We start from the raw sequence: 1121592 nt of genomic DNA, 5'->3' as shown, positions 1-1121592 counted from the left end.
GGGAATAATGCGGAGAGCGAGCTCCATCTACAGAAAAGCCCTTATCCTTCCTTTAGTTTTAGCCTGGTGGGGAAGGAGGACCCACCCCTCTCTAAGTAACCCCCTCACCTATGCTCTGAATGGAAGCCCCAATAAACTCATTAGTTCCCCAGAGTGAACTCTGGTGGAATTTTGCCTCAGTTTGTCATTGGGACCTTAAGAGGAGGATAATCATTGCTTGATGTCTCCCCGAGGAAGGAATTTTACAACAGTGACACAGGTCTGTGGTCCCAGCGTTGGGAGGTAGAGACCCACGATCAGAAGTTCAAGGTCACCTTTGACTACTTAACAAGTTTGAGGCCATTCAGGTTACATGAGATCCTATTTCAAAAACAGAACAAAGCACAAAACCCCAAGAATAAAAATATAGAAAATTTGTGTCATAAGTTGAGCTTTGAAAGCCTGTTCAGGTTTTGTTTTTGAGACAGGGTCTTACTCTGTACCCCAGGCTGGCTTTGAACGATCCATCTCCCTCCCTCAGAAGAGTTTGGGGATCACATGACAGGGAGACAGCATTTTGCAGTGGTTTCAGAATGCCTGTCTGTGTGTGCCCACATTTCCATACAGACTTCTGCCAGGTGTGGTGGTTTATGCCTGTTCAAAGTCTTTTTCAACTGTGTAGTGAGTTGGAGGCCTTCCTAAGACTGTCTTAAACCAAACAAAACACAAACAAATGAAAACAAAAGCAGGTTTCTGGGTATTGGATCTGGGGTGAGTGACATTCCCTCACCTCCCCAGTGACAACAGAGCTGTTCACCTGCCTCATGAGGAGCAGGGATGTGTTTAACTATAGGGCTAGGATGTGCAGGATGAGCAGTTAAGTTTGGGGGTAAAGCTCACAACCATACAACTTGCCCAGATAAGTGGTTTTAAGTTTCTCCACAGAGCCGCACTTCCATTTACATAATTTTAGAACATTTTCATAAACCCCAAAGGACCTAGCCAGGACCTCTTAGCTGTAACCAATCCATCACCTGGTCTTTGGCAACTACAAAACTACTTCCTGTCTCAGCAGGTTTGTCTGTCTCAAGCATTTCCTAGACATGGAAACATACGTTTGCAAGCTAGGAGAAGGCCTGACAGGCAGCAGGCAACCCAGGCACGCGTGCGTGCGCACACACACATGCACGTCCCCAAGCACACAAGAAGACCTGACAGGCAACCCCCACCACCACACATGCATGCACGTACACACGCACACAAGCATGTACGCACACATACAAGCATGGACATCTACTCACCCCAAATAGGGAGCCCACAACAGACCAAAGTCCAAATGCATTTTATTGTGGTCACAGGAATATGGGGAGAGTTTCTTAAGGGAGCAGAAATAACTCCATGACAGCTGTATCACTAAAGCCCACCCCAGCATGGGTGATAGGTGTTCAAAGCTGGGAACCTGGAGCACACTGCACAGGCTGCAGGCAGCTTAACAGGCCTCCAAAGAGCAGCTTCTTCTGGTGGCTCCGTCGGAACAAGCCTTTTCTAGGCAGCTCAGCTTGTCTGAGAGTGCCTCAGCCTTCTTCACTGTTTAATCTTGAGGCGGGGGGTGCTGCTAATGAATCTGGTCAATCTGGGGGACTTCCTGAGGCTAATTTGAGTTATGCACTTTCCTTCTTAAGGAGCTTCCCTGAAGGATAGGGTGCTTCAGTCTTGGAGGAAACAGCTACATAAACCAGGAAACACAAAGGCTATCCTGAAGGAAGCCAGAGTCAGTTTTCCAGGCTTTCATTGGTCCAGGTCTGGATTACACCAAACTCTGAAATTTCTTCAAACCCTGAGTCTCCAACAGCAAACCCCAACCTGTTTCCTCCAGGTGTGGCTGGGGTCTGTATGTCCGTATGCACCCCAGCAACTATATTTCAAGTAAGTGGTGTGAGTGACCCCAAGGTGTGGAGAGCAGTGGGCCAAGCATCCATGAAAGGCTCTGGGACCCACGTCACACACTCCCTTAGCTCATACAGGACCCAGTCAGCCCATCTGCGGGGAAGCGGCCCCAACACGATTTCCACCTTTTGGCCAGGTCATCTCAGTTATAATATAGACCTCCCATTCTCACAGAGACCAAAGGAAACCTTTCAATACAAACATAGCAGAACCCCCTGAAGGAGGGCTTTAGACCATCACTGGGCCTTGAGTCCCTGAGTAGCATAGATGATGTAAAAACAACCCTCACCTTCTCTGCTCCCCTGCGTGGGCCTGAAAGTGGTCTAACCCCAGGGATCAGAAACGCTTCCTTTAGCGGGATCTCATTGTATGCCTTTGATTTATAGACATTTCTAGACAAGCGAGATGCTAGGGTCCGCCTTCCGGAAGAGCCTTCTGAAAGTCTCCCCCATCCTCAGGGGAGGGCTGGTAACGGGAGCAGGGAGCAGCGTTTTAAACTCAGCCCCAGCTGGTCACTGCTCCGCCAGGGACCAGGTCAAAGACCTCCTCACCATCCTGTAGACAGCACTGCCTGCCCCCGGCTGCTCTTTGCAGATAAAGTCCTGAGTCCTTAAGAAATTTGCCAGAGATGATCCATCTGGCCCCTTCGCAACCTCTTTCCTTAGCTTTCATCCCAGCTTGCCAAGCCCTCGCTCGCCACGGCGCTGCCATAAATATTTCAGAGCGACCTGCTGGGCTCAAGGAGTTGGAGGATGCTTTGTGCCGCCCGTTTAGTCACAGAGGCTGGGTTTATGGAGCCGCCGGTTCACTTTGACGGCGCCTTGCCGCCTGCAGAGCCTCGGCAGGAAGAGGAGGAAGATCTCCCCATTTCAAGGTTGACTAGTTCAGCCATCCTCCCCAAATGCCCATTCTAGGACATCACAAGGCTTGCTCTGCTCCCCTTCCCTTTATCCATCCAGCTCTCCTTAGGAAAACCCAAACACGGTCTGCAGTATTTGTTTATTTGCAAACCAAGCTCATCAAGCCCAGTCAAGAAATTGCTCTTATGACTGTGTGTGCGCTTTGACTGGGGTGGCTTTGGCTTGCTGAGGAACTGATTTTGTGTCTTCCTGTTCAAAGGGCCTGTACATGGAGCTGCAAGCTAGGGCTCACTGACCCAAATCAGCCCTGCCTGCTGAGCTGGGGCGGGTAGGGGTGGGGGTGGAGTGCCTGCAGACCACAGCGAGGCTCCTGGCTCTGCTGGGCAGCAGCAGACAAATGGGGAAGCAGCCGCCTCGAGCAGATGCTGCCAAGTCAAGCGTGAACAGGCTTGGCAGCATCTGTTTGTGTGCTCCTCAGAGCGAGAGAGCCTAGTGGGCACTTACGGCTTACCTTGTGACAAATACCCCCCAACCACTCTCTGAGGATGAGGGAACAGCTGAGAGAGGGAACCTACACGGTAGGTATACTGTACACTGAGGATGGCACTGATAGGCAGGAGGCGTGGGAGGGCTCAGAAGGAAGACGTGGTCTGGGCGTCAGAAGACAATAAGGACCACTGAGAGGTATGGGGGGTGAGGTAGGGATGTGGTAGTGTTGCTTGAGGACTCCCCCCACTCGCGTTGGTTCCTGATCTTGTAGACTTTAAATGGACATGGGGGTTGGTAGAGAGGTTGTTCAGAGGTTAAGTGTATTTACTGCTTTTCCAGAAGACCCAAGCTTGATTCCTAGCATTCATGTGGAGTGTAGGGCTCACAATGTCTGTAACCCCAGCTCCAGGGAATCTGACACCCTTCTCCAGCCTGGTACAGCACCTTCACAATATGGCACACACACATAAACACACTCACAGAGAGAGACAGACTCAGAGTAACCTCCACATACAAACCACACACATGCACACACATACACACACTAACATAATACTCCACACACACACTCAGACACAGAGACAGACAGTTACAGAGACACCTTTGTACACAAAGCACACGCATGCACACACACACTCATACACACACAGAGACACATACTGCAGACACAGACAAAATCACCTTCATACACATGGCACACATGTGCACATACACGTACACTCATACACACATACACATGCTCACATATGCATGAACACACACAGAGAGAAACAGAGAGAGGAAGAGAGACAGAGAGGGAGGGAAATAACAATATTTTTAATAGCTACAGAGAGAACTTGGGGTCAGTTTACTGGGACTAGGGAGAGAGAGGATGTCCCAGATAACAGGGTAGGCAAGTTTGCAGTCTCAGCCTAGAGGGTGACATGAAGATGAGGAAGCAGGAACATTGGGTTTCCTGAGAGGAGGAAAGCCAAGCAGGCAGGCCCCGCAGTGAAAACCTCAGAACTTCCTCCTGGAGCCACGTGCCACTGTAAAGGGACACTTATTCCTTCCTTCCCTTGTCTTGTCCTCAGGTCAGCTGAGTTCTCATCTCTGGCCTAGCCAGTTTTCCTGGGACTATCAGGAGGATTTCCTCTTTGACACTGTCATTCACATTGAAGAGTTTTGTTAGCCACTGATTGTGCAATTTGTGCCGGAGGATGCTGACCAGATATCCATGAGTCCCAAATGGTGTCTGGGAGGCAGAAGTCCGCAGAGGGCTTTTCTTGCATGCCTTCCTTTCCGCCTGGTGTCTGCTGTCGTAGGACTAAGCAGGGGAGATTGCAATAGACACAAACAACAGAATGCCTCTTCTAGACACAGAGAGAAAGGGAGGCTCCAGAAGACAGAAAACCTACAGCGACACCCCGAGGAGAGTCAGGGATTTCATTTGTCCCTTTTCTATTACTGTGATAAAGCACCATGTCCGAGACAGCTTCTAGGAGATAGAGCTGATCTGGGCTTGCGTTTGCAGGGGGCTGAGACTCTGTCATGGCTTGGACGACAGCGTCAAGTTTCAGACACGAAAGTCAAACAACGAGGACAGAGCAGAGAGAGCAAACTCGAAACGGCACAGGTCTTTAAGCCTCAGAGTCGTCTGGAGACAAGCCTCCTCCAACAAGGCCGTACCATCTAAGCCTCCCCATACACCACCACAAAGGAGAGACACAAGCATTCAAATGTCCAAGACTAAGGGGGCATCTCATTCAAACCACCATGACAGTTATGTTTGGGGGTGTGGAGACAGAAGGGATGTTCTGGGAAGAGCCAATTAGAATTTGTGCTATAGACATGAAGCATAGAAGACACTAGATGGACCAAGATAATCATGAAACTGAAGCAGATATTCAGGGGCACAACTGCTCTATCCAGTGTTACACATAGAATATAATAGCTTAGAAAATTTGAAGTTTTTCATGATAGATTTTTAAAGCTCTAAAAATCATATTTTGATCAAATAATAAAAACTTCAATACCACAAATACCTTCAAGATGTTTTATATAAAGTATTTTAACAAACATATATGACAATGTAAGCCCATCTACAGAAAAAGAATATAGTTCATAAGGACAAAATTGATAGATCAAATGATGGAGGAAGGTCATTGGTTAATTAATAAAGAAACTGCTTGGCCCTCATAGGTTAGAACATAGGTGGGTAGAGTAAACAGAACAGAATGCTGGGAGGAAGAGGAAGTGAGCTCAGATGCAGGGCAGCTCCTCTCAGAGCCAGATGCGATGCAGCCAGCCGCCAGGTCAGACATGCTGAATCTTTCCCAGTAAGCGCACCTAGTGGTGCTATGCAGATTATTAGAAATGGGCTAAATTAATAAGTGAGAATTAGCCTAGAAGAGGCTAGATATAATGGGCCAGGCAGTGTTTAAAAGAATACAGTTTGTGTGTTGTTATTTTGGGGCATAAGCTAGCCAGGTGGCCAGGAGCTGGGTGGCAGGAACGCAACCAGCAGCTCCTACAACAATCAAAAATATTAATGAAATCAGAAAATGCTTCTTTGGTGAGGAAAGTCCTTCTATATATGTGTTGCATTTATTGGTTAATGAATAAAGCTGTTTCAGCCAGTGTCTTAGTAGAATAGAGCTATGTGGGAAAACTAAACTGAATGCTGGAGAAAGAAGTTGGAGTCAAGGAGAAGCCATGGAGCCTCCACCAGAGACGACGTAAGCCACCAGCCAGAACCTTGCCAGTAAGCCACAGCCATGTGGCGATACACAGATTAATAGAAATGGGTTGACTAAAGATATAAGAGCTAGCTAGCAATGTGTTTAAGTTATTGGCCAAATAGTGCAAATAATATAGTTTCTGAGTGATTATTTCAGGAGTTTGGGCAGTGGGGAAATGAAAAAGCAACCTCCCCCAGCAATTGGCATGCCAACATGGGGCTGACTACATCCACATAACATCCTGAGAAACCTTGGAAAGGAATTCTAGACACAAAAGAACAGAGTTAAGCATGGCTTTTTGGTAGCAGCATTTTCTCAGTTGGGCTCTGTTTGATAGAAGTAAGCAGAGACATGATTGTGTTAAGAGATGGCTTCCTGCCTCAGCCGGGGCAGCAGAAACTGCACGATTCCTTTAAGAAGGCTTCCTGGTTCAAGCACAAACTCTGGCTCTTTCATGAGGCCAAGTATTTAAATGGGGTTTGTGAGCAGAGTGCTACAACTTGTTTAATGGCAACATAGACCTGCTGTGTGCCTAAAAATGGGGCAATGTACATGGCTCTCAGAGGCAGCGAATATGCCTCTGCCATGTTGGGTGGAGCATGCAGACAGGGCCATGTTGGCCCTAGCCACACCCTCTTAGCATTAAAAAAAGCGTGCTTCTGGTCAGAAAATAATTACAGGTACACAATAAAGACAGATTCAGATCTAAAAAACCCTCCAAATGGGTCACAGTGTTGGAAAAATGTACATGGGCTTGGGAGAGAGAAGAAAAAGAGTATAGAGAGTTATAAAAAGAAGTAACTCATTTAAAAAAAAAACAAAGTCTTTAAAGAGACAGACTACAGATAGTCATAGACAAAGGAATAAAGAAAAATAAGCCACATAAAGATAGTCTAGATTGTATATATTATTGTTTTTTTTTAATTTTTTGACTGTAAATGATCTAAGTACAAAGAGACATTTCATTGTATAGGCTGCTAAGCTAAACCAACATATATATTTTAAAGGAATCTTGATTTCAAAATTTGGGTCTAAGGATATGTTACTTTGGAAAAGGGGTACTTCTTTTATTTCCACAGAGGATGAGAACCTGAGGAATCCTTCCAGACTAATGTGGTTTGATGGTGATACACAGATGAATGGAGATGGGTTAGTTTAGGATATAAGAGATATCAAGAAATATCCTTAGGCTATTGGCCAAATAGTACTGCAAATTATATGGTTTTTGTGTGGCTATTTTGGGGCTGAGTGGCTGGGAACGAATGAACAACCTTTCCCAATACTTGTTCAACTCTCTACCCAGTAAAATATAAGCTACGATTATACTACATTATCAAAGTCTATCTGGGGATGCAAAAAATGGGTAGTACAAATACCATAATTTAAAAAAAAAATTTTCTGGAGATTGGTTTGCCACTTAGTTGTCAAAGCTTGGTCCTGCTACTTGATAAGAAATCCAATGTCAATGAATTTATCCTAAGAAAGTATACATAATTAAGAACAGATATATGAAATATTCATGCAATTTCTTATAAAAGTGTTAAAGACCGTATAATAATAATAAATATAATAAAATAAGAAGAAAGACAGGAAAACATACACATTGAACAAAGAGAGGAAGACCTAACTCCAAGGACAGTGAAAAGTCCAGTAAATACTTATGTTCTACACAAGCAGAGCACACAAGTTATCCATCCATTCCACAAGACTGTGTGATGTCAAGGAAAGAGACTTGGATGTTAGTTAAGTGAAGAAACATCTATAGAGACTTAGTGTGTGTTCCTTTGTAAGGATTACAGAAGCACAAACATTGAGCAGGGACTGTATGCTGTGGAGGGAAGTGGATGATGAATTGCTTTCATTTTCTCCATCTTATTTATATACATTTCCCAAATGTTCTATAACAAACTTGTATGGCTTTTTTGATTTTTTTTAAAAAACCATCTGTTGAATCACCCACCCACTTCTAGAATCTTACCTGAGGGAATAGTTAAAGTCATGCATGAAGGTTCATTGGGATGCTCAGTAAAACTGCATAAGTAAAACTGGAAAATTTGTAAATAATCTGTTTTTCCCAAAAGGAGAGAATAGTTAAATTATTATATTGAAAATAAAGAAATTTTCATATTTCTAGAAAAAAGGCTATTGTTCTGTAACTATAGTAACAAGTATCATTACAGATGGACTTTTAACTTTTTCTATTTGTAAGTGTAAGTTGTTTGAATGAACATATTTTGTCAAGCCAACAAATCATCAGTCTGCTTGAAAGTCAACTAATCACCAACAGTCTGCATGAAAGACAACCAATCATCAACAGTCTGCATGAAAGACAACCAATCATCAACAGTCTGCATGAAAGACAACCAATCAACAGTCTGCATGAAAGACAACCAATCATCAACAGTCTGCATGAAAGACAACCAATCATCAATAGTTTGCATGAAAGACAACCAATCAACAGTCTGCATGAAAGACAACCAATCAACAGTCTGCATGAAAGACAACCAATCAACAGTCTGCATGAAAGACAACCAATCATCAACAGTCTGCATGAAAGACAACCAATCATCAACAGTCTGCATGAAAGACAACCAATCAACAGTCTGCATGAAAGACAACCAATCATCAACAGTCTGCATGAAAGACAACCAATCATCCATAATCTGCATAAAAGAAAACTAATCATTAATAGTCTTCATGAAAGAGAACCAGAAATAAAACCAATTCAATATCTATGCATCTAAATACTAATTAATTTTTATTGTTTTTATTGAACTATACAATTTTCTCTGCTCCCATTCCTTCCTTCCTTCTTCCTTTTTACCCTCTCCCATGGCCTGCACCCTCTCAGTTTACTCAGGAGATCTTGTCTTTTTCTCCTCCCTATGTAGTTCCATGCATGTCTCTCTTAGGGTCCTCTTTGTTGTCTAGGTTCTCTGTGATTGTGGATTGTAGGCTGGTTTTCTCCTTGCTTTATGTCTAAAAGCCACTTGTGAGTAAGTACATATTATACTTTTCTTTCTGAGTCTGGGTTACCTCACTCAATATGATGTTTTCTAGATCCATCCATTTGCCTGAAAATTTCAAGATGCCATTATTTTTTTCCGCTGTATAGTACTCAATTGTATAAATGTACCTCATCTTTTTTATCCACTCTTCAGCTGAGGGGCATTTAGGTTGTTTCCATGTTCTGGCTACTATGAACATTGCTGCTGTGAACATAGTTGAGTGCATGTTCTTGTGGTATGATTGAGTATCCTTTGGGTAAATATCCAAAAGTGGTATTGCTGGGTCTTGAAGTAGATTGTATCCTAATTTTCTGAGAAATCACCTTACTGATTTCCAAAGAGGCTGTACAAGTTTGCACTCCCACCAGCAATGGAGGCGTATTCCCCTTATGGCAATCCTCTCCAGCATAAGCTGTCATCAGTGTGTTTGATCATGGCTATTTTGACAGGTCTAAGATGGAATCTCAGATTTGTTTTGATTTGCATTTCTCTGATGGCTAAGGATGCTGATCATTTTCTTAAGTATCTTTCAGCCATTTGAGATTCATCTGTTAAATGTTCTCTGTTTAGGTCTGTACCCCATTTTTTTAAATTTTCAATCTGCATGAAATCAATCCAATAGCTATGCATGTAAATACCAATTAATATCAGCTCCACTGAAGTAATCACATGTCTTGAGTTGGTGTCAAACTATAGCCCTGAAATTCTGCCAGTCCTGGACCCCAGCTCATATTTAGCATCCTCAGTCTGTTCTGCTCGATGAGGTTTGTGTTGTTCTCCTTACTGTAGTAAGCAACACAATGTTTGTGTTATTTGCTATAGTAAGTGATAAATTCAGGCACAAGAGTGTCTACTTGTCTATGTGTGCATACACTGAAGGGGCAACACATATACATGTATAAACATGCTACTAGATGACATACATTCATTAAAAATTCTATTTTGGAGTTGTCAATATGTCTCAGTCCAAGCCTGACATCCCGAGTTTGATCCCCAAGACCCACAAGGTGGAAGGAGAGAACTAACTCCTGCAATTGTCCTCTGGTCTCCATATTCATACTGTGGCACACACTTGTACATACATGTACACAATGCTTGTACACAAACACATGCATATGTGCACATGCAAATAAATGTAATAACATTTAAAATTACAATATATTCTTTCGGGGCCTCCTGGGAAAATAGTTCAATTAGTAAAATTATTTATAGTTTAGTCAATAAAGTGCTTGTCTTATAAGTATGAAGAAGACCTGAGCTTGATCCCCAAACATGCACACACACACACACACACACACAAAATACTGGTGTTCTGGGGAAGGGGAGACAAGTGCATTATTGGTCTATGGAGTTTCATTCCCTTGTACAAACCTAAAATGACCATTTCTCATTTTGGTTTTGACATTTTAGCACTTTTATTTGTATGTTTGTGTGGTTTACATGCTTGTGTGCTCGTGTGTGTGTGTGTGGTGCAGGGGTATGTGCATGCAGGCGTTGGTGCCCGTGCATGTGCCTGTGAAGGCCAGAGGTTGGCATTGGGCATCTTTATTGCTCTCTGCTTTAGTATTTTGAGACAGGGTCTCTCACTGAACCTCAGGCTCACAGTGTTCAAACCAGCTGGCCAGCAAGACACCAGATCTTCTTGTGTCCTCCCAGGGCAGGGAATACAGGTGTGTGCTGCCATGGGTGGGTTTTTACATGGGTGCTGGGGATTTGAACTCGGGTCCTTGTGGTTGCCCAGGAAATGCATTACTTGCTGTATGAAGGAACGGATTCTCCAAAGTGAAAGCTTCTCAGTTCAGCATTATATCACTAAATCAGTTCAACCTCACTCCCCAGGAAGTTGAGGCCACCTTGTGGGTCCTTCCTGGAAAAGTCTCTCAGTGCTCACAGAGCCCGACATGAATGAACCCAAGGACTTCATCCGGCAGATACTTCCTGTGCTCTTCTTGTGTGCCAGACACCATACTGTCAGGCAGGTGCAAAGAGGTTACTTCCACTTTAATGATGTACGATTTCTCAAAAACTGTGTGGAAAAGGTTATTTTTGTAATTTTATGTGGCTGATCATATGAAATTGTACTGTTCCCTTCAAACATGCTCACAGCTAATTTTTGGTGGAGACTATCAATGTAACAGGCAAAGGCAAGACATGAAGCACTGGCATTTGTGAGGGGGTTGGGGACAACGTGAATGACCTGTGAAATGCAGAAAACCAGAGCGCAGCCTGGAAGGGCATTGAGGGTGGGAAGGACGCTTGAGTTTGTCCTGCTGTCTCTTTCTTTAATTGGGAGGGGAGAGAGCTTTAGCAGTTTCCTTTCTTAATAAAAAATAGTGTCGGTGTCTTAATTGTGTTGAATTATGCCATACTTGTAGAACTGTGGATGCAGACCGAAGTCCTGGAGCCTGCTGTTTTCTTCTTCCTAATTCATGCAAGCAGCTCTGGAATGGAAAGGAAGGCTGATTGAATATTGTGAACGTGCACAATAGTTAGTCTTGTGTGAATGAGCAATGGGAAGGGACTGTGTTCATCTTGATTTTGTTAGGAAGGTTTTCATGATAAACACTGAAGCTTCCCAGTTTCTTCCTGCCCACAATGCCCTGCTAATGGTTTGACTTAATGAGGTTTTTCGATTTAATAAAATAGAGAAACATGCTTAGCCATTTCCCAAAAGAACTTTAAAGAACCATTTGGTAAATAAATAACAAACAGATAGATAGATGATAGATAGATAGATAGATAGATAGATAGATAGATAGATAGATAGATAGATAGATAGATAGATAGATAGATAGATAGATAGATAGGATAGTGCCGAAATCTCGGTGGAGACCTCCAATTGCCACGCACTGTGCCCCGTGTCTGTGCTCTGTGCGCTGGCACCCAGTACGCGAGCTTCAGGCAAGGGGCTGGAGGTTAAAATACACAGACACACACAGACAGAGAGACAGCGACACGGGTCATCCTTGAATTCCCCAAGAATGCCCCCTTTATTGTGTTCAGGGGCAGATTATATAGAGATAGCCACGCCCCAGCCAAACCCACCAGAAACCACTCTCCTGCCATCAAGAGCTCCTGAAGGTCTCGTGCTCCAAGCAGCTGTAGGCACTCAGATCAGGGGATTACAAGAAATTCAGGATCTGGGGTCTCACTGCTCCCAACAGGATAGCAGAGGTTTGGTGGTTTCTAGTTCAAGGACTTCTCAGTGGCCACCATCCAGACCATGCTCGTCCACTCTATATTTCCTGCTGGACTTAGAATTCACCCTGGCTGTGGCCTATGGCAGCTCCTTCTCCTATTAGAGGGTAGTTTTCAGAAACTCAGAGATGCAAGGAATTAATCAGACTTTGGGGTGGGTAAGCAGTCAAAAGAGTTTATAAAATTCTTAAAAATCACACCGCGGCTCAAAAGATCTGCTAGCATGTGTTGTGTTCTTTAGACCTTTAACCAGTGTATCACTTAATCCTGCCGGCTGTGGACAGATATCCGCGTTCTACAGCTAAGAACTGAGGTTCAGAATCCTTATGGGAGTTACCTAAGGTCTCACAATGAACCAAGCACACTTATTTATTACGTTAAAAGCTCCTCCTTTCAGGTATAGAGGGTTATGTCTGTAATTCCCAATACTGGGGGAGGCTAAGGCAGGATGAATTTGAGGCCAGCCTGGGTTACCTAATTACAGAAAACGAGAGGCTCTGTCTCAAAATCCAAACATGCACAACCCATCTGTATTGCCTTTACGATGTTGTAATAACAATATAGGAAAAAATTGAAGTCATTCATTTAAAGGAAATAATGTGTGTCTCTTAATAAAGGAGGTCTAATTCAAGTAAGTTGCAATCTACTTCATTTTGAGTAAGGGTTAAAACTTCAGGTGTACTTACTGCCTTTACAGTGTGTTCTTTTTCTATTTATGATATATTTAAATATATATGTATATAAGCTTACACATATATATGTATATATGCTTGTGTATACAAATATACACATGTTTGTGCAGAAACATAAAATACAGACAAGGATGAGAAAAGATAGAAATGCCTGATCAAGAAGATAAGATGAGAAATTCAGAATCCACGTCTAACATTGCTTAGAACAGGCATGATAGTGGATAGCAAAGACAAACCAAAGGCGTGTGCTGGGTTCTGGAAGACCCAGCTTGAGAGGAGCGTGAGCCCTGGCTGCAGGAGAGTGGGGGCCAAGGGAAGTGACTTCCACTTGACCACATTTTAATCAGTACCGAGCAAACGTCCTTAGAGTGATCGGTGAAGGGAATTGATTTTTAAATTACTTTTAAGTCATAAAATGTGTCCTGTGATTGTAACAACATTTTGGAGAGTCATCTGCCTGTCTAGCAGGTCCTTTGGTAGAGGCAAAATAATTCTGGAGGAGATTAAATGGAAATCTCTAATAAAAGCCAGTGTCTGTTGCAATGAAACAAGCCACCTGCCTTAGTTATTGCGTTTCATCCTAGAAGAAGGTTGTCATGGCCAAGTGCCCAAAAGGAAAACCTTCTCTGGGAGCGAAAAATAGAGTATTTTATATGTTTGCTAAATGGCAGGCTGAGGAGACTGAGATCTCTGCAACCCCAATTACTGGATACGGCTTGCTGCCCGGGGAATCAGCCTCTCGGCAGCACAGGGCTCAAGGGAAACCCACAGTGTCAGCACGTGCTAGACTTTTCTCTCTGAGGGGGCTAGGGGAAAAGACACTCACACACTCTCATGATGGCTTCCTTCTATACTCTCTTCTTCTTCATTGTTTGTGTTCTTTCTGTGTTCTATCTACTGTATACTTTTTTCCCTACTGCTTATATACCCCAACAAAGTTTTCCAGGCAACACAGGAGTTACAATGTGGTTACAGTCTGTTTCTTCAAGTGAATGATTATAATGAATACAAAGTTAGCAGTAAAAACAGTATGTTTTCCATACCCCTTACATGATTAAACATTTTACATATTACAGGTAGAAAACAAGTTATCCTAAGAATCCACATATTTATACTCTAGTAACTTGTTATAGATTAATTGTGTGGGCAAGCAAGGTATTCTTGTCATTTACTGGCAGGCTGCATTTTGCCGTTACAAAGAAAGGACCAATCACTTTATTACTTATCTTGAAAGGTAATCTTACAAGGAATCTTAGAGGAATCACAAACCTAAACTTTTATACATAAAAAAGAATCACTCAGCTCTACTTTAAATCTTTAGGGCACATACCCACTCTCAAAAGATTTTTCTATATCAGGAGACTGAATAAATAGGTGTAAGGAATTAGTCGCCACCTTTGGTCATTAACCAACCCTAGCAAGGAAAGTCCGTCAGCTGATAACAACTGGGCTGCTTTGCATTTTTGACCTCAGCTATGCGTCCTTGTGAACTCCAGGGCTTTTCATCTCGAAGCTATTATCAAAACATCTGATCCAACCTGGAGTTATCTTAAGGTTTTGTTTCAGCTATTGGTGCACACCGAAGCCTGTGACTGCATCTCTCAGCATTAAGAGAATTAGAGCCAGTCTGGATCTGGGGACTCATTTTCCTTAATCATTAAGTTGAGCTACGGTCTACGCAGTGCCTTAGGTGAAACTCATAGGCTCCAGCTGTGTGACATTTCCTTGCATTTAGCTTTATTCATCAAAACTCTGTATAAACTAACATTATTATTATCAATTAAACAGTACAGCTTAGGGAAGAATCATCTTCTTGAGAATCCACAGATAAAAATACCCAGTAGAACAGGATGTTTCCATGAGATAAACACAGTGCATTACAGGCAGTGGGGGTCTCGCCACACCCATTCAGACCATGACAGATACCAGAGAAAGATGGCAGCAGCAAACAGGTAAAGGCACAGCAGAAGCAAAAGACATTCCAGGGTCTGTGTCTCGGGGCCTTGTCTATCTGAGATTGACCCATCAGAGAGTTTCCTCCTGGTGGGCTGACACCTTGAACTTCAGTTGCCATCAGCTGTTCCTCTGGCATGGCCACCGGCAACTAGAATCTCCAAAAAGTGCCGGCTTAAGTCTGCACACAGATTTGTGTTTTTCTTCAAAGCTGGAGGTTTGAATTCAATGCACATTTTCCATCTTGTATCAGTCTGCTTTTCTCAATAATGGAATTCAGTCATCTCTTGGCAAATGACCTAACAATAAACTCATCAAGTGCCAAGCTACTTCTTGAGATTATTTTACCCAGTGACAATTTGCCAAGTTATTAATTTGTCATATTCATCAAACTTGCTCCAGTCATCAAAATCTGTCTTAAAGTGATGGAGGAAGGTCATTGGTTAAAAAATAAAGAAACTGCTTGGCCCTCATAGGTTAGAACATAGGTGGGTGGAGTAAACAGAACAGAATGCTGGGAAGAAGAGGAAGTGAGCTGACTCGATAGCTCTCCTCTCTGGGGCAGATGCAGGGCAGCTCCTCTCAGAGCCAGACGCGATGAAGCAAGCCGCCAGGTCAGACATGCTGAATCTTTCCTGGTAAGACTGGTGCTACACAGATTATTAGAGATGGGTTGATCGGGATATGAGAATTAGCCAGTAAGGGCTAAAGCTAATGGGCCAAGCAGTGTTTATATGAATACAGTTTGTGTGTTGTTATTTTGGGGCATAAGCTAGCCAGGCGACCAGGAGCTGGGGCGGCAGGAACACAGCCCACAGCTCCTACTACATTAAAGTTATTTCAATAATATTCCTTAATTTTCAAATAAGTCAACATACACAATGATCCAAATAAGTAAGAAGTAACTTCCTTGACCGTATTAGGTATCAAATCCTTAAACTTCCGAATCTGACATAAAAAGTTATAAAACAAATGTGGACTCGGTACCAATTTACAGACCAAAAGTGAAGAAGGAAGTTACCTGACTTAGTGACAGCATATCTCTAAAGGGCTGCAGCACCCGCAGCTCAAACTTACCTCAGCCTCAGCCAGAAGCCTGAAAATACTGTTAAGGAGGAATTTAGAAGGATTTTTAAAACTACTAAAAAGGCCCATAGCGCTGCGTCTGCCTGGTCCTCCAGCCTGTGGGGACTGCAGAGCTAAAGGGGCGAGGCTGCTGGGCTTATGCAGCTGTCTGCGTCTCTGCGCAGCCTCGCCTCGGGAACCCAGAGCATGGCACAGATTCATACCAGTGTGCAGTGCCAGCCTTAGTATGGACCTGTGCCCTTCATTCTTGGTGATAAGACAAGCAGAAAACTGAATGAGTACAGCCGAGAGATAACGGTAGATGGGAACATAAGCTCTGGGAAGAACAAGCTCGCGAAGGAGATCGCAGAGAGACGAGGCAGGAAAAACTTTGCAGAAGCAGGCTCGTAATATTGGAGCAGCACCATAGGTGCTGGGGGCCCCTTGACACGGAATTTTCTGGTAGCTGTAGCTTAGAGGAATTTTATGACGATCCCAAAAGTAACAATGGCAACAGCTACCATGTCTGGTCCTGGCTGTATGCCAGCTGCCTCCTACAGGACTCAGATGCCCTGGAACACCTGTTGAGTATCGGACTGGTGTGGGACATCCTTCTGTCTATGTGTTGCTTTTATTGGTTAATGAGTAAAAAACCTGCATTGTCCTGTGATAGAGCAGAGTAGAGTTAGGTGGGAAAACTCAACTGAATGCTGGGAGAAAGAAGGTGGAGTCAAGAGATGGGGAACCCTGCTGGTAGGCCACAAGCTTCGTGGTAAAATATAAAATAAAAGAAATGGGTTAATTTAATATGTAAGAGAGTTTGCTATGAATATGCTATAGTGATTGGCCAAGCAGTGATTTAATTAATAATACAGTTTCTGTGTAGTTATTTCCAGAGTCTGGGCTGCCGGGAAGGAACAAGCAGCCTCCCACAACAAATTAACACCCAACACAGGACCAGGTGTAATCTTGGAGGACTCCATCTAAAGTGACTTTGTCTTCCTGAGGCAATGTGCAACCAGCGCTTCATCAGAAAGGACGGTGTGGACCACTACAATGAGGTGAAACGGCTCACTCTTCCAGAGTACCTGCCAGTCCACATAGACTTCTGTATGCGTGTGTCTGTGGCAGAGATACAGGGATGGATCTGGAAGAACGGAGATGCACATGAAATGGAGGTCACCTCTGCCTGTCTCCAGGACCCCAGGACATCGAAAATGTCTACAAGAACACCTTCTTCCCAGACATGAGTGAGCAGTGTGAGGTTCTGGTGTACAGTACCCAGGAATCTGAAGAGTCAACCAAAGTGGTAGAGAAATTGAATCCTTAACTATATCCAAGGGCTGTGGCTTGAGCAGGATGGCTGTACCCTTTACAGCCTGCGGATGCTGGTGCAGGATAAAATGGATGTGCTGAATTACATGACCATTCCTGTCTACCTCCCAGACATGACTATTGGCACTCACCAGGGTACCCAGATCTACAACAGCTTCAGAGCGCTGCCAGGCCGCAGGTACAACCCTGGATACAATGCTGAGGTGGGTGACAGGTGAATCTGGCTGAAGCAAACGGCCCCTCTATCTAGCGGTGTCGCCGCCATGAAGATGTCTGCTCTGCCCAAGTCGGTGAACTCCAGATCTTTACAAGACAATAGGAGAAAAAGCAACAATCGAGAAATTGCCCGAAGAAACAGGCTAACAAAAACGTCTTTCCTGTGCCTCGTTAGTTGATTGAAAGATTCAACTTCCACTGAAAAGGTTCTGGAACATTCCAGTTTTATTTTTAAATCATCTGGGAAAAAACAAAACAAAAAAGCATATGTGCCCTGAAAGAGCAGCTCCCACCAGAAGCCTCGTGTCCCTGGGGGCTGTGTCCTTCAGTCCTCTCAACCAGAGGAAATGAGCTGGCTCTGTAGCTCCTCCTCCTCCTCATCTCTCTCTCTCTCTCTCTCTCTCTCTCTCTCTCTCTCTCTCTCTCTCTCTCTCTCTCTCTCTCTCTCTCTCTCTCTCACACACACACACACACACACACACCCCGGGTGGTGATGCTCAGCCCTTCCATGACTTCTCTGCAGTTGGCACTCACACACAATGCTGAAGCAGTTTTCTGAAGCATTTCTTATTTTAACAGTGCACATTAGAGCAAAAAGGGAAGAAGAATCCTTCAGGCTAGCAGAACCGTGTCTTCTAAAGGAGGCTCACTTGATGAGCATGGAGTTTGGATGCAGACACACTGTGACACTGTTCCCAAAAGTCAGGGTGCCAGTCCCAAGTGAAGAAAGCAATTGCGTTTTGCTGTTTACCTGTATTAGAACCTAGGGGGAAGGCGTCCTTATGAGCCGGTGTTGTTACTCGGGAGTTTCTCTGTAAGTTGTCCCAAGTTGTAAGTTTGCACTGATGCTCCTGCTGTGGCTGCTCCCAGCACATGTGATTTACACTTAATTAATTACTTGATGAAATTTAAAAAAAAAAAAAAACCTGCTAAAAAGCAAGTGCCAAGGGGTAAGAAGAACCACCTAAGAAACTAGGGGCATGACTCCTAAAAATAGCAAGAAACATTGATTTGTATTTGAAATAATAGGTGGAAATATCTTGAATACACTAGCACTGGCCTGCAGAGACGGCTCAGTGATTGAGAGCATTTGCTGCTCTTGTGAGTGCCCCGAATTCAATACCCAGTGCCCACGTCAGTCAGTCCACGGCTGCCACTAACTCTAGGGGAACCAACACCCTGTTCTGGCCTCCATGGGCACCTTCACACATATGGGGCACACACACACACATCTCTTAAATGTTAAAAGAATAGATAAATATAAAATTACATTTTAACACAAAAATAAAAAAAAGATCAGAAAGAAATCTGACACAAAAATTTCTCAGTGAAATATTAAGGTGCAGGTTTCATTTGAATTTTGAAATTAAATGTATTAATCAGAACACAGAACCAGTGAAAGCACTGCCATTAATTTTATGGTTGTTTCATAATGTGTTGCTATGAAGACAAACACCAGAGTCAGTCAACAGCTCTTGAGAGGCATCTCCAGATTCAAATTTCTAAGGCGACCATCATGTCCACTCTGAGCTGTGACAGCACGGCCTTTTGAGCCGCATCAGTTTGACGTAATCTGGAGCCTCCCTAGAGAAGAGGCTGGAAAGATGCCTGGTTCAGACTGGCCTGTGGCATGTCTGTGGAGGAATTGTCCTGGATGTTAGTTGATGTGGGAGGGACTAGTTACTGTGGGTACCATCCCTAAGCGGGTCATCTTAGGTGGTTTCAGAACTTGAGATGAACCAAAGCCTGCCTGAGCAGGCCAGCAAGCAGCGTCCCTCTGGAGCCTCTGCCTCTGAGCCCCTGCTTGACTCTCCTCCATGACATCCTTCAGCGATGCCTGTGACCTGGAAGTATAAATTGACTAAATCTCTTCCTCCTCTAAGTTGCTTTTGACCAGTGTTTTATCACAGCCACAGGAAAGAAACCAGAACGAAACCAAGGTGATGAACACTGATGACGAACCCCACTGTGAATCGTTCTAAACTTTCTAATTAAAGAAAGGGAAAGACTGAGGTTGATATTTAAACACCTCGGACAGCATCGTCGCCTGACTCGTGTGACTGGTCCCTCAGGGCTCCTCACAGCCTTCCAGGTGGGTTCCCACCAGATACAATACATGCCCCCTTCTCTAGTCTCACCTTCCCTTGGACAGGCTCGCTGGCTGTTTATGTTCTAAACATCCGACGTTGGTTTTTCCTCCTTGACTTTGAGATAGCTGCTTTCAGTGGCCTTTCTGAGATGGGGACCCTCCTTCGCTTTTCCTTCATTTCTCATGACTATGTTCACTACTTTTTAAAAAATTTTAGTTCAATTTTATGTTAGGGTGGCCTAACATAAAATTTCCTCTACAGCCACGTGTCACTTGAAGTCCCAACCACTCAAGGAGCAGATGCAGAAGACCAATCCAGTTCAGAAGTTTGAGGCCAGCTTGGGTAACACGCTAAGGTCCCTATGCCAAAACCTAACCAACCAACCAGTCAAGCAAACAGGCATATGAAACTTTCTCACTGCTGGGAAACATCAGACTTGTTCCTCTCCTCATTTTATTCCTCTTTCTCACAGAATGTCAGCTCCACAAAAGACAAAAATCACACGCTACACCAGCTCCCTCTTCCTGGCCCAGACTTTACGGTAGGGCTTGTAGGCTGAATCAAAGGATAAATTCATGCTTGGAAATAAACCGATGGTTCATTTAAAGAACCCATGGAGTGGATATTTCAGTAATGAGAAATTGCTGCAAGAAGTGACTTTGGAATGGGCTCTCTGAGACTCGAGTCTTCTGCCAGCCCCCTTCTAGCACTGCCCAGTGAGCAGGAGATTACTTTTCTACCTCAGAAGCTATCCCCACCTGATGGAAAAATTCTCGGCTCCGAAAGGTAGCGTCTGCAGAGACCGAGAGGGTGTGTAGCAGGCTATCCAGGAAGAGTCCAGAATAGAACCACTCACCCTGTGAAATGTGGCGTTGAAGACAAATCTTCAAGAGGAGATGCCTGGGCCCGCATAAATCGACCCACTGCCTTCGGATTGTGTCTGCTTGTAAACACCGCCATCTTCTTCGGGAGGCCTGGATCTAAGGGTTGCTTTCAAGACGACCGCATTAATCCCCAGAATCACCTCAGAGGATGAGATGAAAGGGACCCCATTATTTTTGTAACCTGTGCCCCAGGCAGCCTGCCAGTCTCGCTTCCTCTGAACTTTCTCCTTCGAAGAAAAGCTAATTAGGAGTCAGAAAGAGGTTAAAGTTCCCCCAAAGACATACTTTCAAACAAAGAATTCAGGGGGAAAGTTTTCTAGGCTTGGCAATCAGACGTCGTTTTGATAGTCATTAAGGTGACCTCAGGTTCACCTTCAACCAGGATCCTGAAAAAATTGGTGTAAGCCTCAATCTATTTTTTACTCGATGAATTTAAAGAGTGGGGGAGGGGCTCTAGACACTGTGTTGCCTGGCCTGGGTAAATCAATAAGGCAGTGACTATTCCTTTTGAGGGCTTGTAGGGACTTAATGATCCTTAAATCTGAGTTATGAATCTATACATATACATATGTAGTTATGCACGATTATTGCAGATTTTGAAATACTGGTTAAAACAAGAGTCTATGAAACTGCAAGTGATGTGCTGACCAGTGCTCACTTATGGTCATTATCTATTGGAATATTGTCTCTTAGGGAGATTATATTCTCCTGGGGGTTGATATGAGATAGTGAGCCCTTCGCTACTAATCTGCCTCAGACTGAACCCAGCTTCAGGAAGGGAGGTTGGGGAGGACTTAGTGGATGAAGCACTGAGTTAGACACCAACATCCACATTGCTGCTGGGCTGATGTGCAGCTCACCTGTAGTCTCAGGGCTTGTGAGGCACAGACAGGGACAGCAAGAGTAAGCTGGGCAGCTAGACTCGCTAAATAGGCAAGCAGGTTCAAGTGAGAGGCCCTACTTCAGCACATAAAGTAGACAGCAATTGGCATTATTCTCTGACTGCCATAGGTGTGTGCCTCACACAGACATGCATCCTCTGACCTCCATAGGTATGTGTGACACACATACTTGCATCCTCTGACCTTCATAGGTGTGTGCTACACACACACACGCATCCTCTGACCTCCATAGGTATGTTGACACACATACTTGCATCCTCTGACCTGCATAGGTGTGTGACACACATACATGCATCCTCTGACTTCCATAGGTGTGTGCTACACACATACATGCACACTCTAACCTGCATAGGTGTGTGACACATATACATGCACCCTCTGACTGCCATAGGTGTGTGCCTCACATATACATGCATCCTCTGACCTGCATAGGTGTGTGCCTCACACATACACGCACCCTCTGACCTGTATAGGTGTGTGCCTCACACATACATGCAAAAGAAACTGTTGTCATCACGTCAGTTTTTGCTGCTGTTCTTTGTGAAGAGGAAGGAGGGGACTGTCTGGATCAGAACTGGGGAAAATGGGTGCTTCCCCATTGACCATCAGTCCTGTTTTCTGCTTGTCACTCCTGAATCCCTCACTCACTCAGGCCTTTCTGCCGCCATCTGGAACTCCTGAGGGACTGCAGAGCATTGTCACAAGATGACACCCTCTTGTGGCATCTCCCCCTCCCTTTTCTCTCTTTGGGAGATGGAGACACTTTTAATCCTTTAATGTAACTGTGTCACTGGCCTTTGAGCCTCAGGAATGAAGCTGACCTCGGAGTTGAACTCTAAGTGAATTCCTAATGAATCAGAGGGGACATTGGCTAGTACTCAAAGTGTTCAAATGGCTCCTTGGGCAGTAAGAATGGATGTGACCAGATGGAAGATACAAATATGAATCTACAGAGAGGGGGCTGGGGATTTTTTGTCAGATAAACCAGCAGAACCATAGTGCTGAGTAAGGGCAGAGACCACCCAACTGCCTTCTTGTGGCTCCTCAAGGAGATCTTCTGGCTGGCCAAGCTCTCAGATGCTACCCATCCCCACAGCTCCAGATTCTCCCATTTTGTCCAATGTTTGTCCACCACATTCTGCTTTCCAGGTTGCCTGCCTCCATGGGGAATATACCCTGCTCATGTGGACACATAGCTCCTGTGTGTTTTGTGATTGCTTCTCATATGAAAATGTATGAGCAAATGCCATGGCTACAGGACAGTATGAGGCAAACTGCACAAATCCATCACCTCTGGGAACTCATAAAGAGTCTGAGGCTGGTGTAGAGCAGATACCCCAATGGGACTGGTCCACAGTGGTGCATTGTGGGTGAGAGGTAGGGATATTGTGATGATAGCTGTCATGTGATCAGTAATTACAAGACGCAAAAGTTTCTCACTACTATGGGTTGAATGGCATCCTCCTAAAATATGTACTGAAGTCCTGTGTGCCCCACTGACAGTACTTCGGGTTGTAATCTCTCTCTTTTTCTAAATAAAGTCACCCGAGAACGATTAGCTAAGATAAAATTAAGTCATGTTTGGATGGATGGGGTTGCAATCCTATATGACTGTGTCCCTATGAAAGGAGAGAGATTTGAGCATAGACGCAGGGGGATATGACCATGTGAACATGGAGACAAGATTGGAGTGATATCACAACCCAGGAAATGCCTAGGGTTGCCAGAGCTAGAACAGGTGATGGAGAACTCTCCCCTGGAGATCCCAGAGAGGATGTGGCCTTCTACCACCTTGGTTTTAGACTTCTGACCTCCAGGAGGAGTTTCTGTTATGGAAGGCCACCTGGTTCATGGCAATTCCCTGCAGCAGCTGGAGCTCACTGACTCCGGACCAACAGCCAGGAACCTGACATTTGTTAATATTGCCCCCAGGAAAACAGCAGCCAGGAACATGACATTTGTTAATATTGCCCCCAGGAAAACAACACCATATTTGGCACACAAACAGGAAAGCAACAACGCCACAGATAGATTTGGGAGAAGTTGCATCACCTCATCCAGGGGGGATAAGACTCCAAGCCCTCTGAGTGTGGAGTGTTCCTGGCCGGGGAGTCTCCAGGTAGCATCTTCTTCTCTGTGGTGTGGAGTGGCACACCTCCTTGTTGACGAGAGCCAGGATACAAGCACAGAGATGGCCCAACATAGTCAATGGAGCATAGCCTATATGGAAACCTCAGAAAGCAGCAGGAATTGGACAGGATGGTAAGCCGGCTGTGATTGGCAATCGTGAGTGTGGCCTTTGCTGTAGACATGACTCACAGCGCAGGCCCAGCTATCTGCCCTAGAAGAACTAGTCAGTCAAGGAAGACTTACAAGAAAAATACATGTGAATGCTGACTCCTGGGCTGGCAGAAAAGGGGGAGGGAATGAGTGTGAGGGGAAGAGGAAGTGAGCGTGAGGGGGAAGAGGAAAGGAGCATGAGGGGGCAGTGCTGTCTTGCTGCTCCTTATGCAGGGTAGGAGGGAGAGAATCCAAATTAGATCTGTGTGAAATTGCCCCTCCCTCCACACCCCAAGGCTAGAACCTGAATTCAAACCCCAGAACTCATGTGAAGAACCAGGCACAGCAATGCTCTCCTGTATTCCTAACACTGAAGAGGTGGAGATGGGTGGATCCCCAGAGCTCTAGGGTCAATTGCCCCTGCCTGTTTCATGAGCTCCAGGCCAGTGAGAGACACTGTCCCCCCCCACAAAAAAAAAAAAAACTGTACAAGTGTGGTGGTTTGAAAGAAAATGGCGCCCAAAGGGAGTGGCACTGTTAGGAGGTGTGGCCTTGTTGGAGTAGGTGTGACCTTGTTAGAGGAAGTATGTCACTGTGGAAGCAGGCTCTGAGGGCTCATATATGCTCAACTCACACTCAGTGAGACGGACCACTCCCTGTTGCTGGTGGGATGTAGCAGCTCCTTCTCCAGCACCACATCTACCTGCATGTCACCATGCTCCCTACCGTAATGACAATGGACTAGACCTCTGAACATTAAGCCACCACCTCAAATATTTTCCTCTGTAAGAGCTTCCATGGTCACAGTGTCTCTTCACAGCAATAGAAACAAAAAGTCAAGCTGCCAAGTAGTGACACAAAGCACATGCCATGACTTTATCACTTCAAGTTTCAAACTGTTGAGTCTGGGCTGAGCGCAATGGTGGCTGACTGAGCAGGGCATGACAGGTGTTGCCCCTCCAGCTTCTACTCCCAAGTAGACGAGCTGAGTCAGTTTCTTCAGGAGGCTGCTTCCTTTGCCATGTTTAGAATGACGGACAGCTAAAGACATGGCTTGGTCTAGAGCTCCTAGGAATTGTCAGGATCGACTTTGCTACACGGTAAGGGCTAGTTTGCTTGGGCACAGTTAAGAACTGGGTAGGATTCATAACAACACTTTACGTCTAACTTTCTCTGTTGTCTCACTCCCGTGGACAGAGTTTCTGGGAGGAAAGGGCCCAAATTCTGGAGTCTTTGTTGAGCACAAAGAGAGACTCGACTTTCCTTTGTACCGAGGTGTATCCAACCGGGAAAGGAGCTGTCTAGTTGAGTGATTCTATAATTATTGCCACCATGGGGCTTAGATTACTCAAGAGCTGCAAAACTAGTGAAATATTTAAGCAATTTTGTGCTCAAAATCCGTATGATGAGAATTTTAAAATAATATTATATATTTTGATGACTTAGGTACACACATATTGAATTAAAGGTATTACCTCTGTTCTGAGAGCAATAAGTTAATATTCCATATGGCAACTTGCCTTTCCACTTCAGAAACTGGATGTGAATGTATTTTTTCCTGTCAGAGGTCTCAAGTTGGAATTTTACAATGAAGTTCAATGGCTCAAGCTTTAAAATCCAAGGACCTGCACTCTAAAGAAAACTGGATGTTTTCAGGTACAAAATTGATTGAAGAGAGATTTCTAAGAAGGGAACCTACTGATAAAACTGATGTAATCAACAATTTAAACAGGTGGGCAAAAGACTTGCTAATGTTCTTGGTCTACATGATTAATATTTGGGAGCCAAATGTAGGGGCATTCCACCCAGAACGAATTATGTTACCCGATTTCTGCTCTGTTGTCTTGAAGCGTAAGTAGCAAGCTGATTAAAAATGAATGAAGTAATTAGACTATCTCCGTGACTGTGCATGAGCCTCTGGTTAATGTTTCACTAGACAGCAGCCGGAGAAACTAACGCTGCAGCGCTTAGGAAAAAGCCAAGACTGCAGTAATTCCCCAAGGACAAAAATGGGCTTCAAAACCAAAGCTGCTCAATGACCTCCCAGGGGATGTGGCCAGAAAGGAAAAGGTGAAGGAGCCCACAGACTCTCAGCGGCGTGTTTAGACTCTGTCCACACATTTCTGTGAAGTGGAGTAGGGTCAATTCCATGCTCATTTTGATGAATCAATGAGACGACTTGAACAGGACTTTGGGGCCTCCAGTAAGTGATTGGACCATCACGAACAAGTCGAAGTGGCCGGGTCTTCCTTCCTTAAGTTCTGTTGATGAGAGTAATATCTCTCAATAACAGACCTTCAATCCGGATCGTTCTCTGTTGGGACTGGGGTCTTCTGGGCACCGTAGGTGCTTAACAGCCACTGTCTACTAGATGCCAGTCACACTGCCTAGTTGTGGCAACCAACAGTGTTTCCTTGTACTGCCCAGTGCCTCCTGATCTTTCCAGCCCACGCTGCTGAAATCACTGAGCACGGTGAGTGTACAAACGGCCCGTTTCCTGTCAGACTGAGGCCCTTTCTACAACATAAAACACAAGGATTAACTTGCAATTATTTGGTCAATTTAGACTTCGCAGACAATTAAACTAGTTAATTCAGATCAAAATTTCTTCTTTGGGATTTGACTTATCAGGACTGGCATCTAAATTAACTCAATTAGTAACTAACTGCGGGGCGACTTTCTAATTCTAACTTGAGGTTTCAAGTTCGGAAGCACCTCAAGTGCAATAGTCAGGTACGAAAAATCAGGAGAGGCAGCTTCATCTTCTTAATGGTGCTTTCTGAGAGCATGCCTGCATGCACTCCTGCACATGCACACATATACACACATCACTCACACACACATACATACCCACATATACTACATACATATATACACAAAAATACATACACACAACACTCACACACATGCACACACACATACCATACACCACACACACACACACACACACACACACACACACTCCAAAGGCTTCTTCCCACTGGCTCTAATGTGGACATGTCTCCTCTCACGTTCCCTCCATGTGGGTCTCAGTGTGAGGTGCCCACCACTTGATAATGAAAAGCACCATGTTTCAGGGTCAGATAAAGCTGTGCTTAAATTCAGACTCTGCACTGATCATCTTCTCCTGGAGTAAGACTTGTCGTGAGAGCAATGGGTAAGCGGGATGCTCTGTTCTTCAGCACATGAGCCTTTGCAAATCACTTAAGAGCCAAACCAGGACTAGGTTGTAGCTCAGTGTGGAGTGTTTGCACGCATGAGTCCTTGAATTTAATACCTAGCATCACACAAACCAGGCAAGATGCCACAAGCCTTCATCTCAAGCACTCTGGAGGGGGAGGAATTGGGACCAGGAGTTCAAGACCATCCTCAACTGCAAAATAAGTTCAGGGCCAGCTTAGGCTGTATGAGAGCCTGTCTGGAAGGAATTGTTACAAGCCATAAAAGTACTGAACCTTGATAACATTCATACAAGACCCTGTCTCAAACAAACTGAAGGAAACAAACCATAAAAATACCTGATCCTTGATACATCCTTGAGCCTCTTACTAAACTTGAACCATTAGACTTTGTAGATAAATGCGCTGCATGAACCATTTATGATTGAGTATTCTGCTCTTTGCTGCCAAATGCATCTTAATTTTCAAATGAAGTAAGAAAATTTTTAGTGGAAGAAGAGATGGATCGCTGCCTCCACAATATCTATTGTCCTCTCTTTAAAATTCTTGGTTATATCTTTGGCCGCAATTGACCTCATTTTGCAGCTTCCTTTGAAGCTACAGCTCATTTGAGATGCAAATAAAAATTGATGAGTAACTGTGTTGGAGTTCTCTCTAAAAAACCAGTCACTCACCTAGGGTAATCTCTGGTTCTTTCCTCTTCAGCCTCCTGCCTGGAATAGGAATGTCAACGGGTGGAACTCTGGCCATCATACTTGAGTCTAAGTGACCTTAGGAATAGGAACTGGATGGGAAAGAAAGTAGAAAGAACATCTGGGCACAGTGGCAGTGCCTGTAATACCAGTGCTTGTGGGATGAAGGCAGGAGGGTCAGCACCAAAACCAGCTTTGATGATGTAGTGTATCCAAGGAACACCTGAACTGGTGAGACCTTATCTCAGGCAAGCAAAGGCAGGAGGTAGGGAGGGAAGTAAGGAGGAAGGGAAGGAAGGAGAGGGGGAGGAAGGGAGGGAAGGAGGAAGGGAGAGAGAGAAGGAGAGGCAGAGAAAGAGGTGGGAAGGAGGAAGGGATGGAGGGAAAAAAAAGAAAAGAAAACAGCAAAAAGGAAGGAAGGCAGTGGAGTCTCTAAACTGCCTATCTACCTATTTCTGTACCTTTTCTGCTAATTCAATATTCTTCGGAATTACTAATACATGCAATCAAACCCCATTGTGATTGCTGTGGCTCCCAAATAGGATTTATAGCAGATCTTCCTGAAAGAAATTAAGGTGGGAATAGATATTTTATTTCTTAGGAAATAGCCATTTTTAAATTAAAAATTGCCATTCAGCTACTTTTAAGGGTTTATTTATTTTTACTTTATGTGGATGAGAGTCATATGGGCGTATGTGCACCACATGCATGCCTTCTGCCTGCAGAGGTCAGAAGAGGGCATTTGGTCCCCTGAAACTGGAGTTACAGGCAGTTGTGAGTGGTCCTTGTAGTATGGAGGCTGCTTGTTTGTTTCCTGGCTGCCCAGAAATGGAAATAATCACCCAGAAACCATAGTAATTAAATCACTGCTTGGCCCATTAGCTCTAGCTTCTTATTGGCTAACTCTTACATATTAATTTAACCCATTTCTAGTAATCTGTGTATTGCCATGTGGCTGTGGCTTACCGGGTAAAGTTCCACTTGACTCCAGCAGGGCTACATAGCTTCTCTCTGACTCTGCCTCCTTTCTCCCAGCATTCTATTTAATTTCCCACACCTAGCTCTGTTCCCCTATAGCTGTGCTATAGGCCCAAAGCAGTTCCTTTATTAACCAGTGGTATTCACAACATACAGAGGGAATCCCACATCACCTCCCCTTTTCTGTTTAAATGAAAAGGAAGGTTTTAACTTTAACATAGTAAAGTTACATATAACAAAATAGGTATCTAGCAAGAATTACAGTTACAATATTTATATCTACTTTATCTTTTATCATAACTAAGGAAAACTATAACTATAAATTCTTCAACTCCATTAAAGACTCCAGAAGGAAATAATATTTATTACCTAAGTAAACAATAAGTTCATTGTAAGCAACTTCCAAAACTCTAGAATTGACAGAGACTTCTCGCTGCCTGGACAGTCACCCAAGGTTCTTCTGTACCATTGGGGCATCCATCTTCAGCCTACAGGCTCATAGTATCCAGCAGACTCTTCCATGAAGCAGGAAATTTCAAAGACAGTTCTGCCTATATTGGCAGTTTGTCAGTCACTTTCTTCTGTGTCCTGCAGAATGTCTAGCAGACTCTTTCTATTCTTTCATGAAGCAGGAACCCCAAAGGATTGTCTCACTTTTAGGCAAGTTCAACAGTCGTTTCTCTGCAGGTTCTGCATGTCCAGTTCACCAAGCAGTCCAGGAAAGAGCAGTTTCTTGCCCAAATGGTTAACAAACTCCATAAGGAGCCTCTTTGATGCCCCTCATTCTTTTGAAGTAGATTGGTGCTGCCAGGAGATGAGTCTCATTGTCATGAAAAGTCCTAAGTTATTAAAACATTTTAAATTCCATATTCTGTAGTCTTTGAAAGGTTTGAAGAATGTCCATCTGTCTGAAATACATATGTGTATGTCTAGAAAATCTAACTAACATGACTACAAGCTTGACTATTAAAGATGACTCTCTATTAACCTTTATTTCTTAATCATACATTACATTTTTAAATGAGCTGCACAGGCATAATACCTTAATCAAGAGCAGACATATATGTATAACAAAATTGACCTTAAATTTGTATCAATAAAGCAATATCCATACCAATGCAAAGTATCCATCTCTATAACATTTCCCTTTTTAAATGTAAATAAACATTTATAGACAATATTTGGGAATATGGGTGTAGTTCTGTCCAAACTTCTTCCTGCTGTTTATTGGGCAAAGTAATTTTTTGAGATGTGTTCAAGGCAACCTTTCAGGTGCTCTTGGTGCATCAAACCATATTAGTCTGGAAGCAATCCACAGGTTCTCATCCCTTGTGGAAACAAAGAAGTACCTCTTTTCCAAAGCAACAAATTCTTAGACCCAAATTTTGGAATCAAGATACTTTAAAAATATGTGTATGTAGGTTTAGCTTAGCACCCCATATAATCAAATGTCTCTCTGTACTTAGCTCCCTCACAGTCAAAAATTTCAAAGAAAACACAATAATATACATAATCCAGACTCTCTATGTATATTCCATTTTTATGTGGCTTATTCTTTCTTTACTCCTTTTAAACTGTGACTGTCTGTACGCTGTCTCTTTAAAGACTTTACCTCTTTTTTAAAGCATTTACTTCTTTTCATAACTCTCTATACTCATTTTCTTCTCTCTTCTGAGCCTACATACATTTATCCAACACTGTGACTTATTTAGAGGTCTTTTATGTCTGAATCTGTCCTATTGTGAATCTGTATTTCTTTACTGTCTTGAAGAGCTTTTAAAATGGTAAGCAGCTCAGTTGCAGCTGTTCTAGATGCTGGCTCCACTTTCAAAATGGTGGAGGTACCATTACTGCCAGCTCTGGGACCACCAGGTAGGAGCCACACTCAGCACTTTAACTCTGAGAATGAACATGCAGCATATAAATCCTTTTTATCTGAGTAATAGCCAGATATGTCCTGCAGTGCACTGTGCAGCCTGAAAATATCTCTGTGTATGGTGGCAGGAATCTGCTATGCTCTCCTGCCTGTGCATGCCTAGTAGACCTGATCCTACCACCTGTCTGGCAGTGAGCGCTAAGCTGTGGTCTCAGCCACTTTCCTCTTGACCCCAAGTGGGCACACAAACATCCAGGCCCACAAATGCCATTCAAATGCTCCATAGCCAGAGTTTCACTCTAGCAGCATGGCCCAGGAAGCCATCTTTTTAAAACAGTGTGGCTTTTTTTCTGCTACCACTGAATCAGGAAAACCTCTCTTAAAGGGGCCATGCCTCTGCTTGCTTCTAGCAAACAAAGCCCACCCAAGAAAATGCTGCTACCAAACCATGCTTAACTCTGTTCTTTTGTGTCTAGGATTCCTTTTTAAGCTTTGTCAGGTTTTATATGGATTTAGTCCACCACATTGGCCTGCCAATTTGTTGGGGGGAGACTTCTTGTTGGTTCCTGGCTGCTCAGCCCCAAAATAAACACACAGAAACTATATTATTTAAATTACTGCTTGTCCTATTAGCTCTAGCTTCTTATTGATTAATGCTTACATATTAATTTAACCCATTTTTATTAGTCTGTATATCGCCACGTAGCTGAGGCTTACCGGATAAAGTTCCTTCTGGCTCCAGTGGGGCTCCATGACTTCTCTCTGACTCTGCCTCCTTTCTCCCAGAATTCTGTTTAGTTTTCCCTGCCTAGCTCTGTTCCCCCATAGGTCTGCTATAGGCCCTTTTTCCTTCACACACCACTTTTTCTAAATTACAACACTTACTCCTCATGTGGCTCTGATGTACACCACGAGGTAGGACCATTGACTTGGGTTGTTATCAGTTACAGGAACCTTAGCGGAAATGAAGATTCAGGGTTAGTGAAATGGCTGAAGCAGTAGATCTCACCTTTCCTAATGCTGCGTCCCTTTAATACAGGGTCTCATGCTGTGTGACCCCAACCATAAAATTATTTCTATTTCTAATTCACACCTGTGATTTTGTTACTGTTATAAATTGCAATGTAAATATCTGACATTCAGGATGGTCTTAGGTGACCCCTGTGACACCCAGGTTGAGAACCATTGGCTTAGTGTGTAAGGCGCTAGCAAGCCTGTCATCCTGAGTTCAGTCTGCTGAGCTCACATAAAAGTAGAGAGGAGAACTGATCTCCACACGTGCATTATTGCACACACACACACACACACAATCCTATAATAATGAAAACATTTTCTAGAAATTCAAAAACTAGATGCTCAAATAAAGAATTTTTTTTTCGAGACAGGGTTTCTCTGTGGTTTTGGAGCCTGTCCTGGAACTAGCTCTTGTAGACCAGGCTGGTCTCGAACTCACAGAGATCCACCTGCCTCTGCCTCCCAAGTGCTGGGATTAAAGGCGTGCGCCACCACCGCCCGGCTCAAATAAAGAATTTTGTTGGTGGGATGAGAAAAGGACAAAACCCCTGAAATTGAAGGCTGTGAGTGCTAACTTTGGTGAGAACCTCACCATGTGCTAGGGCCTGGCCTGTATTAAGTCACCTGCCTCTGAGGCAGACAGATATACGGGAATATTTAGGACCCCGAGACTCCCATGTGCGTTGGTCTATGCACATCCCTCTTGTGTGCTTGGTAGCCTAGTTCGTCCATCTGCACCTACTATGCACAGACATCCCTCTCCAAACAAGGTCCCTAGCAACCTGGAGCTCCCTCTATTCTGAATCTGCATCAGGCTACAGGTACCATCTCCTATCCATAATATGAATATCCCCTCCCTGGTAGCAATCAAATTTAGTTTCTGTTCGTGTATTACCGGTGTATTAAGGCGTGAGACCAGGAAGGCTGAACTGGCTGCGTACGCAGTAAGGTTCAAGTGCATCCTCTAGGACCATTTGGATAACTACTTGCCGCCTTACGCCAATGCGAAACTGGGTGTGCACGTGATTAAAATCAGATACATCATGGGAAGGGATATGTTCAGCGGAATAATGATTATGTAACCTAATCTATCAGTTAAGACAGAGAGCCACCCAAACTAAGCTTCTTAGTGGCCAGCTCCTCGTCCTTGTACCCATGAGAGGCAGCTCCCGGCAGCAATCCACTCTCTGAAACACCTCACATATGTGGCCTGCTGCCGATCTTGACGGCATCTCTCTTTAGTCTGCTCTACCGCTTCGACTATCTTGTTTCTTTTGAAAATCTGTGTGATCCCTTATTTTCAATTCTTTAGGTGAGAGGTCAAGAACCTGGAGACGTGCAGCCCGGTTGCAGACTGCCGGAAGCGGGTGTGGCGCTGTATCAGTTTGCTAGGGCAGGGAGCTAGCAGCTGGGGCCTCGTGTAGGACACAATGTAGAGAGGAAGGATACGGAGTTCATGTATCTGATGAACACCGCGAAACCACGCTGGACACACTCCTGTTTTGAAGTCTTCCGTCAGAACCAAAGGTTAGAAGAGGGTCACCCGGGACACACTCAGAATGACCCACTCTGGGTAGCCACAGTTATCTTTTAATAATGAAAAGTTGCCTTGGCCATAGCGGTTGCTTACTTCAGCAGTTTAAGGAACATCACTGGGGCTCATCGCTGTTTCAGCCAAATTCTGTCTACGGCTTTCATAACTAACTTGAACGAATCGTGAGTCTGTACGACAGACAGGGCAGGCCCTCGTCTCTGTCTTTGTCGCTGACCAAGGAAGATAACTGTAGAGGACATTTTCTCTCTTAAGTCTCGCCAGAACGGGCAAGCCTTCATTGCCCGCCCAGAAAGCCAGTTGTTTACACTGATAATTCCTTGAAAGCTCTTAAAGTGCTGCATCTCATTGTATCCCAAGACTTTCTTCCTCCGCTCTCAATTAGGGGGATTGCTACTTGAAAAATGAGCATGTTTTTATTGCAAGAGGAATTATAATAAATCTTATAAATTTAAACTAGGAATCAAAGCCCCACAGAGTTGGGAGGAAATCAAAGGATTGTAAAATCTCTCTCATTCATTTTCCCCCGGGTAGCCTGACTCTTGTCAGGCTCTGCCTACACTCTCGCCGTAATGGGCTGAACTCCGCAGACGTGCAAGATGAAACATTGCATTGCGCATTGCTAATGATGCGTGCAGAATGCCAATGCTTACAAATATTTAATGTGTTGTAGGGAGAAGATCTTTATTAGATAGCTTGGAGTTTATCAACTTCCAGGACTGAACATCTTAGAAAGTTGTATCCAATTGAAGAAATAATTTTTCAAAACTCCCAATTAAAGCGAGATAAGGAACTTCCAGAATTCAACATGAAGGAGATTAGAATGTCTCATAGAAACGAGGACCCATTCCTTGTCGCAGTGGGAAGCCTGCATATTTTCTTTTACTCATTCCTAGAAATAAATGAGAATTCCTTCAGAGAACAACGGTCATTATCAATTCTATCCCGAGAAGTAATTACCATACTAAATATTCTTATGGCATAGAGCATGGCATCGTGGTTTTGCGAATGTTTTACTTCAACCTCAGTAAAAAAAAAGATGAAATTGTTCTCTTACTGGAAATATCAAGTTAAGTAGTTCCTTAAAAACCACAGAAAAGCTTTTTGTGTAAGTGCACAGAGAAGGGTGGGGCGGCGCTGTGAACTTCTAGGGAATACTGACAATGGCCAAGCCTGTTTCTTTCTTTAGACTCTAGAATACAGCTTCCCACGAAAGGAGAGCAGAGAGAAGGCTGTCGTCTTAAAATGAGCCACTGCACACGAGTGCCCGGCAATAGGTTTTATTTCTGTAATCGCAGAGCCCAGTTTCATTTCCTACCATGTCTGTAGGCAGCTAACAGTTTTTGAGAAGAGAGCACGTTCTAAGAATGCATACCAAACAACTGCAGACACTGGAGGAAGGAAATTGACTCTGCCTCCATCAGCAGCCCTGAGCACGTGATAAATGGCCTTGCTCGGCTTACGTGACCACTTCTGTCTTCAGTGTAACTTTGTGCCTGTAGTCTGACTTGTTGGAGGTCATTGACACTCTTTTTTAGGAAATATTTATTTGTATTTATAATGATACATGCACATGTGTTGTGTAAGGGTGTGTCCACGCATGCAGTTGCCTGTGGAGGCCAGAAGAGGGCATCGGATCCACTGGAGCTGGAATTCCAAGCAGTTGTAGCTGCCTAAGGCAGATGCTGGGAACTGAACTCTGGTCCTTTATGAGGGCTGTGTGTTTCTTCTTTTTTTGAATTGTGTTAGTTTATTCTGAGTACTAAACACTTTCTCATAACACTCTCTCAGAACCATGAACGAATGCCAGAGAATCATCTCAGTAGGTCAAGTTGGTTGCTACTAATCCTGACGACCTGTGTTCAGTCTCTGGGAGGCACACACTATTCCTACAGTTTTCTCTTAGTTTTACACTCGGACTGTGTGTGGCATGTGCACAACCAAACACCAGCACACAGAAAAGCAATTTTAAAGCCCCCCAAAAGCCAGTGAGGTCACTTGCAACAGAACTCAAATGCCTACATTTGATGGCTAGAACTCACAGAGACCGAGTAGTAATTGGAAGCTGTGGGCTGTCCTGTGAGTCCATGCACACCACAGTCACGGGTATACGCATAGTTATAGCAGTTTAAAAAGCTGAAACTAACAAAACGAAGAAAGTAACCAAAATATTGAGGACACATGGAATGATTTACCAATTGAAATTAACACATAATGCAATTTAAGAAGAGTTACTGTTCAACCAAACAATGACGGTTCCTGCTTAGAATTTACATTATTATTTCATTCTCTGATTCAAAGATATGTCACTTAAACCACATATTCTAACTGTGCTTAGTCATGTATGCTTATAACCACAGCATTTGGGAGACAGTGTCAAGAGGACCTCTCAAGCTTTGAGGACAGCATGGTCCATGTAGTGAGTTCCAGGACAGCCATGACAATGTAGGAAGATTCTCTCTCAAAAATCTGCCCCCTAAAAGCATAAAATTAAGAGAATCATAACTCAAATTATGGAAATTTCCTTATATAGTCTGTCTGCACTCATCTCTAGTCAACAAGACCTTTTGCTGTCTTTACTCACATCAAGAGAAGTTTGTTAACCACGACAGTAAGAAGCAGTGTGGAGATTCCACTCACAGAGGTCCAGAAATCGTTTAATCCTTCAATGGCCATGTAGCAGGGCCTTTCATTGCCTTCAAGTGACAGACGACAGAAGGAGTAATGGGGCATCTTCATGTTCTGCGTTATCATGACATTGCGTAGCTGGAGAGTTGGCTCAGTAGCAGCAGTCCTGTTTGCTACCCAAGTCTGGTTCCTAACATCCGTGCCAGATGGCTTAGAAGTACCTGTAATTCCAGGTCCAGAATATGTGGTGCATGGCTTTGTCCTCCTTTGTTACCATATATAAAAATGATGTAATGATTTTGTGTGTGTGTGTGTATGTGTGTGTGTGTGTGTGTGTGTGAGAGAGAGAGAGAGAGAGAGAGAGAGAGAGAGAGAGAGAGAGAGAGAGAGAGAGAGAGGAGAGACTCCAAGTTGGAAAGGAAGGCTTACTTAATATATATGCTAGGTTTTGAATTAAAATTCTTTTAATTAAGGTGTGTAAGTGTTGCAAGTGTGTATACCAATTGAACGCCAGGTACCAGTGAAGGCAGAAAAGGGTGTCGGATCCCTCATGACTAGAATGACATCTGTGAACTGTCATGCGGTTGCTGGAAATCAAAGCCAAGCCCTGTGGACAAAAATCTTAGCTGCTGAGATATCTACTCGGCCCCATACCATGTCATCAATAGCAGTAAGATGTAAATGGTTGTTTTTCAGTTCGTTTTCACCTCAGCCCTGATGGCCCAGAAGAAATTCCAGACTGATAACAGCAGACATTAACTTAGACTTTGATATAGATATGAATAATTTGCATTGGTGTGGATTTGAAGGTCAATTTTGTTATATGTATATGCATATTTCTAATCTTGATTAAGGTACTGTGATTGTATAGTTCATTTAAAAATGTAATGTATATAGGTTGTTAATGGATAATCATCGATAATTGTCAAGCTTTTAGTCATGTTAGTTAGATTTTCTAGATGTGCATAGATATATTTCAGCTAGATAGGCATTCTTCATATCTTTCAAAGACTGCAGAATATGGCATTTAATGTTTTAATAACTTAGGGCTTTTCATGATAATGAGACATGTCTGCTCCTGGCAGCACCAATCTACTTCAAGAGTAAGATGGGCACCGAAGAGGCTCCTTAAGGAGTTTGATAGCCATTTGGGCAAGAAATTGCTCTTGCATGGACTGATGCATAAACTGGATACAAAAAACCCACAGAGAGAGGACTGCTGAACTTGCCTAAAGGTGAGATGGTCTTTCGGGGTTCCTGACTCATGAAAGAGTCTGTGAGACATTCTGCAGGACACAGCAGAAAGTGACTGAACTGTCTTTGGAATTTCCTGCTTCATGAAAATGTGTCTGCTGGATACTATGGGCCTGTAGGCCGAAGATGGATGCCCCAACGGTACAAAAGAACTTTGGGTGACTGTCCAGGCAGCGAGATGTCTCTGTCATTTCTAAAGTTTGAAGTTTCTTATTTCTTGTTTACTTAGGTAATATTATATCCTTCTGGAGTCTTTGATGGAGTTGAAGAATGGTTAGTTATAGTTATAGTTTTCCTTAGTTATGATAAAAGATAAAATAGATATAAATATTGTAACTGTAATTCTTGGTTGATAACCGTTTTGTTACATGTAATTTTACTATGTTAAAGTTAAAGCCTTTCTTTTTTGTTTAAACCAAAAAAGGGGAAATGATGGAGGAATTACTTTCATTTAATAAAGAAACTGCCTTGGCCCATTTATAGGCCAGCCCTTAGGTGGGTGGAGTAAACAGAACAGAATCCTGGGAGAAAGAAGCCGAGTCAAGGAGTCGCCATGATTCTCCCACTCCAGACAGACGCAGGTTAAGATCTGCCCTGGTAAGTCAACTCGTTGTGCTACACAGAATATTAGAAATGGGTTAGATCAATATGTAAGAGCTAGCCAATAAGAGACTGGAACTAATGGGCCAGGCAGTGATTAAAAGAATACAGTTTCCGTGTAATTATTTCGGGGCATAAGCTAGCCATGTGGGCGGCTGGGTGCCGGGGACGCAGCCCCGCCGCTTTTATTACAAGACTTGCTGCTTGAAGAAATTCCTGAGCACAAATCTCCACAAAATGAGGGAAGAGTACAAGAGATGATCTGGAGAGTATATCACAACGGTAGTCTTAAAGTGCCTGACCACATGACCAAAGTCACGAGACTGACTTTATTTCAACCACAGTAAATAGGCAGCAATGGGACCCCACAATGACACAAGTCAATGTGCCCTGCTGGAGTCTGTCTCCTGTAAGGAGAGAGAAGGGATCTGCAGGCGTGAAGAGGGGCTGTATGTCTCTTCACCTCTTCAGCCCCAAGATCCTTGATGCCCTTTGTCTGTTCACAAAGACCGGCTAAGTAGGCCTCTTTTAGAAGCCATAGGTGGCTTCTAGTTTTTAAGGTGATATCAAGCTATGGAATTGCTTTTTGCCCCCCACTAAATGGAGGCACCCCCAAGTTATGCTGCCTCGGACTTTCTCCACCTGGTATAATGCTGGCTTCACTTCTAAATGCCCACTGACTGGCAGTTAGTCCAATAGCTGCACTGTGTTGCTCAAGGCCAAATGAGAGCAAATGACCCCACTTTAATTCCTCACAGGATGCTGGCCAAAGGATGAGCATCTCATCCATTCCAATTTCAGTGACTTACATAACGAAGCACTTTCTGAGACTCATTAAGGAGAAAGAACCTTGTGCGCGCTGGAGCACGTGCAGAGAAAAGACTGTGCTCTTTACCCTCCACCACAGTTTGCTGTAAAGGAGCTCCTGAGTGAGTAAATTGTTACTTATTTAATTGTATATTTTTAAAAGTTCAAGTCATCCATTTGTGTATGGTTTTTATTTTTGCACATAGTGGAGGTGTGGATGCAGATGTGTGTGGGCTGTCTGTGCAATGTGTGCAGAGGCCCGAGGAAGGCACCCAGGGAACTGTGTGCAGAGGCCGGAGGGAGGCACCCAGGGCACTGTGTGCAGAGGCCGGAGGGAGGCACCCAGGGAATTGTGTGCAGAGGCCGGAGGGAGGCCTCCAGGGCACCCTTTCACTACTCTCCACCTTATTTCTTTTTCTTTCTTTTTTTTTTTTTTTTTTTTTTGGTTTTTCGAGACAGGGTTTCTCTGTGGCTTTGGAGCCTGTCCTAGAACTAGCTCTTGTAGACCAGGCTGGTCTCGAACTCACAGAGATCCGCCTGCCTCTGCCTCCCAAGTGCTAGGATTAAAGGCGTGCGCCACCACCGCCCGGCTCCACCTTATTTCTTTGAGGCCGACTCTCCCCTTGCACTGGGAGCTCGGGTTTTATCAGCTAGGCTAGAGGCCAGCAGGTTCCAGTTCAAAACCCCAGCTAGGGTTACAGGCACGTGTGCAACCACACCCAGCTTGCTGCACGGGACCTGGGATTTGGATTCCTACCCTCGAACTTGTACAGCACGCTCCCGAAACCACCGAGCCATAACTTCAGTTCCTCAATTCTTTGAGACAGAGTCTCATATAGCCTGGGCTGGTCTCAGAACTGCTATATGACTGAGGGTGACTTTGAACTCATGGTCCTCCGACTCTGCCTCCCAAGTGCTGGATTACAGGTGTGTGCCACCACACCCAGCTAAACTGCCTCTCTAGTAACGATAATTCCATTCATGCATATTTCCTTCATTCTGTCTGTATCTTATACACAGTTACATTTAACCGTTTTATGGGGATATAGCCTGGAACCATTCTGTTTTCTAGATTAGGAAAAAGGCTCAGAGTGGTTAAGCACCTTGCCAAAGGTGGCACAGCTAGTGGACATCAGAACTGGATTCAAACTCGGGTCTAAGGTCTAAACCCAAACCTGTGTCTTTCAGCCGATAATATTCCAAGTCCGTAAAGGGAAAGTTGAACTCTGAGTGGGTAATGTTTACCATGGCACTAACAGAGACGGTTGCTCTCCTGCTGGGCAACCCATAGGTCTCCATAGGAGGGTGGGTATCTCAGTCAGACTGCAGGATATTAAGGTTTGTACTTGAAATACATGAGCGCATCAAACAACAAGACCACGGTTTGGTTTCATCGATGCTGCTCAGAGCCGTTCTGTAGGATGGCACAGGAGTATCCGTCTGTGGAGTGATGAAGGTAGAGTCTGAGAATAAGCATTGGAAAAATTTTTAAGCAGTATGATAAAGAATAAGGAATAAAGGCAGCACTGAGTTTGGACTTTTAAATTTTTCTGGTAGAGTATTGATAAAATTCTCATTTGGGAGTTCCAAAAATGGAACAGCAGTTAAGAGCACGCACTGCTCTTTCAGAGGACTGGAGTTCAGTTCCCAGCACCCACCTCAGGAGGCTCACATGTACCTGTTGCTCCAGCTTCAGAGCATCTATGCTTTCTGAAAGTCTCTGCGTGACCTGTGCCATGCAAATGTAATCACATACATATTCACACATGTACATGATTAGAAGTGTCAGTAGGTATCTTATCATTTCAGGCATTCAGAGCAAATCTTCTAATACCAGATCATACGTCTGCATCCTGCCCTGAGACGAGCCCTTGCATTATTCTCTGGGAAACCCTTCACCGCATACAGTTGGAGAAGGATTGGTTTTGGTCACCTGGTTGTATATATGTAAGATATTTCAGTCATGTTAATGAGTGGCCAACGTGTTTTTCCAGCCCCATTGCTCTGCATCCCAGACCATGTGGCATCTTTCTCCCAGGCCTTTGACCACACCCGTGACCATAGGGTACACTGGAAGAAACCGAGAACCACACCTGCACAGCTACCTGTCTTCAGGGACGTCCGATGAATGTCAAGAGAACCTATTAGTCAGCAGTGACCATGAAGTTAGGAAAAAATGCTTCCTGAGTTTTAATTTACGTTTCTCTTTCAGGCAACAAAAGAAGTATGGAGTACGAAGATGCTGTTGAGCCCGGCAGCAGCTGTGACCACAGGACTCAGTGGCAAACGTTGAAGACACCTGCAAGTGATGTAATTTATCCATTGCACATTGATTGAGTGTCCCGTCCTTCAGCTTAGCATGGTAGAGGATTTCAGAGAACAATGCAAGGTGATGTCTTTTCCAGGACTCCTCTCAGGGCAGAATACAGACATATAATCTGGTACTTGGAAGAGACACCCTGGACAATTTATGTGCCCAGGATTCAGAACTGACTTATTCATGACTTCCCAGGGAAGCCATGCATTTAAAGAGTCAATTACTGCAACCGGTGATAAAAAGCTGCTGCCATCAGAAAACGTCATTTGATAAAAGCTTTGAAAAGAAGTCTTTGCCCACACCCTGGGTGATACGTTTACCACAGCACATGCACAAGCGATTTCTTTGTTTTCAGAGTTGTGTCTTGGCTACAGAAACATCTGGGAACATCTGCACTTTGGTTGGCATTGACAGAGCTGGGGGCAAGCATGAGTCCGTCGTGGTGACAGCTGAGAGAAGGCAGCCCTGTCTACAGAGACCAGCGTGAGCACACAAGATGGTTCTTTTATGTGAGTCTTCAGGAATGAACATGGTGACTCAGAGGCCAGCACGCTCTAGGGGTGTCTTCCTTCAAAGTCTGGATGAGAGGAAGATGAACGGCTGGTGAAAACACACTATAGATGATAATTCTCTCTGGGCAGGTTAGAAAAGTTCACCAGCAAACTCTGCGGATGTGAGAGACGAGGAGCTGGATGGCGTGTGCTTGCTTCCAAAGCCGTTAGTGGAGGAGGAAGGTGCTTCTTGTTGGAATAACACTATGTCCGTGGCATGTCGGAGTGTGCATGAAATGTGCCTTCCTGGTAATGAGTGAGCCGTTTGTGCACCTGAAATATGTAAATATTAAGTACATATGTTTAATAAAGCAAGCTGGCTATAAACTCAAGTGGATCAAGGCCAGAGTTCATGTCTGAGCTCATCTTTTTATTGATGAATTACATAGATGGGTAATTTTATAAATATCATAGCTATGCCAGCTTTCTAATAAAGTGTGTAATGCATATATTAAGTCCTCAGTGCACACACACAGACACAGAAATTCATTTGATAAATATGCAAGTAGTAAGGTATGCAATACATATAATATAGACAGCAAGTCCTCAGTGTGCACACACACAGATTCATATGATAAATATGCAAGTAATAAAGTATGTAATATATATTATAATATAGACAGCAAGTCTTCAGTGCGTGCACACACACACACAGAGCAATCGCTCTAGATTATTTATTATCAGAGATAGATATGTTGAGTGGGATGTAACCTATAGCATAACGGCTAAAATAAATCAGTTCAGTCATTGCCTGAGGAGTCTCAGCCAATCCACAGACCAGATCAGAAGCCTAAGTCTCCGTGTTACAGGGTAATAAGCAGATGGATGTCTGTAGCGCAGGTTGGCGTGTGTTCCTATAGGAACCAGGAGAGGGCTGCATCTTTTCCCTTTGGAGACTGTGGCATAGAAGCAATTTGATTTCTGGAAAGAAATCATGACCGAGTGTTTATGACTGGTTAGTGCATGTTCAATGTAGACAAGGGGGAGGCAACATTTATCGTGGACATAGGTTGTGGGTAGAGATCAGATCTTATTTTTATGAATCCTATTGTTTAGTCCATAAAGTGATGTACACGGTACTACACACAAGTCAGTGTTAAATTGTAAAACTAAATTTAGTATTCATCTGCAAGCTTTGTACTTTTTTTAAATGAAACATGTCCATATTTAACAGCTAACTACAAGAATCTATAAACTTAGAAATGCCTTGGCTCCAAACACAAGGACACATTTTTATTTTCCAAATCGGCTAAAACACTCTGATGGAATAAACATCCAATTGCAGGCCAGGAGAAACACCCAAGCTCTCTCCATCCCTCCCCTAAATCAATCTCACATTTAAAAATATGTAGAATATTAAAAAGGCAGATTATGCCTTTTCTAAATTCAATTAAGTAGTAATCGGGAAGGTCGAAGCCTTCAGGAGTTGAGATAATGAACGACACAGGCCAAAGTCTCTCGCTCAGCCTCCAGGCTGCCCCTGCTAAATAAGAGGCTTTCATTCAACTTGGTAATGGGAAACATCCATCACCCGCGTCTCCGAGGCCAGCCCTAACTCTTCCTCAAGTGGAGACATTATTAAACGCTTAAAGAAAACTGAAGTCACAGAAAGACATTTCCCAGGCTCATGATAATGTAGATTAATCAATAGAGACAATTTGTACATTATCTTCAGAATGTGAATACAGAGCGGCCTTAAACATTCCAAGTCCTCGGAGCCCACTTAAAAATAGTGCTCATAGCACTGCGTCCGAGCTCTTTATTAAATGGCCCTGTAGACACATGAGATTGGCCCATATGTAGGTTATTATATGTGCCCATAGACAGCAGGTGCATGGTAAATACATGTGAATGAGAAGACAAGGGAATATTCAAACAAAAGCTATCAAAGGGGCATCACATGTCGCCCGTCCCCTTAGTCTGATCTGTGGTATTTGTAACCTAATGCATATATGTGGTTTATATGTTAAACTGTGTAGGGACTGGAGAGGCAGCTCAGTGTTAAAACACTTGCTGCTCTTGCAGAGGACCCAAGCTGTTCCCAGGCCCCGTGCCAGGTGGCTCACAACCACCTGGGGCTTCTGCTCCAGCAGTTCCCGTGCCCTCTTCTGACTTCATGAAGCACTCTTACACACATGGCACACACAGGGACACACACACATGTAAATAAAAATGAAATTTCAAAAAATAACCAAGGATGCTATGAATGCAGATTAATGAAAACTCTACGGTTGCTGTTAGCTCTCTCAGGCTGTCCAAGTACCCAGAAGTGAGCTAATACTGGGCTATACCAGGTGTCTGGTGGATAGATAAAAGCCAGCAGCCAGGGTCTTGTGAAACTGGTACCATCTGCCAAAAGGAGTCATTTCCCTTACCTGGAGGAAGGATCATGTGTGGATCCTATCAGCATATCAAAGCCATGCTGGCCTCCAGGCCCCTCTGCATCCCAAGTCCCCTTTGTCCACCTCCAAGTCTCCACTCTGGCGTCCTGGCGTCTCCCCTCTGCAGGCAGGCGTCCCTTCACCCAGATACACGCTTGTTGTTCCCTTTATAAAGGCACGGTTTTCACCCTGCCCTGGATACTGTCACTATGCCCCCACCTCTCCCCTCTCTTGCTCCCTCCCACTTACTCTCTTGTATTCTCACTCCCTCTCGGTGACTCTCGGACTATGCTCTAGTCTCTGTCTGTCTCCACCATTTTTCCTCTCTGCCCCAGCCCTGGTCACATCTAGTCTGCAGACCACGTCCAGTCTTTTCTTTCTATACCCTGGATCCTTCCAGATGCCTCTGGCTGTTCCCTCTCTGGTATCTACAATAAAAACCTTAACCATGTTTCTTGGCTGTCCTGGATCTCACTCCGTAAATCAGGCTGGCCACAAACTCACAGAGATCTGCCTGCCTCTGCTTTCTAAGTGCTGGGATTAAAGGTGTGTGCTACCATACCCAACTATTCTATTTCTTTTTTAAAAGGACTTTCTTTATCCTTTTTCTTTCCTCTCCCAAGACTACTCATATTTTTTAACACACTATAAACCATTTACAGGTTTTCCCCCCATCTGAATCTGTCTTTATTGTATATCTGTAATTATTTACTGATCAGGGGAGGTTTTAATCTACTAAACGATATGGCTAAGATTAAAGCTGGGCTATGGTGGCTGCTCCACTCTGTTCTTTAGGTTTCTGGACACTTGTTTCCCAGGTGGCAGCACTATTTTGATATGTTCTGGAAACTTTAGGATGTAAGACAGAACCAGAGAAAGTAGGTCATTGTTCACTGAGGGAGCCTTGTCCCTGCTGTCTGTCCTTCTGGTCTGCCATGAGGTGAACTTGGTGGTATTTTAAACTCTCACCATTATTTCTGTCCATTGAACGGAGTCAGGAAAGGAGAAATCGAGTTATCTGAAACTGAATCCACAAAAGTCTTTCCTTCCTACAGCTGTTTATGTCTTGTGTTTTCCTCACAGCTGTAAGATAGGAATCAGTGCAGGGTAGGGGAAGCAGCTCTGTGGGTAAAGCACTTGCTGCATACACAGGCAGACTGAGTTCAGATCCCCAGAACCATGCAAAGCTAAACACAGCAGCCCACACCTGCGATTCCAGCTGTTGCTCTGAGGTGAGACGAGTAACAGAGAGAGATCTCAGAGCCTCACACTCTACTGGTCTGCAGCAAGAGACCCCTGCCTCTCCAGAGGCTCACAGTGCTCTAGTCTGCAGCGAGAGCCCCCTGTCTCACCCAGAGGCCCACACTGCTCTAGTCTGCAGTGAGAGACTGTCTCAAATGAGGTGGAGCAAGACCAACAACTGAAGTTGTCCTCTGACGTCCACACATCTCTGTGCACACAAGAGCACACGTGTGTGCACACATGTGAAGGCTGGTAAATCAGAGGGCATATTGTTTCTTTTTGTTCGCCAATATGAAAACATGCTTTCTGACAGGTGGCTGTGTGAGCCTTTAGCTGCACTGCTAAAGGAACTAGTTTTCAGTGCCAATAAATCAGCTGAGGCAGCAACATGAAGTCATTTCATGGACATGGACCAGCATGTATTGTTATAACTTAATGGAACAAAGTGTCAAGAAAATGTAGGTCAGCCTGGTGAGCCTTGTCAGGTGATAGGATGTTTCTGTGCTCGCAAGGATGTGCCTGGCTCTCTAGACCCTCACCTCTTGAGTTCCTCAGCTCAAACGCAGAACCTCAGCAAAGAGATACATCAAACTATTTATAGGTTGACATTCAAATGTTTTAACGTGCTTCACTTGGCTCCCAGAATTCTTTCCTGGAGATCACATGGCATTATCAGGCTGAGGTGAAGGGCAGGAAAGCTTTGAGATGCGAAAAGAATATAAGGATCTCCGAGAGGCAGCCATAGTTTTATATAACACCTCCTGGATGGACATACTTCTATCATTGCTTCCAAGATTACAGCCAGACATAGCGGCTCCCGAATATAACCTCAGCATTCAGGGGCTGAGGCAAAAGGATTGCTTTGATTTCAAGATCAGCTAGGGATATGCAGCACAGTTTTGTTTTAAAAGTCAAGGAAGTAAAGGGAGGGAAGGAAGGGGGGAGGGAAGGAGTGAGGGAGGGACGAAAAGAGAAGGGAGAGTGAGAGAAGGAAATAAGTGAGGGAGGAAGGAGCAAGAAGAAAGGAAAGGAGGGAGGAAATGGGATGAGAAAGAAGGTATAGGAAGAAGAAATGGAGAAAGAAAGAGAAAATAATGGCAATCACTAACCTCATGGTCCTTTCATAGTCATATAAATCACTCATTCTAGATTGAAATTTGCAAGCAGAGACTGCACTTTTGTTTCCTGGCTGCCCAAACCCAAAATAATCACACAGAAATTACATTAATTATAACACTGTTTGGCCTATTGGTTCAGGCTTATTATTAACTAGCTCTTAGAATTTAAATTAAACCGTAATTCTTGTCTATGTTTAGCCACGTGGCTTGATACCTTTTACCAGTGAGGCATTCTTATCTTGCTTCTTCTGTGTCTGGGTGGCGACTGCAGACTGAGTCTTTCCTCTTCCCAGAATTCTCCTAGTCTGGTTGCCCCGCCTATACTTCCTGCCTGGCTACTGGCCAATCAACATTTTATTAAACCAACACAAGTGACAAATACTTACAGGGTACAAGAGCACTATCCCACAGCATCCCCCTTTTTTTTTCTTTTCAAAACAAGACACTGAATATTTCTCCTTTGTTTAGCTTTTTCCCTGACCACTGTCCATAACAGCTTATAACCAACACACTAAACAAAGATGAACATCATAATTCATTTTTTGGGAATGTGGGCATAGTTTTCTAGGCACTTCTTGCTGATTGGGAGCACTAATAAATTTATGGGGATGCAAAGAAAATTTAGAATTATGGTCAAGTCCTGGCTGGAGTATTCTGTAAGGTAGATCATCTCAGCCAGCAGTCTTGAAGCTGTTCTAGATGTAGAACTCAGAGGAAACTGCAACAGAGGTGTTCTGAAACACTGGATCATCTGCGCCATCTGTTCCCACTGGAGATTTTTCAGGGGGTCTTCCTCAATCAAACCTTATTTTTCTTAACTCATAATGAATCCACAGCCTCTCATTTCCTATGGAAACAAAAGCAAAATCTCTTCTCCAAAGTAGCATACCTTTTGACTTAAATTTTGAAGTGAAGGCATTTTCGAAATATATAGGGTAGATTAATCCTGCAGCATTAAACCAGTATTTATAATCAAATGACTTTTAGCAGCTGTTGCTCCTTTCTCAGTACTCAAACAATTCAAAGTCAATACAATAACATACAGTATCCAGAATCTCTTTGTATTTTCCATCTTTACATGTCTTGGATTTCACTGTAGACCAGGCTTGCCTTGAACTCACAGAGATCTGCCTGCCTCTGACTCCCAAGATTAAAGGTGTGTGCCACCACACCTGACTTACTCTATTTCCATTTTTTTATTTCTCTATCCTTTCTTTTCATTCCCACACAAACGTATATTTTTAAACACACTGTAAACCACTTGGAGGGTTTTCTTTTGTCTGAAACTGCGAATACTGTATATCTCTATCTTTTTCTGAGTACATAGAGCCTAGCTTCATTGCAGAGGTACTGATGAGAGCCATGTTTATTGTCACAACTCTGTGGAGTTTCAAGGTCCCTGGCACCACCAAGAACCCTGCTGCCAACTATTCACAAACACCATTTAAGTGTTTGGTGGCAGAGCCTCTTAAAAGAGCTGCAAGGTTTTTGCTGCTAACACTGAGTTGTTAAGTCTCTCTTAAAGGAGTCGCACGTCTCTAGCAAACAGAGGCCAACAAAGACAATGTTGCTACCAAGAAGACATGCTTGACTGTGTTCTTTTCTACCTAGAATCCCCTGCCCCTTAAAAAAAAAAACAAAAACTTTTAGGCTTTATGTGGAATTTTTGCCGAATGTTAGGGCACCATTATGTAAACAGAGGCTGCTCTTTCATTTTCCAGGCAACAAGACTTGAATAATCACTCAGAAACTTCATTAATTGCAACACTGTTTTGCCAATAGCTTAGGCGTGTTCCTAGCTAGCTCTTACATCTTAAGTTAACCCATTTCTACTAATCTGTGTATTGACACTAGGCTGGGGCTTACTGGTGCTGGAAAATTCTTTTGGCAGCTACATGGCATTTCTCTGACTCCACCTTCTTTCCCCCACTATCTCTGCTTGGATTTCCCACCTTGCTATATTTTGCGGCTTCTTTATTAACCAATGGTAATAAAAACATTCATAGAATACAGAGGGGAATCCCGCATCAGAAATTCCATGATTTTATGGGCTAGATGATTTTCACCAATGCTTTTTGTGGCTTGCCCATGGAAATTATTTTTAACTTTAATATTCGGGGACCCTGTGGTCATCTCTATACTCCATCTAAACTGAGCCGGTCTGTCCTGTCTGTCCGTCCTGTCTCTATGGGTACTGGAACATTCTAGACTTTGGACGCAGCAAACCTAGGCCCTATCAACTTTAATTTTTTTGATTCTGGACCTTTGTAACTGCTTGTTGTTTTTAGACATCACTTTGCTCATCTTTACACAGAAACGCTATTTCTCAGGCAGTTACCAAGTCCTCATGCTAATCCCTGTGTATGGACCACATGGTTAGTACACTGAAATTGTCATCTGCTCTCCGCTGTATTTCTTCTCCTTCCTCACCTTTCTGTTGGGGTCAAACAAAGTACACATATCTTCTACATTCTTGTCCAAGTCAACAGTACTCAAAATTTGGATCATGGCAGCCCCCACAACTCTGCCTTTTATACAACACTAAAAATTTCTTTTAGATGATGTTAGTCTGTTAAGCATGTAATTTTCCATGAAACTAGAGCATCTATCTTTTCTTACCATGCCCTCACCCACCATTACATTCTTGAGAATGTCACAGCAAACCTCCAAACAGCTTTCTTAAGCATAAATCAACCATAGCTCCTGCTTTCTCCCCCACTCCGGCCTCTCAGGAGGAAGTGTGCTAGTGTACCATGACTTATTCAAAGGGAGATCTGCACGCAGCACGTTGCCTGCTGTTTACATCTGGCAGTGGAAACTAACTCACTGTGTGTCTGCTGAATTCCAGAGCAGAGTTGGATTCTGTTTGCTTACTGTGATCACTGTCTTGCTAACAGAGTCTTTATATAAATGTTTATTGAATTATTAACCACATTCTTGATTATTATAATCACCACTTCTTTTTTATATATACAATTATTTTACTGGGGACTTCCAGAATCTTGCTAATGTTTATTTATCCTTTACTGAATCTCTCTTCAATTCTTTTGGACATAAAAATATTATCTAAATTATGTTATGTAGGGTTTGTTTTTTTGTTTTGTTTTTTTTTTTTGAGACAGAGTCTCACATGGTAGTTCAAACTGGCTTTGAGTCTGTTATCCTCCTACCTCTGCCTCTGGAGAGCTGGGATTACAGGCATGGACCTCCCAGATCTTTGGCAATGATCCACAGGGAGGCTCCAGGTCTAGTGTCAGCCTTTCTCCTGTACACTAAAGGGTTAACCCAGAAAGCTTGGTTTGCTGAAAACTTGACCATTCCAAGAAAAGACTGGCCCTTGGGAGAATCAACTTCAGATCCCATCTGACAAGAATATAATGGTGTCTCAGGCCTCAGGGTACAACAGCATCATTTTAAACTCTGGTATCCAGAGACTGACTACGTAAGAACAGTCATGCAGAAACTTTTTTAGGAGTTCCCATGACAAAGCTTCCACTTCAGTGTTAGGAGAGTTAAAGGCTGTGCTTGCACCTCTGCTGAAAGAAGAAACCTGAGATAGTTTCAACCATCAACTTCGTCTCCCACACCTTTCAGTCTGTACCCTGTAAAACAGCAAACTTCAACTGTGAGTTTTAGACGTTTTCTGAACCCCGAGTCTTTCTCATAAATCTGTCCTGAATTGTGTTGGGGGACTCCCAAAGTACTACTGACTTTATTGTAGTCATGTGCCCTTGGTCAAATTAACCTCATTTAGGTTCACATTCCTCATTTATAGAATGGGTATAAAATCATCATCATCACCATCACTGTTATGTGGTTATATACAAATGGAAACACTCCCTACTAGATGGAAGAGAATATTCATAAGACTCAGGAAGTAAATAAACCTCACAAGACCCAGGAAACTTCTAAAATTTAGAGCCACAAGGCTTCTCCCCAAGGTTAACCAAGCAGTAGCAACTGATGGGGAAAGGAGTCTCTCTCCTCTCTCTCTCTCTCTCTCTCTCTCTCTCTCTCTCTCTCTCCTTCCCTCCCTCTCCCTCTCCTCAAGCACAGCTACCTGCCAGTTGTGCAGGGAGCTCCAAGATGCACTTTTCATGAGTCTTCACCCACAGTGCAGCGGGCTTTCTGGTGAGGCAGCTGTCTTAGAGTCACCCACGCTCATGTAAGTCACTCTAATAAATTCGCTAGCTCCACTAGGCTCAACTTAGGATAGGTTTTGGGGTCTGGTACTGGTGTCCTATCGAAGGGGGACTGGAAGTTAGTTGCTCATACCTTCTCAGGAAAAGTCACACAGCATCTGCTTGGTAGTGAAGTTGTGCTACCAAGTTATTTTCCTGAGAATTATTACAGAAATGGCTGGGAAAAGCTAAGTGTCAGCATGGAGCATACACCCACCCAAGCCTGTCTCCTTTATCAGTCTCTGTCATGAGTTTCCACAGGCCTCCATCTCAGGACAGAATTCTCTAGAGCAGAGTGCTCACCTCAGGTAGAGCAGGGAGAGCTCCCGTTCAGTCTTTACTAGGACACTTTCTCTCTCTTGCCCTTCCCATTTCTACCCCAAAGCATTCTTAATGGAGAAGATTCATCATCCTCCATCTTTATCTTTTGGCCTTATGCAGTACAGCTATCTCTTTCTTGATCTTTTGCTTTGGTTTTCTCTGAACATCTCTGGGATTTCTTCCCATTTCTGGATCATTGGAAGTCAGCTTGTTTGGGCCTAACTTCTACATATCTGTGATGCCCCTGATAGGAGCCTTTGTTCTTTCTCTTCAAATAAAAACACTTTTCACTTAATTTTAAGTTTTATTTATTGCAATTATTTTTCCTAATTACAGGAATGTAAAGCCAAAATCAAAACCGTACACATGTTTATACCTCAGTAAGTTCACCTAAACGTCTTTAATCCCCTCAGCCCACAGCAGAGCTTCCCTGTGCAGTTAGCAGATTTCTTTACTGCTCTTCCCCTTTTCTTCCCTATTAGGAGAGTTTTCAGTGGCATAGGCAGGGACAAAATTTTAAAGAGTTTTCCAGCCCTTTTTTCCACGATGGAAATCATAAACAGATGGGGAAGATACATCTGGCTCTTCTCTGAACTTTTTAAACACGAGCCCTTTCCCGAGCCTGTCATGCAGATCTGAGCATCCTCAGCTTTTCCTTCCGAGCTGTCAGGAACACCTTTCTGCGTCTCGGTTTGGCCTCAGAGTGCCCTCTGTGCCCCGCTGCCTGTGGCTCCAGAGAAGAGTGTGTACCGACAGCTCTGGGAAGAAAAAGCTTCCCCAGGCCTGTGTGTTTATGTTGGGGGTCAGAGCAGAGGCCCCAGGAACCATGGGGAACCCAGCACTATACTTGGATTTGGTTGATTTTAAAAATCTTACTCATAAACAACCTTTGGTGAACCATGGGTGGTTGACGGCAACAAGACATTTTATCTAGAATGTTAGAGACTTCAATTTGTTGGAGACTATTTTGAGATATGGTGTATTAGTTTTCTATTGTTATGGCGAAACACATGACCAAGGCAACTTATAGAAGAAAGAGTTTATTTAGGCTTATGGTTCTAGATTGACAAGGGTCTGTCAGGACGAGGAAGCAAGGTAGCAAGCGGCAGGCTGAATTAGGGTGCCAGGGCTCATATCTTGAACCACAAGCAGAAAGCAGAGAAAACTGGGAGAAACACAAGGCTTTTAATCTCAAAGCCTGTCTGCAGTGACACACTTCCTCCAGCAAGGTCACACTTCCTAAACGTCTCTGCACAGCCACCAACTGGGACCAAGTTGTTAAACATCTGAGTCTGTGGGTGGTATATCTCAGACAGAGGTGTGCGCGTGCACACACACAGAGGAATGTAGGGTTTCGGGGCGGTTTAGTTGTAGAAGGGTGCTCATGGGACAGGAAGTGAATCCTTCATCTGAGTTTCACAAGTTCGGTGTTTGTGTTGGGTAGTTTACAACGGCAACTCCAATAGCCCCCTGCCTCGAGGAACTAAGAAAAGTTCAGAAACAGATAATAAAGGAGAGATTCCAGGGGAACTCTGAGCAGCCCCAGCAAGCCCTTGGTCAGCAAAGAGAGGCTCCGGACTACAATTCCCAGAGGGCCTTGCAGCCCAGCCCGAGAAAGGCGGGGCTGATCAGGCTGCAGCTCACGGGTCATCGGTGTGCGCCTCCCGGTAGTGGGTGCAGCCTGTGAAAGCATGGCAGCTGCTGAGGCAGAGGTGGCGTCCCCCTCCGATTGCCGACGCAGCCTCTGATGCTGCAGAAACAGCCGCAGTGGTAGCGGCCCGGACCAGATTGCCAGCCCAGGTCTCCAAGGCCGCCCTGGCTGCTAAGCTGCTGTCGCTCAGCGGCGTGTTCGCCGTGCACAAGCCCAAAGGGCCCACTTCAGCCGAGCTGCTGAATCGGCTGAAGGAGAAGCTGCTGGCAGGTACTGCAGCCCGGGTAGGGACCAGGCTGCGGCGTTCTCCGCTGCTGGGCAAGCGCCCTGGGGTTTTAAATTTTATCTTAGTGTTTGTTTATATTATTTACCGACTGACTTAATTTTCGCGCTCACGGCTCAAGAGAGAAAAAGAGCGACTGCTGAATTAACTTTCTCTGGACAGAAACCCAGGTCATCCTGGATTGAATTTATCAAGCTCAGACTCTTACAACAGCGGCCACGTGAGCTCACGGGAAGTATGTGTGTGTAGATTGGGGCCCACCTTGCACACACAAGTTTCCACCCACGTGCAGACCAACTCTGTGGTTCAATCCCTCCCAGGGTTTTTGTTTGGCTCTTGTGGATGAGTCCCACCAAAGGAAGCTCTGCCTTTCAACCCCCAAGCCACTAACTTAAAACTGTACTTTAAAAGCGCATAGACGGAGTTTGCGAGGACTTAGGACATCACCTTTTAGCAGGCGCGAGAATTCATCTTTTAATCAAATACAAGTTCCCAATCCCTACATTTGCAGAGGTTGTGATTCTGAACACCTGGGATATTTTTGGGAAATGGCACTCTTAAACCATTGTTCCAGATTCTGGTTGAGTACTTTATGGAACATTAAAATAGAAGCTGGCCGCTTTTCTAAGCACACTTCCTGATGATTCGTGTGCACCGCGAAAATGTTAGAAAACATAGTTAAAAAGCCCAGTAGAGCACTTACAACTGTGGCGTGAACAACAACAAAAAAAACAAAACCTTAGTTTTGTTTTGTATGTGTACATACATGTGGCATGCACGGATGTGTGTGTGTAGGTCTGAGGTGATGACGTCCATCTTCAGAGATGGCTTTCCATCTTCCATGTTGAAGCAGAGTACCTCTCTTGAACTCAGGGCTCGCCAGTTAGGCAAGTCTACCTGCCCCGCCTGCTCCAAGGAACAACCAGCGTGGCTCCCTCGCGTGGGCATCAGGCTTCAGTACCGTTCATGTGGGTGCTGGAGGTCCTGACTCCGGTCCTCATGATTCCGTGTCGAGCCCTTTACCCTGGGTTTTACTTGATCCTCACATTAAGCTGTATCTTTGAGTCCTATAGAGACATGGAGATGAACGGTGACAGCCTCTTCCCTTAACTGGGCTGGCAGTCTTGTGATTTCTGCAGGCTTTAGTCATGGGGACCTCACCGTAAAATTATTTTTGTTACTACTTCATAAGTGTAATTTTCCTACTGTTTTGAATCACAGTTTAAACATTTGATATGCAGGATATCTGCCCTGCGACCCCTGGGAAAGGGTCGTTCGGTGGCTGAGAACGCTCTCTTAGAGGTTCCGATTGCTCCCCGTGTTCCTCCAAGTATGGTGATGTCATGTCTGGTGACTCTGGGACTGCTCGCCTGGGCTCGGGACTGGGTGACCTGCACCCCCCTCAGAAGGTGGATGTGGCCTCTGCACTTCCACGGTGGCTGCCTTTCTCCTTGTCTCTGCCCTGCCCTCTTTTCATTTCCATCAGGTGTTCTGTCCCCTGGTATCAGTTGTTATAAAGTAGGTTGATGGGCTGAGAGACAGGTATGGTGTGACAATTGTAACAGTGAGAGACAGGGATTGATGGTTGTCATAACGACGGGAGTGTGAAATGAACTGGGCTGGGACCCTTATTTCCTTCTTTTTATTAAATGCACGGGTCTGCACCAGGTCCCCAGTGTGTCATGGCGGCTCCTTGGTGTCTTTGTGGCTCTCCTAACAGTGGGAGAAGATGTGTCTCTGACTCTTTAGCCCGCCCTTGCAGATTCTCTCATATTCTGTTGCTTGTCCTGCCTCCATGGGTTTTTACCTTGTCGAACTATATCTTGTTTTGTCGTGTTTGGTTGCTGCGTCTTGGAGGCCTGCCCTTTTCCGAAGGGAAGTGGAGGGAAGGTGGGTCTGGGGGAGAGGGGAGAATGGGAGGAGGGGAGAGGGGAGAATAGGAGGAGGGGAGAATGGGAGGAGGGGAGAGAGGAGGAGGGGAGAGGGGAGAATGGGAGGAGGGGAGAGGGGAGAATGGGAGGAGGGGAGAGGGGAGAATGGGAGGAGGGGAGAATGGGAGGAGGGGAGAGGGGAGAATGGGAGGAGGGGAGAGGGGAGAATGGGAGGAGGGGAGAGGGGAGAATGGGAGGAGGGGAGAATGGGAGGAGGGGAGAGGGGAGAATGGGAGGAGGGGAGAATGGGAGGAGGGGAGAGGGGAGAATGGGAGGAGGGGAGAGGGGAGAATGGGAGGAGGGGAGAGGGGAGAATGGGAGGAGGGGAGAATGGGAGGAGGGGAGAGGGGAGAATGGGAGGAGTGAAGGAGGGAAACTGAAATTTGTTTCTTTAATGAATGGAAAGTTTGATCGTGAGGACAACAAGTAAAACCAGGCCAAGAGCTCAGCACAGGTAGACGTAGCCCGGTACGAGATGTGATTCCAAAGTGAGGAAGGACAGAGGAAATTGGGAATACTTAGAGGGGTTAACCGAGGACTTTTAACTAACAGCATACGCCAGCCCCAAGCTGTTGTCATTCTCTAACTATAGGGATAGTCCTAGAATTCACTGAGTTAGCATAAATATTGACTCACTTGAAATTGTCTTCCTTGGGGCCAGAAAGATGGCTCCTTCAGGTAAGAACATTGGCTGCTCTTCCGGAGGACTCAGGTTCGATTCCCAGCAGCCACTGGGGTCTCATTTCCATTGGTAGCTCTAGTTCCTGGGGCTCTGATGCCCTCTTCTGGCCTTTTTGGGTACTGCGTGTACATGGTGCACAGATACATACAAGCAAAACATTCACACACAGTAAAAGATAGATAGATAGATAGATAGATAGATAGATAGATAGATAGATAGATAGATAGATTGATAGATTGATAGATAGGTAAGTGGGTAGATTTGGGCACTGCGTGTACATGGCACACAAGTATACATGCAACCAAAACATTCATTCACAGTAGATAGATAGATGGATAAATAAATAATAAATAAAATAATTGTTTTTTTTTTTTGTTTTTTTTTTTTAGAAATGAGTTTTAGTTTCTAGTTGACTAATTTTGGAATACTCTTTTGTAAGTGAGCAAGCGTCTGGTCATCCGTGTGTGTGTGTGTGTGTGTGTGTGTGTGTGTGTATGCGTGACTGTGGAGGCAGAGGTCACCTCAGGTGTCGTTCCTGAGGCACTGCCCACATTATTTGAGGCATGGCCTGTCACTGGCCTGGAACTCACCACGTAGAGGTCAGCAAGCTCCAGAGACCCTCTTGTCTCTCCTTGCTCAGCTCTGTGATTATATATTCATGTCGCCACATCCAGGTGTCTTTCACTTGTGTCCTGAGGATGAAGTCAGGCCCTCAGGCTTGAGTGGCAAGTACTCTACCAACTGGGCTAGTCCCAGGCCTGGCTGTACGTGTTTTGTTGTTTTGGTTTTTGAGACAGGGTCTCACCGTGTACCCTTGGCTAGCCTGGGGCTGCTTTTAGACCGTCCTTGCCGCAAACTCATTTCTAAAAGCGTGCACCACCACACCGAGCCTGCTGCACCTTCTAAGTGGTCCCAGCCTTCCACTTGGACTGTGTTTATTTGAAGAGGCCGTGTGGTCTTCCTTGTTCCTCCTGACTTGTCTTGGTAATTGCTCTTTTCATCACTCTTGCAGAAGCTGGAATGCCTTCCCCGGAATGGCACAAGAGGCAAAAGCAGACATTGAAAATTGGGCACGGAGGGACGCTGGACAGTGCTGCACAGGGAGTCCTGGGTAAGGGACACGAAGGAAGGTTGATAGCACTCTCCTTTAACACCAGGAGTGCTGGGGAAGGGACACGAAGGAAGGTTGATAGCACTCTCCTTTAACACCAGGAGTGCTGGGGAAGCCCTGGCTCTGCAGACACCTGGAAGGTTCCAGTTATATTGTGTTTACAGTGCTTCTTCTAGGAAGCCCTGGAGAGGTGCAAAGCACACAGCTCACACACCACACAGCACCACACAGCGCACACAGCACACACACCACACAGCACCATATACCACATAGCACCACACACCACACAGCACACACAGCACACACAACACCACACAGCACACACAGTACACACAGCACACACAGTACACAGTACACACACCACATAGCACACACAGCACACACAGTACACACACCACACAGTACACACAGCACAGCACACACAGTACACACAACACCACACAGCACACACAGCACACAGTACACACAACACCACACAGCACACACAGCACACACAGTACACACAACACCACATAGCACACACAGCACAGAGAACCATCACCTCTTCCTCGTGTGCTGGGCTTTGAGCAAAGGTTTGAATTCAAGACGAGTAGTTAATGCACCATGTGCGAAACTGTTATGCTTAGGAAGGCGTGGGCATGGCTGCCGTCTGGGGACTTGGATTATAGGAACAATTGCTCCCTTTCCTCTGTCATAAACAGGGTTTGCTGTTTGACCTTGTGGGCTTCTGCTTTCCTTTAAGAATCTGGAATTCTGTGCTATCACCCAGGCAGGGGTGCCTGGGTGACCATTTCTAAACACCAAATAAAGTGTTGGTTTACTGTGTTTCCGATGCTTCCCAGAGAGAATCATTGTGTGTGTGACATTACATTTCAGTATTGTTGAAATAGCGAGCCAAGCATGTCCCCTAAGCAGGGGGGAGAGAGGTCAAGGAAGCAGGACTGGGGATTTCATCTCATTAAGTCATAAATACACTATAAATAGTAAGTCCTAGCTATTTACCAGTCTTTGGGCATGGGAGAGTTGTGGGGCTACTGAGAATTTTAGTACAGCTTTGGGGGAATTGCTGTATCTAATGCAATCTCAGATAGTTCTCTCTAGAACATAAACCCGACAGCTTTTGAGGGGAAGCCTTTTGTTTCTCACAGAGAGTTATAGGTTCAGTTGCTTGTGGAAGGAACTTGGTCAAGAAAAAAGTCATTTGTCCTTTTAAATGTCCTGTTTTAAAACTCCGGTAGAGGTTCTGATGTCTTCCCTTTATGGACTGTTAAGGTGTATATGTCCACGGGTTAGAGTGGATTTTTTCCTGAGATTGTACCCATAGGCGCAGGAATACATATATCAGGCCTCCCATCACCTCCATCCCCGCGTACTAGAAACAAACCTTTATGCTCTGCACGGCACTGTGCTTGATTTAACCCTGAGCGCTGGGATTAAGGGCTGGCACCCCCATACCCAGCCCCATAAAAGCTCTTCTGAGAGGATAAAATAAAATACAGGCACTGGTGGAAAGGGGAGGAAGTGCCAGGAATTCAAGGGGCTTCATTTTGGGCCCAAGTCAGTCTGTCCTGGGCTGGGGTTCAGGAGGACTTGCGGGTTTGTTTTTCCTTGGCTGACACTGTGTGTTTGTTTTTCCTGTGACTGACGCCGGGGTTGTGTTTTCCTGTGGTTTATGTACTATTGTTTCTTTAGGCCAGGCTTCTGCTTCCCCTACCAGAGAGCGTACAGCTGGAGGGGATGATGGTTGGCACTCCCCCCACCACCGAGTCCTGCCATTCCCTTCGTCCCTCTGTGACGTCCCTGTGTTCTTTCTCCCTTTCTCTCTCACCCTTCCCTTCTTCCCTGTCTTGACTCTGTTCTTGCTACATGTCACATGGGACAACTTTGAGTCTGCCGTCTTACTGGGAAGTACTTTATGTGTTTCAGAAACTGCATTCTTTCTGTATTCGTGGTACAGATTCAAGACATAAGGTGAAAAGTCAGTTCGCAGAAAAAATTAGGGATGAATATACATATCCGGAGAGCCTGCAGACTGTGTTGATAGAGCTGCTGCCTGGCGTTACCTCATCTTCACCTCTAGGACCCCTGAGTGTGTTACGTTACATCACAGGGAGCAGCCAGAGTTGACGGTCGCTGCTCAGATGACTAATAACATTATCCTGGAATTTCCAGGTAAGCCCAGTGATCATCTTTAAAAGCATAAGAGGCCAAGGAAGTCAGGACATGGCAGTGGAGGCTGCCGTGATGTGATTGCTGGCTTTTAAGAGGGAAGGGACCACGAGCCAAGAGTGTAAGCAGCCTCTAGGAGCTGGAAAAGGCAAGACATTCCCTTGGGGAAGCTGAGCTGTGGCTTCTCTCCCCGAGAACCACAGACACAGCACAGCCACGCAGTCCCCAGACCTCATTTCAAATGGATGTACAGTCACTCTCGCAGCCTGTTGTGACCTGCTTTAGATTTCTGGCCCGAGACCCGGAAGCCAGTGCTGGGTTGCACGGCAGCAAGAGGAAACTCTGTATACTTCTGTCCCCAGTTCCTCAGGATGGAACTCGGTTTCTCCTGATCACTTTACGTAGGTAGGTTTAGCTTTACAGGTATAAAAGTGCAGGGAAATTTCCAGAAGTATCACAGACCGCATTTCTTCTTAGCTCTCCTTTCGTGAGTGTTTTTATTTACTTTTATTTTGTGTCTCTGGCTGATGCTAGAAGAGGGTGCAGGGTCCTCTGGATTTAGAGTTATGGTTGGCTGTGAGCTGTCGTGTGGGTGCTGGGAACTGAACCCAGGTCCTCTGGAATTAGAGTTACAGTTGCTTGTGAGCTGTCATGTGGGTTCTGGGAATTGAACCCAGGTCCTCTGGAAGTGCAGCCAGAGCCCCTAACCACAGAGCTATTTCTCCAGTCCCTGCCCAGGCCTGCTCTAAAACTGGTCTTTGCTCTGTGGTTTTCTTTTCTTTTTTTAAAAGATATTTAGTTAACAGAAATATTTCTCACGAAAGTTTAAGAAACTGTGAAGACACTTTGTAAAAACTGGTTTTCGTGTCTCCATAGCAGCAAATATATAGTTGTGTAATCAGTTCTCTGTGAGGAGACTGAGGTCCTTAGCAGAGCTGTTTTATAGGGCTGGCTTGGTCAGGGCTAGCTCCTTGCCTTTGCTTGGATCCTGAGTGACTCCCAGGACTGTAATGGTTCCGTTCCAGGCGGTGTTATAGAATTGGATGAACCGCTGTGAGCTTCCAAGTGTAGAAAGCTTTGGAAATGCAGCAAGTGCCCTGGCCTGTCCTCAGATGGTGCCGTCTCCATAACCAGAGACTGGCGTGCTGGGTGTGACATAGTGTCCTTGCCTGTCCTCGGATGGTGCCCTCTCCATAACCAGAGACTAGCGTGCTGGGTGTGACATAGGCTTTGAGATAGAGAATTATTTCTTTTAATAAAACAAATTTGGAAACTAGGGTAGTAATTGTGAGAAAAGCCTGTATTTTATCCAGCCTGTATTCCACTGCTGTGGAATAATCCTTCTGTGCACTGTGAAAATGTGTTGCTCTCATTGTTAATAAAAAGCTGATTGGCCGATAGCTAGGCAAGATTTTCAGGGCAGAGAGAATGCTGGGAAGAAGGGGGTGGAGTCTGGAGCCAGATGTGAGAGAGGCCACATGGGAAGTTCACAGATGAGGCAAATGAGTCTCGGTAAAGACACGAGGAGAAGCAAGGTGTATGTGCCGTGTTGAAAGAAGGTACTGCCGCATGGCAGAGGGTAGATAAGAAGTGTGTGTTAATTTAACATGTAAGAGTCAGGTAGTAACAAGCCTGAGCTGCTGGCTGAGCATTTGTAATTAATACTAAGTCTCTGAGTGGTTATTTGGGAGTGGCTACTGGGACACAGAGAAATGCTGCCTACAATCCACGTTTCCCAGGCCCTGCATCTGCCTTCTGTAACTGCACTTCCTGTCTCCTGTGCTGACTTTTCCGGGCCCGACTGAGACTTCTGCATGTGAGTCTCCCTGATGGCCAGATCAGTCTTACTCAATTCTGCACATTTACGGTCAGTCCACAGTAGGATTTTGCATGATCTAATGTGAGTGCAGGCCTTGGGAGTGGGATGGGAGAGTCACCACCAAGTAAAACTGCAAAATGCATCCCTTGACTCTTCCTCCAGCCCTTCATGCAATGGAGCTGCTGTTCCACAGGGTCCCAGCTGCAGATACTCTTCCTAGATACTGGTGCTGGACCAGTTTCTCCCGATTCTGCTTCCACTAACCACCTCACTTTTCCACCTTGGTTCCTCTTGAGTATTAAACGAGAGGGTTAATCTGGGTGACTCTCAAGTATCTCCTTGAAATCTCCTCATCCCGGACCACCTAATTAGACTGGAAGCCGTCGTCACAGGGCAGGATGTAAGGCTGGTAAACCCCCGCCCCACTCTCGTGTCTGAATATTTGCACAGTCAGTTCTTTTCGAACATGCTTCGTCTTCTGCACATGTGTTCCCTGCCAGCTGATGGAAGCCTCCTCTGGCCTCGGCTTTCTGGGCGTTCTGTCCCTGTCCATGCTGAAACTCACACACTATGGCTCCTCATTTAGCGCTGCTCGCCCGTTAGCGGGGCAGCAGCTTTAAGCACTGTGATTGCCCCTTGACTGTATTTTGCTTCCCCTGAGAAGACAAGCTTCAAATCAAGAAATAGTTCTCTGGCTTCCTTCTTGTCCTCTCAGGACTGTGTACGTAGTAGTTGCTCAAAAACTATTGATCAGGGATTTATCTGCATGTGATCAAATGATATTGAGTCTTGGTTGCTATCGTACAATGATTTTGCCTCATCGGCAGCATTAGTAAGAGCTGCCATTTCAAGAATATTGAGCTCTCAGAGCTACTGAAGGCAGGCGGCTCTGATCTTTATTCTTGAACTATTATGACTCTACTTAGAGATGCAGGACCAATCCCAGGGGTGGTGTGGATGTTCAGTGTGGAGGCCCAAAATTGCGAGCCTGTTTCCATCCTGACAGAAGGTCCTGCTTTTGTAATTGGAAGTTACCTGCGGAAGGGCTGCCTTGGGATACTTGATCTAGGGTAGCTTTACTGCCTAAACAACAGAATGCCAATGACTTGATGTCTCAAAGTGTTGAAGCAATTAACTGTTCGGTTGTCCTTTATGTCATGTTAAAGATGTCTTTTGTTGCCTCCTTCTCCCTTCTGTATTGGGTATAAAAGTGTATGGAAAATTAAAAGTGAACGATTTCAATATTCACTGGAATGCCCTCCCGGTACTATTTTATAGTTTCTGTATTATTATTTTTTATGCATCTTCGTATTCTTTACTTATATTCCTAAATTCCCACGCCCCTACCCTGGCAAGAAGTGTTTTTGACAGGCAGGGGACCTGGGATAGACTTTAGGAGTGAGTTGAAACCTGAGCTTATTTTGCAGGTTGAGCTTTGAATACTAAGGAGCGGGGCCGCATGAAGGTTTATTGTCAGCTGTGTACAGTGAGGGTTTCAGAAATGCTTATGATCTGGTCTGGGTTGGAAAGGACGCCTGGGATGTGGATGAGCAGTGATTGGGCTGAGGGGTGGGGGTGGCAGGTTTGAGGAGGCAACACAGTTTGGTGTCACCTTCAACTCCCCTGTATTTCTTGAGCTGTGAGAAACTGGCCGGCATTCATGATCTCTACAGGCCTCAGTTTCTTCACTTTTTAATTTTTTTAAATTTTCATTTTTTTTTATTGTTTTTATTGTTTTCCAGTCCCCTTCCTCCCCTCTCCCCATGCTCCCAATTGACTCAGGAAATCTTGTCTTTTTCTACTTCCCATGTACATTAGGCGTCTCTTCACTTCTGAGGTAGAGATAATAACTTACAGGGACTAAACGAGGTGATGAATGGGAAGTGGGAGTGGAAATTAATGGCAAACTGCTGTAAATACTGAAGATGATCTTTTTCAGCTCACCAGCCATTTCTCCTGTTTCCTCTGAATTCTGAATTGTGCAATTACATTATATTCTTACAGTAAATACTTGGATCCTTACAAAATATTGCTTGCTTATATAAAAAGAAAGTATTAAATCCTCTCTAATATCCCTGGTGAGCTGTGGTGTGTAAGGATAAGTTATGGACTATTTGTTAAGCAGGCAATGATGTGTTACATTTCTTAATGCTGTGTTTATTAACTATGTAAAGATGTGTTTCATTTCTTTATGCTGTGTTTGTTTACTATGTAAAGATGTGTTGCATTTCTTTATGTTACGTTTGTTAACTATGTAAAGATGTGTTACATTTGCGTTAATTAAATAAAATTAACCTGGGCTCAGAAAGGTGGGGTTAGCAACTGATTGACAGGAAGAAGCAGGGAGGAGCTTAGTGTAGGATTTTTGTTGTTGTTTTTTAAATTTTTTTATTTTCTATTTAGTTGGGGCAGTGTAGAGAAAGTTAGCCAGTAGCTCTTCTAACTCTCTGAGCTCACAGGTTTTCTCCCTAACTTTGAATCTTGGCTTGTATTAGAACGATAGAGATTTAGTAGTTAGAGCTACCTTTAGTGGCAGCAGTGAGCCTTTGTCTGGGGAACAGAATACCTCTTAGTGGCCGGCTGCTGGCAGTTTAAAGCAAACCCACCGTAATGAAGGCCCAACAACAGCGAGTCAAGTTTGAGAGCAGAGGAGGACAGCCGCCGCGCTGGGCTGGCTGGGCTGGACGACAGCCGCCGCGCTGGGCTGGCTGGGCTGGACGACAGCTGCGGCGCTGAGCTGGGCTGGGCTGGCTGGACGACAGGAGTGGTTCTCGTGGCCCTCGTTCCAGCTGTGGCTTCTTTTCGTCTCTTTGGCTGCTTAGCTGTGTTTCTCTTTCTTGATTGTGTGCAGCCCACTACTAATCATCTTTAATGGTTCGTTAGCTACGATGATGGCTTTGGCTTTGTTTAGTAATGAATCCTGTCAGGATTTCATCAGCCCACTTGAACAAGGCTAATTGTACCCTGTCTCTTTTATGGTACCATATAAAATTCCAGCGCATCCTTTGGGACTGCTCTGGATCTCCGTCCTGTAGTTGGCCTGTTAGGCAGCTGCTGTGTTTAATGTTTGGGACTGGGAAGGTACTCTTTTCTCTCTTTCCCTAGTCAGAATTTCTTAGTTGCCCGACATCTTCTAGCTGGATTAGTAGGGAGCTCGAATTCTGTTAACTTTACAGCCTTGACCGCATGGGCAGCAAATATGAACGAGATGTGCAGGCATGTGACGAACTTTGCCCTCAGAAGAGATTGTCATACTGTTTCTTTCTTTCATAGTGGTTGGGATTGGAAGAGGAACAAAAATGTTGACCAGCCTGCTGTCGGGGTCCAAGGTGAGTCTGTCAGGATGTTTCTCTTCTCAGAGACTGTCTTCCTCCCTGCTGTGCGACAAACCGTCATGACCAAAGCAACTTATAAAAGAGGCCGATTGGACTTACAGTTCCGAAAGGTTAGCTTCCATGATGGATGATGCCGGAGTAAAACATGGCCACAGGCAGTTGGAGCAGCAGCCCAGAGCTCCAGTCTCAAACCGCTCACACTGGGAATGGCAGGAGTCTTTGGAAACCTCAAAGCCCACCCCCAGTGACTCACCTTCTCCAACAAGACCACCCCTCTGACCTCCTATTTTCCTGTTCCACCAAGGGAGGAGCAAGGACTCAGATGGGGCCATTGTCACTCAAACCACCACAGTGACCTGCGTGCTGAATTTCATTAATAAAAACAAACAAACAAAAAACCCAGAGAACTGAGAGGTGGTTCAGAGGTTTCAAGTATTTGTTGCTTTATAGAGAACCTAGGTTCCAATCCCAGTGCCCATATGATGGTCACAACCAGCCATGACTCTAGTTCCTGGGGATCTGACACCCTCTTTTAAGTTTTGAGGGCAACAGGTACTCATACATACATGCAGATGAACCATTCATATACATTTAAAAAAAAATCTAAAGTCCCTCAACCTTAGTAAAAAAACAATTGCAAGACATAGGATTGTAATTCCAGGACTTGGGATGCTGACATAGGAATATTGTCAGAAGTTCAGAGCCAGTCTGGGCTACATAGAGAGCCCTGGATGCTCACCTTAATAGACCTGGATGGAGGTGGGTGGTCCTTGGACCTCCCACAGGGCAGAGAAACCTGCTTGCTCTTTGGGCTGAGGAGGAAGGAAGACTTGATTGGGGGAGGGGGAGGGAATGGGAGGTGGTGGCGGGGAAGAGGCAGAAATCTTTAATAATTAAATAAATTAATTTAATAAAAAAAAATCAAAAAAAAAGAAAAAAAAGAAATAAACATTAAAATAAAGAAAGAAAAATAGAGTAGAATTTGCACGGACAAGTGTCAATGCTTATAAACACAAGGCTATGACTTGAACAATTAGACTAAAAATTTTTAATTATTCTATATTTGGATTTCTTAATGATGAAAGGAATTTATAGATTATAAATCCCACTAGAAGATTTTGTGTTTGTGTTTGTGTGTATACACACACTCATGCTGGTGCTCCTGTGCCTGGCTCTTTGTGGGTTTGGGGGATTTGAACATTGTGTTTGCACAGTGAGGGCTTTACCCGCTGAGCTGCCATCTCCGGGCCTGGTTATTTGTTTGTTTGTCTTGTTTTGTTGTTTGTTTTGGGTTTTTTTTTTTAGCCTTGGTATTTTTAGAACAACAGAACCATTTTGTTAACTGTGTACTTTTTAATGAAAATATGCTTTATTCGGTGGTTGTGAAAGGAAGACACTGAGGGTCGCTCAGAGAGCGGCTCAGTGGTGCTTACTGTGCAAGTGTGGAAACCTGATTCAGATCTTCAGCTCCCAACGCAAGATGCCGGCCTGGTGGCACGTGCCTGTAACCCTGTTGTTGGACAAGGGGATCCAGGAGCTTGCTCTTTACCCAGTGTAAGCAGGGCAGTAAGTTCCAGGTTCAGGGAGAGACCCTGCTAAAGAAGATAGGGTGGAAAGACACTTAGGGACGATATTCCAGAGTCAGTCTCTGCCTCCACACACACGCACCCTGCACACACCTACACACACACACACACACACACACACACACACGTGCACGCTCCCACAGAGACACAAAGCAGAAGAAGACAGCAGTATCCGTTGCAGATGATTTAAAGATATTTGTCTGTGGGAGTGGCCTTGACTAAATCCAAGTGTACTTCTGTGGGCACTTGGAAGAAGAAAGAGGAGACTGAAAACCCGTGAAGCCACTTGGGGCGTTCCGCATGGTAGAAGAACACTGAAGAGAAAGTTAGGGTGACAGTGTTGTCAGCCTACAGGCTAACACGCCCCACACAGGTACATACAACCCACACATCTGTAGAGTGTGGTCCGTGTAAGCCATTGCTCACCAGTGGACTCACACATTGCTCCTGAGCCCCGTCACGCCGTTCACAATCTGTTTCAGACACAAGTTTTTGCCAGTTGCTTTGTTGTTTTTTAAAAAAATGATGCAGTCTTTATTTCATATTTTTATTAAAAAATTTACTTTTCATTTTACATACCAACCCCAGATCCCCCTCTCCTTCTCTCATCCGCACTACCCCTCTTCCTATCCCCCATTCACTCCTCAGGGTGGGTAAGACCTTCCTTGGGGAGCCCATTCCCTATGGAGGGATACCTTGCTCAGCTTTGATCTCAGGGTGTGTGTGTGGGGGGGGTGGGCTTGGTCCAGCCTCATGTTGGAGTGCCTTAGCTGTGTCTAAACTACAAACTGTAAACAATGGCTGTTTAGAAGGGGGATAAGGATTATATTTATTTTTTGTACTATTTGATATTCTTTAAAAGTTTTACAATAAAAAAAATCACTTTCCTGTGAGTAGCATAAAGGCTACTTACATTAGTAATTGCTGAGGCTCCCCCCAGGCTAGTGGCTGAGGTCACCGCCCATTTGCTGCTCAGCTCCACAGAGTCTCCAGCAGTGAGGCGCTCTGTGTCGCTGGAAGAGCTCATTTGTAAACTCCGGCCTATTTTCCGGGAAATGAGGACTGGGGGTGCAAATACATCCGGTTCAGGTTTTATTGGGTAGAAACGGTTTTTGGTGTTCAGCTAGAAACGCCAAATGTCACGGAGAGGAACCAGGGATCCTCAGATGACTGTAGAAACGGAAATAGAACACCAGGTGCATCTCGTCACAGAAACCTAATTTTGGGCTTCACAGAATTTTGGATCAGGCATTGATGTTCGCTTCTCTCCCACTTTTGATTTCGTGTTATTTGTTAAAAAGATTAAGTCATCTTATTTTGACTCGCGTGTTGAAGATTGCGTTTTTTGTCAGAGATAGTAACTATTAATAGATGTTGTTCCAGTGGACTGTGTTCCTTACTCTGTATGCTGCTGTGAGAAAATACACAGCAAAAGCAACCAGGGTTTCTTAGGGCTCACGGCTCCTGGCTTCAGTGCGGTAGTCGGAGCGGTGGCTCCTGCCACAGAGAGTGGAATTCTGGTGCTCAGCTGGTCTCCCTCTTTTACTCGGGCTAGGACCTCAGCGGTGGGAAGATACAGCTGCATTTGACTACACCTAATCTACACAGTTCTTTCCTGACAGGTCCAGACATCGTGCTTCTAATTCCCATCAAGTTGGCAGTAGAGATTAGCTATCATATAGACCACAGTAAATTTACTTTATTGTGAGCCTGTATTCAAACATTTCCATTAAATAACGCCAGTCCTCTGTATGATGGGCCTTTGTTTGAAACGTGTACACGTCTGGCCCCATGTGGCCAGGACTGACTGGCCTTGAGCTCCCGGTCCCCCACCAGTCCCCCTGAAGTGCTGGGATTCGGTGTTGCACCACCATGTGACCGCTGCACTCCCCAGTTCCTGGGGTACTAAAAGATGTGAGCACAGCCTCCGCTCGGCCCGGACCTACGGACCTAACTAATGTTCTCTGCTCATCCGCTTCCTAAATGGGCAGGTAATTGTCACTTGTATCACACACTGCTTGAGACATTACACTTGTGTGTAAGGTGGACGTGCTTCATTTCATCCTAGGGTGGTGGGTGCTGTGAACCTTCACACGCTGGGCTTAACCGGAGGCCTTGCTCTTCTGACATGGCTGACCATCTTCCTGCAGTCAAGAACCATCATGAGAAGTCGTTTCTTCTCGGTACTTTCACCACATAGTCACTCCCGATTAACAGGCAGAGTGCTGGATTTTGTTTTTTATTTTATTGTTTTGTTTGCTGGAGGGAGAGTCTCACTATGTAGCCTGGCTGTCCTGGAACTCACTGTACAGACCAGGCTGTCCTGGACTCACTATACAGACCAGGCTGTCCTGGAACTCACTATATAGACCAGGCTGTCCTGGAACTCACTATACAGACCAGGCTGGCCTGGAACTCACTGTACAGACCAGGCTGTCCTGGACTCACTGTACAGACCAGGCTGGCCTGGAACTCACTGTATAGACCAGGCTGGCCTGGAACTCACTGTACAGACCAGGCTGGCCTGGAACTCATTGTACAGACCAGGCTGGCCTGGAACTCACTGTACAGACCAGGCTGGCCTGGAACTCACTGTACAGACCAGGCTGTCCTGGAACTCACTGTACAGACCAGGCTGGCCTGGAACTCACTATATAGAGTAGGCTGGCCTGGAACTCACTGTTCAGACCAGGCTGGCCTGGAACTCACTGTACAGACCAGGCTGGCCTGGAACTCACTATATAGAGTAGATTGGCCTGGAACTCACTGTTCAGACCAGGCTGGCCTGGAACTCACTATATAGAGTAGGCTGGCCTGGAACTCACTATATAGAGTAGACTGGCCTGGAACTCACTGTACAGACCAGGCTGTTCTGGAACTCACTGTTCAGACCAGGCTGGCCTGGAACTCACTATATAGAGTAGACTGGCCTGGAACTCACTGTACAGACCAGGCTGGCCTGGAACTCACTGTACAGACCAGGCTGGCCTGGAACTCACTGTACAGACCAGGCTGGCCTGGAACTCACTATATAGAGTAGGCTGGCCTGGAACTCACTATATAGAGTAGGCTGGCCTGGAACTCACTGTATAGACCAGGCTGGCCTGGAACTCACCGCGTTCTGAGTGCTGAGATTAAAGGTTTTTTAATCCCACACTTGGGCTTCTAAATAAAATCTTCAGGCCAGCCGGGCGGTGGTGGCGCACGCACTCGGGAGGCAGAGACAGGCGGATCTCTGTGAGTTCGAGGCCAGCCTGGTCTACAAGAGCTAGTTCCAGGACAGGAACCAAAAAGCTACGGAGAAACCCTGTCTCAGAAAAAAAAAAATCTTCAGGCCATCTACTGTTACTAATGTCTGTGAAGAGGGAGGCTATTTGGACATCCAGATCTTTTCCTGCAGTTTCTTATTCAGGTCAGGGTGTTAGAGCCGGGCGTAGCTCGGGTCCTTACTGTGAGCTGCTCTTGGGTCTTGTGTTTGTGTTTGTTTTGTTTTTTTCCCACTGTTCTTTTGAGGCTATGTGTGTGATGTGTGTGAGAAGCATCTGGTCTTCCTGACAGTTGGTCAGCACACAGAGAGCCCCGTGAGTAGTGTTCTTACGTTCCCAGGAGCTTCATGTATCATCAAGTCCTTTCGCTCGGAATTGCAAGCCTGCTAGATTGCTCTAACTTCTGGTTCCATATACACCTGAAGTCAATTTTATCCAAACAACTTCTTTACTACAGTTACTTTTTTCTTTTTAAAATCCCTGTAATTTCTCAAACTATAGAAAAAACACCACTCATCAGAAAGAAAAAGCTATTTTTTTTTTTTTTAAAAAAAGAAGAGGCCAATTTCTCCAGACAGAAATTTCAGACATTAAAGGATTTGGGGTGTAGACAGATGTGGTTCTCAATATAGTTTACATGCCAGGCATGGTGGCATACACCTAGTTCCAGTATTCACTTTAGGAGGCAGAAACACTGGATATCAAGGCCAGCCTGGCCTACATAGAAAGTACCAGGCCAGTCAGAGCTACACAGGGACCCTGACTCAGTTAGAAAAAAAAATGGGTTTTCATAAATATAATTTAGACAAAATTCTGGGAGGCTGGACTAATGTCAGGTGTATAAAGGAAGGCAATACCTCCCCCCCTCCCCAAATTAACTGCTTGAACAGTTAACTCGGCAAATGCAGGGGAGCCCATGCCCTCTGAAGTCCCAGGCTTTGATGCCTTCCTCAGGTCCCTGTTGCTGAGTACAGTCTGCTACTGTAAAATGCCGCAGAGGCCGGAGCACTGAAAGAGCCGACTATTATGGAAACTTGGATCTAATTAGCACTGTACAGACAGGAGGCCCCCCACGTCTGCACAGAGGCCAACCACACTGGTGTCGGTGGAGCTGGCAAGCTCAGAGCAGAGCGAGGGCCCTTGGCGCCAGGGCTTCCCACCCTGGATGTGCTGGGGGCAGACGTTTCTCTAAGAAACCCCAGCGTCTTAGGTTCGCCAGCCACAACACACCTGTGAGATTCAGCCAGTTCTTTAGAATAGACGGTATTCTATCCGTCATGGGATATTTGTAGACGGTGCAAAGATGTATTGGGGGGATTGGGGTAATAGAGAGCTAGACAGGAAGAGGTTAGGCATGACTTCCGGAGACAGAGAGGACTCTGGGAAGAAGGTCAGAGATGCCAGGAGACTGGGAGAGGAAACGGTGCAAGATGAAGGGGTAAAAGCCACGTGGTAGAATGTAGGTTAATAAAAATATGGGTTAAGAACTAGTGGGGCAAGCCTAAGCTAAGGCCAAACTTCCATAATTAATAAGTTTCCGTGTCATTTGGGAGCTGGCTGGCGGGACAGAGAAAGACTCATTACAGCCAATTTTCTTCACAGGCAGTTCAATTTGTTCCTTTTCTGTATCTGAATTTTCAAATGTTTCATAAGAACTTTATTGAAAATTGAAGGCTGACACTTAGGAGCTGGGAAGAGCTGTTCCTTTAGTAACGAAGGTTTCAAAGCCACGTGGTTTGGGTTTCCAAGTTTTAATAAAACATTCTTCATCCTTAATAACACGTCCCCTGTTTTTTGTGCAAGCTTGAATTGTGAGCTTTCAGATCAAGCTGCTGATGAGTGGAGGGGAGTTGTTTGAGCTGGAAACCACAAGCCCCGAAGAGCAGAAAGTGCGATGGGATTTTCTACAAGGTTTCTGCATGTTTGTTGTATAAAATTATACTGTAATAAATTCACCAGTCTAACAGAGTTCACAACTGCCAGGAATCCATCCTGGAGAAGGAATAACCCGAAACAGAACAAGTGAGAAGGCTTGCCTTAGACTCTACAGGAGGACGAGCTCAGTTCTCAGTTGCTGTTTTAGCTTCAGCACAAGGGCTGCTCCTTACCCTGCTGATGTTTCAGCCAGCAACTGCAGTTCTCTGTCACTGCTGCTAAAGGTACTTTAAGTCTCTGTCGTTCTATTTATAAATAAGACTCAAGATTCAAAGGCTAGGGTAAAAACCTAGCTCAGGGAGGCTGGATCATATTAGATAACCTTCCCTTCTTGCCAGCGTCTCCAAAAGACCTGGGCTTCCCTTTCACCAAACCAGAAAAGGCTACACCACTCAAAATCCTCCCTGCTACTTCCTGTGCCTCTGAGTACTTCCTCCCTGCTACTTCCTATGTCTCTGTGTCTCCTGGATACCCTCTGATACTCTTTGATTACTTTCTATCAACTAACGCAGCCTCCTGACCTAAGGTCAATTTTATTTAATTAACACCGATGCAGACTTGGGGTTCACAGTGTGATCAAATGTCTCCCAATACTGTACTCTGTCTTGCTTTTTCCCCGTATCTTTTGGTGGTGAGCTGGAGGTCAGGTTTGCCTGGATGGACTTTTCCGAGTGGCTTGTAGAAGACTCACTAGAACAGCAGGTTAATTCTCATGAGATGCCAATTGAAGGTACAGTGAGAACAGCCGCGGTTGGGATAATCGGTTTTCAGTGTGTGGCCAAGAGACTCCTGAGACTTTCCCGTGGCTCTGTTGAAATCACAACCATGTTAAGAATTTTGCCTTTTTTCACTTTGCAGCCTCAAAACAAACAAACAAGAAACAAACAACAACAACAATAAAACCCAGAATTTCTACTGGCTGTGCAGTGTGATGGCTGTGCGGGTGTGTTCACTGTAGATTTCTGATACAGGAAATATTGAAAGATGTACAATGTAGTTTTGAAATCTTGCCAACAGGACTGGTAAATGGCTCAGTGGTTAAGAACACTTATTCCTTCTGTAGAGGACTCAGGTTCAGTTCCAAGCACCCACGCAGTGGCTCACAGCCATCTGTAACTCCAGCGCTAGGGACCCAGCATCCCCCTCTGACTCCGGCCAGCATCAGGCACTCAAGTAGTGCACATACGCATGTCCGTGTAAAACACATGCACATAAAATGAAAACAAATCTTAATTGTTTAAAAATGATGCCCAGGCATTTCAGCAAGTCTTAAGTACTATGTCAGGATTCTTAAATCAGTAAGTTTGAGAACCGTCGGTGTAGATATCATATCCTCTAAAAAGAACTGAGCATGGTGCTGGACACAAGGGAGACCCAGGAGTGCTTTGAGAGTTGCCAACCGGAGCCCAAATGTCTAATGTGACGGAAATGTGAAACTCCTTGAGCCTGCGTGTCAGTCTGTCTGCCAACTTTGCATGAGACCAGTATCATGTCCGTCTGTAGGGAAACAGAACAGCGGTGCAGAGTCCCCGTGGCCATTTCTGATGTGGGAAAGTGTAGATCAGTTTGTGAGACACGAGAAGCAGATGTGTGCTGGCGATCACATGACCAGAAGACATGGTGGGAGCCCAGGGAGATGAGCCGCTGAGTGGCCTTTGTCAGGCCCCTTTCCCTCAGCACGGTCACAGTAACATCCTGGAGGGTGGTGTCACTGTGACATGTTGGTGTCTGGGAATTTTCACACGTGGTGAGGATAAGGTCTGTCCTCTCGCATCTCTTAGGAAGTATGGTGGGGTCTGGATCTGAGCCAACCTTCTGTTCTTGCTGCGTACACAGTTTTATGGATTACCTGCTGTTATCCCGCTCGTGAAGGTTTGGAAGCTCCGGGGCAGGGGGCATTAACAGGGTGGCTTTAAAAATGAAAGGATTTGCTGGGTGCACGCAAATCCCAGCACTCTGGAGGCAGAGGCAGGAGGATTCTGTGAGTTCAAGGCCAGCCTGGTCTACAGAGCAAGTTCCAGGACAGCCAGGGCTACACAGGGAAACCCTGTCTCGAAAAACCAAAAGAAGAAGAAAAAACGAAAGGGTTTGATACTTAGTAAAGGAGGAAAATCCAGGCTGGGGACTCGGCTCGTTCGAAGGGGAAGGACATCTAGAGTTCAGAAACCAAAATGCGAGCACAAGGCACCCAGTTCAGACACGTTACATAACAGACCACTGCAGATGCATTCAAAGCACAGAATATAACATCATATGTAACAGTTTCTGTAAGTGTAGACAGTTGTGTTATTCCCGCACGCCACCCCGTGTGCATGCTGCTCTGTGTGCATGTGGAAGCCAGCGGTCAGCCTTGGGTGCCTTTTCTCAGGAGCCATCCGCCTGGTGTTTGAGACAAGATCTCTCATCAGGGCCCAGCGCTCACTGACTAGGTTAGCCTGGCTGCCAACGAGCCCTAGGGGTCCACTTCTCTCTGCCTTCCAAGCACTGGTCTTCTACACACACGCCACTGTGCCTGGCTTTTTATGTGTGTTCAGATCCTCCCGGTGTAGCCAGCGCAGAGCCGTCTCCCTAGCCAGCGTTCATGCTACCTGTGAGAACACAGTGTAACTGCGTGAATCACTGACCATTGCAGACACTGAGTCATTCCGTGTTTTCATGGGATGGTGATTGTTCTCCATTGCTTACCGGGGACAGAAACTGTTGTTTTAAATTCTTTGCCCCTTCTCACAAGGCACTTATTACTTTCCCCTACTTTAAGATGAACTGATTCAGAAGCAATTAAGATGTATTTAAGCACTTTACCATCTGTGATGGAGCTGTAATCGCCACCCTGCCAGTTCGTGTTTGAGCTTCTGCTCTTGCCACTTATCCTTCTGTGCCCTCCCTGTGGGACACTGACTCAGGGCTGACTGCTGCGAGCTGGGGAGAGAAGCTGTGTCTCAGGGGATGGGGCTGGAGAGAAGCTGTGTCTCGGGATGGGGCTGGAGAGAAGCTGTGTCTCAGGGGATGGGGCTGGAGAGAAGCTGTGTTTCAGGGGATGGGGCTGGAGAGAAGCTGTGTTTCAGGGGATGGGGCTGGAGAGAAGCTGTGTTTCAGGGGATGGGGCTGGAGAGAAGCTGTGTCTCGGGATGGGGCTGGAGAGAAGCTGTGTCTCAGGGGATGGGGCTGGAAAGAAGCTGTGTCTCGGGATGGGGCTGGAGAGAAGCTGTGTCTGCCTCAGGGGATGGGGCTGGAGAGAAACTGTGTCTGTCTCGGGATGGGGCTGGAGAGAAGCTGTGTCTCGGGATGAGACCGAGTGTAGGATTCAAAGGAACTAATTTTTGCCAGTTCTGATGAAACTTTTAAGATTCAACTGCGTTGAAGCATTCCCTCCTGCACTGCACTTGTGCTGGAAAGATGAGCCATGCGATGACAGTGACTTCATCAAAGGCCGTTTGCCGTCATGTCTGCATATTTGTGGAAGTTACAATTTTTAATATTCTTTTCATTTTTTAGTCCTTTTTACTAGCACAAGCTTATCATTAATAAATTTGCTTTTCTACAAAATTCTTTGAGGTTCTGTCCCAGACAGAGTCTCACTAATGTAGCCCTGGCTGGCCTCAAACTCACAGACATCTGACTGCCACTGCCTCCCAGGCGCTGAGATTAAAGGGTACAGCACCACAGCTGGCCTGAGTGTCTCTGTAAAAGTCACAGGTGCAGATTATTTTCTCCAGGAGATTCTAGTTCTTTCCTCTTTCTCACTACTCCACGTGAAACACCCAACAAAAGCAGCATTTATCCCAAAGAGTGGCAGATAGACTGCACTGCGCGGGTGTGCGTCAGCTGGTGGATAGAATGCATGGTGCAGGTGTGCGTCAGCTGGTGGATAGAATGCACGGTGCAGGTATGCATCAGCTGGTGGATACACTGCACGGTGCAGGTGTGCGTCAGCTGGTGGATAGACTGCACGGTGCAGGTGTGCATCAGCTGGTGGATAGACTGCATGGTGCAGGTGTGTGTCAGTTGGAGGATAGACTGCACGGTGCAGGTAAACTGCACGGTGCAGACTGCACGGTGCAGGTGTGCATCAGTTGGCGGATAGACTGCACGGTGCAGGTATACGTAAGCTGGTGGATAGACTGCACGGTGCAGGTGTGTGTCAGCTGGTGGATAGAATGCACGGTGCAGGTGTGCGTCAGCTGGTGGGTAGACTGCACGGTGCAGGTGTGCATCAGCTGGCTTATAGACTGCACTGTGCAGGTGTGCATCAGCTGGTGGGTAGACTGCACGGTGCAGGTGTGCATCAGCTGGTGGATAGACTGCACGGCGCAGGTGTGCATCAGCTGGTGGGTAGACTGCACGGTGCAGGTGTGCAGAGAGACGTGGCACAGGCCCGAGAACTAATGTCCTTTATGGATAGTGGTCAATTCTAAAACCATTTTCCTTTCAGACAGCTTTGGTGTCAGCGTCTTTTTTTTTGAGAAAGCGCGCTGCTGGCCAAGAGTGCCCCTGTGGTACTTGGTGTTCTAACCTCGTGTGACCTAAAGGTTTCCAATATCTAGCTTTGATTTAAATGTGTGGTATATTTACTAAGATGGGTGTTAGTATTTCATGGAATAGTACCAGATCATTTGAGTTGAAATCATTTTAATTGTGTGTCTGGTACAATTATTGATTCTTGTGAGCCACGCTATGGTTTATTGTACCGTTCTTTCCACTTGCGGGCATGTAATGTCCCCACTGTCTGGAGAGTATTGGTTCCAGGACCTCTGTGGCGACCCAAGTCCATGGGTCCTTGGCTCCTGCTAAAACATGGTGTGATGTACGCGGGCACCTTAGTCCTGCTCAGACTTCTGAGTGTCTCTAGGCCGTCCCTGCTACAGAAGAAACGCTATGTAAGCAGGTGTCATCCTGGGTTACTTAGGGAATAGCCAGAAGTCTGCACATAATCATACAGATCTTCTTATTTTTAGAATATTTTTTATCTATGGTTGATTGACTGTGTGAATGTGGAACTCACAATGCAGAGAACCGGCTGTGCCTGCAATTTTCTTTAGAAGCCAGTATGCCCAGTATAAAAATAGTTTTGGAAATTTGTGATAACAGTATGCACATGTAAGCCATGTAGCCATTTTGGTGGGTTTTTTTCTTTGTTGGATGGTGTGGGGAGTTTGAATGTTTCTGGGCTTGCAAATGCTTCCCACACAACAGAAGCAAACAACAAGGCAATTCCAGTGTGTTGTTTTTACCTTTACTTTGTTTTAGGTTGGTAGTATTAATAAAGTTCTCTGTTAGGAGGCATGCCTGACCGTCCTGAGTTACTCATGGCTGCCCTTCTCATTTCCTTTCCTAGAGGTATATTGCCACTGGAGAACTGGGGAAAGCTACCGACACGCTGGATTCTACTGGGAAGGTAACGGACGAGAAGCCATATGGTACGGAATCTCTAATGCCATTTTCCTTAACAAATAATGAAAGTTTGTGTGATTGCAAAATGCAGAACTTAAGTAGCATGTGGTAGCGTCTGTTGGTAATCCCAGCCCTGGGAGGCTGAGGCAGGAGGATTGCAGTTCCAGACCAGCCTGGCTACACAGTGAGACCCTGTCCCTAAGAGAAACGTCACAGCAGAGTTACAAACAGCTATGGTGTGTGATGTTTCCAGCCCTCAGGGTGATCTCTCTAGCTGAGCTCAACACATCAGACTGTGCTCTGAGTTCCACTGAGTTTCTAAGTGATTTCCTCGAGTTTTTGTAATGTTCAGAATTATTGTATTTGTAGCTAGGATTTAGGATGTTTTTCCTCATGAATGAGTTATTATCCTGTTGAGTTTGACCTGTGTCATGCCTCTTCTGGTTTTTTAAACCGACTTCCCGGCTGTTGAAATACATGTGCCTGAGTTAGTCCTGCAGAAGTCAGCGTGTGCAAAGATCCAGCAGGGAGAGCTAATTCTCTGAAGGAGAAGGCAACTCCCCAGGGCCCACCTTAATTTGTCTGCTATTCTTTCACTACTTCAGAAAGAGAAGATAAATGAACTGGTCTCCTAGCAACTCCCACAGCGCAGGAGCTGTTTCTAGTGCAGCACTCGGCGCTGTCAGGGAGTTCACCTGCACTGTGGTGTCAGCGACTCTGAGTTATTTGTAGGCATTCTGGTTTTTCCCCGTGTTTGACATTAACTCTTGTTGATTTGACTGCAGACAGTGTAATGTCTGCTTCCCTGTGCTTTTGTGTTGATTGCCCTTACTACGTATTCCGTATTACGCCAGTAGCAAGGACGACCTTCTCTTGTTCATAATGGCTTCACTTGCCCTGCCAATATCTCTGTGCCAGGTAGTAGCTCACTCAGTTAATCAAGCAATATAATGAAAATTAAAACCACTGATTGATTTCCACATCCTAGATGTTGAAGTAGCTGTGAAATTATTGTTGGAATTGGTGAATGCCGGCATTCCACTAAATCCCCTCATTAGGTGAAGCCCAGCTATGACTTTCAGTTAGTGGAGCTTTTAAGGCGTAAGAGGTGTAGGACAAGAAGCAGGGCGGACTTTCAGAGTACACAGGGATGCTGGTGGTAGTGACACCCAGATGAGTAAACCTCCTGTGTCCTCATCCCCATTGGCCAAGCATAAACCGGGAAAGGAAGCTTCAGGACTGTGGTGGAGGAGGGCCATGTGAAGGGAGCACCGTGATGGAGGAAGGCCGTGTGAAGGGAGCACCGTGGTGGAGGAGGGCCGTGTGAAAGGAGCACCGTGGTGGAGGAGGGCCGTGTGAAGGGAGCGCGGCTGGAGGAGGAAGGCCGTGTGAAGGGAGCACCGTGGTGGAGGAGGGCCGTGTGAAGGGAGCACCGTGGTGGAGGAAGGCCGTGTGAAGGGAGCACTGTGGTGGAGGAGGGCCGTGTGAAGGGAGCACCGTGGTGGAGGAGGGCCGTGTGAAGGGAGCACCGTGGTGGAGGAGGGCCGTGTGAAGGGAGCACGGCTGGAGGAGGATTTAATTCTGTCTGTCCTTCCTAACCTGTGCTCAGAGCGTGTCTTACATCTTTATTTGTCATCCCCCAATTAATAATGATTCAGCTTCCTATCGTGGCTGAAGGATGATGGATGGTACACAGACACGCCACGATCACAGGCTCTGGTAGTAGCTGAGGCAGAGCGGATGGTCGCGTGGACCAGGGAACTAGTGGCAGAGCTGGGGCAGTTTTGGCTGGAGAGAGAGGTCAGTTAAAGTGGTGCAGCCTGACTACTGATGCACTGGATAGGGGTGGGAAGGAGGCGTCAGTTGTGACCTAGGGTTCGCGGTTACAAACCTGGTTGGAGAATGCCGCCATTCGTTGAGTGGGGATAACTGGCGGGCAGCTGAGAGGATGCTTTCTTCCTAGCCTTAAGCATTTTGGAATCTTAAAAATGTCTGCATTGTGTTTGTTAATCTGTAACTTCGTGTTAAAGAAAGATCAAGGTTAGAGAGATGACCCCCTGGTCAACTGTGAGCACTTGAGTTCCCATCCCCAGGAGCTCCCTAAACTTAGAACTTCTAAGAGAGCTGGAGGGAGAGACAGGAGACTCCAGATGTCACGGGCCAGCTACTTTGGCATATGCAGCAGCAAGCATGGTGGCAGGCGTGGTGAATGAAGTTGTCTTCTGACCTCCACATGTGTGCCCCCATCTCATGTGCATGGGATGGGCACACACAGGCGCATGCACACATTGGCACATGCATGCACACACACACTGTCACAAATTTTTAAAAAGTGAAAGAAAGCACAGTGTGTCGATGTGCTGACTCCTGAAGACCATGAGGAGGGGCTTCCCTCCAGCCCCAGACAGAAGCATCCACCACACAGTGCAGTGAGCAGTGCTCGAGACCCTGGAGGATGATGGTTCTAGACACTGTTTGTGGATTGGCAGGATTTTTCCATTTCCTTTAGTAAATCATGAAGTATTTGCTATCTGAAGCCACAGTTGGCATCAAGGACAAGAAGAAGGGGTTTAAACTCTAGCTTCTGCCCTGAGGAACTGACTACCTGGTGGGGAATTCTGTTTTCAGCCATTCAAGGCCAGGATTCTATTTCCCTTAGGATTATCCTGAAATAAAATCCGTGGACAATGGAACTTTCTATAAAGTTGATTGCCTCAGCCCGGGAGAAAAAAAAAATCCGAAACACAGTGACCTGTCCGCATAAAAATATATTTAAAGTCAACATAATGCAGCACACAGACTATAAAGACGAAGTCAAAGTAATTTACAGTAAGCGCACCAATATACAAACGCAAACTCTAGGACACCGAGGGCTCCAGGAAGTAGCAGACATGAACCACTGACCGCACAGGCACAAATCTAAAGTGAGCTCAGGTGTTGTGCCAGTAATCAGTACGTATAAAACTGGAGAAAAATGATTTGTATTGAAACATAAGGTGGAGTGAGTTCTAGCTGTCTCCTTATATTGATATTTATTTGTATTTAAGCTTTGTTATGAAGTTTTATACAGCGAACAATAGATAAATCCACAGCTCAGTTCATTATCACAAAGCAAACACCAGGTAGCTATTGCCCTAGTGAAGAAGTGGATTTCTTAAACCTCTCCCTCCCTGCCCATGGGAGCAGGCTCCTCTTCCTTCTTTTCTCAAGGTAGACACTAACTTCCCCATTATGGTGATAGCCCATACACAGTATGTATCCTTCTGTGCTGGGATTCTCCCGTGTGTGTATGTGAGATTTACCCCTGTGCGTGCGCACGCGTGTGTGTGCGTGCGTATGCGTGCATGCGTGTGTGTGTGTGTGTGTGTGCGCGTGTGCGTGTGTGTGTATGCACTCTGCTACCCATGAAGTCCAGAAGAGGGCATTGGATCCCCTAAGACTGAAGTTACAGGCAGCTGTGAGCTACTGTGTGGGTGCTGGGAACCAAACCTGAGTCTGCAACAACAGCAAGTGCTCCTCACTGCTGAGCCCTCTCTCCTGCCTGCACTCGTGTGTCCATTTCTGCTGGGTTTGGGGTCCAGGACTCCATGCTTGGGGACAGCACTGTTTATCACAGCATTGTGCCTAGGCCTCTTCTGTTAACAGATGTGTGGGCTGTTCCCAGTTTGGAACTTCACAAAGTAAAGCTGTATTTTGTGTTCACTTCTCTGATGTTTAGACTTAGGATTGTAAGTCACAGGGTGGTCATGTGTTTCACTGCCCTGGAAATGGTAAAATGGTTTTCCAAAGTTGCTGTGTTTCCTCCACAGTGTGTAAGTTCCGCATGGTGCATATCCTCAGCAGCATGTCAAGTCACGTCACGTCATGTCAGCGTGCATTCCTGTGAGCGGGCCACGGTCCTCTGACACTGCTGTGGTTTCTGACAGGAGTGGTGTGGGACAGTGCCTTGGCCGTCTTCCTCTGTGCACCTTCTGCTTGGGTGTCTCGCCTTCTTCTTTCTCTAGTGAGATACCTCTGTCGTGCTGATTTGTTTGAGTGAAGAACTCACCTCCACCTGTATGTACCCACACATTTTATGATTCAGCTATTTATTTTACACCACAGCCTCCCCTTCCCATCCTCCCCTCCCAGTCCCTCTCCCCAATTCCTCCCTTCCATCCCCCCAATCCCTTACTCTCCTGTCTCCATCCAGGAAAGAGCAGGTCTCCCATGAGTATCAGTAAAATGCAGCATACATATCAAGTTGCAGTAGACTGAGCACGTGCCATGTTTTAAGGCTGGGAAAATTGACCCAGTGTGAGGAGTAGGGTCCTGAAACCAGGAGACAGCTCCTGTTCATGCTGTTAGGGGAGCTGACAGCTGTCACATGTATGCAGAGTGCCTAGGTCAGTACCATGCAGGCTCCCTGGTGTCCATCCCACCCTGCGAACTCCTGTGAGCCCAGCTTAGCTGATTGTGTGAGCCTTACCATGGTGGCCTCGACCCCTCTGGTTTCTACACTCCTTCCTCCTCCCTCCCTTCTCCTGTAGGATTTCCGAGCGCCACCTCACGTTTGCCTGTGGGTCTCTGCATCTGCCTCCATCAGTTGCTGAATGACACCTCTCTATTGACATCTGGGCTAGGCACCAGTCTGGTCACGGGAGATGGCCACTTCAGGCCTGTTACCCACTATTGCTAGGAATCCAAGCTGGGGTGCTCTCCGTGGGCTTCTGGGAGATTCCCCTGAACCAGGCTTGCACCCGACCCCAAAATGTCCCCCAGCAGTCTCCCTCAGCATTGTCCCTACACACACCCCCACCTGATGCTCATGTTCCCCACACCTGCTCTCTTCTATTTCCCCTTCCCAGGGAGATGGGGCGTCCCCCATGAACTCTCCTTACCTAGGCTCTCTGGGTCGGATTGTAGCATAGTTACCCTTTCTTAACAGCTAATGTCCACTTGAGTGAGTACATCTCATATTTGTCTTTCTGGTTTATCTCACTCAGAATGATTTCTTTTCTAGTTCCATCCATTTGTCTTCAAATTTCCTGGTGTCCTTGTTTGTTTGTTTTGGTCTGGTTTGGTTTTTCGTGACAGGGTTTCTCTTAACATGTCCTTGTTTTTAACAGCTGAGTAATACTCCATTGTATAAGTGTACCACATTTTCTTTTTCCATTCTTCAGTTGAGGGTCTTCTAGGTTGTTTCCAGGTTGTGGCTATCACAAATACAGCTGCCGTGAACATAGTTGATTGAGCAACTGTCCTTGTGGTGTGATTGAGCATCCTTTGGGTACCTGCCCAAGAGTGGTATAGCGGGGGCTTGCGGTAGGTTAGTTCCCAATTTTCTGAGGAACCACCACATTGACTTCCAAAGCGGCTTACAAGTTTGCACTCCCACCAGCAACGGAGAAGTGCTCCCTTGCTCCACATCCTCTCCAGCGTGAGTTCTGATCTTGGCCATTCTGACATGTGTAAGATGGTGTCTCAGAGACATTTCCATGATGGCTAAGGATGTTGAACATCTCCTCAAATGTTTTTCTACCATTTGAGATTCTTGTTGAGAATTATGTTTATATCTGTACCCCATTTTTAAATTGGATTATATGGTTTGTTGATATCTAGTTTCAGCCCCCTGTCAGATGTGGGGTTGGTGAAGAACTTTTCCCATTCTGTAGGCTGCCATTTTGTCCTCCTGATGGGTCCTTTGCCTTACAAAAACTTTTCAATTTCATGAGGTCCTGTGTATTAATTGTCAGTCTTGGTGCCTGTGCTATTGTTGTTCTGTGTGTGAAGTTGTCTCCTGTGCCAACGCATTTGAGAGTATTTTTCACTTTCTCTTCTCTAGGTTCAGTGTTTCTGTATTTATGTTGAGGTCTTTGATCCACTTGTACTTGAGTTTTGTGCAGGGTGATGAATATGGATCAATTTGCATTCTTCTACATGCCGACATCCAGTTAGACCAGCACCATTTGTTGAAGATGCTTTCTTTTTTTCATTGTATAATTTTGGCTTCTTTGTTGAAAATCAGTATCCATAGGTGATGCACAGTTTTTTTAAGCAAGAAATATTTTTCTATATTCTAGAATTTTTTATTGCTTTGCCTCTGACAGTACATATACAATACATCATTTTTCGCTTTGTGGATGCCCAGTTGGCCTTTCACTTTCTCCATTATCCTGCATGTCACAATCAACACCTTAGCAGCTGTGGGTTTGTCTGGAATATGCGTTTTCTGCTCAGTAAAGTTGGTCCATCCTGGTCTCAACACCAAAGGGTCTGTGATCTTGGAGGAAAGATAGATCTCCCCACCTTGCTTATTATAGACCCCCCCCTAAAAATAGCTATTTTATCAGAGAACTTCCTCCCTCCCTCCTCCCTCCCTCTCTCTCTCCCCCTTTCCTTCTTTTTCTTCCTCCCTCCCTCCCTCTCTCTCTCCCCCTCTCCTTCTTTTTCTCCCTCCCTCCCTCCTTTCTTTCTTCTTTCTTTCTTTCTTTCTTTGATGAAATTTAGTTTGCTTTTAAATCATGAACAGAGAGTAAATTTGGGAGGGTTGTGAGTTGTCCTGGTCTCATGCAGGTAACTGCAGCTGCCCTGGACTCATGAGTGGGATAGCCATATTATGTCTAGAGGACAGTATTAATGTAGTTTTTCTCTGATTTTTTTTTATTCTGTTTTCTCCACATTTAAATGTTAAACTAACTTCACATTTCTGGAGCTGGTTTAATTTGGTCAGCATATATTATATATACATGGTGGATTTGATAAGTGAATATTTAGTTAGGGTTTTTGCATCTGTGTTTGAGTGGGATTACCTTGTATTTGTTTTTCTTCCTTGCCCCCAACTTTACCCTCTCATGGTTCTGACTGGGCCTAAGAATTAGGTCAATGTTGCCTTGCAGTGGTAGCCCAAACCTTTAATCCCAGCACTCAGATGCAGAGGCAGGCAGATCTCTGTGAGTTCGAGGCCAGCCTGATATATAAGAGCTAGTTCCAGGATAGGCTCTAAAACTACAGAAAAACCCTGTCTCAAAAAAAAAAAAAAAAAAGAATTAGGTCGATGTAAGAAAGATGTTACTGTTTTTAAATGCAGTTTTATCTTCATGGTGCTGGGTGCTGGAGAGAACCCTGGGCTTCAGAGTGGCCCTGCCCCTGCCTCTGATCTGTGCCCTCGGCCCTGCTCTTCTTGTCTCTTAATGGCCATTCCATTTCCTGAGCATTTGTGCCCAGCTGAAATTACTTCTTTTTCTAATATTTGGTAGTACTTACTGGTAACATCTCTGAGATGTTCTTTTATAAAGAAGTTAGAAAATTATGAATTTTTTAAACTCCGTCATTCTGCTGTGAGCTCTGTAGTTCAGGTAAGTAGCTGCGCTAGGTGCATGGGGGGATCCATGCGTTGTAAGTGAGTGGTTTCTGCACGGCCTGTTCATGTGTGTGACAGTTCATGTGTGTGATAGTTCATGTGTGTGACAGTTCATGTGTGTGACAGTTTATGTGTGTGACAGTTCATGTGTGTGACAGTTCATGTGTGACAGTTCATGTGTGTGACAGTTCATGTGTGTGACAGTTCGTGTGTGTGATAGTTCGTGTGTGACAGTTCATGTGTGTGACAGTTCGTGTGTGTGACAGTTCATGTGTGTGACAGTTCATGTGTGTGACAGTTCATGTGTGTGACAGTTCGTGTGTGTGATAGGTCATGTGTGACAGTTCGTGTGTGTGACAGTTCATGTGTGTGACAGTTCATGTGTGTGACAGTTTGTGTGTGTGATAGTTCGTGTGTGACAGTTCATGTGTGTGACAGTTCATGTGTGTGACAGTTCATGTGTGTGACAGTTCGTGTGTGTGATAGTTCGTGTGTGACAGTTCATGTGTGTGACAGTTCATGTGTGTGACAGTTCATGTGTGTGACAGTTCGTGTGTGTGATAGTTCGTGTGTGACAGTTCATGTGTGTGACAGTTCGTGTGTGTGACAGTTCATGTGTGTGACAGTTCATGTGTGTGACAGTTCATGTGTGTGACAGTTCGTGTGTGTGATAGTTCGTGTGTGACAGTTCATGTGTGTGACAGTTCATGTGTGTGACAGTTCATGTGTGTGACAGTTCATGTGTGTGACAGTTCATGTGTGTGACAGTTCGTGTGTGTGATAGTTCGTGTGTGACAGTTCATGTGTGTGATAGTTCGTGTGTGACAGTTCATGTGTGTGACAGTTCGTGTGTGTGATAGTTCGTGTGTGACAGTTCATGTGTGTGACAGTTCATGTGTGTGACAGTTCATGTGTGTGACAGTTCGTGTGTGTGATAGTTCGTGTGTGACAGTTCATGTGTGTGACAGTTCGTGTGTGTGATAGTTCGTGTGTGACAGTTCATGTGTGTTATATAGTTCGTGTGTGACAGTTCGTGTGTGTGACAGTTCGTGTGTGTGACAGTTCATGTGTGTGACAGTTCATGTGTGTGACAGTTCGTGTGTGTGACAGTTCGTGTGTGTGACAGTTCGTGTGTGTGACAGTTCGTGTGTGTGACAGTTCGTGTGTGTGACAGTTCATGTGTGTGACAGTTCGTGTGTGTGACAGTTCGTGTGTGACAGTTCGTGTGTGTGACAGTTCGTGTGTGTGATAGTTCGTGTGTGACAGTTCATGTGTGTTATATAGTTCGTGTGTGACAGTTCGTGTGTGTGACAGTTCATGTGTGTGACAGTTCGTGTGTGTGACAGTTCGTGTGTGACAGTTCATGTGTGTGACAGTTCATGTGTGTGACAGTTCATGTGTGTGACAGTTCATGTGTGTGACAGTTCATGTGTGTGACAGTTCATGTGTGTGACAGTTCGTGTGTGTGATAGTTCGTGTGTGACAGTTCATGTGTGTGACAGTTCATGTGTGTGACAGTTCGTGTGTGTGACAGTTCGTGTGTGTGACAGTTCATGTGTGTGACAGTTCGTGTGTGTGATAGTTCGTGTGTGACAGTTCATGTGTGTGACAGTTCATGTGTGTGACAGTTCATGTGTGTGACAGTTCATGTGTGTGACAGTTCGTGTGTGTGACAGTTCGTGTGTGACAGTTCGTGTGTGTGACAGTTCATGTGTGTGACAGTTCGTGTGTGTGACAGTTCGTGTGTGTGACAGTTCGTGTGTGACAGTTCGTGTGTGTGACAGTTCGTGTGTGACAGTTCGTGTGTGTTATATAGTTCATGTGTGTGACAGTTCATGTGTGTGACAGTTCATGTGTGTGACAGTTCATGTGTGTGACAGTTCATGTGTGTGACAGTTCGTGTGTGTGACAGTTCATGTGTGTGACAGTTCATGTGTGTGACAGTTCGTGTGTGTGACAGTTCATGTGTGTGACAGTTCACGTGTGTGACAGTTCGTGTGTGTGATAGTTCGTGTGTGACAGTTCATGTGTGTGACAGTTCACGTGTGTGACAGTTCGTGTGTGTTATATAGTTCGTGTGTGATAGTTCATGTGTGTGACAGTTTGTGTGTGTGATAGTGCATCCTTGGTGCAGAGAACTCACCTCTTCAAGATCTTATGGTAGCGTAGTTAAATCATGGGACAGCTGTTTTGCTGCACTAAGACCAGCCTTAGATGCAGCCAGTGTTTCACTGCTTCCCCTGTGCCACCAGCCTGGCTTTTGTTACAGAATAGCCTGCTCTGTGGCCTTTCTGTCTGGCCGTTCTAACAGTGGATAAATGAGTGGCCCAGTGACTTTTAAATGCCCTTCAACCTGGAGATTATATTACCCAGAACCAATTAAATCTCAACAAGAACAAGAATGTCTTGAGTGCCATCTTAATAGTGTATGTTATTTCAGAAGGAAAACTGTCTTTGTCCTCAAAGCTCAGGATTTGTTGGTGAGATAATAGCTCAGCATGCCGTTGAAGATGGCCGGAATGAACAGCACATGCGCCCCAGGTGCCTGAGCTGTGTAGTCAAAGGGAGACGGTACACAGAGGTGGAATGAAAAGAAACATGCCGCGGTATTGTGTGTGTGTGCGCATGTGTGTGAGTGTGGGCACATCCATGTGTGCATATTTGTGTGTGTGTTGTACATCCGTGCGTGTGAGTGTGTATGTACATTTGTGTGTTGTACGTATGTATACGTCCACATGTGTGTGTATATCTGTGTGTGTTGTACATCCGTGTGTGTACATTCGTGTGTGTGTATCTGTGTGTGTGTGTGCGCATCTATGAAAGGAAGCCACTGAAGCAGGGCAAAGGTGAGCATGTTCACAGGAAAGGAATGTCAGGAGTGGACAGCCATCTTGCCTGAGCTGCCTGGCTAAGTTAATGCACTGGGCCAGGTCTACCAGCCATGGCGTTTCCTTCAGCAAGTCCAGCCTGGTGGTAGCATGGGCCACCTAGATTTGGCAAGCTCAGAATAGCACAACTAAGGTGTCAGTTGTGATTCTTTCCTAATGTCACAGTAGAGTAAAACCTTTCCATGGGAGAGTCCTCAGCCAGACTTCTAGCCACATCTCTGTGCAGTGGCCCGGACAGGGCTGCTTGTCTGCGCTCTGCGGTGTTGAAGGCTGCGGTAGAGGTTGTAGCTCTTCACTGGTCACGTCTCACAGGTTCCAGTTTTGTTCGTGGTTAGCTCACAGGTTGCGGTGAGGCTGGGACTGTCTACACAGTGGTTAGCTCACAGGTTGCGGTGAGGCTGGGACTGTCTACACAGTGGTTAGCTCACAGGTTGCGGTGAGGCTGGGACTGTCTACACAGTGGTTAGCTCACAGGCTGCGGTGAGGCTGGGACTGTCTACACAGTGGTTAGCTCACAGGTTGCGGTGAGGCTGGGACTGTCTACACAGTGGTTAGCTCACAGGTTGCGGTGAGGCTGGGACTGTCTACACAGTGGTTAGCTCACAGGTTGCGGTGAGGCTGGGACTGTCTACACAGTGGTTAGCTCACAGGTTGCGGTGAGGCTGGGACTGTCTACACAGTGGTTAGCTCACAGGCTGCGGTGAGGCTGGGACTGTCTACACAGTGGTTAGCTCACAGGTTGCGGTGAGGCTGGGACTGTCTACACAGTGCTCCCCAGTGTCCTTAAAGTGTTGTCGTGGCATTGGAACAACTCAGAGCACAATAATTTCTGTCTAATATTTGTCAAATAAAATCCAATGTACATTTTACCAAAAAAGTTTAAATTGTCTACAGAATAATAAAAACACTGACAGTAACCTAAATGAGCTACAGAATATTTCCAAGCTGCGGTTTATTCTTGATCATCTGCAGATTGACAGCCCAAGCACTGAACCTGAACGGCTGTCTCACCGCGTCCTTCTGTTGGATGCACCAAAGGAGCCTGGAAATACGACTGGTGTGTGAAAGGCTTTGGATCCAAGTCTGTATCTGTACAAATCTTCTAAAATCGGCCTTTAAATGCTCAGTGAGCTTACCAAAGCGCTTGCTGTGTGCATCCCTTTTCTGTTCTGGTTCTTTTGAGCTGACTGACAGTAATCATTTAAAAGTGGAGAGAAGTCCCAGACAGAGAAGGACTGGGAAGACAGATCAATAGCTCTGCTCGGAAACCAAGTTGAATGTGTGCATATGAAATTTATCTCGTGGCATAGAGCAGTTACATTCTATGAAGTGAGACTTAAGGTGCAGTGGTGCCCACTGTCCCCTGTGTGTGGCAGACGCTCAGACGTTGAGCCCTTTGATCACCTGGTATTGATTACTGTAGGCCATGTCTGCAGCTAATTTCATATCCTTCTTGGATTCTCTACAGGCGCCATCAGAGTCTCCAGTGCTCATGACGCATTGTTTTTAAGTGGGGAACAATTAGGTTAGGGTGAGACTTGAACTAAGGGAACTTAAGTTTCTATAAAGAATAACATAAAATTTGCTTTGCATCTCATGAATATGCATTTTATTCTTTTCAACAAGGTGGCATTTGACCTATAAGACATACACTGTAATTTATGATGTTTTATTTTTTTAGTTATTTATATAGGTGTTTCGCCTACTTATGTCTGTCTGTACAACACTGTACCTGGTGCCCTCTGAGGCCAGAAGAGGGCATCAGATCTACTGGGATTTGAATCATAGACTTGCAAACCGCCATGTGGGTGCTAGGAGTTAACTGGCCGCTGAACCGCAGAACCGTGTCTCCAACACCTGTAATCTGTGTTTTATTGAAAAATAATAGTAATGATTTTTCGGAGCTGTTGTGGCTGTTGCCTCCATGGCTATCCCATCTTTTCTTGATTGATTTTTGGCAGATAAAATAACACGAGAAGATATTGAAGGCGTTCTGCAGAAGTTCACTGGGAATATAATGCAAGTCCCTCCGCTGTAAGTTCAGTTGCTGGGTTTGTGTTTAATTTATCATCTATAGGTTACGATCAATAATTAGAATAAAGTGGGATTTTATTTTGCTCTGTTTTAATCTGGACATTGTAAATAATCAGAAAGAGATGAGCAGATTAAGCCTGGATGCAGAGCTTTGGTCCCGAGACAGAAGTGCATTTGATCTGTGCTGGGCGTTAGCACAGCCTGGTCCCTCTGCGTCCCATCTCACCGACTCTGTGTGCAGATATCAGGCAGTGGCAGACCCAGAGATGTCACTTTCCCTAAATTTACAGCCAAAGGACTGTGTTAAAGCAACAGGCCTGTGTCAGAGTACTAATGTGTGCTCCCTGTCCCCCCAAGTCCTGACAGCATATCCAGCAGACAAAAGTCGTAACTTAGTAAAATGTGAGCCTCAACTGCCTTACCGCATGTCTTGGTGCACTAGGGTGTCTGTGACAGAGCCCCACACACCAGGATATGTCACTGACAGTTTGTTAGGATTTAGATTTTATCTGTATTAGAAATTTTGATTTTGTTTTCGCCATGAACATTGAACTGTATCTGTGGAGATATGTTTCTTCAAGATTTTTCTCAAACATAAAACTTTGAAACTTTTAGCAAATCTGCATAAAATGTTTTAATCATTTGTTAGACTAAGTTAAATCTATATGTTTATTGTATGTGGACGGCCTTAGCATTTTCTGTGGTTATTTATGAGTCTGTGGTGTCACGAGACTTCACGACTCAAAGCTCTGTTTACTGTGAGACATTTTTCAGGGAGAAGCTGCTGCTTCTGGGTTGGGGGCTAGTGAAGGGGGCTGCCAGGGTCATCTCCAGGAAAGCTGAGGAGGAAGACGGGTGCTGCCCACTGTTTATATCCGTCGCAGAGACAGGAGTAGACCAGGAGAAAGGACTAGCTTTGGAAGGGTCTTCAGTGTAAGGAACTGCTCATCGTCCTCCACCCCTCTCCTCTGGGAGTCACCCGCTCAGCCCCCACCACCTCTCTCACTCACTCTCTCACAAAGCTATTCTGCGCTGAAGAAGGATGGCCAAAGGCTTTCGACGTTAATGAAGAAGGGCGAAGTGGTTGAGGCCAGACCGGCCAGACTAGTGACTGTCTACAGCATCTCCCTCCTGAGGTTCCAGCCACCACTTTTCACATTAGGTAGGACGGAGAGTTCGGAATCATCTGCTTTGCCCGTATCTTTACTTTGTGTTTGGCTAATGCTGGAGAAGAGCTGTTTGTTGGTTCCTGGCCACCTGGCTAGCTTAGGCCCAAATTAATCACACAGAAACTGTATTAATTAAAACACTGCTTGGCCAATTAGCTCTAACTTCTTATTAGCTAACCCTTACATCTTAATTTAACCCATTTCTAGTAATCTGTGCATCACCATGAGGTTGTGACCTACCAGCAAAGTTTCAGCATGTCTATCTCCTGCGGCTCCATGGCATCTCCCTCTGACTCTGCCTTCTTCCTCCAAGCATTCAGTTTAGTTTTCCCCGCCTACCTAAGTTCTGCTCTATCAACAGGCCAAGGCAGTTTCTTTATTCATTAACCAATAGAAGCAACACATAGACAGAAGGATCTCCTGCATCAGGCTAATTTTACATAGAGTGGATCCTTTTGGTCTTGGAATTTTTTTAACTATAAGAAAATTTTATGGTCTGATTTCATGAGGTAAATAAAACTGACTCTATAGAGGTTCTGAAACATGTAACCGGGCTAATTTCCAGATGTTTTGTGGTCATTTTACTATAAACTTGGGAGTAAAATACTTTAGATCTCTTCAGAGAAGTAGGTAGGAAATGTGTGTTTTCAAGATCTTAAAGTTGGAGACTGGAGAGACGGTTCAGCGGTTAAGCGCACTCACTGGCTGCTTTTCCAGAGGACCTGGGTTTGGTTCCCAGCACCCACACGGTGACTCTCAACCTTCCGTAACTCTTAGTCTCAGAGGTTCCCATATCTCTTCTGACCTCCTTGGGTACCACATGCATACACATGGTACTCAGACACATGCAAATAAATTTCCCATGCATGTAACAATAGAAATAAATATAAATTTGTTTTTATCTTACATATACTTTCCTTCCATTTTGATTCATACTTTATGCATTTCATTTTAGAGTAAATGTTGATCTGCCCCTTTAAAGCACAGCATGTTTAGTTTTGGGATAAAAGGTTGTGTTTATCCCTTCTCTGTGATGTACATGTTAGCACCAACCATGTGAGATATGGGGAAACGGGAGACAGAAATGTTGTTGGACACCTGCTCACAGTTTGAGTTCAGGTCGTCAATTTGAGCATGTGATCTGTATTTGAAGTAGATTTAAAAATAAAAAAAAAACCCTTGTTTATATAGTTTTAAAAATGTTTACATAGTTTTTAAAAATGTGGTTGTTAGTCCCTGGGCTCCTTGAAATCCATCCAGCCCTTAATTTCAGTCATTGTGGCTAGAATCCCCTCAGACGGCGTTTCTCCAGCCCTCCCTTCCCTCACCGTCCCTGCTTCTCCTTGGCGTCCTTATTCCAGGTGTAGTAAGTGCCTGCAGAGGTGGCATGGTAAGAAAACGAGGCTTACTTACGCTCACGCTTCCCGATTCTAACCGGCTTGACAAATAATGAAGAAAAACCTACCGCTCACTCTGTGAAAGCGCAGCCCCCTCTTTGGCAGGGCAGACAGACACCATGAGCCATCATGGTTTCCTGGCTGCGTGTCAGTCAGAAGTGCCTCATGGTACTAACTGGAGAGTGTGGAAGGGCAGCTGCCTTCCGAATCGTGTCTCTCAGAAATGCTGGCCCTCCAGCTTGGTCCCAGGCTTTGCCCCATCTTGCCTCAGTAGCCCCCAGCTGGGAGCTGTAGGGAAGAATTAAAGTCCCCAGGGGCTGAGTTTCAGTTATTCTTCCAGATCTCTTTATTTGATTGATACAACTAGAAATAATGTGTACCCTGAGCGTGTAGCCCCTCCACTGGGGCGTGGTCAGTCGCTTCCCATGGGCCTTGCTTTCTGCCCAGCGTGTGCAGCCACGCTGATGGGACGCTGTCAGCTTTACAGCACAGTGTGGTTTTAGGTTATTTTATGGTTTTTAGCACCCCAATGTGGTTCTTTTCAATGCCAAAGGGAATTTTTTGGTGGGTATTTAGTTAAATTTTTCAAATGTTTTAAAATCTGAAAATACTTAAGAAACCTACAGTTCATGATAGAAAAGCTGGGATTTCTATTTAAAACCTATTAAGTGAACAAGGCTGAGGTATTGACATGGTATGGCTTGCCAGTTAATTTAAAATGTGTTCATGACTTTCTGCCTGCGCCACACTGACTTTTCAATCTCACACACACATATGCTGCTGGATGAATAATTTATGGTTTAGCACATAAATATTTTATGGCTCGATTGTTTGCATAGTGTGTTTCTACATGTGTTGAAGAGCATCATTTTTATGTAAAGTGGATCTCTCAGAGGTCAGCCTTTTACCGTGTCCCTGCTAACATTCCAGATGTTGAGTGTGGAGGAGGCTTTTACATCAGAAGCTTGGTCAATGACATTGGCAAAGGTAAGCAGAAAAATGAATTATGAATTATCATTTAGAGAGTAATGCTCCTTTTTGATGGGAGAGGGAATTTTCTGTTTTTCGCTTTTCTGAGGAACTGAACTGTTGCTGCTTTTAGCTCAGATGCACTGTGGGTTTATAGCGTGCACTCAGAAGCCCCGGCAGCTGCAGCAAGGCGCTGGTAATGGGGGTGGGCGTGAAACACATCGAGGGGCAGAAAATGAACACAGTGATAATGGATGAAAAAGCCAACATTTTTTTTTTCAAGTAAAAAACATTTTAACTCAAAGTGGGGCTCAGGAACAAAAAGATTATTTACACTGATACAAATCAAATTTTTCTTTAACCTGGAAGCCACAGTCTTAGAAGCACCCAGAAAGTTCTGGTTCTGCCTGTTCTGTTCCCTGGTCACATGACAGTGGACAGGTCACATTGTCCTGTGTGCAGAATAACGGGGGATATTTACCTCATGGGGTTGCTTCAAGTGCTAAGTGGTTTTGAAAAGCGGGTGTAAGTTTAAACCATGAGCAGTCTTCCCTGCTTCAGCCCTGGTTTACCTCAGCTGCTGGACTCTGGCGTTGGTCCGTCGCCCTGGCGTCCGGGTAGCGTTCTGCCGTCTGGAAGTTTGCAGGCTGTGAATACTGCGTAGCTCACCTCACGTTTTCACCTTGGGTATTGTAGAGCTCTCTTCCTGTGCCAACGTGCTGGAGCTGACCCGCACCAAACAGGGGCCATTTACCCTTGAGGAGCACGCCCTCCCTGAAGACAGATGGACCATCGATGACATCACACAGGCCCTTCAGCACTGCCCATCCCTTCTGCCAGAGGAGTCGGCGTCTAAAAAGCCAAAATCTGAGAAATCCAGTGACCAGGTTTTAAGCTATGAATATATAACTCTAAGCGAGACAAAGAGAGAAGAGGATGCAATTAAGACCCTCTGAGACCGGCCTGGGAAGATCATTTCCGGGTTGGTGTGTGGATGTCTTAATGCCCCTCAGTGGTGAATGTGATTGGATTCAGATAAATGAGCTTTCTGGATTTGATCTTTTCTTAGTCTTTTTCGTATGAAAAAGTAAACAATTTTCTAATTACAGAAAACAAGTAGTTCTGTTAGACTCGCAGAAGCAAGTGTACAGAATGTCACGTTTGCTTTGTTTGAACTGCCAGGGGCTTCCACTGCTCTCTGATTCCTTGAGTATATTTGAAGTGCTCAGTATTGAACTGTTCTGTTTGCAGAGCTCACGGCTGTTGTGAAGCCCTGTACTGATTGACTGTAGTCCTCTGTGGCTGTGTTTCTCAGATCTTGACAATGAATATATTTTCCTAATAAATATTCACAAATGCACAAACCTCTATTCTACCTCTAACAGAATGTAATAGTTTAATATGTGTGTAGTCTCCCATGTAGAGCAGAACTCAGCTCCTGTACCTCTGTATTGTAGAGGCTATTTCTGTGGTCACCCACATCGTATCAAATTTCTAAAAATGTGGATTTTTAGAATATAAGCTAAAGAATGTATCTTGGATTAAAATTCTCTCCTGCCTGCTCGTCAGTGTGTGTCTGTGCCTCTCAGTGGAGCTCTGAACCCCTGGCATGGTTTCTGTCTGGTTTACTCCTTCAGGTGATACTGTGTTATGGGGAGAGTGGTCCAGCATCCTCAGCTCCTTCAGGTGATTCTCTGTCATGGGGAGAGTGGTCCAGCATCCTCAACTCCCACAGTTCCTTCAGGTGATTCTGTGTCATGGGGAGAGTGGTCCAGCATCCTCAGCTCCCACAGCTCCTCCAGGTGATTCTGTGTCATGGGGAGAGTGGTCCAGCATCCTCAGCTCCCACAGCATTCTGTGTCATGGGGAGAGTGGTCCAGTATCCTCAGCTCCCACAGCTCCTCCAGGTGATACTATGTCATGGGGAGAGTGGTCCAGCATCCTCAGCTCCCACAGCTCTCAAATGCTTGTTTCACAAAACTCAGGCGTTCTCACCCCTTCAATATGACCTTGAGGATGTGTCACTTTTTAAAATAGCAAATTTCATGAGTACCTAATTTTTTTATTATGGGAGTATGTATTGTTCATTTATTTGTGTGTTTTGGGTTCTTGGAGACAAGGTTACCGTAACCCCAGATAGTGGAGTTGGAAGTGTAGCTCAGTGGTTAAGAGGACTCATTGCCTTTCCACCGTGCCTCACCCACGTCAGATGGCTCCTGCTACACAGACCTGAAGGAACTCAATACCCATGTCTGTCCTTGTAGGCACCCGTGAATGTGCATGTCTCCATGCATACACAGATAAAGTAGTTACTTTAAAAGGTGTCTAATTAAAGCCAGGATGACTTCACTCGCTATGTAGCCGGGCTCCTCCTGTTTCCTCTCCCAACTGCAGCCATTACAAGCATGCACCCCTATGTCATGTAGGAATGTAATGTATCGTGCATATATGTTCAACTGCAGCCATTACAGCATGCACCCCTGTGTCATGTATGTATCATGCAGATATGTTCAGCTGCAGCCATTACAGCATGCACCCCTGTGTCATGTAGGGATGGAATGTATCGTGCAGCTGTGACAACATTCAGAGCTTCATTTTCTAAAGTATATTTTCAAAAAGAAGATTTATTAAATATTTCATAAAATACAAGTTTGTATGCCTTTCAGATTGCCATTCTTTTTAAAAGTTGTTTCCTGTAACTAACTAAATAGATAAATTGATGGTCTTAGTATGGTTACTGTAACGTAAACCTAATATAAAAAGTTAGATGCTTCAACAGAGTACTCTCAGCATATTGGCAACATTTTTAATAAAAATGTTAAAACTACTTCTGAGCAGGCAAGATGGCTCGTCAGGTAAAGGAAAGTACTTGCCCCACGCCCGGGTGTTCCTGGGCAGCCTGCGTGGTAGGAACAGAACCAACACCAGCAGGCTGTCCGCATCTGCTGCGTAGTGCGAGCACACCCACCCCACCCTCCACATAAGAAATGAACCTTTTTAAATATAAAAACTAATTCTTAGTATAAGACAGAGAAAGAAGAGTATTGATATCCTGGTAAATTTGTAAATTAGAAGGCTTGTAAGTTTGATCCAACTGTCATGGTGCACTGAGGAGACCGCGGCAGGAGGATCTCTGTGAGTTCCGGGCCAGCCAGGGCTGTGGAGTGAGACGCTGAATGTCCGTCACGTTTCTCGCACCTGCCTGGGCCCTGTGTTTGGTGTGACAAAGGTGGCAGTGGATCCCGCTGCCCTTTGGAATGGCGTAGGCTGTGTATGGTGTGTCTTTGTGAACAGCTGGAGTCCGAATAGACCACGTGGCTGAGCGATTTCTTTTGTCTTCTGTCTTCTGATGGGAAAGAGTGGACTGGGAAAGGCGAGTAGGTTCAGAAATGGTAGCCAGTCCTTTCCTTTGGTTTGGAAATGCTGAGGAAAATTGCACAAGTCAAAGACCTACCCATAATACTCCTCATCCTAATACAACCATTTCAGACTTTATTTTTGTATTGTATTCCCCCTTTATTCATGTAATCGGGCACTTAATGCTTTGACTGACTTTTCGTGTGATCTTTGAGTGTGTTTAGTCTTCGCGATCCTCTCGGCCACAGCACTCTGACTCTGCTCCTCTAAACTGCTCTCCTGTTGGTGCGCACTTACGTGTGTCTCAGTTCGTGGTAGCTGTAGGCGATGCAATACACACAGTTTTGTGGTCTCACCATTTGTTTGGGATTTCACATGCTGTTGCTAAAGTCTCTCTGCTCTGGGCCGTTTGTCTTTATACTTTGTTCGTTTGTATAAACAAATGTCTCGATGGTTTCTTTCTCTGTTACATGACTTATGTGCAGTAAGCGCTTAGCAGAAATGTTTTTCATGGCCTGTCTTGGTTTCCTTTCCAGGTCCTGTGATTAAATGTCCTGACAAAGGCGACCGATAGGGGAAGTGCTTATTTTGGCTTCAGTTCAGGGGTACAGCCGGTCAGAGCAGGGAAGCCAAGCTGCTCAGCACACTCCGCAGACAGCACTAGCAAGCCACACATGTTAGCACTCATGGGCTCTCTCCAATTCACACAGTCCAGGACCCCCGCCTCGGGAATGGCCCTGTTAACATAGGTCTCCTGCTTCAGTTAACCTGGCCGGATCATCCTCCCAGGCATGCCAAAGGCCCGTCTCGCAGACGCCGGAGCCCGCCAAGCTGGCAGCACCGAGACCACATGTCTTGCCTTCTCATCTCCAGTTCTGCTGCCCACACTTGCTGACTCGTTTCTTCCTCCAAAGCAGTTGAAATATATTAAAGTATTTTCAATTTCGTGGGTAGCTGGAACCAAGACAGAAAGCTCTGAGAAAGTTAAAGATTCATCCTTTTTAAAATTTTCATCAAAACGTGGGAGAAATATATGTGAGTTATGTATCTTAGGCCTGAAGATACTTGGCATGATAAAGTCATTTTACTTACAGGCAAAGGCAAGTTAGAATTTTCTGAAGATACCCCAGGATGGAGCATACCAAATCACCTCATTTTCATTTCTCTCTCTCTCTCTCTCTCTCTCTCTCTCTCTCTCTCTCTCTCTCTGTCTCTCCTGAAACAAGGTTTCTCTGTAGAACAGTCCTGGCCATCCTGGAACTCACTTTGTAGACCTTGAACCCACAGAGATCCGCCTGCCTCTGCCTCCCAAGTGCTGGGTTTAAAGGCGTGCACCACCACCATCTGCATGCCCTTTTGATTTTGATTCTTTAAGCCTTACGTTTTTGAGAAATATTGTGTTCACTTGAAAGTTGTTTAAAATAGTCAAAGAATTATTTCCTGACCTTAATATCCATGAACATCAAAATAATGGGAATTTGTTCTTTACAAACTCAACCTTGCGATTGGTGAGCAAGAGATAAACTCCCATTTCCCCATGCTCACTGGATCCTCCTTTCTTCCATATGAATTAATTGTTGGTTTCTGACTCACTGGGAGTCACCCATCTGAACGGTTCAGTTTCTGCCCCTCTGATTGAAATCCATATCAAACAGTAAACATCTACAGGTTCAGTTAGCTGGTGAAGTTGTTCTGTTTCAAAGGAAGAAAGTAATTTTCATTGCATCATGATGTGGATAATGGAACCGTGATTCAAAGGTGCTCTAAAGTGCCGTGCAGTTATCAAACAGATGAAGATAACGGTGTGACGTTTGGGCATTGAAATTATTGTATTAACCTTACATTGTAAATAGACGGCTTAAACTGATATTGGGCCAGCGGTTCTAGCTGCCCTGGTCCTCTGTTAATGCAGATGTGGTGAACGCATTACATGGCACTCAGATCGGCAGTACCTTCATTAGCAGTATGTAAGTTAAGTTTTCGAATGGTGTGTTTTCAGATTGATGTGAAAAATGCTGAAGCCAGTCATAAAGTTGTGAGGGATTTTTTTCTACTCATTTCTCTTGGAAAACTGTGTAATAAGATTATTTCTGTGTTACCATTAATCAGCTCTTTGGTGGGGGGCAAATCATCTCTGGGGACTCAGCTAGCTCGCCTTTGACGAAGGAGACAGCCTGGCCTGTCTCTAAGAACTCTGCCAGAGTCAAGTCCTGGGCTTTGTGTTCTCAGAAACTCATTCCTCAGGAACTTGGGTTTTACTGCATTTATTGATTCTGGAGGGTTTTCGCCCTTCATTTCTTGTATTGTACACGTCTTCTAGTTACTAGTCTTTCGTACGCTCACGTTTCATTGTGGGCATCCAACCCCTTTCATGGTCCCCATCCCTTTACCCGTCTGCTCTCAGTCCTGAGTTTCCTCAGATCTCTTTTCCAGATACTTCCTTCTGCAGTGTCTGTTGTGTTCTGTTTTATTTCTAAAACATCACAGTATATTATATATAATGCATTATTTAAAATCTGCCTCTCCCTCCCCATGGCACAAAGGATTGAACCCAGGACCTCATTCATGTTTAGACATTGTCCTACCACTGAGCTGTGTCCCAAAGCTCCATGTTGTCTTATTTCTTCATCAGGCTTTCTGTGAACATGTATCTTTAAACTTCTATTAACAACTCAATATGTATGCAGAGAATTGTTCATCAGCATATAGCTTCACGTGGTTTCAGAGACAAGACACATTTGTGGCCAGTGTGTAAATCAAGCAGCAGAACACTCCTAGCCCTGCCTGTTCCTAGGCTCTGCAGCTTTTGGGGTCACTCGCACCCTGCTCCCACCCACTACACACTGTGCATTTTATTATCGCGTCTGTTTTGTGCTTTATATAAGTGTAAGCACACGTCTGTACACATCCATGTCTGCTCAAGATTGTGTGTGTGGTGTGTGTGTGTTCTTTATTTTGTTGCTGTCCTAGCCCAGGCTGTTGGAGCAAATACCACAGATGGGATTGGCCTAGCCAGCAACTGTTTTCTCTGGGGCAGGGTGCCAACATGGTCTTGTTCCTGGTCAAGTCTCTTCTGGCTCACCAAGCCCTCTTGGGATAGAGAAGAAAGTCCTTTGTCCCCTTCTCTTCACACAGGGCACTAATCTCATCGTGGGCTCTAATGCATGGCTTTATCTAAGCTTAACTGGTTCCCACAGGCTCTACTTTCTAACTAATTGTGCTGGGGTTGGGCTGTTGTGACTGAATGGGCATGTCCCCTATAGGCTCTGATATCTGAATGAAGACTTGGCTCCAGAGGGGAACAGCCCTGCTGGAGGAAGAAGGTCACCCTTTGAGATGAAAAGCCCCACATCACTTCCGGTTCACTCTGCTTTCTGCTCACAGTTGATGATCTGAACTCTCAGCTTCCTGCCTCACCCTCCATACCTGTCTGACGGAACTAAGCCCTCTGAAACCATAAACACAGACAGACCCTCCCTTCTGAAAGTTAGTCATGGTGGATTGTCGCAGCAACAGGAAGGGAGCTAATCCGGACATCACACAAACATCGGGCGGGAGTCAGGAAGCTTCTGACACGGGCTTTGTGTTCCATTACTGTTGGTGTCACTGTGCTTAGCATGCCCCTCTGTGTTTTACTCAATGACAATGCACTGCTTCGGTTTCAGATGGGCTCTGTGAACTATCTAGTATTTACTTCCTGGTGAGAAATGCGACCTCGCTTGCACGGGCTGTGTCTAACAGTGGAGTCTAGTTCGTAAGGTGCACGACCTAAGGGTACGTAAGGTCGTATGGTGTACGTGTGTGAAGCTTTGGTAGCTGCCAGGAGCAGGTTCTCAAAGCTTCCCAGCAGTGCCTCGGGATTCCGGCGTGCCACACCAGCACTGGCACTAAATGTTCTCTGAGCTATTTACAGAGGTGTTTGTGTCACCACAGGGCCCCTCTTATAGTCCCCCACCCCCAGCCTCCCCCCATGCCCCTTGTCTCTCCCCCCATGCCTCCGGTCTCCCCTCCCATGCTCCGCGCCTCCCCCCATGCCCATCTCCCCTCCCTTGTCCCCCAGTCTCCCCCCCCATGCCCCCGGTCTCCCTAGTTATGTTTGGTCTGACTCTTTAGTCTATTTCTTAGCTAACCTTGTCTGTTTAGTGGTTTCGAGTAATTCATTTACCTAAAATTCTTTTTTAAAGACTTGTTTTTATTATTTTTAAAGCTAAGTATAGGTGCGTGTATCTGTGTCTGTCTACACGTGGGTATGTGCACATGAGTACAGGTGCCCACAGAGGCCAGAGGCATGGAAGCCCCTGGAGCTGGACTTACAGGTGGTTCTAAACCATCTGACATGGATGCCGGAAACCAAACTCCCGATCCTCTGGGAGAGAAATGCTGGTGAACCGAGAACCACCCACATTCCAGAACCTGGTGTCCCCATCCTGCCTTCAGGGACTTGGTGCCAGCAGCCAATCACCAGCTGCCAAATGCGACATGCCCACTGTTGCCACAAGTCAGGTACTCTCCTCTCCCCCTCTCTTTGCCACAGAACCCTAAAGCAGCAAGGGCTCTTAGCCACGGAGCCATCTCCAGCCCTCGCCTCATTCATCTGAAATCCTTACAGCGTATGTGCTGGTATCGTTTGTCGAATCTCCTCATTCTCAGCCAAGGCAAACTCCTCCGTGTTGCAAAGTGGGGTCCTGGGTTCATTCCATGAATCTTTATCTATGTGGACCGTGGCTTGCCCCGGAGCATCCCTGTAGAGACCACTATTCCAAATGTGAAATGTGTATGTGCCTTGTAATAAAACTGCAGGTACGCAGCAGAAGACAGAACTGAAGAGAAACTGGAAGCCAGTGAGAACTGGCGGCATCTGCCCTCCTCCGCCACCGCCACCACCACCCCACACTCCTCCACACTGCCCCCCACCCCCGTGACTCAGACAAAGTAGGGAAAGCCCAGGAGAAACAAAACCAAAACTGGTAATGCTATGGAAAATCGGAACACTGGCAGTCATGTGACCTAAGTGACGTTAGGACGCGCTGCCTAGTGGACACACCACTGTGAGGGGACAGACGTCGGCACGAGGTCGGCCGTTTCAGTCTCATGATGCAACTGCGATACACTTCAAGATTAAAACCATGTATTTTATAGTCACATATTTGGTGATTTCCAACATGAGACCAATCAGAGAAGTCACCTAGTATTTAAAAATTAAATAACAAACTTCAAAGCAACTTAATGGGTGAAAGAAACAAAGTTATTTTAAGTGAAATCATAACCATGTAAAGACCAGAAAACACCAATGTGCAGTTTTTATAACCCGATAACCAACCTTCGAAATCCTGTAGCTGGTAACATACCTATTAAACAAAAAAGCAAACAAATGCTTTCGCTCAATGACTGGAAACAAGGAAATGAGTACTTGTCTATATTTCTATCTGTCTTCTACGTGTCTGTCCATCAGTCATCTGTCCACCCATCAGCCCTATCTACCCATCAGCCCTACCTATGGAGAATCATGACAGTCCACCCACTTCAACTGCGTCTGCCCGTTCTGTCTTCTTCCCAAAGTGCGTTTGTTCCCCATCTTCCCTTTGTTTTCTCTCAATTTACCCTGCATCCTTCACTCACTGATGTCTCTAAGCATTATCCAGTGTCTTGTTACCATTAGGGTAGAATTTGGTACTCCCTTGAGGTTTTCTGTATACTTAAATTATTCACCACCCCCCCCCTGGCATTTATAGTTGAAAGAATTTTGAGATTATTTGGTCTATTTTTGGTAAAAATGGAACCCACCGTATCCTAAAGAGTGTTTGGGAAACTGACTTGTGGAACTAATGTTACAGTTATCTCGGTTCCTTAGGAAACAGTCGTCAAAGGAGCGCGCTCAGTCACTAGGATGCCTGTTGTGCCAGCAGAGGACCTGAGTTTGGCCCCAGATCCATGGAAAAAAGCCGAGTGGGATGGCACATGCTGCTGATCCCAGCCCTAGGGAGGCAGAGACAAAAGGCCCCTGGTTTTCCTGGACTGGAGAACCAAGATCAGTCTGCAAATCCCAGGCCAGTGAAAGACCTGTCTCAGAAAACAAAGTGGAAGGCATCCTGAGGAAAGGGAACCAAGGCTGAGCTGTGGCCTCTACTCACACACACACACACACACACGCACGCACGCACATATACACACACATACAAACATAAATACACACAGTCACATACACTCACACACACATACACACTCACATACACACACATACATACATACATACAGTCTCACATACACTCACACACATACACACACAGCCTCACACATTAGGACACATATATACTTACATACACACATAGTCACAAAACATTCAAATACACAGTCTCACATACACTCACACACATATACACACATATATACTCACACACACTAAAAATCATAATCTGCCAAGAAGTAGTCAAGAACACAATTTTTCGTGTTTTGGGGTGCTTTGAAATATTTCACCTTCTCATCTTTCTGTTCTAAGAGAAGAGAGCACCGAAAAGTGGCTTCTAACTCCAAATTCCTGCGTTAGCCAGGACAGCACTCAGAGGCCAGGTATCAAGTCACTAATGGTCCCTGGGTTCACAGAGCTGACAGGATGATTGAAAGGTGGTGACTGGGCTCATCTTACTCTGTAATTCAAATACAGCAGTTGTCAAAATATTCACAAGTGACTTTCCTCTGAGGGGATAAGGCATGGTGTACAAGAGACATGGTTCAGGCCTTTAAGAGCCTTCACTTAACTTGAGAAGGGATTTCAAGGAGAGAGGGGGAGAGAGAGTGAGAGAGCAGTGCAGGGCTGTGTACCACATCATCAGTGAGTGTGTTTGTCAGGAAGGACTTAGTGGAATAAGATGTTCCTGAAAACATCTGTTACATTCCTGCTGAAAGGAGAGGAGAGAGCACAGGATGTCGTTGGAAGACAGGCTTGGAGTCACTAGAGAACCAAGGGGACAGAGCAGCCGAGGGAGAGATTAGTCCTGCAAAGATGGCAGAGGACATGGTCAGTCAGTAGGAGTCCAGTCTGAATGGAGAAAAGGGTCTGAGTCATCAGGGATGACGTCATTGAGCATTGAAGCTTCGTAAGGACTCAGCGATGCTTCAGAGCAGAGACTGGCTCATTTGGCAGCGTTGCTTATGGAGCCTGCACTAGCACAGCTACGTAGGTGGAAGCAGGAGGCAGACACCCAGTTAGAAATGAGTACAGAGCAATAATGACTGATTGAGGTCATAAACTACAAACGGGAGACTCATTAGGTGACGGACATTTGAATGAACAGCAAAAATGAAATTGACGGTCTTTAGTGATTTGCTAGATAATTGAGGGTTATGGAATTGAAGGACAAAGTGATTAGCCATCGTTTTTCTTGAAGGAAATAAAGCTCAAATTCTGTTTGAGAAGCATTTTCTTAGGCACCGGGTAGCTGATAACAGTTGCCTGTGATGGGGACATCCACATGCATAGCCCTCTTTTACCAGATGATGAGCGTCTTGGAAAGACTGCAGAGTGTATTGTGTGTAGAGTCTGTTGACGCTGGTCTGTCTTTAGGGCATCCTAACTGTGATTTGAAACAACCAAGTGGTTGATTGCATGGGCTCTGGATGACACATTCTCCCAGGCTACTGCTACCATCAGCTGTTAACCTTAGACAAGTTAATTCACTTCCCTTGCTTGTAAAGTGGAGGTATTAAGACTCCCCTTCACAAAGTCCTGAACCCCAAATTAGATGATTCAGATAAGGTAGTATGGTTCTTGGAGCCCAGGAGACAGGGAGCAGTGAATAGCTGCGTATAGCTCACACCTGACCACACAGAGGGGGTGCATGCGAGTCTCCCACCTCATGGGTCGTCCTTATCATGGGCATTTCAGAGATGCCTTCTCTTTTTTGGGTAATAAGTTGTGAGCCACAATTTCCTGACATCAGAGATTTCGGTGGGATAAGCTACCAATGCAAGTAGACATGGCTTTAGAGGATGGTGGCCACATCTGTGCAGCAGGTACATTAAGAGCCCTAGCTATTTGCACACATTTAACCCATTTACTCTGCTTGGAAGCCCACCCCATCTCCTCCGTCATCTGAGAGCGTGTCTTTGAACCACGCCTAGCTGTTTCCTGTAAAACGTGCCGAGCAGTCCCAAGCCAGATGTGTCCACACATTTATAGACACAGCATTAACCTTAGTACAGCAGCCCCTCTCTGTGGCATCACGTCCCAGTCTCAATATCTGTAGTTAGCCGCTATCTGGACATATAAAACAGGAATTTCTGGCTGTGGACGGTTCACAAGTTCTACTTAGCATTTATTAGAGTGCTTTCATCACTGTTTATTATCAGTAATTGGTTGCTACCCTTTACTGCCTCATTTATATCATAGAAATGTCTAGAGAAGATGACAGACGTCAGTGTGGTACTATCTGCAGATTGCGGCATTCAATGAGGACCTCGGAATGTGCCCAGTAATAAGAAGGGGCTAATTGTCTGTCGGTTGTAGCCTGCACCTTTAATTGCAGCACGCGGGAAGCAGAAGCAGGTGAATCTATGTGAGTTCGAGGCCTACGAAGTGAGTCCCAGGAAATTCAGCACTGTACTCTGTCTGGGGTGGGAATGGGGGGCTAATTACCTTAAAACTCTTTCACTTAGGTTATTCCATTGGTCCCTTCCAGCTGATCTCGTGACATCATAGGATCTGTCTTTAGACAAAGACCTTGAAGTGGGACTGAGGGGAGGTGACCCACCAAGAGATGCACCCGTAGTGTGCAGGGCACACTCATGCCTGCCTGCATCACATCCGGGGAAAAGTGCTCTGTGACACACATGTTTAGTGGAAGGGATGGAGCATGTGCTGTAATGCAGAGGAGGAGGGGAGGGGGAGAAGAGGGGAGGACGAGGAGAAAGAAAGAAAGAAAGAAAGAAAGAAAGAAAGAAAGAAAGAAAGAAAGAAAGCCATTTTAGATAAAAAGGATTTGGAATAAATGCATAGAAGACATTTGTTTCCATTTTCATGTGGCAGACAAGAAACTTCTGGTTTGAGCCTGAGCGTAGGGTGGAACGGCCGGGGGTTCATCTTGGGTGAGACCCCCTCTTGGACTACATCTGGTCTGGGGCTGCTTGGTATGGGCTTTATAAAAAGCAGCTGGGCACAGTTCAAAGATGAGCAGCAACATGATGGAGGAGCTGACGGGTGGATTTATGAGTACAGACTAGCAGATTTAAATATGTGCAGCTCAGCTAAGCAGACGGGAGGGGAGGCTAAATTTGTACAAGTATCTGAAGTGTGTAAACACTAAAAAGGGAGATTATTCATTTAATACAATACACGGGGGCATGATATGCAGTAATAGGATAAAAACTTAAGCTAAGCATATAGGTTTTTTCCTGATAATGAATCTATTAAGGCTGGCTATTCTAGAGAAGCAATAGAGATTTCAAGCCTTACGGTTTTTAAAACTTTCTTGGGAACTGGGTATTAGCTGCTAGAGCATTGTTATTCATTGGTCAGGTGTGATAATGGCCTGATGGTTGGGTAAGGAAATGGCAGGGCTGGGAATACAGCTCAATAGGCCAAGTGCTTGCCTGGCATACACAAAGCCCTAAATTCAGTCCCCAGCCCCTCACATAACAAGACATGGTGGTATACACCTGTAAGCCCCGCATTAAGGAGGTGAAAGAAGGAGGATTAGAAAGTCTAGATCATCCTTGGTTATGCAGCAAGTTTGAGACCAGCATGGAAAAATGAGACCCTACCCCCAAACCAAAAGTGGGAGGGGGCATCAGGATGGCTCAATGGGTAAGAGCACTGCCACTAAGCCTGGTAACCTGAGTTTGTTCCCCAGAACTCAACGTGTTGGAAAGGGAGAACTGGCTCCCGCAGGTTGCCCTGTGACCTTTGCATGTTGATGCTGTTACATGCACACGCCTACATGGGTGTGTGGGAGCCTTATGATAAAAGTAGCTTACATTCTAAGAGATTTGAACTTGTACTGGCCCTCATACCTTGAGGTCACTTAGGACTCCTGTTCTACTGTGTACTCGGTCTGTTTAACCTGCCTTTAATAATGTGACAACCAACCTACCTGTCTTGAATTTCTCATTTAAGCAATTTCTACAGCTTAAGCTAATGCTTAGCTGCAATCTGAAGTTGTATTCTTTCGTGCCCCTGCCCCAGGGTAATGCAGGCGCGTTTGTGTTAGGATAATGTTTTCCTGCAAATATCAAATGGGATGAAAGTGGCCCTTTTAAAATGAGCATCCAGCACACATTCTGAAAGCAGCCTTCAGGTGTTGCTTGACAGTGTTTGTTTGCTTGCTATCTGGGTCAGGTGGAGTCAGTAGAAGTCAGTGACTTTATGCCATGTAAAATCTATTAAGGATTTGCAAAAAGAATTTCTTATTCCTTCCCCATCTGATGCTTTCTTTGTTGTTCAATAAAAGAGAGAGAGAGCAAAACATTCTGTTAGGACACAGACAGACAGGCCAAACACAGAAACACAGAGACAGACAGACAGGAACACACAGATTCATAGGACAGCCTTCAGACTCATAGACAGACAGACTCACAGACAGACAGAGGACAACAGAAGACACAGGAACAGTAAAATAAGAATTCAAATCTGGGCTGGCACTTGGTTTAGTGACATCAAAGAGAGATGCTTTGATTTCTTTCCTTGATGTGATACTGACACATTATTGGTGACTTTATTAAACCAAACTCACACAGACACACACACACATACACACACACACAAAGTAAATGAATTCAAAATGTTTAAATATTTTTCCAGTGTTACACTGGATTATTGACATACAACAAACTGTTATAAAGAGATTTGCTTAACAATACTGCAACAAAGAAAGAAATAAAGGAAAAGAAATAGAAAGGGGAAGAGGAAGAAGATGAGAGGAAAGGATGGATGAAACTGGCATGGCAAATACTTGATCATCTGACTCTTGGGCAAGCTCGAAGAGTCCATTTTACTTCTTTTTCTGCTCCCTTATGTGCTTGCAAGCCTTCACCATAAAAAGTGTTGATGTTTTCCTGAACACAGTTCACCAGTATACCTGTCCCTGGGCTCCGGGACTTTAAATGCCTTCTGTCAGGTAAACAGACTTCTGGTCAACCAGGACCCAGGGCCTTTTTCATCTTGTTCTTGAGATGAAAGGCTCTCTCTGCAGCTATAGATGGAAGTCAAGAAAATGCTTAGCAGTGCACATCTCTGTGTCGTTCCAAGAGATGGCCTTTTAAGGTGAAAGGCAGGTTATTAAACCACTTCTCATAGGCCACCCCGTTCTTCTGTCACTGAGGGAAGATCCTGTGTCTTTGGAATGACAGGGCCTTGGTCTCTCAAACAGAGAAACATTCCCCTCTTGTTGAGTTTGGGAAGAAAAATGATCATTCATAAAGGTGTATGTGTGTGTGTGTGTGTGCAGGTCTGTGTGTGCATGTCTCTGTGGGCGTGTGCGTGTCTGTGTGTGCATGTCTGTGTGTGTGTGTGTTTAGATGAGAGTGGAGGTGAGTCTGATGTTTGCTCAGCTGATTTACAATGCTCCTGTCTTACCTTTCAGATTATTGGACGTAGAGTTGTGTGCCTCTGTGTCCACAGAAAGGGAAAGATTTGAAAACCCCAGTTAACTTCCATAAATATAGATATTGAAACAAAAACAGAAAACAATATTGCCAGGTAAGTAGAAGCAGCATTTGAGGCCTCTGTAACCACATAAATGCTAGTAACCGGCCTGTAGGTCCAACATGTCAAAGGCAAAGATGACTAGCTAGCCTGGTCAAAGCTGTGAATTCTGGGTTCAAGTGAGAGATACGTAAGATGCAGAGTGATAGAGAAAGACATCAGATGCCAACTTCCCGTCTCCACATGCACACACTTGGAGATACGCACCTGAAGGCACACGCACTCACACATGCAAAAACAAATAAAACCAAATCAAAACAATAGAGAACCGAGTTGAAGGTCTAGCTCATTAACAGAGTACCTGCCTGGCATATGTGAGTCTCGCAGCTCTGTGGGGATTTTGGTTTTATTTTTAGGGAAGAATTTATAAGGCAAACTCTTCCCATCATTTCCCCTCTCTAAGAAGACCTCACCTCACCTTCTTGCTTTGAATGTTTATGGCAGGAAGTCTAAAGAGCGTTTGTAGTGCAGGCCCTGTCTGTTTCTTAGTTTGCTGGAGGAATATATAAAAATATTTGATCTGGATGCTGCTGGCGGCAATCAAGCAGGAACAAAGCCTGATATCCCAGGAGCTGTCGTGTCTGAAATTTTCTAGAATGCACAACTAGGCCAGCATGGCAGTAAGAAAGAGGTGGAGACCGGCTTAGTGTGAGGGTATTCTGGGCATACAGGAACTTCCTGGAGGGAAAGTGGGATGGGTGGGCTGTGTGTCACAGGCATTTATCCCCAATAACTGTCTTGGGCTAGGCCAGTACCTCCCGCCAGGGCTCTTAAAGAAGAGGTCGGTAAGCTTCCTGGATCCTCCTCTGCCTGTTGAGGTGCTGCTCCTCTTCTTAAACTCCTCAAACCTACCAAATAAAGCTGGGTAAGCCATGGCTAGTCTTCCCCTCACATCCATGGTGTTTGGCACCATCCACACATAAAGATGTGTCAAAGAGGCTGGTGTGCTGCACGCCTTTAAACCCAGCATTTGAGAGGCAGAGGCAGGTAGATCTCTGAATTGGCCAGACTGGTCTACGTGGAGAGTTCCCGGACAATCAGGGCCGCATAGCGAGAACCTGTTTCAAACAACCAACCCAAAGAAGTGTTTGCCAGCAGCTGGGGAGATGGTTCACCTGCTAAGGTGCTGGCCATGCCAGCAGGAAGATCTGAGTTTGTTCCCCAGATCCACAAAAACAAACAAACGGGCATGAACTCATAATCTCAGCACTGGGAACATCGAGGATTCCCGGGACTTGCTGGTCAGCCAGTCTAACCGAATCAGCAAGCCCCAGATTCAGTGAAAGAACCTTGCCTAAATAGTCAAGCCATAGAGGGGTGCACAGGAATGTGTACACACAAGCTTTGACAGCATAATACTACAGTCTCTCTCCTCTCTCTGAGCCGTCCTACGTTTATGGAGTCTAACCTCTACGCAGAAGCAGAAGATGGTTTTCCACCTTCGCTTCTCTCTTCGGCCATCATGGTTTGCTGTAACAAATACCTGGTGCTTGGCAGTATATCTAGAGGAGAAATCACAGCTGTGTGTGTCAGAGCATGGTGCTAGTATCCATCATCTCTGGCTTCATCCCTACAGACCGCATTATGGTGGGAGCGATCGCATTGTAAGTCAAGGAAGCAGGAGGCACAAGGCCAGTTTCGTGCTTTGGTGGGAACTGACTGGAAACCCATTAGGACATCCCTTCTGAAGTAGCTCTCTGGGTGGCATGACCATCTTCCTCTGGGCCCCTGACTCTTAGAGGTTTCCTTACCTTAGCCGTGCCACACTAAAGACGGCACTTCCGCCCTCAGACCCTTGGGAGTGGGCTCAGGCCAGCTCCTAACCAAAGCATCCTTCCAGTGTCTCTTCATGGACCAACTTAAAGCGTATGATCATGAAGTCTTTTTTGATGGCCTAGTCAGAATTAATCCATATTCATTTCAATTACCTTGCCACCCCATACATAAGCTTATTATTATATTAAACAGCTTGTCCTGATATGTTTAGATGCCTGTCTTCTCTGTGGGCTTTGGGTGAACAAACGCTCTTCATCTGCATCTCCCGGTGCCTGCTGTAGTCATGGCACTCAGCATCATTGAATGCATCTCAGAAGCTGTGACGTTCCAAATGGAAGCTCGCGAGTTTAAGAGGCTAGATCGAGTGAGCCAGCCTTCTTCACCGGCACATGCGCAGTGGTGTTTGGGCCTCGGGTTTGCCAGTCTGCCTCAAGGACAGCATCCTCCACTGCCTAGGAAAAGCAGCTGCTCTTAATTTAGACTTTGACCCAGTGTCCCCGAGTGGGCAACTGTTTTCCCCAATCCTGTGTCTTGAGAACAGGATGATAAATATAATGTAGAGATCACACAGGAGATATTAATTCTGCTACCCCAAGCAACCGTTCAACTTTAGAACCCGGGGAGACATTAACAGCGGGCAGCAATTTGCAGCAGCTTTGTTTGTTTGTTTCCGAGAGCGTTGTTTGTTTGGCTTCTTCCTCAATAAGAAGCATCTCGACGTAACTAGTCCGGACATCTGTCCCACTTTCAAAAATTACAAGTTTCGATCACTGCTAAATTGTACAGATTCCAATCTGTCTGCTCTGCATACATTTGCATCCATAAAAGCGGAATCAGACTAAAAGCCTTTCTAATGTAATCCCCTAAATGCATGAAGTATTAGGTGACTCTCCCCTACTGGTTCATGTGTTGCTAGGGACTTAGAAAGATCATTGATTTGAATTATTTAATGTGCATGGCAAGTTGAGTTTCAAGAAGAAGAGGGGAAGGAGGAGGAGGAGGAGGAGGAGGAGGAGGAGGAGGAGGAGGAGGAGGAGAGAAAAGAAGAAGAAGAAGAAGAAGAAGAAGAAGAAGGAGGAGGAGGAGGAGGAGGAGGAGGAGGAGGAGGAAGAGGGAGGAGGAGGAGGAGAAGAAGACCACCACCTTTGGTTATTGCTTTAGTGTTTATTTCTATTACATTTACTTATTTATTTATTTTTGTTTTCTGGTTTTTCGAGACAGGGTTCTCTGTGTGATGTAGCCCTGGCTGTCCTGGAACTCCCTCTGTAGACCAGGCTGGCCTTGAACTCAGGGATTCACCTGCCTCTGCCTCCCAAGTGTTTGGGTTAAAGATGTGCGCTAACACCACCGCCTGGCTTGCTTGCTTATTTATTTATTTATTTATTTATTTATTTATTTATTTATTCATTGGGGGCTTGTTTGTGTGCGTGCTCAGAGGTTGGCTTTTGAGCTTTTCTCTCTCAGCATGTAAATTCCAGGGTGGCCAGTCTTGATGGCCAGTGTCATTACTCACTCAACCATCTTTCTGGCCCTGCTTTTTTTTTTTTTTATGTGAAATCTCATTATTCTTGGGAAATAAGTTAAGCTGTATTCAGAGGCGCTCCAAAAAAGGGCCAGATTTGCTTCATGTTTTTAAACCGTCCAGGAAATGTTTGATTGTAATGAAACACTAGTGCGAAAATTGGGTTGAAATTGCTGAGCTAAAAATATAGCTAGAACTGCACATTATTCTAATGCCATGACTTTTTCATTGAGGATTGGCACAGACTTAGAGACACGGAACTTTCTAATTTATAATAAAAAAATATCACCCTGGATGTTTGTTGTTGCCTTTGAGATTTTAAGCTGGTTTTCACTCAAACTCAGTCAACAATTCTAGACTTGAAATGTCGAGCATTTTGTTGTATGATCTAAGTCTTAATTCTGATTTATTTCTTTTGGTATTTTACTCTCATAGAAAAACAGCTGTGTGTCTCATCAGCACAATTTGACTGCTAACATCTGGATGCAGAGGTTTATTTTAGCTTGTGCTCTGTTCAGTACGCAGGCCAGAAATGGAAGTCTTGTGTGTGCTGTTTAGCATGGCTTTCTGTGGCAATCCGAGGCTCCTGTTTAATCCCTTGGATAACACAGCACAAATGAAGACACCAAGGTCCCATCTATATGTGGCTGCCCATCTTGTGATGGGAGTCTGGGGGAGGATTAAAAAGATAACTCTGTAATTTAGCATCTAAACCAGGCACTTTCGAGAGCTCATGTGGAATGTAGAACTATTAAGAGGCATTAGTTCCTTACAACAGGTATAATGAGGACCACCCAGGACAAACCAGATGCAAGGTCACCCCAGCTAGAGAGCACACCACTAACACAGACAGCTTCTTGACCTTGATACATAGCAAACTCCTCTGGGAATTCTAGGGTGCTATTGATGGAGAGCTGGGCCAAGGAACAATAAATATAGATTCTAATATTTGGTCAGCACCACACTTACTTGTCACAGCAGATTAAAGTCACGTGACAACCCAAGACAGAGCAGGTAAAACTGGACAGAGCGTGTAAACATGTTCTAATAATAAATAGGAAGTCACTGATGGTAGATTTTTGTTATTAGTTAAATAAATACCTTAACAAACCAAAAGAAGCTCGCTGTTGCAGGACAGCTGGAAGCTAGCATCCTGCCGACATGAGCTGAGATGTGAGCTGCACGTGGCTCTGCTTCTGGACCTGGAATAGGTTTCAATGTTACACACCCTAGGTACAGCTACCAGCCCATTTTCACAGAACACCACTTCTTCCTGAACTAATACACCTTAAAACTATGTGCAGCAATGATGGCTCACGCCTTTAATCCCAGCACTCGGGAGACAGAGGCAGGCGGATCTCTGTGAGTTCGAGGCCAGCCTGGTCTACAAGAATGAGTTCCAGGACAGGCTCCAAAGCTACAGAGAAGCCCTGTCTCGAAAAACCAAGAAAAGCTGCAGCTTCTCAAATCTGGGAGACCTGCTTGTGTTTCTTGCTGTACGTGTCTTTTTTCTTAAAGTCTCTTTGAGGCCTTTAAGAGTCTGGCAGAGGCTTGATGTATGGATGGTAACGCTGCCGGGCATGTATACAAGGGGCCTGCCAGGCGAGAGGAGGGCAGGGATCTGCCCTCGAGGTACTGCTCAGTAACTCAGGAGAGAGAATGAATTGTTTTGCTGCATATGGGTCGGCACCATCCAAAGAGGACACATGTTAGGCAGAGGGGTAGAGGAAACATTGTTCTCTCCCTCCCTCTCTCTCTCTCTCTCTCTCTCTCTCTCTCTCTCTCTCTCTCTCTCTCTCCATACATACATACATATATATATACATATATATAAATATACATATATATATATTTGCGTACTTGAACTGTGTTCTAATGTTTTAAAACTAGAAACAGACATAAGGACTTGGAGGACTTGGGAAGCCATCTGCCCCTCATCTGCAGATTCCACTGTGCTTTGGTTTCCCTGAAAGCTGGCCTGGCTTCTGGACTCCTCCTTCCACGGGGTGCAGTGGTCGTTGGTAACATGCTCATCCTGTTGGGCCTCAGCACCTTCCTGGCTGCTGGCTTTTGGCCTTCACTGTGGGATTTCCTTGCTCAAGTAGCTGACACCAGGTCTTGGCATTTGGCTCCCATTGTGCCTTCTCACTGGACACCTTGCCCAAAAGACCTGGGTTTGGATGCTATCATATTTCCATGTCCACAGCTCCAGCCTCAGTCACAAAGGGCTCCTTTCACTCCCCACGGGACTCGTCCATCTGTGCTGTCGGCAGAGGTCCGTGAGGTCTGGGCAGAGGCAGGCGTGGAAATCCAGAAGCAATGAATGTCATTGCATATGCCCAGTTTGAGGAGTGTTTGGTGTCTAAGAATTAGTTGAGAGGCAAATGTAGTGAGTTTTTCTCCGCCCCACCATCCAGCTCCCAAATAACGACACAGAGACTTGTTACTAATTATGTAGGCCCAGCCTTAGCTTAGGTTTGTCCCACTAGCTCTTGTTACTTAAATTACCCCCCCCCTTTTAATATAAATCTATGTTTTATCACATGGCCTTTACCTCTCTCCTATTCTGTGTGTCCAATTCACTTCACATCTCCAGAGCAGCCCTCTTAGCCCCCCAAATCTGTTATTGCCTTCCCCAGAGAACAGCCCATTAGAACTGAAGGTGACCTTGCAGAAGGGACGAGAAAGGTCTTGCTGGGGCCTGGCTCATTTCCAGCTGTCTGAGGAAAAGCACAAGACTACATCGGTCAGCCCTGGAAGTCCTCAGCTCGGCCAGTGGCTGTGTTCCAGCTTCATTCTGTTACCTTGGAAATCCAAATATTTTTCAGTCCCTCCTCTTCTCTGTGCAAGCGTGGATGAAGCCAAGTGACAAGAGCCTGCACCCTCACAGGGCCGCAATTACTCAGCCTCCCGCTGGCTGCACGTGCAGGCGGGGATGGGAATCGAGGGCTCCTGAAGCAGGACTGAGGGGGAGACCCGAGTCTGTATTGAAGAGATGTGATAAGAGCCATGTTTCATTTATCTTGCCTAAACCTGTGGGCCAAAGGAGGCAGCTTGACCTTCCATTGAAAAGGAATAACAATATGACGAACCTCTACTTTTTCTTTGTGTGCGTCCTACTTTGCCCTAATTTCATAGATGAAATCACACACTCAGAACTGACTTTATAATTCAGCTCTGAAGTCTAGAAAGGCTACACAGGGGGAGCACGGTGCCTTTTACTATATACACAGGGCGCTTGATGCCTTTTAATATATACACAGGGAGCACAGTGCTTTATAATACACACAGGGGGACACTGTGCTTTTTAATATATACATGGGGAGCATGGTGCTTTTTAATATACACAGGGGGAGCACAGTGCCTTTTAATATATACATGGGGAGCACGGTGCTTTTTAATACACACAGGGGGAACACAGTACCTTTTAATATGCACAGGGGGAGTACGGTACTTTTTAATACTTACATGCGGAGCACGGAGTCTTTTAATACACACGGGAGGAATATGGAGCCTTTTAATACACACGGGGAGCATGGTGATTTATAATATACACAGGGAGCACGGTGCCTTTAACACAAACAGGGGAGCATGGTGCCTTTTAATATACCTACACCCTGGTGTGTTAAGTCTCCTAGAAAGCTAGGGAACGAGCCCCCAACCTGAGCAAGCACAAGGAGGGTGCCATGTGAAGGACATCGCAGCACCCCAACCTGAGAGCTGGCGGAAGTTCTAGGGAAAATTATAACTATTATTATCCTTTTATTTTCAACCGTGATGCAGGGAGTTTAATTAATTGCACCCTCACTTCAGAGCACACCGCCACTGGCACCCCTGCCAGCCCTTGCTCTCGCTTAGTGCATTGCTCCTGATTCCTGTGTCAAGATCTCACTGCACCCGACCCCACCCATGCTGATTGTCTGGTGTATTTACTGTGCCCTCTTTATCTGTGTGTGCCCCTACAGGCCGAGCCAGCTGGTGCCATCAGTTTGTCTGGTTGTGCTTTTCCACACGTCGTCCCATCTTTTGTCTCTCTCACTGGATTTTTAAGGCCCAGCCTTACTGCTGTATGCACATCTAATTTATTGACTATGTTGCCAGGGAATAATTCAGAGTCCTGACTTCCTTGTTTGGTCTCTATATAGACTGCATTCTGTACCAAGGAAGTTAGGTGCCTTATTTCATTTGATATGCAAATTAACTCAGGAGTGGTGTGTTGCTATTTTGATAGCAACTCCAACATTGAGTGAAAACACATGAGATTATAGTGAGGGTTCAATAGCCTTAGAAAGTGGCATGACTTGAATCTGGAATGTGCCCATAGGCACCTGTTTTGAACACCTGCTTGTACTGGTGTTTTGAAGGCTCTGGAGCTTTTAGGAGATGTGGCCTGAGTAGTGGAAATAAGTTACTATGGGTCAGGCTTTGAAGGGTAGAGCCTGTGATCTGGCCATGGCCCCTGCTTTCTGTTCCTTCACCTTTGTGAAGAACGTCTGTGCAAACTCCAGCATGCCACCCCCACCATGATGGGCTGAGAACTTCTGAGCCCAGGAACCAGATGAAACCCTTGATTACTTAGGTAGTATCTGTGAGGCGTGCTGGTTGCTGTGATGCAGAAATAGCTAAGGCAGATGGTGATGGACCCGTGACCACGGAGAGGGAGTGCTGCTCAGAATCCGCACTGTGTCTGATCCTCTGGCTGCTTCTGCTTCTGCTCCTTCCTTGTTTTTAATAATGTTGGCTCCAGCTCATCTGCCTTTCTTCCCTCTGCAGGGCATGGCTTTAGGGTTCAAGTAAAGGAATAATTCTTAAGAATCATTTCATGTCTGAGACAAAGGAACACGACAGCACACTGACCTTCATGTCCGCTCTCTCAGAAGAGCGATGCTCTGGAAGCGGAGGGTGGCCTGAGATGCTCACGATGTGTGCTCAACTAAACCAAAACTTCATCCTTCAGACAGGAAACTGCAGCCTCTGAGCTTTAAGTGAGGCCTCGAATGCACCCCCCAGTTGGATGAAGGAATACTTGCTGGTGATTTCAGTTGTCCTGTAGGTGAGGGGTCGATACGTCTGTGAGAATTACTTAACCCAACTTTGTCCAGGAGTCTGGAAAGTTTTCCTGTACCCCTCAAAGTACCTAACAGCTAATAGACTGCAGAATATGAGCCCGTGTGTGGATGCGGTTCTATGCCCTTGCGATTCTGGTCAAGTAAATATGTTTTCTCTTTTTATTATAAGGTGTTTGTCACCAACCGCACTTGCATTACCATACAGAGTGACTCCCAAATCGCACTGTATGAAATGTTGCAAACCTTAATACATGTGCTCCCTAGCCGTGTGTGACAAGGGGACCTTGGTGCGGTACTGAAATTCTACGGAAAGCTATTTCATCTTGTATCCTCAGATCTTGCATTTTTTCAAGTCTTCATTTCTATCATGTTCATTTTCAAAGCAGCAGATGTAAGTAATATTTTTCAATAATCAATTATCTTTTGGTATTTCTCTGGCTCCTTCCTTACTCCTTCAGAAAAATACTCAGGAGCTGGTGTTATATGTCACCCAAATTATTTGTTTCTCTAGTGCAGGATTTAAAGCATGTGCCCGGTTTCATTGACTGGTCTTATTTCAAATATCTGTTCTCTTACCAAGTCAGAGGCCTGGCAGACTCTTCTAATAAAGTCTCCAACATTCTTTTTATCAATATGTACTAGCAAACTATTAACTATTTTGAGTCGTGTGTTTCACAGAGCACACTGACTCCATATGTCTGAAAACCCCCAAGCACAATATAATAAGATAATGTGTACCTAACCTGAACCCGTGAGGGGACGAGGCTTTAGCGTTGGGCAGTGGGAACACTGGAACTGGGTTCCAGAGGGTCAGAAGGTGAAATAGCCCACAGTCTATGTCTGAAGAAGAGACATGAGGAAAGTTAGTTCATCGTGGAATGAAGGGTCTCCCTCCGCCAACCCCACACCCACGCAGCTGCCGGGGAGGGCTTCCTGGAGGCAGCTGGAAACTTCAGGCTCCTTACATCCATTCACTGGAACCGGAGCGTGGCCATTTCTGGTCTGTGAGATCCTCTGCCGAGCAGCCGTGCTCACTAGAACCCACGGGCTGCTCGGTCCATCCTGGGGAGGAAGGCGCCAGACTCGGGGCTGTTCTCAGCCCTGCTGGCTTCTCTTTCTCACGCTCTTAGAATCCAAGCTCCTAAAACGCGGATGTGCTGCAAAGTCATAGCGGGGATTACAGAAGACCTGGGAAGACAGAATGAGAGAAAGGGCAGGCGCTCACAGCCGGAACACTGGGGCTCTTACTGGTCACATTAAAAGGAGAGCCTGGGGCTGTGAGAGATTCAAGATCGATTCTTAACCCATTCCTCCCCGTTCTGAATCTTTCCTAGAATTGCAGAGTGAAGCATTCTAATCACAGGAAAGATTATTTCAATTTTTTTTGTAGAGAAATACAAATTATTAAGATGTATTATGGAGCTAAAGTATTAAATCGGGACTAGACTTGCAATTCAATGAGACAGATACCATGTGGATTTGCAAATACATAAAGTGGTGTAAAGGGGTGCACTAACTAGTGGGAGATTGATCATGCAATAATCGACTCATCCTTGGGGAAGAAATAAGACTATTTACATATCTTATTTCTTTTCTTTTTTGGTTTTTTTTTTCTTTTTTGGTTTTTTTTCGAGACAGGGTTTCTCTGTGGTTTTTGGAGCCTGTCCTGGAACTAGCTCTTGTAGACCAGGCTGGTCTCGAACTCACAGAGATCCTCCTGCCGCTGCCTCTCGAGTGCTGGGATTAAAGGCGTGCGCCACCACCGCCCGGCTACATATCTTATTTCTTATACCAAATAAATTTGAAGTGGATAAAAGTTGTCTCTACTGGAGGGCTGGGCATGGTGGCACATGCCTTTAATCGCAGCATTCGGGAGACAGAGGCAGGCCTGATCTATACAGTGAGTTCCAGTACAGCCAGGGCTACATAGAGAAATCCCCTGACTCAAGCAAACAAACAAACAAACAAAAACCTATATACTAAGAACCAACCATGTCACCAGTCAAATAAAACCACAAAACTATAAGTGAAAAACTACAGGTTTTCAAAGAATTCTTATCTTTAAAATAATTTAAAGCTAGGCATGGGGAGCTGGGCGGTGGTGGCGCACGCCTTTAATCCCAGCACTCGGGAGGCAGAGGCAGGCGGATCTCTGTGAGTTCGAGACCAGCCTGGTCTACAAGAGCTAGTTCCAGGACAGGCTCCAAAGCCACAGAGAAACCCTGTCTCGAAAAACCAAAAATAAATAAATAAATAAATAAATAAATAAATAAATGAAAGCTAGGCATGGGGTTTCTCATACATAAGAAGCATGTGGCCCAATCCCCCTGGCCTTGATCGTGGTAACCTGACAACTGAAACCCCAGGGGGGCTTTGCGAGAGGAGCACAGCTACAGTCTAGCTAGCTCTGTCCTCCAGGAACTTTACAAAGCAGCAGCAGAGCGTGCATACAGTGACACCAAGCTTCCTCTCCATTTTATTATACATGCACGAGTGTTTGCCTGCATATATGTCTATATATGTGTGTGCCCAGTGCCCAGGAAGACCAAAAAGGGGTGTCAGATCCCCCAGGGCTGGAGTTACAAGAGGTTGTGAGTCACCATGTGCGCGATGGGCACCAGAATCAGGTCCACTGCCAAAGCAATCAGTGCTCTTAACTGTGGAGCCATCAGCCTCCATATTAGACAATTTTCACATATCCTGAGGCCTGCAAGGTGTCTCATCAGGTAAAGGTGCTTTCTGCTGCAGCTGATGACCTGAGTTCTGTTCCGGAACTCACATGGTGAGGGGGACTTCCACAGCTGTCCTCTCATCTCCACACGCACACCGCAGCACACCAACCCAAGCATTTGGGTCATGAATATAGAAAAACATACAAATTATGACTAAAGCTATGAATCTAGATTATTCTGCTTTTATTGCTATGATAAATACACAGCCAAAAGCAGCTTAGGTAGGAGAGGGTTTCATTTTTCTTAGAGGTGATCGTCCATCATGAAAGGAAGTCAGGGAGGAACTCAAGGGATGAACCTGGAGACAGGAACGGAAGAAGAAGCCATGGAGGAATGATATGGGATCCCCTCATAAAAAAAATATATGTTTCATTGCTGCTGGTTAATAAAGAAGCTGCTTTCGCCCAATGGCTTAACAGAGCAAAGCTCAGCAGGAAATCCAAACAGAGATATATAGAGAGAGTAGGAGGAGTCAGGGAGACGCCATGTAGCTGTTGAAAGTTAAAGATGCCAGCCACCAGCCAGAACCTTACCGGTATGGCACAGCCTCATGGTGATTCACAGATTAATAGAAATGGGTTAATTTAAGAGTTAAGAGTTAGCTAGAAATATGCATAAGCTATTGGCCAAACAGTGTTGTGATTAATAGTTTCTGTGTGATTATTCAGGTCTGAGTGGCCGGGAAACGAACGAGCAGTCTCCCGCCTATCGAGGAGCATGGCCTACTGGCTTGCTCTCTAGGCTCTTGTCCTGTTTCCTTTTTAATACCTACCACAACCACCTGCCCAGGAGTGGTTTCCCTCATAGGATGGGTTTAGTTATCCTTGTACATCAATAATTAATGAAGAAAATACTTCCATCAGATGGGCCTGTAGGCAAATCTGCATGGCATTCAAGTTCCATCTTCCCAGATGACCCTATTCTGTATCAAGCTGACAAAACTAACCAGTATACCACTCTACACGAATAAGTACACTACCCACATTGGCGGAGGTGGGCCCAGAATCCAATCCTGGGTTTTTCAGTAGCAAAACAGAGAGTGGATAGATTCTTCAATAAGAAAATCTTAAGGTAGAGACTGTCATGGTGAACACAGCCCACATAAGTGTCTGAGTTCACTCCAGGGAGTCTGAACAAATCTGCTTTTCATTATCGTAGTAAAACAGGGAATTTATCTAGTGATGGTTAAACTGTTCAGAGGCCCAGGATCAGCTTGGCCCATGTTAAAATGACTACCATATGCTCTTGTGTTTGATCATGTGGTCTCCAGCTGGTGGTGATATTTGGAAAGGTTGTGGACCATTTAGGAGGTGGAGCCTAGCTAGAGGAACTGAGTCACGAAGGGAGTGGCCCTTGATGTGTTTGTTACAGCCCAGTCCTACTTCCTAGCTTCTCTCTGCTACCTGGCTACAGATGCAATGTGACCGTCTGCTCCTCAACCCTGTTGCCATGCCTACCCTGCCAGTTGCCATGTGTACCTTGCCTGTTCCTATGTCTCCCCTGCCTGTTCCCATGTCTACCTTGCCTGTTGCCATGTATTCCCTGCCTTCTGTCATGTCTTCCCCGCCTGCTGTCCTGTCTTCCTGCGTGGCACCATGTCTTCCTCTCAGGATGACTGTATCACTTCACATTGTGAGCCACAACAAGCCCTTCATCCTTTAAGGTGCTTCTTGTCAAACAATTTGTCATAGCAATAGGAAAAGGAATGTGCCAGGCGGTGGTGGCACACACCTTTAATCCCTGCACTCAGGAGACAGAGGCAGGCAGATTTCTGTGAGTTTGAGGCCAGCTTGGTCTACAGAGTTCCAGGACAGACTCCAAAGCTACACAGAGAAATCCTGTCTTTAAAAACCAAAAAGAATAAGAGGAAGAGGAAGAGGAAGAGGAAGAGGAAGAAGAAGAAGAAGAAGAAGAAGAAGAAGAAGAAGAAGAAGAAGAAGAAGAAGAAGAAGAAGAAGAAGAAGAAGAAGAAGAAGAAGAGTTGGTCTGTAACACAGAAGAACTGCAACACAGCCCCCAAAAGGACATCATGGATGAATGTCCCAGTGGCAGGAGTCCTTGTGAGGAAAAGAGATCACTTCTTCAAACAGGAACTTGGAGAGCCTGGAGGGGGCAGACACAGGTTTAATAAAATTCCCTATACAAGAACCAGAGTCCTGGAAGCATTGACCAGTATCTCCTTTTTATTGCTGTGGGTTTAGTTAGTGTTTTGTTTGCTTGTGCATTGAGACAGGGTCTTACTCTGTAATTCTGGTTGTTCTAGAACTATAATGCAGTCCAGGCTGGCCTCACACTTATGTGACCCTTCTTTCTCTGTCTCTAGAGTTTGAGGATTATAGGCACAGATAAAGCAATACTCTGAGTGAAGCCCAAACTGACATAAGGACCTTCCAGAATCTCCCCCCCCTCAACAGGACCAATTTTCTGGTATGTACACCCATGTTAGCATGTGGGTACAGCGGGGCTCAAAAGTCTGAAGCATAGCTTGGTCCACAGAGTTACGTTGTGAGTACCAGTGGGAGTGCTTGATGTCCAGGTGAGGTTTCATGTAGTCGGGATTTCTTTGGACCATCAGCTCCCGAATGACACAGAGACTTTTCATTAATTATGAAAGTTCAGCTTTAGCTTAGGCTTGTTCACAACTAGCTGTTATAACTTAAATTAACCTGTTTCCTACTAATCCACGTTCATCCTGTCACAGGACTCATTACCTCTCTTCCGTACTGTCTGACTTCCTCTGCATCTCACTGGTGAATTTCTACCTCTCTGCCTGGAAGTCCCACCCACTCTCTCCTGCCTAGCTATTGTCTTCAGCTCTTTATTAAACCAATCAGATTTGTGCCATGGCATAGACACACCTTCACGGTGTACAAAAAGATTATTCCACAACAGTTTCAGGACTGGACTTTTTCAAGCTATTTTTTTTTATTTTTAATAGATTTTATTTTTGACACTTTGGTTGTAAACCCAGCCTTTAACAACTGAAACATCTCTCTGGCCCAAGATTTTATTTTCAAAGCCACTTGCATTTATTTATTTGTTTGTTTGTTTATATTAAGATAGGGTCTCTCTATGTAGCCCTGGCTGCTCTGGAATTTACTGTGTAGATCAAGCTGACGGCAAAGATCTGCCTGCTTCTGCCTCCCAAGTGCTGGGATTGGATGTGTGTGCCACAATGCCCAGCACAAGGCCACTTTTAGACTTACAGAAAAATTGAGAAGACAATATGTTTTCCTCCACCATCTCTGGTTATTACAATTATCAGCATCCAGTATAGTTACTGTTCATTTATCACAATTAACCAATATTGATACTAATAGCCATCCTTGATTGAGTACCCTTACTTTCCTCCACCCCCAGACTACATCTGGGGTGACACTGAGTTTTAGTTTTAATGTCTCCTCTGGCTCCTCTTGACTTGGACCAAGTTTCAATCCACTTTGTGCAGAAAAGCCCAAGGACTGAAGCATGGGTTCTTAGAAACCACAGCCCCGTATATTCCAGGTCTTACACAAACAGCCTGATGCTCTGATAGCTCACAACGTCGTTTCAAGGTGGTGAGCAGCTCCGGTCCACGTGACTGGGAGAGCTGCTGCTTCTCCTGCCAGATGACTAATTGAGCACACATGCGCATTTTCCAGGTGGCGCGTATTTCATGGGATTGCTTCAATTACAGCAGTACATGCAATAATTGTCCAATTACCAGGCTTACGTTCGCATTCCCGGCACTCTGTTTCCCCAGCTATGTCCCCGGCTTTGAAAAATGTGGCTTTAATCACTCTGGAAATGTAAACGTGACTGATCTTCCCTACCGTCGGTTCCCCTTCTGTTGACTGTGTCTGTTTCCTAGGTGCTCACGAACCTGCTGGCCGTGGGAGGAAAGCTTTCCTGTTGCACTGTGCTTATCTCTCAAGTTGCTACTGGCGGCTTCTCTTGCCTCTGTGAGGAAATCCCTGAAGAATTGGTTTTGGCGCTCACTGTCAGAGGGTCTCAGTCGATGAGTGGAGTGGGGTACAGCTCTGGACGAAGGTCATTCCATGTCAACACTTGCTCAAGTGGGACAGACTGGGAAGCAGGCACCGCCAGCCCAGAGTTCGCAAATGCAAAAATGCCTAGTGAACCCTTCTGCTAGCCAGGTCCCGCCTCCAAAAGTTTCCACCAGCTTCTAGCAAGCTGGGAACCACGCAGTCAAAATGTGATCCTGGGAGGGACACTTTGGATTCAAGGAACCTTAACACCATCAGCTTCCTTGTTTCTTTGTTTGGAGGCTTCAAGACACACGATCTATTAGTACTATTCCCCTTTCTTGTCCGCCCTTTTATTCTTCTCTAGTAGACTCAGACCTCTTCCTCAGGACGTGAAATTGATCTGGTAAATAGTAAGTCTCAAATGTCACAATCTCTGGCTCCTCTCCTGTGACCTTGGAAGAACCGCCTGTGTGGGTTACTTTCCCCTTTAAAGGTCTCTTGGTTTTTATGACTTAAAGCAACCGTGGTTTTCATCTCTAAGCATTTCTTTATCTCTTCAGCACCCTCCCCTCCTTCCCATAAATGCTCTGGTTTCCCAGAATCTGCCTCACCTCCTGGATGTTTTCTGTGTCATCTTATCCACATAAGAGTCCTTATTGCATTATTTCTTCTCTATCAATAACTCTGGTCTTTCTCCCAAGCTCCTGCCTTCAATTTTCAAATGTCCCTTGACGTTTTTAATTGAATCGCTCTCCAAAGTGTGTTCTGTTCTTCCCTACCCCGTCAGCTCCCCTCCAGCTTTAAGGCCTGTGTTTGCTCCTGCACTTTTCCTAGGAGCCCGGGCTTACAACTTTTCTTTCTGTAATCCTGTCTTTGGTCTCCTACAATCAATCAGCCATTAGAAAGTGGACCTGTTCTTCCTTGGCAATACCTCTGTCTTTCCCTCTGCTATTGCCATTCATTTATTCAGTGTTTATATGTCAAATGATATCTATTGCTTCTTTCTGTTTTCTTCTTCTCCTTTTTGTGGTTGTCTTATTTGGGCTGCATCCCTTGCACATTATCAAAGTGTTTCCTGAACAGTCTGTCCACATGCTGCCTTCTGTGCTTGCTTAGGGACATTTAATGACTGTGTACAGCCCATTGCAAGATGCACTTCTCGGCAGAGGACTCTAGAGTCTGGAGCTCCAGGGGACACTTTAAAGGCACAAAGCACATGACTGAGACGGGAAGAAGTGATTTCTGTTTATGAGAGAGTACAGCTTTCAAGCCATGGGTTTTTGTTTTTTTTAAGATTTCTTTATTTTATGTGCATGATTTTTTTGCCTGCCTGTATGTATTTGTGCCACGTGCTTGTCTGGTGTCTGTGGAGATCAGAAGAAATTATAGCTGGGTGTGAGTCACTTTGTGGGTGTTGGGAATTGAAACCAGGTTCTCTACAAAAACATTCCATGACCTTAACACTGAATCATCTCTCCAGGTCTCCACCTCATTTTTTTTTTAAAAGTCAGGGTGTCACTATGTATCCCTGCATGGCCTCAAATTCACAACCCGACTCATAATTCTTAAAAGACAAAGCTAAACAGCAAACAGTTTGAAGACCTACTATGTTAGTCTTAGCCTGACAGTTAACGTCTGCTTCAACTAAATCCTAACTGAAGTTTCTAAATGAGAACTAATAAGCCGCAAGCTAACTATAGACAACCTTCTGCTGAACCAAATTAGACCCGTTACCAGTCAAAATCCAGAATTGCCCAGTTAGGGCTTGGCTAGATGCTAAGGGATGCAACTCACCTTCCCACGTTGAGCTGAACTCCCTCTCTCTCAACTCCAAGGGGCTCTCAACACCTCCTTCAGGCTTCCAGGAATGCTTTCCTCTCCTGGAGCTGTCTGTGAACTCCATTTCACGACCCTCTGAGCACTCTTCGCAGACCTGCCAGGTTTATTACTGATATCCATGCGTTTGTATTTGCTGACTGCTTACAGCACAGATGGCGTCCTAAACATCTTCCCATCACTCACAGCCGCTAACATGGGGCTTCCTTTGGAGGAAGCCCTCGTAGACAACTCCATGAGTGACTATCTTCTCTTTTCTGTGCCCTTGTTCTGAAGGAGTCAGTATGAGTTCCGCTGGAAGAGGAGGAAACATATGGTGTATGTTTATGTAAAGCAGATAGGGAAAAAAAGCATGAGAAGAGTCATAGGAGACAAAACAATAACCTGCTTATTCAGCACTGCCCAAGAAGGCAGAAGAAGAAATGACCCTTCCATTAGCCTTCAGCCCTCTTTACTGCACCTTTCTTCATGAACTGACACAGAAGATATCAGCCCATTAAGGTTTCAGGTATCCTTGGAGACAAGGGCTGCTGTGCTGGATAAGGGTCCTAAACAGAACAGTGTAGTCCTGAACAACACAGTGTTGCGTGGGAGGAGCAGGGGTGAGAAATAAAGAACCTGAAAGCAGTAACTGGGACCAGGAGGTCTTTAACCTGATGGCTTACGCCAAGCAAATCTGCTAACAAGTACAACATCATTTATACCATTTACAGGGCAGAAATGGCTGATGTCAGCAGAGAGCTAAATCAGACAACGTTGGCAAAGAGAATGCAGAACGGTTGGGACACAGCTGCCGTAGGACGGATAACCACGGCCCAGGGAGAAGAGTTGGGTCCCTCCCCAGACGGCACAACATTGACTCCTTGGAGGCACAAGCTCCAGACCTCGTCACACCTAGACAAGGACAGAGAACTAAAGTTCCCTTTTATCAACTCCTCTAAGGAGGTCTTTAGTTGGTCTGGCTTCCCACACTGTGCTCATCATGAAGGAAAGTTGTAGTTGAGGTGGCGAACACAGGGGCATGTGGCAAGCAACACATGCTGCCAGTACTGACGAGAGGGTTCTGATTCCTGGCTTATTCTCATCTCTGCTTTTATGACTCTCTCTAGAGTTAGGATCTTTTCTAGGTGTAGGGAAAACATGTTGATTTCTGTCTATCATTGGGGCTGTATTATCTCCCTTTAAAGTTCCCCTAGCTATGCAATAACACACCCTGTAGACATTCTTTGAGCCCTTATGAGTACCATTGTGCAACACCCATTTTAACACAGAAAATCCCAGACTGCACCATGAAGCCCCTTGAAGCCCCCTCAGTGTAAGGAAGCATGGTCGTTCCCATCCATGGTACACAGGGCATGCAAGTGTCTCCTTCATCAGACGTTTTGCTAGCTTGTCTGTTTTGCTCATGAAAGACTCACTGATGCATCCGTTATAGCTGTGTAAGGTTGGATACATCCCTTGCTTTTTCCATGCAGAATGTATAACCGATGACAAACTATGGCTAAGAAAATGGATATTTTTCTGGCGTCGGTTCTGCATGGAAGCAGGTGATCAGGCTTCCATTGCTTTTATGTGGCTCCTTTGCTCTTGGCTGATTTTGAGTAATAGCTTCACTTCTGCGGAGAGGGGATTTTATTTGAAGCCTATTCAGAGATTTGCTTCAACAAACTGGACTATAGGTTTCAGAAAATCTCTTTTGAACCTTCCTATAATAGATTTTCTCATCGGTTATTCCTGGAACACTTCACACTCCACAGCCACGCTCAGCAGCTCTGCTGGGCTCTGCCCGTCTGCCCATTAACCTGCCTTGTCAACTTGGGATATAAACAGAGGAAAATTGTTTTAAATTTTTCCGATTAATTGCTTGACATCCCAATTTCCCTATTACCAGCAAGTCCTGATATTTCTTTAAAGCTTCCTTTTCTTGTTCCCATCTTGTTCCCTGAAGTATTGCTCTTATATATCTCAGCAACACAAAGAGAAAGAACAGGGGGGTCAGTGTCAACCACATGACATTACTCTGGGGACCTGCTCCCCATCATATCTGGGGCCCCTCAACAACATGTAGAGAAAGAACAGGGGGTCACTGTCAACCGCAGACACCACTCCGGGGAACTGCTCCCCATGGCGTCTGGGGCCCCTTTGTTTCAGTCCACTGTGCTGCTGTAACAAAGTCACATAGACCGGGCAGCGCATGAGGTTTCTACAGCTCTAGACTCCAGAGCTTTAGAGACAGAGGCGCTAGTAGACCTGGCATCTGGTAAGGGTGGAGTTCTCATGGGCTGATGGCGGTTAGCATGTCCTCATCTATCAATGTGGAAGGAAAAAGAAGTGTTCTCTGGGTCTCTTATCTATCAGGCTAGAAATCCCATCTACAGGGGTCAAACAAATCTGTGCTCCTTTCCCATGCTGTACCGTCTAGAAAAGTTCCTGGCTTGGCCCGGCCCTGGGCCATACACTTTGTGAAGTCACCACTTCTCCACGGCAGCGTAAGAACTGGGATACTATTCTAAACGCTGCGGTTCTATTTCCTTTAGAGATTTTTATCTCAGGACTTGTATTTGTTACTTTTGGCTGCTGTGGTCAAAGATTATGACCAGAAATAACTTAGAGAAGGAAGAGTTCATTTTCACGTGTGGCTCCAGAGGGAGAATCCATAGTGGTGAGGGAAGCAGCGAGTTGGAGGAGGAATCTAAGGGATCACATCTCCATCCAAATGCAGGGAGCAAAGCGAGCAAACTAGATGTGGGACAGGCTGAAAAAACCCTCAAAAGCTGCCCCAAGTGGTGCATACGTCTAGCAGGGCTGTACCTCCTGAAGGTTCCATGGTCTCCCAAACAGCACCACCTACAGGAGACCACATGTTAATTACCTGTGCCTGTGGGGGACATGGCTCATTAAAGCCACCGAAGGGTTCTTTTCATTTTTAACAAACTACAGGTTTATTTCAAGTCTGAGCATGTAGGAATGGATTTTCTTTACTTCTGGAAGGTTCCTAGGCTGCTATTACAAGCCCTACAAACTCAGTAGCTTAAGACAGTGGATATTCTGTCTACGATCAAGAGCCCAGAAGTTCCAATGCATGGTGTTGCAGGGCCATGCTCCCTGAGAACTCTGTAGGGAAGTCCTCACTGCCTCTGGGTGATTCTCTAGAAAACCTCGATATCCCCTGCCTTGTAGCACCTCCACCATCTCAAGATAGCCTATCACTTTTGACTGTGTTTCCACATCTTATCCTATCTTTTATTTCTTCTTTAGCTTTTATTCATAACCATCATAACTCTACAAGGCAGCTAGACTTGGAGCAGAATGAGGAAACTATGGAACTCAAAGAGCTGCAGCAAGAGCATGAAGATCATAGGTTCTTGTGACCAGGTAAGTGGAGGGCACTCCTAGGTTACTGAAGGAATGGCTAGTCTGGAAGTTGAAATAGATGCACACAAGTTAAAGGCAACAGAGCTGTCAATAGTTGGCAATGGGGGTCTTCCTGCTTGTCTTGCTGTTCCTGTGCCCAGAGCACCCCATAGCTTCTACCATTAACAACAACCTTTGGGGTCCCAAGACACTCTTCAGGGTTCAGAATTGTACGCTACAGCAAGTGAAGAGGACTTTTTACTCTGCTAACTGAGGGAGAACAAAAAGCTCTCACACATGCTTTTCCGAATCAGTTTTTTTTTTTTTTTAACTCTTTTGCTTCTGTTCTGATTCTCCTGTCCTACTTCTAATTCCTCCTAGCTTCCTCTCCTGGCTTCTTCTCTCTTAGCCTAAAAACTCTCTTTCTCCCAGGAGCCTTGAAGCAATAAAGAAGTTACAAGAGTTACCTCTTATTGGTCGAAAGCACATTCCTAGGGTAAGTGAAAAGGAGTTGAGCCGTTGCCATAGCAACACAAGTCCTACCTCATCTTAATGTATTTACACCTCCAATGACTATAGTTCCACAGAAGGTTACGTATTGAGGTACTGAGAGTTAGGACTTCAAATTATCTTTTAGGGGAAGGACAGCTTAACACGTTTTGTTGCTATGTGTACCTCCTCTTTCCAAAGTTCTTAAATGGAAACAAGCTTTACGCTCTAAGGGAAAACACCTGCTCAGGTCACCTAACAGGATTATAGGTTCCTGATTTGCCTGTGTTTTCATTACTCACAGAACCAATCAGGACACTCAATATCCAGACAGAGATTTCCCCCATGGAGACCTGCTGTTCCCAGTTCGGACAACTTCCCTGGGAGACAAGACATAGGCGAACTGTAGCCTTATGCATGTCATACTTGGTTATACACGGCAGGGACTTCGATTTCTTTGCAGATGATCTGTCCTCCTACCCCAGTAGAGCCTGAGGACATTGAGAGGTCTGTGTGTTTAATTAGGGACACTAAAGCCAGAGAGGCAAAGTAACCATTCGGGTGGTATTGACTGAGGTCTCTGTCCCACCCGGTCCCGCAGCCGTTCAGTCCCAAAGAAACACACAGAGGTGGGCTGCAGGACTTGAGCCATAAAGCCAAACATAGACTTACTGGGCCCATTTGAAGGCATGCATGCACTTTCAGTGGGGCTAGCCTACTAGAACACCTCACTCAAACACCACGCCGTCTAGATCCAACATCAAATCCCCACCCCACACCAGCCCCTGGCATAGTCCCCATTTCAAAACTAACAAACTAGTCTTTCCTTACCTACTTTGCCCTATTCTGTACTGCAACAGGCCCAAAGCAGCTTCTTTATTAACCCATGGTGTTCACAGCATACACAGCGGAATCCCACATCACCCACCTAAAGACACTTTCTGAAGTCGGGCAGCAGAGCTGGAGTCATGGCACAGACTGCCCTTGTAAAGGACTCTGCTGCCCGGACCCGTACCAGGCGGCTCAGCCCAGGGGTCAGATGTCCTCTTACTATGAATAGACCCCAACACATAACACATACGCACATAATTTAAAATGTAAATCTTAAAAATAAATAAAGAAGGAAAAGACCAAAAAGAGACAGTGTGGATATCTGCTTCCCGCCACTGCTGTTCGGCACTTAATTTTTGGGCACATTGTTGAATCTCACTTTTATTTTTAAAAGTGCTGGGAGGAAACTCAGAATCAAAGTCCCAGTTGAAATAAACAAGCCATCCCAGAGTCATCTGCCTCTTTGTTCACAGCCACCCCATGTTCACAGCCACCCAATGCTTACAACAACCCAGTGTTTACAACCACCCAATGCTCAAAACACTCAGTGCTCACAACCACCCAGTGCTCACAATCACCCAGCGCTCACAACCACCTCATGCTCACAACCACCCCCGTGTTCACAACCATCCCATGTTTGCAACCACCCAGTCCTCACAACACTCAGTGCTCACAACCACCCAGGGCTCACCAACTACCAAGTGCTCACAACCACCCCATGATCACAACCACCCCATGCTCACACCACCCCGTGTCCCCCTGACACAGAGTAAAAAGGGGTAATCATGGTGGCCCACCAGCCCCACAGTGTCTGCTCTTTCCTCATCTGCTGCCTTTGTCTTCCTCCCGGCTCTGCTCCAGCCACACCCTGATATCCTTAAACACACAGCCACCCTCTCTTCATCTAGAACACTTTTCTCCAAAAGTAGCTCCAATCATTGATCCGATGTCCGAGGGGACATCAATTCCTACATCTCCATTCTTCTCATCTCCTGTTCTAGTTATCGGTTCCTGCTCAAATCACTCGACGACACATCAGATGCTCGTAGGAACCCCCAAACCAGTTCTCTTTTAGCCACCTGAATTTCTAGAGACAGAAACCCTTACTTATTCTGGATTGTGGCAGTCGGAGGGTGGGCAGGATTAGAAAGGCAGGCTGGGTCAGAGTCCATTATGCGGCCGCTCCTCTAGAGCCAGTCTGGATTTCCTCATTGAGTGCTGGCCTCAGGGCAGCAGGATCTTTACCCCGGAGCCACGGTTGGAGGTGAGCACTCCAGCAGGCAAAGTGGCAGCCTTGTCTTCTCGCGTGACCTCACCTTGGACTTTGTACAATGTAACTTGCACATATGCTGTCTGGACACTAGTCACGAAACTCACAGTTCCAGAGGGAGCAAGCACAGAGCCCACTTCTAGTTAAAGAGGTGTAGTGACAGGTTTGTCAACTTGACGGAACACAGAATGACCCAGGAGAAGAGTTTCAGTGAGGAGTTATCTGGGTTAGTTTGGATGTGTGTCATTGTCGTAGGAGATTGTTCTAGTTAAATTAACTGCTGTGGGAAGGCCCAGCCTGCTATGGTCTCCAGGCAGGAGATCCTGGACTAGTGATACCGAAGAGGTCTGAGAACAAATAACACGCATGCATTCCATCCTCTCTCGGCCCCTGACTGTGGATATGATTAACTGATTCAAGTTCTGTCTCCACCTCTCTTCAATGATGGATTTTAACAGGGAATTGTAAGCTGAATGTGGAGGTCTGATTGAGACTGGCCCCCATAGGCTAATATATTTGAATATTTGGTTCCTAGGAGGTGGAACTGTTTGGGAAGGATTAGGAGGTGTGGCTTGTTGGAGGAGATGTGTTGCTGGGGGTGGACTTTGAGGTTTCAAAAGCCCATGCCATTCTGTTAGTTCTGACTGAGCTTATGTATCAGATATAACCTCTCAGCTCTTGTTTCAATGCTATGCCTGACTGCCTGATGCTATGCCCCCACCCTGATGGCCACCAGCTCACCCTCTGAAACTGTAAGCTCAGTAAATTCCTTCTTTATAAGTTGCCTTGGTCATGGAGTCTTAGCATGGCAATAGAACAGTAACTAAGACACAATAATAGAAACAAAACTAGAACAAGCTGGCAACATTGTACAGGACCCTGAAGGATGGGAGCTGCTACATCCTTGGAACTGGCTGTATCTTCTCCACCCCTTGCATCAGCACTGAGCTACGCCTCTTCTGTCTATATCCTGTGCATACAAATGTCTTGTTCCTTGGCACCTCCCCAGCACTGGACCTGGCACATAGTGACAGTGATACACACTTCTTGAATGAACTTCGACCTTCCACCCTAACCTCACCATGTTAGATCTGAATATAGTCAGTTTACAGTTGAGGGAAATGAAACTCAAAAATATTTGTAAGTTATACAGGATTCTTAGCAACAAAGTGGAAAATCCAAGGCCAACAGGCATTTCTAGCTCCTCCTGGTCTCTCAGGTCACATGCCAAGGACTCTAGTCCACCAACACCCTCCGCCTCTGCTGCTGCCCCCGTCCACTGCCAAGTCAAATTCAATTTTCCCCTTTGGTTGCACTCAAGCTCAGAGCAAAACAACTACACCTTAAATCCTGGAATGCCTGGTATTTCAGGGTCTGTCAGGGTAAGAAAGCTCTCTAGGTGTTTAGATCTTCCTTTGCTTTGTCACAAAAAGGTGATAACTGAAAGGCTAGGTGGTTTTTAAAATGGCAGGCTCAAATTTTTAGCTTTTTTTCTTTGCCTTGCTATCTTTATAGGTGTTTCACTAATAGCCATCACTGTTTTGCCTAGGAAGCCCTAGAGCTGTGATATTTGAAGTAATAAGTCCCCTCCACTGTCCCTTTAAAGATCTTGGGTAACACTGCTGAGATACAATTCACAGGCCTCATTTCAGAAGCCCCAGTTCACTTATTTCCACCTCCCTGTCTTTTCTCCACAGAGGATCTCATACAAGGCTGCTTGAAGGCTAAGGAGTTCAGAGCAGATTCCCCTACCATTTCTTATCTTGAAAAATATTCAATATTTGTATAATTAAAGTGAAGTCTTCCTAGAGAAAATGACAACTCAAATAATCTTAAATGTACCTCCAAGAAAGAGGCTGTCACAATGACATTTCATTGTAGAGCCACATTCTCCAAGGCCTTTGCTTTGCTCTGATTTCTCGTAGTCTTTGAAGGTTATGTCATGGCTGACTTCAAATCGCGTTTTAAATTATCATGGCCTCTTTCAGAACAGGTTCTGTGAGCAAGGAATCTTTCTTTTACTCTAGATTTTCTTCTATTGCATTGTTACCAAGGACTTGAAACAGCAAAAGTTGAAAGCAAACAAAATCTTCCTTGACCTTGGTTTTCCTGCTAGCTAACATCTCATTTTTTTTCTTGTGTACTAACAGTTTTAAAATAGCTCTTCCATACCTTCTGTCTCGATGTCTTCTTTGCTAAATTGTGCAGCAGAAGTGACCCATGCCCTCCAACCTAATTGGCAAATCTAAGGGAATTTATCAAGCTCTCTGCAGTCTTGGCATCATGCTTCTCACCCTCCCTCCTCACCCCACACTTCTCTGTGCCCCAGCATACAGTACCTAGGTTTTATTCCAAATAGCTGCAGGGTTAATCTCCTAATGTGTGCATCTGTGCATATAACTGAGGGTTTCCACATCAGATGACAGCACTGACTGCTCCAAGGTGTGGTTGAGGGGAAGGTTTTCATTGTACATGTATGTGTGTGTGTGTGTGTGTGTGTGTGAGAGAGAGAGAGAGAGAGAGAGAGAGAGAGAGAGAGAGAGAGAGAGAGAGAGAGACTGAACATGGTCAGCAGACTGGACTTGGCTATGAGAGTAGGGGACATGAAGAATGAAGACAAAGAGACAGCCAAGAAAGAGGAGCAAAGGAAACCAAGAGAGGGCAAGAAAAAGGACGAAGAGAGGAAGGCAAAGAACGAGAGCAGAGCCTAGAGAGCAGGGTGATGAGGAGAAACCGGAAGGTCAGGGGAAGGAAGGCCAAGAGCTGGAGACGACGGTTAGGGCGAGAAGAGGCAGGCATCAGCACGGACTCTGAAGTGGGTGCTTGTGATACTGAGGGAGATGGGGGTCAGTGTGAGCCTGTAACTCCACTTCCAGGGGTCTGATACCCTCTTCTGGCCCCTGTGGGCACACTCATGGTCCACACATATATATGTAGGCAAAATACTCACACAGACAGAAATAAATGAACAAACAAATAAATACAAGAACAAATAAATAAATACAAATGAAAATACTCTGAACTTTGAGTTTTAAAATCTATGGGCTACAGGCAAAGTCATACTTGTCAAAGATGTGGTCCTGAACACCTGAGATTTGTTGGGTCTCTCTCAAATCTACTTACTGGACGACCTTAAGTATTTAGCCTCCCGCAGCCTCTGTCTGCTTATACAACAGAGTAATGATTGCTTATGTAGGAACAAACTTAGAAGATGTGTTCAACAAAGTATCAGGTGTAAAACTGCGACTCAATACATGCTAGAGGGCATAAAAGGCTCATTCCAAGGGCTCTGGTTTCTATTTCGACTTGTTAGCCAAAAAATCAAAACTTATACTTAAATATTCAAAAGCATTTGGCATAATCTGAATGTATATTAGCTGTCTTCACCTTAAATGTTTATCTTGTTCCCAGCGTGGTGGCAGATGCCTTTTAATTCCAGCCCTTGGGAGGCAGGAGCAAGCCGATCTTTGTGTTAGCGGCTAGCCTGGTCTGTACAGCAAGCTCTAGGCCAGTCAGGGCAATATAAAAGACCATGTCTCATGAAAGAAAGTGTCTAGTGTAACAGTAAATGAATGCAGTTTTGACTGAAGCCCTTAGGTTTATTTCACCCCCATATGTGATAAATAAGATATTCACTGAAATAACACTGTTGCTTCTATTTCGGAACAGCCTCCTTAGGAGCAGCTCATACACTGCACTGTTAACCTCAACTACAGCTAGCAACAGTTTAGGTATTTTAGTTTTTTTAATTTGAGAAGGGGCCCATTTGGGTCATTTAAATCCTGAGAACTGAAGCTGCTTCAGCATTTCGTATTTTTATTTACTTTTCTTTTTTCACCTTGGCATCGAGAGAGGAGAAGGTAGGAATTCAGTTAGCACCTTGATATTTTCATTATCCCTCCTTTCAGCTCAGGGGCCACTTCACAGGTGCTGCTTCCCGGCAGTCGGGTCGCATCAAAAGTGGGGGCAGCAGTTTCTCGGTTTTTAATTTTCTATAAAAAAAGGCGAGGCATCCATTTTGTTCCGCTCTAATTAGTACGAGAGTCACTCTCGCCTGTGTCAGTGAGCAACCAGATGCCTGGGAGCGGGTGTCTCACAGGGCTTCCAATTCAGGCCCCAACTTGGCTTCCCGGTGTTAGGCTCGCAGGGGCCCCCTTCAGTCAACGCCGGGCGCTCTCTGTAAGGTCAGTGTGGTGAGAAAAATAACATTCTCCAACTCCGCTTTCTTCTATATCCAAGTACAAAGGAAATTATTCTAATAGGAATTAAGAAATTAAAAATAAAACTCCAAACCAGTGATGAGCCTCCTCAAAAGGAGCGGTGGGAAGGGCTTAGTTTATTACCATCTCTTTAGGGGGAGACCAGGGTGGGAATCTGCAGAAATTCCCTCTGCTTTTCCGGTGAGGAAACTGAGACCAGCCGTGGATGATATGACTTTGTTAGCGCGCTGGGCCTTTTATGAAGCACTGAAGTCGCAATTCAGTATAAATCTCCCTGATCAGAGGGTCTTGGCAGATGTATTGGTTCAGAGATCTCCTGATCTGGTAAGGTCTGCGGGGCATTTCTCCACAATCAAGAGGGCAGAGCCTAAAATGTTGTGGGTGACTCTCTGCACCCTATGCATTAGGAGAGTGCCCTGAGCTTCGGCGAGCCTGCTTGGACTGACTCTTCTCTCCTCCCTTTCAGCACTTCATCCTGTTAGAGAAGCATCTTCTTTCTATAATGCACCATGACGGTTCACGATGAACAACGAGATTCCACAGATGTCGGACACCCTCGTTTTAAGGGGAAATTTAATCTGAGTGAGCTTGTTGGCATCCGTTAGGCTAGAAGTCACAAACTCAGATGACCTGCAGACCACAGGAGTGAGTGGTTCTGGCTCTGAGGAGAACCATGACGGGTGGGGAGAGAGTAGGTGGGAGCTGTTCCAGCCGGAGGATGCCTGGGGCCTTTCAAAGGAGCAGCTGGTGCTCACTTGCAGCCAAGTGTGTTCCTCGGAAGAATGCAATTCAGCGTGACCAACCCTGAAGATTTCCCAGGAAAAGTCAGAAATCTCAACTTGTTTTTAAAATCGCTTACACTTCCTAACCGACGACTCAAGCCAGAGCTCCCGGCCCAGAGTGCCCTGTGCAGAGGTCACGGGGAAGTGAGCCACGCCCTTGGTGAACATTCTTTTTCACGCATTTAATATCTTCCTGCCTCACCTCCTGCTTCCTGCTTATACCCAGGGGTAAAACAAGTGGGCAAACAAGGGGGGCCGCTCGTGGCATGGGAGAGACACCCTCCACTCTTCTGCAACGGTAAGCACATTACTGTGGTGCGTAATTTCAGCGAGGTGATCTTTACGATTTGATTCCTTGAGGGAAGAGCCCTATCAGCTTCAGCTAATACTTCAAGATGAGGCGCATTAAGAGACTTGTGCTGAGCTATGCAGTGAAGAATTCCATTTTGAAGTGAGGGCAAAAAGCATCAAATGACACAGGAAAGTCACCACCTGAAGGGTTACACAGTAATAAAGCTGGGCTAGGAAAGGGGCAGATAAACTGGGCGATGGTGGCACATGCCTTTAATCCCAACACTCAGGGGGCAGAGGCAGGTGGATCTCTGAGTTTGAAGCCAGCCTGGTCTACAGAGTGAGTTCCAGGACAGCCAGGGTCACACAGAAAAACCCTGCCCTGCCGGGTGGTGGTGGCACACACCTTTAATCCCAGCACTCGGGAGGCAGAGGCAGGCGGATCTCTGGGAGTTTGAGGCCAGCCTGGTCTATAAGAGCTAGTTCCAGGACAGGAACCAAAAGCTACAGAGAAACCCTGTCTCAAAAAAACCAAAAAAAAAAAAAAAGAAAAAAAAGAAAAAAAAAAGAAAAACCCTGCCCCTGAAAAACCAGAGGTGGGGGGAGGAGAGAGAGAGAGAGAGAAACAGAAACAGAGAGAGAGGGAGAGGGAGAGAGAGAGAGACAGAGAGAGAGGGGGGGGGGAGAGGGAGAGAGAGGGGACAATAGGATTAGCTATTAAAAGACCCTCATGTGGCTCTTCTCTCATTTTAAAAGATAATATGAATATCTCTATTGTCAGTGTCAAGAGGAGTCCAGTACTTAAAGCATTGCTGTCCCCACAATACCAAGTGTGAAGGTTAGGCATGGACTATGAGCAATGCGCTGGGGTTAGAGACTGGGCCACAGGTGAGGCTGGGACCTTCTCATAGGAAAGGGTTTGAAAAGCAGACTAGTGCACCGTCAAAGGGGTTTGAGACAAATGTAAACATGTATACACAGCGGTGCTGGAAAACGTCTGACCCGACTCTTCTGGAGGAGGTCCCTGGTTTGTCCCCTTTACTTGCTTCTGTGCTGTACATGTCTTAACTGGAACCAGTTTCAAGCTATCAACACAAGGTGTCTGAAAGCAGAGTGAGCATGAAATAGGCACAGGTCGGTGGCAAGGCGAGGTGAGGGGACAAGGTCAGTGAAACTTCAGGAGGAGACACTCAGATTTAGTAATGTCGTGCTGGGAGGGTGAAGCCGGTCACCCACAGAGGTCAGCAAGCTACAGAAACGGAAACAGAGGTTAGAAACCCCCAACAGAATTTTTGAGGACGACCACAGGGGGAGAGGAGAGTTTAAAAGACAGAGTTCAATCCAGAAGCCATAAAAGCAAGGAGGACCTTGGCCTTGATCTCAGCACACGTTAACAAGTTGCCACATGGCACTGTGGAATGGCTGTTGTTCATCCGAACCTGTGAAAGATCCCCTATAACAGTGGTTCTCAACCTGAGGGTCGCAACCCTTTTGTGGTCAATCAGCTCTTTCAAAAGTGCTGCCTAAGGCCATTGGAAGACACAGAAATACATTACAGTTCATAACGATGGCAAAATTACAGTTATGGAGTAGTAACGAAAATAATATTATGGTTTGAGCTCATCACAACATGAGGAACTGTATTAAAAGATCGCAGCATTAGGAAGATTGATACTCACTGCTTTATGGGCATGAGGCTCTGTGTACTGCACATACGTGTAAGCCCATATTCCTGTCCATAGGGTGGGTGAAGCCTGTACACTCTACACACATGACATGGAACATCGTGTGTCTGAAAGAAACAGCCTATGCTAGAGACGAAGAAAGGAAGCTTTTAACACTTTTAATGTAGCTCACTTACCTGAGCTTATAAGGTGCCTGAACATTGGGTCCCATGCTTTGTTTGCATTCTATTTAAGTGAAAAAAAAATTGGCTAAATGTTTAAGTAATTTATCTACCGTTACCCAGCATGGCACATAGCCCTTTCTAACTTTAGAGACTCATCCCCCACCACATCGCTATGACGTCCTCTCCAGAAGATAGTAGTCTGGTGGAGGTGAAGGACAGAGCAATCAGAGAGTTATAGTTCCTCTTTTAAAAATTTATTCAGCCTGCATATTCCTAAAGAGTCAATTCATGCTTTTTTTTTTATGTAAAGCCTCCCTTGCGCTTGCATGTGACATGTATTTTTAGGCTCTGCTGTTAGCGAGTGTATTTTCGTGTGGTTGAGTGGGAGAGTGGGGAAAGTTTTGCAGAGCTGTTTCCACCAGAATGCAGGGGGCTCAGCAGAGACTGTAAAATCTCTGCCATCCAAGGTCTTGGAAAAACCACAGAGAGATGCGCGTGTTCTCACTCTGTTATTCTACGTACATCCCGGATGAATGACTGGTTACAGGTATTGTTAAGGCATTTTAAATGACCCACTTCCAACAGGGAACAAAATCACTCACCGGGTCAAACCAACTGGCGCTTCTCAGATTATAAAACCACAAAGTGAGAAAAATGTTAAAACAGCTAAAGCAAAAAAAAATGATGCCCGAACTGGGCAGGAGCAAAATGGAGCCTTGCTGTCTGCCAAGGCAGATGGCTGACCTCTAGGGGGGCTTCACCGCCACGTCCATGGTAATTGGATGCTGGGGCTTTTCTGGCAAGGACCGTGCAGATTCCTCTACAAGATCCAAGCCTGTTCCTGCTCAGTTCTTCTCCGTGCATCCTTTCTGTGGCTGGAGCGGACGGTTCATCCAAAACACAAACGTTACCTTTACTCTATGATGCTTCTCTGGTAACAAGGACATGAAAAGTAATTAAGGACCGAATTTCCTAGCCGACTCTATTGCACGTACAATTATCTGCAGATATAAAATTGCCCACTTTGATAATTATACCCTCCGAACGAGGGGCAAGTGGCTAATTATGCCCACATGTGGCCGATTGCACTTCCCATTAGCCAATTACATGCACAACTATTTGTGCATGTCAATAATTGCACTCTTGGAAAATAGCGGCCCTCCTTTCAAATCCTCCTGCTCGGGGAGGCTGATGGAGTAATTGTCTCACTGGAAATGTGCTTGGTGGCCACTGGGAGAATCAGATGCCAGGAGGTGCGTAAGTGGCCAGAGCCTGCAAACAGCACCAAGTGCCAATGAACGCGGGAAGAACCGTGGGACGGCTCAAGGCCAGCGCATGCTTTAGGAGGCATGGTTCTCGGGGTGGCTGGGCCCGTCGTGCAGGACATCAACATTCGTTCATGTCTGCACACACGAGCAGGATGATCATGCTCCAGCGTTGTTCTGGAACAGGTCAGGCAATTCATGCAGCCTCCTTTGGGTCAAAGCCTTACATGTAGGTAGACACCGTCATGTCTGCCGGCACATCTAATTGTCTCTGCAGCAAAGCAGGACCGCCAAACAGGAAGCCTATTGCGTTGCCTCTACTGTTTCTTCGGGTGACAGTTCAGAAAACAACATGCTGTCATTCAAAATTTGTTCATTTATTCAACAAAATCTGTCGAGTCTTGGGCTATGATGAACAACTGTCAGAAAGCCACGAGCGCCCTGACTGGGGCCTCCATTTTGTGAGCCGCCTTTTACTCTGATCTGCTGTAATGAGCAACTCAGGGGAAAGAAATTTCACCTCACGTCCAGGAAAAAACCTGGCATGGAATTTTGTGGCTTGGTTGCCAGCCACACTGGGTGACAGTGAACTTTGTCGGGTCCGGCTATTTTCATCAGCCGCAGGACCGAGAGTGACAACGGCCGCAGGTGATCACTGAACCCCCAAATCCTTGCCAAGCACTTTCAGCTTTCTCCCCTGGCTCCTGTTCCAGATCCTCTCTTCCCCACATGGAAAGGGGGTCTCTATTCAGGGGGCGAAGGAAGGCACCACGGAGTCAGGCATGAAGTTTAGTCTCCAGGGAAGAGATGTTGGTTAGGTGAGCAGGGCATAGCGGTCAGGGCTACACTATAAGAAGCTGGCATATAAAACAGTTTGGTGGAGGCCTGGAAGTCTAGCCTCTAAAGCCAGACTTTCCTGCATTTGAGTCCTGTCGTATGATGTTGAGCCAGTTAGCATCTCTGCTTTGCTCAGTGTTCTCTAAAAAGGAAACGATGCCCACTTCATGAAGTTATTATAAGAATCAGGTCAGGAGGAAGCATGAATGGGAGTCTTTGGAATACCCATGATGTATGCCAATTGTTTCCCCCCTATTTTTATTCGTGGACTGAAAATATACAAAAATCTTCTAAGAAAAGTGATGCAAATGATTCGAAACTTAAACACGCATTTCAAAACCAACACGAATATCAGAACAAGGGAAGCAAAGAGCAGACTCCATTCTCAGAGGCTCTGGTGTGGTGGGCTGTGCCGGAGCCCAGGAATCCTTCACTTGGGGAAGCCCCCACCTCCCACCTATGGGACTCTGGCACATGTGACCTAAGGGCCAGCCTTTGTGGAACCGAGCTACATACAGCTGGTTCTGGCTGTACCAGTGTTTGCTTGGCGTATTGAACACTAGAGAAGGAACCTCCAAGGTTTGTGCCAAGGAACTTACAAGATCTGTGATCTTCTGGGACCACAGATCAGTCAGCTGTGCAGCAGCAGCGAAGGCCTCGGGTTGCTGCTGCAGCGAAGGCCTCGGGTTGCTGCAGCAGGTTGGTGTTTGCACTGTCATGCTCAGATGCAGGGCCAATGGACACATGCAGCGGCTCCCATCTCTGGCTTTTACTTCTCAGAAAATGATGTATTTTTAAATAGTATTTTGTTATACAATGAAGAAAAATCATAAACATTTGCACTTAGGGAACAAGGTGTCAGAACTAAACGCCCGGCCTTCTGGATGGCTCACAGCAATAAGAAACAGAGCAGGAAGTTGGCTGCTGTGCAAACGTATTGATCGGTGTTGGTTGCTTTGCAGCTCTGCCTGGTGTGTTTCAATGCTTGAGGGAGGGCAGAAGCTTCCAAACCTCAGCTCTGCTCGCCCAGCTCTCTTTAACAGAAAATTCTAACACCAGCAAAATTAAAATGGCTCCCAGGCTGCAAAGGGTTTTGTGCACAGAGTAATCACACCCCTCTGTGGACGAGTAGCCTCGTGCATTTCATAGCAACCACCACGGTCCAGACGCGTACGATGGCCGAAAGGAGAATGTACGCCCTGGATGCTCTCAGCAGGCTTTATCAGCCTAAATGTAAATAGTTATTGTTTATAATTAAAAATTGTTCTACTTTAATACCACAGAGGAAAATTTGCCTTGCCCACATCTAAATTCTGATATTCACGAAGACAAATTCTCCTGCCACCCTACAAACATTATAGTTTAGATGCACAGTGTCTCCCATAGGTCTGTGATCCTCCAGGAGGTGATGCTTCGTAGGAAGCTGGGGAGCCTGTGTAAGCCGGAAGGAACAAATGTGTGAGTGTATCAGTCAGTGTCCTCTAGAGGAATGGACCAATAGAAGGAATATGTAGCAAAGGGGATTTATTAGAATGGTTTACATGAAATGGTGAGGAAGCCCAGAGACAGCTGCACACTAGAGAAGTCCTATAATTGTTCAGTCTGTGAGGCTGGGCCCCTCAGCAGTTCCCACCTGGTACTAAAGGCCTGGGGGATTCTGGGGAGCCATTGGTCTTCAGCCCTTGGTTGAAAGCCAAAGAAACTGGATCCTGGAATAGCAAAAATATGGTGGTGGTGGTGGTGGTGGCCAAAGCAAGAGCAAGAGAGATCATTCCCCAGCAAGGGTGTTAGCAGGAAAGCAAACCTCACAGGATTTCCCTCTTTCCATCCGGGCTGCCGCTAGAAGGGACTACTTCCCACTCCGGTCGGTTGGTCACTCCTTCCTGGGAACAGTCTCACAAACCCGCAATTCCAGCAATCAGATTGACAAGTGAGGGGTGGGCCTTACGAGTTGGAGCCTAGCTAGCCCTGCCAATGGCCAAGCCTCTTCTGCTTCCTGGTTCTCTAACACATAAGACATCCTACTTACCTGCTCCTGTACCCAGGGTAGGTTTTTCTCCCCTGCCTTTATGGACCGCACTGTGAGACAAAGTCAGTCCTCCCTCCCTGGGCTGTTTCTGTGACGTTTGTAACAGTAACAAGATGGCTAATTACATGGCCCCTAACACAATCCTTTTACGATGACCCTAGCTGGTTGCGGGAGCTTGATCCATTTAGCCAATGACATTTGGAGGTCATCTGCCATGGGCATGGTTTTCCCTGATGCATGAGCGTCTGATGCACCATTTGGTGACCTGGTCTGGAGCTTTCTCCATCTTTCCATGGTGGAGACATCACTTCCTACTGTATCCGTGGATGTGTGTGTTCCCCATTTCATCCCTTAATAAAGAAGTTTTCTCCCCAAGCATCCGTGGATTTCTCGCAGTACTAGTCCCAGCCCTAGGATGGCCTCTCTTTGCCTCTGGAGAGCAGGTTTGCTACCAGTGCGTGCCCATCAGCATTTGCACCTTTGACGCTCAGATGAGACATGCTCTAAACCTGAATACAGGCTCACAGCCTCCAGCGTCATGTTTCCAAGAAGAGGAACGCTATAGTTAAATACCCCTCAAGGGCCTGTGTGGTAGATGTGGCCATGAGCTTGCGGTGCCATCGACAGTTAGTAGAATCTTGAGGTTGGGCCTCCTAGGAAGAAGTTACTTCCCGGGCGTGGTTCCTACCATGCTGTCTTATCTCCCACAGGCCCCAAAGCAGCAGGGGCTGCTGTGATCATAGCCACTTCACTGTTACTCAATGTCTACTAGGTATGTTATAGCTCTAAATGATTGTGTAAAATTTTGGCTCATCTTGAACTTTTAATTGTATTTTGGTGTGAGGAAAATGGGAACATTCACACATACTCTTGCTGGTGTATCTGAGTGACTTGAAATAGAGATTTGCAAGGCTCACGTGACTATGAGTACACATTCAGCTCCTCTGACCTACTTTCCTAGCTTGGGTGTGTTCAGTCCGCAGGTCATGCTCAGATTTGTAAGGACTCGGAAGGTGTGAGGGATGAAAGGCAGGGGTCACCTGAGGCAGACGCCACTTCAGGTCCCCTGGCACCAATGAAACAACTCCAACCGACTTGGTCAGTTGACAGGAGCCGTTGAGGGTGCGGTGGGATACAGGAAGCTACCGCAGTGAACACACACAAATCGCCAAGCAGCCGTCAGACAGTAGTAATGGCTTTTGATTTAAGGTTGAAGGAAGCAGTCCCTGGGGCCACTTACTGTGCTACATCATCCTGCTTGGGAAACGCTCTCAAGTAAGTGCTGGGCGAACTGAGAGATGAAATTCACTGAGGAAAATGGGCATGAAGTCAGACCTCTCCGGTGTGCTCGCTAGCTGTGGGCTGTTCCTATATCCATTACAGAGAATCTTCATTTATTCAACCCTCTTATGCCCACCTGCCTGTTTCTGTCTTTATCTCCTCTGCCTCTTCATGTCTACATGCATGTGCATGCACACAAACACACATACACATACATATAGGTGCATGCACATAAGCATGACACACGCGCACACACACAGACACGCGTGCACTCCCACATGCACACACACACACACCCCAGTTCATTGTCAGCAAGCTTCTTTACCTCTTAGAAAGAACTGTGGGTTCTGATGGAAGCAGTGTTGACCTCTAACCTAGATCAAATAGGAGGGTTCCTTCCGGAGTAGGCCACTCTGCAGTCTCTGATCGCCTTCCCTCCCCAGGGAGGAAGCCTTTGCTGTCCTGCGAGGGTTAGGTGCTGGCAGCCTCCCCAGGGAGGGAAGGTGGTGGGGTCGTGTCTTCAGGCGGATGCTCGGATTGTGAAACCAAATGTAGCCTGCTCTTGGCTGCTCACTGCCCTGCAATGGCAGCCTGGCAGAGCTTCAGAATGACTTCTTGTGGGCTAGGGTTGAGGCATTTATCTCTCCCTAGACAAAGAAGAGCACCCTCTTGCCAAACTGATTCATTCTTGCTGCCATTAAGGGCCCTGTCGTGGTCCTGCTCCTGAAGCAGCTGCGGGTAACACAGGAGCATCTCTTGAGAGCACTCCTTGTGCCGATCAGAAAGCAGCAGGCACCAGGGAAAAAAATCAATAAGCAAATACTGGATCTGTGCCCTTGTTGAGCCCCTCCAAATCTTACGTGTTGTTATAAAACCTAACTATTCCTGGGGCGCTCATTACAGTATGAAGTCATAGAAAGCTAGATTAACGTGGCAGGGTGCCTGTCAAAACAGTCGTCAAGTCAGTCATGGTAGTCCATACCCAGCTGGGGCTGGAAAATGATCACAAGTTTGAGGCTATCCTGGCCTACAGAGAGAGAGGGAGGGAGGGAGGGAGGGAGGGAAGGAGGGAGAGAGAGAGGAAAAAGATTCAGTGAAACAGCTCAGGGTGGAAGCCCCAGCCTTAAGACTGATGCCCTGAATTTCATACCACATGTGAACTGAGAGAACGGACTCCATATGCATGCCATGTGAGCCCCCCGCATGTGCACACAATAGATAAATAAATAAAATGTACTAAAATTTTAAATATATGTTTAGAAAACCAAGGAAAACAATCTGAACAATCAACCAACCCAAGTCTGTGGTCAAACATTCCCTCCAGCCTCCCCACCCCACTCCATAGCTACACACACAGGAACGAGAAACGCTAAGTGGTGAGGAGGGCGATGCAGATGTGCAGTCCCTTGTTCTGGTGTCCTTTGGGAGACTCTGGTGGGACCCACATGGACGGATGAAGCCTTTCAGTGGGGAGCAACCTGAGGGCTGCTGTGTAGGAGCAGAAGAGCCACGACTGCCCGTGGGAGAAGGTGGCGGTCTTGAGAGACACTGAGCACAGCAGGTGACGTCTGGGCCACATAGCACACATTAGGAGTGACAAGAGCCTAAATCCATCAGTGTCAGTAGAGAGAAGGGATTTTCACCAAAACCTGAGAATTTAGCCTCTTTTCCCCAAATTAGGACTCTGTTTCTCCTAAGGATGCGCCCCCACTCTTCCTGGAGATTCAGAGACAATCACAGGCTCCTAGTGAGTAGGGACAGGCTTCCTGGAGATCCAGACTTTGGAAAATCCTAAATGCTACCCCAGCGTTCTAGTCACAGTAGAGATGACAATCTCCTCACCTGAGAAAGCCACTCATCAGTTGGAGAGGGCAGAGCACCAGAAATGCAGGGAGCCTTGCTGTCTTCAGTTGGCCGTGAAATGAGTGCTTGAGAGATGGTAAGCTGATGTACACACACTCACTGCGACTGCTTGACTTTGAAGGGAAGGCCGGGGAGAAAGAGTGTCCTCCAATCATAGGCTGCGATTGGACATAATTAAATTATAGTTTTTAATTGGGCAAGCACTCATGGGGCCCTTATTATTTTTAAAATGAATTGCCTTCTAATTGTTAGTGTGCAGATATGATACACTGAACCGAAACTATTTCAATAAAACATCATTTTTTTTCCCAGGAACTATAGAAGAATCTCTAGGTCAGACAAGGTAAACCATAAGAAATAAATGCTAACTCATAATTTTCCATTGTAACTAGGAATGAGAAGGAATGAGTAAGGGAAAACTTTCAACTGTGCTCTCCTGTGTTCCCACGTTTACCTAAACTGTCCTGACCCTTGGGCACAGAGTGCTTGGATCTGATGAACAGTGGTCGTGTCTGTGTGGTTCTATCCCGAGCTAGGATTCCTTGCTGCTGTTAAGATCACCAATGACCTTCTCCAGGATGCCTAAGGTCTGTGCAGGACCACAGGCTTGTGTTCTCTCAGATGGAGCTGGCAGTTCTACCTCCATCTTGAGCCCACCCTGAGGAAAAAAAGATCACATGACTGTAGTTATCCGAGAGCCCCATGGCAAGAGGCCTTCTGAATACTATAATTAGCGTTATGGTAAGTATTGCTTGGGTTCTCTGCTTCTAAATACATGTGTCAGATGAGCAAGAAGTCAATTTTCTCTGAAACGAGACTGAAATTTGAAAATCATGTAGTTCATGATTTGTGAATCTAGGTTAACAACCCATTCATGTATTTTTTATCGCCACATGGACTATTGACAACAAAATTTGACTTAAAATGTTTATTTCCAGGACTGACTAGAATTTCAGTAATAATGCCAATGAGAAGTATCTAAAAGACTCCATCTAACGGTTTTCTCACGACAACTAAATTTCTTTATAATGCCAGTCCACACTTAGGCTGAGAACCACCACCCATACTCCTGAGAAATAACATACAAGGTTGACCTGTGACCTCTGCATCTATGCACATACACACACGCAAAGTAGGCCAATAAGGTCTACTTCGTATGATGGCTTTCAAGACTAGACCAGACATTAATGTGTCTGGCCTCCAGGTTGACATTCAACAAATGTAGTTACCATATGTCTCTGCTCTGCCGTGCGCCAGCTCTTTAACCGTAGGCAAGCAGCTGAGCGTTTCTTCATATATAAAAGAGAACAATATCTGTTACACTTAGCTCACGATGTGGCTGTAAAAGTCGGCTGGAATTGCGTGCTGAAGGCTATTGCTGCTCTGCACAGGGCTACACACACATAAAGCGTCGATGAGATCACACTAACGGCTTGAAGCTTTGAGTGAGCGATGTGATTAACCCTGATCTAAGCCCCAGCAGCACCTCGCCTGCGGTCCTGCCACTTGCAATGGGCATGTGAACACAGGTGTCTGACTCATGAAGACTGGTCAAGGACACAAATGTAGGTACTACCCCCACTTCCCGGCTCTTTGCTAAAATTTTACCAACAAACCCCTAGTTTTATAGTTATTATCTTTTCACCATTATGATTCTAGACTGGGTAACCTAGCTTTGACAGCATGCTGAATAAATAGACCTAGATTCTGGGAAGGACTCATGTCGTCCAAGCCCACAGTCATATATATATATCATTGGAATAGCTATTAATTTATGGTGAGGAGAGTTGCCCCAGGACATCCCCCCCCAAGGAAATGGAGAAAGAGCTGGTTAAATATTTTGAGTGTCTAGTGACTTTAAGCTAAGGTGACACTAAGTACTCCTTCCCACAGAGGAGATATGCTGTCTTAAGGCAGACGTGGTGAATCGTCGAGCAAGGTTGTGCTCACTCTTCACTCTTCAATGGATACCGTTCTCTCAGAGACTCTCCCTTCTGGCATGACTAAGGCTGTCAGTGCCCTCGTAACTTCTTAAGAGTCTTACCCTTTCATGACTCTGCAATGCCTCCAACTGTGTTAATGTCAAGGCCCAGTAGCCATTCTTTATCTTCAAGAGAGGTTTTGTTTTTTTTTTTTTTACCCCAGTACTGGAGATACATCTTAGAGCCTCATTCTACCACAAAACAACATCCTCAAACCTGGGTAGATATTTTCAAAGTGTTAGCCTACTTGCGGAGGATCATTTGGATACATCTTAAAAAATGAAAACTTGTGCCTCCCCAGATCTCCTAATGAAAACTCTCTACCGGTAGGATCTAGAGACCTGCACTTTAATCAGATTACAGATATCTTATACAGAGCAGTGTGAGGACTGGGGGTTCCTTTTCACAGTTCTGCTAATGGAGAAACATGTGGACTTCTGGAGTTCCGTGTACTGGTGCTCCTCAGTTCCTGGTTCACGTGGTGGCTCCTTTGCATCACTTTGCATTAGTCATGAAAGAGACAATGAACTCGATATCTCTATCCTATCTCCCTATTCAAATATCATAATATTTATTCTCAGAGAGATCGTGTTAGGAGGTGTAGCAGGTCGTGAGGATGCAGAGCTTCCGAATGCATCCTTGGTACCTTATAAACAGAACAATGAGTGTTTTCTGCTCTTTCTGCAGTGAGAAGCTGGCAGCCTGGAAACTCGGGGACAGACAAACCTGATGCGATGTCGCAGTGTCTAGGACCGAGCACCAGTATCTCTGCCACCATGCCGCTAAAACAGGCCGAGAAGGCAAGGGACCCCGCACTAGCACAAAGGCTACTCCTCCAGACTTACACCTGCTTAGGAAAACTCAATGCTAACTCTAAGTCTTGGTCAAAGCCAGTTCTCTACTCTTTATTTTGGGAAGAGATCACCTGACACTATTATTTCTGGTGGTGGAAACAGAAATGGAATTTGTTTCATGTGGAGTCTCACTACACAGAGTACATGGGTTTATTATCATCTACAGGAAGCAAAAGGAATGCATTTTTAAAAATATTTCAGACTTTTATTTGTTGTTGGTTGTGGTCTGTACATGTGTGTGGGTGTGCATGTGTGTATGTGCATGTATGTGTACATGTGTGTGCACACACGCACATGTGTGTGTGTTGTTTAGTACTCACCACACCGTGCAGGTGGAGGTCTGAACAGTTGGTTTTTGCTGTCCACATGTGATCCCAGAAACTGAGCGCAGGCTGTCAGATTTGACAGCAAGAATCTTTACCCACTGAGCTTGCTCACTGGCCCAGGAATACACTTTGAGTGGAAATTGGTACGTTGAGAATCACTGTAGCTCGGTGGGGCTTCAGCAAGGGTGTGTTTGACTCCCCGTTAGCTATGTCACACTTGGGGAAGGGCAGGATGAAGTGCTGCCGGCGCCCAGTCGGTAGGACTGGGAATGCCGTTAAACTCTCCTCAAAGCACAGGACAGTCCCTACAACCAAGCATAATCTGGCTGCGAATGTCAGTAGTGCCAAGCATAGTCCAGCTTCCTCGTGCTGTCTCCACCCTAGTGGGTGGCTGCCCTCTCAGGCCCAGGGCTCGTCTGCACCCAGCAGTCTGCAGAGAAATTTTAAAGGCCTGGACCATATTAATGTCGAAGGAAAAGAATAAATTCACATGAATGCTTGCCTTTCGCGTACCAGGAGCTCCATAAAAAATATTTTAATTAAACAGTGAATAGATTAAAACATTAATTTCACATGTGTTTAATAAATAACAAGAAGATGGCTTCTCATATATATAACTCGCCCTCGTCCTGAGTGGATTGCCAGATGATCGCATGCGTTTTCCCTCTGAATGGATCCAGTGATGGTGCCTTTCACAGAGAAAGGAGAGTGGGTTTCAAGTGCTGAAAATGTGAGGCTGAAAAAGCCAGCCCCTTCCAACCCCCAGGTTTATTTAAAGAATTCGAAGAGTTTCAGGGAAAAAAAAATCACATGGCTTCAAGGTTAATGTGTAAGATTTACAGAAACTGAAAAAAAAATTACAGCCCAAAAAAGAAAAGTATGAACTTCCTGCATGCCTCTAAATTAGAACGAGAGCTCAAGCAGGTTAATTATAAAAACCCTAATTTAATAGGCTTCTCTATCTGCTTCCCGCTACAACTAGCATTTAAACCAGTAACATTTGAGGAGAAATTGTAAGTAAGGGACGTTCTGAGCCAAATTTGCTTTATTATGCACACCCAGGTCAAATGCTAAATGTCCTGTCTGCAAATTGGGTACTTAGATAGTTTAATAGTCGTGAAGAGAGTGGAATAGAAGGAGAAGCGTAAGACAGGGTTCAATTGTAAGAGCATCAATAGTCGTCAATGATCAGGGAGACCACACAAAGAAGATAAAAGAGCCAGTAGCTAGGGATGAGAGATGGCTCAGTAGGCAAAGTGTCTACTGTGTAAGTCTGTAGACCTGGGTGTGAATCCCCAGCACTACATAAAGGCCAGATGCAGCAGTGTGTGCCTGTAGCCCCAACACTTGGAGTGGGGAGCTAGGTGGAATTCCAGGGAGCTTGTTTGCCAGCCAGACTTCTTACAGAATCAATAAGCTGTAGGAAATCCTGTTTCAAAAATTAAGTGGAGAGCCATGGAAGAAGATCCCGGACTAGACAAGGGTATGTATATGCCTACCTGCCAGTTTGCATGCTCACTTGAACATGTACATATCACACACACACACACACACACACACACACACATCAGTAACTAGTGGGTCCTCATTGTCCCAGCAAAACAAAAGTTTCACTTTTCTGATATATCTTACTGATCACAGCAAACGCTTCAGTGATGGAGGTGGGTCTTGTATTAATCTGTTGCTTTTATTGGTTAATTAATAAAGAAACTGTCTAGGCCCATTTGATAGGCCAACCCTTAGGTGGGTGGAGTAAACAGAACAGCTGGGAGAAAGAAGCTGAGTCAGTCAGTCGCCATGATTCTCCCAGTCCAGACAGATGCAGGTTAAGATCTTCCCTGGTAAGCCAACTCATGGTACTACACAGAATATTAGAAATGGGTTAGATCAATATGTAAGAGCTAGCCAATAAGAGGCTAAAACTAATGGGCCAGGCAGTGTTTAAAAGAATACAGTTTCCATGTAATTATTTTGGGGCATAAGCCATGCAGGTGGCCGGGTGCTGGGGACGAAGCCCTGCCGCTCTTATTACAACACTTCAGCTCCAGCTAAGAAGAACCACAGATATGTAATGGCCCCGATTGAGTCATTATGTGACTCTCAAAACTCCCCTCTGGGACGTCACATGCCAAGCCTCCATCAACTGTATTTCTCTCAGCACTTACCTTTCAAACTCCCACAGAACTCTCAACAAGCTCTGAATGCTCAATGCCTTTTCTAGCCCAAAGTTTTAAAATCTGTCTATCATGCCCTTGCCTCCATTCAGGTCTGTCACAGCAATACCCCACTCCTGGTACCAATTTCTGTCTTAATTAGCATTGCTGTTGCTGTGATGAAATACCATGACCAGAAGCAACTTGGAGAGAAAAGGGCTTACTTCATTCACAGTTCCATATCATACTTCATCACGGAAAGCAGTCACAGTAGGAACTCAAACAGAGCAGGAAGCTGGAGACGGCAGCTGATACAAAGGCCATGGGAGGGGTGCTGCTTACCGGCTGGCTCTTCACAGTTTGCTCAATCTGCTTACAGGCTTGCCTACAGACCAATATTATGGAGATACTGTCTCAATTGAGGGCCCCTCCTCTCAGATGACAGTAGCTTGTGTCAAGTCGGCATAAAAATAGCCAGCACCTCAGGGCATTTTAACACAGCGACAGGAAGAAAACGTAGGGCAAAAACCTCCAAAATACAAATATAAAATTGAAATTCCAAATTCTACACTTTTCAGCTCAGGAAACAGGCACATATGCTCAGTAAGTTGCTCCAAAACTCAGGCTGTCCTGGTACCGAAGCTCCTTAGCACAAATGCAGGACTCCGATCTCCCTTCCGAACGCTCCTCCTGACATTTGAGCGCATTTGTCCGCTGGCCAGTCTTTACACATCCATGCCTCCCACTGTGCCCTAAGCTCGGCCATCTTCAACCTCTAATGGCTTCAGCCCAATAGATATTGGGTGAATGAAACTGAGATTTTCTGGTAACTGTCTGCTACACTTTGAGACTGTTGACTTACATCTGTGGTCCTCAACCTTTGGGGCCAAATGACTTTCTCACAGAAGTCGCCTAGGACCACTGGGAAGCACAGACATTTATATTATGATTCATAACTGTAGCAAAGTTATAGTCATGAGTAGCAACAAAAATAATTTTACGGTTGGGGCCATCACACCATGAGGAACTATAATAAAGGTTGCAGCTTTATGGAAGGTTGAGAACCACTGACTTACAGGAACCAGCATAGTATATGATTTGTCTTTAAAATTATTTTTTAAACATATGTTCCTCCCACATATAAATGTTCCATAAATGTTATTAAAACCCAATTACACTCTGCCTCCTGATCAGGTTTCATCAATGTACCATGATGAGCTCTACATACCAATTTTTTAAACAGATACATGTGTGAAAATTTGGAACATGTAAGAGCCCAAATGTAATTTAGTTAATATTAGTTTTTCTTTTTTGTTGTTCTTTTTTAAAATAACATTTTCTCTTATTCTAATAGTGATTCTCATTAATCATCTAGGGTATTAATTTAATACCCTAGAAACTAGTAAAAAAATAAAATGAAAATGGCCCAAAATTGTACCATAAATTCTAATTATTTTCTTTTTTGAGCAGATTCTAGTGTACTCCAGGCCTCTATCTGGCAATATAGCTGAGGGTAGCCTTGAAATTCCACTCCTCTCCTTGCCGTGTGTAGTCCTGTGTTCTGCTTGCATAATGGGGACTGAACTCAAGGCCTCTTTGCTAGCCAGGCTAGACCTCTACCAACCATGGCCCCTGGTTTCTCCCTAGCTCTTCAGGAATAAATGCAAGGAGCACAGTGTAGTAGCAAAGGGTAAGGTTTTGAGAAACATGGCTGACTTAAATTATCTCGCTGGACAGTTGCTTGATGAGGTAATTTTGCAGATGGCACAAGTCAGAGGTAAATTATTTGCCAGTCACGCACAGGGAGTAGGGGCTTGGCGAGATGTTGGAACCAGATTTCTCATCTCCGAGCACCGGCTAAGGGGGAAGAGCTGAGATCCAGCGCTCTCTGCCTAGAAGGTCGTTTCCTTCATTACTACAATAAGCCACATGGTAAGTCTCAAGGGGGTTTTCGTTCTCCTAATATGTCTCTACTGTATTTAGAATCTGATAAAGCCCTTATTAGCATTCATCTCTTTCAGAAGAAAAGGAGCCGTGGAACTAAAGAGAGGGCTGGAATAATCCATTAATTATATCCGTTAGGCTTCAGTTACAGCTAACAAGGAATATCACGTGATTGCGGTATGGGCTTGTTCTGAACAATACAGAACACGAAGACAGATAAGATTCAGGGCAAGCATGTCCTTCAGCAGCACCCTGTCGGCAGCGGGGATGAAAGTCATTAAAAGAAAAATTGATTGAGGTATTTTAGTAAACAAAAGAACTCCGCGCTTCCCCGCCAGGAAGTGTATTGTTAGCGCCTTGCTGCGGCTCAGTCTGCTGGAGAACGCGTGTCTCGGCTCCTCTCTTTAGCCTTATTCTTTCCCTGTCACTTTTCAAAGAAAATTTAAAAAAAAAAAAAAAAATGAAGACGATGGTCCTGTTTTATCTGCTTCAAAAGAAACAGGCTGTCGGATTGTGCTTGGACAGTTTACTCTGGCCTTGACGCGTGAAAGCGAGCCCCTGAAGTGACGAGGAGGTCTCTAGGAAGGAGCCAGGAGGGACTCGAGCTAAGAAGAGGAGCAGGCAGGAAAACAAAGGCCATGCGGTAAAAAGTGAATAACTTCTGCAGTTAATGCAGCCTCCACATCATTCCTTTGGTATTGCCTGACCCCGCTAGCAGCAGCGGCACCAGGGTACCGGCATGGCAGTTCTGTTATCTTTATTTTACATTATTGGATTTTTACTTTTGCACTTATATTACCTTAGGGTTATATTGACTATGATGTTTATTAAGATAAGGAGTATTATACACTTGGAATACTTTTGTATTTGGGGCTGAACTACAACACGTTTTAAATTTAAATTAAATTTGTTTTTGAGACCAGGTCTCACCGTGTAGCCTTGGCTGACTTGGAACTCACTCTGTGGACCAGGATGACTTCAAACTCATAGAGTTCCACTTGCCTCTGCCTCTCAAGTGCTGGAAGTAAAGGTGTGTGCCACCATGATTAGCTGGAATATTCTCTGAACATAAGTGTTAGGATGGAGTAAAAATTAAAACAGTGAAAATTAAAAATTCTCACTCCAAATTGCATGTCAGATTACCATACAGGACTGAAAAGAAGCATCTGTGTGGGGTTGGAGGGGGTCAAGGGAGATCAGTTAGCAGGGATTTTATCCATGAGTGGGGGGAGCGGGAGCTGAAAACCAGATGGAAGATGTTTTGTAGAGTGGTTTTCCTGTGCTGGTAGATGAATCCCATACTATCCCCACGGACACATAGGAAAGGCCTACCATGGCCCCCAGGCGAGTTGGACAGGGACTTCACCAAATCTAATAGTCTAATGTGTGAAAACTGTCACTTGGCGGTCCAGTTTCTCCTTCCCTGCTCTGAGAGCGGTGTCTATGATGGCCTATATGAAGAACCTTCAGGGGTGTAAACTTTGGTATGGTCTAAGGGGTCCCCGAAGATGGCGCAGTTTCCTGTTTGTTTTATTAGTTTTGTTTCATATATATATATATGTTTTGCCTGCATGTATGCATGTACACATGAGCATGTCTGGTACCTAAGAAGGCCAGAAAACAGCGTTAGATCCACTGGGACCTGGGTCCTCAGCTGAGCCATCTCTCCAGTCCAGGATGCAGTCAGTTCTACACAGCAGCAGATAAAAGGAGGCTGAAGTCAGTGCAGAAGGTGGAGGAAGCAGGCAATGGGAGCCTGGATTCCTAATCAGAGTTACAATTTGTTCATTGAGTTCAGTTGTCACCATGGCCAGCGATGGTGTTAGAAACAAACAACCCACCCACCCCGGTGTTCCATGAAGGGACCAGAAGCATAGTGAAGGCGGCTCACAGAGGAAAGTTCTTTTTTTCCAAAAGGGTGTTCTGGAACCCAAAGAGGCCTGGCGGCACTCTGGGTTAAAATAACTTATATCTTTTGCTCCTGACACAGGTGGTGACTGTCTCATCCTGTTGATGGGAGCATGATTCCCAGGTTGATGATACAAGCAGATCATACAAAGGGGAAGGAAAATCCATGAAACATGAGCTCTTACTGAGCAGCCCGTCTAGGACAGAAAAACCCAAATCAAGAACCTTGTTTTTCATGAGGGTATGTCTAACAATTACTATGTGCTCTCCCGCTCCCTCCCTCCCTCCCTCGCTCCCTCCCTCCCTCCCTCCCTCCCTCCCTCCCTCCCTCCCTCTCTGTCTCTGCCTCTGTCACTCATGTGTGTGTGTGTGTGTGTGCGCACACACACACACACAGTTGTAAGCATACTGCAAGTCAAGAAAACTCAGACATCACACCTCCACCCCCTGCCACACCAGACAGGTGGGCAAATCCAGTTCCCTTCTTCTCAACTTCCTCTTGTCCTCTAGCCAGAGGCTGGAGGAAGAGAATGCCTGGGGCAAAGGGGGGAGTCTATTTCCTGGACTCCAGGATCTTCCCTGCCACAGACCAGAGAAGGTTGGAGCGTGGAGAGATGTATTTCTTCAATGTAGCATTATTTCATTTAAACATACTTAAACTTTTGACTATTTTGGCGAGGCTTTTATTAAACCTAGACCACATTTTATAGCTTGAAGTGATAAGGGAATTTATTTCCTAAGAGGATCCTGAAAAGTGTGTGTGTGTGCATGTGTGTGTGTGTATGGTATGTGTGTGTGGTGTGTGTGTGTATATGGTATGTGTGTGTGGTGTGTGTGTGTATGGTATGTGTGTGTATGATGTGTGGTGTGTGTGTGTATATGGTATGTCTGCATGTGTTGTGTGTGTGTGTGATGTGTGTCTGTGGTGTGTGAGGGGTATGTGTGGTGTATGCGTGTGTGTGTAGTGTGTGTATGTTTGTTTCAGCAGAGGTGGTTGGTAGGATCTCCATGCCCTGCTTACAGGACCATAACTTACCAGCCCTGAAGAGAGAAGGGGAGGGGGAAATGGAAAGAAGAAAAGAGAAAAGAGATGTAGCTCAATTACTGGTTGCTTCCTAACATGCCCAAAGTGCTGAGGTCAGTCCACACCAGATAAGGCAGTTTTGGTGGTCCGCACCTATAATTCTAGCATTAGGGAGGTTGAGGAAAGAGGATCAAGAGTTCATGGCCGTCCTCAACTACAGTGAATTCAAGGTTGGCCTATGATGCCGCAAACCAAACAAGCTGGTGTAAGTTAGTGTTTAGATATGAAGACCTGCGGCTTCTTGCTTGTGTGGAGGGGAAGTTGAAAAAAGGGAAAAATAAGAGCACTCAGCTAGCATCGAAGCTGAACTGAAAAAGCCTATGGGAGTCTTTGCATATTCAAGTCTGAGACATACCATGTAACTACTAAATTATGGTGTTTGTCATTCCTAGTGACAAGCTGGCTTTTCCCCCTTCTCATTTAACAAACTAGCTTTCCTGAGAACCTTTTGGTTTACATTTCAGGGCTAAGCTTGCATCATGAGCAGCGAACAGCAGTGAAGGTCGTGGCGTGGTTCTTCTTGAGATGTTCTGGGTCTTGCAGAGGATTCCATGCGCAATTGGACCGTCGTCTAGCTTAGTGCCTGTGACAGGAACTTCTGCGGTTGGAGAACAGGGTACACTCATATTCATGGAAGACTCCTGACGTTAGAGGCTCGCTTGCCTTCCAGCTCACCCTTTCCTCTGGAAGCGTCCAAGAGCTCTCTACAATAGGGCTGACGATTTTTCTGTAAAATAACTTTTTCCTTCTCTTGCTCTAGAAAAAGCTGCATAGATGGGGCTGTGGGGAGATGGCTGGGGATAAGGCTGAATGTTGCTCTTGCAGAATTAGGTTCTAAGGGGCACAGTAAGTGGCTCACAGCCTATAGCTCCAGTTCCAGGGGATCGAGAAGGGCACTCACCCTCAAGCTCATACCCACCCACAGACGTACATGTAATTAAAAATAAAACAAATCCTTAAAGAAAAGAAGGTAAACCTTAAAGTACGATGATCAGCAGTCATGCAACCGTTTTATTTCCTTTCCAAAATGCTCAAAACCCTGCATATAATTATGCATATATTTTATGTATACAATTATGCACATATTTTCTGCATGGATCAGGGTTTTTTAGGGGGTTGGTTTTGGGGGATTTTTATTTGTTTTTTGCCTCTCTCCTGGAACAGCTGAAGCTAAGACTAATGTCTATTTTAGCTACTTAGAGATTCAGAAGGGTGCTATGTTCTCAACCGCACACACAATCATATAGTCCACAGTTTACTTTGTTTTGCAGAGAGTTGGTTTTCTTGGTGTAAAGTGAATTGTTATTCACAGTTTCTTTGTCTTCATATTGTCAAGGGAAACATTGGAGATATTTTAAAGAAGGCTTTAGGCAATGCTTTCATCCTTGAATCTTTGGAGAGTTATAAAAGCAAAAGATTACTGAACCTGGAAGGAACCAATCGTGAAGATATTACTTCTGCGCATAAGCAAGATTTCCTCTTGGATCGTTAAGTTATGGAATAGAAGGACGACATTCTGGGCCTTGGAGAAAGGTGGGTAATGTCTAAACCAAGCGAGTAACGTTTTTACAGTTCCCATATATCGACAGCAGTTGAATTTAATGGGCTTTTCTCACATTCTAAATATAAAGATTTTTCTGACTATGCACCAAGCATTTAAGGAGAAAGCACATAGAATGAATCAAAACTTTAAAATTGTGATTTGTCTTTATTTGTTCTCTTTAGTGATGTACTTTTGGGTCGGGGTGCCAGGGATTCACTATGCCACATGGTTCTATGCTCCCAGAATCATATAAACACACAAATGATCACAAAGGAGGAATTGATCTTTCCCTCTCCCTGGCTCCTTCCTTCAAGCCTTTTCCTGTAACCAAGGTCCCCAAGAAGAGGGGCATTTGGGCAATCGGCCAAGCTCAGACCAAAGGCAGTGACTTCCTCCTGCACAACTTGTTCTCAGCCCTTGACACTGGGCATCATTTTTGTTCAGGTCTTAGGGTCTGACAAGTGCCTGTCTAATCCTAGATCTTCTCATCGTCTGGCTCCACCTCTTGTGGTAACTGGGCCATCTTCAGAACCAACTCCTGAGCCACTCTCTGGTTTTATACCAGAAGAAAAGCCCTCTTATTATCGAGCAAGCTTAGATCAGACAGAAACACAGCTATTCATACAGACTTGAGTGACTTCTATCTTTTCCAATAATCACTTTTTTAAATTTCCTAAGCGCATAGTGTATATTCAGAATTTGTTTTTACTATCCTGCCTTCTATTCAAAATGACAAAACAATCCTTCTAGTATAGTCTCTGTAATTGTCATGCTTATGACCATAAACTATTGTCTAATAGATACATAAAAATATATGTGGCCACCTGCCCTGGTGGTAGACATCTGTTCTACAGCTCCTCCCTTTGGGGCTGTATCTTCTCCTTTGCAGGTATCTGTATAGATCTGCTGACAACAGCATTTTCTCTCCCATGATGAGCAAGAGGGGATTCACACCAAGCAGTTACTCACGGCCACTTGATAAAAACGTCTTGAGTACCATATCACAGTTCTCAGGTGTTGGTAGAAGGTGGGTGTGCTTGTTAGTTTTCTTGTTGCTATGATGCTACATATGATGCTATATTTCTTTTTCTAGTGTTGCTATATGAGAAGCAGCAACTTAAGGATTTAGCTCACGATGGTGTGGGATAGGCGAGCAGTGGTAGCAGGAACCAGAGATGGCTTGTCACATAGCAAATGCAGTCCGGAAGCTGAGAGCAGAGAGGACAAAGGACGTGGGCCAGGCTATGAAGCTTCAAAGCCTGCCTCCAGAGAACTACTCTCTTCAGAGAATCTCACTTCTTGAATCTTCTATGACCTTCAAAACCATGCCACCTGCTGGGGCCAAACTTGAGACTAACAAGGGACATTTCACATCCACTCTATGAGCCATTTAAGACCTGAATTAAAAGGAAAGATGCTCCTAAGTCCTCAATACCAAGCGACTTGGAGCTAGACAGAGCTTAGTTCTGATCCATCTTTGTGCCGTTTGCACAGAAACTGTTTTCTGCCATTTTCCTTTACTGAATATAGTTAGGTTTGTTTGTGTTCTCTGCCACCAAGAAAATCTATAAATGATAGACAAGTTGCAGGCATTATGCTGATCTATATTATTTTTAATACTCCTGTGACAAATATGTGTGAATGTGTGTGGAACTATGGTTTCTTAGATATTTTACATAATTTCCCACCAGTGGAATTACTTAGTCAAATAGTATTAGCATTTTTCTGATTCTTAATATAAATTTCCCAAATGCTTCCTAAGAGGATTATACTAATTTACATTTTTTATTATATGTTGCTGAAAATATTACCAAAAATTAGATTCTGTTCAAGAGGACCTTATAAGAGATGATATATCTCAAGTACCTAGAACACAGAGTATTTTCAGCTCAGCATGAAGATGATTTCATTGAGTAATTTAATGACCGAGTTATGGGCAACCCTCTATTGATGAGTTAATTCTGTACAAGTCTAGGTAAGTAAATAGATTGCTTGCTCGCTCAAGTAACTTCTGTGCTTAAAAAAAACACTGGCCCTTACCAAGTGTTTAATATGCCTTTTTATTAACAAAGTCATAAAACTGTCCTACTGTTATTTTATAGCTGAGGAAAGGAAGATTTATACATCTGTACATCTTCCTGGTGAGAGAAAGGTGTTCAGGGGCTCAAACCAAAGCCTGCACGATTCTTGAGCCTGCCATGTAGAATTGAATCACCACTGTCTGTTCCTGTAGAACATGGAAAGTCAGGTTGGAGCCTTGACTTCACATATAAAGTTGAGGAATCCACTCAATCTTTCTGAATCTTTATTTTCTAATCTATTGATAATTCCTGCTCTGCCACCCCTAGGACCTTACAAAGACCATGGGAAGCATTACACATGTGTGAAGCATGTTTTTAAGGTGGTAGGCACCATGCACAAGTATCCCTCACTGTGCTAAAGGACCTAAGACCCTGGGACTGGAATATCACTCTTGGTTTCCCCCTCTAGTTCTGAAGCCATCAGGATTCTGACAGGAGTTCTGTGAGGGGGATGGAAGATCCAGAAGCCCTGAAGAATGTGGCTTCATTGTGTGGTCCAATGAGTTTCCTGCACTTCATGACCAAACAAGAAGATAAAGTCACCACTGTCGCAAGCAGAGTAGGCCACACAGGACCTTTTATAGTCCGGTGGTGGAGAAGGTCAGATAAAGACAGACTTCTCCAAAACAACAGGGCCGTGAGCCACAGTGGGCCAGGTCCCCCCTGCTAACAAACGACCCCATAATAATTCCGGATGAAGCCGTGACTAACCACAGGAGCAGAGACTGGGGCAGCCTCCTAGGCTTGTCTTCCCGTGATTCCTCACGGCCATCCGAGATTTGGGAGAATAAGGCTGCTCTCCTAACAGCAGAGCCACCGTGTCTATTAGTAACAAGAACTCTCGTAGAAAGAGTGCAGGGAAGTCCTTGTCTCTTTCTGCCTCCTACTTGGCTGAGCTGTAGACAGCCATCTGTGGGAGCTGTGGATGATGCTGTCATTTCTGCACCCACTCCCTAGCTCCCCATCCTGTAGCCATGAGACTTTAAAAAATATTATCTAAAAGTTTTGAAATATGCTTCTCTTCCATAAAATACAGCTCCATGTCCAAACTCATCCTGGCTTGTTTCCTGATCACCTTCCGGCAATGTTGGGGATGTTACTGTCTCTCTGGGGTCTCCCCTTCAGCGAGAGCATAGATGGGGCCTCGCTTGAGCAGCGTATCCCAGCGGAAGGGCATTAGGAGGCATGAGCTAATTGGAACTTTGCGATTAGCTGTCATGGATGCTGGGCCTGTCAATAGTGCTCGATAAAGCCAGGAGGCCAAGCATTTCCTCCTGCATACTGATTGCTGAATCCGATGTCTCCCCACGGAAAAGCTTTCTAGACGGTCGGTTTCAGAGTGATGCTTCTTGGCCCATAAGCGGTTAAAACCCCTAGGTGCTCTTTGATGATTCTGGAGAATTCTTCATTTTGGCTGAGGTGGTCCCACAATAACAGTTTTGTCATCCAGTATACACGAACCTCTCTCTGGTCTCTGGTCCCTGCATCATTACATTTGATCCTCCCTCGCAGGCGTCTCTTCCTGGCTCCTAGGACAGTAAGTGCATACTCTCTCCACTTCAAGGCTGGGGCATTTTCCGTCTTTCTCCTTGCCCCATTTCACTTTCCACTGCCCCCCAAACGAGTTCCAGGCCTTATTCTCCATGCCCTACCATCCCGATGAGCACGAAAGAGGTTGTCTGGGGGCTACGCTGCTTTCTTCCTTCTGAAATTCTGCTGTTCGACTTCTTTTTTTTAAAAGAACATTTTATTTTATTATGCCGTGCATGTATGCGCATGTGCAGGTGCAGGAGAGGAGGGCGTTGGGTGTCCTGAAGCTGAAATGATAAGAGTTTATGGGTCCTCTGTAAGCATCTGAACACTGAACTCTCTTTCTAGCTCCCACTGTCTCTATTCAGTTCAGGATGTCGTCGTCTCTTTTTTCCGTAAGTGCTTATTTTGGCTAAAGTTAGCCAAAGTCTCCTCGCAACCAAGGACTAATAAAACACCAGCTTGCACCGATGAATGTTGCTTTCAAACCTGTGCAGTTTCTCCTGTCTGGTAGAGAACTACGATCATTAGCATTGGCTTCCTCTGTTTGGGTAACTTCTGTTTGTGTGCATGTCTCGTCTCCCCAAATAGAGTGTGCTCATATTCAGGATGTTGGACCACGTTCTATCCATCTGTGGACGCCATGAAGCACCTGGCATTGCCTTTCACAAAGGAAGTACATGACAGACATTTCTTGATGGATTATTCCATTTTTCTTCTATTTATGTTCCCAGTTGTGTCCCATCATTTCAAACATCTCCACAGAGGTACTAGAGAAAGCCCAGACCTTCGCCTACTGTTATGCCCGTGTCCTTGTTGCAGTGAAAAGGGAACCCAGAAAGGCAAATCTAAATCCTGCTTTGATATCAAGGTTTTAGCCTCTAACACCCCATTTGTGGGGACTATGGCTCTATCATTTCTTGGTCTGTGTGGCCCTGGGCTTCCTCTGAGGAAACAAATTCCTCTATAGTAAAGGGGTCAGAGCAGAGGGGAAAACAGCTTTTTAATTTGATCATAGCAGAATGCGTACTGATTATGTTAGTGTGTTTACGACAAGCATATCATTATATGTATGAGGAGAAGAGAATGAAAACCAGATTGCTGTGTGTATTATTCAGGACTCTTGGGTTGCGTGTGACAGAAACTCGATTCAAATTAACCTGCCAAAAGGAAAATATATTGGTTTGTGTAACCTTCCAGATAGGTCAGGTGGAGAGGACTTCACTCGGATTAATCCATCATGGCTCACTGTCTGTATCTGAGGGATTCATGGTGCTAGTGGGGTCTTAGAAGGGATATAGGTTGAGTTGGGGGTAGGGCTGAGCAGACAAGGACAAGGCTTCCGTGAAACGTTAGAAGCAATTTCCCTCGAGACTGTCCTATATTCTGTAAGAGCGTCTGCAAAGCAGCTCACAGTGGGAAAGAACTGTATTAGCGGTGCTTGTGTCTTGAGCTCTATACCTTTTCTAGTTCATGGACTGCTGGTTCCCAAGGCTGCAAATACCTCATGAAAAGCTGCTCTAAGCCCGCTCCCATCTAGACTCCGTATGTGGTTCTGTCCCTTCCTTTGCTTTGTCCTTCTGACGGTTGCCTTTTTCCAGACCTCTGGACCTAAGGCTCCCAGCCTTGTTTGTGTTTCCATCCTGAAGAACAATATCTTCAGATTACCCTGGACCAAATCAACTGCAGCCACTGAGCCATGCTCCTAGAGTCCTCTGCCTTAGCCCACCCAGGTCACACACTCAGAAAGCAAGTGACGTCATTCAGAGAAGGCACTCTAGTGAACTTTTTTTGGGGGGGGGTTATGTTGCTAATTATTCATACTTTGGAACTAAATTTACTGAAACACTACCAACCAAGCTGCTGGCATGCCATGGTGGGGCCTCCTGCAGGCGGGTATCTAGAGATCTGTACTTTGGACAGTTCACATAGTCTCCTAAAGGTCTGAGAAGATTTATATATGATGCTTTCCTATCCAGGGAGTTCTGTGTGTGGTTGAATAGGATTAGTCTTGCCCCCAAGATCTTGTTGGCTTCTGATGGCCAGTTTCACAGTTAAGGAGAGGTCATAGGATCTCTTAGGAGATGTTTGGCTCATGGGGACCAAGACCTCCTGAATGGATTAATGTTCGCCAATGGGAGTGCGCCCTTGAAGGCGAAACTATGTGTAGGATTTTTGTGCTCACAGACATTGCCTTGTCTGTCCACTCTTCTGACACGCACTAAGGCAACGCGACGTCTTCAAAGACCTCAGCACAATGCTCTTGGGTCTAACTAACTTGGATTACTGTGCTGGTTACTGCTGAGTCACCTGGGAAACCACCCTGTGGGCATGCCTGTGAGGAATTGGGTTCACTGATGTGGGACAGTAGGGAGCCCCATTCTCTGAGCTAGGGTCCAGCTGTACACAAAGCAGAAAACTAGGTAAACACTAGCATTCTTTGCTCTCTGCTTCCTTGACTGTGGTCCCAGGATGGCCAGCTGCCCCAAATACCTACTACCATGACTTCTCTCCTTGGATGGACTCAGGGCCAAAGCAACCCTCTCTTCCCAAGTAGTTTTGTCAGGACTTTGTCTCAGCAGCAAGCAAAGTTAGCCAGCCTTTAAAACCGGGAGCAGAGCAGACTCTTTTCCTTCATAAATGACCCAGTTTCTGACACTCAGTTACAGCATTGCCAATGGCCTGAGATGTATACATTTGTGTTATACAGCCGCAGAAGAGGAAACCATCTATTCTCTGTGGCTAGCCTTCTGTCCTTCTGAAATCATCCAAGTTTGCTGCTGATGACTTCAGAAATATCCATACCTGGATTCCCAAACCATCTCCTGCAGTAGTGAGCATTCTGTCAGCTCAGCTACCTCTTGCCCGGGGAGCCACAATGCCTGGGGTAAATTACAAGAGAGAAATAAGAAGAATGAGCTTCTCAGATAAAATTTATTTCTTCTTCTTCTACTTCTTCTTCTTGTTCTTCTTCTTCTTGTTCTTCTTCTTGTTCTTCTTGTTCTCGTTCTTGTTCTTCTCCTTCTCCTCCTCCTCCTCCTCCTCCTTCTAACAAGCCCCTACTTTTTTTGGCACAATTTGAATCCACTGGTAATTTGGGCACTTTTCCTGTAAGTCATTCACATAGGTTCCCTCTCATGAAGCATTCAGCTGCAGCACCACGCATCTGTCTATTAATGAGAGCTGTGCTTCTTGAGTGAAGATGTTTTATGGGCATCAAGGCTCTTGGCTTACATATCAAGGGGCGTTGAACACTATGATGCAGAAACGGGTTCCTAACGACTTCTGAGTATAACGAATTCACCGGGTTAGGTGAAATAGGCCGAACTGTCAATTTTCGTGCTCACTTCTAACAAGGAAGTCATTATTAGCCAAGGAACAAAAGAGTACTGTCTATGCAATTAAAAGAACAGATTGGCTTCGCTCAATGTGGAAACAAAAGAAACCACTCAAGAAACATGGCAATTGAGATTCTATTTAAGATACCTTGTGATTTTTTTCTTTATGATGGGAGCTATCTTTGATTCAAGTGGGCAAGGTTGACCTCTGGTTTTTGGACCTATATGGAGAATTGGTTTTATCCTAACCACTCAAACGGTGCAGGCGCTGAACTGAGTGTCCCTCTTTCTCATACCGCTCTAGATGGTGCTTTATCTAGGAACTACCTGTTCCGATTCATTAAATATGCCATGGCCCACTCTGGTAATTGTCCTCTCATTTGAGACGCATTTATCTTCAAGGAATTAAATAGTCAACTTCATGCCCTCCAGAATAAAAGCAGTCTGACTCCAAAGCTCTTCCAGAGAAAGAGTTTGGATTCTTTGAAGAATGTCCCTGCCCTTTATCCAAACCTACTCAATTGTTAATTCTATCCATAGCTCCAGGAGACCTGCAAGGCCAGAGGGGCTGTATCCTGACCCATTTCTAGCAGAGAAGAGCAAAGCATTTGTGGTGAGCCTGACCTCACGAAGGCTCGTTAATGCCCTATAGCTGTAACTGTGAAGACCTTTCAAGAAAAATACACACACGCATGCACAAACACAGACAGACACGCTACCATCACCATGGTGCTCAGCCATTAATATCTAGTCCAAGCTGTTTCCCTGGAATGTTGAATCCAGCATCCCCTCTAAAGCGTGAATGCAGAGGACTTAGATTGTGAAAGTACATTAGCTTTTGATTAACCATTGGATGAGGGCCAGTTAAATTTTTAAATCTGAATGAGCTTGCTGACTCAGGCCCCAGCAGCATAATGGACGGCCTCGGAGCTCTCAAGGAAAGGGTTTCTGGTAACCGATGTCTAGAGAAACGAGTTGACACACCATTTGCTCAGCCTTTCGGCTTTCATCTGAAACAGAATATGTAATTTTGGAATCCAACCAGTCTCTTGAAATTTTCAGGTAAAATTAAATTTAGAGAAGCTGACACTTAAGTGCTCCGAAGAAAGGGAAGCTCTGCGGCTCTGTGACTGTCGCCTTATCCCTCTGAAGCTTGTATTTAATTATGTTTATTGCATTTAAGGGCTGCTGGAGCCACAAATCTGCTGATAACAGAATCTGGAATGGCTTGTGGGAGGTTCTCAGGATGTAGCAGAGACTGGTGTGGTCTGAGCGTTATTTTTAACCATGGGTCCTCTCTGAGCACCTCCTTCTCGTTTTCATCTTTTCCCCCCATTACTAATAGGAACAAACTGTGACTTTGCAGAAAGCCTGACTCGAGAAAATCTGAGAAAACTCCTTGACCTAGGAGGCAGATCCACAAATTAGGACCAAGGAATCTAGACTTTATGCTGTCGCCTGGATGTGCCCAATGTCCTTCGGGGGTGACCCTAGAGCTGACTGACCGTGGGTTCTCTTTGGTATCTTATGAAAGAGTGTAAACAAAGTCCTTGCTCTCTTTCCCAGCCCAGTGGGCTTTTTTTCCCCTAAGATGGCAGCAGTTGCAAAGGAGAAGGGAGCTATAGCTGTTAGGAATATAGGCGAGTCCCTTGCAGTCAGCTCCTGAATATTCCTTGGGTAGCCTGTCTTTCCAATTAGGTTGCGGGTGCCTCAAAGGCAATTGTTTGTTTTGTTTTATATATATATATGTGTGTGTGTGTGTGTGTGTGTGTGTACACACATGAGATAGGGTTTCCTTATATGGACCATGCTGGCCTTGAACTCGCAGTTCTCCTGCCTCTTCATTTTGAGCACTGGGATTACAAATGTGTGCCATTCCCACTGCCCAGCAACTAAATCATTTGTTCTTCCATATTTTTTGCCACTCCTCTGCCTGGCAATTCAGAAAATCCGTTTTCAGGTGATTTTAGTTCTTTTCCCTGAAACGCAGAGGGCAGCTTTCAGTTTCTTCCTCCTCATCCATAGATGTGAGTCCTCTCCTTGAAGTCTGCACCGGCCACCACGAGCATGCTGCATGTTTGACTGCTCCCTGGAACACTGCTGGGCGAGCGCCATAGGCTGGGTCATAGTTACACCGATTCTCATTCCCTGCACCTCTCCCTCCTCCCTTCCCTGTCCCCATTTCCGGCACAGTTTTTAGGCCTTGTGTGAGGATGGGACTGTAACCTATGAATTCAGGAAACTATAGGGGTTCAGCATCCTACCAATAGGAGCAAAGCAGAGGAAGCTTGTCCACACAGAATGAAAATTCACAGTTGAGAAGACAGATGACAGCAAGCCTGGCAGCCTTCTGATGGATTCCCATGGGTCCAGCAGCCCAGATGTCTTCCTTTATGGGCACTGCGGTCCTGACCTGTAAACCAACACTATCTTCTTGACAGCTAACTGAAGTTTTGTTGTTGTTTGTTTTCTGTTTTTGTTTTTTTGCTCTTGAAGCCTAAACAATTTTAAATGATACAAAATCTCTGCTGTACGGACAGTAGAATGATGTCTGCCTGGGGCTCTGGGGGAGAAGGAGCGGGTAATCATCGCTGCACAGTTACACTGTTAGAGTTCGTGCTTTCTTTTTGTTTGCTTTGTGTTTTGAGATGGAAACAGGTCTTATACAGCTCATGCTGGCTTTGAACTTTTAGTCAAGGCTGGCTGTGAATTCCTAATCCTCCTGCCTTCACTTCCTGAGTCTTGGGACTGTGGACTTGTGGGCCACCATGCCTGGCTGGGCCGCAGATCAGTGTGGACGTGCTTAGCTGAATGTGCGTACGCGGCCAAGACACTAAATCTTGTGGGGTGTCGTCAGCTTCCTTTTCTTCTGTACAGCCGGAACTCTGCTCAGGTCTGTACTGCTGCAGGTGTAGGTAACTGTTGTCACCAAACTGGTCCCTGCTGGAATGGACACATCCTCCCAGAGCAGCCCAAGCTGTGATGTCCTCCAGCACGCAAGGACTCTGCCAAATCCAGGACTGGTTTGTACTCCAGCCTATCACACGGGCCAAGACGCTCTGCCCGCCTCCTGGTAAGCGAAGGTGAGCCCCTTGCTAGACTTTGGCCTGTCTCTCCTCCTCTCCCCTTCCCTCCCTCTCCTCCCCTCCCCTCCCTTTCTCTCCTCTCCTCTCCTCTTCTCTCCTCTCCTTTTTCCTCCCTTCCCCCCCTCTGTATTTTTCCCAGATAGTTCCTCCATGTAGCCTTGGCTGTTCTGGCACTTGGCCTGGAACTCAGAGCTCCGCCTGGCTCTGCCTCCCCAGTGTTGGGATTAAGGGCCTGTAGCACCACTACCCGACTTCATCTCTCCCCATCCCCTCTCTCTGTCTCTTTCTTTCTTCCTTTAGTGCCATTTTACTTTGTGTGTATGGGTGCTTTAATGCATGTGTTTCTGTGCACCGTGGGAAGGCCCGTTACCTGTATAGGTCAGATGTGTGTCTGTGCACCGTGGGAAGGCCCGGTACCTGTATAGATTAGAAGAGGGCCTAGATTCCCCAGAACTGGAATTCCAGGAGATTGTGAGCTGCTGCATGGGTGCTGAGAATCAAACCCAGGTCCTCTGTAAGAGCAGCCAGTGCTCTTAACCGCATCCTAGCAGATAAATACACACATAGCTTTCTGTGTATCTATTGTGTTCCTTTGCAAGTCTATAAACTGTTTTATGATGGAGACTGGGCCTCATTACCCCTGCATGCTGTGTTCCTGGTAGACTTTTAATAATGCTTCATGGATTAAATCAGAGGTGAAGATTTGCCAGATTTCCCCTTAAGACTTGAAGAACTGTTATAGGCTCCAATATTTATTGAACACTTAGCATTTGCCAAATCCTATGCCAAGGTATTTATTTATTTATGCTTATGTTACAGTTTTAATTATGTATTCTGTGAGCCACTGTGTGGTGTCTGCACAGACATGGAAGTCAGTTCTCTCTTCACACCATGTGGGGTGTGGGGGTTGAACTCAGGCCATCAAGGTTGACAGCAGGAGCTTTCCCTCTCTGAACCATCTTCCCGTCTCAATGACAAGGTGTTTTGTTCTGAACATGGATTATATACTACATTTAAACACCCTAACTTTCATGTTAAACAGGCATGATTATTATCCTCACTCTCACAGACGAGGAACGAGGACACACATAGATAACTCACTGAAGATCATGTCTCTTGGTAGCAGGCAGAATCAAGGGGACTAAATCTGGTTCCTAAGCCTGTGCTAACTCTACTTCACCGTTGCACATCTGTTACTATTATTACTGAGTTTCTTGCCTGGTTTTGTGAGTGAGTGTGTGTGTGTGTGTGTGTGTGTGTGTGTGCGTGAGCCTGTGTGTGTGTGAGCATGTGTGTGCATGAGCATGTGTGTGTATGTAGTGAGCATATGTGTGTATGCATGCACGTACGCACATGAGTGTGTACGTGTGCATATTATAATCTCCCCAAAGGCAGGAACTCGTGCGCTGTGACGGCTCATCGAATGCCTATTGAAATGTGGAAGAGAAGGAGAGTTGAAGGGATATAATGGGAGGAGGGCGACACTAGAGGAAAGAACCGTGGGCGGAGCTTGACTAACTTCTGAGCTTAGCAGGAATCAAGCTCGCAAGAGAATGGACTAGAAAAACACCAGCTCATCATTCTGAAACATATTCCCAACAGCATCGATCGCTTTCCTCGAGGGAGTGATTCAACTCCATGTCCACTCTTGGATGATAGTTGATGATAAATATTCTCCAGCTCAGCTCTCTTCTGTGCAGGGTACCTTGGCTTCCAGCCTGACTCTCACAAGACTTTTCTTTCTGTCTAGCAAATGCTGAACTATTGCTCTTCTTAACCATCGAGTCTCCAAGTAAAAAGCTAACATGGTGATGACCAGTCCTGCCCTTTGGTAGTTTGTGCACAGAGAACTGGCCGCGCATACAGCATTTATATATTGTGGATGGACATAACTCGTGGCTATATTCCCCATAAGTTATGTTGTTGGAACACTATTTCTTTGGTTGTATTTTTCTCCCTGATGTGTCTCGATTTCTTTACTATAAATTGGAATATTAAGATGGCTGTAAGAATTAAATAAGTTTATGTATATGTGCTTCACACAGTACCCACCACTCAAAAGACAGTAGCCACTGTGATTGCTGGTGGTGGCAGTTAACAACCTCCTGGCTCCTCATGAGCCATCCTGGAAGAAAGTAGCACATTAAACCCGATTCATTATGAATCACCTGGAACCTTTTCATGGTATTTCCCAAAATGATGGTTTCCCATGAAGAGGAACATATAGAAATGGCGTGCTATAGATTTGGGCTCTGGAAGAGGATCACCATGAACCCAGGAGCCATATGAGGAAAAACAGGCCTCTGATCCACATGGGACAAAAGACAAATTTAATGTTGATTGGGCCATAGGGACTTTCTTAGAAGGGTGCTGAGCAGCAGCAAGGCCCAGGGGGAAGAGTACCTCCTCTCAGTCGAGTTCGCCCAGAGTCTTCTGGATTTTACCCCTTCTTTCTGCAAACGAACTCTGTGCACCAACGTGATGATGGCCATTGTGTGCCTCCTGCATCATGAGTGAGCGTGTGTGTGTGCGTGTGCGCACGTGCAAGCGCATGCACACATGCAAAGCTGCTTTTCCAGCTTCAAACTTAAGAGTCCCAGGGATGATGAACAAGTATTGGCTAAGCCTGAGTCGACGCTCATCCCTGGAGAAATCACTTTGAGGAGGGGACTTCAGGATCAGGATGAACAACTTCACAGCACACACACACACACACACACCCTAGTGCAAAGCGGGAACCAGTCAAGCAGAAAACAACATACCCTGCTGACCTTGCAAGTATGTGGGTCTTGCATTTAGAGCCAAGATGGACTTGAAGACCGTCCCTTGGGCACATGAAAAACCACATTCTTACAGCTAAAAACATTTCCATTCTCTTCTGAGGAGTTTCCATGGAGAAGCTAGCGTTGTGAGAAGGAGTAGGAAGGAAACAGCTCATGTCATTTCTCGCCAGAGCCTCTCTACTGCTGTTCTCCTCACGGCTGCCCACAACTCACACGCTGCTCCTTCCCTGACCTCCACGTGCTGCTCACATTCTCTCTGAATCCTTCTTTGTCGAGAGGTGAGCTGAGGAGACGGACTTGATCATGAACTAATTTAGTTTGTAATCATATACCTGGAAAAGATGCCAGACGTCCACTGTTACTCCAGATGAGAAACACGAAGAACACAGAGTCCTCCAGCCAACCACAGCTCTCCAGTTATCCACAGAGAAGCGGAACTCCTGCTGCGTAAGCAAAGGGAGAACACGCTGAGGAACAGCATCTGATATCAGCTGTGACCATTGAAATTTGCTCTGGGAACACCACTGTGGTACCTCTGCACATGTGGAGTGGGATATGAGGGCTGGCATCCAACCTCTAAAACCAACCTGTATGTGTAGGGCTAACGGTTAGGGGTTGAGACGATGCATCGCTGGCTGAGTTTCCCTTACCTGGAATGCTTGGCATCAGAAGTGCCTGGATTTTTGACCCCCCCCCCCAACTTTGGAATACTTGCAAACCCATGAAATACTTGTGGGATGGGACCCCAGCCTAAGTGCACAAAGATCGCTTGAACTTCACAAACATTTTCTCCAGATAGAACGGAGGTAATTTTCTACAGTATTTATATTGCCTCTGGGTTTTAACTGTGACCTCTCCCATGATGGCAGTGACAGGGCTTTCCCGGTCTAGGTCGTGCTAACACTGTAAATATGTCAACCTTTGGAACAGCCCAGATTTCACGTTTTGAGGTTAGGGGGTGCTCTGGTTGGAGTGTCATCTCCCTGGTTTCTAAGTTCGGCCCCTATGATGATACCATTTTGGGGACTCTGGCTGTTGCTATTTCTTATTTGGCAAGGATTTGACTTAGCAAGAAACACTGACTCTTTTATTTACAATTTGCAAAAACAGTTTTCCGGGTGGTTTCTACACTGTTCTAAGCCTCCACGCCAGCTTGAAGAGTTCTCCCCATTTCTCAGGAGGAAAAAACACGGACCAAGAGTTGGATGGTAGATTTAGGGTCCAGCATCAGAGCTTCCAGAGTGCCAGCTTGAGCCAGTTTGGGGAACTGAATCTATCTCCTGCACCTGAGGGGATTTGGAAGCATGTGGCCCAGAAGTACAGTTTGGAGATGAAACACTGTTCTAGGCAGCAGTTCGGCTGAGCAATGGGAAGCTGAAGCAGACATTGTACGGTAGTGAATTAACCCATCTGAAAAATAAATATATAATAATAAAAATAAGTTCATGCCAGGGGGTTCACATGTTTTACCTCAGTTACCCTTCCTTTAACTCTAGAAAATTGGTGCTGTTGTCCTTATGCTGTGGACTCAAACCAAGACCATTCCTTCCTTCTCCTTCTTCCTATGCTGTGATTGAACCCAGGACCTTACACATTTTAGGGAAGAAGGATGCCACCAAGCCACACCCCAGCCACTCCCCAGTCATTCTCTTCGCTCTTTTGCATAATTGCAAAGAAAGAGTAGAGGTACATAGGAGGGATTCAGGGCACATTCCTGACTTTGAGTGAATGGTGGCAGCTTTTATTAGCTACTCACACAGCGGCATTGGCTCAACAACTACCACTAACAACTACAAGCACTGAGCTGAAAAGTCCCCGAGGCCCCTCAGGTCTACCACATCCCAGTTAGAGCATATCCGGTCATGTTTTGCTTAAGGGTATTTCTAGAAATTGTGTGGCAGGAGCTGAACTCAACTACAAATGTCTCCCCCCCCCCCCATAGGGTTTCTCTGTGGCTTTTGGAGCCTGTCCTAGAACTAGCTCTTGTAGACCAGGCTGGTCTCGAACTCAAAGAGATCTACCTGCCTCTGCATCCCAAGTGCTGGGATTAAAGGAGTGCTCCACCACTGCCCTGCTCAAGTCTTTCTTTAATTAGATTTACAGACTTTTTAAAAGTAAGTGAGTCTATAGACAAAGACTGGAAAAATACAGGGGAAAGTCCACAAAACTGTCCTGCCATAATAGTATGGTATGAACTGTGGTAAAGTTTTCTTTGAGCCTGCGCAGTGGGAAAAAGCACTAGCTGCAAAAGTATGAAGGTCAGAGTTCAGAGCACCAAAAGCCACTGGGCGTGGCTACGTAAGCACTGGGCGTGGTTACAGACCTGCAGCCCCAGCACCTATGTGGAATACTGGACGTGGCTATGTGAGCACTGGACGTGGTTACAGACCTGCAGCCTGGTGCAGCCAGCACAGGGAAGATGAGAGAATCACAGTGGGGCTGGAGGGGCTGGAGAGATGGCTCAGCTCTTAAAGGCTAGGCTCACAACCAAAAATATAAGAATCACTATGGTTCTCTGTTCAGCTAACAAAATCAAAAACGAACAAACAAGAAACAAACCAGCGAGCTCGAACTCCGCTGAGTGATCCTGTCTCAAGCGAGAAAGGTGGAACGTGAGAGACTAAGAAGCTTGCTGTTCTCCACCCTGCTTGGGTGCACAGGTCCTCACACACACAGACGCACACATACACCTTGGCACCGTGTGTTGGTTTGGTTTTGTCAACTTGGCACACGCTAGAGTCGTTTAGGAAGGGGGAATCGCAACTGAGAAAATGCTTCCATCAGATTGGCCAGTAGGCAGGTCTGTAGGGCAGTTTCTTGATTGGTGACTGATGTGGGAGGATCCCGCCCACTGTGGGCGATGCCACTCCCAGGCAAGCAGTTGTGGGTTATATAAGAAAGCAGGCCAGGCAAGCTAATAAGCTACTTTTTTTCTTCTTCTGCTTCCAGTCTTTCCTCCAGGTTCCTGCCAGGAGTCCCTGCTCAAACTTCTCTTCGTGATGTGATGTGGAAATGTAAGCCGAAACACACCCTTTCCTCTTCACGTTGCTTTTAGTCAATGGTATTTTTACAGCAATAGAACCCTAACTAGGACACATCCCAGACAAACAAACGAAAGGCCAAGTCACTAGGAAGAGCCTACGGTACCTGGTGTAGCAGTACACACCTTTAATTCCAACACTTGGGAGGCAGAGGCAGGTGGGTTTCTATGAGTTTGAGGCCAGTTTGATCTACAGAGAAAGTTCCAGGACAGCCAGGGCTACACAGTCAGGCCCCGTCTTTCAAACAAAAACAGAGAAACTTCCTTTTATATAATTTTATATAATTTATGTGTATATAAATTCCTTAATATATATCATCCCTTTTATATAAATTGTAATTTATATAATCTGCCTTGTGCACTGCCAACTTAAAAAGAATTAAAGAATCCTTAAAATAAAAAAGAAAATCACGACTAGCAACTGAAAATCCACCATAGAAATGAAAGACAATCAGCCGAAGAAAGGCTCGGGAGCAGAGAGCTTCAGAGTGGGTGGACCCGAGTCAGGTGTATACACTGTACGCCTTGGCGTCTCCTAAACCGTCGCCTTGGCATCTCCTAAACCGTCGTCTTGGCGTCTCCTAAACCGTTACCGACAGCGTAGGAGCCGATCTGCACCCTACAGTGTCGTGCTGCTTCCTTAGGGGCATTTTCGGGCCATCTGTCCTGTCATGAAATGCTCCACTTGACTCTCAGGCACAGAACGGAAGGTTCGTAGGGACACGGAACTCTCACCTTCGCTGCAGAGGACTCTTGGGGCCAAGCGCTGCCTGCTTAATGCAGGGCAGGAGCTGAAGCATCTATAGTTTCAAGGACGTTTTCTTCGTTTCAGAAACAAGAAGGATTAATGAAAGAGGAAATCCTTAGATTATGTAAACCTTACTTCTAGTAGAGATAAATAATCTACGTTTTATGTATTGTGCTCTTCGTTGACATCAAGTCGAGGTTATTAACTTCATCTCCACCACTTTCTAGCTCTGGAAGGGGCGCTCACCCTAAGCAAGTGACCCCCTGAACAACAAGCACCCCGGATCTGCTCTGGAGAGTGTGCTCACCCTATGGGTGACCCTCCCCTGAACAGCATCCCTGCCCTGCTTCCTAATTATTCTTTAGTTAACAGAACAAACTTGTCTATTCATTTTGGATCCTGAGAATATGGTCACTGTAGAGACGGCAGACGGTCCATGTTTCCAGTTCCTGATTACATCACTGTCTGACCCATGCAAGGTTAGAACCCTGAGCCCAGGTTCACATCTGTGCTGTGCAGTTTAACGTCAGCTTGTCACAAGCTAGAGCCATCTGAAAGGAGGGAACCACAGTTGGGAAAATGCCTCCATAAGACCCAGCTGTAAAGGCATTTACTTAATTAGTGACGGATGTGGAAGGGCCCAGCCCGTTGTGGGTCTTGTTATCCTGCCCTGGTGGTCCTGGGTCCTATAAGATCTCAGGTCTGTGGGCAGGCTGAGCAGGCCATGGGGAACAAGGCAGTAAGCAGCACTCCTCTGTGGCCTCTTTGTCACCTCCCGTCTCCAGGTTCCTGCCCCATTTGGGATCCTGCTCTGACTTCCTTAAGTGGTGAACAGCGCCGTTTAAGTATGAGCCAAACAAACCCTTCCCTCCCCGACTTGCTTTGGTCATGGTGTTTTGTTGCAGCGATAGAAACCCTAACTAGGACAGTGTTTTAACCTCATGGGCCTCGGATTCATATCTTCAAAACCAGGCTGAGAGTAGTGTCTGTCCACATAGATATTATGAGCCTCAAACATGAAGTGACTTGGTGTTCGCGGAAGGGTATTGACGAGCTGGTTTTCTGAGAAAGGGGCGTCTGACACATGAAATGCTAAGTTACTCGTTAAATGTCACAAGAGCCAATAGTCGCTTAGTGAAGGGATGTAACTGAAGTAGAAAAGAACGCCGGCCACCGAAGCTTACATTCTAAAGACGGAAAACAAGTGAAACAAGTTTAGTGTCTCTATCAAATAAAAGGGGAACATGGTGTTATAATGTCAGGGTTCTCTAGCGGAACTGATAGAATGGACAGACCTTACCAAGGGGATTCAGATTGGCACGCACAATCTGGGATGAGTACTCCAGCAACGGCTAGCTGCACCCTGCTCAGCCTGCCCGGACAGATGCCTCAGAAGTCCGCATCCTCTGAAGGCAGAGGGTTCCTAGAGATCCTCTGATCTCCATCTCCATCACAAGGCCAAGGAAGCTTAGTCCTGACGTCAGTGGCAGCAGCAACAATGGCAGAGTAGATGCAAACGCCAGCAAAAAGTGAAGGCAGGAGGCAAAGGCAGCAGCTGTCTCCCTGTATTTCTTTCTATCTGACGCGCACTAGAGGTGCTGCCCCCTCTAGGTCTTCTTCAGCAGCTAATTCCTCCAGCAAACACCCCATTGGTTCCCCCAGGGGCATGTCTCCTAAATGGTCCCACCTCACTGGCCCACCCAAGAGCATGTCTCCTAGATGGTCCCACCTCACTGGCCCATCGAGGGGCATGTCTTCTAGATGGTCCCACCCCATTGGCCCACCCAGAGACATGTCTCCTAGATGGTCCCACCCCATTGGCCCACCCAGGGACATGTCACCTAGATGGTCCCACCCCATTGGCCCACCCAGGGACATGTCTCCTAGATGGTCCCACCCCATTGGCCCACCCAGGGACATGTCACCTAGTTGGTCCAATTAAGTTGATAAATATCATACACAGGGTGGGACAGGTACTGCAGTTATAGATAGGAAGGTGAATTCAGGCTTCAGTGGAAAGCGCCAACCGAGCAAAGACTTTAAGGATACAGAGTGAGGCGTGTGGATGCATAGGTGTAGCGCAGGAAAAGAGGCTTCCTTCTACCGCTTAGGCAGGGACAGGCCTAAGGTTTGAGCTAACCAAGCATGATGGTAGAAGAGCATACACATCCACTGGGTATTTTCACACGTACATGAGACTCTTTAGAAGAAAAGAGAAGATCCAAAGAAGCCATGGGACTTAGCAGCATATATATATTATATTTTTCAAAAAGACTGATGTTTCCTGGGGATGCAACAACACTGGATTGGGTGTGTGTGTGTGGGGGGGGTGTAAATTAAAGTGCCATGACCAGGAAATAAATGTAGGTGTGTCTTCATAGTCAGTTCTGGTTTGGTTCCAGTATGATGACAAGAATCTTCTCTTCCTGGCACGGGGTAGGCCCCTTTCCCATGGAAAAATGTCCGAGTTGTTTTGTAAACAGAGACTGCATTTCATTTCCTGGTCACACAGACCTGAATATTCACACAAAACTAATTACAACACTGTTTGGTCTATTAGCTCAGGCTTCTTATAAACTAATTCTTACATCTTATATTAACCCATTTCTATTAATCTGTGTATAGCCACAAGGCTGTGGCCTACCAGTAAGGTTCTGGCATTTTTCTCCTTCAGCAGCTACATGGTGTCTCCCTGACTCTGCCTTCTTTCTCCCTGCATTCAGTTTAGTTCTCCCTGCCTAGTTTTATTCTGCCCTGCCATAGGCCAAAGCAGCTTCTTTATTAACCAATGGTAATAATACATATCCATAGCATACAGAGGGAAAGCTCACATCATCTCCCCCTTTTTGTCTAAATAAAAAGGAAAGTTTTAACTTTAACATAGAAAAATTACATTTAACAAAACAAGTATCAAGCAAGAATTATTTTATCTTCATGAGTCTAAAGTTTCAAATCTAATTTTTCTTTTATCATAACTAAGGAAGACTATAACTATCTGTCTTCAATTCCATCAAAGACCTCACAAGGATATAATATTACCTAAGTAAACAGGAAGTACATTGTAAACAGCTACCAAAGTTCTAGAACTGACAGAGACATCTCACTACCTGGACAGTTGCCCAAAGTTCTTCTGAACTGTTGGGGCATCCATCTTCAGGCCACAGGTTCATAGTGCCCAGCAGACTTTTCCACGAAGCAGGAAATTTGAAGATCTGCTCTGCCTTGTACTGGCAAAGTTCATCAGTTGCTTTCTTCTGTGTTCTGCAGAATATCTGGCAGTTTCTTCTATGAAGCAGGAATCCTTTTTTTTTTTAATTTTTTTTAAATATTTATTTATTTATTATGAGTACAATATTCTGTCTGTGTATATGCCTGCAGGCCAGAAGAGGGCACCAGACCTCATTACAGATGGTTGTGAGCCACCATGTGGTTGCTGGGAATTGAACTCAGGACCTTTGGAAGAGCAGGCAATGCTCTTAACCACTGAGCCATCTCTCCAGCCCGTGAAGCAGGAATCCTAAAGGACCATCCTGTCTTTTGGAAAGTTCAGCAGTCACTTTTCTGTGGGCCCTGCATGTCCAGTTCATATAGCATACCATCAAGCAGTCCAGGAAAAAGCAGTTTCTTGCCCAAATGTCCAGCAAACTCCATAAGGAGCCTCTTTGATGCCTATCATCCTCTTGAACTAATTGGTGCTGCCAGAAGCAAATATGTCTCACTGTTGAGAAAAGTCTGCATTCTTAAAACATTTTAAATGCCATATTCTGTAGTTCTTTGAAAGATTTGAAGAATACTTAACCATCTAAAATTTATCTCTGTATATCTAGAAAACTGACAAGACTACAAGTTTGATGATTATAGATGACTATCTATAAATCCAGATTTTTAAATTATACATTACATTTTAAAATGAACATACTACCTTAGACAAAAGCAGATATATACGTATAACAAAATTGACCTTAAATTTGTATCAATAAACCAAAGTCCATACCAATATAAAATATTCATTTCTATGCCTTCTTTCTCCTTGCATTAAATTTAGTTTTCCCTGCCTAGCCCTAGTCTGCCCTGCTGTAAGCCAAAGCAGCTTCTTTATTAAGCAGTGGTAATAAAACATATCCATAGCATACAGAGGGGAATCCCTCATCAAGTTGTTGTTTTGTAGAAAGGAGACATGAGAACCCCTCCTGTACATGCTGAACCTCAAATGCCTTCATTCTAACCAGTTCCAAGGTGCTACAATCTGGTGTTGAAATAGGAGTGGTAGGCTAAGTTCCTGGCACCCGCCCGCCTGCGAGTGGCAGTGGGCTGCATCCGCCACCCGGCCGCCCGCACGGCTAGCATTATACCCGAAATAATTACACGGAAACTGTATTCTTCTAATCACTGCCTGGCCCATTAGTTCTAGCCTCTTATTGGCTAGCTCTTACATATTGATCTAACCCATTTCTAATATTCTGTGTAGCACTACGAGTTGGCTTACCAGGAAAGATCTTAACCTGCGTCTGTCTGGAGTGGGAGAATCATGGCGACTCCTGACTCAGCTTCTTTCTCCCAGCATTCTGTCTGTCTACTCCACCCACCTAAGGGCTGGCCTATAAATGGGCCAAGGCAGTTTCTTTATTAAATGAAAGTAACTCCTCCATCAATCTGGCATGAAGTCTCTTTGTGGAGTGTGGTCATTCCAGACTGAAGGAACTGGGAGTGTAAGGTTCTGAGATGGAGCAACTGGAGCTAAGGTTTAAATATTCCCCTTGAAGGTCACGTGTTAAAACTTTAGTCCCCAAAGCAGCAGTGCTCTGATATAGGACCTCCAAAGGGGCTTGAGAAATTGTCTTCATTGTTGGGTTGATGCTGTCGTTGCAGGAGAGCAGGAGAGGGTTGATACTGTGGGCATGGATTCCTGATGCATGAATGCGTTTGTACCCCACATCCATTCCTCCATCTCTCTTACCTTCTTTTATGGATCGATACATGAGGAAGACCCACAGCAGGTACCAGCACCTTGAGCTTGCTATTCTCAGCCTCAAGATCTACAAGAAGCACTTCTTTATAAATTAATCAGTGTATGATATTCCGTTACAACAGCAAGAAAGACTAAGTCTCTTGGCTTGTTCAGAGGGCAGGCAGGAAGCCAGTGTGGTGGACACAGGGCATGAAGAGCATGTTGGCGGTTGGGGGCTGTGGGAGACACAGGACTATGGCATTTCTTAACCCATAGAAGAACTTTAGACTTATCTGAGGACATAGAGGATGCAAAGGTGTCTGAATGGAGAGGTGGCATAATAGCTATGTTTGGAATAAGCCAGAGGGAAGGGGAGAAATGGGGAGACTCTTCAGAAACTACTACAGCCGCACAGGAAGTGCTGAGAGTGCTTACAGGTGGCGGAGCCGTAAAGACCTTCAGAAGGGCACAATGGGTGTGTCTAGCTGATTCAGTTCCATGTCCCTCTTGCCTAGGCCTTGAGACTGGCACATAATAGGAACGCAAGTGTTTGTTGAATGAATACAGACATGGAGACCTTCTGTGATGCTTCCTTTCTTTGACTCTGAAATGGGAGCAGGGTTTTACCTCCAAAGCTGACTTAGCCAGCATTCTATCACGATGAAAAATACCTAATGTAATTGAAACATGAACAGCAAAGGTCACAGTCTTTGCATTGCCAGTCTTCAGTCGATTGGTGTGATTGCTTCTGAGCCTATGAGGCAGCGCTGTGTGGTAGCAGCATGTGGCTGTAGGAACTTTCTCATCCCTGGGGTGAGAGAGCAAAGAGATAGAAGAGGACAAGATAGTGCCTTCATCCCCTCTGAAGCACATGACATGGAGGGGTCGCATCCACCCTCACCACCTCTGCCACCCTTCAGTAGTGCTAAGCTGGGGATCAGCACCCCGGTCTTCAGTAAACACTGTAACAGAGGGTTGTCTAAGGAATCGAGTGATAGAATTTGCATAAAGCACTTAGCACAGTAGCTAAAAAGTCGGGCTAAGATGTGAGTATATTAATAAGTATGAGGTGATTTTGGAAGACTTGCCTTTGGAGAGAAGGGAGAGAGGGCAAAACTTTGTTCTTCAGTTTAGACACTAAAAATAAACAAAAAGGTACTGGATTTATGAGTCACTTTTAACTTCCTTTCTGTGCTTTCTACCAGTGTTTGAAATTTTTCAATAATGAATCTGTGGGATGAAGGCAGAAATGAAAGGTTAAGGTCACTGGATCTCAGTTTCCAGGCAGCATCAGCACTGGAAGACGACTTTCTTCTGCTCTTTTGAATGTCCCATTTCTCTGTCTCTTTGAATGTGGGTGTCATCCTTGTCTCCTCTCCTCCTTCTCTCTTTTTAGTTAAGTGTAAAGTGAGCTTTTGAAGTGGATATAAAGCAAGAACAACAACTTCCCTCTCTTAGTTAGGAGGCTCTTGTTCCTTCAAAAGAACAAGCGGGGCTGTTTAAGGGTGAGTCCCTTGAGCTGGAGCCATTCATCATGATAACTATATTCGATCTCTCTGAAGTCAAAAGATTTCACTGAGGACATGGGGCTCTTTGTTGGAATTTGCTGAATATCCAAAGAGGGGTTCTAAGGCTCCTTAGCCGAGGTTACCAAAAGGTGAGGTGATACAGGGCAAAGGGCAGAGGTCACCAAGGATGTTGCCCATCAAACCTTATCTTAAGACATCTCAAGAGCAAGCACTGGTGCTGGAAGGAGCCCTAAGATGCAACTGCTCCCTGGGCAATGGAAACCGTAGCAAATAAGATTTGATTTGTGGTCCTCATCCAAGATGAATTAAAATAAAATCTCATCCTGGTAAATGCTAGATATTGCATCTCCTACACGCTCTTAAATTTTCTGGAAGTTTCTCTGTGTGGTCAGAATCGAGAGCTGCACTGATGACGAACACACAGGAGTAACCCTGACAGAGAGACTGTGCTTTCCTGGAGACCTGGGAAGGCAGAAAACTCGAAGATGTTTAGTGTTCGTATCAACAGTAATTGTCACCATGCTAGAAGCATTAACATCATTCATTGAGCTCTAAATGTGTTACATATTTGTTTTAAATATACAGTTTCTAATACTGTAAAGAGACACCATGACCACAACAACAGAAAAACATTTAACTGGGGCCTGGCTTACAGTTTAAAGGCTTAGTCCATTATCATCATGGCAGCAAGCGTGCCTGCTGCCTGCTGTCCAGATGCAGAACTCTCAGCTACTCTCCAGCACCATGTCTGCCTGCTCCTGAGTATAGTGGAGAAGAAGGTTTGTTGTAGATGTGTGGGATTGCCAGAGGCCGGGACATCTGGGAGAATCCAGAGTGGATATGAGCAGACTGAGCTGTGCCTTAGGGGGGAGGGGGAGAACGGAGAGGGAAGAGAGGGGACCAGGCGCAGCAGCCAGGAGGCCCAAAGGTACAAAGAGGTTGGGTAACCAAAAGCGTTAGATTATATAGAATGTCAGCCCAGCCCCCTGAGCTGGAGAGTTCAGGGTAGTGGGTGGGGTGTGCCACCCAGCAGGGCCCTGTAACAGGTAGGGATTGAGGGAGAACCTGGTAGCCAGGTCTACTTTGTTATGTTAAATAGACACCTTAGCCATTTGTCCTAGTTTTGAAACCTAACAGTCGCCATTTCTATGAATACACCCGTTTTGTATTCATAGGCACAGAATTTGACATTATTTTTCAAACATGCCGATGCTGAAGCTGAGAATCAGTGTTCTTCCCTGGTGCACTTGCAGCTGCTGTCCGCCATGGAGTCCCAGTGGGCTGGGACAGTGCTGTGGAGGGCCAGCATTTCGTCTCTTTCTTATCAGCTGAGATATTCACAATCCAGTAACCGCTCTCTAAAAAGCAGAATGAAGCTAATCAGAGTGATACACAATGTCCCTTTTCACGTTTATTTATTGATTTAAAATGTGTGTACCACAGCACGCATGAGGCAGCCAGAGGACAGCTCGTGGGGGTTCGTTCTCTTCCCACACGTGGGTCCTGCCATCAACATTGAGGTCAGCAGGCTTGGGGGTGAGCAAATTGACCCACGAAGTCGTCATGCCGGGCCCTCCACCTCTCGCTTAGAGGAGTCATAAATGAGTAACCAAGAAACTGTGATTCCTTTGGGAGTCAGATCTGTGGAATAAATCCACAGCATGAGTTAGTTTCCTAAGTTTCCTGTAATTGCTCACTAATCAGTTGGTGATGTAAGATAAAGTAATAAGACCCCCCCCCCACCACCATGGTCTTTCCTTTTGTGACAAATACTTCTTGGCTATGTAATCTGTCAGTTGGGTTACTGAAACAGATGGGACATGTTTCTTCCAAAATTTCAGAACTGAAATGATTCTTATTCAGTCTGGTGATAAATGTCAATTAAAATAGTTCTCCCTTCACTGAAAAAAAATAGTTTAAAAAAATATCAACCCTGATTTCCAATAGCAACTTGTTTCTGCAATAAAACAAACAAAATAAACCAAACACTAGGAACAGGCTGTGTTTGGAGGGAAAGTCACATCCGGGGGTTCTCACAAAGTCTTTGTAAACGTTCCAGTCATCTATGCTTTTAGCCTAACAAACGGTTCTTGTCAGTTTGGACAATTTAGACACGACTGCGTTGACAAAGACAAAGTGTTCTTTGATATTGAAGTCACCATTCAGCTGGACATAAATACTGTCTTTAAAATATGTCTCATGTTCATTACCACAGGAGAGACCCACAGGTAAAAGATTGGACAGCGAAATAAAGAATTCTCTGATAACACAGTGTGCTAAGTCCTCTTTGTGAGGTAGGCTGAGCATGGTGTAGGCACCTGAGGCCAACACTCAGAGCTGAGGAAAGCTGAAGGAAGACGATTAGGGATTTAGGGCTAGCAGAACAGTGAACTTAACTTGAATTTAAAGGCTTATTTATATATTAGGCATTCTTTTTAAAGCTTAAAAATCTCTCTCTCTCTCTCTCTCTCTCTCTCTCTCTGTGTGTGTGTGTGTGTGTGCGCGCGCGCGCGCACGCATGTGTGTCCAGAGAGAGACTGGAAGAGGATATCATACCCCTTGGGGCTACAGTTACAGGTACTTGTATCTGTACACACAGCTTGGGTGCTCGGACTCAAACCCAGGTCCTCTGGAAGAGCAGCGAGGGCTCCTGACCACCTGGCCATTGCTCTAGCCCCTTTCCTCGGCATCTTTTCACTGGTGCCCTTCCCTGTGGTATCAGAAGGCAGAACTATAAATAGGATGCCCTTGAAAAGACCTTGGAGTGACTGAATAAATGCCCACGCGCATAGAAGCCAGTTGACTGAAATACTCCTCATCCCAGCCCACTCTCTAGTTCTTATTTGGAGTTATACATAGCAGATTTCCCTGTCTCTGTGAATATGCATATATATGCATGTGTTCGTGTGGGGGCATGCGTGTGTGTGTATACGGGCAAAGCCCAGAGGTCAACCTCAGGCCTGGTTCCTCAGGTCATATCTACCTTGTATTTTGAAACAGGGTCTCTCCTTGACCTTGAACTCACCAAAGAGGCTACATTGAGTCTTTAGGTGGCTAGGTCATATTTACTTTGTATTTCAAAACAAGGCCTCTCCTTGACCTTGAACTCACTAAAGAGGCTACGTTGAGTCTTTAGGTGGTTAGATGAGTGAGAGGACAGATGTGTGAGTGCTAGTGCAGATTAGACACGCTAATAATAAATCACATTAAAATGTTTGTGGCTCTTTTTTTTTTTTTTTTTTTTTGGTTTTTCAAGACAGGGTTTCTCTGTGGTTTTGGAGCCTGTCCTGGAACTAGCTCTTGTAGATCAGGGTGGTCTCGAACTCACAGAGATCCGCCTGCCTCTGCCTCCCAAGTGCTGGGATTAAAGGCGTACGCCGCCACCGCCTGGCTGTTTGTGGCTCTTTTAAGGATAAAAACAGAGTGACATTGAACAACATAAAATCAAGTATCATCTAAAGATGTTCTAGACATTTCCCAAGTGAAGCTAGACATAATGGTCAAGACGTTGATGTGTACTGATTGGGTTGAATGACATCTTTGAGCTTTGGTGAGACGACATCAGTCAGAAGCAAGATTCCCCATCCTGGAGAGTGCAGGACAAACACCTTGAGAGTGGCTGGCAGGAACACCCGGACCCTGCCCGCCTTCCGTCTGCTGGTGCCGATGCCCAGTGGCACTCAGTGGATGGGATCCCAAAGTGGTGCTTCAGAGACTTGCTGACGCATGTCCTTCACGACACCTGCAGCCCCCTTTCTAGATCTGATGCTCACATACGTAGGCAACTAGGATTAGGTCGACAACGGAGCACACGAGCACATACCCACCGCCCCGCGACTAACTCACCTGTGCCCCTGTCCCTGTTCTCTCCTCTGTTGACTCTTACGCAGGTCCATTGGGAATACAGCCCACGTCACAACAAAGGACAAAGGACTTGTCAGCCTTCTGTTGGTAACAAGCCTTCCCTCTTTATGTCTGTCCCTTTGTCTCTCTAGCAGGGATTATTGACATCTTAAGAAGAAAAAAACGAATGCTTATTGAGAGCCTCCTGATTGAGGTTAATATAGGCTGATGGCATTAAAGCCAGAGCCCAGGAAGGCCATAGCTGACCTGCAGGAACACTTCCCCTTGAGGTAGCCTAGGTGAGAGAGATCTATGAATAGAGACTAGTGGAGAATAGGAAATTATCTGAGATTTGTCCTAAACTTCATGGTGGAGCACACTGGCAAACTGGACCAGCATCCAGGGCTTATAGACAAAGCCCAGAGGAGTCGGGGGGAGGGGGATCTCTCTCTCCTAACCACAAACTCCTCTAGTAGTCACTGCATGGAAAGTGAGATTTAAAATAACGTTGGGGAAACGCTAAGCACACTTGATGGAAAGAAGAGAGCCCTCGCTGTCTCTCTTCTTATGAGACGTTGCCGCTGCAAGTTGCCGTGAGAAAATACTCTGACCAAGAGCAACACAGGAGAAAGGCTTAGTTAGGCTCACAGCTCAAGGATATAGTCCACCAACCAGGTAGAAGTCACACCACATCCACAGGCAAAAGCAAGGAGAAACCAGCCCACCAATGCTGCCTGCTTTCTCTTGCTTAATCCCAGTTCCCTTTCTTCCCTCTCCTCTAGACTACAGCCCCACCTCACACTAGGGTGCTGTGAACAGCTCTGCCTCACACTAGGGTGCCATGGACAGCCCCGCCTCACACTAGGGTTCCGCGGACAGCCCCACCTCACACTAGGGTGCCGTGGACAGCCCCACCTCACACTAGGGTGCTGTGAACAGCTCTGCCTCACACTAGGGTGCCATGGACAGCCCCACCTCACACTAAGGTGCCGTGGACAGCCCCGCCTCACACTAGGGTGCCGTGGACAGCCCTGCCTCACACTAGGGTGCCGTGAACAGCCCTGCCTCACACTAGGGTGCCGTGGACAGCCCGTCTCACACCAGGGTGCCGTGGACAGCCCTGCCTCACACTAAGGTGCCGTGGACAGCCCCGCCTCACACTAGGGTGCCATGGACAGCCCTGCCTCACACTAGGGTGCTGTGGACAGCCCTGCCTCACACTAGGGTGCCATGGACAGCCCTGCCTCACACTAGGGTGCCATGGACAGCCCATTTCATACTAGGGTTCCGCGGACAGCCCTGCCTCATACTAGGGTGCCGTGGACAGCCCTGCCTCACACTAGGGTGCTGTGGACAGCCCCACCTCACACTAGGTGCCATGGACAGCCCTGCCTCACACTAGGGTGCTGTGGACAGCCTGTCTCACACTAGGCCCTCACTTCTAAGCTGTTGCCTTCACAGAGGACCACCTTATGCTGTCTGCCACTGTGCACTGAGACACTTCCCAAGGCCCACAGCCACCCAGACAGAAAAGGGTAGCACTGCCCTTTGCCCCTCTAAATAGTTCAATGTGATCATCTTATTTCAGTGTCTTCACACTCTGCGTGTTTGAATCTAAATGTTACATGTATGTAACTTGTTTTGGTCATAAATCCTGTTGCCACTGTTAGAGATTATAGGGTTCTTTATACCTGATTTTAAGATGTGTAGGTGTCTAAGGACACGCATATAAATATAGAGACATTTTGATGTGATTTTTTTTTTTAAAAACTGTATTTAACTTCTCTTTTTCAGTATATACAAAGTGATCATTATTCAACTGTTAAAAAGCCTGGAATGGATGTGGATGTTTTGTGTGCTTCAGGTACGGCTGAGTCTGAAAAAGCCCAGCATTGTGCTCTTCCTTCCCTTTCCCCTGCTCGCTGTGAGTCCTCCTCCCTGTTTGTTGTTCACTGCGCTGCTGCCCACATCACAGGACTCCTCCCCTCCCTTCTCTGCTCTTGTGGCAAATGTAACCATTTGCTCTACTAGGTTATACAGGCGGTGACAGGCTCTTTGCATCTACAGGGTGTATCCACTGTCATGTGCGTGCTGTTTCAGCTAACCCAGAAGCTGCTTCAGGAAGAAGAATTTGATCCTTTTCCTGCAGACCTAAGTGTATTTTTATCTCAAAGTATCCTCAAATCCCCTTTTCCTGGGTCAGGCTAGCCCCTCACTCTGTTATGTTACAGAAGAAAAGAAAACAACCAACCAGCCAGAAGTGAAAGCACTGTGCTTTTGAACAAATAAGAGGTAAAGTCGCTCCCTAATATGAAATGAAGGTCTAAGAAGTTTATCCACGGGAGGACTCTCTGCCTAAAATCCTCAGCTGATAACTCCAGCATCGCAGTGTTATCGGGGCTCCCTCAACCGATTTCTATCAGCTTCTGAAACATCGTTTGGATGATGTTCTGCTATGCGCCTGCCATTTATCTCTATCTGCTTCTCGCACTCGTTCAAAACCAAAAGCAGGACTGCTCACGCTTCCAATCGCGCGAAACCTGAAAAGATCTTTGATTGCTTTGTGTTTTCTGTGATGTTTGCCTGAGAACTTGCAAAGCCTCCCAGTCTAACACTGTGTATCCAGGCAACACTAATTGACTACGTTATGTTATACATGTACTTTATATTCAACTCTTTTTTTAATAAAATGGCAAAATTGTTTGTGCTACTGTTGAGAAAGGAAGTATAAAAGGGAACCAGTAAGTAGAAAAAAAGAAGACCGGATGTAGTGGCACACGTCTTTAGTCCCAGCACTCAGGAGGCAGACAGAGAGATCTCTGTGAGTTCAAGGTCAGCTACATGGTGAGACCACATACATATCTCAGGGGAAAAAAGAAAGAGAAAGAGAAAGAGAGAGGAGGAGGAGAAGCTGTGACAGTAGAGTTATTTTAGTAAGGACTGATTGGTGGGTGAAGGACAAAGATGGTTGGATGATTTTCCAGAATGGAAAAGAAAAGGGAAAGTCTAAGCAAAGAGCAAAAATCCTGAGTACGTTATATAAGGCATGCAGAAAATGCTAAGCAACACTATTTGGTGCGGGACAATGGTCTTTATTCTGTCAGTTATATTTTAAATAAACGCTGATTGGCCAGTAGCTAGGCAGGAAGTATAGGCGGGACAACCAGACAGGTAGTAGAGGTGGGTAAAGGAGAGCAGGAAAATTCTGGGAAGAAGGAATTCCTAGTTTGCAGTTGTGACCCAGCCACAGAACAAGTAAGATGTGACTGCCTCACCAAAAACCTACCAAGCCACGTGGCTAAGATAGACAAGAATAATGGGCTAATATAAGTTGTAAGAGTTAATAAGAAGTCTGAGCTACTAGGCCAATCATTTTATAACTAATGTAGACCTCTGTGTGATTTCTTTGGGACTTAACAATTACGGGAACTGGGAAGGACAGGAAACCTCAGACAACAGTATTTAGAACTGTTTGGGTTTTGCCCACACTTTGTCTAGGCATCGCACAGTAGCTAAGAGGACCAGGCTAGGGCAACTGATCATTTAGGAGTTCTTAACCATACTTGGACGTATAAACAATATGGACAGAAGGATTAAAAGAGAAAATATTTTGCCTCTTGCCCTCCAAGGTCAATTTGGTGCCAGGGTACGGTGGGACACCTCTCAGAATGTTCTATAGCCCTAGTGAGTTATCTGTCCTTTTGTTATAGAGGACAAGGAGATCCCAGCAGGTGGACTCCAAACAGTGACCATTCTATAAAGAGAAAAGTCAACAGGAAGGAAAAGCTTCTTCCATGCTTCCATGTGAAGCCATGGTCAAGGGAAGCCTTTGACTTTTCCTCACATAGATGAGCAGCTGGTAAAAGAGATTGTAGAGGAGTCAAGGAGTGCTGTGGAGCAGAAGGGACCCTGTAGCCATGGTTCATAAAAAACCAGAGGAAGAAACTGGGGTTCAACTTGAAGGTCAGAAAAGCAAAGCAGCCAGCCACTGGCTCTTACAACTACCTCAGTCCGATATGGCGATCCTGCCTCCAGGAATCTCAGAATGAGACTGTGTGAGAGCTGTCTCCTCCTGTCTTATATTCCTCTTTAGGGCTGGGATTAAAGGTGTGCACCACTACTGCCTGGTTTTTATGGCAACTAGTGTGACTACTGGGATTAAAGGTATGTGCTACCACTGCCTGGTCTGGAAGGCTGATCAGTGTGACTGTTTTACTCTCTGATCTTCAGGCAAACTTTATTAAAATACAAATGAAATATCACTACACAGCCCCCATGGCCTAGTCACTCAACTGTCCTCAATGGGAAAGTATAGTCAGAATTAGGAAATACATTGGGCCAGTCTTTAAAGGCCTCTGTGTGGGTGACTGACATACTGTGTGGAGTAATCGCAGTTACCCATTTACAATCAAATTAAGGACTCTCATTTTGTTCCTAACCATGAACATAATACTGTTCCAATACTCTGTTTGTTTTCCAGGTCTACAGAATCAGACCAAGACCATAGAAAGTGCCACCACATTATAGATAAAGAGCACTGAAAATGAATCTCTGAATTCTCAGAGAGAATGGATTAAATCTGTTATAACCTCAATGGTTTTAATATCAATCCCTGGATTCTGTGTGCTCAACTGGGATCTTAAATTTATCTGTTTTTGTTTACAAGATAGGCCTGGGACAATCTATCTGCCTGGGTGTGTCCCACTGATCACTCTTCTGAAAGTCAGCTAGAACACAGACCCTAAGCCCCTCCAGGCCCCAATGTCAGCCGGAAGTTGTCAGGTTGATTTTACGTCCATTTCCTAAATGATTTAGGGTCTCAGATGATCAGGAAAGAATGTTAGGCAGCTAGCTACGCATTGTCGGACTTGGAGGACATTGAGGAACGCATCTCTCCTCACAGAAGCCTCTTCCTCCAAAACTGACATCAGGTAACTAGATAGACTAGTAGCATCTTGGCTGCAGTTGAAGAAGGCAGCGACCGCTTCCACAACTTCTGATACCATAGACTGCCCAAGAAACCCCCTAGTGAGGATGCCAACCTCGTCCAGCTGGAAAGATGGACACGGAAGACCACTGTGTCCCCTTCTCCATCTGTCTACAGAAACAAAAGCCAGGATGTTAACTATGGCCATCCCATTTTGAAAAGTTCTTCCATTTTTTTGTTAAATGGTGACAATTTCCCAAGATCACAGTAATCCCAGAACTGAAGACTAGCTTCCTGCCACACATCACCCTGGTAGACCCCTGACAGTGTCTGGCCTTAACAGATAAAGCCTAAATTTCTGCCACACTGCAGGGTCCCAGTAATGGCTGGCCATGAGAGATGTTTATCAGTCGCCTGGTTCTTTACTTGCTACTCATCAATCTTTGTTTACTTCTAGCGAAGGCCAATCTTGGGTAACAGAACAAAGCTTTCCCTCTGCCCATCTTTTCCCTGAAGCCACAATGGGCTGTAAGCAGACCTTAGGCTCCTTAGTACTGAGATTCCCCTTACTGCTCCTTCTGTGCTGTCTCAAAACAAACAATCAAACAAACATAGCTAGAAAAGAAATAATTCAAAGAAGATGAGGTAGAATAATAACTAGTCAGTCTAGCAAGAATTCCAGAGGTAACCTGCTAGGACTTTTTTTTTGAGAGGAAAAATATAGAAAACTGATAAACACAAAATAATAAATTTTAAAGAGAGGAATAGCTGTATGTTTTATTTATGTTTTTAATAAAAAATACAAAGGCAGAAAATTTTAAAGCAAATAAAATTATGAGTTTTTTTAAACTTAGCAATTAATTTTAGAAACATCATGAAATAATTGCTACAGAATGCTTAGGAGGTTTGAGACTGGGCATTCGTGTGAATGAATATACCTTTTGTAGAAAAATAATTAGAATAAAAATAATAGGCTCTAGGATGTCTTGAGGCTTTGGGGAAGCAATATCATGTAAACCAAAAGAAATATGCCCACCTGCTATAATATCGTCAACACGCTGGGGCTGCTTGGCATCTATAAGCCTTCTGGGAAATATGGGAAGTTGGCCCCAGCTTCCTTGGTGATCTCGTTTGAGTCATTCCGCCCTCAAAGCCCTCGCACCAGCACAGGATCATGGCTTTGCTGTTTATTCATACATATTTTTGATGTCTGGCTGGCCCAGAATGTCCATATTTTTCTCCTTTAATGAGGCTGATTTTTTTTCTTATTTTGAGTGATCATTTCCAGTTTCACCCTTTCCAATCTTTCTCTAATAAATATTTCTTTTTGACTAGTCTGCATGTTTAAAAGAAGATTGGTTGAGCCAAGAATCTGTCGTTTGGATGTTGTTATTTATGCAGAGGAGACATGCGGTAATCTTAGTGACTGACATTTCCTTAAGCTTCCTCCTAGCCATTAAAAATGGGGCTGCTGCTGGTGATATCTGCAAGGCCTGGAGTTTGGGGAGGATGTTTCCTGATAAGGACTAAACCTTTCATTTTAATTCTCCTCTTAGATACATTCATTATATAATTAGAAATGCCAGAATTACTGCTGGTCCGATAGCCACTTAGGGGAAGTAAGTAGCTTCCTAGGATAATTGCCTTGAGGTACACATAAAATCCGTTCAGTTGCCTCTCTGCCTAAAATACAAGCATTTAGTTAACTCCTTGTTTCATTCTGTGTTTTCGCTTTCGTCTTAGTGTTTCTGTTGCTGTGAAGAGTCGCCATGGCCATGGCAGCTCCTTCAGAGGTTCCATCCATTATCATGACGTGGAGCAGAAGAGGTGCTGGAGGAGTAGCCGAGGTGCTGGAGGAGTAGCCGAGGTGCTGGAGGAGTAGCCGAGTTGCAGGAGGAGTAGCCGACGTGCGGGAGGAGTAGCCGAGGTGCGGGAGGAGTAGCCGAGGTGCGGGAGGAGTAGCCGAGAGTCCTACATCTCTCAGGCAACAGGACACTGAGGAGGCAGTGGGCTGTATCCTGAGCATAGGAAACCTCAAAGCCCGCCCCCATAGTGACTCACTTTCTCCAACAAGGCCATATCCGCTCCAACAAAGCCACACCTCCTAAAAGTTCCACTCCCTATGAGATGATAGGGGACAGTGACATTCAATCTTCTGCACCCTCCTTTCTGCTAACTTTCCTTCTGTGGACATGTGTATAAATACAAAGCTCAGGAAAGATTGTGGGTGGTTGTGCCCAGTCATACCTCTTCACTGTTTGGAAACAAGTGTGATTGAGTTACATGTGTGCTGCGTGTTTGCTGGAAGGGGCGGAGGTTGTGGAGGGGGGGAGTCATAGAAGTGAAGTATTTCTGTATTTTCTTGCTTTCCTTATCAAACCTACTCTCAGGAATAGGTAGTTTGTGCTGTGATGTTCATGACTGCTGCAAAGTCAATGTTACCCCTTCAAATCATTTGAAACAGAGCAAATGCCCCAAAGTCTTAAATGACAAAACCTAGTCCTTAGCTGGAGTCCAAAGGTGTAATGGTAGCACAAGGGCAGGGTTACTCTCTCCAGCCATCACTACAGCCCTCACATGTGCACAAGGGCAGGGACACTCGTTCCAGCAATCACTGCAGCCCTCACGTGTGCACAAGGGCAGGGACACTCTCTCCAGCCCCCATGAGTGCACAAGCCCTCACCTATCTCACCTGAACACAAGGCAGCAGGCTGTGAACTTTTGCCCAACTGAGTCTAGAGGAAATTATCTAGCGTACTCTCTGGCTCTCAACTGTCAAGTGGCCCAACTGGATTCTTGGGCCTCACTCTAAGGAAAGGACAGAGGTCCAACCCAGTTAAACAGGGCTTTCCTGTTATTTAGATCATTCTGATGCGTTAGCTCATGTGGAATTTTGAGCCGGCCGACAATGTTCAATGTTGTGTTTGGTAAAGGAAGGCATGGAGAAAGAAGGAGACTGTTTGGTCATGGACTCTGGGGCTGCTGGCTCTAGGTTCAGTTCTCCAGTATTATATCCTGCATTTCCATAACAGAAGGGGCTGTGTCCGGTGAGAAGAACAAAGTCCAGAAGGTACGTCTACCATTGAGTCAGATAAATTACATAAAATGTTCACATAAGCTTTTTAGTTGCAGATTTAATGTTTACCCTCTTTATTCTGGAACTAATTTTTCTAGAAAAACACATTCTCTTCATGCTCCAAAAGGTTTTCAGATTTCATTCCAATTAAAAGCAGAAAACTTGGGAGTCTGGCTTAAAATCAGCAATGTTCACATTGACGCTTTCTTCTTCTCTTTTAATTTAAAAATTTACATAGTTTTGCAGAGCTATCTGAGCGAGCGACTTACAATAAGAAGAATCATAAGCCTGGCTTTAATTTACTTGTGTACATTTTCAAAATTACTGTGACTGGAGTCTTCCAAGACTGATGTTTTTAATAAGTAGGATGTCATGTTATCAGGATTTGTGGGGCCTGGCTATCATTCGTTCAGTATTTTCTTGTGCATATGGTGTGCGATGCGGTGTTGTGTGCATATGTGTATGTGTGTGTGTGGTGTGGTGTGTGTGTATGTGTGTGGTGTGTGTGTATGTGTGTGTGTAGTGTGCGTGTGTGTGTGGTGTGTGTGTATGTGTGTGTGTAGTGTGCGTGTGTGTGTGGTGTGGTGTGCGTGTATGTGCAGTGTGGTGTGGTGTGCGTGTATGTGCAGTGTGGTGTGGTGTGCGTGTATGTGCAGTGTGGTGTGGTGTGCGTGTATGTGTGTGTGTTTGTGCGTTTGTGGCCCTTCTTTGTCTCTGAGCGCTGTTCAGGGTCCCTCCCTCCATTGTCGCGGCTAGGTCTCTCCATAATTCTCGTTCATAGTTTTTCAATGTGTCAGGACTCCAAGTCCCTGTTTGAAAGCCAACATGTTATTTTTCTTATGAATTGTTTATTTTGCTTGAGAGCTTTTCTTTTTTAAGTTCTTCCTGTTTTGACTGACTTTCTTATACGGAGGACTACGAAACAAACCTTCCAAGGCGCAAGGGCATTTTAATTTGGTTTACCCCTAAGTTTGTAACACTTTAGGAATGAGACCGCAGTCACATTGACCCAAAGACCACAGTCAGTGGGATTTGCTCACAGCCAAACAGACTAATTACCTGCTTCTCAAAACGGCAAGCCTGGCTCTGTGCTCATTTGCACTCTTTTTCAGTGTTGGCCCCTTCTTAAATTTGATTTATTTGGATTTGAGATGATGTAGTTTTTAATAAGAGCTATCCTCAGAAATAAGAATTATCTATTAAGAAAATTGAAAATAAAATGGTGTGTCAATTTTGTTTTGGTTATCTGATTCAAGTAGAACTTTTGCTCATTTTTATTGACAGACCTGTGGTGAAGTTGCTTTGTCTCTGTAGTGATGAGGAACTTAGAACCTTGCCTCTGACGAGTACACACTCTGGCCCTGGGCCATACTCCCCTCCGGCCCCAGGCTATAAACGCTGATTTAAAAGAAAAAGAGTGGTTATTCTTTTTCTTGAAGGAAAGTTGTAGTGACTGACTTCCTGTACAGAATGAAGGAAGAGCCCCTGGTCTTTTCTATTTCTCACACTTTCCTTTATTTTAATTAATGTTGAAGGCACATTTTGGTAGAAGACAGGGAATCCTGTTGCATGTCTTGCAGCAGCTTGGACAGACAGCTCCCAGTTCACCTTTCCTGACACCAGGCTGTGACATGCCCTTCCCCTTGGCTTTCTTTTGACTTTCCAAAACTCTCCCAATTCAGTAGATTGAATGCCTTCCTCCCTCTTTCTTTCCTTCCTTCCTTCCTTCCTTCCTTCCTTCCTTCCTTCCTTCCTTCCTTCCTTCCTTCCTTCCTTCCTTCCTTCCTTCCTCTTGTGTGTGTGTGTGTCTCTCTCTCTGTGTATATGTGTGTCTGTCTGTCTGTCTATCTGTGGAGTGTGCACTACACACACAGGGCAGAGGGGGGTTAGTGGGTGTCTTCTTCTCTACCTTATATCTAGAGATAGGGTCTTTCACTGAGCTCGAGCCTGGAAGTTTCTGCTAGACTAGCTGCCAGCAAATTCCTAGAATCATTTGTCTGCTCTAAAGGGCTGGGAGACCAGGCAGGTGGGCACCACCTTAGCCCAGCTTTTCCATGGATGCAGAGGATCCGAACTCAGGTCTTCATGCCTGGTCAGCAGATACTCTGTTCATCGAGCCCTCACCTCCCTCAATGCTAAACCCATGTAGAGGAGGACTCTGCTGCTGACGCTGCTTGTTTCAATTACCTTCCAAATTCCCTTAAAAAGACAGCCCATATTCTTTCTTTCCGTCCCATATATTTACAGAAGCTTTAGCTGCTGGTCAATGGATTGATCATCTATATTGCAGACCTAGAACTGAACTTTAAATGAATTAGCTCTAGTCAATTTGTCATTGAGTTCTGGAATTCTGACTCAAGGGTTACTCCTTTGCATGTCTGTATTCTTATTTGGCTTACTCTGGCTTCTGCAATCTCTTGTTTGCTGTGTGACCTTAGGCAAGTCACCTAACTTTACTTTGTTTGCTTTTGTTTTGAGGCTAGGCATACATGGCTAAATTCAAATTTTCTCCTACTAGTCTTAATTAGATGTTAGAAGGCAGAGATACTTGCTTTCATTTCAGGAGAACCAGGGGTTTGGACCTAGCTCTGCCACTGATTAGCTGGGTAAGAAGACATTTTCTAGTCTTCTACAACAGAAAGTGTTTAGACTCCATTCATTTTTAAGATGAAAGTGTATGTTCCCAAACCTGATGATCCAAATTCTAGCCCTGGGACCCACATGATACGAGGAGAACCAACTCCTGCAAGTTGTCCTATGACCTCCAAACATGTACCATGGCGGCATGTGTGTTCATAGACAAGAGAGACAGAGACAAGGAGAAACAGAGAGAGAGAGAGAGAGACAGACAGTGAGGAGAGAGAGTGGAGAAGAAAGGAAGGAAATAAAGATCAAAGGCACCTGTATTTTGTAAAGTTCTGCCTGTCCTTCTGTTGTCTGTCATTTCGTACTCACTCAAATATCTTTCAATATTTTTTCTCCTTACGTTAAAGTAGTGTAAGTTTTGGTGAACATTCACCATTGGAGTTTGTCTAGAGCTTTGTCATTAGTTAGGCACTTTTATGTATTTTACCCTGTTTGGACCCTCATCATTCTGAAATGGATGTTGGCAGGCACTTAGACTACACCCATCTTACATGTGGGGAAACTAAGGCACAAGTTCATAATTTTTTTAAGGGCAACCAGCACATAGAACAGAATTAGAACTAAAACCCGCGTTTTGGTACTGGAGAGATGGCTCAGAGTTTAAGAGCACTTGCTGCTCTATGGGAACCTGGATTTAGTTCCTAGACGCTCAGGAAAGCTCACAACTGTAACTTCATTTCCAAGTTATCTGCTGCTCTTTTCTGGCTGCTGAGGGCCTCAGATATACACATGAGTATGCAAAGTGCACATACATACATACACACAGGCAAAACATTCGTGTATATAAATACATCTTTATAATTAGTATTCTGTGCATCTTAAGCTCCATGTTATTGACTTTGTTTTTTATGAACACCATTTTTCTTATTTTTATCTCTTTTATATTTAATTTCTAATTCTTAATCAATCTGGCAGTGCCAAAAAGTTTCTAAAGTTATGTTTCCTGCCTCTCTTTCTTGGCTCCTGGAGAGGACGGCTTTCACCTATTTTATTCAACGTAATATAATATTACCACATCTAGATCTATCAGTTTTGGTCAGGCAATCATTCCTCAAATGGATTTACAGATCTCTGTGAGTTCAAGGCCATCCTGGTCTTGTGAGTTCCAGGACAGCCAGAGATACACAGAGAAACCCTGTCTCGAAAAACCAAAAAATCCAAAACCAGAACAGAAACAAAGAACCCCAAACCAAGCCAACAAACAAACAAAAACAAATCAACAAAACAAAAACATAATTTGGGAGTTAAACCAACGGTCCGTGTTTATGCCATTGCGACCACACGTGTGTTGGTCATTGCTTGAGCTGCTTTGTTCAGGTTTACATTTCCCCCATTTTGTTCATTTGCTCAGCTCCCCCTGGCCTCTCTTTATTTTTGTTTGTTTTGAGACAGCATCTCATGTAACCCAGGCTGGTCTTGAACTATGAGTACAGTTGAGGATGGCCTTGAACTCCTGATCCTCCTGCATCCCCACCAAGTGTTTTGACTTCAGGCACCACCACCTCCAGCTTATTTGCTTGTGTTTCTAAGTTTGTTACATTGTCCTCCAATGCCTCTAAGATCTGCAACACAGCATGGGGTTAATATTCTTCCTCAAACGCTGACATCCATTATCTTCTTGGACACTTCCTTCCTGGTCTCTGATGTTGGGTAGAGTTGTTTACGTGTCAGTTTGAGCATAATTGTCTGTCCTGATGGGTATTTATTTATAATTTTCTTATGTTCAATCTCATCTTCCTTTGTTGTAGTTCCTAGTGGTTTCCTAAAGAAATTGCTTTCCTAATGAAACACTGGGAAATACATTTTTATGAATACTTGAACACGAAAAGGTTTTTATTCTCCATGGATAGATTGGTTGGGCATAGAATTTTCGATTGAAAAGTTTTTTCCTTATGTCTCTACTTTTTGCTGTTGATAACTTTAACAGTATTCTTATTTCCAGTTGATTGAGTTTGCCTTCCTCCTGCAATTTATGAGACTTTGATACTTAGTGTTTTAGGTCGAGTCTTGAATCTAGAGGCTCAGAAAAATTCTGGACAATTTCCTTATGTTAATATTTTGATGAGCTAATAAAATGTTTTTTTTCTGCTCTTATGTATGTTGTGGGTGAATGTGCTAATACAGCAATAATGTACTCACGTTAAAGCTCTTAGTATCTAGTATGCATAACCATTATGGTCTCCTTTAATCTTTTTTCCCTCTTCATGATAAAGTGGGAACTGCGCGTGGTAACATACATCTGTGATCCTGGCCTTCAGGAGGCTGAAGCAGGAGAATTGCTATAAATTGGAAGCCAGCCTGGACCACATAGTGAGAGCAGGCTAGTTAAGGCTATAGAGCGGGATCCTGTCTCTAAGAAAACTCAAAACTGGGCTAGAGGGAGCTCAGTAGTTAAGAGGCCTTGATGCTCTTGCAGAGGACCTGAGCTCAGTCTGCAGTACCCACATGATGGCTCATAGCAATCTATGACTTCAGTTCTAGGGGTTCTGACATCCTTTTCTGGCTTCCTTGGGCAACAGGCATACACATGGTGTACACACAAGCAGGTAAATCACACATACACATAAAATAAAAGTGAATCTTCTTTTAAAAAAAACACTGAAAATTTAAACAAAACAATCAACAACAAAAGTGAAGGGAAACTAAGTGGAGCTCTGCCCTGCCCAGTCTGCAGATGTCTCACGCTGCATTTCCACTCACGTTATTGCATTTCCACGCACGCTGCATTTCCACGCGTGTTACCGCATTTTACCTTCTAGTTACTCCCTTTTATTTGTTGTTGCTTTTGTGTTGTGTTCCCGTTTTCCCCTTTAAAAGTTTCCAGTTCTTGGTTGCAAAATTTTTCCATTTCTACTTCATTTCATTCCTCCTAATATCCTTCTTCTTCTCCCTGCCCCCGATCTCTATTTTTTATGCCTTGTGAAACTTTGCTGTCTCTATTAATAAAGAATTATGAACAGTACATCAGGGTAGGGCTTATTGCCTAGCAGACTTCCGGAGGATCAGCCAGAGACTTGTCATCTGGTTAGGTGACTCCAGATGACAGTATCTTTCTGTCTTGGAATTCTTCCAGTTCTGCATAATCATCTTTTAGCTTTTTTGGAGATGTTCTGGGAACTAGTAAGAAAATGTGCAGTTCAAATGTAGATTTCCACTAGGTTTTAACATTTTCAGTTGTGTGCCTAATTTATGCCTAGTAGTCTGCTGGTGTTCCAAGTCTGGTTTCTGGTTTATTCCCTTAGAGACTGGACTTCCTATTTGGTCTGGGTTTGGGGTAGTCTGCCCCTACTAAGGGTGAGGAAGGGGCTAAGACTCCATACTTTGCCCTCACCAATTCCTTTGTTTTCCTCCTAGAATCTCAACTCTGCCTTCTGTGATAATCCTTCTGCCATATGGAGGCGGCCCTATGCCCTTAGGACTCACTTTTGCAGACTTGTATATTGTCCCTTTCCCATTTGCTTGCTTCCCTCATTGGTATTTCCTCCGATCTGTAAATGGAATCTCTCCTCATTTTCCTTGTCATTGTGAGCTGCTACTTCTAAAAACTAAAACAAAGCACAGATGCTTCCAGTTACAGGAACAAAACCTTCTCTTCTCATCTCGGCGAGGTTTGTAGAGGGAGGAGGTATTACACAGGCTGTTCTTGAACTGGAAATGTGTTATTTTGTCCTTCTCATACTGAGATTACAGACATGCACTGCCGTGCCCAGGTAGGTGGATATACTTGCTTGGTTCTCTTTTCTTAATAGGAGTCACAGCCTATGTTTTCCTTAAAAGTTAAATTTAACAAAAGACCAATTTCTACAATGGTGTCTTGGCAATTAATATATGGGGAGAGTGTGGGGTAGCACGTGTGAATAATTTGGAAGAAAAGTTTAAGAATGCTCATTTTATTTTTTTCAATTAAAAAATTATATTAGCTCAGCATAGTGAATTTAAAATCTTTGGATTTATTTCTCTGGATTTACTTACAACAATATGTTTGAAATGTGTTAAGTAGGAAAATTGGCAGTAGGAGAAGTGGTATGTGTGCTTCCAAGTGTGTCAGCAAGAGAAATGGATGGGAGAAAATAACGGGTCCAAGAGGAAGCAGAATGTTAGGTTTGGGTGATGGGGAGGGCGGTGTCTCAGAATATAGATACACAGATATTTCTAATAGTACTGATAATTTTTAATGAGTATCTGACCATGACTCTTTCTTTATTGCCCAATATCAGAGACCATCTAACCTCTCTTACATCTTCAGGATGCTGCCCGCCAGCTTAGTCTTGAGACTGTGTTTCCAGAGCTGTCTGCAGCTTTTTCATCGGAGTCAGCGGCGAACAAGAACCAGAGAAGAGATCACTCTTCAGTTGAGCAATGGAGAACGTTCTGCTTTCATCTGAATAGGATCTTTTGTTGTTTTTTTTTTTTTTTTTTTTTTTTTTTTTTTTTTTTTTTGAGTAACAACAACAAAAATCATTTCAATGTCCTTTGAACACTTTGTCAGTGAGAAGTCTTAGGGTTTTGTCTATCGTGTTATAAATTTTTAAACACCATAAATGGAAGTGAAGCATAGAGACCCGAGTATCCAAGGGTCATGATATTAGGTTAACTGTGGAGAGAACAAATACACTTACGTTTTCTCTTGGAGATATTTTAATCACTATTTTTGTTTTGTTTTGCATTTATTTATTTATCTATCTATCTATCTATCTATTTATTTATTTATTTTTGCTTTTTCGAGACAGGGTTTCTCTGTGGTTTTGGAGCCTGTCCTGGAACTAGCTCTTGTAGACCAGGCTGGTCTCGAACTCACAGAGATCCGTCTGCCTCTGACTCCCAAGTGCTGGGATAAAGGCGTGCGCCACCACCGCCTGGTCTTGTTTTGCTTTTCAAGACAAATTTTCTCTGTGTAACAGCCCTCTCTGTCATGGCACTCGCTCTGTAGACCATACTGGCCTCAAACTCTCAGAGTTTTGCCTGCCTCTGCCTCCTGAGTGCTGGGATTAAAGGCGTGTGTTTAACCACTAATTTTTAATGATTTCATTTTTCTTCAGTGAAGCTGACTTTTGCCCTATCGCCCCTTTGCAGGTTAGTTCTTACCTTCCTGCTAGATTCATGACTGCTGTCACCAATACTGTGAATTACTTTGGGGGCGTTTGGCCTGCTAGGATGCTGACTCTACTTTTTAGCGGGGAGAAAGAAGCTGGAAGTCTTAACATTTCTTGATCATAGAAGGCACTGAGACATGAGCCAAGATGCTAGACAGATGCTGTCCCTGTCCTGTGTGACGATTTTAAGTCAGTTTTCTAGGTTTGCATTCGCAGGCTATGACCCTCACGTGTACTCCGAGCCTACACGACATGAGCCTGCTAGAAGACAAGCCTTTACGAAGGTGGGCATCATTCCTGTTCACTTTTGTTTCCTGAACCTTAAACTCATCATAGTTGCTCATAAAATGCCGACGGGAACAATCTGAAGAAGAAATATGACACAGGGAAAGCGGAGATTCCACGTGATCCTTATGAGAATAATTTTATATGAATTTGATATATTCAACTCCATCCTAGAGGTAACCGTGAAAGGAGGCCTGTGGGGCTGCATGCTCAGGGTCAGGGGACCACAGTGGCTAAATGGTGAAGATGAGTCTTTTTAATGCGCAATCTGGTACTCAGATACAGTCTACAGTCCGTGTGTGTGTGTGTGTGTGTGTGTGTGTGTGGCTGACCTGTGATCTCTCAGAGAGGCAGGATTCAGGGTTGCCTTTGAATCACCTTCACTCTCACTGGAGACTTTAAGAGGCTGGCCCCTCTCCACAAGCCTACAAGTGACTACATTAGATTCGAGAAAGACAGGACAGACTTTAAACTTGGGACGACAGGAGGAGGATGGAAAAGCAGCAGAGACTGTCTACCAGTGGTGGTTCCCAGAGAAAAATTGGATTTTTTCTGTCACTGAAATTAAAAGGTGTGGCCTATGATAATGTTCTTTTGACGCCTTCTGAAGAACACCTTACGGTGGAAGAGCTGGGAGAGGAAGTAGGCTGATGCTGGCATGGCTAGGTGGGAATACGAGGTGTGAACTGGCTTTGTTTGCTTGTTTTGTACCAGTGATTATCATTGCCTTTCTTGGGTTGTGAAGGAACCTTTTTTCTGGACCGATGCTTTCCTCATAAGTCACTGCCGAGCTATTTGCAAACCAAGCCAGCACGCATGCTTTATTCACCCAAAGAACAAAACATCAGCAACTAGAAGCGGGCTGATAAACACTGTAAACTAGCAGAAGTCCGAGAACTCCATCTTTATCCTAACCGGCCACCAGCCTGCACCTCAGCCTTTCTCCCTCTCTGCCCTCTTCTGCAAAATGGGGTTAATAGAGGATTTTCTCTGCGAAGTGGGGATGATTGAGATTAAAAGAGATGACGTGGGTACATTATTCCCAGAATAAACTTGAATTGAACTTAACAATATTATGATTGTGCGGTTACAACAAAACTTTTCTCCTGCAGCTGTCAGAAACGTCTGGTGAGTTTCATTCTGGCCATACCGCCTGCTCCTTGGTGGAGCTCCAACCACACTCGAGGGTACACGCTGCAGCTCGTGCGCGGCTTCCTCTCTTTAGAGACAGCACAAAAGTATGAGACCCAGAATCTCAGCTTGTGCCATCAAATCTTGGAAAGTCATCTCAAGGAAGAAATAGAATGCCGCTGAAAAGGAGAAGGGCCCCTTTCTGGGAATCACTTCTGCTTTTCTGAAGCGGGGAAAAACAAGCCCCGATGTTGCAATATTTTTCAAGACGGAAGAGTGTCCCAGATGGAGGAGGGAAGACTGACAAGCAGAAGGGAGATTCTTAGGGTTCCGAGGCAGCGTCGGGAGGGGTGGCGCTCGGACTCAGAAGCTCGCAGTTCTTTGTTGGGGGCGGGGGAACCCCAATTCCACCCATAAAGGGCGCTCCGGCTGAGGTCGCTCCACGGGAACTGCTTCGCGTCCCTCTCAGCCCCTCACGCCACCCTGCCCAGCCCCGCCCCGCCCCTGCAGACCCCACAACGTGGTCCGACCGCGGTGCCTTTAAGACTTTGCTGACTGCACATGCTCAGCTCTTTGTGTAGAGTTGGGAGTTTTTAAGAAAAAAAGAAGAAACACGGAGGAAGCTGGGAAAGCGTTAGGGCAAGCGCAGCACTTTCGCTGCTGCATCCCGAGGAGTGCAAGGGCTGCTTTCCTACCGAAGCGAGGAAGCCCGAGTGGGTTTCTCCTCCGTGGGGCTCCAGACGCAGGCCACACCTGGGGGACGCACTCCACTCCGCGCTGGCCCGGTGGGCGCGCGCGGGGGAGTCCCGGGTCCCCCTCAGGGGCTGGGCGAGACCACAGCGCTGCAATCGAGGGGGGAGACAGCCACGAGCCCGCGTGGCTGAGGGGACGTTGCTCCCCAGCCCCGGCTGTGGCCTCGGCCACGGCGAATGTCCTTAGCAAGTGGAGGGAAGACAGCCTCTGCGGGGCCTCAGGACGGCTGGAGGGCGGCGGGAGGTTGTTGTTCTCTCTCCCATACCCCCCGCTCGCCTTGGACGCGCCCGGCTCAGGGCTCCCGCTCGGCCCCGCCCTTCTGGGCGAGCCGCGCTCGGAGCCCAGGCAGTTGGCGCGGGCCGCGGGTGAGGCGGGGCCGCGCGGGTCCCCTCCCCCTCTCCGCCCGGTCCCCTCCCCCTCGGGTCCCCTCCGGAGCGCCGGGCTCCGCTGGCTCTGTGCTCCGCTTCTCGGAGCTGCCGCGGCTGCGGGGTTGGGCTCGCCGAGGACAAGGTCAGCAGAGCGGGCGGCGATGCCCGAGCGTGACCGGAGGCAGCCGATCGGAGGCCGCCGCGGCCGGGAACCATCGCTCCGGACGGGACAGCGGGACGGGGGTCGGCGCCGCTGAGCAGCCGAGGAGCGGCGGCGGCGGCGAGGTCGTCTGCAGCTGGAATCCCCGCCTCAGCGGCATCCCCGTGCGCGCGCCCACCCGCCCGCCCGCGAGCGTAGCCCAGGCACCGGGAAGATGGAGCCGGGGGGCCGGGCCCGTTCGGGTGCCCCGCAGCTGGCCGCCCCGGAGCTGTGCAGGGCTCGGCGGGCGAGCGGCGGGGGCGCCTCCTCCTGGCTGCAGCTGGACGGGCACAGCTGGCTGCTGTACTATGGCTTCCTCTACCTGGCGCTCTATGCTCAGGTGTCCCAGTCCAAGCCCTGCGAGAGGACTGGCTCCTGCTTCTCGGGTCGCTGTGTCAACTCCACCTGCCTGTGCGACCCGGGCTGGGTGGGGGACCAGTGCCAGCACTGCCAGGGCAGGTTCAAGTAAGTGCCTTCGCGGGACCCAGAACCTCAGCCCTTCCCCGCCACCGTCACCCCCTACCCTGCTGTGACCTCGGGGTCCCCGGCTCTTAGTGCTAGGAAGAGGCCGGGAGAGGTCCTGCGCTGCACCCCTCCAGTCTCAGGCTGCCCGGGGAACCCAGCCCTGGCTGACTCGTGCCTTTCCGCATGTCCTCAGTGGCTTGTCATCTTCTGGGCAGAAAGAACATTCTCACTCACAGTCACGGTGCCAAACTCCACCAATTTAACAGAAACGGTGCAAATACCGCACGAGAACCCAGGAACATTGTGAGAAGTGTAAAGGTTTAAAGTTGTGGCCCAGCTCCTTCCCGTCTAGTCGGGTTTAAGAAGGGCGTGCTCTGTTCCATACCTGGTTATGAGCTCTGGTTCGGTCCTCTCATTCATTCCCCACAAGTCTCTAACTTACTGGAATAGTATGCTTCCTATGCAGCGTCTACCCAGAGAGAGATCCAGGCAGCATTTAAGTGAACTCGACCAAGGTTGCACAGAAAGTGCCGAGTCGCGATTCCAGGACGTGCACTTTGTAGAGGTGCTGAATTTGTTGGGGCGGTCTTGCGCTGAGTGGCTTGTGGCAGTTGTCAAAGTCAGTTTGGTTTTTCTGAAGCTGAAGCTGCTAAGGAGCGTGAATCTCTGGGGTCAAGATCTCTCTCCCTATTGGTTGATGCTTACTAGATTTCTGTACGCTGGATAGAGAAGGGTGGCTGTCGGCAGAGAAGTTTCTTGAGGCCTCTTGTGCAGCCCTCTTGACACCCTGCAGGTTTTAGACAGCGATTCCTGGATGCGTCACTTGAAGACTGCTGGCTGATTTGTGGCTGTGAAATTATATTATGTAGGTGACTAGTGTTTGCTGTGAAGATGATAGTAAAATCTAGGTGCAATGTCCCAGGCTTTGAGGCAAAGGTAAGGATGTGGCTCACTTTGATAATATATTCCAGGGTAGTTTCTTTGGAGTTTTAACACAGCATATATGTAGACATATATAATATAACATATGTATATATTATACATATAAAATATATATATATATATACATATAAAATATATATATAATTCTATTTTCCACATTTTTACTGTTGCTGGTTAGGACAGTGCCCCCTAGTCAATGTAAAGATGTTTGTTTTAAAATAATACTTTCAAAACTTAAGTAGACTTTACAGTTTAGTTGGTTGTTTTCAAGGGGACTCTTAGGTGAAATTTCATAAAATTTGTTTGGAGTCTTAGGGCTATGTGTTTTCAGGGTTAAAAGTTTGAGAAACTGATACGTAAGTTTTACAATGCATTTAAAATATTTTGAGAGCGGTAGCAATGAAAAGTTTAGACATGGTTTACGTTGAGACAAGAGACCTGATCGAATTATGCCTCATGAATAGCCTGATTTCCTTTGGCTGCCGTTCACCTCTTAAGAGTATCTTGGCCGTATATATTTTGGGAGCAACCAAAATGAAAAGGTTATATTAATTTTCACATTTTCTACGAAAGAGGAAGATTGTTTGATGGGTATATAACTAATTTGCTCTGTTTGTCGAAAGAGGATATCCAGTAGTTCTGGGATGTTCAGCCCAGTATCTGCATTTTGAGTAGGATACTTGTGAAAGCTAAGTCAGCAGCCTGTGACTTCCCGTAGCTGCGGTCCCACTTAGTAAGAGAAATCATACAGATCAAGTTGTAAGTAGACCACATAGCACTGGAAGATGTTCCTGAACCACATACATTATTGAGTAGAAGGAGAGTAGACCTCAGTGTACACAGACGGTCAGTCCTGAACTTAGTGGATAGTCATCTGTGGGGAGCTGTTATTCTTATGATTCATTGTACTCTTGTAAATGCGACTTGATTTTTCTATGAAATACAAATTTTTAGGGTAAATATGACACTATAAATCTGTGTTTTTTCATGCAAACTTAGGAGCAAAAGAGGTATATTTAATGTTAAAGAATTCAATCATTTAAAAGTAAAGTACGTTGTTAGCTATGCAAGGTTTGTTTGAGGACCTGTTTTCTAGCATTTACGTAATACTCTGGGAGAGACCTGAACTTGGTATTCTCACCAGATATCGGGGAAGTCTACTAAGCTGGGTGATAGCAGCCTTACACATAGTCATGAACAGTGATTGAGCTTGGTAAGCAGGTGTCATAATTAATTGGTGTGTTACCTTGGTCTCTCTACTGCAGATGTCTCAGCTAGGGAGTGAATGCCTTTTCAGATCTGAAGACCTGATGACTGGGGGAGGAAATGTGGACACAAACACAGTACCAGAAGTGACACTTCAGACCCCTCAGCATCATTCTAGTGTTTGGTTTGTTTCCGTTTGAGAAGAATAAAATATTCAAAGTCAGAAGACTTTCCTGACAAGTAAAGCGGATTTAACACCCATTTTTCTCTAATGCTAGACCGAAGTCTTTAGGGGTGAGACTCAGGAAACACAGTGCTGGCTTGACAGATAATCAAGACTACGGTAGACTTTAATTGGAATTATATGTGAGTGGCATCGTCTAACATTAGGCTGGAAAACATTCTGCTATAGTTCACCTGTATACACAACAAATGATATTTCTATTAGAAGCTGGTTAACTTATCTTTGTAGAGCGGTTGGAATTTTTATTTATAAAAATCAAAATTTTGTATTGAAACAGACATTTTCTCCTTATTGTAGCTTTGGTACTTACCACTCTAATCTCTGGTAATAGATTGGAAAATACCTCACTATATGTGGATTATTTGTAAATATAGCATTATAAGCACTTATGTACTGGGCTATTTTAAAAATAATGAACTTTATTCTATATATAACTTTTAAACCTTCAGGCTAGTTAAATTTGGATTTTGAGTTCACATATTTATAATGGAATCTTTTTTGTTTTTGTTTTTGTTTTTTTGAGGCAGTGTTTCACACTGTAATAACTGGCTGTCTTGGAACTCATCTGTAGACCAGTTTGGCCTCCAAATTACGGAGATTTACCTGCCTCTGCTTGGGATTAAAGGCTTGTGCCACCATGACGTGGCTGGAGTTCTATTTTTAGTAACAGTAAAATAAGTATGTACTGTGAGGGCATAGGGTGTTTTCTATCAACAGAAGATACACGATTAAAACTCAATTTTCTTTTCCTAAACTTCTTTTTTTTTTTCTTCCTTTTTGAGACAGGGCCTCTCTATACACCTCTAGCTGTCCTGGACTCACTCTGTAGACCAAGCTAGCCTCAGAATCATAGAGATCCTCTGCCTCTACCTCCCAAGTGCTGGGATTAAAGGTGTGCACCACTATGCCAAGCCTAAGCTATTAGAACGCACTCCATGCTGAGTGAGTGCAGAAGGAGCCAGACAGGGAGCTCTTGGGGGTTGGGCCAAAAAACCACCTGGGATAAATCAACTTCCTGATGCTGAGAGTCCTCAAGCAATTGAATATTTATTGTTAATTATAGAGAACCTTTGAGTAACTTCAATGTGAAAAATTAAATGTTGTTCTCAGAGCTCTTCCTCTCCAATCCTTCTATGCTTGACTCAGGCTTCTTCTAACAGGGGCTTTTCTGGACTCCCCAGCCATCCCTGCTTCTAACAAGGGCTTTTCTGGACTCCCCAGCCATCCCTGCTTCTAACAGGGGCTTTTCTGGACTCCCCAGCCATCCCTTGCTGTTTACTGCTACAGCACAGCTTTTCCTCCTCCGTGCTTTCAGAGTGAAGTCTTAATTAGCTATTTTTTCTTTACGATTTCATTTTTGTTTGTTTTGTGGTCCCACACATTAAACCCCAGGCATCACACATGCTTTTCAAGTGCTAGGCTCAGTTGTAATTTAAAAATTATGTGGTGTGTGTCTCTGTGCATATCTGTGTGTATGTGCATTCATGTATAGTGTGTGTATGTGTGTGTATGAATGTGTGTGTGTAGTGTGCCTGTGAATTTGTGTGTGTGCATGCATGTATAGTGTGTGTATGCATGTGTGTAGTGTGTGCCTGTGCATTTGTATGTGTGTATGCATGTGTGTAGTGTGTGCCTGTGCATTTGTGTGTGTGCATGCATAGGTCAAAGAGTCCTGAAGAGAGCCCTAGAGCCCCTGGAGCTGGAGTTACAGACAGCTGTGAGCTTGCTAACATGCGGGTTACTGGGGCTGAACTTGGTTCCCCTGCAAGAGCACCATGTGTTTGTAACCCCTGACCCGTTTCTCCAGCTCTTTAAGTATAGTTTGTGATGTACAATCATTTGAAGTTTAGCCTTTGGGAAGTTTTGTCTTATGTCTATACCTCTGATACCATCGCAGTCACAACGGTCATAAAGTAGCAGTCACACCGGTCATAAAGTAGCAGTCATACCCAAATGTTTTCAATACTTCCCTTTCCTCCCCTTGCTTCCAATACTGCAATGGGGGGGGGGGGGGGCATCTGGCACATAAGTGATTGGTTGGTTTTAAACTAAAGACATTTTATTTTGTTTTCCGTGGACGAGTGTTCTGCCTGGAGGCCAGACGAGGGTAGCATGTCCCTGGGAACAGCTATGAGATGTTAAGGACAGCTATGAGCGACCATGTGAGTGCTGGAAATTGAATCTGGATCCTGGAAGAGCAGCCAGTGTTCCTAACTGCATAGTTGTCTCTTCAGCCCCACCCACGTGTTTAATGTTTTAAATATAAAAACTATTTTGCAGAATGATTGCAATCATTTACTGTTGTGTGGAGCAGTGGGCTGTGTCCCGCCACCCGGCTAGCTTTACCCGGAATAATTACACGGAAACTGTATTCTTTTAAACTGCCTGGCCCATTAGTTCCAGCCTCTTATTGGCTAGCTCTCATATCTAGATTAACCCATTTCTAATAATCTGTGTACCACCACGATGTGGTAGCTTACCGGTAAGATCCTAACCTGCGTCTGTGTCGGGTGGCAGAATCATGGCGACTCCTGACTCGGCTTCTTTCTCCCAGCATTCTGTTCTGTTTACTCTGCCTATCTAAATTCTACCCTATCAGAGGCCAAGCAGTTTCTTTATTAATTAACCAATGAAAGCAACAGATAGAAAGATGATTACTTTCCCAAGTAGTGTTTGAATGTTCTAGTTAATCCATATCCTAGCCAATATCTGTCAATTTAAATTGATGTATGATTGGCGTTTTAGCAGCATTCATTTAGATGTGTGTGCACGCTTGTGATGTGCTGTAAGGTGTGTGGAGGTCATGTGACAACTGCATGGGTCGGTTCCATCGTGGAGTTCTGGGATGGAACTCGGGTTGTCAGCCACCAAGTAGCCTTGCCTGCTCAGCCTTCTCACTGGGCTTCAGCTTGCACCCCCTAATTCCCTCATGACTAACGATGTTGAGTATCTTGTCGTGTTCTTACTTGCCATCTGTTTATCTTCTTTAGTGAGGAAATTTCAAATCTTGGCCACATTAAATTTTCCCCTAATTTTTTGTTTTTATGAATTCTTTCATTTACTGGATACGACTTTATCATTTGGAAGTCTTTCCTACCAGGTTGGGCTCGCTCTTTCTTTCTTTCTTTCTTTCTTTCTTTCTTTCTTTCTTTCTTTCTTTCTTTCTTTCTTTCTTTCCTTCCTTCCTTCCTTCCTTCCTTCCTTCCTTCCTTCCTTCCTTCCTTCCCTCCCTCCTCCTCCTCTTCTTCCTCTCTCTCTCTCTCTCTCTCTCTCTCTCTCTCTCTCTCTCTCTCTCTCTCTCTCTCTCTCTCCAGGGTTTCTCAGTAGCTTTGGAGCCTGTCCTGGCACTACCTCTTTATTTTCCATTTATGTGTGTATGTGGGTATGTAATGCGGACCTCATGAAATGACCCTCATTATTTGCTGGCAGGGTTTTTGTGGAACTTGCATTATTTCTTCATTATGTGTTTGGTAGAATTGACCACTTGTCTTAGTTAGGGTCTCTGCTGCTGTGATAAACCCATGACCAACAGTGGATTTTACTAACTCTCCAAAGATGACAGAGGAAAAACTCCTTGATACCGATCTCAGAAATGACTTCTTACATATGACCCCAAGAGCACCTACCTTAAAATTAACACACATGGGAGATGAATACATTTAAAAAGTTTCTGCGCAGCAGGGGTTGGGAGCAGAGGGAGCCCTGAGTGAGTTAGGTTCTGGGTGAATGTGTAGCATGGACATGGGTGTGGTCAAGGACCCCACAGCCTCATGGGAGAAGCTAAGTCTTCTGTGGGTGGAGCTCAGAGGGGTGGTAAAGCTTTCCTTGGGGCTCTAAGTGAGAACGGTTGATCAGTGTGCACAAAACTAGCACCGGGAGCCCCCTCCTCCCTGTTGCTTACAGCCACAGACATCTGTGGAGACCAGCCAACCGCTTTCACCTGCATGATGAACCCGGAAGCTCTGGGTTATGGCGGTAGTAGGCACTACTCCGTCATAGTGTGCAAAGCCCGTCTGAGCCCAGCTTTTCTGGGTATGTGTCCTGTGGGTATGGGTCTGCCATGTCTTCTGTACCTGTGGCTGTGTGTCCGCCATGTCTTCTGTACCTGTAGCTGTGTGTCCGCCATGTCTTCTGTACCTGTGGCTGTGTGTCCGCCATGTCTTCTGTACCTGTGGCTGTGTGTCCGCCATGTCTTCTGTACCTGTGGCTGTGTGTCCGCCATTTCTTCATCCCTCATCACCTCTAATCAGGTCAGGCCTGAACTGTTCAGGCTGTGGCAAGAAGTAATAACTCATAGACTGAAGAGTTTGAAAAAATATTTGTAAATCATATATCAGCTAAAGGACTCTTACTCAAATTAAGGAACTCAAATAATTAATAAGAAAAGTACCTATTTGAAGGAAGGCAAAGAACTGGAATAGAATACTCTTAAGACATACGAAATGCCAAAAATATATAAAATTTATGCTTAACATCACTGAGCATTAGGGAAATGCAAATTAAACTATAATCTCCTCATACCTTTTATAAAAGCTATTACTGAAAGATGAAAGATAGCAGGTGTTGACTAGAATGTGAAGTAATGGAAATTTCTTTTACTGGAAATGTAAATTATGTCACCCATTTTTGAGATAGTGGGAAGGTTCTTAAAAACTGAAACTAGATTTGCGTGTGATTCAGCAGTTTCACTTCTGGCAGCATTTTTTCACTCCTACATTTGGGGAGAATGGACGTGCTCATCAGTAGATGAATGGGCCAAACGGTAATGTGTGCACCATGGTGTCATCTGCCATGTAAGGAACACTGCAGTACATGAATAGCCAGAGCAGAAAGAGGCGTCACCCCCGATTGAGCTCGCTGGTGTGGAGGGTGATGGGGTGGCATATTTGCAGAGGGCAATGTTTGTCCATGGGTATGTGATAGAGGAGAGGCCGCTTGTTCTTCACGGCCTCCCGGCTACTTACATCCAATGTAATCACACAGAAACTCTATTAATTAAATCACTGCTTGGCCCATTAGCTCTAGCTTCTTATTGGCTAACTCTTAATTTAACCCATCTCCATTAATCAGTGCATCACCATGAGGTGGTGGCCTACCAGCAAAGTTTCAGCATGTCTATCTCCAGCGGCGGATCCATGGCATCTCTCTGACTCTGCCTTCTTCCTCCCAGCATTCAGTTCTGTCTTCTCTGCCTACCTAGGTTCTGCCCTATCAACAGGCCAAGGCAGTTTCTTTATTCATTAACCAATAAAAGCAACACATATACAGAAGGACCTCCCACACCATTTCCCCTTTTCTGTTTAAACAAAAACGAAGGCTTTATATAGTAAAATTTCATATAAAATAGGTATTTAGCAAGAATTACAGTTGCAATATTTATATCTACTTTATCTTTTATCATAACTAAGCAAAACTATAACTATAAATTCTTCAACTCCATCAAAAACTCCAGAAGGATATAATATTATCTAAGTAAACAGGAAGTACATTGTAAACAACTCCCAAAACTCGAGAATTGACAGACATTTCGCTACCTGGACAGTCACCCAAAGTTCTTTTGTACCGTTGGGGCATCCATCTTCAGCCTACAGACCCATAGTATCCAGCAGACTTTTCCATGAAGCAGGAAATTTCAAAGACAGTTCCACCTGTATTAGCAGTTTGTCAGTCACTATCTTCTGTGTCCTGCAGAATGTCTGCCAGACTCTTTCATGAAGCAGGAACCCCAAAGTATCATATCACCTTTAGAAAAGTCATCTCTCTGTGGGTCCTGCATGTCTAGTTCACACAGCATACCATCAAGCAATCCAGGCAAGAGTAGTTTCTTGCCCAAATGGCTAACCAACTCCATAAGGAGCCTCGTCAATGCCCATCTTCCTCTTGAAGTAGCTTGGTGCTGCCAGGAGCAGATGTGTATCATTGTCATGAAAAGTCTTAAGTTCTTAAACATTTTAAATGTGATATTCTGCAGGTCTCCAAAAGATTTGAAGAACACCTATCTAACTGAAATATACCTCTATATATCTAGAAAACCTAACTAACATGACTACAAGCTTGTTGATTATATTTTTAATTATATATATATATATGAGAAACACAATCACAATACCTTAATCAAGAGCAGAAATATATGTGTGTGTGTGTGTGTGTGTGTGTGTGTGTGTGTGTGTGTATATATATATATATATATATAATAAAATTGACCTTAAATTTGTATCAGTAAACCAAGATCCATGCCAATGCAAATCTCTGTAGCATATCCCCCTTTAAATGTAAAGAAACATTTAAAAACAATATTTGGGTGTAGTGTCTCCGGTGACAGCTCTATGGCATCTCTCTGACTCTGCCTTCTTCCTCCCAGCATTCAGTTCTGTCTATTCCGCCTACCTAAGTTTGGCCCTATCAATAGGCCAAGGCAGTTTCTTTCTTCATTAACCAATATAAGCAACAAACAGACAGAAGGAACTCCCACACCAGGTATGGTGTGGACAGTTTCAGTTAGGTGGGGAAGTCCTGGTGAGGGCTTATTCAGCAAGGTGATTTATAGTTAAAATGGATATTTCAAAACCACTAAATTAATTGTTCTTATCATAGAGGAAGATAAACATGTGAGGTAAAAGGTGTGTTATTTAGTGCTTTGCTTGTGTGTGGACACATGTGTGTGCAGACATATGTGCATGTATGTACATTCGCATGGAAGCCGGAGGATAACCCTGGTATTATGATATTTTTCCTCAAGGGTTGTCCCCTTTTTCTTCCCTCCCTCCCTGCCTCGATCCCTCCCTCCCTTCTTCCTTCCTTCCTTCTGATGGTCTCACCAAGAAGACTGGGCTGAATGGTCAAAGAACCCCAGGGATCTGCCTGTCTCCTCTTCCCAGTGCTGGATTATAAGATGATGTGGGATTCACTATATGAACTATGAATATGTTTTATTACCATTGGTTAATAAAGAAGCTTCTTTGGCCTATGGCAGGGCAGAATATAGCCAGGCTGGAAGAGATGTAAAGAGAGAGTAGGCGGAGTCAGAGAGACACCATGTAGCTGCCAAAGGAGACAGATGCTGGAACCTTACTGGTAGGCCACAGTCTTGTGGTGATACATAGATTAATAGAAATGGGTTAATTTAAGCTGTAAGAGCTAGCTAGGAATACACCTAAGCCAAACAGTGTTGTAATTAAAACAATTTCTTTGTGATTATTTGGGTCATTGGGTCAGGGCAGCCGGAAAGGAAAGTGCAGTCTCTGTCTATGATAAGCTTGTCAGCATCCTCAGCTAACCATCTTCCCCTCTTCCATAGTGTGCGTTTGTGTTGAAACACCATATTGCACCCCAGAAATATAGACAACTAGTATTTGTCAATAAATGCAAGTGGGAGGGTCCGAGTTCTATGAGCAGAACCCACATACAAGCTGAGCACGGTAGTGTGTGCTTGTGGGCCAGCAAACCCCAGCAGTCCTCTTGCCTTTGCCCACAGAAGAGCCCACACAGCCATGCCAGCTTTTTAAACATGGGTGCTGGCTCTCAATTTAGGCATCCATATATCTCTGGTTCTTAGTTGGAGAACAGAAGTGTTATAGTTTAATGATAGTTGGGCGTAGATGTTCACAGTTACAATCACAGCATTCCATAGTCTTCTGCAGGAGGATTTCATGATTTACCAAGTCAGCCTAGGCTATACAGCAATTTCTAGGCTAGCCAGAATTAGAGAGCAAGGACCTGTCTTAAAAAAAATTAATGGTTTGAAACTTAGAAGGCATATTATAAATTATACGTTGCTTAATTTCTGGAGATGTCTGCCAAGTAAATGAATACGTTGAAAACTTGTTGTTTGTGGTCACTTCTGGTTTTAGAGTTTTAAGACTTGGGTTTTAGAACAGGTAACAGATTGTGACTAAGTTGACAGTGTAACAGCAATGCTTTAAGGTGATGATTGGAAGAATAAAGAAATCGAGAGACTTGAAAGAAAATTGTTCTTACTGTAGGTGTGAGTGTGTTCTTACTGTAGGTGTGAGTGTGTTCTTACTGTAGGTGTGAGTGTGTTCTTACTGTAGGTGTGAGTGGGTTCTCACTGTAGGTGTGAGTGGGTTCTCACTGTGGGTGTGAGTGGGTTCTTACTGTAGGTGTGAGTGTGTTCTCACTGTAGGTGTGAGTGTGTTCTCGCTGTAGGTGTGAGTGTGTTCTTACTGTAGGTGTGAGTGGGTTCTTACTGTAGGTGTGAGTGTGTTCTTACTGTTGGGTGTGAGTGTGTTCTTACTGTAGGTGTGAATGGGTTCTTACTGTAGGTGTGAGTGTGTTCTTACTGTTGGGTGTGAGTGGGTTCTTACTGTAGGTGTGAATGGGTTCTTACTGTAGGTGTGAGTGTGTTCTTACTGTAGGTGTGAGTGGGTTCTTACTGTAGGTGTGAGTGGGTTCTTACTGTAGGTGTGAGTGGGTTCTCATTGTAGGTGTGAGTGGGTTCTCACTGTAGGTGTGAGTGGGTTCTCATTGTAGGTGTGAGTGGGTTCTCACTGTAGGTGTGAGTGGGTTCTCACTGTAGGTGTGAGTGGGTTCTTATTGTAGGTGTGAGTGTGTTCTTACTGTGGGTGTGAGTGTGTTCTTACTGTAGGTGTGAGTGGGTTCTTACTGTAGGTGTGAGTGGGTTCTTACTGTAGGGTGTGAGTGGGTTCTTACTGTTGGGTGTGAGTGGGTTCTTACTGTGGGCGTGAGTGGATCTTACTGTGGGTGTGAGTGGGTTCTCACTGTAGGTGAAAATGTATTCTCACTGTGGGTAGGAGTGGGTTCTCACTGTGGGTAGGAGTGGGTTCTCACTGTGGGTGTGATATTGCCGTAACAGTCCTCATAGTCCCACTGATGCGAACAGAGGCTCGGCACCTGTAACTTCATGTGTTTTGTGTAGCCTGGTGAGGAGCAGACGTTCCCTGTGTTCCTCCTCTAAGGAGTACTGTGGCTTCTCAAGTGTACATCCCTAGAGGACAGGAGATGTTTAAATTAGAGCCCAGGAACTGGAGAACGCTTGTACCACCATGTCCCTACCTTGTGTCAACTGCTACTGTTCTGGTGGCGATTTCCATGATGCCTGAGTCTTTGCTGTTTTTGTGGTGCTAGGTTGTTTAAGACTCTCCTATGGCCCCGTTTCTTCTGTTCTGAGCCTGGGGGTAAGCAGGGCTCGCTTCTGTCCCTTCAGGTCTTTTCTGGGCATGTGGTCTGACGTAGGCATTCATGTAGCTCCTGGATTCTCTGGCGCACACCTACACAGTTCTTAGAGAAGGCCCCGCTGTCCGTTTTCTCCTCGTTTTCAGGGAGTGTCCTTTTGAAGTTTCCAAATCTGTCCACTGATACGTCTCTACCGGGAATATTGTCCTGTTGTTCTTTTATGATTAATTAAATTTGATATTTTGTTGAGGTTTTTTTTTTTTGAGTGTTATTTATCTGTAATGTTTATTTCTTGGAACATTCTCATCAGGTTTTGTCATCCTGACATTATTAAATAAATTGATGTGAATTCCTTTTTTCTCTAATCTCTGAAAGAAATTACAAAACATTCTTATTATTTCCCAATTAAGTGATGGAAAAGTTTTACCATCTGTGCTTGCAGAGGTTCTCTGGTGCCGTGTGTGAGCTATGAGCTTCTTTAGTGGCTGGCTGGCTCTTTGGGAACTGTTCTTGGTCTGCTCTGCACTGTCCCTGTCCGTCTCAGGCAGCTGCTGAGGTCTCTGTTGTTGACTTTGCCGAGTTTGACCTCCCCCCCCCATTTTAAACCATCAAATGAATTGACAGGAAAATTTTAATATCCTATTTTTTCTATTAAGTTAGTAATAATAATATCTCCCTTTTCTTCTTGATAATTAGTATTTTTATTTTCTTTCTTGACAAGTTTGTTAGGAGTTTAACAACTATTATTCTATGTAAAATGCTTTTTAGTTGTATGGGTTTTTCTTTTTGCTATGATTTTACTATTTTGAAAATTTCCATTTTTTTTTACAATTTCATTCATTACAATTCTTTTTGGATGTGTTCTAGTTTCTTGAGTTATAATTTAGATAATTGGCTTTCAGTTTTCTAAGACTCATGTTTAAAGCTGTAAATTCTGCTAAGCACTAGTTTAATCTTCATCTCACAGACTTTAGGAGACTGCGATTTTAGAATGAGTCAATTAAAATGTTTTCTAGAGGACTTTGTGGTGTGGAAAACTGTTTCTTAATTCCCAGACATTTAGGAATTTTTATCTTAACATTTTCTATTATTGTATATGAATGGCATGGATTTTATAAGCATAGTTATTGTAGCGAACTTTCTTTAATTGATTAAACTGATTTAATTTAGTTCTGGTGCTTTGTGTGCTATGGCCAAAGGACAAGTAGCCACTTCCTTTAAGTCAGAAGTCAGGTTTTTTTTTTCATTCCCGGATTTGAGATACCATTGCTACAGGCTTGGTTCCAAAACTACATGGGCTCCAGGTTCTAAAGTCTGTGTAATTAGAATCCTCTTAGCTCTCAGGCTTCTACTGGCTTTTATTTATTTATTTTGCTTTGTTTTGAATGTTAGTTTTAGTTAGTTAGTTAGTTTTGAGGGCTGTGACAAAAACCGTGAGCGGCCATGAGCAGGCATCGTCTCGTTTCTAACGTTCGCACTGTGCAGCATCAACATGGACCTTGCTTCCTACAGCACATGGTTGTGTTTGTACAGCAGGAGACTGCTCCGCTGTCTTTGAAAGGTTTAGTGTGAGTGTGTGTGTGCGCACGTGTGTGTGTGTGTGTGTGTGTGTGAGAGAGAGAGAGAGACAGAGACAGAGAGGGTTGTGTAGACGTCCAAGTATAACTTGTTGGAGTTGACTCTGTCCTTCCACTGTGTGGTCCTGGAGAGCAAACCCAGGCTGCCTGACTTTTCCCAGGTCCCTTCGCCCACTGAGCCTTCTCGCCAAGCTTCCTATCGTTCTTTACTGTTAGACTAAATCTTTGAAGTACTAGTATGAATATTCCAAAACTTCCTGCACTAGTGAGTGCAGCCTTTTCTGCTTGTCCAGTCTGTGCCTTGGGAAGGTTTGGAGACTGACACAGAGAACAGGCGGTTAGGAGAGGGCTCCTAGTCACCCACCACTGGGACTGTGGGAGGCCAGTTCCCCAGGGAGGCCCTAGGTACAGGTGTACTTAGGGATTACCAGTGCCGAGGCAGGAAAGCCAGAGGCAGTTATGTTCCTTAGATTAAACTGTTTGTTCTCTAAAAGCTGTTCCTGGGATGGGGTAGATTCATAATTTGCACAGGCAAAATGAGTTTTAGCTGCCAGAGGAGAGCCCTTCCACAAAGATTCAGATGCTTTAGAAATCAGACCAAACATATGGAAATGTAAGGAGGTATGAGAGAAAGTGATCACTGTCGGCCGTTGCACTACAGTGTGAACACAGCACGGCCACTGTCAGCCACTGCACTACAGTGTGAACACAGCACGGCCACTGTCAGCCACTGCACTACAGTGTGAACACAGCGCCGTCAGCTACTGCACTACAGTGTGAACACAGCGCTGTCAGCCATTGCACTACAGTGTGAACACAGCCACTGTCAGCCATTGCACTACAGTGTGAACATAGCACTATCAACCGTTGCACTACAGTGTGAACACAGCCACTGTCAGCCATTGCACTACAGTGTGAACACAGCACAGCACTGCCATCCACTGCACTACAGTGTGAACACAGCACTGTCAGCCATTGCACTACAGTGTGAACACAGCACTGTCAGCCATTGCAGTACTGTGTGAACACAGCCACTGCACTACAGTGTGAACACAGCACTGTCAGCCATTGCAATACAATGTGAACACAGCGCTGTCAGCCATTGCACTACAGTGTGAACGCAGCCACTGCACTACAGTGTGAACATAGCACTGTCAGCCATTGCAATACAGTGTAAACACAGCGCAGTCAGCCATTGCACTACAGTGTGAACACAGCACTGCCACTGTCAGCCATTGCACTACCACATGCCTATAACTATTAAGATAACAGCAAATTATTCTATAAACCTGTGCTGAATTATTTCTATGAGAATTCTTCTCTTCCTCTTTGCCAGTGTTTGACATTGTTGCATTTTGTCTTTCGTTGGGTGAAAAGTGGTACGTTATTGGCAATTTATTTTTTATGAATTTTGTACTAGTGTACTTGGCTTTAATATAGTTAGGAAAGAGAGGCATAATTTTAACAAAAGTTTGTGTAAATAGTATGGCTTGTAAGGGCGATTGGAGTAATAGGAGAGAAAGAACTTTGAAAGAATAGAAATGGTTAAAAGCAGCCCTTGTGCTTATGGCTGTGGGCACACAGGGCTAAGAATCCTTCCTGCTGTTTTAAGTTGACACCTTGCTTGGTGGGCATGGCTGTGGCTTAATGAATAGAAACAGTTCCTTTGGTCTTCGTGAAACTTGCTCAACACCTGCCCCCTGAAACTTGCCTTGACGTATTCTGTAGACACTGAGGAGGCTGCTCATGAAAGTGTCTCACAGTAGGAACTTTGCTGGAAGAACTGGCTGAGATGAAGCCCTGGGGGGGCTGTTGGTCCCTGGATGTTGCAGGCCGTGATGCTTTGTAGGAACTTGGTGTTGACAAAGCCACACAAGCCGCGTGAACAGTGGAACCTGAAGTCTCTTCCAGGGCACTTTGTGAGCAAACCATGCCAGCTTACTGACAAACTCCTTGCCATCTGACAAGGAAAGACTATTTGAGGGGCCCAGATCTATTTTCACCCAGTAGGCAAGTGGGTGATGGGAAGTGGGAAGGCACCAGATGGGTGATTGGCACAGTGCATCCCTTAGAGACTCAGCTTCCAAGAAGTCACTTGGACATATTCAGACTCCCCAACGTCGCAAATTGCCGTGTTTACCAGAGAAGGTAAACTTCCTACAACTAAAGAGCTTTTTACCCGTGCCACAAATGAGGGAACATGACCCCCAAGTCATCGTGTTGATCATTGCTTGTATTAATTATTCCTTTTTTCCAATTTCTTGATTTTCAAGACAGGGTTTCTCTGTAGCCCCAGTTGTCCTGGAACTCACTCTGCAGACCAGGCTGGCCTCGAACTCACAGAGACCCACTGTCTCTGCCTCCGAGTGCTGGGGTTAAAGATGTGTGCCAGCACTGCTCAGCTCTAATTGTTCATGTTCTCTCTCAGCCACAGTGAGTGGTCGATCTAGCTAGATTACATTATAAAGTTAGCTCTGACAACTTGTGTGCAAAATTAAATTGCAGAGAGAGTGATAGTATGTATACACATGCAGACACACACATACCACACAGACACATACATACCACACAGATACACACACACACACACCACATAGACACACACAATACACACAGACACATACACACCACGGGGTATATATGTGCCTGTTTATGTAACTACAAAAACCTAGTGATTTGAGTTTTAATATGCTACTGCCTGCCTTAATGCTACCTTAAAGTAATTGTTGTCATGATTTTTCTTTTCTAGATTAACAGAACCTTCTGGATATTTAACAGATGGTCCCATTAACTATAAATATAAAACTAAGTGTACATGGCTAATTGAAGGCTAGTAAGTATTCAATTTTAGCTAAATAAGTTAATTTTATTCTGAGGTGTTAAAGTAAATGACTAATGTTAAATTAGGTAAAATGACTAGCTATATATTTCCTTGTTTATTATGGAACATATACATAGTTTTTATGAAGTTTAAAAATTTAATCATAGTACATCTGTAGTGTAATAGATAAATACATATTATGTCTTTGAGTTATATTATTGAAGGACTAAACACATTAGACCTCTTGGCTTTTGAGAAGCCTCTTGTTAGGAGCTTAACAAATGCTGCAGAGAGTATAAACACATTCTGTGCCGGGCTGTGCTATTGGTTAATACTTTTCAGAGTGTAAACACATTCTGTGCCGGGCTGTGCTATTGGTTAATACTTTTCAGAGTGTAAACACATTCTGTGCTGGGCTGTGCTATTGGTTAATACTTTTCAGCATTTTAGTTCTCATAGCCCTTTAAATTTTAATTGTGCTAAGGATCTTTGAAATATTTTCATAATGTCTTGAAGAAGAGTTAGTTGTTTATCTCTGGGCACTTTTCACGATGAGGCTTTATCCGTTTAAAGTTCATCCTGAGCAGGCCATAAGTGAACCAGAGGATACTTTGGTGCTGCTTTGCCATTTTCAGAGCGCATTTGGAAACCAGGCTTTCTGAATACTTTACAAGTCTTGAAAGCCACAGCAGGTATTTTCTACTATTTACCCGCAGTCTGCCTTTGCTTCTCCTTAGTGGATCACTCCTTTGAGCACACCTGAAGGTTCTCTATCACTGCTTCCGGGTGGTGAATGCTGTCTCCAGCTCTATTCAAGTACAGCTCGCTGTGATAGAATGCATCCTGTTAGGTTGTAATTTAATAAAGTTTAGGTAAAAAATACATAAAGTATGTAACTTCTGCCTCAGTCCAATCTATGTCTGCCTTTTATTGTTGACTGAAGTTTTAAGAAAAAGATATGTGTAGTTTGAAACCAGTGTCTTGAAAGCATATCAGTTTTTCTTCTGGTGATTTAAGGATTTGTAGAAAAAGTATCTGTAATAGATTTTTGATAAAATTACTATGCCTGATTCTAAAAATATTATATTTTATATGAAATTAAAGAGCTTCTTTGTCTTTTCTTTCTTTTTTTCTTTTTTCTTCTTCTTTTTTTTCTTTCAGTCCAAATGCAGTGTTACGGTTAAGATTCAATCATTTTGCTACCGAATGCAGCTGGGATCACATGTATGTTTATGATGGAGATTCAATATATGCGCCTTTAGTAGCTGTGCTTAGGTGAGTGATTATGTTTGCCCGATGAACTATTGACAGCCTTAGGAAAGTAAAGAACTGTATAATTTGCTTATTTGAAGCCTACCGTATTGATCTGTACTCAGATTTATGGTGGTTGGCGATGGCCGGATTTCACGGATTATTATAATACTCTGTTTACTATGACTGTCTACTTAAGTGTATACACAGTAATGTAAATATGTTATAAATATGAATAAATTCTATACCATACTATAGGAACTATACTATAGGAACTATTGGCGTCTTTATAAACCCTCTTTATTTTCACTACATTTATTTTATTCCTTTAAGTTGGTTTGAATATGTTTTCTTAAATGTCTGCTCAGAGGGCTTTGGATGAGTTCAGGCTGACAGATAGATGAGTGTATGCATCTTTTATAATTGTCTTTTTGTTACACGAACTGAAGAAAACAAGGTTTAAGTTATACTTGGTTAAAGGTTTTAATAAAGGAGGTATTTCTACTAGCTCTCAAAAGTTTGGAAATTTAGGTCACTTCATAATATTTTATAAGCAGTCAGATTATCAAGACATTAATTTTGAAATCATAGCAATGTAATATTAATTTAAACTTTGCAGTAATACTGCATTATTGAACAGTTGTGAGTAGGAGGAAAATATATGGGATACAGAGAAAGTATGGATGTATAATATAGATTTTGTATTCAGCTTAACCAGCGTGATTGTTGACACATTGCTTATTACATTATTCTTTACCTTTGTTATGCATTATCTCTCATTTCTATCAATGTTGAAAAGTTAAGTGTAGCTAAAAGCCTTTTCCCCACAGTTATTTTAATTTAAAGCATTCTTCTCACTATCTTGCAAATATTTTTTTTTCCTCAATAACTTGGAATTCTGTTGGACAAGCATTTGAGGGCTGGTATTTCCCTTGTATTTTGTGATTCTATAATGTGTGACTGCTTTAGAGTATACCTGTAGAAAGTAGTTTAGGTTTCCTGTGGTATTGCTGAAAATACTTTAGAACTGCTTTAGAAAAGACTGTGTGTGTGTGTGTGTGTGTGTGTGTGTGTGTGCGCGCGCGCGCCCACGTGTGTCTGTGTACGTGGAGGACAGAACTGAGTTCTGGTCGTCTGCAAGAGGAACAAGCACTCTCAGTCACCGAAAACCCCTCTAGTCCTTTAGAACTTCCATTCTGGGTTTTTGAACATCATGAAAAGTTGTTAGAAATAGTAGTTTAAAGACACTAGATAAAAATGTTAATAGACCCTTGAACCAATTATGTTAGAAAATTTATTATGGCAATTAGATACAATAGTTGCACATTTAATTTTGACAATTAATACTGTATTTTGTGATCATTTCATTACTTTTGTGTCATTGTTGACTAATTATCATTTCGACTCATCTTTTTTGTTGCTCAGTCATCTAATGAATTTGCACTCATTAACACCTACTTAACAGATTTCTACCCATGTTTTCCTGCTACTAAGGAAGCTTTCCTGAGATAATTATCATGGGTTTAACTTGTGAGGATGGAACTGGAGAATTTCATCATCAGGCACTCCTGTTACCTGTCCCGAGTGAGCTAGACAGTTTTATGCCAACTTGGCACAATCTGTAGTCACGTGAGAAGAGGGAGCCTCAACTGAGAAAATGCCTCCTTAAGATCAGGCTGCAGGCAAGCCTGTAGGGCATGTTCTTAATTAGCAATTGACATGGGAGGGCCAGTCCTATTGTGGGTGCATCACTCCGGGCTTGTCTTGGCTTCTATAAAAGAGCAGGATGAGCCATGAGGAGCCACAGGAGGAAGCCAGTGAGCAGCACCCTCCATGCGCAGGAGCAAGCCAGTGAGCAGCACCCTCCATGGCCTCTGCATCAGCTCTGCCTCCAGGAGCCTGTCCAGTTTGAGTTTCTGCCTTGGCTTCCCTCAGTAGACTGATTCAGAATATGTAAGCCAAATAAACTCTTTCCTCCAAGTTGCTTTTGGTCTAAGACACCGAGGAGATGGAACCTTGTGGTTTATTGAACATCCGCTTGATGCTGAGTGCTGTGGCTACAGTTTAAATGTTTTCTAGACCCTTTCTAAAATCTTGTGGCTGAAGTACTGTTATCTTCCATTTTATTATTGGAAAATTGAGACTGAGAGAAATCATTTACCTCTAGGAGGTGCTAAGCCAGGATTAGGATTTCAGTCTCAATTCAGAAGCATATAGTGTTAAACTCTGCTTTGCTAAGAATACGCATTTAATTATTTTAGGATTAGAATACTATAAATATTTATCACTCAGCCAACTACATGGATAATTGTTACATTTAATAACTTCCTCAGTTACCAGAGTCTGTCAGAAGCCTGGAAGGTGTAGTAAGGAATAGCAGAGGTCGTGTGGACGTCACGGCGAAACTTGCTAGAAGAAGGGCTCACAGACTGCCCTCTCCGGAGACGCCAGCTGGAAGTCGGAGGGTGTCCCCATCTTTCTCCTGTGTCTGACCACAAACCGAGGGAGCCCATGCTTCCTAATTTTTGATAATTTTCAAGAATTATTCACAGAACTCAGCGAAGTGCTGTATTTGTGGCTGAAGTTTTATTCTCAAGAATAGAAATTGGCAACCAGCCTAAAAGGGAGGCATAGAATGAGATCGGGAATGACGACAAACAGGAAACATTGTGTCCTTGGGTGTTTCCCACCTAGCACAGCAATGCACACCATCACCTGAGCTGCACGTGTCTGGAGTTGGGTTTTGGTTGTTTGTTTCATCATGTAGGCTGGGTTGTGGAATCATTGTCCATGAGGAAGCTGAGTACAGATCTCTACTCTTCCCTCCTCTGTTACTAAGGCAGGCTGATCCTAGATGACTTCAACTCTTCAATCCCATTGCTGGTTTGCTGGGGTGACCATTCCCCCAGCCTAAAGTGTAACTTTAGATTCCGTTTTGAAGAGAAACATTGACAGAAACTGTCAAGGCCTACTGTGCATAGCAGACAGTTTGTCACGACACATTTTAGGGATTTGAAGCTCCTATTCCAAGAACTGGTAGCAAAGTTGTTTGTCTGGTGAGTGACAGAGTCAGCATGAGCCCACGTGATGTAATTCTTGAGTTACTCAAATAGTGATTCCCTGTGCACTGTACTTAGGAATTAGATCTTACTCTGTGGGCAGGATATTATTAACAATATGAAGGTTGTTTATAGCTGGGAAGTTTTCTAACACTCTTATCCTCTCCGGTGGATAGATGTCAGTATGTGTCTCCTCAAGACAAGTCACACAGCAGATGTAGTCACACAGCTTTGGGATGTATTATGTGTATGTCAAACCAAGACTGGTGGTGTGGAAATCAAATTCTGTTGACCATCTCTTTTTAAAATGGTCTATTCTCCACCACACGTATAGATGCAATAAGCCAGGGGTTGTTACTTTTTACTTTGTTTGTATTTGCAAATAAAGCATCCCTAGGATCTCATTTTTGTATCACATATAATTTGTTTGAGACAATTCAGTTACCAGTGATGCCTAAATGTTACTTTAATTTTGGCAAATTTTTTTTTACTACTTTGAGAAATGAAAAATTGAATATCTGAAAAACATTGTGAATCTCACAAGCCATATATAGAAGATATATATCAATATTCTATTTTACAATGTTCTAAAGAGACAAGTAAGAGCAGAATGGGGCTGCAGGTGGAGGAGCTTTGGTAGCGGAAGTGCTCACTTGTAACCTCAGCACTTGAGAGGCTAAGACAGGCCGGACATCGTGAGCTCAAGATCAGCCTGGGCTGCAGTGTCTCAAAAAACCGAAAAAACAAAAGCCACCAACCAATCACCAAGCAAACAGAGGAATTATCCGATACTTAGAGCTTGTTGTACATTTGTTACCCTGCCCTTTGCCATGTGTTTTCTTTTGTGTACTTATTGACCTAGATGGAGAATATTTAGGAATATTTATGTTCTAATCTAATAATAAGCAGAATTTTAAAGAAACAAAAGCACACATTTAAAACGTATCTGCTATCTAGATCATCGTATTGGGAACACATAGTTTTGAGTAGATTTCTCTGTCAGCATGTATGCTGCTATAAAGTGTTTCTCATCACTCCTTGTAGTCAGTGGGGAGGAGAAAGCTATTCAGCCACAGTTAGAGTGAAGCCTGTCTTTGAGCCAAGGAAGGGACCACTGTGGGGTGCTGTCGCAGGACGGATAGCAGTTCAGCACAGGTAGAGCTGGAAGAGGAGGAGAGAAGGAAGACCAGTGTTAGTGGCAGAGGAGCGGGAGTGGGGAGGAGGGTGCTGTGGTGGTGAGTGCTAGTTTATTATCAGCAGTGTTATCTACCTAATGGGGTAGAAACTGATGAACTGGTGTGTGTTTCCTTGTGGTTCTCCTCTCCAGTCTGCCTGCTTTCTGACATGGATACTGTTTTTGAGTCTATTTTCTGTGCAGTCACAGTGGGTACCCACAGCTCTCCATTCTGATCTTCTTCAGTGGCTTGATCGTCCCTGAGGTTAGGGGCAACGAGACGGTGCCTGAGGTCGTTACCACGTCTGGCTATGCGCTGCTGCACTTTTTCAGCGACGCTGCGTATAACCTCACTGGCTTCAACATCTTTTACTCGTAAGTGTTTGTTCACTTTTATCTAGTAAAACAGCCCTAATTTATATGTGAATGTCCTACATACCAGGAAAGGGTTGGTGTTAAATTTCCACGTATACAGGATCTTTTTATAAGTGATGTAAGTTATTAGCATTATACCACAGACTGCCCTCTAAGCCCGATTTATAATGATTATCAAGTCTTGAGGATCTTATAGTAGCAAACTGTGTGGTTGGAAAGTTAATTACAAAATTAAAAATTGATTAAGTAATTAATTAAGGAAAAGCAGTACCAGCATCGTTTTACACATATAGCATCACACACGTGGCCAGGATATGATATTGGATCCCCTAGACCTGGGGTCACAGATGGTTGTGAACCACCAGGTGGATGTTGCGTACTGAACCTGGTTCCCAGGAAGAATAGCCATTGCTCTTAACCATGAGCCGTCTCTCGTCTCTGAACACACTTGTTTTCATCCAGACCCTTTTGTATCTAGACATTAAGGGTGCGCTAATGAGAGCTGCCGTCAGGTGCTTTTAGAGGAACGGCCATAGAACAGCTTGTCAGTTGTTTTCTTTGTTTCATGAAGGTAAAAATTGCTCATCAGAAAAAATTTCACCAAGAATAAAGTACTCAAAATACTTTTGAATCAGCAATCATTATGGGTTTCCTTTATGCAATAATTTATCCAAATATGTACACAAGGGAAAGTAAATATATATTAGAATACAATCCATTAAAGGGCATTAACATGAAATGTGATGAGCATGCCTCTTTTGAATGTATGGGAGGTAGCATGTTTCTTAAGGTTAGAGCCAAGTCATCTCTTGATTCTCTTAAGTTTCAGGAGTTCATAAATTTCTCTTTTTCTTAAAATATATATTAAAATATTTATTTAAGGCTTTATAAACATCATGCTTGAAACTGCGCAGATGTTTTAGAAGCTGATCGTGTAGTCCTTGGACACTGGAGTTTGGGGACAACATACCTGGTTGGATGAACTAAGACTAACTGCAGATGGGAACAACTCGAGTGAAGAGGAGTGAAGCGGGCTTGGGAGTGACAGCTCGTACCTGCCGGTCCCTGGAGGCTGGGGCAGGAGACCCTGTCTCTCCAGATGGGCTCAAGAACAAAGCTATGATGTGAAACTATTAAATTAATAAACAGAAATGAAAATTAAGTCTGTATAAGCCACTCATTTTTATTTTTCTTGAACTTGAATATTTGAATGTGAATTATGTTTTACAGAATCAATTCTTGTCCCAACAACTGCTCTGGCCATGGAAAGTGTACAACCAGTGTGTCTATTGCGAGTCAAGTGTACTGTGAGTGTGATAAGTACTGGAAAGGGGAAGCGTGTGACATCCCGTACTGTAAAGCCAACTGTGGCAGTCCGGACCATGGCTACTGCGACCTGACGGGAGAGAAACTGTGTGTCTGCAATGACAGCTGGCAGGGTAAGTGCGGGGTGTGGAGTGATGGCCTCTGAGAATTCTGCCTTCGTTTGTCAGTGTTTGTGTGCCTGAGTCTCACTTTTGCTGTTGTTGTTTTTCCTTTGGTATTCTTAGTTAACTGTTAACTTCTTAGTAGTCTGCATTTTCACAAACAGATGTAATGACTCTTTCTCTGTCCTGCCAGCTCCCAAATAATCCCTCTACAGTAATCCCTCTACGTTCTACCACAGGGGCTTTACCTCCTGTTCTGTGTCAGACTTGGCCTTTCTGTCTCTCCTCTTCCCAGAGTGCTCTCTGTGCCCAGAGGTCCCGCCCATATTTCCTGCCTAGCGTTTGACCTTTTAACTCTTTATTAAGCCAATCAGAAGGCTTCTTGACAAAGACGCATCCTCACAGCATACAAAAAGATTATTCCACAGTAAACAGAATTGGTAGGCTTGTCTACATGCTGTTTTAGGGATTAAATGACGTTACACGTTAAACTTAAAATTGTAGGTATAGGATCATTATGATCTTCTGTAATTTTCTTGTTGACTTTCCAGAGATTAGATGACTTCACCAGATTTAGTATGTGGTGTATTCAAATTTACTTCGTAATGGGTAACATACTGTATTGTGAAAATAAATGGTGTATCACAGGTATGGCATCATTTTAAATGTATTTCTTAGGGAAGACTGACCTCTTGTGGATATTTAAAAAAGAGCATAGACTATTTCAGTAAGTGAAAGCTTATTTAGCTGTTTATTGTAAAAGTTAGATTCCAGTACAGAATTTAAAATTTAAATTTAAACCACACTGAAGAGTTTTGGGTTTCTTAAGCACCTGGGTATATAGTCATATGTTTCTCATTGTGGAGTTAAGCTAAGAGATGAGTATTGTTATTCGTCATCATCTGATCAAGTCTACTTTGCTGATTGCATTTGCAGAGAAGCTTCCTTTGTGCTACTATATGCCTTTTTGACAGGGAACTTGGCCTCACGAATTACATAATTCAGGGTACGCTGAACGTGTGTTCTTACAATTCAGGGTGGTTCTCCCTGATCCAGCTACACACTGTACCAGTGACTTCTAGTAACAAGGATTTTATTAGTGGTTATCTGTTGTTTATGGTTGTGGCAGGTGCACATTCTCACGTGTTCATTAATGTTAGGACTGTATGTTTAAGTGCTTAATCATTTCCAAATTTTGTATCCTTATCCTCATAAATTGCTTTGAGACTTTTTTCTACTTAAATTTTGAAGTAAAATATTTTCATATTCTATAGTAATTGTATATTTATAGTAGTTTAAGTAAAGCCGAAGAAATCAAAGTAGGGCTTACATAGTGCTTTCCAAACCGAGTTTATCTGTCATGTCAGTTTAATAGTCTTGAAAACAAAAGAAGACTATATCTGTGTAACTTACCTGAAAGCACCCACCCCTCTTTCGCTCTTTACATGATTATTTCCTCTTTGGACTGCTTTCTCTTCTGAGGGTATTATAGACATTCAAGCATCGTACTTCCTCTTGTTTTATTTTATATATATATATTTGTTCTTGTTGTCGCTACTGCTTTTATGTTCTGTTCTCACTAGTATGTCATGAAGGCGAGGCATAAACTTCCAGAATTGCATATGCCTTAACATATGGAAAAAGGAGAAGTCAATGCTGTCCGTGTCCACTCTGCTGAAACACAGTGGTGTCGTGAGCGTCTATGCGTACACACGTTAGCAGTAAGCATGTCTCCCTAGAACAGTGGTTCTCAACCTTTCTAATGCTGCAGCCCTCACATTGTGACTCCCAATGATAAAATTATTTTGTTATTATTACAAAATTACAGCAGAGTAACTGTAATTTGGCCACAGTTATGAATCGTACTGTAAATAGCTGTGTTTTCCAGTGGTCTTTTGGGGGTTGTGACCCACAGCTTGAGAACCAGTGCTCTAGATGAGGACATTTTATTAAGAGCGCACAAAGGAAGAGCCTGGCTTAAGTTAAGTCTTGTGTTCCATTCCCAGCACTTCTGCTGTCTCAGCTGGGCTCTGTACTTCAGTTTTCTGTATCGCATGGTGACAGCATTTTCTCCTTTGTTCTCGCTCATCTTATTCTTTCATTTGTCATCACTTTGATCTTTCTGTTGTTAGAGACATTTTCCAAACCACAGAGGAGTGTGTTTTAAGTGTGGAAGGCTCCATTAGAGCGCTCGTCTCCCTTTCCCTGTAGAAAACACTTAAAGGAACCATTGCCTGAAATGGGCAAGAGTTTATGCTTAGTGTGACATTCTGGAAAGTAAGTAATTTTACTTTATAATTTTGTCATAATAAATAGAACTATGATCACCAGTCATACACTTCATTGTTTGGAAAGTTAAATATTACCAGAATAGGTCAAGGATATTTAGATACACCGAAACAGACAGCAACGCTTTAGAGATTGCTTTTACGAGCCTAGTCCATATGCTACTGTAACAAAAGATTTTCAGTGGTCTTAGAAGGCAGTGCTCTTCAAAGTTGTTTTCTTATTTTTCTTTTCTCTTTTTGGAGAATTTCCAGAATTCAGTATACATTTTAAATCATAAGTGGAAGAAAAAAAATGTTGGGTATAGCAAAAAATAATTTAGGTATGCTAAGATTATATAAGAAAGGCACTGTAAGAATTAATTTTACTCTCGACATTTGACCAATTTAATTTGACCAAAACAATATATCCAACATATTAAATATAAGTGTAATCTTGGAGGTATTATAAGTTTAGTTTTAGACGGTTACAGTGAAATAAATATTGCAGTATAGTAAGTTATGTGTGCTTTTCTAGTTTCCCAGAACACATGGTTATATTTATACAAAACTATAAATATACAATATACTATTAAATATACAATAAGATTATTATAAAATGTACCTATCTTAATTAAAACCTTTTTATTGCTACAAAATGATAGCAGTCACTGAGCTGTTACTGAGTCTGTTTTCGCTGGTGGAGGGTCTTGCCTGTGTGATGGCTCCCATCGTTGGTAGAGGCTGCAGTAGTTGTCTAAAGGTGGAGGTCAGTGAAGTTTGCAGGATGAGTTTGATTGATAAGGTACTGGTTGATAATGTGCCCGCCCCCCTGAACAGAGCCTCTTTCAAAACTGGAGTCTGTCCTCTCGTGGCTCTTGACTAACCAAACAATAGTCTAGTTTGTCATTCTGAAGTGTCTGCTGCATCTTTACCAGTGGAGTTCATCCTGGGAATCCACTTTTTGGCAGTGTTTCAGTTATCTCCATGCTGTACTTCTGGTCCTTTTGTGGTGCCCACCAGACTAGCAGTTACTGCTTTTACCGTAGTGGAAACCTGTGAAAGCATCCACGGAACTGAAAATGTCTCCTTGAAGTTCCTGTGAATGTTGGCATTCTGACCTTCGTCTGTAATCTCCAATACTCTTAGTGGCATCAGAATGATGAGGGAGCCCTCTAGAGTGTCTCCAGTGTCTAGCTTCCTGCAGTCAACATTAGTGCTTGCTGCTCACTTCCTGGAGCCGGCTTCTTCCCTGACTCCTTGTAAGCCAGTAACCTCTGCTCACTCCAGACTTTGTGACTTTCCTTCCTTCTTTCTCTCAGCTTTCAGAGAATTAAGCAGAGCAAACACTTTCCTGTTGTCTGCATTCTGCTTCTGGTTTAGGTTTGGTTTAAGGGATGTTGTGAATGATCCAGTCTTACATTCAAACCCCAAACTGCACTGTTAGCAGAAGGGTATTGCACCTCTTCTCCGCTTTCTCTGGAGTGGCTCTTTCCATGTCCGTGGAGAAATTCCGTCCTGCACTCACGACTTGGCTATTGATACAAAGTGGAAGGTACTGGACTCCCCCCTTCATCTCAGTATTTAGACACCGCTCAGAAGACTGCAGGTGCAGACCTGGTTCAGCTAGTGTGGCCATAGGCCTTTGCTTGAGACACATGCATCTGCCAAGTGCAGTGCCACCAGGTGTGCCCGCGATAGAGTCGTTGCTTCTTGATAAGTGCATCCAGATGTCAGCTGTCACATGAGAGAAGGACCGGAGCGGAAGGAGTTCCTCAGGTTCCAGAGATATTTATCAGCCTCTCTGCATCTCACAGTGAGGACACCCAGACCAGGCAGCCATGCGTGAGAAACGCTAACTAATAATGGTTTTCATTCGATGAAACCCTTTATAGTTTTAAAATGGTTTTTATTTTATTGTACTTTATTTTCTTTGTTGATATATGACCCTATCTACCGAAGCCAGTTTGGGTCTTAATAATGTGATTCTTATTTTCACATTTGTCTAATAGTTTATAAATGCTTTATATACTATTTTGTGAAATATTAAAAAAATTCAATAGCATTTGTGAGTAGATTGTTATTTCTACTTTATATATGAAAGCTTGATGATCGGCAAGGTAAACAGATTTGTTCAAGGTGACCTCATTATTGACAGAACTAGATTAATATTCTAGTAGCATGCTAAAGTAAATATGAAATTTCATATTTTTAAACTATGATATTCATTAGAATATGTTAAGATCTTATCATATTTCCCCTTGCTAAGAGTTTATTTGCAAGTTATATTTTAGCTGTTTTCACGAGGGAAGATTTTGGGATAAGGTCTTACTGTGTAGCTCAGGCTGAACCTGCTCAGTAGCCCCTGAGATTTCAGTTTCCGTCCCTCAGTCTGACTGAGGGCTTTGGAGGTGTGCACCACCAAGTAGGGTCAGACATTTCTAAGATGGTGGGTATTAGGTTTTTAAGTTCTCTTACTCCACGTAATCTATCTGTTTCTTTAATCTACAATCTTTGTTTAATTCAGTGTGTTGTGTATGTGGTTATCTTTTTTTTTTTTTAAATAGGTCCGGATTGTTCTCTGAATGTCCCTTCTACTGAGTCTTACTGGATTTTGCCAAATGTTAAACCCTTCAGCCCTTCCGTAGGTCGGGCTTCACATAAAGCAGTTTTACATGGGAAATTCATGTGGGTCATTGGAGGATACACCTTTAACTACAGTTCTTTCCAAATGGTTCTGAAGTAAGTATTTATTTTTAGACTTTTATAAATAACTAAGTTTTATTGGCCAAATATATAAAAAGCTATTTTTCTGATAGTACATACTTGCTATAGTTGTACAGATTTGAGAATATATACAATCATTTTGTACAAAGTCAACATTTTTCAGTGCACATTGGAGTTTGTTTCATATAAAATTTTTATTACCAGTCTAGAGTGTTTAAATAAATTTCATATAAAGGTAGGCTGTACCTGTGTAGGCAAAATGAATCCTGCTACCTTTTAGTTTTTAGAATGGAGTGTAATTGCATATATAAAAGTAATTTGCTTTTCTCCTTTAATTTTAATGTAACCAAATACTTTTTTAGTATTTTTTTTTTTTTTTTTGCCAGCATTATAACCTCGGTCATTTCACTGTGGCCAGTGGTTATGCCACAGTGTGGTTGGGTGGGTGATAACAGGAACCACACGGGGAGCAGCTTTACCTGGTTTCTTTTTCTGCTGATGATTGTATTTTACAAATTAATAGCAGAATAAGACAGTTGAAATAGGGAGAATCATTTGATTATCAATGTTGTTTTCAGGAGCGATAGTCATAACTTTTAAGTGTGAGTGTGATATGGGTATCTAGTCAGAACTGGTCCTGGACAGTATACCAGTGTAGAGTCAATAAATTGTCAGTTTTAGCCACTGACAGGACACGGCTGGACACTGAGTTGCATTTGAATTTCAGAGAAACAATTTTTGATGTAAGAATTCCCATTGTCACTCAGGGTTGGGTTGCTGGCGAGTGGCTGTACTACCATGGAAAATGATTCTGCTGTCCTCAGGTCATTGCTGATGTCCCCTCAGGAAGGGGTGGGGCCTCCCGTGCCCCTCCCCATCCACCGTGAAATGTTGGCAGACCCAGTGCCATGCAGCACCTTTCACTGTTGAAAGTGTGCAGAGTCGCACTCACACTTACGATGCTTATTCAGATTACTGGGCATTCTCTACTTATCTGATGATCCTATCCCTTCAGTGTGTTGGACTTGGTAATTGTGTTGACTTAAAAATTTGTGGGTATAAGAAAGGCTTGCATTAGAACTATAATTTTTTCTAGAATTAAAATATAAAATAAAATAAGTTCCGGGGGGGGGGTGGCTCAGTGGCGAAGCGCACTTGTGCTCTTACAGAAGACTCAGGTTTGACTGCCAGCACCCACATGGTTGCCCACAGGTGTTTGTAACTGCGTTCAGTTCTAGGTCTTCCAACGCTGTTTTGCTTGAGATTATCAGTCTGTGTGGCTAATGTTTGTCTTTGTGAAGGTAATGATGGAAGGCAGGCAATGGAGAATAAACATACATATCAGCAAAAGTGGAACTGTACATGTAGACAGACAGAAGGTGGAGGGAGTTTCAGTGTTGAAGCCAAGCTGAGTTGCACAAGAAAGTTAAAAACTGAGGAAAGACTTGAAAAAGGAAGTCAATAATGGCACTGAAGTCACGTGTCGGCACAGACAGGAGAGGAAGCAGAGCAGCTGTGTGATTTGGTGAGAACCCACGCGAGGAAAGAATGAAGGTCAGGGGGAGTCTGAGGGGGAGCCGGAGGGAGACGAGAGTGGAGGTGCGGAGGAGGGAGCTGAGCGGCGCATCTCTGACCCTTTGACTCAGAATGTAGGGCGTTTGGGGAGAAGAGTGGAAACAGGGATCCGGTTAGAAGGAGGTTATCCGGGGAATGAGTTTTCTGTGGAGGGGAGCTGGAACACATCTCACTAGGAGGGGAAGAGAAGTCAGCAGACAATCTGGAAAGGACTGACCTGGCGTGTAGGGAAGTCACCCCGTGCGGTGTCTTCAGAGGGAAGCGAATCGAGAATTGAAGTCACCTACATCAAATGATGACCCTTAGCCAAGACAGAAAGTGGCCACGAGTTGTTGTGAAGATGCTCACTGTACCAGCCTGTTTGCGGAGTGGTCGGGTGGAGTTTGTTAGGAGGGAATGGGGATACAGGTGGTGGGGGCCTCGGAGCAGCACAGGGCCAGCCTGGAGGGGAAGTGCAGCTGCATTTTTATCTTTTTTATAAGATGTGTGCTGGTCCAGTAAGAGGAAAGGAAGAAGTAAACACCACACACAAAGCAAAGGGAAGATAGGGAGTTGTCTAGTGTTGTGGGATCTAGAGCACAAGGAACCTGGAGTGCATCTGGAGCAGATGGAGGTGCCTGGACTCCCCGGGGGAGGGGGGCGCTGCTGCTTGTATGCTCGGCTAAGTTCATGTCCAGTGTGGGGTGTGATGCTGTTCTGCCCAGGGTCTGAGTGCTAAGCACTGCAGGGGCGTGGTTTAGAGTTCAGTGTTCACACACAACAGAAGTCTAGAGATGATGCTTTCGTGTCACGTGATGCAAGGCCAGCCTGCTTCTACAAAGCCTTCCTACTACCGGATGCATCTTGTACAATTTAAAAGAATCTTCGGCAAACAGGTTCTGTTTATACATAGGAAATACATAATAACTCTTGTTGAATTGTTTTTTTCAAGATACATATGTATAGAGGATAAGCATAAATACTCAAAGCAAATGGCTACTGTAAAAAGTCATTTTGTGAAAAGTCAAAAAGGAGGGATTTTTCTTCTGTTTCCAAGAAAAACTGGATTTTTTTAAAATTTGAAAGCAAAGAACTCATTATTTTTAAGTTCAATGCAATTATTAAATGCAGTTAGACTAATTCTAGCAATAAATTCTCTACTCAAGTTTATGTATCTGTTTGGACTTTTTAAAATTTAGAGTTTTAAGTTTTATGTGTATGAGTGCTTTGCTCATTGTGTGTGTGTGCGCCTGTGGAGGTCAGGAGAGGGCGCTGCATCCTGCAGAACTGGAGTCACAGATGTCTCTGCTGGAACTAGTGCTCTTAGCCACTGAGAATGTCTGTCTCTCAAGTCCTGTATGTTGTACGTTTAAATAACTGAATCTTAAGAGCTGGTATTTTTTTTTTTTGACTGGAGCTTTTTTTTTTTTTTTTTTTTTAACAATTTCTAGCATGGTTCTACTTCTTTTTGACTTTAAAGAGAATTTGGATTCAGCAGAAGAAACACATACAGAAATTAAAGATCTGGAAGGAATTTTAGCTTTCTAATATGGTTTATTGTCTTGTTTTAGTTACAATTTGGAGAGCAGTATATGGAATGTCGGAGCTGTGTCAAGGGGACCTCTCCAGAGATATGGACACTCTCTTGCTTTATATCAGGTATGTCTCCTGCTAAAAAAGAAACCTGGTTATTGTCCTAAGAATTTGTGTTAGGAAGATACTAGACCTCAGATTTATTTCAAGCATTCAATGAGAATAGTGGATTATAAGGCCTACAATATGGAGAGCCGGTAGACTGACATTTTATAACACTGTTTTATGTTGGTCATATACAACAATAAAGATTGAGGGCTTTTGGTGGGGCTTCCAGTCTCCCCTTCCTTGGCTGTCTTTGAGACGGGGCTTTGCTAAATATCCCAAGGTGACCTTGGGGTGGCTGTTAGCCTCACGTTTGTGATCCTACTTTAGTCTTTTGGATTCTGCCTAGTTGTTATATCAGTCACAAAAATATAATCAGTTTATTGTTTGAGTGATATTTAAGTGCAGAGCTCAGCGGCACTAAGTTTATTTATATTATTATATAATTACCATCTCCATTATCTTCTTAATTTCTTTTTAAATCTTGTAGAATGTAAGCAGTCACTATTCTCTCCTTCCTTCCGCTCTGGGTAGCCTGCAGTTTGCTTCCTGTCTTGGACTCTGACTGGTGTGGGTACGGGTGTGAGTGGAAGCGGGTGGCGTTTGTTCCTCTCTGGCTTGTTTGCCTCAGCACAGTGTTTCCAAGTCTCATCCACGTTGTAGCACAGACACTATTTCTTTGTATGCGTACATTAAAAAGACTCCGTGTGTTAATGGACGCTTAGATTGCTTCCACCTTTTGGCAATGAGTGTTTGACCATCTTAGGTGCATTCTTGGGATCAGAATTGGAGAATCATGTGGCAATTCCGTGTTAAGTTTTTTGGGAACTACTCTACAGTTTTATATACTGACTGTACCATTTTACAGCCTGTTAGTGTTTATGGCTTCCGCTACCGTCTACAGCTTTGCTCACAGTGTTTTCTACTTTTAGATAATAGGGCCTTGGTGATAATAGAGTGTTATTATTTTATAAATTGTAGTTACCTAAAAACTTGTCTTGTTGCATAGTTTTTTGTGTTTTCTCTTAGAAACATTGTTACACTGTATTGCTCTGGCTGATTTGGACCCTTGGAGAACAGGTTGACCTTGAACTCACAGAGATCCACCTGCCTCTGCCTTTAGGATTAAAGGCCTGGGCTTCCGTCACTGCTGTGACATAGTTTTATTGGCCACTTGTGTATCTACTTTGGAGTCCTGTTTATTACAGTCTTCTGCCATTTTTACATTAGTTTGTTTCACCATTAAATTTTAGGAGTTCTTTCTGTGCTAAATTCACACTTCACCGGATATATGATTTGTAAATATTTCTCTTTTCCTGTGGTCTGCTCAGTCTGTCAATAGTGCTGCTCTCTTGTGTGTGGAGATTGACCCTAAGACCTCATGTGCACCAGACAGTTGCTCTATGTTTTACCTACAGCCTTGGGTGGTGCAGGGCATTGAACTTAAGTACTTACATAGACTAAGCCCATGCTCTAACACCTATTTACATCCCGTCAGTCTAAAAGTTCCAGTTTTTTTTTTTTTTTTTTTTTTTTTTTTTTTTTTTTTAATTTTCGAGACAGGGTTTCTCCGTAGCTTTTGGTTCCAGTCCTGGAACTAGCTCTTGTAGACCAGGCTGGCCTCAAACTCACAGAGATCCGCTTGCCTCTGCCTCCCGAGTGCTGGGATTAAAGGCATGTGCCACCACCGCCCGGTTTAAAAGTTCCAGGTTTTATGTAGTACCAGTTTATTTATTATTTTTGGTTTTGATTACATATATAAGACATTGTTGCCAAATCAACAACATGAAGGTTTTCCTTTATGATGATTTTTTCTTCCCTCTAAGTTTAAGCAGCTTAGATCTGATGTCTGAATCTTTCTTCCAATTTGGGTTTGTATGTGGTGTAAGTAAAGGGTCCAATTTCATCATTCTGCGTGTGGGTAAATACTTTCCTGAACCATTTGCTGGAAAGACTGTCCTTTCTCATTAAACTGTCTGGCCTTCCCAGTTAGAAATCGTTTGACCACATGTAAGAGTGTCTCCCAGATCTCTGTTCTGTAGTATTGGTCTGTGTTTGACCACGTGTAAGAGTATCTCCGGCATCTCTGTTCTGTAGTATTGGTCTGTGTTTGACCACGTGTAAGAGTATCTCCGGCATCTCTGTTCTGTAGTATTGGTCTGTGTTTGACCACGTGTAAGAGTATCTCCGGCATCTCTGTTCTGTAGTATTGGTCTGTGTTTGACCACATGTAAGAGTGTCTCCCAGATCTCTGTTCTGTAGTATTGGTCTGTGTTTGACCACGTGTAAGAGTGTCTCCCAGATCTCTGTTCTGTAGTATTGGTCTGTGTTTGACCACGTGTAAGAGTATCTCCGGCATCTCTGTTCTGTAGTATTGGTCTGTGTTTGACCACATGTAAGAGTGTCTCCCAGATCTCTGTTCTGTAGTATTGGTCTGTGTTTGACCACGTGTAAGGGTATCTTTGGGCTCTCTGCTCTGTAGCATTGTCCTGTATGTTCGCCTGTATGCTGTTACTGCACTGGTTTGGATTGTAGTTTTTAAGTATTAGACTTCAATTTTTTTTTGTTTTTCTAAGGTTGTTTTGGCTATTAAAGATCACTTAGAAGCTCTATGAATCATAGTGTAGTTTCATGTTTTGTAAAAGAACATATATGTATTTGCAGTTTCGATACTTTAAAATTTTTTTTAGATAATGGGTTTCATTGATTTTTTTTCTTTTGTATATGTGTGCAGGATAAAGGGCCTATAGAATGGGAGAGAATCACTGTCAACTATGTTCAGAGAGGGTATTAATGGCTAGAATCTATAAAGAACTCTAAAAATTAGACATACATACACAGATCATCTACTTAGTAAAGAGTCAAGTTAACTGGACAGACAAATCTCAAAAGAGCCTCAAGCTGGCACTCTGTGTGCCTGTAATCCTGGTGCTCAGAAGAGTGGCAGGAGGAGCCTGAGGCCCAAGTCATCCTTAGCCACATAGCAGCTTCAGGCTAGTGGGCTGCATGAAACCCAGTCTCTAAGACACTGAAAGTAAAAAGAGAGAAGAAAAAAGCAAAGCTGGCTAATAAAGACATGAAAAAATATTCATAATTCTTACTCATCAGGGAATTGAAAATTAAAACCACCCTGAGATTGTATCATCACCAAGAAGAAAATGAAGGGCCTCAGAGATGACCCCGTGGGTAAGAACACTTGTTGCTCTTGCAGAGGACCCAGATTGACCTCCCAGTATCCATGTGCTAGCTCAAAATGATCTCTAAATCCGGTCCTATGGGGTCTGACACTCTCTTTGCACCTCCATGGGAAACAAGCACACATGCTATATACATAAATACATGCATGTAGGCAAACACCCACGCACATAAAGTCAGCATAGAAGGAAACAAAGCCAAGGCCAACAAGTGCTGTCGAGAAGGCAGTGGAGGGGAACTTGTGCCCACTGCGGGTTGGAATGTAGACTGCCACAGCCACCTGGAAATTGACACGGAGGCTCCTGTAGAGCTCAGAGTAGAACTGTGAAATTATCCAGGTACCATTCTTGTTTCTGTCTCTGAAGGGATCTCAGTCAACATGCATCAGGGATATGTGCACATCCATGGTTATTGCAGCCCTACCCATAAGAGCCAAAATATGGAGCCCACCCTGCTGCCCACCAACCAACAAAGTGATAGTACAGATGGGGTATACGCATGGATATTGTTCAGCCATAAAGATTGGAATTAAATTATTTGTAAGAACATGGTTAGAATTGCATATCATATTAAGCAAAGTTAGCCAAAGAGAGACAAAAACTGCTTGTTTTTCTCATAGGCGGGATCTATATTTAAATATTAATATATGTATATATTGCATTAAATAGAGTGGGCACTATAGACAAAGAGGAAAGATGTAAAGGGAGGAGCGGTTATGGGAGAGAGAACATCGCATCTCTCACATGAAAATCGAGATCTGATTATACACATAACTCTATGTAGGCAAATGTACATGTATAGGGGCATGGTGCGGAAGAGACTGGGTAAGGGGGGGCTGAGCGAGAGAAAGGCAGGAGAGAGGAGGGAGACTAAGCGGCAAATAAGAACAGATACAGTAATATATATTTGTATATTGAACACTTGTTAGCTCCCTGGCTGTTCAGACTTGAACTAATCACACGGAAACTATATTATTTGCAATACTGTTTGGCCAATAGCATAAGTGTCTTTCTAGCTAGCTCTTATATCCTAAACTAACCCATCTCCATTAATCTGTGCTAAATTAAAAGGAAGGATTTAACTCTAACATAGCAAGTTATATACAACAAAACAGGTATTTTTTTACATTTGGCAAATTATGGAAAATACTCTATCATCTATCCTATCTTTGGGAGTCTAAAGTTTTATATCTAACCCATTTTTTATCATAACTAAGGAAAACTATAATTATAACTACCTATTCTTCAATTCTATGAAAGACCCCAGAAGAATATAATATTACCTAAGTAAACAGGAAATGCAAACAGGAAATGCATTGTAATCAACTTCCAAAACTCTAGAATTGACAGAGACATCTTGCTGCCTGGACAGTCACCCAAAGTTCTTCTGTAATGTTTCAGCATCCATCTTCAGCCTACAGGCCTGTAGTTTCTGGCAGACATTTCCACGAAGTAGGAAATTTGAAGATCTCTTATGCCTTTTACTGGAAAGTTTATTAGTTGCTTTCTTATGTGTTCTCCAAAATGTCTGGCAGTTCTTTCATGAAGCAGGAACCCTGAAGGACCATTTCACCTTTAGGCAAGTTCAGCAGTCATTTTTCTGTGAATCCTGCATGTCCAGTTCATACAGCATAACATCAAGCAGTCCAGGCAAGAGCAGTTTCTTGCCCAAATGGCTAACAAACTCCATGAGGAGCCTCTTCTTGAGGATGCCCATCTTCCTCTTGAAGTAATCAGCACTGCCAGGAGCAGATGTGCCTCATTGTCATGAAAAGTACTAAGTTTTTAAAACATTTAAAATGCCTTATTCCATAGGTCTTTGAAAATGTCATAAAACAAGATGGAGATAATAGCCTTCCAGGAGTCTGTTTGTAAGACGGAACTAGCCTTCCAGGAGTCTGTTTGTAAGACAGAACTAGCCTTCCAGGAGTCCGTTTGTAAGATGGAACTAGCCTTCCAGGAGTCTGTTTCAGTGTTAACAGCTCAGCTCTATTCCAGAGTAAAGGGAATATATAGGATGGGGAGAGTGGCTGGGTCATCACCTAATTTGCATTTGTCAGTCCTATCCTCCCATATAACTGGAGCACAGTACCTAATTATCATATGGACAGCAGGGGGCATTTCTATGGAACTGTATCAAAGGTAAGTCAGGCAGCTAGGCTCAGGGAAAACTTCCAGATAAGTCAAGCATCCAGGCCTAGAGACAGTATCCAAATAGGTCAGGGATGGAGTCCTGCTGCAAAGGGTGTCGTCCGTATTACGCTAAGCTCAGAGAGCCATCTGGACGTGATGAACTGCAGCCTTAAATGCAGGGGACTCTAACAAGTGGGTGAAGCATTTGCTGTGCAAGCGTAAGGACCAGAGCTCGAATCCCCTCAACCACATAAACACCAGGCAGGCATGGCAGCCTGCTTGGAATCCCAGTGCTCAGGGTGGAGATACGGGATTCCTGGAGCAAGCTGGCTAGCTAGCCCAGCCATACTGGTGATTCAAATGATGGATCTGCCTTGATACATAATATGTGCAAGCCTTGAAGAAAACAGCTGTGTCAACTGATGTCCTCCACATGCATTAACACGTGTATGCACACACGTACAAACATGCATATGTATACACACGGGGATCTTTTTAGTGAATAATATACTCTTGAGGTCTCAATCTTCGTACCACTCAGAGAGGAGAAAAATGGCTCTATCAGCAACAACACCAAATCAAACAAGATACAGAAATACACTTAGAATTGATTAAATTTACCATTGCTGACAAGAGAACAGAACATGGCAGAAATTATGTATTTAATAATAGGAGTTATTTAAGAAGAAGGAGTAGAGAAGGGAAACGCAACATTAAATGAAAGACAGGAAGGGGGCTGGGATCTGGCTTAGCTGGAAGAGTGCATGGCTTATCGTATCTGCTCTCGAGCCCTGCCTGACCTGTGTGATCATGCCTGTAATCTAGTGCTTGGGAGGGAGGGGCCGGAAGACCTCACCTAAGGAGATGAGAATGTGAGACACCCTCTTGTCCTCCAACACAGACACGAAGGATAGGAGCTTCCAGCCTGAAACACTCAAACTGACAGTTAACCTCATGTGAGTTCCTAGCCAACAAGGAGGACAGAGGGCAGGGACCCTTCACTGTGGGTACCCGGAGTTTCCCAGTTCTGGCTCTCAGCCTCACCTCAACTGACTATTGGCTGTCTCTACCCTGGAGCAATGGCAGGTTGAACCCACACTTCCTGATATATGGTTCTTTCTTGTTTTCAGGTACCTGGGGTAGATCGATTTTTCAGTAATAGGTTCTCTCTCTCTGACCACAGATTTCTGAGACACGGAGAGTTTTTCCCTGGGTGGGGGGTGTTTCTCACCAATGGGAGTCACTGTATGACTATAGCCCCAAGCTGGACTCGAGGCTTTCGCAGACTATGGGCTAGTCCTGTAGGGGTTGGGCTGTGTTTTTGCCAGGGCTTCCTGACTGGGATGAAGCATTGCAGGGACTGGAGCCTGTGTCGCCAACTCCTGTCAGCTAACGCATTGCTCTCTCACTGTCCGTCTGCCCAGTCTGTGGTTTCCAGGGCTCTGTCAATTACTTTCTTTTTGTTACCTGGATCTTCTCATCTACCGCATCCCAGAGAAGTGACTTCTCATTTGCCATCCGTGCCATGAGGTCTCTTTGGCAGATTTTACAGCTTTCCCTCTTATGTTTATTTAGTGTTGCATCCACTTTTAATAATTCCGTGTATGGTACACAGTAAGGGCTCAATGTCATTGTTTGGCGTGTGCCTGTTTTCCTGCATCACCTGTTACAAAAGCATCCTTTCCCTTTGCATAGTTTTGTTAGTTTTCTCAAAAAAACGTTTGACCACAAACATGTCTGTTTGTCATCAGTGTGTCTGTTTGTCGTCAGCGCGTCTCTTCGTCATCAGCGTGTCTCTTACAATTTTACAATATTTTTTATTTTTATTTTTTTTATTTTTATTTTTTGGTTTTTCGAGACAGGGTTTCTCTGTAGCTTTGGTGCCTGTCCCGGAACTAGCTCTTGTAGACCAGGCTGGTCTCGAACTCACAGAGATCCGCCTGCCTCTGCCTCCCGAGTGCTGGGATTAAAGGCGTGCGCCACCACCGCCCGGCTCAGCGTGTCTCTTTGTCGTCAGCGCGTCTCTGGACTCTCCGTTCTGCTGTGTCGACTTACGCTGAACCCACTGTCTTGAGACTTGTTTTGTATTAAGTTTTTAACAAGTTTATTTACTTTTACAGACTGTTGGAATTCTGATAGAGATCATGCTGAATTTGTCCTTGGACTGTGAGATCTTTGTCATTGCAGTGTTACCTCTTCTGATTCCTAAAATGTAGTGTCTTCCCATTCATATCTCTGTGAATTTCAACTGTTCTGTAACTCAGTTTTGAACTCTTCTGTAAATTTATTCCTGAATATTTTTTACTTTTGGTGTCGGGGTAGCTGCTTTATTGACTTTGCTTTTGTGTGGTTCATTGGAAGCGTGTGGACATGCATGTCTTTTGTGCACTGACCTCATGATTCATGTAACTGAATTCACTTGCCAACTCTTCATCTCTTAGGATCTTCTGTATAGAAGGTGATATCATCTGCTCATGGAAATTGTCTTCCATTCCCTTTTCTGGGCCCTTACTAGTGTTTGCCTCTGTGCCCCAGGCAGACCTTCCGGTGCTATTTTCAATAGGAATGACCGAGTAGGCGTCCTTATCCTGTTCTTGGTCTGAGGGGAGAGCATCCCACACTTCACTATTCACTATAATTTCAGCTTAGTGTTTCCCTTCGATAACCTTTATCAAAATTGAAGAAATCATCTTTTTAGTTTGTTGAAATATAGTGGTCTATACCATTTTGTATCATTTATATGACTCATTTGTACGTGAAATTAGCTGGGTAACTTGTGAGTGTTGTAAGATTTCCTGAGGTGACTGGAGGTGTGTGTTTTCCCACAGCCATAAGTGTTAATACATGTACTTGGAGTGATATACAAATGCCATATACACCATGGTTTTGGTGACTAGTCAGGGAAAACACTGAGTAATTGAGAATAGCAAGAAGAATTTACATAGGTGGTAAAATTAAAATGTAACTATCGGGGACTCAGATCATTCAGGCATTGGGAAGACTCCATCGGTGAAGTCAATCAACGCTAACGAGCCATCCGCTGTAGCCCACTGCACTCTGGTGCACTGTGTTTCTGTATAACGTAAAAATTTAAGTGAAAATGCATCACTCAGCCTTTCGTAAGCGTAGATAAGTTTCCCTCTGCAACCAGTGGTGTGTTCTGATTTTAGGGATGCTCTGAGCAGTCACTGAAGTGCAGTGTTAGATAGAGTCTTTTAAGAAATGCATGCATGCTGCTAAGAAATAACTATCTTGTCTACTGATGTGCATGTTTTAACTTACAGGAAAACATCTTTATGTATGGAGGCAGAATTGAAACAAGCGACGGCAATGTCACAGATGAATTATGGGTTTTTCACATACACAGTCAGTCTTGGAGCACAAAAACGCCCACTGTTCTTGGTCACGGTCAGCAATACGCCGTGGAGGGACATTCGGCACACATCATGGAGCTGGATAGTAGGGACGTTGTCATGATTGTCATATTTGGATATTCTGCAATATATGGCTATACAAGCAACATACAGGAATATCATATCTGTGAGTTTCTTTCAAGATGTCGTTTATTTATTGGTTGGGAGCACTTTTGTTTTGAATTTTCTAATTATTTGGTCAAAATAGTAAGTTATTTTAGATTAGAATTATAATGTTTTTCAGTATAATCTTTTTGATTATGCTAGACTTTTGTCTAATACTGGTATATCTTGCAGCCAGATGAGGGTGATATTACACATTCACTTTCAAATTTTTTTAAATATGAGATGTTCCAATAGGTGGTGCTGTTTCCTTGGATTTTACCTATGAATCAAAAGCTGAAATTAGCTCTTGTCTTTGGTTTCATGATTTTTAGGATTTCCAGTTTTCTGTGTTATGTTTTAGTCTTAGTGCGAGGCCTCTTTACAGTAGATTCTCCAGGGTGAGCTTCTGGTCTCTAGAGAGACTGTTGTTTAGTGTATGAAGGGAACCTGGCCAATCTGTGCATGGTTTTCTGGATTATTGTGTGTGTTTTTTTAGTAAGTAACTTTTTCTAGTACTCCCCCACCCTGATCCTTTAGGCCATTTTTAAGCATTGGTAATTTTTTTTTTTTAGTTTGTCTGCAAGCATGCATCTTATAGTTGCTATTGAAATTTACAATTATACTCATTTCTGGGTCTTGTTCATTTACTGTGTTCCAGTTCTTGGCTTTTGTGTGAACAGCACATGTGGTCTTTAAGTCCTTACACAGTCTCAGCGAGACCACCCCTTCACAGGCCACACGAGTAGTGAGAGTTCACGTGTGCGTAGCAGAAGGGTTCTCAACCCATGGCTGGCGACCCCATCCACAGACATCTGTCTCTAACAATTCATAACAGCAGCAAAATTGCAGTTATGAAGTAGCAAGAAAACAAATTTTATAGTTGGGGTCACAACATGAGGAACTGTACTACAAGGGTCACAGCATGAGGAAGGTTGAGACACTGGCTTAGAGGAAGATGGACGTCACAGTCTGCTCTGCAGCCCTTCAGGTGGTGGCAGGATTGTTTCTGTGTCCTCCATGTGCTGGTATGTGAGCAGGACGTGCACACGTGTCCTCTGTAAGCTGGTATGACAGCAGGACGTGCACATGTGTCTTCCGTGTGCTGGTATGTGAGCACAGGACGTGCACACGTGTCCTCTGTAAGCTGGTATGAGAGCAGGACGTGCACACGTGTCCTCTGTAAGCTGGTATGAGCACAGGACGTGCACACGTGTCCTCTGTAAGCTGGTATGAGAGCAGGACGTGCACACGTGTCTTCCGTGTGCTGGTATGAGCGCAGGACGTGCACACGTGTCCTCTGTAAGCTGGTATGAGAGCAGGACGTGCACACGTGTCTTCTGTGTGCTGGTATGAGAGCAGGACGTGCACATGTGTCTTCCGTGTGCTGGTATGAGCGCAGGACGTGCACATGTGTCCTCTGTAAACTGGTATGAGCGCAGGACGTGCACACGTGTCCTCTGTAAGCTGGTATGAGAGCAGGACATGCACACGTGTCTTCTGTGTGCTGGAATGACAGCAGGACGTGCCACACGTGTGCTTCTGCTGTCACCCATCCTCGTCCCCACCCCTCCGCATACTAACCTGGCATGGTCCTTGCACAGCCACATAGTCCCATCACCATGCACCCCTTGTTTGCTCTTCCGTCCGTCATTGTTTGATTTCCTGGACCTAGATTCTGGCTTCCTGCCATGTTGTCTGGTACAGATTGGCAGTTTTTTGATTTAAATATCCACATAATAATATCCGGCCTTTCAGTTCCCTGTTTGTTTGTCAAGTCTTGTTTCTGCCCGGCTTACTCTCTCCTGTTGCCCGCCCCCCTTGGCTTCTGCCCGGCTAACTCTCTCCTGTTGCCCCCCCCCCCCCCCCCCCCGTGTCCCTCTGCCGTTCCAGTGCCTGCAGTGAGTTATGTAGTTTTTGTTGCAAATACCTCCCTTCTCCAGTGAGACCAGCCCTTCCAGCTGACTGCACACAGAATCCACACCTCTCATAGCTTGTGGATCTTCCTGGAGCCTCCAGTCCTTTGCTGCTGATCTCTGTGACCGCTGTCTCCCATGCTGCTGTCCACCCTCCAGTGCTTCCAATTTTCAGTTCATAACCACAATACATACCACCATGGTGCTTTCTGGAGCACCCGTCAGTCAGCTTCTCCTTGCCCAGTTTTCCTTGCTGACTGTTTTGTAGACGCATCTCTCTCCTCTAACCTGTGCTCTATTTCACATGACATGTATTAGACACGTCACGTTTTCATAGCCTCCTTCAGCATGAAGCACGGTGGCGTTTTCACTTTGCGTGGATGGCCGGGAAACTACAGCAGGTGCACTGTCATGTGACGTAATGGAATGTCCATGCACACTGTTAACACATAAATAAATAAATGTATTGTCTCATATGCTTCTGTTTTCAGTTAGGAATAACCTGATTGTAGAATGACAACTGAAATTTTGGTGAATTAAAGATAAATCTCTATGTTCAGTTCCTTTTGGCTAATTCTATAACCAAAATGCTATTTCTAAGTAAATTTATAATAGTGTTTTTGCTTGAGTTTTGTTTTGTTGGCTGTACAGAAGTGGGAAGAATCATGGGTTTTGAGTTTCACAGGGATAACAGATGAGTCATGAGCGTTTAACATTCCATGTATTGTGTAAGCGCAAACGGTAAGATTTCCTACCATATCCAAGTGCATTTGTGTGGCGGCTCTGGGTTCGGTGTCTGTGCCTTCACCCTGGAGACTGCACAGCAAGGAGCACAGAGCAGCGGGTAGATGTGACTCAGCGACGGCAGGATGGTTACGTTACTGCGCCATAGAGCCCAGTGCCTCAGTGCCGTATCGGAAAGGAGGTGCTGGCCTGGAGAGGGGTTCGGTGGTTAAGATCACATGTTCCCACTGCAGACGAGGGAGACTATACCCCTTTCACTTATGAACTCTTCTCCAGTGTGCCTGCTGGTGGAACCCAACAATATTGTGATTGTCAAGTGAATACTGGAATTTCAGGTTTTAGGACCAACACAGTGCTAGAAGAATGTTCAGTTAGCTTAGGTTTAAGAGAGCGGTCATGTTATATCACTAACTTATTCCAGTCCTGTCACACAGAAGACTTTAATAAACATTTGTTACATGCATTTTTATTAAGGATTATTTGATTTCCAGTGTTTCAGAATTAATTATGGAAGACCTAGGACACTTAGTCTTTCCTCAGTCCCCACCGTAGGTCTTCAGAGTGTACCGAGTACATGCCCCCACAGTGAACCTGTAAATACATGCCCCCACAGTGAACCTGTTGTTTTGGTGACATTTTGATTGTATTTTTAATGAGTTAATTTGGTGGTTTTGTGTCAGTTTGGTTGTATTTTTAGCTACTACTTGAGTTTCATGATTTGCTTTCTTCTTGCTATAGCTTCAAACACCTGGCTGGTTCCGGAAACTAAAGGAGCCATTGTACAAGGTGGATACGGCCACACAAGTGTGTATGATGAAGTCACCAAGTCCATTTACGTTCACGGCGGTTATAAAGCATTACCAGGCAATAAGTATGGACTGGTGGATGACCTGTATAGGTATGAAGTTAACACCAAGACTTGGTGAGTAGGCTGAGTAACAGGAAGTATGAGAAGGAGAAAATTGCTAATGATTGTATTTGTATTGGCTTTTTTCATACAGTATGTTCTGATACTATTCTTTCCTCTTCCTCTTCTGCTCCCAGATACTCCTCACCTCCCTCCCTATCTTCTTCATGTTCTTTTTCTTTCAGTAAAAAACAGAAACAAATCAAAACAAACAAACAAAACAACTACCACCCCCCATACCCAAACCCAAATGAACACACACACACGCACACACACACACACATGCACACACACACACGCACAAACACACGCACAAACACACACGCACACACACACGGTGGAATTCATTCAGTGTTGGCCACCTACTCCTGGGCAGGGGGTGTGTCTTGAGGTGTGGTTGATATAGCCCATGTCACTCCACTGGAGACAAGTGTCCTTTACAGAGAGCTTCTCGGTTAGGGTGGGACTTTGTGTCCACTTCTCCTTTCCCTTGCTGTGGCTTGAACTTGAGCAGGTCTTGAGGGTGCTGTCACAGTCTTGTGAGTTTCTATGAGTGTGAGCCCTGTTGGGATAATATCTTATAGTTGTGTAATAGTGGTGTTTATAGGATTATGTCACAGAAAAGTTTTGAATTGATTAAATCTTTATGGTAATGTGATACACTGTCATGCAGCAGTAGTACAAAATAACAAATACCCTATGCATAAACAATGTGATTTAAAGTGGTTTCTGGTCTCATAGACATACCTACAAGTACCTCTAAGCATCCATTTTAGGTGAATAATTTTGTTTACCATCATCATCTCTAGCTTTGATGTTATATGTCCAGGATTTGTTCTTATTTACACTTGCATTGTAATATTTATTAAATTTACAAAAAGCATTTTTCAGGTTTTTTTTTTATTAAAAATTTCTACCTCCTCTTCTCTTCTCATTTCCCTCCCCCTCCCCCTCTCCCTCCCTCTCCAGTCCAAAGAGCAGTCAGGGTTACCTGCCCTGTGGGAAGTTCAAGGTCCTCCCCCCTCCATCCAGGTCTAGGAAGGTGAGCATCCAAACAGACTAGGCTCCCACACAGCCAGTACGTGCAGTAGAATCAAAACCCAGTACCATTGTCCTTGGCTGGCTTCTCAGTCAGCCCTCCTTGTCTGACACGTTCAGAGAGTCCGGTTTGATCATATGCTCCATCAGGCCTAGTCCAGCTGTCCTTGGTGAGCTCCCATTAGATCAGCCCCACCGTCTCAGTGGGTGGGCGCACCCCTCGCAGTCCTGACTTCCTTGCTCATGTTCTCCCTCCTTCTGCTCTTCATTTGGACCTTGGGAGCTCAGTTCAGTGCTCCAATGTGGGTCTCTGTCTCTATCTCCATCCATCGCCAGATGAAGGTTCTATGGTGATATGCAAGATATTCATCAGTGTGGCTATAGGATAGGTTCATTTCAGGTTCCCTCTCCTCAGCTGCCCAAGGAACTAACTGGGGACATCACCCTGGACACCTGGGAACCCCTCTAGAGTCAAGTCTCTTGCCAACCCTAAAATGGCTCCCTTAATTAAGATATCTACTTCCCTGGTCTTATATTCACTCTTCCTCCATTCCAACCATCCCATTCCCCCAAGCTCTCCCCATCCTCCCCTTCTCCCTTCTCTCTCCCCCTCTCCCCTTACCCCCACCCTACCCCCACCCCCGTGCTCCCAATTTTTGCCTGTCAATCTTGTCTACTTCCAATATTCAGGAGGATAACTATATGTTTTTCTTTGGGTTCACCTTTTTATTTAGCATTTTTCAGTTTTTTCATCTAATGTGAATGAAATACAAAGCTTGTGGTGTTGTGAAATATCTTTCACTTTTTATAAGTAGCAGTGCTACACTCTGCATGCTATACAGTCTTCTCATGCTCGTTTACAGCGATTCTTCTGAGGTGCATGCATGAACGTGACCCTGATATGTGACCGACCCGCCCCAGTTCTCTGTAGCTCTGTGTGCTTCCAGCAGCAGGGCGTGCCCTGTTCTCCTCATTCTCCGCGGAGGCAGGTCACGAACATCCGAATCCTGCCCGTGTAGTTGGTAGAGACAGCAGCTCAGCGACATTTCGGCGTGTTCCCCCAGCTAATATGGTCACTTCTAATTTATTTGTATTCATTTTTTCCTTTTGATAATGTATGACTTATTTATATCCCTAACATTCTTTTTTTTTTTTTTTCTGGAAATACTGTTTTCTTTTGTCTTTTATGTTTACAGTTTTAAAATATAATTTTTATTGTACTTGTTTCTGTTTTAGAATCTTTTTAGAAATTATGCTTTTTGTTTTGTGACAGTCGACATGTCTTCTAAAGCTGTTTGAGCTCAAGAATTTAAGGAGAACTTGTTTATTAGATAGTGATTTGTTCCAGCCTTCACCCCGCACTGTTGGAGGACAGGACCGTGAGGCTTCCTTTGGCAAGTGGATAATACTGTTTGACCATGACAAAAGCTAGGAGGTCACAGAATGAAGCATCTTCATGAGCACCCAGGACAAGGGAAATTCATACAATTATTGTAAAAATTCCTCCAAAATGAAGACAAAAGTGAAAACAGAAAGAGAAAAGGCATTTCTCTGTCTTGGAGGCAACTAAGTCTGACAACTGACAATTTCTTCTTGTTCTGTAATATATGTGTGTGGTGTGTAGCGGATTTGCATGTGTGTATGTCTGTTATTGTGGGGTGCACATAACATTTGTGCAGTTGCATGGGCACTGTGTGTGCATGCCTGCGGAGGTGGAGGAGTCTTGTCTATCACCATCCATCCACCTTGTTCACTGAGGAAGGGTCCCTCATGTCATCTCAGAGCTCGCGGATGCTTCTCATTTGTCTAGTTTGCATTCTCCAAGGACCCTCTGCCTGTTTGTTAGCTCCAGGCTCTGGGGTTCAGGTGGGTCACGCCTGGCCTTTATGTGGATTTTGGGGACTGACCTTCACTCCCTACCCTTGTTTGGTGTGCAGGAAACAGTCCACCATTCGAGCAGACAACTTCTTAACTGAAAACATGTAACCCAGGAGACACATTACTTTCAGATGTCTGAAAGAAAACAATCAACCTAAAATTCTGTATCTAATGGAAATACTCTTTAAAAAAGCCAACAACATAATGACATTTTCAGGAAAGCAATAACAGAATAAGACAACAACATACCTTAGCAATAGGAGAGAAAAAAGTGTGTCCTGTTTTATAACTTACTTAAGAAATAGGAATATGTTTGCTATCACTCCTTTAATTTAATATTTTATGCTTCTAGTTTATGACAATTCAACATGTTGAAAGATGCTCATATTTTAATGTTTAGTTAGCAAACAACGTTATTCTCACTGCTGGGAAAGTGTTAAGGCGTCAGAGTCAGGATACACTCAGTATTTCTACTGCTTTCCTGCTTCCCACGTGGTTAGATCTGGTGTGTTGATGTTTAAAGAGCGGAGGAATGTCCCCATTCCTGACTATAACGCTTCTCACTTCTCCAAGTTTTTTCTTTTCATCTTGTTAATGTGTTGTGCTGATTGACACTGCCCTACCCAAGGGCTCCAACTCTGGTTTAAAGTTCTGCTGCCATTATAGTTTTGTTAAATCGGACCGCTCTTGGTGCTTTTATATATCCATCTATAGATCTTACTGTAGGAGCCTGTCAACATTTTCAGTGTTCCTTGCAAGGCGGTGGGTGTGCATGCGTGTGTGTGCATTTGCATGTGTATATGTGATAACAGATTTTGAAAACCTACTTTTCAGGTGAGAGGAAAAGAAGATGCCAGGAATATTTCTGTGCATATAAGTAATATCTACGGTAATAACTGTGAGCAGTGTCCTAATGATCACGGGGTGGCACTGTATGCTTCTGTACTTACAGCCTGTGAAGCCACAGACACTTTGAGAACTTTACAAGGCTGGTACCTAGTTCCATGAACTGATCTCTTCAGGCTTCAGTTTCTTATTATGGCGTTTTTTTTACATCATTGCATTCAAAGCTAATTAATTACTCAGTTATTTTATTTTATGCTTTTGGTTTTCTCTAAGAAATTTGCCTGTCAGAGATTTTGGAGACATAACAATTTTATATGCCTGTTATTAGGTAAATCACATTTCAGCTAATACTGATGATCATACTTCTCTGTCTGCATAGTGAAAGTCTGGAGGCTTTAAATAAATAAATGTCTTATTGAATGCTTATCAAGCTGTTATAAGGTTGGCAAGAAAGCCAGAAAAAGTGCCAACAATTTTCTGAGGAGTTGAATTGTAAGGAAGATTTATTAACTGTGATAATGTAGGGGAAGTGGGCCAAGAGAGTATCTTTTTAAGGTTATGTTTGCAGGCTGACCTAGGAGCCATCAAACAGGTGTTGAAAGCGGAAGAAAGGGAACAGTTTGCTAGAGGAATGTTTGCAAAGCCAGTGGCATGGGGTGCAGTACTGAGAGCCAGCAGGCCCCTCCCGTCCTTGGGGTGTGAGAGAGGGCAGGCCACATGAAAACAAAGCCAGACAGCGGGTACACATGGTAAGAACGTGTACAAAGTGCAGTTATTTTTCCTTTCTCAGTGAAATTAGAGTCATTAGTTGAAAATGAGGACGTGAAGTAGAGGAGGTTTGGGTTTTGGAAAGAAGTGATGTATGCAGTGACTGCTTCGGAGAGAGGAGGAGTGGACGGGCTCGGGAAATGAGTATTGTGAGACTCTGATGTGAGAAGCTGTGATGTATGGCAGAGGTGATTTCAGTATTTTCAATCCTGTGGTTGAGTATTTGGCTTGAATGAGCAATTATGGTCTAGATGTTTTTATTTAGTCTATTGGTCAATATACCAGTTTTCCTAATCAGATTATTTAAGATTATAAATTCTTGGTCAAAGGGAGTAGTATCATGTTTGATTTTACCCAAACCATATTCCAGTTCAGATGTCTGCTCAATTGCCTTCTGACCATTGAAGAATGAGAATTTCTGACTCCATGGTATTTCCACGATTTGGTATTGTTTTCATAGAAATGTTTTTGTTATTGTTGTAGGAAATTATGCCTGTTTTTTGTTATGCTTCATTTATATTATCTATCCATCTATCTATCTGTCTGTCTGTCTGTCTGTCTGTCTATCTATCTGTCTCTCTACCTATCTATCATCTGTCTATCTCATCTATCATCCTATCTATCTATCTATCTATCTATCTATCTATCTATCTATCTATCTATCTATCTATCTATCTATCATCTACCTATCTATCAATCTTATCTATCATCTGTCTGTCTATATATCTATGTATATATATGTCTGTCTATATATATATATGTATGTTTGTATGTATCTATCTATCTGTCTATCATATCTATCTATGTATCTATGCATCTATCTATCTATCTTGGTGTGGATAGTGTAGGTACGCTTCAGCATACATATATGCCTGTGCACATGTGTGTGTATATATGTGGTGGCCAGAAATTTGTATTGCTCTTCTACCTTATTCTCTGTCGTATTTTCAAGCCAGAGCCTTTCCCTGCATCAGGTGCTTATTGGTTTGGCTAGTCCGAGTAGCCAGTGAGCTGCTCTTCTCCACCCTCATCCCTGAGGTTAAGGCACATTCTTCTATGCTTGGCTCGGGTGCTAGCGATCCAAACACAGGGCCTCTTGCTTTCTGTGAGACAGATGCTTTCTTTACTGGTGAGCCATCTCTTTGGCCCTGCAACTTTGGTTTTCATTTGTGTTTTCTCTTGTACTAATAATGTGGAGTATCTTTTCATATATATTGTCCATGTAGTGCTTTTTTGAAATTTTGTGCAAATATTCTACCCATTTTATTGTATTTGATAGACTGTGTATATTATTTTTTTGCAGTATTAGTTTATCTTGTATTTTGCAAATGTTTTGTCAGATTGTGGATTATTGTTCTATTCATTTGTCATTATTTGATAACTAGAACTTACATATATAGTCAAGGAAATGAATTTTGTTTCTTTTGTAGGTTGTGCTTTGTATTTTGCTTCTATAACACTAGTTTACTGTTGCAAGGAGGCAACGCTTGTTCATCCTAGCTGCCCGGCTAGCTTAGCTCCAAAATAACCACACAGAAACTGTATTAATTAAATCACGGCTTGGCCCATTAGCTCTAGCTTCTTATTGGCTAACTCTTATTAATTTAACCCATTTCTATCAATCTGTGTATGGCCACATGGCAGTGGCTTACCAGGTAAAATTCCCAGCATCTGTCTCCAGCAGATACATGGCGTCTCTCTCACTCTCCCTTCTTCCTCCCAGCATTCCGTTTAATTTTTCCTGCCTACCTAAGTTCTGCCCTATCAACAGGCCCAAAGAAGTTTCTTTATTGACCAATGAAAGCAACACAAAGACAGAAGGACCTCCTACACCAGTCTACAATATTTCATATTTTATAAATGATTTTTAGGTTTTTTTCTAATTAGCTTCACAGTTAATTTCCAGCTAAGTTAAGACTTGTGTGTAGGGGCGTGTGCAGTAGGTACTCTCTCGGTGTTGTTCAGTAACAGTTCATTCCTTTGAGTGTCTACAGTATGAAAGACATCAATAAGAAAATTATCTCCAGGTAATTAATATTTTCATGCTTTTCTCAATGAAACCTGTATGTTTTAAAATCAAAACTCACATTTATTTTAGTGTATGTGTGCGTGTATATAGGCTGCAGTATGTTTATGGGTGTCAGAGGACATTGTGGGTGGGGTTGGCTCTCTCCTCCCACCATGTGAGTTCTTGGATTGACTCAGCTTGTCATGTGTGGCAGCAAACATCCTTATCCACTGGCCTGTCTCACCTGGTACTGTTTTTTGTTTTTCTTTTTTAAAGGATGCCATTACATATCACCATGTGCCTCATGTCTCCTAGAAACAGAAATGCATTTTTTCATGCTGGCACTGAGAAGAACAGAATTGTATTCTGTCACAGCCAGCGTTGAGAATGCGCAGGCTCCTAGTTCTGGAGTATGCGCAGCAGATCTCTGGCCCTGGCGAAGCTCCCAGGAAACATCCTCTGCTCTGCTAGTGTTTGGGGCCTCCTGGGTGTCCTCAGCTGTAACTACACCCTCCTATTCTGAATTGTTGTCTGTACATGACCTGCGTTATAGAGATGCCAGTCACTGAATTTAGGGTCTATCTAAATTTAATATTAGCTTGTTTTTGTTTATCTACCTTCACCTGTGACTCTCTTTACTCCAGTACACACGATTGCAGATACTCCATTTCCAAATGAAGTCACATTCTGAGTTTGTAGGTATATGCTAACTTTGGGGAGAATACTGTACATTCAGTGACTGTTGTATTTTTTCTTACTGTTTTTATCTTGATGGAAGTAAGACTGATAATTATATTTTGTGTCAGACTTGCTGATTTTAGTAATTTCTGTTTTGTTTTATAGTATTTGGTCAGATTCTGTATGAGTAATCTGAATAAAACTCTTCCTGGGTTTTATTTCAGTCTTGTCTCTTCCTGTCCACTGCATCCTCACCCCAGTGTAGAACAGAGGGAGTGATGGCTGATTAATGCATGTCCTTGTTCCTCAGATGTGGAGAAATGCTTTTGGGCTTCCTCCAGTAAGAGCGGTGTCACTGTGGGTTTCGTGGAAACCGTTACTAGGAAGGTTTAGCAAGCTACCTTAACAGTTTCTACTTTCATTCGTATCTGTCACCTTGTACACAAATCAACTCAGAAGGGACCAAAGACAGCACTGTAAAACCCGAGACTCTGAAGCTGCTGGGAGAAAACACAGTGTCCTGCGGGACAGAGGTGTAGGGAAGGCTTTCTGGATGGGCTCCGTTTCTCATGAATATTGTCAGCAGTTGATAAATAGGACCTAATACACCAAAGAGCTTCTCTGTGGTATAGGAAGAATCATCCAAATGAAGAAGAAGCCTGCAGAGTGGGATAATCTTTGTCAACTACACATCTCAGAGGATTAATATCAGTGTATACAAAGAGCTAAAAAACAAAAAAAAAAAAATAAAGAAAATAAATAACCCAACTAAAAGTTGGCTCTGGATATGAATAGAATTCTCAAAAGAAGAATTTAAAACGGCTAAATTTAAAAGCATTCAACATTCTGATTGTAATTCATTTGAGATTTCATCTTACCTTGGACAATATGGCTGTGGTCTAGAAAGCAGCCAGCTGCAAATATGTGAGCATGCAGGGAAATGGGAGCCCCCTTTCACTGTTGGCGGGGTTACCTACTCTGTGGAGAACTCCCAGAGTGCTAAGATCAGGTCTGCTGTAAGACCCAGCCCTGCTGCTCCTTGGCATATACCCAAAGGCCTTGGCGTCTTACTCCACAGGTTTTTGCTCAACCATGTTCTTTGCTGCCGTAGTCACAGGAGCTGGTAAATGGAGACAGCCTAAGTGTTCTTCAGCTGCAGAATGGAGCGTGAACATGTGATACACAACGGAATTCTATTTAGCTGAAAAGGGAAGTTTAATCATGGTGTTTGCAGGTAAATAGGTGGAATTAGACAGTGACTATACAGAGTGAAGTAACAGAGCCACAAAGACAATGCCACACTTTCTTATTTGTGGATCCTAGCTCCAAGTCTTTTGATGTCAGTGTATAACCTGGAGTCACTAAAGAAAAGGGACCATGAGGGTGGAGGAGAGCTCTAGGAAAGAGGCTACAGGATACAAGTGCGTGAAGGGGACGTGTGTGGGAGAGACTGACAGAAACTCCAGGGCCAGCCATGGGGTACCTTCCTTTGGTTTGTGGGACGGCAAGTCCAAGAGACTCTCAGAACAACATAGGATGTTGTCATTGTCCCTGCTTTTCTCTCTGGACTAAGGTAAGCCCTTATAGCTAAGATTAAGACAACTTCAGACCCAAGACTCTGAGGTCTGGAACTGACCGGGAAGCCTGCTCTGTGAAGACTAACTCTCATTGTATCTGAAGTTTCTCTGTAAGTTGCTAAGGGGCAAAAAGCCATCAGTGGTCCTATCCAGTGTCAATCCTACTGACCCCAGCAATGACTAGCTGCTCAGTATAGCCCCGATAATGCATTAGTGGTACATATATCTTGGGAGTAACCAATGGATGTCTGATTGGAAAGGGATTGATCCCTGGTGTTGTAATCCTCGCCAATCACCTGTAGCTGGTGAGGTCATGAAGCCCAGAGGATAACCTGTTGCTAACTTTTTCCTAAACTTATAGTTCCAAACTTTATTCTGAAAACCTACCTTACACCTACAGACAAGCGCAACTCTCAGTCCTCATCAGAGAAGCTTCTCTTTCCGCAGACGGAGACTGTCTTAGTCAGTCCTTCCTGCTGTGAAGAGAGTGTACATCTGGTTCCACAGGTAGTGTGAAGAGATAGTGACATTGGGCTTGTAACACACTTTGCCCAACAAGGCCACACCTCCTAATCCTTTCAAATAGTGATGAAAGCAAGCATCCAAATATATAAGCCTGGTGGCCAAGTATTCAAATATATGAGCCTATGTGGGCCATTCTTATTCAAACCACTGTAGAGGTCATTACAGAAATCTACAACTAATCAAAATTGGTAGAGCAGCAGTGTAGTGCCCATCCCTGATTGATACATCTACCTCGCAACCCTTACACCTAAAGCTCAGAAAAGGGCACAAGGAGATTAATAGTGGGGGCCAGGATGTCTGCTGCGAGACAGTGACATCTCTCTCTCTCTCTCTCTCTTTTTGTTTTTTGTTTTTTGTTTTTTTTTTTTGTTTTTTGAGACAGGGTTTCTCTGTGGTTTTGGAGCCTATCCTGGAACTAGCTCTTGTAGATCAGGCTGGTCTCGAACTCACAGAGATCCGCCTGCCTCTGCCTCCCAAGTGCTGGGATTAAAGGCGTACACCACCACCTCCCAGTGACAGTGACATCTCTTGATGGAAAGGCTATCTTACCCACGGAATCTAAAACTTCCAATCTGATGGCAGCATCAGTTGGCATGCCAGTGTGGATGGGAAATTAAATGAAGAATTACAGCAGCTAATGGCTGCTGAGAAAGGGGTTGTCTTCTCCAAAGATGAGCCCCTGATAGCTTATATAATCCCAGTGTCCAGCCATAAAACACACCACACGTACACAATGTAATGCTAAGTGACCTTAGAAGGTTGTGTGTGTGGGCACATGTACACACTTGCAATAATAGTTAATAAGAAAGGCCATGAACTGTAGAGGGGTGCACACACGAGAATATTTGGAGTAGGGTGAGGAATGAGGGAAAGGATGCAAATTCATTCTCTGTGGAGAAACGTTGTAAGGAGGCTGCTTGTTTGTCCCTGGCTGCTTAGCCCTAAAATAATCAGAAACTCTATTAATTAAATCACTGCTTGGCCCATTAGCCCCAGCTTCTTATTGGCTAACTCTTACATATTAATTTAACCCATTTCTATTCATCTGTGTATCACCACGTAGCTGTGGTTTACTGGCAAGATTCCAATTGGCATCTGTCTCTGGAGGCTTCATGGCTTCTCTCTGATTCCACCTTCTTCTTCCCAGCATTCGGTTTAGTTTTCCCCACCTAGCTCTGTTTTACTCTATCGGGGCAAGCCAGTTTCTTTATTCATTAACTAATAAAAGCAACACATAGACAAAAGGACCTCCCACACCAGAGAAAATCTTTTTTAAAAAGTTATGTTTAAAACACACTTTTCCCTCCTCTCTTGGTTTGCTAACAGCTTGTATCAAAATTCCTTTGAGAGTTGGTTATCTGATGTTTTCCCCAAAGTAATATGGCTAATTATCATGATTTATTTTAGCAACTCAACTTAAATCAACTGTGGTCTAACATTGCTGTTGGTTTTTGGTTTGCCAATATTTTGATGAGGAACTTTAAAAAAATCTTTGTTAATATCTGAAATATGATTATGTTTCCCTTGAATTATTCATATTAATAGTTTGTTGTTAGTGTATTATCAGATACATAAACTTATTTGGGGGAGCATTCTTTTTAATGCTATGGATCACATTTGTAAAATCAGAATTTTTTCCTTAGTATTTTTAAATTATAGCCCTTAAGACAACTAAGGTGATTTTTTTTATGTATAGAATTTTACCAGTGGAATTTATTACATTTATTAGAAGAATATTCAGATCATCTCTGCCTGATTCGAAGTTGATATTATTCATTAAATTATTATAACGGTACTATTAGGACAGTAAAATCCTTAAGATCTATTATGTGATGGGTTTCCTTGTGATTTTCATACACACATGTTGTGTATTTGATCCTGTTTACTGTCTGTCCTCCACGTCACTAGTGACTTTACTGTTGCCTTCATGTAACTTTTAGGTTTCACATGAGAGAGAGCCCGTGACATTTGACTGTTTGAATAGGGCTCATTTTTCTTCATGTGATGTTGATTCAGTAAACAAGTTTAGCTCATCTGCTTCCCTGAGAACGATGTTTCTGTAAGGCTGCATAGCACTGCACTGTGTAAGCAGGTCTTCTCTGTTCGGTTGTCTCTTGTACTTGGGCAAGGTGGGCTTGCAATGCAGTAGGTGTGCCTGAACCTATGGTAAACCAGTGCAGATCCCTTTGGGTGTGCCCCAGACATGGGAAAACTGGACCATAAGGTCGTTCTCTTGCTTTCGTAGTGTTCATACGTATGATAAACAGATTGTATAGTGTGTAGTTTGACTTTTTTCACGTAGCAATGTGTATTTAAAGTTCCACCATGTCTTTTCTTTCTGAATTGCATTCCATTGCATTTTTGAAGAGATTGCTTATCCATTTACATGTTGAAGAGTATCCCAAAGGCTTCCAGATTGTGTCAGTTGTAGATAAAACTGTCAAGAATATCTGCATGCAGGTACTTTAGTGAATGAAAGTTTTTAACCCAATAGTAAATACTAAGACTCACAATTCCTTGGTTGTGCATTAATTAGAATTATGTTTAATAAGGTGCTAAATTATCTTTCAAAGAGACTACTATTTTTTATGCCTTGCATCAGTGGATAGGAATTTTTGTTAGGTTTCAGTAATGTCAATAATTTCAGTTTTATCATTTTAGTAGGTGCCATTTCAGTCTGCATTCCCTTGATCACACAGAGTGAAATGTATTTTTATTCATATATTCATACCCATGTGCTTTCTTTGGAAGGCATATTTGGCACTGCAAGCACTGTTTTTGTTTCACTTTAAGGGTTCTTTGTATAATTTTTTATACAAAGAAAAACAGTCTTTTGCCAGGTATTGTGTTGCAAATGCTTTTATGACAGTTTGTGCTTGTGCTTTTATTCTCTGAGCAATATTTTTTTCTGCTACAGAAAAAAATTGATTTTAAACAAAACTTCCTCAATTAATTTTCAATTTGTGCTTTTTGGTACTTCTAAAAATTTATCATCAAACCTAGTTCCTAGATTTTCTTCCTATGTTATCTTCTAGGAATTTATCATTCTTCACGTATGCTTACTATTTATGCTAGGTTAGTTTTATTCAACAGTGTAATGCATGTGTCTGGTATGCATATGTGCCGGCATGTATGTTCGCGTGTGTGCGGGTGCACATGTGTGTGTTGCACAAGCTTGTGTGTGTGCTTGCAATGTGGATGTCTGAGGTTGACTTCGTGTAGTGTTCTCCGTTGTACGCCACATTGTATATTGACCAGATCCTCCGGAGCTCGCCATTTTGGCTACTTTAATTAGGTAGTTTATCCCAAAATTTCATCTCTGGAATGATGGGCAGCCCACCACACCTGGGCTTTTATATGGGTCCTGGAGGTCCTCACACTTGTAGGGCAAGCACTCTGTGTGTGTGTGTGTGTGTGTGTGTGTGTGTGTTTGTGTGTGTGAAGCTTTAGAGATGTCTGTTTTGTCTGCCTGTCTTCCTGTTGGAGAACCTCTGTTTTACTGTCCAGGAATTGTAGGTGCATGGGCTCAGTGACCTGATTCTCCTTGGGGTGGTACCATTGTCTCATATGCAGAGCCTTGGGGGCTGCAGCTGGGATCTGCTAAGCTTGGCTCTCTGGCGTAGACTCTCTGCTTTATTGAGTGAGGTAGGATAAGCATTATTTGACTCCACTTCAGTCACATAAACCTGGTTGATAACTCCCATCTCTGCTGAGAGCAAGTGTGGAAATTCACCCAGGCATCTCAGACTTGTTCCTGGCATAGACCTTCTGTAAGTACGGGGGCATGAGAATTGTGGTAGCCTAATACCCTTAGTGAGATATCATTGACCCACTAGGAGCCGCTAGGAGACAAGGAATGAAAGAACGTTGTTCCCTGGCTTTCCCCTCCTCGTTAGGGGTCTGTCATTCCTATTGGTGTATGTTGGAGATGAGAAGATGATGGGAAGACAGAGAGGGCTGGCCTGATTCCGTGTAACATAGACTGTGCCCTTTCCCCTTTCTTTGGAGGAGTGGACATTACACTCAGGGCCTGTGCATGCAGGCGGGAACTCTGCAGCCGAGCTGTGTATTCCCAGCCACATCCTGACTTCGTTGCTTTGTATTTGAAGCGGGATTCACCACACCGCCCAGGCAGGCCTTGAGTGTGATCCTTCTGTCTTAGCCTCTAAGTAGCTGGCATCACAGGCTTGTGCCACCTGGCCAGATGAGCTCCTAACCAAAACTTGGTAGATATTCTTGAGTAGGTAGTTAATGTTGCTCTAAATAAAGGTTTATGAGATCTTTTAAAATTTTCTTTAAAACTATTTTTTTATTTTAATTAAATTTCTTTCCCTGGAGAGGCTGTGGAACTCTGGATATTGTCACTTTAGGAGCCCCTTTCATATTCTCTAAACATTAAATGACTAAAAAAATCCATGGTTTTGGAGACTGTATGCAAATTAGCTATTTTATAAATGTTTGCTATGCTTATATTTTTATCAGAATTGTTAGAAGGTATTGGTTTATATTGCTAATCATCTTTATATATTGGTTTATTCACAGCAGTTTATAGTTCCAAGCATATGTTTATAATACTTTTTGTAAACTTTACTGTTTCTGAAAGATACATTTTAGAGGATTCATTTTTAGCTGTGTGCGTCCGCGTGTGCATGTGTGTGCGAGCACAGGGCCTGTGGAGGCCAGCGTTTTCAGATCCTCCTGGAGCTGCCTGATGTTGAAGTGTTCCTACTGCTTGCCACGTCTCCAGCCTGTGTGTTCAGTTCTTAATTCCTCACGCCTTATGGGTGTATCCAAAGAACCCACATACAAATAAGTGCAACCTATGCGAGAGTATATTAAAACTGATCATTGAAGTAGAAATTAGCAATGTTTCTATCTGGGTTCTGGGTATTTGGTAATGTTTATCTCATGGAAATTCATTGAGTTTTTTAACTTAAGGTATCTTCACTTTTGTGTATAAATTTTAATTAAACATAAAGGCTCACTAAGGGGACCTTATCAATTTTATAATTTTAACCCCATGAATTTTGGACAGATTTTACTATATTTAACTTTGTACTTGTTGTAGCAAAAAAAAAAAAACCAAAAAACAAAAAACAAAAAACAAAAAAACAAAACAACAAAAAAAAAACAACCAAAAAACAAAGAACAAAAAACTTTGGTGTCTTGTTCCTGGACTTTTGAGGTAGACTGGTTTCCTACCTTCATAAGTAAATAAATCACTCAAAATCTAAAGTATTAAAGATTCTATCTATATTGTGCTTCCCTCAAAGCATTCTGAGATTCCAGAAATAGTCTTAGAATATCAGAGCCTAGAAGTTATTTACAAGTGTTTAAAATACATGTATTTCCCTCCTCATAATTCCCAGAAAGAATTTGTGTATACAAAGTCCGTACTTTATTTATAAGGTGAGGGAAGTCTCTATCCTTTGTAATGCGTTTTTGAATTTCATTCTGTAGGACTATTTTGAGAGAGAGTGGGTTTGCCAGATGCCTTCACTCAGCTGTCCTAATCAATGGAGCTATGCTTGTTTTTGGAGGAAACACTCATAATGACACTTCCCTGAGTAACGGTGCAAAGTGTTTTTCTGCCGATTTCCTGGCATATGACATAGGTATGTATCTGTTAGGACCGTACAAAGAGGAAAATACCAGAGCATTTTCTCAAGTCGATTGACCCACAGAATGTGTATGCCGTGCTAGAGATCAGTGTAGTGCTGGGTATGGATTGGGTTGTGTGTTTCAGCACAGTGGGCAGATAGATCAGGCCACGAGAGCAGATGTGTGGGGACAAGGAGGAGAAGCAGAGGTTCGGATGGCTGTTAGATGCTTGAGTGTTGTGTCCTTACTGGAATATTGTATAAGCCTCTTGTGTCTTCTACTAATTAGTTTTGGTACGGATGTGTGATACTATCGAACTATCAAATTAAGACCGTAGGAATCCAAACACTTCAGATTCAGTAGGAATTAACAAAGCTTAGTTTTGCTATACAAATATATACAAAATATGTTTACAGAGTGTGGGAGGGAAGTTCATTGAGAGGAATGTTTCAGAGGAGATAATGAAATCACGAGACAACATAGAAGTCCAGGATGTGTCTGGGAATGTGAAGACACTAAATGCGGCCTTTCCAGACAACCAGAGCTGGCTGTATCTCTACTTGTTATTTGTGCTGATGGTATTGTTGGTTGTATATGAACGTGGATGCATTCATTGAAATACTTCATTTACCACTCCAGTACAGCATTGTAGTAAAATATTGCTTCTCTAATTGTGATTACTAAAACATAAGAGTGCCTTTTATCGATGGTGAGAATAAAGTACTATATCAAATTCAAAGCTATTCACTTGATATATAAAATAAAGGAGACTAATTATATAAGACAGATTTAGTCTTTTACATCTTAAAGAGCATAATCTGGTTTGTTAGATTATTTCCTGTGGCCACACAGTGAAGAACAATTGACAATTAATAAGTGCGCTTTGATCTCGACGCTCTCATAAGTTAGGAATGATAAGCTGTGGTGGGTTGTGCTTATTCAGTCTTAGGTGAGGAACATGTTGCTTCTGAAATAATGGTGCACAGGGCTTGTTTATCTGTGTATGTTTTGTTCTTCCATATTCTCCTATGAAATGAAAGTGAGCTAGGATGTCACTGTCACTGTAAACCCACAGAACCCAGTGGGGTTTTGAACTTTTACATTCATTTTTTTTTCAGTGAGCTTCTGTCTACAGAGTGCTCATATTTTAATGAACTGTTTAAGATTGAGATTTTTCTGGTAAGTGATGTATTGAGAACCTGTATTTATTCTTCCACATTATTTAAGATTATATTTCAGTTTTATGTGTCAAAAACCTCATAGAAGCTAAAAGTCCCAAGTTTTGTTTCAGGGAGAAATGGAGAGAGAGGTTGGATTATCAGTGTTCTAATTCATGTAAGCTCCAGTGACTGCAAAGGCTTTGTGTATAAAGTGTGTGACTAACTCAGCTGTCAGGACTTCAAAAAGGCGGAAGTAACAGGTGTATAGTGGTCATGATTATAAGAGTTGTAGTCTGTCTGCTTGACTACATTGTTCTGATTGGTTGGGTCCACTCCATGCTCTCAATGTCCCATACATTCTCAGATAAGAGACTTAATAATGTTTATTTCTTAATGCTGCGTGTTTGTAGAAGCAAATATCTATTTTATGTTGAAATAAATTTATTCAGACCGGAAGAAGAAAAGCATAGTTTAGGCAGTTTTATGTTTTAACACAGCACATTTTTGACCCTTGTTAACACTGCCAACAAATCATAAAGCCAACCATCAAACTCAGCATTGGGTAAATAGTTTTTTTTTTTTAAAACTCAATTTGATTATTTGTATGTACTTCGCAGTTAAGTCCTTCCATGATTTTTGTATTTATACTTCTCCTTGAAAACATCAAATGTTACAGGATTTTCATGAATAAAATATTTTAGTATTTTTTTACATAAAAGATTTTTTTCAAGTAATTATTGTTCCTTGGAAGCAAAGATAGACATTATAATGAACCAAAGAGAAGATGGATTTTAGGATCGTGTTTGCTTTCTCACACAAGGACTGTTTGTTAAAACACAATGCGTCTGAGGTGTTCCATGGATTTTCACTTTGCCCATGCCAGTTTCTCATTGTTCCGAAACTCACAGTTTCAGCCGTGGTGCCACTGTACATTTCATACAGTAAAACCACTCTCTGTGGAAATATCACTGTCTTCACAGTGCTCATGATATTGTGTGTGGTAGAGGTTTAGCCAGCGTGTGTTGCTGCTTTTCAAGCTGCTGCTGTCTGCAGTGGAATTCCTTGGGAAGGTTGTTGGGAAAATCCAAACAAAAGAAAACCAGGTTTGACTAGCCCAGTTGTTAGACCTTGGTCACTAGACATCTATATTTTCAGAAAGGGGCTGACCGAAGGGACTGGAGAGGACTCAGTGGCTAAGAGGACAGACACTGCAGAGGACTCCAGTTCAGGTCCCAGCACCTACACCTGCCTGTGATGCCAGCTCTGGAGAATCTGACGGCCTCTTATGTCCTCTGTGGGCAACTACAAAGCGCACATTCCCATCCCAGATGCACACATTCACATATAATCAAAGTAAAACAAAGTCTCCAGAGAGTAGGTGAAGGGGCGTGGGAGATGGATTGGTTAAGAGTGGCAGAGGCCCAGGTTTGTGTTCCATGACCCATGCTGGGGTGGCCCACACCTATCTATAACTCCTGCTCCAGAGGACCCATCTTCCGTAGCTTCCAGGGGCACTGGCATTCATGTGCATTATTCACATATAATAATAATTAGATTAAAAAGTGATGGAAAACAGCTAATAATATAACCAGAGCTAGTGAATGAGCCTACTGCTTAGGGCTTATTACTTAAAGATTCGTTGCAAACTTAGCTTTAACTCAGATTTCAGAATCTGAGGTTTTTATTTATTTATTTTTGTTATTGTTAGTGATAGTGTTGTCTTTAAAGAGCTGTCAGGTACCTTTTTTCAAGAATAAAATTTATATTTTTTTCTGTTAAAGTCAGACTTTTGTTTAGAATTCATATAAAAGTCTGAAACAAAATGAAAAACAATTTTTTTTTTTTTGGTTTTAAAAAGATACTAGAAAGATGAAGGTGTAAACTCTGAGTTAGTTGATTTTGGAACCAGGCAGCAGGGCAGGATTTCTCTGACAGTGTCTTCCACATGACCAGAAATGGAAACTGTGTGACCCATTTAGTTAGTGATGGTTCCAAGAGCAGACTCTTGTGACATGATGCTTTCACTTAGGCATCAATTCCCTGGTAGTGATTACATAAAAATGTTAAAATTGGAAAAACAACTCCAGATTTTTAGCAGTAATATTTTAATTGGTATTGGCAAAATATTGATGTGTATGTTTAACTGCGTTATTATACAGCAGAGCCTACCTAGTTTATGACGCAGAGCATCCATGGAGAGTTATGTATGAATCATGTTGAATGGATGCAGCCCTGTAATCCATAATTTCATGACAAAATCATATTAATTAATCTACTCATTTATTTTTGGGGACATTCCAACAAAGCTCTGAAAATTCTAACTGGCTCGCCCTTCGTGCTTGCTTGTATTTTCATTTTCTGGAGGTATTTTCGTCAGTGTTTCCCAGTTTTAGTGTATTTTCATGACTTCTCTTTGGTGGAACCGGCCCCTCTTGCTGAGCCTCACCAGAAAGAGCCAGTTTATTACTGTGTAGGACAAGAAACCTTCCCCTCCTCTTTCTGTGGTGAGTGCTTGTCTGAGGTGTTACCTTCTCCTTGGTATCTGGTAAGAAAAGCAGTGCTTGCTGCTGCAGCTGCCTGCTGCTCCCTCCCTCCCGCTTTAAAGAAGGAAAATAAATAAGGGAAAAATGTTACTTTTGGCTTGTGGAAGTGGAGAGCCAGGTTTGCCTGGCACTTCCTGCAGTGCACGGTTTTACCCAGACTTCATAGTGTAGTCTTAGAGTGTCTGTATCGTGTGTGTCACAGTGTGCAGTTATGGAGGAAGATGAGCTGCGGCTAACTGTCTTTAAACCCAGTCACACAAGTTGAGGTGGTGGATTCAAAATCCGGAGTAAATCTTAATTCAGAGATTTTTGTTCTATCACTCTCGTATTTACCCGCCCCCCACACATATAACAGGCACAATTTGAACGGCCTTTTAGTTGGGCAGAGGGCATACACATTTATCCGTGTAACAAAGGCATCAGCTGTGGTACAGTTGGGATTTGATTGTAATGTCTATGGCATGTTTGTATTTTACTGTGTCTGACCCACAAGCTGACCAGGAAATAGTGACCTCAACATGGAGAGTCACAGCCAAGGAGAGCAGCGAAGGATGCACAAGCAGCGAATGCCGGCTTCTTGCACTTCTCCAAGCATTTGAGAGATTTGTGTTTTGTCTGTGGGTCTTAGTGTTTGTTTTTCCTTTAATAAAGGTCTCCTTTATAGCTCAGGCTGTCCTGAGTGCTGTCTGAAGCACAGGCTGGTCTCAAACTCACAGTGATCTTGTCACGGACTCAGTCCTGCTGTCACACGTGTGAGGCCACTGTGCCTGACCAGAGATTGCTTTAAATAGGAAACTCACAAAGTAGTCTAGGAAGAAAGTAGGAACCAAGAGAGTGTTTGTACAGACTGCTGGTGGATGGGGTGGAGAAAGCAGCCATGAATATGGAGGCAGACAGTCCACATCGAGCATTAACAAGTAGAATCCAGCGCCGTTTCAAATAGCGAGATATAACTAAGTGGGACTTATTTTGGAGACGAAGTTGTGATTAATTATCAACGAATGTTAAATATAGCTTCTTATATGAAGACCATGGGAGCCAACAGGGAATGCTGATTTATGTTAAACACAGTGAAATCGTCTCAAGTTTTGGAGACAGGCAGCAATGCGCACTGTGACTAGCAGAGAAGCTGTAGAGTTAAGATAACAGAGGCGACACTATGGTATATTTAGAATATTAAGGAAGTTTTGACTCCTAAAAGTATAAACAAACCTTATTCAGTCACCAACAATTATAAGGTGGAAAACATTTGGCAGCAGTAAGACATCTATTTTTCCCATCACCAAAATATTGAAGAGGTTGAATATTTTATTTATATCTGCCTTGTTTCAACCCTTGTATATATACAACCTCTTCTTTCCTTTTTAACCATGCTCTTAAAATTGACTCATAAAGCTCAGTGCTTAAAACAGTTGTTACCTCCTCATGTTGTTTGTACGAGTGTTTTGCTTGCATGTATGTCTGTGTACCACTTGTGTACCTGGTGTCTGCAGAGGCCAGAGAGGGCATTGGATACCCTGGAGTGGGAGTTACAGACAGCTGGGAGTTGTCAGGTGGAAGCTGGGAATCAAACCAGGACCCTTTAGAAGAGAGCCAGTGCTCTTAACTGCTGAGTCTCTCCAGTCCCGAGAATTGTATAAACGGAATTCTTATAGAATTATAGATGTGTATTTTCATGGAATTTGTAGAAAAGTTAGCCAACAAATGCGTTGTTTCCTGCATTATTTTCTGCATGGTCAGTAAGTGAAATTAATATCAGGACTTAAGCTCAAATTCGTCAAATAGTTTTATATATATATATATATCTATATATATCTCTCTCTATATATATATCTGCATTGATAACTCGTTCTGATAGTGCAGTGTGCTAATATTTGAGTTTCAGCCCAGTAGCTTTAACTTCTTGATCTTCCTTGTGTTTAGTGTTTGGTTTGTAAACTAAATCCCTTGCAGCAGTGTGTTTCACAGATGTATTCCAAAGAGTGTACTTTACTCTGGTCTTTATTCTGTTGCTGTGGAGTGTATTTCTTTCCATTTAAAATAAAGTCTATAATTCTGTGTAGAATTTGTTTTGAATCATCTAAGTGTGATCTGATTATGGAGAGAACCATGACTGGGCTGTTCTAAAAGTGTATTTTCTTCTGGCAGAAAGTGTGATTGCAGCTAAAGAGAATAACAACCATCGAGACTACAGTCAGAGTAGACCACATGTGAGCAAATCTTATTGACCTGGTGTTGATGCTGATATATTCAGTTTGTTCTTAAACATCAAGCTGGCGTGTTTGCATTGCTCTTTTTATCTGTTCTCACCATGCAGTTACAGATGTAGGATGGGCAGGCCCACTGGTGTGGCAGGCTGCATACTGGTGTGACAGTATTGCACGCTGGTTTGGCAGTGCCGCATGTTGGTGTAGGATGGGCACGCGGGTGTGGCAGGCCGCACGCGTGACACGAGATCGGAGCTACCTGCTTACGCAGGGCACATGGTCCCCATGATCTTGATCATTCTCATTTTATCTGCCATCTCCTCTTTTTATTGATGGTGCTATCCACTCATGATAGAAGATTCTGAGTATATAGTCACTTGCTAGTCTGTGGCCTGTGCTGTCTACACAGAGTACGGGACTAAAGGTCTGTCATTTGTCACTGCTGACGGTGTGACTGCGGACATGTGGACCGAGGGCATTGTGCGTCTCACACGAGCTTGTCACAGACTCCATATGCTACTCTTGCAAGGGTGATGTCACCAGTGGCTGGAGGCTGCATGTTGCTGTCAGTGTTTTTGGAACTTAGCAGATGAATATTCTCGCCCAGGAGTTTAGTCACAGTTCACATCTGTGGCTGTCTTCTGCTTCATGGCTGGCAACGTTGTCCTGAATGTTGAGTCTACTGCCTTCAGAGTTCAGAGCAGTCTGGTGTGGTAGCAGTGTGATAATTGTTTTATTTATTTTAAATTTTAATAAGAGGGCATATTGCTCTTTGCCATTGGACCCTCATATATTTTAGCAATATGGAAAGTCTGTAGTTTTGTATAATTTACCTTATGGTGTTTGGAGAGCACCTGTCTTAATAAGGTTTCCATTGAATTGATTATTCTCTTTTTTTTTTTTTTTTTTGGTTTTTCGAGACAGGGTTTCTCTGTGGCTTTGGAGCCTGTCCTGGAACTAGCTCTTGTAGACCAGGCTGGTCTCGAACTCACAGAGATCCGCCTGCCTCTGCCTCCCGAGTGCTGGGATTAAAGGCGTGCGCCACCACCGCCCGGCGAATTGATTATTCTCAATATTCTGATCCTATTAGCACATATCAAAACAGTGTTATGTGTTTTCAACATATTGTAATACTATACTTCATAGAGCAAATTTTAATTGGTCTTAATAATAAAATCCAGAGCCAGATATTAGGGGGTGAAAGCTGAGAGATCAGAGAAGCTGAGCAGCTGGCCCCTAGAGTTCTTAGGTCTCCCAGTGCTAGACTGAGTAAGCAAGATCCTCTCTCTGTGAATCCTCAAATGGAATCCTGAGCTCCTGTCTCCTCCTGGCCTTTATTCCTGTCTCCACCCAGCCACATCCCCTCCTGTATCTACCTCCCTACTGCTCGGATTAAAGGCTTGTGACTCCCAAGTACTGGGATTAAAGGTGTGTGCCACCACTGCCTGGTCTCTCTGGCTAACTAGTGGCTAAACTCTGCACTCTGATCTTCAGGCCAGCTTTATTTGTTAAAGCACAAACACAGTATCACCACAATTCTCAATGCACAGTTTACAAATAATTAACAATGTAAATTATGTTTACTGAATTGGATGAGTGATTGACATTTACCTAAATTCATTAGTTGATTCTAACATTCCCATCAGTTTTCTTCCTCAGAGCTTGTACCAAATTCCTTTAAACATGTTATTTAAAATACTTATATGCCTAATTATGGAAAGGCAAAAGTTGTGACTTAAATCTTATGGATGTTGCTTGACTTGCATAGATGTAATTCTTCATTTATAGCAAGGCAATTCCTTAGTAGACTTGGTGAGTTCTCATGAAGACTGTTTTTCAGTTATGTAGACAGGCATCTCTTTGAAAGTGATTTTATGCAAATTTCATTTTAGTAAATATATGTTATACATATTTCTTAAATTAAACCACAACACAAAGGTTTGGCACTCTGTTTTTATGCACAAGCCTTTGTTATAGATTAAAAAAAATGTGATCTAGAGGGTTGGGATGATATCTTAGTGGAATGCTTCCTGTGGAAGCCTCAGGACCTGAGTTCAAATCCCCAGAACCCGTGCAACATCTCACATTGTAGAACATCTACATTCACAGTGCTGCTAAGGAGAGCTAGGAGGTGGAGACCCAAATCCCTGGGAGCTCTAGGCCAGCTGAACAACACAGAACAAACCTGCCAGCATGTCCATGTGCACACACGCATATGCCATACACACATGCACACCCCCATGTCCATTGTGCACTTACACATACATCATACATGCATGCACAGCCACATTTCATGTGCACACACACATACATCATACACACATACACACATACACATGTACACACATGCTATTTTCTCCCTCTCTTTGACACACACAAAATTATAATCTGAAGGGCATTGACATTTAGGAATGTTAATAGACCTCATGTGAACACTGTTTCTGTGGATAAAACAGTGTAAAAATACTTAAATAAAATTGCTAGATTTTTATTCTCTCTCATTTTAGAGTAATAGACAGCTGTTGTGTTCAACTTGAGAGCTCCACAAACTAAAATCGCCCTTTATTGCTGTCTGTGTGCCGTGGAACACACTATGGCAGATACAAGCCAGGATGTGTTTTATTGGCTTTAGGATCCCAGCTTCAGTTTATGAACTATGATTTTGCTTTTAAAAATTCATTTGTTCTTTGTTAGTAAGAATATTAATTAAAACTCATTTACAATTTGTGTTATGGGCACAATTATATAGGTAAGAAAATATGTAATTTATTATAATTTTAACTTTTGTACTTAACTTTATAAATATTTACTGTTCTTTATAGATATCTAAGGTTATGAAAATTGCACTTTTTAAAGTTTATTACACTTAAACTAAACATCTACTCCTGTGTTTAGATACAGCATGTTTAATAACTGTCCTAAGACTGTCCCCAGGTCCTGGACACTGAATAAAGTCCGTGTTTATTTTAATGTGGTGCTAAGATGGTATATTTCTTTTTTTAACTTTTTAAAAAACAATCTTGTCTCATTTTGCATAACAATCTCAGTTCCCTCTCCTTCCCCTCCTTCCATTCTTTTCACCTTCCCCCTCTCCCATTCACTCCTCAGAGCAGGTAAGGCTTCTTATGGGGGAGTCAACAAAATCTGACACATCACTTTTAGCAGGACAAAGCCACCCCTATAACTAGCCAGTTCAAACAGCAGGAATAAATCCTGGTCTCACTGCTAGTGATCCCACAACTGCTGCCCACATTCACAGGGCCTAGTTTGATCCCATGCAGGTTCCCCAGCTGTCAGTCTGGAGTCAGTGAGCTCCCGCTAGCTCAGGTCAGCTGTTTCTGTGGAACCCCATCATGGTCTTGACCCCTTTGCTCGTATTATCACTCTTCCCTCTCTACGTCTGGACTTCGGGAGCTCATCACAGTGCTCCGCTGTGCTTCTTTGCCTCTGTTTCTGTCAGTTGCTGGATGTAGGTTCTATGATGACATTTAAGTTACTCATCAATCTGACTACAGGGCAAGGCCAGTTTGGGCCCACTCTCCTCTATTACTTAGGGTCTTAACTGGGGTCATCCTGTGGATTCCTGGGAATTTCCCTAGAGCCAGGTTTCATGCTAGCCCCATAATGGCTTTCTCTATCAAGATATCTTTTCCTTGCTCTCCCTCTCTGTCCTTCCCCCATTGTGACTATTCAGTTCCCTCATCTTTTCTTCCCCCTCCCCTTCTTCCCTTCTACCCTCCCATCTCCTCTCACCCCCAAGTTCTCAATTTTCTCAGAAGATCTTATCTGTTTCCTCTTCTCAGGAGGATCTATGTATGTCTCTCTTAGCGTTCTTTGTGTTCCCCAGCTTCTCTGGGATCATGATTGTATGCATGAAAACTGTATTTTATCATTCCCTTTCTTCCTCCCTCCAACTCCTTCTGTGTCCCTCTGCCTCTTTAATATGCTATAATTTTTCTTTAACCTTTTTTCTTTCCATACTCCTATGTAATTGAATTATTATTTTAAAAACATTTTTAAATCTATGTTTTTGTGAAATTGAAATATTCATTCGAACATCATAAAAAGGTATTTTTCTTGAAACGTATCATTAAATTAAATATTATATTATAATGATTCTATTTTGGACATTCTGTCAGTGAATATTATGTGTCCCGTCTACTTCTCTATGCATTCTGGGAATACGTGATAGAGTTTCCAAGTCTGAGTCACAGTGGCCTTCCCAGGCTCTACTCTGCGAGTGTGGATTTAGTAAAGCCAAGTCAGACGTGAATGATGCTTAAATTTCATCTTTCTTTATTTTAGCTTGTGATGAATGGAAGACGTTACCTAAACCAAATCTTCACAGAGACGTCAACAGATTTGGACACTCTGCTGTCGTCATCAACGGGTAAACTATCATCTCAGAGGGTTGATGTCGGTGGTAAACTATCATCTCAGAGGGTTGAAGCATCCGTGGTAAACTATCATCTCAGAGGGTTGAAGCATCCGTGGTAAACTATCATCTCAGAGGGTTGATGTCAGTGGTAAACTATCATCTCAGAGGGTTGATGTCAGTGGTAAACTATCATCTCAGAGGGTTGAAGCATCCGTGGTAAACTATCATCTCAGAGGGTTGATGTCAGTGGTAAACTATCATCTCAGAGGGTTGATGTCAGTGGTAAACTATCATCTCAGAGGGTTGATGTCAGTGGTAAACTATCATCTCAGAGGGTTGAAGCATCCGTGGTAAACTATCATCTCAGAGGGCTGAAACAGTTTCCTTGCGTCCTCAGACGTTCTCCCGACACTTTATGTGCATTGCGAATGACAGATAATTTCACAGCCTTTCCTTTTCCTGAGTACACTTCAGTGTGCCAGCCGCATCCCTGAATGCTCTGTTTTCTCTTCGCCTTAAGACTCTGGGCATGTGGGCGTGGTTAAGGGAGGTGCTGCAACACAAGACTCTTAGTGAGGGCACTGGGTCCTCTTGGTTTTTCTTAATGATTCTTTGAAAAGACCTAAGGAAGAGGTGAGGGCTAGCCTCCTGTTCTACACACAGACACCTAAGGAAGAGGTGAGAGCTAGCCTCCTGTTTTACGTACAGAGACCTAAGGAAGAGGTAAGGGCTAGCCTCCTGTTCCACACACAGAGAAAGTGAGAATCAAGTTCTCAGTGTAACTCTGCCAATAACCATGTTATGTGAATTTTGATGTCTGTAATATTGACCCCCCTGAACTTTATATCTGTTCATCTTTTGGAAATAGGAGTATGGGATTAAATTATGGTCTCTTCTTAAGTTTATCTAAATATTTTATCTCATTTGTTTTTGAGATGGGTTCTCATTCTGTAGTCTAGCCATACTGGAACTGTGATGTCCATGCTAGCATTGAACTAATGACAATCCTCCTGTCTCAGCCACCAGAGTGCTGGGATTATAAGCATGAGGCACTATACCCAGAAAATTTGTATGATTTTTGTTTCATTAACAAGAATTAGTTAATTTGGATCTGCGTGATAGTAAATAATCTACAGCTCCTTTAGTAGCTTGAAATGTTTAACTCAGTAATGTTTTTATAATTTTATTATTACCTTACCCAGTGACATATGGTTTCCTGCCATTGCCATACAATGATTATTATCCACAATGAAACTTTATAAATGACATGAATTGACCGTAAAAATAATAATAAGTGAAATTTGTGTGAACCCTAAAATGCCTAGGCTTTATTATGGAAAATAGGGTTTGATTTTGATTTTCTTTGTTTAATATTAAAAAGAATTCTTGAAGCATTTGGAAAAAGTTTTCTTTTTCATAGCCATAGTAGTTCATAGATGACAGGTTGTTTGGGGCCTGTGAGTGTCGTCGTTACTGTAAGCTCTGGAGTGTGGTGGCGCTCGCTCCATTACAGGACGGGAGCGTGGAAGTCTCGTCTCCACTCTGTCTGACTACGTTCTGTTCTGTCTCTGGCCTGAGCGGCAGTGCCTGGCTCGCATCAGGATGCATGCCCCACCCTGAAACAGGGTCATGGGTTCAAGGCCGGAAGACACAAGTTCCAGAATAACTAAGGATACACCGTCAAACACAACACACCAGAACAAAACCAACATCATCACCAAACAAAATCCGCAAGTCAATATAGAAAAAAATGGTAAACCGAGGTAGCAACTCCAAAGTGTACCTTAACATTTATAAGCGACCATAATACGATTATATAATATCATAAAAGATTGTTTCCTACTTTAGTAAGCTGTTAATTTTTTTCTGATAAAAGGAATGTTACATCCTTGATCCTTTTCTTACATTAATAATAAACATGTCTGGAAATTGAATGTTTCTATAAAGCATTAAGCTCTGTACTATACTGAAAAATCATTAAGAAAATGTTATAGAAGTTAATCTGCCTTTACATCATACTGTACATTGGAAACATTATCTTTGAGGAAATGTTGGCTACAAGTGCGGTCGTTTAGAATGTCGCGATGGAATTAGATCTGCTCTTCAGACGACACCTAGCTGTGTTCTGCTAAGACGTCCTTTCTTCCCTGCTTCCTAGGTCAATGTACATATTTGGAGGATTCTCTAGCGTGCTCCTTAGTGACATCCTTGTGTACAAGCCTCCAAACTGCAGAGCCTTCCGAGACGAAGAGCGCTGTAGAAACGCCGGCCCAGGGATAAAATGTGTGTGGAACAAGAACCACTGTGAATCTTGGGAGACTGGGAATGTGAACAATATTCTCAGAGCAAAGTGCCCCCCTAAGACAGGTGAGGCGCTTCCCTGCCTTTCTGGTTTAAAAGCTTTTCCATGTATTTAAAAGTAGAATTGATTTTGCTTTTGCTTATATGAGGTTCCCCATTTTAGAAATTAAAAATATAATCTTATAATCATGGAGTCTGATACTTCAGTAATCACTTATTTTCTTTGTTAGTTTTAGTTTTTTAATTTGGATGGAAATATTTTATGTGTAACATGAATTATTTTCTAGTCCATGTTTTTTTTTTCTTTCTTCGAGACAGGGTTTCCCTGTAGCTTTAGAGCCTGTCCTGGAATTAGCTCTTGTATACCAGGCTGGCCTTGAACTCACAGAGATTCCCCTGTCACTGCCTCCTGAGTGCTGGAATTAAAGGCGTGCACCACCACAGCCCGGCTCTGTAGTACATGTTAAATTAGTCTTAAATATGTAAATTCTCAGAAATGTTTATTTTAAAGAAATTAAAAGTGATATGTTTTTGTTTTCCTTTTGAATTTCTGCAAAGCCATATTATACAATTAATTTTTTTCTTTTTTAAGATATTGTAATGAATTCATAAATAAAAATATCACAAGATTAACTCTATATGTGCCATGAGGTTGTGATGCTGTGAATCTTTTCTTAGACTTTTAATTTTGTATTATGATGTGTTGAATAAATAACTAGAGTTATGAAAAATGAGCAGGCAGTATTTTTATTTATGATTTGCGTGACATATTTCAGCTGATAGGGCTTTAATATATTTTGGTGTGGCAAGTACTAAACATTTTCAGATTTTGCTACTCTGTCACATTGGGTCTCTAGGTTTCTTTACAGTCATAAAGTCCAAGTGTTTCATTTGGATGAATACTATTGGTAAGTTCCTTTTCTCTTTCTAAGCGAATAAAGTTAAAACGTGTCCTGTAAATATAAACTGCAGTTGGTTTAATTCTGGAGACATTGTTCTGCTACTGTTTTTTTATTTTTTATTTTTAAGTGTTCCTTGAGTGGATGCTGTGAATGTCTGCGTTAAGAACCTGGCATTTTCTTTTTAGGGTAACATGTTCTACCTCCCCTTTATGTTGCAGCTGCTCCTGACGACAGATGTCACCGATATGCAGACTGTGCCAGCTGCACCGCCAACACTAACGGGTGCCAGTGGTGTGATGATAAGAAGTGCATTTCAGCAAGCAGTAACTGCAGCATGGTCAGTGTTTGCGGGCGGGCGATGGCGCCAGCTCGCTGCTCGTGCACAAAGGGGCGGCTTCTATAGTAAAATAGAAAATGTGTGGTGTAGTCAGATTATCCTTAGGGCTGCCAGCTTACAGATAATGATGTGGAAACATATTAATTATGAAAGCTTGGTCTCAGCTTAGGCTTGTCCCACTGGTTCTTATAACTTACATTAATCCATATTTTTATTAATTTATGTTCTACCACACGGCTTTTACCTCTCTTCATTCTGTGTGTCCAACTTGTTAAGCATCTCCATGGTGTCTCCACTGTAGCTCCTTCTTCCTAGCGTTCTCTCTGTTCACTGAAATCCCACCTACATCTCCTGTCTAGCCATTGGTTGTTTAGTTTTTATTAAACCAATCACAGTGATACATTTTCATACACTGGACAAATAACCCACACAGTGGGAATCTGGCTGTGCATGGTGGCATTTGCTATTAACTCCAGTACCCAGGCAGAAGCAGGTAAATATCTGTGAGTTCAGATACAGCTGGTCTACATAGTGAGTTCCAGGACATCCAGGGCTACATAGTGAGCCTCTGTCTTAACACCCCCCTCAATAAACAAAAAAGGAAGTATGTAAGTAATCACTCATATCTTGGCACAGAGTAGTTAGCCTTTATATAGCTTTTTGGTCAAAAGTACTGGCCTATGTTCTGTTTTATAGCTTGTATTTTTTAATGTGTGTATTTCATGAATGAGACTGAAAGTTTTCCAGTACTTATAGCGTATACTTTCTATCTTTAATGCTGTCTTTATGTTCTTTACCGTGCTGATGGAGCCACAGTTGTGTAGATAGATAGTCATGACGTAGATTACCTTCATGGTATTCCTGTCAGACACATCAGCTGTGTGGTGTTGGTCTGTTGCTTGCACATGTTATCTTTAAATTATACCACAATATTGATAGCCCTAGTTCTTTTCTAAAAAAATAGGATTCCTTGTTCTCAACTGAAGGCAGTTTTGTTTCATAGCTAATCTTTAGCACCAATTTTGATTATCACAACTGTGGGACTGCTGTTCACATTTACAATGCAGAAGCTCAACACTCCAAAGATATAGAACAGCCTTCCCACACCAGCAGTGCCCAGAACAACAGCCTTCCCACACCAGCAGTGCCCAGAACAACAGCCTTCCCATACCACCAGTGCCCAGAACAACAGCCTTCCCACACCACCAGTGCCCAGAACAACAGCCTTCCCACACCACCAGTGCCCAGAGCAACAGCCTTCCCACACCACCAGTGTCCAGAACAATAGCCTTCCTACAGCAATAATTTTCTGACTTAAAGTATAAATATTATTGGACTCCTATTTTAAGTGAAACAATACTGTTGAAAAATTCTAAAATTAGTACTTACGATTTGAAATGTAATGAAAATTTATTCTATATCCTGTTGTTTTAAACAAACTCTCAGCTGTTCGAGATGCTGGGGTGAAAGCCTGCTGGCTCATAGAGGCAGAGAGCACCAGCTGCCCTTCCTCCTCTGCTGATACCCCCGAGACCACCTGCGCCTTCTCCAAACTGAGTGTTCTTCTCTCCCACTTCCCATGTCTTTCCATCTCTCCTCCTGACTCCCTCTAACTCTCTGTGGTTTTTTTTCTTAATCCTACCTTCACTTCACTTACTGTCAACTGGTTGCTTGCTCTACTCCTTGACCTTTATTTAATCCTCTTGGATTAAGGTGCGTGAGCCGCACCACAACTAGAAACAGGATTTTCCATTAAATAATGCAATTTTGAGGTTTAGAATGTGATCAAATATCTTGCAACAATATCATATTAAAAATGTCTCTAATAACCAATGATACTTCAGCATATTAAAGTTCTAAGAGTCAATTATAAAATCGTAAAACAGGAAAATTTAGTTTTTAGCTTAATATATTGTACCCTTTTGCTTTTGTAAATATTGTATTAGTTATATAATTTTCAGTCATGCAAATTGATTTAATAGCAAGATGTACTAAAGGTTTGAGTTTTAAAATTTTGCATGACATGTTTATTTTTGAAGTTTTAGTTATATTTTTTAGACACATACTCACATAAGTGGATTATATTAGTCGAAATAAAGATTAAGTAAAATATGACACAGGCTTAAAGGCCTAGTGTTCTGGTCAGGAATCTTCAGAGGGACAACTGCTGGGTCACACTCAGGACTGTAGGCAATTGTTTTTGTGATTATGAAAAGTCCCTATGTCGTGTCTGTCACCTGTAAACTGAACACACAGGAATGAGGCCTGTGAGTCGCTAGACCTGGCCTAGTATGGGGTAGCTGATGTCTCAGTTCCGCAGTCAGGCTGCAGTTCCACAGTCAGTAAGGCTGCAGTTCCATAGTCAGTCAGGCTGCAGTTCTGCAGTCAGGCCACAGTTCCGCAGTCAGGCTGCAGTTCCATAGTCAGGCCGAAGTACCACAGTCAGGCCACAGTTCCATAGTCAGTCAGGCTGCAGTTCTGCAGTCAGGTCGCAGTTTCACAGTCAGTCAGGCTGCAGTTCCACAGTCAGGCTGCAGTTCTGCAGTCAGGCTGCAGTTCCACAGTCAGGCTGCAGTTCCGCAGTCAGGACGCAGTTCCACAGTCAGTCAGGCTGTAGTTCTGCAGTCAGGTCGCAGTTTCACAGTCAGTGAGGCTGCAGTTCCACAGTCAGGCTGCAGTTCCGCAGTCAGGCCACAGTTCCATAGTCAGTCAGGCTGTAGTTCTGCAGTCAGGTCGCAGTTTCACAGACAGTGAGGCTGCAGTTCCACAGTCAGGCTGCAGTTCCGCAGTCAGGCTACAGTTCCGCAGTCAGGACACAGTTCCGCAGTCAGGACACAGTTCCGCAGTCAGACCGCAGTTCCGCAGTCAGGCCGCAGTTCCGCAGTCAGGCCGCAGTTCCGCAGTCAGGCTGCAGTTCCGCAGTCAGGTCGCAGTTCCGCAGTCAGGCTGCAGTTCCGCAGTCAGGCCGCAGTTCTGCAGTCAGTCAGGCTGCAGTTCCACAGTCAGTCAGGCTGCAGTTCTGCAGTCAGGTCGTAGTTTCACAGTCAGTCAGGCCGCAGTTCCACAGTCAGGCCGCAGTTCCGCAGTCAGGCCGCAGTTCCGCAGTCAGGCCGCAGTTCCGCAGTCAGGCCGCAGTTCCGCAGTCAGGCTGCAGTTCTGCAGTCAAGCCGCAGTTCCTGCTGTCCTCGCAATTTGTGTCTGAGACATGATAGGTGGTGTCTGCCCACGTTGGGGAATGTGTGTCAGTCAGCTCATGCAAGTGCCATTCTCTGTAGCCCAAGTAATAAAAACCCAGAGGCAGATACTGAGGCTTCCACCTGAGGATCAGAAAAGCAAAGCAGCCAACTGCTAGAGAGCTCTTACCTGTATGAAATCTTCAGATTGAGAGGAGAGCGAGTTCTTGTCTCCTCAGGCCTTATATTCCTCTCGAGTGCTGGGATTAGTGGCCTGTGACTCCCTATTACTGGGATTAAAGGTGTGAGCCACCACTGCCTGGTCTCTAGTGGCTTAGTTTTACCTTCTGGACTTCATGCAGGCTTTATAGTACATAAATAAAGTATCACTATAACTATCATTTGGACACCCTCACAGACATGCCAGCTTGTCTGCAACCCCTGCCCTAGTCAGATGACACACTATTAGCTATTACTTAATTAAAACGGAGAAAACTATTTATTAGAGATTTCAAGAAAATTTTAACATTTTTGATAGCTTTAAATTAGTTTTTGTTTAGAGATTATATTTATCTGTTCAATTGCAACATCAAAACATCATAAGCTGCATGATTTATAAGAAATAAGTATTTATTTCCCAAAGTTCTGAAGACGTGGATTTTGAAGTTCTGATCCAGACTCACGGCGTTCGTGCTTGGTGAAGATCTGAGCTCTGGGTCATATTCCATTCTTCTTACGTTTCTTACTCTAAGGTGCCCTCCTGTGTGTGAAGGCTCCATCACGGGGACTCAGTCACATCCCCAGTGCCCGTCTTCTATTGTCACACTGGGGACTTGGATGCCAATTTGTGAATTTGGGGGTACAAACATTCAGTCCGTACTGTCTTCGACCATTGTTTCCAGCAAGGCCACACCTCCTAATTGTTGCCACCCTCAGTGGGTTTCTAGGGGCCATTTTCTTTCAAACCACCACAAAGCCTTTTAAATTTTTTGTGTGTATGTATATATATAGATAACTATACTGGGGCTAGAGAGATGGATTGGTGGTTAAGAACACTGGCTGTTTTTTCAGAAGACCTGGGTTTAATTCCCAGCACCCACATGGCAGCTCACAACTGTCTATAATCCCATTTCCAGGGGATCTGACATCCTCAAACAGAAAATTGTGCACGTAAAATAAAAATAAATAAATAAAAATATAAAAAGAATAATAATAAAAAAGGAATAGATAACTATACTTGCATCTGAGAAATTAAATTATGTAAATTGCTCACGAGCATTTGTCCTATATTGCATCCCTTTGCTTGATTTCATTTCTGATGATGTGTTCGCCAGGGATGACTTGGATGACATAGTATGAGCGAGCAGATGGTGCTCTCCCATAATTTAGAGTTCTGTTGTAATGCATCTTTCAGGCTTTCATCAGAGTGTCTGGTGATCAAGCCAAACTGAATGCTAATGGCCACCTAGAGTTCTAGGGGAATTTAGTCAAATTATGAGCAGTGGTGTCCTATTTCATTATTTAGCCATATATTGCAAGTTGCATATTTGGGCACTAATGGATCAGAAATCTGTTTGCTTTTCATGGATTTACGTTTTGCATTTATGACTAAATAGATCAAGGATTGGAACAGAAACGGTTCCTCTCCATTGCCTGATTACTGATTTGCCTTTGGGTCATTAGGTAAGCAGTGTGAGTTGTGATCGAGACAGCGCTCAGCTTTATTCTCTCACTGATTTCCTTGGTGCTGTATGTGACTCAAACAGAGCCTCATCTTCCCTTGTTATTCTCGTCAGCAAATGGTCTGTTAGCGAGGAGCACGGAGTCACCAAGTGTGGGCTCTAACACGTGTGTTAGTGAGGAGCACGGAGTCACCAAGTGTGGGCTCTAACACGTGTGTTAGTGAGGAGCACGGAGTCACCAAGTGTGGGCTCTAACATGTGTTAGTGAGGAGCACGGAGTCACCAAGTGTGGGCTCTAACATAGCTGGGGTCTGAGAGTTCTAAGTTGCTGCTGTTGTCTGTGTTTTCTTATTCCCAACTCCTTCATTGCCATTTTCATAGATTTATATTTAATAATTCAAGTAAATTTTTTTGTTTAGCAAGTGCGTTAAATTCTTTTAATGATCATATAAAGTAATGCTAGAATTTATGTGATATATGAAAACAAAATACTCTGAATAAATAATAAAAGTTGACATTAAGTGAGAGTTTACTTGTTCCTAAAGGAGATGTGGGGGTTGAGTAACTCACAGATGAAATGAGAAAAATGTGTCTGAATTTCTTTCTTAAGCACAAGCAAGTTAAACATTATATGTATATTATATCTCTTATCATGTAGTAAATATATTCTTTAGAGAAATTAATATTTGGCTCAGGAGATGGCCCAGTGGGTAAAGCACTTGCTGTGTGAGTACTGGGACCTGCATTGAGTCCCAAGAACTCGTAAAGTCAAGCAAAGCCAGGCAAGATAGCGTGCAACGCTAACCCCAGTGCTGCACAGACGGGAGGCGACAGGCGGGATAGCGTGCAATGCTAACCCAGTGCAGCACAGATGGGAGGCGAGACCGGAGACTCCAGCTTGTCTGTGTGCACAGAGGAACAACAGCAAGACTGCCCTGCACACGATGGACAGCAAGGGCCGGCACGTGGGTTGTTCTCTGACCACAACACACACCACCGCTTGTACATCAGAACTCACACACACACACATGCACAACAAAGACATTAATACTTCAGTCTAGGAGGTGACTGTAGTGCATTTCAAATATTTATTGTGTGCTGACTGGTTTTGTGTTAACTTAACACAAGCTGGTATCATTTTGGAGTGGGAACTTCAAATGAGGAAATGTCCCCACCACAAAGCTTGTGAGAAAGCTGCGGTGTGTTTCTATGATTGATGGTTGATGTGGGAAAGTCCCGCTCACTGTGAGTGTTCCCACTCTTGGGATGGTCATTCTGGGTACTATGCGGGCTGAGCAAGCTGTGAGGAAAAAGCCAGTAAGCACTCTTCCTTAGTTCCCTGACTGACTTCCTTTGATGATGGACCATGGTGGGAACATGCAAGCCCAAATAATCCCTTTCCTTCCCAGGTTGCTCTTGTCCACGGTGTTTGATCCAAGGAGTAAAAACCTTAACTAAAACGCTCACGTGCCTGTGTGTGTGCATGTGCATATGTGTGCAGAATCTGTTCTTTCCTTCCTCTCTGTGTCCTGAGGATTGAACTAAGACCGTCCGGCTTTGCAGCAAGCCCCTGTGCTCACTGAACCATCTCACATGCTGTAGTGATTTTATAAAGGAAGTACAATATTTTACCAATAAATATTGGTGCATGGTATTAAACTACCTAAAATATTTGTACAGTTGTTAATATGAGATAGTTGTCTCTTAATTTTAACTTTTAGCATTAGTGACTGAAAACTAACATTTACCTGTCATAGAAGAAAGTTTGATGTAAGCAATTATCTTTCTAGACACTAAGAAGATTGGGTGTGTTGCTCAAAATATGTAATTAAGTCCATTCCAGTATTTTCCTGATATATGCATTTGGTCACTGAATGTCTCATGCTCCCAGTTTTAAAGTTTGTATTCATGAGTAGTTTTTAATCAGACAGTTGTGATTTTCTGTTATGAAGTAGCCAGTCATAGATGTTATTTTTCAATATTGATCCACAGCCTTTAACTTCTCATTGCTAAAATTAGTAGAAATATGGTTTTATGATGTAGTAAGATTGAAAAAAAGTAACATTGTAGTTTTCTTTGTAGTCCCTATGAAGAAAGTATAGCACTCACAGGGAGACATTAAGTAGTTACACCCATTATTAGTTTAAATCCTTATAATAATTTCTCTTTTCATATTGTAAAATATTTGAAACTGCTTTGCTAGTTATTAAACTTCATTCTCGTGATGGTTTCATTAGGAATAGAATCATTTCATGCTGTTAGTAGACTGTGAATCCATGCACTCGCTTAAAGAATTGTTTTCACGTGCACTAAAAGTTTTCCTTTTCAAATTTCAAATTACTTAATTTTCACAGTATTCTCTAATTTTCAGAACTCATTAAAATTCTAGGAACAGCAGTTTTCTGTCTTAAATGAAAAAAATACAGGCAAACAAAATTCAGTAGAGTTCATTTAAGCAAAGAACAATTCATGAATTGTATGGTATGCCTTCTGAACCGTTAGAGACTCGGGAACCCCTTCCAGTTTTCCCTGAGACCAGACAAAAGACATAGAGGCAAAGCAAACAGTAAGAACCACAGGAAAATCCAAGTGATCTAGGCAGAAACTGCTCAGTTTGTTACCGTGTCATTTGCCGTAGATGGACACAGTCTTATCATTGGCATGCTGTGATTGGTAAAGCTTGCTTGCTGTGGTCACCTCAGACTTAGTGTCTGTTAAGGGATGTTCTGATCAGTATATATTGCTCACATACTAAGTTATATTGCGGCTTACCATGTGAAACAGTAGATTTAAGCCAAATTTAATTGAACAGTAATGAAATAATTAAGAGAAATTACAATTCAATAGAATTGGGTTTGGAGATATAAACATTTTAAAGTTCAGTAGGGGCTTAAATTTTTGTAATGTTTAAGAATCCTTTTTTGGAAGGTGAGCATCCAAACAGGCTACGCTCCCACAAAGCCAGTTCATGTATTAGGATCGAAACCTAGTGCCATTGTCCTTGGCTTCTCATCAGCCTTCATTGTCCGCCTTGTTCAGAGAGTCCAGTTTCAACCCATGCTTATTCAGTCCCAGTCCAGCTGGCCTTGGAGAGCTCCCAATAGATCAGTTCCACTGTCACAGTGGGTGGATGCTCACCTTCCTGGACCTAGATAGAAGTGGGAGGACCTTGGTCTTCCTGTAGAGCAGGGAATTTGGACTGCTCTTCAGTATCGAGAGGGAGGGGGAGTGGACTAGGGGGAGGAGAAGTGGAGTGGGGATAGGGGGAGGGGGAGGGAAATGGGAAACGGGGAACAGTTGGAAATTTTAATTAAAAAAAATAAAAAAAAAACATGCAGAATATATTTCAGAACCCCCCCCCCCAAAAAAAAAGAATCCTGTTTTGTTCAGTTGTGAAAATAATGTGTTTTGTCTTTCACTTCTCTAGTCTGTCAGAAACTACACCAAATGCCATGTAAGGAATGAACAGATTTGCAACAAACTCACAAGCTGTAAAAGCTGTTCACTGAACTTGAACTGCCATTGGGATCAGCGGCAGCAAGAATGTCAGGCTTGGCCAGGTAAATATTTCATGATTTGATAAATGAGGTTTTTACTCTGTAGACGATATTAATATCATCATCTATGGGTATAGCAAAAAGTCATCAGGAGTTAGTTTAATAATTGTCCATTGAGAAAAATAATAGTAGTGGATTCTCCCCAGAGCCTCTGACTTGTCTGGGTATAGGTGCTCGAACCAGTTATGGTGTCAAGTATGGCTTTTATCTTGAGGAGTGGGACATAGGTCCAACCAGGATGTGATTGGTCAACCCTGTCTAGTCATGCTCACTATTGTACCAGGGTTCTCTTGTGCTGGGACACTCATTTTTTTTAACTAGAAGAGAGCACAGTTTTGTAGTGATATCTCATTTGTATTTTAATAAATAAAGCTTGCCTGGGGATCAGGAAAATAAAACAACACTACTGTTCAGCCTTACAGGCCAGGCAGTGGTGGCACACACCTTTAATCCCAGTAGCCACACTAGTTCGCCATAGAAACCAGGCAGTAGTGGTGCACACCTTTAATCCAGAACTATAGAGGATTATAAAATGGGAGGAGACAGCTCTCAGGCTCAGCTCATTCTGAGATTCCTGGAGTCAGGAGCGCCATTTTGGACTGAGGTAGAGCTAAGAGCCAGTGACTGACTATTTTGCTTTTCTGACCTTCAGGTTGAATTCCAATTTCTGTCTCTGAGTTTTTATTAATTATGCATCAAATTGGTGCCCAACATGGGTCCCGAACTCATGACTTTGGGATTAAGAGTCCCATGCTCTCCCAATAAATAATAACTAAAAATAAATTGATTTAAATTCATATATTCATTTGAGTATGTTTTAAATGTTTTACATTGGATTTGTCTTTTGCATATTGAAATTTGGGATTAATTTTGTTAAAACATATTGTACAAACATTTCTAGTCTTGTTTAAGGTATTGTACTTATACAGTTCATTTTAACAATGTAATGCAAATTTCTAGTCCTTGAAAATTATTATTACTGTTTAGTATAATAAGGAAATATTGGTTAGTAGTTAATCACCTAGTATAACCGAACTTATAGTCATATTAGGTATGTTTTCAAGGTCAAACAAAGCATATTTTAGATAGATAGGTCATCTTCAAACACTTCAGAGATCTACAGAATATGGCATTTAAGATGTTTTAATAACCTAGGTTCTTCTTCTTTTCTATGACAATGAGACATGTCTGCTCCTGGCAGCACCAATCTACTTCAGAGAAGATAATGGGCATTGAAGAAACTCCATATGGAGTTTACTTTCTTTGTGGCAAAAATAAGCCACTGGGCAAGAAAATGCCCTTGCCTCGACTGCTGACAGTATGTTGTCCTGATTAGACAAGCAGGACACAAAAGAAAGTGACTGTCAAACATTGTCAAGACAAGGAGGAACAGCCCTTCAGAATATCCTGCTCCACAGAAAACTCTGTCGGATATGTTAGGCCTGTAGGCTGAAGATGGATGCCCCAACGTTGCAGAGGAACTTTGGGTGACTGTCCAGGCAGCCAGCTGTTTCTGTCATTACATTTTTTGGAAGTCGCTTGCTTGTACTTCCTGCTTACTTAGTTACTATTATTTCCTTCTTGGGTCTCTGAGGGAGTTGAAGACTAGATAGATATAATTTTCCTTGTTTGCCTGATGCAAAAAGCAAGTTATGATAGGAAGTAAATTAGGTACAAAACTTTGGACTCACCAAGATAGTATAAATATAGAGTGTTTTCTCTGAATTTGTCAAATGAAAATGGACTAGACATTGTTGATGTATTTATTGCCTGTATATATTGTATATAGTTATTGTACTTATTGTATATAGTTTTCTTATATTAATTATAGCCTTCTCTTTTATTTTAAACATAAAGTGGAAATGTAGTGGCTTTTCATTTGTATTTTAATAAATAAAACTTGCCTGAGGATCAGAAAAGTAAAACAGCCACACTGGCCAACCTTACAGACCAGGCAGCAATGTCACACACCTTTAATCCCAGTAGCCACACTAGCTTGCCATAGAAACCAGGAGGTAGTGGTGCACACCCTTAAATTTCACAACTAGAGAGGATTATAAAATGGGAGGAGACAGCTCTCAGGCTCAGTCTCATTCTGAGATTCCTGGAGACAGGATCACCAATTTGGACTGAGGTTGAGGTAAGAGCCAGTGGCTGGCTGTTTGCTTTTCTGACCTTTAGGTCGAAACCCAATTTCTGTCTCTGAGTTTTTATTAATCATGCATCGTAGTTGGGTATGGTTGATGGTTACATTTTTCCTCTGGTAGTGCACATAGCACATTCTGGAGCTAGATTAACGAAAGCTAGCCAGTAGAGATGAGTTAGTTTTTCATGGCTTACATGGCTCAAGTATGTGGTGTCTTCAACAGTAGGGTCTTCCTGTCAGGTTCTGGAGCATAATGAAGAACAATGACAAGACCTATACTGTTTGGGGGTCAGTGGGACCACAATGGCCAACAACTCCAAAAGAAGTAACGTTGCAAGGAGACTGCTTGTTCATCCTGGTCGCCCGGCTAGTTTAGCCCTGAAATAATCACACAGAAACTATATTAATTAAAACACTGCTGGCCCATTAGCTCTAACTTCTTATTGGCTAACTCTTACATATTAATTTCAACACATTTCTACTAATCTGTATGTCGCCATGTGGCTTACTGGGTAAAATTTCCAGCGTCAGTCTCCTGAGGATCCATGGCATCTCTCCTTTTCTGCCTTCTTCCTCCCAGCATTCTGTTTAATTTTTCCCGCCTACCCAATTCTGTCCTTTCAACAGGCCCAAAGCAGTTTCTTTATTAATCAATGAAAGCAACACAAAGACAAAAGGGCCTCCTACACCAAAGTAACCATTTCTTACACTGGGCTTTCTAATTGTTAGCTTCTGGTCTGTAGTAAGGACATTGCTACCCTGCCATGGGATAATACTTTTGTACCCTGTAAAGATTTGTCACTTGTATTATTTTAATAGAATGCTGATTGGCCAGTAGCCAGGCAGGAAGTATAGGTGGGGTGACCAGACTAGGAGAATTCTGGGAAGAGGAAAGACTCAATTAGTAGTTGCCAGGCAGACACAGAGGAAACAAGATGAGACCACCTCACTGAGAAAAGGTACAAAGCCATGTGGCTAAACAGAGACAAGAATTATGGGTTAATTTAAGATGTAAGAGCTAATTAATAATAAGCCTGAGCTAATAGGCCAAACAGTTTATAATTAATATAAGCCTCTCTGTGTTTACTTGTGATTGAATGGCTGCAGGACCAGGTAGGACAGAAACTCTGTGCTATATTACCCCACTTAAGGGTAACTTTGTTTAGCTCTGTGTGTGTGTGTGTTTCTGTGTGTGTATGTGTCTCTGTGTAAAAACACCTGTGGTAGTAGATTTCTATAGGACTTTTAAGAAAAGGGTTTTTAGTGTTATTTATCCATCTCCACACTCCTCCTCTAATCTTCACCTCTTACCTCAATAAACCCTCCTCCATTTCTATCTTGTATTTCAGTGAGCACTGTCTCCCTCCACTGAAAGCCTCTCCTCAAGACTCCTTAGTAACTACTGACCTCTATGGGACTTCCAAAAGAAACACACATATCTAAAGACTTAAAGCTAAGATCCACAAATAAGATTTGTCTTTCTGGAACTGGTTATGTCGTTGAAAATGATTGTTTCCGGCTCCATCCCTTTACTTGTGACTTTCATTTTTCCTAATACCCAAATAATATGCCATAGTGTAAATGTACCACATTTTCATTACCCGTTCATCAGCTGGTGAACTTCTACACTCTTTATGTTTACTGGATATTGTGAGTAGAGCGGCAATGAGCATGGAAGAGTAGGCATTTCTCAGGCAGGATGTGGGGATCTTTGAGTGCTTTCCTGAGACTGGTGTAGCTGGGTCATTTGGTAGTTCCCTTTAGCGTTTTGAAGAGCTGCTGCACTGAATTCCTCAGTGACTACATCAGTGTCCCTTTCCCTCATATACCAACATATGTCGTCTTTTCATTTTTAAAAAAATACTTTTCCGGGGCTGGTGAGGTGGTTTAGCGGTTAAGAGCACTGACTGTTCTTCCAGAGGACCTGGGTTCAGTTCCCAGCACCCATGTGGCAGCTCACAGCTGTCTGCAGTTCCAGTTTCAGGGGAGTTGATGCCTTCATGCACATAAAATAAAGTTAAATAAATTATTTAAAAAAATACATTTCCCTTTTTAACTATAGCCATTCTGACTGCGATAAGAGGAAATATCAAAGTAGTTTGAATTTTTATTTTCTCTGATGGCTAAGGATGTTGAACATTTAAAAAACTGTTTCTCAATTGTTTACTTCTTATCTTTTCAGAATTTTGTTTAGTTGAATGCCTTGGTTTGTAATTGGGTTGTTTGTTCTTTTTGTGTTTAATTTGTTGTTTATGTATTCCAGATACTAATCTTTGTTAGAAGTATGGCTAGAAGGTTAATTTCTCCTTGGTGGTCTGTCTTGTCACTTGAGTGATGGTGTCCTTTGCTGTACAGAACATTTTTAGTTTTATGAAGTCCATTTGTTAACTGTTGGTTTTAATGTCTACACTATTATGTTTCCCTGGTTTTTCAGCCTGTCATTGGCATATAGGAAGGCTGCTGATAATTGTACATTGGTTTTTATACCTTGTTGCTTTGCTTGACCTGTTTCTCAACTTGTAAGGGGTTTTGAAGAGTGTTTTTTGGGTTTTATGAATAAAGTTGCATCGTTAGGGATACTTCAACTTCTTCCTGAATCTGCACTCTTGGTTTTCTTCACGGTATTAAACACATGAGGAGAACTGTCTTGACCCTGATTTTAAGTGGAAATGCGTTGAGCTTTCCTGTTTGGTTGTTGTTGGCTGTATATTTGCTGCATGTAGTCTTTAGTATGTTGTTGGCCGTATGTTTGCTGCATGTAGCCTTTAATATGTTGTTGGCTGTATGTTTCCTGCATGTAGCCTTTAGTATGTTATTGGCCGTAGGTTTCCTGCATATAGCCTTTAATATGTTATTGGCCATAGGTTTCCTGCATGTAGCCTTTAGTATGTTGTTGGTTGTATATTTGCTGCATGTAGCCTTTAGTATGTTGTTGGCTGTATGTTTGCTGCATGTAACCTTTAGTATGTTGTTGGCTGTATGTTTGCTTCATGTAGCCTTTAGTATGTTGTTGGCCGTAGGTTTGCTGCATGTAGCCTTTAGTATGTTGTTGGCCGTAGGTTTGCTGCATGTAGGCTTTAGTATGTTGTTGGCTGTATGCTTGCTGCATGTAACCTTTAGTATGTTGTTGGCTGTATGTTTGCTGCATGTAGCCTTTAGTATGTTGTTGGCTGTATGTTTGCTGCATGTAACCTTTAGTATGTTGTTGGCTGTATGTTTGCTGCATGTAGCCTTTAGTATGTTGTGGAAAGCTCTCCATCTCTAGCTTCTCCATGACTTTTATTATGAAAGCAATGTAGGATTTTTTTCAAAGGCTTTTTCTGTATCTTTTGAGATGATTGTGTGATTTCTGTCTTTTAATTCATATATTAGTTGCTTTCCCATTGATGTAGTAAAATTCTATGGTCACAGAAACTTGTATTAGCAGGAGTTTATCTGACTCGTGGTTGCAAGGGATGTGGGTGAATTGTGGCAGGGAGTCATTGCAGCAAGATGTACACATGACAGCAGGGACAGGAAGCTGTGGCCCCATAAAGAATCAAGCAAAAGCTCATGAAAGTCAACAATAAACTGAGAGGAAAAAGCTGGATTTATCAGGAGTCTTTTACTCTCAAAGACCACCGTGTGCTGCACTACCTAAATCTCCCCAGAGAGCTCCACCAATTGAGCGCCAGGCGTTCCCGTACCTGAGCCTTTGGGGTCTTCGTCATTCAAACAGCCACATCCCTTGACTCCCATGGGCTCATGGCAGTATCCTTACACAACATGCATTTAATTCAACTTTCAAAGTCTCTGTGGTCTTTTACATGCTCAACCCTGTTTAAAAGTCCTGTCTGTCTTCCGAGATTCAAGGCCGTCTCTTAACTTTAACCCCTGCAAAAATCAAAGAGAAAATCACATTCTCCCTTTATATAATTGCACAGAATGTATGTGCAAGAGGAACAAGGGCAAAGTGAGGAAATACAGGACCAGAGTGAGTGCTCGGATGCTGGAGACTGGAAGTCATTTCCCGTCTAGACCATCCCAGTCTGAAACCATGAGTAATTCATAGAGTTTCGCCACGTGAAGAAAAGTGACTTGGTGTTTTGGAATATGTAAGACCAGGAAGACTGCTGCACTTGTGACCTCAGCATGACAAGAAAGCCATTCCGTGATAACAGTCCCTAAGTGGCAACGGAGCATCCTGAGGGACTTCTAGATCTAAGCATCTTATTCACAGTCCGCCTCAGAATATTAGCTATCGGTGAGCTGGAATCCCTAAGACCTTTAAGTGTGCATGTGAGTTCAAAGCAAATGGTGTAAAGATACACTTCATTCTGAATTTTCATTCTGTTGATTTTGCTCTGTGTTGTATGAATTTTACTCTTGTTTTTTTGGGGGAGTCCACCAGCCAGCTCTCAAATAAATCACACACGGAGGCTTATTCTTAGTTATGAATGCCCAGCATTAGCTTGGCTTGTTTCTTGCCAGCTTTTCTTAATGTAAATCACCCCTACTACTTTTTGCCTCTGGACTTTTATCTTTCTCTATTTCTGTATACACCTTTCCTTCCTTCTTACTCTGTTGCTGTCTGGGTGGCTGCCCCTGGAGTCCTCCGCTCCTTGTTCTCTTGCTCCTCATTCTCCTTCTATTTATACTCTCGTTGCCTGATAACCCCACCTATCCTTGCTCCTGCCTCGCTATTGACCATTCAGCTCTTTATTAGGACCATCAGGTGTTTCAGATAGGCAAAGAATCATTGTTTTACAGTTAGTAAAATGCAGCATAAACAAAAGTAACACTTTAAAATAATAGTTCCCAACATTTCCCCTTTTGTTATTTCTAAACAAAATGAAAAGTTTCAACTTTAACATCATAAGACTTAAACAATAAGAACAATTAGGAAGTAAAGATTACATTGACAATGTACTGAATTGCAATTCATTTGTGTTTAGTAAATTTAAAGAAAATACTCCATAATATATCCTATCTTAGTAAACCAAAATTTTATACGTAAATTACTTGCTATCATATCTAAGGAAAACTGCAACTATGGCCATCTAGTCTTCAACTCCACCAAAGGCACCAGAAGGATATACTATTGAAATAAACAAAACGTGCATTGCAAATGACTTCCAAAAACTCTAGAAATGACAGAGACATCTGACTTCCTGGATAGTCACCCAAAGTTCTTCTGCAATATTAGGGCACCCATCTTCAGCCTACAGGCTCATAGTATCTGGAAACTTTTCAATGAAGCAGAAAATTTGAAAGATTATCCCACCTCTATTGGCAAGTCACTTTCCTCTGTGTCCTGCAGAATGTCTGGCAGTTTCTTCTGTGAAACAGGAACCCTGAATGACCATCCCACCTTGTTTTGGCAATGTTTGAGGCAGTCTCTTTCCTGGGGGTCCTGCATGTCCAGTCTGCACAGCACATAGTCAGCGTCAGAGGCGAGAGGAGTTTCTTTGCTCCGTGGCTAAACTTACCACAGTGACAGCAAACTCCAGTAGTTATTTTAATGCCCCATTGTCTCTGAACTAAATATATCTTTATATGATCTGGAAAACATACCTAGCATATCTACAAATTTGATTGTTATAAATGACTAACTATTGATCTTTGCTTCTTGATTGTCCCATATGGTTTTTAATAATAGCTTTTAAAATTAGAACTTTATATTTCAATTTTTAATGAACGGCATAGGTATAATATCTTAAATAAGAATAGAAACATATATACAACATGTGGTAACAAATATTACCTTAAATTTGTATCCAGCTTCTTAAACTCTAGTTTTGTTGGGTCACATTGGTTATAATGGGGTTTAGAAAATTTTACAAGTAGAAGTTTTTTTGAGTACCAGGCAACCAAAATTAGTTAGAAAACAAATGCTTGATGAATCTGAAATGTTTTTGGCAACATCTTTTTTGAATCCTGTGACTTCCTAGCAGCCTGGGTTATAAACACAACCGTGTTCTCTTTGCCTGTATGTGATGCCAGAGATCCTCTGTGAGATGCTGTGCTCAGAATCAGGATCCTTGTGTGTTATAAACTGTATTGTTTCTATTGTACATACAACGTTCTCTAACAGAAACATAATGATTTAATTACAGTCTTTTAAATATTTGTCCATTGTAATTTCTCAACATGTCAGTTGTAAATTAGTATTTCTTTTCATTGTATTATGTTTGAATGCATCGTTTAAAAATTGCTGTTTGAATTGCTGGCTTTTCATAAAAAGTTTTCAATAAACTTTGATATTAGAACAGAATTTGTAACAATTTCTGAATTGTCCTTAAACATCCTTCTGCCATTTTGTTCTCCATAATTATGAGAAGTGGTGTTCTCAACAATGACGATTGCAAAATTAAAATAGCTGTTAATGCTGAAAAATATGGAAAATGTTGTGTCCCAATAGATCAGATATTCAGTTAAGATTTAATTCTTTATGTAAAAACAACCTAATGTCTGTCTCATTAATATGAAAATTTGTTTTTGCCTTTTACTAATGGATAAATTATATTTCAATTTTTAAAAAAATTGTTTGATTTATTATCAGCAACTATTTAATTTATAGACTTGTTTTCTTTACCTATACTAAGGCCACCCTAGTTTTTTCTAAGAAAAAGGAACTTGGATTGCTAAGACAGAATACCGCAGCCAAGGGCAGCTTGAGGAGGAGGATGATTTGTTTTAGCTCATGGTTCCAGAGGGTGTTAGTCCATAACAGCAGGGAAGGCAAGGCCACAGGCAGCATGAGACAGTAGCCTGTCTGTAGAAGCAGACATGAGAGTTCTTGTAAGACGTCTTCTTCAGTTGGTACACAGTCTCAGTTGACGGAATGCAGTGAAAGATGTGAAAAAACAGTGTCATTATGTCTCACATCAGAGATTTGTAAAAAGCTAAAACAAAGCTACAAAACTAGTTTGTTTTAAATTTGATTTGTGAAATAAAAATAAATCCCTTATATTAAGTTTTATCCCCACCCTGATTTAATTATGAAAAAGTAAGTATGTAGAGCATAGAAAAACGTGGTAAAGACACCCGCATCCCACACTGAAGAAGCTAAAATTAATGTTTCTTCCTTATCATCTTTAAAACTGATGGCTGGGTCCCCTATTTCCCTCCATTCTCCGTGTCCCGTTTCCCTCCATTCTCCGTGTCCACTGTTCCCCTCCATTCTCCGTGTCCCGTTTCCCTCCATTCTCCGTGTCCACTGTTCCCCTCCATTCTCTGTGTCCCGTTTCCCTCCATTCTCCGTGTCCCGTTTCCCTCCATTCTCCGTGTCCCGTTTCCCTCCATTCTCCGTGTCCACTGTTTCCCTCCATTCACCGTGTCCACTGTTCCCCTCCATTCTCCGTGTCCCCTGTTCCCCTCCATTCACCTGTCCATTGTTCCTCTCCATTCTCTGTGTCCACTGTTCCCCTCCATTCTCTGTGTCCACTGTTTCCCTCCATTCTCCGTGTCCACTGTTTCCCTCCATTCTCCGTGTCCACTGTTTCCCTCCATTCTTTGTCCACTGTGAAAAACCATGAGGGTCACCCAGATCTTCCTACACCATTACATAAATTTATTTAAATGTTTTAAAAATAAATGTATTAATTTAGAATAATAGATTGAAGTCTCATCACAGATAGGGTTCTCTGGAAGTAGGACATCTTCACTTTGAGGACATTATTGGGACATCTATGTAAACAGTCTACAGGGCATGTGTCTCCAAATCCCTGAAATCCCTGATGTTTTAAGTGAGGTCCCCTGACATCCCTAAGGTAAGATGCACTAATGGATGGAGAGAAATTGTACTTTTGTATGAGAAATTAAGATGCAGTTCTTTTTCCTTTACCTAGCTCACCTTTGTGGGGAAGGCTGGAATCATGTTGGGGATGCCTGTCTTCGAATCAACTCCAGTAGAGAAAGTTACGACAATGCGAAGCTTTATTGCTATAATCTTAGTGGAAACCTCGCTTCTCTGACAACTTCTAAGGAGGTAGAGTTTGTGTTGGATGAAATACAGAAGTACACACAACAGGTGAGCCCTTTACGTGACGATGTATGCAGTGGTTCGTGATCTGTGGAAATGATTTCTTCTTTGTCTTTTAAAGTAAATGTCTATCTGAAGGATGGACAGATACTTTCTAATTAAACATGTGAAAACCGGCTGTTGTACTGGGTAGTCCACTGCTGTATGAAACCCAGAGATGCAGTAAGGTCCTCTTCTCAGACGGCACAGTACAGAGAGACACAAGAGCAATTCTTGAGTGTGGTGATGCAGTGGTAGGTGCACTCGGGGTGCTTCGTGAAGATCAGGAGGGACAGCTGTTCCTAGCCTGAGCTATGGAGTGGTCCAGAGAGAGGCTGTAGGCAGCCTTCGCCGCCTCGGAGACATTGATAAGGAAGCCAGAGAGACCCTACACGTTGTGCTCTTCTCTTGAAGAGCTTCCAGCAGGACGGATGGTGTGCACCCTGAGTGTGCTAGCAGGACGGATGGTGTGCACACTGCGTGTGCTAGCAGGCTGGGGAGACGTTTCGATATTTATGCCTTAGAAAACAGTAACAGTCTTTTAACGTAAAGTTTCATGGTAAATATATGGGACGTTCAGACGAGATCTGTGTTTTTCTTTTTCTTGTGATGTTAGGGGCTTCTCTTTTGCAATCCATGTACTCTACGATTTACCACTCCGCACACGAAGATTAGTGCTCCTGGAGCATCTGATTTGCACACTCACGTGTTTGAATTTCGGGAGCATAGGAATTTGTCCTTAGAGCTCTGCTGGTTTTCCTGTGTTTGCATCAGTTATTTTTGGCGGTTACAAAATCGCCACAAATCTGGTCATTTGATTTCTATATTTTAGGACTTCTTGTAGCTTCTGATTTCTGCTGTCTGTTATGATAATCCATAAGGAGTGGACATTAAACTTAGATTTTCTGGGTTGCTGAGTCACATCATAAAAATATTTTGTTTTCTCAGAAACAACTTTTCATAGGATTTCAAAGTGGAAACTTGAAGGTGACATTTCATTTGGCACATATTTATATAAAATGAATTATATCCTGAGTCATTGCCGGCGCACAGGCTTAAGATAACCCTTCCTTGGCCAATAAAGATCGGCAAATTCATTCACTTTAAAGAGATATCTTGGGTCAAATGATCATTTACTTATTGGAAATGGCTAATGAAATGTTACAATGATTTATGGTGTTGCACAGGAAATTTTCATAATATAGTAATTTATCTTTCACTTTCAGCTGCCTGTCTGGCTCATTTACTGGGCAATAGTTACATTAAATGTTTTATCATTGGCTTCATTTTTGCTCCTCTTCCTTTTCTTTCAGATTCTTATCATGATGAGTTAGGGAGTAATATTTCATTTTAAATGGCTTTTCTTTGCTGTAGATAGGAAGTCGAGGACGCGTTCCTGTGACACGGAGCACATTTTAATGTGAAATCTCTGTGTTGGATTGATTATCTGACTGGTGCTATTATAAAGCACGATTTAAAAGGCAAATTTTTGTTATCTAAATATCTCTTAGAACAAATTTGTCAAACATAAAATTCTAGTGTGGAGTATCATGCATAATTTTATAATCAGAAGCACTGTTAACCGTACCTCTGTCTCAGCATTACGCTAGATAGTATAAAATAATTTCTGTTCTAAGAACTTTATCAAATTGCTGTCTGTACTATACACTTTTGGCAATATGACATATTGTCAAAAGGAAAATTCATAAGGTATTTTAATTTTATCCAAGAAATATCTATTGAGTATTTGCAATTTGTAATTCATTTATATACTTAAAATTTTAAAGGTTTTCCAGGACTGCTTTACAGAGAAACCCTGTCTTGAAAGAACAAAACAAATCAAAAAAAAAAAAAAAAAAAAACCAACCAAAACCAAACAAACAAACAAACAAAAAATGTCTGTGGCTAACTTAACCTCCCTGGGAAATTTTTTTTTTGTACAACATGAATGCCATGTATAAATATTTTATTTATTTGGTTAGAAATAAGATGTAGTGATATTTTTCTCTATTATTATGCTGCATTTGTAAAAGAATTAAGAATGATTCTTTGAAGCAATTTCCCATCATAGTGATTATTAAGTAGCCTGGTGATTTAGAAGATATATTACATAGAGGTTTCTGTAATCTAATAGAACAGTGGGACTTGGTTTTAGAATATATTTTTGCTTTTAAATAATGATTAAAGTAGGTTATATAAATATAGAATCAATTTTGAGTTCATGCTAATTTGATGATCAGTGAGGCTATTAAAATAGTTAATTAAGAGTAGTGGCTTTTGTCAACTTGGATTTATCAGTTTTTTAATGTAATCGTCAGACTTTGGCTATGACATAGATGACGTCAGTTTTCCCAAAACTTTATTAAAGTTTGAATAGTGAGGAAATCCCAGCTGGGGATTCCTTTGAGCTCTTTATTCAGAATCCATACATATTTTGTTTTTTGGTTTTTTTTTTGTTTCTGAAAAGTGTGAATTTTGGATTTATCTGTAGGTTCTTAAATCTGTAACTGATAAAACCTGATCAAATGTGATAGTATTAGTTATAGCAGCAGTGGTATGTTAAACAGTGATATTTCTTCCCTGTAGTTTGGTGGTTTTTTTTTATTTTTTTATTTTTTATTTTATTTTATTTTTTTATTTTTCGAGACAGGGTTTCTCCTTAGCTTTTTGGCTCCTGTCCTGGAACTAGCTCTTGTAGACCAGGCTGGCCTCAAACTAACAGAGATCCGCCTGTCTCTGCCTCCCGAGTGCTGGGATTAAAGGCGTGCGCCACCACTGCCTGGCTAGTTCGGTGGGTTTTTATCTCTCTATATATATCATCTATTTATCTGTCTGTCTGTCTGTCTGTCTGTCTGTCTGTCTGTCTATCTATCTATCTATCTATCTATCTATCTATCTATCCATCCTATCTATCTCTCTATCATATATCTATCTATGTATATATCCATCCATCCATCCATCCATCCATCCATCCATCCATCCATTCATCCATCATCTATCTTTTCTATCATCTGCCTATCTATCTATCTATCTATCTATCTATCTATCTATCTATCATCTATCTATATTAGCTGTCTATCCATTTGTCCATCCATCCATCATCTATCTATGTCTTTATCTAATCCATCCATCCATCCATCCATCCATCCATCCATCCATCCATCCAATCTATCTATCTAATCTGTCTTTCTATCACCTATCTCTCTATCATCTCTCTGTCTGTCTGTCTATCTATATCTATCTATCGATCGATCTATCTATCTGTCTGTCTGTCTGTCTGTCTGTCTGTTTGAGGTAGGATTTTGCTGTGCACCCCTGGCTGGCCTGGACCTCTCTATGAGGACCAGCCTGCCTTTGCCTCCTGGATGCAGGGGTTAAGGACAGTCCACATCCCCATTTTATAGGAGTGGAAAAATAAGAGAGGGCTGAAAACAATCATCCAAGCTATAGCTAAGCTGAAAGTCCAGTGCTCTCAAAACAGTCCTGTGATCCTGAAATCTCTATAGGAAGTAAAAGGGATTAGGAAGGTAGCTTTAGGGTCCTCACATGTGTATTTAATGACAGTGACCTGCTTGTTGGGCAGTGCCGTGTAGTAGTCTTACTTCTGACACTTTCCATGCCCGCGTCCTGTTGTTCACAGAAAGTGTCACCGTGGGTAGGCTTACGCAAGATCAACATTTCGTACTGGGGATGGGAGGACATGTCTCCCTTTACAAACACGACGCTGCAGTGGCTTCCTGGAGAACCAAATGACTCCGGATTCTGTGCTTATCTAGAGAGGGCTGCAGTGGCAGGACTGAAAGCAAACCCTTGTACGTCTATGGCAGATGGCCTTGTCTGTGAAAAGCCCGTTGGTAAGTAACTGCACCAGCCTTCTGTGTTCCCTTCAGACTGCTGCCCAGGCTTCCACTCCAGAGTGCGGGGACTTGTTGAGCCTTTTGTAATATTTATCCCTCATACCAATGTTTATTTCTATACCCAAGTTGTTTAGCTTAGCATTAACTTGTAATGAGAAACGTTTAATTTTGCATATTTTCTTAAATTTTCTTTATTCTTTTACAAACATTTTATTAATTTATTTACTCTGCTTTGTGGATGAGTGTTTTGCTTGCCTCACAGTGTATATGTCTGTGTACCATATGCATACCTGTGGAGGTCAGTAGAGAGGGTCCGATCCCCTGGATCTGGAGTATCAGATGACTGTGAGCCTCTGTGTGGGTTCCTGTGGATGTCAGTAGAACGTGTCCAATCCTCTGGATCTGGAGTTTCAGATGGCTGTGAGCCTCTGTGTGGAGGTCAGTAGAGAGGGTCCGATCCCTTGGATCTGGAGTTTAAGATGGCTCTGATCCTGTGTGGGTTCTGGGAAGCATCTTCATCTGCATGGACATCAAGTGCTCTCAGCTGTGAGCCTCTCTCCTCTCCAGCCCGCTGCACTGTCTGTGACCCTTTCTGTCTTGATTGTTATGGTGTTCTTATGAACACGTGGTTGTGCTCACAGTTTGGCAATGACCTGAAACCGTTAGTCTTTTACTTTTATCATAATAATGTTTGAAGAAAAGACTTGTCTTTAAGATTAATTACTGAGTATTTTTTAATCTTAGAACTGTATTGTTTCAGTTATCTAAAAAGAAATACTTTTGTTACTTTTTTGAAATTGATTTTCTTAAGTGAATAAGAAGTGTTTGAATGCTTTTCTTTTTAAAGAGTCGTGTTTTTATTGTGGCTATGTACATTTTATGACAGTTTGCTGTTTTAATCAACTGGAAGTGTATAGTTACGTGGTATTAAGCATGTCCCGTTGTTTGGCAACCATCACTACTATTTCTGTAAAACTTAGTTTATTTGCAAAATTAAAACTATTTGGTTTTTTGTGACGGGTTTGTCAGTGCGACCCTGGCGGTTCTGGATCTCACTCATGCTGAGATTAAATGTGGGCACCACCACCAGCAACATAACTCTTTATTATTTCAAACAAAACATTTCTTACTCTTTGAAACCCCTGAAAATCAGCATCGCACTATGTCGGTGAACTTGATACTTTGGGTATTTCATGTTTGGAGTGTCACTGCTCCATCCTTCTGTGAGTTCCCTGTCCCCTTAGGGAAATGTCTTCAGAGTTTGTTCATGCGTGATGGACGCTGGTCCAGTGTATTTACAACTCACATTTTATTTTCCTGTTCATCCTCGGGTGGACGCTGGGATTCCTTCTAGCTGTGTAGCATGAAGTTGCTCTGACTGTGAGCATACAAATGTCTTTACTTTTTGGCCATTAGAGTGACATTTCTATGAATGGCCCATGATTTCATTTCTTTGGGTACTCAGTGAAGGTAGATTTGATTATCATCTAAAAGTTCTAGGTTTAATATTTTGAAGATTTGCTTCGCTTTCCCGCAGCAATTGTGCCATGCTGCGTCCCTGCTGGCAGTGCACTTTCCAGGTTTTCAACAGCACGCCAATAGTTGCTATTTTATTTGTGAAAATGACCGTCATCCTTATGTGTATGATAAATTCTGTATTTTTGTGTTATGATTTTATTGTAAGTTGTATATTTTCACTTGCTCATACCGAAGACACAGTCAGAGGACATTTGCTTAAATAAGATATGGAATGTTTATGGAGAAACTGTGGCTGCGTAAGTAAGTCTGGTTATGCATTGTTGAGACGATAGAAAGACTCACATTAGAGGATTGCTTGCAATTTTAAAAACTGTACACTTTATAAGAATTAAAAATAAAGGGATTAAATCCAGTACTAAATTAGTTCACATGTCAACTTTTTAATCATTTTCTTATATAATGCTTCAGTCTGCTCAACTGCCTCTTTTAAAAAATAGCAAAGCAGACAAAACCCAAGCATTTGTGTTAAAATAAAATTCCCAGAGGCCTGAAGAGGTGGCCGAGTGGATCAGAACACTGGCTGCTCTTCCAGAGGACCGGATTTGATCCTCAGAACCCACCCAGCAGCTTGTCACCCTCTGTCACAGCAGGTCCAGGGGACTCTGATGCCCTCTTCCTTTGGCTTCTGCAGGTACCAGGCATACCTGTGGTGGCATCTGTGCATGAAGCACAACACCCGTACACATGAAAAGTAGAGATTAGCTTTAAAAATGAAGTTACCAAAAGGAATAATTTCAGTTCTTGATTTATTCCAGTCAGTCCAAATCAAAACGCAAGGCCATGCAAGAAGCCATGCTCCCTGCGCACCTCTTGCTCCAACTGCACCAGCAACGGCATGGAGTGCATGTGGTGCAGCAGCACAGAGCGGTGCGTGGACTCCAACGCCTACATCATCTCCTTCCCGTACGGGCAGTGTCTGGAGTGGCAGACGGCCACCTGCTCCCGTGAGTATAGGTGGAAAGAAATTTGACCTTTGAGGGCACTTAAAATAATGGGATACACACTATCAAGAAGAGGCCTAAAATCTGTTTGTGCTACCAGCCTCTGATTTTCACCGCGTCTTCGTTTTGAATTTGCTGTGATATTACCATTTTGCCACTAGATGTGCCGCGTCTCCTGAATCCTGAGCGTAATGTACAATGACCAGTTCCCGATGGTTCTTTCCTCCAGGGCTTTGGTGTCTTTAGGTTTCCTTGGCACACTTTTCATCCCCTTCCCGTTTTTCTTCTGTGACTGATACTCCCGCAGAATCGACAGCAGTTGTTTTATACGGTTCTCACTGTTATTTGTCTAATTACTTTTCAACATCAGCTTCTAATAGTCATTCTCCAAGGCTGTCGCTTACTGTCGCTCTGCCACCTGCGCCGCTTCGTTAAGGATGCCGGTGTAGGGGTGGAGCTGTGTGGTGAGCTCTCTTGTGGATGTTAAGGATGCCGGTGTAGGGGTGGAGGTGTGTGGTGAGCTCTCTTGTGGATGGGAGGGATGGGAGCTGGGGGAAGGTTAGAGATTGCACAGGCGGGCTTCCCTGGAGGAATGGGACCAAGGAACCAAGCATTCACAAATATGAACCCATGGGGGCCATTCTTATTTTTTTTCCCTTTCAAAATAGGGTTTGAGGCGTAGCCCTGACTGTCCCGAAACTCACTCTGTAGACCAATCTGGCCTCGAACTCTGCCTTCAAAATGTTGGAATTTAGGTCTGCACCACCACTGCCTGACATCTTTTTCATTTTATTGAAAATAGTTTTTTCCTCACATTTTTATACGTCCTTCCATCTACTCCTCCGGCGTGCTCTCCACCCCCCATCTAGATCCACCCCTTTCCTGTCTCTCCACCCCCTCCCATCTAGATCCACCCCTTTCCTGTCTCTCCACCCCCTCCCATCTAGATCCACCCCTTTCCTGTCTCTCCACCCCCTCCATCTAGATCCACCCCTTTTCTGTCTCTCATTAGCAAATAAACAGGCATCTAAGGGATAATAATATGATATGACATAATACAGACTAATGTCTCATAATTGAATTAAATAAACAGAAGGAAAAGAGCACAAGAGAAGGGACAAGAACCAGAGACCCATTTGCTCATACACTCAGGAATCCCATAAAAAAAAAAAAAAAAAAACTGGAAATAGTGCTGTATACACAGAGAACGTAGTTCAGACCTGTGCAAACCCTGTGCATGCATAAATATAATCTACCACATAAATAAACTGCAAGCCAAAGAACATTTTATATATATATATATATATATATTTGAGATGATCCTTTGATCGATCTATCTATCTATCTATCTATCTATCTATCTATCTATCCTCAAAATAGTGCTTGAGGTCTTAGCTAAAACAATAAGATTACTGGAAGGGATAATGAGGAAATAATTGGAAGGGAAGAAGTTGAAGTATCTTTATTTACAGATGATATAGTAGTTTATTTAAGTGATCCTAAAAACTTCACTGGGAAACTCCTACAGCTAATAAACACTTTTAGCAAAATATTTAGATACAAAATTAACTCACATCAATCAGTAGTGCAGTCTCTCTCTCCATACAAATGACTGACAGATGGATAAAGAAATCAAAGAAACAACACCTTTCACAATAGCCCAAGAAATATAAAATAACTTTGGGGTAACTAACCAAGTAAATGAAAGATTTGTATGATAAAAACTTTAAGACAGTGAAACACACTGAAGAAGATATCAGAAGATGGGAAGACCTTCCATCCTCAAGATTGGTAGGATTAGTATAGTAGAAATGATCATACTGCCAAAACCAATGTATTGATTCAATGCAATTCCCATCGAAATTTCAAGACAATTTTCTACAGATATTGAAAGGCAGTTTTCAGCTTCATTTGTAAATACAAAAAACCCAAGATATCTAAAAAAAACCTGAGTGATAAAAGAATTGATGGAAGTATCATCATCCCCGATTTCAAGATGTATTTCAGAGCTATAGTAATAAAAACAGCATAGATTGGCACAAAAGCAGCCATATTGATCCATGGAATCAAACTGATGTAATTTCCCACATCTATGGGCACTTGTTTTTTTATAGAGAAGATACAAATACGCCCTGTACAAAAGACAGCATCTTTAACATTGTGCTGGTCAGAACTGGGTGTAGAAGAGTACAGATAGACCTATACTTAGCACTCTACACAAACCCAGCTCTAAATGTAGCAAATACCTCAACATAAAACCAGATGCACTGAACCTGACAGAAGAAAGAGTGGGGAGCAGCCTTGAGTTTAATGGCATAGGAAAAAAGTTTCTGAACAGAACGCCGACAGCACAGGCACTAAGATCAACGATCAATAAAAGGAACTTCCCCTGAAACTGAACTGCTTCTGCATGGCAAAGGACACTCATTCAGAAAAAGCAGCAGCCTCCAGAATAGGAAAAGACTGTTAGCAACTACACATCTGACCGAGGACTAATATCTAAAATATATAATGAAGTAAAAAAGCTAGATATCAAGAAAACAATCCAATTAAAAACTGGGGTACAGATTTAAATAGAATTCTAAAAAGGAAATTCAAATGGCAGAGAAACACTTAAATGTTCAGCATCCTTAGCCATCAGGGAAATGCAAGTCAGAATTACTCTGAGATTTCATCTTACACCTGAAATTAAGATCAGAATGGCTCTGTTCAATAGAACAAGTGACAGCTCACGCTGATGAGACCGTCGAGCAAAGGGAACACACATATTCCTTGTGGGAGTGCGGATTTGTGCAGACACTATGGGAATTTGTGTGGCGCTACCTCAGGAAGATGGGGATTGATCTCTCTCAAATCTAGCTATAAGACAGAAACTTAACAGAGAACTAAGGGAACTAACAGATGTTCTGACTCAAATGGACATAACAGAAATCTGTAGAACATTTTATATGAACATAAAAGAATATACCTTCTTCTCAGCACTCACTGAACCTTCTCAAAAATTGACCACATACTAGGTAACAAAGCGAACTTCAATAGATACCAAGAAATTGGAATAACCCCATGTATCTTATCAGATCACCATGGCTTAAAAATAGAATTCAAGAGCAACACTAATTTCAGAAAGCTCACAAATACATGGAAAGTAAACAGTGTTCACCTGAATCACCAATATGCTGGCATAACTGGATATCAACGTATAGAAGAAGGAAAATAGACCCATATCTATCACCAAGCACAAAACTCAAATCCAAATGTATCAAAGACCTCAACATAAAGCCAACCACAGTGAACCTCATAGAAGAGAAAGTGGGAAGTACAATTGAACGCATTGGCACAGGAGACCACTTCCTAAATATAACCCCAGCAGCACAGACACTGAGAGAAACAATAAGTGGATCCTCCTGAAACTGGAAAGCTTCTGTAAAGCAAAGGACATGGTCAACAAGGCCAAGCTTTTGTATTTCGTATAATAAAGCAGCACAGTGTATATGAGTTTTCATGCAGTATCATCTTCTGTAAGAAAAAAAAGAAAACATAGATTCTTAGTTCTGAGTCACCGTTACACACTGAACGATGGATTCCCAGTAAATTTAACACTCTGTGTTGCTTTGTATTTTTAGACAGAACCAAAGCTGTGCCACCTTGCTTTAGAATTTTGGTTTTAAAGAAATCTAAGGACTAGAATACGTCTCTGAACATGGCATTTTATCAACTGTTCTTAAAGCTGAAAAATCTAACTTGAAAAATAAAAGTAGACTATGAGTTTGTTCCTCAGTACAGAAATGTGGGGTTGTTTAATCCAGGAGTCCCCACTCGTCAGTACAGAAGTGCGGGGTTGTTTAGTTCAAGAGTCCCCACTTGTCTAGGAAGTCTTAGCAGGAATATTGGACTGAGAGTAGTTTAATTGATCCAAGGTATATCTTTAAAAACTCTTATTTATATTTCCTTTAAGAGATAATTCTAAGGAAAATTTCTTTTCCTAGGGACTACATTTAGATTGTAAGCAGTGTGAGCTATCTTGGGTGTGATGCAGTCAGTTTTATTTCATCACAGGTCAGTTTCGATTGGAATATCACAGTACATAATTGCTCCTATGTAAGGTTTGATAGTTTTTATTATTTCTCATTGGCTTCATAGTCAACCAGTACAGTTTTGAAGACAATCATCATAACTGTCAATAAATATGTGAACTCTCATAATCACAGAAGTAAGGAAACTACTTCAGACCACGGGAACCATGGAGAATGTGGCAGTGCATGACATGTTGAGTCTCCACGTGTCTGCTAAAGGGACTGTCACTGATCACTGTGTATCAGCAGGATGCAGCTTCCCCCCTTTATTGAATAGTTTCTTTTCCATACAGTTATCCTGACTACTGTTTCCACATCCTCTACTCCTCCCAGCTCCTCCGTCCCTCCTGTCCCCCCGGATCCACTCCCTTTCTGCTTCTCATTAGAAACGAACAGACTTCTACAAGATCACAACCAAACACAACAAAACAGAATATAAGAGAAAACAAAATCCATCACATCGAGGCTGGATAAGTCAGCCCAGCAGAAGGGAAAGAGCCTTAAGAGCAGGCACAAGGCGCAGATACCCCTTGTTCACACACTCTGTAGTCCTGTGTACATACTAAGTGGAAAGCTGTACTGTATGTGCAGAGGACCCGTGCAGACCCGTCTGGGCCCTGTGCTGGCTGCTTCAGTTTCTGTGAGTTCATGTGGACCCTGCTTAGTTGATTCAGAGGGACTTGATCTGGTGTCCTCTGTCCTCTCTGGCTCTGACACTCTTTCCCCCTCCTCTCCTGTGGGGTTCCCCGAGTTCTAAGGGGAGGGATTTGATAGAGACCTTCTATTTGGTGCTGTGTGTTCCAAGGGGCCAAGAAGATTTAACTTTGGAAAGGAAAACAATCATGCCTTTGAATTTCCTGTCTAGAAAGTTAAATAAGTGGATGTTGTATTTTATTTCTTAATACGATTTGAGATGGCTCTTACTATTTTCTAAAATTCAGCCTTCAAGGTTCTTGGCCTCAAACAACTCACAATAAATAAAATCCTCAGTGAGTTCTTGGATCTGACATTTTGCTGTTGAGTTTCTGATGTTTACCAGGTCTCTGGGTCAGTTCCTCTATGTCCCATTATGGGAAGACACTCAGGAATCTTTAAGTACCACCTAATTTTTCTTTGTTCTGGATTATGGTTACCGTCTTTTCCCTTTTAACATCCAATTCAATTTATCTTCTCTTTGTTCATGACATGTATTATGTATACACGTGTACATATTTATGTGTGCATATATACATGTGTATGATAAATTGTTCGTGCCTGCTAGATATTTATGCAAAATATTTCTATTAACCACAGATGACATTTTAATGTCTTTCTTCTTATAACGTTTTCCTGAAGCATACAATTCTGCTTGATAATAAAAGTCTTTTTTGTTTTTTTAATACTTCTGTCATGCAGCTCAAAATTGTTCTGGATTAAGAACCTGTGGACAGTGCTTGGAGCAGCCTGGCTGTGGCTGGTGCAACGACCCCAGTAACACAGGGAGAGGGTACTGCACTGAAGGGTCCTCTCGGGGACCAGTGAGAGTTGGCGGAGCACACAACAGTGAGGCGGTCCTCGACACCAGTCTGTGCCCTAAAGAGAAGAACTACGAGTGGTCTTTCATCCAGTGCCCAGGTAACGGCCTTTTGTTTTCTTCGTGGATGTGCCGGTGTGCTGTATTGTTTCTGTCATTGTGCTCTCCTAGAATCTTATGCTCTTTCGTGTTTCCAGGAACCCTCGTGGTGAGTGTGGATATCATCACCACCCACGGGATTCACGGGCCATCCTGGGTACTCACTACTATGTAAATTTGATGGTCACTTAGTTTTTCAGGGGCTCTTTTCATAGTTGTGTATTCCTCATTCAGTGCTTGTATGGAAGGCAGTTGAAAATTTAACTTATTCAGGACGTGTTTTCTGAATACCTGTTGTGTACTAGCTCGTGTATATAGTGAGTTAGGTGCTAGAGACATAGTTGATAAATTGGTTTTAAAATCGCTACACTCATGGAGAATGCATGTTTATTGAGATAAGTGAGTTTATGAGGTCATGCGGTGAATGAGTGCTAGTAAGTGAATCTGGAAGCTCGGGTTGAGAAGACAGAGCTTTGCTGAGATGTCCACACGGATAAAAGCCTGCAGGAGAAGAAGTGTGTCACGGCTGGATTCCTGTGGGATGAGCTACAGAAGAGGTGCCAGGTACATGAAAGAGTGAGGAGACCTTAAAGATGGAGCTAGAAAATCAACAATATGTGCTTCATTAGGTTGGCTACCACACAGGAGTGTGACACGCAGATCCTCTGGGAACCTGGGAAGAGCCATGAAGAATGCTCGGAAGAGCTGGTCCTCTGAGGTGGGGTGTTTGTCTGCTTCCTTGCGCCTTGCTGCTGCCCTGAGACTAAAACCCCACATTTCTGAGCTTCCCCAGCGACCCTGACAGTTTCTTTGGGACCAGTGACAGCAGAGGCAGAAGGGGTGAGAGCTACCCCGAGTATGCTATAGATGAGGGGCTTGCACCGCAGGACGAGGCCACAGAGCCAAGTGAAGGGGGAAGAGACAAACCGAAGCGATCACAGATGGAACTACAGAGTGCTGAGGTCGCACGTTAGTGCAGGCTGCTCATGAGAGATGGGTGAAGACAGTCTGGAACGGACCAAGATGTGTGGATGGGAACATTGGTCACTAGCCAGAGGGTTCCTAGATATCACGTTAAGCTGAGGAGGTTCGGAAGTGCTCTGTGTGGCTCTGCAGCAGTGCAGAGCTATGCATTTGTCACAGTCCATCTTGTGCTGTTGGGATGTGGTTCAGTAGTACATCAGTGCCTGGCATTCACAGGTTGTTGATCCAATGCCTAGTATTGTAAAGTAAACAAAATCCATACCTGTATGCCACAAAATGTGCAATTTGCTGTATGCAGTAAAGCCATTCACTTGAGGATTCCAGAATAGAATGCAGATTGTCAAATGAATCTGACTGCGGTGGCTCTCTCTGTCGCTCTCAGTTTCTGTGTCTGTCTCTGTGTCTCGGTCTCTCTGTGCCACTGTTTCTGTTTTTGCCCCTCTGTGTTCGTCTGTCTGTCGGTCTGTATCTCTCTCTCTCTTTCTCTCTCTCACACACACACACGTGCACACAGGAGCGCATGTGTGTGCATACATACAGACTTTGACTATTTTCTTAGTCAAACTGTTTTTACTGTATAGTGCAAGGCTACAGAGAAACCTGTGCATACATCTGTAGAATTCTGATGTGTTAGGTTTGTTTCTGACAAGAATTATTTTGTAATTCTAACAATACTTTATGTGTGCACTGTGTTTCAGCAAAAACATGAATGGTTGTGTTAATAGGAGCAGAGATCTCACTTTCAGAGAAAGAGGTGACGGCTCCATTCAATATTTGGTGCTGGACTCAAGCTTCTGACCATGCAGTCATACTTACTTTATACATAAAAACAAATATAAATATTTATGTATACTTGGGTTAATTTATAGCTCTACATATGTCAGAATCCACATATTTGTCAACATCCACATGTTTCCTTCCTCACCCCGTCATTTGGGCCCTTGACACTCCAGAGCAGTGGACCTCCCTAGTCTGTGGATTTCACTTCTGAACATCATTCTCCGTTGGAAGACACAAGGCTTTCTACATAAATTGCTGCTTTTATAGTTGGGGCAGGGAGGTTAAAAGTATGTTTCAAGCATTTTGCCGTGCAGTGCTGAAAGAGAGAGAGAGACAGACGGGAAAGTGGCGGACGAGGGAAGATGGAGTCATACTAAAGCCAGTCCGAAAGTTGGCAATGGGTCAGACCCAGGCAACAATATAAGCATTTGAAATTAATTGACACACACTTGCACACATGCATGTACACATGCACACATGTGAAGTAGAAGGGGACAACATGGGAAGAGTGGGGGAGCAATGTGAGGGAGGGGTTAAGAGGGCAATATGGATGATATGATCAAGTTTCCTAATTGCGCTAATGTCGGGGTAAGACACTAACATTTGGTATGGAATTACTTTGTTATGTTTTTGCATATTTATAAATTTATAAATCTACAATTCTGTAATTATAAATTTCAAAGTACAATTTGAAAAACACAGGGCAGTTCTAAAATAATAGTCAAAGAAAACTTACAGGAAAGAAAATGTAGTTATTGGAACTGAAGGCCGGTGTGTGCAGTAGGTAGGTAGCACATGTAAGACAGGAACAGCAACATGAAAGAGAAGCACTAAGAAGCAGTTCAGCACTCGGGAGAAGTAAAGTAGAGGTAAAAATGCAAGGTGCAACAGAGGTCAAAGATAGGGTAGAATTTAAAGTTCTGAATACACTTAATAGGGTTTTCAAAAATTGGAAAAGGAGAAAGAAAATCTTTAAAAATATTGTGCTGCAATGAGATATAGGCACTAAGCACAACTAGTGCCATTCGATTCAAATATAAAATCGTGTCCTTGAACACGTATAACCGTGCTCACACCTTAGTGCAGTGATGAGCTGGGCTCAGGCCACACTGATGCTCTGAATGTCCAGACTTCTCAGGTGTGTATTTCTTCAGGCAGGAAATTATATTAGAGGGACCTTCTCAAGCAGTTTGATGTCTGTTCTCATTTACAGCTTGATTGTACAGAGAGGTGTCTCACAGGACAGTGGAACCCTTCCCTGTCATGTCTGCGTGTAGGTCTGGAGAGGATGAGCTACAGGAAAGAAGCCTGGCTTACATGTGGGTGGCATCATCTTATAGGCCAGGGCCTAGAAGGAATGGAAGGGGAAATGGAGAAAGTGAGCTGGTGTCCACACCTTCTTAGATGTGCTTTGCCGAACTCTTCCCCACTTTGATTACGATGAAACCATAAGCCAAAATAGCAATTCACCTGTGACTTGGTTCCTCAGGATTTGACACTTTGTTTGAAAAATTAAAAATCTGGCAGCAGAAACTAGGTTCCCAAATCAGACCACGTGGCTGAGAATCCTATGCATCTACTCTAGAAAAGCTCCAAGCTGCATCTTAGCAAGGCCTTAGGGTGTGTGATCAGGGCTCAGGGGCTGCTTCTGGGGAGACCTGAGACCTGAGACCAGAGACCAGAAAGCCGCAAAGACCATGCTCATGAGGTTTCAGATGAGAACAAAGGCTCTTGGGAGTTGGTTCTTTGCTTTGCTCTCTGCTAAGAATTAGTGAAAACTTGGTCTTTGTTCCAAGACTTGGGAGTCCAAGTTCAAGGGTGATTCAGAGTTAAACTGGCAGAGATTTTAAGGCAGTCCAGTGTCCATGTTGTGGCTTGGGATTGTTGCTCTCAGTTAGGTTTGGAGTAAGATTTTGGAACAAAAATTAAAGCAGAAAAATTTGAAATGTTTGTGGTTTGAACAAAAAGCTTCATTAGTTAGGGTCTATTGCATCTACTTTCCTGCATTTCACGAGTAATATCTCTATGGACCTATTTTATTTTAGTGGCATTGGAATGTGTATAAGATTTGTAGTTCTGTGGTGTGCCTCTCTGTAGGGAGAGCAAAGTTTTGATACTAGAGGTAAGGTACTTCTATATAATCACTTATACTTTTAACTTGTTTGAAAAACTCAAAATGTCAGTCCAAGTATGAAAAATATTCCACTTTTTAAAATGGATGTGCTTAGGCTGAAGCTGCTGATTCGTTCCTGGCTGCTCAGACCCCAAATAATCACACAGAAACTGTATTATTTGCAATACTGTTTGGTCAATAGCTTTAGTGTATTTCTAGCTAGTTTTTATATCCTAAACTAACCCATTTCCATTAATCTGTGTATCATCACGTGGCTGTGGCTTACCAGTCAGGTTCCAGTTTAGTTTTCCCGCCTAGTTCTATTCTGCTAAGCCATTGGCCGAAAGCAGTTTCTTTATTATCCAGTGGCAATAAAACATATTCACAGCATGTAGAGGGGAATCCCACATCAAAAGCGAAAGTAACATGTAATAAATGACACATTGGTGGAGGTGCTGGGCTGAGGTGTAGTAGTTAGCGCAGAGTAACGTGTAATAAATGACACATTGGTGGAGGTGCTGGGCTGAGGTGTAGTAGTTAGCGCAGAGTAACGTGTAATAAATGACACATTGGTGGAGGTGCTGGGCTGAGGTGTAGAAATGGGTGGACTCTGCATCAATTATTTTTCAACTTTATGTATATAATTGTTTATGACATGAATTCCATGTGCCATCAATTCATCATTTTAACTCGTATAAGTCATGGCTTTTTAGCACAATGTCCTAAATCCACAACCACCACTCTCGTGTAGTTCCAGAGTGTATTAATCACTATGAAACCAAACCTGGGACCCCTTAAGAGTTATTTCAAATTTCCCCCTTTTCCAGCACCTAGAAACATTAATTTACTCTCACTGTTTAGTTGGGCTCTTCTGATATGTGGTCTTTGTCCTTGGCTTTTAATCCCAGCATCTATATAATGTTTTCAGGATTTATTTTTGTGGCCTACATAAGTTCTCTTTATGTCAATATAATATTCAGTTACATAGATGGACCACAGCTGTGTTTTCTTTTGTTCGCTAATGTACTTTTGGTTATTTCTATTATGGTATTGTGATTAATACCATAATTACAATGCCCTTGTAACCATTGTGTGTGAACTTCTGCATGGAGATGTTTCTCTTTATCTTTCAGTTTATCTAGCAGTGGATATCTGAGTCGTATGAGAACTGCAGGACTTAAAGAATTGCAGAACTTCTGTAGAGTGTTGAGTTTATTTTGTGTTGGCGTGGGGCCTGTTCTTAAGAGCAGTTTGTTTCCTCTATGAGACTCTCTAGAGGGAACTATTTTTTTTTTTTTGTTTATAAGTGACTGCTGAGTTAGGAATGGGTGTGTGTGTTCATTTCTTATTTCAGTTTTATGACTGCATCTAGTGTAAACCTGTGCAGACTGTGTGCAGGCTGTGTGTGCAGACTGTGTGTGCAGACTGTGTGCAGGCTGTGTGTGCAGACTGTGTGCAGGCTGTGTGTGTAGGCTGTGTGTGCAGACTGTGTGCAGGCTGTGTGCAGACTGTGTGCAGGCTGTGTGCAGGCTGTGTGTGCAGGCTGTGTGTGCAGGTTGTGTGTGCAGGCTGTGTGCAGGCTGTGTGTGCAGGCTGTGTGTGCAGGCTTTGTGCAGGCTGTGTGTGCAGACTGTGTGCAGACTGTGTGTGCAGGCTGTGTGTGCAGACTGTGTGCAGGCTGTGTGTGCAGACTGTGTGCGGGCTGTGTGTGCAGGCTGCATCAGTCTTAGGTGCATCTGTTGTATCTAGAAGGCCATGATTCCTTGGTACATAATTAATTCCCTCTGGCTCTTACACTCTTTCTACCTTCTGCAGAGTTCCTTAAGCCCCGAGGAGAGGGATTAGATGGAGACATCCCATTTCCAAGGGAAAGTGTATTGTCTGGCCGCAGGTCTCTGTGTTTGTTCCCCTCAGTACAGGAAGAAGCCTTTTTGCTGTTGGCTGAGCATGGCACAGACCTGCTAACCTGGCCCGCATGGCCGGCAGTGTCCAGCTAAGGGACAAGGACTGTTAATTGTGAAGAATCATCTAAATTGTATACAAAAGAAAAGTGAACTAGCCCCGGGCAGGCTCCCTTAGTCTTCTCATCTTTGAGGACCCACGCAGTGACCGCTGCATGTCCGCTCTCACACATACCAACAATATATGTTAATAATGTTTCTCTCTCCATCTCTTCCTCTTCAGCAAGTCTTTCTGGACCCTTGGATCACACACCTCTTCCAATTTCATGTTCTCTCTCTGTCTCTGCTTGCCTCCCTCTGCCTCTCCCTCTCTCTGACTAAATAGCCCACTAAGAGGACTGAAGAACTCTGCTTCCTGAAGGTCTGATTTGATACCCAGCCCCACATGATAGCTCACAACCACAGTAACTGCAGTTCCAGGGCATCCAGCTCCAGGGCATCCAGTGCCCTCTTCTGGCCTCCAAGGGAACAGCACACCTATACTGTATAGACCTACAAGCAGGCAAAATATCCATCACAATAAAATTTTGAAAAAAAAGAAAAAAGTATGGGATTTACAAAGTCTAGCACATTGGCTGTCTAGTCCCTTCCAGTGAAGAAAACATTATTTTATCTCTGTTCTTTGCTATATTTACATGATTTGAGTTGTAGATATAATTCAAGGGGTCATTCTGAGCTGCCCTTGTTAGGTCTGCGAGACCTGTGGCGGAGGGCATGTGTTTTACATGCGTGTTTAATTTCAGAGTTCCTTCACCTTGTGGCAACATGCATTTCAGACCCACACATGGAGATAGTTTGGATTTCCGTGTGTCCTTTCCCTTTCATGCATCGATGCTAGTGGCACATCCGGTTCTTTTCCCTTTCTTTGATCTTCCATGTGCTTTGGTAATGTGTTCATCTGCACAATGCAGGTGATGACTTCAGTTTATAAACATGACTCAGCTTCTCTCTCTTCCTGGGAGGTGGCAGCGGTTGCACTTCCTGGCCTTGCTAGATTTGGAACCCGTATCTGCTGATACTTGCTGTGTATCCTATGTAGAGTTCAGGTTTTCTTCTAGCTCAGTCTTTAATGTTCTTGTTTGGAAACCATGCACTGTTTCAGTCCCTGACAGTTTCTTTTTCTTTGAAGGAAGGCTATATATTGAAAAATGTTTTGCTTAAGTTTTTTCTTTCTTCCCCTGAATTTACGTGAAAGCATGTTGGGAATTTAATAATAATGTCATAAAGATATTTTTAAATGCAGCACATCTGTTTCTAGAGAGCCCATATTTTCAGAGCTGTGTGCTTTATTTGCATATCAAATGATAAATTTGTCATTATGTTTTATTTTGATTTTTTCTGTTTGTGTTTCCATAAATAAGGAACCATCTGGGGTAGAATTAAAATGTAGGCAAAATAAAATAGATGGATTGTCTTTAGTTTTGTTTGTGTTCTATAGTTATGTTAATATTAGACCATTTAAAATGACAATTCATCCAGGGAGAATTATTCAGAGTCAGGTGATGTAGGGTCTAAATTCTACCATGTCTGTGTCAGGCCTCGCTGTAACACACCTATCAGAAGCTTTGTGGGGTTGGACCCAGGAAACGCTTCTTGACTGCCCTTGTCTTTTCCCCTTCAGGCAGGAAAGGTTGGCTGGCATTGGGCCAGTGTGTTCTTCAGTGTCAGGAGGTGGCAGGGATCATTCCTGGCCTTGCTTGTGTAGCTGCTGCCACACCAATTGCTGCTCTTGTGGGGACTGCTCTGGTACTGACATCATAATCTATATACTATGTTAGATTTGAGAGTTAAATTCATCTTTCTTTTTCAGAAGCAAGTGCTAATAGATAATTTTGTTTTCATGTGGTTTGGAATTTCACAAAGTCTGCTAGTCTATTTCTTATTTTGGTTCTTCAGGCAATTCTTTATGTGGAGTGGGTACTCATTTTTTTTTAGACAGAGTGATTTAATTATGTATCTGCCATAGATCTACAAAATTCCTTCTTAACCATTTAAGCACAACAGTAGAAGTTTTAATATCAGTGTTTTTATTAAAAAAGAACTCCATGTATGTTTTTGGTGGCTGATGATACAGAAAGATCTTGCCGAGCTAACTTGGCCATCGCTAACTTTTTGAAAGGCATATTTGTGAGTTTTAAAACATTTGAAAACAAAATTGTCATATTTTAAATATCATTTTACATATTTGATTTTCTTTTATCTTGACCTTTTGTGTTAGATTTTCTTATTTATAGATGATTTGAAAACCAGCTTCTTGCTTTAAGACAGTACACCTTGCTGGGTGGTGGCGGCGCACGGCACGCCTTTAATCCCAGCACTCAGGGGACAGAGCAGGCGGATAGAGATAGGATAGGTGAGTGTGAGTCAGCCTGGTCTACAAAGTGAGTTCCAGAACAACCAGGACAGTTTCACAGAGAAACCCTGTCTCGAAAAGAAAAAAAGAAAGAAGATACACTGTTATTCAAATTAAGAGTCCCTTTGTTTGTCTGAATAGCAATTTGTTTTCTTGAAATTAACATCTGTTGCCTGATAATTTTTGTATTTATAGTTTGTTATTAAGTATAAATATGTTTATGATGTATTGAGAACTTAACATTCCTTATCAAAGCTCTATTATATAATCTTGTCTTATTTAATGGATAAAACATTCACATGATTCTTTAATGAGCATATTAAACTATTCCCCACCTACCTGAAATATTTCACATTATCTCTAGCCCCTTCGTCTATAAGCAAAGAGGTCAGTTGTGACTCTACGATAAAACACATTCTGACTTATTGATGCTCTCAGCAGACTGTGTGCTGTATTTAAGAATTGGGTAACGCGCTTTGGACTTTGCTAGAATCGGGTTTAAAAGTGATGTCTGTCTTGAGAGCTGTGTGCTTCTGTTGTTATTGAGCTGTTTGTGCTCCTTTCTCGTGTTTCCTGCAGCTTGCCAGTGTAACGGACACAGCACCTGCGTCAGTAACAACGTCTGTGAGCAGTGCAGGAATCTCACCACTGGGAGGCAGTGTCAGGAGTGCATGCCCGGCTATTATGGAGACCCCACCAACGGAGGGCAGTGCACAGGTAAATACTTAGACTTCAGCGTGTGTTACTAACCAGAAGAAAGTGAGAATTGAGGGGTCTCTTCTGGAGACCACACCTAAAAAATTTTGCTATCCATCTTCAGCATTTTTGATTGAAGACTCTGAAAACTATAAAAATTCTATGATATGCTTATTTTAAAATACTACACTTTTACTCTAAATTGAATGCATACATATTATAAGAAATTTAGTAAAAGTGCATATACTTTCATTATTTAAGTGATCACTACAAACAGTTATGTTCTGATAGGAGACTGGAGTAATTGACAATTATAGACGGTGCTGAGAAGGCGAGACTTCTCTCACAGGGTGGCAGTTAACGGTGTGAATTTGGTCTGAAATGTTAATTCTACCACTGTTTAAAAGTAAGCCGTTTTGACTGTGTTCTTCGCGCCAGCACGGTTTCTCTTTTCATCTTATTGTAGCTGTAACCCCTGCTTTCCTTTGCCAACTTCATACACTCCCTTTAAACCCACGGAGTCTACCCGTGCTACAGCGTGTTTGCAGCTGTGGAACCGTCCAGTGGGTGCACAGTTGAAGTAAACTGATTCTCCCTCCCTCGGCCGCCATCAGTCGCAGGTGTCTCCCCTGCGAGGGGCGGGGCTCCAGCGAGGGGCGGGGCTCCAGCGAGGGGCGGGGCGGGGCTCCATGGCCCTTTTTTTCATCCCTTCCAACGTTCAGCTGTCTTGATCTCAGACAGGTCATCTGCATGCAGTTGAGCTGCGGTGGGTTTGTGAGTACAACCTTCCTGCCACAAGTGGAAAATATTGTTTGACAGCCTACCACAGCTGCTTTTACAGTCTTCCCAACACCTCTCCTGTGTAGATCCGGAACCTCGTGGGGAGGGTGACAGTGTTGGAGTCCATCTAGGGCTGAGCACTGTAGATCCGGAACCTCGTGGGGAGAGTGACAATGTCCGTGTCCCAGGGCTGAGCACTACAGTCTCGTATGCTCTGCACTTTGACCAGCTGTGAGGCCAGTCGTGAGTCTCTGTTAATTGCCGTCTACTGCAATAGGAAGTTCTTCTGACGACAGCTGAGATCTTATTAGCCCGTTGCTCTAATAGACCAGATATGTATATGGAGTGCAGTTTAATACTGTGTGCATTTAGCAGAATGCTGGCAGTAAATTCTTTCCTAGAGTTTATGACTCAGTCAGCTAATGGTTCTTGCTACAGTAACCATGTATGAATTTTGTCTTGTAGAGTAGGCCTTCAGCCCAATGGAAAGGGTTAATGACTGCCGGAACACGTCAGTGTTGTCAATGGACATACCTTGCTGTGCTGGTGTTCACGGCTGGGTAACTGTTTGTTACACTTTCCTCTTAATTCCTATATAGCCTCCTGCTACTGTGAAATTAGCCAGCAGCGATGATGCACCAGGTCGGTGCCAGTCTGACCTCTCGGGTCCCTGTGGCTCACGGATGTGGTGTCCTCGGCAGTGTCTCGCCATCTAGTTCTGGAGCTTAATGAAGAAGTTTTTCACAGTGTTTGAGAGAAGAATGTTCCAGACAAAACTACCAGCTCTGAATAATCTCCTTAGAAATAGTGAGAGGAAGGGAACTACTCATGGTGAGCTGATGACGAATAGTGTGTCTGGACACACAGGAGGGCACGAGAGGGAACGTGGTGTGGTGCGGGGATGTGTGAACTCTGACATCCACTCTGAGTAGAAGACCTCCTGACACTTTGGTGTGAAGTTGCGACAGAGAAAACTTACTGAAAAACAGGGTCATTTTAGATACTGTTTTCTAGGTTTCACGTCCAGTGGGAAGGTTACTGTAATATGGAGATGATGGAGGCTTAGGCCAGGCGGTGTTGTGAGAGGCTGTGTAAAAGCATTAGATTTGGTGTGGGACACAGAAGAGAGGCCTTCCACCTGGCCATGGCTAGAAAAGATGGAGATGGAAACACTAGTTTTGGCTATGTTGTTTCAAATACCGCTAGACTTCAGAGTGGAGATGTTGATGGGGTCCTGAGAGGCGGAGGTGTGACCTTCTGGAACAGCCCTGAGGTGGAAGCTTCTAGTGTGTATATTGTGTGCAAAGTCATGATGCTGGTTGGGGTCATCAGGAGAGTTGGGAGAAAGAGATGACCAAAGATGGGGTCTCCAGACAGAGAGGAGGAGAGGAGAGCTTGGTACAGCACGAGGGAAGGGGCGGTGGAACTGGAGGAGGGTGTGAGGTTTTTAAGTTCGTGTGTGAGAGCTTGACCCAAGCTCATGCAGCGAATGGGATTCTTGGGTTTAGCAAGAGTTAAGGGTCCATTTGCAAAGATAGTTTTCCTAGGGAAAATGAGTGGAAATATTTCTATCCAAAATTAAAAAAAGAATCTGTATCATATGAAGGTTTTGGGTGCATGCAGTAGAGGAGCACATGAGATACAGTTAGCTGTACCAGGCTGTGGAATTCAGATACAAGAGGGTTTGGATCCCCCAGGAATACACTGTGTGAGGAGGGGGAGGAACTGGCTCCTGTTCTGTGTTATCCGTCTGTTAATGGTGGATGTTTTCAGGCTCCAGCCCTGTGGGTGGTGCTGTCTCCATTGTGGACTTTTGTTTGATGGTTCTCACGAGTTCACCACAGAATGCTGAGTTGACCAGGTCCCTTGTATGAGTAGAATCACAGTTTTGGTTCTTTGCTTTTTAGGCTAAACAACATTCTGCTATCTGTTTAAACTACATTTTTATCTCTCCTGGCCATCCTTTGAGAGATACTTGAATACATCTACATTGGATATTTTGAGTAACATGTGCTGTGTATGTGGGTGTGTAAATACCTGTTTGAGTCTCTGTGCTGTTATTTGTTTGTGCCATTGCTATTGTGTTTCTGGAGAAACTATTTTCAGAGCTGTGGTCCATTTTTAATAATGGGTTTGTTTTGTCGTTGTTCCTTCCCCCAAATTATAAGACATCTTTATAATAACCTTATAAGACTGCGATTATTAGATATTTTCTTCTACATTGTAGAGTCTCTTTTTTAAAAAATCGTAATGTCTGTTATTTAAAATATCAAAGTTTTGAGGTCCAGCATCTACCCCATCTGTGACCTGCTGGAGTGTGAGGGGCCTGGTTTTGTGGATCTCCATGACTCAGGCGATAGCAGGATGTTGTGTGGGACATTGGTGGGGTCCAGTACTGATGCTGTGCCAAAGCCAGAGGCTGTGGTCCTGACCAACAACACATTACACCATTAACATTTACAAGTAAAGCCGTGTGGACAGGAGGGTAGAGTGCATGACACACTCCTATGACACGGCTCCCCGTACCGAGATGGTGGAGAGGTGATGGAGAGTTGGAGGACCAAGGTTCATTTTTATCTTATTTTCATTCTTTTTCTAGCTTTCTTGCGGGGGTGAACTACAAGTCAGGAACTGAGAAGTTTTGCCATGTTTCCCCCCCCCCTTTTTTTGGTAAAACCAAATAGATAAATATGTTATTTCCAAAGATTTGAAAAGAAAGTTTCAGGGGTTAAAAAGATGCTCTGTGGTTAGGGACACTCTCTGTTCCTCCATGCTTTGGTTCTTAGTACCCGTGTCAGGTGGCTCATAGCCTCCTGGAACTCTGGCTCCCAGGTATTTGATGTCATCTTTTGGCCTCCAAGTGCACATGCACACAGACACACATATACATACATAGACACAGATATAGGCATGCACAGTCTCTCACACACACAGATATACACAATTACAGACACACACACTAACAGATACATAAATTAAAATACTGAATCTTTTTTTCTTCTGGTTTATTGTTTTATTTATTTATTTATTTTTATTGAAAAAATTTCCGCCTCCTCCCCGCCTCCCATTTCCCTCCTCCACTTCTCTCCTCCTCTCCCTACTCCTCCCCCCCTCCCCCCCACTCTTTTCCCCCTTCCTCTCCAGTCCAAAGAGCAGTCAGGGTTCCCTGCCCTGTGGGAAGTCCAAGGTCCTCCCCCCTCCATCCAGGTCTAGGAAGGTGAACATCCAAACAGGCTAGGCTCCCACAAAGCCAGTACGTGCAGTAGGATCAAAACCCAGTGCCAGCCGGACAGTGGTGGTGCACGCCTTTAATCCCAGCACTCAGGAGGCAGAGGCAGGCGGATCTCTGTGAGTTCCAGGCCAGCCTGGTCTACAAGAGCTAGTTCCAGGACAGGAACCAAAAAACTAAGGAGAAACCCTGTCTCGAAAAATCCAAAAAAAAAAAAAAAAAAAAAAACCAACAAAAAAAGCCAGTGCCATTGTCCTTGGCTTCTCATTAGCCCTCATTGTCTGCCATGTTCAGAGAGTCCGGTTTTAAAAATAAAATACAAAAATTTCCGATTTCTTAAATTATGTTTTAAGTTTTAAAAAATTTTGTCATATAATATATTTTGATCATATTGATGAAGTCTACTTTATGTAGGTTTTCTGCCTTGTAATTAAAAACGAATACTTGTTTTTATCTTATTTGCATGGATGTTCTGCCTGAGTGTACAGTGTCACATGTTTGTGGTACCCCTAGAGACCAGAAGGGGGTGTTAGATCCCTTGGGACTGGAGTTACAGATGTGTAAGCTATCATGTGGGTGCTGGGAATCAAACCAGGGTGCTTTGGAAGGGCAGCCAGTGATCTTACCCACTGAACCATCTTTCTAGCCTTTGTTGGTTACACTTTTGTCATATATCAGAATGTATGTGATTGATTCTACAAACTTTTGCCAAGATGGGCAAAAAGAACACTTCACTCTATAATAGCTATGAAATAATTTAAATTGTTATAAAGGATTTTAAATTTTCAGCAGGCAGGGGGCTTTGAGAAATATGTTCCCCTTTGGGGATAGTATTCCTCTACTAGATTTAAAACTAGTTCAATTATTCCTAATTAAATTCTGTTCCTGACATGGCACATCTGGCAAGCTAAGGCACAGTAAATAGGAAATTAAATGGGATGAAGGATTGATGTCTATCTTATTCATTGTTATAGATTTTATGAACTTTAAATAATCCTTAACATTTTTTTTATGTCTTAAAAGGTGGCACAATGACATCTTGATGTTTGTGATCTATAAAAATAACTATTAGTTACCTAACTAGTCAGCACCACATCACATTGGGAAATTATGTTGTGATGACTAAAATTAAAATTTAAAAAGCCAGAAAGCATGCATTTATTGCCATGTTCTGGGCACGGAGCGAGGGTCCTCTAGCAGTGTGGAATGTGCTCTGAGCCCCTGAGCCATCTCTCCAGGTCCTTACGGCTTCTTTTAGAAGCTTAACCTCTGAAAACTGGTCGGTCAGGCATTGCGAATGCTATATATTTGGGTAATTTTATTATTATTTTTAGATCATAGCATTTATAGTTAATTGCTATAATTAATGATTAAACATGCTTTTTTAGGATCTTGTATGTGTATTTGTAGATTTGTATTAGATTACGTGTCTATAACCATTGATAGTTTTGTAGAATACAGTGTTGTTAAGAGTTTGAATTTTGAGTTGGGCAGCACTTGGGAGGTAGAGGCAGGTGAATCTCGAGGCCAGCATAGTCTACAGAGCTGGTTCCAGGGCAGCCAAGGCCATACAAAGAAACCCTGTATTGAAAACAACAACAACAACAACAACAACATAATAGTTTGAATTTTGGTACCATATTGCTTGGTATTGCTTGGCCACTATCACATTGGGTAAATTTAGTTCCCAGTTTCCTTTTTAGCAAAATGAAGCCATCTTATATTGATAAATAAATCTTCAGTGATATTCCTGTGTGTGTGTGTGTGTGTTTGCATGTGTATGTGTGTACATGTGCATGTGTGCACATGTGTATTTATTTGCAGGCACACATGTGTTTGAGACTGGTATGGATGTTGTACGCATGTTAGAGTGGTTACCTCACTTGTTCCTCAGTCTGCTGTTTTTTGAGGCCTTATCTCTGACCTGAACTCGCCAGCTGCTGTGTTGGCTTGTCAGGGAGCATCAGGATCTGTGTTCTCTACCTGCCCTGCTCTAGGATTGCAAGCTATTGCTAGAATGCCCAGATTTAAAAACATTTATTTATTATTATTGAGTGTGTGTGTGCGTGCACATGCATGTGTGTGTGCACGTTTTACAGGGGTGGGAACATGCATGCCATGGTACATGTGTGCAAGTCAGTGAACAATTTTTAAACAGTAATACATTTATTATTGCCTTAGAATTTCATATGTTTGTATATTTTGATTCACCCTTTTCATGTTCCCTTGGGTCCCCCTGTCACCATGACAACTTGGTGTCATTTTTGCTTTTCTTCTGTCTGTCTCCCACGGAGTGCATGAGTCGCTCATGTGTTCTTTCCCGCTCTCTAGCCTGTGCAGCACAGGCTGTTCACCACAGACTTGTCTGGACAGCTCAGGCCCAGCTTACTCTTTTTTGGGGGGCATGGGTTTGGGGGCTTGGACATTGATTTTTGTGTTGCAAGCACTTGGCCAACTGAGCGTCTGTCCAACCTCTTGGGTGAGAGTCTTCTGAATACTAACCCCTAATCTAGCTCCTGTGGTGAAATTGTGCTGATCACCATTCATAACGTTGGTGGGTTTTAGTATGTTAATAAAATTGAATAACACACGTGGGCATGGTGGCACACGCCTGCTATCCCAACACTGGGTGCTGCTAACACAGGAGAATCGTGTATTCACGGCTACAAACTCTGACGTTCAAGGCTGCTGTGAGTTAAGTCGTGAGACACCACCTCAGAAGGCAAAACAAAAACCAAACAATGAACAAAACAGAACAAAACAATTGAAACAAGGATGGGGCTTTGGTTGAAAGGTGCAGCTTCTGCTCAGCATGACCAACCCAGAGCTGACCACCCAAAAATTATTTGACAGAAGGATAATTTTTAATCCAAATTTGGTGGTTTATTATTACGAAAATATCTTTTACATTCAAAGAAACTGAAGATTTCACTGGAGTGTGAATAATGTATACAGCTTGAGGTCATTTAGGATTGCTGTCTTACTTTGAAAAAAGTTTGTTTACTCTCTCCTTAAGAGAACTATGTACAACCAACCTGTTTACCTTGGATTGCCCGAGCAGTTAACTTACAACCAACGTGAATGCACCACTGTAAATTTGTTGTTTATCAGGGTTTCACTATGTTGTTCTGGCTGTCCCACAACTCTCCATGTAGCTCAGGCTGTCCTTAAACTCACAGGTGTATCCCTTTGTGACCTTCCTGCGAGATTTGGTTACAGTCATGGCTACGTAACTATAAGATTTACTTCTCTTCCATGCCACTGCCTTCACATACAGCAAGCATGTGTGCAGCTATGAGAGCAAATCATAGAAACAGCAAATGGATTGTAAGCATCCTTATAAAATGAATATCTGACATAAGCGTTGACAACACATGGACATTTCTTGATGTTGTTTTTCTTGATGTTGATGTTTCTTTGTTGTCTAGGGCGATTGGGGGCAGCTAGAGCTAGGGATTTTGTCCTTTGAAAACTCTATTAAAGATGTGTGTGAAGTGTCCCTCATTCCTTCCCCCATGTGATGCTTTCTACCCTGTTCAATAAGCACCACGCAAAACCCTTTGTAGGACTCAGACATAAAGGCAGGGACAGACAAGACAAGGCAGCATCCAGCAGGCACAGATTCAGACCCATACAACAGACAGAAAATGACAGAAGGCACAGGGAGGCACAGAGTTCGAGTGTGGGCTTGCTCTTGGTTGGATTCCTGAAAAGGGAGGTGCTTTTAAATTTTATTTCCTTAATGAGACACTGACATATTTTGGGACTCTGAAGTTATAATTAATATATTCAAAGTGATGCATTTTGGGTATACCTTTAAAAATACTCTCTCGAAACTGACTTATAAATTGCCGTAGAAGAAAATAGTGACTTTTTCTGGAGTTGGCAGCAAGTGCACCTTTCTTTCTTTACAAGGAAGAATTACCCTTGACATCGTCACATTGTGATTGAATGCTTACTGACTGCCATCAAGTACGTTCTAACTTAAATTTACAAACATTATGGAATACTGTCATTGTATTATGATAAAGCAGATGATCGAATAAGGGAGAAGGAGATTGATTCTGATTGAATGCGCTGGGAAAATCCCATTCCAGAGATAATTTAGTGGTCCCTTGGTAGCTGAGGACAGTGTGTTAATCTATGCTTGAGTTTCCTCTAGTCGTTACTGGTGGCATGCTTTTCATTATAACTCATTCCTCACCTAAAGCAGCTAAGTATGTTATTAGCCATAAAATAGCTGACTGCATTTCTTATGCTTGTTTATTTGTAAAATATAAGTGCAAAAAGAAAATACTTTTCCTGTCTTGTATGACTAATTGTTTTTCTTCTTCTGTTCTTCTTATTCTTTTGGCTAAATTTATTATAAAATACTTAATGGGTTTGACTTGTATTACAAATAAGTTTTTTCTTAGCAGTGCACTCAATGTTTGGGTTCAATAAAGTTTCATCTGCAAAACTTACTTTATTTTTTTGGTGTCCTGTTAGTTTCTATCAGTAATTGACTTATGGAAATAGTTAATATATGATAAACCCTCTAGAGTATGACAATAGCACTTTTAAGCCTTTGGTAGGATACAGGAGAGTAAGTTCCATTTTGTTACTAGGATGAGGAGTCTTTTTGTTATCAGAAACCAGCGCAGCCGTATCTGATGGGAACGGCCAAAGTCATCAGGCCAGCACGGCTGCATGGCAAAGATCCAGCAAGGCTGAGGCACACGATGGCCACGGTGCTGCCTGTGGATTTCATCTACTTGACGGTCTTCCTTACGCTTTGGGGGTTGTGACACACATAAAGAAGCCAGAAGTCTTTATGAGGCTGTGAGATATTCTTGAAACATCTGTCCCTCTACTTACTCAGGAACAAGATAATCAAAACAAAGTCAACTTAACCAGGTGGAGGAGATGCAGTGGCCCGGAGGAGTTGACCACAGATAAGGGTGCAAGCCTCTTCCCACTGCACACCCCGGCAGTGACGTGGCACAGAGAGCAACAAAGGGAGATTAGCCGAAGGTACCCCCGCCCTACACAGAGACTTCCATGGATGAGCAAAGAGCAGAGTGGGAAGAAGATGGAAGGATGAGACGTCAGGACCTCCCTTTCTGAGAACAGTCAGCTCAGGCAGAGCCACTGTGGTGTCCTAGGACCAAGGACAACAGAATGCCAGGATTAGACATCCAGACAGAGTCTATAAATATATAAAACACAGACATTGTATTACATCAGAATTATAATAATAGCTGCAGCAGCTTTGGCCTGGAGATTTTCCCTGGGCACTCTGGCCATTAAGAGTCAATAATACACTGCTTGGGACTTGTCGCTCTTCCCAGCTTGAAGAGTTTGTTTTGGTCCTAGAATTCTTGAAGCAACCAGAGCTACCAGCCTGAGAAACCAGCTACCAGGCTGTCATATGTCTCTAGATTCTTAAAAATTGGGTTATGGGGTTAATGAGTAACAATGACAACTCTTTATCAATGATGTCAAAATGAGAGGAAATGATTGGAAATGATAACTTCTGTCATAGTTCATTAATGATGACGGAAAGAGGAGCGAGAGGAAGTGAAATACATGCCCCAGAACAAAAATGATCTGTTCTGTGTTTTGGAACAACATAAATGTATCCTTGCTTACTGAATTCTGTATATATAAAGAAGCTCTCTGACTGTTAGTCAGTCAGGCTGCAAGATTCTCCTGACCATCATGGCCTGGTGTGCTTCCTTCCCTCACCAACTTCTTTCATCACTAGCAGGGACCGCTGTCTCCAAGGGGATGTGCTTCTTCTCTGTCCATCTCTCCTAACAGGAAACTGAGAAGTGTCCATGTTTGTTTCCTTTGTCAGGTCTCTCTTCCTAGTGAATTTCCTTCCTCAGGGTCTCTCTTCCTAGTGATATTTCCTTCCTCAGGGTCTCTCTTCCTAGTGAATTTCCTTCCTCAGGGTCTCTCTTCCTAGTGATATTTCCTTCCTCAGGGTCTCTCTTCCTAGTGAATTTCCTTCCTCAGGGTCTCTCTTCCTAGTGATATTTCCTTCCTCAGGGTCTCTCTTCCTAGTGATATTTCCTTCCTCAGGGTCTCTCTTCCTAGTGATATTTCCTTCCTCAGGGTCTCTCTTCCTAGTGATATTTCCTTCCTCAGGGTCAATCTTCCTGATGATATTTCTTTCCTCAGGGTCTCTCTTCCTAGTTTTATCTGTAGAAAGGTCTATTTTCCTTCTTTCTTAACTTTAACTAGACATTCTATTCAATTTGGACAAATCTAATGATTTTCCCCTTTAGGTATGATTCTCGGAAATGTATTTGTTTCTATGATGTGACCCTCGGGTTCACCAGGTTTGGTAATGACATGGTCACTTTTTGTGCTCTCTATTCATGAGTGTTTTTTTTTTTTTTACTGTCTCAAGTTTGGAAAAAATGGCTTTAGGGACAGAAGAAGTTAAATGCTTGTCCATCTGGGACTAGGTAGAAACCATTCATCTAGTGGATGAACATTTTTCTTTTATTTCTTTCGATGTGATATTTAACCATATAATATATTGCTTGAAATTTTATGTCATAAGAATTTGGTGCTGTTTTTTAAAAAAGTTACTTCCTATAGTATATCTTAATAATAAATATGATTTTGGGGGTACTGAGGAAGTTCAATAAGTGAAGTGCATGAGGGCCTAGTTGGCTCCTTAGAACTTGTGTAAAGACAGATGGGTGCTGAGGTTTGTTGTCTTCACTACCAGTGCTGTGGAAGGGAGGTGGGCAGGTCCCTTGGTCTCACTGCCCAGCCAGACTCACCCACCTGGAGAGGTGCAGGTCATTGAAGAATATGAAAATCTCAAAGGTATTTGGTGCCTGAAGAACAACACCTGAGATTATCGTGTCCTCTCATCTACACACACACACACACTCCTGTCCTCTCATCTATACACACACACGCACACACATGCACACACACACACTCCACACTCCTGTCCTCTCATCTACACACACACGCACACACATGCACACACACACTCCTGTCCTCTCATCTACACACACACGCACACACATGCACACCTGTCCTCTCATCTAAACACACACACGCACACACACACACGCACATACATGCACACACGCACACACACACACTCCTGTCCTCTCATCTACACACACACACATGCACACACACACACACTCCTGTCCTCTCATCTACACACACACGCGCACACACACACACACTCCTGTCCTCTCATCTACACACACACGCACACACATGCACATACGCACACACGCACACACACACTCCTGTCCTCTCATCTACACACACACGCACACACATGCACACACGCACACACATGCACACACGCACACACACACACTCCTGTCCTCTCATCTACACACACAAGCACACACACACACACACTCCTGTCCTCTCATCTACACACACACACACATGCACACGCACACACACACACTCCTGTCCTCTCATCTATACACACACACGCACACACATGCACACACGCACACACACACACTCCTGTCCTCTCATCTACACACACACGCACACACATGCACACACGCACACACACACACTCCTGTCCTCTCATCTACACACACGCACACACATGCACACTCCTGTCCTCTCATCTACACACACACACACACTCCTGTCCTCTCATCTATACACACACACACACACTCCTGTCCTCTCATCTATACACACACACATGCACACACACACACACACTCCTGTCCTCTCATCTAAACACACACACACATGCACACACACACACACTCCTGTCCTCTCATCTACATACACACGCACACACACGCACACACACGCACACATGCACACCTGTCCTCTCATCTACACACAGATACCTCTGTCTTCCCATCTACATAGACATAGACACACAGATACACACACATGCATGTGTGTTCACATACGTACTTACATTTCTATTAGGTTAAAATATCAATCCTTTGGTGAAACTTAAAAGATATATTTTAAGTCTTATATGGAAATACTATTCCCAAGCTGAAAACATTTATTTAAATATTCCAGGAGACGGAAGTTAGCATAAGAAACTGGGCATGCACTGGTTCCATTCTGATATATGTTCTTTAAAGTGCTAAACCAAGTGCTGTGATTCCAGCCAGACTCTTTAGGAATACGCTCCCGGCATCTGTGCTGTGATTCCAGCCAGACTCTTTTACTTTCAAATCCACGTTTTCCATGCGTCAGACACATTTTATATCCTCTGTAGTCCACATGTTTATCATAGGTCAAGCCTCCTGCATCATCCTCAAGTTTATTTCATATTGTTGGTCATTTTTTATAATATTGCTAATAGCTTTTACTAAATGTTTATTAAATTGTATTTATAATGCACACAATTATTACAATTGTAACTATTTTGCAGATAAAGGCTATGTATAAAGACTTTATTTTATTTTGGTTTTTTGGTAAAAATCGATGACCTGAAAGAGGATATGAATAAGTAAATAATTTCACTCAGTGCATTACAGGGAAAATCAGCAACACAGGGAATGCTGAGCAAGTCAGACAAGAAAATTACCAGTTTGAAGAATTTGGCAACATGAAAGAAAAAAAAATCAGCCAGTAATGTTTGTGTGCTTGGATGGGTAGATTGTACTGTCTAGTTCCTGTTTGAGCATGCCCAGGTTTCCAATCACAGGGTTATTCAAGTGTCCACAGCCAGTTCTCTGCAGAATTGTGTCTGGAGGAATGGGTGTGCTTGTCTTTTAGTGGGTTCATAAGCAACCAGATGTGCACTCCTACCCACAGACCGGCAGCCAGATGTGCACTCTTACCCACACACCAGCAGCCAGATGTGCACTCCTACCCGCACACCAGCAGCCAGATGTGCACTCCTGCCAACACACCAGCAGCCAGATGTGCACTCCTGCCCACACACCAGCAGCCAGATATGCACTCCTACCCACACACCATAAGCCAGATGTGCATTCTTACCCACACATCATCAGCCAGATGTGTGCCCTTACCCACTTACTCTTACTCTTACTCAGATTAAACTGAGGTTTGGGCATTTTCTTCATCTGGCTTCTCAAGGCTAGCAAGACTGACAAACTGGAAGAGCCAATTGCAAGTGTGAATGACAGAACTTTGAATTATGTGGTCGTTTATACTTTTACCTTATGTAAAATTTTACCTTATTGGATGTTTAATCGGATGTGTGTGTGTGTGTGTGTGTGTGTGTGTGTGTGTATATATATATATATATATGAATGACATTTCACTAAGATAATTAGCACAGAAGAATGCAAAAGAGATTCAATGGCATGATCTCCAAACCTCCAGAAACTGCTGTTGTGTGGGAAATGACCGCTTGGTTCTGTGTCTCTACGCGCGCTCTCCGTCTGTAGCCCGGCCGAGTAGCCCTTCTCCCCCTTTCTTATCCTCATGTGTAGTTTGGCTCTGAGTCGCTGCTGCAGCTTTACATTCCTGGGGACAGAGATACATGCGACTATGTCATGTCCCTCTGCTGTGTATCTAGGCTATAAAATCATTGCCAAATAAAATTTCCCCAACCAAAGGCCACAGCATGATGGTTTCATAGGTGCTTATTCAGCAGAAAACAGTGGTCTCGAATGCTGACAACACAGAATAGTCTAGAAACTGCCGTGAAGTATAAATTTAAACAATTGCATTAGGTGCGTTTGTGCTGCTTTACTCTGAAGCCTAATACACAGGGGAATTCTTGCAAAATGAGCTCACATAAAAGGTATTTTAATATGTTTTTCCAGAAATTATTAAAGTAACTATTCAAAGATAGTTTTTTAAAAACAGAAAATCTGCAAGAGTTCTGTTATAAGAAAAACTATAATGCTTTTCCAGGAAGGATAAATAAAATCCAAGCTTTAAAATATTAATATACATTAATTTTAGTATTCATTCAAATATGCCTCAATATTTATCTTAAATTGTTCAGATTATGTTAAGAATGTTTATTCATTTTTCCAACACTTACATATCAACCATATGTCTTGGTGTTTCTTTATTCTTTAATGATATTCCTTATTCTTTGTTTCACAGCTTATCTTTCATTTGCAGATTTCTGAAATACTATATTTACGTACTAAATTATACAAAATTAAGGGAAATATGCAAATTTTGTATGACTTTATATATAAAATGTATTAGTGAATCTCTTTTAGTAAATACCAGATGTTTGGGACTATTCTAATACAAAACTTACTGCATACCTATACCTAGCAAGTATATATTGACTAGTATATTAATAATCTGTTTTCCAAAGTCATAAAATGTTTTATATTTTATAATGTGGTCAAAACCAAAACTTTTAAGACAGCCTTAGTAAGATATAACAAAGATACAGCAGAAGTTGCCGTCTTCCCAAATACAACCCAGTGAATTTTAGTATTGACAGAAATGGGCCCTCATGATTGCAGTCTTATTTGACAGAATTTTCATCACCCGCTCTACAGAAACAAACGAACAAAATCATAACTAGAAAACAGGGAAAGCATCCTATCCGATTAGCAGCCCCCCCTTACTGTCCTGCTCCCCCTTCTCCCCGGCTTCCATGGCAATTACAAATCCATCATCAGTATAGGTTGAATTATTCTTGAAATTTTCTCGTAATAAGATGTGTTAAAGACTTATTAGGTTTAAGTTTAATCATGTATGAGAAGTGTTAACTTTTATTGTCAAATAATATTACTTTGATATATCATGTCAAAATAATTATTAGTTAATGGACATTTGAGCTTTCTTCCAGTTTCTTAGTTGTGAAGTATGTTATAAGCACATACTTATACTTTATTTTCTATTTTATTTATCATTTTCTACGTTGCTAGCACTGGGTTGGCTCTGCCATCTGCTCGTTCTCCATTGACTGTTTTGATTCGCTGCAGACATGCAGCGGACACAGTTGTGTTTCCAGCAGTCATCCATCAAAGTTCTCCACGTTCTCGTGCGTTCTGGCCATTGTTTGCCTCTTAACTAAAGACACTGGGTGATGACATTTTTATCTACGCATGAGAAGTGGGGAGACAGAGAGAGCAAGAGAGAGACAGACACAGACATGCATGTGCGCACACACACGAGAGAGAGAGAGAGAGAGAGAGAGAGAGAGAGAGAGAGAGAACAGCAGTTGCATCAAGGATTGTAATCTCTGAAATCCTGCCTCCTGTCTACCTCCTAAAAGTTCCAAAACCTTCTAAACTGTCTTCTCAGCGGGAGAGAAGTGTTCAAATTCATGAGCCCATGGGGGACATTTCCTATGTAAATCACAGCAGTGTCAAAATAATTGCCCAAACAATGTCAGAAATACAGAAATACTTACTTTTTGGTTTTGGGATCTGAAACCCTAAATCTAGGCCTTGTACTCATTTGAGTGATCTCCGTGACTGGTGTGCATGCTCCAGCCGTTCCTTCCTTGCGTCTGTCTGGCTGTCTCAGCTCCTGAGCATGCTGGGTTGGACTTGTATGGCCCAAATTTATTTTGCAGCTTCAGTAATGATTTTAGGGCCGACCACTTTGCTATGGATAAATAACTACGGGGGTGTTTTCCTGGGGAAGCCTTTTTCTCCCACCGCCAATATTTCCTAGTTGCCTGTTTAGGTCCCATGAATGTTTCTTGTTTTATGTTAGCTCATCTGTTGGTGTCTTCATTGTTGCTTAGGTCTTGTTTAGGCAGCTGTTTTAGAAAATACTGAAGAGAAAATTGGGATTTTTGTTCCTACAACTAAACTAATCATGTCATTGTGCAGTGCAATGTTTGATTTAGTATTCTGAAGTAATAATTCTGAGAATAATCTCGAGGGGATTAGAGGTGTGCACTGTGTGTTCACCTCACATTAGGGGTTGGAGATGTGCACTGTGTGTTCACCTCGCACATTAGGGGTTGGAGGTGTGCACTGTGTGTGTTCGCCTCACATTAGGGGTTGGAGGTGTGCACTGTGTGTGTTCACCTCACACATGACGGGTTGGAGGTGTGCACTGTGTGTGTTCACCTCACATTAGGGGTTGGAGGTGTGCACCACGGTGAGTTCACCTCACATTAGGGGTTGGAGGTGTGCACCACGGTGTGTTCACCTCACATTAGGGGTTGGAGGTGTGCACCACGGTGTGTTCACCTTACATGAGGGGTTGGAGGTGTGCACTGTGTGTTCACCTCACATTAGGGGTTGGAGGTGTGCACCACAGTGTGTTCACCTTACATGAGGGGTTGGAGGTGTGTACTGTGTGTTCACCTCACATTAGGGGTTGGAGGTGTGCACTACAGTGTGTTCACCTCACATGAGGGTTGGAGGTGTGCACCACGGTGTGTTCACCTGCCACATGAGGGGTTGGAGGTGTGCACCATGGTGTGTTCACCTCCCACACGAGGAATTGGAGGTGTGCACCACTACACCTGCTATCTTTTTGAACACTTACGTCATGAATCTGATGTATCAGATCGCAAACAGAAGCACAAAGGAGAATAAGAGAACTACTTAGGTGCAAGATAGATGCAGGACATTCCTGGGGATTGTAAAGAGTTTTGCAAAGTTCTCACATTAAGTGAAAAAATAGCTTTTATGACATGAGGAAATAGCGTCACAAAATACGATACGAATACCACTTAATAACACGTTGGTTTCTGACTTACAGCTTGCACATGCAGTGGCCATGCGAATATCTGTCATCTGCACACAGGGAAATGTTTCTGTACAACTAAAGGAATAAAAGGTGACCAGTGCCAACTGTAAGTACAAAGGATTATATCTTGGAGCTTCTATAGATTTTGTGCTATCCGACTAATTTTTATGGTTTTTTTGATGTTAGCTTTGCATTAGTTAAGCTTACGTTATTGTAAGCTGTTTTCATACACACATTATCAAATCTTTTGAGAAAATAAATGTTTCAAGATGACAGTTTCCTGGAGGCTTAGAGCGAAGGCTGTAGAGCGGGTGCAGAGAGAACACGGCACCACGCTTGTCATGTATGTGGGTGGGGTGCACACTCAGGTCACTGCTGAGAGACTTAACCCATCAGCCTTCCTTTCTCTAGAGTTCAGTTCACAGGAACCAGTGTCTTTCTCTCAGTACTTCATGAGTGACTTTCTTCTATCGTTTGTCTAGTTATTGTTAATATTTATTACCTCCCAAATGTGATTCTAAAAGGCAATACATTTAAATTATTATTTTTTCTTTAATTTTGTTCGTGTACATTACATTAAAATCAGATTTGTAAGGTTCCATATTAATTCGTTACAAATGCATGCTTATTTTTCATGAATATTTATTATTTGAGAAAAATCATGTTTACATTACATAATTATGTAATTGTCAGAAAATTTAGTAAAGAGTTCTCTAAAATATATTTAAAATTTATATCTAAAGAATCTCTTAAACACAGAAAACAATATTTGCTTATTTTTATTTGATGTAATTTACTATCATAGACTTTCAAGTTTAGAGAAGCCTAGGATAGACAGCTGGTCTCTTATCTGGAAGCCTGATAGGTCTTGTCAGCTCCTATTAGGTAGGGCACTTAGGCTTGTGAGCAATGAACTAAGCCCTGTGCGAGACAGATGTCTCTGATAGTGTGCACCAGTAATGTTTGCTTTGTAAATAGACCCAGCTTTACTGTCTCAAGGGTAGTGAATCTGCTCAGGCCCATGCCTAGAAGAGGTTCAGGCTGTTATCTTTAGATTTTATAAAGAGAAACCCCAATTTATTTACATTTTGTGGTATTCTCATCCATTCCTTAAAATTATATACCAGGTCATAAGCTTCATTATCTCATTACAGCCGTGAAGACAGCATCTGTAGATCCAGGTTATAGTATTATAGACAAAAGCAAAATGTTAGTTGCAACTATGATTATGAACTAAATTCACATTGGTTTCCATAGTGACTGAACAAGTTTGCATTTCCACCAGCAATGGAGGAAGATTTTCCTTGCTTTACATCCTCGCCAGTATGAACTGTTACTTGTGTTATTGATCTTAGCCATTCTGACAAGTGTAAGATGGAATCTCAAAGTCATTTTGATTTTCATTTCCCAACTCAAAAAAAAATCAGTAGTCCTCCTATATACAAATTACAAATGATCTTATAAGTCAGGGAAACAACACATTCACAATAGCCTCACATATTATAAAATCTTGTAAACAAGCTGCTAGAAGGCTTGTGTGATTAAAAACTTAAAGTCTTTGGAGAAAGAAATTGAAGAAGATATCAGAAAATGAAAGGTCTTCCGTGTTCGTGGATTCATAAGATTGACATAGTAAAATTGGCCATTCTATCAAAAGCAATCTACAGAGTCAATACAAGTCCCATCAAAATTCCAACACAATTCTTTACAGGCATTGAAAGGACAATTCTCAATGCCATTAAAAAAAAAAACTCAGGATAACTAAAACAATCCTGTACAGTACAGGAACTTCTGGAGTCATCACCATCCCTGACTTCAAGCTCTACTACAGAGCTATAGTAACAAAACCAACATAGTATTGCCATAAAAACACTCACTGATCAGTGGAATCAAATTGAAGATCCCAACATAAATCCACAATTCATTTTTGATAAAGAATCCAGAAAAACACACTGGAGAAATAAAATTATCTTCAACAAATATTGCTGGCATAACGATGTTGATGTGTAGAAGAATGCAAATAGATACACATCTGTCATCTTGCACAACTGAAGTTCAGGTGTGCCAAAGACCTCAACATACAAGCAGACACACTGAACCCAATAGAAGAGGAAGAGGGGAATAGCCTTGAACTCATCGGCACAGGAGGCATCTTCCTGAACTGAACACTGATAGTGCAGATACTAAGATTAAGAATTAATAAGTAGGGTCTCATGAAGCTGAAAAGCTTCCACGTGGCAAAGGACACTGTCAGTCAGGCAAAGTGGTGTCTATAGGTTGATAAAAGATTTTTAACTCCACATTCGATAGAAGACTAACATCCAAAATATATAACGAACTCAAGAAACTAGATTTCAAAAAAATAAATAATCCAGTTAAAAATGGGGTAAGTATCAAAACAGAATTCTCAATAGAGGAATTTCAAATGGCTGTTTAGTACACCTTTAACTGTTGGATGGGGTAATAAAAATAAGGTTATCATTTTGAGGACAATTACTTGTTATATACTGGTTATATTGGAAAATGTTTTTATTAGGAAGCAGAGAATTATCTAAATAGGCAAACACTGGTTAAACTAGTGTTTGATATTGATAAGCAAAACTGATAAAGTTTTTGCTAAAGTACTTTTCATGCTGTTAGTGTCAAACTCATCACAGTGAAAGACACAGATTTCTTATGTTTGATGGTCTAGAATAACCGTGAATCATTTCTTGCAAGCATAAATTCCATTTTTCTTTAAATATGTCATCCAATGTCACATTTTTGTAAGTCTCCCCAGTGGATCTTGGTTCTTATTGTCTCCCAGTCTTTGGTTGTGTTGGCCATGGGGCCATCTGTTCGTCTATGCTCTTTGAATGAACAGCTTCCAGGACCCACTGCATTAACAACAAAATGCTCAGTAGGTGTACTAATTGTTCTGAGACGGGGTTCATGAGGATGAGGAAGGTCTGAACCCATTGTTCTAGAGTTGGAATTGGAAGGAGGAATAACATTTTTCTGGATAAAGATGACAGCGGACAGAAACGGAAGTGCCACCAAGAACAACAGAGATATAAAAATGAACGTGGTCTTAGCATTTCCAGTGTCTGCTCATGGATGGAGAGAGATGGAGAAGATATTGTCCAACCCCTTGTAATTGACTAAAGAAGGAAAAGCCTTGTTAAAACAGAAATCCTTGACCCTCACCTTGTTTGTTGATAAAAAAACAAAACAAAACCAGACTTTGTAAAATACAAATCCTTTAGATAACTGAAACTCAAGACATAGGTAAAATAATGACCAAGGGAAAACCAAGAAAGAAAGAAAGAAAGAAAGAAAGAAAGAAAGAAAGAAAGAAAGAAAGAAAGAAAGAAAGAAAGAAAGAAAGAAAGAAAGAAAATGCAAGTACTGAGCCGGGCGGTGGTGGCGCACGCCTTTAATCCCAGCACTCGGGAGGCAGAGGCAGGCGGATCTCTGTGAGTTCGAGGCCAGCCTGGTCTACAAGAGCTAGTTCCGGGACGGACACCAAAGCTACAGAGAAACCCTGTCTCGAAAAAACTAAAAAAAAAAAAAAAAACTAGAAAAAAAAAAAATGCAAGTACTGCAGACAGACATGCAGCAGAACTTTGTTCTGCAGACAAACATGCAGCAGCAATTTTGGTTTCTGTTGCGTGATTTTTTTACTCTTGGTTTTTTGGGGGCCCACCACCCACCTCCCAAGTAAATCACACAAAGAGGGTTATTCTTAGTTATGAATGCCCGGCCTTAGCTTGGCTTGTTTCTTGCCAGTTTTTCTTAAATTAACAAGACAGAAAGCAATCTGTTTAAATGGATGCAAAGTAGTCATATTGTCATGGTAATGGCAATTCTCAATCTAACCTTTTCCCAGGATAATAGGTACTGAAAAATGGTAACTTTACAACAAAAGCCACTACTGAACCCAACAGACTTTTTCCATGCAAGAGACACAGATGGCCAATAAACACTTCACAAAGCATTGGTCTCCTTAGCCATCAGGAAAATGTAAGAGTCCAGCTCACTCCAGTCAAGGTAGCTGTCATCGAGAAACTTATGAAGGCAGATGCTGGCTGGTAAGGATATGGAGAAAAAGGAGCCCTATTTGCTGCTGACGGGAGTGTAAACTTGTGTAGCCATGAAGGAAATTGGTGAGGAAGTTCCTCATAAAACTACCATTAGAGCCGTCATAACCCAGCTGTTCTGTTTGGGGTGGGTACCTGGAGGACTACGTTACTCATCCTGCCACACCGATGTTCACTGTTCACTGTATCTAGGAAATGGGACAGCCCAGATGGATGGATAAATCAAATACGACACACAATCACAATGGAGTTTTATGCAGCCATAAAGAAAAATTGAATCCTGACATTTTAAGGAAAATAGATGCAACTAGAAATCACTATGCTCAGTGAAATAAGCCAGAATCTTTTATACATAAAGCAAAGAAAACCAATTTACAATCCCAGAGAGCCTAGACAACATTGAGGACCCTAAGAGAGGCATACATAGATCTAATGTACATGGGAAGTAGAGGAAGACAAGATCTCCTGAGTAGATTGGGAACATGGGGACTATGGGAGAGGCTAGAAGGGAGGAAGAAGGGAGGGGAGCAGAGAAAAATGTAGAGCTCAATAAAATCAATAAAAAAAAATTAAAAAAAGAAAATAAGTAAGCCAGGCTCAAACGGACAAAATCTCCTTGGACTCTCTTATGTGTGGTGCCTAAGTTTTAAATTATATGTCTATGTGTATATTGATAGACACATATGTTTTTTTTTTTATCAAGTATAAGGTGGTTTTCTTGATGATTGTAAAGCTAGCCGTTTCTTCCTAGTGCAGCCAGGTGATGTAGGATTGTTAATGTCAAAACGGGTAGTTAGCCCTCAGCCAGGGTGAGGAGATTCTGGGAATCGTTACTTTTCTCCCACTGTGGGCTCTGAGGATTGAACTGAGGTCAGCAGGCTTGCCAAGCAAGTGCATTTACCCACAGTGCCATGTTACAGTCCCCAAAGAGGGGATTTGTCTTTTATTTTCTGCTTTTAAGGCCGCCTGCTGACACTCCTATGAACAACCCTCTCTTGAGGGGATCCCCTCTTCAATACCTCCTGTTCACAGTGGGTCTGGATGAAGACTTTCATGAGGAGGGTTGAGGATTGGATGTCTGTAAGCTGTCACTGAATGCCAGGATGCTGGTGGGAAGTGGGGTGGTGACTGTCCTGATGTGCTGCAGTGAGCCCTGAGCATCATAGCCGTGGTCCTCTAGCTTGGGGAGAAGCAGCCATGTTTCTATGTAATGCTAACATGTTAAAGTGAGAAGCCTAGCAATTGTAAGACTTGTAAACATGGCTGGCTGTGCATACTGCCCCAGTTCCAAGTATTCAGCAGGTCTGTCGAGACATTAAGCAGTTTGTAACATGCTGTGTACAAACCCCTTTTAAATGCTCGGTCTCCTAAAAGAGCCAGAGTTTGCGCTGGTAGCATGACTGAGAAAGCCGGCATTTCAAAGTGCCTTGGCTTTTTTCTGCTGCTACTGAGTCAGGAAAACCTCTCCTAAAGGAGCTGTAGCACACAGCCAGCAAACAGCAAGAAGCTGTGTTAAAGTCTGTATTTTTGTGTCTAGAATTCCTTATCAATCTTTCAGGTTTTTAAGTAGATTTTAGTTGACCACGTGGGCGCCAGTTTGTTATAAAGATGCTGTTTGTTGGTTCCCAGCTACTCAGCCCTGAAATAATCACACAGAAACTGTATTATTTAAAACACTGCTTGACCCATTAGCTCTAGCTTCTTATTCGCTAACTCTTACATCTTAATTTAACCAATTTATATTAATATCTGTATTGCTATTTGGCTGTGGCTTACTGGGTAAAGTTCTGTCCAGCTTCAGTGGGGCTACATGGCTTCTCTCTGACTTCGCCTCCTTTCTCCCAGCATTCACTTTAGTTTTCCCCACCTAACTAGGTTCTGTCCTGCTATAGGTCCAAAGCAGTTTCTTTATTCATTAATGCTAATCACAGCATACAGAGGGGAATCCCACATCATTTTTCTACTTTTCATGTAGATTAGATCTATGTATGTCTCTCTCAGAGTCCTCATTGTTATCTAGGTTCTCTAGGATTATGAATTGTGGGGTGGGTTTTTTTTTTTTGCTTTTTGTTTAAAAACTAATTATGAGTGAGAGTACATGTGATAATTGTCTTTCTGGGTCTGGGTTACCTCATTCAATATGTTTTCAAGCTCTATCCATTTGCCTGCAAATTTCAAGATGTCATTTTTTTCTGCTGTGTAGTACTCCATTGTATAAATGTACCACATTTTCCTTATCCCTTCTTTGGCCGAGGAGCATTTAGGTTGTTTCAGGTTCTGGCTATGACAAACAAAACTGTTATGAACATAGCTGAGCACATGTCCTTGTGGCATGGTTGAGCATCCTTTGGATATATACCCAAAAGTGATATTGCTGGGTCTTGAAAAAGGTTGTTTCCTAATTTTCTGAGAAATCGCCCCACTGACATCCAAAGGGGTTATACCAGCTTGCATTTCCATCAGCAATGCAGGAATGTTCCCTTTACCCCACAACCACTCCAGCATAAGTTGTCATCAGTGTTTTTGATCTTGGCCATTCTTACAGTTATAATATGGAATCTCAGAGTTGTTTTGATTTTCATTTCTCTGATGGTTAAGGATGTTGAGCATTTCCTTTAGTGTCTTTCAGCCACTTCAGATTCCTCTGTTGAGAGGTCTCTGTTTAGGTCCGTACTCCATTTTTTTATTGGACTATGTGGATATTTTGGTGTCCAATTTCTTGAGATCTTTGTATATTTTGGAGATCAGACCTCTGTCTGATGTGGGGTTAGTTAAGATCTTTTCCCATTCTGTAGGCTGTCGTTTTGTCTTGTTGACCATGTCCTTTGCTTTACAGAAGCTTTTCAGTTTTAGGAGGTTCCATTTATTAATTGTTTCTCTCAGTGTCTGTGCTGCTGGGGTTATATTTATCGTCTGTGCCAAAGCGTTAAAGTGTACTTCCCACTTTATCTTCTATAAGGTTCAGTGTGGCTGGCTGTATGTTGGTCTTGAGTTTTGTGCATGGTGATAGATATAGGTCTATTTACATTCGTCTGCATGCTGATATCCAGTTATGCCAGCACCATTTGTTGAATATGCTTTTTTTTCTGTTTGATTTTTTTTTTGCTTCTTTGTCACAAATTAGGTGTTCAGAGGTGTGTGGATTAATGTCTTTGTCTTCTATTCGGTTCCATGTCTGTTTTTATGCCAATACCAGACTGTTTTCAGTACTGTAGCTCTGTAGTAGAGTTTGAAGTCAAGGATTGTGATTCCTCCAGAAGTTCCTTTATTGTACAGGATTTTTTTTGTCTATCCTGGGTTCTTTGCTTTTCTGTATGAAGTTGAGTGCCAATCTTTGGAGGTCTGTGAAGAATTCTGCTGGGATTTTGGTGGGCATTGCATTGAATCGTCACAGACATTTCTATTTGCTTCTGCTTATTTATTTTTAAGATTGCTGCCTTCTGCTATTTTGGAAGTTGGTTTTTTTTTTATTAATTTATTTAATTATTAAAGATTTCTGCCTCTTCCCCGCCACCACCTCCCATTACCCCCCCTCCCCCAATCAAGTGTTCCTCCCTCCTCAGCCCAAAGAGCAAGCAGGTTTCCCTGCCCTGTGGGAGGTCCAAGGACCACCCACCTCCATCCAGGTCTATTAAGGTGAGCATCCAAACTACCTGGGCTCCCACAAAGCCATTACATGCAATAGGAACAAGAACCCATTGCCATTGTTCTTCAGTTCTCAGTAGTCCTCATTGTCCGTTATGTTCAGCGAGACCGGTTTTGTCCCATGCTTTTTCAGTTTTTAAAAATTCAACTTATGATGTAGTTTAAACATTTTTACTTTATTTAGTTGTAAATGACTTTTTCGTGTTCTTACAGATGCGACTCTGAAAATCGCTATGTTGGTAATCCACTCAGAGGAACATGCTATTGTAAGTATTCGTATGTTTTCCTTTATAGTAATTGACTTATATTGTTAGCTTGAAGTTAATGAATAGCTATGGTTTCATTACTATTTTAGTTACTCTGGTCTACATATTTTATTATGTTGTTAGCTTTAGGTAAATGAATATGTGTGATTTTATTACAGTTTTCTGGTCCATATATTTTATCTTATTTTTTTTACTTTAAATTTTTTTGAGATAATTATAATAGTCTTATCCTTTGTATCTTTAAACTTTATAATTCCATAATCTGTTGATAAGAAAGGTAATGTGTATTTGCAATATTGTCTTAATTGTTTTTGGTGTATTTTTCTTACCCTAATAGTAAAATAAATATAAATAAATTAAAATTGCTTGTGTCCTGAACATGAACAAAAGGTAGGGTTCAAATAAGCTTTTATAATTTTAACATATTTTTAAAATTCGAGGAAATAAATCTTATGATAGACTGTTTACAAGGAGCAGTTTTGATCTTTCTCCAAATCTACACTGATTTTCTTTTAGGTGGTACTTTCATTTGATTGTTTAACTTTACAGAATCAGCTGGATTATTTTCAAAATAGTTGTACCATCAGGTTCTCACTATCAATGTATAAGATTTACAGTTCCTCTGTGTTTCTCAACATGATTTTATAGTCTGCCTTTTTATTTCTAGCTGTTTTAATAGTTATGTAATAAATCTAATTGTTATTTTTTTATCTATTACTAATATCAACAATCTTTTAGCATCTAAATATGATATTTAAGCTTTTTTCTTAGTGATTCATTTTTATGATTGTCTTACTTAGCTTTCTATGGCTGTGTTAAACACCATGATCAAAAGCAACCTGGGGAAGAAAAAGTTTATTTCAGCCTCCAGCTTTCAGGTCCCATCAGTCCCCGAGGGGAGTCAGGGCAAGGAGCTCAGGGCCCTGGAGGCAGGAACTGCATGAAGGATGCTGCTTACTGCTTGCTCTGTACAGCGCTGGCTCAGCCTGCCCTCCACACAAGCCAGGTCAGTGCTGCAGGGTGGCACTGCCCGCAGTGGACGGGGCACTCTCACATCAGTCATCTGCCCCACAGACGCCACAGAGCTAATCTAATGGAGGCATTTCCTCAGTCAAGGTTTCCTCCTCCCAGGTGACTTTAGCTTGTGTAGAGTTTACCAAAGCCAAACAAGCCAGCCGGCAAACAAATCAAGTACCCAGGACAAATCAAGTACCCGGCCGCCAGCTAGCTAATGCCCTGAAATAATTACACGGAAACCGTATTCTTTTAAACACGGCTTGGCCCATTAGTTCCAGCCTCTTAATGGCTCATTCCACATCTTGCCTAACCCATATTTAGTAATCTGTGTCGCACCAGTCTTACCGGGAAAGATTCAGCATGTCTGAATGTCTGACCTGGCGTCTTGCTTCATCGCGTCTGCCTCAGAGAGGAGAGCTATGGCATCTGAGCTCACTTCCTCTTCCTCCCAGCATTCTGTTCTGTTTACTCCACTCACCTATGTTCTAACCTATCAGGTCAAGCAGTTTTCTTTATTAATTAACCAACGACCTTCCTCCATCACATCACCAGTTAGAATGGCTGAGATTAATAAAATTAATGGCAACACTTGCTCTTTTGAGTGGGTAGGGGCTCTTATTTGTTGCCTTTAGGAGCCTGCAAACTATGAAAATCAGCCACTATGGAAATCAGTGTGGCAGTTCCTCAGGGAGCAACATCAAGATCCAGTGTACCACTTTTGGGCTCATACCCCAAAGACTCTCGACCTTACTGCAGGGGCATTTGCTACCAGTGTTCATTGCGCACTGTTCATAACAGCCACTGGAAGCAGCCTACATATCCATCACCTGATGAGTGGATAATGAACATGTGGTACCTTTACCCGACGGGATGCCATTCGGCTGTTAAGAATAATAAAAGTTTCAGGTAAATGCATAGATCTTGAAACAATCATCCCAAGTGAGGCAATCCAGACCATAAAAGACAAATTCAGCATGTTCAAGCCAGATGAAGGTGGTTTTGAATTTAGATGGACTTCTACTTACACATTCGGTATTCTGAGAATTATATATAAGAACAGCTCTTTGGGGTTTTGCTGAGTTTATAGGTGGATTGGGGAGAATTTGCATTTTAACTATAGTATGTCTTTTTACTTCTGAAAATGCCTATCTTTTCCTTGCTTAAATTTTCTTTCATTTATCTTAGACATATTGTGTGGTTTGAATTAAATATGCTTTTCTTGTCCTTCCTTCCTTCCTTCCTTCCTTCCTTCCTTCCTTCCTTCCTTCCTTCCTTCCTTCCTTCCTTCCTTCCTCCCTCTTTCCCTTCCTTTCTTTCTTCCCTCCCTCTTTTCCTCCCTCCCTCTCTCCCTCTCTCCCTTTCTTTCTTCCTCCCTCCCTTTCTTTCTTTTTTTCCCTCAGATTTATCCCTGTGCTGACTAGTGTTAAGTCAATATGACACAGGCTAGAGCCAGCTGACAGGGAGGAGCCTCAGTAGAGAAAATGCCTCCTTTAGATTGGGCTGCAGTCGAGCCTGGGGCCTTTCCTTAATTAGTGCTCTCTAGGGCAGGATTCGGTCCTTTGGAGGAACCAGTCCTCGGTTCCCTAAGAAAGCAGGCTGAGCAAGGTAGTCAGCTGTGCCCTCCTTGACCTCCCGTAGCTCCCTTCTCCAGCTCCCGCTGTGCTGCAATCCTGCCCTGACTTCTTCCAGAGTGGGCTGCAGTGTGACAGTGTAGGCAGAACAAACCCTGTCCTCCCGGGCTGCTTCTGGTCCTGGTGTTTATCACAGCCCTAGACACCCCGATTAAGACAATCCCTATTGTGAATCCTTTCTTTTACTGTTGTATATAAATATAGTCGCGTTTGTATCTGCATCCTTTCGTAATTCCTGTCTCTTTAGCATATTCAGTCAGAATGTCTTTAAACAGAAGTAATAGGTTGTGGTTCTTCCTTTGGAGTTTGGGTTCCTTTTCCTTATTGTTGTAAGAGGAACAGCGGGCTGTGTTCCTGGTGCCCGGCCGCCCACACGGCTAGCTTTACCCAAAATAATTACACGGAAATTCTTTTAAACACTGCCTGGCCCATTAGCTCCAGCCTCTTATTGGCCAGCTCTTACATATTGATCTAACCCATTTCTAATATTCTGTGTAGCACCACAAGTTGGCTTACCAGGAAAGTTCTTAACCTGCGTCTGTGTGGAGTGGGAGAATCATGGTGACTCACTGACTCGGCTTCTTTCTCCCAGCATTCTGTTCTGTTTACTCCGCCTATCTTAATTCTACCCTATCAGAGGCCAAGCAGTTTCTTTATTAATTAACCAATGAAAGCAACAGATAGAAAGATGACCCTCCTCCATCACCTTATTTTTCTTGTTTCCAGTGTGGTAGTTTTAGTCTGTCAAACTGTGCTGGAAAGATGTAGCAAGTGTCAAGATGTGTATTCTTGTCTTGCTCTAGATTTCAGCAGGAAAGCAGTCTTTTCCCATGACAGATCATTTTGAGGAAATTCCTCTTATTCTTATTTAGGAAAGTATTTGTTTTAGGAAGACATTTTTTTTTTGTCTCAAATGCTCCCCCTCGTATTAGATAACTCTATGGATTTCTATTTTGCTTTGGTGATATGGTGAGTTTAGTTTATGAGTCAATGAAATCGATGGGTCTTAGATTATTCCCAAGCCCCCTATGTGGAGGCTGCTGTTGTGAAAGCCCATGGAGGTAGTGTGTGGACAGATATCTTCTTTCCCTGGGCAAATGCCTACCAGTACAGTTGTGTGTTAGGCCAGATGTGATGGCGCATGCCTGTAACCTCAGCATTGGGAGGCTGAGGCAGGAGGATAACCAGTTTGAGACCAGCCTGGGCTCTGCCTTGTTTTTCACAGAATAGGCAAGCAAGCACAGAAACAAGCAAACCAACCCGAACCAACAGTGAGTCACGAGTCTGTAGTCAAGTTTATATCACGCATGAAGCAGCAGCCTGTTTTCCAGTGCCGTGCCCTGCTCTTTACTCTCCAGACACCATCTTCCCAAATCAGTTTCAGGATGTTTGCCCTCGGTCTTTGCCTGTTCCATCATAGTAATGATCACAGACATCATTATTAAGGGCAGTGCCTACATTATTTTAAAATATTCTTTCCATCAAATTATACCATTTTCTATCTTAGGGAGTTATAAAATTTGTTTCTAAATTCATTTATTGAAGTTCATTATTGGATTTTTTAATATTAAACTTTTTGTTCTGGAGTAAATTATACTTTCAAGGAATATTACTTCAATATTGCAGACTGTTACCTTTATTGTTTATTTAGGATTACTTAAATATTAGTGACTCTAGACTGTCTTTCTTGTGGATTGTTTTCTACCAAAATAGTCCTTGATTATGTTTTATTTATTTCTATGTGCATATTTTAGTTTTGTGGGGTTAGATTTACTAGATAAATGTTAATGATTGCTTTTATTTTTAAAGCAACAATAGTGAAAATACTTGTGAACTTTTTGTCCTTTTGGTGTGACCCTAGCTTGTAATGGCCGAGTTACGTCTTCAGCACTGTGAGCTTTCGAAGAATGGTCGTCAGTCTCTGTCTGGGGTGGTGGTGCTTTTGAATCCGTCGTTTACAAACATTCTCGTGCTTACCTGTTGTGTTTCACATGACCAGTCTGTAGTTTCCTGACTTTGTTTCCCAGCTCGGCAACTTTCCGTTTTCAAGTATCTTATTTGTTACTTGGACTGGTGACCCGTGTCCTGTCACTGACCTCTGTCCCAATGTTGATGCTTTGCCACATTTGGTACAAAGTTTTCTTTGTAACATTATTTTTCCATAACTTATGATTTAAGTTTGTTTTGTTTTTGTTTTGTTTCTTTTTGATTTTCGAGACAAGGTTTCTCCGTGTATCGGCCCTATATCTCCTGGAACTCACTCTGTATACCAGATTGTTCTTCCTCTGCCTCCCGAGTGCTGGTTTAATTTTTTATTTTTATATGATTTTCTAAGTTTCTAAATAAGTACCCTTTTATAGTTTTCTAGTTTTATTGACAACGCAGCAAACATTCCAAGTCTTATTATTCGGTGTGTATTCACTGTGTGAGACACTTGGCAATATTTGGAACATTTTGTTTTCGCAGCTGGAGGAGGGCCTAGGTACCCAGGGAGGCAGTGACTGAAGGCAGGCTGAGGCTCGGATGCCTCGTTCAGAACCAGGAATCATCAGGCGCTGATAGCAACCTGAGATTGAGAATCCCTGGTTTAGAGGCTTAATCAGGTTCAAATTTGGGAGGAGAAAACATTTCCGTGTGATCCTTCATCCACAGAACACGCAGCATGTGTGGTCGTAACCGCTCTTAAGTTCTTAGCAGACACGGATGGTCTGTGTGCGGTTCTAGTTGTCAAGATTACGTGGTTTGCTGTTCCAAACCCTCCATTTCTTGGTTACAGTACTTAAGTAATAACAGATTGGCTGTCACGGCTGACCAGGTTACCCATGGCTACAGTTCACACGGAAGGGAAGGCAGCCGTATCCCTTGGCCTCATCCGTAGTCTCCCCTCGTTGTTCACTAGTGTCTGCATTATTTTTGTTTGTTTCAGATTTATCCTGATTATCTTCCAAGGCGATGGCTTTTAGTGTAGGTTTTCAAATTATAGATTCATATGTGTGCGGCCCGTTTCATTTTCAGTCAGTGGCTTTCCTCAATCTTTCTGTATTTCTTAGTTTTTATTTTAAATAGACATATTTGTTGCCTATTCATCTCAAATAGAAATTATTCTCTTACTATTTTTGTATAAATTTATAGATACCAAATAACGAGTAGTTCCAATTATTAACATATTATGTAGTTTATTTATTTACTTATTATGTATACAATATTCTGTCTGTGTGTATGCCTGCAGGCCAGAAGAGGGCACCAGACCCCATTACAGATGGCTATGAGCCACCATGTGGTTGCTGGGAATCGAACTCAGGACCTTTGGAAGAGCAGACAATGCTCTTAACCTCTGAGCCATCTCTCCAGCCCCCATATCATGTAGTTTATATTTCATTCATTATAAATTTTAAGTACATTGACTGCTTGAGCCGTTTAATGATGGAAGCTAATTTAACTTTTAAATCGGTGCTGTGTCATAAATACACCGAGTCATGCAGAAGTAAATGGGAATAGGTAAAGTCAGTTTAAATAAAACATTTAACTCACCATATCTAAATATTTTCAATATCAAATGTAATCAATATTTAAAGTGCGTCAGTGGGATATCTATATTCTTTCTTTTTGTGCCATGTATTTGAAATACAATTATAAACTTACATTCTAGTTTTCCACTATGTAATGTAAGCTGGCCCCAAACTCATTATCTCTGTCTTCCTGGAGACTGGGGTTGCAGGTGTCCACTGCCACCCTGGTTAAAGTGTATCTCACTCCCATTTGGTCGCCGTCTAATTACTCATTATCAACAGCCACTGTTTTATTGGAATGGTCTCGGAGGAACCGTCCTTACCACTAGGTGGCGGTGTTGCCATTGTTAGCACAGTTTAGAGCTAGAAACTTTGGAAAGGAAATGGTTGCAAACAGAAACTTTCTGATTTTTGAGATTAGATCAGAATTTGACTTGCCAGTTCTCAGTTTAGAGGCCGCGAGCGCAGTAAGCCGCAGCACAGCTGAAAGTAACTCCGCGCTGCCGCCCGGTTCCCAGCCTTCTCCGTTAAACTCTCAGCCAGAGTGCCTGAGAAAGCCCGCAGGCCCTGTCCTTTGAATGACTGAATTTGTCCTCGGTTCTTTGGAAAACACTGCCCTAAAGATAGGTGCTTTTGGGGTTACACAAATTTCTAAAATCATTAACACTTTAACGAGAAACTTTTAAGCTTGAAAGAAAAGACTGAATCTATGAAAGTTTTAGATACTAAATATGAAAGGCTAGCATTAATTAGCTTTCAATAAGTCACTTTGTGATCGTCTGTGCGTCCACCCGTTCTTTATGTTACTACCTGAACTGCAGTTACGTGTTTCTCTCTCTTTTTCAAGTAGTTGACATTTTGGTACAGTTTAGTTTTTAACAAATGACTTATTTTTAGTTACTTTTATTGTTATTTAGAATTCAGGTGACTTTAGAGGTACTAACTTGATACCTATTTTGAAAATTGTAACTTTTCTATTTTGTGCTCCACTGTAACTGAGTAAATTTTTGCTTTAGTTTGTATTATTAAAAACAAACTGCCTTCCCATTCAACTCATTGTAGGCTTTTGGTTGGTATTGATTTATCTAATTAATGTATTGTAGGTCTTAGACTCAGAAACATTATTTATGAGCATACATTTATTAGGTTTAATGTTTTTGTTTAGATGCACAAGAGAAAATATTTTTATCACGTTATTGTAGCAATAAATTTATAAAGGCAGATGCCAGTGCGCAGTAGGCTCTTCACCAGATGCAGGGTAGGGCAGGTGTTTAGAGCTCCCTGCTCTAGGCGTGTGCATGTTCATTGGTTAAGGCTGTTGAACAGAATGGAGGTCATGTGATTCTTGTCAAGTAAAACTCGCTGGCAATGGACCGCGGACATCAGATAATCAAAGCTGCATAGGTTGTTTCACTCATCCTTTTCTTTGGAGTGTAAATCTGCAGTCTGTAAAAGCTAGCACTGTTTTGTCTCACGGAGTCTCATCCGGTGCTGGCTGAAGGGGGTGCAAACACTGGCAGCGTTACTCTGTTACTCTGTGTGTCAATCACATCACACTAGGGTGACAGTCTGTATCTGTGTGTAAGAAGCATGCACATTAGAAGCGAGATGCCATTTTTTGAAGTGATTGTGACTATGCTAATTTATGTTAATCATATAAGTATATTGTAGGAAAACTTGTTAAAATTTCAGTGCTTATGAAAATGATATTATCTGTACGTTCCTTTAAAAATATCCCTTTTTAAATTTTAATAATAAAAGAAAGCATATTTATTCTAGAAAGAGAAAGATTAAAGGGCAAAGTAAAATCCCTAATGATTCTACCCAACGGAAATTGCTGTTAATCATCATTATATTGATCTAAACCGCGAATCCAGAGGGAGCGTCCTGTTTTATGATCCGAGACTTCCTAGGCTTTCTTCTTCCCTGTGCTGAAGGCCGCTGGGACCTGAGGCAGGCGGGCACTTGCGGCATCTCCTCAGCTGCAGTTTCTCCATTAGGTCAGATTTTAGTGAGGAGTCTGTGTGCCGGCCTGTGAGTGGGAATAGCCACGCCTCATGACGCAGTGTCATCCCGCGGTCTATTCCCCCTCCACACTGCCTGGAACTGTAGGAAAGTGTGCCCTCAGGAGAGGGGTGTGAATGGGTATGCTTTTCCATCTGACAGATCTGTGATTAATGACGAGTTAGGTGAATGTACGCATGAATTAGTAGTTATTAGTGGTGTTTGTGAGATTCTGTCCACTATCTTATTTCAGTTCATTCATTTTTATGTATTTCTTTCCAAGCTTTTTATAGTTTTTGAGGCACAAGGACTTTGGCATGCTATTGGTTTGTTTGGATTATTCTACAAACACACGCTTATGACGGTCTTTAAAATTTTGGAGCATTATCGATAGGCATTTTTTTCTGCGAACATGAACATGCCAATTAAAAAGACAGTAAATTTAAAGTGTTTTTCCTATTTATAATGTATACTTTTAAAATACAATTTGATAGACCTTCCAAATGTATGTCTCCTCCATTTTAAAGTCTTTAGTTTAAAAGTGTTTTCGCATTTCGTGGCAGCCTTTTAGCATTGATACACCGTACACTGTATTTCAGTACTTCCTGCATATCTGAATTACACAGGCAGTGAAGTAATCCTAATATGGGGATCAAAAATTGATGAAACTACAATATAAATTACTATAGAAGAAATAGAAATTTAACATACATAGATATTTATATTTATTAATAGTCTAACAAGATAAAACAAAAAATCCAAGGTCTCTAGAACATAATTTTTAAAATATAAATTATAGTTACATACATTATAACCATAAAATGTTTTTATTTGTGTTATGAATGACACATTGTTGTCGGAAAACATAAACATCTCAAGATGGATTGTATGAAATGATAACAATGGCTATCAGGTTTCTGGATATAGTTTAATATTCAAAAATCAAGTACTTTTCTATATACAGATTTTGGTCTGCCTAGCTGTATGTGACACAGTATTTGTGAACTCTCTGGATTGGGTCAGACATGATCTCAGTATAATAAACTACTCTCTGAGATGGAAGCTGTGGCTGTTTATATCTGTATGGTTTGTTATTTTAGTTTTTACTGTAGATGCTTTATGTTACCTTCAGCAGGCAAGCTTGCTATAGGCGTAACAAGATAATCTTTTTCTTTTTAATAATCCTTATATTTTCTAAGTTTAAGTCTATAATTCATTCCCTGCTGTGACTTTTATTTATGTGCCATTTCCTCTTAAGATATTTATTTTTATGTATATACAAGGCTTTGCATTTAAGTTTGTCTGTGCACCATCTGCGTGCAGTGCCTTAGGAGGCCAGTAGAGGGCAAGTGATCTCCTGGAGCAGTGCTCTTAGCCTCTGAGCCATCTCTCCAGTCTTCTGTGTCAGTTACATATTTCTGTTTACTTCAGTTGTTGCATAGATGTAAGCAATTTAAATTTGGTTTTATATTTTTAAAGTGAAACATGAGTATATCGTGTATTATTATCCCCTTAAATTATTATCATCGTGTTTGAATCTGGAAAGCATTACTGAGTATACATTTCCATAAGTAATATGGCTTTGCAGCGTGTCTTTTTATCTCTGTTGTCATGGAAGAGCGATTGGTGTCTGTGCTAGCGAGTGCTTCTGTTGCTGTGAGAGACAAGACCACAAGTGAGGAAAGGGTGTAGCTTACAGTTGTAGAGTCTGTCACCAGGGGAGTGAGGGCAGGCGCCTGGAGGCTGGGGCTGAAGCAGAGGCCGTGGAGGAGTGCTGATGATTGGCTGGTGCATCCATGACTGAAGCAGAGGCCGGAGAAGAGTGCTGCTGATTGGCTGGTGCATCCATGCCTGAAGCAGAGGCCGTGGAAGAGTGCCGCTGATTGGCTCGGGGCGTCCATGACTGACGCAGAGGCTGTGGAAGAGTGTGCTGATTGGCTCGGGGCGTCCATGGCCTCTCCAGCTGCTGTACTGTGCGACTCAGGACCACATTGAGGGTGATGGTACCGCCTACGATGGGCTGGATCCTCTCCCACCAGGCTTTAGTCAAGACTGCCCCTCACACACTTGCCCTACTTTCCGGTATGATGGAGGCATTTTCAAAATTGAGGTTCCCGTTTCCCAGCTGACCCTACTTTGGGTCAAGTTGAAAAACTATTATTTCTTTACAAATGACTTGTTTGTGTGAGTGTGGCTATGCACACACATGTGCACACACCTGTAGAACAGTCTGGCTGGCTGTCGTTGTTAGTAACTGTTTGAGCTGTCCTTGGTGTAGAAGTTGATGTGCATGACCTGGTGGCCTCTCTGTGTATCCAGCCATTTAGCACCACCACTTCTGATTCTATGTTGTTTTCATTCTCTCCAGTTAAGGCTTCAACATCTTAATGGTTGCACCTGATTCCCCTTTATTTAGATCTGGATACCATTTTATGAATTTGTATAACATGAGAGCCTACTTGTTGGGGTTTCTGTCCTGCCCAGTTCACACAGCCAGTAAATCACAAAGAAAATCACACAGAGAGTCTACATTAGATATAAACTTATTGGCCCATTAGCTCAGGCTTCTTGTTAACTCTTATAACTTATATAGCCCATTATTCTTATCTGTGTTAGCCACATGGCTTGGTACCTTTTTTGGCAGGGCAGGTTACATCCTGCTTCTTGGGTGTCTGGACAGGACTGTGGGAGAGCTTCCTTCTTCCCAGAATACTCCTGTTCTTATTGCCCTGCCTCTACTTCCTGTCTGGTTGTCGACCTATACTTCCTGCCTAGCTACTGGCCAATCAGCACTTATTTAAAACATAATTGACAGAATACAGAATTGTCCCACACCAAATTTGTCTTTACAGATATAATCTGTGTGCGAAATCATACGATATATGGTCATTTGTGAAAACCTTGGAAAATTTAGTGTAATATTTTAAAATTTTACTCTTTTCATAGAATAGATATCAGTACTTTATTTCTTTTTATGCCTGGGTAATATACTCTTAAATAAACCGTATTTTACCATTCATCAGTTGATTGACATTAGATTATTTTATTTCTTAGTTATGTATGAATTTATCTTTCATACATAATTCTTTATATGAATATCTAGGTTTACTTACCAGGATTTTTTTTGTCAATTTGTTATAATTTATTATTTTACCACACTAGTCATTTGTATGTTGAAATTTCTTTTTTTTTTTTAATTTCTTTACACCTTGTTTTCTTGATGCATAACAATGGTTCAATAATTCAATATATGAAGACACTTTCAACTTATATCTATTGGTGTAAATTCAAAACATATTGAATTATAATATTTTTGTTTTGTTGTCCACTCAATTATTAAGTTATTGGCATCCAGATCTGTTTCAGATGCCAGTGTCTTAGTTCTTCATAGTCCCCGTAAATACACAGTAATGTGCTTTCTCAGATTCTGAGGAGATGGAGTGTCTCCTGGTTTACCTGAGGAATTGTGCAGCTGACTGCTTTCTGTACCGCTTGATAGGGAAAATCGCTTGTGCAATCTAATTGTTACTTAATTTATAGTAAATCGAGCCGTCTAGATCATGTGTTATTGCTGCTTAATGACAAAGTTTGTATTTTCCTATCCTTGAGTGGGCTGCTAGTATTAATGGTGAATTTAATACTATGTGCAGTGCATTTTCACCCAGCTCTTGTTTTCTGTAAAGACCTTTCTCGAGTGTCTGTCAGGACTCTCCTTTTCCCACAGATAGCCTTCTGATTGACTACCAGTTCACCTTCAGTCTGTTGCAGGAAGATGACCGCCACCACACCGCCATCAACTTCATCGCCAATCCGGAGCAGGTAAGGAGGCACCGCCTCCTCTGGTGGCTGCTGTCCCTGCTGAGGTGTCCTGGTTTAACTCCTCAGAAGTATTGCACAGGAGGAATCCTGTAGAAATTGCTGAATCTCTGAGATTTATTTTCATGAAACTTAGATGTGCATTTGATTCTGAGAGTCGACAAGTTAGTATTTTTGTTTTCTAGTCTCCTTGCTCGAATTTTATATCCATAGACTTATTTATTCATCAAATTCTTATTTACCTTGAGTTCTTACATTTTGCTAACAAATAACAATTTTCTCCAGTTTTAAGTTTAGTTATCAGCATAAATTCTGTTACAAACATGCCAATTCTCTGAATCACAAGGGCATCTAAGTTTCGTGAAAATAGCGTTTAAGAAGCAAGGATTCCAGACATACCATGTCAAGCCATTGTTCATTTGCAGTAAAGCGTATCTGTGGTTCGCATTGATTTTTGTCCCAGTCTAATGTTTTACTGAGTCACACACACGCCTCTTTCACAGCCGTGTAATCCTACAAGCTTATGAAGATTACACATATTCACTACCTACAATAAATTTAAAAAAATACATAAGTTTAAGGAAATCTTATCCATTTTTTTTTTTTTAACCTAACAGCCTAGACATACTTCCTGGTGCTAAGCTTGCATGAGAAGCATCTCCCGGGATACTGCAAGATTTTCTTGTGTAATCCCTTTTAATTAAGAACAGCTCACCCAGGACGATCTGTAAAGTTAAGACAGCTTATCCATGAGTGCTTCTTAATTTGACCTGTGAAATAAAACAGGTAGATGTCCCATCACTTGTAGACTTCCGGCGCTTTTACTTTCTAGGACAGATTCCAGTCTCACCCACTGTGGGCTGCCTCTGGTTAGCACTCTCATAGAAACCATTGCTAGAGGGGCTTCTGTGCCACGGCATCGTGAGCCCCCCCCCCCGCCCCCGCCCCCAGCAGTCTACAGGGCTGATGTCATTGTTTTCTAGATTAGCTGTGGAATCACAGCTTTTTACAGAGCTCTCCAGGAACGTCAGCCCCGAGCGAGCGTGCAGCTTTAGTTATGGTTCTTGTGTTTCCCCAGTAACTAAACTTTGAATTGTAGAGGTTGAACTAAGACCGTTTTGTTATGAGCTTTGAATAGCTCCCATTTTCCCCCCACGACAGGAAGAGCTGAGTAAAAATGGAGTGAGGCTTGCACTTGCACTTGCAGCCATTGCTGCACAGGAATAAAGTTGCAGCACTCATGCACACTGCGGACACAGAGACCTCACCTTCTTCCAGGGCAGGCAGACAGACCTCTTTGTACACCCTCTCTTCTCTGCCTAATGACAAAGATCAAACAAACGGAAACATCTTGAACTAATGGGGATAATATCAAACTACCCTTATAAGTACAATGTCCTTACAATTTCTTCTTAGAAAATATATAAAAGCAAAAGACCAAATTAATTAGAGATGATAAATGAGGAACTTTGAGTTTATCATAGTTTAATTTTCATTAAAAAGCCATAAACATTGTGTATTTATTTGGTTGACTATATTATACACAATTTTGTAAATTTAATGTACAAAATCAAATTAGTGGGCTAATACGCATTTAACACATTTCCACCTTTTTAATGTTAATTTTTTCTTGATAGTCAAACAAAAATTTGGACATTTCGATTAATGCTTCCAACAACTTTAATCTCAACATTACATGGTCGATTGGCTCAACAGGTAAAGAGAATTTGCTGTCATGTCTCTTCTGCATGTGTTTATGCATGGAAATTGTTCTGATTTCACTTACTGTTCTTTTAAATAAATAAAAATGTAATTATTTTCCATCATTCTGCCCTTTTACTGATAAAAAATAGCAAGTAGTGACTTGAAAGCTTAATACTATAACTTCCTTAGACAATTAAAATTAGGAGGCTAACAAATACTGCACACCACTTAAGCATTTAAATGGTGTTATGAAATGCTACGATTTTAATTACGATAGACTGGTTCTTTAGTGTCTAAAGATTTTGAGATTTCAATTATTCAATTCATTATTGCAGTTATAAATTTAATTATCACCCCAATATTTACATGAAACAAAAGTGTTCTTCTGTAATTACTGATAAAAGAAACAAACTATCATTTTCTGTCTTCGAAGTATATTCTTTCTGGGTGGCATCAGGGCTAAGAGGAAGAAAAAAGTATTATGAACATGTCTTCCATAAGTTCCAAAGTTCACAAATTGAAGTGAATAATTTTTAAGAAATAACTATGAGGAAGATAAATTGTTATGCTGACTCATCAATATGTAAGGGCATTTTTTTTAACAAATCTGTTAAGTAATAAGCTCGGAGGAGCTGCATGTTAGGAAGGTACCCAAGCTACCGCTGGAATAGATCATGGGAAATGCATTCTGTTACGCAGTATACTGATTCTGATGGTTTTCACTGTTCACTAAGGTGGAGGTCCAGCAAAGGCAATTGGAAATGCCCTGCTCCATTTGGTTAATCTCAGTAAACATTTACTGAGTGCCCAATATTGTGTTTAGTAATTGAACATGTGCATAGTATTTTAAATTCATGGTCTCTTTCTGTTTTTTTAAAAGTACGGATGGTTCAGTTTGTAGAAAGGCAAATGAATTGGTTTTTTTTTTTTTAGTTTTTAGTTGGATTAATTGGTTGTAATTTAAGTGGTAAAGCAGAGTGTGTCCCTCTGGAGCCATGTGTCCCGGAGGCATTCAGCTCTGGGGCACTCTAGTTGGGGAAAGGCTTCCTTCTTCCTGGGATGTAGAGCTCCTTTGGAACCAGAAAAGATTCCACAGCTGTGGTCAAGAGCATTACAGAAGAATATCAAGTCTCAGGGCCAGTGACACAGCTTGGTAGTGTTTGAAGTGTGGTCTTTACACTAAATCTGTCACACTGTATCTCTGGCAAGCCTGTGTGTAGGTGCTGAGCCTCCATGGAGGGAAGCTGCCCACGTGGCACAGTTTCGGTACCGGCATTGCTGGCGTTCTTGTGATTTCAATTTGTCAGACTTTGCTGCACTGTATTCTTTGACTTAATAAGGATCCCTATTTTCTAGTATTAAGTATAATTTCTTCATATTCATATTTTAGGAGGAACAATATCTGGGGAAGAGACTCCTATAGTTTCTAAGACAAATATAAAGGAATACAGAGATAGCTTTTCCTATGAAAAATTTAACTTCAGAAGCAATCCTAATATCACATTCTATGTGTATGTCAGCAACTTCTCCTGGCCTATTAAAATACAGGTAAGCACAAGGACATGAATTTCTAATGATGTTGAACATTTTCATGGTGAAAGAATATTGATTTTTCCAAAGAGATGGCACATGCCATCCACTGCCTTGAACAGTAAGACATTCATGGACCCTTCATAAGGTATCATGTGTGATTATCTGTGATGGATGAATGACCCCTCCAAAGACACTCCAGGAACCGTAAACCAGTTAGAGTATGCGAAACGTTTTTCAGTACAGACTGTATTGTGGAAGATGCCATGGAGCTTGCAAAGGCTGTGATGTTTGGGTTTTTCTGGTTATTAAATTAATGGGGAATGTCTTCATATAAATTTATTTATTTGTTTAGTTTTGTTTTTTGAGACAGGTTTTTCTCTGTGTAACGGCCCTGGCTGTCCTGGAACTAGCTCTTGTAGACAAGACTGGCCTCGAACTCAGAGATCCGCCTGCCTCTGCCTCCCGAGTGCTGGGATAAAAAGAGTGCGCCGGGCTCATATAAATCAATTTAAAATAATTTGAATGTGTTTCAGTAATCTTTACTTTTATTTATTCTAATTTTTGTGCCTACTGGGTATAATTTATCTTTCCTTTAAGATTTAGGATTACCGATCCATGGCAGGTACATTTTTAGGACCCCTTTCTGTCTTATTAAAAAACGGACTTCTAAGGGATAATAATAAATATAGTGAGATAGAACAAAAACAAACACATTGAGATTGGGTTGAACAAACAAACAGAAGGAAAAGAGCCCAAGAGAAGGCACAGGAAATAGGAGGCCCACTGGCCTGTACACTCAGGAATCCCATGAAGACACAGAGCTGTGAGCTAAGGCTGTATTCAGAGCACCCTGCGCTCCCTGTGCTGCCCCAGGATCTGCATTGCTTTGTTACATGACATTGAGGGCCTTGTTTTCCTGGTGTCCTTCTCCTCTGGCTATAGAACTGTTTCCACCTGCAAGGCTCACTGAGCCTGAGGGAAGGGATTGATGGAGCCCTCTCATTTAGGTCTGGGTATTGTAGGGTCTCCACACTCTGCCTAATGTCTAGCCGTGGCCTCTGTGTGTGTTCCCGTCTGCAGCAGAGGAGGCTTCTCTGACGATGGCTGAGAAGACACCAGACATACTTCTCTTGCACTTCATTTTCAGTGTGGTTTGTAGGCTACTGAAGTCTTCAGATTCATTTCTAGGAATCGTTTTAAAATGTTTCTGTGCTATTGTTAATTTGTACTTTGATGAAATAATTTTTGACATTTGGGATTTATTTATTCCTTTATTCTTGACTAAATTGAATTCACATTAGTTTATTGAACAAGTCATTTATGCTAACCCCATTTAGAGTGTTATGCTTTAAAACCTTTTAGAGATTTAAACAGGAGTTAAAATTGTCAATTTATGCATCACAATTAGAAAAGTTTGAATGTTTTGTTTATGTTAATTCCTGTGTTGATGTTTTATGAACACAATGAGTCCTTTTGAAAATCATGTGTTGACTGATGAAGTTTTCATTTGTAATTATTTTAACACTTAGGTAAAAGTAAATACTTACTGTTAAAAATATTGGAGATGATTGCTCAGTAAACTTATTCATTTAAACTAAAGTAGGAGATTTGTATTCTATATTATACAGAGGAGATTTCTACAATCATTCAAAAAAATTCCAGAAATATCTCCATGTAATTCATACATTTTGATAGTGACAAAATGTAAATTTAAGATTGACTAACATATGTATTGATCAGATTTCACTTGGTTTATTTAAATTTAGATAAAAATAAGGGCTTATTTGTGTAGCTTACTACATAGTAATTAAAATTGATGCTGTTGTATTTTTAATCATTTCCTGCTTTTCAGTTTTTGGTTATCTAATTATGGTTTATTTTTAAGCCAATTACATAGTAACTTTAGAATGTTCATGAATATTTAACGATTTGAAATTAACTTTCTAAATTAGATTTTCTTTTGAGAATATACTAGTAGTCTATTCTGGTTGTTAAATCAGAATTTGTATAGTGAGTAAAAATACTTCACTCTTTCAAAGGAGTGTAATTTGGATCACAGTTGCAATGAATCATGATACATAGTCTAATTTTCATTCCTTATTAAACTTGTTATATTAGAAATATGTTAAAGCATATATATATATACACACACACATATACACACATGCATATATTTACACATGTTTATTTAATGGACTATAGCACACTTTCAGTTATTATACATAAAATAATAATATTGAGATTTTTCAAATGGTGCACTTATTAGTCTTCATTTTCTATTTTTTTTGAAGAGTGAACAAGTTATACAGATTTTTTATTTAGGTCTTTATAAGGAATTTCTAAAGTATAAGGAATTATGTCTTTATTTTTCACATTTCAAATATGGAAGGAGTTGGACGGGATTTGGAGGGGTCCGGGAGGAGAGCGGGGGAGAGAACAAAATCATAGGCTTTTAGTTGTTTTGTGCTATTTTGTAAATATGTGAAATACTTTCTGAGTTTAAAGAAGTATAACTAAATTAATCTAAAACAAGCACACAAACAAAGAAGCGAAGCCTCATATACCTCAAACACCGAACAGGAATTCCGTAAACCAGCTGCAGTGGCTCTGGCTTTAGAGTTTAGATAACAAAGCTTATTCTTCATGTTGAGAGACTAGATATAATTTTATAAGTTTGGTAAATTCTAAAATTAATCCTAGCTAATTTTGCCATATTTACTATGGCATAAATCACTTTAAAGTTCTAAGAGTCAGTATTTTCAGCATTTCCACTTTGTGTATAGTCGTTGATGTGCAGGGTAGTTCTGGTGTGCCGTGGAAACGTACGCAGGGCGTTCTTTCTGTTTCTGCTGTGAGAAATGCGGGCAGTGCTTTAAGTTTATTGTGCCCACACATCCGTTTCTGTATCTTCAGTCGTAGTGTAGCCGAATCTGAACTGTAATCGTGCTATTGTGTGCACTTGTAGGACTGTTTCACTTTTCGCTATACTTACATTTTAATATTTTTGGTAAAGTGCACAATCTTTAACTCTGAGGCTTAATTGAAATTTACTCATCCCTGAATACCATGACAGCCAAGACAGATGGCTCAAGCCCCTGGAAGACTCATTCCTGGTCACCCTTCTCAGAGCTGTCTCTCAGGGCTCTTGATACTTCTTAATATCAACTAGGACTTATATCTGCTGTCATATTTAATGTCAATGTATTGTATGGATCACACATATTAAAACCTGTTTGGTTCATTGTTAAGTAAGGGGAATAATTTTGTTTTATACATAGTATATACATTACAAATATATTTATATATAAACACATTTACACACATAATATTTATATAAAAATAAAAATATATATTTATTTATTATATATTAGAGATTTATATTTTTTCTTAACCCCTACAATCTATACTTTTAATTTTATAACCAATTGTTGAACATATGTACAGTTTTAATGTTTTTCCAGTTTGATGAAGTGGTTATGTAACATATTACATTTTATATTCCATAACGGTCCCAGTCTGCATCCCATCAGGAGTCTTGAGTCTTTATTGTCCACTTCTTCTCCAGCAATTAATTCTTCTTGTTTTAATGCTTGTTGGCAATTTGTGGATCATTAGGAAAATGTTCATTTGTCCCCTTTTAAAATTTGGTTATCTGGTGTGGTGTGCGTGTCTATACTCAGACATGGGAGGTGGAGACAGGAGGACATCAGAGTCTGCAGTCAGCCTGTGCTGCGTAGTGAGTCACAGGCCAGCATCCCAAACCAAGTGATGCCTTGTCTCTGGGGTGAGAAACCAAAATACATTTAACTGCGTGGCTTCCTTTGTGTGTAGGACAGCACCCGTTCCAAGGTTAGGCAGGTCTCACATTCTGTTGTCTTTTCAATTCTTTATTGTCCCGTGGATGTGGTGAGCTGTTCAGTGAATATTATAGTGTAAGGAAATGTAGCAGCACTGAAACATCCCGTCTGAACTTGGTTCTCTGAGCTCACACCACAGCAGAGGCCGGTGCCTGTCCTTCCCGCTACGGTAGAGGAACAGTTCACAGTGACACTCTGTGCTGAGATCTGTTCTCCCGTGTACACAGCAACTTCGGGTCTCCTTTGCTTTTCTTTGAACAATAACGTATCAGTGCCATCTATTTTTAAGTTATTTGTACCTTTATATTTAAAATAGGTTTCTCTTAGATGGAATATAGTTGAAGTCCCCCTGTCCTAATTTCTTGGGTCAGAGTCTCATGTATGCATATGTTAACCTTGGGTTCCTTTATGATAAGAGGATGACCTTGGATAACTTATTATCTGTCTCCACCTCCCAAGTGCTGGGATTACAGGAGTCTTCTTCCCACTGAGGAGACCACGCTTTTGTTTTCTGGTCACCCAGACCTGAATAATTACAGAAACTATCTTCACTGCAATACTGTTTGCCCTATTAGCTCAGGCTTCTTATTAACTAACTCTTACATCTTAAGTTGACCATTTCTATTAATCTATGTATTGCCATGAGGCTGTGGCCTACCAGTAAGGTTCCAGTGTCTCTCCTTCTTCAGTACATGGTGTCTTTCTGACTCCGCCTACTCTCTCTCCACATCTCTTCCAGCCTGTCTATATTCTGCCCTGCCATAGGCCAAAGCAGTTTCTTTACTAACCAATGGTAATAAAACTTATTCACAGCACACGGAGGGGAATCCCACATCACTTGTATGCCATTCTGTGCTGCTGCCAGATCAACAGCTGCTGTCACCACAGCCACCTCTTGAGTCCTCCTCCCTTGTCTTCCTCCTCCATCTCTTCCTCCTTCCTCTTCCTTCTTCCCTTCTCCTCCTCTTTGCTTTGAAATAATTATTTTTTCTTTTGTCAAAGGTAGGACTTGGAGTTAATTTACTTGAGAACTATATTAGTGAGGGTATTCTAGAGGAACAGAACTTATAGAATCTATCTATCTATCTATCTATCTATCTATCTATCTATCTATCTATCTACCTATCTACCTATCTACCTATCTACCTACCTATCTACCTATCTACCTATCTACCTGCTTACCTATCTATCTCTTAGGGGTTTATCACAGTGACTTAGAGGATATGGTCCAGCTCGTCTGACAATGACTGCCTCCCAGGGAAGGTTCAAGAATCCCATGGTTGTTTAGTCCACATTTATCATGTCTTCTGTATTTGTTGCTAGCAGAAGCACAGATTAAATGTGGATCTTCCACCTCAAAACAATAGGATTAAAGGTGGGTCTTCCCACTTCTAATGATTAACTAAGGAAAAAGAGCTCACAAGTTACCCAGCCTTCAGTTTTTATATAATTCCAGATGTAGTCAAATGGACAAACAAGAATAGCCACCTCAAGTCTGCCTCATTTCAACTTGACGCACAATAATGCCTTATCCTATTTACTTTCCAAATAAAAAGAATAACTAGGTAATAATTATATCTAACATGATAAAACTATCTCTTGTATAACTGTAAATGCATTGTATGTATAATTAGGTCATAATTATGGCTAACATGATGTAACTATCCCCTGTACAATGGCAAATGCTTTATAAACTTTTAAATAGGTAGCAATGCCCCCGAGGCTCATTCTTTTAGTATGTCAACCTTAAATATGATAGCCATTTAATTCTCTTAAATGATGTTACATTAGATGATAAAGAAATTGAGGAAGGAAAACACAAATATCTGTACAAAGATATTCTTAATGAAATACGGCGGACACTCCTATCTGACCTGAAGCTTTAGGCTATGCCTTTTCTCTTGCTATTCTTCTTTGCATGTTATTTTTACTTCCTTTTTCTTTCTTACCACCTTTGTGTACCTGCAGGTCTGCTGTAAGTTCATTTGATCAAGGCTAAACATAAGATCAGCTTCTTTTCAGACTGCAGTCCAGCTCTGCTTGGGGAAACACCAGGGCTTGCATCTGAGTCTGGTCCATGTACTTGGTGTCTGGGACACAGACCAAGGTCCTGTTCAATTTCAGAAATGATGTGTTGACAGCAGATAGAAGAACCTTAAAAATTCCATTTGAGCTAAGTTGGTCAAAGCAAGTCACATTGCCCAGCATAATATAGTGTGAGCATTCTACTTACTGGGGTACAGGAGGACTTGCTGAAAATTAGTACTGTTTATCACACTTGCTATCACAAAATTTTATTAAAAATTTAACAAAGAATTGCTTTACTATCTTTCGAGCCAGAATTACAAAGTCTCTAGTCTACTTTTATTGCTTTTGTTCTCATTGTAGAAATAAAATTATAAAAGACTTATCAAAATCATATGAATAATTTTCCTTCTCTATTTTAATAGCCATGTTTGATTATAATAGTAGCTTCTGTCAAAATAGACGTGTTCTAGTGTTTTCGAATGCATTGTTTATTATGGAAAATAATTCATAGAATATTTTCCAAATATAGATTCCCTTTGTCCTTAGGATGTTATATAATAGGGTTCTTTGCCGCAATGTGTCTTTGTTTTATTGGTACATCCACCTCGCGTCTTATGCTTGCTGTTTGCAATAAAAGTCACAGGATTTGGGTCCTTGGAGTGTCAAAATTATAGGAAAAAGAATTTTTAGTTGAAAATGTGAAGAAATAATTCATCAAATATGTGAGCCCTGTGTGTTCAATATATATAATGAATCACAAATATTGTAAAGCCACTGATTGGCATTCTCAGATTCACAATTAAGTTTTTTTGTGTGTGTTGTTTTTAGTTTGTTTTTCAAGATAGGGTTTCTCTGTGTAACCCTGGCTGTCCTGGAACTCACTCTGAGGACCAGGCTGTCTTCAAACTCATAGACCTATGCCTGCCCGTGCCTCCCCAGTGCTGAGATTAAAGGTGTACACCTCCACCACCGAGTCCCATAATTAAATTGTCAAAAATAAAATAAAAAAATAAAATCATGAAAGCAATGGAAATAAAAAGAACCAATTCATAAAGAAATACCTATGTGAATTACTGTGCATTTTGTATCGGGAATCTTGGAGACCAGAAGGAAATGGTCCATTTGTGGTAGCTAACAGTCACTCCAAATTTTGTGTCAACACAGTTGTGCTTCAGGGAGTGGGAATTGAAGTTATCCTCAGAGGAGGGCGAGAACATTGCTTACATAGAGTGAGTTTAGATAAGTGGCCAAATAGTAGGAAGTGAAGAAACATCTTCGCAGTTCATCATTGTAGTTGACAAAGCAGACCCTAACAAAATCTAGATCAGTTGTACATACAGGTAATCTAAAGATTTATATGAGAATACAACATTACAATATGACTATTTCTAATTTTAATGTAAGGAAAATTGGAAACTTTTTTAGCAAACTTTCTGTCCCAGAAGACCACACTGAAAAGTAATACATTCAAGAAATGAAATGAGATACGTTCAAGTGTTATGTGTTGAAATTCCTTCTACCTAGATTTTTTAGATTTGGAGAAATATTTTTTCAAACTTCTGAGTCAACTCTGGCCTATATAATACATACTACCCAGCTGTTTTCTTAACCCACCCCTTTTATGTTGCCAGCTGTCCCAGTTTCACTTCCATTCCTGTGATAAAATACCCAGACATAAAGCAACTTCGGGTTACTCTTCCAGGTTTAGTTTATGTTGGAATCCATCATGTCCATGGTCAAGAGTAGAGCGAACCAGGCATGTGCACAGCGCTCTGTTCTCGTTTCCTTGTTTGTGCTCGGTGTCCCCTTCTTACCTCTTGCAGGACCCCCTTCCTAGATAATGGTGCTCCTAGTGGCTGCATCTTCCCAAATGAATCAGTTTTATTCGATCAGTCTGCCTCAGGCAGGCACACACGGGTCTGCCCAATCTAGACAATCCTTCATTGAGATACCGTGAGCATGTGATTATACATTGTGTCAGTTAAAGCTAATCATCACGCCGGTCATTTGCATAACTAACGCATCATAGACACCAGTCTGTGACCCTGTAGCTCTTGCATTTTGAACATTTAAGACAGTGAAGCTGAATGCCACAGATTCACAGGTGCGGTAACACCGGATCACACCTAGAAGATTTTATCCTAAGAAAAGGTTGAAGAAATTGAAACTGGTATGTAAAATTCCAGTTAATTCCTTAAGTCCTCAGAACGGAATGAATTTAATCAGTCAATGTGTTGGGAGTGCACTGTAGTTGAAAATAGACCTTTTATGGGCCGACTTCTGTGGAATGGCCTCCCTGGTTCAGTGGTTCACCCTGCGCTGTCATAGCTTATGGGACCGTCATCCTTGAACTAGTGTTGCCAAGGTTTTTGCTCAGTGTTGGAGCGTTGTTTTTTCTGTTGGTGCTTGACTTTTCAGTTGCCATTGAAATTACTCTATTTAGATATCTGTCATTTTTTAGAATTCATTGGTTATGAGAGCTTAAATGCTGCTTTCGTGAATAAATCATTCAGTTGACTTTGTGAGTGGAGCAAATGAAAAGGCAGACATACAAACACAAGTACAGTAAAGCAGGAATCAGGTAGGGCCTGCTACCCCTCCTAGAGGGGCCTACAACAAACACGGGTCAGGTAGGGGCTGTCCTACTCAGCAACCCAGGACCCAATATCTGTATTATGGAGAGAAATTGGGAGGGATTGGCTATTCTATTGTGGGATTATCTTTTTGTCCACTGTGAAGATGTGTCCTTCGGATTGCTTTAATAAAAATCTGAATAGCCGTTAGCTAGGCAGGATTTTTGGGCAGAGAGGACAATGGAATAAAGGGAAGAAATTCATGAGGCACACAGTGAGCAGGAAGCACACTATGGAGATAAAGTAATAAAACCATGAAGCAGAAACTAAATTAATTGAAATGGGTTAAGTTAGAAACAAGCCTAAGCTATCAGTTGAGCTTTCATTATTAATAATAAGTCTCCGTGTTGTGATTTGGGAGCTGGTTGACGGGACAGGGAAAGACTAGACACATATTGTACCCCACATGGGCTTTGAACCCACGACCCTGAGATTAAAAGTCTCATACTCTACCAACAGCCCTTCAATTTCTCATCTGTTGCAAGGAAGGCTGCTTGTTTGTCCGGGCCACCCAACTAGCTTAGATCTGAAATAATCACATAGAAACTGTATTAATTAATTAAATCACTGTAGTCCATTAGCTCTAACTTCTTATCAGCTAACTCTTACATCTTAGTTTAACCCATTTCTAGTAATCTGTATTTCACCACGATGTTGTGGCTTACCAGCAAAGTTCCAGTATGTCTGTCTCCAGTGACAGATCCATGGTGTCCCTCCGACTCCGCCCTTTCTTCGTAATTGTTCTTATTGTGAATAATTTTACTGTATTAGGGTTAAAACCTTTCCTTTTCATTTAGACAACAGAGGGGAAATCTGGAGTAATGTTTTAGTACACTGTGAAGATGTGTCTTTTCCAAAGTGCTATCTGATTGGTTTGATAAAAATCTGAACGACCAATAGCTAAGCAGGATTTGGGGAATGTTGAGAAGAACGTGGCAGATATTTTGAGAGACAAAAGGAGAGGTGACTGCTGCAAGTATTGTGGCAGCACATAGATGAACAGAAATAGAAATGGGCTCATTGAAGTTATAAGAGCTAGTTAGAAATAAGCCCATGCCATCAGCCCAGCTTTCATAACTAGTAAGTCTTCATGTCATTATTATTATTTATATTATATTATATTATATCATATCATATCATATCATATCATATTATATTATATTATATTACTATTCGTGAGCTGGTGGTCCAAAGAAATATCTGCCAACATTAGTCTCTGGAGGAGGTTTTGGTAGGGGGCAGTCTCAGGTTGTAAACATCCAGGAGGAGAAAACAACAGTTTCTGGTCTTTGTACACTCATCAATCGCTCATAAACAGACCCAGACCCTCACGCTCAGGGAAAACCCCGAAACGCTCCTACTCTGATACATATCGGAAAGAACTTGGCCAGTTCCCCATGAGTGCTGGGAGTCCCTGGCATGGTGGTGCCCATTTACAATACACGTTCACTCAATGCTCACCCAGGGGATCCTCTGCGACCTTTAACATGTGAGTGTATTTCAGGGCAGAAGCGGAAGTGTGCGGAAGCGCTAGGAGTAGGTAGTGGGAGATTTTTTCACCTCCTTTGGCTATATAGGAAAGCGCCACTGAAATTACACTAAGTTTTAGTATTGAAATCTCATTAAAATAGTTTCTTCTTGCCGGGCGGTGGTGGCACACGCCTTTAATCCCAGCACTCGGGAGGCAGAGGCAGGTGGATCTCTGTGAGTTCGAGGCCAGCCTGGTCTACAAGAGCTAGTTCCAGGACAGGAACCAAAAGTTATGGAGAAACCCTGTCTTGAAAATCCAAAAAAAAAAAAAAAAAAATAGTTTCTTCTTCAGTAAAGCAGATTTTACCACAGCTGTATTATGAAACGTTCTTTGATTTCTCATGGGTCTTGTTCTTTTTCTCTGTGATATCTTTACATTTTTTCTTTTAATAATTTATAATCCACAAACCATACTCATTTTAATGATGCATTTAACCACTCTGTTAATTGTGGCCTAGACTCTCAGTGTGTGTAAAGGTTGTGATAGTTACTATTAAATTAAAAGACAACTTTTGCATTTTGCTGTGAGCATTGGTGTTGTTAAAATTTGTAGGCTGTTTTTGTTTATGAAGATTGAAAAATGGTCATTTTATGCTTTAGCCATTTTGTGAGCACTGTACCAAAAATTGTATGACTAACTAGAATATTTTTCTTTGCCTCCCTATTTGTACTTTACATGTTAGGAATCGTATTATTTGTACACAAATATAAATTATTCTATAAATCAGTAAGCTATTTTATTCTCATTAAGTGTTTAATATCTACAAGTGGAGGCAATTTAACTACATATTTGTCTCTACATACTAAATTAAATTTTAATTTCGTCACAGAGATTCACTGCAATTGAATTATATGAATTTATTTAGCTATTGTTTAATACAAAGCATTATAATTTTAAATAAATATTCTTAATTGTATGTATAAAATGCTTTATGCTGTCAAAATCATACTGGAATTCCTCAAAATAATCCAAGTGTGAGTATTCTATGACAGTATTCCATGACAGTATTCTATGATGATTTTACTGATAATCTGGTAACCAAACTGAGATGTTTCCTCCAGGATGCTTGAGGTCATGCTATTGATTTGATTATCATGAGTTCCTTCAGTGAGATGCTTGCTTTAGCACCTCTGGTTTTTATGAGTTATAGTATACTATTTGAGCCTGTCTTGATGCTGACACAGATTTTGCTATAGCTGCAGTTGTAATGACTTAGTTCTGGCACAGACAGAGCACACTGGGCTCCAGCAGTTGTAATGACTTAGTTCAGGCACAGACAGAGCACACTGGGCTTCAGTAGTTTGCACTCCCTGGCAACAATGCTGCTGATCAACGTTTACATACTGCAGTTTAAATTAAATTAAATCTGATTGGTTCTAAATTGCCTGGTCCTGAGTAAATGAGATTTGCTAATTCACTATTAAGTTAATCTGCAAACTGAGGTCATAATTTAGATTTTATTATTTTTATGGGAATGATGTTAGGAACCTTTCAGCTCATGGCTCTAGTTTCCACCCCAGCCTAGTGGTTCCCTTCACTGATGACGGTTAAGATACACACAAGGTTGGAAAGACCAGACTCCCAAGCCTGAGGACTGTACTGTTCCATCCCAAGCGTACTAGCGTTTCGGATGTAGAGCGTGAACTGTGTGGGAATGAATGAGTGGGAGGACGTGTTTCTGGGTAAGTCAGGTTTGAAGTCACACTTTTCATGATAGGTGTGTGGCTTGAAACAGAGTTGTGATCAAGTGTGCTAATAAATTCCCGTGTATATTATTGCAACTTAAAATAAAATACCCCCACGGTAGCTCAGAATGGAGTATAATAAATAAGGTTTCTTTATTTAGGGTAGACTCACAGATCAGTAGTCCCCAGTGTGAGCGGGGAACTGGAACCGAATCCATCAGCCAAGTGGGCTAGTATCTTAAAGGCTATTGGCTGAAGGAGTTCCCACAGCAAAATATTAATTCCGATTTGCTCCAGAAAGAACAGCAATAAAATTATTGTTAGTGGCTATGTTATCAATTATTATGAGCTACAGAAGTTTTTGTTTCTTTTTTAAAATGTTTTTTTTCTATTAAGCTTCAGGTCTTTCATTCTTAAATCTGAGCTGCTATAAACCAAGAAGTAACAGTGACTGTGTTAACTAGAAAATATAAATACAAGTAGCCAGGAGAAATAGTTAGCAGAGACAAACTCCTCGTGGTGCCTGTAGCCAGGAGAAATAGCAAACTCCTCATAGCGGCTGTGTCTGGTCTTGTTAGCATCTGGTGCTCCAGAGGGTGAGAGGGTTGGGACTTTAGGTTGCAGTGACAGAGCTGAAATGTGAAAGTAAACAAGCAAACCCAGGTGTGTCACCCCGAAAGCTGAAACACTTACTATCTAGCTCTTAGAAAGGACGCCCCGCTCCTTATCTAAGGCTGCTGCTGCTGCTTACTGTCCTTGGCTGCCTTTGTTAGATAAGACAGGGGAAGCTTAGAATCTCTTTCCCACCGGGAGTGCCTTGCAAAGAACATTTTCAACTTTTACATATATGGAACAAGTCTACATAGAAATTATCCACTTCTCTAGAATAGTGGCTAAAAGAATTGCTAATTTAAATGCATTAAAATTTCAATGTATTTTCCTCAACTATCTGTATAATCCTATACACCGTTTTTAGCTCCTTTTATAGTTTCACTTAAAGAGCTCCTATAGTTTTTAGATATCATAGTATCACTACTATTTTCTATATAAGTTTTGTAATATATTAATACTAAAATAACTTCATCAGATTAAATGCTTCATTGTTTATTGTTGAAAAATTATTTTTTGTTTTAAATAATACAGAGCAAATATCTGTGTGCATTTTTGGTAAATTATTTTTCGCATGCATATCTCAAAACAATTGATTCAGTTGAAGTATATATTCAAATTTATAACCAAGCACTGTGCACCAGGAAATATTCAAGGCATTTTATATGATTTATTTCAGTTATTCCTAAGCCATGAAGTAAATTTATTATTGTATGAACTTGAAGAATGAATAGAAAGTTTCCTTCAGTAAGAAGGGCATGAGGATATGAAAATAATCCAACATGAAATACCACTTTGCTGATAATGTGATTATTTATAGATTTTTATTAATGGTGAGGTTGAACACTAAGATGTATAAAATATTTCTATTGTTTTTACTATTAAATTACCGATAAGAATTTACACGCATGTGTATATTTTTATATGTGGTACTACGATTGTGAAAACTTTCGGAGAACATTTTCTGAGTCTTGTGAGTGAGGGCAAGGTGAAACCATGGAACTAGACCCCTGTGTGTGGAGTGAAAGGTTTGCTGGGGGTCAGACTGCAAAGACTGTTTCTGCAGAGCGGGTCGGAGTGGGTGGCAGTGTACAGCCAGTGGACTGGTTGGTTAGATGGCCGTCAACACGGTGGGGTCCTTGAGCAGATGCTGGCTGTGAAGACTGACCCATACCTACAGCCATGCCATAAGTGGTGCCCTTTGGGGAGATTAGGGGAGGTCCTGGTGAGCAGCTTCCTGCTGTAGTAGAGATGCTTTTCTGGTAAACACGCTGGATAAGGGATTCCTGAGAAATACTGTGTTTAGGCTCTGAGGACCCAGTAGCAATCTGTCTATGTCCCTGATCAGAGTCTCCCTCTTTAGGAAATTGTCACCAGTACTGCCATTTTGGGGTCCAGTTTGGACACCACATTTTTGCTAACAAAGCTGACATAAATCCAAATCAGAATGTGCAAAATTTAAAAAATTGTAAAATTCAACTTGTTTCCATTATTCTTAGGTATTATTTTTTGGGAGGTGGTATTAGAGTCTTCCATGTCAGAGCTGAATTAGCTTTAGTAATGTTATTAGTACCTCCAGCTTCAGGGGATCTGGTGTCCTCTTCTGGCCTCTGAAGTCATCAGGCCTGCATGCTACGGATAAACACGTGCAGGCAAGCATGCATACTCATGAAATACGAAGAAATACCTTTTAAAGCGTGGACACAGCTGGGGTGGATGCTGTTGATTGGCAGCCCTGGTCAGGGTGTCCCCAGCAGGGTGGATCCTGACGTCTGGTGTTCTGTCGTGTCTGCTAAGAGTCAGCTTACACACTTGTGACTTTGTGGCAGTCAGATTTCTGAAAGACTGGACGCCAAGGGATTAGAATTTCCTTGGGAATCTACAACTGGGAGAGGGATTGGTGAAGACCTTGGGAGATCAGAGGAGGAGAACGATTTGTTGACTTTGCCTGGGAGGCTTTGAGCCAGGACTGTGGTTGTCAGGAACCATAGTGTCTGGATGGCTTAGTCTTGCAAATCTCTTGCCTCTGTATTTCAAGACCCTGAAGATGGGTCAGGACGAGTGTCACAGGATCTCCTTGTCATTCTTACCATTGTGGCCATATTGAATAAATCTCTATGTTATGTTTTTCACTAAAGAAAACCCAGGATGATTAAGTGTAATAATGTAATTTGTATTTTGGGTGATAATCTAGGATAGAAAATGTAAAATAGATTAATAATGAAAAACAAAAACCAAAAATACCAAAAAGCATAACACAATGCAAGACAACTAACACAAAACGTGCTCCTGTGGTATCTGTGCATGTGTGTATGCATGTTCCTGTGTGTGTGTGTGTGTGCATACTCCTATGTGTGTATGCATGCTCTTCTGTGTGAGCGTGCTCCTGTGTGTGTGTGTGTGCATGCGTGTGTGTGCGTCTGTGTGCTCCTGTGTGTGTGAGCGTGCTCCTGTGTGTGTGTGTGCGCGTGCGCGCATGTGTGTGTCTGTGTGTGCGTGTTATCTCTTGTCTTACTGATCTTTCATTATTTTTGTTGTTTTGGTTTTTTTGAGAGAGATGGGTGATAAAGAACAGGAATGTGAGGTTGGAGGAAAGGGAGGTGAGAAGATCTGGGAGGTAGAGGAAATAATATGATCAAAGATATAAAAATAATTTTAAATAAAATGATGATGATTCAGAATACTAATGGAACCCAAATAGTATATGATCTTAGGTATTACTAATTAATGTTATTAATTATCTAACTATTCAATTGAAATATTGTATCAGTGGAAACGCTATAACTTCTGAACTTGAGATTTAAAAGTTCATCGTTGATTATAATGAGATCTAAACACTAATATGCCATTACTTTTATGAAACTTAGGAAATGTATCCATATATGGGCAAAACCAGCATTTGGGGGTACTTTCTACATAGTAAGTTCTTTTGTGGAGAGCACCTCACACAAAAATGGCATTCTGTTTCATCAATCTAGGCTTAACATGGTGCTGAGCACTGTGAACTGATTTTAAAATTAAACACTATAGATTTGTGTTTTTCATATATTTAAATATATAGTGTTAATATTACAAGTATATAGTTACCATAACTGTATGTAAATAAATGATATATATTTATATACAGAATGTTTATATGTACAAGTTTGGATACTCTTTAACTATAAAATATTTTACTCCTCACAAATTAATTTAAAATAGACATGATCTTGAAATATATATATATATATACACATACATATATGTATATATATATATTATTTCAACATTCATAATCTTTTTTTTCCTTTTCTTTTTTTTTTATTCTTTTTTAATTAAAATTTCCAACTGCTCCCCGTTTCCCATTTCCCTCCCCCTCCTCCCACACATTGCCCCCTCCCCCCACTCCCCTCCCCCATCCCCACTCCTCTTCTCCTCCCCCCAGTCCATTCCCCCTCCCTCTCAATACTGAAGAGCAGTCCAAATTCCCTGCCCTACAGGAAGACCAAGGTCCTCCCACTTCCATCCAGGCCCAGGAAGGTGAGCATCCAAACAGGCTAAGCTCCCACAAAGCCAGTTCATGTATTAGGATCGAAACCTAGTGCCATTGTCCTTGGCTTCTCATCAGCCTTCATTGTCCGCCATGTTCAGAGAGTCCAGTTTCAACCCATGCTTATTCAGTCCCAGTCCAGCTGGCCTTGGAGAGCTCCCAATAGATCAGTTCCACTGTCACAGTGGGTGGGTGCACGCCTCGTGGTCCTGATTTCCTTGCTCATGTTCTCCCTCCTTCTGCTCCTCATTTGGACCTTAAGAGCTCAGACCGTTGCTCCAAATTGGGTCTCTGTCTCTCTCTCGATCTATCGCCAGATGAAAGTTCCTGTGCCATTCTCCTTGGCCTCTCGTCAGCTCTCATTGTCTGCCACATTCAGAGAGTCCGGTTTTATCCAACTCATACCATAGATAAGGGAGCCACCTAAGGGTTGGCAAGAGACTTGAACTTGGAATGGCTACCAGATGCCCAGGGCAATGTCCCCAGTTAGTTCATTGGGGCACCTGAGGATAGGGAACCTGAAATAAACCTATCCTATAATCATACTGATGAATATCTTGCATATCGCCATAGAACCTTCATCTAGCGATGGATGGAGATAGAGCCAGAGACCCACACTGGAGCACCGGACTGAGCTCCCAAGGTTATAATGAGGAGCAGAAGGAGAGAGAACATGAACAAGGAAGTCAGGATCATGAGGGGTGCACCCAACCACTGAGACAGTGGGGCCGATCTATTGGGAGCTCACCAAGGCCAGCTGGACTGCTACTGAAAAAAACATGGGATAAAACCGGACTCTCTGAATGTGGCGGACAACATTCATAATCTTGATGAAAAGTTAATTCTTAATTTTGGTTCAGCTTGACCTTTACCTTGAAGCTCTTTTTCGAATTTCCCCATAGACATTCTTGAGGTGCTTCTGTGGGAATAACTTGAGTCCGTACCTTACTGTATGGGAGCTCAGAGGTTAGATTATGACTTGAGTCTGTACCTTGGCTGCATGGGGCACAAACCTTAGATTAGGAGTTTCCAGGAAGGGTAGCTGAGCACTGTGATGCCTGACTCGTGGCAACACAGGTAAACTGAGGTCTTAGAGTGATGTGACTAACCCTGGAGAGGGAAGCACCAAGCAGGACCGCCTGTTAGAACTAATGGTTCTCCTTTTGCTAAATTGCTCTTTGCCTGGAGGCTAAGGCTGGCCTCTGCATCCGTAAGTGAGGTCACGGCACCTACCTCCACAGGGTGTTCAGGGATCCATAACTCAGCAGTGAAGCCTTTAGTGCGATGCGTGGGCGATAGTGAGGGCTTCCTAAGTGTGGCTCTTTTTGGTCTGGGAAGGAAGCAGAGAGAGAAAACAGGAAGGTAGAGAGCGAATCCAGAATAGGGACATGCGAAGGGTCTCAGAATAATGCCTCCAAGGGAAAACAGTCAAAGGGACCAGAGGGGACAGTTTGTGGCTGATAGATGCTTAATGACATATGCTTGTTTTCAGAGCTGACAAAATGTCTTAGAGAGAGGTGAGGGGGGTGCAGGCAAGACAGACACAGAGAGACAGAGACAGGCAGGGACCAGGTCTGGTTTATGTGCACTTGAAGAAGTTGGAATTGCAGTGAAAAGTGAAGGAGAAACTCGCATGAAGGAGGTGGAGAGAGACTCCTTCAGGGCAAACCCGAGAGCCTTCTCAGCTTGATAAGAATGACCAGGGTGGAGGCTAACACAGCAACCAAGTGTATTATACCTGGGGAAATCGAGGACACGTCAGTGAGGCATTTTCTAGCTCTAAATATGATCAAAATGATTCAGTTTTATAAATAAGATTCATATATTTATAATCAGAGTAATCACTAATATTTATCCAGAAATTTTGTAATTTCATGGGATGATCTTTTTTATGCTTTATTCCAGAAAAATGACCTTGTTAGATGATACATTTTTCTATTTTAACATTTAAAAAATATGATTTTTCAGTTTTCCACACCATTTTATCAGTAATCACTTTGTTAATTATCGGCAAGAAGTCTACTCCTAATAGATTATCATAGTTGATCTTAGCAAGTAATAATTAGTTAGAAAACCCTTATTCTTACTTGTTAAAATAAGTAGTAATACAATGAGTCAAGTTCTCAGAATTTCCTGCATGAACCATAGCCTGGTGCTTCTTAAGGTCGGCAAGTTCTGTAGCTTCCGTTCGATACTACTGTTTCTATGGCAGCGTTTGAAGTGGCATCATCCAGAGAGCAGCATGAGTCAGCCTCTCTTAGGCTAAGTCAGGCGGATGAGCTTGATAATCTACACGCATCTCATTCTCTGCGTTCTCATTTCGCCTATCGCCAGCATCACGTCAGATGATGCACACTGAGCTGACATTTTTGCGTAAACACATCAATATGTCCTTTGTAAATCAGAGCTGTTTCTTTAAAGATTTCTGACATTTTAGGGTAAATACCATGCCATGGAAAATTCTCTTCTTTCCAAGTCCTCTTCCTACAGCTTCTTTAAGTCACATCTTACAGTTGGAACCCATCGATTGTAATGCGTTCATAAAGTGTAGTCTGTGTTCCAGATCTGAGCACGTTCAGTGTGAACCTGTAGCCGTGAGGGCAGAGTGTTCTTTCTGCTGAGGTTTTCACAAGTGGCCGTTTCAGTTATTTGGGACTTTTAAACAGTTGGCAAGATGAGGGTGTAGTGGAACGAGTCTCCTGATTTGGATAACCATGGGTGATCTGAGTTAGGTTGTTACAGGGTTGAGAAATTTAAATGTGAAGTTAGACCAGCTGATGTTTTGAAACATTGAAACGCAACACGCATATACATGTGGTATTTTTCTTTGGAATAACCACAGAAAGAAAATGAAAAACATCGGATATTTGTAGAAGGTCATGCTCTAGCTATGACACTTGCCAATAGGGATGTTCATAATACGATAGTTGTAGATTTTAGTGTTACAAATATTTTGTATCCTGGGGAGATACTTTAGTGAACTACAAACTTAGATATTATTGCCACTGATTGTCTGACTATCCTCTAAACGCTGTCAGCTGGGCAGTTATTCTCTTAAAGCAACCTCATTTGCTTTGTGTGTATACAAATGATGTTTCAAATCTCAGCAAGGCATACATGTGGATCATCTTAGCATTTAGTAAGTAGAGGCAGAATGATTAGAAGTGCAGGGTCCCCTCAGCTTCTTAACTCCACAGAGTGTTGGAGGCCAGCCTGGGCTACAAGACGAAGGAAGGAAGGAAGGGAGGCGCTGACTAGGGTAAATATATTTACTTAAAATATATTTTGAAAATCTTGTTTCAGAATATTTTATGTATTTTGCATCTTAGTAAATAGAAATATATACTTTGCACTCAAATAGATGTTCCCCATAGCATCAAATCTATAATACATATCAATACTATAAAGCATGCATAAACTATTTAAAATGTTTTCTTCACAGTATCTGTGAATTTTTTTCTTTCATGGATATCTGAAACCTCACGAAAATTTATATTGCTAAAATTTGCTATGTAATTCTTTCTGAAAAATTTAATTAAATGCTTTCAGATACAGCAAAACTGCTTGAAATGTTGATTGGGACTGTAACAATAAGAATAAAATCATTATTACTATGGAGCCTATATTTTAGTGGGGAGGCTAATCATTAACCCATAAAATAGATAATTTCAGATTACAGTGTAAACATGGTTTGCATGCCCTCACAGTAGGAAGGAAGGCACCTACTTTAAATGAGTGTGGTAATTATGGAGGCCCAGATGATCAGCAATCAGCCGGCTGAAAACCACTTTCCAGCATGGCTTTGCACGATCCTCTGTCTCTTCCTGACCCTGCAGGCCTTCCTATTTCAGTGGAAGGGCTTGAAGCTGAGACATACTGCCTTTGAGTTGAGCTGTCTCATGGCAGAACATGTCACGTAATAAGAGGGAGAGAGTGGGCCCACGACACTGCCTCTTCTGCTAGAGCCACTAATGCCACCTTACAGCTCCCCCCAGTCAGCCTGAATCCCCCGTGCCCAATACTGCCGTTGACTGAGATTGAGGATCGACATTTCTAGCACATCATCTTGGGGACGCCTTCAGATCACAGCAAAAGGCAATTCCGATTCACTTGTGTCTACTTGGCCTTGCATGTTTTAATGCAAGAGACCTGATCTTTACCAGTTTGCCCTCCCATATTATTCCTTATTAGGAAAGGAAGACTCTTTAAAAACTCAATCTAGGTCCTCAATTAGAATTTCAGTATTCAAGTATATGATTGCAGCTTGAATTGGTGAGAAGTTCCAGCTGTCATTTTCTGCAGTGTAGAAGACTGTTAATCTGGAGGAACTACAAGTAATTTGTTACCTTGGTATCTTAGGTTGTCCTCTAAGTACAAGCTGGAATCAAAATAACATGTTTATCTCTCAGAACAACTTGAAAAATTTTCTAATTAATAGAAACAGATAGAGACTGTAGTTAATCCAAGTTTTAGAGTGCTTGAATGCCTCACATAATGTCTCTCATGTGTAGAATCCTACCTAAACATTTTATTTATTCAAATGTGTTCAGGAAAGTGTTGAAAACATAGATATTTTTAAATGTCTTACCTTAAACCATGATTTCTTCTGGGGTTTGTATTGCTATTACCCACACAGGGCAGGCCAGCTGCACACATGCAGGCCTGAAGTCATGTGCTGTGCCCACCTAAATTTATGGTGACGTTATTGGTTGTTCATTCTACTTAGACACCTGTTAATTCGTGGAGTGTCAGACCTTCTGTGTGTGAGATGCTTACAAAGGTGGGGCTACAGGGACTTCCCCAGATGTAGTGGTTGGTGCTGCTGGTGGGCACATGGAGGCTGCGATGTGCCTCGTCAGTTGGCACCACGGGCTCATCGAGAAGCTTAAACAGAAGGGCTTGCAATGCGCGGTGGTGATGTCAATCTAGGGTATACCAATGCAATACAAGGCTAGTGTGGACCCAGGAACTTTAGACGTACCGCAGCCTGAACTTTCAGAATGCCATGAACCAAACAGTAACCAACAACTAGAAGAATTTAAGAAATCTGTAATCTGTTGCTGTTTGGAAAACTAGAGAATGTAAACACGTAGAGAAAATTAATTTTCCATAATTGAAATATAGTTTGGGGGCAACATTAGATTCAAGTAAAATTTAACTAAAACTCTATTTTCAAAAGTAGCAGAAGGAATTAATGGAACGCTTGGAAATATTTAATCTGTGGGGCGCTACTAGCAGTTTTTATATCTCTGACTTACTACATTTCTGAGTTAGAATAACTGAATTTCCAAATACAGCCTCAGCGTCGACCAGTTACAGCAATTCAGTTTCCCCGAGTGTCAAGTACAGAATCACAGGAATCCACCACAGACGTGAGTTGTGAGCCCACTGTGCCTGCAGGAGGAGGAACTAAGTCCCAGGGAGACCCCAAAGCTCGAGCTGCTCTTTGGAACCACGCAGGTGAATTTACCCAAGTGACAGCCGAGTGCCTTTACCCAGCCCAGTGCAGATAAACAGTTGACCACCCATCGAGCTTGAAAAGCAACTTCACAAACTCCACATGGGCCCTGCGTTCTGGATTAGCTGCTAGGCATGAAAATACAACATAGCAGAGCAGGGTGAAGAGAGACCAAGGCAGGGGTGCCCTGTTACCATGGGGAGGACACAGCTGGGAGAGCTCTGCACAGCATAACACACTGCTGGGGCAAAGCACACCTGTGCCACCACTCAAGAGCCACTCTTGCCAGTTCCCTTGTGCGGTGCCAGTGTTACTCTGATGACCTGGAATGTCTGTCAGTTATTAGCAGAAGACTTGGGTTTTCCTAATTGATGCATAACTAGTAGGAATAGCCAACAATATCACAGTAAATTTAGATGGACACAGACTTAATTCGGGCCGGTATAAATATTTTTTCATATGGTTTTCCTGCTGTGTGTGAGTCCATGTAGCAAAAAACTGAGCAGAAAATAACTGAGGTAAATAAAACAAAGACAAATGTGATAATAGCTGTAATTTTAATGCCATTTTGCTAAATTATTTGCATAAGATTGTACAAGGTATAGATAAGATGAAATTTGTTAAAATTTTTAAAATTTGAGTTAAGTATATGTTTCATCATTGACAGAATAAGAAAGAGTTAGATGTTTTCACAAAAGTCAGCAATGTTTTTGATTTCAGCTTGCACATCAAAGTAAATCAGAGAGAGGTACAGACGCTAGTCCCTCCCAGTTCCTGTGTAGTCCTGGTGGGAGGGAGGCAGCCAGCAAAGGAGGTGCTGCAGGGTGGTTCTAGTTCCTCTAATTTCACACCTCCGTCTTGTTTCTGATAACAGAGCAGCTCCACACTCCTCTGGTATCTATGAAACAGCAAACATGTTCGTGATTTCCAAAGATTCTGACATTCTTTTCTATGTTTGCAAATTCCACTGTGCACTGAGGTCCTAAGCAGCATTTAATGTTCATTCTGGAATCTTAACGAGGTGTCTCCTATTTTACTCGGGGTTTCTTCCTTTTTCTCTGGGTCTGCAGAGATCTTTGCTCTGTCAGGAGAGACAGCACCGCTCAGTCTCCTTCCTACACCCTCGCTGCTGACTCCATGTGCTCTTTAAGCTTCATGCTCTTTCATGGGTTCCCTGTGCTCTGAGTTCTCTTATAGCTCACATAAATCAAGCTCATTTTCTTTAGTGTGGTTTCAGAATGTCAGCCTTTAAAATATCGTCCAGATAGTTCTTAACTGCAATGTCTAGAGTTTTCTTTTTTTTTTAATTTTTTTTATTAATTAATTTATTTAATTATTAAAGATTTCTGCCTCTTCCCCGCCACCACCTCCCATTCCCTCCCCCTCCCCCAATCAAGTCTTCCTTCCTCCTCAGCCCAAAGAGCAAGCAGGTTTCTCTGCCCTGTGGGAGGTCCAAGGACCACCCACCTCCATCCAGGTCTATTAAGGTGAGCATCCAAACTACCTGGGCTCCCACAAAGCCATTACGTGCAATAGGATCAAGAACCCATTGCCATTGTTCTTCAGTTCTCAGTAGTCCTCATTGTCCATTATGTTCAGCGAGACCGGTTTTGTCCCATGCTTTTTCAGTCCCCGGCCAGCTGGCCTTGGTGAGTTCCCGATAGAACATCCCCATTGCCTCAGTGTGTGGGTGCACCCCTCGCAGTCCTGAGTTCCTTGCTCGTGCTCACTCTCCTTCTGCTCCTCCTTTGGATCGTGAGACTTCAGTCCAGTGCTCCAATGTTGGTCTCTGTCTCTGTCTTCTTTCATCGTCTGATGAAGGTTAATATTCAAAAACACCAATGATAGCCTCTGCTGGAGAGGTTGTGGAGAAAGGGGCACTCTCATCCATTGCTGGTGGGAATGCAAACTTGTGCAACCACTTTGGAAAGCAGTGTGGCGGTTTCTCAGGAAAGTCGGGTTCAACCTACCTCTCGACCCAGCAATACCACTATTGGGAATATACCCAAGAGATGCCCAAACATACAACAAAAGCATATGCTCAACTATGTTCATAGCAGCATTGTTTGTAATAGCCAGAACCTGGAAACAACCTAGATGTCCTTCAATGGAAGAATGGATGAAGAAAGTATGGAATATATACATATTAGAGTACTACTCAGCAGTAAAAAACAATGACTTCTTGAATTTTGCATACAAATGGATGGAAATTGAAAACACTATCCTGAGTGAGGTAAGCCAGACCCAAAAAGAGGAACATGGGATGTACTCACTCATATTTGGTTTCTAGCCATAAATAAAGGACATTGAGACTATAATTCGTGATTCTAGAGTTTTCTTAACAAATATTTAAGGCATTGAATATAGTCTTTGATAAACTACATATCCACCAGATTCTAATCTGGGATAAAAAAAATTTTAAAATATTTCTATTTTAAAAAGTCTTTTTAGTATTATCTTTTAAAAATGCCTTCTCCTCTAACTACTCTAATCTAACTCTTTCTTATTCTGTCAATGATAAAACATATACTTAACTCCAATTTTAGAAATTTTAACACATTTCATCTTATCTATACCTTGTACAATCTTATGCAAATAATTTAGTTTTCTTGGTTTATGTACAAACTCTTTATAATTCCATTGCTTAGAAACTTGTTGGACTTGAATGTAATATATTGAAGTTTGCATGTGTAAGTCAGAAACCTAATTGCTTAATTTACTCAAGATTTTAATTAATTAGCCAATTAATTAATTTTAAAATCTCCCATAGGTGCTGGGGATGCAGCTACAGCTCGTGATAAGCATTCACCTAGAATGCTCCCGGGTGCTCACAGACTTTGGTTCCCTCCCAGCAGACATGCACACCCCTCACACACACACATACACCTACACACATACATGCACACACATACACCCACACGCATACATGCACACACATACACCCACACGAATACATGCACACACATACACCCACACGAATACATGCACACACATACACCCACCCACATACATACAGACACATACACCCACACACATATGCACACACACATATGCATACACATATACACAACCACGTGCCTCCCTCACCATGGACACACACACAGAAAAATCAAACAGGCAGACAAACTCACTTGCTATTTCTTGTCCCGTGAGGCCACACTGACATCAGGTTTAGAGCACATCTGTGTATTTCTTAGCTCAGAGTCACGGTCCTTCTCCATCACTCATCCAGTGTCTGAATTGTTACCGATTTCCTCCAGTCAGCACTATCAATCTATTTTGATATGTCCTCTTAAAGACATTGTTGAAAGGTCACTAAGAAGAAACAAGCTAGGCATAGCCATAGTTAATACTTGAACTCAGCTATGTGTGGATATCATTGCTGTTGACTGTTTCATCTCTGTATGATATCAAAGGTCAATAGTTGCAGCATCAAATCTAATAATCTATACCTAGTGTTATAGACATAGTTTTTGTTATATTTTTATTTCTATTTCTTTGTTTTCTTCTAATGCTATGAAGCAGATGCTTTCTTTATTAGCACCCAGTAGAGGAAAACTAAAATCCATGGCTGTACTGTTTTCTAAACCATCCGAGGTTACTGTGAGAGGCACTGTTTCTGGTCCACGACGTTGCTCTCAGACACCACGCTATTGCCGCGTGGTATTTCACAGTTCCTAAAGGAAGATGCTAGCACAGCACCTGTGATGTTCACTGAAGCAGAGACACGCTTAGGCACTTTTCTAGGTTCACTGTCAGGTTTATGTCTTATTAATGTGGAATTTTTAAATGAATTAGCATATTTCAACGTACAGAGAATAAAACCTATGTATGTATGTATGTATTCCACTTTTGTGGACAAAGCTCTATTGGGGAAGAAAGTTTTCCTGGTTTCTTATAATGCAGTTGAGTTTCTTTCAAACAAGTAATTATCAGCTGTGTTAATTGAAAACATGATCATTACTATATAAAGAACCTGAATGCAAGTTTCTGTTGGGCACGTTTAGTATGTCACAGTGTTTCACATGGAACACACAGCTCACATTTCTGATTTAATTTAATAATAGATCTTAACTGCTTAGTAACATAATCTATAGAATGGTCATCATTAGTAATTTATAATTAGTAGTTAATAATTTGGTATTCTAGGTAAAGTTTTCATGTATGTATTTTATTTATGGTATGGTAATTCCAGCTGCTTTGTTGAGTTATAAATATTATATATGTGCTGTGAACATCATCATCACCATGTTTTGAAGAGTTTCGGCTCAGCAAGTTCAAGCTTTCTTGTGATTTGGTTTTCAGATTGCGTTTTCCCAGCACAACACCATCATGGACCTCGTGCAGTTCTTCGTCACCTTCTTCAGGTAACTGGCTTTGCTGTGTGTGCACGCGTGCATGTGTGTGAACATGTGTGTGTGTGCGTGCCTGTGCTTGTGTGCATGTGTGCGTGCGTGTGTGTGTGTGCCAGTGCCTATGCGTATGCCTGTGTGCATGTGTGTGTTTCTTCAGGAAACTGACTTCGTTGACTGTGTGTGCGCATGTACATGTGTGTGTGTGCATGTGGTGTGCATGTGTGTGTGTGTTTTTTCTGTCAGATTATTTGTCAGTTGCTTACCTTACTCTTCTTTTTCTTGAACGTATGTCACGTATGTCCCATAGGGCAGCTGGGCCGTACTGGTGATGTAGTCTGTGAGATATTTTATGCCACTTTGTGCCCACTGGACTCAGTAGGAAGACATCAGTTTGCCCTCTCCTTTCACATAAATAACTCAGACTACTTTAATTAATGAAATTAATAGCACACATTCCTCATGGATCAGTTAGATCTTCTAGAGTTGAATCAATTCAATTCTTAATTGACTAATTATGTGTGCTTGCTGACGTGTTGAATGTGTGGTAAGAAAACATGGTTCTGCCTTGAAGGGTCTCTAAGCTAGAAGCACTGTAACTGCCTTTGGATGGAGCCATGTCCCCAGATCTTGAGTTCTGTTATATATTAAAGTACGTTCTATTTTGATATAAGAATTTTTAATGCAAATTTTCTCATTTTATATATCTATCCCCATTTCCACTTCTTCCTTTCATCCCTTCCCAACCTCCTCCTCCCCCATCAACTCCTCAGAGAGGGTAAGACGTCCCATGGGGAGTCAACAAAGTCTGACACATCACTTCGAGGCAGGACTAAGGCTTTCCCCACTGTATCTAGACTGAGCAAGGTTTCCCTCCAAAGAGAATGGGCTCCAAGAAGCCAGTTCAAGCACTAGGGATAAATCCTGGTCTCACTGCCAGTGGCCCCACAGACTGCCCAAGCCTTACAACTGTTTTCCACATTCATAGGGTCTAGTTTGGTTCTGTGCAGGTTCCCCAGCTGTCAGTCCAGAGTCAGTGAGCTCCCACTAGCTCAGGTCAGGTGGTTCTGTGGGTGTCCCTATCATGGTCTTGACCCCTTTGCTCATATTATCATTCCTCCCTCTCTTGGGCTGGTCTCCAGATGCTTGACCCAGTGCTTCTCTGTGGATCTCTGCATCTGCTTCCTTCAGTTGCTGGTTAAAGACTTTATGATGACCATTAAGATGGTCCTTAAGATAAAAGGAATTCCAAACTTAAACAACTTTAGAAAATGCTCTGTATTATAATGTTACATGGACAACTGTGGGTTGATTTTTTTTTTTTTTAACTGACATTACTTTTTCCCAAAGAGAGCAGGTTCTTAGTCCAAGAAGCATGCAGACTAGGGTATTTCATTTTCATTCACATGGTTATAAATGAAGGAACCCTGGGCTTGGGGAAGATACTGTTCTAGGTGGGGCAGCCGTCCAGATGGGGCAGCCATGCTGAGACCTCACATCAGCCATTTTGTGAGCATTTCCTGGATGTGCAGCTCGGGGCTGTCCTCCAGGATCTGTGCAGATTAGACAAATATGGCTCCTCTCATGAGGTGCAGCCCTCACCCTGCTACAGCTTCAGCCGACTGCAGCAGGAGCTACACTCAGCCTCCAGCTTGTCTGGGTAACTCTCCCCTGTTCCCAATGCCAGACAATCATTCGGTTGGGAATCTTGTCGGGGTCCACACTGGTTCCTGTATCTTCTTCACTGGAGTCAACAAATACTTCCAGTTAAGAGACAGAGAGTAAACTCTTCAAATATTTACGTGCGTGCCATATCCTTGCATCTATGTAACGTGTTTGCAATGGAGCCAAGAGCCGTGTGGCAGTCCACGGGAGTGGTACTGAGCCAGGAAACATCTGTGAACCATTTGATTTTTCCAGCTTTTGAGCTAGCTCATGCCTGAGTATGTTTAATAACCAGAAGCATCTCTGGAGATGGTCCTCTCTGTCATCCACTAATGGACTGTTCTTTATAATTGAGCTGCAATCTGTTTACCGCAGTCTCTTCTGATTCATCAATAGGGCCTTACATCCCTTGTCTCATCGCTCATCTCCATGGCCAGGCAGGGGCTGAAATGCTTTTCTCCCTTTTCACCTTCTCTGCTCATTTCCTCTGTGTTCAGAATCGTAGTCACGCTAGGCCCTCTGCTCTGAAAGCCACGGTGTTTGTCTGTGTGCGCAGTAGCACTGATGGTTAACCCTTCATACCGTGAGCACCTTTACCCAGCACTGGTGCGGGAGGGTCAGGCCTGCTTTCCACATTTCCCTTAAAGGTGAACCTCGGAGAGGCATTCATGGTTCATGAGTTTGTTCCCGAGAATAAAACGAACGTTAAGGTTAGTAACAGAGATTCAGTGTATGTTCAGAAAACACTAGGAGTTATGATTGAATGAACAATATTTAAGACATTAAAATTAAAACCCTTGATATAAATTAGTGTGGACCAACATATACTAGAAAATTCAGTTATGTGTGAAAATTCATAGGTGAATGAATTTGCGTCAAAAGTATTTAGATATTTAAGGTTTGGAGCTTCTGAATTTGTGTACATACATTTAAATTCAGTTACTCTTTTATTAAGGAGAAGAAAGCTAGTTCAGTGTATATCATATATTAGAGATGACTTCCTTTATCAGGTTGCCACTATAGACAAAGTGAATTATAATATTCTAATCACTGTGTGTGATCAAATATGTTTGATGAGCCCTTTGTCATTTAAATTTCTTCTAGTAGTGAAATGTAAATTAGATAATTTGAAATCATCTCATTGTTAGGAAAATGCATAGACAGAATATTTTGAAGTTCATTAACTTAACTTTTTTAGAAGACCACCACTAAATTTGAAACTAGTTAAAGTTTATGGACTTCCCTGTCAAGCCAGCCTGCCTCTGCCTCTGTTGCTATTTGGGGCCAGGCACTGGGTCAGCCTGAGTGGATGAGCCAGCTCCTGCTTAGTAAGCTTGCTAGGGCCGCTTCTGACACACGGTATCGTGGGGTTTTGTTTTGTTTTACCTCCTTATTCTGGAGACTTCTGGTGGCAAACGCAATTGGGCCAGGACCAGGAAAATCATTTATGGACACGGCTTGGCTCTGATCTTGGCTCTTGTGCCGTCTTAAGTAGGTCACCCATCTCCTCCGAATCTCAGTCATTTCATATTTATAGGTTCTCTCTTTTTTTTTATTTATTTTTTTACCCTAACCCTAATATTTATAAGTTATAAGGAATTTTTTATTGCTGTTTGGGAATGTGATAAAATATTTTAGTAAGTTATTACAGAAATGAAAGTTATTTTTATGATATTTTTCCCTTATGTGAAATGGAATAACAAATATTTCTTAATCTCAAAAATCTGTATTATTTAAATAGAAATATAGTAAGCATGTTTTTAATGGTGCCACAAATTCCCATTGTGCACCGGGGGTAGCTAATATCTGAACCAGGTTGTAGCCATCTTGGAAGTTGTCAGTGTTTTTCCTACTTGATTTATAAGCTGGGGATGGAATTAGTTACTGAACCACACTCACACATTGTAACCTCACCCTGAAAGGCCAGGGAAGTTACTGCTCGGTGGGTTCACAGACATGTGTGGCCCTACTGTGAGCCACAGTTTAGCTAGAATTTTACCTCCTCCACCCTCTCAACACTGAACTCCAATAAGAAGCCACAGTGATGCTGTAGGTCATTAGGTATCTGAAATTTCTCATCTCAGATACATTTCTTCCGTGTGATGGCTGGTTTTGAATTGTCTGAAAGGAGCTTGGAGCCATGGTAGAGGAAATGCCTTCCTGAGCTTCGGATGTAGACACTTTTTAAATTCTTGATTGATGGGGAGGGCCCGCCCCTTGTGTACGGTGTCATCCCTGGGCTGGTGGTCCTGGGATCTATCAGACAGCAGGCTGAGCGAGGCAGAAGGCAGCTCCTCTCCTTGACCTCTGCATCACCAGCTCCTGCCTCTAGGTTCCTGCCCTCTCTGCCCTGATGATGAACTCTTACATGAAACTTTGAGTGAAATAAACCCAGGTGTACACCTATGTGTACACATGTGTGTGTGATGGTTACCCTGTGTACACCTATGTGTATACGTGTGTGTGATGATTACCCAGTGTACACACCTATGTGTATATGTGTGTGATGATTACCCTGTGTACTCCTATGTGTACACATGTGTGATGATTACCCAGTGTACACACCTATGTGTACATGTGTGTGTGATGATTACCTGGTGTACACCTATGTGTACACATGTGTGTGAAGATTACTCAGTGTACATCTATGTGTACATGTGTGTGATGATTACCCTATGTACTCCTATGTGTACACATGTGTGATGATTACCAGGTGTACACCTAGGTGTATACGTATGTGTGTGATGATTAGTTTTGATTGTCAAATCGACACAATATGAAATGCCCTAGAGGGGCAGAGGAAGCACAGGAACAAACAGAAAACGCTGGCTGGCTAGAAACTGTCCTCAAAATGAACCCCGTGAGCAGGAGTAGACCCTTGTGCCCTACGGTGTCAAGGCATTCCTGTGAGGGGTTATGTCGATTTCTGTTCTTTGCTCTAGGGAGACTCACCCTCATGTGGGCACCAACATTTCCTGGGTTCTGTACCGAGTTACAGAAAACAGTGGCTCACACGCGTGAATCTCTTGTAGTGAACAGTGGCTCACATGTGTGAATCTCTTGTAGTGAACAGTGGCTCACATGTGTGAATCTCTTGCTGTAGAGAACTGTGGCTCACAGGCGTGAGTCTGTTGCTGTAGTGAACAGTGGCTCACACGCGTGAATCTGTTGCTTTAGGTCTTGACTGTAGATGTTGGTTGCCTGCTACTTCACGTTCCTGCCACTCTGACCTTTCCCAGAAGAAAAACTGATTTGCGCCCAAATTGGCGCTTTCTCCCTTAGTTGCTGCTGTCAGGATATTTTATCAAACAATAGGAAGCAAAACCAAGATGCTGGATATACTTAAGTTATCACGGGGATCAGTTTATAACCTTTCAAATTGTTTCATGGTTCCTCCTAAGGGCCAGCCTGCTGGTTTAGTCAGTGTATTCTGGATTTGAATGAGCTGGGCTGGGACCGAGCAGAGGGTCCTGACTTCACAGAGACTCCTGGGACCCAGCAGAGGGTCCTGACTTCACAGAGACTCCTGGGACCAGCAGAGGGTCGTGACTTCACAGAGACTCCTGGGACTGAGCAGAGGGTCCTTCCTGACTTCACAGAGACTCCTGGGATTGAGCAGAGGGTCCTGACTTTGTACCGGCGTAAATGAAGGGCAGACGGAAATTATAATATGATGGAGGAAGGTCATTGGTTAAATAATAAAGAAACTGCCTAGGCCCATTTATAGGCCAACCCTTAGGTGGGTGGAGTAGACAGAAGAGAATGCTGGGAGAAAGAAGCCGAGTCAGGAGTCGCCATGATTCTCCCACTCCAGACAGACGCAGGTTAAGATCTTTCCTGGTAAGCCAGCTCGTGGTACTACACAGAATATTAGAAATGGGTTAGATCAATATGTAAGAGCTAGCCAATAAGAGGCTGGAACTAATGGGCCAGGCAGTGATTAAAAGAATACAGTTTCCGTGTAATTATTTCGGGGCATAAGCTAGCCATGCGGGCGGCTCGGTGCCGGGGATGCAGCCCACACCGTTCATATTACAACAATAATAAAATATTCAGCTTTAATTAGGGAAAGACTCACAGAACCGAAGTTCCAGCGGGAGCACACCCGCAATCTTTATAAATAAAAAATATCCTCGGGGGACCCCGCCCCCTGCTAGCAAGGTGATTGCCTGGGTCTCCCCTACATGACTTCACAGAGACTCCCCGGACCGAGCAGAGGATCCTGACTTCACAGACTCCTTGGTGCTCTGTCCTGTCCCTTTAAACAAACGATGTTACAAAGAGCTGTTGCTGCCTGACCTCTTACTGTGCCTCAAAGGAAACAGTGCTTTGTTTCCTGTGGGTCGGTGTTTAGCTTTCATGTATGTGTGTGCATCCCATGCCTGCCTGGTGCCCACTGAGGCTAGGGAGAGGAGGGGATCCCTTGGAACTGGAGTCATAGTCAATTGTGAGCCACCATGTGGGAGCAGGGGATCAAGTCTGGGTTCTCTAAAAGGTCAGTCATCTCTTCAGGCCCAGGACACAAGTCTTCATGAACCATGACAGCTAATCTTTGTGGACCACTTCCATAATTTTGATAATTCTGGCTCTTGTATTTGGCCGTGAATGAATCTATTATTTTGGAGACCCATTTCATCATGGCAGTAACCACCGTAGTCCTACGGTTGTCTGCTCTTCTCGGCTCTGGTCTGCAGAAGAAAGCCAACAAACTTCTTCACACATTAATGGCTCACTCACCAATGTATACCACTGGCCAGGTAGACTGTGCAGACTCAGGCCTGCCCATGGCACGTAACTGCTGGCTGGTTCTTCTGGTGTTCCGGAACTGTCTCTCCCAGCATACTCCTGTCTCATATGCAGGTTTCCTCTCTTCCACCCGCAGGGTAACTCGTGAGGTTCAGTTTTGCCCATATATGTCACTCCTTTCCCTAGGCCTCTGAGACTCAGTCCGTGTCACGCTGAGGTATCCCCTGAAGTTCCAGGTTAGACTTTATATTGCCCGTGTTTCTGAAATTTCGCAGTGAAGCCCTTGGATTTCTGTTGATCGAATTCCTATATTGTTGCCACCATCAGATAACCTCCCAAATCCCATATTTCTGTTGCTTTCGGTAAAACATTTGAGCAAATTCCTGTACCTAGTTTAGCTCTTACTCTGTCTCAAATGGGCAATGCTATTGCGTTAACTTTATTGATCAAGTGGTCACGGGACCAAATGGTGACAGCTTGTGAGGCCAGCTGCTTCAGCGAGAGGGGAGCCCGCTCGTCTTCAGTGCTGCTTACTCGGAAGGAGGGCAGCGAGCCACCATCGCAGGCACTGCAGGAGCGACTGAGCTGTCTGTCCCTGTCTGTCTTCCCACCCCTGAGCTGGAAGTGTTGACCAAGTGTCCCACTATCCTTTGGGCGCCAGCACGGCAGCCATTAGGCCATCAGCCTGTTGCTCACCCGTGTTCTGACTCTTGTGTTTGGTCCGTGGTGTCTGCGTTCTCTCTTGGTACCCATTGAAGGCACCTGTACCATTATGACTGCAATCACGCATCCCACTCTTTGGAGCGTGTTTCCCCGCCCCCTTTTCAAATGCGTAAACCACTTAGCGCTCCAACAGCTGTCATGAGAACTCTTCTCAAGCCGTCAGTGGTGAACTCTTCAGTAATGTAAGCCTTCTGCCAGAAAACACCCTTGCTGTGTGAGCCAGCGCGAATGGTGCCTTCTCAACACAGCAGGAGTGAGTTTTCTCCAAGGCCCCTCTTACCTCTCACTTTCTCAAGTCACAAATCCTCTGGGTTGACAAGCAGATTTCTAGGTGAAAGCCCCTTAAAGGAGTCGGGAGGGAGTAGTGGGTGGTCATTCCGCTACACTGATTGGTCTGTATTAGAGGCCCTTTCTGCATCTGTTGAGATGGTCATTTGCTGTTTTCCATTGCATGAGCTGTCCTTGAATGCCCGAGGTGATGTCTGAGGTCCCCATTTCTGCATTGCAGCAGAAGCAGGCACATCTCTGGGGGTCCTTTCCTGGTAGAGGCGTACCCGCCCAGACGTCTGCCTCCTGGAGCACTGCGCTCTTCTGACTTGGATTTCCCCATCTTGAGGTGCTCTGTAGGCCATGCCATTTCTGTAGGCCATGACAGTTTAGTCCATGATATTCCCTCTGGATTCAGGTATGAGGGTATAGCAGGAACTTTTGTCTGCAGGGTTACCAAGCTGCCAGCCCAGAATATATAATAGTATATTATTTCTTCATTGATCATTTGATAGGTATTCTAGTTTCCCCCTATAGCTATCTTGAGTAATGTCACTATGAGCATTTTATTAATAATTGTACAAACCCAGTTTATTCTAAATGGTGTTTTCTCTGTCCTGCCTGTCCTGTGGCCGCTTCTAAGTAATCACTCAGAGACTTAATATTAATTACAAAATGCTTGGCTGAACAGCTCAGGCTTATTACTAACTAGCTCTTTTCTTTTAATTGAACCCATTTCTATTAATCTATGTTTTGCCATGTGTCTTGTGGTTTTACCTGTGCTCTAATATGTCTTGCTTCTCCTGTGGCTGGCTGGCATCTCTCTCGACTCTGTCTCTGTCTTACTCCCTTAATTCAGTTTGACTTTCTCGTCTAGCTTGATTCTGCCTCGCTGTAGGCCAAAGCAGTTTTATAACCCAGCGATGAGAGCAACATGTATTCACAGCACACAGAAGGGCTATCCCACAGCATGCAGGAGGGCCATCCCACAGCACACAGGAGGACTATTCCACAGCACACAGGAGGGCTATCCCACAGCACACAGGAGGACTATCCCACAGCACACAGGAGGGCTATCCCACAGCATAGAGGAGGGCTATCCCACAGCACACAGGAGGGCTATCCCACAGCACACAGGAGGGCTATCCCACAGCATAGAGGAGGGCTATCCCACAGCACACAGGAGGGCTATCCCACAGCACGCAGGAGGGCTATCCCACAGCACACAGGAGGGCTATCCCATAGCACACAGGAGGGCTATCCCACAGCAGTTTATGATCAGAGTTACTTGTCACACATTGTTTCAGATGGTTTCTGGAGATGCACTCCCTTGCTATACTATCAGCAAGGATGAGAAATCTCTGAGAATGGCCTCACTGCTATGAGTTACTGTGTTTTTCTATTTCTTATATCTGTGTTACTGCATACAGAGTGGAGAGAGGTGTAGATTAAAATTTTAAGTAGAAGAATCTTAAAGGTTTCAAAAGCAAAATATAAAGCCACTCAAGCATTAGAAAAACAAACACAGCAAAGCTTCCCGTTGAGGTGACCACACAGAGTTAATGTAGTCACTGAGACCTGAGGATAAAGGCACGCAATCATGCTGTTTGTATGATCTGTAAAAAGAAAAAAAAGCAGTAATGTGCATCTTCAAAGGACAAGAAATAAAGCTAAATCATTAATACGCACAGTCCTCGGCATGACCGAGAAGTATTCGATAGGATTACAAACAACAGAGCAAGTATAAAGAGCATTGAGAAGAACGAACGCAGTATCTGGTGTGTCTGTCTCGGCAGTGAGATCAGATGGTGGTTACGTTAATGTCAAGGAGACCCAGGCTCTGGATCTCCTTACGTAGAATCCATAAACAAACACGTACTGTATTGGAAATTGACCCTGGAATTCTCTCTCTGGCTTCCTGACGGAAGAAAATGGATGTTTATGCCTTGCTGAGTCTTATAAATCAGCATGTTTGATATGATGTGTATAGGCTGGTGACCGTGCAGTTCATAGTGGTTTAAACCAGCGTTCCATACGTTATCCACAGGGTTGAGGTTTCACACCAGTGGCGAAAGCAGACAGAGTTCTGTCAGTAACTTCACACTGACCCTAAATGCCACGTAAAAGTCAAAACCATCCTGCCCCTCAGTGAGCTTGCTGTCCTGTCAGCCGCCTCTTGTCCACGAGTCCCTAGGTCTTTATAGTGGTCAAGATCTGCCTCATGCTGTGCCTCACTGCATGCCCTACCATGTACCTCACTGTGTGCCCTACTGTGTTCCTCACTGCATGCCATACTATGTGCCTCACTGTGTGCCTCACCCCGTGTCCCATTCCACGCCTTACTTCATGCCTCACTGCAGTAACTTAGGAAGCGGCTGACTGTCCCTTTCTACTTAATCTCCCGCCAACCCGAATTGTACCACAGTCATTGTGCTGTATTCAGTTTCTAGGCATGGTTTAAAGTATGGAAGCTGACTATTTAAAACTCCCTTTCACGTTTGTGACCAGATGGTGGCTTCAGGTTCCTCTGGCCTGATCCAGTACCGGTTTCACCTCATCAGCCCCATTCCAGTTAGTTCTGTGTGCGTCCTAGTGGGTGTGAGGACTTGATTGCTGGTCTCTGTGTTTGCTGTCATTTGAGCGTGTTATGTGCAGTAAGTTCCAGCGTTGTTCTCAAACCCAGAGAACTCCATCACTGGCCTCTGCTTTGCAGCCGCTTGCCTCTTACCCAGACTGACCTGTTCTTTGCCCCTCCTTCATTCAGCACGCTATCTCACTGGCTTCTTCCCCAAAGCACGTCTCAGTTGAGATTTGCCCAAGTTGTTGGTGTTCCAGCCAGTGGCCTGATTGCTCGTTCATTGCTGGATTAGTGTTTTGTTTATGGATTTATCACTGTATTCGCCCACTGAGAGATAGATACTTTCTGGCGATTATGAGTAAAGTGTTAGGAAACAAAATATTTTCTTTATGGTTTATATGGCCACAAGTGTTTATTCCTCTAGGATGGCTTCTTAGAAGTAGAGTTGTGGGTCAGCGCTTACAGCACATTCATCTTCTCAGTATTTGCTGGGATTTTAGAGCGGCAGCATCTGTTCATATAAACTGTGAAGCAGGAGGGCTCCAGTGTTCACGTCTTTACCAGGACTTGGCCTGACACCGCAGACACACACACACACACAGAGCATGCCTGTGATAGATACGTAATGGCACACACACACAAAACATGTCTATGATACATATGTGATGTCTCTCACACACACAAACATATCTATTATACATAGGTGATGACACACACAGAGGATGTCTATGATACATATCTGATGTTATACACACAGTACACGTCTATGATACATACGTGATGACATATACAGAGCATGTCTATGATACATACATGTGGTACAAACACAGAGCATGTCCATGATAGATACGTGATGACACACACAGTACACGTCTATGATACATATGTGATGTCACACACAGTACATGTCTATGATACATACGTGATGGTGTACACACAGTGCATGTCTATGATACATATGTCATGGCACACACAGTACATGTCTATGATACATACGTGATGGTGCACACACACAGTGCATGTCTATGATACATATGTCATGGCACACACAGTACATGTCTATGATATATATGTGATGGTGCACACACACAGTGCATGTCTATGATACATATGTCATGGCACACACAGTACATGTCTATGATACATATGTCATGGCACACATACGCGATAACATCATGTGATCTCATTCACCTTTCTCAAATAAGCGATACCATATAAGCCACTGGTAATTTTTCTTGTTCTTTTTAGCTGTCCCTTTGTCTTCTTTGAGGAAGTTCTTTTCAAGTCTTTTGCCCATATTTTGTTCATTTACTTTTTTATTGCTGAATATTTAATATACATTATATATTTGAAGTCTAACTCTTTGCCATGTATATTATCTGCAAAGATTTCTGTCTTTGGATTGCCTTTTATACTATTTTCTTTCCTGGTTTTCGAGACAGGGTTTCTCTGTAGCTTTAGAGCCTGTCCTGGAACTAGCTCTTGTAGACAGGCTGGCCTCGAACTCATGGATCTACCATCCTCTGCTTGCCTACTGCTAGGATTAAAGGTGTGTTTTTAAAATTTTTTTTAGTGTTAGAACAAAAGATTCGATTGGTATTATTTATGAAGTAATAAAAAATAAAATACAAATGAAATATCACTACAAAAAAAGAACAAAAGTTCCTTCCAGCTCAAGGTTTCTAAGGGTTTTATATTTTTATTTTGTATATTTAGGGTTATGTTCTTTGACAGCCATTTTTGTTGTTGTTGTTTTTTATTACAATTTAGCTAAAGATCATTATTTTTTATGTAGCTTTTAATTTCTTATAGCCCGACTTTTTGAAAGACTGGCCTTTCAACACGTATGAGCCTCTGTCTCAGGAAACCTTTCTGAGCACCCCGCCACCACCACTGAACTTCAGTGTCAGGATTTGTTAGCCTCCTCCATGGCTGTAAACTATACTATTGGAGGTCAGTAGGCAGAGCAGAGAGGACGACCAGACTTTGAAATATGAGTGAACTGATTGGAGGGTCACCAGTTTCCCCAGGAGTCTCCTCTGGCCTAAAATATTACAGCTTCAACATGAACATGAGTACCATCACCCACACATGACAGCGGTTACCACCGCCCATACATGACTGTGGTTGTCATCACACACACATGACAGCGGTTACCACCGCCCATACATGACTGTGGTTGTCATCACACACACATGACAGCGGTTACCATTGCCCACACATGACAGTGGTTACCATCACCCACACATGACTGTGGTCATGAGAGTGGTTGTCATCACACACATGACAGCGGTAACCACAACCCACACATGACAGTGGTTCCCATCGCCCACACATGACAGTGGTCATGAGAGTGGTTGTCATCGCCCACACATAACAGTGGTTACCATCACCCACTGACTGTAGTCATGACAGTGGTTGTCATCACACACACGACAGCGGTAACCACAACCCACACATGACAGTGGTTACCATCACCCACACATGACTATGGTTCTATCACCTAGAAGCACCATGGAAATACTGAGATGTTGCATTGTGATGCTGTAGTCAAGTGTGCTGTCTGAATGACCTCAAACAAATGACACATTTAAGGAAGGATGTCTTCTGTAGCCTCAGGTGGAAATATCCCAAAATGCTCAGAAAGGGTAGAAAGGAAAAATAAGACTGTGCTATGTAATAGTGTAGGAACATGAAAAGGAACAAAGTAATGTCACAGGAGCAGTGTGGACAACAGAATGTTGTGTGATGGAAACTGAATAAAAAAGAATAAAGACTTTCGGATTCCATTGGATAAAGTCCAGAAATGGGAAACTAAGCTTTGCAATTAAATCAGGCTGATTTGAGTAGTTGAGAATGGGTTCACCTGTTCATCCATGTGGGTGGTTGTTACATGGGCGTATTGTCTGGTAATTTGATAGCTGTATACTTTTTATTTCTCTTTTTATGTTACAGAACATTGGATTATAGACGATTTGAAAAAGAACATGTATTTGCTTTAAAATGCCAAAGGAATTCTTTGACCAAAGCTTTTATCTGACTTTTATCAAGCGATGTAATTCTAAACCAACCCAGTACAGCAGAAACACCATGTCCATTGATCTGTGTCACAAGTTTGAGTTTATTAGATATCACCCGGATTAGTTGCAGTCCAGACGCATCAAGGAATACTGTTCTCCACGTTAGCCTTCCTAATCCTCGGCCAGGCGGGTCTTCAAAGTGCGCACGTGTCCACATGCTCTGTGGATGTGAAAATCTCTCATGTTCTGGGAGAGTTAGCTGTATTTCTTCGTGAATTTTAAAGGAGTTTACTGTGTTGTATGGGTTCTTGCCCATTCTTAATTTATTCTGTCAACGTGACTATATGGCAACCATTTGATTTGAGTGAGATCGGCCCCTCATGAGCTTCATGGAGGACTAAAGCTCCTTAGTACATCTTTAATGGTTAATAGGAGTGGGTATACCTGCCAAAGTGTGAGAGAAGGTGCTGTGGCATTGGAATTGGTTCTTAAAATGACAAAAAAGTCTGAGATTAAAGTTGACTTACAGCAAAATGTATATTCCAGGCATTCCTCTGATCTGTCTACCTATCATCTGTCTGTCTGTCTATCTGCATCCGAAATTAGACATTCCTATCATCTGTCTACCTATCATCTGTCTGTCTGTCTGTGTTTATCTGAAATCAGACATTCCTATCATCTGTCTACCTATCATCTGTCTGTCTGTCTGCATCGGAAATTAGACATTCCTATCATCTGTCTACCTATCATCTGTCTGTTTGTGTATATCTGAAATCAGACATTCCTATCATTCTTCTACCTATCATCTATCTGTCTGTCTATCTGCATCCGAAATTAGACATTCCTATCATCTATCTACCTATCATCTGTCTGTCTGTCTGTGTTTATCTGAAATCAGACATTCCTATCATCTGTCTACCTATCATCTGTCTGTCTGTGTATAACCGAAATCAGACATTCCTATCATCTGTCTGCCTATCATCTGTCTGTCTGTATCCGAAATCAGACATTCCTATCATCTATCTACCTATCATCTATCTTTCTGCCTGCCTGTCTGTCTGTCTGTATATATCCGAGATCAGAACATTTGGACTTCATCTGCCTTAACCCACAGCAGTCTGGGTGTCCTGAAGGACGGAGATGCATTGCCTCACAGATCTGAAGGCTGAATGGTCCTGGTGCCAGCACTCTTGGTCTCTGATAAGGACCTTCAATGAGAGGGCAAATGGCCGGTTCCTTGTTCTTAACTTCTTGGCTTTTCTTTCACACTGTGCAAGGCAGAGGGTATGTGAGTTCTCTGGTTTCTTTTCTTATGAGATCATAAGTTTCTGTGAACTTTGTGTGAACCTAGACATACCTGGGAAGAAGGAACTCAGTTGAGGAATTACCTTCTTCAGATTGGCTTGTGGCCACCTCTTTGAAACAGTGTTTTAATTGCTAATTGATACAGCAGGAGCCATCTCACCTTGAGTGTTTCATCCCAGGCAGGCAGGCCTGAGTTATATAACAAAGGCAGCTAAGCAGGCCAGTAGGTTGTGTTCCCTCATGGTCTTTGCTTTATTTCCTGCCTCCAGGTTTCTGCTTGGACTTCGCTCGATGTTGGGCTGTAACCTATAAACCTGGTAAACCCTTTCTTCCCCAAGTTACTTTTGGTCATGACGTTCATCAACAGAAAACGAACTGGGACAGACACTGACCTTCTGCTGGAGTTCCTACTTTATGGAATATAGTTGGGCTTTGATACTAACATTTCAGGAGTATCAACAAATGTTCCTTCAACTGCGATAGGGCAGCAGTAACGGCCCCAGTCATGATGCCCCCAGTTTTGCCCTGGCAAATCAGTGAGTTTATTTGGGGTTGCTTACAGGAGCATGGGAACTTCTGAGGAAAACTCGTTCAGTCACCGTGAACCACTCACATAAGCTGGGGTAGGTGCCTGGCTCCAAGAGCCCCTCTCCCTAGCATCTTTTAACTGCCTATGTAATCTTGGTGATAGACACAGCTGTGAGCTCCTCTCTACCTCAGGAGTGTGGGACTTAATGGGACCAATCTCATGGTCTCCTGTTGTCTATATAGATGCATTCATACTGGCAAGTGTGTTTCAGACTCGTGTATGCTAGTTTCGGTTAGATTTTCTATTACTTGTATTTGAAATGATCTGACTGGTAGAGCATCCTAAGTGTACAGGGTAATTAATTATCCCTATTGAAAATGCTCGAGACCCCCCCCCTTCCACTCCATTATGAAATACTTTCATATGTAATGAGATAGCTTGGTTATGCAACCCACTTCTAAACAAAAGGTTCATATGTTTTGTATATCTTACCTACACGGGCTGAAGGTAATTTTCTGCAATGTTGTTAGTGCACCCGTGTCTTCTCGGCACTGTGTGAGGCTGTAAAGGGGAGCAGGCCAACACTTAGAAGCTGGGGTTCTGGAGCCTTCACTTCCAGGCCAGACTTTCTCTGCCTGCAGTCACCCTCCTTACATGCTAGTGTGCTGTGCAGGTTTACAGTCAATGTATTGTTTCCCCAGGGACCCATGTGGCTCATTTAATCTTCAGCTTTGAGCAGATGGGCAAATTGGCAAACCCAGATCCTTTCTCGTCCATCTCACATTTCCCAATTTTGAGTTGGTTTGCTTTGTTAACATTTCAGTTGGTGAGAGTAAAATCCTTGGGTGCGAGGGAATTGACAAGTCATTAGAAGCTATGTTTTGGGATGTTGGTTATTAAAGGAATTTATTTTAAAAATACAACAAAGAGCCAGGCGGTGGTGGTGCACGCCCTTAATCCCAGTACTTGGGAGGCAGAGGCAGGCAGATCTCTGTGAGTTCAAAGCCAGCCTTGTCTACAAGAGCTAGTTCCAGGACAGGCTCCAAAACCACAGAGGAACCCTGTCTCGAAAAATCAAGACCAAAACAAAAGAAAACAAAACAAATACCGAACCAAAACAAAACAGCAAAGTCCAGTATTTTAACACTGTACTACTTTCCAAGGTTTTCCAGTAAAATACAAGAATAATATATGCAAACTAATTTTTAAATATGTAATATCTATTGCTTATATTCAGTTAAGCTGTCTCTATAAATCATTGATAATATTATTTCTCTTTTGTTGCACCAGAGTTCCCTTTTCGTCCCTGACCCTGATTTCAGTACAGACCCATGTCATACTGTGATGTGTGCTTCTAGCTAGATCAGCAGTTCTCAACCTGTGGATCATGACCCCCACAGGGTTTGCATATCAGAATTCCTGACTGTCAGATATTGCATTGCTGTTGGCAGTAGTTTCTGCCCCATCCGGTCCCGCAGATATTCATTCCCAAAGAAACACACAGAGGCCTACATTAATTATAAACTGTTTGGCCTAGTAGCTCAGGCTTCTTATTAACTAATTCTTACATCTTAAATTAGTCCATAATTCTTGTTTGTGTTAGTCACATGGCTTAGTACCTTTTATCAGTAAGGCATTCTCTTCGTTCTTCCTCTTGGTCTGGATGACAGCTGCAGACTGAGCCTTTTCTCTTCCCAGAATTCTCCTGTTCTGGTTACCCCGCCTATACGTCCTGCCTGGCTACTGGTCAGTCAGCATTTTATTAAATTAATAGAAGTGACAATTCTTTACAGGGTACAAGAGCATTGTCTAATAGTACTATGGTGCACACACCAGCCCACTTGGGCGTGGCCTCTTAATGGCTACTGACTGAAGGAATTTCATCAGCACATTGCAATTCATAGCAAATGAGTTAATGAGGTAGGAATGAAAATAATTTCATAGTTGAGGGTCACCACAACATGGCGAACTGTATTAAAGGGTCGACACATTAGGAAGGTTGAGAGCGAGTTCCCTAGATGATATTACTGAATATTCCATGCTTTGTATTAGGAATGTTGTAAAAATAGTCACTGTGTACAGGTTATGTTTGAATTATTGCAGTATCTGTCCCTAAGTTTTCTTCTCACATCTAGTTGACTTCTTTTTTGTTATTTCTGTTACTACTGCGTTCATTACATAGTCGTGTTGAACCCCTGAGAATTCTGGTGCTATAGAACCACATATTTTTCTCTCTTCTCTTACTCTGCCCTGCTCACCCTTCCCTGTCTTCCCTTTCCTTCACTTCCCTCCCTTTCTGTGTTCTTCCTCTCCACTCCATTCTCTGTCCCTCTTCTCCTCCTTTCTTCTCTCTTTTCTTGAAAGTCCCTGTCTCTGGTCTCCTCGGCACCTATACCAGAATTTACAGAAGCCATTTTATGAGGAAGAAATCTCAGAGAAAGTTGCCAAAGCTGATTTTCCTCCTGTGTAGAAATAGTGGTGAGAATAAATCCAAGGGCACAGATGTTTGATGCTGCCCAGTGAACCCTTCGGTTTATCCATAGGAGAAGCTAATGTAAAGAGCAATAGATTTCGCTGAATTAACACAATCAGCGTTTACTTCTCTTCTTGCAAAGTGGAATGGACAGAATTACCATGCACAGCCCTGCCCTTGGTGCTTCCCAGAGAATTTAGGAACTGTAAATTCTGATTATGGCTCCAGGATGTGTCACCAAAGGCCAGTGCCATGCCTTCCCTCTGACTGCTGCCCGGCAGGAGTTCTAGGGCGACTGTTGGGCATAAGCCTCTCATTCCACACACTTCCTCCACAGAAAGTGGTTATAAAGGCTTCATGTTTCATGTTGTTCTGTTTATGTGAGTCAAGGAATTTGAGTGAGAAGGTGTTTTAGATCTAGGAGGAGTCCGCCATCTCCATCTCCAGTCATCTTGTCCTGCACTCTTGTGGTACAAACACTGTGACTGCGCAGAATGACAAGTGAGACACACCGTAGTATTCAGGTTATGTCTAACATAAATGACTGTAGTATTCAGGTTACGTCTAACATAAATGACTGTAGTATTCAGGTTACGTCTAACGTAAATGACTGTAGTATTCAGGTTACGTCTAACGTAAATGACTGTAGTATTCAGGTTACGTCTAACGTAAATGACTGTAGTATTCAGGTTACGTCTAACGTAAATGACTTCTTGTACGGAAGCCGTCATCTACTGCAATTGTTCTTAAGGACACAAATAACAAGCTAGGGTCAGATTAATTATAAAGGATGATAAGATTGCCTTTTACATTTAACTGCAGCTGGGCGATGGTGGCGCACGCCTTTAATCCCAGCACTCAGGAGGCAGAGGCAGGCGGATCTCTGTGAGTTCGAGGCCAGCCTGGTCTGCAAGAGCTAGTTCCAGGACAGGCTCCATAGCTAAAGCAAAACCCGTCTCGAAAAACCACAAAAACAAAACAAAATCCCATTTAACTGGAGTAAAAATGTCAGAGGGAAAATAGCTTTTCCGTTAACACAGGTGAGCATAAAACTCAGCTGCGCTCATCATACTTCCGAGCGCCATCTCTAGCAAGCGTAGGGATTGCACAGAGGCCCTCAGAGTCTTGGGGTCATAGAGTGACCCCTCACAGCGCTTGGTACTATTGCCTCTCCATGGCAGTCATTTTAGTCTGAGTTTGGAATGGCAATTTTGTGTCTTTTGTGTTAAAAATTTAAGGACATAATGATATTTTGAAATTAAAATGGACCCTCAGACTCTAAAGTACCAATTTTCAGCACTATTAATAACATTTACGCTACTAACCTGAGATTAGCATGAGAAATATGGTTTCTATGGAAATAACTGAGATGCAGACAGAACTTCTCAATTTAGACAACTTTGGCAGTCTGAATATAAAATTGTGTGTGTGTGGTGTGTGTATGTATGTATGTGTGTGTATGCATGTGTGTGTATGTGTGTATGTGTGTGTATGTATGTATGTGTATGTATGTATGTGTGTGTATGTATGTGTGTATGTGCGTGTATGTATGTATGTGTGTTGTATATTTTAAGTTGTTAAGCAGCATCCCACAGTGCCAGCCAAATCATGACAATAAAATGCCCCTGGACATTAAACATGCCTGTTTAAGGTAAACCACACCTGGTGGGGAGCTGCTCAGCCCGAGGGCGCCGCGGAGGCTTTTTCAGATACCTAAGATGTTTCAGAATGTAGCACTGATTCAGACTTACTCAGAACGGAATTGGTGTGAAGTGGCCGAAATGATTCTATTTTCATCCTAGGAGTTAAGGAAATGTGGAAAGCACTGACTTGTGAGTTAGCAATTCCCAGATGATTGTTTAATTAGGTAAATTGCATACTTAGTCACTCTCAGAGTTTACCAGGGATTTCTTTTCTAGACAGGATTTTGAACTAAATAATCTCTTAAATCCGTTTTAATGATAAGATGCTGTAATTTTGACAGTACTAAGGATACAGATTTGCAAACTCAATCCCCTGTTTGTCTCCATCAACCCCCCCCCCCCCCGTCGTCTCTGCCAGTACTGTGGCTAAGCACAGGGTCGTACACTAATGAGGAAAAATGTCTTCCCACCAAGCTCTGTGCCCAGACCAGAAGTCTGGTTTTGAGAAGCAGAGAAGTTCATTATTCACACCGATGTATTAGTTTTAAAAAATGACCACTTGTTCGTTTTTACTTTGTGGGAGGGGATGCTTGCATGCCGCAGTTACATGTGGCCCCAGGCGACAGCCCCCAAGAGTGGGTTTTTGTCTTCCATCAGGAGGGTTTCAGAAATCAAACTTGGGTCATCAGGGTGACAGCAAGCACTTTGCTCAGGCCATCCTGGAAGCCTCGTAAACTGAACTTGAAGGGTTATCCCTAATTTAAAGAAGGAATCTAGAATGTAATCAACATTTGTTGATTTAAAATGGCTCAAAAAGGATGAAAGAAAACAAAATTACCTAAGAGATTTCAGAGAATGAATAGTTCCTGTTGTCGAATGAGGAATGAGTCTGTTTATAGGGTAAAGAACATTTAGCTAAAGTACAGGAAAGTTTAGTTGAAACAGTTTACAGAATGTGTCCTCTAAAATGTGGTATGGTAGATACATACTAATCATTATTATCCTGAATGATCTTATTGGTATACAAACCAGGAAAAAAAAAATTCAGTTAAAAAAGAAACAAGTAAGTTGATGATGAAGAAATTCTTTTAGGAAATATTTATCATGACATGTTTTCCTCTATATTTTTAATCTACCTTATGTTATTTTTCTTTACTGCATATTTCAAGTGTATTTTGAACACATTTATCTGTGCTTTATTTTCTAGTTGCTTTTTATCCTTGCTGCTGGTGGCTGCTGTGGTTTGGAAGATCAAACAGACTTGCTGGGCTTCCCGACGGAGAGAGGTAGAGGTCCCATTACCTAATCTCTGTGAGGGTTTGAGCAGCCGTGGATCCCGGCTAATTCATGCATATGCTCTTTCAAGTACAGAGTTACCAAGGCATTTATACGTTAACATTGGACGCTTCTGTTTATAAAATTCCACAGTTGAGCTGGGCAGTGGTGGCGCACGCCTTTAATCTCAGCACTTGGGAGGCAGAGGCAGGCGGATCTCTGTGAGTTCGAGGCCAGCCTGGTCTACAGAGCTAGTTCCAGGACAGCCAGTGCTGTTACACAGAGAAACTCTGCCAGTGCTGTTACACAGAGAAACTCTGTTTTGAAAAACAAAATAAAACAGAAAACAAACGAACCAAAAAAGAAATTCAGAGTTGACAACTATAATTGTTTAGGTCATTCCATGTGCTCATGATAATTGTACTTCAGACAGGATGTGAGCAGAGGCAGTCTTGTGTTGCTTTGCCTGTCCTAACAGCGCTGACCGAGACTGCTATGTGCCAGAAGAGCAAGGCCTCATTCCTCTTGTCTACATGATGATGCTCTCATACACTGAGCTGCTAATTCTCCTTACGATTCGGGGTCAGCTCTGATGGACAGAATGCTAGTTTTTCTGCAGTGATTTTTTTTTAAACTTAAAATTCTTGTGCTTGTCTTATAAAGTTGTGCTTTTCTAAGTAGAAGGGGCATTTAAAATGGGAATGACTTGAAAAGGCATGCATTGGGTCTACCACAGAGCACTTGCTTCTTATTATTTGAAACTTTGGGTCTCTTAAACCTGACTATACTTTTTAATAATATAATTTTAATATCAGACACCTATGATTATTACTCCTATTGAATAAGACACCTAAGAGTTCAAGGGCTCTAAAAACCTACCAAGACTTCAGTTTTGTTATTACCTCTTCTACTTGGCTTCCCTGGTAACTTACCCTCCACATAATATAAAACCTTTCTTTTGGACTATGCTAATGAAATGGAATAAGAAGGGGATACTGGTTCATGGGTGCGTGGAAGTCAACACACTGGAAAGTGAAGCATTAACACTGGTTATGCTCTTTATACAAGTGTTGAAAACACTTAGCTTCAAGGATGCATGCTAGGTTACTAGTCATTCCATTAGAACAAACATCTGTTTACACCGGATGTGTGCTGAAACATGGCTCCATGGGTTGCTGTTCTGAGCGGCTTCCTTGTAATATTGGGGTGTGAGTGTTTAGCCTGCCTGTGTGTCTCTGCACCACGTGGATGCCTGGTGTCCAGGCCAGAGCAGGGTGTGTCAGCCATACTGAACTTCCAGATGGCTGTGAACTGCCCTGTGGGTCCTGGGGATTGAACCTATGTCCAAGAAGAATAGCAAGTGCTCCCAACCACTGAGCCGTCCAACCCTGAGTTTAAAATTTTCTTACTTTTCATAAGACAGAGACAAATCAAGATGTTTTAATTTTTTCTTATAATCATATACTTGACAAGTAAAAGTACTGTGACTATATTAATAGTTAAAAGAAGTGAAGTATTTTCTACTTGGAAACTTATTTTTGCATGTCTTGAATGATTTACTTGAACTGTATCTTTACAGCAAAATCCACATTCATTAGCAAGGGAGCCTCACTTTCATTTAACTCCATATTATCCATGAGTCTTTAAATGCTGCATTAATTTCTTGTAGCAGCATTATTTCCCTTATAAATTCAGTTAAATTTCCAGTTCAGATTTTCAAAAATATTAATATAGAATTTAATCACATTATTCAACAACTTTTCTAGAATATTGTGCTCCTCTCATGCTTAAAAATAAGTAAGATAAAAAATCAGCTAAGTTGCCTGACATAAAGAGCTGTCCTGTGAACCTAACCATACCTCTTGGAGTCCTGACGCATAAGATCTGATTTGGATTTATTGAATCAGTCTTAATCTGTGACTGAAAATGATCAACTGAAACTTAAGTGTAAGTCTGGGAGCTTCGGAGTTCACTGTTTTTCTTGCTGTATTTCAGACTGATTGATAAATACTGCTAACAGCAGACGTGTCATGGGCTAAAGTTTTGAGAAAAATTCTCCATCTTTAAACCACATCCAGCACATTCCATATAAGCACATTATACTTGGTAAACTCCTGGGTTATTGTGTTTCGCCTAGGGTGAGGTATGATCGATGAAAAGCTTCTTGGAAATGACACTAGTAATGCCAGTGAATTAGGAATGTGGAGGTTAGGTTGGATAAATGTATGTAGAATTACTATGCAAACATTTGCAATGGTTTTAAATAAAATACAAAATATGCCGGCGATATTGGCTCAAGCCTTTAATTCCAGTACTTAGGAGGTGCTGGCAAGAGGATCTCTGTGAGTTCGAGGCCAGCCGGGTCTACTAGCAAGTTCCAGGACAGGCTCCAAAGCTACACAGAGAAGCCCTGTCTCAAAATAAAGCAAATATATTATATATTATATTTATAATATGAAAAATATTTCCTGAAATTATAGTTTTTAGACATGGTTGGGCACTGTCATTGTTTAGGCCCAATTATTTAGGTAGATTAAGTAATTGCCAGTGAGAGTGACTCTCCCTGAGTAAATATTATGTGATTAATCATAAAACCTTGCATGTTATATATTCAGGCAAGTATCTGAAACAAATGTATTGGATATACATGCTTATGTCTTCATTCCCCCCAATTTTTATTCTTTGTGTAAAGTTTAAAATCATGAACTTAACTGGGAGTTTCGTAAATGAGTTCATGGTATTCAAATCCTTCCCACCCACCCCCACCCCAGCTCTTCCTGGGTTAGATGCACACACACATCCTACTGAATGCAGTTAATGTTGCCTGTATGTTCATGTGCTTGGGGCTGATGAGCTAGGACTGGGAAACCTATCGGGCCTTTCCTTGTAGATAGCTCCTCCTCCTTCAGCAGCCACTGGCTATGTAGAGCCCTTCATTGAGGTGTGGGACTTTGAGGAATTTTTATCCATCCACTTGGTCCTGTCTCCTGGAGTGGTTTCATGCAAGCAGCCATCTTGTTGAGAGTTCATAGGTGAGGCACGCTGCCATGTCTAGAAGAAGCTGCCTGCAGAAGTCACCCTTGTCCTCTGGCTCTCAAAACACCCCTGGATGTTTCCTGAACTTTAGTTGTAGGGTGTATGCTTGAAATGGCTGGATTTAGGCCGAGCACTTTATGGCTACTTCTTTGACCTTTGTGGATCTCCGTAGTAGCCCCTGTCATCTGCAGAAAGAACTCTGATGGGGGCTTAATATTACTCGTAACTGTGGATAGAAGGAAAGTATTCAGATACAGTTGGTGGCTATGCTAATTTAGGAAAATGACCATAGTAGATTCTCTTCTGGTGTCTCTGGCATCTTCAGGTTGAGTTCTTAGCTAACTCTACAGTATCAGGCGTGGAGTTCCCCCTTTTGAATGGACTCTCTGTCCATTTTATTGGGGATGTCTTGGCAGGTTGATCACTGTTGTGGTTTTCAAACTTTGATACAAATGTTCACTCTGGCGCAGAGAAGAGACTGCCCCTCTAACATCCGGGCTCAGAGAGAGAGAGCAGACACAGTGCTCCCGTGTAAGGTGTGATCAGAGTGAGAGAGCAGACACGGTGCTCCCGTGTAAGGTGTGATCAGAGTGAGAGAGCAGACACGGTGCTCCCGTGTAAGGTGTGATCAGAGTGAGAGAGCAGACACGGTGCTCCCGTGTAAGGTGTGATCAGAGTGAGAGAGCAGACACGGTGCTCCCGTGTAAGGTGTGATCAGAGTGAGAGAGCAGACACGGTGCTCCCGTGTAAGGTGTGATCAGAGTGAGAGAGTAGACACGGTGCTCCCGTGTAAGGTGTGATCAGAGTGAGAGAGCAGACACGGTGCTCCCGTGTAAGGTGTGATCAGAGTGAGAGAGCAGACACGGTGCTCCCGTGTAAGGTGTGATCAGAGTGAGAGAGCAGACACGGTGCTCCCGTGTAAGGTGTGATTTGTGTTTAAAGCAAGGGTGGGGTGTGCTTGGGAGCAAGTAGAACACATGAACTATGTATCTTACCCACACGAACTATGTATATTACCCACGTGAACTATGTATCTTACCCATGTGAACTATGTATATTACCCTCCCGATTTAAAGAACAGTTCTTCAATATGGTAATTAGATTTTAAATAATATATTCTACAGATATTTAACTGCCTAGTTCTTCAAAGTGAATTCATTCAAAGACATTAATAGAAAACTTTTGCCTATGAAGACAATTTCATATTATTTCAAAAGATTCTTGAAGTATGTTCTGCCGTCTTACTTTGAGTTGTATGTAGCTGAAACAGAATGATGTGCAGGTGTGCTAACATGAAATGTGCTGTTCTTTCTTCCCGTAACTTTCTGAAGTAGTGTTCCAAGTCTACTCAGAAAACAGAAGCAAATCAGTCAGACCACATCCTAGCCTCAGAAAGTTGAACATCTTAAATCTTTCTTTATCTGGGACATCTGAGCAATCCCTTCTGATAGCTTGTGCTCATGGGAATGGCACTATGTGTAGATATGGGCACTGCCAGTCACAGACAAATGCTTACGTCAGAGCCAAGAAAGAGAACCTAAAAGTTTAGATGACTCCGGATTTTCATCAAAAATAGTATTTAACCCTTGGCCTAAGAGATGCAGAGTTTCCTTTTTCCTGCTTATGGATTCTAGAGGGGATTGCTTGCTAGCTGAACAAGCTATAGTTCAAAATGGGGCCCGTTAGATTCCAGAATCCAAGCTCAATCAACTATATAACAAACTCCAAACATAACCTACATGTAGGCAGGTTTGGTTTGTAATTGACTATTTATAATGTACCGTAAGCATCCGTTTGTTGCAGTGGGAATGCACTGTGGGTTCCGTAATATGAAGACATGATCAATCCTTATTTGATGTAACTTGAGGAAGACAGTAATGCTTGCTTAGCTCCAGCACAGTGCTCCCTCACCACCGAGAATGTTCATTCTATATTTATTGAAAGGTCTTTCATAAGATCATTTAAAGATTGACTTAATCATATAAAATTCACACTTATACAAAGAAAATAGAAACAAATTAAATTACTTCATGTTCTTCTAAAAATTTTAAACTTAATAATCTATGTTTTCATAAATCAGTTTTGAGTAGTTGAAGAGGATTTATTTCACATAATGTCACTGACCGAGATAATACCGTTTACATTCATGGGTGCAATGCCACCTGCATGGGAACTGTCATCTCACCAGCAGTGGTTATGCAAGCTCCTCACTTGTATCACACCGGAGTTGAGAGAGGTTAAAATTTGTTACAAAGTGTCAAGGGTGGGTAGAGCCAGCTTTTGAAGGGTTGCTTTAGAGTTCACCATTGCCTGCTGTTCATCTGGTGCATCCTTTTAAACCTATCAGGCTTTAGTAAGTATCAGTTATGTTTGTTGTCTGTGTGTGATATAAAGAATAATAGACACGGAATTATGTGTTACTGTCATGAGAAGAAACTCCTACATCTTCCATTGTTTTCTTTTTTGGAATCTCTTCTCAACAGTGGTTTCTTTAGTTTTTAAAATATTGCTGTTTTGTTTGTGTGAGTATCTATGTGCATGCGTACACGTGAACATGCGTGCTGGCGTGTTTGTGTGGCGTGGCCCGTGGACTGAGGCAAGAGAAGAGCTTCGTGGAGCTTTTTCCTCTCCTTCACCTTTTCTGGGATCCAGAAATGGAACTCAGAGCATGGGGACTAATGGACAGCAGCACCTGTGTCCCTAGTTTTATATCAACTTGACACAGGCAGATTCGCTTTGGTAGAGGAAACCTCAGTTGAAAAACTGCCCCCAGCACATTGTAATGTGGGCGAGTTTGCGGTGCATTTTTGTGATATTTGATTTAGGGGAAGAGCCCAGCTTTCTGTGGTTGGTGCCGTCCATGGATGATTTTTAGGCATTATAACAAAGCAGACTTGAAACTGTTGTGTGTTTGTTTATTATTTTTAAGTTTTCTTTAAATTTTGAGATTGTAGTATGGTTACATTTCTCCCACCAAGACATCCTGTTCTCTTCCGTGTTCTCTTTCAAATCCGTGGCCTCTATTTTTCATTAACTGTTGTTGAATACATGTGTATCTATACATATATATTCCTAAGCTGTATTCATTTTTATGCCAGTAAAGTGTTCTTGTATTGTAATATATTGCATGAATTATTATATAGATATATGAAAAGAGTTTTTGTTTTCACATTGGAGTTGACATAATAAAAGTTTGACTATCAAAGTCATCATGCCTCCAGTGTTCTGTATTAAGTTAATCCGTGTTCCAGCTGTCTGTATTAACTTCGTCCATATCCCAGTATCCTGCATCAACTCCATCCGTGTTCCATTTTCCTGCATTAACTCCATCCGTGTTCCAGTGTCCTGTATTAACTCCATCCGTGTTCCAGTGTCCTGTATTAACTCCATCCATGTTCCATTTTCCTGTATTAACTCCATCCGTGTTCCAGTGTCCTGTATTAACTCCATCCGTGTTCCAGTGCCCTGTATTAACTCCATCCGTGTTCCAGTGCCCTGTATTAACTCCATCCGTGTTCCAGTGCCCTGTATTAACTCCATCCGTGTTCCAGTGTCCTGTATTAACTCCATCCGTGTTCCAGTGTCCTGTATTAACTCCATCCGTGTTCCAGTGTCCTGTATTAACTCCATCCGTGTTCCAGTGTCCTGTATTAACTCCATCCGTGTTCCAGTGCCCTGTATTAACTCCATCCGTGTTCCAGTGCCCTGTTTAAACTCCATCCATGTTCCAGTTGTCTGTATTAACTTTATCCATATTTCAGTGTTCTGTATTAACTCCATCTGTGTTTTCTAAATTGATGCTTAAACAAAGAATTTGACCACAGTCTTAAAGCTGACGTGAGATAAATTCTCACACATGTGTTGAGCATCCTCCTTCATGGACCATACTGGTCCATCGGTGTGTGTACTTAGCCCAGCACAGACTTTATGGGTGGTTTATTTCATAAGTTAAATGTTTCCACTTGTGAATGTTCACAGTCTATCCATCTGGTTCTAACAGAAGGGAAAATGCTTCTAGTATGGTGGTCTTATCCAGACTGATTATGGGTTGTCCAGGACTAAGTAATTTGCATGCTAGGATAAAGTTTTCATAATCCTGTATTTCATATTTAATTTAGAATAAGCTTGCTTTCTGCGGATATCAAATTCTATAGTGTTATTTCACAGCCACTCAGTCGCATTATTTGTAACATGAAGACAGTTGATACGCTGAGATCCTAACACTGCGCATGAAATCATCACCAGCAGTGGTTCGAAAGCCTGCGATCAGAAGGAAAACCTCCGTGGTCGATGATGTGTCTCCTGTGGATCACACGCCTCATCTCCAGGCTTCACAGCGCTAAGTCCATTCTGCCTTTACCTACATGCTTTCTCTGGTGTAGAGTGCCATGTTCATTCCTTTTAAAATTCTTTGAGGCTCCTGTAATTATAATTTGATTTAACTCCTTGTCATTTAATGCCATGAAATGTCCTTTAATTATATTTATGTTATGCATTCTTTACAGTGTTGAATGAACTCACGATTCTAGTTTTGAAACGAAGCTATATTGTATAAATTATATAAGTAATTACATACACTTCAGCTCTGCCTTTGCCCGTGTGCAGCCATCCAAGCTTGAGTGTGTTCCACAGCTGAGTCAGTGGTGGACAGCTTCTTATTCAGAATAGCTCGGGATGAGAGTAATCCTTTCCCTTAGAGCCCTTTTATAGACACAGTTTCCCATTTCTTTGGCAAATTGGTATCATGAAGTTTTATTCTAGTCATAGGAGAGAATGTTTAGAAGTAATTTTTCTTTTTATCAGAAGCAAACACAGGCAGTTTGCTTTCAGAACGGAGCATCCTTCTGATGATGGACGGTGTGTTATTACGTGGAGAATCATTATTTTGCTAGCAGATGAGCTAACATGAATTTAGCATTTTGTATCCCTTTCTTGTTTTTATATAAATTATAATAAGTAACATATCTTTTAGCTTCAGAATTCAAAATTGCATTCTGATCCAGCCCCTTGATTTTCTCCACGCAGCTAACCAATCAGTTCTATTTTTCTAACATTATTACATGCACATACTAGCCACGTCAGCATACGTTCCTCTTTGTTCTAACATTATTACATGCATATACTAGCCACGTCAGCATATGTTCTAACATTATTACATGCATATACTAGCCACGTCAGCATATGTTCTAACATTATTACATGCATATACTAGCCACGTCAGCATATGTTCTAACATTATTACATGCATATACTAGCCACGTCAGCATATGTTCTAACATTATTACATGCATATACTAGCCACGTCAGCATATGTTCCTCTTCTAACATTATTACATGCATATACTAAACACGTCAGCATACTTTCCTCTATGTTCTAACATTATTACATGCACATACCAGCCATGTCAGTATATGTTCCTTTCCCACATACATAACATGATAGACTTTATTTCCCATCTAACAGATTTTATCCCTTAATCTTTAAAATCAAATAGATTATTGTAATTTTAAATTATTTGCCATCCTAAAATGTTTACGTGAGTTGATAAGATTGAATATTTATCCTTTTGTTATCAGTATTTCTATTGTTTATTGCCATTGTGAAGTTGAGTTCATATACTTCTTAGTTTATATTTTGAGATCATAATATAATTGCATCATTTCTCCTTCCCCTTTCTTCTTCCCAAACCTTCCCATATACTGCTCCTGTTCTCTTTCAATCTTATGGCCTCCTACTTTTTAGTTGTTACATACATGTATGTGTATATACATACATGTATGTGTATATACATAGCCGTTCCTAAAGACGTAAGTACACTGCTCCGTCTGTATGGTGATGGTTGCAGACATGTTTCAGGCCCCCATTGGTGTTGTATAAGAAGTTGTGTTCCTTACTGGGGAAGGCAGGGCTCTCCTTAGTTGCCCTTAGCTCTTCGTGTAGAGTTTACTACCGAGCTTCCCCTGCCCTCTTTAGCCTGATTGTTGCTGCCCTGCTAGTCCAGCTCATGTGTTGCGTAGGCTTTATGGGTGTTGCCTTCTGACATAACTACGTGACACGGTCTGATGGCAAACTCGGGGCTGGGGCGTTTTTTATAGAGCTTCTTAAGAATTTGGAGACATAGTTCTAAACTCATACTTATTTTGAAGTAGCTCTTCAAAACTTTATGGGTCTTACTAAAATTTATAGCTGTAGTCAGGCAAATCAGCACAGACATAAGACATAGGACACAAGGGGCCACGTTGAAACCCTACGGCTTTACACTAGCATGCGGACAGACTGTTTTTACATAGTGTGTATTCGTGTAGGAGTGTTTGCACACTTTACACTAGCATGCGGACAGACTGTTTTTACATAGTGTGTATTCGTGTAGGAGTGTTTGCTCACTTTACACTAGCATGCGGACAGACTGTTTTTACATAGTGTGTATTCGTGTAGGAGTGTTTGCACACTTTACACTAGCATGCGGACAGACTGTTTTTACATAGTGTGTATTCGTGTAGGAGTGTTTGCACACGTTATATGTTGGTATAGAGAGAAGATATAGTGATAAGGTCATTATATTACTTAGCTGTAGCTTTTTTTTTGACTTATTTTGTTGTTAAAGAATGGTACTGATTTATGCCTCTTAGGCATCGGACTTCCACTCTGGGACTTTAGATGTCGAGTTTACTGTCTTGATTTGATTGGCTCTAATCATTTTACATCACTGGCCCTTCACTTACTAACAGCTCAGATGACCAGAACATCAAAATTCAGTTTACAGTGGTCAAGATTTGCAAAATATGTGCAATTGGAAAACTGAACAGGTGTCATATCTTTGGAAACCTTCTTTGACCGTCTTCATGATACTGTTCTCTATTAAGTGTGTATTGGTGCAAATGTTTTTTCTTGAAAATGCCTCGTTATTATAAAGTGGCATTGATTTCCACAAACATGAAGATCTAGTTTTTTTAACTTCTTCAGTAAAAACGTTAACCTATGTCTTCAAGTTCCTCCTGAAGTGGAGGGTAGCACTGTCCACAGCTGAAACTGTCTTCAACTTGCAAAAACATAAAAGGCCTAAAATTTTTACTCCAAATACGAGAAATCTGCCATTCCCAGACGGAGGATTTCCATTACATCATCAGTGTGAAGCATTCATCTCACGAAAGTGGAGAATATATTATTACGTTCAGAATCCTATTTTGCCTGGCAGATGCGCTAACATAAAGTAAGCAGTAAATCTGTTGGCTTCCTTGAGATAATTAGTAATTTACATATAACCTTTGGCTATTCTTTTATCTTAGAATACTCATGTAAGTTGTGCAAAATTGTTTTTCATGTAGAAAGTGCTTTGAAATGCAAAATATAATTAAATTCTCTATTATTTTAGGACAGTTGTGTTTCTAAATGATGCTGTTGAGACGATTGAGAATATTCAGAGTCCAAATGGAAGATGGGAGGAAGCTCAATCATAGCCTCTGTGGGTTACGTTGTTATTTTTCTTTATCAGTTGAAACAAATGAAAATGCCGATGTAGTGAGAACACTACAGTTTTTCTTACATTAACGTATTTATAAATGGCTTGGTTGTTTGGGTATTTCGCTGTTTTGCATATCAAGTTTAGGGGCGGGAAGCCTAGTATTTAGAGCTGTTTGTAACTCGGTTGAGGGCATGGGCACAGAACCAGGAAACTGCTAAGAATTCTGGGCACTAGCACAGTAATAATGCGGAATGGTGAATTATATTCCAGGTTCTAGGGACTGAAACCAGTCCTGCAGACGGCAGGTCAGAAAGTGTCTGTTTGACCAGTTGGTCATAGCAAAATTAGTAGCACCTCTGACTCCCTTAAGACACAAAATGGTTCTGTTGTACCGATGTAAGCCTAAAGATTTCATCGTTTTAGTGATGATTGAGCTTAGCGTCTGCTTTAATGTGAGAATGTGTGGTATTGATTATCTATAGGGTTCATATTTCATATTATTGCATAATAATGTCGATATTTTACTCACAAGTTTTGCGACCTTGATTGTGCCTTTTTACTTAGAGTACTTCCTACCTGGGCTACTGTGCACCAATTAATCTTTAAGATATGCTGATATAATTTTCCCAGGTGAAAACATATATTTTTTTCTGTAGACTAGAAAAGTTAAAGCTCGCCTAGTCAAATTTATCTTCTATATAATGTAGGTCAAGAAAATTTTATATTAATTGCATGTATTTTCTGATAATATTATTTGTAGTGATACCATGCATTTTAGCAACCTATTCAAAGAGAATTATTAGAATTAATTTCACTTGCACTGTTTCTGCTAATGTTTTCTATTTTTAATCTAAAATTTTAATTGTATCCTGATTGAAATTACATATTAATATGTCCTCTTAGATCTGTGCATGAGCATCTTTTCCTGATTTTCATAAAACATTTAATTTTTAGGACCTACAATTAGCAGATAACCTGCTCATTAATGAATAATGAAGAAATATTTTAATAACAGTTCCATAGCTTTTAAATAAAATAAATTTCCCAGATACTTCCGGCCAGGAGATTAGTTCATTATGAGTAACAGACCCACCGTCTGTGGTCCTTTTGTCTCACCTCTATAAATCCTTGATAGTCTCAGTCTTGATGGGTGAGTGCCGCCACCTTTTATCTATTGCTTACAATATTTAATATGCCTCATTATTGTGCAGAGAATTGCTTTTTATTTTTCTTAAGATAAGTGTTTGTGGATTTCAATTGAAGGTGACTTTGTCCCGAAAGCTGGCAGTTAACGATAACAGTGAATAACTTTTATGAATGTGGATGCATAGAAACCAGGCTGGCAGAGGTTATTGTCACACATAGTAAGTAGCCCACATCCTTTGTGCAGGCTGTTAAATCTCGGTCATATGTGTGATTTCACAAGGAAAAGGGTGTTACAAGGTGGTTTTTTAAAATTTTATTTTAAATCCACTATTGAACTTCACACAGAACAGAATACGTTCTAATTGTCCTCATCTTTTTTTAATATCAGAAATTTATTGTTGGAAGTGAACTTCATAAAGTGGAAATGGGACGCTAGATCATAAGGCGTATCCACTGAAGGCAGAATGCCGCCTTGCTAATGCGTGTACTAGCTTTTCATGCGGTTGAAGATTTAAACACGAAGCGTCGCTGCACTGCTGTCGGTGCCTGTTGATCACGGAGCACATGTGCTCCGTCCTGCAGCACTGATGCCGCTTCATGCGGGTTCTCACCAGGTCCCCAGAGCCTGGGCTGAATTCAGCCTCTGTTCCCGGTGACATGGAAGGGGATGAGCGAGACACAGTTGCAGATAATTCCTCCTAAGAGTTGTAAAGCAGTTGACGTGAGCTATCAGATTTTACTTTAAATAAATCTGGTTTCCAAAACAATACATCCGTATCTCTCAAAATTAGATTGAGCTGAAGTAGAGACTGGAAACTCCTGCACATGCTCACATCCTCTGAAAGCTGTCTCCCTGGGTCCTGCAGATGGACACCTCTCTCTTATCTGTCCTTCCCAGTTTCCTCTATGCATAGTCCAGTAAATTCAAATATGTGATCCCACCTCAATTATTTCTTACATAAAATAATATTTTATAATATACCAAACCTGAGATATCATATGATACATAAGAAAACAGTTTCATGTGCTATTGAGAGAGGAAAAACTACTGGAAATTCAACAGTGCCATGGTAGTGGTTGCCAAGGATATCGCGATGTCAGAAATTCTGATCTGTACGAAATCCACATGGTGGGGGTGAAGCGATGCAGCCTGTCCTCTGCCACACGCCATTTTTGTTCCTAATAATATAAAGTGGGTCTCTCCACTGCGGATTTTATTTCTTTATCTACAGACACTACTGTCTCACAGGCTATATCCTGATCTATTTAATCCCATTTCATACTGCTTTTCTCTTTAGCTGTTGAAACCTTCTGGTTGGCTTTCTCTGTACCCGTGTCAGTGTGCTTGGAGGAAATCTGGAGCGAGCCTTTGCTGGGCTGTGCTCACTCTCTGTCTTCCATGCTCAGCATCTTCCCGTCAGAGAGAGTTTTCAGGATATTATTTCCCACCAGATGTACGATGGAGAAACTGCAGTTCTGTGATTTGCCAGAGAAGAAATGGCGTTTCCGGGGAACCTTCAAGTTGCACGTTGTGGGTTGTGTAAAGTAGTCCTTAGTTTCCAGTGTTCATGAACCACATATTTCTCTCTCTCTCTGCGAACTGTTCACCTTTTCCCTCCTTTCATGGAGTTGTTCATTCTTTCAGCAGTTTTTATCCCTGGAGAGCTTTCTGCCTTGGAGATTAGCTTCTGTCTTCGGTATGGGTTGTTTCTTTCTCAGTTTGCCATTTGTTTCTTCCTCTGTTCTTTGAACGTCACCCTAACATATCCATATTGTTCTAACCCAGTCTCATGAGCTGAGTATCCTGGAAGGGACAGAAGCGTGCTTTACAGATACCATGTCTGACGATGTCCTGTCTCTGCTCCTAGGCGTTGCCTTCTCACTCCATGGTCTTATGGTGGGGAGAGGCCAACTCTCTGCCTTCTCAGTTTTTGAGGGCACTTAATCCCAAACCCGAGAGTGGACCATTCATGATTTAATCATCCCTAAGATTCTATGCTTCACAGAAGGCAAAAGATTCAACCTCAGGGTTTAGAATTTCAGCAAATAAATATAAGAAGATACTTATATTTATGTTTAATGGGGAGAGTTGCCAAGATTCTTGTATCTTCTATAATTCATGCCATAGATACTTCCTCCTCTGTGGCTGTAACTTGAAAATTTGAAATAATTTCAATTAGAAATGCTTTCTCTTTATTTTTATATTTTTGGGGACTCTTGCTTTAGTGACTCTGGTGACCTATAGATTCGAGGGCTCATGCTATGGTGTGCTCTGTAAGCTGCAGGAGGGCACTAGACTGTTGTGTATCGGATGTGGTTGAAACGTGTTGTCTGAGTCTTAGGTGCTTTTTTCTTCCCTCTTGGGAACTAGCTAGTTAGATGCTCTCCTTGGGACCCAGCAGCTCAGGAAAGAACCAGCATTGCCAGGCAAAGACCTCCCTGTCATTGCAGTCAGATATAGAGATGTCAGGAGGGAGAGCAGGCCCTCCAGCCCCTGATTCCTCCTCTCTGCCTCAACTGGCTTGCATTCCTCTCAGCAGCTCAGTCAGAAGGCAGCAGCTGGGACAGCCCTTCTTAACTAAAGACAGGCTTTAAGACGGATGCCCTGTTGCTCTAAGTACTATGTTGTTTCCATGCTGCGTTTAATGCCCTTGAAACAAGTGAAATATGGGTATAATTTGAATAAGAAAGGTGACAATGGGTCATCTTTGTTCATGACATGGGCATGTTCTATGAGGGTAACTCACCTCCTTATGGCCTAGCCTGGGCAGCTTCCCTGTGGCTGTAGAAGCTCCTGCAAGGACACTTGCCCAGTAGATAGGATGTCTGACTTGGCAGATACCTCTAGTGATTCCATACATGACATACTTCGGAGGATTTTGAGTATCTGCTTACCCATAAAATAGCATTTAATTGTATTGTTATTATGTTAACTTTTTATCCTGAAATGATATTGAGTATGTCCCATGCTTTTGGATGTCTGTAGATGAGCATGTATTTTTTTCGTCTTAAGCCATATGCTTTATTATAGCAGCATATTTACTGATATTCAGCCCTACCTCCGACTTTGCAATGAATCCCTGATTATATTTCCTTCTCCTCTTCTTCCTCTTCCTCCTCCTCCTTCTCCTCCTCCTCCTCCTCCTCCTCCTCCTCCTCCTCTTCTTCTTCTTCTTCTTCTTCTAGTTTTTGTTTTTCTCTTTTGTGCATTTTTCGGAATTAGAAATTAATATTATGCCTACTTCCCATTGTTGGTCTCTGCCATAGGAACTTCTGCTGGGACTTCTGTTGAATTACTGATGAATATCTGCTGTCACAGTGTCTGCTCTGGGGCTGTGTGACGCTCACCCCCCACCTGTGGGAATGATTGTTTTATGTTTTGTTTTTGTGAAGTTATTTTATTCTGATCTTACTTTTTTTTAACATTTTAACTTTTTTAACACAGTAAGTAAATGCAAACCAAAGCAAATCAAGTACTAAATAATAAGATAAACAGCTATTCATATATAGTTCAAAATTAAGGAATGGGTGTGTGAGGATGCACACAGGTTCTAGGAGGAGTTTGGGGAGGAGGAGCCATGATCAAAATATACTGTGTGAAAAAAACTTTAAGGAAAATATTTTAAATATTAAAAAATGCAAGGAGTCTACCTTAATTTGTTCTGTATTGAAATTTAAATTAAATTATTAAATTAATAGAAATTAAGTTATGAATTTGGTTAAAATGAAGTAACATGCAATATATTAAAATTCTGTATAATTAAATCAAAGCCACAAAGCGACACTTGACAAGAAGTTTGTAGTTTTAAATTATTTGACCAGAAAGAAAGACCAAAATTTGGTAACATTGGCGTCCATGTCAAAAGATGGGAAAGAATGAAATCAAAGTCTTGCAAAGCAAATGTGAAGTCCAAGCAGAGGGGTTAGTGGACAGGAGGTGAGGAGCCAAGGCCGCTACCTGAGGGTCACGCCTCAGGGCCTCTGACTGGTGTGTGTTCCCTCAGAACCATGCTCCTAGCCTGATGTGACTGACCTTACTCACCCAGATTACTTTTCTCAGACTTCCTGTTGAGTTCCTGTATTCAGTAAATGTGACTCATTTAAAGTAGGAAATGGAGACATTAGATTTTTTTTTTATTGTCATTGTTTGTTTTGCTTTGGTTCTTCAAGATGGCGTTTCTCTATATACCTTTTACTGCTCTGGAACTGGCTTTGTAGATCAGGCTGGCCTCAAGCTCACAAAGATCCATCTGCCTCTGCTTCCAAAGTGTTGTGATTAAAGGCGCAAGCCACCACCACTCATCTGAGACATTAGGTTTTGAGCATCGTATTTTCTGAATTTCTTTGAAATGAAGCTTCATATTTTTCAAGTTGTTATATAGATTTGTGCAGGATTAGGTTCCCAGATAGTTCTCAGAAAATTAGCCTGGACTGTTGCATAAACTGGACACAGAAAACCCTCAGAGAGAGAACTGCTAAACTTGCCTAAAGGTGAGATGATCTTTCGGGGTTCCTGACTCATGAAAGAGTCTGCGAGACATTCTGCAGGACACAACAAAAAATGACTAAACTGTCTTTGGAATTTCCTACTTGATGAAAATGTCTGCTGGATACTATGGGCCTGTAGGCTGAAGATGGATGCCACAACGGTACAGAGGAACTTTGAGTGACTGTCCAGGCAGCAAAATGTCTCTGTCATTTCTAGAGTTTTCTTATTTCTTATTTACTTAGGTAATATTATATCCTTCTGGAGTCTTTGATGGAGTTAAAAAATAAATAGATAGTTATAATTTTCCTTAGTTATAATAAAAGATAAAATAGATATAAATATTATAACTGTAATTCTTGCTTGATAACTGTTTTGCTATATGTAATCTTACTATGTTAAAATGAAAGCCTTTCTTTGTTTAAACAGAAAAAGGGGAAATGATGGAGGTGGTTCTTGTATTTTATCTGTTGCTTTCATTGGTTAACTAATAAAGAAAACTGCCTTAGCCCATTTATAGGCCAGCCCTTAGGTGGGTGGAGTAAACAGACAGAATGTTGGGAGAAAGAAGCTGAGTGAGGAGTCGCCATGATTCTCCCACTCCAGACAGACGCAGGTTAAGATCTCCCTGGTAAGCCAGCTCATGGTACTACACAGAATATTAGAAATGGGTTAGAGCAATATGTAAGAGCTAGCCAATAAGAGGCCGGAACTAATGGGCCAGGCAGTGTTTAAAAAAAAAAAAAAAAAGAAAAGAAAATTAGCAAGCTGGCTCTACAGGCTGTGTAGAAATGCAGACTACTCAAAGTATCTCCAAAATCCTGAAAGGGTTCAAAAAACACACATACTCTTGATTTTCCAGAGTCACCAAGAACATAATATAAAACACCGCAAGATGAATTAGAGCAGTGGGCCTGAGTGGAATGGGACCCTGCTCTGAGATCTACTGGGTTTTAAAAGGAGCACATGGCAATTTTCTGGGGTAAATGTCATTTTAGGATGTTGTCCTGAATCTTCTGGATACAGCTACAGATGGTGAGTTGTGACCTTTCTCACACATCATACACGGAATTCTCTCTGAAAGAGGTCATAGGCATAAGTTAAAAGGCAGAAGCTTTGAAACTCACTGGAGACACCATATAAATTCTCATAATTTTCAATAAATGATGACGTCTTAAATATAGCTCCCGTAAGATAGCTGTCAAAAGATTCAATAATAATTTTTATTTCATCAAAGTTAACTTTTATGCCTAAAATAATTTTAAAAAGACAAGATGCAGAATCAGAATGAATATTTACAAATTTACATGAGATAAGGAATCAGTGTCCAGAATACATAAGGAATTCACATAATTCAACCAGATAATGTTGTAGACACTGTTCAAGTGTTAGAGTAGACATTGTTTTCAAAGGATGTTTATGGTAGACCATCAGCAAGATAAACAAAACACAAATACCATTTAGATGTGACATTTACAATCACAAGTAAACTTAGGGATAGGAACATTTTGTTAAATGGGTATAGAATTTTTCTTTGGGTAATAAAAGTATTGGAAATCATGTTTATGGTTATACTGTATTGTGAATATAATTATCGTTACATTACATGGTCAAATTGACAATCACGTGTTTTGCGGTGAGATCCAACTTTATATCCACTGGGCAGGCTGAATAGACTTGACAGATAACAGATACTTGTGGAGCTGAGCATACTGCAGCCCCATGTGCTGTGTACGGGCGGGGTTTGTCAGTTTCTGAGAAGGCCAACTGTGTCGTCACGTGACCTCACCTCTGTCCACCTGGAAGCGTTTTCTTCAGGGAAGGTAAAGCCCTGAAACCTGAATACAGAGGACGTGTGTCGAGTGTGCAAAGGTGAACGCCATGTAAATATACACTTGTTATTTGGCTCAGAAACACACAGAATGTGGTAAGTGGATGAAACCATAGGGAAAACACCATATGCAATATAACACAGAGGCAAATACATATGCTGTGTGTCTGTGTGTGAACATGTGTGTGTGGGAGCATGTCCACATACGTGCACACGCCAGAGGAGAATGTCAAGTGCTCTCTGTGCCTCTCTGCCTTCCTTTTCTCATGACAACTTTTTTCTCTGAACTGGGATCCAGAATGACAGCGAGAAGCCTCCGTGGTCCTCCTGTCTCGCTGACCCACAGCAGGGAAGGTTGAACAGGCACACCGCCATACCTAGCTCTTTCTATAGGAGCCAGGAATTCAAGCTCAAATCTTCACACTTGACTATGAAGTGCTCTTACGCACTGAATTATATACGTTAGAAGACACCAAGATGGTTCAGTGGGGAAAGTCTGACAACTGGAAACCAGTCCCCGAGAGCCACAGATGGGTTGAGAGAATAGACTTTTACCAACTCTCTTCTCACCTTCAAGTGCGTTCTGCGGCATATGTGTGCGTACACATGTGCAAATAAATGTAGTGTATACAAATATGAGTAAGATTTCCGTACTAAAGACAAACCAGAGAATTGGCTCAGCAAGTGTGGATACTCTCTGTGTGAGTCTGATAGTCTGACTACAGCCCCGGGAGCCCATGTCGAGATAGGGGAGCACTGATCACATGACATCGTCCTCTGGCCTCCACATCCATGCTGTACAACAGACACCACACTTGTACATATCACGTGCATGCTTTCAATAGTAATGATAACATTGATAATAATAGTGATAGCATAGATGATGAAAGAATTAAAGACTGTAGATGGACAAGAAGTTGATATTTTAGTGTAATAGATACTTTCTGTAATTAAGTTGCATTTTGGTGGCCTTACAAGTGTGCATAAAGTGAATTGAATTGCACACTGTGCTCAGGTTCATAGATACCGATTATACCGTGGTAGGATTGTTAGGAAAGCCTCTTCAGTTTGCATTTCCTTGAAAGCTAATGATGTATGTCTAGCCATCTGTGTTTCTTCTTTTGAGAGTCCTGTGTTCAGATCTAAGCCTATTTTTTGACTGGTTGTTTCGTTTCTCTTTAGTTTTTAACTTTTTGGTTCCTGGTGTATTCTAGCTGTTAATTATCTGTTGGAAGTGAGCTGGCAAAGGCTTTGTCCCATCCTGTCGGGTAAATCGCCTCTTTCCTTGTACATCAGTGTTGTCAGTTCTGAGCTCCCGCTCGACAGTTATTGGCCTTATTTCCCGAGCGATCAGGGCCTGTTCCTGAAGCGCACATGACATGCCGTAGTGCCCGCTTGTCTTCTCTTCCAGCACCGCCAGGGTCGGAGCTTTTATATGGAGGATTCTTTTTTATCTGCTGGAAGTTGATTTTTGTGCAGCTTCATTTGTCACCAGTGACACCTAATTTTCCTAACAGCATTTGTTGAAGATATTGTTTTTCTTCCAGTGTGTATTTTTGGGAACTTTGGAAAAAATCAAATGACTGAAGTTGCATGGCCTGAAATCTGGGCCTTCTAGTTCATCTCGTTTGTCTTCATGTCTGTTTTTGTGCTGGTTTTATGTTGTTCTTATTATTATGTCTGTGTTGTATAACTTTAGATTGGTATGGTAATGCCTGTATGATAATCATCATGGTTATCATTATTATTGTTATTGTTATTATTACTATTATTTTGTACAGGTTTGCCTTGGCTGTCCTGGGTCTTTTGTGTTTCCTTGTGAGTTTCAAGATCGTAGTGAAAATAAGACATGCATTGTCTGTGTGACATGGAGAAACGAGCTAGACATGCATTGTCTGTGTGACATGGAGAAACGAGCTGGACATGCATTGTCTGTGTGACATGGAGAAACGAGCTGGACATGCATTGTCTGTGTGACATGGAGAAACGAGCTAGACATGCATTGTCTGTGTGACATGGAGAAACGAGCTGGACATGCATTGTCTGTGTGACATGGAGAAACGAGCTGGACATGCATTGTCTGTGTGACATGGAGAAACGAGCTGGACATGCATTGGATCCTCCTCCTGGCTGGCCAGAGCCTCCTCCTACCCTGCCAGCTTTCATAGTCCTAGAAGGTGGTGTGCATTTTGGGGGAATCAGCCTACAAGGCAGTATGTATCCACTGGCACGATAGTGTCCCTGCGGCTATTGGGGTAACCAACTACTCTGATTAGATTTGTGGTCCACCTCACAGGAAGAAATCTATGCCTGATACTGTAAACTGGTTACAAAAATGTGTGTGGGGGAAACTAAGTCATAGGCCCCAGGTGGAAGCTAAATTGTTTAGATGAATTGTTGACACAGAGTCACACATCCTTCTAAAGAGTTGTGTGTATATTTGTGGGTAGTCAAACACTATTCTTAGCCTTGGTCACAGAAGTCTTTTCAGTGGCTGGATGTTTTCAGGAACTACGGCTGCACAAGGTCCTGAGAACATGTGGTGGTCTAGTGCTCAGCTGTAAGGTTTATGTCATTCCCTTTAATATCCAGGGAAGGCAGAATGTAAGAGCGAGAAGATAGGGAGAAGGGCTGCCAAAGCTGTATCTGGACTTGGACGAAACCAGAATGTCACCATAGGTTCAGTTACCACCGGTATGCCCACCCACCACCCATTACTGCTCAACTCTGTGCTGCTGATGGATTCCGAAACAGGGGGAACATATCTGGTGATGTTTTCATCCAGTGGTCACTCAGATTACTTTGTCTCAGAAAACAAAACCACAAGTCACGGATCTGGGAGAAGGGGTTGGGATGGAGAGCAGTGTAGGAGGAGGCCACTTGTTCGTTCCAGCCACCCAGAACCAAAATAACCACACAAAAATTACATTATTTAAAACACTGATTGACCCATTAGCTCTTTCATTTTATCGGCTAACTCTTCCATATTAATTTAACCCATCTCCATTAATCTGTGTATTGCTATGTGGCAGCAGCTTACTGGCAAAGTTTTGGCATGTCTGATTCTGGTAGTGGCTACATGGCATCTCTCTGACTCTACTCTTCTTTTTCCCAGAATTTAGTTTAGTTTTTCCTGTCTACTTCTATTCTAACCTGCCATGCTCTGCTATAGGCTCAAAGCAGTTCTTTATTCATTAACGATAATCACAGCATGCAGAGGGAATCCCACATCACCTCCCCTTTTCTGTTTAAATAGAAAAGGAAAGTTTTAATGTTAACATAGTAAAATTATATATAACAAAACAGTTATTAAACAAGAATTACCATTACAATATTTATACCTATTTTATCTTTTATCATAACTAAGGAAGACTATATTATTACTATTTATTCTTTAGCTCCATTAAAGATCTTAGAAGGATATAATATTACCTAAGTAAACAGGAGGTGCATTGTAAGCAACTTCCAAAACTCTAGAATTGACAGAGACTTGTCGCTGCCTGAACAGTCACCCAAAGTTATTCTGTAATGTTGGAGCATCCATCTTCAGCCTACAGACCCATAGTATCCAGCAGACTTTCCCATGAAGCAGGAAATTTCAAAGACAATTCCGCCTATATTAGCAGTTTGTCCATCACATTTTTGTTTGTCCTACAGAATGTCGAGCAGACTCTTTCATGAAGCAGGAACCCCTAAGGTTCGTCTTACCTTTAGGCAAGTATAGCAGTCATTTCTTTGGGGGTCCTGCATGTTCATTTTATCAAGCAGTCTAGGCAAGAGCAGTTTCTTGCCAAATGGGCAACCAACTCCATAAGGAGCCTCTTTGATGCCTAACATCTTCTTGAAGTAGCTTGGTGCTGCCAGAAGCCCATGAGTCTCACTGTCATGGAAAGTCCTAAGTTATTAAAACATTTTACGTGCCATATTCTGTAGTCTTTTGAAAGGTATGAAGAATGCCTATCCATCTGAAATACATATCTGTCTATCTAGAAAATCTAACTAACTTGCTTGACTATTATGGATGATTATCTATTAACTTATTTTTCTTAATTATACACTACATTTTTAAGTGAGCTAGACAATCATAATACCTTAATCAAGAGCAGAAATACATATACACAGTATAACAAAATTGACCTTAAATTTGTATCATTAAAGCAAGATCCATACCAATGCAAAGTGTCTGTCTCTATAGCAGAGAGGGGCGTTGGTTGGGGTGGGGAGTAGGAGAGAGCAGGGATAGGAGGGAGAGTTACCGGAATATATTGTCTGTGAGCACAGCATTGTCAGAGAAGAATGAATGCTGGTTTTTGAATGAAACACCATAAGTACTTGTTATCAGAATGTAGAGGAGTCCGAGTAGACCAGTTTAGAGCTGGAATGGCTGTCTAGTTCACGTAAAAGACAGCCGTAGTTGAGACTGGGTGATAATTCATCTTGGAACTGGAAGAAGAGTGAGTCTGGAGTTTTTATAGGTCATTCATATAATCCTCGCTGATGGATTGGTCACAGTGGATGAGAAAAGGCCGACTGTCAGAGCACAACCTGGGGCTTCACCTTTAGTGACCAGGTAGGCGACATTATGTGACGGCGTAAATGAATGCAGACAGATTATAAAAATATATACAGCTTTAATAAGGGAATAGACTTACAGGACCACAGGTTCCCGTGGAGAACAGGAAAAGCAGAGAAAAGGGCTGCTGGGATCATGGGATCACGCCCGGCAGATTTATCCGTAAACATTAGCCCGAGGCGAACACGCCCCCAATGGGTGGAGCTATATCCCTACAATATTAAGCAGGAATTCTGAGAGCTGGAAGAAAGGGTGTGGGGAGAGGAATCACACAACAGCCAAGAAGGAACACATATGTTTTCTCCATGTCAGATATTAAAGTATGTTCAGATGGAAAAGCTCACGGAGGTTGCTGAGCAGTTGGCTATGCAAGCCTGGGGTTTCAGAGAAAAACCGTCTGAGCATGGAGCTCCCAAGCCTACGACAGATGACTGTTGGCCGTGCTTGCCTGGGATCTTGAGCAAAAGCCATGGTATCCGTGGGGACCTCACAAGTCTTCAGATTCTGCACAAGCTGCTGACTCCCACCACTAGGTGGAGCCAGGCAGTTAGAATAAGCATCACCAACAGCATCACTTGAGCCCTAAAGTAGGTGTTTTGCTGGGTAGAGAAATTGATCAGGAGCATATTAAATGTCCGCATAAAGGTGCAGGTAATGCAAATAGAAAACACCGGCATATCTGAAAGTGTCCATTGCAGTGACAGTGCTGTGTAATAATATAGAAAAGACATTTCTGTGTCTGATTCTAGGCAACCCTGTGACGGATAATAAAGAAATGCACAGCCAGAGTCAGAGTCTAAAACAGGAAGTTAGTCAGGAAATGGCTTACACAATCACTCCTTACATAGTCTAGGTTGCATGTCCACACCCACAGCAGACATCTGCATGTGGAGGACGCTTGGACATCACCTTTGCTCGTCTTCCAGGGAGAGGTTCCGAGTTGAAAGCGTATTTGCCTGAAATAAATTTCTTCAAAATATTTCCTTGCTTTTAAGAACCCCTGTCAGGTGACAGTGAGTGGCCTGTCATTAACTGTCAACACCATTTTCTTCTGTCTCAGACATGTTGAGATACTGTGTGACTTGGGGACTTTATGTTTGTAATTTCACATTTGCATTCAAGTTTCCATAGAGATTTTCTGACCAATGCTGGTTTGCCAGTGAGTTCAAGTTTCTCAGCTCTGTTCCCCATAGCCAAGTGTGATGGTGCCGGGACCAAACGTATCTCTTACCAAACTTCCATATTATGTAAAGTCTCCTTTCTTTGTGAACAATTAGAAAATTTAATAATTGCTAATAATCGTGTTTTAGCTATTTTGGAATGAGTAGTACATGTGAAGGGTTTTTGATACAATTTTTTTTTTTTTTTTTTTTTTTTTGGTTTTTCGAGACAGGGTTTCTCTGTGGTTTTGGAGCCTGTCCTGGAACTAGCTCTTGTAGACCAGGCTGGTCTCGAACTCACAGAGATCCGCCTGCCTCTGCCTCCCGAGTGCTGGGATTAAAGGCGTGCGCCACCACCGCCCGGCTTGATACAATATTTTTAAAACAGTGTATGTATTTTAGTGATCACAGTCTTGGAAATATTGCTAAACTTCTGGATATCTTCAGATAGACTTGGAATAAACATGGCTGTGTCTTCCTTGAAAGTGTAAAATTCATTGTTTTAATAAAGTTTTTGAATGGTCCTTTCCAGGGATTCATAAAACACATTTTAAGACATTAAGACTTGGAAAGTGATTTAAGTAGAGCATATTATGTATATTCATCTTTTTCTACTTAATGTTCAGTTCCTAAAGTATTGGTTGTTAATGGACCATCCTCTCTAACTCATTCTGTTTACTAAGCTAGAACCAGGATGTGCACAATTACGACGCAATAAAGCCTTTAAAGCAGAATGCGTCGCACTAGAGAAGGCTTGTGCTCATCTGCAGCCAGGCAGAGAAGGGGGCCAGGATCGAGCTGGGAAACAAGCTCCGTGCACACTCTTGCTTTGATTATCGTCTGAGCGTCTCAAGTTTAGTGCTGTTGGCATCTGGAGTGTTTTCTAGCATGGTTTGTAATGTGTTTTCCCCTCTTCCCATGTTGCTAACATAACGGTTCTCCTTCCCTGTTGGATCTTTCCCAGTGTTGTTACCCTTCCCTTTCTGAGCTCCAGCCACACCACCGCATCTTACAGACACCTTTTTAGGTGTTTATTTATGTGAGTGTGGACACCTTGGTTGGTTCTCTCTCTGGTTTCTTGTGCTATGCGCCGGTGAACACTGGTGTGTGGGTAGTCGATGACGGGTGTGTTCAGTTCCCTGTGTGCCTAGCAGAGCCATTGCCTGGTCTGTCTTTGTGCTGTCTTAAATGATAGATGTGCAAGGCACTATCTGTCCATCAGTTTATAAAGCGTCCTCTTTGTCCACATCCTTGTCAAGAACTTAATGTCTTGACTTTATTATTGTAACCATCCTAACAGGCGTGAAGTACTGTTGTGCTGTTTTCTGTTTACATCCGTTTTCCTGGCGATTAACAATGTTGAGAACATTGCTTGTGTGTCTTTCTTAGTGGCAGCATTCCATCTCTGAAGAAATGTCTATTCAGGTTCTTCAACATTCTGAAATTCTGTGTGTCCATACACAGGTGCATCCGTGCTTACACACATACATATGTGTGTGCTAGTGCATGTGAAGGCACATGGATGTGGAAGTCAGAAGTCAACTGCAGTGGCCTTTCCTCACCAGCTGCCCACATTGGTTGTTGAGACAAAGTCTCTCATTGGCTTAGAGCTTGCTAAGTAGGCTAGACGGGCTGGCTGACCACTGAGCCTTAAACTCTGCTTGCCTCTTCTTTCCGCAGTGATATTTGTTATCGTCCCTGTAACAGACCCTAAACATCTAGACAGGTCCACAGTCGTCCTGGTCACATTGTCATTACGCCTCCTCTTAGAGAATCTCCAGCATCTCATCTGGACCTGCTCAGCCTTTCCTTCCTTGGACCTTTGCAGTCCTATAATCTCTACCTGATACCTGCTATGTTTTTTATCTTTCCCTCTATTTTCAAAGTCTGCCTTTATATATTACTTCTTCATTGAATTCCTGAGGTTTTCTGTGACGTAAATACTGTGACTCTATTTGGCCAGAGTTCTTCCCTCAGGGGCCCCCAGGAAACCACTGCGCTTCATGCCTTCTCCAAACAAGACTGAAGTGAGTTCTTTGAGATACTTCAGGGGAAGTTAGCACATTTCATTGTCTTCCCACTTTCTTCCATTCCCGTAGAGAAGCTGAATATTAGAGTTTATTCTCACTTGCTCCACTAAGATGGGGACAGGTTCTGCGGTAGATGCCTGCAGACTCATTCAGATGACATGACACACTCTTTGGGAACAACCCTGAACAAATGCCCATTGGAAAGTGATTTCTTTGCTCTCTGGGGTCCCTTTTGCTTCCAAAGCAAAATGACTGGAATCCCAATCTCTCCAGGATGAATATTTCAGCTAGAAGTTGTGTGTTTGTTGTGGAAGTCATTCATTCCTTAGAGGAAGAGCTGGACGTTGGTGGTGGTGATGGGGGGGGGGTGTCTCTCTCCACTGCTGTTTGTAAGTGACCTCAGCCTTCCTGGCTGTTAGATGTGGAGTGGCTTGATTTGCCCAGTGCAGATCTGTCACCTGATTTCCAGCTTTCTCTGAGAAGGAACTGGTTCACAGTGGAGAGTGGGAAGACTGGAACCTCATTTGTTAGCACCTGACTGACCTCCTGAGCACACACTACACTGTATTGAAACAAGCAGAAGGGGTTGCCTGTGTTTGCAGCACTTTCTATGTGGGTATCTGAGTGCTGAAGGAGTTACAGCTGCTATTCCACCTGCTGCAAATCAGTCACTAGTGATTTAGGGATTGGCCAACAAAATAATAATTATGGGAAAAAGTATATATCTTTATGGGTTGAGATGTTATTGAGAAACACAATTAATTTACAATAAAAGTAAAATATATACTATAACATTAAAATGCCTGTGAAGATTAATGTGTTTATAAAATAAGAAGCTATTAACTAACTTAGCCAATAATATCAAGGGATTGTGTATAAATGTCACTACTCGTATAAAATTAGGGACATATTTAAATAATGTCTATTTGAATAACTATTTAAAATCAATTTCACTTGAGCAATAATGTTGGCCAAAAAAGTCTAGAGCATGTTTCACCAGGACTTGCTGGATCAATATGGGCTATATACTATTTATTCTTAGTAATTTATAATTATATTCTTATTTAGTCATTGGATTCTCATCTGTTTAATGGGAAAACATATTGGATTGGCTGTATTTTATTATCTGATCCTTTGACACTACGTGTGTGCGAGTGCCGGCCATCAGAAGCTGATCTTGGGTCTCATCATGCCCAAGCTTTGCAGATGCTTTCAGAAAGACATGTGAAGTTTCATTTCTTCCTCTATCATGTCCGTGTTAGGGGCTCAACTCTGTAGGCATAATTGAGGGTATCATTTCAGATATAATTCTGAAGAGAGACTCGGCATAGTCTTCTGTTTTTACTTTAACCCTGAATGACATTGTTTTGAATTATACTTGTTCATATAACATATAATTTTCCCCATCTTTTAGATAAAGAAATGCCAAGTTAGTTACTGGTAAACTATGAATCTGTTGAGCTTACAATGAAAGGTCGGAGCCGATGGTCTTGCCCGTCTTCTCAGGCAGCCACACTGGTAGCCACCATCTCCATTGCTGCAGTCTGTCGTGTTCTGTGTGCAGCTGAGTTACATCTGACACAGCTTTGGCCGCTTCTTTGTAAGATTTAAAGTAGACATTTATTCTGGCATCGCGAGATTTAGATTCATGGTGTACAACATTCTGTGGCAAAAACAAATAAGTGCAAAGTCCATTAGTTACATCGAAAGTTTGACTCTCCCAGCCGTAAGAATAAATCTGAATTGTCAAGGCTCTGATTGTTAAATGATTATAAGCACTACTGCCGTAGGCCATAGATGTTAAAAAGCCTAAGTGTTTCTTTCCGATGGGGAAGCAGGCTGCTTTCACATGGGTGCGTGTCCTAACCAGATCAACAGGCTCATTTGTGTGCATGAAGTGCTCATTTGTGTGCATGAAGTGTGCTTTTGTTCCTGTTGCACGGCCAGCTTGTGTCTGCAGCCCCACTCCGTTCTTCTCTTCATCTCGAAAAGAGTTTTGCTTTACAAGTTCGCTCTGCTTGCTTTAACCTTTGTTTATATAATCGTGATATATAAACCTTTGGTAGATATATATAGAATGTTTCTGCTTGTGTCTTTTCATTATTTTGCCATAAATTCATTGTTTGGCAAATTGGTTCATAATTTAAGAAGATAAAATACTGTTGTGTGGTGTGAACATGGGGATAGCCGTATCTGATTAATAGTGAGATCCACTGCAGTCTGTCTCTGTGTGGGTTGTTTACTTTCTTCATGAACACAAGCACACCTACAGCCTGTAGGGAAAGTGGATACAATGTTCACAACAATCTCTAGGAATTTAATTTTCACTGATTTAGGTATATTGGGTGTTTCCATGTAATAGGCAACAACTTCTGTTCTTCCTGGTCTTGGCCCCTTCACTTTGGGGAAGTTGGGGGGGGTATAGAATCTGTATCATTTGCATGTAGGTATGAAGTCTGAGACTGAAATGTTGTGGATGCCTGTGTGGTGGTTGGACGTATTGCATAGAACTTGAGATCTGTGTGCTTCTGAGACAGTTACAGCTGTAGCAATTTCTGTCGTTTCTCTCTGCCTCAGCTTCCCTCAGAATGAGGCAGTGAGGCTGGATTTGCTGTACCTATCTAGGGGATCAGACCATAGCAGACCCTAGACTGCAGTTTATAGTTATAAAGAGCAGCTGGTACACGCAGCCATTCTCCACACAGGGACTGGAGGGAGTGGCATCCTTGCTTTGGGTTGTACACACACCGAGGAACATAGAAACCTGTCTCTTGCCATCACCTTGGAACAGAAGTTCCTGAGGTGAGAATAAGTTGTTCTGCATACTTCTGTCTTGAACGTCCAGTATTTTTTTGTTATTTAACAGTTGTCTGAAATGCCAGTCTTTTTTGTCAGGAAGTCTTGACCAGGTAGAAGGACAGATCACTGAGAAAGCGTTATCTCCTGACCCTGAGCTGCTTCCCCACCCAGCCCCTGCCTACAAAGTGACTCTAAATTCTGTCTGTGGAAGTGTGGGAGCGCCTTGTTGGAGTTGAATTCACACCCTTTATACTTTGCCTGTCCAAAGTGTACAGTAACGACATTCAGTATATTCACAGAGTTCTACAGCCCCGTGCCTGTCACCACGTTTTACAATGTTCTTGTCAAACCAGATCCAGATCCCCCAGTCACCTTGCTCATAGTCATCCCATGCCAGTACCCACCCAACTTCCAGGTAACTATCTTCCTCCTGTCTGTGAAATTACCTCTCTATACATTGCTTTTAATCAAAGTCCTATAATATGTAGGCGTTTATGGCTTGCATCTTCCACTTAACACATATTTTTAGCACCACCCATATTATGACTTGTGTTAGTCCTTAATTTGACTTTATTGCTGAATACACACACACACACACACACACACACATTAAAGGTGCTGTTTTTAAATCTCAGTAGCAGTCAGTGTCAAACAGGACGATGCTAATTTTGAAATGAGAACTTCTTGAGAGCATGGCTGCTTTTCTGTTTCCTTCTGACTACAGTCATCCATGCGTACCGACTCATAGTTCTTTCCAGGAAATGCCAGTATCCCAATATTGATCTGCGCATGTCTTCTCTCTAGATATGTTGATCTAGCTAGTTCTCTAATTAAGGATAATTTAAGTTCATCATTTGATATCTTATCATGAGACATTCAGCTGAATGGTTTGGAAGGCCAACTTAATGTAATGACTTAGTCCAAAGGTGTGCCAACTCCCTGAGTTTCTGACCTATTTTCTCTTTCATTTCTTCCATAAAGGCTGTTCTTCTCTGAGCTCATTGCTTTATGTATTACCAGCTCAAATAGTACTTGTCACTTACAGCATGTTCGTTCTACTTAACACGCATGCACAAGACAGATTACAGATGTGCCCACTGTTTCCTATTGGATACCAAGGTTCTAATCACACTCATCCCTTGGGATAATTCTAGGCCTGGAGCTGCTGCTAGATACTTTAAGTCACCAACACTCCCTTAGTTACAGTAACAACTCAACCATAGCTAATTAAAGACACTTGTGTTTAGGACTGCAGGGGTGTACATTAGGCCACAGACCGACTGTTATCTGTTGTAATTGGCTTCTCTTAGGAAAGCGTCTGTTACAGGAGCTACCACTGCCTGAGAGTCAGTAAGGTGTGGAGCCCAGCCATGTGGTTGCAAAGGCTCCTGTCAGCACACGGCATAGAGCATATTTCATGGGCCAAAGAGGGGCTCCAGCTTGAAATTTGCAGAAGTGTAGAATACACCTGGGCATATGTGTAGAAGAACATTTGTGATGGAAATTGTACCCATCACAGGAAGAAAGAGGAGAGCCACTTTTATCAGTGGATAGCTTCTTTATAGGAAAACAAGTGAGGTAATCAATAAATACACAGACATTTAACTGTTTCAGAGAAATTCCGTGTGGATCACCACATTTGTTAGACTTGTAGAAATATAATTCCTTTTATAGAAGAGAATTAATGGAATTTTAAATGTGAGTTGGTATCTGGGTGATGAAACTCAAGATGGCCAATTACTGGGGCTATGAGAATATAATATTCTTAAAAGTTATTTGGCTTCTGAATTATATAGTATGATTTTACTTTCTAAAGTAGTTTGAGACCCATTAAGAAACATTAGTGCATCAGCCTTTTTGGAATATTATAAATCTTTGACTGTGTGCCAGTGCATGAATTTCTCTGAGCCCAGAGTTTGTTTGGGAGCATATAATTTCATTTTAGCCCCCAAATAATGTGATTCTGAACTCTTAAGTTTGCCAGTGCTATAGACATGCTACACTGGCACGTGATAACATAGGAAGCGAATTCTGCTTAAAAAGTGTTGTATGTATGCATGGCTCAAAATGATTCATGCTTAGATTAGCAGATAAAACTGCACATATGTGCTCTGCTCCACCGTATGTTCTGTCACGTGTCACATCCTGATACAGCTCACTGACCTAGTTAACATGGATCACAGGCATGTTCTACTTTTGCTGGGATAGCAAAATATTTCCCAAGTCCAGCACATTGTTGTTAATTACAGCTCCGTGGTGTCCGATAGCTCTTCATTCCTGGGCTCTTGGTTCTGTCGACCCTGACCCACTCTCTGCCGCGTTCACCACACCCTGACCGACAGCAGACCTGTTGCCTCGTTTCCCCCATGGTTCTTTGCTCTGCTTCCACGGGTTCCACTTCTTTCCATTACGTATGCCGGGGATGCCGCTTGTTCCCTTTTCTGTCTCTGTGTGACTTCACTTAGCATAATGCGGACCAGGCTCACCTCCACTGCCACAGACCACAGAATGTCCTTGTTTATGGAACTGAGTAGTGTTCCATGGTCTGTATGTACCACATTGTCACTACCCAGTCATCCAGTTTAGATAGTTTGACTCAGTACGTTGGCTACTGTTAATTACACTGCCGTGGGAACGAGCACAGATGCCTCTTTTGTGCAATGATGTCACTCCCTTTGTATTTATATCCTAAAGTGGCATTGCTGGATCCTATGATAGTTTTATTTTTAATTCTTTGAGGTTTCTCTATACTCCTTTCTTTGATGACTGTAGTAATTTACAAGTGTGTACAGCGATTCTTTTTCTGAAAATCCTTACCAATGCTTGTTATATTAGTTATGAAGATATCTGCTATCCAGCGTCTGTACCTTAGGATTAATATAGGCTATCTATGCTAGCATATAGGATCTGCAGATTACATGCAAACCCCTAGTAAAATCTTAATGTCATTTTATCACAGAAGCAGAAAAAACAATCTTCAAATTCATATTCATATTTTAAAATGAGATCTTGGGAATCCAGAGATGGTTTGAGAACAAAGAAAAAGCTGGAGGCATTATATTGCTAACTCTCAAAAACTGCAAAGTTAGCATAATCCATATAGCACGATGGGGCTGGTAGCATGTTAGCTGGGTAACCATGAGGTTCCAGAAGCCCCCATAGAACACTGAGTATTTTATGGTCTCAGTGGCCATACAGTCTACCCAAACAGTGAGCTCCAGGCTCAGTGAGGGACACTGTCAAAAGGAATAAGATCTGTAGCAACAGAGGAACATGTCTCTGGGTGATCTCTGACTTCTACACTCATTTATAGGTTATAGTGGTTGAGTTGTTTAATGAAAATCTGGCCATACACAGATACACACTGGGATAGAGGACACAATTTCAGGAGTCTGGATTGGCCAGTGACAGTTACTTAATTCTTTGATTCTTCAGTCTAGATTGACGAGTGATAGCTTCTTGAGGTCAGTTATAATCTTTCCATGGCCCTGTGTCATGTTGTGGCAGCACACATTGGTCTTCTGGAAAACATTGATCCAGTCAGAGATGCGATTCTTCTAAATATTGACCTACTTCATTTTGTCAGATCAAAAGTCACCATTGATCTAGAGAGAATAGTCTCTAACTATTGGAAAGATGCCAAGGTCATAGTATACAGTAGATTGTTACCCAGACTATGAATTTGACTTGAAGCCTTCAATGTTTTTCTTAGTTCTTTTTTTAGTGTAGTTTACAAAACTCTAAACTTGCTTGTCAGATTTTCATCTGTATTTGTTACTATACTATTTGCTGATCCTTCCCCTCATCCACTGCTCTCCCTCTGCCTCTCCTCCTTCTCCAGAGAGTCCCTGTTCCCCCTTCATTAATGTCTCATATATTCCACTTCCTTCCCCACCATCCTCTTCTCCTGATGTGTTACACACACACACACACACACACACACACACACACGTAAATCAAGATTCTAAACATAAGTCATATATTTTTCTGAGTTTGGCTTAATTTACTTAAATATCTTAAATTTTGTCATTCCTGTAAATTTCAGAATTTAATTTTTCTTTACAGCTAAATGAAATTACACTGTATGTGCCTCATTTCTGTATCCATTCCTTAACGTTCCCTTTCCTGGTTTCTGTGAAAATGGAGCAATAATCCTCGGTGTGCAAGTGTTTCTGGGTACGGCTCAGGTTGGTGTTTCTAGGTTTTACTGTAGAAGGAACTGAACATGCACACTGATTTCCAGTATAAAACACTCACTGAGTGTTTATTGATGATTTGTATGTCTTCATTTGAGAGCTGTGTGTTCCGTTCACCTGCCTGTTATTGTTTGGATGGTATCTCAGTTGGTATGTAGTTGGCACAGAGTTTGTTCTGTTTCTCTAGTCTTTCCCTTCATGCTGGTGATTGTTTCTATTGGTGTGCAGAAGGCTTCAAATCTGTGCAGGCCTGGTTGTCAGTCCTTGGCATCATTTCCTGTGTTGTTGGAGTTCTTTGACTCGGCTGAGAAAATCTCACACTCTTCCAAAACAGTCATTCTGATGCTCAAGAATTCAGGTGCTTATCCACCATTGCCAACACCTAATAAGGTTAGTGTGTTTCTATTTCCTTTGAAAGGTTTCTTTCTTTGCTTGCTTATTTATTTACTTGATTTTTATGTTTGTGCGCATGTGTGTGTGTGTGTGAGCCTTTGTGAGCATGCACCACATGCTTGCAGAGCATACAGAGGACAGAAGAGAGTGTAAAACTGGAGTTTCAGGCAGTTGTGTGTCTTCAAAATGGTGTGGGGAACTGAATCTGGGTCCTCTGCAAGAGCAGTAAGTGCTCTTAGCCCTGGAGCTGAGAGCCTCTCCAGCTGCAGTGTCGGGCTTTTCACAGTCCCTGTTCCCACAGTTGTGCTCACCAGGAGCTGTCCGTGCTGGTCGGTCCATCCTGGTCTTTGCGACCTGAGCTGTGTTGGTGGTGTCCCTCTCCGCTCAGTGGTACTGATTTGCCTTACTTTACTCCCAAACACCATGTGATATCCTAGTGATCAATTCAGTTTGTTTCTTTAGGAATATTTAAACGTGACAATTAATAGCAGGAGGATATTGGGTCTAGGTTTAATATATATTACATTTTGTTTGTATACCTTTATATTGTGTTAATTTATGTTCATATCAGTAATACAGATGCATTTTTGGCAGATAATAAGAGATACCCCTTTCAGTGTGTGTGCATAGATATCCATATACATGTATATATGTGTATGTATCAATATCTATATAGATAGATATCGATATACATATCTATATCTATATATGCAGCAGTACTGGATGTTGTTTGTCAGAATATTCAGCCTTTAATCTCTTGCTGAGTGTGGCTAATCTCTTTGTAATGTTAATGTTTGATGCCTGAATGGCTGTACTAGTTTTTTGTAAGTAAAATTTGAATGACATTATTTTTACATCGTTAGTAAGAGAATTGCCTATTTTGTGGACAGGAAAAAAAATGGCATGGGCAGAAGGAACTGAAACATCTTTGTCTGAGTTCCTCATATTCCAATGCAGTAAAAGTACAAAATCCATCCATTAACACTGATTGTTCCCAAATAAACTGAAACATATTAGCCATGGCTTGAACTGTCGCTTTTGTAGGTCTGCAATGCTGTACTTGTCATAAGCGTTTCCACACAAGCCTTTATTGTGAGGCAAAAGTTCAAATGGCAGTTGCAGAGTTGACACTGTGGATTTGACTCCAGGAACGTGCATTTCAGTACGGCACCCGCAATGACAGGCACAGCTGCCACCCGCGTGTTAATGGGAACGGCACACGTAATTTATTGCTGCACTGAAAATGCATGCCTTGCTGCTCAGTTTATTCAATCAAAAATAATTAAGAAGTATTCTTATCTCCTTTTCATTTTAAAGGTAGGAAAGAATGTTATATTCCATTGAAAGTAAATGTTTAAGCAATAAATTTCGTAAACCCAATGTTGAGTTTGGAAGCGCTTTTGGGCAAAGTTTAATTTATAAACAAGAGAACTCTTGGAATACGGTTATAGCATTTCAAGCTTGGGCTTTGTGCTTGTAATTATTATGCAAATATTATTGCTTCTTCCAAAGACCTTTGTCATGAATTGTGTGACAATGGAGCAAGGTTATTGAACACTGCATGGCAATAGATGTTTCTGTGATAGTATTATACATAAGGCCTAAATATAAATTAGCATTGCTAAATGACTGAAATATTGTAGCCACCATGCTTGTTTCTGCAATGCCAGTGTTATGGATGTTTATCCAAATGCTCTAAATCAGTTTATTTTTGTGTTATCCAGCCATCCCTGCCCTAGCAAATCTGCAGTAATGGCTGTCGTCAGTTTTGCTCTTTGGTTGTCACCGAGATGGTGTCATAATGCTTAGCGCTTTGCTCCTTAACTGTCAGCATTTGTTACAGTTCACTGATGCATGGTAAAATGCGAGGGACATTGTCTTCCAGCTAATGCATTAATGCTGTGATAATATTTCCCAGTGACTTCTTACTCAAGGTCAACATAATAAGATTCATTGGTGTTTTTCAGAATTTGTTTATTAATCGATAAACTTTCCACCGAGACCCTTTCCCTATGTTTATTAGGCAGTTTAAAAATTTTTAGTTGCATGTATATTGATATGAAAAATGACGTTGATACATTTTTGTCATTAATTGTATTTCTCAGAATTATTTTTTAGTTTATCTTTTGCGATGAACAAGACAGCCTTTATTTATTAGTTCTTTTATTGTTGGCTATGAAATTCTAGGTTTCTGTGGTCTGCTTTAATTAATTCTTTGTTTATGAACTATGGATGTATAAAAATAACCAAATACAGTCCTCTACACTGATTGCTCAGTAATCTTCTCACACTCATGAGACGTTTTATAGCTCACCAGTTGCCCTTGCCGTGCTGGGCGTTTATTTCCGTCCTGATTCCCCTTCTCTGTGGCGGATCCTTTAGGGATCCTTTAGGGACTGTCTCGTTTACAGAAGAAATAAAGTGTGGTAATGGTGGCAACTAAGCTCACACAGCTTCAGATTAAATTTCACTTTTAAAATCTCTAATGTGGGTCCTTTGTTTATTCTGTTTTATGTTTACTGAAGTCCTGAACAATGTGTGTTACTGTTAAAATGATGGAAATGTGGCAGTCAAACCGCGGAGGAGTCCCGTGGCTGTGATTAATAGCCTGTTCCGTATTAGTTCATCCAGCCCAACCTTATTCATCCGATCATTAAAGGTCGTCATCAGCCCTGCTTTTCATCCATTAGAGATGTCCTCTGTGCTTTCCTCGTTTCTCTGAGTAGTGCTCATATGTAAATATTTGCATAGGATGGTCTTCCTCTGTTGGTGTGACGTGGGACAATGTGTGCTGCATGCTCTAACTTGAAAATAATATCTGAATTATGAACTCCTGTAGCAGAATCTCAATTTGCAATGCCTCCACAGGCCAAATGAGAGGAGTTTTGCGTTCAGGATACTTTCTTCAATCCTTTTTTTTTTTTTTTTTTTGGATTTTCGAGACAGGGTTTCTCCGTAGCTTTTGGTTCCTGTCCTGGAACTAGCTCTTGTAGACCAGGCTGGCCTCAAACTCACAGAGATCCACCTGCCTCTGCCTCTCGAGTGCTGGGATTACAGGCGTGTGCCACCACCGCCCGGCTCTTCAGTACTTTTTGACAAAAGTTTATGATACCTTTATACTAGTTAGCGCTATTTATCAACTTTATGATTTAGAATCACCTTTTAAAATTTTAAAGAATTAAAACTTTTATTTTATGTGTTTTGACTGCATGTATGTCTATACACCACTTGCCTACCTAGTGTCTATGGAAGGAAGAAGCGGGTTCTGGATTCCCTGGAACTGGAGAGATGTTTGTGAGCCACCGTGTGGGTGCTGGGAACTGAGCCTGGATCCTCGGGCAGAGCAAGCAGTGCTCTTAATCCCAGAAACGCCTCTCCAGTCCCTGCACCACCGTTTCATCGGCTGAGGAATAGTCGTTGGTCAGGTTGACTGGGCTGTTTCATGGAGGACTGCACGGATTTCAGTAGGAGGTCCCCACTTACTGTGGGCCGCACCATTGCCTGGGCTGTGTAAGAAATACAGCTAAGCCTAGTCGGTGCCGGAATGGAATCCGGCAAGCAGCCTTAGCCATGAGTTCTGCTTCATCTCCTGCCCTGACTTCCTCAGTGATCAGCCGTGACCTGGAAGTATAAGCCAAATACACCTTTCCCTCCCCTAAGCCTCTCGTGGCCAGAGTGTTTACCGCAGTGACTCACAGCAAATAGAACACCATATATGGAGATGTCCGCTGTGTATTTAGAAATAACCAAGAACGTCTATTCATGTTTTTCGTAATTTCAGTCACAGTTATGGACAGTAACTAGTTTTTATTGTTAAATAGTGTAAATATATTGGCATGTAAAATATGTATCACTCATATTCAATAATTTGTTGAAAATTTTAAGTTCTTTTGCTGTTATTAAACCTTATTTATACTAGGTTTAAGTTCAAGAAAAGCTTCCAAACCAACTTAAATACACAACACTGGGTTTTTTCCCCCCTCAGTTTTCAGTTTCTAAAGATGGTTATATTAATGTTTTTTTTTTTTTGAGTTTGTGAATTTTGTAGTTCATGAAATGAGTAGGCAAAATTGGGACAAAAAACCTTATTACTTGGGATAATTGTAAAATTTATTTCCAATTCTTTTGATAGTATGAGTTTATTATATTTTAACTAATCTTTGAATAAAAAAGCTAATTTGAAATGTTTACCTGAATGTTAATAATAATGAGTTATGGCTTGTGAAAATTCCGATTTTAGAAAGGCAGGAATTTAATAGGGCTCCAGAGGCCTCCCTGCATTGAGATCACACCTTTGGCCTCCCAAGGATCAGCCAGCTCACCGTTAGTGCTACTGCCCCCTGCTGGCGTGATGTGGGACAGTCCATTCTGTGGGCAGAGAGGGTAGCAAAGGCTTGGCTGGGTTCCACAGACAGACCCTCTTCTTGGACCCGCAGGAAGCTGCAGGTACAAAGCACTTGACTTTAACTTCTGTGCTGACTATAAAATGAGAGTGTTTAATGAAGGCGTTTGAAAGATGCCTGAATGTACTGAGTATGTTTTGTGAATCATTGTAGTAAGCATGAACATTGTGCCAGAGCTCACGTTTTAAAACCGATGGTGCAGAAGTAGACACTGGGCATTCTGTGCACCTGCCCACTGTGGTGCCAACTCTCTTCTCATCACTCTTGGCTCAGTACCCTGAAAGACAGAGTGAGCCGTGCGCAGCGAGGACCACACCAGGGTTAACGACTGAGATTTTGACTCCAGCGTCTGTGTAAGACAGACATACACACTTGGCTGAACCAGTCTGGTATAGAGGGACAGGCATGGTACGTGTAATGTCCCCAGCATGGGTAGAAAGAGGACCAAATGTCTTTAGCGGTCGGTCAGCGACCACCTCTGAGTTTCGTTACCGACGCGTATGTTTGCACTCTTCCTGTAAAAACGTGGGAAGAGTCCAAACAGCTTATGTGAAGTTATTAGCGGTGGAGATAAAATTACTTACCTCTTAGTACACCGATTTTACGGTAGGAGCTGTGAAACTGTCTGCGTTTTCCTTTACAAATGGCGAATTGTGTAAAATGATCGTCTTCATTTAGTGGAGTTGAAGAGCTTACGTCACGGGCGCTGTCGCAGGGCTCAGAGAGACGGAAGCAGCAGAGAAGCGAGGTTGTTGTAACAGAAAACAGGTTCGCTTTTGCTGCTTCCTGCCCTGGGCTGCTCCCAAAGCAGCAGTAGGTCCCCATGGACCAAACCTTAGTAGATTGGTGGAAGTAATCGACTTCCGAATTAACTTTATATGACAGAACCGCAGAACCACCAAGACCTTTCTTTTCTCCGTGTAGCTTTAGCCCTCTGGAAAATCAACCACAGCCTCATCAAGGATCATGTAGTTTCCTCTGAGAACTCTATAAAATGTTATTGTAGTGATTCATAGTTTTGTCTTTATGAGTAAATAACTTTTTACTGTTTATTCTTTAAATGAGGTCATAAGAATAGTGTGGTGACTAAGTACCAGTTTGCCCACACTCAGAAGCCAGTTAAGGTATTTAGCTAATGTCTCTGCATTTATTTTTTTCATTTGTGAATCAGGGGACATAACATGGCGACCTGCGTTGTGATGCACAGTAAATAACCTGGTAACCGTGGAAGGTCCTAGGCCGATGCTTGATTGCATTGGGCAGTAGACATGATCTAGTAAGTTAATTTATTTTTTAGCAAAAGTTAAACTCAACACCTTTAATCTGCTTTTTATACTTGGGAAGTTTTCAGGACAACACAAGTTCTCACTGCAGTATTTTGAATAAGTGAAAATTAACATAGGAAAAAAAAAACCTTAGATTTTATCTTAAAATTTCCAAACGTGTGTATAATACGGTAGACACATTTATGGTTTCAACATGTAGATTCTCCACATCCAACAGTGATGTTAAAGGGTTTTAATGCATGTGCCTCTTCATACAACACGGTACAGGAGAGCTCGCCAGCGTGGAGCTGATGGGACAGGATGTGGTTACCTCTGGTGTGGTCGAATCATCCCTGAGACCCAGGTCCTGACTAAGTAGAGTAAGGCCGGTAACAGGAGTGGGAAATAATGAGGCACATAAGATACAGCTTAATTTCTGCTGTGAAATTCTTGATTGTAAGTATTATTTGAGAGATAAATGATGATGCAATTCCTGGGTGGATAAAAGTTCATTGGACATATTTCCGTGTGTTTAGCGTCTATTCCACATGCTGCTTTTCTCATCTGGTCAGCATATAATATTTTAACTAAACACAGGCAGACACATTTGAAATCTTATATAGATTTGGTCTTCGTATATCCTTTTAGGAGTATCTAATTCTTACTGCTTTAGCCTGAACCTTGATCAAGTTAAAGCACACTCATGAAGGAGTCCTTGTCTTTGAGAAGTTTATATTCCATTAAAAAGATTAGTACGCTGATAGAAGAGGTATTATATTTAAAACATCCATTTTAATTGATTTTGAAAAACCAATTTTAATAACAGAGTTTCCTGATACATTGCACTAAATACTGTTAGTTGTTGTCTAATTCTTAAAAGTATAAAAGGTTATTATGTTAAACTTCTGAGTATCTTTGAGGTATTGTTTTTAAGTTAATATAATCTTTAAATCATTGTCAATAATAGAGAGAATTTCTTAGTAGTATGTGTTACTTAGTGCAACCTTGCTACTGTGTGTTAAAATACTGTATACTTTTCAATATTGAAGAGCTAACTTTAAAGAGTGCACAATAATTTCACAGGAGAATAAGAAGTAGAACAGCCTCTGTGTTAAAGTAGCCCTTTGTGCAGGTGGCGAAAGCCCCGGGAGTTCATTTCTGTGAGAAGAGGGTGGTGTCACTCCGGTTCCTGACTGTGTCAGCTTTAGTCCAAGACCAAGTGGCTCCATAGACTTCCGGCCATTGGTGAGCACAAAACATCGTAGTGGGAGTGCATGATTGAGACTTCTCACCTAAGGATAAGTGTGTGTGTGTGTGTGTGTGTGTGTGTGTGTGTGTGTGTGTGTGTGTGTGAGAGAGAGAGAGAGAGAGAGAGAGAGAGAGAGAGAGAGAGAGAGAGAGAGAGAGAGAATAGCCCTTGTGCTCCGAGAGGTGGACACCCTGGGGTGTAGGGTTATTCCCCGAAGGGCTTCTGCGGAGGCCCCATCTCTCAAAGATCTTTCTAGTTCCCTGCTTCTACACAAGAGCCAAACTTTTAAAACATTGGCCTCTTATATTTTTGTCCTTTAACAACTGAGCCATCTCTACAGCCCTTTAATCCCAGCACTCAGGAGGCAGAGGCAGGTGGATCTCTGTGAGTTTGAGGCCAGTCTGGTCTACAAGAGCTAGTTCCAGGACAGGCTCCCAAGCTACAGATAAAATCCTGTCTCGAAAAGAATCAATCAAACAAAACATTGGCATCTGGAGGTGCTCATTCAAACCTTAAAAATGTTGGAATGGTAGGCTAGATGTTATAAAACTACCATGCCTGGTTTACTGGCGGATCTAAAGAATGTTCCTGCAAATTAAAATAGGAAAAGTAGCTCAGTAGTCTTGATATCTGACTGGATAGAACTGAAAATAAATACAAGTACTGGAAACATTTATACAGAAATGACAGAAACATAAAATAACAAAAATTTTTTGCACAGATGTGTGGCGGCGTAAATGAATGCAGACAGATTATATAGATATATACAGCTTTAATAAGGAAATAGACTTACAGGACCACAGGTTCCTGCGGAGAACAGGAAAAGCGGAGCAAAAGAAAGGGCTGCTGGGATCATGCCCGGCAGATTTATCCGTAAACATTAGCCCGAGGCGAACACACCCCCAATGGGTGGGGCTATCTATATCCCTACACAGATGAGTGAAATCAAGTAAATTTTAATTTTTTTGATATCTATGCTGAGCAGTTGATGAGAACTCAGAAGTCATTTCCCCTGGCTTCCAGTCACTGCTGCTGTGCTTAGCATTTGTAGCAATGACATCATGCCTGTCATTTTTCTGAACTCACTAAAAATGCCCAAAGGAAGAAAAGGGGGTGGTTACGCCCTAGAACACAGTAAAGATGAAACACAGCTGGGCTGGGGAAGGACTTTGGGATACAAGACAGTTTCATAAACTAACACTTTTCTCAGAATAGCTCATAATTTATCTATAATATGTCATTTAATAAAGTAATAATTACACGGATAAAAAAATTAGTACTTTCTGGCAGAATCAGGGAGATTGTGACTACAACAGATTGTGCAGGTCTGTGCAGGAGAGGACTTTGAGATGATAAGTCTGTTTCATCTTTTGATAGTGCAAAAACTATCTAATATTTGTGAGCTAAAATTAATAAACTGTGTATAAGTGTTAAAATTCAGAAATGCAAAAGAAGTATTAAAAGTCTCATTCAATATATATGTACATTAAAATTATTTTAAGTGTCTAATTTCAGAACATTTTAAATGTTAAGGCTAAAGTATTAGATAATAATTTTATATACAGATTAGTAGAGAGATGAATCTAAAATAATTTTTATTATTAATTGATCTAAGAGAAAACTTTAAATGATAGATACAGAAATTCATTTACTATAGTATTTGAGTATACATAAAAATAGTTTAATTACTTAACTGATTAAAATTTCTCATTTCAAGCTTTTATGCCAATAGAGAGATAAACAAAATGGCAAGGAGAAAATAAGGTATAAATTCAAACGAAAAATGGATAAAGAAATTGAAATTCAGATGTCATAGTTAAAGCACGCACAGGATCAGTGCGGATTCACTGCACAGCAGTGATGTCATAAAAATCCAGATGTCACAGTTCAAGGCTGGCACAGCCCTGGGTGGTAGGAGTCCTGATGTCATCGTTAAAGGCATACATGGTCCATCAGATTCCCCACACAGCTCTGGGTGGTAGGAATCCCGAGGTCATAGTTAAAGCATACATGAGCCATGAAATTCACTGCATAGCACTAGGGTGATCTGATTTCGTAATAAAAGGAAATTTGACTCCTTTGAGGGAAATCCTCTTAGAATCATCAATATGATGAGCATAACAGGTAGAGAAGCGTGCATCCCATATGAAGCACCAGGCTGGCTCTTCCCAGCCTTTGGAAACCTGGCCCTCTAGTGCTATGGAGAGTGTCCTCTGGCTGTCAGAGGAGTGGAAGGGAGAGGATAGACTATTCCAGCAGAAGCTCTTGTGCTGTAGGAAGCATGTCTTCTAAGAGGATATTTGTGTCTGTGATGCTGTAACTCTGTCCTCTCCGGGTCTTAGTTGCTAGCCCTGAGACTCCTTACCCAGGGCAAAGGCTCCCTTCATCTTCACTGTCCTTTCTTGAGCAATAATTTCATAGGCTTCACCCAGCTGTGTGCATGACTGTGGAGTTTTGTTCCCTGAAGCAGTGTTGCTAACCTGTCACGCAGATTCTCAGCCAAGGAAAACTGGATTATAGTTGCATTAATATCATATAAAATAGAATCTACAACAGAAAGTGTATTAATTGATAAAGACAGAAAACCTTGACTTGTGATGAGTTATTTTTATTAGAAGAATATAATAATTCTGAATTTTAATCCCTTGATAGCATAGCTTCATCACTATCAGATACCAAAAATTAAGAATTCTATAAGAGAAAAAAATTAAGCATATCTCTCCCAGTATGTGATAGGTCAGGTATGTAAAAAATCTTTAAAGAAAGATGATTTAGAATACAGCAAATCACAGTGATTTATGAGATACACAAAACCATGATCACAAAAGAGGATTATACTTTTTAAAAAGTATTTTTATTCTTTGAGAATTTCAAATAATATACCATCATTCCTCCCGATAAGTCCTCCAGATCCATCACCCCTGCTCCCATATCACTAAAATTGTGTCCATTCTTGTCTTATAATAACCCACAGGTTACAGTCTGTTCTGTTTCTATTGCTGGGTGAGGGGGCGTGTCCTGAGTGCAGTTGACCTTCCGGGAGCCACGCCCTCCCTCTCCCAGAAGCCACCTGCTCTCCACAGTGCCTCAGTTAGTGGTGGGACCAGCATCCCTTGCAACTACAGAGCGTGAAAACTTTTAGGCACGAGGAAGTGTTTGGAAGAGTTTCAGTAAATGCAAGGAAATGCAGCTCACAATGCTTTTAGGAGTCAGTTTCGCACAGACTATTCTGTTTCTCAAATGAAAACCAGAAATTTAATTTGAAAATGCCAGGAATTAGGGGATAAAAGCTTAAAAGCAAGCGCCACCTAATATAGCAGAGAGGAAGTCGAGCTAGGAATTTTAAAATCCTTGGGGGTTGGATCCTGGAGTGTGGCTCATCCAAGCTGCCGAGATGTTGCAAAAACACTGCATACAGAAGAGTCTGTAGAGTTAAAATATCTGTCACAAACTATGGATTAATGAGCTGTGTAGCTACCACAAGAAACTTGGGAAGGAAAACAAGATGAGCCCAAATAAAGTAGAGACGAGAATGGAGCTTTTAGCACAAGGTAACAGAAACCACTCGATGAACCAGATAAACAGACCCTACAGTCAGGGTCCTGAAGGGGTCACAGGTCAGCAAGAGAAGCTGTGTTATTAAAGAGTAAAAGGGAGAAGACAAAGGTGACAATATTATGTATTATCTTAATTCTCCAATAATGAAGCAATTAGGGTTATGTGCCAATACTGTAGAGGCTGTAGGGGGAGAATCTTGTGTTCTGTGCTAGCCTTGGACATAGGGAGACGCTATCTCCAAAGGACAAAGCATACAGAAATCTGTCCTTATGTGATACACTGTTTGCTGATTGTATGTATCTCAACTGGGCTAGCCTGCACATTAGGCCCTACGGATTGTATGTATCTCAGCTGGGCTAGCCTGCACGTTAGGCCCTCCTTATTGTATATATCTCAGGAGGGCTAGCCTGCATGTTAGGCCCAGATGGTAGCTGCTATGCTGCCCAGCCAAGGGCTCTCAGTAATTTTAGGAGTTCATAAAAATATTTAAACATTGAATTTTAAAATCTGAATAGAATAGTCATGATAAACACATAATAATGAACCATGAAACTTTTTCTTACACACACACAAAGACAGGCAGAGGGAGATGGAGTTGAAAGTGGGGAGCAGGGAGGGAGGGAGATAATGAAAAAGTTTTTTAGGGATGAAGTTTTCAAAAATAGCAAAAGGTTCACTAAAATATCACTGTGTATGTTTCATGGTAGAGTATAAAAATATAAATGCCTCAGGCCATAGGATAGAGGAGATTACTACGTGGTTTTACAAGAATATGAGCATATCTAGTATACTTTGTAGCCGCATCTTAAAATATTTTAAAATGTGCACCTGTGTGTGCATGCGTGTGTTTGTGCATGCATGTATGCTTTGTGCATGCCAAATGGCGCATTCGGAGGTCATAGTTCAACTGTGAGGAGTTCGTTCTTCTTTCACTACATAGGTTCTCCTGGTGTTGAGCGCAGGTTTTCAAACTTTGTGGCAAGTGTCATTATCCAGCGAGACATCTTGCCAGCCCCAGTGAGTTTTTAAATGCTATTACAATAGAAATTTGTATTTCTACCAATAGGCATTTATGACCTGTAGTTGTAAAATAAAACACTGGACTGTTAACATTTCTTGAATGACATCATTTTTAGAAGTGTTGCTTGTGACATCATATTCTAATATATTTTAACATTCGATGTGAAGCAGATGGCTTTAGTGAGCAGGGATTGACTGGCGCAGATTTATCTCAGCAGAATGTCTCAATATGTCTCCAGCTGCCCATCACAGCTCTCCCTGAGCACAAGACTCCGGGGGCTTCATGCTACACAGTAGCATTTCCTGTGCTTCTGCTCCATAAAGTGATCCGGGCTCAGGAAGGAGTTTGTCTCATTTTCATCGTCTCTACTCTTGTTTGTTTGTTTGTTTTGTAGAGTATATTTGCTTTTTCATTATTGTTCACTGTTTTTAAATTGCTCCATGAGCAAATCCAAGAGCATCAGGAATCCATCTTTATCTTTGTGAGTCTGAGGCCAACCTGAACTACTGGACTATTTTCTTCTTCTTCTTCTTCTTCTTCTTCTTCTTCTTCTTCTTCTTCTTCTTCTTCTTCTTCTTCTTCTTCTTCTTCTTCTTCTTCTTCTTCTTCTCCCTATTATTATTATTATTATTAATTTCTGCTACTAATTATATCATGTCACCAGAAACTGGAATTTATTTGCAACCAAGAGACCTAACATTTAAGGTGTCTCAAGTGGTCCATGCCGTGGCCCTTTGTTTCCATAAGCGGATCCCCTCTGCATACAGCTGCTCTCACAGAGTAGACCTTGTAAGTGTATGTTGAGTGTGACGTACACACCTACTCACACACAGCCAGATCTCATACGTGTATGTTGAATGTAACGTACCCCTTCTCACACACAGTCAGGCCTCATAAGTGTATGCTGAGTGTAACTAAAGACCTTACAGTGATGGCATGTGTGGTCTGTAAAGGCTGAGACTGTTTTCTGTTCCTGTTTCTGCTGTTTTGTGGGGGATGGGGGGGGGATTACATATAATCAGGTTTATAAATTGCTCAACAGACAAAGCAGCAAAGGTCTATTTGAATCATCAGCTGTTCTGGTAATTATTATACTTAGAATTAACAGGAATTTGGCTAAAATAATTTATTTTTGGGCCTCTGCGTTGAGAAAGCATCTGTCTGAATTAGCTTTTATAATGTTTCAATATGTTCTTGTTCGTGTTCAGCATATTTGGTTCCGTTAGAATAATGAGGAAAGAGCCAAAGGTTTCTCTGAGTTGTCCTCTGATGTTGACTGTTTCTTCAGAACAGGCAGAAGATTAAATTATTTTAAGATTTTCCTAACAAATTGGCTTTTCATCTTATTCAGATTTGATACTGTCAGTAAACTTCCTTCATTTTTTTTGAGTATGCAAACATTTTCTCAGTGTATGCAAACCAAATTAAATCCAACTTGAGACAAGAATAAGTGAATTGTTACAGGAAAAGAAAATATTTTATTACTTATTTATATAGATGAATATGGTACAAAAATGTACTTTTCTCTATCTGAGTTCATAACATGATTTGGGCTTAGATGTGAATTTATTGGTGTCTATCATCTAACACCTGTGTAAGAGTCATTTTTTATAAATGCAGAAATCACTCAGTAAACCTGGCCCGCTTCATCAGCACATGGTTCTTCCCATGTCTTTCTGTGTCTCAAGTCTTTCCTCCATAGTGTATGCTTTGATAACAGAGATACAACACGACACAATTTTGACAGAATATGTGTACATGTGTGCAGGTGTGTTTGCCTGTACACACTTGTGTTTGTACATGTTTGTGTTGTACATGTGTGCAGGTGTGTTTGCCTGTACACACTTGTGTTTGTACTTGTATATCTCAGAAGACGATCTCATCTTTTCACAGGTATGTTACACCTCTCTCCTTTTATTAGACAGGTTTGTTTGCTGTCAACTGTAGCATTAATTGTAATTGGTCTTAACAATAAAAACTTGGAGTCAAGATATGGAGGCGGGGGGGGGGGACTGAAAGATCAAAGACGTAAAGGAGCCAGCTACTAGAGAGACCTTTTACCTCTACCTCAGACTAAAGAGGACATGATCCTGTCTCCACAAATCCTCAGACTAAATGCCTTGAGCCCCTGTCTTCTCCTTCCTTAGATGCCTCTCTCTACCCAGCCATATCCCTACTGTCTCCACCTTCCTAGTGCTGGGTTTAAAGGTGTGAGCCACCACCGCCTGGCTGTTTCTCTTTTAGACTGTATCAATCTTGTGTATACCAGGCTGGCCTTGAATTCACAGAAATCTGTCTGCCTTTTCTCCCAAAGGCTGGTATTAAAGGTGTGTGCCACCTCTGTGACTAACCAGTGGCTTAGCTCCACACTCTGATCTTCAGGTAAGTTTTATTTGTTAGATCACAAACAAAATATCTCCACATTTCCCCCTTTGTCTAAAATACAAAAAGGTTATAACTAATATAAGAAAACGTAATACAATAAGTACAATAATTATATACAATATAGACAGGCAGTAAGTACATCAACAATGTCTAGTCCATTTGCATTTGACATAAATACTTCATTATCTATCCTATCTTGGTGAGTCCAAAATCTTATGCCTAATTCATTTTCTATCTTAACTTGCATTGCCATCCAAAACTATCTTTTGATGTCTCTCAACATTACACTTCTTTAGTGAGTTTCTTTTCTGAGTCCAGTTTTTTTGTTTAGAAGCCTGCTGTTGCTCAGATGGCTTTTCCTTCATTTTCCTTTCATTGTTTCTCTTGGAGCTTTCAATACTTTCTATGTTATATATACTGAGGGTTTTAAGTGTAATATCCCATAGGGATTTTCTTTTCTGGTCTTGTCTGTTCTGTGTTCTTTTGTTTTCTCCAACTTTAGGAGTGTCTTTTGGAGGGATTTCTTCTGTGATCTTGCTGACTTGGGACACTTCTCTCTTTTCTGCCTACAGTTCAAAGGTTTGTTTATTTTTTCACGGTGTCCACATTCCCTGTATGTTTTTCCCTGTGTTATTTTTTAATTTTCATATTCCTTGCTTATCTGGTCTAGATTCTTTATTTTCATGTCCTGATATTCTGTCTTCTGCTTGATTCATCTTCCTGTAAGGATTTCCCTTGAGTTTTCTGGTTGAGCTATTGGCTTTTTAATTTCTTCTTCATTTCCGTTTGTGTCCTCTTCAATGTTTCTGTCTACTTACCAAATTCCATTCTCAATCCCCGGATTGTCTTCTTCATTCCCATTGGCCTTATATATGAATAGCTAACATGTGGCTTTCTAGGTTTGCATGATTTCATCTAGTGTTTTGTTTCCTGGCTCATCCATTTATAGTACAGGTCACACACACACACACACACACACACACACACTTCACCAGTTCGCATACTAATCAGTATGTAGGCTGTTTCAATATTTGTCTATCTACTAGTGTAGTAAATATGATGTGTTGATTTGATTGTAGCTTTCCACCTCCCATCTGGAAATATTCCTGAGAGGAGGGGAGCTCCTGGTTATATGGTTGCTCTATGTTTAAGTATTTTGGAGAGCATCAAAATATTATTCACAGTCTAAATTATACATTTTTGCCAGCAAGGTATCAACATTGTAATTTCTCCCCAGTTTTGCTAAAACTCGCTTTCATTTACCATTTAGAGCCCCTGCGTGTGAGACACGGTTGTGAGCATCCTCAGTAGACAGCACTGAGCGTCTGCCTGCCCAGCTCCTGTTGTCCAGGTGTTATCAAATATGTGTTTTATAAATATTTTCTTCCCTTCCCTAGGAATATTTTCACTTTCTTGAGCATATTTTTAATGCACGTTTTTATTTTACTGTAATGATATTTGCACCACTGTAGTTAGGTATAGGAATTTAATAAGTGCAATCTGGAATACAGGAGCTCCTCAGAACCTTCCGTGATGGAAATTGATGCAGTCGGCAGGAAGTTAATAGTCAAAGACTCTCCTCTGTCGTTATTCTATTAGTGGTCAGTAACTCTATACCCTTCACAAACATTTATTTTTGAAAAATGATGGTGCAGATTGCTGACCTGATAAGCCAGATGTCACGCTGTTTTGGACCAGCTGAGATTAACTTAACAGAAGATTTGATTTAGCAAGCAAGCCGTGTCCTTGGTGTAAGGAGACCATACAGGGACTACGGTGTACCCATTGATCCATACATCTGGAAGATCAAATGGACTCACAATTGCTAGTGATTTTCCTAATGTCACAGAAGGAATAATGACTAGGCTTGGAGCTGATTTGACATCATCTTGGCATTGTTTTTACACAAGAGAACATGGTTTTGCATCTCCAATCTACTTATAGTCAGATGAGTAGGAGATATATATATATATATATATATATATATATATATATATATATTTATATTTATATATGTATATATATGAACAGTTTTCCCTTCCCCAAGAGACTTTATGGGTTCAAAGGAAGCTTTGGGTTTTCTACAAAATCGTATAGTATTCTAGATGTTTCTCATTCCAAGGAAGTCCTACACGGAGCTGGTACAGAAACATCCTTGAAAACACAGTGACCAGGTGGTGGTGGTGCATTTTTACTCCTTAAACTTCTGTTTTCCCAAGAGGCATATTCTCTCTCACTAATATAAGCATCATCTGTCATGTGATATGCAGATACTTTATTTACTGTTCTATACACATGCTGTCTGTATTATTTGGAGTACTGTCTGGGACCACAGGAGAGCGAGCCTCTGGCTGACATAGGCGAGGGCAGTGAGTGGTTCGGGTGAGGCAGACAGACATGTGTCCTGCACATCCTTACCAGAGAACTGATCACAAGTCTTTCTTAAACAGGCTTCTGCATTTGACAACAAAGCTAGACTAGGATTAGTAAGGGTTATGATGTTTGCTTAATGTTCTTGTTTTGGTTTTAATAGCCAAATTTGTTCACCTCAAGCATTGCATAAGCTTAGACTTATCTGCAGAGCATATTTTGAAGAACAGGTCAGCTACCTTAATAGCACAATTAAAAGGGTGTGAACGAGCCCACAACATTAAAGCTATCTTCTAAAGACACACACCCTATGCTAACCCTGACTCTAAGTTCTTTGCAGGGCTTTCTGTCGAGTCCTGTTCATAATGGACAAAGGCCCAAGGCTAGAGCAGGGATAATGAATGAAGGCAAGGGGTCACGGCTTTAAGTGTTTGCCAGCAATCCAGAAGACACCTCAGCCTTCGCAGCCCTTGCCTGAAGAAGTCTGGGTCTTTATTCTGTAACCTGAGTCCTTGCCTGTTAAACAGAGGTGAGAAAGGACGACACCTTGTCAAAACAGAGGTCCTGATGCAGACTTGGTCAGTATACTTTTGGCGGCATGTCGTCCAGTCCATTCTCTAGTTGTTTCAATATCTGGCATTACTCATCACGGCTTGCCAGTGGACACTTGGGTCAGCAGTGCATCACCAAAGCCAATCGATCTGCAGAAGAACTATGCAGGTCTGTGGCGATGAGGACCACTCGGGTTATAAATCCCAGCACCCTCTTTCCACCCCACATCCTGTGTGATGGCAAATTTTGTTCATAAATCTATAGATGCACCTTCCAGATACCATTAGGGATTCTGGAAGGAAGAGATGAAGTTTAAAGGGAATCTGGCCCACAAGGCCACATGACAAAGACAACTCTCACGTGTGGGTTCTGCCAGCAGATGTGGGTTTCTATGATGATCAGGTAGTTAGTTATATTTTTATCTTTCAGTGGCTTCATAAATAGTCTTTATTATGTTAATATATACATCTCTTCATGATTTTTTTCATGAAGACATGTTTTTGTTTCTGTTGACTTGCTATCAAATGCTCATTCTGTGTCGTTGTTAGGATTGTCTTTCAAAGTTCCCTGACTGTGTTGTATGACCTTCATTGACATGCTTACGCTGAACTACCATTTCCTCTCTGGAGTGATTCGTTTTATCTTGGTGAATTATCTTTTTTTAAAAGAGCAGAAACACTTCACCGAAACAAGTTCAATAGAAGATAAGCCCTAATTTCGGCCTATTTTTAGTATGCTCCGCAAGTTTCCTGAAAACTGCTGTTTGAATTCTGTTTACGATTTCACCCATACTGTCGACTTTCACCAACCTGTGCAGATCTGGCTGTGAGATCTAGGATTTGAGGACGTTAGAGAACGGGATGGACTGCAGTCTAGATCTGTGGACAACCTCACTTCAGTTTTATTGTGTGCTTGTATACATGAATGGAACAAAGCAATGATCCAAGGAAGGCTGAGTTCAGAAAGACATGTGACTAAACATCAGTAAACATATACTAAATATTCACAGAACAACCCTTTCCCACAACTTTCTCAGGACGGACCAATTTAAACACAATTGCCTGGCATGTACTGTAGATTATATGTGGGCACACACAAAAGCAAGGCAGTGGCCACACCCAGATTGAGGGCAGCACTCAGCTTATCCTTGCACCAGATTGGGGTCTACAGCTGTGATCTGACGTCCAACAAGAATAAACATGTCTTATAAATTGAATGTAAATGTTTAACACAAGAGACATGGAATCTCATATCCAAGAACAATCCGGGAAACACAATGCACTCAGGGTAAGGGCCTCATGGAGTTTCCCTCACAGGCCCCCAAGGCACGTTCGCCCCGTTATTCCTTTGACTGTTCCTAGTTCCAACACCACATTGATTTCTATCTAGCTTTTTTTTATGCTTTATAAGCCATTCCTTGTGCACATAGATCCTGAGAGCTATTCATTGTTGCTGTGCCTTCATCTGTGCATAAAGTTTAGCTTTTATTCTAGTCGGTAAGCTGGAAATAATACCAGGGCTGCTAATTTATTGGGACCTTAAATTACTTTTATGTTTTAGCACTAGATACTACGTCTTACTTTCATCTGAATTTGCTTCAGGCCAGCAATTGGTATGTTGTTATTTCAGAGTATGAAGATGATTCAAGTCGATGTTTCTCCCAAATATACAGATGGTATGTTCTTACTCTTAAACTGGAGAGGAACCTAAAATAGTGTCAGTTCCTCCAATCCTTTGGAACCAGAGCATGCCCTGATATTTTATCAACACGCACTGGTTTATAGTCAGGAGCTGTGAGATTCTGTTCTGTTCTGATGGCCGTGCCAGTAGTAGCCAGCTAGGATGTGCGCTGCACTGGAGTTGGACCGAGATCAGCAAGGCTATGAACTAACGAAGTGTTGAGGTAGATGTTTGGGTCAGCACTGCCCCAACTAGCCAAGGCGATGATGGGACAAATGAAAGTCTAGTAGTGTGGACCAAATGTTCCCTGGAGGGTATTCTAGCTACTCTGTCATCCCTGGTTTACCGCCTGGGCACTGATGCATAGGGCAAGCCGTGAGCTTATTGTCTTGTTCCATGTGTAGTGCACATAGTCTTGCTCTATAACTTGCTGCCCAAGATTGGCAACGACTCTCCAACTCTCCACTGATACCAAGCTGATTCTCACAAATGCCTAGGGTGGTATGTGTATGTGTGTGTGCGCGCTCATGCGTGTGCGTGTGCATGTGTGTGTGCCATGCCTAGACTTATTCTGAGGCAAGCTGCGATGCCTGTCAACCCTGGGTGTTCCAGCAGTTCTCGGGGCTCTTGCTGTTCCCAGTACAGGTCTAGATGGTCCTATGGAGCTCTGATTTGTACATGTAGTTTTCTGTCTAATGCCAGATCTCACTTTGTCATCCTCAGAACTAAAGTCTGATGCCAAGTTCTGAAATCCAGTGCAACCCGGAGCTGTACCCACCCCTGGTTTCCACCACAGTGGGGTGGCCTCTGGGTTTCAATTCTGGATTTATTCCCTCTCCATCTGCCAAGTCCTGGGGAGCCTCTCTTCGTGTTATTCCGATGCTGGGCTCTATTTCCACCTTCTTCAGGCATCCCTGCTTACTATACTAACACTATGAACTGTGGTCAAACATAGGTTCCTTTGCTTTTGTGGAGCAAAAGCTGTTCTGATTGGCTTGTCAGCAGGAGGGAATTTGTAGAACAAAAGCTGTTCAGATTGGCTTGTAGGCAGGAGGGAATTGTTGGAGGCTTTCCTTAGCTGCCCCCGTGTTGATTCTCTGGTTTAGAGTTTTTTGTCAATTTGGTACAGGGTATGAATTGTAGGTCTAGTCCTGAGCATGCCTAGTACAGGTAACTGTAGCTGCTATGGGCTCATGTTGCGATTTCAGGTCCTTATATCCTGTTTAACCGCTATTCAGTGTGCCCCGAGCCTTAAAGGTATATCTTCAGAACCTTCAGTAACTGCTATTTAGTGTGCCCTGAGCCTTAAAGGTATATCCTCAGAACCTTCAGCAACGTGATTCTCTGCCTTCACTACCATTCATTGCAAATAGAAGTTTCTCTGACTAAGGATGAAAGCAGCGTTTATCTGTGGGTACACACATGAATATCTCAGATGGTCTGAGCAGCGTTTATCTGTGGGTACACACATGAATATCTCAGATGGTCTGGCACCATGCTATCTTTGCTGATTCGCAGTAGTGGGGCATAAATCTAAACAGAGAGCAGTTAATCACCTCTAGAACAGACATACTACTCTGTGTTCTATGATGTCCCCAGTGGGCACATCTCACCTGGAATGTCAGCATTGTGACTTGTAGGGTTCATAGCAAGGTGCCATAATTGGTGACTTTTGACGACCTTTCTTTTTCTGGCAGCTGACATAGCCTCTTCCAATATGCTGGAAACTAGTTCTTCAGGATGAAACTTCCAGCTCAGACTCGGCTGGATGTTTCTATATCTTGCAAACCAAGTGTGTGGTCTCACTCTTGTCAGTATGTCTGTCATCAGGAAATCAAATGACAACAAGATGCTGGTTGCTGTTTGTTCTCCGGTGCTGGCAGTGTGAACCGGTGCCATCACTATGGAAATCAATGTGGTCTTCAAACAGATAAAAATAGCACCGCCATATGATCCATCTGTACCACTCCTGCGCTTATCCCCAAAGAAGCCGTATCCTGCTATAGGCTTAGCCGCTCATTCATGTTCATTGCCTCTCGCTCGGTTCACAATAGCCAGGAAATAGAATCAGCCCAGATGTCATTAACTGACGAATGTATAATGAAAGTGCGATACATAAACACAATTGGATTTTACTCAGCTGTAAAGAAAATGGAATTTGAAGTAAATGAATGGAACTGGGAAAAATTATACTGAGTGGAGTAACTGGGACCCAGAAAGACAAATGCTGCCTGCTCTCTGCCGTATGTAGGTGCCGGCTTTGGATCTATGGATTGGTGTGGTTGACTTGCCGTTATTTGTAGAAGGCAGGAAACTAGAAAGGGGCTCTGGGGTGCAGATGCCTTGAGAGAGATGGGGGTAGAATATAAGGGTCTGCCCGTGGAGGGCAGGAACACTCCGGGTAGAAAGGATGAGGATGAGGACCAGGCACAGCGCTCTGGGGGTGTAGAGGGCGGCTAACTGGAAATAAGGCTGTGGGAAAACCAAGTGGGAACCAAGGCCTTAAAAAAAAAAGATTAAGGCCAATGTATCTTGATTTTTTTTTTTATTGAGCTGTACATTTTTCCTCTCTCCCCTCCCTTCTCTCTCCCCTTCTGCCTTCTCCTGTGACCCCCACGCTCCCAATTCACTCAGGAGATCTTGTCTTTTTCCTCCTTCCTATGTAGATCCATGTTTGTCTCTCTTAGGGTTCTCTTTGTTGTCTGGGTTCTCTGGGGCTGTGGGCTGTAGCCTGGTCTTTCTTTGCTTTATGTCTAAAAGCCACTTATGAGTGAGCACATACGATATTTGTCTTTCTGGGTCTGGGTTACCTCACTCAGTATGAGGAACCAACTACTTTTTAAGCCAATTAAAATGTAAATGAACCAAGAGTTGTCTTAAATGGCTCGATAATACTGGATAATTAGAGCCACAGTTCTGGGGATCCTGCTTCCTCCTGATTACCTACAGGAGCTAGTTAAATTGCCATTGTCTTCCTCATTTCAATTAATATATAACAGAATACGTGTCTATTATCGCTAGTTAGTTTTACATGCTGTAATATTGGTGATTTGAGATCTTAATATTTAAAACTATAAAGAAATGTATAGCAGATGATGAATACATACTTCGCTAATAAATCCTAGTGTGTAGAGAATATTGGAGTTGCCATATACATACAATTTTTGGTAAGCCACAGTGGAAGAATTATTTGACAATTAATGTCAGCAGTTAATACTGTGGACACAGATGTCAGACCCGGAGTTGTGCCCACTCTTCACTGCAGAAGATGCACCTCTCTGCCGGGGAAGCCCCTTGAGCTATGAGATCCAGGTCTGCGAATTTGCTCTGTCTATGCTATAGAAGTGTTTGTTTCAGGTTTGATATACTCTTAGAAATTTAGTTGCTTTGGAATTTATCTTGGAAGTTACGATTGTATGTTTGGATTTGGCCTGGAGATTTATGCCTGGAAAAATAAGCTTATCTTTTTTTCTGTAGTACTTTATATATAGTTCTCATGAAATTACTCAGTTAAATGTCTTGGTACCAGATATGGTTCTGGTTCTGGTTCTGTTTAGTTATGCCAAGGCTTATGTGCATTTGTGTTCAGTTGCTTCACTGTTGAGCAGTGAGTTTAAATGTATTAACACCCCGACCCCACCCTTCTGAAGCTGTGCCCGGTGCACGTGTGACCTCACATGTTGAAAGCTGGGCACACAGACATCAAGGACTGGTGTGGGATTGTTTCCTCCCATCGATTTCTAGCTCATTTCAGCCATAGATTTATAGAAATAGAAAATGACAGAGTATGTTGACATTGGCGGTTATTGAGAAGGTGAACTGATTCCAATTCCGTTTGCTAGAGATGCAGAAGATCCATATTTAGTTTTTACAGGTGAAACTTTCTCATTATAAAAAGTTTTTTATATTCATTATTGCTAACTTTAAACCATATTTTCTATTTATAATAAGACAAAGATTCTTGAGTCTTTTTGATTTTGCCATTTTATTTATTATTTAAAAATTTTTAAATTTAATTTAATGTGTATGGGTATCCTGTCTTCCTGTAGTCTGTACCATGTCATGTCTTTGGAAGCCAGCAGAGGGCATCAGCTCACCTGTACTGTCCTTGCTGTGAGCCTCTGCGTGGATGCTGGGGTTGAACCTGGACCTCTGGGAAGAGCATCTATTAACTGTTAATCTGTCTCTTCAGCCTTGATTTTATTCTTAATGGAATATTTTTTATCCAGATCTAAAAGGTAAAAGTTAATATGAAAAAGTTAGTTAAAACCAAAAGAACATATTAACAAAGGCCAACTGAGAAACAAAAAAAGTCACCTAATTGCACATTCTGAAAGCATGCATTAGATACCTAGAGGTTTAAGCATACAAAAAGCATGCAAAGCGATGTCTTGAGAACTCCGATTTAAAATTGTATGAAGTAAAAACAGAAAAATCTAGAATCAATTTTTATGCATGCAACATGCCAAGACTGCTAAGCACTTAAAGCATCTTTGCAAACATTCTTAGTATATTCTCGTTTACCGCACGGAAGTAGACTTTCTAGTTCAGAGACAGTGGCAGTGTACTAAAGTCTGTAATGGACTTGAATTCAATCAACCACATTAAGCCCTGACCTACTTTCGGGATAGTTCAAAGAATAATGATACATGGGTTTGGCCACTGATAGTCTAAGATTCGGATAAATCTAGCATATTTTATGACTGATAAAAGTAATACTGGAACAGTGAATTTAATTGAACACCAGACAGTAAGCAAATATGATGTCAAGAATTCATATAATTTAGCAGTCCATTAAGCATAATAGAGTTATATTCTACATAAGCCAAAAGATTGAATAAAACTATATTTTAGAAATCAACATTATCCATTATGATTTTAGTAAAATTCACAGAGATTCTTGATTAAAAGTATTTCAAACTGCTCAGTTTTTTATATGAAAGTATTCTGCTCAACATTTTAAAGATAGATGTTTTTCAGTTATTTGAAAGAGTCTAAATGTTATGGTAAAATCAAAATAATTATCATGTATTAAGTCATTGTGATCTTGGAATAGGGAAATATTTTTGCATCAATTATGCAAATAACTAACCATGTGATTAAAACTAATGCATTAAACTATAGTAATACCAAGAGCTGCCTTAATCGAAACAAATTTCCGTAGTAAGGAAAGGTCTTTTTAGTATACTGTATGACCAATGATATTCAAACATCTTAAAGAGTCTTTTCAAGTCAGCTAAAAAGATAAAACCTCCAATAGGAAAGGGAACAGCAATGTGACTGGGCTTTCACAGCAGAGGACTTCCAAATTGAAGTCTGGGTAAAGCTTACCAGATGCAGTGCAGTCATACTGCACATCTTCTCAGGGGCCAAAGCAGAAGGCAGACAGTACCGAGTGTTGACGAGGGAGTGTGCCGGTCTGAGCTCTGGGTCATTGACGGAGAGGGTGATTGATGCTCTGTTGGGTGACTGTTTGCCAGTATCTGTTAGAGCTTATTATTGCATACTCTGCTCCATTCATAGGGATGCAGACGGGTTCAACATGTGCACACATGGATGCTCTTCATGACATTATTACTAATACCTACAGCCTTGTGTGAATCATCGTATTCATGCATGCGCGCGCACACACACACACACCAGTGTGTTGTTTAAAGTTGTTTATTTTTTAAAGGCGTGACACTAATCAGGTTATGGTGTGAGGGGGTTTGTGGCCATCATCTATGGAGGTTTCAAATGTGTTGCTGATACTGGGTTTCTTGTTTTAAATCTTAATTAGGCATGTGTACTGAAAGCTAAATCACCGTTAAAGCCACCACTATAACATAACCTGAGACCCATTGCACTAAACCTACAGGAGATGCATACCTGCTGAAGGCTTAAATAGAACCCAGTTCTCAAATAGCAGATAACAGGGTACAGTAACATTCCTCATATCAAACAACACAAAGCAAAACTGAAATAATCGTATCTTGAAAAAGATAGTCAACTGATGGCAACATAGATGGACTTGGACATTAGAGTGTAGTTATTAATAATTTGCAGTAACATTTACTGAAAGCCTATAGTTCATGCTGTGCAGTATAGCACTTTGGAGAGTTTATCATTAAAGCAGCACATAGTTTTTAACATAATTAAACTGTTAATTGTTTAGGCTTTTAAAACTGATCAAGTTTTTAATCCGATTGTAAGTTTTTGAAAAAAAATTAAAAGAAAAAGCATCTCAGCAAAAGTAAAAAGTTGTAAGATAAATCAATATACAGAATCCAGTCATGTTTCTGCACATAGGAATGAAACATTTATAATTGAAACTAGAAAAAGAACTCAGTTTACAGCAGCATCTAAAAGCGATGTCAGGAACAAATATAACAAAGGATCTGTCAGGTTCACACAGTGAGCCTGCAACATCTGCAGGAACCCAAATAATTAGACGAGGTGACTCAAACAGTTCCTAGCTGGTCTCCAGATTCTGAACCGTCTTACCAGATTCCTAGCTGTCTTCTTCATAAATCTGAAGGTGGTTCTAACCCAAAACATTCTAGAGAAAGGAGCAGAGTTGAACTTACTGTTTCTGGATTTAAATGCATTCCCCACTGTGAATAAGGCAATGCAGTGCTAAGTAAACACAGACATCTGTATAGATCGAAGAAACATCCAGGTTTGACTATCTTATCTGTGAGCAAATGGTTTTTACCAAGGATCTGGGGACAGCCTAGAAATGAGGGAAATAGGTCTTTCCACGACCTGGAGTGGTATGTCTCTGTGCAATAATTACATTGAGTTCCTGATAAACCTATGATGTAAAAATCAACTCAGAATTATCATACATAAACGTAGAAACTACAACATTCTTATAAGAAAGCATTCATCTTTATGATTTTTGAAATAGTTTGTAGTTTCAGAAACATAAGACTAAAATTACAGCTCACAGAAGAGAAAGACATGAGTTATGTTTCAGTCAGGTAAGTTTTTATGCTGCATGAGACAAAAAAAAACCTGCAAACATTGCCTGCATGTTGGGAAAAAATATTTACAAATCATGCATCTGTCCAGAGGCTGACCTCAGAAACTCATGAGCACTTGTTCTTCTCAGAAATAAAAAATAAATAGATAATCCGGTGATTTTAATAGCTATTTCTTCAGTATATGAAAGTTGCTATTAGAAGGTGTACAACATCATTTGTAGCTAGCAATGTGGAAATCAAAATCTCAGTGACACACAGACTCACACCCACGAGGGCAGTTACAATCTAAAGTTCAGGTGATGACCATTTACAATGCAATTTGTTTGGGACTGTTAAAACATACATTAGACTTCTTAAGCAGTTAAGCAAACTATAAGCTAAACTGATACTCGTACAGAAGTGACAGCAATAAGGAAGGACACCATTACATAGTATTTCAGCCTCGAGATTTTATGATTGTAATATATTAGACCTTGAGAACACCTGTATTCCATAATGCAAGGCGTTTATAAACTCGGAGAGTCGCAGGTTTCGAGGCTGCAGGAGCAGTATGTAAAGCCAGTGATGTTTCCACATACAGTGAGATATGAAAATGAGATTATGATTACACTCCTCCAAAAAAGAAAAGAAATATTTAGGTATGGACTGAACATCCATCCTACACACTGTAAACCACTGATGAAGGAGGCGAAGAGACCCATCTCTGGAACCACTCTCCTTTGGACGGAAAGCCGACGCCTGCTCTCGGCAATGTCCTCTGATCAAGCTGTTCGCTTGACACATTCAAATTCCCAATGTATTTTTAAATAATTAGAAATAGTGATACTTATATAATGATAAAAAAACAGTATAAAATTTTGCAAGAACTGAGTTGATAAATTTACCACTTGACTTTAAATCTCATCCTAATGGAGGCATTTTCAAAGAAGATAATTTGGGTCCTTATGTGCTAGGTGCTATGGGCAGGTATTAGATAGGATGGAAAGAGTATTTACAATGCTCAGTTGATCTCAAACCGAGACTCTTCCAGCTTGAAACATTCATAGTGAAGAAGTTTGAAGCTATGCTGTAAGGTAAAATAATCATTTATGGTACTAAAGGCTCTATGCACACACATATGTATGTATATGTGTGTATGTGTGTGTGTGTGCTGGAATGTTTGGACATTTCAGATGTTACAGAATGATAAGGGCATAGCTTAGAAAGAGAAAGTAGTAAAAAATATTACTGACCAGTGCTACATAAAGATATGAGGCTCTTCACCAAGTAAGATAAGTGGCATGATATTTAACACTTATTAATACAATTATCCTTCTTAGATAAATGCACACAAACCCCACAATGTCATAGGAACACCCATGCATGCCTACTTGGAAACAGCATCCTCTGATATATTCCATCTGGGAATATAGATAAGTAAATTTTACATGACTGTTGTAAATTCTAGATGGTTCCATGACTGCAGAAACACAGTTGGCAGGAATTTATTTTTATAGGTATTGTTAAGCATAAAGTACTTGTGACATAGCAGTGCTATTCTGTCACATTCCCCAAAGAAGTAGAAACCCGTGTGCACACAGGTTGTATGTGAGCACGCGTTGTGGCTTTATTCATTCACACCTGGGTTCGTCAGGCCTGAGCACTATAGATGGGACCCCATTGGGGTCTGAAAATCTCAACCACTGCAATGGCTGGAATAATTCTCGAGTGCGTTATGCTAGGAGCCGACAAGAGCTCTGTATTCAGATGGTTCCACGTTTGTGTGACCGGGAGAAGACAGTAGTGCAGCATAGATAGAGGCTTATGGTCACTGCAGGGGTATCTTACAGGGGGCGTGGCTTCACAGCCCGCCTAGTCTAAGAGATCACATTTCGGTGGGATGGAACTGCCGATTTTCACTGTGGTGGATGCTACGCAATCATACGCATTTCCCAGAATTTACCAAATGGTAACATGCAGGGTGAGTTTTGAATATGTTTGTAATGTATAGCTCAAATATGAAACTCAGAATTTTAAGAAATAAAGAATGAAACCTTAAGCCGTCTAGTTTAATGAAGATAAAAATGAAATACACTAACAAAATGCTTTTCACATATTCTTTTATATATTTGTGTGTGTCTGATTATCTTATTCATCATGATAGACTAGGAAGGGAATCTGAAGCCAGTATGATGGCATGTACTGTGATCTAGCACTAGGAAGCTTGGGCAGTGGCATGGCAAGTCCAGGGTCAGCCTGAGCTATGTAACAGAGATGGTGTCCATTCCAACATGAACAAAAAGTAGAATCTGATGTGGACAGGCATCTGTGATCATGCTAACCATTAAAGATTTTACATATAAAGCAATGCCATTCTCATAAGTTCTTCATAAAAAATTAAATTAGTTTATTACTAACAAACACCTTGTGCATCTTGGTGTGTATGTGTAGATGAGGTATACTCATTCCTAATAGCTCAGCACCTTGGTTTGAGACCAGGTCTCTCAGTGACCCTCGGCAGTCCTCTTGTTTCTGCTCTCAGTATTTATACTGCAGACCTATGGCCCCGTGTCACACATTTACGTGTGTGCTGGCAGCCAGACTCGGGTCTCCATGTGTGTACAGCAAGCCCTTTACCTGCTGAACCATCTTCTAGCTCTTAACAAGTATTTAAATGCTAGGGTTTTGTTCATTTTGTTACTGTTTTTTTTTTACATTGTCTTTTTTTATTAAAAATTTCCGCCTCCTCCCCGCCTCCCTTTTCCCTCCCCCCACTCTCCACTCCCCTCCCCCTCCCTCTCCAGTCCAAAGAGCAGTCAGTGTTCCCTGCCCTGTGGGAAGTCCAAGGTCCTCCCCCCTCCATCCAGGTCTAGGAAGGTGAGCATCCAAACAGACTAGGCTCCCACAAAGCCAGTACGTGCAGTAGGATCAAAACCCAGTGCCATTGTCCTTGGCTTCTCAGCAGCCCTCGTTGTCCCCCATGTTCAGAAAGTCCGGTTTTATCCCATGCTTTTTCAGTCCCAGTCCAGCTGGCCTTGGTGAGCTCCCAATAGATCAGCCCCACCGTCTCAGTGGGTGGGTGCCCCCGTTGAGGTCTTGACTTCCTTGCTCATGTTCTCCCTCCTTCTGCTCCTCATTGGGACCTTGGGAGCTCAGTCCAGTGCTCCAGTGTGGGTCTCGTCTCTATCTCCATCCATCGCCAGATGAAGGTTCTGTGGTGATATGCAAGATATTCATTAGTATGGCTGAAAGATCGGGTCATTTCAGGCTCTCTCTCCTCAGCTGCCCAAGGATTTAGTGTCCAGTATCCTGGGCTGTCTTGGAACTTACTGAGTATACAAGACTGATCTTGAAGTTGTGATTTTTCTGCCCTCACCTCCTAAGTATCCCCATTTGATGGACATGCATCACCAAGTCTGACTCAATTTTAATTTTTCTATTTATTTTTGTTTGGGTTTTCAAGGCAAAGTTTTTCAGTGTAACCCTGGCTGTCCTGGATCTAGCTCTATAGACCAGACTGGCCTCAAGATCACAGAGATTATCCTGTCTCTGCCTCCCAAGTGCTGGGCTTAAAGGTGCATGTCACTATTGGCTTTCATCTTTAACCAATGCATAATTGTTTATATAGTAAAATGTGATTTATTTTAAATGTATGCACATTATGGAATAACTATATTTACCCTATGACAATAACCACATTTTATTTTTAAAAGCTCTTCAGATATTCTGATTTGTGAACAAAAAATTGTATGGTTTCACCAGTCTGTTTATTCCTCATTGCATCTTTCCAGTAGCTAATGTGACGGCCATCAGCATCCGCTTACTCCAAACATACTCAGTTGGTGTGTGTGTGTGTGCCTGTGCCTGTGCCTGTGTGTGTGTTTAATCCATCCTCTGACTTTAAGCACCCCTGGAAGCACTAACATAAATCCATTGATGCCGTGAGAAGATTCCTTCCTCCCTTATCCCTCATCTACATACTTTTCACCTCATCCTTAATGGTGTCCTACTATGACACTCCCCAGTATATCCTTGAGGGGACTCTTCCCCACTCTCTCCTCTCCCATTTTTCCTTCCTGATGTGGGATTTCCCTCTATGATATGAATACCACTGGTGAATAAAGAAAATTCCTTGGCCTGTTGATAGGGCAGAACTTGATAGACTGGGAAGACTAAACTGAATGCTGGGAGAAAGGAGACAGAGTCAGGAGAAGCCATGGAGCCTCTGCTGGAGACAGACACACTGAAACTTTGCTGGGAGGCTTCTTTAGGAGCACATGCACATGTTGCTCAGATATACATTCAGACAAAACATCCTTATATTTTCAACTTTTTAAAAATGCAATTCATTTTGCACACTGGTCAGAATTAGTAAGTGCTGTGTGTTCAGCTATAAATGCGCCCCTGTATTCCCACAGCCTCCCCCTAGGTGCTGGGACCATTGTGGAAGAGGGGCCGGAAAGATTGTCAAAGGCAGGGTTCAGGGAGTGTCACCTGGATGTGACAGAAGCCGGGCATTCGTGAGCTCAGCAGTGGCTGTTGCTGCTGGGTGCAAGAATTAAAGCAGGGCAGTCTGTATAACAGGCAGGATCCCATTGGCCCCACACAAGTGAGGCTATAGGCAGAGCACCTTGGAATGGTGAGTTCCAAAGAGAAAGAGAGAAGCCACACAGTCAGCGGGCTGAGGAGTGGGGAGTAGATCTGAAAAGTGGAGAAGTTGGAAGGGATAAATCTGATTACATACTTTGTTTACATATATGAAAATTTTAAATGCGCTAATAAAATGTATCATTTTATCTAATAAAAACTAAATAGTCTTGAATTTTGTATGCATGAGTCAAGAGGATAGCAGAAATTATGGTTTATATAAAACAGATGATCTTTGTATCAAGAGATGTAGTGATGAGGCGAGCAGGCCTGCTTTTTGTCCCGCCTGGCTTCCGCACGGCTAGCTTAGTCCTGGAAATAATAACTTAGAAACTATTCATTTAAACACTGCCTGACCTATTAGTTCTAACTCTTGTGGGCTAGCTCTTACATATGAATTCAACCCATTTCTAATAATCTGTATCACCACTTGGCTGTGGCTTACCGGGATGAATCTAACCGGCGTCCGTCTGGGAGAGGAGAGCCATGGCATCTGCCTGACTGCTTTCTTTCTCCCAGAATTCTGTTCAGTCTACTTCACCTATCTAAATTCTGCCCTATCAAAAAGCCAAGGCAGTTTCTTTATTAACCAATGAAAGTAACACATAGACAGATCACCCTCCTACACCAAAGAGATACTTAAAATTATGCTGATTTATAAAATACTACTTAAATTCATTATCTGAAGCTCTACATCAATGCCGTTTTGTAAACGTGGATGTTTTGGTGTGAAAATCGGTGTCCAACCAGGGCTGCTCTAACTCTTCTTCTCATATACGCTTACTTCTGTCCCATGGGCCAGTATGATATGGATGTTGCTGCCACCCCCCCATTTTCCTGTGCGTTCTGAGTTAAAGGGCTATGCTATTCCCTAGTCATTGCAGCCAGCAGCATGGCAAAGACAGCAGAGAAGGGAAATCGCTTCTCAAACACCAGCCGCATCTCTACATTCAATTAGCAAGAACAGAGATGGTGGAACCTGGCTACAGGGCTTTCCTACCATCTTCCCTCTGTAAGGAAAGGGACCGGGAGGGCCTTGAGATTTCCCATGTGTTATGCTGTTAACTTTGGAGTTGTCTCACAGTGTGATCCGAAGTCAGTGCATTCCCAAAGGTTGTGGAATTTTGTTTTAGTCAAATGGCAACCAAAGCACCTTTGTGAGCTCCTTGTGCCATTTTAGGCTTGAATATTAATACGTAAATTCTCGCGGTCGGTGCAGTAAGCATTCGTGCTCACCTCTGGTCTCTGACACTCTCTGGCTGTGTTACCGTGTGAGGCATTCACTCTCTGAGCCTGGCTTTTCTTCATACATCATGGGGTTCAACAGCTCTGTATGTTCATGATATGGAATTTGATTGTGATGACAGTTTTGTTTCACTTGTTTATTTGTTGCTTTAATTATCACACTTAAGAAATATGTCATCATTTTATTCTCAATCAGTGGTAATCATTGAAAGAGAAAGATGGTATTTTTATTTTTTCACACCTAGTTAAGTTTAACAGCGAAACGAAATACGTGGTTACCTGTTTCAGATATAATTTCATAATCAGATCTCTGAAGGTCGTTTGAAATACTGCACTAATTAATGTTTTATTTCCAGCCTTCCTTAATTATTCTAGCCAGATGGTCGGTTATTTATGTTATTGCTGGAGGTTTCCAGCTGAGGTTGTTTGATTGTTGAAGAGAAATATGTGATGGTGCCATAGATAACTGTAATTGAATTGTTAGGTGTGTTGGTGCCGTCACGCCTTCTGTCCCGTCCCAGCCGCACCTGGGAAGTAAGTTTGTTAACAGAGCGGTTTGACACCTCGTCAATGTTTGCACAAGGTTCTCACTGTGCAGGAAGAACGCAAACGAAAAATGACTCTGCACTTTATTGTGAAAGGAAGCACTTTGCAAATACCTCTGTGCAGAATTCATCTTGTGAATGAAAATCCACAAAAGCTTTGCAGTAGTGTCCTTCTGCGGACACGACCGGCCTTCCAAGTGTCCTAATAACTTCAGGAGTGTGCAGTTCCAGTCGGTGCAGATTAACCACCATTTAGGAAGCGGTTAGATGGCGTTTTTATGTCAGGGAACTTCAGACGGCTCAGTGAATTGTCAGCTAAAAAGACGTCTAGTAAGGCAGGACTTGAAGTGAAGGATAAAGCGATAGCCTGACAGCTGGCGAGGAAGGAGAGAAAAGGCTCTATTGTGAAGAAAACAGTCGGCTCCAGAATTACCCGTTTCTTTAGAAGATGTCTCCTCTCCTTTGTTCACTTGTGAATCTTTGAATTACTAAATAAATTAAGAATTTCATCTGGGGTCTTCATAAAGCCAAGTTAGGTTGGAAGTCTTATTAAAATTGCCACTGGCAACTTGACACTGGCCAATTTCCTTCCGAGTCAGCGTGATTTCATTATTGTAGTATTTAAGCCAGTGCATGCAGAATAAACCAGTTCTGTGTGTTCAGAGACCTTGCGGTCTCCGTGCTTGGGGAACTGATGCAGCTGACTTAATGCATGTGCTGTTTGTTAATCCTGTGGGGCGTTGTCGAATCTGTGCTCACCTTGGCTTGAGTGCAGGTAAACTGTTCCTCTTGAGACGCTTCTTCTGAAACTCCTGGTTTCTGATGATATTTTCACGTGCCTTTACAGAGGATGGCTGTTAGTAATGAGGGAGGCATCCATTCTAGATGGTGACTTGGTGCTTCATGAAATGCACATACATGGGTGCACACACGTTCCTTCATAGAAAAGTTGGCCATATACATTTAAATTTTTATCAAGGGATGGGGCTTAGAGTTTCTTGGTATTGCCTCTGCTGTGCAGAGCTGAGCCCCTGAGTTTGATTCCTACCAGACATAGGACACAGCCAGGTTCCGGAGTGAGTGTATGTCTTTCATTCCATATTCCACGAGGCACAGACAGCTGATCTCGTTAGCTCACTGGCCAATCAGGTTATCCAAATCAGTGTATCTGTGCTCCGGCGTCAGGAAACCCTCTAATAAAAGTGAGTTGTGAAGACCCCAAGGAAGCTGCCTTATGCCAGCCCCTGGCTTCCACATGTGTGTGTACAGATACACACCCATGCATACATTCATAGATGCATGCGCAGAGGCACACAGACGTACACATTCACGTGCACGCACACACACACAGGAAAAATATAAAGAAATTAGAAAAGAAAGGAATTAAATATATGACTTTGGTTTCCTTTTAATTTTTTTGTCTTTTTGCTTTCTTGTCCAATAGAAACTAAATATCACACTTAAATCAGCTGTCCGTAAGTCCTGGACCTGCCCGATAAGAATGGAATGAACTTTCACCTCTCTCACTGAATTATCCCTACTTATATCTTTTGCCCTGTGAATTATTCCCACCTGAATAATTTCTCTCAGAAGTAGGAGTTTTTGGATCTATCAATGAAGCAAATTTCCTACTGTATAAGCATGAACATATTTTAATATGACCCAGGGGAATCTGCTGTGTAAGAATATGCAAACTTGATTCAGACCGAATAGGAAGTTTTGATGGGTAGAGACCGTGTGAATGTTCTCTCGGTTATGGAAGAACTTGACCACAACCCTGGTGTCCTAAACTCTCCAGCTTTATAATGGGAATCCCCGTGTTCTTAGAGTTCACATGAATGAAGAACAGTTATGTTTGGAAAAGTAAGAGCTGTGCTAATCTTGCTATGATGAGCCAGACGGAGTGAGAAGGGGTGCTTGTGTTGGCAAAGTACTAGGAGCGAGTAAATGTGGTGAGTGTTGAGATCTGTTCGTCAATCAGCCGGTCTCTTTGACAAATCTGATTTATTTTGAAATTTGCTTTTAGTTGTCTTTTTACTTACCAACAGTGAATTGGTGCTGAACTTGTCACAATTTATGTGGCAGCAGTATATAAAAACTGTGTAATAATTAATTCACACTTGTTAACATTATGTAGGGGATAGACACCGGGCTGAACTAGTGGTTAGCTGCTGTTGTGGTGGTTAAAACACTGAAGACTTTATTAAATATGTTATAGGGGTTTCTTGTCCTTTATATCTCAACAGTGACCAATATGCCATCTTTCATTGAAGAGATACATGGCCAGTATAAGACAGCATGGGTGGATGGCATGTGCCTGTTTAGGAGAATGGCCCGCATGTAGCCTTTCCTGTAGAACCAGTCATACAAATGACTTCTGTCTGTTGCTCCTTTTAAGGATGAAACCCTGCAGAGACAGGATGTATTCCATGTATTTTATGTATTCTGGAAGCATCATAGCAGAAGCCTACTTTCTTGTATCCGTCTCATTTGAAAGAGACTGTTCTGTGGTTAGGACTGGAACTCCGGCTGGGTATGGTGGTGTGTGCTGTAGGTCCAGCTCAGGAGGCAGATAAATACCACAAGTTCAAGGTCAGCCTGGGGTGGATTGTCCTTTCGGGACTATGTAACAAGATTGTCTTGACCTTTCTCACGCTCAACATTCGAGAAATCATTAGACAAGAAAGGCTTGCTATTTATTCAACTTTTACTCTGGCCAAGTAAAATGAGCCACTTTGTGTGATTGTGTTGTTTCTCTTATCTCTTGGTCCATATGAAGCAGTAGTCAGTAGTCACTTGTGGGACATGTAAATGTTTCTGCAGCTGAGTAGGAAACAGCGTTCTGAAGAGTGTAAGTATTGTAGTTGTACGATAGTCGATTGGAAACCAGAGAGAAGCTCATGATGTACAGTTTTATGGTGATAATTCTTATCCCTGCATTAAATAATTCTAACATTAAAGCTGTAAACTAAATCAATAGGCAATCTAATAAATGCAAGTAACTGAAAAATCACATTTGGCTCCTGAACAAAACCCTTCTGATTTATGATGCTAAAGCTTTCACGTGCCTCCCCCTTTGAACTTTCTGATGTATTACTTTGCAAACGTCTTATGTGGGCTATTTACAAATGAGGGCGTGTTCGTGTTCACATGCACGGACATGGCTGGACACGTCTGTACACTCACATGCACGAACATGGCTGGACACATCTGTACACTCACATGCACAGACATGGTTGGGCACATCTGTACACTCACATGCACAGACATGGCTAGACACATCTGTACACTCATCTCTGCACATTTATTTTGCCCATCAGTGCCTTCTTTTGGTCTTGTTGTGAGATCTGTTCTCAGGAACATCACACACAAGGTAAACACACACATGCTATACATGCTAAGCACACTATGAAGATTACATGTTAGCACTTTTCTCTTGAACATGGTCGATCCTCGTAATTACGTAATTAGTGTTTATCTAGTAAGCCTGCATCTAAGGTCCGTCTTCAGTGCAGCCTTAAGTTAACCTGTGATTGCACAGTTTCTGTGATTGTCCTGCATCCTCTTCTTGAAATCATCTGCTATGCTTGTCTCCAGAAGCGTGCTTTGTCCTTGAAACAGCACACGCTATTGAAAGCTTAGTCATGGATGCTTCTAGAGCAGGGCTGCTTGTGTTCACACAAGAGAACTTAGCATTGCTCTTAGAAACACAGGGAAGGAACAAATGCCATGTCTCATCTCTTAGGGCATTCAATCCAGGTAAGTCATCTGCCATGGGAGAAGTCTGGTCCCTGTGTCTGAGGATGCTGCCAGACACTAGCGGCCTAGAGGGAAGAGAAGGAACACTACAGTGAGAAGGGAAAATGGAGGGAGGAGACACAGAGAGGGAAACAGAAGAGAAGGAGAGAGAGATGGATCTGGTCCCTGGCTGAATCAGGCAGGATGCACTCACCCCCACTCTTCCCAAGCTTCCCTGTCCTCTCCACACCTTCAGGACAGGTAGCAGTGTAACTAGAGGGATGGATGATCATGCTGTCTGACGGAGAGGCTTGCACAGCGCAGCCCTTAATTCCCACGTAGCAGTAAAAGTTCCTGCTGATTTTGCGGTGTTACAGAACAGTGAAGTGTTGTTATGACACACTGTAAAATAAATCACTAGTCTGTCATTAACACTGTCGACAGCAAACACATGGTACCCAAAGCTTCTTTACGTCTATCTTCTTAATTAATGTTTTTCAAATTATACGTTTTATTTTGATAGATTGATATAAAATTTTGTCATTTGAAAGCAAAGATGATTCCCCCATTCTTTAATCACTGTCCCTTTGGAATTTTCTACATTTTTTTGATTTATAGTTTTAAAAAACTTGTTAATTCATGTGTTTTTTATGTTGGTGTCTTTCCTGCTCCATGTCCATGCAGTGCCTGTGGAGGCCAGACAAGTACATCAGATTCCCCTGCAACTTGAGCTACAGATGTTTCTAAACTGCCAGGAGGCGCTGGGAATCGAACCTGGGTCCTGGTCCAGCAGCAGCTGCTCATAACCGCCCAGCAGGCTCTCCAGCCCCATTTCTCTCATATATGATATTTCTTAGTCTTGGCTGTATACCTTTTAGGCAACCCCACCCATGTGGGTGACATCAAGAGAGCCATCAAAACATCAGCTCCTGCAGACACAAACACATCTCCAGTCCTTTCCAAATGTAGCCTGCCTTTGCCTCATGGTTTCACCATTTCCTACACAGACTTAGTCTTACCAAATCTTCTGATACCATGTGCTCCCCAGGACTGAAGCCTGACCATGTGTGTTCCTGTCCCTACATATGTGATTACTATTTATTTGTGCCTGATTTTTTTTCTCATGATGTTATTGGCATGAGTCAAAACCCACGTGACTAGGACAACTGGCCATAGTGCATTTACTCGTTTACTCTTGTGTCAAGCAAGCCTTTCCTTTGCTTGCTTGGTCTCCAACAGTATCATTATGGATAACATTATGCTTCCCCCTTAGGAATTTAAACTAGTGATTCTCAATCCATACCATAATAAATATTTTCTAGTCCCTACATTATCTAAATTAAATGAAACACATTATAACACACATATTTACATATATGTGATTTTTTAAAAAATAAAAATATGTCCCAGTGTAAAAGTATAAAAGCGACTTATAATAAATGTGGCCATTGTTAGATGCTTGCCTCTGCTCACAGAATTAACACACACATGATAGGAATGGCCTGGGGCAGATAGACGTGAGTGTTACTGACTCGTCTTCCAAGTGCGGTGTTGCTGTGCCATGGCATGGATATCTGAAATGGCAGATGACTCATGATGGAGTTCAGGACAAATGAAGGGCAGTCTCTAATCTCAGCACAGTAGCTATGTTCTGTACAACTCTGTCAGCGCTGTGAATAGCGTGCATGGTGTTTATGTGCAAATGTCCTCCAATCTGCTTGTAGATTCCTGGAAGCCTGAAGGGGCTCAGGAACCATGACTGTTCATGGGGTGGGGGTTTGTATGGGAAGGCAAAACCTTTGGAGTTCTTGGGTTTGACTCATGAGATGGAAGACCAGATGCTTTCCTGTTCCACCCTCACCAGCCCACACTCACCAACTCACACTCACTCAGCCCACACTCAGTCCGCACTCAGCAGCCCACACTCACTCAACAGCCCACACTCACTCAGCCCCCCCACACTCACCCAGCCCACACTCAGCAGTCCACACTCACTCAGCCCACACTCACTCATCAGCCATTCAGGGCATGGCTGATGTTCTCCCTGAATGGCCTGGGGTAACAGGTCTTTGCGCTCACCTGGTAGGCTCTGTCTACCCAGGTGTACTGTGTCGTCTACTGATGTTGCTGGTGAGGTTGTGCATCCCTGTTCATCTTTATCTCAGTAGTTCTTTTTCCCTGTTTACATATGAATCTGCTCATAACAACACAACGCAGCTTGGAACAAAACAGGTCTTTCCTGTTGGTTCTTGTTTTTGTTTTTCTGTTTAGTGGTCTGTAGAATAGGCAAATCCATATGGTATTTGTTATTCTTTGTAGAAAGGATTGGGCATCCTGCCAGCACCCTTCTGTGGCAGTTGTGACTCTAGAAGTACGGTTCAAACAAAGGATAGATAAAATTATTTCCAATTAGAGCATTGGTCACCAAAGAAGAGAGAACAGCAAGGAGGCCGGAGGCTTGTGTAGCGTCCAGGGACATGAGTTCCAGGCTGTAATGCATAATTGATTGCGATATTATGGCAGTTTTCCTTCATCCTCATCCCTGTAATGTTGCCCCTTACTGGCATACCCTTTGCTAGGAGGTCGACTCTCCCAGACCCTGCTGATACAAATCCCTTCTCTGGGTCCAGTACCTGCCCCTCTCTCCTCCAGCTCCAGCACAGGTCCAGTACCTGCCCCTCTCTCCAGCTCCAGCACAGGGGTCCAGTACCTGCCCCTCTCTCCAGCTCCAGCACGGGTCCAGTACCTGCCCCTCTCTCCTCCAGCTCCAGCACGGGTCCAGTACCTGCCCCTCTCTCCAGCTCCAGCACAGGGGTCCAGTACCTGCCCCTCTCTCCTCCAGCTCCAGCACGGGTCCAGTACCTGCCCCTCTCTCCAGCTCCAGCACAGGGGTCCAGTACCTGCCCCTCTCTCCTCCAGCTCCAGCGCAGGGGTCCAGTACCTGCCCCTCTCTCCAGCTCCAGCACATGGGTCCAGTACCTGCCCCTCTCTCCTCCAGCTCCAGCACGGGTCCAGTACCTGCCCCTCTCTCCAGCTCCAGCACAGGGGTCCAGTACCTGCCCCTCTCTCCAGCTCCAGCACAGGGGTCCAGTACCTGCCCCTCTCTCCAGCACACGGGTCCAGTACCTACCCTTTCCTCCTCCAGCTCCAGTACACGGGTCCAGTACCTGCCCCTCTCTCCAACTTCAGCACAGTAGCATGGTCTCCCAACACTCAGCTCATACCTTCATAACTCATCCCCTGATAGCCTGTAGATCATCCTAATGAGACTGTGTCATCTCTTTCCTCTTAGGACACGGACTGGTACACTTCCCTGGCACAGGTAGTGTCTCCATGACATTGTACACATATCCCTTTTATTCATTTATTTATTAGATAATTCAGTTTATAGTCATCATGTATCCACTAAATGGCAGGCAGTCTCCTGGGCCCGCATAAACAGGTGTCTAACTCCTCAGGTCATTCTAGTGTCAGGAGGTGCTATGTGCTGTGTAATGGGCGGCTGCTATTTGAGGTGACTGACCCACAGGAAAGCTGACAGTGCTGTGGACTCTCACGAGAACATACAGGCTCGCATGAATGCTGGAGAGCTGTCCTGGTGTTCTATGCTGGGTCCGAAACTTGGAAGAGTCAGCCCTGTTCCAGGAAGAGAAGGTGAGGCAGGAGCTCTCCAGGCTCGGGAACTGGACACTGCTTCCTAGACACTAGAGTGGCAAGAAGCCTGGCTTGAGAGGATCAGATAGGAGAGTATGGACTACCTGATGAGATGGGGAGAGGTTGCCAATCACAGTTTGCTCTCAAAGACGGAAGCTGGATTGTGTTTGGACAGAGGTGTTGGTGCCTCAGCAACATACATGGCTCGCATGCCTGTATTTACCTGTGTAAACACACGTGCACACACATGCCTGTGTGACAGCGGTCTGTGTAAAGGAAATGTAAATGTGTGACTATGGAGGGCATTGAAGGCAACAGTGGCTTGGAATCCAGGGGAGGCAGGGGAGGAATGTCACTGTTAACAGTCCAGTGTGGTTTTGACCACTATTCTGGACTCGGATGAGTTTGCATTCTCAGCACCAGTGACATTGCTGAGAGAATAATGAGATTTTTATGTATTTTGCTACATGGGAAAACAGACCACTGTAAGGAAAAGCAGGCCACTAAATAGTTAATTCATCTCCAGTGTCCCGGGATCCTTGGCCGCTATTTACATTATATCCCGTATCCAACAACTGTCAAGCATGTACTTTCAAATTTATTTTGTCTATAAAAATGCTTTTAAAATGACCCACTTGGACATTAAATAACAGTATTAATAATTCTGAATTAGTACTAAATGTTATCGTTTCATTGCTCTTCCAATATGTACTAAATGAAAAGAGAGAGTGATAAATGCTGAAAGTGATTCAGGTCAATATGTTTAAATTCAATAAAACACAAATTGAAGGACCTGTGCTATGTCTACGATCATGTCAATACATACGGCAAAGGCTCCCTCAGCAGAGCATCTGGAAGTGGAGCAGGGTTTACGGTCACGTGGAGAAAGCTTTTGTTTTCGTGATCCTGTGCCTCACCTGCTGTCTGTTATTGATTGATCCTGTTTCAGATGAACCAAGTCCGCTCGTATTGGATTAGACTGTGCCAGCCACATGGCTCTCTGTCACACTAAAGTTCTAATTTAATGACTGATTAGAAAATTCGAGACCTGTAATAAAAAGCTGGAATAAATGTTGTGGGCTTGGCGACGGTGACTCTATGAAATGAAATCTCCTTTTGGTGCAGGGTATGAGAACTCCGACCAGCTGCGTGCAGCCTGTTGGCCGTACTTCCCTTCTCCAACTTACTAAGGAGTCATAATTTTCTAAAATACTTTATCTTTGGAGAATCTTTAGCAACAGTCTGCTTTAGCAATAATATCTGGTTTGCACAGGTTTGCTAACCTTTATACTAGAATTTTTAAATATATCAAAAGTACTGTTTTAATAATAGAAGACAGAATAACCAATCCAAAGCAGACTAGTGACTAACCTGTAAAATCTGACAGTCACATATTCCCTCACCTGATGCTCCAAATACACAGAATTCCTGCGTATGGCATTTGACCATTGGCTCCATATGCTCAACATTGTTAGGGTGGGACAGAAACTGCTGTGTCCTTGTCACTTACTGATAAACACAGAATCGTTTATATTGTCATTTAAGGTAAATAATTTTAAAACATATTAACTGTAAAAGAAGAAACACACACTGTTACCTCTTCTAAGTGATGGAATCTTAATTGTGATTTAAATTTAAGTAGAATGTTTAAGCTAGCTTGTAGCAGCGTAAATGAATACAGACAGATTGTAAAAATATATACAGCTTTAATGGGAAAAATAGACTTACAGAACCAGAGGTTCCAAAGGAGAACAGGAAAGCAGAAGGGGTGGCTGGGAGCACGCCCGCAATCTTTATAAGTAAAAAATATCCTTGGGGGACCCCGTCCCCTGCTAGCAAGGTGATTGGCTGGGTCTCCCCTACATCTCCCCTTTTTGTCTAAATAAGATAGAGCCAAACCAAATACAACTATATACAATAGGAACAAATAATAAATATACTAAACGTTCTATTTTAAAGAATCTAAATAATGTTGAGAGTAACTACAATTATCTAATCTTTAACTCCGTCAAAGATCTGAGAAGGGAATTAATATTACCTAACAAACGAGAGATATCCAAAATGTGCAACAATTGACAGAGACAACTGACTACCTGGGCAATCACCCAAAGTCTCGTTTGTAATGTTGAGTCAACCAACTTTGGCTAAGGCCTAACATAATTGACATATCATTATCAAAGGCAAGGAACTTTTTTAGAACTATCCTACCCTGTCTTGGCAAGATAAGACAATCCTGTTTTATCCACTTTTGGATATTTTGTATCTTTGTCAGTAGTTGAGGTATGGGCTTTTCTTAACCCAAAGGCCAGTTCTGTCAAGAAGACAAGCTCCCAGTGGAGTGTCTTTGGTGCTCAACGTTTTCTCGGGAGTAGAGTGGTGTTGCCAGGAGTAATTGTGTCTCGTTGGCACAGAATTTTAGGTTAGATTGAAGGCCATTTTTCTACAGTTTTTTGAAGAGGCTAAAGATCATACTATCTTTACTAAATATAATCTTTATGTATCCAAAAATCCTGATTAACCTAAAAATAAATATGACAAACATATAATTCTCAATACCTATCTAACTTGAAGACTAAGAGAATAAGCAACTGTGTAATATATGAAGACAATGATCTTTAACTGTAAACAATGTCATTACATATCAAATGTAAACAATGTTATTATATAAATAGTATTAGAGGTAGAAATGTACCTTGTAATATGGTAGATGTATCAATACAATATAGACAAAGTTATAAGCATACTCTTATACAAAAATAGAGGTAGGAACACTCACATTTAATATTTAATATATCAATATACAAGAAACAGTACCAATCCTTAATATCAGCCATTAATGTTTCAGTTCCTACAGAAAGGGACTGAAGCTTACGATCCAAATCAGCTGTTCCCTCTTTCATAGTAATGAATTTTTCCTTAACATCAGCCTGTACCTTTTCTAAATTTTGTTTAGTTGATCGAGTCATGTTAAACAAAGATCTGTTCTCTGTCTGGAGAACTTTAAACTGATTTTTTGAGAAGATTGTTGTCATTCTCAATTGTTTTTAAGAGTTCAACCTCTGCCTTAAGAATCCTGGATTCGTCTCATAAAGACTTTATCATATTTCTATTATCAAACCATATAGTACCAAGGAAAACTACGAATCCCAGAAAAATCCATAGATGTGGGTAACAGACACCTCTTGTAAAATCTCCCACGTGGTACAATCAAAAAGGCTGTTAAAGTCTTGAATGGTAACATTTTCAGACATTTTTAATCAAATCAGTATTTAAAAGTAAATTTTTTACCTGTAATGACCGATTCCTGCCAGTGGTGGCGAAAGAAATGCACCTGAGTCCACGTGTCCAAAGTCAGAGCTGGTCTGAAACAATTAACTCAAAACCGAAAGTTATTGTTCTGCCTGAGGAATTAGAGTGGTTGTGGAAGCGGTCCCTTTGTATCAGACCAAATCTGCTGCTGTGGCGGCTTTGGCGGCACAAACGGGGAACTGCCCTGGCGCTGCAAAACCGTAGGCACCTGAGCTTCTGCTAATTTAGGCAGCGGGGTTCGGCTCCAAACTTAGCCAAGGCTGGTAGGGAGGGGTTAATGTGCTCCAGCGAGTAGGTCTGGCGGGCGGGGCTTGGACTCGGCTCTGGGGCCCCAGTCAGAAACTAAAAAACAGCGGGGCAAACAGCGGGGCATCTGGCAGCTGGGCCGGAGGCATGCTGTGATTTTAGAACCCAGGCAGAGGGCTACGAGATTGGGGCGTGTAGCTCTCTCAAACTAAAATTTAAGACTACATCCCGAGCCGCTCGGGGCAGGGCAAAAAAGCCCCAGGTTGGGCGCCAGGTGTAGCAGCATAAATAAATGCAGACAGATTGTAAAAATATATACAGCTTTAATGGGAAAAATAGACTTACAGAACCAGAGGTTCCAGCAGAGAACAGAAAAGCAGAAGGGGAGGCTGGGAGCATGCCCACAATCTTTATAAGTAAAAAATATCCTTGGGGGACCCTGCCCCCGCTAGCAAGGTGATTGGCTGGGTCTCCCCTACACTAGCTGTCTTTCTGTAAGGCAGTGTCTAGTGGGATCATCACTAAGTCTCCCTAGGCATTTCACGTCCCTGTTCTTTGTGTGTTAAGTCGGAATATCATGGCCTGGGTTTCACTGGTGAGTAGAAGGCGGTGCAGCAGGCTCAGGGTGTTTGCAGTCCCGCAGTGACAGGAGAGGAGCGGCATTTGAACTGAGTGGGCCTGACTAGAACACAGTCTCACGTCTGTTACTGTCCCCGCAGCTGTGTCGTTGTGACTTGTGTGTGTGTGTGTGGTTTACATATTACTGCTTTCACATGGGCAGGCGTGCACACGTGTGTGTGCTTGTGTGGAAGCCAGAAGCTGACATCAGGTGTTTTCTTTATTTTTTGAGGCAATATCTCACTGAACCCAGAGCTCCTAGGTTGGGCTAGCATAGCTGGCCGGCATGGCCCAGGATCCTTCTGTTTCAGTCTGCCTGGCGCTAGGATTACAGAGGCACTGCCGTGCCCAGCTTTTCACATGACTGCTAGGAGTCCAAACGCAGGTCCTCACGCAGGCACAGTACATGTTACTAACCAAGCTTTCTTTGCAGTCTTGGTTTACAACTTTTAAATGCCTTAAAGTGTGTAGACCCTATAATTACCTCTGTTATAGCAGTGGGCATTTCGAGTTCCCAAATCTCCGTGCTCTCTGATGTCAAGGAATGTCCATCTGCGTTAGGATAGCGTCTGCGGACGGTGTGTATGGTGAGGAAAGCCCAATACCCAGAACAGAGTCACCTCCAGGGCTGTAGTGTGGAAATTCATCTTTGTTAAAGAAAGTAGTCCCAGCTGTTCTTAATGGCCCCAGAGCTGAGAGGTGAAGTAGACAAAAGCCCTCGTCCTTACGTCAGAAGCCGTCTTCAGTTGATACCCCAGCGAAGGAAAAGTCAGCTCTCCAGTGGAGTCTCACTGCGTGTTCAAACCTCTCCTTGTGAAGGGCAGGTCCTGGCCCCGCAGCAGATGACTGGAGCTGAAGGAACTCAGTGACGCTTTCAGATTCTGTCTCCGAGTGTTTTATTGGGGCTTTTTATTTATTTAAACCTTACAGTGTTTTGCGTAGGTACTGTGGTTTTCGGTTTTGTGGTTTTATGGAATTTCTGTGTGCAAACATTTATGTTTCTTGTGCTTTTCCTTTGGCTCTTTTTTCTTCTGTTTTTATGTTATCTCAATATTATTTTCTAGATGCCTGCTTGTTTTCTAATGAGAGAGGAAGACAGGGTGTGGGTTTGGGTGGGAGGAGAGGCAGAGATAATCTGGGAGGCACTCAGGGAGGGGAAACTCTAATCAGAATGTACTGTATGAAAAAAAATGTTCTCTATAAAATAAAAATAGGGAAAAAATTCCCTGTGGGCACCCGCCATTATGGGTAGCTTTGTGAAAGAAATCAGCTTGAAGTGCTGACGACCGATAAATACTAGAATTGATTTGAGTACACAAAAGAGATCTGCTAAGATCCATAGGTTTAGAATTAACTGGGTAAGGCCATGGTTGTGAGTTTTCTGGGTCTGAAGTAACTTAGCTTAGTGACCTCATGAATGTTCATGTTCTGTTTCTTCTGCATATTGCTCTGATACCACCAAGGCTCTTGATTTGGACACTTGGCGCCCATCTCGGCATTGGCCGACTCTGCTTGGTTGCTGCATTTCTCTATAATGACTGTCTTCGCTGGCTCTCATCCTGGAAGGCAGTGATTCTATGGTATTTTCCTTACCTACTTCCTGTTCTCCTTGACTCTGCTTCCTGCTCCTTACCATTGTCCTTCCTACAGCGTAGCTGACGTCCAGTAGTTCCCTTAGGAAATCTCACAGTCTCCTTCTTCTGTGGTCCCTGTGACGGTCACAGGAAGAGTTTCATCTTGTCATCCAGACAAAAGCAGCAAGCAGCTCCTGTCACCGGAGGAAGTCTCAAATGCCACTTCCGGGGCTGTGTCATAGCATATGAATTGTGATATTTCATGAGGAGACTCTAAACCTTTCAGTAGTTTCTACTTCTAATTTGTTATGACTAATATATAAATGAAAATGTTTTAGTTCAATGTAGTGAGTCATTTTGCTATTAACTTTATCCGCTGTCACTATTTATAGCCAGGCATATCACTTTGACACAATTTAATGTTTAATAGTAAATAAATAAAATTGCAACACGAGAAAGTTGCTCAGCTTTTCATATTAGGGATTTTTGACATCAAGGTTGATGATCATTTTCCAATATGTGAAAACCCATCACACAAACAATCCTACAGAAAAGTGTCTTTTCTTTCCATGCCAAGGTTTATTTTGGGGGCATAGTAAAGTACTAGAATTTCCCCTCCTTCCTCTTTTAGGATTAGAATCAAACCACTCAGGGGTGTTTCCCTTTATTGCCCACTTTCTAATTTCTGTTGTGTGCCCAGCGCTGATGTCTGCAAGATTCAGGTCACCTTGCTCTGTGTCAAGCTACCCTGTGTTTAAAAATTCATGTCACCTGACACTAAATTCTGAATTAAAGTTTAAGGCCACACATAAATTGGTGCAGCCTAGACATGTTATTCCAGAAATGTTACACTTGGCCACTGAAACTGAAGACCAGAAGGGAGAATGTCTGACATTTCCTCACGAATCCAGGGGACTCAGCCCTGGGGACCGTGTTGGAGTCCTGGCTGTTAAAGTGGATGTCGTCAGGAAAGAAGATCCCTGCGTGGAGAAGTGGCACTGGTCACTGCGATTAAACCTGTAATGATGCCAAGAACCTCTCGCACCCTTCCCTAAAGGAAACCGAGGCGCAGTGATGGGCACATATAACCCAGACACGTAACAACTAACAGTGGCTGGAGCGCCACCTCAGTGCCCTGCATGGGTCTCCTTAGGGCCTTCGCATTTGCAAACACATGTGAACTGGCGTGTTGGGAAAACGGCACAAGGGCCTTTTAACATGGCTGCCTTTGCTGGAGAAATTAAGTTCACTTCAAAATTTGCCTATATATTCTTGGACTTTATTAAAACACACAGTTGTTATTTATCTATTTATTCATCATGGTGGGGACTATACCGTGGGCTTTGCACTTTCTAAATAAGGGCTGGGCCACCAAGCTACATTCCTGGCCTAGCATTTTAATCTCTTACTGTGAAATCTGAGTCAAGACCCCCAGGTTGCCTTCTGTTGCAGTATTTGTCTAAGCTCGCAGTGTGAGTTCTTCTTTGGGGCGCACAAAAAGGAGCAATGTTTGTGCAGCCGCCATTCACCTCCCTCCGTGTTACCAGTATGAGATCAGCCTGTTTGGACCAAAATAATGTTGCTCTCAGTATTTTATATAACCTGTGTCTAATTTTGTGCCATTGTTAAAGGTTTATTGCATAATAAATTCTGATTATGGATTTCTTCTCTCTACTCCTCTGAGTTCCTCCATACCACCACTTCCATCCAAGTCTCCTGTTCTGTCTCTTTAGAAAACAAGCAACCTTCTTGGGTAGCTGTTCCCAAGCTGTGTGTTGAGACCCCCTTGAGGGTTGAACAACCCTTTCACGGGGTATCAGATCTCATATCAGATACCCTGCATATTAAATATTTATATAACAATTCAGAAGAGTAGCAAAATTGCAGTTATAAAGAATCAATGGTTGGGGTCACCACAACACGAGGAACTGTATTTAAGGGTTGCAGCATTAGGAAGACTGGGAACCACTATTCTAATGGAAAATGATATGATTGATATGATATAATATGACAAAATTTAACACATTGAAGTTGGACAGAACAGACAGAAGAAAAAGAAGCAAAGGGATGCCACGAGAATGAGAGACACCCTCGTTTGTACACTCAGGAATCCCATAAAAACACAAGACTGGAAGGCACAGTTTATATGCAGAGGACCTGGTACAGACCCATGCAGGCCCTGTGCGTGCTGCCTCCACCTCTGTGAGTTCATGTGAGCTTTGCTCGTGGCGATGTAGAGGACCCTGTTCCTCGAATGCCCTCCATCCCCTCTGCACTGACACTCATTTTGTCTTCTTCCACCGTGGTCCCTGGTCCTTGAGAGCAGGAATTTGATGAAGACATCTCATTTAGGGCTGGGCGTTTCAAGGTCTTTCACTGTCTGCATACTACGTAGCTGTTAGTCTCTATTTGTTCCCATCTGCTGCAGAAGGAAGCTTCTCTGCTGATGGCTGAGCAAGGCGCTGATGGTGAGCACAGGAGAATGTCATTAGGGTCATTTCATTGCTGGTTTTGTTTGTTTAACACTAGTATTTGGGTTTTCCTAGGTCCCTGGCCTGTCTAGTCTCAGGTTGTTGGTCACCTGTGCAATGTCAGGTTTGAGTTCTACATCCTGGAGTGTCCTTAGGTCAGTCAGATAATGTAGGTCATTTCCATGAGCTGTGTGCCGTCAGTGCCTTGGCATATTCTGCGAGAAGGACATTGCTGTCCGTCGGAGCGTTTGTGACTGGTTTGGTGTTGATGTTTCTCTTTTGGCAGTATGTTGAATGCCTTCCTGTAACAAGATCGTAAGGATGAAGGCTCTACTTGTTACCAGCTTGACTTTTCCATGTTTACTGAGCTGTGTAGGCATTGACTCTAGCCGTGGGCCCTCCTGTCAGTTGGTAGAGAGCAGGCGTTCTTCTTGGCAACAGCCTGCTGAAGCACAGTTAGTAAAAACTCAGAGAGAGAAATTGGGGTTCAGCCTGAAGGTCAGAAAAGCAAAGCAACCAGCCACTGGCTCTTACCTTTGCCTCAGTCTAAAATGGTGATCCTGCCTCCAGGAATCTCAGAATAAGGCTGAGTATGAGAGCTTTCTCCTCCCATTTTATAATCCTCTCTAGGGCTGGGATTAAAGGTATGCACTACTGGGATTAAAGGCATGCACCACCCAATTTCTATGTCAACTAGTGTGGCTTTGTGTATTAAAGGTGTTTGTTACCATTGCCCAATCTGTAAGGCTGACAAGTAGGACTGTTTTACTCTGTGATCTTCAGACAGTCTTTATTTATTAAAATACAGATGAAATGCCACTACAGCCTGGATTATTTGGGAGTCCTGTGGGACCCCTCCCTCATCCATTGCTGGTGGAAGTGACGACTTGTATAGACAGTATGGAAAGCAATGTCGTGTTTCCTCTGGAATATGAGAATCAATATAATTCAAGATCCATCTATACCACTTGTGTATATGTTCAAAAGACATTCAATTCCTACCACAGAGACACTGATTCATCCGTGTTCATTGCTGCTCTATTTATAATAGACAGAAATTGAAAACAACCTTGATGTCTGTTAGCAGAAGAATGGAGAAAGGAAATGTATGTTTACACAATGGAGTATTACTCAGCCAGTTAAAAAAAAAAAGCACGAAATCTTGAAATTTACAGGTAAATGAATGGAAAGAAAAAAGTCATCCTGAGTGACGTAACCCAGACCCAGAATAACAAATATGGTATAGGTTTGTTTATAGGTGAGTATTAGCTCTTAAGTCGATGACAAGCTACGCTCCGTAGCCCGCAGAGGTTAGGTGTAGAGTAAGGTACTGGGGAGAGGCAGAGTTGTATTTCGTTAGGAAAAGGAAGTAGAATAGATGGGGATGAATGTGGGGATGGGGGCAGGAATGGGAGGACCAATGGGGAGGGGGTAAGGTAGGAAATGTAGGGAGAGGCAGCTGAAATGAAAGGTCATTTGAGGGTAGGATGGAAACCTAATACGGAAGAATCGTCTTAAAATATGTACATATGTGAAGAAAACATAAATGATATCGCCAAATCATGGGGAGAAAGCGTCTCAGCTGGCCATCTCTTGTCACCAAACGAAGCTTCCAGTACCAGGACTGGGCTGCATCTGGTCAAGTTAAATGGTTCTTAATGAGGGTGGGGCTGTGATTCTGACCCTTGATAATGGCAGGCTGGTTTTGATCTTCACAGCTTGACACCATGAATTCTAGTTCATAGAGGCCAGAGCTGCTCCTTCATCACCCGTAGTGTACGAGGTCCATCCCCTCATGTAGTGCTGTCAGACCCCAGGATGCCAGTGGTGTTACTTTGAGAAGCGAGTTGAGAAACTTGGCTGCCAAGAGTTTAAAACTTGAACTAATTGGATATGCAATGGTAAGGTAAGAACGCACAAACGCTGTCGCAGCGTGAGGCGTGCTTCTATTTCCCGGGTACCTGGCAGATAGGGCATGAAAATAGCGCTGATTGCCAACTTCCTAGGGTCCCTTTTGTAACCTGCAAGCTTTAGATGACAAAATAATAATACTTTGCTTCCCTCTAAGAGTGGAAAAGGAAAGCCAAACGTTGAACTTGTCAACTCGGTACCACAACCAAAATAATACTCATTCAAATAGACTTACTGTAGGTAACTCTTAGTGTATAGGAAAGTTTAGATTGTTTTCATATCGATGCTACCTTTGTGACATTAGCAAAAGATAGTGGCACATTAGTGTGAGCACACACCAGGCTTCACTAGGGTGGCCTAGCTTTTTCTATCATGTCCCCATGATTAGGATGACACTGAAGACTTGAATATTGCTAAACGTGATATATGTCTACTTCATAAGTCAATGATAAGTATGTGAAGCCATCCCTATGATAATTAGCTTGATTTAGCATTTCATACCATCTTTGTATTTTGAGACATCATGTTATGTATACTAAAACTGTATACACATTTCACTTGTAAGTCAAGAGAGTTTCTAAAATCAAGGAGTGAAAACCGAGGAATGAACAAAATTGCACCATTATTTCTAATTGGTCTTGATAATAAAAACCTAGAATCAAATATTAGGGCTGAAAGCTGACGGATCAGAAAGGCAGAACAGTCACTAGTTCTTACCTCTACTGAGTCCTTAGACCAAATGGGTGACCCTGTTCTAGAAATTCTCAGACTGGATGCACTGAGCTCCTGTCTCCTCCTGCCTTATATTCCTCTCTACTTCATGTGCAGTAGGGGGCAGCTCTCCCGTGTGTGCAGCAGGGAGCAGCTCTCCCGTGTGTGCAGCAGGGGGCAGCTGTCCCGTGTGTGCGGTCAGGGGTTGGGCTTTTTACACGATGTTCTGAGATTCCAGAAGTTTGCTTCTCCTAAATCCTACATCTAGAGTCACCACAGCCTCGAAGCACTGTGTCACATTGGTCAAATCAAGTCAGGAACCTGCCACAGGGTGACCTTAGGGCTCTCTCTGCTCATGTTTCCTTTTTCTTTTATCCACTCCGGCCTGGGTGAGATACGACACTCAGGTTTTTATCTAATCTTCAGGAACTGGGTTCTTCTTTCTGAGTTTTTTTTTTTTTTTTTACTTGTCAATTCTTGTTTCCCCTTCATCTCACCCAAATATTTCTGTCTCTTTTCTGTTTGATCCTGTTGGAGGGTGTTTGTTGGGAACCGTTTGATTGGGCTGGAGTGATTGAGAGCACTTGTTGCTCTTACAGAGGACCCGAGTTCAGTCCTCAGCACACACATGGTAACTCACTACTGTCAGTAACTACAGTTCATGGGACCTGGTGCCCTCTTCTGACATCTCAAACATACACATTTGTAAAATAAATACATCTAAATTAAAACAAAATACTCTTTGGCAGTCACAAAGTCACTGGAAATTTTCTCTACTTCATTAGCTTTACATACAGTTTGTCAAGGTATTATTTTGTTTGGGAATGAATATAAAGTTCAACTAATATGGTTCAGAACCGTTTCTCTGGTCTTCTATCTAGGAGCAGCCTTGAGCACCGTAGCTGGCAGTACCTAGCCGCGTGGCTCATTTCTGTGTCTAGTTGAATGGTACTATGTTAAAATCTTTTATGCCTTTAACAATAACATTTTATTTTTGTGCCTTAAGTAATGCATGTGTTTCTGTTGCTTTTCTGTGTCATGAATATCACTTTAACTATGTAAAGGTGTGTTCCATTTGTTTAATTTTGCAAAGATGTGTTGCTATTTTTCCTTGCCTGCTTAAGTTGCCTGGTTCTGATGAGTAAAATCAAAAGCTAGCAGAATAAAAACCCGAACAGTCAATAGCTAAGCAGTAGATGGGTAGGCAGGGCTGGTGGGCAGGGAGACTAAGCAGGAGGAGGAATCTGGGCTCCAGAGAAGAGAAAACGAGGGAGGAAGAAGGCAAACACCCAGTGCCAGCCAGGCAGACAGACATAGAACAGGACACACAGAATGAAAGGAAGGAGAAAAGCCCCAAGGCAAAATGTAGATGAAGAGACACATATTAATTTGTTACAAGAGCTGGTGGGAGAGGCATAAATAAGATAAGGCTGAGCATTAATAACTGTTAATAAGTCTCCGTGTCACGATTCGGAGCTGGTTGGCGGCCCACAAGAAAGCCTGCTACCACATTGTCTTAGCACCATGTCCTTGACTGTTCTCCTGTCTCTTGGTTCCACGTCTACTCACTGATTTCTGCTGATAGCTGGGGCTCGAGGAGGATTGTCACTTCAGTGTGCGCATGGTCCAGCATTTCCAATGCTAGTCTTCAGTGTTTCCCATGAGACATACTGATTGCTCTGTTCAATTTTGCTCTTTTGTTTGCTTTTGGTTTTGACTTTAAGGACTAGATTCAGAAAGCAATGCTCCTATTTTAAAAAGAGTGCCTTGCCCTTTAAGTGAACACCAATTTCCAAAGAGTTATTTTGTTTGTAAGTTCCTGATGGCATACAAAATTACTTTAGTGCTTTAAAAAAAAAATGAAAAAAAAAAAACATACCAGTAGTTTACTTAAAGTAAGCCATTGTTCTTAGACTTAGTAGAATAGTTATATTAAACAATTTAACAAGTATTTGTTACATCATTTGGAATCTTGCATTTTTGCTTTGTACTTACATTTCTGATAGACTGAGATATTGGCTTATAGGAAATGTAATATTCCTAAGTAAGAATTGGACAGATACAGAGAATTACTGTAATAAATACTAGAGCTGGCGTGCACGTGAGCATAGAATTATGAGATCTAGTTTTGATATAACATCACTGGGATAATTCTTTGCAGCTATCACAAATTTCCATGGCGTCCCATAAGGTAAAAGCTGACTTTGACCTGTGCATCCCCTTCTGCCACTGACATTCTCTGTTCTGGGTCACTGTGCCCCTGACATGCTCCCATCATTTGCTTTCATAGAGAACCTCTTCCCTGTGGGCTTTTTTATTGATATAAAATAAGAGCAGAAACCTCCCAGCAAAGCTTTGCCTTGTAACAGCAGGCCAGCGACGGCACTCAGAGCAAACGTTCCTCTGTGAATCCCTGGAACACAGAAATGTTTCTGTGATCAGCCAGGTAACGCTGATGCTCTTGTACGGAGATGGTGTTAAAACATGCCGCTTCTTCTGCATTTCTGGTAAACATTTCAGTATTTAATTCCCACGCGTAACTGGGTTTCTGGATTTCTTGCATACATTGTTAAGTTCTTTATCTGAACTCCTCAATAAATAAGGACTAAGAACAGAAAAGGTGTTATTACCGAGCTGTTTTAACAGCCCTCCCATTTCATAGCTTGTCATTTCCTTTTCTTTGGTTTAGAAATGTGCTAATACCCCTGGAATTTTTTTGCATTTGATATATCATAAAACAAATTTGAAAAGAAATGTCTTTTCGTAGTGGCTAAAATTTAGACTTGTGACCGGATAGAGGGCTCAGTAGCTGAGAGCACTCATTGCTCTTACAGAGAGGACTGGAGCACACGTAGAAGTTTAGCATCGTTCATAATTCCTGGTCCGGGGGCCGGATACTCTTTTCTGTCCTCCATGATCAATGTACATATTTGGTGCATGTACATACCTGCAGGCAAACATCCATACACATCAAGTTAATCTTAAGAAAATAAAGACATCAGACTCAGGTCAGTCTGGAGCCTTAATCTCAGCTCAGTCCCAAACCTGGTTTAAGTCTGTGCATGCCGTTCACTCTCCCAGTACGTCGGTGCTGGACTAATAGAGTTGTGATGTTTGATAATCGACTAAGCTAAGTGTGTGGCATAGTGATTACAGTGTAGTGAAGTTCTGTGTCCTGATCATCATGGCCGTGGGAAGGATGACGGCACATGTGTCTACGCATTCCAACTGTTAGTATTGAGGACTTGATGCTGTTCTTGTGTCATTGTTGTTTGATTCGAGGCGTAGTCTGGCTTTGAACTCACTGTGCAGCTGAGGGTCGTTGTGCAGTGCTGTTCTCCTGCTGTCGGCGGTGTTCCCCTAGACTGGCTTCTGGCGTGCCTCGCGTAGTGCAGCACCCGCTTGCCGCGGCTCGTGCTGAACAGAACGATGGGGACTTTCTGCCAGTCCTCAGAATGGTGCAGCCCTCAGGACTGTGGGATAAAGGGATCCAGTGGTACCTGGGGGATATGTGCAAATTTGCGGAGAATTATCAGAAATGACAAAAATGAACAGATCTCACATGTAGTCTTTTTGAGTCTTACTCTCCACAGTAGGGATGAGAATTGTTCTAGGTTATAGCCTAAAGGTGAGCAAGAACAGTGGCTGAATAGCACACATATTGAATGCTCCTGATGCGGAAATGTTACCAGCTAGCTGAGTACTGTCTAGAGAAAGGGGACGGGGTATTTTTCTGATCTGCCACATGCTGCACGTTTAGATACCGTTACAAAAGACCACCAGATATGCTGTGTCCTTGGCTCCTTTGGGTTTAGCTGAGCCTACAGTCCTCTGAGGGAGCCTCATTTGAGGGATGGCTCAGACCACGTTGGCCCCTGACCTGTCTGTGAGATGGTCTTGATTGATGACGGAAGTCCTTCTCTAGTAGTTAGTAGTCCAGAGCTGTGTATGAAAGCCATTGAGCACTGCCCAGGGCGAGTCACCAGCAAGCAGCATTTCTCCGTAGCTGCTGTTTGAGACCCTGCCTTCATTGCCCTCGGAAGTGGGAGCCGGACCAACCTTTCCCTGCCCAAGTTGCTCTCACAGACTCTTCTCACAGCAACATGAAGCACAGTCCCGGAGATCTCAAAAGGTCACTAGGAATCCTCTCTTGTTTGTTTCTGTCGCAGTATTTTGTTCCATTCTCTTTGTCTTTTGGGTCAGGGCACAGAGGGTGACTCTGAAGATGATGATTACCTGGTAAAGTCAAGTCAGGAAGTGAGAGGTTGCATGGGGGGGGGGTGTCCCATGAGATCCCCGGAAGTCACAGGCTTTCAGATGAGAAAGGTGACAGCCTTAGTGTTAGTGATGATTGAGTTGTGTATTTTTTAAATATTTATTTCAGTGTGTTTGTGTGTGTGTGTTTGGGTACATGTATGTGCAGCACACGAGACACCACATCCATGTGCTGAGAACCTAGCCTGGGTCCTCTGCAGGAACAATAAGACTTCTTATCCATTGCCATGTCTCTCCAGTCCTGTGCTGACGTCTTGACAACAGCTGGCCGCAGGTCTCAGGCAGACTCCTGGGCGAGCGCTTACTTCCACTGAATGGCAATCTTTCCTATCTTTCTACTATTTTAGAAATTTCTCATAGAAGCATGTCCTAATAATTCTATATTTTTCCTAATGAATTGAATCTTAAATTATAGCATGGTAGAGCATATGGTATAGAAGAGGGAAATATATTTGAATTAGTGCAAAAGAAAATGATTATGAGAATAAAAATAACCCAAGGCAATAATATTAATTTAGCTCAATTTTATCTGAATATTGCTAACAATTTGAGCTTGTTAGATTTTCAAAGTAATAACCTTTTTCTATGGAAAATGTTAATTTCATATATGACAGTGATTGCTAAAAATAGACTTTCTTTTTCATTTCTTCAAGTTTTTGATTAATCGATGTTGACAGATTTAAGTTTGTTCTATATTTTTTAAGCTCAGTGTTGCTGACTCACGAGTGTGTAAAGGGAACAAGATGAAAGATTTCCTCTTGGGCCTCCACACAGTTCCCCATCTCTGCTCACATGGCTGTGTTCCCGTGGGCGGCCCCGCATCAGCCTGTTCCAGAAGCTTGCATTCTTGCTGAGTGTTCAGTCAAGTTTTAGCTGCTAGACCTGATGTTGGTGACTTAGAATTAAGTGAGGCCCTAACCTTGGAAACTTTCTTTAAGAGCACAGATTTTACCTCGAATGATACAGTAGTGTTTCTGCAAGGAAAATTTAAAACAAAAAGAAGTCTCAAATTTAGATGAATTTAGCCTTCTTCTGACTATCTGATATGTGTGAATGTTAATGTAATAGATTCCTGATTTTTATGATGCTAGAAAGGAACTTCACATGGTGAAGAGATAAGGCACTGACTCCAAGTATAATCTATCTGTCTGTCTGTCCATCTGTCCATCCTCCATCATCTATCTATCTATCTATCTATCTATCTATCTATCTATCTATCATCTATCTGTCTGTCTATCTATCTATCTATCTATCTATCTATCTATCTATCTATCATCCATCCATCCATCCATCCATCCATCCATCCATCCATCCATCATCTAGCTATCTATCAAACAGCAGTATTTGATTTTACCCTAGGTCTCTGGACTGTCTAGTTGTGTGTTCCCTCAATTGTAAGTAAACCTTAGATGCTCTCTCTGTAGTTGTAGCATAGCATGTTGTCTGGACGAGTGTTTTACAAATAACTCTCTCCATGATTCCTGACTTGATGAGCTCTACCTAAGTGTCTAAGTCTCAACTTGAAATGCCCATGTTGGTCTGTGAGGATGTACATTACTTTTTCATTCTGCCAGTCCATTGGCCCCTGATTTCATGCTAGTCACCGAGTAAGTCTAGACAAGTGGAACTGAAAGGGATGCTGCTGCAATAAAGGGGCTTGAGTCGTCCAGAGAGAAAATAGATGAGCCAACAGCTACATGTTGCTAACCATTCTGTTAATAGTGAGTCCCAGTTAGATTCAATTTGTTGATAAAAACTTAAAATGCTGCAGTTTCTCATTTCCTGCCCATTCTTTATAAACATAATTGTATTAAATTCTCACATGTATCGGGAGCTGAGGCCCCTACAAAGGACAGATGCAGGGCCAGGCTAGGGCCTAGCACACCTCACACCTCCTTTCCTCTCCCTGCAGCTCAGAGCTCAACCCTTGCAGGGCCTCGGGGGAGCCGCGTTGTTTTTGCTTGAGTGTCGTAGCTTGCAGGGTAAACTGTTCAGCATTAATGTAGCGGGTTGATGTGTTCCTGGATCTTTAGATTGATTGTCTCCCCTTTATTCTGATCTGACCTAAACTGTTCCCACATCTCTCTGCATTCCATCCCCACTTTACATGCAGTAATTTTCATTTCTTTTAAAGGGACATGTGTTGTGTGGCAGCCGCTTGTTTGTTCCTGACTGCCCAGACCTGAATAATCACATAGAAATCTGTATCAATTGCAATACTGTTTGGCCAATGGCTTAAGTGTATTTCTGGCTAACTCTTATATCTTAAATTAGCTCGTTTCTATTATTCTGTGTATCGCCACGTGGCTTACCGACAGGGTTCCAGTGCATCTGTCCCCTCAGGTGACTACATGACTTCTCCTTGACTCTGCCTATTCTCTTCTCCTCTATCTGCTCAAGACCCTATTCTGCTAAGCCACTGACTGAAACAGATTTATTCATTAGCCAATAAAAGCAACACATAGATAGAAGGACTTCCTCCACCAGATATAGGAATTAATTTTTAGTTCTTCCTTATGTACATATATCACAGAAGTGTTTTCTAATTTAAATTAATAAAATCAAGCATAGAAAGCCTATCAATAATAACTTGCAAAAATTAAAATTCTCAACCTTTTTGAACATGCTATAAGCATGTATTTCTTAGAATGAGTTCATTGACTCAGTCATTCATTCTAACATGTGTATTTTGAAGCCTTTAACATACAAGGGTTTAAACTAGTTCTTAGTAATACAGTAATAAACAATAAACAGATTTCTTTAAACAATTTCTATTAGCTTTAAAATACAGTGCTAGCAATTCTAGGCTTGAAAAATTCCTGGAAAATGCACATGTTGCAAGGGAGAGGGTCTCTTGTTTGTCCTGGATGCCCAGCTAGCTTACACCCGAAATAACCATACAGAAACACACACACACATGCATGCGCAAAGTTGATATATCGAACTTGTTCTAATCTCAAGTGTTCCCACGCCGTACTTATGAACGAAGCTCTGATTTAAGGACAGAGCAGAGCAGTCTTTGCTGACCGTGGTTGTGGACTGCGCAGAGATGGCGAGAGGCAGCAATCACTCTGCCCGTCTCCCCACATTTCTTAGGCTGCTTGAAGTTCGTTGGGGTAGAGCACTGAATCCTGAAGACTGGCTCCAGGTGTGTGAGCCGTACTGAGTCTCTCCAGTAGCAGAGAAGATGGGATATGGGGAAGCAGTAAAGTTTTAGATATAACCTGAAATAGTCCAAATTAGCAGTTTTTCTAAGAAATCTTCCATGTTTCTAGACTGTTGTGATATTTGCATATACTAGTGACTATACCAAAAATAAGTTAAATTATTTTTCTTCATCAAGCTTCAACTCCCCTCTCTCACAATGTCATTTAGTTTGAATGCCTTCTATTCATGAAATGTTTCCTGGCAGTGCCACCAAATGCCAGTCTTTCTCATGAAACATTGTTGGTAGTTTGTTTCCACTTTTCTCCACTCTTCCCCTGGACACTAAGTTCCTTACGTTTCAGGTCTGCTTATCATTTCTGTGTCTACACAGTCTAGAATGTCGTCTACCACACACGGAGCCCTTAGTAACCTGTTGAAATGAATAAAATTAAGCATGGCACGTTGGACTGAATATGCGTGGTCTCTTCAGGAATGCATCACAGATTTTAGCAGTATAGGACACAATTGGATACAAAATGGCTTCCTTCTGTCATTTGTCATTGCTGTTGGCAAGTGAAGCCTGTATCAAAGCTGCTATACAAATATGGAGTGTAAACAGATCAGAAATATGACCATGCTTTAATTACACAGTAAAACCATGAAATTTAACATTTATCAGTCTGAGTTGCCTTTATAATGGTGATCGATTATTTATTGATTTAATATTAATAATAGTTTTACATCAAGTTTAACCTCTAGGTGCATAGATTATTATAGAGCAAGGAGAAAGATGAATTTAACTAGGTAAATTATTCACTCTGATTTTGAAATCCAATAAATCTAGAAAATAAAAATATACTAGCATTTAGCATAAACTAAATAAACATAATACTAGACTCAAAAGCTTCTAACTCATGGGCTTAAAGGGTTTTATTTTTATTGTCTGTATTTTTGTGTGGTCGGTTTGGTATACCTGTAGAGGTCAGAGGTGACTTGGGGCAGTGACTTCTTTCCTTCTATCCAAAGGATGAGGGACAGTTTGTGGACTCTCTACCTTCCTGTAGGTTCTGGGAATAAAACTCAGGTCTTGTGCGGCAAGTGTATGCATTTACCCATAGAGTTATCATGGAAGGTGTTATTTTCTTGGTCTCACTATGTTGGCTAAGACTCTTGGGTTCCATGATCTTCTTGTACCAGCTCCCCAGCAACTGACACTCTAGATATGTGCCCCATGCCCTGCCCACGGTTGGTTATTGTTATTAGTACTACTTCAGTACCTAGCAATGGAAAAACGAAAAAGGCCATAGGATTTCTACTCTTATTTCCCTCTGACTGCATATCTGACTGGCTGGCATTAGCTGTGTTATCTCAGTTAACGTTAATAATTACCTACTATGTGCCAGTGTCTTTCGCCTAGTTTTCAGAGATTCTAGTCTCACAGCAATCATCTTGGTCTCACCCATGAAGAATGTATGCGTAAGTATTAAGGATAAAGAATTTCCCAAGATACGAAGTTAGTAAGCAGTGTGCAAGAATCACAAGACTCCAGCAGTGTGCCTCCAGGGCAGCAGTGTGCCTCCAGGGCAGCAGCCATATAGAGCCTGGAGATCTGAAGCCTTCAGAGCTCTTCCTCAGTAACCTGAGGCAAAACTTGGCAAATGAGTCTTTTCGGGAAAAACTGCAAAAGTCTCTTCCACAATTTCCAGTAATGAAAAGCTAATGGTCCATCTAATTATAGTTTCCCAAGGTGATGTGAAGCCAAGCACGGTGAAGTATACTGAAGGGCGGGTGTCGTGATGCCCAGAACACAGAGGAAAGTCCCGCATTGTCCTTTGTCCTCTGGCTGGGATGAAACACCATGAAGAAGCAAGTTAAGGCAGAGGGGCTTTGGCTTATAGTTCCAGGGCTTACAGCCTGTCCTGGCAGGCTTCCTGGCAGGGATGAGGACGGTGGCCATGTTTTTCTGTGGTGGACGGGTAGAGTGATGAGTTATTCAGTCCTAGGCCCCAGCTCAGAGCATGGCACTGTCCATACTTAACCTAACCTGATTGTTTCCTCACAGGGATCCTCAGGAGCCAGCGTCCTCTTGGTAATTCCTCGCAAGAATGGTCTCAGGTTCCTCATAGGATTCTGGAGCCATCGGTGTCTGCAGATTTCAGTTACGTAGCTGGGAGGAGGGGAAGAGTTCCATACACACTGCGCATTCCGTTAAAGACGGAGCATAGTTAAAGAAGTTACTCAAAGCATCTGTATTTGTAAATATTGATTGGGATAATAGGACCTGTTATGCAAAACCCAACGGAATTATTTACTCTCACCTGGTGGCAGGAGCCATGTGACTTCTTTGGGAACAAGGCTTGAGAAGAGCATTAATGGCTGGCCCACTTGGCAAGGACAGTTCACTGGATGATGTCGGGAATGACCCTAGGAGGGACTGTGCCTCCTGCTCCCCGTGTTTTCACTCTGTGCCCAGGCTGTGGCCTGAATAAGTCGCAGCAGGTCAAAAAGTGTAATGATACATATTTGCACAACCGTTCTTGAAAGAACGGTTTTAACCACAAGTTTTAAAGAGTGTTATCAAATAGACGGTATCAGGAATTAATGGAAACATTCAAGGCACAGGGAATGAAGCAATGTCATAGGAACCCACAGTTCCCTCATCTCTAACAGCTGTGTCAGTGCCCTAGGAAGTTAGAGAGAGAGAGACATAAGGTTAAGGGATAAACACTGCCAACTAGTCAGAGTAGGTTTCCAGGTTATGTCGCCTGCTGGATAAATGAAAAAAAAAAATGGTATGTTCCAGAGGTTAGAGTAGTGCAAAATGTGGGATCGATTGATCCATCTTTGGCTGGTGAGTTGATCATGAGAACCCAAACTCTACCAGATGTAATTAGCCACAAGAGACAAATCTGTCTCTTGCCCTGCGTGATGCTGTAACCACAGGTGTTGCCAACTGGGCACACTGGGCACACTGCTCTACCTGTAGGTGTGCCCGATCAGAAAAGTTCCTCTGTGGCTTGCAGAACTGCTTATGCTTCTGACTGTAGAGACGTAGATAAAAAAGATAGTGGCTAAGGGTGGGAGAGTTGGGAGCTGGAAGGGAAAGAGGCAAGGAACAGGCTGATTATTATTGAAACCATTTTTAGAAACTTGGGAAGTAAAAATTGATTGTAAAATCATTCATGAGAACCATTGAAACTGTAAGAACAAAGACAGCCCAGGCCATCGGGGACCACTTGTTTGAATGGCAGCAGGTGGTCACCATTTCTCATGGTGCCAAAACCACACATCATCCCAGGTCCACAAACCCATCTGGAGCCAGGCTCCCAGCAATCCGAATTATCCTAGCACTTAAGAAACTTGACTTTGCCGCTGGGTAAAGAACAGCAGAGCAGCTGCGTGTGATGCAGACTGAGCAGTAGACACGCACATGCGTGATTTGTGTTTGTGTCTACATCCACACCATCTTTGCTCCTGTTTCAGTGAACGTGAGTTTAATAAAACAACTTTTTTTAAACTATTGAAGCTCCTGGACGGAGGCACTCATCCATCTAGTGGTTTCAATATTGAATTGGTTTCTGGATTCCAGTTTTGGATTGGAAATCGATCAATATTGGATTGACTTCAAGGCTTCTATTTCTCTACCCTATTCATGACCTTTTCTTTAGTTAAAAGAGGTAGAAACTGAGTTGGTCAGTCCCCACACGATAGTAACACACCATTCTTTTCTGGTGTTGTCAGTGCTATACACGTGAGGTGTGGGTGGTGTCTGCCCTCCACACACTATAGCTTATAGTGTTCTCTTTTATGTGTATCGCCATGGTAGAATTAAACTCATAAATTAAATACAGGAAAACAGTAAGTAATAACAGAAGTATAAATACAGCATAACGCTATTGCCAGTATTATTTCCTGTGTCCTTTTATTTTGAGCCCTTTTATCGAGTAAAATCAAGACTGCTTGGACAGAGATTCTGCAACACTTGGATCCCCATCTGTTCACTGTAACGGATGCTCAGCGCCTGGCAGGCCGATCGAGTTTACCTTGTGGAGACACTGCCGACCACAAAGACCCCTCTTGTATGGAGGCACAGTAGAAAGGCACAGGGTCCCACAGTAATACGCAGGGTGGCGCGACATTTACAACTGATGAGCTGTTTGTCTTTCCAGTTAATATCTTTAGACCATGTTTCACTGTTGGTAATTGAGATCATCCATAATGAATACCTCAGAAAACAAAACCACAAATAAATATGACCTACTATATAGACCTCTTTGATGACTGCTCCTACTTACTCCATCTTCCTTTGTTTAGAACCCAGCATGGTATGTTATATACAAGGCATTTGGTTGATATACGTTGAGTAAGATGAATGTGTGAGCCAGGTAAGATGTCACATGCCAGTGATCCCAGCACTTCAGAGGCGTAGGCAGGAATGAGTCTGAGGTCAGCCTAAGCTACATAGTGAGTACATGCTATTGTAGGTCTCACAGTGACGGGGTGTCTGTCTCAACAGCGGGACTGAGGCCCAGATGAGCTCACAGACTGTGGTAGCTGCACAGCCCTGCCTAGGTCCAAGCCAGATGCAGTTCCAGAACTGAGAGGGGAAGTGAACATGAGTTCCTGCCCCTAACCGAGAAGCTGTCTACAACTGATACCCACTGTCAAAGGAAAATCAGTTTTCTCCAGTGGAGTGTCATTATCAACTCTGCTCTAGTGCAGGCTCCCTGAGGAGATGAAGGAGGAGCAGGCTGCTGCAGAGTAGGCTGTGACCATGGGGAATTTCAGGAAATGGACCATGCCAGCTCCTGAGGTCACTGCTGTTCCTCCAGAAGTGCCTGACTGGTCTGAGGGTGTGCAGGTGCCCTCTGTACCCAACCAGCCGTTCCCTACTTAAGACTGGAGTGTGCAGCTGTGGCTAGTCCCCAGCACCCATGTGCAATGGCCTTGGAGCCACAGCTGAGCGGCCATGAGCTGCTCTGCAGACACCTGAGCAAAGGGGGAAAAGGTGGAAGGAAAATAAAATTCTTACAAGCTGGGTCAGGGGAGGGGGAAAGGTTAAAGTAAAGGCGATGAGCGTAGGTTTTCTGGGGATATGGCTCAGTGGTAGAGCACACGTCTAGCCTGTGTGTGAATGAATGAAAAATAAAGACGATAAAGTGTCACCAGAAGAGTTGTGACCACAAGGTGGCAGGAGCACATATAAGCTTATTGGGGTAATAGTTTGAAAGGCTTACATGGAGAAGGTCTTCAAAGCATAGCATGGTCCACAAGCTAACCCCACGGGAGCTACAGTCAGAGAAGGAGGTTGACAAGAGCACTCTCAGAGGACTGTCCCTATCTGTGACATGGGGCTAGGAGATGTAGAGAGATCCCTGGATACGGAGAGCAAGTCATCTCTAAGCAGCTAAAATCTGCTTATTTGGGCTGTGGCCAAACTGTTAGATTGTGAAAACTTCTGTTCGGTCTGGGGAAGACTTCCAACTACCTTCCTCGGCGCTCTGTGAAACAGTCAGCAGTCTAGACACCAATACATAGGCACCATCTCCAGCTCACTTATAAAAGGTAATTTTCAAAAGAGTAGAGAAGTAGGTTTATTGATTTTTACCAAATAATATTTTATATTAGTTTCTTCTGGCATACCAACTAGTATATTATATCATACAATGATATATGTTTACACCTCTGTTCAGTAACACAAATCAAGGATTATTTCCGTGATTTGAATTTCAGTAAGTGCACATATGAACAATAAATATCAATCTCAATAGATTAAAAAATAAACCATAGATCTATAAAATTGATTATGAAATAAACTATCTCACTTTTGTTAGCATAGAGAAGAGAAGATGGTGTGGCTAACTAAAAGTGAATTCAACTCTCTGGAGAAAAATAAGTCATTGTTGCATTTTCCTAGATGACTTCTCTTCTCTTTAGAAAAAAATTTAGTCTGGCTAATTTTAATAAAGACATAGCTTATAATTATCTCTGTAACCAGTTGGTGTTTGTTTACACAGGGATAGTGATGCTGTTGATGTTTGATATCATCAGCATGGTAGATAAGAGTTCACACTTGTATCCTTTTCCTCTCCTCCCCAAAGGACGCTGCATCTTACACCAGATACCAGGGATGAGCCTATCTGTACCGTAGCCATCTGTCATGGACACTGCACACAGGGCCGACCTTAAAGTCTCGTCCAGTCTCTGCATCGGTCTAGCTTGGGTGTAGGTGTTGGAGGACATGGTGTTGCCTCTACAGTACCGTTGTACTTGGCCTCCAGCCTGAAGCTTCTGGACTGAACAGTCTGTGCTCCCGCATCCCTGGTAGACAGATGCAAGAGGACAGGATGAGCAGAGTACAGACCCCCTCACAAATGGAACGCATAGCAGGCGTGTGTGGCTGTGAGAGTAAGGGTCCTGACGTCTGAGGTGCTTTCTCTGGTGCTGTCTCTCAGATCACCGCACATACCCCGGAGAAGGTAGCTCCTTTTTCTTGTCCTTCATGGCTGCATCCCAAACAGCTGGCTGGAACATCCCTTACTTGGGGGTGCTATACAGTTTGCTTTTTTTACATTCTACGTAAAGGAGGTTGTCAGCCTGAGCATTGGGCGGGCTTGTTGTCCCTCGGAAACCTACGGTTTCTTATCTGTTTGGTGACAGTGAGCACAGTTTTCTGAGGGACATAATTCTCAGATCTCACTCCAGACACAATGGGAGCTTCATTGAGACAATTTGATTTCTGTGGATAGGAACACTTTCTGTATGACTTTTGCCCTTAACTATTTTATTTTGTTAATAAACTTTTTAAGGTGCCAGATCCTTAACTTGATATTTGTCCTAAGGCTCCATCTTAAACGGAGTGTTTTTAACATGTGTGAACATTACATCTACAGGGCAGTATTTGAAATGGGTCAGATTTTGCTGTGACCTTTTCCTCTTTATTTCTCAATTGTTTAGGGTCTGCAGCAAGGTTTCCAATATTACAAGGCCTCGGCTTTTTGACGTTTACCCATTCTATTTCGTGTCTCATTGAAGGCTGTTTTCTGAAGTCTTTCCTAATACTTTTTCAAATTTAGTGAGCATGCTATGTCAGCTTTCCAGTTCTCCATCTAGAATCTGAACTAACTGTACAGGGTCTGTCTCCCGTATAACATTTTATACAGTGGCTTTGTGCTGTGGGTTATGGATTGTTTCTGTCCTGGTTCCAATACCCGCTGTAACGGAAGTTAGTACTGTGTGGTTTAGTGTATGTTCCGCCAGCACCCTGCTCCTGGCCAGCTTCTGAATGACCACAGCAGGCTTTAAAATGCTCCAGGTTAGCCTTTCAATCACAATGACTTCATATGTCAAAGATTAGTTTTTATACTCCGTATGTTATGGCATGTCTAACACAAATCGGCCAATGCCCTCCCTACTATGTGTCTTTCTGCGGTGTAAGCTAGTAGATTTTCATCTAGACTCCCATTCCTCATCAAGGCAAATGTGCATATTTTGGCCCAAAGTAAAATGCAATTGCTATTCAGATTTTAGACAGACTAGACTACAAAGCAAGGCTCTATCTCCAAATAAAAAAAGAAAAGGAAGTGTATAAAGTTATAGAAATTCTAAATACCTAATAGAACCTGTAATGTAATGCCTAAACCATTAAATGATGAATTACAATAATCCATTTTATCACCCTCAAATATGATTTTGAGCATTAATTGATAGGTCCATTAATGGTTCCTTTGATCTTCAGTTATTTGTTTATTATAGGCTTAGATCATGTAGGTTAATAGATTAAAAATTAGTGCAAAATAAATTTTGGATGAAATAATTTTAATGAGGTACCACCAGTGCACTTTCCACGTAACAGTTTATTTGTTTTGTGAACTGATCCTATGGAGTAATAAAATTTTCCTCATTTTGAAGCTGGCATTCTGATGGCCAGAGGTTCACCTGACCTCAAAGTCCCCCAGTCAAAGCAGCCACATGCCTAGTTACTCTGTTATCCTGATCTCCCTCTGCCACACTGAATCTCAGAAAAGGCCGCCTTCACAATGGAGCAGGGAAGACCTGCAGCCTCTCTCATTGTGGTAATGGGGGTATGCTTCAGAGTGTGAGATTCTGTGTCTGACTATTCTTACTCTAGCTGTAAGGAGCCCTTTGGCTCCCGGGTTTCCTTTCTGTTCTCTTTGATTGGCCAGGTGGATAATCCAGGGACTGGGCTCACAACCTAGCTCCCCAGCAGCACCGTGGGAACTTAGTAAGGTCACTTTGTAATCCTGGGTCTATTTCCAAATCTGTTCTGTAGGTGAAAAAGATCTTCTGTGCTTAGGGAAACAGGGTTTGTAAACTGCTGGAAATGGTCTGTATATGGTGAACAGTCAACAGATATCAAACAGTCTTTGATATGTGGTTTTCATTTCACTGATAAAATAACTTGGCAATAAAACGCGTCATATAATAAAAACATTATAGCCCTGGGAATTAGATCCAAATTTACATCCAAAACTCCAGAGAGGTGAAGTTCAAATGAGTCTTGGACACTTATAAAATGATAAAGGCAAACTTCCTACATTAAAGTTTACTAAACAAAGTTCTTTAAAAACATTTACTGTGTTCCTTATGATCATGAAGTCACTGTGTAAAAAGGATATATGTTGTATCTGTAACTTTTGCCTACACTGTGTCTCATCTTAGTCTATTAGATTTTGAGATACTAATACAGGTTTTTTCCAATTTAAATAGCTTATTATGATTTATATTTGTATGCTTGGTAAATCATGTCTTAGCACTTCTGCAATCAGTGCTTTGCAGGATACATTGTAACCTGACATAGAACCCAGCAGTTACAGGATACATTGTAACCTGAGACAGAACCCAGCAGTTACAGGATACATTGTAACCTGAGACAGAACCCAGCAGTTACAGGATACATTGTAACCTGAGACAGAACCCAACAGTTAGAGGATATATTGTAACTTGAGACTGGGCCCAGCAGGCAACACCTTTGTAATTGTCACAGTAAGAGTTAAATTGCGTATAATATTCTGACCAGTACTTTAAAACATTCCACTTTTGGTGCTGATTCTCTAATTTTAATTTATTTTAGATTTAAAAAAACATTTTGTGCTATTATATTTAAAACAAAAATAACATTACTGAACCTTCTTCTAGAATGTAATTAAACCTCTCCCAGATGTTTGCCTTGTGATAATCGTGTAGCCTCACTGGATCTTAGTTTCTTTGTTATAAAATCTTCAATGTGGATATATTCATTCCACAGTTAAGTGAGTCAGACACTGTATGTTTAGTTTCCAGCATGTCATAGAACTTAACCAGTTTTATTTTTAGCTCAAATCACATACTACAGCATATTTCTTTTATCATAATTGGCAATGTCTGTATGGGTCTGTGACTCTATTTTCATTCTGCAATCCAAATGCAAACAATGACCTTGGCAGGGTGGTGCACATCTGTAACCCCAGCACTAAGGAAGCTCAAGCAGGGAAGAGAGTGCATTCTTGGCCAGTGTGATATGAATTGAGTTCCAGACACCAGAGCTACAATGACCCTGGTTGGGTGGTACATGTCTGTAACCCCAGCACCACGGAAGCTCAAGCAGGGAGACAGTGCATTCTTGGCCAGTGTGATATGAATTGAGTTCCAGGCACCAGAGCTTCATCAATCCCTGGCCTGCCCAAAACATTTGCAGAGATTGGGAAAAACAAGATTTCATGAAACCATATTTGAATTATTTTATTCTTGCTAATCAAATTGTGAATTTGAGAGCTTTTATAAAATAATATTAAATGTAGTGTTTTTAAAATGATTTTTTGGGGGTATTGGAGCAATAGTTTGTGGTTAAGAGCACTTTCTGCTCTTGCAGACAGTCCAGGTTCTATTCCCAGCATCCACATAAGCATCTGTAACTCCAGTTCCAGGGGATCTGGTACCTTCTTCTGGCCTTGCTGGGTACCAGTCACATATTTGATACCCATACTTATGTGTAATCAAAACACCCATACATATAAAATTTTTAAAAATTTAAGAAAAGGAGAAACATTCCTTTTGTAGTATTAGATTGGACTTGTTATCAGATAGTTGTGACCCCATGAAAGCCCTGGTGTCACCTCCGCACAGCCTTACCCATCACCTGCAGGAGACCTTGTTTACTTCTATCCTGTTTGCTTGCAAAGAATGTTCAACATCAGACCCTCTAGGCACAGCTGTATATATGTGATGCAAAAGTTTTACTGTAGGCCTTATGCAATAGGATAAATCTCCAGAATTAGTTTCATATAAAAATATACTCATCGTTTTCCTCTTTTTTTTTTTTTTTCTAGGAAGAAATAGTATATTAACAATAGATGAGAACAGGGTAGTTTAACATTGCTTCAAATATATTAAACAAACCCATTACTGGTCATACCTGTCCTGTCGTTTTTTTGTTTTTTTTTTTTTACTTATTTATTTATTTTTATTCTTTTTTAATTAAAATTTCCACCTGCTCCCCATTTCCCATTTCCCTCCCCTCCTCCCAAATATTGCCCTCCCCCCACTTCCCTCCCCCTATCCCCACTCCTCTTCTCCTCCCCCCACTCCATTCCCCCTCCCTCTCGATACTGAAGAGCAGTCCAAATTCCCTGCCCTGCGGGAAGACCAAGGTCCTTCTATCTACGTCCAGAAAGGTGAGCGTCCAAACAGGCTAAGCTCCCACAAAGCCAGTTCATGTATTAGGATCGAAACCTAGTGCCATTGTCCTTGGCTTCTCATCAGTCTTCATTGACCGCCATGCTCAGAGAGTCCGGAATCTGCAGGGACTGTAGATTTCTTGTGTATGTGCTGCTGGGGAGCACGTATTCTTTGCTGGCTGCCTTACTGTCCTTGGTATAATTCCCTCTAAATACATGCATGCTGGCAAGAGTCCCTTCTTTGCGAAGAAAGGTAGATAACATCCATCACATGCTTCATTCTCTCTCTCTCTCTCTCTCTCTCTCTCTCTCTCTCTCTCTCTCTCTCTCTCTCTGTCTCTCTCTCTCTAATAAAGTGAAAGTTAAGGAGTAATGTGGCTACCCCTTTCGTTGCTGCTTTCCATAACTGAATATGACAAGAATGGAATGCTGGACTAAAAGGTAACCAAGGAAATTTAGTAACCGCTCCTGTTTTCAGTAAGGCACAGTTTGCACCACTACTCCGTGCCCTTGGCAGCGCCTTCCAGTGTTTGAAGATAGCCGTCCCCACTCTTGATCTTATTGTGTGCGCTACTAAGGGTTATTTTAGTAGCTGATTAGAAGTGAGAAACACTTGTCCTGCACCTTTTTGGTGTAAATCTTCCTTTTGTAAACCATAGATAATTTCTTTCCCACTTTTTATAAGGTTATCTGGTGTTTTGCTTGTTGTTTGTTTGTTCTGTTTTCCTGCTGTAGAATTCTGGGTTTCTTTGAACACAAGATTACCTCTTGGGTCTGGCTGCCCTTAGCAGATGTGCTCTCCTGGTCTGAACTTGGCTTTCTCCTGTTGTTTGTTTACTCTGCCGGCCAGGAGCTCTGTAGTTTGAGGTAGTTGCGGTTGTCTTGTTTTGCTTGATTGACTTTTGTATTCTGAACTAATCATTGCTAAAGACAAATATTAAATTCACAGCTCCTTGATTGACACGTTTTGGACTCGGTTATGTTCTGAGAGTCTTCTAGAGCAGATTAAAATGCTATGGAAGAAATTCCCTGCTCTGGGACAGTTGAGGAAGAGCACTCCGGCTGCTACTACCACGGAAGCCGATAGCCCTCAGTAAGTTATCATGGCTTCAAAAATTTCATTGTAAACACAACTGTTCTTCCATTACCAGACTTGAGAGGCAAGAGTTGAAGATATTTTTCAGCATGAAAGAAAGTACAGGGCCTTGCAGAATAAATTGCCGTATAGTGCTCCCAGTGTGTAATGATTCTATCCAAAGCCATGAGCCCTCAGTGCATTCCATACCGGGTGTCACAGGTGCAGGGCACTCCACGACACCGGTGAGCCAGTGAGCCCTGGAATGTTTAACCTGACAACTGATATGACATGGTCTGAGCACCCCAAAAATAACTCCATGAAGAATTTATAAACCCTGTTGTTAAAGCTTATTTACTCAGAATCTGGGTTTTCCACTTAACAAGGCATACCAGAAATAATAGGCGGGGAACAGTTGTCCAGGTAACAAGGGGGGTGATAAAAGGTTGATATTTTAGAGCAGGATTTTTAGCTTATTGCTCCATGCACGCCATTGTCACTGGACCCAGACATAACCTATGAGCAAGGCAGAGTTCTTGTTTCCCGTCACCTTTTAAATGCAATGTCTGTTTTTAGATGCAGGCTTTATTGCTTTCATGTGTATATGCTCCTTAAAACGCACTTAGGAACCCATTGAAATTTGATGTGTTTATTACTGATAAGCAATATCCATGGAAAATCTTCCTCAAATTAGTTGAAGTTTTTATCTGTAATGCAATAAAAAGGGAAAGTTTTATTCGAATAAGGGCATTTTGCCAGCCTTTCCTTTGTGATATATGGTAATAGTTTTGTGGCTATTTAAATGGCTGAGAGGTAATTGCTTATTTTAAAATGTTTTACATATATTTCTTCTTTAATATCCTATTATAGGTAAAAGTGATATGGGCCTTAAATCCAGGTTGTTATAATATTCTAATAGCCCTGAATGATCACTATTTCATGTAAACAAGCAGAGGCTAAGCTTCACCCAACCTGTTTGTCTAATGTCTGCGTTATATTTTTAATGTAAAACATTGATTTTCAGACCTTTGTTAACTTCTGCACCCTTAGTTTAAGCCATGTCAATCCCAGGTACAATGTAAAACAGATAAAAGAATGCGAGAGCACGAGTGGCCGTCACCCTGTCATGTTTCATCCTCCTGTTTCCCATAGCTCCAGGACCAGGGCTCATTTTTTTAAAGGGCAATTGAATGGAAAAAAACTAACAAGTACGTCAAGTGGCAATCTGTATAGGCCACAGTCACACTGCCAGATAACTGTCCATATGGCGGCCTCATTATAACCCGGCGTCAGTCGCTGTCCTGGCTTCCCATCATTCAGGGATGCCACTTCTTGTTTCTCACTTCCTCTCCTTCCACTACTCCACCCCCTGCAGTCAGTGCACACACACACGCACAGAGAGAGAGAGAGAGAGAGAGAGAGAGAGAGAGAGAGAGAGAGAGAGAGAGAGAGAGGAGAGAGAGAGAGATATTTCTCATTCATGTCAGTTTGTTAAAGGAATCCTATGGTGGTGGAGAAAATCACTGTCACTCTTTCCTCTCTCCGCAGTCACCTCTCCCTGTGAACATGCCCGTGGCCCATTTCTGAACCACACTCACAGGTCATTTTCCTACAGTGCTTGCTGTGTGACCAAGTAAGACCACACAAGACTCAGGCTCATTTTCTCAAAGACAAGGATACCAATCCATGCGTTAAATAGACAGACAATATTTAAATGGTATATAATGAATTAATTTAGGTTCTTCTCCCTCATAATTTTTATCCCAGTGGTAATATTTAGCTATGTAGTTCAAAGAATTAAATTTCTTTGAACTCTATTAATAACATCAATGAAGTAAATATCTTTATTAATACTGTATAGTTCAATGACTGTCTTCTACTGACTGTATCTTATATAGAGATAACATTCTATTATTAGAGACCACACTACCACTGATGTAGCGTGTGTGTGTGTGTGTGTGTGTGTGTATGTGTGTGTTTTAAAGACAGAGTTTCATTGTCCAACCCTGGATGTCTTAAAACTCACCATACCAAACTTGCCTCGAACTGACAGAGATCTGCCTGCCTCTGTCTCCTGAGTGCTGGGATTAAAGGTGTGTGTCACCACCTCCTGGCTGAACAATGCAGTTTTTAATTGTAGATACCTGTCACTAATAGCATGATGTTGCATATTCTTTCATCTACTAACTTGGATTAAGTTGGGAAATTGAGTTAGCTCATTTGCTTACATATAAGATGTATTCATAGATGGGCGGGGACAGCTGTTTTGTCTCTGCTAAGTGGTGCCATGGCCAAACAGCAGATAGCATGAACCTGGTCGCTGGATGGAGCCAATGCTGTGACTTCACTCAGGGCACAAAACCAGGTTTGTCTCGTAACTAGTTGTCTTGTTTTCACTAATAAAATTCTTACAGATGTGTAGATATCAAAGTCGAGAAAACAAAACGCTTACTATACAAAAATGTGTATTGAATGGACGCAGTTAATTAGGATGTAGCCTTTGATTGCCCTGGTGTTGTCAAATGAATGAAGACTTTTTAGCAGGTATATGCGCTGTGGATACCTTGGTTAAAGTAAAATTCAGTAGCTGGCATACATGGGGATGGTTTTCACGTTGCAGTAGCTGTGCAGAGCCATGACTTTTGATTTTCTATACAAAATGCTTTTCCTACTAACCTGATGCTATTATATCCATTTTGTATGCATTGAACATCGTTCCTGACATTCCCTTAAGTTCTTATTATTAAACAAATGATATTTAGTGTGCACTTGGGCTTACTTAAGCGTTATTTAATTTTGAGCACCAAAGTTGAGTGGCACACAAAAGTACTATATAAAAGAGGCCAGTTTCTTTAAAAATGTCCCTCGATATAAATGTATTTTCTTTTTTTTTTTTTTTTTTTTTTTTTTGGTTTTTCGAGACAGGGTTTCTCTGTGGCTTTGGAGCCTGTCCTGGAACTAGCTCTGTAGACCAGGCTGGTCTCGAACTCACAGAGATCCGCCTGCCTCTGCCTCCCGAGTGCTGGGATTAAAGGCGTGCGCCACCACCGCCCGGCCTATAAATGTATTTTCTATGAGTAGATTCATTTTGTTTTATTTTGGGAGCAAGCTGGTAGATACACTCTCAGGCTATTGAATACATTCCACTTTCCAGTTCATTACAAAAATTAACCTTCCCCCCCGGGTGGTGGTGGCAGACACCTTTAATCCCAGCACTCGGGAGGCAGAGGCAGGCAGATCTCTGTGAGTTCTAGACCAGCCTGGTCTACAGAGCTGTTCCAGGACAGACTCTAAAGCCACAGAGAAACTTTGTCTTGAAAAAAGGAAACAAAACAAAACAAAAACCAGACCTGACTTCACCTCCCACTGCCTGTAACTCCAGATCCAGGGGATCAGATGACTTGGTCTCTGGGGGCAGCTGCACTCACATGCGCGTATCAACTGACACACGTGTGTGCGCGCACACACAAGTACACAAACACAGAATTTAAAAATAATAAATATTTTTAAGAGACTTCTTCAAGACAAAATCGGGTAGTTTCTTTCTGTTCTTTTCTTTTGTTTTTAAAGAAAGAACAATAACGCCGGTCCTGCTCTTAGTATGGAAAGCGCAGCTGGCCTCTCCCACTCTTCCTTTGCTGTGTGAGTCTCACAGGCAGATCTTTGCTAATCTATTGGGTCTGTAGTCATAACACCATTGCCAGAGTCAGACATGTAAGAGATTCTTGCGATCCAATGCTGTCATCAAATGGCTTTATTTTATAATATAATATTTTTATAATATAGTAATATTCTTAAAAAGTGCATTCATAAGCAATAATCCACCATTTCTTTGTAGAGAAGGTAAGTTGTAACATAAGCGGTTACAATCAAGTGAATATTGAATTGTCCTGTTCAGTACAAGATATCAGTATTTGAAACACAACTGAATGTCATTTTAAAATCCACAAAGAACAAATGTGTTACACATTTTAATGTGCAGTGGCCTGTGGTACACATTCATGCAGCTGACAGCTGTGTTCATGTGCTGTACCTTAGATCCCTAATGTCTATTTTTCTATTATAGATAAAAATGTTAATGATAATAAAGGAAGATAAGGAGCAGTTATGTCTTATCACTGAGCCAGCAGGAAAGGTCATGAAGTATTAGAGTAATTCATCACGTGTTCCTACCCGTGTTCCTACCCGTGTTCCACCGCTGTAGTTGTTGAAGAAGCAATGACAGAACATGTTGGTGATTTTTCTTTTTCTCCAAAATGACCGCGAATTACAGCCTTATATATAAAACTTACTGTTCAGGCGAGTGTTTTTAGGTTCACCCTGTGCATAGAGATTACTTTTCTTCTTGTGCTCAGTTAGGAATCGAGTTCAAAACGGGAACTGGAAACAGGTCCATAGGAGGAACTGCCCAGGTAAAGTGATGCCGCGGTTCTAGGACTTTCCCAGGACACAGTCTCAGTGGGAGAAACAGCCACAGCCATGTGGGCTCGCAGGATTCTTTAATCTAGAACTCAGCATCCATAGATTCTCCAAGTCACCTGCTCCATTCTGTGCTTCTTTATGGCAAAGGGATAAAGGATAAAATTGCAGGAAGCCTGAATGTGATCTATCGTAGTTGTGCAGAACTTGTCACTGGCCCCACGTAACTCCTCGTAGATGGCAAAAATAATCTACAACTTGCTCAGGGAAGAGACACACACACCGGTAACATGTCTCTCTTACACACATGCACACAGGCATACATGCGCACATACACACACACATGCAGGTTTAGAATTTAGTGAGCAGAGACAAGCTAGGATTCCTAGAAGGTGTTCATCAAAAATGTGAGTACTGAGTTTATCAAACAAGAAACATAAGGCTTCTAAAAGAAAAAAAAATGATGTTGAATGTCTGGACACAATGTGGCTTCAGGGATAAAGATATCCATTTTTCCTTGAGTTTAGAACAAAAGAAACTATTTAGATATTTTAGGATTGTGTCTAAAAATATATATTTCTGAGAAATAATCTATTGTGGAAAACCAAAGGAATTATATTGTTAGGAACATTAATCAATTTAATATGATTTGCATTTTGGTCAGTTACTGAAAGTAACTGAAGTAAATGTTTTGCTGTAAGTGACCATAAGAAGTGGCCCCTCAGAAGGATGTCGTAGGGAACAGGGAGAACTTTCCACCCAACACTGGCATGAGAGGAACAGCTCTGAAATGTCTTCAGTCCTGTGTAACAGAATACTCCAGTAATATTAAATCAGGACATGATTTAAGTGCACTAAAGTTTATCACCTCATGGTACCGTTAGGATTAAGCATACCCTTTCTGGAATACTCTTGTTTTCAGCTGTGTGCTGTATGACACTACCCTTACACAAAATATGGTTTGTTTTTTGGCTCTGGGGTTTTCCAGAGAATGTGTCCGTCATCTCCTGTTACCCTTACCTTTAGTATCAACATCAGAGCTAAGAGGTCCCAGACATTCCCAGCAACCACATGGTGGCTCACAACCATCTGTAATGAGGTCTGGTGTCCTCTTCTGGCCTGCAGGCATACACACAGACAGAATATTGTATATGTAATAATATATATATAAATAAAAGAGGTCCCTGACAACCAGCATAACCTGACTTGACTGTTGCTGTTGTTTGTCTTGCCTCCTGTTCAGGAGACTAGAAACATTTTAGCCAGCTAGTGATGATGGGGACCCAGTGGTAATAAACAAACATCTAAAGAAGGAAATGAAAAAAACTGATCACTTCACTTTAACAAATACCAAGTCATAGTTGCAAGTTATTCTTAACAATGTTAAGAATAACATTTAAGTCATGAAAAAATCATTTTGAACAAATTTAAAGAAATTTGTAACCATGAGATATACAGTATTTTGAAACTTTCTTTGAGTTAGAAGTCTTTATCTTAATGCCATCTTAGGAAGGCAGAAGCCAAGAGTTTTGTGTCTGTGTGTGTGTGTGTCTGTGTGTGTGTAATATGTGTATTATGGGTGTGTGTGTATGTATGTGTATATGTGTGTGATATGTATGTATATGTGTGTATGGGTGTGTGTATATGTGTGTATGGGTGTGTGTATATGTGTATATGGTTATGTGTGTATAGTGTGTGTACATATGTGTGTGTAGTGTGTGTATGTGTGCGAGTTTGTTTGTGTGGTGTGTGTATATGTGTGTATGTGTGTTTGTGTGTGTATGTATGTTTATGTGTATATGTGTGTATGTGTGTGTGTATTGACTGAGAAGACAGCTTTTTTCAGCTGTGTCATTGCTGCTCTCCTGTTCTTGGCTGTCCTTTTTGTTGTAAATTAAAATAGATGAAGGCTGTCGAGCCAAGTCAATGATATTCTGTCTGTGTGTATGCCTGTGAGGCTAATTTAATGTGATATAATTAATGAACTCTAAATTGTCCCTTTTCCTTTTGGAAACACTGAATAGCGTGTAAAGAACCATACAGAGTCTTTTTGACTTAAGCTCTCTGTTACATTAATATTGAAAAAGTCATTGTAGTGATAGAGAAACTGGAATTAATTGCTTATGGAGATTTTTGAAGTTTTAATTTTAATATTTGGCTATACAATGATCAAAGAAATGGACCTTGCTTGTATATAAAACAAAGCACATGAATAGAAGGGAAATAAATATAACCTGGAATTGGAGATATGCTGGGAAGTAAGGTACCGAGAAAGAAGGGGTGAGTGAAGGCCAAAAAAGACTAAAACTCTTCGTATAAATTGATGAAAATATAGAAACATTTAAAAGGATTATTCTAATGGTACTTACTAATTTTGGTATTTTATAGAACTTGTAGTTGAGGTCTTGTTGATGCTAGTGTTCTCCTGCAGTTGTGATCCACGGTAGCATTCCCATGTTCTCCTGCATTCATGATCCACAGTAGCATTGCTGTGTTCTATGATCCACAGTAGCGTTGCTGTGTTCTATGATCCACGGTAGCATTGCTGTGTTCGATGATCCACGGTAGCATTCCCATGTTCTCCTGCAGTCATGATCGATGGTAGCATTGCTGTGTTCTCCTGCAGTCATGATCCACAGTAGAATTGCTGTGTTCTATGATCCACAGTAGCGTTGCTATGTTCTATGATCCACGGTAGCATTGCTGTGTTCTCCTGCATTCATGATCCACAGTAGCATTACTATACTGCAAGTGACTTATATTCGTATTCAGTGCGTGGCAAGGAAAACTGTCTGGAAAATGCAGTTTTATCCTAGCACCAGCCATTGCACAGCTCTCCAGTGTGAACAGGACTGTAATTGCACAGCTCTCCAGTGTGAACAGGACTGTGATTGCACAGCTCTCCAGTGTGAAGAGGACTGTAATTGCGCAGCTCTCCAGTGTGAAGAGGACTGTAATTGTGCAGCTCCAGTGTGAACAGGACTGTAATTGCGCAGTTCTCCAGTGTGAACAGGACTGTAATTGCGCAGTTCTCCAGTGTGAACAGGACTGTAATTGCACAACTCCAGTGTGAAGAGGACTGTAATTGCGCAGCTCTGTGTGAACAGGACTGTAATTGCGCAGCTCCAGGGTGAACAGGACTGTGATTGCGCAGCTCTCCAGTGTGAACAGGACTGTGATTGCACAGCTCTCCAGTGTGAACAGGACTGTAATTGTGCAGCTCTCCAGTGTGAACAGGACTGTGATTGCGCAGCTCTCCAGTGTGAACAGGACTGTGATTGTGCAGTTCTCCAGTGTGAACAGGACTGTAATTGCGCAGCTCCAGTGTGAACAGGACTGTAATTGCACAGCTCTCCAGTGTGAACAGGACTGTGATTGTGCAGTTCTCCAGTGTGAACAGGACTGTAATTGCGCAGCTCCAGTGTGAACAGGACTGTAATTGCACAGCTCTCCAGTGTGAACAGGACTGTGATTGCGCAGCTCTCCAGTGTGAACAGGACTGTGATTGTGCAGTTCTCCAGTGTGAACAGGACTGTAATTGCGCAGCTCCAGTGTGAACAGGACTGTAATTGCACAGCTCTCCAGTGTGAACAGGACTGTGATTGTGCAGTTCTCCAGTGTGAACAGGACTGTAATTGCGCAGCTCCAGTGTGAACAGGACTGTAATTGCACAGCTCTCCAGTGTGAACAGGACTGTGATTGTGCAGTTTTCCAGGGTGAACAGGACTGTAATTGCGCAGCTCCAGTGTGAACAGGACTGTAATTGCACAGCTCCAGTGTGAACAGGACTGTAGTCCACCACCAGCATATGTTGCTGCTATTGGCCTTTGCTGTTTATATTTCATTTTTGTTTGTAACGAAGAAGAATATTGGCTCCGATTGCATGGGCGAAAGAAGTGTCCTGGAGGGTGTCAGCCACTGAGTGATGCTGACATCTGGGAAGAGCACTGGTTTCTCCTACAGCTTACTCAGTTCAGAATTAGCCATGAAAAGAGAACTAATACCTTCCTAGCAAATGTGTATGTGCAATTAGGATTATAACAACAGTTTGGGGCCAAAAGTATTTTTAAAAATTATGCAGTAATTGCTAAGAATTGGAAACTATTCCTAAACAAAGATCAAAAGCAATATTGGACACAACTCAGTAGAGCAGTTACACTGTAAGAAGGAGTTACCAGGGTTAGTCTTCTCATTATTGTAGCCACATGACTGACCATAAGCATCTTTTTAAAGAAATTATTTATTTTATTTTTTAAAAAGAAAACAAACTATCTTTTTCATTTTACATTCCAATCCAAGTTCTCACTCCCTCCACCCTCTTCCCCACCCCACCCCCCATCCACTCCTCAGAGAGGGTAAGGCATTTTGCTTTGAGGAAGGTCCAAGGCTTTCCCTACTATATCCAGGCTGAGTAAGGTATCCTTCCAAAGAGAATAGGTTCCCAAAAGCCAGTACAAGCAGTAGAGATAAATCCTGGTTTCACTGCCAGTGGACCCGCAGACTGCCCCAGCCATGTAACTGTCACCCACATTGAGAGGATCAAGTTTGGTCCTGTGCTGGTTCCTTTCCAGTCCAGCTGGGGTTGGTGAGCTCCCATTAGCTCAGGTAGACAATTTCAGTGGGTGAGCCCCTCATGGTCTTGACCTCTTTTCTTATATTCTCACTCCTCCCACTCTTCAGCTGGACTTTGTGAGCTCAGCCCATTGCTCCACTGCAGGTCTCTGCCTCCGACTTAAGCATCTTAAGGAATACAGGATTCATTTTGACTCACTGTTGAAGACATGGTACACTGTAGTTAGGAAGGCCTGACAGTGGCCCAGCTCCCAGCCGTAGTGTGGGAACATGAGGTGGCCAGCAACCATTCCAGCAGATCAAGATAAAGAGAGGTAGATGCCAGCGCTTTGACTTGCTCCATCCCCCTTTCTATTCTATCCAAGATCTAGAGGATGGGGTAGTGTCGCCCACATTCAGGGTGACTCCTTCCCCCTCACCTAATCCTCTGAGGTGTCCTCTCAGAGACACCCCGACTTATACTCCGACCTGCCAATGAGTCCAGCTCCGTCAAGCTGATACTGAAGATTAGCTGTCACCCTGGGACAGGACAAGGTTGACAGGGTGGGTGGCACTGAGCTGCGTCATGGCCTACTGATAAAGTCAGAGCAGAGCTGAGGGAGGAGGCGTCTGCTGTGTGTGGGCTCCTCTCGTCCTTGGGGTTCTAGAGCTTCCTGTTTCTGCTTCACCAGTTTCTGTGTTTATTCTTCATGCTCCACTGTGCAGTTTTCAAAACTTAGTAGAGTTCATCCAGGACAGAACACGCATGTGAGAGTTCATCCGGGACAGAACACGCATGAATATAGAAGACATCATGGAAGCATTGAACAGCATCAAATCTTCCGTTGTCTGATGAGGACAGGATGATTACATTTCAGACCTCCTGAGAATTCAGGAAGACTCCCTGCATGGGCAACCAAAATCATTGTATTTGCAGAATCCCTTGGGCCACTTGAGATTCTTAGGGATCGACCCCTGGATGTCCTTGGGAGCACTGTTCAGCTGCTGGGCCACATCACACAGGATACGGTTCCGTTGCTTCTGTCTTATCCATGGATTATTCTAATAGTTATAGTGACTTTATAATTCATACACATTGCAAAATTCAGGCTTAATTAACACACACGAAGACAACCTGCCTGTCACTGGCCAGCAGATGGCAAACCCAGGTTAATTAGACAGCCAAGAGGTTTGACGTGCGCACTTTCAGCCAGTTTAGCGTCCGCTCAGCCTTCCGCATTAGATCGCCTCCTGCGAGAACAATTTGCCTCCGATTGCGAAAAGGACTATGTTACCTCTACAGTCCACAGTGGTGCCTGTTTCTCATACAAGGCCTCCAGAGCTTCCATTTTTTAGAAACTTCTGATTTCCCAAGCTGTACTGAGTGTGGCCAGTTACCTTTATCAATTAAATTACTATTGTTCCCATTTTGTTCTTAGTCTTTCTCAACAAGCACTAATCTTACCTACTTTGACCTTGTAGTATAACGTAACTTGTAATTTTAAACAACACAGATTTATCATCTACAATCTCAAAAAACATTAATTTACTATTCTGTTCTTTTCATCTTCCCAAATTATACATTCTACAGTAAATCTGTCAATAGTTTCAAAGCATCAGAGTAGCTGGTAACATTCTTGTTTTCCCCTTACAGGAAAGGTGGAAAAATATAGATTAAAATAAATTTAGATTCATGTTGTAGTGGTAAATCTTTCTCCACACATAAAATACAGGTATATATATAGATAATAGATAACATAGATACGTAAGTGGGGTTCTTTTTACACTGATATGGTTTTTCTCTTGAACTTTAATGGAACATTCTATTCCACTGTAGCCCCTAATTCAGAGTAAGTTACCAAATCTTCCTTTTATCTTATATATGAATTTATGAATATTTATTTGTGTATATACAAATATTTATATTCTGCATTTTGTACAATTAGCTCTTTGACACTGCATTGGCATTCAAATTCTGCAGAGATATTCTAATAGTCATTTATGTGCTTGATACTCCATTTGATTAGCCAGATTGCCTTAAGAGTTTTCACTGTGATAAATGTTCCTATGGTCAAGATTAATAAATCTGTCATTATTTAATTAACATAAAATCTTGAGTAATGGAATTACTAGGTCAAAGGTGTGCGCACCTTCAATGTTCCTTATATATTTTAGCAAATAGCTTCCCCTGCTATTTTGAGAGCAAATTAGTTTTATTCTCTTGAACACTTGTGCTAAAGTACTTCATTAGTTTAATATTGTTAGTCGGGTAAAGATATTCCATGATGTGCTCCTGTTTACTTATTCATGTTATGAATCTTCTTATTCTAACATTATTAAATTACATATGTGATTCTTTTTTATTAAATCATTCAATCCAGTCACAATATTGGGATAGGAAATGTTTGGGACGAAAATGCAATTCCAGAAGGAAGCAGGGTTTATGAGATGTGCGTCTAGTGTCCCCTAGCTTCTTATTTTGAGTAGCTTGCAGGCCCAGTAGCCCGTCACAGGTCATGTGTTGTGTCTGACTCTCTCAGGCTTCCTGTGAAGATTTAGTGCCTTTCAAATGCATGGTCTTCCCAAGGAGAAGTATTATTTTAAGACTGCTAATGCAAGATACTCCACAAACTCTCGCTTTCTGTTCTGATGCTGCTACTCCTTGGAAGGGAGTAAGATGTGTGTGCCGCTCTTCTTGTTGCAGACCAGAGAAAGCCTTGCCAAGTCAGGCTGGTGTGCTCTTCTCTGAAGGTGTGTTTGCATCATTTCCAGTGAGATGCTCTAAGTCAGCGGGACGCAGTAAATTGTCGCAGCTGTTACTGTAAGTTCAAACAGATATGTTAGCAGGAGAATTGCTGCAGGGTAGCGTTTAGACACTAACCATCCCCTGTATTTCCTGATGTCTCTGGTATATGCTGCTTCGAGTGATAGGCTCAAAGTAACTTCTAACTCAAATTAAAATATAGATTTGGTTTACTTTTTGAGGTTAAGGCAACATTTAAATTAAATTAAGTTAGCTTGGCTAATAATCTCACCTATTTGGAGCAACTCGGAGATGAGTTGGGAAGGTAGGTTGTAAATCCTCATTGAGCAGGCTCGGGGAATGCATCCACACGCTTGTTGATAACCGTGGCATTTGGTTAATGGAGTGATCATTGCATCATGTCCATTACTTTTATTACCAATGCAGAGCAGTAGTGGGTGAAATCAAACAAAGACAAGCTAAAATTTCAGAAATATTTCAATACTATTTATAAAAATCACTCGTCTTCCAATAACTCAGATATTTACTTGACCTTTTTGACTTTCAAATTGTCAATGATATATCAACTCAGAAAGCCCTAAACATCTACTGCTTTAGGAAACTCCAATTATTAAGATTGCCACAACACACATTCTCGTACCTTGTCCATCCCACCTTTCTGTCCTGCCGTGTGCTGTGACCAAGGCTTCCAGGCGTTACTCATGCGGATGTCCTTGGGTTCAAGGGCTGACGTTGCAAACTTTCCCATGTGCAGAAACTGAAGCTTACTTCCTGTGCTTAAGGTAACGTAAGGGAATGAGAAATGTTTAGAGGGCTCAGAAAAAATCCAAGAGATTTGAGAGGAGAGCAGTGTAGGTACAGAGTGCTGAAATTATCTCTGAGTATTTGCCATGTGAGGAAACGTGTAGTCACTTGGACTCACAAGACTTAAAGAATCGTGAAATAAATAACTATTCTGAACAAGACTATCACTGAGTTATCAGACTGTAGAACTCAAATCCACATCTCCTGGCCACCAGTCTGGTTGTTATTGTCACTTGCTTGACAAATCATTAAGCTGTTCTATAAATTAAAATTTGGGCCTTAAATCTCACTCTTATAAGTAGAATGTAAATCTGGAAAACAAGTTCTATCCTATGTCTTGCTGGTATTTACAGCTTTAGCAAGCCGTCCTGACTACGGTAACTGTCTAGTGATTGATGAAGTATAATATTTATAATTCTTCATTAAAGGCAGTTATTCACACTAGTGTAAAAGAAAAATATGATTAAACTAAAAACATACATCGATGCATATCAGATTTGGAAGCTTTGCAACGTGTATTCCACCAAGTTATTGCTGTTCCTGACGCAAAGGGTCTGTGCTGGCCAGCTCCCTGTCACCTTGACACAAGCTTCAGTCGTCAGAGAGGAGGGAGTGTTAGCTGTGGAAGGCCCTTCCTGGGATCCAGCTGCAGGGCTTTTACTTAACTATTGATCAATGGGGAAAGGCCCATTGGTGGGTGTGGCCCTGGCTTCTCTAAGAAAGCAGGCTGGGCAAGCCAGGGAAGCAAACCAGTAAGCAGCCCTCCATGACCTCTGCATTGAATCCTGTGTCCAGGTTCCTGCCCTGCTTGACTTCCTGTCCTCACTGCTTTTGATACTGAATCGTTTATGGAGCTGTGGGTGACGTAGACACTTTCCTCCCTGATAGCTTAGGCCGTGCTGTTCCCCACAGCAATGGTGACTCTAAGACAGCAACCTCACGTCTGAGCCAAGCTAGCATTTCTCAGACGATAAGACATGGAAAAAGGAAGAGTGCATTAAATTATATTTAAGAAATGGTAGTTCCAGTAAGTATGGCACTTGAATTAATTTCAGAATCCGCTTGACCTGAGAAATACGTTTAATCACGATTATATGTGTTGTGATAAATTGTCTTCTCCTACAGATAAATTACAGAAATGTCCCTGAGATAGCATAATTGTAGAGAAACAGAAGCTGGGCGTACCACTTAAAGCTGAAGATGTGATCCATTTACACTCTCAGTTTAATAATACAGACAATGCTGATAGTAAGACAGTTCTGAGAAAAGAGGTGAGCCAGACTGAGGGTGTAGAAGCCTGCGGGAAGGTGACGTGAATGCACCTAATTGTAAGGGGAAGGGATAGAGATTGGAGCTATATATGTAGCTAGATTATAACATGATTCACTTCAATTTTTTATACTGGGGCTGAGGAAATGTCTCAGGCGTAGTGATGCCTGCCACAGAAGCACAGTCACCTGCATGCAGATCTTCAGCCATACAGAAAAGCCAGGTCTGGATGCACTTTTGCAACCTCAGTGCTGAGGACCGGGCGGGAGGCACAGACAGGTGAATCCTCAGAGCTCACTGACTAGCCAGTACAGCCAATCAAATCTGAGATACAAATTTATTGAGAGACCCTGTCTCAAAACATAAGATGTGGAGCCGTCAAGGCGGCTACGCAGTGTCTGCCTGGCTTCCACACACAGGCGCACAAACATGCACACACGCATTCTTTTACGCTCACCAGAGAAACGATATACACATGCAAAAGTAGATATTTTATTTTATACAACTCAAAGGCACAGAAAATATTTTATTTTTACTAGTTCTTTGATAATTTCGTACAATGTGTATTGATCATATTGCCTCCTCCCTCAGCTCCTCCCAGATCTACACTCCTCCCTACCTATCCAAATTTATATTCTATTTTATTAAAAAAACCATCAAGTCCAATTTGTGCTACCCAGATATTTTTGGATGTGTGGCCTTACCTGAAGAATGATGGTCAACCTACCAGAGGGCAGCATTCTTTTTTTAAAAAAAATCTTTTCAAGGCAGGGTTTCTCTGTGTAGCCCTGGCTATCCTGGAACTCACTCTATAAACCAGGTTGGCCTTGAACTCACAGAAATCCACCAGCCTCTGCCTCCCTTGTGTTGGAATTAAAGGTACAAGCCACCATGCCTGGCAGGGGCAACATTCTTCAAGAAAAGTAACTCTCTTTCCAGCAGTTATCATTAGCCAGTCCCCCCTGGCTAGGCTGCGTCTCCACGCCCACATTCCTTCTCCTTGCTGGGGTCTGGTTTGGAGCGAGATTTCTTGGGTCTCATGCTTTCTCTCATACCTGTTATGAGCTCACATGTGCCTGGCTCTGCTGCACCTGGAGGACACCATTCCCTGGCCGTCATGCCCAGCCTCTGGCTCTTGCGGTCTCTTCACCTCTTCTTCCTCGAGGATCCCGAGCCTTGTGGTGAGATTGTGATAGAAATGTCCCGTTTGGGACGGAGGATTCCACAGTTTCTACTTTCCTCACCTTGTCCAGTTGTGGGTCTCTGTGTTAGTCTCCGGGTGCTAGAAATAGAAGGCCCTCTGGTGAAGGCTGAGAGAGGGACAAATCTGGGGGAGTAGATTTAAGACTGTGTCCATTTTGCAGACGAGCAGGAGTAAGTTCTCCTCTTGGGACTGCGACCCATGCAGCCTCAGGGCCTTCCCTCTGTATTGGCTCCAGGTGTGGGGTTTACCTTGCAGAGCTGGACTTAAATTCAGCTAGAAGGTGACTGATTGCTCCTCTGATGTTTGTACCACTATGATACCAGTGGGCACATCTTGCCAGGTCTGTCATTGCTGTAGCTTGTGGGGTCACAACTGGTCATACTGATTACCTTTCACCTCTGGGAGTGTGCGTAGCACTTCCAGCTCTGAGAACGCTCTCCATTTGTGCAACACTGGGCAGGTGATCCTGTGAGATACAAGAAAAGCAGCTGAACATGAGCCCTAGAGCAAGGCAAGAGGCACCTCCCTCCTTAGTCCCGGCTTCTCCTGCTGCTCATTCCTGCCTGATGACTTCCCTCAGTGGTAACTGTGACCAGGCAGTTTCAGGCTGGGTACGACCACGTAGAAGAGAGATTTTGTCTCATAATAAATAAATAAACACTTCAGAAGGTTTCCCCTCTAACCTCGCTCTGCTTCTTGCCCTTCTTGTTCTTGGGTGCGAGACCACCAGGGTGTAAATTCGGTCATGTACACAAAAGAATAGAGCCACTGTGTATCAACGTACTGTTCTTCTGAAATGTATCACAAGTCATATGAAAATTAAATGTTACGTCTATTTATATGGCCACATTATATAACTTTGATTCAAAATGCAGAAAAATGCCTCAATAAAAAGAAAGTCTTTTCGGCAGTGGTGGCGCACGCCTTTAATCCCAGCACTCAGGAGGCAGAGACAGGCGGATCTCTGTGAGTTCAAGGCCAACCTGGTCTACAAGAAGTAGTTCCAGTACAGTCAGAGCTGTTACACAGAGAAACCCTGTCTTGAAAAAAAACCCACAAAAACAAACAAAACCCCTCACTGACAGAGAGATGTCCATGGTCTCATAGTGCAGTAATGTCTCCCTGGCCCCCTCTTGAGCACATTCCTGGCTTAAGATCACACGGTTTGCAAGTCGTAGTCACACATCCCAAAGCAAGTGTTTTCTCTTACTTTCACTTTTTGCAAACTAAAATCTCTTCAGTAAAATCCCTAAAGCGTTCCTCAGTAATTTCTGTCTATTGTATCCTTAACCAGAAATATTCCCTAGTCACAAGATTGGACAAAGTTGCCAATGGCTCAACTCAATTACATCACTTCAATGCCTAATCCTTCGCAGCATTAGTTCTAAAGCGTACAAACCACTAATAACACAGAAAAATGTTTCTATCATTGGCCCCTTGACTATCAGGTCTAATGACCTGGCCAGTCCCATAGCAATAGATGCCCCCTAATGGGGTTGTCTCCGTCATAATTACATTTCCTAAAGCTAGTTCTTAGTGAGGCCAGGGGCAATAGCAGAAGGTGAGGGAAGAGGGTACCCTGAAAATTTTTGCATTAAACTATGCCTGTCACCTTATATAAAGTATCTAAAGCGCATGGCCCGTGATTGGGAGCACATGGGTAATCGCGGTATTCTCGTATGGATATGTATGGCATTTCTTAGCATCGCTGCTGCTGTCTGAACAGTGTAAGGGTTTGTAATAGCGTCCGTCCCCACACACATTGTTCATGTTCCTTTGTGCTTCCTGACTGTACACATGACCAGCAGCATTTAGTGTCTGTTCACCTAATACTGAACACTGAAGTGCTTGTATTGATAACACCCACGCCAAGTTGTGACTGATTGCAGACTTTCTGTCTTTATTGTGTTGGTACAGCTGTGTTTTCTCAATTACTCTACTGCCCAAGAAACATTATCTGTTTCTTATGTTCTTAGAAATTCATGGACAACTTTAGTCTACAGGGTAGAGTCACAGTCAGTCTGGGGTCCAGCTATGTATTTCTAACGTTTGTTTTGGTCCTAAGTGAATTATTCAGTTCAACAATTAGCTATTGAAAATCTGCCGTGTCAGATATGTTCTAGATGCTGAATTTTAGCATAAATGAAAATATCTCTTGATGTTAGGAAGACAGATTCTAAACAGATAATAATTAAAATGTGTTACATGCCTTTTAGTAGCTAATGCAACAGAGAAAAGCAAGATAAGGGGAGATACTAGGAATAGAACATTTGTGTGTGTTCACTGTGTTTGTCCAAGTGACTTCAGTTTTAAATGGAATGGTCAGGAAAGAATTAAATTTTAGGTAAGAGCCAATATGGCTACTAAAGCCTACTTTAAACACCATCTAAAGATAGTTGAGGTTTTAGAGTGTATTTATGGTTGTTGATTTCTTTGTAGGTTAATGGAAGAAAATGCTCTCCTTGATCATTTCTAGACTGTTCTTTCTCATATAATTAATTACAGCTGCTGGTATCTCTATGTGAAAGGTCAGTGTGAAGACTAGTCCTGAAGACCAGTCATGGGTGAAGTGAGGTGCCTGTCATTCTTGTTAGGTGCTTGGCGAGTTCCTGGTCTACTCAAGAAAGGAAATGACTTAACCGACGTGTAAATGTAGACATAGCAAATGGCACCACGAATGCAGACCTTAGCCCTATAATTTCACTCTCTTTTTCTGCTTGTTCAGGATGCCGGGCAGGGAGCTCAGTAGCTCAGTGTCCCATTTCTGGTTTTTAGTAGGTGTCCAGTTTCAGAGAGAGGTCTCTCATAGGGTAATAAAGCGTCCATTTCTTTTCTTTGGTCCATTTAAATCTTTTATCAACCAAGAAGTAAAAGTCTTGGTTATAAAAATTTAAAGTTTGGGTGGGAAATTGTTTTTAAAAAAATAGGTTATAGAAGAACAGAAGGAAATATGTTAATTGTTATATGGTCGTATGTTTTGTGATTTAAAAATACTATAAATCATATAATTCAGAAAAGCAAAGCAGCTAATAGGTGAAGCAGAGAAAAATCAGAGCAAGAAGCTACAGAACTCCATAGAGCAGTCTAGGTGACTGGAATCAAGAAAGCCATTTCACCATCAGTCGTAGAGGGACTGGCCAAGACGAAGTAGAACCATTTCCTTAACCCATGCTTGAGACGGACCCCCAGACTCTGAGAGTGCGGTGTGTACTGTGGGTAAAGGATGACATCACAGGACCTAAGACTGTGCCTGTCTCCCAGAGTAGACTCACGCTCTGTGCTTTTAAAGCCCATCTGCCTTCTCCACTCTGTCTGTCTGCATCACCGTAGGGAAGTCAGAGGCCAGCAGCAACCAATGAGTGGCTTTTAGACTTTGCTTTGGATCACCAGTATGTTCGGCAGTTCACAGCCATGATGGGTTTCTGCCTATCTGATCAAGGGAATGGAACAGGTCAATATAAAGGCCACAGTTATAGAGAGATTTAGCACCAAAGGCCAACAGCTCACAGAGAATTATAGCCTAAGGAAAAAATTAGCACAGCAGCCACAATTTTAAAAATTAGAAATTTCAAATATCAGCAGGAAGTTCTGAGTTTAGTTTAAGAATATCACACGTCATACCAGTGCTAACTGGGGAATACTTGCCTTCATAATGTGTCTAAGAAAGACCTGGGGCTGGCAAGAATAATTATAAAAGCAAAGCAAAATCTACCTTGCCACCTGTCTCAGAAAAGAATCCAGGTTAGTCTGGATGATGAGAAACAGTTCTGTCGCGTTCTAAAGCAGTCAGAAACCTTACAATGTTACGTTCATCTTACAATTTAAGAGAGACCTTGGGGGGCGCTGAAAACGGTTACACTAGAAATACTTTGGCCCCCGCTCAGGTAACGGAGTAAACCCGGTAAGGGCAAGACCATACACCTGGCCCTCTTCCCAGAACACAGCATATTGCACAGATCTCTGTTGCATAAATAACTAGTGAAAAGTGATACAATATTCCATCTGTTTGAGTTGAAGGTGTGAGAAAATTTTCAAATACTTTATATATGCTTCAAGGAATTCAAGTAAATCACATTAGTGGTATCTTTTTAAATTTTAACGGTCCAGAAATATCCCAGGGAGAATGTATGTATGTGTGTGTGTATTGTTCAGTGTATGAACCCAACAGTAGGTATCATAAGACTTGCTAAGAAGTAGTAATTTTGGACTCTTACCAGCAGGTGATTTCATACCCGGTGACTGTCTCTCAGAGAAGACAGAGCACTTTTGACTATGCTGTCATCTTGATGGTGGATGAGATAACTCCCATGGTTCCTTTTAATTTTAAAAATGAATTATTGCAGTGAGTCTGGTATGATCACTGCCTCTCATAAATTCTGATTTTTGTGCATTGAATGGTGTTCCAAATACTTTAAAGAAGCCATTTACTGATTGGAATTGTCTGTTCTCCATCAAACCATCCTTCACATTTCAAATAGAAACAACCAAAATTAGTTCCTTTAAAAAATTAAGTCATGGTTCCCTTCACAAAATATTAAAGGCAAACTGTTCATTTATCACTACAATAAGTCAATGAACATCTTGGGTATTTCCCAAGACATTTTAAATTATAATTAGCAGATGACTTAAGAAAGAAATAGTTTACCAAAGAAAGAACCATCTTTTCAATATTGATTTGAAAATAACTCCATTAACTAATAACAAAATAATCACATTTCCTTAAAAAAAATGAACAAGTATTTAGAGTATTGATTAAGAGGAAATTGCCAGTATTTGATCATTTATGTGTCTGGGAGATCTAAGAAGCTCCTGAATAACTAGAATATTATAATCCTAGCTAACCACAGAGTTCTGCATGGACTCTCTGGAGGGAGGTGACCCCTGGAGGACTCATGTCAGCCTCGTCCTCAAGTGTGCAATCACAGGAGTCACTGGGAGACTTGTGCTCTGAGAAGCTGCTTGCGTCCCACACTCCAGTGGGTTGACTGGTCATGTGATCCACCTCCTGCATGCCCCCACAGTGTAGACGCTCACACGGGTTGACTGGTCATGTGTGGTCCACCTCCTGCATGTCCCCACAGTGTAGATGCTCACACCGGTTGACTGGATCGTGTGGTCCAGCTCCTGTGTGTCCCCCACAGTGTAGACGCTCACACGGGTTGACTGGATTGTGTGGTCCACCTCCTGCATGTCCCCACAGTATAGACGCTCACACGGGTTGACTGGATTGTGTGGTCCACCTCCTACAAATCCCCACAGTGTAGCCGCTCACATGGGTTGACTGGTCGTGTGTGGTCCACCTCCTGCGTGTTCCCACAGTATAGATACTCACACGGGTTGACTGGTTCGTGTGTGGTCCACCTCCTGCAAATCCCCACAGTGTAGCCGCTCACACGGGTTGACTGGTCGTGTGTGGTCCACCTCCTGCGTGTTCCCACAGTATAGATGCTCACGCCGGTTGACTGGTCATGTGGTCCACCTCCTGCATGTTCCCACAGTATAGATGCTCACACGGGTTGACTGGATCGTGTGTGGTCCACCTCCTGCGAATCCCCACAGTGTAGCCGCTCACACGGGTTGACTGGATCGTGTGTGGTTCACCTCCTGCGTGTCCCCACAGTGTAGACACTCACATAGATTGACTGGTCATGTGGTCCACCTCCTGTGTGTCCCCACAGTATAGATGCTCACACCGGTTGACTGGATCGTGTGGTCCACCTCCTGTGTGTCCCCACAGTGTAGACGCTCACACGGGTTGACTGGTCATGTGGTCCACCTCCTGCGTGTCCCCACAGTGTCCATGCTGGCACAGGAAGTGGAGCATCTGACCCTGTGACCCTAAGGTGCTCTCCCTGTGGTTTTATTTTTTCCCCTCAGTTCAGGTTTGACATTATCCAGGTCTCACTGCTGCTCTTTGAGGAGTCACCGGCATTGCACATCCATTCTGAGGATGGAGCTTTTCAATGACCTTTTCAGTACTTGTCCCTTTGCTCATTTTGATTTGCTCAGATAAATTACAACCACCTGGCCTTTTGTATTAAAGAAAGCTGCATACAAAACTGACCTTTTGCTACTTATTGGGAGAGGAAATTCATTGTGTTTGAGATTAACTGCTGTTACTGTTTTCTTGGTGATACAGTGTGCTACTTTATTTGAGGATTGGAGACATATTTCTTGTGCCTTTTGATTTCTCTCTACTTCCTACTCCATTGGATTGGACTTTCTGTGTAATACAAAGAGAACCTTTGTTTTAGAAAACAGTGAATCTGGTTTGTTTAGCTCGGTTCTGATGATTTAAAGACATCGTTGAGATTCCTCTTCACTTTGAGAAACCCTCTGAGCAGTAGACTCCCCCTCACCTTCCAGCTTGGGAAGGCTTCCCATGACTAGTTCTGAAGCTCAAGCTTGCCTGGCCGTCAAGAGCGTTGCTGATAGTTCTGAAAATGCCCTTCTCTGGCCGTCTAGAGCTTTGCTGATCGTTCTGAAAATGCCCTTCTCTGGCCGTCTAGAGCTTTGCTGATCGTTCTGAAAATGCCCTTCTCTGGCCGTCTAGAGCGTTGCTGATCGTTCTGAAAATGCCCTTTTCTGGCTTTTTTATTACATTATCGCAGTATCCCATTTGCCCCGCTGTATTTCTTGGCTTCGGCATCATTGTATTGACGGTGTGGCTGTGTCTGGAAAGCAATGGGTGGGGCCACTGGGCAGTATGTGCACAGGACGTCCATGGCACTGGCAGGGTTGAGCTGAGGTGGCAGCCGTGACACTGTAGAGACACGGCACTTTGTGGTAGGAGTGAGACGGTTAGAGCTGCGTGGTTGAAGATGAACTTTTCAGCCTTAAACTGTGCTCTGGGTGCTTGGTCTGCTGTGCCCAGGATGAGCGGGGGCCATCTTCTCTACAGTCCCGTCTCCACTCTTTGCAGCATTTCTTGCCACTTTTTCTCTGCCCAGCCATTTTATGTCTTCCATCACAATTTTTTTCAGAATAATTGGTTTTTATAAAGTAAGTTAAATAGGCACAACTTGTATATGACATCAAATATGATTTTTAAGTACCAATAATTTTTTAAAATGGGCAGTACACATTTTGTAGTTTGCTTTTGCTTTACAAAAAGAGGGAAAGTCAGAAACTGTGTCTTTCAGTATCTTTCTTACACTTTGCACTGTGCCCCAGAGTGTGTAGTCTTTCAGGAGGCAGTGTTGACCTCTGCCTCTCTTCAGTGTATAGATCCTCAGTGTGATTTCTTCTGTCCTGACATAAGGTCATCTTTGGCAGAGTCTGTCAGTGATCACATCTATGTCCACAAGGACACACAGGATTTTAAATCTGCATTTTGATTTTGTAATTGCATAAAGTAACCTTCAACAGGCTGTTTAGCATGCCTGTTGACTGAGGCCAGTCTTCTGCTCCGAGAGAGAGAAATGGCAGGGGCTGAGGGTGAGGGAGGGGTGGGGGATATTAGAGAGAGGTGACAAGATTGAAGTGTGTTGACATGCAGTTAGGGTTTTGCCTGCTAAGATTCTTCTGGGAGCTTTCTTGCTCTCAACATGGGAGAACATAAGTAATCCTTTTAGAAGCAGAGTCGCCCTGCCTCCACCTCCCAGAGGTGCCACAGAAGAACCTCTACTTTGGTAGTGTGGAATAAGTTGGTAGATAGACTTGAGATCACCTCCCACATTGATTCTGACAGCAACAACTGGTACACAGTAGATCACAGAAGATATGTTTGTTGAATTAGTAAATGATTATAGTAAAAAATTTTCAGCATCAAAATAAGTCCGAATGTGAGTCCGTTCACCATCAAAGGGAAGACATCTTCCAGAAGAGGAAGGAAATCCAGTCTGAGTCTGCGTCTCATCCTTTCCAGGGTTCTCCTGAGCAATACCCAGTGAGGAAGAATGTCCTCTGCTTCCGCTCCCTGGTGAGATTCTTGAGACAGAAGCAAGACTTGAGAATTAGCTTCTTTTTGTTAATATATGTAGACATCTTGTTGCTAAGACATGATGAGCAGTTTTCTTTATCGTTGATGGACAAAATAATGCTGCCAAATATAGAATAAGCATACACGGGAACACCATCGACCTAACCAACGTTTTGCATGGAAATCAGCCTCACTATTAATGAAAATGTAAATTGTTTACTTAGATGAAAGGTTCCCACTTAGGCTTCCTTTATGAATGAAATCTGTGCTCACAGTAAACAAGGAGTAGAAACTGGCTGTGCTGGAATGTCAGAGATGGAAAACTCCTGATTCCTTCCAAACCTATTTGTTCCTGATCTGTTTCAAAATAGAGTAAGAAATGCTACCAAATATGTGCAAATTCTGTAGTATGTATGATAATTTATAGGGATGCTTGTTGATCTCAGTTGCCAGTTTGACAGGATCTGGAGACACAGAGAACAGGAGTCCGGTGAGGTGCTGTCTTGATTAGCTGGCCATGGCACGCCTGTGAGGACTTTCTAAGACTCACCTTGAAAGTGGATACCATGATTTCCTGGGCTGAACCCCAGACTGAATGAAAAGAGAATGGGGTGGTAGCAAGCACAAGCATCTATTCCCTCTGCTTTCCGACAAAGGATGCAGCGTGACCCCCTTTCTGGAGCTCTTGCTGCCACCACCCAGAACCCATCCATCAGTGGAAAGTAAAGCAGCAGTTTGGGAATAATAGCCGTGTGGTCAGTGTTGTCCACTGACAACAGAAGCCTCTGCTGATGAACGTTTGCATTTATTTGGCCTCTTAATTCTTTTCCACTTTTTCCTGTTATTAAAAATAGATTCTTTTCTCATGTAATATATTCTGGTTATAGTTTCTCTTCCCTCTACTCCTTCCAGCTCCAATCCCTTTCTGTCTCTCATTAGAAAAGAACAGTCTTCTAGGAAATCAAACCAAGCATGATAAAATAAAATATAATAAGATCATGCTGGGCAGTGGTGGTGCACACTTGGAATCCCAGCACGTGGGAGGTAGAGGCAGGCCGATCTCTGTGAGTTCGTGACCAACCTGGTTTACAGAGTAAGTTCCAGGACAGCCAAAGTTACACAGAGAAACCCTGTCTCGAAAAATCCATAAATAAAAAATAAATAAAATATAACAAAATTAAACAAAACCCATCCCATTGAGGCTGTACAAGACAACCCAACAGACAGGAAAGAGCCCCAAGAGTAGGTACAATCATCAGAAATGCCAGAGTCCCATAAAAATACTAACCTGAAATCTATAACACTTATGCAGGTGATGATGTAGTGCGGACCCATGTAAGCCTGTGCTTGCTGCTTTAATCTGGGAGTTTATATGAGCCTTGCTTAGTTGATTGAGAAGACCTTGTTCTCCTGGTGTCTTCCGTCCCCTCTGGCTCTGAGACTCTTTCCACCTCCTCTTCAGCAGGCTTCCCTGAGTTCTGAGGGGAGGGATTTGATGGAGACCTCCCTCCCATTAGACTCTCCTTCCGTGTAATGTCAGGCTGTGGGTTTCTGCATCGGTTCCCTTCTGCTGCCAGAGGAGGCTTCTCTGACGATAGGCACTGATCTGTGAGTATAGTAGAATATCTTTAGCATTCATTTTATAGAAACTTTTGTTTTTAGATCAGTATTCTACTTGCCTTCATATCTTTTAGGATGCTTCCACTGCACTGATTTTACATACTACCCCTCAAATGCCCCTCAATTCCAGCTGCCTCTCCCTGCATTTGCTTCCTCAACCCCTTGCCCCCTCCCCATCTGATGTTCTCATTCTTGTCCCTACATCCCCCTGTCCAGTTCACCTGTAAAATCTATTCTGTTTCCCCTTCCCAGGGAGATCCCCGTGTCCTCTTCAGTGTGAAGCCTGAGTTACAGCATGTTTACTTTGGGCCACGGTCTGCTTCCCTTCTACACTTATTCATAACTCTACCTTCACACCTTTGACATGACCCGTGATGAGCTATGTTTGAGCGTCTATGCTAGCTGATATGCTATTATTATTCTATTTGTTATCTTCTAAAAGAAGGATGGAGGAAGGTCGTCTTTCTATCTGTTGTTTCATTGGTTAATTAATAAAGAAAACTGCTTGGCCTTTGATAGGACAGAAAATTAGGTAGGTGGAGTAAACAGAACAGAATTCTGGGAGAAAAAAAGCCAAGTAAGACAGTCGCCATGATTCTCCCACTCCAGACAGACGCAGGTTAAGATCTTTCCTGGTAAGCCAGCTCATGGTGTTACACAGATTATTAGAAATGGGTTAGATCAATATGTAAGAGCTAGCCAATAAGAGGCTGGAACTAATGGGCCAGGCAGTGTTTAAAAGAATACAGTTTCCGTGTAATTATTTTGGGGCATAAGCTGGCAAGGCAGCCGGGACCTGGGGTGGCGGGAAGCGGCCCGCAGCTCCCCACAACAAAAGAAGATGTGGAAACAACCTTTATTCTTGTCTTCTGGTAGCAAGCTCACAATAGTAATGGAATAATGACTCGTGGTACTCAAATATGACCCTGTGTGTCTAAAGAACCCATTTGGAAAATCTATAGTCTTGCTATTACCAACTATGGGCAGCTTTTTTTCATATAATAAATAAAGATTGAGTACATTTTTGGATTTTAGTGAATGTATATAGTTTTACTAGAGTTAATGAGTAGACTATTAGGAAGCCACTAGAAAATCTTCCTTTCAGAAACGTGTATTGAGAATAATCACATTGCATGGTCTGAAGAATCTAGAAGCATGGAAAAGATTAATCCAGACAGCTTGAACGAGGGTGTCTGTTATGACGGTCCCATGGGTGTTGGCTCAGAGTCTAGAAAATCAGCTTCAGACTGGAGGAGCAAAAGCATAAAGACCCGTGGACCAAGATGGAGTCTGAGCCTTGCGCCTCACAAACTTAGTGCTGGAAAGTGGTAGGCTACCCTTGTTCCCAAGTCTGTGAGACTGAATGGCACTCACTGTCCCTTTCATGGGTACCCTGAGAGGACAGAGTCACAGTTGGCCTGTTTCCTCCATGTTGGTGTGTTTGCACTAATTGTCAACACCCTTTGCACAAACTGTTGTTCAGTTTGGAATTCAAAAACGTTTGTTCATCAGTTTGCAACGTCTCTTTGATGACTTCCTTATCTTTTCAGGAATCTTAGCAATATGAATGAATAATTGTGATGACTTTTCAGATTGTCTCCCATTATCTTTGCAGTGTTGAAAGAAGGCAGATGATGAAAAATATGGAACCTGCCGTAAATTTGAAACTCAGTCTTTAGAGCTTCTCATTTGAAAAGATATTCCTGAATATACTATAATATAATACCAAAGCATGTGTCATAACTTTATATGGTTGATCATAGTTACATTATGGTATTGTAATGTGTCCTAACTTACATTTCTAAGTAGCAAATTTAAATTTTTTTTATTATTTTCAAATACATCATTTGTTAAACAAATAAAATTGAATTTCAACTAAGTGTTTTGAAGGATGAGAATTAGCTAAAAATAAATATTTTGCCTTTAAGATGACCCTAGTAAAGTAAGGAGATATGAAGAATTAGTGTCACACTTAAGTAATAAGTGTTCATTGGAGAGTGAGCCAGGTGTGGCTGACCACCTCTGGGCTCCCAGTGCACTTGTGAGGTTGACGTGGGAGATTTCTGAGTTTGAGGTGAGCTTGGGCCACCTAATGAATTCCAGACCAGCCTGGCTGCAGTGTAAAGCTCTTTCTCAAATTAAACGTGAGAGAGAGAGAATGGGAGGTGGAATGAGAGGTAATTATTAGGAGGAGAACAGACGGACTTTTGGGTGTGATAGGAAGGATATCTGGGGACCTGAACATAACAGGACGAGGTAGGAACTGTGAGAACAGTTGTGTTACTTGTTGTGTCTTTTTCAGGTAGACTAGCCGAGAATTTATTATACTCATATGCTTTGCAGAATTGGAAAGGCAGCTAATAGGATCTGGAGAATGACACAAAATATTAAGTGGCGGTGGTGGCGCACGCCTTTAATCCCAGCACTCGGGAGGCAGAGGCAGGCGGATCTATGTGAGTTCGAGACCAGCCTGGTCTACAAGAGCTAGTTCCAGGACAGGCTCCAAAACCACAGAGAAACCCTGTCTCGAAAAAACCAAAAAAAAAAAAAAAAAAAAGAATTATCTTTATTCATTTAAGATGTATACATCTGATGCATATATGTGTAAAATTTGCCAAATTTAGGCCTGAATTTTCCTAGTAATTTTTAATTCATAGTGTATTTTATAGCAGATATTCAATATTAAAAGAAGTATTTTGGTCAAATCAGTGATCCAAAGTACATCTCTTTAATTTTTAAATATTCTTAGCAGCAACATGTGTGGTGACATGATTATCATCTACTGTGATGTGATCAGTTGTTCTGTGGTTTTTATTGTTCTGCTGGATAACTGGTGGTATCACATCACGTATAAAGTGGATGCATCTGCGGTGTGTATTCTTAGGGACGTACAAATATCCCCCTGCCACACAAAACCGGAACCACAGAAAATAAATTTCAGAATGTCTTAAGAAAGTATTTTATATTTCTCTTCATTTTCTGGTTGGGTTTTATAATTCTTAGTCACAAATGGCAGAGAACTGTTCCAAATCTGCTTCAATAATGACATTTCCAACTGTCTCATAATGCAACATTTGGTAAAAGGCGGACTAGAACAGCCAAATGTGTCACCCGTGCTGAGGAAAATGGGACTGTGGTAATTAGTATGCCATCTTCAAATATGAAATTAGTGCTTTAGTTCAGCACAGTAATTCTGAGCACTCGTGGCCAGCAGTCTCTGTGCTGAGCCGTCTGTGGGCATGCCGTTCTGGCCCAGCCTCTCAACAGGAAGGGATTAATCATTCCCATCATGTACAGGAAAGAACAAGTTGTTTGAAAGGCGAAACTTTTTAGTCGGGGTCCAATAGAGATTGAGTAGAGAAGCTGCGGTTTTGAACAGGTCCTCTGAGGGACAGGTTTAGGGGCCATCACCCACACTGTACAGATGAGAAAATCAAGGATTCGTGAGGTCTAAATCCTCAATTAACATTAGACAGCTAAGAATGAAGAGGGCACCAAGTGTGGGGGCTTCTGATGTCAGAGGCTGGGTTACTTAGACAAGCCTCTCAAAACTTAGGTTGTCGGCAATGTTTGGCCATATCTCTTGTCCTAACAGAATTGAGACAGGAAGGCATCCAGTTACTAATTGGCAGGGACAATTATTAAGGGCAATGTGGAGAACCAGAAACGAGCGGGAAAGATAATTGCTGTATCTTCTACTTTATTGCTTTAGCACGTCACACCAAAGTGGAGCCTGCCGTGAAGAAGCAGTTTTCTCTCCCAGGGTTCACAGCCAGAACCTCGCTATGCACCTGAACGAGACCTTCAGCCCCACTCAGTGGCCCAGAATACATTCTCTCGGCTCTTTCAAAGCAATTAAACTCAAAGCTCAGAGAACGAATCAGAGTCTTAAAATATGCTTTGCATTTTACAGATAAATGTTCAAAATTAAACAAGTGTCAGCAGCAGACTTTTCCTTCCATGTTGAGGTTTGGCGTTACTCTGTCGCCGGATTCCGGTTTGCTTGGCTTTGGAGTACTTATCTGTGGCATCACAGTTTGTGACAGTGGATGTTTATGAATTATAGTTTGTAAATCCTTTGTTTAGAATCCAGCAAAGGACGGGTGCGGCGCCAGGGCTTTCATTATGAAAACCTCTGTCGTGGAAGATGTCATTTATAAGCCAAGGAGAGGGAGATAAAGAGAGGACACTATTAATTATGAATCCTAGACGATTCTGTGTGGACATAAACTGGAATTTACATCTTCTCATGTATCACTGTTGGAAAAGTAGATTGCGCAGCTATATTTTGGGGGCCTATGTGGCAGGTGGCATCTGTGATGTTCTGCTAAGGATGCAGAAGTCCATACCACTTCTTCCCTGACTGTGCTTACTTGGAAATGAGACCATGTTTGCCTGCTGCACGGATGTTCTTAGCCACTTCTGTGGAGAGTGCTTCAGACCAAGTTTCTGTTTGTTAACAGCCATAATTAATACAAGGGTGTAATTCTAGGAGAACGAGTTATTTCTAATTTGTGCACCTTTATGCTTCATATTTATTATGGATTCATCACTTAAACAAAATGTAAGTTAACAAGTTAAGCTACCACTTGTTACCAGTTTACTCCTATCTATATAACATCATCAGGTTGATGCTTTCCTTAATCATAAAAAAGCTAAACCTTAAATTACTGCTGTGCCCGGGCAGTGGTGGCACATGCCTTTAATCCCAGCACTCGGGAGGCAGAGGCAGGCGGATCTCTCTGAGTTCGAGACCAGCCTGGTCTACAAGAGCTAGTTCCAGGACAGGCTCCAAAACCACAGAGAAACCCTGTCTCGAAAAACCAAACAAAAAAAAAAATTACTGCTGTGCCCAGTGTCATACATGTTAACGCACAAGCGCGAGATAACAAATCACCTTCCCGTACCGTCCTCCTCCCTCGTCTGCAGAGAAAGTTTATGAATGATGCATCAGAGGGCTCCAGCCGTTTGCATTCAGAGACCGCTAGTTAATGTTTTCACCTAATGCCTGGGAATCTTAAAGATCTCCATAAATAATGAAGCCGTTCACTGTGCTCAAGGAGTCTGCCTTCTTCACTGATATGATTCTCTCCTCATTTGAAAGAGTATTTAATTGCACTGCCTGTCCTGTTTAATATTTAATAATAATTTTATTAGCTGATATAGGATGAGAGGGACAAGATCTGGGGTATCTAGTGCCGGTCATCAATTTTTTCTTATCATGACTTAATGAATATTATAATTACAAGGAAAGGCAGAAATATAAATTAGCTCAATGGTTGGTTGGGACTTGGATGCTTTGTGGTTGCAGCTAGGCAAACCCAGCACAGGCACAAATACCCAGTGGTTCTTCAGACGCCCTTGGCAGATTCCCTTGCCCCCTGCATAACCATCTGCACTTTGCATAATGGACGCAGGCTGTGGCTAAAGATTTGAAGACAGACGGTCAGTCACAGCTCCTGCTGGTTCCATAGCAGCTGCCAGGACCTTAACGACTGAGAAAACTTAGTCTTAGCAGGCATATATGTTCCTTGATCTCTTTTAATGGATTATGACAACTTTTCATTTTCACTCCTTAACCATTTTTGATAATACTTTCCTTTCTGCTGAGACAAATGCCTGGGTTATTTTGAGTGGGAACCTTACCTTCCTGTCATCATAATAGCACTTTTTATTTAAGTGGCACCTCACACCTGAGCTTTCCCAAGTGCTCTCGAGTGCATTTTGTGAGGCCTGTGCATGGAGATCGAGAGATGGTTATCTGTCGACCACACATCTCAGGCCCCTGTGAGGTTGAACCAGGGCCTGGGGAGACGTTGATGTCTGCCCTCAGCTTTCTAGATGTATATGTTTGTGAAAAGATCGCTCGGTTTTCAGTGCCACTTGTTCAGAAGTGAAAACAGACATTGTTGCATGTAATATGCTTTTAGCCTGTTTTAAATCACATCCTTTTGACCCCCTCCAGCAACTGCTCCGAGAGCGACAGCAGATGGCCAGCCGTCCCTTCGCCTCCGTGGACGTAGCGCTGGAAGTGGGAGCCGAACAGACAGACTTCCTGCGTGGGCCATTAGAGGTAGGAGCGGTGGTGCTGAGGGGCCAGTGTGGTTTGCATATTGATGCCGCCTCTCTGATCTGCATCTGCTTGCAAAGCCACACAGAGTCTGATTATCTGGAGTTGACGAGATTCGGCCACATGTGTTAACGGTATTTTCAAGGCACGTAGTTTTAATGGCAAGACGTGAGCCCTAGCAAAAGCCACTGGAGAGTCTATTAGCCCAGGCAAGAGTGACAGACTGCTCACTGGCAGCCTTCGCCTGACAGATAGGAGCTGAAGGAATTTAAGGCATAGTTGCAGAGGAAGAAGCTGAGTGCCTGCCACATTTAGTTCTCAGAATACCCTGTGGCCCCTGCTGAACAGTTCACATCCATCTTCATTAGCAAAAATCTGCTGCAAAAGGTGTGCGGAGAGGAACTGCATCCTAACAGCATAGTTTAGCTTCTAGAGATGAGTGTGAAACACACCAGATATTTTTATTTGCGGAGCATGACGATTCTCACACAGCCATGTTGCATGTGCAGAAACAGAGAGCAGTGAAATAAAACCGTGTGTGCAGTCGAGTGTGATGCTGGGACCTGAAGTAAGCTGAGATCATGACCTCGAAAGGAAAGGTCAGACTGTGAGGGGTGACCCTCCAAAGCCGTTTGAGGCATTCTGGTTTAATTGCATGCGTGTTAGTGTGTGCTTAGTGTGTGCAGTTCTAAGATGGACGAGTGACACAGGCTGGAGTTGACACCTTCTCTTCTGTCTCAGAAATGCCACTGTTTGACTAATTATGTTATCGTCGGATTTAGTTTCCCCAGAGAAAGGAAGGCATTCAAGAATAGACTCATCCTAAAACATAGGTACAAATATATTTTATTTTGTCTATAGGGACAAAGTTTTGTTATTTTAAAAAATTAAGCTAAAAATATACCCCATGAGTAAAATAGAAAAGGTTAGTTTGTGAGTGAACCAAAATATATGTGGTGTGTGTGGGGGAGAGAGAGAGAGACATCAGTGTGTAGCTTCCGTGTACTTAATTGTTTCCTACTCTAGGTCACAAGGTACCATGGAAGATTAGGCATTAGAAAAGGTGGGTAAATCTCTTCCATTGCTGGGAGAGAAATTAGAAAGCAGAGCGCGTAAATGAAATGTATAGCAAATGCTTTAATTCTGCTTTAGTCCCCTTTTTCAAATAATGTTATTCTAAACATGTTACAAAACAAGCAGAAAATTTCGCCTGTTTAAATCTCTGTTCTCTCCAGGGTTGCATGTTCATGTCATGGGCGAAGTCAGTGTAAGGGATGTGTGTAGGCTGTGGAGAAGGAAGCCTGGACGGAGAATGCACGGGAGGGGCGGATGGCCGTGCATGTAGCGGCCTCGCAGGAGTGTCTCAGCGGCTCCTTGACAGTGTACGAGGTGCACACGCGTTCGTTGAACATGGAGCCCTCTGCGGGTTTCTCCTTCCCAATTTTTCTTTCCTCTACACTTTTATGCTTTCTTAACTTTAAATTTTATTCTGTTGAGTTTAAAACTGTCTACCTTTATTTTATTTTGTATTTTCTACTCCTAGTTTGTGTTCTTAGTTGAGATTTTTCTACTAAGCTCAAACATCCCTGCATTTGCAGTTTCTCTATACCCTCATGCAACAGACTGTTTGCTGTCTGTTCTCCAGCCCACTCCACGGCTGTGTTTCCATGGATGTTTGCACTGAAATACAGCATGATCCCACAAGGCTTGCTTAGCTACTCAGGTGTGTGTGTGAGTGTGTGTGTGTGTGTGTGTGTGTACGTGCACACATGGCATGGGCACAGGGAGACAGAGAGAAACCATTCTCTTTCCTTGTTCGTTTCTTCACTTCTGAGTATTGTGTATTTCCTTTTTTGGTTTACAGAGTACCCCATACTTATCAATGGCCCATAGAAATGCTTGTTCCTCCTTTCAGTTATTAATATAATTTCCCCTTTAGCTCATCCCAAGCAAAATTAATACAGTAGTTTGTGCATGATCCCATTTCTGGTTCCAAATATCAAAAGTAACGGTAAGTTCTGATACAGATACCCTAAATGAACTCAGTTATTACAGCATGTTTAGCCAATGGTGAGCGTTGTTTCCTCCCTGTATTTCTGATTGCTCCTTGATCACAGAAGGATGCCTATGAACTGAGGTCACTGTAGAGCCAGCAGCTATAGTGGCAGAAGGAGTCCAGTGGCCTGCGTGCCTGGCTCGGGGAGAGTCGCAGGCCATGCTGTCACTCTGTGGACCTGGCCTGGGGACGCCTCTGCAGCTCTCCTGCCACACAGCAGCAGGGGAAGGATCGGTGCATCTCAGACCAAGGCACTAATTAATACCTTGTGCCTGTGCAAGCTCCCGGTTCTTCTCCGAGCGGACCAATCACATGCCTGGTTTCTCTGTGTTCCCGTAGACTTAGAGTCATTGGTTTTCCTCCATCCTCCATGTGGTCTCCATGTGCAAGCTCCCGGTTCTTCTCCGAGCGGACCAATCACATGCCTGGTTTCTCTGTGTTCCCGTAGACTTAGAGTCATTGGTTTTCCTCCATCCTCCATGTGGTCTCCATGTTTAACACTGGGGAAGACAAGGTGCAGCTCTGCCGTGGCCTCTCCGGAGCCTTGCTGAGTGCACTGGGCCAGCTCCAAAATTTTTGTTTTCCTCTCTCGTAGTGCAGCTCAGTTCTCTGAACGACCTGAATGCCTTTGTGGTTTTGATACCACTTCACCTCAGAAATTTAGCTACAATATATCAAAGGGGAATTAATTGCATGCTAGCTCCCATTTAGCAAGTCCATTTAGTCGGGGCTTGAGTTCTAATGAAAGGAGGGTAGTATTGGTCAAGTCTGTTGAGCTGCAGTTCATATAATATGCTGTTCAGTCATTTAAATTATATGCTCTATTGTTTTAGTGTAAACATGGAATTGCATAATCATTTCCCGAATTAATTTGTAACATCCCATTTGCTTTCACCTTCATTTCCCACTCCCCCTCCCCCAGACTTCTCTTGCCCTAAGCAACTGCTAACCCATTCCTGTCTTTACATCTTTTTTTCTATTTGGGACAGGTTGTATAAATGGGAACTTGAAATACAGGTTTTCTGATTACCGTCTTTCACTAAGATTACAATTTGGGAATCCATCTCTGTTAGGACTGTCAGTAACTTGCTCTGTTTCGTTACAAGTTATATTGTGTTGTGTGCTGTGCTTCAGACGGTTAAAGGCAGGTTTGCTGTGCAGTCCTCCTGCCTGAGCTTCCTGGGTGTCTAGCATGTGGGTGTGCAGCACCGTGCCCAACGCCCTACATGAGTTTGTCAAGTTCCTTACCCGATAGTCATGTGGACAGTTTCTACTTGAGAATAGTCTTGATGACAGAGTTTACTTTTGCTGAGTCCAGGATTGAAATCACTGAACTTGGAAGTTTTATGAACTGTTGAGAAGACTCTTTCTGTGCTGGTCATTGATGGAAAGTTCCTTTCTGGGCATTCCCCTGAGGAACACCCGTGTCCGTGGCAGTGCGGGGATGTCTGCGTTATTGCAGCTCTGCCGTGTGTTTGACTCAGACAGGTCTGCTCCTCTCCAGACGCCGGCACTCTCCTTGTCCCTTGAAATCCCATGTATTTCAGGATCGGTTGCATTTTCTGGGGAGAAACCCTGCAGTTCAGACTGTTTTTAGAGCTTGTGCTGGCTGCCTGCTTTTCCTGTCAAGGGAAACATCTGAGTTGCACTGGGGCAGCTTGGCGCCGATTCCTTCCTTCGGCGTCTTTTGGAAAACAAGAGGTAGAAGTAGAGGTTCTAAGATTATATTCTATTTCCTGTTTGCTCTGCACTTTATAATAATTGCTGCTAATTAGAAACTTTCTAGCTATGCTTTATTCATCACTAGTGCAGAATACTGACAGCTGTTTCAAATCCCTCTGTATTTAAATACATAAAATAGAACAATGTGGTTTATTGATTTGCTTACATGGTGCACTGTGAACCCTGGGGCCATTTAAAATCACATTTAAAGATTTATATAAATCTGAGAACCAAAGTTATTTAAAGTTATCATTGAAGGTAACTGTGTAATAACTGTGCACAGCTGTTTACCACACCTGGGTTAACTGTGCACAGCTGTTCACCACAGCTGGGGTAACTGTGCACAGCTATTCACCACAGCTGGGGTAACTTCACAGCTGTTCACCCCAGCTAGGGTGACTGTGCATGCTATTTATGAACTCACACATTTTGTAAGTTATTTAAACACTAAATCTTCAATGGACTTTAATAATTCTAAACACTTTAATGAAATAGAAAATATATTTTATAAAAATCACTCTAAATCATTTAGTATATTTTAATCATATTTTATATTACTAGGAAAATTAATATCCACCATTCAGTGCTAATAAATGCATCTGGAATGAGTTTCCTACAACATAATCAGTTAACTGATTCCACAGATAAAGGATTATTTCATGGTAATTGTTTTATATATTGCATATTTATTATTTTTCTTCCACATGTGGGCAAGTAATTGTGACTTCTGATATTTTAAAAAAATCCTATGACTGTATATGTCCAATGATGTCAGTTAAATGACACCTTTGAATTATTTTTGAAATACAGTTTGAAAAAACTGCCATTCAGTGGCTATCTTAGAGCTCATATTGGTTGTTTGCTTCTCCATGTTAAAAATAAACATGCCAGTGAGTCTCGGCAGCCCAGTGCTAATTTCTTCCCTTGATGTCCTTAAGAAAATGAGAGATTTTTGCAGTAGGTGTTTGTGGAATGCTCCCTCTGCACCAGGCAGTCTCAGAGCTAGTGGATGTCAGGGAAGAAACAACCTGTGCCATGGAGCCCGTATTCCAGGAGGACAGTGTAAGTCTTTGAATTTGATAGGTGTTGCATTTGATGCAAAAGGGAAAAGCAGGAAGAAGCAAGCCGTGGGGTTGAACACGCTCTGCAGGATGGGGAAGGTTCTGCGCTAGACAGAGTTGCGGTCAGAACAGATGAATTGATGTTAACTGAGCAGTTTCTGGTGAGGAGTATTGCAGCCAAAGGGAATAACTCGCGTAGACTCCCTGAGGAATCCTGCTTAGCGGCCTAGGCAGCAAGCACTTGAGGGAGTCCAGTGTCCCGTGGGGACTGTGTGTCCTGCCGACCGTCTGATGATCTGGGTGACGAGAAGAGGCGGTGTGGGGCCCCTGGGTGCTTTTAGATGACCTCTCTGTCTTGTGGATGGAGAGTTTTGGAGAGCGCTGTCTCCGTGATGTTCTCTGGGAAGCAGACATTGAAACTTGGACATTTGCTCAGTTCACACTGAAGAATAAGCTGGATGGGAGTGGGGAAGGAAAAGGCAGTGGAGAGCGCATCCCACAGCAACGCATGGCACCTAGAGCTCAGCTGCCCTGGGGAAGCCAGGAGCCAGAACAGAGCGTGGGTCACACTGTGCCCGGCTGGTGGAACTGAGCGCTTGAGCTCTATCTGCAGTAGATACCAAGGGAAGGGCGCTCCTTTGGAAGCCACAGGACCCTCGGGGGAGGAAACAGGTCCCTGCTGTTAGGAGCTGGAAAGCGGCTCGCTCCTTCTAGTCAGAGTGAGGGTAGAATCAGCTCACTTAGGAGATGTCTGCAGGACCTCAGGGCAGTGCTGGTGCTGGCAAGGCTGGGGTCAGGACACTGCAAGCAGTGAGTGTGGTCAGGCTCTGGCCAGAGCAGTTGTCATAGTGCCATCGCTCACTTGGTGTGCTCAGTGAGACCAGGTGGGCTCTCTCGCTGCCCCTGTGATCCCTGTGCACAGAGTGACAGGACACGTTACCCGTGTCACGTGACGGGGACAGTCCCACTGTCTCTGTGTCCTCACAAGGAGTGCAATACACGCCTCCAAGTCATGACAAAAACACGGTAAAACGCCCGGGATCTTTAAGTAACTTGGATTTTTTTCTTTGTCTTTAACTTTTTTTTTCTTTTTAGATTTGATATTCTTCATAAACAAGTTATTCACAGCTATTAGGGTGAAATGAAGATTATGTTGAAAATATATTTCCCTGTTCACTTCTTTTTAAATTAATTTATTGCATGTCTATAGGTGTTTTGCCTGCTCAAATACTTATGCACCACATCCTGCGTGGTGACTAGGGAGCTCAGAAAAAGTATTGGGTCCCCTGGAACTGGAGGAAGGACACTTGTCAGCCAAGTATAGGTGCTGGGAATTGAACATGGGTTCTCCAGAGGAGCAGCTCTGCCGTCTCCCCAGCCTTCCCCATTCAGTGTTTTGAGTGGTGACCAGGAGATGGCAGTTGCATCACCTTTTATGAATCCCTTACATATCATTGAAATTCTCTCTATGATGTCATACTTTTTTATGTTTAATTATAATTATTTTTGGCCAAATACTCTTACTTCCCTTATTATAACACTGGCAATCCTTGTAACACCTTAACGGCTTTAATCACCAACCTTAAAAGATACGTTAGCTCATTTATAAAGTGGTTTATTTGAATTATTCCTTATACTTATTGATATAAGTCTTTACATATTTGTGCACATACTACTTTAAGAAGGAAAATATAAAAGTAACAAGAAAAATGAAAGTATACAATCTGGACTCTTTTTCTCTTATTACAGTTGACTTCACATATATTCAATGCTCAGACTGTTATCACTTATTCCAGGTTCATGATTCCAACTATACGTTCCTGTTAGGAGACACACCCTGGTGGTATCTAGTGTATTCTTGGTGCTCTGTGACCTTTCACCCACAGTGATGGATCCACTCTCTGAGGCCCTTTAAGAGCTGTTTGCAAAGATTACTGCTTCGGTGTGTAGTGTGCATGCATGCAGGGCAGTCTCAGTAACAAAAATAGGTGTAGAGTGTGCATGCATGCAAGGCAGTCTCGATAACATAAACAGGTGTGTAGTGTGCATGCATGCAGGGCACTCTCGATAACATAAACAGGTGTGTAGTGTGCATGTATGCAGGGCAGTCTCAGTAACATAAACAGGTGTATAGTGTGCATGCATGCAGGGCAGTCTCAGTAACATAAACAGGTGTATAGTGTGCATGCATGCAGGGCAGTCTCAGTAACATAAACAGGTGTATAGTGTGCATGCATGCAGGGCAGTCTCAGTAACATAAATAGGGATATATATGCCAAGGGAAGAAACCTGCCTTTGATCTTCCTAGGTCATAGAGAAAAGTAAAATATTTTATTTGAGTTTAGAATGGTGTTTTTTAAGATTGAATCATATACCAGTCTGGTCTGTTTGAAAGCATTAGGCCAGTCTTATTACGATAAAGAACCCCATAAGACAATTAGAACTGACAGCTAAATCAGTAAAGTTAGAGAATATAAAATCAATACCAAACATTAAGCAATACTTCTATATACCAGTACTTAGTTTGTTGAAAAACAAATAAGGACTAAAATCATACTCCTGTTAACTACAAAAGATATCCAGGAGTACATCTAGCCAAGGAAACAAAAGACCTCTACAGTGCAAATTATAAAACACCATTGAAAACAAAGAAGGCACAAAAATTGGAAATATCTACTGTATGAAAAATTGATATTGCTCAAAATGTCTGTATTACACAAATGATTTACAGGTTCAATGAAGTCCCATCAACACACTAGAACAAATACTCAAAGGCATATGTGGAAGAACTACAGAGACTCAAACTGCTAACAGAATTCTGAGCAAAGAACAAAGCTCTAGGCATCGCAGGAACTGACTACAGGGTCATGTAGTGAGGACAGCATGGTTTTATTGTCCAGTCCTACATAAGCCAGTACAATAATCCACAATCTGTGTTCTGCTGATTCTTGCGTTTAAAGCCACCACATGTTGTAAACAGAACAATTATCCCCAGTAAATGGTTCTTCAAAATTGGGTATTCACCTGCAACAGAGTGAAATTCTGCCCATATCACTCACACTCTCCAGAATCAACTACAATCAGATCGAAGACTGAAGTGTGAGACCTGAAGCCACAACACTGACCCTTGGGAAACCCAGCATCGGTGTGGTCAGTGATGGTCAGGTCAGCCTCGATGGAAGGGGCGGCAGGAGCAAGCAACAGCGGTCCTGTGTCCAGCGAAGAAGGAAGGGGCGGCAGGAGCAAGCGACAGTGGTCCTGTGTCCAGCGAAGAAGGAAGGGGCAGCAGGAGCAAGTGACAATGGTCCTGTGTCCAGCGAAGAAGGAAGGGGTGGCAGGAGCAAGCGACAGCGGTCCTGTGTCCAGCGAAGAAGGAAGGGGTGGCAGGAGCAAGCGACAGCGGTCCTGTGTCCAGCTAAGACACTTCTGAACGACAGAGACTCAGGCAGCAGTGTGAAGAGAGTGGCTTCCATGTGGGAAACCAGGCTGAGCATCTGACACAGCTTCCATGTTAGGATGTACGAAGGACTGAACAGCAAAGTCCATCCAGTCCTGTCAAGAAAATGAGCTGATGTGTGATTGGGGTTCTTGAAAGAAGGAATTCAGGTTGTCAACAAATTTACTGAAGAATGCTCAAGCCGGGCGGTGGTGGCGCACACCTTTAATCCCAGCACTTGGGAGGCAGAGGCAGGCGGATCTCTGGGAGTTGGAGGCCAGCCTGGTCTACAAGAGCTAGTTCTGGGACGGGCACCAAAGCTACAGAGAAACCCTGTCTCGAAAAACAAAAACAAAAAAAAAAAAAAAAAAAGAATGCTCAAGATCATTAGTTGTTATCAAAATGAAAACTGAAATTAATGAGATGTACTCTCACCCCAGTTATATGGCTTTTACCTGAAAGACTAAAGATAGAAAATATTACTGAAAATGTAGAGAAAGGGAACTTTTAAATGCTATTCATTAGAACTTAATGTTATCATGGGAAAATTCTTTCCTAAAGCACTAAAAGTAGACATCCCATATGTTCCCATTGTGCTTCTTATGAACGTATACCCAAAGGAGCATCTGCATATCCGATGAATTAATGACTCCCATGTTTATTACAGTATAATTTGCAATATCAAGAAATGGGATCAACCTTGGTACATGTCAACAGATGGATGATGAAATGAAGTATGGATATGTGATGGGATTCAGCCACAAAAATGATATTCTACTATTGTTATCAAATTGAATAGGACTCAAAGGCATTTTGTTAAATGAATGAAATAATGAAGACACAGAAGAGCCAGTGCTGTTGGCTTATATGTGGAAACTGTGAACGTTATTTAAAGTATAGAATATGGGACATCTTAGAATTGGAAAATGGAAATCTTGGATTAACAGGCACCAAAGCACCATGTGACAGAAGCAGAATGTGCCCTATCATTCATGTAACACATTAGGTACTTTATTAATAACAAGGAGAGGACTTTGGAGACTCAGCATGCAGCAGTGCTTACAAGATGAAAACAGATGGTCTGGCTGGGTACAGATATAAAGGCCAATGCCTTGAATTTGATTCTTACAATCCATATGGTAGAATGGGAGAAGTGACTCTCTCGAGTTGTCCTTTGGCCTCCACTTGTGTAGACATGCACACACACATACGTACATACATGCATGCATGCACACATGCGTGCATACACATATATACACACACATACATATATACATATGCATATTCACTCACACGAGATAGATAATAATTTTGAAGGAAGATGAAAAACCCTGGCTTGGTTATTACACATTATAAACAGAAATACTGTCCTAGCTACTTTTTGGTTATGGTAAAATATAACCAAAGCACTTTGTAGAAGAAAGTTCATTTGGGTTCCCAGTTCCCTAGGGTTAGAGTCCATTACCATCATGGCAGAGAGCATGGCAACAGACAGGTAGGCATGGTGCTGTAGCAGCGGCTGAGAGCTTGTGTCTGATCCACAGGCTGAAGGCAGAGAGAGAGACCTTAAAACCCAGTGGAGTGACACACCTCCTCCAACAAGAGCACACCTCCTAATCCTTCCCAAACAGTTCCACCAACCGAGAGCCAAGCAATCACAGTATGTGCCCTTGGGGGCCATTCTCATGCAAATCATTCTATACCCCATAAACATGTATAGAGTAATAAAACAAAGTCCATGTGGGTAAAATGATTTACGTTGTGTTAAATCTGTTATATCTTATTGGGGAGTTATAGGAACAGTCTAGCAAGTTCAAGTGGTCTTCTGTCTGTGGGTGAAAGAGACTGACTTTCCAAGGCTCCTCCTGTTCACCACTACTCTCTGGTAACAGCAAGCAGATCCCATCTACTGAATCCTTCTACTGTCTGAAACAGTAACTTCAGCTTCAAGCAAACTCTTCTCATAGTCATTTCTGTGTTTAATATCTGAATAAAAACTAACACTGGCTAATATAGGTCCCTTACTACTGTTAATACAGAAAAATTAATACTAGTATCAGTTAATACAGATTTGCCAGTAGTAACAACAGCCCAGTGATCATATTTTTAGTCTCTTTTCTAATATTTTAGATTATCTTGAAGCAATTGTTGTGCTTCAGTAGTTACCTGATTTTTGTTTAAATATTTTATTATCATTTCCTAAGACAGTTGCTTTGACATTAAATTTATGTTTTCCTTAATATATTTTATCAAGTTTCATATGATATATTATTAATTTATTTACACTTTTTCTCCCATTCATACATTAGTAGATCATCTGGTTTATAGTTTCAATGTAATAACTGACTGTAAGAATTCCATAAAATTCTATTAAATCAAATATATACTGTTATGAAATAAGATATGAGATATTAGAAATGTGGGGCTAGATATTGTATCAATATACTGTAGAAGATAAGAAACCAATAATGTTAAATAAATATCGTGTCTTCTCATAGAATGCTTTCTTGGGAAATAAAGCATCCTGCCCCAGGATCCCCAGCCCTTCTCTCTGTCCTTGCTCACTGCATCCTCTACCACGTATCTAGCCTCACCTCAGCCCTTGCAACCTTGATCTGGCCCCTTGGAAAGCAAGAGGCAAAACCTGTGCCTCCTGTCAATTGCTTGCCCAGGCTGTTTTGTTCCCCCAGTATGGGAGTGGTGACCAACACACATGTTTTTCCAGTGTGGGAGCAGTGACTAACACACGTGCGTGCTTCCATGTTACCCAGGGAACACCACCCATCTCTGCCCTCCCTGATTGACCAGGACTTTGTCTTGTGGTAGAACGCTTACCCTTCAGGTCAGAAAACAGTGACTGAAGAAGTTGGGGGGGGGGGACAACTAATGAGGAACATTAATTTATGGTGACAAAAGGATTTCTGTACAGCACTGATGTCCCAAAGAAGTCTAGAAAGCTTAAATTTTAGTATAAACAGTTAGGTTGTGATACATTTTTTTATCTGACTGTTCTTTATCAATAAAAACTCAGGAGCCAGATACCTGGTCAGAACCTGAATGATCAGGGAAGCTTGGAGAAGTGACCAGTGACTTCCACTCTCTTTTTTTCCCTCCATCCCAAAAGTCCGAGACCCTCTCTAATCCCCACCCTGCTGCTTCCTGTCTGTTTGTTTGTCCTCAGTCCTCCCAAACCTCTATGGTTAATTTTGTTCAGCTACCTACACCTGTGATTCAAAGCCTAGTTCTGTTGGCAGTCTTGGGAGGGTTAGAATGCAAATAAATACCACATAGCATTTTCTCCTTATGTCTAAACAAAAAAGGGATGGTTTTAGCACTGACACAGAGAAGCTGTATACAGTGAGAAGCAATTATCAGGTAAGGATTACATTCACAATGTCCAGTCCATTTACATTTGGCAAATTCAGAGAAAATATTCCATTATCTATCCTATCTTGTTGAATCCAAAGTTTTGTACCTAATTCAATGTCTATCTAACTTGTATTGCCAACCCAAACTACCCTTTTATGTCTCTCGAGATTATACACTTTGTACTTCTTTTGTGAATTTCTTTTCTGGAATTGTTAACAAGGAAAACTATAAAACTATATCTAGTCTTCAGTCTCCATCAGAGACCCAAGAGAGACAAAATATTGCTTGAGTAAACAGGAAGTATAAAGCAAGCAACTTCCAAAACTCTACAAATGAGAGAAACAGCTGACTGCCTGGACAGTCACCCAAGGTTCTTCTTTGTGACACTACAGCATCCATGTTGACTCACAGACCTAGAATATTTGACAAAATTTTCTGTGAAGTAGAAATTTGAAGAACTTTCCTACTTTGTCTTGGAAAAGCTTGACAGTCTCTTTCTTTTATGTCCTGCTTATCCAGTTTGGGCAGAATACTGCCAGCAAGAGAGGCAATGATAGTTTCTTGGGAAAAAATAACTTTTGCCACAAAGAAAGCAAACTCCCTATGGCCATTCTCAGATGCCCATCATCATCTCTAAAGTAGATGGTACTGCCAGGAGCAGACGTGTCTCACTGCCATAAAAAGCCTCATATTGTTAAAACATCTTAGATCATAACATGGATGAAGAAAGCTTTATATATAAAATATGTCTCTGTTTGACTTTGAAAACATACCTAACATGAATACAAGGTTGATTGTTTTTGGTGGCTACTACCTGCGTTTCTTTATTATCCTAAATAGTTAGTAATAATAACTTTAAAGGACTAGAAGTTTACATTACATTGTTAAATGAGCCACATGGGTGCCATACCTTAAACAAGAGTAGAAACATATATACAGTGTAACAAAAAAGCCTTGAATTTGTATCAAGATATAAAAATGTAAAATGTTTAAGACTAGTGGTTTTTTTTTTTTTAGTTTAAAAGTAGATTTAGTAATCAACCCTTTAGCCTTTCATTTCTATATCCCCCTTTTGTCTTTTCAGAACAAGATCCTGAAATCTAATCTCCTTTGTTCAGTGTTCAGCTTTTTTCCTGACCATTACCAGTAACAGCTTGTGATAACCCCTCCTAAATAATGATGACAGACATCCATAACCATTGAATGAACAAAAACCACCCACCTCCCCTATTGTAAATGTGGTTGTCCCATTCTCTGGATTGGTCCCTACTGTCTGGAGCGGGGCAATGGCATCTTGGCGGACCCTGAAAAATTTTGGTAATGGTTAAGTCCTGGGAAATCTAGCTGTATCATTCTTTTCCAGTCTCTGGATAATGGGAAAATCTAGGTCTTATCTGAAGTCCTGGCTGGTGTAGTGTGTAAGACTGGACCATCTCAACTAGCTGCCTTGAATTTGTCCTTAACAGCTGACATTTGGGGGCGGGGTTGTCAGCTTCCTGGCATTGCCACAGTCCAGGTGGAATCTTCGTTTGTAGGGCCCTGTCATCCTTTTGGAGACTTCAAAGGTTGCTGTTAGGAGTTGGCACAGTTCACTACAGAAAACTTAAACATTTAAATGTCGTATGCAGAGAGGTTAAAGGACCACATTTTGTGAAGTACATCCAAGGCACACAAACTTAAATCCTAGTTATCTGATAGAGACTGAAATCATGTACAGGAAGGTAGATGATGCTTTCTCCAAAATTAGTTTGTATTCTATACCACCATTAATATTTGACAAAAAGTTTAATATATGTGTATATTTGTCTTACAAATTTTGACATATTTATGCCTTAAGAAAAGATTTAAAGAAAGAAAATGAAACAAAGGGTTATGAGGTTAGTGGCAACAGAATAGGCCCTTAATTTTGGTTTTTCTTCTGTCCCATATCAGGTGGATCTTCTGAAATGAGACAGAGATTTTGGATTTTCCTTTATCAAGCATACTTTCGTTTAGAGAAGGAATGAGCCACACTCCAACTCCGAAGCCAGCTTTAACTTTTAATTAGACTGGAACTACAGAAAGACTGTTTGCATTTTATGCTGTAGAGAACAGCAGAAACAAACATTTGGGAAGATTTATAAAATTTTATCCTTTTGGACATGTGTTATACCATTAAGCCAATTTACTCTTTTTCTAGGTCATTTTCTCTGTATGATTCGTGTGTCCCATTTGTCCAGTGATCTTCAGATTCCTTAATTGGCTGCCTTCCTTCTGCTAGAAAGACAAAAGCAAGATCCTGCACAACCCTGATTTTAGGTAGTTTCCTTTTTGCCAGGTTATATCTGACCAAATGAAAGCATTTGCATGTCATATAAGTTAGTTTACATTGAATGGCCATGCTTTTCCATGAACTATCGCCTCTTTTAATCAAGGTGTCTCTCCTGTTTGAATCTAATCGTTATCAGTTTTGATGGTATCCATAGCTTTTCTTCTCCTGTGGGGGATGGGAAACAAAACTTGTTCCCATATGTAACACATATCCTGGTTAACACATCTTCAAAGTACACAGGCTGATTTAATTCATCAGGCCTTTTTTTCTACTATTTAATGTCTCTCCACAGCCGTTGTTCTTTTCTCGTTAGCATTTAAATTTCATAAAGTGTTGTGCTGTCTATCTCTGGGTTTTTTTTTTTGCCCCTTTCTTTTTATTAAGCATATCCTTTAAAGTACAATTAGATCTTTCTGAAACTGTTTGTCCTATAGGGTTGTGTGGTACATGTGCATTATGTTTTATGTTGTAATGTGCAAAAAAATTCATTTTACTAAAGACATATGCTCAAGCATTGTCAATCTTAATTCATACAGGTATCCCCATGGTGGCCATAATTTCTAATAAATTTGTTATTACAGAATCAGCTATTTCAGATCTCAAAGCAGTTCCCCATTGAAATACTGAATTTGTATGTATGATATGGTATACAGATTTTAATTTTCCAAACTCAGCAAAATAAAACATCCATTTGCCAAATTTCATTTTTTCGAGTGCCCGTTGGATTACTTCCTTAAGGTAATGGAGTTTGGATATACAAAGAACTTGGTTTGTTGCCAAGATATAGAAAAATCTTTCTTCAAACTCTTGGTATTAGCATGGTGCTTCTTATGAAATTCTGAGGCTTCTGGCACATTTTCTCCCAGCAGCTGATCAATTTCATCAGTACCCTGTGCTAGAGGGCCTCTTAGACATGTGTGTGATCTGATGATGGTTTCTCGTTCTGATTATTTCTTGTAATTAAATAAAAACAGTCAATTCCGAATAATCTGGAATTAATTCAGAAGTTTCAGTATATAAAATAACACTTTCTGCATATTGAAAGCCAGTAACAATATTAAAACTTTATGGAAAATCTAACAATGGCATGAGAGTAGCATATAATTTTGACATTTGAACAGAACCATAAGGGCTTTGAACCCTTTTATTTAAATTTCCTGACATGTATCCTGCCTTCCCTGCCTTGTTTTCATCAGTGTAGAGGGTAGTGGTTCCAGAAATCGGTGTTCCTCCTACAGTGGGAGGAAGGATTCAATTAGTCCTCTTTATTAACTGAAGTCTCTTGCTTTTGGAATGTTTATTGCTATTCTCTTTATTAACTGAAGTCTCTTGTTTTGGGATGTTTATTGCTATCCCCCCCCCACAAAAAATACTGCAAACTATTTGTCAGTGTTCATTTTCTATCTGTAATGAGGAAATTTCAGCATTAGTAAAAGTTATTACAATTTCTGCTGGCTCTATTTCTGCTAATTGATGAAGTCTTAATTTTCCTTTTAGAATCAATTCAGAAACTTTTTATACATAGATCTTTAAATTTTTTACTTTTGTTTCTGTAGTAAAAAATCCATTCTAAGATATTATCTTCTCTCTGGATAAGAATTTATGTATGAGAATGTGTAGAAAGTAAAATTGCCAGAATACAGTCAAGCTCTGGATTCAAACAATGATCATGTGCATCCAGTAATTTCTCTTCTACCAAAGCCAATTCTCCTTCAGCCTCAGCTGGTAATTTTCTTGGGCTATTTAAGTCATTAACACCTTGTAAGGTTTGAAATAAATTACTTACTTCATGAGTTGTCAATCCAATTCTGACTCATAGCCAGCTAATATCTCTGAGCAAAATTTGAAAATCATTAAAAGGTGATAATTGATTTCTCCATATTTGACTTTCTCTTATTGAATCTTTTGGAAACCTATCTTATAGACTAAAAAATTAATAGAAACTCCTTTTTGTATTTTTTCGGGAACAATTTGTAATCCCAAACAAGGCAAAATTTTTTTTTTACTTTTTCAAACATTTTCTCTAAGGTCTCTGCACCTGAATCAGGTAATAAGATATCATCAATGTAACGATAAATTATGAATTAAGGACACTGTTTATGAATTATTTCCAATGGCTGTTCTATAAAATTTTGACACTTGTGGGCTTATTTAGTGTCCCTTATGGAAGAATTTTCCATTTATGCTTTCTAACAGGCTGGGAATTATTGAAAATAGGCACTGTAAAGTCATTTTTTTTCTTTATCCTGTTCTTGTAAAGGTATGTAGAAATACAGTGTTTAAATCCATCACTATAATAGAACATCCTTTAGGTAATAGAGAAGGCAAGGGAATTCCAGGCAGTAAAGAGATCATTGGCTGGATTTCCTGATTAATAGCTCTTAGGTCTGTTACCATTCTCCATTTTCCAGGTCTTTTTAAGGACAAATGTAGGAGAATTCCAGGGACTGGTCAGTTCTTCAATATGTTGACCATTTAGCTGTTCCCGTTAGCAGCTATTCTAAGGCCTGCAACTTTTCTTTCTTTCTTTTTTTTTTTTTTTTTTTTTTTTGGTTTTTCGAGACAGGGTTTCTCTGTAGGTTTGGTGCCCATCCTGGAACTAGCTCTTGTAGACCAGGCTGGCCTCGAACTCCCAGAGATCCGCCTGCCTCTGCCTCCCGAGTGCTGGGATTAAAGGCTTGCACCATCACCACCCAGCAGCCTGTAACTTTTTTGATGTCCAAGGTCATTGTTGTGCCCCGACAGGTTTGTCAGTTAGCCATTTTATTTATTTTTTTACACATATTATTTATTTATTTATTTATTTATTTATTTATTTATTAAAGATTTCTGCCTCCTCCCCGCCACCGTCTCCCATTTCCCTCTCCCTCCCCCAACCAAGTCCCCCTCCCTCGTCAGCCCAAAGAGCAATCAGGGTTCCCTGCCCTGTGCGAAGACCAAGGACCACCCACCTCCATCCAGGTCTAGTAAGGTGAGCATCCAAACTGCCTAGGCTCCCACAAAGCCAGTACGTGCAGTAGGATCAAAAACCCATTGCCATTGTTCTTGAGTTCTCAGTAGTCCTCATTGTCCGCTATGTTTTGCAAGTCCGGGTTTGTCCCAGGCTTTTTCAGACCCGGGCCAGCTGGCCTTGGTGAGTTCCCGATAGAACATCCCCATTGTCTCAGTATGTGGGTGCACCCCTCGCGGTCCTGAGTTTCTTGCTCATGCTCTCTCTCCTTCTGCTCTTGATTTGGACCTTGAGATTTCAGTCTGGTGCTCCAATGTGAGTCTCTGTCTCTGTCTCCTTTCATCGCCTGATGAAGGTTAATATTCAGGAGGATGCTTATATGTTTTTCTTTGGGTTCACCTTCTTATTTAGCTTCTCTAGGATCATGTATTAAAGGCTCAATGTCCTTTATTTATGGCTAGAAACCAAATATGAGTGAGTACGTCCCATGTTCCTCTTTTTGGGTCTGGCTTACCTCACTCAGGATAGTGTTTTCTATTTCAGTCCATTTGTATGCAAAATTCAAGAAGTCATTGTTTTTTACTGCTGAGTAGTACTCTAATATGTATATATTCCATACTTTCTTCATCCATTCTTCCATTGAGATGCAGGGCTGGTTCAACATACACAAATCTATCAATGTAATCCACCATATAAATAAACTGAAAGAAAAAAACTATATGATCATTTCATTAGATGCTCAAAAAGCATTTGACAAAATTCAACACCCCTTTATGATAAAGGTCTTGGAGAGATTAGAGATACAAGGGTTATACCTAAATATAATAAAAGCTATTTACAGCAAGCTGACAGCTAACATTAAATTAAACAGAGAAAAACTCAAAGCCATCCCACCAAAATCAGGAACACAACAAGGATGTCCACTTTCTCCATACCTCTTCAATATTGTGCTTGAAGTTCTAGCAATAGCAATAAGACAACATAAGGGGATCAAAGGGATATGTATTGGAAAGGAAGAAGTTAAGCTTTCGTCATTTGCAGATGATATGATAGTATACATAAGTGACCCCAAAAACTCTACCAAAGAACTCCTACAGCTGATAAACACCTTTGGTAATGTGGCAGGATACAAGATCAACTCCAAAAAATCAGTTGTCTTCCTATACACTAAGGATAAGGAAGCAGAGAGGGAAATCAGAGAAGCATCACCTTTCACGATACCCACAAATAACATAAAATATCTTGGGGTAACTCTGACCAAGGAAGTGAAAGATCTATTTGACAAGAACTTTAAGTCTTTGAAGAAAGAAATTGAAGAGGACACCAGAAAATGGAAGGATCTCCCTTGCTCTTGGATTGGGAGGATCAACATAGTAAAAATGGCAATTCTACCAAAAGCAATCTATAGATTCAATGCAATCCCCATCAAAATCCCATCAAAATTCTTCACAGATCTGGAGAAGACAATAACCAACTTTATATGGAAAAACAAAAAACCCAGGATAGCCAAAACAATCTTATACAATAAAGGATCGTCTGGAGGCATTACCATCCCTGACTTCAAACTCTATTACAGAGCTACAGTATTGAAAACAGTTTGGTACTGGCATAAAAACAGAGAAGTTGACCAATGGAATCGAATAGAAGACCCTGACTTTACCCCACAAACCTATGAACACCTGATTTTCGATAAAGGAGCTAAAAGTATACAATGGAAAAAAGAGAGCATTTTCAACAAATTGTGCTGGCAAAACTGGATGTCAATCTGTAGAAGAATGAAAATAGATCCATATCTATCACCATGCACAAAAATCAAGTCCAAATGGATTAAAGACCTCAATATCAGTCCGAACACACTGAACCTGAATGAAGAGAAAGTGGGAAGTACTCTACAACACATGGGCACAGGAGAACACTTCCTACGTACAACCCCAGCAGCACAGACATTGAGGGCATCATTGAATAAATGGGACCTCCTGAGACTGAGAAGCTTCTGTAAAGCAAAGGACACTATCACTAAGACAGAAAGGCAACCCACTGACTGGGAGAAGATCTTCACTAACCCCGCAATTGACAAAGGTCTGATCTCCAAAATATATAAAGAACTCAAGAAACTAGACCGTAAAAGGCTAATCAACCCAATTATAAAATGGGTCACTGAGCAGAACAGAAAATTCTCAGCAGAAGAAGTTCAAATGGCCAAAAGACACTTAAGGTCATGCTCAACTTCCTTAGCAATCAGGGAAATGCAAATCAAGACAACTTTAAGATACCATCTTACACCTGTCAGAATGGCTAAAATCAAAAACACCAATGATAGCCTTTGCTGGAGAGGTTGTGGAGAAAGGGGTACACTCATCCATTGCTGGTGAGAATGCAAACTTGTGCAACCACTTTGGAAAGCAGTGCGGTGGTTTCTCAGGAAATTCTGGATCAACCTACCCCTGGACCCAGCAATACCACTCTTGGGAATATACCCAAGAGATGCCCTATCATACAACAAAATTATATGCTCAACTATGTTCATAGCAGCATTGTTTGTAGTAGCCAGAACCTGGAAACAACCTAGATGCCCTTCAATGGAAGAATGGATGAAGAAAGTATGCAGTTAGCCATTTTAAAGGTAGGACTGTTGATATCTTTGAATGATCAGACTGTTGCGCCCTGCCTGTGTACAACCTGGGTGGTGGGTGACTGTCTTTCACAGTCTTTTAATATTTTTCTCTGAAGCATAGGTTAGTTTATAGTTTGTTTCTGAGATTAGATGAATGTTTATCTAGGTATTCCATTTCTGTAACAAATCACATTCCCATAAAGTCATTACTATGTCAGGCACATATGCCTTTCTTCTCTCTGTTCTTCTGGTCCTATACACTCAAATTGCAGTATGCTTTGTTTTATCTGAAATAGAGTTTCATTCCCTAAAATCTGAATATTTACCTCCTGAAAAAGCCAATGTGGGATGCCAAGATTTTGGTGCCATATTGTCATATCTTTCCCTGTGTCTACTAACCCCTCAATTTCAATAATGTTTATTTGTATTTTTAACTTTCATCTGTGATCATTTATAGATGTTTGCAAAATTGCTTGTTTTATACTCTCTCCTGAAAATTTTGTTTTATCCAGTGAAGCTATTTTGTTCTCCAGAGCAGTATGGTTTTTCCATAGCATGCATTGTGTCTTTTAATTTTTCTGTAGAGGAGTTTCCTCAATGCTGCCAGGGAATGGTTGAACCAAATTTGACAATGGGGGTCTATGGAAGGCCCCCTCAGCCATTTCCCAATGGCACAGGGTTACCTTGCCTGTCCGCCATGTTTTCCACTTTAGCTGTCCAGCTTCCAATACTGTTGTAACTAATCCTTTCCAGTCTTGTGGGAAGAACCTGTTCCAAGTGGCCTATGAATTTAACATCTGCTTCTCAAAAGATGAATCTTTTTGAAACTATTGCTTTCTTAAATCTCTTCAAATCAAACCTTTCTATAGGACTCCAGGTAACCTCTGAATAGCCTTGGGGGCACCCACCATCCAGTGACCCTTCTTGAGTAGTAACTGGATGAACTTAGGTTGGTTTTCTAATAGCCATGAGCTGCTGCTCTTCAGTTTTATAAGATGATGGTGCTATAGCTTTAACTCTAAACTCCTCTGACCATGTGAATGTTCTTAGTTTCATTAATATGACTTTCTAAGGATTATATCCTATCAGTCAGCTTTTCTTTTTGTATTTGGCACCAATAACTAACATTTTTAGGGATTAAACATGAATTATCACACTGATAATGATCCTCATTGGCATCATGTCAATCCCAGCTAAGTTGATTATCCCTTTCTTTAATCGTCCTGTTTTCAAACGACCTTTTGTGGAACCGTACAGAGACCTAACTCCCTGCATCATAATATTGTTTCCCATTTTAAACACAGGGAAAAACTTTTTTAAAGTAATTCCTCCCTTAAGAATGTCCAGGTGGGGGGTCCTTGGACTTCCCACAGGGCAGGGAACCCTGATTGCTCTTTGGGCTGATGAGGGAAGAGGACTTGATTGGGGGAGGGGGAGGAAAATGGGAGGCTGTGGCGGGGAGGAGGAAGAAATCTTTAATTAATTAATTAATTAATTAATTAAAAAAGAATGTCCAGGTGTCTCACCAGATCTTCTGATGGTGACAGTGAACTGCACAGCGCGGCTGGATAGACACAGGTTGTACCGAGACACAGACACAAATAGGTGGTGAGACCAGTCTTTTCAAAACCATATGTTGTGTGTGTTTGTGTGTCTGTGTATGTGCAAGTATGTGTCTTCATGTGTATTCAATATGAATGGATGTGAGTAGATAGACTGAATACCACTGCTCCTAGGTACTTCTGACTTATGACTTTTTATCACAGCTCCTTGTCCAGCCTTTTGGAAATTTGCACATGCCACTTCTCAGATCTCACTTTGAAATAACACTGTGTAATATTTATGTGTTTTGGGAACTCTTAGAAATTTTTAGAAAGTATCTTTACAATTAAACTAACTTTGCTCATATATTAAATTTCCAGAAGTTTCAGATAACATTTATTTAAAGCATGCTTAATTTATGTGCCCCGGCTTATCAATGGCAACAATTTAAAATATGTATGAGATGTACATGGCTTCCCAGACAACACCGCAAGGTGTGACACTGTTGGTGTCCTGCAGAATCCTGGCTTTGGAGAGTGACATTGACTGCCTCCCACCCTTACACTGCCGCCACTTCTCGTTACTAGCTGTTGCCACTTCCTGTTATAATAAATTATGATGATTATAATAAATGATGCTTGTGGTGGCAAATCAGAAGTACCTTAAGATCAAAAAATGTTTGTTTCAATAAATATTGTTTAATTTTGTCATAATTAAGAATAAATAAATTTATGAAAAATATGAACTCATTCTACCACATTTGATTAGCAAAATATCTAGTCTTCTAGTATATTGAATAGATTCTGAGTGTATGTACACATTAACTATATACGATACATATTATATATACACATAACATTGCATTTACACAGTTCCCTTCAAGTATGAAAAAATATGATTTGATTTTTACACTAATTATTTTGTTGTGTATTCTTGAATTATTTGGCAATACAATTGTCATAACATTAGTTATCTATTATTAAATAATGTTAATTTAGTCCTCTGACTAGAAAGCTAAGATATTGTGAACACACCCACATACAGTTCCATAAATGTGCACATTCTCATAGTGACCAGCTTCCTCTAGATAGAAATGTTCTCATTACCATAGACACGCCTTCCATCCCCTACCACATGCCTGTGGCACTCACCTGGCGACTTACATCTTTAGGGTTTATTTTTATAAGCAGGTATGTGTTTAATCATGTATCACATATCTTTGTCTTTTTCACTTTGATGCTTCCAATGAGATCTCTTCTTGTGATTAATTCCATGACTCGGCAGTTCATCCTGTTGCTGGCATTCTGTTGTGTAAACATACCCAAATATGTCCAGTTATCAGGTAATGGAAATCTGTTTTATTTCTGATTTGTAGCTACTATAACTGTAGCTGTTGTTAATGTTTGCCTACTCATAGGGAAATAAGCTTTTATTTCCCTTGATTAGAAGACTGTCAGCATTTCTGGGTGACGTATAAGCATGTCCCAGACTGGGTTTGTGCTGTGTCAGTTGCATGTGACTTGGAGTCCTCCCTGGCACTGGGCGTTGCTGGTCTTTCTTCTTCTAGCTGGTGTGGGGGAACTTCACTGTTGTCTTAGGGCCCTTTCATGCTTTCCAGAAGAAGGAGTAGCCAGCCGTACAACAACACATGCCCACAAATTTTAACTTTTTCATAGACATTTTACGTAAGTATTGACTGAGTTAGATGCTAAAACAGAGAGATATTAGTCACGTTTGTGTTTTAGTAACAAAACAACAAGGTATCTAACTTACAAAGATAAACATATTGATTTGGCTCCCAGTTTTGGAGAGTTGGAGTCTGCGGACTGGGCAGCTGTTCCTGGGTTAGCGTTTTGGTGGCAGCAGTAGATAGAGGCATAGCCTGACTGTTTTGACAGCAAACAGCCAGGTCCCCAGTAGGAACAGAGTGCAATGACGGGCCCCAGATCAGCCCTCCGGAGAGGTCTCAGGGTTACAGAGGAGCCAGGAAGAGGCCACAGGCAAGTTATGTTCCGAGAACTTGCCCACAGTGACTTCAGGTCCCAGCTCTAGACCCCTCTGCTCCTAGCAGCAGCATCCTAAACAACAAGCTCTCAACACTTGGACCTTTGGGGACACTGCGTTCAAACCATAGTAGTAACGGTTAGGGACATCTTATATGTGCTCATTTTTATAGGACTCAAAAATTAACAGGGGAAAAATCTTCATAAAATAAATAGTTGGGTTTTTCTAGCTGCCTATGATAATCTCTTTAGTGAAATAACTCCATTTATTAAGAAATAAAATATTAATATCATAGATTAATTTTTAAATTAAAAGATGAACATATATGGAAATAGAGGAGTGAATTATACCTCTGGGTTTCCATAATTCCAGACTCTTGGCCAGTCTTGTTTCATCATCAAAGCATTAAGTTGTATTTGAATCACAGAGTTCTTGATTTATCATATTGAAATACTGAAAATAATTATCTTTAAATGTTTAGATTTAAACATGTAATTTCTATTTTTGTTCTCTGAGGTTTCCGTAGCCTCCCAGTTTGATCTGTCTGCAAGTGAAGGGTTTACTATGGTTTTTATTCCTCGCAGTGTTCCCTGGGAAATCCCAACACCTGATCGTGAACCCGAGCTCATTACAGAAGATTCTTTCACTTACCAGCAAACTGTGTACAGTTTCTTTAATAGCACCGTGTAGACATTGAATTATGGGAATGTCAGGTTTTGCTGAATGAAGTTGCCATTTAACAATAGAAGCCAGATAATTTTTTAAATTTACTGCATTTTTAAAATAGCACATTGACTATAATCTGTGGAGTGCTTTCTTTGCTCTTATTACAACACTGATCTCATTTTTCTCACTGGGAAGCTCAACTCAAGTGCAAAACTGGCTTTAATTAAGAATAAAAAAGAAAAGAAAACAAGGAGCTTCATTAGAAATTCTGATTTTTGCTCCCACAACCACAGTCTTTAAGCAACGTGAGATTAGTGAGATACAAGGGATGATAACCGCGTTAGGGGTTGCGGATAATTGGGAGAGTAGCCTTGGCACCTTCCAGTCCGTCTCCCAGTGTCTCTGGCTTGTTATATTCCAGACAGTATCCATTACCCAGGATGTAGGGCTAAATTAACTTTAATGTTGCCCTCTTCACAAGGCATTCACAGCTAGCAATAACATTAACATAATGCCGTTCAAATAAGAAGTTCAATTATAAGGCAGATGAGAGTGTGAGGAACACGACAACCCTAATGAGGAGCAGAGGTTGGTCCTGACTGATAACGCACACAGTCAGAGACAAAGGGGACACCGAGCGCAGCCTCGGGCTTTCCCCGTTGTGTCTCTCCAGCCTCTGCTGGCAACAGCGCTGGGCTCAGACCCATTTCTGTGCACCCTCCAGGCTGCTGCCAGGATGATGGCCCAGTCCTTTCATTTGCTGCCGAACACCGTTGCTCTGAGCTCCGCCCCTCCAGGCAGCTGAAAGTGTTCTTTCTAGCTCTGTACATGAGTCCTTTGTTCACAAAGGGAATCACCAGGTTGGCCTGCCTTGCAGGTGGGAGAACTAGGCCAGTTGCTTCAGAGCTTATGTGAAGTAGATGGAAATTAGTTGAAAGGCCAATAAGTGCTTATTCGGAGAATTGATTTCTAGCAATGGCACGTGTGTAGTAAATATGATGGACTCTTTTCAGCCTTCTCTGTGGTCACAGCATGCCTGCCCTACTCCCATTTAAAGTTATGTAGAGACAGACAGTGCTATCAGAACACCTAAGGGCCGGATAGCAGAGGAGCTAAGATGGCACCTGAGACCTCTTATTTCACTGGGTGTCTGTAGCAAAGGTTCCATAGGTGGGGTGACTTGGAACCTGTGAACACAGGAACAAGGAGATTCAGTGTCTGCTTAGGGACCCTCTGCTTGGTTGGTGAACGACACCTTTGCTGTGTTCTCATGTCACAGGACAGGAAGAACAAACTGGCTCCCCAAGTCTCCTTGTGACAACACTAATCACCTCCCCAAGGCCGCACTCCTGGACACTAACATAAGCTAACTATTAAGGGTGAGGTTTGGGAATAGAAATTTTCGTAGGATAAAACCTTCAGACCACAACCAGACCATTCCATTAGCTGTTAATACAAAGTCACTCCTGTGGTGTCTGTGTTTGAACCTCTTTCTTGAAGCCTATACATTCTGTACTGGGTAGAGCTAGCAACTGTTTTCCTGATATAACTTCATACAAACACATGTGTATGCACACCACACACACACACCGACACAGCCACCAGTGTAGAGCACTTCCTTGCCCATCCTGAAGCTTACCGATAGTGTTCCAGAGTGAAGGCCAAGAAGCCGCCCTGTTTGTCCTGTCTATAATTCATCTGACTAATGCTCGTGGTCAGCTGCATCGTTTTGTCAGCTGTGCTGTGAACCGATAGGGATTGTAGCTTCTTCTCGCTTAGTGTAGGGTTTTCCATTTCACATTTAAGTAGAAACTTTCCCCCTCTTTTCTTTTCTAAAGGACTGGCACATGCCTCCGCTCCTGGAGACCTGGAGGCCACTTTGGTTTATTCCACCCACTCTGCCGCTGGATTTGCAGCGTTTGTATAATTAATATGAACACTATCCCTTAATTTCCTTATAAATACATTTCTCATAAAACACGTTATCCATATTGCTTGCTCTAGAGCGTGACCAATTTCACCGTCTTTACTGCAATGTGCAATATAATGCCCATAATGTTTGTGTTGTCTGCTCTTATATTTACTTAATCTGTCATCAAAGGAGCGCGGCTGATGCCTTCAAGTGAGCCAATCGATTATGTAGCATTATGCTTAGCTTTCACAGGCAGCAATTTTCTTTTCCCCCTCAGGAGCCTTAATTCTGGAAATGAGCATGACATCAGGATTCAGAATGTTCATTTATAAAGTACAAATGCATTTTAGCTTATATAGAATATATAAAAATGGTAGATCCTTCCATAGAGTAGCCATAAAAGGTATAAGGTATTTTATTAATCTATGGTGTTTTTAATTATGTTCACAACCAGATTTTAAATTATAAATATTAAGGGAAATATTCAGTATGAGCCACAGAACTCAAATAAAAGTTGATCTTCATCATTGTTTTGTTTTCTAAACCAAAATGTTGCATGTTATCAGAGTAACTTTATTTATCAGCTCTTCATCCTTTGGTCTGCTCTCATATATCTTTTTGTCTGTTTCTGTGTGTGTGCATGTGTGCACGCTTACCAGTGTATGAGTGCAGCATGTGTGTAATGCGCTCTGATGCAGGGTAGGGTCAGACCAGCCCAGGTTTCAGTCTTCACCCTCCATAGTGTTTGTGACAGACCTTTAATTAGCACCACCATGTTTGCAAGGCTCCCTGGCCTGGGGATTCTGGGGATTCTCCTGTTACATACCCATCTCAGTGTAAGAATTCCAGAACTAAGGATTCTGGAGACCCAAACTCAGGTTTTCAACCCATTTGCCCACTGAACCATCTCTCCACCTCAGTTCAAATGTAAAACACAGTGGATTTCAACCATTGTGTGGCAGTAATATCCTTTCTGTATTGAGTCTATCTTGTTTTTCTCCTTTCTTTGTTATTAGAAACAATAAACCAAGAATTCCAAAGTAAATAAAGCTCAAGGATTATTGCTAATGATCTTTTTTTTTTCTAGTTCATTTTTCTTTTTTTCCTCTATTAAATGTCCTTAGAAAGAGTTGCCATTTCCTGAACTTCTTTGGGTAGTATTGTTTATATTATTTTATGAATAATGTTCATAGTCTATTATTAAGATTAGAAAAATGGATAAAGGGTATTTATATTGCTAATATAACATCACTTGGGGGTTAAGAGTTCTTGCTGCTCTTTCAGAGGACCCAGTCTTGGTTTCTAGCACCCATGAGTGCTCTCCACCACCTGTAATGCCAGCTACAGGCAGTGCAGGGGCCTCTGTGGACATCTGTACCATGTATCATTCATAGGCAGACATACATAGGCAAAAGTAAAATACATCTTGAAAAATAACTTCTCTATATTTTATTATATTTTGTCAACTCAGACTAATTAATGTTACCTTCAACATAGTGGTTAAAACTGAACTTTTACAGTTCTTTTAGCTTTTATAAATGTTTTGGGTGATGACTCACCTCATTGGCAGTCATGTTTAGATCTTATTAGTGTTTCCATCTCTCAGATAGTATTACTTTGGAAGTCAAAGCATAAAGAAAAGTAAAATCAAGGCCAAAACTGTGACTCCCTTACCTGTAATTCATGGAATATTAAACTTGAAGCCAAAGTCCCAGACTCCACTTCCAGCTCTGCTTTCTCCGCTCATAGCCTTAATGCAGTAATAGCACAGTCCAGAGCCTCCCTCCTTCTCTGTGGAAGAGCACTACCTTTGGTGCTGCATGCTCAGTTCTCATTGGGTGCTGCTGTCAAACTTAATCCCATTTAAACAGTCTCTGAGTGGAGATGTGCACCAGCCATTTGGACTTATATTCTTAAAATATTGATTATTGATATTCTTCACAATGCACAGAGCTGTGCACTGGTGAAGTAGAAGGGTATAAAGCAACAGTAACAAACATTTAGGTATATGTCACCTCAGATTTGTACTGTGAAGGACAAGGTAATGAAATACTTTAATGTCAGTCATTGACTTTAATCAGATTATTAGTCAAATGCTTGTAGTGTCTAAGCAGTTACTATGTAGAAACATAGTAAATGGAAAAATAGGCATATCAGTCTATAAGGAAAAGATGGGCTTGTTCTTCCCTGGAATTGTGTTACCTAAAGATCTGTGTAGAAAGAAAAGAACTAACTGAATCTGTTCCAAATCTTTTGTAGCTAGATTATAAATAGGTAGAGTTTATAACAACCAAAAGTGATCAATGTAGACAAATCATATAAGAAGTACAAAAGTCTTTAAACACAAAAATTATTCAAACTCCCTCATAATAAAATAAAAATTAAGATTAGGTTAAATTATCATTATCATTAAACTATTAAAAGTTTAGATCTCACAGCCTATTTGTAATAAACAGAACAACTCCCAGAGTTGTCCTGTTACAAGTCCTGTGACTTCACATGGCCAATGGGACTTAGCAGTTATGATTAAAATAAAGTGTACAAGGGTTCGGAAATGCACTGGTTGTCCTGGTTTTTGTTGATGGATTCAATGGAGTCACAACATTAACAGTGAAAGAGTCAGAGGGTGGGGTCATGGGAGAAAAGGGCAGAGTCATGGGAGCAGAGCAGAGGGTGGAGTCTTGGGAGCAGAGCAGAGGGCGGAGTCATGTTAACAGAAGGTGGAGTCATGTTAGCAGAAGGTGGAGTCATGTTAGCAGAAGGTGGAGTCATGTTAGCAGAGGGTGGAGTCATGGGAGCAGAAGGTGGAGTCATGTTAGCAGAGGGTGGAGTCATGGGAGCAGAAGGTGGAGTCATGTTAGCAGAGGGTGGAGTCATGGGAGCAGAAGGTGGAGTCATGTTAGCAGAGGGTGGAGTCATGTTAGCAGAGGGCGGAGTCATGTTAGCAGAGGGTGGAGTCATGTTAGCAGAGGGTGGAGTCATGGGAGCAGCAGGAGGAGTCATGGGAGCAGCAGGTGGAGTCTAGGGAAAACACTGGGAATTGCAGGAGACTTTTGAAACCTTAAGCCCTGCCCTGTGACTACTTCCAGCAAGGTCACATCTCCTAATTCTTCCCAAAGAGCGCTCTACTGGACACCAAGTGTTCAAATGCCAAGACTCTTAGGGAACCTCTCCTTCAAACCACCTAATCAGAAGGCTGGATGGGTCTGTCTCGCTGGTTTGGAGGAGCCCTTGTAGTATTTCCCTAATGGCTGGACATTCTACTCCACTGGGAAAGGTGGCACTTACCCTGAACCAGTCCCAGATTTGTTTGTTTTCTTGATGCTGCCATTCTGCCTGAGGGGGGTGGAATCCCAGTGTAGTTATGGCTGCATTTCCCTAATAGCTAAAGGGATTGGGCTTTTTTGTATGTTTTATTTTTCTGTTTCTTCATCTCCATCACCCTTGTGGGTGGGGTTGCTACTCTGTGCTGTTTAACTTTTTGTTCTTGTGCTTCAAATGCCTTTCTGTTGACTGTTGGCTAATGCTTTCTCCCATCTTTATTTTGTCTCCATTCGGATATTAATTTTTGGGTATAATCTTTATAATTTGATCCAATTCCACTTGATACCCCTGTTTTAATCTCCTGGACTCAGAGTCCTGATGAGAACCTCTGCCCCCCTCTTGAGGCATTTCCCTCATGCTTTCTCCTGATGGCTTCAAAACTTTGTGTCTCACACAAGTCTTGTCCACTCTGCAGCTCACACACCCATGTATGTGTGTGTGTGTGTGTACGCGTTCATGCACACCTACATGTACATTCATGCCTGCCGTTGTTGGAGTCTGTGTGGAGGCCAGAGTAAGACATTCTTTTGCCACACTCCACCTTAGTTTTGCAATATGGTCTTTCTCTGAAGCCACGCTCTTTTGCTCCCTCGTAAACACTGAGATCTGCCTGTCTCTGCCCTCTGCAGACACGCAGGGTGCAGGCACGCACCACCTGCCTGTGCAGGTGCCTCCTGTTTATGCAGCAGGTGCTTTCTCTCCCAGGCCATCTCTGTAGCCCCTCGAGGTGGTTTTGTGCAGGTGAAAGATACAGAGAGTGTTAACTTGGAGTATTCCTGCCTAGCAAAGGAAAAGCAATGAAAATATAATTAAAGATGAAAACAAATGAGCAATTACACTTGCTGTTGTGGAGATTGCTTTGTAGACAAGATTTTACATTTGCCATCATGGAGACATCCATGGTTCCTAAACACGGAGACAATCGTAAGCATAGACAAGCCCCACAGTCTGTACATGTGACCTTTGTGTATTTTATAGGATCCTTCTCATGTAGTAGACCGTAAGTGATCACTGTTTTCTGTAAATAGACAAGGTGTCATGCATCTATACAAACTAATATTGGTAATTAAGTTTTCCTCAGTCTTGTTGTGTAACCTCTGAATGTTTGTGTCCAGTCTCACTGTTGTTATTATATGCAAAGCACTTCCTGTAGTTTGAAACATTGTTTGATAGACCAGTGGGTGTGTAATTACTTACAAGTGTGATTGATAAATTCCATCATGTCTAGTTATCACAGAACACATCTGTTCTTAGAACCATAAAAAGCAATGCCAATCATAGATCTTATAACATTAAATAACTTAATTCATAAATCTCCAATGCATCAATAGCATTAAATTATATGTGATGTGTATGAATTATTACCCAGTCATGTGTAGCATGTCACCTACCTAAAAAGATTTTACTGTTAACTTAAAAAAAAAAAACTGATTGTTCTCTCTAGAGATTCTTTAAATATATGAATAATTTTATTTTATTATTGATAATCAAAGGGAAAATTCTGATTTTAAGTATATTGTCAGAAATCTAAATAAGATTACTATGTGTATTTAAATTATTGATGTGTATGAGTATATGTGCTCCCATGCTGTGAGTGGTAGGTGTCTGCACAGGCCGGAAGCGGGTTGGGTCACCTGGGACTGGAGTTATAGCCGTATGTGTGGAGCCTTCATGTGGGAGCCTGGAACAAACCCAGGTCCTCTGAGCAGCAGCCCGTGTTCTTTATGCTCTCCAGTCCTGAAATTAGTTGCATTTTAAAGATGAATTTGACTCTTACTTATCCCAATGTAAGTTCCTACATTTAAAACACAGGAAAACATGAGCAGCCTTTTCTATGTACTGACCTCTAGAGGACACTTGATGCCAGAAAGAGCCCCAGACTCGCGTGACGCTCCGCATGACTCTTTTCCCTTGAGTTATCTCTGCAGGAAGATGTTTGGAAATCTTTTTGATCGATTCACTTCCCCAGTGAAATTACAGAAAAGCAAATGCTCACTGCTCTTGGATAAGTTGAACCCTTCTCTGTGTCATAAAGACTGGTGAGTGTGAGATTGGTGAAGGCTGGGCAAGTCGGCCTCTTTACAGGAGGCCATACCGGGAGACACTGAGTTAGCTCCCGTCCTCTTGGCAGGTGAGGGTGAGACCTGCTGCTGCTTTAAACCTGCCGTGGAATTCCCAGATAGAAAGTGTTGCTGTGGTCCCTGATGGATTACTATCAATTATAGAATTTGCTTTTGAACACTACAAGTCTTTGCATGACAACTCTTGATTTTGTATAAATGTGGCTTGGTTGGTGGGTTGGTTAGTTGGTTGGTTGGTTGGTTGGCTGGCTGGCTGGCTGGCTGGCTGGCTGGCTGGCTGGCTGGCTAGCTGGCTAATTGGTTGGTTGGTTGGTTGGTTTTTGAGACAGGGTTTCTCTTTGTAACAGCCCTGACTGTCATGGAACTTGCTTTACAGACCAGGCTAGCCTTAGACTCAAAAACATCCATCTGCCTCTGCCTCCTGAGTGCTAGGATTAAAGGTGCATGCCAACACCAGCCCGGCTGCATAAATGTTTATATTAGTTCTCTATCTATATCTATATCTATATCTATATCTATATCTATATCTATATCTATATCTATATCTATCTATCTCTCTATATATATCTTTCTAAGGAGACTATTTGTAACAAGTAATTCTGTCTTTATAAGAATCGTTTCATAATTTTAATAGGATTTGTTTTGCTTTGTTGGAGGCAGAGTCTCATTACAAGTCATTCCTGTCGTAAACTCACTGCGAAACTTCTCTGGATGAGGCAGTTGGGCCTCAGAGTTGATCCTCCTGCCTCTACATCTCACGTGCTGAAATTACAGATATGAGCCACCAACCACTCCTCAATATCTGATACTCCCCAATATCATGTCACAGAACATAAAACGAACATTACACAAAGTTAACAAAGTTAAAGAAAAAAATATACTTATGATGGTTTGTCCACTTTATGCTTCCTACCGTGTATTGCGGAGGGCTGCAGAGATTCATCGTCGGCAAGGTGCTTGCCCTGTAGGCACAAGGAAGTTCAAAGCACCCATGAGGAACACGGGGCACGGTGGCCTGTCCGTGAGGAACATGTGGCATGGTGGTCTGTCCATGGGGAACACGGGGCATGGTGGTCTGTCCATGAGGAACACCGGGCACGGTGGTCTGTCCGTGAGCAACACGGGGCACGGTGGTCTGTCCATGGGGAACACGGGGCACGGTGGTCTGTCTGTGGTCTGTCCATGAGGAACACCGGGCACGGTGGTCTGTCCGTGAGGAACACGGGGCACGGTGGTCTGTCTGTGGGGAACACGGGGCACGATGGTCTGTCTGTGGGGAACACGGGGCACGGTGGTGTCTGTGGTCTGTCCATGAGGAACACCGGGCGGTGGTCTGTCTGTGGGGAACACGGGGCATGGTGGTCTGTCCATGGGGAACACAGGGCACGGTGGTTTGTGCCTGTAGCTTTCAGCACCGGGAGGAAGAGACAGGAAGATCCCTGGGCCTTCCCAGTGAGCTCCAGCGTCAGTGAGAGACGTTGTTTCCAAACATACAGTGAACCCTGAGTGAGGATAACATTGAGTGTCAACCCTGGTGTACAGACATGTAGATTTACACGTGTTTACACACGAACATGCCAACACATACACACAACTTAAAATTATGCTTCTTAACTAGAAAGAATTACGAAGCTCACAATAAAAGGATGTTTAGTAGGGAGTTTTATTGTTTAGGATTTGTTTGCACAAGTACTGTATCTTTTGTAGGTAACCTGCTACAGTCATCTTTGGATGACAGGTTTTCCTCCTTCAAACACAGGGTGTTGGGGCTGCAGAGACCTTAGTTAACCACGTGCACTGCAGTCAACAGTCGTGAGGACATAGACTATAGCATCTGATAGCACCCGGATGACCTCCAATCACCTGCAACTCCACCTCCAGGGATTTGCTCCCTCTGCTGACTGCTAAGCACACATAAGCACATACACCCCCCCACACACACACACAGACATGTATGCACTCTCAGATACATAGACACATGCACACTGCAAGAAATATTTAATAATGGAAACTATGACTGAGAAGCACTTTACTTTTTCATCATTTTCATTGGTACTTTATTTTAAATAAGAAAATAAAGTAACATAACTATTTTTAAATACTCCTAAATAGCTTGTCTGGGTGGTTTTAAAATAATTTATAGTTTAATTATATCATTTAATAGGACATATCTTTTCCTGTTAAGCAATTACCCTGGATTGAAAGAAAGATAAATATGTTAGGTTATTATTAGTATAATTAAGCCAATTGAATTTTAAGCACCTTTGACTTGAAAGGAATACACATGTTTAATATATGATCAGGATAGTTTTGTATTGCTGTTGACTAAAATACATGCATACATATATACGTGTGTGTTATTATTGTATACATACATATATGTATATGTTATTATATATATAAACAGGTGTAGATAGATCGTGTGTGTGTGTGTTGCACATTATAAAATCTAAGAAAGAGACAATAGCACTTAATACTCTTGTTCTCCTTGCCTGGAAGGTTATCAAGCTCTAAGTACCGCCAGCAGAGCATGAAAATGGCCAGTAATTCAAGAGTGAACCAGACAAGGTGTAGTTGGCTGTATTTTTAACTACAGAAGGCTGGTCAATAGCTGCACTCAATTTGCTGCAGCTTCCCCATGGAAAGCTCCTGTTTGTTAGCTCTAGGATAGGCTCAGTCAATGGATTCTTTTTTTCTGAGAGAAATGCTCCACGGGGGGTCCCCTAAGGAGGAAAGTCCTGAGAAAGCCCAGGCAGCCTTTCATGCTGTACCACACAACTAGGGAAGTAAGGCTCTGACCTATTTGAGGGAGAGTTTCAAAGCTCTAGCTGTTGGAGCTCTTTTTTAAAAAAATCAATTCGCATTATCAAAAGAAAGCTGAAAATGATAGCAAAAGGCTTGTTTCGTTTTTAAAAAAACTTTTCTTCTGTTATAATAATACATTATTTGAAGTGCCTGAAATTGGCCTCAAATACTATTCAAGCACCTATTAAAGATGACAGTAATTACACTTTGTGCGTTCGCGTGTAGGACGGCAGCCCTTTTTGGCTTCTCACAGTGAACAGTGTGAGTGTGTGTCAGGGAGCATGTGGACTTGAGGCGGCAGAAGCAATGTTGGAAAAAGCATTCACCAGAGCCGTGGCCCGATTGTGTCCTGGGGATCCGTGTGCTCCTGTGGAAGAGATGCAAGCTCCACAAACACGGTCCCCAGTCAAGTCTGGCCGGCCACTGAACTCTCCATTTGGGAAAGCACAATCAAGGAGCAGTGTGCTGTTTCCTAATGCACTGGGATATTTTCTTCGTCATGACTATCATCTCCCTGCTCAAATCCACTGAAACACGTTTAAGTGAGAGATCAAATGAAAAGGCATTTGTTGCTGGTAGTGGCCGTGATTTTGTTTTGCTTTGTGTACATATTTTTTTCCAGAGTATTATTAGAGCCAACTTTGGAGTCAAACAGTCTTGGTCGGAATAACCTTGAGTAGAGCCATGACCAATGAGAAGCCTGTCCGTGGGGAAGAAGCTTGCCCACAGGGACCTTGGTCCTCTTCCAGCTGAGCGCTATCTGTTGGGCATCTAAGCTTAATAAAAATCCAAATTCTGTGTGGCAGAAACATGCCATTGGCAACGCTCTGTTCATCCAGGCTTTTGGAGGACTCATTGCATGTAAAAACACATGAACTGTGGGGCAGGTATCATGAACTGTACCAGCAAAGGGGCCTTCATTTCTCGTATGTTTATATTTGTTCTGGGTGGTAGTGGTGCGGAGCATGCTGGGTGAGCTCTGCCTCTGGCCCACATCCCTGGCTGATGAAGCATCCCTTTTGCATGTCCTCCTACTCTTCATTATCTTTGTGAGGTGTCTGTTATGGTCTTTGGCCTGTTGTCTTCTTATTGTTGAGTTTTAGGAGTTCATTTTATGTTTAGATGAAAGTTCTCTGTCACGTGTCTTCCATATGATTTTTCTCTCCCTATGTAGTTTGTTGTCTTATTTTCTTGCCATTATCATTTATAATGCAGAAGCTTTTAACTTGAATAAAGGCCAGTTTGTCAAGTCTTTCCTGAGCGGTTGTTCCTTTGGTGACAACCTCTAAAGGTACAACCTCTCCTTGGATGTCCCCTCTAAAGTCACAACCACCTCTTGGTGTCCCCTCTAAAGGTACAGTCACTCCCTGGGTGTCCCCTCTAAAGTCACAACCACCTCATGGTGTCCCCTCTAAAGTCACAACCACCTCTTGGTGTCCCCTCTAAAGTCACAACCACCTCTTGGTGTCCCCTCTAAAGTCACAACCACTCCCTGGGTGTCCCCTCTAAAGTCACAACCACCTCTTGGTGTCCCCTCTAAAGGTACAATCACTTCTTTGTTTGCCTAAGTTTCCCCCGGTGGTGTCATCTTCAGGAGTTTAATAAATTCACATTTTACTGCTGGATCCACTGCGCGTTGAATTTAATGTCTCACAGTGTCCTACAGTGCTATATTTAACCCACCCTTGACGTACAATACATGGTTGTTGTTGGCTTTTTCAGACTTTTAGCTATTTTAAAATATATTGCAGTTAATATTGCGCAGCTCCTCTCATCAGTCTGTGCTTTCTCCTCTCTGCAGCTCAGCATCATCTAAATTTGTGGGCATTGCCTTCTTCCTTTCATTGTCAACACCTCCCCCATCCCACAGAAGCATGATAATTCCCCAAAGGTCTAAATTTTGTTCGGTTTATTCTCTGATGCGATCTCAACTCTTGCAATAAATGTTAGAGAATGAGTTTTGCACAGGTGGAACTCACGGGGAAGCAGCAGACGTGTAAAGCTAGTTTAACATGTTCACTGAGGTGCTTTGGGGTGTCAACAGTGATGTGTGTGGAGCAGTACGGCCGCACATTGGCTTTTGTGGTAGCATGTCCCTGCTTTTCTCTCCGCCCATGTGAAGCAGTGCACACAGTAGGCTCTCCACTGATGTGAAGTTGTGCACACAGTAAGGCTCTCCATTGATGTGCAGCCAGTACACAGTAGGCTCTCTGCTGGTGTGAAGTCGTGCACACAGTAGGCTGTTTAGTACCGTCTCTGGCTTCTAACTCCTATGAGCATCCCCGCCTACCAATGCTGAAGATGATCGTTTCCTCAGAAAACCTGACAAGTGATCACGCTTTGGAAGTCTGCTCCCTGGTGCCTGCTGGTAAAGCGGTCCTACAGCTGTGACTTCCGTGTGAACTTACAGTCTCACGCAACTTCTAGACCACGGGATGGGACGGCCAAAGTGTCCGAGGAAAGCTGTTGATCCTACTTTCCTTTGCTAGAGTAGCTGTTTGCAAATCGTTTTTATCTCCACACTCGTATACTTTCAGGGGTGGAACCTTCTCTAGAATAATGTAAATTAACTTGATTAATGAACAGAATTTGGAGTAAAGACTAGGATTTAAAAACAGGCTTTCCTAATTACTGGCTGTGTTACCTTGGGGAGGTCACAAGAGTGCTGAGCTGCGATTTGCTCATCTGGAAATCGTGGGGAATAACATTTGTTCTCTCCACAAGGCTGAGTTATTGTAAGATTATTTTATTTTGACTGCAGAGATCCTCACGGTTGCAAGGGCTTCTGATAATTGCTGTGGCGGTTTTATGGCCCACTGCTTTGTCTCATGACCGTGGGTCCCCAGAGTTTGTCTTCTGTACTTTGCATTCTGTCTGAACTGTCCTCACTCATTCATTTATTAAACACGGGCGTTTGTGCTCTGACCGTATCGCTGGCCCTCCACCCTTAAATCAGCTTAGTATGCTTTCTCTCATAACTACATAGTTCAGACACATCTGTCCCTCCTTCCTTCCTTCATTTAACGTCCATTGAGAAGCGCCATTATTGTCTCTCAAACTGCTTTTCTCCCCAGCAGCCCCATTTTTGTCAACGACTCTCATTAATCTAGTCGTAAAGGTAGCCACCTTGTAGCCCTCTCCTTGGCTTGCGTTCCCTGTGCTGAGGCACTGGGCCCCATAAGCACGCTCACTGTAGCCAAACACAGCCTTCTGCAGCAAGCCCCCTGGTCCGAGCTCGGAGGGTCTTCTGTGGGCTGCCACAGACGACAGTCCTATCGCTCTTAACAGTTCATTTTCCTGACTGCCTTTATTTCCGCACCAGGCTCTTTCCTGCACTTCTGGTTTTGTTCATGGTATTCTCTTCCTAGAATTATCGTGTGTGTGTGTGTGTGTGTGTGTGTGTGTGTGTGTGTGTGTGTGTGTGTGCGCGCATGCCCCATAGCACACGTGTGACAGAGAACAAGCCAGTCACAGCGCTCATCCTCAGCTTGTCTGACACGGGGTCTCTTGCTCCCTGCTGCTCCTGCTTGGCATAGTGACTCTCCATTCTCCCATCTGTTTCTCACCTCCCTGGAGGAGCCTTGGGCTTACAGAGGTGCACTGTGCACCCAGGTATCCCTGGGTGCTGGAGATTTAGATTCAAGTTCTCATACGTGCACAGCCATCACTTTGCCCACAGAGCTATCCCCCCGTACTGAGAAGCCATTTTATCTATTCCTGCGCCTGCCAACCAGGATCGTCTCTCCTGGCCACCTTATCACTTCCTGTGGCCTCCTCATCACTCATGGTCTGCTGTCTCCAGCAATTTCTCTTAGCTGTTATCAATCCTAGATGAGTGTTGGTTATTATGTCAATATAATCTCAGGGTCATAATTGACAATTCTAATCCTGGGTGGGATTTAGTCCTTACAGTTTTGATGCTGAATTATTTGAATATTTTCTTGAATATCATAAGTATTTTGATTTTTCTCTTTTTAACCAAGAATTTGTAAGATTTTAATGTTAATATGCTAGATTCTCAACAATTGAATTACATCTTGTATATCAAAGTAGTTATCTAGTATCTTCAAGGCATGACCTTTGTTCTAGTTTCTGTCTCCGAGATTTTATGAGATATGTAATCTCTTTAGGCTTTACACATCATCTATATATAAAATGGAAATGATAACAAATATGGTTCTAAGTGCTTTGAGGAGTAGGATAATCTATCTCACCAATCATTGCTCAATAGTGGTCATTTTTACTATAATTGGCGGAACCAGCCTATCTAGTGAGAACGGGTATGTTCTAAGGAGATGACTATATCCTGCTCTTTGGCTGTTAGACTATTGAAATAATGAACTGCAAAAGAATTTAGAAAGGACTGAAAGCCCTGGGAGCTGCCAGAGGAGGAACTTGTCTCCTGGAGAAAGATTTCCAGCTTCTGGGAAGTCCTTCCTAGAGACTGGAGCTGAATCAGGGTAGGCAGAGGCCACACCTTGGCTGGGCTCTCTAGCTACGTACACATCTGTGTTCCAGCTAAACTTCCCCCTCCTCCTGTGAGGACTCCAGCGATGGACTTGGGTAGTAGTCCATGAGTCATGTTGCCCCTTTTCCAAGTGTGAATGCATTTAATAAATCTCCTTTCTCTGCTTTTTACTATTAATTTTAAATTATACATTTAATTGGCCGATCAAGCTGAACTTGGCTTGTTGGGGTGTGGACTATGATCCTCCTCCCCTCGAGCCTGCTAACATCAAGCTGACGATCCTTTGTTCTCCTTTGGAGAGTCTCTGGATGTTTATCAATCCCGGGCTAAGGATTTGCTGGTCTGTGACACTATGGCTTTGCCATTACACTTGGGAAGATGGGGTCCTCCGGTTCCTTGTAGCAGCTCTGAACGTGTTCTGTATCTGTCTTAGTCACATCACCTGGTAGTGTCAGGTGGCCATGTGTCCTCCACATGCACTTTAGAGGATGACTCTTACCTGTCATTTCAGCTAATTTAACCTTATATTTCATAATTATTGCATTTAATTTGGAATTAGGGGAATCATAGCCTGGTTCTAATTAATTTAGGCACATTTATTGTGCTCTTAAAGTAACTAGCCAGAAAACATAACATATTTCCTTTTCCACAGAAGACATTGCCCGGTATGTTTTTATTATTAAGTTATGTAATATTAAATAGGTCATTTTACCAGTTTTTCTTACTAATGAAGGTATACTTTCAAAAACACTGACAAACGAACAAACAAGCATTGGTTAATAACATGTTACCATTAAATTAAATGAAGATACAAAAGAATTAAACACAGCCCACACATTCTAAACCACGGGACAGAGTCAATTTCCAGAACAGTTCAAGAAAGGAAATAACTTGTTCAACAAGGAACATCACTCTGGAGTTTTCCTTCGAAGTTATAAAAGTCACATATGGCGGCCACCTCACCACACACTGGACCTGGAGACTGGACTGGGCTCCATGGTCTGCCATCTATCAATCACTGAAGGTGTTTCTATCCCTGAAAGATGCTCATGAAGCTATATGCGTAAGCAGTGTACATTGACAGTTCCTGGAATAATGAAGCTGGACTTTATACATGTGTGGACAATACAGGGGAATTAGAATTAAAGATCAAAGTCCCTGAGGCTGGAGCGATGTGTAAGCAGTGAAGAGCCTTTTCTCTTTTATGGAAGACCTGGGTTGAGTTCCCAGCACCCCTGTGGCATCTGATTGATCTATACTTAATTTTAGGAGATGTGATGCCCTCTTCTGACCTCTGTGGGCACGAGGCACACACATGGTATACAGGCTTTCATGCAGGCAAAGCACATGTACACATAAAACCAAGCAAGTAAAACCTTGTTAAGATATTAAAGTGCCCAGAGAATTCTGTGGCTTGCCCTTCTTACGGTATATAAAGATGCCAATTAAATTGCCCGGTATATGTTTATTCTCACATCATCTGTAACATGAGTATGTTGTCTGAAAATCAGAATGAGAAAGGGATTAAATGCATTTCTGTAGATCCTGAAACCTGGCACTCAGAACATCCTTGGGATGTGCTGTCTCAGAAGAGGGCTTGGAGTGCATATCATTGGCTTGGGATTATGTGTGCCTTGATTCATGTTCTAGGTCTCTTCTCTGACATGTGGGTTATAGACTCATGTTCTAGGTCTTTTCTCTGACATGTGGGTTATAGACTCATGTTCTAGGTCTCTTCTCTGACATGTGGGGTTATAGATTCATGTTCTAGGTCTCTTCTCTGACATGTGGGGTTATATATTCATGTTCTAGGTCTCTTCTCTGACATTCTGATATGTGGGGTGATAGACTCATGTTCTAGGTCTCCTCTGACATGTGGGTTATAGACTCATGTTCTAGGTCTCTTCTCTGACATGTGGGTTATAGACTCATGTTCTAGGTCTCCTCTGACATGTGGGTTATAGACGTATGTTCTAGGTCTCCTCTGACATGTGGGTTATAGACTCATGTTCTAGGTCTCCTCTGACATGTGGGGTTATATATTCATGTTCTAGGTCTCTTCTCTGACATTCTGATATGTGGGGTGATAGACTCATGTTCTAGGTCTCCTCTGACATGTGGGTTATAGACTCACGTTCTAGGTCTCCTCTGACATGTGGGGTGATAGACTCATGTTCTAGGTCTCCTCTGGCATTTGGTTGATTAGGGCCACTTCAAGTTATTTAAGATGTATGTGTTTCTTTTAGGGTTGTGCTAAGGATTTATTCTTCATTTTATTTTGCTATTTTTATTTATAGCTTAATTTAATAAAATAAAAACTTTAATGTTTTCTATCATAATTACTTAGAATTATTAAATCACTAACTCCATGATTGTATTATGTTAGAATATCTGCTTTTCAGATACTGTTTGAGTTGCTGATTTGAGTGTCATAAAGAAAAACTTTTGTCTTAGGGTCAGGATAGAATTTCTAATAATTTCTGAAATGCTTGTAAAAATACTCCTGCCTTTTTAAAAACTGCATAGTTATGTAAAGCAGCATTCTAGGTAGTGATTATTACAAAATCAGAATATTGAACTACTATGAAAAATGCTGGAGTTGCTCTATGTCCTGAAATAGCTTATCTTCAGCCAGGGTTTAATTCTTTATACAAAAATAAATGTGAAAATTAATTTCATTACTATGCAAATGTCCGTCTGTGCACAGGATGGATACAGTGTTCAAGAGGCCAGAAGAGAGCACCAGATCCATGAGGATTAGAGTTATAGACCTGTAGGTGCTGGGGTCTGAACCCCAGTCCTTAACCACTGAGTCATCTTTCCTGTGCCAAAGACATTACAGGAGCAAACGGATGCAGGCTCCTGAGTCCACTGTGCATCACAAGGATCCGTTAAGTAGCACCACCTTCTGCCTATATCTCAGTGCTATGTATATACTGCCAGGAGTGGCTGCCCTTTGATGATCTCAGGGACTTCAGCCACTACCATCTCAGGAGTGGGTTTACCCAAAGCTGGTCATTTAAGGTAAAAAGATTCCTCACTGCATAGGTCTATTACAGACTGGTACTCAGAATGAAGTTCTTAGTTTAACATTCTGTTCTTTTTCTTAGACAGACCTCCAGAATTTACATTTTAGTGTCTGCAGATGATAGGTTCCATAGTCCTTCAGGTTGGCGTGCTTTCTGTAAATGGAAGGTTTTAGGGGTAGTATTAAGTTTCAAAGCACAGACATGTCATCTGGCAGACACATCATAGAAATGTTCACATTAAGTTTCTATCTTAGGCCAAATCTCCTGAAGTCCATTGTGTGACTTCAAAGTTACGTTGCTTTTAAGTGTGGCATAATGAACAAAAACCGTGAGGTAGCAGTCAGACTCAAAGAGCTGGAATCTGTGGTGCGGGGTAAGGGAAATTTCAGCAGATCAGGGAGAAAGTTCCCTGATGAAACTTACTCAAAATTAATAATAGTCTTCTATAAATTGGAGTGTGTCAAAAGCAGATCGAGGCATAGATCTTCCAACGAATGAAAATTAAACTTCCATTACGCACACATGCAATAATTGAAGCTGAGAAAATGACATATTTGAAATCAATAAAACTAACCCTAGACTTTAAAAGTAAGCTGTAGTCTACAAAAGTGAGTTTGAATTTAAAGTGGCCCAGATGAAAACAACTTAAAATCTTCCTTCTGACATCAGCTGGTGAGCTTGGATAAAAGAATAAAAATACTAGAAATAAATTGTAATTTACACAAGTTCATCTTGTTCTGTTAAAAATTATTGGTGAATTTCCACCTTCCATTTACATGCTTGAACGATACTATGTACAATGGGTCGGAAGAATAAAATCAAGGGATGTTTAAGGGGATGCCCTCCTCCTTAAAGTCTGACTCTATCACAAAGTAAAGAAATATATTAAAATGATTCTTCTAAGACATTTCATCTTAATCTTAGAAGTTTTAGGAAGCCAGATGTTATGGAAATTGAAGCACTTAGTTAACACCCAAGGTTTATCATTGTTTGTCTAACTGGGCAGGAAACACCATTCCCCTTCCACAGACAGATGTCTGAGCGCCAGAACTGAGAGACTCCCGGGGTTACCAGTGCTGTTGGAACCAGCATTCATGTGGTTCTTGCTTCTTCTCTGCCTTTGAATGTTGTGCATTGCGTCATCTCTTGGTGTGCTTAGCAAAATTCCTTCTTACCATGTTTTAGCCTCCTGTGGGACTGATGTTCTGGTTCTTCCCGTTTCAGTGCTCTCCTTCCTTACAGATACTTCCAGGGGGGAAATTAGTTTTCCCCAAACAGTTAAACACATAAAATATCATGGATGTGGTAATCAACTCGCAGGCAGGATGCTTGATTGGGACGCTCCACTTTACTGTAATGGCCCCATCTGAGATGCGATTTGAAATGCTTCCTCCTTCACAGTTCTCTTCTGCACCAGAAATTGTTCATAATGAGAACAATCTTAGATTAAAAAAGAAAGAAAAAAGAAAAAGATGAGATTGTGCAGACAGCTTAATGGGGCTGCCACTGTCTCAATAACCGCTGTTTAGATTAGTGTTTATTAGCGGGAGGCTGGCATATGCAGACCGCACTGAGCAGCATCTTAGGCAGCATCAGGATGGGCAGTCTTCCCAAGAGTAAGAACCTTTTGACCTTATAGGTGAGCCATGCAGCACCACGGTACGGCAAAGTATCCCATTTGTGGAATTGGGATCCCAGGAGGAAAATTAAGGTTGCGTTTGTTTTTAATTTATCCTAAGAACAGAAATTCCTAAATGATGGATTTAATATTCCCAATACTATTTTCAGACTGTGTCTGTTGCTTACGTGGAAGTTAGAGGAAGCTAACGTATTCCTCCCTCTCTTGGCGTCTAACATCTAATTACCAGATTCTTCCTGACAAAGTATAGCTGATTTGAAACTTATTAAATATCGAACCATTGGTAAGTTCTCATGAAAGAGCAATTCATTATTCTGTTTTCACCTCTTGTTTGATGAAGTTCAGGGAGGAAGTATTGTAACTGAAAGAAAACTGCTGTAAATGTAATTCATCCTCTCTCTCTCACTCTCTCTTGTGTGTGTGTATGTGTGTGTCCCTCCCCCAGACATTTTTAGAATATGTTTCCTGTGGACTAAAAGCCCTATCTCCACAGATTTTTTTTTTTTTTTGCAAGTGAAATTGCTTTTCATTTTGCAAAAGCTAAACCTGTGATTCATGGAAGCTTAGAGCACCTGAGGCCGAGGAGTACATCTTGCTGGCTTTGACTGACATTCTTAGGCTAAATCAGACCAGCATGATTCAGCTACACGAAGATTCACATGCCAAACTGAGGAGGTATTTGGGGGCGATGTAAAAGAGCAGAAAGGGAAATTGTCTTGGAAGGCGTGGCTAGTGACGAAGGTAAAAATAAATCAAGCAGAATCGATAGACGTTTTAGACTGGCATTCGCCGGAGGAGACGTCTGGCCACAGTTTTAGAAAGGAAACTGACAAAGGGCATTAGAGAGACTTTTCTGTGCTCTGAAAAAATTAAAGCTTGGAACAAGGAAAACATGATTTAAAAAAACAAAAACAAAAAAAAACAAAAAAAAAAACATCCCTCAGCTCAGGCTCTAAATGTAAGTCAAGTAGTCACTGTGTATGTGGGAAGGTAGAGAGAATCATTACATAAACGAGTTCTAGGAATGTTTACCATTAGGCGTTTAGAACTCATTGAGTGTGATCATTCTTACCTTTCTGATTCATGTGTCCAGAGCTCTTTCTGCGTCATACATTTGTCTATCTGTTTGTCATACAAAAGTCACCCAAGAAAACGGCTTTGTGAATACGTGGCATTAGAAATGTAAAATGTGAGTGTGGGGGTGGCCGTGGACGGAGTACTCAGAGAGTGTTGAGCCCAACATTGCCAAGATCGGGGCGAGAGGTGCCAGAAACACCCATAATGCATTTGGCTTAAGTTTACTTTATTTTCCTCTCATGATAGACAGGCATAATATAAGCCAGCCATGGCTAATTTTATTCAGGACTGGCTGTGTAACGTATGAGGAAATATAAATGTGGAGTTTCCCCATTAAAAATTATTAATATTTCCATAGCATATAAGGCCCTCATTCCCTGTGTTTATGCAGTTCCCACAAAACAAATATAAAAATAAAAAGTAACACTTAAGAACTTCAAAGCTTCCATCTAAGCTTAGGGGACCTTCTAAAACCAATGTCTCCTGCCCATGAGGTCAGCCCTCATCTTACCAGTGCATTGCTGATGGTGGTGAGTTCTAGATCTGGTCACAAAAAAATGTTTCCTTAGAGATCACCGAAATATTTTAATTTGTGAGTCCTTAATAGTAAAACCCAAATTTTTAACCTAATTTTTTGGTAAGTTACTTGGAACTTTATAAATCTGTAATTCTCTGTCTCTGTGTGTCTGGCTCCTTATTGCGATGAATGAGGCTCTATACAGATTAGTGTTGCTGTTTTTAATCATGCGTGTGTGCCCGTGTCTGTATATGGGTATGTGCAAGTGTGTGCAGTGCCTGCAGAGGCAGTCAGAGGGTGTTGGATCTCCTGGAGCTGGATACATGTGGTTGTGAGCCGCCAGGTGTAGGCACTGGGAACCGAACTCGGGTCCTCTGCATGAGCAGTCAGCGTTCCTCACCACAGAGCCACCTTTCCGTCCACACCCTGTGCTGGGTTCTTCAATTCCCACTTTACTATTTTAGGTTTAGATTTGGCATCCTTACCTTAAACCTGTTGTACAAAACCCTACTCCCGTTTCCTATTCCTCACTCAGGAGTCCTCAGACTGCACGGAGCAGAAGGCTGCTCATACCTCAAACACCTGTCACCCTGGTCCCAGGTGTGCAGGTGAGGGCCAAGTACACACAGCCTTTCCAGCAGAGTGAAGACTAGAAGTTAGTGCAAAACACGCCAAAGCGATGGCCTTTAAAGTCCAAGTGTTGTAATAGGAGCAGCAGGGCTGCGTCCCTGGCACCCAGCCGCCCGCATGGCTAGCTTATGCCCTGAAATAATTACATGGAAACTGTATTCTTTTAATCACTGCCTGGCCCATTAGTTCCAACCTCTTATTGGCTAGCTCTTACATATTGATCTAACCCATTTCTAATATTCTGTGTAGTACCACGAGCTGGCTTACCAGGAAAGATCTTAACCTGCGTCTGTCTGGAGTGGGAGAATCATGGCGACTCCTGACTCGGCTTCTTTCTCCCAGCATTCTGTCTGTTTACTCCACCCACCTAAGGGCTGGCCTATAAATGGGCCAAGGCAGTTTCTTTATTAAATGAAAGTAACTCCTCCATCATTTCCCCTTTTTTTGTTTAAACAAAAAGAAAGGCTTTAACTTTAACATAGTAAAATTACATATAACAAAATGGTTATCAAGCAAGAATTACAGTTACAATATTTATATCCATTTTATCTCTTATCATAACTAAGGAAAACTATAACTATCTATCCATTCTTCAACTCCATCAAAGACTCCAGAAGGATATAATATTACCTAAGCAAACAAGAGATCCAAAACTCTAGAAATGACAGAAACATCTCACTGCCTGGACAGTCACCCAAAGTTCTTTTGTACTGTTGGGGCATCCATCTTCAGCCTTCAGGCCCATAGTATCCAGCAGACATTTTCATCAAGCAGGAAATTCCAAAGACAGTTCAGTCACTTTTTGCTGTGTCTTGCAGAATGTCTCACAGACTCATGAGTCAGGAACCCCGAAAGACCATCTCACCTTTAGGCAGGTTCAGCAGTCCTTTCTCTGCCGGTTCTCTGTGTCCAGTTTATGCAATAGTCCAGGCAAGAACAGTTTCTTGCCCAAGTGGCTATCAAACTCCATAAGGATCCTCTTCGATGCCCATCTTCCTCTTGAAGTAGATTGGTGCTGTCAGGAGCAGATGTGTCTCATTGTCATGATAAGCCCTAAGTTATTAAAATATTTTAAATGCCATGTTCTGTAGTCTTTGAAAGATATGAAGAATGCCTATCTAATTGAAATATATCTCTATATATCTAGAAAATCTAACTAACATGACTACAAGCTTGACTATTATCGATGATTATCCATTAGCAACCTATATTTCCTAATTATACATTACATTTTTAAATGAACTACACAATCACAATACCTTAATCAAGATCAGAAATACATATACACATAACAAAATTGACCTTATAATCCATACCAATGCAAATTATTTATATCTATATCATATCCCCCTTTAAATGTAAAAGAACATTTATAAACCATATTTGGGAACATGGGCGCAGTTTTTTTCTCCAAACTGCTTCCTGCTGAATGGGGGCGCTGTATTCAGATCTTTCATGGTGTAACCTGTGTGTCAGGGTCATCTCAGTCGGCAGTTGAGTGAAGTAATTTTCTGAAGGTGTTCACAGCAACCTTTCAGGAGGGCGTGGTCTATCATACCATATTGGGATAGAAGAAATCCACAGGGTCGCATCCTCTGTGAAAACAAAAGAAGACCCTCTCCAAAGCATCATATCCTTAGACCCATATTCTGAAATCATAATACCCTTATATCCATTCTGGTTTAGCTTGGCAGCCCATATAATGAAATGTCTCTCTGCACTTAGCTCCTTTACAGTCAAAAATTTTAAAGAAAATACAATAATACAAAGAATCCAGACTCTCTGTGAATTTTCCATTTTTACGTGGCTTGTTTTTCTTTATTTCTTTTAATCTACAACTATCTGTACTCTGTCTCTTTAAAGACTTTACCCTTTTTTCTTAAGACATTAACTTTATTCTTTCTATATATTTTTTTCTCTCTCTCAAGCCTACGTATATTCATCCAACAGTGTCTGAATCAGTTCTATTGTGAATCTGTAATTTTTTTAGTATCCAGGAGCACTTTGTTTTGTTCTTTTAAATCGCTAAGCGCTTAAGAATCTAAGCTGTGACATTCCTAGGTCAAAAACAGGTACTGCCTGCTTGCCCCACCCAGGCCAACATGGCGGAGCCACTCGTGCCTCTGATCCTTGCACATTGCACCAGTAGCATGGTGGAGCTGCTTGTGCCTCTGAGCCGCAGCACAAAATGACTTCCTTTTAGGCACACAGTGAGTCTAGTTGCCATCAAACAAATCGTAGCACTTTACTCCAAATGCTCCATTCAAAAGCTCTGTCTCCTGCAGTAGCCACACAGAGATCGCAATGGCGGCACAGCCCAGAAAGCCGGCATTTTAAAATAGCCAGTTTTTTCCTGTTGCTGAGTCAGGACAATTTCTTTGCCGCATGCAACCCACAAACAGCAAAAAGCTGTCTTAAATTTTCTCTGTGTCCTTTTTAAGCCCTCTCAGGTTTTACGTGGAGTTCATTAGCACGTTGGGTGCCACTCTGTTGTAATAAGAACGGCGGGGCTGCTTCCCACCGCCACCCAACCGTCCACATGGCTAGCTTATGCCCTGAAATAATTACACGGAAACTGTATTCTTTTAAACACTGCCTGGCCCATTAGTTCCAACCTCTTATTGGCTAGCTCTTACATATTGATCTAACCCATTTCTAATATTCTGTGTAGTACCACGAGCTGGCTTACCAGGAAAGATCTTAACCTGCGTCTGTCTGGAGCGGGAGAATCATGGCGACTCCTGACTCGGCTTCTTTCTCCCAGCATTCTGTCTGTTTACTCCACCCACCTAAGGGCTGGCCTATAAATGGGCCAAGGCAGTTTCTTTATTAAATGAAAGTAACTCCTCCATCACCAAGTGATAGGAAAAATAGCCCTAGTAGATTCTTGGCCACCTAAACTCAGAAAGTCATCTTTGGGTAGAAGACTTCACATTTCAAGGTGGAATACATTTCCATGTAAGCCAGCACTGACTTCCTTTCCAGCATAGTTCAGCTTCAGTGTAGGAGGCGGTAAGATGCTGTTTGGTTGATTACACTTTTTCTTCACCTTTTGTTCAAGGTTCACTAAAATTATTAAAGCAATAACCCCACAATAACAATGGAAGGTGTTTCCGCGTTCATATATAATATATATTCATATATATATAATTAGCAGTGCAATAACCCCACACTACCGGAAGGTGTTTCCACAGTTCATATATGCCCGCATATCACTGGTAGCTCCTCTGTGTAGTCTCTTACTCAGTGATGTTTGAAGTGACTACAGCCTCTCATGCAATGTCGCCCTAGCCTGTCCGCAGGCTTCAGCAGAGCAAGGCTGGCCTCATATACTGTTGACGAACAGCCGTCAGGATCAGTTGAGGAATAGTAACCTTGAGGTTTTTCAACGGTCAGCTATTTTAGTTTTTAATATTATACTTTAGAGTTAATTATCCTACGTTGAGCACCACAAGTTCCCACTGTAAACACTGAGAAATGGCAGTATTTCCAGTGTGGCTCTGAGGGTGTACTTAGGAAGTCTTTGCCTCCCAGTGTTTCTTCTTCAAACACAAAGCCTTAGCTTGCTAGCATATGAATCTGAATAGTTTAGTTTTTTTTAATGCTGAATCAGCTTTTGATACTTGGCTGGATTTTCTTAAACTCATATTATTCTTTTATTGTTTTCACAGAAAGCCACTAAATAAAATAGTTCTCATTTCTTAAATAGAATGTGTTGGACACAGCGTATTCCACTACAAATAGATTATTTTGACTTGAGGAAACAATATTTTCTCTTCAATAAGAAATGTTTACCATGTAACCACCTTTTTATGATGTTGCTTATTCTTTTGAGCTGGATCTTTTTTAAGGTTTATAGCCTTCCAGTTATAATCCAATATAACAAAATAAATGCACACCCTACAACATAATATGAAAAGTTATAATGTTTGAAATTAAAAAGGCAGGTGTACAGCATGCACTTCAAAGTATATGTGAAATCTGAGTGCATCTGTGCAATAATTTGCTTAAAGCAAAGTATTGGGATAGAAATAAAAAAAGCCAAATGGTTTCATGGTAGGAACTGAAGTATGCTGAGGATTTCAGCACTGAGTAAGTTGGGTGCTTTCCTGCTGAAACAGCCAATTCAAATATAATTTAGTCAATTACCAAGCTAATCATAATTGTAAGGACCAGGTAATGTATCTTGAAAATAATTGAGATGGGTCAAGAGTAGCAAGTAAATTCCACACCAAAATCCGTTTGTAAAGCAGACCTTTGCCTGAGATCTTGATGTGTCCGTCAGGCCTCCTGATGTGGTGCATTGTGGGTAAGAATCACATATCAGTCCCCAGTGTCATATGGCTTCAGGAAACATGGAAATAAGAATTGAGATAATAATGTAATCTTAATCCAGGTGTGGTGGTGCACACATCTGTAATACTACTTGGGAACAAGAGGGCTTGCGACAAGCTCAGGCCAGCCTAGGCTCCATAGTGACACCCACCTGCGCTCCATGAAGAGACCCTGTCTCGAAGAAAACAAAAAGAGGCTACAAATTCTCCTGGCAGTCCCTGTGTTCAGAGACGGGGTTCAGATGCCCTCCTGTTGAATCTGGCTAGGGTCTGTGGCTGACTTACAGACTGAAGAGGAAGGGAAGCCTGGCAGTGTGCAGGTTATGGTGTGAGACACCGCCAGCCTCCTCCCTTTTCTCTTCGAGGATTTACTCTTGAGATCCTTTGGTCATGTAATCAGACAATCCATGTATTCCATGCATGAAGAAATCCATGTCAAGAGAAGCAAGGCGCCGCTGACAGCCAGGCGCGACCTAACTGGCTGACAGCACTGGCTTACCAAGTGTGTGACTGAGTAATCCATCCCAGAAGAGATCTTCAGAGATGAGACTACCTTCTCCCGGCCCCGCCCAAATTACAGGTTCAGTTATAACAGAAATTGAGGCAGTGGTTAGCATCCTAAGAATCACAGATGTAAGGAGCCAAGGAAGGGGAAAATAGTGAATCTGTGTGCAACTCTAGCCTTCATCTCTATTTCAGGTGGTCCTCCTGTAGCTCTCTGGATGGTGACAGGATAAATATCGCATGCTTGGTCGTGGGTCAGGCTGTCGGGTCCCCTGAAGACCCCGTGGCTGGGAGACAAACGCATGCTGAAGTGGGGTGAGCGTACTCCTGGTAGCAAGCTAATTAGGGTGCAGTGTGTTGGCCTAGGTAGAGCAGCTGCTCTAAGCAGAGGCTCCTTTCATCTGGCTGCATCTTCCCAGAGCTGTAAGATGCCATTTGATCCTGCTCTTCAGACATCCTCTTAATCCCCCCAGAGGACTTCCAGAGTCTACTGAGTTTGGCTTCCGTAGCCTGGCATTTAAATGCCTGTCAAACACCCATCACCATTCTTACCCTTATCTCCCTGCACAGCTCCAGGCCTAGGCTCTGCCTGCCCACTCGACCCTGACCGTGCCTTTGTGCCGGGCTCTGACTAATCTCATAGTAGTAAGTGTTTTTTTTTTCTTATTTTTTTCATCCTCCTGAAAACTACTCTGTATCAGAGATAGAGTTCAGATCTTTTATCGATTCATCCCTGAGCATCGGAGCCTCCCCCTCGCTTCTCCACGTTGCTCACAACACCCCACCTTCTTTGTTTTCCGTTTCTCCTGAGCGGCCGGTGAGAGGGTTCTCTTTCTGCGTGTGTCTGTTTGGTCTTTCCAGTGTGTTCACTGGGTACGTGCTTAATGATTTGTTGATCACAAGCTCACACTTAATGATGACATCAGGACATCCCATCTGCGGTACAGACAGGACCTGTTGCTCCGGCCACTGGACAGATATGACTGTGTAGAGGGCTTTCCTCTCAGTCCGCTCATAAACACTCAGAAAGGCCTGTGAAATCTCTTACCTACAAAGAAAAAGATTAAGGCAAACAAACATAACAGACCAGCTATTCAAAGATTCTTAGAAATAGGTATATTTGAAGTCTGGCATATCTCTTCAGGGAGTGATGGAAACACTTTCGATGTGTGAGAAAAGTAGTGTATTTCATAATGTTATAGTAACTTCCTAAATAAGAAAATTTTAAACACCTACAAATAACTTAGCTGTACTCAGGGCCATATTAAAATGAGGTATGACTAGGTAGGCATTGTCAGCCTCGTGTGTCTTTTGCTCTGTGCCCCACCTTTTCCAGCCACACCAATACCCATACTCAGGCTTCAGGTCCTAACCACGCTGTGCCCTTTGCCCTGCCTTTGCCTGCTCTTTTCTTCGTCTGGTTCCACTGCTCAACACTCCTTCCCTAGCCGTCCCTTGCCTTGCTTTACCTCCCCCGCCCCCACTTCTCAGCCCCCTCCTGCCCCCTCCCCATTCCCTAGGATACCACTGCCCCCTTCTCCCCAGAATTTTTCTTACATTTTAACTGGCGTTTACTCTTTTGTCTCTGGAAAAAGGAGCCTGTGGCTACATAAATCTGTGACTCTCACATCTTGATATGTGTTAGAAGCCCCAGGGAGATAATTCTAAAATTTTAGCCCAGTTACCCTCAGTCTAGTTTTGAATTGTGTAGAGCATCTCTGCCAAGTCTGATGGAGCCCCTCCCCTTACGGAGAACTAATGCCAAAGGTGAGAACATAGACTTCCATGAGCATCACTGAAGTGACAAGAGTCTCAAGAAGAAAAAATGTGTGTGTGGAATGGATGAGACCCAGCATGCTCCAGTCTGAGTCTCTCGTAGCTGCCCTTGCCCTCTGGATCCCCTGTGTGAGTATCACAGCAGGAACAGACACGGCGGCCGGAGAAGGAATACTGATAATTAAAACCAACGTCTGCAGTCAGACTTCCCCCATAGTGACATGAGACTTCTCATTAATTATGAAAGCTTGGTCTTAACTTAGGTTTCCTAACTAGCTATTATACCTTCAATTAACCTGTTTATATTAATCTATATTCTGCCATGTAGCTCATTACCTCTCATCCATAATGTATATCCAACTTCCTCTGTGTCTCGTTGGCAAATCCCACCTCTCTTCTTCCCAGAGTTCCTCTCTGCCGGGAACTCCCACCTAACTGCTCCCACCTACCTATTTGCAGATCAACTCTTTATTAAACCAGTCATGTGCCTTAGGCAGGCAAGGTAAAACAGCAGCACATCTTTATACAGTTTGCTCAGATATCCCACAACAAATGTCAGCACCCTGGAAGAGTATATACCTCGCACAGCTTCCTCCACAGTTAGGGCAGACGCTTCTGGAAAAGTGCATCCTGTCACCTGCTTCTGAGTAGGAAGGTCAGTGGTGATGGCGCCAGTTTCCTCCTCTCTCAACACTGTCTCATCTCTAAGGCAGTGTTTGTTCCGGAGGCTTTGGGAGACTAGATGCTGCGAAATTTACCACAGTGTATGGAGTGAGCGCAATTAGCAAAGTGCTCACAGGTCATTTGTCAGAGACTGGAGAGTTCTCAAGCCAGTGGATTACTCCATAGCTTCATTTGAACTCTTAAGCAATCACCACTGGGAGATCATCATGCCATCGCTGGCTCCTTTCTAAGCTGCAGTGTGTTCCGTTCTTTAAGTTGTTGTCATGTATTTTAATCATATTCTTTCCCCTCCCTTTTCCTAGATAGTCCTCACCTCTCTACCCACACAACTTCATGTTACTTTTCATTTTTCCTCTCAAAATAAACAAAGCCCTGTAAAACCAAAACACAAAGGTCGAAACAAACAAGAATAAATAATAAGACAAAAACGTCAACCACAACAACACCACCATGTGCATATGGTGCACATACATATGCTCAGTCCACACACACCGGTGCAGAATCAAATAAAGTGATTCTTAAAACACTAACTAGTATAGATGTAAAAATTAAATAAGATACGTGAGGCGTTTGACAGATAGCAAACTAAAATGTGCAAGTCGTCTTCTTAAATTAAAGCCAATTTTTTAATTTATTTATTTACTTATTTATTTATTAAAGATTTCTGCCTTCTCCCCGCCACCACCTCCCACTTCCCTCCCCCTCCCCCACCAAGTCCCCCTCCCTCATCATACCTAATCCGGGTTCCCTGCCCTGTGGAAAGTCCAAGGACCACCCAGCTCCACCCAGGTCTAGTAAGGTGAGCATCCAAACTGCCTAGGCTCCCACAAAGCCAGTACGTGCAGTAGGATCAAAAACCCATTTGCATTGTTCTTGAGTTCTCAGTAGTCCTCATTGTCCTTTATGTTCAGCAAGTCCGGTTTTATCCCATGCTTTTTCAGACCCAGGCTAGCTGGCCTTGGTGAGTTCCTGATAGAACATCCCCATTGTCTCAGTGTGTGGGTGCACCCCTCGCGGTCCTGAGTTCCTTGCTTGTGCTCTGTCTCCTGCTCTTGATTTGGACCTTGAGATTTCAGTCCGGTGCTCCAATGTGGGTCTTTGTCTCTGTCTCCTTTCATCGCCTAAATGTTTTTCTTTGGGTTCACCTTCTTAATTAGCTTCTCTAGGATCACGCATAATAAGCTCAACGTCCCCTATTCATGGCTAGAAACCAAATACCAGATGAAATAAAATTCATCTTTACTTTATTTAAAATTCTTCCAAGTTAAAATTATTAATTTTAGTATGAGAAATTGTAAAAATGCTATTGTTTTATCAAGAGATGAAAAGTTGTTGCTAGGCAATAGAACATTTTATGTGGTTTCTCTTCAAGGTCAGAAGTAACTGCCACTAATTGACATGAATTCCATGAAGCTTGATCAGTTTCAGGAGCATCTTTAACAAATGGAAATCTCGATTCTAGTCTACAGCAAGAAAGGAAACATTCAGCTTGAAATTCTTGCTGAACATGCTATTTTCAACACAATGGTCCATTCAACAAAAATAGCCCTTTGCTAGATGCTGTGGGAAAGAAAATGGAGCCATGTGGCTTCCGCACCCACAAAAGATTTACAGTGTGGTTAGAAAGAAATGTCCAGCTCTTGGGGAAAAAAGAACAATGTGTGTTTTTTTTTTAAAAAAAAAAATTAACAAAGAAGGAAATGATTAAGAGTCAAGTGAATAATCCAGATAACTAATAATTCAGACGTGGAAAATCTGCTTTTGAAATGGAATTTGTGGGCTGCCATGCTCGGTTTCAGACATGGGCAGCACTTAGGAGAGCCTGTGGATTCTGCAGAAGGCAGAACACGAAGATCAGTGGTTGGGGCAGAATTGTCATTGTGATTCATGAACTCAAATGCAGAATGAGAGCAATAATCAGCTATGAATGATCGCTGAGTGTTACAGCCATTCTCATTCCGAGTTCCATCCGATGTCTCGTTACCTAAAGACACTAAGCTGGGGGCTGAGACTGAATATTGATGCCATTAGTCCCAACTTCAGGAAGCTGCGATCATAAATAACAGTACATATGCAACTTCTTCTATTGTCTTATTAAAAAATAAAACTTTGGAATTAAATATTAAAATCTGAGAAATCCACAGTGCAACAGAGAAATGATCACCTTACACTCTTCTCCACCTTCCCAGATAGAAAAGGCCCAGGAATCTTCCCAAGCCCCTCCTTCTTGCTTTCTGTGCCTCTCTATCTTCACCTGAGTCAGCCAGAAAACTCTGTGGTTTTATTCCAGTCGGCTGAGCAGGGACGTCACCCTCTGAATCAAGATTTAACTCCATTGGCAGGCTTGGAGTGACAGCACAAGCAAATCTCCCACAACAAATACGAACACGATCTCTGTATTGGTTGCCCAGTGTGTACCTGGCTGAAGCTTACGGACTGTCAGAAGAATCAGGGGGAGATCACAAGCTGTAGACTAATAGCCCTGGTTGTTGCCTTAAGAAACCCTAGGCAAGGTGCAGGTGACATGGGCTGAAAGTCTCCTCTTGGAGGTGATGTGTAAGACAGCCGAGGAACGCAAGCAGAGCGTGTCACTAGCTGTTCTGCAGAGAGGAGTGAGTCGGATGTGGGCAGAGAGGCAGTGATGGAGGAGGGAGCATGGAAACCACGGCACATCCATCAAACACGAGTAGCCGATGTGGGCGTTCTGCTCCACCACGGACGTGATGGTCTCTCCGGACCATGGCTGAAAGGAATCGGGCCATATGTTTGCCATCTGGAGCTGGGTGTCTGTCTCTGTTCTGTTGGCGTACAGAGCTGGCAAAAGATCCTTAGAAGAAGAATCAGGTATTTCCAATGAACTTTCTTGTCACCCACATTTAATGTGAGTTGGATGAGTAGGATGGGAATCTGAACGAGGAAATCCAGAGGCAAAATGACCACAGGCAATGGAGGCCTAAACCAGGGCATTGCTATCACAGTGGGTTCTAGGACGTCTCCTCACTTGTACTTTAGTGTCAACAGTAAGACAAGAAGCAGACAGTATGGAGTGTGGAACTGGAGGAGGCTGGCCATGTTTAGCGTCCCAGCAGGTGGTAATTGTAAGAAATATGAGGATGGGATTGTGGAACAGGCTTAGTCACTTTGCTGTCTCTGTTCTCTTCGGGAAACTCCCCCGTTGCTGCCTGCATTCGAGCCACTCATTCCCACCGTGTGCTGCTTCTGCAGGCTACCGGGTGGCAATGATGGCAATGAAAGGGGTCTCTCAGGATCCAGCTTACGGCCTGGAGGTCGAGCTTTATTCTAATGGGAATAGAAGACAGGGAGGTAGGTGCGGACGTGGGAATAAGTTCAGTGTTGTGCGTGTTGGGAGTGTTCCTGGTGGGCAGGCCAGCTAGGGTGGATGGACATAGGCTGGCTAGGGTGGATGGGCATAGGCTGGCTAGGGTGGATGGACATAGGCTGGCTAGGGTGGATGGGCATAGGCTGGCTAGGGTGGATGGGCATAGGCCGGATAGGGTGGATGGGCATAGGCCGGCTAGGGTGGATGGACATGGTCCAGCTGAGAGACGAGGACAAAGGGACAGATGGGGCGTCTTGTGCTTAGAGGTGGCATCTGGCTTCACGGAGTTAGTTTTAACAGCCGAGCATACACTATATCACTGTGTATGTGATTCCTGCAGACCTTCTGTCAGTCAGGAGTAAGACTGCACAGATCTGCAGCCTTCTCCTGTCTTCCCTTCAGTCCCTTCCAGGACCACAGTAGAGCATATTGGTATTGGAAAGCAAAGTATTTAGAAGATTCAACATTGATTTTTTCCCTTTAATTATACCCCTGTAAATTATTTGTTCCTGAATAAATTTAAATATCAGAAAATAGCTTACTTACCTACATTTGAACTTAACTTCCTAACAGAATATTCTTATTTATAGGATCCTGTTCTACCTTCACCATTCTTCAAGATGGACAAAACATGTTGGAAATATTAATATGATCTGTAAAGCTAAAATTAAATGCTTCATCTCTAGACTGTCGTATGTCCTGGAAAGGAGTACTTTTTTTCCTGGAGAAATGTTTTGTTTTGTTCTTTACTCTAGTTCTGACAACTAGAAATTTCTACTCAGAAATCCAGAACTATACACACTGATCAAGTGACTTAATCCCTGGTGCAGTGGTCTCTCCATTTGCCCTGGTGAATATGGACTTCTTTTTCAGACTTTATTTTTAATTGCTCTGGTGTGATTTTTGTTTTTAACCACCTCAAGCCCATGTTTTAGGGGTCTAATCACGGTATAACTTAGACATACTGATTTTAAAGATGGTATCTTTAAAAGGCAGGATTGAGAAGGCAGTAAAAAGAAATATCAAAATTAATAGTACAGAATATGAGGGAAAGCACAATCTAGAAGCTAATAATAATGACAATTGCTATTTATTACATATTAATGGCAAATACTTATAATTATATCTTTATAATTACCATATCCTCATATTATAGATAAGAAAATTAATGTACACAGAGTAAGTGACTTCTAATAGTAGCAACAAATAGAACTAAATAAATCTCTCCCTCCCTCCCAGAGCATATTTTTATCTAACTACCTAAGGCCCCATCCTTAGCTACCTAATGCCCCATGCAGAGCTGTCTAAGGCCCCACCCGTAGCTGTGTAAGGCCCCATCCTTAGCTGTCTAAGGCCCCATCCTCAGCTGTCTAAGGCCCCACCCGTAGCTGTCTAAGGCCCCATCCTTAGCTGTCTAAGGCCCCATCCATGTTGCGTGCCCAGAATATGTGCCTATGCTCATTGCTTACTTTCTTTGGCTCTCTAGTGCCCGTGCAGACTCATAAACAGCTATAACTTTTAGAATAAAACATATAGTAGAAAATCAGTTTTGGTATCAATAATGACATCAAAATCATTTAAAACCTGGGAATAAATACAGCATAAAATCTGTAAGGCCCCACACTAAAGACGAAACACTAACGAGAGTCAGAGGACTCCAGGCAGTGAGTCTTGTGCCAAGTTCAAGAGCAAGAGCTTACAACAGCAGCGAGTAATCATTATAACTCTTAAGATGAAAGCAGATCCAATATAATCCAATCAAAATCCTATAACATTTTTGTGGATATTTGCAGACTGAACTGATTCTAAAATATTTATAGAAATATAAAGACCAGGGATATCCAAAGAAGAAAACCATATGCTTCTCCACGTCTCTATTGTCTAAAGCTGGATTAACTAAAACTCAGTTGAGCAAGTATCAAGATGGAAACATGGGCACTCCATGAAAGAATTCCTTCTCAGTAAACATCTACGGAGTATACACTCAGCTTCAGTAGTCTTCGGAACATATTAACGCCACTGCATAACCATTGCATATCCACAGTGTGTTAAAATAGATAGGCATCACCAGAGCTGGACGAGGCCATGAAACTACTGCTGTGCTTCTTCATTAAATCGGGAGCATTAGTTGGTGCAACATGAGACCCTGTTTGGCTTCTGTGTTCTAAACGTAAACATGCAATCCATTCCCAAGCCCTTTCTCCTTCTTGATATAAATAATAAAAAGATGGCAATATGTTCATAAAAGTAATTTACAGTTTTGTTATTGGCAGAACAATATAGGAGAGCTCAAAACAGTGATTAGGGTGGATACACAGCGAGATGCTAGAGAGAACATATCCAAGTATCTGCAAGCGTGTGGATGAACCTCACAAGTATAATGTTGCGAAGATGACTCTTAAGAGTGGCCCATGTGTAGGAAATCACCAACCCACAAAGCCCTTTGGGGATAGATCGGGTCAGAAGCACCTGCCCTTAGAGAGTGGGGAAGAGACTGGAGGAGGGAATGGGCGTTTCGCAGGTGATGGGGAGGTTATGTTTTCCTCAGTGTGGGCGATGGTTGCATCATATAGGTGTGTTCAGGTTTTGAAGTTTTATAGCACTGTACATGTCAGATATTTTGTAGCTTTCTGTAAATCTTGGCTTTCAGTAATGATCACATTGCCACCAAAATAGAAAGTAGTAACTTTTCTCCCTGTGGTTCAAATCTCGGTGAGCTAGTTACGGCTAATAACAACAACTCATTGTTATTAACATATCCACAGTGTTTCCCATTCCTGTCCCTTTCTGTCCCAATCATAATTCCTCTCCATATATGAACATATTTAGATAACACGGGTTATCTATGACAGATGATAATTCATGATCGTAAAAGGATTAAAGAAAGAGTCGCTGTTCTTTGCTTTTGAAAATGGAGAGACCACAGGCCTCGCCTGTGTTTGTGTTGGTTTCCAGCCAGCACAGCAGCTGCCCCTGAACCTACTGCTGTTGCAGCAGCAACTGCGGCTCCACAGTCACTGGCCTGCTTCTCAGGCACTGGCTTAGTGGGGCTTTTACATCCTGCCAGGCCCACCTCTTGAAGCTGCCACCAAATGTAGTTTTTAACTAAATCCCTATCATTCTATTTATCAATAAGACTCAGGAATCAGAGGCTGGGGTGACAGCCTAGAAGCTTAGAGGTTGAGGAGCAACTAGCTGACCTTTCCTCTTTGCCGTAAAGAGAGTGTCCTCTTTTCAGCCAAACCAAAAAAGAGAAGCTCAAAATCCCTCCCTACTACTTCCTGTGCACCTCTCTATCCACCTTCCAGTCGCCCTCTGACTCTCTATGATTACTTTCGGTCAGCTGGTTGCTGACCCTGCCTCCTGCCCTAAGGCTGATTTTATTTTATTAACCCAATGCAAACTTGGGGTTCACAGTGAGATCTACTATCCAGCGACAGGACTCTGCATTTGCGTGTCCTCACAGTAATTTAATATGGACAGTGATATGTGAAGGAGCCATAGGCCAGAAGACCTGGAGGTTGTTCAACCAGTAAACATTTACCAAAGAAATCTGTAACTTATCTCACTTCTCCCAACCTCAGCCATATAACCTTGATGGTTTTTTTGACCAAGCTCTCTTGGAACATAGAACTTTCCATCCCAAGATCATTTGTTAAGTGTCCATGTTGTGTTTTGGATCACCAACAAAGTAGACGATGAGAAACAAGATCCCCATTAGGTTCAGTTTGTCTCTATTGTACACACCTGCTCTAGGTAAAGCAAGTAAAAGGGAAAGTATCTGTCAATACGTTCACAACCCGCAATCTCCTTTATTGTTGATTCCACCTACCTGGCTATGGTAGACGAGTTGTCGAAACGACCGTGCTCATGCTAAAGAATAACCCTTCCAAGCAGGAAAGAGAAAGGGAAAAGAAGTTGAAGTTGGAGTGGGGTATGCCTTTCCTGATTCCACTGCTCACTCTGCTCAGACTTTCAGAGAAATCCTTTTACCTCTGTGCCCTTCAGATGTTCGATCTGTAAGCTAATGATAAACATAGAAATGGTGACTTTTAAGACAGCAGCAGTTGTAAAAATGTAAGATTATAGCTGACGAGTGGGCCCCACAGAGCTCACTCTCAGAACAAATCCGTTGGCTGCACAGTATTTTCAAAGTAGAATCGTGAGAAAAGATTCTGCAGAGGGCTGGTATGCTAATTGATCAAGGATCATCAGAATCGTTTGTATTACCACTGTGTTAATGATATAAGGTCTTAAACCAAAGTCTTCTCATACATGACAGGAAAAGTATATGGTGATCTGATTTATTACACTGTGAATTTATTATCTAATGAATGGAGACAATGATATAACTAAACAGGCACATCTGAAGGCTAATGGTCCCGTGGAGGTGATGGTAAACTCGGTAGCTTGTAAACAGAATTTTAAAAAGAAAATAGAAGCTCCTAGTTTCTACCTTACAACAGTGATCACACCCTCATGCACACTTTTGAGTGTGGAAAGGGCGTGCAATAAAGGGAAGAACAATAGATCCTCTGCAAGTGATATTGATAAAATTCCATAGGGGTTTGGAGCTCAGTTCTAATCTAATAGAAGTTTGGGTTTGGAGAGGGAGGGATAGACTCAAGACACTTACTTAGAATTGCTATCTAAATAAGCGTGAACGTATCATTTAACCTCCATTTGCCTCAGCAGGCTTGTTTTAAAAAATAGAACAATAATTCCTAAGAGTTTGTTGTGAATATTAAGTATGGTAATAAATGTTAAAATATGTATAAATTTCAAAGTACAAATGTAAGATATTATTGAGATAACCTCTGGGTGTTAACATTCAGATGCAATCCTATTTACGCTCATAAAGCCAGTACTCCAGCTGCCCTTGTCAGTCAATCAATTTCCAGGGATGGGTGGGAAACCCTCCCCTCAGGAACCAATGAGGAGGGTGAAGTCATTGGGAATCAACTGTTGAAAACCAAGCTTTGCCATATTTCTTCTGTTAAGGCAAGCAAGGCATTAACTTTTCCGGGTATCAGTTTCCTTTTCTTTTTTTTAAATGATTTTTTTATTGAGCTCTACATTTTTCTCTGCTCCCCTCCCTGTCTCTCCCCTCCCCTTCAACTCTCTCCCAAGGTCCCCATGCTCCCAATTTACACAAGAGATCTTGTCTTTTTCTACTTCCCATGTAGATTAGATCTATGTAAGTCTCTCTTAAGGTCCTCAATGTTGTCTAAGTTTTCTGGGATTGTGGTTTGTAGGCTGGTTTTCCTTGCTTTATGTTTAAAAACCACTTATGAGTGAGTACATGTGATAATTGTCTTTCTGGGTCCAGGTTACGTCACTCAAAATGATATATTTTAGCTCCATCCATTTTCCTGCAATATTCAAGATATCATTTTTTCTGCTGTATAGTACTCCATTGTGTAAATGTACCACATTTTCCTTATCCATTCTTCAATCGAGGGGCATTTAGGTTTTTTCCAGTTTCTGGCAGTGACAACAATGCTGCTATGAACATAGTTGAGCACATGTTCTTATGGCACAATTGAGCATCCTTTGGATCTATACCCAAAAGTGGAATTACTGGGTCTTAAGGAAGGTTGTTTCCTAATTTTCTGAGAAATCACCACACTGACATCCAAAGGGGCTGTACCAGCTTGCACTTCCACCAGCAATGCAGGAGTGTTCCCCTTTCCCCACAACCTCTCCAGCATAAGTTGTCATCAGTGTTTTTGATCTTGGCCATTCTTACAGGTGTAAGATGGAATTTCAGAGTTGTTTTGATTTGCATTTCTCTGATGACTAACAACACCCTTCACAATAGCCACAAATAGCATAAAATATCTCAGAGTAACTCTAACCAAACAAGTGGAAGACTTGTATGACAAGGACTTTAAATCTTTGAAGGAAGAAATCGAAGAAGACACCAAAAAGTAGAAAGATCTCCCACGCTCTTGGGTAGGCAGAATTAACATAGTAAAAATGGCACTCTTACCAAAAGCAGTTTACAGATTCAATGCAATGCCCATCAAAATTTCAGCAAAATTCTTCACAGACATTAAAAGAACAGTACTCAACTTCATATGGAAAAGCAAAAAACTCAGGATAGCCAAAACAATCCTGTACAATAAATCAACTTCTGGATGCATCACAATCCCTGACTTCAAACTCTACTACAGAGTTACAGTACTGAAAACAGTCTGGTATTGGCTTAAGGAGGACCAATGGAACTGAATAGAAGACCTGGATATTAATCCACATACCTTCAAACACCTGATTTTTGACAAAGAAGCAAAAAATATCAAATGGAAAAAAGAAAGCATATTTAACAAATGGTGCTAGCATAACTGGGTATCAACATGTAGAAGAATGAAAATAGACCCATATCTATCACCATGCACAAAACTCAAGTCCAAATGGATCAAACACCTCAACATAAAGCCAGCCACACTAAACCTTATAGAAGAGAAAGTGGGAAGTACACTAGATGCATTGGCACAGGAGACCGCTTCCTAAATATAACCCCAGCAATGTAGACACTGAGAGAAACGATTAATAAATGGGACCTCCTGAAACTGAAAAGCTTCTGTAAAGCGAAGTACACGGTCAACAAGACAAAACAACAGCTTACAGAATAGGATAAGACCTTCAACAACCCCACATTGGACAGAAGACTGATCTCCAAAATATACAAAGAACTCAAGAAATTGATAATCAAAAGAGCAAATGATCAAATAAAAAATGGAGTACAGACCTAAACAGAGAACTCTCAACAGAGGGATCTAAAATGGCTGAAAGACACTTAAGGAAATGTTCAACATCCTTAGTCATCAGTTTCCTTTTCTAGCTTAGAATAATACACCTGATGTCATGTTAAAAAAAAAAAGTAAAACACTTGTAAATCAGGATGCTCAGGGGTTTAGCACCTCTTAAGACTTTTAAAAAAATTAGAATATACATTCAACTTTTTGTTTTTCTACTCATCATAAATGACTGTAAAGACATAAATATAAGGACAATTTCACATGAGTAGACACTGAGCTCATTTTTGTTCAAGATACAGTAGTAGCACTCTGTTAATCATCACTAGGGGGCGTCTTGAGCTCTGCTCTCAACTCCTCAAACTATTTCAGGGGGAGATGACTTGAATAAGAAAATATCTGTAGGAAACATGAAGTGTCGTGATGAAGTCATGCCCAAGAGTGGTAGGATCAGACGAGAAGTCTTAGAGCAGAGGGACTTGCTCTGAGACCTGCCTGGTGAGACAAGTCAGTTATGAGATGGCTCAGTATTCATTTTCTATGTGTGCTGCTACAGATTACCATAAAATAACAGAATGTATTCTCCCCTGGCTCTGGAAGCCAGGAATCCAAAATTGAGTCACCAGGTTCCTTGGAGAAACTATTCTTCCTTCCTCACTTCTGGCAGCGGCTGGCGTCACTCCACGCTCCCTCCTGGACTTCACCTCACCTTCCTTATGTGTTCTCACATGGCGTTCTTGTAGACAAAGTGTATTCTGTTCATGACAGTGATGTCCCTCAGGTGATGGGACCACGGGACAGGGTTACCCTTTTCACCCCCATTTCCACCGAGTCCTTTTACGGAGTATAGACTTCTGTCAGCATGGACCACAGAACGCCAGCCTCACGCGACTTCGCTAAATGTTCCGGTGTTTGTCATAGCACCATCCCTATTTTGCTCTAAAAATCTCTATCAAGTTTCCCCCAGCTGCCATAATGTCACCACAGGCTAGGCGACCTAACATCGGGCATTTATACCTAAAAGTTCTGGAGGACGGAAGACTAAAATCAATGTATCAGCCATGCTTTCTTGGATGACTTTGGTAAGAATCCTTGCCTCTGTCCTCCTCCCAGCGGCTCCTCAGCAGTTTCTGGCTTGTGTCTACATTTCTGCCTTCACCGTGACAAGCCCTCGTGCTTTGAGTAACTCTGCATAGCCTTGTAAGAAGGAAATAAGTCATAGATCTTGAGCTTCAAGACCCATCCTGATCCAGAATAACCTCACTTTAGTCAAGTACACCCACTGGTTCCCTATTTCCAAGCAGAGTCTTTTTCTGACTTTACTAGTCTAGTGCACATTGATTTTGGAGAGGGTGGAGCACTGTTCAGCCTCAGATAAATTGTTGTGAGCCTTTGTTTTTTACATACCCTCTTTGTTGACAATACTAGCGCTTAGTTGCCATGGTGATAGTTTATCCATTTGACCCATGGAACTCATTCTAATCCTCTCTCCATCCCTTTTCCAGCTGTGTTTCTGAAATGCTAAACCCTCACACCGACAGATAGACTGGTGGCTATATCTTGAGGGACACTGTGTCCCTCTGGAGATGGGAACTTTGCCAAGATGAGGTCAAAAACAGTAAAGTGTGTTGTGTTTTTTGTTCTTTGGAGGAGTATGTCTGCCTGTCGCTGGCTGTGGTTCAATAATAATCTTTGTTTTTGCTAAGCTAGTACTTACTCAAGTCGATAATACGGAGTTTTGTTAGCTGATTCTGTGAACCGATATTTAACACATGGTCTAAGCCGTGGTTACCAGCGTGGGATCTGTTACTTTATGTGTCAGGCCATGGCAAAGCTGATGTGTAAGATGCTAATGAATTGAAAGTGTGTCTGTAATCACCATTCCTGCGCCCTGTTTATGACTGAAGATCATTCCATAAGAGAAGACCGATAGGGAAGGCTGTGAACGCAGTGTACTCCCCAGGCATCTGAGGATGGAGATTTGCAGCATCAATACATGGGTTCTCAATCCAGCTACTAAAACTCATAACTTTAACCTTTCTCACTCGGTGCAGCGAACGTACGGAGTAGCAACCCTGCCTTCCTTGGCCTGGGTGACTTGAGCCTTCTTCTCACTTGAGACCTAAGAAGAGACACCTCGCTTGTTTTAGTGCATCTGCCTCTCTCATCAGTGCTTGTGGGTTTAGTCGTCTTCACAGGAGTGTAATCTGCAGATATTACTAGAAATTCCGTCTCAGACTGGTGTACGCTATTGGAGTTTTGTTTCTTGAGGCTCTTGAAAACAAGCTCCTCTGAGCACCCGTTTCATTTGGGTTCTCATATTGAGGAAGCAATTTTCCCACTCCCTCCTCTCCACAAAATACCACATCCTAAACCCTCGTAGCCTGTGACATTTACCCCATGTGGTTAAAATGCATTCATGTGAGGGTCGGACTAGGAATCCTGAGATGGAGATATTCCTGGGTGCTCTGAGGAGACTCAAAATGGGATCGCCATCATCCTGAGATGAAGACCAGAGGATATTTTTCCAAAGAAAAACCCTCTGGCCTCAGAGGCAGAGAAAGGGATACAAAAGCATCCATAGGCAAGAAATAGGTTCCCCTTGGGAGTCTCTGAGAAAATCCTGCCTGGCCAACCCCGCTCCCTCAGCCCAGGGGAGCTAACTATGGAATAACTGAACTGTGAGGGAAATAAAGTCCATCACTTTAAGCCACCAAGTTTGAGTTAATTGTTTACCGCAGCCTCAAGAAACTAACTTTGGTGTGTAGCATTTTCTCTTGGAAGATGTGAGGCACTCATGCTTCTAACAGAGGTGTTCCAACGGTGTTCCGTATCTCCATAGTTCTGTGTAGTTACCACATCTTTCCAGTTAATCTGTGTTTTGTGTAATGTCCCTCTCTTTGATCTTAGGTGGAAACCTTAACCACACTATCAAAATTAACTTCAAACTCCCCCACAGAGCAGATTAAGACCACAGGAGACTTTTCAGCAAGTCCTTCCCAACAAGACGCGTCTGTACCTACCTGAAGAGCACGGTCCTTCTCCAGCCTCCAGCTCTGCTCAGTTTTCATTTCACACTATAAATTAAAGCATATTAAGGCAAAGCTTCCTTCCTTTATGGGTGCAAAACTGATGGAACAACTAATTGTTCTCTCAAACGGCTAATTATATTTCTAGTTGCCTATTCCAAGGTCTAATTAGCCAATTGCATATGCTTTTGTGGGGACGAGAAGATAATTGGCATTCTCAAGCAGGTAATTAGAAAGCAATTAGTATTGCCCAGACTGATTACAAGAATGAAAATTGTCCCCACCAAAATGGTACCAGTGTCTCCTGGGCAAAAAGTCATGCTCAGTGAAGTTACAGGAGACTCGGTGTGTCTGACAATACTAGAATGGAAGAGATAAAACAAGCCGCAAACTGGACCCACCTGATGCCCCAGCAGGTGTGTGGGTCCATCAGAGCCTTTTCCATCCTTTAATGTGGACTGAAACGGGGGAAGCCCCCATTTGCCAACAGTAACCTGCCCACACACCTGTGGACTGGCGTGGTAGTTGTGAGGTGTTGGGTCAGTGCTGTCCAGTCTCCACATGTTTGAAATCTGTAGCTCCGAGGGAGCGTCACGGGTTTGGGCTTGGGTTTCAGCTGCACCTCACCAACCGATTGGGTGTCAGGATTTCTTCAGTTAAATGCTTTAGTGCGTTTACCTGCAGCATCCAGCTTCCTGTGACTATCAGGTTTCCTTGCTAAAATCCCCGCAGGCTTCCTTTCTTGTGATTTTCTTGTGACATTTCTAGCTACTCTTTGTTATCCATCTAGTTATTCCATGTAAATGAGGAGGGAGGGAAACCAGAAAACTTGTTTCATCTGACAGCAAGTCGACAAAATTAACTCTCAAGTCACAAGAAAATAGAACTTACTGAGAAGATTGGTGCCCTTAATACCCGAAAGTATTAAGCCTGCTGTCAAGCCAGATGGAAAATGCCCGAACCACCACATCACCTGACACATCTCAGAATGGGTACACGCAGCACAAATTACAGAGTGCTCCATGTGCTGGGGGTAATGGCTTCCACGGCTCCTCCCAGAGCCCGAGTCCCCCGCTAAAAGGGTTCAGCAGTGTGGGTTGCGCACTGACAGTTGCCTGCGAGAGCTGAGGAGCTTGAGGTCAAGTTTCTAAAATTGGAGCCAGTATACCAGAAGAGCTAACGATTTAGCGTGGGTGGAGAAAGGGAAATGTCTTCGTTGCTTTGCTCCCTGGGTTTAAATTTCTTTGCCCTTCTTCAGCGTTCCTCTCGTCCTGTCTGTCACGGGCTTTTATAGGGACCTCCTGCTCTGTCAGCCTGGGGAGGGGGGAAAGTCTACCACTGAGGGGGAGCAAAGAAAACAAATGAAATCTGCTGTAATGGCGGCAATTTAAGTGCTGTAGCACTCTCGAAGATTAAAATCTAGGAACAGAGATCCAACATAAAGACGCAGCCAAGAGTCTGCTTTTGAAATTAGCAATTTCTGGAGGTAATGTTGAAGGATCAAAGGCGTTAATTACACAAAAGATAAAGAACAAACAGAATTTGCTTCAAATGAGTATAATACGGTCTTGTTAGCCAGAGAATACAAATATTTTTATTCTCTTAAAGACATTTTTATACCATCAAACATTTTCTCTATGGTTTCATTTTTCCAAAACACGTTTCATACTCTGTTGTGTATGCTTGCATATCCGCCAAGTGGATGTAGGGACTCATAGAACATTTGATCTAAGATGTCGTTTACATTGTCCTGTCTGCCTCTCGGAGCAGGATACTGTGACATCCAGTCCATACCTTAAGCACCTCAAGTAGAACTGACTGACCATTGATGACCTGTGAGCACCGTGTCCATCTCTCAAGCGGCCGTGATCATTTTGCCCCTGATAAGGTGGCAGCGTCTAGGGTCCTGAGAACCCATATGCTCAGTCTTCCCTGCACTGATGAGTTCTAGTTGATTTTATATCTATTCTTAAGGAGAGGCCAATCCAGAGTTAATCAAGCTGGTATCCAACCAGAAGTCGGTGTATTATAAAAACTGGGATGGAAGTAGAGTTGGGAAAGGGGAAAAAATAACTCAACTATGCTAGCTGTGAAACATTGTAATTTAACATTTTAACTGGGATATTTGGTTCTATAGAGGCTTGATGTGAATGTTTTTAGAATTGCCATCATTAACTTTAAATTTCCTTTGCTTTTCCAGTTTTGTTCTTTTCTTCTTATCTTAATTTTATTTTTTAAGAATTTTATTTACTTTTATTATATATAATATATATAATATACATTATATATATATATATATATATATGTGGCTGCGTGCATATTTACATCCATGAACATTCCTAGGACCTATCACAGCCAGTAGAGGGCATTGGATTCCATTGAGCTGGACTTACAAACAGGTGTGAGCTGTTATGTGGGTGCTTGTTGTAATATGAGCGGCGGGGCTGCGTCCCCGGCACCCAGCCGTCCACATGGCTATTGTAATATGAGCGGCGGGGCTGCGTCCCCGGCACCCAGCCGCCCACATGGCTAGCTTATGAACCAAAATAATTACACGGAAACTGTATTCTTTTGAACACTGTCTAGCCCATTAGTTTTAGCCTCTTATTGGTTAGCTCTTACATATTGATCTAACCCAGTTTTAATATTCTGTGTAGCACCATGAGCTGGCTTACCAGGGAGATCTTAACCTGCGTCTGTCTGGAGTGGGAGAATCATGGCGACTCCTGACTCAGCTTCTTTCTCCCAGCATTCTCTCTGTTTACTCCGCCTACCTAATTTTCTGTCCTATTAAAGGGGCCAAGGCAGTTTCTTTATTACTTAACCAATGGAACAACAGATAGAAAGATGACCCACCTCCATCAGGTGCTAGGAACCAAACCCAGGTCCTCTGGAAGAGCAGCCAGTGCTTTTAGCCACAGAACCATCTCTCTAGCACCCTTCCTTTATTTTAATAATCAATCATGATAATTCTGTAATCTCTCCACCTTAAATGTGAAGGTTCTAACAGGCGCCTGTTCTCTTTGCTCTTGGTCCTCACGCTGTGCACACTTCATGCTGCACTGGGGCATTCATCAGTGCTGAGGATGCTAGTGTGTGTGTGCACTGTGCTGAGGAAGGATGCTAGTGTGTGTGTGTGCACTGTGCTGAGGAAGGATGCTAGTGTGTGTGTGTGTGTGCACTGTGCTGAGGAAGGATGCTAGTGTGTGTGTGTGCACTGTGCTGAGAAAGGATGCTAGTGTGTGTGTGCACTGTGCTGAGGAAGGTTGCTAGTGTGTGTGTGCACTGTGCTGAGGAAGGATGCTAGTGTGTGTGCACTGCACACAGCTCCAAAGAGTGTGGCTTCAATAGAAACATAATGTGCAGTTTTCATCTCAAAGCCTTTCAGCCTGCTGTGTCCTTTGGTTGGAAACCCCCACAGTACCCATGGTAATCCACTTACACCTTCCCTCACACATGTGCGAAAAGTACCACGTGTAGAATCATGCAAAATATTGTGTACCACTGGGCAAGGTAGTGTGGGCTTTTAACCCCAGCACTCAGGAGACAGGGGCAGGCGGATCTCTGTGAGCTGAGGTCATCCTGGGCTACATAGCGAGTTCTAGGACAGGCAGGAGAATCCTGTGCGATCCGGCTAGACAAATGAAACATGTGTAACAGCACTTAGCTTAGAAATAAGTAACTCTGCGCATCCTTGTCAGTGGTGACCACTGTCTCAACTTCTTGGAAATCATTCCCTTACAGTTCCCCATTTATCATTCCTTTATATATTCATAAATGATAACACATATTCACTCATTTAGAGGAATTAAAATGCCCAGCTGAGATATCTGGCCTTCTTTGTGCAGATGGATTTCTAGGCATCTTCTAGAGCATTCATAGTGTTTTGTTTACAGTACTGGATGTTCACAGTAGGACTTCACATGTTTACAGTACTGGATGTTCACAGTAGGACCTCACATGTTTACAGTACAGGATGTTCACAGTAGGACCTCATGTTTACAGTACAGGATGTTCACAGTAGGACCTCACATGTTTACAGTACTGGATGTTCACAGTAGGACCTCACATGTTTACAGTACTGGATGTTCACAGTAGGGTCTCACATGTTTACAGTACTGGATGTTCACAGTAGGAACTCACATGTTTACAGTACTGGATGTTCACAGTAGGGTCTCACATGTTTACAGTACTGGATGTTCACAGTAGGAACTCACATGTTCACAGTACTGGATGTTCACAGTAGGAACTCACATGTTCACAGTACCCTCCTGTCTGATGCAGAGTGGGTAGGATTATAAACTGGACCGGCAGGCACAGCTCCGAATTCATTCTTAACCTAATTAGCTTCTGTCTTCTTCCACTAGCGACCGTCCCACTACTACACCCACAACCTCTAATTCCTTCTCTCGGCCTCTCTTACCTAGATTGAGTTTATCTGATTCTCTGGGATTGCTCATGATAGATTGCTTTCAGATTCATCCCCAATTTACTTTATGGAGCAATATTTATTTTCGACATAGGTCAGGATCAACTGACCTGAAAATACTTCACCCCTCAGGAACCAAAACAACTGTTGAGCAGATACGAGGTAATTGCTCCCCTCTGGGACACGAGTCTGTGGTAATACCGTTCCTACTTCCTTTGCCCGTTCTGGTAACAGCAGAGGTGAGGCCTGTCCGAACAAGGGCCGTTTGTTCTCTGGCCCAGCGCTCAGAATAGCATTGCTCTGCTGAGCAATGTCAGTGGACGAAGAACACCGCTTCACAGATGATCTCATTCGTTTCAATAATGTGTCCAATCATTTCACACACAATCAAAATGAGTAATCAAGGGCTATGCAAATGAGACTCTGTCACCCTCAGAACCTCTGGCATTTGTAAGTTCCTTCATGCTCATCTAGTTGACGTTAACTATTATTCTCATCTACTGAGTGTTCAATGGAACAATGTCCATCTTTCTTTTGTACACTGTAGAGTCTGGAGCACTGAAGTCATGTTCTTTCTGTGTTGTGAGAATTAGATGTAACATTCATCTATAATCTGAGTTCTACAATAGCTGCAATCACTGTGTCACTGGCCCCTGAAATGAATTCTTAGATTCAGCAATCACTACACTATCAACATATATTAGGTGTAGCATCCACGTCTTCTCTTGAGAATATTACCATTTTACTGTCTAGAGCAGCATGGTGAGTGGACTCATATGTCTAAATTAACTTCCCGTATAGGGTTTTATCCAGTTCGGCCTTCTCTCTACACTGGCTGAATTTTACTAGAGGTGAAAAGTAGAACCACAAATGATTCTACATATCCTCAGAGTTCGTCAGATAAGAAATTTGGAAAGTTTTACAAGTAATATATATAATATATGGCTTGGCTTGTTTCATCTTTAGTACTTCACATTTCTTCCATTATTCCAAAAGCTGAGTTTTAAAAGTATCTCTTGTTGCATTTCTGAGAGAGTTTCTGTTGTTGTTTAGCCTGTTTAAACTTAAGTTTATAATATCATCTGTTTGTTAGGTTTAAGTTTGAAAAGGATAAAAACAATCATATAAACCTTCATAAATTAAATCTGAGGTATCGATTAGTTCTCTGAAAGAATTGTTACTGTTAAACATTTAGAACAAATATTATTTTGAAGAAATAATGATAGAAGCAGTTATGTCCAGACACATGGGAGAATTTCTAAAGAAGATGATTAAACATTTTTTTCATCATTGATACAAAATAATAATTTAGCCATTTTCAGGTGTTTTGCATTAAATTGATCATGAAAAGTCTCAGGGGTTGTCTAAAATGGAAATACAGTGTACAGAAAAAGTAATTGATGGTTATTCATTATCTGTGCCCCAACCAGCTTTTTTTATGTCATAGGTTATGCCTGAAGAAATATCTTCTTTTATATATTTGTCTTCAACTCAATTGTGGGGTAAAGTTACCCTGTCTTTGAAGAATTTTATACCATCATAGAATTCCACTGCAGGTTACTAATATGGCAGAGGGTAGAAGTTCAGCCATGATTATTATTATTATCTAAGTTAAAGTGACCTCAACACATTCAAAAATGTATTGATATAATAGCAGTTCATCCTCCACATTCTATTAACCCACACTACTACCATGCACTTTGTAAAATTACTTTCAAGACCCTGAAAGCTCTATTTCGTTTCGTGACTAGAAGCTTGAGCACCGCTTGGTTGTACATAGAAAGTAGCAGATGGAAAGCAACCATACTCTCTGAGTCACGCCAGCTGTCAACACAACTGTCACATGGGTAGGCAGGACCCTCTTGCAACCATCCCCCATTTGGTCATGGACTACACATCGATTTCTTACTATAGTCATGAGATACTAACCCCTGTGCCTGTGGAAAATTGAATGAACTTGAGAATAAAATCTGTGGGGGGAAATGAAGAGTAGATTTTCATGGGGTAAGAACTTGAGAAGATAAAAGTGTTCTAGTGAGAGTTGTAGAACTCTGTGTGTGTGCTATGCATGTGCTGTGCATGTGAGCTATGCATGTGCATTTTAAATAGGTGGATTTGATGGTATGAGACTGTAATAAAGGTTTATTGATGGAAGAAGACAACAATATTATAATGATATCGATCATAGTATTGCTGCCGTCCCCCAGCGCTGATTAGATGCGAAGTCATCAGCATCAGTTTCTGAGGCAGTTCTGAGATCACGGGCCGCTTGGACTTATTATTGTTATTATTAGCACTTCCGCTGCTCTGAGCTTTGTAATACACTATCCTTTAGTTATGAATTTACAGGGAAGTTACATGTACATAAAAGAACTTTTGTTCTCTTTGGTACAAAAGAGAGTTATTGCTCACTGGTGACTTCCTTATAGCCCTAGTAATTCAATGTATTTTTTCCTAAAATTGGGAGCACTTTTCTGTATGACCACAATACAGCTGCCAGCATGCAGACATCATCAGTGTTGCTACCGTCCATTCCTCGGATGCCATTGAGAACTCAGCAACCGTTTCTGTCACCTGTATCCCGTGGTAGTCTCCATAGGGTCATATATTTGAAAGCTTAGCCTCCAGGGAGTGCAACTCTTTGAAAAGATTAGAAGGATTAGGAAGTGTGGCCTTCTTGGAGGAAGTGTGTCACTGGGGGTGGGATTTGGAAGTTTTAAAAGCCCATGCTAAGCCTAGTTAGTCTCTTTTGCTCTCCCTCTCTGCCTGTGGATCAGGATGTAACTTTCGGCCATTGCTCCAGCACCTGCCAGCGTGCTGCCATGCTCCCCACCATGAGGAGAAGGGACTAAATGGTTGAAACAATAAACAAGGCCCAATTAAATGTTTTCTCTTATAAGCATCGCTTGGTCACGGTGTCTCTTCACAGCAATAGGAACATGGACTAATGTAGTGGGAGCTGCGGGCCTGCTTTTTGTCCTGTACGGCTTCCTCATGGTTAGCTTTATACCCGAAATAACAACACACGCATTGTATTCTTTTAAACACTGCAGACTAAGGCATGGCCCAAGTTCAGTGAAGGATCAAAACCTGTATCATTTTCTCTAAATAGTTTCTCAATCTTTCCTTGACTTCCAAATGCTTGTCCCTTAAAAGGAATCATTTCACAGTGGACTGTAGAGTCCATTTGAATTCATCCAATGTCTCTTCATGATTGGTGCTGGGTTTTATTGTTATCAACAGCAATGCCCACAGAGGCCTCGTTCTTCTTGCTGCATCCTCTCTCAGGTCTGAGAAAAAGGGCCGCTTCTGTGTCCTTCCCACAGACGGCTATATCCTGTGAACATGGCCTTGTGAGTTGGGATGAGGAGGCCCAGTCCTGTTTGTAGGTTTGCTGTCCTGGCCGTTGTCCACAGAGCTATGGTCATTCTCCTGTAGACTTCACTTTGGAAGCTGCTGTCTCTTTGGGCTTGTGTCGCTGTAGAGCTCTGACTCCTCCCTGACCTCACAGGACATGCATGTGGCTTTTCTTTTTCCGTGTATTGAACATACTGAGTTTCCACTAAACGCTTCAATTCCAGCTTAGTTTCCTGGGCTCCTTTCTTTCCTTCCAGGCTGAAAACTGCTCTGTGATTAGATGATGAACCTACTGCCAACTATCCTTACTGTGGTCACCTCATGAATTTTGTTTTGTTTCTGTTTCTTTCTCCGCCACCCTCCATTTCTAGTGCAGATCCCTTTCCTCCTTCCCAGCTCGGGCCCCAGCACCCTAGCCGTGCTGGCCCCTGCCACACCTGACTGCCCATCTCACTCTGCCTGGGCATTAGGCCCTCTACGCAGGGTTACCACCTTATGCACACGTTTTCCCCACTCAGGCTCTGGGTCTACACATGTTCATTACACCCCCCCCCCAGCTGCCAGATCTCTGATACACCAGGCCACGCAGCCTCTCTGTAGAGACCATGTCTGAGAATGCCTTACACCAACCCCACATGGATGCCCTACCTCACTGCCCACGTTGTGATGTTACCTCTGTCCCCTTCATGGATATGTGTGGATTCTGAGTTTCCTGCATCTCGGATGCCCTGTTTGGGCACATTGACTCCTCTTTGTCTCCGCTGTGGATGCCTCTCTTGCCTTGGCCCACCAAATGACTGTGGAACTAAATTATTCAGGAAAGGCAAGGGAAATAAATAAAAGATAAAGGTAAGGAAGAGAGCTCACATATTTGGCTGCATGTGTCTTTTTACCTGCAGGAGTGGTACTTGTGGGTGGAAAGGCCAGATCCCCCAATCTTCCTTCACTTCCTGGGAGAGTATCGGGCACAAGGAAGAAGAGCTCGGTCAGATTGAAAGCTAAGAACTTAAGTAATGCTAGACTTTACCTCTTAGCTGAGACCTCAGTGGATTCTTTGGAGCGTCATCAGTGTGCAGGCTCATGAATATAGAGGCTGGGCAAGCAGCAGCGGCATGGCGAGCTGTCCTCCAAAGGGACAAGCAAGTTCTAAAGGAAGGAGTTCCGCCAAGTGAACTCTTCCCATACAGCACAGTGATCACGTGAACACACCTGTTGATTTATTTTTCAAGTCATAAGTTTAAGAACAGCAACATAAAATGCACAGGTCTTACTTGGTATCACAGATCATAAATGATCAGAACTGTGCCCTGTTGTCAAAGCACCCTTGAGTACATTGATTTCCGTCCATGCTCACTCTCGTAGCCATTCCCCAAAGGTGGTTGCAGAAGCGATGTCCGGAGAAGTTTCATGTCGCAGTAGCCAGTCGAGGGCAGGGAGTGCTCTCACTATGAGCCCTACTCTTAGTTTCTCGTATTTGCAGGGACAGATTTCATTTGCTTATCTCTCCTGAGAAGTCTGTTCATCCATCCAAGATTATTAAATACTCAGGATCAGCTAGCCTAGTTTATGGGGCATGGTGACAGTAGAGGTATAGAGATCCTTGGCCAAAAAGTTAAAAATAAATAAATAAATAAATAAATAAAAGGGAAGGAAAAATTTTTTAAAAAAAGTTGTTCTTTAGTAGTTCTAACCCTTTGTGTCTTTCCCGTGCCTCTGCTGGTTCTGTGGCATTTTTATTTGCCGCGTAGTTTTGCGTTTTCTCCAACATGCATAGGTACCTGATGTGAATCTTTGTAAGTGCCTTAGAGATTCACCTGTGGCTGGAAAGACCAGAGTGTGGGATGCACCCCACCTGCTGCCTGTAATGGTCGACCTCCTGGCTGCCACTGGACAGACGCCAGGGAATCCAGAGAGAACTACACAGAGGGCACATCCCTGTGCCAGCTAGGCATGGGGGCTCACACCTGTGATGCAAGAACACAGGCTGAGTCAAGCAGGTAGCCATGGATTTGAGGGTGGCCTAGAACTGGGACCAAATTCCCAGCTAGCAGAAGCTATGAAGTGAGGTCCTGTCTCATAAACCAAAAAGGGTAGCATCTCTGTGTCCCTTCTTTATCCTCTCTCCCTCTCCTGCACCACCCCCGTGTTTACATCAGTGTTATTATCTGTCAGATACTGACAAGTCCTATGACTGTAAAGCAAGGTTTGATGTACTCTTTGTGGTAGACAGATAAAATTGCATGTTATTTACCTCGTGAATGGCTGGCATTAGGAGCACAAATGCTTTGGATGATATAGGAATCACTGCTGCTAGGAGCATAAAGCCACATGACCATTGTGGAAATCTGTATACTAAGCGTGGAACTGCTTCCCAGTCCTGCTACCCACTTCTAGGAATCTACCCAGAGGAATCTTAAGTCAGCATATTGCAGAGATGCCTGCACACATCAGGGCTAGTGACCATAGCCATATATAATAAGCTTAGCCTAGGTCAGCAGGTAAATGCATAACAGAGAATGCGTATATACAGTGCTGTTGCAGTGAGCCATAAAGGAAGAAATTATGTTTTTTTGAAGGAAAATAGATCAGTCATCATGTTAAGTGAAACATGAAGGATTCATAAAAAATACCACATGTTTGCTCCATGTGGATCCTAGATTATATGTGCACATTAAATTGTTCTTATAGACAACATATGATAAACATACATGACATGAAGGAAGAGACAAGACTTCCTGGGCAAAGGATGGAGATAGGTTAGGAAGGATGGAGAGAGGATGAGAAAAGGGTGTAAGGGGTCCATGTGTATTGAATATATGTACCAAAATTGATATTTGCAATGCAGATGTACCTATAAAAAGATATCTCATCCTAAAGATATCCCATCTATGGCGGAACGCTCCAAAGTCTCTCATTCTCTGCACATTGTCTTTGCCAGTTACCATCTACTGCAAGAAGAGGCTTCTCTGGTGAGGGCTGAGTGAGGACCTGCTCCGCAGGTATGGTAGAATATCATTCAGAGTCATTTGATTGCTGTGTTCCTTTAGCAGAACTAGACAGTCGTAGGTCTTCCCATAGGCCCATGGCCTGTCTAGTGTCAGATTCTTGTCCACTTTACCAATGTCAGGTACGGGGTCCTTCTCAGAGTCGGGTTCAGTCTTATTTTTAAGTGACTGGTTACTTTCATGACCTGTGCCACTGTTGCACAAGTGTATCTTGCAGGTGTGTCTCTGTTGTAGGTCACAGAGTTTTTAAAAAAAGAAAAGAAAAACAATTACAAAATAGGCTAGGAGAGGTGACCTTCAGGCAATGACTGAGAGAAGTGATGGAGGGGCTCGTGAGGACACTCGCGACGAGATAGTTGCGTGAAAGGGCGAACAAACCTGTGTTCTCTTCCGTAAATGCTGAGTGTTTCAGGTCAGTTTCCCAAGGTCATGTCGCCCATCTGTTCCGCTGTACCCCTTCCCAATGCAGTGTCCCACGTAAGCGTTCTGTCTTTTCTCACTCATTTAGAGGCTCTTAGCTCTCTGCTCCAAATCTGTCTCTCCTCCTCCCCCCGTTCTTTCTAATGCTGGTGCTGTATCGACCACATGGCCAATGATGAATTCTCAGAAACCCAATTGTGGGTTTCACATCTCACCAAGATGCGGACGTGTAGAACCACATGGTACCCCAAATGTCCTCGCCTGGCCTCTGCTACCCACTCTACCCTGTGATGGAGCACTCCTTGCCTACTTCCCGTGGTCATCCTGTTAGCTCTGCTCTGTCTCACATTATTGAAAACCCTGCTCTTAAGTCTCAGCCAGCGGCATCTTCTCTTTGAAGTGTTTCTTGGTTCATCTCACTAGGATTTCCTACCAGGTCTCATTTTCTGTAGTGTCCCTGTACACATGGAATAAGCAGCCATCTTTAATCAGGGAAGCTGTCTTTCTCATCTCCATTCACCGTGCCAGTTCGCTTTACAGTTAATAAACACCAAACTCATAGTGATGAAATTAATACTATTAAATAGCAGTGGCATGAAATTTTCAAATAAGGTACTTGGAAATAATGAAAAGTAAAATAATTTGAACTAACAAGTAGTGACAGTCGAGTTCTTGCTTTCTCTTTCTGCTCCTAGTTCCTCATGAAGAAGAAGGCAGCATGGAGCTAGCGCCAGGTGACAATAACCAGGGAACATGAACTCAGAATTGAGATGCTTCTACCTCGCCATATTTTCCCAGCCAGGTCCCTCTGGATCAGGCCAATAAAACGTGCACCAATACACCATGCATTCCTGGAGTGCCAGTATCCCAGCATGTTTGAGGTCTCAGAATTACCCCCATCCATTTTTAAGTCCGATCAATGACCAGTAGGTGGCACCAGACTTCACCCTAGGGTAGATGGAATTGCATCAAAGAGCCAGTCAAGCCAGATGGCAGCTGCTCAGCTTACCTCTGTCACTTCAGATTCTTATAGTCGTGCGACCATGCATTCTACACAGCTGAACTTTGTGGAAAACATTTATGATGTTATGGCAGAGTCTCATTGTGCCTTTCTAAGATCCTTCAGTAGATCAGGTACCAGTTGCAAGCCATATCTCTAATGTCACAGCAGCCCCTAAGGCACTAGGGCCTGGCATTTGTCTCCTGTTTGCAGTAAGAGAATCATCTCTCCCCAGGTTTTCACAGCTAAGTGCCAGACCTTAGAACAGAATCCACGCCTTCCCGACTCTTAATACCCATGCTTCATTCATAAATCCACTGCCCTTCTGGGTGTGAGAGTGGAGAAGAGGAAAGGGAGTAATGGGAGGTGGTGTCCATTGCAAGCTCCTTCCTCTGCTCAGGACAGAGATGCTTCTAGCTAGTTCTGGCATTGCCATCCCTTCTCTGATTGGCTCCTACACTGGAGACTAGACACTCAGTATCATTATGGACTCCCCAGAACTCACATGTGGAAGCCAGCCAGTGTGATATTGAGAGGTAAGGCCTTTTGGACACAATTAGATTGGGGATTCTCCTTCCTCATTGACCCATTCAATTTGCACAGAAGGCAGCCATCAGAACCCTGCTGTGCTAATATCCTCTCTCAGATAGCCAGTCTCCAGAACAATAAGAACCAGTGTTTCTTGCTCAGATGATTGAGTCTCTGGCATTTTATTCTAGCATCCCAACAAGCTGAAGGTAATTTTATTCTCTGTGCAGGAGCAAGTAAACCCTCTTTAGTCCACCAAGACCATCAAGAGGTAGGCTCACATGGGTGCTTTCCAGTCCTGAACTACCCCTTCCCTCTGATAACTGTGGTTCTTCTCTTGCTTCAATATGTGGATTTTCCAGTAGTTTGTGGCTTTCACCTCTGATAGCCTTACCCTATATAACTTCAAATGGTTGCCTGTTTTGACCATGAGGAAATATAAGTTCTCTAGAAACTACAGTCTTCATACATACTTGAAAAACCTGAAGGGGAGGCAGTAACTGAATAGGAAAGAAACGAATGAAGAAAACAGATAGTGGAGGTAAGTATAAGGAAAAAGGAGATAAAATTCTAGAACAGAAGGTTCTGAAATTGCAGTGACTTGTTCTGCTTTAGGTGTGTTTAATAAACTGTTGTGTCCTTATTTGCAATAAGAATGTTGGAGCATTTTTTTTTTTTTGATTTTTCGAGACAGGGTTTCTCGGTAGCTTTTGGTTCCTGTCCTGGAACTAGCTCATGTAGACCAGGCTGGCCTCGAACTCACAGAGATCCGCCTGCCTCTGCCTCCCGAGTGCTGGGATTAAAGGCGTGCGCCACCACTGCCCGGCGCCTTATTATATTATTATACTTGAAATGCAAATTACATTCTAACTTTTTTGCTTTTCTAAACTCTTTAATTGTTTAATTTGTGTATGAAGGATATTGTTCTTGGGTTATATTGGTTAAGAACTGAAATGATCTACACCCACACAGCCTCCTGTCTACGTGAACATGGCTCTACTGTTCTCTGGCAGCAGAATTGTTCTGCTCCAAGATGCTACGCCAGAAAGACGAAATCATTGTGCTGGTTAGATTTTATCAACAATCTTTGACACAAGAGAGGCTCATGGAAGGGCTCCCTTCGTCAGATTGGCATGTAATTGATGTGGGAGGGCCCAACCCTTATGGGCACTGCCACCCCTGCATAGGTGGCCCTAGGTTGCTTAAGAAAGCAGGGTGAACCAGCCATGGGGAGCAGCAACCCTCCATGGCTTCTGATTCAGTTCCTGCCTCCAGGCTCCTGTTTTAAGTTTCTGCCTTGACTTCCCTTCCTGATGGGATGTAAGCTGCGGATGAGGTAACCCTTTCCTCTGACAACTGCCTTTGGCTACAGTGTTACAGCAATAGCAATCAGAGTTGGACAAGGACAAACACTTCTTATTCCTTTTGGGGACTTTTTCAGAATCCACACAGAGTGCCATTGAGCAGCCTGCCACTCAGTAGATAGCGTTGGCTGGGGATCCTGTAGTCTAATTTCAAAGCCCACCCCTCCTGTATCCACCAACCCCTAACTAACAGGTATATCTTCACCAGCTCCAATCAGATCATCCCGTCTGTCTCTATCACAAGACCTGCTGAAATCCTCGTGTCTCTCAGATCTCACTGTTGAGTGGGGCTGGGTGTGTGTGTAAGGTACAGCCTCTGTGTCACACCTCACACTCAGTCAGCAAACTTCGTCTCTTCAGGGAATTTTTTTTGTTCAGTTTGGGGAGAGTCGCCTTTCTACATGGAAGTGACTGAGGCCATTTTCTTTCTGTTTTGTGACATGAAAATGCCCTAAAGCTCTGATTTTTCTGGGAAATAGAAACTTTTATCTTAACTACTTATATCTGTAAGTTCATTGTGATTTTTCTTTAAGAAGAACGCATGTTATCTAAACCTTACAGTGGAATCACATAAAAGGGAAGAAAGCATTAGTCATTTTTATCAGAGAATACTTAGTAGAAAAATTATAAAATCATTATAAATACAATTTATTTGAAGTTATATTTCAAGATTAAATTATTTTCTCTCTGGCATTTAGACACCTGAAATTCACGTTAAAATATGTTGGGGAACAATTCTCATTCTCCAGAAGTAGCTTTTAAAAACTGTAGTATTTCATAAGAACAGCATAAAATGAAAATAATTGACTGTCTCTTGCCTTGTGGGACTCGGCTTTTAGTCTCGATAGATATGAAGTATAATGACATTCATCTATAGGAGACATTTGTAGACTTAAGAGAAATTAAGTCACAGGACTGCAAGGCCAGTTCATAAATCAGCAAATCAGATAGACGGGTAAAACTTTCCCGGAACACTACCCAGGGATCCCAAACCCCTTTGCAATTTGTTACCAATTCTGTGTATCCTTTTAGAGGAGGTTCATCTCCCATTGAATGTTTGGCAAAACGATTATGGAAAATTAGAATTTATAAGAGCTTGCAACGTTTATGCCATTTTTGATTTAACAATTTAGATGACTTGTTCAAAAATTACCCATGATTTTCATTTTCTTTGTAGTTTACTAAAATATGGTTGCCATCCGGAGATCATAAAAAGCACAGCAGAGAAGCTGCCACGCCACCATTAAGGCTGTACAGAAAAGCAAAATGTTGCCGCTAAAAGTATTTTTAATGACTTGAAATTGCTCGGAGTGCTTTTAGAAGTAAAAAGGGTGCTGATTTATTTAGCCGGTATACTTACCTAAATTAATTTGGCAGGATTACTTTGGCCCTAATCCTCATACAATAAAATTTATATGTTAATATTTTTAAATGATGCATCATTTTCCCTGGTGGAGATAATATATTGCAATGACACAAATCTACCAGCAGTCATTTAAGAAAGAGGTGAATTAACCATCACTTGGATATGAAGAAAGGCTTCATTTCTCCCTAGACTGCATTTTGTGGCTTTGTATGGCCTTGCAGATAAAAGGTCACTAGGTGAGCCCTACTTAAAACTAATAAAACACCAGTCCATCCCTAGTTGCTCTTGACAAGAATTTCTTAACAAATACAGTAAGTTTTCTTGCATAATTTTGTCTTAGTGGTTTTATATATTTTTAACAAGTTTGTATATTGTATATTATTAATTTGTATAATGTTTACTACATAGTGGGTGTTAATGAAATTCTTAATAGAGACCTCTTCCATTTCTTTTTCTCTTTTAAGAAACATTAACCATAATAACAAACATATAAAAATATTTTCTGACTGGATAACCTATTAGCACATGTAGACTCTGTTATGGACACATTATTTGTTATGTTCCATGTCATGAGCATTCTGCAGGTATGAAGATATCCTTGGTACTTAGGATCATGGCCTTGACAATAAAGACAAACATCATAAGAGATGCCTTTCAAACTAGGAAACAGTTTATTATCATCTTCAGTGTATGGGTTAGGCTCTGTAACTGACTTGTAATTCAGTGTTAACTGTGTTCCAGGTACTGTGATATCTGTCCTGCTTGTTAAAGTAGTTGTCTTGGTTGTTTATTTAACTAACACCTCCCCAAGCAAAAATACTTGAATGCACAGTCTCACCTGAATGCCTGCACACCCCTAGCTGTCTGCTGAATTCCTAACTCTCAGTGTGAATAGCATCTGTGTGAGCTGGGAAGTGAAGCACGATTAATAAAAGCTCAGAGAGAGAAATTGGGCTTCAATCCGAAGATCCAAAAAGCAAAATAACTAGCCACTTGCTCTTACCTCTCCCTCAGTCTGAAAATGGTGATCCTGCCTCCAGGAATCTCAGATGAGACTGTATTTGGGTACTGTCTCCTGCCGTTTTATAATCCTCTCCAGAGCAGGAATTAAAGGCATGTACCACTAGTATTAAAGGTGTGTGTCACCACTGCCTGGTGTAAGGCTGACCAGCGGAGCTGTTTTACTCTCTGATCTTCCGGCAAGCTTTATTTATTAAAATACAAGTAAAATGCCACTGCAGGGGGGGTCTGAGAAGTGATTGGGTCGTGAGGGTGGTGCCCTCATGGAAGGTGTTAGTGCCCTTGTCAGAAGAGCATGCCTGAGCAGAAGGCCTCTTGCTAACCAAGAAGAGCTCCCTCAGCACCACAAATCTACCAGCACCCATTTTCTGACCATGGCCTAATCTCCCCAGCTTTACGAGTAAATATTTGCTTTTATTTTATTAATGTGAACCGAGATGACTTAAGCTCATGCATGGCACACACAACACCAGAGGCACAGGAACCTTAGATCAAAGCTGCGTTTGCTTTAGATGGAAGTGGTTTGTGATTGGGGTAGGCTCCCTGGCTCTACACTTCATTCAAGTATGAAATGTATTAAAATTATAAGGACATCAATTTGAAAATATTGTTTAATATACAATGAATGCATTTTACACAACATCCTGAGAACACACTCCCCATTGGTTTTATGTTAGTTTAAGGATTAGTCTACAAAATGTGTAAGACCAGAGAATAATTGTAAAGGCGGACTTCACTGGCTTTCTAGGAAATATACAAAAATATAGGAAGTCCTTTTCAGGACCTAGGTGTTCTCTAGGAATGGCAGTAAAAGATGCACCGCCATTGTTGAGTGCAGCAGTCAGGGTGGCCACACCTACAACCCCATCACCCACCCACGCCCTGGACCATAGAAACTTTGCCAATCCCAACAGAGCGTGCTCTGGTTTGTCCCTAAATGCTTTCGTCAAGAGGAGGCTAACAGTGCCAGTTTCAGTGTGCAGCACATTTTAAACAGGACCCCAATCTTTCTTCTGTGCTTGAGTTATCCCTTCCCCCATTTCCTGTTCCTCCCTCCCATCCTTTCTCCCTCTCTCTGCCACTTACAGTTCCCGCAGGGAAGGCCTCATAAGTGCGTGAAATAGCATCTAGATACCTCAGACCATCTAGTCGCGGGTTAGCCCTCTTGAGTGCGGCATTTGCCGTCGGTATTTCTTTCAATCTGCTCTGCTCCGTATTGGTATCACCTGCTTGACTCTGTTGGGCTGAGACTTTGACAAGAGAGTGTCAGGCAGTTTGTCATGTGGCAGGTCCAAAAGAGCTTTCCTTCCACGGGGTCCTCGGGCGGGTGTGTTGGGGGGGAGCAGTGTGATACAGGTGTATCCAGGCAGCCTGTGCAGAGCTTTATTGTGATACAGTTGTATTCAGCAGCCTGTATGGGGTCCTCAGGTTGGTGTGTTGGGGCGGGGGGAGATTACGATACAGGTGTATTCAGGCGGTCTGTGCAGCTTGCAGCTTGAAGATTGCCTGACACAGTGGTTAGAGACTTTTAGTAACTAGATTGTAAAGTCATCTCAGTAATAAGCTCACATCACACAAGAGGACTGGGGCAGAGCAGATTTTCATGTTCAGTAATCGCATGCATTTCCTCAGCATGATATCCACTTACCTAACATTTTATGCCACATAAAACGATAACTTATCCAGTGTGATCTAGCATCATCAGACACATTTAAAAGTTTTTATTGTACAGTATTTTAAAGTTTACTAACCATTATATAAAATTAATAAGATAGTTTATACAGTTTCTTGCCTTATTGACTATGGGTAATAACCTGTAGGTGAGAAGGATGTGGCTAATGGCTTTTTAAAGAAACGCATTGAAACTTTAGTAACGTCGTGCAGTGCTTTCCGGGCTCCTTTCTGAAGTCGTGGGAGGATGGTCGGACACCAAATTGCTCTCTTCACTGAGGTTTCCGTGGAGAATTTTCTTATGTGGGTGTGTGGGGGGGGAGGGGTTCTAACACATAATTTTTTCAGCAGACTGTTGGAGTTGAAATTCCATTTCAAGAGTCAGTCAGCTTTGCGCAGCTCCGTATTTTTAGTATCCCGAGCTACTGGAGCAGCCTTGCTCTAATTAAGAACTGTAGGGCGAGGCAGTTCCACCGCTGCGTTTCTATTAACTGCAATTTCCTGTAGGAAATTAATAAAATGGAAGGAGGGGTGACCGGCGAGAATAAATAATGCAGCATTTGCAAGTCACTCAGACTCATCAGAATAGAGTGAGCTGTACAACTTCTGTGGCTGTCCTAAGAAAAACTACTATAAAGTTCCTGGGTTCTTTTTTAACTCTTTTTTTCCTTTTATTTAAGATAGATTTTTTTTTTCTCACAGAATATATCCTAATTGCTGTTTCTCCTCCATGTGCCCTTCCTCTCTCCTCCCCTCCTCCCCCCATCTGGACCCACCCCTTTCTGTCTTTACTTAGAATATAAATAGTCTTCTAAGGGATAATAATAAAATAAAATATAGTAAGATAATACAAAGGTCACCCATCAGAACTGGACAAAACAAACAAACAGAAGGAAAAGAGCCCAAGAGAAGGCACAAGAAACAGACTCTCTCCTTTGTGCACTCAATCATCGCATAAGAACACTAAACTGTAGGCCATAATATGTGAGCAAAAGGTGTATAGGTTAAAGGGGGACTATAATATATGTGTATGTATATATTCTAAAATAAAATATGATAAGTTTTTTAAAAAGAAGGAAAAGACCTGACATGACATTATGAGACCAGGAACCTCCAGACCTGACTTGACATTATGAGACGAGGAACCTCCAGAGATGCTATTGAGTTTGTTTTTTGTTCACCATCTGCTGCTGGGTATACCATCTACCCTAAGAGCAGTTTGTTTTCCCAGTGAGACTCTCTTGGAGGAAAGTAAATTTTCATTTGCTAGTGGTTATCAACTGAAGAATTGTGGGTTAGGGATGGGGTCATGTGTCCACTTCTCCTTCCTGCTCTAAGACCCCATCTGGTGCAGACCCCTGAAGGCCTGTGCCTTCTGCCTCGATCTGTGAGTTCATCTATGCATTGATCCTGATGATTTGGGTGGCCTGGTTTCCTTGGTGTCCTCCATACCCTTTTCTCTATACTCTTTCCACCTCCTCTTCTAAGGGGTCCCCTGAACCCTGAGGGGAGATATTTGAGGAGACACCTATTGAGAGATGAGTGTTCGAAGCTCTCTAGCTCTCTTCATAGTGTCTATCTGTGGGCGTCTGCATCTGTTCCCGTCTGCTGCAGGAGGAAGCCACTCTGATGCTGGCTGAGCATGGCATGGGTCTATACGTACAGCAGATGTCACTAGGAGTCTTTTACTGCTGTGTTTTTGTTTTAGAACAGTAATATTTGCTCTGACCCTGGGTCCCTGTGCTATCCAGTCACAGTGCTGGACATGGCTTCTGTCTCATGGAGTGGGGTTCAGTCGAGTCAGATTTTGGTTGGTTACTACCGTGAGTTTTCACCAACATTGCACAAGCTTCTTAAAACAGGACACTATTTCCATGGGGTTTGTGGCTGCTTTGGTGTTTATGTTTATGCTTTGATGGGGTGCAATGCATTCCTGTACTAAAAATGCTAGGAAATAGGGTAAAGGCTCTGTGTAGGCACCGGCTCACTGTCCCCGTGTTCCATGACTTGTGTAGGTGTTGTCTTCAGCAATGGGATCTTGCCATCAGTTTGTGGAGAGCGAGCTACAATAGTCTTGGCAGTAGCCGGGGTTATTTGGGGATTCCCAAGGAACCCTTCTGACCAAAAATTCTATGTCATCCAATCCAGGGACAGGAAGCTTCATTTGGTGACAGGAAGTGACCAGATAGGACTCTGTCTCCCCCATTGTCCAGTGATTTCTGTTGGATTGCCTTCACATATGTGTATTCTATTTTATCAGCTTTCCACACTATCCCCCAAACGGCCCGTCGTGTTTGGTATCTCCCCATAGGCCCTCCCTCTCCATCCCCACTTTATTTTGCTGTTTCAGCCGCCCCATCCATCCATGGCTATCTATTCTATTTCCCTTTCCTAATGAGCTATTTCGGGCCCAACCCCTTACTCCATAGCTAACCTCCGTGGCTCTACAGAGTATAGCTTGATTATTATTGACATACCTGCTAATATCTGCATGTAAGTGAAGATGTACCGAGTTTGTCTTTCTGGGTCTGGGTTCTCTCACGCAGAATGAGTTCTTTCTAGTGCCATCCATTTAGCTGTGAATTTCATGATTTCATTTCTAACATTTGGGTAAAACTCCACTGTGTAAAATACACAACATGTTCTTTATCCGTTCGTCTGCAAAGGGACATCCAGCTTTCCCAGTTTCTGGTTGTTGTGACTACAGAAGCAATGAACATGGTTAAGAAGAGTCTTTGTGGTGGGATGCCCAGGAGTTGCAGAGCTGGAGATAGGTTGGTTCATGAGGACCCCCACACTGATTTCCACAGCGTGTGCAAGTTTGCACACCCATCTGCGATGGATGAGCATTCTGCTTACGCAGCATCCTCTCCAGCGTGAGCTCTCACTTCTGTTATTGACCTGAGCCGTTCTTACAGGTGTAAGATAAAATCTGAAGGTGGTTTTGAATTGCATTCCCTCATGGCTAAGCACGTTGGCCATTTCTTGAAGAGTTTCTCATTCATTTGAGTCTCCTCTTCTAAGAACTTCCTGTTTAGCTCTGTACCCCATTCCTAATTTGGTTGTTTGTTTTCTTGATATCTAGTTTTTTTTAATTCTTTATATATTTTAGACATCAGCTTACTATTGGATATATAGCTCATAAAAAATACTTTCTCATTCTATAGGTTGTCTCTTTGTTCCAATGATGGTGTTCATCTTAAGTCAAATTTTTACAAAATATCAGATATCATAAAGTTAGCTTTAATAAAATATACAAGTCATTGAATATTCAAATTAATTTTCTAAGCAATATAATTTAATGAGTAGAACATTAGACTCTGGATACTTGCCTGAATTTGGATTCTGGCTAAGTGTCTATGAGCGATGAAACTTTGGACAATTGATCTAAACTTCTGTACCTCTTCATATTCAAAATATGAGCTATAAAAATAACCTGTAATCCTCAGTTGATATGAGAATCAAATGTTTTTAAAAATACATACAGTGCATGAAATATGGGAAAATAAATTCAGCTGTCTCTGCAGCCACAGCAGTCTAGCCTGCAGGTAAGAAACCTGGGTTTTAAGGACCAGCATGTATCCAGTTCTGTTGTGCTGCTTGGATCCTCTGTAGAATTTGCCTTCTGGAACTGCAAAGGGTCCACGTGACTGCTAACATACTTGTCAGTGTGGGCACCAAACTCCGTGTGGCTGTGCTAACACACTTGTCAGAGTGAGACCAAGCCCCAGTTGTCTGTGGTTCTCCCCAGTGAGTGAGAGGGTTTTTCCTGCTGATATTTCACAGCTGCCTGTGAAAACCTCAGGAGAATCTTAGCATTGACAAAGGAAACAGAGGTAACTATTCACATCTGCAGCCCTGTTGTCTTTCCATGGGCCTGCTGGCCTCACCTGCACTCAGGTTACCCTTTGTATCTTAAAGCTTGGAAATAAGGCTCCCGCTGCCGTGACTACGGTTTATCTCTTGGTTATCAATGGTGTCTAGCTCTGGTGACCTGGTGGCGTGGAGACGCTGCCTAGTTGTCAGTGTACCTCAAATAGTCCTGCTCTCTGGTTCCTGGATTTGTTCATCTGTGTGTGTCTGTGACCATCATTGCCTTAGATTTGTCATTTTTCACCCACTCCATCTTTCTTAGCCACATGAATTATCCTCCTAGTCATTAAAAATAAAGGATGACTGAAACAGATACCAATAAAATTACTAAAGTAAAATTTGTGTATTTTCTCCTTCGCTAGCACTGGCTTAAGTGGACTACACTGAGAAAAGCGTTTACTAGAGAATGTTGCGAGTGTGTCATGTTTTCACACTGGAAACCATTTTGCCAGCGGTTTCTGAGCTGTGTCTTTTTTGCTGCAGAACACTTAGGCTCTTTCTGATGTAAACACTTCTTTCCATGTTAAATCGAATGTTCTTAGTGTGGCTGTCCCCTTATTCACCCGCTCACCACTCAATGGAGTTGCCTTTTTCGACTCTGAGCTAAAATGCTGGCATTGACCGTTGTGGTCAGGCTCTTGGTGGGCACAGGTGTCCTCTCACTTGGGGAAATGAGCATGATATCATTCTCTCTTGTATGATGAGTGCATGTTTAACTCATGAGAAAATGCCAAGAGCTGCTCCACCACCCATTCCATCAGAAATATATGAAAGTTATCCTATGAAAAGCTTAGTCAAGGTTTTTAAATCTTAGTCACTCTATTATGTACTGATACCGTATTTCATTTCTTTGGTGACTCCTGGGCTTGAGTGTCTTTCCATTGGGTTTCATCAAATGATAAGATGCTGTGTCCGCTAATTTTGATGGTGTTCAATTTGTTGAATTTGTTTTTTATTTAATGTTAAGTTTCATGATAAATATCTACTCAAGTCAAAGATTTTCTAATATTCCTTTCTAGAAGTTTTATTGTTTTCACCACTAGACCTGGATTTATATTGCTTTTTGAGGGAGTTTGGGTCGTTTTTATTGACAATAAGAAACAAAGGCTAAAGCTCTCTCATATGAACACCTAGCTGTTCTAACACTTTTGTGGCCGTGTTGGATTGCCTTGACCACCTTGTGGCACAGCCATAGGCAAATATATGTAGTCTTAATCCCATTTTTGACAGATAAAAAGACATCTGTATAAACTTAAAAATATGTATGTGCCTGTGTGCGCAAACATGTGTATTGGTTATTAATGAATATATATGTGTGTATGCAAACATGACATGTGTATATTGGTTATTATTCGTAAAAAGGCATCAAGTAGTGTAGAGTCTAATTTGTGTTTTTTTCCAAATTTGTTGTGTTGTATTAGAACTCTTATGTTTCTTTGATGTTTTAGAATCATCTTTTCAATTCTCTAGAGCCAGACTAGTTGAGATTATGTCACTGGTGCGAGGCAGATGTCATCTGCAGTCTGTCTCCCGACCCACAGATGTGACGATGCCCTGTCACTCACTGGCTCTGCTTGTCTTCTCAGTGAAGCTTTACATTGAGTAAAATCTCACACTGCTTTTGGCTTTATATTTAATTTTATTATTTTCCCTAATAACAAAAAGTTTGTTTATAAATATATATTTTATAAATTGAAATTGTCCAATAATATCTCTCCCCAAATGACTGACTTTGGCGTTTATCCCTAAGCTATGGTGACAGCTGTATAATTCGAAGCAATAAAAAGGCCCTAACATTTTATGATTTGTGCCTTCTTCACCTCCCCCTTCTTTATTGAAAATAGATTCTCTTCTCACATAATAAATCCTGCTACTCCTGCCGGATCCCACCCCCCCCCCACCCCCATGCAGATCCACTCCCTTTCTGTCTCTCATTATAGAAGAACTGGTTTCTAGGAGATAATAATAATAAAATATAAGAAAAACAAAAGAGTTGGACAAGACAAACAGGAGGAAGAGAGCCCAAGAGAAGGGATGAGAATCGGGGCCCACGCGTGCGCACGCAGGATTTCCCTGAGGCACAAAGCTGGCAGCTGTATGTAATGCGGAGGACCTTCTGGTCTCTGAGTTCATGCACGCTTTGCTTATGTTGATTTAGATGCCCTTGTTTTTTTGCAGATACTACTTTTCCCACTTCAGTTTCTCATTGTTTATGGCCACTGAATATTAAGTCAAGCATTTATATTACTTTTTTCTGGGACTTTATATACCTAAGTTATTTAATCGTGCTTTTGGAGATTTCTTTGAAATCTCTGTGCCAGGTCACCTGCAGATAAATGTTATTTTTCTCCTTTTTTTTCCCCACAAGCATGGCTAGTATTTCCATAACTGTTGCCTTGGCTAAAATTCCTAGTGCATGTGTTGGTTTGAAGGTGTTTAGCTAAAACCCTTGTGTCATTTCAGATCATACGGGGAAATGACTGGTCTGCACGCATTGGGTTAAACTAATTTTCCTAAGACATTTTTATAGTTCAGAAATTCTCTATTCTTATATTGCTAAGAATTTTTCCGGGGATAAATATTAAATTTTGTCAATACATGTGAGATAACCCGGCAGCTTAAGGTTTTAGTTTTCCACTATGGTGCAGGTTTAGACTGACACTGTTGTCTAGGATTAGAAATTACCCAGTCATGGTATGTCCTTTGCATAACGCTAAGTTCAGTTTTATATTTTCAAAATAAATTTTGCAAGCATGTGTTTTAATATGTTGGTCTCTAGTTGCCATGTCCTATTATGGTTACAGTCTAGCATCAGACCAATGACAACGTCATAAAATGAGAAGCATGCGCACCTCTCCTCTGTCTTCTGAAGAAGCGTGTGCACTCTCCTCTGTCTTCTAGAGAAGCATGTGCACTCTCCTCTGTCTTCTGGAGAAGCGTGTGCACTCTCCTCTGTCTTCTGGAGAAGCGTGTGCACTGTCCTCTGTCTTCTGGAGAAGCGTGTGCACTGTCCTCTGTCTTCTGGAGAAGCGTGTGCACTGTCCTCTGTCTTCTGGAGAAGCCTGTGCACTCTCCTCTGTCTTCTGGAGAAGCCTGTGCACTCTCCTCTGTCTTCTGGAGAAGCCTGTGCACTCCCGTCTGTCTTCTGGAGAAGCATGTGCACTCTCCTCTGTCTTCTGGAGAAGCATGTGCACTCCTGTCTGTCTTCTGGAGAAGCATGTGTACTCCCGTCTGTCTTCTGGAGAAGCATGTGCACTCCTGTCTGTCTTCTGGAGAAGCATGTGTACTCCCGTCTGTCTTCTGGAGAAGCATGTGCACTCCCGCCTGTCTTCTGGAGAAGCTTGTGTACTCTCGTCTGTCTTCTGGAGAAGCATGTGCACTCCCGTCTGTCTTCTGGAGAAGCATGTGCACTCCCGCCTGTCTTCTGGAGAAGCATGTGCACTCCCATCGGTCTTCTGGAGAAGCTTGTGTACTCTCGTCTGTCTTCTGGAGAAGTGTGTGTAGAGCATCAGTCCCATCTCATCATCAGGGACTGCAAGTTTCTCAGAAAATCAGCCAATTCATAGGATTCTCTGTGGGATATTTTTAAATAAAACTTTTCCTGTTTTGTTTTGTTTTTTTTAAAGCAAAATGAACTTTTGTCGCTTCATGTATTGACCTTTAACGCTGGTAATTTTGCCATTGAATATAAAGCAATAATGTGGCAGTTACAAAAGTAAATATTTTTATTGAAAAGAATCCTTAAGATGAATAGAAATATATGTATTGTTGATTCTTGGTAATAAAATGGTAGATGTTTATCATAGGTCAATAATAATGTGTAGATCATAGATAGATTGATGATAGATGAAGCAGATGATAGATGTAGATAGATGATAGATAGATAGATAGATAGATAGATAGATAGATAGATAGATAGATAGATGATAGACAGACAGACAGATCTACCAACTTTTAAGTGATTTGAATTGTACCAGATGTGTGACTTTTCAGCTCCATAAGCTCTTTCTAAGTCAGTTTTAGTAATTCGTAGTTTTTTGGAAAGTGTAATTTTATCTAAGTTGTCAAAATCATAACCATTATTTGACAGTTATCTTACCATTTAAATTAGTGCAGCTGCTGTTTCCACCCTGGAGGGGTTCCAGTGAGGCCAGTGTGGTCAGGCCGCAGTTTCTCCATGTCTTCACACATGAGCCTCTGTCTCCTGCATCAGTGTGACCCAAAGTTTATCAAGTGTGTTATTTTCTAAGAAAGAAGGTCTGAGCTGGGCGGTGGTGGCGCACGCCTTTAATCCCAGCACTCGGGAGGCAGAGGCAGGCGGATCTCTGGGAGTTCGAGGCCAGCCTGGTCTACAAGAGCTAGTTCCGGGACGGGCACCAAAGCTGTCTCGAAGGTCTTTGGACTCTGTGTGTATCTGTGTGTGTGTGTGTGTGTGTGTGTGTGTGTGTGTGTAAATTGATGCTTGTGTCTCTAATGTTGTTTCCTCTCCGGTTGGTTTAATCACCCGTTCATTTGCTGTTGTCATATGGAAACTTGATTGCTGATTCAAGAATGTTCTTGCTTATTGTAATCATTTGATGCTCTAGATCTCCTGCACATCTTCTAGCTTGATTGCTAGATTTTAGTTTTAATGCAAGGGTTTTTCCTGAATTTAATTATTTTCCTGATGTTTTATGAACAGTTCTTTGATCATTGGTTTGTTTTAAAGTGTGGTTTATTTCTATATATGTAGTGATTTTTCAAATACCCTCACGTTACTCCCATGGCTTGTTTCTTTTATGATGAGATAATATTCCTAATGATTTCTGTTTCTTTAAATGCCTTAGGTTTGTTCTTTTGCTGAAAATATTGTCTGTGTTGGTGCATAATCCCTTTACCCTTGAATCAAATGGATCTCATGCCTATGTACAGATTTAGAATTGTCAATTAAGTCAACTTATTATGGTACTAAGCTATCTTGTATCCATAGTTTTATATTCTTATTGGATCTTAGTGTGAGAGAATTGTTGAAGTCTCCGATTACCAATGTGCTCGTCTCGGTTTCCCTTTAGAGCCTATCGAGGTTAGTTTCTTTATTATGTAGCTCAATTACAAGGCATGCAGACCTTTGTTACTGCTGTATTTTCCTGATTAATTGACTTCTTTATCATGTTATTGCTCTTTTGATGTTAATATCCCTTAATCTAAAGTCTGTTTGCTGTTGTTGCTATTTAAAACTTTACTTATTTTCTAATGTTTACTTCTTTGTAATATAACAATAAACCATGCCCAATCACAAACGGTGTCTAGGTAGATAGTAACTGCAGGTGATCAGAACTAGAAGCTGGAGTCCTAGGGGCTCTGTCAGGCAGGCGCTCGGTATGCTTGCATGAGGGCTGTCTGGTCATTGTTTTTATTGCTGCAACAAAACCCTGCAACCAAGGCAGCTTGGGGAGGAAAGGAGTTATTTGGCTTATACTTCCGCAGTATTGTTTATCCTGGAAGGAAGTCAGGGCAGGATCTCAAACAGGGCAGGAACCTGGAGGCAGGAGCTGATGCAGAGGCCACGGTGGGGCTGCTTACTTATTGCTCCTCTTGGCTTGCTCAGCCTGCTTTCTTATAGAATCCAGGACTACTAGGTCAGAAATGGTACCACACACAATGGTCTTGGCCCTCCACCATCAGTCAGTAATTTAATAACTGCTGTACAGGCTTGCCTACAGCCTCCTCTAATGGAGGTATTTCTCAGTTGAGGTCCCCTGCTCTCAGATGACATCAGCCCATGTCAAGTTGACATAAGACTCTCTGGCACAAGGACCTGCATTCTGATGCCCAGCACCAATGTTAAAAGCTGGGTGTGGGCATGCTCCTGTAATTCCAGTCTCTAAAGGAAGGGTAGTTAGCAATTGAATAAAACATCAGTGTGGACCTCTGGACTCCATATTATACATACATGACCACATATGCATGATCACCCCACACACATGAACATACAAGACCATGTAAACATACATGTGAAAGCAAGAATAGAGAGATAACTTAGTCTTAAACTCAATGTTGGTGTGTGACCCTTAAGAGTGTGTAGGGGCGTGGGGAGGCATGTGTTTGTGTGACTTATTTTGGTAAAATTTCTGTGACTTAGAGTGTGTCGCCTGTGATCCGAGAGTGAAGACCAGTGGGTACACTCACAGTGTGGCCATCCGTTTTCCAGCTCTCTGTAATTCCCATTCCCGTTGGCTTTCTCCCATCTTTCCCTCTCTCATGTGGCATTTGTATTTACAGTGAATTGTCCTTGATGACCTTACCCAAGGGGCCATCTTTATCTCTTGATTTATACATTGAGACTTTTCATTTAATATAATTAATATAGTTTAGTTACAGTCGGCCGTGTTATTGTTCATTTCTCAGGTGACTGTGGTCCTGCTCTTCATCCTCGGTCTCTTTTGTTTTACTCAACATTTCTTTCTCCCTCACTGTATGAAGCCTTCCTAAGTTTGTGCAGCCCGGTCTGTCCTTAAATTTCTGATCCTCCTGCCTCTGCCTCCTTCAGCAAATCCTACTGGCATGCACCACCATATAATCTTTTAATTAAAAAATAAATAAAACTGTTTATGTGGTTCCACCAGTAGGCCCCAGTGTCATGACCTCCTGGCGTCTCTAGGCTGTGCATCTGTCTTCCTGTTTAAATCTCTAGTGTTCTGTTTCTCACTCACACTGGGCAACCACCTTTCTGCAGGCAGCAAGGCCATGCTCATCCACTGATTTCATTGCATTTCCTGTCCAGAACCGGAGCCTGCCCTGCCTTGACTTCACCTTCTGAGAGCTTGTGATCTTAGTGGGAATGGTCTTGCTTTAAGTCCTATGAAAAGCGATTGTAGCAGGACTCCCGGACAGATCGCCATGGCAGTGAGCTGGCACTCTGCCACACGGTTGGAGCCTTTCTTTATCCACCATCGCCACATAGAGTCATCTCGGTTATACATAGATTTTCATATCGCCTGTTGAATTATAAGTTTGTGCTTTTGTTTCCTGGTGTTTTGAAAACATAATCTCCAAGGAAGTTTGGCTTTCACATAGATAATGTTCCTATCTAACTCCGCACACCTGCGCTGACGGTGAGATAGCAAAGTCCTTGTTTTTCACCAGTGGCAGCAGGGACAGAATTGCTGGCCAGTCACCCGGGGTCAGACTCAGTGCGGTGACATAGCGTATCCCTGCTTCTGCCCTCAAAAAGCCGGTCTTCTCTATTAGATTATTTAAATTTCTACACTTAAATAACTTTCCTAAGTCATTTTTAAAATCCCCCAGCAAGATTCATTGCCATTAATATCTAAAGCCAGTAGCAACTATAAATTGCTACTAAATAACAGGCAGCTGTCTAAGGAACAATATACAGTTTTCACAAAATATTCCAAGACAAGACAAATTTTAGATTATTAGTTTCTCCAAAGACAACATAATTATAGTAATCCTTTAAAGATATTTTCTTTTAGCAACTTTATTCAGATGCTCATAGGGTGCTTTGCACCTACAAATGTATCTCCCTTGAAAACTAAGGAGCCTTATGAGATGCGGATTTACTCACCTGACGTAATCACTGCACCTCACTTGCTCTATGGTAGCGCTATGAACACTCTCGTATGTTTCATAAAAAGAATAAAGTGATGTCTTGTTTAAAGCTGAAAATTAGTAAAGTGAAAATCTAGAGCCCTTCCTGGCATGATGTAAATGTGAGATCAAATAACTGAATGGTTTGATTACTGAGCCTTCTAAACAGTTCTGCATTTCAAACTGAGGAGCAAACATGAAAGTAAAATTTGTCAGTCAGTTAATGTTTCAGAATCCTATGTAGATCATCTAATTACCCATACGAGAGATGATACCATGTGGTCAGCAATAGTAATAATTTACCTTCTCTCCCAATATATTTTTAATTAAAAATCATTTTTCAACGTATTTCTCAAAACTTGTCATTGTCTGACCATAAGAATGTTTGTCCTTTAGGGAGGTCTTATTCATTTATTTTCTTTACTTTGTATGGTCCCACTTCAAAAGATTTGAGGATGAGAATGTCAAAATGGGCTTTTTAATTGAATAAGCCTTCTCTTTTCTACCTTTTGTGTTTACCTGGAAAAATTAAATCCCCTCTTACATACGAAACAAAAGAAAAACTGTTCTATTGAGATAAGCTTCCTGCCCCGCCCCGCAGAGAGGGTTGGTGCCCTTTGTTTTGTTTGGAGGTTGAGTGACAGATACATAACCCATGGCACAGGCTTTCCTTAGAATATTTAGCCTTGACTTTGTTCTACATCTGCTTCCTCTTTTAATCTGCAGTAGCCCCTGCTCGAGGTGCCGTGGCTCTCACCAAGCCCTGCGTGCCATTGCCCACTGTCTCCTAGGGAGAGGCTATTTTTACCAAAATCCTGAGAGAAAACAACATGGCCATTGCACAGACCCTGTCTGCCCTCTCTCCCCTCCCAGCTGATCCATTAGTCTGTGAAAATTGCCTTCTGTTTTATTGCTTTCCAAGGCTGCTAAGAGCTTACTTAGAAACAAATTTTCTTCAGTCCAAGATTTATTTGATTCAAAAAGTTTTTGACCATGCGCCAATTCTTTACCCACTATTTTCGTCTCCATGAATAAGTGCCCAAACCATGGTGCCACGGGAGCTGTGGGGGACAGGTCTCTGGACAGTGACTCTCGGCAGTATCTAGTCCTACCTGTTACCTTCCGAACCTGCAGGTGGAGCTGTTTGCTTTGCACAGCATTGGATCAGCGGTGAGATGCCCGATTGCAGTGATGTCCTCAATATTCTATCCTAGCAACTGTATGTTAGCCTGCTTCCGTTTTCATGGAAGTCTGGCAATTAGACGTGGTTAACACAAGGAGGCTCCATCTAGTCGCTGAGCTGTCTCACGGGAAGGTTACTGTGCAGGAGTGCGCTGCCTCCCTGATGGCTCTTCACACTGGAGTGCTCTAAGGCAGGCTATTAAAGCCACTTGTCTTGTTTGTCCTCGTGCCCTTCCTGGGACCTCACTGCTCGCTGCTGGCACTGCCCGGAGTCTCCAGGTCCACAGCGGACCTTTCCTTCCACTTGTCTTGGCTGTAGCACTTGCACTACTGGTTACTCCTACAACATGCCATCCCAAAGTATCTATTAAGAGCCCACCTTGTGTTAGACACCGTGTCACGGGAGGACAGTGAACACAGCAGCCACGGCCTTTGTGAGCGTGTTGCCTACAGGCATATCAACAAAAACAAGCAATTACAAGCCACCTTCGTTCCCTTCACTCAAGACTTGGTCCTACCCAGATGTCTGGCCTCCCTGCCACATCGGTTGTTGACTGTTTCCGGTTTCACTGTCACTGTTTCTCAGGGTTACTCCCTAGGCCCCCGCCTGACTCCCCCTTCTTATGTGGTCCTGTTTCACCAGGCTCCAGCCTCCCTCCATGTGACTGCTCCCAGTCAGTGCTCTCTGCACACCCTCCAGCCAGTAGCTCGCTAGAGACCCCCACCCAGGACTCCTTGACACTTCAAACGCACGTGCTCAAAACTGTGCAGATTCAAGTGGATTTCTGTGCCGCGCAGCTTTCCCTGTCCCTTCACGTACACTGCTTTCTTGGAGGACAGCATCCATGTGCTCGTTGCTGACTTCTAGGGAGGTAGAAGACTTTTCTGAGCACTTCTGCATCGCTAGTTCTTAGTAAGTTTAAGTACTGGACTTGTTTTGTGTTAGCGAATAAGCCTCTTTGACGCTCTTGCCTTCCTTGCCACTAATGTCAGTTATTTGATTGATTCTCTGGTCCTAGAAACTTTACCCCAAGTCCCTCTAGAAGTCGCTATTTAGTCATTAACTCTCCAGCACCCTACCTGGTGTAAGCCTTTCTTTACGATGCAGTTTTGGTCTCTGTATTTCTGCCTCTTGGGAGCAGTCCACACCCATGTGTTTTATCTGCCAGATGTAACTTTAGTTTACAAAACCTCCAGCACAGAAGTGATTGCCTCAGGAGGTTGGCAGGCTCCGCCCAAGGCACCTGTGGCCTTTGCCACAGACACTAGACACAAACTTTCCCTCATCTCATAAGTACCCTTTTCATGCTAATTCTCTTCCATTTACACAGTATAATTCTACTTCCAGTAGATATTAACTTTTTATCGATCATAAAATAACATTTAATCAAACATCTATATATAAAGTGCAGTGATAGCCCACGAGAGAAGAGCTGTGAGGTTGGGTGAACGAACCCAGAAAATGCTCTAGCTCATGTGGAAATGCTTCCAGACTCCATCCCAAAAGCATGCTCCGATTGACCATTCTGCAGGTACCCCTCCAGGCAGCGCGTAGGACACGCCTCCTTCCCAGGAGCTGCGGTGTGATGTTGACAGAAATTCAGTAAGCTATTGAATGTGAGCTTTACATCATCCTCCTTCATTCCACTGTCACACATAAATATCATCTCTGTACACATAATTTACTCTACTGTGATTAGTAGGCTTTGTTATAGCGGAATAAACTGGCCAACTCTTCAAACCTTACATGAATGAGAACATGTGGTGTTTGTGTCTGCTCCTTCATTTACCATAATGTCCCCAAGTTCTGGGGTTTGTGCCATGAACGACAGGGTTTTATTCTTTTTTTTAGGACTGAATATAGTGTGTGTGTGTGTGTGTGTGTGTGTGTGTGTGTGTGTGTGTATACTGGCTAACAGGAGCAAAACACATCCTGTTAGAAACCATAACTTAGCTCCTGGTTCCATAGCACATGGGCGAATATATTCTAGAACATCACACTGTGCCCTCTGTGAAGCAGGGAGGATGAAATAGTGCTGGCCCTCACACACAGTACACATGTCTTGGATTTGACACCCGACTCCCCAGATACATGCAATCACCATGTAGCAGTTAATCACAACAGGTGGCTTTCCAGCTCTCCACAGTGTTGGCTGCAGGAGCCCCGTTACCTGTGGCCCTTGAGTGCAGAGTTATAGAGTAGATTCTTCGGGATTCTCAATAAATGGGCATAGAACCAGCTGTCTTTGTGAAGTCACTAGGAGCCTCCTGCCATGCGCAGGGACTTTCTATGCGTTAACGACTGACTTCAGCCTGCTGACCGTGTTCCCACATGGACAGCACATCTAAACTTCTCGCCTGCAGCTATCCAGCCATTTGGTTCCAATGTTCTCTCCATCAGCCGTTCCTCTTGTTCACAGAGCTTCCCACCTAAACTCATCCAAGCGAGTACAGACTGCCCTGGCTTTCTCAGACCAAGCTTCACCCCTTGTCAGCCTCTCTGTGGTTCATCTTCCTCGTTTTCTTAAATAGAAGGGGGAACACACATTAAATGTATGTATCTGAGTAAAAACTAGCCCCTTGGAAGGGTGATTTCATGGGGCTGCCCATAGCTCATCAGCTGTGACTGTGTCCCTCGTTAATTTCCCGACATGCATCAAACATTGTATTATCACATTTTCATAAAATTACTTTGCTTCTGAATTTCATGTGTTATTGGACATTGGTGCTCTATGTTCAAAGTTCAGTGGGGAGGTATACTTTATTGGAGTGAACATCCCCACAGATAGATTCATCTGAAAGCATCCTGACTGCCTCTCTGGTGCTGCATGGTGGGACATTTAGCAGAGCCAAAGTCAGAATTTAGAAAGAAAGGGACCCCCAAAGTCCGCAAATCTGATAGCACAACTTAAACTTGATGCCCTATAGAAAGTCTAAACTAAACCTGGGAGGCAAGAACCAGGTAATCAGAGCCAAGGCTGCAGCTGCACCCGCCACATCCTGCTCACTGTTTCTGGGCATAGAAGTCCTAACACTGGCCTGGGCCCTGAAGTTCACACTTTAAATATGCAATATGGATGCCTACAGAGTGTTATCTAAGGATACACATACCAGTTTAATGCAGAATGCTGGCAGGCCTCAAGCTGTCTCGGGGATCGTATTTCATGTATTTGGTTGAAGACTGAAGGCCTTTGAGGTCAGAGGCAGAGCCCTGGTTGATATTACTGTTGATGATTATCCAAAAGAATGACCACATCATGAGTTTATTGCACAATGCGGTATGGGTTTCACTCAATTGTGAACAAAAGAATTCTAACAACATCCTAACAGCTGTACCAGCCTGCTGCCCAGGACAGATATTAACTCAGGAAGGACGAGAGATCCCGTGTCAGCTGACAGCTTCCATGTGCCAGGTTGGCACAGGTAGGAGATGACATAAGAGCAAAGACAGTTGTCAGAGCCTGAACAAGGAAAACACCCCGGATTCAGTGAGATGGGACAAGGAACTCATATTGAGCTCAAGCAGTGGCCGCCTTGAAGTCATGACTGAAGGATGCCTTAGGTGCAGGGCTACCTCTGAGTACGGTCTTCCAGAGATGTTTCCTGCTCAGCCCAAAGGAAATCGACTAGTGAGAACTGAGCAGCCCAGTGAATGAGAGGGACGCATGAGCAGTGGCCCCGACTCACATAGATGCCAGGGCCTGGCTGGGACTTGAACAAACGGCATGCAGCTGTTGAGGCTGTGTGGAAATACACTATGGAAAGTAATAAAGCCGAGAGTCTTCATGGCTTGTCAATTAGTTCACTCAAAAGAACATTTCGATTGCGGTGAAAGGTTTGACTAGACCAGTAGCTGACCTCAGGGTTTATTTCTCGCTCCACTGCATAGGCTGGTGAATCACTCTACTGATTTCTGTTGTGGTGTGTTCCCATTTCTGTTGTGGTGTGTTCCCATTTCTGTTATGGTGTGTTCCCATTTCTGTTGTGCTGTGATCCCATTTCTGTTGTGCTGTGTTCCCATTTCTTGGGGTTTTTAATGTTTCACATTGTGTATTCTTTAGAAAATCTCAAATCCATCATTATATTTATTTCTCTAAATTTTATTGCCATCTCAGCAGTCTGGAGGAATTATCTGTAAGTCTAGCCTTCACAGTAGTGAATAAATAACAGCAGAATCTCACCCCCGTGTAGCCCGTGTAGTAGCGTCGTGTGTGTGCACCAACCCAGGAGGGCTGCGTCTGCTTAGCGTTACTGGATTTCTTTTGTAAAAAATGTAATGTGTTGTTAGCCTTCTCCAATTTCCTGGTGTGATTAGAAACTTCAAATGTATATTGCGGTAGTATCTTTAGGGGAGCGCCTGGCATCGAAGGTCGAAGCAGTTGTCTGCGCCCCAGGGTGGGCATTTTTACAGTTGTCTGCATTTAGTTTTCTTATCCGAATTGACATCATGTAAGGACTGGGAGCCCCCAGTGATTGTTTACAGGAATATCATAAATGAAAGTGCTGTATCACATAGCTTTTAAAGAGGAGAGGCAAGAAATGACAGGACCTATGGAGTCCTTTCTCATTGCAATCTTCCCTGCTCAAAGGGCCTGGGGGGAGGGGCAGTGGCACTTAGGAGCCCAGCTGAGTGCATCTGGGATTTCAAAGAGGGTGGGGTGATGGACCAGGATGTGAGCAGAGACCAGCCACGAGAATAAAGCAAAGAAAATAACTAACAAACAGGACACACCAATGGGTAAAGATGACTTTAGGAAAGTAATTCTACATTAAATGTCCATGACCTTGTGGTTCATTTGTTTGTTGTTTTTATTGTGATCACGTTTATTTTGCTTTCCAGTTTGCACTTTCTTCAGAAGATTCTGTAAACTCTCTTTTTGAAAGCTGAGAAATAATTTAGAAAGCAGAAGGCTGCTGGTTTGCAGCTGGAACTAAGTACCTGGACTGGGTGCCCGCAGCTCCACACTCCTGTAAGCCAGAAACAAGCCGCAGTCCCTCTCTGTCTTACAGGGGGCCCCAGGCCAGGGCTCAGCTCTCTTCCTATAGTGCCGGGGACTCCTGGAGATAGGAAAGAGTCAACCTAGAAGGAGTGCGATCCATGACTCAGCACCTTCTCTCCTGGGTTTAGGATAGCTTAGGGTGGCCATAATTTTAGTTACATTGTAGCAATTCCTTTTCCTCCCATTGTAAGGACTGCCTGCCTGCTGGGAACTGACTGCCGGTTAGTGTGTAAGGAAGGAATAAGTCTCTGCTTTACTGCTAAACCTGCCCCGTTCACACCAGCAGCACATGTACCATGGCCGCTATGTCACAGGACCTCCATAGATATTTGGTCCATGGATGCGCAAGGGAAGAAAAGGATTCAGAATAATTAATCCATCCTCTGAATTGAGAACATAGAGACAGCTCTAAGCAGGACACATTCTTTTGGCTCCTTTCATCCTTGGCAACCGCTGAGGTATGATTTGAGGCATCTCTTCATTAGGAATTCAACAAGACCAGCTTTCTCATTATACGGGCAGCACACTGAGTAATAGGAAATCTGGCGTGGCCACAGGATCGTGCACAACGGCCATGGTCTGTAAACATTTATTGAATGACTGTCTTGTTATCAGGAATACAGCAGTAAGCTTCGGTCTGACCATCTGCTTGAGTGGGATGCACTGTGACAATAATGGTTCATACTGGGTGCGTGTTCTTCAGTTCCTGCATCCAAGAGAGATCAGCACAGACCCTCTGTCACAAGGCGTGGCAGTGTCTGTGAGTCAGCTGCATGTCACACTGAGGTACGGACATTTGGATGTTTATTCCTGACACCAGGGGCACTCGGGAACATATGGAAGACACTGTCATGACCAGCCTTTTCCCCTGGGCAAGCCTTAGCCGAAACTTTCCCGTGTCATCCTGTGACCAACTGTGACAAGACAGCTCCTTGACAGCCTGGCTCCTGTCACCTCGTTCCTGTCCCTCAGTCCCCACTTCCTGAATAACTTTTCTCTAGCTCACATGACAATGTACAAGTGGGAAGTTCAAGACTTTCCTCCACACTCCATGACCCAGCACTGCCTATCTGTGCCATGAAACACAGTTCAAGGCTTTCCTCCATACTTGTGACCCAGCACTGCCTGTGTATACAATAATACACAATTAGAGACTTTCCTCCACACTCCATGACCCAGCACTGCCTGTCTATGCTATAAAACACAGTTTTGGGGTTGCTTGTTGCTGACTTGTCTTGCTGCGGCCTCTCTAAGCACGATGCCTGCTGCTCATTACTAGAGAGAATGCTGGAAGACAAGGACCTAGCACAGCCCTTTCCTTCCCTGCAGCTCTGTCCCACTCCTCCTTTGTACAAGTTTCCCTTCCTTATCTTTATTCCACAACACCACTAGAGAAGGGAGAGCGGAGCCTGGGTGTTCCCACCTGATTTTGGTACCCTCCCCACTGACACACCCCCTTTTTGAGTCTCAAAGTGAAGCTGTGGCTGGCTTGGAACTGTAGAACAAATTGCTTCAAAATCACTGAGGTCCTCCTGCCTCTGCATCTCTGTCTCTCCCTCTGTGATGGGATTAAAGGCCACCAAGCCAAGCTATAGAGTTCCCCCCCTCCCATCCCTGTCCCTCTCCCTCTTCCTCAGCAGTGCTAAGGACTGAACCAGGGCCTCACAAATGCTAGGCAAACACCCTACTAGTCCTACTTCCCAGCTCAATATATCTTCTAATTTTAATCGCTAGGAATACATTTAGGTGAGTATAGAATGAATGACCAGCACCATCCAACCCAGTACTCACCTGAACACTTGTAAGTGTTCCTGTAGTAGGAAGGCTACTGGGATCAGATAGAGTGGGCTGTGCTACTGGGATCAGATAGAGAAGGAGAATGCTGGCTACATCACCCGCAAATGAATCCTAACTCTTAGAGCCATGGTTTACCATCTGTGAAGTCCAAGAATGCATGATCCTCTTAGCATCTCAGGCGTAGGAACTGTCAGGGTCAAAGCGATCTGCTCGTTAAAGAGAAGTAAACCCTGTTACTGCTCAAAGAGACACTAAAGTTTCTGCAGCTACCTGCTGTTAACTAAAGGCACTATGAAACTTCACTGCAAACACCAAGGAAAATAAATACGGTTAGATTCTCTGACAAATAGTCATTTCATCTTATTCAAATATTCTCCTTTTGAGGGGGATCCAGGAAAAATTTGGACATACTTACAGAGATTAATGGGTGCAGACTTCCCTTAATGGAGCAAACAAAAGAGGAAGGGCAAGGCGGTGGGAAACTTGAGAGCCTGTAGTTACTACAATGAAGAAATCATCTCCCTTTTCCGTGTTAGCCTGGTTCTGGCTCTGTGGGTGAGATGCAGTGGTCTGAAGGAAGCTTGGGCCGGGCAGAAAGCTGGGGTGCACAGGGCCGGACATCCTGGGCAGGATCGGGCAGTCCTTTCTTCCCCCCTCTACTCACCCAGGTCACCAGACCCAGGGGTCAGTGCAGAAGGAGGTGTAGGATTAGGGCCCGCTGCTGTGTCCCGGCTGCCCAGACCCATTAGCTCTAGCTTCTTATTGACTAACTCTTACATCTTAATTTAACCCATTTCTATAAATATGTGTATCACCTGTAGGCCCATATTTCTGTATGGCACAAGAGCCATTAGCCCGGTCTGAGGTGGTCACGAACTCTGCAGACTAGCTGTCTCTGTTTAACAATAGCCAGGATGTGCTGCTCCTAATTTCTTTTGTTATAAATGTAGATTACCTGAGAAGAGATGTTGGCTGAAGCTGATGACTTAAGAGTTAAGAGGTTTGGTGCGTCCTCCCTTTGAAATTTGGAGGATGTCTTATAGAGATGCTAATTCATGGCCTAGCTGACTGCTAGCAGACAGGTAGATGCGGACGTGACTTGAGCCCATGCACCTGGTTGCCTAGGAGACAGCCTAATGTGTTTTCCCGCTCAATTTATGTGATGATATATAAGGTGTTTGGAGAATAAATGAGGAGAGCTTCGAGAGATCTTGCCTTCATGATGACTGTACAAGCTGCGTTGGTTTATTCCTCGCGACTCCATTCCAGTTCAGTTAGGAAATCTGTGTTGGACCCACACGGCCTCCAACAATCACCAAGCGGCAGTGGCTTACTGGCAAAGATTTAGCATATCTTACTCTTGCGGCAGATCCATCCCAGTATTCCGTTTAGTTCCCCCTAACTCTGTTCCCCAGCAGCTCTGCTATAGGCCCAAAGCAGTTCCTTTATTAACCAATGAAAGCAACACACAGACAGAAGGACCTCCTACACCAAGGAGGGGCCTGCAGAGCCCAGGGGCACTTTTCAACCTGGCGTTCTTCTCAGCCTCACTTCATTTCTTCAAGTCGCAAAGATAATCAGATTCCCAGCTTCAGATCTCGGACTTCCAGGTGCCCCAACATCTCCTATGGGCCTGGTTTTGTCCTAACTTCTTCACTCCATCTCACAGGTGAAGAAAACATCAGGAGTTAAGTGCAGTTGTCCTTACCATGAACTTCCAAACAACCCATTACTGCCCCGTGGTTTTCTTTGTGCATGTGTGCTGTACGTGCTGGCACCACAGCCGCTCCGTCCTGATGCTCCGTGCATGTTAGCCTCTCACACATGCCGACCCTGAACTGTCCAACCCCGGCCCTGATCAGAGCAGGAGTCAGTTTCCACATGCGAAAGTCACCGGTCAAGAGAGGCCGTCAGGCGACAAGGGAAATCCCTTTCTCTAGGGACAGGGAGCATCCTTGTTTCCATGCCAACATTTATCGTTGTAACCATTATCATTTTGTTTTCATCTGTAAAAATTCTTGGGCCATGAAACATTTGGTCATTTGCCTAAATTCCCACGTTCTGTTAAGTATTGGAGCTAGGATTCAGGCTCGGTTTCCTATTGAATTGGGAACCTGCCTACAAGAACATCCTCTGTGTCTGTGTCACACCCAAGGCACACACATGTGTCCCCGGGTCATTCTCTCAAAAGTCAGAAGGGTTAGGCTAAGTTAGGAGAATGGATTATTCTTGTAGTAGAAATGTCTGCTACGTTACACAGACCGTTATAAAGAGGCACAACAGGAAGGTAAGAGGTTGTGTTTTTTGAGGGCTTCCCTATGCCAAGCAGCATCCTAAATCCACGTGTCTGTTCACAATCATCCAGTGAAGTAGGTGGTAATCATTTTGTCACGGAGCAGTTGGGACACATGTCAGGGTTACAGCCAGTGGCAGAGTCAGGCAGTGATTCCTGTCTTCGTTAGGGGCTCATTGCGGTGAAAAGACACCATGACCACCATAGCAGTTCTTAGAAAGGAAAACATTTAACCGGGGCTAGCTTAGAAGTAGCTGAGAGTTCTACATCCAGATTCACAGGCAGGAGGAAGAGGGACCCTGGGCCTGGCTCGAGCATCTGAAGTCTCAAAGCCCACCCCAAATGGTGCACTTTCTCCCGCAAGGCCACACCTACTCCAATCAGGCCACTCCCCCTAACAGTGCCACTCCCTGGTGAACAAGCACAAACACATGAGTCTATGGGGCCTTCTCAAACCACCATAATACGTGAGCCTCTTCTGTCTAACCTCTCCCTACATTTCTCCTCCGTGGAACTGCTTGAGCGTGTCACTCCTGCACCCAGCGGATGCCTGGCTATGACAGGAAGTCATGTAGCTCAACTCACCTCGGTCTGTGAGTATTTCTCAATGTCTGCTCATCCCACTGCCAACCCCACCAGAGACCACTTTCAGCAGCCACAATATTTCTTCATTTTTATTATACTTTCTATAACATATTTCAAAGCATCTCATCCCTGAGCCGTATTATTTTAGATTCTATAGCCACTGGATCTAGTTGTATTTCTTCCTGAACCTTTAGAGCTCCTGTTTCTGGGTGTTTGTGTACTTGTTCAAAACTGTAGCATTCGTCACCAACCCTTTTTTGACCTCCCTCCTGTTCTCCGTCTGCAAGAGTGTTCAGCATTGCTTTCAGATCGCAGGGACAATAATTAGACAGAGCCTTGTATTCTCACCCTGTGGGGACCACCAGAAGCCACTTCCTTCGGAGTTTCTGTGAGTGGCAGTCCTTAGGCCCTTGGACAGTGGGATGCAGGATCCTGTTCCCTACCCTTCTCTCTTCTCCTGGGTGCTGCTCTGTAGACATCGGCACTGTCTTAGCAGTGGTCACTCAGCTCCTACTTGTGTTTGTTACTGCATCTGCTTCTGCTTCTGTGCTCCACCCAATGGAGCCTTGCCCTTCGCTCTCTCCTTCCCCTTCCATAGCCCCTCCAGCCATAGGTGAACCCATCTTGCCCAGTTCTCTCTGTTTCCTTCCTACATCCCAAGTAGCTTAATGAGGCTGGATAAAATGGAAACACACACACACACACACGTACACACGCACACGCTGTATATTCCCCAGGTCAACCCATTAGTCTCCTGGGTCACCCTGGGGCCTTTGTCTATGTTACTCTATCTCTGTGCTATCTCTGTGGCTTCTAGAGCGTCACCTGGCTCACACCTTCATTTACGTGATGCCCAACCATGTTTCCTAGGCACCATGATAATGTGACCCTCGCATTGCTGGATTCCTCTGTTGTTCTTCTGTCCCATCTTCCTTGTTTCTTAGTCATTTTTTCCCTGTCTGTCATGTCATGGCCATGCCTCAGGGTCAAGACGGTGTGGTCCAAAGTTTGAATTTCAGCATCTGCGAAATGAATGGTTGCGTGTGTCCGGGAGCTGTAAATGTTAGGACAGTGTGGCCGCTCATGAAATTCTTATCCTATTCCCATGCTGTTCACTTCTGGGGAGGATCAGACAAGAGTGTCTGCCTCTTTACACCTCTGTCAGCTCTTCCAGTTAAGCAACATGATCAGTAGGCTCCACACAGTTTGAATGAAGGAGATTCCCAGCAGATATGAAGCCGGTGCCAGATCTGGGGTCTGAGTTATGCAATCCCACCTTGTTTTTTTCTCCGATAGGCTGTATACATTGTAGGAATACAATCCGCTACGTCACTCTGCTACCCCCACCATGCTTCTGTCTTTGCAGTGATAGGATCTAATCTTCACTTTAAAAGTGGTGATGGAAATGTTTCCCCACCCCACCCACTGTTCATTCTTCCCAAAGGAGCAACCAGCAAGCAATGAATGTCAATAAATAGTGATCGACATTATTGTTGTTACAAGAGGAAAGACATAAAACTGCAGTTTCTGGAAAGCATTTCACTCAGAAGGCAAAGAGAAGGAAAAGTTGCCTGCCTTTCCTTTTGATCCTTGTAGAATCCCAAGATCAGCGGTGAGCTCATGCTCCCCTGCAAGCATGCCGAACAAGGCTGGCCACCTTCTCTGGAAGCTTTATGACTTGGAAAGTAAGGTACAATGAATTATTTGAGTAAGTACGAAGAAAATTCCAGTACTGCTTTCTTGGTTCTTTAGACTGCTGATCTGGCCATAGATTTAGCAGTAAAATAGCTTTTTTGTCCTTTCTTAAAGAGAAAAATTACCATCAGAGTTGCTAGTCCAAGTAGAAAAATTATAAAGGCGGGCTGTGGTCCTTAAGAGCAGTCTCTCTCTTAGAGGGTTGGCAAGGCAGTACTATAGCAACCTCAGAAAACTAGGAGAAGTCAACATACAGGTGAATCACAATTTTAGTTGCTACGTCGATCTTCTCCTCTTCTGCTGTCTTCAGTTTCTTTCTTCCATGTCAGAAAGACTCCTTTACACAAGTTTTTCATTTGCTTGGTTTGAGTTACCGCAAGGTGTGTGTGTGTGTGTGTGTTGAGGCTATTGTGAAAGGTTTTGTTTTCCTGGTTTCTTTCTCAGTCTGTTTGTCCTTTGTAGATAGGAGGGCTGCTGATTTTTGTGTGTTAGCTTTGTATCCTACTACTTTGCTGAACGTATTTATCAGCTATAGAAGCTTCCTGTGGAATTTTTAGTGTCTTTTATATGTAAAGTCAGATGCCTTGGTTTTCTTCCCTTCCTAATTTATCCCCTTTACCTTCTGTTGTCTTATTGCTAAGACTTCAAGCTCTATGTTTAGAAGGGTGTGGAGAGAGTAGACAACCTTTTCTTATTGCTGATTTTACTGGAATTGTTTTTTAGTTTCTCTCCATTTACTTCAATATTGTTTTTATTATGTTGAAGGATGTCCCTTGTGTCCCCAGTCTCTCCAGAATTTTATCATGAAGGGGTGTTAGACTTTATCAAGACCCTATTCGGTATCTGGTGAGACAACCGTGTGGTTTTTGTCTTTCAGTCTGTATATGTGATGGATTATGTTTGTCAATTTACATATGTTGAACCATCCCTGAATCTCTGAGATGAAGCCTATTTGATATCATTTTTATTGAAAATAGATTCTGCTCTCATACTATGTATCCCATCCCCAGTTTCCCCTCTCTCCACCCTCCCAGCTCCCCCATTCCCCCAGATTCACTCCCCCTCCTTTTCCTCTTCAGAAAAGAGCAGGCCTCCAAGTGATGACAGCCAGATACAACAGAACAAGATACAAGGCAAGGCAAAGACCCTTATATCAAGACTTGACCAATAGGTGGGAAAGAGTCAGAGACACCCCTCCCACTGTTAGGAATCACCCCCACCTCCAAAAAAAAAACAACACCAAGCTAACAGCCATAACCTCTGCACAGAGGGCCTGGTGCAGACTTTGCAGGTCCCTTACTTGCCACCTCAGTCTCTATGAGCCCATGTGTGTAGACACAGACTGTGCTTTTGTTTCTGGGCCACCCAGACCTGAATAATCACACAGAAACTACATTGATTCCAGCACTTTCTGGCCAATGACTCAGGTATATTTCTAGCTAGCTCTTACATCTTAACCCATTTCTATTAATCTATGTATCACCACAAGGCTATGGTTTACTGGTCACTACATAGTGTTTCTTGGATTATACCTATTCTCTCTCTCTCTCTCTCTCTCTCTCTCTCTCTCTCTCTCTCTCTCTCTCTCCACACACACACACACACACGCACGCACGCACACACATATATATTTCAGATTTCCTGCCTGGCTTTACTCTGCTAAGCCATTGGCCAAAACAGCTTTATTCATCAACCAATAAAAGCAGCACATGTACAGAAGGACATCTCTCATCATCTCCAATTACTGTCTAATTATCTAAAATATATCTTTGTTTGACCTTGAAAACATACCTGATGCAACTACAAGTTCTACACTAGGTGACTGACCACTAACCTGCGTTCCTTATTATCCTGAACAGTTGATAATAGTAATTTCCAAGGTGACTGACCACTAACCTGCGTTCCTTATTATCCTGAACAGTTGATAATAGTAATTTCCAAGGTGACTGACCACTAACCTGCGTTCCTGATTATCCTAGACAGTTGATAATAGTAATTTCCAAGGTGACTGACCACTAACCTGCATTCCTTATTATCCTGAACAGTTGATAATAGTAATTTCCAAGGTGACTGACCACTAACCTGCGTTCCTGATTATCCTAAACAGTTGATAATAGTAATTTCCAAGGTGACTGACCACTAACCTGCGTTCCTGATTATCCTAAACAGTTGATAATAATAATTTCCAAGGACTAGAAATTTGTGTATATTGTTAAATGAGTTATATAGGTACAATACATTGAACAAGAGTAGAAATGTATGTACAGTACATTCTAACAAAACTAACCTCATTGTACAAAGTTTGCATACAATATACAAAAGTCCAATCCAATATAAAACATTTAAAACTAATAGTTGCTCTTTAAAAGTAGATTCAATAATCTAACTTTTTATCTTATTATATCTATACCCCATATTTTTCTTTTCAAAACAAGAACCTTGAATCTAATTTCCTTTAACTTTTCTCTGACCATTTCCAATAATAACTTGTAACTAACTCCCCTAAACAAACTCTGCTTCAAAAATCCAAACATTAAAAATAAGAGAGATAGAATTTTAAAAAAATAGCCACATGAAGATGGAAAATACACAGAAAATTTGCATACTCTATGTTATTGTGTTATCCTTGAATTGTTTGACTTCTTAGGAAGGAGCAACAGCTACTAAAAGACATTTAATTATAAAAGGTGATCATTAATTTGACCTATATATTTTCAAAATATCTTGACTTAAAAATATAAGTTTAAAGTTATGTTACTTTGGGAAAAGAGGTTCTGCTTTTTTTCTTCAAGAAATTAGATTTGTTCTGTGACAAGAAAAAACAGGATTCTCAAGGAAGACCCTCTGAAAAATTTTTGATGGGAGCAGATGGCCCAGGTGATACATTGTTTCAGAGTACCTCGGTTGCAATTTCTTCTGAGTTCTACATCCAGAGCAGCTTTAAGGCTGCTGACTGAGATGATAAAACTTCACAGAATATTCCAGTCAGGACTTGACCATAATCCTAAATTTTCTTGGAGGTCTCTCAAAGATTTCCAGTGCTCCCAGTCAGCAGGAAGTAGTCTAGAAAATTGCACCCACATTCTCCCCAAAAATTGATAATATATGTTTGTCTTTGTTTAGTGTGTTAGTTATAAGTTGTTATGGACAATGGTCAGGAAAAAAGCTAAACAAAGGAGAATAAATTCGGGGTCTTAAAAAGAAAAAACCAGAAATTGCTGTGGGATAATGCTTTTGTACACTGTAAAATTTTGTCACTTGCATTAGTTTAATAAAATGCTGATTGGCCAGTAGCCAGGCAGGAAGTATAGGTGGGGTAACAAGACTAGGAGAATTCTGGGAAGAAAGGCAGAGAGAGTCATCAGCCAGACACAGAGGAAACAAGATGAAAATGCCTCACTGAGAAAAGGTACCAAGTCACATGGCTAAATATAGACAGAAATATGGGTTAATTTAAGTTGTAAGAGTTAGTTGTTAATAATCCTGAGCTAATAGGTCAAACAGTTTATAATTAACATAAGCCTCTGTGTGTTTCTTTGGGACTAAATGTTGTAGGGCCAGGAGGGATAGAAACATCCATCTACACGTATGAGACCATCTTAGTTGATTCTGTGTGCCATGTTGTCCTGTGTCCTCCATCCCCTCTGACTCCTTCAGTCTTTCCTCCCAATCTTCCACATGGCTCCCTTATCTCCAAGGGAAGGGACCCGATGGAGACCTCAAATTTAGACTCTCACTGCATAATTTCTAGCTATGGGTCTCTGCACCTGCTCCCATCTGCTGCCAGAGGAAGCCTCTCTGATCGTGACTGGACTAAAAGAAGAATCAGTGAAATAAAGAGTTGGTTTGTGGGGAAATCAACAAGACATACCAACCCTTATCCTTGCTAACTAAAAGATGGAAAAGAATATCCAAATTAATACAATCAGAAACAAATAGGGCATATAACAGATTCTGAGGAAATCTAGAGAATCATAAGAACATATGTTACAAACCTGTACTCCAGTAAATTAGAAAATCTAAAAGAAATGGATATTTTTTTCTTGTTAGTTACCATTGGCCAAAGTTAAATCAAGATTAGATAAACAATTTAAATAGACCTACAACCCCCACTGAAATAGAAGCAGTCATTAAAAGTCTCCCAATGAAAAAAGCTCAGGGGCAGATGATTTTAACATAGAATTCTACTAGACTTTTAAACAAGAGTTAATGCCAATACTCCTCAAATTATTTCAAAAAAATAGAAATTTAAGGAACATTGCCAAATTCATTTTATGAGGCCACAGTTACTCTGATACCTAAACCACATAAAGATTCAACAGAAAAAGATTTACAGACCAGGTCCCCTTCTGAACATATATGCAAAAATACTCAATAAGATACTTGCAAACCAGATCCATGAGCATACTAAAATGATGCTGGATAATCTTTTAGATGTGTTCTTGTGTGCAGTCTATGAGTATTTCATTGGGAATGTTTGAATCTGTGTTCATAAGACAAAATTCTCTGTAATTTTCCTTCTTTGCTAGGTCTTTGAATAGTTTATATGTCAGGGAGATTGTGGTTTCGTTAAAAGAATTAGGCAATGTTCCTTAACTTCCTATTTTGCAGAGTGATTTGAGAAGATTTAGCATTATCTCTTCTTTGAAAGTCTGGTTGAATTTTATGCTAAGTCAGTCTGGCCCTAGGCTTTTTTTGGTTTGGAAAATTTTAATTATTGCCTGTAATTTCACTAGCAGTTAGAGGTCTATATAAATTGCTTATCTGGTCTTTGAGAATGGTAGGTTGTGTATTAATTTCTTTTTGGTTTTCCAGTTTGGTAAATTACAGATTTTAAAATTATGTCCTTTTATAAGTCTCCTGATTTCCTGGAGGGCTATTGGGATGTCCCTCTTTTTGTCTCTAATTTTATTGGTTTAGACGTTTTCTCTCTTTTATTTAATTTGTCCATGGATTTATCAATCTTACTGTTTTCCTCAAAGAACCAATTCTTTATTTCATTGATTCTTTGTCCTATTTGTTGTCATTTTATGTTATTGCCTCCAGCCCAAGTTTGATCAATTTGTGCTCTCTGCTCCCTTTGACTGCTTTGTTCTTGACATCTCAGGTATATTGTTGAGTTGTTGATATGAGATATCTCTACCTTTTTTTTTTAATGTAGGCCCTTAGTACTATGAACTTGCCTCTTAGATCCACCTTCATTGTGTCTTGTAGGTTTGGTGTGCTATGTTTTTATTTTCATTCAATTCTAAAAAGTTTTTAATTTCCTTCTTAATTTCTGTCTTGTCCCTTCTGTCACTTAGTAGTGAGTTACTTGATTGGAGCTCATGTACTTTCTTTCCTTTTTGTTGCTGCTGATATCCATTTTTCATCCATGGTGGTCACACAGGGTGCACGGTGTTATTTCTATTTTCTTATATCTGTTAAGACTTCCTTATGTCCAAGTATGTGATTAGTTTTGGAGAAAGTTCCATGAGCTACTAAGAAGAAAGTCTAATTGTGTGTGTTTGTGTGAGATGGTCTATAGATGTTGCTAGGTTCATGATATTTGTGACATTATTTAACTCTGACATTTGCTCTGTGTAATTTTGGTGTGGATGACCTGTCTATTGGTAATAGTTGGGTATTAGATTCTCCCTCTGTCAGTGTGTAAGGGTCAATGTGTGACTTTAACCATTGTAATGTTTCTTTTGCATACTTGGCACCCTTGTGTTTAGTACATAAATGTTAATATTTTTAATGTATTCTAGGTAGATTTTTTTCTTTGATGAGGATGTAGTATCCTTCCCTATCTCTTCTGATTAGTTTTGGTTTGACATCTATTTTGACAAGTATTAAAATAACGACACCAACTTGCTTCCTAGATCCATTTCCTTGAGGCTGGCTAAGTCTCTTTCTCAGCCAATAAGAATTTTTCTTTACATTCTTGAACACTGTAGAAGTACTGGGGTGTGCAACCTCCTTGGGACTGAGCATCTCATCTTCACAGCTCACAGCACAGCCCTTCTACGGAGAGCCTGCCTCTTCCCATGTTGTATAGCCCCATCCCAGGGGAAGCCTTCTTCCACAGGGCAGCTGAAAGGCCTTCTGAAGACCTGTCAACTCAGACACAGGCCTCTGCATTGCGGGTGGTCTGCCCTCTGTCAGCCTTCACCCTTCAGCCTTCACAGATGCGGTTCCTAGGGCTGCTTGCCTATAAGCCTTCTTCACACATCTCAAAGAGTCAGAATCTGTTGCCTTGGCAACCTCACATCCGACATAGCCTGTGCCTACCTTCTTAGAAGCAATTACAAGGATTTCCAAGTTTATTAATGCTCTTAATTGTAGGATGATCACAAAATTCATAGTTAGGCAAATTTCTCTGCTGACTTTTGCCATTTTATCCAATACTTTTGCTTATTTCTCAGATGTTTCAGTCGACATTTCAGTATTATGCCAACATGGCCGTTTCCTAAACAGTGGAAGAAGATAACGGGCAGGCAGTGTTGCCTGGTTCAACGTGGTCATTTCCTAAACAGTAGAAGAGGGCAGCGGGCAGGCAGTGTTGCCTGGTTCAACATGGTCATTTCCTAAACAGTAGAAGAGGGCAGCGGGCAGGCAGTGTTGCCTGGTTCAACATGGTCATTTCCTAAACAGTAGAAGAGGGCAGCGGGCAGGCAGTGTTGCCTGGCTGTCCCGAAAGCGAATAGACACTTTGCCTCTTTCCTGGCTATGGTAGTTGACTTCCAGCAGTCCGTGGTTGTTCCTTCTGGGTGGACTCCTTTTTCTTCACGTGACATCTGTGGGGCCCTTCCCCTTAAAAGCGTGCCAGGTCTATCCTCCTCTGCCATGATTCTTTGATTAATCCTCATTCATTACATGAGAGGTCTTTGCATTGGTTGACTTTTGGTTGTTGTGAGAAGATATAGAAGAGGAAAATGTATTTGGCTCACAGTTTCGGATGTCTCAGTCCATTTTGGCTGGCCTCATCACCACGGCCGGTGGTGAAGCCCGAGACCACAGCCAGGAGTATGTGGTGGAGCCCATCTGGGTGCCACAAAGGCCAGGGAGCCAGGAGGGAAAATAGATCCTTTAAGGGATACCCTAGTGACCTCCTTCTTCCAGCTAGGCCCACTTTATGAAGTTTCCCACACTGCTTAGCAGCCTGTTGAGCCATAAATTTATCAGTGAGCTAAACTACAAAGCTTTAAGCTGTAGGATTTAATGACTTTACAAAGGCCTTATCTCTGGGGGTCAATACTTCAGCTCTGAGGCTGGGGTCAAGCTGTTTTGAGATCTAAACTGTTAAAACTTATTTCCAAACAAGGGAACATACTAAGATTCTGATGGTTTTGAATTTAGGAGGAGAGATTAATTAATCACAGACCAAAGGAGAAACATTCAAGATTTACTTCCTTCGTGACACCTGTATTTATGCTGTTGGTATCTTACTTGTGCCATTAGGCTCTTTAAAGAAAGCACACTGATCCAGATGTGTGCAGTGAGCCACACCCAATGACAGAAAGCTCCTTGAGGATTAATCAATTAGATGATTACTATGAGAGAGAGAGAGAGAGAGAGAGAGAGAGAGAGAGAGAGAGAGAGAGAGAGAGAGAGTTTCTAAAGCAACAGTGTTAAAACCGGGGCAAGGATCATTACACAGACTCTGACCATTAATTTTTAGTCATACTGAAAACAGAAATTTGAGATTAAAGAGCTTTGGAGAGAGATTCTGTTCACTCTTCTTTGCTTTCCAATACAAGTCATGATGAGGCTGTGGTGCGTGCATGGTGAAGTCGTGTGAGGTAAAGCCCCGAGGGAGTATTGTGTAAATGTATTTAGTTTTGACGTGTAAAGATTCCACACACTTCAGGTCATGAGCAAGCATGAAAATGCTGTCTTATGGATTCAAATGAGCATTGGTATGTCCTGTGTGCCTACGGGAGAACACCGTGGCCCTTTAGAGCATGGGGTGTGTCCTGTGTGCCTACGTGAGAACACCGTGGCTTTTTAGAGCATGGGGTGTGTCCTGTGTGCCTACGTGAGAACACCGTGGCTTTTTAGAAGCAGAAAAGAACCCTCTGCCTCTGTTATCTCTCATCACTCATTCCTATCTCAACCCAAGGATATCTTAATATACATTATATATAATTAATATGTATGTATATCAATGTATATATGTACACACATGGATATTTGTATATATAATAGAGAGAGTGGCAGGGAGAGGCTTCCTGGGTAGAGAGGTATTAAGAACACACCTAAAAAGGCATTTCTGAGCATACCCACACAAACTAGTCCCCTCTCTGCTGTGTAACCAGGAAGATTCCTGTAGCCTGTGTGTCTCTAACAGCCTTGATCGCAGGATGTTTTAACATTTGCATTCATTTCTGAACATCTTCTCTACCATAGAATAATATCTGAACTTGGAATTCACTCTCTACTTTAACTCAGACACTAGAATACTGGTCTCGTTCTTTGAGACCAAATTAAAGTCTATAAACGCACCCAGGAAAGTTAAGAAGAAACTTTCATACATAAAGCCCCTGGCTCCCCTGCCATGATTCACCAAACCAAAGTCAGAGGAGGAAAATAGAGTTCGTGAGATTGACCCAGATGAAACTGCTGATATTCAACTAATTTTGACTAAAAAAATTAAAACCTGAGGCCAGCCACTTTTACTTATTCATGTATTACCTTTTATAACCACCAGTATAACCTCAAAAGTTAGGTTTTATAATCTCTGTTTTCTGTATGAAGAACTTGAGTCACAGAAAAGTTAAATAATATACCTAAGATCACATCTGATTTAAACCTAAGTCTGATTCATGTGCAAAATTAGTTTGCATCCAATGAAATCTTCTAGACATTATAGTATGAATGTTTCCAAATTCTGTTGTTCAGGTCTTGAAATGGAAAACTCTAATCTGCTCTAAGATCTCAAGGTCACAAATCATGGTCTGTGTGCTTGGGAATGTTGAAGCTAGGCAGCACTTGGAGTGAAGTTGGCGGGCACAGCCACACGTAGCAACGGGAGGGGTGGGCGTGGAGAACGAGTCCTTGAGACCGTTTCCGTCTGTGCAGCGCCGTCCTCCTCGCTGGCAGCGGCGCAGGGCTCACTTGCCTCTATATCAAGAACACGTAAGCAACAAGCAGGATGGCGTTGGCAGCTCCTGCGCAGGGTGGAGGGGACAGCGGGAAGGCAGGGTCGCTCTCGTGCCTCTCTGTCCTTGCAACGTGCAGTGAAAACTGCTCTCCGTAAAGCTAACCATGGGCATCAACTATTAAATTCTATTTAGTTTTTTGCAGTCTAGATGAGAAGAAAAGAAATAGTTGTTGATTTTATACTCTTTCTTTAATGCTCCAAATAGTGCGGCTGTGGTCCTTGAAGGGTTAATGTTCGAGTTTCTAGGGAAACCTTCATCCAGAAAGGCTCACTCTCTTTGTCCAGGCAAGTTTTACTCTGCGGTGCTGATGCACGTTTCTGTACAAGTTAAATAAACTCTTTCCTCCAGAATTTTGACCATGTTCTTCTTACTTATAATAGGTTGTGATTGCTGTAATAATCATAGCAGAAAGTCATTTATTATGCTGGATCTATTAACTTTTGATTCCTCATTAAGAATATTGCCAAATCTGCACTTTGAAAGTCTGCTGACACCTAAGTTTTCACAGTGCTTCTTGATTTACTTTTATAGTGGAAGTTTCAGAAGTAAATGTTTTCATTTAATGTATACTAAGCCTAACGGGTTTCACTGGGACGCAGTGATTCCTGAGGGGTTTGTAATGTCACTTTGGAAAGGTCTGTACATCCTGATACACTGGCCAGGCCCCTCACAGCGACTCACCTCTCCCCCAGCTGACGGCCATTATCCCAGCCCTGGCCAAGAAGAGTTGGAGGGAACTGATAAGGGGCTTGGATTTCTTGAAGTAGCCTGGCTTCTTCTCTCTTTGTTTTTTCAAGACAGGGTTTCTCTGTAGCTTTGGAACCTGTCCTAGAACTAGCTCTTGTAGACCAGGCTGGCCTTGAACTCACAGAGATCTGCCTGCCTCTGCCTCCCGAGTGCTGGGATTAAAGGTGTGCAGCACCACCATCTGGCAGTCAAGAAAAGTTTTGTCTCTGGCCTCTTATCTCTCTCTACAGGACAATTCCTAGTATGTATTCTTGGGACTTCTAGCAATTTCTTAGACAAGCCGTCTGCATTGCACCCCTCTCCTCAGATTTTTCCCTCTTGCAGGAATCCCCACAATTCCTTGTTTTCTGGCTGTCTCTTGGTCATCCTTCTGTTCCCCTTCCACTCCCGTGTTCAAGGTTCCTTACATATGTATTGCACATTCCCCTGGTACCATAGCCTAGCTACAGTCAGCTGTGAGGGCTGCTGGCCACACCCCATCCAACATTACTCCAGTGCATCCTCTTTATCTTTTAAGTAGAATCATCCTGGCAGCTGTGTTCCTAAGGTGGCATTTTGCGTTCATGACACAATATGCTTTAGAATAGACCAGTCTGAAAAACCGCAGCATGATCTTAATTTAACTTCCTTGTTGCTGTCTATTAATCTGCCCCATATTGGGGTTCTCTTCGTATCTTCCCACAAGATGCAGCTCTTTGCCTTGTGTACAGTTTTGAAAAGAGAGAAGTAAACATGTAAGCCTGCATGCATTCATGACCACCCACTTACTGTGTATGTCAGACACCACCTTGGTCTGGTTTGTGCAGCACAGGAGGCCCACAGATGGGAGCCCTGATCAGAATGGAAGCTGCTGTGGATACACCGGACCATGTACATGAGGTGTTGGCGTCGGGTGTGTGCCTTTTCACGGCAGAATTCTAGCACTGAACTTCTTAATTTACTCATTAAAGCCATTAACAAATTCCTAAACTATCACTTTGGCCTCAGAAAGCTTCCTTTTGAGTTGCTGGAGCAGAGAGCTTGGTGGGTGCTGTTTTCAGGCTAGCTGATTCTCTACGTCTGTGGATAACTACATCAGTTCCTCCAGTCCTTGTCAAAGCACTATGTGTAAGCCTCCTTCAACTTCATCTTACCCACCAGACGTCTGAGACAAGAGAAGTGGGCTGACCAAGCTCATACTTGGATCAGAGAACCGCCGGCACCCAGAGCACTGGCTCCTGGTTTTGTATCTCAGCCTCAGCACGACTCCCATTGGTGTCTGAAAGAAAAGTGAACTACTCCACTGAGATAGAGTGCGAAGGTCCCAGAGTAGCCCAGGATGGCCTACTAGTTACCTGAAGGGAGAAAGGGTTGAACTGGGGGTTTAGAATGGACAGCACTGGCTTCTGGTCTAGGCAGGCAGGACAGCAAAGGCCCAGCCCTGTGCCTGAGTGAGATGGGACGACTGATGTGGCTGGCACACTAGCTTCTCATTCAGAACCGTTTTCACGGCCAGAGTAGATGGTCTCCGTTTCAGATTCTCACACGAAGCATGGTGGTTAAATTGCTTTTGTGCGGAGATCCTGTGAAGACTATGGATTATTAAAATTCTACTTATGGCAATTCTTTCATAGATAATCCATGTCAAGTGTTTGAAAAATGCTACCCGGAATCAATTTTTAAAGACGACCTGTTCAAAACCGCCTCCTACCAGCATTCATAGTTATTAACCAATTCAGACAGAGCACGAGATGGCCCTGCCGCATTTTCCTGCTGGCGCCTAAACTCCTTGGAGGAGCTGGCAGTAAAGCGTCTGCTCTCACAACTGAGCCTCCTCACCCCCACGTCCCTGCCGTGTAGGAAAAGCAACGTAGACGACTACAGATTTGAACCTCAGCACGAATGGCCTTGAGGGTGTGTGTATCTCTAATAAGAACAGAGACACAGGGAGATGTTTCTCAAAAGAAAATACTTAGCGTGGTGTGAAACTCGGTGGCAGTCAGGTCCTTTGGAGCCTCCAGCCCGTTCTGTGAATTTGGGGTTCTTTTTTATTCTCCTACCTGTTCCCTCAGACAGTCCTTTACTCCCTCTGAACTGACCTCTAGAATGGTTTGGCCTTGTTTCCGAGGGTGCTCCATTAGCCCAGTTTATTTTGTTACTGTGAGTTCTCCTACTGTATCAGGCCAGCCAATGTAATTTTTTCATTTATCATTTCGTGTAGAGGGAAATTCAGTCAGTAAAGAATGTGGTTTCCAGCCTCACTCTTTTCTCAAGGCTGACAGTGAAATCTGAGAATCTGATCTTGGCATCTGGAACCCTGGGACTTGCTGATCCTATGGAATCCAACATATTTGATTAGCCATGAATCTAGCTACTGCACTGACTTAATTCAAGGCTCAGTAAATTCGTTAAGTTTTATTAATGTGACCAAAAACTAAATTTTTTATCAATCTAAGCAATCATTAAGCTGCAAATACCAAACTGTTTATATTTATAGATAGGTCTGCATTAAACACTGCAGACGTGAAATCCTAGGTTGATTAATGTGCAGTTGTTTGCTTTTCTAATCATTCACTCATAGATCAGATTGGTATTTGTGAATACTGTCAGACTATTCTCTCCCCGTCAAAACACTCATTACTGCTGACAGCTATAACATATCCACATTAATCCTTAATTCCTTGATTCAATTTTCTAATTGCTTTTTTGGCATGCAATGGTGGCCATTCAGGTCCATGTGATCTATTCATCATACTGTATGAGAATGTTCTTTAAATTACAACGGCCATTAAATGTGCCTGAACAGGAAAAAGCATTAGCAAGCACTGGAAATTTTAAATTTCATGATACTTAGGCATAGTGCTAAGTACTGCTATGTCAGATATTCTAGAGTTTATCCATAAATCATATACATCATAGTCATAATTTATTAAAGAGGTAAGGGACCCTAAAAGTCACTCGGCCTACTGGTTCACTTTGCATTTGGGGAAAGTGACTTGGGATCACACAGACAACAACAAAGCTGACCCTGGGACTTGTTTATTCTTAATACTCATTGTGTGTTTTTGTGATTGTGTGGATGTGTATGTGTGTGTGGAAGGGTTGTTTGTGTGTGGGGGTGTGTGAGATTGTATGAGGGGGTGTTTGTGGGAGGGGTGTTTTGTGGATGTGTTGGTGTGTTTGTGTGTGTGAGAGAGAGCATGTGTGTGTGTGTTTGTATGTCTGGGTGAGTATGTTTGTGTGGGTGAGGATGTCTCTGTGGGGGTATTTGTGGGTTGTTTTGTGGCTGTGTGTGTTTCTTGTGTTTTTTGATATGCTTTTTTCCTTTGCTATTTATTTTTGGTTTTTTTGTTTCAATTTGTTTGCCTAGTTTTTTGGTTTGGTTGGTTGGTTTGATCTTTCTTTTTTTTTCTAAAAAGAGTGAAAGAGGGGTTAGAGTTTGGTGGGTGAGGAGGTGGGGAATTCTAAAAGAATTCGTGGACAGGGAAAAGTATGATTACAATCTATTGTATGAAGAAAACTTTCATTAAAATCTTTAAATAATAAAAAAATATAACTAAAATAATGTAGGGAATTCTCAAAGGATTAATTAAGATATTTTTAAGATAAATGAGCAGAGATATAGATATATACACACACAAATCCTCTCTTGGTTTCTGCTCCTCATAGCCAACTGACAGGATAAGAGAAACCTTGAATTTTAAAAAATGTACTCTTAATAAATTCTATATTTAGAACATAGAGTAGCCTGACAGTATTTCAATTAAGAACTTATATACTCGAATCCTGACCTGCCCTGACTGCCTGTGTTACATAGCTGTATCAGCTGACCTCTCTGAATGGTTTCTCCGTCTCTGTAGTAGGACGGCACTTTCTCCTAGTGAGCTTGCTGTGTAGTTACACATAACAGTAAGTGTCCAATGCTTAGCAGCACACGGTACCCACCGTACACAGCCCATGTTTGTAGCTGTCACTTTATTGTCCCTCTAGAGCCATTCATTGGATACTGTCGTGCTGTACTATTGGCCGACTGCTACCCTGTGACGAGCTTGCTTGCTCATACCTTCCCTCCTTTACTCCTATGGTATCCACCGCAGCAGATGATAGACAGGGCAAAGACCAGCGCAGGCCTGCCCTGCCCGGGACCTCATGGCCACCAGCATGTACTTCAGTACCTGTAACAAAAGACTGAGAGACAAGCTCCCCAAGCCATCAAGGTGCTTGGGCATTTCAAAGAGAGGAGTAACTACAGGAGCTAAGTGAAGAATAAGAAACTCGACTTAGGCGTTTCGTGTGTGGTAGTACACATCCATGACCCCCAGCACTGGGGAATCTCAAACAGAAAGACCATGACTTCCAGGCCAGCCTATACTTCACAGCAAGACACTGTAAAAAAAAAAAAAAAAAAAAAAAAAAAAGACTTGGGTTCATGGTAAAGAATTAATAGTACAGGTTCAGGGCCATGGTTTGATCCACAGGCCCATGGCAGGATAAAATGAAAGATGGAAAGAGGGAAGAAAGAGAAAGAAAGACAGATAGAGACACACAGAGGAAGAGAAAAAGGATTTGTTCTTCAAGAACAAATTTGTTGATCAAGTGGGGTAGAGAAACCACCATCTTCCTAACCAGAGGTCAGTAGCAGGGAAAGCACTGAAAAGGAGTAGCGGGTGCCTCAGACCAGGGACAGCAGCATGGTTAGGGGACTCTTGATGTGGCCTTGAGGGATGTCGATTATGAAAGTAACCTCTGTAGGGACAATGTCCTGGATCACGGAAAGATGGTGGATTAAGATGAGCCATTCTGAAACTTATACAGGAGTTGAGGAATAGCCCTCACGTCGACAGAGGTAGACCTGGTTTACAAATGGACCGGCGTTGGGACCGAATGCCCAGGAATACCATTCTGTGCTACAGACCGCACGTGGCAGCATCCGGGTCCTTTCTGACCCACAGACATCCTCTGTTGATTGGCAAGTATTTCAAACTGTATTACACACACTTCTAGCTCCAACCACCATCTTACTGGTCTGGTATGAGAACATCAGATATCCTATAAATCCCAGCCGCCATGCCATACAGGACTTCCAGAGATGGCCTTCCTGGGGTTTCTAGCAGACAAAATCTTTAGCTAGCTTTGCCCTTTGGCATGTTCTAAGCCTGCAGGGTAGTTTTCAAAATGGATCTGTAAGTAAAAGGCATATTTGGCCGGTACGCTAAAATAACCAGAGCAGCTCAAAGCAACAGGTATAATTTAATAATTGAAAAAATGGGAAACTCATGCCAGCCCCGTTTATCTACCTGGCTCCAGGTGGCCACAGCCAAGCCAGATGTGATTGGCTGAGCTTCCCCTATCATCTCACCCTTTTGTCTAAACAAGATCGAACCAAATCCAATACAACAATATACAATAGGAACAGATACCAAATACAAAATTACAAGCAATAAACAATATTAAGCAAGAAACACATAACAAAAGTTTTGCTAAGCATTTTATTTTAAGGAGTCTAAATAATGTATTGAAATTAAGTTTAGCTAAATCATGAGGAGGGTAACTACAATTATCTAATCTTCAACTCCATCAAAGATCTGAGAAGGGAAGTAATATTACTTGAGTAAACAGGAAGTACAATCAAGAAACTTCCAAAATGTGTAACAAATGACAGGGACAACTGACTACCTGGGCAATCACCCAAAGTCTCATTTGCAATGTTGAGTCAACAAACTTTGGCTAAGGCCTAACGTAACTGACATACCATTTTCAAAGGCAAGAAACTTTTCAGAACTATCTTACCCTGTCTTGGCAGGATATGACAGTCCTGTTTTATCCATTTACAGATACTCTGTATCTCTGTCAGTGGTTGAGGTATGGGCTTTTCTTTGCCCAAAGGCCAGTTCTGCCAAGAAGAAGACAAGCTCCGAGTGGAATGTCTTTGGTGCTCAACAATCTCTGGGTGTTGTCAGGAGCAATTATGTCTTACTACTACAGAACTCTAAATTAGCTTAAATGCCATTTTCTATAGCTCTTTGAAGAGGTTGAAGATTATACTATCTATACTGAATATAATCTCTATGAATCTAAAGAACCTGGTTAGGTAACTATAAATAAGACCGACATAGATGACTATTGATCTATAATTTTCACTACGTATCTAACTTAAAGACTAAGAGAATAAACAACTGCGCAATAAATGAGGACAATGACCTCTAAATGTAAACAATATATGTCATTACATAAACAGTATATAAGTATCTTAATCAGAGGTGAAAATCTAAGTTCTACATACAGAACAGATTCAAGACTGCTGCCTGAGATGATCAAGACTCACAGGATACTCCAGTCAGGACTTGATGATAATTCTAAATTTTCTTTAGGTCCCCATAAGATTATCAGTGCCCCCAACTAGCAGGAAGTAGCCTGAAAAATACTACGCCCACATTCCCAACAAATGGACTATGGATATTTTCCTTTTTTTTTTTTTTTTTAAGAGGGGTAGTGGTGCAGGAGAATTGTCTGTATTCTGTCAATCATGTATTTTAATAAAATGCTGATTGGCCAGGCAGGAAGTATAGGCAGGTCAACCAGAAAGGAAGTAGAGGCGGGGAGATGAGAACAAGAGAATGCTAAGAAGGAGGAAGCCCATTCCTCCCAGTCCAGCCCAGACCACCGAGAAGCAAGATGTAACCTACCCGCCTGAAATGTATCTAGCCATGTGGCTAACTTAGATAAAAATAATGGGTTAATATAAGCTACAAGAGCTAATAAAAAGACTGAGCTAATGGACCAATCAGTTTATAACTTATGTAGACCTGTGTGTGATTTTCTTTGGGACTTGCTGGCTGTGGGGTACTGGGCGGGAAAAAAACAAAAGCCAACAAGCCTGCTCTTTCGTGTTACAGAGGAGGAGGAACTCCCTCATGCCACATGGAGCCCTGCCTCAAGTGGCAGTCTCACTTTCAGAACATACTGTGGTTTAAGATTTACCTTGAAACTATTTGTGATTCCAGAAGCTTCTCTGGTAATTTGTTTTTAATAGCTAAATAAGACTGGGAAGGCTTTACCATAACACTTATGACCCATCATAATGGCGATGTGAAAATAAGTTCTGTAGTTTGAAAACCCTCCAGCAAACCTAACAGTTCTGTGTGGGTGTTGCGTGCCGGGTACTTCTGAAACTAGGGCTGCTCGTTACCTCGGTGTGTTCTCAGGCCAGCTTTCGGCAGCAAACAGGAAAAGGCCTTCAAGTCCAAGCTACCGAGTGCTGCAAGCAACAGACTTGAGCCTTGTCTCCTCCCAGGGCAGACATGGAGGATCCACGATAAATTGCAGGACTCTGTGAGCCTGTTATGACATTGGGAAGGGACTGTGATTCACGGTTTATCACAAAACAACCGACAAACCCCAGGGTATCCAGAATATTATCTTGTGTAGCATGTTGCCACTTCCTTTTGTAAAATTCAAATGTTATTTAGTGTTTCTCTCCTTTCTTTAACGTTTAAAAGCCCACATTTAAACTGATATTAGTCACAAATTCTTTCACAATAATTTTTAATTATGTGAATTCCTTCCAGAAGTGTCAAAGAACTGGCTAGTAACTAATATTTTAAACATAATGAATAATTCATGTTTTGCTAATATCCTCCTATGAAAATTATTAGAGCTAAATATAGACCAAGTTGTACGGCAATTTGGTTTTAAAATAGAATTATAATCTCCTTTTACAGAGCTTACCAACACAAAGAGGTTTTTAAAAGTGCTTTTTACATGATCCCAGCAGAACCGAGAGTGAGAAAATTAGTCTAGAACGGTCCTGTGACTAGGTCTTCTCATACAGTCCCCGTCCCATGGTCGGGCTCCTCACACCCTTAGTCCTCCTCCATTGCAGGGTCTCTGAAGTTCAAAGAGTTAGGCGATTAGGCTCTGTTCTGCCAGAAACTTGCAGTTAGATTTACAGTTTGCTAATTTTTCCTTCAGTTGATGGTTTGGACATTTACTGTCGTTCCTGTGGTGTAGAAAGTGGGAAGGTGGCCTGGCCACAAGACCCATTAATGAACTCCCAAACGATGTATTTCCTAATCCCCACCCCAAACCAAACTATTTCTCAAAAATCTTTAGTCTCATCCAAATTCTGCTGTTGTAGTTTCTGCAATCAGATTTTTAAGTGACTTTGGATAAACAGAAGTGTTGGTTGTTCTACTCAGAGCCGGAAAACACAGTAACAAAGATAACATTATCGGTTGCTACCTATCATCAGTTTCTCTTATCTACAGTGAAGGGGATTTTAATATTTCTAATAAGTTACTGTCATTTAAATATGGAATTCATTTACATTCTCTGGGTGTATTTTAGCAAATTGACCTTTACATATATTTTGCATCTATTAAATTAAAATACATTTCAGTTGCCTAGAAATATGGTTGGGAAATTCATGGTGCTTTTTTTGTTAGTGTTGCCGTATGACAAGCCTATTCTCTAAATATTTACATCACTGGATAATATCTATGTATTTATGCTAATTCTAACTTAACATTTTCAAAACTTAATCTGTTAAATTAAATGTAAACTTTTAAAGTATCAGCCCGTAGATCTTGTAACTCGGTGGAAGTCAAACAACATGGCCGCTCGCATTATCTTGAACATTTAATGCCCTCTGCTTCCCAGCCTGACCACTTCCACCTTTATATTGAAAACTTCCAAAATATATCTAGAGGAGAAAATTTTAAATAAGAGATTTATGTTGCTATAAAATGAGAAATACTTTATAACCACATAAAACCGTTGTAACCAGGAACTCAGTCTAAGTTTTACATAAATGGGAACATATTTTATCTTTAATGGCTCATTAAGCCTTCTGGAAATGGCAACATTCTAGAATATTCTAGGTGAATGACTACATATGTCTATATTTCTTCAAAAGTTCAAATATCTTAAGTAGAAAAAATCTGAATAAATCATTTATTCTAATAATTAAAGGTATTTTTGTTATTTCTTCTATTTCATTTTGTCTTTGTGCAGAAATGCCTCTTTGACATCCTGCTGTCTCCTACCTGTAATTCCTCAAATAATGTAGCCCAATCTGTGATTCCTAGGCCAAGATGAAAACCTTGATGTCTCAAAAGTGTCATTATTTATTTTTAAGCCCCAAATATGTATATATTGTGTGTAAGTAGGAAAGGGGTGAGTGTGCAGTCATGTGTCTATATAGTATTGTGTGTATGTGGAGAGCGTGTGTGTCTGTAAATGGGTCATAGGCTACTGTTGAGAACACAGACTCCAGAGGTAGCTACCTGAGCTCCACGCCAGGCCTCTACTTCTTCCAAGCTGTAGAGAGTTCATACTTGCTCCTTGACTTCCTGGGAGGTGGGAGCAAACATCTTTCCACTCCAGATAGGAAACCCACAGCCCCCCCCCCCCAACATTTCCGCCCATCTACTTTAGAGGACCAGTGAGTTACTAGGTTACTCAGAGGTCAGCTGGCCAGGGTCCCCCACCCAGCACCCACACTGCTTGTGTCCTTGGGGAGAGGCTTGTGAAAATTGTTTCAGGAGTTTCCTGAAACTTGTAAGTCTCCATTACTTTCTGAATCTTTATAGCCTCCTGTAATGTTTTAATTTGGAGGAAATAGCTACATAAGAACCCTCTTCGATATTCTCCTCTTATAGGAATCATTTAAGACTTAACCCAGATAATATATGCAGGGCTGTGAAGCATCTAATTCATTGTAAGACATTACTACAATGTCGTCATGATCAGTTTTTAGCATATTTGCCTTATTTCTGCCCTGTTATTTATGCAAGTGTATTATTGCTGAACAGTTATTACGTGTGTGTTTCACTAAGGTAATTTTAAAAGCATACTGATTTATATATGGAACTCTCACTTTTATATGGAATTCTCTTTAGTCATATACAGAGACAAAGAGCAGAGATGTGGTCACCAGGTCAGGTAGGGGTAGAGAAGACAACATAGGGCGGTGGCCTTAAACCTCCCTTGACGAGGTGGCTGAACCTAGATGCCTGTTGTAGAGCAGGAGGGCTGATGTAATGACCTCACGTTGTATGCTGACACCATGCTGCTCGTGTAGGCTTCGCGACGTGATAGCTCGTCTCTTGACCTTAGTGGTAATGTCGCTTCTGTTTGGTGTATTAAACGTGCATACATGGAAGTAACTCTTAAAAAGTAGCTGTGCCAATAGGATATTTGGGATTGCGATCACTTAATTAGATAAATCAGGTCATGTGGCACCATCGCTGATGAGTGGAAAAGGCAAAGATGCTTAGCTTTGTGATATACCAGCTAGTCTATCGTAGTGAAATGTACTCACGTCATCACATGAGGGATAAACTCACATCCACACCATGCCAGCATTGGGTATCACCCAACAGCCAGGAGTGCTCACTGACTGAGGGACAGAGGAAATGCAGCAGAAATCAGCCATGCTGTGCCACCTGTGCCAACTTACCATGGGTTTTCTTTTCCAGGGCGCACCTAAGCCAATAGCCATAGAACCCTGTGCTGGGAACAGAGCCGCTGTCCTGACGGTGTTTCTCTGTCTACCGAGAGGATCGTCGGGCGCCCCACCCCCTGGGCAGTCAGGTATGACACATGAGCCAACTGGAGTTATGCAAACTTGATTGAGAAGGAGAAACAGCTGCGCTAAAGACGCTGTCAGGCCACTTCCCAGTTTCTGATTCAGAACACGGTAATGAAATCTTATTAGCGCATAAACTGTCACATGAATACGTACATTGTGTGCTTTGACGTTTCCCATGTAAGCGTCTGTTGATGCCTGTGGATTTGTGCAGTGTAGTGTAATCCAGTTGCTGTAAGGACACTCGCTAGCAAGGAAACAAGTTCTTGATGCTTTGGGCCGGCTTCTTTTCCCTAGTATGTATGGCTTATAGGAAGCCAGTTGATAGCTATGATGGAAGCTTTGCATCCGTGATGTGGAACCAACCCAGGGGAGTGTGTGTGACTCAGTGGCACTGGGAGACAATAGCTCATTGCTGACACCTCCATGTGAGTGGGATCTGTTGTCCCCCAGCCCAGACAGGTGGGCTGATAGGCTAGTCGCTCTCTTTCCTGCAGATGAGCACACTGGGTCCTGTTCTGAGTCACCATTTCATCCCTGAAAAGTATGTTTTGGCTTTGGAGCCAATTGTAAGTATGATCTTGTGGTTTCCTCCTAGCTGGAATGCCCTCCATCCCGCAGACACACTGAATGTGAATGTAATCAGTAGTCGGATCACGTGACAATCTCGCCTCTCTGTTTACATGTGAGAGTCCATCGACCCAAATTACTTTGTTTATATTCTGATTGTCTTTTCTGGTCAGCTCTTCATGGAATGGATGGTTTGAGAGCAGGGGAGATTCCAGAACTTTCTCCTCAGTTCCTTTATACATTAAACAAAGCTCCAGGGTCCTGGCAGCTTCCGGGCTGTGATGGGATGCTTACCTTCCTACTTATCTTTGCACACGCCCTGGCTTAACTTTGACTGGACATGGTTTGTGTGTACCCCCGAAATGGAAGCTATACAACTTACACTTCTTAAGCTCCAAGTATCCGTGCTGCGAAACTACACCGTGTGAACAGTTCCCGACTGGACTCGTTCACAGCACTCTCGAGGTCGCCTCAGTGCGAGAATTTCTCAACAGCAAATGTTTATGAGAGAGAGAGAGAGAGAGAGAGAGAGAGAGAGAGAGAGAGAGAGAGAGAGAGAGCGCCTGTCTGCACCTTCTGCAACACCAGGTGGGTGGATTTGTTTCTGAGCTCTGCCCAGGTGCACAGCATGCAGAAGGCGGAACGGTTTGACACTGGTCAGATGAGATGGATATTTATAGGGCTGTGCCCAGCTAATGGAGGCATTGTTTAGAGCTGGAATGAATTCCAAAACAAATACTTCAGTAATGAAAACGAGCCAAGGTGACGTACACCGAGGCTCCTCTCAATCATTGACAAATTACTCACTGATGGGGAGAAAGTCCAGGCAGCTGCCAATATCCCGTTCATGCCTTTAACCTTTGGAGTCCTCTTTGACTGATTCCCAAAGGCCCAGGAGCTGTGTGGACCGTTGCTGTGGCCGCTTTCCTCACAGGAGGCTCTGTGGTTTCTTGTGATAATGCTGCTTTCGCGGTTTTATTTACACGGTGCTCTCCCTGTTTTTCACGTTTGATCCCAATGGCAAGGCTGTGAAGTAGGTGATACAGAGCTCCAAGTCTGCAAGTGAGAGGCGTTAGGTGTAGAAAGCTCTGCGTTTCTATGCTCAAGGAGTAATTGGAGTAGGGAAGACAAGGGTAGCAAGCCAAGAGAAAATATTGTGGCTAGCATCCCACCTGTAGCAGAGAGCCTGCTTCTTCATCACTAACAGCCCACATCTTTGTGAGTTGGAGCATTTGAATTGACAACGATGGTGTCGACAGGGCTGCTCTAGGTAGAGAGATGAAACATTGAAATAGTACACACATACTTATTCCAGAGCCCGCAAAGGGAAGGGTGTGGTGTGTTTCTGCACTATTCAAGACAATCTTGTCACTTCTTAAAAAAAAAAAAAAAACAAAAAAAAAACCTAATAAATTTTCCCGGGTATTAGAGGAATAAGAATATTCCTTGATTCTGTCCTTCAAGGTGCAGTGTTATCTACTGACGGCATTTGCTTTGAAATACATGATATGCCATGGTGGATAGGGTGATGGCTGATTGACAGGTACGAAGCAAGCCAAGTAAAGATGTCAGTGGGGGACTCAAAAGGTGCTGGAATAGATTCATCCATTATGTCCATTATAAAATTCAACTTTGCTGGATCATTGATTTTTTTTTTTTTTTGAAACAGTAAAATGTTTGGCTTTAGTAGAATAACGGTCTCATGGCTGTGCTGGAATGTAGCCTGGGTGACTTCAGGAGAGTCACCCTTCCCTGACCTGTTCTTGGCCATTCAGTACACCAGTGTGGAGGGTGCCCCTTCCTCCCAAATCCAGCCAGACTGTCACGGACCCTCTCCATGAAAGCAGTCACAAACATGCATGCACACACATGCGCACGCACACACACGTGCACGCACACATGCATTCACACACATGCGCATGCACACACACACCACTTGCCAAACTACTGAATCTTCTTTGGTTCTGTCCAGATTCTTTCTCAAAACCGCATTTAGCACCTGGCGATGCGTGTCCATCCTACAGGGGCAGCTGGTGATCCTATGGGACTCAAATGTGCTTTGCCTCCTTCTGCTAATAATTTCCGTAATATTTAATGGGTAGCGGTGCCCTTTTTTTGTGTCTGTCTTGAAAATGTGAACTGCCTTTGGCCTTCATCTAATCTGAGATCCAAAGAAAAGCTGCACATTTGACCTCTGTATTACTCAGGTGCTAATTATTTTCTTGGTATTATCTGTTCACTTTTTGTTAAACGTACAAAGTAATGCGTTCCACTGGGACATTTCTATACAAATATGACGTCACTCAACTTTGTTCTCATTTGTCCTCTGCAGGGTACTCTTTCCACCCCACCCCTGTCCGATCCCCTTCTCCTGCTCTCCCCACATAGATTCTGTTCTCCTTTCTTGACACCCCCTCTTTAGACTTCTTTCTAATCTGCCAGTGTTTTTCGTGCGTGAGAGCGTGTGTGTATGTGTATAATGTCTGTTTGTATGTCTGTGTTTGTGTCTGTGTTTGACTGTGTGTATGCTATGTATGTCTCTTATATGTATGTCTGTGTGTTGTTTATATATAATGTACTCAAGTGTGTGTGTATCTGTATAATGTCTGTTTGTGTGTCAGTGTTTATGTCTGTGTTTGACTGTGTGTATGCTTATGTATGTCTCTTATATGTATGTCTGTGTGTGCTGTATATATATAATGTACTGAAGTGCTCATGAGTAATTCTCCCCTTAGGTGGCTCAGAAGTTAAACATAAGCTGTTAAATGGTTTTGTGTTTGTTTGTTTTTGGTGTCTGTAGAGTTAGACTAATGAGGTACCTGGCTCATCCAGCAAACCTGCTGCATCATGTGTGTTTGCTGCGAGCATGCCTGCCAAGCACACCAGGCTCTGAGATTACTGATCAGTACTGTGGTCATGTGTTCACCACGTAGCCACTTTCTCTCCGTGTCTCACGGTTGCTACAGAACCTGTATTCCCATGAAAACAGGACACATTAAGTCACACTGCTGTGTGACACTAAACGACGCTTGCCCCCAATCTCTCTCTTCTGTTCCAAGCATTTTAGAGCCACATTTGGATGAAATTGGACAAAGTGAGTGGACCTCTTGAGAAGCACAAATTTAAAGAGATATTGACTACTGACTCTCTGATGGAAGACTCTGGATTCCACAGTTTACAAATTCTTCCTAATGAGAGGCAGATTAGTGTTCCTCGCTGGGTTAGAAACCCCAGGGCCCCAAATGTCCACAGCTAGAATGGAGCAGTGTGCTTCAGCTAAAATATGATTTATTTTTAAAGATTTTGTTTTTGACATGTATATGTGGTAGCAGGACACACACGCAGCACAGTACATGTGTGAGGTAAAATGACAGCTGGGGTTTCTTCTTTCCTTCTACCTTTATGTGGGTCCCAGGCATGAACACAGTTTGCCAGGCAAGGACAGCGGCATACCAGGCCGTCTCCTCAGCCTGTGAGGGATTTCTGACGTTAACAAGGAAGATGCTGCTGGGATGTCTGAGGCTGTGATGTCTCACTTCCAGTTTAGACATTTGGGCAAGATGATGAGACTTTTTACAATAAATCTACAAGTATTGCATGAAGTTTACAATGATATTCTAGCCACAGTGTCATTGATGAATCCCCTGTTAAAACAACGACAAAGAGACCTTTAAGTTAGAAGAAGAAAAGAGAACTAACTAATCTGGGCCAGCCATTGTATTAGATACACACACATGCTTGCACACCCATGCGCATGCACACCCACACAAAGTATGTACACATACACACCACGCACACACACATGTATACAAACATGCTTACTGCTTCCAGTCCCTTTGTGAAGCTGCCGTGACTCTGCTTTTTACCTGAATCCCCACAGAGATTAAATGACTTGACCAGACTCAATTCAGCTAACAAATGAAGTCAAACCCAGAGTTTTCTGCTCCTCAGCCATGAGGGGCTTCTAAATGTAGCCCTGAGTCCTGAAAAGACAAACAAGAAAACAGGCAAACTTAAATCTAGTCAAGAAAGTCATGGAGGGTTTGTGCTAACCAGTAGACTTAAGAGATCAAGCCGGGTTCATTGGTCTTTGCTGGTGATTTCACCGCAGAAATTGGATCAGATGCAAACATGTGCTGTCATGCCCTCCATGCTGGAACAGGCATGGTTCTGTGTGTGCTGACAACGGGGATGTCCAGCTGCAGGAGAGGAACCCAGCATGTGAACTATGACATCAGAGCTACCAGTCCTGACTCTGCCACTGGCTGGCTGTGTCATTTACGTGTGACTGGGCCATATTCTGCAGATTCACACGCCCACTCTAGACGGGCTGGACAGCTCTACTACGAACTGTCCATTTGGTCATGTAGCATGTACTTCCCGCTCCCCATGACCAACCAGGACTCTTTATTTCCCCATGTACCTCTTGCCAGTGAAAACAAAACTGATTAGCTTCTGTCTGAGTCAGCGTCTCTGTTACTGTGAGGCAAAGCAACTTGGGGAGGACAGGGATTATTTCAGGTCACCTCTGTCACTGAGGGAAGTCAAGAACCTGGAGCAGGAACTGAAGCAGACCAGGGAGGATGCTGCTTACTGGCAGGTTCCCCTGCCTGCTTTCTTGTACCATGCAGGACTAGGGACCCAGAGATGGCACCACCCACATTGGGCTTGGTGCTCCTACATCAGTTGCTATTCAAGCAAATACCCCATAGGCTTGTTTACGGGCAATTGATGAGGTATAATTCTAGCTTGTAGCAAGTTGACAGAAAAAAAATCTAGTTAGCAGAGTGTCACTTTTAATTTGTGTGTGTGTGTGTGTGCATGTGTGTGTGTAAAACCTGCTGAGGCCATTTAGCATTGTTTATGTCTATGTTTTTAGGGCTGACCACTTGGGTTGGACAGTTGGGGGTTCATCTCTGAGTAAGACTGCTTCTCTCCCTCAGCAGCCATTAGCTGCCTTGTGAGATTTCTCCCTCCATGGCAGCATGGCAGCTGCTGCTGTCATTGTCCCGGTCTTGTGTAGGCAACCTTAATGTTGAGAGTCCTTGGGTACGGCGTTGTCTCTGTCATTAGAGAACAGACATCTGGAGCTCTGGCTCTTTTGTCCTGCTGCGGACTCTTCCACGATGTCCCCTCGGCTTTAGGTGCAGGATTGCAGATGTTTGCCTTGGAGCTTGGCACCATGGTTGGTTGTTCTCTAAGTTTTGACCTCTTACAGATTCTGTGACAGTCTCATCTGCCGCAAAAGAAAGGTGCCTTCTTGATAAGGGGTGGGAGCTACTCTTCCCCGTGGAAATAAGGACAAGTGTTTAGCGTGTAGTAAGATAGTCTACTATTTAGGGAGGTGGCTCTGGTCAGCTCTCCTCCAGTTAGTTGGGGTTACAGAGCCAGAGGTGCATCCCTCCTATTGAGAGGGCTGTAAGTCCAATTGAACAGCTGTTGGTCTCTCTCCAGATGTAAGCGCTACTATCATGCCTCTGGGGCATCCTGTCTTGCTGGTCACTGTGACCAGCATCTCAGCTGAGGAACACTGTCGTTGTTCTCCCTTGCCAGCTTGCAGAGCGTCTGTGGTACTGTTAGAGTGAGTCCTCTGGGAGAGGCTCCTGGGTCAGATCCCACTCACCTGCTGCAAGTTCTGTATCCAAAGCGCGTGGTGCCTTCAGCAAGGGGGCCTTACTTCCGGAAGGCAACCGAGGACACTGGCAGTAGCCTGGGTTGTCTTGAAAGTCTCTTGGAAGTCTTCTCATGCCTGGTTCTTGGGCATTTTTTTAAAATATAGTCTATAGCTCTTGAAGAAGTAGCATCATCTCAAGTATAATAATTTCATTCAAATATGTAAATTGTAATATTTAATTTTGTGAGAACATGAAATAATGCAATTTTGCTGGCTTTCTAAAACATCCTCCATGTTGTTATCCCCCCAGCTGCCCACTACTCCCAGCTAAAGCTCTCCCTCTCCTCATTCCCCTTCATATCACCCCTGCCCTGCTCCTTTCTAGAGCCCCACCCCCACCCCATGGTCATGGTCCCTTTTTACTTCCCTGGTCTCTGTGGTTACTCCAGGTTATATAGTCACATCTAAAGTTTGGGGGCTAGGAACTGCCAAGAGAGAGGCATTTGTCTCTCTGGGTCTGGGTTTCCTCCCTCGGTATAGTGTTCTCTAGTTTCATCCATTTATCTGTACACTTCATGATTTTACTTTTCTTCCCAGCTGAATGGTATTTTATAACATATATGTGACACATTTTCATTATCTGTCCATCAGTTGAAGGACATTTAGGTTGTTTCTGTTTCCTGCTATTGTGAATGTGCAGCCATGAATATGGCTGAGCGAGCATCTCTGGAGGCAGAGATGCTGGATCTCGGCGATACACCCTGTCCTCTCAAACCAGTCCTCCAGTTTCCCCTGTCTAGAAGTCTGTGGGAATGCTTCTGTTGATGGTCTTAGCACTCTGTAGTAGCGGGGGCAGAAGGAAGAACTAGGACTACTAAATAGAATGCATTATAAAAATCCAGCGGGTTAGTTGCTTTTATGCTCAAATCCAGTGTTGCTCATAGCCAGCATTTGAGTCTGCACAAAGAAAAAGTGCGGTTCAATAAATGACAGAATGAGGCGGAGAACCCAGGAAGGTAATTAAATAAGAGCAAATGTCTAAAATTGTTGTTGTTAATAAATATTACTCTGTCTCCAAGAATGCTTGATATTCCAATGACCCAAACCCCACTGCAGGAATAGTTCTTGCCTCTCTGCAGAGCTCTGGCTGTTGTGAATCCACTTGCCGTTTCTACTCACTCGGGAGTGTTTAGAACTATCTGCTGTGTGCTTGGGAAGGCTGCAACCTTTGCAGATATAAACATGACACAAAAAATCATGCAGATAAACCCATAATTTAAAAATTTGCAAAGTGCAATGAACAAAAGGTGTGGAGGTGGAATTACAGAGATGTCTGATTGCTAAGCCTGCTGTTTTATAGAGTGGTCAGGGAGTAATGGATGCAGCCGTGAGGAATTGATACCCTTCCCGGTGCCCTTTCCTCTGCCCACAGTCCACCTCAGCTCTGTGGTGTCAGACTGTTGAATGCTCCCCACCCCCTCCTCGGCCTCTGGAACCATTTGCATCCCCTGGTGTTCTGCACTTTGACCCATCTCAGGTACCTCCTTAGAATACAGGGAGAAGCCATGGTTCCTAAACCCTTCTGCCCCTTATGGACAAGAAGGCTTTCTGTTCTCCTGGGTCCAGAAAGTGTCTGGGGTCCTCTGCATCTGGTTAGGAAAATTGTTGTGTGCTTGTCTCTTGGTCCTACAGCCATCACCTCTCACGGCTGAAGATCAGTCTCTCGCTGGCCCTCCTGTTGTTTAGATGTAAAAATCAGTCACCCCCTCCCCCTTCTCCTGTAGGCCCATTTCTCACCACCTCCATTCTTCTCTTTCTCCTTGCTTGGCTCTCTCTCTCTCCCTCTCTCTCTCTCCCTTTCTCTCTGGCTCCCTCCCTCTACTTTCTTTTGGATACAGTAGTCCCAGAATCTAACCCCACAGCAGACAGAGCAGACCTTGCTTTTCCAGTCTTGATCCCACCATGCCTTTTCCATAGCCTGGGTTTCTGACAAGGGAAAGTACCACCGTTAGCATCATGCCTCCTCATCCAGAGATGTGCCCCAGGGTGGGCGACCCTCCCTGTCACTGCTCGGCAGCCCAGCCTCTCTACCTAGCACCTGCAGTCTCTCATTTGACCCATGTGCACAGCAGCGTGAGTGACCGGGCCCTCACACAACTGCTTCAACTCTTAGGCCTGTTTCTTGACCTGGCACATAAGGAAGATGACTAAGTAGAATCCCTTGTTATGGCCGCTGTAATTCTATACCTGCTCGGTTGGTTGGTTGTTCCCTTTTTTATTTTTTATTTTTGACACAATGCCTCACCATGTATACTGAGATGGTTTCAAACTGGCAATCCCTCAGCATAAATCTTCTACATGCTGCAGTTACCTACATGTGGCCCCACACCTGGCCCCGTACCTGTGTGTGGCCCCACACCTGGCCCCGTACCTGCATGTACCCCCACACCTGGCCCCATACCTGCATGTGCCCCCACACCTGACTCCGTACCTGCATGTGCCCCCACACCTGGCCCTGCACCTACATGTACCCCCACACCTGGCCCCGTACCTGTGTGTGGCCCCACACCTGGCCCCGTACCTGCATGTACCCCCACACCTGGCCCCATACCTGCATGTGCCCCCACACCTGGCTCCGTACCTGCATGTGCCCCCACACCTGGCCCTGCACCTACATGTACCCCCACACCTGGCCCCATACCTGCATGTGCCCCCACACCTGGCCCCATACCTGCATGTGCCCCCACACATGGCCCCGCACCTACATGTACCCCCACACCTGGCCCCGTACCTGTGTGTGCCCCCACACCTGGCCCCGTACCTGTGTGTGCCCCCACACCTGGCCCCGTACCTGCGTGTGCCCCCACACCTGGCCCCGCATCTGTTATTTCCCTACAGTTCTGAGTATGTGCATATACTTTATCATGTTTACCATTGTCCCCTGTACATGAAAGCCCGTACTCTCTTCAGCTTCAAATGTCACTTCCATTCCGAGATGCCTTTGTAGTCCCATGGTGTGAGAGCTCGGTCGGCCCCAGCTCCTCCCTCCCTTACTCTTTTCTGACTGCCAGTCCCCATGGGCTTCCTTGTACTGGTTCCCGGGTAGAAGCTGCCAACAGGCTCCCCTTGATAAACATTTGATTGGTGAGTAAAATTGATTAGTCATAAAATGTAGAACTTCTCACCAAAAGATATATGCTATACAAATGTAAGCCCATAATCTTAGTAGATTAGGCTTTGTGCTTTATTGATTCATGAAGCATTGACGCTACATATCTTGAGGACTAAAATTAAGCTGAGAACTGTACTTTTGATGGAATATCTGTTAAAAATTCATTGTTTAGATTTAAGATTCAATAAAATCAGAATATTAGTGAAGGCTGACACAGAACACCAAGGCAGGTTCTGTATTTCCAGCACACCATGCGTGAGGCCTGTCATAAAATGCTCTGTTTTATGATTTTAATTTTGATTTCTTCCTTTGATGATATTTAGAAAAAACTTAGATTTAAATTTGAGATCACACTACTGAGCTTCACTATATCTGAATGTCATGGAGTAAAGGTCCATGTACTAGTTATCCTCAGGGGAGAGCCTGGCAGATGATCCAAGAGTTAGGCCTCACTGTTGGGATTATCATTACCCATAATATCATTGTCCAGAATCCATGCTGTGCTCTAAATACTTTTATGTTAGTATACCCCAGAAGTTATAGAATACCACATTTTCATAACCTGTGAGGACAGTGAATTCATGGAGGTTCAGGCTCTGGTCTACAGCCACACAGTAATAACTGCAGAGCCAGAATTTAAAATCAATGGTGTTTTTCTGCATCTCAGTGGCGTCAGCTGAGGTTTTGCATAAAGGGATTAGCTACCTGCTTTTGACCACAGAGCAAGCTTCCTCTGTGACCAATATCACTCTGCAGCATGCAACCCTGCCCTTCCCATCTGAGATTTTAAATTAGTGGAGAGAGATTGATCTGTGTGTTAAGGAAGCAAAGAGAAACCCTAGTAAGAACCCGGATGCCTAGTGAGCATGACCGGTGAGCATGCCTCAGTCTGGGCTAACCCCACAACTGGACTCAGATGTCCTCAGGCTAAGCAGGTAGAAACACTTTGTTTGAAGGGACAGGATGCCTCATGCTAACATAAGCCCACACCCTTCCCTTCCCTGATCTGTCTTCCTCCCACCACCCGTTCTGGTAGTTCTGTAACTGATTGGTAAATTATTATTTTAGTCAAGGAGAGAATGGGAGATGGTAGTGATGCTCAACCAATAATTACAAAGCCAGGGCAGGGGATCGAAATTCATTCACAACAAGAAAGCTGCTTTTGAAGTGAAATCAAAACAGTAAGATGCAAGTTTTGTGACTGTCAATTAAACATAAAGAGTTTCCTTTTATGTTTAAAGAGTCTCCTTCCCTTCGGACGTCTTATGAACAGAGACACTGTAGTCTCTCTAAAGCGGCCATTTCTGGATCTGAAGGAATGTAAAGAAAGAATGAAGCCTGCTGACAGTGAGGCTTCCGTGATAAACAAACTGGTCTGGACAGCAAACACACATCTCAAAGTCATGGAGCCTGGGAGGTCAGAATCCGGGTGTCTGACAGTGGAGACGAGTGGGGTGTGCTGTTTTCATGTAAGGCCACTGATCCCGGCAGTGAGGCTCTACCCGCATAGCTTGTCTAACCTATTCTGGTACCCACGGCAGCCCCTCCCAGTGCCATTAGAACTAGGGCGTCTGCACTCTGCAATGAACAAGGGTAGATGGGTGTCATTTTGATTGAGAAATGACCTTAGAGGTTGCCTGTTTTCAGGCCACAATTGTAAGAAAGAAACCTATGGAGCCTTGCATAGGAGGAGACACGTTTGTAGCTGAGCTGGGGTCGCAGCAAAGTCTCGGAATCCCTCATGCAGAGGACCTGGCGCTTGGTGTTTATCTTACCGTGGTGACGGTCGGTCTACCCAGAAAGAGAATACTAATTTTCCTCTTAGCAAGCAGTACTGTCCAGTTTTGCCACATAAAATGGCAGCCAAGGGGGACCCATAGAACAATATGGGAAGTTAAGTAGTGATTTGGGAAAATGTCTTCTTATCATCAAGGGGAGGAAATGTGGATCAAATCATGGGAATCTCCTTTTCCCACATAACTTTTTTTAGGGCCCATTTCATTAGGGTAGTTGTTCCCCAAAAAACCTGGGGGGGGGTGATATATTCAAATTTTGAAAAAAAATTCTTTCTCACCATTGAGTATGGTTAATTTGTGTGTGATTTTTTTATTTGAAAACTTTTAATAATAAAATTTAAAATTAAAAAAAATCCAATCCAGTCTCAGATCTGTGTGCTGTTCAGTGATGTGACAGCATCTACCAGAGGTGTTATTAGTGTGAATAAACACCAGTCCTGACGGAGGATGAACAGCAGCGGCAGAAATGTAATCCCACGAAAGGTAAGCCCTGACTGCAATTGCATTAACTCCTTAAAGCCACGGTGGTCTTTCTTGAAGAGCTTTTAAGAAAAAGTTAATAACCCTGTGAGAAGGGAGTGATGTGTCTCCATCTATCTGCCTTATCAGTTGCAAATGAACACAGGCCATGCGAATTGAGCAGACTTCCTTAATTGATAGGCAGCACACCCTGGGCTGCCATGCACCCAGTGAAACCTCAGAAAGGGTGTTCTTTGGGTGCAGAAGGCTCCGGAGGGGTCTGAAGAGTCTTCCACAGTCCCAGGAATAAATGGCTTCTTGTCCCCTGACCCTGCTGTCTGAGAGAACTTGAACTGAGCCTTGAAGCCCCTAAAAGTCTAGATGCAGTGACCATACCTTTGGATCCATTTTCCAGTGAGCCAGGCAAGGTCCATCAAATCGATCCATGACTGTGCCATCTGCCTTCCCCTTGGCCGCCATCATCATGAGAAACGACTCCGTAAGTGTTCAGAGAGGCAATTAGCTCTGAAGGCTGTACTCTAATGGGGAGAGGCCAGGTCACATTGGTATTCAAAACTTTACTGGCGAGATGGAAAGGAAACTGTTGTCCATATTAATAGATACATAAAATGTATAAATGGGGTGGTTTGGTATTACGCTATTTATGCACGATGTTATATAAGTGCAGAAGCACAGAGCTGAGAAGGGCAAGGAGGTGACTTCGGGCTCCTCCAGCTGCCTGCAGTCACAGCTGGTGACCCTGTCGGAGTCATCCTGGACAGACAGACTGACTTTAAGATGTCTCCCAAAGACATGCTTCTAGCTTCTGAGACAAAATCATTCGGCTCCCGAACAGTCTTCCCTGCAATTTGATCTCATTTTCTTATATTCTTTGTCTTCTTGTCCTTGTTGCTCCAGAAATAGAGAGCAGCTGATTGGGCTGCTAGCTAACCCCGCACGTCTCAGAGCAGCTGATTGGGCTGCTAGCTAACCCCGCGTGTCTCAGAGCAGCTGATTGGGCTGCTAGCTAACCCCGCGCGTCTCAGAGCAGCTGATTGGGCTGCTAGCTAACCCCGCGCGTCTCAGAGCAGCTCCAGAACCACCCATCTTTGGTTAGTCTGTCTTTAAGCAAGTCAGTCCTCCTTCTGACAACTCATACCTGAACTCTTCAGATGTCCCTGATGTCATTGGCTTGAGACTCGCGGACAATGTGGGGACCATGTGGAGACTTGAGATGTGGTTCTCTTCCCTTGCTTGATGGGTGAGGAAACGGATGCTCCCCTGAGGAGAGTTCCAGTTCCTAGCCTCCCCTGGGGCCAGGCCTCTCTGTTCCTTCCTGTACCAGAAGAGGGAGCAGCCTCTTTCAGTAGGCTTCTCTGCTGTTTCAGGGTCATTTTGAAAGGCCATGCTGTCCTTAATGTCCCTCTCTGCTCTGACTCTCCATGTTGTCTGCCTCCCAGGGCTGGATTCCAAAGAGACTTTTAAAAAATCACGCGCGTACCTGTACTCATGCACACACACACACACATATGCACACAGACACATACATGCGAATGCACGGTTGTGAATGTATCAGATTGCCCCTTTGCATAGACCTGCCCCTGTGTCTGTCTCTTTTTTGTCACCGAGAGAATGTCTCAGTTAGGGATCACCTGGGAACCTGGTCTCCTCAGCCATTCACACTACACAGCTTTGGGTTTTTTGGGTTTTTTTTTTTCCATTTACTTCTATAAAATTTTCATTACACCGTCTTCATCCCACCCAGGCAAGCTAAGGGCAGTAATTCCCACTTATCATTAAATCCTTGCTGGTAAATGGTGCCGAAAGCATAATAGAAGATCAGGATATTGCTTGATTATTTCCCTCCTTCCTCTTGCTCCCCTATGCCCGTCGGCACTAACCCCCAGAGTCACGTTCCGAAGCTGCTTGTGAGTTTATGCCTTCTGCTGCACCTTGTTGACCACTTGGCATTTGTACTTCGTTACCAAGTGTTCTAGATGCGTCTCAAGTTTTTAAACTTGAGGGGAAGAAAACCTTAGCACCTGACTCCAAGCCTGGTGTTTGAAATAGAAGTTTGGTGAGGTAAATCGAGTCCTCTGCACCAACTCAGGCTGTCTCGGCCCAGGCATTTGTCACGGGAGTCTCTTAGTTGCTCACGGTAGGTGGTTTTCTTGCATGATTAAAGCATTTCTTTGGTTCTCTCTTCATGTAGAAATACATACTGTGGTGGTTCAGTCATATGTAAGGTCGTTTTTTTTTCTAATAGTTTTTTTCTAAAAATTAATGTTTCACAGACTCTTCTTCCATCTCAGGGCTTCACACAGGGTCAGAGTCCACTGCTTTTTTTTTTTTTTTTTTTTTTTTTTTTTGTGGCCTGAGAATGACTCTCAAGACTCTTTCTACCACGTCCCCATCCATTCTGAGTCTGCTGGATGGAATATTGAGTCTCTGAAGACAGATTTTGCAAACACCTTTGAAAGTCTATTTTAAACATTGTTTGCTATTGCCTTTTCTTTTGTGTCTAAAACCAAGTCAGTCTCCCGGAGCCCACCTCATACTTAGTACAGAATTCATTCTGTTGCTTCCCACCCCCAGATTGCTTCACTTCTTGTCTTGTGGCTTTTTTGATAGGCCAGCCTCCAGAGTCCTCCTCTACTGCTAGGCCTCCTAGGAGCTCGGTCTCGGTAGAGAACTCCAGATTCCATCCTGACTCATAAGCAGCTCTTGCCCGTGCACCTGAACTTCTTCCCAGCTTCCTTTTTCCATTCCCATGAAAGTATCTCTTTTGTGGAGGGCTCTTCTCACCTATCATGCTGGTGAGAATTAAAAAGGATGATAGCATGTTGCAAGTGAGAACAAACCGCCGTAACCACACGGAAGGGAATTTGGTAATGCCTAACAAAACCACACATGCGATCCAATTTCTAGGAGTTTGCCCGAAAACCTACTTCCAATAATATGAAATGTAAATACACCAGGTATTTGTTTCAGCATTTTTCATAAAAACAAACTATCCAGTCCAACCCAAAGAGCAATGCATAGAAAAGTAATGCAACAACACACGCCTGCAAGGAGACAGCAGAGGAGCACGTGCCTGCAGGGAGACAGAGGAGCACATGCCTGCAGGGACACAGAGGAGCATGCGCCTGCAGGGAGACAGAGGAGCATGCGCCTGCAGGGACACAGAGGAGCATGCGCCTGCAGGGACACAGAGGAGCATGCACCTGCAGGGAGACAGAGGAACATGCGCCTGCAGGGAGACAGAGGAGCATGCGCCTGCAGGGACACAGAGGAGCATGCGCCTGCAGGGACACAGAGGAACATGTACCTGCAGGAGACAGAGGAGCATGCGCCTGCAGGAGACAGAGCAGAGTTCTCTAAAGAAGAGGGAGGGGTTGACAGGCAATAATTTCTGACAAATGCAGGTTGCTTAGAACCATCTCAAGTGTGTTAATGGGGGAAATGAAGAGTGTAGATAAAAGTGGCAACCCACTTGCAAAGCTGAGGCAGGGGAGTCACTGAGTTTGAGGCCATCCCTGGCTACATAGTGAGCTCCAGGACAGCCTGGGTTACAGGGTGAGAAGACCATGTTTCAGGAAGAGAGGTGGACAAAGAATAGAAGACAATCGACCTGTAAGGAAGAGTGGAAGGGGAGGTCTAAATGCACCAGTCAGAGAGGAGGTGGAGCTGTAAACACGGGGAGATGAGGCCAGGCGTAGCGGTGCACACCTTCAAGAGGAAACAGCAAGACATGCTAGAATCGTCTTAGAATTCCCCAAAGTCAGTACTGCTCAACATGAATAAGACATAATAAAAGGACATTGGGTCCAAACTGAAAGAGCAACTAATGATAAAAATTAGGACAGCTTCAGATAAATAGGTATGCTTTCATTTAACTCAAGGAGTAAATTAAACACCAGTCCCTTCTGCAGATGCATAGTTGGATAAGTTAATACACGAGAGAGAACGGGGAACAGTTCCTTCTTAGAGTCCTAGTGGAGGAATGCACAAGGAAGAAAGCAGAAAAGGCACCATCGGACAAAACCACAAGAGTAATTGTTAAGGGCGGGAACCGCTGCTGGAATATAAAGTCGGTAGCACGTCTGTGGAGTCTCGAAGCATTCTCCACCAGACAGGTGCTGACAGCAAAAGGAGAGTTGCCTGCTTCTGGTAGAGAAACCTAGCAGACATGGCCTCACCCAAAGGATCAAAGTTAATTTGAACAACTGTAAAACAGGCCTTGTGCATTGTCTCCTATGCTGTGCTAAGAAGAACGTATAACCCAGTGTAACCAGAAAAAAAAATCAAAACATACAAAATGACAAACAGCTGTGAGGCCAACATGCCTTAGTCATAACACACCAGAGGATGGTGGCGTCAGCAGGGGATCCTGAGTCTCTGTGGTCTGATTATGTGCCAGATGGTTTGGGGTGGGGAAGGGGGGGCGTGAGAACTCTCTGCTGCTTTTGGAAATTTTGTGTCTAAAGTTATCTCAAAGTAAATAGTGAAGTGTATTTTCTCATGCCTCTTTTCAAGTGGGTCACACTCCAAAGGTTAATCTTAGATTACAGGATGTACTTTTTCTTCTCACAGATCACATTTGTTCTAGTACATGGTTCCTGGATCAGCCTTAGAACTGCATGGGCATTTATCTCTGTACAGTGGCTCATTCCCTAGAGCCCAGAACATAAGCCATAGTCCATTGCTGCTTTCCTCAGGGGAAGTTGCTCCCACTGGAAGCTAAAGCAATGAAGGGGTTGTTTTACTGGGTTCAAGATTACTGTGAGACTGGCTTAAACTAGCTGCAGAGCTGATTTTTGAGCCATGTCTGTGTGGCCTTATGATGACTGTCCTGTTGGCTGCGTACCTGAAGGAGGTCGTATCTGGTTGGAAAGCATACAAGCAGAGGAGCAGCCTTCCGGGTGCTGTCTGTTGTATGTCTGTTCCTCTGCAGTTTTTCTGCTTCTTCTTGAACTGCATAATCACCTTTATCTTGTTCTTGAGAACATCTCTTGTTTTTACTAGAATTGTTACATTGTAAATATTTTTGTTAGTAATTCTGCCTTACATCTTTAAATAATAATTTGTAGATGAATCAGAAAGTGTAGGAGCAACTACCTAAAGTTTAAAACAGTTTTCTTACTGAATCATAATAAGCTTACAAAGTATGACCATATTTTAGTTGAAATTTTGGAAGTGTTTGAAATAATTAAGCTTGTCAAGACTCTGATATGATACTATGAAGCTCTTTCCCACTGGGTATCTGTAAATTATGCAGATATGAACACAATGTATCAAGTTATGAGGATGGGGTTTCAAATGCAAATGCCATTTCTATTGAAACTCTCTCAGCTTAGATAATAACCTGAGTAGTCCAAGTGTCCCAGTGGTCAAGGACTCACACAGAGAGCAGAACCACAGCCTTCACCGAGTTCTTACTCTGGGATGCTGATACAACAGTTGCTTCCTATTAAGGTTCTCCCTGAATCTCGGTAGCAACTCTGTAAGGCAGCTGTGTGTAGGTTGGGGGCACTGAAGTCCACAACCGTACCAGCAGTTACTCGTACAGAAAGAACCTGAATTTGAACCTTTTTGGTTGTCCTGTTTCTTTCTCTAAAGTTTATGCATCTAATCACTGGGCCCTAGCATGTTCCTGGCCAGGAAGCAGTCAATAGAGCAGAGAACCGAAAGAGAAAAAAGCACTTCCAGGAACCCTGTTAGGCTTGTGTCTAATCTGCTCTGTCTTATGATTTAAAATGACAGAGCAAAACGAAAGCCAACGGGGATTTTAAATTGTGACTCAGAGCTCAAACATGACTCTCTTTGTCCCAGAACAGCTCATCCTCAAACCCCAGGCTCCGCTGCTGCTGGTGCGCGTCCGACACACAGCCCTGTAATTGGTGAATTTGCATGATGTTTGTCGCCAGCAGACCAGGAAGGCACAGATGTCAGTTTTAGGAAATTCTGGGACTCTCAACCTTGCTCAGACTAATTGGTACAATCGATAAAATGCTAATTAGAAGATAAATCCCAATCTTTAGCTTAGCAACTTTGGTTGATATAACCATCCTAAAATCCCTAGAATTCACAATGTTAAAATATTGTTTTCCTCTAAAAACATATTTATCCTCTAAAAACTATGACTGTTAAATATGGGAATTATCAGGAATTTTCATTGAAAAGATCAGCCAGCTCATTAAATTTTATTCAGTTGATGCACAATGAGATTTTGTGATTTTGATAACACATCTAGAAATGTCAAGTACTAACATTGACTAACTACTTGGGCACTGACATCTCCTTCACGGTGCCCAGTAGAGCAGGCCCCCATTTGTTTACATCTCTAGCCAGTAAAGAATGGTGGAAGACAGAATCAAAGCCTCCTTACAGGAAGCCGCCTGGAAACCCAGGATGCTTCCTTTGTGCACTGGTCCTCCTCTTTCTTCTCTCCCAGGGTCAGCATCCTTAGCATGACAGCCTTAGACAAGGAGAGCCATCTTGTTCGGCGTCCTAGCCTATGCAGCTTCCTTCTCAGGTTTTTAACCTCTCCACAGATTTGAGACTCCCTGGTTCTCACAGTAGTAACTCCAAGATCTTAATTTCCTTTTAGTCTTTGGAGTGTGGCCACTCCATGATTGATTTCATATGGGCATTCTGGACTGTTTGCGTTGGATTGGTTGCAGCCCCCAAGACTGCTGTCTTGGGAGGTTAAATATACTTGAGTGATTGGTGCTTTAGAGACGGAGACAGCTGTAGACCTAGCAATGCGTTCTGACTCCTGCCTCACCCCTCATCCCTCCCAGCCTGCTACTCACCTCTTCTTCTTTCTCCCAGCCTGCTCTCACGGGCCTTCAGCACCGTTCCCCCATTAAAGTCCTCCTTCAGAGGTAGCCATTGTCCACGTCTCTCAAGGCGGACAGTGTGATGAAGCCTTGCATAACATGATCACTCCACTTGTAGGTATCTACTGCCTGTCTTTCTGACTAGACTGTGGGCAACACTGAAGCAAGGACCAAGACACCCTCCATGTCCAGCGCAGCAGTGCCTGCCAACCCGGACCCTCAATGCTCTGAGAATCAGTGAATGGATGTGTTCATTTATTGTGCCCTCCAACTCTGTGTGTACAGAAGCCTGGGGACAGGGGGAGCTGCAGTGACGTACAGCTAGCATCCAGTCTAGCTTCAGCCAGTTGGGGTAATTTATATAAAAACAATCGTAGAGATGGTCTCATTCTCTTCCCATCTGAACATAACTGCAATTCCAAACGTTTATGGGAAAGAGGTAGGTACCACTGACCGTCAGATACATGTCTCTGCATGTCTACCTGTAAGTACATGTGTGCATGCATGTCAAGGGAAGGCTGGGGAAACTGAGCTCTTCCTGCTGTCATTCCACCCTCCCTACGCCGCCACCACAGGAAGCAGCTCCTGAATATTTGTGCTTTATTGGTTGATTTGCTGATCCTGATGAAAACTAAATGTATTTTCCTATAATGTTTTTTGAAAAACAATGAAACAAAAGTATTTCACCCTGGAAATATCCACCAAAAATGTTCTGTTTCTTTCCAGGATTTCAGATATATTTAGGTTTCTTGTTTATATAAGTGGCATTATTTTCAACAGAGTCTTGTAGTCTGCATTTTCTACAAGTGTTATATAATGAGTATTTTTCTGAGTCATTAAAAATTCTTCAGAAAAAAATTTCAGAAACATAATTTTAATGACTGCATAATATTGCATTTTATGGAAGAATCATAAATGTCTTAATAATTCTTCCATTCTTAGATATTTATGCTCTTCCCACGCCTTTTGTTTTGAATAATGCTGTGATGAGTCCCCCATATAAACTTTCTTTTCCCCCTCTGATTATTTATGTAGGCTGCGTCTCTGGCTCTAAAATTGATCCCTGTGTGCATATGGTTCATAGCTAGGTTTCCAATACATATCACTAAATTTCTTTTCAGGAAGTTTTTAACCATTTATTTGCCAACTGAGGCACGTTGAATGTCAGTTCAGTAAAGAACAGCTACACAGCCTCCTAATGAGACTGTCCTTGGAGCAGAGGAATATGGTCCAGCATGCAGTCAAGGAACCAGTCACTTGACTCATTGACGGTCTTTGAACTCAGGAGACCTGAAGCCTGGCAGAGGTCTGAACAGCAGTCACGGGAGATGAAGGCTAGGCCACGCTTCCGCACGTGGAGGACCTGGTGGCAAAGTTCCCCAGCACACACCCAGTGCTTTGGAACGTACACACAGGCATTCTGAGAGCGTGTGACAGTTGAAGCGATAACCGTCTCTCTGTCTCCCACCTTCTCGGTCCCTCCCCCCAATCCCTTTAGTTACCATATTCCAGAACCCAGATTATCACCCTGTGTTCAGTGTGACCTAACCCGCCCATCTGATTTGATTACTGATACTATCATGGATATCTTTATACATGAGTCAAGCTTTTATGCAAGACAGTAAAATATTAAAATGCTTAAAAGCATAAGCTCTGGAGCCAGGCTGTCTGAGCTGAATTTCTAGTTCTACCATTTCATAACTGCCATCTTAGGCAGGTTGCCTAGTCCTTCTGTGTGGCTGTCTTCTTGTCTGCAGACGGCCGGCTGGGATGCTGTCTTTTTAGGCCTGTCACATGGATGTGCTAGGCGGCATATCAGGCAGCATATCTGAATTTCCTGTTGTTTTTTGTTCAAGTTACTGAAGTTAGGTTCAACAGAGGAGTGGACACCAGGTAATGAAGACATCTAGAGGACCTGCTCGAACCTTGGGGGTAAAAAGAAAATTTCTCTAGCCCAACTGTGTTCCCAGAGTAGTTTGGTTATGTCCTGGAATAGGGTTTTTCTTTTTTTTTTTTTTGATAACTGTATTTAGTGAACTTTGATTCTTCTAGAAGTATATGAAAGCAGTATCTTGGGCTGCAGGTGAGTACCGTTGGCATCTCCGGTTCAGAAATGCCCCCTCATCATTAGAAAAAGAAGTAGTATATGTCACCATCAGTGTTAAAACACAATCCAACCCTACATCCTGGCCACAATGAGAAGTTTCTTAAATCAACTCTTAAAACCCATCGAACTTTCCCATAGTCTCACAATCCAGAAACAACAATGTCAATCAATAGAAGGCCCGTGTCCCCTCCTAACACCTCTTAAGTCTACAGCCTTCATCCTGGATTCACCTGGACAAGTTCCCCTGGTAGTTGGGGCTGTAGGTGTGCCTGCTGAATCTGACCCTTCGGGTGAGTCATGGCTATGACTTCTGACAAGGAGCCGTTTGGAATCTAATTCTGCTGAATGGCCCTTATAAACAAGCTCAGCTACATGGACAGCATCCTCACCAAGAAGCTGTCGGAATAGACAGGAAGCGCCTGACTGGCAGAAGTGGCGTGGACTTGAGGGTCTGTAAAGTCCAGCTATTGTGGATAATTGAAATTCATAATCTTCAAAGGGACTTTAATTGAATATTTGCAAGACTCTATGAAAATAAGTGGAATCAACTAAGTGTTTAGAATGAACACACTAAACAGGGTAAGTCTTCAAAAGGAAAAGCCTAATTAAAAAGATGGATTGTCCTTCCCGGACCCTGCCATTCTTGTTGTCTTTAATATTGTGCCACTGGGAAAATGCAACTGTTTCTGAGCAAATAATTTAAACTCCCATGCTGGGGCTTAAGTGTAGTTCTCTCCTTTTTTCTTAGTGCTTGTTCAGGGATAAAGCTGTGTAAATTCTTCAGACACCAATCAGATTTATCATCCTGTGCCTTTTGATGACATCCATCTGTTTATCTAAGAAGCCATTAAAGACTTATTGAGTTACAGAGCTATGGAGAAGATTGGCTTATCATCTATGGTTAAATCTAATTCTTGCATCTGCCATCTTTTCAGCGTATGTGGTACATTCTGAAATTACCCTGACTTGCAGACCTACAATTCAAGAATACATTCGTGTCATAGCCTTTTCATACCACTGCTAGAGAGAATTTCTAACGCGTGATCAGTTTGTGGCTCGGGAAAATGTTGACGGAGATGTCAGTGCTTTCCTTTGTTAGACGTTCAAAGCCCAGCAGGGGCTGCTCCGCCTTGTAAGCCGTATTCCAGAGTGGGCACTGTCCAGATCTCAGGCTTGCACTCAGAGACGTTCATTCAACAAAAAATTCAACTCTATACCACAAAGGTAGAATTGCGCTAATCTGAAGATAAAGATACATTAATATCAAGTCAAAGTTCAAACAAACAAGAAAGTGAGAACTCATCACAAATGGAGCTAAATAAATACCAGCGGGTAAACTGATAAACCAGAAAGACGCCAATCTCGCTGGGGAATGACTAGCTCTGAGGTCAGTGCTCATCTCGGAAGCCAAGCAGCTTAGGCCTGCTAAAAGCCATGTTGTCCGATCTGGCTGAAGGGGCAGTGGACTCTATGGCGAGAACTAATTGAAGCAAAGCGGGCACCTGCAGTTTGCTGTAGACCCTGTTGTACCCTGACTGCAGGAGCCCCAGAGAGAACACTGAATCAGCAGCCACTCCCCTCTGCCAGTTTTCCTAGCCTTTGTCAGAAAAATACTGACAAACCCAAGATTAAACACATCTCCTTGGCTTGCATATGTAAATCAAGCTAGAATTCTGGGAAGCCTTGACTTTCTGGAAATTTTCAGATAGTTTAGCTGCTCCTCCGTGAAGTCTAGCCGCAAACACGGTTTAGGAGCCACTTACAGAAGTTCCTTCCCCTTGCATTTTGCTGTGTTCCTTCATTGTTCTCCTCTCCGGAAGATAAGTGCCTTGGATGGGAGACAGCAGCCATGTAACACCGAGCGTAATCAACTGAAGCCTGCAAACCCACTAAGGCTGGCTTCAGAAGGATGTCGTTTGTCTGCCTACCTGTTTGATTGGCTGTGACCTTCACACGGTTTCGGTCCGCACGGTGAGCAGAGGTGCGGGTATTTAAAAGTCACGGGCAATTTCATGATGAGAGAAAGCTACTGCCCAGGCCAAAATGATCAGGATCCAAGACCTAGACCCCAAAGTAGCAGAGAGCAGGAGAACCTCCCGGGAGTGTTTCAGATCCCACAGATTCCTTGGTAAGGTAAATTCGGTAGGGTTGAAAACCATCCAACCCCTCCTTCATGCTAAGGAGCCACACACTGTTGTTGTTGTTTTTCTCTTTGGAGGCCTGAAATTCCATGATTAAACAATTAATTTATTTGGTTCAAGCTTCATTTTAACACCCTGGTATACACTATTTCTTAGACATTTGCCCTGCAGTGACCTTTGCTGGGGAAAGCGAGGAGCATGGCCCCTGAGCCAGAAGGAGAAGACATTTTGTTGTTCAAAGCTTTGGCCTTTAATCAACTCTGTTGAACACTCTGACTTTATGTCAACAAAACATGAAGGGTGGGCACACACACAAATATATGAACACTTCTATTTAATGATTTTAGTTTCATGTAAGAGAAATAGTATTTGGGAATCCCTAAAAGATTTTCCATAATTCCTTTGATCAGTTAAGGGTATTAAATCAGATTTGAACCCCTGCTGGGCTGGCTAACAGCAAGATTCTGAGGACCCTGGGGAGTGACAGTGTATGGGGCCCAGAGGTGCCACTGCCCTAAAATCCTTCCTACTACCAGACCCCATGTGCCAACTCCATGCCGCCAACCAGGGAGCTAAGCTCCCTTGGCCACTGTGACTTGAGAGAATCTCTTGATCATTGTCATTCAGAATGTTGGTGACCCTCCCTGGTGTCTGGACTCCTCCTCCTGGCTTCCTAGGGAAATAGTCTATACAGAAGAAGAACCTTGCTGTTGTGGGGCTGAGCACTTCCAGGCTGACACTGACCCCTCTGACTGCCCAGCCTCTGTTATAGTTCCTCTGCTCCCAGACCTGTCAGCATAGAGAGTTACACCGATCATCTCATGCGAGGAGATTCTCTGCCTACTGTCCTCGCGGCCTTTACCTTTCTTTTCTGTGACGTGGTGACTTGAGAAATTGGGAAGATGGTGTTTATCCTTGCAGACATCCCCTGAGAGAGCACTGTTGAAGGAGGTCAGTCATCAACCCGCTGTGGAAACACAGACAATGCTGATAATCTTCTCTGAAGGAAAGGGCAGTCCTCCAGGTAGATAATAAATAAGGGAATCTTCCATTGCTACAAAAGATAAAAATAGAGACGGGAGAGAGAGAGAGCGAGAGAGCAAGCATCGGCTAAGGTGATGTCAAGCAGAGTATGAATCAGACAGAGTCTGAGCTGACACCCTGTGAGTTAAGAGAAATGCTAAGACATCTCCACGGCCAGGAGGAGTTTGAATTTAACCTGATGCAAACTAGAACAGATACTGTGGACCTAGAATGGGAGATGAGATGAAAATTCAGTTTTAAGAAGATAAATTATGCTTCCTATCATAAACACAGCTGTAAACGAGGAAAGCAGTGGAGCTCCATTAGGACATGTGCCCAGTCACCAAGTGAGGGAGGTCGGAAGGCATCAGCGTGGAAGGCATCAGATGGATTTGTAGGACAGAAATAGTCAGACTTCAGGCCAAAGCCAAGCTCAGCTGACAGGTAAAGCTGCTCTCCTCTGTGTTCCCCAGCACCGGCTACTTCTTAATAATATTCATATAGGCAAGGTCTTCTTACAATCTATTTAAATTATTTGAACTTTTAAAAATATCTATGGGTGTTTTTCCTGCATATATGCCTATGTATCGTGTCCATCGGTGCCAGTGGAGGCTGGAAGGGAAAACTGGATCCCTTGGGACTGGAGTTACAGAGGTTGTGAGCCACTGTGCAGGAGTTCGAAATCAGACCGAGATCTCCTCAAAGAGCAGCCAGTGCTCTAGCGATTGATCCGACTCTCCAGCCACTAATAACAAAGTTCTTACTATAGCTTGACTGGAGAACTCTTCTCTGGTTAGATGTTGTTGTTGCCTTGAGTCAGGGTCTGACCATGAACTCTTGGCTGACCTGGACCTCACTCTTTGTCCAGGCTGGCTTAGAAGTCACAGAGATCACCTCTTCAGGCCTCCATACTGCGGGGAGTAAAGACAGGTGCCGCCATGTCCAGCCCCAGTTGATTAAAGAGAACTGTCCGCTAGAATTACCCTGAAGATCAGCACTTGGGGTTAAATTGTTTTGGGAGGTGAGTGGAAGATCAAGTTCAGGGTCATGTATCTCAAAGGAAATGCCCCAACCAAGATAAAAGTCCCCAAGAAGAGTTGTGTGAAGGACAGGAAGGCTCCAGGTTCTCAGGAAAGTTCACTCTTTCTCCAAATGTGAACGTTGGTGTGCTGAGCGCCTGTTCTGTGAAAAGCTTGCCTGTATCATGTTCTTCACTTGTGCATGCTCAGCCCCATCTGTGTGCTGCTGGCCAGTGCACACAGCTTGCCCAGGGCCGCCCCTTTGGAGGTCTGGGCCGTGTGCAGTCATTCCAGCAGAACCTTCAAAGTCCAACCGGAAACTAACCAGGCCAAGACTGTGTTGAAAGGATTGGCTCAGGAGTGGAGTAGAGATTTGTAGGGACCCTGGGACTGGCAGAGGGCATTCCAGAGCACGTAAGATCAGACCCTCAGGTCTCTTGAGCTCATTGGCAATACTGAGTCCCTGAGTTCCCAGCCTGGACAAAGCTTCTTAAGATTTGGGGGCTTTAGTAGGAGACCATCCAATGAGAGGGACCATGAAAGGCGAAATAGAAAGGTCAGTACCAGGCTCCTTGCCGTTGGGCTTGAGAATATGGCATAAGAGTTGGGACAAGGTAAAACTGGAACAGTGGAATGTCACATTCCCTTTGTACCACCCTGGACATAAGTTCATCCAATGGAAAAGTCCAGAATGTCAGAACTTCCGATTGTCATTCAGGTGAATGTGGACACTTCCTAGGTGTTTTACCCTGGAAAAAGACACGGCTTTTCTCCACTTTACTTTCTAAACTGCATAATAAGGATGGTACCGTCCACCTGCTGGGGACTGTGCCCGACTCGGAGGAGACTGTGTCTGCAGAGGGTTAGTCCATACCTGACAGACGTGGCGCTCCTCCTGCACCTGTCTCCAGTTCTTGGGATGCTCCGTTTTGTCCACATGTATCTGGGCAATGACACTAGGGTACCTACGTGCAGTAAATAGAGAACTCAGCAACTCTCACTTCCTGTGCTTCTCGGAAGCTCCTGTCTCCCGATTATTGCTTGCTTTGTAACTGTTTCCATTGTGAGATCCGCTGAAGTGAAAGCTGAGGGTATAACACAAATTCTAATCGGTCTTAATAATAAAACCTCGGAGTCAGATATCAGGGGGGAAACCTGAAGGAACCAGAGTGGCCACTGGAGTTCTTACCTCCACCAGTGCTCAGAGCGAAGGGGCCGTCTTGTCCTCACATCCTGTCCTCACATCCTGTCCTCACATCTCAGACTGCCTCCCTCAAACTGCTGCCTCAGACTGCACTGAGCTCCTCCCGCCTTATATTCCTCTCTCTGCCCAGCCATATCACTCCTGTCTCCACTTCCCTAGTGCTGGGATTAGAGGGGTGGGATCCCAAGTGCTGGGACACCTTTGTGTGAGCTGTTTCTCTTTTAGACAGATTCAATCTCTTGTAGCCCACTGGCCTTGAACTGACAGAGGTCTGCTGTCTGAGTCCTGGAATTAAAGGTGTGAACCACCACTCCCTGGCCTCTCCTGTCTTAGCTCTGCACTCTGAGAAAGCTTTATTTGTTACCCACAAACATATCACCACAGAGGGTAGACACTGAGCGACCAGGCTGGGGACCTGACGGACTGCTCTGTAGACACTGAGAGAGTGAATACTTGGTGCATAATAAAAAAGATCCGACAGTGATGAGCACAATTAATTAATTGCTAAGATAATATACACCAGGAATAATTTTAAAGTGTTTTTGTAATTTGCATTTTTAAGTGGTTAGTAAACTGAATTCTAGCCTTTGCTCTCTGACTGTTCTCTCAGCCATAAGTCTACTGTGCTTTAATTAGAAAACTCTGACAGTTCCAGGAAAAAACCTTTTTTCTGTTTAAAGCATTTCTAGAATTTCAGCTAAACAATTTATCTAGAATGATTTATAAAAAAAAGAATAGTAGACAATTAGAAACAGAGTACAGTAAATTTTCTGCTTCGTGGATCCAAGCCAAGAGTCATGCAACTTCTGTGCTCTATAAGCAATTGCAAAGTAAAATGAGTAAATGGTATATCATAATAGACTCTGCTCTGGGGCGCCATTACCATAGAATGTATTTCCGGGCTCTGAGAAGCCTGAGAACAAAATTGAGAAGAAAGCATCTCTATGATTCAGGTTGCACTGAATGTTCATTTAGGTAGAATGAAAGTCATACTGTTTGCTGTAAGTAGGAATGGAGGCAGTCCATGTTAGAATGTAGCCTACAAAAAACCAATCTGTAGCCAATACACATGGCTGGAAATGACGCAGCCTATATAACCTTATATTTCCCCGAGTCGGCCAGATATTAAGAGATGACTCCAGGAATCACAGAGGGAAGACTACTGAGTTTCTTCGACAAAGAGTGTTTAAAAGAGCTATGAAGCCTTGCCTTTAGAGAGAGGAACTGTGAAGGGGCTCCATTCAGATGGTGCTGGTGTACGCTTATGTGTACATGAATGTATGGACATGTGCGTATAAACGTGAGTCAGGATGAGATAAGAGATAAGAAGCTAGCAAAACTCATCCGCTGGACTTCAGCAAGGGGTTAATATCCCAAATATGTGAAGAGCTGATCAAATCAAACATCCAGAAAGCAAAACTGATGATCAATAAATGGGTAATGAACTGGATAGACAGCTCTTAAAAGAAGAAACACACTAGTCAATAAATATTTTTTTAAGTGCTCAACATCCTTAGCCACTATGGACACACAGACAATAGCTACTTTGAAATTCCATCTCACCCCCGTCAGTATAGCTTCTGCCAAGAAAACACTTGCCGTGAGATGTGGAAAAAGAGCAGCCTCTAGTAGGAGAGCCATCCAGTTCAGCCACGTAAAATTCCGTGTGGAGACTTCTCCAAGAACTAAAAGTAAAACTGCATGACAGCTACCCGACTCCTGGCCAGGGACACAGAGGACTCTATCAGCACAGAGACACTTACACACGCATGTCCCTTGCTGCCCTGCTCATGGTCACAAGGAAGGGGGGTCATGTGGTAGACACACACAATTGAATTTTACTCAGCCATAAGGAAAATAGAAGATTATCAGGAAAATAAATGGATATAATGTTATATTAAGTGAGATAACCTACGCTAAGACATGGCCACACGTTCCCACTTGCACGTGGATCTCAGCTTTAATTTTTAATACATGGGTGTAAGTATGGTGCATGTCGTTGTAGTGGGAGCTGCGGGCTGCATTCCTGCCGCCCCAGCTCCTGGTCACCTGGCTAGCTTATGCCCCGAAATAACGATACACAAACTGTATTTTTTTAAACACTGCTTGGCCCATTAGCTCTAGCCCTTACTGGCTAATTCTCATATCCTGATCAACCCATCTCTAATAATCTGTGTAGCACCAGTCTTACCAGGAAAGATTCAGCATGTCTGACCTGTCGTCTTGCTTCATTGCGTCTGCTCTGGAGAGGAGCGGCATCGCGTCTGAGCTCACTTCCTCTTCCTCCCAGCATTCTGTTCTGTTTACTCCGCCTATCTAAATTCTGCCCTATCAGATGGGCCAAGACAGTTTCTTTATTGACCAGTGAAATCCCACATCATGTCATGAATGTACAAAGGGATCACAGACGGGAGAGGGGGTTTCAGGAACAATGGAAAGGGGTCCACAGAGTGGGGAGGGCAGGGGGAGGGACAATGGGATAGCTTAGGAAAAGACCGATTGAAACAGATTGTGAAAATGACACACACACACAACAATTACTTTGTATGCTAATTTTAAAAATAAACCAAAATTGTTAGAAGTAAAAGAAGTTGGCCAAGTATATTGATGTTCACACACCCTCCTGATAATATCTGAGATGAGGTAATTTGAGCTTTGGGAACAAAAGTATTGTTTGGCAAGATTTAAATTCTATTTAATATAAGCAGTAACCAAATTTTACACAATTAACTTGAAATATTTCAGCCAAGTATGTATATACACAAATGCTACGTTGGTTTAATTTCTCTCTAAAGACGTGGAGATACTTTCCCTTGGCAGGTGGGAGGCATGGATGTTGTTCATGTACTGAGAACTGTTTGCTGAGCATGAGTGTGTTTCTGAGCACTGTACTGGGTACCAGGCATACCTTGTGAAAATGCCATCAGAGTGGGCGACAGACAGGGGTCACACAGTGACGAAGGAGCCTCTGTGTAGTGTCATTCACCCCTCAAGTAGACCAGCCATGATGGCAGTGCGCAAGGCTAGGAGGTCTGTCTTCACACTTCCCCTTGGGCACTCCGCACACCTCGGTCAGGCACTGCAGGTCCGATTTGAAGAGGTCTCTGTGTAGATGACGTGCAGAAGAAACGGAAGAGCCTCTGCTCTGCAGGATACGACTCTGCTAAGTTGGTTTCAGATCTTTCTGGCCACTTGAGAAGCCTGAAATTTGATCTGACTGATGGCCCATGTGTAGGATTTCTCTATCTATCTCTCTGTCTCTGTGTGTGTGTCTGTATGTCTGTCTCTCTGTCTGCCCCCCTCCCCAGTCTTGAGGACAGCTTTATTAGCATTTAGAAGAAAACCTCTGGCAGGACAGACAAGCTGTAATCTCAGCAGCTGCCCCACGACAACTAGAGAGAGAGAGCCATGCTGCTTCTACACAATCAGACGGTAGAAGAGGGACAGAGAGCTTCAGAGAAGAGTGAAAATACCCAGAGTGCACAAGGACGCTTACTCAAGACCCGAGAGAGAGAAAAAGCAGAGAAAAAAATAAAATTATATTTCTGAGTCAGGACTCAGAAGGTGACAAACCTAACCAGTCCTCATGACAGCTCTGTAGGACCACAGTGGGAATCAGAATTCTCAGAAGTAAACGTGTGTTATCTCATTTAAAGGGCGGCTTATTCCTGTCCCTTTAACATGGTGTGGGTGGATCCCCTTGCTGTGGGAAAGCACACCTCATGGTTTGGAGATTGGGTCCCTTGCTGGAACCACAGATGGAGCAAGACTGGCTGGCCAGGAATGCCCCTGAGCACAAGGATGACCTGAGTCACCATGCCACCTCTGTATGTGGTGTTAGGGCTGAGGGCTTCGCCAGCTGGATTGTCCATCTCTCACCCCGCAGGAAGCTTCCTGCAGAGCAGCACCATGCCATGTCCTTGTAGGGAAGATTTCTCTTCTAACCCTCAAATATTATTTTATTGTTGAATTGGGAGATTCCGTTGATCGGAATGAGAAAAATAACCTTGTGAACTTTTAATATAAAAACCATAGCACTGACTCGTATGTGTTGTATGTCCTATGCCAAGCCCATCTTCAAAGGTTTATGGTTACAAACTCATTTAAGTGTGGTAGCACCTCCACACAACACGCATTATGGACCTTTATAAATGATACAACACCTTCCCAAAGTGACAGCTAAAGGTGGGATTTGAACAGGGGCAGTTTAACTGAAAAGTCTGTGTTTTCAGGGTGATTCTGTAGAAGCCCTGGATGTTGGTAAAGGGTGGAGGCTCGTGTGGACTTGTCTGTGTAATAGCGTAGGGACAGTTATGAAAAAAGGGACATTTTGAAGGGAATAGAGTGGAGAGATAATTGGGGAAAGACTCTGGGTTATTAAAACTGCAATAAAAAACAGTGGTTCTTTTTTAGGAGAAAAAAAGGCTAAACTTTAAATAAATAAATATTTACTACCCAGGCTCTTGTGAAAAACTGGTTGTTGATTGTGACCAGACTGTGGTTCAGGTGGGCACAAGAAAAGCATTGCCCCAAAACTGAGCTGTGTTCATTTGCGAGCACCAAGAGTTCAAGGCAACCCTGAAGAAGCAATGGATGATAGATGGGGCGACTTACAGGAACGTCCTGGAGATGAGGTCAGGAGTTGGACTGGGCAGTCAAACTGGTCTGAAGGCCAGGAACATTTTCAGAAGCATGACATCATAATTTCTCCAGATGTCAGAAGTTAACAGAGATAATGCTGAAAGACTGGAGAGGAAAAGCAGCAGTAGCCGCAGGCAGGAGGGGAAGTAAGGGAAGAGGGGAAGTAAGGGAAGAGGGGAAGTAAGGGAGGAGGGGAAGTAAGGGAGGAGGGGAAGTAAGGGAGGAGGGGAAGTAAGGGAGGAGGGGAAGTAAGGGAGGAGGGGAAGTAAGGGAGGAGGGGAAGTAAGGGAGGAGGGGAAGTAAGGCAGCAGCAGCTGCAGGCAGAAAGCGTCTGGCAGGGCAGACCAGGGGCCAAAATTGTTTCCTGGAACAAAGCCAGTTGCGCCCGCCTTTATGTAGACTGCTCACCTAGACTGGCAGTGGTGCCAACTTGACAGATCCGTATCCCGAAAGCTTGCTTTTTGCAAGGACTCAGGGACCTGTGACAGTGGGGTTAACCCAAGCCCAGTCATACCAGTGGACTTAGGGACATGTCAGGGGGCATCCATTCTGTCCAGAGAGACCTGTGATAAACAGAAGAGACACTGAGGGTCCAGGTGGATGTGGCAAAGGTTCTGGAACCTACCCCTGTCATTTCAGTCACGGATTCTCTTTGTCTTTTCTTAGCATGTGCTGGAGGGCTGAACCCATGGTGTGCATGCGTGTGCATGCAGGTCACAGGACAACTCTTAACTTGGTTCTTTTCGTCGACCTGTGTGTGGGTTCCAGGGATGGAGTTCAGATCTTTGGGCTTATGCAGCAAACTGTAATCTCAGCAGCTGCCCCATGACAACTAGGTAGAGAGAGAGAGCCATGCTGCTTCTACACAATCAGACGGTAGAAGAGGGACAGAGAGCTTCACTCAGCCCTCTGCAAGAGTTCCTGCCCAGTGATTAGCTCTTGGGAGCATTTGCAGCACCCTGCTGCTGGCCCTGTGTGATATAGTAACACAGTCACCTGACTGCCATGATGTCACTGTCACTCCGTGGCTTCCTCCCCCACGTCTTTCCTTCCTGCAAGCCCTCTGGCTTACCTGCCGCCATGTTGACTCCTGCACCTGTGCATTCAGGAAACTCCTGTGTGGGTGCTCTGGTCTCTGAGAGACTGTCCCTGGGGTTCAGGCAAACTCCTTTAGATCCTCTGGTCTCTGAGAGACTGTCCCTGGGGTTCAGGCAAACTCCTGTAGATCCTCTGGTCTCTGAGAGACTGTCCCTGGGGTTCAGGCAAACTCCTGTGTGGATCCTCTGATCTCTGAGAGACTGTCCCTGGGGTTCAGGCAAACTCCTGTACAGATCCTTCTGATCTCTCAGAGACTGTTCCTGGGGTTCAGAAAGCAAGAGGGCTGGCATAGATGTAGCCCTGCTGGGTGCTGGGTCCCTTGGACCTCTCTCTTCTGTGTCCATTTTATAGATGCAGAGACTGGGGCTTGTAGGCTTTGCGCTAGCTGTCTCGACCGACCCTGAAGGGCCGAAGTCTGTGTGACTAATCCCGAGCTCTTTAGCTCCCGTTGCTCTGTGCCGCGGTTTACTGTCTCTAGGTGTCTGTCCTGACCTCAGTCCTTCCCTCCTGCCCTGGTGCTAAGGGTAACTCCCACAAGTACACAGCCCATTTTGTCACTGACACATGCTGACGCTCATTTCTGAGGTTCTAGCTCAGTTGGTGACTGGAGGAGTCACATGATCAGCACTCAGCTTTCCCAAGCATGTGTTAGCTGTGTGTGTGGGGGGGGGGCACGTTGAACTATAGGAAGCCTGGAGTAAATACTGACGAACGGAGAGATGAACACTTGTATTCCCACTGGATCCCAACAGAGCTAGGTATAGCATGAATTCTAATTAACTTAATAATAACCCAGAGTTAGATATCAGAGAAGTGAAGGAGCCAGCCACTAGAGAGACCTCTTATCTCCACCGAATCCTTAGACTGAGGAGGGGGCGATCCTGTCTCCATGAATCCTCAGGCTGAGTGGGCTGAACTCCTGTCTCCTCCGGCCTTATATTCCTCTCTCTGCCCAGCCATATCCCTTCCTGTCTCCGCTCCTTAGTGCTGGTATTAAAGGAATGTGACTCCCAAATACTGGGATTAAAGGTGTGAGCCACCACTGCTCTGTTTCTCTTTGAGACTGAATCAATCTAGTGTAGGCCAGGGTAGCCTTGAACTCACAGATATCTGTCTGCCTCTGCCTCTCGAGTGCTAGAATTAAAGGTGTGTGCCATCACTGCCTGGCCTTTAAGCTAACTAGTGGCTTATCTCTACACTCTGATCTTCAGTAAATTTTATTTGTTAAATCATGAGCAAAATGTCACCACTGAGTGTGTGGTGGTCATGAAGAGACAGGTCAGTGGAGGAGCAGTAGATCCGGGTTAGGCTTTGTGCGGATGGTAGGAGGCCCCTGCAGGCCCCAAACATTTTCCGGTCCATCTGAGACGCATGCTCAGGAGAGAATGCCTTCACACTGCAGAGGAGCTCGCATTGCCTGTGAACCCCGTCACACCATCTCAGACACGCCTGTAATAAGAACTTTCTTCTCTTAGGTTGCAGAAACAAAGTCTTCCTGCTTGAGCATGATCAAATTCCAAAGCTAGCAGGGAAATTCTCTCTTTAGGTAGAACTGTTCGTACACCCAAGGGTTTATACAGAACTGTTTATGACTCTATTAATGTACAATAGCTAAAAATTTGAGATAATCTTAACAACCATCCATAATGTGATTGGTAAAGAATGGTGTGTTATAAATTGAACTTACATGAAGCCAGACAAATAATCCAGCTACAGAAGGTTGCTTTCACGTGGATTTTTTAAAGATTTATCTATTATATGGATATGTGTGTGTGCCTGCGTGCATGCAGGTGCCCATAGGGACCAGAAAAGGGCATCAGATCCCTATAGAACTAGCGAACCCAATGTGAATGCTGGAAACTGCACTGGGTCCCTGGAAAAGCGGTAAGTGCTCTTAACCACGGAGCTGTGTCGCCAGTCCCATGATTTTACAGAGAACATTCATCAATAGTGCTAAAGCTCTGTGTATTAGCTATGCTTGAGGAGGAGAGGTCAAACCGCATCTTCCACGGTGGTGGAGTAGGAAGAACTCTGATTTCAGGGGTGAGCGATGGCGCTGAAGTTTGCTCCTTCTTGGGTAAAGTCCTCTAACCTGTTCCAAGTGAATCTGGGCAAGGCTGCTCAGATCCTGCGATGGACATGTTGAGCGAGTGTGGAAAATGGCATCTTAAATAGCTGGGTATTGACTCCACTGATCAGAACCAACCAAGTTATCAGTTCTACAAATAAAATCCCAAGGAAATGCTGTGTGTATAGTTACACACGGACTCTCCTGGCAGCAACACTAGATCCGAAGAAACCGGCTGTCACAGCCGCCAGAGGACACTCCCATCCAGACCTTACCTCACACGGCTGCCTTGGCCACCATACTTCCAGGATGAATTTGAAAGAGGATTTCACTGCATTTCTCTTTATCTGGCTCGGTTTTGGTAGTCCATGCTTAGGAGGCACTTATAAGCAGATACTGGCCCATTTTCAAGCTTGGGAGCTACGATGCACCAATTAACTAGAAAGGCTTGAGTTTGGAGAGGTTTTATTTTACCATGCAGAATGTTTGAGCCGTTTCTCAACATGGGCAGCGACTGAGAGCCCCAATAGCAGAATCGCATTACTCCCACGGTGGAGCCTCTGCCGTCAGGAGAGGCTCCGCAAACAACAACAACAAAAAGCATTATGGCGCTCCTTCCTAATTATGTCTCTCTAAATATCTAATTATCGTTGAGAACAAATTGCATGCTACAGAGATAATATTATGGAGAATTGTTAATCTGCTGGGCTCTTGCTTTTGAATTCCTGCGTCGGTGCTGCAGCTGCTGGAGCAGAAACTGATGCCACCTGGACACTTCATTATGGTTTCATATTTAAATGCAAACTGCTGGAGACAGGTTCATTCGACGGGCTTGGCTGCTGCGGCCGTTATGTATGTGGGGTGCAGATTTCCAGGTCTTCCAGGTAGCTGGGACTAATGAACAACTGAGCACTGAGAAGGACGGAGTTGCCTGAGAACAATGGGAATAGAGAAATACCGATACGGTGACAGTGAGGTTGACTTCTCTGATTATTCTTTTCTCTATACCCAGGGACAAAGGTCTCCAGCTTTTTAAAAAGTCATATTCCTCACTAACTACATAAGGTTTCCTTAATAAATGCTGATCCAAAAAGTACACATTCCCAAAGATTACCTGATAATTGTACCTACAGTAATATGCTTAAAGCTAATTAACATTCAAGCTTCACTTTAGAGAATAGAAATTACTGGGTACTTATCCCATAATTACATCTGTGTGCACTTTCTATTGTAATCCACGGCTCTAGCTGTATAATTAAATGATGAACAGTGACTGTATAAGTAGGGAGTACTTATGTAAAATCTGTCTTATCCCAAAAATAAATAAATAAATAAACAGATTCAAAGAATCGCGTCTCATTTGGATTCCATCGTTCCCAAGGAGACTGTTTAGCACATCAACAATCTTTATAGTAGCAGTTGTTCGAGGGAGGGAGGGCGCTGCACCCGCCCTCTGCCTGGGAAGATGCCCCTCGTCGTCTTTCTCACCACTGGGGCTGAGTTGTGCTAAGCAAATCTTACTTTTTTTTTCCCTTCTGGTGCCCATCAGATAACAAACACTTCTGAGTCATCTCATCAGATAAGCTATTAAATCCAATAGGTTTGTGTCACCTGCTTTGTATACAGAGTCTTTTAAAAAAATGTTTTTATCTGGTCAGAGCACAGATGAAAATTCACTGGAAAAGGTCTAGTAAGTATTTTTAAAACATACAGAAAATGACAGAAATTATGTATAACCTGATAGCAGTGTTAACTCTTGGTTGTATTTGGTTGCAATCTTTGAGATGAGACTCTCACTGCCCACACTGGCTCACATGTATCATATACCACATCTTGCCTCTTTAAATTATATTCTGAACATTTCAACTTGGTATTTTTCTTAATATGTATTGTAACACTGGTGGTACCTAATTTGTGTAACAATTTTGTTTAGTTTTTGTTTACGTGTGTTTTGAAATGTGCAGGTGCCCGTGTGTTGCAGGTGTGTGAGCACATGTCTGCACATACATGTGGAGACCAGAGTGCAGGCTGTTGTTGTACCAGAGGAGCTGTCAGGGTCTTCTGTCCCTACCTCCCCAGAATCAGAATGGCAAGTGTGACTGCCTCTTACATGGGAGCTGGGACCTGGACTTGAGTCCTCATACCTGTACATCAGAGCTTTGCTGTTGGCCCATATCTCCAGTCCCTGTATCAACTTTTTAGGTTCTTATTTTCAAGGTTTTTCTTTTTGTTTATGTGTATGTGTTTGTGGGCATGTGTGTACCTGTGGATACAGGGTCCTGGGGAGGCCGGAAGAAGGCGTCAGTTCCTTTTAAGCTAGAGTCATGGTCATTTGGCAGCTACCCACCATGGGTGCTAGGAGCAGAACCCCGGTCTTCTGAGGAAGTAGCGAGCACTCTTAGCCTCTGAGCCACCTCCCAGCCCTGGGAATACTTCCATCATGGCTGTTTGTCTTGGTGTTCATGTTCGGTACGGATCAGAATCCACATCCGAACATGCTCTCCAGGTGACCTGAGCACAGATCCAAGTTTGAGACACACCATTCTGAGAACCAGGGAGTTGAGCTGCCTTCCTGCTTCATCCTTCTGGCTCACTCAAACCTACTTCAAACTCAGTGTTTCTGTTTTAACCCATTTGAGCTTCTATCACAAACACTTTAATCTATGTGGCCTATGAATAGGGGTCTGTGTGTCTCCTACCTCTCAAGCCTAGGCGCTCAAGGCCAAACACGAGCAGATTCAGTTTCTGCCGAGTTCTCCCATTAGAATGAAATCTTCACACGCTGGCAGGTCCTGCACCCTCTTATAAAGGAAGTACACTAGCCATGGCGCCTCCACCTCGTGGACCACATCACATGCTAATCCTAACCATCAACCGTCAGGGTTAGATCTTAACATGTGAGTCTCGTGAGCACTAACATTCAGATCATAGCAGGGGCTTTATGTTTTGTTTTGTTTTGTTTCTTGAAGTCAATTCTTTAGTCCTGTTTTTCTTGTCCCGGCGTCTGACCAAGCCATCTGCTTTCTTCTCTTGTGTCCCCAGTTCTAATATTACAGCCGTGTTCGCTGACGTTTGTTCTCTGAAGTGTCGTCATCCGTCTCTGGACCCTGTGTAGCATCCTCCTGATAAGCCCCGTCTTCTGTTCCCAACATCAGGATTTCTGATCTTCTAGAAACAGCAGAGCAATCTTGGATGCGTATATCAGATCATTTTACCATCTTGCATAAAATATCCTCATGACCTCCCATGGCCTTGATAATGAAGGTGAACAGGTGCAGCGTGTTGATTGAGATACCACACCCTGCCTGCCTGCTAGGGCATGTTGTCAGTGGAAGCAATCGCTCCATACCTAGTCCCTCATCACCTGGCAACTTACCTGTTCAGTTCCTCCTCTTCTTGCGATGCTGTCTTGATTATTTCTTTCTCTAATAACCCTCCCTGCCCTTAGGTTAGGTCATTTCCTATTCTGTCATCCCTCATTTTACCGCTTATTCCTAGCGTATCTGTCACTGTTATGACTCAACATTCATCTCTGTGATTCTGGATTAACATCTATTTCCTTCACTGACATTTAGCCCCGGGAAGGCACAACTTTCTTCCTCTACAATAGTCCTACCGTGTCATCTAGTGCTATATGGGTGATGGCCTGTGTGCCACAGGTTGTAATATAAGTTGCTCTCCCTCCCGTCGTGAGCACCTTTCATTGAACTGGGTTCCTTCTACTCTGTTGTCACATAGCCCACTAACACCTGAACCAGACGAAAACCACGTGGTTTTCCCAGATGAAGCCCTCCTTACATACGTATGTAGAACCTGCTAATAGCCTATAATAGTTATTATTACCATACATATTTCTGCCTGTGTATAAATCAGTGTAAGTAACCATTTGCTGCCACAAAAGATATACAAAGATGTAATTTTGCTCAGGTTCATCCTTTCAGTGAGGATTTAGGTCTCCTTTGACTTCTATTTGCCTGCCTGTGGCTGACAAGGACATCTCAGAACATAATAACAGTTCACCACCTTGGACATGCAGTCCCAGAAATGCCACGTCACTTGTTCTGACCTTCTATTGACTGGAAGCTGTCCTGCGATACCATCCACATTCATGAAATAGTGAGAGATCATGTTTTTATGGGCTCAGGATACACATAGAATCAAATATGATGTGTGTGAACTAGACACCTCCACCATAGGATCAACTCCTGAAGCAGGACAAAGTCAGCAATGGTAAGCCTGGCGACCTGAGTGCATTGCGAGAGCACAGGATAGGGAAAGCACCCTTCTGAAGAGGACCCCAGCGAGGAGACCGTCCCCAATGTGAGCAGGGTCGTCTGTAGGAGAGGAGCCCTGGCAGGATAGAAGAGGATGGGGCCAGAAGGAAGGCCATCGTAACTGTTGGCATATCTTTCTGCTTCCCAGTAGCAATTACGTGAGCTGTGTTTCTCTGCCCTCACGATGTGATACTCTGCCTTACCACAGGCCACCCCTCTATGCCGAAGCCTCGGAAATCCTTGGCTTGTTTCCGTCAAACATTTCCCCCACAGCATCAAAGCCTGACGATGCCAGGATAAGTCTGAGTCACTCCTGCTGTGGCGTGGTCAGCTCTGACCTGTCTGACAGAGAGGATAAAGCAGCAAGGGGGTGGAGGCAAGGTCGGAGCAGCACTGGCGGAGGACTGACCCAGCCCATCGCGGTTTTTCTCCTGCAGACAGATTTGCGCCACGCTGACTGAGTGTCACCCCCAGAAGGTGGTTTATGTGATGCCATGGTTTTCTATGCTGAGGTGACATTAAAAGTTTTAGAAAATGTCCATGTGCCCGGCTGCGCGTGGATGTTTTACATCTGCTCTCCTGCGATAATTCTCTAACAGTTGTGCAGCGTAGGCGTTCTCAGCTCCGTGCTCCGTATATCCTGATGTGGACCCCACGGCTCCTGGATGTTTGCCTTAAGGTGTAGGCTCAGGATGTCTGCCCTAAAACCTGTGTGCCAGCTCTCAGCTCCATGCCACGGTGTATGAAACACCTGAACATGTGTCAGCGTTGGGAATGAATACACGAAAGTGACATAGTAATCCGCCCATTGCAAGCTCCCTGGCCTAGTCTTTAGAAGTGGACTTCACAGAAGAGCACACTGGAGAATTTTGCTAAGATGACACCCAAATTCAAAAGACCATGTGTACTTAATGAGTAAATTCTAATGCCAAGATGATTCTCTCCAGTTTACCATTGTTACTTTAGATCGGTTGGGGTGGAGGGGGCGAGGAGTAAGGCAAGGACAACATGGGGTGTTTTCCAGCTGAAACAGCGGTCACTAAGTCTCTGATTGTCCCTTTGATATAGACACTCACCCATGTTTGTATATATAAGCTAGTTTGGGGCTTAATTTTAAATATAGTCAAAGCACCAGATTATAAAAATGCCTATTACTGGAAAACCATAGAAATTTCCAGAGACCTATTTATCCCTGTGCACCCATCGCTGTAGGGGGCAGAATCGGAGCACACAGAGTGAGTGACAGTCTTGCTATGCTAAGAGTGTGGAACCTATTAAGGACAGAAAAAGAAGTGGAGGGATCCCATTTCTCAACAACTCTAACATGGTTAATTTTTAAAGCTATTTATTGAACACAAAGGCATTTGATTGAGCACTTAGGAGTCCCCCACTCCCATTCATCTCCTGTATTCATCATGTCTGTGCTGAAATGTGCAGAAAGGGTCTTTGTGCGCTCACGGCGCCTACGAAATGGGATCTTTTTCTCGGGTCATCTTTTGAAGACTGCTGCTACCTGCTATTTCACGTTATTCATTTCCAAGTTCAGTTAGTTTACTTGCTACGGGAAAAGATTGTTTAGAGAAACGTACACTTTCTATTTCTTTTAATGGCTTGTGTTATGATATGTTTGATAGTTCATGAAGGACACTGTCAGGTTTGGAGAATGAGCTAATAAACTTTAGGTACTAAGAAATACAGCCCCATAATGATGCCTACTTCTATGCAGAGGTATTTTATCAGCTTAATGGCACCTTTTAGTGCCTGACACCTCGGTTTACAGGTTTGCTCAATGGCCTGTTTGCCTCTGAGCCAAATTAGTGTTGAGGGAGGTTTCTGATGAGAAGAATGTGCAGTGTGGGTATTAGAGTTATGGCCGTCAGGTTGGAGGCGGTCACTCTGTTTTATCCCAGGTGGCACCTTTTACTGCCGATGCTAACGGGGTACCCATGAAATGCCTTAGAAACCATTGTTTGACTTGAAAGGTACAAATCAAGGTGTGTGGGCAGCCGAGGGCGCCTTCTGCCTGCAACATTCATGGGCATTTTCCTTTGCAAAATGTGTTCTACCTTCCCCAGATAAAAATAAACATATCATCTTATTTTAAACATACTGTTTTAGCAGCAAACAAGAGCTTGTCGTCTGGAGGAAAGCATCGCCATGCTGAGAGCCTGAGAGGTTGGTTAATGGGTGGAATCAAGATTGAGAGAACATTTGCAATGAGAACATCAGGTCAGGGAGCAGAGCACTGGAGACAGTGTTCTCGAAAAGTCCAGTAGCCAGCGCCAGGGTCGGAGCTAGTGAAATTCATCCACAAGACACCCCTTTGCTGTTCTCTTGGGAAATGCACACTCTGGGAAATGAATAAGGAGATAGTCATCCCCTGTGTGGACAGTGGAGCAAGTTAAATAATTCTGTAAGGAAGTTTCCCCATGCTTGGAACTGCGGTCGACATGCACTGACTCCCTGAATCATCTCAGTCGTCCCTCTGACTTGATCCATTTATGAGGCTTTTATTCATCAATTTCTTTTAACTTAAAATTTGTCTTCAAACAATGAACAGTCACTCCGTTCCTTTGTGTAGGAATTTGTTTTCTTAAAGCGAACAAAAGCTTTCAAATCTCACCCACGGGGGGAGGGGGGGAGGTATTGGTGTTCTTTAGAACTGGCCATGAAGTAGCCTAGCCTGGGTGCCTGGAGCTCAGGTGGAGTAGTTGGCTTCCCCCCGTCACACTGATTGGCTGGCCGTGCGCATTCTCAGCGCTGTGCTGTGTAAATGGGGCACTGCATTATTAATTCAGCTCGGTGTTTGTAGAAACACACACTCGCCGAATGATAGATGCAGGGCAGAAAAACAGCCAACTCCACGGTACTCAGGAGTCAAGGGTACGTTGATGTGAATGGGAGGAGGGTCCGCTGCATCCGCTGAAGGTCTGCAGATGTTTGTGAGGACTCCCACTCCATCCACTGCGAATTCTAAACTCATACAACTTATATCTTATAGCCAGTTACAACTTCCTGTTGAAGGATTGTGATAATCTTACGTACTAGGGACTCAGTCAGCAAGGGGCGGTTTACAGTTTCTAGAAGTGTAACTTAAAAAAAAATTCTTAATTTCTTTTTTCTAGTTTGATTTGTACTTCTGATGATATACTTTCTGTTCTGTGTAGCCACCAATATGTGCAGAAACTCTAGTTAACAACTTTAATCACACTGCTTTAATTTGTGGCCACAAAGTCTTGTGCTTGTTATTTATATTGTGCCACACAGCGGACATTCTGAAAGGAGCTGTAGCAAGTGCCTCATTTAAACTCTGCTAGATGTGTCTTGGAAGATTACAGTACGTCTGGGACATCTAGGTCCTTCCACAGTCATAGCATGCCTCCTACACCATGGGTCTGGACTTAATGAAGGCATGATCAGAGAATATTGACACTGCTGGGAACATGTTAACAGTCCCCGTAGACGTTCAGTCCCAAAGAAACACACAGAGGCCTACATTAATTATAAACTGGTTGGCTTCTTATTAACTCTTACATCCTACATTAACCAATAATTCTTGTCTGCATTAGCCATGTGGCTTGGTACCTTTTATCAGTGAGGCATTCTCATCTTGCTTCCTCTGTCTGGATGACAACTGCAGACCAAGCCTGTCCTCTTCCCAGAATTCTCCTGTTCTGGTCACCCCGCCTATACTTCCTACCTGGCTACTGGCCAACCAGCATTTTATTAAAATACAAGTGACAAATCTTTACAGGGTACAAGACTGTTGTCCCACAGTAGGAAGAGAGGAAAGATTAGCTTATTTTACAAGCCTGTTTGTACCTCTGTGTTGGAGTTGTAGCACTAATTTTATTTGTCCTACCTTATAGTGATATAATTAAATATTCCACAGACTAATAAGATGTTGGTTCATAATTTATTAATATTAGAGTTGTACTAATTCTTTAGACTCTGTCAAGACAGGTATATTTTAAAACTTGCTGCTAAGTTCTACCTGGACATTCTTGTTGTGGAATCTTGGGAGAGGAGGAGTTTGAAGATCATGTTCTGCCAAGTACCAGTGCTCTGACATCAGAACAATGAGGAACAGAAATGGATGGTGTGTGCTTGGCAGCTCAGACGGCACCGTTGACTACACAGAGTTTCAATGTGTGGGTGGGAGCAAAGGCTACATTTCAGGACAGTAAGTGAGATGGGAGAGGTGAACCAGACATGGTGTAGGTGTGTGTAAGTGTGAGATGGCAAAGGTGTGTGTGTGTAAGTGTGAGATGGCAGAGGTGTGTGAGAGAGTGGAGGTGCATATAAGTGTAAGAGGGTAGAGGGGTGTATAAGTGTGAGATGGAAGAGGTGTGTATAAGTGTGAGGTGGTAGAGGTGCATGTAATTATGAGATGGTAGAGGGGCGTGTAAGTGTGAGGTGGTAGAGAGGTGTGTGTAAGTATGAGGTGGTAGAGGTGTGTGTAAGTGTGAGGTGGTAGAGGTGTGTGTAAGTGTGAGGTGGTAGAGGTGTGTGTAAGTGTGAGGTGGTAGAGGGGTATGTAAGTGTGAGGTGGTAGAGGGGTGTGTAAGTGTGAGGTGGTAGAGGGGTGTGTAAGTGTGAGAGGGTAGAGGTGTGTGTAAGTGTGAGGTAGTAGAGGTGTGTGTAAGACATGGGATCTGTGACTCATTCAGCCAGCAGGTAAAAGGAAGAAGAAAAGGTTAGAGAACTTGACAGTGTGTGGTTGTAGAGGACTCTGTGAAGGCTTTTAGAGTGTGTAAGGCTGAGAATAAAGAGCAAGGCTGTGCATGTGCAAGCTCTGTAACCTGGGACATCCAGAGGCATAACTGAAAGAAGGTTTGCTGGACACAGTTAAGCGCACCACAAAGTGTTTTATCCTTATATCTCACTTTTCCTCTGAGGGGATGGATAAGAAGATGTCCAGTGGCCCGGGTCTATGTTTGCTGAGCACGCGTGTGTCAGCATAAGCTCTGAGGGGCAGTCTGTGAGGGCTCTGCTGCTCTGCTCTAGAACCCACGATCCACGCCGTTCATGGGGGAGGGCCTTAGCCCAAAGACATTGCTGGGTGTGGTGGGCTCAGTGCGTGTATACAGACAGGCACAATGTGTGTATAGAGACAGGCATAGTGTGTGTATAGAGACAGGCACAGTGTGTGTATAAAGACAAGCACAGTGTATTATGCAGTGTGTATATACAAACAGGAACTGTGTGTATAGAGACAGGCACAGTGTGTTATTCAGTGTGTGTATATAGACAGGCACAGTGTGTGTATAGAGACAGTCACAGTGTGTTATGCAGTGTGTCTATACAGACAGGCACAGTGTGTTATGCAGTGTGTGTATAGAGATAGTCACAGTGTGTTATGCAGTGTGTCTATACAGACAGGCACAGTATGTGTATAGACAGGCACAGTGTGTTATGCAGTGTGTGTATAGAGACAGGCACAGTGTGTTATGCAGTGTGTGTATAGAGACAGGCACAGTGTGTTATGCAGTGTGTGTATAGAGACAGGCACAGTGTGTTATGCAGTGTGTGTATAGAGACAGGCACAGTGTGTTATGCAGTGTGTGTATAGAGACAGGCACAGTGTGTTATGCAGTGTGTCTATACAGACAGGTGCAGTGTGGTGTGGGAAGTCTTTCTGTATATGTGTTGTTTTTATTAGTTAATGAATAAAGCTGTTTTGACCAGTGGCTTAGCAGAATAGAGCAAGGCAGGAATTTCAAGCAGAGACAGGAGGAAAGAGGGTGGAGTCAGAGAGATGCCACACGGCCGTTGTAGGAGAAAGACGCCCACTGGAGCCCTCCAGAACCTTGCCAGTAGGCTACAGCATCATTGTGATGCACAGATTAATAGAGATGGGTTAATTTAACATGTAAAAGCTAGCTAAAAATATGCATGAGCTAATAGGCCAAGCAGTGCTTTAGTTAATACAGTTTCTGGGTGATTATTTCAGGTCTGGTTGGCCTGGAATGAACAAACAGCCCCTGAATGCAGCAGTGTGTATAAGATTGGCAGGACCCAAGAAACTGTTCTGTAAAATTGCAATTTATCTAAACTTCTCAAAAATGCAGAATGTAAATGTGCTAGGAACAATTACCAAAGAAAATTAGATTTTGAAGTAGCTCCCGGGGTATTGATTATTGTTGGATTGTTACAATGGTTTAGGTAGATTTTTTTATAATATATGTTTTTATCATGTTCCCCCATTTCCCTCTAACTCCTCCCATATCTGTCTCCTAACTTTGTGTCCTTTTTTTCTTCTTATCTTTTTTTGAATAAGAATTCAGTTTGTGCTGCTCATATGTTCACGACTGCCAACTATGCAGTGAGATGTGGCCCCTATCCCTGCCCCAGCCATCAGCGTCCTGGCTTCCCAATTAGGAGCCTGAGCTCTGGGTCCCTGAGATACATTTTGTGATGCTGATAACCTGGCCAGCGAGAGTGGCGGGATCAGTTCTCAAGGTGCCAACACAGACACCCACTTCTGCTGATGCGAAACCAGATGTAACAACTGCTGCTTCTGGGGGTCTGGGTAGAAGCAAGTGGAGTCCACAGAGGGGCTCCACCTTTATCTCCTGCTAGTTAAATACTCTACCCCGAGGTCCATTAGATGGTCCTAATCACTGGGCTGCTTCTGTGGCTCCTCTCACAAACTGTGTGCGCTAATTCCAGTCTCCTTGTTTTCTTAAGTGAAATCCAAACGGCTGAGTGCCCGAGACCCAGGATCCCATCCAAAACTGAAGTGTGCTAGAGTGGGCTGTGTGATTATCAGTTTCATCAGAAGCTGCTGGTCGTCGATTGCAGTCACATTGTTAATGTTCCCCTGAACCCTCCAAAGACCATTTCTCAGAGAGAAAGAAAGAAAAGAGCATTTTTGTCATCAAACTTAGCACAATTAATCAGGAATGTGCCTGGTTACAGATTACAGAGGCGGCACGGAGCCTAGTGTACACTGAGGAGACAGACCTACCTGTCCCCGGACATGGGGAAAAGCCCAGAGCCAAGTGCTGTATTCAGTGTCCTCTAGGGCTGTGCGTGCCTGCCTGCAGGGTGAGTCGTCCAGCTCCAGTGCAATGGTGTGTGCCCATTCTGCCTCTGCTAGGAACACATGGCGTCCTGTTCTGTAGACGGTCTAGGAAGAGCTTTAAATGCTTCCTGCTTCCCTAGCCCCTCCATCTGAAGAATCTCACACTTCCTGCTTCCCTAGCCCCTCCATCGGAGGAACCCCACATTTCCTGCTTCCCTAGCCTGGCCCCTTCATCTGAGGAATCCCACACTTCCTGCTTCCCTAGCCTGACCCCTCCATCTGAGGAATCCCACACTTCCTGCTTCCCTAGCCTAGCCCCTCCACCTGAGGAATCCCTCACTTCCTGCCTCCCTAGCCCCTCCATCTGAGGAATCCCATTGGTAGGCAGTTTTTTTTTTTTTTTTTGATTTTTCGAGACGACAGTTTTCTCTCTTCCAGAAAGAGCATGGCCTTGCTCTGTGCATTCAGAAACTTCCAGACTATTGAGTACAAGAAGATAAAGATGAGTAAGACCCAAACGCTGTGTGCAGACCTGTGGTTATCCCCTGGGGGACACTGAGAACAATCGCTACCGTAGTATCAGAGCCCCTGATTGAAGAGCGGTACTGTACTGTATCCAGCTCTGATGTGCAGAAGGAGAACGGGGAGGCCTACAGAGAGGAGCCAAGGGTTGAGCAGAGTCCAGAGAGATGTGCGTCAGGTGGGAATGGAAGCATGACCAGACAGAGGACGTGTGTGCGAATGCAGGGAGAATGGTTGTGCATACTGTCACCGCCTGTCATCAGACCCTGTGCCATCCTTCCCCTAAAGTGTCCAGAAGATTGATATTCTAAACACATCTATGTAGGTTCAGTGTGTGCTGTCGTCCTAATATGTAGATTATATGTTATGATGCAGCATGTGTTATTTTAAATAATGATGTTTTGGCCTCCGACTGGAAACCTTACATTGACCTCTAATCACAAGGTAACTTTCAGAAGCTATCTAGACTTATCACCCAAAACCACCCCTGGTTTTCCAGATGAATTCTCGTAAACCTTGAAGTAATAAAATTCCCCACGCTAATTACACTGCTTTACAGCATCAAGGAAGCAGGCTTCTCTGAGACACGGATAAGTACAAGCAAAACCTAGCAACGCTGACAGGGGAGGATGCCTTGAGAGAGTGGCTATCAGTTCATCTTAGGAAATAAAATACAAAGATTTCTAGTAAAAATTTGGAAGAACATAATGGAAAAATACTGGGAAAAGAATATATGTTCTAGATATTAATCCATAAAACTGGAGCAATTAAAACAACATGAAATCAGAACAAATTAATCAGTAAAGAACACAGAAATAGGCACAAATAATTATGGTAATTTAGTGCAATAATAAAGACTATAAATAAATTGGCTAAGGATGACTGTTCCAAAATAGCATGAAGACCATTGGCGAAATGATGTTCAAAAAATATCCTTTGAAATCACAGCTTAAATTAAGTTCTGAATGGCTCAAATAGTACATTATGAAAAAATACGCATACACACTAGATCAGAATTAGATAGACTGTAAAGATGGCTCCGTAAGCAAAGTCCTCACAGGGACCTGAGTCCAGTGCCCAGAACCCACAGAAACAAGTCATAGGTAGTGGTAGAACCAGGTCATCATATGTAGTGGTGGCACTTAGGTAGTGGTAGAACCTGGGCTCTGAGAAGGCAGAGACAGCAGATCCTGGGTCTCAGTGACCTGTCAGCCTGGACCAATCAGCAGACTCCAAGCCATCAAGAGATTCTGCCTCAAGAAACAAGAAAGGGGTAATGTAGTTATAAAATTATATTTGAAATTATATCTCAAAACAAGATGGACAGTTCCTGAGGAACAATGTCCACGCTTGTCCTCTGTCCTCCATGGACACCGTGCTTCCCGAATGAACACACAGGCCCAAAACATTATGGGTCAATATGTTTGTAGATTTTTCACTAGGAAGATTCACAGAGTGAAAGACCAGCGCTGATGACTGTCACCCGACAGATACGTTCTAAATTTGGCAAACTGTAGGGTTTATTAATATAACAGAGTCAATGTTCCCAAGAGAAAGGGTCCTAATTAATCTATCAGGTGTGTGACACTAAGAACCCAAACAGTGAAAGTGGTAGGCACATCTGTGGGCATATGTGCCTTAGAATAAACCTGGAACACCTCGGTGGTGATGAGCATCTGCCCGGAGCCGCTGCTGCTGCCGACTTACAGATGACGATGGCGGTCCATTGGCCACCGGCTAGAAAAAGATGTAATTCCACCCTCTGGCCTGTGGGTGAAGTGTGGGCTATGTCTATTGGCCTCTTGTAATGAAATGCATCTGAACACACGTTCAGAGATGTTGACACAAAGAAAAATTTATATAACACTGAAACATTAGAAAGATGTCACTCAGAGGTGTGGTCTGTCTGGTAACTGCTAAAGACTTGACCGTCTGCATCTGGTCCGGAGTCTGTTCAGTAAGGCAGCAGGTGGTCATGAAGCATAGGGACAGAAGGTGTTGTGGTGGGTGGAGGACGCATCTTCAGTAGGGTGCACACTCATTCACTAGGGTGCACACATCTTCACTAGGATGCACACTCATTCACTAGGGTGCACACATCACTAGGATGCATGCATCTTCACTAGGGTGCATGCATCTTCACTGGGGTGCACACATCTTCACTGGGGTGCACGCTTCTTCACTGGGGTGCACACATCCTCACTGGGGTGCACACATCTTCACTGGGGTGCACGCATCTTCACTAAGGTGCACGCATCTTCAATGGGGTGCACACATCTTCACTAGGGAGCACGCATCTTCAATGGGGTGCACACATCTTCACTAGAGGGGACAACGCATCTTCAATGGGGTGCACACATCTTCACTAGGGAGCTCGCATCTTCCATGGGGTGCACACATCTTCGCTAGGGTGCACTCATCTTCACTGGGGTGCACATATCTTCAGTAGGGTGCACACTCATTCACTAGGGTGCACACATCTTCACTAGGGTGCAGCAGTTCTCCGCAGCAGCTCTGTGGTCCATGAAGGGATGCTCAACCAGGCTGCCAGATTTCTGATTTTCCTGGAAGAGAAACTAGAACTGGAAGATGCACACCCAGGTTCCTAAAAGTTAGATGTGTGGGTTTTCTGTGCGACCCTTGTGGCAGAACATTTCTTTGCCCCATCATCTCCCTTCCCTCCCCAAGAAAGAATTCTACAGAGGCATGCTTCCCAATGACGGGGAATCTGTCTGTCAATGTGGAGATAAACTGAGCTGGGTCCCACCTCTCATCGTAACTTGGAAGTAATGCCACGTGGATTAGAGATTTTAATATGAAAGGTAATTTAAGCATTCCAAAGGCCATCTACAGATGACTTTAAGGACTTTGGAGGAAGGTTTTTTTTTTGTATCAATTTCAAACCATGAGAAACAGTTGTTCAGCTGCATCAAAGTGGAGGATTGCTATCCACCAAAAGTATACAAGATAAAAACTATTTTAAAAGTTTATACCTGTAGTATAGTTTTTAACACTTAGGATAGGTCAGCTCCTGTGCTAAACATTTACTCATGCACAATACACAGCAGTCCTGTGGCAAAAGTGGTCCGTCATCCCATCTCACGGAGGACTCTGAGGCAGTGGGGACAGGTGATTTCTTAGTCACCCAGTAGTAAGTTGAGACTTAAACCCATTCAAAAGGTTGAACAAACATTTCACCAGAGAATGTCAACAATCAGTAAGCATAAATGGTAGTCACTTTCATTAGTAATAAATGAAACGCAAATCAGAGCTACACAAAGTTCAAGCTATCCAGAGATAGTACTGGTGGACATGATGCCTGCTCGTGGGTTTGATACACAGCGCCCAGTACCCGCACAGATACAGGCAGCTGTGGTGACCCCCTCACTCCAGCACCAGGGAGACTAGCTCAGATCAGGGAGCTCGGGGTTCACTGGGAGACTGTGCCTCAGATAAAGTCAGAGCAATAGACGAAGACACCCAACATCAACTCCACACCTCCACACACGTGCACTCATACACACAAGCAGGCATGCATACATACGTGTATACCATACACAGACAGACCTAACTGACAGCAGTCATGGCAAAGGCACGTGCTGCGGAACAGGAGTGGGTGATGTCTTCGGCTTAGCAGCCAATTCATTGGTATTTTGACCTTTACTTGAGGTTTTTTTTTATACTTTCACTGAAAATGAAAAAAGGGAAAAAAACTTATCTAGTTAGGTCATAGTTCTAAAAATTTAATGCAACATTTTATTTCACATGGACACATGAAACAGTTCCATTAAAAATAAAAGCAAATACATCTTAATTCATAAGATATGCATCTATAGTTTATTAAATGCCTTGTAAAATATAAAATTAGAATTTAAAAAAATGAAGGAAATTGAAGCTTATTCAAGTATATTTGATTAAAAGTCTAGTGTATATCAGACTAAAATCTTTATTTAGCTAGTGCTTTAAAAACCTACTTTATTTTCTTTTTATTTAATTAAATTTATTTGGTTTTTTACATCCTGAACTCAGTTTTCCCTTCCTCTTCTCCTCCCCTTCCTCCCACCCACCTCCCCTCTGCCATCTCCCTCAAAATCCCCTCCTTCTCTGTCTTATTCAGAAAGGAGCAGGCCTCCCATGGGTCAACAAAGCATGGCATATCAGTTCGAGGTAGGACTAAGTTCCTCCACTCATATTAAGGCTGGATAAGGCAACCCCGTATGAGGAGTAGGTCCCCCCGACCTGCCGAAGCGTGGGGACAGGCCCTGCTCCCGCTGGTACGAGTCTCGCGAGAAGACCAAGGTGCACGACTGTCACGCGTGTGTAGAGGGCTCAGTGGGTCCCATGCTCCTTAGCTGTCGGCCCAGTGTCCGTGAGCTCCTACGACCTCTGGTCACTTGTTTCTATGGGTTTCCTTGTGATGACCGTCACCCCCTGCTCCTACAATCCCTCCTCCCTCTCTTCAGGAGGACTGTAGGAGCTCAGCCCAGTGCTGGGCTGTGGGTCTCTGCATCGGCTTCCATCACTTACTAGACAAAGGCTCTTTGATGACAATTAGGGTAGTGACCAATCTGATTGCAGGAGATGACCAGTCCAGGCACCCTCTCCACTATTGCTAGGAGTCTTAGCTGGGGTCACCCTTGCAGATTCCTGGGAGATTCCTTACACCAGGTTTCTACCTCAGGAGTAATGAAAGAGATGTCTTGATGGGGGCAGGGGGCCTTTCAGGGTCAGGTTAAAAACCTGCTTGAAAATGTGTGTGCCAGTTTAAGGGAGTCAGGAAATCATGATAGCGACTAGTAAGTCCTGGCCAGTTCTCAGGCTATGGGTTTTGTTTTGTTAGTTTGTTCTGGAGTGAAGGATGTTAGATTTTGTTGTTGCTGTCTTTTCTTTTTAACCAACTGCCCCTACTTTATCCCTCATTTGCCTTGAGATGCTGAATTAGGAAGGGTGGAGTCTCATCACTGTTCGGTTTATCACAGAGCATAGCACGTTTTTACCCTGGGCCATGAAACAGTCTCAGTCATGTTGTTACAAAACCAAACAAGAAGCAAACCGAATTCGAGAGGTGAGGGATGGCAAGCAGTGCTGGGGAACCAAACCTGTCAAGAGAAGGTTATCCACCGCCCGCTCACCTGCAACCGTCCCGTCCTGTCCAGCAGTCACCCACACCTCTGGAGCTCCCAGTGTAGCAATGGGTGAATGATGTTTTTTCGCCCACATCTGCACGCTGAGACTGTTTTGGAGATCTTTCAACTTAACTCATTATAATCAAGTTGTCCCAGCCTTTGTTTTAATAAGATTCTAATCCTGAGGTCTATCGTTCGCATCAGTGACTTTGCGCTGTTAATTGCTTTCTTGTCCTCCATTAAATTGCGGTTGCAATTGCTTCATCATCGCAGGCTCTCCGTGCTTTATTCTGCTCGAGCTCTGCAGACTCTCAGCAGCAGCTTCTCACTAAAGAACAAAATTACCTATTATCCCTTTAATCTTGATGTGCTTTTTTATGGGTCTAGTTGCTAGCTAGTGTCCAATGAGGAAACTACATATTGTATTTCTTTTTAAAAAAATGTTTTTTTTTAAACAAACATAGTATGGAAAGCCAAAATTTATTTCTAGATAGAACATGCATAGTGTGTTCACTTATTGTTTTATAGGACCAATTAAAAAGACAAAGGAGCCCATTCTCCCCTGGATACACCAGAGTGACTTCCATTAACACCAGGGAAGGGAAGTGCTCGCATAGAGATGAGTGGAGCCATCTCTTGGATGTGGAGTGGCAGGGAGTGAGCAGTGGAGTTCACATGAACAGCTCCATGGTTTCCTCTAGAAAAACTACACAGAAAACAAAGGGCTTCTCGAATGCCCTGCCATGCGCGCACGTGCACACACATACACAGAGAAAGATACACACGTGCACATGCACGCACACACACACAGAGAAAGACACACACAAACACACAATGATACACACACAGAAAGTTACACACACACGCACACACACGTACACAGAGAAAGATACACATGTGCACGCGCACGCACACACACAGAGAATGACACACACAGGCGCATGCACACAAACACAAACACAAACAAAGATACACACACAGAGAAAGTTACACACATGCACACACACGCACACAAACACACAAAGATACACACACAGAAAGTTACACACACACGCATACACACACAGAGAAAGATACACACATGCGCACACATACGTACACACACACAGAGAAAGATACCCATGCACACACATAGACAGAGAAAGATACACACTGAGAAAGATACACATGCACATGCACACACACACACACAGAGAAAAATACACACAGAGAAATACACAAACACACAGAGAAAGATACACACCCACACGCACACCCGCAGAAATACACACACACAGAGGAAGATACACACCCACATGCACACACACACACATACCCACACGCGCACACACAGAAATACACACACACAGAAAGATACACACCCACATGCACACATCCACATGCACACACACAGAAATATACACACAGAGAAAGATGTATACACCTACAAGCGTGCACACATACTCCACTGTCTGCTTATTTGTATATTGGAGGAAAATCAAGGGATAATTCGAGGCCGTTTCTTCCTCCAGCAGTCAATTGGATGTGAATTTGCTTTTCTAACACGGATGACACAGTTACGGAAGAATTCGGTAATGAAAAGCAACCAGGGGCTTGAGGTCCTCCCTGACATGCAGTCCCTGGAGACCAACTCCTGCAGGCGGAGGTGAGAGGAGGAAACTGGTTACCTGAAACACTGAACAGAGAGGCGCGGGGTTCAGGGGAGCCAGGCTGAGGGCGCCAGGCTCCTCTTTTGACCTCAGGAAAGGGAAAGGGCCCCTGACTGGAGCAGCTCTCTGCATCTGCGATCCTGTTGGTGCTTTCTTCCCGGGACAGTTTTAGGTCTCAGTCCTGCGTCACGTGACAGCACTGGGGGAGGTCCCCTTCTGTTTCACTCTTAAGTTAGTCGTCCCAGGTCACCTGTTTCAAGTGTGACTTGTTCAGGATGCTGTCCACCAGTTCAGGATGCTGTCCACCAGTTCAGGATGCTGTCCATCAGTTCAGGATGCTGTCCATCTTGCTCTGTCCAGTGTTCTTCTGTTTGATTGGTTTTAGGATTGACAAGGTCGTGTTGCGTCTGGCAGGCATCAAGTTCAAATTTGGTTTTTAGCCTTTGAAAATGCTCTTCAAAGACAGAGCAACCCTGTCTAAGCACCTCTCTATCCCCCGCCCCCCCGCCATCTCCTTGGCACAGATTCTTCATTGAGCTGCTAAAATCCGGGCTCAGTAGCATTATTTGCTGCTTCCAAGCCTCCCCCACCACGATGGGTTGGCGTTCTCTCTGGGATGCTGCTGCTATTCATACTGACCTGGAAAAGGCTTCGGAGACACTTTCCTGCTCTAATTGCTTCCTTTCTTAACTATGACGAAACCTTGGCCTCAGAATATTATTTGCGACCTTCTTTGGAATCAAATTAATCACCAACACCAAAAAATTCATTACCCAGAGTTTTTTTCTTTTGATTTCACTCATTCATTCATTCATTTTAAGACTGTATCAGATAGGCCAGCGTGGCTTGGAGTTGGCTCTGGAGCATCCATGACCTTGAGCCCTTGACCCTCCCCTGGCTGCTTCTTCCCATGAGCTGCCCAGCTCATCTTCAGCGGTCCTCCTCTTAGTTTAAAGGATGACAGAGGAGCTGGGAAGCTGGATCCCTGGGAAGTGCTGGTGAACAAATGACAGAGCCTGAGTGTGGAACCCGATGCCCACACAGCAGCTGAGCGTGGTCACGGACATACGACCCAGTGCTGCAGGGCCACTGTAGAGACGGCCCCGGAGCTAGCTGGCCAGCTAGTGAGGGACCCTGCCTCAAAATTATAAGGTACAGAAGTCTCCATATCAACCTTGGCCTCCATCCATGTGTGCCCAGGTGCGCATGCTCCCCCTATTGTGACACACACGCACGTGCTCACGCGCACACACACACACACACGCACATGCTCATGCACACACACACACACACACAGCAGCTGAGCTTCTCTCCTCTTTTTACTTTTAGTTTCCTTTCTTAGGCTGGGGTACAGTTCAACTTTTATTTCTTTGGTCAGAATTCCCTAAAAAATCAGCTTTACTTTTCTTTACACAGTGAAAGTGCTCTTAACTTTTTCCCTGTTTAGTATTGTGTGGTAGTTCTCAGAAGAATCCCGAGTGGAAAATAGAACACGCCGTGCGAACTTTGCCTTTTAAAAAAGATGCCCTTCCAAGCCGACGTTAGTTGGTGTGTCGCCACTCAGATGGATGTGCAGGAGCGGAGCATGGGATGGCTGTGAAGGGGACAGGGTGGAAGCGGGCGAGCAGGCAGGGCTCTGCCCATGGTGTCCAGAGTGTCCCGATGCCTGAGTGACTGGAAAGACGTACGGTGTGAGAGAGTTCTGGACAGGGCAGCCGTTATCTGCTGAGGAAACCCCACGTGAGCAGGAAGACTCACGCCTGCCCTTGCTCACGTCAACCTCAGCAGCAGTCGGCGTGGTGGGGTCAACAGAAGGCTCTGCCCCCTCCCCAACTATTTCGTTACCACCTGAGTGCTGCTCTTGCCCCCTGAGGAAGAGGTCTCTACCTGCAGGACAGCCTTGCTTCTACGTGTTGTATCCAATGTCCTGTTTCCAGCCAGTACACCCAGGTTGCAGAGTTCACTTTGGGAACTGGTTATCCCCGTGAAGATCCCCAACTTTGCAAGCAAATCGTTTTCCCACTCCTAGCGATAAAATTAAATCTATTTCTTCAGCTTAAAAATTATTAAAAAAAATAAAGTCTGTAATCAGATTCTCTTGTCAAATGAACTAAATTTAAGAAATGAAAATGCACAGTTCATTTTCTTTGGTTTTTTTGTATGCTGAGTGTCAGCCGCAGGGGCTCCTTACCCCCAGACTGTGGCTTTCCTTGCGTCTCTCAGCTGGAGTGCCCACTACCAGGGCGGCCACAGACCACACCGCTAATTTAAAGGTGTCCAGAAGTCTGTAAGAATGACAGACTGCCTGTAATTCTGACCTTGGATTTATGAGTACTAATTCCCAAGCACTAAGGTAAATACACCAACGCTCCGGGTTGCCAAACAGTAGCCAAGATTTCACGGCAACTGAGGAAAAGAGATAGAGTCACAGTTTTGGTTTCCCAAAGATGACAGCCACTCTGTGCCAGATGCCCACAACCCCTGACAGATGAGGAGACACCGAACTGAGACGCATCTCTCTGTAATGGTTAGCTAGACCCTGTCCATTCACACCACCAGGGGGAAATCACACCGTGTCAATGTCCAGGACTCCACTTACCTGAGACTATGAACCATGGTCACGTGGACCCTCGGGTCCCTGGTACCTAGCAACCCTGCCTGATGTAGAGAAATGCTGGTAAATACTTACGATAAAACAGAATTTAATTTGATTCTCATCATCTGAGTTGCTTATTTGAAGAATGAGCTGGTTTATAGGAAGACTTGTTTAAAAATTAGTTTAATGTGCAGTTGTATAATGTAGCATTTTCTTAATACAATGGGATAGAACCAGACCAGGAACAGCTTGACTCTCTGCAATGTCAGATTTCTGTGTTCAGCACAAAAGCCACATTGTTCGAATCGATTGGCTTTATAATAAATAAATGTTTACACTTATCACTGTAATTGCTTTAAAACATGATAACCATAACTTACGATTCCACTAATAAAACAAAACATTTAGCAGTACACAGTTTTACTTAAAGCTGTGTTTGTTAAAAAATTAAAGAAAGAAATTGAAAAGCCATGCTTCAGCAAGTGCCAAACTGGCCTGGAGCCTGTGTGGTTTTCCCAGATCTGCAGTCCCCGGTACAAACCATCTGAGACTCAGGTGAGGCCTGCCATGAGCCCACAGGCCTCGTAATCTGCAGACCATGGGTCTAGGAAACCTTCGAAGCGCCTGTCACGCTCCCTCTCTGTACTGGCTGCCTTCCTCTCTCTTACAGATGTCTGTGTGTAAAATAACATAGAGGATCGCACGGGACAAAAATCAGCCCTTAATGAATGCGGTAATTAATTTTATTTTTCAATATTTGGAAAAACATTAATTATCTTGAACACTTTTGCTCTAATTGAGTAAAACAGTTTTTATTTTCAGAATTGACCAATTTCTTCTAAATTTCCCATTATTTTGTTCACGGTCATTTCAGCCCAGAATCTAAATGGCAGGGGGGTAGGGATTGTATCCCTGTGTTCCTCTTTGTGATGAGGAGCGCACAGCTGCACATAGCATATTCCAAACAACCTCCTGTTTAGGCTGATATATACAGACCTGAAATGCACTGGTCTCTATTGAAAGTTCAAATCCCCCATCCTTGCCTAATCCTCCGAAGGGCCGTCACTTCCTCTACTCAAGAGGAACTGAAGCATAGTATGAAGTGACACGGCCATAGACACACAGCTCTTCATGGTGGAGCCAGGGGTCGGGCTCTGGCTTCCATGCCCATCCTTGGATGCTGGCACAATGTGTTCCACTTGTGGGAAGAGGATCGTGGTCACAGCGTGACTGAATCTGCCAGGATTCGGCATTAGAATTCCTGCCGTGACCTCACCTCCTCTCTGCTGTATCAGAACCATGAAGGAAATGCCCCGTAGTTGAACTCAGCCGCTGACGGGTACCATTTTAATATTTCATCCATCGAGACGTCTTCTCCAGGCTATGGATGCAGGCAGTGTACAGCAGGCTTGCGTAGCACGCATGAAACTTCAGTTTGCCCCCCAACACTGAGTAAACTAGGAGGTCCATGCCTGTGATTCCATCACTGAGGAAGCAGAGCAGGAAGATCAGGAGCTCAGGGCTATCCTTGGCTACAAAGAGAGTTTTCAGCTAGCCCGGGGTTGGTGGGATTTTGCCTCAATAAATAAATAATATAAAAATTTGTTTCTTTTCCAATCAGGAGCTATGAGCAAAGAAAGGTCCTTGGCCTGTGAAATTGTTTTGAATATTGAAGTAAAATTTTTATTCTAAAATTTCAAAGTCTTCAAAATTAAAATAAAGAAATGTTTCTAGAATATAACACCAGTTTTATTATTGAATTTAGTATTTATAAACATTTCAATACACTTGTTAATAATTGGTATGACCGGGCGATGGTGGCGCACGCCTTTAACCCCAGCACTCGGGAGGCAGAGGCAGGCAGATCTCTGTGAGTTCGAGACCAGCCTGGTCTACAGAGCTAGTTCCAGGACAGGGTCCAAAGCCACAGAGAAACCCTGTCTCGAAAAACCAAAAAAAAAAAAAAAAAAAAAAAAACCAATAATAATAATAATAATTGGTGTGGCCAGTGACATAACCTCATTAGAATTCACAAGTATGCATGATCATTGATGAACAACAAAAGCCACTAAAATTATATTTAATGTTCAAATATTTTATAAAAATCATACTTAATGTGAGTATATTTTGCTCTCTGAGATGCAGTGTGGAGGGGCCTCTCAGGGTCTGTAAGTGATCTTGTCAGGACCCATTCCATTTTAGTCCTCAATAAAATAACAAGATGCCTAGTTCTCTGTGCACAGCAGGCGTCCTGCATGGGAGGCATCCTGAATGAAGCCAAGGAAGTCTCTGCAGCTCTGAAACTGTGAGGTGTGTGAGGAGCAGTATTTCACCCCTTGTAGAGGCTTCGGGCACTTAGGCACAGCTCAGTGTGTGAGAAGCACAGTGTGGTGGAGCACAGTTTGTGAGGAGCACGGTGTGTGAGGAGCAGTGTGGGAGGAGCATGGTGTGGGAGGAGCAGTGTGTGAGGAGCAGTGTGTGAGGAGCAGTGTGTGAGGAGCAGTGTGTGAGGAACAGTGTGTGAGGAGCAGTGTGGGAGGAGCACGGTGTGTGAGGAGCACGGTGTGTGAGGAGCAGTGTGGGAGGAGCAGTGTGGGAGGAGCACGGTGTGTGAGGAACAGTGTGTGAGGAGCACGGTGTGTGAGGAGCAGTGTGTGAGGAGCACGGTGTGTGAGGAGCAGTGTGGGAGGAGCACGGTGTGTGAGGAGCAGTGTGTGAGGAGCACGGTGTGTGAGGAGCACAGTTTGTGAGGAGCAGTGTGTGAGGAGCAGTGTGTGAGGAGCACGGTGTGTGAGGAGCACAGTTTGTGAGGAGCAGTGTGTGAGGAGCACTATGGCTGAAGAGGGCAGTGTGTGAGGAGCACTATGGGTGAAGAGGGCAGTGTGTGAGGAGCAATGTGTGAGGAGCACGGTGTGGTGGAGCACAGTGTGGTGGAGCACGGTGTGTGAGGAGCACAGTGCATGAAGAGCATGGTGGGTGAGGAACACGATGGGTGAGGAGGGCAGTGTGGCACCCTGGCTGTGTGGGGGAGAAAGAGGGACGGTGTGGTGAGGATCAGCCTTATCACACAGCATCCCCCTTTCCATCCTTCCTCTGTGTTTCAGTACTGCTTTTTAATTCAGTATTTCATCTGAAGGAAATGACCCCTCCAGACTCCGCGGCTGAGCTTGTTCTCCTCTCACTCTCTCAGTCCTGCACCTGTGCGGCTGTCCCTTTTTTCTGTGCATTGTTGGTGCTGAATCAGCTGCAGAAGAGCGAGCGGTCATTTCTGCCACTCAGTGCCTCCATATTCTTAGTCTCTGTCTCCTCACGCCTCCATTCCTTTATTTACAGACACAAGCAGAGAAGGGTTTTCTGCTTCAAACTGCCCCAGAGCCAGCACTGTGCTCTGACTTTTACTCACAGATAATGATTTCTAAAAGTCCCTGGGGCCACCTGACACAAACCTTAGGACAAAGGCTAAATGCCCCTGCTAGCACGGACCTCAACATCTGGACCTCCCCTTGCCCAACAGAGCCTGCTTGGCTCCAGGTGTGCTGGAGAGATGATGTCTAAACATTATCAATATTTTTCCTCTGTGCTAAATCTTTCCAAATGGGAAGGAATGGGTCACACAATATCAGAATAATGTTCTAGAATTTCCAGGGAGAGCCTTCTTGCCTTGGGAAAGAACAAGATATCTACAGAATGTATTTAAATTTTGATTAAAACGTGTATTTCTGTTTAGCGTGTAGTTAAGCAGAGATGATCCGGCCCAAAGGATACTATAAGCATCATTAAACACGATCTTCCCTAAATGAAGTAGACAGGGATCTGGGGGTAGGTGAGTCCCTGCTCGCTCTGTGGGCTTTAGGGATGAGTGAATAGCTTCAAGCTGAGCATCACCACCTGTGGAGGTGAGGTGGGGACCCTGAGTACCTGACATCCTCTGGGCAGTGTTGGCACTGCTAACACTGCCTGATCCCTAGTGCCCACTAACTGATGAGAGTATCCCAAGCGAGCCAAGGTGACTGCCGGAACACCCACCCCAACTGCTTCCACCCGCAAGACCACAGGACTGCAAAAACCGTCTGCAGAGGGGTCAGGACTGTGAGTGAAGGGCCGAGGTTGTGATTGGCACACTCTTGGGCTTGTGCTTTGTCCCCATGCCCAGTGCATGGGCCTCTTTCTCTTCCGGATTCTTGTCGAGGGTTCTTCAGGCTGGTGATTTCATGCGCCCATCTCCTCCTTTCAGAGAAACCTTGTAGATCTCACAGGGCACCCTCCGTTCACCTGCAGGCCTCAGTTCAGGATGTGCTTAGCTGAATCACCCTCCCAGCCTCTCCGCTCATCGTCCCAGCTCCGCACACAGGCAAGGGAGACCGTTACTAATCTCACATCCTTGCATTTAATGCGCTGTGCAGGCTGGGCCTGTGTAACCAACTGTCCTGCAGACTTTTGTTAAGGTTTTTGCTTGGTGCACGGTGAGACTGTGGAAGTCAGATGAACATGTGAGATCTGAATGAAAAGAAACTGGGCAAGCCCCCGGGTTTGGAATTTCCAGTCCTGTGTACTAGTGGGGATTTTGTTGTTGTTGTTTGGTTGGCTGTTTATTTTGTTTTTTGGGTTGCTTTTGTTTTGGTTTTTGACTCTTAAGATACTGAATACAACACAATTTTTACCAAAATGCACAAGTCATTTTCTTACTTTTTTTCAAAATTATTGTTGTACATGTATATGATGTAAGGGGCGGGTTCAGAGGACAGCTCTGTGGAGATAGAGCTCTCCTTCCACCTTTATGTGGGCTCTGGGAATCGAACTCCAGTCCTCAAGTGTTTGCCTGCGGAGCCCTCCTGCCAGCCCCTCAAGCTGTTTTCACGTTTGTTCTCTCAGCAGCTTTTGAACTAATCAGAGTGATCGGCCGTGATGCACTCAGAAAATGTCCTCCGTCACTTTGTGCCTTAGTTTCTTCATCCATGAGGGTGGCTTTCCTTTCTCACAGCCTCACACCCATGCCGTAGGTGATGAGACCCAAACCCAGGTAACTGGAGGAAGCGCTGGTCTAGCCTGCAGAGCCAGCGAGTGTGGCACCGGAGAAGGAGGTGGAGCCCCCAGCCCTCACCCCCTAGTATTCCAGGGACCCCATCTCATGCTCGGGTGGGAGACATGAAGCCTGGGACGTCATCCGTGACTCATTTCCTGGTCTGCACACCTTAATGGAGCCGCATGGTGCGCTTCCTCTCTGCTTCTCTCCCACCGTCACACCATGTGCTGACATAAGACTCTTAAACAGTTTAGTCTTAGCTGTTTCCCACCCCTTGGGGTAACAAGCAGCCTTTGCCTGGGAGAACTGCTGGAGACAGCAGCCTGGCCCTAGAAGTCATCACTGGCTAATCAAGAGAGCAAAAGACAGCCCAAGCCAGCAGGGGAGCCAGAGAGACGTTACAGACGAAAAAGACGTTGATTGTTTTACTGTAGGAAAAAACTCATCAAAATCAATGAAGATAAGCTAGTATATCAATACACAAGCAACAAAATATGCAAAGAAGCAGTTGCTAAAGTAACAACGGTAAAATAACGAAAAGCCTATCATCTAATTCGTAGTCAATAATAAAGATACTGAAATAATACCCTGAATCTGTTGGTCCAAGACTGAATGCACAGTGTACGTATGGAAGGCCCAGTGATAGCCAAGAGATGATGTCTTGTGAAAAGGATTGGACTGAGCTTCTCAATAGCCTTAACTTATGGGCTCTGTAGTTTTTAGAGAAATCCACCCAAGGAAAACAAGCAAAAATTTGTTCAGATACTCATTAGCTCAGATAGTGAAACCGACATTATTTATAATAGAAGAGAAACAGAAACTGAGATGAATAGAAGAAAAATTACGTGCATTATCCCATAGCTTTAGGTTCATCATAATGATGCCCAGGGCATGTAAAAAGTTGGGGAAATGTCAGGACACAATTCACCAGAAATCTTGGAGGAATAGTCTTTCCTCATACAGTAGCAATGGGGAAATCATAGGGCTTTTTCCACCTGAGAGTGCAATGTTAACAGGAAGGGCCTGGGGACAAGGATGCAATGCCCTGGCTGCTGTCACTCACCACATGGACCGCCCAGCACTCCCAACTCCCCTCGTGCCCCCCACGCCCACTTTTGCAAAAATGAGAGGTGATGTGTTAGAGGTGCCAAGAAGCTGTGGCTGCGGCCAGAGTGTGGTACTCAAGAGAGAGGGGAAGCTATTAGCGTGAGAACATGCTTTATGGCCAATCTGCAGAAGATGTGCAGACATTTTCTAATAGATCCCTAACTCTCATTCCCTTCCACACCAGGGCATTCTGTCCCTCACCAGCATCAGTGTCGGAACCATAATTCCAATCACCTGATTAACTATACAGATGTCCTCTTGCAAACATCTTGGGGAATGGCTCCAGAGTGCTGTTGTCTTTAAAAGCAGGGTCTTGGAGTTCAATTGCAATCTTCTCAAAGTCCAGTAGCAAAGGTTCCGGAAAGGCTCTTCTATGCCATGAAGCCACATACCCCTCCTACCACAGGAAGACGAGAGCCTGTATCTCACAGGGACCCAGGGAGTGTGCAGTGATCAGTTAGAAGGATCCAGGAGAAGGATCCTCCCTCCCCAGCAATCCCTGCACACTCTAGTAGATGAGGTTGGAAGAGCCCCCGGAGCACAGGGCATTTAGGCAGATGGGATATAGCCATAGTGTATCGTCCCCATGGATAGCCAGTGTGCTCCTGGCTACACACAAAGCGTGGTCCAAAACTGGAGTCACAACCCTAATCTAAGTTTCAAGTATAAATCACAAAGAGCTTTGAGAATGGGGGTAGCAGTTGAAGCATGCCAGAAAGGGGCTGAGGATCTGTTTCTAGGGCAATAAGAAAGCAGAAAATGGGTTGACTGGGGGAGGAACACACTGGGCACGGACAATCAAATGTGTGGGAATTTTGACTCTGAGATCGTACGTACCCAAGAGCAGGAATTGGTGGGTCTAGAATAGGCTGCAATCATCAGGGCAAATGGGGGTACTTTTATGCCACATAAGGGCTCAGTCTGAGGGCTCCTACTGTCAAAGTCCACAGAGTGACCAGCAGGGCCTTCGAAGTGCCCGTGGACTTCTGAAGAGGCAGTGCTGAGCCTCTGCCTTCTTGACACTCACTCTCAACTGTTTTGTAGACCAGGGTGAGCCGCGATCATCACTGTTCACTTCTGTTGATTGAATATCAATACATTTCTCATGTTTGGCTTTCCTGCTTCTGAGTGCCAACCATTAAGGGACGAGGGAGTTAGAAGGTTCAGCCCTCAGCACGGCTGCTGCCTGGCTCTGTGTCATTCTTTGGCGTGTTACCTAATCTCTCTAGGACTTCAATTCTGTATCTCTAACAGAAACACGAAAAGACAGCATCCTGCTCTCTGTTGTGAGAACTCATTAGAAAAGGAAAGCATCGGGAGAGAAATTAACATATAAAAGAGAATTAGTAAGTGACACCTCCTCTCTGTTCCAAAGGAGAAATCGCTTCAGCAAATACCGAAATATTTTCCTAATGGCTTTGTGAATATCCAACTGAACATACTGAAAAATATTTTGTTGATTAAAAACATTTGATAATTACAACCAGATCAAATGTTGGGGATATAATGATAGATGCAACAGAATTCTTGCTAGTCGCAGCTTTCTGAAGACAACGGAAGCATATGTATGATGAAGTATTACTTATTAAGTAAGTAATGCATATTTACTCAGTATGTATAGTGCATACAGATTTTATAGAAAAATAAGATGATCCTGGGTGCCCATGTGTGCCTTACTCTTCAGGAGACTGCATCTGGAATAACTGGTGATTGTAAGTGGAGCTAAGGGCTTGTGAATGAACCCCAGACTCCAAGGCATCAAATTCTAAAGAGATTGAATGAGAAGGTAGATTTTGAGCTGGGAAGGACCGTATGTCGATGTCTAAGAAAATGCGTTCTATAAATCGTGACACCTCTGAAAGGGAAGTCAGCTAGCTTTCCTAGGCCAGCAAATTGCTGCTGACCCTAGAGAATTGTGTAAGACCACGGTTTAATTGCACAAGCTTTAAGAGCTCTGCAGTCCTTTATCCCATTAATTCAACCTACAACTTTGTTCTCTCTGTCCCTTTTGAATATGCAATGCTCATTGATTTCAATGGTAGCTACAGACAGCAGAGAAGGGAAGAATTGGGCCAATTATCTGTTCAAAGCTGAGTATCATTTAAAGCCCTTGTTAAGTGTTTGCAGCACAGTAGTGAGTCAGCTCCTTCGAGTCTTTCAAGAAGACTTTCCAGTTCAAATGGGCATCTAAAAGGGCAGTCTCCTTGCTTGAACTCGGTGTCATACCCATGCTCCACAATCTGACTGTGACTGCAGGGAGGCAATGACCCCGCCCTTCAGTCTCTGTGATGGGGGAGAGTCTTCTGTTTTGTGTTAATTTCATTGGTTAAATAAAGAGACTACCTTGGCCCTTTAATAGGACAGAAAATTAGGTAGGTGGAGTAGACTAAACAAAATACTGGGAGAAGGAAGCCGAGTCAGTCAGTCGCCATGACTCTCCTCTCTGAGATGGATGCCCATTAAACTTGTCCTGGTAAGCCACACTCAAGTGGCAATACGGATATTAGAAATGGGTTAGATCTATGTAAGAGCTAGCCAATAAGAGGTTATAACTAATGGGCCAGGCAGTGTTTAAAAGAATACAGTTTCTGTGTAATTATTTCAGGTAAATCTAGCCGGGTGGCGGGAAGTGGCCTGCCACTCCACACAACATCTCTGCGTTACTGCCGAGCTGCTTCAGATTTCACCGTGGCCTCATCATAATCACCAACCCTCAATAGCTTTATAAATCTGTCCAGTGCCAGCTGGGTTCTGACGGCTGCGTCACACAGCAAGTCACATGGCCTGGGCTCTCAGACAAACCAAAGACAGACGTGCTTGAAAACATACCGTGTAAGGTGAACTCACAGGGAGAAGGATGAGAATATGACGCCAGCTGCCCCTCACCGCATGGGCCGTGTGTTACTGCACTTGCATGCATGAGAAAGGCCTCTGGCCAGGGCCTGTTTCTGTTCTGGTTGCCAGTCTGCAACCCCATGCTTATCGGAACTCATAAAAGTGTTATTATAGGCCTCTTTGGAGTAAGACAGAGACAGACAGCACAGCTTCCCACCTGTTGTGTTACCAGGGACTTGGTGCTGGCAGAGGTCACTGCCTGAATTTGGGAGGTATTCCTTTCACTTGGGGATCCTTCTCTGACCCCAAGAGATTATCTGCTCTCACACTGAGATACCTTGACTGGATGCTCCCAACTTCTCTCCTTTTTCTGGGACTTTGTAACAGAAGTAGGACCAGAGTCAGGGCTAGCCTCCATCCCTAGTCATCACTAGGTCCTAGGAGGTCCTAGGTCTCTCTCTCTCTCTCTCTCTCTCTCTCTCTCTCTCTTTCACACACACACACACACACACACACACACATGCCATTGGATCTAAGCTTTCACCATCGGTATGAAGTCTGTGAGTTCCCATATACAGCAACCTGGGATGTGCCCTCTGCCTCGGGGACCTGTGCTTCTGGCCCTAAGCTTGCAGCATGGGGCCAGGAACAATGTCAGCTTCACAGCTGGTTCTGCTCACGGCTTCACTTGCAGAACCACATGACCTGAGTGGTCACCAATCTGGGGGATCCCAACTTTCTCCCTGCAGTGCAGAACATAATATCCATTCTTTTGAGTGGCTGTTTGGATTAGCGAGGGAAGAGTGTCATGAAGTCCCCTCACACGGAGCGGCTTTGTTCTCTGTTTTGTTGTTTGGTTTCTCTTGGCGGTGTTGATTCATTTTTTGCATTTTCAATGACGGGAGTATTTAAATCTATTACAGACTTTCCATAGAGTGGAAAGTCATGTGTGATTAATATTTTAAAAAGAAAAAGAAAAATCTTGCTTATTCTTCTCAAATGTCACTTCACAAGAAACAAAAACCCTCTGAAATAGCTCACCAGATACTTACAGCCAAATTCTGTAAAAATTCAGCTTGCAGGAAGATTTCTTCAGAGCCCACTCCTGTCTCAGGTCTGTGTGTTCTCTCCTGGTACTCTCCATGTAAACAGGTAAGAAAACGTGGTAACAGCAAAGATCAGGTCAATTGTCATTATTAGCATGCAGTCTCTGGTTGATTGACTTGTAAAATTTCATTTTTAGTAAAGAATCGGACTCAGTAATCATGAGCAACATGTTTACACTTCTTTTTAAGATGCTTTTTGTCTCCTCTAAGTGTCATGCCTTCTGCAGCTCCCTCTCTGCTATCGGAGCCTGTCTTCCGTGCAGTGAAAACGATCAGTGGATAGTCATACACGTGGTCCTTGTAAATGTAAGAGTGTCTCAAGAAAAGCTTAAATAATTTCAAAGCAATTTCATCCCTAATTTTAAAGAAATAATTTGATCTTTAATCAGTGAATATTTACACAGCAGATATAGTGAGATGAGGAATTTGAAAATGCTAAGGGGAGATCAGAGGACCAGATTCTCTTCCAGAATTGCTATAAAAACAGCACTATACACACCACCAGAGATCTGTCATATGAGCTTCGGGTGCCAAAGAGGAAGCGTGTCCATGAAACAGACGAAAGGGGGACCCTGGGGGAAGCTAGCACACTACGAAGCTTGCTGTTGCTCTAAGGAAACACCCGAGGCCCTTGTAAGGAGGAACGGCTTATGTTGGCCCACAGGTCTGGAAGTTTTAGTGCGCAGTTGGTTGGCCTATCCCTTTGGGACCTGCAGTGAGGTTGTGTATGTGATGGAGAGAGTTGCTCCCCTCACGGTAGCTAGGCAACATAAAGACACGCAGGGGCCCAGATTCCAATATATCAAGGACACTCACCCAGGGACAACTGTCTCTCATGAGGCCCCACCATCAAAGGTTCCATTATCCACACTGGTAATCAAATTTTCAAGATCCTAACAATTGTAGGTAAATACACAATGAGAATAAATGCTGGAGTGTTTCGTGGCTCTGGCCTGTGATGGGAATTGGTGAGTTTTTTTCACATATGAGGCTATAAATATTTCCCGGTAAGTAGGAAATCTAAAAACCACTTAAACAATGATCCGTGGGTGAGTTCAGAACTTTCCTGGCATTGTAGGCATGGGTGGTGTTTGGGACCAGTATACAGGCTGGCGATCAGTTGACAGGGAAGACATCCTGCGTCCTCTGTGTCATGTGGAACAGTGCCCTGCAGTGTAGATTCACGGTGGTGCCCTGCAGTGTAGACTCATAACAGTTCCGTGCAGTGTAGACACTCAGCGGTGCCGTGCAGTATAGACTCATGGCAGTGCTGTGCAGTGTGGACTCATAGTGGTGATGTACGGTATAAACTCATCCTGCCTTCTCCCCAGCCTAGAGAGCCTGTGGGACACTCACGGAAGGAAAATGAAGACTGCTCTACGATATCCGAATTTTTTCTGTTTTGTATCTCAGCTCAGTGGCGGCCATGGTGGCCACACCTTTAATTCCAGCACTAAGGATGCAGAGGCTGGTGGATCTCTATGAGTTCAAGACGAGCCTGGTCTTCATATAGTTTCAAGGATACATAGTGAGACCCTGTATCAGTAAACAAACAGCAAAACAAACAAACTCAGTGTTTATGGGTCTAATATTCAATTAATTTTCTAGAAGTAGAACTGCTGTATAAATCATTAGGAATTTATTTGCTTTTTGTTTAGAATCTTTCTAGAGCTGTTAAAACCCCATCGTTGGCTATCATCTCACACATTCACCCACCGTCTTGAAGACATTTGTATCCTCTGCATTTGTACCTAAGGCATGGCGGTATCTACTTACTTACCGTATAGCCATGTGTGGTCAGTAGTGTGTGATCACCACCCAGTGAAATACACGTTATATACATGTCAGCTACCTCTTCTGTGTTCCACCTGTATAGTACACGTTATATACATGTCATATACACGTTATATACATGTTAAATACACGTTATATACATGTCAGCTACCTCTTCTGTGTTCCACCTGTATAGTACACGTTATATACATGTCATATACACGTTATATACACGTTAAATACACGTTATATACATGTCAGCTACCTCTTCTGTGTTCCACCTGTATAGTACACGTTATATACATGTCATATACACGTTATGTACATGTTAAATACACGTTATATACATGTCAGCTACCTCTTCTGTGTTCCACCTGTATAGTACACGTTATATACATGTCATATACACGTTATGTACATGTTAAATACACGTTATATACATGTCAGCTACCTCTTCTGTGTTCCACCTGTATAGTACACGTTATATACATGTCATATACACGTTATGTACATGTTAAATACACGTTATATACATGTCAGCTACCTCTTCTGTGTTCCACCTGTATAGTAGCCCACTGTTACCTTAATGGACATTGTTTATGTAGACAGGCTGTGTATTTTTTGACTTTTTTCACATCATAAGGAGGAATATAAAATGTTTTAAGGGCTGTATTTAGTCATATTGTTGAGAACCATTACTGTATTAAAAGGTATTATAGCAATGTGCAGACAGCTCCAGATTCAAATCCTAAGCTAGGAATCCTTGCCTTCTTAGAATACAAAGATAAAGTGTTAGCAAGTACTTGGCAGTCTTTGAATAGGACAAAGATAATGTATCAAGATGTTCGGTTTGGAATATGGTCACGTGGCATGATGTTTCATAACCTGCTATGCCAAGTGACCACGCCCTTTTTATACCGGGCAGATCAGGGTATTTATTCCTCCAGGTGTCTAGGTGAAATGCCAGGTGTATTGTGAATTTAACAATAGCCATGCTTGAGAGTAACAATAGAGAAATTCGGGGAGATATAAGCCATCATCATTCCCTGCAAGGTAAAGGGACAGAGCCTCCCCGAATGGTAAGCTGACGATGGCCATGTCAATATTACGGGCAAGACAAGTGGTCTCCAGCTTTTTCTAGAGGAACATCTCCAGCTGTATTTATCATGTATGGGCCACAGAAAGGCTATAATGGAGACGATGACTTTGTAGCCTTACTCCCCTGGGTCCCCTTGTGCACAGCTCTCATGGCCCCAACAGTGGTGAGCTGAACTGCTGAGCACTGGTGTGCTCCCTGTATGCTGTCCCCTGAGCTCTCCTCTGCTCACTGCAGGTCACAGCTTTTTCTAATGCAACACCATGAGTCTGCACCTGCTGGTTTTCCCTCAGCTCAGCCACGCAGCTGCCGCTGTGTGGATGTCAGGAAGCAAGACCAGAGCTGGCACAAGCACCTTTAGAGAGATTCAGCAGACTGGTGGTGGGCAGAGGAGGACATTGTTGAGACTAGAGCTCGGGGAAGCTTCACTATCCCTTGCCAGAAACAAGTGTTTACCTGTGTTACAGACGTAAGACTCGTGCACGCGTGTGCACACACGCACGCACACACACACACATTCACCATCTGGCCACACCACAGGGGAGCTCATGGAAAGAGAGAGGAGGCCCCAGGTGCCTGGAGTGGATGTAAGTTTTCTGTTACAGTGGCCATGTGTGGTCAAGCAGAATTTGAGCACATTCCCGTGTGCTTATCAGTGAGCTCCCATAGCCGGTGACAGGAGCTCATGCTCACAGAGGCCCATGCTGTGTGGCACCTGAATTACAGCAAAGCAGCAGCCTGCGGGGTAAAAAAAAGTGGAGAGAGGTGACATAGCATCAGGGTGCACATATGGAGATATTCACGTGTAAACTATCTGTGGGAGAAAATGAGGATTTGGGAGTAGCATAATAATAATAAATAATATTAGGCGGTTATAATAATAAGAGGTGGTTATTAAAACCTCCTTCATGAAGTGACCTACATGCCACAGAATCAAGTCCAGATTTGACCACCGGAGCTTCTCAGAAGATGGCATTACAGAGGCTCAGTAGACAGCTTCATAGTTTCCCATAAGGAGACCTCTGAAGAAGGGAAGGGGTTTAGATAACTGTTATTTAATCAAAAATGTCGAATACTAGCCCTCGTACTGCAGCGTTTTTAAAACAGAAGCAAGGAACTAAAGGGGGTGGTTTCCAAGGAGACAGCGGAAGAATGAATGACCAAAATAAAGGAAAATGATTGTTGATAGTCTAAAAGAAGTGGATGTAGGCTGTACATGGAGCATATTTTGCCTCTAAAGTTTAAACATGAATTGGAACATATTAAAGGATATAAAGAAATGTGTAGCGCCTTTTCTATACCAGTCATGCCTGCATAAAACAGATACGCAAGAAAAGAAACAGAACAGTGCTCCAGAAACCATCCCTTTCCAAAGGACGCATGAAGAGGTCAGGCCACAGGGAGGCACACGGAGCGGCACACCTTTGCTGCGGCCGCCATGTTCCCAGGGTCACTGTGTTGTCGCTGTAGTTCGTCCAGTTCCATTTGCTGAGCTTTGAGACTAATAGGATTCCGGGGTTGGCACCGAGTGTGTTACAGGTGACCCCCGTGCACTCAGAATCAACCCCAAGAGAAACCCAAGGTCAGAGAACGCCATGTCCCGTGGTGCCTGGTGTTCCAGAGCTGTGCCGGGATAAAGGATTAAATGGTCTCATCTAAATTTGGATTAACCCCAATTTAGCACATTTTTTTTTTTTTAACATCTTCCAATATTGTGGAATGAAAGCAGGCTGGGTGATTCAGTGAATAAGTCAGAGTTACCTGAAAATCCTGGTCTCCGAAGCTTGGGATGAGAGTGCTGTTTCCCTACCTTGGAGACGGTTGGTTCTCCTAGAGAAGCAGACAGCTCACCCAGGTGACCCAGCGTGAGATACCTTGGAGTGCAGGTAGCGGTGGCGATGGTGCAAGTCCAGGGCGCAGGGCTCCTCTGCGCCCAGCCCACTTGGCCAGCGTGTTTTTATCACAGTTACTTTGCATAGATTTTGTGAAGACATTGTGTAGATTTTCATAAGCAGATTGGCATTACGTTTGGGAAGTGTTTATGTTTTAGAGAAACAGTATGTCTTGTTAGCTAGGAATTGTATGTTTTCATAAGACAGAGTAATGAGTAGCCTGTCCTCTAACTAAATGTAATGCTGTTGAATGTCTCTAAAAAAAATAGCACATTCAAATATAATAGGGCAGGGCTTTAATACATGTAAGTAAGCAGGGTCGTCTTCTTCAGTCAGTGATGGCTACCACTGGAGCAAAAATACTCCACCAGCACTGACTAGTTCCTCAAACCAGCGTGTGATGTAGAAAAGACTTTAATAAGAACATAGAGAGAGGAGAGTCATGGGATAAATGTGAGAAAGGTAAATTTATTCTGTAGAAGCAGAAGGCTATAGGATGAAAGGAATTCAGAGTTCTTACCACAAGGACAAGACTCGTGCCTGGAAGGACACATGGGAAGTCCCTTTCTTTCCTTAAAATAGCAAAGTTTGTTCAGCGCGGATGAAAGGAGAACACGGGCTCCCGTGAGCCACACAGTTTACAAATGGCAAAAAGAGTTTCCTTTTTTTTTTTCTTCTTTTAAGACAAGGTTGCCTATGTAGCATCTGCTGACCTGGAACTCAGAGATCTACCTGCCTCTGGCTCCTGAGTGCGCTACCACACCTAGCAGATTTTCCATTTCTTACAAAATTTTGTTGCATATGCCTTTATTTAAGGTTTGAAATATTTGTGCAGTAGTGAAATTGTTCTGTGGGCTGGTCCCATAATTTAACTTAATAACATCATCATCTAACCTTTATATACATATTATATTATTTATATGCATATTATATTATATATAATGTATATATGGTATACATCTAGGAATACATGTAAACCATATATATGTTTCATATCAAGAATCTCAATTACATTTCTTTCATGAACCCTTACTGAGAGCAGGGAAGTGCTGTTGCCTTCCCTAGCCTCCTCTGTGCTTTCTTAGCATGAGGATGAAGTGACAGACAGGGGACAGTCTGTAAGTCAGACTCCCTGGGGAAGCTAAACATCTAAAAGGACCAGCAGCAAATGGGAGGAGTAGTTGGGACCCATTTCTGCTGGTCGCTCACCCAGCTCAGATTCCTCACCAACCTCACACTGTCCTATCAAATGTATCAGCGCAGAGTGAGCGCTGGGAATAACCTTAATGCTGGTTTTAATCTAAAGTTCTACATAAAGCTCTTCATGCCATGAGTCAGCATCATCTCAGCCCTTTAACTGAACTTTCAAAGCCTTGGAGCAAACAGCAGTATGGTTCAGTGATTTAAAAGCCAGCCTGCTCTGTGCTTGAACAAGTCTGACGTTGGCGGGAGTTTCCAATGGGGGAAATTAAAATGATCCTGCCTCACTCTGTGACTCTGTGGAGCATTCTGAAGACCAGAGACTCCTTATACATCGAATAGCGGGGTTCCTTCCATCTCACACGTCTCTGGTTCCTCAAATGCCCCGTTCTTACTGTGAGGTCTCCCTTTGCTTGACGAGCGTTAACTCAGTATTCTCTCATCCGTGTGTATCTTTGCATGAAAAAGTGAAGAAAACCAAATTGGCTTTTTTTCATGACTAATCCATTTGTCAAATTCTTTCCAAGAAAAGAAAATTATTTTACTGTGTCTTTTTTCATGAATGCATATTAGAGCTGTGTAAACTTACGGTAAAACTTAGCAGGTTTTTTTTTTTCAGAAATTGAAGCTAATTGATTTAATGTTAATGAAAGGAGCTACATTCAAACACAAGTTTTAATAACTTGGGTAGAAAGAAAATCTTAGACTTCCTAAAATATTTCTTACATAAACTTCATGTAAGTTAAACAGAAAATCATTAAAATGTAATTTTCCATTGCAGATACCATATTAATTACTTTGGGTAAAAATCTGAGAAGTCCTTAACAAATGTTTGATTCGGTGTACTTTGGGAAGGAGAGTCGTCTGTCGATCAGTTAATGTTCTCCAACCCAGGGTGTCAGTCTCGGCCTTCTCCTGCCTGTCCAGTCCCATGGTTTAGCTAGTCTGTTAAAACTATAAGTGAGTTTCAACCCATGCTTATTCAGACCCAGACCAGCTGGCCTTGGTGGGCTCACAATAAATCAGTTCCACTGTCATAGTGGGTGGGTGCACCCCTCGTGGTCCTGGTTTCCTTGCTCATGGGTTGAAACTGGACTCTCTAAGCATGGCGGACAATGAAGGCTGAAGAGAAGCCAAGGACAATGGCACTAGGTTTCGATCCTAATACATGAACTGGCTTTGTGGGTGCTTAGCCTGTTTAGACCCTCACCTTCCTGGACATAGATAGAAGACCTTCGTCTTCCTGCAGGGCAGAGAATTTGGACTGCTCTTCAGTATCGAGAGGGAGGGGGAATGGTGTGGGGGGAGGAGAAGAGGAGTGGGGATAGGGGGAGGTGACTGGGGGGAGGGGGAAATATTTGGGAGGAGGGGAGGGAAATGGGAAACGGGGAGAAGGTGGAAATTTTAATTAAAAAAGAATAAAAAAAAAAAAAAAAACTAGAAGTGAGCCGGGCAGTGGTGCCGCACGCCTTTAATCCCAGCACTCGGGAGGCAGAGGTAGGCGGATTCTGTAAGTTCGAGTCCAGCCTGGTCTACAAGAGCTAGTTCCAGGACAGGAACCAAAAGCTACAGAGAAACCCTGTCTCGAAAATCAAAAAAAAAAAAAAAAAACTAGAAGTGAGACAAGCTTTTCTAAATTTGGAAACAATTTTGCTCACATTCATATTGGTAATACCAAATGCAAATATGTATTTAATAGAATGTTTGGCAACTTTTGAGTCATAGGGCCCAGTCATGTGTGTGTGTGTATGTGTGTATGGTATGTCCGTGTGTGTGCGTGTGTTTGTGTGTGTGTGTATGTTGCATTCATGTGTGTGTGTGTGAGTGTGTATATGTGCATGTTTGTGTGTGTGGTATGTGAGTGTGTATGTGTGTGTGGTGTGTGTGTATGCCTGTGTGTGGTGTGTGTGCATGTATGTGTGGCATCTTTATTAAAAGCATAATGTTTTAAGATTACTTTGTGAACTTATCCCATGGCTCGTTTCTCCCACAGTCTGAGGCGGTTTTCAGTCACTATGGTGAGGTAGACACGGCTGTGCCCGCACACTTGTCTTCTTGAACACTGAAAGTCTCATCTTTGAATCTTTGTACCAAAGAAGCTGAGGGACTTCACAACAGTTTCTCTCCCGCTGTGCGTCCTGGTGCCCACTCGTTTCCACAAGGGGAAATGGTGGTGTTGGTGTTGACGCATTGCAAACTGAAGCAATGATTTACTTCCATACTGAAGATGGAAAAGTAAAGAGAGAGAGGCTAGGCGTGGCTAAGCCGCCGTCTTCACGGGAACTTAGAAGGTTACATGTGATAGTAAATAGGCATTTTTAATATTAAAATTTACAGCGTTTCCTAATCCAAGAGGTTGGATTTAGTGTGTTTCTTTCTGGAAAGTAACCATTTAAACTGAAGAAGAGAATCAAACCATAGGGACTTTGACACAACTTGTCTTATTTTTGTGGCAGGCCAACGGCTAATAAATTAATAAAACAGTGAAATTAAAACTGAATTGTAGCCCAAATCTTTTTGGTTCATGTACCTCTGAACCAGACAGGTTGAAAGAAGGAGGGGTCTGATCAGATCAGGGGATCCAGTTCCATCCCATCCCGCTTCCTCCAGGCCTAGTAGCCAGGGTATGACTGGAAGAGAAGTGAGCTGGTGGGGGAGGGAAGAGGCTCTTTGGGGTTGATATGTGCCGTATTCTTGCACCCACTTTTTAGTTTCTATCTTGGCTGTATCAGCTCTCTCAAAATGTCAGCAGTGATGAGGCTGCATTATGGGTAATTAATATGAACTTTTATCTCGAAGCTAATTGTGAGTAATACTGGAACAAAACATATGTCAGTATGTTAAAGACGGGAAGCTGAGCAGATTGCTTTTATGTCTAAAAGATACATCTTTCTTTAACTTTTCAGTTCACCTCACTTCTCAAATGCCAGTCGAATATGATAACTGTTTGAGAAAGGTTAAGTAACCTGTAAGAGAAACAACATTTGGAGTTCGGCGCTGTGGTGTAGAGCAGGATCGTTGCACAGTGAGATGTGGTCCTTTCAGGGAGTGCAGGAGGCCTTCTCTGCACCTGCACTCCAAGGTGTAATGTCTCGTGTTTGTCTGGACGCTCTTGGGAACTGTTGCAGAATCTTTTAGCCTGCTGGATCATTGATCAGAATTGGTATTTTTTTATCCATCTATCTCATTCTTTCTGGACCAGAGAAATAAAAACAAGTGGTTTGCTATTTCCCCTCTAAGAAGGTAAAGAGGAATGAGCTCTAACTAGACGGATGTAGGGTGATGCTCACAGGACCCTGTTTCCATGTGGAAACAACGATCCAACTGGTCAGACAGCCTTTACAGGGGAGTAAAGGCGGAAAAGTGACCGTTGGTACAAGTGAATCATTTTATTAGCTGTTAAAAATCACCCTTTTGAATTGTTTTGTAGGAAATTTATAAATACATTTGCAAATAAAAATTTTAGTCTGCATTTCTCCTACTTTGATACCAGAAAGTTTCTGTTTAAAACTGTGAAACCAAATGTGATAGTAGTTTCCAAAGTCTGATAGCACCATGCTTCCGCTACCTTCCTTTGCTTAGCTGCAGCGCCTCTAAAATGTAATATTAAGTTTTGTTTCTTTGTTAAAAATTATTTTGCCCTCTAATTATGGAACACATCTACCATTGAGCTAACGTCAGAGGCAGCTGGGCGGAGAGCTGGCGCCTTGCCCGGTCCTTGGAGCAAGCCTAATTTGAAAACCCCTTTCCAGAGCGCAGCTCGGAGCCTCCTGCTCTCATCGACCGTTGATCAGAAGAGCTTTTCTTTACCGACCTGAGAGTGACCCTTTAATCTGACGCCAGCTGAGGCACTTAGCAAAGTAGGTAGATGGCATCCAAGGTGAGGGCAGAGTCTCCACACTCTCCCACAAATGACATTTGGGTCCTCGTCTCTTCCTAGCCAGCCTTCTGTAGTGACACATGCCACCAAGAGGCCTCCCTCTGTCCACTGCTTAACTCATCTCATTGATTGCCTGTGAGGGACCTGGCATGAGCAGAGGGCTCTCCTGGAGGAGGCTCGCAAGAGGTTCAGCGTGTCCTGAGCAACGATCATGGACCCCAGGCCTGAGAACTCACTTGATGCCTGGAGATGCCTGGGCATGAGCTGTGGGCAGCGTTTATCTCTCTGGGTCATTCCAAAGCCAGGTCCTCTGTGATTTACACGCCTGTGGAGCTTGGAAGGTCCCACCAATGCTGATTCTGCTGACCCTGTGATACCTCTCAACTCATAGTTGCCCAAAGGCCACTTTTATTGTTCTCAAAGGGAGAGCAAAAGAAAACAACAGTTTTGTATTGTTTTGTTTTTTCACGACAGAGGGTCAGCATTTATGGGATACACACACAGGCAGATACTCAAAACCGCTTTGGGGAACGAAAGCCCCATTTCCCATCCTCTGTTAGGATGGAGGTCAGCTAAGCAAGCTGCCTCTCAGGGGTCCTCCTGTGGCCTAACAGGGAGGGTGCACACTGGCTTGTCCTAAACAGCTCCGCAAACATCTGAGCCAGGCTCAAAAATCTGCTCTGAGAAATGGACCTCCCATCTCTGCTGCTTTCTCCAGCCAAGGAAATTTGTCTACAGACACCCTGGTCTCTGTTATATTGCCTTTGACCTTTAAATTGTCTACAATAACTTTTGGTAAGGTCTGAGTAATTTATAATATTATTAATAGGAAAGTCGTGATTCCCCACAACGCCTCCCCTCCTGTTTTATCCACGTGGCTGTAAGTGAGGATTTGCACAATTTTACTCCAGTTGCTTCCTCCCAGTTTGGTTACACTCTGAGTTTCGGGTAGAGGCCACAAGTTTGCTTTACTAATGGAGTTTGTTAAAATAATATTTTGGCTTTACTTAGATAGCTATGTATTTTGTCATCCATTTTCATATGACATATTTTAGGACGTTGGCACGGTGTAGTACCATAAGCTTTGTGTCCAACTAACGGTCCCTGCCACCTCCCCAGACTGTTTAGCCTTGATTTGAAGCTGTAGAAGGGTCTGTGATCTAAACCAGCTCAACAGAAAGCATCTGCGTTGGCTCCGATTTTTTGCACAAACCTCTGAGCAAGGACATGAAAGGCGAAGTGAAGGGACCCTGCAGGGGAACAGGGCCTGTGTAGGATTCCCAGGTTAGTTTACAATATCAGCAGGGTCTCCAGGGATGGCTAGGGGGAGCCCGTCCTGGGGTTTGGACGCCAAGCCAGTGTGGCAGCTGTTCCTGGTTTTTGTCAGTCTTGTGCACACGGCCCCAGCCACTGAAACCTGTTCATCTGTGATAGGGACCAAGCGATGGGGCCAGAAGCTCCCCGCCGCTGCCCATCCTGCGTGGGTGAAGCCTGGCTGGTCCTCGGATACCCAGACGCAGACTTAGGCTCTCAGTTACTTCTCCAGCAGCACAGTCCCGTGGCACACTGCTCTTTCCGCTGCAGGATTTACTGACTATTAAGAGAAGCATTGGGACATAAGAGTGAACAGTCCTTTTATTCAATAGATTCCCAATCAAAAGGGGAGGTCGAAGCCGGGTGTGGTGGTGCATGCCTTTAATCTCAGCACTTGGGAGGTAGAGGCAGGCGGATCTCTGTTAGTTCAAGGCCAGCCTGGTCTACAAGAGCTAGTTCCAGGACAGGAACCAAAAGCTATGGAGAAACCCTGTCTCGAAAAATCGGAAAAAAAAAAAAAAAAAAAAAGAGGGAGGTCGATAAAACTGCATTAAATGTAAAGAATTAGAAAACAAAACTAAAAGAGCAATGAACACCCCCCAGGAAGACTCAGTCAGTCCCCTGACCTTTGACATCGGGACAACATCTAAGCATAAGCTCAGGACATGTGCAATGCTGCCAGCTGGGTCCCGACACAGCTCTGGTCCTTAGCTACAGACCAAATGTTCTAGACAAGTTCCTGGGCCCCCCAGTCCTCTGACTTCTTAGTGATCCTTGGCTCCTTCTGTTGCCACGTCAGGAGGCGGGGACAATATCTGGAGCCTTGCCAGTGGTCTTCGGAGGAAAACCAGCTGGAGTCATCCACAGAGAGAGCCAGAAGTAACCTTAGCAGCCACGAACTCAGACTTTTTAGAAATATTGTCAGGGACACTCTGAATTGCAAGTCAAGAAAAAAATCGGAAGCCACAAACTCAACTGGCTTAAAATTGTGCCGTGGAATGTGGGGATCCATGACTGAACACAGAAACGAGGCCCGTGGGTTACAATGGCCACGTGTAGGCTCCTCCTTCCAGGATCCTCCCTCCCTGGTGCCCTTGCCCTCTGCCCTGCCTGCCATCTTCTGTACACTGTTCTCCTCTTGCCACTGCTGTGGCCTCCTGTCCTGCAACTCCCTGCCAGACCTGCTCTGGCCCAGCCAGTAGCCCAGGAAGCTGTGCTTTGGCCCAGTGCAGTACAAGGGCCGGACCCATTCCCCTCTCTGTCCCGTTCCTGCCTGCAGGTGCCAGTGCTCAGTGCAACCACGTCTGCTAATGCAAAGGCCAGGGCTGCTTCTCCCCACATTGCCCATCCTGACGTCAACCAGAAGCACTTTCCTGGCTGAGAACAAACTCTCTGTGTCATGCTCTGATTTTGAACACTACAGCAGCAGACCCATAGCCGCCCCTGAGCTGTTCCCCAGGTCGTCACACAGCCTAGCTGGTTCCTCTCAGTCATACTTCCGTACAGTGTTGGATACATAGGCATTCAGCCGAGCCAGAAAACCAGGAGTCGGCTCTGGGCCGCTGAGCTTTCGTCTCTCGCAATTACCCAGAATACCCACCCCGTGCACCCCATTTCATTCTTACCGCTGCGGTTCCTCCCGTGTGCCTTCCGTGTCCCTGCATGACTCCAGTCCTGAATTAATAACCCATGGGCGACGGTTAGCAGCACATTCGGGAGCTCTTGTGTCTTGCCCCAGCTCAGCACTCTCTGCGAACAGCCAGTAGCACATTGCCCATCTTATGCCCACCATACACACTAATCAACTGGACCTGTACGGTCACTCCTGTTTGCACACACTGATGCAAACATGTGCATACAGTCCCGAGGGCAATGCCTGGCCTGGTGCATGCTCGCCATCAGTGGTGGCAGAATGGTGTTTTGTGTCTTTGTTGTTGCAGCCCTTATTATCATCGACAGTAATTACGCCTTGGACCATACTGATTTCCCCTCGCTAACAGTGTGTTTTGCTTTTTCTTTTGTCTCAAAATCCTGCCGTGGATGTCTGTATTCAAGCCCCAGATTCCTCTCTTCTCCTGTAAAGTGAACAGAGCTGGGGTCCCATGATCCAGGGCGGGGAGTTCAGGTCCCTGCACCCCACCAGCTGTGTGAACTAACTAGTCATTTACAAACTCTGCCTCATTTTGGCCATCTGTGAAGCCAGGGTAAAAATAGCTCCCTGACCCACTTCAACAGAATGGTCTTGAGGAGCAGCCTAGAGGGTGAATGAAAAGGCATGTTCTAACTGAGAAGTCGCAAGTTAATCGTTAGTCGGATCTGAAATAACTCAAGCAACATTAATGCAAACAATGCTCCCTCTGTGGGATGCTGGCTGGTGCACCGTTATCAGTGAATTCGCCTACTTTCATGTTCCCTAAAGCATCAGCAGCACACACGAGTCACGCACACACGAGTCACGCATGTCCTCACAAGCCTCTCGCTGACCTCTCCCCAGCATCAGGAGAATTCACCCTGAGAACTGTGCACAGCATCAACAGCCCATGCTCTCCCCGTAAGTGCTGTCTGCGAGTCTTCCAGTCTGTCTTTCTGTGCGTCATTCCCTTTATCTGGCATTCCAACTCAGAATCACACTTGGTTTTGAATAAATGAATTTGTGAATGAATGAATGAATGAATGAATGCAGCCACAGGACAGCATCATAGTTATACAGTTCCCACTGTTTTCTCTGTCCTTCCAATTGCCTTGACACTTTGCATGTGAAAGTGAGGGTGATGGTGACAATGATGGTGATGTTGATGGTGACGGCGATGATGATGATGATGGTGACGGTGATGGTGATGATGATGGTAATGGTGATGGTGGTGATGATGGTGATGGTGATAATGGTGATGGTGGTGGTGGTGATGGTGGTAATGGTGATGATGGTGGTGGTGATGGTGGTGATGATGGTGGTGATGATGATGGTGATGATGGTGGTGATGATAATGGTGATGATGGTGATGGTGGTGGTGGTGGTGATGATGGTGGTGGTAGTGATGATGGTGATGGTGGTGATGATGGTGTGGTGGTGGTGGTGATGGTGATGATGGTGATGACTGATACTTCTTTTATTTTGAGTTAATATAATTTTATCATTTCTCCATACATTGCCTCTCTCCAACCCCTATATACCTTTCCTTGCTCCCTTTCAAATTATTCATGTCCTCTTTTAATTGTTGCACGCACATGCGCAGGTGTGTGTGTGTGTAAAACCTGTCCAGTCTGTATAGTGTCACTTGTACGTATGTTTTTCAGTGTTGGTTATTTGGTATTGGAAACCAACTGTGCCCTTCTCTAGGGAGACGGTTTCTCCCCGTCAGCGTTCCTTAGTTGCCTGCAGTTCTTTGTGTGGGGTTGAAGCCTCATGGTCTTTCCCTCATCCACTTGGACTTATCCTCTCTTGTCACATTCAGCTCGCTTTTAGGCAGTCGTGTTGGTAAGACTGTTTGGGTAAGTCATGTTGGTGTAGCTTCTGACGTTACCAGGAGACCTGATTCTCGGGCCGTTATAACCTTTCCACTGCTCCTCTTCCAAAATGTTCCCTGTCGTGGCTGCTGAAGTGTTTTGTAGATATATCCGTTGGACTGGGCTCCACAACTTTGCATTTTGATTGGATGTGGTTTTCTATAATGGTCTCTGTCTGTGGCAAAAAGGAGTTTCCTTGATGAGGGGTGAGGACTACCTTTATCTGTGGGGATGAGGACAAATACTCAGAATGTACTTAGATATTATGCTGGGTTGGTAGAGAGGTGGTTGTAGGCTCTCCACCAAGGTCCATGACTTCACTAGCCCGGATAGCTGGCTGGGTTTCCAGTGCTGGGCACGTTCTATCTTGCTGAGCAGGTCTTGAGTTCGGTTAGAAATCTGTTGGTTACTGCCAAGATTCTTGCCACTACTGCACTCTTAGGGTGACCATGCCATGTTGGTCACTGTTGTATTCACAAGCATCCTAGCTGTGTAGGACTTTTGGTTGCTTCGTCTTTTGAAAGCTTGCTTGACTCTTCTGGTTCCACAAAAGCTAGTCCTCAGAGAGGCATTAATTCAGATAACAACAGTTTTGCACTCTTGGATGGTAGGCACTCGGAACAGTCCTCTGTATACACTCTTCACCATTGGTCAAAAGACTTCATGCTCTTGATGATCAGTGCTCAAATGGCCAGGTCTCTGACACCTGTCACTTAGGGTCGAGAGTGGCAGTTCCTGCGGATAGCAGACATTCGAGGAATCCCACCCGATGAAGTGATTTGCTCTTCAGATAACCTCTTCATGTGTAGGGGTTGGGAGTTTTTGAGGCATTTATGGTTTACTGATGAAATCTGGATAGTGCCTTACAGCTTACATAACATTCCCGCATACATAATTTTATTTAGTTAAGAAACACTAAAATACAATGTCTCTACACAAAGACAAATCCAATATGGCATTGTCACAACATCGCCATTTTTCAGTTTCTCAACTTGTGATAAACACTTTGAAATTAAGGATTACTGGTCTTAAAATGAGGGATTATTCTATATTCAAACTTTTATTTTGTTTGGGGTCTTGGTCTTGTTTGTTTTGACACAGAATCTTATGTAGACTCGACTGTTCCTCAAACCCACAGTCTTCCACCCTCCACCCCGAGAGCGCTCTACAGAACCGTTGCTTCAGTTGGCTTAGGAAGAGGGAAGTCTCAGCTGATTTATTTCCAAGCCCAAAAAGCTGGTGTGGTAAAGGCTGGGTTTTTTACATGTCATGACTCTAAAAATAAAAATTATGTAAAAGAACCAAATAAAATTTCCTACAGTGTAATTAAAATTAGAACTGGTGAGAAATGGAGGAAGCCCCGCTTCCTAAGCATCATGGGAATTCACTTCAATGACTTGAGACAGCACATTCCAGGCAAGGATGGATGATATCATACAAAGCCAAGGACATGCTCAACAGAGTTATAGAATGCTGCATCGGGTCTCATGGAATTAATAGGGTTACATTTTCTATAATTCAAACACTGTGCCTTTAAATGAAATTACACAATATTACCATGTGTTAAAGGCCAAATAACATTTTATAAACAAAATACAAAGATCACCTGTATTTAAACACTGGCATCTGTGGCGGCCAGTGGTTTTCAGCAGGTGAGGGGAAACATTCCTCTAAACGCTCAGACAAGCATTACTTACTGATCCATTTGTCATCCCAGCGTCTGGAACACTTGAAGTCTTTCAATTTTTATTCAACAATGTAACCTTTGGAGTTTTGCCTAATAATGACTTCACTTGCGCTAGCCTTCCAACAGATGAATTAAAATGGAAATGCGTATTTTCTAATTATGCATCCTGCCACGGCTGAATGTTGGCAAGTGGGGCCGTGCCGAACGTGCAGCGGAGGCTGTGTGATAGCAAAGTTTCCCAAAGTCACTTTCTTAATCATGTGACGGATTACGGAGGCTCTGCTCACAAGTGGGTAGCTATATAGAATCAGAAGGAAAACATTTAAACAGCCCAGCATGGTATTTCCATTTAAATCTGATTACAGTGAAATAAAACTGTAGCCATTAAAGGTTTAGAAGAACTACAAATACAGGCAGTAAAAGAAGACAGATAGTAAATGAGGTAGTAAAGCATTTCAGCGGGGCACACGCGGGGCACAGGCTTTATAGCGCTCGTTCTGTCTTCCCGAAGCAGGCTGTGCAATCCGCCGCAGACCCCGCACCCTTCTCTGAACTCCACTTAAACCTGCAATTAACCTTTCACGCCTAATGAAGCTGTTTTCCTGGAAAATTAAAATATATAGTGGTGCTTGCTTTTACACAGACTTGGGAGGAAAGCGTTTCAAAATGAATGACTTTTTCAAAGTTTCTATTCAACTGGAAATCGTAAGCGCCACGTCTGGGCATGACGCCGGGACGCTCTTCCCAAAGCAGGGTCATTTGATGACTGGACTTATTAATTGTTCCTGCATGATTGTAAAGAAGCACACGTCACTGCTTTTATGATGACATTCTGGCTGCCAGAGTCTGTTGCTACCACTCCGTTTCCATGGGGGAAACCATGGTTTCACAAGCAATAAGGAAACTCCTGATGTGCCTCTAATGTTTGAAGAAGATGCATTTGCCCGTTAGCTGTTAGATGATCAGCTACTTATGTTCCTTTCTGTTCCAGACAGATCTGCACGTGCTCACAGACAAGTCAGGAAGCAAACGGACTTGAGGTTACTGCCCAGTCTAATCTTGGTCGTCGTTTTCCCCACTCAGAAAATGGCATGGTGACTGTTGGCTCCCGGGACCATGTGTGCCGAACCAAGCCCATTTGCCAAGGGAAATTCTGATGAAAGCATCCACTTCCTTGATCTTGTCCCCACCTGGGTGACCCAGGGCAGCACGTTGGAAATGCCGGGGAGTCATGGGAGACGGGGAAACAGGGGGTGGGCTTTCTTACTTACATGGTTTAGACTTGGAATTTAAACAATGTGTCACAGTGCCTGGTGTTTACGAATTAAAAGTACAAAGAGCTAAGGCTTACAGTAAATATTTGAACCCTAGCATTTTTTATTGAACCTATGGGTGTATATTAATGTACATTCTACTAGCCCACAGTGCCGACGCCTCCGTGACATGGTAAATGAAATTCCTTTAGATCGCCAGTCTAAGATAATGAATTGTTCCCACAGTTAATTGTATTGCCCTGATAACAAGGAAGTATCGGAGGCCTAGAGAACACAATAAGTGGATTTCATCAGATGATTGGTGTGATGTTTTGAAAAATGATCCTCTGGAGTGACTGATTTTAACAGAACCCGAGTGGGAATCAGCACGCACCACTGCGCAGAGTAGCATGGTGTGCTCCTTCCCATGACACATGGCAGAGGGTCAGCCCAGGAAACCCCTAGCAGGGAGACAGCGGGCGCAGCAGGGCCCCTCTCAGAACCCATCGCTTTGTTGCTGTGTGCCTCTTTTAAAATGCGGGAAAGAACTGAGGTTACTCATCTCTGTAACTTGCTCATTGCCAGTGTGGAAATGAAAACTGGTGAAAGCTGTGCATCTCAAGAGCTTGCTGTTGGGAGGGACTTAGCCACCATCCCTCAGCAGGAGGCTTGCCTTCAGGCCTTGGAGTGGGAGTGGGCGAGCTTTTGGAGGACTGGAGGAATGCTGTTATGTCTAGATTGGGGAGTGCTGGGTTACAGGAGCTGCCCATCAGCTAAGTAGAGGTGGTGTCCTGCACACTTGGTTAGGGTGAACATTTCCTTTTTCCGGTCGTCCTACACTGGAACTGAAGACGTGGCTTAAGGGGGCTGCCTGGTTATTCAGTAAGCCCTAACTATTTGGAAAGATGGTCATTCCTGAACTTGGAGAGCTGTCTGCGTTCCTGCAGCTTGTTGTTCACTGGCGTCCTTGGCTGCTTCTTGCTGCTCAGAGGCTGGTGTTCTGAACAGGCAGCTGGTGACAGCCTGAGCTTCTTTAGGGTCTATAGATCCACAGGTCCAGTCTGTCCCTCACAAGGAGCTTGTTAGGGGGTGGAGGAAGATAGCATTCCTCCTTTGAAAGCTACTAAGTTGACTTCTTTTTGTCATTTAATGAAAGCAGAAGGCAGAAGAACAAAGAATGCCCCACCTAAAGCTAGGGATTAGGCCTCTCCACATCCTGTGTCCCTGCCCTGCAGTAAGACCTGGCCTGTTTCAGCTCCTCCCCTTTGAAGGCCATTGGATGAAGACTTGGCAACTTCTGGGTTCACCTGGTGATTATAAACTTTACCCTCTATCAAACAGGAGAAATGCAAAGTCAGAAATAAAGTCCTTACATTTGACATTCAAGGTGCACAAGCACAAATAACTATGTCCTTTGTGCTGTTCACAATCTCATAATTATGAACTCCCGAAGGGTCACAAACCGTGAGATTCCCTAAGGGGGTCAAACTTAACCCTGAATGAAATGTCATTTAACCTACGCACAAGGTAAAGGTGCCCCGGATGTCCTCTAGAACTCTACAGGGTGGACAGCACTCAATACCACTACCAAGAGGATTTCAAGGTTCCCAGCATGCTTTGTGCTATTCATAAGAGTCTAAATGGACTTAATTGTTCATTTGCATAGGAAAGCACAAAAAGCTGCCATGTTAAAAGTAAGCCTGATTTTCTGTCTTATCATATTAACTAAAGTAAGGTTTGCGAATTTTCAGTTCTATGTATTCCCAAGCTTCAGAATCCTGGGGTAAACTGAGAGTATTGTGAGAGACGGTACTTAAATTGGGTTTTGGACGTCATATACTCGCAGATACAAAGACACCATGACAATGGGGAATTAACAGAGAATGTCCCGTTTTGGCATCTGAAGCTTTTTACTTCACTCCTGGGATAAGGCCCACTGTGAGAGGAATGACAGTTGGAGCTACATGGAAATGAAAAAGTATTTTTAAGAGTGCTGGCGTAGTAATCATCAAAATCAGTGTTAGTCATCGCTGCCCACAGTAAAGGAGTTGCATATCGCTTCCTGCATCTGCCTGTCTCTGGGTAAGTCGGTGCCAGGGGCAAACTAGCGGGAAGTTGTAAATTATCACAGAAGTGTGCCAGGAAGCCCAAGGAAATTTGAGATCTGTTCCACTGAACTTTAGCATAACCAAGGCTGTGATTTTTTTTTTAATTAAAGTCTTCCACATTCATGAAGTAAAGAAATAAACTATTTATCATGAGTAAACCCTACAACACAATCTATGACACCCCAGGAGGTCATATGTGCTTGTCAAAGAGCAAGAACAAGCTTTCTTCAAGTTCGAGCCCGTAGTATCGCTAAAAAATTTCAGGGTGATATTAGCATTCTGAAGGGGACTTTGCCCCTGAAGCGTAAATGTTTGTGGTTGTGACTGGAATTCCTTCTCTGTCTGGCCATGGTTGCTCCTCCACCATCGCCTACCGCCTCCAGATGTCCATGAGTGTGTTTCCCTTCCAAGCAGATCCTGTCTAGTCGTGAGCTCACCTCCTCCCTCCTTCCACCCTGCCTCCCTGCGCAGGAAAGCCTGCTCACCTCTCTCCACTGTTCACCGTCTTAAGTGGGGACTTAAGCTTCCTCCCCAGCTCAGCTTCACTCAGGTGGGTAGAAGATTACCAAAATCCATTTTGAGGGAACCCAGTGGCCTCCCCTTCTAAGGTCAGGTGACCTTTCTTCCACAGGTCTTCCTTGATCCCATGATCCTTTCTTGTCATTTCTTTCTGTTTAGAAAGCTGAGTTCTGTTCTTGCAAAATCATACTTGAAGCTTATGTAGACTAAACTGACCCATGAGAATGGCATGATTCAATAACATCTCATGTGGAATAAAACCCAAAATAAAGATCTTCTTTGAGAAGCAGCGTTGAAGGCGCCTGTGAGGATGAAGGACAGGGTCAGCTCACTTCAAAGTCAACGCACCAAGACCTCAGGGCCCTTCAGTCAAGTCTGAAGCGAGGCCACGCATTCTGGCCCTAAAGTAAAGGATGGGAATTTTAGGCGATTTTTTGTTTTATTCAAGAATTCTAGGACTCTATAGAAGAAAAATAGTCATGCTTCCTAGACAGGGATAAGGATAAATCAGTGTTGCATAGGGAATTTTCAGGGCAACCAAACCATCTGTGCAGCAATGTGGCAGCTCCATGATACACATACGTGATACGTGGAAAGCCATGGACCTGCTAATGGAAGCCACCAACCTCAAGTGATAATCTTGTGCCAGTGTTCAGCTTTTCCAGAAACTTAACAGTGCTCCAAACTTCCTTTAAAAGACGCATCTAATGAGTTTGTTTATAGAAGCAAAAACCAAATACTAAGCTTGGAGATTCCCAGTCCATCCAGAACAAACTGTTCAAACCCGGAGGCGAGGTGAGCAGTTTATCCACGGCTGACTGCAGTGTTCCCTCAAGCTCTGACTTGGTTTCCCAATATTGTCAGTTAGCTTCTTGTTCTTCTTGTGTGTGTTGTTCAACGCTAGATAATCAGGAAGCGCCTGAGGACTTTATGGCTGAGTGTGTTAACATGATCCAAAGTCACCCTGTCCATTCCAGACTGATGTGAGATGTCTTTCTGTATGCTGTGAATATGCCTCATTACCATTTGTTAATAAAGAAGTTGTTTTGGCCTATGGCAGGGTGGAATATAGCTAGGTGGGAAATCCAATCAGATACAGGAAAAAAGAAGACAGAGTCAGGGAGACACCAGCAGCTGCCGGAGAAGCTACGTGAGTTAACAAGCCACGAGCCTCACGATAAAATATAAACTAATAAAAATGGGTTAATCTAAGTTGTAAAAGCTAGTTAATAATAAGCTAAACCATATGTAAATAATACTAAGCCTCTGGTGATTTTTTTTTAAAGTGGCTGCAGGACCAGACAGGACAAGAGCCCTCCAGTTACACCAGATATCTGTGTGAATGTCTAAGTGCCTTTCTCCTTCCTTTCCAGGCCTTGCTATCGCCAGTGCCCTGATAGACATCTCACAGCAGAAGCCTTCTGATAATAAAGACAAGACCTCTGGAGTCCGCAACCGGAAACACCTCTCCACACGGCAAGGAACTTGTGTCTGATTGGAGACTCCTTCTGTGCTGTGTGCTGGTTTACTTCACAAATGGCTTCCGTTAGAGCTGTTCTGTGGCCTTGGGTTTTACAGAGGTTAATGTCCTATGATCCAGGGCCCACGTACAGTTCCCTCTAAGTGGGCAATGTCCCAAGTGGCCAAAGAATGCCAGTGAGTTTTTTAAAAGTAGCAGTATTGATGGTCACAAGTGATAGTCAGTTTTTATGGCTCTTGTAGGCTTAGAGCTAACATAACTTACTATGGAAAGAGATGTATATTGTTTCTTAATGCAGATGGAAATATGTTATTCATATAAACCAACTGTTTATATCCCAAGACTTTAAAGAAAGACATTTTATAATGCTTGAATGGTAAGAAATGTACAGTTTTTGCCTCATTAGCAAACGTAGGTAATTTGCATATGAGTAGGAAAGGAACAGATCATGGCAGCTGAAATTGCTGTTGTCTCTCATGAATATGAAAGCAAGGCTTTTATTTAATAAGCTGTAGGTCATGTGTTTAAATTCTCCACATGACCATGTAGTGTCCAGAGTCAACTTGAGACTGCAGCAGTCGGACCAGAGAGTTGGTCTGCATGCGTGTGTCACAGGAAGTGTGTTAGAATTTCAAGTGTGGGGGACAGAGCATGGAGAAGACTGGCAATCAGTGCCCCTTCCTTCCACAAAGAGCCTCCAGTTCAACAGCCAAAACAACCATTGGGTAGCGGAGATTCTGGTCCCAGTGGTGATGCTTCGGTTGCCTGGGCATCATGGCGCGGTGCCAGGCCAGCGTGTTCCTCGGAGTCGTCACTAGAATGTGTTGCTTTCTCCCAGCCTTCTACTCGCTAGATATTATTTACCTTTTACAAGTATTACAAAATGGACCTCAAAGGTGACCCCTTCCGTGTTCCCTGCTACCAACTCCTTCCTGTAGAATGCAAGCAGACCAGAGTCTGTCTGGCGAGCATCAGCAAGTTCCCCATCCCCGGTACAGTCACACCGTGCTGTGAGGTGTCCACAGTACAGAAACAAATTCATTGCTGGCCATGTCCAAAACGTCTATAATGACACAAAGCCCCGAGTAACAATATAAAGAAGAACACAAAGGCCAGCTCTTGCCTGGAACTGTCATTTGTGTGCTTATATGGACTGTAGTTCACTGATGTTCAGTCTGGAGTGGTCGTGGTTGACTTCAGGGTGACCACAGGAGAGATGAGAACAAGATCCCAAAGCTGTTGCACACGCTGTACTTTTGTTAAACATGGGAGTCATTGCGTCTATCCACATTAAGTACTGTAGATACTTTTCATGTTCTTTGGAATATTGGAAGGCGATGAAACTTTACAATTAATGCCTAGTTACTTGCATGCCATGGTTGTACAGTAGCAGAATATGACCCTATTGCAATATCAAATATTTATTTCAAATTCCATGTATACATAGCTTAATTTGATGAGGATCAAGTGTAATATGTAACAGAAATGACCACAGAATATGTAGCTGCATCTTATAAAACATAGTTAGGTGGCATCTAACCATGGGCGTCTTATTTTGATAACTAGCCTATAAAATATAGAATATATTCTTTACGTTGGCATGATAATTTTACTCTATTTTCCATGCACCCCAAATCAGATGAATTTGTAGAATAGTTTTAGCAATTTTCTCTACAGCCTGTGGGGTTTGGGTGGGAGAGGGAGGTTGGTCATTGGTACTTCCCAGAGCATTTTCTCTCAGAAAACCAGTTGAGCTGAATTTGTAAATGTCTCCTAAAAGCAATCAAGTAATTTTATCAACTTCTGTTGGACACTTTACATGTTCATTTTTTCCCATGAAATAATAAATTGGCCAAGCTGGGTCATTACAAAGATCTAGTCATTTGGAAATGAAGCAGTTGCTCATTTTATTTAATCCGCAGCAGCTGTTACTAGAGAAAGCCGGGACAGGGAAAGTGAAGCACACCAGACCTGCGCACCCCTCGCAGCTTCCAGCGGTCAGCACCAGTGTGGAGGAGCTGTCCAGCCTCATCCACCGCCAACCCCACATGGTTCTTAAAACTTGCAAATTTTAATTTTAGAGACTTAGGGAATTTAATGCAATGTCACACCCTACCGTTAACTCTGTGACCAATTATGCAATGTATCCTCAGCATATAAACCTTTTGGCTGGAAATAAAATTCTTCACCCGCGGTGAAGTGAACCAAAGGCATCACTGTTCTCTGTGGTCTGCTCGCCCCACCACACCTCCGGAATGCTTTGCATGCGAATGCTTCAGTTCATACAGATTCTGTCTGAGAAGTCGGGAGTCCAGACGACTCTCAGCACCTCAGCCTAGAGTGGCTTGAGGAACGCTCATCAGGTAAGGGCTGTCTCTGCTAAGTGTGAGTGTTTTCAGTACACTTGAATGGAGTTTATAAATTGAACTTGGGAACACTATTTGGGCAACTCTAGAAAAATCCTGGTCAGAACAGTATGCGTGTGTCGATGAGTTGGTTTGGTAAATTTTAAAGAGAGTTAAGATTCTCGTAATTGCTTTGAAGGAGGGAAAAGCTCTGTGATCTGTACTGTGGTGTGTGTGTGTGTGTGTGTGTGTGTGTGTGTGTGTGTAAATGTGTGTGTGTGAGTGTGTATGCATGAGTGTGTGTGTGTGTGTGTACGGCAGGGATCTTCCTCAGTCATTCTTCATTTTATCACCTTACTTGAGTGATCCAATTTGATTTTTGAGCTGAGGTTGGTTAGCTCAGAAACTGAGCCTGGAGGTTGCTGATTTTTCTAGACTGGCAGGCCAGTGAGCCCCAAGGATCCTCTTACCTGTCTCCCCAGTGGACTGTGGGCTCTGGAGGATTGAACACAGGTGCTCAAGGTTGCAGGGCAAACACTTGACCCACTGACCCATCATCTCCAAACCCTATCCCATTCTATTCGATAGGAAAACATTAATTAGGACATCTATCCAATCAATTCTTGCTATACTTCCTGACATCACATTTTCTTTGGGTGTTCCTGAGACAGAAGTGCCTGTGTGGTGGCCGTTACCCTGCCATGGGATCATTTAGAGAGCATCTGCCATGAGCTGTGTGGGGCTGAGGCAGCTTTTGAAGGCTGAGCCCTTCCACCTATAAAGGGAGCGCTGTTAGCCTGGTGGTGGTGGCGCACGCCTTTAATCCCAGCACTCGGGAGGCAGAGGCAGGCGGATCTCTGCGAGTTTGAGGCCAGCCTGGTCTACAAGAGGTAGTCCTGGGACAGGAACCAAAGCTACAGAGAAACCCTGTCTCGAGAAAACGGAACAAAAAAATGGGGAAGCGCTGTTGACATTCCCGGAGGTGAACAGAAGCCCCTGTGAGCCCAGAGACAGCAGAGCTGTCCTAAGCATGGAGCCGCCAGGCCAGCTCTTTAGGAACACTTGGCATCTTTGTGGATTCGTCTGTTAATCTTTATGCATCTTTCAAGTCAAGTATGTTTGTTCAGAAACACATGGTGTGCCTCTGGAATCGGGAGATTCTAAGCCTGCCTGCATGTGGCAGAACTCTGACTCTAAAGCTGTGCCACAGTGGAGCGCTTTTCCAGACAAACCTGATGTCTAAGCAGAGCCTCCGTGCCATGCTCGCCCACCAAGGCGAGGAGGGACCAATGTCCCTATGTCATCTGAGGGTTGTTGGTTTGGTTTGGGTATTTTTGTTGTTGTTTTCTCGGTATTCATAGAACTACCAAAGCAAGTTTTGTGTTTTAAATTCTTCCGAAATTGAGAACATTCCAGAGTCTGCCCGGCTCTACTTTTTCTTACAAAACCCACTTGCTGGTTCCCAAGAGTGAGCTCAGGGCTTAACTGATCATAGAATCTCACGCTAGGGCAGATTCCCATCCTCAGACTCAAGGACGACGACGGATGGGCGGACACATTGCCCTGGGCCTGAGCTGCCCGCCTCTGCAGTTCCAGGAGGTCCTTTTAAGTAATCCATCCCTCCAATGCCTAATGCTTTGCATAATTTCCCAAGGAATTCAGGCCACTGAATGCTCAGGAGTGGTTTCCAGCAGTACACAGTTCACATCTTAGTTTTACCCAATTTCTTAAATTAAGAATTATGATGGTAACTACATGTCTGTCTGCATGCAGGTGTGCAAGCCTGTGTTACACTGACTGTGTAAAAACTTAAATCTGTTTTTAGAAGTCTGTGTTTTAGAATACCATCTGCTACTAATTGGGACTTTGTTAAAATAAAAGCATTGGTTTCTCCACACCCCATCACCAAATAGAGGGTTTTATGTGTGGGAGGGTGGGAATTTTTTGTTTGTTTTTCAAGATTCTTGCTATATACACAGGCTAGCTTCAAGCCTGTAATTCTCCTGCCCCGTGTGTTGAGATTCCAGGTCATGACCACTTTGCTCATCTGCTACTGTGGTGGCTGTTATTATTTTTGTCACGTTGACCTTTCCGAGACCATCCGGGGAAGAGCACTCGCTCCTCAGATTCTGGGAAAGCCGTCCCCGTGGAAGGTGGTCACGAAGTTTGTGTGGTGACCTTCCCATTCAGAAGGCATCATCCCCTCCTTCCCTCTGCATATTCTCACTGACCTTTCCTCCTCAGCTCTCAGAATCCTGTGCTGAGCTGGCTTGCTCTTAGAAAGGAAGGGGAAGGTTGGACTGTAGGAGACGGAGCAGCAGGGTGCCAGCCCTTAGTGAGGGTCTGAGCCCTTGCATGTGTTTTGTGTCAGCATTTCCCAGGACTGGGGCTTTGCTCATGCCAAGGCAAGTGTTTTCCCACTGAGCTGTGACCCCAGCTCTCCTGGGATCACTAAGTTGCCAAGGGTGAATTCGAACTGGGACCTTCTTCCTTCCACCTCCCTCCTCCCTTGTCCCCTGTCCCCTCAGCACCTGGAATAGGCTCAGCTAAGCCCACACAGGCTCTAGCAAACTTTGAAGCCCTGTCTCTGCCAGAAGCCCCACTTCCCTCTAACTGCACGGAGGGATTGGATACCCACGGGGCTGAAGATAAGGCTCAGTTAATAAAGTACTTGCCATGCGAGCCCAATGACCCGAGCTCAAACCCCAATGCCACGTAGGAAGTTGGCTGTCGGGACAAGCGAGACGGCTCAATTGGCTTAGGAGTGCATACTGAATTTGCAGAACTGTGTTTAGTTCCCAGCATGCATCGGGCAGTTCACAGATGCCTGTAACTCCAGCTTCGGGGGTTCCAATGCCCTCTTTTTACCTCTGGGCACCTAGATTCATGTGCACAAACTTGGGCAAGGGACACAAACTTATAACCCTAGTAGCTGGGTCTAAGAAATAGGCAGATCCCTAGGGGGTTTGCATTGTGCTGACCGGTTGTAGTGATACTTTGATTGTGTTTTAACAAATAAAGTTGCCTGAGAGATGAGGGAAGCAGAGCAGCCAGCCACTAGAGAGACCTTTTTGTCTCTACTAATGCTGGGACCGAAGGGGCGATCCTGTCCTCAGACTGTCTCCTCAGACTCCTTCTCTGACTACAGGGATGATCCTCAGACTGCAACTGTCTCCACCAAACCTCAGACTGCGTTTGAGCTCCTGTCTCCTCCCATTTTATATTCCTCTCTCCACCCAGCCATGTTACTCCTGTCTCCGCCTCCCTAGTCCTGGGATTTTAGGTGTGTGCCGCCACTCCTTGGCCTCTAGTGGCTTAGCTCTGCACTCTGATCTTCAGGCAAACTTTATTTGTTAAAACACAAACAAAACATCACTACAACCAGTCAGTCTAGTTTAATTGCTACTAATGAGTGAATCTGTCTCAAAAAGAAGAGAGTTTTGGATGGGGAAAATGCCTGTACCTGCATACACATGAATATGCACAGGCACCTGCACAGACAGACACGTGTGTGCATGAATGCAAACACGCGGTGTACAAACACGCAAAGATCAAACACCTGAGAAGTACCCTCTTCAGCCAAGATCCTGACCAATCTCTGGGAGCTTGCCTCTGCCTCTGCTCATGGGACAGAATACTGCTTCCTCTTCCCTCCCCGCAAGGTTAATGTCTATCATGTTTTCCAAAGATCAGCCCAGAGGCGGTGTCTCGAGAGACCACAATGACTGCCTAGTCCAAAGAAATGTGTCTAGCCTAACTGGCCTTTTGGGAGAGGCCCAGGTGAAAAGCAGCCTGGTCAACAGGAAGCACCTTCTCTTGGGGCCCCACCCCCACTCACTCTGCCTCACCTGTGCCTTTCCACTCCCTCCACCTGTATTATCACCTCCCCCACCCCATGCCCAGGCCTGCTCACTCAGGCTTTTTAACTGGGTTTATGGTGGCGCGGCATGAGGATTTGTTCGGCTCAGAGGTGATTGTAAGGAGATCTACCAAGGTCTGTGAGTAGCTCCTGTGAACCCAAGCTCTCTTCAGCCCCAGCCACGGCCTTTTGAATATACACCCTTGACTGCTTTGTTTTCTAAACATGAAGCTATGGTATCATTTTAAATACTTGTCTACATACTAAGTTCTCTGCCCCTTCTTCATTGTCACCTCCTGATTTCCCGAGTTTACATCTTCTCTCATTGAAGAGGGACATAATTCTCCCCATTCATATGCTCAGTTCTGAGTATACTCTGCTCACCATTGGGTCTGACCACACTGCTTTTGGTAGAAGAGTTTTTGCTCAGGTGAGACAATTGTTTAAGCACAGGCTGCTCTGACGTGGCTGGGAACCTGCCCTAGGAAACCCAAAATAATATTAGTGAAAATTGATTCTTGTGACAATTGATATCCTGGCTTTCTGTAGTCGCCAGCACCCAAAGGCATCTTAGGTCAGGCACTTTCTGGTGACATGTTAAATTACCTAATAATTTGGACGCAATCAAATCCCCCATTTTTTAATGCCTTAGGTTAGTTGTTGAAACTCTTTCTAAAAGAACTGTAATAAAAGCGGATCACTGCCTCGGGGCCATCCTCCAGCAGCACAGGGCTCAAAGGGAATCCATGGAGTCAGGGTACCAAGACTTATTATCTGAGGGGGTAAAGGGAAAAAGACACTCACAAGCTCTTGGTGATTTCCTTGCTTATTCTTTATTCTCTGTTCTTTATTTTCCTGGTGGTTTCCTTCTCCCATTCTTTTTTGTTTTGTTTTTCAAGACAGGCACTGTGGAGCCTGTCCTGGACAGAACTCACTCTACAGACCAGACTGGCCTCGAACTCACAGAGATCCACCAGCCTCTGCCTCCCGAGTGCTGGGATTGAAGGCATGTGCCACCACCGCCCAGCCCTTCTCTCATTCCTGATGTTTTCCTTCTATCTTTATTCTTGATATTTTCCTTCTAATTCTATCTTTATTCATTCTTATTCTCTCATTCTTTCCCTCTTTATTTTTTCTCTACAGCTTATATACTCCAAGAAAATCTTTCAGGCATTATAGAAATTACAATGTCCTTACATTCTGTTTCTAAAATCAATGATTACAATTAATACAAGTAAAAAATACAGCATGTTTTCCATATTCCTTACATGATTAAACATTTTACATAGTACAGGTGAAAAATAAACTAACCCAGGAACCCACACACATTCATACTCGAGCAACGTGTTATAGATTAACAGAGTATGCAAACAAGGGATTCTGTTACTGTAGGCTGCATTTGGCTGTTACAAAGGAAGGACCAATCATTTTATTACTTATCCTGAAAGATAATCTTATAAGAAATTTTAAATGAATCACAAATCTAAACTTTTATATATAAAAATCAGTCAGCTCTACTTTAAATCTTTAGGGCATCAATAGTTTCTTGTATCAGGAGATTGAGGGCAGAAATGGGTGTGAGGGACTGATCATCACCTTTGGCCATCAGCCAGTCCTAGCAGGAAAGGCGTATCAGCTAACGATAACGGGGCTGCTTTGTCCTTGTTCCCTGACTTTAGCGAGTTCCTCACTCAACAATGTGCTTTTCTAAAACTTTAGATTATCATCTTGGGGTTTTACCACAAAGCTATTTGACAAATCTTAGTCTAACTTTAAGTTATTTTCAAAGCTTTGTTTCTGCTAGGATTCACTCTGAAACCTGTGAACGCATCTCCCAACATTAAGATTAAAAGAATTTAAACTAGCTGGGCTACTGGGACTCGATTGTTTTTCTTAATCATTACCCTAAACGAGAGTCTATACGACTCCTCAATAGAAACTCATGTGTTCCAGCTGTGTGGCACTGCCTTGTTTTATTTTTAGTCATGAAAACACCTTATTATCAATCAGATAGTACAGCTTAGGAAGAAATCATCTTTATAATAATCCACAAGCGAAAATGCCCAGGAGAACGGGGAGTCTCCATGAGATAAACACACTACATTACAGGCGGTGGGGATCTCGCCACACCCACTGTGACACAGCATGCCACATACCAGAGAAAGAGAGCAGCAGCAAACATGTAAAGGCACAGCAGAAGCAAAACACATTCTGGTGTCTGTGGTCTGGGGGCCTTGACTATCCAAGATTTACCCATCAGAAAATTCTCCTAGTGGGCTGACACCCTGAAGTCAACTGACATGGCCACCCCCAAAAGTGCTTACCTAAGAGGGCAACATGAGGACATGTTGGGGAATATGGTTTGGATGAAAATGTCCTTTCAGTAAATATACACCAATTATAAAATAAAGAAAATATGCTGACCTACTTCACCTGACTCTGTGACTTCATGTTACTGTCATTGATGACATCAGAGGAGACTATCATTACTCATCTTCTGTTACAATGGAAGAGTCCAAAATTAAACTCAGCCGGTTGTAAGCACTGATATGTTTCCTTTTAACATTGTATGTGTGTGGAAGGGGGTAACACTGAAGTTCAAAGAGACGCCAAAGCTCCCAAATAATTACCTGCAGTTGAAACCATTGGAGTGCATTCCTGGTGATTCAGACCTGTGCCTTTCAGGATCTTGAAATGTCTATTACATAGTTTACAAGTAAACACCTCCTTCCTTTGCTGTAAGTGGCAGTTTTGTAGCAGACACTAAGAACCATTGACTTGTGTTTCCCATCAACACAGGTCTGGCGGCCCTTCGTCCACTAGGCAACCTACTTCGTCCTCTTCTCCAGCTGCAGAGCGGCCCTGCTGGCACCACTATCAATGCTCTGAGAACACATAAATAGCACAAAGTGGGCATGAGCAGCTTTGTTCTCTCCTGAGGATGCTGGCTTGCTTGAAATACGATGGTACTTAAGAGAGAAGGCCGGCTGGAAGGACACCAATAAAAAACACTAGCTCTGCTTAAAACAATTGGATTTCAACCTGAAATGAATTACTTCGCAACGCAAATAGAAAATGGCAAACAGAATGCGTGGCTTGTCAAGATCCCAGAGTCAGAACTGCAGACTCAGTTGAAGCGCTCTAGCTGGAAGAGAGCAGAACCCCCCCACCCCAACATCCACTTGCAGATGGCCTATGTGGAAGAGGGATCTCTGAAACTCCAGGGCCCACTCCTTGCTGATTTCTCAAATACAGCTCCAACTTGACCTTCCCATGCACGAGAAAAGAGCGACTGTCGCCTGAGCTGGCAAAGGAGCAGCCTGTAGGACTAATGGCACTGAGGCTCGTACAGGACGAGACCACAGGAGTCTGTCCATGACGTGCAAGGCTCTCTGCTCTGTGCTTTTAGACAGATGACCGACTTTGACAGTTTGACTTCCCTTTTCTAAGCAATGTCCAGAGTATGGTTATGTGTCAGCATTAATGGCTCTTGGATAAGAATCACTTTGGCTTTAGCTTGTGAATCAAGGGTTATTTATCCTGAAGGATACCTAGAGCTAATATTATGCCTTCATTGGAACCACTTGGAAGGAAAAACCTTTTTTCTAGTGGTGCAAAACGTTGCAGCCATGATTATAGCCCCAGTATAGTGTTCATACAATTCACAGTAACATTTCCTTCTGTTGCAAATTATTCTTGATGGAATCTTGAAAATCGTTCTGATATAGACTCTAAGAGACTATTCAGAAAGCTTGCAGCGACGCCAAGCTCAGCGTTGTGATGGAGAGTAGTGATTAATAATGTCTGAAAAGTTTGAAATGTGCCGTCTATTGATATAAAGTTTAATTCAACTGATAAAACACACTCCTTGCTTCCACTGAAATTAAATGAAAACTTCATGTTGGCCTTAATCACATTAGTATAGATCGGGACGCTAGCTTCATTTGATATTTTGTGCGTTGTTTGAGCTAAAGTAGTCCACATACTGCACAGCCAGCTACAGGTCCTTTATCATTCTCCCAACCTCACCACTGTGCGGCTTCTTCCTCCCAGGAGCAGTGCACAATGTGTTTACAGGGCCTTTGGGACCTGCAGCATTGGCTAACTCTACACACAGTCACTACATTTTAACAGGGGTTTCCCGCGATGGCCCCATGGCGGTCAGTATTCAGTGTGTTCTAGCTGCTGAGGCTCGGGAGAGGTGGGCTGCCTTCTGCCTCACTGACCTGCTGTGAGGACTGTGTTGTATATGACGGACTGAGTACCCAAGATGCCCTATCACAGTCTACATTTCTATCTGGTGGGCGCTTATAACCCCCTCACTTGGAAATCTTAGGATCAGCACAAGTTCTAGGCCAGCCTGGGCTACATAGGGAGTTTCTGGTTAAACTGGGTTACTTAGTGAGACCCTGTTGATGATAGATAGATAGATAGATAGATAGATAGATAGATAGATAGATAGATAGATAGATAGATGATAGATAGATGATAGATAGATAGATAGATAGATAGATAGATAGATAGATAGATGATAGACAGACAGATAGATAAAACTAAAAGAATCTGCAGAGTGAGACCCTATCAAAAATATAAAAACAACAACAACAAAAACCATTTCCATCTGAAGCTGGATTGTTTGAAATTAAGCACTTTCTGTACAATTAAGAATGAAGTTTCTCACCTGTGCTGAAGCCTGGAATCACTGGGAGTTCCACAAATGAAGTATTTTACACAGAGAACTGGCATTTGTGTCTGAAACAGCAGGTTTGTGATTTCCCCATCGATAAGGACATTCGTAAAACACTTCTAAAAGCCTCCACCCAAGTAAGAAAGCAAACATTCTCCTCTCTGTCTGCTAGCTGTTACTAGGAAGACGCTTCCCTTGGATAAACAATCTCCAGTGTTTACTGAAGCATGCCCTGATGGTCCCCAGTAGTGCTCATAGGCTGAGTTTTATCCCAGCAACTCTGTGAACCGAGTCCGCGGTGCAGGGCAGGCGGCCCCTCTGGACCCGCAGACTGTTTGTTCTCTCGCTGTTCTAAAGGTAATTAAGGAGCATTGCATGTTTCTCAATTAATGATTTCTCATTCAACAGGGGATCTTTGATGCTAATTTGTTTTAATCAGGGCAGAGGCTGCTCAAAAACTCCGAACAATCCACTGAAGAGGAACTAGGAATTTTTAATCAGTGGAAGAGGTTTAAATGCTACGAGGGAGGCATCCATCATGCACCTTCAATTCCCCTTCATTTAGCTGTGTTCTTCGGGCTTTATAAACTGATATGAGATTATTGAATGGAGTGTATTGAATCATGCAGCTCATTGCTTGTGTGTGTGCGTGTGTGCGCACTGGACCTTCATTTCTTCCATGCAAAAACCTGTTTATATCCAGACTTCGTGTTTCTCTTAATAGAGAATATATTTGTAAGTAAATTTTAAAACAAAATTATTTATACATACATCCAATGCCCTTTCATTGTACACAGCAAAATAGTATATTTTCAGAAATGTACATATGTAGCAAAAGAACGATGGAAAATACATTAGAAATGACATTTAAAAGATTCTTTCCGTCCCATGGACTGGGTCCTGATTCCAGTAGCTAACGTCAAGTTGCATCACACACGCAGAAACATCCCAGAGCTAGAATTACATTATAGCAGGATTAGATGCTAGCTTTTGTTTTAAAAGTGACGTCACCAGGTGACTTTGCCCTCCGAAAGTGATTATTCGGTGTGGTGAGGTTACAGTCGCTGTCTTTCTTACCTAGTGACCAGGTTTGGCCTCATTGTCATATTTTCAAATCAAAATGGCTCTACCTAGGTCAGTTGAGTGAAAATGGAGTGTTTGTTTTCCTGTTTATTTTTCCTGACTGCAGAAAGATCCCAGTATTCCAGGGGTCTAAGCATTTAAAAACTTCCTGTTCATCGTATTGAAGTAAATGAGGAAAGACTTTGGCTTTTTCTTTTTCTTAAACCAGTGGTTCTTACACTAGAGCATCTAGAATGAACTAGGCCAGGGGTTGTTAGCAAAGCAAAGCCTGGGGTTGTCTTTTAGCTTCTGACCTAGCAAGTGAGCAGGCACCCAAGACTTTCACATTTGACAATTTCGAAAGAGGAGGATGTGGGGGAAGGGATAGAGGGTCCCAACTGCAGGACTCCTGTTAGGAGCAGCTCAGGACAGAGGGGCTGTGACTGAAATGCAGGGGCAGATGTTCCAACCTCCGTATAGACCACAGTGCACAGTACCCAGGTTCTACAAGGTCGTGGTCTCTGAGGTGATTTTCTCGTTGGGCACAACCTAGAAGGTGTATTTGGGTAAGGAGGAAAGTATTTATCCTATAATTTATATTCAGATTTTTATGGACACAGGGTCTCACAGAGCTCAGAACTCCTGATACTCCTATCTCTACCTCACGAGTGCTGAGCTTACAGGCATCAGACACCGCACTACACTATTGCTTGTATTAGAGTTGACAAAGGTCCCCTTGATGGGTTTTTCAGGAGTTACAAATGTCTGAAAATAAACTCTTTACATGGCATGATGCCCTGGTCCACCTGTGGCAGAAGGCATGCCAGAAGCCAGCGTGCACCTGCTCCTAATTCGCTGGTGAGAGTGGCAAGGGGCTCCTGTGGTTTTAGTGAAGGCCTGGCGAATTCTTTACTTAGGGCTACAGAAGTTCATCTTCCTCTGTGCTACCTGAGCAGCACGGGGCATCCAGAAATGCTCACACACACCAATAATAGCCCGCTTACTGATCTTTACTTAGGTGTCGCAATGAATGATGGGAGAGGGAAAGTCAGCTGTTTCTAAAACACAGAGGCAACTGTGTAAAACACCTGGGGACCCAACAATCTAGGGACCCAACTACCTAGGGACCCAGCTACCTGGGGACCCAGCTACCTAAAAACCCAACTACCTGAGCACCAAGCTACCTGGGGACCCAGCTACCTGGGGACCCAACTACCTAGGGACCCAGCTACCTGGGAACCCAACTACCTAGGGACCCAACAATCTAGGGACCCAACTACCTAGGGACACAGCTACCTGGGGACCCAACAATCTAGGGACCCAGCTACCTGGGGACACAACTACCTAGGGACCCAACTACCTAGGGACCCAGCTACCTAAGGACCCAGACTTTCCCTCCGTCCATGTTGTCTGCATAGACCTCTTGGTGGGAGACCATTTGTAAAGCAGCTGATGGTCTTCACCCAGTCATTCCTAGTCATGTGACATAATGGCCTTGGGGTACATGAACGGGTCCTGGGATTCTTGATTATTGCTATGTACTCAATCTACCCACTGTCAAAAGTTCAGTTAGGATTTGCTTTGGTCCTGCAGATGCTGTTGCCTTCTAACCTCAGGTCTAAGACGGTTGAGGTTGGAAAGGGTGCAGACTGTGTTTGCGTACTGCTTTGGATGACTAATTGCCTTTACCCCACCCTTGGAGTAGATTCATGGACACTCGTCCTTTCCAAAGATGGCTTCTGGGGATCGAGGGATGGCTCGCCAATTAAGAGCATGTATTAATTAATTAATTAAGAACCCACTTTGGGACTCTCACAACTGCCTGCAGGTGTAGCTCCAGAGAATCTAATGGGTGCCCTCTTCTAGCCTTTGAGGACACCCAAATGACCTTGCAATACTTACATACAGACACATAAAATCAAAATAAATATTTTTTTAAAAAATGGTCCTCTTGTGAAATGTAGCTTCTGAAGTCCCACTGTATAACCAGACCCACTATGCACCATGAGATTTACTCTCCTGCCGAATAGTGGAGCCCTGGCTTCAAAGGTGTCGAACACCGATCTGCCTAAGCTTGCATGGCAACTAAGAGGCACATTTAAGATGCCTGTCAAACAGACCCTTCACACAGGAGCAGAGAGCTGTCAGCAACTGTAGCCGCTGTCCATGGATGAGACCTCACAATGACAGTTTCACTTAAAGTCATAACTTGCCTTAGCTAATAAAGAGTTGTTTTTATTACTTTCCTATGGCTGTGAAGAGACACTATGACCAAAGAAGCTCATAAAGCAAAGCATTTAATTGACGGCTGTGACAGTTTCAGAGAGTGAGTCCATGACCGTCATGGTGGTGAGCATGGCATCAGCCAGACATGGTCGGGGGGGGGGGGGAGGGGAGCTGAGTGTTTATGTCTGATCCACTAACTAGAGTTGGGGTGCTAACTGAGAATGACCCAGAGACACACCTCTTCCAACAAGTCACACCTCCTAATCCTTCCCAAACAGTTCCATCAACTGGAGACCAGCCTTTCAAACATATGAACAAATGGGGGTCGTTTTCAGTTCAGCACCACCATAGCCTTATTTTTTGCACTGGCCCTGGTTCCCTATAACAAGGGAACAAGCTCTGACTCCCTGAGCTCTAGGCAGCCTTAGGTGCCCAGAAACCCATTGTACCAGTGAGTCGGCCAGACACAGCATCCCTCTGGTCATCATGGGTGACTGGCAGCAGATCCATTGGTGCCACATCATTGAGTCACAGAAGAGCAAGTGATAGAATAGAAACTGATTCTGGCAGCTCTAAGTTCCACACTGATGGGCTGGGACACCACTGTTCCTGCCTCACTTGGTTGTGACGTACACATCTCTAGGCTGTTGCTGCAGCACTGGCTCAGTCCCCAGAGAAGCTCATCAGGAATGGGGCTGCAGCAGAGCCCTGCTGTCTGTTTTTACTGCTCAGCCTACATCTTGTTCAGCACAGGCAGATTGTTTGGCACTTTCTTGCTTATCCTGTATCCTCTTTGGAGGAGCAAAGCCAGGCTCATCATGGGTGCCTCGGGAGGTATTTGCACCCCGTCAAAAAATACCACAAGCTGCTGGAAGAGGTACTGAAGCTGTCCCCTGGAAGCCTGGCAAGGCAACACAAACACGATCTGAGTGTCTGTTCTTTTGGAAGATCCCACAATGCCAGGAAGTGACACACAGCACTTCTCACTTAAAGCATGTTCCTGGGACTAGTCAGCTTGCTGTGTGCGTGTGTGTATGTGCATGCGTGTGTGCGGGTGCGTGTGTGTGCACATGTGTATGTGTGCATGTGAGTGTGTGTGCACGTTTATGTGTGCATCTGTGTGTGTTCTAGTGTGTGTGAGTGTGTGTGCGTGTGTGTGTGCACCTGTGTGTGTGTCTTCTTCAGTCACCCTCCACTGTAGATTTTTGGAGACAGAGTCTCTCACTGGCCAGGAATTCACTAAGTAGACTAGACTAGCTGGCCATTGAGCACCACAATTCTGCCTGTCTGTCCCTCCCCGGCTCTAGGATTAACAGGCACTTGTCACCATACCTGGTTTATCCTTATGTAGTCTCAGGGTGTGGTTTGCTCCATCTGCCTGGATCATTACCTGGCAGTAGTGTGTTTGTCCAACTTAGCCTTCCACGCTCACAAAAGCAGCTCTCATCAACTGACTAAAACCTGTCAGCTCACGTGAGCTTTACAGACTTGGGTCTTCCTGAGACACAGCAACTGGTTCACAGGGCTGCCGTCTGGAATCTGGACTCCCTCGACGGTCATGATGCAGGCTCCCCAGCACCCTGATACAGAGCGAATTAGATGATGCGCGGGTCCCATCATCCTTCCTGATGGGGAAGTTTCACCTCTTCATTCACCCCTGCCTACATCCCAGATTCTCACTTTACTCTTCAGTGAGGCTTAATTTCAACCATCAGAACATCATTTAACTGCTTAACTGTGTTGTCTCAGCCATGTGTTAAGACTTCAACCTCTAAAAGGGACCTTATGAAATATGTTCCTTACTCAGAATAGAAAATTAGACGTAGAGAATTTGTGGATTATCTGGTATCAAAGGATCCTGTGTCAGAACTGCCAGGTACACAGCGGCAGGGGTAGGGACATTTGTGCCTTTTTAACCCCGGCTTCTAGAAAGATTATGGACTATGTTAGTGGTACCCAGCTCTGAGAAGCTACGCCACAGTCTCCTGCAGTTATTTTAAAGCAGAATAACCATTTTTCCATCTGAGACCCAAATAAAGGGTGAGTCACAACCAAGCAAGGCTCTAACCTCTGACAAATGTGCAAACACAGGTAACTGGCCGACGTGTTTGTATTCGGCGGGTGTACAGATACGTTGACCTAGTTACATCTCTAAAATTAATTTAATGGTGCTGCACTGAGCCTTGCTAATACTCTAACAAGTGTTCCTTTCTTTAATGACGAGCGCAAGCCCTGAGGGCCTCCAGTCTGATGGTGGTGACAGCTCTGCATGATACAGGTTCCTCCAAGAGCGGCCGTGCTGACTCAGAGAGCAGAAAGACGGCAAGGATGCCAGGGGAGTTGCTGGACAAATTAGTAGCTGTCCAGATTAAAAGTTTGAGAGCTGATCAGCGCCGCAGGCTTCCACATCCCAAAGGGAAGTGACTTCCTCAAGATTTACTTCTTCAGTGAAAAATCAGCAGATTATGAAATGAGTCGAGACCTTACCTTCAGTCGTTTGACACTTTGAATCCTCTAGAATCTGCACAGGCGTGGTCTTCTCCTTTTCTGTTTTTCTCCCTTGCATCCCCCCTTCAGCCTAGAGAAGATCCTTCCTGCTCCCGAGGCCGCAGGCGGCATGGCCATCTTTGCCTTCCCACTATGCTCAGAAATGGTAGATGCCTGGGCATTTCTAAGACATTGATTGCATAATTAAGTCTGATGTGAGTGAGGGAATTCAAACAAACAATCCCAGAAGAAAAATAGGTGTGTCTGTTGGCCTGGGGTTTTCTTTAGAACAGTTAAAGTCACACTGAATGGGTGTAGCCTGGTGTGCTGGAGAAAGACACATGTCCTGACCCTCTGCAGATAAATGGTCTCAAGACCCCTTGCCTCATTTCCCGAGCGCCTACTGTCTCTCACACATGGGAGTCACAGCTTTCCATGGAGCGCTTGGTTTATTTTATGTGACCCAGGGGAGGGGGAGGAGGGAGACAGGGTCCTGTTTTTCCCCATGCATTCATCTTGCAGCCTCCTGCACCTCCTCTGCTCCTGACACAGAGAGATACACAACAGTGACAGAGACAGCACACGGTGGCTTCAGAGAGGAATGTCCTCACTGTGAAGGGTCTTGGAGCCTTCTGGTGGTGCACCTAATGCAATTGCCTGTCGCTTATCTCTGTTGTGATGTGGACTTCCCCTCTGTATGCTGTGAATACCATTGATTGATAAAGAAACTGCTTTGGCCTGTTGATGGGACAGAACTTAGGTAGGCGGGAGGGGGGAACTAAACTGAATGCTGGGAGAAAGGAGGCAGAGCTGAGTGAAGCCATGGAGCCACTGCCAGAGACAGATGTGCTGAAACTTTGCTGGTAGGTCATGACCTCATGGTGATGCACAGATTAATAGAGATGGGTTAAGCTAAGATGTAAGAGTTAGCAAATAAGAAGCTAGAGCTAATGGGCCAGGCAGTGATTTAAATAACATAGTCTCTGATTATTTCGGGTCTAAACTGCAGGTGACCTCCTTACAACACTGTTCTGCCTTTTTGTCACTTAGGGAGTGTTTAGCTGTCAGCATTGGAGAGCCTGGAAAACAGAGGGGTGACCTCAAGGACCTTAGGGTTCACTTCACAGCGCCAAAATGTTCACGGACTATTGAAATGTCTGGGTGGGTGAAGATGGTTCCACCAAGCCCAACTACACACACACACACATGTAGAGAGCCGTGTGGAGTCACACCTGATGGCGATGTAGAGAGCTGCGTGGAGCTGCACCTCATGGTGCTGGCTCCCGCCCTCCGTGATCCCGAAAGCGAGTGCTCTCTGTGATAATCAACTCCTAATATCAACTAGGCCTGACTTATGCTATTATCACGCAGTGATTGTCAGCTGCTTGCATATGCGTGGACCTATGGACAGTGCCCACCTGGCAATCTGGGGTTGGCGGCCCAGGCCTACTTAAGGGCTGGGGGAGAGAGGGAGAAAGAGATTTTACAATTGTTAACAAGGTCCTGAATAAACTGCTTAGCAAGAAGAGCTTCGGTGCTGTGCGTCCTTCTTGCTGGCCAAGGGGGACCGCGACACACACACACACACACACACACACACACACACGTATCATGGCATACTCCCTCCACACGCAAACAGATGTAAATTTTTAAAATTCCCATAAGGAGTCTCAGGGCTCTCACATGGCATCCCGTGTGCCCAGTCCCACTGCCGTCTTCAGTGGATTGAGTTTGATCCACTGTTTGCTCATGGGGTGAATGCCACAACTCCAGGTCTCACCTCCTCACATGACTTTACACAAATAAAGAAGAAAAGAGCCCATCTGGCTTTCCTTAGATGATGCCATTAGACAAAGAATGCTCTCCTCTGTCAGAAGCTTGTGGGGACCCGAGGAAGCCCTGAGCGACTGTGTATTGTTGACATGGGCATGGTCATAGTCAAGACCCAATGTCTCAGCCCAATGCATGCGCAAAGCCTTCCCTGTATAGAAGGCTCAGAGGGTGACAGGGCCTTCCTGTGGTCAGTGTGTGCAAAGCTAGCCATCTCAGCTGCTACTTCCTGGATGCTAACAGCTTGGGACTGCTGTCTACAGAGACCTCCTTCAGAGCCTAGCCAACCCCTGACCCGTCCTATACAAATAAACCCACTGAAATTATTGTGTGGTGGCTGGTGCCACTCCATCAGAGTGGCGTGGCCCACAGGACCCCAGCTTTTCTGCATTTATGTCTGCCCTTTCTCTATTCCTTTTCCATCCCTTGTCCGATCAGGTTCTCACCTTGAGGGACTTAGACCCTTCCCTATATGTACAGAAGGAACTAGATCTGCCAATCATCTCGTCTCTGCCCCTTGGTCTCACTATACTTGTGGTCTCCAGAGGTGTCAAAGAAGGATACATTTCCATTAGGAAAAAAAAAAAACACTCATTGAATAGGCGGTCATTTGTTATGTAGCCACTAGAATCAGAATCTAATACCCTTAAATAGCAGCCTGACCTTCTAAACCACAAGTTTAAGCCCAACAATGTTAGCACTTACCAGTTTCAATGGAATTCACAGATAGATTTTCTCAAGTCCTTCAAAGAGTTAAAATTCTCATTGAGTTATGAGAAGAGTCAGGCTCTAGGAAGCTAGGAGTGGAGAGTTTTTCATGCTTGCAAGTCCTGGACAGCAACAGCATCTTCTCCCACGGCTCAAAAAGTGGGGGACAATGGGAGGGTGCCACCCTCACCCCACCCTCTGCTTGCTTTCATTTCAGATGCTCTTAGAATAAACAGATAAAAAGGGAGTGTACAACTCTCTCTATGCTGTCCAGGTTCTGTTCTGTTGTGCGCAGGATAAATTGTACATTTCTTTTTCAAAGCCATTTGACAGCACCATAAAGAATGAGGAAGGTCAAAGGCAGCTCTCTGGGGAGATTGACCAAGCCTCTAGGAGAAATAAAAGGTCATCATTAGCAACCCTGGAGGGACAGTGGATGGCTCCAGAGAAGACTAAAAGGGACTGGGAGGTCTCAAGCAAAGTAGCAAGAGAAGCCTGAGTGAGCAGAGGCCACAGCTCCAGCCAGTCGAAGGCAGGCAGAATTCTAAAGCCAGGAGGCCTGACCCAGTGAGCGGAGGAGTCACCTGGCATTGGCATGTTTATGCTGATGGAGGCTTTTCAAGAAGCTCTTTGGACACTGCTCATCTCGGCCGTTTGGATGGAGATGGATGAGGGTCTGAACTGAGGGAGACTAATGTGGAGAATAATTGTTTTCACTGCTGGGAAGGAGGGGGAAGAAGCTGTCACAATCTTGCAAGCACAGCTTCTTCTCAGAAATGCACGCACAGACCTCCAGTCTGCCTGCCTCCGAGCCATGATCCTCTAAGAGTCCTCACTATAGGCAGCCTGCCCTCTCCGCTCAGCCACTCCCAGCTCCCCTGACTGCATGGTCGGATCCCGGACCTTGGCTGCTTTAAGAAAAGAGAAATACCTTCCAGTCACTCCCTGGAAAGCATGTGGGGCCCGATGGTCACAGCCATGTTGAGAGCCTGAGAGGACACGGGTGCTGCTCGTGTCTGACTTTGTGGTGCTCACCTAACTTTAAAATTCATCCTGTGCTAAGGAGACGATGCAGTTCTTAAAGAGTGACCAGAGTTTGGGTTCCCCAGAACCCAAATAAATGATGCCAGGGTGTGGCAGTCTGCCTGTGGTCCCAGCCTTGGAAAATGGAGGCAGGAGAGTCCCCAGAGCAAGCCCGCTAGTGAGACAGCCATATTGGCAAGCTCTGGCTTTGATCAAGAGACCCCGCCTCACGGAATCATGCAGAAGAGTTATCTAGGATAACTTCTGACGTCAGCTTTGGGCCTCCACATGTGTGCAAGCACAAGTGTGTGGACACATACACACAAATTTACACACACACACACACATACACACACGTACCCACATACATGAAAATGAAAACAAAAACATCTCACCCTTAAACACCATGATTCTATGTCTCCAAAGATGAAGTAAAAATAGAAGGAAAAGCAGGACATCGTGATATTTAATCCCAGAGTGTGGTTTATTAAGACTCAAGTGCTAGCACAAGGGAGCAGTAGATTTGGTTGGTTGTTGAGCTGACAGTCTCCTGCTGTGTTATCGCTTCCCCATCACTGTGACCATGTGACCAGCAGAGACAGCCTAAAATGGAGGAGGGGCTTGTTTTGGTTGTCCGTGTTGCGAACATCAAGTCATTATGATGGGTGAGTCATGGTTATAGAAGTATAATGTACACGGTCACTTCTTGGCAACTTGGCAAGACACAGAGATCCAGACACAAATCGAAGGTGGCCCTGGCCTTCCAAAGCCATGTAACTGCTTCTGCCAGCCGAGGACAGCGTTAAACCCGTCAACCTATGGGGACATTTCTCATAAACACGTCCTCATCCATAGACAGAGGGAACAGCACACAGGGGAATGGGAGACAGAAGAAAACCAAGGAAGAAAAAGTTCAGAAAAGAGATTTGAAGCTCTGCCCACTCACCTGACTCCTTGGACCAGGACAAAAGAGGATGTAAACACGCAGGTGATGTGATGTCATGGTTAGTCACACACATGTTGGGGGAGTCAGGTCTTGCTCCTAGAAGCAGCCTGTAGATCAAACACCAATGGTTAGGTCAGAGGAGGTCAACATAGTGCCCATTGCCAGAACTCTACCACAGAGAGCGACACGGAGTCTTTTCCATGTAGAGGCACAGCTGCCATGTTCCCCTTGCCTTGTTGAGCAAGGACGTAGATGAGCTCTGAGAAGAAGGATACGGCAGACCTACATGCTACAAGAGACCTTCCTGCGTCTGAATTTCCTCAACTTGCCAGAAACTGGGCTGCAAGCAGAATGAATGAAGGAGAAAAAAAAATAGATTTCCTTAGAGTAGAGTAGTTTTTCACGCCTGGGCGTATGTATGTAAATTTTATAGCCGGTATGCCAAGTTTATTTAGTCTGCCATGAGCTAAAAATGGAGCATGCCCCATGGAGTTCAGCTCACTGTGCAGAGGGTGCACAGCGATTGGACGCCTTGTTCACTCTCAGTTCCTTCTCCATCCTTCCTAGCAGATCCGAGCCGTGTGGGTGATGGCGTCTTAGGGATACTCTCATCTTACTCGCAATGTCGATTCACCATGCAGACAGGTTCCCATCCAAAAGAGATTAGCAACGATCCTGTTCTTGCTATCATGTTATTCTAGAAACGTGATGTGTTGTGTCTTACCCAATTCATTCTCCACAAGTCCACACACAGAGGAAGAGACAGACCTGGCAGCCTACCCAGTGCTACACTGAGCTGTGCTGCCAAATGGACACAATCATGAATGCATCATCCAGAGGAGACTTGAGTCAGAATATGTAGTGCAATTTCTAATCCTCTTAATAAAACCCCAGAGTCTGATATTAGGGGGTGAAAGCCGAAAGATCAGAGAGGCAGTGCAGCCAGCCACTAATTCTTACCTCTTCAAAATCCTCAAAACCACGAGGACAAGATCCTGCCTCTACAAATCCTCAGATTGATGTCTTGAGCTCCTGTCTCCTCCTGTCTTATATTCCTCTCTCTGCCCAGCCACATCCCTCCTGTCTCCACCTCCCTAATGTTGGAATTAAAGGCGTGTGACTCCCAAGTACTGGTATTAAAGGTGTGAGCCACCACCACCTGACTGTTTCCCTTTGAGATTGGATCAGTCTAGTGTAGCCCAGGATTGCCTTGAACTCACAATGAGCCGTCTGCCTCTGCCTCCCTAGTGCTGGGATTAAAGGTGTGTGTCACCAGTGCCTGACCTCTACAGCTAACTAGTGGCTTAGTTCTGCACTCTGATCTTCAGGCCAGCTTTATTTGTTAAAGTACAAACAAAATATCACCACAAGAAGGTAGGAAATATCTCCTGTGAACATACTTAACTTCGGACATGTGCATATGGTGTATGTGTGCATGCATGTTTGCAAGTGTGCAGGCGTATATGTGCAAGTGCGTATGTATGTGGAGGCCTGAGGTTAATATCTGATGTCTTCCTCCATCCTTCTTCACTTTATCTGTTGACGCAAGATCTTACCTGCAAACTGGCACTTACTTGCCCATCCCAGCTGCTCTGGCTAGCTGGCTAGCCTGGGAATCCTGTAGTGCTGCCTCCTGGTGGCCTGGTTATAGATGTCTGCAAGACATGCCTGACTTTGGCTTGGGTTCTAGTGATCTGAATACTGGCCATAAAGTTGTTTGACAAATGTTTTACTCACTAAGCCATCTCTTCATCCCCCATATTTCCCTTTCTACTTTTGTTTTCTTTCTGCCTGTCTCCTCTTTAAAAAAGGCATTAAATTGCTGCTGCAAGGAAGGCAGCATGAGGAGAGAGGCAAGAGACACACATAACTAATGGCACATGTGTCGTAGGCGATATGGCCAGGGCGACAGAAGGCAGAAGATGGCAAAGGCTGGTGGTTGGGAAGGAATTTGCTGAGATGGACAAAAATCAGAGGCTAAGGAAGAGAAGGCACCCTGAATCTTCACTTTGAGAGAGACGGCATGGCTGGTAGCACTGTGAACACAACAGCTGTAGCAGGATACACAGAACCCGAACAGAAAACAAGAGAGTAGGGTAGGGAATGGGAGGTCAGTAGGGATGGGAGTGGGCTCAGGGTAGTCAATGGGGAACTACAATCACAATATTGTGTGTGTGTATGTGTATAAAAGTATCAGAAATTAAACAAAAATATTTAAAATATAGTGTTCTAAGAGCAATGGCAGATTGTTCAAAGACTTGAAGTATGGTGTTTCAGGCTTCCTGGAGGCTGCCATCTCTGGGGTGCAGCAAAAATGGGAGTAGGGACAAGAAGGCCCCCATCAGCAGATCCGCATGGGCCTTGGTGATTCCTTGCACTTTGGCTGTATGTGAGAGGAGGGTATAAGTTTTGAGCGTGGCCTTGAAACCTAACTCTATCTGTGATATTTGGATAAAGATGTCTGAAGTTGGCTTTCTGCTGCACTCGGTCATCTCTGTCCTGAAGGACAGTTCACCTGAGGTCTTCCACTCGACCCATGCAGTAGCAATGTTCCTGTGATCCCAGCACTCAAACCTGAGGCAGAAAAATCATAAGTGTGAGGCAAGCTACACAGTGAGTTTAGGGCAGCATGGGCTACATAGTGAATCCATATCTTAAGACACCAAAACTCAAATGCTACACTAAAAGTGCTCCACAAGGCACAGACAGCAAAAGCATGAGGTGTGATACAGGCCCTGTGGAGAATCTCAGTGGAGAGATCCTGCAACGGTTCTGAAACCTGTCTAACTGCATAGAATATCAGTGGAGAGTTCCTGCAACACTCCTGAAACCTAACTGAACCCAATTTTTTTCCACAGCGTGGATACAGAGTACTCCGGATTTTCACTAAACACTACTCAGAACATCAGGAAAAGACATTCTCCTGATCTTCATTTCTGTCTATTTTCAATCTTCCTTGTGCAATTATCCAAAAGGTTACACACTTTATTGAAGGATGCCATAAGAGACGGAAGAGCACGTGAATCGTAAGAGCACAGTGAAATTTCCAAGCCAGCAGGACATCTACTAAAGCAAGCATGCTTCTCCAATCCTGGCACTCCGGCATCCCCAAGATGCCCCCCACCAAGCTTCTTCCTGTTGCCGCTCTGCCCCCCAAACATAACATTAACATGACTTCCACCTTTAAATTAATCTGGCCTACTTGAGAAATGCATGCAATCATTGGAGACATAGCTCAGTTGATGGAGAGTCTGCCCTGAAAGCTGAGGACCTCAGCTTGATCCCCCAAATCCAGGCAAGGATGGTGGCACACACTTACAAATCCCAGTACTGGGGAGGTGGAACCAGGTTGATTCCTGGGGTTTACTGGCCCGCTAGCCTAGTCTGATAAGTCAGTTCCAGGGCAATAAGAGACCTTGGCTCAACAAAGTAGACAGCTCCTGAGACTCTTCTCTGACTTCCACATGCATGTACACACACACACACACACACACACACAAAACACACACAGAGAGAGAAAGAGATGGAGAGGGAGAGAGAGACAGAGAGACACACAGAGAGAAAACAACTCACATTAGTGGATCACTAGATGTATTCATTCAAGTCTGGTTCTTTTGCTTAACTCTGTGCCTTGTAAGTCTCCCCATCTGTGAGGGGTAGATTGAAGTTTTCTGTGCCCGATGCTGTGTCATTCAGAGGAAGGACTGAGTGGCATTCCTCCATTATACAGCTAATGGCTTCCTTGGTGCTTGTGGTAGTTTGAATGTAATTGGCCTCCATCATCTCATAGGGAGTAGCACTATTAAGAGGTGTGGCTTTGTTGGAATGGATATGTCTTTGTTAGAAGAAGTGTGTCCCTGTGGGGTGTCTTTGAGGTCTCTTATGCTCAGAATACTTTGGTTTGAGGCTGTTCGTTTCCTGGGCTCCCGGACCTGAAATAACCACTCAGAAACTATATTAGTTACAAAACTCCTTGGCCAATGACTCTAGCATATTCCTAGCAAGATCTTACATCTTAAATTAACCCATTTCTATTGTTTTTTATTTTACCTTGAGGCTACTCAAGGTTCTGGCTGGCAGCTTGCATCTTTCTCCTCTGGCAGCTTCATGGCTTCTCACTGACTCTGCTAGCTCTACTCTGCCCTATCACAGGCCAATCCATTCTTTTTCATTAACCAATAAAAACAACACATATACAGAAGGACATCCCACACAAGAATACCATCCAGTGTCTCAGTCAACTTCCGTTGCCTGCAAGATGTAGGACTCTTAGCTACTCCTCTAGAAACATGTCTGACTACATACCACCACCATGCTCCCCATCATGAGGATAATGAACTGAACCTCAAAACTGAAGCGAGCCACCTCCATTAAATGTTTTCTTTATAAAGGTTGCCATGGTCATGGCATCTCCTTACAGCAATGGAAACCCCAGCGAAGACACTGCTCTTTTTAGATATGCTGCTATGGGCATCTGTACAGTGGTCTTCTGGAATCATCCGTACAGCTTTGAAGTCGACATTGTGAGGTATACCAGTTGGCTTTAGCTCTGCCAGGTGTGTGCTTTAAGAGAAATATTCTGGCTTAGTGAACTGAATGCAGGATTCATAGAAGGCCCAAGGCAAGAGTGGGTACAAGTATGTGAGACATTTACTGGACAACCATGGGAAGAAGGCTGGTTGGACTGGGAGCTAAAAAGCATCTGAGTGAGCTGTACTATCAGAGCCTCCTGAGATAGGTGTGGTCACGTTGGTTTGAAGCTTTAGGAGCAATCATTTCAATGATAAAGGAGTGGAGGACACTGTCAGGAGGGCTCAGAGAGCATGGTGACAAGTCAGGACTACTCGTGACACAGCCCCACAATACCGACACCTGCTACCGTCTGTGGACAATAAGATCACCCCTCCTCAGTATCCAGATGAGCAGTGCTAGAAAGTGCAGCAGGCCGAGAGAGGACTCATTAAATAGATTTCTTCCTAAAGAGATGCTCGGTTGCTCTGCGGGGACCACCTATCAACATCACAAAGATTTGTTCGTAAGAGATGTTTTTTATGTCTGAAAGGAGCTGACAGCTTTGTCCGTGCGTAGCTCTCTGTGTGCTAAGTCTATTATAAATGCAATCAATAACACTGTGTTTTCTAAAATGCCTGAGTACGTATATCCGGTTGTCCTACGTTCACCACGCATCCTGCCTCCTCCTCACACACACATAGTGTGAGCTGAGTATGAAAGGTCTTTTTCGGCCACATCTGCAGACCTTGTCCCTCCCCCTGGACAAGGAGTCAGGTCTCCAGGCAGCAAGCATAGGGTGAGGATTCTTGTCAGCTACCACACCCACCCCTTGTAGGTGCTCTCATGGTGTCTCTCCGCCTCTGAGCTGTATGAGGTCTACCCACACACAAGACACCATTACGTCATCGTCCTCTTCTTCTTTGCATATGTGTGCTTATGTGGCACATGTTTCATACATGTTCAAATGTGTGAGGATGCATATGTATGTGAGGGTGTTCATACGTGTGTGTGTGTGTGTGTGATATCCAGTCTTCTCATTTCAGTGAGACAGTCTCAGTCAAACCCAGAGTTTGCCAATGTGGCTTATTTCACGATCAGGCTTGCCCAGTGTGTGCTCTGTCTCTGCCTTCTAATCATAAGTTACACGTTTGCATCATGCCCACCTGGCAACCTCCTGCTTGCGTGACAAGTCCTTTAACAACTGGGCCACCTCCCCAGCTCTCAAGCCACCATTTCAACACGACTCTCTGAGTTCTTCTGAGCTGACCGAGAGTCTAGCCAGCACTTGATTTGGTTATTCTATTTCAGCAGATGTCTTTTTTTAGATGTTAATATGGCTCTTTTAACCCAAAGAGTGTTTCTATCTCGCTGAATACAAGGCGACAGTAGACAGTGTTACATACACCTGCTTAACTAAATCAATAAACATGGATTATCAAGGATCCTTCAAATAAATAGCCCACACCACTTGACTGTCAACACCAATGGCGCTTTCAAGTTAAATCTAATAACGATTGTTGTAACTGATTCCTGTTGGACTTTTTTCCTCCCTGAAATAAATACAAGTGGAGTCTTCACATAACCCATCAATTTCCCAAAGAAGCCCCCAGCCCAGCTCTGGTGTAATCGCAGTTTTTTTCTCTCCTTTGACCTCCACGTGGCTTCCCTCCACCTTCTTTTTGGATTAAGGGGTTTGTGTGGTTGGCTGGTGTGAAGCAGAAAGGAGACCAGCTGTTGGAGTGGCCAGATCCACAGGGCACCTCGCATCCCACCACAACACATGGGGCTCAGGGTAGCCGTGCTTGGTGGAAGTTGCTCCCAACCCTCAAAGACTGCTGGAGACCAGTGAGGTATGGCACTTAGTGGGACTCGAAACCCTTGATAAGATGTGTAAGAGATGGGGACATACTCAGTCATCCAAGGCAGTGACTGTGGAATATTGCTTTACACTGTGTGAATAGATGTTACCAGTTTAATAAAGAAGCTGACTGGCCAGTAGCTGAACAGGATGAGGTTAGGCAGGAGAGCCAAACGGAGAATGATGTAGGAAGAAAGGCAGAGTCGGAGGAGTCGAAAGCAGGCAGAAAGAAACAAGACTGGCATTCCTTGCTGAGAAAAGGTAGACAAGAAATATGGGTTAAGCCAGGTGGTGGCGCATACCTTTAATCCCAGCACTCAGGAGGCAGAGGCAGGTGGATCTCTGTGAGTTCGAGACCAGCCTGGTCTACAAGAGCTAGTTCCTGGAGAGGCTCCAAAGCTACAGAGAAACCCTGTCTCGGAAACAAAAACAACAAAAAAAGAAAGATAGATAGAAAAGAGAAGAAAAAAGAAATATGGGTTAATATAAATGTAAGTTTTAGCTAAAGGAACTGTCCTACAAAAGGACAATTGATCCAAGTCCGTGCCTGCTACACCATCTCTCCAGAGGGTCTTGCCTGATCCTGACTCTTCCCTAGGGCTCTTTGCAAAGGAGTTGATTATCCTGCTGGGCCCTCTAGGGCCTCCCGGTTAGTCAACCACACAGACAATCTTCTTGGTCCTGCTGCTGCTGCTTGCGCTCCCCACCCCATCTCCGTTCCCAGCTCGAATGGATCTAGAATTACTTAGAAGTTTAGTGAGGTGTACCTCTGACTGTGTCTGTGAGGCCGTTTCCAGAAAGTACTGCCTATGGCAGGAAGACCCATCCTAAAGGTGGGCGGCTCTCTCTGATAGACTGGAGCCCACACAGATGAACCCAAAGGGGGAAGGGGGAGGTCTGTGGAGAGTACACACCCACTTCTCTCTGCTTCCTGGCCCAGGATGATGTGGACTGTCAGGACCCCAAGGGTAGGCCAGTACAGATGCCTGAACACTAACAACTATATTTTTCCATTTTATTTACGTACTGACAATAAAACAAAATTAATTCTTTTAAAAGGCTTTTTCTCTGGGTTTGGCCAAAATCTAGGACCCCATAACTATCAACATTATCAAAGCATCACCCCAAATCTCATACGTCCTTTTGAAGTCGGTCCAGCAGTCCGTCTTCACTTCTTCGCTAGCAATCACTGACGTCTTTTCTGTATCAGTACCTTTGCATTTTGCAGAATATCAGAGAAGAGGATGGCACAGCCTTAGCTCTTCCTGCTGGCCCTGCAGACCATGCGATCAGGGTTGCCCGTGTTGGGCACTCCAAAACATGCTTTTGGGAGTTGTTCATTTTAGACAACAATACTTCTGGCTTTTCCCCCCAGTTTGCCTATTCATTATTATAAAAATTCTTGGTTTTTTTCCCCCTTAGTTTGGGGTGAACATGCTGTAACCATCTATGGCTGAGTAGGATCCTTGGATTGCCAGGTGTTGCCAAACTCTGCGGGAGTGGTCATATGAGCCCATGATTCCGCCAGCAATCCAGGCTCATGGTTACTCTGCATCTCCCCTGCACACTGCGGATCAGTTCTTTGCTTTGTTGGCTGTTGTAAGCCACACGTTGGGGTGACATCTATTGGGGTACAGCCTCAAGGAATTCACACGTTCCAGGGTTGGGGCGTGGGGATTAGAGTTATTAAGCGAAAAGGAACAGAGATATGAGAGAATTAAAAGACAAAAACCCAGAGCAGCACCAGGAAGGACATTCAGTGAGCACTGCATTTGTCTGTTTATTTTTCACACGTTTATATATTTCACTCCAAAAGGGGAGAGGGGGAGGCAACAGACTTCATTAACATGATATAAGGAATAGACCTAGACCGAGTATCCTGCAGGCAGCCACTCCCTGGAACCTCCTGCCAGTCTTGAAGGAGCTGAAATATACTTGAATTCTGTGACCTTAGGTCAAGGTGGAGAGGATCCACCTCCGTGGGCCATCTTAATGTCCAAAACACCAAGTAACCACACCCTAGGTCAGGATCTCTTGTTTGTAGACATGCCTGTTGTCAACTTTGAAAGAGTAAAAATAAACTCCAAATCTCTGACCTTTAGTCAAGGTGGAACAGGGCTCACATCTATGGACCCGCAGATGGCTGCTCAGTATCACAATATAGCATGGCATCTCATCATGACCATGGGGGGCTGGGCAGACAATGGTCAAGTCAGACATGATATTAAACTAACCCCCACCTCTACAGCAACCTGCACATTGGTCAAGACTCCTATGAGGGCCAGCTGGCTTCCATCTCATGACCAGTCAGAACCAGATCAGCCCCGCTGGGAGCTGTGCGGTGTCCCTTGCCAACGGTGGTAGGAGCAGTGCTGAAGCCTCCCTTGCGTCTCTCTGTGGCGTCCCTGCTCCTCAGTGTCCTCTGAGCCTCTGCTGAGTGTGAGGTGGGTGGCATCTGCTGTACCAATAGCCCTGCTTGCTCTCACGTGGGCGTGCATTTCCTGAGTTTGTGCATTTACCGTCTTTTTCTATGGAATCAGAACCTCCATGCTTCCCGTCCTCAGAGCCTGGAGAGTGCCTGGAAGGCTGCTGTGTGCTGGCATGATGTTTGCTGACTGTCCACAGGACACCCCAGCCCCTGTTTTGCTCTCTCCCTCAGTGAATTCTTTTTAATTCAGGAATTGTCCACACTGTGGAAGGTCTGAACCTCTGGCAATCCCCGAGACTCCTGGCCCCTGAGTCCTCTCCAGTCCAGCCCCAAATACCTCCTGGCTCCCCTGGCTCTTCGCCTGTCTAAGCATCCTACCTTTGCCCCATGCAGACAGGCTCAGGAGGTTCTGGGTAAAGTTCTTCGAGTTCTTTCTCAGGGAAAAACTGTCTATTGTGGAGGAGCAGGGCCCACAGGGAGAATGTTACAGGAAGTTCTTCAGTGGCCAAAACCTCTCTTACATTTGGGCCTTGTGAGAAGAGTAACCCGTTAAGATCTAATGCCGCTCTCCTAAATTGCTCTGGTCTTGGGAATGTAGCTCAGGCTGTGCCTCTCCTTGGGGAAGGGATTTCTATGAAGGCTTCATTGTAAGATATAGTGCCTGCATTTCAGCTCAAGGGCTTTCATAAAGGCCCTTCCGGAAGCCGACTTCCAGCAAGTGAGCCTGCACAAACAAACAAGTTACTCAGACATGGGAGTGCTCAGGACTGAGGAATCTGAGCTCCAGAAGATGGGGGTCAGAGTCAGCAAAAGAGGAGAGCCCGGAACCAGCAGCAGGGTGTGGTGCATTTGTAAACCAAACACTAAGGAGACAACTGTGGAGAGTAACCTGGGTGCCCCCACCACAGTTCAGGGCTTTAGGGGTTCGTTTCTTCATGTGAGGATGTTAGGTTCAGTTTTCAGCCATGTCTGATGGTTGTTCAATATCTCCATGTGGTACACCCCAAAGACACCTACATAATGACCCTGAGGATTGGAAGGGGCTATGTTAGGTAGCTCTGACACTTTGCAATAGGATCAGTTTGCCCAGTCTGTTGTAAAACCACCCAGTGTTTGGTGCTTCTGCTGCCTTCCTAACTGTTGGGGAGAGCCTGGGTGGCGGATTGTAGGCGATTAACCCACATCTTGACTGTTGGGGAGAGCCTGAGCGGTGGATTGTAGGTGGTTACCCCACATCCTGACTGTTGGGGAGAGCCTGGGTGGCAGATTGTAGGCGGTTACCCCTCATCCTGACTGTTGGGGAGGCAGCAGGTCTTCTCAGGTCTCTCCTCCTGCTTCCCCATTAGTTACCAGGTAGGCAGAGCAGCTGGCAGGCTCTGGGGCCCTTGCTCTCAGGTAACAACTACAAACAAGGACACCTGTTATCCCAAGGCTACTAAGAAGACAGGTTGGGAGGGAAGGGATGGGGCTCAATTATGTTTAAAATGACTACAACTCTTGTCTGAGTCCTCTGGTTGTGTTTAGGAGGGAGACTCTGGTAAGGTTTGTGCTTCTCTTCAAACCTTGTTTGGTAATTGTGTAGGACATTCTCGAGTTCTGTGTGGGAAGTAGAGACGGTTCAGAGAGTGCCATGGAATGAATGAGTGAATGAATGAATGACAGATACTGAGTTCCTGGAATGCTCAGGTGATGGACAAGCGGCTCCCACTACTTTTCAGCTTCCTAGCACGGTCCTTGCACGACTCCTTTGATGCTGAGAAGCCCCAGTAGTCTGACGACAGCTGTGGGCATCTGGGGACAGCGAACACCTCCAGTTTGGGTGAACCTGCCATGTGCTAGAGCATAGCACTGCAGAACTAAGTGTCGTGGATCTTACCCCATGCTGTCTACCTAGGCTGGCAAAGCCCTCACCCAGTGGGGCTGCTGAGCAGCATCCACGCCAGATGGGGTAGTAGCAGGGAGAAGGTGGGAACTTGTGTCGAAAAGGCTCTGAGCCATCTTTCCCTTTTGGGTTCCCCTGGGGCCTCCCAAATGATATTCTGATCCCTGACACCTTCTGTGACTGCATCAGTAATAACCGTATCTCAGCCCCACAGCAGCTTCTGAGATTCCCTGACTCAACACTTTTCCCTAGTTGCATTATTTTCCTCCGATTAAAAAAAAATTCCCCATGGACAGTAATCAGACATTGAGCTCTGTACACTTGGCAAACGGTGAGCCTTTCTTCTTTCTCTCTCTCTCTCTCCCTCCCTCCTTCCCTCCTTCCCTCCTTCCTTCCCTCCTTCCTTCTTCCCTCCTTCCTCCTTTCTTTCTCTTTTTTTCTTCTTTCTTTCTTTCTTTCTTTCTTTCTTTCTTTCTTTCTTTCATTCTCTCTTTCTTCCTTTCTTTTTCTTGGAAAATAGACAAAGAGCCAGCCTGTTCATTTCTGGCAGCTTTCCCCACCCCCTCCTAGCTCCTTATATGACTTCTAATAAAGACAGTTTTCTCTTGACTTCAGGGTTCTCCACGAAGCAGACCCTGTCTCTGGGTTCTATGCTCTCCTGGGTCTGCAGCTGGTTATTCAATCCAGGCTCTGACAGTTCCTGATGCCAGGGATTGACACCTGCATCGTCACCCTTCCAGATATCAGTCCCAGCATGCCTTAAACCATTCGGATGACCAATGGGAAAAGGAGAAAGAAAGAAGAAATAAGCCCAGTCTGCACTCCCCAGGCTCTGAGAGCTACGCACTGTAATGTCACAAGCAAAAAACGTCACCTTATACTGCAATCCAGGAGTTTTGAGTTCAACAGGACATCTGAAGTACTCAACCCCCAACCCCTACCCCAGTTCTGCCAGAACCTCCCTCAGTAGGGGACCCCACCATTACTGTAACATGAATACACGGAAGATGAAAGTCACAGCGTGATGGCCCCTAGGCTAAGCCTTCATCTGCCACAGGAAGTAGCTGCTTGAGGTCACTTCCTTTTCTCTCCCTGTGTCTCTTCCCAGTGTTGAAGATGACCATGGGTGTGGAGGTTAACGATTTTTGCTAAAATAAATAAATAAATAGATAAGTATTTTTAAAAGATAAGATAAAGGAGCAGCAAAAAGGAATAACAGCTTGGATTGCCTGCCTGAGGGCTGATGAGTCACTAGACGAAAGGTCTCTGTCTGTCTGTCTGTCTCTCTCTCTCTGTCTCTGTCTCTCTCTCCTCTCTGTCTCTCTCCTCTTTCTGTCTCTGCTTCTGTCTCTCTCCTCTCTCTGTCTCTGTCTCTCTCTCCTCTCTGTCTCTGTCTCTCTCCTTCTGTCTCTCTCTGTCTCTGTCTCTCTCCTCTCTCTTTCTCTCTCTGTCTCTCTCCTCTCTGTTTCTGTCTCTGTCTCTCTCCTCTCTCTGTCTGTCTCTGTCTGTCTCTCTTTGTCTGTTTCCGTCTCTGTCTCTCTTTCATGCTTACCTCTCCCACCTCACCTGCCGCACTCACATGTACCAGTGGAATTCTTGCAGCTTTTGCTCACAGAAATACAAACAAATGTGCCAAGCATTGCCCTCCTCTTTCTTATGCAAACCTGTCAGGTTGCATGCACTGCTTCCCACATTATGTAGTTTAATTCTTTCTTCTTAAAAACATCCTGGAGGACGCGCATGTCAACACAGATCCTTCTGTTGTGGTCGTTAGCGTCACTGCGTGACTGTGCCAGCCTTAACTTCTCTTCAGTTGGCTGCCTTAGCGGTTCTCCGTCTCTGGTGACTACACACCAAGCTTGACTGTACCCGTAACTTGAAATATGTTACCTTGGAGTGGGGCGGTAGTCGAAGGATGTGGACTCTGGTGTGGGACTACTAAATCATTATCACACACAGGTGTCGCCATGTCCTGTGCTGTAGACTGTGTGTGTTCATAGATTGTGTTCTTTTTGAACTATTATTTAAAAACAAATTTATCCTGGTGTACACCTGCCACAGATCTTCCACTGATTTCAGGGTTTGAGCTTTTTCTAGCTATTGGACAACAAGAGGTGTCCTTTCTCCCCCGATGTCTGAGGCTAAGCATTGAGCTCAGGCCACTTGCATTTTTCCTGATCTCTCTGGTCATGTTTTTGCCCGTCTTTTGGTTGAGTGGTTCTACTTTTCCTTCTCTATTTCTGGGAGGCGTTTCTGTTTGGAGGAGGCTGTTTGTCTCTAGTCAGAGCAGGAGGGAGAAGAGCGTGGCCAGTGCACAGATGTCAGTGGAAAGTGATGGGGATTCAGCAAGAGGCCGGGGACTGGGCAGGCCGGGGTTGACTGTAATAAGAACCTTGTTGTTGTTGTCCCTGTGTTCAAGTTCCATTCGGGTCCTCATCCTGCCAGGAAACATCCCAGAACTGCCCTGATGGAATGATCCGTGGCCTTGCCAGGACTCGGGTCTGTGGCCACTGTAATCTGCTTTTAAATTGGCATATGACAGAATCACCAAGCCAGCTTTTTCAAGACCTAATTTTCAAGGCCTGGTTCCAGCCTCGAACTTGGTAGAAGTATGTTTACATGCATCTGTTAGAAGAGACCTAATGGTGACAATGAGGACGATTACGGTTCCTTCTGTCCCAGACACTCAGCCAGCATGTGCCTCCTGCCCTGGTGACAGTCTCCTAGGCTCTTATTTCTTCCAAGGCGAAGAGATGTCACTCAGCAACCCACAGCACAATCAAGAAACTTCGGTGGAACCCAGTAGAGGGGGCTACCTCCTTCTTAAGCCTTGCTTCCTTCTTTCCAAGGCTTAGGAGCGCCCACTAGGGGCAGTGTGCAATTGTGCAGCCTTGGTACTGTGTGCATAGGATCCACTGAAAACGCAGCTAATCTTGACGAAATTAATCACCCCAAGCCATCAGCCACTTGCACCCTCTCTCTGCTGGGCTGGAAGGTCAGGCTCTCACAGTTTGGACCTTATGAATAATTGTTTTCTCTTCCATGCTGAGCCTGTGTGTTTTTGATGAGAAGAAAATCTATGATTTCTTTTTTTCCCGTGTGAGTTGAGGCCGCTGTTCACATGGGGAGGCCTCTCAGCTCTCACTTTAATAACTCCGGCTTCTCTGACCTTTCATTTCTGTTCTTCTATTTATTCTACATAGATTGGTAGGAAAATCTAGAATGTGCATGCAGGAGATGCTTTGGACGTGAGCAGGCGGGCTAGCGGGATCGCTGTGTTTTCTAGCACTTTTGCTTTTTAAATGCTCCTAAACAAAGAGCCCGACACCATTGATCATTAGGAAGCCATGGGTGGAGAGCCATTGCCTAGGCCCAATTACCGGGACAGGTCCGGCAGGCTTCCCTGTGGGGTAGAGCCCACAGCACTCCGAGGATAATCGGGGCTCTGGCAGCCTGAGAATTTGTTTTAGGTCTAATTGGCCCGAGGCCGGTACATGGCCCCCAGCTCTTTCTCTACGGTTATGCACACTGTTTTTTCAGTCCTGGAGTGGATGAGCTGCTTCCACGAGGCCTCATTCCATTAAGAGAAAGCCTGGATGCTTGCCACATGAACGGCACGCAGCAGAGACCACCCAGCTGCCACACACCTAGGGCCTGCTGGGTAATGCCGCGTGCCCGTGTACCTGAGATGGCGAACCCACCTTCCTTGTTTAATTCTCCACTTCAAGTAAATTTTCTTCTCCTCTCCAGGATCCTCAAGAATAAAACATACCTACACAGGCAGCTCTTACCCTCCTGCGTCTCCTTTAATCTTTGTAATCGAGTAAATCACCATGTCCCATTAGTGACTACGGGGGCACCAGAAGGGGTTACAGGACAGGTGGTATCTGTCTCGCTCTTTTCTCACTCCACAGCGTTAGAGCAGAGGACTTCTATGACCTCAGAAAGTGCTAGGGTCTCAACACTGAGAAATAAGAACTTGTGCACTGGGACACCAGCTCGGTGTCCATTTTGTTGGGCACTTTCTACCTGGAGACAGCACCAGATCCCACAAGTCTGGGGCTCATTCCTTAGTTTAATTTTCCTACTTTAAATGCCAGACATGGCCCCAAGTTGCTTCCAGCTGGGCTTCTGACCAAGCAGTGGAAACCGGTTCCCACACCCTTCTCTGGTTCAGTGTTAATTTGTCCAAGTGGCTGTGAGCTCAGGAAGAAACATCAGTCAGTTCCTAATAAAGGATATCACTAATGATACCGATGAAGAGGCACTCTAGGCAAGATATATGAAGATGAGAGAAGTTTTCCATGCTGATCCAGGACATTATCCTTCAGGGTGTTCAAATACCTAGATGCTTCTAGAATATTGTTCTTTGGGGTTTTTAATGGAAATTTCATTACTTAGGTATGATTGTCAGAATCATGGGCCACTGATAATCAACTCAACCTTCAGCCGCTCTGCCCTCAGCAAAGCTGGGACATAGGACTGAACATTCTCCTGCCTGGTCTTTCCAGGGACAAACCCCCATCCCTAGGAGACCTAGGAGCTGCTGGCTCTCAGTCAACCCATGCAAAGCAACATCATCAGTTTAAGGACCCCAAGGACCTTAGGAAGTGTAATGCCAGGGAAGAGAAGGAATACGAAATGCACACTTTACCTCGTCACAGCCTGGCTCTGTCCCCAGCACACCAGGGTGATCTTGAATTGGAATTTAACCCAGTCTTGGTTTATGCCTGAGGAAAATGGGGGATGGGGACAGGTTGTACTCTTCTGATCTTTTCTCCTGGAACCAAATGATGTGGGCCTCCTTTGGAGCCTGCATGACAAGCAGGTTTGTTGTTGATGTCGTTGTTGATGTCGTTGTTGTTGATGTCGCTGTGGTTGATGTCGTTGTTGTTGTCGTTGTTATTGTTGATGTTGTTGTTGTTGATGTCGTTGATGTTGTCGTTGTTATTGTTGATGTTGTTGTTGTTGATGTCGTTGATGTTGTCGTTGTTATTGTTGATGTTGTTGTTGTTGATGTCCTTGTTGTTGTGTCTGCTAGGGAGGTCTCCTCGGAGCTGCTGTTTCTGGAAGCAGGAATGAAGCTCACCTTCCACGGCTGTCACCATTCGCTACATTTCCACAGAGGATCTCTGCAGATCATGTGCCAATTTGTTGGGGGCAGCTATCCATCAAGGCAGACCCTGGAGCCCTCATCTTGAGACCTGGCAGCTGCTGCCTGCACAGAACAGACGATGCCCTGAAGGAAAGACGGTGACAGCTCCTCCGAGAGAGAGCCAAGGCGCCCTGTGACATGTGATGTGTGCAGACAGGGAAGGACTCCAAAGAGAGAAGGTCCGTGCGGGATTATTGTAAACCTCACACCCGGTCTGCACGTGTCTTGCACCCAAGGACACTGTGTCTCCAGAGACTCTGGCTCCGTCTGACAGTATCTTAAATGTCAGCGTTAAAATTCATACTCAGTTCTGAAAACGTGTGGAATGCCCAGGAGAGACTCTGTGTGACCACTCAGACTTTGAGGAATTATGCATTAACTGTGCAGTAGATAATCAGAGCGCTGGCAGAGTCTGCGGTGAACTACACAGAGTCTCTTTCTTCCGGGGGTCTGACATGGGAACTCAGTGTGAGGCAGCCAGACAGGGCAGTCACCACCTGATGTGACAAGGAGATATCCACGGCCTAAGGAGCAACTTGATGGTACTAATGACCTGGTTGTGAGACATGAGGGAAGCCGAGTATCGCAAGAGACATTGGGAGCTGCCTGGGAAGAGGGGGATGCTCAGACAAGGGTGTGAAGCAGAGGTGTGAGGGCGGTTCCTGCCCCTGTAACACTGCTCCTCCCCACTGCTTCACAGGGGTGCTCCCTATATCTAGACCTCGCCCTTCCCACCCATCACCACAGTGCTCCGCCCTGATTTCCTACAGAGCGGCAGCACGTAGTCTCTGCCAGGCTACCTCTCCCCCAACACAATCTAGAGGACCACGGGGATTAGTAGAAACATCCAGAGCCATAGGCAGGGACATCATCATCCCTCTGCCAGTGACTATTAGAGGAAAAATAAAACAAAGGAATAAATAAGAACCCCAGATACCAGCAAGGATACCAGATGGGAACAGGAACATCACCCAGCTTGAACTAGCTCACCTTTGAACGTCCTTGGAACTCAACCTTGGAAAGAGGGATGATTTAGACAGGTCAGAGTCTGGGGTGCCTGTGAGGGAAGATTTAAATTTTAAGGTTGGACAAGTTTAAGGTTGCCTTACTCTAACTCTGCGTGGCAGTACCCCAGAGCAGGATCCTAGGCTGACGGACTGCAAAGGATTAAGCCAGTCAAGTGCTGTCCCTCATCTGTCTCTGCTTCCTGTCTCTGCACGCCATGTGACCACCCACCTCCTGCTACTATGATCTCCTGCTGTGATGGACCTTCAAACTGTGAGCCAGGTTAAATAGACCCTTCTCTCTTCAGTTGCTCTTGTCGGGCAGTTTTTATCGTGGGCGCACAGACAGTAACCCGCACAAGCACACATGTAAGTGTCATGTAAATAACAACCTCTGTGAGAATAGAAATACACGGTGCGTAGACAGATGCGCCGTCACAAGCTTATAGTGTCACATTGGTTTAAGGTTTGCAAATCAATCGGTCCAGTTCACTTTTTTCTTCCAGTGAGGTTGCGTGTGGAGAGCCCCATTATAAACTGAAAATGTTTCCTCAGAAATGCATTTAACACACCTAACGCCATAGCCTATCAACACCATGGACTTGCATTACCGACCAGAACCAGGGCTCCCTGCTGCTGCCCGACACTGAAAGAATCACGTCATATTGAATATTTCATATAGTGGAATACTGTCTCTTGAAAACAAAACAAAGTAAATACACAAAAACTCTCTTCTGTAGGCTAGCACTTCTTTCAGGGAACCCAGGTTTGATACCCAGACCCCTAGGTGTGATGGCTTACAACTCCAGTTCCAGGGGATCTGACACCCGTTCTGGTCTCCTGGGGCACCCACACTCGTGTGCACACACCCAAATACATACCCCAGGTGCGCGTGCCCGCATATACACAAAGCTGAAAACTAAAGTAAAGTTTAAAAGAAAGAATTTTTGAAACACTATAACAGTAATATTCTCTTGAATGCCAAGACAAATAACTCAGGCAGTACTGTCTGGTTCCCTGTGTGATGAACCATTCGAGTGTAGTAGTTGCCAGGACAGAGGGTAAGGGGTGTCTCAAGGGTTCCTGTTTAGTGAGAAGGTTCAGGGTAAGGAGGTGAGTGGCTCTGAAGGCAGGCGGTGGTGACAGTGAGAATGGTACAGATGTATTGATGAAAAATTTTGTGCAATGTAACTTTTAAGATTTTAAAATAGAATACAAAAAAACTTTTGAAATTTCTAAGTTTGTTCATTATCTTGATTGTGGTATTACCAATTTCCAGGATGTATACAGGTGTGTAAACTTTAAAGTGTGTACTTCAAGCATGTTTTTTTTAACTATATACCCAATTATACTTTGATAAAACTGTCTAAAAAGTTTTTAAAAAAATGCTTGTTTTATAATTTTTGTGATATAATCTTACAGCATAGCCCTGGCTAACCTGGAATTCACCATGTAGACCAGGCATGTCTCAAAGTCACAGGATCAGTCTGCCTTTGCCTCTTGAGTTCTGGGATTGAGGTATGTTTCACCATGCCCAGTTCTAAAAAGAATATTTAAATGAGAAATATAAATGTAGGAATTTTATGGGGTCCACATGTATTTTTTTATGGACTTGAAAAAAAATAAGTTGAAGTTTACGTGAAAAAGATAAATGGACACAGTGCTTTCTAGTTGGTCACCTTTGTCTGAGCCCTCTCTTTTCCCATAAAGTAAGCATGATACATGTATAATAAATGGGGGAATTCGTACATTGTTCCTTATTCTCCTTTGTGAAAGTGTGGTTTGAGACAAGGTTGGTGAGGCTGGCCTCAACCTTGCAATCCTTTCATCCTAGCCTCGTGAGTGCTGGGATTACAGGTGTGAGCTACCACACCTGGATCTTTCCTCTTAACCCTGGAATGTCCTCCCCAGGAGGACACAGGCATGCCAATCACAGTAAGTGGTTACCACAAACAGGTTGAGCATCATGGGAAACAACCTGGAAACCCAACACACAAAGCAGACAACAGACATGGGCATAGAACCCGCTCCAAATCCACAGCACTGTGTGTGCTGAGTTGTGAGAGCTGTAGATGCCAGGGACAAGGGACAGACTCTGCAGGGATGGCACAGGCACCGCAGAGTAGGTGGCAGTGAATTCTCTGGGGTTGTGTGACAAATTCCCGGGCATTAGCTTTCTTAAAGCAACAGAGATTTTGCCTACAATACCAAGCTAACAGCTCTGGGGCCTAAATAGCTGAAATTGAGCCATTAACAGAACTGCCGACTTCCTGGCTGTCATGGGAGGTGGCTTCGTCTGGTGGTTTCTAACAACCTTACAACCGCTTGTAGCTGATTTCTGCTGCCATTTTCGTGGCGCTGGTTTTCTCTGTGTGCATCTATGCTCTCCACATGGCTTTATAAGGACATCAGTCATTAGATCAGGCTTATTAATTCTGGATGACCTCATCTTAATTTAGCCAATTATATTCACAAACAACCAATTCTCCAATGAAGACACAAATTTGGGGGCGGGTAGGACTCCAGCCCAGCCCAGGCTCGGTCAAGGTTACGCGAGAATAACATGATAATGCTGGGAATTTAACAGCACTCGATCTCACAGGCTCACAAACATTTGGCCAAAGTTTGACAGTTGTTTTAAAGCCATGCCCATTCTGAGCAGAGAGAAGCGATGTTAGTTTAGATTGGCACTTTTAGAAGTTACACAGCGGAGACGCCTCTGAACCTGGTCAACGGCACGGGGCATGGCACAGCATGACTGTCTTGAGTTGATCATCTGGAGAAAGGGAATACATGTCTCACCATCAATGAGTCCACCCAGAGCATGTGTGTGCTGAAGGGGAGTCAGTTCACTGTGGGTGAAACCCGGGGTGCTCTCTGTGCAGTCTGAGCTGAGTCTTAGTTCAACATGGTTGGGTGTTGTAACAAAAAGCCTCAGGCTGGGTATGAAGTTCATCCCATTGTCAACTTGACTAAATGTAGAATCTCCAAGAAGATGAGTGCATCTGGGTTTCCAGAGAGCTCTAACTAAGAGGAGTCACCCTGAGTGGTAATGACATCGCCTGTGGCTACAGTGGTGGTGATGATGTCGCCCATGGCTGGAGTGGTTGGTGGTGATGTCACCCGTAACTGGAGTGGTAGTGACATCGCCTGTGGCTGCAGTGGTGGTGATGTCACCCGTGACTGGAGTGGTGGTGATGTCGCCCGTGGCTGGAGTCCTGAATACAATTCTTCCTCTATTAAGTTGCTTTTGGTCAGGGATTTTGTCAGAGCAATAAAAGACGGTAACTAATAACTCGTTGGGTAACTTTTTTTTTTTTTTTTTTTTTTTTTTGGTTTTTTCAAGACAGGGTTTCTCTGTAGCTTTGGAGCCTGTCCTGGAACTCCCTTTGTAGACCAGGCTGGTCTCGAACTCACAGAGATCCGCCTGCCTCTGCCTCCCGAGTGCTGGGATTAAAGGCGTGCGCCACCACCGCCCGGCTCGTTGGGTAACTTATGAATGAAAAAGTATCGCTCAGCATTTTGGAGACTGTGGAGCCCAAGACTGAAGTGCCATTAGATCCCATATCAGGCTGGTTCCCTCTGTGTCAGGATGGCACCTTCCAGCTGCATCCACCTTCCAGGTGTGCACCCACCTTCTAGCTGTACCCACCTTCCAGCTGCACCCACCTTCCAGCTGCACCCACCTTCCAGCTGCACCCACCTTCCAGCTGCACCCACCTTCCAGCTGCACCCACCTTCCAGGTGTGCACCCACCTTCCTGCTGCCCTCTCACTTGATGGGAGGGGCAAGGCTGCTTCCTTTAGCTCCTTTCATAGGTGCCAACTATGGAGCCTTCACACTTAATAGCTTCCCAGAGCAGCACCTCTGAACACACGCTCAGATCTTAGTAGGCAGTTCAGGTAATGCCTGAGGAACAGAGGGAGAGCAAGTATCTCTTACGTCAAGTCAGATGAACCCCAAGAAATGTGAAGGAGGACCCTGTCCAAAGACTATTTTAGCTTTCATCCAAAAATAATTTCCGTGTCTAAGGCTCAAGTCAGGAACACCCATATTCTCAAAAGCTCCTTCTCCTCTTTCCCCATTTATGCCCCCATTGTAGCATGGTCTGCTTTTACAAAATTCCAGAGGCCGAGGAACAGTCTTCAGTGATTGTCCAAAAGTGGGTGCCAGCCATAGCCCTGGGTAGCCAATGTCCGAGCTAGCGGGGACTGCGTTCTGGAACAGAACTGCGCGTGCCTGCACTTCCCATCACAGATGGAATCCTCAAAAAAGACGAGAGTGGAAATTACCAACAAGCAAGTTAACGACCGAGCTCTGTACTATCCCCGCCTCCCACCGAGGGTGCCAGGGCTCAGCAAAGTCCACAGATGGAGCCCACTTAAGGAAATGGCACTTCCTAAAATCCAGTATGGCAGCCACGTTAATTGTCAACCTGGAGAGGAAAACAGAGGGGCCGTTACACAGAGGGAGCTGGGATGGTCTGCCTGTGGAAGGAAGGCTGTTCTGACACACGTGGAGGAGGAAAGTGCTCCCTGGGGTGGACACAGCAGAAAGTCCTCTGACCTGCTGCACCCTGTGTCTTTCTCCAGGCCTCACCAAGAAGCCGGATCACAGCTCACAGACTCATTTATCTGCTCACCCACCTAGCTGCCCCATTTAGACGCACGAGGGAGTTAACAATGGGGGGGAGGAACTAGGTGCATGCATGCCTAAGGTGCCGTGCCTGCTGCCTACAGATACAGGGACTGCGTTGTTGCTAACTGTGCTTTTCTCCCAACGAGACAGAGATTAATTACAGGATATATGGGGGAGAATTCCATTCATGAATCTGGGTCCTTGCATTGGAGGAGGCTGAGACAAATCGAGATGCATCCACCATGAGGCCTGTCAGGGGACGACTCCGGCAGATGGGCTTAAAATGCTCACATTTCAGAAGATTGTTTCTTCCTTCATGGATGGAGGAGCAAACCCACCAGGCTTTTTAAGGAGCATGTGTGGATGCAGAGCAATTACGCCTGCCGTCTGCAGCATTGCATAGTTGCAGCAGGCTTGGCTCAGCGACTGAAAGAGGAGTTGGAAGTTTAAACTCATCTCCGAGAAGCCACTTTAGCAAATTCCTCTTGGGGGTTGGCTCATCAGTCAATGCTACAACTGTTATAAACCTGACCTTCAAGTACAGCCATAGCCCTTGCCCCTTTAACTCACTCCAGCCCATTAGGTTACTCCCACTGACCTTGAGAGTGGGCTCCAGTGACCTTGAGAAGGAGAAAAGAGGAAGCCAGGAAAACTGCTGCACTGACCTCGGAAGGGTCTTCTCAGGTGAACTATCCTCCCAGATAGGTGGACATTTGTCCAAGAAACATAAGCCTCTGTAAACTTCTGATATTTGAGCCTTGGAGGGGCAGATGGGCTGAGTGTATCCTTGGTTCCTGTGTGGAGTCTTAGCTCCACAGGCCACACAAGCCAAGTCCAGATCTCTGCTCCTGGGAAAGCTGACCCATCAGTCATCTGAGCAGGAAAGATCCTGCAATGAGAGTAAGTGGGCTGAGGGTAAAAGCAGGTGAAGGGTGGATGTGGCCAGAGAAAGGAAGCAGTGTTTTTAGACATTCTTGGTCATTCTATGTTGTGTACCTGGTTTACTGTAATGTCCCCAGCACCCAGAACATTGCCTGGCTATCCTTGCATCTCCCCCAAGAATCCCTCAGTAGAGTAGGATGTCTTGAACTGAAGTTCATGGTCTCGTGCGTGGGGCACAGTTTATTGGACTGCAATCTGGGAGTGCAGATCTGGCTGGGATGAGACCATGTGAAGTTTTACTCCTCCATAAGCTGGTCTTCAGACCTCACTTCCAGAAGCAACAGAGGTTCTGAAAATTAGCTTTGTTTCTGGAACCCAAGCAGAACAAGGTATCGAGAAGCCAAGTCCTGAAAACAGCATCTTGGAGTTGGTTTTAATCTGTCTTCTCTGAAAACTAGTCAGTCATTAATTACTCATCAAAACAAGCTCTTAGAAGAAGGAGAGGCATTAGTCTGTCTCCCTGTCTTGTACTAAGAATGAGCTCTTGTATAGTCTATTTTTGACAGCACAGTTGAAATTAATCAAAGGCAGAATGTAGAAGGAGCTGTAGGCCGCTTCCTGCCACCCGGCTCCCAGCCACCCGCTAGCTTTACCTGAAATAATTACACGGAAACTGTATTCTTTTAAATACTGCTTGGCCCATTAGTTCTAGCCTCATATTAGCTAATTCTCACATCTTGCTTAACCCATTTCTAATAATCTGTGTAGTACCACAAAGTGGTGGCTTGCCCGGAAGATTATAAACTGCGTCCATCTTGGGCCAGAGCTTCATCACGTCTGGCTCCCTGCCTTCTTCCTCCCAGCATTCTGTTCTGTTTACTCTGCCTACCTAATTTTCTGTCCTATCAAAGGGCCAAGGCAGATGGATGATGGGTGGGTGGGTTGATGGATAGGTGGATGGATGGATGGATGGATGGATGGATGGATGAATGGATGGATGGATGATGGGTGGATGGATGGATGGATGGATGGATGATGGATGGAGGATGGATGGATGGATGAATGGATGATGGATGGATGGGTGGAGAAATGGATGGACAGACAGACAGATGGATGATAACTTGCATCTGAAATATAGCCAGTATTGAGTGAAGAAAGAGGCAGGTACCCAAGCCAGTTATCAGCATGAACTGAAACCTGAAAACACTGTAACATGAACTTGAGTCAGGGGCTATGAGAAGTCGAGATGCCGGAAGCTGGAAGCTGGTGTTGGGGGAGCCTGGGGAGGAAGGTTGAAGGGGAAAGTGAGATGCAGATCAGCTTGAACCTGGCTGAGTAGGTCAGAGATTTTCTGATTATGTTCTGCCAGAGAACCCCAGGGCTCCGCAGAGGCACTTCAGGAGTTCTGTAAATAATTTAAATTTAATTTCCCAAATTACATATTTTAAGCAGTAATGTGATTACATCGGTACTCACAAATTTGGTTTACAGTAAATTTTAACACGCTGTCAACCTCCAGTGAGTTAACTGGTGCTACAAGACCAATTTTCTCACTAAGGCTCGGGTGGTAGCTATTGGGCAGAAGACTATCCTGGTTTTGCAGCATGAATGGTGAGGCTGTTTTAACAGCATGAGTCTAGCCTTTTCCATTTTGTGCAACTTAAATACCATCATCACATGCTGGGGATAACGGAAGACTACGTTTTCTTCCATAAACCCAGATTTCAGATTTCAGTGCTCACCAGAATAGTCTCTTTGGACTCATTGTCTGACTTCATCGTGTTCACGAAGGTTCAGTCATCAGAACTCATGAGATAAACTTGCATTGATGTTGTGACCTAAGCAGAAACATAGTCCTTAAAAACCTCAGGAGTCTTGGAGAAACCCTGTCTCAAACAAAACAAAACAAAACAAAACAAAACAAAAAAAAAAAAAAAAAAAAAAAAACTCAGGAGTCTTACAAGGATAAAGGCAAAGGGCAGCTAAGAAATCCAATTTGCCCTCAAAAGCCCAAACTGACCACTTCCTAAATAGTAGTAAAGCTAAAACTTCCATGGGGTGAACAGTTTCCTTGTTTGGGGGAAACACTGCTGTGGAACAGAATAGCTATTTAATTCTGTGAAGATGTGTTGCATTTGTTTACACTGCAGAATAATTAACTATGTAAAGATATGTTGCATTTGTTCATGCTACATTTGTTTAACTAGTAAAAATGTATTACCACTTCACTTTGTCTACTTAACCCACCTGACTGGTCTAATAAAAAGCTGAACAACCAATAGCTAGGCAGAGGAGGAAGAGGCAGGGCTGGCAAGCAGAGAGGAAAGGGGAGCCAGTCAGCCATCCAGTGGCCAGACAGACAGACACAGAGAAAGCAGGAAAGCAGGATGGACAGTATGTAGATGAGGTAATCGAGCCTCGAGGCAGCACATAGCTGAATAGAAATGTGTTAAGTTAAAAAATAAAAAGCTAGCTGGAAATTAGCCTAAGCTAATGTCAAGTATTCATAATTAATAATAAGTCTCCATGTTATGACTTGGGGCCTGCTACAAAATACCTAAAATGGGTTCTTAGATCCAGCCAAAGCTCACTTAAGAACCAAGGGTTCTTAATGGGGACTACAAACTGCTCCTGAAAAAATACGGTTACCTAGGTTATAAAATAAGTTTACAGAAAATAAGAACACAAAAGTCACAAATTAGGAGAGACTGATTGTGGACTCTGAATGACTTTCAAAGATTGTTTGGAGACATTTCCAGTCTAGGACCAGCTGTTGGGATAACAGCTCATCTAGTAGTTCATTTAAACAAAACCTTAGATGGTGACAAAGACTTAATAGTCCTAGAAATTAACAACTGAAATGGAAAAGGAATTCATTGTTGTAGAAGAAAAATTACAGGAGGCACATGAGGATAGGGTGAATGCAAATCTTAATTGCATTCTAGTCATATTGCCTTCCAGAATTTCCCCTACAGGAATTTTAATGCAAAAAGAAGATATTATTTTAGAGTGGAAGTTTTTACCACAAGAACCAAGTAAAAGTTAAAAACTTATATGGAAAAAGTCTCTGAATTAATTATAAAAAGAAAATTGAGACTTCATCAACTAGCAGGTATAGACACAGCAGAGACTATAGTGCCTTTTACTACTGATGAAATTAAAAAATTATGGGAAGACAACGAAGTTTGGCAAAGTGCTTGTGCTAATTTTTAAGAGAGATTAACAGCAATTATCCCCAAAGTGATAGAATTAACCTTATAAAGAGAACTACTTGGATCCTTCCCTGCATTGTACAGGACTCACCAGTAGCTGGAGTCTGTACATTCTACCTGATACAAATAAATCAGGAAAGGCAGATTAAAAATCAGAAGATTTAAGTAGGTAGAACAAAGTCCTTATAATTTTGTTCAAAAGGCAGAATTATATGCTATTCTCATGGTACTAAGAGATTTTAAAGAACCTCTTAATATAGTTACTAATTCACAATATGCAGAAAGAGTTGTCTTGCATGTTGAAACTGCTGAATTTATACCAGATGATACAGAATTGACTTCATTATTCATACAGGTTCAAGACATAATCAGAAATAAGTTTTGTCCCATATACATAACACATATCCGATCCCATACAGGTCCTCTAGCACAAGGTAATGCAGAAAGTGATTGATTATTGATTGGAAGTATGTTGAAAGCATCAGAATTTCATAAGAAACATCATGCCAATAGCAAAGGTTTAAAGAAAGAGTTTTTCTATAATGTAGCAACAAGCTAAGAAGATTATAAAGAGATATCATACTGATCTTTCTACAACCAAACACAGCTACCTGCAGGGAGTAACCCAACGGGTACTTAGAGTAATGAAATATGGCGGATGGATGTGTTCCATTTTGTAGTATTTGGAAAATTAAAATATGTACACCAAACCATTGACACTTACTCAGGTTTTCAATGGGCAACTGCTTTGAGCTCAGAAAATGCTGATTCAGTAATCACACATTTATTAGAAATTATGACAATCATAGGTATACCTGCATAAATAAAGACAGATAATGGTCCAGCATATGTCTCTAAGAAAATGAACCAGTTTCTTTCTTACTATAATATAAAGCATATTACAGGTATATCATACAATCCTACATGTCAGGCAGTTATAGAAAAATCAAATCGAACTATAAAGGCTATGTTAAACAAACAGAAAGGGATGGAAAATACTCCCAGAACTAATTACATAATGCTTTATTAACCTTGTATTTTCTTAATGCTAATGAGAAAGGAACAGCAGCAGCAGAGAGACATTGGATAATAGAAAGTCTTCTGAATTACATCAGTCAGTGTATTTCAAGGATGTGTTGATCTCACAATGGAAACCAGGAGATGTGCTGCGTTGGGGAAGGGGTTTTACTCTTGCTTCCACAGGAGAAGAAAAGTTATGGATACCATCAAAATTAATAATGATTTGGTTTGAAAAAGAGAAATCTCTTGAGAAAGAGAAATGACGGCTCATCCACAGAGGTGACAACCATACAGGCGGTAAGGAAACCTCATAAGGGTTGGGCAGGGTTCTGTTCTTGTCTTTGCAGGAAAATACTCATCTTCAAAAAGTCAAGAGACCCTGGACATCTAGAAGCCTAAAGAGGAAAAGATAATTATCCAGATAGGATCACCAAACAAAGAGAAATATCACTTGCCAGGACATGTAATCTGAGGATAAGAATCTCTGAATACTAAATAGAATTATAGTTATGATTCACTTAAAAATCAAAACTGGCTTTGGAGTTGGACAATGGCTCTGTCCTCAAAATGCAAGCATGTTGTTAAATGAAAAATTCAGAGTTTCTGTCTCATGTCAGGAGCATTCTGGTATGGGACAAAAAGAAGAAAGAATTTACAAAAAAAATATTTTTCTTCATACCTATTTTGTCTCTATCATACCTTTCATTGAATATATGTCTGTATAAATAATGTTTAAGTTTTCCACAATGAACAGCGAATTTTCCTGTAGTAAGTAATCTTTGAAGTTTCCAGGAAGAAGATGGGGCACCACAACAACAACTCCACCTGGTTGATATGACGTCATGATGCTGATAGCACTACTACAAGACCTGTTTGGGGTAACAGCTGCTCAAGATGGTTCCAACTTGATTAGCTGAAATGGTGCAACTTCTTACAATGTTCTGGCCAGAACTCCAAATAGGAACCTCAGAAAAACCCTGCCGAATACTTAGAGACTAATTGCAATTTTACCAGACAGTAATCTTGAAATTTATTCATCATTTTGCTTTCACAGGATCCCATAGAAAGAACATTGCCTTCAGGAAAGGTAGAAGTATTTCTAGAAGACAACGTCCCCTCTCCCAAATGAAGTTTATCCTCAGGGTTAGGGACATCAATTAGTGGTTGTTATAATTGATATAGGGTTGGGAATTGGGGGGGGGGAACTTATGTAGGCTCAGCTATCTCTTTGAAAAAAAGGGAAATTGGATGGGATAATAGATTAGTGTGAGCTTACTGACACTAGTAATAATAGTGAGTAAAGGAGTGAATACTTGTGAGCTACTATTTATAGGCAATTTACATTGGTATAGATTCTTGTATATTGATACACACTGAAATTATATTGAACATGTTCCTATTTTTCTCTACAATATTTGTATAGCTAGGCTGTTATTTTGACATATTGTATGCATGCATGCTTCTACCTCTACTTAAGACATTTTGTATAGTGGCACATTTTGAGGTCATTGTCCTCATTGGTTGCACAGTTGTTTAAAGATTGTTTAATATTTTAATATGAAGTCTTAGTCTTTAAGTTATATAGGTATTAAGAATTATAGATCACTAGTCATCCATGTCTGTCATACTTACAGTGAGACTAATCAGGTTCTTTAGATACATAGAGATTGTATTCTGCATAGATAGGTAATCTTCAAAGCACTGTAGAATATTGCATTTAAATAACTTAGGGTTCTGTTGACATGAGACACGATTGCTCATGGCAGCACCAATCTATTCCTGAGAGAATGTTGAGCACCGAAGACACTCCACTTGGAGCTTGTTTTCTTCTTGGCAAAACTGGCCTTTGAGCAAGGAACTGCCCATGCATCGACCACTGACAAAATGCACCATGTCTGGACAGGACAAGCAGGATTTAAGAAAAAAAGACTGTCAAATCTTGCCAAAACAGGGTAAGATGGTTTTGAAAAATTTCCTGCCTCTGAAAATGATCTATCAGTTACTCTAGGCCTTAGCCAAAGATGGTTGCTCCAACATTGCAAATGAGACTTTGGGTGATTGCCCAGGTTGCCAGTGGTCTCTGTCATTTGTTGCACATTTGGAAGTTATTTGATTGTACTTCCTTATTTCTCTTCTATTATTTATTATTTCTCTTCTTGGGTCTTTGATGAAGTTTAAGACTAGATAGTCATAGTTACTTTTCTCTCATGATTTGGCCAAGTTATTTATAATATAAGACTTTGACTCTTTTGGATAGGATAAATTATCCCATGTTCCTTGCTTGATATTGTTTATGCTGGTTGTAATTCTAATTTTTATACTTGATATTTGTTAAATTATGTATAATTTTGTATTAGGCTTAGAACTCTCTTATTTAAACAAAAGGGGAGGTGCTGTAGGACCTTTAAGTTACCCACCCACTTGGGCGTGGCCTCATACTATAAATGCCAAAGTAAAGAGTACACACACGCCCTCTCTTCCAGCTGCTGGATTCAGTTGCTGTTTTCTTGTTCAAGCAGAGGACTGTGATCTGTGAGTCTACCCCTAAATAAATAACCCTTTATTGAACTCAATTCTGAGCTAGTGTGGGATTTCTTTTTAGCGTCCGTCTTCAAAGGGGGATGGGTGGCTCTCACTTCTCTAGCAGCTTCTTCCCTTTAGGCACCAAACAGAGGAGGAGGAGCAGACAAGTAGGAAGTAGTCAGGCCCAGGAACCTGTCCAGGGGGCTTCTGGAGATCTCCGAGTCCAGACCATCGCCTCCTGGCTGTGAATGGCTGTTAGGACCCGGGCTTAGGAAGTTACCCTTTAACAGCTTTGACATCACCACAGAAGTTTCTGTCAAGACACCATGGGGTAGTCCTGATGGTAGATCAGCCTTATTTTAAAAACATATTTTTAAATCTTTATTTTTTAAGAGTTTGACTGTTTTGCCTGCATGCATGCCGAGAGCCCTCTGAGAACATCTTTTCAGGCACTGAAATTATAGAGAATTGTGAGCCAATGTGTGTGTGCGGGAATCAAACGTGGGTTTGTGCTCTTAAGTGCTGAGCCGTCTTTCCAGCCTGGTACTTACGCTTTTTAATGAAGCTTATTATATATGTAATTTCATATATATTTGTAGAACCTGAGAGATGTTATGGTTTACATATGAAACCCTCCTTCCGAGAACTTGTGTTCCAAACTTGGTCCTAAGGACCGGATCTAATCAGTGGGGTCCATTCATCAATTCATAACATGATGGCATTATCAATCAGGAGATGGCCCACCTGAAGGAAGTAAATTGCCTAAGTGTGCCCACCTTCTCTCTGCCTCTTTTCCATCATGAGATGAGCTGAGCCTGCCTCACCGTACACAAAGCCACATGACCATGAACTGAAAACCCAAAGACCACAATGCAAAGTCATTACCTCCTGCCTTAGGCTGTTGTCTTGAACGGATTCATAGTCATTGCACCAGTGAAGAAAAATGACTCAGCATGGAAATTCAGCCACAGGCATTCTTTGCCAGATCCAATATCCAAAGCCTCGTTATTTAAAACAAAGTTTGGCTTGTGTTTAACTCATAGGCAGGAGCTTGAGAGTGAGCGCCAGGCGTGACAGGCGTGAGAAAGGTCTTCAGGACCGCTGTTTTGTAGCACATCGTGTGTGTGCCGAAAGGGACCATGGACCATAAGGACAGCATCTGGCTGAGTAGGCAAACGGTCCTGATGCCCTTTCATGAGCTGGTCCTGTATTGGCTGCTTTGCTCGACTTCAGTTGTCTCCCTGTTCTCACTGGGAAGCCATTGTAAGTTGGTTGTTACTATGGCACTGACATCCAGTCTGAACTTAGATACATTCAAGAGAACATAGTCTCTCAGAGATGGAAAAAGTGGCCAATCAGAATTTCTCCAAGTACTAGAACAGAGGACAGGATCAAAGGGTCTCCCTGACCCCGAACACCTCACAGACCTGTACTAGAGGCAGAATCATGCCAGCACATGAGCTGGCTCACGAAGGGCTGTCTTGTTTGTGGAGATGCTTACGGTGCACCACTATTCTCAGGTGTGGAAGAGCTGTTGAGATCCTTCACTCTGTCCTGCCAAGGAAGCTGTCAGATATGGGCTGGGATAGTTGGTTTAATGGAGGAACACGAGTACTTTTCCCTCCATCCCCTTGTTGGCACTAACTAGCCACCTCTACCCCAGTCTCAGACCAAGCATTTAGCAGATTGTTCATATATAAAGATCATCCGCTCTGGTTGGTGTTATTGTTGTTTTCATTTTAGTGGCTGGGATGACCTAACTCCACGTTTCTTAGAAGCCAGGTGATGGCTTTACCTCTCAAGGGTAAAGTTCTTCCTCTGACTCCTATAGCTTGAATTTTAATTGATCTTAATAATAAAAATCCAGAGTCAGACACGAGGGGGTAAAAGCTAAACATTCAGAGAAGCAGAGCAGCCAGCCACTAGTTCTTACCTCTGTGGAATTCTCAGAACCAAGGGGGCAAGATCCTGCCGTTATGAATCTTCAGACTGAATGCAATGACTGAATGAGCTGAGCTCCTGTCTCCCCCTGCCTTATAGTCCTCTCTCCTCCCAGTCATATCCCTCCTTGTCTCCACCTCCCTAGTGCTGGGATTAAAGGCGTATGACTCCCAAGTATTGGGATTAAAGGTGTGAGCCACCATGACCGGCTCTGTTTCTTTTTTAGACTGATCAATCTCGTGTAGCACAGGGAGGCCATGAACTCACAGAGATCCATCTGCCTCTGCCTTCCAAGTGCTGGGATTAAAGGTGTGGCCACCACTGCCTGGCCTCTATGACTAACTAGTGACTAGCTCCACACTCTGATCTTCAGGCAAGCTTTATCTGTTAGGTCACAAGCTACACCCTAGAGTCCCTTGGTCACACTTTGGTGAGAAGCACTGACTGCACACTCTCTGTGTGGGCTTACATGTGTTCTGCTTTACTCAGAGGTCTGTGCTCAGGCATGGCAGCCACCAGCCCCGTGTGGCAGCAGAGCCCCTGACCGCTCTGAATTGAAATATGTTGTACATAGACATAAGAATCCCGAGATTATGTCTTTTTAATCTATTGATTTAGGTGAGAAATGATTGAATTTTACAGGCTTTTCTCTTTGTGTTTTAATATATCATTGCTAGAAAACTTAACAGCTTGGCGTGCATTTGTGGCTTTTGATTTATTCCTGTAGTGCAACATTGTTCAAAACAATCACAGGTGCTGTCCCTCTCAGGTCTCAGGTGAGGGCTGTCACGCTCTCAGAGGTTAGCGCAAGACACAAAAGTCACCCGGTCCAAACTAGAAGACAGTCTGACCCGGGTCTGTCTGGCTCTAGGCTATGCAAATACATGGGAACAATGTGTTTGACCATCAGTCAAATTTACAACTCGCTAAATGTCCTTTAATTCCAAACAAGAGATTAGAGACCACCCATGGGTTAGAGGAGAGAGTGTGTAGATGTCTCATACCAGATCAGACAATCTCATTGCTCCCTGCACCCTTGGTGTTCAAGTTCAACCCTGTGCCCAGGCTGCACCCCCTCTGCAGTCCACCCACACCTCTGGTTTCTTTGGTGTTGTCACTTCGTTCCAGTTTGCTGATTGATGAGGGAATAAGAGGAGATATGCTTGCATATATGCTGAAGGTCGGATAGAGGTCAGAACAACGGCCTCCTTGTTCAGACAGAAATACCAGAGTCAGGGACACTGGTGCTCGTGAATTGCATCAGGACCTTACACCTCGTCATCACTATTTATCAGCCTTTAATAAAAGGCATTTCCCTCTCCCTGGAGGCTGGAGGAGCAATATTATATATCTGTGGTTTGGGATCTAACAGGAAATTAGTAATTTACCCAAGGAGGTTGGGCAGGAGAAGAGAGAAAGAACAGTCACCAGCTAGGATTTGTGAGCATTTGCTAAAGTGTTTTTGAGAGTGCCCTTATTTCTAGAAACAGGCAGGGAAAAAAAGTGTTTGAAGATGAGACTTTTATTCCTAGTGTTGAAAATATCCACCTGTGGTGGGATTGTACACGCATCACAGAGGAAATTAGGTTTCTCTATTTCCCTGTAAGAACAAATGTTTTGTAAGATGCAGTGTTGGCGAGGTCCCCTGGTAAAGAACACAAACAATTTCGCTTTGTCTTCCACCCATGGAAAAATGAATGAAACCTGAGTGTATGTGGATTGGAGGTAATGGCCCTGAGAGGGGAAGTAGCCCGCAGGAGACAAAAAGAAAAGAAAAAATAAAGAAAATTCCTCTTCCCTTTTGTCTGCCCGACTTAAATCCCAATTAAAACTTTTCTGCCATCTGTGGAGCCGCTGACAACAGGTTCCAAGCCACTGACCCTGGCTGATGTCCTGCTCCCTGAATGTAAGGCTTCTGTACTGCCCTTCCTGCTAATCAGAGCCCCCAGGGATGGAGCCAATTGCTAGGGGCTCTGCTAGGGGCTCTGATCCAATTCATTCATTTGTCTTGCTCTCTCCCCTCCCCCGACATGCTTGCTGTCAGCTGCAGAGCTAAATACTGAAGCATTCTGAGGTGGTTACTTCAGCTGAAGATGAGAAAATAGCTTTCGGAGGCCCTCATCACCAAATCAATCTGCCCGGCAACCCCCTGAAACTACGATAATATGTTCTCACAAATTCTCTCCTGGTGCTTGACGGCCCCGAGAAGTTATTTTTTTCAATTTACTTTAATTTCTCTCTCTCTCTCGTTTTTATTTTTGCAAATTGAGTTTTTATTTCCCATGTTCATTATTCAAAATTCCTTTGGAGGCAAAGTTTGTAAAAACCTTGAGTGTTTTTTTTAAACTAGTTTTTAACCCTATGTTGCCCTGTACTTTGTTCCCCCTGTTTCTGCTTAAGAAGAAAACAGGTTCAAAGGTAGCCTAGGACAACTCTCCCAAAGGCTGCCCCTGGAGGTCAACTTCCTGGTCCAAATGGACTTGTCATCTAATGTATTCTGTGCCCTTGACTTCGACATGGGAAGAAAGGGACAGTGGAGCAGGGCTTTGCCACATTCATCTTGGGTATCAGAGAACAGTAGGGGGCAGGGAAATGCCCAGGCCAGACTCACAGCTGTCCAGCCAAAAATTAATGTGAACCACATATGAAATTATAATTCATTCATAGTTATATAAAAAAGTAAAAATAAATCAGTAAAATTGTTTTAATAATACATTTTATATAAAAATATTCCCCAAATAATATCACTTCAATGCAGAATGAGCGTGAATTATTAATATAGGTATATTACAGTCACAGAGCTCAGTAGCCTCATGCTGGGGAGCTACCGTACTGGGCCACGGTAGCTCGATAGCCATACCTATACCATCTGGTTGGGAACAGATGTGTGAAGGTTTAGGAAGGATTGTGCTGACTCAGCATGGGATTTAGATGCTGCGTCCCTGGCATTTCTGCACTAACTTTCTAGAGAAATGAACTGGATGGTGGCTGTTGGAGAATGGAGCTGCCAAGAACGGTTCTCAGGGGAGCCAGGACACAGAGGATGCAGTGGATTAGCCAGGAACACAGCAAATTATAAACCAGGTTGGCAACATCAGCACTTTCAGTGGCAGAGAAACTGAGGCAGGACTTCACTGTGCCCACAGGCAGCTCAGGCAGGTAGCTAACACTGATGGCGTGGCCTGGGGGCAGTCTGTCCACAGAGGATGAGGCTGAAGACAGGCTAATGTCACGGCAGTCTTTAGAGACACCTGGGAAGAACAAATGGGTCCCAGTTCCTGTTCTGCTGGATGGTTGGTTGGTTTTCAACTGGACACAAGCTAAGGTTGCTTGGGGACTGACGAGGGTGAGCCAAGCCCGCCGTGAGGAGTGCTACCCACAGGGGAAGGTAGTCCCGGGAGGTATGAGAAACAGCTCTGGACACAAGTCTGGCAGAAAACACACGAGTAGAACTCCTCCATGGCCTTTGCTTCGGCTCCCCCTCTAGGTTCCCATCTGGAGTTCCTGCCCTGATTCCCCTCATACGATGTCTCTGTCATGGAGGTGTGATCCAGAAGAACCGCTCTCCTCTGCCGCTTTTGGTCATGGAGTTGGTTATGGCAGCAGAGAAGCACACTAAGACAGCACCCTCCTGGGTTTGATTCCCGGCCCTGCCACGAGGCGCTGTGGGTTTAGACTTAACTTCCCTTTGGGCTTTGATTCTGGGAAATGGTGGCAAGCCTGGTGCTCACCCTGCAGGAGTTGACAGGAGTATAGACAGGAGCAGGGGATGAAGCTGCTGGTGCAGGGCCCAGTTCATCTCCATGCTGTCGGCATTCTTCAGTGCTCAGCGGTACCTGCTGTCCGCTGGTCTCCATTGTACAGCTGTTACAGCATCTGCTTCTGTCACAGGGAGGAGGAAACCAGGCCACGGGCATCCTTGTCGCCTCCTGTTTGTTGTCTGGGTAGACAAGTCAGCTTCATTAGACTAGCACACTCAACACCTGTCTGGTCACCTCTGTCCTGGCCCTTCTTCATCAGGCCCTCTTCAGAAACCCATGAGCTAGAGAGATGTATGTATGGCTAGAGAGAGGGCATATATGGGCGAGTGTGTGAGCGTGTATGTGTGTGTGTGTGTGTGTGTGTGTGTGTGTGTGTATCTAAGACGGAGCTGAGCCTGAGGAGCTCAGAGCAGCTCTCACGCTCTCCACATTTGGCCTTTATTTCTTTAAACTTAGTTTTGCATTGGTGCATGCCTGTTAATCATTGTGTTAAAAGCCTGAGTCAGTCTCACGCCTGCATCTGCCGTCCCCACAAATTAGGCAGGTAGGCACGGAGCCCCCTCTCTCATGCATGGGCTCCTTCTCTTTAGTGTGCCCCTCCCACTCCTTAGCCAAGTCTGCTGTCATTCCTGATGTTTTTTAAGCTTTTGCAAGGTGCCAAGAGGCGGCGTGAATTTTCTCTGACTGCATAAGAGGAATCCAAGGTGGGAACTGTGTCCATTGCAAAGGCTTCTAACGACAGGAGAGGGCCAGGATGGTTGCAGCTCTCGCTGAAGCCTGAGTTACACTCAGCCAGAGAGAAATAAGCTCATGAAGACATGATTCTGCTCAAGAATTGACTGCTTCCCGTGTTTGTCTGCTCTGGGCACTATAATTTTGCCTGCGAAGTCAGACAGGTTGCTCAGTGCAGATACTTATCTGTAACAGCAAGTTAAAGCATTCTTTCACTGGAGGCTGTCGAAAGACAGCCCAACAAACTAATTGAGAATAGCGGAGAGCCTGTGGAGGAAAGACAGCCCACATTCTATCACAGTCACTGCGTTTTGCACAACTACTATTCTTGATATGCCTTCCTCTTCTCCATCCTCTCTCCCTTCCTCGGTATTGGTTGCTTTTCCTGTTGCAACAGGAAATAGATTATCTGGATAGCAACGACTTAAGACGCCAAAGATTTGCTGAGGTCTCAGTGTGGACATCGTGAAGGCTGAAGCATGAAGAACTGGTCACATTGTATCTACAGTCAGAAGGAAGAGAGAGGTGAGGATTCATGCCCACCTATCTTCTGTGTTTCTTTCTAGAGTGGATATCGATTTATTTAGTGAGGGAAAGAGAGGAATTCCTGACAGTGGGGAGGGTCTCCAAGGGAGAAATACCCTAGAATTTAAGTTCGTGAAGTTTTGCAATAGGCATTCCAACCTCATTCTCACCAGGGCAGTCCCTCTGAGGCCAGCAGAGCTAACCAAACGTGGGCGGTCCCTCACGCATGTGCCTGGAGGTATGTCTCCATGGCGATTCCAGAGGACGCCTAGCTGGCAATACACCATGACAACTCCCCTCAACCTCCTCCTCTCATCCTGCTTCCCTTACTCTTTTTAAAGAGCATTTCAATTTTATTTACTCATTTATTAATTTATAGTGTAGAGGGGGCGCGAGAATGTCATAGCATTTGTCTGGAGCTAGAGGACAATTTTGAGAGTTCTCCATTTCTGTGATTCCAGGCATGGAACTCTGGCCTGCAGGCTTGGCGGCAAGCACCCTTAGCTGCTGAGCCAGCCGTCTTACTGGTCCCTTCTCCATGTCTTTATCAGGAGCATGGCTCTTCTGGGTAGTTGCATTTATAGAGACTCTGACTAATTACTAGTACAAATTTCAAAACAAGAAATTTTCAAACGTTTTCAAAAAAGGAAAGGCTAGGATGAGAAGACATGCCATGGTCCAAACGATGCTCATTTTTGTGTCTCCAAGTTCTAGGCTTCTCTATGGGTATAATTCTGTATGCACGGTTTCCACGAGGAACTCAGATTTTGTTTGATCATTTTAAGAATGTTACCATCAACCTGTGCATCTGAATCTACTCAAAAGTGAGGTAGACTTAAGAATTTCGCCATAAGGAAACTTCACCTTCCTCCAACACCCACCCACGTGCTACTTCCTGCTTTCCTTGATTCACCCGGCTACTCCGTGGGTTCCTGCAGAACTGGTTACCTTTTCCTAGAGCTGCAATGAACGCGGCATGCTAAGCCATCTCCAGAGTCTAAACCAAGAACAGAAGCTAGGGGGAGTTTCACTGGCGCTACATGACCACTTCTAGGTCTTAGTGATCAGAGTGGATGGAGACTGAGTTCATGGTCTCAGCCTTGCCGTCTGCCAAGTTCCTATTGTTCCATCACTGCTCTCTGATGAGGGCAAAGACGCTGCATACAGCGTCTGGAGTGAGAGGAAGCAGAGTGAGGCTGAGCATTCCTCAGCCAGAGCTCCGTCTACAGAACGGGTCCCACAAGACAGCATCTCTGAAGGCAAAGCTTCAGAGTATGCAACACAGATGAGGTCTCCTGGGAGGGGAGCAAGGCTGGGAGCAGGGGCACCGAGCAAGGCTTGCTGACAACAAGGAGGGAGGAACTGGATGTGTGATGAGCGGGCTAGGAGAAACACGGCAGAGCAGGAGGGAGGTGACCAGGAGAGGCGGGAAGTGGCTGAATGAGTTGTATCAGCAAAGAGAAACAGCACCAACCTTGGAGTACGTAGGACCAGGGAGGAGTCAGAGTCCTCACGTGGATAAAAGGGTAGTTGCACACACGTGCGATCGCAGCAACACTCAGGGGTAGAGGCAGGGAGGTCAGTACATAGAATCTTCTTGCCAGCCTCGGCTACCTGCGTCCCCGTCTTCTCCATAAAAAGAAGGGAAACAGCAACAAAAAAGCTTACATTTGATATTGATTAAAGTCGACCTAACCAATTACAGTGTGCCAAATCAAGCATTCAGCTCCTTGGTCATCGGAGTCGCACTGCAAGACCCTGTGTCTAGCAAGGCCTCCTTGGACGGGCCTGGAGTGTCTCCGTCTCCACAGGAAGTCCCAGCCTAGGGCGCGGGTGCCCTGCCGAGGACTGGACAGGTTTGTGAGCATCTGGTGGAAACATTTAAAATGCTTAAGCAGGTTACAGGAGGGTAAAGCAGCTTGGCTTTTCTCATGCACACATGTTCAAGATTTTATTTAACTCATTAATTAGTGAAGGAGCCAGTAAGACATTACAACCTGTTCAGTAATTGACTCTTTAATATTAAAGTGAAGCTCATAAGACATAAAGTTAACTATTTGAAGTGATTAGTTTGACACCTTGTGGCTGGGAAAGACTTTATTTTTTATTTAAATCCAGCAGCTGCATGAGATGTGCAGGATGCAAGGAAGAGAATTGGAGGTTTGCTCTAGGTCACAGGCTTGCAAGACAGCGCTTGTGGGGCGGGGAGGGGGGGCGTGCTGGTGCAGGAGGGTTCGGATTGAAGCGGCTGGGAAGAGCCCACCAGACACAGACTTCCTGTCCTGTAAGGAGGTAACTGCTTGGGCCAGGCAAGCTCTCCCCTTGGCACTGGTGCTGAACTGCACACACAAGGAACGGCTTCCATCAGAGATGGCCTCTAAGAGTGTGGCACGTGGGATCAGCCTGTGCTGTGAGGGCCATGTCGGGGGACATGGTGTGGACAGGCTGACACACGGACAGACAGGCAAAGGAGAGCATGAAGAAACGCTACAGGCCAGTGGCTCTTCAGGAGAAAAGAAGGTGCAAAAGTGGTCGTAGTAGGAGTTTGTTTCGCTTCATGGTTTTCCCAGAGTCCTTGCTGCATGCCAGGCACTGAGGCCTGGACAGCAGCAACTGCAGCCCAAGCAGCTCTCAGACTCCTGCCGCTTCTGCGCCAGAGAAGAAAGAAGGGAGAACGCAGGCACGGGAAACCGGCCAGGGTTACCAAGCACTCCAGGGCACAGTGATGAAAAGTGTGATGTGTTAGGGTTTGGCAAGCAGGCAGAACACAGGGCCAGGGCTGGGATGTTGGTGATGTGGGGGAATGAGGAGACCAGGTGAGGAGGCAGGGAGGAGCGGGAGCAGCAGGCACCATCGATGCTGCAGAAGCCTTATGGAGAAAAGGAAGAACCGGAAAGAGATCCCTTGGGGAGGCACGGACCTGAGAAAGGGGCTGCAGAGAGATGGTATCCCATGAGAGGTGAACAAGGAGAACAGAAAAGGAGAGGGCAGCCGTGTGTGGAGGTGAAGTTCCCCTGACACCATGTTCAGGTGGCCGGTGAGGCTTTTGACTCATGTTACACAGTAAGGCTATGCACATTCATGGAAAACCTTCAGAGAACAATCTCTCACCCATTCCCAGAGGCAAACATTGACTTCAATTCTTTTAAAATTCTATATTGTTTTAGAGTATGTGTGTGTGTCTGTGTGCATGCATGTGGGTCCGTGCATGTGAGTGCAGGTGTTTACAGAGGCCAGACGCATCAGATTCCTCTGAGGTTTGGGTTATAGGTAGATGTGAGCCACTTGACATGGGTTCTGGGAACTGACCTCTAGTTCACCTGGAAGACCAGGACATGCTTTTAACTGCTGGGCCACCTCTCCAGCCACTGGTGCTAATTCTTGATGCATCCTTCCAGGAATACTGTATACATATGCTGCGGTGGTGTGTGTGTGTGTGTGTGTGTGAGGTGTATGTGAGTGTGTGTGTCATATGTGTGTGTGTGTGATGTGTGTATGGCATGTGTGTGTGGTATGTGTGTGTGGCATATGTGTGTGTGTGTGATGTGTGTATGGCATGTGTGTGTGGTATGTGTGTGTGGCATATGTGTGTGTGGTGTGTGTGTGGCATATGTGTGTGTTGTATGTGTATGTGTGTGGTGTGTGTGTGGCATATGTGTGTGTGTATGGTGTGTGTGCGGTGTGTGTCTGTGGTATGTGTGTGCATGTGTGGTGTGCATGTGTGATTTTGGCCCTTCCATCTTTATTTACATAGCTGGGAACATGCATGATTCTGCATCTTGCTTGGTTTGTTTTACACACAAGCTTTGGGGATCATTTCCGTACAAAGGGAAGAATCTAATTATTTCTAATGGGTACAATTTTTAAATGTGCTATAAGCTTTTAACAGCTTCGATTCGCAGGTACTTAAGTTGTTTCTGCTTCTTTTTTAACACATGGCATTTCAGAGAATATCTTTTACTTTCCCCCCTTTGCAATTGTGGCAAAAAAATTACATAATGTAAAACAGACCATTTAAATCATTTTTAAAATGCCTTTGAGGAGCATTTTATATATCCATACAACTGTGCAAGCATCCTGACCCATTTCCAGAACTTTCTACCATGCAAAACATCCACTAAATAAACTCATTTCCTCTCCTTCCCCCAATTTACTTTCTGTGAACACTGCCTGCTCTAAGTGCTTCATGTCTATGATGTCACAGAGTTGAGCAAAACATCCTTAAGATTCTTCCATGTTATAGCAAGGCTTAGATTTTCCGTGTGTGTGTGTGTGTGTGTGTGTGTGTGTGTGACGCATGCCATGGTGTATGTGTGCATGTCAGAGGACCAGCTGCTGGGGGCGGTTCTCTCTTCCACTTCTTGCTTCTGGAGATGAACTGAAGTCATCGTCTTGGCAGCAAGCCTGCTAAGCCATCTCACCACCGCACTTCCTTCCTTTCAGGGCTGATGGATTCCCCGGGGAGGGCATCCAGCTTGGTCATTCGCTTGTCCATGGACGTTGCTTGCATCTCTTACCTTGCATAAATAACAGTGCCATGAACACAAGTGCACACATTTTTCCCTTAGCCCCTGCTTTCAGTTCCCTAACCTACACCCAGAAATGGAAATTTCGGTTCATGTGGAGATTCTAGAATTAGTTGTCTGTGGAGCCGCCATACTGCGTTCCACGATAAGTCAGCGTTTTACACTCCTGCCGACAAGGCCTATCCGTTAGCCACACACTGCTTTGCTTTCTTTCTGTGCCGGCTATTGCCATCCTGTTGGGAACAACATGACTTCTTAATGGGATTTCCCCTTGTGACACCAAGCGTCTTCTCCCGGGCTCCATAGCCACCTGTAAATCTTCTTTTGGCAAGGTACTCCACATCTCTCGTATGCTTGAAAAATGAGATCATTTGTACACTAATGTTTTTTCACACAAGGTATATTCCCACCTTTGGACTTTGCAGATTAAATTCTGGTGAACTTGATATAGTTTCAATTGTATGAGTTGACTCCCACAGTGTGTGCTTCTGTGTCTTTTGCTCGTTTAGCCTTTGATGATTCATTGAGCTTGTTTATGTCAACAGTTCCTTTCTTCTGGGAGAATCCCTTGCAAAAATAGGCCATGCTTTGGTGTATATCTTAACATCTTTTCTGTTTTCTTTTCCCTGAGACACAGACTTGCATTTGCTCAGGCTAGCCTTGCTGTGTGGCCTCAAGGGATTGACTGCTCACTTAGCTTTTCAAGTAGCTTGCAAAGATGATAGGTATCAGTGAGTCTATCTCTGACATTTATTTCTAGTTATGCTAGTTTTAACAAAGCTGACATAAATTTATTCATGCCTTTATTGTAAATATGCTCTTCCATCTTTTTGTGTTAATTCATAGAAACTGAAGGACTGGATCTCATGGATACCAAATTTTTAAAGAGAAATTGCCAAGTATTCCTCAAAGTAGCTGTTAATCTGTGTGCTCAAGAGTAGCATGTGTGAGTTCTAGTTGAGTTCTTTGCTGTCAGCAATTAAATAGCAATTAATGTATAGTGGCATATCAGTATGGCTTTAATTTGTGTTTTGCTGATGACTAATGACATGAACACTTTTCATAAGCCCTTTTGCTACCCACATTTCCTCTGATGAAGCACCGTACTGGCTTCATTATTGACTTTTGTTCTTTATATGAGCAACTCAGAGTTTTTGCTAATATTTTCCCTTGCTCTATTTCTCATCTTTTTTTTTTTTTTCGAGACAGGCTTTCTCTGGGGTTTTGGAGCCTGTCCTGGAACTAGCTGTCCAGGCTGGTCTCGAACTCACAGAGATCTGCCTGCCTCTGCCTCCCGATTGCTGGGATTAAAGGCGTGCGCCACCACCGCCCGGCTCTCATCTTTGTTTTTATAATAGTGTTTTAATGACTCTTCAGTTTTCCTGAGATATCATTGCTTCCTTTCCAGTCTTTAGGCATTTGCATCCTATTGAGGACATCCTTATAAAAGTCAAGGTCCCTCAGATTTTTCTCCTGTCTTTTCTTCGTGTTCACCTTTAGGTCTATGCTCTGCTCTGGAGGAGTTTCTGTATTATGTGAAGTAAGGGTGACAGTCCTCACGTTCTCGAGTGACTATGGAGTTATTTCAACACTTCAGTAAAGACTGAATTGCTGTGACGCTTCTGTCAGAATCAGGTAAAGCCCAGCAGGTCGGTTCCCAGAGTGTGGCCTGTCACACTGACTGTGTTTGCCTACAGTCTCACCTCACTGAGACCTGTCTTTAACCATATAGGTTCTATAAGTATGTGGCAGTTATTTCATGTGCTGTATCACCATTAGTTTTGCAAAGTATCAATAGAAAACTATGCTTTATTTTCATTTTACGTATTTGTTCCTTGTCAATGCCATAGATGAAGTACTTTGGTCATATCCACCCATGTCTTCCTCTCTGATTCTTCTTTCCCTCCCATAACATATCCTCCTGATACTTCTATGTCTGCTTTTGTGACACACTCTGTCTAATTGGTGTTGTTTGCCTAAGCAGGAATAACTCCCTTTATTTATAATTCTGAAATAATTTTGTTCATCTTTATTCTTCGTTTTCAAAGTTGATCCTTCCAGGTCCTTTGCCTTTCTGTGTAAAGTTTAGAACCAATGTATCTATTCCGGGCCACAACAACAAAAGCAACTAAGAATTCAGAAAACACCAGGTGAAGAGCTGAATTAACTTCTTGCCTTAATTTTTGAAGGTTGTTTTTGGTGACTACAGCACTAAATGCTGGTAGCTCCTGAGACACTGAAGACATGGGTCTGGTCCGGTGTACTCTGTCTTTGCTTCTGAACTTTTAACAAGGAATCTGCAGTCCAATGCTTGTTCCTCTGTGTTTATTCTTTCTGTTGGTGTTGCAGTTTGAATAAGAAAATGTCCCTTATAGGCTCTATTTAAAGACTTGGTCTCCAGTTGGTGGTGCTCTTTGGAAAGCTACTGAACCGTTAGAAGGCATAGCCTTGCCGGTGGAAGTGCATCAAGGTAGGAGGAAGGGTGACAACTTCACATTTTTTTTCTAGGTCCATTACTGCTTCCTGGTCTATTTCTGCCTCCCGTGTGTGGGTGAACTGTGACCTCTCTCCTAAGTGCCAGACTAACCTGGTGTCCCTGATCCCATGCCATCTCCACAGTGATGAACTTGATCCCTCTGAATCAGAGCCAAAACAAGCTGTCTCCCCCTTAAGCTGCTTTGGTTGGAGTGTTTATCCCAACAACAGAAAGGTAACTTCTACAGTTAGCGTGATGGCTACTCTCATGTGACTACTTGACTAGACTTGGAGTCACCTAGACAAGCCCCTGAGCCACTGCATGGGATTTTCTCGATAGGGTTATTTGAATTGGGAAGGCACAGCCTAATTGTGGCTGGCACCTTCCAGTTGAAAAGCTTTGCTCTTGACCATTTGCCTTGGCTGTGCTGGCAAGCTCCTCTGCTCTGTTCACACCGTGTTGGAGTTCATCTCCTAGTGCTCAGCCTTTCTTTGCTGCCCAAGACAGACAGTGTTTCTGTAGGTGTCCTCCAGACCTGCAGCGGCAGGCTGGACTAGCTGAGACATCCAGCCTTCCCAGCCTCTGGAATGTGAAGTCTAGCCATGTCGTGCCTACAAATCTAATAAATTCCATTATTATATTGCATTCTGTGTTCATGAGTATTTTGCCAGTGTGTGTGTCTGCACACTGTGGTACCCACAGAGGTTAGAAGAAGTCGTTATCCCCTTGGGACTGGATTTTCAAGTGACTGAGCCATGATATGCATGCTGGGAATGAAACCTGGGTGTTTTGGAAGAGCAATCGGTGCTCTTAAACTCTGAGCCATTTCTCCAGCCCATAGTTCATTCTACCTGTTCTGTTCCTCTAAAACCTTGAATAATATATCTGTTTTTATTATTTAAAAAAACCATTGCTTTAACAACTTGATTATGACACAGTATGCTCTGTGTGTGTGTGTGTGTGTGTGTGTGTGTGTGTGTGTGTGTTGGTGCTTGCTAACTTATTGGACTTGAGATTCCCTGAGCTTCTTGAATCTGTGAACGCACAGGTTTTCATCACATTTGGGGTAAAGTTAACTACTGTTTCTTCAAATATTCTGTGTACTTCTTCCCTTCACTGGGCAAACTCGATGCCCTGCAGAGCCGCTGTCTTCTATGTTTTGGTCCTGGTGTTTGGCCCATCCCAGGACTTTGTGGTGGACATTTCCTTTTGCTCTGCCCTGAAATCAGCCTGTATCCTCCTAGGCTCTGTGTCTGCTGCTGGTACTGACCAGCCTGTCTTCCTGTTCACTGTGAACATGGTCTCTAGGAATTTGGCTTGGGTCTTTCTATAACCCATAAGCTCTCTTTGCTGTGGAACCTGATTCCATTTGTGTTAATGCCCTTGGCCTTCAGCTGTCATTCTTTCGTCTCCGTGTAGGGTTTTCTTGCTGCTGCCTTACATTTATTTTAATTGGCTGCTAGATATTGTGATTTTTTTTCTTTGTTGGGTACTGGATACTCTGTGCTCTTCCCACAAACTTTTGCTCCTGCCCGTGACACCCACATGGCTATGACTTCTTGTCCGAGACAATGTCTATTTCTGATGCTGAGCTGAAAGATCCAATGTAAGGAAAGAAGGTGGTTCTGATTCTCGGTGGCTACCTGACATATTACAGACACCCAGGAAGTGTTGTCAAATGGATGAATAAACAAATGAACAATTAGAGAGAAATTTAGATTCCCCTTTGTGATGAAGACAGCAGTGGTTTGTTGTGTTTCACAGGTGTGTAGTTTCACAGAGTTCACCTGTAAACTCCTTTGCTGGTCCTGCTAAGGTCTTACTGGTGGTCGCCATGAGAGGTGTCTACAATCATCTGGAGGCGGCCAGGAATGATGAGATGCTGGGTCCCTTCCCATTTCTCTGTGACCTCAGGGTCTTTCCCTGCACTGAGTCTCCATAGGTTTTCTCTAGCATTGACAGGCTACATCCTACACTTGGCTCCTCAGTCTTCCTCAGATGCTCCTATTTCAGGAAGAAGGAATTTACAGAGGTTAGTCCTTTTAGGTCTAGACCTGTGGTGGCTTAGCCTTCCTTTCCCAATCTTCTGTAACTCGTGCAGAAGCAGGACCTACCCTAACTCGAGAGAGGCATACTGAGCGCTCATTCTCCATGCCAAAATTCAAATGCATCTGCTCTACAAAGAGGTTCTGATAGTCTTTTCTTCTGAAAGACTTATTGAAGGACTTCTCTACCTTGGATGTCACTAGAACCCCAGTGGAAACATCAGGAGGGCTTCTTATCTTATCTATTCTCACATATCTGGAGACCCCAGCTCATCATCCAATCCAGTGTGATGTCAGTTGATATTTGATATGGAATTCCATCAGTGATTCCTGGGAGTTAATTGCTTTCACTCTATGGTGCCCAAACCACCACATTTAGGAATCCTGGTATGAAGCCAACTTTCCGTTCTTTCCTTTCCTCCTCCCAGAGTTCTCTCTTCTCGTCCCCCCTCTTTTTCTTCCCCCTAATCTCTGTGTCTGCATGTCTGCATGCGCTTTCTCTCTCTCCCTCTTCTCTTTAACTGGACTCAAGAACTAGCCTTAAATCTAGAATAGTTTTTACTTTTGCCAAAAATTAAGCATGAGTGCATGCTTCTTAAACCTTAACCAAACCTGAATGATTAGCCAGTCTGCTAAAATCAAAAACAAAACTATGAATATAACTCTTTTAGGACCATAAGTAAAGGTCTTGAGAGAAATGCTTCCTTAGTTTTTATTAAATGTTAATTTGGGGGAAGTACCCTCCACCCACGGAAAACCTCGGTAGGTTGATGTCTAACTCTAACAAGGAGAGGGTGTGTTTCTGTAACAGCTCTGTTTGCACACCTCCCCGCCCCATCGCGGTCAAGAATTTTGATGCTAAGCCGAACCCTGATGGCCCCTGGGAGATCCGCACCTTTGGTTTCATTTCTTCATCCCTGCCCTAGAAGATGTTGGTTTCCTTAGACCTGGATGTTATGATGACCCTCACTGTCTTCTTTTCTCTCTCTCTGGGGTCACCAGAAGTTCAGTTGAACTGACTGAAAAACAAAACCATACATTTCTGAGGTTTGGTTTTCACTGGGAAGAAAGACCTAGGCATTTCACTGTCCCTCTATCTGCCAACTCCATGTGTCTGCACAGACATGCCTGTTCCTTTACTGTGGAAAGCGAAGTAACATAACTGTTCTCTTGTAAAGATCCATCAGGCAAGCCTTCCTCCCTGGGGAAAAGATGATGAATAAATTAGATCTGTGTAAACACGTGTTGCAAGCACCCTGTGCCATTCAGAGCCATTATAATAATTCGGCAAAGCCAGTATGAAAATGGGACAATAGCATCAAGGAGAGAGAATTAGGGAAGGGAGCCTGTTCTACCTGGGGTCTATCCTTGCCTTGAGTTTGGTACCATTGGTACTTTGACCTGATCTGTGCCCTTGGTAAGCACAGAAACCCCCCTTTCAGCCACCTCCCCATTTTTTGCCCTCTTCTCCTATGATCTAACACATTGTATATAACGCCTGATAGTTTCTGCTAGATAAGGCTTTGAGCTATTTTTTAAACTGAGCATTTAGGCTGATAAGAGTCATATTTTTCCCATCTGTATTTCCACATATTGCCAAAGGGGCTGGGCAGAAGATATGTTTTTGAACAAACAGAATACTAAATCGAGACGATGGATCATAAGCTTAAACAACGAGTCTCTGCCTTCACCATCCAATAAGAAAGGTCAGCAGACAGAGAGATGGAGTGGCAAGAGAAAGTCTTAATAATGCAGCCATCAGAAAGATCAGTCAAGCTTTTCCTCCTCCTCCTGGCCCAGCGAAGATAAAGTCCTCATCAGAGCACAGGAAATATGCCCAGTTCCCTTCCAAACAGCGTGTGGTTCTGGGGATGGATCACAGCAGCCCTGGCTCTGATCTCCTAGACATCCATCAAACTCCTGTCTCTAGGCTTGGGCTTGAGTCATTACCCCAGGAGGAATGGTGAGGCACCCATGTGTGGGCATTTTATGTGCTTGAAAAAATAGGCACTGCTTCATCTTTCCCAGCAAGCCGAGCATTTCTCCAGCTCTAGGACCTTTCCCCCATGGCTCCTCTCTCGCGGTGGGGGTCTTGGAGTGAGATCGAGTGGCCTATAAGAAGTCCTGGCTCCTTGATGGATGGGCTGTGGAGAGGCGTGAGAGAAGTCGCATTTCATCACCAAAGCCTTGGTGGTGCCGAGCGTGGAAACTCGAACAGGATAGAAGCTCACCCAGGTAGGACAGACCAGTGGGTTTGGGGGAGATAAACCCTGTGTTCTGCCTCCCCTCTCCATGGTTTGTCCTTTTCAGATCGTCCCTGCAGTTTGGATGCCCCTCAAAGGCCCATGTGTCACAGTGTTGATTTCACATTGGCCCTGTTGGAAACAGTAGAAAGCTTTAGGGGCGGAGCTTGTGAGAGCTTTCAGGTCATTGGGGATGTGCTCTTGGGGGAGACTGTGGAGGACACCTCTCTCCTTCATAGCTGGACCGTCACATGGACAATTGTTCCGCCGTATTCTCCTGGACAATGTTCTCACTTCACACAGGTCCTAGGCAGTGTGGCCAACGGATGTGGACTTGGCCCTCCTAAGTGTGGGCCTAGACAGGCCTCCTCTTTAGAAGTTGGTCTTTTCAGGAACTCTGCTACAGTAACAGAAAACAGACTAATCTGTTTTTCATTATCACTCCTGCCACGAAACTTGACGTTGCAGAACCTGCCCACTTTCCCAGACCTTGACATCATGATTAGCTGATTAAAAATTAATTCAACAGCTGTGCCAAGTGATGTTAATTGTGAATGACTTCTTGCAGTTTGGAGGCTGCTATTGAAGAATTCTGTTGATCAAATAACTAAATCACTTTTTACCCATAAGAGTTCTAAGTGGCTTAAATTCACGTGTTTACGCACTGATTTGGCAGCGATTACACCAGATATAGGGTCCATGAGTCTAACTTGCCTCTCTAACTCTGTTGAATTTTTCAGACTTTCTGCACTCTGTCCCAACTGGCTCTCAGCTTTATGCAATGTTTTATTTAATAAGGCATGCAAGATATTGGTCTTCAGTCCAAATTGCAATGCCTTTATATGCAGTTCTCTGAGTAGCTGGACATGAACATCTATTTTGGAACTTTACCTTTGCTCCTGGTTCTTGGGAGGAAAATGGCACAAGTCACACCCATGGAGACCTCTACAGCAAAGTTTTCCCTTCCATCGGGAAAGGCTTGGGGCTTTCCTTCTGTGGCTTTGGTGCAATATATTGCTAAAGTATGACAAGTATTTTTCCCAAACCAGGTCCATCAGCACATAGAATCCATGCTGGCATGCGTCCCAAGTATTAGCAAGACTCCAGGGCTACTGAAGCAATTACCTATGAATTTTTGAGTTTCTCCTTTGCAAGGTCTGGTTCTTGCCAGCCTTCCCAGTGCATGGTGGGAAGTTCAACTCGACCACAGATGATAGTCCGGCCTTATTAAGGACAGCTGAACCGAAGCCAGGGCAACTCAGCCACAGGCTATAGCCCAGCCTTAGTAAAGACGGTTGCCCCGAAGCCAGGGTAACTGAGCCACAGGTTATAACCCAGCCTTAGTAAAGACGGTTGCCCCGAAGCCAGGGTAACTGAGCCACAGGTGATAGCCCAGCCTTATTAGGGATGGCTGCACTGAAGCCAGGGTAGCTCAGCCACAGGTTATAGCCCAGCCTTAGTAAAGATGGTGGCCCCGAAGCCAGTGAAGGAGGGTGTAGACATCTGCCCTCATTGTTCTTTGAAGTTTGAGCATACGATGCAACATATTCCCAAATGGTTGATCATAAAGACAAGGTTACAAGATACAGTGTAACCATTCTAGAACTCAAAGTGAAGCCCGAATGCCCTGACTTTGTACAAAATTCTGCAGGGTGCTATTCAGCCTGTTTAACATAGGGCTTTAATTTACCTTCCAATTGGTGTGTGTGTGTGTGTGTGTGTGTGTGTACACAAGGGGTACATGCACCAACAGTTAGTGTCATTATTACTTCCCACCTTATTATTTTTGTTGCAGAGTCTTTCGCCCAACTTGTGCTTGCCATTTTGGTTATGCTGGTTGGCGTTCAAGCTCCAGGTCTTCCTTCCTCCCTGACTTCCAGCTCTGGGTTACAGACTTCTATTGCCGTGTCAAGTTTTTTATGTGGGCGCTGGGGATTCGAACTCAGGTCCTCATGTTTGTTTTGCAAGCTCTTTACTCCTGGTTCCCATCCTGGTCTTCCAGTTTTCCCGCCTAGCATTTTTCTGCTCATGGATTGACTTCTGTGTCCTAGCAGGTCTGCTGCACAGTCTCCATATGCCAGGTACCATGCCGTGTGCTAAACATGTCTGCTCTCTTCGAGTTCAGCCACCCTTGAGGTCCAAGGGGCATCTTCAGTTCATGGGTCATCTCAGATGACTGCAGGCCTTAGGAATTGTTCTTGGCTATTCTGTCTTCCACTGTAACTCACTTTGCAGTAATTTTCTCTGGACCTCCATGTAATATCTCTGGGTTTTTGTATCTTGAGCCATCAGCGAGATTATCTTTTTGAAGTCTGGGATTGCCTTTCTCCCAGGCCCTGCAGCTCAGAGCAGATAGGTATCATGTGTGAACGAGCAATTGGCCACCAGACTCCCCCCTGCCCCATCTCCTCTTTCCCAGTCTTCTTTCCCTGTTGGTCCTCTAGGTACATTCCTGCTGGGGCCCGTACTGATCACTCCTGCTGTCTGGAAACCCTTACCTGGATTCACCCTCTGGAATTCTCTGGTCTAGGTCTTCTTCATGCCCTCCCATTTCACTTCCCCAAACGAAGCTGCTGAAACTATCCATCCATGATACCTCCATTCGGTTTCTTCCTGAAATATCTTCTTGACCATTCTTGTACGGAAGACCACCACTCCCTCAACTCAACTCCACTTCACGTTTTCTCACCAAATCCCTCTCTCAGTCTGCCCCTCCTCCCTACTGTCAGATCCAGCAGAAGTCTTCTCTCAGATGATTGTGGGATCTGAACGTCCAGAGCCATGCCAGGTTCATGGGACACTCCTATTTCTATACCCTCCATGAAAAGGTGTGCTTTTAACAGCTTTGTCTTGGGGGGCCTTCCTAATGGACTTTAAGTTATGGGCCCAGCCTTCGGGACACAGGATCAGTGACACCAGTTCCAGAAGCTGCTGTCCTGTCTGCTGCAGGCCAATCAGAAGTGACTTCTCTCGATCTCCTCCTGTTAGTCAGCAAGGTGAGTGCTGCCCTGGGGTCCACCCGTCAGTCAGAGAGGTGGGTGCTGCCCTAGGGTCCATCCGTCAGTCAGAGAGGTGGGTGCTGCCCTAGGGTCCATCCTTCAGTCAGAGAGGTGGGTGCTGCCCTGGGGTCCACCCATCAGTCAGAGAGGTGAGTCCTGCCCTGGGGTTCACCCGTCAGTCAGAGAGGTAGGTGCTGCCCTGGGGTCCACCCGTCAGTCAGGGACGTGGGTGCTGCCCTAGGGTCCACCCGTCAGTCAGAGAGGTGGGTGCTGCCCTGGGGTCCACCCGTCAGTCAGAGAGGTGGGTGCTGCCCTAGGGTCCATCCGTCAGTCAGAGAGGTGGGTGCTGCCCTAGGGTCCATCCGTCAGTCAGAGAGGTGGGTGCTGCCCTGGGGTCCACCCGTCAGTCAGAGAGGTGGGCGTTGCCCTGGGGTCCACCCGTCAGTCGGAGAGGTGGGTGCTTCCCTGCGGTCCACCTATCAGTCAGAAAGGTGGGTGTTGCCCTGGGGTCCACCCATCAGTCAGAGAGGTGGGTGCTTCCCTTGGGTCCACCCGTCAGTCAGAGAGGTGGGTGCTGCCCTAGGGTCCACCCGTCAGTCAGAGAGGTGGGTGCTTCCCTGGGGTCCACCCATCAGTCAGAGAGGTGGGTGTTGACTCTCCACCTCTTCTCACTGTGTGAACTTGAACTTGAGCATGCGAATGTCAGAGCCTGATATCAGCCTGCAATTTCAACCTGTATGAGGTGAGGGTTTTTAATACTAGTCTACTGGGGTTCCCTCAGCAGCACTAGTAATAAACCTCAGAGTGATGATCTTGAACTTGGCTATGTCTTTGCTTCAGGCCCGTCCTTCTGACTGACCCTGAGATCTCAGGCTTTAGAGTGGGATACAGTCAAGTTGTCTTGGATTGTACTGACTGCTTTGATTTACATATGACATGAAGATGATGTTAAAAGTACCTTCATTAAGCCGGGCGGTGGTGGCGCACGCCTTTAATCCCAGCACTCGGGTGGCAGAGACAGGCGGATCTCTGTGAGTTCAAGGCCAGCCTGGTCTACAAGAGCTAGTTCCAGGACAGGCTCCAAAGCTACAGTGAAACTCTGTCTTAAAAAACAAAACAACAACAACAAAAAGGTAGCTTTGTTGGGTAGTTAAGAGGCTTGGTTTGGGGAGGAGCCTCTGTTAGATTATCTCATGCATGGAGCTTGATGACTTAAAGGGCCCCCCTGTTGTGTGTTATGCATACATGTGTCCTTGTAGTATGTATATGTGCTAATGTAGGCAGGCATCCACATGTGTGCTTGTTCTGTGTGTGTGTGTGTGTGTACAGGAAAGAGGTGATGTTGGGCATCTTCCCACTATTTCTCTCAACCATACCTTTTGTGACAGACTTTCTCACTGAGTTCAGAGATCACCAGGTGAGTGGACTTACTGGTGAGTAAGGCCCAGGGATCTTTCCCAAGCACTAATGTCACAGAGACACCCAACCACAGCTGGCCTTGGCATGGGACTGTCTGTCACTCTACTGGCTGAGCCATCCTCCTTGCCCACACAAAGTGGCTTCCTGTGCCATTTTGGAGGCTGGGGAGGGAGATTTCCCATCTATTTATTGCTTGCTTGACTGTTTGCCATCTTGTTCCCCGCGGTTAGTGAAAAGCCTGTGTCTTCTCACCCAATATAACAGCTTTATTGGAACCTGAGAACACCCAGGGCCGATGGCCAGGCAGCTAGTCATCCGCCAGCCCGACGCCAAAGCAGAACTAACTAAGCAGAACTGCCCGTCTCAGGAATGCCCGACTCTATGTGGAAACCATTCTCATTATCTGAGTTCAGCATTTGACTAATCCTCATTATAACTTTAACACGGTATTATCGCCGGGCGCTAGGATGGATAAAAATAATTTGCCTTCAGTGATACAACATAGTCTTTAAAGAATAATTTGACCTTGAGAAGAGGCGCTGCTCTCACGGGTAATTTAGACAGCAGATCTGAAAAATCACCTCTGAATCCTACCCGGCACTCTCTCCGGGAAAAGCGGCGGGAAGCTGAGAAATGGTGTGTAGGCTCTCCTCAATCATGTTTTCTCATAAGGCATTTCCGATCCTGATGAGATGGAGCCTGTGGGAGAAGATCAAGCTCAGCAGGACGGGGGTGGGGGCATGAGAAGAAAGAAAGAGCCAGAGGAGTTTCACTTCCCTGATCGAGTTGAGACATAATGGTTAGGCCTTTTTCTTCCACATTACCACCTGGCATTAAAATTCTTCTTCTTCTTCTTTTGTCCCCTCAAGAAATTTAAATAAAAATGAAAGAAAACAATTGCCCATCAGTTTCCTGTGGGCACATCACTTTTGATTGACAGTCGTATTACTTTTTTCAAGACAATGACTGATCAGCTAGGGCCATAATCTTGAGGAGAAAGGGCAAGAAACTGGGATAAGAGGATATTTGAAGCCACTGAGGTCCTGGGATGAGTGTCTGGACTTGGCCTTCACTGTGAATCTTAATAGTGGGGCTTTGATGACAGGTGAGCAGGGAGCAAGATGGCATTCCATGTGGTATATTCGATGTGCAGCAGTTAGCAGGTCAGTCTTGGACCAGCTGTTTTGCTTCCATGTCTTCACGTCTTCATCTTGGAAATGGATGCTCTCTAGAAGTATTAGGGCTCCGAGGTCAAGGGTTGAGAAAAAGGGCCTGGCCCTCTACCGTTTCAGCTCTCATGGTCTCTGTAACGGGAGTCTCTGGGTCACACGGGAATCAAGCAGGCACTTGGAAGAATTCTAAGGCCGAGTCCAAAGGTACACACGTTGCTTAGCTTCTGTATTCCCTGTTTCGTTTCATTTTGTTTTGTTTTTGTTTTTCCAAAATTGAAGTCTGGATTGTAATTTTGAGGCGCACATGTTGACAACTCAGGACCACTAACTTGTGCTGGTTGGAGTTGCCAGATACCTGAATTCAGTCTGAATGTTGGATACAAGCAAGTGACATCTTTCTCCTTCATTCAATACCTTTCTCTAAACAGGAGAAGACAGGGTCCTGCCTTGCCTGTCTCAAATAAGATGGGGGTTTGTAGCCCAGTTTCCAAGTCTTCTTCATCTTCAGTTTCTCTTGCTTGAGCAATTCCTGAGCCTAACTTACTGTCAGCCTTTACATTTCTTTAATGATTGGCTTCTTTTTTTCCTTGCTTCATTGTAAGCAGTTCTCTCCTGAAATTACCCTTGTATGTGCTGAGTGAATGTTTAATAATACTCAAGAAAGTAACTGTGTAGTAATTAAATACAATCTACATCTGTCTCACCTAAAATGATCTTGCTTGCCACCTTTGGGACACAAAGTATCCTTGAGTCTAAGAAGCTGGTAGACAAGTCATGGAGTATTCCATTGTCAAGAGCTTGGTGAAACCAGAACCCAGCCAAACCGTAGCCCCTATTCTCCTTGCTCCTTGGTTTTGTTCTCTTCCCAGGCCCAAGGGCTCCAGAAGGACAGTCTTGGGGTAAGCTGTTTTCTATCCGTAACAAGAGGGACAGCTTCAGAAAGCAGTCACAGAACAACCCATCTTCCAAATGAGAACTCAATTACCAAACATGTGTTCCATGAGCAAGGCCTTCCTCTCATCAACCAGAGCTGCGATTGTATGCAAATAATATATATGAATGGGTTATATATGCATTCCATTCATAATGATTTCCTCTTAATGCAGTCTCCCTGACGATGATGGATGCTGTAACTGTTGACTCCTCACAGTCGGAATTAGTAACACATTGTGAGGATTTGCACAGAATCATTTCTTCATTTCTTCCCAAGCTGACTTTTGCTGTTAAAATTAGAAAGACCAATATGAGCCCAAACAGCATGAAGAGGAAGAGTAGATGATCGATTCTTGTGCCCAGAAGCATGATTACCTCCCTGGAGCCGGGATTTCTTGCTTTCACATCTTATAGCTTCTTGTGCTTATTATAATAAAGACAATAAAGTGGAATGAAAAGGAGTTGGGGCTGAGAGGAAATAATGGGATATTCTAGCATGAAACGATTCTGATTTTAATATTTTTCTACTTGTATTAACGGGTAGATTTGGTTATTAGAAACTTGACACAACTAAAATGCATTTAGTTTTCAAGTGATTCTGAAGTGAAATTTTCGATTCTCCTATCTGTGGATTAGCTGCTTATTCAGAGGAAAGAAAATGGGTTGGAAATTAAAAGGGAAACCCAGACAGTAGCCAGATATTATTTTTCAAAATGCATCACTAAAGCTAAGCAGAGCTCTATGGAACTGACAAAGACCAGGCCAGCTTGTTCAGATCCGAAACTGGCGACAGTGTCTCTCCAGATACCAATGACTCCCTTGGTTTTTAATAGCATTTGGGATATGTTTTTTAACAGCCATAGCTGGATAAAGACTACTTTCTTGTCCCACTAGGAAAATAACAGATCTCCACCCTGTCTCCCACCTCCTTTGAGACTCATGGTGGTTTTGAGCCCAGGGCTGCCATTCCTCCTGCTTGTGCTCCATGGGCACTGTGTCCCGGGAGCTATGGAGGTGACCAGAAGTCATAGGTAAGTGTGCCTCCAGCTCCTCCTTCCAGGAACATTCCATAACCCGTAGGTCCTTCTCCATGCCCACAGGAGGACTCTGTGGCCCCATGATGCCCTTCCCTTACTCTGTAGGATGACCTGTCCTGAGAGGAGTCTGTTAGGTCTGACACCTGCAGGCCAGAAGCGCACCTTCACAAACCTCCCAAGGCTGTTTTGAAATGCCAACCCTTTCTTGGCTTTGTCTCATAAGCAGGGATCTGTTACACATCAGCAGAGAGCTAGCTGTCCCACACGCCTCTCAGGGACACTTTAAAACTTGAGCATTTCAGTGTGACCCAGAACTAATGAGAATGGAATCTTAGAGGAGGAGAGACTAGTCCCTTACACAGGTGAAATATATATTCACATATATGTGGAACTAATAAGGATTATGAAAAATTACATCATCCCCAATCAGACCTCCCAGACAGAAGCATGCCCCCTTCTCCAAATGGTGGGAGAGACACTTCTAATTACAGACTTCTTCCAGACTGTGTCCCAGGACCTGATCCTTCTTCTTTCTCAACGCCTGTTTTTACTCTGGGTATTTTGCAAATACAACACGAGGTTTTTCTTAATACCCACATCTCCATTAATATTTATTTTCACGGAGTCTGGTTTCAGTGCCTGGAGCTCTTTGTGTCAAAGAACCCCAGAATTCCAGCGACAGCCATTCTCTTAGGATGACTTTTGTCTTGCACATCAGAGGGAATTATTTTAAAATGCACATAGTAACTCAAGGAAGCACACTTCCCAAGTTAGCATAACCTAGTTACAAACATTTGTTTCTGTGTTTTATTGACAGTCACAGGGGCTCAGGATTTAAGGGAATTAGAGAAGTGAAGGTCTAGAACGTTCTTAAACGAGCCCAGCTCAGGTTTGCTACAAGGTTGGCGCGTAAGTCAACCTTGCTTAAGCTCTTCTCCCAGGCGGGATATCGATTAGTATCTGCGTGCCTGGCTTTACTTGATGTCCTGACTATTCCAATGGATTAAATGTATTTCAAACAGAAGACGATGGGTTTTTAAATATGCAGGAAGCCCATATGGCACAGAATAGAGACACACACACTTCTGAAAACTTAAAAGGCTGTCATCCGCTGAGCCTGCCCATAATAGCCACTCTGAGACATAATTGCCACCCATGTGTCCTTGATGAAATGTACATCGCACTGCCCAGGAAATTGGCTCAAACTGCAACAAGAAAGATTTAGATTTGCTGAGGCAGTACTTCCTGCTGAGCAGCTCTGAATGGGAAGGGCTGGGGTGTGCTCTGGGCAGGACTTCTGACTTCTCTTTGGCCTTGAACCTCTTCTCTCTGAGCTTAAAGTAGAGGGATCCTTACTGTCTTTGGCATCCTTGGACATGTGAGGTTTGGTGGCTTCCTACCTGGTTTGCCATTTGTAAATTCCCACAGCAGTCCAGTGGTACATAGCATGATTAATAAAAACCCAGAGACAGAAATTGGGGTTCAACCTGAAGGTCAGAAAAGCAAAGCAGCCAGCCACTGGCTCTTACCTTTACCTCATCTGAAAGGGCGATCCTGCCTCCAGGAATCTCAGAATGAGACTGTGTATGCGAGCTGTCTCCTCCCGTCTTATATTCCTCTCTAGTGCTGGGATTAAATGTGTGCACCACTACTATTCGGTTTCTATGGCAACTAGTGTGTCTACTGGGATTAAAGGTGTGAATGTGTGCACCACTACTATTCGGTTTCTATGGCAACTAGTGTGTCTACTGGGATTAAAGGTGTGTCACCACTGCCTGGTCTGTAAGGTGAACAGTGTGGCTGTTTTACTCTCTGAACTTCAGCCAAACCTTATTTACTAAAACACAAATGAAATATCACTACATTTCCACTTTTTGTCTAAAATCAAAAAAGAAGGCTATAACTAATGTAAGAAAAATTATATACTATAAGTAAAATGACTATATACAATATATACAGGCAATACATCAATGATGTCTAGTCCATTTGCGTTTGACAAATTCAGAGAAAACACTCCATATCTAACCTATCTTGGTGAGTCCAAAGTCTTGTACCTAATTGACTTTCTATCACAACTTGCTTTCTGTATCTGGTAAACCATAACTATAGCTATCTAATCTTTAACTCCCTCAGAGACCCAAGAAAGAAATAATATTAACTGAGTATGCAGGAAGTGCTAGGAAGAAAATTCCAAAAAATGTGAGAAATGACAGAAACAGCTGTTTACCTGGACAGTCACCCAAAGTTCCTCTGCAATGTTTAAAGCTAATAGTTGCTTTTTAAAAGTAGATTCAATAATCTACTTTTTTATTTTATCAGTGATAGGGTCTTATTAGGTCATCAGATGGCAAATGGTAGTCAACCCAGCTACATCATGCCACAGGCTAGTCAGAGAGAAGGAGACAGTAGAAGATCCTACCTATTGACCAAATAGTGTGAAAGTGAGGAAAGAGGCAGGGAGCAAGGAATGGCCAGGGCAGTAGGCGGGGTGGGTGAGTTCCATATGGAACACAAACCTCCCCGAATTGTAGAGATAGGAGCAGAAGTGAGAGCCCAAGGGACCCTTACATGTGAGTACCTGCCAGGCTGCATCTATGTGTGTGCCCAGTGACTGGAGCATCAGATGAACCCACACTCTGTGGCAGGAGGCAAAATTTTTCATTCTTGGATGTTTTTTAGAATCTTTTGAAACTATTTCAGCCAACAATATTCTTTTACCCACAGCCAGTTCTGTGATGTGGGATTCCCCTCTGTATACTATGAATATGTTTTATTACCACTGTTCAATAAAGAAACTGCTTTGACCTATAGTAGGGCAGAATATAGCCAGGCTGGAAGAGATATAGAGTGTAGGCAGAGTCAAAGAGATGCCTTGTCACCGCCAAATGAGAAAGATGCAGCCACTGGAACCTTACCCAGTAAGCCACAGCCTCATGGCGATACACAGAATAATAAAAATGGGTTAATTTAAGATATAAGAGTTAGTTAATAAGAAGTCTGAGCTAATTGGCCAAATAGTGTTGTAGTTAATATAGTTTCTGTGTGATTATTCTGGTTTGGGAAGCTGGGAAATAAATGAGCAGCCTCCATTTACAGTTCTGAACACCATAAATGCTGCCAAGAAAGCTGTCAAGAGATCTCTTAGACGCATGTACAGACAGAGCAGGTATTGGTGATCTCAGATGCTGCAGAGGCCCTGTCTAGGGCTAGGTGACTCTTGTGCTGTGTGTCTCTCAGTGTTCCCAGCACACGAGGAGCTGGGCAGGCCTGGGCTGACCTCTTATCCAGTTCAGGCTCTGACGGCTGATGGAACCTGACCACCTCCATCAGCCAGCCACTAACTCACAGTGTTCCCTCTTATCTGCCTGGGTCCCTGTTCAGACTCCAGGTACTCTCTGGGCATCATGGAAAATGCCTCCAAGTTGTTCCGTATGCACTCTTGCTTCAGACGCCACTTATGCGAGAGAATTATAAACAATCCTTTCTGTGTATTCTGGGTTATTTTTCCTATTTGGGGTAATAATTCTCGTTATACTTTGTGGTCCTTTTTAATAAAAATGACATTCCCTTATCTTTAAAGGTTGAAATCTCAAGCGAATGCATGACCCACACTCTCCTTGGAGAGTTATAAAAATTAGATTATATAACCTCACATTTCCCACTAATGAACATGGTGATGCTTCAGCCCAATGAGAGGGAGACAGGCGACGGGAATTTATGCTTTAATAATCCCGCTTAGATTGGTGTGTGTGGCTGCGGGCAGCAGGCTTCCCATGCGTGCGGCACACACTGAAGCTCTCCTGGCCAGCGGGGCAGTATTTTTTACAACAGTAAATCTCTCTCCTGGGTGAGGCCTTCTTACAGTGTACTGGGAGATAGCGACGCGGTGGCTCAGTGAGTGAATAGTGCCTTCCCATCATCCAGAAAAACGCCACCTGGTGCGACTGGCTAGGGGCCATCTACGCAAGTGTTGCTCTGCACTGGCTTATACCAGCTTGGGGCCGGTTGCCCAAAGTGTACTCCCCTCCCTCATTTATCCCACTGGGTGGCCCTTTAAGGTGAGCACTGTGTCTCCATTTCATTCGTACAGTCTTGAGGAGGGTGGGGACCTAGTTTCTTTTCTGTATCCCTGGTGGTTGCTGTGGCTCTCTGTATGTGGTTCTCAGTTGTACTATCGTCAAAGACAAAGCTGGGTGTTTATCTATGCCACTTTTTTCTGAGTCACAGCATCCAGACATCTGTTCAAACATTATTCTAGAAGGCGCTTCTGTGAAGGTGTTCTGGGGATGGGAGTAGCTTTGGGCAAAGCTTATCACCCTCCTTGGTGTGGGTGCTTCATATACTCTCAGATGAAGACCTTTCTAGAAAAAGAAAGAAGCCTGCTGGCAGGAAGGACTGTGTAGCAGTGGAGCCCGGTACAGACACCTGTCCGCGGGAGATTTGGGAGAGCACAGCCATCGAAGAACAATCGAGGGTGGTGCGTAGGGAGAGTGGCCTACTGCAGCCTCCCCCCCCCCCCCCCCGTATACCTAGCAGTAAGGAGGGCTAAGGAGCATAGCTGGCCTCCCACCTGCTCACACACCAGCAGCTCCATAGCTCCCCTCTGCCCCCACCCATGCAGGCATTGCACGGTAAACATGCTCCAAGTTTAATTCCACCCTCACCTTCTTGCGGCTCTTCCTGTTGGAATGCTGGGCCCGAGAAGAGAGGCCAGCGGTGACAGATGGTGCCTGAGAAGAGCACCTGCGGAGTGCAAAAACGCTCTCTCTGATCCTGCCGGTCATGAGCTGCACGTTTCCATCCCACTAATTGCGTGAGAGATGTCTGGAATGTGTGACGGGTGGCGTCCCTTCCCTTTCCCTCTGCAGTCCCTGCCCAGCCTCTTTGGCAGGTCCTCTGCCTGAGGTTTAGTCTGTTGCAAGTCTACGGTCGGAAGGTTGAACGAGAGTCAATAGCCCTGGCTTATCAGGGACGCAAGGCAGCTACAAGCTCTGCCAATCCACTCCTAACTCTCCTCGCTAACCTGTTTATTCCGTTTCCAGATGACTCTAGGACAGCATAAGAGCTGGTTTTGTTCACTGAAGAGGATGTTAAGTCCTTGAAGCATATCCAAAAAAAGAAGACCCCAGGGTTTCTCCTCCCACGGTTCACCCTGCCCCATTCCGAGGTAGAACCAATACCAGCAGGGATGAGGCATGCAGCCCACCCCCACCCCGCCCCCAGAGCCCCAGCCTGAGTTCTCAGTTTGGTTCCACTTTCTGCCTTGTTCTTGCCTTCACCCATTTTACATCTGTGCTCACCACCAGCCAGATCAAAGAACTGTTGTGTTACACACCACTTCACACTGGGACTCCGACAGCCTTCGTGGGTCTGTGGGTTGCAATTCTTGTTCTAACGAAGTTTACCCTGGAGTTAGTCATAGGCCAGCTAGGACGGCCTCAGTTGAAATGGCCAGCCTCTCTGCTCATCTCCCACCCCATCCCGCCAGCAGAGCTCATCAGCACAGCAAGACCTGTGCTCAGTGGCTAATGCAGGTCAAAGGCCAGCCCTGAGTCACAAGCTGGCAAGTAGATAGCATCTGGGTGGAGGAACTGCAGAATCTCTTTGCTAGGAGAAGCATGGGATTTGGGGGCATTTGAAAGGCAATTCACCCTACCAAACCTCATTCCAACCCTGCAACTGCATTCTTAGCCTTCACAGACAAGTGGTGTGGACAAGTGTCTGTCCGCCGAAGGCAGAATTACACATTGCCCTGTCTTCAGCCTACCCTAAGAGCCCACAGACCATACCAGGCTCTCTTGCCACACACCACTTGATTATGCCAGGCTCAGTTGCTACACTCCAGCTGTCTGTGCCTGGCTCTCTTTCTACACTTCAGCTGGGCTGGGGTGACTCCTAAGTTACAAAAGTTCTGCCTCAGACAGGGTAGATGGTGAGAACTGAGACACAAGGCTGACCTCTGACTTCTGCTCACCACACACGGGGGGGGGAGCTAAAAATAAAAATAAGTCAGTATGGTTCAGTGTAGATCTTACATTTGCCACTTTCTAGTTGTGGCACGATACTTTATCTCTCTGTATCGTAACTTTTTCATGCTTTATCGGCTAGAAAGAGTATGCAGATCTTGGAGTGAGGGTTTGCACAGGATAACATTCACACATTGTTTGAATGACACATGGCTGGGGCTCAAGGATAGCCACTTCTGAGGCACAGGAGAGGGGAATTACTGAGGCAGGTCTATGGATGGAAGAATGGGTGGGCATGTGGATGGATGAGTGGGTGGGTAAGTGTATAGATAGGTGGGTAGGTGGATGGATAAATGGGTGGGTGTGTGGATGAATGGATGGGTAGGTAGGTGGATGGATGCGTGAGTAGGTGGATGGATGGGTGGGTGGGTATATGAATGGTTGAGTAGATGGATGGATGGATGGATGGATGGATGGATGGATGGATGGATGGATATGTGAATAAATGGATGGGTGTGTAGGTGGATGGATGGGTGGGTAGGTGGATGGATGGGTGGGTGGGAATGTGAATGAATGGATGGGTGGGTAGGTGGATGGATGGATGGATGGGTGGGTGGGTGGATGGATGGGTGAGTGATGGATGAATGGTTGAGTGAGTGGATGGATGGATGGATGGATGGATGAGTGGAAGGGTGGATGGATCACTAGAATGAGAAATGAATACATAGATACAGTAGGATGTTTTTAAACAAGGGAAACTGATAGACACTTGTTTTTAAAACTAGGTGCAAGATGAGTAGTCTTTATCATTGAAAAATTGCTCTTGAGCTAGAGGTGTGGACAGGTGGTAAGGCCCTCGCCTAGCACACACAAGGTCCTGGATTTGATCTTCACTTTTGTAAAAAGTCACTCTGACTGCAATATCGTAACTAGTTTTTACTGTCAAATGGCACACTTGCCTATAGGAATTAAAGCATACACATCCTGTCCCACAGAAACAGTGCTTGAAGATTGCTGCTCTGTTTGCTCAGCTCCCTGCCAGCATACCCTGGCTTTCATCATAATGAATGTCTACACGGATAGAAAAGACTTTCTCCAGAGCCAGCAGCTACGTGCCCCCAGCCAGAGGAGAGGGTAGGAGTTTTGTTCCACTTTGTCCTGTAATAGCTGAAGTGCTAACAGGAGGTAAATAGGTATGTTATCAATATTGTTGGGCTTCTTGTGAAAGAAACTTCCATGAACGCAATAGGACAATCATGAAGAGTAACCCAGTGTGTCTTTCTTGCCTAGCATCTTCAAACATAAGGATGGGTGAGACGTGGTTGCTGTACTCTCCCTTTAGTCCTGCTGTGGAACCAAAAAGCCCATGGGGGTGGGAATGGAGGAGGAATGGACCATGCCACGTCACCATGGATTGTGGACCCATGGTAGATACAAACGGTTGCTCCCAGGGTTTGAACGGCTTTGCTTGATGTCACTTACCCATGAGGATAACCTAAAGCTACTTCTCTTTGACTGCAGAAAACCAGCATCACCTCACCCTGAACCCAGTTTCCTAGGGACTTTGAAGTGGTCTAAATAGCACCAAAGATACCAACAAAAAACATGCCAAGTTTCTGTTCTAACAAGCAAAGTAAAATTCAAAAGTGGCCATTAGGATAGCATTAAAATGTAAAGCCTATCAAATATTTCTTACTTTATCAAAGAACTCAGGTAAAATCAGCTCCCACAGAGAGGTTGAGTTTCCAGGTCAGGTTGATCACAGGCGGACTTGGAGGGCAGATTTAACTGATATGAACTTATCTGGGTTGCACTGACCCAGATCTGGAATAATTCCTGGGAAGCTTGCTCCAGGCTTTACAGAACAGAACACTCATTGCTATAGAAGCATCAAGAGCCAAGCTGTGCTGCCTTTCATGTGGAAGTGGTCAAAGAGCAAAAGTCCAGAAAAGCCCAGCTAGTCCTCAGAACGCTGGGCTGTTCCCAGTCTCAGAGGTGCGGGCTCTCAGGCTTTGTAACAAAAGTAGTTTTCTTTTTTATTCTAACAAAGAAAATTTTTACGAGTAATTTTTTGCTTTACCCCACTAATATCTTCCCTTTGATTTCCTTAAGTTTATTTTATTCACCTGTTGTTACTTTTTTTCATTATTATTTATTCATTGACAATTCCATACATGTCTATACAACGTTTTTGGTTATTGTCATAGACACCCTATTAACTTCTCTCATTCTCCTCCCATTGAACCACTTCTTTCCAGCAAACCTCTTTAGATTCATGGTGTGAGTGTGAGTGTGTGTGTGTGTGTGTGCGCGCGCGTGCGCACACACCCAAGTTTAATTAGGATTGTTCATGTGTTTCCCCATCAGTCATTGTCAATAGCGTCTCGGGGGGTGGAGCATCTTGCCCTCTTCTCTTCATGACAGGATGCTGATAGGCCCATCTTGTGTGAGTAACACAGCAGCTGTGGGTTTGTAAGTGCCAACACCGCATCATCCCCAGAAGACAGCATTTCCCAGCCTTCCTCCCCGTTCTCTGGGTCTTACATTCTTTCCACCCACTCTTCTGTGAAGTTCCCTGAGCCTTAGAAGGATTGATATGAGTATCTTTTTAGGGTTGAGCACCCACAGTAGACTTTCAGAAGAGAATGGAGGCATGTGTGTGAAGTTTTAAAATAACTACTAAAAAAGAACACACCATTACCATCTAGTGAGAACCTCACCCACGCCATCAGCATCCCTCAGCGTGGTAGTTTAAATGTAACTGGCCCCTATAAACTCACAGGGAGTGGCACTATTGGGAGGTGTGGCTTTGTTGGAGTAGGTGTGGCCTTGTTGGAGGAAGTGTGTCACTGTTGGGGTGGGCTTTGAGGTCTTTGCTCAAGTTTCACTCAGTGTGACACTCAGTTCACTTCCTGTCACTTGCAGATCAAGACTTGTAACTCTCAGCTCCTCTGGCACCGTGTCTGCCTGCACACTGCCGTCTCCCATCGTGAAGATAATGGAGTGAACCTTTGAATTCCAATTAAATTTTTCCTTTATAAGAGTTGCCATGATCATGGTGTCTCTTCACAGTAATAGAAACTCCAAGACATTCAGCTTCTCCATTCAAAATGCTTGTATTAATGCTTCTCTTAATTCCTTCACCTATGTATGCTTACCGTTGTACCAATGGCTCATGCCTGGCATGTGTGTTGCTTGGGAACTTCCTCTGTTCAATTGGTGGTATTTTTCAGATTCTTCTCTGTAGATGCACCTAGCTGTAGCTCTTTCATTTTCACTTTGATACAGTTTCTGTTGTTTCAATGTAGGAAAATTACTGTTCACTCTTGCTGAGGGTATTTGGGCTGTCCCAAGTTTTAATGTTTCCAGTTTGCTTGCTTGCTTGCTTACTTCCTTCCTTCCTCTTTCACTATTATTATTATTATTATTATTACTAGTTATTCTGGATTTTCTTTTGCTCCTATGAACAAGGTTGTTGGACCTACTGTTCTTTTGTGTGTCTTAGTTATTCTTGTACAATGTTTCCCTGAGGAACTGAATTAGTTACCTTTTCATTGTGACAAAGTAACAGACAAAAGCAATTGTAGAAAGAAGGGTTTATTTTTCCTCATGGTTCTGAGGGGACATCAAGGCGTGAGGTAGCTTGTCATGTTTCTTCACAGGAAGGCAGAGAGAGGCAGATATGGGCTCTCAGATTTTCTTCTCATTAAATCAAGGTATGTGGCAGCTGGTCACATTACATCACAGGAAGGCAGAGAGAGGGAGATACCAGCTTTCAGATTTTCTCCTTTAATCAAATTAGGGACCCCAGGCTAATGGTGCTGCCCACAGTCAAGATGAATCTTTCCACTTAACTAACCCAACTAGAAACTCCTTCCCAAACAAGTTCAATCCCGTCTGTCAAGTTGAAAAGCAATGTTACCCATCACATCTATGGCGTTCAACAGTAAACTGCATAAATAATCTAAAATTTTCTAATAACCAGAAAAAGTATAAATATGAAATAAATTTAATAACACTTAATAACTTAATAAATTTAAACCATTATAATGTCAACATGTAACCAATATAAAAGTTGCTAACTGTTTACATCATCTTTTCCCAGTGTGGTTTCTTTGAAATCCAGTGAGCGCTTTGTGTTGTGCACATTACAGTTTATACTCCCACATTTCAGCTGGTGGCTGCTGAATTTGGACTGCATTGTTTTAAAGTAGATAGTAATAAACTTACCCACTCATACTGTGCACACATTCAGTTTTGCTAGATAATCCCAAGTTATTTTCCAAAAGCTGTGTTCCATCCGTGAGTTTTTTATTTTATTGATTTATGCATTTATTATCATGACATGAGTATGTGCATGTTGTGTGTGGAGGGATGTACACCAAGGCATGCTGTGTGTGGAGGGGTAAACACCAACCATGCATGTGCGCATCAGAGTGGGGGTGCACATCAATGCATGCATATGGACATCAGAGTGGGGGTGTACACTAAGACATGCATGTGGGCATCAGAGTGGGAACTTATATCAAGGCATGCATGTAGACATCAGGTGGGAGTATACATCAATGGATGCATATGAACATCAGAGTGGGGCATGTGGACATCACAACATGCATGTGTATGTTGGGGGGCTGCACCATGGCAAACATATGAAGACTAGGGGTGTATATACAATGGCATGTGTGAGATCAGAGAACTTCACGGAGTCATGACTCTCCTTCTGCTCATATGTAGGTCCTGAGGATCCAGCACAGGTCTCCTGACTTGCCCAGAAGACACATTTGCCCATTAAGTCATCTTGCTGGTCTGGTTGTGTGTCCTCAATGGACTAAACCTGTGCTGAGGCTTGGAGTTGTCAGAGCTGCTTGCATTTGCCTACCTGGTGGTTATAAAAGGATGTCACTGGGATTTTAGCATTAATTTTCTGATTATTAATAAAGATTGTCTAATGCCTTTATGAACTACAGCTGTGATAGTTTTTCCGCAGTTTTCAGCTGAGTTCTTTTCATTACCTATTTGCAGAAGTTCTTTTCAAAGTCTGTAAACCATTTCTCTCTCAATTATATCTAATGTAATTATCTACCATTCTGTGACTTCTTACTTTATAATTTTGAAATGCTCTCATTTTTAACAGTTGCATAGAGATCTCCATTTACACTGCACAATTCAATGATTTTAGCGTATTCCTGAAGCTGCGTAGCTATCATCATGGTTGCTTGTTGGACATTTTACCAACCCCCCAAAATGCGGTACCATCAGTGATCACTCCTCATTTCTTCAGCGATCATTCTTAACTACCACCCTGAAAGTACACATTATCTGAGAAATTGCCCATCAGCCTTTCAGCATGGCAGTTCTTATGGCTCTGACTGGTGTCAGTTTCTTGCTCCAAAGCATCATTTTTTTCTTTTCTTCTTGAATTCATCATTGTCAAATATTTTATATTTGTGCACGTTGTTGCTCTAAAAATAAAATATGCATACTGTTCCATACAATTACATTTTAAATCAGAAGAAAGTGGAGGGAAAAGATGTAATTGTACTGTCTCCTGCAATTTTCTGGGAAACTCATTTCAGATCTTTCTGTAGATGGTTGTAGGATCACGGACGTCCACAGTCAAGTCCCATACATAAAATGATTAGTATTTTTACAAGATCTATACATGTCCTTTCATTTTAAATGATCTCTAGGTTAGTTATAATACTCAACACAGCATGAATATTATATAAATACTTTTATGCCGTATTTTTAGATAATGATGACAGGCTAAAGGTCCTATATGTTCAGTATGGATATGTTTTTTTTACAAATGCTTTTTTTATCCAAATACAGAATATTCTGCAGGTACAGAATGACAGATCCGTCTAAACAATCACTCATCTTTCATCTGGAAGGATCTGACTAACAGGCAGCACTTTCCTCTTCCAGTGTGGCTCGTTAATCTTCATTAGCCGGACTGGATTTAGAGTCACTTAGGAAACAGCTCTGGTATGTCTATGATGGCATTTCCAGAGAGGCTCAACTGAAGGGAGCAGGCATGCCCTAAATGAATGCACCCATCTCACAGGCTGGAGGCCTGGACTGAAGGAGGCATCAAAAGGGGGCAGGCACAAGCTGAGAGCAGAAATCACACTTCCTAGTCTTCTAGCTATGGGGCACAGTGTGAGCAGCTCCCGCACACTCTCACCCCTAGCTGCCCCTTCAGACCATCAGCCAAAACAAACCCTTGTCCCTCAAGCTGCTTTGGTCAGGCATTTTGTTAGGACAAGAAAAGTAACAAGCACACTTTAAAAAACAAAAACCGTTTCCTTGTAAAAGTACTTTATGTTTATATAGATTGTATCCTCAACAACACAACTACATACATCCTGGGTTCTTTTTTTACAGTGCATTTTAATTCAGTCAAGGGAAAAAAGGAGAAAATATATGATATTAATCTGTTTTGTATAATTGAATACAAAATTACTGGCTCTCTTAATTTTTGTTTCCATATTGAATCAAATTGCCATCTGGAAGCATGGACTTTTATCCTAAAAAACTACTTTTAGCATTTTCTGTAAGACAGCAATATATTATTACAGTTTTTGTTTATCTGGGGTGCCTTTTGTGTCTTCACTTTCATAACTAATTTTATTAGATATAAAATGCTGGGTTGACAACGTTTTTGTTTTTGCGGTGTTTCAGCGTTTGAGTACGTCATACCACAGACTCCTGACGGCCATTGTTCCTGCGGAGAAATCAGCAGAGCGTCTTTTGGCTCCTCCACAGCACCACGATGATTCTCATCTCCCGTTCCTCTCTCCGTGGCTCAGCATCTTCCCGGTGGTATGCCTCTAGAGCTGTTTACGTGTGTCATAGTTGGAGCTGACACCTTCTTGGATGTGTACGTTCGTGTTTTTCATCAGGCTTGTTATTCCTCTGCCCCTGCGCTGTCTCACCAGTCCCCCCCGGAGAGCCCCACTGTGGTCGGTGCTGCTTCGGGCTTGGGGTGACTGTGGTGTAGCCCCCTGGCCCCGCCCACCGCCCATTCGCCTTTCCCCACAGCTCCCTGACTATAGCTTCTCCACAGATAAAGTCACTTCAGTTGGAGATCGGTGATAAGGCATCCTTTGAGGCCTGTTTGCCTCCCAGGCAAAGTCGATAAACTACAACTGTGAAGCTGGGCTTTGTTTTTCTGAGAGGCAGCCCTGCTTTTAGGAACCCAGCACTAAGCGGCAGATAGAGCAAGTAGAACTGAGGATAGAGTCGTCCAGCTAAGCACAGCGCCTCCTGATGCTCAAGGGTGTGTGGAGCCGGTCCTGTTCACCGTTCTATTGCTGTGAAGGGACACCGTCTCCAAGGTAACTTATAAAGTGTTTATTGGGAGCTTTCTCACAGTCTCTGAGAGGGAGTCCACGGCATCAGGTGAGCAGGCCTGGCCTGGAGCGGTAGCTGAGATCACAGACCTAACCCACAAGCTGGAGGCAGAGAGAGAAAGATTGGGCCGGTGAGGATGCGACTACACTGACTATTATCACTGATTTCTGAGGTAATCGTATTATGAAGAGAACATAATTTTCTGCTAATAGGTATTTGGAGATTGTTGAGACTTGCCTACGGTTAGAAGAAACATACACATTCACATTCAATCAGGAGGGTTTGTCTGGGATAAATAAATGTTAAACTAGATTGCTATCGAGATGAGGTATAAATTGATGCTGCCCCAGAAAACAAGATCTGTTACCCTATTTATGGCCGAGCGTATGATGAAATTCTTAAATGCCCCACAAGTATTTGGAAGGAGTAAACATCACATATTTTTCTGGTGCAGTTTTGCCTTTTTTTCCTCTATTAGCTTTCTTCAAATAAAATTCTGGTTGGAATTTAACTTTGGGCATGATTATGAGGAAGATCCTTCTGGAAATGGAACCTTACATTTAAACACGATCGTTTTTTTTTGAGCCCTCCTGCATCTCAGACCTTCCACATGGACCCCTTCCCCTCTCTGCCTCTTCTCCATGCTTGAAAAAATGTTTAGTGAAAGTTTGCCATTGAAAAGGCTCAATTTTGGTCTGCCTGAGCGTGCCTTATTCTTGTTCTGGCAATATATTTTCACTTTGTATGAATTTCGATGTTGACAGTGTGTTTCTGCCAGCTTACCGAACATGCCATTCTCTTCTTTTTCCATTGTTGTTCTTGATGCTGACAGACTGACTCATTTTTCCAGAGTGGTCTGCCTTTTCTCTGGGTGCTTCTTTTCATTTTTAATAAACTTCTCAACTTAGGAAATCTCAAATACATATAGTATATGGATATATTTGAATAGTGTATGGGCTCCTAATGTACCCTGGTTTTTAAATATTTATTTATTATTAGGCCAGTTGGCAAAGGTTTTAAATGCTACTAGGCATTTAAAAAGAAGGAAAGTGGGCTGGAAAGAGGGATCAGCTGTTAAGAGCACATACTTTCCACCAAGTCTGAAGACCTAAATTCTATTCTTGGAACCCACATAATACAAGGAGAGAAGGGACTCCCAAAAGTCGTCCTCTGACCTCCACGTTTATGTCGTAACATGTGCATGCATGCATGTGTGCATGCACATACACTCACACTAAATAAATACATAATAGATAAATTTTAAAAAAATAAAAATATATTTATTCTTTCCATTTAGCATATTAAGGTTCTACATGTGTGTAATGCTTTTTATGTCGCATGGATTATGTCATACATGTTCTGTATGGATTGGATTCTTTTACCCATTCAAACAATGTTTTTGCTTCACTTCTAGTATACTTCACTTCTGGGCCTCTGTGGAGAGCACGGCTTCTTCATCTCAGAACTGCTGACGTCATCCTTTACCCTATGAATGGACCCTGAGCATCTGTGAACTCTTGTCTGCTGGATATCAGCTTATTCCAACCAGCAATTGGCCCAGCCAAGAGCCACTGACCCAGAGCTCTGTTAAACCTTCTGTCCACCCTCCCTGCTTCTCAGTATCCCTCCAAATACAAATTCCCAAAACCTATGCTATCTCCAGACTGAATAGCTTGGATAATTTCTTTTCTTCTCTCTCCAGCTGCACCTTCTTGGCCATCTACAATGTTTCTTTGATGTGCTGGTATTTAGTCTTATCTTTTATTTCTATAATTTTGTGTTCAGCCTATAGTAACTTCAGGATTTTAAGTCATAGTTGATATTTCTTTTTGCCCATTTTTCTAAGGGCTCCTTGAAGACCCTTATGGTTCATATATTCTGGAACGTGTATGTGACAATTCTTCTTGTTGGGCTGAATGGTGCACTTAAGAGAGGGTTGATGTGAGATTCCCCTCTGTATGCTGTGAATACCATTGGTTAATAAAGGAACTGCTTTGGGCCTATAGCAGAGCTACGGGGGAACAGAGCTAGGTGGGGAAAACTAAACTGAATGCTGGGAGAAAGGAGGAGGAGTCAGAGAGAAGCCATGGAGCCACCACCAGAGACAGACATGCTGAAACTTTGCTGGTAGGCCACAACCTCATGGTGATGCACAGATTAATGGGGATGGGTTAAATTAATATGTAAGAGTTAGCCAATAAGAAGCTAGAGCTAATGGGCTAAGCAGTGATTTAAATAATACAGTTTCTGTGTGATTATTTCAGGGCTAAGTGGCCGGGAACTAACTAGCGGCCTCCTTACTACAGAGGGTTCTCTGATTCCTGGGCTCACCAGCAGTCCAGGACCGCTAGCATCCTTGTTTGAGGATAGATCGTAAGAATTCAGGCTGCACCCTATGTGGGGACTATGGATTCTCAGGGACTCTCTTCCTCTGTGCTTTGGTTCTGGGGTTCAAAGGCAGCACATTTGTCTGTCGTCCCATTGGGGTGAAGAGGTAGCAGAGCCATTACTCATCCTCCCTACCCTGAGAACCCAGCTTCAGGGATCCTGGTTTCATTAGCAAAGATCTGTCATTGGACTCCATCCTCCTAAGTGGACCTGTGCTTCATCTCTGGTGCTACATGAGCTTGGGAAAATCCAAGCTCAATGTCCTCGCTTCTGCCAATGCCCCAGGATGAAAACTGTTTCATTTTCCTCCTGCTTCTTGGGCTTACGTCTTCACTTCATTTTTCCACCTCAGCATTCCCTATTTTCTTGCCAGCTCCTCTGAGCACTTCAGAGGGTGTTCACAATGTTTTGCCAGCATTCTAAGCTATTTTCAGTGGGGAAATTGGTCGAGGTGCCTAGTTTTTTTATTTTGCTGGCGGTGGTTATTGAGTTCCATTTCCTAGTTACAAACCAATTAGTTTGCTGGGCATGCCATTTAAAACTACCTTTTCATCCTGACCACATGGCCAGCCCGAGCTTCTCAGGTCACTGTTTTATAGAAGTTACAGATGGAAAAAATAAACCAGAAACACTTTTAGATTGCGATTTTCCTTCGCCTTTGACTCTCTGGCAGGAACCAATTATAGGCCAATGTGTGACCTTAAAGCGGTCCCTTGGTTATTGAGTCTTGCATTGCGATGTCCCTGAGTGAATCACTGTCTCAGCACCGATGGCCTTGGCTCTGATAAATCTGTAATTTCCAGTATCCAAGAAAGAGTTTCTGACACACCCACATTCTTCCGATGCATCCTTAAGTTGGTGCATGCCACGTCACAGTGAGCCTGGAGTGTGCCCGCTTGCAATGAAGAGAAAAATGTGTTGAGAAAACTGCTGTTACCACGGTAATGATGAGCATGAGTGTGATGGTAACAGCATCGCTTACTCTGGACCATTGGTCACACTTAGGTTCACCGGGATCCGTCAGTCCAGGTGATCTCATCTAATTAATCTCCTGAAAATTGGCCCTGGTATTTAATTATTGCTAGAATCAAAACTCATTAATAACTTCTTCACGTCTAATAAGCCATTCAGCACCTCGCCTCACTCAGTATTCTTGGCATTCATTTTGGCAACTAGCTCATGCCAGTGGGACTATTGGCATTGTAGGCCCTTCAATGGTATGTTTTATAATTGCGATAGGAGGTTTGTTTTCATCCTGCAAAAATGCCTTAAGATAAAATTATTGCATATATGCTGTATGGTGGAAAACTGACAGGTATAGAACACTTTCTGCTTTAAGATATGCTTTAAGGACATTTTGACTCAGCACTGGGTCTTGGGGTCACCTTTAAGTGGAGACAGAGTGGCTTCTGTATTTATGTCACCACCCTGGCATGTAGTCCATCCATTCTGGTGCATAAGTGACTTTTAAATATTTTGTAAAGCCATCTAGAATCCTCCAAAAGTCTGGCAACTTGCACACCCTTTGTCTCAGGAACACGAGAATTATCACCCCAGATCCTCTCTTTGTATGTCATTGCACACAAAGACATCCTGGTTTCTAAAACACGAACAGCAAGAGCCGAAGCTAGCCTCTCTGCGTCTGCACCATTTTAATCTTCAAACTTCATAAAATTTCATGAACGGGCCAAGTTCAGGACCGTATTTGATTCCTATCCCTCTGTTTATTATCTCTCCCCTAAGTCTTTCCTCAGATCTTATGATCATGATTTCTTCTGGAAATCGTGTGTTCTGGTTCCCCTTCTGTTCCTGTGACAGAGACAACTCGAAGAGGGAGGAACTTGTTTTGCTCACACTTCCAGGTCACAGTCCACCACTGAAGCAAGTCAGGTCAGGAGCTGGAGCAAGAACTTGGTCCAGAAACCGTGGCGGAGCGCTGGTGAATGCCTTGCTGAGCCAACTGCTCAGCGTCCAGTGAGACCTCCACCTCGGGAGACTCTGGGTGTGTCAAGATGATGGTTAAAGACAACTCAGGCATGGGAGCTGATCATTCACAAAATCTGTAGCATTTGAGGCATGTCCGATGCTCTGATTGTACTGGGGTAACATGTCTAGCAAGAGTGTCCCAGAAGTGAGTTGAGCCCTTCTCGGACCTCCTAAGAAGGCACTCCACAATGCTGCCTGCCTCGTATCTGATGCTGACATTAATCACTAGGCTAGGAAATCTGTCAGGCTTTTCCTATTATCAAATTATTCTCCTTGCCCGCCTGACAATTATTAAGTATTAACCTTCTAAACTATGTAAATAACCTACTCCTCACCAACCTTTCAATTTATTCATTTATACTCTCGATATTATTGTCCGTGGCTTCCTATTTTATTGCTATGTATTCATTTTCACACTCAATTTTCTCCAGTGCCCTTGGTTTCATGTGCTCCCATGAGACTTTTGAGTATCTCCTCCCTTTTATCACCACAACAGATCCGTCTCTTTCTCGGCCCTACAACCAGCCCTTCATCTGGGTCTCCAGCTTCTCTGCACCAGGAAGGGCATTTCAGAAGCAAGGTCAAAATCAGCAGGTGTGTTCACTGCTGTTGGGACATAGCTGTCCTCTGGTGTTCCCACTGACAGGAGATTGGCTCTCCGCATTGGTCCTCGGTCCCTCCTGTATCTGATCAGTGAACAGATACATCTTTATAAAAGGTTTGGTGTTCTTTTGTTGTGTGAACTAATTGTTCAACATTGAACTTTTAAAATGAATAGATAAGCAGAGATAAGCCACTCAGGTGCCACCAGGGGAAAGCAGAGCTGTTGCTATTGCCCATTCCTGGGGAGTCATGCCGAGTCTTATCCTGAGAGCCAAAGCCATCAGTACCTAACTGGTGTATCAGTCAGAGGTACTTAGCTGCACTTAGCTGTGAGCATTTGCTACACACAGTCAGTGCTTGGCAAACCCAGTTTCTACTGTTCATTTGTACCAGGTAAATTGAAGTCAATGGCCATTGTAGCATAGTTTATAGGTAAAATTCTTGTACCCTTGAACCAAGTTTTCAGTGACCTCAGGCAGAGAGGGAGTGGCCCCACCACAGGGTGCCTCACTGCAGTCTAGGCCCTGGGCCATCTCCGCTTCTTGCTCTGTTTGGGAACATGCTTTCCTGAGATAGCTGCCAATTTCCACCCCATTATTCTTGCTCCTACGTTGGCACATCCTTGTGTTCAAGCCATTTATCAGATTTCCCTCCCAGATGGTGAAAACTCTGGACAAACGTAATGAGGTAAAGGCCAGATGACATGACTTCTGCCAAGAATAAGGAGTCAGCCCTGTTTATGAAGAAAGCAGACAGTGGCATTTGCCAGCTTCCACTCAGCTTTTGTACTGATCTCAGCAAACCCAGGCAGACAGCCACCGGACGCTGTTGGAGGGGCAGGGGTACCTGGGTCTAGTTGGGTCTAGTCTCTTGACTGGGAGCTCAGGAAGACTACAAATAGACATTGATGTGTGCAATGATTTCTGGGTAAGGAAGTGGCTAATATAATCTTACCTGGGCAAATTATCCAGTCCAATGAGGTATTTGGGTAGGCCACAGGACACCGTTGTTTCTCTCTCCGTACTTAGGCCACCCTGGCTGGGACCTTGGTATCACAGACCCTTTCCATCCGTTGCTGTGTTTGCACGCGTACCTCCTTACAGGAGCAGCGACCTCAAGCTGGAGTGGGCTCTTCAATGTGTTTAAACGGCTCAGCCATGTTGTAAATTAGCGGAGTACCATCTGTCCAAGTCACTCTGTGTAGCTGAAGCAATCTACTGCTCATTTCATTTTAAAGATGGATCATGGTCCTACCTGAGCCATCCCAGGCAGAGAGGAGGAACATTGTGGTTTGGAATTTCACACGATAATATGCTACCTTGGCAGTGCAGTACACTGAATTAGACTTGTGTGTGAGATGGAGCTATAGCGGGGTCTTCCTCACGGGCCATTCTGAGGTGTTAAGGAGATGATATTCAGAAGGCTTTGCCGGTGCTTGGCATCTGCCTGGTGCTTAGCAAGGGGAGTGGAGGTGTTGATGGCACTCCTGGGAACAATGGGTCATGGCACGTTCTTTATGGGGCTGGACACTGGAGTTTACAGTCCTCATACAGTACTTTTTTTTTTTTTTTTTTTTTTTTGGTTTTTTGATACAGGGTTTCTCTGCAGCTTTGGTAGCCGTCCCAGAACTAGCTCTTGTAGACCAGGCTGGCGCCTCGAACTCCCAGAGACCCGCCTGCCTCTGCCTCCCGAGTGCTGGGATTAAAGGCGTGTGCCACCACCGCCCGGCTTACAGTACTTGTCCTGGAGCAGTTACCAGGGTCTTCCTCAGCCTCATTCAGAAGCTGGTGGCTTTCTACGAGAATGGGTTGTCTGGCCACAGGTAATTCTAAAACAAATACTGAATTTCTCATCTCTCCGCCTCCTAGCTTATGCCTGACATCCAGCTATCCCTTTCCATCAAACCCTGAGCCAGGAGGCAACATTCCAATTGGTCTCACCCCTCAACCTGATCCTATTCTGGAAGCATCTCTGGTCTTGTCTTTCACCTATGCCCCTTTTCTCCCTTGCCCTGAGTCCCCAGATTTCAGCCCTTTTATCAAACGATGACATCCGTCGTTGAAACATACATGGGAAGGGGGTGTGGGTGTCAGCCCTCTCTCCTGTCTCTGATGCTGTTCCAGGAGCCCACCGTGGCAGCCCGACCTTGAGATGGTAATTCTTCGGTACCAGTCCCATAAATCCATCTCATCTACATCCAATTTTATTTCAAAAGCCTCATCCTGCCACATGTTGTCATACAATCATGCCAGAAATATTGATACTTCAGCCCAAAATCCACCCACCCATCCCCAACACCCAGGAGGATTTTTAGAGGACCAAGATCATGTGATTAAACAGGTCGTTATGACCGACAAAAGCTCTTCATTTTGTGGCCGTTCTCTCATGGCCAAGGTTTGTTTGGGTTCCATGTCAACAACTAATTAATTGTTTGCCATTCTTTTGTATTTTCCCCCCAATATTAGCCTACATTTAAGTTATGGAACAAGCCATCCATACAGTGTGTGTCATAATTACTGTTTTGCAATTTCACACCAGCAAAAATTTATTAAAACTTCACGACTCATTAATAGTAAGTGATCATAATCGCTTAATAGAAAGGAAATTGTGCTAATGATAGCGGCTTTGATGAACGTGCTTGACCTTAAGTCATGAAGTCAAGTGAAATTAATATCGCCAAGTGTTGAACATAAGGTTATTTACAGTGCACATCATTTCAATCACCGTAAAAGCAAATAAATGTGTTTTGAGTCTGACTGGATCTGAAAGCCTTTTAAGTCTTCATAACCGATTAAGGGAGCGTTAATGAAGTCCTCCACAGTGACAATTAAGGGACAGGATGCCGGCAGGAGGAAGTGGCTCTTCTCTGTGCAACGCTGGAGCGGAGTCGTTCATTCTCTGGGTAAACGTGCAGAGGCACTTCATGGTAGAAGCTGTCACTTGGGATGTGGTGGTAGCAATCTGGTAATCTTATAAGGACGGCAAAAGCAAGCAGATGAGGGTTTATAATACCTTAGATCCTGAAAACATCTTAATGCCATTTATTGTGTGTGTTCATATGTATGTACATGTACATATGTATGGATCTTTACATGTGGAGGTCACTTGTCAGGGGTAGGACAACTTGTAGACAGAGACTGTTCGTTCATTTCCTGGCCACCCAATGTTGACAGAGGTTTCTGACCCACCTGGTCCCACAGCCGTTCAGTCCCAAAGAAACACACAGAGGCCTACATTAATTATAAACTGGTTGGCCCATTAGCTCAAACTTCTCATTAACTAACTCTTACAATTTAAATTAAGCCATAATTCTTGTCTGTGTTTAGCCACATAGCTTGGTATCTTTTACCAATGAAACATTCTCTTCTTGCTTCCTCTGCATCTGGGCGATGACTGTAGACTGAGTCTTTCCTCTCCCCAGAATTCTCTTTTTCTGGTCACCCCACCTTTACTTCCTGCCTGACTACTGGTCAATCAGTGTTTTATTAAACCAATACAAGTGACAAATTTTTACAAGGCCATTGTTCTACAGCAGCCCAATCTGAATAACCACGCAGAAACTATATTAATTACAACACTGCTTGGCCTATTAGCTCAGGCTGCTTAATTACTAACTCTTATATTTTAAATTACCCATTTCTATTCATCTGTGTATCGGCATGAGGCTGTGGCTTACTGGTAAGGATCCAGCATCTGTCTCCTTCAGCAGCTACTTGGAATCTCCTTGACTTGACTTTGCCTACTTTCTCTCTATATCTCTGTTCAGATTTCCTGCCTGGCTTTTCTCTGTTAAGTCATTGGCCAAAACAATATTATTCGTTAACCAATGGTAATAAAACACATTCACAGCATACAGAAGGGAACCCCACATCAACAATCCCACATTCTCCGCCGTCCCTCTGGGGGTTGATGATATTTATTTTGTTTTCAGACTGAGTCTCTTACTGACCTAAAGTTTACCATGTGAGCCTGAGTTGACTGAACTATAAGTTCCAGGGATCCACCTTACCACCACTAAGTGCTGAAAGAAGTGTGTGCGGCCACACCTAGCTAAGTGTGAGCTCTGAGGCCCAAACTCGGGTCCTTGGGCTTGCAAGAAAAGCACTTTGCTGACTGAGTCATCTCCCAGGCTTTAATTCCATTTATAAAAATTGTCTTTATCTCTTTACTTTTCATGGGCTCTGTTGTAAGTATCCAAAATACATCTGATAGTGTGTCGCCGTCCAGCTACGATGGGTTAGTATATTCCAGGGTAGGGGCATGAGGATTAGAAATGCTAGGTAGGAGGAGCAGAGATATGAAAGAAACACAGAGACATAGCATAGTACAGGGAGGGCAACTCAGTGGATACTGAATACTGAATCTGCCTGTTTATTTTCTATATGCTTATAAACCCCAATACAAAAAGTAGAGGAAGAAGGCAAATGACAGCCTTCACATGGTGTCAAGGACAACCAGAACAGCTCCTTGCTTCAATACTGGAAACTTCAAGCCACTATTTACTGATTTAAGCATTTTGATATTTTGGGAAGGATATGCAGTGAATACGCCCTGGACCAAGAATCCTGTAGACAGCCACTCCCTACGTCAAACCTCCTATTTGAAAATGAAGGAGCAGGAATAGGCCTTACTTCTCTGACCTTTGATCAGGGTGGAAGGATCCACCTCTATGGGCCATCTTAGTGTCCTAAACATCAAGTAACCACACCCTAGGTCAGAATATCTTGTTTGTAGCCACACCTGTTGTCAACAACTTTGAAAGAATAAAACTCAGCTCTAAACTTCTGTCCTTCAGTCAATGTGGAACAGAACTGGCATCTGTGAGCCCCCACAATAGTGTGGATCCCTAGTGGGAGTGAAGCTTTCTACTACATCCAAGAAGTCTGAATTCTCCTAGCTCAGGACGCAGAGAAGCACACCTTACTTCTGCTTCTATGCAGGCAGGGAATACACATAATGTGGTAGAGCCTGCCTCCTCAAAATTCCTCAGCAGAGAAAGGTAACTAGGAAACGAGGCTCGCTTAGTCTTGCAAGAACGAGTGAGTGGATATTCAGATCCTACTGGTATGTGGCCTGGTGTTTGCCTTTGACAACTGGTAAACTGAGATTCAGAAAAAGCAAGCAACTTTGTGTTTAGAGTCTGTGCATTGGAGACACACAGCAGCTGTCCCTCTCTTTGGTGGAAGGTGGTGTTTTGAACCTTGCAAAGGAACAATATCTCAAGCTCTTCAAACTGAGTGTACCATGTCACAGGAAGACAAGAGCGCTCGGGTGACGTGAGCTATGAGAGCCGTGAGGACTTCAAATGGAGAGCTCACTGTAAAGTGGAGTGACTTGAAGGCTTTCAGATGGGAGACGATCAGGTAGGCACGTGGTGGCAGGGGGTGAATGTGGATGGTGGGAAGAGCAATGAATGGAAAGAAAGGTGGTTTAGAGCAGATCTGGGGCCTCTGTGGCCTGGGGACAGTGGAGTTGGGAGGATGAGGGTATGGATGAAGGCCAGGTACATGGGGGAGCCAGATAACACAAGCATCAGAGGGAAGGTCACACCTCAGTGGCCGATGTTAGATCAGTCAGCAAAGAGAAGAGCAAGCCAGAGGGCATGGCGGAGTTTGAGACTGGTGACAAAGGGATCTTTGGCACCACAAACTTAGCAAAAGGACTGTAGGTCTCTTCTTCTGTACCCTACGGGACCTGTTCATGCCCTCCTCTTTTGCAGAGGGGCCATCCCGTGCCTTCTGCTTCAGCCTAGCCTGAGAACTGTCCTAGCTCACCTTCACCACTAGGTGTGCAGCCTAGCCAGTTTCTCCTGTTTGCTTCCACTGCCCCACCAGCTCTGCGAGCGTCCCAGAGGCTCTTTCAGCATGACTATGGCCACACCCTGACTCTTCGCACTGCCTTTCCAGCGCTGTGCTCTGGTCTTCTTCTCTAACTCCGGTGCTGTCAACAGTTCTGTTGCTGGACTGCTTTCTTCAGTATGTCACGCCCATTCCCACCTTGGCCTTGGGCCCTGGCTTAAGTTATTCTTTCCCTGCTTCAAGGGTCTTTTAAAAACCAACCAACCAACCAAACAAACAAACAAACAAACAATAGCAAAACACTTGTGTTTTAAAATGTGAGAACATTCTGAAAGAGACTTTCTCTGGTCACCCAGGTAACAACCACGCTCAGGTCCTCCCCGTGTAACACCCTATGAACCTCACAGTGATAAACATTGTGTCTCCACGGTGCTTGTTATAGTGTCCACAACATAAGCTGATTGCCGGTATCATCACACTTCATCCTCAGAACCAAACGAATAACGGCACCAATGATGTTAAGTGCACCATCATCTATTATTTTGTGGACATTATCTTGTGACAAATGACACTTGTCATTGACACATTGTCTTACTTTGTTGCAAGCATAAACACTCCTCCCGTGATTGTGTAAATTCAATGAGAAGACAGACTTGTCTCTGTTATTCTCGACTATACCCAGCACCTAGAAGGATGCCTGGAACAGGGCAGGAGGCATCAGTGTCTGCCCGGAAGGCTGGAGAATGGTGGGGAGGGACAGTGATGTCTGTTATGGGCTGAGGGCTGAAGGAGAGAGCTGATTCTTCCCAGGGAGATGGGCACACTGGAGGCTAAGTGAGATGGCCCACAAGAGAGGCTGCTGTTTTTCATGGGTTTAGGCAGCAACTGGAGCTGGGAGCTGGGGGGAATGAGCTCTGAGTTGGGAGCTGGGGGAGGGGCGGGGCAGAAGAGGGCAGAGAACAGGGGCTGGCTGTTCCTGTGAAGGCACACAAGCAAATCTGAGTCAACACGCATTAAAATGCCACCAAAAAATTGAGTATCAATAGGACTATGTTTTACTTTCAACAAACTAAAATTAAGAAAAAAAAAAAAACAACAAAAAAAAAAACCAAGCACATACTCTGACTTTCCACAGACGTGGAGACAACCACTATAATTCCACAGGTTCCCTCAAGGAAACAGAGTCTTGCTGCAGCACAGGAGCCAGAAGCAAGAGAGAGTGCCTGCCCGGTTCCTGCTGATTTTTAAAAGTATGAGAGACCACGGCCAGGGGGCTGGGATCTCAAAGGAGCTCCCACAGCAAGAGCTAATGCTAAAGCCATACAGGGACACATTTCAGTAGACCAGCTCCTTGCCAGGGGCCAGAAATTCAAGCCTGCTCTGCCTCCCTACACCAAGCTTCAGCGAGAGTAGGAGAGGCAAGGGGTGGAGGCCAGGGGCTGTAGGGGCATCTGAGATGGCCCTAAACGCCTTGGGGCCTTGCCTCGCGTTCACACAGTTCAGGTTAATGGGCCAGCTGTTTCTCTGGACACAGTTTGTGGGCAAAGCGGCTCTTTAAAAACACTTAAGCCGGCTCTCGTCACTTTGTTTAAATGTGTGCATTGCAGCTACTTTAATTGGTTCCACGTCTGGAATGAGGGGCAGAAATGGAAGCGTGGCTCTCGGGGAGCCATGCTGGCACTTGGCTGACTTGACATATTTCTTCTTAAATCTGCTATTCTTTTCCTCCAAGCAAGGGAGGTGATCTCATTATCTCCCGAGACAAGCTCACGCCACAGTCTACCGACTCGGGCTGTTCTCAAGATGTGGTCCCCTGTGTGGGTGAGGAGGATGCAGTCTGAATGTGTGGAGCTACGATGTGTTCTCATGACCTTCCCTGCTCAGCTGTCGGGAGACTGCCTCCCCGCAAGGCCGGCATCCAAGGCTACCAGGGTTTACCTGGGGCTAGCCTTGAACAAAAGTGAAAAGGAATTCGCACCCCTCCCCGGTAGTGAATCCTTGCTCCAGCCCCTTGCCTTCCTTGAGCCCGTTTCTTCCATTGCAAAATGGAAATGGAGTCTGTCTTGAAGCTGTGGTTGCAGTGGGAACTGGCATGGCTGTGGGCATGCAGCCCATCCGTCTTGTGTGCGGCGCATGCAAACTCTTGAGAGGCAGCAGATGCTGCTCAGGAGCCCCTCAGGAAAGTGTCATCAGGGCTGTTACATCCTGGCAAGGGCTGACCCAACCTCCCTTGGGCTGGGAAAGCCCTGCCTGGAGTTGACTCACCCCGAGTCTCCAGTCACTGGGTGAGGGATTATTTTATAACTCTGTCTTGCTCACAGCGCACAGCAGGTGCCTGGAGGTGCTTCTTTCTGAAATTGAGGCAATTAATCTTGCAGAAGGTGCTGTGGGGATGCTGCTTGTGGCTTCCTGGAACATGTAGGGGCTTTCTTGGCTGCCACAGGGAACTTCAGCCCTGAGAGGGCTGTGAGGCAGAGGGTTGTCACCTCTTCTCTCCATAAAGTAGGGCTCAGAAGCTGGAACAGTCACAGGCACAACACAGCCTTAGTTTTCTCCAGTTCTTAATCTCCAAAGCAGAAGTAGCAAAAAATCTGTGAACGTAGTCCAAGTATTTCAATATGCCTATCTATCACCTACTTATATCTAGCACCATGTCTATCATCTAGTTATGATCTTTTCTACATCTATCAATCATTATTTCTGTTATATTATCATGTATCAACTGATCATTTATTCATATCTATACCATATAGCTATGATGTATTTATAATCTATCGGAATCTCTTACCTGTTTATCAACTATTATCACCTATGTATTCATCTATCTGTCATCTATAAACCACTATATTTATACTAGTAAGACTATCGTTTCCATTATCCCATACTTTTCTTTTTACTTAATTCTTTATAGAGGCTTTCATTTTTAGTCTATTTACATCTACCTTCTAAAAAGTAGTTGCACAAGTTAGCAGGTTGCAGGGGACCAGCTGTTATCTTCCTCAGGGTAAGCCATGGGCGAGTCACCCAAACAAGGGTAAACAGCACACACACACACACACACACCATTCATGCTCATGGAAGCAATCTTAAGAAAATCCAGTGGATCATAAAAATATAAATAAAATAAGACATGGAAGTAGGAAAAAAGAGAAAGTAGGCTAGAGCTGGTTGGATATAGGTGGTTCAGCGGGGGAGGGAGGCAAGGAAGGGCAAGGGGGTGAATCTGATCAAAACATATCGGACACACGTATGAAATTGTCAAAAAAATTAAAAATAATAAAAATAGGAAAATGCTTGTGTAGCGTTCCTCTGTCTGATCTTCCCGAGCTGTTTGCCACTAGAAATCATTCTGCGGTAGGGGACACATCTGCGTGGATTTGGGCATGCTGCAGGAGAATCAGGGATGGACTCCTTGCAGCGGGACTGTGGCTCCACCCTCACTGCACATTCATGGACACCAGAATCTGGGTCCCAGTAACCATGCACAGCGAGCCAGCTGTCCTGGCAAAGCCTGCAACTCCAGTTTTAAAGGACGCGACACCCTCTTCTGACCTCCACGCACACGGGGACATACGTGGGCATGTGCAAATTCACATACACATGTTTACAATTCTCTTTGAGGAGGAGATAAATTTACTCTGTTTATGTACGCACCTGAGCAATCACAGGCCAAAGCTCACTTTATTTTTTATTATTATTATTTATTTAACTTTATTTTATGTGCATTGGTGTGAAGGTGTCAGATCCCCTGAAACTTTTTTTTACGGACAGTTGTGAGCTGCCATATGGGTGCTGGGACTTGAACCCGGATCCTCTGGAGGAGCAGTCAGTGCTTTTAACCACCAAGCCATCTCTCCAGCCCCTCACTTTACTTTTTAACCATGGTGACTCCCTTCTCGGCTAGGATGCATGGGAGGAACCTTTTGTGAGGTTGAAGTCCCTCAGTGTGGGGTTCACCGTGGTTTGTGGGATTTTTATGGCTACTCCCACTAGCTGTGTTTTCGTTTATGCTTTATTTATATCACCAACACAGGCAGCCTTGTATCTTGTTCCTGTCACAATTTTTATTTGCTTTCTTGGCATTTCTCTCAGGGTTTTATTAGACATTTCCTGTTACAGCTCCTAAAACTTCTATCGCCAGCGTCTTGGGGACTTGGCTGTACTCGGAAGATGGTTAAAATGTGAACGGAGGGCACAGGTGAAGGACCCAAAGGTTCCCAGGTGCATGTCGCATTGCCGGCTGCTCTCCTTGTTTCTGCTGCTGGGAGCGCCCTACCTCTGCCCACCTCTGTAGCCCTGAGCAGCTAGAAGTCATTTTGTCTGTGTCCTTCTCCACAAGAAGCCCAGAACCCGGGAGCTGTGGCTTTTGTTATCCAGGTCTGAACGCTTGCAAACTTTCACTGCATACTGACCCAGAAACTCTGAAAGGTCTGGATGCCATCAACCCAAACTTAGCTATTTGGAAGTAGACCCAGGAAGCAAGGCAAGGGAAGCCAAACTGGATAAACGAATCAAAGGAGAACACAAAAAAAACTGAGGGTGTCATAGTCCACAGTGGAGAAGCCATTGCTGGTGTTCTGCTAGATGGACATGATGTGGCCATCAAGCAGCCTTCTGAATGCTTATCCTATGTTTACTAATCACTGTTGGTAAGCAAAGCTTCATTTTTGGGGCAGACTCATAAACAATCAAAGTACTGAGCTACATGTCAGTTGGACGCTTAGCCCTGACGGGATACCCTCTTCAGGGCTCAAGGAACACTACAGAGGAGAGAGTAGAATGAAGGGCAGAAGAGCGGGAAGGGGCAGACTGTTGTGGGATGTTGATTTCTGAGCATGCCCGACTGTTACACCCTCAAGCTCAGAGCAGCTGTACCGTCAGAGGACCTGGACAAGATTGGTCTTGTCAACATCCTGTGGAGAACACAGAAGAGGCTCAGGAAGTCCTAAATACCCCAAGGGCTTATACATAGCTAATGGTGGCTGAGAAAAGCAGACAGTTTCTTCGGTAGTGTAGCTACTGGCAAAGTGTCCCGGCTTCTGTAAATAGCCCGATCCACCCTCCTATAAGCAAAGCTAATTAAACTCATTGAGGGGAAATAAGAGATGACATGAGAGTAGGAAGTCAGGAGGAGCGGGAGGGGGACTTGAGAGGCTAACAAGGGGGTGTGTGAATGACAGATGTATATAATATACAATGTATGAAAATGCTGCAGCGAACTCCATAATAACTAGTGTATGCTAATAAAGTGGTCCCACAGAAGCCTCAACGAAACACCTCTGTATCACATGGAACCCAGGTCTCGCTGTTCCTCTGATTATAAAGAGAGTGAATCTTCTTTCCACACAATGGTGGGAAACTTCATTATGGTGCCTGTGTCTAAACATTCTGCCCTATTGAGTCCTGATGGAGGACACAGTGACAGCCACCCCACCAGGGAGACGGGAGCACAGAAAGAAATCTGGAACTCTAAGTGGCTTTCTTGGCCAGGCATTGACATCCATGCTAGAAACACAAAAAGCAACCCTGTTGTAGGAAGCTGCTTGTTCGTTCTGGGCTGCCCAGACGGCGAAATAATCACACAGAAACTGTATTATTTGAATCACTGCTTGGCCAATCACTTAAGCATATTGCTAGCTAGCTAGCTTTTATATCTTTGGTTAACCCATTTCTATTAGTTTATATTTTACCATAAAGGTCGTGGCCCACTGGTAAGGTTCAGCATGTCTGTCTCTAAGTGGTTCCATGGCTTCTCAATGACTCTGCCTTCTTTTCCCAGCATTCAGTTTAGTCCCCCCCCCACTACCTCTGTTCTGCTCTGAGCAGGCCGAAGACAGTTTCTTTATTAAACAATGGTATTCACAGCATGCAGAGGGGAACCCCACATCATGACCCCATTCTAAGCTGTAACCTTTTGTGAAAATATTACTTTAAATCTATATGGATCATTTAGTGCATAGGATGGTAAACAGAGAATGTACCAACCCAATAATGTGATTATACAATTGCCTTTACTTCATGGACTCCCCATGAGAGTCCTTACCCTTTCTGAGAAGTGGATGCGGGATGGCGTGGAGGGAGAGTAGGAAGAGGGGAGGGAGGGGGAAACTGTGATTGGTATGTGAAATGAATAAAAATTTTTAAATAAATAAAATTGCCTTTAACAGACAGAAAATAAATGTCAGCTGTGGCCCCTACACTAAGTCTGAGGAATTCCTCTTAGAACTCTCATAGGAGACATTAGACTGTGTATAAAACAGCAGCTTCCAGCTAGGAGTGATGCTGGCCCATCCAAGTGAGCATCTGGCAATCTTGAGAAACATTTGAAGGCTGGGGTTGCCCAGGGATATAATGAGATTTTATTTACGTTTTAATAAATAAAATTTGCCTGAAGATCAGAAGGGCAAATCCAAGCCACTAGAGGTCAGGCAGTGGTGGCACACACCTTAATCCCAGGATTTGGGAGACAGAGGTTTAATGGATCTCTTGTGAGTTCAAGGCCAGCCTGGGCTACACAAGATCAATGCTGAAACACATCCAGGTGATGGTGGCTCACACCTTTAATCTCAGTACCAGGGAGTCGTGCCTTTAATTGTAGCACTAAGGAGACTATAAAGAGGAACAGAGAGAGGCTTAGTCTGTTTTGTCTGCTTAGTCTGCAGTTACACAGCCTTGGTAAAGGGAAGACTTCTTTAGTGACTGGCTGCTTTTCCTTTCTGGTTTTTAGGTTGAACCCCAGTATCTTCATCTCTGGGATTTCATTTTTTGTGCTACACAGGGATGCTACCAAATATTGACAATGTTGAGGACCTGACCTACTTTCTCTTGCCTAGTAAGTATCTTCTCACACAAGCCAGCAGTGCCCAGGTTGGGAAGTGATGGCCCAAGACTTCGTGTCAAGTATATTGCACCCTTTATGATCTGCCAGCCCAAACACCAGCATCTCTGTCTTGGAGAGCTCTGTAAATTTTCAACATCCTCCTGGGTGTGCTACTGCACATCACCAATGCCAGCATTGGAGAGGCAGAGGCAGGCAGATCTGAGTAGAGGCCAGCCTGGTCTACATAGCGAGTTCCAGGCCAGCCAGGGCTACACAATGAGACCCTGTTTCAAAAACAATCTTTTTAACATCATTTTTTAAAAATTAAGGTATAAACAAAAGACATCAAAGCACCTATGTTATGGTTTGAATGTAACATGTTCCTCATAGGTTCAAGTCTTTGAAAATGGAGCCCCCAGTTGGTCACACTATTTCAGAAGGTTCTGAAACTTTTAGGAGGCAGGATTTTCCTGAAGGACATAGGCTGCTGCAGGACGGTGGACCTTGAGGGCTATAGTCTGGTCCCACTTCCAGCCTGAGTTTTCTGGCCTATCGTGAAGTGAGGAATTACAGTCCCATGGTCTCTCACCATGTTCTCCTCTGTGAGGACTGTACCCTCAAACTGTGGGCTGAGATAAACCCTTTCCCCTTTAAACTGCTTCTGTCAGGGACTTTGCCACCAAGACAAAAAAATAATACAAGCCTTTTTTTTATATAAAAGAAAAGAATGTTTATTGGGATATTCTGGGGGTAGGGAAGGCCAAAGGGACTACATACACTCTGTAGGGTTTGAGCAAGAGGCAGACAGAAAATTCAAACATCATCGAACCTCTGCCATAGTTCAAACGGAAAACTGTCCTTCTACGCGTCGGTGGTCTTCTGTTGGCAAGAAGCATGATCCAAGGGGCTGAGTGAAGATGAGCAGGCAACCTGGGAGATGAGCGGCTGTCCTCAGGAGATCTGCTGCCCAGCGAGGCAATTTCCCCTTCCTCGGTGTGTGGGAAACACACAAGGTGGCCTCCCCTAAGCTGAGACCTCCTAACCAAACCTGCTCTTCTTCTCATCCCGGCTCTGAAGAGGAATCTGGATCCTTGTTCGGTTCAGAATTCTGAAAATACCCCATCAGAAACTGGCGTCCTCTCTACTTAAAACTAACCTGCACGGACCAGTTCAACAGCAGCTGAAACATATCCTCCGGTTAGGAGTAAAAGATGCAACCCCATTGGAAAGTACAAGACAAAATCCTGAATCCTAAATCCCACACAGCTTCTCAGCAGGAGCTGGATTAAACAGGGAAAATAATTTCAATATCAAGGAATAATGTGCACAATACAGGAAACTCTCTCAAGCGAGCTGTTTGATGGGCAGCTTCCCCTTATCCCCTGGGTGAGAGAGAAGAGAGCTAAGTCAGATAATTAGGGACGCTGCAAGGCTTTGGATTTGGGGTTTCTGAAGCCATCTTTCAACTCTCTGAGGACAGCAGCTCTCTCTGAATCCAGAAAAGCACAGCAGCTGAGCTTGGCTGCTTTTACAGCTTGTTTGCTTTCTCTCTCTTTCTTTTCCTCCAGAAATACCTTCAGTCGCAGACGAACAGTAACAACCCAGACTCAGATCAAGCACACTTTTCATGCCAAGATGCTGCTGCTGGACCGTGCAGCCCTGCTTGAGTGAGGAGGAGGTGGGGTGGGGTCTGAACTGATGGTATCTTACAGTAGTGTGTTAGAAGGCATAGTTAACATCTTCTCTGCGCTGATGACCACTCTTTACTATGAAACAAAACCAAACCTGAGTTTCCTATACCAGAGCAACCATTAGATCTTCCAGTTCTTCATGTCAATTCACTTTCACTTTGGGATCTATGTTGTGTTCCATGGGCATCAGCGTTCCCTGCAGATATTTAGAGTTTAGCTATTTAAATGGGGCCAGACGAAGAGCATCAGTGAGGTGGGGAGACTAGAGAGAGAGAGGAGGCATATGAAGAAGTATACCACAATGATGTATGTGTATGAAAACGGAATCATGAAACCCATTGTTTTGTACGCTAAAACTATTTCAAAATGAGTCCTGCTTTTTGCTATCCTCAAGGCCACTCCCATGTCCCCCACTGACATGCTTGTGACAGACTCTCGACCAACATGACATCCCCACCGATGCACCTGCATGCTAAGCTCCTGGCCATCTGAGGCCTGGGTTCTTTTGGGGAGGCTGTCTGCCTCCCCCCCTCACAGCAGCTGCTTTGGTCTGTCCAAATAGGAACTGAGACACAAGAACCATAGCCTACCTATTATAGAGTGCGTGTCAACCTAAAGGATTGCACCAATCAGCAGGTAAACAGGAACAGGTGTTCCCCCTGGGAATGCCAAGGAACCTAAGAAGTCCCAGTTCTTTGTGGGGACGCTGCTATGCCGAAGGGTGGTCCAGCCAGCATCAGAACCTGCCTACCATGTGTGCTAAGTGGATAGATGTTGGCCCTTCCTTCCTGGGATGGGGAATGGAAAGGCTATCCCCTGCGGTGGCTGGAAGGGTCTGGCACCATTGTTTAATGGAGATGAAAAGCTCCACAGGCTCACTGGCCGGGCAGATGTAGATCTGTTGGGATTAGTTGGTCATGCCCACTTCCTCTAAGGACAACTGCTCAAGTCTCAGTTCTTGGCAGGAAACACAGTTAGCTGAGCATCTTCCTAGACCCAGGACTATCCCAGTCCACTGTAAATGCCAGTCAAGGTCAGCACAGCTATGTGCCTGGACAGTTCTTGCTGCCATGGGGCAGAATGAAGCCCTTTGGTGTCCCATGGTTTTCAGGCAACCAGCACTTTAGAAGTACTTGTTATAGGCTGGACCTCTGAGGGAGGGCAGTAAGCCGGGAGCAGTGTTATGACTGAAACTGTCCGTCTCTGGGCAGGCTCCTGGCATCCCCTATAAGATGAAAGTGGAGACTAGTAAGAAGGTTTCAGAGTGTGTTAAAGAGAGAAAACCCAGAGAATCTCTTCTGTTGGTGCTGGTGCTGGGCTTGGCAGCTGCCCTGGCGTGGAAATGAAATCCTCCTCGTGGCAGTGGGACAAGATGTTGATACTGGCACCTGCCAGCGGCAGACAGCCGAAGTCACAGCTGCGTTGGTCAAATGAGCTTGGAGACAGACCTTCGGGGCCTCGGAGGCCTTGATGAGTAGCAGCACGCTGGAGCAGTCTGCAGGCAGCTGACTGCAACTGGGTTTGTGTGCCTTCCCCACCCCTCTGGGCTGGGGCTCAGAACTCATCAGAAATGCAGGTGGTACATTCAGATGAAGAGTTACTCTGAGCTTCCTCTGGACTACCAGGGAGCCCCCCAGATAGCAAAGGGATTCCCATGAGGGCTTGGGGGCAGGGTACCCCAAGTGAAGAGGGCTCTCAAGAGAGGGGGAGGGGCGGGCATTCCTGATTTGATGCTGCATCACCTGGCTCCAGACAGGCTTCCTTCCACAAGATGAGCATCTGACAGGATGTGGCTGGACATTGGCAGCACTGAATTCAGAGTGACTGGGGTGAAGGTTATGTTAGAAGAGACTCTATGACATACTCAGGCAATAAAGGAAAAGGGAAATGCAGCGGCGTCACCCATCAACAGGACGGTGACGAAACCAACCACAGCTTAAGACATCTCTCCCTGGGAAATGGACATCCTACAGAGTGCGTGCCAGGGCAGAAGGCACAGGAGGAGCCCACGGGAGTAAGGCCTCTGCAGCCAGACTATCATTCCTAAGTAACGGTTCTTCGTGAAGAATTCTAGAAAAGACTTAAACCTGCTCAGTAAGAAAAGCCACATCAAAGTCAAGACATGTCAGATAAAGACATGAGATTCCTTGCTCAGGGTGGAAACATAGCTCTTAGGGTTACCCTGCCACATGCCCTAGCCTTTTACTTGAGGGTTTCTAAAAGCAAAGTCCTCCCTCGTCACCATCTTGTCTAAGCTTCCTTTCCAAAGACCTCCCGACTCTCTCAGGACACCGGCTCTTTTATCAGAAGAACACGGCCCCAGTGAGGGACATCAGTAAAGTCAACAGCCCATTGGCTGTCTTGGCAGCTTGCTGCACCTTGATTTCACTTCATCTCTCCAACCCGTTGGCTCAGGGAAGATGGGCTGCCTGGTGTCACAGTGCCCAGGCCATGGTAATTCACTTCCATCTGTTGCCGCGGTTTTTCTTACAAAGATGGGTCTCCCATGGTCTCATTCACTGAGGCAAAGAGCACAAGCAACACCAGCAAAGACTGCAGGGAGGTGACTCATGGAGACCAGAGCGGCATTCAAAAGGCAAAACGAGAGCTTACTTAAGCAACCCTCCTCTGGTCCACACGGATCAGGAAACTTGTGCATGTCTGGCTATGTGAATAAAAACACATTTCCCAACGATAGCTCCTCTGAGTCCACTATTTTGTAAGTAATAACTGAAGTGTGTTTATGTTGGAATCTAAGAAAATAATTGCTAATTATATAAACCCCCACTGCTTTTATGTCTCTTTTCCTAACTAAACACTGATTCAAACACACTTTCACCCCCTCGTCTCTGACTCAGCAGATGGGATGTTTGGGAATGTCTGACTTACAGACAAAAATTAAACTCGGGACTCTGGAGAGTTCCTGTGCTGTATTGGGATGAACTTGAAGCTATAACTTTAGACATTTCTGCTTAACTACAAGACATGGAATTGCCTTCCAAACAAAATAGAAACTACCTTCCAATCACACCTAGATACAATTCGCTTTACTCGACGAAAAATAACCCTTTGAAATGTGCAATGTCTACTTTTTTCTTTTAGAGGTTTTAAAAAAATCAGATGTGGAAAAAGGCGGTGTTCCATGCCGAATCCCCTCCCTGCTGTGCGCATCTCCCCTCCTGTGCTCTCTGACAAACTCCCAAAGGCTATCTGCTCTAGGACATTCAAGGTCAAGCTGAACGACTGTGCTTCTACTCCGCGAGGCTCTGTCGCCTTCTCTCTCTGAAGTAGGGCAGGCTAGATTCTGAATCACTCGGGACACACCTGTCTGCTATGCTAGCAAAGCCAACTTCTGTGAGGGACTTTCTGCAAGGAATCCAACCCCAGCAGACCAAACCTGGGTCTGTGAGAAGGGAAAGCAGAGGGATACAAAGTGGCAAACTGCTCTTCAGGGCTCTAGGGGGTTCAGGTGAGAAGACTGCCACATTTCCTGCTCACTCTCCAGACGAATCCGTCAAGCTCACCTATGACAAGCCCGCTAACTTGAGCTGGTTTTCTAAGTCTCCCTACCACGCTGTCCCCAAGCGAGGCCCCGCCCACTGCTTATCTCCTCAGCTACTTGGTTTCAAACTGAGGATTTGGTAGCACTCGTGTGTTTTCATTTCTGAAAGAAAACCAGATTTTTGTTGGCGAGAGCTTTTCCAAGTTTGATTTGCATGTTGCATAACTATGAGTTCTTGGTTGAAGGCTGCCCTTGTTAGCACAGGATTCCTGTTTCCTCTGTGGTCCTCTGAAGCTAATTAGGGCTGCAGTAGACTGCAGGGCTAATCGATAGCTTCCTAAGGTGGATCACACCCAGTCAGACCCACATGCAATTAGTCCAGTGTAGATACATGGAGATACCTTAATTAAAACGAAATATGCTCCGTAGGAGATACACTCCCACATGACTGGCATCCTAAACGGCTTTGAGATACTCAAGGTGTTTATTCGCTGTATGTATGAGTCTTCATGGAACTTCCCACTGATCAGGCATACCTGGATGCTGGATGCATTCCCCATTAACACATTTTGACATAAAAAAAATGCTGCTACCGAGTATTTTACACTGGTATTCATTAGCATTTGGATATAAATGTGCCCAGACACCAAAAGAGCTGAAAACCAGGTTTATCTCTTGACTTTCACAGACTTCTTCCCCCTTTCCTAGGTGAACTGTTATCATCCCCAAGGCCAATCTCAGAGAGCGGGGGGGGGGGGGGGGGGTAATGTGTGCCCCAGGGCTCCCACTTCTGTCTCTCTGAGGGTGGGAAGCAAGACAACACTTCCAGGGCTCCATGGAGGAAGAATTCCTTTCCTTTATTCACTTTTGGGGAAAGACGGTTGCCAGTAGGCAATCAGCTGAAGATTCTGAACCTGACCATCTACAGCAGGGCTTAGATATACACCCAAGGGTCTGCTCAGGCAAGGAAGAGGACTCAGGAGGAGGTGTGTGGCTGTGTAAGCCACATGTCCCATCAAGACAGTCCGATCCTGCTCTGTGTGTTTTTGACAACCAATTCACCTTTCCAGACCGTGTTAGCCCTCAAGATCCATAAACCACCATTCCTTTCTGCAGGGGCACTGTCTGTGATAAAGGCCATAGGGGTAGACAGAGCAGATGCCTGGTGACCCTGAAACCAACTGCTCTAAACAGTGGCCACGGCACCACAGTCAGGAGCGCGGATACTCCTGTGCACCCTGGGCGGGGATCAACTTTTAAAGAGTTATCGCTATCTTGTCCCTTGTGCCCAGTCATGATCAAAGCTGCCCTTGTCAGGTAACATGAAAGCCAAGGTACTGGGGCTGTGCCAACTGCCAGTCATGCCACCCAAGTGTGGCACCTTTACAAGGATCGACCTGTCCCTTCCATGTCCCCAGCCTTGCTTTTCAAGCTGGATAGACAGGGGCTGGCTGCTCTGTTTTCTCCTGCCTATCCACAATAATGTGATGCAGTCTCAGCTAAAGCATGGGGGGGGGGGGGCTTCTGGGGGTCTGCTTCCGAGAGCTGTTATTGGTGAAGTTAATATTGGGGCTGGCACTAATCATGAGAGGAAAACACGCTGCATGTGTCTGTATTAAACCATCAGTAAAAAACAAGGACATATCGTTACTTTCAAAACGTAGAAAGCCAATAGTTGGAATCACTGAATAGCAAAGCAACACCTTTTGTATGTGTGACGTTGTAGGTGTAAAAAGCATTAAGAGTTGCACTTCAGCCGTAGCCGGCTCCTATTAAAGGGCTTCTCACTCAGGTAAGGCTCAGGAGAGGGTCAGTCAGCAATCCTGGCGCTGTGTGAGGCCTGCAGCCGCCTCTCCTCCACTGGGCTGAATGACAGATTCTACATTTGGATGTGACTGGGTTTTTGTTTTGTTGAGGGTCACAGAATTGTTGGTAGGTACATAAACACTGTGTGCAGAATGTACATAGAGAGGTGGACATTTTTAGTACAGGAAGGAGTCCAAAAAGTCCACTCATGAGGCCAACCTTCATTTGTCATCATTATCAGGGTGCAGTCATGTTAATACAGTTCAAAGCTATTAAAGAAGACAGGGAAGAATCTTTGTCAATAGCATCTCCTGTTCTAGCCAGTAGAAAGAACAGACTTTAAGCTGTTAAAACCATCACCGCCATCCTCACCACCACAACTATCACCATCAAAAACACAGCCTCAAGATTGCTTTACATTCAGTTTACAAATGGTCCCCTTAACCCACACCATGCCGAGGAGCCTTCTGAGTCTGGAGTAAGCCCTGTAGTGGTTCTTCCACAGAAGCCCCTGGGGGTCACCAGAAGCTTCCTTAGAAACAACAAAGTGTTCCAGTTGGATGAAACCCTTTCTCAGCAGAGCTTTTAAAACTGGATTTTCAGATATACAAGAGGACAGGAAACAGGTGGCTTGGTTTTGTTTGTTTGTTCTTTTCTCTCGCTTGTCTTTTCGTCTTTTCTGAATGCAGCTACAATGTTTCTGCCAAGGATACAGATAACAGGGTGGCTACAGTGGTGACCACCAGAGCCGGCAGTGAGCTCAGACTGCAACTGGAAGCAGCAGACATTGAATTTTTGTTTATGCGGCTGGAGGCACCAGCGAGACCATCCGTTTCGTAATCAGGCTGTAAGAAAGAATGTTTTCATTATCATCCGCAGCATGTACCCACTCCCTCGATATATTTCACCCATGCTCTCTGCCCCACTTTCCCTCTCCCTAACGGCAGACTCTCACAAAAAGCTGCACTGAGATCCAAGTGGCTAACTTTTAGTTTTAGGAGATGAAACCATGAACTTAGGTAAGATATGGGTCCTTTGGATCAAGTGGGGGCTGATGCTTTCTGCTCACTCCTTCGCACATCCTTTTTGGTGGAAAATGTCTAGTGTGGGGGGGATCCCTACCTTTCTCTTTCTAGACCACCTAACAGCTGTGGCCTCCTCATTGGGGAGGGGGCTTCTTGCTGACTCTCTCCAGGGGGTAAGGAAGGCAGGAAGAACCATCTGGGAATGTGTGGCTCATGGAGAGACAGTTTACTATTAATGTCAGAGACAACCTGAATCCCTAACTAACCCCACAAGAGGAGTTCCACAGGACCAGAATCTTGTCTAGCTCCTAACCCACATTGTTCTGTCTGGCTAGCACAGCTATCTCTCTCTATGGTGTACACCTCCACTGCGCCATCACAGACGCTCGGGGTGCTATATCCCCTCACAGCAGAGAAAGAGGGCACACAATACACCTAGCTATCTCCTCTTTGTCAAGTGTAGAGGTCCAGAGGAGCTGCAGGTCAGGATCCCTGAACCAGCAGACACAACGATTCCTGGTCACTGACCTCAGGCATCGCTCAGCACAGAACAGTGGATTTAGTGTTAAGGCTGGCTTTCTGGTGAAGATCACAAGTTGTACGTTTAGTTCTAACTTTGCACAGAATCTCAATTCTACACCTTGCTCCAAAGTCAGGACATTACAGAGGGTGATGAGATCTTTTCTGAATCCAAGACCTTACTGGTCTTCAAATATTACATATTATCTACCCAGTACAGAAGTCTATGTCCCTAAAAGAGAAGAACAAAAAGAAATAGCACTTACATCACTAAGACAGAGATGTGTACTGCCCGACACATTGGATTTCAGCTTCTGTGCCTGGAAAGAGACAAAAGGGGAAAAAAGCACTCAGACATAATAGAGAAGAGTAATTAATTATGACCCATTAATCAACAGTCTAGGGCAGGGCCGGATGATAAATACAGAAGCTCCAACTGTGAGCTCCATCTGCAATTTACAACATCCAAGTGGCTGTCTAATAAAGAGGTAGCAAGTAAGGTTAATTTTAATTATATATTTTATTTAACCAACTGTATTATCATTTGAACATGGGATCAATATAAAAAATTAATGAGATAGTTGGCATTCTTTCCTCCCAGGTCTTCAGAATTCTGTGGCTGACCCTGCCTGTGTGCCTGTCTCTGCTCAGGGCTGCCCTATTTCAGAGCCCCGTAGCTACCTGTCACTGCGTCTGCTTCAGGAGCAGCACAGGCTGGACCAGGATGCAGCTACCTGTCACTGTGTCTGCTGCAGGAGCAGCACAGGCTGGACCAGGATGCAGCTACCTGTCACTGTGTCTGCCCCAGGACCAGGATGCCGGAGAGAGAGAGTTCTGAAGTAGTAACTCATTTATCTTTCTGGGTGCTAATTTGGGGAAAGGACTTTTACTTTAAAACGCGGTAACAGACACGCCTACATACTAGTAACAGTCTCCCGGAAGCTTGTTGCTTTCCTTATTTTCCAACTCCTGCCCCAGGCTCCAGACTCTTGATGTTTCCCAATGCTGGGCCTGGAAGGGAGCTGAGAGAATTCAGGTCCTAAACTGTGTTCATGGGGCTGCCTGTTTCCACGGCTGGGGGTTACCTCCGCAGGGACTCGCAGATGGATGACCTAGAGGACTCACATAGCACTGTAGACCCTGTGGTGGTCTGAGCGAGGGTGGCCCCCACAGGTTCAGGTGTTTGGTTCCCTGTGGGTGAACTGTTTAGGAAGGAGGAGGAGGTGTGCCAGTGGGGGTGGGCTCTGAGCTTTCAAAAGCCCATGCCAGACCAAACCCCTCTCCTCAGCTCCCTCCCCCTTCCTTCTCCCCCCCCCCGCCCCCAGCCTCCTGTGTTTGGATCAGGATGTAAAAGCTTTTAGCTCCACTGCTGCCTGCCTGCCTGCCACCATGCCCCCCCCCTTTATTAACCAAGACTAACTTTCTGAAATTATAAGCAAGCCCCTAGTTAAATAACTTCTTTTGTCACTTTGGTCCTTGCTGTCTCTTTACAGCCATAGAGTAATAACCAAGACAGACCCCGACACAGAAACTCAGAAACTGTCTCCAAGGTAGGTGCTAGTGAGTGGGCTGAGCAGTGAAGGCCTTAATCTCTTTTTACCCCTTAACTGGGCTTATGGCTTGAGGACCCGGTAAAAGGGACATTTCCCTCACTCAGACAATGGCAAGGAATGGACCATGACAATTCCCCTCTCAGTATAAACCCATTTTATAAACACCAACAACTTAAGCCCAGAGGAGTTAAATGACTGACCCCACAGTAAGATGCTTGCAGAGACAGACTGCAACCAGAACTGTTTGGTGATGTTTAGTTGTTTTTGACAAATAAAGCTTGCCTGGAGATCAGAGGGTGGAGCTAGTCACTCGCATACCCTAGAGGCTGGGCAGTGGTGGTACACACCTTTAATCCTAGCATTTGGGAGGATGAAGCAGAAAGATCAGGAGGGCAAAGTCGCCCTGGGCTGCACGAGATTGAATCAGAGAAAGAGACTGGGTTGTGGAAGCTCACACTTCTAATCCCAGCACTGGGGCAGCAAGAGAGGAATGTAAGGTGGGAGAGGGGACAGGAGCTCATGACATTCAGCCTGAGGGTTTGCAGAGATAGGATAGTCCATTTGGTTTGAGGACTAATAGAGGTAAGAAATCTCTAGTGGCTGGCTTCTCTGATCTTTCAGCATTTACCCCGATATCTGACTCTGGGTAGTTATTTAATTAGGACTAATTAGGACTATAGAGGACTCTTCATTTCTAGGAAAACACACAGACTTGCTTCAGTCTGTCTTCCCCAAATCCACCCTTCCCACAGTACCCACCCTCAGCCCTAAGGGCAGCATCCTTCTTCGACACCAACGAAGAGCTTGTCCGTGGAGAAGGCAAACACTGATAAACAATCACCACCTTGAGTCAAGGAATACCTGAGCTCCCCACCAGCTCTGGGGCAGGCTGCTAAAGGCCGCTTGTATGCTGTGAGCCTCCACACGAGGCTAAACGACAGCATGCTCGCCCAAAAAGTGATTTGTTGACCGTAATGCCACTGGGAAGGCATCATAATCTTTACATATTTGCATATGCCAGCCGCGAATATGAAATAGAAACCTTTAAGCAAGCTTCAAGAACAAGACACTGCAAAGCATCCCGGGCTGTTCAAAGGTCACTAAATGTTATGTATAAGAAGATCAGAGGGGAAATTCAAGCGGAATTGAACTTACTCAAAAGCCTCCTTTTAATCGGTAATAACAGCAGGTCTGAGCCACCGCTCTGCTATCTACAGAGAATAATGTGTAGGACGTCAAGATTGGAATTGTGCCCAGGCACCCAAATGGCACTAAAACATCCCATTCTGGCTTTTCTTTATTGGCCATAAGATACAAAAGACAAAGTCCCCACTGAGGGACTCCTGCCCAACTAATCCATGCACTGACTGGTTTGGGGAAACGGTAGGACCTCTGACTGTGAGGCAGTGTGGCCTCATACTGTTGCTGTAGTGTGGTCATTGCAAAGCAGCAGCTGAGTGGGCCGCAGTGGCCCTCCCCATTGCCTGACCAGCACCCACGAACCTGCCATTGTGGAACCTGGGGCAGTCTTAGGAGAATGTTCCCATGCTGACAGGGCTATGATGGGACTTCCAGTCGCTAACAAGAAAGGACTACTGTCTTGCCAGACATTCTACTGGGTTTCCACACACATGGGTAGACTTCTATGCCCCATCACTGAGGGCCTCACACTAAATAGCATGCTTCTAAGCTCTCCAACAGGTCAACATGTCTGCATCTAAACTGCCCAGCTATGTCTTCATTCAAAGAGCATCTGTAGTGATCACTTACTGGCACAGGAAAATGCATTTTTTAGAATAGACCCAAGTCTGTCATCTATGGGCTCCTGCTCCCCAAAGCAGCAGCCGCCTATGGACTTGTAACAGTTACCTTGTAGCTGGAGGGCAACCCTGGTGGGCATAACTACAACAGAACGCTGAATCCAAGTCAGAGTGTGCTGCTGCCCCGTGGTAGCCTTCCCAGCCGCGGCTCTCAGAGGCTTGGCTGTCCACAGGCCAAGGCAGGTCTCTAAACCCTGCTTCCAGAAAGCACTTAGCAAGCTTCCTGCAGAGCCATCTGGTGCCGGAGTTATCACCATGACTGCCGAGTAGACACTGTAAGGTATGTGCCACTAAGGAGAAGGTGTAGGTGGTGATACTTGAAGAATAAAATCAAAGGACTGCACACAGATGGGAGGCGGGGTTAAGTCCCTTACCCGATGAGATGCAGGCCACAGGGCCCATGCCTACCCTGGAATTAACTGCAACCAAGCTTTGTCTAGTACCCACACCACATGTGGTCAGCAAGCAGAGGGGCTGTGTACACTGCCTGGATTCACACTCAGGAGTCTTGTACACAGAACGAATCCCAGTGACCATGGAGGATTGGAAACATACCACTGTCCTTAAGAAAACCTGTGTCTATAAGAAGCCCACAAAACCTGTTATTTCTATGTTTCGAAGATTTACATCATTAAGTAACCAATCTTGCTAGTCAGCTGTGATAAAGTCAAATGCAAAATTACAGTGCACCCCCTGCCACCTTCAACAACTGCTGAATATTTGCCAAAGAACTTACATACTTAAGGATTGTTTTGCTTGCCAAAAATTGAGATGGACTCAACAAAATTAAAAGACCCCACTAACACACACACACCTACATTTCTGAGACTCTGTAGAGAGTTAACTAAGCCCCAAAGTGGGAAGCCAGCTGTCATCACCAAACTGCAAACCGGTAAAGCCGAAGCTCCATAAAGATGCGCTGGCACAGGGTGTGAGCCCTGCCATGGGCCCCGGCACACGGTAGGGACATACAGACACAGGACGAGCTTCCGCAGTCCACGCCTACATGGACACTGACCCTAACAGTCACTGGCTTAAAAGTAGGATATGACTTTTAAAATGAAAAGGACAGAGAAAATGAAGCATCTATCCTGTTTTTTTCTAATAGTTAATTTGAACAATTATTACAGTAGGTTGAAAAAAATGAATTATTTAATGTCTTTTATTTAAGTGTTTCCTATCAGTTAGTTTCTGGTCCTGTGGTTCGAGCAAAGCCCCCTGAGTCTGCTTTGTGTGAAAGGTCACCACCAAGACACAGCGCCTTGAGGTTTTCATCTCAAGGATTAAAAAGGGCAAGAGTGTGCTGCAAAGCCTTGCCTCGTTCTGGGGAACCACAGAATCCTACCCTTCAGAGACTCCATAAGCTTTGTCCCTTCTGCAGCTGTCTCAAAACTGCCCCCAGTGGTAATCAACAAGTCCAGGCATATCCCGGAATAGAATTTCCAGGGCTCTGTGACTGGGAGGCCAGACCTCTCTGGTCTCTGGCACCAGAGGGTTAATAAGTGTATTAGCTGCTGCTAACCTCTGGTACCTGGACTCAGAGTGGTCTCTCTGCACTTTAACTCAGGCATCAGCATTTGGAAAGCCAGTCCTGGTGCCAACCTCACTCCAGCGCAGAACACACAGGCACACACATAATTTATAGCTGCCACCGGCGTCCCCACCTGCTTCTGCCACAGTAGGCTCTGCAGGACTTTGGGGACAGCACAGGGGTGTGAACAGCATGCCTGGTCTGTTTATGGAAGTGGAGACTTAAAAGTGCACCCTTGCAGAGCCTGGCTTTGCTGCCCCAGGACTCCATTTCTGTGGAGAAATCAGTGTTTAATCTCAGGATTTTAGGCAGCTGTCAGCCAGCAGGGCATGGAACATGTCTCTGCTCTCCTCCATGCAGGAGAAAAGCCGCTCCCTCTGCCTTAACTCCAGGAAATAAAACCAGCAGAAGCTGCCCAATCCGATAGCGGCAGACTGTCCAGGCCACAGTCAAACGGTCATAATTAATGTGCTCTGGTTCTCTTCTCTCTTGCTTTACTGATTAGAGAGATTTGCTATATTAGGAACCTGTTTGCTTAATGACAGAATACAAGCAATAAACAGAGAAATACACAGGCTGTAAAACACAATCAACTTTGCTCTCGCTAAGTACCTTGCCGCATCAGGCTTGTCAATACCGGCTCGTTAGCATAGGAGTCTCGTCTACAGCAAAGATTGGACTCTGGCTGGAAAAAGTCAGTGCAAGAGAGTTTTCTGCAACAGTTCAGAAGTGAAAGTGGGGCTTGTATCCACATCTCAGCTTAAATATTCGTATGTGATATTCTTCTGTGAGACCAAACAGAGGGAGAAGGGTGTGCACCTAGCCCCAAGGGAAACCAAGCAGGGTAACTTGCCACACAGGCCCTATTTCTCATATTACCTGAATCACACAGCCTCACCCGAGGATGGGCGTCTACGGTTAGGACTTGTTACATAACGAGTCTAGAGTGTACTTGATCCGCATCTGCCCAAATTAACTTCTGCACGTACAAGGCAGACAGAAGGAAGGCGGATTCGAGTGAACCTTGGCTAAATTCTGAGCTGCAGCGTTCTCAAGCCTTTCACACACTGCGGCTTTTCAGATTTGTGCTCCTGACTTTTGGGAGAGGTTTTTATTGCCTGTCTGGTCACAAGCAGTTGGCCAGGCTTTCCAACATCTCTCCACTGTCTATTTTCAAACTTCACCTTCCCTACAAACTTGGAAACAGCTGCTTGCGGCCACTGGCCCGAATGATTCGCAGTAAAGCTGGCATCACGAAACAAGTGCATATAAAAAGCTCTCCTCGGAGCCTGGCCATTTGTCTTCTGGAGCCTGTGCTTAGCAGGAAAGGAACCCACCTCCTTCGAGCTGAGCTCTGTCAGGAGGAAGGAAAGGACTGAGAGAGCCTGGGGGAACTGGGAGCCTCCTCTGTAAGGGCGAACCATGGTCTGCTTAGTGTTCTTACCACGGAGACTGCACAGCTCACCCTGACCTCCTCCAGGCCCACAACCCGCTGTCCCAGCATTTCTTGAGGCTCCGTTAATAGCTCTCACTGTGAGAAGAGCTTCAAAGGCCTGGTGAAGAATCCTCACTGAGCCCCAGTTACTAAAGACCCTGCACAGACTCCGAAAGACCCAGGGCAGCAGGCTGGGTCAGCTGGGCAAGTCAAAACCAGGCATAAGGTTGGGTGAGCAAAGTCAATGGAGGTGACTTCCTCACCTGGAGCAGCTCTGACTCTGACCCCAGGTGGACTGCATTTAACCCATAATGCATCCTAGTGAGCTAAAAGGAAGCCAGACTGAGGTGGGGGATGGGCATCACAGCCTTAGCGAAATGGAAACATGCTCTAGAGAAGAGTCTAGAAGGTCTCAGACTCGACCCCAGCCCATAGTCAGAGTTGGTCTGTGCTTCTGCTACACCCAGAGTAAAAACTCTCTGCCTTGACCAGAGAACAGAACAACGGAAATTCACAGGATAGGTGTATCCAACTGCTTTACAATTGAAGGGCTGAGGCCTGGAGGACCATCTCCGCAACTAAGAGAATGTGCTGTTCTTGCACAGGATCTGAGCTCTGTTACCAGAACCCACACTGGACGGTTTACAACTGCCTGGATCTTCAAGTGTAGGGAATCCACCATATTTGATCTGGCCTCTGTGTGTGTGCAAACATGGGTGTGCACACGCGTACACACACACACACACACACACACACAATTTTGAATACTGAACAAGGGTACTTTCCTTTACTTTTAAAGGACAAGTCCACTAAGCAGAATTCTCTGGCTTTTGTTTAGCGTACCCTGCATTTATGAACTAGGAGCTACAGAATACCCACGGTTGGGTTTTCTTTTTCCTTTTCATCCATTCTCATGTCGCCCCAGCTGGCTTCAAACTTGTTTTGTAGTTGAGGATGACTTGAACATCTGATCCTCTTGCTTCCACCTCTCAAGCTCTGGGATTACTGGTGTGACACACCATGCCTGGCAATGCGGCAACGGAAGTAGAACCCGGGGTTTCGTGCCAGCTAGGCGACCTCCACCTTCCCTGCCAACCAAGCCTCATCCCCAGGGTCTACTCTCATTTGCTTTAACATGGAGGTAGCATCTGTTTGACTCCTTTTTACAATTTTTATCATTTTGGAAGCAGACTTTTATATAATTATCTTGCTTTTCACCAATCTAAGACAGTTTTTTAAAAGTGAATCTGCCTTTTTTCATATATTACATTCATTTTTTCTTTAAATCAAGTATTCCTCCTCATGTTGCTGTTCATCTACATGTTACAGGAATAATTTACATAGCGGCATCCTCCCGAAGAACTGAGAGCAGGCACACTCGGTTTTGGAGCCTGTGTTTCCAAAGGGCAAGGGTGGTGGGGGTGCAGATCTGGAGAACAGGTTTGGAACACTCAGTGAACCTCAGACACAATTAAGTTTATGAAAGGACAGGTTGGCTTCTGAGAGGGTTAAGTGGGTGTCAGTTAAGGCAGCTTCTACCATAGTCTAGTGGCTGGTTCTGGTACTGGCTTGATTGGTAAGGTATGCTGAAGAGAATGCAGGCTGGAAAACACAGGTGTGTACTATTAGGCTAGTCCCTACAGACACAGGCTAGTGGCTTTTGTTTATCAGCATTAGTGATCCAGATTCAGTCCCTCAGGCTGGGTGTCAAGTACATGGCCAACTGAGCGGTCTCTCCAGACCCTAAGAACATTATATGAAAGTGGCTCATGATCATCCTTAAGATTTTAAAAATGGATGCCATGAAAGAAACGTGAGACAGACGTGTCTCCAGGAAGACACATCCCTCGGGCCTCCTCCTCAGCCTCCTAACACACAAAGGGATGCTCCATATCCGCCCTTGTGACTCAACCTTAACAGCAGGATGGGGAGGAGCAGCATGGAGACCGTGGCCTGAAACTCAACAGGATGCTGTAGCTGAGCTTTGGAATTCCACACAATCATCTTGTGTCTGATTTGCTTTTCCCCATGTTGGGGCAAACATAGGTTGCGAAATACACCACAGAACTGTGTGTTTTCATTCATGGTTAGCTTGCTTGATTAGTAAAATATTCAGACAAGAAGCAATCATGAGCAGTAGTTTAGAAAATTATGCCCAATTAACAATGATGCTAAACAATGCGTGAAAGACGTTTTGTTTGGGGGTGTCTTCTGGGGGAGGGAGGGTGTTGTTCTGTGGTGCAAACATTCAGTAACAATGGCATAAGGCAAAGAGGAGAGAAGGAGGGGCATCTCTACAAGACATCTATGTCCTAAACATAGGATCCGTAGGAGAGCGGCAAAGACCCACTGCGGTCCTCAGTGAGAACCGTGTGCAGCCCGACTCATCAGACCTGCAACCGTCTCGTCAGATGGTATTTATTAAGCCTCTCATTCTCCCGTGCACTGAAGTACAGCTGAGTGCAGACCCATAAAGGCCTTAGGACTCACGGTGGTAGCTAGGGCTTGACATAAAAACATTTTTAAAATTACAAAAATATCTATGGTCTCAAGACCAAGCAGGCAGCAGACACTTTTGTCCACTCTCTGTTGGGAAGACGGTGATTCACAGTTAAATCTTTTTAAATTGCGCATTTAGCAGAGGAAAATATTCTAGAAAATGCACAGGAAAGCCAAGTAGCCTAAAAACAATGCTGACTGCAACTGTTCCTGTAGCTGAAAGCCTCCACTGAGAGTCCACCTGCATTTTACCAGGTATCTGTTGTGGCTGGGCACCCTTCTGTACAGGCTGGCCATAGATTCAGAGGTTGGGACTTGCTGTTTTCTACAGCTCAGAGTGGCCATCTAGGAATCCGAACACACTTCCTCAGACCTCAACATGTTTAAAGACTGGCTACAGCTCAGATCTCTGCCTGTTAGTTGACAGAAGCCTTACATGGAACAAACCTCAGAACAGATCTTGTCTCCCTGTCGGCAGACGAGGTCTGTCACTACCGGAGCAGCAACAACCAGGCCCCACAGTCAACATGGACAGAGCTACCTTGGACAGGGGCAAAAAGCATAAAGGGGACTTCCCAATCCTGAACCCCAAACTGGTAACAATGCCTGCAAACATGGCTGCTCCGAGCAGCCAGAGGTCAGGGTGGACCGGGTGGGTGACTTGTGCTCTGGTAAGGGACTTGCATCATTCCAGAAGGCCCTTCAATTGCCTGGCAGGCAGAGGAACAACCATTCGGGAGGGAAACTCCCTTTACATCTGTCCAGTGCCCAATTTCCTAGTTTCCCCTCTAGATACCGTCCTCGGTAATATGGCTCCTCCAGGGTCTGAAATAAGAGAGGCAATGGAGAGGGAAGGCAGAGGTTCCCAGTAGATTCCTCCACAGTGAGCCCCGTGGTTCAAGCGCTGTGAAGCCTCTTATTCAGGGAGGCGCGGTTGGTTAGAAGTGCTAAGGATAAAAGGTCAGTAGGGAATACAAGAAATTGGATTTATTTATAGTATGTGATCTAAGTGTGCTCAGAGGTATTCTCGTAGGTTACCCGGAACAAGAGAGCATATTTATAGCCAAGATAGGCAGACATCCTATTCCTCTTTATTAAGCGTGTTTATTACCCAGCAATTGGGTTAAGCAATTGTCCATGGCTGAATTACTGTCCTTCTGATGGGCTTGGCCACACTGCCCTCTGGACCACAAGCCCAGGTAGACGAACGGCTCTTTCCTGAATGAGCAGTGTGGGGCTAGTCTTCACATCCCACTTCAGTTTTGGAGATTAGTGGTCTTAAACAATCCTAAGGAAAAGGCACAGTAAACAGGTGAACATGAGCAAGAGGTTCAACCCCAGGCCCACGAGGACAGGGAGCAGGCCTGCTTTGTAAAGCCCAAGTCCATTTTCCAGATGCATCCTGGAGCCCCGTCTGCCCAGGCTCTTCCTATCTCGTGGTCAGCAACGGGCCACTCGGTAATATAAAACAGTGACAGAGAACTCTCGCTGGAGCTGGAGGATTTTGATCCGTTTAATCGTCCTGACCCTTCTAGGCAGTGGGGTTCTCCAAGTCCAGAGGAGAGTTGACAAATCCAAGGATAAAGGAGATCAAAAGATTCTTCATCTTAGTCTGTGGGGCACTCTGACTTTTATTGTAACACAAAGCATAGCCCCCTTGGGTATCTTCTTCTCGGAGGCTAACTCCAGCAGGCAATCAGCTCTTTATCTGACAAAAGCACCTTGGAGAACTAACCATCTCCCTGTTGGTTGCATGATCCCATGCTAATCCTCACAATAGTCATGGCTGTATTTTGTTGCTTAAGAGAAATTAGTTTAAATTATTTTTAAGGGACTGGAGAGATAGCTATGTTGTTACAGGAGTCCTTACTGCTCTTCCAGAGGATCCAAACTGGATTCCTAGCACCCCCGTGGAGGCTCACAACTGCCTGTAAATTCCAGTACCAGAACATTTCTCTACAAGCAAGGCAAGGATGTGGGGCGCAGGCATACATGCAGGCAAAGCGCCCACATACATGAGATTTAAAATGCATTTCAGTTTGCAGGAAATGAATGGAGGTGGTGGCTGCATTCTCTACAGGCCAAAGGATCAGTAAACACAGCTATTATAAAACCAAGTGATAAAGAACTACTAACCCAGGTCTCTGGACTGTATCCTGGAGAGGAAAGAGACCTGCCACGGGAAATGCATTCTAGCAAGTACTATTTCTATGAAACACAGTCAGGTATCTGAGCCAGAGACGGTCAGCCCAAGAGCCACCCAGTACTCGTGGGCCCTGCTACTGAATCCCTGCATGGTGTTTCCCACAAGACCCTGTGTGTGGACCTGACCTAGAGTAACTTCTTATATTGATGCTGGTTGTCCGACGACATACTCATGGCAAATTCAAAAATACACGAACTCCAGTTTCAATGACAAAGTGAGCTGGTGGCGTCTCCTTGATGCAAACGTTTTTGTCACTCATAATGGGAGCATATAATGAAATTATTATAATGTAAATCTCCCATTGTTGCTGCTCACTTCATAGAGCAGTGAAGAACAAGCTATTTGGGAGTGTTAATGAGAGAGTCTATTAGCTCAGGAACTCGAGCTGAGACTCTGCGATTGAGGGGTTGTCTGTGAAAAAGAAAACACTTCTAGAGAGAGAACCAATTTATTGCCCGCTCAGCTGAGGCTCTTTGGCCTGGCTGCTGCTTCTCTCCCTGTGCTTGCTTGACAAATAGGTTTATTCTATTTTCAGGAGATTAAGGATAAAGGAGGGGAAAAGAGAGAAAATTGTAACCTAGAGTTCCCTGCAATGTGCGTGCTTAATTGGGAAGATATCTAGTTGAGAAAAACAGGTCTCTTTGTTGAAAGGAGGACATCTGGGTTCGTTAAAGGTGTGCAATAGATTTTGATAAAAGCTATTTTTCTAAGTCATTAAATTGGTTTTAAGGAACTTTACATTCTCCTTCATTTGAACAATTATTAAACTATAAAACAGGATTGCACAATTGCAAAAACTGTAATCTGAAATTTTACAGTCGGCTATAAAATGCTGTATTATTAACTACGCTGAAGATGCTCAAGCCCGTTACAACTTTTTAAATGAATTACAAAACCCGTTACTGCTGATAAAATAATCTTAAAGTATAGCATTATGTATTCTAACAATATGCTGAACCCAGCTTGCTACAATACAAGCACGCCAATCACAAAGAAATCGTTACCTGAATTAAGTCTTTACAAGCCCACAATCTGGTAACAGCTGCTACCTGGAAGCAACTGAGCACCTCATCTTCAGGCTGGCTGGGGCAGCAGGCTGGCTGGGGCAGCAGGCTGGCTGGGGCAGCAGGCTGGCTGGGGCAGCAGGCTGGCTGGGGCAGCAGGCTGGCTGGGGCAGCAGGCTGGCTGGGGCAGCTTGCCTTCTACTTCAGGGGCCTCTTCCATTGTCCCTTCAATCACAGGCCCAACCAGGAATCAGAGCCTCAGAGTGGAGGACTCTTAGCTCGGCCCCAGGGATTTAGACAAGGGTTGTGGTGACAGCAATTCTGTCCCCTAAGATCTTCCTGGAAGGAATTACTTTCCCTTTTCTTTACCTTCCTTCCTTCCATTCCAATTGCTCAGATACTGGGATACTTCACCAGCACTATTTAACATGTAGAGAGTATGCGTAAGGCCCTACCAGAGAGCCTGGCCCACAGATTCAGTTCCTGTGTGGGGCAGTTCACTGCAGCCTGCTTGCTTCCTCCACCACTTGGGTTTGCACACACACGTGAAAAGACGTTTATGGTCTCTGAACTGTCAGCAGTCTTAAGGGCGTACTACCTAATTTTGAGTTCGGAATCAGGCACTCCCTCAGGTCAAGAACTCTAAAAGCACTCTATAAATAGTTATTCTCGACAGCCTCTTTCTCCCCAGGGCTAATGTGGGTTCATTCTGGGATCGTTTCTCCCTGAGCTCCTCTGCTGACACCCTGAAAGAGGACGACGAAATCCAAGGTATCCACTGGCCGCCCCCATGCTGTGAGGGCCTGGGCCCACCATGTAGGCCTTGGAATAGTTGGTAACTTGGTCCACAACTCTGCCATGGTAGGCACTATGGGCACCCGTGTCTTAGCACCACATATATAGGGAGCATAAAATCCAACTAATCTCTGAGCTTATCCAAGCTCAGGAACTGAAATCTGACCAATTCCCACCCTGAAAATCCTTACCCTACAAAAACTGAACCCCTTAGAAGCTGTGTCTAAGCTCTGTACCTGTTCATATAGATATATGAACACCACATATATATGTGTGTATGTGTGTATACATGTATATGTATACATATAAATATGGGACTGTCTTTATTAGGTAAGGTCCCGGGCATGTCTATGGAGGAATTATCTGCAAGCATTGGAGCTCAGATGAAAGGGATCCCGACAGTCAGGAGCGGAGGCAAACCACAAAGTCACTGTCGGCAGAGCAGCTTACAGCCCCGCTCCAGGGAAAGGTTTCCCCAAGGTCCACAGCTCTGCTCTGGCAGAGGAGGTTCCCCTGGGAAGCTGTTACAGCTCTGCTCTGCTCTGCCATGGGACAAGTTGTTACTTCTCTGCTCTGTTCCATTCAAGCAAAAGGAGGTCTCACCAAAATCTCATCCGAGAGATTTATTGAAAGGGAAGAATCCAGGAGGGTGGCTGCCTCTGCCAGGTTCAAAAGGACAGCTCTCACCTGAACAGGTATAGAACTCAGATATGGTTTCTCAGGGATGCAGTTTTTGTAGGGTAAAGATTTTCAGGGTGGGAATTGGTCAGATTTCAATTCCTGAGCTTAGATAAACTCAGAGACTGGTTGGATTTCATGCTCACAGATGGGTTGGTTTCTTGCTCAATGGTTGGCTAGTTTGGGGGCTGAGTTGGTCAGGGGTAGAGTGTATTTCTTTGGTTCTGGTTTCAGGGCCAAAGTATTCCACTGGCCCCCCCCCCTTTTAACATTTTAGCTCTGGTTTCAGGGTCAAGGTGTGTTTCTTTCACTGGTTCTGGTTTCGGGACCAAAATGTATTTGTCTTTGGTTCCAGGGTCGGGGTGTGTTTCTTAGGCAGGCTCTCTGACCCTGGATTATCTAGATTATGTTAACTGAGGTGAGAAGACCCACTTTACCTGTGGACAACAGTATCCTAAGGGCTGGGGCTTTGGAATGAAGAATAAGTAGAAGGTTATTCATCACCTTCTGTGTCCTGACTGTGGATGCCGTGTGGCCAGCCTCCTCCCTCTCTATGACAGACTGTATCCCCTCCACCTGTAAACAAACCCTTCCCTCCCCTTCAGTCACTTCTCGCCAGGCATTTCTGTCATAGCAAAGAGCAAAGAGGAACACCAGTGCCATCAACTGACTCTGTGCACCCCCAAGGTCATTGCCTTAAAGGAAAGGCCTTTAGGAATCAAGAACTTTACGAGAGACTGGTTCAGCATCAATAGTTCTGTCAGGAGGCCTCATAATCCTTTAACCCCAACCCTTCTGAAACCCTCAGCCTTTGGTCCATGTGTGAGGAACCCTACTTTGGTTTGGTACTGACCCTGCTACCCCCTGTGTCCCCTTTGAGCTGTCCCCGACAGCGTACTCACAGTGTGCTGCAGGGCCGCAGATATTGCTAGAAGAAAGTGACTGCGAGGCCCCAGAAGGCTGTGGGCTCCTGCATTACCCGAAATGCTAACAGCTCAAGTCTAAGCATCACCTATGGTGCCACCGACAGGCACTGTTTGGAGGCAAAATACTGTTTTGGGAAAACCAAAATTTCCAAATGTGGGTTTTTGGCAATGACAGGGACCAAAGGAACCTCTTATCCAGTTCTCATGTTGTAACCTGGGTGCCTAGTGGGATAGTGTAGTGATATTTCATTTCTATTTTAATACATAAAGCTTGTGTTGAAGAACAGAGAATACAACAGCTGCACTGATCAGCCTTACAGACCAGGCAGTGGTGACACACACCTTTAATCCCAGTAGCCACACTAGTTTGCCATAGAAACCAGGCAGGAGTGGTGCATGCCTTTAATCTCAGCACTAGAGAGGATTATAAAACGGGAGGAGACAGGTTTCAGGCTCAGTCTCACTGTGAGGATTTCTAGAGGCAGGATCATCATTTTCAGTCTGAGGAGGCTGGCTGTTTTGCTTTTCTGGTCTTAAGGTTGAACCCCAATACCTGTCTCTACATTTTTATAATCATGCTACAGGGTAGCACTGAAAGAAAAGGATTCTGGGAAGTATTTACACTGATAAGGTCCTGAGGGCAGAGACCCAAGACGGAGTTTAAGCCTTTCTCATGAAGACACAGGAAGAAGCCAGCATCACAGAAGAAAGGCTTGACTGGGAACACAATCCGTCTCCCTCTGAACTGTAAACCATCAATTTCTGTTGGTCAAAGCCCATCCAACGCATGGTTACAGCATCTCACACAGACTACGGCCGGCAGCAGCCATAGCCTCAGCCCCACCCCGTTCCACTCTTGCCTACACCACAAGGGAAGACTTATTCCAATGTGCCACTGTTCTCTGGCTTCTCCTATGATTCTTACCACACAGGAAGGAGGGTGAGGTGATTTTGAGGCACTCTTCAAGCTAAGGTTAGTTTTATCGTGCAAGGGGATATTTGGCAAGTCTGGGACCACTTTAGGTTGTCATAAACTGACCTATATAATCTTGACTGAAATCCCTCTGATTGCCCTAGAGAGGTGCAGATCATGCCCAGCAAAGAATGCCAGAGGAGAAATACCGATTTCCTGTAACTCGGAGCTGTAACATGGCCTCCTCCCTTCCTGTCTGTATTAACTCTATAAGTACAAACAGCACCACCAAGACCAGAAGCCCCCTGGGAATCAGAACTGAGAGCGATGCCTGGCCCCTGGGAGAAGTTCATTTTAGTAAGGGTAGGATATCGGCAGTTAGATATTTCTTAGTGTTGACAGCTCCCTCAAGCCACTGACAACCGATAAAAACCTGCACAGTTTAAACCCTGAGGTCATCACAGCTCCAAGCAAGTTGTAGAGACAGGATGCAGCGGATCCTATTAATGCCCCAAGAGGCTCTTCCACCATCTTGCCCGTCTCACTGGGGCAGAGAGGATAAGTAACTTGCTATGGCTTTCATAGCTAGAAGACATTTTCAACTCCACTTTCTTGGAAAAAGTCTGGCAGCATGTCTACAAGATGGCAACCACACTTTAGACAATCAACTCTGGTACGGCATTTTTGCCTAAGAAAGTATTTGACGGGCTTTGTTGCTTACTTCTGAGAGGTAACCTCTACATCCTTGAGATTTCACGACAGTCTCTTCACTATGGATCATACCTGACTGTGTGGTGATGAAACACATCAAGATGGGTGCTGGTCACCAGGAAACCCAACCTTGGCGTCTGGGGTTTGGGCTTTCAGTCAGGGGAGGTCCAACTCACATGACTTGCAGAGAATATCTAGAGAGGTCTGAAGATTATGTCCAGTCATGGGGGGTCAATGATTGAGTCCCTATGCCTTCTCAATGTAACTCCAACAGCAACTTCAGCTGCTGAGCTGCATGGAGCTTCTTGATGGTGAGCAAAGTCATGCAACAAATTAATGAAAAGCACTTAGCCCACTGCGAAGGGCATCAAGAGAAATCGCCGACCAAAGCCCACTCTGGTCGCTGTATTCATAGCTTTATTTGGCTGGCCTTGATCTGCATTCGTTACAACAAAGCTATTAAGCTTAGCAGTTTGGCTGAGTTCCATGAGTCACTCTAGTGACCAGAACCTGGAGCTTCCTGCAGATGCCTGAATCTGCAACTCGCTGGTCAGACTGCATCTGGGAGGAGCAGCCCAGAGGGTAGCTGGCATCTCATGAGAGGCCAGCCTTGATGGGACCTATGGTTGGGCACAAGGTGGTAGTGTCGAGACTGAGTGGTGTTGTGGTACACCAGTTGGCATCAAAACAGTCGCCATTACTTTCCTTTATGCTAGTTTATGAGCCATTCTGACACCTCAATCTGCCAGATACGCAACAAGAATTTAGGGACTGATTTAATCTGCAGTGATGAATACGGCTAGTGGGAAAGACACGTTTAAAGTTCCCTGATTGCCGGGCGGTGGTGGAGCACGCCTTTAATCCCAGCACTTGGGAGGCAGAGGCAGGTGGATCTCTGTGAGTTCGAGACCAGCCTGGTCTACAAGAGCTAGCTCCAGGACAGGCTCTAAAACCACAGAGAAACCCTGTCTCAAAAAACAAAAACAAACAAACAAAAAAAACAAAGTTCCCTGATTTAGGTAATACGGGACAGGCGTTCTGAATGCATAAAGGAGTTGTTGATTTACTGTGTCTCCTGACTAAGGTGATCTGTTCTTAGGTCTCACCTGAAAAAACAGAGAGAGTAAATGTACTGACTTCATGGGCCACTCTGGGCTTCTTCATGGCCAGTGCTGTGTGTACTCTGCTTTATCAACACCTGACCACAGTAGGTTGAAGTGATGCATGCTACCTCTCTAATTTTGTGTGTGTGGACATGTGCATGCCTGTGTGGGAGGAGTGTGGGAGTGGGTTGAACGTGTGTGTGTAAATGTGAACATGCACTTGCATGCATGTTTATGCGGAGAGCAGAGGTCAAGCTGCCATCTGATTTTTTCTTTTTTTTGAGACAAGGTTCCAGACTGGTGTGGAGTTCACCAAGTAGGTTAGGATGGTTGACCAGTAGGCCCCAGAAACTGGCCTGATTCTGCCTCTGCAGAGCTTGGGATTAAAAATGTGCATAACTACACTGAACCCATGATTTCACATTGCTATCTATTAAGAGCTTATGGTGGATGGCTTTTCATAAATGAGTTTATAAAGGGAAATCTTTATCCAAGACCATGACTAGTGATGTATAAATATGGCCAGTGCTGTCGAACCTGAGAGGCAGGGCTGGTTCTCAGACACCATCTTTTCTGCAAGGAAGAGCATTTGCTGCTGACAGTTGTGTCACCTGTCCCCCACGGAGACATTGGTGCGGAGTGAGGCCCTTGGCAGACAGAACCGCTCCTGTAACCAGGGTGGATGGAATCTGACTCCACTGTAGTTCCAAGGAGCAGGTTGTTAGGACGGAGCTCCCGAGAGAATTACACGGGTTAAAAGAAGGAATCTGGAGCAGTTCTGATCTCTCAAGAAAGACCCGGGCCTTTCTTTCTGCCTTGGGTGTCTATTCCTTCTTGTCCTGGAGCCCAAAGAACACCCTACTCCTTGATAGGGACTGTCTACTGACATTTAGTTGAAAGCCTCTTATAAAGTAAAAAACACACAAACACAGCTCTAAAGAGCATCAACATTCTTTTCCATTGCTGCCTCCGCCTGCGACCTTGGAGCAGATTCTCCTTTGCAGCTGGGGCATTCCCAAGACATCGCTAAGACACTGCGCGCATCATGAGAAGACTTCAGCCACTTCCCAAGTGCCAGAGGACGGGGGGTTGGCCAGCCCTCATGCTCGCTTGCACTGTTCCTTAATCAATACAAGAAACTCAAATCAACAGAAATTCAGAGAGGTTAAGGAACATGCTCCATGCCACAAAATAATACCGAGGTGGTAGACGCGGTAGCCAGCATTCTCGCTCAGGTCCACCTAACTCCAAAGGTTTAACTCTTCCTAGCAACCTAACACCTAGGCTGTCCAACATACTCCAAACGAAGACATGAGAGGTACTTGGGGTCAACTCCAACCTCCTGGGAAAAGTGAAACACATAATACAGTAACTCAGAGGTCTGAATGTCCTGGCCCCAGCCTCCTCCTCTCTGCCCTAGGACAGCCTTCTCACCAGACATCTCCAGCACACCCTAGCACCCTGGCCCCTCTCAAGAGTGTCTCTTCACCGATGGAAGATTAACGGGACGCCAAAGCACCCCATTGCTCTGCAAGCATAAATTGCAAGGAAAACATTTAGAATATTGATTAAGTGCTTCATGCTCGAAGATTTAAATTTACCTCCTGTATTTCCAGGATTAGCTGACATAATGGGGTCAGTCTGCCGGCACAAATGATTTACAGAACACCCATTGGCATCCTTCCTTCGGAAACTCGACACTTAAAAATCTGCACTCGGTCACAACCGGCAGAGCCCTGGGTATTTAGCGGTTCTGGATAATCGCCTCCCTGCTGTGAAGTTTCAAAATCAGTTCTGGAATGGTCCGGCCTTATCCTAACAAATGGACTTTACTTGGGTCCCCTAAGGTACTGGAGCAGAAGAGGGAGGGGAACCTTCTAAATATAGATCATACTCAATGTTCTCAAGTGAAACATGGAAGAGCTAAATGGTCTGCCTTCTCTCCACGCCTCTGAGCCATCTGAGAAACCTAGTGACGCCCTCTCAGAGTCCAGCCTGCAGTTCAAATTAGCCTCTGCCTTTGGACCAGAAGGACATGGGTCCAGGCTATGCCGGGAGACCAGGAAATGCAGCCTTAGATTCAGATGCAGTGATTTCACAGCCTCTCTGTGCACCTTCCTCTCCTTGGGTACACAGAGGGCGTTGAGTGTCCCTGCTGAGAGCCACTTGGAGCTGATGAGCTCTGGCAGCCAGGGACCACTGAGGGTGTACCTATGCCGGGATGCAGGGGCAGCAGGGGAGCAGACTCTGCACTGCTCACTTGGGCAGGCACCACTCTCACAGGAACTGGCCAGGAGGACTGACTCTCATCTTCCACACTGCAGACAGCTGTCTATTGGTCCCTTCCAGAATACTGCCTCAAGGATGAGGGGAGGGGACCCAAATCTGGGATGAACACCTGACGGTCTTCCTGTCTCAGACTTAGACATGTTACATCTGGCTCACAGAAAGCTAATGTGATGGCTGGCACTGGTCACTGTAACACAGGCAAACACCTGCACATCTCCAGCCGTTCAGCTACATCTGGACTTTGAGGTGCTCTGTGGCCCGCTGCATCACTCTCTCAGGCTCAAAGGCCTATGCAAAGGCTGCAGTGAGTAGCCTCCAGCAGGGGAGCCCAGTGCATCTACCAGCTATGAGGATTCAAGAAACCCCAGGAGAAAGTTAAAACAAAATGAACCCAGGTTTTCTAGGAGGAGACTCAGTGAGTGAAGCTCACGCCATGCACACAGGGCGGGCCTGAGTTTGGCCACCAGAACACACATATGAGCAGCCACATGCTTGCAATCCCAGCCCTGGGGAAGGAGAGACAGGTGAATCTTCATGGGGGTTCACTGCCCATCCAGACAAACCTAATCTCCAAGTTCCAGGTGTGAGCGCTATCCCTGTCTCAGAATATGATGCATGACTTCCTAAAGAACTCACTGGAGGCTGACCTCTGCCCTACACGTGCACACTCATACATGTACACTTCACCTGAAACAAGCATGCATGCAAAACTACACACACACATACACACACAAACTGAACCTGATTAAGGTGTGGTAACTCACATCTAAAATCCCAGCACTTGGGAGGCTGAGGTAAGCAGACTAACACAAACTTGAGATCATCCTGGAATAGACCCTTTCCCCACAAAAGAATATTGGGTATGGATTTTAGTAATTGTGGGAAGCTTTCTGCTACAGATACCCAAGACAATGCTGCTACAGTTAGACTTGGGTCCTGGAGGTCTCTGGACACCGCATCAAGGGGTCTTCACTGATGTGGAGGGGGCCCTGGCGCTAAGACAGTGACTCCAAAAAGACAAGTTTCCAATATCCACTTACATCCCCAGAGATGTTTACTTTAAATTAATGACAAGTACACTCTTTTGGTTTAAATACTGAAAGTGTTTCCAGCTGCCAGAGGATAAAGTGGTTTGTAGAATTATTAAGGTTTCTTTGTTTCTCATGTGACCACTTGACGCACGTCACAGACTAACAGTAGCACAGCCTGCCTCACGCTTGCTACGAATATGACTGCCAATTAATCCTGCCCTGGGAGCTTGGCAGGTTACCCCAAACCCGGTATTTTACCTCCTCAGGGGGTCAGCACTTGGACATTTTGTTGACATTTTATACTAATCAATCAACTTTTTTTTTTCTTTTCTGCTTTTTTTTTCTTTTCTTTTTGTTTTTGGTTCTTTTTGTAGAGCCTTCCACATCAGCCATGAACCCATGATTTCCAGGCCCAGGCCAGGGCCACCCACTCCCCAGGTAGGTCTAGTTGGTTCTAGGCAGACATTTAAAAAACATATGTTTATTTTTTTCCTTTCCTTCTAAGGGGGGGAGTCTATCTCAAATGTTAAGACAGATTCTCCAGCCCCCCGAGTCTTCTCATGTTATTGTGCATTTAAAAATATTGCAAGAGGCACGTCTCGGAGGAAGTGAACTTTAAGGCTGCCAGCGCTTCTGACTGTCTCCAGATCCGTTACCAATGGATCCCGAGTTGGTTGAAGTCAGTTCTATTCTGAGTCACAACACAGGCGGCAGGGACAAACACCATTCGAAGGTATTTCTAGGACCCCCTGGCTAAAGGTAATTCATCTCCAGCCAGGCGGGCACAACAGAAAGGCAGAGCACAGAATGCGCCTCTTGGGAGCCTGCACTGGGCAGAGCCCTGAATCAGCCAGAGGGAGACGTTCACTCGTCACCGTCACCCACCCGCATCTATGGCTTCAAATCATCCTTCAGCCGTTCTCCATGTAGGTCACCCTAAAGAGGTCACCGAGCTACAAACTCACTGGCAAACGCTCAACCGTCTGTACCCTGTGTCCTGACCCTGTAGTCCTGAGTGCAGTGTGAACTTGAGATTTGCCACTTCATCCCTGCAACGACCTTCAGCGGGAACCAGGGCAGCTTCCCTGTCCGTCTTTCCTGTCCTTTGCTTCTTCTCACTCTCTACGCCCGGTGCAGAAAGACTGACTTGTCCAAGTGCCACAAAAGAAGACAAGATACACGAGCCTCGGGACGAGCCCGCCTGCTGGTTAAGTTGCAATCCCCTCAGTTGTCTCCTTTGTGAGAGGAAGGGATGCCTGCAATGTCTGCCCCACGGGGCGCTCTGCGGAGGAGGAGGACAGGGCGTGACACACCTGCCACTTCTGTCTCACACAGCGCTCCTTGGCACACCCCAGACCCCCACTCTGCAGCAGGGCCCAGCAGCGCCATTCCTTTGGAACAGATGGACCATGTGACCAGCTATGGATCAGTCATCACGACGGTCACTTCTGCATGTCTTTCTGGAGCATCCATTTTGCCCACTGTCTCAATGCTAGCAGCTGGGCCAAACTCACGCTCCTGGGACACAGAGGAGGAGGCCTGAAGAGTTAGCACACGGGCTAAGGCCACCCTGCTGACACCCTCATCTTACATCTCAGACCCAAAGACAAGTTCAGGGAAAGCCCTGAGCCCTCCTCTCCCAGATGCCAGAGAGAGGTGTGGCCGCCCTCCATCCCGGCCAATCCAATTCCTTCAGCCCTCTCAGCGGAGAAGTCAACAGGGCCAACCCTGATGAGCATCACACAAAGCAGAGCTCCTGTGCCAACACAGGGAGGGGAAAGGCATGGTTTCTGGGGAATGATGTCATGTGTGCCTCGGCGTTGCCAGGACAACTGTGCAGTGGTACAGACTCTTCCTGGCAGGGAGGGTTGGCTAGCTCTATCTGTGTTGGAGGTGAGATACGTACCACAAGTCAGGAGCTGGGATAGTGACAGGGAAAGGAACTGCAGACACAGAGAACACATTTTATGGCTAACAGAGTCTTCTCCACTCCTGGAAGGATACTGGAGTGTCATGGTTTCCAGTCTGAGATGTCACCTAGTTACCCTGACCTTCTAAAACTGGGCAAGCTGCATCCAGCCTGTTAGACTGTGTTGAGAGGGGAGTAAATTTCTGTTTTAGTTTTTGAATGGTCTATGTAGTTTTTCAGTCACAGGAAACTTAATAATCAACTTTCGGTGACACCTGAGTCACCCTTTGTGAATCTAAATGTGTACAGAATGGTGCAGACTGCTCAAGCACAGCCCCCTTTGCTACTCAGAAAGCATCCCTGGCCCACCGTCCTCAGCTAGTGATGATGAGGTCTTATCCGTTATCTGTGTTTTGTTTACTGACACTGGCATCTGAGGATGGGAAGCACAGAGAGCCAAGGCTGACCGTGTGTGTGTGTATGTGTATGTGTGTGTGCGGCAGGAAAGGGAGACGGGGCCAGAGTCCTGAGCAGAAACAGAGAAGAAACTGACCTTGTCATTTCTGATGTTATTTCCACACAAACAGCCTGGAAGACTCAACACATCTCTTCTTCATTTAGACTCAGGGCCCTGCTGCAGAACGGAGCAGTAGATGCCACTGAGCACGCCCTGTGCGGCCTCCCAGCTCTGATATTCACTGCAGAGAGGGAGCTGAAGACAGTAAGGGTCTAGAGAGTGATTCAGAAATTCAAAGAACACTGGGCTTGGTGTTGAGCTGTGTGACCTGATGTCTCTCTGCTGTCTGGTGTGAATGATTATGTATGAAACTGTGTGTTGGGAGTGAGGTCCCATAAGGTCTGTGAGACAGAGACAGAAGCTCAGATGAAGGGCACGAAGAACGAGGCAGTGTCACACAGATTAGAGGGGGAAACTGCTCAACACTTTCTAGAGAGCATGATGCTTGTGGATGAAGAAGGCATTCGTAGGAAAGCTCCAGAGGGGCTGATCCTTGTCGGGAAGCAGGGGAAGGAGAGGCGTCCTTCGGGAAGAGTGAGGTCCCATCACAATGGCTTGAAAGTAACACACACCAAGTCCTTGGACGCCACCTTTAACTCTGCAAGCACTAGGCATGGCGGCACACGTCTATAAGCCTCTTTTATTTACACAGCAAGTTCAATGCCTGTAAGGCTCACATGAGACCCTGTAACAAGCAAAACAGCAGCAACTAAACCACCCACCAGTTTCCCTGGCATGGCAGAAGGCAGATGCCACCATGTGGCTACCTCCTCCCTCAGCATATAGGGACAACCATGGACAGATGATGTTCTTGGGTTCCCAGCACTGCTTCTGTGGCCCACCAGAAGCCTGTGTCCTCAGTCACAAGAACTTGAGCATCAAGCCACAGTAACTGCCCTTCTCCATCAACCACCACGAAAGCACCCAAGAAAGCTAAGTGCGTAAGAACCGTGAAAACTTCCAAATCACTAATGTCTTTTTGACAGCTGAGTACTCACTGCTATGACAACTCAGTAAAATGACAGAACACACACCCTCTGACTGAAGAGGGGAAACGTCCATGTTTATACTTTCAACTCAGGCACACCTGGGTTGGTCTTCCAGAAGTTTCTTGATTATTTTCACTGCACTCTGTGCACATAAGGCTTTTCATGACATTGTGCAGCTCCTCTTACTCTGGAACAGCATTTAGTTTTGCCTTGTAAATAATTAGCCTCTCCAGGACTCTACGTCTGATTACCTTCAGAGACGGTTCACCATTTCATGTTATGTCTGAATGGCTTTGATGGCGACAAGCCAAGAGCACACTCTCTTTGGTATGTTGTTGTATCACAAACACAGAATCAGCCACAAAGATAGCCAATCCGGCTCTACAACCACCACCCTCCCAAAAACTCCTTAGTGATTCATGTGCCCAGACTCCTTGTTTTATAGAGCCTTGATCAAAGGCTGACACCGAGGTTGTACTCCGGCTTCCTCATGCACATGGACTCCCACGCCATACATAAGAACACATGTACACATGTGAAGTTTTTTTTTTTTTTTTAGAAAATTGATTCAAATCCGAGTGACGTTGCAACACGCCCTGTGTATCTTTCGGGTGATGACCTCACGTTTTCCTGGAAGTCAACTCCAACGGAAAAGCCAAACCCACTTCTCACCTGAAGATTTGCACAAGGTGGCAGAACGTGTGTGGGGATTTCATTTTCAGACCCTGCTGACCCTGGAGGCTTGTTCTTGACCCGGAAGGCAGTGGTAGTGGTGGCAGTGGTGGTCTGTACCGGGAGGGCTGGCTGCCACATGGTCACGTCTGAGCCATTGCCAAAGGCTTGAATTGCATTTTCTGTAGTAAACAACAGGAAAGCCTGTTTCAGAGGCAAGCAGCAAACATAACACACAGGACACATATGGGCAAAGAGGCACAAGAGAAATTCTGGCTGTAGCACTGGAGGTCTCACCCACCCTCCCAACCACCCACCCTCCCAACCACCCATCCTCCCAACCACTCATCCTCCCATCCACCCATCCTCCAATTCTCCCAACCTCCCATCCACTGATTCTCCCGTCCACCCATCCTCCCAACCACTCATCCTCCCAACCACCCATCCTCCCATCCACCCATCCTCCCAACCACTCATCCTCCCATCCACCCATCCTCCCAACCACCCATCCTCCCAACCACCCATCCTCCCAACCACCCATCCTCCCAACCACCCATCCTCCCAACCACTCATCCTCCCAACCACCCATCCTCCCAACCACCCATCCTCCCATCCACTGATTCTCCCGTCCACCCATCTACCACCCATCCTCCCATCCTCCCATCCACCTTTCTAGTTCTGAGAACCAATCTCATGGGTCAGGTGCTCAAAAATCAATCCACTCATTAAACACTGAACGAGACACTTGCTATACTATAAATAAAGCAAGTATTTATTATGGGCCCCTTGAAAGACATTCTCAAACTCAGAAGTAGTACCACAGCTACATATTTTTCCAAGAAAAAAAAATCCCTGCACTGTGTCAGAACTCTATACTGAACAGAAATTAACTGGTGTCTTCTCTTTCCCCTGCAGCCGAGGCAGCGCGAACACTCACTTGGCAGCTAACGCAGCTACTTCCTTCAGAAGAAAAATCTACCTCAAACCTCATCAATATCTAGTGAAAATTTAAGTGTGATTATTTTTCTCCTTTCTGCTTCTAGTCTTCCAAACAGAATCTGCATAATTAGATAGGCACAGCCCCATCTAAATGAAAAGTTTGAAACGTGAAACTTCCAAAGCTTATTATAATTTCATGGGATTAGATTGTTTTTACGGCAAGAGTAAATTGGTTGTGTGTTGCTCCCTTCCCAAAATGAATAAAAAACAGTTTTTAATCAGGTCTTCGGGGATTTGCCCTGGATTTCGGAATTTTTTATTTCATATTCATTGTATAAGAAATCAAACTCTTTCATTTGGGACCTGAAAGTGCAAATTGCTAATACATGACGCTTACTTGGCACTTTTTGATACATAAGACAAAAGAACTAAGCCTAATCTTCCCCCTTAGAAGTGACATTTTATCTCAAAATTGCTATCCATCAAGTTTAGCAGAACCGAAAGCTAGTTTTCTACGGCTCTACATTTTGGGGTGTTATAAGAGACAGCTTCCAAATAATACAAATGCAGCTTGTGTTTCCAGCTAGGTCCTGTGGTTTAAGCCCTACACAAGACATGGAGAAGGGTGAACCTGTAGATCAGGTTCCTTAGCGACCTCAGGACACGAACAACGCAACACTCTGCTTTTCCTTGTTAGACACAGGAGAGAGAGAGAGTTGTCGTTCGTGAAGACTGCCCTTGCTGTCCCAGGAGCATCGGCCTCATCCCGCTGAGCTCAGCTGTTCTCACACTCATTCTCTGACATGTTACTGATCTAACCCTAAACTCCAGGGATGGCTCCGTGTACTAAGCATGAGGTCCTGAATAGCAGCGGCAGCAACCGTACCCATAAGCAGAACTTCAGTCCAGGAATGAAAAAGGCAAAAAGACATCCACGGGTGAGAGTACGTGCTAAAAGAACGAAGGAAGGAGGGGCAAGAGGAATGGGGCCGGTGCCTAGATAAAGTGGCCTCGCCTCCCCCTTCACCTTCCTCTTCTCTCGTCCGTACACATCCATCTGCCATGAACTGGCTGGAAAACGACCACTTCCCATTCCCAAACCATGACCAAAGAATTGATTTCAGTTGCATTCACCGTAGGGCGATGTGACAGAAGCTTCACTGGATGGAGGTAGAATGAGGTTTCTACATGAGTCACATCCAAAAAAACAAAACTGTACCAGCTTCTAGGTCAGGGCCCTTTGTAAGACACGGCATTTGCAGCCCTGTGTCCAAACCAGGCTAAATAGAACGATTATAAAAGCCGTTGGCTGCCTTTGGCAATCATTTTTATTTAAGTCATTCATAAGACTGTTCTCGCCTTTCCTGAAATGTTGCCAAAGAGGGACAACTTTAATTTCTCTCTGAGGAACAAATTTTCCACTGCTTTATTTTTGCTTAAACTTGTATTCAACCAGAAGAGTACAAGGAGTGAAATAAACAAAAAGAAAAAACCAAAACAACCCAATGCATCAAACGAAGCCCAAACAAGAGGTCCTCCTGTAACACACGGGTACACCCAATGTCTCTGCAAATGCCTCCACATTTCTGGCACATTCTGTGGGTCTGAACCCTATCTAAGAACTCAAAAGATCATTTTATTTTTAGGAGAACCGAAGTAAGGCATTGAAGTTGCATCGTTTGAAGCACCTATCAAGAAGTTGGGTTTTACTTTCCAATGGAGGAAATGATGAGGAAATTTTAGTGAAATGCCCATGAGATATTTTCCAAAGAGTTGGTAAGTTACCAGATAATTCTTCAAAAGATAGTAAGCATACAGCATCATGCAGAATTTATCACTTGAGGACAGGGTTCTTAAGAGGCACGGCTGAACCTTGATGCCCTTCACTCAAGAGGTTTGGCCTGGTCCTTGATGCTCAGGACCATGCTTCTAACAGTAGGTCCTCCAAATACCAGTCATGAACATGGTCTTTGGAAGTTGGGGGCTGCACTGAGATTGGAGCTTAGATGATAACTCTACCATTCCGGGTCTGGGAGAATATTAATCTTTAACTCAGCGCTGTCATGTGGATATGATACCTGTATCGCCTAGGGTTCCTGTGCAGCTCGTGTAGAATTCCATGAATTCTATACTCCCACAATATGAGCTGTGTCTCAGCTGGAGAGCCGTGCAGAGCACGATCGTCCAACGTGGAGACATATGCGAGGGAGACCTGGGGTCCTCCGTTTTAAGTTTTGCTGACAGATGCCCAGGGTTTCTGAACATCTCTATCCCTTTGTCAAACATGATTCTAAACTGCCTAAAGAGGATTTGTTTCCAAAGAGGAGCACCCTGCTCTCAAGGGCTCAGCTCAGCTCCCAGGAGCACCCACATCCTGATTGTCCCGGCTGTGCTGCCGGACTCCCCCATCAGGATAGATCCATGGCTTTCACTCGGAGCCAGTCCTGACAATGCAGGAGGCTGCCGGTGTCAACATTCTAATTTCCCCGCAGAGTCGTTGGAGGCCTGTCCTACCCACTTTGCCTTTGCACACTGTACATTCCTACCACATTTTCAGAATCTGGGAATGGACTCAACACTGGATGCCAAGATCAGAACTTGATCTGTGGGTAGAAATATTCTTTCCCACAAGACACTCTCCGTCATTTGAATCTCTCATCCTTGCGGGCCTTTGGGAGCACGGTCTTGGCAGAACCCAGCTCATCACTTGTGTGGCTCCCTGCTGGGTCACCGAGTGTGCCAAAAGAAGCAAGAGTCACCACCCCCCATCACAGAAGGGGAGGGAGAGGGAGGGGACGGGGAACATTAAGGGGAGCATTTGAGCTCAAGGAGAAAACATGGATGCGCTGGAGTGCTTTTTGTTGTTTTAAATACTCACTGAGACACGTATTGTCCTTAAAAAAATTCAGAAACTTCAAGCACTCTTCCAGGTCATTGCCACTGTTGCTGCAGTCACACCAGGGGGCCACACTGAGGCTGCTGGAGTCTATGTAGTTGGGGGTCATGACTGTGCCTGAAAGAGAAGAACACAAGGTGTGTTGTCCTCCTATGTTGACGTGGACTTTTCCCTGACCCAGGAAGAAAAACACAAGGTGTGTTGTCCTCCTGTGTTGACGTTACTTCCGTGGCCCAGGAAGAAAAACACAAGGCATGTTGTCCTCCTGTGTTGACACGAACTTTTCCGTGGCCCAGGAAGAAAAACACAAGGCGTGTTGTCCTCCTGTGTTGACACGGACTTTTCTGTGGCCCAGGAAGAAAAACACAAGGCATGTTGTCCTCCTGTGTTGACACGGACTTTTCCGTGGCCCAGGAAGAAAAACACAAGGTGCATTGTCCTCCTATGTTGACATGGACTTTTGTGTGGCCCAGGAAGAAACAAGTGTCGGTCCGACGGCAGAAATGCCACGGCTAATTAAAAATGCCATGTTTGCCGGGTGGGGAAGTATGTTAAGCGGAACATTTTCTTGGCAATTTATCTTGAGCACATAAAATAATTTATACATTTATTTTAAAAATTAAAAGCAAACTCCTTGGGCTGTATTTAGGGTATTTTCTTCCTGCATGAATGGTATAGATGCATGGAGAAGGCAAGAATTAACTTAGAATGTATGAGCTTCCAAATCCCTTGCATTTTCTTGAAAATGTCATTAATCTTCATAAATAGTACTGGGTGCACATAAGAATTTTTTTTAAGGCTTTTAATTCAGTTTCCTCAGAGGCGAATGGTTTCTTTAGGGTAACACAGGGAAGAGCGGATGCCTCCAATAAGATCCCCACATCCTGATTGCCTACAGATGTACTGAAAGAGGCTTCCTCTCCCAGATTCTCAACTGATGTCGATAAATTCATCCAAGGTGAGAAAACAGCAGAAATGGGGCTGGGGATGAAGTTCAGTTGGCAGAGATGCTTGTCGAGTCTGCCCAAAGGTGGATTCGTGCGGGTGGCGTATGCCATCGTCCCAGAACTTGGCAGATGGAGGCAAGAGGACCAGGAGTTCAAGGTCATCTTGGCTATATCGAGACCTTATCAAAAGAAGAAGAAAGAACGGAGGGAGGGAGGGAGGGAGGGAGGGAGGGAGGGAGGGAGGGAGGGAGGAAGGAAGGAAGGAAGGAAGGAAGGAAGGAAGGAAGGAAGGAAGGAAGGAAGGAAGGAAGGAAGGAGAAAACCAGTGGCACTTGCCCAGCCCGAGACTCCTGAAGTATCATCTGTGGGCCACAATGGTTCCCACAGAGATGCTGTGTGGGCCTTCCTGCTTATGACTTGTGGTTTCTCTGGCGAGTTCTCTGCCAGGAGAAATACACAATGCATTTATATTTAACACAACCCAAATGTCTTCTCCTGGGTGGCTCACACCAGGCAATGCCCACGGATGCCAAGAACTTTCTGTTTTTAGTTGCTTTATGGAAGGAAGAAGAAATGGGTCAGCAATCCAGAGAATGAGCCTGGCTATAAAGAGAATGGTTCTAGAAGCTCTTCCAGGGTCAAGGACACCTTGTCACTGCCCCACTGCTCTTACTTCTTTGAACTTGGATCTCATTATTACACGAGACTTTAATCTGCATCGTCCAGGGAGGTCTAACTCACCAGGCACCGGTGACAGAATGAGGGGGTCAAGCCCCCTGCACCTCGGATGCTGGCTACAGTGAATCCTGACATGAGCAAAAGGCACACAGAGCTCTGTGCAGAAGTCAGGTGCCACTGACTCAGGGAACCATGGAGAAGAGACCCAGAACCAGGAGAGAAAGATTTCTTGGCCTGCACAAACACAGTCCATCCACCATTTGTTCCATCCATTTCATCATCCTCAGGCATGGAAGGCTTTGCCAAGCCTAGGAGTGAGCTCATAGAAATGCTGGCAAGGCCTCTCCTTGGCCACTCCCTGGGGAGTTGAGGAGCGCGCACTCATGGAAGGACACAGGCTGAAGTGCTAACACTGATTACATCTGCAGAGACTTAACGCTGTCCTCTGGGGACACCCCTGGTGTTATTTTTCCTTTTCAAGCAGTGAGCATGCCTTAATTGCTTTAGTTATTTCTGTAATTCCATATTTTCATACGTAATCTCAAGTAGAGACTAAAACCCTCATCAAAGAGGACATGAATACGTTTCTGCAGTTCCAATTTAAGGAGGGCGTGCACGCTCGTTGACTAGAGCCACAGGGATGGTGCGTACCTGGAGCAGCGGGGACAGCATTATCAGAGGTATTACATGTGGGAGCACAGATGTCCCTTCAAAAAGTTGGGAATGGCTGGGGCGTCGAGAACTAGAAACAGCTTTGCATTAAAGGCTCTCACTGGAGACATTCTCATGAGGAGGGTAGCCTGTGCTGTCTCTCTTGGCGAAAGGCAGCTCCTGCTGGTGATGCGTGTGACCAGACATGGCCCCAGGGAGATGCCGCTGAACCAGGGCTGTATGACAGCTGGAGCTGCTCTCCCCTTCCACAGTCTTCAATGTTCCTTCTCAAATGCCAACTGTGGCGGAGCCCTGACAGAGAAGCTTCAGCTGTCTCTGGTACCTGTGGATACCAGCTTTCTTCCTGCCAGCTCTATCTACCTCTGATGTAAATCTGCCTCTGTTGGGATGTTCCCCCATACATTTGTTTAATTTCACTGTTCTCTTGTATACTGAAAGTATGGCCCAACAGTTATTTACAGGAAAAGAAGTTTAGCCTTAAACAATCCCTTGTACACAAGGAGTCAAATGACCAGGCCAATAATGGGAGGAAACTTCCTAGTGTTGGAATTCATTTCCAAAGGGCCTTTTTTGGGAACATCTTCTTTGACTTCCAAGCTCCTGCGCTCCAAAGTTCCCTTATTTAATTAACTGTGTTTACCTTTCTTCTTCCAAGGGCCATGGGCTCCCCTACTTTTGTTCTGCGTGGCCAGTTCCCCAGTGGAGACGCCTCACTTCCTTTATAATCTGGAGCCTCCCCACTCCATAACTATCCCCATGCTCCCTTCTCCTGCATCCATTTCTCCGTCCCTCCCTCCCTCCCTCCTCCTTTCTCCAGGCTGTCTTCAAACTCTAATACAGAGGTTCCTTGGAAGTTGTCTTCCATACAGACATCACAGGCTGCAGTAGACAGATCTGTAATCCAGATTCTCCCGTCCCCCGCCCTGCTCCCTCCCAGGTCTTACCAATCAGTCCAGAGTAGGCCAGGAGGCAGTCTGCATAGTTCTCCTTTAGACAGCTGCTGGTGGACCTTGACTCCGGCTGGCAGTTGGTAAAAAAGTCCGCAAGGCGCGACCTGCAACAGAAAGGGGTGGTGGGACACTGAAAACACCCCTGGCCTCTGAACTGAGAGAAGGGGTCTGGGGAGATGCTGCTAGTAACAGGCTCAGGGTGTTGCTGCTTGGAAGATCAACTTCCCAGGCTCCACAGCGCAGGAGCGTCGGCTGTGGCTGCTGAGAATTAATTGTGACCTCAAAACGGTTCGTAGAGGATTTGGGATGTTCACAGTACAAAGACATGATACATTTCTGGGGCAATGAACACGCCAATTAGTCAAATCATTACACACTGCACATATACATGTCTTGAAATGTCACCTCCATAACCCATAAATATGTATGTTATGGTATGTGTCTATGACAAATACAAAATACATATGAAGGGAGAATAACACCATCTTTGGACAGACATAACAGTAATTCTTTTACAATATGCCTCTTTATGCTCACCTGCTCTCCCTCACCCTGCCCGCCCCCAGAGGAGAGAGAGAATGAGCACTAGAATACAGTTGTACCCTTCCTTCCTTCCTTCAACCTTTCACCTGCCCCTCCGCAAGCCTTCATCTACCTGTGTGTCTGCCTGTTTGGACAGAAATCTTCAGGGTCTCTAACTGGAGAAATCAAGAGGCTTTGAAATTTCCATTCAACATTTATTTCTGACTAGGCTTATTTGCATCTTTAGGAAATACGCTTCTCCACACGCTCACCGGAGATGCACAGTGGGAAAATATTTACTTTATACAGAAACCTGTTCCTGGCATCAAAATTGGATCCTACAGGCCATCTGCTCCCATAATTCCTAGAGCCTTGAAAAATGCATGTCTCCGTCTCTTGAGGCCTTTTTTTTTCTTCCAGCCCAGGCACAGTGCAGGTAAAGAGCTGCTTTTTCTGGGAGTGAGGGGTAGGTCAAGAGGTGTGGGTGAGGCTCTGTGGTGGCAGAGCAGGCCCATGGCTGGCCTTGTCTGCAGGGTCCCCCTTAGCCAATGTATGGCTGTTAGCATTCCCAGAATGCTCCAGAGGTAAGCACGATTCGTCAAGAATCCCTGAGTGGTGGTGAAGGTGTGGAGACACAGAAGTGAAGGAAAGCCATGGACTCACTGGTCTGGGGAGGAGAGGGCTTGTTTTTGCCATGGGACTGTTTTAGGATCTTCAGGGGATATTGTTGGGGAAACCATGAATAAGAAGAGGCCTCTTCTGAGGCCATTTTGGCAGACAGTAGTCCTGTTTCTATAGGCACAATGGACATCGAGAGGTAAGCTACCTAACGATGCACCCCTCAGTCAGGTTGGCTGCTGACATGCCCAACTGATTCTACTTCCTTGCACAAGAGAAATTGTAACTCTTTTAGCTTGGTATGCTCCCAGAGAGCCTGAGTTCCCTGCACTGAGCTGGGCAGGGCTGTAGGAGTTAAACGTTTGTAAAGGCCCAATTTCGTCTAGCTTTTGGGGTGGTGGCGGGTTTGTTTCGTTTTTGAAATAAGGTCTTGCCATGTAGTCAAGGCTGTCCTCAAACTTGTTATCCTCCTGCCTCAGTCTCCCAAGTGCTAGAATTATAGTCATGAGCTAGGACACCTAGTTAACTAGATAAGGCCTCCTATGTCCTGGTCACAGCTCACAGTACACTCCAGGCGCTCTGCGTTCTGGTGTGGGCTCTTTGCAGAGCTTCAGGCTAAGCAACATAGCTCTGGGCACCACCCCTCCCCCACCAGGTGAGTCACTGAACGTGTGTACACCTGGACCGCAAACACAGCAAAGGCCTTGCTGGTACCCTCCACCTTCTATTAAACACATGGAATTGTAGAAGACCTGGCTACTTCTATGGTCTGCCTAAAGGATTTCTTTACTGCAGAAAATTTCTAAAGATACCTCTGGCTTACTCAACTGGATCGGAAGACATTCAGCTTGAATGGAGTGTTAATTTAAGGGGAAAAAAAAATCCTTGCCATGAAATGCATGCTCTAATGACCCCGGGTTTCTAACCTGACTCCAGCTCAGACAGTTCTACACAAAACCTGGATGATAGTAGTGACCTGGAGCCTCCCCCTCCCCTGCTGCCACCGCCCCCACCTACCCGCTCTGGGAAGTGACACTGGGTCTCTGGAGCACACAGTTAACTAATGACACTGTGGTGGAGATTATGGTCCCTCCGTACAGGCTAACACCACCAGACTCGTCTTGCTAACAACCCAAGAATTGGCTCACAATGGGCCCTGGAATAGAGGCTAATTGAATCAGTACGTCGCAGAAATCATACACCTGATGGCGAGAATTAAGCAAAATATACAGCTCTGAACAGAACCCTGATGGCTGCGCTTGGAGAGGAATGAAGAGCCAGGCTCTAAGACCAGTAAGGCTGTGACCTATGACCAGCTCACCCAAATCCTAATTTTATTCTTAAATCTTAATCCTAGAGTAAAAGAGGGAACAGCAGAACCCGGATTTGAAAACCCAGGTTTTCAAACTAGCAGGATACATGCTATAGGATGGTGAGGATACAGGATACAGGCTATAGGATGGTGAGGATACAGAATGCAGGATACAGGCTATAGGATGGTGAGGATACAGGATACAGGCTATAGGATGGTGAGGCTATGGATGTGGGATACAGGCTATAGGATGGTGAGGCCACAGGATACAGGCTATAGGATGGTGAGGATACAGATGCAGGATACAGGCTATAGGATGGTGAGTCTACAGGATACAGGCTATGGGATGGTGAGGATACAGCCACAGGATACAGGCTATAGGATGGTGAGGCTATGGACGCAGGTGAGACTAGAAGGGGAAAGAATTGATGAACTCAGCTTGGATTTTGTCCTAAAGGCACGGGAACCACTGAAGGACTTTAAACTGAGAGGGTTACATGGTCAATGTGTGTGTGGTGAAGCCTCTTCCTTAGACCTCTCCGACAATCAGCAAAGATGGATGTAGGACCTATGTGTACCCACTCTGCTTGGGCAGTGACAGGGCACACAGAGAAGAGGATAACATGTCCAAATGGTGCAAGCCACGCTGCAGAAGGAGCTGGCGGGCTACAGAAAGGACCAGAGTGTGGACAGCTCATCAGAAGGTGGTGCTGTGGTGGGAAAGACAGACTGTGGGTTTGCAGCTGTGGCTCTTCCGAGCACATGGCGTCTCGACAAGTCAGGTTTTGGTAGGTGGTTTGATCACCAGCTCTTGCATCAGCCCAGCAAGCATCGACTACCTAATCACATACTGTAGGCACAGCTTCGGCAGCCCTGGGACACCGTTCATGCAAACACCTCCACCTGCTGACCCTGAGTGATGAAGCCATGCTCTAATCGGCTTCAGCGGCTTCCCTGCCTGAACTGCTGCGGTCTAAACAAGGAAGCGTAAATGTCCAGCATGGGATTAACAAAGAAACTCCACCGCTGGATTTCTTATGAAGACATGAAATCTCCATGACTACGGCAGTGATGAGCTCTGATTGTTTTTATCTGAGAAAATGAAAAGGAAATGAATAGGCAGTAATGTAGAAATGCATCGCCCTCAGACACAGAAAATGCCCGCCTCCCCACCTCCCACCCCCCACACTTAAAGAAGAAAGGGCTGGCAAATACCATGAGGCCCTCAGGAGATCTGAAAGACAGGGGCTGATGTAGAAAACAGCATATTAAAGAGAGCACACTGCTAAATGCCGGTAGAAAAATGATTATAATGATAAAGTCTTGAAGCATCTTAAACAGCAGATGGTCTCCGGACAGTGGGAAGGGGAAACCATTTACCTACTTTCTCTGTAACTTTTAGGAACATCGTGTTATAAAGAATACACAAACATGTATCAGCAAGGTCAGCGTAACTCCTATGAACCCCATGCTTTCTGGGACACACCGCATGGATGAGAGACACCTGGTTGGTGGTGCTGATCCTGGATGATGCACTGTGACCCTGAATGGCCTCCAGGAAAGCTTGACCTAGCCACAGGTGCTGAGTATGTTGCTTAACGTCTTAGCTCCGGGGTTTCCTTCTGGAGAGCTCAGAAATGCGGCCTGCGAGACACAAGGCTGCCCTACTCAAACAAATGACAAAACAACACTACTTTTGTGTTTCCAGCGTTACTGCTACCCACAACCCGTTCTGCCGTCAGCCATGCTTCTAGTGTCAAGACACCCGGTTTCCTCTGAGGGCGTGGAACGGGACCTTCTCTAAAGACCCCTCATCTAACTCACCAGGCAACAGAGGCCAGGTACCACCTCAGGGTTCCAGGGCAGGTTTCCACAGGTGGCATACTTAGCAGAAGGAATGGTCACATGTCACTAACAGCTTTGCGGGGAGGGTAAAGGACAGACACTGGTTTTCCTTTCCCTAGGACCTTGACATTATCCAGAACAGACTTGTTCTTGGGACTTCATCCTCATGTTTGTCTGCCTTTAGAGACAGCAGTGGGCACTAACGTATCTTACATATCGTGAGAAAATATGTGGGGGCATGCAGTGAGGGCCTATAGAAGAGAGGGTGACCCTATCTGTGAATTATTCTCTCCTTTGGCTCTTCGGAGTTCACCAGAATCCACACAGTCCCAACGAAAATCGTGAATTTGGTAGAATGCCTGCCTAGCACACTTGGAGTCCTGGCTTTGATCACTACAGAAAACCAGCTGTAGTGGTACATGGCCCAAATCCCAGCACTTGGGAGGTAGAGGCAGGACAATCAGGAGTTCAGCTTCATAGTGAGTTTGAGGTCAGCCTGGATTACATGACAACCTGGGCAGTGGGAACGGAAAGATGAGAATTTTCTGGAAACCCCCTTTAAACATCAGGACTTCCGTTCCCATCACTTGGCTGATGGAGCTTTCTCAGTCAGAGTGCCTGTAGAAGGCTGACTGTTCTGGGAACATCTCTACTCCAGACTCCTCAGCTGGTGACTGAATTCCCTTCCCTGTCTCAGCTTCTTTCTTTACTTTGGAAGATGGGGCCAATGCCAGGTGAGCTACCTTACAAGGCTGGCGATTACACAGAGTTCTTCATGTGTTTAGTAAGTGACCTTAGCCCTTGTGCTCCAGCGGCCTACTGCAGCGCACATCTGGACATGAGATCCAGCATCCTTCTGCAGTGCACAGCTGGACATCTGTGCTCCAGCGGCCTATGCAGTGCACAGCTGGATATGAGATCTAGCATCCTACTGCAGTGCACAGCTGAACATCTGAGATCCAGCAGCCTACTGCAGTACACATCTGGACAGGATCTTTCAGGAAATCTGACCCTGTATTAAATACATTCTTTAGAAGGTGTTATTTTCTGTCATTGTACCTCCTCTTCACTGGCTTCCTGGAACAAAGGTTGGAGGCAGGGTGTGGGGAACTCAGCTCTAGGGGTGAGCCGAAATCTACCTGCTGCCTCATAGTGAGTCTGACAGTTGAGCACGTAGCATAGACTCTCTGGAGCAAAGGTCCAGGGTCAGATACAGACACCCCTGCTGCAAATGCTAAAGCTTCAGGCATCTTGGGTTCATCATTCTCTACCTTAAGTTGTCATTCACAGTGAGATTATTAAACCTGGAACTGGCTGGCTCACTGGAGGTAACTCAGCCAAAGTGACTAGATCCAACAGTCTCTGTGACATCCCTGTGCTTTGAATCAGGGAGGCCTCTGAGCCCAGGTAGTTCTCACCCCGTTTCCTCAATTCCTGATCAGCTCTACTCTGGTTAACATTGACCAGAACTATGGAGATAACCCAATCCTTTCTATCCCCCTATTTTCCTGGCCTTAACCCAAGAGTAAGGGTTCAGCACATGGGTCCCAGGCTTCCCTCACCATACTCCATGCCTACCCTACAGTGCTTTCTATGGAGCTCAGCCTGAGGAAGGATCTGGGCATCACACGGGCATCTTGCAGCTTCCCCCATGTCTTCTGCATTCAGAAGCTTTCCAGGTTCAGACAAGACAAGCTGCAGGACTGGGCATCCTCATCCTTCCAGCTCCCGTCACACCGCAGTGGCCCCGAGGGTAGTCCAGTTGGCATCCAATCAATTCTGGCACTCCTCCCGAAGCCACTTTGCATGAACACTGACAGCCATCAGTCAGCACACACCAGGGAGCTGACATGGCCGGACAGCTACTCTCACACTGGCAACTATGCAAAGTGAGATGTGGGTATTGGCGGCTAATCCAGTCCCAACCAGGAGCCTCCGAGCTGGTGTCCCAGAGTTGCCCTTCAGCTGGGCTTCCTCCCTGACTACCCACAGCTTATTCCTCACAATGCACAAACCGCAGACAACAGGAGGAGCACAGAAAGATCACAGACAGCCCTGTGCTGCATCTCCAAGTCAAACAGAGTTGTTTGTATTGCCCATGACACGTTACGTCTATTAGCGCAGAAAATCTAGCTTCGCGGTGCTTGTTTTTAAGGGAAGAAATTGAAGGAGCCAAGAAATTGGAGGCTTTCTGGCTGATGAAACAATCATAACGCTCTCAGCCACCCAACAGTGGTCTGCCGGGATAACCGCAGGTGACAAATATGCTAAATCCCTTTAGAGTAACTCTTAGCTCATAAGCCCTTGATATTTCTGCAGGGAAAATTAATAAATCAGTTTTGTGACAATTTGGCCACAGGGAGAAATATAAATCTAGATGTTCAACCAATCTTTCACCAGGAGAGCTACACAGTAAGGCTCCAGACCAAAATGGTGTGAATTGACATTATGTAGAATTCAGAGGCCCTGTGTCTTCAGGGGAGAATTTCAGAAGGAGCTTCATATTTATCCTGGAACTCTCACATCAGCAGCAGCTCGGGGACTCTGGACAGCAAAGGTCACCAACTGTGGCTTCATTTAGTTATTCAGGTTCACTCTTGCCTCAGAAACAAGTCTGAGATGCGTTCTGGTGTAGTTACCCTACAACAGAGTCAAGGGACATACTGGCGAGGGGGCTGAGGCCCACAGACAGGTAAGAGAACAGAATGTGCATATCCCTGCTGAAGGGGGAAACTACAGATCTGGAGCAGAGCTTTCGAACATCCCTGGGGAGCAAAGTCGGTGACTAACACATCCATGACACCTGAAGAATTAAAACAGCTATGTGTGTGAGGAAACCAGACATGAAAGTAATCATACGCCTGTGAGCTTTTTATTCCTAAAGTTGTCCCCTTACTCACAAAATGAAAGGGATTTGGCTGATGGGAAGGCAATCACAATGGCCCTTAAGAGTGCAAGTGAGAGGCAGGTTAGCAATCCCAGGACTAGGGAGGTGGAGACAGGAAGGAATATGGCTGGGTGGAGGGAGGAGTATAAGTCAAGAAGAGGCAGGCGCTCAGAGCGTTTGGCCTGAGGACTTGTAGAGACAGGATACCCCATTAGGTCTGCGGATTCGGTAGAGGTAAAAACTAGTGGTGCCTGCTCTGCTTCTCTGATCTTTCAGCTTTCAACCCTAGCATCTGACTCAGGTTTTTATTGTTTTATTGTTATTATTATTATTATTATTATTAAGACCAATTTGCACTACAGTGGTTGGTGCTGGAAATCCCAGAATTCATGAAGCCAAGGCAGGAAGATCTCAAATTCAAGGTCAACCTGGGCTACACTGTGAGATCTCATTGGGGGGTGGGGGGGGCTTGAGGAGAAGAGGGATAACAGAAGAGGAAGAAGATGCTGACAATGTTGATGGCATGATTACCAGACAGACAGACCTACGAACCAAGAAATCAAGAAGTGAGAACCAGACATAAACATGCAAAAAGAACTTAGCCCAGCGAGTACCCCAACCGCAGTCCAGTGTGTACCCCAACTACAGCCCACTGTGCCCACCCCAAACTCAGCCCAGTGTGTACCCCAAACATAGCCCAGTGTGTACCCCAACCTCAGCCCAGTGTGTACCCCAAACATAGCCCAGTGTGCCTGTCCCAACCGCAGTCCAGTGTGTACCCCAACCACAGCCCAGTCTGACCACCCCAACCACTGCCCAGTGCGGCCACTGTGAAGTGTGGGCTTGTGAGAGGAGAAGTTCATGTTGTTAAAAGCCACCAGGTTTGTGGGAACATATTAAATACCCCGCATGAACAACATGAACAGCAGGCATTTTGAGTATCAAATTTTCTGATGGACTAGAAATTATATTTAAATTCAGCTACTTACTAACCATGACACTTCAGGCAAGTACCCCAATTTCTCTGTGATTTACTTTATCAGAGTGAATGACAGCAAATCCATCAGCTATAATGGGGAAGGAGGGGTTAAGTGCATCTGACAGCTTGCACCTCTTCCCAGCTGTTCCCAGTTCCAAGGCAAAGGAGAAAACTCATGAGCACCAGGGTCCATAATTCTGCTCTGGACCAGGCAAGAGATTCCACACTGGCCTTGCAACCTCTCTGAAATGTAAGGGTTTAAATGACCAGCCTGAAACTTGTAGAATTCAATCTGCTAATAACTTGGTATAGAATTCCTCTCCAAGCCACAGTCCATGTGTTAAAAGTCTTCAAGCACTGAGTAAGGTCATGACAGACACTAGGCTCCTCCCTCCATGGAGCCCAAAGGCCTTTCTCTAGCAAGTCTTCATCATCTTCAAATACATGAGAGCATCCTACAAGCCAACGAGCCCACAACCCAGAAATACGCAGGCGGCGCAGTTTTTCATGTAGCTCCCATACACAGCGCACCACCTATCTGAAGACAGGATCACCCAGGCCTGCGTTCTTTAAGGGGAGCTGACTACTCTCAGAAGGTTGTGGAGAGACCAGAAACTTACCATCATGATGCTCACAGTCAAAAGATCTGTCTGAACGCTAATGAGCTTTGGGAGCACTAAGTAAATTCTAGAAATTATCCCAAATGCTGCTTTCTTTAGACGAGCCTTGGTTTGGGGAGGGGTCCCAGAAGCAGAAAAATTAAAATTATGTATTCCCTCAACATTCATAATTTGCAGAGCCCCTCCTTCTTGCTGTGACTCTCAAGCTTTAACTTCCTCTGAGGTTCCCGGGCCCCAAATTCTGTCCTATGGGCTGTTGATTCACCTGCATCGCACTAGAGGAACCAAGGAAGAAGCAGAGAGAATGTGGAGAGAGATGGATGTTCGAGTGGCTAATGACCTACACACCTATGAACAAAACGTGAAGAGAAGCATGAAAATAGGTCCCCTACTAGTCTGTAATGGGCTTGCAGACTTCCTAAGGAGGATTCTATTCGAGAGTAAATATGCACCAGGCCATTTTTCTTTTAGGCAAGGTGTTTTAGAGTCAACAGACTTGAGCTTGGCAAATAGATGCTCTCGAATATCTTCCTTCCAAGACAGGGCACAGAGAACATCACAGCCGCGCAGGAGGCAGGCACTCATGGGGGTCTGCGTCAAGGGAATGAATCACTCCTGCTCACAGACGATAGCTCCCCCTTCCCAGAAATCCTTAGGTCTTGCTCTTAGCAATTCCTTCTCCTTAATGTCTCCTGTAGCATACCCCTCCGCCCCATTTTATCTGCATTTTATATATGCCTCTCCCAGCTGCATATGAAACATTTCCCTCTCCTTTCCTCACGGACCAAGGAGCTGAGTCCCATGGTTTACACAAGTAGTTCTCTAGAAACGGGTCCCTCAGCTTCTTAGCCTCGTTTGCTGTGGTAGTGACTGGTTCACACAGGGAGCAGGGACCGTCACTGAGCACTCCCACCTAACCTCTTCTCTCTCTTTCTCTGAGTCTCCAGAAGGTGCCTGTTTCAGACTCGAGGCTGCCAACTTCTGTCTGAGTCTCCAGAACCTCTGTCTCTGAGTCTCCAGAACCTCTGTCTCTGAGTCTCCGGAACCTCTGTCTCTGAGTCTCCGGAACCTCTGTCTCTGAGTCTCCGGAACCTCTGTCTCTGAGTCTCTGAGTCTCCGGAAGGTACCCATTTCAGACTCGAGGCTGCCAACCTCTCCGCCACTTTCATTTGTAAATCTTCACTTTTAGAACAAACCTTGCCAATGCCACCAGAAAGCGGGCACTGAGAATTATGAATGGAGCAAGGTCGGTATTTAGTAAATACTTGGATGTGTGAGTAAATAAATCTAAGTTCCAAGCTCTGATTGCTTGTTAATCAACTCATTATGGATGGCTTGGGTCTGTACATTCATCCAAATAACAGGCTCAGATGAGTAGAAACCGTCCGAAGCCTAACTAGCTCTTCTAGACTGTACAGACAGTAACTGCATTCATTTAAAACTGTGCGCGTGTGCGCGCGTGCGTGCGTGATATAACATACCACAACCTTCTTACTCAGGTTTGCCTTCATCCGCAGTCGGGTGCACTGGCTCCAGCAAGGCTCAGATCTGCCCAGTCATGGACCTGGCTAGGGTTAGAACCATATTTCAGCCTATAGACAACTGGTTGTCTCCTCCTTCATGCACAAAATGATACGGATGTGACAGGCAGTGGGGCTACCCTGAAAGGATCTAAGCAGGCTCATGACTACCACATTGTTAGGGTCTAAATTGAGAATTTCCCCCAAAGGCTCATGTGTTGAAACCTCTGTCCCTAGTTGGCGAGACTATGTTCGGCTCTGGTAACTTTAGGAGATAAGGCGTAGATGAAGGAATTAGTTCACTGGGGTTGTGTCCTTGTGAGTTGCATCTTGTCCCAAGTCCCTCTCTGTCCTGGCCACCATGAAGTGAACAGATTCTGCCCCAACTCCCTACCACCATCATGGTGTCTCCTCACAGGGCCAGACACAGAGCAAGCCATCACCAGCTGAGGGCCAAGATGGTATTTTCTCCCTTTAAGTCGTTTCCTCAAATATTCTGGTCACAGGTACACACAGTGCCTTAGTGTCCGTCACGTCACACCTGATGCTGTAGCCCTTCTCAGTGAAAGCCCAAGCCTTCTATGCGTAGTTCCTGCAGTTCATTAAGGGTTTCCCATTCATTCTCCATATTCATGACTAACTTCTTGGCCTCAATATTTTCCCTATGGTTCATGTCCAACTGGTTGGACAGTCCAGACCCCACTTACAGCAATGTACTGTCCCCTTCCCAACCTCAGCCCAAGGCTCAAATCCCAGGAACAATGATCTCCATGTGTTCCTTCTTTATCAATCTTTGGACCTGAAAGGCGGATCAGACCACCAGCCTAGAACACCTGACCGGAGTTTCCTAAATCATCAGCTTTCCAAGCGTGAAGCCCAGGCCAACAACAGCAGCAGCACCGGCCTTTCCACTGCTGACTCTCTGGCCCCACGCTGGACCTCCTGCATCAGAACTGACCCTTATAAAACATTCCAGAACCATCTCTCCAGGCCTTCTGCTGCAGCACTGATACCTGCCCTTACTTGCCTCCCCATTACTGATGGCACCCCACTCATTTCTTGCCATTGAGCCTCATGAAACATCTGACTCTCTAGTCCTCATGACCCACCAGACGAACCCACCAGATAGGCACAGCTCTCCACACAGCCAGCCTAACAAACCAAAGACAAGTGTGATAGCCACGGGCCTTATTTGTAGCTGAGTGTGAGTCTGTCTGAGTTCCTTTGGGGGTTTGACCTCTGGGCCTGTCCTATCTCTGCAGAGAGGTTTTCCAGGTGCTGCCTGGTTCTTTTGGCTGCAGCGCTTTTGAAGGGAAGGCATTTCCGCCACCCAGATCCCGTTCTAAAACGTGTCATGCTGTCAGATGGAGCCAGGCAACTGTAACAGGAATTCTAGCTGCCGGGTAATCACAGGAATTCGCCATTTCCGATTCTAAGGGTTGAGGGGTTGAGTTAGGTTAACCATCATTGTAGCCACGTGCACACATCATGCGTGCGCTCACACACACAGCAGAGTGAGCAGAGGGGGGCTGTCTCTACTACCCAGCCAGTACCTTGAGCCTGGGACTTACCTGAGGAACCCTTCAAGCCCCAACCTCAGAAGAAAGCTTAAACAAATGTGTCTGGACACAGATTTTTATCATCAGCACAACTCAGTGCAGTGGTGAAATCTTTAGCTTTCTGGAAAGAAGAGTCACTGATGAAGATGCTGTCTTCAGCAGGACACCATGCAGTTCCATGTTCTGTAGCCTGCCTGGCTGCCCCAGAGTATAGCATAGCTGATAGCAAAGTCTGGCAATCTTAGCGCTCACCTGACTGCACCAGCAAGGGCTCCAGGGCCTGGTCCCGCAGTCAGGCCCTAGGCATGCCTTGCTGACATGCAGGTCAGGCTCGGGGCAGGTACCCTACCCACACGCCTGAGTTCAGAGGCTTTGGGAAAGATGGTTTGTATGGACTGAAGTCTCCAGCCCAAGTTCACCCCAGTGTATCCAATATGGTAGTTCCAAGGAAGACTCAGGCACCCTGCTGGTCCATGGAGCCTTATTGGGGGCCAATGTGGTTGCTCCTCTAGTCAAATGAAATTCTTATTCTCAGGAAGGCAACCGGGCGTTGGCCAGAGGTCACTTGCTGTGAAAATGCAACAGACTGAATGTAAGAGCTACCCAAAGGTCTTCCCTCCAGACACGAGGTTTTGAAGAAGGTGAAACTCCTCCATGCATTTCCCTTCATATTTTGTCGTTATGTTTGAGAAACCCTTCTAACAAATAGACCCTGTTACTTAAAGTCATGCACGAAGCTTCTAATGTTTTTTTTAAGTGAAATGCACACGGAACTTTTCATTAGTGTGTAAACATTCCTTCAGCTTTGATGTAATATGGGAAGTATTAATAGATTTAACCCATATAAACAGAACCCCCTGGGATTCTCTGGGTTTTCTTCAAGAGTGTAAAGAGGTCTAGAAACCAAAAAGGCTGAAGATTTGCTCCTTTAATGAGAAATGAAATGCATTTCCAAGAGGTACAAGATGCCGAGGTCTCTTAAACATTTTACTTTGAAAAGAATTAAATAAAAATTAAAAATAAAGTCACCTCCAGCCTCCAATTTCACTCCTGCTCAGTGTTTCTGGCAGTCACGTGGGTAGCTCGCAAGATAGGCACCCTTGGCACAGCAGCGGGTGGCAGAGATTCAAGATCTCGGGCTCTGCAGCCTACCAGGCCTCCAGTCACACCATTTGGATGACATGGAAATGACTTAAGATCTCTCCTCCTCAGCCCTCCCACTCCAGTTTTGCTGGAAAGAGCTCGGCACAATGCCTGGCACACTGTAAATGTCACCCAAATGTTGCTCACCCTCACCCTAACCTCAGCTGCTGCTGACATTAACACATTCCTGCAGTGATGTCCCCAGGCTCCCGAGTCCCGTGTGACAAACATTGCCTCTACTTGTGGCTTGCTTCCCAAAGGGATGATGGGATGACTCACCGCATAAATCCAGCCGGGGCGGAATGTGTAGGTGCCATCCTCCTGAGTCAGTGAGTGCCCTTTGCCTGGTCCCTCATCAAACTGAGTCACACACAGCACTACCTCTGAGAGCCATTATCTGATGTGGTCCCTCTGGGTCACTGAAGCTGTCACATGCCCACAAGGCTGCCAGTCATGTCCCTGCTACCTACACACTCTCTACAATAGCACGTCCCACCACTGTGGGCCAGCCGTCCTGCGGCCAGCTCCGCTCACATCTTACTGTATGAATGTACGTGAATAACTGCATGTTCTACAAGAAATGTCCCCACCGTGACACATACCCCAAGCACCACTAGACAGTGTCCCCTGCCTCGTCCGCACGTGTTTCCTAGCGGTCCAAACACCAAAAGGGAAAAGAAGGCAATTACAGAGCTTGGAAACCTCACCTCCAGAAACAGTGTTGACATTTCTACGAGTTTCTCACTGGTGTCAATGCACAGTGTTAGGCAGTGGGAATCTGCCCCCCACCCCACGCACACACTGAAAAGGGTCTCCGTTGCTGGGGGACAAAAATGCTACATATGGAAATTTTGTAGACAAACTGAAGGAGAAAAGAGCGCTCTGTGCTCTGTGGGAGCCACCGGCCAACATGCTTGCTTCATCTGAACCTTGAGCATCCCTGTGAGGAAGGAGTCAGCGGTCCCATCCACAGAAGGGAAACTGGGCCTCTAGCTGCCCATATCACAACCACAGTAGAAGCCCATGTCTTCCTCACTTGCCTGATATCCCAACACTCCAGCAGAGTGTGGGGCTTTTCATGTTGATAGTTCTTTTAAATTCTTGTTTTCCTTGGATGTGAAATTTTCTGCATAATTAATCACCTTTGGAAATTACAGAGAAATTTCCTATTCACTGAGTTGGAAATGCCCATAGAAGCAAAAACGGCGGCACGCCCAACAGGACACGCTGGAGGTGTGAAAACACGAGATGGGGGTGGGGAGCAGGATGCCAAGTCTATGTGTGAGACCCAGGTCCATGCTGGCCTGAGAGACGGCCACAGTGGTAAAAGCCACACAGACAAGAGTCAGGAACAGACACGCCAAGGGAGGAGAAAGCACACTGGTCCAGAGGAGGTGATGATGTTCATACTGACCAGGCTACCATTGCCTTCCACAGGTATTTATCAAACAGCAGATGCTACAGAAACACATGACATGCCCACTCCTGGCTTACAGGATACCGAAAGGAAAAGTTCCTGGGCTACAGGTATATGTCAGCTACCAACTGTGGATGACCAGGAAGCTACACGGTCTCAGCTTAGGAGACAGCAGGTAGGGTCTGGATGAGGGTGGACCCTTAGGAAGGCTGAGGTCTCACTTCTCCCCCACTATTCCCCATTCTTTGCTCAATGGGTAGAGCAGCTTTGAAAAGAGGCTTCGTTGTTGTTGAGCAGAGGAACCCACTGGTGGGCCTCTTTGGAAGAGGAAGAGCCAGCAGAGGGGATCAAACACCATCTGCCTCAGCTGCCCACAGCTTCAGACAAAGGGGTCTGAAATCCAGGGACCCAGAGACGTCCCTGCTTAGCCCTTCCTTCAGTGCTTCCGGGGAAGCCCCTGAGGTCTCGTCCCCATTACAGCACCCCCCACTCTGTACTGATAGGATAGTCCTGTGCTGCCAGCATTTAGCGCGGAATTTTTCTGTAATGAATGAAGTAGAGCCTTGGGGAAAGGGGGAGTTAGGAAGGCAAACCTATTAGCTGTGTCCCAGGAGTGGGACAGAGCATTAATCATTTAGAGCTGGAGTCACCGTGCGACAGCAAAGATTTCATCTAGACCATGAGATGCGCAACCAAGTCTCCCGGTGAGCGCTGCTTTGGACTAGGTGAGAATCAAGGACTGAGCTGGAATGGAGGGCAGGGGGATCACACAGAGTGAGCCCGAGTATCTGGAAGAAACACACAAACCATTAAGTCCAGGACCCAGGCTGTCATGCACACTCTGTCACTGTGCCCAGCGTAAATAGTGAGTTAATGATAATCATTAAAGAAATCAGTGTGGTCTGGGGGGTGTTTTCTACGTCTTTGTGGAAGCAACTCTTGCAGGGGCAGTGAAGCTGTCACACAGCATCCACTCTGTAATAAGAGAGAGCTGGGGAGGAAATGGGATGAAGCCAGGACTTAATGAACATGTGCTACCTGGGAAGCCATTTTCACTTTTCAAACGACACTAAGGGACCATGATGGACATTATGTCCTAATCTCTATGAACACAGTCTTTAAAACCAAGGCAGCCTTAGTCCCGGAGCCACAGAGAGTGTCTGGACTCGGGACCATCATTCTGTCTGTCTGGAACTAAAAGTAGGAAAGCTGAACACTGTGGAACATTGTATTCTTGTCAGGAAAAAAAAGAATCCTTTGTAGCCAGTGACAGTAAGCTTGCTCATCTTTTCTTTGAGGTCCCTTTTCTCTCTTCTGCAGAGAGGGCTGTGTGCTTCCAGTTGTCCTCTACGAACCACCCCTAGAGGCAGCTGGTAGATCAGAGACTGAAAAGTTCCACCAGTGAGGTCCCAGCAATGTAGCCATGTTCCTTTGACCCTGTCCTTATGTAGCCTAGCGATAGCCCTTATCAACACCCAGGGGTGGTGTGGGCTTTAGTTCTCAAGCCTCTCCTGTACAGCCCCAGGTATCTGTACCACCCTGCTCTCCTCCTGACCTACTTCACATGGTGGATTCTCCAAGAAATCTTCAGTTGGCTGTTCTTATCTCTGTCCTCCCAAAGCACTCCATGGCCACCCGACCAGAGACTACCATGACCTGATGTAAAATGTGTGTGTTGGTCTCCTTCTCTGAAATGTGAGGAGACTCTAAAGTTTTTCTTCTCTCACAGTATGTGTAGACCAGGTGGGTGGATGGATGCATGCATGCATGCACAGGTGGATGAAAACATGGACACGTGGATGCAGTGTGGCTGGACGGATATGCAGTGAACAGAAAACACGTAGGGAGATGAAAGAAGGAATGGACAGACAAATGGATGGGCTATCCCACAGAGCGAGGGATAAAATAACAGACGGCTGGACTCTATGCTGAGCGTCCCTCTTTGATAACTGAGATTACTGGTTACCACCCTTTCCTTGTGAAGATTGCCCACTCACCCCAGCTTCACTCAACTCTCCAACAGCCTACCTAAGGCCTCTTCAGATATCCTCAGGTCTTGGCTGGAACCACACTGAGGTGTGGAACCCACCACACACACACACACACCACACACACACATACACACACACACCACACACACACGTCCACACACACACACACCACACACACACACACCACACACACACACCACACACACACACACACACGTCCACACACACACACACGTCCACACACACACATGTCCACACACACACACACCACACGCACACACACACCACACACACCACACACATACACACACCACACACGCACACACACACACACACACGCGCGCACACACACACACGCACACACGCACACACACACACGTCCACAAGCTCCCTTCCGCTTCACGGTCTCTGTTTCTCAGCCACCAACGATCTGAACGCTTGCTCCACTCTCTGGCTTCCCAGGCACTGCTCACCCACATTTTTCTTTAGTTTGTTTTTCCCATTGAACAATGGAAAAAGAAAACTTTGGTGCGAAGACTCCTTCTGGATCCAAAATCAACACCGTAGGCAAATATAATACAAAGAGTCTCCAACTCTCCCCGTCTCCTGGCCAAGAGTGGAGAAAGTGACTGTGGAAGGTGTGGGCAGACCGGGGGTGGTAAGAAGGTCAAGGCAGAGACAGCAGGGAGCCCCTAGGCTTGGCAAGTGTGTGAATGATAGGCAGGGAGAAGAACGCAGATTAAATCCATCCAGGCTTTTCTTACACTACTGATGCCAGAAGAAACCAACTGCTTCATCCTGGCCTTTGCAAGGTAGAATTACGGAGAGAGAAGACGGTGGGGCAGGCCTGTCTGTTCACACACCCCTGGGATTAGACCCAGAAGAGCGAATGCTGTCCTCACCTGACGGGCAGCGGGTGTTGAAGGAGACCCTCGCCCAGCTTTCAAGGGCGGGTAAGTTAGTGTGCATATTCGTACACGTGGGGGAGAGATGGCTCACCCATGTGGGTGTGTTAAAAACCAGCCATTTGCACTTTGAACGCATCACTAAAGACACTCATGTCCTCATCTGAGACGAAAGCCGTTCAAATGGCTGGAAGACGTTCTACCGTATTTTCTCATATTCCCGGACCTTTCTTTCCATGGTTCAAAAGTTTGAATTGTTTAATCGCTGATTTCCATGTATGAATGCGTTAGTGTAAAATAAAATTAAGTACCAAATCAATCTGCCAAGTTAATCTAGTTTTAGGCATTAATTATCCTCTCAGCCATTTTCTCTCGAACTCACCATACGTCAAGACACACTCAGGCCTAGTGACGCAGCCCTCAGTTAACACAGGAGCTTCCATCAGAAGTAGAGAGAGTCTTCACCATTAGGACCCGCATTTACTGTACAGAGAGGGTCTTATTCCAGGTAGATGAAACACGACTCTTACCTTTTAAAGGTGCCCAACCACCGTGGGACTAAATGAGCCACGGGCGTGGAAATTCCCCCCATCCTTCTGTGGCATGTTTCTCCGCTTGTCCCAGCTAACGAATTAACAATGCTACACTTCCTTTACATGTAAGAGGGTCACCCCGCGTGTGGCAAAAGAGGTATTAATTAGGGCAGGCACTCAGAGATCGCATACACTGTTCTTCTAAAGCTGTACCAAGGGATGGGTGCCTTCTTGGTTCAGTGACCAATTCCCAGGTTTCTAAGATGTAATTATAGGATTCTGGGTCCGCAGGGGACAGAAGAACCACATACCTGGTGACCTAATCAAGCTACTATTTTGAAGACTATGAGGACCTACAGCTGGGAAGCTGGGAACCTAAAAGAGGAAGGGGAGGAGTATCTCCAAGAGGTCAGGAGAGGTTCAGAGACAGAGGTCCCGAAACCCCTTACTCCCTCCTTTAAAACACATCTTTAGATTTATTTATTTTATTTTTATGTGTATGCATGTTTTGCCTGGACATATGTATGAGCACTACACGCTGCCTGGTACCCAAGGAGATCTGAAAGGGGGTCATATTCCAGGGATCCATAGTTACAGGTGGCTGTGAGCCCCACGGGGGTGCTGGGAATTGACTGAAACTAGGTATTCTTCACAGCTGGGTCATCGCTCTAGTCCCAGATGATTTTCTGAGACAGGGTCTCACTTTGCAGCTTCCCTGAAACTTGCTATGTAGACCAGGTTGGACTCAAACTCACAGTTATCTGTCTGCGTCTGCCTCCCAGGTGCTGGGATTAAAGCTAGGTCCCACTATACTTAGCCAGTAGTCTAGAAGAAGTAGACAACCATGACCCAGTATTACTAAATGCAGAGAAACACTTCATGCCCTCTGGGGCATTCTGCCAAAGAGGAACCTGGGCTACTGTCCGATGTGGGCAGCTGGTTCTGGCTGAGCCCCCCAGGACCCAGACCTCTGAGGCACGAAATCTTAGTGCATACTCGGAATGCAAGGTTGCAGGGTCTCTGCTGCATGCACGGAGCAATCATTTTAGCCCCAGCTTCTAGACAAGGACAGCATACAGTAGCAGTGAAAGCCACAAGACAGGTGGCCTGGCTCAGCAGCCTCGGGCCACCTCTCTGGTTGGCACGGGAAGAGGAGTGAGAATGGCGCTACCTCTGTGATTCTTCAGAGCAGACCGTTCAAAAGAAGATTCTCTTGGCAATGAGAGTAGCCAAGCGCCTGAGCGGCTCATTAGAGCTAAGAGCAATCGAAGCAAATCTCTGGGATCCTGAGTCAGAACTCAAGTGCAGAACTTAGCTCTGAACATTGAGGGAGGGAGCAGGCAGAGTAAAAATTTAAATAATGCATATAACACAATTTGCATCAGGAATGAAGGACACGCTTCCTTTAGGGCACACTAGGTACTGTCAGCCTTCCAGGCAGTGAGGAAAGCAACCAGAAGGAAGCTGGCATGTGAGCTGTGGTGCTCCAGGGGAACCGCTGTGCTCCAGGGGAGGAGCAAGAGCTTTCAGATTTCATCACAGACATCTAATAACACCTTGGTGCGTGCTCTGCTCCCGAGCAGCTTGGAGGCCCGAGCAGTCAAACTCACTCCTTCCCCAACCACCCCAAGAGGAAAGGAGCCTGTCAGCTTCACTAAAGAAGAAAGGAGGGAAAGAAAAACAAAGGCAGAGCAAACCTCCAGTTGCTTTGTATCTGTCTGAAGGCTCAAGGCAGAGAGAGCCGGTTTTATGCAGAGGCACCCTGGGACACTCGGGAAGGAAACCTGAAGGCTGCCGTAGGAAAACATTACTTTCAGGGAGGTTTTAATCAGTTTGAGCAGCTCTTTGATAGGCAAGGATGTTAAGCCAGGGATGGCTCTTTGGAGAGTCTGAAGATGGGGTGAGGGGTAGTTAACACTCGTGATGTCTCCTCCTGCCACACCTCCCAGTCGGGGATGTTTACACAGGCCCTTCAGATGGCTTAGAGGGAGGTGGGTGAGTACAGAAGGAAGCCCACAGAACTGCAGACTCTAGCACTACCAGCTGCTGCCCTGGGTAGGCAGATAGAGGCCTCCTTAAGCTGGACTGAGAAGAGATGAAATAAATGGACTAAAATTAAAGACAAGGGTAATAAGATCTGCTGAAAGAAAACACCACTAGCCAACTTGTGGCTCAGATTACATTTACTCCCATTGGCAGGGAGTGATTAACAGGGAGTGAGCAGTTAGTTCAGGCTCTGGGGAAAAAAAAAACAAAACAAAACAGTATGGGCAAGATAATCTCACAAGGGGTAATGCCAGAGAGATCACCTTTCCAGGGGAGACTCAAGACAGGGTATAAAACCCATTAGTCACGTGAGTTAGATTTCTCTTGGTGGGGCTCCCTGGTAAGCCCAGCTCTGACTCTCAAGACTCGGATTCTACCCAGAGCAGCAGGGACAGCTGTACTGCGCTCACAGGGTTTCCACCCCTGTGGTGTTGTGGCTTCTGTCTGTGCCGCTCTGGCCTTGGCAGAGTGGGGCACTCAAGTTTGGGCAAGAACCCTCTTAGTCTCCTGTCCATTTCCATTTCGGCCTCACCAGCTGAGCCATGGGAGGGCCTCTCGGTTTCCTGAGCTTATTTTTCTGCTGGATAATTCTGGATCCCCAGAGAGCAACCATCATATGATATACACGTTCCTCCAGCCACTTCCCCAGAGGCCTCCAAGTCTTCGAGTTCCCAGTTCTTCTCCCTAGCTGAACAGGAGTCCAGCGCAACACAACAAATTTAGGACACTCCAAGGATTACGCCTTTAGCACAGCAGGGCGGTGTGTGTAGGTGAAATTCAACACTCGTGGAAGGCTTTGGAACCATATGAGTGTGTCACCTGGAAGTCATGTGTACTGTAAATCTTTAAAAGAGAAGGATTCACCTCCTAGGCCAGCCACTACTCAATGGAAGAAGCTGATTTAGCCCTCCATGTCTGCCCTATACAGCCCTTCTTCATTCCCCAATAGGACTCAGAGCCTAGGCTCTTCCCTTGACTCAGTAGTGGGTAGGATGGTATCTTAGGGATGAACTGCCAGGCTCTAAGTCAAAGAAGACAGTAGAAGGCCTGTACACACGAAGGGGAATCCCTTCTGCCCTGCGGTAAAAGGATGCTTCAGAGTTCCTGAGCCTTCCCATCCTTGCATGTGAGGCCCGGAGTCCATCACCATCCCTCATCCTCCCAGCTGCACTCACTTTCCAGGTTCCTACCCCGTGCTTAGGACATAATAGTGCATCCAACTCCCCCAAGACGACCCTGCGGAGCCAGCGGCTGGGAAGTGGAGTGGCTTATGTCTCCACACATAAACTGCTCCTGGAATGCTACAACCAAGACCCTCCAGGAAGAGCAGAGCACAGCTTCCAACAAAGCAAACAACAGTACACACCTGTATGGCCACTATTCTCCAAAAACCTTTAACAAAAGGGCTTGGGAGGGATCTCAGTCAGGGTGCTCGCCCTGTGAGTAAGAGGACTTGAGTGTGAGTCCCCAGAACCCATGTGGCAAAGACACGTCTGATGGTGTGCACCTGCAATTACAGAGCTGGGGGGTGGGGCAGGGACAGACAGATCCCAGGGCCTCAGTGGCCCACCAGCCTCACAGGTAGGGGAGGGAGTGGGGGTGGAGTAGGGACAGACAGATCCCAGGGTCTCAGTGGCCCACCAGCCCCACTGAATCTGACAGTTCCTGGTAAAGTGAAAAACCCTGTTTCAAGAAACAAAGTGGACATGGTCCTGAGCCACAACATCTAGGGCTGACCTACAGGATCAGTGCAGATACCCAGATGTGTGTCTGGACATGCCTGCAAATGCATGCACACCCACACATGGAAAGGGAGGGAGGGACAGAGAATAGCTTCAGCACAGGACAGGTATACATACGGGAGTTTCCCTTTCCTTTGGTCACTATTCGAGTTCATTTAAAGAAAGAAGGAGTCCCTCCCGCCAGAACGAGATTAGCAACAGCTACTTAGAACTAACACATCAGGCTCTCTGTTTTCTCGATCGCTAGACTTTGGAAACAGAGAATCTATTATTACAGAACAGTTTCTCCCATCTGCCCACCCACCAAGTACAAGAGATTTACAGAGGCTTGAGGCCCCTGCACCCAACCCCGAGGACAGGGTGCAGGTGGCCGTGACGAAATCTGCAGCTCAGGATCTGATCTGCTCTTTGGAAAGAAACATGGCAAGCCTCAGTGTGCAGAGCTAATTTCTGCTCGCTGGTTTCTACTGGTTTCTAGCACTAAGTTCTGGAAGGACATACATCAAATTGTCAACAGAGGCTGGGGGGTTGGGGTGAAAAGGAGCTACTAGTGCAACCCTCATTCCACTGCCTTACACCACCCCCAAACCCCATCCCCACACCCCATATCCCTTTCCCCCTATGGAGGACACGGTCTTGGACTCCTTCAAATGTGAAAAATAAACCAATAGATGCACGTTTTCTACACCCCCCCCCCCCCCACACACACACACAAACAGTGAAGGCTGTACACAGCCAACTTCTACTGTCTGGTCTCTTCCAGGCGCCTGAAGAGCAAGAACCTCTATCTTTGGCTAGTTCTTTTCCAGGCTTGGCAGCCCCCGGGAGCCCGAGTGGGCACATGCTCCAACCTCGCCTCACCTGGGTGCCTCCCTCACCTCAGAGGGCTCCATGTAAGCAGTGGCCTCTCCCCTTCTGCCTCAAAGCATTTCCAGGTTAAAGATGGACCCCTCCCCAGGTAAGATCGAGCAGCTGTGAAAGTCTTGCTGCAGCTTCAGAGGGTCAAACTCTCACCATTCCACTCAGACGACCAAGCCTGAGAGCAGCACAGAAGCCTGGGGCCTGGCAGTTGGAGCAGGGGCCACAGCTTCCCCTGAACCGCATCTGTCAATCACCTGCTGGCAGCACACTCACCTGCAGATGTAGTTTGTCTTGCAGGAGTCCTGCAGATTCAGGCAGTTGGGCTTGTCCCGTTCTTCGTAGGAGCACACGGGGACGATGGTCTGTCGCCGCCGCTCCGTGCAGGCAATGTCCCTGCAGGAACAGAAGAGCATCCCATAGCTGTGCTTGGCCGGGACCTTGTCGAAGAACTGCCTGAGGGCCTTGTGGCACTTGCGGCGGTTGCAGACTTCGTTGGACATGCTGGTGGTGCACGGCGTGATGTAGGCAGACCTGTACTTCTTGCAGGTGTCGTCCAGGTTGCAGGCCTTGGCCGCGTCCAGGCAGTTGTTCCCTTTGGAAATGTGCTCCACTGCAAGGCAGAGAGAGAGGAGTGAGCGCAGGACTGGGCTCCGGAGCGTCCCTAGGCACGCACATCTGCACTGAGGTCTCGCCAATCCCCTGGGTATGCACAAACTCTGGAATTCAAGGAGTCTCAAACCTGGTGACATAATGGTCTATGACACAGAGGAGGTGTTAGGGTGCAAAGGCAAAGAGCCTACAGTAGTGCCTAGATGTTCCTAGACATCTTTGTGGCGCTATGAATTCACCTTGGGAACTCGGGCACCTGCCCAGCTACTAGTTAAAAAAAGGCAACTGGAAAAATGTTTCCAGCTCCTGCTTGGTAAACTGGAATCAGGAGCAAAGAAAACAGCAACAAATTATATACTTGTTCATGATACAGTATATAAAATGATATGCTGAATGCAAGTATAATTGCCATGCAATCCTCCAGGAATATAATTATGTAATAAATGCGTATAGAACATGCTAATTACTATATGATTACCGAGTAATTACATGGTTATTTGAGCCCAGAAGACAAAATATTATGCCAGCCTCTCTAAACAGGAAGAAGCAACTCCATAGAGTTTGCGTCTAAGTTTCAGATCATAGGCCGTTGGATGAGCACCAGAATAAAGCACACAAAATTTTCCAAACCTCAATTACCACTTAGCTCACCACATCCAAAATGTCGGCTCTATGGACACTGATGTTCCTGATTAGGAAAATTCAGCTAGGATTTTGGATAGAATTTCTCTGGGTTTATACTCCACAGGCTTTAGAAATATCACAGAGCATATGCTAGCTTCTGCTCGGGCTCTCTGTGCCCAGGCTGCCTGGAAAGCCAGCGCTACCCACTATGGGCTGCTCTTGTGCAGTCTGGATTAGAGTTTCCAGGAGGCAGAGTCCCCGGGCAACTGCACAGGCTGCCTGGGCCAAAGGGGAAGTTTCAAGTAAACTGACAAGGGGAATTGAGCTCAGGACCCATGTTGTTCTAGGCTGAGGGGCCAAGTTCTAGGCTCAGGGCCCACTCTAGGCCCAGGGCCCACACTCTAGGCCCAGGGCCCACACTAGGCCCAGGGCCCACACTCTAGGCCCAGGGCCCACACTCTAGGCTCAGCACCGATGTGCTAGTTTCTTCGTTGTTCTGACAAAAAGACAACGCAGGGAAAGGGTTCACTTGGCATACTGTTCCAGAGCAATCTATCATCGAGAAGCCAAGATGGGTTCTGAAAGAGCTTCTCACATCACACCCAGAGTCAAGAGCAGAGGGAAATGAACACTGACCACTTGATAGCCTTGAAGTCACCCCTCTTCCCCCACCCCTGGTAAAAACTGTCATTCCTAGTGGGCTGGGTCTTCCTATAATTCATCACTGCCATTAACAATCCCCAGAAACATGCCCACGACCAGCCTGATAATGACAGTTACTCAGTTTAAGACTTTTCTTGGGGAATTCTAGGTTGTGGCAAGCCGACACTCAGAAGTAATTGTCACAACCTATTAGGGGAGTTTCTCTAGAGAAAGTGAAATGAAGGAACCTTCCAGAACCCACTGATAAGGTGGCCCATAGCTGCTGGTAAGCAGTTATGCTAATGAATCTCAAGAGCGGATATGGTGGAGCAAACCAGCACCCTACAGATTAGATTCCCAAGCAAGTCCCTGCTCAGGCTTGGCCTCTCTCTATTCTCTCCTTCTTTCTTAGCGTGTTCTCTCGATGGACGGAAGGCACTTGGACAATCACAGGAGGTGAGAACTGTCAGGAAAGGGTCCAGGTGGGCTGGGCAGGGCTGCAAGGCAGGGAAATAGGAATATTACTCTGTCCTATAAAGGAAGGAAGCCTTGCAGCCTGTGACAATGTAAAAGAAACTCGAGGACGGAAGTCCTAGTGCGATGAGTCATTGTCTGAAGGAAGCCAAACATGAATTCACTCATGTAAAGACGGTAAACGGGCCAGCTCCAGGAGGCTGAGGGCAGGGGAAGAGGTGGTCGCTACTCAGTGGGAACAAAATTCCAGCCTCAAGCTGAGTACGTTCTTCAAGTTGAGAGGTGTGCCACAGAAGGACCTGTCTAAAGTTACTGATTCTGTAATCAGACTTAAATTTTTGCTAGGAGCCACTGAGATGGCTCAGCAGGTGAAGGTGTTTGCTGCCCAGCCTGGTGATGGCTCGAGTGTGACCCCTTCAACTCGTGTGATGCAAGGAGAGAAAGAGCTAACACAGCCGGCTTCCGACTTAGACTCCACTGCCCTTCCCCACCCTCCCGAAGCACACACAAAGTAAGTCAAAGTGGAATAAACTCTTTTTAGTTGCTAGGAGGGAAGACTGCATATTGGATATTCTTACTACAACCTCAGAAATAGCTTTTACAGAACACAAACAACACACAAAGTAACCAAAATTTCAAGGAGCTTTTCTACATTAAAAAAAAAAAAATGGTGTCTGGTTTTAAGAGTATTCCAAACCAGAACTCACTTTCAGCCTGGCCTCCAAGCTGAGAGATCAGCACCCCAGGTCCACGTTTCTGTCTGTGGTCTTTGAGACCTTCAGGTTCCAGGTGGAGGGCAGTAAGCCAGACCTCCAGCCTCTCAGAGGGAGCTATGCAGCTGTTCCAGAGAGCACTGACGTCAGCAAACACACCTGAAGCTCTGTCCACCCTGCTCTTCCCAAGCCTGTTGCTCTGCTCCCCTCTCAGCATCCAGGACCTCTTGGTGGGTAGTAGTCACTGTGAGCCCTGGTACAGACACCAGTCTCTGGCCCTTGGCAACACGTATGACCTTCTACTTAAAGACTCTCCCTTCTTCCCTCCCTTCCTTCCTCCCTTCCTCCCTCCCTCCTTCCTTCCCTCTTTCCTCCCTCCCTCTATGGCTTTCTGAGACAGGGTTCTGGCTGTCCTGGAACTTGTTCTTTACACCAGGCTGGCCTTGAACTCAGAAATCTACTCCCTCTGCCTCCTCAGTGCTGGAGGGACTAAAGGTATGAGTCACCACTATCTGTGATTTCTTTTCTAAGTCTTACGCACTCCAACCTGGCCTTGAACTCCTTTTGTAGCTGAGGATAACCTTGAACTTCTAATACTCCTATTTAAACCTCTGGAATTCTGGGATCACAAGTGTGTACCACACGAAGTTTGCAGAGCGCCAGGGATAGCACTGAGTATCATGTATGCTCAGCACTTGAGGGATAGCAGAGTATCATGTATGCTCAGCACTTGACCAGCTGAGCCCTGGAAATGTCGACTGTGGAGCTGCTGGACCCAAGAATAATTTTTAGTGTTTTTGAACGTCCACACTCCTCTAAGTTTATAAATTGTGAATGCTTTAGGATAACTGAAAATGAACTGATAAATTCTTATTCCACATGGGGGGAGCTTAAGGCAGATGATGGTGGCACAAATTCTAATTGGTCTTAATAATAAAAACTTGGAGTCAGATACTGAAGGGTGATAGCTGAGAAATCAGAGCAGCAGAGCAGCGGCCACTAGTTCTTACCTCTATGAAATCCTCAGACCGAGCAGGGTACCCTGTCTCTTCAAGTCCTTAGACTGAAACTCTGAGCTCCTGTCTCCTCAGCCTTATATTCCTCTCTCTGCTCAGCCATATGGATAACTCCTGTCTCCACCTCTGTAAACTGGGATTAAGGACATGTGATCCCAAGTGCTGGGATAAAAGGTGTGAAATGTTCCTCTTTTAAACTGATTCAACCTCCAGTAGCCCAGGATGGCCTTGAACTACAGAGATCTGTCTGCCTGGGCCTCCCAGGTGCTGGGATTAAAAGTGTAGCCACCACTGTCTGGCTTCTATGGCTGACTAGTGGTTAGCTCCATACTCTGATCTTCAGGCAAGCTTTATTTGTAGCAACACAAACAAAATATCACTACAGTGCTATCTTCATGTCTGCACTGGTGTCTAATAAAAGGTTATGAAAGTTCTCTTTCTAAAGTCCACATAAAACAAAATACCTGAAAAAAATACACAGAAGGAAAGGAGCTAGTGACACATGACCCAACAATGCATGTAACCTCAACTGGAGGAAAACGGCAGAGAAGGTGTAGCCACATGCACCAGGTATCACAGGCATGCCACACTAAAATGAACCCATGCTCACATCCGGCACCAGGTTCATCCCAATGGTCAGAATTCACTCAGTTCCAGCAACACAATGTCGCATTAACCTGCTGTTCTTCACTGTCATTCCACCGACTTCAACGTTTGACCTTTCACTGTTTGACTTGTGTTAGTTTTGTAATTGTGCGACAACAAGCAAGGGCTCCTCTTCTTCACAAATCTAGGGTAACTTTTCACTAAAAATAGTAAGTCAGCCCATGACTCCCCCACAAAATTTCTTTGTCTCTGGAAGTAATCCATACTGCAACGTACAAGCTTAAGAAGACTTGGCTGCTGTAACTTTTTTTGTTCCCATGACATTGTTATTTTTCATACTTTTTTATAATTACATGGCTTAAGCTTTATCTGTGTGTGTGTGTGGCATGTGTTTACATGTGTGTACAGAAGTATGTCTATGTGGAAACCTGGTCGGTGTTGGCTTTTCTCAAGCACCTTTGTCTTACTGTTTGAGACAGGGTCTCTCACGGAACCTGGAGCATGCATGCGTGTCTAGCCTGGCTGGGCAGAGGGCTCCAGAGACCTGTCTGCCTCCTCTGGCACCAGCACTGGGAGCACACAGTCATATGACCTGGCTTTTATTGTGTGCAGTGGGGCCCTGAACTCAGTTCCTCACACTTCTGCAGCAATGCTTGCAGACTGGGCCATTGTCGTAATGTTATAAAAGAACAAAAAGCAATATTCTAAAGGAAAAGCTTTGTACAAAGGAAACAGTAAAGTGTGTTATGTCTGAACCAATCGTTCATGGCTAACTTAGTTTAGCAGGGGCTGCGACTATGCCTCACTTTCTGCTGATTCCATTTTCTTCCACACATCGCCGTACCAGCCCACCATCTCCTTACCATTCGTTCAGAGCCTGTGACAAATTCCAAAGTGTACAGCCCGGCATATTTGGAGGGGTAAACCAATTTATTCCCACCTCACAGGTCAGACGTGGCTTCCGACACGATTCTGACCCTCACGAACAGAAACCATTTCCACTACACTTCCCACCTCAATGAGCCCAGCAAAATCCAACACAAGAACCCAACAAATGCGAAATAAGCAAACAGACTCCCGCTCCTTACAAACGCAGATGTAAAAATCTCCAGCAAATCTGAGCTACTTGTTTAGCAATATGTTAAGAAGATAACGCACCATTTCCCCAAGGATCCAATATAATTTTGATGTTTAAAAATCAATGTGATTCCACAGTAACAGAATTTAAGAAGAAGAAAAAAATGCATTATTTTAGCAGAGAAAAAAAATGCATCCAGTGAATTTCAACACTCACTCAATACAAATATTCAGTGAACTAAGAATAGAAAATAATTTCCTCAATTTGAGAAAGGGCAGCTATGACACACAGATATGATCAGATCTCATAGTAAGATACTTTCTCCCCTAAGACCAGGAACAAAGGATGCACATCCTTTCTCTGCAGAGTCAGTGCTGTAGTAGAGGGGTCTTAGCCTTTGCAATAAAGCAACAGAAATAAATAGAAAGTGGATGAGAGGAAGACACACACACACACACACACACACACCTGTTTGCAAATGACTTCAAAACCCCATAGAAATATATGAAACAACTGCTAGAATAATTAAATTTAGCTGTCAAAGATATAAAATTAATATAAAAATCAATTGCACCTTCTTGAGTTCACAAGTTCATTTTTTGTTATTAATTGCCTCCGGAGTCCAATGAGCACTAATAATGCATCAGGCACCCAGAGACTGGATGGTGCGGCAGGAGGACTCAGGGGGGTGCCCACATCATCAGGCCCACCACAATGACACTATAGAAACCCAATGGGGAAAAATGTCTTTTCAATAAATGGTGCCAGAAGAATGAAAAGACAAAAATACCGAATTCTCAACCCCCACTTTACACCAGCATAAAAAAAAAAAAATCAATACAGGATACATCACAGACTTCAATATAAAAGCTAAAATCATATATTAGAAAATAAAATTACCTGGGCAGTCAACAAGCAATATATGACCATATAATATAAAAGAAAAGAAAAAATTCTCTAAGAGAAATTAAAAACTCCTGCTGGCATAAGAACACTGATAAGGAAGTGTGTATAAAAGACCTTATGGGAAAATAGTCACATATATATCAAAGTACCACCATCTAAAATCTATAAAGACCGAGCAATGATAGCGCACGCCTTTAATCCCAGCATGCAGGAGGCAGAGGCAAGCAGGTCTCTGTGAGTTCAAGGCCAGCCTGGTATATAGAGTGAGTTCCAGGACAGGCTCCAAAGCTACAGAGAAACCCTGTGTCGAAAACAAAACAAAAGAATGCTTAAAACTTAACGATAAAGAGAAAGAACCCTCTTAGAAACAGACCAATTATTTTAACATATGTGTCACCAAAATAAATGTGTAAAGGGCCAATAAAAACATGTTAAGTATTCAATATCATTAGTTATGCAAAAATAATCAAAATAAAACTACAGTGAGGTGTTTTATTCAGGAATCACAATGATTAAAACTAACATCCAGGAGTAGAGGTATTAGCTCTTCTTTGAAGTTCTGGTAGAATTCTGCACTAAAACCATCAGGCCCTGGGCTTTTTTTTAATTGGGAGGGTTTTGATGACAACTTCTACTTCTTTGTAGGTTATAGGTCTATTTAAATTGTTCACTGGTCTTTATTTAATTTTGGTATGTGGTACCTATCCAGAAAATATGTCCATTTCTTTTACATTTTCCAATTTGTAGAGTACAGGTTTTTGTAAGTATGACCTAATGATTCTCTGAATTTCCTCAGTGTCTGTTGTTATGTCCCCCTTTTCCTTTCTGATTTTGTTAATTTGGATTTCTCTTTCTGTTTTTTGATTAGTTTGGATAAGGGTTTATCTATCTTGTTGATTTTCTCAAAGAACCTGCTCTTTGCTTCATTGATTCTTTGTATTGTTTTCTTTGTTTCTATTTTGTTGATTTCAGCCCTCAATTTGATTATTTCCTACCCAGGTAGAATAAGCACTGAGAGCAACAATAAATAAATGTGTCTTCTGTAAAGCAAAGGACACAGACAATAAGACAAAAAAGGCAGCCTACTGAAAGGAAAAAGATCACCAACCCCACATCAGACAGAAGACTGATCTCCAAAATACATAAAGAACTCAACCAATTAGACATCAATATATCAAATAGCCAGGTGGTAGTGGCACACACCTTTAATCCCAGCATTTGGGAAGAAGAGGCAGGCAGATCTCTCTGAGTTCAAGGCCAGCCTGGTCTATAAGAGCTTACTCTAGGACACCCTCAAAGCTACAGAGAAACCCTGACTCAAAAAAAAAAAAAAAAAAGAGAGAGAGAGAGAAAGAAAGAAAAGAAAAAATTAAATAATCCAATTTAAAAATGGGGTACAGATCTAAACAGAATTCTCAACAGAAGAATTTCAGATGGCTGAAAGACACTTAAGGAAACGTTCAAAATCCTTAGCCATCAGGGTAATGCAAATCAAAACAACTCTGAGATACCATCTTACACCTGTCAGAATGGCTAAAATTAAGAAAAACACCAATAAAAGCTTATTCTGGGAAGGATGTGCATAAGGGGAACACTCCTCCATTGCTGGTGGGAGTGCAAACTTGTACAACCACTCTGGAAATCAGTATGGCGGTTTCTCAGAAAATTGGGAATCAACCTACCGCAAGACCCAGCAACACTACTCTTGGGCATATACCCAAAGGAGGCACAATCATACTAGAGGGACATTTGATCAGCTATGTTCACAGTAGCATTATTCACAATACCCAAAACATGGAAACAACCTGGATGCCCCTCAACCAAAGAATGAATAAAGAAAGTGTGGTGCATTTACACAATTGAGTACTACTCAGCAGGGGGAGAAGTCTTGAAATTTGCAAGCACATGGATGGAACTAGAAGAAACAATCCTGAGTGACGTAACCCAGACCCAAAAAGATGAGCATGTTATGTACCCACTCATAGGAAACTACTAGCTGTAAAGCAAAGGATAAGGAGCCTTTAGTCTACAATCCCAGAGAAGTTAAGTAACAAGAAGAACCCTAAGAGAAACATAGATAGATCCCCTTGGGAAGGGGAAATAGACAAGATCCCCTGAGAAAATTGGGAGGGAGAAGGGCAGGCAGAAGGGGAGGGGAGAAGAGAACTAGAGGGAATGGGATGATCAAGATGAGGGAAGGACAGAGATGGAGAACAAGGAAAGATATGTTTATTGAGAGAGTCATTATAGGATTAGCAAGAAACCTGTCCCAGAAATCCACAAGGATGACCCCAACTAGGACTCTAAGAAATAGCAGAGATGATGCCTGAACTGGCCTTGCCCTGTAGTCAGATTGGTTACTATCTTAAACATCATCACAGAACCTACATCCAGCAACTGATGGAAACAGAGGCAAAGAACCACAGTGGAGCATTGGGCTGAGCTCCTAAAGTGCAGTTGAAGAGAGGGAGGGGTGATAATATGAGCAAAAATGTCCAGACCCTAATGGGGACACCCACAGGACATCCAACTCCGGCCTGACAGCAAGGGAGTCAGCACAGGACCAAACTTGGCCCTCTGAAGGGGGGGACGTTATCTGACTAGGGCAGACTGTGGGGCCACTGGCAGTGAGACCAGGTTTATCCCTACTGCTTGTACTGGATTTTTGGAACTTATTTTCTCTGGAGTGATACCTTGCTCAGCCTAAATATAGTGGGGAGGGCCTTGGTCCTGCCTCAAAGCAATGAGCAATAATAGTTTAAAAAGAGGTGATGGATTGGGGAGGAAGGTGGCAGACAAGGGAAGACTTGGAGATATCAGGAGAGATGTTAGTGCTTGTGCATGAAGTTCTCAAATTATAACCACAAAAACATGTACTGCTGATAACCCCCAAAGTGCAGACAGTTCGTGTGTTGTTGATAGGAAACCACCATAACAGATAGACAATGAAATTCCACTGAGAAATAAGGCGTGAACATGAGTCAACTCTCGACATACACAATGGCACTGACGAATGACAAGAACACTGTGCTGAAAGGAAGAGATAGAGGCTTGAGGCCTGGCACACACGGCCTTTGACCCCGTGACACAGAGATGTCTTCTGCCATCTACAACGTCCACACCTGAGAACCACACAATTGAGCTATTTGTAAGAAAAACATCACAATCATGTTTGGAGAAAGCTAACAGTTGTGTGTTGGGCTGCAGGCGTGCCTCCCCTCTGGGACACGTGGTCCTCGGCCAGGCTCACACCGGTCTGCTGGGAGCAGAGAGAAAGTACATTCTCTGTAATTCTCTAGGCAAACACAAGCGTAAGAGAATGAATTACTCCCAGAGAGGGCATAAAGATTTGCTGGAAGGAACTAGAGAGAGTTTTCTACATCCATGACAATGCTCTGTACCCTGATACAGGGTTGGTTATACAGTTTAGGTCAAAACCTGAGAGCATGGTGCAGACAAGGTTTCTGAATATTTAAATATTCCACCACCACCCCACAATAAAAAAGGAACTAGAACAAAGGTGAACGCTGGTTAATGACATGTGTGCTGAAGTATTTAAAGGATGGCTTCTGAGAGTTTCATTTAAAAACAGAGGGACTGATAGATAAAAGCTCCCCACAAAATAAGTACCCTCAAATGTTGAGGGTAGCCTCTAAATGTTGGGGGTGTGTAACCTACTTTTCTGTAGGTTTGCAGATGTTCATAATAAAATACTCTTTTAAAAAAGTATGTCTTTCTTAGGCAGCTACGCACTGCATACAACAGCTCTTAGTGCTGTTTCCGCTGGGTCCCTCACAAACCCCACTTCTGCTCTCTCTTGAATCCTGGTGCTGTATGCCTTGCTGCAATGAAGTTTATAATAAACGCTCCTGAAATCACAGAACATATAAGAGAATGTAAGCTTCAGTCTGGAAGAATGCTGAACCTCTCTGTATTATAAAATGATCTCCTACTAGAAACAAACAAACAATGTCACTTCAATGACTGCCAGGCAAAGGGAGGAGACAGGAGATGACTGACACCATTGCAGAGGCACGGGCTCTCCACGCTCTCAGGAGATGACTGACACCAGTGTAGGCCCACGGGTTCTCCATCCTCCCAGGAGATGAGCACATGGGCTCCCCACCCTCTCAGGAGATGAGCACACAGGCTCCCCACCCTCTCAGGAGATGACTGACCCCAGGGCAGGTGCACGGGCTCTCCATCCTCCCAGGAGATGAGCACACGGGCTCCCCACCCTCTCAGGAGATGACTGACCCCAGGGCAGGCGCACGGGCTCTCCATCCTCCCAGGCCCATGTGGAGGAGCAAGAACTCTCTCAATTTTACCCTCTGGACTCTTGTCCCTCTTGTTGGTGCTGGACGGCTTCAAACTGCTTTATGGTGACTTTTAGTGCCGTCCTGGACACAGCCCATTTTTTAGCTCAGCATTATGATCTTGCTTCCCGTCCCCTCGATCTCTAATCTCTCCCACCATCTGCTGTTATTCACTCCTTAACTTGGTAGAGTGTCTGGGGGTGCTGGCTAAATGGGAATGCTCTCAAAATGAAGGCTGTTTACTAGAAATGCTTTTTTAAAAATGGGGGTCAAGGCATATGCCAGTAGGTTGTGTTCAGCTAATGTGTTCCTCTCCAGCGCTGGCTTCCATGCTGTATTGTGGAGGAGACATTTGACAAGCTTTTTGTTTTGAAGCTCAACACAACCATGTCATTGCTTTGCAGGTTATAGATTGCTCTCTCTAGCCACACTGGAAGTCTTTCCAGTTTCCAGTGGAACTGTATCTGACTGTATGACTGGGAGGGTTTTGTTTGTTGGTTTGTTTGTTTGTTTTAGTATTTTTGTTTTGTTTTGTGTTTTTTGATTTCTTGGGCGTGAGATGAATCACAGTCATCAAAACTGGAGGACCAGAGCCCAAAACAGAAATAGGTGCTGCCAGTGAGTTAACGGTTTGGCAGTCAGAATGCCTATCTATCTTTCATCATCTACCTACCTACCTACCTACCTACCTACCTACCTACCTACCTACCTAGTCTATTTGAATTTTGAAGAGGTCTGTAGCACAATTGTCCTTGAGCTCAACCTAACCTTCTTGACCCAGCTACCCAGGCACCTAGACAATAGGCATGGACTATCTACCATGCCACTAGATTTAGGTTTTAAAAGTGGTCCAATCAGCTGGACATTCATGCAGAAGTTATTTTACCCCTATGTACCCTCCTTTCCCCATTTGCAAGAAATGATAAATGAAATTACTTCAATGTTGGGGGCTGTGGAACCCAGACCTTGAATTTCCTGTCAACAACTTCTTATGCTTGCAGCTGCTCTGAGCAAAAGAACTTTTTTGTTGTTTTGCAGCTGCTCTGAGCACGAGACCCTCAGGAGTTCCTGATGGCAGGGGAGTGGTTTCTGGTGGGTCTGGCTGGGGTGTGGCTATCAGTTAAGGATCCATATATAAGCGGCTCTGGTACACAATAAAGGGGCCACTCTTGTTTCAACTGTCTGTGTGACTTTGTGTGTGTTTAAATCTCCAGGCCCTTGGCCAGCTCGCGAATGGTCCTGGAGTGCGGGCTCTGCACTACAGCCGCAGTACCGAAGTACATATAGTAGTATGGATAGTACACTTCAATCCTCAATATCCTCCGGTTTAATGTACAATATGATTTTCTCTTTTAAATAATTACTTTAAATGTGAAGGATGATGACTAACGACAGAATGAAACCAATGCTCTCAAAGGCACCAGCCTCTCTGTTGATCCAAGAAGTGCATGTGTTGCAGGGGGCCGCAATTTGTTCCCCGCCACTTAGACCCGAAATAATCACACAGAAACCATATTATTTAAATCACTGCTTGGCCCATAAGCTCTAGCTTCTTATTGGCTAACTCTGACATATTAATTTAATCCATTTCTATTAATCTGTGTATCACCACGTGGCTGTAGTTTAGCAGCTAAAGTTCCGTCGGGCTCCAGCGGGGCTACATGGCTTCTCTCCGTCTCTGCCCTTCTTTGTCCCAGCATTCAGTTTAGTTTTCCCCACCTTTCTCTATTCCCTGCACAGGCCCAGGACAGTTTCTTTATTAACCAATGGTATTCACAGCATACAGAGAGGAATCCCACATCACCTCCCCTTTTCTGTTTAAATAAAAAGGTTTTAACTTTAACATAGTAAAATTACATATAACAAAAAGGTATCAAGCAAGAACTGCAGTTACAATATTTATACCTACTTTATCTTTTATCATAACTAAGTAAAACTATAAATAGGAAATATTTATACTTCCTATCAACTCTATCAAAGACTCCAGAAGGATATAATATTACCTAAGAAAACAGGAAGTTCAACTTCCATAAGGAGCCTCTTCGATGCCCATCATCCTCTTGAACTAGACCCAAAGTCAACCCTGACCTGAAGGCAGAGTGAACTTGGAGAACCATCCTATCAAGGGAGATGAGGTATGTCAGGAAAATCCTCTGAAGCAAGGAACTGCCTTTTCCCCCAGTAACACTCCTCACAGTGACCTAAATAAAACAGGCCACCATGACCCGGAACCTCTCTGCACCATGCTCAGAGAAATCTTCCCAATAGTAGTAAACACCTGTGCCAGCTACCCCACTGGTGCTACTCCGGATAGAGCAGCAATGCAAAGAGGTAGCAATCCATTTCTGTTGACGGTGCGATGGAGTCGGACAGTGAGTGTATTAAACTCTGCATGGGCTGCATGCGATATGATGGATTAGGCAGAAAGCTCGGACGACACAGCAAGAGAGTGCTGTTTACAGAGGCTTGCCAACTTCCGGCTCTCTTTCCGCCCTCCTCTGTGGGGCTGTAGAGTGGAACCCACAACCCATTCCTTCTTTCTTTCTGACTTGATTAATTGCTATGTTAACACAGCTACTGTTGTTCCAATAGGCTCCCTCTCATGTATTAGCCCAGCAAATGAAAAATGAGCAAAAGGCACCGAGTTCTTCCCAGGGGCAGCCAAACTTTTCTGGAAGCCCACGTTGACAACTTGTCTGATATCAGAGTGGATCAAGTAGCAAAATCTGATCACGCGGGTTGTAACCCTTGTAATTGATCCTTCATGGGTTTGGCCTTTTCCAGCTGAGGTGCAAAAAATTACATTTCAAATCTATGTGCTGGCTGTCTGGAACCCATTTTTCCATTTATACACGTTCCAGAGCTATCGTATTATACAGTGTGCACTTCCTGATGGTCTCACTTTTTAATATTTTACACAACTACATGAAGTCTGGAGCCTTACCTAAACTTCCTTTGAAGATGAGAACAGGGGAAACATTTTTAATACTTACGAGCTGGGAAACAGTTTCTAATGTTAACCACAAGGGTAGCCTCAGTCCAATAGACCGCCATTTCCTTTATGCACGTATTTGCCTGCCTTCACTCCACTCCCTCCCCAACTGTGTCCATACCTTCTCTGAGAAGGAGTGTGCCAGTCACAGGCTTACTGCCGTGGTGATGGAAAGTGCTGTCTCAGCAAATGGTATCGTTACATTTTTAATTAACCTTTCCAACCTCCCCCCACCTTTCCCTATTGTTACACACCAACTCCTCAAAGCCCTTTGTTTGTTTATGTTCAACCATGTTTGAGACAAAGGCATGACAAACGATCTCAGCTGAAGCAGGAGTCAGCATTGCAGGTGACGTGCCTACAGAGGTGTGGCTCGCCCCTGTGTGTCAGGCACGGGGACAGGCTCTTAGTACTCAGTGGCTGGCTTCCCACCTAATTTTTATTTTGGCAGCTTAGCATTATTTAATGGCCCTGGCTACCAGGGAACTGGCTTTTTAAAATCTCTTTCAACCTAATTATAATTACAGTGTATAAATCATAGAATGATCAATTATAAAAATCCAGGGTTCATAAATATTTAACTTAGCATTTAAATCCGCACCGCAGGAGTGCATGAGATTGTGGAGCCAGTCTCTCCACAAACAATTGCTTTATTACAGCCTCACTGCCAACGACTGCAAATGGCACCAAGTTTGTCTTGTAGCACACTCCGGCACATATCTGGGCATACCGCCTCTCCAAGTCGAGATGGCGTGTTCGCTCTTCTCTTAAAATATGCAAGCCTCCCATTAAAAAGAAATTTTTTTTGCCCTGCAAAGACTCCGATCATCATCCTTTAATTCCCCAAGTTTGGAGGCATGATTATAATACAAGACATAAAAACACTCATTAAAATATATTTTATTTAATGTAAGATTGATTCCAAGATAATTGAGGTCAGATTTGTTTGGAGATGGATTGTGACACGTGCAAATGTTGAGGCAGAGAGGAAATGATCTTCGAGGCGGACTCAAGCAAAACAGCTAAACATTTCTCAGCAAAATCATAAAAGCATAATTGGATTTCAATTTAGAAATAGTGGGCCTAAGACAGGCCATTTTTAATAATCTAATTATGTGCTCAGGGCCTACCCCAGAACTCAGCCATGGCTACAGAACTATTAATTGTGTTCAATCCTGCTGCATCTTCAACCATGAAATTTGCTATTACATGTAGGGCTGGTTTTCAGTTGCGGGCCCTTCTTCACCAACCTCAGATGCTCTTATGCCATCCAAATGTGCCTGCTTTTCTCATTTTCCCAAAGCAAAATCTCTTAATGACGCCTGTGGACCAGAACAGAAGCTCTGTTCAAATCTGTGGTCTCTCCACAAACACCATCCACAGCGCAACCTGAGAATATTTCCCGTTTTTATGAAGGCACAGTGAACAGCCCTTGCTTTTGTCTGATTTTCATTAATTAAAGGTATTTAATTGCTAACATCTCATTAGCAGTAAAATTAATGAGTATTTCAACTATCGGAAGGAGCTGCATGATAAAATAAACCTAATTCATTTTATGGAGTACAAAATGTAACTCTGTTAATATTTAGCCTATGCAAGCTCTACTGATATTTAGTGATTTCAACAGCAAAAGACTAAATACGTCTTCAAAATAGGCGCTGCTTCTGCTCAGGAGAGACAGAAGACATGGACCAGCTAACGAGACCCCAAGCCTTCTCTTATTTTATTTTCTACCATCATATTGCCAGAGAGAAGACTAACTGGAATGAGTGGGAATGGCTTCAATTTTTTTTTCTAGGTTACTGTTGAATAAAAGTTGACTGTAAGATAATATATCTGTATTTTTTAAGTGACCGTGACACCCACGAACCACAACAATAACCAGAATGGTAAGATAACTCTTAAGGGTGCCAGAGTGGCATTCACATCTCAGCAGCAACTAATAGCTCTCTAACTGGCCTTAAGGTCCATTCAACAAGAAGGACACCATGCCCAGTCTTGAAAACCCGCCCAATTGCCCTAGGGCCATGGGCCTTAGAGAAGAACCTACCGCCACTTTATTAAATCAACGTAATTTCTAACTGCATCTGGGTATTTATCCTCATACCCATAGATAAATGTTTCTCTCATCACCCATCATCAAAGAAACTTCTCTTTGCAACAGATGCAGACCATTACAGAAAACCACACTCAAAATGCAGAGAACAGGCGGTCATATGGTGCCTAGTTCCACCTCATCCACCACCAACAAAACTCCTGCATATAAGACTCAGGGAACATCTCGGAAGGGGAGGCAGAAAAGGTCAAAGAACCAAGCGCCTGGAAATCTGTTATAAGGCTGTGATTCCTAGAACTGGCATGAAAACAGCTCCCATCATATTTCAATAATATGGCTGCATAAACAAGAGCCAAGGTTCAGTACGAATACATACTAACATGGACGAGAGACATACTGTGAGGCAGCACCTACAGACAGAGAACTACAGGCAAAAGGAATGCCCAGAACGGGAGAAACAGTCTTCCTTAGAGATAGATGAGCCCTTTCATTCGTTATTCAGTATCGAGGGGTCAGCCCTGAAATCATTCACAAATTCACAAATAAGTAATACTAAGTGAACTGAGCAGGTTGGACTTAGATATCTATAAGTAGACATATATATTTACAAATCAATTAAAGAAAAAGAGGCCATGATTTCAAGAGCAAGCAAGTTAAGCTACATGGGAAGAATTAGGAGGAAAGAGAAGAGAGAAAACAATGTAACTTTTTTAATGAAAATATGTAAAAGATACGTTTAAATTTGGGCATGACAGGAAGTTGAAATGTTACCTCAAGAAGGCGACCAGCAACTCTGGTCACCTCAGGAGCTTTCTCCTAGTACTTTGAGATTTGTTCTTCAAAATGTCTGAGCCATGCTGAGTCTCCACATCAGGGATGGATTTTAAAATTATTTTTAGTGCATGAGTGTTTTGTCTGCATGTGAGTCTGTACACTACATGCATGCAGTGCTCACAGATGCCAGAAGAGGGCATCAGATCCCCTTGTGAGCTCCATGTGGGTGCAGGGAATAGAACCTGGGTCCTCTGGAAGAGTAGCCAGCACTCTTGACTGCTGAGATACGGCTCCAGCCCCAGAGATGAGGCTTACAAGTCAAGTGTTTAGCAGTGAGGGTTGAAAAAAGTAATAGGTAGTAATACTGACAATTCTTAGGGGTAGATAAAAGAAGGATGGATCTATGTAAAGGAGTTTTTGTACCCGTGGCTGACTGATGAAGAACTTCCAAAAACAAACACCTGAGGAGGATTTCTCAAAAAGGTGTTCTAGCAGAAGATCCTGGGATAGGTATTTCTAAGGTGGCTACCTGGAAGGAGCAGTTTTGTTTGAATGTCTGTTCTGTGAACTCTAGTTTATCCAACCACAAAGTTGTGGCCCTAAAAATGGAGGACCTTGGTATGACCAGATGATGGGCTGGGTCCTAAGGTTGTTTGTACCCAAAATTCTCAAAACTTACCCTGGCCTCTGAGAGACACAGAGAGAAGAGAGAATTTTAAGACCCAGAAAGAGAGAAGAGAAGTAGTTGAGATGATGCTGAGATAATGAATCACTGATGATTCTAGTGGTTCTCAGGGCCCTCACAGTGTGGGTTTCAGCAAAGATAAGCTAAATATCAAGCCTTTATTTTTAGTTAAAGAGCATAAAATTCAATGCCTTTCCTCCCACGAGCCTATTTACATACCTGCTGGGCTACCTACCTGCCTTCACCTGCCTTCCAATTAATACCCCATTAAGGCTCTGTACCTGCAGTGGCTTTTCCCTTAGCCACAGCCCTGGCTCTCCACCTGCAGTGGCTTTTCCCTTAGCCACAGCCCTGGAACCATCACTCATTTGATGCAGCTCAACTGTTTCTTTTGAGAAGACAAACGGAAGCTACATGAATAATAATAGCAACGCTTTGCATTTAAGGGGTTTTGTGTTCACAAAAGGCAGGAGCTGGTAGCTATGGTCAGGATAGAAAAAGAGGCACTTCTTGGGCCAAAAGTCTGAGTAGTGTGGCCGAGTTCCAGAAGATGGGTGGAGAAGGAATGGTCACTAGTGACTCAGGTATGTGGATTCTGAATTCTATGTCTCCTTTTTCTAATGTACATGGTGTGGGTGCGTGAGTGAGATGGAGGGAAGGGAGGAGAAATAGAGAGAGAGACAGAGACAGAGAGACCCAGACTTCCTGTGTGTTCAAATGTATACAGGTTTACATACATGTGCAAGCCGGTGCAGTGAGGTCTGAAGTTGACATCAAATGTCTTCTGCATAATGTTTCACCTTACACCTTGAGGTGGGGAGGTGGGGGGGCCAGGCTCTCTCAGAGTCTGAGCTGCCTGTTGTCCTAGTCTAGCCTGCAAGATTACTCCAGGGACTCCCTGTCTCTACCTCCCTCACACTGCAGGTACAGATGATGGCCGGGCCCACCCAGCTTTTGTGTGAATCCTAGGATTACAACTCTGGTCCTCATGCTTGTATGCCATCTCCCTAGCCCCAAAGTTAGTATTTTAAAATGATGTTTACCGGACAGTGGTTTCTGTCCCACCCGGTCCCATAGCCATTCAGTCCCCCCAAAACACACAGAGGTCTACATTAATTATAAACTGGTTGGCCTATTAGCTCAGGCTTCTTATTAATTAATTCTTACATCTTAACCCATAATTCTTGTCTGTGTTAGCCACATGGCTTGGTACCTTTCCTCAGCAAGGCGTTCTCATCTGTGTCCTCTGTGTCTGGGTGACAACACAGACTGAATCTTTCCTCTTCCCAGAATTCCCCTGTTCTCATTGCTCTGCCTCTACACTTCCTGCCTAGTCACCCCTCCTGTACTTCCTGCCTGACTACTGGCCAATCAGCATTTTATTACACAAATACAAGAAACAAATCATTACAGGGTAAAACCAATGCCCCACAGCAATGTTTCATTATAATCAGTGGGTTTTCTGTCTAGCTATACTAGTAAGATTTATTTGGTTAAAAGCTTTATGGTCAACTCCTACTTGTAGTGAATATTGTTATTTCTCTTTTGTATAAACAGATTTCAGTATTCCAGTCATTCTTTCCAGGAGTTACAAGGCCTGCTTACCCTTCAAGAACTTTTCACACAGCCCCAGGACTTCGGACAGTCAAATCTGGTGCTGGATGACCTTCCAGGACATAAACCTTTCCTTTTGGCTCTTCACCTGCCCCATTCCTTAGCTCCATGGCAAATCCCAGCCTTCCATTTCCAGTTGGTTCTGGACACACCTTCAGGACTGTGGTTATCGGGGGTGCCTCCTCGTGAGCCATTCCTTCAGCCATCATGCCAGGAATATCCAAATGACAATAAAGTCTTTGTGTCTCAGAAAAGGTAGACCAGATGACTCCAGTGTGCGTATGTTCAAGGTGGCCTAAGATGAAGCAGGTTAGCAGGATAACCACACCCCCTCTCTTTTCACGAGCCCCCTCCTTCCCCTGAGCTGCAGAGGCAGCAGACAGCCTAATGGTCAGGACTGTGTGTGCCCAGAGATCTGAATGACCCAGTGGGCATTTTGTTTAATTTTAACGGCCTTTTGGGGAGTTTTCCTGCTCACTTTTTCCCCCACGGCTTTATACATTCACACTTGTACCCTCTGATCCCTGTTAGATCTGCCTTTGATGGACCACATACCAGTTGGCTTAAAGACTGTTCAAACCCTCGAATTTTTACATGAAAGTTCCTCACTTGGGACCTCCACTGCACCCTGGTAACTGTAAACTTCAGCTTTGTCTCCCAAGGGATGTGCAGAGTAAATACAGTTCTAGCCTCCTGGTGCTGGGCACCACGCCACTTCTTCTAGGGAGGGAGGTTCTCTCCACCTGGATCCTGTCCATGGGATGCTCTAAGTCTGTTGAGGCAGAGGAGTAAGCAACACAGCCTTTTCCACTGTTTCTAGAATATATCTTTCCTTAGCTTCTCACACAGAGTGACAGCTTTTATAACCCTGATTGCACGGACACCAAGGAATGAGGGTTCAATGAGAACGAGGCCAACATCTAGTGCTACTATTTCCATGCGGATGTTTCTCCAGTTAAAAACAACTATAACTGAGGCCCCAAAGCATGTTTTCTACTGAAAATTCCTCCCAGCTTCTAAGTGAGCCTTTTCTGCTAGGAAGGCAGCGGTAGCAGCTAGCTTTTGAGAAATGTCCACATGAATGGTTCCATTTAACTCGGGGCAAGGCTGAAGCCGAATGTGAGAGTCGAGGTCAGTGTGATTCCATCAGCCTTATGCCTGGAGAGCTCAGAGTGACATTCAATGCAAGCACCCTGGACCAGGTCAACTGCTAATGCTGCACCCAGCACCCCAGGACTTTCCAGAGGTACAGGGTCACCCTTTGGCAAGGGCACTCCTGAATGAGAGAAGCAAAAACTGCCGGCCTCAGCATGGCCAGTCACAGTGCCTTTCTGTGAGGAAGCCACTGAGGACTGAAATGCAGCAGTGGACATTCACCTTAAAAGATGTCTGGGATGCCTGTCTCTGTACTAATGAAGCAGGCTCCGTGTAAGGGAAAAAAAAGAGTTGTTGTTTTCAGACACAGAATCATAGGAACCTCCTCTCTGTGGCTTTGTATTCACTGGCCAACACTGGTACTAATTAACCTTTTGCCCTTTGGCCTTAGGAAATGAAACCGGGCATCTTCTGAGAATCTGCCCAGAGGTAAGTGTCCAGAGCTGCCAGCCCTCTTGTCCTCCCCGGGGTAGGAGCTAATGAGCCTGCCCAAGAGTACTGGGGGGGGGGCGGGATGCTGGGGTGCAAACCACAGCTAGATATGACTCCCAAGGTAAAGGCATGAAATGCAAACTGGGGGCTCTGTGACTTGGGAAGGAGGCTGGCATTTCTCTTAGCCAGGCTGTGTCTTGTAAGAATTTCTTAGACGGAAAGAAACAGAAGCCAAGTTGGCTTTTTGACGGGAAATTATGCTTTCTCCAAGTTTTTAGCTGATTTGTTGTGTGGGCTAGAAGATGATCAGTGTAGGATTTAAGAGTTATTAGTTTTAATTAAAAAAAAAAAATAATCCACCCTGAGACTCGCCCACACTCCCGGGAGGATTTTACACAAAAAGCTCTGTTCGGTGTTGTAAACAGGACCACATTTGGAGATGCCTAGGGACAGGAGTATGGCTGAGGTTTACAGAGTTTAGAGACAGGATCTGAGAAAAACTGAAGATTAAATGTGGCTTTGGAAAAGATATGTCAAGGGCCAGCGAGACCCGGACGGCTCAGCACCTGATACTAAGCTTGATCCTGAGGTCCCACAATGGAGGAGAGAACGGGTTCCACTTGGTTCTCTTCTGATTTCCTCCTGTGTACTGTGGCATGTGCATACACCACGCGCACACATACACACGAGAGAAGGGGGTCAAACAGCAAAACGAAGTTCCAAAAATTCAAGATATACGCTGAAATTGGTCATTAGTTTTCAGCGTGGTATCTGCAGAGCAAAATGGAAATAAAAGGAGGGAGGGGTCTTACTCTGATTCTTTACTTAGATAAGAGTCTTCTTTCCCTGTGTAGTGAGCACTTCTCTAAAGTGTCAAGAATTCATCAGTACTTTTGAATTTGAGAGAGGTGAGAAAGGAAACTTCAGATGTGATTAGAAGCTCTCCGCAGTCCTCTGTGAGGGGAGGGCGGACCTCTGCAAGGGCTGACAATGGCCTAGGGGAAAGGTATCTACCCAAGATTAGTGTGTCAGCAAACACATAAGGCACAGAAGCCCCACATCTTTGACATTTGAAGAACAAAGCTATCCATCAATGTCCTGGCGCGGATCGATCAGGCAGAATTCTACTGCTGAAAACCTAATAGTATGATGGTAATAATGTAGCTATAAAACCTCCAGTCTGTAATTGACTGCTTCCACTTGAAGTGAGCGCATCTCACACAGTGACTAATGCCCACCTAAAAGTTTTGTCTGTGTTGAATGACAATTGCTTGCACCTTACGCCTGTTCTCGGTGGACAGCTTTGCTAGATAATGGCCTAGGGATAGACATGGAGGTGGGGGAGCAGAGAATATCTTCTAAAATGAGTGATGTAGGTGTGCGATCCTTAACTCTGAGTCTCAGGTTCTTCTCAGGCTGTCTCCTGAAGGGATGAGTCTGCCATTTGCTGACAAAACCACCCAATTAAAACGTAGACTGTGGAGTCAGTGCCATGGTGGTATGTTCCTCCTTGGGGCATGGAGGTCTTGGTGGCGTGCTGTATAGTGAACGTGGTATTCTAATTACATCTGAAGGACTTAGGGTCTGTATTCCGGCCATGGATAAGCCTGTGAACACAGGGGAGGAGAAAGAGAGCAATCTTAAGCTTCGGAACCAACTGCAACTGCAAGGACCCAGACCAGAGAGCCTCAAAGACTACATATAAAAGAACTTCACTGGAAAAAGAAAGCTTCCTGATGCTGCTCTATGCTAGAAAGGATCAATCACCCCTCCACACAAACTCTGGGTCTTCTACTGGTACCAACGGCAGTGGAACAGGCAAGGACCAGAAAGTGTGGGATAGCTCAAGGCAGTCACCCTAATGATCAAGCTCAGCAATGGCCCCATACAACGGAACATGACAGGACTGTATTACACACCGCAGTGTTTCAATTTGTTGTTGAAAACAACTTCCCCTGAACAGTGCTTAATATCATATCTGAGAGCCCCACCCTTCCCTCAATAATGGAGAAGAAAGCCCTCGGCATCCATCAGCTCACAGACACAATGAAAACTTCTTTCATGCTGGACTTAAGCAAAATGAAGCCACCCCAAGCCTTTCTATCCCTGAAATTCACAAAACCTTTTGGGGTTCTGAAATGTATTTCGAAGTTCTCAGTTTTCATTTCCCCACAACTGTTTGTTACCAAACAGTTTTTGGCCACGGAGTTAAGACTTCATTGTAACTAAAAATGTTAATTAATATGTCCAGCGGCTTCTAATGGACCTTGAGTGTGTGTGTCAGGCTGCTCAGTTGCCCTTTGATGTATACTTAGAGGTAATTGGGGAGTCTTACTGATGTATTTTTAAAGAGCCAACTATTGATTAATAATGTTTCAGTATTAATATAGCCACTTTGTGTGGATCAAGAAACATCAACAGTGGAAAACCCATATTTATCTACGAATTAACAACTCACTATAGATCTGTTACTTTAAGCTAAATGGGGTGCATCCACTCATGCTATCCCAGCAGGGACTAGGCCCCTCATAAGAAAGATTAAAGCCCGAGCCGGACTTATTGTTCCCCTGCATAAAATGAGAGCTATTCGGGGCGACATGCCCTAGCGCGGCCGAAGAACAGCTGCAGTGGAACCAGGTCCACTTCCCGCCCTGGCAGGCTGGTATTTTTAATGCCTTCCTTGATGAAAATGCTTCATACTGTGGGAGCTTTAATTGCTTCCTGGGCCGAGCGGAATGAAATAAAAAATGATTGTGCCATTCAGGTTGGAAGGAGGACGAGCTCAGCCTTCTCCCTGCTTGAAGCCAGTTGTACGGTTCATATACTCCAAGTGTGCGCTCATTCAAATTGAATTACTGCAGAGAGGAGAGCTGGGGTGTGCGGGAGACTATATTGAGGAAGCAGGTCCTGAGGCTGGGCTTCAGAACACTAGGCAGGGCTATTCTCCAGCAAGAATCGCCAGCTCCATGACATCTAGAAGGCCAGAGACTCTACTCAGAGGTGGGGTGGAATAAAGCTCCTGCCTTGTCTTTAGCATGGAACAACCAGTCCACATGAGCACACTTCTCATGTTTACATGGTAGGTAAACAACTGGGGGAGTCCAAGACAACTTACAAACAGCCTCCATGGTGCGTTCCATGCTACAACTGCGAGCCAGGTTTCTGTAAGCGTCACAAGCATCACTTTGCTCTGAGGCGATGACAAAATATCTATCTGTGCCTTGCAGCCACCACCTGAATCTGAATACTTATTCAGATTTAGAGAGAGAAAAGATAGCAGCTGCCAAGGCCCCTCTTCTCAGTTTACTCCTCTCTACCTTCAGTGACCGTGGGAAGTTTGACTAGCAGGCCAACAGGCTGGAAAAGCCACCAACAGGAAACTAACATCCTGGAAACAAAACGAATGTATGATGGGGTGAGTGGCACCCTCTGAAGAGGGTGGAACAGACAGACCCAAGGATTCCAGTTCTAGGTGAATATCTCACAATGAGGTTACAACCTGAGGAAGGCCAATGGCTTTGCTGAGAGAAGTGTGCTGAGCTAGATTTCCCTCATCACTGCTCTTATTGGCAGAACTGAGTGAAAGGCCATCAAACCAGGAATGCTTAAATATTTTTGAACTTAAGACTCTTCTCAAGAAGCAAGGATCTCACTCCCAGTCTGATTTTGTGGGTAGATCTGGGCATTACTCAGGAATCTCTATTTTAGCATTCCTCCCAGGTGATTCTGCTAGACCAGAGCCTAAGAAACATTACACCACAGAAATAAAATGCTGTCCTGGAAATCACTGTGTAGTAATAAGATAAATGTTCTCCCTAGGAAAGCTTAGGGTAGGCCAATAACAATTTGAGCTCTAACTGTGCACTGATAATCTGGTGTCATTCATACCTAGTTTTGTGCTGTTACTTATCCTGGTGTTGAGGCCACGTAGGATAAAATCTGCCCCTATTATTCCAAGACCGACCACACTGAAATTCAGCTTAAGGTGATGAGCAGTAACTGTATCAATGATATGCCCTGAGCACTGTATTGATTACCTATAGGAAATAAAAGATAATGTGAGCTGGGTAAGAATAATTCCTTCTACCTGAAATCTTAAGGCTACTAGACCCAAATAGTTTTGTATGATATATATTGAATATTGAATAGATATTCAAAATTATATGTGAATTTAGCAAAAGAAAGAGTTGACAAAGTATAAACTACTTAAAAACAACCCTGCGATGACAGAGAACCCCCTCGAATCACGTAAAATCTGGTTTCTAGGCTGGAGAAGCAGATATGTGGGAAAAGTGATTGTTATGGGAAGAGGAAGACCTGAGTCTGAGTCACCAAGAATCACACAAAAGCCAGGCAAAGCAACAAACACCTCTAATTCCAGGGCTCCTGTGACAGATGGGAGGGGGATATAGGAGGACCCCTGAAAGCTCACAAGCCAGCTAGCCTGGCATACAAAGCAGGAAGCAATACAGGGACTCGAGATCAAATGAGGTGGAAGGTGAGAAATGACACCCGAGGTCACGCACCGACCTCCACAAAAGCACATGGGCAAGTGCATGCCCACACTCTTACATACGAACATGTGTGTAAACACATAATGCACGTACATAAATATACATCATACTCACCACACACAAAAGATGAAAACAAATGAGATTTCTAAGATACTCCACGCCACAGAGAAAACATTGATGAGTTAACCATGTCAGGATGAAAGACTGGCAAGAAAAAAAATATTCCAGAACAAAAAGATGAGCCACAGATTAGAGAGAGACTGTGAAGTCTCAGAGAGGCAAAAGAGTGGAATGCAGACGTCAGTCACACGGTCCTCGGACAGATGCACCGGAGTGGGACACAGCACAGGTCCATCTCCTGGTACCAGAGGCCTCCGACAGATGCACAGGAGCGGGACACAGCACAGGTCCATCTCCTGTTACCAGGGCTACCATGACAAAAATACAGTGCGTCAAGATAAAACTCTGAGCACGCAAAAGAAAGGACATTTCGGTTAAAATAGGCAAGAAAGTTCATTTTTTAACGATTAAGAAAATGTTAGCATCATGTTGCATTTCACGGTTCTGAGTCCCGGTCTAATGTAGCAGCGGGGCTCTCGCTGCGGACGAGGCTGAAGTCCTCTTCCTTCAGCTCTACCTCTGGATAGGTGTGGCTGCATCACACTTCGGGGTGTGGCCTTCATGCCCTGATTTGGGGAGTGGAACCCGGGGCCTCAGGTTAGCTCAGTGCTCAGCCCCCTGAGCACCATCCACAACAGCCTTAGAACTGCACTGCTTCAAAGGCGGACAGAACTCAATCTTTACCTTATTTTCATTTCACTACTTTCATTAAATATTATGATCCTTACTTAAATAGGTATTTAAGTATCTGTATCACAGTGTTATGCAAATTACAACCTTTCAAATTGCATAAACTTATGCTGACGTATCTCAGCTGTCAAAGGAAGCAAGAAGGGACAGGTTCCTACAATTCTTTTAACAAATACTTGAACAAGAATTTGAAGATGTTCACTACAAAGAACCGTCGCTCACCCACGTACGTCACATTGTCATGTACGTTGTTTACTTCCAATTAGTCACGATTATGACCCAAATACTCACTGACAGGAGACAGGAAATATAAATTATAGACCTCCACACACTGAAGTGATGTAACCGACGTAACCGGCAGGGAAAGAATGAGTAAGACAGTCATGTCCTAAAAGGGATAAATTTCAAAGCAGGGCTGGTTAAGCAGGCTAGTGGCTAAGGAACGGTAACGTTTACGTAAGGGAGTAAAACTCCAGGCACACATGGGCAGCACACACATACACAGCATTCACATATCGGCCAGTCCATGGGTACAGAGAAGGCATAAAACACGAGGTTGAGCTGATGACTCAGTTAAGAGCACACACTGCTCTTCCAAAGGACCCAGGTTCAATTCCCTGTAGGGATGTCACACAGCTCACAGTGACCTGTAACTCCAGCTCCAGGGGATCCAGTGCCTTCTTCCAGTCCCTGCAGGGACTGAACTTGTGCACAAAGCCACACATATAATTAAAAAGTAATAATAAAATAAAGTCTCTTAATAAAAAAAATAAAAGCAAAAACGTAAGAGAATGATCAGCGGCTCATGGTACCCTATGTCTGAGTGAACCCCAGGTTATCTGTGGCAGGGAGCTCTTACAATATACCACTGAGCTCCTTCCCCACAGGAGAATGTCCTCAGTGTGAGCAGGTGTCAGCCAGAAGTGGGTCAACTACAATCTGCCACGCTAATACCTTTGAAATCTTGTTCCTCTAAGAGTTTCTGACATCGTACACTTTGGTTTACTTCTGTTTCTGCCGGCATTAGGTGGGCAACCCAAGATACAACACTGCCACTATGTGACCTCTGACCCCTGACTTTGAGCATCCTGGAAGCCACTCTACAGTCCCTACACTCCACCCCTTTAATAGTAACATCACAGAAGTAACTGGGGCTCATGAAATACTCTACACTTGTAGTGGTTTGAAAGAAAATGGCCCCAGTAGGTAGTGGAACTATTAGGAGGTGTGGCTTGTTGGAGTAGGTGTGGCTTGTTGGAGAAAGTGTGTCACTGTCAAGGTGGGCTTTGAGGTCTTCTTTGCACAAGCTTTCCTTATTGTGACACTCAGTTCACTTCCTGTTGCCTGCAGGTCAAGACCTGTAATCGGCTCCTTCTCCAGCTCTGTCTGCCATGAAGATAACAGACGGAACCTCTACAACTATTAAGCCATCCTGAATGAAATGTCTTATTCGTTAAAGTTTAAAAAAAATGCCTTGGTCATGGTGTCCCTTCACAGCAATAAAAACCCTAACTGAGACCAACACCCAAACTCAATTCATGTCCATCCTCAACTTCCCCTTAGAGGTATTCAAATGCCATCCTGTGCCATCTTGCAGGGCAGGAGGGATGTGAGAAAGGAAAAAGGTCAGACTGGAATATGAGTGTTCATCATCAACTGTAGCAGAAACCTCTTCAGTAAATTTCCAACATTTAAAAAAAAATCATTTAAACACATGGCTGGAGCCCCTCCTCAGACCTGGGGGTGAGGTGGGGGAAGGTACGGCAGTAGGGCAGAGATCTAAATCTTCAAACTAAACCGCCCCCTGGGATGACAAAAGGATACAGAACGATTATTGGGGTGAGGGGTGAGGACTGTCTATAGCTAGTTGGGTTGGTGGGTATTTTTGGGGACACTTATAGTGTTTACTTAACACTTAACCACGTGGATCCCTGTATTATAAAACAGGCAGAGAACCTTTAGTGTGCACACTCTAAAGTGTGCAGGGAACCAGCCCAGGGAGAGACAGTAGAAATGGCTTGGAAAGAGAGCTGTTTGGCCTTGACAGAGAGCTGGTGACTAGCTCCCGAGGCAGCTGTCAGTCATCCAAGGTCAAGCTCATCTGCCCTCCTAATTGCAGCTGGTGGTTTATCCTGCTCCACTGCACTGCGGTGTTTTCAGATGTCTGTTCTTTCAGAATTTTCAGAAAAGACAAGCTTATGCCCTCACTGCTAGGAGAAAGGGTAACCAGTTTTATCAAGACAAAAGAAGTTGCTATCACCAAGCGGGCCTCTGCCACTGCTAGTCACTCCGCGTCAGCTGGCATGTGTCACGGACAGAAAGCTGCACCTGCCATCCCCGCACGCAGCACATCAAAGTCTTCTGTACAAGGCTGCAGGGGTGCCTGACTTCCTTTATGAACTGATGAGGGGTGGGGTGGGGGCAGGGAAGCCTCCTTCCTAGGGCTGAGGAGAGTGGAGCAGCAGGAGGCTCCTGCTGAAAACAGGCCCTGCACTCTTCCCCCTACCATGTTCCTCCCCCCCCCCCCCATCTGTTTCCTGGGGACAGTGTGGGTCAGAAAGCCACAGGTAGCGGGGGGGTGTGTAAGCTGTAACAGTCTCTGCCTACTGGAAATGAACGGTGTGATGAGAGAGGCAGCTGAAATCTCTACTGTGTGTGCTACAGAGAACGTGTGTGTGTGTGTGTGTGTTGTGGGGTGGGGGTGGGGAGGTGCCTTTTGCCTTCTGGTGGCACCTCAGAGCATTTTAAAACAATAAGTAAGAGAGATTAAAACTTTAGGGCTGAATGTGCCCTAGTCTAAAATTCCAATCCACAAGGGGAGAGAAGCAGCCATGGGAGCCCGGGGGGAATTCAAGCAGGCCCACAGCACCACCCTAACGGTGGTGACCCCGTGGTGAAGGTAACAGTCCCTTAGCCAGAGTCCTGGAGCTGCACCCTAAGTCTGACCCCTAAAACCAGGAGCTTTAGACAAGTCCTTCCACCTCACAAGCTCCCCCAGTTCCCCATCTACTTAATGAGCATACAGTCGCAAGGGTCCAAACCACCTCAGGCTGTGGGGAAGGTTAAGTGAGGTAACACAAGCAGGGCTCACAGAGAGTGCCTGTGGTGCCCATGGCGGGTTCTCTGATTATTAAACAGGTCATTTGCTTTTTCCACCACACTAAAACTCTCACTACCCCAAGACTATTTCAGAAAGAGCTTTACTAGGGTAGGGAGGGGCACATATTGACAGCCTTGTAAATATGAAACGATCGTTTCCATACGATGACTTCTGTAAAATAATTAGCTTTGATCTTCAGAAAAAGAATCATTAAACAGGAGGAGGGAGCTGATTCGAGGGCACGGAGAGACTGGTGAGAGAGAGGAGCTGGCAGGGAAGGAAAAGGGACACGGGAGGAAAACACGTCTGTAGTCCTGTGGGATCGATCTCTGAACTTGATTCCAATTACACCTCAAATGCTCAATTTCTTTAGGAAAGAAAAGTTATAATAACGTGGGGACACAAGGCTCCAAGGATTGCTCTTCACAGTCACACAAGGGACTAGCTGGACACCTACAATGTGACACACACCGTGCTAGCCTGTGGAGGCAGGGGGATGCACGCATGTGAGTCCGCTGCAGATAGTGGATTAACTATCTCCACCATCAGGCCCATCTTTAATACATACATCCAGGATGTTCCTGCAAGCCAGAGCCACTGTCATGTTGAAGAAATAATGGGAAATTAATAAGGATCTTGACATGCCTGAGACGACATGGGGCTTGACAATGAAGTCATTACTCCTTATCTCCTTGTGTTCCAAGAAAGCAAGAAATAGCATCACAATAAAAAAAAAAAAGCTCTCCTAAGAGTTGATTAGAAAATATGGCCTGCAGAAAAGCAAGTTCATCCACACTGTCGTACTTCTGCATTAAAAACCCAAATATATTAGAGGAAGGGGGGTTTTCCTCAGACCCCCACAGCTTGAACACAAGGGATCACATTAATAAGATACAATTTAGATTTGCATATTTTAATAAGCTGGGGATCAAAGGGAGCGCATAGCTGAAGGGGTGTTGAAATGTGCGCATGCAAACTGCTCACTCAGGAAAAAGGTACGTCTCCCCTCCCTGCAAGACACCTAGAATCTCAACAGACAATTAACACAGGGTTGGCGCTCAACACCGTCCAAATGTTTTGGATAGGAATCCTACGATTTCACCTGTTAACCAATGTCAGGAGGGTCGGTGGAGACACCAGAGCAGAAAGGACCCCCGGATTCTTTTTATGTCATCTCTAGCTACGCACCAGCAATGGCCAGTCTTCATTGCTCGGGTAGGGCGGAGCGTGAGTGTGGTTCACTATTTACTGAAGTGTTGCCGTTAGAAACAGACCCACTCTCGGGGACACAGAACCCCCTTTGGTCACATTTATAAAATGATTTCCCTGGGCGGCAGTCGACGAGAAGCTAACAGTCTTTGCTTTTATGTACTGGGCCGTTCTTGAGTGTTCATTATGTATCAACTCAGATGCTGTGCACATCTTCTCTGCCTTGAGGGTACGGATGGGGTGCAGCTCTGCTGAGGATGGGGTTCACGGGGCACGGCTCACATTTTTAATCCCAGTATCTGGGATGTGGAGACTGGAGGGTCTGGAGTTTAAGGTCATCCTCGGCTACATACTCTACCAGATCTGAGTTCAAGGGCATCCTGGGACAGATGAAATCCTGTTTTAAAACCAACTGACTGGCTAAGGCTACAAAGGGTCAGTAGTGGGGCTGAGACTAGAACCTAAGCAGATGAAAGGCAAAGTCAAACCTCGAGTCTTCTGCCCCACCTGAAGGCCTAGATGTTCATCTGCTTACTCCTTGTGTCTCCTGAAGGTGCCTCCTTGACCCTGGCTCACCACATGCAGGCCATCTCAAAAGTGAATGGTGTGAGGGTCTTCATCCTTCACCTCTAACACACACACATACACACGCACACACACACATGTGCACACACACACGCACACACACACTCTTCCTCTAACATCATTTTCTGTCACACTCACATTCTTCATCAAAGTAGTTCCCAATGTCACACATTTCTTCAGAAACCGTCCAGACTTTTCCCTGTCCAGCTTCCATCTCTGCTGTAAGGAACATGGAAATGTCTCTGAGGGGTTACACAGTACTTTCCCCACTGAGCCATTACAGCGCACAGCGCCTTAAGAACCACACCCGAGAGAGTGACGGGCTGGGACCACCAGCTGCAGCAGCTGCACGCTGTCTTCCAGAAATCTGGTATTAGAAAGTCTCTATGGACTGCTGACTCCCAGAATAGATACCCAGGCAAGGCCCCGTACAGGCCCCAGATGTGCTTTCTGCTCTGCGTTTCCATGGACACGCCTGGATTCTTATCCCACTCTGTGAATTAAGCAACTTAAGTTGGTTTCTTTTATCAGAACACTGACTATGAATCATTCCGAAGAATATCTTCGCCAGTTTCTATGGCCTGAACTGAAGGCATGAGGAATGTTGCTGGGACAGGGACTCTATACCTCCTGTAAGCCCGAGCGGGAGAGGCGCCCACGACATCACAACCACTGACTCACAAATGTGGCTCTTGACTATCAAGATGACAGTAGAGCAGAAATCTCTGTCGCTGGATAAAATGGGTTTTAAGAACGGCAACAACAGACGTACCACGAAGGTGAGAAGCTACAAACTCATCTTACACAAGTGGGGGAAGGTGAACACATTGGTATTGGCAAACGCCACTACCTGGCTTTGTCCAGGACCTTCCAGACAGACAGAGAAGGTGGTTTTAAAAAGATGTACACACTCCTTAAGGTCGTGGGAGTTTGGTGCTGAGGTCCAGGGGGACGGAGGCTAAGAACAAATGGTCAGCCATTTATTTGTTTGTTCAGCATCATTTATTTGTTTGCTTGTACAGACTCAAGCAATGGAGCCTGGAGTTTAGAGTCTATGGAAGGAAAGAGAAGCAACAAAAGCAATCAGCTATACAGACAGAGTTTATTGTACAGAGGGAATAATATATAAAAATGACGCCCTGTAGACACCACTGCTCTGCCACAGGACAGTCAGAGGGCTAAGTCTACCAAACCTGGGAAACCTGGAGCAGGGGAAAGTTTGCTTCTTTGAGACACAAGAAAAGAGGCCATTATGTCTAACCCAAAGTAGGGAAGGGAGACACATGGATGTAGGAGAGGCTGCTGAGGGCCAGACCATTCTCAAACTCATCAGGGGACAAAGGAGTCTGGGGGTCATTCTTAAGCGCAGTGCAAGTCACCGAAGGGTTCCTTGTGAAGAAGTGGCACAATCCGACTCTTGTGTATGGCGAGGATTGTTTCATCTCTGGGTGATGAGTGAGTGGGGGTGGTGACATAAGGTGGTTCAGAGATGGAGCGGGGACATCCATGTGGAGGCAATTCAGAGAGGGAGCAGGGCATCCGTGTGGAGGCAATTCTGATAATTCAGCACCCTGCACGGTGCCATCACAGCAGTGTCTTCACTGTGACACTTTCAACGTCCCCCATGCAGCCCTTGAGCTCATCTACCCGGCAGCAGTCTGCATGGACACTGGGAGCACGGGGTTGGCTTATTAATCTTACTTTCTGGTGATATCAAAACCCCACGCACATGACTTTGCCACCATAACCATCACCTTGCCTCAGTTTATCTGTCTTTCTGGGACTTCCAGAGCAGGAGGACTGCATAGGAAAGGAACAGGAGAGATGAGCATCTCATGGATACCTGGCCAGGATCAGGGTCAAGCTCAGTGTCCCTGCCTCTGCAGACCAGCAGGCTTTGTCAAAGTATTCCAACAATGGTTCCTCACTGGTTGGGCACTTCCTACTCCCCTCCCTTTAAGATATTTCTTGGGATGATTTCCTTTTACTGCAGAGTTGTTTATAAAGCCGTCATCCTACCAACTGTAAAATTAAATAGCTCAGCTTTTAAAAGTGGGAAGATATGTGTTGGCCTTCTGTATCCTCTGGTCGAATCTGTGGATTCAATCAACTAAGGATGGAAAATATTAAGAAAAAAAAATTAATCTGTCTCAACATCTACACACGCTTTATTGTACCACCCTTCCCTCAACAATACGGTCCAGCTGTTATTTACACAATGATTACGGTGTGTGAGGTATTACATGATTGACAGTGTACCCAACAGGAAGACTTGTGTAAGGGCCAGCCAAGTACAGTATCATTTTATACAAGAGACTGCAACGCTCTGTTTTGGGTTCCTGTGGGAGATCCTGGAACTTATATGGAGGGACAACTTACAATGAGCCAGGTTAGGCAAAGATACCTCGAATAAAATATACCATTTGATATAAGGGAAAACTCAGAAATTGGACTACATAAAGTAAACAAACTTCTGCTGATCCAATTGATAGCATTTAAACAGAAAAAGGCAAGCAAGCTACTGTGTGGGTGGAGATGTTTGTAATACATTCATCTGACAAAAGATTTTCTGAGCATTCCAGGAATCAATCAGAAAAAAAAAAAAGCAGACAACCCAGCAGAAGCAGGCAAAACCAGACATGCGCTTGCAAGAAACAACATCCAAGTAGTTTTGACAAGAGAAAAACAGAACGTGGAGCCGTGCTCAGCATCACTAGCCCTTGGGGTCCAGTGCTGTAAAGCTATGGGGAGCCATGGCAACTTCAGGACATCGCTATAAAGGAGGAGAGCCAGTGAGAGCACACATGGCTGAGGGCATAGATCACCCGGAACAGGCACAGCCTGGCTGAGATGGAGAGGGAGCACCAGTCACTTGGGAAAACAGAAATACAGAACTCTTGACTAGTACTAACTAGGCTGGATGTAAACATATGACCTAGTAAATGTGGCCAGATGAAGTGTGTATTTGTGCGTATCTGTGCCTGCATTGTGTATATGTTATATGCGTATGAGCAACAGACATACAAGGATCTTCGCTGTTGCAGTATTTGTAGCCCCGACCTAGAGTCCAGCAACTGTGCAGTTGGTGTCATAAGAGAGTCAACACACAGCGATGAAAATCAACAAACTACTACTCCATGTAACAACATGGACAAGTCTTATGAACATAATGAAATTAAACAAGAGGGGTCAACTGCAGAGAGTTCATGGTATGTGATTTCATATAGAGTTCAAAGGTGAATCTGAGGTAACCTAAAAAAGAAGAGGCCTTTGGAATTCCAGGAGCTCTTAGATTCTTGACTAGGAGACATGCACAGGGCTATGTTCACTGTTTTAAGAAGTTTTCCTATTAGTGTGCTCTTTGTACATGTCCAGGGCTATTCAGGGGATTCTCAGGCATACATAATGGGCTGTGAGCTAGGCTCACACATCTTGCTGTGTACCTACGATCGGTTTACTGTTCCACAAGCTACACTCCAAGTTAACTTCCACAGCAGCAATTTCTAAGGTCTTTATCACAAGGGCTTACTGAGCACCAACACAAGAGATGTCGGACTGGAGCAGAGGAAGGATGTGGCTTTAAGATGGAGGCGTCCCTATAAGGTGAGGACACCCCTGACCGAGTTGATCTCCCAGATTCAGAATCTCTGGCCTTTGTGCCCTTGGCCACCACTGTCAATCAGCTGGAACTGTTCCACACATAGGTCAGGCCGTTTCAAAGCAACCCTGCTGGGAGCTGTTCAGGGAACACAAATACAGTGCCTCACATCTCTTCTTGGAGTGTTTATACATTATGTACAGTAAGTTAAAGCGCTTGTTATTTTTTTAAGTATAATTTAAATATAATGGTATTATAATATAACTTTAAATATAATGGTATTGTTAATCACGTTTCAGAACTGCTGTATGTCACCAATGTCATTTCATGTCATCCCTGTAATCACTTATATGGAATAAATGTTATACTTCCCATATTAAAAATAGGAATGTAGGCACAACAGGCAAAACCACAAGCTCGGCAGACGACCAGCACAAAAAGTGTGTTACATACAGTCTCTGGGCTCCCACACCCCATAACCGCTGTCAGTACTGCTGCAAACACAGGGCTTCACCGTCCCTCTCTCCCCCTCTCTTTCTAATGTAGAAAGCCATGAGGTGAACAGCAAACGCTACCTGGCCATCCACTTTTTCTCAGAAGGTGGATTCCCTTAATGAGAGTGATCTGTTCAAGTCACCTGCAGACATCTAGAGAGAGTCCCCAGGGAAACAGAGAACCACCTCCCAGAGCACAGAAACTTGTCAGCCTGGATGAAGAAAACATGCTTCAACGAAGGACTGGGAAGACGGCTCCGTGGGTAAAGTGCCTGATCTGCAAGATGAGGACCGAGTTCAATCAGTAGAACGCATGTACAACAAAGACAGGCACATCCTGAGGGCTCCACAGCCAGCCAGCCTTACACACTTGGCAATTTCCAGGTCAGTGAGAAACGTGTTTCCAGAGCCAATGTGGATGACACCTGAGGAATGCCAGCCGAGACTGCCCTCTGGATTCCACACAGATGCTCACACATGTGTGCACACGCATGTGCATACGTGTACACACACATCCAAAAACAGTACAGTGATTTTCTATGCTGCTCAGCTCCAGCAGCGCCCCCATCCCCTTCCAGCACAATCAGGCTTAGGAAAACACAGCAGTAAAGGCAAAGCCCAGGAGGGCACTACTTCCCCAGAACCTCATGAAAAATGGAAGGTCTGGCTGTCAGAGACAACGGCTGCTTCACAGGCACCGTCCTCATGCCGGATGCATGTCGGGGGCATGCTGGAGCTGCAGGCTGAGCCAGAGCCGCAGAGGTTTGTGGGCGCAATGACTGGCTCTGGGTGGTGAATCTGGCAGGTTAGCAGGAGAAAGGTCTCTATTGGAACAGACTCTGCAAACACCTACTTTAAAAAAAAAAAAAAAAGGCAGCAAACAAAAAGGCTGCCATCCCATGCGTGCCTGAGTGGCCCATGCTGTGTTAGCCTCAAGTGCAGCAGGTACCAAATGAGATGTTATCCCAATCAATCAACCAATCAGTTTCCCTCACCCCTGCAAGAAGGCAGAGGCCCTCACACCAGACAAAGGGGACAGAGTACCACTAAACACGGGGACTCAAGCCATCGACGGATGCCCTATCCCTGGTCTCACGGTCCATGGGGAAGGACAACAAAAGAATATTCTACTTAATGAGAATAATCTGTCATTGCTGCATCAATCTGATTGATGTAATGGGACCATTTCAACAGAGGAAATTACAGGTCATTAGGGGCCATTTCAAATGAAGTTAGGGGGCTAAATGGTTTTCTTCAGCTTTCTGAAGAATTCACCCAGAATTTTATTTTGTGCATCTCCTTCTGAGGGTAAGTGGAGGCCGGCACGTTGGAAGGACGGGAACAATTCTTGGCTCCTAGACTCGGTCATCCATCCCCAGCTCTACTCTCCGTCCATACCTCCCTGCAATGTGCCACTCGGGTTTGATCCAACGTGTGTGCCATCCCCCCGCCCATCCATTCTTTATTTATTTTCTTCACTGATAAAAACAAACACCCCAGTTCTGGGCTGTTTATGAAACAGTCTGATGGTGTGATTCCAATTAGACGGTGAAGAGCTACAATAAAAGGAAACTATAAATCATGTTACCGTCTGTTCGGGGCTGACAAAGGCAGGCAATGGAAAGGTTAAGTTGATGGTCTGCATTTAATCTGTTCTATTGTGGAAGTAAAACCCAATTAGAGGTGGTATTTCACTGCAGGCTCTCACTGTCTCCCCTTTGTTCTTTAATTGGAATTGTACCTATTGTGTTTCCAAACTAGGGGGCGGGGTCATTATCTTCGTCCCCCAGTGTGGTGTAAGGGGCACCCTCTTGATAAACCTGGATCTCCAAGCGCCAATGCCTGCTAATTATAGCCAGCCTGTCACCCAGAGCCGGCTTTTTTTTTTAACCCTACAGTGGTTAGGATCTGGGCTGTCTTCAGATAATCAGGCCATAATGAACTCTATTGCCACCAGTTTTGCTCTCCCAAGGAAGGATGAGTAAGGTGGGAACTCACACAAAAGGAGTTTCCAAACATTAAAACCGTAGAGGAAAGTTTAGCCTGCACAGTTCCTCGAACACTAGCCCTCCAGCCATGGTGTGAGCTTACATACGATCACCAGCCGGCGCATCTGAACTCAGACTGCCTTCCTTGTGGACTTCCAAGTCAGTCTTTAGTGATGTCCTCCAAGGTTCAGCACCCTCACACTGCTGGAGCTGGGTATGGAATGCACAGGAGAGACAGGTATGCCTCAAAGGTCACTTTTCTAAACAACCATCTGGCTAAGTTCAGAAGACCCTTCACACAAGGCAGCCTAGGCGACACCATGGAGGGGGGGCACTTCCCTCTTTTCTCTCTTGCTTTCCGCAGACCTATGCCTTCCAGGGAAAGGTTCAGAGCTGTGCTCATTCGCGCCTTCACGCTTCAGAGCACACTGCTCTACGCCCTGAGCTCTGCTCGTCCTTCTAGGGGTTTCCTATCCAACCTTGAAGAGCACCACTGCCTGCCTGTTGACGCTGCCCTGCCCTCTCTGACTCTCTTCCTCATCCTCCTTGTCCAGCTACAGCCTCTGCACCACAATGCCAATGTTTGGAGGGGTAGCGCATGCTGTCCCGCACCACAATGCCAATGTTTGGAGGGGTAGCGCATGCTGTCCCGCACCACAATGCCAATGTTTGGAGGGGTAGCGCATGCTGCCCCGCACCACAATGCCAATGTTTGGAGGGGTAGCGCATGCTGTCCCGCACCACAATGCCAATGTTTGGAGGGGTAGCGCATGCTGTCCCGCACCACAATGCCAATGTTGGGAGGGGTAGCGCATGCTGTCCCGCACCACAATGCCAATGTTCGGAGGGGTAGCGCATGCTGTCCCGCACCACAATGCCAATGTTTGCAGGGGTAGCGCATGCTGTCCCGCACCACAATGCCAATGTTTGGAGGGGTAGCGCATGCTGTCCCGCACCACAATGCCAATGTTGGGAGGGGTAGCGCATGCTGTCCCGCACCACAATGCCAATGTTCGGAGGGGTAGCGCATGCTGTCCCGCACCACAATGCCAATGTTTGCAGGGGTAGCGCATGCTGTCCCACACCACAATGCCAATGTTTGGAGGGGTAGCGCATGCTGTCCCGCACCACAATGCCAATGTTTGGAGGGGTAGCGCATGCTGTCCCGCACCACAATGCCAATGTTTGGAGGGTAGCGCATGCTGTCCCGCACCACAATGCCAATGTTTGGAGGGGTAGCGCATGCTGTCCCGCACCACAATGCCAATGTTTGGAGGGGTAGCGCATGCTGTCCCGCACCACAATGCCAATGTTTGGAGGGGTAGCGCATGCTGTCCCGCACCACAATGCCAATGTTTGGAGGGGTAGCGCATGCTGTCCCGCAGGCCTGTTCTTGATACACAACTACCTCAAAACATTGTATATTCTTAGTGTCGTGCACAATGCATGTCAGCACAGCGAAAGACCGGGAGGAGTGAAGAAATGCATGAACTCATCAGTGAATCAATGAACAGAGATCTCAGAGCTAGCAATGGGGACATCTCTGACATACTCCGTAGACCCTGATTTTATAGAAACAACTCAGTTGGAGCACAGAGTCTTCTAGTCTATGCTCAGTTTTTTGATAAGTCAGAAAGACTTTTTTATAGGAAGGTCTCCAATCTCTTCTCTGGATTGTTCCCATAATCTAGTCCTACTGGCAAATGGCCTGCTAACCCCACACCATGATTACGGTCCCTAACTTGGGCATTCCCATTACCCCCACAATCTGAGCAGGTGCAGCGAGGTGAAGAGTCCACTGTTAGATAATGCGGAGACAGCCCTCTGCCTGGTCAGCATGCTGCTCAGAAAGCAACCGTGGAGACCAAAGGCCTTGGCAGATGCTTTGATTATCAAGTACACCCAGAAAACAAGAACCAGCCATGGGATCCCAGAGGGCAGACATGGATGGGGCATTCCCCCAAGCTCAAGAAGGTGCCGAATGAACGCATGATTCAAGCAAAGACTCTGCAAAGGGAAGAAGAGGTGGCTCCTTCTTTAGATTTATCAGGACATTCTGCAGCCTCCAAGAGGCTTCTCTAGAAAAGCAGTTACACCTCTGGCCAGAGAAGAAAAAAGCTGTAAATCTTGAGGTGAGGTCAGACACAGGAAGGGAGGCCATTGCTGCAGACAAAAAGCCAGCAGTGCCAGGAGGACAAAGTCAACTTGTGGGCAGACATAGCTGCTCAATCACTCATCAGCAGGTTCCTGGAGACCACTTAGAATGAGGAAGCCACTGGGGCTCACCCTGTCCCCCCAGAGCGAGCAGAGCAAGGAGGCGTTCTGTAAGCATCTGGCACCCACAGTCAACTGGGCTGCCCCGAGTCCAGTGACAGTGGACACCAAGAAGGGCCAAACTCACAGGGCCATAGGGAGCCCAGAGCTCTACCTGTAGTGCCGAAGTGCCAGCACTCTTGGGCTCTGGGAAGGGGGCACAGGCCTTTCCCACTGTGGCACACCTACAAGGGAGCCCTTGGTTCCATCAAATACAGAGGCCGCCCATCCTCCACTGCACAAAGTTTGTGTCTGAGGGAATCAGGGCATTGTCCCGACCACACAAAAACCAGGCCAGCATGTGTCCTGACAATCCAAGCGTGAAATACAATCAATGTGTACAGGCCACAGAGCATGGCTGGAAACAAGAAAATGCAGATCAGTTCCCAACATGACTTCAGAGCACAAAAGTCACCTCTAGGGGACTCGATCTCCCTGATGCCCATGCCCCTCCACGGTGGCAGAGTTAGGAGCCCCACTCTGGCCCAGTTCATTCTAGTGCTGTCTGTCCAGCAGCACCCAAATGTGCTCATCAGAATTGGATGAGGGTCCCATAAAGGGTTCCCCAGTCACAGACACAATGAGTAAACTGACCATGAGGGATTGTTGTAGAACTTGTCATGGCCTCTATGCAGCAAACCTTCACAGGCAACACTGTGAATTACTCTATGTCCCCAACACTGACTTCTGAGAATGGCAGAGAGCAACGGAAATGCCATTCTGAATGCATGCTTGGAGCTTTCTGTCTAGGAGTCTGCCCGAGCGAGGTGGCTTCACTTCAGAATATGATCACTGGGCAGTGGTGGTGCACGCCTTTAATCTCAGCACTCGGGAGGCAGAGGCAGGCGGATCTCTGTAAGTTCGAGGCCAGCCTGGTCTACAAGAGCTAGTTCCAGGACAGACTTCCAAGCTACAGAGAAACCTGTCTCAAAAAAAAAAAAAAAAATCAAAATATGAAGCTCACAGCTGCTGGTCCTGGGTCAGGCTGGGTCAGGAACCCTGCTGTGCTGGCCAACAGGTATCCTGTGGTATCATGACCCGGGTGACCACATACAGAGGTACAAAGCACTGACCACCATCCTCCCATCCTCCCTGCCATCTTTCTCTCCTCTCCATTCAGAAAACAAAAGTAGAGACTTTCCATAATTCCACAGCATACACATCGTGAGTTAACAATGAATCCCACTTCTGCTGACAATTTACAATTACTTTTTTACATTTGTAAGCCACATGAAATTTATGTTTTTAAACCAACTGATGTATCAGAGACCTTGCCCTGCTGAAACACAGAACTGCCTCATCCCGACGATCAATTTCATTCTCTACCACCGTAAAAATTATTACTTATTCCCTAACCCCTCATTGCTGACTATAAAAGGCTTTTGGTTTGTGTCTCTCGGTTTTTATTAGTTGTTAAAAATAAACATCCTAGAATTTATGTCTTCAGGTACCCACACTGACTTCTTAGAAGAATCCTAGACAGAGATTACAGGAGTCACGGGTTAGGCTATTTTTAATTTTAAAAGATATTGTCATATTACTCTCCAAGGCTGCTGTAACCATTTTCCAGGCCCACTAACACTACAGAAGAATCCTGTTTAGCACATTTCCAGGATGGCTATTTGGGTATGTGTCTCTCTTCCGCAAGCAGACAGAAAATGCCTTGAAGGCATCCTGCATTGCTGATCCATTCTGGGTGCTCATGTCCTTGGCATTTGATTTCACTCACGCTACGCAGATGCATAAGGAATATTTTCTAGATGGATGTCAGTAAGAAATCATTAGACATCATTCAAGTGCCTGAGCTGAAACAATAACCCACAAGCAATAAACTACGATTCAGTGTTATACAACATGACAAAGGCACACAATTATCAGTAAGAATAACTGTCCTAAATGGGCTGGAGATCAATGGCCAATTAATGGGCAATATATGTTTCACAGAAGGACGGACTGTCTTTAACAAATCATGCATTTAGACAACCCCCAAGTGGCAGGGACCACCAGGCATGGAGCCACGAATAGATCGGGAAGCCACTCACACACCAATGCGAGTTCCTGCAATGCTTCGGAAGAAAGACACCTGTCAATAACAGCAATGAATTATTAATTCTCTGGTTATAGGATCTTAATTTACTGCTCAGCTCCGCATAGGGAATCTATGTAGGAATAGGAGCCTTGACGCTCTAGGCTCCGGGTCTCCTTTTCAGGAAACACCTGGACAGGGCAGCAGAGTAGCAGAAAGCAGAACCAGGGACAGGAGTGAGAGGCCATGCGTGCTCGGAGAGGAGGGTGAAGCCCTGGTGACCGCTGAGGGTGAAGCAGTCACTGTAAGTAACAAATGGGAGAAGCCTGCCACTCTGGACATGCTCAGTGTGATCCCTGGAAAGCCCTTTCTGTGGCTGGCACCACACTTCTGCTGGGATTTCACAAGCCCTTCACTGTCATCTGACATCCACACATACAGACCTCCCTTATGTGAGCCCCGCCGTGTTCTTCAGGACACAGCACCATTCCTGTAGCAAAGGCGGAAGAGGAAGTACCCTCCACTTAGAAGGAGGTTGCAGGGAGTTGGCTCAGTCTTCTAAAATGCCTGCCTTGCCGTGCGAATGTGAATTTGGATCACCAGTGCTGATGTAAAGAAAGTGGGCACCGCAGTGTGCATCTGTAATCCCAGCACTGGGGAGGCAGAGACCAGAAGATGCTCGAAAAATCACTGGCCTGTGTAGCCAAGTAAGTAAAGTGCAGGTTCAATTAGAGAGGACCTGTCTCAAGAACATGATCAGTAGTGACTGAAAAGACACCCAATGTTGACCTCTGGCCTCCAAACGTTTTTATACATGTGAGCATACACAGATGAATATATATACACATCATACATTTACACACACACACACACACACACACACCACAGAGAAGGAAAATGAACAAAGCTATACCATGAAAGTGGAGCCTAACTACAACTTTACTGTCCTGAAGAAATATACTTGTAAATTCACCTGCAAACGGACCACTTGGTCCTTAATCAAAAGGAAGAAGCATCTGAGCCCCCTCAAAACATGCAGACCCATCGAAGATCCCCAACTTCATACATCATCCCATGTCTCCCAGTTGCTTCCGTCTGCCAGCTGTCTCTCACGTCCTAGATTTAAAGGATCACGCTCCCTTCCTTGTCTTCAGGATGAACCCAAGTGCTAACCACGGTGTGTTTTATTAGTTCTTCCCATATCTAAAAGACACCAGCCTTGGCGCAATAAGCATGTGATCCAGCCAGGTCTGCTTGATCCGTGCACGGGTCTAAGTTGAGGTGGCCAAGCCAGAGAAGACGCCAGCCCTAAAGTCTAATCAGAAATAATCTAAGAGCAGAGGGAAGGCAGAAGGGCAGGGGCTCTGTGTTTCTCCACTGGCTTGAGAATCTCACAGAGGGTGGCTGGGGGCATTCTGCATTCATACAGCTGCGACTTTGCCTACTGCTAACACTCACAGCAAAAACCTATGTTGCAAACTTTCAACTAAACTAACAAATTAGATTTGTGTGTATGCATATGTTTGCATGTGTGTGGGGGTGTGTGCACATGGAGGGCAGAGGTCAATTCTTCACTTTCCATCCGTCTTATATTTTGAGACAGTCTCTCACTTAACCTGGAAGCTCATTGATTCAGCTGGATGGCTCTTTCTGCCTCTCCGCTGCTGGGATTACAAGCATGGACAACCACACTGACTTTTTATGTGGGTGCTGAGAATGGAACTCAGGTCCTCATGCTTGCAAGCAAGGACTCAACCTACTGAGGCACCTCTCCGGCCCCTGGAAATCAGATTACTACAAGAGCAATAATATGCTGATCCAAAGGATTGCATTGTGCTGTGTGTACGACTGTGCTCCTGTACCATCAATGTTGACAGTGAAGAGTGAACTCTATGGTCAACAAGGTACGTTTCAAAAGAGGACTTTAGTTTAGAGGAGTCCCGGTGGGAAGGGGGTGCACTGCTTTTGGATGATGAACAACACTAGATTCAAAAGGACAAACCGGGTCTAGCATGGTCTATCTTAACACATGCCTACAAGTAAAAGCAGTTGTGAAGACAGCAGCTTCACTCATAGACATGGTCACGCAGTTGCCGGCCATTTTAATGTCACATGCTGCCACTGGCCGGTGACCTCCTGGTCCACAGTGTGGGAAAGGCCATGTGCCCTGCTCTTAATAACTCTGAATCTGCATGAGGAAAAAAAAATCAATGTAATGACCCATAAGAGGAATCTGCTCGTAAAGAAGGTCACTAAACACCTTGAGTTATTCTCTGGCTCTTAAGGCAAGAAAACCCCATAAAAACCTATGGGTAGGGCATAACCTCAGGCTCCATTAATGCGTGTGGCTCAGGGAGGTAAAATACCCATGGGCATCCACGTCAACATTCTCCTCCTTGTCTCCATCCATACCAACAGCTTTTGCCTGCATGCATCCTGCAGTATCTATGTGCCCGTTCATCAGACACTTGCCTGAGAAGCACTAGGGCCAAACCATAGCCTGTCACCACCATCAAGTCAATTTGTTGTCAGCAAATTGAAGACATTGTCGAAAAACAATTTATCCACAGCCTCAGGTTTCCAGCATCACTCTGGTGCCTTCAAGGTCCATTTCATCTTGGCTTGTTTCTTGCTAACTGCAAGCTCCAAGCCAGGTTGCATCTTGAAAGTCGTGCAAACGTTGAATAAATGCAACTGACTGGTCAGAGACGCAGTTGTTTTCTGCATGGCCTCCTCTGCCTTATCATGGTTTCTCTTAGCATCACATGGCCTGATGAATGGGGGACACAGAACCAAAAGGGCTTGTCCCATGTGAGCAGGACAGACATGCCTTTGTCAGCTTCCTCTTCAGGGTGGAATGGACATGGGGGAACTCTTGAGTCAAAGGCTAGGGTGAGCTACTAGGCTTCATAGATGATGGCCAAGTTTCTTCCACGGTACGCTCACTCAGAGACCGTAAGGGAACTGAATGAATCCTGCTTCCTAGGGCCTCAAGTGTAATCTGCATCTCTCAGCACTAGGATATGACAAATGAGGAATGTTGCCAGGTCTTATGCAATGTCACCAATTCCTTGGGATATTCTCTCGATTCTGCCACTAAGACTCTTTGTGCTTCCTTTGAGGTCTAAGGTAGCTCTAGTTCAGAAGATTCCCAAGAGGACAACTCCCTTAGCTCATCTCCATGTCACATTAGGCCTGCCAGCTCCTGCTGAATGCTGACGACTTCACGTTGATAATCCCCAGTACTAGGCCCCCGTGAATGACCTTCACAACTTTACTTCTCATTAGCTAGAAGTCTGAATGCATCCTAAAAGCAAAACTCAGGGCTTCAGTCTGTTAACTTGAGCTTGGAAATTAGCAAGCCGAGGATAGGGAGAGAGCTCAGCTGGTAAAGTCCTGCCATGTGTGCACAAGGACCTGACTTGAGTCCCCAGAACCCAAGTAAGAAAACTTCAAGGTATGTGGCATGCACTTGTAATCCTAGCACTGGAGAGCCCAGGACAGGGAGATCGCTGGGGCTCGATGACCAGCCAACCAAGCCTACTGGGCAAGTTCCAGGACACTGAGAGACCCTGTTTCCAAAAACCAAAACAAAATACAGTAGGAGACTGTCTGAAGAATGACAGCCAAGGTTAGCCTCTGCACATACAAGAATGAATTCACAAGAACAGATGGACAGGCAGACAGACAGACAGACACACACACACACACACACACACAGAGCGAGACAGAGTCAGAGACAGACAGACAGACAGAGAGAAAGAGAGAGAGACTGACCTCTTAAGCTCTGCACTTTCCTTAAAAAACAAAAATCTAACAGTGACCCTAAAACTCTAAGGGTGACCCTAAAAATCGCAGTGTTTGCCAGTGGCTTTTGTGCAGCCAATTAGTCCCTTTTGTACGCTCCGTCCTGCTTTGGTTCGGGTAAGCGGGAGCAGCATTTAAAATGAAGGCATTGTTTATTCACAAATCAAATAAGCTCCCGACAGCTGCCCCAGTGGCTTCCTCATTCAGTTAAATTAATGCCCACAGCCTCAGGGTGAACAGGCTTCTGGGGAGAATGTGGGCATTTATTTTCAGTTCCCCATTTGGTGTTGGGTCTTTTAATGCCAGATCCTACTTAATATACCCATGTTATGTTAAACTGTGTGCAAATTTATTTGCCAACGACTTGACAGAATTCATACTATTAAAGTCATGCAGGATTTACACTGGAAAAATCAAGTCTCCACGCACAGCAGTGGTAGACCCAGTACCACGACAGTGGAAGCCCACCCCGTCACCGCGCAGAAACCAGCCCTCACTTTGCCTCCAATGACCACTGTGAGGAAGGTCATTTAAAAGCACTGCAGGCATTTTGTCCCCCACTCATGAAACCATTTATATGAATCCTTTTCTACATTTCTCATCAAACTGTTGCTCTTTTAAGTGCATAGCCACTTGTCTTCTCAATATTTGCTTTTTCATCCCAGCTGAGGAGGCACAGACAGCTCTTAATAACGTGTTATTGAGCTCTAGACACATCTCTTCGACTGCTTTCTCTGGAAGCCCAGAGCAACTAAGAGGCAATCTCTGAGTCTGGGGTGAGTTCTGATCAAAGCAGAGCTTTGATTTCTTCAGAGTATCTCTATGTAATGTCAGTCATTCTGCCTTCAACACACCTGAAGCCCAATCATGGCAAAACTGTAAATGTAGCAGACACACGGTGCCTCTCCACATCTGACTCTCGACTCCCTTCACTGTGGACAATGAGAAATCACTTTAACATGCTTAAGATGCCTGGTCTGTCTCTTCTCTCATAATAGAGAGAATGTCACCAAAGAAAGGCTCTTACTCAGGGGGTACGTCTGGCTATAACTCATGGGACTGTGTGGGCTGCTCTCTCACAGGCTGCAACAGCTACCTACCCAAGGCTGTGAAACCGGTCTGCGTGTTCCTGGAGCTGCCTGTAGCCACAGCAAGGAGGTGGACTGCTGTCAGTCTCACAATGAGACCGGAAGGTTTCTTTGTGATAGAGCTACACTGTTTCATGTGTTTATGATTTAAGGGTGGACTTGTCCCTGCATTGGTGTGGGGGTCTCCGACCTTGCAGGAGTTGGTTCTCTTTTCACCTCTCAGGTTCCCAGATGTTGTAATAGGAGCGGCAGGGCTGCGTCCCCGGCACCTGGCCGCCTGCATGGCTTTACCAGAAATAATTACATGGAAACTGCATTCTTTTAAACACTGCTTGGCCCATTAGCTCTAGCCTCTTATTGGCTAGCTCTTACATATTGATCTAACCCATTTCTAATATTCTGTGTACCACTATGAGCTGGCTTACCAGGAAAGATCTTAACCTGCGTCTGTCTGGAGTGAGAGAATCATGGCGACTGCCTGACTCAGCTTCTTTCTCCCAACATTCTGTTCTGTTTACTCCGCCTATCTAATTTTCTGTCCTATCAGGGCCAAGCAGTTTTTTTTTTATTAATTAATCAATGAAAGCAACAGATTATAAAGAAATCACTCCCACATCATTTCCCCTTTTTCTGTTTAAACAAAAAAGGCTTTAACTTTAACATAGTAAAATTACATATAACAAAACAGTAATCAAGCAAGAATTACAGTTACAATATTTACATCTACTTTTTTATCATAATAATGGAAAACTATAACTATAACTAACCATTATTTAACTCCATCAAAGACTCCAGAAGGATATAATATTACCTAAGTAAACAAGAAATCCAAAACTCTAGAAATGACAGAGACATCTTGCTGCCTGGACAGTCACCCAAAGTTCCTCTGTACCGTTGGGGCATCCATCTTCAGCCTACAGGCCCATAGTTTCCAGCAGACATTTTCATGAAGCAGGAAAATTCCAAAGACAGTTTAGTCACTTTTTGCTGTGTCCTGTAGAATGTCTCGCAGACTCTTTCATGAATCAGGAACCCCTAAAGAACATTTCACCTTTAGGCAAGTTTAGCAGTCCTCTCTCTGCGGGTTCTCTGTGTTGTTTATGCATCAGTCCAGGCAAGAGCAGTTTCTTGTCCAAATGTCTATCAAACTCCATAAGGAGCCTCTTTGATGGCCATCTTTCTCTTGAAGTAGATTGGTGTTGTCAGGAGCAGATGTGTCTCATTGTCATAAAAAGCCCTAAATTTTTTTTTTTTTGGTTTTTCGAGGCAGGGTTTCTCTGTAGCTTTGGTGCCTGTCCCGGAACTAGTGCTTGTAAAAGCCCTAAATTATTAAAACACTTAAATGCCATATTCTGTAGCCTTTGAAAGATATGAAGAATGCCTATCTGAAATATATCTATGCATATCTAGAAAATCTAAATAACATGACTACAAGCTTGACTATTATTGATGATTATCCATTAACAACTTATATACGTTACATTTTTAAATGAACTACACAATACCTTAATTAATATCAGAAATACATATACATATAACATTTTTAAATGAACTACACAATACCTTAATTAATATCAGAAATACATATACATATAACAAAATTGACCTTAAAATCCATACCAATGTAAATTATTCATATCTATATCATATCCCCCTTTAAATGTAAAAGAACATTTATAAACAATATTTGGGAGATAGTATGATCTTCAGCCTCTTCAAAGAGCTGTAAAAAATGGCCTTTAATCTAACCTAAAATTTCTGTGCCAACGAGACACAATTACTCCTGACAACGCCACTCTACTCCCGAGAGAACGTTGAGCACCAAAGACACTCCACTGGGAGCTTGTCTTCTTGACAAAACTGGCCTTTGGGTTAAGAAAAGCCCATACCTCAACTTCTGACAAAGATACAGAATATCCCTAAGTGGATTTTAAAACAGGATTGTCTTATCCTGCCAAGACAGGGTAGGATAGTTCTAAGAATGATATGTCAGTTATGTTAGGCCTTAGCCAAAGTTGGTTGACTCAACATTCCAAAAGAGACTTTGGGTGATTGCCCAGGTAGTCAGTTGTTTCTGTCAATTGTTACACATTTTGGGTATCTCTTGTTTGTTAAGTAGTATTTATTCCCTTCTCAGATCTTTGACGGAGTTAAAGATTATATAATTGTAGTTACTCTCTATGTTATTTAGACTCCTTGAGATAGAATGTTTACCAAAACTTTTGTTCTCAATATTGTTTGTTATATTTATTATTTGTTATTATTGTATATAGTTGTATTTGGTTTAGTTCTATCGTATTTAGACAAAAGGGGGAGATGTAGGGACATAGCACCACCCATTGGGGGCGTGTTCGCCTCGGGCTAATGTTTACTGATAAATCTGCCGGGCGTGATCCCAGCAGCCCCTTTTTCTCTGCTTTTCCTGTTCTCCACGGGAACCTGTGGTCCTGTAAGTCTATTTCCCTATTAAAGCTGTATATATTTTTATAATCTGTCTGCATTCGTTTACGTTGTCACACCCAGATCTAAATCAAGGTCACCAGGTTTTAGCAGGAAGTTCCTTTACCCACCGCTCCACCTATCTTCTAAATACTGCCTGAGCAGACTCCCTCTCCTCTTTCCCCTCCACCCTCACTTTCTGGACATAAAAACATTCACATTCACATCTCCTCAAAGTACCTCCAGTTACCAGTCATAACCCATGGAGACAGGAAGAGGATCCTAACAACCCCTGAACCCCAGAACCCAACAGTGTCCCCTCAAACTGTGAAGGGAGAGGATCCTAACAACCCCTGAACCCCAGATTCTGACAGTTTCCCCTTGAACTGTATTTCTTTAGCCATTAAGGAGCAGCAGATAGTCAACAGAATGTAACTTTATTTTCTTCTGGCAAGAGACCCAACGGTTTGTTAACCTGCCAACAGCTCCCCAAGGTTTCTCGTATCAACACTTCGGCTACAAACTTGCCTCCAGGTTTGCACTTGGCCTCCCCAGTGCCACCATCAACAGCTTAGCATCACCCACATGGCAGGTGCATTTTCAGCAAGGCTTCCCTTTGCCCCAACCATTTTTTCCTTAGTCTGGCATGGCACTCACAGTACCTATGTCCACAGTCTCGCCCTGGCCAGATCCTTGGCCAAGTGGTCAGAACTGCCTCAATCCTCTGAACCATCTGCAGGGACTCAGTCCTGTGCCTGTGATTAAGCACCATCAGAAAGAACCCTCAGCGCCTTTATTTATAAACCTAGCTGTAGCCAGGTTCATTGCTTTTCATTCCCAAGTTCTTCATGAGACTCTTGGTATTATCACAGCACAAAGGTCTTTGCTGTACAAAACAACCCGGCAGCCTGAGTTTAAGACAGGGATTTCTAGTTTCCACCTGTAGGACGTCAGCAGCAATCCACACCACCACATGTGATAGTCACCATCCCTGGAAAACCACCACTAGGAAATCTTCAATGATCAAGACACTCGGAAAGCTCACTCCTGATACAAAGAGCTGGATTGGGGAGGTGCTTCAGGAGGCAAGAGCACTTCCTGTGCAAGCGTGGGGCTCAGAGCCTGGTTCCTCAGAACTCATGTCTGAGTCCAAAGTCCAACCAGGCATGGTAGTACACACCTGTGGTCCCAACTGCATGGAAGGCTGACCTTTTAAGGACACTTTAAGTGCATAAATTGGAGACCTGGCTGGCTATCACAATGAGATTCCATCCCAAAATGAGAAAAAATAATCAATGGTCTACATAGGAGCCAGCCATAATAAGCTAAATAGAAACAGACCACCCAAAGGAAGTTCTTTACTTCCAACCATTATCACTTGCCAGAGTAGGACTCCTGAGTCTCATAGTTTACCCTAAAGCAATACCTGGTTGCAGGAAGAACCACAAACTGAGATTACCTGAGCACCACCCAAGAACAGACCATCCAAAGGAAATGCCTAACATCCTAACCATTGTATATAGGATCACCTTCCAACACACTCACCAGGACACCTCTAGACAAATGTCAGCCAATCAGGGGTCCTGAATCTCAGAAACCCCTCACCCCTACCTTTACTACTATAAAAACCCAACTCTATCTGAGCTTGGGACTCTCCAATTATTCTAATACATTGGAAGCATGGAGAGTTTGCAAACTTGTACAAAATAAAGGCTCTTTGCTTTTTCACATGGGACTCAGTCTCCTTGTTGGGTTTTGGGGGACCTCAAGGATCTGGGCTTAACAGTCTAAACTTCCAATTTTTATATTTTTTAAGTAAGACAGTAAACATTAATTTATTTAACAATATTTGTTAAAGACCTCAAAGTCTGAGGTATTTTTCCGGAAAACTAGAATGTGGCAGCAACCGCCCCTGACCACCCCCCCTCCCCCCGCATGCACCTTCCTGGGAGAAGCATGGCTTAGTGTGTCTCTCACTGTGCTATCAAATGAAGAGTCTCAAAAGAGACTAAGGCAAAGCAGAGAAAGGGTCAAAATGCAAGTGTTGCCTACAAAGGCACAAGCCTACAAAGGCACAAGCCCTTTTCACACCAGATGCCCTTCCAGGTCAGCTGTTTCCTGCTGTAAATACCCACCTGCTGTTATCCACCTTCCCTTCCTATCCTCCCTCAAGTGCTCACCAGGCCTCAGAGGAAAGAGCTGCCCAACTCTGTTGACATAAATGCTCAAGTCCCCTTCAAGTCAACTATGGCCACGGGGAGGGTGGAAGGGCCGGCCTGAGGAGTCTTTCAAGGTCCCCAGGGGGCTTCCCCTTCCTGCTGTCTGACAGGCAGAGGCTGCTGAGAGGCTCAAGCTGAATTTTTCATGGGTCTGGCCTGCTGCTGGGTTCTTTTATTCATCATTACTTTTATTTGATCCAACTGTTTCTTGATGCAATCCACATCCAGCATGAAGATTATATGCATACCAGACTTTCCTCCAAATATGCAACCCACAAAGACTCTGCTATGTAAACACTCTCCCAGTCCTCTGAATTGTTTCAATGGCCTCCCTTTGGATATTTATATTTCCAGATGGGGCGGTCAAGTGTGCCCTATTCCATGGGAAGCGAACAGTCTTGTTGCCAACTAAGTGTGGTGGGCTAGACTCCTTTTCTGGCTGTGCCTCCTGGCTTCTACCAACCACCAACTTAGAGCCCTATGTCCCGCCTCCACTGCAGGGCACAGAACTAATTCCAAGACAGATCACTGTTCCAATGGGACTCACCCATCAATTCTGCCTCCCAAAGGTGACTCTGCACCTAAACTTTCAAATGTTAGCAAGAAGTCCCACGAAGTTGATTCTGATCACTGATCAACCAAAGGATTCCAGAGAACCCAGTGAAAGGCTAGAGAAGAAAGGCCCCTGGGGCTACCCACTGTGTTGTGCTGAGCCTCTGTCCTCACTGACAGGACAAAGAGTCTCTACTAGGTGTGTGGCATTGGTGAGAAACGGGGCGCAGTAAAGCTCACCCCGTCCTGGACCCCTCTCCTCAGACCTGAAGCTCACCCCGTCCTGGACCCCTCTCTTCAGACCTGAAGCTCACCCCGTCCTGGACCCCTCTCTTCAGACCTGAAGCTCACTCCGTCCTGGACCCCTCTCCTCAGACTTGGAGCTCACCCTGTTTGGGACCCCTCTCTTCAGACTTGGAGCTCACCCTGTTTGGGACTCCTCTCTTCAGACTTGTCTCACTCTTGGCTTTTCCCTTCTCCAGAGAGATGACTCATGTCCACCGCCTGGAGTATGACTTGGGTCTTGTACCCACTCAAACAAATGGTGCTCTGTATGCCTTCTTAAACACGTATCCTTTAGACCAAACTGGAAAGAAGTTATGTGCTATCTATTGGCTGCTGAGTGAAGGAGAAGAAACTGAGCCGCATCCTCTTCCAGGCACTCACTATACAAGCTCAGCTGTCTACTCTACAGTCTGAGGGCAGCCACCATGCCCACCAGAGCTTGGGGAATTCTGAGCTAAGGATTTTAAGAGGCTTACAATTCTATCCTCCAATAGCCTCTGCTTTGTTCCGCTCTACTTTTAATAAACAAAACAATAAACACTTCTTTGTAAATTTAAGCCCAGTGATTCATAACACCGGTCTCAGATAAGCAAGAAAACTCCCGGAGTTAGACAAGCAAGGACAGACAAAGAACCTCCCTTGAAAGCTGATGCCCTAGGTGGCTTCAATGTCAACAGCTGGTGGTTCCTTTTGTCTAAAAATCCTGCAAGAACTCAATGGAAATTTCCAGTGCGCATAGAACACTCTTCTCAGACACGCACGCACTCCAGCCCGTGACTCCAATGTCATCTTCATTGTGTTTTCAGGCTAATCTTCCTATGTTTGCTTGCAAAAACTGTCCATTACAAAACCATGTTGTTCTGACAGCCAGAGCCCACATCCAATTCCCATGTACAGAGGCACACAGCGAATCACAGGCTTCGCTAATCCTTTCAGAGTGTCAGAGGTCCCCTGGGATGATCAGAATGAAAGCAAACCCTGCCCTGTATTATGCTATTTCCTACTAATCCTAGGAAAATGAATGCTAATTTATCATGAAAAGGGGTTAATTATGCATTGATTTCCGACGCAGGTACATGAGATCAGGCTCAGAAAAAAATACCGAGTATAATTCTCTTTTAAATGAGGATTCCATTTTAAGCATTTTTATCAAACAGACGCTAAACTCAAGCAAATGCGCAGGAGAAAGAGTGGCTGGGTAATGACAAGCCTCAACTATAATTTTAATTAACCTTCTGATCCTGCTTAAATATATTTTGCCTTGTAAAAATCTGTAATAACATCTATTTCAATCTTTTCTGCTATTAGTTATTAAATTGAAAATGGATGCCTAGACTGATTTGGCAAAGATATTCAAGAAATTTTTCTTTATTCTCTCTGGTTTATTAAAGTAATAATTTGTAGCATAAAATTTCTCTGATTAAGTAATTTAGTGTAATTAAATCACCAGATTTATTAGGCTTCCTGGAGCAGCACACAGCTGGAACGATGGGGACTGTCAGATGTGGAACCCTGCAAGCGTGGCTTGGTGGCAGCTTTTCTCAAACTCCTCGGCTGCTCAGACCAGGGGTTCATGGGTTCCGCCTGTCCTCTTCCCACAACCCGAGGTTTGAGAGGTCCCCGCCTCCTGACTCACTCACACTTACACAGTAGGTCCTGCCTTGTGCCCTGGTCTGAGCACGAACTTGGCAGACTGCAGAGCAAGGAAAGAGGCGTGGCTAGCAGGAGGCATGTGTTTCACGACCCAGCTTAGAGCTTCCCCTTCTGTTTCCCTTGGACAGGCATAAGTCTTGTCTACCCTCAGCCCTAAGAACTCCTTGGAAGGCTGGAGCAGGTTGAACACCCTTGCGATCCAGTCTTTAGAGTTCTGCAGCAAGAGGGGCAGGAGCTGAGCTACTTGCCAGTGAATGTGTGACCCTCAGCCCCACAGCCTTGTCCTCTCAATGCAATGGACACATGAGGAGTCAAAGGTCAGCTCTGGAACTCAGCAAGCATCCACTGCCTGTGTATGCTGGCAGCATAGGCGCTGTCCCCAGTGACAAGGTGTGACAGAAAATCTACCCTCGACACACACTGACTCTTCTGACAAGGGAAACCCAGAACCCAGAGTTAACGGGAGCTGAGGAGGGACATGGTACCCCCGTGGCAGACAGAATGGAACTAGTGGCCCTCTTTGAGGAAGGATGTGCTGGGGACAGAGGGTGCTGAGGATCAAAAGGACAACCAGGGAGAAGGTTGGAGACCTGGAGGACCAGGCATGGGAAAGAAATTCAACTGGGCCCTGCTGGCTTGGAGTATTGAGAAGGCTGGACAACAGGACCCCCACCCCAAAATATAAGGCTGCATACAGGCCCAGAGTGGTGACCCTGCTGGGCAGTCACTACCTGAGGGTCTCAGTGCCCCAGGGCTAGCTGGCTCAAACAGACCCACTGACTAAATTTATTACTTTGACTGTGGTGGTCTCAAGGAGATGGGGCTATGCAAAGGCCCACTGGGGTGCCATGAACCCTCTAGCCAGCTGTGGGGTGTGGAGACACCCTCAGGGAACCATGAACAGCACCGTGCAATCACCAAACCTTTGAAGGAGGAGGCACTGCTCATCAGGGCATATGAATTTTCCACTCACTTAACAAACATGTGTTATGTGTGTCTGGTATCAGATACAAGCATTTGTGTTTGGAGCTCGCAATTGCTACACGCTCAGCCTCCTTCACTCCCAGAACAGGCAATTCGGTCTTGAGTCTGGAGCCCATCTTCACCTGGATGCTGGGCCCATCCTTCTGTGACACCCGTCCAGAGGATGTCTGTGGTGGAGGAGCCAGTGCAGCCTTTTCCCGGGAGACTCTGCCTCAGGCATAAGCTACACCATGTGTTTTAGCAGACGTCTGTTGACCTGTGTGCCATGCTGCTCAGACGACTCTGTGTGCCAGAAGCTAGACCGTAGTCTGTGTGGACTTTGCCAGAGGCTAGACCGTAACCCACATGGACTTTGCCAAAGGCTAGACCATAACCCACATGGACTTTGGAAAGACCCCTAGATCCCTCAGTTGGGCATATAAAACCCGAGTGACAAATGTCACATGGCCTCTTTGTCTAGTTTGCACTGAACAAATTTGTTCCTTCCAGGTGTGTAGGAAAAACAAACAAAGACGGGCTAATGGCCAGAACTGCCGATCTTGATCTTTTTGACAAATTAGACTTAAAATAAATAAATAAGAAAGTGCTTTGCTGTCTTTACAAACTCTCCGCCCTTGTAAGTTCGGGACTGATTCCAGTCTGACTTGAGATCTATGTAGTTTTATCATGGAACTGAGGCAGCTCCTGAGACTTGGCTGAACCTCTAGCTCAGAAAGGAGCACCAAGTGAATTCTAAAGAAGAAAATGAGCTAATTCTGCGGATCTTCCACCGACTCCTTTCCCTGCATTCTTCTCCTTAATAACCTATAAATTTTAGACACATGACGCATTCTTCAGTTGTCTGGGGCAGTAACTCCCGCTGAAAATCAATAGTCTGCCTACTTTAAGACTTGAGCGTGTGTGAGGCCATAGAGGCTTGCTTTATAAAACTCCATAATGACCCGAAGCAGATTTGATTCCAGAAATCAGAATTCTCACACTAATAGGTTTTCACTGGAGAAGGCTCTCCTAGCCGAGAACCCGCTACCAAATGGGTTAGATTTTTCAATTTTATACCTTAGTCCCTAAGTGGTAACTTCTCAGTGGAGCAGTCAGATAATATACTACCAGGATTACTGAAGCCTCTAGTCACAGTTGTGAATTATTAATTTAAAAGGTTATGCGCCAGTGCTAATATAAATTATCTTTAAAAAACTATCTAGATGGGTAACATTTTAATAAGCTTTAAAACACAATTTTCCTCTCTCAATACTGAAAGCAAAATATAATACATAATGGCTCCGAGCAAGCTGTGGATTTATTATACTTTTTTTTTCCTCTCTAAAAGATTTGCATGTCATTCCCCACACAGATGACAAAGGCTGGAGCCTGCCTGCGAATACCCTGCCCTAATCAATTTAAGGCAGCAGGTGCAGAGTCCCAGACTAGGACACAGAATGAGATCTCTTTCAGGCACACCGTGTCCAGGGCTCTGCTGGCAAACCTGGGCTTCACCTGAGTCCCATCACGGAAAGAAGCAAGACTCGGCCAGGCCCTGAGGGAAAGAAACAAAATATCGACATTGAGGTCGCCTGCAGAAACCTCGGCTTCCCCCAGGCTGACAGCATCTGCTGTGTGTTTGCTGCAGAAGGCAGCCTGGCCCTTACGCCTGGGAAAGAAGACGACTTGGAGGAAGTATGTGGCTTCTTAGCCGTCTAACCACGTGCCAGTTCCCAAAGATGGCTTGACATTTATCAGGAAGCCTGTGCAAGCCTGAACTCTGCGGGCTGCCTTCCGCCAAGGACAGACAAGGGAAAAACACAATGCTGGATTGCCATGCAGAGATCATTAAAGGGCCAGATTAATGCCGGTTGATCTTGCTTTCAATAAGTCAACCATGCCTGGGACCGTCATCTATAATTTTCATTGTGAGACTGCCTTCTTGAGAGAAGTTCAAAGTTTCGGAAAAAAAACGAGTGAAGGTAGCTGGCCTGGCCCTCTACCTTCCCTGGGGGTCCCTTTGTTTTGGAACCTCTAGACCTGGGGGGCTGTTTTCCTTCTACCTCTCACGGGAGGTTGCTCCATCACCATGGTTACAAGATATAAACGTCATTATGGTAATAAAGAAAACAGGAGCTGGCCAGCTGCACTGCTTTTCCAAATCCAGGAGGAAATGAAAGTCCTCCTGCACTTCCTCTTTTTTTTTTAAATGGTCACTGCCTTGTTTTTCAGTGGGTCTCTGCCCATTTCAGCCTTTGAGGGTCCCAGTGGCGAATCAAAGATCTGGTCCGTGTAAGAAATGGGACACCCAGCTGGGTGCCAAGGGGCTCACCTTTCTTTTTTCTCTAAGTGGATGTTACTTAGCTTTGTCTTGAGTGTTTATTTTATTTAAAAATTCAAAATATAGATCAGTAATGTCTAGTGTAGACAGTTGTCACCAAAAAATACTCTAGCAAACAACACACTAGGATTTTTTTCAAAGATGTCAAAAAATCTTTGTAAGAAAAATAAAATAAAACAAACAGAAATACAATGCCATCCCTGTTTTTACAGCCAGAGAATTTTAAGTAATGTTTTTCCATAAACATATGTCAACCTACAAATATTTACTTTAAAAGGACTATTGGGGATGTAAAACCGTAGGTGGCTTTGCCAGGCGCTGGGGGGACGGGACACAGGCTTGGCTGTGGAGCTAGCACCTGTGCCTGTCACATGTCCCTATCACCTGTTTTCACCTTCCTCCCTTTCAAACCCTTCCTTCCTCTTTCCCTCCTCCTGTCCGTCCTTCCAACCATTCACATCCAGTAATACTGGGAGCACCCTGGACCTGGCACTAGACCTACAAATCCAACACCCAGTGCTAGGCCCGAGAGAGAGTTCTAGGGCAGACAAGCAGGAAAGTTAAGGGATTGTCCTGCAGTGTGCCAGTGAAGGTCACGGGGGGGGGTGTCCTTTGGGTGACCTGCTTTCCACCAAGGCCACCGGAGACAAAGACCACAGACAGTAGGAACAAGTCACAGGGGCTGTGACTTATCTGGACGGTTTAGGGATGAATATAAAGTCTGGAATTTCTAGAATATATAGGATCCGGCAGAAAGTGAGATGGGAGAGCTAGGGGAAGACCTGGCTGGGAGGAACATCACAAGCTCTGATGAGACAGGGAGGAGCCACCTGAGGTTCATGGACTGGGCAGTTACAGGAGCTCATTCGGGAGTTAGGGATGCCTGGGACTCTAGTGTCTCATTGAGGGCAGAAGTCAGGGGACAGAGTGAGTGGCTCACTGGGATCCATATACAAAAGCCGTATTGACGTTTACAGTAGAAAAGTTCAATGTCAGTTCACCAGCAGAAGAGGGAAGGCCTGCAGGGGGCTGTGGAGGCCGGAGAGAAGGCAAGAGTTAGCTAGAAGCAGCTCTCTGAAGCCAGGGAGATCTGAGTCACAGCTGCAGTTCACAGGGAAGCAACAGAAGCCACACAAGTGCCAGAGAGTACGCAGAACAGCAATGGGGACACTGGGCGACATGGGTACCATCAAGGAGGTGGTAATTCAGGGGGAAATGAAGTACAACAACAACAACAAGAAATCTAAAAACAAATACCCCAGTAAACTTCACATCCAGAACATCTGAGTACAACCCTAGTAACAATTAAAAGACCTATCCACACGTCTCCCACATCTGCATGTTGGAATAATCTCAGAATAAAACCAAATGTTGCCAGCCCGAGCCAGAAAGGGATATGCCACAGAATGGCGTCTGTCAATGAGCCTAAGCTCATGGCCGAAGCCAGGTCAGGGACAGAGAGACCTTATAAACCCCTGCTCTGTCACATACACTGACAATGGAGTCCAATAGCACCATAGCTGCACTTCGGAAATCTGAGTTCAGCTTCTCTCTGCACATTCGCCAAAGTAGAGGGCCCTTCTGTCGATGGCTCACCCAGGGTCTGAAAGGCATGCCGATCCTGTTTGAGCTTGGCTGTCAAATGAATTATAAGCTATTTGTTTCAGGAACCCTAAACACAGGGGCCTTACCTGTGTCAGGAGACCTTCCCTGGCCAGTCCAGCCCAGGAGAACAACATTCCACCCTCCCCAATTCCAACAGTATGCACTGTCTTGCCCTGGCAACTGCCTACACTTTGATTTTATTATTATTTAATTGTTGCTTGGCCAGAAGTCAAGCTTTCTGAGAGCAGCCTGAGTTACTCTTTCCTGCATGCTGCGAAACAGGCAGAGACTACACCGCTTCAGGAACCTAATTCAGAAGTTTAAGGAAGGAATCCGAAGTTGCCAAACTGCATGCAAAAGATAGACTCAAATCCAGTAAGGCACAGCAGTAGTCTAAAGAGGTGGACATGGGGTGTCCTGGACACCCAGAAAAGGGCGGGTCTGCCTTTCACTGACCGGAACCACCTGTGGGTTGTGTGTGTTTCTAGCCTCACGGATTAAGACAAGAGAATTGTTCTTGCCAGCAAGACAGCAAACAGCACCCTGCAGACTGAGGGCTCTCTCTCCAAGTCTCTGGAGGGCCCCAGCCTGACAGCTCATCCTTCTGGTCACTGAAAGAGAATGTCGGCCCATCCTTTGAGGCCTTGCAAGCACTGCTACACTCTGTCCTGTAGCTAGTGCTGAAGTTCCCAGGGGGTACGGTAGGAGTCCTTGTTTCCTCCCTGTTCATTTGTGCAAAGGGAAAGGTGTCCTTACAGTAAAAGGGCCTGAACAGAGGGAAGCGGCACCTAGGCCAGGCAAGAACCCAGTGTGCAGCCCAAATCTAACCCATCTCCAAATATCCAACAGCCCCACTCTCCAGATCTGGCATCAAGCATTAACACACCAAGCACATACTGAGCAAGAACCTAAGAGCATCACAGATACTAAAACTCCCTGCAGAACTCTCTGGGGTGAAGCCTCTTCATCACCTCTATAGCAATGAGGAAACTGTGGCTCAGAAGGGGCCAGCCCAGGACTGCAGGACGAGTTAAGAGTTGTGTCGGGATTTGAACCTAGGTAGCATTTCCGTTCCTTACCATTTATACCCTTTCCTTTTCTCAGTCAGAACCCTGAGCTAGCGCTGGGACAGGAGACAAAGCCGCCTTTTGGGTGAGTGGTCTAAGAGCAAGGACTGTGTCTTGGGCCTGGAATGATGGATGGAGTTTGTGTAAGTTGAGAAGCTTAGGACAAGCCAGCGTGTTCTGAGGTGGGAAACAAACAGACAGTCTCCTTCTACATTGTCCCCAAGAGTCTACCAGGCTGCTAAGGGCTCTGAAGGGAGCAGACGCCACATACAGGTGCACATCTTGTGCCCCCCAAAAGTCAAGACGCAGACTCGGGTTCTCAAGGTCCAGAGGCTGCTACCTGCACCGACCCTTGAGATGGTACAAACAAGATGTTGCCCACCAAGCAGACCACACAAAGAAATACTCTGTTTCCTCCACTGGGAGTTTGTGACTCTGGCAATACACACTCTGCCAAATGAATTAGATTCCTTAATAATCATTATTCCAGCCCATGTTAGTCAGCAAATATATCTTCGCAAACAAATATGTGATTAATTCAGACAACATCTTTTTGAGTCGGAGATTCTAAAGTGCCTGGCTGAGGTGAACAGTCTGGAAAAAAATATCAGTTCCAAAGGAAAATTCATACATAGTTCAATTTGCAATATTGTAATAAGATTCTGCAGCATAAATTCCAGCACACTGGACAGAAAAGCTATTTGTGTAGCATGAGGGGACATAAATAAAAGCCAAATACTTAGACTGTCCTCACAAATAAAACATTTCCTTTTGTGAATCTGCGCTCCTTGACACGAATTCCAGGGAAGTTGTGCTGTCTGATAACCACTGTGCCTAGACAGTCTTCATTAATATCCACCTGATTCTCATTATTCGTCACCAAATAAAGAGCAGTAAGAATAACGTCACAGACAACAGAATAGCATAATTAAGGGAACGCGCCAACCCCAGTCAGCAGTCAGTCAGGACAAGCTTTGTCACCAACTTCCTAGCTCTTCTGGTCCTAGGACTGATGACCTCACTGTGTTTTCCTGCCTCTCCCGTGGGTGACACTGACCCCTCTGCCCACCTCTCCACCTGGCCCCTCCCCATCCTTGGAAGACCCGCACCTTCCCCCTAACCTCTATAATTTTGTTTTGCTACCAAAGACACACAAAACTATCACCACAATGGCACAGAGGATTTGGGGTGACCTAGGCTGTTACGTGGGCCCAGATAAAGCTACTTCTCACCTGCCCTGAGTTCAGAGCTGGGCTTCTGGACTCATGTTTCTGTTAGGTTTCGAATTCTGGGTTTGACCAAGATGAGAAGCTTTTCTTCTGATGGGAAATGCTCTCTGTGGACTTCTACCCTGCCCCATTATCACCCCCAGTGTCTTCCTCTCTAGACGCCTAGAGAAACTGCATCCACAGTCTCTTTCTCTAGAAAGTATCTCTATTCCACGGAGGCGGGATTTCCCTCTGTGTGCTATAATTACCACTGATGAACAAAAAACTGCTCTGAGTCTAGAGCAGAGCAGGGTGGGGCGGAGCAGAGCTAAGCACGGAGGACTGCACTGAATGCTGGGAGAAAGAAGGGCAGAGTTGGAGAGACGCCATGGAGCCGACAGAGATACACTCTGGGAACTTTCCCAGGTAGGCCACAGCCACGTGGAGATACAAAGAGTAATAGAAATGCGTTAAATGAATGTAAGAGTTAGCCAATAAAAAGCTGGAGATAATGGGCCAAGCAGTGATTTAATTAGTACGGCTTCTGTGTCTAGGCTAGCCGGGCAGCCAGGAGCCCACAAGCAGCCTTCTCCAATCCCCATTTCTGATGAGTTTTTATTTTATTTTATTTTTTTTTAAAGATTTTATTTATTTATTTATTATGTATACAACATTCTGCCTCCATGGATGCCTGCAGGCCAGAGGGCGCCAGATCTCATTACAGATGGTTGTGAGCCACCATGTGGTTGCTGGGAATTGAACTCAGGTCCTCCGGAAGAAGAGTCACTGCTCTTAACCGCTGAGCCATCTCTCCAGCCCCTCTGACGAGTTTTTATAGAGCCACCATTTACAGAGGGGTAATGGGGTCAGAAGCCCAATCTAGCTCCTCCTTCTAACTCAGTCCGTGAGTCTGCTGCTCCCCAGGCCTCTGTAAATAATATGTCCCTGGCACGTCGACTTTGATGAAGCTCTTGAGGTGGGTGATAGCAATGAGTGGAAATAAACCTACTGGACTCCGTTTCTGAGGGCCTACGAACAAAGACATTATTATCCCTATGTCTGTATAAATTTATCCTTATGTCTACAGGAATAGCACGCTAGCAGTAATCCTGTGCTCTAGTGTGGGAGGTTCTGCTATCTCTGGCTGAGTAACAAGAGGAGGCACAGGTAGGAATCATTTGCAAGAAGTCATACGTGTGAAAATGAGAGGACCGAGCAAGACACCAGAGCCATGCCTCTACTCCAAGAGGCCGAAAGGAGGCAACCAGGACACCCTCAGACTCTTTTACAGGCAAAGTCACCACTCACTCACCTTATAAAAACCGAGATCACTGGGTTGGTAGTGTACAGATCATTGGACCAGAGACAAGGGACAAGACTTAACTCATCCATCTACGTCAGCACGCGTGCTGTACCACAGGTCTCAGTTTATGTATCTGTGAAATGGTCCCAGCAACACCCCAGTAAGCTATTCACCCTTCCTTCCTCCCTTCTCCCCATTCCTTCTTTCTTTCTTTTCCAAGAATCAAAAGCTTCTTATGAACTAGCTGCACACATATAAAAACATGTGCTCAATTTTTAAAAAGAGTTTGGGTACAGCTGGGTGGTGGTGGCACATGCCTGTAATCCCAGCACTAGAGGCAGAGGCAGACAGATCTCTGTTAGTTAGAGGCCATCCTAGTCTACATGAGCTAGTTCCAGAACAGCTAGGACTGTTACACAGAGAAACCCTGTCTCGAAAAACCAGAGTCTGGATATAAATGGTAAAGAAACTGGCATCTCTACAGTACTAAGCTATCTGCATTTTAAGAGCAACGAACACCTAAGAACTACCTTGCTCAAGGACACATACACATGAAAACATAGTCAAACACGTATGGGGGGCAGGGAGTGGCAGGGAGGGAAGAGTTGGAGAAAGGACTAGGGAGAACCCCTAATGTGCTGAAGAGGGGCTGCCCACCACAGAGCGATGTCCTTGCTAGAATAGTACCCAGATGAAGGGGTGATGAGATCAACACTGTCTTCCTTTCTTAACCATAAAAGGAAAGATACCTAAGTGGCTACTACAGAGCAATCGTATTTCAAGTCTTAAGGCTTGGTTTGCACATTAATTATTCCATCTCTGATCACTCTCAATCATCCTCCTACACCCCCGAAGTCAAAATACTTAAGTGACCCAGTACATGCGCAGACTTCACAATTCTGAGACTGGGGCATTAGCTAAGCTCTATGTGGTGAGGATACTGCCATAACCACACTGCTCTGTATCTCTGAAGATAGAGATGCTCTAGAAGCTCTGCTCAACCACGCAGGAGTTAACCATCTGTCAACTGCCTGAAGCCAGACTTCTGGGTGCACAAGAAACCCAGCTCATCCTGTACATCGGTGTTTCTCAACCTTCCAAATCTGTGGCCCTCTAACACAGCTCCTCATGTTGTGGTGGCTCCTACCATAAAATCATTTTCTTTGATACTTCATATAGTTTTGTTACTGCTGTGAAACAATGTAACCTTTGATATACAGAGTATCTGATATACAACCTGTGGGAAAGGATCATTCCACACATAACTGGGACAAGACTCACAGGTTGCCATATCCAAAAGGAAACACATTCAAACATGCTACCTATGACTTCTCAACAGTTCAGAGATGCTCAGATGTTCGGTAGAAAGCAAACAAAGGGCATGTCTAAAGGTTCTAGTCCCACAGCCCTACCTCAGAGCTGAACACTCCAGAAAGCTCGGACACAAGGACCTCAGCTTCTTGCTCTCCACAGCACACAGCTGAAGGCAGCTTAGGGGGATGTGGGGATGTCACTCTGTGCAGCTTTGCTTCTAGAGTCATGGCCAACACAGATCAAAAGCAAACGTGCACACCGGCCAGTCTAAAAGTCACGTGCCCACCCGACTCGTTTTGACACTGGGGAGACGAAGGCTGGGGGATGGAGAGCGGCAGGCTCCCGTGCTGACAGCAGTAAGGATGTGGCATGTGGGTAGACAGCAACGCTCCCTGCCGTTCCCACAAAAAGCCCGGGTTCTAGCAAGCGAGGTCCGCTATCCAGCACTCGTGTGCTACCCGCCTCATCCTCATCATTGACTCTGCATTCACTTACAAGGTCTTTTCCTCAGAAAGAAGAGGAGGCTGACCCGCAGTGGCTCCCTACTCCTCTTAGTAGCACACCAAGGCCACCGATCTGTGCATCTGTGCTCGTGTATAGGGCCTGGCTCATCTGTGCACCTGTGCTCGTGTATAGGGCCTGGCTGATCTGTGCTTCTGTGCTCGTGTATAGGGCCTGGCTTAATAGAAGCAGAAACACCTGAAGAGTTTGCTGCTCCTCAGTCCTCTGACCACCTACCTAATACACTGCCCAACCCTGGGGTGGGTCAGCAGCTCCCCAGATGACTGACTCTCTTGGAAACATCTGTAATCCAGCTACCCAAGCTGTATCCCAGTGCTTGGAAATGCTGCAGTTACTGAGGGCTCCCTAAAAAAAAGTTACAGGCCTCCAGGATCAGTCACCTACTGGCCAACTCTCAGTGGAAAGGACCACGTGGTGTGGTAGAATGGATGGCAACCTCCTCTCTGGCCCCAGGGTCAGCATCCATAGCTTCTTCCCCACTTCTCAGAAATGCCGTCACTCATCCCGGTGACGATGAATGGCAGCTTTCCCAGGGGAGCAATATGTCTTCTGTCACCAGGCCTGGCAGAGACCTGCTGCCTCTGGTTAGAGCTCCAGACCAAGCCCCATCTGTCCGGTGGTAGCAAGTGGCTGCAGATACTGCCGCCTCCCTTGCCAGACCCTGGCATGGAGAAGAAGTGTCTTTGCGGCTGGGCTTCCTGGCCAGCTACCTCCAACACTAATTGAAACGTGTCCTCTGAGGGTCACAGCAGAGACCCGAGGCCCCCTGGCACATCTGCTCTGCCTGGACATGAAGCTGGTTCAGAACAAGAGGAGGCCTGGGAAACCTGCTCCAGCAGTCATCTGGTTTATGGTTGTTTAACCGGAGCCCCGGTACAGCGGGCACCAAAGCAGTTTGCCCTGTGGGTCAGGGAGAACATATGGTCTCCTCACTAGGACATTTATTCCCCTTAGACCTCACATGTCCCAGGAGACGGGCATCCGAAGGGCCGCGTCTGGTTCTTATCCTCTGAGGCTTTGTGCAGCCGCAGAGATCAACTCGTGAACTCAATACCTCGGTGCATCACACGCAAGCTTTCCACAAGCGCGCTCTCTGTCTCTCTGTCTCTGTCTCTGTCTCTCTCTCTCTCTCACACACACACACACACACACACACACACACACACACACGTCTCAGAGTTACTCCTCCACACTGCAACACCATGAAGAAAGCGACTCAGGGAGGAAGGGAGTCACTTGGCTTGCATTTCCACATCACTGCTCATTAACAAAGGCAGTCAGGACAGGAATTCAAGTGGAGTAGGAACCTGGAGGCAGGAGCTGATGCAGAGGCCCCGGAATAGTGCTGCTTACTGGCTTGCTCTTCATGGCTTGCTCAGCCTGTTTTCTTACGGAACCCAGAACCACCAGCCCAGGGCTGGCCCCACCCACAATGCAGAAGATGCCATACAGCTGGATCTTATGGAGCTTTGTTCTCAATCGAGGCTCCCTCTGTTCAGGTAACTCTAGCTTGTGTGGAGTTGACATAAAGCTAGTCAGCATAGCACGCATGAGATGGCCAGAGGTTGATATCACTGTCTTTCTCTGTCATTCTTCCATCTTATTTTGTGAGACAGGGTCTCCCATTTGTCTAGGCTTCCAGGCCCAGTCCACATCGGGAACCCTTCTGTCTCTACCTCCCCAGTTCTGAGATTACAGGCAGAGTATGTTGTGCCTGGTTTTATATGTGTATAGTGGATCAAATTCACGTTCTAGCGTTTGTGTGACAAGGACTAAGCTCCCTCCTTAACTCCCCTCACAGGTGGCTTCCTTCAGGCTTTTAACATCCTCTGAACTTGTATACTGGGGATGTAAAGGGAGATCCTCATTCTAGACACAAGTCACAATCACTGCAAATATAATTCAGTCCGGTGCTGAGAACGAATACACAGGGACAGAAAGGGATCAATGTTCGCATCCCAGCGTCCCTTCTTTCTGTCTCCATGATCATCAACATCTGACCTAAGTTCTCACAGCCCTGCTTTCCCTATCTGTAAGCCAAGCGACTAACAGCATCGGCTTCAACTGTGAAGGCATCTGGAGCAGCACCTAGGTCCTAACAGGCCTCTTCTTAGGAACCCTTTACTCCACTTTCCAGCCCCAACGCTAGCGACACTCAGAGCCTGCACCTGTGGCTTAGCAGAGCCAGCCTTGGCACCAGCATGGCCCAGCTAGTAGTGCACCACCCAGACCCTCCATAGGGAAAGACTGGGCAGTCTGGAAGTCCGAAGGCCCAGCTGGGCCTCTGCCCTCTGGAGCTGCTTCCAGAAGCTCGGTGTCTCCTGCATCTCTCTTCTGTCTCCCCTCCTCATATGTGAATTTCGTCAAGAGATTGCCAGGGGAGACCTCTTCTCAGCCAGCCTAACACTGCCAGGGCAATAAAGGTCACCTGCAATGACCAGGGCTGCCGGTTTAGTTGTTAATGGGCACCTTGCAATGCCCTGAATCAACGGGTCCCCTGGTGTCCAGGCGTAAGCTCTGGTGACACTCCCAAAACTCTACCGCTTTTATATTTTCATCTTAAACTTTCCTCGGTGGAGGAGATAAAAGAACAGTTTTTCCTAGGGCATGGGGTACAGGATCAGTCAATGGCAGCTAAGCGGTCAGCTGACCAGGCCCCCATGCGGGATTTGGGGAGAGAAGGGAGTCCCAGTGTCAACTTCAATGATTGATCCTAATTATCAGCTTGGCAGGCTCTAGAATCACTGAGCAGACACCCTCCAGGGCATGTCTGTGAGTTTGTCTCCCTGAGAGGTTTAGCTGAGGTAGGAAGACCCTCCCCAAGTTTGAACAGCCCCCATCACAGGCTGGGAACACAGACCAAATACAGAAACGGGGCCTGAGCACCAGCATCTCTCTCTGCTTCTGGCTGCAGTCAGATCACTCAAACGTCTGCCAGCAAAGCTAGGGCCTCTCTCACTGCCCCACCTCCCGTCAGGACGAACTTAACCCTCTGACCATGAACCAAATTAAACTCTTCCTTCCGAATGTCTCCTCTGTCAGGGACTTTGCCACAAGAAAACCCATAACAAATGCATCAACCCCAGAGGGCAGTCGGTGTGACCACTGACAGCATTTGGGAAATAATGGGACTTCTGGTGGCTGAGACGCAGGGAGAACACAGCCTGCACAGCCTTGGTACTTCCAAACAGGTTTGTTCTTCACCAGTGATGAGATGTGACTCGCCCTCTGCCACAGAGCCCCAAGCAACTAAGTGACAAGAGAAAGGGACCACATTGCTTCACGCAGTGGTGGTGGCAGCCTCTGATTACGGATGCTCCACTAGGCCAGGTTTGCCAGCAGCTAAATGAACGCTCACAAATGAGGGCACCTGGACACCCGATCGCCTCGAACATTCGACTGTGACAAGAGACAATTCAGAAAGGCAACCTCTCTCCAGAAGGCGAAGGGGAATGGTTCTTTTTTTAAGTTCACATTTAAATGCCATATTGTTTCCCGTCCAATTATCTCAGTGTTCTGCAAACAGAGGAGGAGAGGGGGCGAATGCTCATCGTCAGGACGTCTATCATCTGCCTAATTAATAGCGAGCAAACTCTTCTGTTTGCATTTCAGGTGCACAGAACAAAAGAGAAAAATTTCCCGTGTTTATAAGGACTACGGCTTCCTCCCAGGGAAACCAAACCATTTCCACTGGTATTTGCATCCAAAGCCCTCAGTTTTAAGCAGATTTCAGGTCCTTCTTCCTTCCCTTGGCTCAAGCTGGAGGTTGAAAGAGCATCTGTGTTCAGGGTCATACCCTGGTCCCTTTCCCAGGAAGCTCTAACGTGCCACAGAGCACACATATGTTCAGGTATGAGTGTACCTGTGTGCACAGGAGTGTGAGGGTCAGAGGTCAATCTTGGAAGTCACTTTCAGGAGTTATCTACTTATTTACTATGGAGAAGGGGACTACTGCTGGCCTGCAGCTCCCCAAGTAGACTAAGCTGCCTGTCCAGTGAGCCACAGGGACCTGCTTATCCCTATCCCCCAGCCTAAGCTCTGAAATTACAAGCGTGCTCCATCGACTCTGGGATTCGGATCTTCATACTTGCAAGCAAGCACTGAGGTATCTCCTCAGCCTGTATCTGGCACTTCAGGGTTCACTCTCAAGGATTTTCACAGGTGTGCTCAGGTAACACGCGGCTTAAATGGTCAAGGTGAAATAGAGTTGTAAAGGCAAGAAGGTACAGAAAGGTCAGTGATGGAGGCAGGAAACATCATTCAGGGAAGTGCCTACAGCATGAGCAGGAGGACCCAGGATCAGGGTCCCAGCACCCAGGTAAAAATGCCAGTGGAGGCAGCTCTCTCCTGGAAGCCCAACAAGGAGGGATGCCCGAAGTGCCAACCAGCTGAGCCTCGACAATGAGTTTCCAGCTTGGTGAGCGGCCCTGTCTTAAAACAGTGTGGACTCTGGAGATGATGAAGGAGGTTTCATTCTACCTCCTCTATAAAACTTGGGCCTCCACACTAATGGTTACACGTGTGACTGTACACACACATGTGTACTCACAATAACAGGCACACACCACACATACAGGTCCTTTCCTCAATACCCAACAGTGACTAGCACACACCACACACATAAATACAGACACACACACACACACACACCGACACAAGCCCGTTCCTTAATGCCCAACAATGATTGGTGTGTGTACACACACACACACACACACACAGAGGTCCTTTTCTCAATGCCCAACAGTGACTGGCACACCACACCACACACACATACACACACACACACACACACAGGTCCTTTTCTCAATGCCCAACAGTGATTGGAGTGTACACACACACACACACACACACTGGTCCTTTTCTCAATGCCCAACAGTGACTGGCACACCACACCACACACACACACACACATCCCTATGCCCTTTTTCTCAACACCTAACAATGAATGAAATGCTTGAATTTATCAAAAAAAAAAAAAAGGTACCAAGAAAGAGTCTAGAAAAAGATACCTTCTCCCGACTGCAAATATTATGTAAATATTTCATATTTAACCATCATTGTTTCATTCTAAAATGCCTGCTGGGAGCCATAAGGTTGTAGCTCTACATTCTGCTCCCTCAGCGTCTCTGAGGAGTCTGGGTGGCCCCTGATGTCACCTGCTTGCAATTATGCCCTTCAGGCACTGAGTGACTTGGAAGGGGTCCTCAGTGAGGCCTCTTCCAGAATGACAGACCAAGACCTCAGGCTTCTTTAGGGAGCCATGCTCTAATCCCTCAGGCTTGGAAATTGGTATCTTATTTTTAATATTAATAAAGTCTAATTATAATAACCTAAAAGTTAGTGGTGTGGATAATCCAATGAAGGAACTCATCCAAAGCTCATTTTATCTAGTATATGAATATGGGGACCAACTTCTCTGTAGCACATTTTTGCTTTTTAATTGTGCTTTATTTGAGTCTATATTAAAGTTTGTTTACTGTGCCTAAGCACACAGTCACATGGGCATACGAATGTTCTTTGTCTTCCATGAGAGGCAAGGACTTGTATATCCAGACATTTTCCAGGGAAGACCTAGTTGAGACAGCAAAGACCATATCAAGAGGGGTAGCATCAAGTTTGCGTTTATCTCTGAGGCACCCCACACCCAGCCACTCAAAAGGTTTCCTGATGGCCAGAGGCAAGGTCAGAGGCAAAGGTGCACTTCTGCACCCTCCAATCCTCTACAGTTGTCGACTGACCACTTCACAGCTGGGCTGGAACTGGGTGACACCCTAGGAAGAAATGCAGGCTGCACACATCTCATCTGGCCACCAGTGGGCAGGTGGCCAGAGGAGAAAACACAGCCTATACACAACACACAGGTCAAAGCACAGGTGACCATAAGCAAGCAAGACAGGATCAGAGACGGGAAAAGAGGCCAGCTTCAGATAGGTTGTTAGGTAGAGGCTATAGCCTGGGGAATGCAGGATGAGAGGATCAGCCCTACAGAAGTTAAGTCTGTGGGAGCTGAGGTTTGGGGAAAAGACACCTACAGTGCATCTCTGATGCCAGACTCGCAACAGGACAAGCGGTAGTGAAGTAAGCCAGACACACAGGATGAACACTGCATGGCTCCACCTATGTGAGGCAACTAGAATGGTCCAGTTCATGAGATATAAAGCAATCTGTGGTTGCCAGGAGGCTGGAGGGAGATGAGAAAGGGGAGAGAGACTGTTGCTATAGATGAAAAGCTTCAGGACCGGCTGGTGGAGACGGTGGTGTAACAGCATGAATGGGCTTCCTCAGGGACTGACAAAGTCACAAACGGTAAGGATGGTCCGTTTCATGTGCGTGTATTTCCACAATTGTTAGAGGTACGCAAGAGATCGGGCATTTCGGTTTCTTCTGTGTATCTGTACGTGGTGCACATACATAAATATATGCATGTTTACATGTGTGTGGGCACATGTGTACACAGCTGAGAACACTGTGTGCATGCCTCTGAAGACTAAAGATTGATGTCAGGTGCCCTTCTCAGTCACCCTCCACATATTATCTCCAGTCAGGGTCTCTCACTTGAGTTCAGAGCTTGCTCATTCAGCTAGTCCAGCCAGCTTGCTCCAGGAACCCTGGTCTCATCCTCCCACGCACTGGGCTTACAGGTGAGCTGCGACACCCACCCAGCATTTACCTGGGTGCTGGTGATTCGAACTCAGGTCCTTATGCTGTGTGTTGCAAGCTCCGTACTGTGCCATCTTCCCAGGCCTGAGGCTGGGTTTCTGAATCTACCTGAACACTCCTTGAGTCATTAAGCAAATCTAGCTACAGTTAGAGAAGCAGTTCCTCGTCCAAGACTTGGAGGTGGGCTGGTTGTCCTTCTCCAACAAGACAGTTGTTTGAGAGGTGGATATTATCCCATGGTGCCTGGACATCACTGTGCCTCTGTCCAAGCCACAGGAAAGACTGCCTCTGAGGAATTCCCCGGATTAGCATTCTGTTTACTGAAGAAATTGCATTCCCCAGACCCATCTGCTCTTTGATGGGTTCCTTTCTCTCCTGCCTTGCACCGCCTCCCTACTTACTCAGTCAGCTCTCTTCCCCTAGCTGTGCCAGGAGCCTATTTACCATGGAGCCTAGACCAGCGGACCACACTCTCTCTTTTCCCACCATACAGGAATGACTACATAAATTCATGCATTCACTCACTCACAGAATTACAAAATGAAACATATTTTAGGTCTCAGAAGACAATAAAAAAATAAGTAGATTGGAGACCACTGATTTCCAGTTGCATTCAGTGCTCTGAGTTTACAATTCCAATTTTATCCTGTACAAAGCTGCTTCTAAGCGAAAGACAGAATTTTCTGTGAACCGTGGCTATAACATCGCTAGCTATTTCTCCATTCGTACCACTCGCCATTCAGAAGGTCAAGGTCAGAGATGGTTCTTTAGCATCTCTCTTCCTGATGAAGGTGCAGATCAACGTAATGTTCCCAGAGAAGACAGATGCCCCCCCAGGGAGGCATCTCAAGCTGGAGGAAAGTCTGAAGGAATGCATGCAGGGAGCTAAGTGCTGGGGGAGAAAAAGCAAGGTCCAGGGCAACTAGACCCAGCTGGGGAACTGTCTCACAAGACAAGCTCACTTGGCATGCAAAGCTCACAGCATCCTCCTACTGGGTAAGAAAAGAAATCCATTCACTGGACACACCAACTCGGGTTTCTCTTCACTGACAACCAAACCAACTGCTGGAGATGCCCCTGCCATCACAAAGAAACAAAAACCTTCCACGGGCACAGGGCTCACTCCTGACACACAACAGATGGATTCGAAACCTGATGGGCATTTGAAAACAAACTTCTAGAATGCATCAGGCACCAGGCATCATTTCTCTCCTGGTGCACGGAACCAATCAGCACAAGGGTGATTGCAATAGGACGTCCCCGGAAGTCAGCCTGAGTCTCCAGCCTCCGAGGCCAACACAGAAGGAAGGAAACCAGCGCCCCTGCTGCTCCTCAGAGCTCCCACCTAGAGACACTGCTACTTCTTTCTCCTCCTCTTCCACGCCACCTCCTGTGTAAGGCAACGGGAGGATCTTCTGCTCCCAGCCTTTCCCTAGGAACCCCAGGCAGTCCTTCCCTAAACCACAGAATCATTATCTATCAACCCCCAAAAGCCATTTACAAGATGCCTTGAAAAAGGAAGGGGCAAGGGGAGGCTAAGAAAAGAACGCTGAATCTGTCTTTGCCCAAGGGGAGAAAACAAAGCAGCCAGCGCCCTTCCATCTCTCCTAATACCTGCTGATGTGTGTCATCTATTTGGTGACAATGCGCCAAATGCTAATTGAATGCATTAAAGCCGTAATAACCCAATCCAGCCAACTGTTTCTGCTGTATTTTTCAAGTTCCCATGTGCTCCGCTACCTACAGCTGAACAAGAACAGGTGAAAAGATCTCGGAGTAAAAATACGAAGGAGGGTGAAGCAGAAGAGCGGGCACCTACTCGGGAGTTCACCCGGTTCCCATGGAGAAAAGGGCAAGTGCCTGGTGCATGGTGGTTTGGTATCAATGCAGTAATTTCTGGATAGCTGCCAACGGTAAGGTTAAAAAGCAATATTACAAGGCTTGTGTGATGACGACCTACTGGGAGACATTTGTTGGGAACGGCTTTGCCTATCATGTAGCCAGCAAAAAAAAAAGCCCACAGTACTAGTTACGCATGAACTCCGTCGAGTGTGCATCTATAAATGATTCAAATCGTAAGCACATAAAGCCCCCATACAGGTAGACATAATCACCATAAAAGCCTGGAGCCGCGGCCCGGTTCTTTCACATTGATAGGCAGTATAAATTTTCCCTTTATGCTGCCAAATAAGTGGCATAATTATAAAGTATATTCTGAGTTTTAAATTCAACTTTTTTTGAAAAACGAAATCAGAATGCCTTTTTAAAGCACCAAGCCAATAAACTTTTGGGCAGCTGCATTGTCAAAACCAGAACAGGGCAACCTCCCTTCCCTTCCGGCTGCACCAAGAGGTAACCGGGGCGCTGCCAGGAGGAGCTGCAGTATTTTAACTAGATCGTCTCTCTGAGACTCCAAACACCTGAAGACATTTTCAACTGAGTTAAAGGCATGTGAAAGAGGCCAGGAATTTCCAACCTCAGGGAGGGTGTGAACTAAGCCCTTTGCTTTCAGGTAAGGGACAGTGGCTGCGAGAGGTGAACCACCACCAGGGGTCTGGGGAAACCGTTCACTCTTCAGTAAAACCTAAGGAGTAAATTACTTTCTCAGTGGCTTGGAGGAGTCCTTGCTCTGAAAGACACTCTCGGCCCTGGTCCCCAACGAGCAGCAGCGTCTATGCTGACACATACTTACTCATAGATGTTGCTCCCACCAGGGATCAACGTTTGAGTCCACAAGCTGGTGTCCACAGCTGCGCAGCAAGGTGCCTAGCCTATGGGAAGGGGTTGTGTAGGTTCTTGAGCCCACGGCTGTTGGGCTGTATCAGTCACTTTTCTCCTTGTTGTGACAGAGTAGCCAGCTAATGCGGCTGAAGGAAGGGTTTTTCTATTTTTGCTCATGGTTCAAGTCTACCATGGTGGGGAAGGCGTGGTGGCGGGGACAGGAGGAAAATGCCCGGGAAGCTTCAGTGATGAGCTCTCTGTAGCTCTTTTACTCAGCTTGGGACCCCAGGCCATGGAATTATACCACTGCATCCACAGTATGTCTTCCTTCCTCATCTAAACCCTCTGAAAACACTCAAGATAGTTACATCCCAGGTGTGTTTCCACAGTGACTATAAATCCCGTTAGGTTAATAATCAATATCAACACCACAAGGCATTCCACTAACCCACCCTCAACAACACCAGCAGTCCTGGGACACCTAACTGAAACCTGTTCTCGGGGTCATTCTAACCCCGACCACTACAGCGTTATCTGGGCTCTCATTAATGGCCCATGACAAACACAGCGCTGGCATTGCTCAAAGGCTGAACCCACAAAAAGAAAATACAAGAAGCCACCTTTTGTCTCTTTACCCAATGGTGAAGCCTCTCAAGGAGAACCAGCTCCAGTCCCTCTGGCCTGGCATCCCTGTGAGTGATGCTTCTGGGAGACAGGGCTCAGAAACACAGACTCATGCATGAGTGTGAGGCTGGGCCCTCCACAGCCAGCAGGAGTCCAAACAGTCAATCTGGTGAGCAGCTGTGGGGTCATGGAAAACCAGAGAACAGGGATGCTTCCCATTAGTTGTGAAAGCCCAGAGAAACCAATGCTGTTTGACAAACAGTGCTAGGAAACACATTTCTACGTGTATGTCATCTCCCCACCCTACCCTTCACCCCTCACCCCTCCCACCCGCCCCCTGCACTGGTCAAGAGAAGGCACAAATAACCCCACCTAGGAGTCAAATCCCTCCTGCATCTGCTCAGTTATGACTTTTCTGCCACTCTTGAGACCCCCTCCTCTCACTTCCCAACCCCCACACTGGCAGAGAGCCGTCCACTGGACAAGCAGGGAAAGCCTATCCGTGGGGTTCATTTCCAGAAGTTACCAAAGTGGATGGAAAGATGGAAGCTAAGGAGATTTGAGATTACAAAATAAAAACAGATTTCTTTTTTACTACTGAGGCATTTTAAAAGCAATTATACTGTTGTAGTCATAACAGCCACTTGTGCAAACAGCAGGCTGAGGAGGCACAAAAGACCCCTGCCACCTCTACACCCACTCTGGGGGCCGTTAAAGTCTGGGGAGGAGAAGGGAAAGAAAGGATGTTTAAGACTTTGGAGTTCTTTTTTAAATTTTTTTTTGCATTGATTCTTAAAAATCTATCAACATATTCTTTACTATTCAAAGAAAAATAGAGCCAAGCCCATTTGGGGGAGATGAAGTGGAGCAATTTCATAGTGGGGGCAAAAGAGAGGATTTCATCAGGTCACAAGTTCACAGAAATGTCACCCAACCCTCCCCACTGATCACATCTGCTTTGTATTTTCTGATAGAGCCAGCCAAGAAGAACTTGTCTCCTAAGAGAAACAAATCCTACTTTTATTGGGGAAAGTTCATGCCAGTGACCTGATAAGACAGTGGCGGACAGGGTGGTACACACAGTCTCTAAACACACCCCCAGCCTGGGGTGAGCATCTGCTTTCAGGTATTCCAACCTCCCACTCTCATTTCCTTGAGGCTGTCTCATTTCAAAAGGCAAATTGAGAGTCAACATTCTATAAAAAGAAGGCCCATTAGAAAATCTTAAGCAAGAAGCTATAGCCTGACCTGAGAGTTCCTAACAGTTTGCTGTCTCTCAACCTTCCATCTATGCAGAAAGTAATTTCCAAATATTCCAGGGGACTTGTTTCACTATTTACAAACCAGGTCTCCTAGGTAAATCAATGTTGCCTGAGTTGGCTGATAAATGAGAAGAGAACACCTAAAAATAACCACACAGATACTTACCCAACAGACAGCTAAACAACCAGAGCCATTTCCAAAGAGTCATTCCGGACCCCATCACCTTTCTGGGTCTACTGGTAACTACCATTCAAGGCAAATGAGCCCACAAGACCTGGGCACTTTATAACGTACCCCGAAGACCTCAAAGAGGCAGTTTCAGAAATTAATTAAAATTTCTGGTATGTTTTTTGTCCATATGTAACTTAACTACACAATATTTACCTGGATTAAGAGTCATGTTTCTGGAAATATCATTCTGTGGCTACCATGTACTTAGTCTACCTCTCTAGACTGCAAGTCTTTGATAATCAGAACACAGACAATGTTCCTGAGGGACTTCAATGCAAGGGGTTTGTTATTGCTATTCTGTTTTGTTGTGTTGTTGTTGGGTGTTTTGTTTTTGTTTGTTTGGTTTTTGTGTGTGTGTGTGTGAGCTCAACCATAGCGTACCGGTTGGTAACTGCTTGCTACGTGCCTGGCTCATTTCATCTCATCCACCAAGGGCTTCATCACTCCCTACACACACTGACAACCACGTTCAAAATTTCTGTATTGTTATGACTGTCGACCAAAAGTTTTCCCTGGAAACACAGGAAGCAGGCATTCAGACAAAGATCAAAACTCTGTTCCTGGTTCCTTCTGCACAGAGCCAAGGTGTAAAATATTTTCACCAGCCACACAGTCTTTGGTGGACAGCATCCATATTTATTACTAAATGAACAGTCAGGGGCAATGGACAAAGGGATGGGCATGGCTGTGTTCCAATAAAGCTTTATTTAAAAAGGTGATGGAGAGCCTGCAGGCCAGAGTTTATCAATGCATGCACAGCCTGCACGATTTGTTTCGGTTTTTCTTTTGGGTTCTCTCCATGGCCAACCTTAGAGAAGCATCTCCTCTGCTGAACCTTCTCTCCTGTGTTCCCAATGAATGCTCTCCACTTTTAAATTGTCTCATTCGCTGACTTCCAGCTTTTTCTTTTCGGTAGATTTTATCGGCCAGACTGAGTCTCGGCATACAGTGGGCCAATTGCTAGTTTTGTGCCCTTTAAATTGATAGGCTCTGGATATTTGATTAGCATTTTTGTAGAGGGCAATGCATCAGGGAAGGCCAAGAGAAGCCCACAGAAGAGAAACCCACAGAGGAGAAACCCAGCGAGGCACTCAGAACCTCACCTGACTTCTAACCATTTAGTGGAGGTTCAAATTTGCAAACTGTCTTCCGCGACATCCCAGCGCTCCGCAGCTAACCATGTTACCTAGACTAAGTATATCTAGCGAGTAGGTGGGAACTCAGGAGACAACACGGTCAAGAGAAGAGCTAGAATTTAGTTAAGAAAAGAAAGGAACAAATGCAGAGAAGTATAAACAGTTTACCACTACCTCATAGAACCACAGGACCTTGCAGAGTGGCTTTCCAAGGAGGCCATGCCAACATTCAACTATCAAATGTGACTCAGCATCACACACAGAGTGGGTCACGACTACTGGGATATGACTACTCTACTTTGTAGCCATAACTCTTCTAGATTTTAGGGCAACCACACTTTAGTACGAATGGAAAACACCAAAGAGTCTAGGCTCTGTCATCAAGATCCTATTACAAGGTGGTTACAAGAGCCGGGACATATAAGCAGCATCCTTAAACAGACTGCAACACTGGCATGTACCTTCAAAGTAGCAACAAAGTATTGAGATTCTGCAACAAAGTCCTCTTCAGAACAGCCCTGGCTGCCAGCTATAAGACATCTACATACAGACACATTCATCACACATCCCTTTGGCAATTCACTCAAGGTCTGGGGCAGTGGCTCAGTTGGTAAAGTTTGCTAGCATAAGGACCAGAGGTCATCCCGAAAAGTCCATCTTTAAAATAAAAAAGCCAAAAGTGACATCATACATTTATGATCCCAGCACCAGGGAGGCAGGACAGCAGATCTTTCAGGCTCACTGACCAGCCAGCCTTGCCAACTTGGTGAGTTCCAGGTGACCAAATCAAGCAGAAAGAGCGTAAGGAGTGACACAGAGGAAGGCTTCTGGCCTCTACACTAACGCCACAGGTTCAAATCCATCCAAGCACCCATTAATTATCGACCACACCCCAGGCCTTGGAGATTTAATGATGAGCAAGCCAAGTCCAGTCCCAAAGAAGTTTCTTGTGTAAGGGGGTAACAGAGGGGACACACAGTCTGCTAACTCTGAGCTGAATTTTTTTTTCTTTCTGATTTGGATTGGAGGTCTCTCTCCTTGTGATATGCTTATTCTATTTAGCAAAATGAACTTTTAAAGATCTTCAGGTTCTTTCCAAAAGACGTGCACTAGGAGAGGAGATCAGAACACTTGTGCTGTAAGACATTAAGAGTGATTTTTCCTAAGGTGCCACAGAGCGGCAGGAAAATCTGAACGTCGGGTGAGAACCCAGACTTCAGTGATTACTCTGTTGGAGTATGACACTGGGCACGCTAGTAAAGCTCCCTGGTGTCTGTAGTATCTCAGAAGCTCCATCAGCTCTGCAGGTTCCCACTGAGTACTTCCTAAGTGGTGGCCTTCTGGGCAGTAAGCTGCGAGCACTTACCACACGGCCGGTTCTTGTATCCACACAGTGAGTATGTTAGCTGAAGGGACAGGCAGGAAACAAGGACACAGCTTTCAGATGGCATTGGGAGCTACGTGAACGCCTTACTGTTGTTCCTACTGAAATCTAAGATTTCGTCTCAAATCTGAGCTGAAATTTCATGTTCCTTCCACATCTGCATTCTGAAATCCAAGTCCCACAGTGACACTCTAGGAGGTGGGAGAGTCTGAGAGGGGATTCTCACAGATGGGATTAGTACCTCCACAGAAGCGCCAGCAAGGCCACCTTGTGCAAACTTAGCTCAAAACACAGCATCTATCAGCCAGAGACTGAGCCTTAGCAGAAACAACTCACCCAACTCTTCGCTTTGATCATCCCAACTTTCCAGCCTCAAATGTTGTCAGAAATTGCTTTTTATAAGCCACACACTTTATGGTGTTTTCAGATATAGTTCAATTATATCACATCAACCTTATTTCCAAACATTTTAAGCTTTTAAAGTGCACAGATATCGGGTATTGGGGGGGAACTGTTCAACTGATAGCGAAGTTTCAAATGAGGAAATAAAAGTTGCTTTATAACTAGAAGGTCCAGGGAAGGGATCTCCGAAGAACTCCTTGCCTATATAAACTTCACGAAGAGGCTCAGAGAGCCCCGAGTAAATATCACAACAGGTCCAAGCAGCCTCAGAGAGTCACTGAGCAAAGTAAAAAGGTGGAGACTCCACCGGAAAGGGGGTGGTGGAGAAGCAGGTGGCTGGGGCCAGATGCGGGGAGATGGTGTGAGAACTGAGCTCCGCTGAGCATCCCCAGGGAGTGGCTCCCGTTAACTCCTCCCCACAAGGGCCAGGCGGTTGCACTACAAATCCATCCACCAACAAGAGTGGGTGGTCCAAGCCCAGGAAACTCAAAACCACAACAGGCCGCTGGTCCCAGAGAACATTGATTTATAGACCTCCCCCCACACAGGTGTTTTCCTGACACAGGATATTGACTCGGCTCCTGGAGGTCCCTAACCTCTAGCTGCCCTGAAAGGTTTCCCTGGGTTTGGATAAGCCTCAGATAAGCTGAACTTTTGCAAGCTTATGAGAGCTGCACCTGCGATCCCTCTGAGATTCATTCATCGTGAACCTTAATCCACCTCAAATAAAACCCGTGCGTACAGACGAGGTTTCCCACCCGTGTGTGGCTGTTTAACAAGGAAGGAGAGCAGCTTTCACGGAAATCTCCTCCGCGCACATGCACACGGTACCCATGGATTTAATTTCTGTGATTTACATTTTAATTCGTTAAGAGATTCAGGAGGTAAGCAGGAGGAGAGGCCCCTGGAGTGGTTGAAACAACTACCCATGCATGCAAACCCGCTTGCCCTCTCCCCTGGCCCTTCTCCCCTCCCCTTGCCCGTTATAAAGATCACACTTGCTCCCCTCCATATCCTCAGGGAACGGCTTCGATCTCCCTTCCAGCTTCCTTCTGGCTTTCAACCCTGTCCTTGAAGCATCTGCTCTCACTCATTCTCACCAGCTTAATCTGTTGAGCGGCAACCACCAAAATCCCCACCTTCAACCCCAGAATGCATTCTTGCTGAGACTCAATCTCTGCAGATGAAGTTACGATGCCATAGCAGCCTGCAGTGGGCTCTACATTCAAAACCACCAGAGTCCAAAGAAGAGGAAGGCATGAAGATGAAGATGGATATGATTAAAAAGGTGAGCGTGGTTGCACCAGGATCTAGGAAGAAGCGAAGGCACCTCCTAGTCCAGTCACATCGTGTTCCCAATACCACTGGTGAGAACCTGGACTTCAGGTCTCCAGAAATGAAAGGGAGCTGCTTTTGTGCAACCTCAAGCCATCTAATTTGCAACCCAATATGGTAGTGTGCAGAATTGCAGGGGCGATGCATGCATGCCCGCTCTGCAGCCATCTCTCACACATGGTTTTCCCTGTGTCTCCTCCTCACCTGAGGCTCTACAGCAGGGCCTCAAGCCCTTACAGTTCCCCAGCAGTGTCTGACCTCTGTTTCTATGACGATACAGGCCACATGCTCTCTATTTACATAAAGAACCCAGCTAAGGTCTGTCTTTCTTCACTCGATCGTTTATTATGAACTTTTCAAATACGGAGCAAAGTTGACGAATGTCACAATGCACGCGCACGTACCTGCCACTTCTGTCCCACTGTAATTAACAGAGTGGATACGTGCTTTATCGTGAATTTCTCCATCTGTGCACTTCCCCTCCATCCAGCACTGAATACTGCCCGTGTATTTCTTGGATGTGTTCCAGAACAATTTGTACACATCAGTACACTTGCCCCTTAGTGCTTCAGTGAACACATCATTCACCCGGGTTCATAGCTGCTTTTTCTTTATTCCTTTTAAGGTGAAATTTACAAAAGGTGAAATAGCGTCACCATCAGCATGGAGGGCTCTTCTGTGTCTCCCAAGTGGGGTCTCCACCCTATGTCTCCAGAATCAGCCAAGGTCTAAGCGCTTCCATCAGACTCGGTTCTGGAACTTCATATAAATGAACCAAGTATCTTCTGGGAAGAGAGTCTTTCATGAGGCATTAAGTTTTTTAATCTTTCCCCCCTTCCCCTGGGTGTGCATGGACACATGTTATTAGAAGTAAGACGAGGACATCCTCTGTAGCCGGAGTTACAGAAAGTTGTGAACCACTCAATGCTGGTGCTGGGAACAACTCTAATCCTCTGCAAGACCAGCAAGCATTCTTAATTGCTGAGTCATCTCTCTAGCCCCTGCAACTAGCTGGTTTTGTTCATTTATTTTGTTTTGTTTTAAGACAACATCTAACTGTAGGCCAGACTAGCCTTGGACCTGAAATTCTCCTGCTTCAGTCTTCCAAGCGCTAGGAACGCATGTGCTTGCTCGTATCAGTTGTGATCCTTACACTCCAAATGCCCCTTTCTCCTGCTGATGAAGTCTGTGTTTGCCTACCATGGGGCTATTAACGATTTAACCAGCTGTGAACATGTGGACATGCCTGTCTGTGTCTTCTTCCTGGACAGATGCTTTTACTTCTCTCACGTTTGGCTGAGACCTCTTGTCTGATCACAGTTCTGCTAACTCTGACCATTGGCAAGAGCAGCTCAATCTTCTAGTCCCTCCATAGTGACTGTGTGACGCAGGCATTAGGAATTCAAGCCAGCTGCCTGGGTTTGAACACAGACTTAGTCTAGCTGTATGCCCTCTGCGAAGTAAAACTAAATGTCCTGAATCTGCGTCAGCATCTGAAAAATGAAGATAAGATGAGCACGTGACCCTAACATAATGCCATAAACCATACACATTTACTAACTAGCAAGTGCTGGTTTCTCGTTTCTGGAATGTGGAAGTCTGAGACCAGGGTGTCAACAGGTCCAGGTCTTGGTGACAGTCTCCTTCCTCATTGCTGGTAATTGTCTTCTTGCTGTGTCTTCCCATGACCGTGAGCTGAAAGCAGACATTCCCGCCTCTTCCAACCCCTTTGGAAGATGCTTCATGACTAACTGTCCTTCCAAAGACCCTACTCCCAACACTAAGAGCAGAAGGAGAACAGGGATTATGGAGAAGCACAAATATCCAGGCCACAGCGGGTTCACTACGAAGAACAACTAAGTTAACAGCTGTGAAGAACACTCGTTGACAAAAGCCAATTAAATAAGAAAACCAACAAGATCCGTCATTTTCCGCCTCCCTCATGTCCACCACGGGACACTGATGTGCACAGCGAGGCTTTCTCTATCCAAAAAGCTAGAGTGGTTGGGGTGGGCTTCAGAGAACTACTCGAAATTCTGCTGTCTAGATTTTAAAAGAACCAAGGAAATCACTGTTCAGGCTATCTGAAGTATCAAACTTTATTTTAATGGACTGGAATCTCATCAACCCAGCTCCCCATACTGATCGGGAAAGCTGAAGAGCTGATCGGTTACTGCGGAACAACAAAGGGTGTAATAAAGCAAGTAATAAAAAAATAGGGAAATTCAATAACCAATACTATTCATTTACTAGACAAAAATCTTTTCAATCACACTGGGATTATTCAGGGACATGAGAGGACAAAGAGGCTTTTCAAGAATAAGCAAACTGTGAACCTTCCGTGACTGTCCTCAATAACTGTCCTCGTCTGATCCCAGCCCAGAACCGGTCAAGTTCATTACCCTAGCAACATGCTATAAACACAATACCATGCGTGCCTTTGTGGTCCTCCATTCAGATTCCCTGCTCCCAACCCCACCCACCACCTGTGCCGAATCTGCTCTTATTCGGCCCCCTCAGCCCCTCCCTGCTCTTGAAAGTCATCTTTCAGGTCTTCACACTTGTACAGCAAGCACTTCATCCTATGAGCCACCTCCCCAGCCCTAACAACATGTTAATCAACTTGAAAATGCTTCTCAAAAGATAACCTCCGCTACAAACAGAACATGTGTGTCCTGGCTAGTTTCATATCAACGTTTGACACAAGCTATGGCCATTTGGGGAGAGGGGCATCGCCTGAGAAAAATGCCTCTATAACTCTGTAAGACTGGGAGGGCCCAGATCACTGTGGGTGGTGTCAGCCCTGAGTCTGTGGTTCTGGATGCTAGAAGAAAGCAGGCTGAGAAAGGCATGAGGAGCAAATCAGTAAGCAGCACCGCTCCGTGGCCTCTGCATCAGCTCCTGCCTCCAGGTTCCTGCCGGGAGTTCCTCCTTCCCTGCCCTCCCTGGATGGAGACTACAGGATGAAGCATACCCATTCCTTCCTAGGCTATTTGTGTCACGGCCGTTATCACAGCAACAGAAACCCTAACTCAGACTGTGATGGCCTCCGATAAGCCACATACTGAGATGACCCTGACATTGGATGACACAGGCAGAGAGTGGCAGATGTACCGAGGCTGTTGAGAGAAATTGGGAAGCAGATGACACCTGTCTATCAGATGGATTCAGCAGTCACAGGGCTCTCCATGTCAGAGCAGCTCTTCCACCTAGCGTGGGCTGTCCACTAGCATGGGCATCTGGGAGTGAAGTCAGAGAGAAGAAAGTGGGAGGAACTGGTAGGTGGGGGCAGGTCAAATTAAATATTAGGTTGGTAAAAAATAACTGTGGTTTTGCCATTATTGAAATTTGCTGCTCTGCTTGACCCTGGAATACATTCTTAATAAATGAGGTTACGAGATATATATATATATATATATATATATATATCTCATTTAATACATATTTATCACTTTATGTTCTTTGATAATGACTTAATACTTGTTTATTTTGTATTTATTTTATACTATGGAAAGAATGTTAGAGAAAAAACAATTTCAATGATTTTCTTACCCAAGTTAAAGATGAGTAATAAACCAACAGAGAAAACTCTCCAAATCAACAAGGCGTTTGCCCAGAACGGTTAATGACTGTATGGTACAGTGGTGGTCCAAATGAAAAGTTCCGCAAAAGAGGTGAGAACCTGGACACCGACCAGTGGAGCCCAGTGCAATGTCACTGGAAGTTGACAATGATCTACCAAGAGCAATCATGAAGCCCATCCATCCATGAGGACTTGCCACATGGCCCACTCGGTGATCATTTGGCACTTGATGCTCACTGGAAAGATGAAAAGATTCAATAAGCAGATGCTCTCATGAGCTGACCAAAAGCCAAAAGCTAAAACAAAACAATAGCACAAAAACCTGCTTCTCTGAACTGCAGTCCTCTTTCACTCTAGGCAACAAGAACCACTTCTTGATTAGACCGCGCCATACAACCTGTGTATAGGTTGTATCTGACAACAGTGACTAAACTTACACAAAAAGGTCATGGTCACTGGTGGTCTTTGCCAGTCATCTGAGAAGTCAACTCAGCAATTCAATGAGATGGGCCACAAACGGAAACCCCTGTGCTGGCACTGGCCAACAGAGAGGCCCCAGATCTTTCCCATGAGACAATGAACTGCACTCCATGCTAGTGCTCAGAAGTTGGCGGTGTTGGGCTTCACGGTTCTGTGTCCTTACAATGTTCACCTCCCTCTTCTCCAACCCACTACCAGTTCTTCAAGCATCTTGACAACTTGTCGGAAGGAAAACCCTGAAACAACCAACCACAAGAAGACAGAAAACACTTCCCAAGACTTCTTCAACTCCCCAAACCTGGACTTTTATGTTACAGGATAAAGAAACTTATTTCTCATTGGCATTTTTGAGTCTGAAACCAGTCTGGTTTATTTAGTGAGTTCCTGGACGGACAAGGCTATAGTAAGACCCTGTGTCAAAAAAAAAGATTTAAGATTCACAGTACTAGCCAGGCGGTGGTGGCGCACACCTTTAATCCCAGCACTTGGGAGACAGAGGCAGGCGGATCTCTGTGAGTTCGAGGCCAGCCTGGTCTACAAGAGCTAGTTCCAGGACAGGAACCAAAAGCTACGGAGAAACCCTGTCTCGAAAAATCAAAAGATTCACAGTACTGCAATTCCTTTAGCCTTAACCTCATGTATGTTAACAGTTTCTCTGCCCAACACAACCCTCATCACCTATCCTGAGAACAAGCTTGGAGACTTAACGGTGGCTCGATAGTTGTCCCTAAGGAGAATAAATTCACCAAGGTAGGTGCAGGGATGTGCGCCCTCGACATGGAGAGTGCTATAAACAGACCGCCAGCGTCTGTGCTTGCTCACCCAAGATGTAGTACCCAAAAGGGCAAATGCCCCGTTCAGAGGCAGGTCTCCAAGCAACCACCCTCCACTCCAGCCGTGCAAACCCAGTTTGTTTCTGAGCTACACACTGCTGAAGAAGTCAAGAAAACAAGGCTGGGTCAGGTGTGGGAGGCCAAGGGAGCACCTTGAGCCTGCCTGTCCTTGCCTGTACAGTCATGCTAGTCCTTGAAAATGGTCGAAAGTCTAGGGTTCTGTCCCACTGGGAGTACAAAATTGCTCCTTCTGTATGTATTGAGGGAACAGAGGATAGAAAAAAAAAACATAGTCAGATAACCTGGGCCCAAGTCCTGGACTAGGAGCCTTCAGAAGAACAAGGACAGGGGGTGAGGTCAGCATTGTTTTTATGGTGATGGACTGGGTCGAAGACCGCAGTAAGAAGCGGTTAATTTAACACAGACACACCTGGTTAACAGAGATAATTACAGATAATCTGTATTTTCAGAGGTCAGTATATAGGGTATGTGTGTGTATGGATGTGTGTGTATGTGTGTGTATACACATATTTGAACTGTCAGCTGGGAGGAGCCAAACAAAGAGATAATCCCAGCAAAGCTGAACCCAGACTTTAGTTTCTAGCTTCTTTCTCCCACCAAAGGAAACAGAGAGCTACAGAGAAAAGACTGTGAGACTAAGCCGGGAAATAAGAATGAAACATGTCTGGTGTCATAGTATAGTAACGCCAAAAAAATCTTGATTATTAATATGTTAAGGAGTTCCCAGTTGCCCAAACTAAAGCAAGTTGTACAAGGAAATCAATAGTGTCGTGATAGCACAGAGTATAAAATAAATATCCATGAATTCACATTAATTGGTATTATATATTATTACAACCATTTTATAGCATTTAATGCATTCTAGTAAATATATAAGTTAATGGGTAGAGCAATAAATAAGGGGAACGTTGCATGTGCAAGAACAACCTGTGCAAACACATGAACAACTCGTGCAGACGCATGACCAATTTGTGCAGACACATGAACGACCCATGAAGACACATGAGCAACCAGTGCAGACACATGAGAAACCCATGCAGACACATGAGCAACCCGTGAAGACGCATGAGCAATTCGTGCAGACACATGAACAACCTGTGCACACACATGAGCAACCCGCGCAGACATATGAGCAACCCGTGCAGACACATGAGCAACCCGTGCAGACACGTGAGCAACCCATGCAGACACATGAGCAACTCATGCATACACATGAACAACCTGTGTAAACATATGAACAACCCGTGTAGACATGTAAGCAACCCGTGTAGACACGTGAGCTGAAGTATAACTACACTCCACGGAGCAGACTGCACAGAATCCTTCCAGGCGAAGAGAAGGTAAGAGAGCAGCAACTTCACAGATGAGGAATTTGACAAATACCATTTCAGTCAGAGAGCGAGATCCATCCCAACCATCATAAATCACGTGGCGATGGTATGGACGCTTGATATGACAGAATGGAAAGGTCATATTGCCTCTGTGCTATTCCTAGTATGCACACAGAGCTCCAGTCTACTCATAAAGAAACAGGGCCGGAGAGATGGCTCCTTGGTTAAAGGACCTGCCACTAAGGCTGATGACCTGAGTTCCATCCCTAGGACCTACATGATGGAAGGAGAGAACCAACTCCCACTAGCTGTCTCCTCTGACTTCCGCATGTGTACCTGACTTGTACATCACATACATGTACATAACCCGTAAATGTAACCATGAGCAGCCAGTCCCGTGGCACAAGATTGTAGCTCAGCCTCAGACCTGCAAGGCAGAAGATTGCCTGAGCCTCGCAGACTGAGAGCAGCCTGGGAAACACAAGAGACAACATCTGCCAAACACCACCAGATGCGATCACACGATCCATCTGAGGAATGTTTCTCTGAACTATCAAGCCATTTATAAAGAAGGACAATCTGAGAAAATACCTGCCCCAGCCTTAAAGTCCACAGGTTGACACAATCCCCGGGATGGCAGTATTAGTAGATGGGAATCAAGATAAGGTGCCAGCGCGGGTTTGGCGTTTGATGAGGACAAGGACTGCTCCTGCTCTTAGTCATATCCTAACCGAAAAGAGCGAAAAGAATGTCTCAAGGCTGTTGTTGTAAGTGAACTACAATCTCAGGCAGGTGGGTGGAGCCTCACTCCTCAACACCGCCCACCACTAATCACAGGGAAACCAAGTTCAGAGCACATCAGAACCCTCTATGCTATCTTCAGATTTCTTATAACTCAGGTTGTCCCATAAAATAGACCATGAATTAAGGAAAAAGAGACTCGGCTCTCCCGTTCTCCGGAAACTATCACTAGGAGAATTTAACTCTGCAGCACTCTTGCTCCTCTGTGAGATCAGATTATCAATTGTAACTATTTCGTAACATTTATAAGTGAATTCAATAACAACAAAAAATTTGTGCAAAGTACCTAGACGAATGCTCAGAACCCAAGAATCCATACATACCAGCACCAGTATTATCCCAAGGCATCTTTGCAGCCAGGGCCTTCTCGCAATGTCTGAGACTCTGTGTCCCTTCTGCCTCAGACTCCCAAGCGCTTGTACAGGGACACCCAATTCTTCAACAAAAACTACTCTTTTGGTAGCAACTATCTCAACAGAAGAATCAAAATTTCCATATCTACTGATTTGGTAATTCTGAAACACAGAATAGTGGGGTAAGAGACTACAACGTCACCCCAAACTACGCCCTTCTACCAGAGTGGACATACGGCAAAGGGACTGAAAGGAAAGCCTGAGAACAAAGTCACCTAGTAGGGAACACAGACCTGCATATGCCACAATGATCAAGCATCATAGAGAATGTGATTATTTAAATATGGTTACGGCTTACACACACACACACACACACACCATGAATCGATGTAAAATTAAATGCTAATGTTGTTCATCGTGTGCTAGGAAGATGGATGCATTTCCTACATGCCACAGAATATTCTATTAATTCTGGACAGAATACGGAAATGGCATGCCTACACATTAGCATAAACGGCAGTGTGGCCGGGGAACCAAATGCTTCCCAGCTAATACATCCTCACCCTCCGCTTACAAGTCAACAATCATGCGTAACAACTTAGCACATTTGCCTAAAAATGGTAACAACAGGTTTAATTCATCCACCCAAATCCCACACTCATAAAGAAAACCGTATTTCATAATGTAAGGCATTATCAGAGGAACCATAATTCACAGCTAAGGGGTCAAAGCTTTCTCCATAATAGATGGGTTTTCTGAAGTGGCTGGGGAAAACCTAAGATCCGGCCACAGAGTTAAACCAGTAAGTCTGAAATATGCAGAGAGCTCAAGTAGAGCTTACTGTAAATGACAGTGGTCTCTCGTCACCACAAGCCCACCCCAATAATTAACAAGCTTGGCTTAGCTGCCAAGGACCAAACTATGATTCATTGTTCTCTTCAAATTAATAAAAGTATAGCCAGCCAGCCATTGTGAATCCCAGTGCTCATCTGTGTGGGAAAGAGCTGATGTTTCAGACTGCTGTACCACACATCTGAAGCCAGTTCTGTAGCCTTAAAGCTGGGTGTTCATCCAGGCCCTGCAGATCACAGTCCAAACCCTTACAGGGCTATGTCGGGACTGTAACGCCACAGATGGCTTCTCAAGACCATTGGAGGCACAGGATCAGGGTGGGTTCCCCGATCCTCACATTTTACATTTGAGAAAAACCAAGATCACAAGGTCAGTTGTCCCAGTGTGCAAAGAAAGTGACCCCACTGGGAACAGAGCCAAGTCCCCCAGAGTATCAGAGACATAGGAGATCAGAGGCCTTCCTGGCACCAACAGGTTTTAGTTCATTTGTCTAAGCTTTATAGAAAAGCTTAACAATTGAAGTTCTGCATATGTTCCTGGATCTCTGACTTCTCTTGAAAAATCTTCTGTCCAGAAGGATCCAGATTTTTGCATGGATTCTGTCTGGAGAACTAAGGAATTGTGGCAAACAGGCATGAGAATCCAGGTGTCCACAGCCAGATGGGTGCACAATCTCTCTTCCTATACAGCCGGGGGCTGAAGGGACCTTAGAATTTATTACTCTACCTCTGTCTCAAACATTGTCTTAGTGTGTGTGTGTGTGTACGTGTGTGTATGCACGTGTGTGCATGTCCATGTGTGTGCCTTATTTTTAAATGTTTCTTTTACTGCTATGCATGTGTGTGCTTATATGTATGTGAGTGCGGGTAACCCAGGAAGCCAGAAGGAAGAGCCAGGTCCCTTAGAGCTGGAGTCACAGACAGTTGTAAGCTGTTGCTGTGGGTGTCGATTCACACTGGGCCTTACACGCCCGTCACCGCTCAGCGATCTCTCCAGACTGTTTTTAATCTCCTATGTAGTCAGTCAGGCCCTGGAACCTGTTGGATGGTTCCAGGACCCTCTGGAGAACTCCAAACCCACAGCTGCTTCAGACCTTTATAAAGCCAACAGTTATTACATATAAGATCCACCCATCACTTTAAATCGTCTCTAGATGGTTTGTAACAACGAAAGCGCTCAGTACAGGGTCACTAAGATATATAGTTCAAGGGGAAATGAAAAAATAAACTGGCACATGCTCAGTGCCTACAAAAACGCCCGATCCCATTTTCCACCTGTGGATGTCTGTGGACAGATACCTAGCGCCAAATGTAGTCTTATTTATGTAACAGAGAAAAGGCACATATGGGCATCATACCACACAAATAATACACATGTGCATACACGTGTTTATACACTGGAGAAAGGTGGTTTTGTAACTTGAACAGGATGTTCATTTCCAATCTAGGAGAGCAGAGACACATCAGAGGGCAAGGGCTGGTCCACTGGGCATGTAGATCTGGACTAGTTTGCATGCGTCGATACAGTTCCTCTGTGCTCAAGAGCCAACATATTTTTACATGTAAGTCAGTCTTGACCATTCGTCTGCTGAAAAGTCCCTTCCAGCTTCCTTCCCGAGCCCCAGACCTCACTCCTGCCCTATCTTCCTAGTTAATTCTGCACAGTTCTCTCCGTTCACCAGCTCAATGACACCTGCTTCCTCTGGATCCCAGGACACTGGGCACCCGCCTGAGGGGCTCTTCCCTTGCAAGTACTTCCAGTCCAATCCTCTAGACCCTCCAGTCCATCGTCTTTGTCCTTCTCTGACCACACCACCGAAGGCAGCCCTCACAGGCACCAGAATGTCATCCTGGAGCAGTTCCTTCACCTGACATACTCTAAACGCTTCCTTGACTACCACCCACGCTCCACGCCCAACTGTGAAATCCATGAAAATTACATGCTGCTGTCCTGCTCAGTCCCAGTCATCAAGGCCTAGAAAGCACCCGACTCCTAGTCACAAGAGCAAGATAAACACAGGACAAAGGTGACATCCCACCCTTGGCAGAGCTCAGCTCCAGGCAGAAGCTGGAAGGGGTGGAGGGAAACTGCCTCCTTGGCCTCGGGTCATGCAGGGACTTGAGCACAGAGAGAATTAACTCCGTGGCTAAATCTAGATGTTTGAACCCATGTATATTCACAAGTGCCCCACTGAGCAATAGGGTTCTGATTCTGAAGCCACTTGCTGAGTTTCTGTTCGATTTTGGAATCAAGGTAGCATCTATGGATGACTGAATACTCAAAAGGAGCTTCAGCGGATTCAAATGAAGCATGCACGCGTGTGTGGGAGTGTGTTTGCAAGTGCACAGAGGCCCGTTTGTCACCGTCAAATGACTGGCTCTAAAACTTGAGAGTTGAGACATGCGTGTCCACACATGGTGTCTCAGCACACGCTTGAAGAGCCACTGTGTGGTACTTGGGAACTAGTGAGAGCCGCCACTGGCTTGTGAGCTCGTGAGCAACAGGAAGTCTGGTTCTTTGGCCCTGGTTCTTTATTTGGAAAAGATGGTCTTTGACTGTCTTTAGACCCCGTGGCCTAAGCACCACAGGACGCGGCGGCATTTCTAGATGAAAGCACCAAACCAAGCAATAAAATGTCACTGGATCAAGAGAGAAACAAACTCCCACCAACACGCACCTCACACGCAGTCCTGAAAGGCCCAGCAGTAGCTGCCGGGCTGCCACCTACAGTAACAAGATTGATCTGTAGTGAAATAAAAGATAATGCAATCCAGAGGAAATAACTCGTGTTTCCTCTGAGAATGTCTGATGTTGTCAACCATACGCCTGCTTCCCGTTTCTGCCTGCCACGGTGCTCAGCAGCACACAGGTAAATCGTAGCTGCAAAGCCAACCAACCCAGCCCCTTGGCCAAGCCCAAGCCACAGATGCGTTCAGGAAGGCAGAGGCACGGTCAGTGGCGACCATGAAATGGGTTTCAGAAAACGGCCCCAGTGGCATCCATGGAGCTGCAAACACTAGATTTCTGCTGTTTCTTTCTGCCACAACTGAAGTCTCCTGGTTCTCAGGAGGTAACGATCGCAGTTCCAGAGTCTGTACACAGGGTGTAGAATGCTTTGGCCTGGTCTCCTGTGTCTGTCAGCACTGTCTGGAGCATTATCTCCCAGGTGAGTGACAGAGTAACAGAGAACACTGGGAGAAGGGTGGGCAGTGGGTCTGTAAGCTCTCAGCCGTCATTTCTGAGGTGTCTCCAGGAGCAGAGCCATGTACATACTTAACAGCAACTGCATTGTCCTAGTGACACCTTCACGTGTATGTTCAACATAAAAATGTTCTATGAACTGGTAGCATCTCAACGACAAATGCAATTCCAAAGTTCTGGCACTCAGGGTAGAAAATTCACTACACAAAATATGGATAAAAATAAAAAAATTTCATGGAATTGGAAAACATTAAAAACCATTAAGTAGAAAATATATATATTGAACCTGGTCTACACATTTGCAAATGTACTGTTTTTGAGAATTTTATGTATCGATATAATGTTTTCATCAATTCTAACCCCCTCATCATTTCTCCCAGTACCACTGTTCCCTCCCAACCTCTCTCCCACCCCCTCACTAATTATATTCATTTGCCTGCATGTACACCGGTATTGGACCATCTACTTGGGCACGGATCCAGAGAGTCAACACTGGTAAACCAGCCCAGAATAAAACAGGGTTGTGCAGCTCTACATGGGACAACGACAACACACCAAAGCCCAGAATCACCGCAGAGAAGACTTAAAGATCCAGAGGGAGCAGTCACTGGCAGCGAAACATTATGTGCAGGACAGTGCAGCTGTCCAGGTGAACTTAAAGCAGCTGTGGCTGCACACACAAGATCTGCAGAAGATCAAGATAGCCGAAACCCCAGCAGGGATGGGGAAGGGCTCAGGAAGTCCCACCCTCAGTTGAGAAGCCCCAAGCATATCAGTTTTCTTCAAGAACGCAGACCCTAGTAATACCTCACGAGGAAGCTGCCATCTCCGCCACACGAGGCTTAGGCAGCCCTCAGCTGTGGGCTTCTTCCTCTTTCAGATGCTATTAGGTCTCAACAGCCAGTGATTTGTAGATGATTACAACTTTTACTGTGCGTATCATTGCAACTGACAGGCAAATCTCATCAATCGAATCCCATGACTGATGAAAAAAGGACACAAACTTGACATCATCAGCCTGCCAGCCGTCTTTTGGATCAATTATTGCGCTCAGGAAGGCTCGCCGTGACACACGGAAAGCAGACCTGATGGAAGGCTCTCCTCCTCCCCTTCACCAACATCCCTGAAACACACGCTTGCAACTCCAGAGCTTTTTGTTTTCAGGAGAGAAATCCTGTTTGAAGTGGGGTAGTGTTCACACCGCAGCTCATACGCAGGGGCTTCTCTACTCCCCAAGTGTCGCGCCGAACCCCCGATCTGTCAAGGACGAGAGCTCGCTGCAGCCATGGGTTCCGATAGCAGCACTCTCATTACACCAACAGTCACGACTCCTTTTCAATTCTGCTCATCTCTTAGACGCTAGTCAAATGGAACTTATTGCTTAGAGCTTGTTGGAACTTTCTGAATTATTTACGAAAGCAGGTCTACGACTCCAGACTCTTAAAAGACAACACAACAGAACCCTCGTCATTACCCACAACCTGTCTTCTAACAGGGAACAGATATTCTCTGTAACATGAGCTGCATGTTTGGGGTGAAATAACAGTTGTGAAAAAAGTACCGAGCCTCTAAGAATATTTGGAGGGTATTTATGGAATGCCTGAGCATATTTTTAAACCTTTACTGTAAACCAGCTTTGGGTTCCAGAAAGATGCAGCAGACATATCTCCCAGCTTGGATACAAACAACAAACGTCTGGCATTATTACCCAAACTAGACTGGAAGACAGTTCCCCATCTTGAGCATCTAGAAGGTTCTAGTCAGGTCAGGAACCCAGAGCACAACCGCTATACCCAGTCAGAGACACCAGAGAGAAAACATTTTGGTTTCCAGCTCACTGGACCTGTAAAACAGGACACCATTCTCTGTTACCTGACTCTGTGTCAGTTGAGAGGCTATGAGGCACGGCTAGGTTGGAGGGCACAAACTGGCAAGCCAGCCTGCTCTTAAGAGCCACACCCCCTGGTCTAAATGTTTGTTCATCCATTGGAACTGGCTTGGGGAGCCTTTTGAAAGCAGGAGCTGCCTCTGATGCAGGATTCTTGAAGGACACCCCCCCCCCGAGATACCTGCTCCTCCAAGAGATACCCAAACCCCATACCAATCCTGCTCTCCTCCCCAGATGTCTAAACCCCAGCCCTAGCCCCAAACATGGTTCAGAGGAAGATGTAGGCCCCCAGAAAGGCTGAAGGTACTTCATGCCACCATCCTTATAGGGTCCCTTAATTTCCAGAGACACATTCTCAAGAAGGCAGAGTCTTGTCAACCAAAGCACATAGCCAACAGAAGGGCAACAGGGTGCAGGGAATCTTACCTTGCTGGAAAACATCTGAGGGCATGAGAAAAAAATGAGAGAGGGAAGGAAAGAGAGAAAGATAAAAATATTAATAACAGTGAAGAAGAAAGCGAGACATTATCTTGTATACATTGGCTTTGCTAAATAATTTTTATACAGCAGTCCCTTAGCACCAAGCTTAGGCCATAGGTGGAGACCACTTTGGTCTAAATCATGACTTGATTCTTATGAACTCTGGTTTACTGTCCCTTAAACCTCAACACAGACAGTATGATTGGAAACATCCATCATGCTTGTCCTAAGGCTGAAGGACTCAGGACAGTGCTTGGCAAGTAAGAAGCGGGACAGTTGGTGCTGTTGACATCCCCGGTGTCACCATTTCAAAGCCTTACAAAACAGGCTCTGTAATCATTCCTGTTTTATAGCTAGAGAAACCGAGTCTCCAGAAGGCAAGGTAGCTCATTCAAGGCTACCACATTGGTACTTTGGATGGAACCCAAGCCCACATGACACTGAAGATTCTCTCAAGCTCTAAAAAACTACCTGATTGGTTGAAGACAACACCACATCACAAAACATAAACAGATACGTGCCTGGGAATTCAACCATACTTAAATCATATAAACAAAATATGTATACATTCTCCACTTTATAACCCCATGTCCTCACAGTAAACCCTAGGCCAACATCTGTTAGAAAATGATGAGGTATTTGTGCTTTTGTGAGTTTTCTTTCAACCACTGTCTGAGAGCCTGGTATGCACTAAGGCCTGGTTCCTAGCAGCCACAGTAAAGAACACCAACACGCTGTCACCAGTATCCTCCCAGAAGGACCTCCAGGGACAAGTGTGTTTTGACCTTTGAATTGAGTATACATGGGTGGCAAAGCACCATTTTTTCTAAGTGTAGCCTCTTTGCTCAACAGTTTTTTTTTTTTAAATCTGATATTGGTGAGTTTTTAACTTCCTTGAGGAGTGAGAAATTAGGAATCAAGACAGGTGTTCCTCCACATCATGTAGTGGCCATAGGTACCTGTGCAAAGTACTTTTCTTATCTATGTCCACGGGAGCTTGGCTGCCCAATCACCAATGATGTTTCTCACCTGCTCATGCCTTTTAATTGGTATCTTCAAGATACACGTGTGTCACCCAGACAGGAGATAGCACCTGCTCTGTCTGCAGGGCTCCAGAGAGATGTTTGAAAGAAAGATCCTTCTAGAAGTTAGTTTAACAATATACAGAATCATTCAATCTGCAGTCCTTGAGCAAACTATACTACTTACAGAACTCTAATCCAACAAAACACCTAAAGATGTAAGAGAAACATAGAGAGAAGATCACCAAAGCATTGATGGAAATGAGAAAAATAGTGGATGCTGCCCACAGTCAACAGAGAATCAAAGCAACGAATCTGTACTTGGATTGCTGCGCGGTGACGTCAATGACCGAAGAGGATTGGTGAGATGGGTTAGGCAAAAAGACTGGCAACCCAAGCTTCTTCCCCAGAAACTGTGTAACACCTGAAAGGAAGAAAGGACTCCTCAAAGTTGTTGTTTGGCCTCCACAGAGATGTCATGACGTGTCATGCCCACCTCCTCACAAAAACACAGAGTTTTGGTGTTTTCTTTACTTTTAATTGGTAAAGACTCTTGTTGAGTTCAAATAAAAACACTGGATGCTCCCTAACAACCCATGAATACGTATGTGTGCCTATGCACATGTGCATGACTGCCTTAAGAGAGGCGTGTGACAATGGCCACAAAATACTGCTTATCTTTGCGAGTTGGAATTGGAGTTTTTAAATCTTCTATGAGTTTTTACACATTTGGGGAGGGGGTTCGAGACAGGGTTTCCCAGTAGCTATGGATCCTGTCCTGGAACTCACTCTGTAGACCAGGCTGGCCTCAACATCACAGAGATCCGCCTGCCTCTGCCTCTTGAGTGCTGGGATTAAAGGTGTGTGCCACCACCTTTCAGCTTAGTATTTGAATCTTTAGCAATGAGCATATTTTATATTTGTAATCTCAGTTAACAACTAAACTTATCTTCATTAAAAGCTAAGTAAGAACTACATTCTCAGCATCAACTTTACGTTAGCGCCACCTGACACCAGCTCCCATGGGGTCACAAGAGCCAAGAGTCATGAATAGTTCAGACACTTTCCTGACACATTAACGGATCAAACACCTTAGGCTGCAGATTTCATTCCACTCAGGCACATCCTCCAGTTTTATTAATTAAACCTTTTCTCTGACAATTTCATACACGTATCTATCGCAATCTAATTACCCTCACTCCCACCCTCTCTTCTCTCTCTCCCACCCGCCAATCCTGCCTCTTCCCTCCGTGTCCCCTTTGAGAGCAGACATGCTCATCAGGACACATGCTCTCAAAGTTGCTCTGGCTTGTCTGAGAAACTCTTACAAGCTCCCAACTCCCCGGCGGCACGAGACTTCTCCCGACCCAGAGCAAAGTCACATGGAACGTGGACAGTCTACGTCAGAGGCACCACACTGCCTCTGCTCTCAGCCCTGCAGCCCCTTTCTCAGCGAGCTCTGCATCTCCAGAGTCACCCAACCACAGACTGAAGATACGGTTTTAAAAAAACCTGTGTTAAACATGGACAAACATGTTTTCTCATGATTATGTTCTAAGTAATAAGAAATACATTATCAAAGTTGTTTCTACAGCCCTTACTGCGTTAGATTTTAGAAGCCATCCAGGGGTGATGTGAAGTATACAGAAAGGTTTTTATAGCTGAGGAGCACACACTGTGCCATCCTCAAGGGACTTGAGAACCGGTAGTTTCTAGCAGGCACAAACCTCTCCTGCACACATCACACAGTATCCTCTAGCCTTGGCAACTCATCTTCACTACAAATACTGGCCCAGCAGTGAGATGCCACTGCCCAGGGACTGAGGAAAGGGCTGTGCGCAGCTCCTGGAATACACCAGTCTATACAAGCTTGCTTCCCGGACCCCACAGCCAGACACCAAGCTTGCTCTCCTGATGGAGCCTCCTACTCATCCTTCAAATGTCACAGCCCTGTGAAGCATGTCCCCACAGAGAGGAAACTTGCCGTTTCCACCTGTGTTCCTAGAGTAAGCCATGCATGTTGCAATTACAGCTCAGGTTATAATTAGTTCCTATGTAGACTGTGCGCTACTGAGGATAAGAGCAACAGCCCTCAAACGCCTCCCCGGTCTAGACTGCCAGGCACTGTTACCACTGAGAGGGAAGGAAGAGGGGTTTGTCTCACCATCCCCTTATCATGCAGGTGAGGAAACGAAGTCCTAGATAAAAGAAAAATCCTTCCCAAGGTCACACGTGGAGTTCAAGGGTGAGCCAGGACTACAGGAGACTCATTTAGCCTTAATGAAGTTAAAATGCTCATCTCGATTATTAGCAAAGTACAAATTAGACATTTATCATTCCCCTTTAATGAATACAGACAAAAACCTTCAGCCTTGAAAACATCAGGAAAATGAGATTAGTCTCTCAAATACAGACCCAGCCTCAACCCGTCTCGACATCCGTCCAGAATTCTCCACCTCCTCTTCGTGGTTTTGACAAGGAATACTTCTTTCAAAACTCAGAACCGACTTGAGTCATTGGAAAGCATCAGCCATTACGGGGAAGGGAACCCAGGCCTGATTCATGGTCTTATTCCTCCAATCCTACTGTGTGTGTCCCATCTGTGCGGGCACATGGGCACAAGGTGTTCCTTAGCTCTTCCATTCCCGAAGCTCGCCCAATGTTCATGTACCTATCTGAGCCTCTGTTTCTTCAAAAACTTTCCAGTGATACTTTCATCTTCGCTTCCCAGTCACACGTAAATCTGAATAAACACTAAAGCGGATACAACAATGTGCTGGACTACATTTACGTCTTCCGGGTCTGGGGCATAAATCTCCCCCTTCTCTAGTAAAGGCTCACACACCTTGTCTCCCAGACGGAAACGGCCACCCAAGCTCAAGCTGGAATGGTCTGTAGATGGAACTGTGCAAATGTGTGAGCAGAAAGAGGGAACCTGACACTTCCCATGTGTTCTAGTTACATGTTACACTCCACCGCACACGCACGTTCCCCCAAATCAATGGATGTCACAAGGTATTACCCCCAAAACTTCACAGTACCATTCCCCGCTCTAATGTTTGTGTGCACGGCCACTTCTCCAAAATCATCCGCTGTGGTCACTCCTAAAGATCAAAGTGCCGGAACGTGAGGACGGTGTTCTGATTTCAGTCTAACCAGACGCAGAGAATTACTCAGGAGATGACCTGCCCCCTCTGACCTCCCGTTTCCTTGCTGCAGACCCAGGGGCATATTCTAACACCACTCCACAGAAGGGGGAAGGTGAGGTTCACAAAGTTATTCAAGCCACGGAAAGCTGCTCTGAGGCTAAGACGCTGCCATATTTCCCACCCTCCCAGGATTCAGAATCACACACAAGTGCAGAGCAGGGAGCTGCCAGTGACCACAACCCCAGCCACAATTAGGTTGAGTTCAAAGGACACCAGAGACACCGATGTGGAGGAAAGCAACTCCTTCAGACAAAGCTCTGCTCAGACTCACTTCCCCAGGGAGTAAATCTCAAACCCCATCACTCACTTGAACAAAGAAGGCCTGTTTCCCAGCCCCTCGCCCCAACCCCTCCCCAAGTCCTCCATCCCCTGGAGTCCTTCTGGTCCTGGAGACAGATGAAAGACCATGTGTGAGATGACCATTCAGATGTGGGGGAAAAAAAATAAGAAGAGCCCCAGATCTGCCTTTTTTTTTTTAACCTGATGGAAGACCAAGGATGTGTGCCCCTCCCCCACTGATATGGTGGGATTCAAACTCCAGAGCTCTGTAATGCTGAGACCCCAGAGACCTGGGTCATAAAAAGACTAGATTATCTATTATTATTAATAAGGTATGGCAATTAGGCTGGATGATTCCTAAACGCGGCTGATGAGAAATTTTCTTGAGTACTGCTCGTCCACACAGCTAGTGTTTACCTCTATTAAAAATGATTTAACCACGCTCTGGGTGAACCCCTGTCTTGCCCCTGGATTAATAATTAGCAGTGCACAGAACCGCGCGGGTTAAGTGAGTCGGCTGTCCTTTATTTATCTATTGCTTTGTTTTATGGGGAGAAGCGGATGGCAGTCTTATTGCCCATTCGGTTTGCGAGGAATAATTTACTATTTCAGTCCACAATCCCTGACTACAGGTAGAGAAACCTCATCATTGCTCCGCATCACACTTGCGACCCCCCCCACCACAGCATTCCAGATCTGCCCAACAGAGAGCGTGTGCACGCCGCCGCCGCCAAGCCTGGGGAGGCGCAGTTACGACCTCCCCAACAATGTGATTAAATTATGGATGAGGGCCGTTTAGTTTCTTGAAAATGCAATGCACTTAACTCCCATTTAAGAAGTCTCACCTGTCTTACGAGTTCTCCTGTGGTTTGAGCTACTGAGAGAAAATCCTTTTTCAAGTCAAGGGCTTTTACAGTAAAGCACTATAAATTTTACTTGCACCCAACTAACCAGGGATGAAGAAGGGAGCTAGGAGCAGTGGAGGGAGTGAATGCTGCTTCCTTGAAAGGACTCACACTGGCCATTAAACCAGCATCACTTTCCGTATCAGTGGCGCTGTCTCCATCACTGAGTCCCCAAGCCCAGTCCTCCTCCACACAGGGGTCAAGGGGTAATCAGAACCCAGGAAGAATTCTACGACTGCCAATCAGTACATATGAAAAGCATTCTTTTCTGCATTGAAAAACAGGGCCTGCTCATGCCTCTCCTCTTACAGAGGACAAGCCCTCTGTTTTCACTAATTATGTTGCATTTCAAGATGTGTATGCTTTTACTTGATAAGTAATTTAAGTGTTGGTGTGTGCACATGTATGAACCTGTATGTTCATATGTCTGTGGAGGCCAGAAACCAATGTCGCTGGCTGGCCAATGCGCCTCAAGGACCCACCTGTCTCTATCTCCAGCACCAGCTTATAGGTGACTGTTTCTACGTCTGTCTGGCTCTACAGATTGTACCCTTGGCACAGGAACTCCACTGGAGGAACCACCTTCCCAGCACACCATCCCGCCAGTCCTGTTTAAAGCTGATAAAACTGAGATCCAGTTTTGTCACATTTGGGTGTTCTTCCCAAAGAAGATGGAATGACATACCAGCATCACCGTGACGGTGGCCTCTACCTCCAAACAACCCAGAATCGGGACTTAGCCTCTTAACAGGTAGAAAGTCAGGATAATTGTTCAACCTCCTGTATCCTGTGTCCTGATCTATAAAATGGACAGGCGACCATTTTACTTATCACAGGAATCAAGTTGGATACCTCAACCACCACATACATGTGGACATGGTTGTCAAACAAGACTCAGGCAGGCCCTGGACGAATCACCTCCCTAGCCTGCTTCAGTTAGTTGCTAAGTTCATTCAGTCTTGATTTTCTCATCTGTAAGGACAATAAAACCCATCTTTCAGAATTCCTGTGACCGTTCATGGTTTCTCACACATAAAACATCTGGCACTTGGAAGTTGGTCCAGGGTGTACATTTCACGAGTGGAAGCAATGTTATCATTATTATAAGCAGAACAGACCAATAAGGTGGAAATCTGAGGTTCAAAACTCAAAGCGAGTCCCAGATCAGACCATGTGGTCTTGGACAAACTTCACGGCCTCCCTGTGCCTTGATCTTCTCTGAAGGGCAGCATTCCATTAACAATGTTCTTAACGCTAAGAACCAGCCAGAAGGACTTGATGCTGAGAGCAGTTGGTGATTTTTACAAAACACCGCCAACTGTCATGGAGGCTGAAATGATGCATGCGAGTGAGGAAACCCGGGATACGTCAAGTCTTCTGTGCAGTACAGCTGCATTACTCGAGGTATTCTGACTACTTGCTTAGGAACTTCTGTGACGAGTGCAGACTCTAGAAAGAACATGGCGAAATTCACTCTCTTGCCACCCTCTAGCTGCACGCTACTAAGAAACCCCAAAGGGGTTTTCAAATATTATCTCATGAGTATTACCTTATGAATGACTTATCTGGGGGCCTTGAAATGTGGGTCTCAATGGCATCTAACATTAAAATGCCAGCGTAGGAAGAATGAACAGGTCTCAGAGATTCAAGAACCCCAGGGTTGGACCCTTGTTTCCAGAATCCTCTGGCTTTGCCTACCTCTTCTGGCCCTGTCATTACTAAAGACTCCCATTTAAGGGGCTCCTAATGGAAACATACTTTCTATGAACTAAAGGTCAAAAGAGATAGACAGCATGGAAAGCTGGAAGAATTAGCCTGAGAAAACAGTTTTGGTTCTTAATTAAATAAACCAAAGTTTGAGCATAACAGAGCACTTAACCAGAGCCCCTTCCTGCCTGGGCGCAGGTCTGCCACACTGGAGCCCTGCCAACGTCACCGTCTCCTCCAGAGGCTCTCCTTGTCCTCAGTGGCACCACAGGGCTTTGATTAGCTTTAAGTGTCTCCAAAGCCAGACAGACCAGGCAGTCCCATGCCACACAGCTAGTACCCCAAAGCCTCCCACTTCCTTCTGGCACACACAAAGAGTTCAAATTGAACAGAGCCCGCGTGAGCCTAGGCTAAAGCTTTAGGGACTGTCTCGAAGGTCCTAGATGCCCCTCGCTAGCCCCATCCTTCCTTTGTCTTCCTCGCCTTCTGTTCCTGTCTTGTTTCAGATTTAGGTCCAGGAAAGCTTTGCCATCTTTTCCTCCCTCCTGCACCTCCCTCATCTTTCATCATCTCAAAAATTAAGACGTTGCCTGTCACTGGGCTCTGTCTGAAAGCAACTGGGGCTCAGTAAATGTCTTTTATTTGTAAGTAAGAAAATACACATGTGTGTGTGCGCGCACACACACACACACACCAATCCTGAAATAGTCTCCGTTACATATCCGAGGGAATGTGTTGCCAGCATCAATCTCCGACCTTACACTTGAACGCCATCAGCCTACACTGACTTGGGGCTGGCAGTGCAGGGACAGCGGGTAAATGTCCCTAACATTTTACGACATTCTCTCCCTAGTATATCTCACTCCTACCGCCAAGGCATAAAGCTCTTAACTACTGGATGAACATAAAAAGATAGATTTAGGAATAATACTTTTTATGATTGCATTCTGTACACTGTGAAAGTTACGTCCAAGTCCGCTGGTCCTTTACGGCTGATGAAGTAGAACAGTGTGGCTTTCTAGCTAACCGCGCGTTTATACCCGGTGAAAATATTTTCAACTGAATTACTTTCTGAGTAATTATAAAAAGGCTAATCGAGGCTTAATGAATTCATATACAAATATTTCAGACTTTGCATTAAAATCCCTATGATATGAGAGTGTATTCAACTCCATCTCTCTAGCAACCAACGGTTTCTTTTGAAAGAACAGCACTCATGACTTTCTCTGCATTCTTTTGAACCTGCTGAGAAACCCTAGGAAGCTACGCTAATAGCCCAAACAAAGGAGGAAGCTGAAAATGACATCATTCTAATTTCCTAAACTTATGTAATTAAATAGTAAGAGCCACAAAGTATTTTTACTAAGTATCTGCATGTGCCAAGAGCTGAGGAGGTGCACTGTGTTAGAGCAGAAATCACGCTACAGCTCTGATTAACAGAGGTAAGAAACATGATTGGTAAAACACCATGATGGATAATAAGCCTTATATTCTCAGATCTCCATCCCCAGTCATTTCCCTGAGTCCCGATCCACACTATAGGCGAAGCCACTGCATTCTCTGGGATTCATTTCCTCTGCCTGCAAAATGGTGCATACTAGGTGAGGGCTAAGGTCGCTCACAGGTCTAAAACATGGTGGTTTTATGCTTGAAATTACACACATTACACTGAATGAGCTCTTGTTGTGTGCGGCTTATTCGTCTTCTTATCTAAGCCAAATTACATTCGGAGGGAAAAAAAATCACTCCCTGCAATTCACGTACATCCACAAACACATCCATAACTCAGCCTATGATTCTGCATTTATTCCAAGATATTATCTCCACAGTAAAGTATTTTTCCCATTACAGATGAATTATAAGCCATCTGAAACCTATAAGGTTATAGTGGCTCATGGCATCAATTTCTGATGCCCCCCCCCCAACACCCGCCCAACATACACTTCCTGAAGCATTCTCTTTGGTCTCTGTTTTCAAGCCAACTGATTAATTTCATCACAGACATACTGCTCCGGCAGGTCTGAGAGACCCAGGCTTTCATCAGATTGGTTACCCAGTCTCCGACATTCAAAGTAGGCATTTACAAATGTCCAGGAGAAGAAATCACTCTCTCTGCTAGGTGATCATTACCAGGATGGACAACTTTAAAGCAAACAGAAGACAAGGACCATCATCATTATTTTGATGGCTTGGCACAAATTACTTTCAGGAGAGCTCCCAGGAGCCAGAGACAATTAAAGTCGGAGTTCTGAGAAGAAGCCCCTAGCAGTTAAACACTGCTGATCACTATGAAACAGGCCCAAAGACTCACAAAGGACTGGAGACACAACCCAGTCTAGGCTGGGCTCCATCTCAGGTCATGGCAGCTTCTAGCCTCTGATCTAAATTAATCTGGATAAACTTGGGCAATTTGTTGAAGCTCAATGGGTGTTTTAAAGGGGATTTAAGAAGAAAATACCAGTAATCAGGAGGCACAGAGATTATGTGCTCCTGCTCTTCCACAGCTGGGGGAGGGGGCTCCTGTGGTGAAGGGCTTGAAGATCTGAGAATATATCCAGCATCCATGTAAAAAGCTGGGTACAGCAGCACACGCATGTAACCCATGACTGGGATACATAGATAGGGAATCCCTAAGAATTGCTGGGCAGCAGCCACTGATTAGTTCAGTAAGAGATGCTGTCCCAAAAACCAGAGCGGAAGCCGGGCTGTGGTGGCACACACCTTTAATCCCAGCACTAGGAAGGCAGATGCAGATAAATCTCTGTAAATCTGAGCCAACCCTGTCTACACAGTGAGTTCCAGGATGGCCAAGGCTACACAGAGAAACTCTGTCTTAAACAAAAACAAAAAAGCAAACAAAGAAACCAGAACGGAGAAGAGTTGAAGTTGGCCTCCTTATGCATGCCCACACACACATGCAAGTGCAAAGGAGAAATAGATGAAAGCTACTCCAGCTTCTAAATTCCAAACGGACACTGCACTGAGACCTTGCACTGGGCCCCTCTGTGCTGCACTCCTGGGTCACGTGCACATCTGTCTCCTGTGCACTCAGGTACACCCACCATTCTTTCTGTCTGACTGAGCTAAAAATACAGCACTGGGAATACGATCATCATAGTTCCAAAGTCCAGAGTAAAATAGTAGCTCGTCCTAGGTGCGTATTAATGTTAGTATGTTTCCAGAGCTTTCCATGCACCTGGTGCTATTTTAAGTTCTTTACATAGACAGACAATGCTCTCAATCACTCTACAAGAGAGCCGTTATGACTCTTGCCTCCCAGAAATGGAAACACAGCCCTCCCCCCCCCTCCCAGAGGGTAAACTAAAGTTGTCAAAGGTCAGAAGAAGGATGAAAGTCAGCCAGGATTCAAGTTTGAAGAAATCTTGTTTCAGAGGCCAAACTTGTTCACTTTGATACATTGTCTCTTGTGAATGCTACCTGGTAGCCATGCAGAAGGAAGGGGAAACAAGTAACCAAGCCTCTTGCTTTCTTTCAGGCTGTCATGATGCCTGGAGATTAGGCCCCTATGTGGACACCTAGCAAGCTACAGGCATACAGAAGGTATTTCAAACATTCAGGTAGCAAGGTTTCTAAGGCAGCGCACTCTCAGGAGGCCTGGATAGCACTCTCACAGGAGGCCTGGGTAGCTGTTCAGCCTCTCTCCACGGTCTCAGGTCAAGGGTGTGTGTGTCCAAAGTACATGTGAAGCTGGTCTCTTCTGTAGTGAAATGGGCCTCACGGAGGTGAAGGGAAGCAAAGAGCTGAAGACACTTCGCCAATCACCTTTGCAGCAGTGAATGGACATAAACCTGAGAGGACTCATCCGTGTGCAGCCAGAGTGGTTACCGCAGCGTGCACCCCACTAAGTGCCCTTTTAAGAAAAAAGGAAGTTCATTTGGCAGTTTAAGGTTCTTCAAAATCTGTGAGCTATTATTCACTGACCACACACAAATCATAAAGCGTAAATGTCATTTTCACGATGGATTTGTATAGCTGGCTTGCCAGCAGCTCCCAAAGATAGAATTCTAACATATCACAAAGCCTAAAGCATTTAAATCATGCTATATATATTTTAGCATGGTGTTTGGCACAGAGGTTCTCTTCCCAGACCAGGCAGCGGTAAGGTACCACCTTGGAAACAGAACAGACTATCAGACAACCAAGCCTTCTACTCCTTGTCCTTGAACTTCTCAGCTTCCGAAATCTCTGAGAAGACGCGTCTCTCTTCTTCACAATCTGCCCAGAGTGCTAGCGTTTGTCACCTGTGCACAAACCTTGGCATGCCTAGGAAGAGGGACTCGCCAATGAGGAATTGCTTCTGTTGATCAGCCCTGCCACATCTGCGGGCATTTCCTTACTGTGCCTGATGAGGCAGCTCTAGCCTAATATGAGTGGTGCCATCCTGGGAAAGTGGGCCTGGGCTGTGTAAGGGAAGCAGCAGGGCAAACAAGCCTGGAAGCCGGAGCCGCCAGGGTCTCCTTTCGGTTCCTGCCTTGTGGTTCCCGGATGATGAACAGTAACCAGCAAGGTAAGACAAACCTTCTTCCTCCTAAAGTTGCTTTAGGCCACGGTGTTGATCACACCAACAGAAAGCAATCTGGGAAAGATCCAGGATCAGGTGTTTTGTTATAATAGCACCAAACAATAAGACACATGGCCAGAATTTAAAAAGACAAAACAAGTGTTTGAAGTTATTATTTGCATACTGCTGATAATAAAAAAAAAATGCTACAATCACTTTGGAAAACAGTCTGGGAGGTTCTCAAATTGTTAAGTACACATACGTTTTCATATAATCCACAATTCCACTGCTAGGTATACTGTCGAGGAGCGGCCTCGACCAAAACACTTATTACCAGGGTATAAAAAAGAAACATAAGTAAAGAATATGAAGACACATAAAAATAAGACAAAAAACGTAGAAAGTATTAGGAGGCCCTTCCAGTGATTACTGAAATCCTGAAATCCACCTGCGTTTATTTTTCCCACAGTTTTTATATCCAATTAAACTGGGGGAGAAGGTAACAAAAGACTTTATTAACATGATACAAAAGGGTAACTCAGCACAGTCAGCCCGGACATCAAATCATTAGCATTCTGTTGTGTAGGTAACTAAGGGGCTCTAAGTCACGTAGCTGAAGATGGCCTTTCCCTAGGTGACCTCACAGTTACAAAAGAAAGGAGAAGCACATTTTCAATCCTGTTCACCCCTCAGGATGGCACCGAGCCATCTTAACTTCAAAAGAGCCAGGCAACCACCTCCTGAGTTAGGAGGTGCAATTAAGCCTGTTAGTCTCCAAAACTCTCTGACCCTAAGACAAGGAGTAAAGGGGCCTGCATTTTCAGGCCTCCACAGTCTATGCCCTAAAGAAATGAACTTATGATCTAATACCTGTTACACTCATCCGAGGACAGAGTTTGGATCCTTAGAATCCACACAGAAGCCCGGCGGCTGTGGTGGCCATCTGTGATCCCAGCAGCTCTGGGACAGTATGGATGGCTAGACTAAGCCACATTGGAGAATTCCAAGTTCAGTAAGGAATCTTTCCTCAATCAATAAAGTGCAGAGTGATCGAGGAAAGCACCCAACGTCAACTTTTGGCCTCCACACTCACATGCACACACGTCACACTCACACACATGCAAACACACACATCACACTCACACACAAATGCAAAACATTGAAAATATACCCACAGAAACACTTGTGCACAAACACTCACTTCATTAGTCCTAATAACAAGAAAATCTAAGCCATTTGATGAATAGGGAAGTAAAATGTAGCACATTTGTATGGGTAGAACATGATTCAGCAATACATGAAATACTAACATGAAAAGAAGACACATATGAGCCCTGAAGTCATCATACTAAGTGAAGGAAGCCAGTCACATAGGAGCGTAAGTTATGAATACACAGAAAAATGAAATACATGAATCCACTTACAGCAAATGCCCATACCATATAAATGGAGAGACAGAGAAAATGATTAATGGATGCTGGGGAAAGCAGTCACTAGGTTGTGATCACTTTCTTTTTGGAGTAACGAACACATTCTAAAATGGACTGCGTGGTGGATATACAAGTCTGGGAACAGACTAAAGCCCTCTGAACTGCATGCTTTACGTGGAGAAAATGAAATAAATGTCTGTGAATCACATCCAAGCAAAGTTGTCTCAGAGAATGAAGTCGTTTCTAAAGACTAGCAACCACAAAGGCTGCCTCTTCCAAGTTGCAACTGCCCTCCAGCTGAGGGACACATTTAAAGAAACAGATGCAGGAGCCTTGATGTCATGATGGGCACCAAACAAGTCATGTCCAAATGAAACACTATATCCTCTCTCTCCAAAGGGTCACGGCCTGGTACCTCTTGATCCTTGGACTGCCCAATATGGCAGCCTACAGGCGCATGTGACTTCCCAAGCTGAGGAAAATGATGAGTCATACAGCAACATGTTTTCAGGAAACAGAGTTCAATGACTTTCCTCAGAAAATAAAGAGGAGAGGGATAGCTCATGAATAATTGCTTATTTTCAATTATATCCTCCAATATGTTTAACGAATGGGGCAAAACATCCGCATTAAAATTAATTTCATCCGTGCTTCTTAAGCTTTAACACAGGAGGGAGAACTCTTTATAAAGTACTTATACGCGTGGCTCGTACTGTGCTCCTACTGGATGCTGGCCTCCTACTCAGTGAGCTTTGAAGTGTTTGGAGATCTAGTGCTTCCTTCTAATAAAGGAGTAAGTCATTGAAACTCTCCTGATGCTCAGTGTTGTTAGAAGATTATTTTATTCAGACTTCTAAATGGTAATTAACTTTGAAGTCCACTCAACGGTTATAAAACGGCTGCTGCTCCGCAATTATGGAGGCACAAACAGTTCCTTGTCTGCTCCTCACTGCCAAGTGGCTCCCCAGACAAGGGTGGAAGATGTTCACCGTGGTCTTTAAAATATTGGCATGCCCTGGTCTACAAAGTACAAATGGTCCCCAAATAAGACCGACCCAGGAAACTTTGCCTGAACTCCTTAACATTTGTGATCAAAGGGTCGCCTTTTTAGAAACTATGAAAGCTCCCAGATGATATAACAGACCTCCATTCACAGGAAGGAAGCTGCTTCCCAAAGACATTCATCTCGGAGGGGCTGCCTTGCATGTCGTCTGTAAGGACCCTCCCCCATCCCATATGTATGGGGTGGCTTTTTGCTTCTTTGCAATACACTTTGATCCACAAGTCTGGGGCAATGAGAATATGGCCAAGTTATGAGTCAGAGGGAAGATATTAACAGTGGCCTTGTTCAAATCTTACTTTAAAAATCCAGAGGTAAGCCATACCCAAGAGAAGAAAGGTAAGCAGAGGATCCCAGTGATGGAGCTGCTATCATGGTACTGGAGCCAAGACCATGTCAACTTCTCCAAGTGCTTGGTTTTTTGTTGTTTTTCGTTGTTGTTTTGTTGGTTTAGTTTTAGACAAAGTCTCACGTAGCCCAGATTAGCCTCAAACCCTCTGTGTCCCAGATGACTATGAATTCTTGATCTTCCTGTTGCATACTGTGTAACAATCTCCTCAGAGCTGCAATACTTTACCCTGGAGGGAAGCTCTGTAAGACACTGAAAATAGGCCGGGTGGTGGTGGTGCATGGCTTTAATCCCCGCACTTGGGAGACAGAGGCAGGCGGATCTCCGCATCTACAGAGATAGTTCCAGGGCAGGCTCCAAAGCTATACAGAGAAACCCTGTCTCAAAAACTAGACAAAAAGAAACAAAAAGGCTCAGAAAATAAACAAACAACTCATAAGCCTCAGGAAGTCTCTGAAACTTATCAGATTCACAGACTCCTTACCAAAAAAAAAAAAAAAAAAAAAAAAACCTGTAAGGCTTATTGAGTGCCAGCAAGTACTGGAGAAATCCAGGGTTCCAACTCTTACGACTCAATGATGCTACGGTGAGCTTTGGGTGGCGCGACTGCCTTTAAGTCACCCCCAATCTGGACTTTGGTGATATGGACACATTTGTCTGTTTATTCATTCCCTTTCTGAAATAAGCTGCCTATCTTTTTTTCATCTTTCCCTAAAGTGATATCATACAACACTCTGTAGTAGCATTTCAATTGTATTTAATAAAAACTGCCTGAAGATGCGAGATAAAGTCAGCCTTATAGAGCAGGTAATGGTAACTGATATCACCTTTAATCCCAGTAGCCACAATGACATCACCTTTAATCCCAGTAGCCACATTAATTGCCATAGATGTTGGGTGGTACATGCCTTTAATCCCAACCCTAGAGAGGAATATAAATCAGGGCGAGACATTTCTCACACAATCTTATTCTGAGATTCCAGGAGGCAGGATCACCATTTTAGACTGAGGATGAGGTAAGGGCTAGTAGCTGGCTATTTAGCTTTTCGGATCTTCAGGCTGAACCCCAATTTCTCTCGAGTTTTTATTAATCGTGCTTTATTTAATCATGCTTCAACACTCCACTTCCAGGGTGCTGATATTACAGGCATGAAATTCTACTTTTGCTTTACACACCTTTGGAGTCTAAACTTGGTGTCTGAACTGTCTGTACTGGGCAAGCACTATGTCACCTGAGGTACATATTCAGCCCAACCCCTTCCTTATTTCCCCAGTGCCCAAAGGCTTGTGTCACGTGACCCTGTCACTCTGTCTGGTTGAAGTTAAGGAAGAAGATATGCAGGTACTACCACACAGCCAAAAGCACAGTGCCAAGTGACACAGTCCTGAATGACAGCAAAAGCCCTTAATAAGCAGAGTCCTGCTATCTGGCTCACAACCCCCATCCCTGCTGTGCACTATGGGGAGCAAAAGGCTAGAGCAATGTTTCTTAAAGATACAAGAACCAGAATCCTATCTCTTCAAACAAGACTCTCGTGGATGGATTCGTACCCAGAATCCTTGGACAGCTAAGTCTTAATTGTCTGCACTCAGTGCACTGAGCAAAGAGAAAGCAAATATTGCAGGGACTTTTAATGTCTTCTGGGCATGCAATGGGTCCAGGCAGGAAATACAGACTCAATCCCATCTCCTGTTCCATTAGGCCATTTCCTGTATGTGTGGAGAAACGGGGGTGTAGCAGGGGCCACACCTGTTCTAGCACCCTGGATGGGCCATCCGCTACACTCGGGCAAGGTGTAGGCAGAGAGGAGTACACCGCTAGCTTCTGCCTCCTAGAACGTTCCTCTGAGCCCACTGAATTGTTCTAAGGGGCCTGTGTAGTGAGGAAAGCATACTATAAAGAACAAAGCTCACTTCTGGAGCCAGTTTTGTGGCTTGAAATGTCTTCAAATTACAGCCGTTGTTACAAAATGTACCTCAGAGTTCGAAAGAACTGGCTGTAACATGGCTATTTCTAGATGGACCTTTTCAGGCCCGATAATCAAAGCCTTCATTTTCCACTCTCCTCCCACCACCCCCATTATCCACAAGGCATGGTAATCGACAAGCTGTTGGCTGCCTCAGAATGCCCTGGGTGGTTTGGTTTGATATGACAGGAATATCTCTGTGGGACACCAAAAATCTGGAGTCCTCTGATAAAGAGATTTAAAGGCGTCTGTCTTATCATCTCCCAGCTAGGGACTCCTAGGAAGCAAGCCACAACAGACAGCTCCAGAGGACAGTAAGGGGGCCAACCCTTTCTGCCTCTGACTATGGAACACAGAAGAACAGCTTTCAATGGCCCATGTGAGCTGGAGCTGTGAGGTTGGTGTAGATCGTTTGCCTACAATACACAAGGCTCTGTGTTCATGTCTTCCCCGGTTTCCTTCTCGTTCTCCCATCCCCCAACATGAAACATGCTTGAAACATACCCCTTAGTCACACTATGGTATGGCAAATGCCCAAAAGAACAGAACCCAAGAACTTTTAGAGGCCGTAGGTACTTTTGCTTTTGGCTTTGTGGTCTCCTTTCTCCAACTTGAACGTCAGAGACGGCATCTCTGGAACCTGCTTTTCAATCACAACTGTCTAGGGAAAGTCTTGACTGCTATGGATTCACACGTTAAGGTCACCATTATTTATTTGTTCTCACCTCTCACTTCTCACACACCTCTCTTCCCCCTTTCTCTCCTCTGCAACATTTGCATTTGCACACCCAAACCTGGCCTTACGTGTTAGCCAAGATGTTGCAAGTGTGGTTAGATCGAGGATGCTAATTGGGGGAGCTATTCTGGGGTATGCAAGTGGACCACTGCAATGGCTGACCCTGACACCTTGATGGATCTAGAACTGAAGAGACGAGCCACTGGGCACATCTGTAAGAAAGTTCTAGATGCTGTTGAAGGGATCTAGAACCAAAGAGATGAGCCCCTGGGCGTGTCTGTAAGAGAGTTCTAGATCATGTTAAGTGCAGTGGGAAGGGCCTACCCTAAATATAGGTGGTACCGTTCATTCTACAATCTGCATATGAAGAAAATGCTGCTGAGTTCCAGTGTTCGTCTTGCTGCTTCCTGACTATGGGTGCAGGGTGGCCAGCTGCCTCACGCTTAGGCCACCACGATAGACAAAATATACCCTCCCTTCCCTAACTTACTACTGTTGTGTCTTTTATCACAGCAATGAGAATAAATAAACAATAGTCACCTTAACTATGTGCTCTTAGCCACTGAGCCATCTCTCCAGCCCTAGTAGGAGTCTATCTGATCTGACCCAAAAACCATGTTCTAGGGGAGGCTTCCCTGTGCTGGGCATCTCCACCCACACCCCTTACCAAAAGCTCCTCTGGGCTCCTACCTGAGCTAGACTACAGCTGTGTCTTTTCCTCTGGCATCTGAAGGAACCTTTTATGGTCTTTCTGTACTGGGCCAAGAAGTTCACTTAAGAGAATACTCACTCACCCATCTGAACTTTCTGGAGGATGGGGACTTCCTCATGGATCTGAAGTGGAGTTCCTGATCCAGGGGACCCATGATGCTTTGCAATCCAGACAGCACTGTCACCTAACACCCCAGCCATCCCCAACGGCTCCCATGTATTTTCTGATGTGATTCTCAAGGCAATGCTAAGGTCAACTAGAACATGCCCATCTCAGTGGAAACTGAGACTAACCTTGGCTGAAGGTCACAGTTCAGATGCAAGCCCAAGTTCTCACTCTGCTGGGTGGGATGGCCGTCTAGCATGAGGACAACCCACTCCTCAGAAGCTGCTGGAAAGGTTACCATCAAGACACCAGTGTATATAATAGCTCCTGTGTGTCCTTTCTCTGCTGAACCCTAGTTCCTCTCACAGCGAAGGCAAAAGCTTTTGGTATAAACAAGCTCGTTCCTAGTCCAGAATATTTACTGAGGGATTATTAGACACATGCCATTCACAGAAACACAGCAGAGTCTTCATTCTTCACCGAGGACACTAGATGCCTTACACACACACACACACACACACACACACACACACACGGAGACAGCAGGAGGGAGAGACAGGAAAATGGGCAGAGTGAGGGAGAGAGGAGGAGAGAGGCTTATGTGTGGAGCACTTGTTCCCCAGCTCTCTGCATTTTGGTTCACTGAGCCTTAAGGAGGCTGCGGAACACTCTCCAGCTGCCATGCATGCTGCCCTGACTTCCCTGACACAGTGCACTGAGACCGCTCTGAAACTGTGAGCCCAAATAATCCTTTCTTCCTGATGTGTTTCTGTTAGGCACGACTTCCCTCTCTGACATACACATGCATGTGCATCCACTACCAAATACGCTTTAACGTAAGAAAGAGGTAAGTATTTTATCAAAGCCATTGGCATGCAGAGTGTTAAAGGACTAGGAGGTAGCTGTAGCAGTTGGTACTGTAACTGGCAAAGGAGCGACATTCAGTAAAAGAGAAAAGGAATGCAGACAGTCTCTGGCTGGACAGAGAATCACTGTGTGTTTGGAGGCCCCCCCACCCCAAATGGAGAGGCAGCTGCCAATGTGCAGGAACACAGTAGATTACAAGTCAACAAAGACTTCACGGGACTGTTCCAGACTATCTGAACTTTATTTTCTGCTTTAAAAGATACCCAGATATACACTTAAGATTCATTAAAGAAGCAAAAACTTTCTGGTGGGAAAGCAAAACATTAACAATTGATCTGAAAGCTGATTATTAAAATGGCTGTGAGCTCAGACAAGAGCAAGGGGACCCTGTGGGAAAGTGCCCACCAAGTCCAGGACGTCTCCTTCCCACTCCTTTAGAGACAGCAAGATCTAACTGACAGCCTGTGCTTCCAGTCCAAGAATGTTCACAAGTCTGTGAATCAAGTCAAACTCGGTGAGCAGCAGCTTCTCCACACCTTAAGTGATTAAATGGTTGAGTACTTAGCCAAGTCTTCGGCACCTCTACCATGGCGGCTTGTTTCAGGGTCATAAATCCACTATGCCTTCATGTCAGGTACGGAGCTAAGTCTTTCTCTGATGACTTGGACTCATTGTGGATTCAGATTACATAACTGATAGACAGCATCTTTTTAACGTGTGCTAGAGACATGGAGGGCAGAGCGCTCGCTGCTACACTGACTAGATAACGCTTTGCCTCTGCTGTTGTCGGAAGTGTTTCCTTTCTCCCTTCCCAAACTCCAGACCTTTCTTTTTCATCTTACCTGAAAACATCTGCCAGCCTTTTCCCAACTCACCTGCTTAGTGAAAAAAAGATAATCTGTTGTAATACACCCATAAATCTAAATTCTAACTACAGGATAAAAGCTAATGCCCCGTGACAGGCTCTACTTCACGTTCCCACATCTAAATCAGGGCCTCGGCACACGAGCTTATTGAAAACTCATTCTAGGGAGTTGTGAATCAACTCTATTTCCCCCGCAAACAGGACTGTTCTAGGAAATTGTCCTCACGAAATGGGTCTGTCCACGCTGGAGGAACAGACGTTATTACCGAGATCACACCAGTGGCCTCAAGCGGAGGGGACGAGAAGAGAGGAGAGAGATAACTGTTCAGAATTTCCAGAACGACCTACTCTCTTCTCGCTAGCAGAGAACCTGGCCCTGGGAGAGTTTCAGGACAGAGGAAGACTCCCCTTAAGGTAAACCATCCCAACCTGGGTGGCTAGACTCCAGGTTGTACTAAAATAAACAGGTTAAAAATTAAACACACTCCATACTGTTCAGAAATAACGTGAGCGCAAAGTACCGGCTACCCTCCCAGCAAGTATACACTATGGAGTGAAGGGTTGGAAGACCTCCAGAAACTTGTCTTAAATGGCTGTTGATTGATTTAAAGAGATAAGTATATTAGTGCCTTGACTGCTCTTTAAATATACCCCATTAGAACAAATTCATTTAATATAAATATCAAGGCATTGTGTTGAAAATTTCATAGCCCAAGTAAAAGTAAGTTCCCCGCCATTTTTTAAAAACCTTTTGTGATACTTAAGTGATTCTTAAAAAAGGAAGAGAAAGAAAAAGGAAACCCTGGTGTTCAATGATGATAAAGATGTGTGTGCTGCTATTACACGGTAATTAAACAGCGCATTCAGCATAGATATGGAAAAAGGGAGAATTGCCAATCACTTTCAGAGCTCCTGGAGATTCCTGAAGTGGAATGTATTATTAACCATTAACCTTCCTCAAGGGTGTTAAAAAGGCTTAGGGGTGCATTATGTGGTGACCTCCAAACCCAGGGCTCCAAAGCCTCAGGTCTTCCCAGGGTCCCTTTCAGTGCTAGAAGCAGGGAAGCCCCAGCTCCCACGAGTGCCTCAGAGATCACTGCTGAGAAGCCTAGTGTGCTGCTGGAAAACCCTTCATGGGAGCTACCTATGGGTTTCTTCTGACCTTTAATTAAGAGAGATTTGTTAGTTCTGGCCAAAGACTAAGCTACTTTAAGTTAATGTCTGAATCAAGATTCTAGCCACCTTCTGATCAAGTCTTTACTATTATTTCCAAACTGTGTGTGTGTGTGTGTGTGTTACATGTACCTATACATGTCACAGGTACTCAGGAGGAGCAATGAATATGTGTGGACCAGACAAGAACACTGCCTTCCCTAACTACTAAAGCTCTCTCATTGCACATGGAGCTGAGGATTCAGCTGGGCTGGCCGGCCTGTGAGTTCAGGACCTTCCTGCACCTGCTGTGCCTGCAGGGCTAGGATTACTGATACAGGCTATCCTGTATCAACCTTACAGCAGTGCTGGGGATCTGAACTCAGGCTCTCAGTAAGTGCAGCAAGCACTTCACGGTCTTAGCCATCTTCCCAGCACAGTGCGACTACTCTTGAGTCAATGAACTTTTTGAGCACATACAGAGGTATGTCAGCACACAGAAGACATTCCCACCCTAAGGTATTCCCCAAGCATCAGCCTAGAACAGACCAGGTAATGCTCCCTCCATGCAGACACTCCAAGTAAAGGCTGCACCAACTTGACTAGGTCCCACCCAGACACTGGGTCCCTTGCTTTAAGGGCCCCCAGATCACTGCCCTCTCCTAAGACACGCCTGTCTACTCCCCTTATGACCTCTGGCACACAGCACCTTATCCAATGCTGTCACTCCCCAGTTGCTCTCCATCTGCCAGCATCATCCTCTTCCGGGGGCATCCGCTCTGCCCAGCCAGGTTGCTCTCTCAAACCAGAGCCATCTCAATCCACTGCCTGGTTTCTTTTAACAAGAACATTTGATTTTTTTCCATTTTTTACAATATAAATTATGTATAAAGCGCCAATAGTATTACAAGAAAAAACTCAAAACATGGGGGTGGAGAATTTTCAATACAGAACACAGCAAATGTGCTTCTGAGGAAGAATCTGCCATTTACCATAGCTGACATTCCTTTCCATGGAAGCCAGGAACAGCAGCTCTCTACGGAGGTGGCCCCTCTGTCTCTTTCCTCTCGGGATGGAAGAGCATCTTAGGTCCCTACTTCTGGGGAGAAGACAGACTCTTCCCCACTGTGCCACACACAGGCCTCTGTGCCGAGCCGAAATGCAGACGATCCAGCTGGAATGTTTCTCCTCGCGTCCCCGGAGAATGTTAATAGTCGGCTCGCCGTTTCCCCTCCTCCAGTGATGGGATCTCATCCCTGGGAACCTTTTCAGTTCCTAGATGATTCAGATCAAACCTACTTTTAGCAGGACAACTTCTCAGAGGCCCACTGAGATGGAGAGATGAGCTCCAGTGGGCATGGGAAGCAGGACCTGCTGTCCTAAACTTTAACAAGTGTGTCTCTTTCTGGAGCCTCCATATGTAAAGGACTGATACTTGGCTAAGAGCCATGACTCTGAGAGGCCCATTCATTTAACCCAGTTTAGGGAAAATGAAAAAAAACAACAACCAAAACAAAACGCCTTTTTGTGGACATAAACCTGCTGCTATATAACAGGTTCCTCCTAGATTGAAACACCCCATCCTTCAGGGGAGGGCCTTAATCAGGAAGGTAAACAACTCAAAATAGCTCCAGGAAGTCCCTGAAACTGACCAGATTCACAAGGCCCCTCCCTGCCAGAGTAAACAAGGAAATTTACAAAGAAGACTCTGAGAGGAGACCTGCTGCCTGAAGACACAGAAACAACCTCAGCAGCCTGGAAGGAGAGGGAAAACCCAGCCACCTGAAAGGATACTCTCTCTCCAGCCTGTTGATCCGCCTGAGGTCTTCAAGTTCCCAGCTTTGTGAGCTGGCACCCATTGTAGGGTGAGCTTTGCTGATGCAGCTGTCTGTAAGTCACTTCTGCTCCTGACCCATATTACTGTAAAATAACCCCAATAAAACTCAAGGATCAACAAGTTGGACTTTGGTCTGTCAAAGGATCATTATCTGGGATGTAGATGCTTGTACTGTTTCTCCCCGGGGAAGGTTTCACACAACACCTGGTAACCCATCACATCTCCAGAATACTGGGCAGTCCCAGGGAATACATGCTGTGTCGTCATACCCTGCTACTGTAAACATCATATAAACTATATTATATACAGTATTAGTTATATTTCTGCTACTGTAATGGAACATTATGACAGAACAGCTTATAAAAGAGTTTAAATTGGGCTTATGGTTCCAGCTGGTTGAATTTCTTCATAGAAGGGAAGCAAAGCATCAAACAGCAGATATGAAACAGGAGGCTGAGAGCTCCCGCTCCCATCTTCAAAGCAAGAGTAAGCCAGCGTACTAGATGTTGGGTGTGACTGTAAACACCTGAAGCCTATCCCCAGCTACATACTTTCTCCAGCAAAGCCATACTGTTAAACCTTCCCAAACAGTGCCACCAACTGGGAACTACATGTTCAAACATCTGCACCACGGGGGACATTCTCATCCAAACCACTACACATACATACAAAATTATATGCCTGGGGGCCTCTGTCTAGAATGCAGGGGTAGAGCAAACTGGACGAAGAGCTAGGAAATTCAATCCTTAAACATCAGATCTCAGCAAGCGAACAGTCACAGAACACCATCCCAGAGCTGGTCAGCCAGGACCAGTCAAAGAGAAAATAAATACAATGGCCACTGCAACTTGCCTGCACACAGCCCGAGGATCTCCTGGCTGTTAAATATGTTTTCCTGGCCTGCCAGTTTCTTTACAAAAGAAATAAATCTTGAGGGTGTTTTTCTCTTTCTGTAACCGTCAGTCAAATGATCTTGACAATATTTGACTGACTACCCAAATGCATGGTTGAAATCTCACACCAAGAGTCCTGAGACCCCTGAATCTAAGACATACCATCACCACCTGGACGTACAACCTCACACCTCAAGAGAAGGGCATGTCTAATTGCCCCAAATGTGACAAACATCCATTGCACCTGCCAGAAACTCAACTGTAGTGTTGAGTCCCTCATGAGGCCATGACTGCCGATGTGACGATACTCAGAGGATGAGCCTCTGGGGCAATGAGGTTTGGGTAAGGTCATAAAGGTGCCCCAAGCCCACAGTTTGATGAGTGCCCTTGTAAGAGACAGCAGGCACATCTTCTCTGTCTTTCCTTCATCCTATTCAAAGTAGATATCATGTGAGCATGCCACAAAGTGGCAGCAGCTTACATGTCAAGGGAAAGAGCAGAACAGTATTTGCTCCTCCAGCACTTTGACCTCAGCCTTCTCAGCCTGCAGAACCCAGAAGCACATTTTTTTCCCTTTGAAACCACCCACACCCCAGTCTACAGTGCTGTTAAGAGAGCTTGAGCAAGCCAAGGAATAGCCCATCTCTGATACCAAGGAGCTTCCGAGGTGGAGCAATGAAAAGTCTAGGAGCTGTAATGAGTGTGGGTACCCCCTAGTGTTGTGATGCGGCTGCCCTCACTCCCCGCCTGCCAGCAGAACTTCCTTGTACTCTGTAATTGACAGGGATGTTTGTTCTTTCTGGCAGGGATAGAGGGTGGGGGTCTGCAGAAGCATTCCCAGTACAGATGCCCTGATCTTGACCTCTGGCTGCTCAGCAGGTCTCAGGCCAGCTCAGTAAAGGTATAAAAGGCTTTAGCTCAGGGCAAAACAAAGGCTGCTGTTCTTCCCCCTGAAAAGAAGCCTCCTTGTCTGAATCCCGGCACCTCCCGCCAGCCATGGCATCCAAGCTGCACTGGAATGGCACTCTAGTTCCGACCAAGTACAACACTCAAATACCTTCAGGCTAGGGTGGACAACAGGAAGGGACACCATCCCCTTCCAGGGCACCTAGACTGCATGACCGCAGCCCAGGCCTCACTTCCCTGAGGTCAGGGCATCTTCCAGCAACCACAGGACAGGGAACAAGCACTCTCTTATAGTTTCCCATCCAGGCCCCAAGGAAAGTTCCTAACACCTTCTCATGTGCAAAGGGAGAAGCATGTATACACCCTGTATTTATGCATGACAGAACGAAATCACTAAGAAGAAAAGTCACAGACATCCAGGACACAGGTGACACAAGACAAATAAGATCCAGCAAAAATGACTTTTCAAAGCACACAACTGATGATTCCCCTGTGAAGAAGTTCACATTCAAGTTGAAGATGAAACCCCAAGAGCTTAGGTGTCTCTGGGAGAGGTCCTCGTCCTCTGTCCCATGCCCTCTCCCCAAACTAAAGCACCACCCAGCCAGGCTCCTAACTGGTCTTCAGCCTTCCTTAAGCATACTGGTACTTACTTCTTGCTATTTTCTGTCTTCTTGATAAACAGGAAACTCTTAACTTGCAGATAAGCAACTTTGTTTCAACACCACGAGAATAATAACCCCACTAAAGAGAGCCTCAGAGCAAGGCTCAGGAATTGGGATAGGAAGTTAAACTCTGTGATGTTTATGATATAAGAGACAACATATGATTAAAAAAATATGAAAACAGACACAGCGGGAAGTTTCCCTTTCACTCCACCCCCACCATATACCAAATCTGCCCCTTTAAAATTGTCATTGTTTGTCCTTTTTTTATGTATACATATGCCTCCATAGTATTAGTTTGTTCTTAGAAATGCTTAGTTATTCTAGAGATCTTTAGAGAGGGATAACATACATTTTAAAGCTGTATAGTATTCCATTCCAGGGCTGGGCCATAATATATTTAATCATGGTCTATGAATGGATATAATGAATCTCTTCCTACAAGATTTGACAGGTCAAGAAACCAAGGCTCAGGGAAGTCACGTGGAAGTCTGACTGTGGCTGAGGAAGGACTAGAAGCTGAAGTTGGTCTGGTTCCAGCCTGAGCTCTTAAGCAATCTGCCATGTTTACTGTCTGGCTTAAGGTATTCAGCAAATACTCTAATTGATTAATAAACCAATAAAACAGTGCTGAGATAAACAGATCAAAATAAATAAGGCAAGGAGACTGCCTTTTCCCTTTCCCTTGCTCCATCTTTTTCTGCTGTTATCGCTCCTTTCTGATCCTCTTGAGGGATCCAGACATTCATCGTGAATATTCTGTCCAAGTAGCAGGGCAGAGACATTGCTGCCCATCAACATCTGACAAAGCCTGCCAGTCCCCATGAATCATTTACTCCACCAGCAGCAAGTCCTGGCTAAAGGAGATTCCAACATGGATGCAGACTCGGAATCTGCTCGCCCAGAGCCCCACAGCTCTGACAAGGTCAGTAGGGAAGTAGGGAACACTACACCTGTGTTACCTCCCAGATGTCACAGGGCCCCATCTGAGAAACCTGCTGATCGGCATGCCAGCCCTCACTCTTCACTCCAGGGCTCTTAACACTGGTTCCCCCACAAGCAGACATCCTGAGAACCTTCAGTTCCTTCCAAATGTGCCAGAAAGCTGACACCCGAGCCTCGCTCTACACTGTGTTTTACATTAGGCTCAGTCTCCAGATAAATTTAACACCGGAATTATATACAACGTGAAGTGCATGCAAGCCCGGCCACTCCTTCACCAGCTCTTCTGGGAGCGGCTGCCAGGACAGCGCTGCTTCTGACCACAGGAAAGCCTCCTCTTTCGATGTGTAGGGGCCCTAGGGAAGGCGCCAGGGAGGTAACCTCCCGGTGACCCCGCGAGGGATCAGAAAGATTTACTCCATATTGTAAGTGTCAGAAGAGCACTGCAAACTCCCCGTCTGCCTCCAGTCCTCAGACCACAGTATGCCTATCTTCCCGAGTGCCAAGCGCGAAAGTGACTCAGACTGGCATTCTAATTTACATACGTGCTTCACGCCGTCCAGAGTCCACCATCTCTGAGAACTCTATGGACATCTCTCAGTGGACGGAACCATTTTCAGGAACACAGACGATTTCTGGAGACGGGACTGGCTGGAAGCGTCTGATAAACCTGTCCCCCTCAGCTGTGATTGATCATAAGGGATATTTATTTAACAAGGGCTTGGAATTACAATTTAATTGGTTGTAATCTGCTCAATGAAGGAATAATGTCCTCTGCAATTATTCTAATCTGGTCCATTTAATCTAAAAATCTATGGGACATTACAGATTTTTCAGAGGCAGAATGTTTGAATCTCTTTCTCCACAATTGTGTTTCAACTATTGACACATAAAACAAATGGCCACTTCTTTTTAAGGCTGAGATTTAAAAAAAAATCTATAATTTTTACTCATGCTGAACATTAACATTTGGTAGCTGTGAAAACCAGCATTTGCAATTCTCCTGCAATGAAGGCCCACGGCTTCTATGTTTGCTTTTCTGCTCCCTCCGCTGGGCTCAGACTGAAATATATACAATGGAAAGTTCACTACTTCATCGTATCTGACTTGTGTATGTGCAGGGTGCTTATGTCGGTGCTATGTGTGCATGTGTATGGGCTGAGAGCAGAGAATGTCAGTGTCCTGCTCCGGAGCTCTCTGCTTATTCCCTGAAGACCAGATTTCTCTCTGAACCTGTGGTTAGGCTGACAGCCAACAGACCCAGCGAGCCTCCTATTACCCCACCAGCTTCCAATGGTGAGGCGAAGGGTATGGCTGTGCCTGGGTGTTTAAGTGGACGCTGAGGGTTTGAACTAAGGTCTCCATGCTTGCACAGCAAGCACACTCACCTCCAGAGCCACTCCAGAGCAGACATATCATTGTGTCCAGCTATTTTAGACACAGAAAGGAAAATGCATGTACAGAGATTCCCTGAGGAAGGAGAAAGGGACGGAGGGGGAGGGAGGGAGAGGTAAGGGAGGAGGACCCACCATGTTCATCTGCATTTGTGGGTTTACATTAAAAATATTAATGTTTATGGTCCCTCCTACCATATCATGTTGACAAATTTTGTTCCAGATACTGCAAAGCTCTGTATTTCTCGAGTTTCAGAGAATCAAAATACAGATCATGACAGAACCATTTCTCAACGTTTTTGTTCTTATAATTATTGCAAAATTCAATTCTAGTGGGGTTTTGCTGGATTTATATCAGAGGTGAAAATCTTCTTAAAATAAATCATTATAAAAACCCCTCTCCCTTATACTACGCTGGTAGTGCCCTGTCTAAAGGTCTTTGGGGAAAATAAATAATGGGAATTTTGTTATTGATCTCATGCAGAGGCAGTGGATCTAATGAGTTATTGTTATTTTACCCAGAGCAAATATTATGAGGTCCAAAATAATAACATTCAATTAAAGAAAGTCAGCCTGATAGGACAGAAGATAAAAACGTAATGCAACAATGAATTCCTTTCAGGATTTTCTAAACGCTAATTTAGCCTGTCATACATTTAGAATGAAATTCTTTGCAAAGTGTAGTTTCCCATGCCACCGTAATAATTAAAGTGATTATTTATCTTGTGATAGACAAGTATCATCTCAGACAAAAGGAGGTGGCTGCTCTTCATTAAAAGATAATTTATACTTTGCATTCATTTTTAAGTGTAGCAACAACAACAGCAGCCTTAAGCTGATAGTCAAATCTCCCAGGATTTACCAAACTATTTGAAGAGTTCACTCCAAGCAAAACTATGAAAGCAATTTTGGATGTGCTGTACAATAGAGCCCTGTTCAATGGCTCTTGATGCAGCAGTTGAGGGTCTCTGGATCACAAGGTCACTACATGGTCTGCAGAGTTCAGCTGGGTCCAAGAAACCGTAGCACTTCACAGTGTGGAGAAAAAGACGTCAACAGGCATGTGTCTGTGCTATGTCCCTGTGGGGCCATATGAAACACGGGAAAGCTCTGCCTGCTTGTGCTCTGTTTCTGGCCCATCAGGCCACCAAGAAATCTAAGTGACTTCTGAGTTTAAGGAAGCAGCTGGTATACTCTTAAGTCTCCTGAACAAAGCTCTCATTGTTTCTCCCCACACTGACCTAATGTGCTGGCCTCGTAGTCCCATTATGGTGACCGAGCTGCCCCACTGCTCCCATGCCCACATCGCATTCACGGGCTCCTCCTCTTTCCTCTTCTTCCTGCAGCTCAGAGTGCCTGGCCCTCTTGACACACAGTGAAAATGAAGGCAGAAGCCTTGGCAGCCCTTAAGTATTTTTCTTCTCAAATAGCACCACAGAACTGCAGCCACAAAGAGGCATTTTCCTTGGGATGATTTCCTTCGAGCCTTCAAATCCCACCAGTTTTCCCAAGCCAAGGCCTGGAAGGAGCAACTGAGGGCTGGAGAGATGACTCGGTCGATGGGAAAAATGCTTGCACCACACAGAAACTAACAGTGGTGGTATGTGCTTGCAACTTCAGTCCCTTAGGGCAGACACAGGTAGACCCTGGGGGTTCTCTAGCCAGTGTGGACAAAATGCAAGATCCAGTTTCAGTGAGGGACCATGCTTGAAAAAAAAAAAAAGGAATGGAAAAAGATAGAGGGAGATTCCAGAACCTGCCTTGTCGTATGCATACACACAGGCAACTACACCTGTGAGAAACATTCTCTCTCTCTCTCTCTCTCTCTCTCTCTCTCTCTCTCTCTCTCTCTCTCACACACACACACACACACACCAAATGAACCCCTTAGACCACCTGTCCTTTCAGGCATCGCATGTGACGTGGGGGTAGAGCACAAAAGAAGCCCAGAAGTATGTAAGGAGTCACTAGGGTGTGAGTACAGACTGTGGTGCTCACTCTCGTCTCCACGCTATACACAGTCACACATCACACGTTTCAAAGCCTTGCACTGCATGCAGAGGTGGGGAGACGTAGCCTGGGGCTTGACATAGAGCAGACACTCACCAAGTACCTACAGACTGGGGAAAACAAGCAAAAGCTTATCAAAAGCTTTCAGGTCTCACTTGTGTTAGTAGGGACGGCAAGGAGAGTTTTAATTTTGGGACAAACTCATGAGGAAGCTTGATGAAGATGTCTCAGTGAACTTAAGTGGATAATATTGAGCTTGAGGTTTGGGAAGGTTCTAGAGACCTGGCAAAGACGGCGGAGCTAGGACTGAGGAGCAAGCCAAACCTTCTGCCCTCAGCCATGCGCCTTCCGTCCTCACCAACAAGACCCTGTTTAAGGCACTCCCTATTCTCACAATCGGATTTGAAATTTCGCAACGCAGAGATGTCCAAAGTGTGTGGCTTTGCGAAACAATGCTCTAGTGCTGGAGTGACCACAGCCTTCGCCAGAAGAATCCAAAGCACTTGCAAAACCAACAGCAGGGTAAGAAAACCAATGTGCACCTCTCCAAGAACCTGTCACCAAGGAGTTCATGGTCCCAGGCTTCGTCCAACTATCTTGTGAGCATTTCAAATTGCCTGGAAGAGACCAGGGAAACAGAGGGACCCTGGAGAACTAAATCTGTCAAAACAAATCTCAGCCATGTAATTTTGGTGTTTCATCATGATGGGAAAACACAGGCCGTTGCAAGCCTCCAGCTGAGGCCCTGCAGGACTCTCTGGGCCACATCTGCATCTCCAGCAGATCCAAGCGGCAGCTCAATGGGTATTAATGCTCGACACCACATGACGCAGATGAGTTTGGGGATGGAATTAGAATGTTCTGGCTGAGGTTCCACGTTGGCACCGAATAGAGGTTCATCAGAAACAGGTACCATCTGGAATTGATGGGATAGTCACATGGGATATGTCTCTACACATGGAACTATTTGCCATGCTTTCTGTGATTATAAAGCACAGGTGCGGACCGTTGCAGTTGTTAAGGGTAGGATTAGGTAGTGTCGACTGGATGAACGTTCTGCTCATTCTAGAGACTGTAGAAATATTAGATCCATACAGAAGACTCTTCCCTGCTGAGAACAGAATGCGATCTTACTAACCAGCCATTCTTACTGGAAGACAGCACAGAAGAGCCAAGGATACAAAACCTGAGCTGCAGAACTCAATTCCCAAGCAGAAGTTAGCAATCCAGGGCCAGGGAGGAGGCTGAGTAGGCAAGGCACACGCTGAACAAGTTTGAGGACCTCAGTTCGATTCCCAGCACACCCACTTAGAAGCTAAGCATGTGCACTGCCAACCCTGGGGAGATGAACAGGCAGACCATTGGCCAGCCAGGCTAGCCAAATCAGTGAGCTCCAAATTCACTGAGAGACCCTATCTCAAAAATTAAGGACAAAACTTGGTGCTGACCTCCAGCCTCTATAGCACACACGTGCTTGTCCCTGGGCATATCACACATGTATGAAGACTCCCACAGAAACACACACACACACACACGATCTTGAAAATGGTTATTTTCAAAAGAGAATTTTTTAAAGTTGTCAGTCACAGGACAGCTGTGTTTACGCACAGAATGAAGTGGAAAACTCATGCAATTACCCAGTTGATTTTCATCAAAACATCCTCGTAACTGAAATATCCAGAACAGCGAAGATATGATATGGGAGTCTTACATCTGGGGCTTGAGTTTCCAGATAATTGTTCCATCTCCCCGGCCTCATGTAGGCCTGAGCCCCAGCCTGAGCACTGGCAAAGGGAAGCCAATCCTTTGCAGATGCTCACACGGAGGGATGCAAAAGTCTGCGGTGACAGGCAGAGGCAGACGTCGCACAGCATAGTCCAGACTCAGGGCTTAAGTTTTAGAAGCCTATTTTGAAAACGTAACTGTACACAGATTATTCTTTTCCAACTCAAACCCCTATAAAAAGTCACTTAAGCGAGTAATGTCAATTGCCTCAAACTAATCAAATCAAGTAAAATGTTTCGCTAATGGTGCCCTGATTCAATTTTGGAAGGCAGCGTCTGAAAACAGGGTTGGTTTTTTTTTATAATTAAAAATGAACCCCTTTGAAAACTGCCTTCTATCTGCCTCAGAAATCACATTTGCATAAAAAGTTTCCCTTGTTGTTTATCATGTATCATTACATTTATTTTATTATCAGCACACCCTCCAACGGCGCACCTATGGAGATCACAGAGCAACCTTATGAGGTTGGTTCTCTTCTAGGGAGCAAACTCAGGTCACTAGGCTTTCAGCAAGTCATTTCAACAGCCCTACTGTATATATTTAAATACGCACTGGGATGCATCAATTCATGTCAACATAGAGGAGCGTTGACTGCGACCAAACAGATTAACTTAGTCATCTCATGTTTTCTGAAATCAACTGGAAAAACTACCTCCCTCCATAACTTCTTTCCACCTTTATTTTGTAATAGTTTACTCACACGCAAATAATTTCTCACTGAGCATTTAAAGTCTTACTGTGCTCACGCTTCCCACACATCGGATACAGCTGACTTTGGAATATATTCCCCAATGACAGAATCTGTTCGAATGTCTAACACAAAGGAGAAGCAAAGAATGCCATTAACTCAAATCCAGCCCCAAAGTGTAAATTCATTTTAATTAAAGATATCTGATAAGCGCCCATGCTGAAAGAAATTGGGTGACAGTGGGGAGGGCGCCAGAAAAAGACCTATCTTTTGCAGAGAAATTAAAAATCACATGAAGAATTCAATAACCCAGGTGGTTTCTGGAAAGCTATCTATGCATGATGGATAAAATGGTTAAAATGTGGTCAGAATGGTTGCCTGAAATAATACAGGTATACAGACACCACTTGGACCAAAAATAAATAAATAAAAATAAACAGAGAAAATAAGAAATGTACATAATTAATAACAAAAAAAATCAGAAACCAAGATATAACTAGGCACTGGGGCGTGCAGCAATTTGCAACCTAAGTTGCACATTAGAATAATCTAGAAATTTAAAAACTAATTAACCTGTGAACCTCCCCAAGTGACAGGACATTAGAGCCCCCAGATAATGTGACCATGCGGCCCATCCCAGAATATGGTGACAGGGCTGTGTGACAGCAGCCAATCAGGGGACGGACCCTCACTAAGGAAACTCACGCCAAGGTCCCATCATGCACCCAGTGGCCCAGAAGACACACACACACACACTGAAGATAAACCCAGATCTCTGCTGGATGAGCCAGGACAAGGTTCTAAAGGAGGCAGTGTGGAGTACCAAGGATGCCCCTGAATAGAATGAGGAATAACTTAAAAACAGCGAAGTACCTGCGGTATCTGAAAGACCCACACAACAAATCTACATTAACCCTGACAGTTGCTTTTAAGACACCCTATAGGAATCCTGCAGAAGCCCACTGTCACCAAAAATGAGCCTGAAACTAAACAGCATGATAGAACCCACGAAAACAACAGTGACAGCAAGTGACAACCAAGGCCAGTGAGACAGAGAAGGAATAGAAACCACATGCTATCCCCAAAGCAACAAGGCTTGAGCTGGATATAGCTCAGAAGGGATGACGGCTCAGCAAGGCTCAGCAAACACTTGCCAACAAAGCTGACGACCTGGGTTCAATACCTGGGTCCCTATGGTAGAAGGAGAGAACTGACTCCCGAAGGTGGTCCTCTGTCCACTGCACACACATCTGTGGACACAGACATACGTACAAACACACACATTCACACACATCATTGTTATTTTAGATTTATAAACTAAATATTTTTTAAAGCACTACAGGAATTTAAAACTTAAAAATACAATATATGGGTCCAATGGAACATAGAGGGCAGTTAACAAGCAGGAAGGAGGCTTGAACACTCCAACAAAAGGTCTCTCGGAAAAGCAAAGAGTGAAGAGCACAAGTCTGAGGAGAGAGGACAAGGAAGAATAAGCAGCTCATAAGGAAGACGGCTGGGAGAATGGAAGGCATTAGGAGGGAAATTAAGCAGAAAATTTGAAAGTGAAATGAAGATGTATTCACATTGGGAAGAAACATTATATGATGCCAAATGAGAGAAATTAAAAACAAAGCTGGGGCTAAGGAGACGGCTCGGTGGGTGAAAGACTTGCCCTCAAAGCATGAGGATCTGAGTTGGAGTCCCCAGAATCCATGTTCAAAGCTAGAGCAAGCACAGCATCATAGACACGGGAGGACACGCAGAAGCGCACAGACCAGGTAGCCTGGCACACAGCAGTGCCAAGGGACTGCCTCCAACAGGGAGAAGACAAGGCTGAAACCCGAGACAGTCCTCCGATGGCCTCACACACGCTGTGGCACAGGCTCACACCCCACGCACGTAGTCAAAAGCAAAAACAAAGCCATGTTTGAGTATCAGTGAAACAAAAACAAGTCGAAAATGTTAATGTATCAGATAAAAGAAAAATAATATGATAGCTTAAAGTAACACTACTCAGACCAAGGGCCAACTCTTGTAAAAGGGTCTCAGAGAACTTGGCAGTGACAGCAAGTCTACTCCTCTCTCATCAACCTGAGCAGCTGCAGGACCCTTCTGAAACTGTGGAGGTGTGTCTAGGGAAAGGACCTTGGGACTGAAGCTCAATTAAGGTTATCTCTGTCCACCCACTCTGTTTGAACTCCCCAACCTGGTGTACTAGGAGGGTCTACAGAGCCAAGGCACTGGCTGCGGCTTCCTCATGTGCAGCCCAGTCTCGCACTGTTGATGGCCTGCGTGGGAACTACTGTGGCAAAGCGCATGATGTAAAGGCTGTTGACAAGCATGGCCCACACAAGCTCTGAGAGAAAATAGCTACCAAACTTGAATCCTCCACCTAAAGACATTAACATCCAAGAACAAAGCAAATCAAGGCATTTGCAACCACAAAGGGGCAGGCAAACATATCTGAAAATGATTATTTCAGAAAAAGCATCAAGAATTGTAACTTGTTTTTTATAAAAAACAAGTGTGAAGACCTCTCTCACAGAAGAGAAATAACAACAGACAAGAAGATGTCTAAATCATATAGCAAGCTAAAACACATCCTAGAGACACCACTGTATGTACCCAAGAATGGTAAAATTCCAAAGATGCAAACAGCAAATGCAGGTGAAGATGCAGAGCAACCAGAACGCTCATTCACGGTGAGTAAAGCTGCAAGACAGAACAGCCCTCTTGGAAGGTAGTCAAGCCAGACACGGGCTTAAAGCACAATCAAGCGGTCTCACACCCAGGCATTTACCCACATGAGCGAAACATTTAGGTCTGTAGCACACTAATTATGGGGGTGGCCAATGGCTTTATGGCTGGATTTAAGTCCTTCTCCACAGGAGAAAACTCATGCCCAGGACTGCAAATCTGGACAAGAATCCATGGTTGGGAGCTCCTAAGTCCCAAGGCTGAACTACTACAATTATTCTGCTAATGGACATAATATCCAACTGCTCCCTAGGTTTGTTTAGATCCCCAGTTAGTGCCGTTCTCAGACCTCATCAGAGAAGTTTCTTTGTGGCGGTTCATGAAGAAGCTCACAACTGGTTACTATGTGTCAGCAGAAGGATGTCCTTCTCATGCTATCATGTGTCCTCCCCAAGACTCAGGGACCATCAAGGGAGAGGGTAGAAAGATCATAAGAGTCACAATTCGAGGAGAAAATCAGTATCTACTGGAATGACAGGGTCATTGCACTCATGAAGTCACAACAGTTGTGGCAACTATACCAGATCAAACCAGCCCACATTCTAGTGTGAAAGCCCACTAGCTGAGGAGTTTTGAACAGTTGATGGCATCTAAGGGAGGAGGACTTGGTTCTCTTTAAGATTATTTATTTTTATTTTATGTGTAGGAGTGTTCTGCCTGCATGTGTGTGCGTGTATGTTTGTGTACCATGTGCATGCAGTGCTCTTCAAGGTCAGGTGTGGTCCCTGGTAGGTCAACCTCATCCAGTGTATACAACCCTAACCCATGAGTATATAGGAAGCATAAATTGACAGAGAGAGAGAGAGAGAGAGAGAGAGAGAGAGAGAGAGAGAGACCGAGACCGAGACCGAGACCATAAGACACTGGGACAATGTCAGGAGATAGAAAGAAGATCTGGGAGGACCTAGAGGGAGGAATAAGGGTAAATAGTATCAAAATAATTTTATAAAATATTTAATTAATTAAAACATTGTATAAAAATTGTCTGACCCCAGATCCTGAGCAAAAGTCTTTATAACTATTTTCCAACACAAAAGCAGCTAAAACTTGAGCCAAGACATCACTCAGCAGGGGGGATGGACAAACTTCCATGGTTCTTATGGTGCAACATGGTTATTCAGCAACTGAAAGTGAACCACCAAGCCGAAAGACATAATGCTAAGTGAAAGAAACCAGTCTATAAGACGATACAATTCTATCCAAACTATGAAGACAGAAACAAGGTCCCAACGGAAAGGGGAAGGGAGGGACTTTTAGAGCCATGGCACTACTCTGCAAGATATCAATGGGGGTGGGGCACACTTGGAGTACAGACCCAATCCCACCTACTTGGAAGCTAAGTCCAGAAGATTAATGATCGCCGAGCTCAAGTCCAACCTAAGCAACTCAGGGGAGATTCTGTTTCAAAATAGTATTTTTTAAAAAGATAAAAATGACATCATTTGTCAAACCCAGGGAATTTCGTGATGTAAATGGAAGCTGTATACTTTAAGAGTAATACTGTATTCATATTGTAACATAAGGTCTTGATTGTAACAAATGTATCACACTGAAGTAAAATGTTACTGGTGAGATAGACACTGGAACTCAGAATGCTCTGCTGCTACGGGACAATGGTCTGTACCCTGTCAATTGTATTTTAACAAATGCTGATTGGCCAGTAGCCAGGCAGGAAGTAGAGGCAGGGCAATGGAAACAGGAGAACTCTGGGAAGAAGAAAGCATTCTGCAGTCCTGACCCAGCCACAGAAAAAGCAAGAAGTGACTGCCTTGCCGAATAAAGTACCAAGCCACATCACTAACACAGACAAGAATTATGGGCTAATATAAGTTATAAGGGTTAATAAGAAGCCTGAGATACTAGGCCAATCAGTTTATAACTAATGAAAACCTCTGTGTGATTTCTTTGGGACTTAACCACAGCTAGAACAGGGCAGGACAAAAACCTCAGACAACACTCTGCTCAAGTTTTCTGTAGACCTAAACTATTTCCTACAAATGGAGCCTAGAAAGAAGGAAAAGGTTAAGGTAGCAGGTCCCAAGCATTCCCACTTGGTAAAATACTATTTTAAGGTGTGTGCCAACAGAGACACTCCACCCAGGATGGTTAATATACTAGAAACTGAAGAATGTGGCAAGGAAGTAAAAGCAAAAAGAAAAAAACAAAATCACCTTTGAAGGATTTTTTTTAAAAAGTAAAAAATGTGTACCCCCCTGTATGTAACAGAATTTTATCTCAATAGGTCATGGACACCTCATCATCCAGCCAGCCATTCCATTTATAGTTGAATGTACACAACCACATTCACAGAGGGTCCACAATAGTCACATGGTTACAGCACTATTTGTCATTTCGGACACAAGGAAATAGCATAAACACCTTTAGCGCTCATGGAAAGTCTTCTTGGTAACAAATGAAGTAGAGAGACTGGACAAACACTAGCCCCACAACGTCAGAATTCTGCAGAGAAAGAGATGTTTGCATGAACAGAAGGGCGTGTGGCGGTAAGCATGCCCAAATGGGATTTGGAGTTGCACCTTCCAAACAAAACAGTTCTTGTTCCCAACCCACCCATCTGCCTCAGCGAAAGGTACCATGGGGCACCCAGGTGAACAGACATAAGCACACAAACACCTGCAAGCCCTCCCTGACTCCTACCACCCCTACCCAAAGTCCACCAGTGTGTCCTGGGTACCTTACATCTAGAGGCTTCTCATCCCTGACCCTAGCTGAGCCCCAGGAGATCTGGAACACGGGCTGCATCAGCTTTCTTTCTCCTAAGTCATGAACACAGCTATGATACTAACCTCTCCCAAACCCTCCAGCTTCTTCTCATCACAGGTAGACCTTCATGAGCTCCATGGCCTGACCAGCCCTCTGGCCACCCTTTCTCACCCAGTCCATTCACACTTACTTAAACCACAAGAACCTTTTTTATGTCTGAACCTGGGCCCTAGATATTGTCCCTAATTCCACCGCTCTTTGCCACTGTGACTCTCATTAAAACAGCACCCCACTGAGACTGCAGAGACAACCCAGCAGTAGCACATGCCTACAGTCCCTCCAAAGGGCCAAGTTTTGGGTCCCAGAACCCCACTCTGTGTGGAGCAGTTCATGACCATCTGTAACTCCAACCTCAGGGGGATTCAACACCTCTGGTCACCTTGGGCACCTGCACTCCCCACACAGATGCCCACGAGGAGACGGACAGACAGACAAATGCACACATACACTCACTTGCACACACACAATTATAAAAACAAATCTTTAAAAACAACAAAGTAGTCACCCCATTAGCCTATCCTGACCCTCTTCCTCTGTCCTTGTGTGTAGCTCATCAGAATGTCAGCCCTGCATGTCCCTCCCTGTATCCCCAACACGTCTGGCTGAGAAAAGACTCTTCATCCGTTATCTAGTGACACTAGAGGGGAAAATGTAATTTTTCCTATGGCGATTCCTTTTTAAGACGATAAGAAGAAAATGGCTCCATCTGCTCACTATGGGTGGTAGACGCTGGGGTCCTCTCAAGCTTATGGATACTTGATGTAAGACTGAGCCCCAGGCCCTAGGAGAGCTGCTGCATGTTCCACAGGCTGAGTCCCTCCAAATCGGTGGTCCTGCACCTCTGCCAGAGAGAAACCTGGTGATGACTGGGAGGGGAGGAGATGACTAGAGGAGAGCAGAGGCGACAGCCCCAGAGCCAGAATCCAGGAGGCTTCTCATGCTAGGCACCACCGAAGCCTCCACTCAAGCTTTGCCTCAAACATCCAGACTTTCCCCAGTTGCCTCAAACATCCAGACTTTCCCCAAGCTTGTGAGACAAAACACAGCTACCACTTCCCCTGGAGCCTTGTGGGTAATGAACATTGCTCTTGTGAGGCCAGGTGACAGGACTCAAGATGACCTTCAACCCTTCATTAGACAGGACAACGATTCCTATCCCATCTGCTGTACTTTAACCAAAAGCTTCTCCAGGCTCTGGTTTCCAGAGGGCTAGGACTCAGCGTCCCAAGCTGTCTGGGATCCATTCCCCTCACACAGCTAACAGAAAGTCAATCCTACCGCCCCGCAACTTTATTCGGTTTTTCTCTAGGGAATCTCCTTCTAAGGTCCACAAACCTGCAAAGTCCTTAGACAGATATGAAACCAAGTCCTGTTGCGGACACTGTTAAAGAGTCTGTGTAAAACAATGTAATTCTCTTCGGAGAGAAGCGGGTGACATCCGCAGCCTACAGCCCTCGCGCTTTTCCCCACATGGTGCAGTTGGTCCCTCTCAAACGTGACGATGACGACAGTTGCCGCCACGGTGCATTCCGAGGTTTAGCTCCAGGCTCCGTCTGCAGGCCTGCTTCAGGCCACCACAGCTCCCCTCACCCCGACTGCTGCCACTCGCCCCAGATGACTTCCCTGACTCATCTCGCCCTGGCTTGTCTCCTGTGCCTTTCTCTTTCTGGCCAAACCAGCTCCCTGTTTGCAGTCCTAGCAACACCTGCTTCTCTTTCAGTGGACACTGCATACTTGAGAATCTCTGTGCATTGCCTCCCCATCTGGCAGAACATAAACTCCAGGCATTGAGTGGCATCTGACATCATGACCATCGTATTGCCAGGTTTCCACTTGGGGTGTTTATATGAGAGCCTGTGAGACTGGGGTCCTCTGGCCTGTTTACTCCCAAAGAAACAGAGAACTACTGGGAGCTGTCACTCTATGGATTCTGAAATGCCACCTCCAAGAGGAGCAGATACAAAAGCTACAGGTCAAGAGGTCATATTCTTTGCCGACCTCTGGACCTCTTATTGGTTCTAAAACCAAGTTCTCAGGGAGATGTAGGTATGTGTTCTTTTGATCCCAACCACCAAGGGTGCTCAGACGAGTTGACTGAGCTTGAGAAGCAAGTTCTACAACACCTGGTGATCCAGCCACACATACACATAAATAGCAAATTCTTGATTGCCCAAGACTCCTCCCCAAAAATACCCCTTCGTGTTGGCAGTATGGCTATGCATACCTGTTCTGGTTCACCTAGGTGCTGGGCATCCAGTAAGACATGGCACCGATAATTACTCAGAAGTTTGTTTGCATCTTCCTGGTTCCCACTCACCATATTTATTCTGTTATTTACTCAGCCACTGAGTAAATATTAGTGCCTATGGTGTGGCTGTCTTCAATTAGGGCTGGAACAAGGAAGAAGGCAGTTGAGGTCCCAGATTTGAAATAACAACATTCTTGTGAAAGACACTCAAGCAAATAAACAGAAAAATAAAACCAGTATCAGATGGGCTTGGTTCTGTGGCCACCATGGTGCGGGGGTTGCGGTAATGTATATCTGAAAGGTAGGAAATAAGACAGAGAAGAAGACAGCTGTGCTGAAGAGGGTGCTCACATAAAAATGCCACTTCCAAAGCATGGCCTTGGGATGTCCTAGGGACTAGGAGACTCCCCTCCAGTGACACTCGCACACAAGGTCTCCAGTTCAGATAACCCGAATTCAGAGTGGGGAGATACAGCTATGGAAGGTTTCAAGGTTAAGGAACGTGAGTCTCATGGTCCTAACTTGGTGCTCAGATCTGATTTTCCAATATGCCTGTGGCCTCTAGCTACAGCTACTGAAAACCGATGGTGGCCTGGCTTCATCTCTGCCCATTATTTCCAGGGCAGAAATCATTGCTGGATTTCACCACGGGTCTATGAGTGCTGCCAACAGTTGTGGGACTCAGAAGAGTCAGTTCTTTGTCACTCAAAACCTCATTTCAAAGTCACCTCCTCATGAGGCTTTTCTTGGCTTCCCTGCGTAACAGGGTGCTCTCTGCCTTCAAGGAACCATCACACGGGTCTGGGCTTTTGTTTGTGTTTGCTTTTTTTTTTTAATTAAGGGCACTAGCTGCCATCAGAGCCTACTTGCTTTAATCATGCTCTAACTCACTACTGAACTGTAAGCATCATCTGCCTTGCCCACACTGGTTCCAGAACCACACACAATGTCTAGCTTCCAAAGCATGAGAAAATCTACCAATGAACCGAACTCCTAAGAACCTTGAGAACGCACTGAGGAGCATGCAATAAGTCAGAACAGAAGAGACCCCTGCAAAACCACCAACTTCAGCGTGGTCTCTATCAACCCAGCAGCAGGGCCAGGGGGATGCGAGGGAACTGAGTGACACAGGCCTACTCGTGGGACAGTGAGAGTGTGAACTGAGCCATGGAGCCAGGTTAGGGACCCTGAAATGGCCCATATAGCCCACCCTGCCAGAGAACAGAGAAGTTAGCAAAGGAAAGGGTCTGGTTTAATGGGAACCTGGAGCCTTTATCTCAGGAGTCTGACGGACACACGCATGCACGAGAAAGATACACACATACAGGAGGGAGAGAGAGAGAGAGAGAGAGAGAGAGATCTCCCAGGTCTAACACCAGCCCTCTGGAGTTGAAGCCCTTCAATCAAAGGAGCTCGTTAAACCTGGAGGCTATGGGAAGGCCAAACCTTGAAATGCCAGCATCCCACACCCTACTCATGGTGACACCTCAGGAGCACACAGACAGGGCTTGCAGAGCAAAATGCCAACGACACCTACACAGTGGGGAGAGGGATAATTGGGGTACAAGTGAAGAGAGGAACCTGTGGGGAGGAAGGCACAGGCATGGTAGCTCTACACCGTACCATCTGGGTTGTAGGACAGCTCCTTGGGGTACAGTGGGCCTTTAGCTATTTTTTTATTGCTCACAGTTATGAAATATAACACTCTGAGTACAAAATTTTCTATTTTAGGACCTTCTAAACATTTAACTTTGTATTGAACATCTACGGTAAATATTTGCCAGGCATTTAAGGCCTACGTCAGAGAGCTTATTTGACCAGCACTCTGCCTTTAAGATCTGTTTGTCACCCTCGGGCTCCTCACCTTCCTGGAAACCCATACCCGCTCACTGTCCCTCGTTCTCTTGGCTCACCCCCAATTTGATCAGAAGGCTTCAAATCCTCATCAAGAACAGTTTCCAAACGACCATTTCTACCTGTGTCCACTTTTCCTTAATGGAGGATGTGGGGAGAGCAGGCTGGGGATGTAAGCACATCACCTTTGCTCTCTGACAGTTTGCAAGATGTAAGGTACACAGCCGCTGTCTAGGGCATGGTGGGGCCGCTATGTTTTCCGGGCCAACCAGGGCAAGCACAGAGGCCTTTCTGGAAAACATGCAGGGAGTCTGAGAGCAGGGCAAGCTGCAAGGATAGACAGGAGACAAAGTCCCCTGTGTGAGGGAAATGTCTTGCTGGTGTTTGTTTTGTAAGAACATTTCACCATGAGGCGGCCCTTTCACAGGGCGTCTCACAGAATAGATTCAACATTCACACCTCTGCGTAACAACCGCTGCAGTTGAGATGTCCTAAGGGATGAGTTAGTAAAGTCAGGAAGCTAACCCTGATGTGGCCACAAGTCCACCTCCTTTTCACTCCAGCACTGCCCTCCCCAGTACATAAAACATCTTGCCTAGAGTCTAACCCAGTTCTTCCTTTTGCCCCAGGCTAAATTAGGGCCACCTCGGCACGAGTCACGTCGGAATTCTGCCCAGTTACCTTGATGGTGGTATCTAGTAGGCAGCTGGATGGCATATTGCCAAGGACTCCTCAAATGTGAGAACTCATAGACCTCACAGAACTCATCCACCGATTATCCCCAGGGGGCCCCTGAAGCCCATGCAGGAATCACCGGCCAAAGTAAGAGGTTCTTCAGAAAGGGAAGACGAAAAGCCCAATGACTTGGTGGCAGCAAAGACCCAAAGAGCTCTGAAGTCCTGGGAGGGTAGTCAGAGTAGGCACCAGCCACTAAACCAAGGCCAAAGGCAGGAATGTCCAAGTCTACTGGCCATCTCCAGAATAAGCTTCTCAAGCTTTCTTCAATGGCGGATACAATTATTTTTCTGCTCAATTATAAAGAGGGTGCTTAGACCACAGGGTGCTGAGAATCCACCTTGAATTCTGTTCTTTCTGTTCTTATCAAACAATCAGTGAGGCAGTGAGCAGCAAAGCCCTAACTGCCACACAAACTTGGCTGGGATTCAGGATCTGCTCCCAGCCAGCTGTGTGTACACGGGTCACTGGGTTTTTGGGTTTGGGCTCACTCCCATGCAAAGTGTGATGAATGTCCCATCTCAAGGCCAACACTCAGGGCTTTAGTGAAGATTCCATAAAACAGCCTCCAGTGCCTCTTGCACCTTATTTATGGGCACCCAGCAGACATGCCACTCTTAAATTATTTCAGCGGCTGCCAAGGGGCAACCAGCACCAGCTTCAACAATGACCTCAAGGCTGGAATTTGAATCGAAAGCACCCAAACATTTTCCAGGAAAATACCACAGCTCAAGCTTCAAGCTTGAAGATTTCCATAAAGTTACCACCCTTGTTAGCAGTGCTGGCGTTCGCAGGGAGGAACCTTGCCACAGAAGGGGTGTTCCAGAGCTGACCCTTAGAAACATCCCACGTGATTAACCAGCCTGCATTCAAGAAAAGCTGCCTTCAGCCTCCATAAGCAGCCACATCCAGGATTCTCCAGAGATCTCAACCCAGACAAAGGAGACAGAAACAAGTGGGCAAGTGTTTAGGAATTCTGACCCTCACCTGACCTCATGCATAATACAGTCCCAGCAAGACCCTTTTTCTCTGGGCGACTTACTCACCAGCAGCTGTGGCATGTCAAAATCAAGGTTGCAGGGGTTTAAAGTTACCCCTCCTCCACCACAAGAGAAAGGAAACACATTTCTGGGTCTCTGGCTTTATGTTCTTCTGCTGAGGAAGAAACGTCGACAAGATATAGGATGCTCTGCCCTGCCTGCCACCCAAACGCATGGAACATAATTTTATACGAAGCTACGCCCGCTTAATTGTGGTGCATTAAGTATTATGTTCATTGTTTCTGAAACTGGGGAGAAATGAATAATTTATTTCAGACAAAGGAAACTCTTGAATATGAAATGCCTCATCTTTTAAAATTACAATTTGGAAGACAAGAATGAAAAAATACCCAGAGCCAGCAAACCTTACGGTACTAATAGAAAACAATGCGCCGGCTGCTTCTGCGTTGTTTGCAAACACTACATTTTCAAGGCCTTCTTCTGCATCATGGGGGAGGGGGAAGCACTAGCTTCTCACCGTGTTCACGTCCGCTCCACATTGGGCTCATCTATCCAATGTGAGTTTCCTGGGCTGGGTGAGAGGCTTCCTTCTCCCACTAATACGCCCTGGCTCACCTAAAATCCCTTTCCCGGTGTTGATGCTACCTTCCAGAACATTCTTTCTTTCATCCACGCTTTCTGTCTCGCTTCTTCCTAGCCCCATCTTCAGGCCACTTCACCCCACTCTGTACCCTAACTCACCACCATCCCCCATCACTAAGTACCGTGTCTGTCACACAGAAGGTTCTGAAAACAGGCAGACTGTAACTATGTCATGAGTAGACTTTGCCTTGTTTAACATATGCTCAACTTATAACTTCCATTTCCAGTACGGCTACTAGTGTTTTCTTCCCTTTATTCCTCTTCCTCTTTTTCTTCTCCTCAAAGTCAACCAATCGATCTCCACTTCATGATGGCAAATTGAGGCGGGAGGAGGGGGAGGGGTTAGAACACAGAAACGGAGCCTTGGTCCTCATCTGTTTTCTCCTGCTGTGGTTGGAGTTCATCACTGTGGGAAGCCAGGCAGGCACTGAAGCCGAGGCCATGGAGGAACACTACTCACTACCTTGCTCTCCAGGCTCACGTTCATGCACCTTTCTTTTACCTCCCAGGAAGACCTGCCCAAGTTTGGCATCACCCACCGTGAGCTTGGCCAGCCCGTATCAATCATCCGCCAAGAAAATCCCCTCGCAGACTTGCCTACAGTCAATCTGATGAAGGCATTTTCTCAGCTGACATTCCTTCTTCCCAGGACTCTAGTTTAGGTCAAGTTGAGAAAACAAAACCCAAACCAAACAAGGCCGCATTATAAGTTGTTTCTTGCTCCCCACTTTCTAAGCTGTTCGGTAATGCCAAAGCAAGCTAAGCAGACTCTGTGACCTCCACCACTTCCTGAACTGAATGTTGCTGTCACCCCACTAGCAGAGAAAAGAACTAGAAGGTTTAAGTCATGGTTTACCTATGCTCCCACAGGTAGCGAGTGTTGGAACGCAGAACTCAAACTAGGTGTGCTTCTGTTCATTAGCACCGTGTGCTGAATTGTATTCTACCAGGATCATCAAAACCTCAGGCCTGCCCCTCCCCACGCTCACCTGCTCACCCTGTCTAGAACAGCAGTCCTCAACCTGTGGATCATGACCCCTTTGGTGAACTTCTATCTCCAAAAATATTTAATTATGATTCGTAACAGTAGCAAAATGACCGCTATGAAGCAGCAATGAAATAATTTTATGGTTGGGGGGCCCACAGCATGTATTAAAGGGTTGCAGCGTTCAGAAGGTTAGAACGCTGGTCTGGACAGACCTCAGATGGTCTGCCTGCTGGTGGACCTCTACATGGAGAGACACTTCAGCCTCTGGGTTTCCTCCTCTTCAGTGGCAGTCAACGCCAAGGACAGCACCACCTGCCCCCACCCTAGGAAGTCGCCCAAGCAATGGCATTTCTACACCGGGGAGAGCTTGGGAGGTTCCTGTGGCACTGAAGGAGGGGGGTGGTTTGGATGCAATCCACACAGCCCACCATTTTCATCCTCATAACATGTGTCCTGAAGGCAGTGAGCATCCCACGCCGTCAGGCCAAATTCCCGCAAGGAGAACCTTGGGGTCTTACGAAACCTTCTTCTTTGCTGGAGTCAGGATACTTTGAAAGAATCGCCCAGAAAACATGCCAGGGGAAGAAAACAGAATATATAAAAAAAATGAAAATACCCAAACATGGAGGTCCCATCCTTGGGGGGGGGGGTCTGCAGAGTCTGCCAGCACTGCCCCTGACCTGCAGGATGGTACTGGCCTGGAGAACCACCTGAGCCCAGGACAGAGGCAGTGTGGTCTGCCATGGGAAGACAGGTGGAAAGTTGCTGCTCCGGGGATCTAGACTGTGCACACTCCCAAGGGCCACCACACCGTGCAGTGTCTGTGAGGCTCCACAGAACAACCGTCAGAGACCGCCTCTGCCTCCACAGCCGACTCCACCACAGTCTGGTTCCCAACTGTTCCACATCCTGCATTCATTCTGGCAGCCATATGTCTGCCTCATGGTGTCACTGGGACCACCCAGGGTGGTATAGACAGCCTCATCCACTCCAGTGGCTCTGCCCCCCCCATCTGCTCCAGGCACCTGAACAGTGAGCAGTGTGCACATGGTATTCACATACTAGCCCCCTCTCCATGCTCCACTCCTTCTTCAGTTCACACAGGTCAGGGAGAAGGAGCTTGGACCTGGCCTGTACCTTCTGTCTCCACCAGGAGCAGAGGCTGCCATGGCACCCCTGACCTCATTCACCTGCCTGGAAAGAACTTGAAATGAGGGGTTCCCATGGCACACCCCATGCCCGTCTCCAGTCAGGAAACAGCATCCACAGCCCTGTGTTGGTTATGACACAAAACTCTACTAAGTGGAAGCATATGGAACGTTTGCTCTTTTGCTACATTGGGCTGAAAAAATAAAAATAAATAAATAAATGGTCACAGCACACGGCTCAGACTAAAGGTGCCAGCAATGCTGAGGACTACACATTGCCTTATACCAGTGCTAAGACAGGACAAGGACATAGGCTTCTTAGCCAGTCTGCTCCCATCATGCCTCATGCCTGGTGTTCCTGCCACAGGAAATGGTCCAGACTCAATGCATCTTCATTTACATCATTCTTCTGCCTGAATCCCCCCCCCCCCAACTGTCTCTATTTATTCAACTCCTGTTCATTTTGCAAAAACCACCTCCAAAGTCCCCTTTAGATTGTAAAACCTCATCTTCTAAGCATGGCATCGTCATGGAAATCGGGAACTCCTAACAGTTTTGCCAACTGGACCTGGGTCCACACATCAGGCCTTTGTAATGGTTAGCTATGGATGAAGGTAGGATTTATAGGGACCTACCACAAACAGGCCAACTAACAGATTCTGGGAGATGTGGGGGCATAGCGTCCAGTTTTATCCTCACTGGTGAGCCCCCAGACCTCAGTGGATAGTTGTAGGGGGGGGCATAGCATCCAGTTTTATCCTCACTGGTGAGCCCCCAGATCTCAGTGGGTAGTTGTGGTGCCCACAGAGACCGTCTTAGTTAAACTCTGGGTGACACAAAACCAAACCAAAGTCATAAACAAGCAAACTAGGACCCTGAAGAGATACAGGATACAAAGATACAAAAGAAGGGGGCCTGGAAAGGGGCGGCAGGGAGTAACCAGAATGTGTTACATACACACATGAACCAATTAAATCAAAGAAATCAAAGGTAAGTTACGGCACTCCCAAGTGAAGGGAAGCCCCCTCAGAATCCTCTAACTTTCAGCTCTATCAAATCCATCACTCCCCCCTCAGGATGGCACAATGTATGGTTCTACTCCTTCAGTACACATTATTTTCATCATATCTATCTATAAACAGATAGAGAGGATTTTCAGACAGTGGGAAAGGGAAGTATATCATATCTGTGAATGAACTTGGCAGGAATAAAATTTCATCACCCTGAAAAGTAAGAACCCCCCAAACCGATCAATTTTCCTAATTTTAAAATAAACATATGTAGTATATAATATATTGCCACATAATCTCAAATAGTATGTGATACATACAGTTGTTGGGCCATATTACAGGTGTAATATACCATATGCTATATACAATGTATGTAATATATGATTCTATGTGTATGTATCACATATATATGTGTGGCATAGCTAACAGGTATTAAATACATGCATGTGTAACACTCAGTTAAAAGCATCTACCAGTCTTTCACATAAGTGAAACTGAACTTGCATGGGACACGTATGCTACACATGTGTAAATGGATGCCCCGACATGAACACTGACGCTAACTTCATACGTAAGAATGCTTGCTCTGCCACAAGTTAGTTTTTCTTGTTTTCATTTTCTCATTTCTGTGTGTGTGTGTGCAGTACATGTGTGTGCATGCATGAACTTGAACATGTGAAGGTTTGCCATGTGTGTAGTGTGACCATGTGTATGATGTACAAGTGAATGCATGTGAAGATTTGCCACGGGTGTAGCGTGACTATTTGCATGTGATGTACAAGTACATGCATGTGAAGGTTTGTCATGTGTGTAGTGCAATCGATACTGATTTTCATACATTATTAAGTGTTCATGAAACAACGTGCCGGGGCCAGAGGAATAACAGCCGGCATGGCACTTCCTGGGCGATCTGCTGAGGCGCGAAGGGAAGAGTGCCAGCGCGGTGGGAGACAAACCAGTAACCCGTGAGGTCACCCTACAGCGGGACTCTGCATATCCCTGTCTTTACCAGTCTAATGCTATTTATACGGCAACATGACAAGAAGTGGCCCAGGCACGCTGCTCCACTTTAGAGACCTCCCCGCCTCTCACAGAAATAGAAAAAGACAGAACGCAGAAATTGCTTCTTTAGTTAATATTTCTGCAGTTCCGCCGGAACGGTTTTAATAGCGCGCATGTTCTGGATTCCGGGTCTCAATTAAGAGCCCATCAGAATGCAGGGCCAAATAGTAAAATAACAGATACTGGCTGATATTTCAACTTCAAAGGCCTTTTGTCAAGCAGTGTCTTCAGGTAGGAGACAGAGGAGGAGAAGCTGGGAACTGAAGAGGAGCAGAAAAGAACTAAATATCTCCTCTGGAATAAGGGATCCAGGTCTATACTTCAAATGCCAACAGGAATAGCAGAAAGAGAGAACTGTTTTGTCAAGGGAATAAAAAGTGAGTTCTTCCAGGCACAGGCTGTCTGGCTCTTAAAGCACTGCTCAACCTCTCAGAGCTCAAATTTCCCCCTCAAAATTCAGAAGGCACAGCACCAACCTTTAGTGAGACCTGGGCACAAAAGCAAACTATGGGGGGGGGGTCGTAAAAAGGCACAGCAGTAACTTCTCTGTGCGTTCCCAGAGAGACCCCTCCCTTTGATTCCCCCCTTTAAACAGGGGAACAGATGTGAAGGACACATGGGTCTAAGATGGCAGAGTCCCAGGTGGAACAAACCATGGATTCACCAAAAATCGGCCAGTTGACCAAATAATTAAAAGTTCGTCGTATGCTAATGCGTGGACGGGGGGGACCTTCACCAGTTTAGCAAGAGTAAATTACAATTGATTTTCAAAGAAACTGCTTATTCTCTTTCCCTTCCCCAGCTGTGACACACACACAGCTGCCCCTGCCTTTGTCACAGACAGGGCCAACCAAACACATGTCATGGAAGATTTAAAAAGATGACTCATGAAATAGATGTCCAAAACTGCACACACTGTAAGTGTACAGCCCAGAGCAGGCAGATATACTCATGTACCCAAATCTCTATGCGGCACACGGTGTGTGCACGTGTTTCTTACCTTCCAGAGGGTTTGTGTCCAAGTCAGCCCACGCTCAGGCCCTGTGCCTCATGCATCTCCAGCCCCTCTGCAGTAGGGAAGCAGTCCTACACTGTGCCATTTGGACTTTTATCTCTTAATGCAAGATCACGGAAGAGCAAACCCCTAAAATTCTCTCCAAAGGCCCTACAGCCTGAAATCCTGGTCACGAAGAGAAATGGTTAAAAGATCAGAGAAGGCAAGAAATCATCGGAAAGGTTAACAATGGCTGCTTTCACCCCTAATTTCTGATATGGTGATAGACCCCCTTAGAACGTTAATTAGAATGGAAGGGGAGATGAAAGAAATGCCCACGGGACATAATAAATTAGCCCCTTATGCAAATTACCCATTCATTTCCATCACTGACCCAGCTAGTTGAGTCTCTAAATTACAGGAAGTGGTTAGCTTCTTTAGCAAAGAAAATCAAATGAAGAATAAAGTTTTTTTTTTCCTTTTTTTTTTTTTTTAATCTGAGGGCCGGGAGGGCTTAAAGCAACAAAATTTCTCATTTTTACCGTCACAGAAACTCTGAAGAGGGACAAAAGGTGAAAATCAACTGACGGATCTATCAACTGTTCTGAGACAGCGGTCAGCGCCCTTCTAGCTGGAGCCCCTGGGGCAGCACTCAGTCCCCTCCAAGAGAGGCCTGAACAGGTCAAGGACAGGTGAGAAGAGGCAGGAAAACGCCAGAATCTGGAGAGCTTCAGACAGCAGTTTAAAAACAAGCACACCTAATTCTGCTTGTCACTGTTCCCGAGAATTTATGTGCCACTGTCCCAGAAATTTATGGAACTCTCAGTGTTCTTATCAATAAAATAAGAGGGCTGGACCGGGATGACCTCCAAAAGTCCTGCCCAGGGCATCCCTGTTTATCCCTGTCAGACCAGCAGGACCCTTGGGACTGTTCGAGTTGCTTAAATATAATCCCACAGCGTGTGGTTTCCCTGCAAGGCTCACCTGCAGCTCTGTTCCCCTCCTTACTCTCATCTTCCTCCCGTTCTCTTTTGTTCTCTGCTATATTCTCTCTATACATTTAGCCAATCGACTAAACCAGTTTACAAATCACATATATATAATTATGTGTATGTATATATATAAACATGTATATAACATATATACATGTATTGTGTATTGAGGATCAACAGTTTCCTCAGTATGAAGAAATATTTTTTAAAAAAGACAGCAAGACACATAAAGGTATAATATTCAATGCACAGACTCTTCAAGAAAGAGCAGAAATCTGTTCAAGGCCAACCCAGTCGACTGCCATCCTAATGTCACAGGCACACATGACCTCTAGGAAGGGTGGACGGTCGCCCAAGGCCCCCACCTAGTCAGGGGTTAGGCTGGCAGATTCCTCCCTCCCAACCCTACTAGCACTTGAGAATCAGGCACTGTCTCAGACGACAATAGAAAACAAGGTGCTGGGTGTCCTCTGAAAAGAACAAGCTTCGACAGTAGAAAAATGAAGAGACGCCAGAAAGAAATACTTCAGGAGACTAAAGAGAAGGAATGAGGACAGACACACCGGCTATAAATAATTCTGCACCTTGTAACAATCTTCAGCTCATGCAATTACCTGTCACTCACTGATGTTTTATCTCCCTTCCCTCGGCAGGACCTCCAGTGACTCTATGCAAAGTATCTGACTGTTTCAACAACCCCAGCCTTCACCGGAGCACATAGGCCTCCACCATAAAGAGTCAGAGACCACAACATCCCATTACTTTATTCATAAAACTTATCGAGGTTCACATTTAATCCAAATAACACAGCGATGCCCGGAGGACACGACCAGTGACACGGAAAGAAGCAGTTTCTTCACGCCATCAGGCAGGTAACGAGCAAGCGTGCAGAAACTCAAAAAAAGGCCACACGCGTGGTTTCACACACTTGTTTACAAGTTCGAAGTCCCCAGAAGGCTCCTATTAATATGGTTGCTTAGATGGGTCCTCCTTTCTTTCCTTTCTTGGTGAACCTGTTGGTAATTTCACACTGTCATACCATAAAAGCGAGCCATCTCAGGGGCAGGAAATGGAGAGCCTAAAACCCAAGGGTAGTGGTCTGTGAAAGTGAACCGTGAGTGTACTTAGCAGGCTTTGAAGGCGGAAGAGTCTCCCCTGTCTGAGGCATGCCCTTCGCGGGGAGCAGTAATTCTTCTGCTGTGGGGCACTGGGAAGATTTATGGGGTGAGGTGGGAGAAACGGGAGTCAGTGAAGCTGAGAAGGGAAAGCTGATCACAAGAATCCCTAAGTACAGGAAGAGCTTGCTTCCCGGGTGAGAGCCACACACTCACCTCCTTCCAAGAAAGATCAGCAGCAGGAACGTGAGCATGAGCAGAGGCCCCCCGCCCGCCCACACACACACACACACACACACACACACACACACAGGAAGGGCCTGCAAACCTCATGCCTGACTAGTGAGAGGCGGGGCTGTCCTCCACAGCCTTTGAGATAAGAGAGAGATTTATCCTGCTTGGCTGAGGGTTCCGCATTGCAACCATCTTCGGTCCCTGTTTAGGGAATATGATGTGTGGAAAAGAAGTTGGGTCTCAGAGTCTGAAGAGAAAAGGGTCTCCGCACTGAGTTTAAAGTGAGGAAGATGTCTAGAGGACAGAGATGTTCCAGACACTATGCTAAAAATGTACATAAAACACCATCAACCCATTAAGAACCTATAAAGCTAATGTAATCATCCTCTGGTTTTTAAGGCCAAGGAAGTCAAACTTTGGGCAGAGCCAGGAGTCACCTGGGTTGATGAAAACCCAGGGTATGTAATCTTTTTCCAGTATATATGTGTGCTAGGAGTGGCCCTGGGAAGCTCCCCTGCACACTGGCAGAAGACTTGATGGTCACTATGTCCTGTCTATGACAGAGTGAATGGCAGGGGGCAGAAGGAGACAGTGACCCAGCATGAAAAATCTATGAAGTAGCTGGGCAGTGGTGGCGCACGCCTTTAATCCCAGCACTCGGGAGGCAGAGGCAGGCGGATCTCTGTGAGTTCGAGGCCAGCCTGGTCTACAAGAGCTAGTTCCAGGACAGGAACCAAAAGCTACGGAGAAACCCTGTCTCGAAAGATCCAAAAAAGAAGAAGAAGAAGAGGAAGAGGAAGAAGAAGAAGAGAAGGAGGAGGAGGAAGAGGAGGAGGAGGAGGAGGAGGAGGAGGAGGAGGAGAAAGAGAAGAAGAAGAAGAAGAAGAAGAAGAAGAAGAAGAAGAAGAAGAAGAAGAAGAAGAAGAAGAAGAAGAAGGAAGAAGAAGAAGAAGAAGAAGAAGAAGAAGAAGAAGAAGAAGAAGAAGAAGAAGAAGAAGAAGAAGAAGAAGAAGAAGAAGAAGAAGAAGAAGAAGAAGAATCTGTGAAGTAAGACAGTTGTTGCCATCAGGACATCAAGGAACCTGGCAATGAAGAGGCCAGATGCCGGGGAAAACCAGACCCAACTGGACGAGTATCAAGGCTGATGCAAAGTTCAGGCAAAAGACAAGATGGTAGCTTGAGGAGGGGAGGAAGGCGGCACCAAAGAGGACAGGTTATCTCCTGTCTCCTCTGAGTCCTGCTGCCCGAGTGAGGGTGGTAAAAGGTGGAAGAGGACCCCACAGTTTACTGTGTAACACAATGGGCATCTGATAACACCACTGTATAAAAGAAACTCAGGAATAAAGGGTACAGGGAAAAGGGGGGAGGAAGGATGAGATCCAGTTCGGACATGCTAGGTTGAGGTGACAGACACAGCTAGACGGTCCCATCCAGAGCGCAGCAGGAAAGATTGTTTTGGGACTCAGAAGACGTTGAAGTAGGAGAGATGTCTCTGAGTCACCCATATACCAGTTAACTGAGGACCCCGGAATGGATGAGGTGTGCCCAGAGCACACAGCAGTGCCTGGCAACTAGCAAGCGGTGTGGTCCTGGCCAAATTACTTACCCTCTCTGCGAGAGTGTTTATAAAAGCAGAGAACTGACTGGCTAGATCTCTGCGGATGTCACCACGGCCATCAGCCACCTGTGGTCAACAGAAAGTCTGTTCTGGACCAGAACAGGTGCTGGGTAGATACAGAGCATATCAAGCAGTCACCGATTGCGAGTGGGAAAGACAGACACATCAATAAGTCCTCTCAAATGCGCTGTGATTAACCATTGCCATAAAATTAAAAGCACAGGAAACAGGAGGGAGTCCTAAGTGAAGGGCATGTCTGGGGGATTCTGGAAAGACCTTCAGAGAAGGTTGACTACAGTCTTGAAGTATGAGATGCTTCTGAGGCAACTACAAGACACAAGCAGAGGCCCACTAGGGTGAACATAGATGGGACACATAGGGAAAGGTTTAACTGAGGAAACGTGAACGGAAAGAGAGCATGGGACTTCCAGGGATTAGGCCAAAAAGGGTCTCCATGGCCTGCTAAGAGTGGACACAGACCAGAATCAGTAATAGGGGCCTACTGGGGCCCTAATATACAGCATCAGCACCATCAGAGCTGGGCAATGAGCAGAGCGATGGAGGACTGAACTGTCGATCTCAACACCCATCTCAGGTGGCTCACGAGTGCCTGTAACTTTAACTCCCAGAGCTCCTACATACTGTCTGGCCTACTGGGCACCCATAAAGATGTGTACATGTGCACACACAGACACAGGCACACAATAATTTTAAAGTATTTTAAAATTAAATCAAGAAGTGAGTATATAGAATGGGACTCCCACCCTAGAGCAAGAACAACAAAACAGCACCAAGACTCTACTGTGATCCATTGATGATGTCATAGACTCTTCCCCAATGGGTCATAGTTTTAATAGTTTTTTTTTTAAACAGTGGCATAAATATCATGGTGCATTAAATCAGAAATGCCAGCACAGCTAATGATGCACAACCTTATCTGGAAATCCAGATTCAAGACAGCCTGTGTACATCTTATTCCTGGGTTTCACTATTCCCAATCACGCAGGCACCAAAGTGAAAGTCCTGGCATTTCCAGCAAAGTCTAAGACACCAGTAAGGCCTGCGAGGAAAGGGTTGATAGACACCACGGTCGGGGCCGTCTGTCACCTCTCCCCTAGTCATCTGCAGGACGTCCCAGTTCTGACATGCCTCTTTCAGAATGTGTACACACATTCCTATCCACTCTGATTCTCTGCGTGGAAAGCACAGCAGCTCCTGACTGTGTCTCAAGCTCTCCCAACCAACACTTGAACCCTGCAGTTTCTTGTCCTTTTACTGCCCCCAAAGGAGCTATTGCCCCTCTCTGAACCTCCACACTCAGGCTTCCTTTGGCACCCATGGGACTTTCAACTTTTCTCCATGCACTGTTCTTTTCTGAAGAGTCAAAGAAAAGAAATGCCAGCAGGTTCACCATCCGTTCAAGACCACGGCTTGCTACTGTTGTTGACTAAACTCTTGTGAAGAAAACAAGATCAGAAGTTAACAGGTAGAGGGGCTGTGGTCAAGAGAGACGGACATGCTAAGTACTGTATGATAAAGTCTAGTCTCTGAAAATCCAAGCGCACACACAGCTCTACCCCACAGGCTCCCGGGAGACTCTTCCTGTCCCCATGCCCCATATACTCCACTATTCTCCGCATTGGCTCCTTTCTCCTTTGTGTGACTCAGGCACTAGACCCATGGAAACCACACTGGCAAAAGTCCACAGTGACCATACCTCCTCAAGTGTCTTCGCATGCCTCGGAGACCAAAGGCTCCCACAATTAAATTTTCACAAGTGTGGGCCTGCCAACTGGCCACTAAAATGCTAGCCTGACTCAGCAGCTCCATTTCCCTTCCACAGTTCAGGATGCAGAAGGGAAAAACATCTTTATATTATATCGCATTGTTGTTCTCCTCCTTGGTCCTGCTGGGCTGCATGTAAGATCTCCACGATGCTTTTTATCCAGTTAGCAAGGCAGCTTTGGGGTTGAGGACTCCAAAGAAAACATAAACATATCCTTGAGGGGGCAGGCATGCTTCTGTGTCTAAAAATGCACTTGGCCAAATATGTGTGTGTGTGTGTGTGTGTGTGTGTGTGTGTGTAGAGGCCAGAGGTCGATGTTGGGTATCTTGCTACTGCTCTCCACATTATTCTTTTGAGACAGGGTCTCTCACTGAAGGTGAAGTCTGGCCAGCCATAGAATTCCCTTGATCTGCCTGCCTCAGCTGTCCCTTCCTCGATGCTGAGATCATGGATGTATGTACATTACCAGCTCAGCCTTCCCCTCCTCAATGCTCAGATCATGGATGTGTATACATCACCAGCTCCAGCTTTGGTGTGGTGCTGAGGACCCACACACTTCTCTATGCTCATTCAGAAAGCACTGAACTCACTGAGCAATCCTCCCTACAAGGCTTTCAAATGCTTCTTAGTCCGTGGGAGGATTTAGCTCACACTTATATGTGGATAAACACACTCTTCACACCAAGCAGGGTAACCCAAACATGGGATCCCTGATGGTTACTACCTCGGTAGGACTCAGAGAGCCAGCCGTCCTGGCTTCCTCGGAGACACGCCCAACACAGAACATCTCTACAAACTCAGACTCCAGCTGTGAAAAGCTACATTCATCATTGTGCTTCTCCAGCCTCCGTCTGACAGAGGCCATACTGCCTAATGTGCTGTATTCAATGACTCCAAACCCCTCAAGGCTCCATTTGGATTTACTATACCTACTTAAGGAACATAGTCACTGTCAAAGGTCAAAGCTCTCTGGGGCTAGAACCTAAGTCCAATGCCCTTGAGATACCAAATGCAAGCTCTAAACAGAGCCTTCCAGCTTCTGCTTAATTCATTATGACTTTTAGGTACTCAACAGGATGGATCTCACACACTCAGGATCCTGTTTGCTGTGAAAATAGACCTGACTGAGGTTGCTTAGCCAGTAAATGAGTAAGGGAAACTGGATCAATACAGAAAAATTTTCTGGTACTCGTCAAGGGAATTTAGACAACAGCCTTGCTGTTCCAAGGGTGGTACAGGAGTGCAGGGGCAGGGGAGAGATTCTGGATTCAGCTCCGTCTTCCTTCAGTATTGCAGACTGGAGAACTGGAGGTCAGTTACTCCAATTGCCTCAGTATACCAAGATGAAAGACACAGTATGGCACAGAAGTTCGTACAAAGCTCCATGCATAGCTCACTGAAATTAAAATCAAAATAGCCCTTACTTATGGGATGGGTCATACCCTTCCAGTCATCAGTGGGAAGTAATGTTCTCATGGCGGGAAGCAGGTAAGAGGTACCTGATCAGTTACACCCCATCTTAGCTCTACCATAACTGTTTCCTTAAAAGCACACTATTTATGCAATTCTTTCTCACACTACTTACTATCCTTGTAGGACAGAAAAAAACAATCAGGATTTACAGAAAACTCAAGAGAACACCAAGGTCTCAGAAACCAAAACCAACTTGTAGCCTCATATCTTACCCCACCCCCCCCACACACAGTGGGAGGAGAGAGGGAGGGAGATTTAAACCAAAAGACCAAAGAGAAAATCGTGTGTAGAAGTACATCTCAAGCTTCCTGTTTCCATGAAGGACCTATCCAGGCAGATCTTGCTAAAATTCAGATTCTGATTCAATTGTTTGGATGGAACCTGAGATTCTAACTTCCACATTAAGGAGGCCAGTCTGTGCCAACACTGGGGTAGATGAAAAAGAAAAATCATCTTACAATCAAACAAAGATGATTTTGAATTTCCTTACATTTATAAACTTTGTGATTGCATGCTAGTTTCCCACCATCCCTGTGCCTCAACCTGCTCATCTATAGACCGGAAATAACACCTAAAATGCACGTGACGGAGTGAGTTAGTGACGAGGGTCTCCTGACCCAGTGCTTGGCACATAGCAAGGCTCAGTAAATGTGGGCAGCTGCCTCTACGATTCACAAGGACCAGGATGACAGCTGGCTCACTGCCAAAACCACAGCAGCGAGAACACAGTAATGGTCCAGCGGATATTCGGCCATGAGTGCACACCCACACACACAATAGCGGTAAGTACATACTGCCCCGTTCCGTGTCTTTTTACATAAAAGCCTAAGGCATCTAAAACACCAGGAGATTCTTATCTACAGAATCATATTCAACACTAACCATCGTGTTTAATCAGCAAGACACATGTAATTTGCGGTGGTTATGCATATTTGAGAAATGTCTTAACTGTAAATAAGTAAAGACAGCACCAGCCTGGGATCTGTATTTCATTAACAGAAATCACTGCCTTCCCTATTATATGTGGGCTGTCTCAATGCAGATGTTACGAAAAAAAAAACAAAAAAACAAAACCTTAATTCACAAACTTCAGTTCACTTCCAAACCAAATTCAAAACTGCAAAGAAAGTCCTAACAAGCCAAGGGTAACAAGACTAAATTTTAAAGGGCTGCACTGGGCAGAGGTATAGTCTCACCTATGCATGCTCAGGACAAACAAGAACGAGAAGACATATGAACAAATGGCAGAATGTTAGCTTTCAAATCAAAGATGGTTCGTCTACCCACAGTTCCTCAATAGTTTACAGTCATCTTCACTGTGGGCAAATCCCATCCCACAGAGACACTGAGTAAAGTATGCAGCAGGAAGAATACAACTGCCACCTATGGACAGAAGCAGTGCTCCCTTGGCCACGAATCGGCCAATCACACTCTCAGTCACCTCCCTCAGGCTCTCCCAAACCACCATACCACATAACTTCATTGAGAACCACTCTCCGGTCACAGAGCACTGCTAAGCATTCCATCTCTCTATCATCACTCTACCTCTGCTTTCCCAGAAACGGTCCCTCGTCCTCTACAGGACGTGAGCGCTGAAGACAAGGCAAGCCAGCAGACTCAAGCTGGCAAAGGCACTGCAGAGAAGTATCCATCAATCGGCTTACCTGATATGAACGGGACTGCCCGGAATATATCTGACAACCTGCTGTTAACCGGCTCATACGGGGAATCCTCCAGGAGATCATTTCCTAGAAATGACAGGGAGATTAGGCTCAGCTCTGGAAAACGGGCATATTTCAAACCATGCCTCACTGCTCGGTGGGAACCCCTGATCATGTTATGACTGTGTACCGAGAAAACGCTGACAGACTTCACATGCATGTTTGGGGATGTGATTATTTCTTTTTCTCTCTCTTTGTTGTCTTTGCTCTCTCCAGAGTGCCTTGGAAATACTGGAGCACAACCCAGCCCGAGCTTGCCAGAAAACTCTCCCACTCTTGCAAAGGAATTGAAATCTGAGAGGAAAGAGCTAGTGACGTCACAAACTTTGCTTGCCTGCAAGAACCAATGGAAGCAGGATGAACCGGAGAGGCCCCTACTTCTGTTAGCTCCCTGCAAACCCAAGGCATATGGCCTGCAAGAGGCACGCTAGCTGTTCCTAAGATCATCCCCAGAAACAGGCTTTCGTGACTAGGTTTTAGAAGTGGCAGCTGACAGTCTTAAGCCTCTACATTACAAATGTTCAGGGAGTCTCAGGGAAGAATGAAGGTAAGGGGATCCGTGTGGTCCATTTACAGGCTCCCAAAGTCCCATTGGAATGGGCAGTTGTGGCTGCTATTCGTGAACTAGCCATGGTTAAACCTCAGCAGCTGGTCCAAAACTCAGCTAATCTAAGATGACAAATGGTTTTTCACGCATGTGTTTCAACCTGTGTGCAGGGGTGAAGACAGAGTTCGCAGGTTCTGCAACTACTTCATCTCACATCGTAAAGAAAGGAGGGAAATCTCCAGGCAAAATGCAGGCAAAGCTTTTGCATGATTACTCTCTAAAGTCAGTGAAAGCCCCGGGCTGGCAGAGAAGTGGGTTCCTTAGGTAGCATTTACATTTACGGGGGTCCCCAATCTGATGTTCTAACTAGGTTTCAGAAAGGTCAGTGGGATCCCAAGGGTGCCCCCACCCCCTTGTGGATCTGCCAACAAGACTGCTCAGCTGCAGGAAACACCAGCTGCCGCTGTCCCTAGAGGCCAATGAAAGGTCCTCATTCCGCAGCTGGGAGAAGAGAGTGGGAGATGAGATCAGCCGGCTTAACCCCAGGACTGGGTGGACTGAGGTTGCCTCTAGAATTTGGAGAGGAACCGGGGAGTGCTGGTGAGGGCAGCTGATGCGTACCCTGCAGACTCTGGTACATGCTCCAGTAGATACGCAGACAGTTTTTCTCTTTCTTCATGCCCCGCTTGCAGCGGCAGTTGTAGAGAGACTTTTGCTTCAGGGCCTCCATGGCGTTGCGACACTCATCTTTGGCCTCGAGACCGGTTGCCAGGCTGAAGTTGGTCTCCTTGCCCGCCACACACTGCCTTAGTGTGCGGTACTTGGTGCTGCAGGTCTGTTCCTTCAGGCACTGATCACTGGCTTTTACGCAGTCCAGGCGGTCCCCACCACTCACCTTGGCCGACAGCAGCAAATCTACAGGGTGAATGAGAAGAACGCTAGAGTGCAGCAGACTAGTTGGGGACCCCGATTCCAGGTCGCAGGAGGGGTGGGAGATGGAGCGCACGCTTGGGGCATGATAGCTCCACCGTCATTGTGAGGGGCAAACTAGGTAGGAAGCTGGTCTACCCCTCTTCTGGGAGACCATATTTCCCCACCCCTGGAACTGCTGCCATCATGCTCCCTCCCTGGCCTACCATGGAAGGTAGTAACAGCTTCCATTGGCCGCTTTGCCGGATTTGCTGAGGATCCTGCGAGGCCCCAGCGCCCCAAAGCAGAAGCGGTCCTGAACCGCTGACTGCCCCGCCTCCCCGGGCATCTGGGGCTGCAATCTCCGGGCCAGCCAGTCCGCAGCAGTCTAAGGCCCCTCCGCTGAAAGCATGGTAGAGCGCTTGGCACCGTCGTGAGCTGGGCGAAAGGCAGGCGAGTGGCACAGTCTGCCCCGCGGGTGAGCCGAGACATTATTCCCAGAAAACTTTTGCATTCCAAGTTTGCTCTCTTCCCACCCCAGCGTTTTTTCGACCACACTCCACCTGCAGGCGCGCCTTGGCGAGCTCTTCCCGACTTCCAAGGGGACCAACGCCCCGGGGTGAAGGTCTAGAACCCATCAGATGCCCATCGGGCTGGCTTATTATTAACACAGCCAAATAAAACCAGCCACACAGAGCTGCGCTGCCGTCGTTCCCCAAACCCAGGAACCCTTGAACCTCTTCACATCCCAACGAAACTTCTTCCACCCAAATCCAAGGTACCCACGGCGCAATTCTCGAGTGGCCGCTGCAAGGGACCCTCTTTGAAAGACTCTGGGTGAAAAAAGCCAGTGGCGGCCTCGACTTACCCAGGAGTGGCAGCGCGAAGTACAGAGTGGCTAGAAACATGGTGCCGGCGCGAAGCTGGTCCCCGCCCCCCAAAATCCAAAGCCGCCGCCGCTGGGTCTCGAGGTGAGAGCTCAGCGTGCAGCGATCCCCGGGCGACCGCGCTTCTCTGGCCACTCAAAGTTCAGCTCCATCCAGGGTGAGAGGAAACTCCCCGTTGCTCTGCCGTCCACCGCCGCCAGCAACTCAGCTCCGGGCAGGCGCGAGGGCGGGAGGCGGACCCGCTTTTAGGGGTTCAGTTCCGACCCAACCTGGAAGGGAGAGAGCGCTTTGAAATGAGAGCCCAGAGTGCTGAAGCCTCCCGCTCCCACCTCTATCCCCTCCCCTGTTCCCGCCTTGGGGGACTTCTCAACGCTACCCCCACTCGGTCCGAGAACATCTATTCCGGGCGTGGGGAGACTCCGGAACCGGCGGTTTGGAGCTGGAGAGGTTCGCTAGGGCTCCCAGCGTCCAAAGCCGGAGGCTATCCCGCACAACCCAAGAGACTGAACGCAAGCAAATAAATAAGCATTACTTTCCGAGCAAGCGCCGGAAGCAAGCTGGCGCTGCCCGGAGTCGGAGCCTCGGCGGCGAAGGCGCCTTAGCCAGCCCCGGCTGGACCAAGACCCTGCTCCGGGAAGTTGGCCGCCTTTCCTGGCTCCCGCCCGACCATTCGCTGGCTCGATCGCGAGCGTTCAAGCTCTTCTTCCTCTGGCCCTCTGCATCCCGGCCACCAATCGCCACCTCTCTCGCCAACACCCCCTCCCCCGGGCTAGCTTCTTTTCTCAGGCAGTCCCGCAGAAAGAAACTGACATCCTGACTGGAGCTGAAATCCGGCTTCTGTGCCCCTACCCGCCACGCATCCTGGGCTCCTTCCCAGACATTGGTGCCTCGCACGCACTTGCCCAGCGCCCGAACTCCTGCGCATCCACACCACTGCCCCGGGAGAGAGATCTAGCCCGCAGCATCTGCACGCCCCAGCAGGTGCAGCCCCGCACCACTAGCGCCCCCCTGGCCCCAAAGTTGAAGGATGCCAGCAAAATGGAAAGGGGTGGCTAGAACTGAAGAGGAGGTGGCGATGGGTTCTCTAGTGGAGTGAAAAACTCTAAATGCCACCAACCTGGACTGAACCGACCTGCGTCCAGCTGCGGCGAATAGCCAGTGTTTATTTATTCTTTGGGGGTCACCCGCCCCCTCTTTCCTTTTCCGGGCTCAATTTCTTGCGCTAGGGGGAAAACGAGATGCCATAATCTGCTACAGCTAGGAGCATAGAGTTGGCCAGGACGATTTCCGAGCAGACCACCCCACCCCACCCCCGCCCTGCCCAGGCTCAGTGCCCGGTAGGGATGTCAGCGGTTATTGGAAGCTGCGGGAGGGTAGCGTGCCCAGATTGGTTTTGGCCAACGGACCCTCAGCCTGCTTCTGCTCCCGGCAGCGCAGAGCCAGCTCCTCCGTGGAGCGCAGCTCCTCTATCAGCCACAGTAGACTTACAAGCTGACCGGCAGTGAGACCCAAAGCCAACACGCACACAGGCTTAGGACCCGCAGCGCTACGCAGCAGCCGCCGCTGAGACTGCACCCTCCTCCCACCCCTCGCGTCCTTTCAGTGTACAAGGGCTCTTTCTTTAGTGTAAAACAGCAATCCATCCAGACCCTTTTGAACACAAAGTTTTTTTCTCCACGTCATTCGCGGCTGTGACTCAAGACTTGGCACGGTACAGACTCACTCAGACCTAAGCCCTAAACAGCTGTCTCGAAATGCACCCACCGTCGATCCACGCCATTGTGAGCTTACACACCTCTCTCCCCCCAGCTCGGACAGCGAGACAAAGCAAAGCCCCCAGCCCACTGCACTAGAGGCTGGGCAGACCCAGCTTTAGGTAATTTATAAGGTGACCTCCATCTTGACTGTTTCAAGAGTAAATTACTTTTCAAAAGCATTATTTAAGCAGAACACATCCATAGTCCCCAACCCCAACTTCAAGAGTCTCTCCAGAGATACAGCTGAAGTGATACCCGCTGTTGCTTAGGGTTCCAGAGATCTGTCTAGAGTACAATCCGCAGTGGTGGGTGACCGACCAGCTTGCTGCTTGGGGCTTGTATTGGAGATCTTTTCTGTGTCCAAGTTCATCTCTCAGCAAAACCGAGTTTGAATCAAATCTATGAGCCCAGCTGTCAAATTTGCAAATCCATCACCACAGACAATGGGCCGCCAAGGAGGACAGAAAAGAAACGCTGTTTTTGATACAGGGGGTTAATTGAAAAGGGCACAGTCTTTAGATTAAGTTTGAGACTGGGGTGTAAGGGCAGGGAAAAGAGGAGGAGGGATGGGTTGCTCTCTATTCAAGTACACACCAGCCAGGCTTGCCCTTCAGCTGTGGTCGCTGCTAGCGTGGCGATGTTCATTGTTTGGAGTCCTCAAGGGTGTCTGTGTCTTAGTGAGGGACCCAAACCCACGGGACATCCCGCCAGCCCTAGCTCCTCCTCTGCTTCGCACGTGCTCCTCAGGGGCAGGTATGAAGTGGCTGGTGCCTTCAGCAGGAATCCCTCCCCCCAGCGTCACATTCAATCACACCAGACACAGATCTCCAGTTCAATGTATCAGTTTACACTTGGTAGTTGAGTAAACAAAGAAAGCATATGTCACATTTTCGCGACAGATGGTTCAATCCAAGGGCTACTTAAGTTTATTTCTCTAGCGATAGTCAGAAGTTTTGCAGTGTGGACCACCACAGGGAGATGAAATTGAGTCTTCCGATCAGTGTGTCTGCTGACAGAAGCTTATTATTTCCATATTTTCACACCAGGGCAAAAATGCCAGGGAGGTGAGAAGAATTATCTGAAGACCTCATGGATGCTCAAAACATAACATCCTTTTCCCTTGTCCTATTTCAAAAGTATATGGGAAGGTCTTTCTCTGTCAAGTCATTGTTTGTCTTTGGGGACCACTTGTGGTGGTTGAAGAACATTAAGTTTCATTTAAGACATCAACTATGTCTTTCCCAAATAGTCTTGGTTGTTCTACTTACTCTACGCAAGTTTTAAAATTCTACTTTTAACAGAAAGGAAGACTGGTCTAAAAGTTCCCAAAATGTAGGATAGAGGACTCCTTTGAAAGTAGTTAGGGCTTCAAGAATATTTCAGGATCCTTCCTCGCTCTAGCCTTTAATAAATGATAAATATTGACATGATAAAATAGACCTGTGGGGAAGGCTTGGAGGGGATTATTAATTTTATTTTTATTTTGTGTGTGTGCATTCCCACCCAGGAGTGCCAGAAGAGGGCATCAGATTCCCCTGAGCTGGAAAGTTACAGCTTGGGGTAGGTAAGCCTCAACATGGACGCTGGGAATCAGACTCAGGTTTTCTGCAAGCGCACCAAGCCCTTAACGGCTGAGCCATAGCGCCAGTTCTTTATTTAAAATAATTAACAATAACAATAACAACAGATACCACTAGTTGCTACAACTATGTTGGTCAGCACCCAAACTATCAGTTTCAATGTTAGTGCCATGAATTTAATTAAAATGAAACATAAGGTAAGTATGGTCAGTTCTCAGTAGTACTATTCAATGGCCACATGTGGCAGGGGTTACTGTATCTGATAACACAAAACACTTCCATAATCACAGAAGGATCTAGTGGGCAGCACGGTCGGCTGATACTTCTTTCAAAATTAGGGACTATGGCTTCTATGTAGAACAACAGATTGTTGTAGGAATCCACTGAGTGTTTTATAAGCTGTGGCACAGTGAGTTGTAATGGTGACGGTGGTGGTAATGGTGGTGGTGGTGGTGATTATGATGGCAATGGTGATTATGGTGATGCTGGGGGTGGTGGTGATTATGGTGATAATGGTGATGGTGATGATGATTACGATGGTGATGGTGGTGGTGGTGATGGGGGTTATAGTGGTGGTGATAATAATGGTGGTGGTGTTTTCCTTTTCTCCCGAGGAAGCTGAAGAAGTCTACAAAGATGCAGCCAGTTCCTGGAATGTTCTCCACACAGGATGAGGGTGGAGGTGATGAAGCAACGGAGAAGAATGGCCATGGCAACTTCCATTCTACAAGAAGAGCTATAGACAGAAAGATGTAGTTCAAATTCTAGCTTGAGACTAATAGGTCCAAGCTATAGACAGAAAGATGTAGTTCAAATTCTAGTAGGAACCAATAGGGAAAACCACTGCCTCACTATGTACTTACTAACATTCAAGGTGAGAGAGATGCATAGCCAGGAAGCCTGTGGAATACGGACAAAAGAAAGCGCTGTGACATGTTCTATTAACACTGCTTCCCTGGAGCTTATCTGTTCCCATGTGCATGGGACATCTCTGGAAGAAAGGTGACATTGAAATACCAAATATTAATCATTATAAAGGCTCACGCAATCCTCTATGACATGTTTTCTCAGTGGAAAATTGGCTTTAATGCTACAAAATTAGGTTCAATCCACCCGTGAGCATGCGAAGTGAGCAATCTTCCGGTGTTTCTTGATGGAAGTATATTTTTGTAAGTTAACAGATGAGTCACAATGAAAATGGCAGTTATATCTCATATGGCGTTTTGCCTCTTACTCTCTTTGCTGTTGTCCCATGGAATATAACGTAAAATATATCCATCCCCTAAAATTGCACTGCTCAAAAGTCATTCGAGTTTTTTTTTCTCCATTCAAATTTCTTCAACATTTGCCCTTAGACAGTTTGACAGGCTTCCCTCCGCAGCCACGCAGAGCACTCTTCACATGGGCCGTGCGTGTCCCTGTTCCTTTCATGTTTACTGGGATTTCCTGATCTGGCCTCCTCTTCCATTTGCCTATGAAATGGTACATCTAATGTTTGGAGGCTCAGCCTAGCTGGACAGTCCAGACTCCTTGTATGAACTAACAGTTCCACGCCAGGTCATCCACAACCCCCGTGGAATCTCTATTATGTTTGTGCTGACAACTGTCTCATAGTCAGGTGCCCTATCTCTCTCCTTGGCTGGACTGTGAGCTCATTGAAGGCAAGAGAATATTCTCGACCTTATGTCTGCATCCCCAGCATTTAGACTCATGGCTGACACACACTCATTCCCAATGAATGCGCATTGATTGCATGAATAATGCCTGGTGCTGCTCCTCGTTTCCCTCTGACACCATAATTTTACAGAAAGATTTACATGAAAATCCCTTTACTGTATGAACAATACTAAAAGGAAGTACCTCATACGATTACTGGCATTACAGTTCCAATAATAGTATCAGATATGTATTATTCCTTTAGGGATTTGACATTTAAATTTTTTTAAACAAAAACCATTATTATAATAGAACACTCTTTTTTCCTGCTTCACTTTAATAGTAAAATATGACATATTTCATTTCTGGGAAATGATAGCTTGCCTTAGGTCATATTTTAAGGCATAAAGCCAGAAGCAGAGTAGCGTTCCCACCTGAAGTTCCCTCATCATCTAGAAATGTACCTCTCTCTGGGAGAAGGGCCAAGGCACAGCCACCCTGGAGCCTTCATCTTCAAAGGCAATTTTTTAAAAGCCAAATTGGCTCAGAATTATTTTTAAAGAAACAAGTCTATGAACACAACCGCAAGCCCTCTTGCGATCTTTTAGGGAAAATGAGAAAAATGCTCATCGTCCAAGGCAGGAAGCTGGCTAAGGATCTCCACGCTGGTAAAACTCTCACCTCCCACGCTGCCCTTTGACCCTCGCCCTTTGGCGGTACAGGAAGGGGCCCTTTCCAGGAGGAATAGATAAGGATGTGTCTTTTGAACATTATTTGCAAATGGAAGTTTCTTATAGGCTGTCAGGGCGCCTGACCCCTAGGAACCCATCGCAGGACATCTTCCTTCCTCCTCCCTTTTCAGGTAATTTTCATTTCTTAGTACTAATAAGTCAGTGGCCAGGGTTTTAATGCATTTATGGAAGAATATTCCTCAGAGTTGAAGTCATTTGTGCTTTGGCCTTCTGCCACAAAATGCATAAGGTGCACAGCCCTGATGAAATAAAGTGCCTGTCATGTCTTATTGCTTCAATATATGGCAAAATATACCCCCTCTTCAGAGGACTTGCAAGGGTTTTTTTCTTGTGATTGCCAAAGGTGTTGGATTAAAAGTCCTGTGAATTCCAGTCCTCTTTATCAAGCCAGGGTGGGAATGCCTGCTGGCAGGGGACACCCCCTCTCAGCCCTGCTTTCCTCAGCACCCCAAATCCGGCTCCAATGGGAGTATGGCTTCAGAAGGGCAAGCGTGAAGCTTAATCCCCAGCTTTGTTCAGTAATTAGCCCATCTCTGTCTCTGGAGGCAGCAAACACAGATGCCGATCCGGACGAGGGAATGAAAAACAAGACTGAGAACACTGACTCGCTTCTCCAGAAGCCTTTTAGCAGCCTTTCAAGCCACTGGAAGTTCTCGTTCCCGTCCATGTCATTAGGTCTGGAGTGGTCAGATGAGGCCTTTCCCACCCGGGATGCATCAGGACAAACAGCAGCCCAACCAGAGCCTTGGAGAGGAGCAGCTTGCGGGCCTTGTGCACAATGAGGGCTCTGTACCGCGTCCCCGCCTTTGTCCTGCCTCTTACCCAGGGGACTTCCAGGCCCTGCTATGGAAATGTACTGCTGACCACAACATGAGCCGCTGGACGTGCCCTGGTAGGAGCTCGCTAACACAATTAGTTTGCAGTTAAGGACGAGGCCTCTGCCAGAGCCCATGAGGCCAAGGGTGCTCCCAGAACAAAGGGTTGGGGGGTCTGCGTTAAAGTGCCTATTGTGACATCATTTGGAAGTCATCTCAAACTCCTCCAGAACGGGTGTTCTGAAAACAAAGGCGGTGTCATGTTCTCAGAGTTGTCGGTTTTATTTTCCCCTGTCAGAAATCTGACAAAAGTCAGTTGAAACTGTCAAGGAAAACAACATCCCATGTTATGAGGTTTCCCTCAGATTCGGAGTCTGCAGAAGGAACGGCACATCTGTCACACAGATGACTCTAGCCCAGAAATGAATTAAGAAAGCCTAGGAGATACAAATCAGGACGTAGATGGGGAGCTGCCCTTGACAGGAGCTCATATCTCTGGGACTACAGCAGAGAATTAAGATGAGATCCCTTTGAGTTCAATCTGAATCGTCTGTTAAGCCTGAAATGGGGGAAGGATCAATGAAATGGATATCAGCTTCTACATGCAGCCCATTAAGAGGGGGTATCCTGCTGAAGACCCCTTCTACCCATTAAGAGGGGGTATCCTGCTGAAGACCTCACTTGCCCTCAGTTTTTGGAATAAGCACCAGCAGAGATGTTACCCAGACTAGATAACGTTACACTGTTTGCATGGCTGGTATATTTATTTTCTTGTATTTAGGTAGCAGCTAATACTGCGGACACATCGTCAGACCTGCAGGCAAACTATTCTGCGCGTGATTAGACCAAATGTTTCTGTCCCTGTGGTGGAGACCCATGGTGACCTCCTGGAGTTCTTCATGCACCTTTCTAGAGCTGTCCTTTCAAATTGCAAGCCATCTCTCATTCGTCAACACTTGTTTTAAAGATATTAAAATATGGGGGGGATTGCCCAATGAAGAGATTACTGTAGGTTCCCCACATTTCTGTGTCATTTCCAAGTGTGTTTGGTACATTTCCCACTGTGAGTGATGGCTTTAAAAGCCTGAAAACCATTGTATATAATTACATGGACTTCAGATTTTTTTTTTTTAATTTAAGGGGGCTTGGACATTTTCCATCCAAAAAGGATTTCATTTCCCATCCTCCTTTGCTGCCCATTATGGCCACAGAGACAAGATCTGATGTAGCAGAAATGAAACCAAGAACCTCAGGGAACCCATTAGCTCCACATTTCCAACGTCACTCTCTGATTTGCTGCTGGGTGCTCTAGGTTCAACCAGGAACCTAAGAGTCACTTACAAGGGAGGACTGCTGATGCAATGAAGGGGCAAAGTCCCAGGATGTCTTCCTAGAACACAACTGTCTGCCTTCACTAGACTCTCTACTCCACACTGTGGATCAAGGGACACTGTATATGTCCTCTTTAAGCCATTATTACAGTGCATCTCCAATGCACAGAGTCACTCTTGAAGAGCTACTATAGCCAATGCTCAACTAAAAGGAAATACATTTAATTAAAGATTATTTCCTGAATGTCTGCCGTAGATCACCCTTTAGCTAAGCTTGCTTTAAAAAATACACAAAAAAGTGAACCTATAATCTCACTGGGAAGATGGGTTACATACCTGAAATCACAAGCAGGGTGGTGGTGGTGCACACCTTTAATCCCAGCACTTGGGAGGCAGAGGCGGGTGGATCTCTGTGATTTTGAGGCCAATCTGGTCTACAGAGAGAGTTCCAAGACAGGCTCCAAAGCTATACAGAGAAACCCTGTCTCGAAAAAAGAAATAGCAAAACATATGTGAGATCATTTTGTAAAGTGTAAGGTAATTATAAACACGGGTGCATATGAAAATAAGTTTGTACATGAAGGAGTCAGACGGGAAGGTAGAGACGAACCGTGAGTGCAAGGATGAGGAAGTTAAGTGTGTAGGCGAAACAAGTCTGACGGCTTACATCTGCAGAGACTGGAAGGGAGTTACAGACCCTTGCAGTGGGGAGGGGGACATGAAGTCCCATGTCCCTGGTATGTTGACCAAACTCCAGAGGATGGCACTATACCCAAGAGTATATGGGTGCACAAACTGGATTTGATAGGTTTTCTAAAACAAACAGAAAGAGGACATAAAGCTGGATGGGTAGAAAGGGGAGGGCTCTGGCGGATCTGTGGGAGTGACAGAAAATACGACCAAAGTATATGTTATAAGATTCTCGAAGATTTATCTTTATATTTCAGCCCTTGAATAACAGTCATCAAAAGTGGTCAGCGAGAGCCCGTGCTATGGCAAAGCCACCCCTCTGTAAACACACTCTTCGTGAAGACAAGGACTCATTCTCATTCGCCCAAAACTCTTCCTGCCATTACTGCAGAGCAGAACCTCAAGTACAGGAGGATGCTGTCAGTGCGAGTGACGTGACTCTGACTGGGTGACAAGGACTTTGCGGAAATCCTACCCCCCTGCCCAGGCACATCTCTGTATGTGGGGGTGAGGTCTTGTTTTTGTTTCTGTTATTTTAGAACTTAGTAAGGAAAGATATTTTAATGCAGATTTAAACAGAAGAGGAGGAGGGGAGGGGAAGAAGGAGATAGAGGGGGAGAGATAGAGAGAGAAAAATGGGTCAGGGAGGGGAAGGGGGAAAAGCAGAGAAAGATGAAGAAGATGACAATGACCGCAACAGCAGCTCCCAGGCTGCGTGTGCTCTGGAAGGAATGCTTGCATGCCTACTTCTCCTTCCAAAACCACTGGTCATTGCACTAGGCCACAGGTTTTCAGTATGAAACATCTGAGATTTTTTTCCAGGTCATTTAAACTGCTAATGATATGGATATTCCAGAATTGTGTTTTCTGCATACTAACCAGGAGACATTTAACAACCCCCGTCCCCCCATTTCTCTAAAGACACAGGACTTGAAGGCGCCTGGCTGGCATGGCAGGAGTATGTTACAAGGAAAAGTGTTATCTCAGCAGACTCACCACAGAGGTATGTGTTAATTAAGTTAATTGTGCCATCAGTGATGCAGGCAATGACAGTAACTATCCCCATAATGGGGCTGGGTTATTGCTGTCATCTATTAAATGTGCTGGTCTTCTTAAAAGCAGTCCCTTCCCCCTTATTTTCTTAAGCATGAGCACACACACACATACACCACATACACACACACACGACTTAAACCACATTACTTGATCTTTACACTTACCATAGTAAAAAGGAGAAGTTATAACTCAGGACTATTCAATGATCTTCCTAAAGTTACTCAGCTTCTTAGTTAAGGGGACAAGATTCACACTCAGTGTCTCTCCTTGCAGGTCACGTTACCTACCCTAGATTCCTGATAGGGTAATGGATAAAAGATTTTCAAAGTTTTATCCCATCACACTGGATTAGCAAATGTTAAATAATAATCACCATCTTTGGAAATTATTGATGAGTCAAATTCTTGTCCCGTTTATGAAGTACTTAAGGTAACAGACTCATATGGGTAGACTGATCAACACCAAACACAGGGCTGGGGAGACAGCACAGCAGGTTTGAATGTTCTCTGTGCAAGCATAAGGATCTGAGCTCAAATCCCCAGGACGCACAAGAAAATCTAGGGATGGAAACCTCATCACTTGGCGGGGGGGGGGGGGTGTGGAGACAGGAGGATCACTGGGGTTTGCTGGTCCCCAGCCTAACTCCAGCATAAGTGGGGGGCCAATGTTTCAAGGGAACAAGGTAGAGAAGACAGCAGGATACCCAATGTTCTTCCCCGCCTCTGTCTACACATGTATATACACCACAGTTAACACACACACTATCCACACATGTGTATACACCACACTTAATACACACTATCTACCCATATGTATACACCACAGTTAACACACACACTATCCACACATGTGTATACACCACACTTAACACACACACTATCCACACATGTGTATACACCACACTTAACACACACACTATCCACACATGTGTATACACCACACTTAACACACACACTATCCACACATGTGTATACACCACACTTAACACACACACTATCCACACATGTGTATACACCACACTTAACACACACACTATCCACACATGTGTATACACCACACTTAACACACACACTATCCACACATGTGTATACACCACACTTAATACACACTATCACCCATGTGTATACACCACAGTTAACACACACTATCCACACACCACACTTAACACACACACTATCCACACATATGTATACACCACACTTAACACACACACTATCTACCCATGTATATACACCACACTTAATACACACTATCTACCCATGTGTATACACCACAGTTAACACATACACTATCCACACATGTGTATACACCATACTTAACACACACACTATCCACACATGTGTATACACCACAAACCCCCACTGATGGAGGTGGGTCTTGTATTAATCTCTTGCTTTCATTGGTTAATTAATAAAGAAACTGCCTAGGCCCACTTGATAGACCAACCCTTAGGTGGGTGGAGTAAACAAAACTAAATGCTGGGAGAAAGAAGCCGAGTCAGGGAGTCGCCATGATTCTCCCACTCCAGACAGATGCAGGTTAAGATCTTTCCTGGTAAGCCAGCTCATGGTGCTACACAAAATATTAAAAATGGGTTAGATCAATATGTAAGAGGTAGCCAATAAGAGGCTGGAACTAATGGGCTAGGCAGTGTTCAAAAAAATACAGTTTCCGTGTAATTATTTCAGGGCATAAGCTAGCCATACGGGTGGCTGGGTGCCGGGGACACAGCCCTGCCGCTAGTATTACAACACCCCACAACCTGGATAAACAGATATCAGAATCCTTACGAAAGTTGACATTCTAGATCCTTTCCCTATCGTCTTTCTAAACAAGCAGATGGCATTTGGCTACAGGTGAATTATTTTCACTGTAGTTACTGTGAAGACAAAGTTAGCAGGATCAAGTCCATCCAGATTGGTGGTGGACTCAACAGAAGCCACCAATGAATACTTTTAGTTCCATGAGGACATAACCAAAAGTTATCCTACCCTACAGGCCAAGCACTCATTCCTAAAGCGTCGCTACAATTAATATACCCACCAAACCACAAACATCTTTGAGAGAGTTCACTCAGAACCATTTTGGTCCAAATGCACTTTTTTGGGATTGAATTTAAGGTCCCTTTGTTGGCTAGAGAAAGGGCTGAACCCTCACTGTACACAGGAGTCTGGAAATCTCCAAAAGAAATTGAGTTCTGGAAACTTGTGTTTACACTTCAGGTTACTCTACAAGGAAGATGTCAGCCCTATCCACAACACCCAAACTCTTGAAAGCAGTGCTTCTGAAAGCCACACAGGAAATCCTCACTTTGATCTCAGACCTAGGCAAGCTGAATAGCTGAGACAGAAAGATTCTTCAGCGGAGTGTCATCTTTTACAGCGTTCTAGAGTAATCAGAAATGGTTGAACGGAAGGAAGCTGAATTTGTGGACAAGATTATTGTCTCCCCAGCCTGAGTGAGGGGCAGTGTCAGAGAAGTTACTTTGTAGCTGAGTTTGCTATTTCCTGTTAGTGTAAACACTAAAGTTTAGGCAGGGGGTGATTCCAGTTGAATCCTCAAGGAGTCTCCAGTGAGCATCCTTAAGACCAATGTCCTATTGTCCTCCTGTAGCGAGGGCTGGGGAACATTGGATCTGCTTCCCTACACACTACATCTCACGCATCTTTTTCTTTGCCGAGCTTGCCCGTCTCCTTTCTCTGTAATACTCTACAGCCAATGAATACAATTATATGCTGAGTCTTACATCTTAAAGAGCCACCAAATCTATTAAGTGCTCATGGGGACCCCTCCACACATAACTATTCTAAACAGTTTCTGAAATGAGTGGACAGTGGTGTAAGACTGGAAAAGATTGCACTGAATCATCCAAAGAAGGCTGACATTGTGAACACGAGGCCTGTGCAGTCACACAGGATCCCCCCATTTTTAGAAGATTCCCCTCAAATCTGGTTTAATGTTGTGCCACCATCATTTGGCAATTCTTAAAAATATGAAGAGTCCTAATTTTTACTTTGTTCTGGGTCCTCTAATTATACAATTGACACAGGGTCAAGGTAGCACTTAGAGGTCTTCGTATTTACTTAACCGTGTGTGTGTGTGTGTGTGTGTGTGTGTGTGCGTGCGCGCACCTGTGTCCACACACACATTCTACATGTTATCCTTTTTTTTTATAAAAATATCATATTAAAGTACAGCCCACCTTAATAACCTTGTTTTAACTTTATTGCTCTTCCAAATGAGATCACATTCTGAGGTAGCGGGTGATGATTTCAACATATACATGAGGGACACAGCCAAGGTCTAGCTAATCAATCTCCCCCACACCCCATGCACTTAGCGATTTGGCGTTTAGGGACCTGTTTCTGGTCTCTCTTGGAGTCCATAAGAAGTTGGGCTACCAGATAAAGAAGATCTGCACAGCTAGATGGCACAGCACAAGAGGTGGAGGGAGGATCATACTGGAGAATCGGGGACGCTGAGGTAGATCTGGGCCAGAGATAGCTCTGGATTCTGCATTCTGGTGACAAAGCAGATTTATCAGAGGTTCACCTAGGATTCTTCACCAGGACAGCAACATTAGTAAACCAAAAGAAAACGTAGGACTTGAGAAGCTGGAGGCCAGTCTGGGATACACATGGAGACCCTGTCTCAGCAAGCAGGCAAGTGAGCAAACAAGCTACAAGGCAGAACCACCAGGAAACAGACTGGAGATCTAAAAGGTGGGAGGCTGGAGGCTGGGAAAGGGAAGAGGTTATCGCAAAGCTGAAGACTGGAAATCTAAGCCCATGATGGCCAACTTTGTAAAACCCAAAGTTCACATACATACATTCCTTACCTTCTATGTTTATAGTCATACATGTCCACAGTCAGATATATTCCTACCATACAAGTCCACAGTCAGATATATTCCTATCATACATGTCCACAGTCAGACATGTTCCTATCATACATGTCCACAGTCAGACATGTTCCTATCATACATGTCCACAGTCAGACATGTTCCTATCATACATGTCCACAGTCAGATATATTCCTATCATACATGTCCACAGTCAGATATATTCCTATCATACATGTCCACAGTCAGACAGACAGGTGTCTGTAGCTACACTTTATTCTAGCTGGTCTAGGAGATGGGTCATGCTGAGGAAATCTTGGTTCCCTGTAGAAGGTACTGTGAATCCTAAGAGAGAGGTGGGGACATCTTGTGGTCTTGCATGGTCTTCTCCAGCCTTACCTAGCACTTCCCCCTTTCACTTTTATAAGCTCCAGACATTTTGGCCTTCTTTGGGTCATACCTCAGACCTTAATATCTGCTATTCCCTTAGCCTGGTTCTTTGCCCAGACCTGGCTCCTTTTATTAGGCTGAGGTCAGCTTTTCAGACACTTCCTCTGGAAGGCGCCTCTGCCTGTCGCCTTGTAAGCACTCAGACTGAGCCTTTGTTCACTGTCTCTCTTTTCTGCTGAATTCTAAGTTCCACAAGGACAGGGATCATGCCTGTCATGTTCTTGCTGTGTCTCCAGCACCTATGACAAGCTACACCGAGCAGGTACCCTGTACGTTGAACATATGGATGGATGAATGATTTACTGTTCAAAAGGGACTTGAAGCAATGTATAAAAGAAATGACAAAAACAGACCAGTGACCTTTTTGTGACAGTTTTGAAGAAAGTTCAGAAACCACTTTTGACAAAATGACTTTTAAATTTAAAGCCAATGTTATATTTTAAGGGTGTATATTAATTTAATACTATCAACAGAAACTTCTTTTCTGTATTAAAAAAAAGGGGGGGTCCCAAGATTTATTTTAAAAGCTTCATAGACAGCAAACTACTGGCATGAAGGAAAGGGTTGCTTCAGACGCATGCACTGCAGTATAAATGCCCAGAAGCATGTGGCTTGCATTTCCCTTAAACTCTCTTGGGTTTGCAAATTGGAAAAAAAGGTCTGGAATAAAGCACATTTTCTATTTTCCCGAAGTCAATACATTTGGGAAACAGCAATATTTGTTATATTCAGGAAACTGAAAGTATGTGTGGGCACTTGTTTAAGTAGTTATTTCCAGTAGGACATTAAAGTGGCTGATAAGAAAGAGGAAGTGAGCATTTAGCATCTGAAAGAAACCAATTCAAAAAATTTTTTTTTCCTTCTGTGTAGCTTTCACACAAGAGAAATCTCCCTCTGCCTCCTGTCTTGACCACAATCAATATTTTTAGGGACTGGAGGCAGCAGGGGTTGGGGAGCGGGGAGGAGAGTGGGGGGGGTTATTTGGCTTTTTGTATGCGACTGAGCTATGAAAACAGGAAGGAGATTTTGCTGAATCTGTCCAGTAAGAGCCTCTAAGTGCTTTAAAATCATGTCTTAGAGCAGAGCAGCGGGCACAAGAGGGAGAATCTGGGAATTAAGGCGAAATTAGTACGTTTCAGTGTCTTGATAGTGGAAATGTCAAGAAAAAGGCAGCAGGAGTGAGAGGCAGAGGCAACTTTAGATGCTCCGCTTGCACTTCCTCTCGTTGAACAACCCTAACAGCTGGGAAGCAGTCTGGGTTTTTATGTGGTCAAATTATGTTAGTTTGAAAGATAATTTATGTGTTTTGTTATCTATCAATATCGACATATAGTCTCCCCTAGAAGTGCTAGATACGAGTGAAGCGGAGAATACCAACATAGAAGCATGCAATGGAGACCTGGCATGGCCATCATTTCCTACATAATCAGATGTTTATTTTCTAATTTCCGTGTTTTCTAAACATCATCCACATAAAATAAAAAAAAAGTTTAAATAGAAGAAAACCAGTGAAATAAAGAAAATAAGTTGGCAAACACTATCCGTCATTTTGCATATGGACTGAAATATTTCTATTCTATTAAAGCATTAATATTTACAGGTAACATTGAAAACATCACTCATTTCTAGACCGGAGATGATGCCACAGCCATTTGTGTCCGAAAGGTGGACTGCTAGAGCCCCCTAGCTGTGGGACACGGTTCTGTCTTTCCCAGTGTAAGCAGGAATCTAACTGCAAAGGTAGAAAGTAGCTCACCAAGAAGCCTCTAGGTAAACAATTCAAGATGAGCATGGTAGGGTCTATAGTCACATCGGCACCACCAAGGGCCTTCACAAACATCTGTCCTGGCTCTCCACACCCTTGACAATTTTGGCTAGGACATCGCCCTTTCTTCCTGTGGTCGCATGGGTCTGAACTAGATGGTCTCCCAGACCCCCAAGGGCAGCGGCACTGACAGAGGCAGAAGACAGGTTGTTTCCACAAGAAGGATGGGTTGTTTCAGGGGCCTGGAACAGCCTGAGCCTTGGCATGGATCAGCAGATATAAACTAAAGCCCATAAAAACAAAACAAAAGTAAAGTGCTTCGGTTTCAATTTGGTGTGCATTCAACTTTATAAACCTTTAAATATGCAACTTGCATCATTAGAAATGTCCAGATGAAGCCAGCTGTGGGGTACACACCTTCAACCCCAGTACTGGGAGTCAGAGGTAGATGGAGTTCTAGGAATTCAAGACCAGCCTGGTCTATAGAGCAGGTTTCCAGGAACGCCAGAGGCACATAACAGAGAGACCCTACCTGAAAAAAAAAATCCCTATTTCGGGATCCTCTTTAACACTCCAGAGATGAAAACTCTGGGTGTGAGTACTTGCACAGCACCAATGGGAAAGCCCTCAGTCATGGGGCATGCGCAACTGAATCCATCTGGTTCCTCCAACTTCATGCATTGGGTCATGTGAGACCAGCATGCTGAAGGTATTCACATTGCCTGCTAGATGGCTGTGTTAGTGAGGGTTCTTTAAAGGAATGGAACCAAGGGACTGAACATACAGACATACAGATACACAGACAGACAGACAGACATATATACACACACAAATCCATTAAGTCATCTTACTTTAAAACAGGAACAATGGCTGAATCCCATTTTAGAGGCTGAGAACCAGACAGCTGCTTGGTCCCTGAGGTGGGTGCCTCAGCAGTCACAGCCCCAGAGTAGCTCTCACTGGGGAGGCTAATAACCCAGTGCTTGCTCGGTCCACAAGGTGCGGTGCCTCGGCAGTCCCAATGCACAGCCAAAACGTGGACAGATGCCGAGAGCAGCCAGTCCTCCGCCCATGGCGGAAGCCTGGAAAGGCTGGTTCTGCTGCTCGTGAAGGAGCAGCAGCAGTCACAGGCACGTCAGCTCAGGTGCAAGAGGGAAGGTCCAGTGAACAAAAGACCAGTGCTACCAGAGGGTTCTGCCCAAAATTGGGGTGGAGCTTCCAGGTAAGACTCCCTACTTAGGCCATCTAATTTGTGGTAAGTTAACATTAAAATCAACTGTAACAGAAGGAAAGGGTGTCTGAGTTTATGACTCTGGGTCTGAACCTGGAACAATCCAGTGATTCCGTCCAGGGTGTAATAAAGCTCCCAGGACTTAACCTTCTCTCTGACTAAGATACCACGCAGGGTTCCCTGAGAGCGTTACCTCAAATCTTCATCACATTAACCACTCAAGACGTTATATTCATTTTATATATAACATGTTCACACACAATAAATTATAGTCGGTACCACTCTGAGGCAAGTGCTTTACTAAATACTGAGAATGTGAGACACAGCCCTTCGTCTTACACTCCAGGAGGCTCAGACAAGCCTGGTGGCTGTGAAGGTGAGGGTCCACTTGAAAGAAAATGGCCCCAGCAGGGAGTGGCGTCATTAGGAGGTGTGGCTTGTTGGAGGACGGGTGTCACTGTGGGGGTGGGCTTTGAGGTCTCTGGCTTAAGCTTCCCTCAGACTGACAGTGAGGCGACTTCTGTTGCCTTTGAGTCAAGATGTCAGGACTATCAGCTACAGCAACAGGTCTGCCTGCATGCCATCAGGCCCCTGCCACAATGGTAACAGATTAAACCTCTGAAAGCAAGCCTCCCCAGTTAAGTGTTTTCCTATAAGTGCTGCCGAGGTCATGGTGTCTCTTCACAGCAACAGAAACTCTAACTAAGACGATCGCTGTGGAGGTAGGATGCAGGGAGGTTAATGAGGATTGCATCAGCAGCTTTCAATTTTTGTGCCATATCCACCGGGAGAAAGTGTGTTTCTTCCTTGCATCCCTGCCTGTGAATCCCTTTGTCCCCTCTCCATTCTGTGGTTGAGTGAGCCAGGGCAGGCATCAGGAGTCTTCATTTAGTACGGTGCTGCAAAGCTCAATTCACAGCATGTTATTTTAATCAGTTTTGAGTTGAGCCTCATTAAACAGATCCACGTGGTTATGTAATTTCTTTCCATGTTCGGCCTTTTGCTCATCTCCCTGTCATCTCCAGGTATCACCCCTATACTCAGCATCATGTCTCAAGGCTGCCTATGTTCTAACATGTACCAGAATCTTCTTCCTTCTTAAGACAGATTAAGACTGCCCGTCTATGCCACCTTTCATTTTGGTACCCATCCGCTACTCTATGTGTTTCAGAATGGGACCAGTTCAAACGGAAATCGGCATGTTTACCTTATTTGACAAGCCAGGTGGACCATGAGCCAGACACTGGCAAATGGTGGGAAAAAAGCTCTCTGACAAGGTCAAACTGATCTGAGAGCTTGAGTAGGAAGGAGCTGATGGGGTGAAGGAGTCTGTGTCTCTCATCTGGGAAACCCAGGAAAGTCGACTCCTCCCAGTGGCAGAACCGCTAAGAAACTGGAACTGCTGTGAGCACATTTATCAGCGTGATGACTACAGATGAGAGCCATAATTCACTTGAGTACCTATGGCAAGTCTTCCTCATCGATCCTTCCTCTAACATGTATCTTAAGTGCATTCTGTCTTCTCAAACCTTATTAGGCATAAAAAATAGCACCAGTCATTTATCCCTTCACTCCCCAAGAGCCAGGCGCAGGACTAGGGGCCAAACTTCAGGAACTCATTATTCTTTTAACTTTGTTGTTCTCCCAAACCCACGTATGCCACTTGTAAATATTACCAATTTTCCTGTATGCTGCTCCCCATGAAAGTCAAATTATCTCTCAATAGTTAACGTGCCTATCTCTAGGCACCTGAGCTACAAGGGAGGGCATTATCAATCCCTCCTTTGATTATTGATGAAATATCAGCCTTGATTTCTTGGTTTTCACACTGAAAAAATGAGTCCCACTTTTACTAGAGTCCAGAGATGTTGCAGCAGTGATCCTGGCACACTGAGAAGAAAAGTATGGTTCTTAGAGGAAAACTGAGGAAGTCCTTCCAGTCTAGGTCAGTGTTAGGAGATCCAACATTAAAAAACAATCTTTAGTGAGAGATGAGTTACAGGTGCATGAGTTAGAGATAAAGGGTCCAGTCCACAAAATCAGCAGAACACTTCCCTGAATATGGACATCACAGACCTTGAATGATATCTATCACGTCTACCTTGTATTATAGAATAATATTTGCCTTATGATTTCCAGTGTCTTGAAGGTAGGAACTATTTCTTAATCATCTCTGAATAGCTCTTGGCACTTATGCTGCATAACTGACAGCATAGAATAACTCACAGTATATTGCACACCAGACACAGATGTGATAAAATAGATCCCCAATAAAAATTTATTGTTTGGCCAAACAAGGAAGTGTGCTTCACCGAAAAGCAATCTGGAAGGATCTAGAACCAAATTCTATTTGTTTAACAAGGACACTCTAGTGTTACAAAGGTAGGCAGTGAAGTAAACATTTTAATGCCAAACAAAGACCCGAGATCAATCTCTGGAACCAGATGGCCAAAGGAGAAAATTAGTTCTGTCAAGTTGTCCTCTGACCAACATAAAAGCATACTTAGTTATACACACACAAGCACACATGCACAAGGACACACAAGTAACATAGCCCCGACTAGCCTCAAATTTGTGATCCTCCTGCCTTAGCTTCCCGAGTGTTGGGACTGGGGACACATATGTTTATGCCTATTTCTAAAAATTCTTTATAATCCTTCACTTTTAGGTGAAAAAGTCTTGAGATCAACACTGTTGGCATTCATGCTCTTGGACTTCCTTCCTCCCTGCCACTATTTGCAGGACTGGACCATTGCACGCCATTGCTTCACAGCTCTTATTGGGAGTATGAGAAAAAATAGAATGTTTTTCTTTCTGCAGGTTCTTGGTAATTGGTAATTGTCACCCTGAGCCTTCTTTGATACAGACCAATGATTCCTGTTTTTTGGTTTTATTCTAGTTGTTTTTTTTTTTTTTTGCCACATCTGACCAGAATACTTATTACAGGGAAACTTCAACTGAGGCCAAATTCTTTGTAATTTAAGAAGATACTTAATGAATTAGCAAAGTAATGGCGGACTCTAAATCAGAGAAGACTTGAAAAGACAAACGGGAGAGTTTACAGATCCCTCTGTTGCTCTCCAAACCCATAAGGTCACTTTGGCGGGCACTGTGTCTTTTAAAACATTATTGCCCACTCGGGAGGCAGAGGCAGGCGGATCTCTGGGAGTTCGAGGCCAGCCTGGTCTATAAGAGCTAGTTCCAGGACAGGCTCCAAAGCTACAGAGAAACCCTGTCTCGAAAAACCAAAACCAAAAAAAAAAAACCAACCAAACAAAAAAAAACATTATTGCCAGAGAGGATAATGATGCTTACACATTCTTCAATCCTGTCGCCTGGGAGTTTTTGTATGACAAATGACAAAACACATGTCTACACCCAGAAAAGGTATAGAACCAAAAGACAGACCAAAGTCGGTATGGGATGGTACCCAAAGTATGGCTATCCAAAGTATGGATATCACCAAGGTTCAATTTGGCAAACCATGCGTTTTATCAGGGTTACAAATGACTCACAGACAATTGCATCACCAAAGCCCACTCCACTAGGTATGACAGATCACAAACATGGGAACCTGGCGCACACCACACAGCCTGCAGAAGGCTCACCTTTCCGGGTGTCTCTGTTGTCTAAACCTCTTCAGGCAGCTCAGCTGGTTCCTGCTTCTTCTGGGCAGTGGATCTCATCATAGAGTCTTCTTTGGCAGCTCAGTTTGTCTGAGCAGACTCTCAGCTTCTATTGTTTACTCAGTGGGGGGTGGGGTCTAGTGAAGCTGGTCAGTTTCAGGAACTTTCTGGAGTGGAGTTGTTTACCTTCCTGCTTAGGGTGGTTCTCTGCAAGATAAAATGTTTCAGTCTTGGAGCAAACTGTTACGAAACACTTCATTCACCCCTTCCTGGCCCTTTCATCACACCCACCCCACCCCGTGACCTCTGACCCTTGGAGAGAATGACCCTAAATGTCCGTCTGTGTCCGAGAAATAGGGCACTATAGCGCTGTAACAGTCACTTGCTCAGCCGAGCTTCTCCAGTGGTTAGGAGTTCAGGCTGGTGACCACAGTAATCTATGGGTGTTAACACACATTTAGAAGGCAGTTTGACAGGCCCATTGCATCCATCTACAAATACCTTACAAACTGTTTCCCCATTGGGACCTATGATCTCCCCAGCTGCAGGTCCTTGTCCTCGCACATAGTACCAGGGACTAACTCTCTTTTGTGGAGCAGGCTTTTTTTTTTAATTGATTTTTATTGAGCTCTACATTTTTCTCTGCTCCCCTCCCTGCCTCTCCCCTTACCTTCAACCCTATCCCAAGGTCCCCATCCTCCCAATTTACTCAGGAGATCTTGTCTTTTTCTACTAGCCATGTAGATTAGATCTATGTAAGTTTCATTGTTGTCTAGGTTCTCTGGGATTGTGATTTGTGGGCTGGTTTTCTTTGCTTTATGTTTAAAAACCACTTATGAGTGAGTACATGTGATAGCTGTCTTTCTGGGTCTGGGTTACCTCACTCAAAATGATGTTTTCTGGCTGCGGAGCAGGCTTTAAATCCAACTGGAAGGCTGTTGTGCTGGTCTTCCCCACCATGCCAGCCCACTATTGCACACACAGGAACATCCGGCTCAACTTGTTGGTGTTTTAGCACACAGCATATATAGCCGAGCATGCATGTTGGGGACAATTCTCTACCAGTAGCCTGCATGGCCCCTTCCAGCTCTATGAAAGCTACCCAGGAGGGTAAGGATTTCCAGTTCTGTCCCAGCTGAATTCCCCATGTCCTGTAGTCAGAGCATGCACCTGAGATGATTTCACGCACACGAGGTCTTACCCTGTAGTTCTGGCACACAACTCACAGCGGTAGCAGCTGCCTTTATGGTTTGTGGGGCCTTGGGGTCTTCCTTGGGCAACAACTCACAGGACGAGAGCCCTCTCCTGGCATTGGGGTTTTCATTTAATAAGTTTACGGCCTCTGGAAGTGCCCTTTTTCACCCGTTTAGGGTACCTTTTGGATTTAAAGTGTTTAGCTGTTGTTTCAACAACCCATCTTTCCTTCTTTAACCCAGCCCCAGTAGGGTTGTAAGGTATGTAGAAGTGTAGAAGTATCAGTCACTCTTGGTGTTCGGTGTGTGAATCAGAGGTTGGCATTATTGCCATCTGTAAAACAAAACTTTTTGCAGAGGGTTGGTGTGGGAGGTCCTTCTGTCTCTGTGTTGCTTTTATTGGTTAATGAATAAAGAACTGCTTTGAGCCTGTGGCAGAGAAGAACAGAGCCAGGCGGGGAAAACTAAAGTGAATGCTGGGAGAAAGGAAGCAGAGTCAGAGAGATGCCATGGAGTCACTGCCAGAGACAGACATGCCAAAACATTGCTGGTAAGCCACTGCCATGTGGCAATACACAGATTAATGGAGATGGCTTAAATTAATATGTAAGAGTTAACCAATAAGAAGTAGAGCTAATGGGCAAAGCAGTGATTTAAATAATATGGTTTCTGTGTGGTTATTTCATGGCTGAGCAGCCGGGAACTATCAGCCTCCTCCAACAGAGGATGGGCAGGGTGAGGGGACATCCCAAACCACCATCCCATAATAGAGAGTGGGGTTGAAAAAGACAGCCTTGGTGAAGTACCCTGAGAGTCTGTTGTAATCTGCTATCAGAAGTGTCAGGTGGCCGGGCGGTGGTGGCACACGCCTTTAATCCCAGCACTTGGGAGGCAGAGGCAGGCGGATCTCTGTGAGTTCGAGACCAGCCTGGTCTACAAGAGTTAGTTCCAGGACAGGCTCCAAAACCACAGAGAAGCCCTGTCTCAAAAAACCAAAAAAAAAAAAAAAAAAAAAAAAAAAAGAAGTGTCAGGTGATTCCAGAAGTTCACAGCTAAGAAGACACTAAGGTCAAACACAAACAGTGTGCGATGCAGCACAGAAAGGTCCCATTAGATGCTTCCTCCACAGATCAAGGTTGGGTAAAAAGCATGATTGGAGGCACTAACTTAATTCGCTCCATTTTCTCTGAACCATTGCATTTCCATATTTTGGAGTTCTTCCATGCAGCCTCCCTGCATTTCTCCAAACATGATGAGCTCAGTGGGCCTGACTTAATCTGTTCAAACCCTTGCACGGCTAAAAGTGAATGGGACCCTAGTTTCCCCTGCTGTACCTATGGGTTCCCCGGGTCAGAATGCCCTAGGTTGGCACAGTGGCTATTGGCGCTCCATCCACCATATCTGGCTGCTGGGGGAGTTCCTGGTTGGGTTGCTGGAGGAAAATGTGCCCTCCTTAGTCTGATGGGGTAATTACCCACCCCTGGGACAGGACTGATGGTCTTCACCTTGCTGCTCTGTTCGGTGTCTTCTGTGAACTGCTTGCTCCTCAGGCTCTGCAGCCATCCGGAAGCCCCTGAGCACACTTCGGCTTCTATCACTTGTCCCCTAGGAACTCCAGCTCCATGCAAGTCTTGTCACCGTTGTCCTCCAGTGACCCAGACTCACCTCTCCCTCTGCTTCCCCCCTCCCATCTCCTCTTGGTTGCTCTCTCACTTCACAGAGGCACTTTATATGCTGGTCTCAGTCACTGAGATCGGTCAAAGCTCTTCCCACTATAGAAAGATCTTGTCCCGCTAAAGGGCTCAGCAAAGCCACTAAAGTGCAACACCGGCCTCAAGGTCATTAACTCCTCTATGAACATGGTTCTATCTGGCCCAGTGAACTGGGGTTCAAATACAGCTCCTCTTATTCCTAGTGCCCTTGATAGCATCTACCTCTCCCTCTGTGGTCTTCCAGCCCCTGATATTTATGGGGACTTTAGGTGAAGATAACCAAGTGTTCCTAATGGCTCCGTAAGTTCTCTAGGGGCTGACGTTCCTCACACTGTCTCAGGTCATGCAGCCTTGGCCTTAAGGAGGGATGGGAAGTTATATCACTCAGTGTTTCTGTCTCAGACTGAGCACATCCACTCCTGTGACCCACAGCCTCACAATCCAGGCTCTGGCAAGCTCTTTTGTTGCTTGTTTAAAAGTCTGTAATTCCAGCAACGCAAGCACTGCATATTTTCAGATAGAGAAGCCCTAGCATCGTGTCTTAGACCATCGGTAAAGCCCCCAACTGTACACTGGACCACAGATTGTCTCTCTGTCTGCTAAAGACTGGATGTGAACAGAGTCTTCTACAGCTTCCCCACCTCTACCTCATCCTCTTGTGTACCTACTCACTCTGTCTTAGGGTTTCATTGCTGCCAAGAGACACCACGACCAAGGCAACTCTTACAACGAAACACATTTAATTGAGGTGGTGGCTTATAGGTTCAGAGGTTTAGTCTATTGACATCACAGCAGAGAGTATAGTGAGTGTAGTTTAGGCAGACGTGGAGCTAGAGAATTCTACATCTTTTCCCAAAGGCAACAGGAAGCGAACTGTACACCGAGAGAAGCTTGAGCATCTATGAGACCTCAAAGTCTACCTCCACAGTGACACACTTCCTCCAGAAAGACCACACCGACTCCAACAAGGTCACACCTCCAATAGTGCCCCACCCTTTGGAGGCTATTTTATTTTAAACCACTACACTTCCCAAATCAGAGGCTAACACAGAAGCTCCCTTTCTTGCTGCAATTGCTCCTTTAGGCAAACAAATTCCTGCTTGGCTACCAGTTTTTGTAGATCAAACACTGTTGACTATTAACAACTTTGTAGAGTTCAACTATACCACTCCTAACATTGTCTAGTAGTCTAGGTGTTTTATAATTGTTTGCCACACAGATAGTTACCACAGCTTACTGATACGTGTCGTGTCCAGTCACTGGGCTAGGCAGCTCTTCCACATCATTCCATTTAATCTTATGATATAGGTCCTAACATTAGCCTTCAAATTGTGCAACTATTCCTGGAAATGATAAAACATCAAGGCATTGGTCACTTTTATCTTCTGAGATCAGCGTTTCAACAGTCCAGTGGCAGGTTAGCAGGAGTATAAAGGAAGAAGGCTAAGGGCACATTCTCCTGGAAAACAGCTTTGCCGGAGCAAACGCCCGAAGATCACATCCTAGTCTCCAGTTGCCTTTTGTACACCCTAGATGTCACTTATGGTTCCCAGTTGGTTCCGGGGTCATAGCTATATCCTAGGAAAAGTGGAACATACAACAGTAGAAAGCAATCAGACAGACAGACAGACAGACAGACACAACACACCCAGTCCCACACACTCTCTCACACACCCTCTTACACTTTCATACACACTCTCACACACACAAACACACTTTCAAACAGAGGGAAGCTTCATGGGCAGGTTCCACACAGAAAGGTGGATTGTATGCCCCCATGGTGCCCAATAAAGTGCTAACTCACACCTGCGGTCCCAGCCTAATGTTTTAAAGTTTCTCACATTACCCCAAGAGGAGGATGTGGAAAGAAAAAGGCTTGTCTAGGAGCAAAAGTTAAGGAGTGAAAAAGAACCCAATAATAAAAAAAATATTTTAAGGGAGGATTTTGCATTTGTATTTAATTTTAAGTGTTTGTATAAAATGTACATATGTATGGGGACCATGTTCATGCCTGATACCTGTGGAGGCCAAAGTCAGCATCAGAATCCCTGGAACTGGAGTTACAGTTGTGAGCCACCTGCTGCAAGAGCTGAGACCCAAACCCAGGTCCGGGGCAGGAGCAACAAGTGTTTTCACTGCTGAGCAGTCCTTCTCTGTCCCTATAATGTGTTTTAACTGCAGGGGAATTATGGTCGTTGTTCCTTTTTACAGCTGAGGAAACTGAGCCTGAAAAAGCCAAGCGGAGAGCCTTTGCCAACATCGCTCCTGCAGGCAAGCTGCTTGGGATTTGAATTAAGGCAGCTTGGCTCCAAAATCCTTATCTGTGACACCAAGCCAAGTCTCTGAGAAAAACTTCAATAAACGTCACTCCTATTAACAAAATTATAAATAATAAGAGGAAGCAGGCAAGTCTGGGAAAAGGTGGGGGCGATAATGAATGTCTCCGCCCACCTCACAGATGAGACTGAGCACAGCCCCGAAGACAGCTGTTCGCCATGGTGGTTAGCTAGCGTTCTCAGCGCCTGCTTCCTGTCAAGTGGAAAGATTCAGCCAGCTCATTCTGAGGCACTTTAAACTCCACGTCATAACAGTTTATTCTGAGAGCCCTTGTCACTGCGCAGCATTTCTCTGGCACTCTGGGAGGCTTCCAGGGTGCTCCGTTCATTTTCCGTCCTTCCGCCCTTAGCCCCTCCGTGCTTGTCCTCCATTCTCCCTCCTTATGTCAGTTCTTGGTGATCTCATCCGTTCTCACGGCTTCTGCGTTCACCTCACTGTGGCTGGATCCCAAGTCTTTATTTAAGCCCTATCCTCTCTCCCCAGGTCCAGACCTGCATTCCCGGCTGTCTGCTCTTTATCTCACACTGGAAGCGGGATGTCAACACGTCCGCAGTCAGACTCATCACCTCCTGCCATCGTACCTCTCTACCCCGAATTTCTGTCTCCTGTCTCACTCATGCAGGCCATTGCAGAGACCTGACGATTTTTACGCAAGCCATGCTTCCTGGCTGCTCCCCTTCTTCTATTCCCATTACGTCTTCCTATCAGCCCCTGTTGCCTTTTTCCTGGAGGTCTCCCTCCAGTCGGCCCTGTCCCAGTTGCCGGGATGGACTTTCTGGCCTAGACCTAGCATCTTGGCTTTCCCAATGCCATTCCCTTGACTTAGTGTTCTTTCCTTCTCATCTGTCTGAGCCCATCTTTCAGGATCCAGCTCACAGACATCTTTCTTTATGAAGCCTTCTCAAATTTCCAAGGCGAAGACCACCTTTTCCTCTTGTAAATATTTATAGCACATTGTATATGTCTGCAGGTCGCAGGTCATCCTACACCGGGCTGTATTATATACATCCACTTTTATTCTTCCTTATTAGGGCCTCATCTTCCAAACGGATCATGGATTTCATCCCCGCAATTCTGTCTCTGCCTCCTCCCCTCACAGATGGAACTTGAGGAAAAGCAAGCTCCTAAATGACTCCATTTTGTTCTTTTTTTTTTGTTGTTGTTGTTGTTTTTTTGGTTTTTTGGTTTTTTTGCCTGCAAAATAAAGTAATTGACTGGCATTTCTGAGTGAATGAGGCCCCCATGTTGAAGAGCATGCCTTTCTTAGAGGCAGCCTTCTGACAGGGACAGGCTTGCCTCATTCTAAAGTCCAAATCAACAGCCTCAGAGCATCCCACTCCCACTCGGGAAGAATCTGAAGTTCTCCTTCCTTCCCAAGACCCTGTTGGAGCTCCCAAGTAACAACCCTTTGGTCTTCTTCTCCAGGGCATGACTGAGGTATCTTATAAAGAAGCATTTCTCAAATTAAGCAACTATTTCAAATCCTCAGCCTATAAGAAAGAGGATTTTTTAAAAAAAAAAATACAACTTTTTTTGTATGTTGAGAATTTCATACTCTATATTTCAATCATGTTCACCTCTTAGCTCCTCCCAGATTCACTCCCATCTTCTTTAGCTCCATCCAACACTCACGTCTTTATCCCTCACGACCATAGAGTCCAATTTCTGTTGCCCATACACTCCTGGATATGGAGAATTTTCTATAAACCCTGGAGCAGAGCCAACCTACCAGACACCTCACCCTTAAAGAAACTGTCTTCTCGCAAAGGTCACCCGCTACCCATAGCTGCTCAGTTGGGGTGGGGCTCACGAACCCTTACACCAGACTATCCGTTGACTCATTCTCGTGCAAGCTCAGTATGGCAGCCCCAGGAGCCCCGAGGCTATGGGAGCAGTGGTCCAGCAGCCCTGCCATGTGCGGAAGGCACAGTCCCACTCTGTCTCCCTAATCCCTGCCCCCTCTGAGGAGGAGTCATTTTTTGGAAAAAAGAAATTATGCTGGAGAGTTTACACATGGGAAAAACCATTTAGGCAAGGAAGAGAAGGCTTCAGAAGCAATCCTAGCCACTTTTAAGATGCTTAGCCAAGAACAGTAGTGGCCTTAGAAATGATTACGGTAACTTTCCATGCTGCACGTATAACTAGGCTGAGCCAAACACCAGCACTGTGTTACAAAGCCGAGCTGGAGGAGCTCCCCGATAAAGGTCATTTTGTCTTGTTCTAATAGCTAAGAGTCTACTTTAAAAAAATGTATTTCCTGCTCGACTTTGTCCTTGGACTAACAACTGATTATGGAATTTTAATTTAATATTACAGCATGCGTTGCCTTTCTGAATTTAAAAATCTATGACTTGCCTCTGAAATCTTTCAAGTTTTGCAGAAGAATAGTCTCAAAAATTAAGGTCATCCGTGGTAGTATTTATAATAAATTTACAATTTCTGAAAAAAAAACAGAATCAATATATACAATTAATATTGCAGATAAACGTCAGGATGATAAACTTTCACCATATAAATGAACCTTGTTTCACACATAAATGTGCTTTGTGGCAAAGGTTCAAAATCCTCTTTCTTCAACGGTAAGCAGATTGAATGAAATAAAAAAATGGTGTGCCAGGACTTAAAGGTACAAGTGGTGCAGACTTCAAATTATTGATTGCTGACTGGGCTTACAGACATCAAACAATCCTTTTTTAGGCATCTGTATTAGTTCACTTCAATAGAGAGGAGAGAGATCTCAGGAAAATTGAAAATGCGGGGACTCTGACTGGGCATCATCGTTTTAGATTATTAAGGTTTGGGGTCCTTCTCTTCAAGTTATATACATAAAACAATACAAACAAAATGAAATCTCATTAACTTCACATTTTTCTTTTCCAGAACCTTGATTATGGCTTGAAACGTACCAGGATGTTTTAAAAAAATGCAAACTCACTCCTAAAGTTATGCTAGAAATGCATATTTGGGCAGAATCCATAGGCAGTGACATGCTTTGATGGAAATCCCAGTAGGACACGGAGATCATTCCTGAGAGACTCAGAACGCATTTATGTAGATCAAGGTTTAGCTTCAGAGTTGAGAGTGAGCCATTTGCTTTAATGGAGTATGAGCTCTTACGGCAGAGCCACCCCTTCTAAATTACTGCTCAGTAACATTTTCCCAAAAGCGATGGTCACATACAGCTTCAAAACTGAGTCTGTGGTCTTACACTTGAAATAAGTTTTTTTTCTCTCTAACTTGGAAACGGAAAGCACATCCATGTGTTAGAGAACTCTTTAGTTGGATCTGTTTCTGTTGCTAGTGACATAAACGAAATTCAAACCAGCCCAAGCCAAAACGATAATTTATTGTCTTGGGTTATTGGAAAGTTCAAGTCAGGCTGGAAGCAGGAGTTCAGGTGATGTCACTGGGAATCTGTCTGCTTCTGTCTCTCGGCTATACATCTTCTGGGATGGATCTATTCCCAAGCTGTCTGAAGCCATATGGAGGACCCCTGATGGTCACGCTGCAGGCCTGAGGAGGCTCCCCCTCCACAGGTATTTCAAGGAAGAAAAAACTGATTCAAACATCATTGCAATTGCTTTTTGTTTTTTCCTGATGCCTACGCTCAGACCCAGCGTGGTTCTTGAGAACTCATGCCCACAGCATGGTCATAGGTGGCGTCCACCTGCTTTGGTCCCCTCCAAGCTTACTCTCAACCTTGTTCCTCCATTAGCCAGGCTCATACCCCTTTGCGACTCTGCATTTAGGAGACTTCACAAGGTTCCACTCCATCTTTGTCTGTTCCTCTGCCTGTCTTTCTGCACCTGCTACCCACAATCCAATCAAACTCAAAACTGATACTCATTGACCCAGCCTTGGCCAATCATAGTACCCAGAGAGGTGGGGTTTTCTGATGTCCCAGGACATGCTCAGTCTCCTGGGAACTGAATTATATCTTGTTTAGCAGCATGAACACAACAGGATGAAGGAAGCGTACCCCAAAGTAGGTATTCGACCACACGCAAACAAGAAACGGACACCACACAGCCACAGAAAACACTATGTGAAATCAGGATTGCTTGATTCTTGTCGTTTTCCCGGAAGCCAGATTTCTGACTGAGCTACGAGGCACAAAGCCAGCTGAGTTGCTTAGAATCTGAAACTCTTCCTGGGAGCTAACCTGAAGGAAAGGAGGGTTTGCTTCTTTTAATCTAGTGACATGGAATTCCCTGTCACCACAAATCTGTTGCTATGGAGTTCACTTGGTGGGGATGGAGAGTCAGAGCCTCTGCACTCTTCAGGAAGGCAAAGTAGAGGGGCCCTTGGTATGGGTTCTTCAGGGGATGGAATCTGACCTGAAAAGAAGAACAGCATTTCAGGCTGGGGAAACCTTATTAGGAGGAGGAATCAAAAATTTCTGGCCAAGCTTCCAAGGCCAGCACAAGAGGGAGGGTTGAAGCAATTAGAGAGAAAACTGTCTCCATCTTTCTTTTTTCCCTGGCTGTGGAAATTTGACCATTGCAACATTTTTGTCAGAGAAGAGAGTCTTGATTCCAGAGACCACACAAGGTTAAATGATGGAGATTCTATTTATTTATTTTTTAGACAGAATTCAATTGGGACAAAGCAGATTTTATGAGAAAGGAAATAGAAAATCTTTTCTTCTCTTGCCTTCTGTTTTTGTCTCACATGCAAACCACTCCCCCGTGTGCCCTCTCTTTGTTTTTTTGAGTGGGAGGGAGAAATTTTATTTAGGCCAGTCTATTGACTAAGAACTGTAAGTACAGATGCATTTACTGCCTTGTGGAGGCTTAATAAATGCTTGTAGTAAGACATGGTAATTATTCAAGTAATTTTTTTTGAGAATTTACTAATACCAAAATCAGAATCAAGTACAGTTCCAGGAATCGACTCTCTTGCCCTTTTCCCATTAAGCCTTCTCCCCAAATGAATGTATAAATTCTTAGCATTCAACATTTCTTTTTAAGATGAAATAGCTTTAAACTTTTGCCTTGCAAGGAAAGGTATTATGAGCTTATGCGAAAGTCAGATGGGTAGAGATGCCTGCAGACATCTGAAGCCCACAAAACACACCACAAATGAACATAATGAGGTGGATCTTAGTTTGGGTTTTAGCACCATGATTTATGAACTATTCAATTCTGGGAATGTTTCTTCATGTCCTGAACTGCTGTGGGACAATGCTCCTGTACACTGTAAAGATTTGTCACTCATATTGGTTTAATAAAAAGCTGATTGGCCATTAGCCAGGCAGGAAGTATAGGTGGGGCGACCAAACTAGGAGAATTCTGGGGGAGGAAAGGCAGAGATGGAGTTGTCATCCAGAAGCAGAAGAAGCAAGATGAGCACGCCTCACTAAGAAAAAGTACCAAGCTATGTGGTTAAACACAGACAAGAATTATGGGTTAATTTAAGTCATAAGAGCTAGTTAATAATAAGCCTGAGCTAATAAGCCAAGCAATTTATAATTAATATAATCAACTGTGTGTTTATTTGGGACTGAATGGCTGCAAGACCGGGTGGGACAGAAACTTCCGTCTACACTTAACTCTCAGTTTTAAAATCAAGATGGAGTCAGTGTAGGTTGTGTGTGTGTGTGTATGTTATGCATTAAAGGAATAACTAAAAAAAGAGGTTGACAGTGCCCATATTACCTTAAAAGCAACAGAACAACCCTCAGTGTTGGTGTCAGTCATGAGGCACACATTGCCACAACTGTAATGGGGTAGGATCTACCTCATCTGTTCCTGGCCCTCCCTGTCAAGATGATTGTAGCTGTTCCTCTCTGCTGATGTAATACACAGTCTGACCAGAGACAGCTGAAAGGAGAAAATATTTCTTCTCACATTTCCAGAGGGACAGAATCCTTCATGGTGGGGAAGTCATAGCACAGAAGAAGGAGCAGGAAGGAGAGAGAAAGAGAGAGAGAGAGAGAGAGAGAGAGAGAGAGAGAGAGAGAGAGAGAGAGAGAGAGAGAACAGTGAGGCCAGCCTATAAACCCTCAAAGCTCACTCCCAGGGAAGGACTTCCTCCAGCAAGGCTCCATCTCCTAAAGGTTCTGAAAGTCCCATCCCAAAACAGCTCTACTAATTGGGGACTTCGTGTAACACCACGAGGCTGTGGCTTACTGGGTAAAGTTCTGGCTACATGGCTTCTCTTTGACTCCGCCTTCTTTCTTCTAGCATTCAGTTTAGTTTTCCCTGCCTACCTCTATTCTACCCTATCACAGGCCAAGGCAGATTCTTTATTCATTAACCGATGATATTCATAGCATACAGAAGGGAATTCCATATCAGCGTTCCCCTGTTCCTGAATATCTGTATCTTAAAATGCATTTCAAATACCTTGTGTCATCCTCATGCAGGTTTCCTGTTTATCTTCTCTGTGTCATTGCAGTTACAGTGTATGTACTGCTGAAGGGAGCACTTCTTTAAAAATTATTTTTTAATTCTTGAGAGTATAATTACATCATTTACTTCTTCCCTTTCCTCCCTCCAGACACGCCTATGTACCCCTCGTTGGTCTCTTTGAAATTCATGATCTCTTTCTCCATTAATTGTTGTTACATAAATAAACATATGAATATATTTATATGTTTATATGTGTATACACACATAGCTTCTTAAATACATAATAGCAAACCAATAGATATGTATAATGTTACTTGTATATGTGTTTTCAGGGCTGCTCATTTGGTATTAGAAAACCAATTTTGTGTTTTGGGTTGCTATGGATAAAAGGTAATATAAATGTTCCCTTTAGGTCATGTTTAAGAAGATACATAATTCGGTATTGCATCTTTTTAAAAAGATTTGTTTATTTATTATGTGTACAGTGCTCTGTTTGCTTGTCTGCCTGCAGACCAGAAAAGAGTATCAGATCTTATTATGCATGGTTGTGAGCCACCATATAGTTGCTAAGAACTGAACTCAGGACCTCGGGAAGAGCAGTCAGTACTCTTAACCACTGAGCCAGTTCTCCAAGCCCAGTATTGTATTTCTTTAAAATATATTCCTGCCTGTTGGAATCTTGATTTTCAAACTGATTTTTAAAAAAAAAAAAAAAAAAACACAAAAGAGCTAAAATATTGTTCAAAAGAAGAATCTATGTGAAAACAGAAGTCAGAACAGAATTTCTGGTCATCTGCATAGTGACTAAGTTTTATTGTACCTTATTCTTATAGCTAAATATTTCAATATTAATTTAATTTAAGTGTAAAACTAAAAATAAATATTTGGGAGGCAGAATCTCACTCTCTGTCGTATGTGAGACAAGCCACAAGATTGTCATAGTCTCCTGTCATTTGAACTTACTTCCAGAGACATCTGTATGAAGCCTAGGTGTCACACAAAGAGAGAGCCTGCTCAACAACAGTAAGAAACATCTCCATCTACAGAAGGAAGTAAACTACAGGATGCGCAGAGGTGCTTGAGATACTTTGGTTGTGTTATGATAATAAATGATGGCAGATATATGAAGACAGCACTGCTTGGAGGAGCGCAAGGGATAAGACAAAGAGGAAGGCCCGAGAAACCCTGGATAGACAGCATAAAGGTGGGACCGACCATGGGTGTGACAGGGACAACTGGAGAACCGCCATAAACGGGCTGCCCATGCGTGGTTCAGCATTGCTGGGGCAGAACAATGATGTGTCTGTTTGCCTCCTACTGGATGCTGAGTGCAATTTACTGAGAGCTGAACAACACTTAGGTGCAGAAGCCCAGAAAAAGAGCAGTATAAACAGGAGTAACAGAGCACAGACCATACTATAATTTCCGCTATCATGAAAATGGAGACCATCATACTTAAAAAACAGAAAACCATACGAGATTTTAGCTTTTGTGAGATTAAGCAAACAAGCCTGTGCACAATATATATGCTTATTCCATAATTAAATACTGATTTCTTGAGTTAAATTTGCCTTTGTCTTTGGTTCTGCCTACCCTGAGCATATAACTTTCCCCCAGTGAACAAAGAAACCGTAGGTTTTCTTATTAGATTAACAGAAAATTAAAATCAGGGACTTTCGAGTCTAAGACCAGCTCCAGCTTTGCCACTCTGCACGCCAAACCTCAGTTTGTTGTTTTAGTTTTGTTTTTTGATCTATAAACAGGACACTCATACCCATCCCCCAAAGTGACCCTCAATTTAGCAGACCTCACCTAGACCAGCATCATGCCCTTTGGTGCTCTTGGCCAGAGGGAAGCTGAGTGGTCTGTTACCAAGAACCCAATAGCTGCCTAAACAAAAATCCATACTAAGGTTTAAGACACAAGTTATATTCTGCTGAACATTGTTGGCTCTAACATAGTTAAATACATCTCACAAATGGAAAGAGCATATTGGCCTAATAAACTGGGAGCATCGTATTAAACTAAATGAATCAGATGTCGTGGTTGCTCCAACGTTTCAGAACGTTTGATAAAGCCAATGCACATGGCGCACCTCCCAGAGGTGCCGAGATGAAGCCATTCCCTACCCGATTTCTCTGTGGAGTTATCCTTGTGTTTACAAAGAAGGCATGGGAAAACCTGGAAGATGAACGAGGTTTTCCTTAGGCCACAGCCCGAAAAGCACTTCTTAAAGGCATAATCTTTATAAAGTTCAGATCCCTTAGGCTGACACATCTTAAACCACAGAACGGTAAAGCACCAAATACTCCCCCTCACGTGTTGTCTGTGGGGGGCTTCCAGGAATTCTGCTTCCTCCACAGGAAGGTCTTGGGGCGTCTTCACTGTAATGAGTTAATTATAGCTCGTCAGGGCATTTCACAAGCTCTAGAAACAGCGGTAGAACATACACCAACATGGGATGTGAGAACTAGACAAGAGTGTGAATTTTTGGAGCCCTTATTGCATAATTTAGAGATGATGAGAACTTTTTTTTTTTTTTTTTTTTTTTTTTGTGGATGGAGTAAAACGAAATTGTTAACTGCAGAGCAGAGGTCGGGCCGGGCAGATATACGGCTCTGGAGAATGTGCTGATTGTGATTTGTGTTTGATGGTAGCTGAAGAGTCTGAGCTGCTTGCTAATGAGATCAAGCACTGTTACATATATTGCCGGCGTCTTCAGAAACTGCACATTCATTTGGAAATATCTTTATGCTACATTTGTTCAGAGCATTGTCTCTCCGCTGACAGAATCCACCTGCACATTATATTTTCCTGGTAATAGACTACAGATCGTGTGGAGAACTATTTCTATGTGTCTCTTTGTCTGAATTTGGAAGCCGTACATTTTGAGTTCCATTTTCTTCTGAAAACGAGTTGTTGACAAATAAGACTGTCACCGCGATCGTAGGACTGAATTACTCTCCTGATTTCCTAATTCGTTGCTTGAATTGTAATGTCTCAAAATAAGTACAGTCTCTCTAAAATATTTTGTCATCTCACACTGTTTGAAAGATAAATGGTCTTCGATGCGATGGTTGCTGGAACTCTTTGTTAGAACGGAAGTCTTAACATCAGGTTCTATACCTAAAAGGATGTGAGCGGCGGGACGTCTGTGTTACAGGGGATGTTTTCCTAACGCAGTAGAATTCCAGAGTTGACTCCTAAGTGAAAGAGAAAGATGAAGGAGGGGTTCCCAAGTTAAAGAGCAGGGTCATGTGTTTGAAAGGGAACAGGGACTGAGGTCAACTGTTTAAAGGGATGCTTCCTTTTGGATATTCCAGAAGTGTTGAACATCTGAACTTACATTTTTAATTTCTTGAAGAATGGCCATAATGCTTTTCACAATGGCTACATCAATTTTCAACGTGTTCATTGAAACATTATTCACAGTATTTAAGATACGAAAACAGGGCCTGGAGAGCTAGCTCTGCTGATGAAGTCTTTGCCACACAAACATGGAGATCCAGGTTCAACCACCAAAACCTGTGGAAACGTTGGACGTGGCGGCACATTTTAAATGGAGGCAGAGACAGGAGGATCAGTCAGGCTCGCTGGCTGGCCAACCCTGGCTTCTCTGTGAGCTGCAGTTCACGGTGATGAGAAACAAATTGCCATTTGTGTCAGTCTACAGAACCTGGAGGCAATTGTGAATGAAATAAGGCTGACACAAAGAGACGAGTATTACGTCACATATGTGCAGACTTCCGAGCAGTCAGGAAGCAGAGCTCAGTGTTGGTTGGAGGGGTAAGGGGCGTGAAAACGGGGACTGTTGGTCAGAGTACGAAGCGTCAGTTATCCAGGACGTGTAAGTTCTGGACGCCTGATTTTAGCTCTCTGACTGTAGGTAACAATGCTACGTTCCAGGTACTTCTGTGGTGAGAAGGTAGTTTCAAGTCTTCTTAACACAAGAAAGGAAAACATGGCACGATAGCTTTATTAATTAGCTCGTTGTGGTAATCATTTCATAATATGCACACACATAAACCATCATGCTGTTCCCATTACATACATGCTATTTGTATTTGTCAAATAAACATGAATATGGCCAGGGTTATGAACTCTGGGATTAGGGTTCAAATCTGTGGGGAAGACTTTAATAAAGCAGACAGTTGTCAATTATGAATAGAAAGGAAGAGATCCTTAATATTTTATAAAATATTTTATAAAACACCATTTTTACTATAAACTGAATATGAAACAAGAGAGGGGGAAATGAAGCTGTAAAGAGGGACCACTAGCTGTTGAAGTCTTTCCACATACGTGTACATGTTGCTATATGTTCACATGTGAGGCTTCAGTGTGTGCGCTCAGGTGCAAGCAAGACCAGAAGAGAACCCAGCTACTGTTTCGGGTGCTCCTCACTTTTTTTTGTGACACATTTCTCTCCCTATCCTGGAGCTCATCAAGTAGACCAGGCTAGCCAGTCCCTGTGTCTGCCTCGTCAGGGCAGGGTTTGTGGGCACAACCCCCATACCTGGGGCTCTTTTATGAGCGCTAGGGACCTGACTCGGGTCCTTATGCTTACTAGGCAAGCTCTCCGCCAACCCAGCTACCCTTCCCCAGCGCTTTCTGAGTTTTTAAGCACAGAGAGGTCCTACTGTTTATAATCACGGTTTCTTCATTCTTTGGCTGCTGCTCTGCATGTAGATTAGCGATGGTTATTGCTCCAGGGAAAAACAGAATCTACAGATTGGACTTAATTTTCTGCCTAGAATTTTGTATATTATTGTTGTGTGCTGAGATTTTTTTTTCCTTCTTGCTACTTCTCATTTGAAAGGCTCTCACTCACTGTGCCTATGAAGGATGCCATCAAGGCGCAATGCTGGTAAAGTTTCAGGGAAAAAGTGAGAAAATTATTTAAAGGACTGCTTTTTGATAATGGCAGTGTTTTGACAGTTTTTGACAGGCAATTTGGAATAATGCAAGTTCCTGGATTACAGCCAACCTCTGAAATGGGCTGTAATTTAGAATGATGGCAGCTTCTGTGACCTCTATATTGAAGAGTCACTGGAATTAAAACAGAAAAAAAAATCTCCAAACAATTTAGGTCTATATCTGAAAACCTAGTTAAAATGTTCTGGTATGGAACCATTTTATTTTTATTTTTTTGAAAATTTTTTCTTATCCAGAGCACAATACCAAATGCTTATCCTAAAGTGGGAAAGATTTTTTTCCTCTGCCTTTTGGTGTGATAAAACCTGAATTCTACTCCCAAGCGGATTCTGGTATTCTTATGAGCCCGCTGTGGGTGTATCTGCCCCTTCTGGGCCCTGGATGAAATTGGAGCCACCTGAGTGTTGGTAGGTATCTCATGCTGACCTCCATCTGAAGACAAAGCTCTGAGCTATTACAGAAATCCTAAACTTTCTCTTCTCACACAAATGTGCTGTCTCAGGCCTTGAATCTGATCCTTAAGGCTATTTTGAAAAAGTAGATTCGATTACTCCCTTAATTCTGAGAGTTAAATGCTTTTTAAAGAGTTGTGTAACTTAAATATGAGTTGGGTGTACAGTGTAGGGTTTTTAACTGAACCACAATTCTCCAAACATACCGATATATTCCAAAATTGCCAGTTGCAGGCCATAAAATATTTACATTACAGAGTTAATAATGTATGCCTTGTAAGAAACAATGAAATATTTACAGTTTTTCTAAAGATACTGTATGGGTTTTTCCCCTCTGCCACAGCCATTTTTCTTGAAGTAGGCAAATAGGCGGCTTCCAGAGCTGTGGGCGCAGCTCAGAAGCATCTGCAAAGGCGAGGGATACTCTAAGGCAGTTAGTGAGGAGAAACAGCATTCGCCTGAGGGCAGACACAGAAACACAGTTCCTGCAACTGAAAGGCTGGGGAGGAATTAGCAATCTACGTGAGGATCTTCACCATTAACTGAAGGCTTGGCCAGCCTCTGGCACTGGTTTTTACCAAACTTCTGCGGTAGTGTGGAGATTCTCTGACAGTGGTGCAAGCTTCTGAACAAATTCTTTAACCTTCCACCTCTATGTTAACTTTGACCTTGGCCATGCTACCAGATCTTTGCTACATAAGCTTGGGGGTTTTCAACAGATTTCTAAACAGGGACCACTCATACATCCTGATAGGTTAAACCCCGTGCAATGCCTGGTCACCTTCTTTCTTGTAATGGGTCACAGATCATAGGGATCCAGGGTTTGGAAGAAGTGCAGGATGGCAAATGACTTCCCACAACATCCTTCTGATCCCAGGAATCCATGTGTGGCCCATACAGCAAAAAGGAAATTACAGATACGATTAGGGGTTCTGGTGTTGCGAGATATTTGTGTCCACTGTGTGCAGATGTGTTGCTGTGATTGGTTTAATAAAAAGCTGATGGCCAATAGCTGGGCAGGGGAGGTTAGGCAGGACTTCTGGCAGAGAGGGGAACTCAAAGGATGATTCTAGGTGTGGATTTTGAAAGCATAATTGGTAGCAAATCGGTTACATGGTACTGAGAGGAGGTGAAGAGTCATGTGGCAAAACACAGATTAATAGAAACTGGTTAGGTTAAGTTATAAGAGCTGGTTGGAAAGAAGCCTAAGCTAAGGCCAAGGCTTCATAGTTAATAATAAGTTTCCATGTTATTATTTGGAGGCTGGTGATATAAAGAGAGTCCAGCAAGAAAATCCTACTACATTGTGGGATGGGGATATTGTTCTGAAATACCTCAGAGGACCCTAAATGTGAGCAAAGTGTTCTCGTAAGAGGGAGGCAGGGAAGAGAAGGTAAAGTAACAGTGGAAGCAAAGACACCATCCTATTGGCTAGAAATATGGAGCCAGAAAACATAGGTGAGGTTGTGAAGTGGGAAGAGACAGATTCTGTTCCCCGAGGAACAAGCAGACCACAGTGCTTTGCCCTCCCTCTCTCTCTTTCTCCTTCTGCCCCTCCCTCCCTCCTTCCCTCCCTTCCTCCCAGCTCTCTCTTTCCATCCCTCCTTCCCCCTCCCTTTCTCCATCTTCCTTTATTCCTCCATGCACTGGAGATTAAATCCAGGACCTCATACACCCTCTGCATGCACTCTACCTGTGAACTGCATCCTCAACCCCTGAGCTCTCCGACCACCCAGGGAAACTGGTCTTGGACCTCTGCCACTACAAGAGGGATTGTGCGTGTTACTCAAAGTCAAAATGTATTTGTGAGTTTATGGAAGCAGGAACCACTGCCCCAAATGCATCAACTCCAACACCCCTTCATTGCTAAACACAACTATTAAGTCACTAAGACTTAATCTAGTTCCAGTGGTTTACAGACGCTGTGGCCCCCTCTTTCCACCTGACTCTAAGACCTCCCAGCAGTCATACTCCTTTGAGGATCCTATAGCTGCCAGAAGGAGTAAGGCAGAGGTGAGGCTTGTGGTTGATAACTGCATCCTTCCAAATTGGACCGTAAGCCACAAGAACTCATTGCCTTCCTCCTGAGTGCTCAGCATTCTGCTAGCTCCCAAGGGGCACCAAGGGAAGAGAAGTGATCACTCCCTGCTCTCCAGCTAGGCAGAGACCTTCCAGGGATGACATGTTCTTACTTTGCACTTCCAGGAATGTCAAAGCTGAGGCTTCCCTGCACAAAGGACTGCTTACCTCAGGAAAGGAACAGATGCATCATCGCTGTTTAAGGGAAGAGATGATGCCAAAGCACAGCCTTACCACTCCTACCCTGATCAGAGGAGCTGGAAATCAAGTCATCTCCCCATCGTTTTAGAAACCTGAGCGAACTGGGTGTATCCCAAGGTTGGTGAGAGTGTAGGTTCACGTTGGGGGCAGGGAGAATCTGTATATTTCATCAGGATTTGTTCTTATCAGAACACCTCAGTGAAAGGACAGAAAAAAAAAGATGGCAGCTGCATGGAGCTGGGATAGTATCTCGTTTCTATGGCAACAGGTCTGCTTTGTTCCCAAGCACCATCTGGTATTTTCATGCCTACCAGGCAGGTAGCATGTAAATGCCTGCTGGGGGTTGGGGGAGACATCGGTAAAAATTCTTGGGATCAGGCACAAATGAACCTAGGAACAACACACGACTGTGAGTCGGATGGCATGGATATGACAACTCTTGCCGACCTCAATGACTGTCCCTTTGGATGGCTGCGTGGGGCCTGTTAAACAGAAAGCATGAGGAGACACACCTCACTCTTCTATGTGGGTCCTGGGACCCTGAAAGAAAACTGGGAACTCAATGAAGTCTGTACAGCACCGTTGGTCTCTACCATTCCCTGGCTCCATTTTTGGGCATACTTATCTCAGGAAAGTATCTCTCTTGTTTTCCTAAGTAATTCCATCTATAAAAATAGGATATCTTTACAAAGTCATAATTTACCTAAAGTGCAAGGTCACTTCAAAGATGTATTGCCATGCTATATTTGGAATACACACTGAAAATTCTTTGTTGTTTGTCAGACATTCAAGTATAATGGAACATGGTATATTTTTACTTAACATATCTTGCAACTCTATTTATAGATCTAAAAATGGGCCTTGTTATTCTATCACTTGGGTTTTAAAAGGGTGTATCAAGATGCCAATATACTAAATATAGTATTGATTTCCAGCCATTTCTTGTTATTCAAACAAATACTCAAATGCTTGTTGATTTCAGTAAAAGCTGTTGTCCCTACCAAGGTTTACATACATCCATTTCTCTTTACTCATTCAACACCGAATTATTGACTTTGAATGCCTACTGCTTGCTTGCCCAATCCTTCTAGAAGCTTCAGTCGGTGGAGTGCCTAAGATCCGTGGATCCAGCCTAGCACTGAACTGCTGTTCCTGGCTTTATTTCAGGACATTGTTTATACAGGTCACTGTCTGATTTACAAAGATCCATTAGATATGGCGCCTGCCTCCCAAGAGAAGATAAAGTACACTAGATTAGCTATCCCTTATACATCTTAACATTTCCCTAGACCTCATCAGCCATTCTCGGGGGCTTTGAATCGCTGCCTGCATTTGGACTGTCCCTGTCCCTTACTGCTCATCTCTCCCTTACTGCTCTCCTTCAGTACGGTATGCCCGAGGGGCCTCTGCTTTTCCTTGTGGAGATCTGCCAGTCAGGGCCCATCCTCTATCCTGCTCCCCTTCTGAACCCTAACAAGAGGTTTGGACCTTGACAATGAAATAGACACCCTTCCCCTATTTTTCTCAACTCTTCTTTCTCTCTCTTTTCTTAATGTTTTGTACTGGTGTTTACTAACCAAGAGGAGATAATCCAAAGTCTTCAGTGCTCCAGAAAGGTCTTGAGATATGGTTCAACTTTTAGGTTTTTCCACGTCGCTCATAGTCTTTAATTTCATATCTCCCTTTGTGATTGTGAAACATTTTTTAATGAGTACTCTGAGTATCTTACTGCATGTACTAAAGTGTGGTGGCTAAAGACATAACTACCATGGAAAGAGTACAATGTCTCCAAAGCTTTCTATAGCTCAATCCTCAAACATCACGTATGTCATTTCGCAAGGCCAAGGGGATTTTGAGGATGTGATTAAGGGTTTACAGATGAGGAGATTGTACTGAATTACAGGACACATGCAAGGGAGTCACGAGGTATGAGATAGAAGAGAACTTGAAGGATATTACTTTGCTGTCTCCAAAGAAGAAACCAGAAACCAATGAATGTGGGCAGCTTTTACAAACTGGGTACAGCAAGAAAACGTAGTGTCTCCCAAAGTCCCCAGAAGTACTGTAAACACTTTTGCTCACTGATGTGGAATAATGCTCTTGTAAACCATAAAGATTTGTCATTCATATTGGTTTAATAAAATGCTGATTGGCTAGTAGCCAGGCAGAAAGTATAGGTGGGGAAACCAGACTAGGAGAATTCTGGGAAGAGGAAAAGCAGAGAGTTAGTCACCACCCAGACATAGAAGAAGCACGATGAGAATACCTTACTGTCAGAAGGTAATAAGCCACATGGCTAAACATAGATACGAATTATGGGTTAATTTAAGCTGTAAGAGCTAGTTAATAATAAACCTGATCAATAGGCCAAGCAGTTTATAATTAATATAAGCCTCTGTGGGTTTCTTTTGGACTGAATGGCTGTGGAACTGGGCGGGACAGAAACTTCCATCTACAGCTCACTAGGGCAGGCTTCCTATCAGACTTGAGGAACTACAGTGCCACACAGCACAGTCCTTCATAAGGACACTAAAGTGTGTGATGATTTGTTATAGTCCCAATAAAATGTCAACACCCTGTAGCAGGTGCTGAGCCATTAGAACTGATGCAGAGAAGGGTCCTGTGGGTTTTTCTAAGCAGGTGATAATTGGTTACAGCATTGGGTGTAAGTAGACCTGCTCTGGAGGTGGGAGAGCAGAAGCAGCATCGGCACTGGAAGGAGCGGGCAGTGATTATTTACAATACCTGCATGAATATTTCCATGAATTTCTGTGATATACATGCTTGAATACAATTAAATTTAAGGGCTATAAAAGAGAATCCTGGCTTGGATCTTGATTTTTTTCTTCCCTGAGGTCTTGATATTAACCTTTAACCACAGTGGCAGAGACAATGAAATTAATAAATTGTACAGTTCTTGTTCACAGTCTGAAATTTCCATATATAAGTAGTGAGTGTCTAGTTCTTCTTCCTCTCTCCTGTTGCTTCCCTTTCATTTACTCTGCATCTTTGATTCCCATTTGAAAATGGTGAAAAGAGTCAATGATCTTCTCAGGCCTGCACAACTGGTTATCAGCCAAAGGGAACCCTGAACTTCGGTCAATGTGTGTCAACGAGTCCGCCATGACAGACTGTTACTCCACCTAGGAAGCAGAAAGTTTTTGTTATTATCTTCCAACTTAAAATGCAATCTTTCTCCGTATAAGTCTTTAGAATCTGCCTCCAAATTTTGAATAACATCCAAAACCCTTGCATTGCTTTTGTAGGCTCTGTACGATTGAAACCAGTGCCTTTATAGGCTCTGCAGGATTGAAACCAGTGTCTTTGGAGGCTCTCCAGGATTGAAACCAGTGCCTTTGGAGGCTCTGCAGGATTGAAACCAGTGCCTTTGGAGGCTCTGCAGGATTGAAACCAGTGCTTTTGGAGGCTCTGCAGGATTGAAACCAGTGCCTTTGGAGGCTCTGCAGGATTGAAACCAGTGCTTTTGGAGGCTCTGCAGGATTGAAACCAGTGCCTTTGGAGGCTCTGCAGGATTGAAACCAGTGCTTTTGGCCAAGTCCTTCTGTGCCCAAACCCCACTGACGTTTTCTCCATTCTGCAGTCTGCGCAGCCTGACGAGCCGTTGGCGTGCCTACCCCCACGTTAACGTGTTTAACTCATGCATTGACTGTTTGCACAGAATGAATGGGTGTGCATAATCTCTTCTTTGTTGTCCCCACGGAACTGGCTACTATAAAAAGATCACTGTTTTTGCTCACTGTTGTGCCACAGAGATTGTCATCCCAGGTCCCCAATAAACATTTGCTGAATGATGCCTGCAGCCACTCTCCACTGATGCACCCAAAGGTTCTGTACCACTTCTCAAGGCACACAAAAGCCGGTCCATCTCATAAACTTTCCAAATAGTCTGCCAACCAAAACTGGGGACAGAATAAAAGAAAGAGAAGGCGTTTGGTCAGTTACATAAACTATCACAGCAGTGCTTAAAGGAAGTGAACACCTGTTTTGTGACCTCCGTGGTAACCGGTTTACACTGAAGCAGAGGATTTAAATCTCCGTATCAGTGCCTAGATGAGAGTACTGTTTCATTTCCAGTTACAGCCTCATGGACGGACTATTGTATTTTATGAGCAATAGCATCTGTAAGTAAGATAAAAGACATCACAAAAGAAAATGAAAGCATTTAAAATACAACAATTACCGAAATAAAATCATCTCGAGGATGTTTTTCTGACAAGTTCTCTCAGGCTTTATTAATTTCGTCTAAGATTATCACCATGAATCTCTTTTATGAGGGCTTGGATCCTGTAAGCACAGCCCTCAGATGTAGTCACTGGGGCCTAAACCACAGAGCTGAGTGTGGTCTCAGCCGGTTTCTGCTCTACTCTGAAGACTGCCTTGAAATGGTAAAGCTGAAGATTAGATTAGCAAACAGGTTTGAAAACACAGTTTATAAACAGAAGGGCAAGTGCCAGATGAAGACTATCTGGATCTCCTCTGTCCTTCTAATGTTTTGCAATATTTCCATGCTTGTCTGAGACATTAAGCTCCCTTCATTTATTTTTTTTCATCCCACTCAATTAACTGTGAGATCTTGTGATATTCTTAGATTTAGATTGGTTGTGTGTGTGTGCTCATTTATTTAAATGTGTGCTAATTATTTCCTTTCACTCTCTCCAAGAGTTTTTGATATTCCATTATCAACAGCCTGCAATGTCAAATAAAAGATGAGGTTTATGAGCCATGTACACTATGATAAAACATTTTGAGCTGTCTATAGCATCGTAGAGGGAAAAAAATGGCAGTGTCTGGATTATATAATATAATACTATTGTGCTAAGGCCAGTAAGGTCATTTTAAGCATTGAAAGCACAAAGTAATTTTATCCTGATAAATGAGCAACTTAGCAAAGTGTTTAAGAATAAATAGAATTTAGAGCTCATTCCATCTATTTATGTATAGGTAAATATGTACACTAAATTTTTTAATGATCCAGTGTCATTGTGAGACATTCAGAGAAAGTAATAACAATATTAAAATTTATCCCAACTTCCCCAATAGTCACTATTCACTTAAATTAATAAAAAACATTCATAGAAATTGCAATACCAACCTAGATAAGAGTGCAACATGTGCTATAATAATTAAGATTCAGCTGTTTACAACCAGGGAGATGGTTCAGCAGCTCAGGGCACTTGCTGCCGAGTATGGCGGCCTGAGTTTCATCCCTGGGTCCCACATGCTAAAAGGGGCATTCACATGTGTGCAGTGGCCTGGCATTCCCCAGTAAGATAAAATCAACATATAAAACTTAAAAAAAAGATAATTCTTTAGTGAGGCTATATTAGACAAGCAAAGGCAATACTATTACTTTTTTAAACTATTGTTTTTATCTCTGTGTGTGTGTGTGTGTGTGTGTGTGTGTGTGCGTACACCTACATGGTCAGGCCACAGTCAGAGTGTGAAGGTCAGAGGACAGCTTGCAGCAGTCAGTTTCTCCTTTATCATGTGAGTTCTGGGATAGAACTCAGGTCATCAGGCTTGGAGGCGATGCCTTTACCCTGTGAGCCATGCCCCGAGTCCTATATTAATAATTTAAACAAGGAGTCAGTAATAAGAAAAAACCTCTTTAATTTTTCTTCTACTCATTATGTAATTTCAAACCACTAAATTTTGTTGTCATGGAAACTATGACTTGATAAATACTTGTTGCAAACTCCTTGCTTTATTTAACTTTACCCCCTTATGTATAAGCACCTACCCAATAAGTATTCATTAAATAAGCAAATGAACTGCATGTGATAGAGAATATGATTTCCAAGTGTCATTTAGTTTTTGTTTTCTGAGCCTGACAGGCTGCCTTGTGGCTATGGGTACTACTTCTGTGCTGGGGGAAGGGGGGAGTCCTGGTTCTGATGATATAAAAATCCCTTTCTCCAGCCATGCTACAATTTTTTTTTCACCAAAGACTTTGATCTTTAATGACTCTTAAAGTGTTGGTGGAATTTTTTCCACACTCTGTTTCAGAGCCAATAAGAAAGTTTCCTGTTAATTAAACTCTTAATCAGTAATTAAGAACTGACTCTTTGGCGCCGGGCAGTGGTGGCACACACCTTTAATTCTAGCACTTGGGAGGCGGCGGCAGACAGGTATCTGAGTTCAAGTCCAGCCTGTTCTACAGAGTGAGTTCCAGGACAGTCACGTTTAATGGAGAAACCCTGTCTCAAAAACAAACAAACAAACAAACAAACAAACAAAATTGACTGTTTGCAGTGGGGTATGGCTCACTGGTAGAGTACTTGTCCACCACTCATGGGACTGTAAATTCAAAAATAACTGTGGCACACTTTTAAACCCAGTACTCTGGAGACAGAAGCAGGTGAGATCCAGGACTGCTAGCACTATGCAAAGCGACCCTTCAAAAAATGGTAGAAAGAGGAAAGATTGTAAAGACTTTTAAAGTTATTTTTAAAGATTTCTTTCTATTTGTTTGTACATGCATGGTGTGTGTACACGTACGGTACCCATGGAAACCAGGGCTGCTACATTCCCTCTCAGCTGGAGTTGTAGGTGGTTCTGAGCCACCCAGTGTGGGTGCTGGGGACACAACTCAAGTCCACTGCGATAGCGCTGAGCCACCTCTCAGTCCCTGGGTAATCGACTCCTAAAGCCCCTTTACGCCACTAGCATGCTTTACTCTAGTACTGAAAAACTGTACTAGTTATAAAACAAACAAAGTAAAAAGCCTGTTTCTTAAAGCTTGGTTTTTCAGGACTGTTCTGGGTGGCGTGTCCTCTCCAGAGAGGTGCTGAAGTCATTGCCTCCAGCACTACAGAGTGACTGCACTTGAAACTGGGACATTTGCAGGTATGATGAGCTGAGATGAGATCATCTTGGTGAGCTGGAGTCCTCTTACCTAAGATGACCGGTATCCTTCAAAGGAGAAAAGAGGGAACAGAAAGGCACACACATGGGGACTTCCAAATGACACCAGAGGAAGGGGTGGGAGATCCATGCCCCAAGTGCCCCTTGCCAGCTTGCTCTGATCTGCGGCCCCCTGAGCTGCGGTAGAACACAGTTCTCTTGTTCAGAACCTTTTGTGTGGTGCTGTTCCAGAACGCATAGGAAGCTAATATAAACCCCGAGAAACAAATGCAACATTTCACAGAGATTTCTGCTCTAGCTGCACACATCGGATACACAGCTGGTTAAATCTGAAGGCAAGGTCTATTACCAGCATTTTATTTTTTGAGATGGAGTCTTGCTCTGTAACCATGACTGACCTCAAGCTCCCAGATCTGTCTATCTCTGTCTCCCGAGTGCTGGGATTAAAGGTGAGGGCCATCAGCTTCTACCAAAACTGTATTTCCTTCAGTCACATTTTATCTTAATTCATATTAAAATATAGAATATATGTCTGAGATTATCTTCATAAGTATTAATTGATAATAAGAGGTTTTAGAGATATCTACCTTTGATGAAACATGCTCAAAACATCTTTTCCTTGAGGTTTCAGAGACTGAAGAAGCTCCTAGATCATGGGGATGCACATCCTGACTCTGCTACTTCCATCCTGCTCCTGCATGATGGAAGAGTTATCCAGCTTTCTCTGCCCAGTGGTCAACACAACAGCGAACTGTTCCCATTGGGTTATTGAGCTGGTAGTGATGATTCATTCCAGTCAGTGATTTCCATGGTGGTTGGCACACTGTGAGTGCTGTGGTGTGAACGTTTGTGTCTCCCTCCCCACTTCACTGTCTGATCTTAACTCCTAAGCTGCTGCTACCAGACGTGACACTCTGAAGAACCAATTAGACGACAAGGGCAGAGATCAAGTGATTGAAATCTGTGTTTCTATGGAAAAGGCGGCACAGTGCTAACTAGTCCCACCTGCCTGGTAACAGTGAAGCCAGTAGGTGTCTATGAACTAGGAAGCAGGCCCACGCTGAATGTAGAGACACCTTAATGTTGAATTCCAGTGCTTTCAAAATAGAAATAAATTTCCAATGTTTAAAAGCTGCCCAGTTTATGTTACTTTGCAATTATAACCCAGATGAACTAAGACAGCATGCTACTCAATATTCAACATGCAAACTGGTAGTCCTGTTTTCTTAGTATTCCTAACCCAGGCGGTCAATTTATTTTGCAGACCAATATGGGACATTCCACTCACTTCCTGAAGCATTAAATGAATCTATATCGTATATGTGAAAATGTGAAATACTTAATATTGGTTGCATATGACTTCCTGTTGTTGTCCCTTCTTCTATTAACCGTCTGACTGTCATTTACCTCTATTGGTAAGTCTTCCTAGATGGTCTGCATCAGAAATATTCTCTCTCCTCCAACAAATTTGAAAAGCACAGGTATGAAAATAATGCATAACACTTATTCTGAAGCTATTAGTGTAAGCTCTGCCCCACTGGATAGACCGTGACCTCCAGAAGGGCAGGGCGGGCAGCTTTCTAACCTTGTAGCCTTCTTAATACCCACGAGAGAGATCCAAACTTAGTAGATTCTCAATAAAAGGTTGTTAAACTTAGTTGAACCCACAATGTTTTTTTCCTTATGGTGAATGCCCTAAGAAAAACATAAAATGAATGAATTACTTTTCTTTCTTTCATGGCACTATGCATGCCCTGGGCTGGTGGGTATTTACAAGCAGGGCTAGATCTTAGGAAAGTCATCCATCTAAGAAAGGAGAGGAAATGCATTTTAAATCACAAGAACAACAGAGCCTTCTATAAGGCCTTCTAGCAAAAACAATTATTGATGTCTGCATGGCCCAGGTGCTAAGTGATCAGAAGCGAATGCCGAGGGTGAGACACGGTGAATGATCCTCAGTCGCGTTCCATAGGTAGGCAATTCGGTGAAACGTGCACAGATGGAAAGTTTAGGTCTGGGAATCATGTGGGCGTCATAATGCAAATAATTGACTTTCCTTCTGAGGAACATCTGTCGAAGCATCTGAAAGCAGTTGTTTATCCTGCTGCCAAAATGCTGAGAAATATAATAATTCTCCAATGAGACTAGAACTATCCAGGGGAAGAAAAATGGGTTTTTCATGTAGCTCTGTTTTTATTAAATCTTGTGGTTGTTTCTCTAACATAGCACATAGGAGATGTTCAATAATATTTGTTGAATGAATGTTGAATGAAAAGCAGAAATTCATTAAACAGTTGTTGAATGAATCATTTTCCATTTTTAGACTCAGAAGATACATTTTCAGAAAATAGTGTGCCCACAAAGTTTTATCATGTCGTATACCATTTTTATTTGGCATAAATTTAAATAATGCCAACCTTGCTCTGTGCATTATGGGATGCAATCAGCATGCATAGCTATAAGAGAAAATAGTCTTAACATTATACAAAATGTATGAATAAAGTTAGATTTTAATATCTTAATGTTACTTCAATTCATTATTATGAAAATGGTAAAATTTAAATTGCAGGCTTACATAGTTATGACTGTTTCAATAAACAAAATTAAAATTTAAAACCCAGTTAGTGTCTATAGCTGTAATACATCTAAGAAGATTCCACTAAGATTTAAAAGGCTAGGATGTTCTGGAGTGTCTGGAGGACCCTAGAGCAGGAGGATAGCGCTTCTCTGCCTGATCCTTCTCTTGTTCTCACGTGTGAGAGAGGCAGGCAGGCTTTCCAAGGCCTCCCAGAATTCACTCTGCCAACTTTCAGTGCAGATAGTGCATGCTAAATGGCAGACAGAGTTTGAGTGTAACTAGTAAAATTACAGTGCTAGAAAGGCATCATTGCTTTGAAAAACCAGCCTTTCTGTGAGAACGGCTCCTAGGCAAGACCACAAGAAAGAACTCCGAAGGGAGCAATGCTAATTGGTAATGACTCTCTCCAGAAATCCTTTGCTTTTATGGTCACCGTGACACAGCTTAGGAACCTCCATGCAGGTGCTCGAAGGAAGTGGCTCAAACTGTAAGCAGAGTCATCTTTCATCCTTGAATAGACAGAAGAGCTCGTTTCCTTCCTGTATATCTAAACTGTACACGTGCACACATACAACAGAGGATCATGAGTTATAGAAGTTATAGAATCTGCTCACAAAGAGTTACAAATAAAATGGTAAGTCCATTATGCTTATGATGCAGTAAGAAAATCACAGCTGAATCCAAAACTGAATTCATAGCTCTTAATCCCCGATTTCCTGGTTTCAGTCTACGTTCATGTACGAAGTGTGCCTCTTCATGAGGTGAGGAGCAGGACCCGAGACCTGAATTGTCTGTCATAGGTATCATACCTGACTATGGACAAGTTACTTAGGTCTCCGTCCTTTAACTAACAAAAACATAATGCGCGTCTTGATTAAAAGAATTGACACACATCAAGATAACTAGTTTATTAAACTCATTTTTTATTGAAATATTTTATGTCTGTCTCCCGAATTAACCTAGAAAATGAATGACAAAAGTCATCTGAAATGGACCGAGAGAGCTCAGAAACAGAGCACTTAGAAGATAAATAATATCGAGTATTATATAATGGAATTATATGTTAACCATTATGTGGTTGGATATTACATAAGTAATGAAATAAAATTATTACTCCTTATTCCTGAGACTTCAAGGTTGTAAATAAAAAAAAAATGCTTGGCAAGAAGGGTTACCCAAAAGGCTTGTAAATTTTCATCACTATTTGTTCTGAATAGCTCTGAGCAATTCTTTTCCAATTCATTACAGTTTTCAATATGTATTCTGTTAGTTTAAATGTTAAATTTCATGCAGACACGACTTAATGAAAATTAAGGTAGAAATTCAGAATTAGTTAAAATTTATAACTGATTATATCAAGATATTAATGGGCTATTAATTAACTCTATTGTATGTGACAAAATTTACATTTACCTTATTTTACTTAATTTTAAGCAATTAAAACTAGAAGTTACTTTTAAAAGTCTAGCCATTGTCAATTTACATTCACAATAAAGTCAAATGTTTATTACAATGTCAATATTTTGACCTACCAAAACTGAAAACTTTTTTTTTAATTAAAAAAAAAACTCACTCAAAAGCCCCAAAGGTGCCTTTCACACTTAAGCTTTAATTAGCAGCCACTTTGGTCTCTGACACACATTGTGCAGGTATTGAAGTGTTAATATTACCAAGGCTTGATTACAAAAGGCAATGATTAATTTCGGAGGAGACAAAAAAGATGATGCCCTGATTACAAAGGGTGATTAAGGGGGAATGTCAGACATTGTACATTTGTAGGAGTCTTTGCTAGCCTC

At 44.0% G+C, this 1121592-nt stretch overlaps 3 protein-coding genes, 1 non-coding gene and 1 pseudogene across 11 annotated transcripts; 3 read left to right on the top strand and 2 right to left on the bottom strand.

The window, feature by feature from the left end:
- Positions 1 to 16070: 16070 nt before the first annotated feature.
- Positions 16071 to 17641, top strand: LOC130879247 (NADH dehydrogenase [ubiquinone] 1 alpha subcomplex subunit 10, mitochondrial-like; annotated as a pseudogene).
- A 22783-nt stretch (positions 17642 to 40424) lies between these two features.
- On the top strand, positions 40425 to 92821 carry Trub1 (TruB pseudouridine synthase family member 1). Its single transcript, XM_057777520.1, has 9 exons — positions 40425 to 40508; positions 51981 to 52230; positions 55869 to 55967; positions 63229 to 63284; positions 75413 to 75494; positions 87660 to 87732; positions 88755 to 88894; positions 91229 to 91285; positions 91964 to 92821. The coding sequence occupies exons 1-9, from the start codon at positions 40425 to 40427 to the stop codon at positions 92221 to 92223; spliced, it is 1101 nt and encodes a 366-aa protein (XP_057633503.1). The 3' UTR covers positions 92224 to 92821.
- A 107807-nt stretch (positions 92822 to 200628) lies between these two features.
- On the top strand, positions 200629 to 749201 carry Atrnl1 (attractin like 1). 3 transcript variants are annotated; one of them, XM_057777515.1, is made up of 29 exons: positions 200630 to 201246; positions 217118 to 217201; positions 218351 to 218464; positions 222920 to 223048; positions 224279 to 224487; positions 229307 to 229481; positions 232592 to 232679; positions 241270 to 241525; positions 244899 to 245082; positions 259846 to 260000; positions 270202 to 270286; positions 272433 to 272641; positions 273696 to 273814; positions 282097 to 282229; positions 292202 to 292383; positions 296015 to 296228; positions 298526 to 298714; positions 304180 to 304398; positions 313167 to 313304; positions 329917 to 330010; positions 337842 to 337894; positions 349780 to 349874; positions 351509 to 351587; positions 352966 to 353123; positions 378744 to 378805; positions 398947 to 399025; positions 531914 to 532021; positions 660179 to 660293; positions 746907 to 749201. In XM_057777515.1, the coding sequence occupies exons 1-29, from the start codon at positions 200957 to 200959 to the stop codon at positions 747026 to 747028; spliced, it is 4137 nt and encodes a 1378-aa protein (XP_057633498.1). In that variant the 5' UTR covers positions 200630 to 200956; the 3' UTR covers positions 747029 to 749201. The 3 variants fall into 3 exon arrangements, with proteins under 3 accessions (XP_057633499.1, XP_057633498.1, XP_057633500.1); XM_057777517.1 differs by lacking the exon at positions 200630 to 201246 and adding an exon at positions 202093 to 202182; XM_057777516.1 differs by lacking the exon at positions 531914 to 532021 and having other exon boundaries at positions 200629 to 201246.
- A 110779-nt stretch (positions 749202 to 859980) lies between these two features.
- On the bottom strand, positions 859981 to 1071756 carry Gfra1 (GDNF family receptor alpha 1). Of its 6 annotated transcripts, none has more exons than XM_057777913.1 (11): positions 1071639 to 1071756; positions 1070503 to 1070790; positions 1069347 to 1069640; positions 1068122 to 1068205; positions 1009953 to 1009967; positions 917006 to 917342; positions 894227 to 894336; positions 890968 to 891102; positions 887151 to 887332; positions 862836 to 862889; positions 859981 to 861870 (listed from the first exon to the last, which is right to left on the bottom strand). In XM_057777913.1, exons 2-11 carry the CDS (start codon positions 1070540 to 1070542, stop codon positions 861715 to 861717), a joined length of 1407 nt encoding a protein of 468 aa, XP_057633896.1. In that variant the 5' UTR covers positions 1070543 to 1070790; positions 1071639 to 1071756; the 3' UTR covers positions 859981 to 861714. The 6 variants fall into 6 exon arrangements, with proteins under 6 accessions (XP_057633896.1, XP_057633895.1, XP_057633898.1 ...); XM_057777912.1 differs by lacking the exon at positions 1071639 to 1071756 and adding an exon at positions 1071371 to 1071453; XM_057777915.1 differs by lacking the exon at positions 1071639 to 1071756 and adding an exon at positions 1071420 to 1071438.
- A 30878-nt stretch (positions 1071757 to 1102634) lies between these two features.
- On the bottom strand, positions 1102635 to 1102742 carry LOC130880889 (U6 spliceosomal RNA). The gene has a single exon (XR_009057681.1). It is a non-coding gene; the product is annotated as a U6 spliceosomal RNA (small nuclear RNA).
- Between the last annotated feature and the right edge of the window lie 18850 nt (positions 1102743 to 1121592).

This window comes from Chionomys nivalis, chromosome 8 (assembly GCF_950005125.1).
Source record: "Chionomys nivalis chromosome 8, mChiNiv1.1, whole genome shotgun sequence".
Lineage (NCBI taxonomy): Eukaryota > Metazoa > Chordata > Mammalia > Rodentia > Cricetidae > Chionomys > Chionomys nivalis.
The sequence above is the reverse complement of the archived record's forward strand: the minus strand, read 5'-3'. Positions and strand labels throughout refer to the sequence as shown.

Excerpts from the sequence above, each read along its gene's own strand:
- Trub1 (XM_057777520.1), top strand. The coding sequence starts at position 40,425 with ATGGAGTACGAAGATGCTGTTGAGCCCGGCAGCAGCTGTGACCACAGG. Across the intron at positions 40,509-51,980 it reads TGAAGACACCTGCAAGTGAT|TGGGTGCAGCCTGTGAAAGC; the intron begins GTAATTTATCCA and ends GCCTCCCGGTAG. Across the intron at positions 55,968-63,228 it reads TGCTGCACAGGGAGTCCTGG|TGGTTGGGATTGGAAGAGGA; the intron begins GTAAGGGACACG and ends TTTCTTTCATAG.
- Gfra1 (XM_057777913.1), bottom strand. The coding sequence starts at position 1,070,542 with ATGTTTCTAGCCACTCTGTACTTCGCGCTGCCACTCCTGG. Across the intron at positions 1,068,206-1,069,346 it reads CATGTACCAGAGTCTGCAGG|GAAATGATCTCCTGGAGGAT; the intron begins GTACGCATCAGC and ends TGTCATTTCTAG. Across the intron at positions 887,333-890,967 it reads TAAGGACAATACGTGTCTCA|AAAATGCAATTCAAGCCTTT; the intron begins GTGAGTATTTAA and ends TGTTTACTACAG.
- Atrnl1 (XM_057777515.1), top strand. The coding sequence starts at position 200,957 with ATGGAGCCGGGGGGCCGGGCCCGTTCGGGTGCCCCGCAGCTGGCCGCC. Across the intron at positions 273,815-282,096 it reads CAAGCAGTAACTGCAGCATG|TCTGTCAGAAACTACACCAA; the intron begins GTCAGTGTTTGC and ends TCACTTCTCTAG. Across the intron at positions 349,875-351,508 it reads TCATCGCCAATCCGGAGCAG|TCAAACAAAAATTTGGACAT; the intron begins GTAAGGAGGCAC and ends TTTTCTTGATAG.